This window comes from Kogia breviceps, chromosome 3, assembly GCF_026419965.1.
Source record: "Kogia breviceps isolate mKogBre1 chromosome 3, mKogBre1 haplotype 1, whole genome shotgun sequence".
In the NCBI taxonomy this organism is placed as follows: domain Eukaryota; kingdom Metazoa; phylum Chordata; class Mammalia; order Artiodactyla; family Physeteridae; genus Kogia; species Kogia breviceps.
Window position 1 is genome coordinate 165,652,771 of NC_081312.1, and position 1,153,433 is coordinate 166,806,203.

Genomic DNA, 1,153,433 nt, shown 5'->3' on the forward strand with positions numbered 1-1,153,433 from the left:
GAACATTTGTGTACTAGTCTTTGTGTGGGCATATGTTTTGATTTCCTTGAGTAAATACCTAGAGGTGGAATGGCTGGATCATATGATAGGTGTATGCTTATTTTTTAATAAACTGTCAAACTGTTTTGCATAGTGGCTGAACCATTTTATTTTCCTACCACAGTGTCTGAGAACTCCAGTCCTCCATGAGATCGTCAAACCCTGCTATGTCGGACAGCTTTTCATTTTTAGCCACTATAAAAGTCTGTATAACTATATCACTGCATTTTATATTTTCATTTTCCTAGTGGCTAATAATTTTGAGCATATTTTTACATTTCTTTTTGCCATCCATACATTTTCTTTGGAAAAGTGTCTGCTCAAAATCTGTGCCAATTATTTATTGGGGTTTTGTTGAGTTTTGGCAATTCTTTACATGTACTGCATGCAAGTGTTCAATCAGATATAATTTGTAAATATTTTCTCCCAGTTGGTGGCTTATTTTGTTATTCTCTTAACAGTGTCTTTTAAAGAGCAGTGGTTTTTAATGGGATGAATCAAATTCATCATTTTTTTTTTTGGTTGAAGTTTCGGCCTCTTTTTTTTTTTTTTTTTTGTGGTATGCGGGCCTCTCACTGCTGTGGCCTCTCCCGCTGCGGAGCACAGGCTCCGGACGCGCAGGCCTAGCGGCCATGGCTCACGGGCTTAGTTGCTCCGCGGCATGTGGGATCTTCCCGGACCAGGGCACGAACCCGTGACCCCTGCATCGGCAGGCGGATTCTCAACCACTGCGCCACCAGGGAAGCCCTCGGCCTCTTATCTAAGATATCTTTGATTAACCTAAAGTCACAAAATTTTTCTCCAAGAGTCTTTTTAGTTTTGGGTTTTAAATTTAGATCTATGATACATTTTGAGTTAACTTTCATATATGGTTCAAAGTATAGATTAAAGGTATTTATTCTGTTTTGTTTTTGCACAAGAATTGTTCCAATACCACTTATTGAGAGATTGTATTTCTTCACTCCATTGCTTTCACACAGATGTCAAAAATCAGTTGTCCCTATATGCATGGGTGTATTTTTAGGCTCTGTTCTATACTCACTCAATACTCTGTTCCCTGTTTCATCAGTCTGTCTTGAGACCAGTACAACAACATCTTGATTACTGTAGCTTTAAAGTAAGTTTTGAAATTTAGTATTGATATTCCTCCAACTTCGTTCATTTTCAAAGTTGCTTTGTTTGTCTTAAATCATTCGCGTTTCCATATGAATTTTAGAACCTGTCAATTTCTATTTTAAAAAAGAACCTTCTGAGTTTTAAATTAGAATTGCATTGAAGTTATAGATCAATTTGTTGAGAAGTGAAATCTAAAGAATATCAAGTCTTCTGGCATATGAATATAGTATGTCTTCTCATATTTTAGTGTTTAATTTTATGCAACAATGTTTTATTGTTTTTAGTACACAGGTATTGCACATCTTTTGTCAGATTTATTCCCAAGTCTTTCATATATTTTAATTATTTTCTAAATTGTATTTTTAATATGTCAATTTCTGACTTCTGGTTCAGCTCTGATAATTAAAGAGCTTAGAAGTTACTCTTCTTCCTTACAAGAAAAAGCTGAACAAATTGCATATCAAGGACATTTCTTGGACTCATCAGAGAACTGAGGTCTCAGAGCATGGAAATATGGAGTGACAGGTGCATCCAGAGTGTCTCAGCGAAGGTCTGCTTACCTGCAGCAGAAGTCACTGTAGCAATATAATAACAGGAACTATTAAATAATTTTGACAAATTGCTAGCAGTTGAATGTGAATTAGCTTCAGAGTAAACCCTTTAGGGCTGCAGTCTTGGAGAGGGGGACCTATCCTTCTGTGAGTTTTACCTCTAGGAACCCATAATCCCCAGCAGGTTTTCATGATGACAGTCCATGCTGTGGCTCTGACAGGGGAAGGGAAAGAGTAACCATGTGCAATATGTCCAGTATATTCTCCAGAACTAAGGGAGACCACCAGGATCCTCCTGGGTGTCTTATTCACCTAAGAAGCTCTATCAAGGTGGTTAGCTGGAGCAGCCATAATGCTAATTTTGCTGTTTTCCAGTCTCATTGATCATTGTCCCTCACTGCGTGAGATCCAGTGCCTTGAAAACTATCATTTCATATATTTGTCCAATTTTTAAGTTGTTTACAGTTGAGGGTAAATCTGATTTTAGATATTCCATTTTGGTCATATGAAGAAGTCTTAAATTTTCATTTCATGAGAGCAATTCAGAAATTTCTTTCAGTTAATATTTTAAACCTATATGTGCTTAGCAATTTAGAGCAGACCTTGTACTAACACGGAGAAAACAGTTTGTGAAATTTGTTATTTATTCCTAGTTACACTTACGTCAGTGATTAGCCATTGGTTACATCTTGTTTGTAGTTTTTTTTTTGCTTGTGATTTGTTTATAGCTCCCATTAACAAATGTTTGTTCTGTAAAGCCTGGGATTAAGGGAACTCTTGAAAATGTTAAGGAGGTGTATTTGATCCAGGTGAAACAATCTAACATCTATAACCACTGTCGCTTCATCTTTGTAACCCCGTCTAAACTCTGATGTCACTTAGTGTATATAATTTACTTAATATTTACAGTAATATATTGAGATTATCTAATTACCTGTCAGTTTCCCTAATTGGACTCTAAACTCATCAAAGGTAGTGATCATATTTTATTAATATTTTTACCTCTGGTATCTAGCCCAATGCCTGACAGTCAGTAAGCTCTTAATGCATTTTTTGAACTAAACTGAATTATTCTAGATCCTGAGTGAGTATATTAGGTTACTGTACTCCCCCTTTCAAATGTAAAAGTTTCTCCTTTTATGTAAAGTATAAAAACCTTTCTCAAATTGTCTACTCTCTGATGCAAAAGAATGGAATTTTTTCAAAATATAAATCTTTCATTACATACTTTGATATTAAAACTACTTCTCTGTGGTTCTTCTCTTCTATTTTGGTTTCTAATTGGTATTTACTTGATTTGTAAATCCCTTTGGCATTATTCTTCTTATAAAGGCATTTTGTCTAAATTAATCTCAATCACTTGATTTTCTTTTACATCTTAAACTCGCAAGATCCATCTGCAATTTTTCTGTTTTTAACTTTCTATTCTTGAATATGTAATTTGCAATCATCTCTAGGGTTTACTCAAATTATTGTTTTTCCTTCTCTTCAAGTTAACATATTAGAAGGATACTGACCATAGGATTAGTTACCTTTTGAAATCTTCCCTTAATTTTTGGGTTATTCTTGACTGTGATCATCAGTATTCACTATTTTGAACACCAAAGCATCATTGACGTGCTTCATGGCCATAACAAAACTAAAACGCTCCTTGCTTATTTGTATTTCAGAAAGAAGATGATTAATTCAGCCTAAGTTTGGATCACCACCAGAGATGACCCTGCTATTCAGAGAAGCACAATCTTCAACCTTCAAGAAGCTGTGGACTTATAATGACTACAGAGTTACTAGATTAAAAAAAAAAAAAATCACGGTATCCTTTAGTACCAATTGTTTATTTTGAGGAGGATATAATTTTCTTGAACAACTCAAAGAGCAATTATTATTTTGAGGTAATTATTTAGAACTTGGTACAAATTTTAATACTAGCTGTGTAGGCACTTATTTACATTAAGGATAATTAAATTTGCTCATGGATTATTAATTTTACTTCCTAGACAACCAAGAGATAGACAAGCCTGCAGGGAATATCAAATTCCATGCAATATTCTCTCACCAAACAGATAACAACTTTTTATCAAAATTCTATAATTCAATTTTAAATTTAAATCTAAATATTTTTAAGTTATAGCAGTAATAATGCATGTCATTTCTAATGTTTGGAGGGATAATTTATGTAGGGCTCATAATGTTCCCCTGTTGGAACAAGAATTTCCTAGTTGCTATGAAATCATGAGACTCCTGTGCAAGTTCAATTTGTTTATCATTTTTGTCTCAGACAATAGAGGCTGAAACATAGAGGGAAAGAAGTATATTTGCTAATAAAGCATTCTATGGGAGAGAGAAAGCAAATGGCTCCTATGGAACTCTAATAGGATAATATGTGTGAAACTATTCACAAAATTACAAACAATAGGCAAATGTGAAGAATTATTACTAGTCATGCCCACTCTTAGTTTCCAGTCCAAGTCTCCAAATGGATAAAAGTACCCCAAGCTTTTCTTTTTCATGAGGACCATTCTGAAAATTTAAATTACATTGATGATATATTATCATAATGATGTAATAATACACTAAGTGATAATGAAAAGTATATATGCTATTGAGAAGCTTGTTTGCATATATACATTTATTAATATTTCTATTGCAGTAACAATTCAGTTCAACAGATATTGACAGAGTTGTGTCAGACTCTGTGCTCGACATTGTGACTGAGATATACAAACATCTGGTCCCTATATTTGTGGAAATTACAGTCTGTCGGGGAAAGACAGATAATGACTGTTGTAAATAATATGATGTGATGACACATTTTTCTCATTTAAAAGACTTTCTCAGTAGTCATAAAATAATTACTGAACATTAACAAAATGCCAGTTCATCTCACAGGCTCTGTGGGGATGTAACATGGAACACAAAAATCAACTTCTTCAGGCAAAAGGGAATGATTTAGGTATGGAACTTGGATCTATATAAATAAAGGAAGAGCATTAGAGAAGTGATAAATGAAGGCAAAATAAAATCATCTATTTTTCTTATTCTTAACTGAACTAAAAGATAATTAAAGTTATAACAGTAACAAGATATTGTGTGATTAGAGCACACAGATAAGTGAAATGAATGTCAGAAGGGACGGAGATGAGGAATTTGGAAGTCAGTTATAAGATACTGGCACTACACATAAAACAGTATAGTGCTATTTGAAGGAGGACTTACATAAAACCATAAATTGTAACTCTAGAACAATCACTAAATTTTTGAAGAAATATATTTGATATCATAAAAAAGGAGATAAAATGGAATTATATAAAATGCTCAATTAAACCAGAGAAGACAGAGAAAGAGAGAAAAAAAGAAACAAGAAATGCAACTTCAAGACTTACTATAAACCAACATTAATCAAGAAAGTATGGGATTGGTGAAAGAATGGACACATAGATCAACAGAACTGAATAGAGAGTCCATAAATAGACCTACAGAAACACTGTCAAATGGTCTATGACAAAGGAGTAAAAGCCATTCACTAGAGACAGGATATTTTCAGCAAATGGTGCTGTAATAATTTGATACTCATATATAAATAAAGAAACCCAGATACAGACCGTACTCTTTTCAAAACTCAAATAAAAATATATCATAGACTTAACTGTAAAATGCAAAGCTATGAAACTTCTAGAAAAAACAGGAGAAAAGCTGTGTGATGTTGGGTTTAGTGATGAGTTTTTAGATATGACACAAAAAGCACAATCCATGAAAGAAAAAAAAATGGTAAATTGGACGTTTAAAGTTAGAATCTTCTGTAAAACTCGTGTCTGATGAAGGACTTGTATCCAAAATAAACAAAGAACTCTTAAAACTCAGCAATTAGAAAACAAACAACCCAATTAAAATGAGCAGAAGATCTGAACAGATACCTCACCAAAACCAATATACAGATGGTAAATAAGCATAAGAAACAACACTCAACATCATTTGCCCTTAGAGAAATGCATAATATAATAACAATGAGGACCCACTACACAGAGACCGTCTAACCCTTACTCACTGCCTCCCCCAACCAATGTCAACACCAATTGCTGGGAACAATGCAGAGCAACAGGAAGTTTCATTTATTGCTTGTGGGGGAGTGCAAAGGGGTAAAACCATGTTGGAGGAGAGTTTGGCAATTTTTAACAAAGCTAAACATAGAGCCTTACCATATTTTCTAGCAATCCTGTGTCCTAGACATTTACTCAACCCATTAGAAAACCTATGTCCACACAAAACATGCCTGCAATGTTTATAACAGCTTCATTTCTAATTGCCAAAAACTGGAGGCAACCAAAATATCCTTTAATATAGGGTTGGATAAACAAACTGTTGTATACCAGATGACTCTAAATGCATATTGCTGAATGAAAGAAGCCAGTCTGAAAGGCTGTGTAATTCTATTTATATGATATTCTGGAAAAGGCAGAACTAGAGAGATGGTACAGTTCAGTGGTTTCCAGGGGCTCTAGGGTAGGTAGGTTACATAGATGATATACAGGGGATATCTGGAGAGTTGTGAAGCTATTTTGCGTGATACTGTAATGGCTAATATATAACACCATATATTTGTCCAAATTTATAGAACTTTTCAACAAAAAAAGAGAACCTTAATGGTAGCTACAGATGGTAGTGAAATGTTCTCAGGGGATCAACCGTGGGGTCTGGGTTCAGTGAATAGAAAAATTATAGAATTAGGGAGTGAAAGACTCCAGAAAAAGGGAAACCAATGGGGCTATGTGATAAATTCAGGTGCACCACACATAAGGATGTGGGAGAGGAAGTTGCAGGGAGAGAGAAATTTTCACTCAATGGTAAAAGCCATAGGATAACACAAAAGGGAGCATTAGAAAGAGCTGTATTTCTATTAAAAATAATAGAACTGTTCTACACTTGGTTAAAAAAAGAAGAACCAGAATTCCCCCTGTGCTTATAAAGTTCAAACAAACTGTAATGTTTCCTACATCATACATGCCACGTCTTATTACAACTCCTTGAAGGCTTTAAAGCAAAATATGTATCTTCACTCTCCATTTACTGAGCAGTAAAAAGATCTATGTTTTAAGAAAAACACCCAGAAGCAAAGAGTCAGCGGCCATTTCCTGGTTCTACTAGTTCTTTTCAAATTCTTTGCTTGGGTACATTTTTTTTTTTCTGTTTCAGATTACTCATAGATAAAATAACTTTGGTTTTAGGGATATTGAGAGAATAAGTGATATGATTTGTGTAATCGGTTTTTTTTTCTGTTTTTTTGCTCTCGATTTCAGGGGATAGACGTTGAGACAGCTTTGGGAAAGCGTCATCCTCATTCATCTTTTTACTCAGTAAGAATGTATTTGGTGCCTACCATGTGTGGGGAATGAAAATGCAAGAGCATTGTCTTTGCGATACTATCTCCTTCTCAACATTCTCAACATGGCAAGCTAAAAGTCTACTGGGTGACAATTGAGGACATATTTAGAGGCTGGAAGTGCTTTTGTTGTTCCAATCATTCTGCTGCTGTTGTTTCCTGTCCTATGTGAACACTGACAAGAAAGCCCAAATTAATCAAGAGTGTGCCTTCAATTTCCTTCTCAAATTCTTTACAGCAGCCAGTCCTTATCTGCTCAAATAGCCTTTTCAGCTTTGAGTAGTGACCAAGGAAGACATTTTCCTCCTACATTTGTGGAGGGTCATAACCAGCTGTTATTTTTGTCCAGATATCTAAGAACTTCTCTTAATCAAGAATTCAGGATCCAGGCTCCTTCTCTTCATGGCTTTCCGAGTCACCTTGCTCATCTGCACTGTTTGGCTGAAGGAGAAAGATGGAGATTGAAGAAAGCTTTTATAGGGCTGGAAGGGGCCCCAAGCAATTCTGTTCATGTTCCATTAGTTAGACCTGAGTCAGAACTCGTTTCTATAGCCACATTTAAGTATAAGAAAAGCTGGGCAACATAGCTCTTCTTCCCAAGGGGGAAAAACAGCAAAGGGGATTGATAAATATTTAGCCCATCTCCCCCATACCCTACTGATTTTCTATCAGCAATAGGGAGGAAGTGGGCTGGAGAGCAGATCCCAGGAGTCTGGTAAGAACACACTGGTTGGCAACACTTCACGCTTCCCCTGGTGCCGCCTCTTTGGGGGCAGTCAGAGTATATCTCGCACAGGCTTATGCCCTTCTGGAAGTATTCACTTTCACTGCAGTGCATCAACTATCTTCTATGAGCTCAGGAGGACTGAGGTAGAAGAAGCACAAACAGAGTATCTAAGCCCAGTCGATGAGCCTTCATTTCTTGGCCAGCTAGTCTATTCAGGGCACATATAAGCCCTGTGACTCCCTACTTTATATTTTTTTCCCTTCAGCTTTGCTGAAGTATATTTGACCAATAAAATTGTATCCATTTAAGGCATACAACATGATAGTTTGATATACCTATACATTATTTAATAATTACCACAATCAAGTTAATTAACTCATCCATCACCTCATATATTCATCTTTTGTGCACGTGTTTGTGGTGATAACACTTAAGATCTACATGCTCTCTTAGAAAATTTCAAGTACACGAACGTTGTATTATTAACTGTAATTATCATGCCATACATTAGATCCTCAGAACATATTCATCCGATAACTGAAAGTTTGGACCCTTTGACCAACATCTCCCTATTTCCCCCACACCCAGCTCCTGAAAAGCACCATTCTGTTTTTTGTTTCCATGCACTTGACATTTTACTTCTTTAGATTCCACATATAAGTGAGACTATCCAGTAAATGTCTTTCTCTATTTGGCTTCTTTCACTTAGTATAATGTCCTCCAGGTTCATCCATGTTTTTGCAAATGTTAGAGTTTCCTTTATTCTTATGGATATTTTACACACACACACACACACACACGTGTGTGTATGTGTATGTATGTATATGTTGTCTGTCTGATAAAACCCATCCTAACAAGCGTCAGGTGTGACATGATATGCCATTGTGGTTTTGCTTTGCATTTTCCTGATGATTAATGATTCTGAGCACCATTTCATATACATTTTGGTCATTTGTATGTCTTCTTTGGAAAAATGTCTATTCAGGTTATTTGCCCATTTTTAAATAGGATATTTGTGGGATTTTTTGCTATCTCTTTGATTTAATTGTCATTGTTCCCATAACTTCAGATGAGGAAAATAAAGGAAAGAGAGTAGTGTTTAAGTGCTCACTGTACATGAGGCATGTTTTTTAGGTGCTTCATGTGCATTATCTTATTTAACTTTCACAACAATCTTATACTTAAGTACTATTCTCATTTTTTAGATGTTGAAACTGAGTCTCAGAAGCTTTAAATCAGTAGCTTAAGGTTATGTAGATAGTAAACAGTAAGGCAAGATTTTAATCCGGAATGTTCTGATTTCTGAGTTTGTGGTTTATCCAACCATCTTTTTACCTCTCATATCCTCCCACTTCATCCACTGAGCCTTCACAAATGACATCATCTGACATCTGTCTTTCACAAAGTAAACACTTGATGTATATTGATTAAGAAATACCTATGGTGGCTGACTTCTTTCAAGTATACATTTGTGCTGATTAAATTTGTGAAATATTTTATGCACAAATAGCTTCTTTTTCTTCTTGTCTTCTTTTTATCTATCATTATCCTTTACCATTTGCAAATAACCACTCAGAAATTTTTAGTTTTTCAAGTAATTATTTGTGTTGAATTACTCTTGTCTATATGGTCATTTCTTTAACAAATATTTTTAAAAGAACCTCCTATATGGAGGCATTCTGCTACAAATAGAAATGGGGTAGGGGATATAAAGATGACTGTGACCTAATTATTTATCCATGAAAAAATATTTCTTTTCTTGGGGCAAATATACTCAAATACTTAAACAAGAAAAGGATCATGTGTCCTTTTAATAGAACTACAGTTCACGAAAGTGTTGATTTTGCATCCTTTCTATACTGCAGGAGAGTGAGTCACCTAGGAATGCATGTCAATAGTCTGAAAATTTTGGTGTTCACATGAAAGTCTGACTTATTTTATGCTCAAGGCACGCTGAGTGGTTTTCACTCCCTCACTCTTTTTTGGGGGGGATGTATTTACTATTTGTTCACATTCAACAGCTATATTCACATCTCTGGCATCTGAAATCTGAAGAAAACAATTTCACTAATTTAGAGAACATTTTTGGTCATGGCCACCCACTTCATCACAAGACCTCTTTACCTACGAACTCCAGCCAAGGTTTCCTGTCCAGGCCCTTCACTGGTCCTCCATCTCTGAACCAAGACACTGTTCTCCGCTTGCAGTGCCTCTAAAGAGGCCACACTACAGAGTTGATTAAACAGAGCTTTATGGTGCTAATACCAACTTTACTATTGACTAGTTGTATGAAATTTGGTTACTTGACCTCTTTGGACCTCAATTTCCTGAGCAATTAATATAAATTGGAAATTCCATTTTTCGTTCTGGATTGTTCCACCTAGGAATTTTTACTAGCTTCTCTCTGAGTTTCACAAAAGTTTAAATAGGTGGATGTTTTGAAACTCATCAAAACCTAAGATCTTAAGCATATTGACCATTTTCAACAGGGCAGAATGCTGTGGTGAAATCTTCACTGCGTAGGGAATTAGGAAACCACATCAAGGGCTTGCTTTGGGGGAAATTCTCTGAGTGCATCACTCAACCTCTCAGGCTCAGTTTTCATCCCTTTTAAATAAAAAGAATAAACTGGAGGTCCTCCAAATCATCAGAATTCAGATGCTTTGAGATACAATATCAACTTAAGTTGTTGAAATTAACATGATGGGATACCATCTTCTACCTGAACTGGTCACTTTTCATTCTGTGTAAAAGAGATAAAAGTAAACTTTCATAATTCTTTAAAAAATTTTGAGACAACCAGGTGAGAATTTAGCTGGAATATGGAATAAAAGGTAAATTTTTATGCTGTTTCTCAATTACTTCTCATGATTTTCCTGAACTATATCTAAATAGATAGATAAATCATATTGATATTAGTATATTTAAACAAATCTGAACTATACAAATCCAAATTGAACAAATAGATGATCATGGAATTATTTTTTCTCACTTCAAAAGCATTTACTTTAATTCATTTGCTATACACGTGTTTTCGTGTTTTGTCAGAGAGTTTGGGAAGCAGCAAAATGTAAAATTACAGCTGAAAAACTACTATAATTTTCTTTAAAAACTAGCCCTATTCAGCATCTTATAGATATTTTATCACTGACTTCAACCTAAACAAAACCGAATTTTCTTTCAAAAGAAAGAATTTTTGGCAAACTCGAAGGTGGTCGGGGAATTTGTTCATGATTTTTTTTGTTTTTGTTTTTTTTTGCATTAACAGCCTGCGTAGATTAAATAAGAGCAAGCTTCAATAATTCAGTGAATATGATGGACTAAACTAGTGGTGCTCTTTCAGCGGATAGTTAAGAGAAACTGAGATGCTTCTGTATATGATGTGACCAAGGAGAAATTCATAATATTTCCCAAGTAAATTACTAGATTGCATATGTTTAAGAAAAATACTGTAAGTCTACCAAAAGGGGGGTGTGATGGAATAGGGTAATTTCCATGTGCTACAACCCAAACTGGTAAAGCTCTATCACAATTAATCATCCTTATGAGATTGGAAGAGTGTCTGTCCCCACCCTAGCTACCCATTTGCAGAGACAGACATTCACTGAGTTCTCCAACACCTTAAACAGATATAAACAGATATAAGGAAAGCAATTTTCAAGTAGCAGTATCAACTCTCAGATCCAGAAATTATAGTAAAGTCTTTTTACATGCTCCCTCTTCATTTGGCGTTCTTCTTCTCTTCTTATTCCTTTTTCTCATCCATCCCTGGCCCCTGTCCATTAAGGCTCTACTGTTGCTCCCCTTTCCATGCTCCAGTGGCCTCATACTCTCCCCTTGTCAAAACCTGCATTAAAGAAAGTCTCTGTGCGTCCGGAGCCTGTGCTCCGCGACGGGAGAGCCCACAACAGTGAGAGGCCCGCGTACCGCAAAAAAAAAAAAAAAGAAAGTCTCTGAAAAAAATTGTTTTTTCTGGGATGTAACAACAACTTAAGAGTATTGCCATGCCCAGGAGATTTGCATTTTAACAGGAATCAAATGCCTGGGGCTAAGAAATGAAACTCTCCCTGTGTAATTTCAGGCACCAGTAAGCAGATGGGACATTTATTTGGGTGGCCTGAGGGATTTTCTTGAGCTTCTGGAACTATGTGGGTCTTCTCCAATTCAGTCTATGTAGCAAGTTATTCCAGACATTGCTAATGTTACCATCATCTGTATCATGTTGTTGATTGTAATATGTCACTAAATTCAAAAACTCACTCTCCAGGATCACCTATGAAAATTCGTAATGTCTCAACGTCCTGGACAATATAAGTCAAGTTCCCATATTACCTATTCTATATTTCTTTTCACCAGAGTTATCTAGATGTTTCAGTGCTCACTGTCTGATTTTCATCTAGTTCCTCTACCTATCCTTGAATGGAAAAATCAAGATTGTGTAGAGAAGGAAACGAAGAAGAAAAGGAATAATCAACAAAAAATATGACCAAGCAATGTATGGTATGGAGAACACAACCTTGATCCTTCAGGCTAATTTATAGGTACCATTCATTAGTTTAGGTGATGTCACTTACAGTAGTGGATTCTTTAAATCAGATAGTAATCTCAATCCGCCATTTCCCTGTTCCTTGGACGATGATAACTTTAAGAGTCATACCCCCTAGAGCACAGTTAAATTGATAACACTGAGGTTGCTTTTAGGAGAACTTCGGCTGCATGCCCAAATACAGGGCACCTCAGGATACACCAGTGAAGTACCAAAAAAGAAAAAAAAGCAAAGCAACTTCAAGGGAGCTACCTCAAAAGGAGAAGCTTAACTGGTTTGACTGTAACTGCTAATTTGATCATTGGGACTATCTTCATGATTATGTGAACATAATCAGTTCTACTGCATATGGATCAGAATCAATGTGATTAAAATTACTGAAATGAATTAATGGTGCTTTGATCCACTTAATTATACAGACATTCTTTGAATGACCATAGTTTATTCACTGTTACCACTACCTTTCTAAATTAAAAAATCTTATTTCTGGGTTATACTCCAGATTACCCTAGCCTTTATTGCTTCCGAGTCCTCTGTTGTAATAGAGTCCACACGACAGTTACCAGTTTAATCTTCTGAAAAGCTACGTTCATTGTGTTATATTGTTCCCAGAAAATGTTTTAGAGAAGTTAATTCCTAAAAATTAAAGCAAAATCTTTACTTTATTACTTAGAACTCTGCATCCTAAATCCACTTGTCTCTTCAACCTCATTTCTAATGAATCTCCTATATTAATCCTCCACTCTACCCTAAATTTTTACCCATTCATCTCCAAATTCCCCTAGAATTTTCTCACTTCACTGTCCCTTTGCTCACTAAATCACTGAGATTTCTTCCTACCCATATCTTTTAATTTTTCAATAAGTAACTCAAGTCATACCTCTTTTAGGAAGCCTTCTCAGATATCAAATTCTCAAATATTTCCTCTTCTTTGGAATTCATAACTATTGTTTTCTCTATTATTCAAATGGTAATTAATCAAGTGCTGTCTTGTGATACCACATTCATTTTGTCTAAAACTCTTTGCCTTTCCTTATAATTATATCTTGTAATTATGCATCTTGTCCCCATAGGTCATAGCAAAATGATTCACAAAAGATATGTTCAAGAAATAATTTTTGATGAAGGGATACTTCATAAACATGGCCTGATTCAAGCCATTCATTCCAGGGAAGTAGGAAATACTTTATTTATTAGAATGTGCTGAATTTTTTAGAGCTACCATATGATCCAGCAATCCCACTCCTGGGTGTATATCCAGAGAAAACCATAATTCGAATAAATACATGTACCCCAATGTTCACTGCAGCACTATTTACAATAGCCAGGACATGGAAGCCACCTAAATGTCTATCAACAGAGGAATGGATAAAGAAGATGTGGTACATATATACAATGGAATATTACTCAGCCATAATAAAGAATGAAATATTGACATTTGCAGCAACATGGATGGACCTAGAGATTGTCATACTGAGTGAAGTAAGTCAGACAGACAAAGATAAATATCATATGATATTGCTTATGTGTGGAATCTAAAAAAAACGGTACAAATGAATTTATATACAAAACAGAAATAGAGTTACGGATGTAGAAAATAAACTTATGGTTACCAGGGGTAACTGAGGGGATGGATAAATTGGAAGATTGGCATTGATGTATACGCTCTACTATACATAAAATAGATAACTGACAGGGACTTACTGTATAGCACAGGGAACTCTACTCAATACTCTGTAATGACCTATATGGGTCATTACAGAAGAGCTGATATATGTATATGTATAACTGATTCACTTTGCTATACACCTGAAACTAACACAATATTGTACATCAACTATACCCCAATAAAATTAATTAAAAAAAGAATGTGCTGAATTTTTTATGCTACTAGTTTTATGCTACTAGTTTCATGGATCTATAAGTTTGTTCTTTCCAATGTAATGCAAGGGACATCTACTGTCTGCCCAACTGTGTCCTCAAAAATCTTTTGTTATAGAGAACATTTGCAGGAAACTTCTAACCTGCGTATAAGTATGACATTTTCCTTAGTCCCATTAGAGTAGACATTTAATTGATATTATGGAAATAATTGGGTACTTGTGTTTGTAAGTTGAATTTGCTAGGTTTTTCTTTTTAATCTGTAAAATATGGGATAATTAGAGTATCTTCTTTAGAAGTTTATGAAATTTAATCATTTAACAGTGGCTCTTAAGCAGGGTGGGAATTTTACCCCCCAGGAGATATTTGGCAATATCTGGAGACATTTTGTTCATCACACTTATATTAAGGGAGATTGCTACTGGCATCTAGTGGGTAGAGGACAGAGATACTGCTAAATGTCTCACAATTCACAGGACAGTCCCCCAAAACAAAGAATTATTTAACCCAAAATAGCAATAGTGCCAAGGTTGAGAAAGCCTGATATAGATAATGAATTTGAATATATATTTAGATAATTTATTGGATAAATTATGGTTTGTACTTGTGAAATAGTCCAAATATCTCTTGTGGATTAAACTTCTCTGTCATTTAGTTGTGGCTGATCTCCTTGGTCTACCTCTCATACCTGTGGTAAGAACCAGATAGTTCATTGGGCCAGGACAGATAGATCTGACTTGATGAACCCTTCATTATTTTGTATGTGATACATAACCATACACAGCCATTAACCAATAATGTAGGAGTCACATACCTACTATTATTATGGTAGGAGTTTCAATGGATGTAGACCCCAATAATTTAAAAGTATTTACAATATTTTTCTTCCTGAAGATGGCCAGTCCTGATTGTTATGAGAGTCAAGTGTAGACTGAGAGCCCACTGAGAGGAGTGAATGATGGCATATTCCAGTCAGAAGCAACAGTCAATAAATACTCATTCAACTAATATTTCCAATAGTATTCAACAAACACTATTCAAAAATAAGCACTCCACAAGTATTAACTTATATACGACATAAATGGAATTTTAAATTAATTTGCTGAGTAACTAAAAGTCATCCTCCATCTTCCCATCCTTATTCACAGGGTGAACTCGTACTCATCTTTCAAGTCTTACACAGGATTTACCTCTCTAAAAGTGTCCCCAGATATCTCTCTGCCATTCTTGGCTCTTGGTATAATTAAAAGTTCCTCCTCTAATTCCATAACCTCCTGGAATTTCTCTCTTTTCACTCTTAATTATATTGTATCTACAATTGTAATTAGTTTAATTGTACTTGTTAGTATCTACTCTACTGTGTCTTCCTCCCTGCCCGCAGCAACTCCTCAGCCCCTCTCCCAACAAGACCATGAGCTCGCCTACAGAGGGTCTCAGACTTGTTTATCATTGTAGCTTTAGTATCTTGCAAAAAGTAGGTGTAATATTTATTGTATGACAATAAATATATATGATACACTGAATTCTTATTTCTAGGAAATAATGTTGAATTCCAAAATAGCTATATCAACTACTGTAATATGTTAAAAAATAGATTCATTCTTCAAAAATTCAGTGAGGGTTTGGCATCTGGATATTACTCAAGTTTCTTATGATATGACCAGGGCATTGTTATTTCATCTCTAAAATTAAATTTATGTAATGGTAAATGCTGCCAAAGCTGCTGATTTTCCTAGTTGCTTTCGTCATTCCCTTCATTGCCAGCCCATGAAGGATGGATGGTAGTCAAGAATTCCTCAGCAATCCCTGCATGACAAACTGACAGGACAGCTGGAGGCAAAGAGAGAAGGCTTAAGTTAAGTGGCCCTCAGGTAGATTCTCTTTTTGATTAAAGTAGATGAAAACAGTCTTGTTAAAATCAAACAGAATAAAATGGCCATGAACTGATTATAAAAGTTGGCAAAAAACCCTAAAGGATTTATCAGTAATCATTATGGTACCTGATGTATGGTATACCATATGATGTATGGTATATGATGTATAAAATAATAACAGTATATGATATATGATTACTATGCATGGAGTTGGGATGTGTGTTTTAGGAGGTGTATGCATTAAGCTTGCAGATTTGGGAGACAAACTCCAAGGATTCACATTTCTACTGTGCCTCTCATTACTTGGTAACTCGGGTAAGCCTTTTACCCCTCTGTGCCTTTGATTTCTCAACTGTAAAATGAGAATAATACAATACCTACCTCATACTGTTACTGTGAATATTAAATGAGATAGAAAAACACAAAGCACCATTTCACTGTTATTAACGTTATTAAATACCAACAGCTTTGCAGAGTCAAATGATTCACTCTCTAATCATTGATACATATTGGATATCCAATCTTAGCTGAGTGGTTATAGTTTCCCCCTTTTTTCCTGAATAATATCTCTACATAGAGAACACCCAGTTCTTTATACTTCTTGCCTCTCTTACTTGTGGAATTAGAACTTGATGGTCTGATGATGAGAAAGTTGTTCTCTGTCTTCTACTTAATTCCCTTCAGTCATTCATGTGCTCTTTGGCTTCCTAAATGTTTTGAGGCCTGTGTAATATTTTGGATATAGAAAACCAAATGATGACCCTCACAGATTAGGTGAGAGCCTGAGAGACAAGGATAAGACAAGAAAGTGAGGGACATGCTCTCACATGACACAGTTTACTTCCTTGATAAATGTGGTATCTTGGTAGGACATTTTTCTCCTTCTCCTCCTTTCTCCACTCTCTGGCGGATATAACTGAGTTGTTGCCAAGCTGCTGTATCTGTTTTTTACTTTTACTCCACTCTTTCTTTCTGTCCCCTGGAACACTACTTTCTTCCCTTGGAATTGACAGCTGGATCAAGTTATTTCTGAAATTCAGGATTAAAAGGAGTTGCTTTTATAAAACCTGTCTGTGATGTTCACTCCTGGAAGTTTTTTCTAGTTTGTTAAAAAATAGAGAGGAAGATAAGCAAACTTTAAAAGATGGAAGGAAGCAGTGATAGGGAGAGAGAGAGAGAAAGAGAATGAATATATCTGTGATGAGAATCTGAAGCAGGAATCAAGTAAGACTGATTGCCTGACTTGGTGGTGAGCCAGGGTGAGTACAATTTTCCTGGTAGCTCAGTGTTTCTTCCCAGAGGACAGTTAACTCTCTCAGGTTAGCAGGATGATGGTTAGGCTTACCACTTTCTAGGAAGGATTCAAGAATTAAGAATCTACTATGATCCAGAATCTAGCGTCCACCAGTCCATAAGTATGTGCGTAATGTAGACTAAATTCCACATGAATTCAGGTACCGTGATAGGTGTTTAAGAGATAAAAAGATGTATAAGATAACCATTAAACCAAGTAACTTGAAAGCATACTAGACAGGTGGCATTACCACTAAATAATTAAAGAATGAGATGCTATAATAAAGGATGCTAAATTATGTGGCATATATAGTAAAGGCTTTAGAAGGTCAAAACAAGAAGAGTGCAGTTAATGAGTGTCATCATTTTCAAGGACAACACACTGGAATTTTGAAACACTGTTTTCATCCATTCATTAAGCAACTATTTATTGTGCATCTACTATATGCCAGACACTGTGTCACATGCTTCATTAATAACATAAGGTATATGAAGTGCTCATCACAGCACAATACTAGTGATGACGATAATGGTGATAATGATGACGATCATCATCACCATGAGAGGTAACACTGTGTAGTGATTAGAGAATGGAATTTGAACCTGGACCGTCTGGTTCAAATCCTGATTCTGCTGCTTCCTAGCTATATGCCCTTGGGGAAATCATTAGCCTCTCTGTACCTCATTTTATACATGTGTAAAATGAGAGTAGTTATACCTCAAGCCTCCAAGAATTTTTATGAAGATTACAATTTTGCACTTGATAAAGATTTAGAATAGCACCTTGCTCCTATTAATCATTTTTAAAATATGTATCGAATAAGAAATAGATAGTAATTATTTCACCAAATTCTAAGTCCCATGAGAGTAGTGGACCATATAGGTTATATGTCCTGCACTTAGAAAAGTCCACAGCACTTATAAGAACTCAATAAGTATTTGTTGAATGATAATAATAGTAATTATTATTATGAACATTATTTTTGGCAACAATTATTATAAACCTTTGGAGAGAGGCATGTATCAATGTTGCAAGTTTGGACAAAGTGATTCTCTACCTGAATTATCTACATTTACAATCATTGTTTTGAATATTTTGACCAAGAAATCAGTTTAAAAAACATACAGCTTCTCATATTATACTAAATGCAATTTGCTACTTTTGTGGAATTTGGTAAACCGTGACACACACACACACACACACACACACACACACACACACACACACCTGTACATGTCTAGAAATTAGTTTAAGTGATTACAGAATACTGAACAGATAATTTTAAAATAATGATAATATCAAGTTCATGTATTTACTTGTTATTAATTAATTAAAATTTTGTCTTGTCACATTATAACAAATAATCATTGATTTTATGAGACTGTTTCGATACTGGAGCTTTAAGTAAAGGCTATGTATGACCAATTCAGTGTGTGAACTTTACAGAAAATAGTGTCTACAATGTGTCTTTTATTTGTGGCAAGAAATGGTTTTTTTTCAATTCTTGTTTGAATTATCCAGAAATTACCACTGCTCTGAATGACTTCAGATTAAGTACGGAGAGTTGAGTCGATGGAGGAAGGGGCGTATAAATGTATACAATCCTTTTCTCTGCTTGCGTACAACACATCCTCAAGCTTGAGGACATGATAGGAACCACAGTCAAACAGCACTTACAGACTTTAACAATAAAACGAATCCTTCTTAGTGAGGAAAGAAAATATGAAACACCAACTGTTACTCAACAGATAGAGCCTGGGCCGAGAGATGAACAGGCCATAAAGTAAAGACATCTGTGTGTTCTACTGCCTCGGCTACTTGTTTACTTTTAGAACTTGAGAAACAGGGTGTTGGCTTCAAGAAAAAGAGTTCTGGTCTCTGTCCTACTTTATATTTTAGTATAAATGGAGAACTCAATATTGAGGATATCCTTTGGGAAACAGGTAAACACTTGCAAACCCTAAGAGCAGCTCTATATGTCTGCTCACCAATACATCCCCTGTGTCCACAGGAGGTTCTGATGCATAACAGGCAGTTGGTAATTACTAGTAGAATGTTTCAAGTATTTTTTAATGAAGATTTCCTAGACTTGAGACATTCAACAAATAAATACCTAGACTGACCAATTATTTACACTTTGCCCCATTTGCCTTAGCTGCCTCTTTCTCTAACTCCTCCTTATTTATATGAACCATTTAAGAGAAAGATGAAGGTGACATTGTGCTTTTTTAACCCTAAATACATACTAAAGTATTGTACTTCCTAAAAATAAGAATACTCTCTAATACATTGTACAATTATTAAAAACAGAAAATTTAACATTAATACAATCTCTTATCTAACCCACAGTCTATATTCAAATCCAGTTGTCCCAGTGAAATTCTTTATAGGATCCTGTCCAGGATGGCACATTACATTTCGTTTCATGAGACTTTAGTCTCTTTTAATCTAGAAAAGTTCCTCAGTCCTTCTCTGTCTTCCCTGACTTTGACATTTTTGAAGAATGAAGTTCAGTTATATTGTATAATATTCCTTGATTTGGGTTTATCTGTTGTTCCCTTATGATAAGGTTCATATTATGCCTTATGGGGTTTTTTTGCATGAATACTACAGATGTGATATGATGTCCTCAGTTCATCACATCAAGGGTTTGATGTTGGTTTATTCTATTACTCATGAGTTTACTTTTAGTCCTTTGAGTAAGGTGCTATACCCACCAGGTTCCTCAATTTTTATCTTCACTATTCTCCTGTTTTAGTTAATAAGCAATTTATGAGGAGATACTTTGAGACTATGAAAATATCCTCTTTTTCACCAAAATTTAACCTACTAGTTTTAGCATCCATTGATGAGTTTTTAATTCCATCATTTTTTCTAAATTATCTGTTGATTATAAGTAGAATTCTAAAGAGATATTTTCAAGTGGAGAGCTATAGCTGTGTACAGTTTTTTTTTTTGTTTTTTTTTTGTGGTACGCGGGCCTCTCACTGTTGTGGCCTCTCCCGTTGCGGAGCACAGGCTTCCGACGCACAGGCTCAGCGGCCATGGCTCACGGGCGCAGCCGCTCCGCGGCATGTGGGATCCTCCCGGACCCGGGCACGAACCCGTGTCTCCTGCATAGGCAGGCGGACTCTCAACCACTGCGCCACCAGGGAAGCCCTATATACAGTTTTAAAAAAGGAAATCACATTAAAGATAAATGGATGGGGAGTCTCCTGGCAGTCTAGTGGTTAAGACTTTGCCTTCCAATGCAGGAGGTGCGGGTTTGATCCCTGGTCGGGGAGCTAAGATCCCACATGCCTTGCTCCGAAAAACCAAAACATAAAACAGAAGCAATATTATAACAAATTCAATAAAGACTTAAAAAATGGCCCACATCAAAAAAAAAAAAAAAAAGATAAATGGATGCACAGATTATAGCCACAGGGATTAGGAAACGTGGCTTCATTTTAATTCTGGGACAACCTTCTTTTTCAGGATTGAGATCCTTCCTCTGTAGCTACAGCACCAAATTATGAACCAGCTGGGTCTGGATAGCCCTGATTCATTGTGTAAGTGTGATCAAATTATCCAATCACTTGGATCTTGATTTCTCTTTGATTAAAACCAGTATAATGATAGTGGGCCTTCTTTGCTTCACAAGGATGTTTGTATGTAAAAAAGAAGAGATCATTATCACTATATTTGAGGCCTTTGATGAAAGGTAATCTATAAAGCTCAGATCAAGTTATTAATCCTTATTAGATCTATAAATACTCTTCTTGTTTCTGAGGGCACCATATCCCCAAAACCTCATTCTATATTAGACACCACTGCCAACTCCCAGGACCTAATTTCGGAACTTGTAACAGCTCTTGCCAAGAGAGTCTGACACAAATGAAGAATCCTCTAGCCTTCAGTCTTCCTTATTCATACTTTCTCTTTAAAAACATTTCTGATTGATGCTCAAGGCATCTATTTCACAATCTTAATTTCAATTTGCCTCACCCTTAGGTGGGACTCTTTCCTGCTGATTTTGGAAAAGTCTAACTTTTCCTATTTGCAACTAGATTAGAAAAAGTATTGAGACTGAGACAGTGAAACTGACTGAGTGACTTCCCACTGGGACTAACTCAGCTTAGCCTCTAAGTACTGGCTAAGAAAAGCTTGCTATAAACTTAGGCAGCAAGAGCACGGTCTGTATGTGGGGATAGTCTCAGCTGAGTTCTCTGCAGAGAACATACACAGAGTATAGGTACAGGATACCATATATCTGTTCTGGAGTGTCCTTAGAATTTAATGGGAGAAGTAGCCTTGTTGCAAAGTCTCTTGAAAAACAGTTCATCAGACCCACAGATTTAACTTGTGAAATCTGCATGTTTCCCATCCTCCTTTGTAAAACATGCAAGAGGAGTGAGAGATTGTCATTTTCTCACCTAAATATAGACTCACATCCCTTAGTGAAGCTTGATTTAATCCTCTTAACACCTCTGTAACGGGCATTGCTTGTACTCAGTTGCAGGACAATTCTTGCAATTGGTTCCTGTCTCAGCAGAAAGCATATAAGAAGCTTCATGGCTAATCCAGAAATTGTCTTATATGCTCTAGCAGCCCATGTGCATTATGAAACTGAATTGCATGGTTTTAGTTCCTGTTTGCACATATTTGCCTGGGCTCCCTGACTCCTTCCTGGCTCTAAACGTAATCAGTTCTGCCTAACTTATAGACACACTTGATCTCAATGGTCTTACTAGTCTTAACCTTCCCTTGATGATCTGAGCTCTGGTTCCTTCTGTCTATTTGTTGTGACCCACAGTCCCAGGGCAGCAGAAGTAGAAAAGTTCTGTATGTCCAAAGAAACCAGAAATGCGAGCGTTCGAAAACATTCAGATTTGTACTTGGCTGATTGCTATCCGCCTTCTTAGGGCATCTCTGGGATAGATACTTAGCCACTCCTGTGAAAACAAGCATGACTCTTTTGCTGGGCATTTTATCAGGATTATATACATAATAAACAATTCTACGTATTTTCTGTTTTGGCACAGCTATTACTAATGGTCTACAGAAAGAGCTGATGACTCAAATGATCAAGTCCCTTCAATTTCTAATTAAATTTTGTGGAAACCCCACACTGAGCTGATGATATCATGCCTTAGCCTAAACAGTAATTTTTTATATTAGAAAATAAGTATCAATGAGGATTGGATAACTCTAACAAAAATGTATCAGACCATCCAGACTTAAAGTTTATTCCCCTTTCCACCAGCTTTAGCTCTTAATGACTTTACACACTAAAACAAGGAAGAAGAAAAAAAGTTCTTGGAAAAAATGTATTTGGCTTTACTGTTGTTCCTATCAGTATGTTCACTATAAGTAACTACTGATATTGTGCTGATGTCATGGCAAGAATATCACTTAACCTCATTTGTCCTTAACTCCAAAGAGTTGCAGGACATACTGAAATGCCTTTAGTGCATTTCTAAAATGAATTCACTTTCTTTTTATTTTGGAATATTGAAATTTCTCAGTTGTGTCACTGAATTTGACCACATGCATAGAGATGGCTTGTGCTGATGTGTGTAAGATACATATTGGGCTACGAATGTATATCAAAAGTAGAAATGGCGAAAGAGTGCTCTAAGTTACTGGCCCAAGGGCTTTAGCCATAACATGACACCAATGCAGACGAAGGATGAGTCTCTGTTGAGTGCATTTAATACACTTAATATGCTTTCTTGAATTATAGTTACTGTTGAAATTCTCTGATGTTCTCAACTGGCTGCATTTAAGTATGAAGAAGACCCACTTGATTCTTTAGTTTGCGAGGTGAAAAGTTTCAGAGTATTCCTCATAACAAAGGAGTTTTTAAAAAAGGTTTCTATAAGTAAAGGTTAATGGCATTTTTTTCATGCCAATGAATGCACGTTAACTGCCAAAGCTGAAGCCCAAGAATGGGATATAAAGTTGTGCCCAATTTCAGGAAGATTTAAGACGTTCTTATGAGTTGAGGACAAATTGCTCAACTTGAACATTTTATTCTGAATGGTTGTGGAACACTGGCCACTTTTCAGGCAGAAATGCGTTTTGGACTTTTCATGCCATCCTCCTCCTGCTTCCCTATTCATCAGACCCCACACCCTGCCCCCCCATCCCCACCCCACATTCCAATAAGAATTTAAGAAGAGATTATCTTCCCCAAACGTGATCACTTCTGACATTTTGAAAAATTTCTGAACCAGACACAATGCAGTTGAATGCTTGAAGTGTTCAGAGGGATCTAGAGAAATATATTCTAGTTATTCCAACACAGTTTAGCAGGGGAGGTGAGAGATCACTGAAGATTGTTTGAAAGTGAAGTATAGAAGAAATGAAAAAGAAAAAGAAAATTCAAACAAAAATGATAAGCCTTTTGTATGCTAGATATTTTGTACATCAGCAACTTAGCATGGCATGTAGTTACTTAGAAAGGAAGAAAGGGTAAGATATATACCTATATCTACGTATTTGTATATACACACATATGTATGTGTTCATTGTTTTTCTATTTATAAAATACCTTATATAGACTCTTCTAAGAATAATACATGCTTTACTTTTCTCTAGTTAATGTTTAAAATGTATGTTTTGTATTTTGCTAAGTGCCATACCTGAAGTAGGAGGGGAAAGTGATCATAAACAAAGAAGCCTAACTACACATTAAAGATGATTTGCCTGTTCTAGCTGAAAATGCAATCATTTCATTCTCATTGAGGGTCTAGTTACACAATCTCCCCACATTTCATTTGCTTTGAAAAATATATACTCTGTGAGCTCTCCAGAAGGCAACTGCTTCTCCCCAAAACGTGTTCTACTTCTTTTAAAGCCTCTGGTAAAATTTTTATCTAAGCCATCAGATTTAGCAATTTGTAACTGATCTAATCTATCCACAAAATCCTTGCTTACTGAAATTGCATCCAACAGTTTCTCACTATAAACCTTTCAGTTCGCATAAAACTGAATGACAACCCGTGTCTCCTTTTTATTTTCATCTCTTGCTGCTTTTCTTTGACCCCCAAAGAAACAAAGATTAGATAAACAATCAGAAATCATGAATCATGTCAGCAACTTCCAGTTATAACATTATGAAATAATCACTTAGCATTAAAAATAGCTATTAAAAATAGCCACAATATGAGCAATCATTAGACGAAATTTGAATAATTACAGTGTTCTTTTTCATGTGTCCCTCGATAGAACATTACAGTTTATAAAGGTTTATAGGTAGGTGCCAGTGTCTGAAAAAGACTTTCCTTTTATTCACTCATTTTTTAAAATCACTCACTCATTTTCCAAATACTTATCGAGTATCTTCTATGCACTGAATAGTATTGTAAGTGTGGAGGATATAGCAATGAATAAAAAATAGGCATGTAGTAAACAACTGTTTAATTAAAAAATGATATTGTCTCAACACTTAACTAACTATAAAACAGAGTGACACAAACATTGATTACGTAAGCCTATTTTGAATAGGCTTCTATTTGGGAAAATACTTTTTATTGCCTTCTGTAAGAATTATGAGCATTGTATCTGACACAGAAGCTGAACTAATACGTGTTTAATGATGACATCTCGGTTGATACTAAGATGAAATCTTTGGCTTTTTAGATTTCCAAATGCCACCTATTAGTTTCTTGAGTCCTATATTAAGCTTATGACAAAGGTCTTTATTCAGTTATAAGCCAAATTATGGCCAGTAACTAAAATGCTCCCAGACAATAAATGTGTTTTGGGAGGTTCACCATTTATTGGGTGACTTGAGCTCTCTGAATTTTATGACTAGACCTGGATTCTCTACCAGACCCCATAAATGTATAAATTAATGTGCAGAAATCATGACAGCTATGAACTTGGGACCAAAGAACCCAGCTGATTCTTAATATTAAATAAGATGAATTCAATTAAATTAGGAAAATTTTAATGTCTCTCAGTAAGACAGGAAGGACATCTATATTTACTCAATCTAGAAATTGTTTGAAGTCTTGCCATATCCTGAACAACTAGGCTTAGATGCTAAAAAATGAGAGATTATCTTGTGAATAATAGTAGGAATTGCCACCTTTTTTGTATCCTATAGCACTTTGTTTAGAGAGGGCATTTTATGGCCATATATGGAACAAGTGGTTGACTGATTGAATAAATTATTCCTCTTAAAAGAGTAAACAGGAGTACTGAAAAGTGTGAACGTCAAGCCCGACTTTGAGATTTCCAGACATGACTTGCAATGCCATAACTTAGCAAGTGTGATGCCAAGAGGTGAGTCTACTTTATTTAGAATAAGTATACCATGTATCTCCCCCGCCCTCCCTTTTTTTTCCTGCTTTGCTCTGCTCAAGAAAACTTGCAGCTGTCCAGGTATGAGGAGGGTGGCTTTCTTCTGCTTTACATTTTTTTCTGAAGCGACAGCTTTTTAAAGAACCCAGCTTAATGGAGGGATGGATGCTTTTTATTAGACTCTGAATATTGGGTGGTTGTAGAGATTTGATTTATTTCTATTCCTCTTAGCCTAAAGTTCAAATTTTCCTGAATTAACATATGCTCTTAGTCCTCCACTTACCCCTCTGGGTTACTGATTGTTCTAAGATTCTGGCTTGGTGACTTCTTACTATTCTGAGAGCTTTCTAATGCTTCCAAAGAAAATTTTTAAAAATATATTTCATCCAGTATCATTTCTATTTTCAGTAGAGGGATTGGTATGAATAACCTAACCTCACCTAATCCCAGAAACAGAAGTTGGAATCATCAATAGCTTTTCTTAATGGATTTCTTTTGGACTGCACCTTCCTGTGATAGTCAGCATGATAATTACCACAAGATGCTCTAGGAGAAATTCTACGCTAGAACTGGCTCATGCCTTAAAATTTCTGTATCCTGGACTTTTACAAAATGCACAATAAACTACAAGTATGTAGATATGTATATAGGCTACATTTTCATAACTAATATATTAATATTTATAATTAACAAATGCTAATATTTATAGTTATCAGCATATATAGAATATGTTAAAAATTCTGCTATCACATTGACAAAGTTTGGTTCCTTTGTTGATAGTATGTCTTCTCTGTCAGATGCAAAGAGCTTTGAACAAATTTATCCCCAGAACATCAACTAAATTTTGAGTGTATAAAGTAAAACCTTCTTTAAATGGTTCTTCCTCATTCTTTCCATAACACTTTATAGCACCATTTTCCAATCTGAACTAGCAGCATCTTTGAGCTATTTGCATTTTCCCAAAGTCATCGTGTTGTAATGATACCATTATCCAAACAAAGTACAATGTCAATTAATCCCTCTCCTCCAGGATAAATGCCCTTTAGTTGCATTAGTTTGTTCAGCCTGTATTTATTGGATGCCTAGTATGTGTTAGGTGCAATGATAGACATTGACAAGTAGGCTAGATACAGGAAGTCTGTTACACAGCTAGACTACTTTAACTGTCTCCATTAGAGTCTCTTTTCTATTATTTTTGAGAAAACTGTACAGTGGAATAACTAATGTGTTACCTTCAACATGATTTCCTTTTCATATGACGCTCCCTAATAATTTCCCATTAATAATCAAATGAGGACAAGGGAGTCAGTTGTCTTTGAATTCACTTTTAAATGATTCATGGAGATAATTATCTAAACAGGAAAATATGAGATACATGATATTTCATTTCTTCATATTAAAGGTTTCTTAAGAATACCTCTACTTAAATGAAAGCTGCCAGTATTAATGTTTTTTGGGGGCAGATTTAATCAAACAACAGTTGGGTTGACTTATTTCCTACTTCCATAATCTTAAATGTTCCTCTTTGTTCTTCTGGCTGAAAATTTTTATTTCAATGTAATGTGTTACATGTATCAGTTGAGCTACAAATAGATTACTATACAGTACCCAATATTCAGAACATTAAGAATAAGATCCATTTTTGTCTGCATATATTGAAAAGACTGAGTTGAAAAACAACAGATTGTGTTGAATAAACTAGGATATAGTAGAGGCTTGAATATAATAGCACTCCTCTACCTCATTTATCCTATAGGTCTGAACTTACATATCATTAAAATATGTAAGAACAATATGATAGGAACTGAGTATTTATATGAATGTTCCTTAATCAAGTGTGTTCTTTCAAATCTACTCTGGAATTTCTTTCTACATTGAAATTTCAGGCTAGATTGGTGCATAAAAAGTATGTATTTTGAAATATTATGCTTGTTGCTATCAGAAAGTTTTCCTCATTTTAATAGTGAATAAATCACTTTATACTATTATAGAAATGGAATGAGCAAAATTTTAGATGTAGCTGTCATTCTTAAGACTTCCTACACACACCCAAATTTAGAACTAAGAAACATAAACTTTTATAAATTATCCCCATAGGAAATTCCTCTGCAAATTATAGTTTAGACCTCATTTGATAATAATATTAAGTTTGAAACGTAACAATTCTACTTCATTTCTTGTATTTGAAACACCTTGCAAAAGCATTAACTAATTAATCAAATTAGATAACAATTCTTTATGAACTGAGCGTCATATTGAATCATTTCCTGCAGAATATCAAGATGGTATATATGTCACTTTTGAGGTAATAATTATAGCTATGTGCCGTAAAGTATTTATTACCGTATCTAATTAATACACATTTTGGCATGTCAGGGTTTGTGGGTAATTATAGTTTTCTGTTGGGTAATAATTTGTATGATTTATGAAGCCTATGAAACAACTCTATGAGCCAAAAAGCTGTCTGGAATAATTACTGTTAAGCAGTGTGATCAACAGGTACACCCAGCCAAGAGAACGCAGCCCTGAGGATAAGAGCCTCAAACAAACAGAAGCAATCTGAGGTGTTCACTTCTCAGCCTGTTATTTTCTCACCTGAAAAAAAAAAAAAAAAAAGGCCCACCCACTGTTTTCAGCTGTATCAACAAAGAACTGATTGCTTAAGTACATGCAGTTATTTTCCAAAGTTAATGTGCTGATGTGGAGGACTTCAGAAAAAAAAATAAGTATAACTGTCATGGACCATATAAATTTGTAATTATTTCGGGAAAGACTAAATGCAGACACATTTAATTTAAGAATGCCAATACAGTCTGTGGCTATTGAAAACTCTTAACTAGAATATGATGAACTCCTACTCTTCACTTCTCGACTTTCGCCAATTCAATAAGCTCTGAGTCTTATTTCCTTCTGGAACCAAGACACCTGGTTATATTGTCCCAGTAGGAATTGCAGGTGTAGTTTGGTTCCTAAGAAGCTTTGCTTATATTCAGGAGTTGACTGTCACAGAAACTTGAGGGTTGGAAAAGCGCTCAACTATCATCATCGATATTTCTACAATCATTTTCAGGAAGTTGGTGGGTTGTTGTAGAATACAATGCGGGTTATTCTTTATCAGACACTACTTTTCTTTTGCTAAGTTTATTTCGACCTTCCCATCCTCTTTTGCTCCATATTAATGCCCTCAACGTAGGGAGTGTTTTAATTGGCATTCAGTCCATACACTGAACCAGGAGATCCCATCTTCCATAAAGAAGCAGCTGGTAAATTTCTGTGAACTGTTCTCAATATGTGGGAAGTTCTTAAATTAGTTTCATCTTTCTCAGGGAGCCTCATACATTTATATCCTGTAGGAGCATATTGAATTTTTAGTTATTAACTCTAGGTAGAGCCAAGTTCTTCTTATTTTTTTTAAACTTGAAGACTAAAAGATAATGTCGGATAATGCAGACTGTTGAAAGCAATGTCACAGGGTATTCCATTTTAAAATTAACGCTAAATTGTAGAGTCAGTAATCCACCGCATAATAGATACTTACGCATAAGTTGGAAAGTTATACTACACGAGAACACCAAGAGCTCTAGGAATGGTCTGGAATGGAAATTGGAGATTTCTCCTGACATAGTCCACAAAGCAGCCACCTTCACTGGCCTCACCTTTGTCAAGTGTTTGTTTGATGGTGAATCAAGGCAAAGAGAAGAAAGAGATGAGATGGAACAAGGAATGCAGAGGTCTGAGGAACCCATAGCACATACCACCCTTAGTCCCTAACTTATTTTGAACTGGGCAGCCTCCTCTTACAGTAAAAGTCATCCAAAATGAACACTCCCTCCTTTTGACTCTCAAAATGTACTTTCAGGGGAAAATGGAATAAACAAAAGAAAAATCACAGCAAAGAAAATCTCTTAATTCCAAACAGGCTCTTTTTGGTAAGAAGTATGATTTTTAGGAAGAATATGTTAATGAATGCCCCCAATTTAGAAGCTACATGTAAGCTCATTTTATTGTACCAGGCAAAACAGAGTTCAGGTCAAATGATGATGCTAGAAAGAGAAAACTTCTGTGTTTTTAAGTATTTTAAGTAGAATTTGATAGGTGGATACTTGAGTAAAGATATCCAGTTTAGGGCTTCCCTGGTGGCGCAGTGGTTGAGAATCCGCCTGCCGATGCAGGGGACACGGGTTCGTGCCCTGGTCCGGGAAGATCCCACATGCCGCGGAGCAACTAAGCCCGTGAGCCATGGCCGCTAGGCCTGCGCGTCCGGAGCCTGTGCTCCGCAACGGGAGAGGCCACAACAGTGAGAGGCCCGCATACCGCAAAAAAAAAAAAAAAAAAAAAGATATCCAGTTTGTCACAGGGCCTGGAATGGTAGCAGCACCCAAAATTTGTAGTTCTCTTCCCTCTTCTCCCACCTCTGACACCCACACTATTCCCCCTCCCCTTCCCCCTCCACACACACACACACACACACACACACACACACACACACACACACACCACATACCTCCTGTGAAAGACAATGGCTGCAAGGAGGTTCAAACCCCTCTAGGAAAACAAACGAAGAAAGGTAAAATGAAGTTCAGAAATCCAAAGGTTTACCAGGTCAAAGATAGGAGTGAAACCAAAAGTTATGTCAGGCTATAAGGGGAAGTAAGTAGAGAATAAAAACACATCATTAATTCTTATGATTGTAATGTTATCTACCTGCTCATCATGGATTAGACAAATCAGTGTGTTAAGACCTAGGTTGGAATTATACATGTGTAGTATGGATGGATATATACATATATACACACAGAGAAACTTACTATTATATATATTTATATGTATTTAATCCTATGGGAGCTGTTACATATATAGTTCTTAACAAAGATTGTATGTTAAAAATAGTTTTATGTCTTTAAGACTTTTGTTGTCATTTCTGGATAATCATTCTTTTTGCTTTTTGCAGCCATATGTTTATTGATTAGTTTCTATATCTTTAATATTTGCCATTTACCAACTTTTGATGTTTGTATTCAAAGGTTTTATGTTATAAGCATTTTTATTAAGAGCATGTATGATATTTTCTTTTTTAAGTTCTGGGTTTGCTTAAAAACTGGTTTATTAACCATAACACTTTGAAAATATAAAAATGAGTACTATTAAAATATGGACCCTATTGATGTTACCTTCCAGAATATTTTAGATGTGGAAAAGTTTCATTCACCTTGTCTATATTCCCCCATTAGTTTCCTGTTCCACTGCATCATCCCGTAGTGTTGTTATATGCCTTAGTTCTGGCCAAGGGGCGTAACACAGAGCAGAGCGTGAGTGGAGTCTACACCTCCTTTCTCTAGTCAACAGGGTCCTGTTGTTTCTTATTTAACAGTGGTCCACACAGTGGTGTTGCTGGGAATTTGCTTGTTCTTTCCAGGAACTGTCTTCTTTCACTTTAAGAGTCAAAACCTCTATTTCATTTTGTTTTGCTCTCTCTTAAGTGTGTTTCACAGGGAGTAGAAACACATACAAAAATTTGGTGTAACTTTTGGAATTTTTCTTCACTTTGCTAATAATCATTTTCTGAAGTGTAGCTTCCTTGCTTTGAAGATGTAACATCTTTTGACGTTAGTTATTATCATTACTCACTTTCTAGCAGTGACTCCATAAAAGCAAGAAGAAAAAGATGATGAATGACTTGAACTGGACTCTTGTCTAGTTGACGAGCCTGCTTTGCAAGCGAGGTGACTCATCTCCACAGTGTTATATCCCAATTCACCTTGGAGTTTCTTAATCTTATATTTTCTATCAATTGACTAGAGGTTGGGGCTGTGATGGGATCTGATTCGAGTCTTTCCGAATTTCAGTAGACCTATTATCACCTACATCTATTATCACAGGGTGTTTTAGGGGTTTGCTTGGAAATTCTTCCTGTGCTATGTTCTCTACCTCCTGACCACAGAGGTGAAACATCTAGATTACAAGGCATTAACTACAGCCAATAACTTTGGTTCTTTAAAACTCTTACTCAGTTTACCTCAACGTACTGCAGTTAGATTCATCTGATAATCTTCACATATTGTTAATTTACCAAAGTAAATGATCATATTCTGATCTGCTGTGTCTCTTTGCTGCCAAAACTTAGTCACAGAGTGCTTGCCAAAAAATATTAAATTTTTAAATTTAATATTGTAGGGTGTCTGAGCATGCAGAGTAGAGTGGATGATTATGCTGATGGGACAATTTGAAGAGTTAAAAGACTTATTCCTCAATCATTTGAAAGTGCTCCATATAATTTTTGTTTGGGAATTAAGAAAAAAACTTATTATATGGTTAATTGGGAAGCATTTTTATCCTCTTTGGTGCGTGACAGACTAAGTCATGTTAGAAGCTGAACACGGTAAACCTTGGAAAAACACTTTTTAAAGTAAGATATTATGCAACTTTAAATGTACAGATTAAATTTTTTTAGTTTTATAATTTGAAAACACTTATTTTCAGGTGCTTCTGAAAGAATACAGTAGTATCTAAGAAATGGTACAACTACCTTGGAAAACTGTTTAGCAGTTTCTTAGAAAATATAAACATAGACTTATGATATAACCCAGTCATTTCAGTCCTAGCTATTTACCCCCCAAAATAAAAACATAAGTCCAAACAAAGAGGTGTACAGAAATATTCATAGCAGCTTTGTTGTAGTAGCTCAAACTGGAAACAACTCAAATGTCCATCAACAAGTGAATGTATCAGAAAATTGTGGTATAGCTATATAGTCAAAAGCTACTTAGCAATAAAAAGGAATGAACTATTGATACGTAAAACAACATGGAAGAATCTCAAAATAATTATACTGCATGAAAGAAAATGCAAACTAATCTATAATGACAGAGAGCACACCAGTGGTTGCCCGGGGATGAAGGGGTGAGAGTAGAAGGAGAGATTACAAAGGGAGATGAGGAAACTTTTTGAGTGATACTCACTAGCTTGATTTTGATGGTAATTTCATGGATGTATACCTATGTCAGGACATGAAATTGTATGCTTTAAACCTGGGCAACTTATTGTATGTCAATTACACGTCAATAAAACTTTTTAGAGAAGGTAAACAGAAAGGAGAATATATAACCACATATATCCTTTTATCAATAAGTAAGGTTTTGAGAAACTGAGTTTAGAAGGCTCATCATTGCTATGACCTGGGAGAGTTTTATGCCTTTCTCAAACGCCAAAATTACCTGGAGATTTCCCGTTCTTGCCTCTCCCTCCATCACATGGTGGGAGGCAAACATGGCTGCACAAGTCAATAATATAATTGCTTGACCATATTGTTATCCTATATGTGGAAAGAGGTATTACTTAAGGCACATTCATAAGAGCAATTCGATTTCCAGGCTACCAAGAATGCACTAGAATATGTCCTTAACCTACGTATTTATGAATAAAATGAACTAATTGCAGTATTTATAGAATGGAGGAAAAGAATAAATTTACCTTTTATCTAAGTTACAATGAATCTAAGTTACCTCTTACCTCATGGCTTGGGATTTCATCTTCTAATACTGACAATGTTTTCATATGTCTCATGCTCATTCATTTATTCATATATTCAATAAGTATCCCAAGTGCCTATTTTGCACCAGGCCCTATTCTAGAGGTTGGGATACATGGAGCTCTTCTTCTAGTACGATACCGCATAACTAATAGCCATGCCTATTAAGACAGATTTTGGAGACTGGTTAATCAGTCAATTTCCATTTCACATAAAAATTATTCCACCCTTACTCTCTTCCAGGCACTATAGACAGGATGCAAAAATGAACTCGATTTTATCTAGCTTCATGGAGATAATTCAACAACAAAGATTCACATTAGATAAGCAATTACAAGTGTGACAAATGTCACAGAGTTACAAGGATAAGATTCTGTGAGAACACACAGCAAGGGCATTTCTCTGATCTTTGAGGTAAAGGAAATGCTGGCTAATAAATAAAATCTACTCTGAGAGATGACCTGAAGGATGAAGCCAATACTTGAGTGATGGTTAGTTCTATAACTAACCCATATTTAACATCTACCAATTTTGTTCTCATTGGTTCACTTGTCTATAATGTTTGTGCACATTTCTTCTAAAGCCAGGGGATTCTTTTAATGGTGAGCACATATTACTCACCCTCGTATGTTTTTCCTTACAGTGCCTAGATCCATATGTTTGTTCCTATTTTTGTTTCATAATGATGGTAATAATAATAGATGGAATAACTGATACTCAGAAGTCTTGGTCAAGGTTCTCAGCTAACAAGTGAGGAGGGCTGTATTTAATTGGAACTGTACTTCCAAGTAATTATGAACATATTAAATTATCTTTGATATAGAGCTTATTGCATACATTTTCAAAAACACGTTAATATATGTATGAACTATGGAAATTCTCCATTCGCAAGAGAATTTGGTCAGATTATTCCATCAACTGACAGCGTTAAATAATAATATTTGTTTAATGACTATTGTTTTCTTTGTGCCTATGACAATTTAGTGTCTTTGTACAATTAAAACACTTTCAAATCAAGCAAGAGTGAGGCTTATTCCAGAAATACCTTGTAATTGCATCATTTCTCTTCCTTTTATGGGAGAAATTTTTACACTGAAATCTTTAATAATTATTTACTTGGCCCTAGATGACATTGTTTTATATATCTTATAGCAGGAATTAACATTTCTCTAAAGTAAAGACGGTTTATACCTTGTAATGAGAAATGATTTTTGACCAGTTCTTGGTATGCTATAGTTCTAAAGGAAACATTGAAAACCAAGTATTATAAGAAATACAAAACAGAGTTTACATATGGACTAAAAGATACAAATATTAATAATAATAACTTACATCTATTAATTCTTTACTATCTTGCAGGCTTCATTTTAGGATTTTCCATTTGTTAATGTATGTGATCCTTGCAGCAATCTTTTAAAAGTTTACCCATTTTACAGATGAGAAGCCTGAGGCTCTGGTTAAAAGACTTATTCTAGGTAATAAAGCTAGTAAGTTGAGAAGCCAAGATTTTCACCTGTATACAGTCTGGCTCCAGAGCCCATGCTCTTAACTTCTGTGCAAAAAGTGTCTTTAAGGCTACCCTTAGTTGTAGGAGCCACTGCCATACTGGGTGAAGTTCAAGGAATTTACTCCTTAGCAGGCAGCAAGAATAGGGGCTCTTCTTTGCAAATAGGAGATGACAGCTCCTTTAAACATGATCTACTAATATCTCAGATGGGACCCAGTGGGTTCACACCGATGGTTTAGATTTTAAAAATTACAATGCATTTTGTTTAGAAGAGGGATTAAAGTATTTGCCAAAATGATTTGTGTTGACAAAATGGCTTAGTACATTTGGCAGATTTATTTTGGAGGATGGAATAAATTAAGGTGTCTAGCAAAAGATGTGCTACAGCCACTGAAACAATTTCAAGTATTTCAGAAACTCTATTTTTATTCACTTTGCAAAATGTGCTTAGTTGAACTGCCAGTCCCTGTTACATTTCCATTTCTAAGCAATTAATTAAAATCCCAAATCAGTTTTTTCTTGATCATGCCAGCAGGAGTTGGTTACCATGGAAATATGAAGATCAGTTGTATTTGGAAGAGACAGAAAAAATGGCTTGTATTGGTCTTTTATTTTGGAAACATAAGTGATGGTCTAGAGTAGCTTGTTGGCTCAGTAATAGGAAGATCCGCTCTCCCAGTAGCAAGTGTGGCAGCGACAACTGGAAATTACTGGCAGTCTGAGGATGACATTTTACCTCCCAGGGAGATCATTTGGCCAGTTGAAAAAGTCATTAACTCAGCTTTTTCATGTCTTCTATCTACAGGTTAAACCCCCAAATGTAATTGATTACAGAGTATTCTGTTGTAGCTAAGCAGGATTTCAAATCAATAATTGGTTATATTTTGCGAAGACCCATGAAAAACTATTTATGATTATTTTTTCATACGTCAGGCCAGTGTGCTTTAGACAGAAAGCTTATTTCCAGACAATAGTGCAGACTGAGAATGACTGTGATTGAAACCATACTGCTTTACATTTTGGAAAATGGAAGCTTATGGGATATCATCTTTGGGTATTTAATTAAAACCCAATTCAGTAGTGCTGACTTAAAGACAGTGCTTTAAGAAGAAAATTATAGTGAATAATACTAATATGCCTGTATTAAAAAAATCAGAGTTGTACTGAAAAATCTAAACCTTGTTAAAGAAGACATGACTTTAAATATGTAGATGATAATAATAACTTTCAATATTTATTAATGGTTATGTGCCAAGCACTGTTCCTAGTGGTTTAAAAGTATAAACTCAGTGTTTCTCAGTGACACCATGAGGAAGATTCTAATATTCATAGATGTGGTGATTGTTTTAAATTACTTGAATTTATCTGAGTGAAGAGATTCCATACTTTCATGTGCTACTAATTAGCTGTCTGTGAAATCAGAAGATGGGTAACAGCTTTCTGCTATGCTAGACTTATACAGGTCCTGTATGAAAATTTATATTTGTCTGTTAGCTAATGTTTCTCTGAAAATCATTAGGAAAAATTCAGACATTAAAAAGAAAGAGGGTACAAATCAAGATTTCATGTATTGCTCTAGCATGAAATCCCAGTGGGAACCATCCAGGAGAAGCTCCTGTCTGTATAAAGTGATAATTAGGAAACTGGGAATTTTTCAGTAAAGTTTTTCCTTATTGCTATAGGCAGTCAAAATAATGTTGCCATTTGTCTCTATGAAATGCTATTACGTTTTCCATATAAGAAAGTCCTCAAGGCATATCTACATGTCTTATGCCTATATGTATTTTAGAGTGATAATTATTTAAGATGAGCGGTAGTCTTTTTAGTTAATATTTGGAAGAAAATAACACAGCCACAATTCCCTTTCATTTACTATAAGATGAATAGAAAGTTGAGGCACCTCTGGCAACACAAACCATATGCGTGTCTAGAATTTGGAAGCCACATCACACATGATATACTATATATGTTGTACGAATCATAGCATCTCTCCAGATACCTGCTGGATAGGTAGATATTTCAAACACATGCATAGTAGGAAAGGTGATATAATATGCTGCTATCTGTTGCTATATACACCATTCCTGCCGATCTAAGGTCTCCCTATATAATGGCTTGGAAGTCTGAATCAATATTTCCCAGCCTGTATCTCAATATGTCTTGCCTACAGGATCTTTGTTTAGACTTCCTTTTGTACCTTCTAAAATCCTATATATTTATCAAGTGCATACTAAATAAATACCACACCACTATTCAGTAAGGAGAAATCCAAGAAGTATAAGACCTGTCTACTGATTTCTAGGGGTATAAAATTTTATCATATTGCCTACAGCACAGAATATGGTGATTTGAATGCCTTGATGACTTAGGAATTCTTGTTGTTACATTGATCTCACAATGAAGGTCCCATACGCTATAGACAAACATAAACAGAATGTATAAACTAACATCTACTTATTTAACTTCCACTGAGCCCATGTTATGTTCCAGACACAGTACTAGGTACTGAGGAATGCAAAGATATGTAAGATATTGAAATAAAAGGTGGTATACTGTTATTATGAAACATACTATTTCTGATGCCTAGCTAACTGTTTAAATTCTTACTCCTTTACTTACTGTGGAAACTAATCTCCAAAGACAGATTTTCAATGAAACATACTTCCCGGTGTGAAAGCCCTCATTATACCCCTCCCCCCTGAATCTGGGCTGACCCTGTGACTCATATTTCAAACAACAAAAGGCAACAGAAGTGACTTTCAGGGCCAGATCATAAGAAGTCTTGCAGCTTCAACCTGGAATTCTTGGGATGTTTTCTCTGGGGACACTCTCTAGCACATTCACCCTGAGACTTCAGTGCTATGTGGAAGTCCAAACCAGCCAAACAGGAAGCCACATAGAGGGAGAGAAATAAACCCTACAAGGTCTCAGCTGCTTTAGCCTCCCCACTGAGGCACCAGACATGTGAGCAAAGTAGCCAATATCTTTGTCCATCCCAGTCGGGCCTTCAGATGACTCCAAGCCCAGCTGTAACCTCTACAAACAGTCAAGAACCTCTCAGCTGAGCCAGATCAGCCCACAAAACAGCAAGAAATAATAATAATTATTGTTTTAAGCAACCAAGTTTTAGGGTAATCTGTTGTATAGCAATAGATCATTGGAACACTTAGATGCTGTGTGACCTTAGACAAGTTCAATTCCCTTTGCTCAGTTACCCTATTGATAAACTAGCGATAGTCACAGTAATACACCTCCTAGGGTTGTTGTGTCTGACCTTCAAGAGGGAATTCGCTCTCATTATCTGTCCCACAGGTAGCCACCGGCCATCTGTGGCTACTGGGCATTTGAAATATGGCTAGTCCCAACTGAGGGTGCTGTAAGAATAAAATACACAATGAATTTTGAATTCTTAATGAAAAAAATGTAAAGTATCTCACTAATATTTAAAAACTTTGTTTACATGTTGAAATGATAATATTTTAAATATATTGTGTAATGTGCAATATTTTATTAAAATTTATTTTAGCTTTTTAAAGTGTTCTTTCTAGAAACATTTAAAATTATATATGTGGTTTGCATTTGTGGCTCTTGTATTTCTATTGGATAGCACTCTGGAATATCAATATCCTAAGGGCAGAACTTTATTCACTGCTATAACTTCACTGCCTCTAAAAGTGTCTGGCAAATAGATGTGGAATAAGTATTTATTGAATAAGTGACTAATGCCTGTCTGCAACCAAATTTGATTTTTGTCATATTAGTGATATCTTCCTAACCTTCTTTAGATAGTTTTGTGTGGTGAACTCACACTGAATCTACTGATAGGTAATCCATGAGTATTTGATAATTCCCAAGATGTTACTCTATTTGAAAATGCTAGATTGTTTTGGAAGATTTTTAGGGTCATCCAATAACATTTTCACTGAAATGTGTTAAGATAAGGTCACCTTCACACATGCAAGGACATGTAAAAATTGCAAGAATTTATGAAAATTCTTAATCTGATTTGCTTAACTTAGGAAAATTGTTGCATAAAGACATTATATTTGCATTCTTTTGGATGACTTCTGGTGTTAACTCAAATGGGGCTAGGTGGGGCCACATTTCTGTGAAGTAAACGTGAGTTGGATTTGTTGTGTACTACATGGTTTTCCATGCAATCCTGTAGCTCAGTGACTGCATGACCTCCACGCTGAAGCAGCATGTCATTTATGTTGAAAAATAGGAATGAACTTACTGTTACCTATTCATATAGCTCCTATGTCCTTTGTGGATGAAACAGAATTTTTTTTATCGCAATTGACAACGTCAAATTAGTTTAAACAGCAACTTTTTTTCTTTTTTTTGTAGCTACTGGGAGCAGTTAGCAGAATTTTATTCTAGGAATAGCTAAAGCACCAAGATTTGGGAAGATAAAAATAAAGGCATCTCTGGAGACTTTAGGAACTAGAATCACATCTTCATATACCATTCTGACTGTCTCTCCAGCTATTTCTTCAGCTGATTTTCTGCATCTAGTTCATCCTTTCAGGACAACTTCCTATGAGGTTGGAATACACACCAGCTCCATGGGGAACACAGCGTCCCAAATTTCCTTTCAGCGAGAAAGGCTGCTCTTCTCCTAGATGCAGTTTGAAATATCTTGGGAAATAACTTAGCTTGGATTGTGCATGCATTGCTGGATTATCACTGTGGACAAGGATGCAGTTCCCATTATAACCACATCATTTCAAAGCCCAGGGGAGAAGCAGTAGTGTGTGGTTTTTTTTAAATGGGGTGATATTTGGAGAAGCAGAGAAAGGAACTGTTTAGACAAAACATGACAAGTCCACTGTAGTATGCAGTAACCAACAAATTACTTCACTTCATATTTTAAAGTATGGGGATATTATTGCTGATATGTGAATTCTTCCCATGTAAACAGTTTAATAGTGGAAAAGTGGCTATACCTCTTTTACAGAGAAACACATTTTTTATTTGAAATGTGTGCATTTTAATATCCTATTTAATTTTGGATATTTACCAATGAGGAAAGGAAGCAAGGATGTTTTCTGTTCCTGACATTGGGTTTAGCAGGGCAGGAATAATGTTATCTATTAATGAGCAGAGATGTTAGTTGAAGAGGTCTGGCTACATTCCAGTTTGGTTAATTAAATCCTACCTGCTTAAATTCTGTCTTTATTTTCAAATGAATATTCACTGTTATTTCTCATTTGAAAAATTATTTGATGTTATGAGTTTGGGACTACCAGCTTATTTGTGAGGTAAGGAATTTCAATTTAGTTTGAATTCAAAATGACCTAGCTCCAGTTCAATGTTATACAAATTTTTTGTGTTGACTTTGAAATACTTCTCTTAGGGCTATAGTGGTGGAACTATATTTTTCCAATGATAATGCACCCTTTTAAAATCCTTTTTCTGTTTCTCTTGGTGATGGCAAAGTATCAAACACCGCACCTGACGCAAACCAAACTTGATCTGACCCATTAGATATGGTACTTTTAACCCAATAATACTTGGATTAATGAGTAATGTCTAAAATGAGCGTGTTGCAAGTTGAGAAAGGATCAAATCAAAATTAATTTGTCTAATTAATGACTCTAATTAGTCATTACTGTGTGAGAACCTATTTCATGGAATCCACCATACAATGTGTCCAATCGATACTTTGCAGTTAAATAAAAGATGCAAGTTTTGACTTATTTTTCGTTTTTGTTTTTGTTGTGATAAAAACATTTAACATTGGACCTACTCTCATGAGATTTTTAGGTATACAATACAATATTGTTAACTACAGGTACAATGTTGTACAGCAGATCTCTAGAACTTATTCATCTTGCATAACTGAAACTTTATACCCCTTGGTTAGGACCTCCCCACCTCCCCTCTCCCGGCCCCTTGCAAACACCATTCTGCTCTCTGTTTCTATGAATCTGATTACTTTAGATTCCTCATATAAGCAGAATCATACAGTATTCATCTTACTGTGACTGGCCTATTTCACTTAGCATAATGTCCTCTATATTCATGCATGTTTCACAATGACAGAATTTCCTTATTTTTTAAGGCTGAGTAATATTCTATTGTACGTATGTAGCTGGAAGGATGGTGATAGAATGGGGGCCTACGGAGGTGTCTGTAAGCTCGCTTTTGTATACGTTTTGTTTAAAGTCTCTATGTGACAGACACCAAGAGCTATCAAGGAGGCAATGATATGATAAGAGGCTCTGTGATAGGAGAGCATTGAGCAAGAGATTTTCACAAAGTAAAAATGGAACAACAATTCAATAGTGTCTATAAAACATTCCTACTCTGAAATAAGAGAGGAAGACAGTGAGTCAGAGTAGTAGAGAAATCAAATATCATCACACTCACTTAGGTTACATAGAGAATAAGATCAAAGATAGATGAGGAGAGAGAGATGCACAGATAAATCTATAGATTTGGAGTTGAGTGTAAGTCCAGCCATCCTAATACGGTCATCCCTCATTATCCTTGGGGGAGTGGTTCCAGGACCCCCATCATACCATAATCCAAAGATGCTTAAGTCCCTTACAAAAAACGGCTAGTACACTCAGACCCTCTATCTTTGGATTCCATACCCCGGGATTCAACCAATAGATTTTCTATCTGCAGTGGGTTAAATTCATGGATTTGTAGCCCACAGATAACAGAGGGCCTGCTGTACACTTACGCCATTTATTGTCCCTGTCCAAAGTAATTTAAATATAAGAATCTTACATTTTAGTTAGGAGCTTAAGATCCAATGTCTTTAAATTTTATCTTTTCTTTCCTTCTCTATTACAGGATGAAATTGAATGGATTTTGGAGTGGGAAGTTTTCAGTTCAATAATTGAGTACTTCCTCTTTTGCCACTCTGGAATAACAAAAATGATCTGAAGAAGAGATAGCTAAAATAAATTTCTGAGTACTTTTTACTCTTTCTTAGTGGTCAGATAAAATATTTGCCCAAAGATATGTCTATGTGTATGTATGTACATACACATATATATGTATGTATGTGTGTGTGTGTGTGTGTATATACACACACACACACACACACACACATACACACATGAAGGCATCCTTTGCTTCCCTTTTAAGCATTAACAAACAACAAAAAGCTTTCTAACAAGGGGGACACTTTAAAATGTTTCCAGGTAATGTCTCCACCCTTGTCGCTATATTACATTTAATACCTGCTAGGATAAGCAATTGCCCAGGTGAATGTTATGTACTGTACTGCAGAGGTTTACAGGAATTTGCAGAGATGTATCATGGGAAAACAATAATGTCAGAATTAGAGAAAATGTCTTTCTATTCTGAATTCAAACTATTGTAGATTCACATGAATGACTTGTTTACTTTCACCCAAATCCCCCTCTTAAACGTTTCCTGTGCCAATAGGATCTACAAAGCCAGATAGAATTTTAATATGGTATGACAAGCTTAAAATTTGTCATACTTTGTGTTACACATTGAATATATCTTTCTTCCTCTTCTTTTATTTACAATATATTGCAATTCTTGCAATATATTTCCAACTCTATTTTGCATTTCAGTAGCAAATCAATTTAACAAGTGAACTCTAGATTATTTGCACATAAAACATTTCAGTTTAAATTCCACAGAGCCCTGCCTAGGCCAGTGCATTTGTTTGCTAAAGCTGCCGTAACAAATAGCACAGACTGAGTGGTTTAAATGGCAGAAAGTTACCGTCTCATAGTTCTGGAGGCTAGAAGTCCCAGATGAAGGTATCAGCACGCTGGTTCCTTCTTAGAGCTATGAGGGAAGACTCAGCTGCGGGCCTCTCTCTTTGGCTTATAGGTGGCATTCTTCTCCCCGTGTTTCTTCACATCATCTTCTCTCTCTGTGGGTCCAAATTTCCCCTTTTTATAAGAACAGCAGTCATTTTGGATTAGGGCCCACTCTAATGACCTCATTTTAACTTGATTATCCCTGTAAAGAACCTGTCTCCAAATACTGTCACAATTTTGAGGTACTGGTGATTAAGATGTCAACATAAGACTTTTAGGGAGCACAATTCAACCTGTAACAACCAGAGACTTGAAAATAAAACAAATCTATGTAGGTGTATATATAGTTATAGGCATGTGGGTGTGGGCATATGCATGTGCATATATACAAATTGTATATATATGTGTGGATGTATATATACAAACATATATGTGATTATGTATTTTTCATTATATTTTATTTTCTCAGAAAATCAATAGTAAATGAAAATTTCAGACTAATAACATTTTATATATGCCTATTCCATTAAAATTTTAAAAGTTACTGTTTTTGAATCCTCACCACCCTCTGTTTGCATATTTTTTAATATAGATTTTCCTATGCTCTAGTGTAGAAAAACCTGAGTATCCACTCTTTCAAATTAATCCACTGATCTTTTGGCATGTGAAGAAAGGATTGAAAACAACAAATAGAAAATAGTACGGATTAGGTACCCATCCCCTGAGAAGGTCGTTGCCCAATGAGAGTTTGTTCAAAATGATGGGATGCCACAGTGATAAACACTTTGGTCATTTCTATAGAATCTGATGATAAACTGTATACTATTGCAGTACAGGAAGGTAGCACCAAAGACAATTTTGAAAAACACCCATCATCCCATTTTCCACGCTTGCAGTAAAAATAAAACTGAATCTTCACAATAATTTTAACTAAACACTGATAGCATGGAATAATATTTCAAATGCTATCCTTGATGGTTACATATCTCACAAGGTTTAATCATGTTTTTGGTCTATTATAGCAATCTACTTCTTTTTAGTTTCATTGATGTAAACTTTATATACTATAAAATTCATCCATTTATAATCATTTGATGATTTTTAGCAAATTTATAGTTTCACAAGATTCCCTACAATCCAGTTTTAGAACATCTCCATCACTCCACAAATTTCTCTGCAGCTGCTTTTCAGTCAATCCCATTCTCACCTCCAGTCCCAAGGAACTACTGATCTGCTTTCTTTTGTTTTTTTAAGATTTAATTTATTTGTTTATTATATAGCAGGTTCTTATTAGTTATCTTATTTTATACATATTAGTGTATATATGTCAATCCCAATCTCCCAATTCATCCCACCACCACCCCACCACACTGCTTTCCCCCCTTGGTATTCATACGTTTGTTCTCTATATCTGTGTCTCTATTTCTGCCTTGCAAACTGGTTCATCTGTAGCATTTTTCTAGATTCCACATATATGCATTAATATACGATATTTGTTTTTCTCTTTCTGACTTACTTCACTCAGTATGACAGTCTCTAGGTCCATCCATGTCTCTGCAAATGACCCAATTTCATTCCTTTTTTGGCTGAGTAATATTCCATTGTATATATGTACCACATCTTCTTTATTGACTCATCTGTTGATGGGCATTTAGGTTCCTTCCATGACCTGGCTATTGTAAATAGTGCTGCAATGAACATTGGGGTGCAGGTGTAATTTTGAATTATGGTTTTCTCAAGGTATATGCCCAGTGGTGGGATTGCTAGGTCGTATGGTAGTTTTATTTTTAGTTTTTAAGGAACCTCCATACTGTTCTCCATGGTGGCTGTATCAATTTACATTCCCACCAACAGTGCAAGAGGGTCCTCTTTTCTCCACACCCTCTCCAGCATTTGTTGTTTGCAGATTTTCTTATGATGCCCATTCTAACTGGGGTGAGGTAATACCTCATTGTAGTTTTGATTTGCATTTCTCTAATAATTAGTGATGTTGAGCAGCTTTTTATGTGCCTTGTGGCCATTGTACGTCTTTTTTGGAGAAATATCTATTTAGGCCTTCTGCCCATTTTTCAATTGGGTTGTTTGTTCTTTTAATATTGAGCTGCATGAGCTGTTTATATATTTTGGAATATTGATTCATTTGCAAATATTTTCTCCCATTCTGAGGTTGTCTTTTTGTTCATAGTTTCCTTGGCTGTACAAAAGCTTTTAAGTTTTATTAAGTCACATGTGTTTGTATTTGTTTTTATTTCCATTACTCTAGAAGGTGGGTCAAAAAAGATCTTGCTGTGATTTATGTCAAAAAGTGTTCTTCCTATGTTTTCCTCTAAGTGTTTTATAATGTCCAGTCTTACATTTAGGTCTTTAATCCATTTGGAGTTTATTTTTGTGTATGGTGTTATGGAGTGTTCTAATTTAATTCTTTTACATGTAGCTGTCTAGTTTTCCCAGCGCCACTTATTGAAGAGAGTGTCTTTCTCCACTGTATATCCTTGCCTCCTTTGTCATAGATTAGTTGACCATAGGTGCATGGGTTTATCTCTGGGTTTTCTATCCTGTTCCATTGATCTATATTTCTGGTTTTGTGCCAGTACCATACTGTCTTGATTACTGTTGCATAGTGTGAAGTCCGGGAGCCTGATTCCACCAGCTCTGTTTTTCTTTCTCAAGATTGCTTTGGCTATTTGGGGTCTTTTGTGTTTCCATACAAATTGTGCAATTTTTTGTTCTAGTTCTGTGAAAAATGCCATTGATATTTTGATAGGGATTTCATTGAATCTGTAGATTGCTCTGGGTAGTATGGTCATTTTCACAATATTGATTCTTCTAATCTAAGAACATGGTATATCTCTCCATCTGTTTGTGTCATCTTTGATCTCTTTCATCAGTGTCTTACAGTTTTCTGAGTAAAGGTCTTTTACCTCCTTGGGTAGGTATACTCCTAGTTATTTTATTCTTTTTGTTGCAATGGTGAATGGGATCGTTTCCTTAATTTCTCTTTCTGATCTTTTGTTGTTAGTGTATAGGAATGCAAGAGATTTCTGTGCATTAATTTTGTATTCTGCAACTTTACCAAATTCATTGGTTAGCTCTAGTAGTTTTCTGGTGACATCTTTAGGATTATCTACGTATAGTATCATGTCATCTGAAAACAGTGACAGTTTTACTTCTTTTTCTCCAACTTGTATTCCTTTTATTTCTTTTTCTTCTCTGATTGCCATGGCTAGGACTTCCAAAATTATGTTGAATAATAGTGGTGAGAGTGGATATCCTTGTCCTGTAGTCAAATTCTCCTAGCCTTCAAAGTCTGATTCTCAGGGAATTTCTCCTCCCATTGCCAGACCCCCAGTTTGGGAAGCCTGATGTGGGGCTCATAACCTTCACTCCAGTGGGTGGACTTCTGTGGAATAATTGTTCTCCCGTTTGTGAGTCACCCAGTGGTTATGGGATTTGGTTTTATCGTGATTGTGCCCCTCTTACTGTCTCATTGCAGCTTCTCCTTTGTCTTTGGATGTGGGTTATCTTTTTTGGTGAGTTCCAGTGTCTTCCTGTTGATGATTGTTCAGCAGTTTTTTGTGATTCCAGTGCTCTTGCAAGAGGGAGTGAGCGCGCATCCTTCTACTCCACCATCTTGAACTAATCTCTCCTCTGATCTACTTTCTGTCTCTATAGGTTTGTCTTTCCTAGAAATTTCAAATAAGTAGAATCATAAAATATGTATTCCTTTGTGTCTAAATTCTTCTTGACATTTATATTGTAGACTGGATCACTAGTTTGTTCCTTTTAATTGATGAACACCATTTAATTGTATCAATATATTACATTTTGTTTATTTATTCACCTGTGATGGACATTTGGATTATTTACAGTTTGGCATGAATAATACTGCTGTGAACAGTCACAAATAAGACTATGTGTATGCTTTTGCTTCTCTTGAGTAGATTTCCAGGAGTGAAATTTTGAGGTTGATATAACTACTTGCCTAAATTTTTTAGAAACTGCTGAAGTGTTTTCAAAATTTTACATTCCCATTAAAAATGTATGAGGATTCAAGTTGTTCCACAACCTTGCAAAAACACTTGGTATTGTCCTGGAGTCCAACTTATCATTTTTTTCTTTTGTGGATTGTGTTGTTGAGGTCATATTTTATTTTTTTCTGGAAGTTTTATCTCTTACATTTATGTCTATGATCCACATTCCAGTAAATGTTTGTGTATGGTGTGAGGTAGGGTGATAAATCTTTTTTTTTTTTTTTTTCAACATGTAAATAGTTGTTCTGGCACCATTTATTGAAAATCTTCTTTCCTCCACCGAACTGCTTTTGTACCCTTTTGGAAGATCAACTAGTTGGTTTTTGGATTAAACCAACTTTGCATTTCCGGAGTTAATCCCACTTAGTCATGGGGTACAATCTTTTGTATAGACTAGTTGTTGGGTTTGGTTTGGGGATATTTTGTTAAGGATTTTTATATCTACATCCAGGAAGGATATTGGTTCTTTTCCTTGCGATGACTTTGTCTAACTTAGGGTCATTACTTGCATCTTACTTAGTAATGCTCTCATAAAATGAGTTGAGAAGTGTTCCAGACATATTAATTCTAGAATTCAAGATGATTTTAAAAGAGTGCTTCCTAATCTATTTATTGAGAAAATGTAGTGGTTGACAAATGCTAACACTGGCTGGATTTCAAGGTCTGATTATTATTTTTTAAATTCCTGTGAATTATTAAAAATCACAGAGCTCACTCTTGTGATCTGATGTAGTTGATCTCTTCTCCTTTATCTGATTATATTTTTAAAACAAAGATATTGAGAACTTTTATAATGTGAGTCTGGAACAAAATAAAATTGCACTTAATACTTCTGTTATTTGTAAAATAGCCAGAAAATCCTACTGGTCTTTTATAAGAAACTTGGTGTAAAAGCAATTATTGGATATTTTGTTTATTTTTAAAATTTAGAAATATTACTTTAATATTATAGGAAATTTCCATCAATTTTTACACATCAATTTCTTATTCACTCCTGGATTATATTTGATGCTTACTGCTAAAAAAGGAGTTATACAGAATAAAACTGTACTTTCTGCAGAAGTATACTCATGTATTTTGGCAAGTTGTAACAGAAATTTTCCAGCAGTTAGTGTAAGCCAGGTGAGGATAGATTCAGATTCACCCATAATATGAAACTAGACATTCTAGAAACTAAAACTATTTTCTCACCCTATCATATTCAAATAGACATGCTATGAGGAAAGAGGAATTATTATACCTCCAGACTGAAAAAAGGAGCAGTCAACTCTGCTTCTAAGCTAGTTCAGTTTGAAATTTCCTATTCTGGTGGTATCTGTGTGAGAGAGTGGAAGGGAGAGAAGAAACGGTGGGATTGTAGAGTGGGAAAAGATCATAGTGACATCTGGTCCAGCAGTCATATGAGTGAGGAGACTGGAAAGTTACTTGCTCAAATCCGTATATGAACCAGTTTATTCTGAGCTCGGGTCAGAACCCAGTTCTCTTGACACCCTGTAGAAGGTATTTTCTACTGTATTCTGATGCAGTTCTAATGGTTTTGATTTGTAGGAGTAGCTTGTTCATTTCCTGGGACCAAAGTATAGAAAATAGTGGCACAGAACTCTGCCATTATTTGCAAGGCAATTTCCCATATTTACTCCTTCAGTGTTCAACTTTACCAGATGGTGCTCCCCATATTTTCAGACTGGAGAGGCCAGGTGCCTGTGCACAGTATTAATGGAGGTGGGGATAGTTAGTGTGATCTGCTTCTTAGTATAGACTTTAATAATGAGAAGCATACCTGCAGGGAAGTGAAGAATCTGAATACATGTCCAAGAAATGTAAGCTTAGTCTGGGAAAGAATAGGCAGAGGTGGCTTGAAATAATGATTTCCAACGATTTGCTGGACTAAACTGGGAAAAGTGAATACATATTTTCTGTTTAATCTGCAGAGAACAGAAGTAGAGAAAAAGTTGAGGCAGACTTAGACTCAATAAGAAATTTTTTACAATTAAAAGCTGTTCAGAAATGAAATCAACCATGCTGTCTGGTCTCATTTAAACTCATTATTTTGAACCCCTAGAGAGTCACTTAATGCTGTCTTGGTAATTTTAATCTAAGTCCCTAGGTTAATCACCCTCTCATTCTCCAAACGTATTTTTTCATTCTTTTTCTCTCCAAACACCTAACACCTCCTCTCATCTTCACTCCCCTCTAGTGGCCTTGTTTTTCACTTTTCTGAGAATACTGAAGCAGTTAGAAAATAACTTTCAGAAACCCCCATTAGCACATATACAGACCTACCACCATCTATACCCAAACACTTTGTATTTTTGTCTATTACCATAGATTGCTGTCCGTGCTTCTGGTCAAAGCCATTATGTCTCCTTTGGCACTATAAAACGTCTCCCATTTCTTTGTAAAGGGCATCACTAAGCAACTTCTCCTCTCTTTCCTACATGTATTTTTTGGCTTTCCTGTATAATTTCCATCATAATACAAAAATATTGCTATCTCTTCTATCAAAAAAAAGTACCTCCCTTGACACGCTCTTCTCTACCAACTACCAGTCATTTCTTTTCTTCTTCTTTACTCCCCTAGAAAGTATTGTCTATACTTACTGACTCCAGTTCCTCTTTGCCCAGTCCCTCATAAATCTATTCAAATCACTATTTTACCCTGACGCAACTGAAACAAAATTGCTATTCTCAAGGTCTGGTGGTTCCATGATGCTAAATTCAATGAACAATTCTTAGTTTTCACCTTCCTGGAACCACCAGCAGCATCTGACACAGTACATCATTTCCTCCTTGTTGATGCACTGTCTTTCTGTGGCTTCCAGGCTGCCACATTTGCCTGGCTTTCCTCTTACCTCTCTGGTCACATCTTATCAGTTTCTCCTCTGGTCTTCTTAATTTGGGGATGCCCCACAGTCCAGCCCTTAGACTCCATATTCTAGTCTCCCTTATCTGACAGCCTATGCAGTATCTTTCCTTGGATGTCTCATAGTTATCTGAAACTTAACATGTCCCTAACTATATCTCTGACTGTCAAACATAAACCCTCTTGCTTCCAGGTTCCTACATATCAGCTGAAGGCAACCTCTTCTTCCAGATGTTCAAACCCAAACTCTTGGAATTGTCTTTGTCAGCTCTCTCTTTCCCTCACAGCGCATATCCAATCAGGCTGAAAGTCCTATTTGTTTTAACTTCAAAATATATCCAAAACCTAACCACTTCTCATGACTTTCACTGATACTACTCTGGTTTCAGTCACTATAATATTATACATGGATTTCTGCAATGACTTCCTAACTGGCCTTTTGTCAGCATAGGCTATCCTCAACAATCCAGCCAGAATGAGGCTGTGAGAAGGGAGAACAGGTGATGTCACTCCTATGTTCAAAGCACTGTAATGACTTCCATTTTCAGAGTAAAAGGAAAATATCTTTCAATATCTCCTAAGGCCTAAGTGATTCAGTTCTCATTTTCTTCTGACATCCTGATCCATCACCCACTTTATACACCATGCTCTTCCTTCTCAGTCTCAACCAGAGGTAGATTCTTACCTTAGGATGTTTGCACTGGCTATTTCTTCTGCTATAAATGTTCTTTCCTCAATCTCTCTGTGGCTAACTCTTTCCTTCTTTAAGTCATTAGTCAAATCTCACATTCTCAACAAATCCTACTGTGACTCCACTGTTTAAAATTGCAGTCTATCTCTCTACTATGGATTCTCCCTACCATATATACATACACACGCACTTTAAAAGTTCCATAGCATATTAACTACTAACATGGCCTGAAATCTTCCTATTTATTAGCTTTATTTTATTGTCTGTTCTATCCCTCCCCTCACCTACCTCCTGCAGAACGTAAGCTCTTGGGTACAGGGATCATCGTATCATTGATTTATTTCAGGTGTCTAGAATAGTAATAGCTAAATAAATTGAATGAATAAAAGCATGAAGGTAGAGAATGATATCATTACTAGAAGGAGTCAAACAAATTTTCAGAAATAAGACTATGAAATTAGACTACATAAATCTCTAAGTTTCTTTTTTCTTCCTGTGAGTTGAAGTACTTCTATTATGGGTATAGAAGTATTATGAAATATGAATCAACAAAATAAATCTTATTTTAAAAGTACTTATCACCAAATTCTTACGAGGTAAGTGAATTTTTTAATATATTCATAGTTTAAAAAAAAGTATGATCTTCTGTTTCCAGGAATATGGAGTAGGTGTATTTTCCTTATTCCTTTCAGTAAGTAACACTAAAAAAATCTGGGACTTCCCTGGTGGCACAGTCGTTAAAAATCTGCCTGCCAATGCAGGGGACACAGGTTTGAGCCCTGGTCCGGGAAGATCCCATGTGCCACAGAGCAACTAAGCCCGTGTGCCATAGCTACTGAGCCTGCTCTCTAGAGCCCATGAGCCACAACTACTGAGCCTGCGTGCCACAACTACTAAAGCCTGCATGCCTAGAGCCCATGCTCCACAACAAGAGAAGCCACCACAATGAGAAGCCTGCACACCACAACGAAGAGTAGCCCCTGCTCACTGCAACTACAGAAAGCCCACACACAACAATGAAGACCCAAAGCAACCAAAAATAAATGAATAAATAAATAAAAATTTTAAAAGCTATTAAAAAAAATCTGGACCTTATACATAAAACAAACATAAGCATACTCTGAAAGGCAGAGAAAAGAAGGAGATTGGCTAAGGATACAAGGAATAACATAGTGATAAGTTTCCTGGGTTTTATTTTGCCATTAAAAAGTTGAATAACCAGAAACCTAGAAACACCATAGGTATAAATGTAAAAGATCTAACAAAAGTCTCTCTATATCCAGAGGATCAGGAAAAAGGCAGCCTAGCAAGAGAGAAACTTTTAGACAATAACGGCTCTACTCCAGACAAACACCACAGAAAAAACTCTTCCCCCACCTCAGCAGCAGAAACTGAATGGGAAAGCCTAGAAATTCCCGCCTAGCCAGACGGTAATGAGTTACCCCAAGTCATCTGCTGGGTTGTGGTCAGAGAATGACATATAGGGGTGCTTATCTTTTATCTCTACAATGTGGTAATAATCCCTCCCACATTGAGTGGAGACTGTGTGTGGAGCAGTAACAATGCACTTCTACCAGCCAGAAAGGTTTTGGTGGAGGCCTAATGGACTATTCTGCCAGCAGTAATAAAATGTCAACGCAGGCTGGGTGAGGATCTGGACTTATACCACAGCTGCTAGTAATGAGGCAGTGCCCCTCCCTTACCCAGATGGAGTGATGTCAAAGGAAGTCAGCAGAAACTGAAGGCTTAAATAAAATCCAGACTCTCATAGCATAATATGCAAAGTCCCCAGATGTCAATAAAAAATTATGCATTATTCCAAGAACCAAGAAGATTTCAAATGGAGTCAAGGAAAACAGTCAATAGATGCCAACATCAAAATGACAGAGATGTTAGAATTATCTGCAAAAGATGTTAAAGCAGCAATCATAAAAATGCTTCAATGAGCAACTGCAAAAACATTTGAAACAAATAATAAGAGAGAGCATCTCAGCAAAGAAACAGAAAGTCTCATTAATGAATTGAAAGAATAAAGAAGAACTAAAGAGAAATTTTGTAAAATACAGTAACCAAAAAAAAATAAAATAAAATAAAACTCAAGAGGATTGAGCTGTAGGATGGAAGGGGCAGAGGAAAGAATGAGTGAACTGGAAGATAGAATAAGAGAAATTACCCAATGTGAATAACAGAGACAAAATAGGCTGGCAAAAAAATTTAGAAAGCCTCAGGGACATATGGGGCTACATATAACAAAAGATCTACCACTCATTCACTGGAGTCCTGGAAGGAGAGGATAAAGGGCAAGGATAAAAATGTACTTGAAGAACAATGGCAGAAAGCATCTCAGTTTTGGCAAGAGACACAAGATCACATATTCAAGACTTTGAGCAAACTCCAAACAAGATAAACTCAAAGAAATTCACCACAGGAAACTTCATAGTGAAATTTTTTTAAACTACAGAGGAAAAAAAAAAAATCTTCAAAGCAGCAAGAGAGAAACAGTATCTATACAGGAAAGAAAAAAAAATTCAAATGACAGTGAATTTCTCATAAGGAAGCATGGAGGCCAGAAGAAAGTGACACAACATTTTTCAAGTATTGAAAGAAAAGAAGTGTCAAGTCAGAATCCTATATCCAGCAAAGATATCCTTCAGGAATCAATAAGAAATCAAGACTTTCTCAGATAAAGGAAAAATAAGATAATATGTCACCAGAAACTTATGCTACAATGGCTAAAGCAAGTTCTCTACACAGAAAGAACACAATAAAAGACAGAACCCTAGGACCCCAGGAAGGAAGAAAGAACACAGTAACCAAAAATATGGGTAAATACAATAAACTTTTCTTCTCGTCTTGAGTTTTCTAAATTATATTTAGTTGAAGCAAAAATTAATACACTGATGTGGTTCCAAATTAATGCAGAAAAAATATCTAAGACAATTATATCTAAAACAGTGTAAGGTAAGGGGATATACAGGGAGATAAATTTTCTATAAAATTATGACACAATAAATAAAACACTATAAATAAATAAAAATGGAATCCTCCCTCCCTCCCTTCCTCCCTTTCTCTCTTTCTTTCTTTTTCCCTTTCCTTCTTTCTTTCCTTCTTTCTAATATCCAGGTGTTGTTCCCCCCTTTCTTCTCTTCCTCTTACATTTCTAATATTATCATTGATGTTTTGGTTTCTTATTGCACTGAGAACAGAAATTGCTGAATGTGATTGTTCTACTTTTTGGAATTGAAAGTGATCTTTTATTCTAATATGTAACCAATTTTTATATATGCACTATGGGTCAATAATTGTAATGATTTCAAAATGCTTATTTTCTAATCATTCCTTTTATGTTTGTTAGTTGGCATTCTACCATAGAAAAGAACTCTCGTCTCCCTTATTTGCTATCCGTACATATGTATGTGTGTCCTGTGTTTGTTTACTTATTAACAGCTTTGGCTCTTGTGTTCTTATTTTACTCAACAGGTTACAACTCCTTATTGTCTTTATTGTCACGTTTATACTCAGATTTCCTATATTTGGTCAATAAGAGCCCTTTCAGGCTGACTTGTCATTTTGCTGGATTTTCATTCTTTGAGTAATTCTTTATGTTTTGGAACAACAAAATGTTTTAGAATCATCTTGTAATTTTCTTCTCCCTGCTCTGAAATTTGCCATTTCTTCAAGTTTCCTTTTGTGAAAAATGGTGCATGATGATTCAATAGTGTCAAATGAAACTTTGCTATGAATAAAATGAATAAATTAATTCTTTCTGGTTTTCTTTTCCCATCTGTAATAACATCATTAGATATCTCTATCTCAACTCTCTACCTATGCCTGTATCTATCTACCACACAAACGTTCAGTTGGTCAAGGTGATAGTATTTAAACTTTGTTCTCTAAAATAATTTCAGTGGACATTTAGACAGATTTAGCAGTGATCACCAAAGTTTTAACACATCTCTATTTTCCTTTTTACTGATTGAATTTTATGAACATATAGATCTTTCTCCTCCCATTTAAACAGGGGAGTAATATGATTTTTCTATATTTCAAGAGGTGTATTTTTGCTGCTAAGTGAAGAATATTCAGTAGGAAAATATTAGGAACATTAGGCAGAGCAGCCGGGAAGCTTTTGTACTAGTTCGAGAGGGATGACAATAGTGACCTTGACTAGTCTTAGACTCGATGAAGAGGAAACTTGGTTTCAGGATACATTTTTCTAGTAAATTTGAAAGCAGATAAGAGAATTGGGGAAGAGAGGTAAATAAGAGCAGCAAAAGGAGAGATCATCACCCAGGTTTTACTTGAGCAACCAGGTGGAGGATGTCACCCTATTAATAGTATGGAAAACCCCACACTAGCATGTCAGATTTGGAGGGGTATTGGGCATTCCCATGTAGACAGAGGTAAACACTGTTGATCAGGGCAGAATTCAGGGAGATGTAATTCTGGGCTCCAACAACAGGATAATGCTGTTTAAATCCATGGGATTTGGTGAGAGTCCCTAGACAGAAGTGTAGCCAAAGAAGAAAAGAGGATCTGGAATCTAGATACATTTCACGGAAGCAAACTAGAATTGTAAAATGATACATAAAACCAATCATTTTTAGAAGATTAAATACTGTTTTTCTAAAAATCCAATTTCTATATCACTTTTCATGAGTACGTCTAGATTAAAGAGAGGTTCAGTTTTACTTAGGACTTCATGTGGAATAATAGCGTTCTTTCAGAATCTTCCCATTTCATTATCTGTTCTTTTAAGGGCCCAACCATAATTATGCTTTTTCCATTCCATCTCATACACGGATTTACATTCAGGATTTCAAATGCAGGAAATTGACAAGTTCATATACTCTTGATTTCAGGCAATGTGTAAACCAGTAAATTATTTGAAATAGAATAGGAGTTTTAAGGGATTTTGTATTTTACTTAAAAAAACAGTGATGCTGAGAAAAAATATTTTTCATTAAAGGCTGTATCTGAACACGTGAACAATGAATGACTTTAAAAATACACCAAAGCCCATGTAGACAGAGAATAAAGCAAGGAGAGTGTCTCATTTTAAAGATGAGGCTGATGGATATGGTCTGTTAATCCCAGACATTGACCTTGATCTGAATAGTGCAACCAGTTCAGTTGAAAATTGGGATGGAGGAAACATGATTATTGTACAGTAAGGGTTTTTTTTTTTTTTTTGATTTTCTGATAATTAACATAAGCCTGAAAATTGAATCCAGAATAATAACTAGGTCAGAGCAATTTCACGCTCACTCCTAATCTATGTGATTAAGAAAATAATAGCAATAATGGACAGATATCATACTTGACCAGAACAAAACAAATTGTTCTAGTCACTCTCTTGTGCTACATTCAGATTTCTTTGAATCAAGCACACACATTGTGGTGGTTTTATGCTTGGTACAACCACATGATCTTTCACACATTCTCCCTCTCTCGGGTTCATTTATTTAGGCATATAATTTTGTGGTTTTCCATCTGATTGGAGGTATCAGATTTTATATTTCACAACCGTAGCAATATCTATATCACGGAGATATAGAAAATTTGAAACAAAAGTTGTTGTTATCAGAAAGATACCACCAAAAGGATTAAAGTTTCTCTTTCTAGATTCAATCTGGATGCATTATGCATCATGCAGCCACAGGCACCACATTTGAAACAGAACTGCAGACATGGTGATGAGCTGTGATGTATGGAGGGCTCTTTGGGAGGCAAAGCAAAGACCTTATTTTCACTAGTAAAATATAATATCTGAGAACAGACCGTCTGATTTCCTCTATGTGGGTAACAGTAGTAAACCGAAAAGGTTGGTAATACTCTTAGCTTAGGGTAAGCTTAGTTTTCAGGAACCTATTCCCAAACTATGAGGAGACAATCTACTACTAATTCAGCTAAACCAGTCTTTGGCATCTGTCAAAGACAAGAGTAAATTTACAAGTTGTCCTAAGACTGCCGTGTCCCTGCAAAGACTCCCCAACAGGTCTGCTCCCCAGGTCACATTTAGAATTTTGAAAAACATGCATGCACTTTCTTCTATTTCATATATTCTAACATGACTGCACGGGCACATTTTCAACTGGACAGCTACATGAGTGTAACGTAAAGAAGCATGAGTAAGGAGGTACAACAGGAAGCCGAGTTAGGGAGAAGGGGGAGAGTATGGTAAACACAATCTATTCCTTCTAAAATTTTTTCTGAGCTCACCATGTACCTTTATTAAAAACATGCATTTATACTGAGTATTCATGGCCTTTTATTCGTTGACCAGGACTCTTTATGACTCTGCTGTTTAGTACCCATGCACTTAAAGCAAGGTGATGATATGTCCCAGTGTGACTGGGGTAATCCTGGCCTATGGTTACTGTCCAGGCATAATTATCACCAGCACCTCTTTTCATTATCAGAAGTCCTCCCATTTGAAAAATAAATTTTATGGTCACCCTATTTATGGGAAAGTCCACAATGGGGGAGTTCTGCAGGGAACAAAATCAAAATATCAAGGCAAATTATGGAGACCAGTTTCTATCATTGTCTTAGAAACAGCAGTGAAGAAGCTGAACTTTACTGAAGAACAGAATTATCCTTAAATTTTTTCCCCAATAAATCAATATGCCTGTGGCAAATGAAACAGGTTAGGAAGAGATTGATCAGAAATGAAGTTCAGTCTTCCTGGAGCCTGGTGCTAAAGGGAAGAGCAGCCCTCATGAGGGTGATAGCAAAGTCAGGGCAGAACATTCTGAAATCAAGGTAGGTGGCACTTTAAGGGCCAGATAATCACATGATTAATACTTGCTTGAGTGCAAAATTTTTAATGAGGCTTAAAATGGTCTCAGAAATTGCAGGGTAGATGCCAGGAAATAACCTAAAGCTACAGTATGGCCCACCCAGCAACATCATCTAAAAATATTAGTTTAGAAATTTAATATCTTTGGCCTATGCCAGCCAGAATTGAACCTTTAAAAATGGTGGAGGCCATGGTGGAGAGTATTTTGTTAAGTTTGCACTACCCAGGCCAAGACAGGCTGTGCTTATCTTAAGAGATAGAATTTCCTTTTTAGATATATTTGGCTCTATAATTTTTTAATTAAAAAAGGTTTCCTAATAATAATTGCTTTAGCAAAACTCTGATAAATCTTTTCTTAGCCTAATTAGGCAGAAAAGATTGACCACATCTTCAAAAATGGCTGTTTATATCCATGGTAAGTCTTGGTGGTGTTAGTCCACTAAGAAATATTGGGCAACGCCTGACTCTAATCCTGAGCAAACAAACACGCATCTAGGTTAAGTGAGCAGTGATGTGCACGCTAAAAATCAGAGGAGGCCACCCAAGACTCAAGTACACTTAAACTTTATTATATAAATTTTTGACTCCCCTGAAAAAAGCAAGCAAGCAAACAAGTAAACAAAAGGCCCTTTTTTCTTTATGAAAAGACCCATATGTGGTGGTCAAAACAGGTAAGGAGAATCACTGAACTGAATCACTTTGGAAAATTAGAAGGTACCCATTGAGCATATGTAGATATAGGGCACTGGTGATGAAAGACTTGGTCATTTTTAGGTCTTTCCCAAATTGATTTATATTCATGAACCGTCATGCTTATAGCATAAGCATCCCAAGCGAAACATTTGACAAAAATTAGAAATTCATTTTGTCGTGTTTTTTGTTTTTATGTCCTATGGCATTTAGTGCTAATAAAGTATAACAAAATAACAGGCTTGGGGAGGATTCACAGTTCCTCTTAGCCTGTTGAAGTTTCCAAGAAATCCTGATTAAAAAGCACGCTAATTTTATCAGAACTAGTATTTACTGAAAGTGTTTGACTATATTTAACTATGTACCTTTTTTTCAAATAAAACACTATTAATAGAAAAACATTCCTACCTGGAAAGAAAAATTATATCAAGCAAGAGTCTTCCACAAACATTGACCTAAGGATACACTACAGAATAAAACACAGTCAGGTTACTAAAGCTAACCAGAGGGAAAACGTGCTCAACATTTGGGTCATTCCAAAAAGCACACATTTTTGTTTTTATTTTAGACATCAAGGGTGCGTCTCCTATTACATAAGCAGTATGTTATTACTTTTACACTAACTATCCCTAAGATTAAATTAGTAATTAGAAATTTATGCATTAACTATTTACTACTCACACACTTTTCTCATTTATGAAATGTCTTTTCTTTCAAATTGAGTTAAGCTAAGAGGAATTCTTTTGTAAAATTTTTCTTCATAAAAGCTACTGTAATTTTAAAAGTAGTCTTTTATTTTTGGATACCACATGTTACTCATGTACCCAGAGACCCTGTAGTTTTGTGCAGTATATTGATTATTTGCTGTTCTTTCTAGCAAAAAAATATTGCCTCTGGACTTCCTCTGTGAACTGAAGAGATGAAACATTGAACTTGGTATTTATACAGCATTCAGGGACATTATAAAATATACCTAGCTATTGGATTCTTAGAGTATTTAATCTTCAAGGAAAGCATGAGAACTAAAATGTCAATCTGTAAGGCATTTTGAAAGGGCTGTTTATTTTTGTTAAAGCCTCATCATGATACAAAAGGCAGTAATCCTCAGGGAATCAATCTATTTTTCTTCCATGATAAAAGGAACAACAACGATGATTAACTTATTTAACTCAAGTTGAAGCTGACTATAGAGAACTGCCATGTGAAGAAAATAAATATTAACTCAATCTAGAGAAAACTAGCCATAAATTCACTGGCATAAACTTGGACCAATCAAGCCTATCATTTTGTAGACTGAATAATTTTAGCATTGATAAATCCTAATCATTGTTTTTAGCTTCACTGTCAATATTTTCTTCTCCATGTCTCGCTTGGTCTTTTCCACATCAATATCCTCACCTTTGATTGCCATGTCATTCATAGTACCGCACAGAACTAGACCAATTCCCTCTATAGTCTTTATGACTGTATATACATTTTTCATTTAGTTTTTCTCTCAAGTTTTGGCACCCACATGTTACTACATTTTTCTGCCTTCAATATTAACAGGATGTTTCAGAATTTCCATATTGCTAAGTAAACCTTCTCTGTGTCATGGAACAGTTGGGTTTTTCACTGATACGCAGGTCTGGAAATTATTTCTCTACTCTTTAAATCATTTGGTCTTTTATTAAATGCAATACTACTTAACCAATTTGTTAACTATTTATTCTGATCCCTTAATAACTCAATCTGTATCAATGTTTTGCTGGAGTTTAAGTTGCCAGAAGATAAAGGCTATTTTGGTTTAGCTTTTTTTTTTTTTTTTTTTTTTTTTTGCGGTATGCGGGCCTCTCACTGTTGTGGCCTCTCCCGTTGCGGAGCACAGGCTCCGGACGCGCAGGCCCAGCGGCCACGGCTCACGGGCTCAGCCGCTCCGCGGCACGTGGGATCCTCCCGGACCAGGGCACGAACCCGTGCCTCCTGCATCGGCAGGCGGACTCTCAACCACTGCGCCACCAGGGAAGCCCCTGGTTTAGCTTTTAGAAAAAGATTGATGTAATGCCATATTCTGTTAGGTAGTTCATAAAGACATTTCAGGGTTACATGTACTTAACATCAGATATTGGTTAACAAGCACTATTATATATGCAAATATTGAGAGATTGGAGAAATACCAACATATTTAAGCTCAGAGTCCACCAATAACATTTTTGATTGTATAATACTTATAGACTCCTAGACTAAGATGTTATCTTGATAGCCAGATAAGTTGTATAGTAACACAGAAAATACTAAGACATAATAAAATAGCCACTCTTTATTGAGTACCTATTATGCAACAGGAACTGTATATAAATCATTTCTGAGTTTTACAACAATGCCTCTAGGTACGTACTTTTGTCATCTTCATATTACAGATGAGGAAATAGAGACTCACATAGCTTAGGGAACTTTCCCACTGTTACATAACTAATACATGGACATTGACACTGGGGCCCTTTGACTTTTAGGTCTGTTAGTTTTCACCTCACTATCCAATATTAACACTACTGAAAAACTTGGCAAAATGTGCCAGTGAATCGAGGCATGCAAACTGACAAGGTTTAGAACCCAAGTCTTCATGTGATAGTGAGTAGAATTATCAAGTATTTCCTCCCCTTCCCCACAATTTTCTTACTTGTTTTTTTGCAATAGCTAACAATGGCAAAAAATGTAAAAGTGAAAGAGAACTAGGGCATGTTCAGTTGAGACACCCATCCCTTTTACATGAAAGGACTTGGATTAATTAGATAAACTTTGTATAATTTAATTTTTCTTCGAGAAGTATATAAAAACCAGCTCAGGACTAAGTAGGCAATAGGTTGTGAAAAGAAGCAAACTTCTCGATGACAACGTAAAAAAGGAACTGATAGGAAATGAGATGAGCCTCAAAAGACTGGTATTATTATGTTTTTAATAATGAAGGCATTAGCACTGCAGTTGTAAGAATTTTATCTGTTCTATCGTGAAATAAGGATCTAGATAGTATGCAGTAATTAAAGATTGACTTTGATTTAGGTAATCCATTTTAATTGCATTTTTTAATTGTAGTGAAAATTTCATGAAGTACCATCTGAAAATGCTGATGTGGAAAGATTAACTAATCAAGATCATGCCGTTATATTTGAATTACTAGAAAGGCACCATGAGAAGTCAGTGTAAAATACATCTCTCAACTAACACACAAGTCCCTCTAATCTCATCTCACCTTCTGGAACAATGTATAACAAATTAAATCTGGTTCATGAAATGTCATACAATCTGGCAGCAAGATTCTAATTGATGAAGAAACGGCTTTTTAATGGTTCCTTAACAACCATAGAAAATTTCAATTACTGGGAATCATGACAAAAACTACCTTAAGGGGACAAAATAATTTCTACCAGTTTTCTTTAACCAACTAAGAGGTCCCACTGGATACTTTCTGACCTATTCACACTCTATTCTGTTTAGTTTGGTAGAACAGATGGGCAGCTGACTTGTTACCGTGAATGTTTTTAAAAAATATGTGTTCAAAATTGGAAAAACATAACTTGAGCAGTTATCAGATTTGCTCGACCTGGATTATCATTTTTCCACTTAACACAGTCTTACCCTCTATTGTTACCCTCATGAATTCAGTGATCTATGTTAGTCTTGAAATGAGTTTAGAAGTATGAAATTTGGTTTTAGTGGTCCCCACCATCCCTTTGACTTCCTCTGTTTGCCAATCTCCACTGCAACACTTACCACACTGTATTTTCAAAATAAAAATTTATTTGAAGTCTTTCCCACTAGCAATGAAACACAGAGCACGTTCAACACATACTCTGATGTTGGATAGATTATTATAACTTTCTGCCTTTTTGATTAATATTCTGGATGTTGTAATATGCATTGATCTTCTGAGATTAATAGTTCTATGTGCTTCCCACAAAAGTGTACACACACACACATACATACATATTAATTAAAGACAACACACACATATTGTCTTTGTTCTGGATATTCCAAATATATCAAAGTATATCTGAAACCAGCCAGTGACTCTGGCTTTATGTCTGATCTATATAAGACAAGTGTATTAATCATATTTTAGACCCTTATATTTACAATTTCATTTCTCTAGAATTATGACAGCATTAAATCTACCTAAGGAGGCAAAAGAGATATACTCTGAAAACTATAAGACACTAATCAAAGAAACTGAAGACAACACAAACAGCTGGAAAGATACACCATGTTCTTGGATTGGAAGAATTAATATTGTTTAAATGACCATACTACTCAAGGCAATCTACAGATTCAATGCAATCCCTATCAAATTACCAATGGCATTTTTTACAGAACTAGAACAAAAAAATTTTAATATTTGTATGGAAACACAAAAGACCCTAAATGGCCAAAACAATGGAACTGGAGAAATCACACTTTCTCACTTCAGACTATACTCCAAAGCTACAATAATCAAAACAGTATGACCGGCACAAAAACAGACATATAGATCAATGAAACAGGATAGAAAGCCCAGAAATAAACCCACACACTTATGGTCAATTAATCCAAGTCAAAGGAGGCAAGAATATACAATGGAGAAAAGACAGTCTCTTCAATAAGTGGTGGTGGGAAAACTGGACAGTAGAATGCAATTAGAATGAATGAAGTTAGAGTGAAAGTAGACTGTAGAATGAAATTAGAACATTCTCTAACACCATAGACAAAAATAAACTCAAAATGGATTAAAGACCTAAATGCAAGACCAGATACTATAAAATTTCCAGGGAAAACGCAGGCAGAAGCCTCTCTGACATAAATCACAGAAATATTTTTCCTGATCTATCCCTTTGAGTAATGGAAATAAAAACAAAAATAAATAAATGACAGGTAATTAAACTTAAAAGCTTTTGTGCAGCAAAGGAAACGATAAACAAAAGGAAAAGACAACCTATGGACTGGGAGAAAATATTTGCAAACGTTGCTACCGACAAGGGATTAATTTCCAAAATACACGGACAGGTCATACAGCTTTACATCAAAAAACAAACAACTCAATCAAAATGTGGTCAGAAGATCTAAATGGATATTTCTCCAAAGAAGACATACAGATGACCAACAGGCACAAGAAAAGTTGCTCAATATCACTAATTATTAGAGAAATGCAAATCAAAACTATGATGAGGTATCACCTCATGCCAGTCAGAATGGCCATCATTAAAAAGTTTGCAAATAATAAATGCTGGAGAGGGGTGGAGAAAAAGGAACCTTCCTGCACTATTGGTGGGAATGTAAATTGGTATAGCCACCATGGAGAACAGTATGGAGGTTCCCTAAAAAATTAAAAATAGAGTTACCATATGATCCAGCAATCCTACTCCTGGGCATATATCCAGAGAAAACTCTAATTCAAAAAGATACATGCTTCCCAATTTTCACTGCAGCACTATTGACAATAGCCAAGACATGGAAGCTACCTAAATGTCCATCAACAAGTTGAATGGATAAAGAAGATGTGATTGAGATACACACACGCGCGCGCACACACACACACACACACACACACACACACACACACACACACACACACTAGACTACTACTCAACCATAAAAAAGAATGAAATAAAGCCAATTACAGCATCATGGATGGACCTAGAGATTATCATACTAAGTGAAGTAAGTCAGAGAAAGACAAATATCATATGATATCACTTATATGTGTTATCTAAAATATGATACATATGCACTTATTTACAAAACAGAAATAGACTCACAGACATAGAAAATAAACTTATGGTTACCAAAGGGGAAGGGGGAAGGGATAAATTAGGATTTGGGGATTAGCAGATACAAACTATTATATACAAAATAGATAAACAACAAGATCCTACTGTTTCTTTCTTGAACTATACTAAATATCTTGTAATAACCTATAATGGAAAAGAATCTGAACTATATATATGTGTGTGTATATGTATGTATGTGTGTGTGTATATATATATATATATATATATATATATATATATATATATAAAATTGAATCCCTTTGATGTACACTTGAACACAACATTATAAGTTAACCATACTTCAATAAAAAATTTTTTTTTTAAATCAAGGTTTTGGTAAAATAAGAATTGTCATCAAGAGTAAGTTTTCATTTGTTTGTTTGTTTGTTTTTTTGCGGTATGCGGTCCTCTCACTGTTGTGGCCTCTCCCGCTGCAGAGCACAGGCTCCGGACACGCAGGCTCAGCGGCCATGGCTCACAGGCCCAGCCGCTCCGCGGCATGTGGGATCTTCCCGGACCGGGGCACGAACCTGTGTCCCCTGCATCGGCAGGTGGACTCTCAACCACTGCGCTACCAGGGAAGCCCCCAAGAGTAAGTTTTGATGGTTGCTAGAAAGAATGAACAAAGAACTTGGAGAAAAGATATAATTAAACAGAAATTTTAGAAGAATTATAATTCAGATAATGTTTGATAAAGGTTAATGGATTGTCTAGATTTTGTGGTTCCACTGAAGTTAAAATCATATTTTGAATCCATTTCTCATCTCATGTTTCCGCCCACAATAGACCATTAAGCCTAGAAAAAGCATACATTTACCTGGAAAATTTGGATTACAGGAAAACAAACTCAAAATAATCAGCATATTTTAAGAAATAATTTTTCCAGTACCCAAATTTGTTTCTAATTATATATCCATTCTCATCAATGAAAATTAACAAGTAAGGGTGCCCAAATATTTTTTTATTTAAGTATTTATTTAGTAATTATTATATCTTCAACTCTGGGTTTTATACAGTACTGGTCAATGGTCCTCAAACTTTAGTGTGCATGAAACTCAAAGGAGATTGTTCAAAGTACGTATCTCTTCGTCCCACCCCTAGACGATTTCCAATGAGACGCAACAATCTGGAAAATAATGATATAACATATAACAATTATATAATAACATATAGGAAATAACTTCCATTTAGGGTCACAGACAACTCTAATTTCAGTTATTTCACTTATCACCAAATTGAATATAATTAAAGTTTCCTCAAAATAAGTGGGTTAAGATTATTTTCTAGCTAACAACGTCAGATCAACAGCAAAGCTCTTCTATCTGCTACTCAGTGAGTACATTGGATAATCAGAGAAGTTCTTCTGGATGTCACTTTTGGAGGGTGGTGTGGAGGGAAAGTAGCTGTCCATGAGCCCAAAGTAGCCCTTTATGAAGTTGTGTCCTGGAGGGCACTAGAAAAAATTTCTGGTACCACAGTAATCTTAAAAGTTTCAAAAACAATTCTACAGTATCAAGGTTAAGAAATGCTACTTATTAATGTGGGAAACACATTGAAGCTCAAAAAAAAAAAAAAGGTAAAACCAGTATGACTTGTGTTACGTTTTCAGATTAAGTGTATATCATTAAGGAGTTCAGTATAGTACAGATGAATGATTTTGATGAAAGATGATGATGCGTGAGCAGGCATTCATTTACCCTCTCACAAAAACTGAAAGAAGTGACAAGAAAAATTGGTAAAATCTTTATTAACATTGAAACTATGTGAGACATCCACATACCACACATTTTTAATCAGTGTCTTTTATAGTTTGTATAAAGTGAGATTATTTTCTTCTTTATTTCTATAAATGTTTACTGAGTATTTATTATGTGCATGCAGAATAATTCATCCACATGCCAGAGATTTTTTTAAGAAATGGCTGCTACACTTCGTATAGATTAAGTCATATTACTTCTTTCAGTAAATATTTATTGAGCATTTATTACGTGCACACAGAAATTGAGCACCCTCAGAAAGTGGTTATTGTCGGGGAAAATAAATGGACATATCTTTGTAGACCTTGTTAATGTCTTTTATTAGGAAGGAATGTAGGCTGCCATTGAGTTTGGGCCCAGAAAAGAGAGGGATCTTTCTACTGAAAGTTTGTTCCCTGCAACAGAAGGCATAGTTCAGGATTGCTTTCTCTGGCTGGAAGTTTAAGAAAAGCCAGACCAAAACAAAAACCTGCCACCACAGGGTCTTTTACTGTGCCTGACAAGGGGGATCATAATTACCCAAGGGGCACTTTCCTGAGATGGAGAAATGGAGAAATTTCAAAATCCCATAGTGGGACTAGAAAATCTTATAACTTGTTAGGAAGTAGCTCTAGAAAAGTCCCCCCACACATACACACATACATGTACACTGTAGGGCTCTTTTTCTTTATTTTACAAAAATGGTGTCAGAGTATCCATGGTTTTCTGCATCTTGGCTTCCCTCACTACAATACATTGTACAAATCTATCTATAGCTTCACTGAAATCCCAGTAAATATTTCAACAAATTCCCCTCAGCTCTTGACAAACTGATTCTAAAATATAGATGGAAGAGCAAAGAACCAAAAATAGCTAAGATATCTAAAGAAGAAGAGAGAATTGCGCTACTAAATATCAAGGTTTATTATAAAGCTATATTATTTTAAAGACAGTGCTGTCAAGTAAAAGATAGAAAATTAGGTACTGAAACAACACAGAACACAGATGACAGATAGATAAACAGAAAGATAGAAGTTAGATAGATAGATAGATAGATAGATAGATAGATAGATAGATAGAGATAGAGATACATAGATTAGGTATATGGCAGAGATGGCATTACAGATTAGTAGGGAAAATATGAACTATACACTATATTGTTTAGGGAAAAATAATTTTCCTTGTGGGGGAAAATGTATTCTCTACCTGAAACCATAAAATGCCTCTATACATTCTAGATAGGGAGTATTTTAAAAATATAATACAAAATCAGAAACGTCAAAGGATATATTGATAAATTTTATTCCATAAAATTTTAAATCTTTTGTTCAAAGATATCACATAGAGAGTAAGAAAAGAAGCGACAAACTGGGGGAAAATACTTTGATCATATAACACAAACAACCAGAGAGTGTAGTAAGTCACAGTAACCAATAAGAAGTAAACAAAAAAGCTAGTAGAAAAATGACAAAACACATAAGTACATATTTCTTGAAAAAGCAAGGCAAGTGACCTATAAACTGAGATAAAAAATCATTCTCCTAATAACCTGAAAAATGCAAATAAAGATGGCAATGAGATACCATTTCACTCCAACTAGACTGCCAAAACCAAAGTTTAGCAATACCAAGTGTTGATAAAGATGTGGATTAATGGCGACGTTTATAAAATGTTTATAATAGCACAAAACTGTAAACAACCTAAATACATCAGTATAAGGAGGGAAAAATAAATTGTTACGTCAAGCAATAGAATTCTGCTACAGGCATGACATTAGAGCCATGATGTTGAGTAAAGAAGCAGCCTACAAATAACACTAAAAATCACATCATTTGTCTTAGTCAACTCAGGCTGCCATAACAAAATACCATGGACTGGCTTAAACAACAGAATTTGTTTTCTCACAATTGTGGAGGCTGAGAAGTCCAAGATCAAGTTGCCAGCTGAATAGGCTAAGGATCCTCTTCCTGACTTACATACAGACTGCTGTCTTCTAGCTGTGTCGTCACATGGCAGAGAGAGAGAGAGGAATTTCCCCTTTCTTCTAAGCCCACTGTCCTATTGGATTAAGGCCCTAATTTTTTGACTTCATTTTATCTTAACTTCCTCCTAAGGACTCTACCTATAGACAAAGTAACACTGTTTATAGATTCAACATATGAATTTTGGGGGCAAAATTTAGTCTATAGCATCATCTTTATGAAGTTTAAATATAAACAAAGTGAACCAATACATTATGTATATACTCATATATATATATATATATATATATATATATATATATATATATATATATATTTTAGTAAAACCACAAGGAAAACAATACAAGGAAAAATGAAATGTCAAATTCCTTGGTGATATGCAGGATGGGGCCAGGAAGAGACCCACATGTTGATTAAATGGTGGTGATATTCTATTTCTTAGCTAGACAGTTGATGTTTACTTGCCTATTATGATCTACAGTATTTTATTTCTTAATAAAAATGGGAAATTAATTATAGATTATTCCCATTTGGGTAAATAAACTAATGTATTTGTAAAATGTATTTGGAATAATATGGGCAGAAAGTTTTTATTATAATACATGCTGAATTGATAACCATAGTTTTCTCTGGATGGTGGAATTATGAGTGATTTTTTAAAATTATCGAATTTTTCTATTTTTTCTAAAATATATGTCTTCTGTTAAACAGATGTTAAAATTAAATAAAGGTAAAATGAGTTGACTTCCAAAGACCAAGCACCAATCAGGAAAACCGTTCCCGTGCCATCCTTTTCAGGGAAGCTCCACTTGTGGTGTGACAGCAGCAGAGGGAGGGTGAGTGGTACTGATGGTGCCCAGGGCTACAGGGGTTTGAGGACTGTGGGCTTCTTGGCCAAGGCTCTTGCCAAGCATCTAAAGAAAAATGAATTTTATGGCTGAATAGCTCAGTTACTACATTGGGAAATTTAGGGATTTCTGGCTGTGGGTATTTCTTCATTTTGAGGTGTGACTGCTTCTTGAGTACCTGTCAGATTAAAAGAACTAGCTTCCTAGGTTGGGTTTTATTTACTGTCATTATTAATGATCCAAAGGATGGGATAAACACAGAGCCAGTTAAGGGGGGAGAGATCGCTAACACCTGGGAAAACAAAAGAACACAGAAATTTCAGGACCGTTGCTCTACTTCTGGGTAACAGCTCAATTTAAAATCAGTCATTAAAATTCTACAACTCTCAACTTTATTATTTTAAGGGTATAGAAGACTTTTAACCAATGCTGTTTTGCTTTTGAAGGATTACAGAAAAAAAGGTCTCCTTATTTATAACTTTCCTCTAAGGAAAGGGCCTCAAAGTATCCTACAAATATATATACCGAGGGTGATGATGTATTGCTTACTAGGGGCAACTGTTCAACCTCAATGAAATGCATTCTGTTTAATTACAGTGCCCGAAGGCTGCCTCTAACTTTGAAGTCTCAGTAGCTTGTGAGGAAACCTGGGGGACACAGAGACAAGCAAGTATATAAAAGAACCTGTGGGTTTTCAAGAGACTTGCTTTTATCTCCATGGAGGATGGAGAAAGCCTTCAGCAGAACTTCCCAGCAATGAGGCATCACAGATGGCAGTGCTAACCTGCGTGGGAGTGAGGAGTGCTGACCATACAGTTTGTGCAGAGAGAGCTGCTGGGTGGATAGATGGTGTGACAAATGGTGTGTGTGTATTGTGTGTTTATGGCTTACGGTCATGTGATTTACAGCCAAGGAACAGTATAACCTGTCAGGACCATAATGGACATGTTGCAGAAGGTAAAGAAAGGCAAAGTACTTGCTGCTGCAGACTAGATTCTAAATGCAAGCACACAGTAGTTTGAAATGTGGAGGTGAGCATGATTTTGAGAATATCTCTGTGGTGACAGGAGTAAAGAAGCAAAGATTAAAACAAGTGTGCAGGAACACTGGTGGCTGCACAGAAAACCCAGTTTTTAAGAGTACACATATGGAAGACAGAAGAAGGACACACACCCTTCAATACAAAGGCAAAACCCTTTAAGAACTGAATCAGGAGGTTCAATACGCAGAATAAAATGCAATTCAAAAATCTGAAGGTGTCAACCCAGAGGAGTTATTTCAAAACATTTTGACTGAGGGAAGAACTGTAACAGGTTTACAAAAAGTACAACTGTTTCATTTCCATTTTTACTGTTTTCTTCAGCAGAAGATGGGTATTTAATCTGAGGAGGTAGAAAAAAACTTTAACAAAAAGACGTTTTTAGCTGAGACAACGCTAAGTGTGCACAACCATTTCACTGCTGCTCCTGACAGAGAGAAGGACGTTTCCCAGCACACATCTAGTTCTGAGCAATTCAAGATGGTGAAAGTGCTGCATGCCAGGGTTTTGAGTCTGGGTTCCAAAAATCATCTGCATGATTCTCAGTTTGCTTCCTCCTTGTTCTTCTGACTGCAAGTCAGAGGCAAAGAATCCAACAGAACCTTTGAGGTCTCAAGAACACAAAAGGACCACTGGATGGAAGAAGCTGATCCCCAAGTCACCTTTTGAGGGAAAGCCTCCAGTACAGTTGCCTGACTGTAAACATTAACATTGGAATTCGCATGGTGAGAAATAAATTTTGTTATGTTAAGCCACTGAGATTTGGGGATTATTTGGAATAGCCGTTAGCCTACCTTTTACTAATACTAGATTAAAATCTCAAATAACAAAAATGTCTTCCTTTTAACAAACTTTAGCACATTATAAAAACTTGCAAATGAATTTGCAGAATAATCTTTAAGAAATAATGGGCAATGTAAAAAGTACCAGAAAGCTAGAAATTGACTAATGCAGTTTTACAAGAAGAAAAGACAAATTGGTAAGCTTTATGTCAAGTTCAGGCAAATAATGCACAATGAATAGTGAATAGATAACTTTAAGTGGATTGAAGGAAAGTATTCATTATCAAGGAGTCAGCTTTGATTTGCCAAGAGTAAGACATACTAAATCATTTTGGTGACACAAGTTCGTGTGCCTGACGCACAGTGAGGCCAAACAAGCTGAAACGTCGGAGTTTGGAGCAGAGAAAGGTTTATTGCAGGGCCATGCAAGGAGTTGAGATGGCTCATGTCCTGAAAAGCCCGGGCAAAGCATTTTTAAAGGCCAAGATGGGCGGGAGGAGGTTGAAGGGTACGTGAACAGCTTGTGCACAATTCTCTGATTGTCTGGTGGTGAGGCAGCAGGGTGGTGTCACAGGGGCTAACATTATCATTCCTCAGGCTCCAGGAGGCCTGGGGCTATGTGCTCACGGTCTTCAAGTATGGGGGCGGGGGGGGGGGGGTTTCACATGTGCAAAACAACTCAGGAAATTTGCATCGAATACTATTCTCTAGGTACTTCAGAGAGGAGCTAAAGCAGAGGATATGGGGGAAGGCCTGTCCCAGGAAGGGCCCATAGGGTCCTGCTCCATTACAATTTTTCTATTTGAAAATTGTTTCTAGGCCAGTAGTTCAGGGATTTGGATATAAGATCTTCTTGTGGATGATATGAGTAAATGCATGAAATGAGAGTATTCAAAAGTATGTGGTCTAAAATATTACAATTCAAGTTTAAAATTCAATTTGATATATAACCAGTTTCCTTAAAACAATTTTGCTTTTATTTTAAGGAAACATACAGTAAAATTGATTCAATTATGCCTAGCATCTGTGCAATGAATTATAATTTACAAAACATTATTATGTAAATTTTCCCTTTTGATTTTTATAACAAGGAAGATGAAGAGATTGATGTTGATAGAGGCAAGGTAACTTACTGAGAACAAGCTGCAGCTGAGATCAACCTAGATTTTTCTGACCCTAAGCACTGTCCTCTGGTTACTACATCACTGTGCTCTTGTCTAAAGTCAATACTAAAATGGTTACCTGTTTATTTCAATGCTGAATAGTAACAAAACAGACCTGTTACTACAAGATTACTATTGCACAATAGCAGAAAGTTAATCTCTAATGTGATACTCTGTTATGAACTGAATGTTCCCCCCCAAATTCATAGGTTGAAACCTTACTCCCTACCATGTGATGGTATTAGAAGGTGGGGCCTTTAGGAGAAAATTAGGATTAGATGAGGTCATGACAATGGGGCCCTCATGAATGGGATTAGTGCTCTTCTAAGGGTCATGAGAGAGCTTGCTTCCTCTCTGCTCTTCACCATGTGATGATACAATGAGAAGTCAGTAGTCCACAACCTAGAAGAGGGTCCTCACCAGAACTCAACCATGCTGGCATCCTAATCTTGAACTTTCAGCCTCTAGAACTGTGAGAAACAAATAAATTTCTATTATTTATAAGCCACTTAGTCTATGGTGTTTTTATTACAGTAGCCCGAGCCAAGACAAGCTAAAACACGCTCCATATAATGTAGGAGCAACGTGGGTTTGTTTCATTCCACCTATAATATGTAGGCTCCATTTATGCAAAAGTGTCCACGATATGTGTGGTTGTATTACCCCCAAAAGTCAAATGCCAATAGTAGCATGCATAATGAGAATGAACCATTGCCAGAAATCCAAACATGAGAGTTCTTTCTACCTTGGAGGAACTTACCAGCTCTAATCTACCTCTGCAGTTGACTATTGTAGAAGAGGAAGTGCATTTTACAGAAATGCTTGTTGAACAGTGTGTGAACAAATGCCTTTTTGAATGTAGGGAAGTGTATTTTGTCACCAAACTTTTACAACTGATATCATCATATTCTATTTTTATTTTTTTTAACTTTTATTAAAGTGTAGTCGATTTACAATGTTGTGTTAGTTTTAGGTGTACAGCAAAGTGAATCAGTTATACATATACATATATCTACTCTTTTTTAGATTCTTTTCCCATATAGGCCATTACATATTTTAAAAAGCATAAAAACAGTTTACCCCATTTTTATCATTTAAAAAAGTTGCTAAAATTGTGAGTGAAGGTGAGAGTGGTAGGTCATGATGTCTGAGAAGTAAGGGGAAGGTCAAATCATGTAGGGCTTTAAAGGTCCTACAAACAGTTTTGGCTTTTATATTGAGAGTGATGAGAAGTCACTGAGGTGTTTTAAATAGAGGAGTAACGTGATCTGATGTATATTTTAATTCAGACACTTCAGCTGCTCCGGCTGCTCCATTGAAACTAAACTGAAGAGGACAAGGCTGGGAGCAGAGACACCAGTTAGGAGACTATTGCAACAATCCAGGCAAGAAATAATACAAGTTTGAACCAGGCTATTGGTGACGGAGGTGGTGAGGAGTGGTCAGATTTGGGATGTATTTGAAGGTAAAGGTACCATGGTTTGTTGATGAATTGGACTCTGTGTGTGTGTGTGTGTGTGTGTGTGTGTGTGTCTCTGTGTGTGTGTGTGTGTTTGTGTGTGTGTGTGAGAGAGAGAGAGAGAGAGAGAGAGAGAGAGAGAGAGAAAGGGAGAGAATCATCAACAATGACTCTGAAGTGTTGGCCAAAACAACTAGAAGAATAGAGTTACCATATACTGAGACAAATAGTATTAAGTTTGAGGTGATTATTAGACATCGAAGAGACAATATCAAAAGGCAATGGAATTTCAGTTCTGAGGTTTAGGGTAGAGATTTGGGCTGGAAGTCTACTTTTAAGGTTCACCATCACATAGAAGGTACTTAAAACCATGAGTCTAGAGGAGATACGTAGAGACAAACTACAGATGGAAAAGAGAAGACGCCTGAGGACAGATCTCTGAGACACTTCAGAGTTTAAAGGTTACGTAGATGAGGGGAAACCGTCAAGGGACTGACAAGGAGTAGTCAGAGAGCTGGGAAGATATTCAGGTAGCAAATTTAGGAGCAATTGTTCCAAATTGGGAAATTTCAAAACAGAATAAGCTTGAAGAATTGTTAAAAGAATAAAGTTTGTAAGAAATGAATAGAGAGTACTTTCAGGAATGCTTTATAGCATACCTATAATGGAAAAACAAACGTTGAAGTCCAAGCTGTTCTCATCACAGTGGGAATGTAATGGGAATGAAGAAGAATGTGGAGATGGGAAGACAAGTGCTAAACGGTAGTCAGTGGTGCAACTGGTGCTCTTGACTTGTTCCCTAGGCAACGGGGAGCCATGAGATGAGGGAGGAGTCAGCCAAAACACGGGTAGAGGCTTACAACACAAGTGTTTCCTATATAAACGACTTTATGATCATAGATTTCTCTGTGGGCCTTATTAAAGTCATGGACACTTTACCCTGGAAGAGTAAAAACATACACACATTCACAAATGATTTCATTTACAATCACAGAGGCCCCACAGCATCTAGAGTGCCCATGGATTCCAAGCTGATGACACCTGGATTTTAAGTTTCTCATCAATTCCACTTTCTTTAAGAGAGGGGAGTCATCAGAGAATTAAAGGAGCTCCTTGTTTGGGGTTCAAAGCAACTGTGACCCAACTATTTGGTTGTAGCATAGGATTCTCACTGGTAGAGCTTAGTATCCATCTGCTAATTAAGAGACAACAATCATCCCGGGTGCCTGTGCCAATGGAACATTTTACTAAAAACAATTAATTCAAGTTTTCGTTGTGAACTGTTAAAGTAGCTTGAGGCAGAGTCACTTACATGGCCTCAAATAATGTCTCCAGTGTTGCAGAAACAACTATTTTCTCTCTGCAGTAGAAGAAGCAAGGTTGGGTTTATTTTTTTCCCCTTCTCTTCCCTGAGCAAATCCCCATAACAAATAAAGTTACACTTCAAGACCGGATTACTCAGACTATTGGCTTTGCATGCCAATGTTTACTTTAAGTAAAAATGATACTTCTGAGAATTCAAGTAATATGTTTAAGTATTTCCAGGCTATAGTTCTGCTTGCATTTGTCTTGGCACTAGCTCACAATGAATGTGTCAGCTTTAAGGAAGATGACTCTTCAGTCATAGCTGAATGTCTTCATCCCATGTCTCACACGTGCTGAATGTGTTTCTATGGATTTTTTTACTACTGCCATTTGATGACAAGTTTACTATCCCATTGACTACAGTTTCCTGATAGGATATGGTCATCTCTTCCAGAAATAGTCTCATTTTGTTCAAGAAAGAAAAATTTAAAGAGAGAGATTAATAAAAAGTCTACTAAAATAAATCAGGGGCTACAAAATTTATAATAATGGAAATAATCTTCACTCAACTAACTCTCCCCAAAGAAGTTAGCTCTGTCCTTGCCCTCATTTTAAATAAGTTCATTTTACAAATGTCAATGATTGGCCATGATCCTAAAGATTACATTAAGTTTATTTTAAAGAACTCAGCACTTTTTCCCTCTCTACTTTCTTTCTCTCTCTGATTCTATGTTCTGTAAAACACATTATCAGATGACTAAAACAGTTCACATTTCCTGGGGATATCTATTGTTTGTACTCAGGTGACGGTTATCCACTTGAAAGAACAGATTACGGTCCCTACAACTATAATCTAAGAAAATATAACTTTCTTAAGAGGAGAGACTAGTACCAGATAACCTATCTTTAAGTTACCTGAAGCTCAAATATATTTTTTTTTTATTCTAAATGTACTTTTTTCAGGCACTATGGTCAGAATAGTGTGGGAGATATTTTAGAGTAATCAAAGGTGAACATCTTTAACTTCATTCATTTGCTTCATTATTTGGGAATGAATCATGCTAAGATTCTCTGTGACAGCACCTATGTCTTAAATGATGCATGGTAGCTGTTCTCTTACCTGGGAAGATTTCCAGCTATAAAATCTGCATAAGAAAATGACCTTGGATATCATGCAATGGATATAAAAAGTTGAAGGAAACTCAGATCTCAGACATGATTATTTTTCAGCCTTTCTTGAAATATAACTATTTTTCCATTAAATTTTTTTAATTATCTAACATAATGCTCTAAAATATTTCCCTATGGGTTAGGAAGTTCTTTTTATGTTTAAAATTCCACCTGGGTAAACATATTTCTCCTTAGTTTGCCCTCAGTTGACATTGAGGACAACTATGAACTGTTCCTTTTAGATATATGTTTATAAATGTTAGGGACCCATTATGTTGTTTACATATGCATAGGGAATGCCAAGAATTCTAATTTCCTAGAAAAAGCAATAGTATAAAGACAGAGAGCAGAACAATGACTACCTAGGGCTCAGGGTAGGAGCAGAGAATGACTGTAAAGGGTCATGTGAAAACTTTATAAGGTTATAGAAGTGTTCTAATACTGTATTGTGCTGATGGCTGCACAACTGTATAAATTTACTAAAAATCATCAAACTGTATACTTAAGTGGGTGAATTTTATGGTGTATATTCCTTAATCAACATGCATATAAATATATGAAATATATAAATAGCATAAAATATATCATATATATGATAAACATTTATATATATATATTAGGCATGAATTCTATGAAAGATGGAGGTATCATGTAGTTACCACATAATTGCAAAATCTTAAATTAACTCTTTAAATTCTGAACAATGATACAACTTTATTTCAGTAGAATTCAGCTTCATTTATGTAACCCTATACATTTTTAAAGAATATTATCTTTTATGTTGTTTAATAAGCTATTCATTCAAAAGATAAAGCATTTCTTGGCACAAGAAAATAGACTGTTCACAATGGATTGATTTATTGGGAAAAGTTCAAAACCACTTGAAGGTTACTTGTTTATGCTCAAAGAACAATTCATCTTTCCTTTCTTGAGTTTAAATGGGAACTCCTTATTCGCATGCTATTCACCAAATACTTATGGCTCTCTGCTTTCTAGGCTCATCTGGTTTGGTGCAGTTGGGTAGTGTCATGTGACTAGTTCTAGCCAATGGTTTGTCAGCAGAAGTCATGCCTATCACTTTTATGCTGGAGAATTTAATCACTGTTGTGAAACTCACTATAGATCTCTTTCTTTTTTCCATGGAGACTAGTAACTCATGAGACTTTGTCCCAACAGCTTGGATCTGAGTGAAGAAACATGGAGGAGAATTCCCAGCTGAATTGTGATAAATTATATAAATATCTTCTCACTCTGAGATACGTATATTATGAGATCTACAAATTATGTGTAATTACGTGTGTGTATATATATATATTATATATATATATATAATATATATATATATATATATATATATATATATATACTCACACAAACACACATAGATAGATAGATAGATAGATAGATAGATAGACAGACAGACAAACCAAACTTCTGGCAGTATTGGTTGCTTGAGTATAACCTAGCCTAACCTGAATGATTGAGGAAGCAAGCATATACAAAAGGAGATCAGTTTAGAAATTAATTGAAATAATACATGTAAGAGATGATGCTGTTTGTGTCAGGACAGGGAGGTAGCAGGAGAAGTGGTGAAACTGGTCAGATCTGAGATGTGATTTGCAGGTACAGTTGACAAGATTGATGGCTCTGAGTTGGCTCTGCCATATGGCAGAAGAGAGAACTCAAGGATGAAGACAAGGTTTTTGTTATAACAGTTGGAAGATTGGACGTTGCCAGGTACTGCAAGAGGGAAGATTGGTAAAGGAACAGGTTTAGAGTGGAGTATCAGGAGTTAGGTTTCGGACAATATTAATTTTGAGATGCCTATTAGATGTCCAAGTAGAAATTGTTTACTGGTAGTAATATACATAAGTTTGGAGTTAAAGGGTGAAGCCAGGGTTGGATATATGAATTTACAAGTTACCAGATTAGAGATGGCATTTAAAGCCATAGCATAGATGAGATTATCTAGGAATAAATGTTCTCAGAAACAGAAAACCCAGAACCCAGACTTGGGCAAATCAATGTTTAGAGTGACATTTCTTAAACCATTTGTTCCAGGACCTCTTTACACCCTGAAAAATTATTAAACTTCTACTTATGTGGTTTATATCTATTGATATTTACCACATTAGAACTTAAAATTGAAACAAACAACATATTCATTGACTCATTTACAAATAAGAATTCAATTATATGCTAACTTAAATAACATTCCTTATACAAATTAACTATATTCCTCTACCAAAAATATTCAGTGAGAAGTGTTGCATTACTTTACAGTTTACAAACCTTTTAATGTCCAGCTTAATGAGTACAACTAAATTCTCATGTTTGTTTCTACATTAAATCTGTTGGGATATGTTGTTTTGGTTGAAATATATGAAGAAAATCCAACCTCACAAAGAAATGTAATTGGAAAAGGGAGAAATGTTTTAATAGACAACTTTTCAGATATTTGTGGATATGCTTCTCTGAACTAATATCCAAACCAGACAAGTAGTAGTTTCTTAAAAATTAGTAACAATGTGGAGTATGAAATCATATCTGTTACACTAAAATCCTTTGATCTGCCTTACACTGTGAATGAATCTTTTACCCATGTGTGATTTTTATAACATCAAGCCTTGGGTCATTTGGAAAATATTGTTTCACTGAGTTATGCAGATCTTCCAAATGCTCACACACATCAAAATAATCACATTATCATTATAAATAATTTCATGAGAAAATTCTTTAATTACTGGAGTTTTGTCAAGCTCATTGTAGCTGATACAGTTCTCCAAAATTCTAAGTTTTACAGGAAAACTCAAATTTTATCATTGGCAACAAATACTGTTAGAATTTCCCTGAAGTAACAGATTTCCTTTATTGATCTTTTGAGAAAATGTCTACCAATACCACATTTTGCCTATCAGTCATTCTTTCAAGGGTAAATGGTTTTCCATGAAAAATGCAGCTAGTTCCACTCATAACTCCGACAATCACACAAAATGTTTCCTTAATATTATCATCCTACTTCAAAAGCAGTAGTGATTTATGCATTCTTCCCATTTTGTTATGTACAAGATTAAAAAGATGTACCCAAGAGTAGATATTTAATAAAATTAATAATTTGTACTGCTCTATCTAGGACAATCTTTAATGAATTTTATGACTCCTAGCACAGTTTAATACAGGCTGAGGCACCAGCAGTTACCCACCACTGTTTTCCATCATTAGTATAAACATCGAAAAGTGAAAAGGCAAGTGATATTTTGCTATTAGGAAAATATTTTTGAATTTGAGGACCCTTGAAAGGGTCTCAGAGACTCCCAGATGTCAGACGACCATACTTTTAGAACCACTGGCTTAGACATTAGTTCAAGAAAGTCTTCCAGACATCATGAGTATAAATGACATATCTGAAAAATCTTACAATCATACAGTCCTATTGTTGTGGAATTCAACTTTTTTTTCATATAAATGTGACTATGTTCCTTTTAAAAAGTGGAAAGATGCTGAATGCAGTAAATATTTTCATGGGATAGAAAAACTATCATAGTCATGTAGAAAAGCTATCTACATAACAAAGTATAGGAACTAAACACTTTGTGCTGGTATTATTCTCTCCTAAACAATGAATAAAAGGAAACGTTGGTCAAATTAATTAACACTTTGTTAAAGAACGAAAAAAGACAATAGTTTTAGGAATGACATGACCCTGAGGTAAAGCAATAAGTCATTAATTGGTTATCTTGTGAAGACTTTGGGGAGAGTCCTAACAAGGTTACCATGACTTTGGCAATGACCACAGCTATATTGCAGTCAGGAGCTTTAAGAGAAGAAAAAGAAACATATAAAGGAAGAGGAAGATAAGAAAATTGGATAGGTAATTAGGCAAAGGTCTTAAGTCTGCAAGGGTCATGTGATTTCCAGAAGGTGAAAAGGCAAAGTGCGTAATCAAAATGACTGAAATAATAGCTAACCCTAAGTGTACTGTCACTTTTCAAACTGACATCAAAGAAAATTTAAAAGGCTGATAGTGGTTGTAAGAAGATAATTAGAAGGAGAGCCACCGATCATATTAAAGGTAGCTCGATAGCAGTGCTAATTAAAAATGTATACAGTCTAGGAATACAAATGCCATAAAATAAGAACAACACAAACAAATGCAAAAAGTTTAGAAAATGTAAAATTAGTCATGATGAACATAACTTGAGTTTCCTGTATAAGTCAATATGAATATGAAAATTTAAAATCTTTTGGGGGTAGATTTCTTAAATTGGCAACCTTTATCTTTTGAAGTATAATTTTTTAAATCTTCTAACATTGGCTATTCTTTTAGTATTAGTTGACTTTCATGATTGTTTAACGTGTGCCCAGCTCTGTGCTATTACTACACAGAACGCTGGAAAATATTTTTGTAATATTTTATACTAGCATAAACTTGGACCTGGAAACAAGATTTCACTGTTTGAAGTTATAAAATGATGAACTGAAAGCACTGTCATCGTGTTTATTAGAACATAGTGCTACTTATTTGTAAAACCAATAATGTAAAAGCAAACATGCTTGGGGCACTTTAGTAATTAAATCCTTTGGAAAAAGGTCCAAAAGGAATGGTGTACACTGCAATCTGCTTCATGGTGAATACAGGTATCCTTCTGAGCACTTTTTTATTCTGCAAGAAGTGGGAGTTTTAAGAAATAGGTACAATTATTTGATAGTTTAGGGAAGGGCTTACCTTAAAATAGGGGAATGGACTAGTCCTTTTTAAGAATTGTAAACTGTATCACAGAGAAATAGATTTGGAAGATTTGGGGTACTGGGGAAATCAATTCTCTACGTTACCTGAAATGTCAAAATGTAATTCTGGGTGCATTTAAGGTAATAAGCACGTTTGTTTTGGGGATTTCTTTTTTTTGGCATAATTTTCTTACTTTTATGTAGAAATGTTCACAACCAATTCCATTTATAAATCAGCTGATATATTTTTACTTTTCGATTACTCTAGTAATATAAACCAAGAATGTAATTCCATCTCTTAACAATTTATACATTGATTTCATGTCTTAATGAAATAATCTATCTATTCTCTTAAATGTCATTATTCTAAATTGCAGGAAATGTAAAGAAAGGATAACTGGAAAAGAGTGTTCCTTGGAAAACTCTATTTTCATGTGTTTGATAGTTATTTTGATTTCCCAAATAAACTTAAGGAAAATATTTTCATGTATCCACAAATCCCCTTCATTTCAGGAATTTACTAGATTATTATAAATCCATTGTGGTTTTTATGTTGATAGCATGGACACAAATATTTATTTTTCAAATATATGAAATACTTTCAGGGTAAAATGCACTGAAACTATTATTTCTTGGTAATACTGAAATATTTTGTTATGTATTGGTTTCTACAGGAGATTATATCATTTATTCTAAAATTTTTTTAAAGATACTTATCAACTGTTAGGTTTAAAAATGTAGGCTAAAGAGAAAATAGTGCTCTTAATATATTTTAAAGGTCCAACAGTGAATAGGAATGTATAAAGCTAGGCTTAAAAATATGATGTATTAGGTTTTTTCCTCCTAATTTTTGAATTACAATCTGAATTGGGCTACAGAGAAAGCATGGACATCCAGAAATAAAGACAAGGATAACATCACTGGTTTTCCCAACGGTCAATTCTTATTCCTTCTTCCTGCTCATCCTCAAAGATTCAAGACCATCCTATTAGAGTAATTCATTCTATATATTCTAAAACTGTAATGTCTACTTCAGGGGATGGGGAAGACTAGAGAGTGCATCAACCTATATTCTGGGAGGAGAAATTGTTCCTTGGTTTTAGATATCATGAAGATGGATAAGGAGCGAGTTTATTAAGTTTATCAGGTAAGGACTTTGCAATTCCTTCAGCTCCACAGGATTAAAAGGCAACATTTCTGAAAGGATAAAAAGAAGTGAAAGACATGGTGTTTCTTAGTGAGGATATGCTGTGTGGCTAACTTTTCCTTCACTCTGTAACATTTACAAATTACTCCTCACTGCCCTTCTGGATTGAATAAAACTCGTTCCCATAGAAACTGGCTCTAATTTCACAGTCTATAGCACACAAATAACTCAAGTTTCAGGAAACAAGGGTGGTAGCTTGTGAGAGCTCAAGGTCAAGGAGGAGCCTGTAGACGCACACCTGGACTGGGAGAAGTGAACTGACCCCTAATGTTGAGTAAATGGTGCCTGAAAAGACTCACTTTGAATCAGAGAAATAACATGATCACGTATCAAACTACTTAACATAGTCAACTGAGTATTCCTAGGTGATGATGAGAACATGTAACTTATAGAACTTTTTTTTTTTTTTTTAAGAAGATGTTGGGGGTAGGAGTTTATTAATTAATTAATTAATTTTTGCTGTGTTGGGTCTTCGTTTCTGTGCGAAGGCTTTCTCTAGTTGTGGTGAGCGGAGGCCACTCCTCATCGCATTGCGCGGGCCTCTCACTATCGCGGCCTCTCTTGTTGCGGAGCACAGGCTCCAGACGCGCAGGCTCAGTAGTTGTGGCTCACGTGCCCAGTTGCTCCATGGCATGTGGGATCCTCCCAAACCAGGGCTTGAACCCGTGTCCCCTGAATTAGCAGGCAGATTCTCAACCACTGCGCCACCAGCGAAGCCCTATGGAACTTTTTAAGAGCTAAAATTCCTCAGTGAATGTGCATGCCGCTTTCTTGATGGAGGTGGTACCACGCAGTGTTGAGTGAATTCTGGAGTCGGCTCCCTCAGGCCCAGATCCTGCATCTTTCATTCTGTAACTGTGGGATCTTCCACAAGCTGCCAACACTTCCTAGACTTGTGTTTCATTATTTGTACAATGGGGTAAGGGGAATATGTTTCTTGCAAGTTAGTTAAGAGAATTAAATGAGTTCAATCAGGTCAACTGATTTAGAACACTGTCTGCCAAATCTTATTAAGGACTCAACATATTTTACCTATTTTTAAGAATGTGCCCCAAATCTTAATCTTAGGCTTAACTTGGAAAGCAGAAGAAAACAAATTGCCCTGTCTTTAATAATATTAGTAATATTAAAGACTTTTCATATATTTGAAATATTTTCTTGTCTTTTTATGAGCTTATTTGTTTTTATACACACATAGATATTATTTAATGATATAATTTGATATCCTGCTTTCCTCAATATAAAAATAAGGATTTCCAATGTTATAAATATTAATATTTCATAATATTCCATCATGTTTAATGCCATTTATTGATTGAAACTCCTCCTTCTCAGTAATGTGACATTTTATTTTAAAATATTAAGTTTTATGGATATCAGTGTATATGTGGGTGTGTGCATTGGGCTTCCTATTTGGTACACTGATTTACCTCATTAGTCTTGCAAGGAAATCTTACTATTTTAGTGAGTATAGCTTTGGGGTCTTTACTAACACTTTATAATATTTATATATTAATTTATTTTAATATACTTTATTACTTACTATATATTAATATTAATTAATATACTTTATCATTGATATTTATAAACATGACTTAGTTATCTTTTAAACCTTTTTCTTCCAGATTATTCATAAACAAATTTATATAAGTTCCACAAACAAAAGTTAAAACAAACAAAAATGCCACTATTTGGATTTTGCTTCATATTTGTATTACCATGCATTCATTTGTGGAAAAAAAAATATTAATTATATTGAATACTGCCATCCAGAAACAATGTATGTATTATTTATTAAGATCTGTTTTCATTCCTCCCCATAAGGATTTTGGTAGTGTTTTCCTTTATTTATATCCCCCCTCATTTTTTATAAATAAACAAATTAATAAACATAATGTGGGGAGGGGTTTGATTTATTTATCTTATACCTGTGACCTCCTAAAAATTTATTTATAATTTCTAACTGGTTATTTTTGGTGTCCAGAACTGCTGATGCTCTTACTTAATTTATTTTGTTTTCAGTCATTAAACTCTTCAGCAAATTTTTAATGTTTTAATTTTTATATTTAGTATTTTTCATTTCCTACTTAATATTTTCATTATCCTTCAAGACAGTATTTTTAAACATTTTTAAGAATATGTCAGTCACTTTTCTCATCTGTCTGTGTAGCTATCTCTATTCAACAGTAAGAAGTCTTTTTTCTTAACTTTATCTGTGGCGATGCTGGGCTTGACTGACTTTTCCTGTTCTTCTTCTGTGTATCACAGGTGGGCTGATCCCCCCTCTGTCTGGATACCCATATATCAGCTGACTTCCAACTATGAAGTGTCTGGAGGGATATTGGGGGCGGGGTGCTGCCTGCTTTGATAAACTCTCAGTTGCCTCACTATTCGTGTTTGCTTTTGGCTTTTCCATTGCCCAGCCCGAACTCCCTCTATTTTAAATTTCCAAGTGGATTCTGTTTTCTGATTGGATCCTGATTGATCCACTTCTCACTCATCCCCCAAATCTGAACTTATTTTTCCTCTGAAATAGTTGCAGAAAATAATGTTCCAAACAACTGTCACTGAAAACAGGTGATTTATTACAATGACCTAGAAGGACTTTTACAACAGCCCTGCCATGTACAACAGTGGGGACCTTGGTGGAAGGGGTCACCAATGTGATTTTTCTTGAAATGTCAGGATCTTTTTCCAAGAGTGCCACCATACTGAGATGACAAAGAAATGTACACCCCTGGATCTCAGAAAATTCAATAGAACAGTTTTACATTTTCTACAGAACTGAAAGATTGTTGCTTAAACATGGGAATGACCATGTTCTCACTGGTAAATTTGCTTTTGTCAATGACAGTTTGATTGTCTTCACAAGAGTCTATAAGATGGAAGGCACCATTCGCTGAGGCATTTTCCTAATGCTGCTTGGAACTAAAGACCTAGTCTATCAATCTTGTTATAAAAACCGTTTTTAAAAAATTAGGTATACAGTTGCTATACCATTCCAGATATTCAGAATCAAAGTTCCTAAGCTTCTGCATGTATGAATTATTCTATTGTCAAAAGGCCACGTCACACCCCAGACTACAAACTTCATAAGAGTAAAGCCATGTCTGTGCTGTTGCTTCTGTAGAACACTGCCTCACACGTAACAGATACTCAGTAAGTATTTGTTGAATAAAAATGAATGAATAGATGCATTGGTTTGAAAAACCAACTGTAAAAATGACCTCACCGTGTGATGCAGGGGGTGGGGGAAGGGGCCATTGGGTTCACAACGTGGAAACTGTCTTTCTTCACTTCATATTTAAAAGAAATGGTCAACTTTGCTCTGTGTTATGACTCTCCCACTCTACACAACCAGAGTGACATAATCATAAATTGTATATTTTCAACAGACGTTTCAGAGAGGATTCCATTTTATACGTTTCAAAAAGAAAAAAGAACACAAAGCAAAACAAACTAAACAACAAGAGTGCTTGAGTCTCCCCGCAGGGCAGTGGGTTCTTATTTAATGGTTGGCACAAAGTAAACATTTGTAGGATGGGCGAAGAGTACAAGTTCCCTGAGAGTGAGGAAAGACAGACAATTGTTAGGTTCCCCACCACCACCTTTTTTACTTCTGAATTTGTTATCTTATTCTCTTCCTACTCTCTTAAGAAACTTCAGAGCCAACTGAAGAATTAACACATAATAAACTGAATGACCGGGCTTCCCTGGTGGCGCAGTGGTTGAGAGTCCGCCTGCCGATACAGGGGACACAGGTTCGTGCCCCGGTCCGGGAGGATCCCACATGCCGCGGAGCGGCTGGGCCCATGAGCCATGGCCGCTGGGCCTGCGGGTCCGGAGCCTGTGCTCCGCAACGGGAGAGGCCTCAACAGTGAGAGGCCCGCGTACCCAAAAACAAAAACAAAAACGGAATGACTAATTTTCAATAAGTGTGTTCCACTTTTCAGATGACTAAAAAAATTAAGTTTTATAACAATACATTAGGATCATCCTTTTCTGATTTATGTACATCAAAGCTTGGGTGCATCTGAAACAATCCAGTTATTGATATCTTGCTTCTTTGTTTTGCTTTGTTTTTAATAACACCATCTTTGGGAGTTTCCAATGCAAATGTTCCACGTTTTGTGTTAGCCAGTTGCACTGGAAATGCAGCAAAGGATAGGCTGATACCAAAATGTACAGTTTCCTGTAATTACCTGCTTTGTTTTCCCTTCATCGTCCGCATTTTCAGTCATCACTTTGGTGATCAGTTGAGAGCTACTGTTGCCTTACGAAGGCCACACTAGCAACAGAAAAGAATACTGAATCCAGCACATTATCAACAGAGAGAGGACATTGCGAGTTTCCTCATCCATAAAACAGAGTTAATTGAACCTGCGCCCTTCCTAATCACAGGGGTGCATTCTGAATTAACAGAATTGTATTGTAAAAACACACTTGGGCTTCACAAAGAAAGGATCTGCATAAATACAAGATATTATAATCATTAGTGAGTTGATTTATTACTGAAACCACACCTGCATCGCTATAAACCAGCACCTACTTTTTTTTGCACCATACCAGCTTTCACACTGTCCTCTGCATGGCTTAGTTTTGCTACTGCAGAGTTGTGTAACATGTTCTGAGGATGCTTCACGATGCTACTGGCAACTTCACAGTAAAACAAGAATGAATGATTTTATTCTGGATGTGTTTCAGCTGCCCTACTCAAAATAAATTTTGCTTTTATGCATTCTTGCTTTACTTCTGGCCCAAACTGCTTTCACTATATACACTAATGGACTATTTTTGAAAAGAAATTAGTTTCATGTATAAGATCGTACTGTCCAACCCTTTGTAGTCTATTTTTCCCCTATAAAAAAGCATTTGTTACCATTTTTTAGAAGGTAGGTTTAAGAACACACTTTTGAATGAAGCTGAAAATGGACTAACCTTTGTGAATTAGTAAAAGCAGGGTAATTAATAATAATGCTCCTGTGAAAACATATATTGTGCATGTGAAGGCTTTTTTGGCATCACCAAATTTACTAAGAAATTTCTTCTATAAATTAAATTCATTATCAAAAATGCTTTGTGAACCAGGCTTTAAAATTCCCATTTAATTTTTTTGAACAAATTTAATTAAAATCTTCTGAATTCCTAGTGTGTTTCTCTTTCAGTTTATGGAGAAAATACTTTAGACTAAGCCCTCAGGATTACAAGCCTATAACAACCATTTATAATCATAGGGCTTGAGATATCTGTCACCATTTTAAAGTCATCTCATCTTTAATACAATGTTTTAAGCTGACAAAAAATGGAAATGGTTCCAATCAGGAAAATAATATTTCATAGAAGCTATGACTTATTCTTCTCCCCAACAGTGTTAATCAGATTTCATTTATTTTTATAGCATGCCAGGCATTAGCATTACCCTCAAGACATAGCCCCCTTTCTCTTTGTCCTTGGATAAGTTATCTGCTGCATTAGGATAACTTTCTTCCTCAAGATAAATGTTTCCTGATAAAACAATATTATTAACCTGTAGCAATTGCGATGTGAAATAAATGCAGTTGTCAAGTCAACTTTGAAGTGGGGGAAGAACTGTGACAGATTTAAAAATTGCAGTATTGTTCCCTGCTTCTCCCGAGTTCATTTATCTCCCTAGCTATCGTCTAGGACTGAACGGTAGAGAAGGCACCTGCAAGTAGGAGCCAATGACAAAAGATATTAGCCTCATGCCTGTGCTCTGAGGCTTCACAGATACCGATAATCCTGCACTGAGTCATCCTGGTCACCTAACTTCATCAACCGAGAGAAAGTTTAATTCAAGAGGCCAATGTTTTTTGTTTGTTTGTTTGTTTGTTGTTTCTCAACAAAAGGGGATGAAAGTGTTTTTGTGTGTTTCTAACTCTTCTTCACAGGTTAAATATCACTCTATGACCAGACCTTCCTGAGCAACCCCCAGAGGTGATCGCTAAATGTCTCTAAGTGGACACCCCTCCCTTGCCTTTGTATTAATCTGTGCTTGACCCATCCCGAGTCCGTCTCATCATAACATCACATCACTCTTGAAAGCTAATCACACGCCATGGACTGTGCTAATTGCATAAGTTCGTCAAATTCTCACAACAAACACGGGAGATAGGTATTGACATCACCTGCATTTCTTTATGTGTAGAAAGATAAAGTAGCTTGCCCATGGTAACACAGCTAGTAAGCAGGGTTCAAAGTTAAGACCATCTGACAACAGAGGTCTAATTTTCTAACTCTTTGACTTGGTGCCACTAGCTTGTCCGTGTGTCTTGCCTTCACAAGTTTGTGAACTCCTAGAAAAGAAGGACTATACCTTATTTGCCTTTGTTTTCATCCCTGTCTCTTAGCACTGTGACCAGTGCATACGAGGTATACAGTTAAGAGTCAGCTGAATGAATAGAAAGGTGGGCTATCAAAAGCATGGAATAATGCCTACTTTTCACTTCTGGTAACGCTGCTCAACTTCCAGAAGCGTTATGGGAGGAAGCGTCTCTGACATAAAAGAAGCTCGACTGCCTGGGTGTGGGGAAGCAGGAACAGGACCTACACAGGATGGAGTGAGCCTGTCTCTGGCTTAGGGAGCACGTTCTGTTATTCAGAGCACACCAAAGGAACGGTAAATAGTGATGCCCTACTTAGGTAAGTATTCGCACTTTGCTTGATGAAGAAGGCAACAACTTCAAAGAAGAAAAGAGATGGGGCTGAAAAGGAACAAAAGAGAGAGAAAGCCAAGTTTGTACATGCACAAGCAAAACAGCATTGTGACCTATGCACACACTGTACCATCTGAAGATGCGTCAGTAATTGGAGTCTTTTCTTTTTAATTGGATGCAACAAAGATTATGTCATGGTAGAATAGCAATATTACTGGGACTCAAATAGTGCTTTTGGGCTATTTCAGTATTAACAAATGAAATATAAATAACTCCATAGTTATTAGAAATATTACTGTTTACTATTAAATACTATTGCTCCAGAAGTAAAGAGACCACTGTAAGACAAACCACATAACCTGATGAAGAAAAGGTTTCTGTGACCAAGGATATGGGGCAGATAGGTGTCAAAGAGTTGTAAAAAAAATAATTCTGACTTTACTTATTGATCCTCTTAAACTAGACATTTCACAGCTCTGACATATCCACCATATGATCTACCTAAAGAAAACTGCCAGGGAAGAAACTGGATGAGCCTTCTCAGCTGCACTTTTCAGAACTTTATGGTTACATGTTTCTTTCTTCTTCCTTTCTCCCTTTGAAGAGTTAGAAACATTGTTCTAACACTGAGAATAGTATTAAATGAAAGTGGAGGACTGGCTCTGTCTCAGTTCTGAAAATCTATACATATTTCCAACACTGTGTTGTATGTCACTTACTGTATACTCACATCTGAGACTATCAGATATATATCTCCATTATACTTCATGACGTGTATATATATCTCCAAGTAAAAGAAAAAGACAAAGGGCTCCAGTAGGTGTTTTTAAGACTCACTGTGAAATCTTTTCATATTTTTATTTTCTTTTCTTGAAGATCTTTAGCATAAATACTTTTTGCATGACAGATTTATTACCCACTGTAGCTATAGATCTTCAAAACTGTGATCCAGCAATGCATATCATGATTGTGCTTTATTTAATGCACAGCTATCCTGTTTCCTTTCCTTTTCACTTAATACCTTTGTTCAATTTAACTCATTTACCTCTTCCTGGTATCAAGATAGAAAAGTTACCTGACAAACAAGAAAATTCTCAACTAAATCTATCGCTCAAAGTCTACTTACATGTGGTGTTATGGTTTGAAATGCACAGGATGGCTGGGGCTGCATTTGCAATTATCTGAATGTTTCTTAAAGTCTTGGATAAACATTACTAAAATAAGTGCGTTACCTGCCTCAGGGACTTCAGAAACACCTGTATAGGCTACCCATGCTCCTAGATGCACTGAAGCACCTAACTCTGTATATGAAACTATAGGTGGAGTCATCTGAAGACTTAATGGACTGTCTTCTGAGTCAGAATTGACTGGCCTACAGGATAGGTAGAGAGGAACTCCAAGCCTTGTCTCAGGCCACAATGACCTGCATATTCACATCTGTGGATCTGACCTATCCCTTCCTCACCTGAATTAGGACACAGCCATGGCTGATCGTCTGAGCAGACAGGTTGGAAAAGTGACAATTTCCATGGAAGCAGAAGTTGCACAGTTAAAAATCACCACAGCAGTTGGTGCTGCGTTTTATTTATTTATTTTTGCGGTACGCGGGCCTCTCACTGTTGTGGCCTCTCCCGTTGCGGAGCACAGGCTCCGGACGCGCAGGCTCAGGGGCCATGGCTCACGGGCCCAGCCGGTCCGCGGCACGTGGGATCTTCCCGGACCGGGGCACGAACCCGCGTCCCCCGCATCGGCAGGCGGACTCTCAACCACTGCGCCACCAGGGAAGCCCAGGTGCTGGGGTTTTGATGCTAGAAATTCGCAATAAAAAATAGCTGAAGAAGCTCCAGCAAGAGCCCTCTTGGCTGCTAATGGGAGGAGCAGGCACTGTAATTGTTCTCTACTTCTTCTCTTCCTCACACCATCTCCTTTTGCTTCCTGCACCTTTTTACACTGTCGTTTACAGGTACCCCTTGCCTGACCTTAATTCTGCCCATTCTTACCATGATCATATTGGCCCCTTATGAATTCCATAGGCCCACACTATTCCGTTCAGACTTCCCTGTCTTAAAATACTGTGGATATTAGCTGGGCAATTTCCTACATTGACAATATGTCTCTCCAAGTGGGAAAGCATGCTGAGAGTGCAGTTCCCTTCTGGGTAGCATCTTCGAAGCTGAAAAATGTCTGATGCCTGAGATTAATGACAACATTTACATAAAAAAATGTGTGCAAATTTTCAAACACTTTGCCAGGTCCTCAGTTTCTCCAGTATCCTTACACCTCTCCAAATCTGTCTTACGTTATGCACAAGACATTTGTATGAATGTGTTTTCTGTGTTCCTCTCATATGTGTAGGGGTGTTTTTGGTATAAACTTTTACAGTGAGCTAAGCATAGGGAGAAGAAGTTCTGTTATTACTCTTACACTTTGTACAAATGTTAAGCTGTTTGCATAACATCGTATGGAAACTTTTAAAATAATGTTGAACACTCTACCAAAGAGTAGGATTTTACCCCAGGTCCTTGCATTCTGCTTGGCCCACAGTAAATGGCCAGTAATCCTTTAATTATCTCTAGGAGGTACCTCCTAAAATATTTGTGGAATAGCAGATTTTTAAATAATCTAATTAGCAAATACCACAAAAATAAGGGAATGTATTTCTGACACATTGTCCTTTTTTGTAAGCATGTGTGAGTGTGTTTTCAGGCTAGATTCACTTGAGGCAGGAAAAGAATGGCATGTCGGATGTCTGCTGCTGAGAATTTGCTTCAGTCTCTGTTTTCTCCTTGTTTATGACAAAATTTGCTTCTATCCACATACTATGGAGCTTTAAGGCAGGTCCTATAATTTTAGTGGATTTGGAACTTAATTTAAAATTATTGGAATATATTCTTCACACCTTATTTTCAAAACACAAGTACTGCATTAAGCTAAGTGGGGATAAAATATTGTAACATTTTTACTCTTAAATAATGTGATTTTATGTTATGTTGAACTAAGTGATATATATATCTCTGTGTGTATATATATATATATATGGTATAAAAAATAAATATATATACTATTATTTAGTTCAAATATATGATAGTTCAAAATATATATGTATACACACACATACACATAAAAAATGCATACTCATTTAAGGAGATATATTTTAGAGCTAAAAATTATAGCAATAAAATACACCAAATGATAAAATAAATTGGTTGAAACTTACGGCTTTTTGATCAGAGCAACAGATAGCATGAAAATAAAAGTTGTTATAAAAAAATGAAAATCAAGTAGAAGAGTCATATATATAAAAGGAAGAATTGTTCCAACTTATACTCCTCTAAAGCAAACCAAACCAAAACAGCTTTTGTTTTAGTTTGGTTTGCTTTAACTAATGACTACTTCGCAAGACTCTTCTTCAGGTAAATCTGCTTTGATTTGCCCCTGAAACAACTTTAAATTCTAGTCCAACCCTCTACTAAAATAAACCAAAGTAAGAAGGAGCCCATGAGAATATAAGTCCTCAAATGCATTTTGCTCTCTTGAAAGTAAGGAGCTAATACACTCACTTAGAAAACACTTAGAATACCAAGGAATGGTTCACTTTTAAGTTAATCCTTGGAATTGGATGGTTCAGTGAAAATTAGATTTTTTATTTCCAAATTAATGGGAGGCTTAATTAGTTGACTTGGTGGTTGGTAAGTTATAACTTTCTGATTTTTTTAGAGGATTGTACAAGTTGACTCTCTTCTTTGCATGTTCTTACTCTCCTTTATTCACCGTTCAATTAATATTAGAACTTTCTCATAAATGCAGAATATGTCATACATCAATTTATATCTTCATTCATTTTTATTAATAGATCATCTGTTTCATCACTCCCTTCAGTACATCCTCTCATTTGAGCAGGTGAAAGGCTAGTCTATTTATTAGCATCACAGAGGAGCATATGTTGCAACAACTCTCCCTTTTATATATAAGGCAATTGTATAAGGAATACAAGGAGTTGTATAAGCAATATCAGGAAATTGTAGCTAACTTTTCTCCAGATAAAGGGGATCTTTCAGAGGGATGCCAAGGAAGTGTGTTCAATAAGATTCCCCACTCTCGCTGCTCTGCACACTTCTCTTGTGCTGGTACTGCAGAATCAGGTACAATTTCCCCTCCAGCAGCTTGTGAACAGTTTGTTCCCTTTAGTCAAACAGTAAAGGAGAGAAGTGAGATATGAGGAAAGAGGAATAAAGCTAATGTTTCTCCCTGCAGATCTGGGCAAACTTGTATACTCTTTTGCCCTCTTTTACTTTTTGAATATTTTTATTACATAATCTTTTGAAAATACTGAAAAATCTTTCCACCCAGAGGTAGTCAGAGGTAGAAACCTTTTGTTTTGCCGAATATTCTTTAGGACCTTTGTTATGTCCTGTTGGCTGTGTTGTGTTTCTCTCACTTCTGCCCTAAACCAAGGAAAAGGCAGCCGTCTGGCGAGTTTCAGGTATTGCTCCCTTCACAGGTCAGCTGCTTGTGGACTGGGCCTTTAGGTTTAATTGGACAGACATTACTCACTAATATGTTGGTTTTCAAATTAACCGTGTCCATGAGTCATACTAAGCATTTTGGTCACTTAACTAAATAAATGAGCTATATGAGATAAATTAATGAGTTTCTATAACCAGAATATCTTTTATTTTCTCTTCTTTTCCTCTCACTCTCTATCTCATTACCTTTTTCTATCTGAAATAATGGCATGATAGTGCCATGCCATAATATGGATAAATAGGATTTAATTACTCTGGAATTTTTTTCTTTTTTTTTTAGCTTACTGAGTAAGAATTTAAATGTATATTTGCAAGGTAAATTACCTAAATCAATCAATCTCCCTGATATAAAAAATTATGCAGAAAGTCTTCAAAGATTAGCTTTTCTCACAACTACTATTGTGAGTCTTATTAAGCATGAGCTTCTATGAGAATTCAGAATCTAAGTGCCTTTTCTTTAGGTCAAATCACCACAAAAAAAACCAGACTTTAGTGTGGTATTTCCCTTTTGTAGTTCTCATTATAACCTTGACTTCCTCTCATTAACCTTATAGGATAACAAGATGTACAATTGCAAAAAACAAACGATATAAGCTGTTTTGAACCTCAGATAAGATTAAACTGGGTCACTACTTCTGAATTAAATAAAGTTTAGTTTTGCTGCATTAAAAAGAAGCCCACTTGAGTTCCTTGTTCCTGAGAATACCTCTCAAATTCCCAGTCCTGCACCCATCACTTCTCAGATTTGTCTACTGAGCATGAAGTATGTGACCTTACTACCTATATGATCAACTATATCCTGAAGATATATTCCAGTACCACCCTGTTAAATATATGTGCTTTGTGCTCAGTGAGGTGGGAATAATTAAGCTTAAAGGTGTAAATGAGCTAGTCTGGTTTTCTTTGGCTGGTGGAGGCAAATACCTATTTTTAAATGGTTACAGGTTCCTCTTGAGAACAAAAACAAAGTACTGGGACAGTGAAACTCTCAGGTACCATTCTCCAAGGGACCTTTGTCCATAGTGAAATGCGAAGTGACTCAAGTTGACAGGGTATATGCCTCGGCAGATCACATGAAAGAGAAGCCAGCGCAACAATTCCCCCAGAAAAAGCGCTCTTTACTAATATCACCAGGCAGTAGACAAGCTGTCACCAACAGAGTCATTATAATGCCCCAGACAGAGTACCCTGATAAGTCACCCTGTGCCACTTTCATCGCCGAGAGTCTCCCTGGAGTTTAGAAAAAGAACTTATTCATATTACCACTGTAAACTCAATACCTGGACATATCACCTCACACCAACAGTAGAATATGCAAATGGCAACACTTTGCACTTTATACAGAATGTTCCAGGAAAGACCGTCAAAGTGGTTCGTGAACCAGGACTATCTTTTCTGAGGGTAAAGAAAGGCACCGAGTATTTAGACGATGGCATCTCCTAGTCAACAGACCAACTTATAGGAAGACGCGAACAAGAAAAATAAAAGCATCTAAGTGTTGTAGTATGCCAAATTGGTGTTATCCTTACAAAACTCTTCTGAAAAAAAAAAACCCCTGATTTCTGATTTAGCAGAGACGGTATCATTTTCTCTAAAATGACAGAGTGATTCGTTTACCAAAAAAGTGTTCAAATGCCAAACATCAAAATATTGGGGTGGTACATGGGTCCAGTCTTCAATTTCTATCCAGTTTATATTCAAGTTGGGAATCTCATTTAATCTACACCCTGGCATTGAGGGACAGCGCCCTGGACTGCCTGGTGCCTTTTGTTAGATCAAAGCCCCTCTGCTCAGGTTTTTACACTGTCAGTGACATGCTGGTTTATAAACTGCCTCCTCCTCCAGCAGTTGTGTAGAAAGGTTCTCTGAGAAATTATTCTTCACCCAGTAAGCACAGAAGTGATACAAGTTGGAGCAGAGCAGATAATAGCAATATTTAAAGATTAATACCAGTACCAAGAAAATTGTTTAGGAATATTTTCACCATGTTTCTGTTGTTTTAGGGGTTAGGGATTTGTTTATTTAAACGAGTGTACTGATAGATTTTTTTTTAAAGTCTATCAGCTTGATAGATATGATAGAGGAAGGAGCCTCTGCAGACTTTTAAACCCTAGAAAAGTAGTTAAGAAAATACTATGCTGGTCCCCAAATGGAATGATCAAGAATTCTACTTTCAAAGGCCATCAGTCTCTTCTCTTGTATCTTATCATTTGTTACCCATGGGTAGTGACAAGCTTTGGTTCTTGCTTTTCTCCATTAGGTGATCATCATTGTAATTTCTCTTTAACAGGATTTTTCCCCCTTTAGTCCCAAATTTCAATTCTGAAAAGTTTCTCCTTAGTTCTTTTTCAGTTCTTATAGTTTTCAGGTTACATGGTTTTACTATAAAATAGAATGTCCACTGGCTTTCTCAGGAAAGTTAGAACCTAAGGAATCAGAATCCTGAATTCAAAACATCTCCCTTTCCATTCAGTGTCTTTTCCCAAAGGGAAATGTATTTCATATCTGTGACCTGCAGTCTTTTCACACTCTCCTTTTGCTATGATAAGACAGGGATTCAGGTGCTTCTCTGTGTTGCATCAAAAAGAATGTGAAAAAAGCAATTGCTTTAAGTGAATGATAATCTTATTTCCGTAAAATCCTGAATTCCAGGTCGATATAAGGAGGGTGGTAGGCATTCTTTAGGACTGTGGCACTGTTTCTTAGGATTGATGAATTGATGGATTTACATATCTCTCTACTGTGAAGAACAAAAAAGAAAATGAAAGTGAGAGAGAGAGAGAGTTATGCCCATTGAGCTGAACAATTTCAGCTACAGTGTCTGCACACATTGGGGTCAGCAGAGACGGGTTATCTACGTTCAGTCCTAACAAAGTCATCAGGGAGAAGACAGAAGGTATCTTCTATAAACAATAATGGATAATGACAAACAAAATGGATAATCATATAAAGATATAATAGATCAAATGGAGAAGGTAAGGCTCAGAGTAGACATATTTTGACTAGAAGAGATACAATCCGAGGTACTGTATCGCCTCTATAAAATAAATATGGTATCTTTTGCATTTTCTCATTAATTTTTTCCTATGCTTCAGAGAAAAAATTCATTGGGAGATTTTTTTTGATATAATATTAAACAAAAAAATGAGACTATAAAAGATAAAAGACTTTTCACCTCCAATTCCTTAGTAATAAATAAGCCAGAGAGTATTACAAAATGATAACTGCATGCACACTTAATAAAGCATATTCAATGTGTTGACCATCTAGCTTCATAAGGGAAGAGACGGTAAAGAAAAGAGGTCACCCTCAGTGCAAGTTGTTTTCAAGGGAGTGCTCAGATTTGATTAACCGTTTTCTGCCAGAAGACAGTTGGGCACACTGTCACTGTTGCTTTGCCTTTTGTTACTTCACACCTATAATTTGTGAAGAGCTAATCTGTGATTTTAATCAGAGCCACAGTGGTGTCATCAACCAACAATAATAATCACAGATTCACAGAATCGTAACAATACCGCTGCTGGTAGCGTTCACCAAAATCTTTTCGTATAGTGTCATTTAATTCCCATGACAACTTGGGAGGTAAGAATCGTTACCCATATTTTATAGTTAAACAGGTAACAAGACTTGGAGAGGTTAAGTAATATTTGCAATTTCTAATCTAGGTCTGTTTCATTATGCTACATTATCAATTATCTTCTTTCATTTCTTTTTTTATTTTCCTTTCTTCTGGAAGTGTACAGAATATATCCTAATTTTTAATTATTCAATTGAAACCTTCTTAAAATGAACCTAAACTCTAGCAGGGAAGGGCTGTGACCTTAAATTGATTAGTGGATGAGAGAGGAGGAGGAAAGAGTTAAAGGTCTGAGAAGGCAGTTTAGGAATGGGCCACTGCAAGGCTAGGGACACAGTCCTGGTATAGAATTTCTTGAGTTGATTTGTGGTATTTTCAGAACAACAACTGACTTGGGTCAACAGCTCCAGGATTTCATCTGTGAAAAGTGGATAGCTGTGAATTGGTGGAATATTTAGAAACTACTAAGACTCAGAAGAATTCTATCTCCATTATACCTGTGTGATTGATATTTAGGAGTTAGCTACTCCCAACATTTAAAATACATGATTCTCTTAGAAAGCTGTTTTTAATACTTTACATATTTAGTATTTTGCACCGATAAAATTTTGAAATCACTTTCTCTATCTAATAATGTACAATATCTCCAAATTATATTGATATTTGAAAGCCATTTTTGGATTAAAAATGGAAAATAATTTCTTCTCCCTACCCATATTTTGGTAGAATGCTAATGTCTAACAGTACACTTTTGATATTCAGCTGCTGCATTTGGATTTACATGGCTTTAGCTTTCATATTAATCACCACATCCTCTTTACATCTAAAAATAGCTCCTATCTTTCCAAATGGGTACCAAGCCCTGTGATTTCTTAGAATTTGTTTTTCCCCCCGACTTACAATTGAAGCCACCCACCCATTTTTAGTCTTTTCATTGCTCAACACTAATATTCTGCAGAAATGTTCATTCATCTTCCCTAGGTACCAAAGTTCCATTATTCCTGTTACAGAGCAGCTTTGATGTGTACAGGAGTGAGAGGGCAAAAGAAACAGAGTCAGAAGAGGTTTGAAGGTGTGGAGTATGACATTAATTTGCGCTTTGAATAATCATCTCAGGATACGTATACAGGATGTCAGCATATCTGCTTCAAAAGTGGGGAAAAAACCCTGCAGTCAATCAACACATTGGTCTACACAGTTTTAAACAACCGACCTGGATTTTTTTTCTTAATTTATTATTGCTCTGTATATTATAGAGACAAGTCAGCTTGAGTGTAGCACATAACTTTCCCATAAACTTTAATATGTATACTTTAAAACAATGTGCTCATAATAAAGAAGCACTGACCAGTAAGAAACATTTTGATATTTGTTTTTACTTCTTAGTATATTTGGCTTCCCTAAAATAAATAGTTTGGGAGTAATTCTGATGATATTCCTATTTCAGTAACTTTTGGTTTGATTTAGAGTGTTTGTTTAAAACATGTCTGATTGAAAAATCTATTAATTTTGGTCAAGTAACTCAAGTACACTTAAAGAGTTGAAAAAACTTTACATTGGCACTTTCAAAACATTTAGAAAGGTAATAATATAACTTTTAGAAAATGTGTGATTTTCTTCTATTATCAGTGCAAATGAAAGTTATAGGGTTGATAACAAGCATTTTACAAATACAGAATATTTAGAGTTTTAAGTTTAATTCTCTTGAATTAGATAAAATAACCCCAAAAATATATCTATTAAAATGACTGCTTACTTTTTTTATTGTTTAGGACAGTTTTCTACCATTGTACCTTGGACCTACCTCATCTGATAACCTATTGACAGCTTGACCTATCACATTCATTGGGTAAGAATGGGGGAAGGAATGAATCTGTTATGAGTTGAACTGTGTCCCTCCAAATTTCATATGTTGAAGTAATTAACCTCCAGTACCTCAGAATGTGACATTATTTTGAAACAGGATTGCTGCAGATGTAATTAGTTCAGATGAGGTCATACTTCTTGGAGCAGAGTGGACCCTAATCCAATGTAACTGGTGTACTCATAAGAAGGGGAAATCTGCACACCGACATGGTCATAAGGAGAGACCCATGAGAAGATGAATGCAGAGATCAGATATATAAGCTAAGGGATGCCAAAAATTGCCAGCAAATGCCCAGAAGCTAAGGGAAGAGGCATGGAACAGATTCTCCCTCACAGCTCACAGGATGAACACCTTCATCTCAGACTTCCAGTCTCCAGAACCGTGAGGCAATATATTTTTGTTGTTTAAGCCACCCAGTTTGTAGCACTTTGTCACGGCAGCCTTAGGAAACTAATACAAGACCTAACTTGAAAAGACCCACTCTCTTCCCTTTCAGAAAGAAAGTCTTATTCTGTGTATCCTACATAATTATTCTCAGCCCCTTCCTTATATATCAAAAAATCATATGTATGTATATATATATATATATATATATGGAGAGAGAGAGTGGATAAGATGAGCTCAGATGTCATATTAAAACTGTGTTTGTGTCCTAGAGATTCTGATTTGCACAGAATCATGGGATCCTGGTTTTGTGCATCTACTCTGCAAACCAAACCTTCAGTATTAACAATGTCATCTACCTTCACATATGAGTTGAGCCTCAGTTTCCTCATTCGAAAAGAGCCAATTACATTAACTGCATTAATACTGTTCACTTTACTATATATATATATTACTTCATGTGAAAACTTTTTTGAAATGAAAATTAGGTGATTTTTTGATTTAGTACAGTGGTGGAACACATGATAGATCTGCAATATTATCACTATCAAAAGTTATCAGTTTATTGCTTTTAAGAAGTTGTATGTGTGGTGTATAGTTTTTAGTAAGTCATCTTAAAAAATGTTGTGTCATATGAACTAACAACCTTTCTTTAGCCTCTTCAAAGGATAAGAGCTTGTTAAATTACTTGGTAAACAAGAATCAACTCACACTTGGAAAAAGGAAAGTTATCTTTTTGTTTGTTTATCTGAGACAGTATTTCTCCTTCATTATTTTTCACTAAGCTTCTTACTTTGAGGTAATCATAGATTCACATAACTGAAAGAAAGAAAACACAGAGCTCTCATGTACCATTTATCCAGTTTTTGCCCAATGGTAGCACCTCGGAAAACTATGGTACAATCACAACCAGCATATTGACTTTGCTATAGTGAAGGTACAGAATGTTTCCATCACTGCAAGCATCCTCTAGATGCCCTTTTGTGGCACACCCACCTTCCCTCCTACCACCTCTTTTTAACCGATGGTAATCACTAATCTGTTCTCCATTCCTGTAATTTTCTCATTTCAAGAACGGTACGTAAATGGAATCATATAGTATGTAACATTTTGAAACTGACTTTTTTCACTCAGTCTAACTTTCTAGAGATTCATTCAGGTTGTTGTGTGTACCAATAGTTTTTCTCTTTATTGCTCAGTGGTAATCCATGGTAGAACGTACCAGGGTTTGTTTAACTGCTCACTCGTTGAGGGACATTGGACTATTTCCAGTTTTTGGCTCTTACAAATAGAGGTGCCATGAACATCCATGTACAGGTGTTTGGTGGGGGAGGATTCAAAGTTTCTATTTCCCTGGAATAAATGCCCAAGAGTGGTAGTCACATGTTTAACTGTTTAAAAACTGCCAAACTATTAGCCATTAGGGAAATGCAAATTAAAATCTCGGTGAGGTGTAATTACCCACCTATCAGAATGACTGAAATAGCGACAGCACCAAACGCGGAGGAGGATTTAGAGAACCTGTAAAGCTCACACATTGCTTGTGGGAAAACAGTTTGAAAAGTTATCTTTTTAATCTATATTTCCTGCGGTCTCTTGTTCTCCATTTTAGATTTGCCTCTTGAATGCCACTCAGAATCTACTTAGGTTACTCAGCTCTAAGTAAAGGTGCACATCAGAGTTAGGGGCAACATCCTACAGTCAATCCTCATTATGTACGGATTACAGACTTGCGAGTTGGCCTATTCGCTATGAATCATTTGTAACCCCTCCAAATCAATATTCATAGTGTTTTCACGGTCATTCAAGAACACATGCAGAGCAGCAAGTGATTTGAGTCGCTGGCTGTGAATGTTCCCAGCTGAGGTGGAACAAGGGGACCCCCTGCCTTCTTGTTTCAGCTCTCACACTGTAAACAAGTGGCTTTCATGGAGTCTATTTGGGCCACATTTTTCTCATTTTTGTGGCTTTTGTTGGTTATTTCACTGTCCAAAACGGACTCCAAGTATGATGCTGAAGTGCTGTCTATGTTCCTAAGGGCAAGAAGGCTGCGATGTGCCTTACAGAGAAAATTTGTGTGTTAGATCAGCTCCATGCAGGCATGAGTTATAATGCTATTGGAGGTGAGTTCAATGTTAGTGAATCAATACGGTAAATGAGGTGTCTTTAAACAGAAACCCACATAAACCAAGGTTATATATTGATCGGTTGGTGCAAATGTGACCAGAGGCTCACAGGAACCTAATCCTCTCTTTCCCTTGGAAGCAATGGTTCAGTATTCTCTAATTCATTGTTCCTGGAGACTTTACAAAACATATTTACTGCAAATGACAAAAAAATTGACTGTATTTGACTATATGAAGGAGGTTCAGTTATATAACAACAAAAACCGTCCAGCCAATTAAAACATGCCTTTCTCCCAAAATACTCTCTTTTTTATACAATGAGGTTCTTCCAGGTTATGGCATAAAAATCAGTCGAGATGATTGTTTAAAAAATTAAATTCCTGGGCCCCACTTTCAGAGATTCTGATTCAGAGGTTTTGAAGTGGAAATCAGGAATCTACTTTCCAGCAGTTCTTTACCATACTTCAAAAAACAATCAACAAAACTATCTGAGGTATTTACCATGAAGCAATAAAGGATACAGATATGAAAATAAGTGAAATATAAAAGGTTGAAACAAGTGCAATTGTGTCGAAAATGTATTGTTTTTTCCTGAAGATAACAAAAATGCTGTCTCCCATGACACATGTTGTCAGATGATTTCATGGAACAGTGTGATTCTACCAAACCCCAAGCAGAATATTTAATTTTCCTCCAGTTACTCATTCCCCAAGCTAGTCACTTCTCTTTTCTCCATTAGGTAGAGTTAGAGTGACCAGACATTCCAGTTTGGGGGAAAAGTCCTGGTTAACATCCATTTTTCTATGCAATTATTATTAGTGCCTCATTTCATTCTCAAAATAAAATGATTTGAATGATAAATTGCACTGTCACTTAATTAGAAGTGAGGCAAGTGGCATTTAAAGATTGAAATTTTCTTAAGGTCTACAATGAAATAGAAAATTGTGGTTAGGGGAATTATAGTTGATATATCTTTATGTATTCTTAAATCAATTAATCTTATAGACTCTTACTTATTTGTACTGTATAGTACAAATAATTAATTTACTTACTTCATAATTAAAAATTGATATATTATTAAGAGCAGGGGTCCCTTAGTTTTCAGTGCTCTTTCTTTTTGTTTCCCTGAGGGATTGGCTAGGGATCTCCCTTCAACATGTGTTGTTCTCCAAAAGTTTGGGTGAATCTAGGTGTGGGAGAGAAGGTAGCATTACCTATAAGATATGATGATGTTTCTGGTGCAACAGATTTTAAAAAGCAAAGTCCAATGCCTCTGGGGCACCTTGGCTCCAAGAAGATAGCACTTAGTACTACTAAGTAGCATGAAGTACTACTAACTAGGTCAAGAGTCTAGGCTTGAACATGAGGAGAATGAACCCTTCTTCACACCCCCCCTAGTCATGGGGGGAGTTCCTGGGGATATTCCCATGTGAGTCAAGGGGCTATCAGTGAACCCCTTGGGTGAAGATGCCATCAAGGGTTCTCCCAGAGACCACCCCCCATGGCTGGTCCTGGGATCTCCGGCGTAGAAGAATTGTAAAATGAAGACAGTAATGCCAGAGCAGGTTTCTGAATCTATGGTTCCTGAAGGACAGAGCTGTGATTCCCAATTTTCAGCCATGAGATATAAAGACAGCTTCTGATACTTTTGCTGTGGTTCCAGCAGCATCAAACCTTAGTCTGTGGTCAATTGCTCCAAATAGCATTATGCAATTAAAATGGTTTATGCTACCGAAAAAAAAGAAGAAAAACAAGAAATTTCTCTTGCCACATAATTCCAGTACTAGATTGTGAAATTGGGAGAACACTTTTCTTTCCATTGATGTTGTGAAGGTAAAAACATGATATTTTTTCAGACGATATTGCAAAGTATATTATATAAACTATTTTAAGAATTGATAACAGGGACAAAAAGCAAATGACCTTACAATGATAACATAGAGAATTACTTCAAACTGCCATTACGTTTTAAAGATAACCACATATTTTCATCTGCTCAGAGAAGGAATTCCTATAAAGTAGATAATATAAAATTTGAGTTAATTTTTTACTCCATTCCAATGCCTAAACTGGTACCTTGGTGTTTTTTTTGGTTTTTTTTTTTGTGGTACGCGGGCCTCCCACCTCTGCGGCCTCTCCCATTGTGGAGCACAGGCTCCCGACGCGCAGGCTCAGCGGCCATGGCCCACGGGCCCAGCCGCTCCGCGGCATGTGGGATCCTCCCGGACCGGGGCACGAACTCGCGCCCCCTGCATCGGCAAGCGGACTCCCAACAACTGAGCCACCAGGGAAACCCGGTACCTTGTTTTGATGATGCTTAAAGGTAGGAAACTGAAAATAAAGGTAGGTAATAATTCCTGAAAGTGCATGAGTTAATTCATCACTTTTAGAATTTTTTGTGGCCTTTCATTTTTATAAAGGCCAGAGGTCAATGAGAAATAATCTCCTGTTTCCTGGGAAATTTTATTAATGTATCTGTATACCAAAACAAGGCTACATGTTTAACTCTTTAAATGCGTATTTTCCAAAACTCCAGTTAACAATGAGTATTAAGGTTAAGATTGATGTTACATCAAGAAATTATGTGTAATAGATGAATTCTGAAATTGTTTTCATCTTTCTCATCTTCAAATGTAGAATTTGCCCCACTGACCTGGGCATCCAAATACCTATATCTGTTCATTTTATAATCAGCTGTAAGCACCGATTCCCAGAAGTGGACTCAGGTAGAATTGTGAATCATTATTTACTTTACACTTAAACAATTTTTAACATTATTATCATTTATGAGTTTAATCATTGCCTGTGAAATGGCTAGAGCAAATTTTTAAGTTCTGATTATACAGATTAGGCAATGCAATTTTAAAGACTTCAGATCATTTGACCAGACACCCTAAGTACTAAGCTGGACTCAATTCAGGATTTTTAAGGAAATGTACCTTTTCTCTCCATCTCTATGGCTCAGTTTTCTTCCCCAGATATTCTTTGCTCCTTTGTCAAATCTCCTCTTCTGGGTGTTGCACTATGTTAGGATAGCCCATCTTTCTCATTTGGGGTGGAAGAAAAAAGAGCTGAATAATAAAGCCTTACAGTCTTAAATGCTATCATTTGTGGTATACTCTGTATCTTTTGCAGCTAAAACAACAGCTCCCCCAAGGATAATGTGCTTGAGTGCATCCTGAACGGCTACCACCAAATAGTGCCTTAGGTCTGCTCAGCTGGCTGTGCAGTTTTATCTGTTGGAAGTTATTCACATTTCTAATGTCTAAGTCGTATTGGAGCAAGGTCCTAAAACACAATTTGCTTCAAATTCTCATAACCCTCAACCTTTCCAACAAAGCTGATGCAGTAACAATATTTTCTCATGTGAGGAAGGAGGAGGATGGGAGGAGAGGAAATTAATAATAGCTCTTTATATCTTTGTTCCTCTGGAAAATAAGGTTGTCCATCTAGAAGCTACCTAATGTGCTTTCTAGCTTTGTGACTGTATATGTGATGACACTCTAAGAGCTGGGAGCATACCGGTGCTCTTCAATTAGATTTAGTGTGTTGAATTCTATGAAGGTAATTCAGACATGAATGTTTGCATTGCACTCAAGTTACGGCAGTAGGATTGAAGAAAATTGGGTGGATTATAGAAGTATTTGGGAGATGGAAATCCTAAGATTTCATAAAGGAGGTGATGTCCGACTAAGATGTAAAAATTCTCCTCCCCCAACCCATAATTCTGCCAGGTTTTCAAGTGGGCAACCGGGTAGATGGTTAATAGCATTTACAGGGTTAGAATCCTGGAAAGGGGAAAAGGATATTATTGGAGGGTGATGATGATGGTGGCAAGGGTATGAGTAGCAGTGGTGATGGAAAGAAAAGATTTCTTAATGTGGACATGCTGAATCTGAGCCCCCAACTGGAGAAGTGCAGCAGGCAGTTGGATATTTTGCTCTAAATATCAGGAATATTTAGATAGGACTGGGGATGGGCTTTGAAATGCTTCTGTTGAAAGTTGATATATAAAACGAAATGTAGGGCTGATAAAAATCTCTTCTAGACCTTTAGCTATAACACTTTTTTGCCTGTTTGGTTAGCCATATGAGTGTCTGAAATAGTCATTTAAAACATTTAAACCTTAATGTATTTTTTAAGCAAAGGATTCAGATAGGAATATTTTTAGCTGAGTATAATATGTAGCCAAGTATTATATAAAGGTTAAAGCCACACCTCAAGTATAGGCATTTGATTTTTTTTTACCCTAGGCAAAACATAATGATCTATTTTCAAATAATGTGCATGTGTGTGTGTATGTGTGTGGGGAGGGATTGGGTTTTATAAGCATATTTTAAAGGCTCAAAGGGCTTACAGACATCAAATGGTTCTTCAAAAATAACAACGTAGTGATTGAAGTGTAAATGAATCATGAAATATATGGATTAAATATGCCTGGATTTATTACACATAATTAAAAATTTGACTTGCTTTGGGCAAAATATGACTGAGGCTTTCTACTGAACCCCAAACACCTGGAAACATTGAAACATTGTAATACCAAATCTTTCCAAGTTTGTAAGTCCTGAGATTTCGATAGATCACATTACCTATTTTCCTTCAGAAAAACATTAACCCTTCAATTAAAAGGTCTAAAATACAATCGTTGGGAAGAAATAACATATTCCTTGAAAATTCAAATAACAGTGGGTTTGCTTACAGATGGAATATTAAAATAAAAAATGTATTTGGGAAGAACTGGATTTGTTTGACAGGATCTGGGTATAGAATGAACTAGACAAGCTGTAACCATAGACTACATCTAATTGGTTGAATAAATGTTAGGCTCAGGATTGAAAAGATATAAATTAACAGCAGATGAAGCAAATAAAACACAATTTAGGGATTTGGGTTGATTATGAAGTCAGTACGAGTCTACAGTATAATAGTGGTGCCACGTAAAAGTTATCTCAGACTGAATAATGCATTAAAGTGTGTGGACTCTCTACCCCATGCCCATCAAATCATGCTTTAGTACTATGTTCACATCACACTTTATGACTTTGTCTGAGGGAGATTAATGTCAGTCATGAGTGGACTCCAAACAATTCCTCACGTAGGGAACATTAAGCAAGTTCAAGAAAATAGTAAGTTCCAGGGGGACATGATAACTACCTAAAAAACAACTGGAAGGGAAGAATATATGAAGGGTTAAGATTTTGATGTATAACAAAGAACTTTTTGTTGATTGGAGTTATCAAAATTGAGATAATACTATTGCCTACTATTCAGGTAATAGTAGTTTCCTCCTATCGAGGTCTTCAAGTAAATAATTTGGGTTGTTGCAAATTTGGTTGGTTATCACCTAGAAATAAGAAGCACCCTGTATGATAGCAGGGAGTGTTTTGCCTTACGTGACTTCCCAAGAAAGCTTCAGCTGCCTCAAATGGACATGTCCTTTTCTCACTACCCACATTTTATTCATAAGTTGTGATAAACTTGGGGCTCTTGTCTGAGAAACAAGCAAGATGTGACTGAATGCATCTCAGGATAATATATGCAAAGTTCTGTTATATTTAGCCAAAGACAAAACTTGCATTCTCTCATTGTTTTTCAAAAATCTCTCCCTTACTTCTGCAATTCCACTGCTGGGTCACAAAGTCTGGTTGACTTGAATTGTGAGACATACGTTGAACAACCAATATATTGTACTCAGGTGGCTCCTAGATGCAAGAACTCCTTAGATCCCCTTGGAGAACTTTTTGCACAGTTTGCACCCCAAGTTCTCATAGGCCGCAACAGAACTTTGAGTTTACAGCATTTGTGAAAGAGAAGGAGGGTGGCTAATATATTACTTGATATAGACATTAATCTCAACATATGCCATGCTGAACCTGGAACCATCTGTCATTTTTTTTGAAATCTCTTTTGGTGAGATTTTGCTAAAAGGAGTTGCTATGCCTGGAACCATTCACATTTTTTTTTTTTAATCAGACATAACTCCATCCTCTGATCAAGGTCTGGAAACAAACCAGTCAACCAGTAGGTGGATTATACATCATATATTCAAGGCAAGGGTGAGGAGGGTGCCAGAGAAAAATGAACATTTATTGAGTGCCTACTCTATGTCTTAGATACTTTGTTTGATCCAGATCATAACATTGCGGGATAGGAATTGTGATCTCAATTTTACAGTTAGAGAAACTGATCTAGAGAGAAGGTGAGTAGACTACACAATGTCCCAGTTGGGGACCGCACATATGTTCTGTTTGCCACACTACAACATAAAGATTTGTATTCTGTGCTCCTTTAACACATAATACATATTTCATTTATTATTTCCTTTATTTCTAATAATTTGTTTCAAAATGTATTAAAGAGAAAGTAAATAAGAACTTTTTTTTTTTGGTCACATGGCTTGCAGGATCTTAGTTTCCCAACCAGGGACTGAACTGGGGCCACAGCAGTGAAAGTGCCAAGTCCTAAATCACTGGACCACCAGGGAGAAGTTCAATTTTGTACTTATAAGACTTTGTATAAATTCTTAGCATAGACTAGAGGTCCTAAAATCGTTTAAGAAATAAGTGACTAGGGGCTTCCCTGGTGGTGCAGTGGTTGAGAGTCCGCCTGCCAATGCAGGGCACACGGGTTCGTGCCCCGGTCCGGGAGGATCCCACATGCCGCGGAGTGGCTGGGCCCGTGAGCCATGGCCACTGAGCCTGCGCATCCGGAGCCTGTGCTCCGCAACGGGAGAGGCCACAGCAGTGAGAGGCTCACGTACCGCAAAAAAAAAAAAAAAAAAAAAAAAAGATATAAGTGAGTAAATGAATATGAATATGAGATTGAATAAGCACCTCACACATGTATTTAAATACCCTAGGAAAACTACTGAATTCTAGAGTTGCATGGAAAATATTGTAGGTGAAATTTTCTACAGTAAGACCCCTGACAATTAGGTAATACCTCTAATGGCAGTTATTCCATTAGACTCTGGTGTGAAAACCTAAAAAAAAAAAAAGTGTGTGAGTGTGAGTATGAGAGAAAGTGTGTGTGTCAGCAGAAATTTAGGGGATTCTTTTGTTTCCTATGTGGTCAATCACAAATATAGAGTCCCAAAGTATCTCTTTAAATTCCAATTATAACTTTTTTGTTTGAATGAAGAATTGATTCATATTTCAAATTAATATTCAAATGGGTATTTGGGGAGGGACTGGGCACAACATCTCTCTAGTAGACGTTTAAGAAGCACTATTATTAGTGGAACAACTATCTAAGGATGCGATAAAGAATAGAAACAATTATAATATACATGCATTCCTTTCTTCTTCTCTGGAGATGTAAAAAGAATTCATTTTATTTTATATTTTGAATAGACCGCAATGCATGTCATTTTAAACCACCTAAGCTTTTCAAAGGAACTCAAAGGAAGGATAACTACAACACAAACAGAAACCTTGGCCAGTGGAAAGTGAGGAGGAGAAAGGCCTCCAGCAAACCAGAAAGTGAAAAACTGTTCTCAAATCAACTGCTACACAAATTACGGTGCAATATGTTCAGTTCCCACAAACACCTTTTCCTTTACAAAATATTTACCATTTGAAGTCTTTTCTCACTAAACAGCCACATGTGTCTTGTTTCTTTGTCATGTATTTGCCCATATCTGAGTTATTTTTAATCTATTATGTGAGAGGAAAACTTCATATCTCTAGGTTTTATATAATGGATACAAGTTTTATACAGTCATGAATCTTGCATCTTCTTCATTTCCCACATAGCTGTGCTCAAAGAAAATCTGTAATTTTGTTGCCTAATAATTTGTAAAAATATGTAGGAGAACTTAGGTGTGAAAAATGAGCGGCTATATATTGCCTAATATCATGAATAATTTTGAAGTCGATTAAAACATTCCGGTTTGTTTTACTTAAAAATGAACACATGCAGAAGTTACTAGCAATGCCATAAACTTGTTTTAAGCAGCAACTCAACTGTAGCTACGCTGTACAATAGTTGACACCAGTTGGAATAGAATGTTCTAGGCTCCCACAGACCCATTTATTTCCATTGAACAAGCAACCAAATAACCTAATTTAAAATATTACATACAGATTACTTTTGCTAATCTGTTTATGAAAACATTCATTTGTTTTCCAAAGGAATATCTTTACATGTAGTTACATTGTTAGCTAATTCGATTCTATGTTTTCATATATGAATGATAAGTGCTTTGCTCTTTATTTTCTATTTAGCATATATCTATCTACTTATGTATTTATCTATTTATCCATTTCATTCTTCACTCCTAAACTCATTTGATATATCTTGAGAAAATCAAATTAAACTGGTACAGCAATTATATTGTTGAAAAATAGACAGAATGGTAAAAACACATTTTCCCAGAAAGGAAGTTATTACAAGTAAATGTGTGTCATGAGGTCTAGACTATAGCTGAAGGTCATGGTCATTTACTAAAGTCATACCTTAGGCAGGATTATATCAGTTGCTCCATAGGAGGAAAGCTTTTACTCCTGCAAAGCTCTATTACAACTTTCCTTCATTATTTCTTACAACTATATCACTCACTTGGTGATTTCATGACATGTGGGCACTTCCAACAGAATCCCCATAACTTCTGATGATATTTATACACCTACTGAAAATGTACAAGAGCATAATACATGAGAACATGAAATATTTTTGCAGCACAGTGCTATGCTCTTATTATTAAATTAAATCTATGATTTCTACAGATTTCTTTTATATTGGGCAATCTAGTCTATTAGAATATTCAGAGATTATATAGAACACACAAGTATTCTACCTTCCAGTTTTCAAATAGGAAGCAGATTTTATTACATGACAAGTATACCAGTCCTTGCCATTTCTTGATTCTAAAAGACCAAGTTGGTCAAGAAAGTCATGGTAACTTGGATAACACTTGAAAAATCCCACTTCACAGGAGTACACACAGGCACATCCCCTGAGACTATGTCCTTATACCTCCAACTGTGTTTGGTACTGTCTCTCACCCCACAGTGATGCAGGTTGGTCTTAGCAGGGCTGCTGCCATCACACCAGGGATGGGGCTCAGGGAGTGGCTGGTGGGTGGGTGATGATGACAAAGACCTGGGGAAAAGCCTCCTGCCCTGAACTCTCATTTCCACTTGGTCTCTAAAGTGGGATATTCTTCCAAAACCTTTAAGTCTGTGATAAAAACTAAGGGTGAAAATACAACATGGCTTAGAGGAAGCAACAGTAATTTCAATTCACAAAGAGATGCAAATGGCCCTTGATGGCTGGGAGCTTTTCCTGAGAGGCAGCAAGTTAAGTAGGAAAGAGTAAAGCATTTTGAGTTAGATGTGAGGCCACTTCTCCTTACCACTCCATTCAGTCCCTTCTGTCCAAATTTCAGCTGCCTTGCCTGTCAAACAGGGATAATCATACTAGGTATTTTTAGAAGCTCAAGGAGATGAAAGCATTGATGAACACTAAAGAGCTAGCTGAATTTTATTCAATTCCTCGGCTTCTAAAACCGACTTGAGAGAGTTCTTCAAGACACGAGGGTCCTGGAAAAGTGGGCAGAGAAGGCAGGGAGGAGAAATCGCCAGAGGGCAGAGGTGGGGAAGGGACAAGGGAGGAAGCATAGATATCTTTCTGCATGGTTTCACTCCTTCATGATTTTCCTGAAGCACTTGAACTGCTCACCTACCACAAGAAATTCCATGTAACCATTAGCAAATAGAAAATGTATCAAATGCTGCCACCAGAATGCAATGCTATCCAACTATACCTTAACAGGCAAAGAAGCTGATCAAGGTTGAATGACAATGAGTATTAGTTTCTATGGAATGATTCAGAAGTAATGAATACTCAAGCACATAGTATTTGCAAAAAATTCATTTCATTAGCTTATAATGTACTTCTAACTTTGGGAGCATGGAACATACTTTGTTCTGTATATAGAGAAATAGGCTCCTATTCAACACAAATTCCTACAATGCAATTCAGTCCAATCCATTCTAATAAAAAAATATTTAATATGTTTAGGGCACATTGCTTAGAGTTTAGCAGTGCTTAAGTGATCCACCATAAAAGGATACAGTGTAGGACCAAAATATTTTAGTAACGTGGAACAAACATTAAAAGTGAAAAATATGACTGCATTAAATGATTCATAAATGTGGTTTAAAATGAGTCTCCTTTTAATCTTGACTAGTTTTGAACATAAACACTTGCAGTGTAAAAGCCACAGGCACTCAGTAAAAATTTCGGGATAAATAATCTTTAAATTTGTTGTTAATGCTACAGTTTACTTAAAACTGGAAAGCACCCCCTTACAAGTGAAAAAAGTCAAAAAAAAAAAAGACTACTCTTCAATATTATTACCCAGCACTAGAATAATAAACTGAAGAATTTTTTGGACTCTTTTTATTCAGAAAGAATACAAAAGTTAAACCCTACTATCATTAGTCAAAACTGAGACACCTATTATTAAATAATTACATTATACTTAGTGAAAGATGTGTCAGTCAAGCTCACTGAAAGTTCAACTCCATGAGGACAGAAAATATGTCTTATTCCCTGAAAAATCTCTATCTTAGAGGAGAGTGACTAACAAAAAAGTCAAATCATTACTGAATAAATCAATGCGATGGATTCAATATGTAGCCCAGACATAAGAGGAGGTTTTGGAGTCAAGGTTACTTTTCAAAATAATTTAATGCTAAATAAAATTAAGCAGTTAAATATTACATATTTACTATGATCATAAATTAATTAATGATAAAAGCTTTATGGGAAATATTTCAAAATATTAATAATCAGTCGCTTAAGGGGAAAGAAATATAATATTTCCCACCCCCACTCAATTGCAACTTTATACTTTCCAAATTTTCCACAGTGAGCACAGATTGTTTTTATTATAAAACAGTTTTTAAAAACACCATTTCGCTTTGGAAAATACCTAGCAATGTGAATGACTGTGGGTACTGCCTGGCAGAAAGAAGGGCAGTTCAGAGACGTGGGAATTGAGGGGGAAGTGGACCTTTCCTGACTACAATATGGTTAATATAAAGAGAACTTTTCTGGGCTCACAGGTGGCTGTTGGCTTTGCCCGTCTGAAAGGTAATAAGTCTCTGCGGGTCAGGACAGATTTGGGAACAACCTTCTGGATTTGAACTTGCTTCTGCCTCTGGCTTGCTTTGTGACCCCGGGAACCCACAGACTCACGCTCGTGTTTCAGTAACTTAAACTGAAGTTACTTAAATTCTCTATTTCTTTATCTGTGAAATGGGGGCAATATTAGTACTTGCTTCCTATTGTGTGGATTACTAAAGTTAATATTTGTTACAGCATTTAGAACAGTGCCTGGCAACATGTTAAATGCTATATAAGTGAAAGCTCTTATCATGAACTATTATTCACTCTATGCAAGGGACCACAACAAAACAAACAGATGTATTTGTCTCCATCTTTGTCTTTTAACTTTACCTAACCCCCTTCCTGTCTAGAGCAACCCTTCCCCTCCTCTCTTCTTGTTTTGCTCAGTGCTGTGTCACGGCTGGGGCACCAAATACTCTTCTGCATATATGGCTACCAAGTCTGTATTCTCCCAGCAATATATTTATGAATCACAGAAGCCCCACACAAGCTGAGGCCACCCAGAGTCCCACGTGCAGTTAACCATGAAGATGTTATGGTAAGACTTGTATTCTCTGCTGTATGTATAGTTTTTGCTGTGAGATTACACTACACACAACTACTCAAAAAAGCATTTCAGGTATTTTTGGCACCCTAGTTAAAAGACACAGAAAAAAACAGGCTATTGCCTCAGTACATGTCCCATGAAATAACCTTTTTTGAAAGCTACATCTCTTGTCTAACCAACATTCCTTTTGGGGGTGGCAAGTGGGTTCGTAGAACCAAGGAGGCACTGGACACCATTTCCGAAAGGTAGACCAACATCAAACCCATCAACATCTTACATCAAAATGTAAGATTTCCCAGGTTCAGACAAGAGAGTCAGCATATTAGTTCCCAAGCCTCTATTAAATCTTTTATATGTTAATACACAAAGTAAGCATGCTATTGTTCTTTAAAGTAATACCCCAATTTCTTAGCAAGATGTTATAGTATTCTTAGTCAATGGAAAGTCAGAGCAGAAGGGAAACACAGGCTCCCATGCACATTTTACTGAAGACTATTTCTCTAGGGAAAATGATTGCTCTCTTAGCTTTAAAAAGACTCTCTACAGAAAAGTGCTAAAGGAAAGAGACACCGGCTCAACCTAATTAAATTATCCAATCTTAGTGATCGGTGAAAATGGTGGAGAGCATCACCATTTTTCTCTAACATTCAGGGCATAGAAAGGGATCTGTGATTAGAGTCAATGAATCTAGGGTTAATACTAATACTTCAGTAGGGACAGAAATAACCAAGGGCTAGATGTCTGAATATATGATGCTTCAATGCCCGTGGAGGACCATCCCAGGGCACCTTTCCCTCCTCTCACATTTTTGGGACTGAGAAAGAGATTTAGATGCTTAGAAATTAGGCTCAAACTTCGGAGAAAAGTATGGAGGCTCTTAAAAAGCTAAAAATAGAGTTACCATATGATTCAGCAGCCCCACACCTGGGCAAATATCTGGGGAAGACAAAAGCTCTAATTTGAAAAGATGCATGTACCCCAATGTTCATAGCAGCACTATTTACAATAGCTAAGATATGGAAGCAACCTAAATGTCCATCGACAGATGAATGGATAAAGAAGCCGTGGTATATATGTATATATATTCTCTATATATCTTCCATTGTATATATTATATAGATAATGGAATATTACTCAGCCATATAAAAGAATGAATAATGTCATTTGCAGCAAAATGGATGGACCTAGAGATTATCATACTAAGTGAAGTAAGTCAAACAGAGAAAGACAAGTATCATATGATATCACTTATATGTGAAATCTAAAAGTTGATACAAATGAACTTATTTACAAAACAGAAATATACTCACAGACATAGAAAACAAACTTATGGTTACCAACTGGAAAGGAAGGGGGAGGGATAAGTTGGGAATTTGGGATTAACAGATATACACTGCTATGTATAAAATAGATAAACAACAAGGACCTACTGTATAGCACAGGGAACTATATTCCATATCTTTTTATAACCTATAATGGAAAAGATCTGAAAAATGTATATCTGAATCACTTTAGTGTACACCTACTGTAAATCAACTATACTTTTAAAAAAAAGAAAGTAGGCTCAAATCCTCTGAGCAAGACATCATGATACAAGAATAGAAAAAAAATCTAATCAGAGTAACCACAGTCTCAGTCCTCTAAAAATTTATGTAATAGTCTAAAATGAAAGCTCATCTTAGGATGAGGACATAAAAGAAAATAAAGTGATCCCAACAACTGGATTTTCGGAAAACTCCACCTCAATAAATATCAGGGAGGCTGATGGTAGACTATCTGGTAAACCAACCAGTTTTATGAGATTGTCTGTAGTTTACTTACCTTGAATGTGGTTGAAGCACTAAGATTTGCTGCTGCTTAGAAAAGGGGACTGCATTCTTTCACACAGTTCACTTTATGTTGAGTGTGACCTTGAATTGAGTGGAAGAGAAAAAAAAAATCAAGATTAAATACAAGAAAAGCATTGATTTCCAGGACATCTTTCTTTTTGGAGAATCCTTCTATCTCTCTGAGTCTACTTCCCAAAGTAGTAGCCAAATTTTTTTTTTTAATCAAGCAAGCAGCAAAATAACTTGCCTCTTTGAGTTTTCAGTTGTATACCATATTTTGAAGGCTGTTATTCTCTGATGTTATATCTGAATTTTGTAAAGAAACATTAAGAATGTAGATCCTCACTAATTAGAAGTTGAAAAAAAAATCTCATATCCTTCACTTTAAATGACCTATTTAGGGTCATAGGGTGTGTGTGTGTGTTTTGGTATTGCTTACAGAAGTATAATTCATTTCATTCCAGGCTTTAAAAGTATTGTTTCATCAAGATCAGGAATTTTATTCATTTTAATCTTTCTTTATACAATGATATACATAGGAACCTCTACCTACCTGCTAGGTTTTTTTTTTTTTTTTTCCCAGTCTATTCTACTGCCCTGAAAGGGAAGTTTAAAAAAAAAAAAATTGTGGCATTTTACCACCAGGCAGCCCTCAAAGTGAGAGGTGACAGGCCCATACAGTACTGCTTTATAATCTCAACCATGTTTCCACTTCCTGCCATGCAGCAGTATGATCAAGTGCATCTGCCTTGGTTCTCAGCTTTACGTTGCTGTAAATGATACACAGAGGCTAGCTACTCAGTAACTTTCTTTTTCCCTCTTTTAAATCAGTGCTGTTTTGATATTGAAGTGTATCTAGTCTCTTCATGGCTCTGGTTACTTTACCCCTTTGAATTTTCTGTCATTTTTGCACAAGAGCATATAAGGAAATGTAGAAAAATCAGAAATGCCTACTGATAATTATGATTATTAGAGTACCTCTGGTGACTACAGTGATATTTAGAAAGCCTGCTTGGTTAGACATAAATCCCAGTGCTATAGGGAGACTTTATATTTACATGAGACATTTAAATAGTTACACTTCCAATAATTAGTCAGATAGTTTTTATTTTTTAAGAATTTATTTTTTTGTGGTACACAGGCCTCTCACTGCTGTGGCCTCTCTTGTTGCGGAGCGCAGGCTCCGGACGCGCAGGCTCAGTGGCCATGGCTCACGGGCCCAGCCGCTCCGCGGCATGTGGGATCCTCCCGCACCGGGGCACGAACCCGTGTCCCCTGCATCGGCAGGCGGACTCTCAACCACTGCGCCACCAGGGAAGCCCAGTCAGATAGTTTTTAGCTTTAAAAAATCACAGCAACATTCTATGATTATATTTCCCAAAAATAAAATCTGCAGGAAGCTTTAACATTCTATTACTTGAATTATTGTAGGCAAGAATCAAGCACAGGAACTTTCATTTAAGCTCTGATATTCTATGGATCTTTCAACTGTCTGTATTGTTAAATTTAGTATTATTTAAATAAAAGGTATTAGTATGTTTATTCAGTCAGTAAAAAATTATTTCTGAAGAACATATTAAATGCAAGTTATTTAAGAGTTTAAAAGATAAGTCAAATTTTATTCACAAATAAAAATGTGTTGGATGATATATTGTGTGAGGAAGGATATGGCAAGCCCACATATAACTGTAATTCAAAATATACTATTAAGTAACCACAGATGAGGTAGGCTCAAATGCTCTGAAGTGTCAAATGAGAGAGCAGTCTTGGACCATAAGTGAAATTTTCTCATAGTTTATAGTATGTTTATGAATTACAAGACTGAAATTTTAAAATAGCTTTGAAGATATCTTCAGGTAAACTGAGTATGTTAAAATAAGCTTAAATTCAAATAACTGATTTATTACAGAAAAGTGTGTAGAGTACTGTTTTATATATATATATGTATACTGGTAGGGTGTAAAATAATACATTATGTTACTACTCATCTAGTTTGTAAGTAACCAAAAATCTCAAACGAGTATTTCCCCTGAATATGATTTAGAATAAAAAAAGAGAAAAATAGAGAAACTGGTACTGAAGGTGGATTTTTCTTTTTTTTTCTTAACATCTTTATTGGAGTATAATTGCTTTACAATGGTGTGTTAGTTTCTGCTTTATAACAAAGTGAATCAGTTATAAATATACATATGTTCCCATAGCTCTTTTTTCTTGTGTGTCCCTCCCTCCCACCTCTCTAGGTGGTCACAAAGCACCGAGCTGATCTACCTGTGCTATGCGGCTGCTTCCCACTTGCTAGCTATCTTACGTTTGGTAGTGTATATATGTCCATGCCACTCTCTCACTTTGTCACAGCTTACCCTTCCCCCTCCCCACATCCTCAAGTCCATTCTCTAGTAGGTCAGTGTCTTTATTCCCGTCTTGCCCCTAGGTTTTTCATGACCATTTTTTTTTTTTTTTTTTTTTTGCTGGTACGCGGGCCTCTCACTGCTGTGGCTTCCCCCGTTACGGAGCACAGGCTCCAGACGCGCAGGCTCAGCGGCCATGGCTCACGGGCCCAGCCGCTCCGCGGCACGTGGGATCCTCCCGGACCGGGGCACGAACCCGTGTCCCCTGCATCGGCAGGCAGACTCTCAACCACTGTGCCACCAGGGAAGCCCTGACCATTTTTTTTTTTTAGATTCCATATATATGTGTTAGCATATGGTATTTGTTTTTCTCTTTCTGATTTACTTCACTCTGTATGATAGACTCTAGGTCCAACCACCTCACTACAAATAACTCAATTTCGTTTCTTTTTACAGCTGAGTAATATTCCATTGTATATATGTGCCACATCTTCTTTGTCCATTCATCTGTTGCTGGACACTTAGGTTGCTTCCATGTCCTGGCTATTGTAAATAGAGCTGCAATGAACATTTTGGTACATGACTCTTTTTGACTTATGGTTTTCTCATTTTTCTAAAATATTTTTCAGTATTTGACATATCAGATAGTAGACTTTCAGCAGAAATCTTGCACATTTTACTCATGTTCTTCAATCTTCTCCTTCACTCTTTCATAAATTATTTGGTTAAATGGCATTTTTTATCATGTTTCTTAAAATGCCATTTAATTTTAATTTAGTCAAGGTTTTTATAACCATATCAGTATTTAGGAAGGAATTTATCTTCAAGGGTCAATAGTAGTCTCTATTATTTAATCTCCTTTTAGCAAGTATAATTTCATTTTGATATACTCTTTAGCACATTATTCTTTTCTTAACATCTTCATTGGAGTATAATTGCTTTACAATGGTGTGTTAGTTTCTGCTTTATAACAAAGTGAATCAGCTATACATATACATATATCCCCATATCTCCTCTCTCTTGCGTCTCCCTCCCACCCTCCCTTTCCCACCCCTCTAGGTGGTCACAAAACACTGAGCTGATCTCCCTATGCTATGAGGCTGCTTCCCACTAGCTATCTATTTACATTTGGTAGTATATATAAGTCCATGCCACTCTCTCACTTTGTCCCAGCTTACCCTTCCCCCTCCCAATGTCTTCAAGTCCATTTTCTACATCTGTCTTTATTCCTGTTCTGCCCCAAAGTTCTTCATAACCATTATTTTTTTTTTAGATTACATATATATGTTAGCACATTATTTTTTAGGAGATAAGTAAAGTAGATTCTGGCAATTGAATCCCATCTGCAACCTACCCCCCCCTTGATTAAAAAAGAAGTCAACTATTTTAAGAGAGTAGATCTGTTTTGGAATCAAACAATGTAAAGTAAAAATTATATTTAAAAGTATCAGCCAGTCCACAAGGCTGATACGATCATTTAGTAGGCTTTTAAATTGCTGCTAAGAAACATAAATGTGTTTTATTCTTTAAGGATTTGGAAGTAATACAAGAAATATTCTAATAATCCTCTCTAAAGGAAGGAAGGTCAAAAGGTAGAAAAGTAGGAAGGGAGGAGGGAGAGATGAAGGAAGGAAGGAAGGAAGGAAGGAAATGTATGACTAAAGGAAATTAGTATGTCTAAATTTTTCCTAAACATTTATCACATATTTTTATATTTTAGCTATCTTCAGATATGTTAGCTTAAAAATTAACTAGATATTTTTAGGAGCTGGTTTGTTCATCTCTAAATACAGCAATTTCAAGTGGTCTCTATAATCTCTTCAAAGCATAGAAATCTGATACTGCATAATTTATATCAAGTGAATACTAAATTGATTATTAAACCAATGATTTTGGAACTGGAGGAATTTGTAACAAGAGCTAAGAAACTACATGGTCTGAACTACGTGGTTACGAATCATCAGGAGACTGTTGATAAATTCAGATATTTGGGGAATTGGTGATATATAAAGAATATGTCAAAATATTTAATAAAGAAATTTATCTCATCAAAAAATGGGTGGAAGATCTCAATAGACATTTCTCCAAAGAAGATATACAGATGGCTAAAAATCACATGAAAAGATACTCAACATCACTAATTATTAGAGAAATGCAAATCAAAACTACTATGAGATATCACCTCATGCCAGTCAGAATGGCCATCATCAAAAATCTACAAACAATAAATGCTGGAGAGGGTGTGGAGAAAAGGGAACCCGCTTACACTGTTGGTGGGAATGTAAATTGGTACAGCCACTATGGAGAACAGTATGGAGATTCCTTAAAAACTAAAAATAGAGCCACCATATGATCCAGCAATCCCACTCCTGGGCATATATACAGAGAAAACCATAATTCAAAAAGATACATGCACCTCAATGTTCATTGCAGCACTATTTACAATAGCCAGGACATGGAAGCAACCTAAACATCCATCAGCAGAGGAATGGATAAAGAAGATGTGGTACATATATACAATAGAGTATTACTCAACCATAAAAAATAATGAAATAATGCCATTTGCAGCAACATGGATGAACCTAGAGATTGTCATCCTGATTGAAGCAAGTCAGACAGAGAAAGACAAATATCATACGAGATCACTTATATGTGGAATCTAAAAAAAGGGTACAAATGAACTTACCTACAAAACAGAAATAGAGTTACAGATACAGAAAACAAACTTATGTTTACCAGGGGATAAGGTGGCGGGGGGTGGGAGAGATAAATTGGGAGATTGGGACTCACATAGACACACTACTAATATATAAAATAGATAACTAATAAGGACCTACTGTACAGCACAGGGAACTCTACTCAATACTCTGTAATGGCCTATATGGGAAAAGAATCTAAAAAGAGTGGGTATATGTATATGTATAACTGATTCACTTTGCTGTACACCTGAAACTAACACAACATTGTAAATCAAGTATACTCCAATAAAAATTTAAAATATATATATATCTCATGTGTTGAGTATTTTACTGTCTTGGCAACAGGATATTTTATAAAATCCTACATAATTCAGACTCTGCAAATGAAAAAAAAGGAACAAAACAGTCTTACTAGGAGTTCTGATTTTAACTTACATTGAAATTGTTTGATGCTCATATATACACAGTAGCCTAAAATCTCAGTGACAATGTCACAAGTCCAAAAATGCAGGAATTGGGCATTACGTAGATAAAATTCAGAAGGTTCACTAAATTTAAAACTTTTCACAGCCAGTACTTTAAATGGATTTAGCAACTATATTAAACAGGCTGGGCCAATAAACTAATACAATAGTCAGCTTCGTGTTTTCAGTCTTGCCCAGTGTCCTTTTCTTGGCCTTAATAATTATTCCATTTGGAATTTCAATATTATCAAATAAATTAGTAATCACACAGAAATCATTCCAACCTTTGTGGTAAGAATATCAGCTTAAATACATTACATATTTTCTAGAACATTATCTTTTCTGGAATTTTTTACAGTGGTGCCTGCATGGGGAAAGGCACTGGTTTTCTAAAATATGAACACTCTGAGAATTTACTAGAGATTTGAACCAAACTTATGAGAAGTGGGTTACTGGAGTCTTTTGCAATGCCATTCATTTTCAATGTTTACTTTCTCAATTTACATTGTTCTTACACTTCCTTCAGATTTCCAATGTTAATATTCTAATGCATCTTGGTTGATCTTTTGAGTTATGTCTTTCTTTATTAATCTTTTCAATGAAAGTAGGACTTCTTGAGATTTGGCCCTAGAATAGTGGTTTTCAGCCTCAGAGGTCAGTCTTTGGCTAGGTGACTTATTTAGGGTCAAGCAAATAGATAAATCTTATCTCATTCTACATAAAAATACATGTTAACCACCAAGAATAGATGTAACAGACTTTATAAACTTGACATACTCCATCAAAAAAACGACACTGTAATACTTATTAGATTCAAAATTACTAAACCCTATCTTATTTAAAGGGTTTGCTTTTACATATTTGCACTCATGTTATTTTTTATAACATTGTTATTTTAAACTCATTTCCCCCCTCAGATTTAACTTTTTTATTCCTTCCTTTAGGTAAACAAGTATTCCTTTAAAAATTTCAGCGATTTTTATAATATCCAAGTGTAAAATAAATGAGGAGAGAGCACCAAAAATGCCTTATTCCTCATCCTTTGTGTAACTCAGAATAGCTGAATTTATTTACCTCCTAATAGCTATATAGAGCTTAACTAGGAGTAGACTCAAAACATACACAAGGTTTTCAGAAACTTGTAAGTGACCAGAACATGGAAGGAGCTTGAGACTTTAAACACACTATCTTTTAACCACAACCATTTTAATTTACTATCTGGTGATACAAACTTCTGAAACAGCCATTAGCTTCTCAGTTAAAATGCAGCCTTGCATATACCTGCATCTGACCTGTGTATTTCTTTTCTTTTTTTTTAATCACAAGAAGTGTAGCTATCATTTGTAAAATAGATTTCCTACATGATGTGTTCGACCATTCCCCAAAGTATTTAATTGATTTTTTTTAAAAAAAGTAACACATTTCAATTTTAGCTAATTGTGTTGAAAGGATAAGAAACACTCTTTTAAACCTGAAGATATCCCAGTCATCCTTAGCTCTTCTCATTTAACAAATGCAACAGTGCCATACAGGACGTCAAGTGAGATTTCTCCAGGTAAATGACCTTGTTTCAGAACTTGGTGATGATGGGAAGGGTGTATCACCCCCAAACCCAGCTCAGTCTGCATAGTTTAAATATAGAATTTTTTATCCAGATATTCCAGGTTTTTATCTAGCCAGAGACAATTTAATTTAAGCTTAGCAAATACCTTTGGAAAGTTAAATTTTCTCTTTCTCACCCTTCAGTTTTGTATTAATCTTAACCTTTGAATTACTGATTTGCTTAAGGAAGACTACTCTTTCTACTTAAGATTATAGATTTGGGTCAGTGCTTTTATGCAAGTGAAACTATTGCTAGCCACAGCCCTAAAGACTGTCTTAGCATTTATTTATTTGAACTGTTTGCTCTCCACCACAACAGTTTTTCCATTCTTTTCTGTTATCAGCTGAAGATGAATCTGTTTTTGAGATTTGTTCCCAGAACAAAAATGAGGTGATTTAAGTTTGGCCAAGAAGTATTTTGAAGAGGAAGATATAGAAGTCAAAACTCCAACTAAATCACTCTCTGAGGACACAGTCTCTTTTTGATACACTAATGAGGTTCATTAGTTCTTCTGAGTTTCTATGGGAGATCTGTGGGCAGAACTCAACCAGGAAATGGTCGCCTCCAAACTTTGAAAATACCAGGGGGCAACAGTTGACAGTTTCCACTAAGTCATCCTACTGACCCTTGAGCTCTGCTTTTATCTTCCCTAAATGACTCACTCTACTGTGGTTTTAATTAAGAAAAATCATGTGGGGAGTGCAAAGATCTTGGAAGGATTGAACCCAAATTTACATACAACTGGCTACTTATAGATACAAAGGATATTTTTCTGCATAATTCACTGTCTAAAATTTTTTAAAATTATCCTTAGGACAGCAGACAATTGTTTTTATAGAAATGTTTTCATTCAAAATCCAAAAACGTTCATTTATTAATTTTCTCAGAAGTATCCATTTACTCTGTGTAATCATCACACTGTCCAAAGTCCCTTAATCACTCAAAAAAATAGTTTCACTTCTTTTGAAGCCTCCATTTTTCCTTTCCTGGGTACTGTGGTGGAAATCAAATGGAGCTGATATTTTCTTAGAATAACATGCAGTTTTAAAAACTTTAAGTCCTTTGTAACTATAGCGACTTAGCTGACTCTAATGGTTTAAACTGATGCTTCTAGAAGCTGAATTTGTTACTCTTAGAATCGTGCTGACTATTTTAAAGGCTTGAACATATATTGGACAAGATGGTTACCTTTATGGAGTTTGTTCAGATAAAAATGCGTTAAATACAGTAATGAATAAGCATAGAGGAATTTAGGTAAACATTTTAATAGTTTAGTAATAAGAGCTGAGTGAACCTAGGACACTTGGAGAATTGAAACTACCTTGCTCAAGAACAGAGAAGAGAGAATGGAGACATGGTAGAAAACGCACTACTAGAGTGGAATGCAAATATGTGATGCTTGACTTAAATGAATGTACTTGATTCTAGGTGACAGCTTCTGAGTCTACATCTTAACCATTCCTATAATAAGTTAGATACTGTTAAATGGTCTTAGATCAATGTAATTGAACATAAGCAAAGTAAAGAGTTTATTTTGGGTGTTTAGTGTTTTTAAGAAAGTTTTTCATAATTTAAGCAAGTGATTTTAAGAGACTTAAAATGGCTTTCATTTTGTTTAATGATTTTTATAAGTTAAAAATATCAGCTGCAGAAAATATAGATCACAACTACAGTTTAAAACTGCATGTATAAATCTATTTTTATTTTTTGTTTTCCTCTTCTCTAAATTTCTACCTGATGTCAGCAGAAATTCACCTGTGGTGCATGAATTCAGATTGAGATACAGTAACGATGTAATAATAGTGGGGGCTTTTTGTTAACCCAGTAAGTAAAAAAGATCCCTATTTTATACCAATGAAGATCAAATCAATTTGAGACACCTATTACTGGATCATTAATTAATTATACATTCAATTCATCTTTCTGTCATATTCTTTCTACAGTACAGTGTTAGAGGCTGGGGACAAAATGGAGAGAACAGTGACATTGTGGGTTGGTACAAAAAGAGTCTATATAATTCAGTGACTTGTACATTCATGAGTCTGACTGGAACAGGACACACTATTTCTGGTAAAGTGTGGTAAGAATGACAGAACTGGCCAGACTCAGAGAAATCACTTGTTCCAAACTCCCATTTTATGGGCAAGGAACGTGGAGCTGAAAAGGGTCCAAGGTTACATAGGTTACAAGGTTACATAGTTTATTGATAATATGCTGGTTGGTTCCCAGAGCCCAGTCTCCTATGTGTAAATTATATTCAAGTATTTCTAAGCAAGGGAATACAGAGGAGTCTGATTCTAACCCATAATTCCCTTTTAAACGTTTATTAAAAATGTGTTTGTCTCATCAAATACTTCTACTTCAAAAGATTAAAAAGTTGAAAATAATGAGGCATCATTTCATGGCAATTATTGTCTATTTTAGGGAATCGGCTGCTTATTGTCACAGATGGTGGTCATGTGAATTTGTTAAACTGCAGATTTGGACCTTTTAAGACAGAAAATGGCCAGAATGCCAAAAAGGCAAAATAGCTCTATCAGCCTGAAAGCGAACAGGAGAGCAGTAGAGGCAGCACTGAATGGCGACCTGAGGGAATCCAGCCCAAAACTGTGTGCAGGAGGGGCAGCACTGCAGTGTCAGCTGCCTAGAGATGAGGACAGAGCAGTGTACCAGTGCACCTGAAGAGCAGACTCACCAAATCTAAAACCCTATTGGAGGGAGGGCCTGTCCAGTCCATTTAGGGACATCAATTAGCTTTTTGTACTTTCATCACGTTGTGTAACGTACAAAGAGCTTCATCTATATGCTCTCGAAGCATATAGGATTCTCATAGCATTTTTCTTCTGTTTCTGAAACTAAACCAAACCAAAATAATAACTTAAGAAGAAATCAACTTCTGCAATAATCTGCAGTAGTAGATCCTAACTATACCCATCTTTTCCACCACTTCTTTGAATAAGACATTAAATTAAGTTAAGGCTCTACATTTAGAATTATAGCTCATCTAATCTGCAAATATTATGTGTAGGATACAGGAAATGCCTCATTGGTATGCTTGGTTTCTCAGACAACCCAACTGGGGTCTTGAAACCACAAACTCACTTTCCTTATATGAATGATATTTCTGCAATAGTAACACCAAATACATGTACCAAGACTGTATTACTAAATGCATATTCTCAGAGTGAATTGCATGAAGTTTAGCACTGGGTGCTTTGCTAACGTATGATTTCTCTTAATGAACATACTTCAAATTTTTGGAAGAATTCCACAAAAGAAGGAAAAAAGGCAATTCAATTACCATTTTAGTTCTGTGAAAATACTATTTTGGATTGGATAGCAGATTAAAAATTAGAATTTCCAAAGCTATAATCTCTGTGGAGAAAATATTTGCTAGAGTTTAAAAGGACTGCATAGAGTACTTACACTGCATTGCCAGGGGCCTGGAGAGTTGATATCCTGAGTCCTCTTGACGAGCAATGAAGGGTTGTTTCATTAAGTACAAAGACATCATTCTTATTTTGGAAACTGTGGGCAGAAGGAGAAGCCCAGGGCTAATTTTTCCAGTGTTAATTCTGAAGTCTTGGTGACTGAAGAGTGAAGATATTCTCTTTGAGAAAGCATATTATTTTTACTGACAGCTAAACATTAAAATATCTTAGCTGATCAGTGGGCTGAGATTAAAAGGTTTCATTTTTGAATCATCAGATTGGGGTGTATGAGGGTGAGAGCTTGTAGGGCTTGTTCACAGGAATTTGCTAAGGTGCTCAGCTCCCAGCATTAAAAAAGTAATGCTGGCATACCATCTTGATTTAAAATACTTCTTTGCAAACCCCTAGTCATGGGATAGAAGGAAAACAACAGCTACAATCACGACAACTCGTTTATGATTCTCTCCATTGAAACTAGGACAAAATTTGCAAGATCCCATCCTGGAACTGATTACCTTCTCCATTCTGTCAATAGCAGAGAACTTAGTCTCACTAACTCCAGGTAGTTTTAGGTTGTGTTCCCTCCTGACCTTGTGATGGAGAAGTCAAAAGGAATAGCTCTTGGGAGAGGGCAGGGAGGCAGTTTATTTTCCAGGATCTTCTCTCTTTTCCTCTTAATGCAGAAATGAGTGAGCACAATAAATCTGTGTTCCCTTACACATATATTATGGGCAGGTGGGGGTGCGTTGCTAGAACCCCTCTTTTGCTTTCCAGTACCTCATTCTTATTCACCTAGGATGAAGGAGAATTGGCCTTCAATTATAAGTGTATCAATGTATATCTTTAGAGGGTAGAAAGAAGTTGGCATATAATAAGATTTGCTTAAAGTGATAGAGTAGGAAGTAATTTCAGACACACCAAAATGCTCTTCAAAGGTAAGCCCCGTATAGCTATTCAGCATTCTTTCCATTTATATCATTGTCTTTTCCTTCTTTTCCTCCTTTCTTTTTAAGTACCCCCCCCATTTTTTTCCTGATTAGCTCATTGGAAATATAGTAAATCACTTTCTTTTTTCTGTAGAGAAATATGTCTGTACTAGAATTACACAATGTTTTCTCAAGGAAAAAAACGTGTATTTTAAAAAGTACAGAGGATGGGGGATGCTTTCAAAAAATGTATTTATTCCTCTCACTACAACAATGAGAGATAAGCAGGGAAGAGCTGTTCTTCTTAGAGACTATTAAAATAAGATCTATGGAAAGATGATATGATGAGTTGTTTATCAGGCCAGAAATTGCAGAACCACATAGAATCTGTAGCTAACCACAGAGACACAGTCTCTATCCTACTAATGTACCCCTGTAACTCACTTTAAGTGTAGCATGGGCCTGTAGAAAAAGATCAACATCAGACCTTTTAATAACTAGGATTTGTATATTGTGGTTCCAGTTTGTTACCTTAATTCCAGTAATCTGGCAAGAGCGGGATGCTAAGGAGACTCTTTACATTTTAAAAAATTCTCTCCAAGCCTGATACAGATGCAAATTGCTTGCTCATTACATTCCATCTGCCTTTTAAAACAAGTTTACTAACGCAAAAGCCTTCTCCGGCAATAAGACAGCTTACCTGCCAAGCTTGACATTTCTATAACCAAATCAATATTTCAATAGCCTCCAACCATAAATCTGATGTTGATTTGAATTCAAGAGAATAATGAATGATCCAATTAGAAAACAAAAAGTAAAATAAATAATAATAATTAGAGTGTTTATTCTTCCTTGATGATAAGGAGTCCTTGACAAGACAGAATGCGGTTCCCAGCAAGCTTCTTTCTATAGGTGTAATTGATCTTGGAAGTTAAAGGTTTGTTTGCATTTTTAACATTGGTAGTTAAGTATATTGGCTTGGATAGAGCCCTTACGTGGCAGCTTACCTACCCCACAGTTTATTACTCTTTTGTGCCTGAAATATGCAAAAATGTTCTGCTAGGTAAGATATGTTTACAAATAAGCATGGGCATGATAATAAAATACTCAGCATAGCCCCCCATCATGTAGTAGAACCCATTAACTGTCTGTTGAGTGAATAATAAATGCTCTTATACTTCCTTTTATAAGTGTTTTTTCTTTCAGGAGTCAAGAATTTGAGGGCTTCCCTGGTGGCGCAGTGGTTGAGAGTCCGCCTGACTAAGCAGGGGACACAGGTTCGTGCCCCGGTCCGGGAAGATCCCACATGTTGCAGAGCAGCTGGGCCCGTGAGCCATGGCCGCTGAGCCTGCGCGTTTGGAGCCTGTGCTCCGCAACGGGAGAGGCCACAACAGTGAGAGGCCCACGTACCACAAAAAAAAAAAAAAAGAATTTGATAAATATTTTAGATCCATCCACATGCTCTATTCTACTGAAAATTCATCCATTCAATTCCATCCACCCATCCATCCTTTCTTCATTCATTCATTCATTCATTTATTCATTCAACCAATGTTTATTGTAACTGATATCATCAAAACTTTGTGGAACATGCAAAGATGAAACAGAAACTGACCATGATTCCAAAGGGCTTAGTCTACTAAGAACTGGATAAATATTTAAAATATTTAACATATATTTAAAATTTAAGGCATACTAAAATCACTAAGGGTAAAGCGACAAGTATTTGGGAGAGGTACACTTGTACATTCATTCCTTCCTCCTGGATAAGCCAGCTATTCTTTTGGAAAAGCCAAGCTCAGATGGTTCAGTCGAATTTTATCACACAGAGAAAGCAATGCTCTCATTCACCTGTGTGGGGCACAGCACAGGAATGGATCCTGAATGTAAAAGCCACAATTTTGTGTCCTAGTTTGCCTGGGATATAGGAAAATGAAATAATGTTATTCTTAGAGGTCATAAATGCTAAGCTAAAGATTTTTATTCCACAGGCAGTGGGGTTTTGGAAGGGCTTCAGAATTTTGCATTTTGAAAGTTTGCTCAAGGAGCAATGTATTGTGACCAACTAGAGCTGGGGGGCGTTTGAAACTAGCAGAATGTTGAAGACATTCTGAAAAATCAAGGTCAAGGGGTTGAAAGGTCTGAACTGTGGAAGATGCAGAGAATGTACGAAATACATTTTGAGATAGAATTAAAATGACCTTTATTTACTCAACAAGCACATTTGATTCTCACCTAATTCTCAGGACTATACAAGGTGATACGGACATTTATATAAATAAAGTACAACTCATATATATGATATACTATAGTAGTATTCTCATGGGGATAAAAATTTGTATCTTTAGTTTATGTCTAGACTAGCAAGTTAAATAATTGCATGGATAAAAGGAAACATCAAAATATGAGGGTTCAAATCAGGGTGAGAAAGGTGATTTCCAATAGCCTAGTGGTCAAGCCCATGGGCTTTCGAGGAAGAACCACCTGCGTTGAAGTCCCAGCTCTGCCTCTCATTAGCTATGTCAGTTTGGAGCAGCTTACCCTTCACCTTCCTTAAGTTTCTGTTTCCATTTCTGTATATCAAGAACCATAATGTATCCTTTACTGTTTGTAGTAAGAATTAAATGAGCAAGTGCATGTAAAGTGCTTACAACAGTAGCTGCTTCATGAGTAATGCTTATTATAAGTATTTTTAACAAGTAAACTTAGTGGCAGAATTTGGAGAGCAGGTCATGAGCTCAGTTTGATCCATATACAGTAAACATTTAGAATGGGGATCCCAAGAAGAGCATAGATTCTGAACTGGAGTGCTGTTTTCAGAGATGCTAGCTGAGTAGGAACACAGAAGACAGAGCCTCCCAAAGGGGCACATACGAAGAGAAGAGCCATGGACCTATCCCTGAAAAATATCAGAATTTAGGAGGTAGGAGAAAGCATCAGAAGATGAAGGAAGGAACTGGCAAATATGAGAGACATAGCTTTTTCATTTTCTTCAAGTTAAATCATTTGCTCTGTTTAAGAAAAAAATGCAAACTTGAATTTCCGGGACTTCCTATTTGATTTAAATTCACAATAATTCAGATGGGCTTTCTTAAGAATCTTGTTTGATATGAGCACTTTATATTTTCCTAAGTTTAGGAGTTTTTACATGGCTGTTTTGGGGGAGGCATGGTGTGATTTACTAGCTCCTCCCTGGAGCCCTGTGAGAGAACTTAACTGTTAAGTTTACCAATTTAGTAATTCAACAAAATGCCTCCCAGAAAGAGCTCAAGATAGTGTTGTGTGACACCTGCCTTCACTACACTGCCTTTTTATTTGTGAAAATTTACATCTGTGGACAGTTATTAGTAAAGATGTAATAAGATGTGATTGGTAAATACAGTGTCTAGGTGATCTAATAATCTATTTGTCTTCTCATCATTGTAGGTGAATCAGTATTTGAGAGAAATCTCAATACGATAATTTTGGGCCCTAAGTGGCATCAAAAACAAAGTATGCAAGGCTTCAAATGAAAGTTCTCAGTACATGAGGTCCAGAGAACAAGCTGGGTTTAATTAAACCTCTCAATATATAACTACAGCATGTATTTGAAGAACTCAATCTGCTCAAAGCCTAGAGTGGCAATTCATTTCAATTTTTCTGCGAAAATTGTTTACATTCTGCTTTCCAAACAAGAAGTCTAGAATCTATGGTGTTTGGAGTACTAAGGGTAGCAGGTACCTACTTGAGGCATTTTTATTAACCAGAGGAACTGCATAAATAACCACACCCTATTTCCTCTCTTTCTCAAATACAGTGGGTTGTGAGAGACAACAAAACAGGGGCCATAAAGAAAATTAACTAAGATGATAGAGCAACTCCTGGCAGCTTAAGCTTTCCCCTATGTAGTTACAATGTATCATTATTTACATTAGGGACATGGTTTTCTTGAGTCAGAGCTTCTGGGTTAAATAATTTTAAGAAAACAATAACAAGGTTTTTAAATAAGTGCTCTGATATAAGAAATGTGATATATGGCTAAGAGATGGGATTTCATCCTCAGTTACTGCCAATGTTTATGAGCCTCTTATTGCTTTTAAACAGACAAAAAGACATGTGGTAGTAGAAAGCTGTATTCTCTCAATTTCTGTAACGTGCCTTTGTTTTAAATATTACCGTTCTTTCTACAGAGACTGAAATGAAATGGGAGCCAAAATAAAGTATCTAGCCCAAAAGGAACCTCAAAGAAAAAAGGCAAATAACATTTTTTAAGGAATTAAGCTCCTGACATATTTTGAACTGTTGAAGCAAATTGACCTCTCTTTATTGTCAAGTCAAAGTCAATTCATTTAACACAACCCTTCTAGAGAAGAATGATTTTAGAAGAATACCCAGAGATAATACCCACTTATTTAGGTGATGATTATTATTATAGGTGTTGAAAATCCAGAGGACTGACTTTATCTCTGTTTTCTTCAATCTTAAATAGGACAACAATAAGACCATTTGTTAAAACGATACTCTAGAATCACGCATAGATATTGTTTCTCAATGCCACAGCTTACTACTTATAACTAAGTAGCAAAGTATTTCACAACTGTCCCAAGGATCTGATCCTGAAAACTGTGGGATGGGCTAAAAAAATGAATCGATATTGAACTGAATTAAGTCAGGATTATATGGTAATTTGTAGGTATCATGTAGGTGATATTTGAAATCATATGGGTTCGGGTTCAAATTCTAGTCCTTTGCGCTCTTAGCAGCTACTTGACCCTTGAGCTGTAGTTGATCCCACAGGGAGTCGTGAAAATCAGATGAGGTGGTGTCTGTGGCGCCCAGCCCAGGATATAGCACCCAACATAGTACACACAAGAGCACTTGGTTTTATACACTCTTTTCTTTTGTTTAGGATTCTGCTTTGTAGAGTTACAGCAAAGGACAGTTGTACTGGGTTTATTTCTACAAAAACATTCATGCATGAACTAAAGAGTCTATTGTTGACTCAACTGTCATCATAATAGGACCATGAAGTAGATTTTCTATGGTTAAAAACACTGGTTTTAAAACTATGGAAAGTCATAAATGAGTCATGGCAACCTTTTGACAAAAGCACAGATTATACAGAAATGTATGATTCATTTGTGTTTTCCTTAAACTTTTACCTGGGTGACAGAGGAGGTTGTATTGATTCGCACATCTCCTTCTAGGATTATTAATTATAACTATGAAACTTACATTCAAAATAGAGACTGATACCTGCCAAAAAATATTTTAAAGTGAATGGAAAACTTATTACAGTTTTCCTATTTTACACAATTTCTGGAAAAAGAATAAATTTTATGACCTGAAAAAAGTTCAATAAAGAATAATAAAATTATGTACAGTAATAAAAAGCTATAACCCATTTGACAAAGAGTATGTATACACAGGATATTTAAGAAAAAAATGTTCTTCTCATTCCCAAGTCCTCTCACTTCAATAAGCATAAGAGAAATCGGCTTCCATTTAGGATGAATATTTGTGAGTTTTTCTTAAAAAAATAGAAAAATGGTAAATTTTTATTGTTTCTAGCTTTTTCCCTTCATTTTATGAAGTGCTACAATATATAAACTGGGATACGCATCACTTCTCACTCAAATGAATAGTTTTTTAGGATAAATGCCTAGACGTATTATTGCTGAGTCATTGGATAAAAACTTTAAATATTAAAGATAAGGCAAATTTCTCTTAAAATTTGCACTAATTTATGTTGCCAACAAAGGTGTACAAGCATAAACATTTCACCACATCCTTACCAGCAATAAATATTATCAACCATTTTAAACTTTGCCAGTCTGATAAGTAAAAATGGCATTTTGTTGCTTTAATTTGTAATTCTTTAATCATTAGTTAGGTTTAACCTTTTCTCATAGGATTACTAACCAATTTGTGTTATCTTGTTTTCTGAATTTCACCTGCTCAAGAAAGTTGACATTTTCATGATCTAATTTCAAAATCATGCGACTTTTGCATTTTTATTTATACTGTACTATTTCAATCATTCAGACATTTAGTCAGAAAATATAAGCACCTATTATGTGTCTGGCACTGTGACAGTTTCTGTGTCTATGGCAATAAATAATTCATAATTAATAAATAAGTACATTAATGCATACATATTCTCTCAGTATATAATTCAAAATAATTTTATACGTAAGCATTTATTTACAAATGTGACTGTTAGAGCAAAAGAGAATTATGGAGTACTGTGCATATGACTATAATAGGGGACTGACTGGCATCATATTTAGGGATATTTGCATAAACATAATCAGGGTGCATAATTTGTAGAAAATATTCTGAGCAATGAAAGACAGATAACAAATGCTACAATGAAAATGTCTTAAGAATTTCATTTATCCTTATAAAAATACCTTCATGCAAATTTTTAAACTTGGTTTTGAAAAAAAATCTCAAAAAATATGCAAAGTTATGGACCATTAAATTTCTTTCTGAACCATCCCTTCATTAATAATCAGTAAAAAAATGGGTAGAGGACTGAGATTTGCATTAAATGGAGAGGCGAATGTGTATATTTTGGGATACTAGGGAAAGTGAGAGAGGAGGAGATTGTTATAAGAGAAATAAACCTTGGATGAACAAGGAAAAATCCATACCTCTTTACTCACTCTTCTTTGTAATTAATAACCTACTTTTGCAGATTTTTTTTGAGAAATTAAATGGCTCAGTAGTATAGTGTCTTAATTGATTGAGTTAACCAAACCAGAAAATAGACCACTAATCAGCTTTAGAATTCTGAACAGTTCTGCATATACTGAATATAGTTTCATTAACCATAAAAAGAGGAAATGTTTTAATATCATAGAACACCAGTGGAAAGAAATTGTGATATGTTAGTTGAACCGCATGAACTAGTCAATATTTGACCATTTTAACTTAGAAGAAGTACAATTTTATATGGTTTAAGTGTATATGTAATACAACAAAAATAAGTGCTTTCCTTATTTATTTACCCAAGAGGTGAATGAACAGGCCTGTAGGTGATGTGATACTTATATATCTATTTATGTTATTTTCACACGTGAAGAGAGTGAGAGAGAGATTTAAGAAAAAGATGAGATGCAAGAAACAGATAAAAATGCAAATACTTTAGGAAGTCTGGTAATTGGATATTAACTACTCAATCACAAACTGCACACAGTTCTTTCCCACATAGCACCTCCTGCAAATAGTTAAGATATAGGAAACAGCCTGAAATATAATATCGTGTAGTTTTGCTTGGATTTTTTTCATTATTAAATTTTGGGGGTTTTTTCCCTCAAAAATAGTGTATTAAAATAAAAAAGAAGGGACTTCCCTGGTGGCACAGTGGATGAGGTGCCGTGCTCCCAATGCAGGGGGCTCAGGTTTGATCCTTGTTCAGGAAACTAGATTCCACATGCATGCCACAACTAAGAGTTCACATGTCACAACTAAGGAGCCACCTGCCGCAACTAAGACCCAGCACAACCAAATAAATAAATATTTTTAAAAAGTACACAAATCATGAGTTTATAAAAAAATACAAAAAAATAAAATATTCATAACTTTACTGGATATATTATTAAATACATGCACATATATGTATATATATAAATATATATATAACATATGAATGTATATAAATGTATATTGAGATTTTTTACATTTTTGTCTTAAAAATGCTACATGGCTTAAATTGTCACTAACTTAGATACTGTCTTTTCTTTTTATGTTTCCACATATTGCTTTGAATGCTCCCTGGTAATGGAAACTAAATAATAATTTAATAATGTTATTCATTTATAATTTGTTTTTATTGGAGTAGGAGTAGAAAGTTGTTGAAGTCCATTAACCGGAGAATGTTCCAAAGAAAAATATTACTTCTACAAGATTGGATACAGTAGAATCTTTTAAACCAGGAGCACATAGATCTCCATAATGCATAATTTACAGACTTTTCAGAACTGCTTAATACGAACCAGCTACTAATCCCTTACTTTGTACCAAGGACTATCTTAGATGCTATGGGATGAGACAAAGCCCTTGCTTTAATAAAGCTTAATTAGTTTCCAATGTATTTCCCCATTTTAGTAAAGTTGCAAAGAGATCTTCTCTTTCCTGTTCTGGTGTATTTTAATGTAGCATGGCTTCTCCAACATACAAATAAGATAAGTAGGTATTCATAAAGATTTACTGAGCCTTACGCCATAGTCAAGGTGGGAAGGACCAGACATAAAGTGGAAATACAGACAATTATCTAAGTAATAAAGTTTAGGGTCAAGAAAAAAATGCAGAAGTTTTGAGTTCACTGAGATTCAGACATTTTTAAAAATGTATCAAATTTGTTTTTATAGTATATTTAAGCATACTAATTTTTCAGTAACTGGATGTTTCAATTTTTAAGTTTAATTTCTGCAGACAGCTAATTACATAATTAATTAGTTACAAAAATCAGTTAACTTTATTATAAAATCAACTTATTATAAAACTCATTTGCCTGAAATACTTCGATTAAAACATTTTTCTTTTTTGAATGTCAATAGCTCAACTAATGGCTACTATAAAATCTGTCCAGAAAATGCCCAGTAAGAAGACAAAAACATCTGACGATGGGGTAGAGTAGTGGTATCACAAAGAATATTTTTTCCCTCCAGGACACTTGACAGAAGCCTAATAAAAACTTTACTTACCAATGTTCTATTGTGGCTTACCATATCAGCCAGGTACACGTTCTAAATCTAGGGGAAGTTTTAGAAATATCACAAATGCAAACAAAATACGTGTAAAAATAAATTTTACCTCTTAAAAAACTTTTTAACTCAACATGAGTTAACACTTTCAATACCTGACCACAATTATAGAGTACACATTTATGAGTATTCATAACAAAGCCTCTTTGCTTTGGAAAAAGAAAATGTGACATGAGGAAAGAAGTACTTAAGATTTAGTTATATATCTCAGTATTAATTTGGGTTCTGCCACTTACTTATGCTTACCTTTAGATAAGATACTGAACTTTACAAATATACTGAAACTTTCTGAGCCTAAGTTCCTAATCTGTAAAATGGGAATAATTACTTACCTTACCAGATTGTTCTGAGAATTAAACCAAAGTATGTTAAGTGCTTAGCAGTGAATAAACTTTGCATGCGATTGTATGTATTTTTTTCCTCACATAAAGTATAGTTTGTTTTGTTATCTTCCTAACAGATTTTTTTGTTAAAGTTCATGGGAGGCAGATTCAGTCACCACTTCTCCAGGTAAGAATTAACTTTCTGTGATTCTTAGAAATAATTATATTTTAGGACTTACCTAACAATCCGTGGACATATTTTTTCCTCTTAGTTTGTGAACATATCAGACAAAATCCTATCCCCAGTCCATGGTAGTGCAGATTCTCACACCCTCATTTTGAAGTGTTTACTTCCGTGCTGTTTGATATACACAAGAAATTCTCAATGAAATGTGGCTGAGAAAAACTGAAAGGCAACTTCTTAGTAAGTGCCAACCTCTTTTTTGAGTTCAGTTTTTCAAAGATACAGAAGTATCAAGATCTCTTAGTAAATTACTATTAGTGACTCATTTACAAGGAACTGTATAATTGAAAGAGTCATACTAATATTGAATGTCTGAATCCTTTATTTTCCAGTTCATCATTTATTGTCCTTATTTCAACAGTGCTTACTGTATTACTGTAAAATTGTAACACATTTTGTCTTTGTGCTTACATTGGCTGCTATTATTTCCTTGCTCTAGAATCTATTTATCCCTCAGTTTTAATTGTCCAAATTGAATTTGTCTTTCAAGGTCCCACTCAAAATTGACTTTCTCCATAATCTTATTTTTCCTTATCTTAAACCTATCACCCACAATACATGCTGATTTAAATAATTTATTCCTCCTCTTAGCTCATTAGCACTTTGTACTTTTCATGGAACTTTTTTTGTTTTTTTTAACATCTTTATTGGAGTATAATTCCTTTACATTGTTGTGCTAGTTGCTACTGTATAACAAAGTGAGTCAGCTATACATATAGGTATATCCCCATATCTCCTCCCTCTTGTGTCTCTCTCCAACCCTCCTTATCCCACCCCTCTAGGTGGTCTCAAAGCACCGAGCTGATCTCCCTGTGCTATGCAGCTGCTTCCCACTAGCTATCTATTTTACATTTGGTAGTGTATATATGTCAAGGCTACTCTCTTACTTCGTCCCAGCTTACCATTCCCCCTCCCCATGTCCTCAAGTCCATTCACTATGTCTGTGTCTTTATTCCTGTCATGCCCTTAGGTTCATTAGAACCTTTTTTTTTTTAGATTCCATATATATGTGTTAGCATATGGTATTTGTTTTTCTTTTTCTGATTTACTTCACTCTGTATGACAGATTCTAGGTCCATCCACCTCACTACAAATAACTCAATTTCATTTCTTTTTATGGCTGAGTAATATTCCATTGTATATATGTGCCACATCTTCTTTATCCATTCATCTGTCGATGGACACTTAGGTTGCTTCCATGTCCTGGCTATCGTAAATAGAGCTGCAATGAACATTTAGGTACATGACTCTTTTTGAATTATGGTTTTCTCAGGGTATATGCCCAGTAGTGGGATTGCTGGGTTGTATGGTAGTTCTACTTTTAGTTTTTTAAGGAACCTCCATACTTTTCTCCATAGTGGCTGTATCAATTTACATTCCCACCAACAGTGCAAGAGGGTTCCCTTTTCTCCACACCCTCTCCAGAATTTATTGTTTGTAGACTTTTTGATGGTGGCCAGTCTGACCAGTGTGAGGTGATACCTCATTGTAATTTTTATTTGCATTTCTCTAATGATTAGGGATGTTGAGCATCCTTTCATGTGTTTGTTGGCAATCTGTGTATCTTCTTTGGAGAAATGTCTATTTAGATCTTCTGCCCATTTTTTGGATTGGGTCGTTTGGTTTATTGATATTGAGCTGCATGAGCTGCTTGTAAATTTTGGAGAAAAATCCTTTGTCTGTTGCTTCATTTGTAAATATTTTCTCCCATTTTGAGGGTTGTCTTTTCATCTTGTTTAAGGTTTCATTTCCTGTGCAAAAGTTTTTAAGTTTCATTAGATCCCATTTGTTTATTTTTGTTTTTATTTCCATTTCTCTAGGAGGTGGGTCATAAAGGATCCTGCTGTGATGTATGTCATAGAGTGTTCTGCCTATGTTTTCCTCTACGAGTTTTCTAGTGTCTGGCCTTACATTTAGGTCTTTAATCCATTTGGAGTTTATTTTTGTGTATGGTGTTAGGAAGTATTCTAATTTCATTCCTTTACATGTAGCTGTCCAGTTTTCCCACAATCACTTATTGAAGAGGCTGTCTTCTCTCCATTGTGTATTCTTGCCTCCTTTATCAAAGAAAAGGTGACCATATGTGCATGGGCTTATCTCTGGGCTTTCTATCCTGTTCCATTGATCTATATTTCTGTTTTGGTGCCAGTACCATACTGTCTTGATTACTGTAGCTGTGTAGTATAGTCTGAAGTCAGGGAGCCTGATTCCTCCAGCTCCGTTGTTCTTTCTCAAGATTGTTTTGGTGATTCAGGGTCTTTTGTGTTGCCATACAAATTGTGCAATTTTTTTGTTCTACTTCTGTGAAAAATGACATTGGTAGTTTGATTGGGATTGCATTGATCTGTAGATTGCTTTGGGTAGTATAGTCATTTTCACAACGTTGATTCTTCCAATCCAAGAATACAGTATATCTCTCCATCTGTTGGTATCATCTTTAATTTCTTTCATCAGTGTCTTATAGTTTTCTGCATACAGGTCTTTTGTCTCCTTACATAGGTTTTTTCCTAGGTACTTTTATTCTTTTCGTTGCAGTGGTAAATGGGAGTGTTTCCTTACTTTCTCTTTCAGATTTTTCATCATTAGTGTATAGGAATGCAAGAGATTTCTATGCATTAATTTTGTATCCTGCTACTTTACCAAATTCATTGATTAGCTCTAGCTTTCTGGTAGCATCTTTAGGATTCTCTATGTATAGTACCATGTCATCTGCAAACAGTGACAGTTTTACTTCTTTTCTGATTTGGATTCCTTTTATTTCTTTTTCTTTTCTGATTGTCGTGGCTAAAACTTCCAAAACTGAATAATAATGGTGAGAGTGGGCTCATGGCACTTAATTTTAATGTGTGTGTATTACAATATGTCTCCTCTGACATGATAAACTTTTGGGAGGGGTGCATAATGGCCACACCATCATCTGTTTTGAGGTTCAAAGAATGTCTGAATAATGACTGAACAGTGATTGAACCCAATAAGTGCTTGGACTTATTGATTTTAATAAGAATAATGTTAAGTACCTATAATAGTTCTGGGCATATAGTAGGTACTCGATAAATGTCAATTTCCTTCCCACCTAATGTATCTAAAATAATCCAATGAGGTATCTAAACAGATTGTGGGCCATAATTCTCATGTCATATGTGCTTTAATATGCTTTTCCAAAACACTGATGCTGACTTTATTCATTTTGTTAAAATTTCATTAACAATTGTAAAAGATCATAAACAGAGGGGAAGTCTTGCACAGTCACTGGAACAGTATAAGTCTTTTTTATGTAGTGCATTTTTAAACAAATGCACTTTTGTATTCATTGTTATTGTTAGTGCTTTATAGTTTTTGTTAGATGTATTTTCTGAAATATATATTTTAAAATAATTTTGTTTTTCTTTAATTCATATAGAAAATTTAAAAAAAATTATATTAAAGCCCTAAAATTCCCAAACTGTGTTTGGTGAAAGATTTCATCAAGCTGTTACTGAGTATTCCCTCCAAAAGCAGATACAATTTGGGAAAGAACAATGAAACCATTTGTTATTCAAGTTTTTTTTTTTTTTTTTAAATCTGTTAATATTTCTCATCATTAGGAATACACTTTGGAAATAGTGTTGTATGGCAATGGATTTTCATCACTATAAAATGCACTTTAATACAAAAGAAAAAATTGAAGAGTTGATATTGCCCCAACCAGTTTTAACAGAATGTAAGGAACATGAGCAGATTGAATAATGCTCATTAAAAAAGTACCGTATCGTTGTCTGGCTGCTTTTGGTGTGAATATAATCCCCTTGCAGAAAGGATCCTTCATCCGAATCAGATATGGCTTTCTAAGTGCATAACATTTAAACACCACACCTGTATTTTTTTAATGAGATTACAGTAATTTAAAATTTTAAAGGTGTATCTTCTCTGAAATAAATATGGGGGCCAAAGAAGAAGGATCGCTGAAAAATTTTAAATAAAAAAGTGGTCACAGTGATACAGGAGATCCCTGGCTCTGAGGAGACTGCTCATTCCATAGGGTCCCATTTAATTTGAGTGATGATTTTGATGCTGTTTTCTAAAATGACACCAAGCCGAACAATAAAAATGAGTTTTAGTATCTTAATATGGGATATAGGATTTCTCTTATTTATCTCTTTAAATAAAATAATCTAAAACAATGAGAAATATTAATCATTTCTTTTGTCCTTGGAATCTAGTTGAGGAATGATTCCATTAGTCACACTGGGTAAAACAACAATAAATGAGTATCTCCTTGGAGGTTTTACTGCATAATTTACAAAAGCAGGCAATAATTTATTATCTCCTGGAGATTACTGTCAAGGAACACAGAGGAATTCACCCACTGCATCTCTATTCAATATATGGGGCAATTATAGCATTTTTATTACTAAATATTTTCTTTAAATCCTTTTGCCGCAATCTGATGGGATTTTTAAATGATCATTTTTGATTTTTAACTGATTAAACTTGGTCTCTTGTTTTATCAGTTCTAACTTTCTGTTATTGCTGTTGCTCGTAAGTTTCTTAAAGTAGATTTTTAGGGCCCAAACATGTAAGTATTTCACTATTGATTAGTGTTCTATTTAGAAAGTCAGAATATGCTTTAGAAAAGATTTTTCTAAAGTATTCTGAATTTATCAAGAGAAATACTGAGAGAGGATGGGTGAGCAGGGATGGAGGGAGGGAAGGAGACAGAGAGAGACAGACATATTTATCGTATCAATATCTTCTAGGAAAGTCATAAGTGGTATGATGGCTCATCCCAGGAAGCTGGCTGGTAAATATTCAGAAACCCTGTGAGCCAGTCATTAAACCATCAGTAGCTTGAACTCAGTCTTTGTGTATTACTCAGCAAGAGCTACAAATGAGGGGTTTTTTGTTTGTTTGTTTTTAACCAGTTCACCCACTGGACCCTAAATATATTAACACATATGTAAGAAGGTCTAACGACTTTCTGAGAAGTACCACAGTTTTAAAAAGTAGTATAGGTCTTCCCTGGTGGCGTGGTGGTTGGGAGTCCGCCTACTGATGCAGGGGACGTGGGTTCGTGTCCCGGTCTGGGAGGATCCCACATGCTGTGGAGTGGCTGGGCCTGTGAAGTGGCTGGGCCTGTGAGCCATGGCCGCTGGGCCTGTGCGTCTGGAGCCTGTGCTCCGCAGAGGGAGAGGTCACAACAGTGAGAGGCCCGTGCACCGCAAAAAAAAAAAAAAAAAAAAAAAAAAAAAAGTAGTATATTTATTAGACCAAATATTTTCCAGATTTTATGAAGAGGAGACACTTCTTACCGAAATAAAAGACAGTATTTATAGTGGTTCAAGAACTTAGGTTCTGGAGCCAGATGACATGGGTTCAAGGCTCTGCTGTTTGCTAGCTTCTTAATGGAATAATTATTTAACTGCTCTGTGGCTTACATTCCTTATTTGTAAAGTTCCATTAAGTATGCAAAGTTACAGATAAAGTATATAAGTTTACATGCTTCATAAGATTGTTTTGAAGGTGAGGTGAGTTAATATTATAAATAGTTAGAATGATACCTGGAACTCAATAAATTTGCAATAGGTGTGAAGTTCTGTTATTTTAAGAAAATAGTGCTCCTCAGAACTTATATGAAAACCTTCCTTGAGAATGTAAGACAGTTCATGGGGAGATAAACTAGGAATCCTCTGATTCATTTTAAACTACTCTGAAGCTACTTTGTTTTTAATACAATATACTGAAAGCAATTTTATGTATAGGCTTTGTAATTCCTAGGTCAGTTTCTCTCATAAGAACACAACAATTAGAGTTTTGTTTCAATAAAATAGCTTAGGAATTTGAAGAATCTCAAAATAATCTGTTTCCCGTTGAGCAACCCTTCCTTATGCTTGCTTAAAATGTTACCACTATGAAAGCAAGTTATTGTCTTTAGGCCACTGTTAAAATATACTTTTACTAAAGAGAGAAGTAAAATGGGTACAGCCTGCATGTTTTTATTCCTTTTCCTTTGTGTTAGTCCTTTTGGGATGCTATAACAAAACACCACAGACTGGGTAGCTTATAAAAAGCAGATATCTATTTCTTACATTTCTGGTGGCTGGAAAGTCCAGCATAATGACACCAACACTGTTGTGTCCTAGTGAGGGTCCTCTTTCTGGTTCACAGCCCGTGCCTGGTGGCTGTGTGCTCACATGGTGGGAGCTCTCTGTGGTTTATTTTGAAAGGACACTAATCTCATCATGAAGGCTCCACTCTCATGACCTCAAGACCTCCCAAAGGCCCCACTTCCTAATGCCATCACTTTGGGAGTTAAAATTTCAACATATGAACTTGGGAGGGGAAACATTCAGACCATAACATCCCTGAAAAACTTTCTGAGTGTATATAATCTAAAACAAGTAAAACCTAAAAACACAATTTCAAATTTCAAAGTGACCTGCATAGTTCAACCACCTGCTAGAGTGAAACCCAACACTCTTCAGAGGAAGATAACAGAACATACAGGATATTTAAAGCACATCATCCATAAAGTCCAGTATGCAACCAAAAACTACAAGACATGAGAAAAAAAACATTATATGACACAGGGTCCAGAGAAAAATCAAAAGAGACTGACAAAGAGTCCAGGTGTAGTGGTTAGTAGACAAGAACTTTTAAGTAACTGTGATGAGTTTGTTAACAAGTGAAAAGTAAGATATATTGTTATAATGGGTGATGTGATAGAGAATTTCAGGAGAGATTTAGAAACTGCCAAATGGAAATAAATGGAAATCCTAGAATTATAAAAGACAATATATGTAGTAGTTAAAAGTTCACTGGGTAGATTAACACAAATTGAACATAAGAGAAGAAATTAAGTTGCACACCTTCTAAATAACTTATCAGTCAATGGAAGACATTACAGAAAAAATTAGAAAATATTTTGAACTGAATGATCATGACAACAAAACATACCAAAAGTGGTAGGATACAGCTAAATTGGTCATTAGAGGAAAATTTTAGGTTTAAATGCCTGTATTAGAAAAGAAGAAAAGTTTAAATCAATGACTAAAGCTTCCATTTAAAGAAACTAGATAAGACAGAGCAATGAATCTCAGAGTAAGCAGAAGAAAGTAAATAGCAGAGATAAAAGTAGAAATCAATGAAATGGAAAATAGACAACCAAAAAAATCTAAATAAAAAATTGGTTCTTTTGAAAAGATTAACAAAACTGTTAAGTCCTTAGCTAGACTAATCAAGAAAGGGAGAGAGGATACAATATCAGGAATGATAGTGGGGATATCATTACAGATATTATGAAGACCTAAATGTCAATGGTTTGAACAGTGTGTACAAATGAACAAATTTACTGATAAGCACATCATACCAAAACAAAGACAAGAATTATAAAATCTGAATAATGTTATATTTATCCAAGAAATTGAATTCATAGATAAAAAATCTTTTAATAAAGATATGCACAGGCTCAAATGCCAAACTGGTGAATTCTATCAAATATGAGCTAAGAAATATTGCCTGATCTACACAAACTTTCAGAAAATAGAGAAGGATTACTTCCCAACTCATTTTGTGAGGCCAGAATAACTCTGATTCCAAACCTGACATTGTCATTGCTAGAAAATAATCACAGACCAATAGCACATGTGAGTGTAGATGCAAGTATACCTAACAAAATACTAGCAATTGAATCCAGCAATGTATAAAGATTGTAACACACCATGAAAAAAGGTACTCATCCCATGATCATGAGATTAAATATCAATCAATATAATTCATCTTACTAATAGAAGTTTTTGTATTGGTCATTTTCATTCCAAAATGATATAGCTTTTTAGGTATATCCCTGTTTTCAAGATAAGCCATACATGAAATGAGTTGCAAGTGATTGAATAAGCACCGGCCCCTTTAAAATTAACTCTACCTAAGCATTCAGCTGCTTATGTAACATAAACATCTTTCTCCATTCCCATTACTAACTGGAAATCAGATGAACCTTATTTTAATGTTATGTAATATGTTTTTCTAAAGTCCTTAGGCATATGTACCCAAACTATCTGCCATTGAGTCTTTTTAGGTCACATTGCCACATGAGAAAGGTGGTGAATTCTACCTACTATGCCAGGTTCAGAAGCTTCAAGTGGAAAAACACCACAGGTTGAGGCAGCTTTGTCATAGTTATTCAGAGCTGCAGAACCTACAGGGCTGAAGCAGGTGATTGTGAAACCCAAACCAGCTGTTGGCAGGAAAGGGCCAAGCTGTGCAAGAGCATCTGGCCAGTGGATTGCCAAATGCTGAGCCAAAGCTAGGCGCTGACCTACTTATTCAGTAATGTACAAGTGCAAACTTATGTATCCTAGTCTCCCTTTAGAGGAGACAAAAATAGAAATGAATTCTCAAATGACCTCCAACTCCTAATCCCCCTCAAACTGAGTGGTTTCTTGGATGACTTGAGTTAGTCACTGGAGTCTACGGAGTGGAAATAAAGTAACTGTATCACTCACATTTCTCTTTTGTCTTTACTTGTATAAAATATACACAACTTGCAGATGACTTATAAATGCAAGGTATGTTTAACCAATTAAATACATAACTCATAGGAGAAAATTATATATATATGGAGGCTACAAATGTATTCATACTTTAATTTATAAATTATGATTTACAAGTGAATATCTTTTCCATTATCTTAAAAAATAATAGCCACTCTTTTGACAAGTACATTTAACCAATTGATAATCATTATATTTAGTAATATGAATAATAGATAATTACTTAGTATTTATGTAACGAAAGAACCTAAGTTTTACTGGTGGTCAGATGACCAAACTGTGGGTCTCATACATAGGTGAGGAGCAAACAGAGCAAAGAGCTTGCTTAGAAGACCTAGGTTAGTTCAACACCACTGGCTGAAATTGGTCACTGGACACTGGAAACCAAAACGGTATCGCTGTCACAGAATTGCCTAGATGTGACCTTTCCTCTCTTCCCTGTTTCTGTTTTTAGCATTATGAATGTGGGGATCATTTAAAAAATTTTTTTTAATTTTAATTTTTATACAGCAGGTTCTTTTTAGTCAACCATTTTATACACATCAGTGTATACATGTCAATCCCAATCGTCCAATTCATCACCCCCCCCACCTCCCCACTCCCCCAAGGCTTTCTCCACTTAACGTCCATATGTTTATACTCTACATCTGTGTCTCAACTTCTGCGCTGCAAACCGGTTCATCTGTACCATTTTGCTAGGTTCCACATGTATGCGTTAATATACGATATTTGTTTTTCTCTTTCTGACTTACTTCACTCTGTATGACAGACTCTAGATCCATCCACGTCTCAACAAATGACTCAATTTCATTCCCTTTTATGGCTGAGTAATATTCCATTGTATATACATACCACATCTTCTTTATCCATTCGTCTGTCCATGGGCATTTAGGTTGCTTCCATGACCTGGCTATTGTAAATAGTGCTGCAATGAACATTGGGGTGCATGTGTCTTTTTGAATTATGGTTTTCTCTGGGTATATGCCCAGTAGTGGGATTGCTGGGTTGTATGGTAGTTCTATTTTTAGTTTTTTAAGGAACCTCCATACTGTTCTCCATAGTGGCTGTATCAATTTACATTCCCATCAACAGTGCAAGAGGGTTCCCTTTTCTCCACACCCTCTCCAGCATTTGTTTGTAGATTTTCTGATGGTGCCCATTCTAACTGGTGTGAGGTGATACCTCACTGTAGATTTGATTTGCATTTCTCTAATTATTAGTGATGTTGAGCAGCTTTTCATGTGTTTCTAGGCCATCTGTATGATTTCTTTCCTTCTGCTAACTTTGGGTTTGGTTTGTTCTTCTTTCTCTAGTTCTTTTAGGTGTAAGGTTAGATTGCTTATTTGAGATTTTTCTTGTTTCTTGAGGTAGGCTTGTATAGCTATAAATTTCCGTCTTACAACTGCTTTTGCTGCATCCCATAGGTTTTGGATCATCGTGTTTTTATTTTAATTTGTCTCTAGGTATTATTTTATTTCCTCTTTGATTTCTTCAGTGATCTCTTGGTTATTTGGTAATATATTGTTTAGCCTCCACGTGTTTGTGTTTTTTATGTTTTTTTCCCTGTAATTCATTTCTAATCTCATAGCGTTGTGGTCAGAAAAGATGCTTGATATGGTTTCAATTTTCTTAAATTTACTGAGGCTTGATTTGTAACCCAAGATGTGATCTATCCTGGAGAATGTTCCATGCTCACTTGAGAAGAAAGTGTAATCTGCTGTTTTTGGATGGAATGTCCTATAAATAACAATTAAATCTATCTGGTCTATTGCGTCATTTAAAGCTTCTGTTTTCTTATTTATTTTCATTTTGGATGATCTGTCCATTGGTGTAAGTGAGGTGTCAAAGTCTCCCACTATTATTGTGTTGCTGTCAATTTCCTCTTTTATAGCTGTTAACAGTTGCCTTATGTATTGAAGTGTTTTTATGTTGGGTGCATATATATTTATAATTGTTATATCTTCTTCTTGGATTGATCCCTTCAGCATTAGGTAGTGTCCTTCCTTGTCTCTTGTAACATTCTTTATTTTAAAGTCTATTTTATCTGATTTGAGTATAGCTACTCCAGCTTTCTTTTGATTTCCATTTGCAGGGAATTTCTTTTTCCATCCCCTCACTTTCAGTCTGAATGTGTCCCTAGGCCTGAAGTGGGTCTCCTGTAGACAGCATATATATGTGTCTTGTTTTTGTATACATTCGGCAATCCTGTGTCTTTTGGTTGGAGCATTTAATCCTTTCACGTTTAAGGTAATTATCGATATGTATGTTCCTATGAGCATTTTCTTAATTGTTTTGGGTTTGTTTTTGTCGGTCCTTTTCTTCTCTTGTGCTTCCAACTTAGAGAAGTTCATTTAGCATTTGTTTTAGAGCTGGTTTGGTGGTGGTGAATTCTCTTAGCTTTTGCTTGTCTGTAAAGCTTTGATTTCTCCATCGAATCTGAATGAGATCCTTGCCGGGTAGAGTAATCTTGGTTGTAGGTTCTTCCCTTTCATCACTTGAAGTATATCCTGCCACTCCCTTCTGGCTTGTAGAGTTTCTGCTGAGAAATCAGCTGTTAACCTTATGGGAGTTCCCTTGTACGTAATTTGTCATTTTACCCTTGCTGCTTTTAATAATTTTTCTTTGTCTTTAATTTTTGCCAGTTTGATTACTATGTGTCTCAGTGTGTTTCTCCTTGGATTTGTCCTGCTTGGGACTCTCTGTGCTTCCTGGACTTGGGTGGCTATTTCCTTTCCCATGTTAGGGAAGTTTTCGACTATAATCTCTTCAAATATTTTCTTGGGTACTTTCTCTCTCTCTTCTCCTTCTGGGACCCCTATATTGCGAATGTTGTTGTGTTTAATGTTGTCCCAGAGGTCTCTCAGGCTGTCTTCACTTCTTTTCATTCTTTTTTCTTTATTCTGTTCTGCAGCAGTGAATTCTACCATTCTGTCTTCCAGGTCACTTATTCATTCTTCTGCCTCAGTTATTCTGCTATTGATTCCTTCTAGTGTAGTTTTCATTTCAATTATTTTATTGTTCATTTCTGTTTGTTTGTTCTTTAATTCTTCTAGGTCTTTGTTAAACATTTCTTGCACCTTCTCGATCTTTACCTCCATTCTTTTTCCAAGGTCCTGGATCATCTTCACTATCGTTATTCTGAATTCTTTTTCTGGAAGGTTGCCTATCTCCACTTCATTTAGTTGTTTTTCTGGGGTTTTATCTTGTTCCTTCATCTGGTACATAGCCCTCTGCCTTTTCATCTTGTCTATCTTTCTGTGAATGTGGTTTTTTTCCACAAGCTGCAGGATTGTAGTTCTTCTTGCTTCTGCTATCTGCCCTCTGGTGGATGATGCTATCTAAGAGGCTTATGCAAGTTTCTTGATGGGAGGGACTGGTGGTGGGTAGAGCTGACTGTTGCTCTGGTGTGAAGAGCTCAGTAAAACTTTAATCCACTTGACTGTTGATGGGTGGGGCTGGGTTCCCTCTCTGTTGGTTGTTTGGCCTGAGGCAACCCAACACTGGAGCCTACCTGGGCTCTTTGGTGGGGCTAATGGCAGACTCTGGGAGGGCTCATGCCAAGAAGTACTTCCCAGAACTTCTGCTGCCAGTGTCCTTGTCCCCACAGTTAGCCACAGCCATCCCCCGCCTCTGCAGGAGACCCTCCAACACTAGCAGGTAGGTCTGATTTAGTCTCCCCTGGGGTCACTGCTCCTTCCCCTGGGTCCTGCTGTGCACACTACTTTGTGTGTGCCCTCCAGGAGTGGAGTCTCTGTTTCCCCCAGTCCTGTCGAAGTCCTGCAATCAAATCCCACTAGCCTTCAAAGTCTGATTCTCTAGGAATTCCTTCTCCCGTTGCCAGACCCCCAGGTTGGGAAGCCTGACATGGGGCTCAGAACTTTCACTCCAGTGGGTGGACTTCTGTGGTATAAGTGTTCTCCAGTCTGTGAGTCACCCACCCAGCAGTTATGGGATTTGATTTTACTGTGATTGTGCCCCTCCTACCGTCTCATTGTGGCTTCTCCTTTGTCTTTGGATGTGGGGTATCTTTTTTTGGTGAATTCTGCTCTCTTCCTGTTGATGACTGTCCAGCAGCTAGTTGTGATTCTGGTGTTCTCGCAAGAGGGAGTGAGAGCACGTCCTTCTACTCTGCCATCTTGGTTCCAATCTCGGGGACCTCTTTACTGGAGCTCTTTCTACAGTGAATTCACTCATCTATGGCTTTCTTAACTCACCATTGCTCTTTGGGAAAATGCACATTCACAGAATGTTTTACACCCTGCTACTTCTTTGCTGCTAAGTTTTCCCCTGGATAAAACCTATTTTGTATTTGTTCTGTACTGGTATGCTAGAACTGTCATAACAAAGTACCACAGATTGGCTGGCTTAAACAACAGAAATTTGTTTTCTCACAGATCTGAAGGCTGAAAGTCTGAGATCAAAGTGTCAGCAGGGTTGGTTTCTTCCAAAGCCACTCCTTGGCTTGCAGGTGGCTGTCTTCATGTTCACATGGCATTCTTCCTCTATGTTATCTGTGTCTAAGCTTCCTCTTCTTATAAGGACAATGGTCATATGGGATTACAGCCCACCTTAATGACCTCATTTTAACATACTTACTTCCCTAAAGACCTTATCTCCAAATGTGATCAACATTCTAAGGGTATTGAGGATTAGGACTTCAACATATAAATTGGAGTGGACATAATTCAGCCCATAACATGTACCATATGGTCCTAGTGGTGTGAGTATCCTTGCCCTATTTTCCCAACAGTAGACAAGTGTTTGGGAATATCAAGTTCTATCTGTGATCTTTCTGTTCTTTCTTATGAAATATTATGTCATTTATATACAATTTTACTTTACTTGTATTTGTTTCTTGTCTCCAAAAGTGGTTTGCAAACTCCTTGAAGGAAGAATCTGTGTTGAAAACTAATGAGTGTACAACAATTATTAATTGGTATAAAATGATATCTGAAAGGAATGAGGCCTAGAGAATTATTTTTTTCCATCTTCATCTATAGGGTTATAAGAAGCCTACTGTGTTTTTGAATCAGACAATTTTACTTTGATTAAAAAATGGATAGTAATTTGAAATCATCCTTTCAATGATAAGACATACTTTTAAACAATAGGTAATACATTCTTCTCCCCCTCATCTCTATACCCTGGCCTGCTGTAACGTATGGCCTTTGTCAAAAATGGCATACAGATGAGCAAATTGAAAATTCATCATTTTCCAGTGTGGTAAGATTCACTTATTCATTCAATAAGGATTTACTGCTTTGCTCTTATGTGCCAGGTACAGGGCTTGGTGCTGGTAATACCTTAGTGAACAAGACATAGATAGGCTATAGAATAGTAACTGAGTTTAGATTTTTACATCTCAACCACTTCAGTGCAGATTAGCATATGAATGAACTATACAACTTATTTTCTGTCACAGTTTTGGTCGAGTCTTTGATATTCTTCCTCTATCAGAGGAAATAGCTTTTCTTTCATAAGCAGAAGAGGAGCAAGATAAAATAGAGAGCTCTGCTACTCCTTGGCCAATTTCTTCATAAAATTACATTTGGAAATATCTATTTAATTGGTCCCTCCAAGGCCTGTAAGCTGAAAAATTTATGGGCTCTTATGTGGTGAAAAGTGGTCCAAGTGATTTTTGAAAGGTGCGTACCAAAACAAATGAGTTTTACCAGTGATATCTTTATAAGGTCTGCTGACAGGTGAGGATTCAGGAATTCAGAGATTTACATTCTATTATACTTCTAATACGGCTCCTATTATACTTAGAAGCCCTATTAGAAGAGGACCATATGATGCACTCTGGGCCAATTACATTTTTTGTGTGACATTTTCTAACTGGAAATAGAAATTCCATCTTTCGCATGGTGGATTCTCTGGAATGGGATACTCAAGAGCTGTATGGTCATGCAGAGCGTAGCCCTTCTGAAATCAGCAGTGATGGGAGATGAGGTCCACACAGAGACCCTGGATTACACTTGTTACATAAAGCTACACAGCCTGACTTCTTGTCACAACCTCCAGGACTGTTTCTCTGCTCCAAGACACCATCACTTTTCATCTGTCTATTAACTGATCTCCTTTCTTCTACCTTTGTTCCTTTAAAGTCCCTTCTTAATAAAGTATCTAAAAATGATCCTTTTTTTAAAGTTTAAGTGAGAACATATTACTGCTGAGCTCATAACTCTCCAATGCTCCCCATTTCATGCAAGTAAAAGCAGAAGTCTTGATGAGGGATCATGAAGCCCTACTCTACCTGTTCCCACTACCTAAAGTGCAAAGATCACAGAAGAGACTAGTAGAAAATGAAGCCAGAGAGGTAATGGGGACAGTTAGAGTAGGGCTTTGTTTTTCTGCAAACACACAAGGTACATTTCTCCTTAGTTATTCCTCAGCACAGTGTGTTTTTCTCCCACATATCCAGATGGCTCTCCTTTGTCTATTTCAAGTCTTTGCTCAAATGTTCTTTTCAGTAATCTCTGACCTGACTATCCCATTTAAAACTGAGTAACTTTCTGGCACTTCCTATCCTCCTTCCCTGCTTTTTCCCCCTATACCAGGTTTCATTACATTCTTATGCCCTTATGTGCATTCTTAGTACTCTTCCCTACTGTATTCACTATCTGTTTCCTCTAGAACATAAATTCCTACCCCCAGTGTCTAGGCCAGTACTTGGTAGGAAGGTCATAACATTAAATTTATAGTCATTCTAAGAGTGAATGAAAATCATGGTCAAATCTCTGGATTGTATATGGGTAACATTCAGAGAACTCCCAGTTAAGCTTTGCAGCAGTACTCAGCCAAAGGTCTACTTTCACCATTGCCACTTGACTGTTGGAATTTTGGTATAAATGAGTGGGAGGTCAAAGAGACATTAACATAGAATCAAAAAGTTCTTAAAGTTAGAACTGCAATTTGGGGTTGAATAAAAGTCTTAGATGGGGTATTTCAGATGGAAAGCCAAATTTAAAATACATTATATGTTTTCACTAAATTAATCAAGGTTAAAAATATATTTTATAGGGCTTCCCTGGTGGCACAATGGTTGAGAGTCCACCTGACGATGCAGGGGACACGGGTTCGTGCCCCAGTCCGGGAAGATCCCACATGCCGCAGAGTGGCTGGGCCCGTGAGCCATGGCCACTGAGCCTGCGCTACAGGAGCCTGTGCTCCACAACCGGAGAGGCCACAACAGAAAAAAAAAAAAAAAAAAAAAAAAAAAAAAAAAAATATATATATATATATATATATATATATATATATATAAAATAAATTTCTAAACTAGAAATTAAATTTGATACGCCCTTCCACTGGCACATAACTGTTGTTGTTTTATATAAATTGGAGTCCTTTGGGGGCATCAAAAGATGGTGAATGTCAGGCTTCCTTGGATAGCTTCTAGGATCAGTCCTGCATCCAGATCACTCAAAGATTTCTGCCAGTGTAGGTATTACTCTGGGGCTTGCAATGAACCAGGCTTTGTAATCACAACTGCAGATTTCCTAAATTTTTTGCCTGTATTTATGCATCATTTGCTACTTTGAGCATTAGAGACTTCCTCAACAACATCTATATCTTTGCCATGAATTGCACATAACATAAGGACCTCAGAAAGGTCCTCCATTTCTGGAATTCATTAATCTCTATTTTACTTCCTAACTAACATTACCAGTCCCATCCTGAGTGTCAATGCTCCACCTATGACTGTAGAACTATGCGACGGCAACTGTTATGTGATTTTTATTTCACTGGGATAATTAGACCATCCCTCATTCCCAAAGCCAATAACAACATATAAATTGACCCACATTTTATAGCTCTAGAATTGAAGAAAAAAACAAAAATCAAAAATAAAGTTTTTCTCAAACATTCATTTTAGGAATTCCTTTACTGTGACATTAAATTATCACTTGTGTGCTCAACATTCTTATGTCATCTTCTTCACCTTAAGGGTTATATTTCATCTTAGTCTCTTAAATTGTCTCATAGGCAAAGTCCATTAAAAAAAAAAAAAACAAGAGGGAAGAATACACTAAAGCATATGCAGTTTAACATCTTAATTAACTGTTAAAAATATAAAGAAAAAACTTGATATGTGAATCAATGCAGCGTAGTTTTTGCTCAATAATTTTCATTTTAGCTACTCAAAACCAAAAGCAGTCAGAATCTACACAAATAAAGGTCTGAAAACCAGGACACACTAAACACTAAAAGAGAATTTAGTTTTGCTTTTTGTTATCTAGTCTCCTGTGCCTCCTTAGGTTCAGACCATGGAATATATAACACAATTAGGGATTATTCAGTCATAATGCAACAAGTAACTATTAAGTGCCCATTATGTCCCAGGGGCTGGTACTAAGCAAGATTCTGTTAGTGTCCATTTGTTGGTATTCCAATAAAATAATCTGTGTAATGTTCTTTTCCTGGCACTGCTAGGTCTAATGGCAGCCTGTTTAGCCTTAAATGTCATCATTGCTATTGCAAAGTCACGAAAGTACGTCCTGGTCCATGTGACCAGGGCTTAATAGAGGAGAGTCAACAAAGTGAAAATTGGAACGTATGTTTAAATAGAAACCTGGTAAAGGCTTAAAAAGTATTTAGTCTACCAACAGTCTTCTTTATGTTTTTATTTGGCTTCTGTGGGAATGGGTTTCTGTGTGGGATATTTGATGTTTTCATTGCAGGGAATATGTGTTTTCTTTGGCAAATTTTAAAGAGAGCCATAGAAAAGCATCCAGACAGATAGGCTCAAATGCTAGAGGAGAACTGTGCAATGAATTTTATGGAACCCTAATAATTTTAAAAAAATTTTATATAATTTCATATATATAAGAGTGATAATGAACAATTACTACTGCTCCTCTTTTCCAGAAGTTTGTGAACATCTAGTGAATGTTGAGGATTATTTTTGATTGAGTATGAGTGTGAATATGGGTGCATGCTAGCTAAAGGTAATATGGATTCAAAGTGATGTCTCAAAAGCACAAACTAAGAGCGGGTTATCTAAGGAAAAGGAGGGATACTGTAGGTGTCCTAGTCCTGGTATCAGAGACTGTTCCCTACGTGGGTCTGGTGATAGGGACTGCCATTTACAGAAAGAACTGGAATATTAGATCAGATCCACTTTTTACTTATCCAGAGGATGGTCACACCTATTTCCTCAGTAAGATACCAAACCTTCAACACTGACAATGACTGTGCTTGTTAACTTCAATCCACACATCTTCCCCAATCCTTTCTTTTTATATATATATATTTTTAAATTTTATTTATTCTTTTCTCTTTTTTTTGGGCTGTGTTGGGTCTTCATTGCTGCGTGCGGGCTTTCTCTAGTTGAGGTGAGCGGGGGCTACTATTCATTGTGGTGTGCGGGCTTCTCACTGTGGTGGCTTCTCTTGCTGCGGAGCACGGGCTCTAGGCACGTGGGCTTCAGTAGTTGTGGCACACGGATTCAGTAGTTGTGGCTTGTGAGCTCTAGAGCACAGGCTCAGTAGTTGTAGCGCACGGGCTTAGTTACTCTGCGGCATGTGGGATCTTCCCGGACCTGGGCTCGTACCCGTGTTCTCTGCATTGGCAGGCATATTCTTAACCACTGCACCACCAGAGAAGCCCCCCAATCCTTTCTTTTCTCCAACTCTTTCTAAGTCTCTATATATTCTCTTCATTGTACCTTTTACAGATATCAATGCATCTACATTTATTTAAGTGAAAAAAGTTCTTTTATTCTATATTTTATTTCACTCTAATTTCAAGAAACAGTGTGATTTGGATTTTCAAATTTAGTTCATTGGTGAAAATCCACATTTTCTCCTATTAAAAAAACAAACCATTCTACTATTTGGAAAAAAAAAAAAAAAAGGAAACAAAGGCAAACAAAACTTGCTAAGGCTTCCCCTTTACTATTAAGGTAAAGCTCAACTTCCTTAAAATGGTTAATCTCTCTACCCTGGCCTCTCTTTTCCCACCATTTTTCTTACCCTTATTCCTGCTACACTGCACTTCCTTCAATGAAGCATAACAGAGAAAGCTCTGGCCTTCACCCCTGCTATTGTATATTGTTGGAAAATTTAATAAGCAGTTGCTTCCATCATGTGTCCCATAGCTAAGTCACTATTGATCTTACTTATATTTGCAGTCTGTAATGAATCCTATAAATTTACTAAACAAGCAGTATACCTCATTTGCCCTATAACTATAGTCATCTTTGATGTCTTAATGATTATATCTTGGTCCAAGAGTAACAGGATTGGAGGAGATATCTCTGTCCCTTCTACATTTAAATTCAATATATTTCCTTTCAGCTTTCATCATTTCACACTGCATTATTATTATTTCATCTAGAATTGGACATCTACTTGTTTAAAGAGTATATCTATCAAAATCACATATGTGCTTACCTTTTAATCCACCTATTTCATTTCTTAGGATCTGACTAATGTGAATTTTGAAACATATATAATTTGATTTATTATAAGGATATTCGTTTCACCATTAGGATCATAAGAGATTGGCAACAAAATTCATGTCCATCAATAGAGTACTGGTTGAAAAAATTATGATATACTCATCTGAAGCTGGAAAAAAGAATGAGAAAACTATATTCTGGCATGGATCATAATCTAAAATATATCAGTAAGTTAAAATAGCAAAGGACAAAAGAATATGTATAAAATGTGTGAAAAAAATGAACATATTGATAGGATATCTCTATTTGTATTGGCAGACTGCTTCTGAAATAATCACAAGAAACTTCTAACATTTGTAATCTCCAGGGAGAGGAGATAAGAGCATTAAAAAAACTTTCTATGTATACACTTTAGAACATCCAGAATTTTACACCATGTAAATCTATTACCTATTCTTAAATAATTAAAATTTAATTATAAAAGAGAAGTGTTTCCATGTAAGGTGGTAGATTGAACGTGTGAATCTACATTTGCTTCCTCTTAAAATCCCAATAAAACAAAAGCATTTTCGTTTCCTACTGCTGCTGTGAGAAATGATCACAAATTCAGTGACTCACCACAATATAAATTTATTATCTTACAGTCTGTTGGTCAGAAGTCTAACACAGGTCTCACTGGGCTACAATCCAGGTGTCAACTGGGCTGTGTTCCTTGGCAGAAGCTCTAGGGGAGAATCCTTTTCCTTGGCTTTACCAGCTTCTAGGGTCTGTGCACATTTCCTGGCTCCTGCCCCCCTTCCTCCATCTTCAAAGCCAACAGCACTGCATCTCTCTGATCCTTCTTTTATATTCACATCTCACTCTAACCACAGTTTGGAAAGGTTCTCTGCTTTCAGAGACTCATGTGATTAGTTTGTGCCAACCTGAATAATCCAGGATAATCTCCCATCACAAGGTCATCAACTTTAATCAAATTTTCAGAGTCCTTTTGCCATGTAACACAGTCACAGGTTCTGGGGATTAAGTCATAGACACCTTTGGACAGGGAAGCATTATTCTTTCTACCACTGACAGGGTTTTTGTTTGTTTGTTTGTTTTTTGTTTTTAGTGACATAAACCCACCAGAATGAGGAGATTTGGAAAGGAATTTTTGAAACTGGAATACACATAGAAGTGAGATAAAGACCTAAAAGCCTAGAAGCCCACAAGACCCAAGAGAACTGAATGCTATGCCTACAGGGGGAAAAATTGAGAACTAAGCATATTTATATCTCAAGATCCTCCAATGTCTAAATAATATGGTGCTGCTTACCTCTGGAAGTGGAAATGAAGCAAGAGGGAACTTTAAATATAGAGGATTATTTGAAATTCTGTTATTTAAGAAACATGTATATTCCCCAGGTTTTCTCCACAACTATGTGAAATGAAGTTGAAAATTATTTCCTCTCCCATGAGGGAAAGACAAGATGATTACTCTTTAGAGAGAGTAAGTAAAACAAATGGTCTTGAGACAGAGGACAAGAGGCCCAGGTAAGGGTGGAGATATCCTACTGAAACAGGGATAACATATACGTGTTAAGATCTGAGACCCCCAGTTCTCTTATACCTCTGAGCTCCTAATATGTTTTCAGCCAGAAATGTCTGGAGATTCAAAGAGTCATCCATGGAGAATATGACCTGCCTAAGAGAAGGAAACTCAAGGATATGGACATCAGAGATTGTGCAACTAAATATTCCAGCCAGTGTCCCTGACAGTAAAATTTACTTGACAGTGAATGTGCCACCCATATGCTTAGGGCACCTTCCAATTATAAGTTAAGCCCCTTCACTCTTAATTATGATAAGATAATACAGAAATACTAGTTCTCTGAAGGAAGTCTCTACCTTGAAACTAGAGGAAATAGCAAATAAACAGAAAACAGTTCCTTGAAGAAAACAGAAACTATGGTGGGATTAAAAAAAAAATCTTAGAAAACAATTATTTTAAAAAGAGGACATATTATATCTACAAAATAATAACAGAGTGCCACACAAAAGGAAACTTCCAATTACAAAGAAAAAAATAAATAATTCTTTTAGCAGATATCGAAAGCTCAAACTCAGTGAAATGGTTGAAAGATAATGTAGAAGGAATCCTCAGAAAGCAGAGCAAAAAGATAAAGCAATGAAAAATAGAAAAAAAGGATTTAAAATATTAAATGACTAATCCAGGAGGTCCAACATCTGAATAAAAGGAGTTTAAACTTAAGTGTTCAACTTGGGCGGGGGGAACAAAATGGGCCACAAGTAACAAATACATAGTTATTTTGCAGTAAGAGACTAAATTTTGTTATTCATGTAACTGCAAAGCAAACATGAAAAATCTTTTTGACAGTAGATACAAAGTCACTTGAAGCTTAGCTTGTAAAGAATGCAAAATAGAACATTATTGTAATTTAGACAACTTAAAAGCATGAGATAGGGCTTCACTGGTGATGCAGTGGTTAAGAATCCACCTGCTAATGCAGGGAACACGAGTACGAGCCCTGGTCTGGGAATATCCCACATGCCGCGAAGCAACTAAGCCCGTGCGCCAGAACTACTGAAAGCCGCATGCCTAGAGCCCATGCTCCACAGCAAGAGAAGCCACCGCAATGAGAAACCCGTGCACCGCAAGGAAGAGTAGCCCCCTCACTCACCACAACTAGAGAAAGCCTGTGTGCAGCAACAAAGACCCAATACAGCCAAAAATAAATAAATAAATAAATTTATTTTTTTAAAAAAAAGCATGAGATGGTGAGAAATATGGAAAATTTGTAATAATAAGTGAAGGCTGAAATAAGGTATTTGTAAGCTTAACAATCTCTTATGAGAGCAAGAGGCAAAATAAGTAATAGCTTGATGATATTTGAAATACTAGTAGCAAGAGATTTAAACTATAACAGAGAGAATTTAGATTTAACATTGGTGGGATGATTAATATTTTAAAATTTAGCCATTACTAGTCTTCCAATTTCCTTCTCACATATTCTTCACACTTGTAATTCTGACTCTCTTTCAATTTCTTTCTTTTCTTATGAAATACAATAACTTACTTTTTAAAAACCCAATTCCTTAAAGGCCTAACTAAAAAATATTTTATATAAACTAGTTATGTGTCTAAATCTCAGTGTTTTAGTTTACATTTCTCCTGTGACTTATGATGATCAGCATCCTTTCCTGTGCTTACTTGTAACATCTATATTTTCTTTGGTGAAGTATCTTTTCAAAAGTTAGCCCATTTATTTGAGTTGATTATTTTCTTGTTATTGAAATTTGACTTTCTTTATATATTATGAATACAGGTCTTTTATCAGATATAGGCTCTGTAAATATGTGCTCCCAGTGTGTCACTTGTTTCTTCATTCTCTTAACATTACCCTTCAAAGAGCCTAAGAGCCTTTTAATTTCAATTGTCTAATGTATCAATTGAATTACTCATTTTAAATGATATTTAAGAAATCTTTTTAACCATAAGATTTAAACGTTTTTATTTTATGTTTTATTCTAGAAACTTTAAAATTTAGGTTTTGAATTTAGGGCGATGATCCATTATAAGTTAATTTTTGTATATTGTGTAATATATGCATTTAATATCTGTCTCAACCTTTATGCTATTGTCAAACAGTTTACTATACATGTGTTTTAAACCTTACAATATACTGTTATTATTTTTGTTTAAGCAATTACATTTTGAAGAGATTTAAATAATATGAAAAATATCTTTTCTTTCCTTCCTACCTTCCTTCCTTCCTTTCCCACAGGGCATGTGTGATTGTACCTCCCTGACCAGGGATCAAACCTGTGCATCCTGCAGCAGAAGCTCAGAGTCTTAACCACTGGACCACCAGGGAAGTCCCCTGAAAATTATCTTATACATGAATCCATATATACACACCATTTACAGTTATCTACATTTGGGGGGTGGGGAAGGGGGTTTATATGTTTGTAGGTCCATATTTCCATCTGACACTATTTCCTTCTTCCTGAAGGACTATCTCAGAATTTTCTTGTAGTGTGAGTCTGCTGGTGATGAGTTATTTCAGCTTTTATATATCTGAAAAGGTTTTTATTTAGCCTTATTTTTAAAAAAGATTTTCACTTTGTATTACAGAATTGTAGGTTGACATTCTTTTCGTATTTTAAAGATGTTCCACTGTCTTTTTGCTTGCACTGTTTCCAGTGAAAAAATATGTGATCCTCCTTATTTTGATTCTTCTGTACTTTACTTTTTTCTCTGAATCTTCTTAAGGTTTCTCTTCATCAGTGTTTTGAGTAATTTGAGTGTGATATGTGCCTTGATGTAGCTCTCTTCATATTTCTTGTGCTTTGTGTACTTGAATTTTGGGGATCTGTGGACTTAGAGTTTTTATCAAATTAGAAAAAAATTGAAAATTATTTATTTGAATATTTTTCTGTCCACTCCCATTCAGGGATTCCAATTACATGTATATTTATCTATACAATTTTCCCAAAGACCACTGATGCACTTTTCATTTTTTAAAATTATTTTTTTCTGTATTTCACTTTGTTTAGTGTCTATTACTGTGTCTTCAAGTTCACCAATATTTTCTTATGTATTAAGTTCCATTAATATCATCTAGCTTATTATTTATATCAGACATTGTAGTTTTAATCTCTAGGAGTTCAATTTGGGTCACTTTTATATTTGAATTTTACCTTGTTGGGTGCTTGATATTTTTGTGTTTCTATGAATATTTATAAGCCTGCTTTGGGATGTAATTAAGTTACAGTTATGTTTTAACAGTTTGTCCCTTTAGATGTTGCTTTTAGGATTTGTTAGTTGGGATCAGAGCCTGTTTAGTCTGTGGTTAATTATTCCTTACTACTGAGGTGAGAACTTTTTTTTTTTTTTTCTGGCAGTACGCGGGCCTCTCACTGTTATGGCCTCTCCCGTTGTGGAGCACAGGCTCCGGACACGCAGGCTCAGCAGCCATGGCTCACGAGCCCAGCTGCTCTGAGGCATGTGGGATCTTCCTGGACTGGGGCATGAACCCGTGTCCCCCGCATCGGTAGGCGGACTCTCAACCACTGCGCCACCAGGGAAGCCCGAGGTGAGAACTTTTTAAGACTTGCCTACCTGACTGCCTCATGAATTATGAAATTTTCAGTCTGATGGGACAAGCACTATAACCAGCTCTGTATGAGCTCCAGGTACTGTTCCTTCTAAACCATTTTTTTCCCCCTGACCATGATAGTTTCTTTACACAGTACTCTGTAGATTATTTGAAGGGGACTCTGGATAGACTCTAGTGCTCTCTTTCTGTGAAGCTCTCTTTTCTTCAGTTCTCTGCCTCACAAACTAGCCAACATGCTCTCACTGGACATTCAACTCTATCTTCTCAGCTTAGGGACTTGACAAGGCTCTGAATCAGTTCTCTCTCTGTGACACAGCCTGGAAATGCTCTCAAGGTAGGAACTGGGGCTCATCTCATTTGTTTTCCTGCTTTGAAGGGTTGTTGTCCTTTTTATCTGACACATTTGTTTCATAGTCTTTTTGTGTTGGTTAATATAAGATAGGAATGAGATCCAACCCCTGTTTCTCAACTTTGGCTGGAAACAGAAATCTGAATATATGTTATTTGTCCTTTTGAACATGTCTTCATTTTGTTACAACACATCAGTTTTACTTTAGACAATTACTTCTCCCTCACGTCTATTCCATAAGGTTCAGGCTGGGTTCTCTATCCACTTTCCAACTGAAAAAAAGAGAAATCTATACAGATAAAAAAAAAAATCACCATGTTCACAGTGGACACATATGCCAATACACAAAAGTATATTTAATTTAACTCCATTCTAAAAACAAGAAATCAAACACACTAGAAGTAAAGGAATACCTCTCAGTGTGGCAATTTAAAAATTACTCAGGATTATATCTACACATGTGCACACTTTATAGAACATTTCAGCATGTTTGTGAGGATGTAAGTCTCATTGGAGAGGTCCAAAAAGAGAATGGCAAGGGTAGATAGAGACAACTACTGTAGAAAACTTATTCAAGAAGCTTTGCGGTGAATACAAGGAGATAAATGGGAATTTAGCTAAAATAGAAATTTGCGCTAGGAAGGGATTTTTAAGAATGGATGACAGTAAAGTATATGTCATGAAGAGGACAGTGATGTCTAGACTAAAAGATTCAGGGTCCATTAATTTATAATCTCAGTGAAGTAAAAGTAATGGGAAAGTAACAAGGCTACATAGAGTAAGTAACTGGAAGAATAGAAGGTCCGTCAGATTTGAGGACACTTTGAATCAAAGTTTCAAAAGCAGTGCTTACAAAACTAATTGCAGAATTATAGGAGCTGGATAGACAATGATTATTAGAGTTGATGGGGCTATGTTTTGATGGATTATCTACATACAGGTTGAAATAAACTGAATGGTGATAACAAGATCATGAACTCTAAAGCTCAACACATCAGTCAATGCTTACAAGTGGCTGGATGGTTGGTAATAACAGCAACAATGAAAGGCAGGGAGACATAAGCTAATGGCATAAGATACAGCATTTTAAAGAAAGGATTACAAAATATAATATGTAAGCATAAATGGGGAACTCTTGCCCCATCTCCAGCCCATGATATAGCATGAGAATGAAAGTCCAAGTGACCTGGAAGGTTTGGGATTCTATGAATGACTGAATAGGCTTTTCATAAAAGTCATGGAAAGATTATTTCTTTTTAAAAACATTTTTATTTTATTTATTTATTTATTTTTGGCTGTGTTGGGTCTTCATCGCTGTGCAAGGGCTTTTCTCTAGTTGCGGCGAGCAGGGGCTACTCTTCGTTGCGGTGTGTGGGCTTCTTGTTGTGGAGAACAGGCTCTAGGTGCGTGGGCTTCAGTAGTATGGCACACGGGCTCAGTAGTTGTGGTGCACAGGCTTAGTTGCCTTGCAGCATGTGGGATCTTGCCGCACCAGGGCCCAAACCCGTGTCCCCTGCATTGGCAGGCAGATTTTTAACCACTGCACCACCAGGGAAGCCCGGAAAGATTATTTCTGCATAGGCTTGTTGAGAAAAGTCAGGTGTCAGTTTAAACTGGAAATTACAAGGCCACTGTGCCATTCTTTTAACCTGCAGCTAACAAATGTTTATCTCCAGTTTTGACTGATCTCTTGAACTCCATTTGGATGTTGTTATAGTAGGCTACAGTTGACGCCCTATCCAGTCTCCTTACCAGGCCAGGGCATCCATATCCCATTGGCTGTGGGTTGATATGGAAGTTGCATCCTTCTCTAGGGAACGGATCTCAGCTGTTGGGAGCCACCAAGCTCTAGAGGTTAAGCATCTCTCCCTTCACAGCCTGAGGTCAATGATCGACTAATACAGCCAATGTGCCTCAAGACAGGACCTATTCTGGGGCATAAATCACGCTTCAAAGCTCCTCATGCTTCAAAGCTCTTCATGGATCCTGCTGAGACTCAACTCCAACAAAACCATATCCTTGCTCAACTGTTTCCCATTCCCTATCTTTCCTCTCTCACTTTCTTAGGAATTTCTCCAGAAATTCCTTCCTCAGTAAAGCATTTTTATAAGATTCTCCAGCTCAGCCTCTGCCTCTAGAGAACTAAATCTAAATTAAGCAGGTGTTTAACTTACCATTTCCAAAATGAAATTAGTGCTTTTCCCCATCCTCTGACTGAAAACTTTCTCTTTTGCCAATTTTTCCTTTCTCAGGAAAAAAGACACTGACATCAACTCAGGTATCCAAGTAAACATAGACTGGAAAGAGAGGAATCAAGGAGGACACTCTTCTATTAGAAAGTTTTATTAATATTACCAAAATCCACCCAAATCTTCTCCTAGCCAATATATGCTGAAATGCAGGACACTGAGAAGTTCTGGGCTTCTTTGAGTGGATTCCTATCACTTATGCTTCAACTCTTGCTCACTATAATCCATTGTCCATAGAGCAGCATTATCATTTTCTGATTCATATACCATACTTGCTATACAATCCCAAACTAACAAGTCTGAAGTAATAAATAAAATTATTTTTAGAATTAAAAAAATTATGAAGTATCCTAACTTGTCTTATGTCAACTGATTATGTTCCCCTTACCTCATTCATTCCCAATTATACCAAATACTTCTGATGCATAAATTAAGTTAAATATTTGTCTCTGAATAGCAATAAATATTGTAGAACTTAATTAAAGCAGGGTTTCGATGTAACAAAGATTAAATCTTATTTCCCTAAATCCTAAAGAAAAAGTACCATGGAATATAGTCCATCATATTAAAAGGTAGATTAGTTAATGTGTGCATATATATGTCTCTGGAAATCTAGTTGGTGGAAATCAAACTACATAATAAAAACAATATTGTACATTATTGATATTTGTTATCAAGTTCATTATTCTTAGAATTCTATTTCAGCTTATATATATGTATAATATGTTAGAGTTAATTAACATTTCCTACAAAAATTATTTTCAATCTTTTTTTCATGTCAATGAGTATCCTTTCCATATCTTATCTCCCTTAGAGAATACAATGCCAAGCAATTTGTCTCCTTTGCAAAAATCTCAATTTATGCATTTTGCCACTATATTTTTTTCATATAAAAATCTTGTATGCCAAGAGAGTATATTAAAGTAAAATCATCAAAATACTTGCAATATATTAGTGCAGCTTTGGTGTAAATGGATCAGACAACTGAAACATATTTATAAGATAGCCATGCCACATTTAAAGCATAGAAATCTCAACAGATGAAATGTAAGTCAGAGGGCAAGCTCTGTTTTTCTTCCTACTGCTTTGTGTGGGGTCATTTAATCATGGTTTTAATCACTGCATTCAAAAATGTACATGACATACCAAAAAGACTGCATTAATCCTTCTAGACTCAATATCAGATAATGAGGTAAAAAAGCCCTTCCAGCTACATCCTGTGGTGAACATTCGTTGTGCTGTATTTATTAAATAGCTCCTTTAACAAGAGTGCACTCTTAGTTTTATTAAATCTATTTCAAAGTATCATATCTGTTTAGACTTCAGCTTTTGTCAGTGGCTGTCTCTAGATGAAGAGCACAGAAGGATGAACGTCTGAATTAGGGCAGAAACTTTGGTCTAAACAAAGAAGGGCTACATTTATGAAAGTTATTTTCCTTGAGGGAGTAGATGTGTATTTGTTTTATCTCTTAACTAAAGCAGAGAGTTTTCTTTCCTATAACAAACCTCCATCTTAATTAAGCCACAAGCTAGTTCTAGGATAAAACTTCTACTAATTATAATTATTCTAGATACTGTGTATTTCTCTGTGGATCTCAGTTAAAATTTCACAGTCTCTTTCATTTCTTGATTTGCTTACCAATTTTATTTGTCACACCTATAATCATAAAAGATAGATGTTTGGGGGGTGCTTTTGTGAGCCACCTTAGAAAATAAATGTATTTCAACTTATGAGCTATTAGTTTGTTTTTTTGGGAATGGTGCTTTCTTAGCATTAGACTTTGGAATATCTTTCTGTTTTATTATAGTAAAATAGAATGTGGCCTAAATATCATCTTCTAAACTAGTCACACCAAGAAAGAATAAAGAGTTCACTTTTAATACTGTTTAACTTTACACTTAACAAGACAACTAAAGTACTTGATTTTTTAACAACTTGATATAGAACAAGTATTTTTCATGTACAGAAAGTATCACGCATGGAAAAAATTACAATTTGAAATAACAGTGTTGACAGAATTATCAACATAAAGGCATTCTCTACTGAAGGAGCAACCCTGAGATCTCTAAAATCAGAGATCATTTTTTTCCATTCAAAGTTATTGATATTGAAATGGCTATTTACTCACAACACTTTAGCGTATATTTGTTATAAAATGATATATGTGTGCATAGCTTACTGAATTATAAGACTAAGGCATTCAAAGACAGCATTAAAATCTAGATATAAGTTCCTTCCTGGTCCTACTATTCTTAATCTTCCCACAGTCTTGTTCAGATACTCTCTTTCCTGAGCGTACTCTTCTCTCCATTAATGTAGTATTCTGTCAAATAGTAGTTCAATTAGTAACTCTAAGAGCATTTTGATGGTCGGGGTGTGGATGAGTATTGAGGTAAGGACACACTTTGCAAAAAGAAATTATTATAGAATGCTAACTGCAATTAAAAAGCTTCACAAACCCCAAGTTGGCAGTCGTGGCATCCAAATAAAATCATTATCTTTAAGGGGAAAAGTAACTTAAAAATTATTTGTGCAAGAAAAGGAGAATCCCCTGAGGGGGGTTTCATATATTACTGTTTATTATATGGGCAGAATTCCATGAACTGCAACTGAACAGGTAGTGTCTGTAGAGAAGAGAAAATAACCAGTAGTCATTAAGCACTTAGAGTTTGGAAATTAAACATTCCACACCACGATGGGAATGGAAACATTCAGTGACATTTATTACAAACACCTAACCATTTTCTTTCCTTAGAATATGCTTGCTATCATGTAATATTGAAAAGACAAAAATGACAACTAGGGAAATGGCATTTTTCAAGGGTATTTGTCATTGGAAAGCACTCCCCGTGACTCCGGTCATTATCAACTTTTAAAAATAAATAATGGCTTGCAGTACTGACTTAACACATAGGATTGACAGAGAAAATGCAGTGTTTTGGATGTCTGGAGCCATGGACAAGAGCAGAGCCCATCTTGTGCATGTTAGAAGCCACCCACCGTACCCAATGGGACCCACTCCTGCCCTGGCAAGCCACTGAAACTTAGCCTTGCCTTCTGCAGACATGGATCCTAATACTTTAATACAAAGATTTTTCAATTGAGTTTCAGGTCATAACCTATAAATATGCTGACTATCCACTATAAAAATGAAAGTAATTTATTTGCTAATGGAGAATGGTAGGTATTGGAACAAAATTTAGATTAGATTAGAAAAAAATATGGTTCTTTCATTGCATTTTTATAGACACACAAACACACTCATATGTCTTGCAAGGAATAGAACTTTTGAATGAGAAAAAAATATTAGAGGCTTATGGGGGGAGTTTAGATTCACTTCAATAAATAAATGTTTTGCCTCCATCTACAAAAAATGTTCTAAAAATTCTGGATGCAGGATGTTAAAATGCAATTTCTATAACTTATGAAATGACTAGTTCATTTATTTATAAATACTTTGTTTAAATAGAAAAACTTAATGACCATATTAATTTTATGGCTGTAGAGGCCTCTTTTTTTTTTTTTTTTTCGGTATGCGGGCCTCTCACTGTTGTGGCCTCTCCCGTTGTGGAGCACAGGCTCCGGACGCACAGGCTCAGCGGCCATGGCTCACGGGCTTAGTTGCTCCGCGGCACGTGGGATCTTCCCGGACCAGGGCACGAACCCGTGTCCCCTGCATCGGCAGGCGGATTCTCAACCACTGCGCCACCAGGGAAGCCCGAGGCCTCCTTCTTAATCTAATACTTTATGCATTGTCCAGAAAATACTAGAACCTCAAAATCCCAGCTTACTTCCCTAAACCTTCACCAGCCAGGTTAATTTCTACTTCTTTGGTATTTCTGTCCTGTATTGTGCTAATTTAGCACTTGTCACAATGTATTATTATTATTAACTGTAAATGTATTAGTTTTCCCATGGATTTGGAACAACTTGACATCAGACTCTGTATCTTATTTAGATATACAATTAGCAAAGACCTGGCTGAGAGGATTTTTCTCAGTAAAATTTATCGGTGAGTGTCCTCTACTTCAGCCTAGAAAAAGTCCATCTAGTTTATTTATACATTTGTTGTCCTCCAAATACTGCCCTTGAAATAGTTGTGTAGTTTTACTAACAAGTAGTTGGGCAGAAGTGGACTGTGCATAGAGCTCGAAAGAATCAGTAGCTACATTTTTTTCGATATATGATCTTGAATCTTTATTTAGGTCTCCTTTATTCTCATTTGTGAACTGGATATATTATACTAATTGTACATCTTCTTGTGAGGATTAGTAATATATTGTATATAAAAGCACTTTATTGGCTTCTAAAATGCCTTATATTATATAAAACATTTTTATTTACCTATTTTCCACCTGAGGTAACATATTCAGTTAGATAATTCTAATTGTTATACATTTTTCCAATTATTTAAATAATGTCTTCTTTCCTAAAATGTATACTTTCTGTTGTTTATATGGAGAGAAATAGTACACACTTAGAACATGAGGACTGGAAAGTTCTAATTAAAATGTTCTCATATGTTAATCACATAAAATTTATTTTTAAAATTAATTTTCAAACTAAAATATTTCCCAAATTATGTTCAAGAATGAGTATGTATATTTTTATACATATATGTTGGTATGTGTCTGTGTGTATGAAAGAAGTCTTGAGGACTGTTTTCTAGAGGCAAAATTAAGTAAAAAATAGGACTATTATTATGGTCTAAAATGCCAAGGACAGGAAAGTTGTTTCAACCCAGAATCCAAGTTCCCAATTTTGTAGCCCATTCACATACCTACGTCTAAAATTGTGCATCTGAAGCACATTCTGCACAGAGGCATACACACATTCTTTTTCCATGTGGACCATCCTATTCTGAAACATACACATTTGGAAATAAATGAAAAATATCTTCAGTTCTTTGAACTGTGGCAGCTAAGTCCATTTTTTTCATGTCCTATAAATGAATCCCATTAAATTGCTGAAACGGTATACAGTATTTACATGCATTTAAATTCACTATAAATATTTACAGAACTTCAAGATGAATGCCAATAATATAAGCTAAATATGTCTGAGCACAATTACTTTTCACGAGTAAACAGGTTTTGCCAAATGGCATTTTTTTTCAAAACTAAGTGTTTTGGAATTCTGCTCAGATGACAGCAATATGTAGATAATCACACTCTACAACCGTTCACATAAAGTTGAAGGAAACTATAGATTTTTAAAGAGATTCATTGCTAAGTATTAGGCCTTATGCTTCTTGATAGTATTCTTTAGTATGTATGTTTTTTTTTAATGGAGAGAAAAAGGAATCTTAGGAATTAACAGAACTATAAAATGGGAGGCAGGTGGTAAAATGATGTTAAGGTGTGGATGATTCAGCTAGGAGAATTGGAAGACTGGTGATTTTCAAATGTTATTTTTAGCAGAAACCTCTGGGAAATTAACTGCTTCTAATAGTTTATTAGAAATTACTTTGATTGCGATGAGTTTCTAGCAGTGACACATGTGAATTTTTAAAGCTTGGAATATGATATGGATGTCACCAAATCTCTAATACAGGGTCCATGGTCTCTCCTAGTCAGGTCAATCCATACTGGTAACAGCAAATATGTCAAGTTTCTCTCTATCACAAAAGCCATGAGGCTTATCATCATTATCATGCTTTTAGTAGCATCACTTTTTAAAATGGTCTTTTCACAATGCAATCTGTGACCTACATAGAAAATGTGTTCTTTTGAAGGCCGTATTTACATTCTGATTATGAGTCAACTCAACATTCTAAATCAGAAGTAAATAGCAAAATTATATGGCATAGACATTTACCGAATCAGAGTGAAGACAAAGTTGTGAGAATAACTAGTTTTCCAAAAGCTTATTGTATGTATAATTTATGACTCTGTGCACATGGAGTTTAGAAGGGGACACACACATAGATTTATCAACAGATTTTATATCCAGTATCCAGTCCCTTAAGGAGATGTGATAGCTTTTCACTAACTTGACCACAGGAGTTCTATATTCTAGTCTAGCACTAATTAGATATGTGACCTTGGAAAACACACACTGAATTTTCTGGGTTAGAATTTCCTGATCTTAAAATTAGAAATACACTGAGGCTATTCCTAGGGTCCCTTCTGGTGTACTGATAGATGTCAACTATTTGAGAACATGAAAAAGACCCATAAACAAGGAGGAAACTAGAAGCATTTCCTGAGTCAGACTTCCCTGTCACACTAGGAGATATTCTATATATATTAGAAGACAGAAAATCTTACTATTTTGTTCCCAGAACAATACACTGTGCTTTGCACATAATGAACAGTTAGTACACATTTATTAAGTGAATAAAATATCATGTCATAACTGACATAATAAAGGAAGCTTCCTGTAACAGAAATTTGCTAATTTGAACATTCAATCATAAGATTAGAGCATATTAAAGAGCCTATATTTTGTTGTTTTTAATTAAAGATCTAAAATGGCATGTAACTTGGAATAAACTAATTTATACATTGATGACTTTGGACAGAAACAAAGTATTTCCCAAAGAATTTTAAAAATTTAATTCAAAAAAATCTGATCATCCTACCAAAAGTAAACGAATAGTGAATGAAATAAGGTAAGTGGCAAGTAGCCTGTAGAAATATTTGAAGAAATATATAGTTGGCCATCCTTCCTTCCAACAGATAAACATTTGTTTTTCCTCATCAGTGGAAATTATCAGTTTCTAAACAAGTATATGCAACTGAAACAAACATATGGGTTGTTAAACATCCAGAAATCACATTGTTCACTTATTAAAACAATTGTTTCACTTGGAATTTTTGTTTCATTTTCATAGTTATAGTTGCTATAAACTAGATCCAGAAGTTCAGAAATCAATTTAGTACATCTATATTTTACTGATGATCAGAAGATCAAAGATTTTCAGAACTTGAAAGAAACTTGCCAAATTTTTCCTTTTACTTAAAATAAGGAAACTAGTGCCCTGCAATATTTGTTTTCCCAAGATGGCAGAATTGGTTAATTGCAGAATCAGTACCAAAAAATCATTCTGATTTTGACCTTGTGTGTGCAGATGCTTATTTATTCCTCACGTTTGTACTGGGTGCCTACCACACACCAGGCACTCTCCTAGCCACTTGGGATATATTCATGTGCAAAAAAAGTCAAAAGTTTCTGCTATCAGAAAGTGAACAAATAAATTTATAAGTAAAAACAAGTGAATTAATTTGGTGTGTTAGAAAGTGAAGGAAAAAAACAGCATGGTCAGGCACTGGGAGGTGAGATGAGGGGAGAGGGAAGTTTTTTTGTTTTTGTTTTTTAAAAATATGTATTTATTTTGGCTGCACCAGGTCTTAGTTGCAACATGTCGACTCTTAGCTGTGGCATGCATGCAGGATCTAGTTCCCCGACCAGGGATCGAACCCAGGTCCCCTGCATTGGAAGTGCAGAGTCCTACCCACTGGACCACCAGGGAAGTCCTGGGGAGAGGGAAGATTTTAAATTGTGTGTCCTGGTTGTCCTCATTTAAGAAATGACATTGGAGCAAACACATGGCAGAGGTGAGGATGGTAGCTATAGAAATCTAGGGGGAAAACATTCCAGGGAGAAGGACAGCTAAGAAAAACTCCCTATGGCAAGAGCTTGCTTGATGTGATCAAGAAGTTCTGTGTGGTTAGAGTCGAGTCGGGGAGGGGAGGCAAGGAGAAGAGACGAGAGATTTAAGGCAGGACGGCTGATGTAGGCCTAAGAGGCCATTGCACGGGCCTCAGCCTCTCCTGTGAGGAGCATGGGGAGCTACTGCAGGGCTCTGAGCACCAGAGGAGCTTGGTCATGACCTACGGATTAAGACAGGAATTGAAAAATGTTTTCTGTAAAGGGCCAGATAGTAACAATGCTTTGTGGTCCATGTGGTCTCTGTTGGAACTACTTGGCTCTGCCACTGTCAATGAAAAGAGCTACAGACAACACATAAAGAAATAACTGTACTTCTGTTCTAATAAAACTTTATTTATAAAAACAGAGGTCAGGCCACATTTGCCCCATTATTCTGGCTGCAGTGTTGAGAATGGACTCTAGGGAAACAACAGTAGAAACAAGGAGGACATTTTTGTTTGTTTGTTTTGGTTTTGTGTTACAGTGGTCGTTTGGCTGTGAGATGTAACATTCTTCCTTCCTATTTCCAAGTAATCTATGAGAGAGATGATGATGTGTGTATGTTTCCCTACCTATTATCTAATGCATTTCTGGTTAAGTCTCCTTACTTGCAGAGGGGCTTTTAATGACAGAGGTGAAGGAGAGAAAAAGAGGAGAGGAAAGGAGAGGAGGCAGATGGGAGGAGAGGGGAAAGCATGCTTTTGCATAATTTCTTTTGGATGGCAAATACATGAAAATAAAATACTGGGGACACCCCCGTAATATTGGTAATTTAATTAAATTAACAAGTTGCTTTACACCATGGTAAGTAGGTGACTTGGATACAGTAGCTGTTTAAAAAAAAATACATTTTGTATGAGGAGGAAAGACAAATACACATGAAGAAGATATAACTTCCAGGCCATGAAGAGCTTAACACTAAAGTCTGTGGATTAGATTCTAAAGTATTGTAGAAGTCAGAAAAGTGGTCGTTTGGCTGTGAGATGTAACATTCTTCCTTCCTTTCTATTTCCAAGAAAGGGAGTTTTCAGACAGCAGAAGCGTTTTCCTCCAACTACCTAAATTACTTGTGAAATCTAACATGATGCTTCCAGTGATACTACAGCAATCAGCAATGCTTTTCAATGAGTGATTTTTAAAAAAATACAAATCACAGCAGCAAATGTAGAGTATTTTGAAGAATGATACTGTAATCATAAAATAGTTACAACTCTCAGAACAATGAGTATTTAAGAGAGTTTAAAATTAAGATGATGAAAATATTAAATTGTACCAACATTAATGATAAATTTTTATTATTTCACAATAAAAATAATTTTACTGATTTTTTTGATTGTATAAGTACATGCTTATCTTAAAAAAAACCCCAAAATACAAAAAATGTATTCTCCTTAATCTCCATCCCATATGTTAATCAATATTAATATTGGCCATTTTATGCATATATTTATATATACAAATATATTTACTTCCTTAAGTTGATATATCACATGTGAAGATATATCACATTTTTGTGTGTCTTCTCTTCCTCTTCCTCCTCCTTTTCTTCTTTTCCTTGTCACTACCATTATCAATTTTTTGCAATAATTTTTCTTATATTTCAATACCATATTTCAATGAGTCATATTTGGCAATTATAGCTGAAGACCAGATTTAATAATGCAAAACAATTGCATAGGAAATGTTACTATGTTTCTCACTGAGTTAAAAAAGGGATGAGTTGAAAAAGGAGTTGAGACAAGGAAATCTCAATTAATGGGCTGAATAATAGTTTGCTGTCAATCAGAGATTAAATAATCATTCTTCCAGCTTTTTAAGGCAGGTTTACACATCCCACAAACACCAGGAGCTTGTTCAACTTTTGATTCTCTTATACTGAGTGTCCACCCCATATTTGTCAGTTTCTTATTAATCCTGACTCATTCTTTCTACTCATGCTGCAAACAAGTAAGTTCTTGGTAATTTGAAATTACTAATTTGAAATGTGTAGTAAACTGGATGTGAGCAAACTTAAAAGTCAGCTTTGACTGACCTATGAAGAGGGCTGGTTAAATATGTCAATAGTAAAAGTTCAAACCAGAAGATGAAAATTTAGACAACTTTAAAAAAATAACAGACTTTCAACAATTAAGAAGTACTTAAGCCATAGCAGTTTCTATGTGATTAATCTGCTAATTACAAACTATACTTATTTATACATGTAATAGGGTTAGCTGACTGTGTAGCAATGCTTCATTATTATTTGTGTGCTACTATATGCATTTGGAGGTAACATTCTTGCATTTTTTTGTGATTTCTTAGTTTTTAAATGCACTATTAAATATTTATGAATATCTTGGAAATAACCTATCTCTCAGTATAGCATGAGAGTAAAGATTATAAAAATAGCTATAGAATTTTTCAGTGTTTCAGCCTATTTGTTATTTATTCATGATACATACCTAATTATTGACAAGGAAAATATGAAGTGACAAATTTTTCTGATGTGATATTTTGTGTATGTGTCAGTGTGACTTAGGAACTGTCCTCTGTTATATATAGCTTTGTGTAGACTTGAGGCAATTCTATGAATAAACTTTGAGAAACTGATAAGGAACTCTAAATTCACCCGTTGCTGACTCTTTCTACTCAATCTTTACTACAACACAACACATCAGGTTGGGTTACAGCCCTGTTAGATTTTTAAATATATGTCTGTCTTCAAACAGCATTACCCTCACTACTACTCTGTGAGGTCAATCAACTAAATGAAAAGGCATGGTGACTTTCACCTGAGCTATAGATTTCCACTGAAGAGCGGAACCCAGCATTTTAGAACCTGGACTTATTTACAGTAAATCACATGGTTTTTTTTTTTTTTTTTTTTTTTTTTTGCGTTACGCGGGCCTCTCCCTCTGCGGAGCGACAGGCTCCGGACGCGCTGGCTCAGCGGCCATGGCTCACGGGCCCAGCCACTCCGCGGCACGTGGGATCCTCCCGGACCGGGGCACGAACCCGCGTCCCCTGCATCGGCAGGCGGACTCTCAACCACTGCGCCACCAGGGAAGCCCAATCACATGGTTTTTACACATGAGCCCCGGCTAAGCTCTATTGCTACCTGGAGCGTTTTTTCTATTCCAGTTCTCATGTCATTTATCTTCTTTCTCCTGTTAAGGCAGTGTGTGCACATGAGTGTGTGTTGCTAGTGGAAAATGAAAAGTAGAGTCCAAGGTAATACATAATCCTTATGGCCATGATCAACCCCACTGACCACTGGCTACTGCTATTATTCAATTTTGCATTCAGCATCCTGATCCCAAATATGTAACCACATCTCACTCGAGAAGTTTCGCCTGTTACCATAGCTCCTGTAAATGTAAATATATAAATACTGGCTCTGGGTATTTTTCTGAAATTGAAATTAATCTCACTTTATGACTTGGGTATGAAAAGATTCATTTCTGCCATTTAACTACTTTTAAATCTTTAAATCTCTCACCTGTAAACTAGGAATCATTTTTACAATCTCATGGATATTGTAAAAGGACAGAGATAGAGTATAAAGGACCAAAGCCAGTGCTTCTCACTATAAGATAATGAATGAAGAATATCTATTTTTGGTGTTATGCTACAGGAGCTATGTAAATTTTTATAACAAAAGGAGAATGTAGTTTTTTGGTCCATTTTTTCAATATTCTTGAAGTAAGCAAGTGAATTCAGCCTGAGAAATAACTGCCTTGAATGTAGGATGGTTTATTTGCTGCAGATCCCACCTGCTCCCCATTCTTTGACCCTTGAAAACTTGTCCCCATCTTTCACCACATTTTCCTAGTTCCTTGCTCACTCATGGTGGCCAAGCCAGAGACCTTGCCAGCATTAGTTGGGGGCAGTTAGGGAGATGTATCATTTCCGTCTTGATCCAGAAAAATATTTTTAGGTAAAAAGATCAGTACTCTTTAGTACTTGACCTTCACCCCAAACCATACAATCTGTGTTTGTTCATGTGTATTGATGTCTTGCTAATGATGAAATGAAACATTAACTCAATATACACGATATTTTAAAACTAAAATTACGTGTGTTCCACTGTTTATCCAATTATGCTATGTATGAAAAAGTGTTTAAATCAGTAAACATTAAAAGCCCTTACTAAATAATATAGAATCCTTTGGTAATATGAATTATCAATCTATTTATTTACTCTATAAATTCTAATTTTACAAATTATTTGAATAATGTAACTATGTGTTTCAAAAAGCTTGAGTAATTGAAGTGATCTATAAGATCATTTTAGTGTATTCTATTTCTTGCAGTTACATGCCTTCAAACCCACATAAATGAGCTTATATCCTTTAAAAACATTTAATTTTTATTTCTGAAAGAGGAAGAACCTGATATATGGTAGTGTGAGAAAGGAAATAATTAAAGCTTATGTCTTCTGAGTATTGGAGGGATTTTCCAGGTAACATTAACACCCTGAGTACCTTTCAAGACCTCTTCCATTATTTCTGTAGCTCATAAAAGAGTACATGGAATGAACTTCCTGTATTTGCATAGGTCCATCAGTGGCAAAATAAAAACCAATAAAATAAAAATTGGCACTTTTTAAAAGGCTGAACATTGAGTAATTACAAAGAAAGAATAAGAAAGCAAGTGGGGCTTCCCTGGTGGCGCAGTGGTTGAGAGTCTGCCTGCTTATGCAGGGGACACAGGTTCGTGCCCTGGTCCGGAATGATCCCACATTCCGTGGAGTGGCTGGGCCCGTGAGCCATGGCCGCTGAGCCTGCACGTCCGGAGCCTGTGCTCCGCAACGGGAGAGGCCACAACACTGAGAGGCCCGCGTACCACAAAAAAAAAAGAAAAAAAGAAAGAAAGCAAAGGCCCCGCGCACTACGATGAAGAGTGGCCCCTGCTTGCCGCAACTAGAGAAAGCCCTCGCACAGAAACGAAGACGCAACACAGACAAAAATAAATAAATAAGTGTATTTTTTAAAAAAAGAAAGCAAGTGAAGTAAGAAAGATCAAAAGAGAGATGAGCAATTCTTTGCATTTAACTTACTTATTTTGAACTTTAAAAAAAATGGTTAATGTGAATGGGGACAGAATAATTTGGAAGTAGCATTAATCAGAGTGAGAGTGGCATAACAGTGGAGGTCTCTGATCCACAAAGACACTGTTGGGTTGTCCTGGGAATTACGGTCGCTGTGTTACTCCTCTCCATCATCTTCCTCACCCTCCCTTTCTGCCTCCATTCCCCCACAGTGTCCCTTCCTTTCTACCATCACCTCCACCATTGTCCCACCCGAAAATTTTTTTTAAAAAAGGAACAATTTTATACAGAACAAGTTTTTCATAAATTCCCTATGGATCTACAAGGTTTTACCAATGCCCAATAAGAAAGAAAATGTTGACAAAAACTCACTCAATTTTAGTCATGTATATGTGTGTGTTTTATTAACTATTTGGAGTTTCATACATTACATTCCATTGTGCGTATTCATTTTTCTCAGGTAATTAATTTATGAGCATTTGGATGAACAGAGATTTAGGAAACTCCTCAAGGACTCCTAAATTGAAGTAATCGAAACACTCGCTCCCATTAGCAATTCACTATGGCAATGTCCAAGTTAGGCAGGAAAATTTCATTCTTAACAGGTACTGTTTCTGCTTGACTAAAATTTTAAAATTATTTATGCCAAAATTTAAATAAACCCAATGGATTCCTAACTAACTAGGGTAACCCTAACATCAATATCTTATATATTTTAAAGTAGGCATATGTTAATTATGTTAATGATTTTGCCTTCCTTATTTTTTAGTAACAGTCAGTAATAGTTAAATATGTCTTTAAAAGCCAGGTAACTTAATTAGAAACTGCTTGTTTTGAAAATTGCTTTTATTTATAGTCTTGCTTTGTTCCTTAAATAACAAGATTTTGTTCCCTTTCCCCATCTATGTATTTAAAAACCGCAAGGAAATAATTCTGCAGAACACAGAACTTCTTTTATGCTTTGACGGTTTAGATTTTGTTTAGAAAAATCTGAAAAATTTATTTATTTTCTGAGACAATCTTTTTGATAAGTAAAGTTCATGGAAAACCATGTAATTGGTATAATACTTTTCACTTGGAATTGAATCACTTAATCCTTCTGTACTAGAATACTTTTGCATCTTGCCTGGAGTAAATTAGTTTCTTTATGTTAAAAAAATTGCTGGAATTATATTTTTCAAATTGAAATTTGCTTAATATCAAAGTGGCTATAATTAATTCTTTTTTTCTGATGATCTGAAAAGCTGTAATGAGAAATTACAAATAATATATCAAAGAAATTTCATAAAGTATACCTGATAAAAACACTTCAAGTGTGAGGTACTTTCTTTTTTCACACTGAATTTGATGTTATAATACATGAAAGGCATACAATTAGTGCCATCTAGCGCATTAACCCATCATGCTTGCAATCTTATCAATTCATCACATGCCTTGCTTTTCAGAAGGTATTTTGTAGTCTGTTTCTCAAGATCATTTAATTCAAGTTAATATTAAACAGTTGATTTAATTTTAGTTAAACACTAATCTATTTACATGTTACAGTTCTTAAAGAAAGTTCAAAAATCAGATAGATCATTATTTTCTTATCATTAGTTTAATTGATTAGAATTTTCATTGAGCATTATGTGACCTACACATTTACCCTGTGCATAAAACAGAAGAAATCACTGCTTTAAAAATATAATTTGCTACAGCTGGTAAGTTCAGCAATTGCCTGTGCTAAGTTGGCAATTATATCTGGACAGCAATTCTCTTATATAGACATTTCCCCCTAGGTTTCAAAAAATATGAGTATTTCTGAGGTCAATGTAGGAGATTTCCTTCATCATGCTCTAGCATGATTAGTTTGAGAAAACACAAGAATGACAAAATTCCATATACTGTACTTAAATTAGCAGTGGGCACACCCATGCCTCTTGTCTACTTAGTTCATTAAGAAACTCTTTTGTTAGCTTGAAAAAGTTTTGAGTCAGAAAATATGATGACTTGAAAAAAAAATCAAGTTGATGAATAATAGTAACTAAATGCAGAGACCTCTCCTCCTGAAGGTTAGTCACAGAGAAAATTCAGTTTCAGCTGTATTTCATCTGATAAGCAACCTAACCTCCGGGCAAATGGTAAACTCTGCAAACAGGTGGGCACAACCCATACACTTTATTTCCTTTCTCACCACTTTTTTGCTCCTGGCCATTCCATGTTCACTTTCTTATCTTTTCAACAACTGCTCCCTATTCTTTTATTTCTCTTCTTCCTACCAATGTCAAACCAAGGAAGATAGGAAAGTTGGAAGCAACAGTTTCACTGACATGGTGGTCTGTTGCCACTTCCCTACAGGGTCAAATAAATTAAAAAAAAAAAAAACAGAATTATGAAGACTACTCCCATTGGGCTCTCAGTCCAAATCAAACTATTTCCCGCCTTTAATGTTGGCCTCAATTTCTACTTTCAATTCAAATTATCCTGCCAACTAAACTAGATGTAGACTTATCCAATTGATAGCCTGTTAGCTGGAGTGAAAACCTAGATTTAGCCATTTGTTCAATAAGTATTTATGTTTAAGTGACAGGCACTATTCTAGTCAGTGCAATAGAGTGAAAGAGCACAATGACAAGATTCTTGTTCTCACAAAGCCTACAAGAAATCAGATAAAACAGTAAAAATTAAATAAGTAGGTAATGCATGATAGGGGCAAATAGTATGAAGAAAAATGTACCTAGAGTGATTGGAATGGGACAGTTTTAGAAGGCTGGTCATATAGCCCTCTTTGGATAAATAACAAGTGAGTCTGACAGAAGAAATAGTGCTCTAGGGAGAGGAAACCGCTGAGGGCAAAGGCCTTGAGATACAAAGGAGCCTGATAGGTTTAAGAATATTCTGGGCAGGCAAGAAAATATTGAAAGGCATGTATCTGTGGAGGGATGGCACCTGATAGGAGTTCAGATAATGTGGGCTCTTTGGGGCTACGCAAAAAACTATTATACAATTTTGCATGCAATGGAATATCACTGAAGGGTTTTCTGTAGGAATCTCAAGTTCTGATTAAACTTTCAAAAAAGTTATTGCTTTGTGGAAAATGCATTATAGAGGACAAGCAAGGAGACCAACTTAAAAATTGATCCCAATAGTTTGCATAGGAAAAATGGGATATTAAATCTGTATTATTAGGGATTAATGAATTGATCATCTGTAGGAAATCAGAAACATTTATTATTAGCTCCAACATTCTTACCCGTGGTTTTATACACACACACACACACACACACACACACACACACACACAAATGTTCTAATAATGCCATTGTATATATGTGATATTGTGGTTTATAATAAGAAATATATATTTGGTCTTCCTCCCCGTTTCAGAGTTCCTAAAACCCTTGTAATTTCCTAAGAGAACTACATGTATAAAAGATGTCTTTTGGAACCCGAAAAGCCAAAGCAAACTTGAGAAAGAAAAAGGGAGCTGGAGAAATCAGACCCCCTGACTTCAGACTATACTACAAAGCTACAGTAATCAAGACAGTATGGTACTGGCACAAAAACAGAAATATAGATCAATGGAACAGGATAGAAAGCCCAGAGATAAACCCACACATATATGGTCACCTTATCTTTGATAAAGGAGGGAAGGATATACAATGGAGAAAAGACAGCCTCTTCAATAAGTGGTGCTGGGAAAACTGGACAGCTACATGTAAAAGTATGAAATTAGAACACTCCCTAACACCACACACAAAAATAAACTCAAAATGGGTTAAAGACCTAAATGTAAGGCCAGACACTTTCAAACTCTTAGAAGAAAACATAGGCAGAACACTCTATGACATAGATCACAGCAAGATCCTTTTTGATCCATCTCCTAGAGAAATGGAAATAAAAACAAAAATAAACAAATGGGATCTAATGAAACTTAAAAAGCTTTTGCACAGCAGAGGATACCATAAACAAGACCAAAAGACAACCCTCAGAATGGGAGAAAATATTTGCAAATTAAGCAACTGACAAAGGATTAATATCCAAAATTTATAAGCAACTCAGGCAGCTCAAAAACAAAAAAACAAACAACCCAATCCAAAAATGGGCAGAAGAACTAAATAGACATTTCTCCAAAGAAGATATACACATTGCCAACAAACACATGAAAGAATGCTCAACATCATTAATCATTAGAGAAATGCAAATCAAAACTACAATGAGATATCATCTCACACCAGTCAGATTGGCCATCAACAAAAAATCTACAAACAATAAATGCTGGAGAGGTTGTGGAGAAAAGGGAACACTCTTGCACTGCTGGTGGGAATGTAAATTGATACAGCCACTATGGAGAAAAGTATGGAGGTTCCTTAAAAATCTACAAATAGAACTACCATATGACCCCTCAACCCCACTACTAGGCATATGCCCTGAGAAGACCATAATTCAAAAAGAGTCATGTACCAAAATGTTTATTGCAGCTCTATTTACGATAGCCAGGACATGGAAGCAACCTAAGTGTCCATCAACAGATGAATGGATAAAGAAGATGTGGCACATATATACAACGGAATATTACTCAGCCATAAAAAGAAATGAAACTGAGTTATTTGTAATGAGGTGGATAGACCTGGAGTCTGTCATACAGAGTGAAGTAAGTCAGAAGGAGAAACACAAATACCGTATGCTAACACATATATATGGAATCTAAGAAAAAAAAAATGTCATGAAGAGATTAGTGGTAGGACAGGAATAAAACACAGACCTACTAGAGCATGGACTTGAGGATATGGGGAGGGGGAAGGGTAAACTGTGATGATGTGAGAGAGTGGCAGGGACATATACACACTACCAAGTGTAAGTTAGATAGCTGGTGGGAAGCTGCCGCATAGCACAGGGAGTTCACCTCTGTGCTTTGTGACCACCTAGAGGGATGGGATAGGGAGGGTGGGAGGGAGGGTGACGCAGGAGGGAAGAGATATGGGAACATATGTATATGTATAACTGATTCACTTTGTTGTAAAGGAGAAACTAACACACTATTGTAAAACAGTTATACTCAAATAAAGATGTTAAAAAAAAAAGAGAATTAGTAGAAAACTGTCATTCTTAAAGACAATGGAAGCATTTCAGAAAGATATGGTCATCAAAAAGATCAAAATTAAAGACTTCTCTTTCAGAATAAGCTAAAAGATATTTAAAATAATAAAGGATTTAAAAAGACAATATAAATGAGCACACTTGAAAAGAATGAAAAATAATTACAGAAAGACTAAACTACAAAGAACACAAACGCAAATAACCCAACAGTTAATACTTTAAATTAAAGGTAAAAAAAATTAAATTAAAGTGTAATGAAGAAAGAATTAAAAGGACTTTGTGGAAAATTTTAAAAGCTATCAAAAGAAGACTCAACATACAGTTAATAAAAAGCCCTGAAAAAGTTAACCAAAATAAAGAGAACAGAATGAATACCTAAAGCTTTGAAAACTTCCTTTGAATATACCCCAATCTTCAGAATTTCAAGCAAAAATAACCAACAGAAAAGTATATTCTACTGAAATTATTTAACTTAAAAAATAAGTTATTTGAGAATCTAGGCAAAAATAGCAAGTGTCTCAAAAGGGAAAAAAAAAGGTATGCAATCAGATTTTTGACAACAAAGGTTTATACTAGAAAAAAATAGATAATATACTGAAGTACACAGGAAAAGAAAATGTGAACCATGGGTTTTTTTTTTTTTTTTTTTTTTTTTTTTTTTTTTTTTTTTTTTTTTTTTTTGCGGGCCTCTCACTGTTGTGGCCTCTCCCATTGCGGAGCACAGGCTCCGGACGCGCAGGCTCAGCGGCCATGGCTCACGGGCCCAGCCGCTCAGCGGCATGTGGGATCCTCTCGGACCGGGGCACGAACCCGTGTCCCCCGCATCGGCAGGCGGACTCTCAACCACTGCGCCACCAGGGAAGCCCCCTAACCATGGGTTTTATATCCAAGAAAATTGACATTCCAGTACAGAGAGCACAAACAAAATTTTATCAGTGTGCAAGAAATCACAGTAATATTGGAGATGAATTTCAGACAATCAAAATGACTGAAGAGATATAGATGTAAGAAAATGTATTCAGCACAAACTGCTGCTAAAATCACAAAAAGGAAACGGCCAGATCTTTTGTGCTCCCATGTGAAAGAAAACAATGCCTGCAGTCTTTATAAAAAGAAAACTTGAGCGCAATCAAGCCTCTGGACCCAGGTGCCAATGCAGAGGGATTACAGAGGACAAGGGGACATGTTAAACTGTACCAAGAGTGATTCCCACAGGATGGATTCTTCTCATTGAAATCCATACTATGGGAATTTCTGCAGATTAAATGACCTACGGATAGTTAGTTTAGAAGGAAAAGAAAGAAATGAAGGAGAAATCTGAACATTAAAAGAGAACTTAAAAAAATATATTTGAAAACAAAACAAAAAACTAAACTACAGAATCTAGGATAAACACTTGGGTGATAAACCTAATAAAAATGTAAGGAAATGATTACTCTGAAAGTTGAAAAGCAATTAGGAGGAGGGAGAGTGATAGGGATGGGGTACATAAATGGGTTTCTGGCAAAGGTCTATTTCCTGACCTGGTTTGTGGTTATACATGCATTCACTATACAATTATTCAATAAACTATACAATAGTTTTGGATAGTTTTCTGTCTCTGTGTTTCATTTTACAATAAAAATCACAAAGACAAATTTTATCTGACTTCTATTTTCAGAAAAGGCATGCAAAGTTAAAAAAAAATCAAAAAACATTATCCAAACAGAAGTATTGTAAAGGTCAGTTAAGCCAAAGACTAAGGATGGTGATATTTTCAGGGGGAATTCAGAAATCATGGTTCTAATGTCAGTAGCATAAGCAGCTGCAAAGGAATGGCAGAGACGGCTGGATGATAGGGTGTCATTTTCTGCTCAAGGTTAAAGCCAAATATACCAAAGGAATGCTGACACAATAGCAAATATGCTAGAATTTATTTCCTTTCATACCACCACTTTAGGAGTGCTTCTGCCTGTTAGTCTAAACTGAGTTTAGTTGGCTAAATTTCAATCAGATAATCCATATTGTAACTGCTTACGTTCAATTTCCTAGTAACTTAACTTACATAACTTAGTTGTTGTCATATGTCCTCATTTGTGGCTTTGGTTTTTTTTTTTTTTTTTCTTTCCTGGTACGCGGGCCTCTCACTGTTGTGGCCTCTCCTGTTGCGGAGCACAGGCTCAGTGGCCATGGCTCATGGGCCCAGCATGGCTCATGGGCCCAGCCACTCCGTGGCATGTGGGATCTTCCCGGACAAGGGCATGAACCCGTGTCCCCTGCATCGGCAGGAGGACTCTCAACCACTGAGCCACCAGAGAAGCCCTATGCTCTTTAAATGATGAGCTTTTAGCTCTCTTTAAAAAAAAAATAAAAAACACACACAGAAGAGATGAGCATTGCTTTTCAAATGATTTAGTGATTAGTAGAGTTCATTTAGTTATTATAAATTAAGGAAAGAAAGAGTTAACACACCAATTTATATCAAGAATATTAACAATCTGTTACCAAGTGAGCCTTTAAAAATATCCAGGTTTAGGAGTTTATTCACTTGTGTTTAAACATTATTGTAGAGAGTCAAGAGTCTGGGCTTAGAGAATCACTGTTTTTGGCTGATGTCTAGCTCCTGTCTGGTATTTTCACAGTAAGCATCTTTGCCATAGACATCTTCACTGTAGGCATTGTTACCGCAAATACTTCTGGTGCACAACTACTTAGTGGTAAGACAATTTTGCCATAAAAGATGAAACAACTGCTTGTCAGTTTGGTTTGACAGTTTGGTTTCAACTGGTTATCAGTTTGGTTTAATTTCCCTACTGACACAGTTCTGCCGTTTTTATTACATAAATCTTAGCCCTTGTAATGGTCTATACGATGACAAGCAGAGGTGGTGGTCTTAAAATAGTGGATGGTAAAAACCACTACATATATCCATTTGATAGAAAATACAGTGATAAAACTAACCAGAAGTGGGAAATAAGACATTGTAAGGCAAGATTACATGCTGTGCTAGAAAATGATAACATAATCAGTTTGCAAATCCTTCAGTGATTTGAAGATACAGAGTTGAACCCACATTTCACGTAGAACTTGGAAAAGTCTAACAACAGACATGCGACAATATGCCAAGAACAAATGACACTGTAGAGTTTTTCACAACTCAATACAAAGCTCAGTTTACAAGCATGCATCCTAGTATTTGGAAACTGATACCTCTCTTTCAATGAAGGAAGAAATATTAGCAAAAAAGAAAAAGTGTGATGCCAAACAAGGAGACAAAACAACAAACAAAACAAGCAAAGGTATAAAATACTATGAACAAAAGACTGGGAAGACAAGGGCTAGATGCAACCCACAAAATAAAATCAGTTAGTTGCACAGTATTGCCATGAATCTATACACATTTTAAATGTATTCAAATATTAAAATAAAGTCTAATTTTGTTATTCATTTTTATATTTCATTATGTCCTTTTTAATGTCCTTCTTTTATTAATTGTTGTTTTATATTTTTCATCAAAATTGCCTTACAGACAACCAGTTATGGGGCAAAAATTGTTGGGGCAAAGATGCTTATGGTGAAAGTATCTAGAACCAGATCTTCTATTTACTACCTGTATGATCTTGAATAGAGCTCTTTCATAATTTTGGCACAGATTTTCCTATTGTTTAAGATGGCTATAACAATTGTCTCACCACGTTCTTATAAAATGAAGTGTAATTCATATGGTCTCCTATAAGTAGTAGTAAGGCTCTCTATAAATTAAATCTTTTATTCATTTAAATTATAAAATTAAACAGACTATAGATCAGTTTGAAAACAGATAAAAAACCCATTATACTATTTATTTTAAAAGATCAATGTGATTTTTGCTTATTTCCTATGAGTACTTTTTCCTCATCATTTCAAATATGTACTCTAAACATAAATACATTAAAATATTTATGCAACTTCACTTAACATCATATCTTAAACTTTTCTTCATATAGGTACATGGTATCTATTGTATTTAAATACTGCATACTTATCCACTGGTAGGCTTGGCCAGAAGTTTACTTTTTCTCATATTATAACCATCAATTAAAACAATTTATCTGATATTCTAAAAATTGTATATTTGATATATTTGTGTATATGTCTTTTTATACATTTTGAGAATTTGCCTAACATAAACTTCCATAAGTAGAATAGTTTTTCAGTATGATAGTTTCAATTTATAAAATAAATTGAAGCATATGAGTATCATTTTAAAAGGTTTTAGCTTTCTCTCTCTGACATTGTTTAAAGTTGTTTATGTCTTGCTAATAGATTCTTTCTTCCAAAGTTAGTACACAGGTAACTTCCTATTGAATCTGGCTCTGCTTTACCCCAGATTCTGAAAGATAGGACTAGTTGCAATTGGAAGGACTTTGTTGTGTTATTGTATTAATATATGTAGTTCTACTATTAAAGAGGTGCTATTAAACATTGAATAGAGGTTTTCATTAACTTCCTAAATGGTGCTAGAAAGTGGTTTTTGAAACTATGTGAAGAGCTGCAGTCGGTTAAAAACAAATACAATTTATGTATTTAAACAAAAGTTTAAATATCATCTAAGTCCACAAAGTCACAGCTGTGTGATATAAGTGGTCTTTCCAAATTTATATTATGCAGATTATTGACAGTCATTTGCAAAAGGCATCAACTCATCAGTGAAAGTTAATTAGAATTTAAATCTGGTGGGACACAGGGCAACTTCACCAGCACAAGTCACTTTCCTTCACACTGAGGCACCTGAGGTCAGATCAAGCAGGATCCAGTTAAAAGGAATAATTTATCATATTGAGATTAAAAAATCAAAAGAGTTCTGGAATCCTACTGGCAGTTTCAAACCCTCCTATTTTCCCTAGTAACTGGAACCCTCCTCCAAATCAAAAGCAATTGATTTTCACAGCAATGGGTGGAAATTTCTCACTTACCCAGACAGATACTTACAGACATTAGAAAAAGTACGTGTGGGGAACAAGGATGTGGACAAATGTAGTATAAAATATGTGTTTTTTACCATAATATAAAAAAGTGTAGGGCTTCCCTGGTGGCGCAGTGGTTGAGAGTCCGCCTGTCGACGCAGGGAACATGGGTTCGTGCCCTGGTCTGGGATGATCCTACATGCTGCGAAGTGGCTGGGCCTGAGAGCCATGGTTGCTGAGCCTGTGTGTCCGGAGCCTGTGCTCCACAACGGGAGAGGCCACAACAGTGAGAGGCCCGCATACCGCAAAAAAAATATATATATAAAATATTGTAGGAAGTGTATTGTTTGATTTCTCTTTCTCTCTCCCCATCTTCCCTCTTTTCACACTTTTGCTGATATTGCCCTTTGTCATATACTTAATCCGTCTTCTCTCCCCATGTTTTTCCAACTTTTTTTCTTTTTTTCCATATTCCCAAATACCCGTTTAAAATGACTCACTAACAGCATTAACATTAAATGAACAAACTAACCTTCTAAGTCTCACTGCAGTGGAGTCAGTGGACTATTGTTCTTTAAGAGAAGGCAGAGGCTTGAACATCTCTGAAGCCTTGGTGGGGGATGGGGTGGAGGTAGGGGGGTGGATGAGAGAGTGCATTTTCTTTTAGAACAAAAATATTCAAAAGAAAACTAAAAATAAGGTGGCATAGTTTAGTTAGTCCCCTCTGTAGTGCAATTCTCTCCTAAAGAGAAAAGCTTCCTCTGCAGGTGACTAAGTACATACTTTCACATTGTCACTTTACATAATTCTTCATGATCCATCTCCCCACCCGCACACCACCTCACATTTACCAGAATGTTTTCCTGGGTAGCAAAAGGTTAATTTTTTGACTTCTATTTGTGTGTATTCTGTGGTTTTATTATTTATTAAATGTAGTTCAGGCTCTTCACACCAAAGTAGCACATTTTATCAGCACTGTTCAACTTTAACTAGAATGTCACTGGCACAGTGATTCATTCCAGGATTATCACTTCTTTTCTCACATTCACAAAAGCTGTGAACAGAAACATCAGCTGGAAGAGTGCACTCTCAATGTGGGTGGGAGGTGGGTCTTTGTACAACCATGGTTATTATTGGCAAGAAAATCTGGATTCAGTTCATCTCTCTAAGACAAAACAAGCCCCCAGTGCCCAGCCCTCCAAACTCTAAAAAGAACTCAGAATGAGATCCTGAAAGAATCCCATCTGAATAAACACTCAGTTTTGTCAATCTCTCAGGCAAAGGTAATATAGGTGTCATTGTTATAAAGGTAATTCCTTCTAACTTCACTAAAGATTAATAAGTTAGAATATTTCTTTAGGATTTTCCCCAACACCCTTTCCAAAAAAGTCTAACTAGAAGGAAAAAAGAGCGAAATACGTATCTAAACACAACACTGAAGGACTAAATTAATAACAATATAACCAGAGCTGGTAAAAACAAAAACAAAACAGAAAATGTTATCAGGACTTTTGGATGTATTCTTTGGATGTTACTTCTACTCATTATAGACGTTATCTACAGACACGGTGCTATCTAGGCATTGATAGATGAATGAAATAGACTTTGTCTCTTTTTACCTGGACTTACAAATTTTAAGTGCTAGGCAGGAAAAAGCCTGAGCTTTAAGAATATGTGTAAGATTGAGTCATCCAAATATCTCTGAAGGATGACCAGGAAACAGTCAGGCAAAGAGTTGTGGGAAAAGTCTTCTAAGCAGAGAGAATTCTAGGAACTAAAAGAGAATCAAGTGTGGTTAACACTCAGAAAAAGAAAGCTGCAAGAAATGCGGTTGGTGAATCAGGGGAAGATTAGATCAAGCAAGGTCAAAGAGCAATAAGAAGCCCTTGAAAGATTTATAAAATGTTGGCATAAGCTCTTATTTATATTAATTAGATGATTAATATATCTGCTGGTGAGAATGGATTGTAATAGAGGAAAAATGGGTACAGATAAACATATTGAGGGGCTCTTTAGGCATCCAGGAAACAATAATTTTGAAGCTACAGTTGATGGAGTTTAGTGATGGAGAGATAAACATTAAGAAAAATTTGCTACTGCCTGGTCTGAGAAATTGGGTGCATGGAGGTGTCATTTACCTAGGTAGAAAAAGTAGAAAAAAATATATATTTGCAGATTTGGAGTGTAGGGGAAGGCAAAATAAAACATTTTGTTTGGAATATGTTAATTTTGAGAGCTTGTGATAAAGCTAATTGAAGATGCAAAAATAAGAGATACAGGGGTCTGAAAAGAGGCCTAACCCAGCAGTATAAATTTGAGAACTTTGGAATGTAAGTAATATGATAACTAGGGCAATTAATGACATCACCACTATAGAGAAGACAGAGTTAGAAAATGACTGAAGCCTAAGCCATGATAAGCTAGACAACTTTCAAGATGGTGTGCAGTGACCCCTGCATCCTTGTATTCAACCTATGTGCATTCCCCTCCCCTAGAGGAACTAGTGACTTACTTCTAACAAACAGAACACAGAATGATAGGATATCACTTCTGAGATTCGGTTGAAAAAGTCTCTGACTTCTATCTTGCTTGCCCTTTCTTGCTTTCTGGCTTTCTCATGTGATTAGTGGCCCTGTGGGGAGGCCCACATGACAGATAACTAAGGGAAGTGTCCAGTCAACAAACTGTGAGGGACTAAGTTCTCAACCACATACCTGAGCTTGTAAGAAGATACTTCCCCAGTTGAGCCTTCAACTGAGACTGCAGCCCCCGCCTACAGACTGACTGCAACTCCATGAGAGAACTTGGCCAGAAGTTCCCAACTAAGTTGCAACTGGATTTCTGACTCACAGAAACTGCGAGATAAATGTTTGATGTTTTAAACTTCTAAGTTTTGGGATAATTTGTTGTGCGGAAATCGGTAATGAAATCACCTAAGGATCTTCAGTAGAGAGGAAAATATGATGGAGACTGAGAAGAAATGGTTTTATTAGTAGTCTGGAAATTGAGTGTAGCATGGAAGTCAAAAAAAGAATGTCTGAAGAAGAGAGTTGTTGAAAGCATTCAGAGGAACTTAAGAGACCTAGTGAGATGAAGACAGAAGCGACTGGATATGGCAACATGAACGTCATGGAAACTTTAATGCATGTAGTTTCAATAGAGTAGTGGAAGCAGATTTCATGTTGGAATTTATTACATAGTAAAATGGAGATATGTTTAATAATAAAATATAGAATAGAAAGAGTATGTGAATAACTTCTTTGAATAGCTTGACTCTGAAGAAATAATGGACATGTTTTGGTTGCCCCCCACCATCCATTTCCACTTTTCCCTTAAACTTGGACTAGAAATTTTGTAGTTATGTGTTTTCAATGACCTTGATGTCACCCCTAATTCCGGAAGAGATTTTGAATGGGTTAATCCGAGCAGGTTATGCCATCACTCAGGCCATAGTAATTAAAAAAAAAGATGAAAGATTATGTCCCTTCTCTGCTCAAAATACTCCACAGCCTACCCATTTCACTCAGAGTAAAAGCCAAAGGCTTGCCAATGGCGTAGATGCTCTTACATAATCAGGAGCTCATTAACATTCTGACCACGCCTCCTATCACCTACCCCCCCCCCCTTTTTTTTCCTCTTCAGCCATGCAAACCCTCTTGCTACTTCTCAAACATGTCAAGCATGTGAAGACCTTATGGCCACTGTGGTAGCTATTCCCCCAGATGTCTGAGTTTCAAACTCTTCCATATCTTTCAAAAGTTTGTTCAAATGTGTTATTTTCAATGAGACTAATTGTGAGCCTCTTATTTAAACATGATACCTGCCCTCTATTCCCAGTACTTGAATTCTGTTTACTCTGCACTATACTTAGCCCATTGTACTTCCTTCCTTCTATATTACATACTTTACTTGTTTCTTATATTTATTCTTATAGTCTGTCTCCTCCTGCTTGAATGCAAGCTTAGCAGATCAGAGACCTTTGAAAATTTTATTTACAGATGCATTGCCTGGCACAAAGGACCCTTGCTTCTAATAAACTTTCCCCATCATCCAATCAACTCTCCCCACCTCCACTAGAGTGATCTTCCCCAAATATAAATGTTAAAAGACTTAAACAGGACAAGGATATGATTATAGCTATCTTTTGGTTACAGAATACATTATCCAATGGCTTTCAAATTATTTTCTTAAGCCAAATAACACTAATTTATTGTACCAAAAAATCTATTGCCATATAATTTTTTAAATGGTCATCCATTAGACAAAGAAGTAAAGTTTAAGTCGGTCACAGAGAACATTTTGTGCTACAGAGTTTAAGGGTTATCATTCTCCTGGTACATTTTTAAAATGGGGGACTTCTTGCCTACATTCTAGTATCCTGCTTTTCCATTAAAACAAATTAACAATCTAGAGATAAAACTTTAAACATATTTCAAATGTCAAGTAAGTGCTCATTTTAGTGAATTTTGGGTTCATTTTCCATACTTAAAAAATTAACACACTACCTTTAGATTACTCAAACATTCAGTTGACTTTAGAAGCAGTGGAAACATTACAGAACTTAACATAAGATGGATATGTTTTGGCCATAATACTGATCACAGTTGGACCTTGAGCAAGTCAAGTTTTCTCCTTAGGCTACACTTTCTTCATTTGTAGGAAGAGATAATTGCTAGATTCTCTTCCAGCTCAAAATGTCTGTGAAAATATTTAAAGGCATTAGCTGGTCTTAAAAATGCATTGATTAGTCTTTAAATAATATCACAAATATGGATATGTAAAGAGAAAACCTTAGCTGCTATCTGAAGGTTCAGGTAGATTTGACTTTTTGCACTTGTTCAGTATAAACTGGGGTGGCTGGGGCTGGATTACATAGGATGCTTAGAATTTATTAGTAACATCAGCTCCTACCATTCAAACAGGATGAGACTGGTTTGAATAAAAGCTTTCAGGAATGAATAATTACATTCACTTTGGTTATTTCACAGAGGAAAATCCTGTAGCCCTTGGATTGCCAGAATACAGGTGGGCAATATGGTCAGGCATCCAAAGTGTATCATGTATGCCTCTGGCCACTGTTAATTACAAGCTTCAAAACCAGGGTTGTTGAACATATTATGAAGGCAATAGAAACACTCCCAGCAATCTGTATTAAGGCAAGTATAGTGGAAGAACACTGAATGTAGAGTCAGAAATTGGAAGTTAGAAGACTTGAGTTTTAGTCCCAACTCTGCCACCTATTCCCATTACCAAAAACGATTTCATCATTCTGGTGTAACAGAGTCTCCTCTGTTAAAGAGAAGAACTGATATATGATGCTGTAGGGCCCTTCTATCCCTAACAGTCTACCACGTCTAGACAAGGCATCCTTGGTGTTCATTTCATGGAGTCACCGACATACTGTCTTCATATAACTAGCTAACCAAGGACTTGCAACAAATAGTTCTGGGGCAGTTTTCATGTAATATAGTCTTTCTTCCTCAGTAACACTGTCATATTGATTGTATAAATGACACAGAACACATCCAAACTCTGTAATACAAAAATAGTAAAATGAACTTTACCCTAATTAGATTAGGGTAGAGAGCTGCATTGAAAGAAGAAAGGTAAATACAGTATGGAAATCAGGGAAAATGTACCTCCTTCCTTGGTACTTTTTAAAGTCAAAACTTACCAATTTTCCAGTGTTATATAAAGGGATTTTGAAACATCATTTATTTTTATGATAATCTGTATATGCTATAGCCAATAAATAGTAAAAATTTAAACCATAAAAACTATCAAATAAATTATACAACTAAGCACTTATATCAGAGCCTAACATATTTACTCAGTAATTGTTTGCTTCTCCTTTCCCCTAATAAATATTTGAGTACTGAAATGTCACTTATTAAAGTTTACTTAAAATAAAGATTTTAAAACTCTTTAAATTGAAGTTCTGTATTTATAAATTTTCACATATGTTGTTTCACCAGCTAGAAATTTCCTAAAATTTTTATTTCATGTGGAAATTAGTTAGAATTTTCTTTAGGTCCTAGACTACATTATGTGTGACTGATTTCATTCATACTGAAACCAGAAAGGAACTGATGGGGTAACTCCATCTCTTTGGTTTAGCTGGGTGGTTGCTTTCTAAAACTTGAAAGTGACTTGTTATTGCTTGAATACTATTATCTCAAGACCTCAAGATCTGTGTCATTCAGTGAACTGAAAAGTGATTCACATTTCTTAGGTACTTGCAACTAGAAATCTGATTCTTAGAAATTAAAATTCAGTTGTGTAGGAATCAGGCGTGGATTTGAGATGACTTCAATACTCTCCCCACTTACAAAATACACTGTAAAGAGCAGGTTATCTCTTAGATACGAAGGTCAGACATTAATGGGTGAAACTAAAAAATTAGTAGTTTGACTTTTATTTCATCTTGATCAGCAGAAAAATATACATGCTTTTGCTACAGCAAACAAGAGGGTTCTACATGTTGCACTTTAAATAAACTGATTTTTCTGGTGGACAGAATGGATTGTTCTTTTCAGAAGTAAGTGAAAACCACATAATAGAAAAATTACAGAGGACATTTGAGATCAAGTTAAATATATTTCAGACCAAATTAATAATGGAAACAACAGCAATGGCAAAGACAATAACAATGGTTAGCTGACATATATTTAGTAGAGTATGATGGACATCGTTCTAACTAAGGAATTTATCTATATTAATTCACTTAATCCTTACAATAACCTTATAAAATATGTTCTATTATTATCCTTACCATTGTTTCTACCATCAAACAAAGCTTAATTTGTCGAGTTTCACAAAGCTCTTGTTCTACCATTTCCCCCAGTTTTGGAGCTGTGAGCTTAAATCCAGTTTCAGAGTTCTTGAATTTGGGAAAGAATTAATTCCCTTCAGCAAAGGATACTGTCTCCCTACAGATTTTAACAGAGAAGCCCCCTTTTAGTACGTCAGTATCCCAGTATCTTTTCTCACTCCCTTTTAAAATTCACATCTTTGTTATCAAACAAATCATTTCATAAAAGTCTTTCAGGAATAATTATATGTATCAAGTCATCTCTAGGAATTCCTTCTGTGTGCTTGTCACCAAAGTCTCCTCCTATGGCCAGACTGCTGTACTCCCCTATTTCCTCTGTATACATTTACAAATGAAAGCAATCAAAGAGTCCTCTACATTTCAGCTCTTGGAATCTCTCTAAATTCATTTACAATTATTTTTTCACTAACTGTGAATGCCCACAGATATGTAACAGTTCTTCAGCTACTGTTTGGTTTCAATATCTCAAGTTATTTATTTGGAGTTTCAAGGAAGATGGATTATTTGAATAAGCAAGATACAAATAAAGATTACACCTTTGTCAGAGTTCTTTTCTCACCAGTTATATAATTCTGCAGAGTATCTGTCAAATATCTTCAAACATATTGGGAAACACTGAATACAATCTATTTTGCAGATAAGAAGCTGAGGTACATCAAGGTTAAATGACAAATACAAGGCCACACTGATAACCAATAGAAGAAATAGCACTCAAAGCCAGGAAATTCTTAGACCCAGTTCAGTGGATTTTCCACTAACTATTTATTTCCATAAAGCAACAAAAATAAAAAAGTTTGGGCGCCTTTATGTGCCAGTTACTGTGTGGTGATTTGGAACCTTTCCTTAAGCATTGAGTCATGATGGTTTATTAAATGTTTTTTTTTTTTTTTTTTTTTTTTTTGCGGTATGCGGGCCTCTCACCGTTGTGGCCTCTCCCGTTGCGGAGCACAGGCTCCGGACGCACAGGCTCAGCGGCCATGGCTCACGGGCTTAGTTGCTCCGCGGCATGTGGGACCTTCCCGGACCGGGGCACGAACCCGCGACCCCTGCATCAGCAGGCGGACTCTCAACCACTGCGCCACCAGGGAAGCCCAGTCATGATGGTTTAATGGAATGAAAACGATACTGGGAATCAAGAGCCCTAGGGATTTAGACTCTTGTTGTCACTAAATAATTTTGTGACTTGAAAAAAAAAATGTACCACGTTTTCTCAGATCTAAAATCTAAAATGAGGATTTTGAGCTAGTTGTTCTGTCAATTTAGTGCTTCTATTCTTATTATTCATACAGATAAGGGGATAATAAGGGGCTAATAAAACTGTATATAAGAGTTTTTGAAAAAGAAAAGAAGCAGGATGCATGGCCTTAAGCTGTGCTTTTACTTCTTTTTCCTTATCAATTCCTTAGTTTTTACCTGGAGTTACCTAACTTCTGCTGCTAAAGACATTATCAAGTCCCTTAAATAAATATAAACAAAATCATATAATTTATATTTTAGAAAACATATAAAATATATTTTACATATATGTAAAAATATATTTTACATTTGTCTCTCTCTCTCTTTTTCAGGAAATTACTAACTCTCATATTATGGAGAGAATCTAGAGTATAACCCAAATTGTTTAGCTTTGCCCTCCCCTCCCCTATCCAAACTAGCAATGTGCTGGCTACTGGGTAACAAAGAACCCCAAGCAGATAGGTAAAATCTTTATCTAGTTTAACTGTGACTTATTTATTTATATGGAGATACACACATTTTCCATTTCTCTGAAGGCATTTTCTAAATGTGATCTCTATTATGGTTGGTGCCATAATACTGCTCATTTCCTGAGGATACAATATTTTCTCCTTGCTTAGTATATTACTAATCAAAAAAATTTTTTTCTTGAAATTTAATTTTCATCTACCTTTAGTTTTTGTGTTTTTATTTATAAATCACTATTTTTAACATGTGAAAGAAATCTGTGTTTACTTACCTATGTCTATTGCCCATTAACTGGGAATAAAAATTATTGATATATTAAACTTAATTCTAGCCATTTTTAATAATTGTGTATATGTGTGTGTGGAGGGAGGTGGATTGTCCATATGGCTATAAATGTCTCCCTCTTGCCTCCTTTTTTCCCCAAATAAGGATCCATACCTTGTATTTATTTTTGCCTTATACTTTTTTCTCCACTCAAACTTTTTATTATGAGCATTTTCTCATGACAAATATTCTGCAAATAAATAATTGTAATTGCTTCCTAATATTCATTTGTAGGAATGTTACATGATTTAGTTAACTTTTCTGCTTTTGTGGATACTTTGGTTATTTCTTGTTCTTATTAACATACTTAATCTGTGATAAACATCCTTGTATGTAATCTTCTACCACGTCTCATACTATGTCCTTAAGTAAGATTTCTAGAATTGGAATCATTGGAACTAAAACATATCCTTTTTAGTTTAGTTTTGTTTGATAGATGAATCATTTAATCCGTGTACTAAGTTTTATATTCCATATATAAATTTCAAAGCTTCACATTTTAAGCATTCTTTTATTTACTACCCTCCCCTAGACTTTTCCTTTTTATAATAAATATATAGGTATGTCCTATGAGGTTCTTGCCAGCTTGATGCCTATCTGCTTCTCTAGGTCAAGTTCGGCCCATGATCTGATCCTCACATTTTCTCAAATTCAAGTACACTGGTCTTCTATTGTTCTCTTGTATTCAGGTGTTCCCCCAGGCACCTGTCCTCACAACCCAGTAGGTGCCACTCTTCTCAAGAAAGAGGTTCTACTATCTCATTTGTGTTGAAAGGTATGTAGACTATCATGAACTGGAGGATTTCTCTGCTTAAAAGAATGTATGGGGGCTTCCCTGGTGGCGCAGTGGTCGAGAATCTGCCTGCCGATGCAGGGGACACGGGTTCGTGCCCCGGTCTGGGAAGATCCCATGTGCTGTGGAGCGGCTGGGCCCGTGAGCCATGGCCACTGAGCCTGCACATCTGGAGCCTGTGCTCCGCAACGGGAGAGGCCACAACAGTGAGAAGCCCATGTACCACACACACACACACACAAAGAGTGGCCCCCGCTCGCTGCTACTAGAGAAAGCCCATGCACAGAAATGAAGACCCAACACAGCCAAAAATAAATAAATAAAATTTTTTTAAAAAAAGAATGTATGAGGTGCCTGTATTCCTAAATACTGTCTTGAAGCTAAGTTTTTCTGCCCTTCTGAGAAAGAATCTATCTCAGAATATTTTTTATTCATTGAAAATATCCAGGGTTTAAATATTATATGAGCATTGTCCTATGTTTGTACAATTTCTCTTCCTCACCACTCCCCATCTACCTGCCCTCTTAGATTTTAGAAAGATCTGGAGTGACAGACCTTTCTCAATATGTCTGTCTGTAGCACATTACCAAAACAATAAGGAATATCAGTTAGGATTTGCTTAACTGCTCATAATAGAAATCTCTGGCTTTCATAACTTAACTACAATATAACATTTCACATAACAGGAAGACTGTAACCATGTCAGTTTCATATGTACAGCTCAAAGATCCAGGTTTTAATCATCTTTTTTCTTTATAAACCACAGTGAGTTGGCTTTTACCACTTATGGTCTTAGCCTCATGGTGGCAAACTGGCTGCAGAACTTCTAATGATCACACTCTCACATATAATGTCCAGAAACATAGGAAGCTATTTCTTCCTTGAATCTTTTTTTTTTTTTTTAGAGTCAGGAATTATGTCCTAATAGATCTCCTTAAATAAACCATTGTCCAGAATTAGGCTACTTGCTCTCTCCTAAACCAATCCTTGAAAGGGAAAAAAGTCACATAAACTAGCTAAAACCAATGTGATTCACCAGTGAAGCTATGGAGCTCATAATTCACTGAAAACATAGGGCTTCTGTTAGGAAAAAAATTTGTAAAGGAAGATACAGAAAGGATGTGATATGATAAAAAAATTGGCTTGAAGAAAATGAGAAACTTGTGAATTTAGGATTTCGCGAACAGTGAATAAATTTTATTGAGAAGCAATTAATCAAAATAAAATTAGAGTCCCCTCTTTTTCTCTCTGTCAAATAGTTTTTGGTCTCTTCTGTCTCTACTGATTTATAAACAATTAACATTAAAAGGTTTCCAAAACATAGTTTTATAGTCTATTTACCTTGGGAGAATAAGAGCCATCCCTAAGAGATAAGCAGGTTTTCCATTAAAAGTGCAGGTTATTCTCAAAGGGATATTGAAAACCAATATGATTTCTGAAAAGGTGTGGTCCAAATATGGCTAGCAGACTTGTAATTATTTTCTGTTCGTCTACTAACTATTCACTACATTTCAAAGATTAAAAGAGAGAAGATGGAATGTGTTATGTTCCTTCTGTTTTTGTTGGTTGGTTTGTTTGTTTGTTTTAATGTGTGTATACAAAACCAAAAAAAAGTACTATTAAAAGCATTGCAGTCTAATTTAACTCTTGGTTCTATTTAAATGACAGTTGCAGATCATAAAATAGAATTAAAAAAAAAAAAACACAAAGGCTTTCATGCAAAAGTAACAGAAAGGCCCATTTAAAATAAGAGGGGTTTTGTTTGTTTGTTTTCCAGGTAACAAATATATGAGGATAACACAATGACAGTGCTTAGTTAGATAAATACCATGAAGCTTAATCCTCCTTTAAAGTTTAGATTACAGACCTACTCAGCAAGGAACAGTCAACAAACTGTCAGGATAAAGCAAACTTGCATTTAAATAAATGAGTATATAATAAAACACAGTTACTGCATAATGGGCTATCAGTGTAGTGCAAATCTTTCTAAATTGCCAGGAAATAGACCATAAGCCATCCTATTTAAAGTGAAATTCCTCCCTTGCAAAGCATCAGGTGATTTAGGCAAACCTTAAATTATTTGGGATTCCATTTCTGTCATTCTCTCTCTCTTTTTTCTTTCTCTTTGGAATTCTTTGCGCAGGTTAGCCTTCGAGGGAGCTGAAGGTACAGCAGTAAACAGCCTGGGCAGGACCCCTCTGGTTTAAACAACTAGGAAAGGTAGTAGTTAAGACCTCTTTCTACAAGAAATTTATGTTTTGTTTGTTATTCACATAGTAAATCGAAATATCATCCCTATTTGGTAATCCCTTATTCCTAGAGGTTCTGTAGTCCTATTAAAAAAAATTATAGGTAAAACATTTTATCACTATTTAAATGGGCAAACTGTTCACTAACACAGAATCTACTCTTATGTTCCACTGAATATTGTTTTCCAGGAATTTCAGGGGTCTTTTAAATATTTTTACTTAATAGAACATAAAAGTTCAATTTTCCAGGTCAGTTTTTCAGAGTAGAAAAAAACTAATTTTGGAGTCAAGTCTCTGCTTATTTCCCTTTCTCCACGCTGTCCCTGTCTAGTGATGGGACCTGACACAAGTGTTTTAACCTCTCTGAGCTTCAATGTACTAATCCATAAAGTGGAGATAGTAAGACCTCCCTCATACGGGGGGTTATAAAGACGAAAAGAGTTAATGCATATTTTAAGAGCACTTGGTATGTAGAAAGCTCCAAACAAATGTTGGTCTTTCCTCCACCTTTTATTAGAGATGCCTATATTAAAAAATGATAAAATAGAGACAACTGTCTTCCAGGCTACCACCTTCCTGTGCACCATCCTACTCTCCCGGGAGAAACTCTGCACCATCTCAAATGAGTGTCACAGCCCCAGGTACTTGCCCTCCCCACATCCTCATGAAAACATCCTATCCATCCATTCCCTCAAGTATGCAGGGGTACACAGCTTACTGCCGTCACATCACACTCAGTGCATCCAACTTAGGGGAGTTTACATGAACAGGCTATGCAAGAAGAATTAGCAGAAGAAAAGAAGACATTAAAAATTAGTTCAGTAGTGTTAGTTTTGCCATCATCTTTCCCTCTGGGCAAAGATGGAGAATGGAGAACGGAAGGTGGATACGTGACTGTGGGTGATGCCATGGCTACCATCAGTGAAGGGTTTTCAGGGGTCAGCGTGACCACACTTGGTTTTTGCTGTAAGTGTGGTACTGATTTGAAAGTCTGGCCTCTGTTAGCATCAAGTCCACTGTCATGGTTAAAGCCTGGCTCTGGGTTCAGATTGCCCTTGCCCACCGCCCCTCAGCTGGCCTTAGGTAAGTTCCGTAATTTCTCTGGGTCAGTTTTTATTTGTAAATTAGGAATTAATAATAGCATGGAACTCATAATGATTGAAATAATCTGTTTAAAGTGATTTTCACAGTTCCTGGTATAGAGTAAATGTTGGCTATAATTATTACTAGGAGGATGGAAATAACCAAGTCACTGATTACAGTGATTGGGGGGAGGGGTGGCTGACCCACGCTTGTTCCATTAGAATTCTCCTAAGATACTTCAAACTAGAGCTGGAGGCTTCCCTGGTGGCGCAGTGGTTGAGAGTCCGCCTGCCGATGCAGGGGACACGGGTTCGTGCCCCCGTCCAGGAAGATCCCACATGCCGCGGAGCGCCTGGGCCAGTGAGCCATGGCCACTGAGCCTGCGTGTCCGGAACCTATGCTCCACAACGGGAGAGACCACAACGGTGAGAGGCCCATGTACCGCAAAAAACAAAAACAAAAACTAGAGCTGGGAGAGAGACATCTCTTTCCCATCTGGTCATGAAGATGTGAAGATATGAGTGTAAAGTTCCTGGAACCACCATTGACCTGCATAATGTTAACAAGAGGACAGGAACAGTGATGAAAGCAGCTTTTCCTTCAAGTCAGAGGGCTACACTAGTACCCTTCCAATAAACGCCTTTTTGGCCTAAACCAGAGTTGTATTTCTGCTCTCAAACTGCATAGTCCTGTCTAACACATGTATTTTGAGGAATTATACACACAGACTGTTAACTCAGCTGCACATGACTTCCAGTATTTGAATGTATGTTTTTCAGGTAAATAGGTGAACAGAAGCCTCAAAATTAATATGAAAAATCTTGAAATAGTTATGTTAGTAATTCAGTTTCCAATTCCTATCACTGATATCATTAGAGCTTAATATTTATATCATTTCCAATAACATATTAAAATTTATTTATTTTTTCATGGAAAGGCATCTTATTTTAAATATAGCAGTGTGTACATGTCAAGCCCAAACTCCCTCCCTGCCACCCCCCTGGTAAGCATAAGTTCGTTCTCAGGTCTGTGAGTCTGTGTCTGTTTTATAAATAAGTTCATTTGTATCTTTTTTTTTTAGATTCTGCATATAAGCGATATATGATATTTGTCTTTCTCTGTCTGACTTACTTCACTTAGTATGATACATGTGATTTTTTTTCTGCCATTAACCACTAGAAACTGGTCCTTTGAAAACCAATCAGTCTGGTAATATTTTGACCTATAACTCACATTTACCAAGTTCATTTGATATATTATAATTTAGTTATAGTTCAGTTTGAAGCTTTTTGCATTTTAGGTATCGTTTTCTGTTTTGTCCTCATTTGATGATTTTTAGGAACTTTCTGGTGGATAAATCTCAGAGATACTGCTTCTTAATATCCAACTAAAAATCTGAAAGTGAGGAATTTAGGAATAACATGTCAAATCCAGAAAGAGGGGCATGCACTTAGGGAAAGCATAATTACCACTTTTACCACAATGCTAATTATAAAAACTTGCAAATGCAAATGAGGTACTTTGCCCTTACAAATTGAAAGGAGACAATTGTGTTTTCGCATTATTCCACACAGGAGAGTAAATTCCAGGTGGATTCAGAGAGTTGCATACAAAAATTATACCACAGGAACCACAGAAAAATTATAAGTCAAATATGTACTTACAAATGGAGAAAACATGTTTCATTATACATGACAAAAGTAAGAATCTTCTGAATCGTATCTTACTTTTTAAATGAACGAGAAAGATAATACAAATCTTATTTCCTAAAGCAGCCTGCCCTGTCTGAAGCCTGATGGACCAGTGAGAGATATGAGCAAAATGCGAAATTTCATTTTCTAACCTTTACAACAATTATGAATACAACTGAATATCCATAAATCTTCTGAAATGGCCCTCACAGGTCATGAGATTTCTAGCAAGCCTATCCTCTAGGTTGAAAGAGATAATATGGGGAATTGGTGTTTCAATATATTCCCAAGCACATATTTGAACTCTGCTACCTATCACATTTAAAAAAACCCCACAAATTCTGGAAACTAATTATTATTTGCAAGCTTGTTAACAAACTTTATAGGTTTTGCTAAATCACCATAGTAAATTTTAATAAAGATCATCATACTAGTTTGACAACTGTGGAAACTGAAGCACAAGAAAACTGCCCTTTTTAAAAAAGTACACAAAATGCAGTAATAGAAATCTCAACTCTAGCTTGACTCGCTGAGTCACTTAACAGCTTAGTTCAAGCACAGGGAATCATGAAGGAGCATGTGCTTGGAATCTGTAACATGGCAAAACACAAGTTCTGCTCTAAATTATTATGCACTGTATTATATATATCACATATAATTATGGCACAAATATCTCCTTATGCATCAAATAACTCTTTCAGAATGTCAGCTCAATGAATTACATGTAAATGAATAAAAAACATATGGGCAAAGTTTATCTTGAAATATAGAACTTTACCAAATGTGTTTTGGGTTTTCACCCACCGCAAATATCTGAAAGATATTGTCGGACCCTGGCTGGTCTTACATCTCTGTTGTGGTGTTTCCTGGGCGTTTCCTATCATTACCCAGCCTTCACTACCCTGGCTTCTGTCTGCTGTTAATGTTCCTTATTGGTTTGGGGCACTCACTGAAGGCATACAGCATTTAGCAAAATATATTATATATGCATCAAAATTAGGTAGAGTTAACATAGAATATGTAATGCATTAAATATATGCTTTAATCTATACATTAGGAACATTTTAGTGTGCAAAAGACAATGTAGAAACAAAAATTGTTCATTACATTTTTAAAATTATAAAAGTATGTCAGGCTGAAACAGTGAAATACTTCAGAAGGTTATGAAATAAAATTAAAATCCACTCTGGTTTCTTCAGAAGTAACCATCAATAATTTAATTATATATGTATATAAATATATGGCATATGTACAAGGATTCACATACATGTGAACATTTGTGTGTATGTCTATGCATGTATATATATCATTTGTCTCAGAGACAGGTCAACACTATTTATGTTCTATTTCAGTCTGATTTATTCACTTAATATGTCATATTTTTTCTAACATAATGGAGCTTATATGGAGCTTTAGCTTTTCTTTTTAGTGATTGCAGAATACTTAGTGACAACCACATAGGTTGTTTCTATTGTTTTCTTTCCACCCTTGTATTAAATATTGATCCAGGATGCTGTTTTGCCTAAAGTATCTTCTTTTAGAAAAATCAGAATTATAGGAATTAAAAAGACAAATAATCCCATTATATGGTGCCCTCACAAAACAGGATTTAAAAAAAAATCTATTTATTTATTTGAAAAGAAGACAATCTCTGGGCAGAAGGTTGGGTTTATACTAACACTTTCAGATATGTTATCTGATCCATTTCAGAAATGATAATCTGGCCTGAAAACCTTTTTCCTCAATTACGGCAGAAGCTGGCATTCTTTTGCAGTAAAGTCAGCAAATGGGAGAGATCCTGAGAGCCAATCTCTTGGGAATGTGAATTTGGGATTATGTCACCACTTAGCAGAATAACAACACTGATGGGCTGAAATGAATCCCTCTCCCAACAGACTGAACTTTTTAGCCTCTCCCGTATCAGCCATCTCCCTGTTGTTGGGATACGATTTCAGTAAAGTAAGAGCAAGGCCAAGTTCAGAAAAGGACCAGACCACCACCACAACAAAAACTTGATAATGAATAATACCAATTCGTACTAGGCTCCTTTATCTGCTAGTGGTGTAAAGTAGCTTTCCCTATTTAATTCCTCAGTGAAAGGATTACACATTTAATAAATAATGGCAAAGAAATAGCCCAGGAATGATTATTTTTACTGTAATCTGGGGAAATACATAGAAGCAAAAGTTTGCAAAATAGTAAGTTACATGCTTTGAGAACAGAGGGATGAGAGAAATATTAATAGTTACATGTTTACTTTAATAATTACATAGAAAATTATCTTTAAAATACCTATGCTACAAAGTAAGGGGAAAAAAACTTTTTATCTCAGCTACCTCACTGCTATTAAATAGTTCAATTAAAGGAATCTCATGACAGAATCAGAGTACTGAGATTCTCCTTAGAGTTCCATTGTGTTTTAAATATGAACATTTTTAGAATCATTAATAAAGTCTGAAAATAGTTGAATAGTTGTATAGTATTCACTTATATGCATATACAACATATACCTACATGCTGAATTTTTAAATAATTCAGAAGTATTTAACTTATAATCAGAAAAGGCAAGTAATTCTGTTCTCATTGTGGATCTGTCTGTGCTGGATTTCATATATATATACCCACATTTTTTCATATTGGTATGAGATTTTGGGCCAGTTCATAATTTGGTCATCAATAGTCTGAAAAAAAATCAGTTAAGACAAATTCCCGGGGACACTACAGATGCAAATGGAAGAATCATGACTTTGAGTTCCTTACCATTAAGCTCTATTAATTAGCATGAACACATCAAAATGGATCAGGTATGTTTTCATCATAATCTAGCTTCAGTTATACACATCCCATTAACCACCAGGTGCTAACACTCCTATTTGTAGTGAACTCTCTTCTCTAGCCTTCTTTTCATTTCTATTGTCATTCAGTCCACTTGATCGCTACACCTCCCATTTGACCTAGTGCAAAAGTCTTCTAGGTTTTGTCCACTTCAAATTCAGGAATGTCAATAATAATTCACTTTCAGAAAAAAAAAAAATCTTTCCAAGACACAATTTTATCAAGTAATTCACCTGCTTTAAAAAAAGCTTTAAATTGCATATAAAGTGAATCACAATTTTCATAATGTCAGGAATGATCTCAATTCCATTCTATCACATACCATTTATCACTATGCTCTTATAAAACATCCCGATTTCCAGCCTTGGACGTGCAACTCTCTATCACAGCTCCAAACCTTTGTTCTTACTGTTCATTAGGCTTTAAATATTTGGCATTCCTCATCCATACTTATTCTATTTAATCTAATAATTTATCCACATTCTCAGCAACACCATATTTTAAATATTATTGCCATTTTAGTAAGAAAAAAATGTAACTAATTTCTATTACTACTGATACCAAAATTTTTATACATATTTAATCCCTCCCAAGGAAGATTCATTTTACCTTTGAATCACAGTGTGTCCCTTGCCAGGTATATTTTACAAAGAAATAAAAATCAACATCTCACTGTAATCCATGAAATTTCAAAGGTACTTTAGCTCGAGGAGTTTCTACACTTGGGACATGGCACTCAGAGTTTTCAGTTGTAACCTTGTTAATCACGCAAGTATCTCCCATCTTCTTTAGATATGATGTTTCCAATTAAAGAAGGAAAAACTAAGAGATTTAGCAATCATTGCATAGGCAAAAATCAAATATTTAACTCAAGGATGTTCCATCTTATTTTTTAGTTATGATTTTTTTGTCCTTTTCATTATAAGTATTAGCTTTATTGTTTTCACAAAAGTAAATCCCAGCCAGGAATTTTGCAGATTTCTAAAAAAAGTAGTCAGACTTGGCTAGTTGATATCTTAAATGCTGTATACTTATGCATTTTTAAAACCACAGCTTCCGTGATTTACTCACAAAAGTGCAATTAACTTTAGAGGATGCCAGGCCAATATATCTCTATTCCTGTGAGATGAAAATACCACTGACTTATGTGCCCTGTCTACCTAGGTATCACAGATTTGTAAAAGCAAAATATTCTATTTTGCATAGAAATGCTGTTTGCAAAATTATTCCATTTTTCCTAGTTGAACTCCAAGTTTCAGAGAAGGCAAACTCTGAAAGTTATAAAATAATCATTATATGTGTCTATTAGAATCCCACAGCACTTTAATTTATATACTTACTGTGTAGCTTGCTTTGCATAAAGACATATATTTGACTAATTTTTAAAAAGTGAATTGTAAACAGGAAACAACACTGTACAGTGAGACTGTGAGTGACCATAGAACCAAGGATCAAATCAACACACATAACCTTTATGGCCTCAAGTTTATATAACTTGCTATCCATCCCCCATTTTGACATGATTTACTATGCACATTTCCCTTATATGCTGGAGTTCTCAATAGCATAGTGTCTTACCTACAGTTTGTCTTGAAATAACACTTTCACATTTTTCTCTCAAAAATAGCTAATAGCTAATAGTAACCACAAAGGTTACTTTTTTCAGATTACCTCCACAAAGAATTAAAATCAATGTGACTTATTACAGGGCAAGCTGGATAATCACACACAAGGGAACTCTATGTACTATTTTTTTCAACTTTGCTGTGAGTCAAAATAATTTTTTTTAAGTTAAAAAGTATGCAGGTTTAAGTTACTTGATATGATTCTCACTTTTCTTAAAAACACAATATTTCAGCTGTTTTTTTTGGCACATAACTGAATCAGAATATAAATAATTATAAAAGTTACTTCATGAAGTTTTGTTAAAAAAAATTTCCATCTCAATGAAACTACATATTATTCTTTTCTTTAGTCATTACTTATCTTTAGAAGAAATCCCTTGAAAATATTTTACTGGATTGAAAAATATTTTTAATATAGATATAGATGAAAATAATTGTATTCAAAATATACTAGTATAGTGAATCAGATATTAAAATAAATGAAATTTCCTAATAGGGTAATATTTTTAAGTGAGGAAGTTGTTTATTTGTGTTCCAATCATAATTACCTATTGGGGGGGTGGAATCTAGCTTTCCATAAATCATTATCCTTGGATGGAAAAATTTTTGCTAAAAAATTTGGGAATCTATTTCTTGGAGATAATGTCATTAAATGTGCTATTTGGTGGGATAACGAATTAATTAACTTTAAGACAATGCTTAATTAAATTGACATATATGCATATACATGTGTGTTCACTATATACTGTCAATTTATTTACTTGAAGACATCAGTACATTGTATAACTAGGTAGCATGGGATAAATTCAGTAGGTATATATGCAAGTCACTGTAACTAGTTCAAAATGTTAATTTAAAAAAAAAAATGAGCCCTAAATCAAATAATTCCTCCTTACTTTTCATATCTTGTAAGAACTTAAAATCTATTTATTATCATTAAGATCTGACCCTTGAAAGTTTAGGCATGAGCTAGTTTATAAGTCACTTGAGGGCCAAAATAGAGATTATGGTATACATGTATTCCTGTTTCTTTGCAAGTAATAAACAAATATGTGTTAAAATATTACTCTTTTATAAATGCCACTTGCAGTCATTCTTATATACCTGAAAGCTCATAAATTTATAAACTTCACTATCACAAGATTCTGAATCTCCAAAGAAGTACACAAAGGAATAGAGAGCCTAATGGGATGCCCCCTCTTTGTGAAGAAGCTGAGATATGTGAAGGAGGGTGGGTTTTGCATAGGCCCTAACTTTTGGAGAAAGGTAAAGGGGGAGAAGAAGGAGGGAGACAGGGAAGGGGGAGAGAAAAATCGAGAGTAAGGCAGAGCAAAAGTTGGAAGCCAGAAAGATGGAAAATGGTCATTTGTTGCCTCCTCAAATCATTTAGGTTGCAAAAATACTAATTTCTATGATGCATTTGGATTTTCATGGAGCTGGTGGGAAAGGGCAGTTTTGAACTCAGAAAAGCAAATTGTGGAGCTAAGGGGAAGTAAAACTATGATCTGGGATTTGGGGGGGAAGTTCACCTAACTACCTGTGAAGGGAGAGCCCTGGGTGATTTAAGTAAATGTAACATTTTCTCGTATTTACAAAGAAAACCAAGTATTGAGGAAATTTACACAGACACTCACAGCAAATATCTAGATCATTAAGACATAATTTGGGATCTGAGTGGGTCAGATAATTATTTAGATTGATTTGGAATTTGACTGGAAAAATCATGGCATTAAAATATGAAGTTAAAAAAAAGAAGCTAAAGATATATCAGAAGTTTTTAAGGAAAATATAGTGGGTGTTTGGGAAGAGTCTGTAGATTGAGTGTGCTGGCGAACCTTGAAAACCGTTTTGGCTCTAAATGCAAAAGGTAGAGGCAAGTGAAGCAGGCATACGACTGTGAAACATAATCATTCCTGGACAGAATTCCTTTCAGTAAGTCTTTGTTGAAGCAAGCACAGCTAATATGTTTGAAAGTAGAGACTAGGTAAAATGATCAGTGATGTTGAAACTGCATGTATTACTTTTGTCCTGGTAAAACCACTTTGGGGAAGGGGAATAAAGATACTGAGAGGATATCAAGTGTTCAAATTGTGGCCTTTTGATTGTTTATAACATTGAACATATAATATTTAAGTGGAATTTGTAGTTAATGATAAGAATAGATTAGTACCTTCCTTCTTTTGATAAGAGAGACATTTTCTTAACAGTCCTTCCAAAACATTCTTCTTGGGCAAACAAGGTTCTGTAATTTACCCTTATTGTGTAGCCCAAGTAGAATTATGCCAAGTACCAGAAAGAGAAGCATTGATACTTTGTATCTCAAATAATAGACACTCATGGAGACAGAGAAAATTAATTCCACATTTTTGTGAATTGCAAGATAGGCTTTTGTATGTGCAGGTAGGGGGAGGTGGGTTCTAGGAATATTTGTAAACTAGAAACCCTTCTCTGCTCTAGGAAGCTGCCCTAAATTCTCCTCCTCCCTTTCCTCTCTCCTCCTCCTTACTCTTCCTTTTTTTCTTCCTCTTTTTTTAAATGTCTGCCATTATAAGAGTAAAAGCCACAAATAGATGTGGCTATGTTTCATGATTTGCTGTAATATCTGACTTTTTCTCTTAACTCTAAGGATGCACCAGGGACTCCTGGAGCTGGTGACAGCTGAAGCGTGTTCTGCAGATTCTGTTTTGAGGGATGATTTGAACCCACATCAGCAAGCAACTGCATAAGGGAAGCAGAAAACTCTGCATCTTCAACCAGAAGGAGATAAATATGCAAAAGGACTCTTAAAACTATAATTTCTTTCTAGCCTTGAAAGGGAGCTTAATGATTGTGCCCTCACAGCCTTTAGAAGGCACATTCATGGCTCTTTATTTGATGCTCCAGAGGTATGCGACTCAAAGACAATAAAGAACACACCCTAAGTTCAGACATTCTAGTTTGTGTTTATGTGTTTGAACATCCAACTATTAGAAGATATTATTAAATAAATATAAAAATACATTTTACAATTATTAAAACATAGATCATTACCAGACAAAACTCTATCATAAGTAAAGCTTCCTTCTAGAGAGCTATGAGATGAAGTATACAGCCCAAACAGATCATTAAAGAAGAGCAACTCATCTATTCAGCTAAAGAAAAAATGTGTTCATTCAAAAAAAAATTATACCATTACATCAATCAGTTTCATTTGATAGTACCTAATCTAATGATAGTAATAACATTTTGCAGACATCCACAATAAGACAGACCCTCACCACACCCAAAGGGGACTCTGATTGTAACAAACAATTGTCAGTCTAGAACAAACAATACCACTGTATACAAAAAATACATAACTCTAGAGTGAAAATGTCATGCAATTCCAATGAAAAATAGCATTCTCCTTTCATTTGGCTCCTTAGAATATAACACAAGCAACAACTTTAAATTAGAGAGATAAAGACATTATTATTCCTTGGAAAACCAAATAGATGACCATAATGTTATTTCTGTAACACTGAACAGAAAATATCCATGATTTCTTTTACAACCTTTACTGGATAATATATCATTAAAAATAAATATTTTAGCTAACTGTGATGCATTTGAAAGTCAATTAGAAATTATGAATGGATTATGATATTATGTTAAAACCATCTATGGGCCATTTATGACTATAGTTATTTCATAACATCTTTTCCTAAGTGATTGAAAAGACACATATGTTTAGTCTATTAAGGGAGACAGCAGGCACACTGTGGGAATACGAGAGAGTTTCAGTTACACCAATTTAGGAGATAACTCTAACCTCGGTCGCCACCTCATCTCTTCTGGTAAGCTGAATTCAGCCTTCGGTGTCTAATGGCAGCCTGACTCACGGAGCTTCAGAAACAAGAAACACAGCCACTGAGCGGCCGTGGGTGCCTTTCACAAAGTGTTAAATCTTAGGACAAGGAAACAATGCTTTCTCATTTTGGTAACACAAATACCTATGTCGTTTATGTATCTCACTTTTTCAAAAAATGGGACAGTTGTTTTTTAAACATATGGGGGCAAATTTTAAATGATCACAAACCATGTTAAATTTTTCTATCCTAATGAATATACAAATAAAGCCCTACAAAATGGAAAGGGATAAAGTTCTTTCACTGGACATGTGTGTCTTGAATACACCTTCAAATCAACCATTATTTATTAAGTACAAACTATTCAAGGCATTTTGCTAGAGGTAAAGAAAGGAAGTAAGGACATTTGCTGAGTCAGTGAGGGTCGTGTGTGTGTGTGTGTGTGTGTGTGTGTGTGCGCGCGTGCGTGCAGGTTGATCAACCCGTTCTATTTCAATCTTAATGAGTTTGCATACTGAGATCTCAGCTGCCCATGAAACACCTTGTGGCATCTTCTTGAGTTTCACTGCTGCTGTGTCTAACCACAATTATGATTGTAGCCTGATGCCTGATGCCCACATAGCTACTAGGGACACCTCCTCACACTGGCACTGTCACATTTCTGGCTGGGTGATCACACTGGTGCTGCTGTGCGCTAGAATTGGGCATCCCAGTCAGTGTTTACTGTGCCCTAGTGGGAAGAAGTCATTTGTGTCCACTTGTAACATATTTTGTTCTATGGTTACCAAACACATAGCCCAGTTTAGCGAAGTGTTAGCGGAACTGGTTCTTTTGCATCTCTCTTCTCCAACTATTTTCAATCATTTAAGAGGCCGTAAAAGGCTGAGCAAAATTTGACGATCAGGCATCCTGAATTAATCAGAATTATCAGTTGCTTCTGTTTATTTGAGAAAAGTTGAGAGTGTTCACTTGACAGGGATTGAATCTCACCTATAAGAGGCCAAGGTAAACTCAGGGATTTAAAAAGTAGACAGTACCACTGCTGTGGGGAGAAGGTCATTCGGGGTTTGGAGAAATAAAAGGGCTCCTAGGAATCAACTGGGGGCCAGACAGATTTGGATAAACGCTTTTGAGGTTCTTTCTATCTAATTTACTCACGTGGCATTTTCTAGATCTATAAACAACTTGCAGCAATGAAAGTTAAATCATATCAGTGAATTCACTACTTTATTGAACACTAATGGTGAGGAAATGTGCATTAAAGGACATGCATTAGGGATTCAACAGAAAAAGAATTCATAATTTTGTTGATTCAATGTGCAGTCACTTCCCCTGGATAAAATTTTAGTTATTCACTTCTATAGGACTCTATATTTTAGTGCCTGACAACAGCTTTTCACAGCTCAACAAAGCCACTCTCAGAGTGGAAGTGGAAGGTGTGGTTGTTGATAAAACAGATAGGTTTTACATCTCATATTTTAAAATTTTATCTAAAGTGTATAAAGTGTTAACACTCCGGGAATCTAACAGTTTAATTCCTCCTCCATCATAGATCTAAGAGATTAGTCTATTTATTTATACTTTAGAAATTTTGAAGAAGGCCAAAATCTGATTATTAATATAAGGTTTTGTAAAAAGTATGTAAAGATGATCACAATACCTGATTATCTCAAGCATGTCATCCATTTTAAGCAAATTCTGCAACTTTTTTAACGTTTATGAACTTACTTCTGAATTGTGTTTTCTAATTAGAGAATCTTTTAAGCAATTATAACTAACTATAAATCATATTTGACCAGAGTTATCTAATACCAGTGTTTGACCAACAGGATACAGTACAGTTTGAGTCCTGGCTTAAGCCACTGCTTTCTCACAATAGAATTTCAGAGTAGCTGGAGTTAATTAATTTAGATTTGGCTCCAGCTTGAGTTCATCCTTTCTAAGCCACCCTTTACCCAGTCTCAGCAAAATGGTATTACCTCATTTACTGTAATGGCATCCTGGCTACACAGGCCCCACTGTTGTTCCACCTGTTAACCCTCTCCACTCGGAACTGGTAGAAAACAATCTCCCAACACGTATGTAATTTGTTAGTAGATTTTTTTTCCACAAGTTCTTTTTCACAGAAACTCCATCCAAGGAAATAAGCTTGTATATACACACGTGCACACACCAAAAGACACACACACGCACATGGAACAACAAATAATATGCATATATAGGTATTCGTATAGATAGATAGATATTCTCATAGTATAAAATGCTTTAACTTCACTATGATTTAAAACACAGTGAAATGTCTTACATTCTTGGTGTTTTCCTGAACCTGCTATGAAATGCAGACACTTGTCTTTGGTACATTAACTGTAAAAAACTATTAAGGTAAGTTTTTACAAAGAAGTAATTTCTCCATTACTTGTAACTGCTTTTTATAATTCCTTCAACAGAATGCATCTTGCTCTGTAGTGTTCCTGTCCAAACAATGGACCTTTCTGAACCATCTAGTGAAATCTACCTCTCAGCTCTATAGGAGTATTTCACATAAGAGTCCTTTACAGACACATGTACTCTCTCTCATCCCTTCCTATTTCTCAACCAGACTCTCTCTCTGTCTCCCACCCTCTTTCTCCTTCCCTCTCTCCCTCTCTTTCACTGCCTCGCTCCTCCACCTCTATTTCCTTAAATAAATACCAAAAACGTTGATCTAAAGGTTTACATAGACCTTAGCATTATTTAGTTCTGACCTGGTGAATCCATTGGTAACAAATGAAGATGGAATTTACCAGTTCAGGTAAGCTTATAGAGGGCAAACCCCCGTGGCGACGTGAAAATAGGATGGAAAAAGCAGAGGCTGGGTCGTATCAGTCTATTTAAACGGTTATTGATGCAACCAAGATTAAAACAAGGAGAACCGGGGCTTCCCTGGTGGCGCAGTGGTTGAGAGTCTGCCTGCCGATGCAGGGGACATGGGTTCGTGCCCCGGTCCGGGAGGATCCCACATGCCGCGGAGCGGCTGGGCCCGTGAGCCATGGCCGCTGCGCCTGCGCGTCCGGAGCCTGTGCTCTGCAACGGGAGAGGCCACAACAGTGAGAGGCCCGCCTACCGCAAAACAAACAAACAAACAAAAAACAAGGAGGATCGGACGCAAAAATTATAATGGGAAGAAGTTCTTCAGCCAACTATTATCTCTGGAATTTTTTCTGATTCAATATTACATGAATTACTATATGAATCATTAGGATTAAAATTAAACAATGGCAAGATAATAACTTTCAGGATGCTGTTGTAGAGGATATGATAGGATTGTAGTCAAGACACTCTGATTATGCCTCTGAAGGGCTACGTGACATTGTGCTACTTACTTCATCTTTCCTATTTCAATTGCTACTTTAAAAAAAAAAAAGAGAATTAGTTAAGATTTTCCCTTGAGGCCCTGCTAGCTCTAAGATTCTGGGTAGTAAAATATGTTTATGTTATCAGAAAGGAAGGAAGGAAGAGGTACTCCTTCATTATGCCCAGAACTGTTGCTGGAAATTGAGAACTTAGTGACAAGCAGCACATGACCAATGGTCTAAGGGGGGTTCCATGTTCAGAGCATGTGGTGGTCAGCCTCCCAGATGGCTCCCAAGCAACCCCACTTCCTGGTACTCACACCCCTGTGCAGACACCTCCCACATTTTGCCAGAGGTGGTCTGTGTGCCAAATCGTATATGGAAGATGGGATAGTGTGTCATTTCTGAGGTAAGGTTATAAAAGACACTGTGGCTTCCATCTTGGAGGTCTTCTGGGTCTCTCACTCTCTCTCAGATCACTCTCACTGGGGTAAGCCAGCTACCAGTTCAAGAGCCCTGGAGAGCCTATTTGGCGAGGAACTCAGGACATCCAAATTGGAACCAGACCTCTCAGGTCCTGTTAACCCTTACAAAACTGAAGCTTAGGCCAACAGCTTGGCTACAACCCCATGACAGACCTGAGCCATAACCACACAACTAAATCACCCCCATATTCTGGATCCTCAAAACTGGGAGATAATAAATACTCATTTTTTTTTTTAAAAAAAGAACGTATGCTGTTATATTTAATAATTCTTTCCATCTACTTCATTTAGTTTTTTTTTAAGTTTATGTATACAGCATGATGGTTTGACTTACATATATTATAGACATGTTACCACAGTAGTTCCACCTAACATCCATTGTCTCATATAGATACAATAAAAAGCAAAGAAAGAAAAAAGGAAAAAAAATTATTCTTTGTGATGTGAACTTAGGATTTACTCTCTTAATGAATTTCCTATATACGACATAGCAGTGTGAGCTAGAGTATCATGTTGTACATTACATCCTTAGTACTTATTTATCTCATAACTGGAAGTTTGTGCCTTTGGACCGTCTTCCTCCAACTCCCCCTGCCCCCACCCTCACCACTGGTAACCACAAGTCGGATCTATTTTTCTATCAGTTTTTTGGTTTTTGTTTCGTTTTTTGTTTTTAGATTCCACATATAAGTGAGATGATACAGTATTTGCCTTTCTGTAACTTATTTCCCATAGCATAATGCCTTCAAGGTTTATCCATGTTGTTGGAAATGGTAGGATTTCCTCATTTTTTATGGCTGAATAATTTTCCATTATATCTATCTACCTATCTATCCATCTATAGATCTTTCCATATCGATATCTGTATACCACAACTTCTTTATCCATTCAACCATCAATGGATACTTAAGTTGTTTTCATGTTTGGGCTATTGTAAGTAATATTGCAATAAATGAACATGTAGGTGCAGATATCTTTTTGAGTTAATGTTATTTACTCAAGCAAGACAAATAACTAGTACCTGTTAAGTGCTCAGTAGGGATTAATAACTGTTCCTAATAATGTTACCGAGGTCATTTACAGTACGTGACGGTCTTATTTCTAAATGCAAAGTCAAATGACTAGAGATACATAGCTCCTTATGCTGTCATCACGCTCTTTTATCCATTTTCCCATTAAACAAATCAAACACTTGTTACACATTTTTTCTTTATCCCTCTGATTTAAACCTGAATTTAGGTTCAGGATTTAAAACCTGAACCACTGCTTCAGCCTCTGTAATGATATATACAAATCAACCAAAAATTAAGGGGCTTCGTAATGCTAATCAGTAGGTTGATGCCTATGGCTCCAGAATATTCACATTTCATACAGTTTCTAGTCTTTCTGAAACGTTGTCTTAAGAAAATATTTGATATATGTCCATCATTTCTTCAAATGGGACATTAACATCCTGTAAATACTGTCTGTTAATGCTTTCCTATGTATATTATTACCTAGCTTCTGGGTGTTTAAATGGCACCTGTTTATGATACATATTTTTAAAGACGGTAAGAAGCATGCTGAGTTGTAATGTAATGGAGATTTTAGAGCCTTTCTAATATTCTCATTATTATTTCATACTTTTTAGTAATCTGCAACTCATTGCTACATTTCACTTAGGTAAATAATTGCTCATGTTTTCTAATAGGCAGCTGCATGTACTGGTAAGAGCAGTTAGGTGTAATTAAGTTTAACAAAGTCATTAAAAATCTAAACCTAAATTAGCTCACTGTTAAACTAATGGTAGCTGGACTACATAGAGGGTAAGACCTAGAAAGTGTAACGATACTTAATATAGGGCCTAACACTTTCTCGGTACTTCATGGCTATATTTATAAAGGCTGAGGTTATATACATATATTTTAAGATGTTGGGGGTAGGAGTTAACTAATTAATTTAATTATTTTTGCTGTGTTGGGTCTTCATTTCTGTGCGGGGGCTTTCTATAGTTGTGGCAAGCAGGGGCCACTCTTCATCGCGGTGCGTGGGCCTCTCTTGTTGCGGAGCACAGGTTCCAGACGCGCAGGCTCAGTAGTTGTGGCTCACGGGCCTAGCTGCTCTGCGGCATGTGGGATTCTCCCAGACCAGGGCTCGAACCCGTGTCCCCTGCACTAGCAGGCAGATTCTCAACCAGTGCGCCACCAGGGAAGCCCAAGGCTGAGGTTATAAATCTTTAGATAATTGAATAATGTCAGATAACACATTTCTCAAATCCTATTTTTGCATTTTATATTTTAGACTACAATGTTTCTTCTGTTTTGCTTCATTTTGATGGGTTTTGACTCTGTTGTATTTGATGGTGGTGTTGTTTGTTTCACTTCATATATTCTAATAGTCTGAAGATATAGAGATCAGATAGATAAATGAATAGTTCACTCTCTCTAGCTGGGTAGCTTATCATCACTAACACAAATCATGTTATTCAACAGGTAAAATATACATCTTAGGCATGAGAAGAACAACAATCCCAAGTCATAAAGAATGGCATCTGGGCTTCCCTGGTGGCGCAGTGGTTGAGAGTCTGCCTGCCGATGCAGGGGACACGGGTTCTTGCCCCGGTCCAGGAAAATCCCACGTGCTGTGGAGCGGCTGGGCCTGTGAGCCATGGCCATTGAGCCTGTGCATCTGGAGCCTGTGCTCTGCAACGAGAGAGGCCACAGCAGTGAGAGGCCTGTGTACCACACAAAAAAAGAATGGCATCTTATTTCTGGTCTTTGAATCACCTGTCACTAGTTGTACCCTCAAGAACAAGGCAAACAATCTCACAAAGGAATAATGCAAGTGGGGTGTGGAAGATACATGTTTTGTGAATGAACTGTAATATTATGATTTTAGCATAATGTCTTCAATTTAATGTTGCCTGCTTTGTTTCTTAAAATCCATATTTCAAGAAAAATCACTTCCTTGAAACTATGGAGATGATGAGTAAAGAAAAAGATAATTTTAATAAAATAGAAGGTGCAGAATTGGCATAAAATAGAAAGGCAGTTACAGGTGGCAGGAATTACAACCTAGGAGAAATTTATACTAAACTAGTAAAAGGCTAGGATGGAAAGAAGGCTAATGAGACATTAAGGACAATGACATTTGGTAAGAGGATCAGCTTCTAAAATTGCCATCTCAATTTAAACGTTTAGAGTGACCCTATACCAATGTTCAATTTTATTTAAAAATTGTTTTTTATCAGAAGCATATGTTTAAAAATTCATTTGAAGAAAAACATTTCCAAACGTTTTCTTTTCATCATCAGAAATAATTTGTTATAAGATATACATTTATTTTTCATTTTTGTCATAAATTAAAAACATAAAGACAATCCTTCTGCCTTTGTAAAAGTCTCACCTTGTATATGAATTTTTAGGAGATTTAATGCCATTTCAAAATAGAGAAGCAAAGCAGAGCAACAGACACATGAATATCTTACATAAAGACTGACTCCTTGCCTGTGGTTTCACCTTTGAATGCTTCCATGGCCCTGGCATATCTCAAACATCCTAATTCATAGATGGGCAAAATTAAAATATGTTTTCAAGCTGCTCAACATCACTAATTATTAGAGAAATGCAAATCAAAACTACAATGAGGTATCACCTCACACCACTTAGAATGGGCATCATAAGAAAATCTACAAACAACAAATGCTGGAGAGGGTGTGGAGAAAAGGGAACCCTCTTGCACTGTTGGTGGGAATGTAAATTGATACGGCCACTATGGAGAACGGTATGGAGGTTCCTTAAAAAACTAAAAATAGAATTACCATATGACCTAGCAATCCCACTACTGGGCATATACCCAGAGAAAATCATAATTCAAAAAGACACATGCACCCAATGTTCACTGCAGCACTATTTACAATAGCCAGGTCATGGAAGCAACCTAAATGCCCATCGACAGATGAATGAATAAAGAAGATGTGGTACATATATACAATGGAATATTACACAGCCATAAAAAGGAATGAAACTGAGTCATTTGTTGAGACGTGGATGGATCTAGAGACTGTCATACAGAGTGAAGTAAGTCAGAAAGAGAAAAACAAATATCGTATATTAACGCATACATGTGGAACCTAGCAAAATGGTACAGATGAACCGGTTTGCAGGGCAGAAGTTGAGACACAGATGTAGAGAACAAACATATGGACACCCAGAGGGGAGAACCGCGGTGGGGTGGGGATGATGGTGTGCTGAATTGGGCGATTGGGATTGACATGTATATACTGATGTGTATAAAACTGATGACCAATAAGAACCTGCTGAATAAAAAAAAAAAACAACTAATACTAAACTTTCTTTGGGTTATTTGTATGGAAATATGTTAATATAAATGTTTCAGACATTACATGAAATTTCTAAAAATCTTATATGTTCTGGTATAATGTTATAAGTCATAATTCTAGTTATTACTTTAAAATGTATATCTCAGAAATAACTAAATTTCCTTGTCAATTGCATTATTATGAACTTTCAGCAAATCTTTAACCGTGGTCACTTTTGAGTCTTTTGTCATTTACAGACAGTTCTGGGTGTACTCTGATGCTTTCGCAAAAATGTTCCTATAAAAGGGTTTCATCTTCAAAGAACTCATGGAAAAGACTCTGACAAGTACAGGTTTCTGGTAACTGACAATACTGCTGAACTGAATGAATAAGCGTTTTCAGAACTCTAATGGAAAACTGACGAATTCATAAAAGTGCTAACAAAAGATCAAGATAAAAAAATTAATTACGTGGGACTGAGTGAACTGATGAGGATGATTATAATTTTGGTGACTTTCTGTTTGAATAAAAAAAATTTTTTTTCAGTAAATGCACACAACAGACATGTCAGAGATGCTAGAAACTATAAACGACTTAACTAATTATTCTAATAGCAATTTAAATTATTTAGTAATTAAAGAATAGTGGTGTTTTTCAATTTTAATGGGTGCTTAATTCCATATTTTTAACTATTGTGGGCTAACTAAATGTGACTAGCGATCATATTCAAATGTTTACAGAAAATTGTGTAAGGATTTCAGAGCATTAAAATGTTAAAGTATTTTAAAACTGCTTATTTCTTAAAAAAATACATTCCTTCATTCAAATCACCTACTGTACTCAAAACACATTATAACTAGGTAGCCAAATGTTGTTTGGGGGATAAAAGTAAACTTTAAATAATTCCTGAAAGCTCTTTGTTCTTTAAAAATTTTTGAGTCAAAATATATTTCTATGAATATTAATTCCACATGCCTTTAATCTGTTTATGCAAACCATCAGACTGATCTGTGAAACGGGGTATTTGATATTTCAAAAAGTTGTTCTTTGAACAAAGAAGCTATACAGGGTGTGTGTGTGTGTGTGTGTGTGTGTGTGTGTGTGTGTGTGTGTATGTGTAGTCTACTTTAAAAAGTAACACATGCTCACAACTTAGCATACACAAAACATAATAAAAATTGCTCTAAATTTTACTAATGAAAGATGTTAACTGTTTACACTTCGGCATGTTTTTCCAGTAATTATATAGTACATTTTCTCTATATAGTATATGTTCTCTTTATAGGTAGACAGAGATGTAAATACAGATATATAGTATGTGTTTACATCTATATATTTTGTTATTTTCTATACATAGACAAATAGTATATAATGTTATAGTATATAATGTGTTATGTAGATAAAATATATTATTTAGATTATAAATATAAAGTTATATTTTTATTTTAAAAAATCTTCCAAATTTTCTCTTTTTGCATGTACATAGAAGAAAATGTCAGGATTGGGGAGAGTTTTATAGCTGTCTTTAAGAAAATGGGCTATATTTTAAACACAAAGTACAAATGCTGAGTAATAGTTTGAAAGATTAAAAAAAGCTATTTAGTTAATTTTTCATGTAATTTAAAGTTATTTATAGTTTAAACTACTTTTTGGTCTTTGAAAATCAAAATCTACAATGGGAACTTGATTTACTCAAATGGATTATGCAGGACATTTTATTAACCACTGGAAACAAATGTTAAAAGTAACAAGACATGTAATCTGTTTGGCTAGTGGTTCCAGCATGTAAATCATACCAGACCACACTCCCAGCTGTGTGGCATGTTACTCACTGACGGTTCCTTAGAGCAACTATTCTGTTCTGTTAGAATATCACAGACAAGAAGATCCTCAAACAACTGGTTGACCATTCCTTGAACCTGATGTAGTAAGAAGATTTCCTTACCAACTTGAAATAATTAGCTGTTATCATTTTATCAGCATGAATTTACCATGAAACTAAAGATTTCAGAACTAAAATAGTGTGTTCTATTTGCAAATATTTTTCAGAACACAGGATTAACTATAATTAACAATAATGAGAAAGTAGTTTTTAAATTGCAGTGTCTGTGTAATTTATCAAAGACTAGTCAAGAAAAGTAATGTTTGCTCAGCTCCTTTTTTTTGGGAAAGTAAAGTTAAATAGGTGAGTTGTGGTTTTCTTATGTTTAATTTGTTAAATAGAACATTTGTATGCCCAAACTAACACAATATCTTGTATTACAGAAACATAGTACCCTCTAGAAAAATAATAAGGATCATATTAACAGAAAGCAGAAGAAATGATAATTGCATACAGATTTGTTCATTTGCCTGTAAGGAAAAGCTATTTAAAAATATTGGTATATTATTTTCATTTCATACTGGTACATATACATGTGTATATATATATATATATAGTTACACATGTATATATAGTTACAGTCAACATAAAATATGAATTTTAGAAACTAAATCATTTTCAATATTTAAGATCTCCCTATTAAAATGGTAATTATGTCAGAGAAAGATCACATATTTTGAATTATAAAGGCAATATTTAGTAGCAGGGACTTGAGTTAATTATTTTATTGCTCTTAAAAAGACTTGAGTTGGTCTTTATGACCTTTTTTTTGTGTGTGTGGGATGCGGGCCTTTCACTGTTGTGGCCTCTCCCGTTGCGGAGCACAGGTTCAGTGGCCATGGCTCACGGGCCCAGCCGCTCCGCGGCATGTGGGATCCTCCCGGACCGGGGCACGAAGCCGTGCCCCCTGCATCGGCAGGCAGACTCCCAACCACTGCGCCACCAGGGAAGCCCCAGGTCTTTATGATCTTAAAGAGACACACTGCCTGGGAGATAACCATGAGAGGGCATATTGTCTTTATTTCACAGTTTAGCCAATGTCTGTATGGGGACTCATCTGTAAGGTAATGCTCTGGTGGTTCGTGAAAATATTTTAGCACAGCTTCCTCCTACATGTAAAGAAGAAATTACGATTAGAATAAATTACATTTGCTTGGGTGTTCAACTGGGATTTCAGAGCTTTGAACGTAGGTCCTCATCTTCTCACTAAGGAAATCTGTACCTCTAGGCAATTCACTTAGATTTTCTGTGCCTCGGTTTACTCATGTTAACTGAGGGGCTGACTAAATCATCTAAAGTTTCTTCTACCTCAAAAAAAAATCCTCTTTTTCTATAAAACTGTTCATTTATCTGTTTTACACCATGAACAATCATGTCCTAGGTCACATCATATAATTTCAATTCCAGACCAGAAAAAAGAAACAAATGAAATTAAAACAGCTGGTGATCCAATTAATCTAGTATTAACATTAATATCTCCACATTTAAGCTGCTAACTCTGTCATTAGATTTGAAAGTGAAAACAAAAATCTGTTAGAGCCAATTAAGTCAAATGGAGTGGATACAGCATTAACACAAGTCAGTAAACCAAGTAAAACCTTAGAACAAAATGCATTGTTGTATCTGAGTACAGCCCCTGCTAGTGACATCAGCTGAATGCTATTCTTGAAGAGCTCTCCTCAGGAACATTAAGGAGGAATTCCAGGAGTTTTCTATTGACTACCTAATGAAACACAACTTGCCTGTGTTTTTATGAACCTGACCATTGGTCATTATACAAGATGAGTTTGTTTGTTATATAGCAGATAGCAATAGGTGTTATATTTTCTGACACAACATGGGGAAACCAGTTTTGGTTCTCACTTGGGCTTCAGATCCTTAAGAACACAAGGGTGCAGAGGAAAGATGTCTGGAAGAAGAACTGAGTCAGAACAGGACTATTTCATATACATTTCTCTCTTGCTTAGGGCAATTTGTGCATTTATGCTTCCCTTTGGTATTTTCACCCAGAAGAATAGTAATAGTGAACACTGTAACACTGAGGTTTTGTTTTGTTCTGTTTTGTTTTGCTTGCTTCTGTGTATGTGATGTTGACATATGCTCTGGGCACATTAAATCTTAAATCCTTATCTAAGAGATTAAGATTGGCATAATATATTAACTGAAATTGGCCTGAGTTACCTAAAATAGCTACACATTCCAGCAAAGTCAACAGTTTTGAGCTAAAACAAATTACATGACCCCATTACCTTAAAAAGGCAATTGGAAAAACAACCTATGGTCTAGAATATGCCTGATGCAGGAATAATTCAAAGGAGATAAAAATAACGGAATATGTATGTCACTCATGAGAGTCTAAATGAACGTGTATTTCTCCCACTAAAACTTGATACTTAGTAGTGTCAAAGGGATTTTCGCAGCCTTAGCTATTAATTATTCATTAATGTTCAAAACATTTCTACCAAACAATAAAACTGAGTAGTTGAAATTCCTGAATCTAATACTTAAAAATACATATTACATATATGACACTGTGTATATAAATCTGACAAAGGCATACACACAGGCTATAAAGCTTTTCTCAGCACATATGTGCAGGGATGTGGTTACAGTTAAAACTCTCTTTAAAAACTGGAAAGCCACATGCCAAAGAAAGACACTGTACTGCTGTAGGTCCTTATAGCAGAATTCAGTGTCTGTCTCTATAAATTGAGGTAAGGGTGTGCATTGCTATACGCTCACATACACAAATAATTCTGGCTATGTAAACCCACACAAACCCATTTGATTGGGCAAATTGATCAGAGATTTCTAAAATGAAGTATGATGGTGAAAGTGAACCAGGGAACTGATTTCATTAAGCATGAAGTCGACTCTATGGGGGGATTTGAGGACATCTTCTCAACCACAGGCCATGCTCTGTACACATTTACCATCTTGGAGCCACTATATAGGTTCCTTTCCTTATATTGCACTTTTACTTTTCATGTCCATCCAAGGGGAATAAATATTGAACTGAGTCATTTTTAGTTAAGCAATTAAATGATCCTGATAGAAAATAAGATCTGAAGCTCTGTGAAAACCTTTGGAATCTTGGTTAAATAGGGAGATACCTAACTAGAAAGGAAGGTTCTCTGAAGGCAAAGTCCTTCTAATTTGCTCTTGAGTGGACAGCATTGGTAGTATGATAGGAAGCAGAGGAAGGAACTATAAGAAAGCTAAATACTTCTTTTTTAGTAAGACATCAGTATGTATCAAAAACTGAAACATTGAGCAACAGCTGTGTAAGTATGCCTGTTTAAAATATGGAAATAGGGACTTCCCTGGAGGTCCGGTGGTTATGACTCTGCACTTCCAATGCAGGGGGCGTGGGTTTGATCCCTGGGCAGGGAACTAAGATCCCATCCCATGTGGATGCTGTGTGGCGTGGCCAAAAAATAAATAAATAAAATAAAATATGGAAATAACTACTAACAGAAACTGCTAAAATAACTGGAATAATTGAAGTAGTTTCCCTTTGGGAGCAGAAATCAAGAATGAACTGGAATCAGGAAGGAAATTTGTGTTTCATCCTGATTTTTTTAACAATGTGCTTGCTTTATTCCAACAAAAGTTTTGTAAAAATCTACAAATCAGAAACAGAAAGAAGGCAACACTTTGTAGATAGCAGCCATGGTTGTTTTTAACATAGAATAGACTGACCACTCTTCATATTAAATTTGGAGTCCAATACTTCAGTAAGACTACAAAACAGCAGTTCACAAACAATGGCCTGTGGGCCAAATCTGGCCCACCACCTGTTTTTGTATGACCCACAAGACAAGAATGTTTGGTATAGTTTTTAAATGATTGAAAAAAATCAAAAGAACACTATTTCATGAGATGTGAAAATTATACAAAATTCAGTGTTCCGTGTCCATCTATAAAGTTTTATTGAAACACAGTCACAGGTGTTTATTTCTGTGTTGTATGTGGTTGCTTTCACATGAAAATGGCAGAGTTGTGTAGTTATGACTGTACCACCTGCAAAGCCTAAAACATTTCTTATTTGGCCCTTTAGAAAAAAAGTTTGTCAACTTGGGTGTACTAGGTTAAATAGTTTTCCCCTGAATTCATGTCCATTTGAACCTTGTGAATGTGATCTTATTTGGAAATAAGGTCTTTGCAGATATAGTCAAATTAAGAAGAGATCACACTGGAGTATATCCGATATGTCTGATGTCCTTTTCAGAACAGGTTAATCTGGATACAGACACAGACACAGACACACAGGGGAGAACATCACGTGAAGGCAAGGCAGGGGTTCAGTGATGTGCCTACAAGCCAAGCAATGCCAAGGATTTCCAACAACCACCAACAGCTGGGAGAGAAGCATAAAACAGATTCTCCTCAGAGATTCCAGAAGAAACCAACCCTGCCGACACCTTGATTCCTAATCTCTAGCTTCCAGAACTGAAAGAGAATATATTTCTGTTGTTTTAAGCTACTCAGTTTGTGGTATTTTTTCACAGCAGCCCTTGGAAATGAATACACCCTGAGATAAAGGTTAGCAGCAATCAGCACATACGATAAGACCAAGATAGGGTTTATATGACAGCATCCCCATCGTGATTAAATTACTCATTATTTTAAAAATTACAATCAATTCTATATTGAGTTATGTTTTGTACACAATAGCCTTTAAATTCCTTGTCATGCTTTCATAAAACTCCCTTATGAAATAAATAGCGTGGAGGACCAAAGACCAGAGGCAAGTCGGTTGGCTGAGATAGGGTGGGGGGAGATACTTAATATTTAAGATAACATCGTGGAGTTATAAGATGCAGCTTTGCAAAATGATGATAAGCAAAACCAAAATCATTCGTGTCAATGTCTGTGGGATTTTAAAAAGCAACAAAAAGCCACAGGCTGGGTAACCATGCTTACTGAATACAAGATAGAGTGGGATCCTGAAGCTGCCCTAGTGATGCTGCTCTGGGAGGGGAGGTGGCCCAGCTGACCTGATCTGTCCTCTCTGGCTCCAATTTCTCATGTCTGGGCTCCCACCATCTGGCACAGAACAAAGTTATTTTTCCTGCAACACTTTCTACAGAAGGAGAGGGGGTGACTGCTGAGCGCTATATGCTTAATTTCTGGACACAAGCAATGAACAAAAACGACAGATTGACTACTGGATTTCAATAGCAACTACATGCCAAGGACCAGACTTTGGTACTTATACTCTTCTGGATTTGAAGATGATTATGTACAGGGTTTAAAGTTAAGAAAAGATAAACTGAAAACTATAGCCTTGTAAATTCTTATTTTAAGATTTCTGAAATAGAGCAGTTGGTTAGAGTAATTTCATTTGGGTAATTTTTCTACTGTGACAATCCATTTCCCAAACCATAAAACATAAAAGTATAGAATTTTAGAGTTGAAAATTCTCTGCTTTATGGTTTCAAAATAATTTTCTTTTCCCTATTAAAAACTCGCCATTATCCTCTCTTTGTTGACTTTTACCTATAGACAACAGAAATTGCCTTGTAAATTTTTCAATATTGTCATCTTGTGAGGGTTAGAAACTATTTAAAAATCGAATATTCTGATTCTTCTAGTTAAATTAGAAACACTGCATATTTTTCATAGAAAATTAAACATGTTATAGAACGAATACTTCTCAATGGTCCACGTATCTTGACAATAACCTATGAACAGAACCCACCCAATATTTTCTAAGCCATAAAGCTATTTAAATGATCAAACTACATTAAAACTGTTTACCTTAATAGATATGAAAGTCTCCTTATTGCTCCTAATGACTTCAGAGTTGTCTAGAAAATTGGTTCCCACAGTTCTATATCACTAATGAAGTCATACAAACCATGAGGAAGGTGGCACTGTTGACCCTTCTGTTGCCATACGCCAAATTTTAAAGGTAACATGATAAAGAGTTTTGGATACAGAAACAAAGCCCGCCTATGTGTAACCACATAACCAGGGGAATGACAAACAAAGATGGTATAGAATGGAATTAGATAATTTCAGACAAGAGGAATGTAAAGTAATCCTTCTTGCCTTGTTTCCTGTACAATAGCATGTTCATACCTTTCTGTTCCCCTTCTTTCCTTTTTCACCTTTAAAAGCAAATAAAGAGCTTTGTTTTGTAACAAGGAGTAAAACAACCTTAAGAATGTTACTAATTTCCCAAATTTTCAAATACAATAAAATGTGCAAGAACCTCAGTCTATCTTATAAGATTACACACTAACCCTTGGAAGAAGCATCTTGACATAAGATGCATTAAGAATGGCTTATAAAACATTTATTTACTCATATTTGGGTTCTTAAACAGTTCAAATCCTCATAATAGCCTTTTCCCTACTTGAAAAGCCAAGGAAATAATATAAAATTAAAAGATAGATTGTAACTGATAGGTGGAAAATGTTTCATTTAAATATGTTTTCTCTTAAAAATGACTTAAATGTACTTAAGAATTCACATAGATATAGCAAGTTATTAAAATATTAATTATACTTTAACTGCATGAACATATGTTTCAACTTACATTCAAAAATCTGAAAATACATTACAGTTATTTTTTAAGAATAAAAAGTAGCTTTATGAAGACTGTAAAGACAATTAAGCATTGCTTTATCTCAGGATAAACTGCAGCCTGAATTGAAACAAAACAATTTCAGCCATCTCAACATATCGACATTTTACAATCGACATCATTTTCCCTGTCCCTGGATGTCAGCTGGTACTCAGAGCATGGTTAAATCAATTGAACTAAATAAACAGTCCATGTGTGGGTTTTCGCACTGGCAAGTACAATCGTTTTCACAAAAGCAGGGAAAGGGAAAAGAGGGAATCTGTTCTGGAATAAAAGAGAATTAAGAGATGTAACAACCGAAGGCAATGAACAGATCTTAATTGGATCCCATATGGAATAAAACAGTTCTATATACATTGGTATTATGGACTCGATATTAAATGACATTCAAGAATAATAAAGGGCTTCACTGGTGGAGCAGTGGTTGAGAATCCGCCTGCCGATGCAGGGGACACGGGTTCGTGCCCCGGTCTGGGAAGATCCCACATGCCGCAGAGCGGCTGGGCCCGTGAGCCACGGCTGCTGAGCCTGTGTGTCCAGAGCCTGTGCTCCACAATGGGCGAGGCCACAACAGTGAGACGCCCGCGTACCACACACACACAAAAAAAGAATAATAAAAAACGGTAAAGTGAATATTATAGAATCAAAATCCAAAATGAGTACATTCATTCAACACCCTTTATATAACTAGGTGTTTTGCTCAGCACTGGGGAAACAGAAGAAAGGAAAGCAAGACAAGAGTAAAACATGTTACAAATAAAATTGGTCCTGGGGGGGGTTTAAATTAAGAAAATATAGAAAATACTGTAGAAGACATAAGTGTAGAAAACAAGTCAAGCATTATCTTTGGTTAATTACTTTTTTTTTTTTGACTCAGCAACAATAATAAAATGAAACACCTTTGATTTTATTAAAACAACAATCACCAATATTGGAGATGAAGTTAGAATATTTGGATTAGGATATGAAGGCTACCTTTTCTGGTAATTTGTTGTAAAAGTTATTTTCCTCCTCTGTAAAATAGAGACAATAATTACCATGACGTGGGTCTGCTGTGAGAAATCATAAGTTAACATTTCTGTATTGCTTTGTGACAAGCACTTTCTATCCATTTCATATGTATTAATTCCTATAATCTCGACAAAAAGCCTATGCAGTTGGGTACAAATATCTCCAATGTATAGTTGATGAAACTGAGGCAAGACAGATTCAGTAATTTACTCAAGTAACCCAGCTTGTAAGTGGGAAGCCAGGTTAGAAATCAGCCTGGTTCTGAAACTTATACTTTCAACATGAAACAGCAAGAGAAAGCACTGGGTACATAGTAGGCTTATGAAACTGCTGTTTCCATCCACAAAACATGTTCCAAAACCAAGCATAAATGATTTTCAGATGATCTATATTTTATACAATATATTCAAATGTTACATGAAGTAACACATACATTATATGAAAACACTTGCCATCTATAAAGTGGCATGTACATTTATACATTATTACTATCAGGGCTGATAATTTAAAGTGACCTTATCTTGGAACAATGGGTCACATGTAGGAAGTTGGGATATCTTGCAATAAATCCATCCATCTATAAATAATAGGCTATTTTCATAACACACATCAGCTATGGTTCACTCTAAATCTACAATCTCAAAGGATACATTTTGTCTTAGGGAGATGTGTGTGGGGAGGTTTCCTGTGTAAATCTTGTTGAAAATAGTAAACGTTTCCCTGAGGACAAATTAAGTATGATAAATCTCGAGTTGTTCCTCATAAAGCAAGAGAGTAAGCAACAAATTGTTTAAAAGTTGTTTGAAGATAATGCTTTTCTTACAGAGCTAGTACTTCCCACAGTAACTGTGGCACCACAATTTGATATAATTTGAGTTATTTTTATCAGTATGAGTATTTTTACCGATAAAAGATAAAATACAAGATCTGTCTTTATCAAAAATTCCCATCCAAACCAGATTAGTCTTTGGAAGAAAATGGAGATTTTAGATAGCTATTATAGGAATTCTATGAAATCAAGACATATTAGTCACAGAATATCTCTCAGGGTCTTTGGGAAAACAAAGTTTGTCTAAAGCCACATACCATGAATCAACCAAGTATTTACTGAGCTCCTAATATATATTTAACCTGTACAGGAATACTGAGGAGACTTTTGACTGTAACATGGGAATAAAAAAATCAAATAATCACAGACGATGAGAAGGTGCCACCTAAGGAGTTCATGCTTACACCCTCTTGAATGCATCTGAACTCATCAGAATGTAATTCAATCCTCAAACCTGTCTGATTCATCTTTGCATCTCTGGTGGTAGATTAGTGTTTCACATGTAACAGGGACTAAGTTTTACAAATTTTAGTAAACTGTTGAATTGATAAATAGGTGTGAGTGTGCATACATGTATGTATGCCTAACCCATGAACATTTGAGAAAATAAATGGGATGGCAATGAAAATGACATATTTAGGGTTTGGGAGCATGACTGGAGAAAAATGACTTTTCTTTGGGAATGCAGAAAGACATGATTCATTGTTCCCTTTGTGTCATTTATCTACTAGTAAATACTACAGTCATAATTGAGCTTTACCCTCAATTAAGTCTTCACAGCAAAGGCAATGAGTTACTTCCTGATATTAAGTCTAAGATCTGAGAATATATTAACAGCATTGTAAATAGGAATACATGACCTTCAATTTCCACCATTTGTATATCCTACTTCCAACACATATACTGGTCATTGCTATACCTTACTAAATCCTTCCATTTAAAATAGGCTTGTATTGCTCTGGAGATTGGCAAAAGAAACAATATTTGTTTAAAACAACTATAATATTTATCAAACAAATCATTTCCCAATGGGAATGGCTTCCTCTTCCAATAAGTAGAACAACTGAGAAATAGATTTGCAAGGTGTTTGTTTTGTTTGGGTTTTGGTTTTTTTCTTTTCTTTTTTTTTGAAAATCCCTGGGACTTGATAAAATTTGAACTAAAAACAAACATTTGGATGAATTTTAATTTTTTTCCCATTGAACAGGAAGTACTTTGCTATGGAGAAAATGCATTCAGTTCTTTTGTGTATTCCATTAATTGGATTATAATAGGGTATATGGTTGGAATATTTACTTTATGCTTATAATGCCTATTATAAATACATAATCTTCAGAGCCCAAGATTGTCTTTTCAATGTAGGACATATTTAATGTCAGTTTTTGAGAATCATGAAAGCCAGTGAGAAACACACGCAAAGTTGCACAGCATAATATTTTAGTACTATTATTCCTTCAGAAATAGCATCATTAAAATAATTTTCTACACAAATTCTTCTTCCATTAAAAAAAATCAGAGTGGTGAACTTTGATTGAGCTCCCACAACATAAAAGCACTTTGATAAGTGCTGTCCATGAATTATCTCATTTAGGCAACAAACACAAAACAAAGTAAATTGGAACAGTCCGTTTTTTTAAAATGAAAGTACCTAAATTATTCTATACTGCTGCCAAAATTGATCTAATAAGCTAGATCAGTACTAATTCCTCACTTCACATTTTGCACGTTGCTAGCCATGAATTTGAAATTCCAAATAGACCTAGAATTTTAATTCTCAAATATGATATAGAATAGTTTTCCTATCTTATTAATAAGGAAATTCATTGGATGATTATCAGTCCAGTTTTAAGTCAATGTCTATAAAATGAAGGAGAAATATAGTTAGATACATATTTTTGAAGGAGGGTAGAATCTGACTCTGTTTAAATCCCAGAATAACTTTCTAGTATCTTAATAGAGGAACACTAGTCCCACTAGAACTAAAAACTATTTCTGCTCAGTATTTCCCTAGTCCTTTGGACATCATTTGTATTTTGTTCTCAATCTTTATTATTTTTTTTAACTAAACTGGTATAATGCGAACAGTATTCGGCTTTGTTTTTCAGTGTTTTCTGAATGTGACTGTCATTGAGGGCTGCCCAGTATCCATGGGTACACAGAAAAAACAGCATCATCTCCCAACATAAAAGTGTAGAGAGAGTCCCTAAGCATTTAATCTATCAGCTTTAAGGGCTATGTTTTTGCTAAGAGTATTGATGTGGAGCTTAAACATAAAGCCTTGCTGATGGGAATTTTTCCCTGTTACATGGCGGTTAGTATTGCAGTGATAATTTGATTAGGAAATCAGTCCTAAAGTGCATATTTTGCCTTGTTTTATCCAGAAATAGTTATGTTTCCATCTTTATTTTGTGCCAAATACCAAATGAATATTTACACAGACCGTCTCTCTTGTGAGGGTCCCTTGGTTCCTTAGACATCCAATTTTGGGAAAAGACTTATTTGAGTTACAAGTTATAAAAATGAATGTGGTGGGAGAGCATGGCACCCAAGAGCTTTTTGTTAGTTAGTGTTGATACCTGTCTCTACAGCTTGGTAGCTTTGTGATCTTTGACAAGCTACTCAGACTCCCCAGATCTCTCTTTCCTTATCTGCCTCCAGTGCAGGAATCGACAAAAGCAAACACTTCAGATGTTGGGAATATTACACTAAAAGGTATATACGGGATTTTTGGGTAGCGTTTGGCATATAGTAAGTCCTAAGAAATTATTTTAAAGTTGCCAGCTACTTCCTGAGGTATCTTGACTTTCAAATGCAGCATTCTATAAATATCTAATACTCATTCCCATATTTGAAATGACGTGGTTTACATTATCGGAGATTTAAAAAGAGAAGTTTTCTATTCAATCTCATGTTTAAGAACTTAGAAAACAGCATCATTTCTGGGGCCAATATGGGAAAGTAAGATCCATTTCAGTCCGACAGAAGTCACCCTCCTTGAAGGAAATAATCCCAAAATTGTCTGAGATAGCACTGTTGCACATTTCCTTCTCTTACTTGAGATAGTGAACTCTGTACAGACATCATATTTACCTTTATATTCTGCACTGTGCCTGCTCAATGCTTTGCACCAAGTAGATTTCCAATGATAATTCTAAATTCTATTGAATTGCAGTTGTCTCTTAATAATTCTATATAATTTTTGAAGTAGTTGAAGCTTTATGCCTTACATTCTCATATGGTACACTTTAAGGTAGCAGCCCTTGGTTTGGGAAGTACCTATCTTCAGAACCAATTATAATGTCTCAGGAATGAATAGAATATCCTTCTTGGAAATATCTATTACTGTCACTTTAGAACAGAGGAGAGCTGAGGAAACACTCAAGACTGGAACACGCCATAGAGAGCTTTGCTTTGCTTTCCTTAGGTGGGGGCAGAAAAACTTAAATTATATCATCCTACTAAATAAGAACATGCTTCGTACAGTGGTTTGCTAGAGCTGCCATAATAAATTACCACAGACTGAATGGCTTAAGGTACAAGACCTTAAGACTTCACATATGAATTCGGGGAAGGGATGATTCAGCCTATACTCTATGCTACATAAAGTTGCTGGAATAGAACAGAGGGGCCATGTATGCAAGCAGCACTCCTTAGACTCAAGAATTTGATGCTCTGCCACCCCCACTGAGCCAGAGGTGCAGTCTCACTCTGCTTTTATCTTTCAGTCAAGTGACCTGTATCTTCATTTATCCTTGGTGTCATCTAAGAGTGTGAGGGTTAGTGGTGAAGTGGGGGAAGCCACTGTCTGGGTGAATGAAGGCATTTTGGTCATGGTAACAACACGGGCATATGGCATGGAATGGTCGAGTAATTAAGAGAAGGATGAACTGGCTGAAATATAAAGAGTGAGGGAGGTGGTGAGATGAAATCAGAAAGAGAAGAATAAAAAAGACAATGTGTAGCTTCATCCTAAGGTCACTCAGAAGCTGTACCGGTTTTGAAGCAATGGACATAGGGGTAATATGATGTGACTCATTTTTTGTTTAAAAATTATTGTTTACTAATAATCACTCATGTTAATGATTCTGCTTCTTTCAGTGACATTATCACCCATACTTTATGTCATTACTTTATTAACCTATTTCTGAATTGAATTAAAATTGTGAAAGTGATAAAATGACAAGAGTGATCAAGGAAAACAGGAGATAAAGGCATAATAGAGAGACAAATATTTCATAAAGGCATAATAGAGAGAGAAATATTTCATGATCCTAGGATAATCGTGTTTTGATTAAAAACATAACTAACTTGATGAAATCATATGTCTACTCAGTCAAAATATCCATTACTCTCTTACACAACATTTTAAACACAGTTTAGTGGTAACTGGTCAGATAACACACCAGGCTACAGTAACAATATAGGGGTCTGAGTCACTGGCATCACTGTGTCAGCCTATAGGGCGTGTAGGCTATTTGCTTAAATTTGAACAAATAATTTTAAAATTGAGAATAGGTTGTATATCCCTTAAGATGACAGGAACACAGATGTGACTTATTTATTATATGTATGATTAATTCAATAATATTTTGAATCCTTACTATGCTTGTGTATCTATATTCTGAGTTATGTACCTGGTAGGTATAGTTATCCAGGACTAGTAATGGAAGAACTTCTCAATGTATACGTTCCACTCAGTAACAGCATTTCTTATGGTGTGTTCAGAAGAAAACTAACCTATGAGATTCTTCCCAAGAAAGGGATTCCTAGCCACATAAGTTCAGAAACCACTGTATAATATATTCTCATACTTAGAGTTGCATAATGAGCATTAGCTGTGAGTAGTTCTGCACCCCAGAAGTCTGTTTACCTCTTTAAGATGTGTGCAGTTCTGTTACTGTAACTGTGAACCTAGGAATGAAAGCAAAACCTCAGTGTTTGATTGAGCTTACATTTTTCTAAGACAGATAGATATAATTATATTTATTCAAATATAATTATAGCAATTACCTATGTAAAGGTACAAACAAAAAATGATTAGTCATTTAACATACCTATCTATCTATTTAATCTATCTACCTATCATGGATCTATCTTAATCTTCTAAATATATTTTTCTTGGTATCTTTCCAGACACTCATGAACAGACACTCATGAAGTGACTGTTACTATACAAGATGAACATTCTGTAGAAAGACATCACTTCCAGTGTTGCCTTTCTCGCATCACTCTAGGTATCAAGTCTAACATCTTCACTTACATCAAAATGCCATCTCATTAACTGTCAGTGCTGTAAATCCGCATTTCAGATTTCTGGATTATATTCAGTAGATACTGAGTTGCCCTTTTCCTTGCCTGATGTATTGTGACTTTTTTTGCAACCAAATATAATCATAGATGAAGAATAAAACTGTAGTTTCTGACTTTTGTTTGTTTTCCCATCGCAACTGTTGCAAATATTCAGTCACAACTCATGCTATTAATTTCAGCTGATATTTTCAACTCTCTTAACCCAGAACTTACATCCGACAGCTGTAAAGGCTTTCAGCCATAATAAATCTCTGCCTGACTTCCCAAAGCAAACAGTGTTGAGGAGAGTGATCCCTCCAATAACATTTTGTCAGCTCAAATCACCACCACGACATAAGTGATTCAGACAGTCTGAACTGACTCCAGGCTTCCCAACCTCTGGTCCTTATTTCCTATTTTCTTTTACTTATGACCTGTTCTTAATATTCTGAAGGCTCTGAAAATGCTGTGTTCATTCCTCAAGACTGGCTGAATGCCCGTTTAACACATTTTTCTTCTCTCTCTCTCTGAGAAGATTCTGCCTTGTGACCTACTTAGTCTAGTTCATCTGAAAACCCAATTTATTCAGGTCTGCTAATTTTGAAAAAAAAAAAAAAACCCAAAACCAAAAAACAAAAAAACTGAGGGGTGACACTGTAATTATATAAAACTAAATGTTTAGTAGCAAATCTCTATTCATGGGAAGTAAGTGAAACAAAGTGGTTTTCCTCGATATGCTAAAAATTAATTCCAGAGATTGTGATATCCACAGAGCATATCCCTCTCAATTGCGCACATCATAAATAATGGGTTGAGTGAATTAACGAGCTTCCTTGGAATTGAGTTCCATGAACAGAAGTTAGGTCAAGCCATGTGAGCCTGGTAGAGAAATGTATATACTATCTAAAACCATGCTTTTCAAATAGCAAGTAATGCAGCAATTAAGAGCCCAGAGCCTTTGAGTCAGATCCATCTTCAAATCCTGGCTCTGCCTCTTAGATCACTTAGACCATGGGCACATGGACCCCATTGCCTCATCTGTAAACTAGGGGTTCGTTACCTGCCTAATTAAGTAAAACTGGATTTATTTTCTTTCTGTTGCTGCTAGCAGTGTCTAGGTTTTAACTCAGACTAAGCTATTGACTTGGGATGAAGCGACTGGAAAACTTATAATTTTCCAAATAATTCATTCACTGTTGATTTTTTTCCAGTTTATTTAATATCTAATTGATATATAACATTATTTTGGGTTGAGGTTTACTACATAATGATCATATATTTATACAGAGAGAGATAGAGACAGAGAATATTACCATAATAAGTTAAATTAACATCCATCACCTCACATGATTATAATTTTTTTCTTGCGGTGAGAACTTTTAAGATCTACCTTCCTAGTAAATCTTTAATTTGAACAATTCTGGCTAAAAATTAGCATCCCTTATCCTCCCAATTATAGGCTACTTCAGAAAACATATTTTGGTATTATTCATTATTTCATTTAAATCAAATTGCATAAGCATACCTATTATTTTTATTACTCCAATACTAAAATAATTTCCTTTATTAAATGCTGATACATTATGGACACTAGTTTATTATATTGTTAGATAAACACAAGGTAAATATTATAATGACTCTTTTATAAATAAGAATGTTAAATATCAGCCAACTTAAGAGCTAATCGCTATAAAAGAAGGAAAAGTTTGAGCTAGATTTCATGCCCAGAATCAATGAAAAAGTCTTAAAAAAAAAATTACTATCATGCAATGTTAATTTTGAAACAAAACTGAAATACCACTTAAGGGTGTAGAGGGGCGAATAGAAAGAGCCTGGGCTCTTGAGCCTGGATGCCTGGACTCAAATTCCCAATTCTGTCACTTACTTGCTTTGCTAATACACAGGTTATTTAATCCCTCTGGGCTTTAATTCTTTCAACTATACCTTGGAGATAATAAGAGTATCTACTTCACAGGATTTTTATAGGATTTAATGAGCTAATATACTGATCATAACAACACTTGCTACATAAAAGTTGCTCCCAAAATGTTAGCATTATTATTATTAGCAAAGGAGGACACTGACTAGAAAATTTAACTAATTTGCCTAAGGTCATGCAATTAGTTCGTGACAGCAGCTGGATTTTACTTGGAACTTCACAGCTGTATTGCATTCATTACTTGATAACAAATAGATATTGTTTACTATGACCATCATGCTAGGGATTGGAAAAGCAATGATGAGTGAAACAAGTTATTTTGTTAGATCTTACAGTCTCATTTTGGAAAAATATAATTACGTAAGCAAATGATACTGTGTGTGTGTGTGAGCATGCGTGTGTGTGTGTGTGAGCATGCGTGTGTGTGTGAGCATGCGTGTGCATGTGTGGGTGTGAGGGTGCTGGTGCATACAACTCACAGAGGGCAAAGGGGCACCTAGAAGAGGAACTACCTTTCAGTGTCAGAGAAGCTTCATGGAAAAAAATGACCTTCAAGCAAAGAGTGAAAAAGTGAAAGATGGAAGGATGGCGAACTAACAGTTAGGCAAAGTGGCTAAGACCTTTCAACATTTGCACTGCATCAACGCCATGACTAGTTTTCACATCTAGAAAAGCATGAATGAGCATGGATCCTATGAAAACCAGCAAGTTTATGGATAATTCCATAAACTCAATAATCTGAATCAAATGACTACAAAAGCATATAACCTCCTGATTTTTTTCTTTTCATCTTTTTTTTTTTGAAGGATTAATGACTGTTTATAGAATTCTAAGCAATGCCTTTTCAAACTCAGGCATCTAAGTGCAAAGTGTGATTAATAACCCTGTGAGGTTAAATGTTTGATTATATGGGGAAAAAAGAAAGTGCTACTGTTGGTACAAATGGACTTGGTGTGTAACAGAAAGAACACTGAAAAAGAAGTAAAAACATACACTGTTCCTCTTCTGGCTCTGGTTGTTGAACGTATATTCTACTTAAAAACCTTTCTTTGTTTGTTTGTTTAGGGAGCAACTATTTCTGTTCTTCAAATAGTTGAGGGTATCAACTTCTTCTGGTTTTAAACATCTCAACTGAATCTTTTAAAAAGAGAGAGAGAGTATGGGTGGGGGGGGCGGAGAGAGAGTGAGTTCTTAACACTTGGCATTGGCTCTAGGAGAAAACTGTAATGCTGAAGATAACAGTTTTGCTGGCCGGGCAATCTGGACTTTCATCTTTCAGAAACTATAGTGGTACCCTTTTAACTTTGGGATCCTTTTCTCGTGGACGTACAGCCCATCAGACAAGGCAATAATTCTGTTAGAGCTATCTCGGTTTTCACAGAGTATTGAGAGTAACAGTAGAATTTTCATCACATTCCAGTTTTGTAAATACACTAGGTAACTAGATGATTGAATCTGGTTTCCTTCAACATATTCCCTTTATGTCAGTGTATACTAGTTCAATGCTTCCTTTCTTCTCCAAATTCACAGGTCATTTACAGAATGCAATGTTGTTCTATGATGATTAAAAACAGTTATTAAGTTTATGCTAAATAAAAACAATAATGGGACCGCCCAAGAAGATTAAATAGGGAATAAGCGATAAAATCTTTGCCCCAAGCAGTACTTGGTTCATAACATGCTGATGTTTAAGACTCCATCCCATTCCCCACAGTTCTTATAACATATACTCCATTCATTTTATGAACCCAAAGTCAGATATTAAATATATATAAAGGAAAAGGGTCAAATGTTTGCAATTTTATAACAAACTAACTATTCCTCACTTACATTTCCAAAAAGTTTAATAATAATCATGCCTCCAACATAAAGTATATGCGGTGAGATGTTTTCGCCTGTTCGGTGTTTTATTCCAACAACAGCAATAATAACAAAAGAGCTAATACTTATATGGCCCTCATTACATACCAGACACTGTTCTAAGCACTTTGCATGACAAAGCAGCTATCCTTACACAATCCAATGAGGTGGGTCCTATTTTCATCCCCATTTTGCATTTGAGGAAACTGAGCCACAAAGATGAGATAAGTTGCCCATTAATGCAACCCATAATGAGACTGGAGGGTGCTAATGGATCACCTAATAAGCCAATAAATTTTGTACAAGCGTTAGCCTGGGGTTGAATCCATTATGGGACTCACGGTTTGGGTGCCCCAGTGAAACAGTATAATGTATTATTTGAGTATGGCTCATAAAGATGAGCTCACCTCCTTCAGCTGTTTGTTCATGTTGCCTCCTATGGGAGGCCTTTCCTCACACCTTTTTTTACAATGATAACCACCCCCTTCCCAGTGTGCCTCTTCTTCTTCTTCCTCTCTGATTTATTTTTTGTCTGTAGCCTTTACCATGTAACTACTATATGTGTTATTTATTTTTGTCTTAAATTGTGTGTCTCTTCACTAGAATACCAACCCCATGAGGGTAATATTCCTTAGTTGACACTTCGCATGGTGCATGGAACAAAGTCGATGCCCCATAAATGTTAGTGGAATAAATGAATGAATGGATATGTTGGCAATCCTTCCCAGTCATACAAATATTACAGAGACAACTGACATTGTATTTTTTATATATGAGTAGCTAGCTGCCTTGATCTAGTCAGATTTTCATTATTTAACACTGCAAGATTTTTTTTTCTCTTTAGCAAGTGCTCCTTATATGTAAGTAGGAAGCCTCAAATGTAATTTACCTTATTTCAGTCACTGGAAGAAGTTAGACTTTGGAAATGTTGTTCTTTGGGCCTCTGGAGACATTCTCTGCCCCTTCTTTGCCAGGATCATGCTCTCCTGGTCCATTTGAACACTTCATCCTACTAATAACAAAGAAAAAAAAAAAGATTGTTGATTTGTGCCTAATAGCCCTTTGTCTTGTGCGTATATATCTATAAAGCTGGTTATATATCTATATCTTTATCTAACTAGCTTTTTATAATCAGACTACAGCACAGTGATGTCATTCCAATGTTAAATGGGTCCTGTGATGCAGCAAGATTGAAGGTCCAACCAGAAAGTTCCTGTTGGCCACTTAAGCAAAGCATGGATCATCACGTGCCTTAATAAACCCAGCTTTGACAAGTAAACACATTATTTTGCTCAGGGCAAGAGAGAAAAAGTGGGCATGAGCAGAAGTGAGAGCTAGAAAGAATGTCTTTTAGACTCATTGAATGAAAAAGTAAATTTGACAGTTGTGCAGGTGATCAAAATGATGTAATAATTCAGGCACATATGCTCAATAAACGTCTTACATTTTTGTTCAAATATTTCTGAAAACACTACCTAAAATGTTACCTGTTCTCTTATTCACCTCTTCATCTGAGAATTTGTCTTTCTTTTTTTCCCCCTATTTTTCTGCAATTGATCTTTATTTTATTTATAGATCGGCATGTGAGATTGTGTTGACAATCCAAAGGAATGTTTTTCTGGGCCTATTCCTGCCTCATACTGGACCTTAGGGAGCACTGCTGAGCAGCTCACAGTGCTCAGTGTTCAGAGACTGGAGACACACCTCAACTTCCCAGGGGTTCCTAGACAAACACAGCGAAGATCTGCAGAGACAACTCAGACCTCTAGCAAAGATTACTTAAAAATGCAACTTAACTGAGTGAACTGATGAGGATGATTATAATTTTTGTGGCTTTCTGTTTGAATAAAAAAGAATACATATACATATATACACACAACATATATATACTTTACAGTATGTAATTTTAAGAAGCTGTATAGATCAATACCTTTCTACTTATTAAATTAATAACAAAGTAAGAAAAAAATACATCTACATGGGGAACAACTCCTACAGAACACCCACTGAACGCTGGCAGAAGACCTCAGACCTCCCAAAAGGCAAGAAACTCCCCACGTACCTGGGTAGCGTAAAAGAAAAAAGAAAAAATAGAGACAAAAGAATAGGGACGGGACCTGCACCAGTGGGAGGGAGCTGTGAAGGAGGAAAGGTTTCCACACACTAGGAAGCCCCTTCCCTGGTGGAGATGGGGTGTAGGAGGTGCGGGGGGGAACTTTGGAGCCACAGAGGAGAGTGCAGCAAAAGGGGTGCAGAGGGCAAAAAAAAATGCAACTTGACTTCTTATTAAAGTCCCTCTGCCAGCCTCTTATGGCAGAAAGAAAGTGAGAAGAGAAAGAGAGAGAATGGGTGGGGAGAGAGAGAGAGAGAGAGAGGGTGGAGAGTGTTCTTTGGGGAAAAGTGCTCTGGGGATTCGTCACCCACCGTTACTGCCAATCTTTTTAAAAATTTTTCCAATGATTTCAGTGTGTCACCCTGTATCCTAGTTCACATTTCCTAGATGAAAAACTTCAGTCATCCTCAACTCCTCTATCTCCATCCTTGCAAATTCTGTCTTTGAGATCTAGTCTATGCTTTCTCTGATATTAACCCAGATTTATGATTTCCTATTCTGTGTTCCTGACAACGTTTCTTTTATTCCAAAAAATAGCCTGCCAAACAATTGTACAGGGTCTCCCTTCCAAAGGCATCCTCCTACCTCTTCTCTAACCCAAATCTTAACACTCAGTCCCTGTCTTCTCCGATCACCGCATTTAGCACCCCCTTCCTTCTAGGCTGGCCCCAGTGAATAACATTCGTGAATTGCTCTCCAGGTTTTTGATGTATGTAAGTCCTCTTCTGAGGGAGGTTGTGAGCTTCTTAGGAGGCAAAGACCACATATGTCCTGTATGTGTCCCCTAAATGGCTCACATAGATTGGGGCATGGAATGACTTCTTTGTAAATGTTTTTTTTGAAGAGTCTTTGCCATATATAAAAATATTATAAGTGTATTATCCCTTAGGGTTTATTTCTATATTTTCTTATTTAGAAACCGTATTTTGCTAACTAAAATCATTTGTATTATGTTTACTTCTCTAGACCTACTTCAAGTTTCTTCATCTCTCAATTTGGGAAGACCCCTAGCAAACATGATTCTAATTCACACCAAATCAATTCTATGTTAACTAGAAGAAACACCTCATCCTCTCTAAATGTGTTAATTTTCTGTTTGTAGTTCAGCTCAATAGAGTTTACTTTTTAAAATAGTGTAGATCTTCTCACTATTGTCTGATCTTCAACTCCTAGATAATTTTTGTTACATTTCAACATGTTTTTGTCATTTATCCTCCTCTTTTAATATAACTCCCTCTTCTTTCCTTCCTTCTCCTCTTTCTCTCTTCCCATCTTTGATTTTTCATTTCTACTTATTCATCTCTTCCACCCAGGGTCTTTCTTTTTCAAAGCACCATGCAATTTCCTTCTCCCCAGAGGTACAACATGTTGATTTTCCCCCACTCGAATTAATTTATGGATTCAAAATAGCTTTCTCTCAAACATTTTTAGTAAGTTCAATTCTGAAACTTATCTAAAGGCCTAATAACCTCTTTAAGTTTGAGGGGAAATGCTAACAAAGTGGATGTTTCTATGGAGAAAGTTTTTTATAAATTTGTACTACTTGGAAAATATCACTTTAAAATATATGTATTGAAGATTTATCTACTCAACAAACATTTATGAAATACCTATTACAGGCATTTTGCTATACAACAGAAACATCTGATAAATGCCCAGTGGGATGGAACTCGAGTAAAAATATTTTTTCAATATTAATTTTGATACTATTTTACTTTACAGACTTTTCTTTTTCAATGATCAGTTGCTAAACTAAGATGTTTCCCTCCATATTTTTCTTCAATATTTTATTCTTACATTTATAGTAGTTACTTTATTAATTTTTAGTAGCTAGTCTTTGTTACCAAGAGACAGTCCTGTTTAATTGCATTAGAGTTATTTCATTTAATCCTCACAAGAACCCTAAAAGGTAAGTGTTATTATCATCCCTGTTTCAAAGAGGAGGAAAGGCATAGCTTGAGCCATCAAATCACCTGCCTGAGGTCACACAGCTATTACAGATTAGTGCAGGGCTTGAACCCAGGCAACCTCACTCCCCCAATTTTTTTCTAACTACTGTGCTTTAGTGCTTCCCATTTCAAGTGCTTAGCATAATACCTAGTTAATCATTCTTCTCTCCTCCTCTTTCTTTTCTTTTCCTTCCTTTCCCTCTCCTCCTCCGCCTTCTTGCTTTTCAAGACCCACATTTAAAGATCCATATCACTGTGGCACCTCTGCTTTCTGTGTGAGCTGGGAAAATATTGCCTTCACAAGAAATATTCATGACAATTAATTATTAAACTGAGTCGATTATACTTTTCATGTTTGTTCTATCTCTAGGGTTTTAAATTTACTTTATGGTAATAATCTCAATTATAGGTTCCTTGCATCTGGGGCCTCATACCATTCAAGTTCACACTCAGTTAGCATTTATTAAACATTTAATATTCCAGGTCTTAAATTAGGCAGTCCACAACCATGGTTTTATTTAAATCTCACACCAATCATGAAAGAACTCAAAGTCAAGGACCCATTCTCCTATTCCACAGTGGTCTCATGTGTACTAACTATTTTAAAACAGCCAAAATAAGTGCTGACTCTTTTTAAACTGCCTGACAACTTTTCCCTTCTGTGTATTCAGAAGTTCCAATACCGAATGTGATATCTTTTTAAGGGTTTGGTATATATGTCCTCCACAGTTAAACTTTACATGGCAAAATAAGAAAACATATTATATTAAGTGAAAATGGTTTTAAAATTGGCCTATAAAAGGATCACATGTGATCGATATTCACTGAATTTCAATGCCTTTTTCAGCAATTTATGTCAGTGCAGACAACCCTGATGACTGTCCCTCTCAAAATAAATCCACCTGAAAGAAGAAATGCTTTTGGAAGGTGTGATCCTTATGAAATAGGGTTTGTTGTCCTTTGAGGTGGCACCTCTGGGAAATAATGACCCAACTGAACCTATAAGGAAGGTATTACTTCTCTCTGTTAAACGTATGTACACGTTTACAAAGTGATTCACAAGCGCACCATCAGCGCTCACGTCAAAGCAAAGCGCTTCTGTGAATCCCTGGCAAAAATAAGGGTGTGGCTTTAGTGTTATAAAATAGCAGCAGGAGTGAAGAGGATTAGTGAAAAAGGGAAAGACAGCCAGAGTGAAAGTACATGCAAGAGATCTTATCTTCACTGATGAAACTTTCCAGTCTTTGGGCACCCAGAGGATACAACATAGAGGTTTACAGAGAAATCAAGGATGGGGCAAGGCAAAACAAAACAAACAAGAGGCCACAAACAATACAAATCCATCAAAAGATGAGACTTGCTGCAATGCCTCAGTACAAGAAACAGCCCAAAGTCTATAAAAACCCTGAAGTGAAAGTGGTTCCCTTTTAAGTTTTGCAAACTTAGTGAGGTGATGACAGCTTCCTGCAGATTGGCCTTTAGCTGATCAGATTTCAGCAGCTCATTCAGCTCCAAGGCCAAGTTCTCATCCTATGTAACAGTGGAGGGTTCGCTTAGACAAGAGCCCATATGGCAGGTTTTGCTGCACAAAAGCACTTTTCTCCCTCCACCCTCCCCATTGACTCTTCGGGCAAGTGGAGGCCAGCATCTCTAATGTGGGCCTGATTCCTAATTTAAGATTTTCACAATTGCAAGCCAGTATTTTCATTATAAAAGCACTGGTGCACCAAGACTTAATGTCCAGAATATTAAAGCTTAATATCTCCTGGAGTAGCAAGTCTCTAGATGATAACTTACAACTTTGGAATATTTCTATTATAACAATTTATTCAGAGAAATAGCAAACTTAAATGGCTAGAAAAGTCAACATTCCATAATATTTCTCTTGTATACTGTATGATATATATATATCTTACATGATATCTAAGAAAAACCTATTTGGGTAAGAAAATGCTGAAGATTCAGTTTTATTTCATGCAATGATTTCTCCCCAGGTGGAAAGAAATAAAGTGTGTGTGTGTGTGTGTGTGTGTGTGTGTGTGAGAGAGAGAGAGAGAGAGAGAGAGAGAGAGAGAGAGAGAGAGAGAGAGAGAGAGAGGAATGTCTGAGAAAATGTATTTTGCATGTCTGAGTTATGTCTTTCAAGACTCCATATGATGTTTCCCTGCTTCTAAAATTTTCCAGCATTGCCATCCAGAGTCAACATACTATTTAAATGCAGAGACCACCATCACCATCTCAGGGCAAAAGACCTGAACAGTCACAATCGTTTAATATTATCAGTGAAGGCTTCTTGGGAAATTGTCACTCACAGGCAGGAGTCTCTGTATCACAGAGCAAATCCTCTGAGATTCTTAGTCTCTCCTGCTGAAACTTCATCTTCCACTGCTGCCTTGGGGTCACTTCCAAACAGCAGGGCACCAGACATGTTACTTTATGAGGAGCCATACCTCAGTACAAGAGGATGGAGTTTCAGTATCGGCTCAAAGCCTTTTTACCTTGGAGACTTTACAGTAAGTCAGGACCTTGCAGTAATATGATCATTTGTTGTTTTAGAATGTTAATCGCTCCACTGAGTTATCTAGTTATTTAAAAAATAAAATAAGAACCACATTAAGATAAATTAACCCTTCTTTCCTATGCCATGTCAAGAGTTAAAAAATTATTTAATTACCGAATACATTGCTAACTCCCTTCTGACAGTTCAAGATTTCATACTCAGATTTGAAGTCAAAAGGAGTATTTTTCTGAATTTACTGTAATTCGTAGTTGGAATCCTAACTTGCATTTGTGGACTTGTGCAAATCACTCAAGGCTGCCTTAGATGTCTGAGTTACTTCAGTCTCGATATCATTATCATTTTTATGCATAGGAAGGAGGGGGCCTCCAGTGTTCCGAAATCCAGCTTCCAGAATCATCACTGAAGCCTGTGAGAATGCGGGAAGTAGGGCTGTTGTCCCCAGTTGCTGATTTTATCCCACTGACTGGCTCTGTCCGCTCCTTTGAACTGGCTAGACACGAAGAGCAAATAACAAGAGTGTCAATCCCCAGGACTTGGAAAGAAGGTGGGATTTGGAGTTCTCTTTCCCTTCAAACCTTTGCCATGAGACTGTGTGGCAACAGTCAGCAGGACAAGCAGCTTGTGTTATTCTCCACACTGAGAGTCACTCTCGGAACAGTGTGGGCTCTTTTGTTCTGTTTTGTTCCTTCCAAAGTGAGAACTGGTACCCTTTCTGTGGCAAATGTGAGCAGAAAGGGCTGAGAAAGGCACCGTGAACTGGTAACAAGAAGAAAGTCATTTATTGTCAACTATAAAAGCTTTGCCCACAATGCACCTTTTTTTTCTCCTGCCACTAAAGAAAGAATCTTCATTCTACTCCTGGAGTGAAGCATGTGGATCAACTATTCCTATTTAGGCTGAGATTACATCTCCCGGTGTAGGAAGAATATGTGGTGACAAGATGCCTGAATTAATCATGGTGCTCTCAAGTCAAAAACGTGTATTCTTATTCTGAAGATATTAGAATTTTCTTCAATTGGAAATATACTCATTAAGTGTCTCTTAAAGTGGAAGCCTGGAAGTTTTGAGGATTATAATACAATCGGGGGATGTACTCCTAATCACCAATAGTTCAAAAGATTTTAAAAATCAGATTTACGGGCTTCCCTGGTGGCGCAGTGGTTGAGAATCCGCCTGCTGATGCAGGGGACACGGGTTCGTGCCCTGGTCCGGGAAGATCCCACGTGCCGCGGAGCGGCTGGGCCCGTGAGCCATGGCCGCTGAGCCTGCGCGTCTGGAGCCTGTGCTCCGCAACGGGAGAGGCCACAGCAGTGAGAGGCCCATGTATGCAAAAAAAAAAAAAAAAAAAAAAAATCAGATTTACTTCATAAGTCACATGTCTAAATAAGTAATTTTAGAAGTTATTAAATAAATTATGTAATCAACTACAGGATATATGTTAAAGATGTGTTTGAAAATATTTCCTTTAAACTTACGATGTAGAATAGTTTAATCATATTGCAAGTTTTTCCATGAAATCTATAGCAATAAACTGTTAAGGGTCAGGGTAAATAACAGCACATACTGGCCTTCAAACCTTTTACCGCATCTGAAAAGCTGTTAAACGATTGTGATAGATAACTGCTTACTTTCTGACTTTTGTGTCACACTGAAAGCCATTTTCCGCTAGATAGTTGCCTGAGTATTAAAATACAGAAATTACTACCAGACTGATTAACTGTCAACGCCACACACACATGCCTCACTCTAAGTGGTTCAATAAATGTTGTTTGAAATCTTTATGGTTACTAGGTTGAAAACCTCCAAATCTTTTGGTCTACCCGCCTGGAAAGAAGTCATCATTCTTCAGAATTGGAAAGCCAAAGAAGATCAAAAAACGCAACAGGATGATGACACACAACTTAAAAAAATTTTTTTCATTGCCCTTTTCATTCATGTGCTTTCAAATTCTGAATTACGATTTTCCTTCTCAAGAATTCAGCCAAATCCCTAGAGAGATAAGAACACAATGTCTTTATGTTCATTTAGATTCATGAAAGAAATAGGGACACAGTTTGGAGGACGACCAAAATTTCTGAAACTTATCAACATGTTCAATGAAAGTCAGTCAAGGACCCTTTGACTCCCTACTGAGGGCATCAAATTGTTTCATCCTGTTCCTCCTTTGACTGATCACTAATATCTTCAGGATCCCTGAAAAGTCAGAGTTAGTAGCCAGATCACTACCTATTTAAAGGCCATAGGACCTGTAATTTGATAATATCTTTCTCAATTGCTTGAGTATAAAATAACAGTATATTTCTCCTTTCATGATCTAAGACAGAAACCAATTGGGAGATGTGACAAATTCAAAAATATTGAAAATGAATCATGCCAATAGCTTATGCTGAATACTGTTTTATTTTTGAAAAAATTAGGTTAATATTAAAGTGAAAAGAAGCTTCTCTTTTTCAAAATATCCAGTCACTTTTAGAGGTTAGGAAATAGATGACATATGTGCTACAACTGAAATACATCTCTATTTATGCAGTTTTTTTCTAGGCAGGGACTTTCTAAGTTTTAGAAAACTTAAATCATATTCTTAAGGTTAAATGTATTACAAAATTATAAACTTCTGTAGTAAGTAGAAATTAAAATATAAAGTCAAACCCTTCTTTTTAATCTAGAGAAAATATAAAGTATATAAAATAGAGGGAAAGATCTTGATAACTGTAGTTCCTTCTCCTTTATATTTCTCCTCCTAAAATAGCACTCTGTAAGCAGTACCATGAATTAATTCATCTGAATGTATTTTTCCTCTGGTTTCTACAAATATGAAGTCTTAAAACCTTGTCTTAAACAACTTTTAAACCTCTCTTGACATTAGTTAGAACACAGAAGAGAGCATATTAGGCAGAAAAATGTGCATCCATTCAGGCCAAGAAGTGCTAAATTCAGTCCATTTCTGGAACTAAAATGTATCAACCCAATTGCCCTTATTTCTAGTATCATACCAATTACATGAAGTTATCCTCCTAATTAGCTACTTACCAATTTTCAATCGAATTCATCGTTCCTCAAAGTGAGGTCTGGGAACTGACTGTGTCAAGATCACCTGGAGTGTTCATTCTCTCGTAACTCCTAGGTTCCACCCAAAACTACCGAATCAGTATTTCTGGGATGGGTCCTGGAATCTGCATGTTTTACAGCCTCTTAGAAGATTGAGAATTATTGGTCTAATTCATTTCAGTCTATCCATATCAGTTGGTTGATGTAATAATACTAGACTAATTGATTAAGCCTGTAGAAACTGGTATTTATTACACCATTGGTGTCAAATCCCACTTTTCTTATCTGTCTTCTGCTGTATTCTCATAGCACCTCCTAGTCTTTTCTTAAAGTTGACTTTTCTCAAATGATCCACTATGCTTCAAAACTATCACCATAGAGACTTCACCTTTTCCTATTTTATTCAACTTTGTATATACTGTGTGATCTTCTGATCAAATCAAGCTCTATGATAGCAGGGATTTGTCAGTGTTGTTCATGTTCATATCCACAGTGTCTAGGACAAGGGTCTAGCACATATTAGGTATTCCATAAATACCTGTGAATGAATGAATGGATTCAGGAGAGATCTTATACTTTGTTCTTCTATAACCATAATATACCTCCTCATTTGAAAGACACCACCAAATTATACTGTATCCTTCTTCTAATTTAGTTAAGATACCAATGTGATAGATTTTTCTTTTCTATGCACTATGGATATAAAGATGAATAGGGCATATGCCATTGTGCTTGAGAGGTTTGGAATCAAAAGTGAAGAGCTCATTACTCCTGTCAGCTTAATTCAGCCCCTGATTCATGTTTTGCTATTTTGTCCTTGAGTGGTATCCCTGATGAACTTTCTGGAAGCTTGAGCTCAGCCCTTCTACCCACGAGACACTCATCCCTCTTTTGACACCAGTCGGCCATAGACAGCATACAGCTCATGAAATTCAGTCACACATGTAACTGCATCACAAAATTTCAAAATAGGGCACTTCCCTCTACATACAAGACTTATTAATTGAAAATATTTAAACAAATATTTATTAAGCACATACAGTATTTTTAATGCATCATGCTAGAAGACAGAATAATGAGATATATATATATATATATTCCTCTCTCTATTGATATCTCTACATCTATCTATCTAGCTACCTACCTATCTATCTACCTATAGAGAGGGAGAGTGAATATACGTAACAAAATCCAAAAAGACCTTAGAATGTCTGTGGTAAAGAAGCATAATGATAAAAGTTAACAACTACTGGTGAGTGTCTTACAGTGAGTAAATAATGAATATCTGAGTGAAAAAAAAAAGTTAGATCATGTCTTTAGAAGACATTTGAAATCATCAGGGAATCCCTAAAAATCTCTCAGGACCTCTTCAAGAAGTTACCTCTTTAACTTTCTGAAAATTTTAATACTTTTAAAATATAACCCCATTCAAATATGTATTATATCACAATTGACAACTCCAATTTAAATTCTCCCTCTCTTCTCTGTGTCCTTCTCTTAGAGCTTTATTTTGTTTTTTATTTTACCATTAGCAGCTTCTTATGAAGAGTTATTCAACTCAAGTATATAAAAATCACCAGGGGAAGTTTGGGAAATATTGAATAAAGATGGAACTTATTCCTTTCCTTTATTTAAACTACCAGTTACATAGCATTGCATCAAATCAAACCTGACTACTATAAACCACATTCTTGAATAGCTTACTATTTTAAGTTATTTTACATTTTTTGCAAAAATGAGAGCACAGACCTCTTGACTCTCCAGCATTCTTTCCTCCATTCCAAACTGCCGGGCTGAGGCTAATTTTTGAGTCACTAAAGACATGTTGGATGTGTGGGTGGCTTCTTTTCTTTTTTTTTTTTTTTCCCAGAGACTGGTAAAATCGCACTGGCTCCAGAGTTTCACCCTCATGCCCTAGCAACAGAGGTCATCAGTAGCATGGAGTCAGTTTGGGGTATCTCCCAATCAGAAACAAATAACAGTGACTCCTTTGGGAATCCGCTGAGACCATTACAGACCTTCCAATGAACAGTTAAGCTTTGTAGTGTGCCTCCTTGAGAAACAGCTGTTTGTCTAACCTTTGAACTGACCGATACATTAATCTGAAGCATAATTTTGTTCTGTCTGAGCTTCTGGGTATGGCATGAATAGCTGGCTTGCTTACATTCTGCCAGTCTCCAAAATAATACTTTCTGTGCTTGTTTAAAAAAAAAAAGGCATTTTCCCCTTCCCGATTTGATTATGGATGATCATTTGATAAGGGAATGCCAGAGCTGGCGTATAGTTCCTACACTGCTGCTCTGATACCTCTACCTCTGTCCACCCTCGATCCCCCGTTAGTGACTGATATTTATCAGTGTCCATAAAGCAGCTACTGCTGTCTCTGGAGCCTCTTTTCACACCAAAGAGAAGGTTGTGCTCAGGGTTTAGCTCCAGTGAAGAGAGGTTAAGAGGAGCGGCACTTAAGTACAAGCCCCTGCATTGTGAAGCAGTGTGCTTGTCAAACAACACTGTGGCATTCTACAGGAAAGCCCCAGTTTGAGGCTGCCTCCTGTGGAGTCTCCTTTTGCAAGCTAGAGGAGGTTTTCGGTACACAAAACCATCCGATTTTGTATTTCCTTTATTAGAAGTAGATTCCTATCAGTTCAATAGAAAGAATGAGAGAGAAACTCTAGCAACTGGGAAGATACTTAGACAACAAATGTGTAACTGGAAGACTATAGTCTCATTCTTCTATGATGTAAGGCAAAGGAAATTATAAAATCAGGAAAAAAAAAAAAAGAATTTGTTACCTGAAATAATCTAACAGTAAAGAGAAAATGGTGACAGCACATTGTAAGGCCCTCAGAAACCTCCCAGATGCAACGGTCACAAGCACCCATGAGGGTGTTTGCTTGCTTTTAAAGGAAACAAGAAAACACCAGTCTGTACAACTGAGAAACAACCAGTAGCTGACTTATAGGTACAAATGAGTCTGCAGGCTCTGAGCTTTATGGGATGATGAAAAAATCGGGACAGTGAGACCTTGAGTAGCCTGCCAGGCTTGAATCTCAGCTCCTCCACTTACTAACTGTGGGGCCCGAGAACTTTCCTCAGCCTCTCCATACCTGAGCTGCACAGCGTGTGAAATGAGAACAGTCCTGATTCACTTATCTTATAGGATTGCTGTGGGTACAGAAGAGGTAACACATGTAAAGAAAGAGACTGGCACGGAATAAAGAAATCTCAACAAATTACTAGCTGATTAGAGACCTTTCAGTCACCAAATGCATGGCTATAGGCAAGACATCTCGTATTTCTGAACCTCAATTGCTTCGCACATAACATTAGGTGAAAGGACTAAGTAGTATTTAAAATAACTTCTAGTAATAAAATGCCATGATATCCATAAATTTAAGTGTTCACATATCTAGTAGTTAATATTTATAGTGATAATAATTGCCCACATTTGTATTGCATTTATTGGTTTACAGTAATTTTCTCATACTTTCTTTTTATTCTTACAAGTCCTTTGAGATATATGTCATTATATTCTCATTTTGAAGAGGAGGAAGTTAAGGTTCAGAAAATTTAAATGAGTCACTCGAGCTTAAGGAACTATTGAAAGCTAGGTTGCGTCCATATTTTTGTTATTACTATAAACTCAATAACCTTCATATACATATGGGTGGCTATATTACTACAAAACATTGAAGACAGGTACACACCAAACTTATACTCAAGGAAAATTTAATTGTCTATGCTTGTGTGGAATATAAAAATAAAATGTAAAAACTTGGTCCCCGTGTTCACATGTCCTATAGTTTCTGGGCCTCAATATTCTCATCTTTGGAGTAAGGAGGTGGTACTAGATATTTCTAAGATCCTCTCTAGCTTTAATAGTCAAAGCACTTTGCTTTCCCCTCAGAGCACATCTCTCTCCCGACATGAGCCTCATTTGCAATTTACCCTTGTGTTTTCTCCTCTAATGAGGTATGTCCGTTCTAGCACTCTGTTGCATTAACAAGCCATGTTGCAGACTTCTGAGGATTGGGATGAAAAGATATGGGATCTCCAAAGAACCAAGCGGAGGTTTCCTAGAGAAGAATTCTCTCACTGTTTAGTCAAATAGCCTCACATATCCTGGTACCACATTTGTTTCATCTCCATTCTTTTGGCTGTGCAATCTTCTGGTCCTTTTTTATTTTCCTACAAGAAAAGAGAGTTTAATTGCCAAGGCAATATTAACCCTCTTTTTCTAGAACATCAGGCTTTAATTGCTTTTGGCAGGAAGCTTAAAGAAGGATCTCCTTCTGGGAACTCTGATTGTGAAGCACATTGGAAGTAATGCAAGTTTATCTTTGCAAATAAAAAGGAGGTGATCCTCCATGTTTTCACTATCTAATCAGAGAGCTAGTATTTCCCATGAGATAACCAATTTCTGGCTAGCTAATCCCAAACTGTCAGCAACAAAATTCACATGAAGCCTTGAAATCAGTGACTTTCAATGTCTGCCAATCCTCACAACAGTACTATTTACTTCTTGACTTTGGGAGGTAAACAGAACAATAACAACAAAAATACCCCAGCCTTGACATAGAGTTCATGAAGAAATTAGTGAAGGATGGTTTTAAAGTCAAATACTCAACTCCATATATCAGTAGGACCATTTAGGACCATTTACAGATTCTTTGGATTCTTCTTTTTTTTACTCTAAATCCCACTACCTACACCTTAGTTGCTTCATTTCTTTTTAATCCTCCCTATAAAAAGTGCCAGCCATCAACAATAGCCTCATAGCAATCAGTTCCTTTGGGGACTGATGTCAGCAAGATGACAGGATAGGAAGTCTCAGATCTTCCTTCCTCCCATGCAGAAGCTGATTTCGACAACAATACATGAAGCTTTTCTTTTTATGAGACATCCAGAAACCAGTTAAGAGGCTTCGGCACTGCAGGTGAGTTCAAAACCAGCCACATCAAAGCTGGTAGGAAAATTTGTGATACTCTTCCGCCATATACCCTCCCCAGAAAACAGTGCTATGTCACTGGGAGAAATCTCCCAGCACTTTGCTTCTTCCTGAGGCACAAAGAATAGACTGGGCTGTACATCCAACATTCTGACTTTCTGGTGTCTGCCTGAGGGACTGGCTTCTGTCTTCACTGTCTCAGAGCACGGACACAGCCCAGCATACTCTAGGTATGCCTTCGGAAACAATGGTGCACATAATTTATAAGTTTAACTATAATATAATTTTGATTCTGGTATAGAAGTTAAAAGACAAAAGTATTTTAAAAAACCCTGTAACTATAAAACTATGGTAATAGATATACAATATAAAATGATGTAATCTGTAACTTGAATAACATAAGTAGGGGGAGAGAAGTGAAAGTGTAGGTTCTGTGTGTGATTGAACTTAAGCTGTTACCAGCTAAAAATACATTGTTACTATAATACTATAAGGTGTCCTGTGTATGCCCCATGGTAGCCACAAATACCTACAGTTCATACACAAAAGAAATGAGAAAGAAATCAAAGTATGTCACTACAAAAAAAATCAATGAAACACAAAGACAGTAAGAGAGGAAAACAGAGATCAATGGCTACAAGATTGAGAGAAAATTAACAGAATGACCATTAACAGAATGTCCCTCCCCTATCAATAATTACTTTAAATGTAACTGGATTAAAATCCCCACTTAAAAGACATAAAGTGACTGAATGGATTAAAACAACAAAAAAGAAACAAGGTACACTATATGCTGCCTACAAGAAACTTGCTTTAGAATTAAGAACACACATCGGCTAAACATGAAAGCATGGAAAAAGATATTCCATGCAAATGGTAATCCAAAGAAATCATGGGTGGCAATGCTTATACCAGATAGTAGACTTTGAGTCAAAAGCTGTCATAAGAGAAAAAGGGCATTATAAAGATAAAAGGCTCAATTCACCGAGAAGATATATAATAATTATATATGCACCCAACATCAGCACCTAAATATATGAAGCAAACATGTGACAAAACTGAAGAGAGAAATATTTAGATGGTAACACAGTAATAGTAGAGGATTTCGATCTCCCTCCCACTTTCAATAATGTTAGAGCATCCAGACAGGAGATCAGTAAGAAAACAGAGGACTTGAACAGCAATACAGACCAAATGGACCTAACAGAACTTTCCAGAATATACTTTGTTCATGAGTGCACATGACACATTCTCCAAGATAGATTACATGTTAGGTCACAATGTAAGTCTAACAAATGTGAGAAGATTGAAATCATAGCAAATATGTTTCCAACCAAAATGGAATGAAACTAGAAATCAATAGCAGAAGGAAAATTAGAAAATTCACAAATATGTGGAAATTAAATAACACACTCTTGAACAGTCAATGGGTCAAAGAAGAAATTAAAAGGGAAATTAGAAAATATCTTGAGACAAACAAAAATGAAAACAATATACCAACACTTATGGGATCTAGCAAAAGCAGTATTAAGAGGGAAGTTTGTAGCAATAAACACCTACGTTGAAAAAGAACAATTTCAAATAAGCATCCTAACCATACACTGTAAGGAACTAGGAGAAAAAAAAAAATTAAATCCAAAGTTAGTAGAAGGAAGGTAATAATAAAGATCAGGGAATAAATAAACATAATAGAGAATAGAAAAATGATAGGAAAAATTCAATGAAACTAGGATTTGGTTTTTTGAAGATTAACAAAATTGACAAGCCTTTAGATAAATATCTAAGAAAAAAGAGAGAAGACTCAAAACAAATAATAAATGAAAAGGAGACATTATAACTGATGCAGATTATTTTTTAAAATAAATTTATTTATTTATTTATGGCTGTGTTGGGTCTTCTCTGCTGCGCGTGGGCTTTCTCTAGTTGCGGTGAGCCAGGGCTACTCTTCGTTGCAGTGCATGGGCTTCTCATTGCGGTGGCTTCTCTTGTTGCAGAGCACAGACTTTAGGTGTGCGGGCTTCAGTAGTTGTGGCTCGTGGTCTCTAGAGCACAGGCTCAGTAGTTGTGGCGCACAGGCTTAGTTTAGTTGCTCCACGGCATGTGGGATCTTCCTGGACAAGGGCTCGAACCTGTGTCCCCTGCATTGGCAGGCGGATTCTTAACCACTGTGCCACCAGGGAAGCCCGATGCAGATTATTAAAATATGTGTTTAAGAAAATGTTCTCTAGTGGCAAAGGTGGGGGGTGTAATTTGGAGGTCAGGAACAGATTGCTAGTGAAGGCAGACCTCTTAAAAAGCTACTGCCATGTTCCAGCAAGAAATGACAAGTCTGAAAGGGGAGTGACAGTGGAGCCAGAAACAAAGAGAACAGACTTCAGTGGCACTGGTAAGGTAAAATAGCAGAATGTGATGATATAACAAATGTGCCTCATGCAGGGTAGACACTAAGGATAGAATTTGAATATGACCAGAAAGGCCCAGGTCTGTACTTTCTGGGGTGTTAGAGAAATAATAAACATGTAAATAAATAAATTAACAAGAAAATTATATATGTTGAAAAGTGCCATGAAGGAAATAAAGAGAAGAGTATTACCATGAATAAATACACAAGAAAATATTAAAGGTGGATTGTGTCTAAAGGAAAACCAGAGCTGTACAGTAGATAAAGTGGTAAAAACAAATTTTATTCAGGACTATTGCAATAGGGGAAAAGAGACCTCCAGACAGAACTGGGCTCAATTCCAATACTGCTTGGACAAACAGAATTTATAGCCAAGGAGCAGGGTGGTGGTCAGTGGATGGGAAATAACTAAGAGGAGACATCAGGAGTGGGGGAATTCTGGCTAAATGTACTTAACAGGATCTTTGCTGAAGACAGGCCAGGTGATCAGACAACACCTGGGAGATGGTGGCGGATGAGGAATCTGATCAGATATTGAGGGTGAGGGGTTCTGGTTAAACTGACTTCACAGGATTCTCGCTAAAACTAGATTTTACAAGGAAATGCACAGATGGGCCTGACTGAAGTTTGGTCAGGCAAAGAATCCTTGTCAATTGAGAGTACCTGTTCTATTTCAGTCTTTGTGTAACTCACTATATTTTCTAAAGTTTTAAAATGGACATTTATTCATCTAATTATAAAGAAAATGTTATTTCCACTTTGTTAAAAAATAAGTGAAAGAAAAAAAGACAAAGAGAAAGTAAGATGCAACTCATCGGAAAACTATCTGATTTTTTAAATGGAGTATTTTTATGCCTATATAACAGTAGCTGAGGCCAGAAATTCACTACACTGGTACTGTTAGATCGAATATATCTTTAGATAGATTAATTTTGTATTGGTTATCATATTCCTGCAAATTTAAGAATTTAAAATGGCAAAATGATATGAAAGTAGTCTTTGGAACTAATATCTTATTCATTAAAAAAAAGTGAAGACATTTGATATGTAAGTTCATATTCTATTTTCAGCAATTAGAATGTGAGATTACATAAAAGAAAGGAAGGTCTTGCTCAAGCAGGGTTAGTATGAGAATCATTTTAGGTAGTGCAGCAGGGAAAACTTTAATCCAAATCAAGTCCGTATTTATGCCTATTTTCTCGCAAAAGCTGTGCTAAGCCCTGGCATACAGGAATGAGCTAGACTCCATCACTGTCCTTTCAGGATAAATTCTCTGATAATTTAGGAACTGATCACAATACATCAAGATGGTGGGTATTCCATGGTGATGTGCACACAGTTTAATTAAATACATTTGTCAGGAGATGTCCTTTCTCTCCCTCTCTGTTTTGACAGCACGGCTTCCTTCCTCACTATGCTTACAGTTACCACCATCCATAGGCTGGCAAAGAATCTCAGGCCTGTGGATGTTTATGGGAAAATTCAGTACATTGCTGATTCCTAGTTTATAATGGATGACAGTTTGGGTTGAGAGAACAATTCTCAAGTAATTTAGAGGGAAATTATGAGTTTTGTAATATGTTTCTCATACATAAGGAACTGATTAGAAATGTCAGACCAAAAGTAGTGATGTGCTTGTAAATATTTAACAACTCATTCTCTTGGGGAGAGTGAAAAGGAAGCCCTAATTTACAGCATTTGACAATTTCTATGGTGTAAACACTTCCTACTGTGATTTATTTCAAGCCACCAACATGACATTACTGAATGTGCAGTGGGGAAGAGGTGGTCACAGGCAGCTTTTGCAAACCTGTAGGGACAGCCCCAAATGCCACTGAAGAGTGTCAAATAACTTGCAAAATTACGTGTCCTGAATGAATCTCAAGTATAGCCTTTGCCACTGTAACTCATTATGGGTTCTTAAAACTTGAAGCAATATCCTCAACAGGCTTTGGAGAGGTAACAGGTGATGATGAAAAAAATCTTTGACAGAGCAGTGTAGAATTTGTATAGGTAACATTGAACATTTATCAATTTTTTATTTTCAGTATTTTAGTTTGGACACAATTGCCAGTATCTCTAACTGCCTCAAACAAGCTTTTTCCTCCTTCCAAACAAGACAAAAAATGTCTTCCTGAGTGTCAGTGTGAAACAATATATAGTTACTGTCTTATAATCAACTAAATATCACATAAAGATTTAAAACACTAATGAAATAATTTGTGAGCAAAAATTAATGCTAAAGGTGATTCAGAGATAAATTTTTTAAAAAAAAGATAAAATGGTACTTATGAAGTGCCCTTTCACCTAAAATTCTGATGTACCATCATCAGTTCTTAAGTTATCAGAGAATTTAGCTCCTAGAGGACAAGGATGGAGTCTGGTTCACTCCATTACTCCAGTGCCTAGCACAATTTTTACAGCAGAATAAGTTTAATAAATATTTGGTTGACTTGGGTTAAACTTTTCCCTAGCTTCCAGTATCCAAACTGACTCTCGTCCTAAACCTTCATGAAGGCAGATTTTTCCCTTCTTACTTTTTTCATTAGCCTGAGGTTACATGGATTCACAGAAGAAAACAAAAACAAAACACCTACAAAACCTGACAAAGTATGTGACTAGATTATAAACATAGTCCAAATATTAAGGAAGTAGATTAAAAAATTTTCCATATTTTTGGTAATCAAATATATGCAAAGTGAATAAATATTTATATTTAATTTTAACTCATTAAATAAGAATTTAGAACATAATACTTATTGTCCCATGTTAGGGATCTAGTGGTAAAAATCGGGGTTCCAATTCCTTCTGCTAGCACTGGAAGTTAATTCAAACCTTTTGGCACAGAAAAATAGATCAAGAGGTCAAGAGACATAAAAATGATCATACTCTGACCCGGAAATTTTTTTCTATGGAATATATACATATATATATTTTACCACATAAATAAGTTCAAATGTATAGAAAGAAGACCTGTATGACTTATAATGCTCACTGAATATTCTGTACAATTTAAGATATGAAAACAACCTAATATTTTATCAAAGAGGAGAGGCTAAATAAATTGTGACTCCATGCTGACAGATGAGTACTGGATAATTTACAAAATTTTTAGGTCGTAGAAATTAGGAAATATTTTTAAAATGTTAAGAAAAATTAATGCAGAATTCTGTATATATTATATTGTAAATCTAAAGCATGAGTTGGCAAACTTTTTTCTGTAAAAGGCAAGGTATTTAATATGTTGGTCTTGTAGGACATACGATCTGCATTGCAACTACTCAGCTATGTTGTTGCAGCATGAAAGCAGCCTTGGACAATATGTAAACCAACGGTCATAGCTGTGTTTCCAATAAAACTTTATTTACAAAACAAGTGACAGCCAGATTTGGTCCAAGAAACATGAACATTATGAACTAGAAGGGCCTATAGAAAATCGAAAGCGGTTTTTTTGAAATGGGCAGTTATATTATTTATTTATTTTTCTTAAATCCTTGTTTAATATTTTTGCTATATTTTTGAATGATTATACAACACCCTCTAAACCACGGGTCCCCAACCCCCAGGCTGCAGACCACTATTAGGAACTGGGCCGCACAGCAGGAGGTGAGCGGCAGGCAAGAGAGGAAGCTTCATCTGCTGCTCCCATCGCTCGCATTACCGCCACCCCCCACCCTGCCCGTGGAAAAACTGTCTTCCATGAAACTGGTCCCTGGTGCCAGAAAGGTTGGGGACCGGCTGCTCTAAACTATATACGGTCATATATAAACACCTCCCTCATCATAAACCTGCAATTCTCATGTTTTATCATAGTAATGTGTCTCACTCAGAATATAATTTTACATGAGAGAAATCCATAAAGATAAGCATATTACTTTAGAGATCAGTTTAACAGAATTCATTAAATGTTTCTTCAAATAACAGAAGGTGTAAACACCTTATGTCAAATTCATATTCATAAAATGAATATTAATTATTCATAATAATTTATAAGCATCTACTAAATGATTGACCTTGTGTTAGGAGGTTTATGTTTACATACAGTATTTCTCTTAGTCTTCATGACCATCCTGGGGAAGCAAGGCAGATTGGGTTAATTATATTTATTTACAAATCTTAATTTTTCAGTTTATAAACCCACACTGGAGGCATAATGTTCTCCCTCCCCAAGACTTGACCTCTCTTCTCCAGCAGTGAGCTTGCCATGGGATTTGCTGTGTTCTTAGGGATGCTGCCTCCCCGACCATACTATGCTGGCCTGGAGGGTAAGCACCAACATTGGTCTTTCCCTGGAGTTCTTTAGACTTGCTACTACTTAAGGGATCCAAACTCTTCCTGGAGGTAAAACTGTGAGAAACCTAAGCCATTTGATGAGGATTAGAAAACAAGAAGTGTATCACTCTGAGATAGACTTGCTCATGTCTGGTGTGAAGGAGAGAGATGGGCGGAGAAGCACAGTGTTCATGTGAGAAAAGACACCATCTTCAAAATGCATCGTCCAGTCTTGCTTGCCCCAACTCACGTGACACGGATTGGTGATGAATCACCCAACCAAGCTCTTCCCAAATTCCTGACCCAAAAATCATGGGCAAAATGACCGTTTTAAGGAACTAAGACTTGGGGTAGTTGCCACAGGACAACAGATAACAGGACCACTTACAAGAAAAAAAGAACCTTTATGAAAAACACTGTTTAAGACTAAGAGACATACTTAGTTCATTGATATAAACTTTTTGACTCAAAACTACGAGAATAAAGGTGACAGCATTTAAACATCCTGTAGTCTAGTGATATTTATCCAAAGAAGTTCTATTAAGTGACAAAGGAAACTATGTCTCATCTCACTACAGACTGACAAGATCTCTGAGATTTTGAGACTATCACACCTGGATACTGAATTCAGTTTGAGGTCCCTAAGACCAGACAATTTTGAAGAAGTACAGAGAAGAGGAATCTCAACTCTGACCCACACATCCCTCAATTAAGAAATAAAAATTAAAAAATAAAACAGAACCGTAGCAAGTCTACCCCACACATAAAACCACAGTGATTAAAGAAGGAAGGTCTGGCTAGAGCTAAAAGACAAAGCATGTAACTCACTACATGAAAATATACCTCACGGCCAGCAACTGGTAACTACAGGGAAAGTATGATCCGAGGCTAGAAATACTTCAGAGTCATTTTGCACCAGCAACTGAACAACTTTTTATGAGGTGTTACTAACAAGGTAAAAAAAAAAAAAAATGTTTTTTTTTCAAACTTACTCTTTTTCCTCAAGCCTACATGAACAAACTTGGAGCAAAATTGTGAACTTGTGGGAGAAGCAGACTTTACTAAAGGTTGGAGGAGCAAGGGTATATGAAATATGGAAGGCATATTTATGTCATAACACCAATAAACTAATCAACTTTTCCCCAATTCTTACTTAGAACAAAATTTTTCACAGGCCCCAGCCTCTCCCAATCTTGCCCATCTCCATGTATCTCCTCACTAGACTAGCGCCCCCATGCGACCTCACATTAATTTTCACCCCCACCCCCACCCCCGCTTTAAACAGTACAGAGCACTTTAGTCCACCCTCCAAATTTCCCTCCACTTAAATCTTTACAAAGCCTGTATCATTATACAGCCAGAGATCCTTTCAAGTAGCTGGCTACCTTAAGGCCTCATCTGCTAACTTCAGGTCTGAATCTCTGCCTCTTTGAACAGCCTCTCCAAGGAGCTGAAAATAGACTTGCTGAATTACGGCAACTTCCTAAAAACCTACTGACTCCAGTCAACTGTGGTTTTAAATAGCGTTTCTTTCTTTCTGTGAATCTGTCACAGGGTTTAGTGTTGGAGATGTCTATTGTGGAGGTTCACTGAAATCAACCCCTGGAGGCAGGTGGGGGGACAGACTGACAATTAGGAGAAATTGTAGACCTGACAACTTTAGCCCAGTGATTTTCAACTGGGGGCAATTTCCCCCCCACCTTCCCCGAGGAATATTTGATAATGCTGGAGACATTTTTGCGTGTGTGATGGGCTGGGGGTGAGGGATTGATACTGGCATCTAGTGCGTAAAGGACAAGAATGATGCTGAACATTCTATAATGCACAGGACAGCCCCTTAACAAGAATTACCCACCCCAAAATGTCACCAGTGCCAAACATAAGAAACCCTGCTTTAGCTGACCCCCAAGAGATACCATGGAAGTAAGATGGCTCATAAGAATTGTCCTGAGTTGGCCCAAAATAATTAGGCCTTGATAACCCCACCTCCATCAGTAAGTGACTATCAGCAGACAGTCCAGGAGGAGGTTGACACCTGAGGGCTGTGCAGTGACTGCACTCCCAGAACCAGGACAGCCACTCCTTTATGGGACAGGGATGGAGGCAGCACGTCTCCATTCCTAAGGTTGTCTCTATAGCTTATGTGCACAAGTACAGAGAACAAATATTTCATGGAACTTCCCCGTGTTGCTAAGGATAAAGAAAAATCCATGCATACCTGAATGTCCAGTTTCTACTGGAGCATAGCTAAGTATATGCTCTACTGTTTACTGAGGACTATCTGGTATGTAAGATGGTCTATCTGCTCCATCATGCCTCATATTTCCTTATGTCAACCTCTATAAAGTTTGGTAACAACAAATCTGTATGTACCTGTTAAGATTTCCATCTCCGGCCAATTGAGTGCTAAATCAGATGAAAACACTTGTATGTAATCAGAAGCAAGACATAGACTTTTAAAATCATAGAATGTAAGAAGTAAAAGGGACCCTATTGATCATCTAACCCAGTTTTGCGAGCAACCTGCACATGTATCCATCTATCTACAACACCTGTAGCAAACCATGATCTCCTTAATTATCTGCAGTGAGATGCAACTTGCATCTCATTAACTCATTCCAATTTAAGAAATTTCATTGTTTTTCTTCCCCTTTATTAAGCTTAAAAGTTCCTATCCACAATTTCTTCTCACTGCACATAATTATGTCTTACAGATACTAGTTTTCTATATGAACAGTGTTGACAGGTATTTTGTTTCCAAATAAACTCTTTCTACATAGTTTCCGAATCAAAATATTTTCCAAACTAAACATATGTTTTTTCCTTCAACCTGTGTGATTCATAAGACATAGGCTTGACTCTGCTGGTATTCCTGGCTCCTGTGAACTCTGAGATGATGTGTTTCTATTTGCCTTCTCCAATATTCCTTTCTCTTTCTCCTCCCTGAACAATTTTGCCTTATTGGTCAGAAAAAAAGATTCAGAGTAACATTTTCTCTGATGGAACTAATCATAGACTGGCAATCCAACAAAATTTACTTGTTACATAATAGTATCATAAATTATTGTTAAACATCTTTTAAAAAATAGTTAATCACTGTGTTTATTTTTATAACGTCTGTATCAAGAAAATAATGTCTGAAAAATAACAAAGACTCAGGAAAAATAATGGGAATTTTGTTTTTCTCATTATTTTCATTAGGGCAGTTTTTAAATTGCCCTTGAATATATTAGTTATTTCTCTCATATTTTAAACGGTTGAAACCCAAAGTATACAAATGATATTCGAATGTAATGAGGTTTTTCTTTTCTGGAATGTAGCCCCTGTTATAAAAATATGAATGATAGTAGCAATGAATGGAATATGTTAATAATTTTTCATAATTGTTAATTCTAAGTTTAATAATTAACATAAAATTGCAAAAAGAAACATTTGGTCATATATAATATGCATATTATAAAATGACATCACATAATCAATGCAGAGGAAGTTAATGAGTGCCCATTTGAAATCCCTAGTCATTTATGTTTATGCTTATTAGTATACAACAATTAATAAAATAACTGATGATAAGAAAATGGAGTATGTAACTAGTTCTCTGTATGTAAACCCCCAATGATGACATTTTTCTTTGGAAAAATGGTTCTCATATGTCACATTTTTAAGAGTTTAGTACATCTATTTCAGTTACCGGAATCAACTTTTATGGAGTGGATTCAAGACTCTCATTTTCTATTAAAAGAAATAAGCACGTTTTTCCTCTTTGAGTTTAAGAGAGTATTAACAACAATGCATTACTGGCATAAAGAGGGTTATTCTTTTCTGTGCCATTCTCCAGGTTTTATGAATTTGGCACCGCTTTTGCCCTAATTCCCACCTGCAAGGAATAAAACTAATGCTCATTTTCAATGCAGATGCTTAAGAGAAAGAATACACATAGGATCCATATTACACAGGACAGGCCAACTGCTACAATCAACAGCCCCCAAATCCTGGCAGTCACCTAATAAAGGTTTACTTCTGGGTCATGAGACTGTCTATTGCAGGCTCATTTTGAGGAGGGAGGCTATCTCCTGGTGCTTTGAGGTCTATTTTATGCTGTGTACAAGGCCATGCAATAGAGTTTCAGGACCCAACCTGGAAGTGGCAAACATCCCTTTCTCCCACATGAAGAGAACTCAGTCACCTAAGGCTAGGGAAGCACCGGGATGTCAGCTGTATTCCCAGAAAGAAAAGAAAATGAGATTTGGCGAACAGCATCATCTCTGCCAGACTCATTTTGGAGCAATTACTTCCCTCATTTATTTTTTTGCTATACTTTTCTGAACTAACTCGCTCTCCCAAACTATACCACTGGCTCCGAACTGTATTACAACCTCGGGTTAACCCAGCCTCCTGACCCCCTACCCCCACCCTTGTCAGTTTGCAAGGAGCATGAAGAACAAAGAGGACAATTCAGGATTATGGAGGGCTACCCTGAAGCAGCAGATTGTTCTGACGGTCCCCAGAAAAGCGCCCCCAGTTATCACTAACATGACCGTCACAGAGACAGCGGCCACCAACATGCACCCCACACCCTAGTGCCTCAGTCAGCTCACCTGCCCTTTTTAAACTGAGCACACACATCACTTTGTGTATGAAGTATGAGTGAGCTGAATTTTTTATTATCTTAGGTTACCTGATAACACAGATAGTAACTGAGACAGAAGGAGAGGAAATGCATTGCTGGAAGAGGAAGAAATTGATACAGTGCTTAGTCAGAACTGACTGAAATGCAGAAGAGAAAACGACAGAGTAGTTATTACTAAGAGGACATAAATGCATTCAGTTCTCATTCAAGTTAACCTAAAAAAATCTTCAAAAGAAGTGAATGGCAGACCAAGTGGGATGGCATTTTAATATGGATTTTTAAGATCTTTTGTCCACGACGGCTGATTATACTATAATCTGTCATAAAGTGGAAATAAATATAGTGCTGAAGCTATATTTCCCATGCTCAATAGCTTTGACCCAACAGGATGTGTGAAATATTTCCCCCAAAAAACCCACCTGGTTGGCTGAAGAGTGGCTAATTGTTCTCTACAAACTCACACAATATATTACTATTGTCTCTGTATTAGAAAACCTAAGGCATGGATTGAAGTGCTGATGCTGTTTGTAAAGTCCAGGCCCAGGCTGGTGAGGATGAGGAAAAAGCTAGATGTGAGGCTGAGATAAATGGATTGCAGTGCTATTCACTGCTCTGATGGTGACTCCTTCAACACAAGCCATGGATAACTAGTTGCTCAGAAGCTGTGCTTGCTTGTAAAGCAGGACTTTTCACACAGGTTCACACAGAGAAATCACACCAAAGAGCAGCCCATGAAAGAGTAAAGGAGAGGAAATTTATCTAATCAATTTCTTCCAGTCTTCCATCCCAGTTTGAAATAGGTAGCGACTCAGCTCTCCATAGGGTGTCAAAATTCACCCTATGGAGAGCTAAGTCACTCCCTATTTCAAACTGGGCCATTCAACCCCTTGCCAGCTTCTCAGGCAACTAAATATCATGCTGTCTGTTGGGGCATTTCATCCAAGTATAGAAATGGAAAAGAAAATCAGCATGGATAAGTCATTGACCATAAGAGAGAAAAGAGGCAGTTAAGCAAAAATGAGAAGGTCTACAAGGTTTATATCTCAGACAGTCCCCATTCCTACAAGTCGTGTCCATCTATGTCCTTCGAATGTGACGTGTCAGCTCACCAGAGAAGTGACCATAACGTGATCTGTGAAATAACTTCAAGCCAGAATTGTATTTATCACTTGATCTTTGCCCCATGCTAACTGGTGAACCATGGTTGCATTTCAAATTCCCAGATATCGATGTCCGCTAAAACTCCATGCCTAACATTTTTTAAATCTGTGTATTTCCTATCCATCAGTACACAATTTTCTTGGCAAATACCTATACAATTATTCAAAGGAATAATTGGAGGAATATTTACTTCATATACTTGCTGTGGAATTGCAGGGTCCCTGCTCAAGGTAACCTAGCCTCCCCTTCCATCAAAGCATCCCGGGGATCAGGCACAGCTTCTATTTGGAAACTGGGTTAGTAACCATGACTTTCCATTGCAAGAGTTATCATTAGCTTTCTGCTAATTTATTCTTGACCTTTTTCCTATTACACAAGACATACAGCACCCTATTCAGCTGTCTATCTATCTCACTTACATGGGAATGCCCTGACCTGCTAGCTGCCACCAGAGGTCTTTGTGGCTCAAGGTCCCATTTGCCACTCTGAACCTACTGCCCATTTTGATGATTATATTCATCTTGGTGCTAATGATTAATTGTTGCCACTTGCACTCTACCTTCCCAGAATCTCATCTTTCCTAGAGAGAATAGAGAGGTCAGGTCAATGTCTGGAATATCTACAAAAAGCAAAACCAAAAAAAACCACCTCACCCTACAGAGGACAGTTACTACCAAACTATCAAGGACTATCAAGGACTCTGGTACCCATCCCCACCTCTGATAGTATACTTTTTTTACTCCCTAGTGAATAAAGAATCCTATCGGCTCCCAGGGAACTTGGTCACGTGATGAGTTCTTGAACTGTGCATAAAAACAGCCATTATAACATTCTCATATACTAGAACTTTCTGATTGCCTCTTAAACATTTTGCCAAGGAAGTTCTTACACCCCTATTTGGATTATTCCTGGCCATGACTGAGTCCAGGCTTCTAAGAGCAAAAACAGAAAATTATTAGGACCAACTTGGATAGTCCTTTCTAAATACTAAATCCTGATTCTTGAGACTCTGAGCCTACGCAGTCTTACATTCCATCTTCCTTCCCAGTCTTACAGTCTCAAGACCCAGAGCCACACATACATTCTGGTTTCTTGCCACTACATACCCTGGCTCTGCTATTACTTTTCCAGTATAGGTTATTTATTCCTGGAGTATAGTTTTGAGTTCCCCTTTGAGGGTGTGCTGAGACCTGACTTTGGTTATGCCTTGTAGGCAGTATAGTGTGATAGGAACATATCTTGAGGGAAATGTGTCTTATTACAAGATGCTGGCCTGGTGTGAGATCATCACATAGTCTCTAGGTAAGAGGAGACTGACGTGTGTCCTATGACAATAGAGAAAGGCTGCAATTTGGGGTTTGATATTGTCAAGTTCATTTACCCATTGCCTCATCTCTTTCACTCTCAAAGTCTTAACTTCGTCATAGAAAAACTACCACGCCTGCAAAGTTAGTGTCCTCTGGCTTACTGAGAATACACTCACTTGGAAAATTTCTTGCCTGATTCTTTTAATCTAATATTTAAGGTCTCTATTGCTATCATAAATAATTTCTCCACATCACAATCCTTATAAGAACATGTTTCCTAAAATTGCTAAGATCCCTCCCAATGCTTTGCCCTCCACATCATAATTAACCACAAATGGATGCCTAGGTAATTATGATTCCACTTAACGCCAGCAGTTTTTGTTTTTAGAGACCTAGGGAACCTAACTCCAAAGCCCCAGGCTGAGGCACTGATTGTGTTAACCTTGGCACTCTAGAAAATGGAGCCTGAGGCAAAGAACACAGTGCTGACAATTTATTGGGACATGCAAGCACAGGGCTCTGAGAGCCAGAGAGAAAAAAGTGTAACTGAGTCAGGAAAGAGGCAGGCAAGGGAGCTGGAGAAGGTGTACAGGTATGGTGACATCCAAATTTTCAAAAACTAGTAATAAAATATTGAAATATTTCATCATTTTTAATATACTTTTGTGGTCTTGATCTTATGATCTGAATCAATATAGTTATATTTTGCATGTATCATTTTCACTGCTCTTCTTATATGGTACAAACAAAAGAACCTATTTACACATGAAAGCGGCAGATAGCACATATTTAAGAGCAAATTGTTCAGTACCTGAAACAGATATAATCTCTTCTAGGTCATCTGAACTAGAAGCCGAAGTCGTTCACATACATACAAGAATAAAGACATTTAAACATGCCAAATTATACAGGAAATGTCTCTGATAATGGCTGCCTTAGATAATATATCACAAGTGTAAAATCAATAAAATAGGCACTTTCAAGCTATCGTCTTCAAAACCTATCTCAAATGCCCCTTGTTTTTGGAACTTGCCCTAGGTTGGGCTGGTTACTTCCTCATATGTATTCATTTAGCAAGAACTGTATCATTTTATATACTTCATATCTTTCTTCCCAGTTTGAAGTTCGGGGATGTCCTTTTTCATCTGCCCTTACTCTTAAAACAGTGACTAGAATGTGCAATGCTTTAATAAATAGATGAATAAAAATGGCATTTTTATTTTCAGATGCCTCAAGCTTTTGAGTCTTGCTCTTCTCACCTTTCTTAATAATAATTACCCAGACATTCTTCCAGGCATCCCAGGTCCTTATACTCAATTCTGTCAAAATATTCTCTCAAGAGAGGAGATGAAACTTAGTTTTGCTAAAATGTAAATGAGTTTAAAAAAAGCTTAAGGATAACATAATGCATAATAAATATAGATTTCTCATACTATTTCAAAAACTTTGGAAAACGCAAAAAAATGATTATCAAAGAAAAGGAAAAATTAGTTTTAAAAGTATAGTTATATATTGGTTTGCATCTGAGTGTGTGTGTGTGTGTGTGTGTGTGTGTGTGTGTTTGCACGTGTGCACTTTTGCATGTAGATGGGAAATTAGCTTTTCCCTAAACTGGAGAATTAGAATGTTTCATGAAATTAATGGAAAGAGTAACCTAGAAAGAATAAAGGAGGTCTGGATAAATTAAAGATTTTATCTTCAACCAAACTGGAGTAATTGGCTAAATTAACTTGTCTTAAAGAGACACATACTGAGACATTGCAAAATAAAGAAAAGATAAAAGGAAATTAGAGAATGTAATATGGCATATAAACAGCAATAGTTAGAAATAAAGGGGAGCAGAGAATACCACTGTAGAGGGGAGAAAAGATTTACGCCTGTGAAAGTGACAAATGTGCCAGTTCATTACGTGAAAAGAAGCCTTAGCACCTTTCAACTTACATGTGGACAAAAATCTTGCATTCATTTTTCCCCAAATTCTATAAGGAAAAGACCAAGCTATAAATTAAAAGTAACTTACAAAACATACAAAATGGTAGCTCCGTCCCTCTTACCCTACCCAAATTGCCAAAAGATTGTTCTCTGCAGACATTTATATATAAATTTATGCATAGTAAAACAGATTTATTAACAAGAAGTTTAAAAGTTCTTGCATTTTTCAAACATTGATGACTTTGGCACTCTTTTTTCTTTGAGTCTTGATTACAGAATTGTCATTACAATTCTCCAGATTTAGTTAAGAAACAGGCACTATTTGGGCAAAATTAAAAGTAGTATTCATAAATCATATGTGATAGAATACACTACTAAGCAATATTTTTATACATGCTTTTCTCTGTAAGAATCTAACAAAATAGAATTAACATGGCAAAAGAAGTAATTAAAATTATGTTTCCTATTATTACTCCATAACTAAGATTTAGCATTTGCCTTTGAATTTGGACTATTGCATGGTCCTAAGATAATGTCTAATGTCTATCTCCTAAACACAACAAGGAAGAACAATGAAAATATTCACTGTTTGGCTATTGCATCACTATTTACAGCTCTGAATTGATAAATGCATCTTTTGTTTTTATTAGAATAATTATTGACTGCAGATAAAGTATCTTTAGATTCACAGAAACACTGCATTTCACATACCTCAAAATTTGAAGGACAGAAGCAATCTTGGTTATCATTTCAAATAAAAATACCTGTGATAAGTTTAAAGCATGAAGAAAGGAAAACCATAATCAATGTTTGTGTTGATATACAGAAGAATTAATTTAACCTCTAGCCCTTTCCTGTAAAGTTACTAGCCTAACAATCATATTTCCTTCTTGCCCTTTCTCTGATGCTTATTACTCAGGAACATGTTCCTTCCTGGCAGCTTTCCCAAGAATCCTATCATTCCTGTATATTTCCCCTGTACAGGTATCACAATGGTAGCTTCTGGAGACAATGACCCAGCTTTGCAATCTAATGCTTTTGTGACTCTAATAATGAGAATTTCAGTAAAGGGTGGTATCATGGCATTATGCTAAGAAAGCTAACATGATGCTTTTGTTTAGGGCTGGCCTCCCAAAAGAAAACCTGTGAATCGAGTTATTGTTATTATGATATGAAATATCCCAGCTTTCTAGTAGAACATAATTAAATGTAGCTTATAGAGTTCATATAGTCAGCTTTTGCCAGGTTCTTAGGATGAATAATGGATTACAAAGTCATATGGGGAGAGTAGAAATTTGAATGAATAATAAAAAATCTGCAGCCAAAGACACCCTTATTATTGTACCCTTGTAGGCAGAAGCATTAGTCTCAGGGATGTCTCGTCTGCTGTGATCCCATCAGAATTCTATAAATACTCTCAATACTGGTGTTCGGGACATACTCTAAGGGCATGGTGCTCAAAAATTTTTAGTTTTCTAAACACCTTCCCTTTCATCCAGACTGGATAATGACTTGTTGGCAACCATAACTGTGTCCTTAAATCATTTCATATTCAATGTTGAATAATTTATTTAATTTCTTTTGGACTTAATTTTGTCTTAAGTTAGTATATCAGCAACAGTAAGAGGTTTTATTTCCCTTGTTGAAAGGGGAGAAATATCATTCCCATAATTTACACATCTCTGACTTAGGGTATTGTTACGGGTTTTGATTGAAACGAGGCTTGAGTATTCTAAAAATATGTTTAGATAAACTTTTCTTTCAGTTGGGCTGAGAAATACTCTTGTCTAGTCTCTTGCAATGTTGATTACATTTTATATTATGAACTAATTGATTTGAGAGATAGGAGACATACAATTCAAGGGTTGAGACAGCCAGAGTGTGGGCAGGGTAGGGTAAGCAGGGGCAAGTCTTTATGGAGGAAGCAGGCAATTTATGTGGATGTTGAATGGTCACTAGAACCTATACAGGTAGACATGTGGTTGGATAGAGAACAGAGTATGAGCACAGGGATGGGGTGGGAAATCTATGCTCTAGGTGTGATTATAGTTCAATACTATATGGTCTTAATTTTTTTTCTTTCGGATTGCAGTGAAAAAACAGTAAGGTTGCATGAGGTTAGATCTTAGAATGCTCTGCATGACTGTTCAGGAAAGTAACCATTACTATTGAATAAACACAGAAAGGAGTCAGCTTTGTATAACATACTAGTCACTTGCCACTTTATTAGGAAAAAGATAAATGTTTGAATCTCTGCATGTATATACATTTATTTGTTATGTGAAGATAATGACGATTAAAATAACTAAGATGTGCAATTTACCAAATGCTTCATATAAATCCTCATTGCTAACACATGGAAGTTAAGTACTCTTTTCAACTTCATTTAAAGGGGAAACAAGCAAAAAAAAAGGAGCAGTAACTTTTTCATGGCAACGTGATGCCAAGTATCCAGCTGACCTAAAGATGCCCAGTTTTAACCGCTGAACATACTCTCTCATGTGTGAAAGGCAGCATTTCTGTAATACAAAATTCTGTATATTCCTGCCCATTTCCCTCTGACTTGCCTTACACATAAAATCATATAATCCAAGAATGTGAAAGATACATGATGGTAATTGGAGTTCTAGCAAGAAAACACTCCGTGAAGGCCAGGAGCAATGGAAGGAGCTTTCTTCACATATGGATCTCATTGGGAAGTTGCTGATTAAAATAATGGCAAGAAGTCCAGAATAGGGACTTTCCCACTCAGTCTCCAGGTATACTTCTCAGCACTAGCTGTATACTTTTATCACTTGGTCTTCTTAGAGGAGAGAAGAAATATTCTTAGAAAGTAATGCTGGAGCCCTGTACCCATAGACACTGGATGTTTGACATGGGTATGGCCTGGGTAATTTTTACTCCACTCCAAGTGATCCAAATGCACAACCAGTGTGAGAAACTATTGACATACATCAAGGAGGAGAACTGGGAAACCAGAAAGGAAGACCATGAAATGAGATGGCTGCCTTTCACTGGCCCTAAATTTCATCACAAGCACTGTATCTGCCGTAAATTGTAGCCACATGCTTCTTTTAAAGACCATTTTAGCTTAGACAGGACAACTAGAGACCCAGCTTAGGGCAGGGCCAGGATCACTTGGTAAAAATCGAAGTTCAACATCAGTGAATTATTAGAAACACATAACAGATTCCTCTCTACCTATAGGCAACATTAGGTTGAAAATACTTCTGGTGAAACTTTTTATATATAGATATGTATATGTATTTTTACATATACAGAAACAAATCACATGATTAAACTAGTTAGTAAATGTTATGTACTTCATCACTTATTAAAAATTTACAACATGCAATAACTAAAATTTTGATTACTTGATGTTAAAAACTATATTGAATGATAAATTTCCCAAGGTAATTGACAATTAAACCCCTTTTTTACATGAGAGTTAACTTATACTCTGAGGAATCAGTATTCTATGGAAAAAATATTGCTCAAATCACATCTAAATCATGCAGGTCCCAACACTATAATTAATAATAATAATCCCATTGAATTTCATTGCAAACTTTTAAGTAATGATGAAAATCTACCCAATCATGTCTAGTTCATGGATGAAAAAATGAATTATAGATACTTGTGGGATTTATTCAGTGTACTATGAAAATTGATGATAGAAGGAGAAATGACACTCAACTAGGAATTCAGTGGGAATGGTCAGGTTATAAGAGACTTAAAAGTTGGGTTTACATCTCTGATAAAAGATTACGGACCTCATGAAATTTTAAAAAAATTATTGCTGTTATACTCACTGATTATCTGTTGTTATTATTATTAGTGTGGCCACTGGATCAAAAAATGTGTTTAACATATTTTTCCATTCAGCTTACATGAATGTTTCCTATGATTAATATTTCCATTCATAAGATAGCATACTTTAACTACGAGTTTTACAGGACTAGAATCAGAGTCACTGAATACCATATTGCTAAAATCTTCAGTGGAAGAAACTAGTAACATTAAAACCATTGAGAATGAATATTGAAATTTAATCAGAAACATATGTTGTCAATTCTCAGCTCAAACACTGAGTAATAAATACTTAGAACTATTAAATTGGTTTATAAATTATTTCCTAATTTTAGCAACACCTTCCCAGATACAGTTCTAAATTACTTTTCCAGTGCCATTACATATGTATTCACTTCCTTCTCAGAAAACCCACTTGGTACCTCAGAAAGCCCTCTGTACCTTTTTCCTGGCTCTTACCCACTTCTGACTTACTCTGTAACTGTAAGAAAAGACTGTAAACACCCAGAGGACAGACGCAAACTTTTGGTTTTCTCTTGTGCCTAGTACATTAACTTTCAAAACAATAGTGTTCAGTATGTTTTTTAAATTTGATTGAAATGAAGTAATTGTGACCTCAGTACATGGAAAATTTCTCTAACCATTGATACTGCATAAATCACAAATAGCCCATATTTGTGATCTAAGCCTTTAATTTTACCTGTTCCCAAAATGCAGTCATCAGCCTGGACATATTTGCACCTGCCTAAGAAGGACATGCTTGTACCCAAGGATCCATAAGAAGTACACTTCATCACCTTGCCCAAAATAATGTTTGTGTCTGTGAATAGATATCTAGATTTTTCAGAGATTCTGATGTGTCTGATGTTTTATTATTTCAGTAAAATATTAACTATAAAAAATAGATACTGTATCACTGTCAAAAGGGAGAGACAACTTGACAGCTGTCTGTGGTATGCCACACGACAGAACTGGTTTAAAGTTTTTATTGTAAATGAAATCTCATTACTTATTAGTTAAAAAGTAAAGCTATAGCAACACTGCTGATCTAACAGCCTATCTGTTCAGAGTAAGTATAAAACATAACAACATTAATTTAAAAATCTAATACTGCATATGATACTCTCCTGCCAAATTATAACTTGAGTTTACATTAGTTTGTACATTAACTGTGTAAATGGAAAAATCAGTCATCAGATTGAACTGCACTGGCTTATTTTATCTTGGTATTCTGAAGAAAATGCCTGCATATGTTGGTTTCTTCATTAATTTTGAATTATATATTCTTTAAAATTTATCCCAATAATAATATGCTTATTATTTCTATGTCACTTTAAGAATACTTTATTTTTTAAATGTATAATATTACTCCATATGATTTAAGCATATCTATCTTATAATTCTAGATTAGTTTTTGTGTTGTTATAATAGCTAAGATGGATAATAATTTTCATATGAAAAGATAATAGTGCCTCTTTCCAAAATCTATGTGTAATACATATATACATATACATACATATATGTATACATATATATATACATATGTTATATAGATACATAAATATAACATGTGGTTTTCCTTCATGAACATTGATAGCACAAATGGATTTGCAACATAGTGTAAGTGGGCAGATTTTTGGTTATAATTGTCACCAAAAAATTGTAAGGTCACAGAGAAAATTTTGGTAGTATAATGGAGTATGTGCTACTAAAAATTATTCAGAAAAAAGAAGCAACCTATTACTCTAATTATAAACTAATTCTTATGTTGTTATAGACTGCTAAAAAGAAGAGTCATTCTAATAAGCCTATCAAATTCTCTATGTGTATAGTCACAGACATACTCTGTCTTTAATTTAATAATTAGTAATATATATCTAAAGAAAATATCCTCTTTGGTTTAAGGCAATGGTGGAAAATATCAAAAGAAATATCAAAAGAAAATTATGTATTAATTTTCTGCTGTATGATGAAGAATAAATATGGCACTGTTAACAAGGTTTGTTTTTTTTTTTTTCCTAAGATCATAAAATACTTTTAAGAGAAAGTTAATTACGACTGCAGCCTAACACCACCACCCCCCGCGGCAATATACTTCTTGTAATCAGAGTAAACATCCAGTGCACACAAAGTAATTTAAAATGCAAATAGTATTATCATTAATACTAGTAGTTATGCATCGGTAGAAAGGGCATTGTGGGAGTAGTTTAGAAAAGTAAATAAAATTATTTCTCTTACAAAACACATATTCTATTTACGTAGTATTTTTCTTAAAGAAAGTTCAAACAGTTTAGACCTAACAAAACTTCAGGTCACTGACTGAGTCAACAAATCCTTCAGTAAAACAGACCAATCTCTAGGCTATTCTCCACTGGATACCTTTGTGTTTGTAAATTCTACCCACAAAGCAGAACTCAGAGAGATCCATTCTTGTTATCTTTTTTAATTTAATTTAATTTTTTTTTTTTTTGCGGTATGCAGGCCTCTCTCTGTTGTGGCCTCTCCCATTGCGGAGCACAGGCTCCGGACGCGCAGGCTCAGCGGCCATGGCTCACGGGCCCAGCCGCTCTGCGGCATGTGGGCTCTTCCCGGACCAGGTCACGAACCCGCGTTCCCCGCATCGGCGGGCGGACTCACAGCCACTGCACCACCAGGGAAACTCGTTCTTGCTATCTTAATAGACATATTAACAGCTTTACAGTGAGACATCAGCCCTTTCCTTTGTGTAACTCACCAAGAATAAGGAAGAAGGGTCTTTGTGAGCCTGGGGTATGGCTACTTTGAGAGGGAACCCCACTGGTAGTTTATTGTAGAAAAGAGAGATTCAACTTCTGGTAATGGCAGAGTAATCTGTATCTGACTAACCCTTTTATGGATATTCCACAGACAATTATAAATTCTAGAAAAAGTATTAAAATCAGTTATTTGGAGGCACTAGAGAGTGATCAAACTGAGCATAGATGACCGACCCTTGAAGGAAAGGAAATGCATTGAGAAAAGATTTCAGTTTATTCTCTTTCTACCTCAGAGTACTCCCAGATCCTAACTGGATGATCAAACTCAGTCAGAAAGCTGCATTCATACTGCATAATGAATGGGATCTAAGAGCGGAATTCAGGGCTGACAAAGTACTTGAAAATTTGTGTGTGTGTGTGTGTGTGTGTGTGTGTGTGTGTGTGTGTGTGACAGAGAGAGAGAGAGAGAGAGAGAGACAGAGGAAACATGGAAAAGAGAGAGACAGTGAAAGTAACTCCAAAATTTCATATAAACTATTAACTGATCGGGCATACGTTGGGGAGAGTGCAAGACCAACAGAAATCAAAAGGTGAAAGTCTAAAAACCTGAGCAGCGATTTTAGCTGCTGCCCAAAACAGGGGAAAGAGAGGTTGAATTTGAGTAAAATATGTGAACTGCCTTCTAGAATAAAAATCAGCATTCTTAAAAGGAAGAAAACAGAATCCAAAGTCTCTATAATACACTAGCCACAATATTCAGTATAAAATAAAAATTTTTAGACATGCAAATAAATAGGCAAAAGTGACCCAAATCAGGAAACAGCCATAGTCAATAGAAACAGAACCCAAGATAAGAAAAATGTTGGAATTAGAAGAAAAGTACTTTGATGTTACTAAAAGTATGTTCAGAGTATTAAAATATATTGTCATAATGATGGAACAAATGGGGAATCTAAGCAGAGAACTTAAAACTAAAAATATGGAAATTAAAAAAAACTGAAAATTACAGCATCTGAGGTAAAAAGTAAACAAGATAGACAATAACAGACAGAAGGTAGTACTGAAACTCAATGACAGAAATTATCCCTTCTAAAGGAAAGGGTGGAGGGAGGTACAAGAGGGAGGGGATATAGGTATACATATAGCCAATTCACTTCATTGTACAGCAGAAACTAACACAACATTATAAAGCAATTATACTCCAATAAAAAAATTAAATAAAAATACAATAAAATGAAAAAGGAAAAAAAGGAAAAGAAAATATTTTTTAAAATAAACAGAGCTCTAATTACCTATTGAAAAATATCTAATACATGTGTGTTTGGAATCCCAGAAGGAGAGGAGAAATAATAAGGCAAAAATATTTTTGAAGATATAATTATCAAAAATTTCTTAAACATAAAGTTCCATAGCAAGATAAATGAAAACACAGCTACACCTAGACACATTGTAGTGGAATTGTTGAAAACCAAAGATAAAGAAAACATCTCAAAAGCACCCAGAAAAAAACAAAAACACATTACTTACTGGGAAACAATTGTAGAGAAAAATGCAGGGCAGAATTCAATGGGTTAAAAATACAGGACAGAATTCAACTTGTTAAGATCTACAAGTGCTGAAAAACAATGTTAACCAGAAATTCTATACCAGTGAAATTATCCAGCAAAACTAAAGACAAAATAACAATTTCTGGATATGAATGGAAGCTAAAATAATATATTGCCAAGAGACCCATAGTACAAGAAATGCTAAAGGGAGTTCTTCAGGCTGAAGGGATATGACACAAGATGGAAATTCTGAGCTATAGAAAGGAATGAAGAGCACCTGAAATGATAAGTGGACCAATAAAAAAAACTATATATTGGTTCTTATTTTAAGTTTTTTAATATGTATTACTATTAAAGCAGAAATCATAACATTGTATAGTATTTTTAAAACATATTTAAATGTAATATATATATAACAATAGCATTAAAAATGAGAGTAAATGGTACTATATAGGTGTAGGAATCTTTTAACGTGAAGGGACAGAATTTCAAATCCAAGTATTAAGCTAAGCGTTGATGTTGTAAGGTTTGTAATACCTGAAACAACCAGTAAAAAAACAGTGCAAATTGATATGATTAAAGAGACAATACATTATTTAAAATGAAAAAAAAATTTTTTTTCAATTAACCCAGAAGGTAAGAATGGGAGGATAGAAGGGAAAAAAGGCAGATGGGGAAATAACAAATAGGTCAATTTAGACCAAATGTCAATGAATAATAAGTATACATGTGGACTAAAAACCATCATTACAAGACAGTGTCAAATGGAATTTTAAAAAAGAACAAGATTCAGCTATATGGTTTGTAAAAGAAATTTATTTTAAATATAAAGTCACAGAAAGATTGAATAGAAAAGATAAAGTGTGCAAACAGCAAGCATAAGAAAACTAAAGACTCCATTAACATCAGAAAAAATGTTATTTTAAGTTAAAGAGTAATATGAGAGATAAAAAGGGACATTTCATAACAATAAGACAATCATTTTTTTACCATAGTAATTGTAAGTATGAAGTCACATTTATCAATCACCTTAACCTAACTGAAATTTATCAAACACTAAGCCAAACATCTGCAGAATGCACTTTCTTTCCTAATGCAGGTGAAACGTTCACCAATTTGACCATATGATGGGCCATAACACAAGTCATAATAAATTTCCAAAGATTAAATGCTTACAGATAATGGTATCTGACTGCAAAAAGAAAGTAATGATAAAGATATGTGTATATATATATAAAATTACCAATCTAAAATAAGTAGAAAGAAAGAAATTTTATAGAACACAGTGGGAATCAATGAAATACAAAACAAACGATGGAGTAAAATAATAAAGCAAAAACTGGGGGTTTGAAAAAAAATTAGTAAAATTAATAAACTTCTAACAAGACTGATGAGGAAAATAATAGAAAAAATACAAATTTTCAATATCAAGATTGAAAGAATATTACTACAAGATGCTACAGACATTAAAAGGCGAAAAATTTAAGGCACACAACTTTATGCTAATACATTTTAAAACTTAGATGAGAAATACCGATTAACAAAATGAACGCAAATGATGTAGAATGTTTGAAGTAGGCATATATCCATTAGAGAAATTGAATTTTTGTGGAAAAAAAATGTGCCACACAAATGGAGGAAAATAAACCTGTAGGTCCAAATAGTTTCCCTGGCAAATTCTGTTAAACATTTAAGGAATGAAAAATACCAATCTTACATAAATTTTTATAGAAAGGAGAGAACAAGATAATCATTTCCAACTCATTTTATTAGGTTATTATAACCTTTTTAATAAATCCTGATTAAAATGTTATAAGAAGAAATAAAATTAGACTCATGAATACATTTTTAAAAATCCTTAATAGACGATTTGCAAATCAAATCCAGCAATACAAAAACAAAAACAAAAAACAAACCAAAAAACCATGAACATAGGGTTAGTTTAGGTTTATCCCAGGAATGGAAATTCCTTAAAATATCCATAGTTCAATCTAATTATCATAAATACAGGGTGAAGAAGAAAAAATATGATCACTTAAATAAAATAAAAAAACATTTGACAAAACTCAATATCTATCCAAATACTCTTGGTTAAGAAGTAGATTGTGGTTTTATTTTTTTAATTTTAGTTTTGCTTTACATATTTGAGGCTGTGCAATTAGTGCACATACATTACAAATTATTAAATGTTCCTGGTGGATTCTAATTGTTAGTGTAGTAATGATTATGATTATAAAATGCCTCTTTATCTCTAGTAATGGTTTTTGTCTTACAATCTACATAGTCTGATATTAGTATAGCTATACCAGATTCCTTTAGGTTTTAATTTGCATTGTATGTCTTTTTATCCTTTACTTTTGACCTTTATGCATATTGAAAATTTAGGTTTATCTCTCATAAGCAGCAGATAGTTCCTTTTTAAATCTAGTTTGAAAATCTTTGCCATGTCATTATAATATTTAGCCTATTACATTTAATTACATACATATTTAACTTTAGATCTACTATATTCCCATTTTCTATTTTCCTCATCTTTTGATATTCCTTTTCTCCCAACTTCCTTGCCTTCATTCAGTTAATTATTTTTGTTATTCCCCTTTTCCTCCTAATAATTCATTAGCTTAATGTTTTCACAAATGTATTAGTGGATATCCTAGAGATTAAAATGCATTCTTGATCTACTAAAGGTCAACATAAATTTGTATTTTTACTAATTTCAACATATTGCAAGAACATTAAAATACGAATTCTATTAGTGCCCTCTTGTTTCTGCTTTGGTTTTCATATAGTTTACTTTTACGTACATATTTTAAATCCTATAATGTACTACAAATATATCATTTTTATATCAGTTTTATACCATTACTCGTCCTTAGCTTTACTCACATACTTACATCATATATTCTCCATTCCTCTCAGTAGCTCTATGTTTCCTTACCTAGTTGTTTTTCTTTCTATCTGAAGAATTGCTTTTGGTGTTTCTTTTCTTTAATGTGGGTCTGCGGGTGACAAATTCTCCATTTTTGGTTTGTGTGAAAATGTCTTTATTTCACCTTTATTTTTAGCAAGACAACTTTGCTAGCTATAGAATTCTAGGATGGTAGCTATATTTTTCCCTGCATTCTGAAAAGATAATTCCATTGTTTTCTGTCTTTCATTAATTTGGTTGAAAATCAGCCCTCCCTCTTATTCCTCATTTGCAGTAAAACCAAAGATTGTTTTTTGACTGCTTTTATTTTTTTGATGTGTGCTACATTTTACTATGATTTGCCTAAATGTGCTTTCCTTTAAGCCTGCTTGATGTATGCTGACTTTCAAGATTATGTCTCAAAATATTTTGTTGGTTTTGGAAAATTCATTGCAATTATGTCTTCAAATGTTTTCCCATGGTATTTTCTTTCTCTTCTTATAACTCCAACTGTACATATAATATGCCTTTTATCACACCACATTATTTTTAATGCTTTTATCTATTTTTTTGGTATTACTTTGCCTTACCATGTTTCAAACTGAATATTATATATATATGTATATATATATATATATATACATATATATATATTTTAAATGACTCAGTCTCTTTTCTTAGGTTAATTTCAGTTACTGATTTTTCAGTTCTAAAATTTCCTTTGCTTATTTTTAATAGTTAATGAAATTCTCCATTTTACCTCTTAAGTTCTTAAACCTATTAACCCTTGTCATTTCACTGTCTGCATCTGATAACTCTATTATCTGGATTCCTATGTGTTTGTTTCTTTTGCCTCTTGTCTCTGCTTTCATTCAGGTATTGTTTTCTCTCATTCCCGGTTATATTTATGTGAACATTGGACATTTCATATTAAAAATTTTAGAGATAATGTCTGACCTTGGATTACCTTACCTTCTCTTAGAAAGGATTTACTTTTATGTTGTTTATGGAGACAGACTATGGGCACTAGCAATCACAAATCAATTTAGGCTATTAGAGATTAAGATGATTCAAAGAGGGGCCTCAGTCCTTCTAAGCACTCTTCTGCTCTCATTTTATGATACATATTCCTTTGGTAAGCACTTCACAGTCCAACAGAACCCCTGAAGTTTTTACAGCAGCCCCTTCCTCTTGGCAGTAATGGAATGACAACTTTTATCCCCTCATTAATGAGATTGCTAGAATCTCTTTTCAGCCTCACAGCCTCTTTGTCACTTTGGTAGAGTTTCTCAACCTATCAACTTTTGCTCTGGAAGCCAAAGATGCCTTGAAATAAACAGCAGCACTAGGAGCAGGGTCACGTCACCACCATTTGGAATCTTGGACCCACAGTCTTTATTTCTTGGTAGTTCTCCAATGACTTCAAAGACATTTCATATGTAATCTCCCCCCAACCCATCCCACACCAGTTTTTCTGACAGTTCTTGGAGGAGGTAGTTGACCTTCCATTGCCAGATACAGAAATCCACCTGAAACTACTGACTCTTCCATCGGAGCCCTCATTTTAGGTCTCTACTCAAAAATCTGAAGTTTTCTGATTCTACTACAAACACTTATTCAACTCTAACCATATCTATTTCTGTTTGACATCTTAAAATTTTTGAAATGCCTAGAATTCAGAACACATCTCAGTGCATAGTAACTTCCTTCTTCTTATTTCTCAACCCAAGTAGCTCGAGCCATCCTTGACTCATCCTTTTCACTTACAGTCCATCTCTAATCTATCAATACATTCTTTAAGTCTACCTTAAAACATATTCAAATTTTTACCACTTTTTACTACTTCCACTGCTGTCACCCTGATCTAAGCCACTGTTATCTCTTGCCTAGTTTTTTTGCAATAACCCCATCACTAGCTTCCTGGCTTCTGCTCTTTGTCATGACATATAGTCTCACCACAGAAGTCAGAATGATCCTGTTAGAATTAAGTTATTCATGCCACTGATTTACTCAAAACCATCCAGTGACTTCATATTTCACTCAGAGTAAAAGGCAAAATTATTTTAATTGTCTACAACACTTTTCCCAAGGTACACTCCTTATCATCCCTTACCTTCCTGAATTCATCTACTAATTGCTCTCTAGTTATACTAATCTCTCTTACCAGATACTCCTCCATGAAGACATTTGTACATGTTTTTCTCCCTTCCTGTGTAAGTTTTCCTTCAGACATCTGCATGGCTTGTTCCCCTACTTTTTCATCTCTTTACTCAATATTTCCCACTCAATGAGCACAGTTCACAGAAGAAAGAAACTAAATGGCCAGTATATGAATATATACTTAAACTTAATTTTCTGAAAGTTCAAATTACCAAAAGAACAAAATATCTTTTATACATGAATAGATAGCTAGCTGGATAGATAGTTAGAAAAGGAAACAGATATTATGATTCGTAATACCAAGTGGATCTCTTATATACTGCAAATCAGAATGGAAATTGGCTGACCATTTTGAAAACAAATTTGAAAATATCTAACAAAAATGAATATGTAAATATATGATTTAGAAATTATTTTACCAGCTTTATAACTTGAACAACTATTGGCATATATACACAATGTACTAAGATGTACTGGTAGTGTACTAGGATGTTCACAGAAGCATTGTTTGTAATCAAGAAAAACTATAGAAAAATATCAAATTATATCAACAGGGGATGAGATTAAAAACCTGTGGAATAGTCTTACAACATAATAAAGCAGTTGAAATTAATGAACCATGTATACATTAATCAACATGTATATCTCCAGAATATTATATGATTAAAAAGCAAGTTATGAAAACATCCATGTAATATGGGCTTCTTTGTGTCAATTTTAAATGCAAATCAAAATACTATATATAATATAAAGTATGCATATGAAGCAAAAGTATAAGAATGTAGATAGAAAAAACAAACATCAACTTCAATATCGTTGTTATATCTGAGAGGGAGAAAATAGTATGGATGACAATGCTTAAATCAGATCTTTTACTATTTGACTTCTTAAAGAATAAAAGAAAGTGACAAGTATGATAAAATGTTTTCATTTGTTTTTTCTAATATATTTTATATTGGGGTGATATGAGCTTGGGTGTGTGCTGGTACTTACTGCTTAATGCTTTTCTATTTAACACATTTAATATTTTAAAAAAATAGAACAAAGTGGGTATATATTTCCTTTCCTTTCATATATGTACAAGATGAAAATATTTCAGTAGTCTGTCTGCAACACAAAGTAAGAGAAGAACATTCAACTTGAAATACTTCATGTAATTTGTTAGTTACTTGTTGATATTCCACATACACAAACTTTTCTAACCTATCAAAACCAAGCATCTTTGAATCTATTAGCTAGGAAGAGGTAAACTGAGCTAATTTATTGAAGAATTTAAGCACCACATGTGCTTAGAGGCCTAGTTAAGTTATAAGGCATTACACCTTGGGGGTCAGTTTATTTTTCCCCAGCTGAAAAAGATCTACAATCTCTAAATACATTAAAACCTTAATTTCTACATTGGGATCAGTTCTCAGCTTAACAACTTAACCTCTCTTTCATTAGGGATAAGCTAAAAGCAAGACGTAATTAAAGATTTTATTCAGAGAGAAATGGATAGCTGTCAATCACCCACAGATGTTTACTGGAAAAAAATTTTCTTCTCATAACAAGAACAGTCCACGAAAATATTTTAAGATAAAATAGCATTTGGTGGGATCAAAATGTATTCCTTTGGAAGAAATGAGGAAGGATTATGTTGCCTAAACTAGCTTACAAATTTGACTTGCATCTCAGTAAAGCGATATCTTTCTCCACTGAGATTTTATTAAAACATAGTTTTCAAGGTGTGTCTAAGATATACTCCAAGTTAACATATTTTTTATAATAAAGAGAATGAAGGGAGCTTAAATGTCATCTAGTACACATATTACTATTTTTAGGTGAAGGATCTAAGATCATAAAAAGTTGAAAGTCTAAGATTTCATAAGAGGCCATGATAAAATTTAGAGCTGCAAAGGCCTAATTTCCTCATAGTTTATACCCTCTTTGCTATCTGGTTCCTTTGATTAATAAATCTAGAAATTTTAAACTTCAGATACCTTTATTCTTTGTCACTTCACTGCTTCCAACACTTCAAAAGTTTAAGATCCCGTATTTCTATACTGACAAATATCCACTTACCTTTAGAATTTTGATGTGTCCAGATAAAAAAAGGCATAATATTTACTAGGAGAACATGAACAAAATCTCTCCTTTAATCTTTTTTAAAAAAGTCTTTGCTTTACCTTTCTATTTTTTTCTCAAGAGAGATATTTCATTATTACAATATAAAAAGATACATCCTATGTGCAATAAAAGTATGACTGAATATATGTATTTATGCACATATGAAGTATACTTCCTTGAGGTTTTCAAAGATGAGATAGTACTTCTAGAGATTTGGGTATAGAATATTCTAGTAATAAAATATTATAATGTTCTCCTCATAAATACAAATTGCACCTTTACTATTATTACCATCTCTCTGTTGTTTCTGATACTTGTTACCATGTATGTATTAAGTTTGGAAATTCCCCAACCTCTTTTTTTTTCTAAGCTAGTCTTCTTACATAAAGTAGTTTGGGCCTTCTCCTCCCCCCCATTTGCCAGAAAGCTGAGCAAAGTGCACTGCGTTTTTCTAGGTGAGTCAGGTGGTCACCTTTGTATTAAAACAGTAATCTGTAAAAGCTTAAATTAATTCATCTACCTCTGCTAATTATTTTGAGGTAAATAAAATGTGGCACTATTATCTTGGTTTCCTTCTGCACTCCTTTATAGAAGTTATTAAAATGTAACCATCTAAGGCTTACATACAGATTAATATGAATTTTTCTATGCAAAATTTTAATGTGGCTTCTTATTCCTGAAATGTTTGGCTTTTAATTTAAGAAAACCCTTTTTAAAAAATAACGATGATTAAAGTTTTTACATGCTACTTTTTATTTCTTTGCCATTACCATTATAAATTTGCCTTAGAATACACATTCCTTCAGGAATATATATGCAAATAGTTGCACATGAATCACACCATGAACCTCCCCTCTGGGTAACAGTTATTACAATCAAAGTAGATAGGCAGATAGTTACTGAGATCTAAAGAGCTTGCCCATCCTAAACCTTCAAACAGCAAATCTATTCTGACACCAAAACCACCTCCCTATGACCTGAGTATAACAAGCAAAGTAAATTATGTCAATGAAAATGTTTTTAATTGCCACTATTAAAGGGATAGAATAAAATGGTCTTATGAGATATGAATCCAACAATTAAAAAAACAAATTCATAAATTCCTTATATAGAGAATCACAAAAGACAAGGAGAAAGCACTGCAGTTGCAGTAGGTTACAGTGCTTGACTACATTTTAGAATTCTAAGATCCATGTGATGAGGGCATTTGATGACTAGATGAGGAATGCATAGAAGGGAAGTGAAATAGACACCAGATGGAAGGTAAACAGGAGGCAGTTATGGTGCATGGAATGTCACTGACCATCAGAAAACACATATTTTTAAAAAATTGAATAAATGTGACATATCACAATGTGTAAATTTAAGGTGTACAGTGTGTCACTTTGATACATGCATATATTGTAATACGGTTGCTCTTGTATGAATATTTTTTACATTACATACTGATAGTACAACATTATTGACTATATTCAAGATACTGTACATTATATCTCTATGGCTTATTTAATACTTGTTACAAGTTTTAACCCTTATTTCCCCACCCTTATCTCCTGGTAACCACCGTTTTACTTTTTTTTTTTTTTTAAGAGGTTTGACATTTTTAGATTTCACACGTAAGTGACATCATACGGTATTTGTCCTTCTCTGTCTGACTTATTTCACATAGCATAACATGCTCAATGTTCATCCATGTTGTCACAAATGGCAGGATAACCTCCTTTCTCATAGTAGAATAATGTTGCATTGTGTATATATGCCACATCTTTTTAATCCATTAATCTGTTGATGGGCAATTGGGTAGAAAACATGAATTTAAATCTTGCTTTTGCTACTACTTAACATAGAATCGTCTACCTTCTCTGAGTATCAGTTTCACTGTCTGCATGATGAAGATAAGGTCCACTCTATAAAGAAGTTAAAATGATTGAGATCCTTCAAGAAAAAGTCCCTAAAAAAATCGCACACAATGCATGTTAACGGATTTCAAGAAGGGGAAGCTCCTGCTTTATTAATAGCCATAAAGACTTCTTTTTCTATGTCATCAAGCATCTACATTGCACAAATTTATACATGAAAATGTATAATTTTTAAAATGAACTTTTTTGCTTTTCATATTTCTTTGTATCAAGTAGAGAGCTTTCAAACCTGAGCCAATGTTATCCCTGCCTTGGGTGAAAGGCAGACATAGCCTAGAACAAAAAAAGCCAATTGCACTTCTCAGCAAGTTTTAAAATATGTAATTGGAATAACAATCTGAAATACAAAGTGCTTTTCATTTGCAAATGCCACACATTTGACAGAGAAGAAAAACTGTGGACTTCTAAATTACTTGCTTGAGTACCAAGAGCCAAAATTAGTAGATTTGGGGCATGGTTTATTAAATAAATCACTAAGTAGGGAATGATAACAACAATTCATGGTAACATTTTTATGTAAAATAGTATTGTTGTTTCATGGCTGAAACTTACACAGTGCCGACTGTTTGCCAAGACCTTTTCTTGGGCTTCACATATATTCACTTATTTAATCTCAAACAACCTATGAAGTAGGGGACATGGCAAACAATAGGGGTTCAGTAATTTGCTCAAGATCATTGAGCTGTTAAGGAAAAGCTTTGAAAGCAAGCAGTCTGATTCTATTGTTTTAATTTCTACCCTTGACTGTGTACAACAATATTTCTGGCTCCAAAATGATAGCCCTTCACCAAGAATGAAGGAAGGGCACCAAAGGGATTCATCTAGAACTCAGGTTTAAACAGACTCCTGAGAAGGGCTCTAACTCTCTAGGTCAAGTTCTGGGGGTGGGTAGGGAGCCACCGGAAGGATGGGAACACTATACAAATTGAAGGGGTGGAGAGAGATCCCAAAGCTGTCTTCCCAGTGCCACCAGAAATTACCCCGAGATATTGTACATGGGGCCCATCAACTGAGCAGCTGATTGAAATGCAGGGAGGAGTACTCTAAAGGCGACCATGGGGAATTTTGTTCATCCCAGGAGGATAAGGTATGAAAAGGCGGGCACGGCATGTGGCAAGACTGGTCACCCAAACCAGGTAAGACGAGCTTTCCTTCTACTGAAGCCACTGTCAAATCCTATTCACAACCTTTCCTGTTAGGGCCATGTATTTAGATGGTGAATTGCAAGCATACATTCTTATTATTATCTTATTTTCTATATCTCAGCAATAAAGAGTAATGTGCTCAAGGGGACAACTTAACAGGTGTCAACATGAGACATTCTACATCAAAACACACAACAGCTAATTATTCCTAACCCTTCTACTATGTCGAGAGTGGGGGGAAAGTGACATACTCTGTGTTTATGTGATTATATGAATGTGTGAAAAAAGTTAGGTCCTCGCTCTACATAAAGCCTAGATGCAGACTGCTACTTATAAAATGTTAGTGCTTAATTTCCAATGTCTGGTGTTTCAGGACATGTTAACATGTTGAGTATAGCTGACAAATTCAAAGAAGGATGTTTTCTCTGTAACGTTTTATAGTTTTCTCATGATACCTTATTATAATTGACAAACAGCTCAATGTATGCTCAAAAGTAGAGACTATGAGAAAATTCTACTGTGGAGGTCCTAGCAGCATCATTTCTATGAATATAAAACACAAAGAAATCATGTCTTTGGGACCACTTGTCTCCACTGCCAGCTCTACCACTAACCTCACTTCCATTTTACCTAGATGACATCTGTGTTAAATGAATGCAGAGCCATGGTAGCCATGCCTTGGTTGTGGGTATATTTTACGTAAATTTTTCTAACTCCTTCTCATCTTGGTCTCATTTCAACTCCATCCATTTTAATAGCATTCCTTGATTCTTTTGCCCCTCCCCATCTTGGATAAAGTTTGGAGGCAGTTTGTAGTTCCTGAAAGATAAACTGAGAATCAAGGAAGACATATTTCCCCCTTTAACAAATAGGCTGTAACTACATACATATTTGTGTGTATCATAAGTATATCTTATTACTAGAACACCAAAGAAAGAGTTCAAACTTAAACCATTAATATATTCTTCCCAGTGTGCATATAATTAAAGGTTATATTTTCAACTAAATTTGTGTTTGTCTACCCACATGAAGAAGAAAACAGAAGTAAAGCAATAATCTGAATACTTCAGGCAACAAATTTTTGCTTAAAATGTCTACGAAATATTTCACTAAAATAGTAAAAGAGTATAAGGGATGTAATGGATATTGATTTCCTCACCAGTGTAATTCTCTGTCTTTGTTACATGAAGTTACTGAGCTGTGAGCATTAAGAAATTCCTAACTGGGCCATAAAAACGTAAAAATTCTCATGGCTTAAAAATGCCGAGTGATTTGAAACCTTTAAGTATACTATCACTTTGCTGATGAGTTTAAGATTTTATACACACACACACACACACACACACACACATATTTTTTTTTTTCTAAATACAGACTCTTTTATAGGATGCCATAATATGTCTTTAAAAGAAATAAGGGTAGCAAAAGTAACTCTGGAGGTCTATTTAGTCAGCTTTTGAGCTACCGAAGGTAAGAAACTTTCTAAGATATGCTTTGTATTACTGCTTTAAAAAAATTTTTTTTAACTACAGCTACAGGTTTTAAAGATTTCTTTGAAACAACTGAAGAGTGAACTTTAATTCATGTTTTTTAAACAAAGGTTATATGAGATTTACAGCAGTCTTACAAAAGAAGAATATCAGCAAGAATTGCACATTACGCTCAGAGTGCAACTGACTTTCAAATTTCTCTACAGGTATTATTTCCCATGAATAGGAACAAAGAGCAAAAACAGTTAAAAAAGCATATTCAAATGTGTGCATAAAAAGGCATGGTAAATGAATACTGTTTAGTTTGCTGACATAATTACTTGAATGTAATTTTTATGAGTCGTAGAAATCTTGGCATTTTCACTGAACCAGATAATTAGACTCTGAATAGAACAGGGTCAGAATAATTAATACATCAAAACTAGATGAACTTTTTCTAATTATTTTTATTTAATCTCTATTATAATTATTGTTATACTCTGCTGAGCATGATTGCCTCATGTTCATAGATTTGAATGCAGTCTTATAGTTGCATCCTGGGACTTTGTGGAATATTAACAAACCGTGGCATGGAGAAATTAGAATGGTGTAGTTTCATGATGGAATTCTAAATTGGAATTTCATATTTTTCTATATAGTTGCACAAAATTTGTTCCATAATCCTAAAAATATGAATTTAAAAACAAAAGTCTACTTTTCTTTCAAGTTACACTTCTCCAAAGTTCAAGAAAAATTATTTTCTCAGAGTTTTTTTTTTAAAGGCATATCATCAGCTATTGAATTCATGTGAAATTTTCTGAAAGGCGATTACATTTATTTTTTCTTTATTTGAGAGTTTTTAATATCATGATAAATCTTAATCATTAGAGCAAATGTATCAACAGGCAGTAAAGACCATTACCAACTATTATTAAAGACTTTGAAATCTGTGTTAGAAAGTAATAGTGTAACTTTCAGATGATAGCTTCCTACTTGTGCCAGATCTTTGTGTACTCATGAAAATACAGAAAAATAAATTAAAACAACCAATGAAACCACAAATACTGATGAAATACATTTAAATCTCAGGGCTGAAAGATTATATAAGCCAGTTAATAAATGATTAGAAACTAATCAATGTCTGAATATATGAAATTAGAACACTGTAATACAGAAGGAACGTCTTAGCCATCAATATAACATCCAATAAAGACTGTAATTCAAGGAGCCAGTGAGAAAGTTTGAGGTTTGTCTTAACTCCTAGTTCTCATTTCAGAGTTGGTCAGGACTACCCTATCCTACCCTTGTCATTATCTCTCATCAGTCTACGGAAGTCTACAACTTCTCTTGTACAGGACTGAAAATTGAGGAATTTAAGGAGTATTGCAAGGAAAAAGCAGGAATTAGTAGACTACTGCAAAAGCCTGAGAGGAATTCATTCTGAGAATTTATAGAATATTTAAAATTATCTAGGAACTAATACATCTTCTAACATTTAGAATAAAGGACAGGAGACTCAGGATAACATTCTGCCTAACTTTTGTGTAACCAGGCTATTTAAATGTTTGCTTGATCCTGGAATTTGTGAATTTGTCTAGGGAAGATACACATCATTGGGGAGAGCAGTAAAATGATTATGAGATTCTAGAATAGAAACACGAAGATAGAAAGTGATCCATTGGAGAGAATAATGTCCTTTGCAAATATCAACAGTGTTAGATTTTACCTCATTCAAAGATAAAAAAAACAACATTGACCTTAAGCCAATAAATGCAGTTTTCACTTAAGAAAAAATGTATTTGCCATAAGTATGTCAAATACATATAAAATGGGAAAAGAGAATAGGGAGAATGTTGAATTTTAAATGTTGCTGGCAAAGATATAAAAAGAATATGGGAGAGAAAAAAATGCCACAATGGAAAAATTAAAGTTGGCTTCAGCTGTAGTAACGAACATAATTGGCCTGGTAGAAAATGAAATCACTAATAAAGATTATAGATATCTAAAAATAAAGAAAAACTGTAATAATAATAATGATAACAATAATAATAGATGCTATAGAAGAAAACAAAATATATAAATAACTGGCAGCCACTGGGAATGAATTAAAACAAATGAAGCTAAACAACCATTCATTAAGAGAACACTTTTCATGAGTTTAGCAAAAATAAACAAAACAAAACAAGAAGGGACAGTAGAGTTCACTAACCTGCACCCCCCATACACACACAAATTAAGTGACTTAGAATAAACCTGGCAAAGTTTTTGAATTTTAAGTTTAAAGGAAAAATTCACAATTGTTTGAGCAAAGAGTAAAAATAAAGTCATACTGGTTTCAGATCCTATTTAACTCAGAGTGCCCAGAATACAATGCACAATGAGAACAAAGTTTTCAGAGAAAAATATTGTGGCACAAGAATATTCTGACCAAGAACAAAGTAGTTAATATGTTGGGTTAACAGAATGATTTCTATGCTTAGATCTCCAGGATTCAGGACGTAAACTGCTCATGGATACATCCCTTGAAACTTTTACCTAAAAATGCACATCAGTAGGATCAAGATAAATAATATTTAAAAACTGAAGAATGGGATATATGAATCTGAAATTACTGTATTATATATTGATACTAGTTTAAAACATATTTGCTCACCAAACAAAACACAATGCTCACATTGAAAGAAATAAGTTAGGTCTCTATATATGCTTATAACATAAGCAATGCCGTAAATGTAATAAGTAACAATATAATTCTTATTTCCAGCAGGTATAAATGTTATGATCATGAATATATTATGATCTTTATATAAGCAGATGTAATATCATCAAATAATTTTGGGACACTTGGCTTCTTGGAAAATAACCTTTAAATTGGATCCTTATCTTACACTTTAAGTTAATATGAACTTAAGGTAAAAAAAGGATTAAAATTTATAAAGTAAATATAGTTTTAGAAAAGATAAAAATATAAATGATACTATTTCTCTTCTTGAAGCAATCACAGAACTTTTAAGCATAAACACAGCAAAATTCACGAAATTAAATATTGGAATGTTCCTCAGGAAGAAACCTATAAAAGTTTACCTTACCAAAATCAATGAATAGATGTGGTATAGGTTTCATTAATAAGACAATGTTATGCCATAAATATTTTAGCCAATGGCCCTGTACATATCTGCCTAAACATGCAGCCATGCCAGAGTGTCAATAGCATTAAAGAAAAAAATGATACAAACAATTTAACACACATTAAATATAACTTCTGTTTATTATAAACTTCACATATCCCAGCATCATATTAAGAGATTTACTTTAATAATCCAATTTGGAACTTGCAACAAACCTCTTAGGTAAGTGCTATCTATTTTTCTACTGATGAATAAACTGAAACAGAAATAACTTGTAGGAGTTGAAGCAGGATTTGAATCCAGGTCTAACTACAAAATTAAGTGCTGAGTCCGCTGTATACTGCTTTCTAAGTATCTTACATGCAATGGAAGGAAAAGGTTTTTCTGTGTTGTTCTTATCTATAGCCTCTTGGTTTAGCATAGTGCTGGCTTATATTATGCACGCAATAAATAACTGCTGCATGCTGAATATATGTATATAAGACGCTGTATTAGAAACTGAGAAATATAACACTGAAAACAAATGAATATCTTACCCCAAGAAAGTTCTCATTAGGGTTTGGTAGGGTATAGAAATGAGGGATTTGAACAATACTGAACAGTACAGTGAACAATATAAACCATAAGGCAGATTTTTGAAAGTGCATTGCAATGCCCAAAAAGAAACTGAGATCTCAAAGGAAGAGAGACCATGACAGAAACTAGGTAAGGAGATCCCCCAAACAAACTCTGTTTTCAACATGATTTGGCTATTGAAACATCCAATATTGCTTTCTTGGATGCTTTTTCATACAAAAATGGCTAGAATTAAGTATCCCCCCCTCACCTAAGGTATAATGATGTAATAAAAATTTCTGATTAGTTAAGAAAAAAGGTTAGTCTGGATTAATCTATTTTAACTGTAAAATTAATATGTTAAACAAGAAGTTTGGTAGGGAAAATGGTGGTACATTCACTTTAAATTAAGGTAACCCGAAAGAATTGATGGCTGACCTAAGTAATATTCATACAAAGGAAACACTAATAGGATCTTGTCCTAATAGGCTAAATACTATAGTATAGTATTTAGCTATAAAAATATACTTAATCCTTGCAGATAAAAACTTAAGAGGTGATCATATAAGAGGCTTCAATGTTATGTCTTAAGGTAAATAATAATAAATAATTGGAGGAAAATGCCATCAAAAAAAGAGCAGATTTAACCTACTTTTAATACATTCAGGTTTTTGTTAAACCAGATTTCACTCTCACTCTATAAACTCTTCTCTGTTTTTTTTTCCTTTCTATTCCTTTTTCTTATCCCCATTTTATTGAAAAAAAACTTTTTTGTATGTTTAAGACATAGAATCTGAAATTGTCCACCTAAAAGTCATTAAATGGGGTCGTTTCTACTTAGAAAGTCTATAAATTCACCTACAAGTTAATAAGTATCTGGCATTTTTGTATTTGTTATTATTTTCTTGGTGTTTTAGTCTCATTTAATTGATTTGTGCATAAGAATCAGATTGGAAAAAAAATTAGGCACACATTGTGATATTTTATCCCAGTCACACAACACCCATATTTGCAACTGTTCTTCTGTTGCCAATCTCTGGCAGTTCATTCCATTGTCTCAGATGCTTGATGTGCTTCCTGGCATTTTAGTATTTTATCAGTGAGTATTAACTTACAAGTGATAGAAGAAAATGGACTCAAGAACCCAGGCTTTCCATTTGGCAGCTATTTTTTATTGGTGCTCATGTCTGAATTGTTGACTATTCCTAAAATGACAGAATTTCTGTGAACCTTTTAATGACCTTAGTTAAGAACATTTTTATTTATGTAGTTTGGAAGCCTATAGAAAATGTGGACTTTCAGAAAAACTGGTTCAACCCAGAGAATGAGGAAATAGCTGAGAACAAATATTAACCAAGTGAAATAAGTATTAAGAAGGCAAAGTAAGAGCAGAGGCAAATTATGGAATCTGTGCATTTAATTGGATTTAAAATTTCCCTTTGGCAATGCCCAGGGAACCATGAAGACTAGGAAAGGAGAAAATGGGCTGAAAAACATAAATCCTTTATATGAATAGCCATTCTTCAAAGAATTTTCCAAATATTAAATACTTTAGAGTTTGCTTGATGTTTATCACTTACTCTCATCAGAATTTGAACTCTTACTTTTATGTATTTAATATGAAAATACATAAATACCCTGTAAAATAAAGATTTAAAGTATAGCCTTCTGGAATGTGGAGCTACTTCTTTTTTCTGCTCTTAAAGAGTTTTTCTCAAACACTATCCACTCAATCACTTTACTCTGCTGACAGCCACTGCCATTGCAGCACAAACCAAGGCGAGGATAAGATTTGGCAAGATGCAAACTGCATTCATGATTGTTTTTTCAGTAAACAAAATATATTTTTGTCTTACAAAATATTCAGTCCCTGAAACTGATTTCTAATTTGAACGTCTGCTATATTTTCAATAGTGACTTGGAAATATTGCAAAATGATCATAATTTTGATTTTAATAGCTTAGGAACTTCTCTAAAACCAGACAAATAATACATGTAAAGTATTTAACACCAGGTACTAACTAGGCAGCTTTCAATGAATATTAGGCTTCTTTCTCTTTGTCTTCTTCAGTATACAGTATAAAAAAATGAAATATTTATCATTTAAAGTTTAATTGTTTGGAACTATTTCACAGAATTACAAAACTTTAAGCAAATAATGGCTTTGGCTTCTTTATCAAGTTCTTATAAAAAAGACAAGGAATTTAAGTGTAGTTTAGAGTTAAAAGTCTAAGAATTTTATTATATGACTAAAATCTTTTTTCCAATAAAATTTTTTTGTTCATCTTTCATTTAATAAAAAGTTGTCCCCTTTGCATGTAAGATTCTATCATCTATCTGTCTGTCTTTCTAACTATCTATCATTTATTTCTGGAAGTCATAACTTGAAGTTAATAATATCATGACTACTTTCATACTGAAGTACACATATTCACAACACACAGATTTGATTTAAAAAAAATTTATTCACAGATGTGACTGGTTTTGACGTGGTTTTTTTTTTTTTCTATCTAAAAACTTTTGTTGACTAGAGACAGAATTCAACTTTTGTGTGTGTGTGTGCAGTATGCGGGCCTCTCACTGTTGAGGCCTCTCCTGTCGCGGAGCACAGGCTCCGGAGGCACAGGCTCAGCTGCCATGGCTTACGGGGCCCAGCCGCTCCGTGGCATGTGGGATCTTCCCGGACCGGGGCATGAACCCATGTCCCCTGCATCGGCAGGCAGACTCTCAAACACTGCGCCACCAGGGAAGCCCAGAATTCAATCTTTTAAAAACTTGCCTCATGTTAAAAAATATGAGACACCTGAAGAATGTACATGTCATCCTTGCTCAGGGACCATGTTAATCTTCTCTGTATCATTCCAGTTTTAGTATGTGTGTGCTGCTGAAGTGAGCACTGCATTTATTTTTAAAGCCTTAAGGACATAAGGAGTTCTTTCTGTACTGTCTTCTTTTTGGGGGAAGTTGGAAGCAGGTGTGGACAAGCCATAAACACTCCATTTAGTTGTTAAATGTTTAATATTCTACTCCTTAAATGACTTATATCAAATGCAACCGACATTCATCGTTGTGCATTAATTGGCATATATACAGTGCACTGGAAAATGTTATCCCATGCAAAATTTAGATATGTTTCATACAGCATCATCTCCCAATTTCCAACATCAAGCTATAAAACCATATAGTGTTATGGTCCCAAATGTCACATGTCCCCTCATATATCTGAATGTATTTGTATACACACAGATTCAAATAACTCTTCACCCTCTTTGTCTTTTAGAGCCTTACCAAGTGTTCCAAAATCAGGAAGAAATTCTTGCCTATAATGCTTCCACAACACTGATATTTGCTTCCATAGGGATATGGAGACATTCTTTTTATCTAAGAAATTTTAAAGTTACTCCTCAGAGGTAAGGTAAATAGGTATTAGTATATAATTTGTTGTGATTTCACTTTCCATTTCCTGTTCCTTAAAATTCTTATTTAAAAGTCTTTGGTTAGATTTCCCCTATAATTGAGGTTGAAACCTAAGACTCCAGAATAAAAAATAAAAAAAGTGGAACACTAGGACATTATTCAAGTTTTTGATCAGTGAATTAATGTAATACATAGTCAGAAGACAGGATCCTGGTCTCATAGAGTAATTACTTTAGCCTGAATTCTTGAATTATCTGTTTATCTATGAAAAATATATATATACTTAAAATATTGCAAACGTATCTTACTTCATGCAAAGTTTAGTCAGTAAAACTTTAACTTTAAAATAAATGGAAAATCAAAACACATTTCAAATAATTCAACTCTATTCATTTAGATCTGGCTATGTCATGAAGAAGAAATGTTTTAAAAACTAGTGATTTTACACAGTTTGGTTATCGAGAGCACAAAATAAATTATTCATATCATTTTCAAATACTACTGAATTATGCCATACTTTTATTTTTTTTTTAGCAAGACCTTTTTTGTTTTGGGGGTTTGTTTTCTTTTTTTTAAATAAATTTATTTATTTTTGGCTGTGTTGGGTCTTCGTTGCTGCGTGCGGGCTTTCTCTAGTTGCGGCGAGTGGGGGCTATTCTTGGTTGCAGTGCATGGGCTTCTCATTGCCATGGCTTCTCTCTGTTGCAGAGCACAGGCTCTAGGCATGCGGGCTTCAGTAGTTGTGGCTCGCAGGCTCAGTAGTTGTGGCACACAGGCTTAGTTGCTCTGCGGCATGTGCGATCTTCCCGGACCAGGGCTCAAACCCGTGTCCCCTGCAATGGCAGGCGGATTCTTAACCACTGTGCCACCGGGGAAGTCCCCATGTCATACTTTTATATGAGAATGCAACAGAACTGTGAAAAGAGAGAACCTTGTCCTTTCCTGGTTCTTTAGAATTTCTTTTTGCAAATGTGCTTGATTGATTTAGTTGTCTCATATCTATGGAATATATATGGTTGTCTCAGATCTATGGACTAGATAGATTTATATGGGCTGCTTGTGGGAAACAAACAAAAGATAAATATAAAGAAACCATCTCTAGCTTTGTTTTTTTGCAGATCCACAAATATATCCCTAAACTATATATACAAATTATATCTCTCCATTTAGTAACAAAATGTACTCATGCAAAATTAGAGGTAACATTTTAATAGAGAGAGATTAATGTCCCTTTTAAATTCCTATTCCTACAACTGAATAATATTTTCTTAGTTAATGTTTCTGTGTTGTTAAGAAAATAAAACTTATTGGAAATTTGACATTTGAAAAAATTCTTATTTTTTGGATGCTTGCAAAGTTTAAATCATACGACAATGTGCCCCGGAATCCCCATTCTCGTGTTTCTGTTTTTGTTGCCATTGCTGTTCTGCAATATTTTAAATCATTTCAATGTCAATCAAAAAGGTATATGTGATTTTTAAAAAACAAATGAAAACACATATTATGGTTCTTCAGTATAAATTATTACTTTGCATACATGTAAACTAATTGTATAGTAAAATTATTATGCTTTATTAGTAAGAAAGGCACCATATGGTATAGGCCAAGGTTTTTATAATTTAAAATAGAATACACAGGAATGAATAAGGATGTTCTCCGAAATAAGGGTAATTAAATTTATCTGTATTAATTTCACATATTTATAAAATAATTCACCCCTTTTATTTTAACTTCACTAATACAATCATCTTACCCCACTCATCAAAATAATAATCTGAGGTTTTTTCCCTTCACATAGCCCAGCAAAGTTATTCAGAATCAAAGGTCCTTATTCAGGTGAATACACTTAAAGCCTTCCTTCCCTGAAAAACAAATTGCTTCATTGTTACAAGCTATGATAATATCTAATACCTTCATAATTATCATTAATCTTTGAATTGGTAACAATTCAGATATTTACATACTTTTAACACCACAAATTTTCTTCTAACAATTTTATCAGCCTAGCTATATCTAAAAAAATTTTTTAAGTATTATTTTTCTCACTGTCAATTAAAAACCAATTCATTCTGGAAAATTAAACTGTCATTAGTTAATTGTCCCAACTATAAACAATTATTTGAAACATGTATGCATGTTGGAGTGTGTGTAGGTCATGACTGAAGATGTACTTTAGCCCACAAAATACTGAAAAAAGTCAGAGATATTTTTTGCTATATGGCAGAAAGCAATTAAATAATAAATATATATATTTGTGGTCCTCTGCAAGATTAGCATCACTCAGTGGCAGAAGGGAATCTGGTCCCCTATTTGTATTTCCCCCTCATTTCTTTTTTTCTCTCTCTCTTTTCCTTTTTTACCTTTGCAAACTTGGCCTTCTATTGACCACCATCAAGTTCCTAAAAAGTGAAGAAAGTAAGGAAGTTTTATTGGCTGCCTTAAGATGGGGTGGAACAGAGGCAAGAGATCCAAAAGCAACGTGAGCTGTTGGAGGGGAGAGTTGCTCAGTGTATTTTTACACATTGATGTTGAGACTCAAGGCAAGGGTTGTGTCACTAAGCTCTATCAAGGGACAGTGAGCATCTTGGAGACAAAAGCTGTCACTGCCACCCAGTGGCAGTATTAGTTATTGCATGTTCAGCCAAACCCCATCTGTTTGGCCTGGTAAAGATGGACAGCTTCTGCCGTCTCTTAAACAGAAAATAAAATACAACAAGTCTGTTTATTCTACCATACTCAAGATACACGATGAGAAACAAAAGTAGTTTTTAAATTATCTTTCATGCTAAGTTTGAGTTATGCTATTTTCTCTCTAGGTTTGAGGGAGGGTATGTAAGATGACTAGATTTTTAGGCAAGTCAATGTTTGCTAGTATTTTTGAATTAATATTTAAAGTACTTAAACTCCAAACGAACGTATGTTTATAATGTCATGGGACTGCCACTGATTTAAAAATTCAATGGTTTGGCCTATTCTTTTTCTATAGCATTACTAACACAAAGAAGTACTGATACTGATTCACAACGAGGTCATATCACACTGATGAAAGTTATGCAGTTAAAGAGGAGGGTACAATTGACATATGTGTGTTTAATAAACATATAAACTGGGAACGAAGAATCAAAGAGGGCAGAGAACTTTTTCCCTCTTCAATTCAGTGCAACACGGCACATTCTTTATTTTTCTATCACTTTGCTGACCTCCATATTTATTCCATATATATAAGAAACACTCTTTCCATCTTCTGTGTAACTTTCAATAGAAGTCCTACTCAGGGTCTTTGGTTTTGAATTTTTTAACAAGTTAAATTGCCTTATGTCTCAACAATTAAATATATATATATATATATATATATATATATATATATATATATATAAGCATTTTATGTTTCCTTAAAAGCTCATCTTCCAGAGCCCTCAAAGAGCTTCAAATTAATCTTGTTCCTAATAGATTTCAATAGGGTTATCCTGCAAAAATGATATCAGTTCAGGTTTTTGACTCCTCCCCTTTTGTCTAACTATTGCACATGATTAAATCCTACTTTATTGTGTGACACACTCTGTAGACATTTTATAGGCGTTGATTTTCAATATTTCATTGCTATTTGTTTTCAGCAGGTTATGAAGAGAAATGAGATCTTTCAAGAAAGGTTGTGTTCTGTATTTTTTCTATGAGTGGAGTTATTTTACCTAAGAGAGAGAATGACTTTATTGTATGGAACACATATTTATATTATTCTATGTGAATACATATTTACAGTGCTTAAGGGTAATCCACAAAGCTGAAGTAAAAATTGACTTAACCTGAGATTTGTTTCCTCAGTGTTCTTGCTAATCAAGCTGTAGGGGTCCTCTGGCACATAAATAACTTTTCATTTACTTTGGATTCAGTGGTGTTAGCCATTTCAACAAACCATGGTCAGTCAACAAGCTTCAAAACTTAAAAAAAAAAAACTATATATAAAATGTATGTATATATTAACACCTTGACTCACAATGCCTCTCTTATTTTGAAAGAACTTTTATAAGGCAGAATCAAACATATAACTGACTGGAACATCTTCATGTATATTCATCAGTTAAAACAGTTTGAACATTTTTCTTTAAAAAGAAAAAATGTTGGTATTTGTTACCCCTCTGTTTTCCTGTTATATATTTGCTTAATATGTAAGCAAAGCCTTTCTTCTGGAAAAGTTGGAATCCATCCAAATTATAACAAAACTGCACACAATTACATATTCTTGGAAGCTCTATCCAATGCACCCTTTTTTCTTATTTGAATGAGTGTTTATCTCCTGCTCTTTAGGTCTTCTGCCTGCATCCTGAGCTGTATTTGTGTGACAATCTATGTAGCAGCTATCGCAGCATACTTAAAAGATCTTCAAAGTGGCATTCAGATGATAGCTTTAAAAATATATAAAATTGAAGTAAAAAATGTTTTGACTTTAACAAAAACATGTAAAGCAAAAATTGCTGATAAAAACAAAACAGATCACTTCTAGTGAAAACAAATATATATGAGATAATTATAAAATAATCACTTAAATCGATAGATAGTGATTTTTCTAAGTTGTATTGAACATATACACATAACAGAGAAGAATGATGGTAACTGAATGGAAGAAACTTTTCCAAAAGTACACACCTAACTTCAAGAACTGCATGTATCTGCCCTCATTCTCTTATGCCCAATGCTAGTTTGGAAAAAGAAATTAATACCTTAATACTTCTTGGTATTACATTCCAACTGAAACTCAGCAAAATTCTGTCTCATATCCAACTTGATTTCCAGAGCTACTGCTCTGGAAGATTCCATCAGGGCTACGGATGCAGGGCAGATAATAAATCCTCTCTAAAACAGTATGCCACTATGAAGTCATGCAGAAAACAATGTAATTTACTATCAAAATGAAACATTTTCTTACATGTAATGTGAATATTCTTTCCTAGAAGTGTAAAGGGAATAGTGTAGGAGAAGAAACACAACTTTTGGAGGACACTCAAAAGGCTTGTTTTTTATCTGATGTTGATAAAGAATGAAAAATATCACAGCATAACGACTGAATTTTTTAAACACCCACACTAATTCTATTCCCATGAATTCTCAATACTTTCAGACATGCAAAGTTTTAATTCATAAACAATTCATTACTGTCATGTTTGATTTGTATATTTACTTCCATGATATTCTCAGGATATCTGACTAGTAGTAGCATTAATCATAGACCTCAAAAATGACACAGGAGGATGCCACAGATTCTCCCATTTCTTTCCATGGCCTCTCACATGCCACAAAGGAAATGATGAAATGATTTTGACTGTCTTAATATGACTGGCTTTCCTTATTGTATCAGACAAGATCCAATCAGGGAACAGAACCTATCCAGTAAATTCAGCAGGCAATATGTAAAATACAAATGTATTAACTATAACAGAGAATCATTAGAGTAACTGAAGTTTGGATACTAAGAAGTGAAGATAACTCTAAAGAATATATAAATAGAAGATTCTACCCCTAAGGCTGAAATAAAGCACCCAAGGAAGAAACAAATCTAGAATAGGACCCTGTCCCCAGGACTGAGATCCGGACCTCATTTGTGAGGGCATGGCTATGGCCCAGTGGATGGAGGAGAAGTTTGCTGAGGTTCCATGCCACCAGGAATCACTAGGAATCTGCCCTCTCAGGTGCCAGGGGGAAGCCATCCATGGAGAGGTGGCCACATGAAACTCATTTGGAATCTGTTAGTGGGGAAGGTACACTGGGAAACCTCCCTCTGGGTGTCAGGGGAGACTGCCCTCAAGGGGACGCCATGCACTAGTTGCTGTCACACACCATAGGAACCTGCTGAGAGAGAACACACACTGGAACCAGGATAAACAGCCTTTCCCCTTCCGGGTTGCCTCCAGTGCCCCCACTGATAAAGCTTTACATCATGGCAGATGGGAGGAGAAAAATGATTAGGAACCACATGCAGGGCAATAAAGAGCTTACTTGGAGTTGTGAGGCAATAGATTGGTAACTTATGTAATCTTACTTCATTTAGAAAGTGTCATCATTATCAACATCCTACACCAGAAGGGTATATTTGTTGCAACTGATGAACCTACACTGTTATCTCGTTATCACCATTAGGTTTCACTCTTAATGTTGTACATTCTGTGGGTTTGGACAAGTGTATAATGACAAGACATGATAATGGGAAATGCATATGTTGGGACAGGGAATATATGGAAAATCTCTGTATTTTCAGCTCAATTATGGTGTGAACCTAAAACTGCTCTAAAATATAAAGTCGTCTATTAATTTTAAAAAATAAAAATTAAAAAAAAACTGTGTCATCAGCAGATTTTTTTTTCTGAACCTATAATTGTGGTACCACCACATTAAAAATGGCAAATTGCAGTGTGTGTTTATTTTTAAAATTGTAAATTTTTTCATTACGAATACTGAATATGGCAGAAGCAGCTAAGGTATACATTAATGGTTCCTTATCTAATAATAGAACTTTCAGGGCATAGGCTACCCAGTTTAAAACTACATTTCCCAGACTCCTTTGCACCTAGGTGGGGCCATGTAACTAAGTTCTGGCCAATAGGATGTGGGAGGAGGCATGACGATATACAACTTCCAAAGTCATAACCTTTAAGGAAGTAGACTGGTGTTCCCCTCCCTACTTCCCCTTCTTTGTGGCTGGAAGGTACACCTGGTAATGAACCATCATGGACCATGCCGATGAAGGTAATTCCCTAAAAATGGTGGAACAACAAGAGAAAAGAGCCAGGGCTCATAAGGACTTTTGCAGAGCACAGTTGCCACATCAGCTCAACTTCTATGTGAGAGAAAAAGAAAGAGACCTTTATTTTATTTAAGCTGCTATCATTTTGGGTCTTTGCCATAATACTGTTAAGTTTCTCCTGTCTCATCGTCATACCATTGTTGAGTAGAAAGCAAATGTGTCAAATATAAAGCAGCATAGGCCTATTAATCAAAAAACTTTCATGTAGAAAACTACCATGCAAAACTCAAAAACCACAAAGACATTAAAGTGAAAAATAACGATTCCCTTGGTAATTTGCTATATTCATCATCATAAATTTTTGGAAACATTATTTTCTCAGTACTTGAAATCTAATCATGATAAATAGTCTTATGTTTTATTGAAGTTATTTCATTATATTGTCATTTTTGAATACCACCTCACTTGTTTCCAATGCCTGTTTTGTAGAAGAGACATGGGAAATTTGGGGTTTTATTATGAACAGGATACTTTTGTCCAAACCTTAATGTCTTAATCAGTAAACAATCTCTGAGGATAGATAGGAGAGGACAAACTTTTAAAAGTTTCTTTTTTTTTTAAAGAAGTCATTGAAAACCAACTATGCCTGAAGTTGTATTATGGGTTCTATGGCATAATGACCTATCAGCTTAAAAGACATTTATTTATTTTTGGAATTTAACATAAATTATCAACTGAGCCTCAGAGATAAGAAAGTGATAATTACACATGCTAACATGAAATTATCTTTTGCTGTTTATTTTCCCAAATTTGATGTGGAATTACCTAATTTTTGTTAATTGGTACAGGATATATGTGGTATGATGAACCATGAAACATATTTAATAAGCATTCTGCTTCTTAAATTATTTTTAGAGGTACATCTTTAATATAGTAAGAACTCACTAATTAAACACAATGCAGAGGGAGAAAAAAATTAGAATGATTAAAATTTTTTAATCTTTATTACTTTTAAGTACATTCATATTACCAACCAAAATATCAATGTAAATTTAGGTAATAGAAAATGAAAATGCAAAATAAATCTACATCAATTAATAATATGCTACCAACACAAAAGTCTTTTGCCATAGGAGACACAGTAGTTCAAAACATGAATTGAAAGCATATTAAAATAATTTTTAATTCAAAGCATATATTTTCTAGTCAGACAGACCTGGGTGTGGATTAATTGTCTCTTTTAGCCAATTGATCATTGAAAAATCATTCAGCCTCTCTAGCCTATGGTTTCATCATGAAAAATCTGTATAACATGATTTACTTCATAAACATTGGAACATTAACAGAAATAGCATCCTAACCAGATCACAATTCCTGACACACAATAAGCACATTAAAATGATAGTTTTATTTTACCACCATTTCATTCACCTCAGATTGAAAATGCTCAGATCTGATGCCTTGGTGCCCTTCCTTTAAATCGTAACTATTTTTTTCTAATGTATATACACCATGTCTGAATTATTACAAAATCCAAATTAGCAGGTTTGAAATTAGTGAGATTAGATTGTATTTTTGTAAGTCATATATTTTACAATTACCAGTCTTCCAAATAAATTGTGGCTCTGATATTCACTTTGCCTCAAATTTTAAGATTTTGAGGATGCATGAAAAACCATTTAGTTATTAAGCTTGATGACACTCTTATCAAGTTCAGACGTATTATCTCTGGCCTTCTCATGACCTCAGTCAGTAAAAAGTCTTGAAGAATTATGTAAGAACAGAAAAAATTTAATATACATTGTTGTGAACAATAACTCTACAAGGTAAAAGTCCTTCAGAATAATTTGTAGCTTAAATGTAAAGTGTATTCATACACTTTTATTCTGCAAAAGAAAGTAATTTAAATATTTATAAAATGTGATTTACATGAAAATACCATCCTACTTTTCATTTACTGAGCTGTTCTTATGTCACTCAAAGTTGCCTTCTTTAAATGTACATTTGGAAACAAATTATATTATGATCCGAAATACAAAAAAAGTAAATACAATGTGGAATGTGGGAGCTTGAAGGAGGAAAAGTGACTGCAGGCACAGTGAAAAGAAACTAGCTTGTTGAATTTTCACACCCGGAACTACTGAGCAGGCTTATTTAAATCTATTTTCCTCTATGAATTATACATGGCTATCATCACTGAGGTACACTCCCAGGGTAAAAACATTTTCAACGACAACTTACTGATAAGCTGTCAAATTGGAAAAATCCACTCATTTCTTCAAATCTGTAGCTGATTTTTTATTAATATTTTAAATGATTTTCTGGCAATGCATTTCGGTTACCTTTGACTTTACAGGAAGAAATATATGGGAGTGCTTGATCCCACTTTCCACTTGCAATATATAACAAATCTGCATGCATGGTTGTGGAAACAATAAGAGTTTGGGGTCTTTTTGCAGAGTAGACGTTGGCTTTTCTACTCTCACCTGCCTGGGCCAGCAGGTAAGATTATGCAGGTGTTTGCCTGCAGGAGAATCCTGCTAATCAGGGAATGAATGAGCTAGGCAGTGGAAACCAATCTGCAGGTATTTTCAGTTAAAACTGTTGAAGCAACAAAACTATGGAATGATTTGCAGTGTTTCAGTAACTAGAAAGCTTTCATCTTTTCTTTAAACTCACTTACTGCTCAGTTTCTACTACCGATGAGAGGTAAACACCATGAGGCAGCCATGGTCCCATATAGATGTCTCTGGATAAAAATACTAACAACATCTAAAATGATCATTATAATCATAATAATAAAGAAAAAGAGTCAACATAAATTTAACTTTCATTCAGAAAGGCATTGCCCTTGTTACTAGCAGGGGAGCCAGTATTTTTCCAGAAGAGGAACAATGACAGTTAAGCTTTACATCTTGTCTTGCTGTGGCCCCATCTTCTGATGACACAAATTCCTAACAGTGAAGTCTGATCCATCATCTAAATTATTTGTTTACAAGGTACACCGAATATTGTCTGTACTGGGTTAAAGAGACATAGCTCCTGCCTTAAAGGGCTGTATCACCTGCTCTAGGAGTACCACCCTTGGAAACATCAGTTACTTTCTTCCTCTGTCTAATGGACCTGCATATAGGCAATTTCCTGGTGTGTCGGCCGGAACACAGGCTAGAGCCCGAGTCTAAATAAAAGGTATTTTAAAGGTCATATTATAATTTGGGGACAGTGGTGTCATAGAGCAGCTTCTGTATTGCTTGCTATTCAATAGATTGTCCCCCCATGTTTTTCTAAAAGAAAAAAAGGAAGGAGAGAAATTTTAGAATTTCAAGCACACTGAAATGGCTATGGAAGAAGGTTAGTAGTGATGGTTAAATATAATCAAACTGTAGAAACTAGAAATGTGAGTTTACAAAAGATTTAGGGATAAATATGTGTTAGATGCAAGGTACTAAGTACCATTGTGGTATATATGTACACACCTGTATATATGTATATAATGATACTGAAATCATAAACACACACAAACACTCTCACACTCATACTCTGCAGGAATCTCCTTAAAAGTAGTTAAAACAAGGGACTTCCCTGGTGTTCTAGTGGTTAAGACTCCACACTCCCAGTGTTGGGGGCCCAGGTTCGATCCCTGGTCAGGGAACTAGATCCCACATGCTGCAGCTTAGAGATCCTGCATGCTGGAACTAAGACCCAGTGCAGCTAAATAAATACATAAATATTTAAAAAATAATAATTTGAAAAAAAAAGTAGTTAAAACTAGGCAACACTTTTTCAATCGTATTTCCCAAACATAAATAAATTGATGTTAATGATACTTGGGTTCATTAGAATGCATTTAATTTAGTCATCCATTTTATTTCATATAAAATTCTATGGTGGAACATGTAAGTTCAATCAGCGAGAAAACACCCTTAGTTTTAAAATTATGATTGTGACTGAAAGTCTGTCACTTGATGTCCAAAGAAGAATTTCGTATCTTATATACAGAATAAAAAAATATGAGATGTGATAAAAATGGATAGACTAAAACTTACATGTTTTGTTTTGAAATGAGCTTTTTATTCAGACATACTGAATGCTACATTAGCTAGTATAAATAACATCTCAGAAGATGATAATCAAGAAGTGACCTCTGTCATATGTATCATTATTGTCCTTGGAGGTTCTAAACGAGTTTAATAAAACTTGATGTCTAATTTTCAAACAGATGCAATGAAGTAATTGAGACCCTGGAATTTTCTGTGGCCTATTTGCCTCAACCCCTCCATGCTGGAGGACCCAGAAATAACTATCTTAATTATCACTGGCCTATCTAAGTTAGCAAAAATAAATCAAAATGCTTCTGAATCTCAGTCCCATTCAAGTTGCTTGCATGATCAGAGATATAATTTAAGAAATATTTCTTGACCTATAGCTGGGTGTATAAAGTGTTTGTACATCTCAGGATAGTATTTTGATTAAAGTTGCTGGAATTACATGAAGAAATGTGTAGGTTTTATAAAAGTAAGGTTTTTTTTTTTAAATTCAGAAAATAACAGACCATTGAAAATATTTTTAAATATTTCTAAATATTTAAGTATTAAAATATTTATTCCTATATTTATTCAAAGAATTACAGTCAATTACCAGTAGTAAACCATTTCCATATTGTTTTCAACCCAATGGCTTTATGTTTTCTTCTTGAGGTTTTGGAGAGAGGAACAGTGATAGCAAATGAGGAAAGTGTTTATGTGGAGTGGTACCTTGACATTGAGGGGAGAATTAACTGGTACACTTGGAGTCAGATGACTTTAGAGTTCTGTGTGTTGAGATACTCATCTTTCCTTGCGTTTCATATCCCTGAATTGTACATTAAAAATAATAATACTAATACTAATAAGTAAGGGACAAGTGTCTCATCTATTTAGCATCACGAGTGCAGAGAGGAAGAGGAAATCTGAGGACATATACTTCACAGATTACCAGAAGCCCTGAGCTGTTGTTCTAATGGGAGACTTGGGAGAGGGTGAATGTATTTTGCATGAGGAAGGGATGTACATCTTGGGGTCTAGAAAGTGGACTGTGTAGACAGAAGTGTAAAATGAAACCCAAATTCCCACCACCTGGTAAACTGTATAATCCCCTTCCCTTGAGTGTGTGTGGGCTAAGGGAGGGCTGTGAATATGATGGGTGCTACTCTAATTGTATGGCAAAGGTGAACGGATTTTGCAGATGAAATCAAGGCCCCAAATTAGGTGATGTGGAATTAATCAAAAGGGAGACTATCCAAGGTGGGCCCGACTTAATGTTGAGAGCACTTAGAAGAGGGACTGGGACCTTCCTGAGTAAAGAAACACTCTCCCCAGGCCTTGAAGAAGCAAACAGTTATGTTATGAACTTTCTATGAGAGGGGTGGTCTCTAGGGGCTGAGGGCCTCAGTCCCGCAACTCCAAGGAACTATCAACCACCTGAAGGAGGCTGAAATGAGAATGCAGCCTGACCCACACCTTAGCTGCAGTCTTGTGAGACCCTCAGCAGTGGGCTCAGCTGCAGCATGCCTGGGCTCTTGACCCAAGGAAAGGTGAAGTGCTGTGATGTCAGAGATTCAAGATACTGTACAGGAGAAGAGGCAACAGTTTTAAATGATTAGAAAAAAGAGCTGAATGTGGAGATAGACGGAGAATTCTGAGGCCAGGGACTACAGCAGCAAGTTTATAATGCTGTGGGCACCATTTCTTCTTCATCGGGATTATCTGTGCAAGCATATTCAGATTACATGAATCTTCATAGCTTCCTGACCCTGACTCCAGCTTTCTCATAGCGGGTATCTCCTGCTGGTCTATACAATGCACAACAGCTTTACACATTTGAAAGCCTGGAGAACAGGGGCCTGGGTGTTACCAGGAACCCTCCAGATGCCAGTGAACTACGTGCATCTTTTGTTTGTGGAAAAGTCAACAGAGATGTTGAGATGTGACAGGGGAGAGAAGAGAGGAATTCCACTGGCTCAACATAACTGGGAAATGAGAGTTGGGCAGTAGAGTGATTGCCCTAAGTTTCCACTGCTTTACAGGCATTTTCATTTATTTCCTAGAAAATACTGCCAATCTGATTGTGCACTGTTTGTAGCTGTCCTTATCCTTTTTTCTGATAAGAGTAGTGTTTATGTTTTTCCTTTCATTTTTGATCCAGATTTGGTTATCTTGAGGGTCTAAAACTTTCCCCATATACATGAATGTTATTGATGGACAACTATAGTGGTAATAAGAGATTTCCAGTGTTATAACCGTGCAGACACTTCTTTTTAGTTGTAACTTTTATATCTGTAGAACGTAGTGCAGATACACACATCCACTCTCCAATAAAGGTGTCAATTTAGTATACCTAGTATGTAATTTGTATATTCCTGGATCTTGCAGTTAAGGAGTCTAAACACTGTACAGAAGCCCCCAAACGATAAGTCCTGAAATAGAAACAGCTCAGAAAGTCACTCTTAATTTACTGGTGTTGAGAGTCCCCCTTCTAAAGATCCTTACAGCTGGGTCTATTGCTCTTAGCCTCTCAACAGTTAGAGAGGGCTCTGCCAACCTGTATTCTCAGCGGGTCTCTCAGGTTCGGAAGGAGAACACTAACGTGCGGATCCTCACGGTGCGCCGCCGCACACTGCACACCTAACACGCACACTCACGTTCACCCTCGCCGTGACGTGACGTGACGTGACGTGGCGGGGGGCGGGCACTGGCACAAACCGCCACAGCCCTCACTGCAAGCGCTCTGTCCTGGCTACTTAACAGTGCTGCTTCTGTGTGCTTGGGAGAGGCAAACAGTACTCGTTGTGATTCCAAGTATCAGGAACGACTCCTTTTGACCTAAGATACTTTCCTCACCTATTCATTAAGGGCTGAAATTCAATAAATAATGTTAAAGCCTTTCAGACCATAGTTAATCATTGGTTTTAAATAAGCCAATGAAAAAATGATATTTCATAGCTTTGTCCAATAAAATATCACTTTCATATATGAGATTTCATTTTTTCCTTATAATCTCCCCATAGGGCAGGCAGAGCAAATGCATCTGGTCTCATTATACAAATATGAGAACTGAGGCTGAGCCCTTTTCCTAGAAATAATACAAAGTTTAGAATTTTTTAACCCAAGTCTTTACAACTCTAAATATTATGTTCTTTCTATTTATTAATTCATTACCTGAATATATACATGGAATATGGTGTTTTCGACACATATACTGAGTAAAACTGATTTCATACACTCTGAAGTTAGGTGTTGATAAGATGGAAATTTTTTTTTTAAATAGCCACTAGAAAAAAATTAAAGTTGTACTATATTTTGGCACGGTAGAGGGGAAAAGAACTGAAAAAGTGAAAACTGGGGTAAAAATGTCACCTTTGTAATTTTTCTGACATAGTGGAAAGAACAATCACTTCTAAGGCCAACCTGGGTTCAAATCCCAGCCTGATGTTTTGTGACTTTAAGAGGGTTCCAAAAACCTCCTTTGTAAAATGCAGATGATAATCCATACATCATGAGTACTAGTCGACAAGATGAATATAACACACCTAGCACAGTGGGGACTGTCACGTTAGCTGTCATGGTGGTGGTAGAAGTAACAACGATAGTAGAGAAATAACGGCATTAATGGTCATGGTAGTAATTGAATTAAATACAATTTCTAAGTGCCTATAGGATGATCAGCACTGTCTACTGATGGATGACATTGTTCCAACACTATTTAATTTTCTCTGACATTGTTCCATTCTAAATATGCTATTTGACATTTACCATTTAGTGACTTCTGGTTCAGGCTTCCACTTTCTTTCCCTTGCCTCCCTCTCATTAATAAATCCTCTAGCCTCTTCTCCTTTGCCTGAAGACTTTTGTATTCAATTCATGTAAATAAACATATCAATATATCCTTAGCTCTTCAGGAGCACAGTTTTAAGAAATACCATTAGTCAAAAGATAATAATTAAACCTTTTGCTTCTGTAAAAATATTACTTTGTTAAAATACCTCTGAAAAATTGATGCTTTTTTAAAATAGAAGAGTGAGGCTCAACTTGTCAGTTTGTAAGTCCATCCATGGTAAAAACCAAGGAAAGATTGTGTGATGTATTGCTTTTAATCAGAAAACCCTGAAACCTGGCACAGATGCTGGAGCATATACATAGATTTGCTGATTTAGTTTCTAAGCACGTTGAAGTAGACAACTGAAGAACTCTAAAGTGCAAGGCTTTAAGGATGCCAGAGCAGTCCAGGGAACTGAGGGTAGATGTCTTACAACTTTATCTATTTAGTCACTAAAATTTACAAAGCAAGTTCCTGTCTCAGGTACTCTCTTAGGGGTGTGAAATACAAAGATATTAAGGTTTTCTTGCTGAAGTTCCTAACTTTAGGAAAGCAATCAGTTAAATAAAAAAGTAAATTTATGCAAGAATAGAGCCAAATAGCCCCATGGATTTGGTAAATCAATCTCCTGCAAAAAAACATCAAGCGTAAACAGAAGTTGATCACCAAGAGAGATTATAAACCATCACTGGGCTTGGGCATTAGTGTGAATCCAGGTACTTGAAGCCATGTATGAGGGGCTCAAATCTGTACCAATTTCAAACTCTGGAGGTTGGCCCTCAGAGATTTCACCCTCAGCACTAACCAAAAAAATACCGCACCTCTAGATCCACAATTATTTCCAGCAGTGGTCAATAGGTCAAATGGTGCTAGGACTAAAGAAGAGAACATCAGGGAAGAGATATGGGAACATATGTATATGTATCACAGATTCACTTTGTTTTCAAGCAGAAACTAACACACCATTGTAAAGCAATTATACTCCAGTAAACATGTTTTTTTTAAAAAAAGAAGAGAACATCAGAATATGAATATCTTGCAAGACAGCTGGAGAAAGGTGCACTAAGCAGAACAGAGAAGGAAGAAAGCATGGATGGCTAGCAGTGCCACTAAGGACAGGTAGAGAGTGGAGAGGTAAGAGTGTGCCTTGTTACCTCAAATTACTACAGGGGCATTTATTTTGTGCAAGAGCAACTTCGTCTGGCACTTCGGATATGGCTCCTTAATACCACCACCCATCCTTTGCTCACCTTAAGCATGAAATAGATAGATCTGGGTTTGCATCCTAGCTTTTCCATTAACAAGCTGACAAGGAAAGCCCTATTTCCTATTTTAAGGAAACATCAACTTTTCAGAGATATTTTAGCAAAGTAACATTTTTGCAGAAGCAAAGGTTTCAGGTATTCTAAAGCTTCAATTTCTTCATAAATGATTTGGAGAAAATATTCACCTTGAAAGAGTTAAATTTTATAATGTGTGTAAAATTTAAAGTCCCAGCACGGAAGAATTTCCAGACAAGAGGTGGTTTAAAAAACCAACGTATTTGCTAAATAATTGCATCTGTTCTAGCAGATGCAAGGCTGCTTTTTAGAGGAAAGTTGACAAACTTCATAGTGAAATGAGAACATATTTTCCTTTAAGTAACTGCTAGGCATTTCTACCACTGATTTGCATGTTGACAATATCCATGACATCCTCCAGTACAAAGAAATCTTTCTTCAGCAGATATGAGTACTTAAAAAACAAACTCTACAGTCATCAAGGCTTTTCTCTTAAATTATATTGTTTAGAGCTGAGAGAAAATTATGTGCCCAGTGACTTGCCATATTTTAACCAGCCATACCAATGTGCTCCACCAGAAAGTAATAGGGTAGCAATTCCTCCCACTCCCCACCCAGGGCATGTGACCACAAAACCCACGTGTCCAGAACTCCCCCTGAGCCTCACTGAAACACCCAAATCCAACCAACCTTAATACCAGTAGGGTACATGGCAGGACTTCTTGGAACACTGTGTCCCGGCTGCAGGGAGCAGGAGCTCCAAAGAACAGATATCAAGCCTTGGGGCTGCCGTGCAAGGTGCATGCAGGGACTCCTGATCACGGAGGGCAATGACTGGAACAAGACACTTTCTAGGTAGCACCTTGTCTACAAGGAGCAAACCCAAGGGATCATTCTTGATTTTCACGCTATGTCTCTTTTCACACAGCTTCCTGTGGACAGTAGCCACTTGTTTATGTAATTGGGTCATCACCCAGTAGTAATCCCCTCACACATAATAATAGCAACAATGGCAACTAAAGGACTGTTAATGATAGCTTAGAAATTAAGATAAGTTGATCAATAGTTGACTGGTCTTTATAGTTGACAAGGAGTCTCCAAAAATCCCAATGAGGGGTAATTTTATGTGGACTTGGGGTTCACAATAAAATATGTATCTACTGCTAATAACTAATGTTCACTCAATTTTTCTCAGTTTAGATACAGAGTGGTCTCAGTACTTTCATGAGTTCTTGCCCCATTTCCTCCGCTAATTTTCCTATGACTTAAGAAGGAGCATAACTTCCTTTTGTCTTAGAAACACTGTGTGTGTGTATGTGTGTGGGAGAGAGGGAGATTGGAGATAACAGCACCCATCTACTTTGGGATATCATGAGAAATAAGCCACATCAATGTCAGATTTCTAACTAATCTGGAATGATCTGCAGCACATTTATTGGAGATCTGACTATGTCAAGTTCTCTTTATCATGGTACCACCCACTCTCCTTCCTCCAGGGCTATCACGACTCACTCCCAAATTATTCATCCTTGGGAATATTGTTTTTCTTTATCTCTTTTATTTTAACTCCCTTTGATCTACTTTAATCAATTTAATATCCTTAATTGTTTTTTATCTGGAGACATTCATTGCATCTATTTCTCCTGATATGGCCTATTCCCAGTATGGCGCTTTCATTTCCTTACAAAATCTGGACCAAAATAAGAGGATGTGGCATGTGAGCTAAAAGGGGAACTGGTGTGGCTCTGAGCGATTAAAACTGTTTTATCCACTAAGTTCCAATGCAGTACTTTTTGACTTTGATGTTCTTGACTAATAGCTCAAAAGTGGACTACCTCATGTTTTTTTCCCCTTTTAAATGGAAATCTGGAATAATCTTTCATATATGAAATTAACACTGGACTAATCTGTTATATATCTGTATTGACATAAACCAGCTTCAGCTAATAAAGTTAACTAGTGTACTGCCAGTATGCAGTGCCCAAAATACGTGGTGATCTTGACTATCAAGTAGATGTTAAGCTTTACTCATGAATGAATTTATTCTGATTTTTAAAAAAGTGCTTCTATCTTGAAATACTGAGATATTAGCTACCCCCCAACAACAAGGGGTAAGGCTGCAGGACAGGGGAGAGAAGACACAGGGTGGAGACATAGATCCCATCATGCTCTTTTGAAATGAAAGGGATATAACTACATCATCTTGAGAAATTACTTTTAGGAGTTACAAAAACATGAGAGAGTCTTTCACATGTCCAATGACCAATTATTAAAGCTCTGGGTTTTTCAAGAGCACCCAAGCTATAGAAAGCCTTTCCCTGCCATGAGTTTGGAGAGATTTCCTGCTTTGTTCCCTGCACCAATGTTTGTGGTGTCCATGACACACCACTGAGATCTTTGAGCTTCTTTGAAGGACGTTCTTTTCCAGGCTTCACATGGAGTTACTTAGAGATCTGGCAGGAGGAGGTGCCAAACCACAAATTAAACTTCCCTTGACTCATGGGGAGAAAGGTAGCGATTTCCACTTGACCTCACCAACTGAAAATACAAATTCTGCTGTTCCTGTGTCAATCATCATTTCTTAGAATGCATTCACCCGCTTAAGCACTTTAGCTATTGTATCTGTTCACTGTTTAACTGCAAATTTGCCATAAGCCTTTTAGTGTCATGTTTTAATTATAAGCTAATAGTAATGAGTCATGGCTTCATAATTTACTCTGTACAGGACCTAACACAGGAACACTAACAAATGAATGCTTGATGATGACACTGAAACTGAGTGACATTAACTATTAGCTTTATTTCCTTCCTCACGGCAAACACAAAAGGCTTCTACACCTAACACTCTTTTTTTTTCCTTCTTTTTTTCTTTTCTTTTTTTTTTAGCCTTTATGCTTTTCTTTGACAACAGAAACATGCCTTGGTTAGTTAGCTGAAGTAGAAATAATTTGCAACTGTCTCTCAATTTCAAAGGAATTCACGAAAAGAGAGAGAGGCAAACTCCTTTATCGGAAACTGTGTTAAGTTTGTGTACTTAACTTTTCAAATATAAGTGGAAGGGTTGTCCCTTCTACATTCCTTTCTCCACAACACTAATTCTTTTTAGCAAACCAAAGAATCTGTGAGTTCATAGACCAGGATTTCCCTATCTTTAGACATCCAGCAATGTCCCTTTCAATACTTCATCACAAATTAAGCAGAGTCTCCTTCCTTGATTGCTGATGGGTAGATTGAATTAGGAAATACTCCTTTACCAGGTCCTAACACACACCAGCCTCCTCGTCTTAATGCAACCCAGCCGGTGCTGAGATAATTAACAACACTCACTGCTCCAACTCGGTTCTTTACATTTTTTTCTGTCCATGCAAATATCTTGTATCTAGTTGTTCCTTATTGGTTGATTTATTTGCACATGCATTAATCCACCAATCATTTCTGAAGCATCTACTCTAGTCCTCACACTGACCCAAGTCCTCAGGAATAAAAATAAATAACTAGAATCTCTGGAGGAGCATACATACAGTGCTGTAGGGGATAGAACATGTACATTTGTTTTATATACCTAGAGGAAGAATTAGGCAATTGCAACATTATGATGTAAATAACATGCATCAGTGCTGTAGATAAGCAAAGAGAAAAAATGTTTGCTATAGGCTAAGTGTGATCAAATTGAGGGCACTTGGAGGAAATGGGTCTTATGCTGAATTTCAGTGAAGAACTAGTGAAGAAAAAACAGGAAAATGTGGAAGGTAGGGGGCAATTACATGAGTAAAAGAAAACTGACTGAAACAAGGGTAGTTGTAACGTTATTAAGGAAGCCAGTCATGTGGGCGGTTGAATAATAATCACCTCCCTCTTTAAGTGGTAAGCTGCATTTTTACAAAGCCTGAAGGTGCATCTTTGTTATTTATTTATTTATTTTTAATCTCACTGCCAAATGTATTTGACTGTGGATGCCTTGTTTCTTAAGAACAGATTCATAAGCTAGTCTTCCTACTGTCTTAAAGCTTTATTATTATTATTATTTTTTTTTAAGAAAACAACCCTAAGCTTGGTTTACACTGTGAAATATAGCTTCATCCCTTTTTGGAGGCTGAGTATAGTTCCTCTCTCTACATTCATGACTGTATGAGAAATGTGATAACTTCTGCTGTTACAAATCCTATTTAGTGGACATTTCCAGTTAAACCTCTTAAGGACCGCATTTATTTTATGATGACCATTAAGTAGAACAACATTGCTCACTGGTGCTTAAATTAAGTACCCACTGTTTGCAAAGCAAGAGGAAGATATAAATTATATAATTCATACTTGCTTGAACATACTTATTGTCTGCACAGCATATTTACAAGTTAAATAAAAGTTAAATAAATAAATGTATTGATGACAGTATCTTACTATTGACCATCAAATGATATACACTGAAAGTCAGAACTGAGCTCATAAGAGGTGAGATCTCCAAGGCAGAAAACTGAGAAAGAGAACATCTGGTCAAGGACAGAACTGAGAAATGCCTGTTTTTAGAGAAACGGAATAGACTTGTTGAAAAAGCTCTGGATCAGCATCAGAAAACCTTGTGAGAAATTACATGATTTTCTAAGCCTCCTTTGCTTACCTTCTTCCAATGCATAAATGGGAATAATTACAAGCATCTTTAGGTGTTTTACAAGTATTTTGTGAAATTATGATAATGAGATCACCATGCTCATGACCACTCCTCAATGCCCTAGGGCATCATGCAAATGTAGAGTGATTTTATGAGGCAGGAAAAAATAGCACCAAAACATGGTAATCAAAGACTCATTATGGCTTTCAGAGTGTTTTTCTTCTAACAGTTGAATTCAGTGTATTCATAGAGACAAGTTGAGTATGAATTTCCTAGAGTTCTACAGATCAGAATCTAGACAGAAAAAATAAGAAAGGAAGTGGCTTATTTGATGATTCTCCTGATGATTCTTCCCACCCTCAACTTTTCAACATTCACTAGCCCTCTGATGATTGTGTTGGAAGGCCTTTCATGCCCAGAGGCTAGGGGAGTCTTCAGGCTTAAGTATACAGTCTACTTCATCCTTCCTTGATGCACCTGAAGGTCAGAGGTTGGCTATTCAATTGGGATACAATTATTGAGTCACTCAAATCCTACCCTGCTCTCTACCTTCTTCTACTCTATCTTTTCATAATCAGTAGCAGAGAAAAATGTGCTTCCCCACTACCACAAGGTGGTATCGTTAAAATTTGTTCTCAACAAATAAAAATATATTACTAGATAAGCAAGAAAATGTGGTCAACATCACGTTAAGTAAAGGGAGTGTGATCCCAAGTAAGAGATTTGAGGATAGCGCCTTGTCCCTTTCGAGATTCCATCCTGAGATCTATGTCATTTGTACCTGCTCTGTATTGATAGCGCCCGGGAGTTTTATCTGTCTCTTCATCTTTGAAGTTTCATCCACAAGAAGTTACTTTATCAGTGAACCTAAATTTCAACCTCTAAACATGTTACAGAATCAAATTAAACTACGGATAATTTTGTTCTGAAAACTGTGTCATCTGTAATTGCAATACTGATAGGGGGAAAGAACACCCTAATTTTAAGCCCTTTGTTATGAATCCATATCTTCTCTGTGAAATCAGAATGTCAGTGTTACATCCCGTGGAACCAAATAAAAAAATGTATCATGTAGTTACACAGGATATGACACTGACTCAATAAGGCACTGGGGTGTGTAAAAAAAAAAAAATCACTGCTACAGAAAAAAAGGATGAAAGTAATATTGGCCGACATTTTCTTATTAGTAGTGTTCTTTTTAATATCTAGCATTTTATGTTCTTTATATTGGTTCAGAATCTTATGATCAATAACAGTTAAACAAACTCTGAATTAGGCACTTACATTCTGTATTTTAAATGTTTGATTTTTAATTTGCATATCTACTTCTCCTTTCTCTTAATTATTTGCCTAATTATATAATTTAACATGTAAGGCTTTCCAAATGAGACATGTTAAATAAAGTTGCATTGCTTTAGTGAACACCTAGTTACACAAGCTCAGAGTGAGCTAGGTCTCACTGTTTGCTGTATTCTTATATAGCATAGGCAGTGTCTTACATGTCACTTCATTTTATTTCTCATTTGTGGTGGTTTTAAAAAGGGAAAAATGATGAAAATTGATCTGTCAACACATTACATTTTATTACTTCAAAAATTCCCTCTTAGTATTTTGATATGAAAATGATTTCTAATTATCTGCTATATCATTTTAATCATAGTTTCTTTATTTATAAATACCTAACAGGATTATCATTTTTTTCTGTTCTCAATAAATTTAAATGTTATAAGACCTAAGTAGACAGATAAATACAAAGTTTTGAAAGACCTTATCAAAACAGTTTTATTTTGTTAGAACAGTTATAACAGGAAATCATCTATAATTTTTCGAAATAAAACAGTGCCTATTTTCTAAATATATGTCCAAAGTAGTATTTACTATTTCAAAAGCAACCTCTTTATAGCCATCTCCCATGAATAGCTTAGATAGTAAGTTTAGCAACATCTAAACTTTTTTTTTCGGTCCAAAAACAAGATAACACCTTACAAAATATCCTATGGCTTTTGTCATGCACAGCTTTGAAAATATATTTAAAATATTCTTAAAAACAGTACTATTTAATTTATATGCAATAAATGCCATGTGATAAATTTAAAATCAGTTTTCCAACTCTTTTATGTGTTATTCATAACTAACAAGCAAACTAATATTTATAAGACATTCCAACCTCCACCAATGATCACCACATCACCTAATTTTTGTGAATCTTCGTTGTATAAACCCCAAGGCATCCAAATGTGAGTCTGAAACACAGGTGAACATTTGGATAGGCGAGTGAATATGAGTCCTACTCACAGAACATGAGTCCTACTCACAGAACAGACATGGTGGGTTATTATTTTTCAGTTAAGAATTGACAGGACCTCTCATCAATACAAGCACAAGTTGTAAACCTTGACCAGCACTAACACATTTTCTGTTGGAAGAATAGGAGATTCATGTGATTACTAACTTTAGAAATATTACAATGAAGAGAATTAAACCCTACTGAGGTTATAGTTCAGACATGCTAAGGTGGGGCCACTTTAGAGTCACCCATAACTGAATGGAAGAGACACATTTTCATACTGTTTAACGGAAAATGGCTAAAACATACTTACTTTTTATTTTTTTAAAGTTGATTAAAAACATTTCCCACAAATCATGTCCTTCCAAACATGAAAAAAAGAAGTTTTAAATGTCTACTCATGGAGAGCTGAAGTACGGCTTTAGTTACTAGCTTGATTTAACTTACAAAATTAACTCTGAAAAATATGATATGCATTTTATGTTTAGGGGAAGTATCATTATTTTGAGGATTTTAGGTAATAAAGTTATTGAGCATCTGCTGGTCTCTCTTTTTTACACAGGTATATCTCAAAAGTATTAGTTAAAGAAGGAAACTCATCAAATCTGTCAGAAAAATATTTGTTTTAAATGACAATGTGATTTTTTTTCTTTCTATGAGAAAGAAGGAAATAGGCTATAAGTAGAAGATTTCAACTGAGTGAGCATATGCCAAAAAAAAACCCCCTTAAATGTCATACTTTCTTTTCCAGATTCATTGACCTCTACAATTAATATTTTAAATAGCACATACCATATATGTAAAAATAAATGTAAGAATGAGATGAAAGTTAAAAGATACAAAGAATAAAATTGCAAAGAGGTTTTTTTTATTTGTCAAAAATGAAGGACATAAATTTAATCCTAAATTGTGTGTAGAATAGTATTTCATAAAATTAAATGCAAGTAATATTTTATTTTACTAACATATAACTAATGATCAAAATGCACTAATAACTGTAATGAACTATGTAGGATATTTTAAAAACTGCACAGGGTGATTTATGTTTTAGCAATGTTGAGAACTATAGATAAAAATAATAGTGACCTTGAAAGTTAAACTCTTAGATCAAACCAATTTCCCAAATCTGAAACAAAATCCAAATAGTAGAGATAAGAGAGAACCCACCCCCACAGATTTGGTTTTATGTATGGATTAATTCACCCAAGGGAAGCAGAACAGGGTATGACACAGACAGCCAGATTCATTTCCACAGGAAAGAGCCGAGGGGAATATGGTTCTCCTTAATTTAATGACTGAACACCCTACTGCCAATATTCCCACAGGTGAAGTAAAGTGCTTTCCACAATCACACTCATAAAAATGCCCCTGTCATAAGAAACCTACAAATAATGCTTCTTAGATGCCCAAGAATTTCTCTACAGCAAATGATGGCCCTAAGTAAGTTTGAATACAAATCTAAAATACGTTAGATGGATAGTCAGAACTCAGGGATATTTAGTGATGTGTAAGTGTCAACAAATCACACCAAAGGAGAATACAGGCTTGATGCTCGCTTATGTGTTTGTTTGCTTTATTTTGATTAGTGTTCTTAAATTGATATATCCAAATTTAATTTAAGATTTTAAATTTGAAAAATATATAGCCCATAGATAATTCAGAGACTTTGTAACACTAAGTTATAGGAAAATACCTTTGTTAAAACTGAAAGTTATGTAGTTTCCCACTTTAGGATCATTGATTTGGGGCTAGAAAAGAGAAATTATGATAATCTGAGGCATGCATAGATGATCAGACTAGATGAATGTTGAAAAGCCATTGCAGAAAAAGGCCTTTGCAGGAAACTGTATCCATTTCGATTTTCAAACAGATCCTGGGATATAAAGAAAACTCCCTGTAGATATCTTTAAACCTCCCACCTCTTTGCATTTGTACTGGAAAGCCTGAGGAGACATGAGTTTACTTTCCAACTCCACTGCAAACTAGCTGTGCTGTCCTGGGCAAATCACTTAATTTCTCAGAGCAACAGGGACTTCAAATTTAAAATGAAGAAATTAAACTAAATATTCTGTAAGTGTCTAAACTTCTAATAAATAAATAAATAAATAAATAAATATTGTGTGTGTGTGTGTGTGTGTGTGTGTGTGGTATGCGGGCCCCTCATTGCTGTGGCCTCTCCCGTTGCGGAGCACAGGCTCCGGGCGCACAGGCTCAGCGGCCATGGCTCACGGGCCCAGCCGCTCCACAGCATGCGGGATCTTCCCGGACCGGGGCACGAACCCGTGTCCCCCGCATCGGCAGGCGGACTCTCAACCACTGCGCCACCACGGAAGCCCCTAAATATATTTTTAAAATTTAGTTCATCGATCCTAAAGTAGTTTCAGTGCCTTTTCTATAACATCTTTTGCCAATTTAATTTCATTTATTTTAAATTAAAAAGTACCTATAGGTAAACACATGTTTATTCATAAGTTCTATGAGATAATTTCCCCCATTTTCCTCTCATCTGTCTGTTCATACATGAGTGTGCTCATAGTCATCAGCAACATTAACGTTTACTGTGGTTGAAATACATTATTTTTGAACTAACAAGGTTAAAAAAATGTAAAGGCTTAATGTTTCAATAATTTATCTAACCTATTCATGCCTGTGTACTGAATTATTTGGCTAAACTTTTCACAAAGTTGAGCTTTGATTAGAACAGTTGAGATGTTTCTAGAAGAGAATAATCAGAGACTCAGGGATTTTAAGGGTCTAAGAACATAAATGAATTCTGGTCCTTTTCAGGTCTATGGCATGATAATTGGCGGTTTTATATTTAATCATATTAAAAAAAATCATTTGAGAATGGGATGGAGAGACCACTGTACTAAGTGGAGATGGAGCTTTCAGTACTGACATTGAGATTAATTTCTCTTAAAAAGTTTGTACTGGGATATCTTTAATGTCTGCCCCAAATCTAATTAATTAAGATTATCAATATATAAGTTTATGAATATGGACTAAGTCTTGCTTATTTTACTGAACATGAAACCTACTTTCTAAAAACTGACTTGAGAAGACAGGTCTCAGCTGAAGACTTTTTCACGTAGTTCAGTCTGCTTATGGGTCCAAATTTGTTTTTTATTTTTAATTAGAATCCTCCTTCAATTGGATATCACTTTTAATTAAAAAACTAAGCTTCTATATTTGAGCACTTGCTACTTTAAAGATAAAAATAAAAGAAGTTACATACAGTGGTAACTTGGGGGGAAAAAGAGTAAAAAACAAATCCTTAGAAAGCCAATAATTTAACAAACCAACTCAATTATTTAGAATAAAACAAATATTATGTATGAAGGGGATCTATGTGATATTTAGCCTACTGTGATACTACGCTCTACATTTTAGAAACATAATTTAGTAAACATTATCAGGCAAAATGAGCACTCTTCTCATTGGTTTGCTGCAAATGGTTACAGTAAAGTGAAATTGGTTGGAATATAAAAGCTGATTATGATGCCATCTCTATGAAAGGGGCAAAGAGTAAGGAACTGACCTGCTCTTCTCACTGGTGGTTAGTCAAAGTTATACCTGTTTTTTAAAAAAATTATGCTCAATGTCAAAATTAAACTGTATAGCTGATTTCTAAGTCAATAAATGAAGATGGCAATAGGGCTGACTCCAGGACCTACTTTCCAGCAATACCCAAACGTTGATATTTTAGTTTCGTTTACAGCGGTCTAATCAGAGACTTTGTGTTTCAGTTTAGCTTGCTTTTCAGTTTGTGTGCTCTCTCTCCCATTGCTCTTTCATTAACTCAGGGGAAAAGACAAAGAAGAAGGAGGAGGAAGAGGAGGAGGAGGAAGATGAGGAGAAGGGGAAAAGGCCAGGCCAAGAATAATGGGGATGGTTTTCTTTTAAGCCTTGGCAAAAATTCATAAAGTGCATCCAGGAAGCAATAAAATGTAATACACCTTGCATTCACTTCCAAATATAAAAACAAGAATGTTGAAAAAAAAAAAAAAAAGAAAGAAAAAAGAGGACAGGGCAAAGTGCGTGCTAAAACCCAAGCAGGCTGGCGCCACTCTAATGAGGCCCTTGGAGGGACAACCTGTATGGGCACTCGGTGTAGCCAGCTTGTGAATCATCCCTCCCCTGGAACCCTCAAGAAGTGTTTGTCAAGGAAGGGAGGGAAAAAAACCCTCCGTGAGGCTGGGTGGCAGTCACGCACATCTTGCCTCTCTCTCACCCAGCGGTGACCTTGGTATATTTTCATGTTTATCTAAAAAAGATAAAAGGTATAGTTCCCCAGGAATGAAAACATGGGTAACATTCAAACAGAGGAAAGCAGAAACAGCAGTTTAAGACGATGAGGGAAATGTAAACCAGCCCTGAGAAACATTTGACATTGCCTCTCCCTCCGCAGAGGTCATGGTTATATTCTATTGAAACAAATAGGAGCGACTGGGCAGACGGTTTTGATAATGGGGCGCAGAGCTTTCCTAGGTTCGTGTCTTACTGTCAGAATTTGTAAGATCCTAAAACTAACAACACGGTCCCGGGAAGGACAAATGGCTTCAAATTTTCTGAACTGCAAAGAATTATTAGATTCAGGGATTTAGGCAGCAAACTAGTAAAAACACATAGATTTGATTAGACTCAATGTATGTAATGTTGTGTTATGCCACAAAAGGGATTATGTAAGGCTCCAGAAAAATGTAATGAGGGGGAAAAGCGGAGTCTTTTATTGTACGAATTTTAAAATGTAGGGAGCTAAGGAAACATATCATTTGCTTAAGAGAGACTAAAGATCAAACTACCTTTGAATCCAGATACTGTGTTTGTCAGTTGAGGTCTTGAGTCACATACACTTTCCGTGCTCAAAGTTAATTCTGACCTTAAAAATTTCTTTGTGAAACAGAGTATTAAAACATGTCAAGCTGAAGTTACTGAGAAAGAGCTTGTGGGAGGGTCTTGATATCATGGGAATATGTTGTGGTTTATGCAAAGTTTCTTCAATCACAGGTTTCCATTGATGAACAACAACAAAAAAGTAGTTAAATAAAAAGATCAATTTTTCATTTGACACAAAGTGTATCATTACTTTCTTCTGGGATGTGCAGTACCTTTTCCCACTGTTGGTTCCATTTCCCATCATACCCTTGACCTTGGAGGTCAGCTGTCATTGGAAGATGAAGCTCTGAATAAACAGAGAAGACCCTGTGGTGTGTCTTATCTCTGCATTTTGCCTCAAATCTCCGGGCAGAGCTTTAAATTATTCATCCACTAGTGCTCTCTCCGAGTTACACATCTCCATCACCCACTCCCCCTTCCCCCTCCTCGTTTGTGAGTGAAGGCGGTATCCTTGGGAACCTTATCAGAGATCACAGATTCAGGCTCCAGAAATGAAATAAAAGAGGAAATTGGCTGTATTAGCATAAGAGGAGTCAGCCTGGAGTTGAATACACACATCACCCAGAAGCACACTGGCTTCCCTTATCAGCAGTGTTTGATCACTACTTTCCTTTTTTTTTTTTATATACATTCTTTAATTCCATCCAGCCCACTCCTTTGTTCCAACTCATATGTGGGAACATATGAAATAAGGGCAGATGGCATAAGGTCCTGAATAGTTTTCAACACTTCCAACCTTCCTAGGTTCAATAAAAACAGCATAAATAAAATGCTTATTTTAAGATAGCTTTTACAGCATAACCTCTCTCTCCTACCCCCAGGAAAAGAGTTGTTATTGTGATTTCAAGGGGGAAAGAAACTGTAAATAGTTAAAGTTTGATTTGACGGATGTTGCAGCAAAAGCCAGAGTATCATTCAGGAGCATAATCTAAGCTATGGGTTAAATACAGTCATGCATTTTCCTTTTTTGGTGGAAGCACAGGTAGCAAACTGTGATTTTATTTTTTTTGCAAGAAAAATGAGTTCTTCCTCAATGTAGCCTTCAAAACTATTCTTTAAGACAAGGCTCTTAGAATATATTCTGATTAAGGATGCTGCCATAGTGAGTTCATTTTATCTATAAATATAGTAGCCCTAAATGCTATTTTTAAAGATGTATTTCATTAAAGTGTTCTGCACACACAAATATATACCATAACAATTAAAAACACCATATTCTTTTGAAGGTGGTTTTTCTAAGTTTTCTTTACAATGCAAGGATCAGTAACGTTAGGTCAATATGTTTATTTCATGCTTAATATTTTTTCCTTAAAACTCATCAAATATCACCTCTAGTTTTCTCCAAAATACTAATTTTGGGTAGGCAAAACATGGCATTGATTACTAAATCAAGTTTACGAAACTTTAAAATTTTCAGCCTCACTAATATTCTATATTATTCACTGCCACAGATTAGATGACAGATGGAATGCTCTGGGTCTGGTACTGCATGATAATTATTATGGCATTTTTTCCAGAATTCACTACTATATCTTCTCTAAGCAGAATAATAATTAGCAATGCTCCTTTTATGCCTGGGCTAAATATTGCCTTCGACGTAGTACTTGACTTGATGTAGCTTCTAATTCACTTGTACATGCTTATTTCATTTACGGCACATTATAACTTTTAGAGTAATTTTTTTTTTTTCCTTTCTACACCCACCTCCTATTAAAAGAAAGAGACTAAGTTTTGGATTTCATCAGTAAATGATAAAGACAGGACTCCAGCTCAGTCCTTCCCCTCAAAGGCCTGTTGGAAATTTTGTTTATATTCCTTTAGTAAGTAATCAGAAGAGCCATCACCTTTATACCGAAATCATGTGCAAAAACTAATGAGTGACATAATGATAAACCAGAAAGCTAGTGGCAGGAATTGGCAGAACCCAAGGATGATGACCAAATTTTCAGTCATGTAATGTACTTCTTTCTCAGAAAGATTCCTACGAGACATAGGAAAATGCTGGGTGATTTCAATTCTGAAACAAAACAAAACACAGCATGTTGGCTGAAATGAACTGATAATATTTTTTATTATCTCCATATAGCATTCTGATTGTTGAAGTAATGAAGGAAATAATTAAGTTATTGTAGTATGTCAGGTTTGCTAATCTAGGCTCTCAAAGTATAGTAGAAATGTATTTTCAAAGTCAGTGGTGAGAGTGAGATAGATAATTAAGATTCTACAGATTAGTCCCTCATAATCAACTCACCCACAAATGTTTACTCAATGCTTATAATGTATAGGCTTAAGAGATCCAGAATAAACACATACAATGGGAGCAAGTTTTCAAGGAAGTAATTTTTCCTATACATGAATATGTTTAAAAATTAAATACTACAAAAGGACTTAAATTAAAGGGCAAAAACACTGTGTCCTACATGATCCCTGGTCTTGTTCTTCATAACCAACCAGTTTTCATACATTCTATTTTTATTAGTCTATATGCTTTAACATTCTATTTTTCACCATTGCCAAATCCTCTAAAACTAAGATGAACTGGATTTTTCAATGTCCTAACAATAGTACCTAACTCCCACTGAGCAATTACTCTGTGCCAAACACTGTCCCAATCACTTGGTATGTATTGGTGTAATTACTTCTAAAAGTCATCATATGAGATAGGTATCATAATTCTGCCCACTTTACAGATGAAGAGATTGAGTCAGAATGTACTTTGAAAACATTATTTAAATTCCATTTTCCCACCTGTAAAAGTATATATATATATATATATATATATATATATATATATATATATATATATATATAGAGAGAGAGAGAGAGAGAGAGAGAGAGAGAGACACACACACACATATACACACTACATAATATATATATCATATATACATTTAAAGAAGTTTTTTGCTACTTTTAATAAAATGTGTGTGCTTGAAAACTTCAGTGTGAAAAACATGAAATTATAAGAAAAATTGACTTGTCATGTCTGTATCTCTAAATATTTAAACTTTTATATAAACTATTAATTACTATTTTAGGTAAAGGTGGATATTTTCAATGATAACAGACATATAAATTACCATTTTGAGGCATCTTGTATATTATAATTGACCTGTTTTTTCTATGCTATATGTGATTTATATCTCTTTTTAAACAGGATTATTTCTCATCTCACTGTGTAATATATTATGATGCATCACTACATGCCATTGACCTCAGTGGTCTACCAGCTGGCTCTCAGTAACACGATATGGCTTTATTCAATTCATCCAACTTGGTATTCAGTCCTTACAATTCGTAGTCTCAAGTTTCTTTTCTGCCCTGAGTAATATTTATTATTTCATTGCTATTTTTCTCCCTATTGATTTTCCCTGCTCTCTTCCTAGAAATCCTAGTAGTGTCATGTTGGGTCTTCTGGATAAATTGCCTATATTTTCTACCTATCATCTTGTATTTTCAGATTCTCCTTCATATTCTAATCTTGTATTTATCTTCCAAATCTATGTCTGAAGCTTTTAATTGGAAATTTACTTTAAATTTCTATGTGCTCCTTTTTACAACATCCCATTCTCTTTCATTTGCTCATTCACTTTGTGTGTTGTGTGTGTGTGCATTCATGCACGCATGTGTATATCTTCTCATATTGCTCTGAGAATGCTACAGAAGCTTTTTTTTAGTTTTGTTCTACACCTACTTTATTCTTTTACTATCATTATAATGGGATCTTACTAGTGAGTCAAGATACAGAAGTGTGTTGATCTGTCATTTTGAAGAAAAATAAACTCTTGATAACTCAAATATTTAAAAGTTACTCACAAGCTAGGAAGATCGATTTGATTAGTTAATCCTAGTTAACATGCTCTAAACAAAGTATAGTTTACCTCAGTCAATGTTTTCAGTGTCTCTTTTGAGTTATTGCTTATATTTCTTAAATATTTTTTCTTTGTTACCATTATGGTGTATTGTATTATCAATCAAATAAAAGGATCAAAGTCTCAAACTGTAGAATTTAAGGTCAAAAAGGTGATGTAAATGGTACTGTCTGTAATAACAGCATTAAAGCAAACAATGAACCATACTGAAGTACCTTGTAGAACACAACATTTACCATGTTGGGGCAACCAAGTTGTGAGTATGATACTTCTGTACAAATAGATATAAAAGACAAAAAAGGAAAGTACAAATAAGAAAGAGAGGAATTAACTATGAAAAAAATTATTAAAGCAATGTCCTCTAAGCCTACTTACAGTATTGAATTCCTTGATATTTCACCAAATAACTACATAAAACTACTAATTTAAAATAAGTTTAGCAAATAATTGTGGTTTCTCCAGCAGACCAACTGAGGTTTCTCAGAAAAAGCAAAGGGAATTATTCTGCAAACAAACTGTTGCCTACATCTAGCAATCCACTTCTGGATATATATCCAAAGAACTGAAATCAGAATTTCGAAGAGATATCTGCACTCCCATGTTCACTGCAGCATTATTCACGGTAGCCATAATATGGAAACTACATACATGTCCATCAGTGGAGGAATGGATAAAGAAAATGTGGCACATATATACAATAGAATACTATTTAGCCAAAAGAAGAAGGAAATCCTGTCAAATGCAACAACATGAATGAACCAGGAGGACATTATGCCAAGTGAAATAAGACACAGAAGGACAATTCCTGCATGGTTCCACGTACATGAGGAATCTAAAATAGTCAAACTCATAGAAACAGAGAGTAGAATGGTGCTTGCCAGGGGCTGATGGTTGGAAGAAATGGGGAGGTGCTGTTCACTGGGTATGAAGTTTCTGTTACAACTTCTAGAGATCCACTGTACAACACTGTGTCTATAGTTAACTCATATCAGGTGTTCTTGTCACAATTAAAAAACTTAACCCAAAATATTGCTTCCTTTTGTTGTAAAATTCAAAGCAGAGATCAAAGTTACATTTTAAAACCAAAAGTGGTATGGATCACTTCCAAGAAACTTGAAAAAGCTACTTATAAATTAATGACTTCTTTGTGCTTTTTTTCCAGAGAGCAAAATGAACTACTGGGTAAATGATTTTATGAAATGACAATGTGGACTTTTTGCCTTCAGAATGAGATGCTGTCACTCTGATGGGTTCGTATGAGCAGGTATTTTACATTGTAATTGTATGGAATTACTGATGGGCTGAGTAAAAGTGACCTCAGCATATGTATGTTGCATATGTGGGGAAAATGTTGGATAACTTTTTGTTTGGTTGATTATTGAACACCTATGCTTCAGGAGAAAAAATCTAATCACCAATACTGTGGTTGCTCAAATATATTCTAGAAAAAGAGCTTTGAAGTTAGTGCTGATAAAGCCTCAACAATCTGTGCATCGGGGAAAAGTCTTCCTGGTATACGGATGAGAGGAGTAACTGAATGCCCTTCTAGGGCATTCAAGTACTACTTTAATTGTGGAGAAGAGTTGAAAGTTTACAATTTACTACCTAATCATGATTCAGGACTGGATACAGTAAAAATTGTATGGTCAAATTTCAACGTGTATAAATGTTACTGTTTTGTGGATAGGTCATGAATAGAAGACTGTGCTTTCCCAAACTTCCAAACCAGAAATATTTGGGGTGGGGGTGGCGGGGTGGGAAGGTATTCACGTGAGATTTCATATGAGGAGTAAAATAAAAACTTGAGCCTGAATACACATTCAAGCAGCCTTTTCTAAGTGGAATAATCAAATCAATCATATATTATCCTGACCTGTAGCTGTCAGACTAGAGCTTAAAATATCACAATTTTAATGGAAAAGAAAATATATCAGTATTTATTAAGATGACTGAAATCTAATATTTTATTCCTGCATGGATAGCACTAAATATTCATTAAAATTTCCTTGAATTTGGAAACAATTCAACAAACAAATATATTTAGATATGATCATTTGTTCCCTTGTTTTTGAAGAGTGTGTTTTCTATAGAGAAGTTAACATATTTATATATTACGTAAGGGCAACGAGCAAATATTAGGATCATTTTGATATGTTCCGAAACATAGCGCTATGTCGGAAGCATTACTTTCTAAAAACACCAATAATGCTTGCATGGTCATTATTATTGTTGATCAAGAATGAGCAAAGATCGTCATTGTGTAGTTCCTTTGTATGACAATTAGTTTCAAAATAAATGAAATATTTTAATAAATCCATTTGTAATTAGTAAGACCAAGAATGAATTTCAACAGCTACACTATGGCAGTCAGGCCTTGATTCCTTGCTGTTCAACTCCAACAAGGACTGGGGTAAATTTAAAAAGTAACTGAATCTCTTGGGTTCCTGCCACACATGAATCTCTCTAACAGACTCACAGACAGATGGACAACTCCTTCCCTGTCATTACAATGGAATTAAAAATGACAAAGACAAACAACAACAACAAAATTTGCCATCATCCTTTTATTTTTCTGTGTTTTTGGATTTCCCTCTGCTCTCAACCACTCCTTATTTATACACTCAAGAAGAAAACACAGAAAAGGAAAAAAACAACAACAACAAAAAAGAAATACTCTGTGAAATCCAGAGGAATTATGGCCTTTAGAATTATCATTTTTTTCATTATTACTATAGTAATTATACTTTGGAAAGGCATTCATACTCTCTGAGACTGAAATTATCAAATGTTATAAATCTTATGCATATATATATTTAACAACTTTATTGAGGTAAAATTAATATATAAAAACTGAATATATTTAATGTATATAATTTGACTAATTTGAGGAGTTTGGACATACGTATACAACGATACATAACCATAACCACAATGAAGGGAACAGATATATCCATCACCTTCAAAAGTTTCCTTATGCCTCTTTGTGGTACGTGTGTGTTTGTGTGTGTGTGGTAAAAACACTTAAAAAGAGATCTACTTTCTTAACAAATTTTTAGGTGCACAGCATTGTTATCTATAGGCGTTACGTTGTACAACGGACCTCCAGAACTTATTCATCCTGCTTAACTGAAACTTTATACCCCTTGAACAACAACTCCCCTTTACATCATATTTTTGTGCCTTATGCAATTTTTATCCCCTTTCCAAATTTGAGAGACAGGGATAACTTTCCAAATGTTTCCCTTCATATGGATCATCTGAATTGTCCTCAATCAAATGAAGTCGACCATTTAGTTTAGAACATTCATTGATTATGTAGGTTCAGAATTAAGTGTGAAATCGCATGGTCTTATACTGATCCTTTCTCAGTTGGATTCCTATTGAACTTTTGTTAGAAGTGCAGGCACCACAGGAAAGTGGGCCAAAAGCTCACCTAACAATGACTCTGCTACCCATGGCTATAAAACACTTCATCTGTTTTGAGGCGGATGCGGCAGAAACAAATGGAGAGGGAGGGCAGAATTGGGCTGAGTTTTCCCATCACTTCAGTGTGATCATGGCCTGGCCTCAGGGAAAGGCTGTCAGAGACTGCTTATTTGTGGCTCCTTGTCATTTCCTTCTCCTTGACCCCAACATCCTGTTATGATGTGAGGCGGATATCAGGCAAGAGTCACTACCAAATACACAGATAACCTCTAGAAAAGGGGGCAAGCCTGTTGGACTACAACCGACACTCCGGCTTTACGGAGGGAGCACAAAAATCAGGGTGGCGGTTGGGGTGCAGTGGCGTCATAAATGTATCATAGGTAGTCCTGTCCTCATGAAGCACTCGATTTGACTGAAGGAAAAAATACTTCTCAAAAGGAAACACTGATTAAAAAACAAAAACCAAAAAACAAGAGGGGTGTGTGTGTCCTAAATTGTGCGGGACCAACTCTAGGGGCTGAAGGCATTCAGAAGAGGAAAATCAGTGAGTGTTGCCATCGTCAGGGAAAGACCCCGTAGGAGAGGACTTCCAGGATCGGGGCAGAGCAGCTGGTCATTCTAGGTTATACATTTCCCTGATTCTGCTTTTCTTTGGCAGGAGAAATGCAAACTGTCCACTTTCCTTGCGTCATCAGTCTCAGAAGTATGAGAACAGCCATGCTCTCTTTGCACATGACTTAGCAGCTACAAAATCCTTGCCAAATCTTACAATGGTTCTGTGTGTGTGTTTGTGTGTGTACACATGTGCACACAAGTGTTTCTATCCCTCACACTGCCTGCATGAATCCTAGGTGGCATCATGAGAACCCTGAAATTTGCATGATTTGTGAGAGGCTCATTGGAGTTGGCAAGGCCATGGCAGCTTAAACAAAAAGTGCAGCTGTCCTAACTCCAGGCTTCCTGGCACTGGCCTCCCTGCAGCCCCTCCTTCCTGTCCCCAGTGCCAACCAGGTCAACTGCACTGCTTCCCTTTAAAGTAACAGTATCCCAATATTTCCAATATAAATACTTCCGTTTCACTCATTACTCTCCATGATATAATCTTCCTCATAGGCATTCTTTTTAAGTTTGAATTTATAATCTTAAAAGATAAAATCTGTACCAGTATGGGAATAATTAAATTTATATTACATAAGGTATTAAATTTATATTTAGTGTCTCCTGAGACACTAAATAGTGTGTGTGTATGTGTGTGTATCTATATCTATCTATCTATATCTATCTATCTATATCTATATATCTATACTTGTCCTTTCCTCAGAGGGTTCACAAGATGTGGTTTATCAAAAGTCTTTAAAATGAGCTCTCTTCTCTTGAAACGAAAAGACAGAAGGACTTCCAGCTAAGATGGAATAACCGAGACTGAAGTCACCCAACAGCCTGAAAGAACTGAAAATTTAAAAACAGACAAAATATATGGAAAATGGTTTTTCAGATACTGGATATCAGGCAGCACAGGGCAGTAATTCCTAAGAGAGGGGAAACAAAGTGAGTCCTAAGACTACCCCAGAGGCCACAGTGCAGGAAGGAAGAATCCAGGTGAGCCTGGAGGCCTTCCTGGAAGAGTGGTGGGAAGAAAATCACACAGCAAGAGAACTCCAGAGATCCCTAGCAGGTCTCCCCTAAGTCGTCAGCTGAGTATAGATCAGTGCAAGCATGGGAGGAGTCTACCCAAAGCTGGCAGAGAAACACCAAAAAGCATGAATATCTTTGTCTTACAACCATCCAGAGTGAAAATGCTTTGCAATTAAAGGACGTTGCTTAGAGTACTCAGTTGGGTCTTGCCTCAGTGGAGGAGAAAAATTCAGCTCTAGAATAAAGCTTCTCTGATACATATAAAAATGGTTCAAGGCAAGCCTCAAAAGGTTCAAACTGTTTCCAAGTGACTTATTTGTTTCCCAGAGCAAAGCTCAGTAATTGTACAAAAATACAAAAATACCTAGCATTGAACAAGATAAAATTCACAATTTCTGGCACCTAGTCAAAATTACCAGGAATTCAAGGAAGCAGGAAAATATGGCCCCAAATGAGGAAGGGGGGGAGAAAAAAAAAACTTCAATAGAAACAGAACTAGGAATGACACATGATAATAACAAGGACATTAAAACAATGATTATAACTATATTCCATATGCTTAAGAAAGGAGAGGAAAAACTGAGAATGTTTAAGCAGAGACAGAAGATACTGAAAAGATCCAAAACAATCATCTAGAGATGAAAATTATAAGAATAAAATATATCAGATGGGGTGGCATGCAGAATAATAGCTCCTTAAAGATATCTTCGTCCTAATCCCCAGAACCTGTATGCTACCTCATGACAAAAAGGATTTTGTAGATGTGATTAAGTTAAGGGCTTTGATATGGGGAGATTATCCTGGATTTTCCAGATGGATCCAATGTAATCACACTGGTCCTTAAAAATGGAAGGAAGAGGCAGAAGAAGAAAATTACAGTAACAGAGCGACAATGGAAGCAGGTCAGAGGGTTGCTGTCTTGCTGGCTTTCCAGGAGGAAGGGGGCCAAAAGCCAGGGAATGTATGTGGTCTTTAGAAGCTGGAAATGGCAAGGAAAGATATAATATAGGTACAGTATCAAATATAGCTGTATCTTATGGGTAAATACCAAGTTACTGTGTATCTGTGGGTAGATAATAGCTACCGTTACAGTCAAGTAAGTATAAATGTATCTATGTTTCTCTTCATTCTATTCTAATCAACTCTTATTTTTTTTATTCCCTTTAAAAATGGGATACTTTAAACTGAGTATTACTGGTCTAGTATACAGACATAGAGAGATGTTGAAAAACAAATTCTTTCCTCATTTCAATCCATTAACAGATGGTATAATATGGCGGGACAAACACTGGATTTGGGAGCAGGAAGTAATTGGGAAAGTGTTCTTCTGTTCTGCTACAAGAGTTGAGTGCCCTTTGAGTGTCATCCAATTTTATACACTCCTTTCTTCATATCTGTAAATGACTTATTGGCAATACCTCAAGGACTTGGCAAGTTGGAATGCCATCATCTAGATGTCAACAATTTACAGGCTATCTTACATAAATCTTCTTGGGTTCTTCTCATTAACTTATAGCATAGCTCCCCAATAGCATGTAAGAATTAAGTCTCACACTTTGGTATGCTCACTATTTCAGGTATAATTTAACCATTTTGTCAAACTATAAAACATCCATATGGGCAACCATTAGATGAGGGGAAATTTTCTCAATTTTCTAAAATTAATATTTCCAACACATTAATGATGAAAACATACTGATTTATTGTCTACACAGAGTATACAGCAATTCTGCAGACTATTCAACTATTCACTATTCAACAGTGACAGTTTTACTTCTTCTTTTCCAATTTGTATTCCTTTTATTTCTTTTTCTTTTCTGATTGCCATGGCTAGGACTTCCAAGACTATGTTGAATAATAGTGGTGAGAGTGAACATCTTTGTCTTGTTCCTGATCTTAGAGGGTCTTTCTTTTTGGGGTCGCACAGCACAGCTTGCAGGATCTTAGTTTCCTGACCTGGGCCCCAGCAGTGAAAGCACCGGGTCCTAACCACTGGACCACCAGGGGATTCCCTAGACCATTTGTTTATGCTGCACATGTCAATAAAACTTCTCTTACCCATTTATTTAGGAATTCATGTTTCATACCATATAGACACATTACCATCCTCATCCCCATCCACCAGTTTAGCACTCATTCATCATTCATACATTTATGTACAAATGTACTAACCTATTCACTCATTCAGAAACATTTACTAAGCTCTTATACATGCCAGACACGATTCATAGCTCTGAAAATACAGCCCTGGACCAGACATACACGGTCCACTTCTTTATAAACTTATAGTCCATATTGAAAAACATTAATTCTGGATCCAATAAGTACTATGAATTTGGACTAAAGCATGTAATATAATTGACCGTTTTTGTTCTTGAAATATTTACTTGCCTCATTCTATGACATCATGTCTTTTGCTTTCCTCTTGCCTTTTGGACCATTCTCTGGCTCCTTGGTAAGATAATCCTCCCACTATTCTTCAAAATATTGGAGTTTTCCAGGGCACTGTTGTAGAAGTATCTCTCTTCTCAATCTACACTCTCCATGGCTAATCTTATGCATTTTCCCAGGCCTGCATCCTGACCACAGCCCATCACTCCCCAGAGCCTCACACCCAAACAGCCAACTCCTTGTATGTCTCACAGTTGTCTGAAACTGTATCTCTAAATTAGAGTTTACAGTTTGTAAACACATTTATTCTCTTTGTTCTCTTTTCTCTGTATTTCAAATCTTTTCTAATTTTGTGCCTTAAAACATTTTGTGTCTGCAAAAGCATCACCGGTTATTAGTCAGGAAGTCAATTAAGCATCTTCTGAAAAATAATAGAATAATTGGATCAAACTGTTCATCGAACAGTGATGTACAATAACTTAGTACAATGCTTCCTTGTTTATGATTTTATTAAAATTATGGTAAATCAAAGTTACCAAAGCATCATCATTTGAGTATATGAACCAAAAATATCACTTAGTTTCAGTAGGTTGCATTACATAAATCATTCATTATTTATTTAGGACTCAGCTCCAGTTTGCAACCACCCCCCTCAACACACACACACACACACACACACACACACACACACACACACACACACACAACTCATAGCTGCTTATATTCATCACCAATGTCAATCATTGGATCATATCAGAAGGTGAATCCTACAGCATATTTCAAATGAGAATACATTGCCTAAATTAAGGAATCTGCTATATACTAAGTTTTCCAACTCTTAGTCAGTTTTTAAATATTAAAGACAGGGAGACGTTCAAGATGGCAGAGGAGTAAGACGTGGAGATCACCTCCCTCCACACAAATACATCAGAAAACAACTACATGTGGAACAACTGGTACAGAACACCTACTGAACACTGGCAGAAGACCTCAGACCTCCCAAAAGGCAAGAAACTCCTCATGTACCTGGGTAGGGCAAAAGAAAAAAGAAAAAACAGAGACAAAAGAATAGAGATGGGACCTGCACGTCAGGGAGGGAGCTGTGAAGGAGGAAAAGTTTCCACACACTAGGAAGCCCCTTCACAGGCAGAGATGGGGGGTGGTAGAGGGGAAGCTTTGGAGCCACAGAGGACAGCGCAGCAACAGGGGTGCAGAGGGCAAAGCGGAGAGATTCCCGCACAGAGGATCAGTGCCGACCAGCACTCACCAGCCCGAGAGGCTTGTATGCTCACCCCCTGGGGCAGGAGTGGGTTGGGAGCTGAGGCTCAGGCTTCAGAGGTCAGATCCCAGGGAGAGGACTGCGGTTGGCTGCATGAACACAGCCTGAAGGGGATAGTGTGCCACAGCTAGCTGGAAAGGAGTCCGGGAGAAGTCTGGAGCTGCCGAAGAGGCAAGAGACCATTGTTTTGGGATGTGTGAGAAGAGGGGATTCAGAGCACTGCCTAAATGAGCTCCAGAGATGGGAATGAGCCACGGCTATCAGCATGGACCCCAGAGACGGGCATGAGACGATAACGCTGTGGCTGCCGCCACCAAGAATCCTGTGTGCAAGCCCAGGTCACTATCCACACTGCCCCTCCCGGGAGCCTGTGGTGCCCGCCACTGCCAGGGTCCCATGATCCAGGGGAACTTCCCCTGGAGAACACATGGCACGCCTCAGGCTGCTTCAACATCATGCCGGCCTCGGCTGCAGCAGGGTCGCCCCGCATTCCGAACCCAACTCTCCCCCAGGCCTTAGTGAGCCAGAGCCCCCTAATCAGCTGCTCCTTCAACCCCATCCTGTCTGAGAGAAGAACAGACACCCTCAGGCAACCTATATGCAGAGATGGGGCCATATCCAAAGCTGAACCCCTGGAGCTGTGCAAACAAAGAAGAGAAAAGGAAATCTCTCCCAGCAGCCTCAGGAGCAGTGGATTAAATCTCCACAATCAACTTGATGTACCTTGCGTCTGTGGAATACCTAAATAGACACTGAATCATCCCAAAATTGAGGTGGTGGAACTTGGGAGCAACTGTAGACTTGCGGTTTGCTGTAGGCAACTGACTGGTTTCTGCTTTTATATTTATCTTAGTTTAGTATTTCGAGTTTATTCTCATTGGTAGATTTGTTTATTGATTTAGTTGCTCTCTTCCATTTTTAAAAAATATATACATATAGTTCTTTTTTTCTTCTTTTTCTCTTTTTGTAAATGTGTATGTGTGTGCTTCTTTGTGTGATTTTGTGGGTACAGCTTTGCTTTTACCATTTGTCCTAGGGTTCTGTCTGTCCATTTCTTTTCTTTCTCTTTTTTTTAGTATAGTTTTTAGCACTTGTTACCATTGGTGGATTTGTTTTTTGGTTTGGTTGCTCTCTTCTTTCTATCTTTCCTTTTTAAAATTATTTTATTACTTTTAAACTTTTTAATTTTTAATAATTATTTTTTATTTTAATAACTTTATTATTTTCTCTCTCTCTCTCTCTCTCTCTCTCTCTGTCTCTCTCTCTCTCTCTCTCTCTCCCTCCCTCCCTCCCTCTCTCTCTCTCTCTCTCTCTCTCTCTCTCTCTCTCCCTCCCTTCCTCCCTCCCTCCCTCTCTCTCTCTCTCTCTTTCTTTCTATCTCCCTTTTCTTCTGAGCCGTGTGGCTGACAGGGTCTAGGTGCTCTGGCCAGGTGTCAATCCTGTGCCTCTGAGGTGGGAGAGCCAAGTTCAGGACATTGGTCCACCAGAGACCTCCTGGTTCCATGTAATATCAAACAGTGAAAGATCTCCCAGAGATCTCCATCTCAACACTAAGACCCAGCTCCACTCAATGACCAGAAGGCTACAGTGCTGGACACCCCATGCCAAACAACTAGCAAGACAGGACCACAACCCCACCCATTAGCAGAGAGGCTGCCTAAAATCATAATAAGGTAACAGACACCCCAAAACACACCACTGGATGCGGTCCTGCCCACCAGAAAGACAATATCCAGGCTCATCCACCAGAACACAGGCACTAGTCCCCCCAACCAGGAACTCTACACAACTCACTGAACCAACCTTAGCTGCTGTGAGCAGATACCAAAAATAATGGGAATTACGAACCTGCACCCTGTGAAAAGGAGACCCCAAACACAGTAAGTAAAGCAAAATGAGAAGACAGAGAAACATATAGCAGATGAAGGAGAAAGTTAAAAATCCACCAGAACAAATGAATGAAGAGGGAATAGGCAGTCTACCTGAAAAAAAATTCAGAATAATGATAGTAAAGATGATCTAAAATCTTGGAAATAGAATGGAAAAAATACAAGAACCGTTTAACAAGGACCTAGAAGAACTAAAGAGCAAACAAACAGTGATGAATAACACAATAAATGAAATTTAAAATTCTACAGAAGGAATCAATAGCAGAATAACTGAGGCAGAAGAATGGAAAAGTTACCTGTAAGATAAAATAGTGGAAACAACTACTGCAGAGCACAATAAACAAAAAAGAATGAGAAAAATTGAGAACAGTCTTAGAGGTCTCTGGCACAACAGTAAACGCACCAACATTTGAATTATAGGGGTCCCAGAAAAACAGAAAAAGAAAGGAACTGAGAAAATACTTGAAGAGGTTACAGTTGAAAACTTCCCTAACATGGGAAAGGAAATAGTCAATCAAGACCAGGAGCGCAGAGCGTCCCATACAGGATAAATCCAAGGAGAAACATGCCAAGTCACCTCTTAATCAAACTATCAAAAATTAAATACAAAGAAAATATATTAAAAGCAACAGGGAAAAGCAAAAAATAACATACAAGGGAAACCCCATAAGACTAACAGCTGATCTTTCAGTAGAAACTCTGCAAGCCAGAAGGGAGTGGCAAGACCTATTTAAACTGATGAAAGGGAAAAACCTACAACCAAGATGACTCTCCCCAGCAAGGATCTCATTCAGATTCGAAGGAGACATTAAAACCTTTACAGACAAGCAAAAGCTAAGAGAATTCAGCACCACCAAATCACCTTTACAACAAATGCTAAAGGTACTTCTCTAGGCAGGAAACACAAGAGAAGGAAAAGACCTACAATAACAAACCCCAAACAGTTAAGAAAATAGTAATAGGAACAAACATATGGATAATTTCCTTAAATGTAAATGGATTAAATGCTCCAACCAAAAGACACAGACTAGCTGAATGGACACAAAAACAAGACCCTTAAATATGTGGCCCACAACAGACCAAGTTCAGACCTAGGAGCACATACAGACTGAAAGTGAGGTGATGGAAAAAGATATTCCATGCAAATGGAAATCAAAAGAAAGCTGGAGTAGCAATTCTCATATCAGACAAAAATGACTTTAAAAGGAAGACTATTACAAGAGACAAAGAAGGACAATGCATAATGATTAAGGGATCAATCCAAGAAGAAGATATAACAATTGTAAATATTTATGCACCCAACATAGGAGCACCTCAATACATAAGGCAAATGCTAACAGCCATAAAAGGAGAAATCAAAACTAACACAATCATAGTAGGGGACTTTAACACCTGACTTTCACCAATGGACAAATCATCCAAAATGAAAATGAATAAGGAAACACAAGCTTTAAATGATACATTAAACAAGACAGACTTAATTGATGTTTATAGGACATTCCAGCCAAAAACAACAGAATACACTTTCTTCTCAAGTGCTCATGGAATATTCTCCATGACAAATCATATCTTGGGTCACAAATCAAGCTGTGGTAAATTTAAGAAAATTGAAATCATATCAAGTATCTCTTCCGACCACAATGCTATGAGACTAGATATCAATCACAGGGGAAAATTTTTTTGTAAGTAAAAAAATACAGACACATGGATGCTAAACAATATACTACTTAATAACCAAGAGATCACTGAAGAAATCAAAGAGGAAATCAAAAAATACCTAGAAAAAGGGTTTCCCTAGTGGCGCAGTGGTTGAGAGTCCGCCTGCCGATGCAGGGGACACGGGTTCATGCCCCGGTCTGGGAGGATCCCACATGCTGCAGAGCAGCTAGGCCCATAAGCCATGGCTGCTGAGTCTGAGCGTCCAGAGCCTGTGCTCTGCAACGGGAGAGGCCGCAATAGTGAGAGGCCCGTGTACCACAAAAACAAAAACAAAAAAACCATAAAACCTAGAAACAAACGACAATGAAAACACGATGACCCAAAACTTATGTGATGCAGCAAAAGCAGCTCTAAAATGGAAGTTTATAGCAACACAATCCTACCTCAAGAAATAAGAAATATCTCAAAAAAACAACCTAACCTTATAACTAAAGCCACTAGAGAACAAAGAAAAAAATACCCTGAAAGTTAGCAGAAGGAAAGAAATCATAAAATCAGACCAAAAAAATGAAAAAGAAACGAAGGAAACAATAGCAAAGATCAATAAAAATAAAAGCTGCTTCTTTGAGAAGATAAACAAAATTGATAAACCATTAGCCAGACTCATCAAGAAAAAAAGGGAGAGGACTCAAATCAATAGAATTAGAAATGAAGAAGAAGTAAAAACTGACACTGCAGAAATACAAAAGATCATGAGAAATTACTATAAGCAACTATATGCCAATAAAATGGACAGCCTGGAAGAAATGGACAAATTCTTAGAAAAGCAAAACCTGCCGAGACTGAACCAGGAAGAAATAGAAAATATAAACTGGCCAAAAACAAGCACTGAAATTGAGACTGTGATTTAAAATCTTCCAACAAACAAAAGCCCAGGGCCAGATGGCTTCACAGGCAAATTCTATCAAACATTTAGAGAAGAGCTAACACCTATCCTTCTCAAACTCTTCCAAAAGATAGCAGAGGGAGGAACACTCCCAAACTCATTCTACGAGACCACCATCACCCTGATACCAAAACCAGAAAAAGATGTCACAAAGAAAGAAAACTACAGGCCAATATCACTGATGAACATAGATGCAAATATCCTCAACAAAATATTAGCAAACAGAATCCAAGAGCACATTAAAAGGATCATACACCATGATCAAGTGGGGTTTATCCCAGGAATGCAAGAATTCTTCAAGATATGCAAATCAATCAATGTGATACACCATATTAACTAATTGAAGGATAAAAACCACATGATCATCTCAATAGATGCAGAAGAAGCTTCAGACAAAATTCAATACCCATTTATGATAAAACCCTCCAGAATGTAGGCATAGAGGGAACTTACTTCAACATAATAAAGGCCATATATGACAAACCCACAGCCAGCATCATTACAATGCTGAAAAACTGAAACCATTTCCATTAAGATCAGGAACAAGACAAGGATGCCCACTCTCACCACTATTATTTGACATAGTTTTGGAAGATTTAGCCACAGCAGTCAGAGAAGAAAAAGAAATAAAAGGAATCCAAATCAGAAATGAAGTAAAGCTGTCACTGTTTGCAGATGACATGATACTATACATACAGAATTCTAAAGACTCTACCAGAAAACTACGAGAACTAATCAATAAATTGGGTAAAGTAGCAGGATACAAAATTAATGCTCAGAAATCTCTTGCATTCCTATACACTGATGATGAAAGATCTGAGAGAGAAATTAAGGAAACACTCCCATTTACCACTGCAACAAAAAGAATAAAACACCTAGGAATAAACCTACCTAAGGAGACAAAAGACCTATATGCAGAAAACTATAAGACACTGATTAAAGCAATTAAAGATGATACAAACAGATGGAGAGATATACCATGTTCTTGGATTTGAAGTATCAACATTGTGAAAATGACTATTCTACCCAAAGCAATCTACAGATTCAGGGCAATCCCTGTCAAACTACCAATGGCATTTTTCACAGAACTAGAACAAAAAATTTCACTATTTGTATGGAAACACAAAAGACCCCGAATAGCCAAAGCAATCTTGAGAACGAAAAATGGAGCTGGAGGAATCAGGCTCCCAGACTTCAGACTATACTACAGTGCTACAGTAATCGAGACAGTATGCTACTGGCACAAAACAGACATACAGATCAATGTAACCGGATAGAAAGACCAGAGAAAAACCCACACACATATGGTCACCTTATTTTTGATAAAGGAGGCAAGAATATACAATGGAGAAAAGACAGACTCTTCGATAAGTGGTCCTGAGACAACTGGACAGCTACATGTAAAAGAATGAAATTAGAACATTCCCTAACACCATATACAAAAATAAACTCAAAATGGATTAAAGACTTAAATGTAAGGCCAGACACTAGAAAACTCTTAGAGGAAAACATAGGCAGAACAGTCTATGACATATATCACAGCAAGATCGTTTTTGACCCATCTCCTAGAAAAATGGAAATAAAAGCAAAAATAAACAAATGGGACTTAATGAAATTTAAAAGCTTTTGCACAGCAAAGGAAACCATAAACAAGATGAAAAGTCAACCCTCAGAATGGGAGAAAATATCTGCAAATTAAGCAACTGACAAAGGATTAATCTCCAAGATTTACAAGCAGCTCATGCAGCTCAATATTTAAAAAAACACACAACCCAATCCAAAAATGGGCAGAAGACTTAGACATTTTTCTGAAAAAGATATACAGATTGTCAATAAACACATGGAAGAATGCTCAACATCACTAATCATTAGAGAAATGTAAATCAAAATTACAATGAGGTATCACCTCACACCAGTCAGAATGGCCATCATCAAAAAATCTACAAACAGTAAATGCTGGAGAGGGTGTGGAGAAAGGGAACCCTCTTGCACTGTTGGTGGGAATGTAAATTGATACAGCCACTATGGAGAACAGTACGGAGGTTCCTTAAAAAACTAAAAATAGAACTACAATATGACCCAGCAATCCCACTACTGGGCATATACCCTGAGAAAACCGTAATTCACAGAGTCATGTACCACAATGTTCATTGCACTTCTATTTACAATAGCCAGGACACGGAAGCAGCCTAAGTGTCCATCACCAGATGAATGGATAAAGAAGATGTGGCACATATATACAATGGAATATTACTCAGCCATAAAAAGTAATGAAATTGAGTTACTTTAAGTGAGGTGGATGGACCTAGAATCTGTCATACAGAGTGAAGTAAGTCAGAAAGAGAACAACAAATACTGTATGCTAACACATATATATGGAATCTAAAAAAAAATGTTTCTGAAGAACCTAGGGGCAGGATAGGAATAAAGACACAGATGTAGAGAATGGACTTGAGGACACAGGAGGGAGAACGTTAAGCTGGGACGAAGGGAGAGAGTGGCATGGACTTATATATACTACCAAATGTGAAACAGATAGCTATTGGGAAGCAGCTGCATAGCACAGGGAAATCAGCTCGGTGCTTTGTGATCACCTAGAGGGGTGGGATAGACAAGGTGGGAAGGAGATGCAAGAGGGAGGAAATATGGGGATATATGTATATGTATAGCTGATTTACTTTGTTATAAAGCAGAAACTAACACACTATTGTAAAGCAATTATACTCCAATAAATATGTTAAAAAATTGTGTCCCACATGATCATTTTTCTCTACATGCTTTTATTCTCTAAATAACTGATTTAGCTATCCTGGAAACTTATTCTCTAAATACTTGTATTTAGCTATCCTGACCTATTATTTTGCCAAGTTCTACTGACACCATCCATTGTCCATCAATACATTCAAAATTATACAAGGCCGATATCAGTCTTATGATCTTCCCACCTCTTGTGTGTCAAATTTAATTGTCCTTTATAGGTCACTAGGGCCTCTTGTCCTTTTATATAAGCACAACTGTGTGCAGAGAAGCACAGCTCTGTTGCTTCTTTGGGAATTGGTAATGTCCAATTTAGTGATTGCTTGGTGTGAGTGTTTATGTGTTTCACAGTTAAAGATAGTTTTATTCTAATTTATACTTCAAACAACAATGTCATGATAATCAAGCTCGAAAAATATACATAGAGCTTATTATGTGGTTTTAGAAGAAAGCAAACAAATGGCAAATCAATTCTAACACTAGAAAAATCAACAGTTTAGAATGATGCATGTTCAAATATCTCCTCATTAATGTATCCTTTATTTGTTCAAGAGTATCTTTTGGATACTCAACAACATTCATAGTTTGTTGAATAACTTTTATTATTTTATTGAATGGTTAAGACATGTTTAATAAGTCACTCTTTCTAGAATAGTTTAACACTTTTAAAAGTCATTTCCTGGGCAGGGTTTGTGCACACTTTATGTTCCCAGAATGCATGGGACACAAACCCTGCCTCCAGATATTAAATGAAATGACAAGAAATCCCCAAAAATAACTTGAATAAAAGTTAAAATGAAAAACACTTCTCTGGCCATCCTTTTCTTGTTGTTTGTTTTCCTCAGTAACCAATGCATTGCACTCCAAGTCCACTGACCCATCCTGATTCCAGCTTCCACAAACCTAAACATGTCACCAAGGAGACAATTTCTCTCAACCTACATTCCAAATTCTGACACAGTTCCTAACAGCTATCCTGTAATATGCAGAATAAATTTTAGTGGTTCTCATTTATTATTTGAGAGGAACAATCAGTGAGTGAAATCACTCAGCTTTCCGATCGATGCCATTGCTGACTGATGACGGGGGACTTTTTGTGTTATTGGTCAACAGTATTATTTCATGTCCTGGCTCAACGTCCTCCACCACTTTCCTCATCAGCCACTGCAACCCTGACCTCTCCTCCTCAAGGTGGCTCGATGTCTTATTCTCAGCCAATGATTTTCCCTTGTCTTAGGGCCACTCCAAATCCATCCCCACTGTTAATCATGAACTATTTCACAGAAAAAAATTAAAGCTATAATAAAGGAAACTCCTAAAATCCGCCCCCGCCCCCACACAAACACACACAGAGGCTTTGGTATTTCCATTTACTCTTAATTCTTGGCTTAGACAAGAACTTAATCAAATAAAGACCCTTAAACAGATAGTTATAGTTCAAGACCAAGATGATGGACTGTTAGATTATGTTTAAGGTCCAGTTAAATGAACATCTGAACATAAGATTAGGTCTGAAGATTAAAATAAAGTTGCCTCCCCCCTTCTTATTGCTGTGAGTAGAACAGCTATCCATCTGGTTTCCCCAGTCAGAGGCTGGGAGATATAGATTCTTACATTTTCCTCATTTGTCCTAATCCAATCAACTATCACATCCTGTAAGTTTATCTCATTTTTAAATATTCTTTTTCTCCAGCCATGCTGCTGCTTGAGTTCAGACACATACCTTATGACCACATGATAATTTCTTCCCTAATCCCCTCCATCAGTTGATACTCTACACTGCTTCCAGAGGGGTCCTTCTGACCCATAAACACAATTGTCCTCAAAAACTTTCAGCAACTCCCTAGAACTATATATCTATCTATATCATCTATATCTATATCTATATCTATATTTCCAGAATGGCAAACAGGATCATTCACACTTTGACCCTGTAATTTCTTTTTTGGTCTTAATATTCTCTCTGCATAGACTGGCTGTTCCTTATCTACTCAGCAGGTTTTAAACTCAAACTCAAAGCCTCCATTCAAGTCTACCACCTTCTTTAGGCCTAAGATCCAAGTTGAATACTATATTCACTGTGTTCCCTTGGACCCTTTCATCTTACTCCATTACATCATATGTTCTATTGGGCTTTCCTGTCTGTCTCTTAAACTAGACTGTATGTACTTTGAGGTTAGGGTCACCAACCAGTACGAGTCTATGTCTAAAATATGATTTCTATAAATTCTTGTGAAATATAAAATGAAGGAAGGAATGAATATATGTCCTGATAACTTTGATTTCTTCTGTATTAGGATCTTTACTTCTCCCTTTACAACGTCCTAGTGGCTAAAGGTTGATTCTTAAGTCTCTACCTAGAGATTAAGTTCATTCTGTTGTTAGACCTCTGTAGGGTTAACTATCTCTCTAGATCTCTGCTTACTGACTTCCTTTAGACTCTTCCCAACTCCAGAGAAGCTAATTTAACAGACGAACTGTCTAAACAGGTGCCATACTTTCCTCTATTCACTTCTCAGAATAGACTTCCTTCTAATTTGTTTCACTCACCCAGCCCCAAATAACTGCCCTATGTCTGTGAGATCTGAGCGACTTTCTGACCACCCTTTCTCACTACTTATATTACTTGTGGCCACCACGTTAACTGACATTTTTATTCTATTGCTTTATAATTCTTTTGAATGGAAAATAGTCCAAATAAATAGCACTATTTGGCACAATCCTCCCTAACTGCTTCCTTCCTGATTCAGTGTAAAGACAGTAAACGCTCCAATTTCTTCACGGCATTCCCCTCCTCAAAATGTGTAGATTCTTTCTTGACTCCAAATACTTGCTTGGCCAGTTCTTGTGCTTTCTGTGATATTTTCTGGAATGACAGCCTGGGGCACAAGATAGAAAGCTTTTCCAAACTATTCTCTTGGAAAAAGGCCAAAAAGGTCTAGGGCAATAGTCCATTAAAATAATATAGTGCTGTGCTATCTAGGCAATAGTATCAATGCTGTACAGAGATGGTAACTGAGTGTGAGGGTAGATAAACAAACTGGAACGAAAGTCAAAGTTATATTTAGGAATAGACCTTTACAATATATATTCATATTATTATTTTTGCTCCTAAAAGCAACACGTGGAATTAATCATTTGAATTATCATGACTAAGAGGAGAATAATCATAAAGAGAGAGTAAGAAGTTTCTTAGATGAGTCTCCTTTAACAACTTTTAGGAAGTTAAGAAAAAGTATGTCACAGTTGCAATGTAATAGAGGACAGGTGGATTGGTATATGCTGAATAATCAGGATTAAAAATCTGACACACAAAATAGGCTGCTTTGACTGCTTAATTAATGACTACAGATATCATATGTGGCCGACTATTGGAAGGATTAACACATGGCATGAGATCCACTCAAATGAAACAAAACCTCTTGTCCTTATTTCTGATGGTAACAGAAGCTGAAGGAATTTGTTATGCCTATGTGGATTCAGTATTTTTTAAAAGAATAATTTAAAGAAATATTCTGGGAATGCCGAATATCAGCTAACTTCATATATATATATATATATATATATATATATATACATAGATATATAGATATATACATAGATATATAGATATATACAAACATATAGAAAATTTTAAATATAAAAAAATTCCAACATTATTCCTATGCCTGGTATTTGATCTGGTAATGAGTAAAGACTTCCTTTTTAATTTTCTTGTCCTCCCTCCCTCCCTTCCTTCCTTCCTTCCCTTCCTTCCCGTTCTTTCTCTTTCTCCCTCCCTATCCCTCTCTCTCTCTCTCTTTCTCTCTCTCCATGAACTTTCATGTAATGAAGTTCCTGATAAGTCTTGTGTGTCTTATATCTTCGGTAGGGATTTCCCCAAAGACAACCTAATTCCAACACTTTTATTTGTGTGGAAATAGATTTTATTCCATGGTAGGAACAACTGAAAAATAATTCTGAAGAGTAGTCTTTATAGGAAATGCATTATTTTTTTCTGTATCTGCTGCCATTACCCTGCTAAATTCTGGCATCACTCTGTTTAACTGTGTTAAAACTTAGACTTAGTTTGATTGTTTTATCTACTCATTCATGACATGAAATCATCCCATCTGTAGAAAATAGGATATATTTCAACGATTAGGTTCATATAGATCTTTTTCCCTGAAAGATCAACCACTAAATTAGCACTGTATTTTCGTAAGCTTATTTAGGATACCTCTCCGTTTTTACAAATGTCGAGAAACAAAATGAAAATTTGTATCCTAATATTTTCTTTAAAAACTTATATAAGCAGAGTAGTGTTAACTTTCTATTCAAAAAGCCTGATTTGAAAGTATTTTGTGTTTTCTCAAAGTGCGTGCATGTGTTGTGGCATAGTGAATTTCTGAGATCCCCTTTAAAAGACCAATGTGAAGAAGGATGAAGCATTGAAAAGTGAGTTTTCAAATTAGAAAAAAAAATCCTGGATTATAAATTAATGTATTTTTCTGAGTCTGACCTCTGTTCTGGATTTCTACCACAGATATTGTTAGGTGTTGTGACTCAAGGTAAATGTTTGTCTTTCATAAGCTTTTTTGGCAAACATCCAGCATCTGCTTCCATATTAACACAGAGAAGGAAGTCTGCATGTGTTGAGGGGGGAGTATTTGTTTCATGTAGCTCCAATAAGAACCTTAGGTAAAGATCATAAAATTTTGAAATGATCCTGTTTGACAAACGTCCAACACGATACATATGTTAAGGAAAAGTAAAGTTTGATTTAAAATATTAAAAAAAATATGGACAGTAGTGTCGAATCTAAGTCTTCCCAAGCATTAACTTTGTTTAAACATTGCAAAAAATTGTTTTTGATGTCAATAAATAAGAAAAACAAAACTTTGATGTTGTGGGTAGATATCTCTAATCATCTTTCTTTGTTAAAGTTTCAAATGTTACTACAATAAAAATGTTCGCTTGCCAAAGGGGACTATTGAGGTGGGTACACAAAGACATTTGTCATTAGTGAGAAAGAAGCAAGAAAGCATGGAATTGACTTTGTGGATGAAAAGGGACAAACTTCTTTTTTTCTGTGTAAGTGTTCCAATGACAAATTTTAAATGAAGATTACTTTTTAGGAGGGTCTGGGAATCTTTGTTCCCATGCTTTGTCTCCTTAAACTATATTTCACAATGACATATTTTAAAACCTAGAATTACAGTGGAATTTTATTGTTTACTTATTTTTGTTTTGAACTCTTATTTCCACACATTCATTAGACCTATGTTAAGACAGATCAAACATGATAAGCCTTATTAATACTCTTCATTATTAATTAAAGTGTAATGAAATTAGATATGTAAATAAGTAAGAAATACAAAATCAATTTTCCTTTAATACATTTACTTAACATCTTTACTGGAGTATAATTGCTTTACAATGCTGTGTTAGTTTCTGCTTTATAACAAAGTGAATCAGTTTTACATATACATATATCCCCATATCTCCTCCCTCTTACGTCTCCCTCCCACCCTCTGTACCCCACTCCTCTAGGTGGTCAAAGAGCACCGAGCTGATCTCCCTGTGCTATGCAGCTGCTTCCCACTAGCTAACTATTTTACATTTGGTATACCACATTTATGTGGTACCAAATGTGGTGGTACCACATTTACATATGGTATATATGTCCATACCACTCTCTCACTTCGTCCCAGCTTATCTTTCCCAAAACCCATGTCCTCAAGTCCATTCTCTACATCTACATCTTTATTCCTGTCCTGCCCCTAGGTTCTTCATAACGTTTTTTTTTTTTCTTTTTAATTCCATATATATGTGTTAGCATATGGTATTTGTTTTTCTCTTTCTGACTTACTTCACTCTGTATGACAGACTCTAGGTCAATCCACTTCACTACAAATAACTCAATTTCATTTCTTTTTATGGCTGAGTAATATTCCATTGTATATATGTGCCACATCTTCTTTATCCTTTCACCTGTTAATGGACATTTAGGTAGCTTCCATGTCCTGGCTATTGTAAATAGAGCTGCAATGAACATTGTGGTACATGACTCTTTCTGAATTATGGTTTTCTCAGGGTATATGCCCAGTAGTGGGATTGCTGGGTCATATTGTAGTTCTATTTTTAGTTTTTTAAGGAACCTCCGTACTGTTCTCCATAGTGGCTGTATCAATTTACATTCCCACCAACAGTGCAAGAAGGTTCCCTTTTTCTCCACACCCTCTCCAGCATTTATTGTTTGTAGAGTTTTTGATGATGGCCATTCTGACTTGTGTGAGATGATAACTCATTGCAGATTTGATTTGCATTTCTCTAATAATTAGTGATGTTGAGCATCCTTTCATGTGTTTGTTGGCAATGTGTATATCTTCTTTGGAGAAATGTCTAGTTAGTCCTTCAGCCCATTTTTGGATTGGGTTGTTTGTTTTTTTTTTTTTTTTGATATTGAGCTGCATGAGCTGCTTGTAAATCTTGGAGATTAATCCTTTGTCAGTTGCTTCATTTGCAAATATTTTCTCCCATTGTGAGGGTTGTCTTTTCATCTTGTTTATGGTTTCCTTTAAGTTTCATTAGGTCCCATTTGTTTATTTTTCCTTTTATTTCCATTTCTCTAGGAGGTGGGTCAACAATGATCTTGCTGTGATTTATGTTATAGAGTGTTCTGCCTATGTTTTCCTCTAAGAGTTTTCTAGTGTCTGGCCTTACATTTAGGTTTTTAATCCATTTTGAGTTTATTTTTGTATATGGTGTTAGGGAGTGTTCTAATTTCATTCTTTTACATGTAGCTGTCCAGTTTTCCCAAGAACACTTATTGCAGAGGCTGTCTTTTCTCCATTGTATATTCTCGCCTCCTTTATCAAAAATAAGGTGACCATATGTGTGTGGGTTTTTCTCTGGTCTTTCTATCCGGTTACATTGATCTGTATGTCTGTTTTGTGCCAGTAGCATACTGTCTCGATTACTGTAGCACTGTAGTATAGTCTGAAGTCTGGGAGCCTGATTCCTCCAGCTCCATTTTTCGTTCTCAAGATTGCCTTGGCTATTCGGGGTCTTTTGTGTTTCCATACAAATTGTGAAATTTTTTGTTCTAGTTCTGTGAAAAATGCCATTGGTAGTTTGACAGGGATTGCCCTGAATCTGTAGATTGCTTTGGGTAGAATAGTCATTTTCACAATGTTGATACTTCAAATCCAAGAACATGGTATATCTCTCCATCTGTTTGTATCATCTTTAATTGCTTTAATCAGTGTCTTATAGTTTTCTGCATATAGGTCTTTTGTCTCCTTAGGTAGGTTTATTCCTAGGTGTTTTATTCTTTTTGTTGCAGTGGTAAATGGGAGTGTTTCCTTAATTTCTCTCTCAGATCTTTCATCATCAGTGTATAGGAATGCAAGAGATTTCTGAGCATTAATTTTGTATCCTGCTACTTTACCCAATTTATTGATTAGTTCTCGTAGTTTTCTGGTAGAGTCTTTAGAATTCTGTATGTATAGTATCATGTCATCTGCAAACAGTGACAGCTTTACTTCATTTCTGATTTGGATTCCTTTTATTTCTTTTTCTTCTCTGACTGCTGTGGCTAAATCTTCCAAAACTATGTCGAATAATAGTGGTGAGAGTGGGCATCCTTGTCTTGTTCCTGATCTTAATGGAAATGGTTTCAGTTTTTCAGCATTGTAATGATGCTGGCTGTGGGTTTGTCATATATGGCCTTTATTATGTTGAAGTAAGTTCCCTCTATGCCTACATTCTGGAGGGTTTTTATCATAAATGGGTGTTTAATTTTGTCCGAAGTTTTTTCTGCATCTATTGAGATGATCATGTGGTTTTTATCCTTCAATTAGTTAATATGATGTATCACACTGATTAATTTACATATCTTGAAGAATTCTTGCATTCCTGGGATAAACCCCACTTGATCATGGTGTATAATCTTTTTAATGTGCTCTTGGATTCTTTTTGCTAGTATTTTCTTGAGGATATTTGCATCTATGTTCATCAGTGATATTGGCCTGTAGTTTTCTTTCTTTGTGACATCTTTTTCTGGTTTGGTATCAGGGTGATGGTGGTCTCGTAGAATGAGTTTGGGAGCGTTCCTCCCTCTGCTATATTTTGGAAGAGTTTGAGAAGGATTCTTCTCTAAATGTTTGATAGAATTTGCCTGTGAAGCCATCTGGCCCTGGGCTTTTGTTTGTTGGAAGATTTTAAATCACAGTCTCAATTTCAGTGCTTGTTTTTGGTCAGTTTATATTTTCTATTTCTTCCTGGTTCAGTTTCAGTAGATTTTGCTTTTCTAAGAATTTGTCCACTTCTTCCAGGCTGTCCATTTTATTGGCATATAGTTGCTTGTAGTAATCTCTCACGATCTTTTGTATTTCTGCAGTGTCAGTTTTTACTTCTTTTGCATTCCTAATTCTATTGATTTGAGTCCTCTCCCTTTTTTTCTTGATGAGTCTGGCTAATGGTTTATCAATTTCGTTTATGTTCTCAAAGAACCAGCTTTTAGTTTTATTGATCTTTGCTACTGTTTCCTTCATTTCTTCATTTATTTCTTTTTAAAAATAATTATTTAACTAATTAATTAATATTTGGCTGCATTGGGTCTTTGTGGCTCGCGCGGGCTGTCTCTAGTTGCAGCAAGGGGGGGCTTCTCATTGTGGTAGCTTCTCTTGTTGTAGAGCACAGGCTCTAGGCACATGGGCTTCCTTAGTTGTGGGACATGGGCTCAATAGTTGTGGTTCGTGGGCTCTAGAGTGCAGGCTCAGTAGTTGTGGTGCACAGACTTAGTTGCTCCGTGGCATGTGGGATCTTCCTGGACTAGGGCTCAAACCCATGTCCTGTTCACTGGCAGGTGGATTCTTAACCACTGCCCCACCAGGGAAGTCCCTCTTTTTCATTTATTTGTGATCTGATCTTTATGATTTCTTTCCTTCTGCTAACTTGAGGTTTTTTTCTTGTTCTTTGTTCTCTAATTACTGTAGGGGTTATGTTAGGTTGTTTATTTGAGATGTTTCTTGTTTCTTGAGGTAGGGCTGTATTGCTATAAACGTCCCTCTTAGAACTGCTTTTGTTGCATCTGATAGGTTTTGGGTCATCATATTTTCATTGTCATTTGTTTCTAGGTATTTTTTTTTTTTTTTTTTTTTTTTTTTGTGGTATGCGGGCCTCTCACTGCTGTGGCCTCTCCCGTTGCGGAGCACAGGCTCCGGACGCGCAGGCCTAGCGGCCATGGCTCACGGGCTTAGTTGCTCCGCGGCATGTGGGATCTTCCCGGACCAGGGCACGAACCCGTGACCCCTGCATCGGCAGGCGGATTCTCAACCACTGCGCCACCAGGGAAGCCCGTTTCTAGGTATTTTTTAATTTCCACTTTGATCTCTTGGTTATTAAGTAGTGTATTGTTTAGCCTCCAGGTGTCTGTATTTTTTACAGATTTTTTTCCTGTAATAGATATCTAGTCTCATAGCATTGTGGTCAGAAAAGATACTTGATACGATTTCAATTTTCTTAAATTTACCAAGGCTTGATTTGTGACCCAAGATATGATCTATCCTGGAGAATGTTCCATGAGCACTTGAGAAGAAAGTGTATTCTGTTGTTTTTGGACGGAATGTCCTATAAATATCAATTAAGTCCATCTTGTTTAATGTATCATTTAAAGCTTTTGTTTCCTTATTCATTTTCATTTTGGATGATCTGGGCATTGGTGAAAGTGGGGTGTTAAAGTCCCCTACTATTATTTTGTTACTTTTGTTTTCCCCTTTCATGGCTGTTAGCATTTGCCTTATGTATTGAGGTGCTCCTATGTTGGGTGCACAAATATTTACAATTCTTAAATCTTCTTCTTGGATTGATCCCTTAATCATTATGCAATGTCCTTCTTTGCGTCTTGTAATAGTTTTTACTTTAAAGTCTATTTTGTCTGATATGAGAATTGCTAATCCAGCTTTCTTTTGATTTCCACTTGCATGGAATATCTTTTTCCATCCCCTCACTGTCAGTCTGTATGTGCCCCTAGGTGTGAACTGGGTCTGTTGTGGACCACATATATCAGGGTCTTGTTTTTGTGTCCATTCAGCCAGTCTATCTCTTTTGGTTGGAGCATTTAATCCATTTACATTTAAGGTAGTTATTGATATGTATGTTCCTATTACCATTTTCTTAATTGTTTTGGGTTGTTATTGTAGGTCTTTTCCTTCTCTTGTGTTTCCTGCCTAGAGAAGTTCCTTCAGCATCTGTTGTAATGCTGGCTTGGTGGTACTGAATTCTCTTAGCTTTTGTTTGTCTGTAAAGGTTTTAATGTCCCCATTGAATCTGAATGAGACTCTTGCTGGGTAGAGTCATCTTGGTTGTAGGTTTTTCCCTTTCATCACTTTAAATATGTCCTGTCACTCCCTTCTGGCTTGCAGAGTTTTTGCTGAAAGATCAGCTGTTAACCTTATGGGGATTCCCTTGTATGTTATTTGTTGTTTTTCCCTTACTGCTTTTAATATTTTTTCTTTGTATTTAATTTTTGATTGTTTAATATGAGGACACAATTATTTTTGAAAGATATTGGTGAGTTGAGGTGAGGCTTCTCCAGGAAACCCTGGGGAGTTAATGGACCCATTCTGCTGGATCCTAATCCCACTGGAAACACATATTTAGCAAAAGGAAGATAAAAGAGAGGACTGTGTGGTGATCAAGAGTTCTTTTCTATTTTTAACCAAGGATGTTGTACTCAAAACTGCAGGAAAACCCTGATTTTCCAGAGTTGCACTGTTTAAAAGGCTATTAATCTTTTTTTTAATTTTTATTTTTTAAGTACAATGTGATAGTGTTAAAAACAATTCTTTTCTGGACTTTTCTGGTGTGCTTTATGCAGCTGACACCACCATGATTCTCACTATCCTTAGCTTCTATAATACTGTGTGTGTGCATGTGTGTGCATGTGTGTGCCTGTGCTCTATGTGTGTTTCTTGTGCCAAATCCGTTTGTGTCACTGCTATACATTTGCCCTCCAGGGACAAACTTGTTGAATCATCAGTGTATGCTGTTGTCTTTCATTTGTTATGCCCTCATACTTTCACACTCTCAGATGCATTATTGCTGTCTTTGCCCCATTGAAACTGTTCTGATAATTGTGACTCCTAAATTTATATCTGTAGTACAACCTTCTCTTCTGAATTTCAAACTCATATGTATAATTGCTTACTTATCTAAATAATGTAGTATAATAATAATGGTCAGGTGAGATAAATGAAATTTTTGAAAACAAGGATTTTGGAATCAGACTACACAGGCTTGAATTCCAGCTTCACTACTTCTTAGCATGTGGCATTAGAGTGGTTTATTTAACATTACTCAGTGTTCTCATTTGTAAAATAGGGGTAGTAAGAGAAGCAAAGTTATCGAGAGTATTGTATTGATGTGTTTATTAAAACTGATTAAAACTCTGACTGGTACATTGTGAAGCATATGATATATATTAGCAATTCTTCTTTTGATATCCATAAGCATTTCCAATTAGAGCGTCCCATAGAGGAATTCAAGCCAGAATCTAGAATTTGTTTTTGTATCCTCTAGTCCCCTCTTCCACTATATCCAATCCAAGGCTGTGTTTTCAGTTTTATTTCTCTACTTCTTTCTATCACCTATTCCAAGGACCAGCATCTGTGGTTTGGTCTATTAAAACAGATTCCTAACTGGTTATTCAGCTTCCATACCTGCTGTATTCCAATTACTTCTCCCCACTGCACCAGAGTAATTTTCTTAAAATGTGAACTGGACCGTGTTGCTCCCCACACACCCATCCCAGCTTAAAACCTAGAGTGAATTCCCATTAGAACAAAATTAAAACCCTTAGCCACAGTCTGTAAAGTCAGGTATAAGCTGGCCTCTAGCATGTACTCTCCCAAGCTACTTTTGCTCTCCTTTATTTTGCTGTAGCCAGTTGACTCCCAGGAAGGTCCCACCAGCACTGGCAGACCAAAGATTCCGATGGTCCGGAAACACTTTTTCCTACGTACATTCAGGCGGTGGCCTGGGATCTGGAACATCCTTGAGAATGCCTCAGTCAGTGAATTCTCTTCTGAGTTCTGTTTCCTGAGCGATCTGCCTCCAGGTCTCCTTGGGGTTTTCAAGACTTTTAATAGGATTTTGAATTCTTATGGAAATCAACAAGCATTTGCCATGAATACTTTGGCCTTAAGACTTTAAACTTGTTATTCTGTGACCTCTTAACCCAAGCCATATGTTTCACGTTTATTTTCACATCAATGGAAAAGACAAGCCTGAAGTAAGATAAAGCTTCTTAAATGATCACTTTATTTTTCCAATTTTGCATCGTTTTTAACCTCCTCTCCCTGCTCCATCAAAAATAAAATATAAAAAATGGAACTTTTACTTACTTCCACTAGAAAAGTTTGAATGTCCGTTAAATCTCCCTTTAGCACCACAGATATATTTTGCAAATGTACCAGGCATTATAGACGACCTTCCCCTTCGTGCTCATATATACTCTCTACTTGCAATATCTTATATATGTAAAGTAGGGGATTCACTTAATGATTCCTGCCTTGACTGGGTTTATGTTGCTTTTGCTTTTCAGTATTTCCTTTGGGAATAGGATTTTTTGAAATCATATAGTCCACCTTCACATTCCCAGTGAAAAGTAACAGATGTGGTGTAACATGCACATCATTAGAGAAAGGGAGAGGATGCAAAAATAAGGGCTCAAGGATATGGATTTGGTTTTTTCAGGCATACTTTTCCAACCCTCCCTAACTATTCCTGATAGAATGATACTTTTCCAGCAGCTCCTTTAGAAGGTTTAAAAATTACCATGTATCTTAAGGGGACAAATTCCATCCACTGTTAGGACTAGTAAGTAGAAAGGTTGTCTGCGTCTGAATGAAGTAATTTTGAATAAAAAGCAACAAACACTTGGAAATAGTTCCAGATACCATATATCAAAGGCTAACCATGTGACTACAAATAAATATTTCTATCTGATATTTTAGCTGCCTTGACATTGCATATTAGGTGCTTTCCTAGCATCCTGCATCGAAAAATATTATTTCGTGTGGCTGTCTTTTATACTATACTGTGAATTATTTCAGCAATACAGGCAACACACAACATAACACAGGAAAAATTATGTCTCATTAGAACTTCAGTCCATGTAACACCACAAACAGATATGTGATCCATAAACAGAACATATCCCCCATACCCAAGTCTTGGTTTTTATAAGTTCACGTGTAAATCTAGCTTTGTTTTAATTAGATTAATGGTATTATGCCCAGGAACCTGATGTGTTAATTAAAGTGATTATGGATCAGGACATATGTGTATTAACACTATTTAATAATAAATTGCTAGATTGGCATAGAAAACATGGCATGTGCTTAGAAAATTAGAAACCAATCACTTGGAAAAATTCAAGAAGTCTTAATGCTTTGGTCTGTACCATAGTTTATTTTCCTTCAAAATCTCCTTCATTTCATTATTTAATTGAGGAACAAAGCTGTTCATATAGAAATGTGACCACATTAGTTGTATCTTATTAAGGTAGGATCTGTAGAGGACTATCTTTTACCCCACTACTTGGGTTTAGGGTTGTTTTGTCTTGGACATACATTCCACACATGAATTCCTGGGTCTTTTGAATTGGTCAGCCTGGAAAACTCAATAAAACGTTATAAAATTCTGCATATAAAAGGTATTTTCCCCTGTATTTTCACACTCGTAAACCATAACTCTTCAGAATAGGAAAGAAAAGGGAGTTAAAAGGAATAGTGTTAGAGAAGAGACAGAAGAGCAGACAGGAGAGAACACGGACTCCCTGAACTGAGAGGAACACAGCGGAAGGTTTGGAGGTGCCATGGACGTCAGCACATCCATTTCTAAACAGCATTTACCCCCAAGACTTGGCTAGGATGACAAGGCAGAAGAGGTAGCTGGAAGAACATGAGAAGATCATAAACTCTCTCCCTGAAGTGACCTCGACTTCAGGAAGAAGAAGTGAACTAAAACTTTTCTCTGAATTAAAAAATGACTGCCCGTAGGCGACCACTGTGCTCACAGAGGACAAGCCTCTGTGTAGGAGTAATTTTCTATTATTGAAGAGAATGTTTTCTCTGCTTTTCACTAATTTGTTATTCAAGATCCAGTATCTTGTTGATATGTGGGTTTCAGGTAAGGTTCCTGGAGTCTTGGTCACACAGCAGAATCATATTACCACAAGAGAGATAAGGATCATTCCAAGTCTGCGTGTCAGCTTCTATAGTTCTGTTATCTTTTTAACTGTGGAAAAGTTTGTTAGACCCACACGAATAGAGTCGATGAGAAAAAAATTCATAATGCTAGGAATTTGCCAATTCTAAGGATCGCTCAAGTGGAATAAGCAGAAGATTACAGCCTTAATTAAAATTTTCCCTGCAGTTTAATATTTTTTTAACAAAATAACCTGTATGTAGGGAGATATACTGGGGGAAAGGTATTAAAAATTTTCAGTTTCATTTAATTTTCTAATAGAAGAATTAAGATTTTGAATTCAACGTTCATAAAGATCATCTTCTCACCTAAGGCAAATGACTAAAATTCTCATTGTTTCGGGACTTTTATTTCTAAATCAGGCTTTCTAAGAACCCACAGTAAAATAATGAACTATGTTAAATTCGCAGCAAATGCATAGAAACAGTTTCATAAACCATTGTGTCCAATAGCACAGAGACTGGCAGTCAGAATTCATAATGTAGGCTGCTAATAAACCAGAACTTTTCTTGTCTGATTCATCCGTCCATCACAGTTTAGTTCTTCAAGGCAATAGACCACACAGTGTGTGAAATCTCATTGACAGAAAGAAGAGTTGGGGGCTGGGCATGGAAACATAGGCTTTCCTTTGGAATCTCTACTTGTCCTTATAATTCAACAGAAAGGGCTTTGAACCAGCATAGTTATAAAGCGTATTGCCACTGCCATATGAACACAGAGATATAGGGGAGTTTATATGAATGAATGAATTGCTTTATCCTGATTAATATTATTATTTAAAAAGGTATTAGATGAACTTTTGGTAACAATACCAAACTTAGGCATTGAGAGACAGGAACTACTTCTTTGGGTCTTTAAGCAAGTATTTCATATCTCTGTTGTAGCACTTCTTACAATTTAATATAACTGTTTCATTGTGTGTACTCTCCAACAGACTAGAGCTCCTGCAGGACAGAAACATATTCTTTTTGGTATTCCTGTCATCCTGTAAAGTATCTAGTATATAGTAGGTGCTCAAATAACACTGAATGGATAGGGATATGAAATAAGAAAAAAAAGAGCAAGGCTACTTAATTGTTTTGTTCTAATTTTTAAATAATGCCATAGTGACATTTAAGGAAAAAAATTTACATGTCATTAACTTCCTAGTTTCAGAAGTAGATATATCAAAATACCAGGGAAAAGGCCATTCTCAGAGTAAATTCTGCTTTGTGCATGTCAGAAGGGAAATAACAATTGTCCAGAGAGCCTGCTTTATCAAGATTTCTAAGCTAACTTGTAGGGCAAAGTGGCTGGATATATTTAGATAAGTCTTTGGCAGGCATACCAAATACTGGAGGTCTGACCTGACGATTACTGTTTAATATGATGTGCCAGCCTTGGGCTTGGTATCCTTAAGAAACCCCACTATTTTAGCTATATCACTGGAGGAAGGTCAAAGTTATTGGATCCCAAGTGATATGAATAGTGCTGTGTGCAAAATAATATGGAAAGTACTTATAAAGTTGTAGTTTTACCCTCAAAAAGCAGGTAGCGTCAAAGAGTCAGCAGAGGCACAAAGAGCTAATGCTTGACTATTCCGCTGACCTTCAAACAAAGTCCAAATTTTTTAATCTTTGTATTCAAGATGCTTTCAAGTTTCACTCCATTATAACTTTCTACATGCTATTCACCCATGACTCCTCTCTTTACTAAGACCTAATCCTCAAATCAAATTATTTGCTGTTCCTGTACCTAAATTTCCAAGCATAGGGTATTTTCTGTTCTATCTCTTTGGTACCTAATTCTTTAATATTTCTGCATGGCCATATTCTTCTTATTATCTTTTACAATGTAAACCAGAAGCCACTTTTTTCTCGCTTACCTCAATATAAGGAATCTTGTTCCCTTCTTAATATACAAAATAGTTCATATGTCCCTCTCTGTCAGCATGAGCATGGTCTCCATTGCACTGTTCCCTTCCTAATCCGAAGTGCATCTTCCTAACCAGGCAGTGACTCTGAGGCTGGTGGGAGCGATTTCTAAACCATCCCACTGCCTCTCAGAGAGGGGTGCTTTATCTATGTGGTTGATGTATGGAAATATTATATACACATGTATATGTACATACATATATTATAGACATGTTAGAAATATTTATGGAATAGGGACTTCCCTGGCAGTCCAGTGGTTAAGAATTTGCTTTCCAATGCAGGGGGTGCAGGTTTGATCCCACATGCCTCACGATTGAAAAAACAAAACATAAAACAGAAGCAATTTGTAACAAATTCAATAAAGACTTTAAAAATGGTCCACATCAAAAAAAAAATTATGGAATAAATGAACGAGTACACATTTACAAGCCCATGTAGAATGAGAAAAATACAGGATTTAAGGCTCTAACACAAAAATTAGAAGCCCAAATACAAATATATGATTATTGCTATATCTCAATAACAGAAATATACAGAAATTATGTAATAAGGATGGCAATAAAGAAAGATCAGGAGAGGATTGTTCACCATACACCTGGGAATGAGTAAGGATGTCCAGGAAAGCTTTATGGAAGAAACAAATCTTCAGTGACTTTTAAAGCAGACAGGCATTATTTCTAGTACATACAGTACTCACCACCATTAGAGTTTATACAAACTTCTAGAAAAATTTGATTAAGTAGATGCTAGATTACTGACATTTTTGCCACACAAAGGACTAACTTGATTGGCAGATTAAAATTTTTAGAATAATTAATTTTTCCAAAGAATTTCTTCCTTGTTTCTGCTATTACTGCATTTGGTACCTGACTCCTGCTGAGAATTACAACCTTCTCATTACATATAGTTCTGTAAAGTATTGATTCATTTGTTTATGTAGTTTTGTGGTACCTAACTTTTTTACTATAATATGCTCAATATTCATGGATTTAATATTAACCCAATATTTTTAGAAAGAAAAAAATCTAAGTAAAATAGTTGTATAGTATTTTTCTAGCTATGCTTTGTGCCAAATCACTAAGATATACTAAATTTTTTGAAGGAAGGTGAGATTATAAGATAGTGAACCAACAAAGTCAATAACTTAAAAATGATTTTCCAGTGATAGAAAACACAAAGTTTCTTTAACCAACAACATAGAAGAAATTCCAGTTATGTCTTAAGGTTTACATATTTTCAAATGTAGAAGTAAAGATGAATGCTATTAATAAGTGTACTTTATCTTGTACCATCAGAAAGAAAATAAATGTCTTATCATAGAAACCATTTTAAACATTCCTAAAATTTTATGCTACTTTCACAATGCTCAACTTGATCACAATTAAAAAAAATAAAATAAAATAAATGAAGTCTTAAGACTGGTCAACTAAAAACATGAAGGCTGATAATTTACTCCAATAATTTAATTCTCATTTTTTTCATAAAATGATGAAATATTTATATAATTGAAAGTGATCATTATGTGGGAAACACAGACTAGATAAATAAAGAGACAGGATAATTCCTACGTAAAAGTCCATGAAAATGTACATCACTTAAATTATTGGATGTTTTTCTCACACTAGTCAAATACTCTAAACTATGTATTTTGTTTAATGTTTTAAAATAATGGTCTTGGTTGAGTTTGAGATCAGATATACATGAAAGTATAAGAATTGAATTGACTTACTTCTTTGTTCATTCCTGCCACAGCAGAATCCTTTGTAAATAAACATTTATTATTTAAGAAAGCTAAAAGTTAGAAAGTTAATAATAGAATTTATCATAGACCATTAGTATGTTCTTACAGAACTCAACCACCATCAAACTTTAAAACTTTCTAATTGCAGTGGAAATATTTTTCCTCATGCCTTTGGTCTAGTAAATCTGTATTCTCTGATTAGAGATGGCAGTTTCCTTGAATTATTTTTAAAAAGGAAAATAGAATTCTACTCACACCAAAGAAGAGAGAAAGGGGGATAAGGAGCCTAAAAGGTGATATTTGGTGTTTAATTCTGTCGAGAGACCCTAACAGAACTGTATGAATTTGAATAGCATATACATTAACTCACCCTATATAGAATTATAAGATATTCACCCCAGATTAAAATCTATGTAGTTAACTTTCTAAATCTTTTATATTATCTATAGGTAATGAATACTTTTTCTAAAGTCCGCATCTGAAGTATTGAAAAGCCAGATTCATTTTGACAAAGTGAAACAAAGAAGAGGTACAACTGTCAGACCATAAAGAGATGTAAAAAATATTTCCCTCAATTAAATTTAGTAGAATGAAACATGAGCGCCAAGGGACATTGTTTGTCCCTGCATTTGCTGGATTTGATTTATGTTTCAAATGGAAAACTAGACTCTGGTGTTTCCAGGGTGAACTGAGAATGTCTGTAAAGTTTAACTATGACATGGACTAATAATTGCATTAAATCATACAAGAAGAGTCATGGAGCAGATTGAAACATAGGGTCACTCACTGACTTAGCTTTTACTTCTCTGACTCATGGAAACCATGAGAATATGAATTTATCCACCCACGTAAGAAAGTATGAGGTGATGAGGCAACACAAACACACATCAAACTCTGAGCCACAATCATATTGAAACCTGGGGGTAAGAGATGTATAGAAATAATTGCCCATCTTTTCCCATCTTTCCATATTGTACATGTAGCCAATAAGTATCTCTGCTACAATCAAGGGTCATGGAAAAACAAGCCTACAAAACTCTGGGCTATCAGGCCAACTTCCCTATTTGTGGCGGAACCTCTGAGACCTGTGAGAAAAGATATTTTCAATACTAGATGGGAAAATGCAAAAAATACCAACAACTTCTGAGATATGTTCTGTGTGGGCAGAGAAATCACTCTGAGTTGGGATTAAATAGGAAACTGTTTAATGGTTGAACAAGGGGGATGCTTTTTATTGAGTGCAATTCATTCACTGGGCACTTTGTTGATAGTTAAACATGGCTAGTAATTCCTAGCTGCAATACTGTTGTTAGCATGAGAAGAGATGGTGTGTGTAGAATATATGAGTTCAGAAAACACAAGGCCAGAGAGGGAAGTGGAGAGTCAGACTAGATTGGACAAAGGTCCACAGTGGGCTATGTTATCCTGTGATTCCCTGGCTCTTTGGCCTCTGGAACCCTGTATTTACTCTTAAGCTTCTCACAATGCATTTTTGCATAAAATCTATTGCTATATATGATTATCTAAGTTTTCATTTAGCTACTAAGATTCAGTAAATATTCATGACATATCTACTGCATTTCAAGCCATGGGAACTCAGAGATGTATGAATGACACATATTTTCTGCCTTCCCCAAGTGACAGGCTCCAAGTGCATTCTGTAGATGTGTAGGCTGGGGTGATGTTGGGCATGAGGGGAGAGCAGAGAGGGAAGCGAGGTGGGGAGACAAGCTTTGGAGCACAGTATTACATTTGTGTACACAGGTGAAATAGGTATCTCTAGGTTGCTGTTAACTGAAACACCAAGTTTTAACAAAATCTGTAAGGAATATGCTCTCCTTTCTAAAAGTCCTCACTTATTTTAGAACACAAATTCTTCACAGATAAAGGTGGTGATGGCTTTATTGTATTCTTACAAAATTATATATTACACATACACTTATCAACAAGTGAACTGTCTCTCCTTTCATATATATACATGTATGCATAAACATACATGTGCTTGTGAATGGTTATATATATGAGACCAGGAATTGGAAAAATGACTCCTGCAAAGTTGCCAAAGGAAAGTCCACAGTGTTCAGTTATAAAGCCCAGGAGAGAAAGGAAGAGGGAGATAGAGAGGGAGAGAAATCTAAGTGATTTCACTTGATCTTGACCTTGAATGCAATTGTTTCCTAGGATATGTGAACATGTAAGTGAAATTTATTTTCTAGATGGAGCAGGAAGAGAAAAGAATAAGAGTTACAGACTAACCTGAAGAAATATATGGTGTCTATATGGAGTTGGGGAAAATATGAGGACATCAATTGACAAGAAAAATGCCTAGGTTGATGGGGACTGAATCTGAGCCGCTAATCAAGGACTCAGTCACTATAGATTTGCTATTTTCTCCTAATTTCCAAGAGGAAGAAGATGCAAGAACTGAAATTTACACATTGTATCACCGTTTCATTTATTCTCAAACAAGTAGTTTGGGGACACAAAATCCTTAAACATTGGCCTTCTGGATTCTTACAGAGATTTGCTATTAATTTGGATGTGGCTTGGTGCAGTTTAATGGACCTCATGTCCAAATGCCTCCCTCAGCTTCGCTTTCTTTCCCATTGGAGTGCTACCCAAGATTTTACAATAACCTTAAATAAACAGCCAACATTTTTTTTTTAATTTAGCTTTCTCAGTTCTATTTTTTCTGGTTCAGGTTCATCTTCCCATACTATGGACTCATACTTACTCTTAGATTTTATGACAAGTAGTTTGATGCTTCATTCTTCTCTCTACTGTTTCTGATACATTGTTTGTCTCTTCAAACAAATTGTAAGCACTGTGGAGCTCAGAATCATATCTTAAACTCCAATTTTTACAATTTAGTTTCACAACTGATTCCTGAACAACCATGCCTTCTCAGTCTCATAGTTGGTGTTACAGCTGAGACTACACAGATAAACAAGACAGGGCTGTATTTCCCATAATGTCTACCCATATTGATTCTCTATTGTTTGTTATTTTGCAAATGGATTAGAGAGAAATATTTGGCTAATTGGTAGAGCATCTATCTGATGGTTCAATAATCAATCTTCGATGGATCATTATACAATGCACTCTAAAGAAGCTTCCCAGATAAGTGATAATGATATGAGTGACCTTAACCCTCAAGATATTCTTGTCTTGAAGCTAATAGGAGTATCTGCAGGGTACTTTAGGAAATTAACATAGATAAGCCTTACAGTTCCAGATTTATGTCTGTACCAGCTAAGAGTACCTGACTTCTGAGCATATGAGTAACTGCCTTTACATTTTGTATGAATCATTTTCCTCTTTATAACAGTATTTTCTGCATAAATTAAACTATGGGATTTTCAAGTTTCTATTTCATATTTCTAGATGCATATAGATTCGGGTATCATGTATACATTCATCAGAAATAAAATTATTAATCTTTAAGTTAACAAAATTATCAACTCTATCATTATATTAAAGATTATCCTAATTAGTCAATTAATGAGTTGGGAGATGAAAAGAAAAAAAAGAAACGTTCAATGTTAGCTGGAACTGTTTTCTTGGAAAGCAATTAAATTGTGTTTCTATCCAACAATTGTGTATCTGCTTCTCTGAAAAATTGGTCTAGATAATACCTACACATTAAAGGGATCAACCTATCTGTCATGGCATAAAAGAGAGATTATATAGTGATCTGGATAACAGCAAGGACTTGTAGCCAGATAGTCTGGGTTTAAATCCAGACTGTCACTTACTTGCTGTGTGGATTGCTTAACCTCTGTGTCTCATTTTCCTCAGCTATAAAGAAACTTCAGGAATATTAAATTAATTAATGTGCAAATGATACTTACAGCTGTGCTTGGCTAACAAGAACTGCTACAAAAGGGTTTACTATTATTATTATCATTAACACAAACAGACCTTTGTTTTTTTGGCTGCTCCACGCAGCATGTGGGATCTTAGTTCCTGGACCAAGGATTGAATCCGTGGCCCCTGCAGTGAAGTCATGGAGTCTTAACCACTGGACAGCCAGGGAAGTCCCCAAACAGACTTACGAAAGTGTTTTCCCTCTACAGGTTAATAACAAAGATTTTCAAGGAAGTTGCTAAGAAAATAGATTTGTCTTGACCTCAAATGAAGAAATTCAAAACATACTTGTTGACTGGCTGACTATCACATACTGGCTTACAATATGTCTTGATTTTTAGTGATGAGGCTGAGAAACATTTGTCAGTTAGTCAGTTACTAGGTTTATACGATTTCTATATGGCCTCCCAAGCTTGCTGATTTTCTTTACTATTACACATGATAGAGATAAATTGATGAGGTTTTTGTTTTGATTCCTCAAAGAAAGCATTTTGTTTTGCTTTTGCACACGTTTTCAAGATATATAAGAATGCATGAATGGTATTAGTTGATTGACATCGATAGAACCTATTTTGATACAAGCATGAAAGAATAAATGTAGTAAAATAAGGCCACTATGTCTCTATAGGTTAAACCGGATAGGTAAGAGTTAAAAATTTTCTTGAACTGTAACATAGCTTCAATTTTAACATTTTACATTTTCTTCTACAAAATGCAATATTGCTGGCACTATGTTAATTAATATTACATCTAGAACAAATATGTCATTTTCTTAAATCTTATTTCCTCAGCCAAAGTTCCCTAGGTAAACCTAGGCATTAAGCAGATTCACTTTGTTATAAAGCAGAAACTAACACACCACTGTAAAGCAATTATATTCCTATAAAGATGTTAAAAAAAAAAAAAAAGACATAATGGGTTTTCATATAAATCAGTAATGGCGGCCCTCTGCACACAAAAATGACCCTGACCTCTTAAGAGCACAGTTGTAAACTTTTTATTTTACTAATGTCTATAAATTGCACTGAACTTTATCACTTGATCCTTCATGTCTCAATGGCCTACATATGTGAGATAAGCTTTGAGATCTTTTAAGTATCATGAATGATGAGGAAACACATTTTAGTTTCTTTGGCCCACCATTAATATATATGAACTGACTCTAATGAGATTTGGTCTCATTTCATCTTATTTGTAATGTATTATCTCATATATGTGTTTGATGTGTAGATTATGAATAGTTAAATGTATTTTTTTCCGTTGTGCTTTTAATTGAATATATCTTTCCTGCATATTTGTCTTTTGGTTTATTGAAATTCTGTAAGCACTTAGTACGTATGCCCCCAACTTCACTACGACAATATGGATATTGAGGTTAAATAATGTGTTTGTGACCACTTATACACATATGTGATGGGCAGAGCTATGACTAAAACCCACTTGTACAGGGCTTCAAGTCTTATTTATTAAAACGAGCCACTCAACATCTTTTGCCTGACACTAAGGTATCTATATTAAGTGAGTCAGAAAGAATTTTTTTTATTCATTGAATTAATACTATTAGAGTAGGTAACAGAGAATGTAAATTGGTATAATTTTTATAGGGCATTTAAACATTTTAAAGCAAAATTTTTATCATATTAGAATTTCAAAATGATTACTTTATCAAAATGTAAGAGTATATATATATTTGTTGGTCCAGCAATCAAATATTTAGGTAAAATGATGTTCACTGCAGCTTTGATTTTAAGAGCAAAAATAATATTATAGAACTATTCAAAAGAATGAAATAGATCTACAGGTAGTGACATGGAAATTTATAATATTCTAAGCAAAAACTATCTTTGCAGAACAGCATGTAAAATATCGTTTTATAATTTTAAAAAGAATGGATATTTATATGTGAATATGTGAGTGTGTGTGTGTGTGTGTGTGTGTGTGTGTGTGAAAATACATCCCAAACCATTAACAGTGAATATCTAGGAGTAAACTGTGAATTGGTAGGAGACAGAGGAAGTAGGAAACCTTCAATGTTTGGTTTACATACTTTCCAGTGTTCGGATTTTCACAAATATGCATGTATTAATGTTACAATTGAACACAATAAAAATCCAAGCACACAAAAATGTTAAATGTATTCGATAAAATGCAATTTTCCAGGTTGTAACATCTCCCAGACTTTTCTCACATGAGTACCCAAGCACCACATAAATGAGAACAAAAAATGGGCAGCTCTGACCAGTATAAGGTCATCTCTAAGCCTAAATACTACAACTGATGGACGCAAATATCACATTCTACAGACAACAAAAAAATGTAAGTCATAGGATTTGGGAGATAATGCCAAAATCTCACCAGGCACAGTCAACCAAACCCAGGTTCATTTCATTCTCAGGATTTCATCTACATGTGCCTGAGATTTTAAATTGGGTAATGGACTGACTGTGTGTGAACAAAGTGCATGCATTTCTTTTATACTTTTTAAATAGCAACGCAATCTGGGGAGACCCTGGTGAGGAAGCAGGGGGGCCAGGCGGCAGCAGGGGAATGGGTGTTGTGTGAGATAGGGACTTAATGAGATAAGGGAATATGTATTTTTGTGAAGGGAAAAAACTTCATAACATTTTTCATATGAAACATACACAAGAATAATGGAATAGATTATATCTTATGAAATGTGGCCCACAGTAAGTTACTGTTGCATGTCTTCCTTCCATAGAAAAGGAATGAATTGGAGACATTCACTTATAATGAAAATTGTCTGTATTTTTCTCAATTGAGAGAGTTCATTGAGACTTCATAAAGTAGTTTTATTACATATTACATGGGAAGGAAAAAATACTTTTTTTTTGTTCCAATAACAACCTTTCATCAGACACAACAATACACCTCCGGAGCAGTTGTATCAAAAAGAAACTGCTGCAGATTGAAATAGTGAAAGTGGTTTCTTTTCCAAGTGGCCCTCACTGCAGTTTTGGCAAATGAAGCAAAGGCATCTTTGGGGGGAAAATCGAAGCATCGCCTTTTTCTACCACCTACCACGGTGCAGCTTCTCTTGTTTGTGTGTGAACCTGTGTGTTTGTTGTCGTTGTTCCCCACCCCCCAAACTGTTCAGTAAAGAGAAGGAAAAGGAGAGAGAAAAAGATTGTGTACATTCTGCTATGTAGTGGTCACGATCTGGAGGCTTTGAAAAAATAGCAGTCAGCAGATGCATAAAGATAGGACAAACGCTGCACATTAACTATTTTTCTGTCTTACCAAGAATCCTGGCATCTCATGTTTTATTGCAACCTGTCATCTCACCCACATTTTCAAGGTGGCCCCCATGTCTTCTAGGTACTCCTTCTCAAACAGTTCTCGTGTTTCTTTTGAGCTGTTCCAAACTCTTCTAAGCATGGCTTTTGAGAGTTGTTTTTTTTTTTTCATAAAATCTGTCCTGACGTTTCCCCTGAAGCTCCTGCTCAAGCAATACCAAGTGATAGCATTTCTACTAAAACCACTCCTTCCACTGATAATTCAATTTTAGTCTACACTGATTGCTCTTTAGCAACACTGACATACAATAGATTTTGATTTTATGAATGCTTTTGTTTGTTGCCAACATTGGTATGAAGTGTTCTTCTTCCCATTACTTTTTCTTAAGAAATATTTTGTGATTTCCTCTTTGTCCAGGGATTCTTTGGGAGATGTGTTTCAAATCCAAGCAGCTAAGAAGTTTTCAGTTATTTTTGTTTTTTATTTCTGATATCTGGGATCACATTCATACCATGTGGATCTTTAACTCTCTTCTTTGTGGAAGTTATTTAAATTTTCTTCGAGATTAAGTACATGAGCAATTCTTGCAAATCTTCCATGGCTCTAAGAAAAGAATTTATATTCTTTCTTTGCTTGGTACAATGTTATACATGCAAATATTTATTATGTTGAGAGCTTGTTGGTTATATTATTTAAATCTTGAGTCTTTAACTTTCTAAAAATCTGTTCATTCACAAAGAAAAAACATTGCATTACCCTCTATAATATTGTAGTTAATTTCTCCATCAACCTCTAGGATAACTTTCCAAATGTATTTTGCTTTATGTTCGGTGCACAAAAGTACATGATTCCATTGTAATGCTGAGTGGTGGTGATTATCATATGTGATTGTCTTCTTGATCCTGTTTAATGCATTTGGCATGAATTCTATTTGCTAATTTTTCACATTTAGCTACTCTCTGTCTTTTTTTCATTTTCATTTGCTAATATAATCTATTCCAATACTTACTTAAAAATTGGGGGGCGATGGGACTTCAGCTGCAGAAAATTGACTTAATTATTATCCTTCAATCAGGGCATACTACCATTATCTAGCTAAAAAATTAATAAAGCAACAAGAACTTACAAAGCTACCAGGCAAAATAAAAGTTAAGGTCTTGGCAATAATGTGCATTTAACCATATTGTCCTCCTATCAACACATCTTCCTACTTCTCCCTACATTAGGTAGCATAATCCAAAAATCCGTGTTCACTTTTCCTTGCTTTCTTTTTTATGGACTTTTATTGCATCAATATACATTACTTGAAATATATAATTAAAAATTTTGTGTTTCTACATTTATAAATTGGATGTCATACTGTATTTAGAAATCTGTGACTAATATTGCTGAAATTTACCCAATTTTTTGTTTCTCAAGTTCATTTATTTTGACTGTTGTATAATATTTCATTTAGTAAGGATCCTACTTTGTTCACTACTGTCTTATAACCAGTACTTGTGTTGTTTCCATATTTTTAGTTCAAAAAATTTTTTTGCTTACTCCATGTTATAATTATGTTTAGCCCATCTATTTCATTTGTTTTATCCCACAGACCTCTCACTCTTCTGCTATAATTCTGGGTTTCTCCTCCAAGTTGCTTATTATCTTTTCCTCTCTGTTGTCCGTCTCTTTTATCTCTTTGGGTATTTTCTTTGTGCTGTGAAGATTTATTTTACTTTATCTTGTAATTTGACAATCTTTCTTTTTTCAGTTCCTCTATTGACTTTTTAAATTTGAAAATTTCTCTTTACTTTTCCAAGAAGCATTTGTGTGTGTGTGTGTGTGTGTGTGTGTGTGTGTGTGTGTGTGTGTGTGATCTAAATGTAACTACTTGATCTGACTCATTACTTTTTTTTTTTTTTTTTGTCAATGTTATCATCTGACTCTCCAATTAATTCTACTTTGGTTGGAGCTAACAGATGTCTTAGGTCACTAAGACCCATAACTAGATGGCAGTTTTCCTTTGCCTAATCAATGTTTTCAATTCCCTCATCATCCATATAGGTCAGGTCATTTGCATTTCTCAAGCAGTGGAATGACATCAAGTGGTAAAAAGCAAAACAGTTTTGATCTCTGTAGACTGATGAGGAACTAACTGGAAAAATCCTTCCTCTGTGAAATAATGTGGAAATGAGAATCCTTAGCTCCCAGTTTGTCCTCGAGCAGTGCCTTCTCCAAAGTTTTTTTAAAAAATGGCAATTAAGATCACCGGTGTAATTCCCCTGTATTTCTACTGCAGTCAGGTAGATCACAGAGTCACAACCAGGACAAGATACAACTAATGTGTTGGGAAGATGAAGCATCTCCCTAAGGGCACCAGAGACTTTGTAGGTGGCCATTAAAGCCCAGAGAGGGAAGCCCTCTTTGCTGCCACTGATTACTTGCTGGCAAGGGATCACGAAAAAAAGACTACAGTGTTCTAAGAAGAGCATGGAAAACCTCAGAACTTACTTGGGCCAGTTAAAGGATGCTATATTTTCCTGACACAAAAGGAACATGTGATTGCCTTCCTCTCATGCCAACTCAGAGAACACTCTAACTTTCACCTCCAAGACATTCCATATCTGGTCTTGTAAGAATGCAAACCCTCCTTACATTTTTATCTCTGTCTTATAATGCAAACTTCTTAAGGCCATAAGTTTTATATCTGAGCACGTTATATATAAGACTGATCACAGAGCTGGAGCTAATTAATGGTTTTATAACATCATCATCATCATCATCATTACTATTTTAAGTGCAGGTAGGTATAACACCCTGACAATTCAAATTTATAGGATAGATAAACAGAGAATATTTACTTACTTTACAAAAGAGGTCCGCCTAGGGCTTATTATATCTCTCATTCTTTAAAGTTCTATCAATATAGCATAGGACATTTCAGGAACACACATAATTTTATAAAGCAGAAAATGCAATCTAAACCAGATAAAAAATAAATGCAAGTTTCCCTTCTGTGTTTCCCCTTTAAGGACATCATCAAAAACGATGTGTCTCCTGCTGCCCCTAGAGCATCCTCCCACCCTCATACATCAACGGGTTGAGAAAATTCTCCCATCAACATCGACACTCCCAATCTATCTAAGGTTTGGTCTCACGCTCTAATTTATATCTTTTCTTTGCTGTATATAATTGAAATTAAAATAAAATATGCCCTTCAATGTTAATAATCATCTTACATCTACAAATTATAGACTGAGAGACAAATTATAAAAAGTCATCTTACTCAAATGATGTATTATTCTTTCAGCAAAATCCTTTTTTTCTTTTTATTTGATCTTCACCTAGAGGTTTGCTGGAGTCTCCATTTTAGACCCACTGTTCTAGGAAATTCAGGATTATTTTTGCCTGGATCTAGATATTTCAACAGAGTTTTTTGTTTTTGTTTTTTGTGGGGTTTATTTTGGTTATTCACTTCATACCAGGTACCTAGCAATCGTCTGATTAAAGTTTAGACAACTGATATTGCAACAAGGACAATTATATTGCATTACTAAGAAAGAAAAGAACACCACTAATTATAAAAATGAGATACCACTGATTCTGAGATGAACTCATTTCAACGTTCAAATGTGAAAGTATTAGGTGATATACAAGTGATGAAATACAGAAGTGGGTATTTTCCAGCTTGCAGTGCAGAAACTTTAGGACTAGTTTTTACTAGTACCAAGTCTTAGATTAGCTTTATGCCTGCCACGTACATAAACAACCCTTCCTAATTTCTGAATCAACTTTACCATAACTGGGAATACATAATGATTACTGCCCCACCAGGTGTGTGGTCCTAGTAAATCTGATACCCTTAAACAGGGCTAATCCTGGGAATCTGTGTCCTTAGAAGTCACCATTTTCCCTTTCTGATCACAGTGCTAGTTTGTTTGTTTGCTTTTAACAACTTTACCTCTGTTTTCCCACTTGACATGCCAGCCTTTTCCTGGACCTTGAGATTATACAAAGTCCAGATTGGTGTCTTAGTTTGTTGGAGCTGCTCTAACAGAAATACCTTAGACTGGGTGGCTTATAACAACAGAAACTTATTCTGCTCTGGAGCCTGAAAGTCTTAGATTGGGGCATCAGCATGGTGGGGTTCTACTGAGAGCCCTCTCTGGGTTGTAGACTGCTGAATTTTTCTGTCTTACATGGGAGAAAGCAGAGATGGGAAGCCTGGTTTCTCCTGACTCTATAAGAGCACTAATCCCATTTAAGGTGGCCCCACCCTCATGACCTCATCTCATCCTAATTACCTCCCAAAGGTCTCACCTCCTAATACTATCACACTGAGGGGTAGGGTTTCAACATATGCATTTTTGGGGGTGGGGGAGCATCACATATTCAGTCCATAACTACTGGCTTGATTGGGAACCTAGAATTCTGTGTGGCTCCTTCTAGTTTCTTCAGCATGGGAGTTAGGGAGAATCCTGTAATTTACGGAGGCTGTGCCTAAGAGAACTGCTTGTTCCCTGGTGCCTCTATTCCCTTCATTCCCCCCATCAACCTCCTCTGAGATCGATGTGGTCATTCTGTCTCCACAGCTCCCACCTTGTTCTGCTGGATTCCCACACCACGGAGTAACTTTTCTCCAGAGCAGTGCTTGAAACCTGCAACCCTCCCAGTAGTGCTAGACCATGTATTTCTAGATTTCAAATAACCTGCATTTTGCGGGGAGCTGGAGCCTGATAGTCAGCATAAACAGAATAATGCCTCTTCCACCCCCATCAACATGAGATTCCAAACTAAAGACCAAAACCCAACGTTAATAAGAAAAATAGAAAGCTCATCTCTCCTGCACACTTTCAGACTCCCAGGTCAAGTCTCCTCTAATTAACGGTGTATTGGTTTTATGTTTGGTGTGGATTCAAAACTCAGCTGCCACTATGGAATTCCCTCGCATTGGTTTAGACTGATGTGGTGTGTAAACTGCATTGTTGTAATTGACCTGGGCTCATGGTGGTCCCTTACCCCTATCTGCTGCCCTGGCCAATACTTCACTGGGTCTCTGTGAGAGAAGGGGGGAACAGGAAAAAAAAAAAAAAAAAAGAGCTAGCAGAGCAATGGTTCCTTTGTTTAAAAGATGTTTGTCACTCTCTTTAGAGGTCATAAAATGTAGTATTAGGAACACATGATTTTCGCACTGGAAGACCTGGGTTGAAACTGGTAATTGCCACCAACCAGCTACAAGGCTTCACAGAAGTCTTCTCCTTTCTCTGAGACTCAGTTTCCGCCTTGTAAACCAAGGGCTGATACCTTCCCTGTGTGCATCATTCTAATGCAATGAGGATCAAAACAAAATGACATAATAAAATGTGAAAGAATCTGTGAATTTTAAAATGCTGTGCACCTGAAAGGGAAAAGGAATAATAATTCTAATGGAAACTGTCTTGTCTCATGATGCCCATTTTCTACCCCTTTTCTTTTCTCTCCTGGCTCTAATACTCTGAATACCTCTGGCCACCTTGGGATTTGATGACCTTGCCTACCGGTGTTGGCACTTGGATTTATGCCAGATTCACAGACCGACAGTCACCCCAAGGAGCTGATTTTAAGTTAGGAATAGAGGGGGGAAAAAAAGTGAGAATGCCTGAATGGAGAAGGCAAACGTGAAGCTTCTGTGTGCCAGTTCAAGACTGAGATTAAAAACGGTGTCCTTGATCCACACACTGCCTCCAGTCACACTTAATTTTGAAACGCACTTCAGTTGCACACTATTCTACAGCCTGAACAATAAAATCACACTGCTCGTGCACAGGCCCATTGTACATTTTTATTCATTTATTCACATTTTTCTATAAAATCTATTTGTATGTAGGAAATGCCCACTCTTCAGACTGTTTCATTGAACGATCTTTAAGCAATGGTCAATCCTATTTGTGTTACACTTACAGGAATCCTTGAATTTCCTAAACTAAAGAGGAGAATCTGCTGTTCAGCTAAGAAATCTGTTCAACTTAATACAGATTTTATACCTCCTTTCAAATCCCAGACAGAGCTCTTCTTTTCAGTTTTAAACCTAGAAGCACTTACTTTTAATGAAACTATGAATGCAGCACATATCTCTATCATTAAAGGCAAGCAGCATCTTTCTTATATAATAGGAATATGAGTCATCAACCCTAAATCTGATCTGGTCCTAATTCAATTAAATCATTACATTCTTGTCTTGCACTGATTTTCTTGCCTACAGAAAACCATGCAATGAATGTGTTAAATGGCCATTTAAAAATAGTATGTGCATTCAAAGAGGGGGGGAAAAACACAACTTATTGCTAAAAAGGGGAATAAATTGCTGATCTTTTTTTTTTTTTAACAAATGGCTGGGAGGGTTATAATGTATTAGATTTTTTTCCAGAGGTAATCTTAGATGTGGAGTGAATGAAGTGAAGTCTGTTATCAATCCATAACATCTGCCGCAGTGTCAAGTGATGAAATGGGCGACTCCAGAGCCCAAGACAGCTGGGACGGCTTTCTTAATGCAGGAGGGTATTGTGCAAACAAACAGACACTGATACGGTCTATGGTTGTCACAATTATTCAGCCTGGTGATACATCTTCCCGTATTAGCTGCTTGAGCGGTCCTATTTCTTTTAAAAGTAAACTACTGTACAACAATCACCATCCTGGCCTGTGAGTCAGTGGGTACAAACAGAATAAATACTCTAGAAATAAAAAATAAATATAAATTAAAATTCATCACCAGAGCAATAAACTGAAAAACAGATGCAAGAAGGAACAAAACAAGACAAAACACGTAGAGCGAAAGGGAGGGAAGAGGAGAAGCAAAAATAAATAAATAAATAAATAAATAAACAAACATCCAAAACACTACTAGGAATTAATAACAATTTTTTTTTCTTCTAGTTTGTTAAAAAACAAACTAGGAATTAATAGTAATTTTCTTTAAGCTTTATCGTTTTAGGGATTCATGTGTATTTTTAAGTCAAAGGTATGAAAAACACTGTTACAAGTGCAGCTAATTTTAATTACTTCATACTTCTGCTGAGGTTTGTGATCAGCATTACAGGAACAATTATTAAAAATGATGGGCCTAAGTTTTTTTGATTTTTTTTTTTTTTTGCCGTATGCGGGCCTCTCACTGTTGTGGCCTCCCCCGTTGCGGAGCACAGGCTCCGCGGCCATGGCTCACAGGCCCAGCCGCTCTGTGGCACGTGGGATCCTCCCGAACCGGGGCACAAATCTGTGTCCCCCGCATCGGCAGGCGAACTCTCAACCACTGTGCCACCAGGGAAGCCCCGGCCTAAGTTTTAACCACAAGTAAAGGTTCTATAAAATTAAGAAAAGTATTAATTCAATAATTTATTGTTTACATAAATTTATTATCTAAAGAAGCTACAGAATTCAATTACAAGTGGTAGCTTGACTTCATCCAGATAAGCCTCCTGGTGGATATGAACATATTCTGATTCTAATTGGAAATTTTACAGCTTGCATATGACTTCCAGTTCAAATATTATACAACACATTCTCAAATATATAACCTACTTTTTGGGTAAACAATCTGGAACCCAATGTGAGACTTACTATACATTCAAGTTCTCTGTGCAATGGGCACTAAGAATGCTTTCATGAGACCTCAAAGCTCATTTAGTCTCATCTAATAATTGTGCCAATGTGAAAAGTACTGTCAAAGAGGCAATGATTTTCCTAGCAGGCCATTTACTTTAGGCTCTGTGTTTATCATGTTAAGCTGTGTCCTCCTCCGTTACCAATATCCCTATGGTGGAATCCAAAGTAAGCCATTTTCAGTTTTTATTAACAAGAAGGATACCTAAGACCAAATAAAAGTGGTAAATTAAATCCAAATTACTTAGCTTTGACTGAGACATACTGGTTCTTAAAAATAAGGATAACAAACCCCAAATATCCATTCAGATATTTTTATTTTAAATTTTACTAAGTATGTACTGGTACAAATTTTGTAACACATTTTCTAGTGTGTATTCATCCATGATTAAGTCAAGTCCAAGTACCAGGAAGGCTCCAAAATGCATTGTTGTTTCTGTAAGAAATGAATCCTACCTTATTCATCATTGTATCTTTCTCAACATATTGCACAATGCCTGGTAAATGGTAGGTATTCATTAAATGCTGATTTAATTGATGCACTTTTTTTTTTTTTTTGGTTATGAAGAAGACAAAATAAACTCAACTATCTCAGAAATTAGGTGTAAATTATGAGAATACTTCTCCTCTGACAAGAGGACATAGTCGCTCCTTCATTCATTCAACAAATACTTGCTGAGCATCTTCTGTATGACTTGCTCAAGTCAACATGTTAAGGATAAAACAGTGAAACAGTGAACAAGACAGAAACAGCTCCTGTCCTCAGGAAGCTTACAGTCTCTCAGAAAAGACTGACATCAAGCTAATGATCATGAATATTACAAAAGAGAAATTCAGGGAACCACATCTCTACGTAAAAAGAAATTCAACCTGGTTAGCATGGAGGTTCTATGGAACCGTAGAGGATTTCCCTAAAGAGCTGGCCTTTCAGGTGAGGTCCACAGAAAGAGTAGGAGTTAGATATGCAAAGGGCGGGGTCACAAGGATGTAATTCTAGACAGAGAAAGGCATAAGCCAGAAAGAGCATGGTGAGTTTCTAAGCCAAAAATAAGCAGGTATGACTAAGGACAGAGATATAGGAGAAGGAGGCGGCAAGGTGCTTGTAGAGAGGGGTGGTGACACAAAGTCAAGCTGCAAAGATAGACGTGGTCATACTGTACAGAGATTTAGAACTAGGGATAATATTCAAAATAGATAATGATCACTAAAACATAGGCACCAATCATACAGGAAAGACCCTCTATCTTGAACTTTAATCTTAACCTCCCCCCAAAAAAATATCAGTGTAGCAGTAGTTACATATATAAATATGGAGTACAGGACAAAATCTGGGCCCCTAAATGATGGCTTGTAGCCAAGCAGCCCAACTGACTTGGACTTACTACCTCAGAACTGTTACATGTGTGAAAAATAAACATTTATATTATTTAACCACTATATCTGCAGGTGTCTTTGATAGCCGCAGGTTAACTTTATCCTAAGATAGTTGGCTACATAGCAACTATCAGAGCAGAGATGGAATTACATCTTCTAGAGAATGACTTACATTGTCCATAAATATTTTGGCAGTGAATGGCAAAATATTCATCACCTTTCAAGAGGTGATATCTTACAAACAGTACCCCAAAGAACCATTCCCAAGAATGTTTATATAATTGCAATAAAGGGAAACTTTATACAAAATAAGCGCCTGTTTATTTGTTTATGTATTTTTGGCTGTCAAAAATAATTATTTGACCTAAGAGAAGCATACACTAGGTAGAGGTATGTGACCACAGTCAATTCATCCTCCCAAATAGCCGCTGCCTGTTATGTCTAAATACAAAAAAATGTTTAATACAGCCTACAGGTAGCACTGATTTTCAGCCAGTATGCATCAGCTAATATTTGTATCTGTCGTGATTGGTTTGAGAGGACTTTGCAGAGACGGCCCTATAAAGCTACCTGACCCCACTAGCCCACCCTATGTCCTTACCCTGCTTTACTTTTATTTCTTCCCATGGCATCTTTTCTTTTTATATCATACTTTGTAACTTATTAATTTACTATCCTGCCTGTTTACTGTATCTCCACACTGAAATAAAAGCTACACAAAGGAAAGGACCTTCATCTATTTTATTTTGTTGATGTGTTCCAAAGAACAACTAAGAAAGGATTTCTTACCCTCTTGTAATTGGAAGGAAATTCACACTTAATGAGTGACAAATGTGTACCAACAATTTATATGCTTGTTAATTTTCCAAGTAATATTGTAAGACAAGCATTATTGTTAACGTTTCTGTATATCTTAATAACATTTCCAGCTTCACCCAGCTTATAGATGGTAGGTCCAAGATTTGAATCCAAGGTAGTCCAAATCCCAAACCAAAAATTGTTCTAAATAAGAGCTCAATTCATTCATTCATTCATCCATCCATTCATTCATTTGTTCACTTTTAAATTTAGACATTTGTGTGTAAATTTAAGTGTTTAGGGAGAAGAGACCCTATCTATCTTGTTTAAAATGATATTCTCAGTGCTTTAAACATTGTCAGCAGGGTTAAACATTCAGTAAAACTTTGTTGAATGAATGAACAAATGCTTAAGAGTTGAAAATCAACTGTGTTCAAAACACTGCTGGATCCTATTGGGGTACAACCTTGAATGTATTATATAAGATCTCTTAAGTCATAAAGCCTTATACTCTAAAACAGAAAATAAATATTGTACACAATAATATATAAGAGAGAATTATAAATGCTTTCAGTACAAGAAAGAGAAGGAGATGCCATCCATGTGAGAAACTCAAAACAGTCTTCTTTGAAGATGTAACAAGTGAGCCAGACATTGCAGAACAGATTGAATGCCAACAAGTCAAGTTCAGGAGTTAACAGGAAGTTTATGAATGATAAACAAGACAGCATATTCAAAGATGCTGAAATGGAAACACAAGGACAGTACATTCAAAGAATAGTAAGTAGTCTTGAAAAGTGTTAACTGTTCCCAAAGCAGCTACACTGGATGTATCTATATCATCTGTGATCACTACTTATGGGGTTCCATTATGTGGATGACCATAGGTGAGGGACCACTGAATCTACAAGAGAATCTTTGTCTTTGAAATCCTTTCTGATGATAATGGTATGGGGTGATGGAACTCTGTAACTTCTTAGCTAAGTGATTTTATAAAAAATGATACTTTCAAAGAGTTTTCCAGAGTTGTCCTATAGATATGGCTGAGCATGACCTCAGAAAACAAGATGCTTATTTTTTTGTTTTGTGATTTTTAAAATTTTGTAACTAACTCAACCAAATAACTGAATTGGTTGTGTTCGGATGGCAATGGTTTACCATCCTCTTGAGTACCAACTCATGAGTTTGTTGCCCAATTGTTTTTACGGATATAGGTGGTGGTAAGATGATAAATAGAACAGATTTATTCCCTTAACAGACTCCTGTTGAGCAGCTATGGTGTGAGAGGCCCAATGCTAAGTGATGATGATACAAAGATAAATAAAATATAGTCCCTGACCCTGAGAAGTCATCATCTATGTAGGGCAGTCTTCCAACTCCATTAGTAAGAATCTCTTACTGAGCTAATCATGTACAAATCATAGTGCATGGAGAGCTTTCAGTCTAGAAAGATCTATATGATCCAAAAAATTTGAAATTAATAGCAAGCTCTATAAAAATCTGTTACATTTCTTTCATATCAGAGCTCTTAAAAGAGGCAGATTTTGAAGAATTTGGAAAAAAAATACCTTTGGCACATTAAAAGCAAATGCTGGCAATTGGTCTTCCTTCCCTTTCTTTCTGTTTTTCTGATTGCTTTGAATCCAATATTTCCCTTATGGCAAGACTAACTGATATTTTTGAAAAACAGTTTCTCACAACCTAAACATACAGGAAGTTTCTTAAATATTCATGATGCTTTAATGATCTAATACTTTCTAGACCATTATTTTATTTCTTTACATAACTAACGACTTATTTGTCATAAAAATATCAGCTTGCTTAAGATATCTCTTCAAATGGACTTGATGAAAATGGAATTTGGTATTCCAAGATACCTCAACCAAACTTGATTATTTTTAAAAAAACAAACTTGGTTTTTTACATTGGTATTTGTATCACCCAACTTGTATACCTGAAAATGCATTCACAGTCTTAAGAAGGTATGCCTTAGTTTTTCACACTGTGATTGAGAATCATTATTGAGTGGTTAAATCAATTTTGTAGGTGAAAACTAGTTTATTTTTCAAATGAAAGACAACATATTAGAATAAAATAGAATAGAGGTGAAAAATATCAACTGCATTGCCCAGAGAAAGCATAAGCTTTGTTTTATGAAACATTTTAAAATCTGGCTATGTATGTTGTTGAGTCAGGATATAAATTCTTATTTTGGGAAACAGAATAGCTGGGGAAAATGCTTCATTTAGGCATTGATAATTGAGAGTGATTAGAGAGAAGAATTATTTTTCTTCTAAATAGTTAGGATACTAGTGCTATGGGCCATGGAGGTCAATCACTTGGTAAAGATCTCTTCCTGGGTCTGCCATGATAATGGAAACCACAAAGTAATTGATATTCTTTGAAACGGCTCCTGCAGGTGATTTCTCCACTGACTTTTTTTCATACATGACAGAGTCTGCCACTATCTTTCCAAAACCAGAAATATATTTCTTGCTTGAAACTAGGCATAAATTTGGCTTTTCTTTCCTCAAGGGAAAAGAGGCCAAACTGTATTGGTATTACAGTACCATATGTTCTCTCTCATCTGTTGTCTTGAAAGCCTTTATGGTACCAGCTACATTATTTGCCCTTCCAGCCTTTTATCTTGGTCACCTTTATCAGCATCAACAACTGATTATTTAGGGTTTCACACTTTTGCTGGAATTTGCCAAATTCTGGGTTAACCACCTGTTTCCAACATCACAGTCAAAAACCTATACACAGCCAAACAGATTCTCCCATCCATAATCTGTTCTTTCTCTTTTTAGCTGGTTTTGACTGAAAAGGAAAGTTTTTTTTAACCATATTTTCATGTGTTCTGAATCCATTTGGGGCTTGACATGAATCATGTCTATTAAAAAAATTAGTTTGAGACAGAAAAGAAATAATATGTCTTCCTCTTTTTCTCAATCTCACAAGTTGTCCCTATATTTCATTGCTAGACATAATTATTACATCATTTAGGTCTCAATACAATGCCCATGTTACTAAATGGTGATAGCAAACCACTGATAAAGTCTTTTGATTAGTCACAGACAGCTTTTGTAGGTGTCAGCTTGTGTTCACTGCTGGTATCTTTAAGCAATTCAGTTCTTCAGTAACTTTGTGTGCTCTTTCAGTTAATTACTGCCCGTACAGTCTGGGGATTGAGTTGAGCTGATGGATGTCACTACCTTTCCAGGATGCTAAATAATGATGATTCCACGAATTCTGAAGGTGGCTGATGTGAGGTTAGTAGAATTATCTGTAGCTATTTTCTAACTTTCACGAGGAAGTCCAGGTAGTCACATACCTTCTACCTTGTTTTGAGAGATCTCAACCCCTTCTGCAAGAATCTGTTTCCCCACCAATCTACCATGATTTTCAATATGACTCTATTAGAGATTTACTCCTATGAGCTGGCCATTTTTTCCAGTTATCACCTAATAGAACATAATTATTCCAAAAATGTTAAACAATTTATAAAGGCTTATCATCTCTAGAAGAATGTGTTTGTTCCATTACTTCCCAGAAGGAATGGTTTTGTGGAAAAGAACATGTTTTTAGAAAAAGAAGGTTTGGGCTCTCATTCTAGATCTGCCACATCCTAGCTATGGCACAGGTGAAGTTACTTCACCCCTCTGTAGGTCAGGGGATAATAAACCTGCTTGTCCCATCTACCTTCCTCATGGGGCAGTTGTACAGATCAAATAAGTTAGGACAGGGGCTTCCCTGGTGGCGCAGTGGTTGAGAGTCAGCCTGCCGATGCAGGGGACGCGGGTTCGTGCAACCGGTCCAGGAGGATCCCACATGCCATGGAGCAGCTGGGCCCGTGAGCCATGGCCACTGAGCCTGCGTGTCCGGAGCCTGTGCTCCGCAACGGCAGAGGCCACAACAGTGAGAGGCAAGCGTACCGCGGAAAAAAAAAAAAAAAAAAAAATCAGGAAATAAGTTAGGACAGGTGCTGGAAGAGAAGCAGTATCGGGCAGTGACAAAGAGCACAGACCCTGAAGCAAGAATGCCTGGGTTCCCATTCCACCAAGGCACTGAAAGATAACTGGGCAACCTCTCTGTGTTCAGCTACCTCATCAGTAAAATAGAACTAATAACAGTAACTAACTATGCATAGGTGATTGTGAGGGATTCATAAGTTCGTATGTGTGAGGCACTTAGAGCAGTGCCTAGCACATAGTAAGCACAACAAATCTGTTGGCTGTTACTGAGTACACTTTGGAAGCTGAAAATGTAGGAATCATATAGAAGACCTTACAACTGCTGGAGATTCACAGTCCCCTGTAAAAGGAAACAATCCTCATAAATTTTGATGGAGTAAGTTATACCTAAGGCATGAGAAGCAGATCTGGGTAAAGTTCTATAATGGGGAGCTCTGGGTTCCCGAAAGCAACAAGAAAACAATTCAGAAAAGAGAAAGTCGATTTGGAGCACAATGGCAACCAGAGAGGATTGACAGAAGGTATCCACTTAATTTAGTTTAGAGTTGGCTCACATTCTAGTTCCTGCTTTCTTCTACACAACGGAAAATGCATCAGGCCATAATGAGAAAGTGTTTAGAGATTAAAAGAATTTCACCACCTTACATGTATATTTATTTTCTTGTGTCACATTTTAGCTTACCCTGTCCTACCAGGAATAATTCTGATAAAAAAAAGGCTGAAAATGATATGCACTTAAAAAAATAACCCACCAGAAATTGCACAAATAAATGCACGTTTTTTTTCAAAAAATTATAATTCAATTATAATATCCAAATGAAAACTTTTTATAAACTTATAATATTAAAATATAATAAATAACTTATTCAGTTATTCCAATAATGCTGCCATTGCTCAAAATATTTAAAAAACGTTTTTTCTCGAATTGCTTTGAGTCAGCTTTAAGCTACAAGAAATTAGTCATTTAATTTAATAGAAACTTTATTATTTCATTGCATTTTTTGTTCATCAAAAAACTCAAAAGAGTTGGTTTACCTCTTTTGAAGGTTTCTATGTTTGCATTATGGCTACTAACCAAATGTCTTTTGTCTCGTGATCAGTGATCTCCTTTTTTCCCAAAGAATTTATTTAACTGAATGATCAAATAACTTTTTTTCTGTACAAGTCCAGATAATAAATACTCTAAGTTTTGTGGGCCATCCTAACTGTCATAATTACTCAACTCAACTGATGTAGCTTGAACGGAGTCAGGGACTATATGTAAATGAACAGGTATGGTGATGTTCTAATAAAACTTTATTTGCAAAAGCTGGCAGTGGGCTGGGTTTTTAACACCTTAAATACTGATGAGGATAATTTGCCTTTCATTCGGAATAAGGATTAAATAATGATGTAGCATAGTACCTGACATATTGTAGACACACAAGACATGCATGCCTTTCTTCCCTTCCCAGCAGCTGTAATGAAGCGGAAAGCACATGAGCTTGGACCCAGAAGACTGTGCAAGTTCTGGCACCAATTAGCTATGCAATTCTCGGAGGTTCAGATCTCTCATTTGTAAAATGGGACCAACTTTTGTCACCTTATGGGAGTCTTACAAAACTTAAATATGACAAAGTATGCAAAATTGCTGCTCAGAGAAGTGATACTAAAAAAACAAAAAACAAAAAACAAAAGCTAGCTATTTCAAGCTCTCTCTGAGGATTTCCATTTCAAAGGACTACCTGAAATCTTTATATCCCAAATGGCAGATAAATCACTCTTATTACTTCTCATCAACAGGAGCAGATTTTGGAATTCCCAACTGTTCTTTTGCTAGAAATCAGGTTCCATGATAGAGAAATTGACTCCTCTTCCTCATGTCTCATAGAACTTTAGAACTAAAGCCCCAACTGTCAAGATCAGCCCATCATTCTCACTTTACAGGTAAAGAAACTGAGACTTAGAGATTAAATGCGTGCCCCAAAGTCACTCAGTAACTCAGGGAAGGGTCAGACCAGGACTCCACGCTCAGGACTTTTCACTCCAGAATTTTCATACTGTAACATGCAGTCACTCCACCTCAGAGGTTGTCACACTGAGCAGGTTCTGCAGTCTTTGGGTCACCTGGTTAACATATGTCAGAGATGGCAAATGCAGAATTATTTAACACCCTTGTATTGCAAAGGAATTGGCTCTGGCCAATTGCAGAGAAGGAAGTTCAGTAAACGGGGAGGGTTGCCATTGCACCCCTACCATATCAGGTGCAGCATTTAGAAGACAGGCTGGCTGACATCTATTGCTTAGTTTCAGTGACATCACTGAATGTGTGCACTTGCATTCCATAGGAGGGCCCATGACACTCTACACACTGTTCTCCCCTGCTGATAGAAAATGTCACCGCACAAACCATGCGGCATATATGGCATTTTGAACACACTGAACAATGGCATGACATTTTGAGTTGCTGAGAGCAAGCCACACGGTGTCTACACTACCCACATCCTAAATAACACCCCTCTCTTGTTCTGCCCTTCCCTCTCCTATTTGCTCTCAATCATCCTTACTTCTATTACAGACCTGATTCTATATTTTGCCCCTTCATCAGCTCAATTTGACTGGAGTTTCGTTAACATGAAATCCTCATACTCTTTAGAGCATTTGAATACTTTTTAAATTTTGCTTCTCTTTTTTCATTGTTACTTTTCATAATAACAGACATACAGGAATCAAGATGCTCTTCAAATAATCTTCCAAACAAAGAAAGACCTTGGTTGCTAGGATTAGAATCTTTATCATTTTGTTTCAGTGTAAAAGTATATAGATATGTATGTATTTGTCACATATGACATTTTTGTCCTTGTCAGTGTATTCTAAATCCTGATTATATATCCCACACATGCCAAGGGCCATCTCTGTGAATAAGAATTTTTCAAAGTATAATTTAAAAAAATTTTTGAGTCTGTACATTATTGAAAAAACCTCGATTTAATTAAACTCATAAAACTCAGCATCCATGTTTGAAAGGTGATGTTAAAATATACTTTTTAAATACATTTATTTTTACATGGGTATATTTTACATACTAATTTGCTTTTTCTGCCTTCTTTCACACTGTGTTTTTTCCTTTGGATTAAAATATTCTGGCAATATCTACAATAAAAATCAAACATACAGCATATTTTTAAGGAGAGCAATGAAGATACCTTTGTTTTCTCACTTATGTTTGCAAAAAGTCTACTGTATTCTAAAGACAAATGTTAATTGACATGTGAGTGAGGAATCAAGAGAAATGTAGACCCTATGTTGGCCATTTTATATCACTGCATTTTTTCTTACGTGTAAAAATCTGTCTGAAGATTTCAAGTTAGGAGGCACACAGATGACAGTAAGTGACTTTGGGGCCAAGCTGCCACTCCAGCACAGACTCTCATCCCAACACCACATTTTCCATTAGAATGTTTCCATCAGGATCAAGTTCCTCTTCAGGGATAAGAGCTGCCCATAGTGTCTCCCTGTTCTTCCTAAAGGCAGCTTGAGAAAGCCCATAATCAGCAGAGTTATCAGTAGCTGATTTAGCTCCTCCTAAATGTATTGGTAAAAGAAAGATCTGTGTGTCACTTTAGCCACTCATTCCTGATACCGCCCTGTCTCAACAGCCTCCCCTATCTCTTTCTATTAATGTACTTAGTATGCATAATATCTGGCACCAGTTCAACTTCATTCAGAGGTTTCATAATTATACTCCTGCCCTCTAATTCTAAATCAAGATTTTAGCCATGTGTAACACAGTCCAGAATGAAAAAGCAGAGTATTTATTAAGATAAATCAAAACAACCCCCCCCCCCGCCCCGAACCCCACACAACTTAAAGCATACAAATAATGAAACAGGAACATTTGGGTTTCAATGATCTAAGTGATATTCCTAATAATTCATTTTAATTTGATGGTATAAAAAAGTTTTAAAGGAAAGAAATGACAAAGTACAGAAATAATTTTCAGGAATTTATTCATTATTAAAATTTATTTTTCCCCATTGTACCTTATTATAATCTTAAACATGTCTGCCATCCAAACCTATAAAACACCAGCAATTTTAGTGTCAATATCCACATTTCAATACTTGTTTGAGTCTAATAATTTGAGAAACATTATGGTTCTAGTATTTGTAATTTTTGGTAGCTCCTTTGGTTTTGTTAAAACATATTAAATATTTTAATTTTGATGAAATATTTTATGTCAAAATGTAATTTTATATGAAAATAAATTTATTGTATTTATTATCAATTCTTGACCTAAGTTAAAGAAAATACATTTGTTAGGCTAAATTTGGTAGCACTTTGGAATTCAATCAGAAGGACAGATTTGAAAACAAAATTTTGGAAAATAAACCTTACTAATTCAAGAAAGCCTCGATCTAATACAGTAAAGAATGAGGATATATGGTAAAGGCAAGTGACTATTACAATTTAAAGTTATATTCCATTAGCACTTTGTAAAGAATCTTGTTCTACTTGACTTGGTAATGAGACAAAAGTTTCTGAAAGAGCAGGCTCTGAAAATATTTGTGAACACAATAAGGAATTGAAAGAAAAAAGAATAATCTGAAAGCCAATAGGTGCTAAAAAGGGGGGAAAAAAAGAACATTATAAAACACCTTTTCAAAGGTCTTCTAATGTACAATATTTAAATACAAACAGTAACTAGTGTTACACCAGCTGCTCTCAGGTTTGCAAAATATATCAAAGTACAGCATATTGGAATGAGTCCTGAGTTTCCATTTACTTTATCTATCCAGACACATCAATTCTTTTTACTCCAGCCTGATAAAGTGGAACTGCGGCAGACAAATGAGCTAGTGGAGCTGACATAATGCGTTTGTCACAAAGAAGCGCTGGATAAAAAAGCATGACTTTGATCCTCAATGAGGTTACTATTTTACAGTACCATGAATTTAATTCTAACTTGATGCCTTAAGTCACCGTTCACTGTTTACTGGCCAAAGTTTATTCCCATTTCATCTCTAACTGTCAAAAGGCTAATTCCTGCAATCCTTATATACCCCTCAACCAAAAAAAAGAAAAAGAAAGAAAAAGATAGAAATTTACATGCAAGAGTTGACTTAGGATCTTTTAACATGTTAAAAAACTACCCTGGGTTGATGACAAGAGGTAAACTAGGAGGTTGATGTCAACTGCTCACAAACCCAAGGTGTGAGGTTGTAATTTTAAAGGACGTTTGATTTGTATTTAAATGATGATACATACCAGACATTTGCCAGAGAATTCTATACGGTCTGAATATATTAATGAAAATTTCAGATGTAAAAAGCTATTCTTTTTTTTTCATAATGAATTGAATATTTTGGAAAGTAAACGTTTTTGTTTGAGTTCTGAATAACATGAAACATTTGCCTATTTGATCACTGTGTTCCTTTATCCAAGTAAATGAATCCCACAATTTTCTTTAGCTCATCAGACAAATAAAAATACCATAGGTGGAATCTGCCACTGGTGAACAGGCATAGGGAGGTACAAAATGATGGGCTCCTCTGAGCAGATGAAAAAACATTGCCCTGAACAATGTTCAGGGCAATGAACATATAATGGGGAGGAAGATCCTTTCTTTGATACTTGGTACTGCAGCCTCACAGATTTTTTCTTTTAATTTCTCTAGAGTTTGTGGATTATTAGCTCAACAAATGAAGACGTAAAATATAATGAATTAAAATTGGTATTGTGACCCCAAATCAATAAATTAATCCCAGTCAAGCCATAGCACATGTTAACATAATGGGGTACAAGTAGGAGAAAAAGATTGTTCCTGCCAGCAATCTTTAAAAATTAAAATATATCTCTCCAATCAAATGTTTGGCTGAAATATATTGAAGAAGTTATACTACTGTCATATTGCAAAGTTATATTTATATTCTACACAGGGTTAATTACTGCTCAGTAAAATAATTAAAGTAACATGCCTGCTCATGCTGTCTTAAATAATCTTTTATGATATATTTTCTGGATGATGGACAGCAACCTTTACAACACACATCTCCATCTCTCAATAAAGATGAATATCTCTGTTACTGATGGACAGCAATGTTTACAACACACCCCTTCATCTCTTTTCACAATAACTTGAATTACAGCCACATTTTTGGCCATCCAAAAAACTCTATAGACTGCAAATCCATCAGCAGTCTCAGTGTCTTCATTGCTGGACACACCCAGGTTGACTGGGATGCAGAGGTGAATGGGTTCTTTTAGGTGAGGAAAGATCAAATGTCCAGAGAAACCACTGTACTTCAAGGGAAGTTAGGTTTACCACGTACAAAGGCCTTGACTGCTCCAAGCCAAGAGAGTTTGGCCATGAAGAAAAGGTCACTACATTCCTCTTTTTTCTCCACAATCAATTGGTAAGATTTGGTTAGCTGATAAGTACTTTAAAGTTAAATCTGTCTGCCTCACAAATGCAGTAGAGCAAGATTCACTTTGATTTAATTTCCGAAGCAAGATTAGATAATGAAAAGAGATGAGAGCTCAAAGTCAATGTTAAGACTATGTCCTAAGATTTCTGGGAAACTTAAAGAAATGCAGAAGTTGTTGTCTGTTGGTGTCTAAGTTCTTTACGGATACGTGAACCAGGGATGTCTCTATTTCCCACAGATGCCACCTGTTTACAGACTGATGCTAAGGGCCAAGATGACCATGGGCACATAACCAGTTGCTTTAGTGCAAATCCTACATGGCACCAAAGATGGACACCAGTAGTAGCCAGGGACAGAACAGCTGTGCCTTCTGTTAGCCTGGCAGCACATTAACCAAAGACGTTCTGATTGCCCATGGGGAAGAAGAATGAAACAATAAAGCCAGTACGTGCCGAAGCAGGTTGAAAGATAACTCAGGGCCAAGGAGGCAATGAGCTGCATGCCAGACTCATGCTCTAGGGTACTGTGCTAATGCCCAGCTTTCTATCTGGTTGAGTGAGCTGGGCCTAGCAAATGGATTACTTCCAGCTTTTCATGCAGTTTCATCTCCGTCCCTCATCAAGCAGCAAAAACATCCTGTTGGTAAAGGCTACGGTCAGTGGATAAAGCTTCTCTGGCCTGAATTTGGGAATATAGCTGATGGAAAAATGAAACTGCTGCTCCTAAAATTTTAACACAACTCTGAGATGCTGGCTATCAACTGGCAATAATAAAATAAGACACTACTGCCTTCATGAAACTTCTGTGAAAGCAGTCAATATGTTAATTTTGTAAAGTTTAGATTTGAAGCCAAGAGGGAATGCACAACTTTTCTTAAAGTCACTCAGCTAGAAAGTGGCAGAACAAGGATTTGAACCCAGGTCTCTTATGCCTGGTCCCTGTTGTTTCCTGTATATTCCACTGTTACTGCTTCTGTCAGATTTCCTAGTATTCAGCCAAGATGAATTACTGGACATAGAATTAGCAAAGCTGACAGAATGCAAACCACAGAAAGAACTTGAGAATAGTAGAGAAATTCAGTTCTTTTTATGGTGATGCTGTCGTTGAGACAAGCAACATGCTAAATAACAAACCACATGAGAAGAGGGAGGAAGGGGCTTTTTGTTTATTTCACTCATTCTCTTTAATGTAGAAATATTAACATTAATAGAAAAGTCATCTAAAACCAGTCAGTATGTGGGCATATCAAACAAGAAAACAAAATCTATGTTTTTTAAAAAATTATCTATACATCCATTAAAAAATATAATTAGATTCAGATGAAATTAATAGCCTTACAAAAGATTAGAATATAAAAACTACCTATTATAACTTCAAATCCAGGGAAACGTGAGGTAAATGAGAGTGGCTTCGAACACATTTAACAGTTTTAGAGTGAAGCCTGACATCCTGTGGCCTCCCCAAATACTACATGTTTATTTGAAAACAGAGATTTTTAATTTGATTGTTATGCTTGAGCTGCCAATTCTCCACATATGATTAGGAAACATTTCGAAGAATCTGATTACAGTTGTTAGCAATCGTAAGGATTAACATGTTGAATCTTTATTCTAGGAGTCAGATTATATTGATAACTGTGATCGGAGTTTAGGCAATTAAAAGTAAGGTCATTTTACCAACAATATCCTCAAAGTCTATGCCAAGGGAATGCTTTACAGGTTCAACTGTCACACAGTGAAATACTTTTTTATATCAGCTACTAAACTCGATGTTCACACGTTCCACTCTGGGGTGCAAGGTGACGTGAATGATTCTAATGAGGTTTCAACACTGTCATTCAGGTTCCTCAACCAGAAGGGGTGGCGCAATTGAGTTCTGGTATTGCTAATGAGGCACAGATGATGAGAAAGGCCTTGTAAACAAAGGCACAGGCATTGCATAAAGGCCCAAGGAAGAGACAAGTCTACAGCACTGTCAGTCTTATATAAATAGATGGAAATGCCAGGTGCCTTCTATACGCCCAGGTGATATCAAACTCTACTGCAAAGTACACTCTGCATTTAGCCAAAACTTTTTCCTTGTCCTTTTAGACCAATCGCAAGACATAGCAAACATCCCTTCTAATTTTCTTAGAAGATTCTGTGTTTTGCTATAAGAATTATTTTCAGCCTCTTAAATATTCTTCTGTGTTTTATATGATTCTTTTCCTATGATTCTTTCATAAAATTATATATCAAAAACATTTTTTATTAAAAATCAGTAGATAAGGTTAAAAGGATTTTTTTTTCAGAACATACTATTGTGAGATATGTATATTTACCTTTGAAATCTGCTACTTATACATAGGAGCTCACTGAACACCGAAATTATAACAAAAGCTTTAGTTCTCAATGTGCGTGACCCTAACATGGGGCATGCTATCATAAAGCCCCGTGGGGAAAGTAAGTAAGCAGGCTGATTATAAAACAAATTGTGGCAGACAGTGACATCTTGTGGATAAAATTATCACAGATTTAATAAGGTTTTCTTAAAAATGCTTATAGTACAAGCAAACTTTACATGATAAATGCATTAGGTTAACACTGTTTATTTTTAATTTGGGATTGGGAATATTTTGTGTGCATAGAAATAATGTTGTATGTGGAGGTTAAGTTCCAAAGCAAGCTCACAAAATTCTATGTAACTTGCAAAGTGATTATGAAATACGGTTTACTTTCAAAAACCTTAATTATAGAGTCTTAGAGCTGAATGGCGCTTGACATAACTATTCCAAACCAATCATGTTACAGATGAGGAAACTGAGGCCCCAAGAGATTAGGTAACTTCACAACAGTCAGGGCTGCGGTAATGATCATTTAAGGCTAGAATGAATACCTCAGATTCTGTTGGTCACATCCTACTGCCTGTTGAATAGTACATCCTGAAGTATTCTGTAATTAACTAAGCTGATAAAAACTTCCATTTCTTACTCATTGGTGGTGACCCCACCAAAAGGTGGAGAGTGGAGATTGGAGGAATTTAAAAGGAAGACTGAAGATTCATGAATTTTTAGTGAGGAGGTTGTTAACTGAGGCTTCATCTAATTAGAAACCACACAGATTACTTTTGCTGTCTGTCCATTAGTTCTCCAATAACACCCACTCGCTATCCCACTGAAAAAACCAAAATTCCAAAGGAAGTGATTCACTGATTATCGATTGCTCCATGAGGACACTTGGAAATGTTATAAACAGATGCCGGAGTTACTTTGCTGGCTCACTGAGAATCAGAAAATACGCACACATTCTAACAAGTCCTCGGATGCCAAAAAGATTGTATCCTCATGTTAACAAATCTCTTCTTTCCCAAATTGTATTTGTACAACCTGTTTTATCCTGACTTGGGCTTCATCAATCTAGAACAATTAATTTCACCAAGATTCTCAATGTTCTCTTACTTGTCAAATTCAGTGGTTGAATCCCTTTGCAGTCTTGTCCTCTGTCTTCTTAAAGTAACAATGGCCTTTAAAGAATGGCTTCTAGTTTTCTATCTGAAAGATCCCCTAGGGTTGGGCCCCTTTGGGCAACCTGCATACAGTGACGGAATGGCATGAGGGATGTAGAGGGACAAAGCCCATCCTGTTGTGTGACAGCTCTGATGGGTGCTACTCTTTCTGGAGCTCTCCACTGCATTAGCCAAGACTTCATTGCATCTACATCTTAGTTCTACTTCTCCCTTTGCCTAACCCTGCTTCCTCGTCTCCCTTTCATGGGTGAGAATCCCAATATTTTGTGGATTATTTCAATCCACAGTTAAGATTAAAGAAAAAACACAGAAGAACCATTACAACCAGGTTTAAGTCTGGCCTGTACTGGGTTGCTTAGGGACCTAATCCTGTACACCTGGAGCAACTGCACTCAGCTCTGCAGGTTTAGACGACCCACAGGATCTGAATTCAGTCTGATTCCCATGCAGAGGGAGTTTACAGATATGTATCATTCAAGTGATTCAGCTTCTGGTCAATCTTACTACTTAACCTGTATGGCGCTGATCTTTACACCCAATTCTAACAAGTGACGTTAGCGTCTCTTTCTATAACAATATTCTAACCTTCTAGAACAAGAGCAATATTTAAGTCCCTGATTTGTTCCTGTGTGACTAATCCCTGCCTTGATGCATCTTGATACCCAGTTCCTTTAGAATTGTTGAGCTGCATGTTTCATGTTGCTATTCCTTGGGATAGAATTACTGTAGCTGAACCACATGGTAGCTGGAGATTTACATAATTCTCTGGCGAATTTGATCCTGTGTATCTCCAACTCTGAGTACCCATTACCCTGATGCAATCCCAACTGGACTTTCTGGAGTTAACGATATTCCTTACTTGGAGGCTAACTTAAATCCTCCCATGCAATTTGCTTCACATTCCCACCTCGCCTTATGGGCACTTCCTTCATCAGACCCTGCCAGACCCCGAATATTTGGCACCAGCTCTCCCTTCACTTTCATTCTTCTCTTCCCACCATTAAAAGAATATGTTCCTCTTCTAATACACTCCAGGTGACCACAACACAATTTGGCCCACGCACTTTTTTAAAGGCTTTTTTTTAAAAAAAAAACAGCATTTTGCTTTGCCCTTAAGGGGCATTTACATAGAGCAGCAGAGACCTCTACTGGTTATTTAGGTCAACATCCTAAAATGTTCAGTTACTATTAAATGTTGACTTTCTTTCTCTACTTTCTTCTCTTTTGGTTAGTAATGGTGTTTAATATGATTCAGGCCATAGTAAACGCAAGCCTAGATTTATGTATGTCTTATGGGAACAAAGGATTTGACTCGGAGTACTGAGATGCAGGAGTGAACATCCACAGCAAAGCAAAGAAAATTAAAGAAAGAGTAGATCACAGATAAACTGACAGTTTCCAAATAATATAGGCAAAGCCAATGTGACTCTCCATATGGATAATTCACGAAGGATAGATGATTCCAGCATAAGTCGCCAAGTGGAAAAGTAGATTTACCCCTTGACTATCACAAATGCTTACCTGATTTCCCTATTTTTGATGTACCAAAATTTGAACTACTGACAACGTTTGTTATCAGTGAATCTGCTGATGCACAGCAGGTAGGGATGCATAGTTAATAAAAAAAAATTTCATGAGCAAAACATATTTCTGCTAATAAAACTACTTGGATATTCCAGGAAGCTGAGTTCTTATTTGAGATATACCCACTGATATTAAAAATGAATAAAGGTAAAAAATGTTCTTTGGATCCATGGATATCTCTGACTTTGATAGAAACTGGAAGAGAGGAGAGGAGAGAGAGAGAGAGAGAGAGAGAGAGAAGGATGTGCTTCAAAAACTGCAAGGAGGGCAGAGTACTTAAAACATGATGAGTGAAATTTTCAAGATTCATAGTGAACTGAAAGTTGGTTAGCTTAAAACTGAACATTTTAAAATTTTTGTTGGAAGATTTTGTGTTTTGTGTGGTCAATGATCTTTACAATATGATTATTCATGTACTACTCCATACTAAACCTTGAGTAATCTCAGTCAGCTTTCTACTCTTAATAGCTCATTTCTGGCAAATTACTTTTTAAAAGGCATCCTATGGGTCCTTATGGATGACTCAGATTAGAGAACAGCTGTTTCTGAATCTTAATCTACTGCTGACATGTGTTTCTATTTAGTCTGTCTACATATAACTTACAGAAAATGTGGAACCCCATTTTGTTAGTAGCTGGTTAGTGATGAAATAACATTCTGAGCAGAAATTAAATAAACTAAGCCACTCCATCACTGTAAATGACCAGGTTTACTGTACAATGGAATATGATTCAGAATGACATGTGAGAAGAAAAAGATTTGTTTTTTAGGGCCTATTACTACCACCAGAGTTGGCATTAGTATGATTCTAAAAAGCATTTTTATGAGGGGCAGATAATATATTGAAAATTCTGGGTCTAGGTATCTATCCCAGCTCTATCATCCCTTACTTGCTGAGTGGTATTAATCGTAGTGTTAATTTTAGTGTAGACTAGGAATTATGGATATTAAATGACACAAGGTTCATGGGGCATGGAAATAAGAGGAGTATTTATTCACAGCCAATAAAATAATATTTAAAAGATTATATTTAAATGCTTATCATAAATCAGTTGGATTTAGTATAAGATAGGAAGGCACAAATATCACTTTTGTTTTGGCCAAGACATTAAACTACTTTATTTACCTAAACAATAGTTATGATTTCAATGAAAAGATCAGAGTTGTTCATGTTTCACTGTTTTTCTGGGGCAAAAAGATAAGTTAGTTCTGTGGTATAAGTTTTTTAATTGTACTGACTACAAAAGTAAAATCTGTCCCAAAACATGGAGAGGGCTACATAGCAAGGGGAAATGGCTAAAATGTTACAGTACTTAATAATGATAAGTATCCATGGAACTATTGTGAGAGGGCTACCATGCTTTTTACCCATCTGTCTTCATGAATGCAAAGTAAGTTAAGTGATACTGGTCTATTTCAAAGAGAAATGACAGCAAAAATCTCATTAAAATAGCTTTCATAAAGCATATATATTAATAACAGAACCCCTTTCCATATAAATTTATAATCTTGAAAGCAGTCCCACCGGAGATACCATACTCTATCCACGTAACAGTATGTGAGTTTTGCAAAGCAAAATTAGTTCCTACACAACACAGTGAAAATGCTGGAATTAGGACTGGGGTTTACGTACTTCTATTCTGTCTCTTTGCTGCACTGCAATGCTTCGTTCCATAAAGGAAGTCATGTATTGCTACCCGGTAGGGGACCATGGCCCCTGCAAAACAGTTCTTCCAGTCAATCTCAGGGTGGGATTATGCAAACTGTGCCGCTGGCCAATCAGCAAGTATCCAGTGACTCTCTTGGTTAAATCAACTCTAGTACCAGAGTAAATGTGTAGCAAGAACAACTCTGGAGCAATAAATGGGAAAGCACAGAACTGCCAACAGGAGGAAAAACCCAGGAATAATTGTTTTTATATTGACTGAGAATATATTTGACGTTTTCCTGATTGTGTCAGGATGAGGATTTGCCAATGAATTTGGGATTGACTAGTCACTGGATGATTTTCAGTGCCTCTATTCCCATCAGTAGATTATTTCTTGGCGTGCCAATATTATTCTGTTGCTGGAGGAATTTCTTGTAGCTAGTTGTCTCAGTTTGATGCTTATCGGGAAGGATTTGGGCCAGTCTTGTACTTGCAGGGCTCAGGAGAGTAACTTTCATCTTTCTGCTTGCAGACAAGCCATCACAGGATACATCCAGGGCTGCTCGTGGCATTGGTTTCTGTTCTTCATGCTGTCTCATTTTTGGCAGTTGAGATATGACGTGCAAGGGAAACTCAAAAGATTATTTGAAGACATCAGTGTCCTCTAATATTGAGGTATTTACTGTTTAAACCTCACAATCCTGTGGAAAGAGTGGACTGTCATGCTTTGACACGTTTAACCCCTTCAAGGTTGGATGTTAACATACTGAAGAAGAGTCCACACAACCCTAACTGGATGCAAGACTTTGGAAAATTAGAACAGAATACAGTCAAGACCTCTGATTGGTGGATCCTGAGTTACTCTAGAGCTAGGACTCAAAACTGATGAATTGTGAAACCAGGTGTATTTCACCAATACATCAAGTGATGACAACATCCTTTGGTCCTACAGAGAATACTAAACTATTATTAATATGGTACAGCTGTGATAGACTCAGGGACCAAGAATATTTGGATCTGGTTTGGTCTCTGCTATTTATTAAATATATGACCTCCAAACCTCAGTTTAAGTACCTGTAAATTGAAATAGAGTGCTGCTGCTATTATAAATCTCAATAGTCCTACATTGCATTTATGAAGAAAAGACTAAACCACTGTGAATATTTTAAAGGCCCAGTTACTTATAGAAGGATATGATGAGAGATATAGATTTAAAAGCTATCCACAGATAAATGTTAAAGATAGGAGATTAAATTACATTATCTTTCAAAAACCATTTGCATTCATCCACAGATATTGGTTAAGCAATTACTCAGCCAGACACTATACTGAGCTCTCAGAGACTATGACGAAATAGACCAAATCCCTGACTTAATGGAGCTTAAAGTATGTAGGGTGAAAGAGAAGTCAGATTAGGAGAGAAGTCTGTTGAGTCACTGAAGAGCCAAGATTCTCTCTGTTTAGAAATATTATTTCTCTGTTTTCAATGGGTCTCAATCTTGGCTGCATATGAAAATCAGGGGAGGACCTTTCGAATTTTCAAAGGCTTAGCCTGTATCTCCAGAGCAGCCTGAATCCACAGGGACTTACCTATGCCCTGCATTTTTAAAATCACTCTAGGTTATTCCAAAGCAAATCTAGGACTGAGAACAAATGATCTGTCAGCTTCGTTCAGTGTCTACCACATAGCAGGCATTTGGTATTAAAGTAAATTATTGTCAAATGTATTAAAATAGATAATTTTCCCAGATACTCCTACCGAAGGGCAGTTACAACTGGTTCTTTTTGCCTACACTCTATTTGTATGAAGTTAATAACTAAACCTCTCATAAATGATAGTTCAAACAGAAAGTTAGAATTAATTTTAATTTTGAAATAATACTACTCATAAAATTGAAACAAAATGGACATACACATACACAGACACTCACAAATAAACCCTTGGTCCTTTTTTGCTAATCGTGCATTGCCAATTATATATATATGGCAAATGAGGGGACCACATTCTTGAGGCTCAGGGAAAAATATTTAAGGAGAAAATTTTCATTTTTTTTCCTGACTAATTATGCATGTCCAGGATGAAAATAATAGAGGAAAACCTGAAATGATCTATTCATTGGATCATTAAATTGAAAGTTAAATTTTCCCTTGAAAATTTCCTCTGGATTTTCATGCAGTGACTTTAGATTGGATTAAATACAATTTTGATCAGTCACTATCTGCTTAACTTTAGGTGAGTATCCCTGGAAAAGTGACCCAGGTAAATGCTTTAATCTCTAAACAATTTACCATGGATGAAGTAAGTACCAGCAAAATTATTGGTAATCCCAACATTCACATTTTAAAATATAGAATATTTGATAACGATATTGTGAGTATTCAAAACCTGCCAAACTGAAGCCAGATATGTAAGGAAACTGCTCACATTAACTAGAAGAATACGTCCATTAAGACTTATTAGGTTAGTTATATCAAGGGAAGAAATCAGGATTGGAAGAAATAAGTTCTTAGTTTATAAAGCAAAATACATTGAAACTGTGCTGCTGGTTTTTAATATTGTTTTGTGGCCATTATATTTTTTTATTCTGTGAGAGAAAAAGAAAGGAATATAACTTTTCTCATGAAAAATACATGTGCTTTCTTTTAATTTAGATAATAAAAACTTTAACCAAAATCTCTTAGTGGCATTCTTTTAGGGACACAGTTAATACAATGTTTGGAATAACACTTCGCACAGAGAGCTTAATAAATATTTACGGAATGTGCATTATTTTCTTAAATTAGCATGATATTGGTCTTAAGAATTTAAACAGGTTAATGACCCTGTAATAATCATAAGGACCTGGATTATATTCCCATTAATTTTCTCACTTCCTCAAAAGGTAGCAAATTTTAGAGATTATTATTATATTTTAATATTAGTTAATTTTTAGAATTTCCTTTATCATAGTATTTTAGGAGTTAGTTTATAGGGGAGGAGGCATCTTATATTATACTGGTATGGCTATCTCTACCTTTTTCAGTGTTACCCAGCAAGAACCTAAACGTTCTGGTTTTTCAATTTCTTCATCCATAAGATAGGCATGATAGCATTTGTTTTAAATAACATCACAAGATATAATTTAAGAAATTTGTTCATTCATACTCTATAATGACTGCTTTCTCAATAGCAGTCTTTTTAATGATGGCTTATAGGACAAATTTCATCCTAATAGCTCTAGAACATATGAAGAGAGAGGTTAATTAAGTACATAAATATATTAAAGATAATGACATCAGGTGTCTTACAGTCAATATGGGGGTTACAAATATAGAAAGCAGGAAAATGAAAATAAATCTGGGAGGCTGGACAGGAATTGGAATAACAATGTGATCCCATACTTTTTACTACATATAGATAGATAAAAAAATAAATATAATGCAAACATGTGCATATATATATTTGTGGTGCTTGTGTGTGGGTTTGTGGAATGTGGAGAAAAGATGTAGTAATACACTAGTTATTAGTATATTAGAGGGCTAATAAATAATATGTCATTTTCATGCTCAAATTTTTGACCACCTCTGAGGGACAAGGATGTCTGGCAAATGGAAATTAATATGTCTTCTTTACTACTGACAAAACCATTAAAGAATGTGGCTTACGTGTGTGACAACACAGGGCTTCTGAATACTGTGACACACGAATAGATGGGTTTTACCCACTCAGCCATACACTGGACTGGGAGCCCTAAAACTTGCCAGCTCCTCACTGCTGGGTAGCAAGGAGACTATAGCTGTGCTTTCCGAGAGCAGGCAGATCTCAAAGAGAAAAGGAAAAGGCGACAAGTTAGACATGCCCATTCCTTGTCCCAAACTCACTCATCAAGTAAGCCATTCTAAGGAGAAGCTTAGGATGCCAGGGTTGTTAACGTCATAGATGACACAGCACGTTACAAACCTAGAAGTAGAAAGGAGTATATGCAAAGTACAAATCACTGAAAATAGCGCTGGGAAAAGTGAAGGTGGACCACATGTTACTGACTCATTATTAAAGCAGCAGTGAGAGAAACACAATCAATGACTTGGGTTTCTATTGCAGCCCATAAAGTACCCAGGATTTGGAAATCCTGACATGTAAATCAGAGTTTAATAGACCCTTAACGTAACAAAGAAAATTCAACATATACAGAGATGGGAAACAGCTGGAGCTTAAAAGAAGAGATAATCCAGTGTATTTAGCAGTGTTTTAAGTTCTTTCAAATAAATATACATACATATTTATTTGCTGAAATTTGTTATAAAATCTTATTTTAAATGCATGCAATTTAAGAAGCCATTCTATAATTTTAAAGAGAACATTGATAGATGCTCTAGAATTCGGAATGGTAACTTCAAGGACTGGCCAATTGACCGATTCTCCCAATACTCAAAGCGGCACCAGACACCTACGAGCAGTTTTCTGAATTTTAAGCTGACTCTCTGGTAATATAAACATTTCAACAAAGTTTGCCTTGCAAACACAAAACCTGCTGAATGAAGTAAAACATATTTATTCACTGTGAATATACGGATCACTCCGTATGAGACAGTAAATAAGGAATAAAGGCAACAAAAGAAAAAGAAAACCAAATAAAAACTTTTTATCAGCTCAAAATTTCCTTTCATTTAAAGTGTATTCAAAACTTAAAAAGAAAACAACTCTTGGGTCCATTTTTTTCCCCTAATACTCTTTCTGGAGCTCTTGGCAGTCTACCATATGTAACCAAGAGCACATTCTTGATTGAAAATGTCTCTGGCTTCTTTTTGAGTCGAACTAAAAGAATTTGCATGTGAATCACTCAGAGGTACTAATGTAATCCTGCAGAAGACCTTTTTATAACTATATCTTTCCTTGACTTCTGTGGAATAAAGGAAGTTATAAAAATCATATTCCAATGAAATCAATGAATTATTTTTCAAGCAGCCATTCACCATTGAAAACATCTTCTTTTTAGTCAGACCCAATAATCATTCTTTTTTATCTCCTTTCTTACTTTCCCTGTGAGTCTATGCATTTCAATTGTTAGGCATGGCTGAGGTTAGGAGAGATAGAAAGAATCTACTAGGAATAACTCTTGGTTCCTTCAAATGCTTCCAATTTTCTTTGTTAAAATCAAAAGTCGGACTAATCAAAAGAAAGGAGTTTTGGATTTTCCCTTTACATTTACATGAATTGGTCACAATAATTATTCGCTGAGAATAAACACTCCTTCCTATTCTGGGTCATGGGTGCATCTATATGTACAACGTGTGTCATTTACTCCAAAGTCAATGCATATATTTTATTCTATAAACATAGGCTATATTAGTACTCTCGCTTGAAAAATATTGCTCTTGAATGCTTAAGTAAAATTTTGCTTGTTTGGAAATGCACACATTGTTCCACGAGTTATATGCTGAAACTTAGTAGGTTAATAACTACTGCTCCTTAATTTATTAATTAAACAACTAAGCATTTTTGTGTTCAGTGTCTCTTAGCAACACTGGAGCATGTAGGAACCCCCACCCCCCAATTTTTGCATATAAGGCCTCTTCACTTAAATGCACTGTCTGTATTTTTTTATCAAAAATAGCATTTTGACTATTTAAGCTCTTTATTTCATCACCAATAAGAAGGGATAAATAAACCTGGAACTGAGGCAGAACCTTCTCTTGCCTTGGGCCCCCCTCAAACCCATCAGCCTCTGAGTTACTCAAAAAAGGAATGAGTCTGAACAATATTTGATGTGTGGTATATTCTGTCTCCGAAATATACAGAGATTCACAAAGTGCTGTGTATTTTATTTAGTGGCAGGGGATGTGAGTAACTATTACTTGTCCATTATCTTAGAAGTCATATCCTGACAAAACCCAAACCACTGGACTCTTAAAATTTTCATTAACTGACTAGACTTTGAATTTCTTTGATGTTTATCTGCCACTTTCTGGTGTATATCTGCTACGTTAGGTCTTCTAGGGTACTCATCACTTTCTGCTCGTCAAGACCAATAGCATGATGTCATGGGCAGAGTAGATCAGCATAATATTCTTCGGAACGTTAAGATACTCAAAGTTAAGAATTCAACTAAATGCTATTTTTAAGATGCTACCAAATCAAAGAAACACACTAAGCAAAATAATACATTTATTCATTATAGATTTTGAAGTCAAAAGAGCATTAAGACTAAAGAGTATCTCTAAATTTAAAAAAGAAATGATTTATTCAACTATTTTAAATATATACTCACATATGAACATAGTCTCCAAGTAAATACCAAAAAATAAATTGACAGAAATTCAAGGAAGAATTGGCAAACTCAACATCTTAGTGGGAGATTTTCAGACCAATCTCAAAATAATAGATATGACAATAATTAGTTATCACATATGAGATTAAAAGCAACAAAATTATGAAGTTTAAGTTTTAAAATGGATGAATATATATTGATATATACTTATGAATTATATATGTATATATGTACATATGTAATGGATAAATATATATATGTACATATATAATATATATGATACACTGACATGTATAATTTAGTAGATATACAAAAATACACATATAATACATACAAAATATGTGTGTATATAACACATATATTGCATACATTTATATTAACAATGTCATAAATGGTGGTAGGGAAGAATGAAGGATACTCTGCTATAAAGCACTGCACAAGACATCAAGAGGTATAGTGCTGTCTGAGGTGAACTTATTAGTCAACAAACACTTACCTATATCCACAGCCAAAAATAACTATATCTGTAGTTACACTATACCAGGATTAGTATACACATATATTAACTTGCTCTGTCAGCTGAGAGGACCTAAAAGCAATCACATCCTGTAGCAATAAGCACACCTACTACCACGATCTTGGAAGAACTCATGACTCCTTAGAAAAATAGCTAAATCCATGGCTGGAACAACAAATATATATAAGATGATCCTAGAACATCATATAGTTCTAGTAAGTGAGGATGTACTCAAAAATAAAACAACATAAAACTCCACAATAATGGGGGTATAGCAAAGATACACTGTGCCATATAAAATAATTCTCGGGCTTCCCTGGTGGCGCAGTGGTTGAAAGTCCACCTGCCGATGCAGGTGACACGGGTTCATGCCCCGGTCCGGGAAGATTCCCACATGCCGCGGAGTGGCTGGGCCTTGCACGCCCAGAGCCTGTGCTCTGCAACGGGAGAGGGCACAACAGTGAGAGGACTGTGTAATGGAAAAAAAAAAAAAAGAAAAATTCTCAATGGCAAAAGCTGGAGAAGTTTGAGTAACAAAATAAATATAGTAGTATTTATACTACATAAAATTAGTATCCATTGAGCCATGCTTATATTTTATTAGTATATAGAATATACTCATCTTCCATGCAGAATAATCATTTGTGTAGATACTCCACCCTCAAGGAGGTGAAACATAACTCTCACTCTTCAAACAGAAGTTGCATGTGGAGACTTCCTTCCAAAGAGTACAGTGTGTGTGCGTGAGAGACAGAGAGGGAGAGAGAGGGGGGCTAAGCTCAGTAGAGAAAGTGACAAAAACTGCCTTAGCCACATGATTAAAGTTAACATCAACAGTGATAAGTCAAGTTGATAGCATTGTACATTTGATATTATGTTATGAAAATGACACTTTACCCCTTGGTCCTCCTTCCCCAAACCCACAACTCCAGTCTAATCATGAGAAAAACATCAGACAAATTTCAACTGAGGGGCAATCTATAAAATATATGACCAATATCCCTTAACTATCAAAGTCATAAAAACCAAGAAAAATTCTGAGAAACTGTCACAGCCAATAGAAACCTAAGGAGATATGAGGACCAGTCAAAAATACAGTTTAATATCAACCTTAGTGGATAATTCAGAACCCAGAAGAAACGCAGAAACTCAAGCAAAGGAAAATGTCACAGCTTACAAAAGTCTTGTGAGCACTGTTGTGATTTATGTTTAAACCTATATCATGGGCTGAGGGTGAGGGAAAAGACGAATTATGGTAGGATGGGAGTCAGAAGTATCCCTGATCTTGTGGAAAGTCCAGTCCTTAAGGAACAAGACTATGCAGATAATCAGTGTTCAGGGTAGCACCATGGTTCTGTAAGAACATATCAAAAACAGTTTCCTGACCAGAATCTGGGACACAGGGAGAAAAACCTAGGGTCAGATTGGAAGTCAGGGACACAGTTTTGAATGTAGATTCTTGGAAACTTGGGCTTACTGTGGAGGCTGAGGCAAAGAATAAAAACAGAAAACAATCTCAGGAGAGGGTGTGTGTGTTTGTGCGTGTGTGTGTGCACGTAAAGGCGAGTGGAATATGTATTTCTGGAAACTATGATAGAGCCCATGAGTGAAAAATTAGTATGACAGATGAGATATCTTAGATCTAAAATAATGACGGTCTTTTTTTTTTATTAAAAGAAGAGAGAAATTTTTCCCATTAAGAACAAAACTTTATATTAAAGAGGTATTTTTCTTTCCATAATAATTGACTTCTTGTTTCACGTGATACATGTTCACACAGCAGTCAGTTTAATCTTTTTTTTTTTCATTTAGTAAGGATATAATCTCTTCTTCTTGAATATAATCATGAGAATAAGGATAGCATTACTGGAGGATCTGGTATAGCTCCTTACTTCTTCATTCCAACAGAGACATCTGACAAGTCAGAGAAATCCCTTTATTAGGAACAAAAAGGGAAGCTTGACGTGTTATGGGATGGCACCAATATGTGCTTATTAAACAGCATGTCACAAAAATAATGATCTGATAGTTCCCTAGTATCATGAAATTCCTTGTCTCCCATGAATGTTCTTATTTCTCTATATTTCTTGAAAATAGAGAAACTAAATGATTTTTTCCCCCAGCAAGTGTGTTTGTGACTGATCATACAGCTCAGGAACTCATAGTATAAAAGCAATCAGTTACTTAGAAGGTTTTGTAAATTAAGCCCTTTTGTGCCTTGGAGACTATATGATCCAGGTCACTTACAGAGCAAGTTAAAATACAAAGAAAAATAACACTGGCCTTTTCAAGCGCAGCTTCACTGAACATCCTATTTTCTGCTGTGAACTACACACATCTGGGAGCACAGACCTGGAGATAGCAGGTCTTCACAAAGAGAGGCACAAAGTAGCAGGATCTCTTTTATTTTATTATCTTGGCCCCAGTTCCAAGTGCACGGTTTCAAATAATAGAAGCAGAATAGTCCTTCCCCGAGTCCAGTGAATGAAAGTACCTAATATTCAATGAGCACAGTTTTCAGAGGGTCTTGGAGAGGTGGCTGTTTATGTTTTCAGTATTATCACAATAGTCCCAATATGATAAAGTTGCTATAATAACTCTTAAAATGAGATTTCCATTTATAGTTTTGACCCTTTGGTGATATATTAAAAGCTGGGGATACTGGCCTCCCGTTAAGTAACCTTTTGTTCGCTTTCAATATCCCAGTATCATTACTTAAATGTTTTATCATACAAATAGAATATAGCTGGAGTTATTTTACTCATCTGAGAATATCTTTTTTCTTAATGTAGGAATTTAACCCTTCACGGGTATTTTGAATACCCATACATTTGTACTTATTCCTTGTCAATTTTTTTTAACATCATAATTTATAAACTTTCATCTATGAAATGGGATATTAACAGCAAATAGTTCATAGTGATATTATGAGTATTAAATGGAGTTGTACATAAATAATATAAATATATAAAGAATATATAACTGTCAGATAAAAAAGAAAGTACATTTTTCCTTAATTTTCCTCTAGTGTTTGGATGTACTAAATCTTATTTTTATTGTTATAATGGTCACACTTAAAGCTTAACCAAACGTATTTTAACATTTTTTTCAAGCATCATGATAAAATAATGAGCATATACAAACTGCCTTTGTCGAACAAGCCAGGATGTTTGAATACTATCCCACTTCAACTTTCATTAACTGTTGTTTAAATATATGAAATTCTAGTTGCAGACAATTTTTTGTGTCAGAAGGCAATTCTTTATGAATACTATCCGTAATCTTCACTTTTATATTGTAAATACATTTTAAGATTTAATGATTAATTTTACTATGTATTAACTCTCATGTCTTGTAAACCCAAGTTCTTCCTCTTTCTTATGTTTTATTTTGCTGCTGTGGATCTTTGATACTTTTTTTTTCCTAAGATAGCTTTGTTGGTGACATTTTTGAGTCTTTACATGTTCTATGATATCTTTGCTCTCAGGCTTCATTGATGATTCAGAGGGATAAAAATACTAATTTCAAATAATTTTTTCCTTCAAATTAAAAAAAAAGTGGATAACATTTTGTCAGCTAGATTTTCAACAAGAAATTTTCTGCTAACTGTTCTGATTTCTTTTCCCTGCATTTTTTGAGTTCATAAGCTATAGTAATATACGTTTAGGTTAGAGGCTTTTAATTTATTTTTTCTTCATTGTTGCTCACAGGGCCACTTTAATCTCAAGACTTGTTCTGTTTTTCAATTTGTAGGAATTCTTCTTCAATGAATTATTGATTTAGTCTCATTACTTCTCTCCCCACAATTCCATACCTGCCATATAATCTTTTATTTTTCTTCTTTTCCTGGGAGCTTTGCTACACGGATGTTGGATCTGCTCTATCTTATTCTCCACGATTCTTTTCTCTCATTTGTTACATCTCTCTTTTTTTCTCCCTATGTTCTGGGCGATTTCTTTGACTCCGCCTTGCAGAATGCTAATTCCATTTCTGCTGTGCCCTTTGACAGAGAGCTGACTGCTGCCTCTGCAGCTCCTGGGCTGAGTATCTTGACAGTTAGTTTCTCCCTGATGGTGTTTGGGTGAGAAGCAGGAAAGGAATTTTGGGAACTGTATAACTGCCAGTATAATGAAACTTTACATTCATTGTGGAGAATTTTAGTGTATTTCATTAACAGCCAAGGTTGTCCTTCTTTTTCCCCCTCTCTTTACTATTTCAGAGTTTTAGAATTTTCTCATCTGTTCTCTCTCTCTTTTTTTTTTTTTTTTTTTTTTTTTTTTGCAGTATGTGGGCCTCTCACTGTTGTGGTCTCTCCCATTGTGGAGCACAGGCTCCAGATGCGCAGACTCAGTGGCCATGGCTCACAGGTCCAGTCGCTCCATGACATGTGGGGATCTTCCCGGACCGAGGCATGAACCCGTGTCCCCTGCACCGGCAGGTGGACTTTCAACCACTGTGCCACCAGGGAAGCCCTGTTATCTCTTTTTATCTTCCACTCCCAGTTCTACTTTCCAGACCTCAACCCTCCTACAGGTGTCTTACTATGCTCAAAGAGCTATTTTTCAGTGCTTTTTTCTGAGGACGAACCTTACAGCCACCAGAGAGGAGGTGTACAGCTGATAGTCCTTTCATTAATTACCCCTATAAATACCCAAAGGCCAGTCTGATTCCTTGTACTTGCTGACATTACTTGAAGTCACTCCAAGACTTGTGAGTTCCGTATGAAGACAGGTTCATTTCACCACAGGCATCTCTTTTCTCCGTGTGGGGCTGTTGTTTTTACTTCTCTGGTTTCTGACTCAGGCCTGTCTTAATCTGTTCCCTGTTGCCCATCTTAGGATGTGTGAATGGATCTTTTTACTATTTATTTTTCTTCTTCTTCTTCCAGCTCCATTATTGAATTACATGTTTTATCATAGTTTTTCTGATTTACTTTTTAAAAAATGAGAATCTTAAAAGGGGAAGTAGATAGCTATGCTTAGTCTACTGTGTTGAAGAGTAAGTTTGGCAGAATCTGGCCAAGCTGGATTAGCTGAACCAACTTTCAACTGCAACTGACTTCTCCTCTGTAATTTTCCATTATTGAAGTTATACAACCTAAAAAGGAGAGAATTGCCAGTCTCCTTTGCAGAGGTTATGTGACTCAGTTCCAGAAAATGGTATGTAGGCAGAAATCTTGTGGGGAGGGTTTCCTTTTACAAATAAGAGTGAAAGCCCTTTACCATTTTGTCCCCTCCCTCCTTAATATTTTCTTTCTCCTTTCATCTGGCAATCTTTGGAGTACAAGCATAGGATGCAATCCAACATTCTAAGGATGGTGGAACTTAAAGAAAAATCTTGGTCTTTGATGGTACAGATGAAGAGCTGAACCAACATAAACAATATTTTCCCCAGATTTTTCTTTGACTGGGTGTAGCAATCTTGTTTCTTTTTTTAAAGCTACTTGTCATCAGAAGAACTGTGTGCATGCCTCAACTTCAAACCTCACTCTTTAATGTGCCAACGTAGACAAGCCACTGTTTTGTTTACTCTTTCTATTTGAGGGAATTGTTTGATTGCAAGCCATGGAAACCCAGTTGAACATTAAGCAAATAATTAATTGTTTGGCCCAGGTACCTAATAGATAGCATTTCTATTAGGTAGGGCAGACGGGAGCTTTAAGTTCCTAAAACTGGATTTTGTGAGTGTTTGTACTCTGGCTCTTTTCTCTGATACTCTCTGCAGAGAGGTTTGACGCTCTAACTTTGGCTTTGCCATATAAAAGGACACGTGTTCATGGGCCACTCTGGATTGACATATGTACAGCTTATGATCAGCTTATGATCTTTTAATTATCTATATTTGAAAGCCTCTGAGGAGCTTCCCACTAGGTCAGTTTGGGTCACATGCCCAGCCCAGGAGCTACTGCTCCTGCCTGTCACATGAGGCAAGTGGGTCAAGACGTTTGAGGTCATAAACTGACTCTTGTGACCAGAAGGGCAACATTCTGTGATTACCATACTCATCCAAGAAAAAAAAAAAAAGTGAGATGGGCAGACACTGGGGAGGCAACACAACGGATAGATGTATGTGTTACGTATTATTATTTTCCACCATGGATATGATAATAATTTGAATCTCATAGCACTTTTGTGAGAGCTGAGTGAGGTAAACTATGGGAAGGGGGTTTGAAATTTATAATGCAGCACACTGCATGAGGTTGTTATTCTAATATGGTTACATGTACTTAAAATATAGCAGTTACCTTTTTTACCACTAGATGACAGTCCAGTATAATTAGCCTATAAAAGTGCTGCCTTTATACAGTTACTAAAAATAAGCTTAAAACTCAGTCAATATTTTTTTAAGTGGCCTTCAAGAGCCAGAAGGCAAAATGTAAAACAATTTTAAGAGAGGTCTGCTTATCCCTGGGGAATAACATAATGTTTCTCAGCTTTAATTATTTTCTCCAATTCATTCATTCACTCCTTTAAATGCATGCTTGTTAGATGTTTGAATTTTTCTTGTTTACTTAAAAAAAACTAGCATTCTTGATTTCTAATTTACATACCATGAAGTTCACCCATTTAAAGTGTACAATTCTATGGTTTTTAGTGTATTTACAGAGTTGTACAATCATCACCATAATCTAATTTTATAATATTTTCCTCACCCCTGCCTCAAAGAATTCTCCTACTAATTAGAAGTCACTTCTCACTATTTACTGACCATTCTCCCCTGACCTGCCAGCCCTGGGCATTAATTGACTTTGTTTCTCTGTAGATTTTCCTATTCTAGACATGTGCCTGATTTTTAACCAGAGCATCTGGAGTTAGAGTTTTCTTTCAGAGAAGTCAGCATATGGCCAATATTTTCTCACAGAATGATGCCATTAATGAGTGAGTGTTCTCACTTTCTCATCATTCACTCATTTATTCATTCTGTGCACCTGTAATACATGTTGCTACTGATTCTTTCCCAAAATAGTAAAGTCTGCGTCTCACTGGAAGTTCAGGATGGGTTCCTTTGAGTTGTTTGGAGATGAAATCAAAGAGCTGGATCTGGATTCTTATAGGCTATGTGTTCCAGACAGGCAGACTCAATTTGTGCTTCAAATAACAACATGGATAATGATCAATATTTATGGAAAGCATACTATGTACTTGGCAGTGTTCTAAGAACTTTACATGTATTAATATTTATATTTTAATGTATAACCAGATTTTAATAGAATAAGAATATTAATCTGAGAAAGCTTCTTTGAGATAAAGAATGTGAATTAGTGTTGAAAGCTCTAATAAACCATGATACAGTATACCATTACTCTAAATTTGTTATGCATGTTCCTACCATAACTTTAGAGATGAGAAAACTGAGGTACCAATTGACATAGTTAGGACGTGTATGAGTCCCAACTCAAATTCAGGTAACTTGCTTCTAGGCCCTGAACATAGCAATATAAACGCACGCAAACTCATGGAGTTTATGGGGTGTCTTTATTATTAGCTGTTGTCATTTCAGTTCTGGCTCATTAACCAAAATATAATAGATACTCAATACCTATTTTTAGAATACATGTATATTTTTGTTTTATAAACATTCAATTTGGAGAATGCCGGCATTTATCCAGTCTTTACAGCTTTTATTTCTCACAGTACTCTTTTAAGAAATATCTGGCAGCGAGGTGAAGAAAAGTGTGGCTGCCTTAAATGAAAAATTTCAAAAAGTTATCCCATATTTAAATTCTTTGAGAAAACAAAAATGGATTTTTAATGTGACAAAGTTATGTTGAAAAAAAGACTATTTACCAGTTGCTGTAGCCAATATATTAACTTCTGAAATATTCAAGATGTACCTCAGTGTAAGGAAAGAGATCAGAAGACAGTTAAAATGCAGTATGACAACCTCCAATTATTTGCAAAGTATGGAGACAGAACAGCTAAGTGGGAGGGAGAGTGTGAATTATGGGATATGGATTGGAAAAATCTTCCTGGAAAAAGGGGCACCTGGACAGAATTTTGAAGGACCAATGGAATTTACAGGATGGAAAGATTTCAAGGCCACTCAGAACATTTACGAAGACTCAAGAATAGCTAAAGCACAGCGCCTGTCAGAGAGTGGGTTGCAGTGAGGTATAGAGATGGAAATGAGGCTGGAAACACAAGAGTATCCAGTTCATGAAGGGCTTTCTCTGATATGATTTCAGCCATAAAGAGAATCCAGCAGAAGACTTCAAACAGGGGAGAGATGTAATCAAATGTATTTTTCAGAAAGGCAGCTTTAGTGATAGTTTGGAGAACAAAATTGAAGGAATCTGATGGAGGCAGGATGGCCAATTAGGATGTTGTTATAATATTCCAAGGAAGAAAATGTGAAGATGTGAACCAAAACATCCAAAGTTTCTGGCATATAATGGATGTTCAGAAATACATCAGAGTTAATCTTCCTGAACAAAAACTCTAAATGGTCTTCAAATCTTTATTAGGAGTTTAAAATGTAACACTGTGAAAGGTAAAGTCCATATTCTAGACTCTGGCACATGAACTTGTATGGTGCCATATTCTGGTGTAAAACGTTTTGTTTGAAAATCAGTAGTGCCTAAAATCCTTAGATTTCCAAACTGTTAAAGGAAATTAGATGCTTTTAAATGTTTAATGAAAATGTTTATGTACAACAATTGTGATTTGCTTGCTTGACCTTTTACATTCAGTTTATTGTGAGCCATTAAGGAGATCTCAAGCAATGCTTTCAGCAACTCTAAATGCTGTTAGTATGATAACTTAGATCATTATTTATTATTATATCTTTCCATTGAGAAATCTTTGTAATAAACAGTTCTTAAAATACTGCCTGCTGGTCCAGAAATATAGCACTTAAGGATGCCTAATGATATATTAACTGGTCTTCCTTACTTTGGTTGCTGGCAAGAAGGCAGGATAAACTAGGTACAGTTTTAATAAGGAATTCAGAAACCTGATCATTTTTATCCTGTTATTATGAAAGATTAATAATTATGAAGTGAGCTGACGACTGTGATACTTAATAGAATGAACATTAGAAGAATGATTTAAAGGTTCTCTTAAGACAAAAGGTAGCCTCTTTAGTTATATAAGGCCCAGATTTGTCTGATGCTCTTGTCATCTGCATTGAAAAGCTGCTCTAAAATTCTTGGATGAAAATGTTCAAGTTATAAAATTAGGATATTTCACATCTGAGGAACTATATGTTGTATTTATTTTAGCAATGGTCCTTTAAAGTCACCCAGATTATTTGTATTTTAGTTACTTTTTTTCTTTGTTCTCTTAGGACTGGTAGAATATCAAATAAGCTTAATTTTATCACTTGCTACCACCTTTTTCTGTATTACTAACACAGCAGATGTACATGATGATGGGGCTTCTGCATATTCTCTCAATTTGCAGTCAGGCTTATACTTTCAAGTCATTCCCATAACATCTGTTCTTAATATTTGTCCTATGTGGTAGTATTAGCAGAGGCTGGGTGATCAGGAATAATGTACAAATCTTCTCTGCATCCCTGATGTGTCAATATGAGGCCAAGCAGGCAGCAGTTGGACTGCTCAAATATGATAATTGAAGACACCATTCTGTAAATGTACTTGAAAGGGTGGGGGGCAGGGTTTAAGACAATCAGTTTGAGATGGTGCAAGGCCCTGTTGCTAGTAATATCAGGGAGCCATTATGACCCCTAAACATGGAGGTACAAGTGGAGGGATTAGGGGCTGTCAAAGATGGCCTCAGGTGGAGGAACTGTGGCGCAGTCAGCCAAGGATCTGGGTAAGTAATTACCCCAACTTCATTCTCCCCCTACTCTCTAGTCTGCTGGCAGAATCTACTTTTGGCTGAATCTAGCCTGAATACAGAGGATAAAGTAGCCTCATTGATACAGGCCACAGAGGTTAGCTTCTCAAGTTCAGATCAGGCAAAGGAGGACGGAAATGGAATCTGGGGAGTACATGAAGAAAAGCCAGCATACATGTTTACAGACATGTATGAACCCTAAAGTCCATTTCACCTCAAGATTGAATATATTGGTCACTGGTCCACCAGAGAAAAAGATACAATAAGGTGGATGGATAGATGTATGAATGGATGGATGGATGGATGGATGGGTAGATGAATGAATAGACAGATAGACAGTGAAAAAAATTGGCTTCCATGATTGTGAAGGTTAGCTTGGTATGTCTAAAATCCATAGGACAGGCTGTCAGAAAGAATAAGCTGGAAAGTCTTGGGTGGGAGATGCTGTCCACAGGTGGAATTTCTTCTACCTCATGGAAACCTCAGTTTTGTAATTAAGATCTTTCAACTTATTGGATCAGATCTAGTCAAATTAGCAAAGATTATATCTCCTTATTTAAAATAAACTGGTTGTAGATGTTAATTACATCTACAAAATACCTTCACAGCAGCACCTAGATTCATGTTTAAATGATTACCTGAGGACTATAGGCTGACTGAGATGCTACATAAAACGTACCATTGCACTATAGTATAAAGGACCAAAGGACAAAGGATTGCCCTCAAATTGGGTTGCTCATAGAAACCAATGTCAAAGACCAAAAATAACTAAGGGAGAACATGTGGAAAAAGAGGAAGTTCTTCAAATATGTAAAGGCTGCTCTTCAAGAATATAATGTGAGCATTTGGAGATACATCCATAGGGAAATGGGTCCAAGCAAAGATTCCTTGTGATTTTATCACTAACACAGTAGAAAGGCTATTACTAAAATAGCACCATTTGAAGAAAAAGATCCCAGTAACTGAATGTGCCTTGATAAGTGTGGATGTCGTGCTAGTCACTGAGGGGGGCAAAGATAATTAGATACAATCTCTGTCCTCAAGAAGGTTTCCCTCTAATAAGAATAAATCAAAGAACTCAAAAATTATAACAGTGTGGTGAGTGGCACAGCCTGGGATGCCAAGAAAACACTGAGAATGGATAACTAAATCTGACCAGAGGCTAGACTTCTAGGCAGAACTGACATAAAAATATTTGGGGAAAACAAAAGAAAGTTCGACAATAAAAGCATGATTTGTGAAGGGAACAGTATGCTTCTGAGGAACTGCTGGCAGCTTAATATGGCTGGAGCAAAGTCTGGGTAAGGGGTGCAGGACTCAGGCAGAAACCATATTATAAAGTATTTTCTTTAGCTAAACTTGGCACTTAGAGACTCAGAGTCTGTTTTTACATAATTTACATCTCATTTCTGCTTTATTCTTCATATAGGAAAGATTTCGTGTTTCCTTGCCTTCCTGTTTAGGATTCTGGGCTTCATTCCCTGGTACTACGGCTCATGACAGAGTTAATCTGTGAAAATTTTCCTTGAAAAATGAAACTCTACTCAAATTAAGATGCATATACAAGAAAAACAAAGTAGGAGAAATGCTGAAGTTTAATACACTATCATGTGATTTTTCTATTCATATCCATTTGATTTTATTTAAAATAAAATGTTTACTATTAAAAACAAAGAAAATCACTCTATATAACATGGGGGTCTAGGCATGAGTTTAAGATGCATTTTTCTTCGACAAGGGCACATTTCCCTGACAGGTGGTTGTGTCTAAGAGTAGTCTAGATACATGAATACTGGAGGAAGCCCAGCAAAAGAACTGAGAAGGAAAAAAGAATTGAGGAGAATCAGGCCAGTGTCTGAGTAGAGAAAAGAAGCATACGGTGTGTTGTTATCTGTCACTTAAATTACCTCTGCTCAGCCAATATGTACTCATGATGAACTTAAGGCAGGAGAGCTCAAAAACAACCTAGTAGAAGTGGGAAGAGGCGAAACCCAACAAAGGATGTGGTGGTCATTGTTTAAATATTATTGTTATATTATTAAAATGCTTTAATAAGGTCATTGCCATAGGATACTTTAACTGTTTTGGTGTGCCCATCCATCACAGGTTGTGGTTATTCCCAAAGGCTGCCATCTGCAAACCTCTTCAGAGGACTCCTTTCAGGTGACTTGGGGCCACCTCTCCACTCAAGAGGTACATGAGTTGTACTTGAGTCCCCAGAAACTGGATGCTGGAGGGTGGGGGAGGGATGTGCAAAATCCCACTTCCTTGCTGCAAGGTGGGACAGGCTCTGCAGTGCTATTTCAGCTCCAGAGCATCACAAAAAGCTCACCAAGGCTAGACTTTTGGAACCGCACCCCTGCTTATTTTCTCTCTCTTCTCTACCCTGCTTCCCTCATCCCCTTACAGGTTTCTCCTGAAAGCATTCCCTCCATAAAACACTCACAAAAAAAAAAAACCAAAAGAAAAGAAAAGAAAAACCAAGTAAACAAACAAAAATACAAAACAACAACAACAAAAAACCAAAAACACAACTCTGTCCCAGGCTCTACTTCCAGAGAATCCAATCTAAGACATATGCCAAAATAAGTTTTAGATCAATTTAAAAAAAACACAAAATTTCAAAATATGAAAGAAAACTAGGTGACTATATTATTTCAAGAAGAAAAAAATTAAAGCCAGAAGCAAAACACACATTTATAGACTTGACATTTTAAAATGTTAAAGACAAGGAAAATTCTTTTCAATTAAAAACTCATCTCTACTCCCTCTTGTGAGAGCACCAGAATCACAACTAACTGCTGAGCCATCATCCAGGAAGATACTGGAATTCACCAAAACGATACCCCATATCCAAAGACAAAGGAGAAGCCACAATGAGATGGTAGGAGGAGCTCAATCACAATAAAATCAAATCCCATAACCACTAGGTGGGTGACTCACAAACTAGAGAACAATTATACCACAGAAGTCCACCCAGTGGAGTGAAGGTTCTGAGCCCCACATCAGGCTTCCCAATCTGGGGGTCTGGAAACGGAAGGAAGAACTCCCAGAGAATCAGACTTTGAAGGCTAGCGGCATTTGACTGCAGGACTTCAACAGGACTGGGGGAAACAGAGACTCTACTTTTGGAGGGCACACACAAAGCAGTGTTCACATCAGAACCCAGGGGAAGGAGCAGTGACCCCATAGGAGACTGAACCAGACCTACCTGCTAGTGTTGGAGGGTCTCCTGCAGAGGCAGGGGTGGCTGTGGCTCACCACGGGGACAAGGACACTGGCAGCAGAAGTTCTGGGAAGTACTCCTTGCCATGAGCCCTCCTGGAGTCTGCCATTAGCCCCACCAAAGAGCCTATAGGTTCCAGTGCTTGGTGGCCTCAGGCCAAACAACCAACAGGGAGGGAACTCAGCCCCACCCATCACCAGACAAGTGGATTAAAGTTTTACTTTAATCCCACCAGAGCAACACCCAGCTCTACCCACCACCAGTCCCTCCCATAAGGAAGCTGGCACAAGCCTCTTAGATAGCCTCATCCAGGAGAGGGCAGACAGTAGAAGTAAGAAGAACTACAATCCTGCAGCCTGTGGAATGAAAACCACATTCACAGAAAGATAGACAAAATGAAAAGGCAGAGAACTATGTACCAGATGAAGGAACAAGATAAAACCCCCCAAAAATAACTAAATGAAGTAGAGATAGGCAATCTTCCAGAAAAAGAATTCAGAATAATGATAGTGAAGATGATCCAGGACCTCGGAAAAAGAATGGAGGCAAAGATCTAGAAGATGCAAGAAACAAAGACCTAGAAGAATTAAAGAACAAACAGATGAACAATACAATAACTGAAATGAAAAATACACTGGAAGGAATCAATAACAGAATAACTGAGGCAGAAAAACAGATAAGTGACCTGGAACAGAGAATAGTAGAAATCACTTCCATGGAACAGAATCAAGAAAAAAGAATGAAAAGAAATGAAGACAAGCCTAAGAGACCTCTGGGACAACATTAAACACACCAACATTCACATTATAGGGGTCCCAGAAGGAGAAGAGAGAGATAAAGGACCAGAGAAAATATTTGAAGAGATTATAGTTGATAACTTCCCTAACATGGGAAAGGAAATAGCCACCCAAGTCCAAGAAGTGCAGAGTCCCAGACAGGATAAACCCAAGGAGAAACATGCCGAGACACATAGTAATCAAACTGATAAAAATTAAAGACAAAGAAAAATTATTAAAAGCAACAAGGGAAAAATGACAAACAACATATAACGGAACTCCCATAAGGTTAACAGCTGATTTCTCAGCAGAAACTCTACAAGCCAGAAGGGAGTGGAAGAGCGGGAGAGGAGGGGAGGTTGATCACCTGGCCCACTCGGGCTGGGGAGCCTGCTGAGCTCCCAAGACGGTACCCCCCCTCCAAAGCCCCATCCAGGCTGCATGGGTCCTGGGGGCATAGAAGGGAGGCTGGAGAGATCAGGAGAGGCAGGCAGGAGGGGCCATCCAGGAGGAGTGGGAGAGGAGCAGAGAGCAACTGTGCTACCCACAAGGGCCCAGGGATCCTGCTGAGCTCCCAGGCTAGTCCCCTGCCCTCCAAGGTGCCCCCCGCCACCCCGGCAGCATTGGTCCTGGGGGCATAGGAAAGAGGCCAAGGGGAACACAAGAGGTAGGCAAGCAGAACTGCCCCAGACCAGAGGAGCAGGAGAGGAGAGGAGAGGAGAGCATTTGCCCCCCCCTGCCACTCAAGCCCAGGAAGCTTGCTGGGCTCCCAGATGAGGTCCCCTGCCCTCTGAGACCAGGGGTGGGAGCATGCCTGGGCCCTTCTGTTCCTTGAACCTAAGCGCCACCCCCAACAGCACCCAGGGCCTTTTCCAGCACTGTGGGTCCTAAAAATAGGCCCCGGCCACTGCCCAAACCTTGCCCTTGCTTAGGCCCCACCCTCCACAGCCAAGGCCTTTTTCCTGTTTTTGTTTCTTTTTCCCTCCTCCTCTTTTTTACTATTGTGGTACTGATGTACCTTCCGGTTGTTGATTCATCTATATTTTTCTTCTTCTATTCTTTCTAACATATCTGCTCCTTTCCTAGTCTAATTTTATTTTTCACTTTGTTGTTGTTGTTGTTGTTGTTTTTTGCCACCCCACGTGGCTTGCGGAATCTTGGTTCACAAGCCGGAGGTTGAGCCAAATCTCCTGTGGTAGGAGCTCCAAGTCCAAACCACCAGACTAACAGAGAGCCTCAGACCCCAAGGAATATTCATCAGAGTGAGGTCTCACAGAGTTCCTCACGTCAGCACCAAGACCCACTTTTACCCAATAGCCTACAAACTCCAGTGTTGGAAGCATCAGGCCAAACAACCCGTAAGACAGGAATACAATTCCACTCATAAAAAAAACATTAGATGGCAAAAAAATATGTAACAGTGAAGGAGCAGTGTTAAAACCTACAAGACCAAATAAATGAAGAGGAAATAGGCAATCTACCTGAAAAAGAATTCAGAGTAATGATAGTAAAGATGATGCAGAATCTCAGAAATAGAATGGAGGCATGTATTGAGAAAATAAATGTTTAACAAAGATGTACAAGAACTAAAGAACAAAAAAACAGAGATGGACAACACAATAACTGAATTGAAAAATACACTAGAAGGAATCAACAACAGAAAAACTGAGGCAGAAGAATGAATAAGAGAGCTGGAAGACAAAATGATGGAAATAACTGCCGAGGAGCAGAATAAAGAAAAAAGAATGAAAAGAATTGAAGACAATCACAGAGACCTCTGAGACAACACTAATGCACCAGCATTAGAATTATAGGGGTTCCAGAAGAAGAAGAGAAAAAGAAAGAGTCTGAAAAAATATTTGAAAAGATTACAGTGGAAAACTTGCCTAACATGGGAGAGGAAATAGTCATCTAAGTCCAAGAAGCAGAGTCTCATACAGTATAAACCCAAGGAAAAACACACGAAGACACATATTAATCAAACTAACAAAAATTAAATTCAAAGCAACAATATTAAAAGCAGCAAGAGAGAAAAAAAAATACAAAGGAATCACCATAAGGTTATCAGCTGATTTTTCAGAGGAAAAACTGCAGGCCAGAAGGGAGTGTCAGGATATACTTAAACTGATGAAAGAGAAAAACCTACAACCAAGATTACTCTACCAGTAGTCAAGATGACAGTTCAGTCACGGCGGCAGCAGCTGCAGTCTTGATGCTCCAGCAGTGTATCAGGCCTGTGCCTCTGAGGTGGGGGAACCAAGTTTAGGACATTGGTCCACCAGAGACCTCCCAGCATCACATAATGCCAAACAGCAAAAGTTCTCCCACAGATCTCCATCTCAAGGCTAAGACCAGGTCCACTCAATGACCAGCAAGCTACAGTGCTGGACACTCTATGCCAAACAACTATCAAGACAGGAACACAACACCACCCATTAGCAGGGAGGCTGCCTAAAATCATAATAAGATCACAGACACCCCAAAACACACCACTGGATGTGGTGCTGCCCAATAGAAAGACAAGATCTAGCCTCAGCCACGAGAACACAGACACCAGTCCCCTCCACCAGGAAGCGTACATAACACACTGAACCAACCTTAGCCATGGAGGGCAGACACCAAAAATAACGGGAAGCATGAACCTGCAGCCTGCAAAAAGGAGATTCCAAACAGAGTAAGTTAAGCAAAATGAGAAGAGAGAAACACACAGCAGATGAAGGAGCAAGGTAAAAACCCACCAGACCAAACAAATGAAGAGGAAATAGGCAGTCTACCTGAAAAAGGGGGAGAGGACTCAAATCAATAGAATTAGAAATGATAAAGGAGAGGTAACAACTGACACTGCAGAAATACAAAGGATCATGAGAGAGTACTACAGGAAACTATATGCCAATAAAGTAGACAACCTGGAAGAAATGGACAAATTCTTAGAAAAGCACAAAATTCCAACACTAAACCATAAAAAAATAGAAAATATAAACAGACAAATCACAAGCACTGAAATTGATACTGTGATTAAAAATCTTCAAACAAACAAAAGCCCAGGACCAGATGGCTTCACAGGTGAATTCTAATAAACATTTAGAGAAGAGCTAACACCTATCCTTCTCAAACTCTTCCAAAATATAGCAGAGGGAGGAACACTCCCAAACTCGTTCTATGAGGCCACCATCACCCTCATACCAAAACCAGACAAAGATGTCACAAGGAAAGGAAACTACAGGCCAATATCACTGATAAAAACAGATGCAAATATCCTCAACAAAAGACTAGCAAACACAATCCAACAGCACATTAAAAAGATCATACACCATGATCAATTGTGGTTCATCTCAGGAATGCAAGGATTCTTCAATATATGCAAATCAATGTGATAAACCATATTAACAAATTGAAGGAAAAAAACCATACGACCATCTCAACAGATGCAGAAAAAACTTTTGACAAAATTCAACACCCATTTATCATAAAAACTCTCCAGAAAGTAGGCCTAGAGGGAACTTACTTCAACATATTAAAGGCCATATATGACAAACCCAGAGCCAACATCATTCTCGATGGTGAAAAACTGAAACCATTTACTCTAAAACCAGACAGCTCAACGTTGTACACGCTCATCACTATTATTCAACATAGCTTTGGAGGTTTCAGCCACAGCAATCAGAGAAGAAAAAGAAATAAAAGGAATCCAAATTGGAAAAGAAGTAAAGCTGCCACTTTTCGCAGATGACATGATACTATACATAGACAATCCTAACGATGCTATCAGAAATAAACTAGAGCTAATCAATGAATTTGGTAAAGTAGCAGGATACAAACTTAAGGCACAGAAATCTCTTGCATTCCTATACACCGATGAAAAATCTGAAAGAGAAATTAAACAAACACTCCCATTTACCATTGCAACAAAAATAATAAAATACATAGGAACTAACCTACCTATGGAGACAAAAGATCTGTATGTAGAAAACTATAAGACACTGATGAAAGAAATTAAAGATGATACAAAGAGATGAAGAAATATACCATGCTCTTTGATTGGAACAATCAACATTGTGAAAATTACTATACTAAGCAAAGCAATCTACAAGTTCAAAGCAATCCCTATCAAATTACCAATGGCATTTTTCACAGAACTAGAACAAAAAATTTCACTATTTGTATGGAAACACAAAAGACCCTGAATAGCCAAAGCAATCTTGAGAAAGAAAAACGGAGTTGGAGGAATCAGGCTTCCGGACTTCTGAATATATTACAATGCTACAGTAATCAGGACAGTATGCTTCTGGCACAAAAACAAATACAGATCAATGGAACAGGACAGAAAGCCCAGAGCTAAACCCACACACATATGGTCACCTTATTTTTGATAAAGGAGGCAAGAATATACAATGGAGAAGAGACAGCATCTTCAAAAAGTGGTGCTGGGAAAACTGGACAGATACATGTAAAAGAATGTAATTAGGGCTTCCCTGGTGGCGCAGTGGTTGAGAATCTGCCTGCCGATGCAGGGGACACGGGTTCGTGCCCCGGTCCGGGAGGATCCCACATGCCGCAGAGCGGCTGGGCCCGTGAGCCATGGCCGCTGAGCCTGTGCTCCGCAATGGGAGAGGCCACAACAGTGAGAGGCCCGCGTACCACAAAAAAAAAAAAAAAGAATGTAATTAGAACACTCCCTAACACCATACACAAAAATAAACTCAAAATGGATTAAAGACCTAAATATAAGGCCAGACACTAGAAAATTCTTAGAGGAAAACATAGGCATAACACTCTATGATGTAAATCTCAGGAAGATCCTTTTTGATCCACCTACTAGAGAAATGGAAATAAAAACATAAATAAACAAATGGGACCGAATGAAACTTAAAAGCTTTGCACAACAAGGGAAATGATAAACAAGACAAAAAGACAACACTCACAATGGGAGAAAATATTAGCAAATGAAGCAACTGACAAAGGATTAATCTCCAAAATTTACAAGCAACTCATGCAGCTCAATATCAAAAAAACAAACAACCCAATCCAAAAATGGGCAGAAGACCTAAACAGACATTTCTCCAAAGAAGATACACAGATTGCCAACAAACATATGAAAGGATGCTCAAAATCACTCATCATTACAGAAATGCAAATCTAAACTACAATGAGATAAAACCTCACACTGGTCAGAATGGCCATCATCAAAAAATCTACAAACAATAAATGCTGGAGAGGGTGTGGAGAAAAGGGAACCCTCTTGTACTGTTGGTGGGAATGTAAATTGATACAGCCACTATGGAGAACAGTATGGAGGTTCCTTAAAAAACTAAAAATAGAACTACCATATGACCCAGCAATCCCACTACTGGGCATACACCCTGAGAAAACCATAATTCAAAGAGAGTCATGTACCACTATGTTCACTGCAGCACTATTTACAATAGCCAGGACTTGGAAGCAACCTAAGTGTCCATCAACAGATGAATGGATAAAGAAGATGTGGCACATATATACAATGGAATATTACTCAGCCGTAAAAAGAAATGAAACTGAGTTATTTGTAGTAAGGTGGATGGACCTAGAGTCTGTCATACAGAGTGAAGTAAGTCAGAAACAGAAAAACAAATACCGTATGTTAACACATATATATGGAATCTAAACAACAATGTGGTTTTGAAGAACCGAGGGGGAGGACAGTAATACTGACGCAGACGTAAGTAATGGACTTGAGGACACTGGGAGGGGGACAGGTAAGCAGGGACGAAGTGAGAGAGTGTCATGAATATATATATACACTACCAAATGTAAAATAGATAGGTAGTGGAAGCAGCCGCATAGCACAGGGAGATTAGCTCAGTTCTTTGTTACCACCTAGAGGGATGGGATAGGGAGGGTGGGAGGGAGATGCAAGAGGGAAGAGATATGGGGATATATGTATATGTATAGCTGATTCATTTTTTTATAAGGCAGAAACTAACACACCATTGTAAAACAATTATACTCCAGTAAAGATGTTAAAAAATAAATAGAGGAATTTGAGAAATTGTACAAAAAAAAAAAAAAAAAAAGTACTCTACCCATAAGGATTTCATTCAGATTCAATGGAGAAGTAAAAAGCTTTTCAAACAAGCAAAAGCTAAGATAATTCAGCACCACCAAACCAGCTTTACAAGAAATGCTAAAGAAACTTCTCTAGGCAGGAAACACAAGAGAAGAAAAAGACCCCAAACAAAAACAAACCCAAAACAATTAAGAAAATGGTAACAGGAACATACATATCGATAATAACTTTGAGTATAAATGGATTAAATGCCCCAACCAAAAGACACAGGCTCGCTGAATGGATAGAAGAACAAGGCCCATATATAGGCTGTCTCCAAGAGACCCACTTCAGATCTAGGGACACATACAGATTGACAGTGACAGGATGGAAGAAGATATTCTAAGCAAATGGAAATCAAAAGAAAGCTGGAGTAGCAATACTCATATCAGAAAAAATCGACTTAAAATAAAGACTGTTAAAGGAGATAAGGAGGGATAATACATAATGATCAAAGGATCAATCCAAGTAGAAGATATAACTATTATAAATGTTTATGCATCTAACACAGGAGAACCTCAATACATAAGGCAAATGCTAACAACCATGAAAGGAGAAATCGACAGTAACACATTAATAGTAGGGCACTTTACCACCTCACTTACACCAATGGACAGATCATACAAACAGAAAATAAATAAGAAAACACAAACTTCAAATGACACAATAGGCCAGATACATTTAATTGATATTTATAGAACTTTCCACCCAAAAGTGTCAGAATACACTTTCTTCTCAAGTGCACATGGAACATTCTCCAGGATAGATTACATTTTGTGTTACAAAGCAAACCTCGGAAAATTTAAGAAAACTGTAATCATATCAAGCATCCTTTATGACCACAATGCTATGAGATTGGAAATGAATTACAGGGAAAAAAAAACTGTAAAAAGCACAAATACATGCAGGCTAAACAGTGTGCTACTAAATAACCAAGAGATCACTGAAGAAATCAAAGAAGAAATTAAAAAATACATAGAAACAAATGACAATGAACACACAACGACCCAAAACCTATGGGACGCAGCAAAAGCAGTTCTAAGAGGGAAGTTTATAGCAATTCAATCTCACCTCAAGAAACAAGAAAAATCTCAAATAAGTAATCTAACCCTACACTTAAAACAACTAGAGAAAGTGGAACAAAGAGAACCCAAAGTCAGTGGAAGGAAAGAAATCGTAAGGATCAGAGCAGAAATAAATGAAATAGAAACAAAGAAAACACTAGCAAACATCAATAAAACTAAAAGCTGGTTCCTTGAGAAGATAAACAAGAATTGATAAACCCTTAGCCAGACCCATCTACAAAAAAAGGGAGAGGATGAAAATCAAAAAAATTAGAAATGAAAAAGGAGAAATCACAACTGACACTGCAGAAATACAAAGGATTATAAGAGATTACTACAAACAGCTATATGCCAATAAAATGGACAACCATGAAGAAATGGACACATTCTTGGAAAGGTACAATTTTCCAAGACTGAACCAGAAAGAATTAGAAAATATAAATAGACATATCACCAGTAATGAAATTGAAACCATAATTAAAAATCTTCCAACAAACAAAAGCCCAGGACCAGATGGCTTTACAGGCGAATTCTATCAAACATTTAGAGATGAACGAACACTAATCCTTCTCAAACTCTTCCAAAAAATTGCAGAGAGAAACACTCCTGAATTCATTCTATAAAGTCACCAGCACCCTGATACCAAAACCAGACAAAGATACTACAAAAAAAGAAATTACAGACCAATATCACTGATGAATATAGATGCAAAAGTACTCAACAAAATACTAGCAAACAAATCCAACAACACATTAAAAGGATCATACACCATGATCAAGTGGCATTTATGCCAGGTATGCAAGGATTCTTCAATATATGCAAATCAATGTGATAAACCATATTAACAAATTGAAGGAGAAAAAACATACGATCATCTCAACAGATGCAAAAAAAGCTTTTGACAAAATTCAACACCCATTTATAATAAAAACCCTCCAGAAAGTAGGCAAAGAGGGAACCTACCTCAACATAATAAAGGCCATATATGACAAACCCACAGCAAACATCAGTCTCAATGGTGAAAAACTCAAAGCATTTCCTCTAAGATCAGGAACAAGACAAGGATGTCCACTGTTGCCACACTTATTCAACATAGTTTTGGAAGTCCTAGCCACAGCAATCAGAGAAGAAAAAGAAATAAAAAGAACACAAAATGGAAAAGAAGAAGTAAAACTGTCACTGTTTGCAGATGAAATGATACTATACATAGATAATCCTAAAGATACCACCAGAAAACTACTAGAGCTAATTGATGAATTTGGTAAAGTTGCAGGATACAAAATTAATGCACAGAAATCTCTGGCAGTCCTATACACGAAAAACGAAAGATCAGAAAGAGAAATTAAGGAAACAATCCCATTCACCATTGCAACAAAAAGAATAAAATATCTAGGAATAAACCTACCTAAGGAGGTTAAAGGACTGTACTCAGAAAAGTATAAGACACTGATGAAGAATCAAAGATGACACAAAGAGCTGGAGAGATATACCATGTTCTTTGACTGGAAGAATAAATATTGTGAAAATGACTACACTACCCAAATCCATCTATAGATTCAATGCAATCCCTTATTAAGTTACCAGTGGCATTTTTTACAGAACAAGAACAAAAAATGTTAAAACCTGTATGGAGACTCAAAAGACTCCGAATAGCCAAAGCAGTGTTAAGGGAAAAAAACAGAGCTGGAGGAATCAGACTCCCTGACTTCAGACTATACTACAAAGCTACAGCAATCAAGACATTATGGTACTGGCACAAAAAAAAAGAAATATAGATCAATGGAATAGGATAGAAAACCCAGGGATAAACCTATGCACCTATGGTCAACTATTCTATGACAAAGGAGGCAAGAACATACAATGGAGAAAAGACAGCCTCTTCAATAACTGGTGCTGGGAAAACTGAACCACTACATGTAAAGGAATGAAAATAAAACACTCCCTAACACCATACACAAAAATAAACTGAAAATGGATTAAAGAGTTATATCTAAGACCGGACACTATAAAACTCTTAGAGGAAAACATAGGAACAGCACTCTTTGACATAAATCACAGCAAGATCTTTTTTGACCCACCTCCTAGAGTAATGGAAATAAAAACAAAAATAAACAAATGGGACCTAATGCAACTTAAAAGATTTGCACGGGAAAGGAAACCATAAACAAGACAAAAATACAGTCCTCAGAATGGGAGAAAATATTTACAAGTGAATCAACGGACAAAGGATTAATCTCCAAAATATATAAACAGCACATGTAGCTCAATATTAAAAAAACAAACAACCCAATAGAAAAATGGGCAGAAGACCTAAATAGACATTTCTCCAAAGAAGACATACAGATGGCCAAGAGGTGTATAAAAGCTGCTCAATATAGCTAATTATTAGAGAAATGCAAATCAAAACTACAATGAGGTATCACCTCACCCCGGTTAGAATGGTCATCATCAGAATATCTACAAACAACAAAAGTTGGAGAGGTGTGGAGAAAAGGGAACCCTCTTGCCCTGTTGGTGGGAATGCAAATTGATACAGCTACTACGGAGAATAGTAAGGAGGTTCCCTAAAAAAACTAAAAACAGAACTACCATATGACCTATTAATCCCACTACTGGGCATATACCCTAAGAAAACTGTAATTCAAAACGACACATGCACCCCCAATGTTCACTGCAGCACTATTTACAATAGCTGGGTCATGGAAGCAACCTAAATGCCCATTGACAGACGAATGGATAAAGAAGATGTTCAAAGGTCTGCGGCCCTACAGCTGCAAGGAAATGAACTTAACTCCCATATGACACATACAATTACACCCACGTGCAGTTAGACATCCAATTTGGGAAAGTCAGCAACTGTGCTAAATACTTTACATATTATAAAATCCTCACATCTCTTTGATGTAGTAACTATTATTATTTCCATTTACAGTTAGAGAAACTGAAAAGATGAGAATTTACTATGCAAATAAAGAAGTCAGCACAACTTCAGGTTTTCTTTACTGCCAGTATGCTCTGAAGAGTTTCTTTTGTCTATTACTGTTTACTCTATTGGGAGGATACAGGATCCAAAGGTAGAAGTTGAAGATCAGCATTTTATACCATTCACTAGGAATCCCAGGCAACTGGCTAGATTGGATGCTTTCAGTACATGGGGAAGATATGTTTTGCTCTCTGTGTGCAACCCTCAGAGAAGGCTTATCCTGCTAAGGAAATTGTACTGGGAAACAGAACTTCTCCCCTTCCACATGGCTTCGTGAGGACAAATTCTCTCAATTTACACCCAGAAAAGACAGTGTGGAGGAACCTCTCCCTAAGCTCTACCTTTAACCAAGAGAACCCAGCCTCATTCCTTACCTTGCCTCATTCCTGTCTCACTGTCTTAAAAAAAAAGCACCATTGCTTAAGAAATTCTACTTTACACCATAAATAGACCAAAAAATTAATAATAAAACACAAGGACAACTAACATTATTAATCACTGGATCGCATCAGAAGACTCACTAGCTTAATGGAGAGGGTCTAAAACAAATACCCAGAACTGATATTTCCTATTGATGATCCATGAGAGAAAGTACGAAGGGGTCAATACGAGAAATGCTATTAAAATAATTTGCTAGATTTACAGAGTAAGGAAGGAAAAAAAAATAAAATGATTTCAATAGATTCCAAAATAATTTAATAGTTTATAATCATTCCTGGTTTTAGCTTGAAATAGGTGATATATATGGCAATGTGTATAATGATATATATTAGAAAACTTCAGCCAAAAAAAAGATACTTAATAATGAATATTACAAATGTTTCCAATGTAGTCAGACTATCACAAAATGCCTGCTATTGGGGCTTCCCTGGTGGCACAGTGGTTGAGAATCCGCCTGCCGATGCAGGAGACACGGGTTCGTGCCCTGGTCCGGGAAGATCCCACATGCCGCGGAGCGGGTGGGCCCGTGAGCCATGGCCGCTGAGCCTGCGCGTCCGGAGCCTGTGCTTCGCAACGGGAGAGGCCACAACGGTGAGAGGCCCGCATATATATCACAAAAAAAAAAAAAAAAAAAGCCTGCTATTGTTCCAGCCATTCACATCATACTATTTTACCTACTGCAATAAGGCAAGAAAAAAATAAGATACAAATAGTAGGAAATAAAGAAACAAATTTTCTGTTTTATTTAGACTTAGAAAAATATGAGAATCAATAGAAAAATAATTAAAAGTCATGGATGAGTTTAAGAGTGTGACTAGATGCCAAAACACCATATAGAAATCAATGTTTTTTCTCTATGTGAATGATCACATTTTTTTTAAATAAAAAAAATAAGATTCCTTAAACAAAATAAAAAGATATATAGGAATAAATCTAAAAAGAAAATAAAATTTAAATAAATAAAGGTATAATATTTCACTGATAGGTCAAAAAGACAACTTAATAAATTGAGAAATGCACTATGTTTTGCAAAGATTCAATATTGTGTAATGATTGAAGTTCTTCTGAAATCAGTCCATATAGTCAACCTAACTACAGACAAAATCTCTATGGACTATTTTAAATACAATTTTATAGGTTAATTCTATAGTTCAATGTAGAAAGATAACAGGCAAACAAACTCCAGAGGAATTAAATCTGAAACCTAAAATTGTAAAAAATATTAGCATATATACAGAATAATATGTTTGCTATATTGCATTGGGGGAAATCTTTATAAATAAGGCACAACATTCAGAAGCTACAAAGATTAAAGATAGATATGATTACATAAAAATATGAAACTTCCATAGGAATAAAGAGTTTGTGGAGTTAAGTGAAGTAAACGTGTCCTTTTTTTCATCAGTTTGAGTTGATTAACTTTCTTTCACTTACAACTAACAAATTCTGGGCTCAAAACACCCTGGATCCCAAGAACATAAATGATAACAGATACGTTTTCATGAGAACACTCTGAAAGCCAATATTCATTTGACTAATAATGCCTATCATTTTGTGGTTTTAAAATGAGACCAAGAGGAGACGGCTTAAAGATGGCGGAAGAGTAAGACGCGGAGATCTCCTTCCTCCTCACAGAGACATCAGAAATACATCTACACGTGGAGCTTCTCCTGTAGAGCACCCACCGAACGCTGGCAGAGGACCTCGGACCTCCAAAAAGGCAAGAAACTCCCCACATATCTGGGTAGGGCAAAAGAAAAAAGAATAAACAGGGACAAAAGAATAGGGACGGGACCTACGCCAGTGGAAGGGAGCCGAGAAGGAGGAAAGACTCCCACACACTAGAGGCCCCTTCGCGGGCGGAGACTGCGGGCGCCGGAGGGGGAAGCTCCGGAGCCGCGGAGGACAGCTCAGCCACAGGGGTGCGGAGGGCAAAGCGGAGAGATTCCCGCAGAGGATCGGTGCCGACCGGCGCTCACCAGCCCGAGAGGCTTGTCTGCTCGCCCGCCGGGGCGGGCGGGGCCGGGAGCTGAGGCTCGGGCTTCAGTCGGATCCCGGGGAAAGGGCTGGAGTTGGCAGAGTGAAGACAGCTTGAAGGGGGCTAGTGCGCCACGGCTGGCCGGGAGGGAGTTCGGGAGAAGTCTGGAGCTGCCGAAGAGGCAAGAGACCTTTTCCTCCCTCTTTGCTGCCTGGGCGCGAGGAGAGGGGATTAAGTGCGCCGCTTAAAGGAGCCCTAGAACCGGGCGCGGAGCTGCCGAAGAGACAAGAGACTTTTTCTTGCCTCTTTGCTTCCTCAGGTGTGAGGTGAGGGGATTAAGAGCACCGCGTAGAGGAGCTCCAGAAACGGGCGCGAGCCGCGGCTGTCGGCACGGACAGTAGAGACGGGTGTCGGACGCTAAGGTTGCTGCTGCCACCACCAAGAGGCCTGTGTGTGAGCACAGGTCACTCTCCACACCGGCCCTCCCGGGAGCCCGTGCAGTCCGCCACTGCCGGGGTCCCGGGATCCAGGGACAGCTTCCCTGGGAGAACGCACGGCGCGCCTTGGGCCTGTGCAGCGTCACGTCGGCCTCTGACGTCGCGGACTCGCCCCGCCCCCGTGCCACTCCCTCCCCCCAGCCTGAGTGAGCTGGAGCCCCCGAATCAACTGCTCCTTTAACATCGTCCTGTCTGAGCGAAGGGCAGTCACCCTCGGACAACCTACACGCAGAGGCGGGACCAAGTCCAAAGCTGAACCCCAGGAGCTGTGCGAACAGAGAGGAGAGAGGGAGATCTCTCCCAACAGCCTCAGAAGCGGCGGATTAAAGCTCCACAGTCAACTTGAAGTGCCCTGCATCTGTTGAAAACCTGAATAGACAACGAATCATCCCAAGTTGAGGAGGTGGACTTTGGGAGCAAGATATACTATTATTTTCCCCTTTTTTTTTCTTTTTGTGGGTGTGTATGTGTGTGCTGCTGTGTGAGATTTTGTCTGTATAGCTTTGCTTGCACCATTTGTCCTAGGGTTAGACCGACCCATTTTTCTGTTTTTTTTTGTTTGTTTGTTTGTTTGTTTTTTGTTTTTTTTTGTTTTTTAAAAGGAAATTTTTCTTCTTAATAATTATTTTTTATTTTAATAACTATACTTTATACTACTCTGTCTTCTCCCTTTCTTTCTTCCTTTCTTCTCTCCTTCCCTCCTTTCTTCCTTCCTTCCCCCTTCTTTCCTCCCTTCCTCTCTTCCTTCCTCCCTTTCTTCCTCTGCACCTTCCTTCCTTCCTTTCTTGCTTCCTTCCTTCATTTCTTCCTTCCTTTCTTCCTTCCCTCCCTCCCTCCCTCCTTCCTTCCTTTTCTTTCCTCTCTATTTATTCTACCTTTTATTTTGAGCCGTGTGGATTAAAGGTTCTTGGCGCCCCAGCCAGGCACCAGGGCGGTGTCCCTGAGGTGGGAGAACCAACCTCAAGACACTAGTCCACAAGAGACCTCCGAGCTCCACGTAATATCAGACGGCGAAAATCTCCCAGAGACCTCCATCTCAACACCAAGACCCAGCTTCACTCAAGGACCAGCAACGAACAGTGCTGGACACCCTATCCCCAACAAAGAGCAAGACAGGTCTACAGCCCCATCCATTAGCAGAGAGACTGCCTAAAATCATAATAAGGTTACCAACATCCCCAAACACACCACCAGACGAGGACCTGCCCACCAGAAGGACAAGATCCAGCCTCATCCACCAGAACAGAGGCACTAGTCCCCCCAACCAGGGAATCTACTCAACCCACTGAACCAACCTTAGCCACTGGGGACAGCCACCAAAAACAACAGGAACTACGAACCTGCAGCGTGCAAAAAGGAGACCTCAAACACAGTAAGATAAGCGAAATGAGAAGACAGAAAAACACACAACAGATGAAGGAGCAAGATAAAAACACACCAGACCTAACAGATGAAGAGGTAATAGCCAATCTACCTGAAAGAGAATTTAGAATAATGATGGTGAAGATGATGCAAAATCTTGGAAATAGAATAGACAATTTGCAAGAAACAGTTAACAGGGACCTAGAAGAAATAAAGAGGAAGCAAGCAACGATGAGCAACACAATAAATGAAATTAAAAATACTCTAGATGGGATCAATAGCAGAATAACTGAGGCAGAAGGACGGATAAGTGACCTGGAAGATAAAATAGTGGAAATAACTACTGCAGAGCAGAAGAAAGGAAAAAGAATGAAAAGAACTGAGGACAGTCTCAGAGACCTCTGGGACAACATTAAACGCACCAACATTCGAATTATAGGGGTCCCAGAAGAAGAAGAGAAAAAGAAAGGGACTGAGAAAATATTTGAAGAGATTATAGTTGAAAATTTCCCTAATATAGGAAAGGAAATAGTCAATCAAGTCCAGGAAGCACAGAGAGTTCCATACAGGATAAACCCAAAGAGAAACACGCCACGACACATAATAATCAAACTGTCAAAAATTAAATACAAAGAAAACATATTAAAAGCAGCAAGGGAAAAACAACAAATAACACACAAGGGAATCCCCATAAGATTAACATCTGATCTTTCAGCAGAAACTCTACAAGCCAGAAGGGAGTGGCAGGACATATTTAAAGTGATGAAGGAAAAAAACCTACAACCAAGATTACTCTACCCAGCAAGGATCTCATTCAGATTTGATGGAGAAATTAAAACCTTTACAGACAAGCAAAAACTGAGAGAGTTCAGCACCACCAAACCAGCTCTACAACAAATCCTAAAGGAACTTCTCTAGGCAAGAAACACAAGAGAAGGAAAAGACCTACAAGAACAACTCGAAACAAGTAAATGGTAATAGGAACATACATATCGATAATTACCTTAAATGTAAATGGATTAAATGCTCCCACCAAAAGACACAGACTGGCTGAATGGATACAAAAACAAGACCCATATATATGCTGTCTACAAGAGACCCACTTCAGACCTAGGGACACATACAGACTGAAAGTAAGGGGATGGAAAAAGATATTCCATGCAAATGGAAATCAGAAGAAAGCTGGAGTAGCAATTCTCATATCAGACAAAATAGACTTTAAAATAAAGACTATTACAAGAGACAAAGAAGGACACTACATAATGATCAAGGGATCGATCCATGAAGAAGATATAACAATTGTAAATATTTATGCACCCAACATAGGAGCACCTCAATACATAAGGCAAATACTAACAGCCTTAAAAGGGGAAATCGACAGCAACACAATTATAATGGGGGACTTTAACACCCCACTTTCACCAATGGACAGATCATCCAAAATGAAAATAAATAAAGAAACACAAGCTTTAAATGATACATTACACAAGATGGACTTAATTGATATTTATAGGACATTCCATCCAAAAACAACAGAATACACATTTTTCTCAAGTGCTCATGGAACATTATCCAGGATTGATCATATATTGGGTCACAAATCTAGCCTTGGCAAATTTAAGAAAATTGAAATTGTATCAAGTATCTTTTCCGACCACAACGCTATGAGACTAGATATCAATTATAGGAAAAGATCTGTAAAAAATACAAACACATGGAGGCTAAACAATACACTACTTAATAACGAAGTGATCACTGAAGAAATCAAAGAGGAAATCAAAAAATACTTAGAAACAAATGACAATGGAGACACAACGACCCAAAACCTATGGGATACAGCAAAAGCAGTTCTAAGAGGCAAGTTTATAGCAATACAATCATACCTTAAGAAACAGGAAACATCTCGAATAAACAACCTAACTTTGCACTTAAAGCAATTAGAGAAAGAAGAACAAAAAACCCCCAAATTTAGCAGAAGGAAAGAAATCATAAAGATCAGATCAGAAATAAATGAAAAAGAAGTGAAGGAAACAATAGCAAAGATTAATAAAACTAAAAGCTGGTTCTTTGAGAAGATAAATAAAATTGATAAACCATTAGCCAGACTCATCAAGAATAAAAGGGAGAAGACTCAAATCAATAGAATTAGAAATGAAAAAGGAGATATAACAACTGACACTGCAGAAATACAAAAGATTATTAGAGATTACTACAAGCAACTGTATGCCAATAAAATGGACAACCTGGAAGAAATGGACAAATTCTTAGAAATGCACAACCTGCCGAGACTGAACCAGGAAGAAATAGAAAATATGAACAGACCAATCACAAGCACTGAAATTGAAACTGTGATTAAAAATCTTCCAGCAAACAAAAGTCCAGGACCAGATGGCTTCACAGGCGAATTCTATCAAACATTTAGAGAAGAGCTAACACCTATCCTTCTCAAACTCTTCCAACAGATAGCAGAGGCAGGAACACTCCCAAACTCATTCTATGAGGCCAACATCACCCTGATACCAAAACCAGACAAAGACGTCACAAAGAAAGAAAACTACAGGCCAATATCACTGATGAACATAGATGCAAAAATCCTCAACAAAATATTAGCAAACAGAATCCAACAGCACATTAAAAGGATCATACACCATGATCAAGTGGGGTTTATCCCAGGAATGCAAGGATTCTTCAATATACGCAAATCAATCAATGTGATACACCATATCAACAAACTGAAGGAGAAAAACCATATGATCATCTCAATAGGTGCAGAGAAAGCTTTTGACAAAATTCAACACTCATTTATGATAAAAACCTTGCAGAAAGTGGGCATAGAGGGAACTTTCCTCAACATAATAAAGGCCATATATGACAAACCCACAGCTAGCATCGTTCTCAATGGTGAAAAACTGAAACAATTTCCACTAAGATCAGGAACAAGACAAGGTTACCCACTCTCACCACTCTTATTCAACATAGTTTTGGAAGTTCTAGCCACAGCAATCAGAGAAGAAAAAGAAATAAAAGGAATCCAAATAGGAAAAGAAGAAGTAAAGCTGTCACTGTTTGCAGATGACATGATACTATACATAGAGAATCCTAAGGATGCTACCAGAAAACTACTAGAGCTAATCAATGAATTTGGTAAAGTTGCAGGATACAAAATTAATGCACAGAAAACTCTGGCATTCTTATACACTAATGATGAAAAATCTGAGAGTGAAATTAAGAAAACGCTCCCATTTACCATTGCAACAAAAAGAATAAAATATCTAGGAATAAACCTACCTAAGGAGACAAAAGACTTGTATGCAGAAAACTATAAGACACTGATGAAAGAAATTATAGATGATACAAATAGGTGGAGAAATATACCATGTTCTTGGATTGGAAGAATCAACATTGTGAAAATGACTATACTACCCAAAGCAATCTACCGATTCAATGCAATCCCTATCAAATTACCACTGGCATTTTTTACAGAACTAGAACAAAAAATTTCACAATTTGTATGGAAACACAAAAGACCCCGAATAGCCAAAGCAATCTTGAGAACGAGAAATGGAGCTGGAGGAATTAGGCTCCCTGACTTCAGACTCTACTACAAGGCTACAGTAATCAAGACAATATGGTACTGGCACAAAAACAGAAATATAGATCAATGGAACAGGATAGAGAGCCCAGAGATAAACCCACACACATATGGTCACCTTATCTTTGACAAAGGAGGGAAGGATATACAGTGGAGAAAAGACAGCCTCTTCAATAAGTGGTGCTGGGAAAACTGGACAGCTACATGTAAAAGTATGAAATTAGAACAATCCCTAACACCACACACAAAAATAAACTCAAAATGGGTTAAAGACCTAAATGTAAGGCCAGACACTATCAAACTCTTAGAGGAAAACATAGGCAGAACACTATACGACATAAATCACAGCAAGATCCTTTTTGACCCATCTCCTAGAGAAATGGAAATAAAAACACAAATAAACAAATGGGACCTAATGAAACTTAAAAGCTTTTGCACAGCAAAGGATACCATAAACAAGACCAAAAGACAACCCTCAGAATGGGAGAAAATATTTGCAAATGAAGCAACTGACAAAGGATTAATTTCCAAAATTTATAAGCAACTCATGCAGCTCAATAACAAAAAAACAAACAACCCAATCCAAAAATGGGCAGAAGAACTAAATAGACATTTCTCCAAAGAAGATATACAGATTGCTAACAAACACATGAAAGAATGCTCAACCTCATTAATCATTAGAGAAATGCAAATCAAAACTACAATGAGATATCATCTCACACCGGTCAGATTGGCCATCATCAAAAACTCTAGAAACAATAAATGCTGGAGAGGGTGTGGAGAAAAGGGAACCCTCTTGCACTGCTGGTGGGAATGTAAATTGATACAGCCGCTATGGAGAACAGTATGGAGGTTCCTTAAAAAACTACAAATAGAACTACCATACGACCCAGCAATCCCACTACTGGGAATATACCCTGAGAAAACTATAATTCAGAAAGACTCATGTACCAAAATGTTCATTGCAGCTCTATTTACAATAGCCAGGACATGGAAGCAACCTAAGTGTCCATCAACAGATGAATGGATAAAGAAGATGTGGCACATATATACAATGGAATATTACTCAGCCATAAAAAGAAATGAAACTGAGTTATTTATAATGAGGTGGATGGACCTGGAGTCTGTCATACAGAGTGAAGTAAGTCAGAAGGAGAAAAACAAATACCGTATGCTAACACATATATATGGACTCTAAGGGAAAAAAATGTCATGAAGAGGTTAGTGGTAGGACGGGAATAAAACACAGACTTACTCAAGCATGGACTTGAGGATATGGGGAGGGGGAGGGGTGGGCTGTGACGAAGTGGGGGAGTGGCAGGGACATATATACACTATCAAATGTAAATTAGATAGCTGGTGGGAAGCTGCTGCATAGCACAGGGAGATCACCTCTGTGCTTTGTGACCGCCTGGGGGGGTGGGATAGGGAGGGTGGGAGAGAGGGTGATGCAAGAGGGAGGAGATGTGGGAGCATGTGTGTATGTATAACTGATTTAGTTTGTTGTAGAGGGAAAACTAACACACTATTGTAAAACAATTATACTCCAATAAAGATGTTAAAAAAAATAAAATAAAATAAAATAAAAATAAAAAAAAAAATAAAATGAGACCAAGAAAAAAAAAAAAAGAGTTTGTGGAATCCAAAGATTTGTAGGAAAAAGTACTGGCTACATAATATATAAAGAGCTGGCATCCCATTGAGGATCAGCACTGCTGATTCACTTGGGGAATCAGCCAAGATCATCACTAGTAATTTCCAGTGAGTCCAGTTCTTTCTTGTTTCCTGAATGCTTTGGCTCTAGAGATCTGTGCTGCACAGTTCTTCTAATGGTTTTGCAAGACTTTCTCTCCATCAAATTATTTCCTTCTACTACTAAAGATAGTTTCTATTTGCCTGGCTGCTCTTGATTGATATGAAATCTCTCTGAAGATAGACTGGGGCTAACATTTATCCTACTCCTTTTCACAGCAACTTTGTAGGATCTGAGTACCATGCCCATAAATGACAGTTGGAAGATTCCACCCTTCGTGCTGCTTTCCCTCTTCTTCTGCTAAGCAAGAAGACTAATTCCACCTACACTTAACACTTCCATCTTTGTATCTTCTCATTTCTCATGACGTCACCTTCTCATACTCAGAATAGCATTTAAAGGTGGCTTATTTCCATTCTAAGGGCTTTCCAAGTAGCAGTTAACTTCCTGGCTCCTCCAAAACGTAGAACTTGAAAAGATTACCTAGCAGCATTTTGATAGTTTATTTTCTGTCATGTATGCTTAACTTTTATGTGTCAAACAATAAACATATAATTCAATTTATAGCTTTTTACACTATTTCTTCACTTTTCCTACCCTAGGTCTATAGTTTTATTCTTACTCTTTTCCATTGTTAGGGAATGGAAAAAGAACGAGAAAAAAGAGAAGACAGAGAGAAAAAGCAAATGAGAGAAAGAAAGAAATCATTTTCTTCCATTCTTAGATGCTAATTTTTGATTACACACTACGACTACAGGGACTTTTATCTAGACAGAATTCAATAAATACTTATTGACTTGATTTGATTTTCTCTTACTGATAAAGCCAGCATTTCTGGTTTCACCTTGCCAAGAAATCATAGCAAATTTTGTTGTAAGCCCACTTCTCATCCTTTATCTTGTTTCTCTTTCTCCTATTAGGAATGTCTCCTAAAGTATATGAGGATAACCAGCAATAAATACCTAGTTGTTTAACGAAAAACAATGAAATGGAATACAAGTTTAAAAGGCCAGGGGTTACTCAGAAATAAGTGAAATGGCTTACTTTCAAGTATAAGACGAGCAAAAGAAAATCCCTTGCAAATTATAAAGAGGGAACAAATTATTCCTATACCCTTCCAAAACATCATGCTGAATGTGTATTTCTTAAGTTATCATCTTTGGCAAGTCAGAAATCTAAAAATAATTCACAGTGCACATTTAAAAATATTTTGTATTGAAATTAATTTATTCCTGATATCCTTCCATCAGCTAAAACACATACAGGAATTACGATTAGAAAGCAAACATTTTTCCCAACATTTGCTTCTTTCCCCATAGATAAAAGCCTACAGAATGCATGGATATCCCATAGTATCCAGCAGAGGGAAGTAGAGAACTGCTAGTGGTTGCTACCCAGCTGTCTTTGTTTCTGCTGTTTTAACTTTGTGTACAGAACAATCACTGAGCTGTCAAACCAAATTAGCACAGAAATGCATGGAATCTGTTCAATCCAAGCCACCTCCTTTTTCCAAAAATTGTTCTTCAGTTTATTGTAGCACACTGAGTTATGAAAGGGATATTTGCATGTTTGAAATTAATTAGATATAAAATATGAAAAGGCAAAGAAAAGCATGTGGCCTTTGAAATTGCATGCATTACATATATAGGAAATTCTTCACTATAGGAGGCGTCTAAGATATGATCAAATGGGACTAGCCCTAAGTTTCTTCTTTAGTGACTTAGCACTATAATACTATGTATGTATTTTCGACTAAGACTTTTCTAATAAAATGAAATAGAAACTGGAAATCATTATAGCTGACTTCCCTTTACCGTAGTTTTTCATTGACTGAATTATGTATTTCAGAGAGGTGTACCAGATAGAGAAAGGAAAAGCATTAAAAAGTCACTTTTAAAATTTCTCAAGTCATTCAAAGAGCATTCTGCCTTGTGAATATACAAATTATTTGTCTGCAATTGCCTATAAAACTCTTAAAAATACTGAAATTACTACATTTTGCATATTAAATAAAAATAATACCATACAATTCTTTTTAAATTCTAGTTTTTTATTCTTCTTAAATCTATGAAGTTAAGTGTATTATGTTGCTGTTCTGGTTAGGTTACAAATTTTTTGTTCTGTGCGTTATTTATTTGTTTATCTATTATTTATTATTATGTGCATTTTTATGTGCATTACTGAGGGGTAGAGAGAACATTAACCAAAATACCTGAAAAGCTACTTCGATCTCAACTGGATTTTTGCATTGTATGCTTCTGAAAATTTCATAGTACCCTGATATACGTAAATGTAAGCAACAGAAAACAACTTCAGCTAATTTAGACATTAAAATGTTTCATTAAAAGAATATTTGATTGCTCGTACAATATTTGAGAGGGCTGGAGACATAGGCTTGGAGTACACCAGAAACAACACCTGCAAGTACACTGGTAAACTGGGTGCATGAACACCCCTGGAGAAGGACACCATGGCTCCAGCCATGCCAGGGACCAAATGCTGCATGAGACACTGTAGTCATCAGCAGCTACTACTAGCTTCTGCTGCCATCATCCTTGCCAAAGTGGATCCTGTGCATTCATGCCTTACTGCATCACTAGCTTCTCTTTCAAGGACTGGAGGTTACCTATGGATGACTATAGTCTAGAACATATGCCCATACCTAAGCTTCAGGGGAAGGAGGGATAGCAAAGACTGTGATCACGGATGCTGCTCTGGTGGTAAATAGGCTTGGTTACCTCAGGGGTGGATTCCCCACAGGTGAAAAGAATAATCACACTAGGTGACAAAAGCAATGACATATGTCTACTATGTATATTCCTCAGCTGCTGATATTTATTTAGCAAAAATGTATAAATTGAATACTAGGTGCCTTTCAGTAATGTAGTTGTTAAGGATACAACTATAGACCTCACAGATATTTCTGCCATTGTAGAATTTACATTCAGGTGGGAGAGGAAAGACTGAAACAATAGGCTATATAAATTAATAAAGTATATATTTTGTTAGGTAGTGGAAAAATAAATGAAAATGATTAAAGCATATTAAAAGAGAGAGACAGATATAGATATAAAGACAGAGACAGAGAAAAGGGAAAGTGAATGGAAAGAAGCTCTCACCTACCAAAACCTCAGCCTCAAAGGGTCAACTCAAAGTCTCATTCAATAGCACATGCAACTCTAAGTTAAAGATTGCTAGGTTATGACCACTGCTCCTTTAATTCTATTGTTATCCTGATTCACTATCCTGTAAAGTTATGTTAACCATAAAATGAACAATTGGTGGGAAACAACTCTCTATGGGACCGTGGCTCTTCTGCATGGTTTTAGAAGAAACACTGACAGTTTTCTTCCAGATTATATTTTCATGGATGTTTGTATATCAGACAGTCTTGGAAGATAGATACTTCCTCCAACTGGTACAGAGGTAGATTTACTTCCTGACCAGACTAATAAAGATAATGTGTCCCTCTGGGGAAAACACTGGACATATCAGTGAGCAGCCACTTTTAAATTCAAAGTTGGGGTTTCCTAAGCTTGGGGTTTCTTAGTTTTGATGCACACTCACTGCATGTGCACCATCCACTGGGCCTCTCTGAATCACTTCCACAAGATTTGAGGGGCAAGAGATCATGGGAATGATCTCCTCTTGTGAAGGAAGATCTCCTGCAGTGAAGCTCATGCTGCTGGCTATACTATGAGTGATACAGTCCTTTGTCTCTGACCCAGGAGTTTCGTGTCTTCTGTTACTATCCATGATACTGTGCCTGACTAACTTGTTAGTTTGCCAGTAGAGGAAATTTCAAAAAACTTACAGTTCTTCACAACAATCACCAATGTTATTTATTTACTTACTTAATTGCAGTAAAAGCACATAATTTACCATCTTAACAAAATTTTAAGTATACAGTACAGTATTGTTAATTACAGGCACAATGTTGTACAGATCTCTAGAACATAATCATCTTGCATAACTGAAATTTTATACCCAATGAATATATATATATATATATATATATATATGTATATACACTTCATGTAATAGATAAGACAGAGAAGAAAGCAAGAGAAAACTAGTTAAACAAGATAAACACGTGCATGACATAGTATGGGTAAAATGGCAGATTTTTTTCTGCAACGGGCACTGAGATCATTGTTGTCTTTTATGAATGTCCTCTATAAGATCCTTTGCCTTCAGCTGATTTCCTATGAGATTGTACTCATGTTTCCAATTATGTGACCTGAACACTTTTCCTTGAAAGATTGAAGCTCTTGGCCCTTCTCCTGCTTCTGACTCCTCTCCACATCCTTCCCCTCCCCCTCTTCCTCTCCTCCCCCCATTCTTCTCTCCTTCCTTCCTCCTTATCCTTCTTATTCTTCAGGTTTATTGAGGCATAATTTATTTAGAGTAAAATTCATCTTTTCAAGTATAAATTGATGTTAGATAAATGCCCCATTTTCAAATCAAGATATTGAATAATTCCATCATCTTTTGTCCCCCACATCCTTATCTTCAAAGGCTAGTGCAACTCAGGTGACTACAGGTAATGACTTTATTAACTCCAGCATTACTATATGTCATGGGGCTGCAGATACCTATCCTTTACTACTACCTCAGTATCCACTCTACCTACTCAGGCCAGATAACAAACGTCAAATTCTACTGATCTCCGTGACATTCATATTTTTACGAGTTTCATGGGTTTTTTGTTTGTTTGTTTTGTTTTTTGCGGTATGTGGGCCTCTCACTGTTGTGGCCTCTCCCATTGCAGAGCACAGGCTCCAAACGCGCCGGCTCAGCAGCCATGGCTCACGGGCCCAACTGCTCCATGGCATGCGGGATCTTCCCAGATCGGGGCACGAACCCATGTCCCCTGCATCGGCAGGTGGACTCTCAACCACTGCACCACCAGGGAAGCCCTTCATGTCATTTTAATTGTTAATTTAAACAGAGAAGGAACTACAAAAATATATTAGGAATCTCATGGTTGCTGGTATTGGGGATTAGGACTTCAAAATATGTCTCGGGGGGCTACAATGCAATGCATAACAGGTATGGTTTCATTTTTCAATGTCTAGACTGAGTGTAGGGATAGACTGTTTTTGTTTTCAGAATTTAGAAGAGGAAACAAAAACTAAAAGACTCAAAACCTTTCTGGACACCCACATAGGGCTACAATCTATTCTCCAATACTCCAATATTTTCTAACACTGTAAAATGTATGAAATGCCTGTGCCAGTACCCTTAGAGTGTACTGACACAGAGAGCTGCCAAGATTAACACTGCTCTTTAGATTCCTATTCTTCAAAAAGCCTCTGAAATAGTTGCTTATTTGGCATTACAACACACCATAGTAAAGGAAAATTGTAGTCAATTTTTAGATGCAGGTGCCCTTTTCAGTGCAAAATAATTTCAGGTAAAAAAGATTCAGGAAAACTTGAAGAAAAACTCTTTATTTTCAATATTAAAACAATGCCCTAAGCAACCGCATAGCACAGGGAGATCAGCTCGGTGGTTTGTGACCACCTAGAGGGGTGGGATAGGGAGGGTGGAAGGGAGGGAGACGCAAGAGGGAGGAGATATGGGGATATAGGTATATGTATAGCTGATTCACTTTGTTATAAAGCAGAAACTAACACACCATTGAAAAGCAATTATACTCCAAAAGAGATGTTAAAAAAAAAAGAAAAAAGAAATGAACAAACAAAAAAACAATGTCCTAATAGCCTTTGTAAAGCAAATTATACCCACAGCTAGATTACACAGTACAATGGGATGGTCAGAAATTTATTCCCCAGATTCCTGACCTACCTCCTTCCTTTTCTTATTACTCAATACCACAGCCAACAATGGCTAACATTTATTCTCAAGAAAGGATCAAATATATTCCTAACAGATTGAAAATGATTTATAAGTATTTATTTCTGCTTCCATGGCATTTAAGGTTTAATTAATCATGCAAAGTTGAAAGTTAAACAATTCTGTGGGGAAATAATTATTTATAAAAATTTCCGCCAAAGAGGGAAAAAATTCTCTCAGAAAATATACACTGATTTAATAGCCCAGTAAGAATATATTAACTGAAACCAGTTCTGGTATAACACTGTAAAGGCCTCCAAAGATCCAATCCTCTACAACAGCAACAAAAACAATGGAAAACATGGTCAAAATTAACTTTTTTAAGGCTTTTTTTTTTTTTTTTTTTTTGCGGTACACAGGCCTCTCACTGTTGTGGCCTCTCCCGTTGTGGAGCACAGGGTCCGGACGCGCAGGCTCAGCAGCCATGGATCATGGGCCCAGCTGCTCCACGGCATGTGGGATCTTCCCAGGCCAGGGCATGAACCTGTGTCCCCTGTATCGGCAGGCAGACTTTCAAACACTGTACCACCAGGGAAGCCCCAAATTAACTTTTTTAGAACTCTGGAAATTTACCAGAGGTTTGTCACAATATGATGAGCATTTATGTAAGAAAAAATGACTGAATGTCATAAGAACATACAGTTTGTGGCATTTTAACTTATCCAATTCCCATCCCCCTCTCACTGCCATAGCCTTAAAAACTAAGAGCCTCACAACCAAAGTAGTTGTGAAAACCAGCAACCTAGCAGCTACTAAAAAGTGTAAATGGGTTTGATGTTCCCTAAAAAATCTAATCACCAGAGCATTACTATTTGACCTGAATGACAGTTTCCTGGAAAAACCCCATTCTCAGGGCTTGTCTTTATTTAACTTGACTCAAAACTCTGTGAGAACAGTTCTATCCCAGGGCATTTGTCAAAAACAATCAGTGGCAATATTTTAACATCACAGCTGGCTGAAATGGTGATGCCAGTTGGAACAAATATGAGGCTGACCAAAACCACTTAAAATGAAAAAGTGGGAAATGAGATGTTCAGAGGGCACTTTGAAAAGTTCTAATACATTCCTGGAAATCAGGAAGATCATGTGCACATGTATAGCTGTGGCCATGGCCAAGAAAGACCTGAAAGGCCCTAATGTCTCCCACATGGCTCACCTGAGGCTCTGTAAAAAGAGGAAGTGAAGGCAAAGGGACAGTTTTGGCTGTAAATAGCCAAAGCATTGAAGATGTCCCCCTAACACATTCACAGAGCCCCTAAGCAAAGGGTTAGAGAATTTTTGGGTCATTTAAGGACATCCCTCTTCACTCATTAGCAGATCACCAAAGTAACACAACAGAGACTTGAGGGGCTGCACATGACAAAGAATAAAGACTTTTTAGAATTAGTCCATAAAGACACTAAACAAACAGCAAACATCAACAAAGCCCTGGTAAAGAAGATAACTTGGGACTTCCCTGGAAGTCCAGTGGCTAAGACTTCACCTTTCAATACAGTGGGTGCAGGTTCGATCCCTGGTTGGGGAGCTAAGATCCCACATGACTTGCAGCCAGAAAACCAAAACATTAAAAAAAAAAAAAAAAAAAAAAAAAAAAAAGCAGCAGCAATACTGTAACAAATTCAATAAAGACTTAAAAAATGATCCACATCAAAAAATAAACTAAAACAAAAGAAGAAAACTTATTTCTAGAGTTACCACATTATATTATTAAACTTCCAGTTTTCAGTAAAAAACAAATCTACAAGACATACCAAAAACTATAGCCCATATACAAGAAAGCAAAACAAAACAGTCAATAGATACTATTCCTGAGAAAGCTCAGACATTGGATTTATTAGACAAAGTCTTAAAACTAGCTATTATAAATATATTCAAATAACTGAAGAAATCATGCTTACAGAACCAAAGAAAAGTATGAGAATGATGTGTTACCAAACAGCGATTATCAATAAAGACACAGAAACTTGTGAGAAAGAGCCAAAAAGAAGTACTGCAGTTCAAAAGTACAATAAATGAAAACTTTAAAAAAATCATGGAGTGGCTCAAAAACAAATTTTAGTTAGCAGAAGAAAACAATCAATGACTTGAAAAATACGTTAATTGAAATTATCCAGAATAAGTAACAGAATGAAAAAATAAATAAGTAATGAATATACCCTCAGAGACCTGTTAGACACAATAAAGTGCATGAACATAATCATATGGGGAATATCAAAAAACGAAGAAAGAGAAAAAAGGTCAGAATATTTTAGGAAATAATGGTCTAAACTTCTCCAAATTGATATAAAACATTGATCTATATATCCAAGTATTTCAACATACCTCAAGTAGAATTAAATCTAAGAGACCCACACCTGAGAACATCATAGTCAAAGTGCCAAAAATCAAGGATAAGTTATTGTAAGCAGTGAAATAAAAGCAGCTTGTTATGTAAAAGTGATCTTAAATAAGATTAACAGTTGGCATCTCATCAGAAATTATGGATGTCAGAAGGTAATGGGGGACAGGGAGAGAAGATGGCGGAAGACTAAGACGTGGAAATCACCTTCCACCCCACAGGTGCATCAGAAATACATCTACACGTGGAACTGCTCCTACAGAACACCCACTGAACGCTGGCAGAAGACCTCAAACCTTCCAAAAGGCAAGAAACTCCCCACGTACCTGGGTAGGGCAAAAGAAAAAAGAATAAACAGAGACAAAAGAATAGGGACGGGACCTGCACCAGGGGGAGGGAGCTGTGAAGGAGAAGCCCCTTCGCAGGCGGAGACTGCGGGTGGCAGAGGGGGAAGCTTCAGAGCCATGGAAGAGAGCGCAGTAACAGGGGTGCGGAGGGCAGAGCGGACAGATTCCTGCAGAGGATCGATGCCGACCAGCACTCACCAGCCCGAGAGGCTTGTCTGCTCACCCGCCAGGACGGGCAGGGGCTGGGAGCTGAGGCTCGGGCTTCTGTTGGAAGCCAGGAGAGGACTGGGTTTGGCTGCTTGAACACAGCCTGAAGGGGTTAGTGCACCATGGCTAGCCAGGAGGGAGTCTGGGAGAAGTCTGGAGCTGCCGAAGAGGCAAGAGATCTTTTCTTCCCTCTTTGCATCCTGGGGTGCGAGGAGAGGGGATTAAGTGCGCCGCTTAAAGGAGCTCCAGAGACGGGCGCAGAGCTGCAGAAGAGACAAGAGACTTTTTCCTGCCTCTTTGTTTCGTGGTGCGCGAGGAGAGGAGTTTAAGTGCACCACATTAAAGGAGTTCCAGAAACGGCCGTGGAGCTGTCGAAGAGTCAAGAGACTTTTTTCTTGTCTCTTTGTCTCCTGGTGCAAGAGGAGAGGGGATTAAGCGTGCCGCGTAAAGGAGCTCAAGAAACGGGAGCAAGCCATGACTGTCTGCGCGGACACCAGAGACAGGCATGAGACGCTAAGGCTGCTGCTGCCGCCACCAAGCAGCCTATGTGTGAGCACAGGTCACTCTCCACACCACCCCTCCCGGGAGCCTGTGTAGCCCGCCACTGCCAGGGTCCCGGGACCCAGGGACAACTTCTCTGGGAGAACGCACAGCGCTCCTCAGGCTGGTGTAACGTCACGTCGGCCTCTGCTGTGGCAGAATTGCCCCGCATTCCATGACCCTCCCTATCCCCAGCCTGAGTGAACCAGAGCCCCTGAATCAGCTGCTCCTTTAACCCCGTCCTGTCAGAGCGAAGAGAAGACGCCCTCGGGTGACCTATGCGCAGAGGCGGGGCCAAGTCCAAAGCTGAACACCGGGAGCTGTGCGAACAAAGAGGAGAGGGGGAGGTCTCTCCCAGCAGCCTCAGAAGCAGCAGATTAAATCTCTACAATCAACTTGAAGTGCCCTGCATCTGTGGAATACCGGAATACATAGCGAATCATCCCAAATTGAGGAGGTGGACTTTGGGAGCAAGATATATTATTATTTGGACTTTGGGAGCAAGATATATTATTATTTTCCCCTTTTTATCTTTTTTGAGTGTGTATGTGTGTGCTGCTGTGTGAGATTTTGTCTGTATAGCTTTGCTTTCACCATTCGTCCTACCTAGGGTTCTGACCGACCCATTTTTGTTTTTTTTGTTTTTTTTTTTACTTAAAAAAATTTTTCTTCTTAATAATTATTTTTTATTTTAATAACTTTATTTTATCTTCTTTCTTTCTTCCTCCCTCCTTTCCTCCCTCCCTTTCTTCCTTCCTTCTTTCCTTCCTTTCTTTCCTTTCTATTTTTTCTCCCTTTTATTCTCAGCCTTGTGGATTAAAGGCTCTTGATGCTCCAGCCAGGCGTCAGGGCTGTGTCTCTGAGGTGGGAGAACCAACTTCAGGACACTGGTCCACAAAAGACCTCCCAGCCCCACGTAATATCAAATGGCAAAAATCTCCCAGAGATCTCCATTAAACACCAAGACCCAGATTCACTCAAAAACCAGCAAGCTACAGTGCTGGACACCCTATGGCCAACAACTAGCAAGACAGGACTAGACCCATCCATTAGCAGAGAGGCTGCCTATAAATCATAGTAAGGCTACAGACACCCCAATACACACCACCAGACGTAGACCAGCCCACCAGAAAGACAAGATCCAGCCTCATCCACCAGAACACAGACACTAGTCCCCCCAACCAGGAAACCTACTCAACCCACTGAACCAACCTTAGTCACTGGGGACAGCCACCAAAAACAAAAGGAACTACGAACCTGCAGCCTGCAAAAAGGAGACCCCAAACATGGTAAACAAAATGAAAAGACAGAAAAACACACAGCAGATGAAGGAGCATGGTAAAAACCCACCAGACCTAACAAATGAAGAGGAAATAGGCAGTATACCTGAAAAAGAATCCAGAATAATGATAGTAAAGATGATCCAAAATCTTGGAAATAGAATAGACAAAATGCAAGAAACATTTAACAAGGACCTAGAAGAACTAAAGAGGAAACAAGGAACGATGAGCAACACAATAAATGAAATTAAAAATATTCTAGATGGGATCAATAGCAGAATAACTGAGGCAGAAGGACGGATAAGCGAACTGGAAGATAAAATAGTGGAAATAACTACTGCAGAGTAAAATAAAGAAAAAAGAATGAAAAGAACTGAGGACAGTCTCGGAGGCCTCTGGGACAACGTTAAATGCAGCAACATTCAAATTATAGGGGTCCCAGAAGAAGAAGAGAAAAAGAAAGGGACTGAGAAAATATTTGAAGAGATTATACTTCAAAACTTCCCTAATAAGGGAAAGGAAATAGTTTATCAATCCATGAAGCACAGAGAGTCCCATACAGGATAAATCCAAGGAGAAACACACCAAGACACATATTAATCAAACTATCAAAAATTAAATACAAAGCCAACATATTAAAAGCAGCAAGGGAAAAACAACAAATAACACACAAGGGAATCCCCATAAGGTTAACATCTGATCTTTCAGCAGAAACTCTGCAAGCCAGAAGGGAGTGGCATGACATATTTAAAGTGACGAAGGAGAAAAACCTACAACGAAGATTACTCTACCCAGCAAGGATCTCATTCAGATTTGATGGAGAAATTAAAACCTTCACACACAGGCAAAAGCTGAGAGAGTTCTGCACCACCAAACCAGCTCTACAACAAATGCTAAAGGAACTTCTCTAGGAAAGAAACACAAGAGAAGGAAAAGACCTACAAGAACAAACTCGAAACAATTAAGAAAATAGTAATGGGAACAAACATATGGATAATTTCCTTAAATGTAAATGGATTAAATGCTCCCACTGAAAGACACAGACTGGTTGAGTGGATACAAAAACAAGACCCATATATATGCTGTCTACAAGAGACCTACTTCAGACCTAGGGACACATACAGACTGAAAGTGAGGGGATGGAAAAAGATATTCCATGCAAATGGAAATCAAAAGAAAGCTGGAGTAGCAATTCTCATATCAGACAAAAAGGACTTTAAAAGGAAGACTATTACAAGAGACAAAGAAGGACATTGCATAATGATTAAGGGATCAATCCAAGAAGATGATATAACAATTGTAAATATTTATGCACCCAACACAGGAGCACCTCAATACATAAGGCAAGTAGTAACAGCCATAAAAGGGGAAATCAACAGTAACACAATCATAGGAGGAGATTTAAAGACCCCACTTTCACCAATGGACAGATTATCCAAAATGAAAATAAATAAGGTAACATAAGTTATAAATGATACATTAAACGAGATGGAATTAACTGATATTTATAGGACATTCCATCCAAAAACAACAGAATACATATTTTTCTCAAGTGCTCATGGAACACTCTCCAGGATACATCATATATTGGGTCACAAATCTAGCCTTGGTAACTTTAAGAAAACTGAAATTGTATCAAGTATCTTTTCCGACCACAAGGCTATGAGACTAGATATCAATTACAGGAAAAGATCTGTAAAAAATACAAACACATGGAGGCTAAACAATACACTACTTAATAACGAAGTGATCACTGAAGAAATCAAAGAGGAAATCAAAAAATACTTAGAAACAAAGGACAATGGAGACACAATGACCCAAAACCTATGGGATGCAGCAAAAGCAGTTCTAAGAGGAAAGTTTAGAGCAATACAATCCTACCTTAAGAAACAGGAAACATCTCGAATAAACAACCTAACTTTGCACCTAAAGCAATTAGAGAAAGAAGAACAAAAAAACCCCAAAGTTAGGAGAAGGAAAGAAATCATGAAGATCAGATCAGAAATAAATGAAAAAGAAATGAAGGAAATGATAGCAAAGATCAATAAAACTAAAAGCTGGTTCTTTGAGAAGATAAACAAAATTGATAAACCATTAGCCAGACTCATCAAGAAAAAAAAGGAGAAGACTCAAATCAATAGAATTAGAAATGAAAAAGGCAAGATAACAACTGACACTGCAAATACAAAAGATTATTAGAGATTACTACAAGCAACTGTATGCCAACAAAATGGACAATCTGGAAGAAATGGACAAATTCTTAGAAATGCACAAGTTGCTAAGACTGAACCAGGAAGAAACAGAAAATATGAACAGACCAAACACAAGCAGTGAAATTGAAACTGTGATTAAAAATCTTCCAACAAACAAAAGCACAGGACCAGACGGCTTCACAGGTGAATTCTATCAAACATTTAGAGAAGAGCTAACACCTATCCTTCTCAAACTCTTCTGAAAGATAGCAGTGGGAGGAACACTCTCAAAGTCATTCTTTGAGGCCACCATCACCCTGATACCAAAACCAGAAAAAGAAGTCACAAAGAAAGAAAACTACAGGCCAATATCACTGATGAACACAGATGCAAAAATCCTCAACAAAATACTAGCAAACAGAATCCAACAGCATGTTAAAAGGATCATACACCATGATCAAGTGGGGTTTATTGCAGGAATGCAAGGATTCTTCAATATATGCAAATCAATCAACATGATACACATATCAACAAACTGGAGAAAAACCATATGATCATCTCAACAGATGCAGAGAAAGCTTTTGACAAAATTCAACACCCATTTATGATAAAAACTCTGCAGAAAGTAGGCATAAAGGGAACTTTCCTCAACATAATAAAGGTCATATATGACAAACCCACAGCCAGCATTGTTCTCAACGGTGAAAAACTGAAAGCATTTCCACTAAGATCAGGAACAAGACAAGGTTACCCACTCTCACCACTCTTATTCAACATAGTTTTGGAAGTTCTAGCCACAGCAATCAGAGAAGAAAAAGAAATAAAATGAATCCAGATCAGAAAAGAAGAAGTAAAGCTGTCACTGTTTGCAGATGACATGATACTATACATAGAGAATCCTAAGGATGCTACTAGAAAACTACTAGAGCTAATCAATGAATTTGGTAAACTAGCAGGATACAAAATTGATGCACAGAAATCTCTGGCATTCTTATACACTAATGATGAAAAATCTGAGAGTGAAATTAAGAAAACACTCCCATTTACCACTGCAACAAAAAGAATAAAATATCTAGGAATAAACCTACCTAAGGAGACAAAAGACCTGTATGCAGAAAATTATAAGACACTGATGAAAGCAATTAAAGATGATACAAAAAGATGGAGAGATATACCATGTTCTTGGATTGGAAGAATAAACATTGTGAAAATGACTCTACTACCCAAAGCCATCTACAGATTCAATGCAATCCCTATCAAATTACCACTGGCATTTTTTACAGAACTAGAACAAAAAATTTCACAATTTGTATGGAAACACAAAAGACCCTGAATAGCCAAAGCAATCTTGAGAACGAAAAATGGAGCTGGAGGAATCAGTCTCCCTGACTTCAGACAATATTACAAAGCTACAGTAATCAAGACAGTATGGTACTGGCACAAGAACAGAAATATACATCAATGGAACAGGATAGAAGGCCCAGAGATAAACCCGCACACATACGGTCACCTTATCTTTGATAAAGGAGGCAAGCATATATAGTGTAGAAAAGACAGCTTCTTCAATGAGTGGTGCTGGGAAAACTGGACAGCTACATGTAAAAGTATGAAATTAGAACACTCCCTAACACCATACACTAAAATAAACTGAAAATGGGTTAAAGACCTAAATGTAAGGCCAGACACTATCAAACTCTTAGTGGAAAACATAGGCAGAACACTCTATGACATAAATCACAGCAAGATCCTTTTTGACCCACCTCCTAGAGAAATGGAAATAAAAACAAAAATAAACAAATGGGACCTAATGAAACTTAAAAGCTTTTGCACAGCAAAGGATACCATAAACAAGACCAAAAGACAACCCTCAGAATGGGAGAAAATAGTTGCAAATGAAGCAACTGACAAAGGATTAATCTCCAAAATGTACAAGCAGCTCATGCAGCTCATTAACTAAAAAACAAACAACCCAATCCAAAAATGGGAAGAAGACCTATATAGACATTTCTCCCAAGAAGATATACAGTTTGCCAACAAACACATGAAAGAATGCTCAACATCATTAATCATTAGAGAAATGCAAATCAAAACTACAATGAGATATCATCTCACACTGGTCAGAATGGCCATCAACAAAAAATCTAGGAACAATAAATGCTGGAGAGGGTGTGGAGGAAAGGGAACACTCTTGTACTGCTGGTGGGAATGTAAATTGATACAGCCACTATGGAGAACAGTATGGAGGTTTGTTAAAAAACTACAAATAGAACTACCATACGATCCAGCAATCCCACTACTGGGCATATACCCTGAGAAAACCATAATTCAAAAAGAGTCACGTACCAAAATGTTCATTGCAGCTCTATTTACAACAGCCAGGACATGGAAGCAACCCAAGTGCCCATCAATAGATGAATGGATAAAGAAGATGTGGCATATATATACATTGGAATATTACTTAGCCATAAAAAGAAACGAAATTGAGTTATTTGTAGTGAAGTGGTTGGACCTGGAGTCTGTCATACAGAGTGAATTAAGTCAGAAGGAGAAAAACAAATACCGTATGCTAACACATATATATGGCATCTAAGAAAAAAAAGTGTCATGAAGAGACTAGTGGTAGGATGGGAATAAAACACAGAACTACTAGAGCATGGACTTGAGGATATGGGGCGCAGGAAGGGTAAGCTGTGACGAAGTGAGAGAGTGGCATGGACATATATACACTACCAAACATAGGGTGGATAGCTAGTGGGAAGCAGCCGCATGGCACAGGGAGATCAGCTAGGTGGTTTGTGACCACCTAGATGGGTGGGATAGGGAGGGTGGGAGGGAGGCAGATGCAAGAGGGAAGAGATATGGGAACATATGTATATGTATAACTGATTCACTTTGTTGTAAAGCAGAAACTAACACACCATTGTAAAGCAATTATACTCCAATAAAGATGTTAAAAAAATAAAAGAAGGTAATGGGATGATACATTCAAAGTGCTGAAGGATAATCACTGTAAATCAAGAACTGTATGCAAAAATATACATCAAAAATCAAAGAATTATTTAAGACATTACAAAATAAACAAAAATTGATAAAATTTTTCACTAATAGAATATCTGTACAAGAAATACTAAAGGGGGTTCTTCAGGTTCAGGCTGAAATGAAAGGATAATAGACAATAAATCAAAAGTCACACACATACAAATAAAAAGCACTAGTAAAGGTAAACATATAAGTAAAGGTGAACTATAATTTTGTTCATAATGCTTCTCTTATCCTATCTGATTTGTAAGACAGCAATAATTATAAAACTCTGTTGATAGTTTATAATATATAAATATGTAATTTGTATGGCAATCAGAGCACAAAAAAAGGGGGAAGGAATAGTGCTGTATTGAAACAATGTTTTTGTTTACTACTGAAATTAAGTTGGTAATAAACTGAACTAGATTGTTTTAAGTTAATATATTTATTGTAATCCCCAAGGCATCACTTAGAAAATAACACAAATAGTATAGTAGAAAATTCAGCAAGAAATTAAAATGGTATACTAGAAAATATTTGACATGAGAAGGCAGTGATGGGGGACTAGAGGAACAAAAAAGATACAATACATTAAAAAAACAAATAGCAAAATAGTGAGCATTAAATTCCACCTCATCAGTAATTACATTAAATGTAACTGGACTAAATACTTCAATCAAAAGGCACATATTGACAAAACAAATTTTTTAAAATGGCCTAACTATAAGCTGTTTGCAAGAAACGCATTTTAAATTCAAAGACACAAATAAATTAAAGATATACTATCCAAACAGTAACCAAAAGAGAGCTAGCATGGCAAAACTACCATCAGACAAAGTCAATTTTAAGAAGGAAATTTTTACTAGAGTCGAAGAAGCACATTTTTTAATAATTAATAAGTGAATCTAAAAGTAAGAAAAAAAATTATAAATACATTTGGTTCTAACTAGAGAACAAAATACATGAAGTAAAAACTGACAGAACTGTAAGAAGACATGTAAAATTTAACAATAATAGTTGGAGGCTTCACACCCTATTTATAATGCTGGATAGAGTAACTAGGTAGTAGACTAACAACAGCAGAATGCAACATTCTTCCCAAGTGCATGTGAAGCATTCTCTGTGACAGCCCATATGTTAGGTCACAAATCAAAATTTTTAAATCATTTAAATAATACAAAGTATGTTCTCTGATCACAAGAGAAAGAAATTAGAAATCAACAAGAAAAGGCAGTTTGAGAAATTTACCGATTTGTGGAAGTTAAACAACACATTACCAAATAAAAAGAGTATCAAAGAAGAAATCACAAGGGAAATTAGGAAGTACTTTGGGATGAAAGCACAACGTAACAAAACTTATCAGATGCAGCTAAAAAGAATGCTTAGAGGGATTCATAGCTATAAAAGCATAACTGAAAAAGAAGAGGGATCTTAAATCAATAACTTTCCCTCACATCTGAAGAAATTTTTAAAAAGAGAGCAAAGTTAGCTTAAATAAGCAGAAGGAAGGGAATAATAAAGTTAGAGCAAAAATAAAGGATAAAGAGAAAAGAGAAAGAGAAAAATCAATTCCACTAAAAGATTGTTCTTTGAAAAAAATAGAGAAAAGTCAATGAAACAAAAGTTAACAAAACTTTAGGGGGAATTCATCAACAAAGCTTTTGTTTGATTCACCAACAAAAGAGAGAGAACACAAATTACTAAAATCAGGAACAAAAGAGGAACATCCACACTAATGTGATAGACATACAAAGAAGGATTATGAGAGACTACTATGAACAATTGTGCCCCACAAAATTAGATTATCCAGATGAAATGGAAGTCCTAAAAAGACACAAATCACTGAAACTGACTAGAAAAATACTGATAGACCTATAGTGAAAGATTGCATTAGTAATAAAAACAAACAAACAAGAAACAACAACAGAAAACCTTCCCCCAAAGAAAGGCTCAGGCACAGATGGCTTCAATGATGAATTACACTATTTAAAGAAGAATTAACACCAGTTCTTCACAAACTCTTTGTAAAAATAGAAGAGGAAAGACTTCCCCAATAATTCAATAATCCAATGTTATTCTGATACTAAACCAAAGACATCACAAGAAAAAAAAAAGACTAATATGCCCTATGAATAGAGAGGAAAAATAAAAAAGCAAAACTCCAGTAAAAAAAATTGTCTGGCAACATTAAAAAAAAAGATTGTACACCATGTACAAGTGAGATTTATCCCAGGAATTTCAGGTTGGGTTAACATACAAAATTCAACTAATATACACCTATTAACACTATAAAAGATAAAAACAGCATGATAAACTCAACAGATGCAGAAAAGTACATGAAAAAATTCAAGAGTATTCTGCTGGAGGATCTAACCATTGCAATCAGGCAAGAAAATTAATGAAATAAATTCAGATTGGAAAGGGAGAAATAAAATTCTATTTACAGATAGCATAATCTTGTATTAGAAAACCATATCAACAACATGTTTACAACTAATAAATGAGTAAATGATTTCAGCACAGTTGTAAGATATAAGATCAATGTAGAGAAATCAAATGTATTTCAATACACTTACAATAAACAATCTGAAAATGAAATTAAGAACACAACTGTGGGGCTTCCCTGGTGGCGCAGTGGTTGAGAATCCGCCTGACGATGCAGGGGATACGGGTTCGTGCCCCGGTCCGGGAAGATCCCACATGCCGCGGAGCGGCTGGGCCCGTGAGCCATGGCCGCTGAGCCTGCGCGTCCGGAGCCTGTGCCCCGCAACGGGAGAGGCCACAACAGTGAGAGGCCCGCATACCACAAAAAAAAAAAAAAAAAAAAAAAAAAAAAAAAAAAAAAAAGAACACAACTGCATTTACAATAAAATCAAAATGAGTAGCATACTTATAAATACAGAATAAAAAAGGAAGACCACAACTTATTTACTGAATACTATGTAATACTGTTGAAAGAAAATAAAGACATCCCTTATTTATAAATCAGAAAGTTTACCAATAAGACTACAGCACTCTCAAAACTGATCTATAGAGTCATTGCAATTTCTCTCAAAATCCCAGCTATCTCTTATTCAGAAATTGGTTAGTTTTTTTTCTAACATTCATATGGAAATGCATGGGACTCTGAATAGCTAAAACAATCTTGAAAATGAAGAAAAAAATTAGAGGTCTCCCACTTTCTTATTTCAGAAGATATTACACTAATCAAGGCAGTGTGGTTATGACATTGGCTAGACCTATAACTCAAGGGAGTGTAACTGAGGGTCCAGAATAAATGTATTCATTTATGTTCAAAAGAACTTATACGATGCCAAAACAATTCAATGGGGAAAACAACAGTGTTTTCAACAAATGGTCCTGAGACAACAGGGTATTTACATGCATATGAATGAATCTGGACCTGTACTTCATATCATATACAAAAATTAAATTAAATAAAAAGGTATCAGAGACCTATATGTAAGATATAAAACTATAAAACTTTTAGGAAAGAATCATAGGAGTAAATAAATATTCATGAACTTGAATTAGGCAATAGTTTCTGCTTCAAAGGATACCATCAAAAAAGTGCAACAATAACTCACAGAATAGGAGAAAATATTTGCAAATCATGTTTGATATGGGGTCTGTACCTGGAATATGCTCAACTTCATTAGTCATTTGGGAAATACAATTTAGATTTCCCATGAGATACCACTTCATACCCACTGAGATGGCTAAAAAACAAAACAAAACAAGTGTTGACAAGGCTATGGAGAGAATGGAAGGTTGATAATCCCTCAAAAAGTTAAACATAGAATTACCATATGATACACTTGTAGGTATATACCCAAGAGAATTGAAAACATATGCCACACAGAAACTTGTGCATGTATGTTCATAGCAGCATTATTCATAATAGGTAAAAAGTGGAGGCAACCCAAATAACCATCCAATGACAGATGGAGAAATAAAATGTAGTATACCTATATAATGGAATATTATTTGACATTAGAAAAGAATGAATTACTGACACATACTACAGCATAAAGGAACCTTGAAAATATTATGCTGAATGAAAAAAAAACTATCACAATAGCCACATACTTTATGATCTGATTTATATGAAATGGTCAGAATGGTCAATTCATGGAGACAGAAAGATTAGTGGTTTCCAGTGTTAAGGGAAGGTGGGGGGAAGTGACTACTAATAGGTATGAAGTTTCTTGGGGGGGGGGCGGATAAAGATTTTCTAAAATTACATAATACAATAGTTACATGACTCTATGAATATACTAAAAAAACCCTCTGAATTGTATACTTCATAGAATGTTACAGTAGGTGCATTATATCTCAATATGACTATTTTTAAAATAAAAAATAAATTAACTAAAATGGACAATTTGATAAGATTTTTGTATTAGGTACACCTTGAGGGAAAACATCCACCTTAATAACATGTACTATGATAGGGAGTGTGGATCCCCAGGGTCTCTGAAAAATTCCTTTAACCTAAGATTCACTTACCCATACTAAACATTTTATTTTACTTTTGGAAGTATCAGATATACCAGATCACATGTGGGTCAAAATTTACAAAAACTTTCCCAGAATGTTAATGTTCCTTCCGAGTTTCAACAGAATATGTGAAATTCAAGATAGCAGCTATGTTTTTCTAAAGGAGTTTGCTAAAATCACTGAATGGTCTGTTCTTGGGGAAAGGCTGGACAAACTGTGACCATTTGCCATTCATTCATCCGAGTGTTTCAAGCAGAGCTCTGCAAGATACTGGTGATTAGGAAACAAATGAAATATGGACTCTACCTTCAAAACTTAAAGTCAAGTAAGAAAAAAGATAAACCTATAAATGAAAAAAACTGTAAAACAGTGCCTTAAATTTTATACTGGAGACATATTCTTGGCTCAGTGGAAACACAAAGGGTAAGGCAGCAGCTTTGTTGGGTGGATCAGGGAAAATTTACAGGAGCCCAAGTTTGAATACAAAGCAAAAGGTTAAGGTTACAAATGGGATATTTCAGGCAGAACATTGAAAACATCCTGGGAAATGTGCTACAATACTGATTTACTTCTTTTGGAGGCAGTAGAGCACAGTGGCTCCACCTGCAAACTGCAATGCCATCCTGGTTTATCTGTATCACAGCTGTCTGTTCTATAGTAGATTATATAGGGTCTCTGTGTCTTCATTTCCTCATCAGTACGGTAGTGGATATAATGCTAGTACTTATCTTATAGGGTTGCAATAAAAATTAAATTTATGCATAGAAAGCACTTGGATCAGCACCTTGCACACAGCAAGTGCTCAATAAATGCTAATCAGAAGCTGATGCTAACTTACATGTCTTTCTGGATTGTGGATCACTAGTGACTTTTCAGAGCTGAACACTAATTCAACAGTATGGCGTTAGGCACAAAGCAAACTTTTCAGTGGCTTATGCTGCCACATAGGTTTTAGGTAAAGTTGCCACCTCATTTCTTTTCTGGGTTCTCTGTCCTCTCCTCCCTTGTCTTATCCCACGCTTCCAGAAATTTCAGTATCATCCCTTCAGGAAAAATCTGAAGGAGACATGCTTACCCTTTGGAGTCAGAGGAATTTACCTGCAATAAAAAGACAAAACTAATATGCTTGTGATTGAAAATTTGTGTTATAGAACAGAAATGATCTTAGGTAAGCAAGGGAGAAAACCATGTTCTATCAAATGAGGGTTTGAAAAGTATCTTGAATGCCATTCTCATGTATTTATGTTCTAACAGAATATTAGCACAACTGAATTAAATACAAATCTTTGGATTATTTAAGAGGTTTGGAAGATACACTCATATGTAGGGATTCTGATGGTCCCACATTTTTAAATGACTACTGGAATCTATGCAGACTGAGAAGCTCTTGTCAGTAGAGACATTTTTCTTCACTTCCAGCTGTACTGGAATTTGTGCTTTTTTAAGTTGCAAGTTCAAGAAGGGGAATTTCAGGCCTTAGTATCAATTCCATTCCCAGGAGGCAAGGATTAAAGGTGAAATAGAAGCAAAATGTACTACTAGGTATTAGAAACATGTATGCATACCCAGACAGTGGTGAGTGAAGAAAAAAATGAGTATCTCTAAAAACATGAACTTCTCATTCTGCATAGAGTCCAAGAGTCATTAAAGAACTTAGGACCATCAGAATCCCTACATATACGTGCACCTATCAGACTTCTTAAAAAGTTCAAAGATTTGTAGTTATAATATTATCCTTTTAATACAACAGGCATTAAGCACCTATGTAGTATATGCTAACCACTGATGTGGCAAAAATAAATATGAAACAAACCCTGACCTTTAGAAGTCACCAACACTATCTTAAAAAAAGGTTACAACAAAGGGTTAATTACCATACATCTTTTTTGTCAGCTGAGGTTTCTTTTCAGTTTTTTAAAAGTACTCTTTATCACTGAATTTTACATCCATTTTCAAAGTTAAATTAACAAATAACAACCTAAAAAACAACATTTTAGCAATCTGTCAATTCATTCAAAACAGGTATCTGCAGCATGTTAGTGACAGTGCCAGCTGGTGAGCTAAAATTATATCTATTCAATGGTTATTCTGCCATGATGAGAGAAACTATCTAAAATAATATAATTACCTGGCTTGTGAATTTCCATAATTTAAAAAATGTTAGGTGGCAGCTACTAGAAAAAATATAGACTATATTTTTTTCTTTTAGTCCCATCCTGATTTCTTTCTGGACTAAGAACATAAAGTCTTGCTTTTTAAAGGACTGTCAAATTAATCCCTAAAATAATTTGCCACAGCCTAAGTTATATGGGAAAAATACCGTATATTTTAAAGACAATCAAGAGCATCCCATATCTGAGATGGTTGTGCCAGAATACCACAGAAATGTGTGTTATCCACTACCCCTCCAGCAGAGATGATCCTAAAGCTATTTTATCCAAAGGGTCTCCATTATTGAGCAAGGGGATCCTTTAGCAAAAGATGTCAGCTGCTTTTACCCTCCTTAGATGCTTGAAATATATTTTCAGGAAAAGCCATGTCTCACTACCCATAAATAATTTTAAAGTGAAGCCCCAGCTGATGATTCTTATCTCAGCCTTGGGTAAGAAATCCTTGTTTTCTTATAAACCCAAAGACTGAGTTTGAGGATGAAGAGACAGAACAGGTATAATGGCTTGCTGGACAAACATCTTGGAGGATTATATCTTGAGCATATTTTTTAATTTAAAAAAAATGACAGAAAAATACAAGACAGTATTATAGTCAGTAAAGTTGTTCTTTACTGGGGTAGGAGTTAATAATAGTGATAATATCACCTAGTTCTTAAAGGAAAACATCAATTATTTTATTTCCATAAAACACTGAAAGGTAAATCTAATTTCATTCTTCGCATCTCATTTGGAGATTAAATTGACTTGCCTTCCATTGTGGTCCAACTTTGATTTAAGCGGTTATCCCAAAGAATAGCAATATCTTTCTCTGGAAAGTATACTAATGTGTAGTACCTTGCCTTCAAAGCTGATATGTGGGCTTATTTTTCAGAAAAAACCTAATCATTTCTTCAAAAAATATAATAATAATAAAAAAATGAACTACATTGTTCTCTAACCAAAGTGTATATGTGAAATAAATTAATATCCACCAATAAGTACCTATGTACTAGTATTTTTGCTTGGCCCTGTCTTTTCTGAATTTTGTAGTAAAACACAAAACAAATACACAAAATAGGAAATTCATAAATTTGGTAAGTGGATACAAAGTAGTAGATGGGTTTGACATGGATAAATGGGCCAAGACACAAAAGTATTTTCATTATGGAGAAGCACATAAACAAGGGTATGGACATCCAGTGCATTAAGGGGATAAACCTGCTGACTCAGAAATTCTATATCAACAATGAACAAATATGATTGAGTACTAAAAAAAAAATATGCAAGAGAGAATTTCAGATTGGTACTCTGCATGCATTTTACAGACCAGATATTTATGTTTAAACTGTTTCTTGGATATTTCCAAAAGGGGGTTTTAGGAGTTATTTCTCATCAGATTAACAGATTCTAGATAGGCATCAACTTTTAAAGAAAAATAAGCTAAACTAGATTCTAAGATTTTTTTTTTTAAGTTTTGAATGTTCTTCAGTACCTCTATATACTTCTTAACTCTTTATACTTATTGCCACAAATCTAGAGTTTCAAACATACTTTTAATTTGGCTCCTTCTATATGCATCACTGAATAAACCCTCATTTTGAATGACTATATTAGTAACAGGCAGATTGTTAATTTAAATTCCTTGTACTGTTGAAAGGCAGCAGAAGGTAATGGTTTATATTGGTTATAAAATCTTTTATGGCAACTTAAGATTCAGAGTCAGAGTGACATGATTCAAATTCTCATTTCTAAAATCTCATGCTGTTGTGCCCCTGCCCCTACATTTCTCCAGCCCTTCACAAAGATTTCTTGGAAATCTATTATGACCTGAGCACTAGGAATGATAAAAGAAATAGGAGAAGCCAGATGGCATGGTGTGGCTGGCCCCTGAATCTAGTTTTCCTCGTTTCAGATCTCAGTCTGAGTGATGTCTGTTTGATATATATATATATATATATATATATACACACACAAACACACATAGTGTGTATATATATATAGGCATGCATACATATATAATTGATATATATCTATATATTAATAAATATATATACTTATATATGTGATATATATATAAATAGATACTTATATGTTAGCAATATATATCTGTTAAAATATAACTGATATACATATATAGGGAGATATATATCACTATATTACATATGCATATATAAATGATAGATATCTATATACATATACTAACATATATATACAAATGATATCTATCTCTCTATACACACATACACATATATACCTGTGTGTGTGTGTAGTCTATCATTTAGAACAGTAAATGTCCTGTGGTAAATTCTTAATTAATATTGACTATTAATATTAAACATTTCTCACATAAAAGCAAGAGCTGCTTAATAAGGACTATAAGAGAATTAAACATAGATATATAAAACTAGTAGATGCTTTAAATTCGGAAGTGAAAAACTTTGAGCTATATTATTTTCTTATACTAGTGACATAAAATAATTTCTAGGTGTGAATGAATGAAAAAATGCTCAAGATCACTAATTATTAGAGAAATGAAATCAAAACTACAATGAGTTATCACCTCACACCAGTCAGAATGGCCACCATTAAAAAGTCTACAAATAATAAATGCTGGAGAAGATGTGAAGAAAAAGAAACCTTCCTACACTGTTAGTGAGAATGTAAATTGGTACAGTCACTATGGAAAACAGTATGGAGGTTCCTTAAAAAACTAAACAGAGTTACCATATGATCCTGCAATCCCACTCCTGGGCATATATCCAAGGAAAACTGTAATTCAAAAAGATACATACACCCCAATGTTCATAGTAGCACTATTTACAACAGCCAACACATGGAAACAACCTAAATATCTATCGGCAGATGAATAGATAAAGAAGATGTGGTATGTAAACACAGTGGAATACTATGCAGCCATAAAACAAATGGAATAATGCCATTTATGGCAACATGGATGGACCTAGAAATTATCATATTAAGTGAAGTAAGTCAGACAGGGAAAGACAAATATCATCTCACTTATATGTGGAATCTAAAAAAATGATACAAATGAACTTATTTACAAAACAGAAATAGACTCACAGTGTAGAAAACAAACTTATGGTTACCAAAGGGGAAATGGGTGGGGGAGGGATAAATTGGGAGTTTGGGATTAACAGATACAAAATACTATATATAAAATATATAACCAACAAGGACCTACTGAATAGCACAGGGAACTATATTCAATATCTCATAATAATCTATAATGAAAAGAATCTGCAAAAGAAAATATATATAGATATAAACTGATTCACTTTTTGTACACCTGAAACTAACACAACGTTTTACATTGTAAATTAACTCTACTTCAATTAAAAAATAGTTTAAAATATAGAAATTTTTCTTCTGGTAAGCACTGTTTAGAAGAATTTGTTTTCAAACTCTAAACTCTTTTATTCACAAAATAAAATAATGTAGTTAATAAAGTTGGTGACACAAAATTGGTCTATGGGTTGTCAAGAAAGTTAACTCCCTTCCCCATTTATGGTTATGAGTATAGCTTTCTCATGTCATATGTTAGATCTAGAAATGTAGAATAAAATAAAAATCACAAATAACTTTTAAGAACTTTAAAGAAAGTCAATTTAAGATTATCTTACCTTTTCTTCCCACCCCACACCCTTATATACATCGATTCTTAATTCTCTATTGTTTTTCTGCAGTATCAGTTAATAACTCCTTTTGTTTCTATCTGCTTTAAAGACACCACTTACAGTTCTGTTTTATTTAATGGAGGAAAGTTAGGTGCATTGAGTGTTATAGGAAATGTGGCAAAAGAAACAAGTACCTAGAAGTTCAGGTCAATTTTTTCAGTGCCTCTTTACCACTGACCTTGTCATCACAAGTAGTTTTTAAGGCACTGGAAAATATCTTATAAAATAAGTCTGTAATCTCTAGATGCAGCTTTCTAAATTATTTGATTTCCCTAATGGTTCCAAGCCTCACAAAACAATATGTACCTTTGTAATTTTATCATTTAGAAAAGTGTTCTATAATTCAAAGGCTTAAGGAACCTCATGAAATGAGAAATAACTAGACCAGATTTTCAGTAAAGAATTATCAATGACCTGGAATGGTGTTTCCTTTACTTCTGAGATTTCAGTTAACTTCCCTTTATTGGGAATAGATAAATAATCCAGCAACACTCAAAAAATAAGAAATAAAATACAAAGTAGTTCTTATATACACAAAACATACTAGAATTGATAGACATGTGAAGTCTTTAGAAGGCCTTAAGAACTGGGTCATGTCTACAGAGAAAATGGTGCTACCTTTTACAGTACTACTTGAGTGGTCAATCCGTCCTATGGTTTTCTTCCCCCTTGCTATTTAGAATTAAACTTCTCTCATATCAGCATTCTTCTGATGAGCAACTTAATAAAATAACACTGTCAGGTTTTCTCTTCTATGTACATTTTTGGATTTTCCCAATATATTTGGAGGCTTTGAGTATTCAATTTCAGGAAGCCTATGTAGGAAATCTACTTAAGTATTTTTTAAGTTTGGACCAATTTCTGATTTGAGGGACAAGAGTTGGATGAGTCTGAATTCAGTTTTCATTAGTAGAGCTGGTCTCCAGATCCCTGTGGTCAAACTCAGTCTTGATGTTTTGTATCTTAAGCCCTCTTGCTATGAGGCATTTCTATGACCATGGTCTTGGTAGCTGTCCATGACCCTGTCAGTATCATTATTTTTATTTCACATCTATTTAAGTCTAGCAACAAATGCATTTCTGAAGAGGAAAGAAGCCCTGACATTTCTGAGATAGTGGATATCATGTTTTAAGATATTCTGATAATCCAAAAATCTTGAAATATACCTTATTCTGACATAATTAGAAACCACCTCTAGTCGTTATTTTGTGACATAACAGAAATCAAGTTTGCATTTAAGTAATATCTTACCAAATTTCAGAATTATTGTGACAACCATCTCATTATTAAGAATATGCTATAAAGGAGAAATAAACAGTGTGAAGTAAATATTTTTAAATTAATAGAAAATGTGATATAAATAATATAGGTATTATATGCTAACCAATCAATGACATGAATTTAAAAATATTCAAAGTATTCTGCATATACACAATCAGAACAAAAATTCTTTAAAATATTTGAAACTTGCTATGATTCAAAATTCAAAAAGATGTGGGACATTCACTGTCTACATTCTACTAGTTTTAGCTTAGAGTCTATTTGTAACTAGCATTTACAAGGATGAGGAGATATAGTATAAATGCTCTTGCTGAAAATATGAATTGTTAAGGTACTTTAATTCATTTCTATTCTACACCATTTATTTCTTGCTTGTTATAGATAACACATGGTATTATGAACTTGGAAGGACCCAAAGATGAAAGGCATTTCTGTCCTCTAGAAGCATACAGTCTAGTTGGAAAGACAGGTAAAATAAAAATGAACATCATAAACACAGAATGCCATTCACACTAAAGTCACAAATAAGCCATTCTAGCATCTCAGAGATGGCAAAGACTAGTTCACTTGAGGGATTGGAAAAGCTTCATGAAAGCAATGGCAACTGATCCAAGATTTGAAAAATTCTAGGACTTCAATGGCAATGAAGGAGTGAGATTTTGTATGACCTGGCCGAAACCCACTGATGGTGCAGCAATCCAGCTGAGAAAAGATGAGGTCCCGGGGGCTGATGCAGAGAAGGAGAGAAGCACCAGATTAAAGAGTTACTTAGAGGTTGAACTGATCAGACTCAAGGGATAATTTATTAGAAGTGGGAAGATCAAGTGATTTTGTCCAAAATGAGTCAGATATTCTAGTCTAAATCTCAAAAATCAGATTTGAATGAGAGATATAGTTGTAACCACTGAGGTAAATGAGACTGCTCAGAGGCAGTAAAGTTAGAAAAGTTTCCAGGACAGAAGGCATGCAATGAAGTAAGATAAAGGCCTCACCCAAAAGGGCCAATATATAGTGTCACCCATATATTTGTCACACTGTGGAGGGTATGTTTTTTTTGTTTGTTTTTTTTGCATCAAAGCTGTACACAGTGACTTTTAGATTTTCTTTCTTTATCCCAAAACCTTTTGCCATTTTTCTCATTGTTCAGTTGAACTAGTCTTTTGTGGCTGTTGATCTGTTAGCTGATGAAGGAAAACAAGACAATCACTTAAGCCAATAACACGTGTTTTGTCGGTGGTTCACTCTCCCTTACATTTTAAGACAAGTCCTTTGCAGGGTATCTCATATGTTAACTAGCACCTGATTAACAGAACTACATCATGAACCACTTGATCCACTGTTAATACATTGGCTAGTTAATAATATCACAGTTAAACATGTTATTACTGCTACTAGTTAATATTAAAGAATTAAGATGTAGATGTACAGAATTGGTTAATGTTTTCATGGCACCCTAAAAGATGAATGATTTTGAGAGAAAAAGAACCTTTATACTACCACTCCTGGTATTTTTCACTTCACCATTTTGCCCCATCCCCCATGAACTTATGTTGTCTCAGAACATTCAAAGTCTGCTAAGTTTCTCAGAGAAGTAGGAGATACACTCATACACAGAGAGTGGGTTTGACATTTAAGATTGGGGACTTAAAACTATGCTCAAATTTGCTAAGACCCTCTTGGGAGTATCCTTGATAATCAATGAGAAAGTATACAATGTACTTTCCATGCTATGCCCTTAGTTTTAAAAGCGTGTACCACTGAACCTTCAATAGTTAGCATCAAATGAATATTGATAGTATAAATAAGTAATGTTACAAACACCACAGAACATTTATATCCCTTTCTTAACTAGTATATTCACAGTTACTTTGGAAATGGTACAGCTTTTTTGACTCAGATTGCTAAAGCATGCATAGTCAATGAACATAGCACTTAAATAGCATCCAATGTATACATAATGTGATACATTTCCAAAGATATATACAACAGTTCAAACAATGTTTTTCATGTGAGAAATGCTTGAAAACTTGCTTATCTAATGATCCATGGCTATTCTGTATGATTTCCCCACAAAGCATCATCTGTAGCTCTACCAATAAATGGCATCCAACTACCTCAGCAATGATTAAGTATATGTAACCTGATACATACAAACGTCTGGATGTCTTATATGCACTGGATTATTTTACAAGAGGAAAATGTTTTTAAATTATCAATACAACAGGGTCAATTAACACCTTCATCACTTCACATAATTACCATTTGTGTGTGTATGCATTAAGAACATTTAAGACCTATGCTCTTAGTAACTTTCAAATGTATAAAATATAGTATTGTTAACTACAGTCACCATGCTGTTCATTAGATCCTAACTTATTCATCTTAAAACTGAAAGTTTGTATTCTACAACCAACATCTCATTTCCTTCTCCTCCAGCCCTTGGCAACTACCATTCTAGTGTTCTGCTCTGAGCCCTGGCTGCTGGTCCCCTACCCCTCAGTGCTTCTGAGCTGTGCAGCTCACGACTCAGTCCTCTGGATGGGTTGAGAGAGAAATGGGTCTCTTTGTCAGCATCTCAAACAGATGGGGAAGCCAAGCACTCACGCACATGCTCTCACTTTCCCTTGTGCGGAAGTCTCAGGCTGAGCAGGGATCTCTTGGCACTGAGCTGTACTGCCCTGGGGTAGGGGTGACATGGTTAAATAAAAGACATTCCTCTTATCCTCTTCAATGTGTACAGCCTCAGATTTTTTTTTTTTTTTTTCTCTAATGGTGTGCTGGAACTTCTCTGCTGGATTCCTGGACTTTCAAAAAGATTCTCTCATCCATGTGTGATTGCCAAAGTGGTGGTGGTGGTATATTCTTTGGTGGGAAGATGGTAAAAACAAACCAACAAATAAACACTCCTATTCTTCCATTTTGATGATGTCAGTCTTTGGGTAATCCTATTTGTATTTTTAATTGATCATCACGGACTTCCATTATCCCAAATCTACTCTGAAGAAGATATCACTTTTTAGTTTCTTTAACAGTTTTTCTGATTCTAACTTTCAAAAATGTATTTGAATATGAGGTTTATTGACCAAGCTAATCTGAATCATTCTCCTGATACAACCATATAGAATGTTTATAAAGCATCATTATTTAAATATAGCTGAAATTAATGGGATGAAATAAAATGTGTATGCAGAGAGAGGTGTTTAATGTCAGAAATAAAGAGAGAATTTAAGTCCTGAGCGTTAAATCTAAGTGCTGAAGCTGTGGTGGTTTATAAGACTAAGATATGTATCCTAGTCTGTAGGAGAATGAAATTTTCACGCTGAATAGAGACAGAAACTGTGGCTTTCAACCACTATAAGGCAATCAAATAGATCTGGGACCACCTCATGAAGGCTGGGCTTTGAAAGAACTGGCCATCTCACGACAGAGAATGAGAACAGCTCTGCCCACTGACCCAGTGAAGTGCTAAGGAAGACTCTCTGTCAAGGACTCTGAACAGAAAAAAAAATAATTTCCCATTAGAAGAACAAAAGGGAACACTAAGCACAAGTATGGCACCCACATTTATATCAACTGAGTGGTGTGGGAATCTCAACTTGAAAAATTGGTGTAGAAACTGGTTCCAGACTAGATAGTCCCCTGTAGGAAACTGGTGGGAGCAGAACTGTTCCTTTGGGACTTCTCACAATACGAAGTGCATAAGACTCCCACACAGGAAAAACTGAACTAAAGATTCAGTCAAGGATAATAATTGCAAACTACATGAGGAAGTGATATATCATAAGGTAATGACACAAAACAGGGGGATTAGGACTCCAAGTAAATAAGAAAGAACACAATGAAAGAGTCTGTCTCTGAATAAGTGTAATTTTCCAGGATGTGCTCTTACCAGGAGGTTTCTGGTGGAGGTGTCAGATTGGTTTTCCATTCTTCTCAGTTAAAAGTTCTTTCTTCTGTTCACTTAATATGGGTATGCAGACCTCTCTACACCTGCCTCTAAGAATCTATCCCGCTCCAGACGGATGATTTCCGCCAGCACCAGCTCTGTTAGTTTCTTCCCAGGTACAGCCATCTAGGTGAACAATTCAATTAACCTACTTTTTGAAGGCGTTCAAATGTATGATACTTTTTTAGATTTGCCACCTGTGGCCATTGGACTCCACTCTCATGCCAGCACTTCTGTTCCTCCTCTATTCACTTCCTTCCCCAGTACCACTGCAAATTTAGTGACAATTTTTGAACACTGCTGTGCCTGAAAATTTTCTATAATTCCCTTTCTTCCGTGTCACTCCAATGGCTGCTTCCCATCATTGTTTCTTGCCAGATTCTACTGTGTTATGTTAACATTTACACATTATTCAGAATTTGTGGGTTATATTTCTTTGCTGGTTTCACCAATTTGTTTTTCATTCTTACTTTTTCTGGTAAACTTTGTCAGCCTTAGGATCAAATTTATGGCTAAATACTTACATTTACTACCATTCCCTTAAATAAATAAGATTTAGATCTAGCTTTTGAAAATCAATCTTCATTTAACTATAGCTATGAAGATATGCACTTTGTGGCAAACAGAAAAGAATGAAAAGAGTAACATCTGACATAGTTATGTAAATTATGTTGAAATGAAAACGTTTTAATATGAAATTACTTATTTGGTCAAAGGAGAGTCAATCTTTATCTCTCTTTCCCACATCACATATTTCATCTTTTGTGAAACTGTTAAAATCTAACTTCCCTCATTCATCTTCTGGTGTGCTGTATGGAAGGAGGAAAAAAACGTGGAAATAAAACATAATGATCAGACTGCAGGGATGCTGAAACTACATTCTTGGTTTCACATAAGTGACTCTGGAAGAAGCCCATCCTTCAGGAACACACAGATACTTCCAGTTTCTTAGGCTGAGGATAACTTTTGCTGACTGTCAGAAAATGGAAAAGGGCAATTTAATGTGCACATTTATAAACTCATACATTGACAGGAAACAAGTCAAACTCAATGGAACATCTATATATATGGTTACCCAGGTGAGACAATAATCAGGTTAAGAAGTCTTCTACATCACTGTGTGTTGTTACAATTTTTTTTAAAGGCAAAGAGATTCCTGAAAAGTCTCAATGCAATTTGATAAATAAAGAATCAAAGGAGAACTTGCATTACAGATTAGCTGCTATTTAGAATGTACTTTGCAGAGTTACTAAAGTTTCTGGAGGTAGAGAATATTATTTTCATGACAAGGTGACGAATAAGAGAGTCTTAAGGATTTGAACTTTATAGAAAAGAGATTTGATTTTTAAAAATCCAGGTGACCAAAGGATCTGGCAGTTTGGAATGCAATACATTTTTCATAAAGATGCAACAATTTAAAATGAGACATTTAGAAGGATATTAAAATACAGCAAACTATTTAGTATCCAGAAAAAAATGAAAAAAGGAAGTCTTCAAATAAATAGGATTTTAGAGTTTAACAGAGAGTAATTGTATGATAGATGAATAAAGTAAAAATATGCAGAGTGACATAAGGAAGATAAGTTAGAAAAATAAACCTGACTAGAACATGTTTTACTATATTAAGTAACTGTATTCTGCCCTTTTTAATGTTTTTAACATATACCTTAGGAGAATGTCAAGCTGAATTGTTTTTGTATTATGCAGAATTTCTGATTCATAATGCAAGCGTGCTAATGGATAACTTTCTTCTCAATCTGGATACATTCTGTAGAAAATAAAAGTGAGGTCTCTGTACTTGTTTAGGCTGCAAAACATTTCTTGTGATGCCGTATGAAACCTTCAGAGTATAATATGTCTATGATAATAGTTTCCATAAAAATCAGTGATGTGGGTGGTTGATTTTTTATATTTTATGCTACACTTCAAGAGTAACTCTGCCTCTATTAATATCAAAGAAGCATGAAAAGCATCTACTGCTCCAATTATGCATCTCAGATACTTCTTCCAATAATAGATCTCAGGGACAAAATGCCACTAACTAAGCAGTTCTCTTTCAAAACAAACAAACCAACAAACACACACACACACACACACACACATACACACACCATACACACCCCATATTCTAGGGAAATAAATGCCTTGGAATTATCTCAGGAAACTGATCCAGGAGTGGGACACAGTACACATCAAGTTCAAAATATCATCAAACTCTTCAACTGAAACAACTGTGCTTACTCTGGAAAAGGCATATATCTGTCAACTCAGCAAGGAAACACTGCATTATAAAAGGAAAATGTTTGCATTTTTTTAAAAGTCAAATTTCTGAGCTGTATCATCAACATATTTGATTCTGCCAGTTGGTCAGAAGTACAGGTAATAACCTGGATTTGTAACTGGTATCAGTCCTGTGGGACTGAGCCCTTAACCTGTGGAATCTGATGCTGTCTCCAGGTAGATAGTGTCAGAATTGAGCTGAATTGTAGGACACTCAGCTGAGAATTGCTTTGGAGGTGTGGGGAAAACCCCCAATACCCCCACAGGTAGTGACCTTTGTTAGTGGACTCACTAGAACAAACAGCACAGAACCCTCATGGTCCACGTATCCAGATATAATGTAAGAGATGTATTGCCTTGGTTTTCTGCATCACATTTGTATCAAATTTTACACAAAAATTATTTTTATGAATAAACTTATAGCTGAGGAGAGACTTCAATCAACAGGTAATGAAAACTAGCTGTTCCTTGTGACATTTCATTATGTTTTATTTTTCGATGCATTTAAAATACCTTTGTCATTTGATAATCAAAAAACTCTTGACAGAGTGATACTGATACTCACCCTTTGAGGATTAGAATGATGAGCCTTACAGAGGATTAGTGACTGTCTCAAAAACAAGCAAATGGAATTAACTGATCATGAATCAGTCTCTGTTCTAACTCATAGACCCTGATCTAGGCTTTTTTCTACTACATTGTGGCTATATCCTTGGGAGATATTTGATTAATATGACCAGTGAATATATGAAGTCCCAGTAATTTGTGGGCTCCTTGAATTTGCTCTATTTTCCCTCCTTCCCATAATACAATGAACATTATTACCCTTTAAGCAGTGGTAGGGAAAAAAATCTTGAAAAGTCTCACAAATTGTACTGCCATTCCATCTTTCTTTATTATTATACTTATAGAATTAAAAATTCCCAATAGGATTAGCCTTAAGTAGAAAGAAAACAATACTTTTTACACGAGGTGTTTAACATGATATTCCATGACAATGGGAAGTTGAGACTCCTATACTCATTTCACAGATAAGAAAATAGAATTGAAAAGAGGTTAATTAATTTGCGAAAATCACATAATTAGTAATTGTACTCAGGCAAAAGGGCTCCAAAGTTTGTTTCGGAATACTTTCTTTCTTTCAGCGGCCATGGCTCACTGGCCCAGCTGCTCTGCGGCATGTGGGATCTTCCCGGACTGGGGCACGAACCCGTGTCCCCTGCATCCGCAGGCAGATTCTCAACCACTGCGCCACCAGGGAAGCCCCGGAATACTTTCTTAAGCAGGCTTCCCTCTCCTGTTTTTCTCCAGGAAACTCCTGTGCAAATTTTCCCTGGTTTTATAGCACTATCTAGAGCCCCAGTGCAGAAGGCAATTGCATTCAGCCTGAAGAAGTGTGCTTGCTGGAGAAGTACCCTTTCTATTCTTCCACACGTGTTAGTCCATCTATTTCCTTCAAGTACCATATCTAAAGCAGTTATTTAGACAAAGCTCCTTCATCTGCATCATACTAGGTATGGATTATGGATTATTACCCTTATTACAGGGAATTAACCTTTTAAGACCAATTACGATTGAGGAATTTTAGGGGAGATATTTTCAGCAGTAGGGCCTTCAATTTGTATGATCATGTCTCCCTTCATGCATTAAAGTTGGTCCTTCTCTAAAATTTTACTTTACTGGTATTTGAGTAACTTGCTGTGGTGTGCTCCAGTGGGGAGTCAGGGGAGGGACCTGGTCTGGAGTTGGATCTAAGAAGGGCCAATGAGATAGAAGCTACAGGGCTAGTCTCTGAGGGCAACTCCACTAGTGTTGGAAATGGGCAAGTCTAAACAAGATTATGCGTAAAAGTCAGAAGCACTTGAAAACTGGGGAAAGTAGGTGAATAGAACTACGGAGCTTCCAGGGAGTTCCTGAGATGGAGACGGGAGTATTTATGACCTCTTTTAGTACCTTGGGTTTGTTGAGAAGAGGTGATAAAGGTAACAACTTATACAGACCCTACTAAATGCTGCATTTAAACATGCATCCTAAGTGCCATTCCAAAATTTGATTAAAAGAAGGGATTCTAGTGATTCTAGGTAAAATCTTTCCCTAAGATCAATATGCCAATCATGTGCTCTTAAACAAAAATTGAGTTAGCCTGGCACAATTTTTTTACCCTCCTTCCAACTCAGGACAAACTAGAAAAGTCAATGCTTCCCCTCAAACCAACCACATAAGCTGCACTGCTTCTAGTTTGCCTGTCTCTAACTTCACCATGTGAACAATGTCCAGTCAGAGAATACCTAAAACTTGCCCTTTTCTTTTCCACTCTCCTGCCTGCCTTTGTTTCTTTGCCAAACACAAGCAATGGTGGCTGACTCCCTTGATATAGTAAGTTCTGAATAAACAGACTATATTCTCAGTTGGGTGGTCTTCGTTTATTCCCACAAACCCATCCTTAAGGCTAGTTAAAAGAAAGAAAGAAAGAAAGGCCACTTGTGTTTGTGCCTCCTCTCTACTCCGGCAGTTTCTGTAGGTAAGGACATTTCCCTGTATCTGCTTTTTCTTTTCCCAATCTGTGGGAAACTAGCAATGTATCTGGTTGCTGACCAACAGGTCTTAGTACCAGTTCTCTGCTTAAGTGGACTTGAGCTGTCAAAAGTCGTAAGGGTAGGGGTTTGAGAATATTTTTTCTCCTTTCTACATGTTGGTTAGGTAGGTAGTGACCTGGGTAAACATGTCTATAAACTCAAACTTTCCTTGGGGCAAGCTCTTATGGAGTGTTAGCTACAGGGTAAGGCTGTCTTTAAACCTAGGCTTTCAGCAATTAAGATGACATTTAGGCTTTAATCTGCCTAATCATTCATTTGGATACAGGGGAAATTTTGAGACTCTCCCAAGCACCAACAGGTCTTTTCAGTCTTTTTTCTCTGGTCTTTTCTTTTGCCTTTTTTGGTTTCTGATATCAGGGGGAAAAAAAGGACTTCATCTCCTTGCTTCACAGAACAAAAATCCCTGAAAATCATACGTCCTTGTTAGAATCACAAGAACATTAAATTTTGTAGAAGTTCTGTTATTTATTTCTTTTCCAAATGCTTGTTTTTCTTTCACATAATCACACCCATTTTTTGTAATTTTGCACTTGCAGTGTGTGGGTGTGTGCAAATGAGCCTAATGTGTTTCTGTTAATTTTCACACTGTTTTCTGCTGTGTTCCTGTTGGGCTGCTAAAATCAACTTGGAATAAATGGCATTACTGTTACCTGGGTATTAGAGAAATTACTATATTTTACTCTCATATAGGAAAAACAGTCATTTTAACCAAACAAATAAAACATCATGCATTATATTATATTATTTTATTTTAGACCACTGGGCTAGCTTTCACATGCTCACAGGAATACCAAGTCCGTGATTAAAATTTTGCTTTAAGGGACAATAATGGGGGGAGTCTAGGTATGTTGATAGAAATGCCAAGCCCATGACAAATGGATGTTTGTAAGAGAACTGATTTATTTACTTTGTCTAAGATTTGAAAACATATTTAATTCTTTCGCATATTTAACTTCTTTAATATTTATTCAAGAGCGATTCAGCCAGTTCCTCTCACTGGGTCTTACATTGTATGGGAAGATAAAGAAAACAACAAAGATAAGATATTCCATCTCCACATCAGGCTAATTTAGGACTTCAGTCTGAAGTAAAGTAAATACGACAAATGATTCCAACATTGTAAGTGACTTTTCTGTAAGAATATGGCTGCATGTTCTGAATGTTCCCATTGTTTTCTCCAGGAAGGAAAACAGAAAATAAGAGTAGAGAAAAAACTCAAACTATACTTTTAGTGAAACTAGGAGTCAGAGAAAACTCATGAATTCCAAACAATATATGAGTATTGCTAATACCTACTGAGACCAGGAAACTTCATGTGAGAAGCAATGATGTTCCTGCCAAGAAGAACTGGGAGAGGATGGGTCCTAGAGGTAGTAGATCTATTTGTTGGTTTTAATGTAACAAATGTTTATTATGTTCCAGGTATTGTTTGAAATGATTTATGAATATTAACTTATTTAAGCTTCATAACAACTCTATCACCTACTGTTATTAGCCATATATTACAGGTAAACAAAAAATGAGGTGTAGCGCTTCAATGGCTAACACAAAAATTGATTCAAATATTCCCTCTAAATAGTAGGGATAATGGGCAAAACCAACAGGTTAGGTAGAGAGAGAAGGCACAGAAATACCCAGAGAGACCCAGAGTTGTTGCTATGACTGAATGTTTGTGCCCCCCTAAATTCATATGTTGAAATCCTAACCTCCAATGTGATGGTATTTGAGGTGAGGCCTTTGGGAGGTGATTAGGTCATGAGGATGGAGCCCTCATCAATGGAATTAGTGCATTTATAAAAGAGACCCAAGCAAGCTCCCACACACCTTTCACCACGTGAGGACACAGCAAGAAGATGGCTGTCTTTGAACCAGGAAGAAGGTCCTCACCAGATACCAAATCTGCTGGTGCCTTGATACTGGACTTCTCAGCCTTTAGAACAATAAGAAATTAATTTCTGTTGTTTAAGCCACCCAGTCTATGGTATTTTTCTTATATCACCCTGAAGGAACTAAAACATTTGCTGTCTTGCAGAAGGTATAGTGCAAAATACACTTCCTAAAAATAAGGAAATCATCTAGGAAAGTGGTGACCATGTTCTTTGGTGGTAGTGGCTACTGAAGCAACATGGTTGTGACAGGTATTAAAGTTCTCCTGGGTCAGGTATGTTATGAGAGTCAGAAGAGTCAAAGTGGGTGCATATTATGAGAGGAGAGTCCATTGCTGTAGCAAAAAAGAAAGTGCCTTTCAGCTATGATACCAGAGACTATAATGATCCCCCTCCCTCCTCCAAAGGAATCATCTGTTAATAGCTTTCTGAAAATTCAGCTCATTCAGAATTGAGCAGCAAAACAAGAATAAGCACAGAACAAGAAAAACGTGCACTAAGAGAAAAGTGAAATGGAATGCAAACAATCTATGTATAAAAAATCACCAAAAATTATACGTAAAACAGATGAAAAAGGTAACCCCAATTCTGACATGAAATAAAGAACTAATGAAGCAATCAAATATATACGTTAGAGAACAAAAAGGAGGCAACCAGATAACTAGATAATATAGGGGGGAAAAGTGATACCTAGAATTCTCAGGAAAGGAAGGAATTTTAAAAAAGGACAATATAAAAAAATATTGATATTCCATTTTATCTCCTCATTTGAATTTTTTACTAACAAGAAGCTCAAAATCTCTGGATCAGAAAACATCCTTTATAAACTCACAGAACATGTTACCAGTATTGATTCCCTACATTCCAATTCCTTGCAGGTGACACAGTGAGGGTATATCCTCTCTGGGAGAGAAGAAAAGGTCTGTAAGTTTGTACTCCCCCGCTTTTTTTTGGCCATGCTGCCAGCTTGAGGGATCTTAGTTCCCCAACCAGGAATCGAATCTGTGCCCCTTGCAGTGGAAGCAAGGAGTCCTAACCACTGGTATTCCAGGGAGTTCCAGGAAGTAAGTCTTTAAATTCATCTGGAGCAATCGACCATCTCTAACTTCTAAGCTATATTTACCATTCCATCATCATTTAACCAAGACTGCCAATAATCTTTGTTCAGTAAGTCCTAGTGGAAAGTATTCATTCATGAGTCATTGTTTACTATCAATAATGCTGAGGCTGAATTGACTTGAGTATAAATCTCTTTCCAAACCCTGACCATCACATATCTTCCACTGTCCCAGACTTCTGTAGTCATATCCTGCTACCTTTGTATAATATGCATTCCAGTGTCTTCTTTAGCATTCTTCATTTCTCCATGTCTTAATTTCATGGTCTCAGCGCCTTCTCCTTGACCCAGGTTCCAGCACCTGCTCCCTCAGCAAAGATTGCTCCAATTCCACAGTGTCTCATCCCCAAAGCTCCCAGGGTTACAGCATTAGAAGGCTTCAGACAAGTTCTCAAAACCCCTTATTTAACATGGGATACCAAAGGAAAATAAAGAAAACTAGAAGGAAAATGAGAAAGCTCTCATAAGCCTATAACATGAACTACATATGGATGGGCAAAGTCAAAAGCAAAGCAGTATATTCATGCAGTTAATTTAAACAAAGTATGTTTTGTGACCTGCTGGGAAAGAGCATTTATAATATTTTTTATGTGAACAAGTGTTGACTTTTGGCTTCCAAGTAACACTAAATAAGCTGTGAAACAGACTCTTTTATGTTTATTGCAGACTTGTAAGTGACATAAGCTTTTAGAAACAACGGTTATACTTTTCTAATATAGAGAAGTAGTTAAGAGAAAAATGCCACATCATGTTACTGTCTGGATAAGTCTGGTTGTCATTAAATACATACTTGCATGCATAAATGTGATTTACTTATAAGGTTAGAAAATGCAAACTGAACAGAAAGTTTAATAAAACAAAAACGGTGAAAGCTTCCTTCTGCCACTTCAAACTCACCATTACCTGCTCTCCCTTCTCTCTTATTCTCTCTCTCTTTTTTTCTTTCTTTCTTTTTTTTTTTTTCTTGGTATACACACACACGATATCATTTGCATACTATATACTATTTGGAAACTTTTAAAACTTTACATGTGCTTGCATGTATATTTCTTGCTTATAATTTTATGTCTGATATACCTTGTTATATGTTTCTTTTTAAGTGAATACAGTGATAATATTAATGTACAATTTTACTGCAGTTTATGTCATGATTTATACAATAAGAAACCTATTGGTGGTCATGTTAGCTATTCTAGAGTTTTTTTTTTACTATTTTTAACAGGACTACTACAATCAATATCTTTATACATTAGCAAAGGCATTCGTTTAACTTTCTAGAAATAGGATTTGCAGGTAAAGTGGTAATTGCATTTTACAATTTGATATAATCTGTCAAATTTTCAACCAGAAAGTGTGCAACAGTGTTTACATATTTCCCACTCTTATGCATATCATGGGGGAGTTGGACAATGTGATTTGGTAAGACATAAAATGACTGCAGTTATGCAGGGTCATGGAAGCCTTTAAGGAAGATATAAACTTGAGCCAATAATTGAACTTTGCTACACATAACCACATACACTCATACATACATTCAAATATTAAACTCTAGAATATTAAAAAGCAACTGTTAACACTTGAGTATGGACTGATGGAAATTTACATTTTCACTACAGTAATGCTTAATTTGTGCCTGTGTGTATATAGTAATTTTACACTATCAAAATAATTACAGGGATAAAATAATACACACCAAAAAAATCAAAAATACAAAAGACAATTTTTGAACATTTGCTCTTTTTTTCTTTCAGTAGGACAGAGGAGAAAATAAAATTATTCTTCTTGAGGAAAAGTTAACTTAATTAGGTAGGATAAATAATCACAGTAAAAATTTGATAAAAATTTGAAAATACCATGACTATGCAGATTCAAAGGTTTTCCTATGTCCAGAAAACTCCAGGGGGATCATACTAAAATGTTTGCATTATGTAGGCGAGATACAAATCCTACTAATATCCAGAAGAAACAAAATCAAACAAAATAATAAAAATAAATAAAAGGAAATAAAGATCCTATGAAGGAACACAAAGCACTCTATTTTTAAATTTCTCCTTTGTACCGTTTTTATGTAGACTATAGACCAATTTCTGCATGATTCTTTAAGAACAGCAGTATAAAGTATTTTTCTCAATCAAATGAAATTCTTAGTTATAAAAGGACAACATAAATATAGTCCAAGCATTAGTTTTTTGGGTTTTTTAAATATTTATCTGCTTATAAACTTCAAAGTTAAAGAGAGGAAATAAATTTATAAGTTGAAGAATGGGATATGTGGTTATGAAGCAAATAGAAAGAACCTCTAAGTTCACTCAAATAAAATGCTTAGTATAAACAAGTATTTAAAACTCAACTCTAAAACTAAATATAAACAGTTATATAAAACTAAATATAAACTCTACTCTAAAACTAAATATAAACAGTTATATAAGCCCTGGTAAACATTTTGGGAGTTCCTAGGGAAAGTGTACTGGATTAGAATTGACTGCATCTTACATAATTTGCTTAATTAAAGAAACTAAATATGGATAAAATATGCTGTAAATGAATTTTGTGGTTATTGAATGCAGGTCATTTGATGCTGTTTTGGTGAAACATACCACATCCCAAATGCTCTGAGAGAAAAAGGGAAGAAAGGGGAACTGGCAGATATTTTATCCAGAAAGCTTATTTTTGTGGAATTCTCCTTCCAAAGAGAAGATCTGAAATAGGCAGCCCTGAAGAGAAGCAAAATGTAAGATTGAAAGTAATAAGTATGCGACCAATTGGAGAGCTGTGGCACACTCAGTTGTATTCAGATCTTCCATATAATCAATATCAAGAGTTCAAGATAAAAGAATAAAAATCAAATTGTGGAATGGAAGGGTTCTTACACTCAATTTCCTGAGTATTTAAAAGAGACCTCATGGTGTACTGAAGTTTCAATCTTATAAGGCAGTCAGCAGCTACCCCATAATAGAAGGGCAGAACTCACGTAAGCAATCATTTGTTGTTCAATTCTCTCCTGCCATATCGCCCATCAATATACTATCCTCAAAGATAAGCACTGTTTAAAAATAATTTTTGAAAAAAGATACCACAGTTGTTCTACCTTTGCTGACTTTCCACATACAAGGTTCTATATTTTGCAGCCTAATTATAATAGTTAGAGAGTTAGCAAAAGGCTTATATTTTAGTTGCAGGAGATTGGTGCTTGCTAATTTTAAACAGCTGGCCTACCTTATTGAGTGCAGAAGGTTTGCACTCACAGATCGAGTTAGTAATTGGTATTTTAAATGAGCACAGCCACGCAAGTTCTGTGCATTGTGTCTTTGTTTGGCAATTGTGAATGCAGTACAAATAATTAAATTCACTTGCTGAATAGAAGGTTGTATATGAAGTCTGTGGGATGACTTTTTGCATTTGTGAATAATATGAAAGTCCACAAAATTGAAATTTTTCACACATTGTGAACATGTCCAAAGAAAACTGCAGAAAAAGTACCTATTCCATGTATAATTCTAACACTAATCTTAGCAAACATGAATTTTAAACTTCTCCAAAACTGGACAGAATGTGGTTAGGAGTTATTTATATCTGTCAACATATCATTTTTTGGTAACAAATTGTCATTGCATTTGATATATTGTGGGCTGACTGATCATCACAATTAGTGTTGAAATAATAAATTACAAGATTTGAGTGAAATTTTAAAGATTTACTAAAAATAAGAGAGCTTTTTAAAAATTATCTGTGCCAGAAAAATTGATTCCATTCATGACTTTGTGTGTATGTTCATGTGCAAAGAGTTCAGTTGAGTTGAGCCAATTGACATGCAGAGAGACACACAGGTTTAGGAATTATGTATAATATGCAGTCATGCACTTTGAAAGCATCAAACACTTGTCATTACTGATTTTAAGTGACGTAGTACTATATGTTAAAAACAGTCAAATGAAAATACCTAACAGTGAATTATGGGTTGAATACTACTGTCCTTCAAGTGAAGAGACAGGACAATTTTATTTTAATGATCAAGTTAAATATATGCTATGGGTATAGAAGTAGCTTTTGAATAGCTACAAAAGAAAACAAATTTACTTCACAAGCACATTTTTTCTACGTATTAACAGATCTAACGATGGCTAATCTTCTGTAGAGGTGATTTGTTTGAATAACATTAAAAAATCCTCTTTGATAGCTACATACTTACTGTCCGCAAATACAAGGAGCCATGCAAACATTACATCTAAAAGCAGCAGTTATGCACAGACTATATCAACATTACACAAAGTGCCTAGTTAATTTTAGGTTATTAAATCATATGGAATCTGGGATAATTTCCATGACAATATGCCTTTATGTGCATCTTAGAAAATATTCATATATATTTGCAGAAAGTTATAAATATATAAAATGCACATCAGGTGTATGTAATTGCTTGATGTTGTTTTGAGCTTTATGTAAGAATATCCATGTTTAATTATATAGAAAGATGACTTAATTTGTGCCTACTGAAGAGACCATCAACATAATAAAGATCCTACTTTTTCTTAGCAATCGACAGAGTTGTGTTGAGACATTGATATAAAAGCACAAGCATTGCCATCTCTAACACATATTAGCCATGTGACCTTGGAAAACTTAACTATTTTTGATCTGACTTTCCCTTTGAAAAATGAAGATACTTACTCATAGATATTACGGTGAAGATTAAATGAGAAAATGTTTATAGTGCAATACAACACCAGATCTCACACAAATTAAGTTCTCTTCATATATTGTGGTTATTATTTTTTCCCAATTAATTGTTTAATGCTTTCATTATGTCTTGGGGAATTAAATTTGAAGTCTTTGAATATCTGGTAATTATTATTTTTGAGTGGTCTTTATTAGGTTTCTACTTAGCCAAATGTTGAGTGAATTTAGGACAGAGGGCAAGGTAAAGAGGGGTGAATGTGTTTTGCTTTTATTTTTGAAAATATTTTTAGTGGGAGGAAATACTATTATATTTATCCATATTTATAAAAAATAAATTGAACTATTAATATTGCATTTCAAGCAGTTGTGAACTCAGTAAAATAATTATAAATGTCTTTGCTTTCTATAGAGAAATGTTCCTAGAGGAGAAAAAATAATCAGTTCAAACCAGCTCAAGACGGACTTCTAAGAGTCTTTCAAATTATGCTCTCCAAGCCCTGCTATGTAGTAAGGTCACAACCAAAATAGTTTAAATTTTACATGCTTTGTAGTTAGCACACGAATTTTAGCTTGTTGAATATGGGAGTTAGATCTTTGGATACTGCTGTATATATAGTTTAAGCACATTTAAGATTTGTATGTCACTGGTATGCCAGAAGAATTAATTTATGGGAATGGTTGGAAAATTTTTTACATATGAAGTTTTTAAAATATGTTGAGAGCATTTTAAATGTTTGAATTTGTTATATATTTGGTCAAAGTTATATACATTTACATGTAGCATTGGTGAGAACAAGAATGACAGATACAAACTTTAAAGTAGAAAAGTGCACAATTACATGTAATTCTTAAACATGTTTTAATTTTGAAATCAATTTAATTTTTTTCAAAGAGGCCATATAGTGGGAAAATCAGAGATAAAAAATATATTTGACTGTTAAGAAATTTGATTTCCTGAAACACTCTTAAAACACAGAAAATCCAACTTGTCCTTCTGACCAGCTGAAGTTAACAGGGACCAGATATACCTTTCCTACCTAAACAACTGGAAAACTGTACCAAATATAAAATGCAAGAATTTTCATATACTGGACAACAGGCAATGCAGGGTTATGATCTCTGAGAGAAGGGAAACAAATGAGTCCTAAAATTCTAGGCGATTACTGTTAGAAGGTATTTACAAGCTTCAGTCTAGGAAGAAAAAATGCAGAGAGAACCCAGAAGTCTCGCTGAGTCAAGGACTCAAAGATCAGAGTACGGAGAAAGGGAAGTAGCTGTAATTTTGGGGCAGAGTAGCAGATGGGAGAGAGACAGAGAGAATGTGTGTGTGTGTGTGAAAGAGAGAGAGAGAGAGAGTGAGAGTGAGAGTGAGAGAGAGAGAAAGAGAGAAACAGAGAGAGAGGTCCAGAGATCTGCAGAGAGATCCTCTCAAGACATTGGCTGAGTAAAGATTTATGCATGTTTGAGAGAAAACTATCCCAGGAGGGGCAAAAACCACTGAAACAGAGTAAACTTTCCTTTGTGTAGATCTTTTCCATCTGATATTTGCCTAAAGAATTTTCTTTAACATCTCTTGAAATCACGATATGCTGCCAATGAATACTCTCAGTTTGCAAATATTTTCTTCCAGTGGGTGGCTTGTCTTTTCATTTCCTTAGCAGTATCTTGTGAAGACCATACATTTTTAATTTTGAAGAACTCTAATTTACCAATTTTTACATTTATGTATCATGCTATTTGGATCTAGTTAGGAACTCTTTGTGAAACACACGATTACAAATGGTTCTCGTGTTTTATTCTAGATGTTTTTATAGTTTTATCTCTGACATTCATGTCTTTGATCCAACTCAAGTAAATTTTTCTGTAAGTAGTGTGGCTAAGTGTCTTTTCTTTTTTTTTTTTAAGCTATGGATATCTAATCCAGCACCATTTGTTGAAAAGTTCATTGTTTCTTCCATAAATCATCTTAAATCCCTTGTTGAAAATAACCTTATATATGTGTGGGTCTACTTCTGTTTTCTATATTCTGTTCTATTAAACATTTTGTCAGCTCATAAGCCAATGTTGCACTGTCTTCACTGCTGTAGTTTTGTTGCCTTAAAATTGTTCATGATTTCCCCTTATTATCCTTTTAATATCTGTAGTGATACCTCATCTTTTATTTCTGATATTGATAATTTATGTTTTCTCCCTTTGTCCTCATACATCTAGCAAGCTATTTATTGATTTTATTGATTTTTTTTAAAGAATCAGCTCTTGAAAGGTTGTTTTGATTTTTCTATATTTTTCTCTGCTTTTATCCACTGCTTTGCTCTTTATTATTACTTTTTTTCTGATTTTTTTTTTTTTTTTTTTTTTTTTTTTCCAGTACGTGGGCCTCTCACTGTTGTGGCCTCTCCCGTTAAGGAGCACAGGCTCTAGATGCGCAGGCTCAGTGGCCATGGCTCACGGGCCTAGCTGCTCTGCGGCATGTGAGATCTTCCCAGACTGGGGCATGAACCCGTGTGCCCTGCATCAGCAGGCGGACTCTCAACCACTGCGCCACCAGGGAAGCCCTATTATTACTTTAAATTTACTTTTTTGTTATTTACTATTACCTTTGCTGTACTTATTTTAGGATTAATTAAACTTAAATTTCTAGTTTTAAGTTGAAAGCTTATCACATTGATTTGAGAATTTCCTTATATTCTAATAACAGTATTTAATGCAGAAAAATCCCTAAACTCTACAAAGAAATAGGTCTAGTTTGTGATCTCACCAGCCATGGTAGAGTTTATAATGCCTGTAGTGTCAGGGAGAATTCCCACCCTTGTAGTGAGGCTAAATTGGCCCTGGATTAAATGCTATTCAGGCTCCACACTAAGAAAGCTAACAGCAAGCCCTAAAGAATCCAACTGATTCTGAGTAATTTTACTACATGCCAGAACTAAACTAACACTACATAGAGGATTACAACACAGTTTAGCAGTCAAAACATAAAATTCACAATATTAAGCAACTATTAAAAATTATGAAAGCTACAAGGAAGTAGAAAAATATGACCCACAACAAAAAGAAAAATTAAGTAATATAAACAGATCCATAAATAAAGAGGATTAATGAACTAAAAGAAAATTGTGCTAAAACAGATATTATAAATATATTTCATATGCTCAAGAAGGTAAATAAAAACACAAGAATGATGAGGAAATAAATTGAGTCTATTACAAAACCCAGTGGAACTCATAGAGATGAACATGACACTATTGTAAATGAAAATACAATGTATGGGATTAACTGCACCTTACACAATGCAAGAGAAAAGACGGATACAGACTGTCTCGGATGATTTGCACAAATTTGAATATGTTGTAATTTCATTCCATTTGCAATATTTTCTAATTTCCCTTACGGATTCTTCTTTGACTCATGTGTTATTTAATTTCCAAATGTTTGGGGATTTTAAACCTGTGTTTCAATTACTAATATCTAATTTAATTTCCTAGTGGTCAAAATATATACTTTGATTTTAACTTTTAAATATATTATTGAGACTTGCTTTATAGCCTAGAGAATGATCTATATTGATGAACAGTCCAAGTATACTTATTAAAATATTTATTCTGATATTGTTGGGTGGAATGTTTTATAAATATAAGTTAGGTCAAGTTACCTAATTATGTTACAGAAGTTTTTCTATCTCATTGCCTCTTTTACTATGGAGGAGTAATGGTAATTTGCCTATTTCTCCTCTCAGGTCTATAAGTTGTTGCTTCATGTATTTTGAAGCACCATCATTATGCTAATAGATATTTAGAAATGTTTTGTTCTTTGATGAATTGATCAATTTGTCAATATGTCCCATTTTATTCATAGTAATATTCCTTGTTCATGCATATTATTTCTATCTCCTAAAACCCCACAATTCCTTATTAATTTTGCATTAATGCTGAATTATTTCTTAAGCAGATTTAAAAATAAGAAAATTCTACTTTAAATGTACCCAAATATTTGAAATTTCTGGTGCTATCAGAAAAATATTGGAAAAACAGAAAAAATATATGAAGAAATAAGAGCTAAAATTTTTCCAAGTATGATGAAAATTCTAAACCCAGAGACTTAAGGAATTCAATGAATCTCAAGCATAAGAAAATCCCTCCAGTCATGTCAAGACACATGATAATAACATGGCAAAAACAATGATAAAGAGAACAATCTTAAACACAGCCCAAAAAAGAAGACACATTAAGTTCAGAGAAATAATAATTAAAATGACAAGATTTCACATGCAAAACTATGCAAACCAGAAGATAATAGAATAACATATTTGAATTATAAAAAGTGTCCATCTAGATTTATCTCATAAGAATAACTTTCAAAAAATCAAGGTGAAAAATGTTACCATGAATATTTAGATAGAATTCAAATTTCTACCATTATTTCTTAAAACTAAAAATGAAATTAAACATTTTAAATAAATATGTAAGGTAATTTTTTTCAACAGATATGTAAAAAGCCACTTTCTATAGCATTATAAATATACTTAATCCTTATGGCACATACTATGCCAAGATTGCAGCCAAAACATATATGCAAAAATCTCACCTCTTCTGAGATTCTTTCTTTGATTCTTCTTTTATATTATGATTTGAATTTTTCCTTGTGTCTAGTTGACTGAATTTCTTTTTAGCAATGACAATATTACAATCATTATAATTCTTTATTTCTCTTCACTTTCCCACAAAGACTATAAACTTTGTGTCCCACAATTTATCTCCCACTTTTACCCTGGTCACATGGCTGTGCCTCCTCAAAGGGCCAGGAGTCTGCAGCATTAAGATAATGTGCTCGATGGAGAACACACCTCTTTTCTACCTTCCAGGGACCTAGGACCTTGGGATTCCCTGTGAACCTCACTGAAACTTTTTCCAAAACCTGAACAGATCTCTACCCAAGGTTTATCTTCCTAGGGAACAAAACATCTGAGTGCACACATTCCAAGGACCAAGGAGTATCCATTCATTGTAAGGAGTATGGAAATAACTCCTCATATTACAGGATTAACTGGGGCTTGGATTCAGTTGGCCTCCTTTGGCCACCAGTTCTGATAAGGAAGGGTGAATAGTTTGAGGAATTGTGGCTTTGAGTTCTTAAGAAGCTATATTTGTAGGATTATAGAACATACTTATTTACATTAGTTTGATTTATAACATTTAAATCATTACACATAAGGTTTATAGGCCTCCGTTTATGCTTTTGCCTTGGATGCCTCAAACGTGAAGGGCAGACCTGAAGGGGAGACATCAATAATATTTATCTTGGTGTTCACCAGGCTATAAATATTCAATAAATACTGGCTGAATAAATGAAACAACAAACAAATAAATCATATAGCTATAAAACTCTTTGCCTCATAGATTTTGCAACCTAATGTGAAAGATAATGTGTGGATTGTGAAATTCAAACACAAAGGCATTTTATAATACATGTTGTATGGAAGATAAGTTCTTCTGAAATTAAATCATTTAACCAGAATTATCAGGAAATGGGGTAACATCCTTTTAATAAATGAAAAAAATGTTACTGGATTTTTCTTTAAGTAGTGAAATCTCAAAATGAATTTAATTGGAAATTTAACTTTAACTCTAAGAAATTAGGTTTTCCTGCCTTCTTATATAGAGAATAGCACTGTATACACACACTGTAACCTTTTCTTGAGGAAGCAGATTCATCTTTGTGAACAATCTCTATTGCTCTTTATCTCTATTGCTCTATTTAGGTACTATTTTAAAGCACAGTATATTGGTAGTAAATTTTAGGTATAGTAAAGCCAACACATCAGGAGACAATCGCCATTGAAAATATAGATCATTACTCACAGTTCTCAAGAACAGGAGGAAGATGATGCCATGGAAGCCACCTGGAGAAGGCTCCAGGGTAGGTCAGGAGGCAGAGAAGACGGGGTATTTGGACAAGAGCTCTTACTGTTGTTTCTGTGGGAAAGAATGGGAGAGACAAGATATTCACGCTTACGAAATATAATAATTTCAACAGACTCTGGGGCATGTGAGTGTTGTCTAGTACCTGGTCCCGAGGTGATTAGGGCAGGTGAACAGTGACCTGGAGTGTGAAAGTGCAATAAAGGATGTGGTTGGGTGTGGGCTCTGGCCTTGTTGGTTTGTACTTGAAAAGTACACTTGGGAGGAGGTTGGGGGACTGTGATGAGGGAGGCAAGAAGCCAAGGCAAGGTGATTCAGGAATATTATTAGGCTGTCCAGCGTGTACATGTAGGACAGATATTAAAGCATCAAGTTTACAGAAGCCAGAAGCATGGTTAACACAGCACAGAAGAAGAATATCTTGGGCTTGTGATGAGATTTGAAATGTGAAGGATATTGAGGAAATGTTTTCATTGATCTGTCTATAATGACACCAAGATCTTTTCCCACAGAGTTTACAACTAATTCAAACTCTGTCAGTAAGAACAAGGTGTTTACATTTTTCTTTCCAAGATGTAGTATTGCTTACACACATCTAGACAAGTTTCTTTTTCTTAAATTTTCATCTTTATTGCCAGGACGTTTTATAGTTTGCACTATTTATTCACACCACAACCAAGTCAAAAAACTGATACCACCTTGAAAATATCTTTGGTTACTTTGTGTACTGACCCTTGATAGATTTATTTTGTAGGCTCAAATCTCTAATGTATCCATCATTCTATCTCATTTTACCTCTATACTTCTCTATGTCTTTATTCAAATATTCAATTTCCATTAATATTTCATATTCAGACTGTCCTAGGGAATTTTCAGGACAATGTTGAAATCCCTAATTATTGAGCGATTAGAGATGCATTCAACCTAATGCATTATTTTACGTTTAGACAAAGGGACTTGCCTTTATCTATTACTGTATTAGCTAACATTTTAATGTTTTCAAAATTCAAGAAAATGATTATCATAAAAATTGTAATAATGGCTTTTATTTATAAAAATAAAATGGAATTAAGATAAATTATAGTTTTTTGACCAAGAAAAACTTGCATGTAACAAAGATTAAAAGCTATGTCCTTAAAATATACTTAGCAAAATAATTTTTATGACATTTTGAAGATAGAAAACTCTGAAAATGCACCTAATTATGTCAGGCATATATTTTAATATATGAATAAATATTTTTAACAGTTATGAGACTGATTTCAGTAAATACTTTTATTACTAAGTGTCTTACTGAATGCACTAGACATTGTTGAATTTCAAGTAAAAAAAAAAAAAAACATAAACCTGACAATATAATCAGGGAGATTTCATAAGTATTGTCCCAAAAGACATTTATTTATAAGTAAAAATATTCTACAGTACTTTATTCACTGATAATATTCCTAAGTGGAAAGGAATTAGCATCCTGAGAAACCAAAATTGTAGTACAATTGTTTTAAAAAATGGCATTAGAGGGCACTATTGTATACTCTGTAGGAACTGCAAGCTTGAATGTATAGCCATGTTGAGAAATTGTATGGTATAACACTGTTTTTCTATTTATTCCTGAAACCTTGGCTTAAATAGAGAGATCATAAAGGTATGTCATCTATCAAAAGAAAGGAAGAAGGGGAGAAAGAGAGAAAGAGAAAGGGGGGGGAGAGGGAGGGGGGAGAGAGGGAGGGAGGGAGGGAAGAAGGAAGGAAGGAAGGAAGGAAGGAAGGAAGGAAGGAAGGAAGGAAGGAAGGAAGGAAGGAGGAAGAAAGGGAAGAAGGAAAGGGAGAGGGAAAGAAAGGGAGAGGGAAAAAGGGAAGAAAGAGGAAGGGAAGGGAAGGGAAAAGAAAAGGAAAGAAAAGAGAATAAAAGAAAGACTATGGAATGCATTACTCTTTAAAAATGAGGAACAAGAAAGGAAAAATTAGGGATATAATTTGAAAGCATAAGCTTTAGAAATATCAAAATAATGAAGAAAATAAACTTAAGCCAGAGAAGAAAAACATCCACAAACCCTGTCTTTTTATAAATTATTATTTGCATTGTTTAGGTCAGAATCAGAATGGTAAGGCTTAATGAAACACAACACAGTCAAACGATCTACTTGAATATCACAGGCAGCGCAATCTTAAAAAGGAAACACCATAGTGCTTTCTGAGAAAAATATTAACTTACTTACTCAGTGAAACCACATTTATACATTTACTTAGTACCACGCTGGGTACAGTGGGATTGTAAATTAAATAGCTCTTGGTCCCAGCCTCAAAGCATATATCGTTTTTTTGTTTGTTTGCTTAATATTATTAACCAAAACAAACACAGGAAAACATTAGGTCAGTGATTTTAATTTTCTGTAGTAACTAAACGCTTTGACAATGAGTACGATCTTTAAGCCCCCATTAGCTGGTATTTTTGCTAAGTAGAACTGGAAACTAGAAAACTCTTATATTTAGGAAAATCACTACTTTTTCTCTTTTTCAATATCTCATGAATAGAGCACATTGAAACAAAATATCTGTAACACAATTGAGATTATTAAGTGTACTTTTGAAAAAGCAAAAATATGACCATTTTAATATTTTGTCATAGAGACATCCTCTACATGGTTCAACTTAAAAATAATTTGCTCACACATCTTTCACTTCCTAGTCTATCACATGTCCTTTGTGTGCAGATGTGGGTGTAATTCTCAATGTCTAATTATTCTACATCATATGCATTTTGATGTTGTGTGCTTTCAGTGATTTGAAAGTTTTTTGTTTCGCTTACCCCTTAGGAGTATTTTCTGGTTTTAGAAGTGTTAGCTATTTACTTCACATTCTTTTATTTGGTTGATCAGCAAATTGTTTAAATTTCGCTGCTGTCTAGTTAGGAAGATTTGTTGAACGCCTTTAGTTATGTTGTCTGATCATCTTTGGCAGCAGCAAGGATTTCTCTGCTGCAGCTTAATAAATGATCTGCACTATGCAAAATGCCCCTCTATAGATACTGGAGGTGACCATTACTCTTGGAGTGGTGTTAATGAAGCACTCACTTGATTACATCTGGTCAATGTGCCATACTGGTATTCCAAAACCCACTGGAGGGACTTTGGGAGAAAGCATAACAGAAAGTTACTTTTTACTTATATCCAGAAAATTTGATTTTCCAGCCAGATTGTTAGAAAAGACATTAATAGCCTTGAATCCTTTGTGGAAATATAGAAATATATCATATTATATACATACTATATTATTATATAAATACACATTTATATTAAATCCTTTGTGGAAATATATATTATATATATAATACATATATATATATACACACGTGTGTATCTGGAAGTATATGAGGGAAAATTTTAACAGGGTTTTCATTATGGTTTTTTTTTTTTTGGATAGTGGGATTAAGGATTATTTTTACTTTCTTCTTTGTACTTTTTCTATATCTTTAAAATTTTTCACACTAAACATTTACTTGTATAACCAGAAAAACAATAACTATTTAAAACAAATGATCAAAATAACTCGTTTCACTGACATGGGGATCATGAATGGGAAGTGAGTAAAAGTAAACTGTGAGTAAACTGTATAAAACCATAATTTTTTTTTTGATTGAAAATTCTGATTTCTATTAATCTCTGAGTTTCTGAGCCCAACTAATTTACATGACTGGTGTAACTGCTTTGGTGGTAATGTGGACTCTTGATTTTTAAGTTACAGATGGTTTGAGTGCTAATTATCTTTTATGTACAGCATCAATGAATATTTGCCCTTTTTCTAGAGAAAGTCCTTAAAGAAAAAGGTCATCCTTTACTTCTCTATTGAATATGATTTCTGTTATAAAATATCTATAGGAAACAAGGTCAGTAAAAGACTTATTTCCTAAAAGTATTTTTAAGCAAATAAATTACAGTTCCAATCACAGCCAAGTCTACCTTGTTAGCATTTGACTAAATTCTTCAATAATTTTTCCACGGCAATGTATTTCAAAGGAGGTAAGTACTAATAGCAGCTGCACATTTGTAGTTAATGTGTTGTAAAATTAATATAGAAAAGCAATATTGATGTAATAACTCTCATTCATGCATTCTCTCTCAGCAGAAAGTTTATAATAAATTGAGTGAGTTGATATGCAAAAACTAATCTAATTTTGTGAGTTATTTAACTTGCCAAAACCAATTGTTGTTTCATTTTGATTAACATTTTTCAGTGTTTATTTCAAAATTAGTTAAATTCACCTTCCCACAAAAAGGTTCATATTTCTTCTCTTCATATAAAACATTAAATTCTCTAGTCTAGCTTTTTAAATGAGTACAATTAAAGCCTTCATCAGAAGAAATGAAATTTGCATAAACATACATGCCTTAATAGCCTTTGGTACTAAAATAGAAGTTACTCTTCTTCTAGATGTACTGATTGTTGCACAATTATTACATTGCTCTAATGTCTTTATAACTGAATACTTGTTATTCATCTTTTGTTAAAGTCCATTTTGTTTGTGAATAATGCATCTTAGTACAATCCAATAACTTATTTCAAATTTGTGTTAATTACGGGAAGTTAAATCCTTACATATTTATTGAGGTCCGAAAAGTTGAACACTAAATTCAGTCAAATTAATGTGATTTAAAGTAAGTCAATTTGGTACTGACAGAAAAAATGTGTATATGTTTTTGAATCTTCACTCAATAGTAAATTATTTCTTTCATATCATCTTTATTGGAATTTATGCCCTTGAAATTGTGGTGAAGAACACGAAGAAATATTGGAATGTGCTTTTTTTGCTCACTTAGAGAATCTTTCTCCATAGTCAAAATTACAAAATATTACTCATTTTTTTTCATAAGAAGCTAACCATTCCTTTGATAAAATGGTTTCTTAGAATTAGCACCGCTCACCCCTTATATAAGCCCTAAGACTTAGATATTGGCCTCTTAATTTTAATTAAAAAGAAGCAATGACCTATACCTCTTTTACTTAGTTTTACATAAAAATGGACACATTGGGTAGACTCTTACAATAAGCAATAAATGTCAAGCCCAGAGTGAGAAAAATACGAAAAAGCAAATAGTGTCATTTTTATACTTCACCCATAATGCCTCCCATTTCTCCTTAGGTCCTAGGTAGACTACTTTTGACAGAACAAGTTAAAACTGGTTTTAAAACCTCAAGATGTACATTGGCTTGTTGTTTTGACAGAATGGGAGTATCTGTGAGATTACAACCTAAGTTCTCATCAAATGGGGGAAGTGATCTCTATCATAAAATTGTGTGTGTGTTTTTACATGAGAAAATGTACAAGATCTAGTAAGTAAGAAAAAGGATGTTTCTCAAGACAATATAGAATAATCTCACTCATTTTAACCAGGACTGTAGCCTAGCCAAGTTGACCCACACAAAATCCATCATACCATGCACCTTCCCCCTGCTCTCTTTTTATCCACATAAATTTATAAATGTGATTCTTTGGGGCTCAAATTAACCTATCTGTTTATAAGTAAAATATAAAAGAAACATTGAATCTAAAGTTCCAGAGGTCAGTGGTACAGAGAAGGCTATCATTTACCTTTCATGTAAATGCTAGGACAGGACCCTTATTGATATATTGAAAGTGCGTGATTATTCAGACAACATTTTACATGGAAAAGCAAGAACGCTCTAAGAAAAATTATTCCAAAATTGCACACTATTAAAAACTGTTAACAAACGTTATAAAAGTATGACACGGCAGGGAATTTTCCTTTCCTTATAAACACTAAGAATGTAAGTCCTTGAATAATACACAGATGCTTTATACTCCTCAATTGACAGGTGAGAAAAAATTTGGTAATGCATCTGATGAGATTATGGGAGCTCACATTTAAAGAAATACCAGATAACATTATTTTTCCATATAATTAAAATTTTTTTCTGGAGTAATTCACAATTATTTGCAGTTACATAGCTCTTCCATCTTTGATCTGGAAGATACAAATCTGTCATGGTCTAAGTTTTGTGAACTCAACAAAAACCTTCAGAAGTTTAAACAGAACCTGACCTGAAGTCAGAGTTCGGGTTGGTAGAAACATCTCTTGGTGGATCAGATCATTTTCAACAGCATAATTTAGGATTTGGGATTTCTTTTCTTCCCATTTCCACAATCTTCTCAATTAGTGACTTAATAATTTGAATTTTTTTTTTTTTTTTTTTTGTGGTACGCGGGCCTCTCACTGCTGTGGCCTCTCCCGTTGCGGAGCACGGGCTCCGGACGCGCAGGCTCAGCGGCCATGGCTCACGGGCCCAGCCGCTCCGCGGCATGTGGGTGGGATCCTCCCAGACCAGTGCACGAGCCCGTGTCCCCTGCATCGGCAGGCGGATTCTCAACCACTGCGCCACCAGGGAAGCCCCTGAAATATTTTTGAATAAACTGAGTACATCCAATTCTGCATCCCACTCCTAGATAAATATATTCTACTATGATGACATTTTTTTTTAACATCTTTATTGGAGTATAATTGCTTTACAATGGTGTGTTAGTTTCTGCTTTGTAACAAAGTGAATCAGCTATACATATATATACCTATATCCCCATATCTCCTCCCTCTTGCGTCTCCCTCCCACCCTTCTAGGTGGTCACAAAGCACTGAGCTGCTCTCCCTGTGCTATGCAGCTGCTTCCCACTAGCTAGTTTACATTTGGTAGTATATCTAAGTCCATGACGCTCTCTCATTTCGACATATGGTTTTATTGTAACAAATTAGAGTAAGTTCAGAGCTAACTGGTCTTGGTACAGAATTCTTTTGGGGTAAAGGAGAAGTAAACTATGCTAAAATCCAAAATCATATATTTATTAGATGTATTTTAAATGAGTGGCTTATAGTCACTAATTCTCAAAACCAGGTGCTATCAATTATTTTCAACTGATTTTGAAGAACTTTCCAGTGTCTATTCAATTAGGTGCTTCATCGCTGCATTATTAGGAGTTTTTCTTATTTTACTTTAGTCCAAAACACAAATATTTTTCAAGTCAAAATCATTGTGACTATAGCCACTCTGAGGCTGCAACAGTTTCTGTGTTTGTATAATGGAAAGACCCACAAGGGTAAAAATCTTGACTCTGCCAACAGTCACCATTTAAGGAAGTGTCCTTTGATGCAGGTGAGAGTTTGCATTAGGTGCTTTCGTTTTAATGAGTATGCCAATCCTACTTTCCACTTGGTTGATTTTTAAAGTTCTTAGATCTGCCACTAATGGACACACAGAGGGCCTGTCATCTAAAATATTTGCAGGCAATATAACTGCCACTTTTATTGCCTCTCAAATCTCTCCAAATGCTATTTTTTCGTGAAATAAAATTCTGAATATTTTCTGAGAAGTAAACCAGCATCCATTTTTCTATATATTCTTGTGTACTCTGTGTTGCATTTGCTCTTACCTACATCACAATTGCAAGAATCTAATCCCTTGTGAAGTCTTCACGTGACTGGGTGGAAGGATCAAAGAATGTCTTATTCTGTTCAGGCTGCTATCACAAAATACCATAGACTGGATAGCTTATAAATAGCAGAATTCACTTTTCATACTTCTGGAGGCAGAGAAGTCCAAGATTAAAGTGCCAGCAATTTGAATGTTTGGTGAGAGCCCACTTTTTGGTTCATGGGTGTCTTTTCATTGTGTCCTCATATGGCAGAAGGCACTAGGAAGTTCGGGGGTAATTTTTGTAAGGTCATTAATCCCATTAATGAGGGTTCCACCCTCATGACCTATCACCTCCTAAAGGCCCTATCTATTACCTGGGGAGTTAGGATTTCAACATATAAATTTGGGGGGACACAAACATTCAATCTATAGCAAGAGCAGAAAAAAAAAAATCAAGCCTGGCCAACTATCTGATCAGCATCCATGCAGCATCTGGCACACACAGTAGTCCTGGTGGATGCCCAGAAGAAGAGAGAAAAAATTATGAGATACTCTTGCTCCTGCTGGCCACCTCTGCTGATTTCCTAGACACACCTGTGTCCATTAGGCACTTCTGTCTCTCTGCAGACACTAGTGCCTCCCATTCAGCACTGCTGTGTCCCTCCCAGTTTTCTTATCTCTTGACTGAGTTAAAAAAAAGGAGTTTCGGGCTTCCCTGGTGGCGCAGTGGTTGAGAGTCCGCCTGCCGATGTAGGAGACGCGGGTTCGTGCCCTGGTCTGGGAAGGTCCCACGTGCCGCGGAGCGGCTGGGCCCGTGAGCCATGGCCGCTGAGACTGCGCGTCCGCAGCCTGTGCTCCGCAATGGGAGAGGCCGCAACAGTGAGAGGCCCGCGTACCGAAAAAAAAAAAAAAAAAAAAAAAAAAAGGAGTTTCTCCGGTGCAAAAACTGTAATGATTTTGCAGTTATGCAAACTGTCTTCTTCCTTTGTATTACTCTTTTCTGGAGAAGTTCCAAAATGAAACTCTGCTCCAATGCATTGCAGAATTTTTCCTAACAGTTTTTGCAACCCTGTCTGCAACCAAGAATTAATAGAATATTTTATTTCCCTGCCTCAAATATAGTCCAGTGGTGGTTGGGGTTCAGGATGGCAATGTGTTCTATTCAGAATTACCTTTCCCCAGAGATAATGAAACTTTTGTTACTTGCCCAAACAACTGTGTTTTTCATGATCTTCTATCACAACACAATGTTAAAACTCCTTATTTCTTCATGCATGTACGATTCGATGACCCTGCTCCCTTCAAACTGTCAGACCTCTTTCACATGCCTCATGAACACAGTTTAGGTTTAAACTGGGTTTCAAACTATGCAGGATCTTTATTCCTAAATCAAGCAAGACTAGCAGGGAACTTACTTATTGGACCTTAAAACATCGCTTCTTAACCATCAGCTCTCCTCTCTGGATCCACCCGTCTCATACCTTCTTACTAAAAGTGGAACTCAAAATTAACAAATAAGCTTGCTTTTGTGCCCCTTTTGGAGTTGCATTTGAATTTTTTAAAAGTTAATTAATTAATTAATTTATGGCTGTGTTGGGTCTTCGTTTCTGTGCAAGGGCTTTCTCTAGTTGTGGCAAGCGGGGGCCACTGTTCATCACAATGCGCAGGCCTCTCACTATCGCGGCCTCTCTTGTTGTGGAGCACAGGCTCCAGATGCGCAGGCTCAGTAATTGTGGCTCACGGGCCCAGATGCTCTGCGGCATGTGGTATCTTCCCAGACCAGGGCACGAACTCGTGTCCCCTGCATTGGCAGGCAGACTCCCAACCACTGCGCCACCAGGGAAGTCCCATTTGATTTTTTTTGTCTCCTATATGACATACTACCTTCTCTCTGTAGGAAAACCTGGGTACAGGGTGGAGAGTGGTATTTCATGCTTCAGTATCCAAACACAAGCAACAATTTTGCATCTTCTAAACACATTCATTATGTAAAATTTAATGGAACACCTGACTTCGGTAATTGATCATTTTCCTGTCTTTGCTAGGAAAGTTAATACAGTACTTCTGCCCTAATGTTCCACTTCTCCCTATTCCTCTTTCCTCATTTTATATCATTGCAGTTTATCTTAGTCGGCTCAGGCTGCTGCAACAAAATACCACAGACTGGGTGGCTTAAACAATAGACATTTATTTCCCAGTCTGGAGGCTGGGAATCACAGACATATTTGTCCCTGGTGAGAGCTCTCTTCCTAGCTTGTAAACAACTGGCCTCTTGCTGTGTCCTCACATGGCCTTTCCTCCATGCACACACATGGGGAGAGAGTGGAACCTTCCCTTTTCCTCTTCTTATAAGGGCACTAATCCCATCGTGCAGGCCCCACCTTCATGGCCTCATCTAAGCCAAATTTGAGAGGACACAAACATTTAGCTCATAACATGACTGTATTTGTTGCATATATTTTTATATGCCTCCTAAGATTATTTTGGAAAATGGCAGAGTAGGGATAAATTTAATCTGGTGTACAAAAATATGTAATGTTTTAATGAAAAGGGAAACAGGTGAGCCAAGCAATGTAGTTTCGTGGAAAGCACATGGTGTGCTGGCCTTGGGTACCTCCTAAAGACATAGGCTCTTAACAGAAGACATAACTTTTCACATTTGGAGTTTGTGTCTAGAAATAATGTGATGCAGCCTACTTTAAATATATCTTCTTTTCATATGTGTATGTCCATGTTTCATTGCACACATTAAAAAAAAGATTCTTCAGGTAGTTCCTGTTTTGCTATAGACACTCCATTTACAGCAACCTTAAAAGCTAACAGATGACTTTCATAAGAACATTTTTATCATAGAGTGTCTACCTAGCTCCTTCCAGCCCCCAATTCACTCGGTACTTTCTATTCTTCACTCCAGGACAATTCATCCTGGATCACTTTAAAAGGAAGGGTGTCTTCCATGTGACCATCTTTCTAGTATTGGAAGGCTATGGTCCAAGCTCTTTTAGGTCTATTCTCCAGTCGCATGGAAGAGTTTATATTGTCTACTCACTCCTTCTGCAAGAACAACATCAATAGCCTGGGAGATGATTTGGATATATTATTAATAAATCCACTAGGCAATCATGGGTCTTTTGAAGTTTGGATTTATATTTCTTCCACAACATGAAATTTTCACACTGCTAGTAATAGCAAGAGTTTTGTTTGTTCCATTGTTTTAAATGGTATGTTTCATTTAAAAATAAAATACAGCAGAAAGTAGGAAAAACATATGCATGGCAAAATAATAATTAAGATGACTTTATAAATGCAGAGAAGAATATTTCAAATACAGTAGGCATAAATGAGTTTAAAAGGAAATAATTTTCAAAGCTAACCTTATTTTGTAAAGAATATGGAAATATAAAATACAATAATTTTTTTAAAAATAGACCATCTCTACATAAAAACAAATTTGATGTGAATAACATACATAGGAGGGCATACTGAAGTGACCATATCATACTAAGTACCCTCATTTAAAAAAATATGTAATTTTAAAAAATAATATATTTTTAAAATAGATTGAGCTTTTGAGTAGGAATTTTAAAAATATTTTTTTAAATTGCCAACATCTGTGAGTTTGAAGCTTGTCTTAATGGTGAGCCAAGGAAAGTAGATATTTTTTACAGTACATTTTCCATCTATAAGAGTGAAATTATCTCTTGCGGGGTACCAAACTGAAGGTACATATGTATAAAAGCATGACATTCTTGATGACTATAAGAGCTTTCCTTTTACCTTCCTTGCAGGAATTCTCTAATAATTTGATTTAAATCTTCCTCCAAGCAGAGAATGGTGTCTAATTTGCTGTATTGCAGCTCAGAACAGAATTAATGTTTTAAATGAATCATTCTCCTTTGTAGAGAGAGATATATGGCCTCTGAACCCCAAATTACAAAAACTCTTTATCGGTAATTAAAAGATAAAAATAAGTCTGACAGCACAAGCCTTTTAAATTTATTTATATATTCACAGTATCTTTCATAGAGTTTTAGGCACAAACTTCCCATCTCTACCAAATTTTTTGCAAACACTTATAATTTACTCTGATAGTGTAGTCAATGTGCATTTATGTGGAACATCTTCACAGTAAAAATAAAAATAAGCCTCTTTCAGAAAAGTTTACTTAAAAATGAATAAATTGACATATATATAGACAACCAGCATAACACAAGTCAGGCACTTTTCTTTCTTCTGCTTATCCTACTAGGAATATTAAAACACACACACACACCCTCCCTGCATGGGCATATACACAAAGAAAGTTCTAGAAAAAGTAGAAAAAGGCACTATACTTAAATTAGTGTTAACACTATAGAAGGATAGTTGTAGAAAAACATTCATAGTAATTACTTTTTTATCATCTTATTTACTGCTTCCCCTAATGCTTACCAATAAATTACCTATAAAGTGATCTGAAAGGAGGCTGGATCCTCTCAGCAGAAAGCACATATTCCTCATCAATTTGTAACTCACCAAATACATTTAACCACTAGAATAATATTTGATAATAATATGAATAGTCAAGAGAGAGATCCAACAGAAGGGAGAATTATTTCCAGGGTATGACTCAACTTTTTAGACAAACGGCACCACATTCCCAAATCGTTAGCAAATTTACCTAGTGATATGGGCAAATTTGAAGACATATTAAAATGAGCCTAGGAAATCATACAGGCAAAATGAAATCACAAGGACAATATTATTACATAACAAGCTTTCTGTCTTTATCTCTGTATGATTAAATACAATTAATTAAGAAGTGTATATGAGGTTAGAATTATGTATTAATTTACATTATTGTTTCAGTGATTTAAAAATAGTATGTTGTATTTCTGTAGTTATTAGAAATATTTAATGCTCTTCCATGTATGTTATCACACTTGATATTTATAAAAATTCTACAATTTATCCAATTCACACAGGCTTTATGTACCTTTATGCAGCATATACTCCATGTCAGGCATCTTCTAAAGAGATTTGCAGATATTAACTCACTTAATCTTTGTAATAACATATAAAGTATATTCTATTACTATTTCCCTTTACTGGTAATAAATAGGAGTTTAAGTAACTTTTCTTAAATCACCTATTTAAAGAGTAGCAGAGTCAGGATTCAAATTCAAGAGATTTGGCTCCAAAGTGTTTTTTTTAACTAAGGGTTCCTATTTTAGTGCATTTATTTTTAATGAAATTATGGATATAATTAGGTGGATAGCTATCATTTTATTATTTATTTTCTAATCTGCATATCTGCTTTATTCTTTTTCTCCTTTGTCTTTTTGGATTAATACTTTTTTAATATTAATTTATCTTTAATACTTTTTAAACTATCCATTTGGATCTAAACCTAGAGATAACAAAATTCACCTTCACTTATTAAAGTCTAATATAAATGATTACTTTCTTAACTTATCTGGTACTGTTAGAAACTTAAATCCTTTTCACTCCATTTACTTCTCACCTACCTTTGTCCTATATTTCCACACATTTTCAGTTATGCACATAAATTACATTCCATAGGGCATTGCAATTATTACTTCCTATAATCCATATTCATTTGTACTTATCCACATTTTCACCTTTTCCTGTGCCTTTTATTTCTTCCTACACTTTTCTATTCCTCTCTGGAATAACTGTCCGTCTTTAGGTTTTCTTTTAGAACAATACTTCGAGGAATAAATTATATCAGTTTTTGTTTGACATTTCCTTGAAAAATGTTATTTCTTCACCATTTTGGAAGTATAGTATTGCTGGATAAATAATGGTAGGTTGCTATATATTTTCCTCAGCATTTTAAAGATATCCTTCCTGTTATCTTCCTGTATCTAATGGTTTACATCATTTCTATAAAGAGGTCAGCTTGTGATTCTTCTGATTCTTTGAAGGCTCTTTGTCTTTTCTCTCTAGTTTCTTTCAAGATTTGCTTTTATTATCTTGATCATTTTTATAAGTTATTCTAGCAATCTTTTCTGAAAGACTGCAGGCAGTTTTACTCTGACTTTGGGAAATGTTGGCTTAGTTCCCTAGCCTCCATCGTAGGTCAAGAACCATGCAGAAAGTTACCCATGAAAAATTTCAGATCATAGAATCTCTCCAGTCGTAGTAAAATTTTTGCTTTTTTCTCTTTCTTCTAGCAATGATCTTGAGCAGTGCTCTTCAGACGATGGACAGATAGTTACCTCTCCCAGAGGGAATAACAGCTAGTGGTTATGTTTGTCATTTCCCCTCAGAATGGTTTACCATCTCTGTTCACCTAGTCGCCACTGCTTCTACTGCCCTGTTTACAATTTTTTCCCCTTTTCTTAATATTTGCTGCAGTGAAAAGTGTTGGCATGGGGTGACCTACTGAAACCTACTTGGCATCAGATGTTTTATTCTGCTGTTTTCAAGTATAACTCTTCATATTCTTAATTTTGACCAATAATGATATATTAAATGAGTATATGAAGTGACCCTGGTAGAAGAGACACAGCAGAGGATTTAGTTTTTTTTTTTTTTTTGCAGGAGAATAAATAGCATAGATTCATCTAGATATCTATTTATCAAAAGATAATTAATAAAAAATGTATTAAAGTGATATAACATGTAAATTAGGAATTACATGTATATGTATACAGGTATGTATGTGTGTATACATAAAAGTTACATTTGTGTATATGTACATACATAGATATTCATAGTTCAAAGAAATAGTATGTAGAATGATGATAAAGGGTTAATAATAGAGTATCAAAAATGAAAATTTGTCAAAAGAGCTAGCTATATCCATACTGAGAAAAAAGAGAAGATTAATTTTAATTGGTGTATTTTCCTACGTATGTAGTGATCTGATGAATTCTGACATTGTACAGGAGCATAAAAACGTAGAACATATTAAAATAAAATGAAACTGTAAGAGTAATTTGAAACCAAGATCTTCTGACTCCAAATAATTTAGTCTTTCTAATTTCTCACTGCCTCTCATGGTGATATCTGAGGAACCCTTGGGAGGGATCCCAGACCCTTTCAAGGGGTTTGAATTGTCAAACACTGTTTCCATACTAATACTTACAGGTCATTTTCTTTGTTTACTCTTGTTCTCTCATGAGTGAATGGTAGTAATTACAAGAGGCTATATATATGATAATGACATCTTTGCCTTAATGGCTAATGGAATATGTACTGTTGACTCCTGTGTTATACAAAATTTTCTATGATAGACGTTTTAGGGTACAGATATGTAGATTTTCAGAAATTCACAAAGCTTACTTTCAGCATTTTGTGTTTATATTATTTTTCCTATGTTGCTATAATTATTGTAAACATATTATCGTTTAATAAATTATATCAAAATCCTGAAGTTTTCCTTGAACCGTATGGAAACACAAGAAGATAAAAGCACATATAATCATCTTCTTGTGCAATAACATTTGATTTTAAAAAAGTTTCCTAAATTTTTAAATTTAAATTAAAACATTATTTTAGAATTAAATTATGTACTAGTCTAAAATAAAAGGAAAATTATAAAATATTGTTAAATATTTAAGATTAAATTTTAGGAGAGATTAAAAGAATTGATTAGTCAAAACAAGCTGCACTGTCTTCATCCAAATATGCCAAAAAACATGAAATTGACATTCAGAAAAACTTTTTTCACTGATGGAAGAGAAAATCTATTCAAAAGAAATTGGATAACCCTTTAAATATTAAATAAATAATACCAAAAAAATCTATCTTTCCCTCATCTTACAGTTACTTATAATTTAACTCAAGGTGTCTTGTGCAACCAAACATTTAAAAATATTATTACAATGCCATTTAAATCAGAGCATCCATTTGAGATCGACCTTTCAGAAGTTAAAGAAAAATTACTTTTTAAATTTTTACATAAATATTACAAGCTTGTTAAAAGCAAAATTTGTTTGTTTTTGCTTCTAAAACTAGAAAAGAAGAAGTCACTGCTGCATCTTATTAAACATAAGTTATCACAATGCTTATGGCCACACTGCATATGGCTGAAGAGCTGCACAAAATAGTCAAGTGGCTAATAAAGCTGTAAATATTTGACACTGGAGATTGCCTGCCGAGTGAAGTGTCAGAGGAAGAAAGATCATGGCACTGTTGCTTGTCAACAATACATTAATAAGAAAATTAATAATTTAGCTTAATATTTAACATAGACTGGAGTTTATATAGCATCTAAAGAATAATGCTTGTGCTTTCCAAATGGATGGATTTATAGATGTGGCTAACTTGTTTTGCATATATTCATATGGAATGGTTTTTAATCACTTTCTATTCATCCTGTTGGTGAAGGAGGGTTTCCTGCCCTGGAGTTTGCAGATGGTCAAAGACAATGCACCTGACACAGGGTAGATAGCATCTACAGCAGCTCATTGGTCACATGCACTTACAGCCTAGGGCCACTTGGGTGTTGCACCTCAGAGCATATTGGGCAGTCAGGGCTAGTGGGAGGCCAACTTTATAGTACCAAGAAGATTTAGTGACCCCTGGTTCCTGAGGGGGGATGTGCTTGGCTTGTCTGAATAAACTCCATGTGCTGGTAGGAAGTGATGCCTGCTTTTCCAGGACAGTTAGGAACTGCACCTGATCCCCTTGGGAAGGAGAGCTGTTTGACTAGGTCATTATCCAAGAGAGCAGAGTGGGGAGGAGAACTTACAGTGAGGCCATTCAAGACCCTCTCAGTTTCACCAGATGGTAAGACACACATAATATGGACCTTAACACATCTGCTTCATCCACAGTGGGGATATCTTAGAAGCAGATCTTGGGGCTTTTCCTTAAGTTTGTCTTATTTAATGCTATGGTAATGCACAAGTCAGTAAAGACTAGTGATTATAAGCAAGGACTCTAAAGAGAGGCACCCTGGGTTCCAATGTAGCTCTCTGCAACTTATTATTAGCTCCATGACTTTGGGCAAGTCACTTAACTCCCCTATACCTCAGTTTTCTTGTTCATAAAATGGGCTAAGAATGTACATACCCACCACATAGGGTGGTTTTGATGATTAAATAATTTGTTATTTCCAAACACTTTATAAATGCTTGGTATACTTATCTTTATGAGATAAATGATTAAAAGCACACAAATATTTAATTTACTATGTGCTTAATTATTTGGGAAATGATCACTTCCAAAAATGGTTGCAATAAAAGGATACTACAGACCATTAAAATAGACAAAGTGTAGGTAACATAAGGGAAATAATGTTGGGGATAATCCTTTGCCGAAGGAAATCACTGCAATTAAACTATGAACTTTCTGCCAGTGATACATGTACTTTTAAAAATTGTAGATGACATAAATCTAGGAGAAATAGGTAGCATTTTGGGTAACAAAATCAGAATCTAAAACATTCTCTGTAGTCTTGAATATTGGGTCAAATCTGCAGGATTAAATTTAACATAGAAAAAAATGTAGGTCTTACACTTGGGAATCCTACAAGAAGCAATATTTACTTTAGAATGTAATTGGTTTTAGGTCCAATTTAAGTCGATTAATAAGTTACCCAAAAGAAACTAATATAAGTTTAACATCAGTTTTGGGCTTTACTTATAGGAATGTAGTGTCTTGATCAATTAAAGTGATAGTATAGGTTTGCAATGGTCAGTCAGTCTATCCTTCATGCTAGTTTCAGGACAGTGAAAGAGTGGGGCACATTTCAGCAGAGCAACTATAAGACTGTGTTGACTTGAAACTATCATATCAGGAACAGAGAAGTAGTAGAAATAATAATTTACCTTGACTCTATACCATTCAGTAGTCTCAATGCTCACAAATCCTTCTCACACCTGGCACAGCACCAGGATGCAATGCTCAGGTGTGTTAGAAGGAGTGATTACCCCTGACACCCTAGCTTGCTCCTGATCTCTTCCCAATCCTTACCCAGTTCTAACTATTGGCTTAATCAAAGGCATTCCTGACTTTTTTTTTGTATCTTATCAACTTTATTAAGAAATCCCTAAACAAGTCAGGACAATAAACAATATTAAAATAAAGACTCAATAAAGTAAAAAGTATGTTATGAAGTATAAGGTTTAAAACACAAATTATGCAGAATTAAAAAACACAAAATCATGAGAAATGGATTTCTTGAAATTTCATTAATCCCATATCAAGGGTTGGTTTTTTTGAACAACAAATTTAGAAATTGGTTGCATACATATTCATTTTACAAGCTAATAGTTATTGGGTTATTTTTTTAAAAAAACTTTTTTTCTGAAGTGAGTGTTTTTCAGGTTATGGATTCTCACTTGCTCTTTCAGAAGCTAAAAAAAGCAATTGATGCCAGGATGTTAGATTTTCTCTGACTTTAGCAGTATTGAACACACATGAAAACATACTATTTTGACATGCACACTTTTTAAGACTTTAACTGTAATGATTTTAAAAAGAAGCAGTACGTAGAATGCCTGTGACAGAGCAAAGACTGCAGTCAATATGCATATATATAGCATTTTTACTACACTTTAGAGAAAGTACAGCCTTGTCAAGTGGCTAAACTCTCCTTTTCAAAAGTGAGGGTTTGCACCCTGAAAAATAAACATCTAGCTTTATTAATCACTTTTGTTACTTATAACATTTTTAACTAAACCTGTTATATTAGCCCTATTCTGCTAGTCTGCCTACAGTGCAAAACCACTGTCTTCTAGACAATGAAACAGATAGTTTTTCTTTGGTAGAGCTTAATGACTTAGATTTATTTCTTAATTGAACATGTATTAAGTGTCTATGGATTCAAGCACTGTGTTAGAACCTGAAGAGACAATGGTGACTGTGATGGTCAATTTTATGTGTGACCTTGGCTGGGTCACAGTGTCCAGATATTTGGTCAAATATTTTGGATTCTTCTTTGAGGGTGCTTTTGAATGAGACATTTAAATAAGTGGACTTTGAGTAAAGCAGACTGCACTTCATAATTTGGGTGGGCCTCATCCAACCAGCTGAAGTCCTGAATAGAAAAAAAGGTTGACCTCCTAAGAGCAAGATGGAATTCTCCAGCACACAGCATTGGGACTTCACCTGCAACAATGGCTCTTTCTGGCTTGCCAGCAGACTGCTTTGGGACTTAAACTGCAACTTTTACCTGAGTTTCATCCTGCCAGCCTCCCCCATTAGATTTTGGACTTGACAAGCCTCCATAGCCATGTGATCCAACTCCTTAAAATAGATATCTTTACAGATCTACATCAATTTATATAGATGTTTCTTTATGTGTACATATATATCTATATATAATCATGTGATCCAGCTTCTTAAAATAAATCTCCTTATGTATCTGCATTTATATAGACAATCATGTGGTTCAATTCATTAAAATAACTTTCTATGTATACATATTTATACATATATATATTGAGAGAGACAGAGCACAACATGCAAGAGAGACAGATAGCTCTATAGACAGACAATTTTATAGATAGATATACAGATGCATAGATATACAAAGAGATTTATTTTAAGGAATAAGATCATGTGATTGTGATCTACAATCATGTAATTGTAGCTACATCTATATCCATATCCATATCCATATCTATATCTACATCTGTTTCTCCGGAGAACTCTGACTAACATAGTGACCAAAACATATTACCAGACCTTAAGCATGCAGGGAGAATAATTTATGGAGGTACAGACATCTACTTGAACTGGCAGTGGTGTTGCTGAAGAGAAGTTACTAAAGTTCTGTCTTACAACCTACATTTAAGACCATAGTAGGTGGAGAAGAAATCCACTACTACAGGACAAGAATGGCAACCTGTATAAGGGGAAAGAGGAGTGACAGCACAGCTTCAAGAATAATTAACAGTTGTTTTGCTGGAAAATTCAAGGCAGATGAGAGACAAGATGCTTTTAATGAGTTAAAAGCAATGGTCCCTTAAGCCAGCAGAATAGCAAACACTTTTTCTTAAACATACACGTGAGCCAGACAGAATGACTCCATTTAAAAGAATTGCCCTAATATAAAATATTTCCTTCTTTTTCAAGTCGGATCTCAAAAATCTAGATCCTGCCTCTAGCTCCTTGGTTGTTGATGTTCAATTGTGTTTCCCTCTCCACTGCCCTCATGTGCATTTTGATTTGTCCTAGCACATCTAAGAGTGATATAATACAGGGCTACAGGTAACCATTTACTGATTTTTAATTTCATTGCTAACATTTTATTTAGTTGACTCTTCTTTTCTCAATACTGTTTATGTGCCAAATCTTTTGTAATTATGATTAGAAAGTTGCAAAATAAGCGAAGGTCCTGATTATCCATGTCTCTAAGAGTATAGTAAGTCTGAAGGGGTGGGGACTAGAAAACTGTACAAACATGATTATTAGGACTCAAAAGATTTCTACCTTGATATTTTGTCTGAGATGATCTATAGAGTGAACATTTTGCACTGATGATAGAGCTAATTCTATTTCACTAAATAGAATGAAATATTTCAGAATGAAAGTATTAAAATGCCTACAACATAAAAATCAATAGCTTGCCATACAAGGAAAAATGCTATTAAATAGGATTTCCATTTTTAAAATAAATATTGGACTTAAATCCATAAGGTAGTATGATTTATCATAAATGAACAGCAAGAATAGGTAGATTTCAGAGTAATTCTGTAAGTAATGTCACAGAATCACCTTCCAGAGCTGACTAATTAGCTTATTAAAGCATTCCATCTCACTGAAAAGCAGTTTTTCTTGAAGACTGTCAGCTGTGTGACTGAATGACATGCAAAATCTCTTGGTATTTTATGGATATGTGATCCTTGGCATTCAATAATGAAACTGCTCTTCTATGTTTGTAGAAGAGCATTCAATTTTCATGGAAATGTCAGAAAGATTATATTGTTTCCTTCTATTTATTTTTATTGTTTTGGTCTGGAATATATTTGAAAGCCTGTCAATGGTGTCCTTTGCAGTACTTCAAAAGCTGTAAAACAACTGGTACAACCTGAAAATGGTGATTTATTGTTGATGCCAAAAGATAGGAATCTTTTAAAATAAGTAGTATCAGACTCATAAATTTCCAGTTGAAGATAAAACACTTCAAGTTTTGAATTTCTATTTGTTTTATGTTAATTTCCCCAAATCTCTAATAAAATCTTATACGGTGAGCTCACTGTATATAAAAAGGGGGAATAGGCCCTCTGTAACTATTATATAGGCTAACTACTTGCAAGTAATAGGAATTCAATAAATGCTTAATGAGAAAATGAATAAATGAAATAATTGATTAATATATTAATATCTGGAGGTCACCTTTGCCTAAATTGCTCTGACTTCTCTACAATTGTTCTAAATGCTTCTTTCATGAAACAGTTTCTTAAACCTCAAGTTCAATTCATTTCTATCTCACTTTAACCAATATTATACTATTTAGCACTCCACTGTGTTTAATTTTAATAAATATTAACCTATAGGTCTAAACATTGACTTGAGTTCTAATATATATTATTGCATAGGAGGTTAACATTATAGATGGGAAGGTGGAAGGGGGAAGAAATAGCATACTCAAAGGAAAAAAAAAAAGAGTAGGAATGAGCAAGGAATTTAATGAATTTCTTCTAAAATGAAGGAATGCTCGCTCATCAGTTATGTATCCATTCATGTATATACTCAACTGTAAATGTTTGTGAACCTACCAGATACTAGAGTATACAGGAAGTACTGATGAATAAATACTATGGCAGGTGTTAGCAAAATTTAAAAGTATAGCATGGGTATTATAAAGAAGGGTCATATAACCCAGTTTGTTGGGTTAGAAATGGCTTCCTCAAGGGCATGATGCCTTGAAATTGTTAACTGGAGGAATATTAATGAAAGGGTAGGGTGGAGATTCTTCATGGTGCCCAACCTCTATTTCCCTTTTTACATTTAGTAATGAACTCCCTGATACTGCATTACCTTTAGCAGGTAACAGGGCCACCTAGATACTGCATTATCTTTAGCAGGACACAGGGCCAATCCAGATAAAGATCAGGAGGATGGTTCACATGACCAAGTTCTCATTAATGCAAGTGAATGGAAATTTATTCACCTCCTATGTTGATTCTTTAAACAGAGGAAATACACATGTAATTGTGAACCAGCTTTAAACATAAGGTCAAGCACAATACCCTAAGGAATGGTGAAACAAGACAGAAGGAACTCAGGCTGACATAAAGAAGCTAAACTGAGTATAAGGTGTTGTAGAGATATATTGATGGAGTACCTAACCCAGTCTTGTTGGGTTAGGAATGGCTTCCACTTTCCCTGAAAAGTCAGTCTGCTTATGGACTCTGAGGTGAAACTGAAATAAACACTTTTATCTTTTTTTGGATACTATGTTTTTGGGGGTTTTTTGGTCCAGTCTTTTGGCCTGTATTTAATAAAATAAAGCAAGGGAAACAGAACCTGTGCAAAGGTTCCAGGATGAAAAACAAGACATTAACTGAAGGTTTAGTGTCAGGACTTCTGAGTGCATCTTCATTCTACTTGTGGTATATACTTTTCCATGTCTTTGCCATCCTTTGGAATAATCCAAATCTCTGCCTTTTTTATTCTTTTCTTCTTCACCTCCGGTGATCTTTTCTCCCCCATACACAAACCACAGAATTTGTTTCACCCACCAGTAATTGCAACACCTTTGAAATCTACACACTGTGCCTCCTACTTTCTGATAAGTTTCTGCTCTCCTGTTAATTACTGAAGCTCAGGAGGTTTACTTTTTTTTTTTTTTTTTCTTTTTTTTTTTTTTTTTTTTTTTGGTACGCGGGCCTCTCACTGCTGTGGCCTCTCCCGCTGCGGAGCACAGGCTCCGGACGCGCAGGCTCAGCGGCCATGGCTCACGGGCCCAGCCGCTCCGCGGCATGTGGGATCTTCCCAGGCTGGGGCACGAACCCGTGTCCCCTGCATCGGCAGGCGGACTCTCAACCACTGCGCCACCAGGGAAGCCCCAGGTTTACATTTTTGATTGCTCACTTGGAGGAGTCCATCCAAGTCCCAGGGAAAAGACCTAGCAATGAGTTCTCATACTTTTGTAAAATTTTAAAAATCAAGATATTTTTGTATTCTCTTGCTTAAAGAGAAGCCCCCAAACTAACAAGCTTTAGGACCCCATACAATGAACATCTTTCGTGTCCCTATTGCAAAACATCTTGGGCATTTTTGAAATTCCAATCCATTCACTGACCCACTTTGCATTGCACATCTTAGCTCACTGTTCTTAAGTCCTCACTATTTCCATGGCTCACCTGGATTCCATGCAGTTTTTCTATAATCATTGCTCAAGGAACCAAACTTGTTCCTCTTCTTCTCAAAAGTATAAGCTTAAGAAAACCCCAAACTTGGTGCATTCAAGCACTTGATTTCTCTGAAGTAAATTAAATGAACATAACTCGTGAAAAATCATGCTAACATATGTTTGGCTTCACTGTTATTTTATGAAGACAGATGTTTAATAAACGTTCCATTGTACCTGGTAGTTCTTCACTTCCAAGTTGACTATTTTATACCTGATGCTTTCTCCTCCCCTCCCAACCTCCTGCCACTCTCACTTCCTTTAGAAATTATAATCAGACAGAAGCTTTCTTATCTTTCTACTAACAAATCTGTACAACTATATACATCTGAATATGACGTTTATCTTTCTTCTTATTACAATGGAAGGAAAGTTGTCCTATCAGAGGCTGATTAATCATTCCACTCCCATCTCAATTCTTAAGGATTTAGGTTCTGCACATAATTTCCTTCCTGTCTCATCAATTTCTCCATCTTCACAGGACAATTCCCACAAACTTACAAAATTCAAATATGATCTCTACCTTAACAAAATAAAACCCTATTTCATGAATCACCACCTATCCCAGCCATGGTCTTTCTCTTTTCAAGTGAATTATCACCAGCACCACAACATTCATCAAATAGTCTATCAATTTCTCACTTATTTGCAATATATTCACAGTCAAGTTCCCATACATCGCAGACAGATTTCTTTTTAGTTCTGCATTTTTGGTCTCTCCTAATACAAGTAAACCAACATTTGTTTTATCACTACAGCTTTATATTCAGTACTGATATTTGATAATGGGCATCCAGCACAGCCCACTGGTTGCAAGCAAGAACTCTAGAAACCAACAGCTGGGCTCAAAGCCCAGATAGCCTGCTAACTACCTGCATAATCTTGAGGAAGTTAGTATCTGTGACCCAGTTTGCTCAGCTGAAAAAAAAAAAATTGATAATCATTCTACCTGAAGTTTGAGGGAAGACTACAAAAAATACTGTTTAACTATTAGCTACTATATCAATATTATTTTTGTGATTGTCTTGACAATTTTTATTCTTTTTATTTTTTCATAGAAATTTCAGATCACTTGTTTTCCATGGAAATTCTTTTACAATATTTTAAAGCCAGTATGTAATGTACCTTATTATAACTCTGTAAGTATTAACCACTATTGAATCACATATCAGACTACGAAATATTTCCCAGTGTATTCAATTATTTGGTTTTCCTTGAGTTAATATTTACCTCCTTTATTTTTTTTATTTTTTATTTTTTTTATTTTTTTGCGGTATGCGGGCCTCTCACTGCTGTGGCCTCTCCCGTTGCGGAGCACAGGCTCCGGACGCGCAGGCCTAGCGGCCATGGCTCACGGGCTTAGTTGCTCCGCGGCATGTGGGATCTTCCCGGACCAGGGCACGAACCCGTGTCTCCTGCATCGGCAGGCGGATTCTCAACCACTGCGCCACCAGGGAAGCCCTCCTTTATTTTTTGATTGCTAAATTCTCTGTTTTCTTAACAAATAATCTATCTCCTAATCTTCAAATAGAATTAAAATCAGATTTTGGTTGTTTCAAATATGAATTAATCTATTATTCTTCAATTTGCCAAATTTCTTCTAGAATCCTCCCTTCTTCCTATTCCAACTTACATTATTTGTTGTCTAAGCATCTGAATAAGTTTCATACTGGGAGCTCCATTTACTAACATACTAAGAGTTCTGTTCATATTTCCTGTACTTGGATACCTTCTTTCCTTGTCCCCATCTCTTTCTTTTAATTGGTTAGTATATGTTTTCATCAAGTATATCTCACAGTTGCTTTTTGAGAAGGGGTGGCATGAGGAGTGACTTTTTTAAAGATCTTGACTGACTATTTGCTAGGTATGGAAGCCAAAAAGAGAAAACCAATATTGTAGATTAACACATGTTAATCTAGAAAAATGTGGAATCTAGAAAAATGATACAGATGAATCGATTTGCAGGGCAGGAATAGAGACTCAGACATAGGGAACGGACATGTGAACATGGGGTGAGGGGGGAGATGAAATGGGAGATTGGAATTGATGTATGTGCATTGCGATTTGTAAAACCGATAGCTAGTGGGAACGTGCTGTATAGCACAGGGAGCTCAGCTCGGTGCTCTGTGGTGACCTAGATGGATGGGATGGAGCGGGTGTTGGGAGGTAGATCCAAGAGGGAGGGGATATATGTATGCATTGTACAGCAGAAATTAACACAACATTGTAAAGCAACTATACCCCAATTTTTTTTTTAAAGTGCTGCATTGGAAAGATTTCCTCATAATTTTGAAATCATCAATCCATTACTTTTAGCTTCCAGGATTGCTTTAATAATATTATCTGCAGGTTTATATAGATGCCTTTATCAGTTTGAGGAAATTCCCTTCTGTTCCTCCATTGTTAAGAATATTTTCATGAATGGATGTTGAAATTTGCTACATGTTCTCTGCATACATTCAAATTATCCTATGGGTGTTTTCTTTAGCCTGTCAATATGGAGAATTACATTGCTTGATTTTCTGTGTACACAACAAATTTTGTATTTTTGTGTTACACTCCATTTAGATATATCTTATTCTTTTTCTATACTGCAATGTTTGATTATTTGATTTGCTGATATGTTTTGAGGATTTTTGCATCCATGTTAATGAGATATTTTGATCTGTAGTTTTATGTTCTGATTAAGTCTTTTTTTTTTAAATTAAGGTAATTCTTGCCTCATAAAATGAGTTAGGAAGTCTGTGTAGAATGGGTATTTGTCCATCAAAGGTTTGGTAGAATTCACAGTAGAGCTATATATACGGTTGCAATTTTCTTTATTGGAGGAGTTTTAATCACAAATAAACTTATAAATTTAGTAATTTGATTTATTAACCTAATAAATACAGGATTAATGATATTTTGTATTTCTTTTTGAGAGAGCTTTGAGTATTTGTGTTTTTAAGGAAATTGGTTTATTTCATCTAAGTTGTCAAATTTATGGGCATAAAGCCATTCAAAATATTTATTATCCTTTTAATGTCTGCACGATCTAAGTGAAGTTCCCTCTTTTATTTCTGACGTGGGTTATTTTTGTTTTCTATATCCTCTAATGATCACTTTGACTACAGACTTTTGTTGATCTTTTCAGCTAAGATTTAGTGTGCTTTAATTTTTTCTATTGTTCTTTTGTTTACAGAGTCTTTGATTCTCTTTTATATTTTTCCTTCTGCTCACCTTGGGTTTAATGTATGTCTCTTCCTCTATTTTCTTAAGGTCTATTGGATCATCCATTTGAAACTTCTTTTCTTTCTAATAAAATAGCTTAATTCAGTGAATTTCCCTCTAGTATTTCCTTTACCTTTAAAAGTTGTGTTTCCATTTCTAATCAAAGTGTTTTCTATTTTTGACCTACTGTTTGGCGTATCTATTATTTAGAAGTATCCTTTTTGATTTCCAAATATTTGGGGATTTTCCAGATATTCTTCTGTAACTGATTTCTAGCTTAAGTCCAATGTGATCAGAGAATATACTATAAGATTTTATTTCTTTTAAAGTAGATTGAGGTTTGTTTAATTGCCCAGAATATGGTCTGGTGTGGTGAATATTCTATATTTATTTGAATAGACTATGTATTGTGCTGTTGTTTGATGCAGTACATTTATCCACTGCATAATGTCAATTAAGTACAGTTAGTTACTAGTGTTTTTCAGGTATTCTATATCCTTACTGATATTCTGTCTACTTTTCTATTGATTACTGGGAGAAATGTTGAACTCTACAACTATAATGGTTAGTTTTCTCTCTTTTCAGTTTTACCAGTTTTTGCTTCAGGTAATTTTTTGTTGTTTGGTACATTTCGTTATTTGGACATTCAGGGTTATGTCTTCCTGGTGAATTGACCCTTTAATTATCACATCATGTCCCTCTTTAATACCAGAAATAGTCTTTGTTCTGTAATTATTTTGTCTGATATTAACACAGCCATCCCAAGTGTTTTGCATTAGTGTTTGCATCATAAATCTTTTAAAATCTTTTACTTTTGTCTCACCTATCTTTTATATTTAAAGGTTTGCTAAAGACGGCACACAGTCTGGTCTTGCATTTTTTACCCCAGTCTGACACGTTTGTCTTCTAATTGATATGTTTGATCCTTTACATTTAATGTAATTAGCAATACATCTGATTTAAATCTACTATCTTGCTATATATTTTCTATTTTTCCATCTACTCTTTACTCCCTTTTTTCTCTTTTTTGCCCACTTTAGAGTAATTATATATTTTCTATTATTTTAATTTATCTTTATTATTGGCTTATTAGTTATAACTGCAATTCTAATTATTTTAGTGATTACCAAGCACTTACAACATGCATCTTTAATTCATCACAGTCTATCAGTCTACTTTATATTAATGTTCTTCCACTTCATGTATAATATAAGAACCTCCCAAAAGCATCCATCCAATTCATCCCTCCCATCCTTTGTACTATGACATTTATACATTTTACTTTTACATACATTTTACATTTACTATAACTTGTTACTATTTTGCTTTAGGTCAAGACAGCACAATTTTTTTTTCCTGTAAAGGGCTAGATAATAAAAATTTTTGGCTTTGAGGGGCATAATATTTCTGTCACTACTCAACTGTGCTGCTGTAGGTTAAAAGCAGTCAAAAACAATTCATAAATGGCTAGATGTGTCTATGTTCCAATCAAACAATATCCACTAATAAGCAACAGGCTGGATTTGACCTGCATGTAATTTGCTGACCACCTCACTAGAAAATTAGATTTTGAGATTAAAAATAAGAAAAAAAAAGTCTTTTATATTTACCTTTATTTTAACCAGCATTTGTGGAGTTTTAAAAATACTTATTTATTTGTGTCAATCCAAGTTTCCATCTGTTATCTTAGTTCTTTCTGAAGCAGATCAGCTTCTGGTGAATTTTCTCAACTTTTTTTTTTTTTTTTTTTTGAAAATCTTTTTTTTTTTCCCTTTTGGCCTTAATTTTTGAAAGATATTTTCACTTGATATAGAATTCTTGGTATTTAGATAGCTTTTATTTCATCAGCACCTTGGTTATGTCACTCCGTTTTCTTTGGCTTGTATAGTTTCTGACAAGCATGGTATAATTCTTACCTTCTTTACCTTATAAGTAGGTATTTCTTTCTTCCTTCCTCTCTCCTCCTCCTCCTTCTCCACCCCCCTCCTTCTCCTCTTTCCTCTTCTTCCCTTCCTCCCTTCACTCCTTCGTTCCTTTCTTTCTCCTGCCAACCAGGTTTCAATAATTTCTCTTTATCTTTGGTTTTTAGCACTTTGACTTTAGTATGTGCTTTTGTCTTCATCCAGCTTTAGGTTCTCTGACTTTTGGGGACTAGAGATTGATGTCTTTCATAAACTTTGGAAACTACTTAGCCATCCCTCCTTCTTCTACTCCTATATTACACTTTTATTACACATTTGCTATTTTCCAAACATTCTTAGAAGCTGGGTTCTACCACACACACATCATTTTTTTCTATGTATTAGTTTGATATTTTGTACAGTTTTGTCTAGTGGTGCCAATAAGCCTTAAGAGAAATCCCTCAACTTTTCTATCATGTTTTTTCCTAGCATGTTTATTTGACTCCTTCATAGTTCCCATCTCTTTGCTGAAATTTCCTGGGTTGTCCACCATTTCCACTAGATCTCATTTGAATAGTTGCCACTTGTTCCTTCTCTGTCCTGCCAAAGGGGATCTGTTTCTCCTGGGAGGAGATTGATCCTCTTTGGAATTAATTTTTCTTGGATGCCACCTGACTTCAATCCTCTGATAGGCTCAAGAAATGTCATGATTTTGTAGGTCATCCAGTTTTATCCTTGTAGTTCATGTAGGAGTGATGTTCTCTTATGTCTTTACATGAGTGGAGGCAAAACTCCCTCGGGTATTTATTAGTTTTTGAATAATATTTTCTTTCATATTTTATATTCTCTTTATCCAGAAGTCTTATTTTGATTTTATATCTCTTGGAATAATCTTTCTTGATTTTTTAATCTGCTTTCTGTGAGATTTTCTTTACACTGTCTTCTAACTGAATTACTAAACTTTATTTCAATTTCTGGGGTGTTAGTGTTAATTTCCAATAGTTTTTCTTGTTTTCATAATTTTCTGTTTCTCTAACTTATTGTCTGTTTTGAGGAATGTTAATATTTGTCTTATTTGTCTTAACTCAATGAGTGTATTGATTATATTAATTTTGTTTCCCTCTGTTCCATGCATTGTTTCTGGTTTCTTTACATTGTCTTCTTCTGTATGTTTTGTTTTTTAAAGTGCTTTATTGAATTTATCAATGAGGCACTAAAATGCAGATAGAAAGCTCTGAGGGCAGAACACAGGAAGGGAGGCCTGGGTCTCCTCATAATTTATAATATAGTAAAACTGTCTCACCTTCCCTTTCATCCATAGCTGGAGTTCCGAGTCCAGAACCTCTATTGTTAAACTGCTATATATTAAGTATGCAGTCTGCTCTTCAGATGAACACAGAAGTCTTCTTGTTGACAGACTTCTAACTAATCCTTGAGCATTCAGCCTCCAGCCTCCATCCATGTTCCTGCCATCAGTGGCAACTGCATCACTAACTTGTGAGCTTCTGGAGATTTGAGATGCAAATCAGTTTGCTTGATGTTGACTTTATCTCCTGTTGGCAGGGATTTCTCCCTTTTTACCCTTCTTAAGTCAGGTACCATTTGTCCACTGGGTTTATTTTTTTTAAAACTTTGTGCATATTTCTTCTTGTTTCTCATTCTATTTGACTTTGTGGTTTAATACATTTAAAAAAAATTCTTTAACTATGACGTTGGTGACATTTTTGGATGGAGGTAAAAATGTAGATGTTCAAAATGCAATGTTTAACTGGAAGAATATGTTTAGCTCTACTAAATTTAATCGTGTAGTTTTTATCCCTATGTGCATCTGATCAAAAATTTCAGTCACAAGTTACATCATTGTCTTAAATTATCTGAAAATAGATACCCAAATAGTGAATTGCTTGAAGAAGTTTTACTGGGAATATATTCAGGAGGTACATTTATAAGGAGATTGGGAAAGCAGGATTGGAGAGAGAAGCTGACTAGCAATGTGGAGTAATCCAGCCCCAAATCCCATTTACAATCTGCTTCCTTGGACCACTTCTAGCGCTGATGCTCTTAAACTGAGTTCCTCGGAAACAGACTCTGAGATGAGAAGTTTCTGGGAAGAGCTGTCATGAGACATTCCTCTGAGGAAGCAGAGTCAGAAATTTGAGCATAGAGCATAGCTGAGACAATGACTGCAACTGAAGACTTGGCCAATGCTATGGATCCTATGGGGAGTTCTGCAGTTGGTCCTTCAGAGGTGTCCCAAAGCAAGGCAAGGGATCACAGAATTCATGTCCCTTCATCAGCTAGCCACTGACAAAGTGTGGCCTTGTGGGAGGGGACACTACATTGGGATGAGGCAAATCTCTGAGGCTGAGTAGAATTCCCAGTGAGGGACATAGCAGTGCATAGTAAACAGAACCTAGTCCCTAAAGCTGTGAGATAGGTGCACTGGGTTCTAAGAAAACATGGTGGGCAACCATGTCAATCACTACAGACATTCCTCACACTGTATCATCAGGTTCTATATCATCTGCACATTTGTGCTTATTCCTAGTCTGTTGAAGACAGTACATGAGGCCCGACATTGTCAGACAGTTTTCAATAGCTTTTGGCAAAGAAGTTAGCTGCTTGCAAAATTCAGCTCTGCTTTCCTTTTAGGTTTAGGTATCCTGTGTATAAAATCAGGCCAATTACCAAAAATCTGCTTTGTTATCCTTGAGTTGGGGCCAAAGTTTTTAGGAGTTTTCCAGTTTAGACACTTTTACAGTCAACTCCTTTCCCCATACCTGTGGCTATAGGCAACTACTTAACTACTTTTAAAATGTAAAATAGTGTTGCTTATTCCAGAATTTCAAATAAGTGGAATCATGCAATAGGTGTTCTTTTTTGTTTTTTTATCACTCAGCATGATATTTTTAAAATCATGCATGCTGTTGGGTTTACGCAGAAGACATTTCCTTTCATTGCTGAGAATCATACCATTCTGTGGATTAACTAAAATGAGCTTGTCAGCTCATGAAGGACATTTGAGTGGTTTCCAGTTTGGGGATACTATAAATAAAGCTGTTACTACAAACAGTGTATGTTTTGTGTGGGTATCATTTTCTACTCCTCTTGGGAAATTAACTTTGCAAACTTTCACAGCTAGTCACTTAATATTATTATTTTTTGCAACTTCTTAAGCAACATATAGGTAATACGAGAATCCTCATTATACTTCATGTATATGTAGACGAGAGAAAACTTTTATTCTAAGGGTCCAGGTCATAAATATTTTAGGGTTTTTGGGCTATAGAATCTCAGTAGCAATGACCCTGCAACCTTGCTACAGTAACACAAAAACAAGCACAGAAAATACATTTATTTAAAATGACTGTGGCTATGTTCCAATAAAACTTTATTTATATAAACAGGAAGTAAGCTCGTTTAACCTAGGAGCTACAATGTTCTGCCCTGTCCCCTGATCTAGATATGCATTTATACAAATTCGAAAACAACAGGAATTACTTAAAATTGTAAAATGTTCCCTAAGTGTAAATAGTGCATTGATTTGTAAGTATTCACAGAAATGTGTATTGAACAATACAGAGATACAAGGAAATGAATACTTGACACTACTGGAAAATTGTTTTAGAATACACAAATCTATTATATTCATACTAGCTGAGAAACTGGCTGTGGCAAGTAAACACATTTGTCTTATCTCTTACCTAACTATTCCTGCTGCTCAAACTCTCCTTAAATACTGGAGTGGTATCTGTTTCTAACTTCTGACAGAGGTACAAATCACAAACTTTTATGGCATTAAAAAACAGTCCCCCTAAGTCTTAAGGACATAGGGCAAGAGATTTGGAGACACATTGCCCTAGGGTCTAAATATCATTTGTCTCGGGGGTAGGTATTCATGGTTACAAGCTGCCCTGTGCCAGTGCTGCTTGTCCTGTCCTGCATGACACAAGGAGGCATATTTTCTGTAATAAATGTATTGTTTGTGTGTGTGGTATACAGTTTTCCAAATGATAGGGCTCAGGGCAGTGGATTCCTGTTGCCTCAGACTAAGGGGAATAATTATAGAAAAAGAATAATTTTATAAAAATATAAGTCAGGGCTTCCCTGGTGGCGCAGTGGTTGAGAGTCCGCCTGCCGATGCAGGGGACACGGGTTCGTGCCCCGGTCCAGGAAGATCCCACATGCCGCGGAGCGGCTGGGCCCGTGAGCCATGGCCACTGAGCCTGCGCGTCCGGAGCCTGTACTCCGCAACGGGAGAGGCCACAACAGTGAGAGGCCCCCGTACCGCAAAAAAAAAAAAAAAAAAAAAAAAAAAAAAAATATATATATATATATATATATATATGTCAGGCCATTATTATCTGTTGCTTAATAACTTCCAGTACATTTCCAGTGCATTTACAATGAAATCCATATTCCTTAACATGACATCCAGGCTCTCCATGTGGCAGAATTTACTTATCATTGCAAATTCTTATGGTTTAACTCTCCCCCAGTTCACCATGTTTCAGTCTGCTGGCTTCCCCTTTTCCCACCCAGCTACTTTTTTTTTTTTTCCTTGAAGAAATAGTGGGAAAAAAATCTTTGCTTTCCAAAGATAAAATACTTCTGTTCCTTTCATTTCTATAGTCTAGGACACAGAACAGTGTATGGTAGATAGTAGGTAATCAATAGGTGTTTTTAAATAAGTGGGTGAGACGATACATAAGCAAAGAAAGGAGAGAAATTCTCCATGTTGATGGAATGATTTGAACACATTCTTGGTGGTGTGAAACTTATTCTTTGTTTTACAGAATGACTAGCAAGACTATAGTAATGTGATTTAAAAGAAGGCGGTTACATTACATATTAAGGTAGTTAGTGATGATTTCATGGAAAAGATGGAAGAACCTATGATATTTACATTAGTGTTTAAGCCTTAGAACTGTATAATGCTTTGCATTTTCCAAGTTCTTTCCCATATGTAATCCCATTTATACACAGTCTCTGTTTTTCTAGCTTAATGGAAGCCAGGGATTCATGAAAGCTTAATTAGAGACAGAAGGAAAACGCTTTCTTCTTCCAGTGATCCATATGCGTCCGATGGAAGAACAAAAAGAAGTTTTTATTTCGTGTGTTTTTTTTTAAGAATCATCCTAGAACTTACAATTTTATTCATTTCTGATGATGGGAAATGGCTACAGCTGCCAAATCAACAGTCTTCCCAAGTAAGCATCTGAATAAGATGCCAAATGTCTTGTCTGTGAAAAATAATGTATCCACAGTTGGGCATCTGAATGCCACCTCCAGATAAGAAGGAAATGAACATGTGTTCATTTGATCTAACACTTTAAAATGTAATCTCTCACATTGCTCTCCCAAGGCTCACTAGCTTGTGTTTCCAGAGCACCTCTGAGCACCAGCGTTTATGCCCATTTCACAATTAAATACATATAAGCACCTTAAAGATGAATTAAAAACAGTTACTCAGTCCATATACATAACTAGGGTTTTCTTTTTTCTTAGTAGTATATGTCCAATGTTTTTAAACTGGCCAAGAGAGTTCTTAAAAAACAAAACAAAACAAAAAAAGCAGGCACAATTTGCAAAATGTCTTTACTATCCTCAGGACAAACGAATAAGCAAAGAAAATGAGGATTTCATTAGTTATGTGGGAAACCATCATATGCTATGTCACATGCAGAGAATATCAGTTTAATGTGTCCATTTTATTTAACAAAATATTTAACTAAATTGGCCTCACCAATTCCTCCCTCCCATTCCTTGAGTGGTTGTCTTCTAATTTTCACTGAGAAAAAAATAAACTTGTTAATACATAATCATTTTGTTGCTATGATAGTATATAAGTTCTTTGTTCCTTTGTGACTTTCCTCAGTCTTTCTCATGACATCACTGGGATTTTACCATTTTGCTTTAGGAACTATAGTTTCAACAGGAACAACCTTTTTGGAATTCCCCGTGGTCACCTTACAACTTTTGCTTTAAATCCCATGATCTTAAGGCTAGAAAGGTCTACTATGGCCATGTTTAGAAATTAAGTTACAGCATAATTCATCTCTTTACTCTCCATAATGTTTTTTCCTTTTCATACAAGTGGAACTGAGATTTTCCTTCCTGTACACCATAGCATTTTCTGCCTTCATTGAACACAGGATGCTTTATTGCTTACGATCTGTCTGGGCACTCCTTTACATATTTACACATCCACAAAACTGTAAGGCACTGGTGGTTGCTGTGTTTCATACTCTGTCCCTTTTTACATAGCTTGTATCCAATTAATATTTATTATTGAATAAATAACCACAATAATGTGTAATACTGTTGCTGTCAATATTTAATTCTAAGATCTGAGAAGCAAGGGGGTACTAGTCTTATTACCATGGTTTTTCCCACGCTTAACACAGTGCTTGGCACATATAAAGCTATTAGTTACCAATCTTTTTTTTTTTTTTTTTTGGTGGTACACGGGCCTCTCACTGCTGTGGCCTCTCCCATTGCGGGGCACAGGCTCCGGATGCGCAGGCCCAGCGGCCATGGCTCACGGGCCCAGCCGCTCCGCGGCATGTGGGATCTTCCCGGACCGGGGCACGAACCCGTATCCCCTGCATCGGCAGGCGGACTCTCAACCACTGCGCCACCAGGGAAGCCCTAGTTACCAATCTTGAAAATTAATTTTATTCTGAACATTCATCTGAGTAGTTTTTACTCTATTAACTCATTCAATTTTTAGAAAATCTTTTTGAGGTAGGCTATTACTATTTTACCAATAAAAAAGAAACTGAGGGAAAGATAAAGGAAATATTTTGTTCAAGATTTAATAGTTAACAAGTGGAAGTTTTAGGAAACATAATGTGTCATCCATAAATATTTTAATGGACAGACTGTGAAAAATTACATAAAAAGCTGAAGATACTTAGGTAATTTTGAAATAAATATTCATTTATCTACCTTACATATGTGTATATATATGTATATATATATACATACACACACACATAAATAAGACACAAAATAGTTTTGTTCTAAGAATCAGACTATCACAGAGAGACAGTGGTATTAACTTGTGACCCATGATCATAATTTGTACTGTGTAAACTTTTCCTGGAAAGAGGTGGCTAAGTGCCACATCTAAAAAATTCTCCTAGTGCCCTAACATTGTGAAGATTTGGCAAGTCTGTTTTTTCTTGGCTCTTTAGCCATGCCAAGTTCTAGTTCAGCTTTAAGATTCCATTCCAAGATGTACAGAACAAAAAGAAGAAATTATGAATTTGTACTGGAGTTGTAAAATACTATATAGAAGCTCTCGTTTCTGCACAGGGAAATTATACACTGACTCCTTCCTGACACAGAGACTAGTAACTGATTTTTTTCACAGAACTCTTGTCATCCTCACATTTATTTTAGCATTAGCGGTATAAGAGCCAAAGTTGAATGCAATTGAGTATCTTATCCAATGCCATTATCTCTTTAGGTTAAGTTTGCATGACTTTAATTTCACTTTAATTTCCTGCTTAGATGCTGAAAAAAGAATAAATGCCATAATATTTACTTAAATGGTCTCATGTGTATTGAGTTCGGCTAAACACTATATAAATAACACCTGGAGTTACTGCTATATGCATAGGTGGTCACGCTACATCTTGGTGGAGACAATTGTTTGGAAATGTTCTGTGTAAGAAGCTGGGGAGGAGGAGGAGGGAAATTCTGTTCTTTGTTTTGTTTTGCTCCCAGCCAGCTTCAAGTCTTTTAGCAGTCTCTCTACTAATCAGCACAAATGAGTTCACAACCAGTACTGTCAACAGAAAAATCATCAGCCTTAAAAACAAGCATGAGCTCCCTGAATGCCTCTCACTGCCTCCCACTTTCTGCTGTCATGGGGGAGAATCAACTCCACCCAGAGCTGCAATAATCCATAACTTCCTTGGAGGAGCAGATGGTGCTGATAGGCCCATTCACAATGGTTGGGTATCATTTCAAATTATAACCAGTCTTTTCTATCTGTTATACAATTTTTAACTGTGCCTTCTCTGTTATGTCGTAGGCATGAAACTGAACTGCAGATCCTATCTGATTGTACTTGAAGAACCTTAAAGCGTTCTAGGTATGAAATCCCATGCCTTGTGGAAAACGGACTTAAGTATAGAATAGTGATACTTTTGACCAGTTATAGTCAAAGGCTCAGCTTTTCCATATATGTGATTTTCCCCTGTTAATTGAGGTTTATTCATTAAATATAATTTTAACTCAACTCTCGTTTTAAATAAAATCTTTCTAAAGTGCTGCAATGTTCTTGAATTCTTAAATGAAATACAAACATATGTTTTTGGATTGTGGTTTAAGTCATGAACAGATTTTGTTTTTCTAGTTTGAATATGATGCTCTTAGGTGCTACATAGATGCACACACTGTTTTTGTCAATTCCTGATGTCTCTAGATTTGTGTACCTGTTTAGTTGTTTATCTTTTTTTTGCAGTTCACTGAAGTATAACTGATATACAACAGACTACACATATTTAAACAGAATAATTTAAAGTACTGACATTGGTATACACTTGAGAAATCATCAGCACAATCTCAAAAATGATATATCCATCCCCCTGAGGAGTTTCTTTATGTCCTTACTGGTTCTCACCATGATATCACCCATCCCTAGATAACCAGTTATCAGTGTTTTGCCACTATAGATGAGTTTGCTTTTCTTTATAAAATTATATAAATGGAGCCATGCAGTATATACACATATGTTCTACTCTGGGTCCTTTCAGCCAGGATACTTATTTCAAGATTCATCCATGTTGTAGTGCATATTCTTTTAATTTAATTGATCTGTATTCCATTGTATGGTTATACCATAGTTTATTTATCCATTTCTCTGACAATAGATATCTGAGATGTTTCCAATTTTGGCTTAAAAAAAGAGGTGCTGTGATCATTTGGGTATGTCTGTGTGAATATATGCTTTCATTTCTCTTGAGTTAATAAACAAAAGTGGATGATAATGTAGGTGTATGTGTAATATTTTAAGATTCAACCAAAGTCTTCTGAAGTGATTGTGCCATTTTACATTCCCAAAAGCAGTGTACCAGTGTTCCATTTCTTCCACACCTTTGCCAAAACTTGGTATGATCATTCTTTTAATTTTTCATCATCTTAATAGGTGTGAAGTTGTATCTCATTGTGGGTTTATTTTCATATCCCTAAAGATGAACAATGTTGAACATTTTTTTAAGTGCTTATATGTTGTCTCTATTTTCTTTCATGGAGTGCCTGTTCATATCTTTTGTTCATTTTTTATTGGGTTGTTTATTCATTACTGTTTGGACATTTATTTATAGATTCTGGATACAAACATTTTATCAGACGTGCTTTGGAAAGAGCTTCTCCAGTTTTGGTCAGTATTTGCATTCTCTTGACAGTGTCTTTTGACGAATAGTACTTATTTTGATGAAGTTCAATTTTTTAGTTTTTTTCTTTTACATCAATAGATAGTGCTCTTGCTGTATACTGAAGAAAACATGATGTAATCCAGGGTCTCCAGACAGCTATTGACTTTTAACCCAGATAATTATTTGTTGTCCTTGGTTGTTTTGTGCAGTGTAGGATGTTTATCAGGATCCCTGGCCTTTACTCACTCAATGCCAGTAGCACCTCCTCCCAGTATGGCAAATAAAAATGTTTCCAGATATTTCCAAGATCCCCCAAGGGACAAAACTGCCCCTGTTTGAGAACCACTGGCCTAAACCAAGATCACAAAAATTTCCCCTATGTTTTCTTCAAGAAATCTTAAAGTTTTAAATTTTAAATTTTTATCTATGATCCATATTGAGAAAATTTTGCATATTGTGAGGAATGAATACAAATTCATTTTTTTGCATATGTATATTCAATTGTTCCAGCACAATCTGCTGAAAAAAATAATTTTTTCATCACTGAATTGTCTTTGCATCTTTATAAGAAATAGCTGTCCTTATGTATGTGAGTTTATTTCTGTACCTTGTTCTATTCCACAGACCCATTTGCCTATTTTGACATCAATACCAAACTATCTTTATAACTGTAGCTCTACAATAACCTGAAATCAGATTGTTAGTTCTCTAACCATGTTTTCCTTTTCCAAACTGCTTCTGTCCATTGCAGTTCTGTTGAGCCATCAGGTATTGAGATGGTCAATTAAAACAATAAGTCACAAGCCTTTATTCACCTACACTGATAATGCAATCAGAGGCAAAAAAAAAAAAAAAAAAAAAAGAGGTGCTGAATCATCAGTTTTCATCTTCTCCCACAGAACAGCATGAAATGAGGGTCAAGCAGATACATGTAGATGTGGGAATGGCCTCACTGCTGAGGAGCCCCATGAGGAGCAAGAATCACTATTGTGCCTAAGAACACCTTATAAAGCAACTGATCCATAAACCTGAAAATATTTATTTACTATTTTTTTTCATTTTAATAGGGCAATTTCAGAAACTTAATGCTGTCATTGGTAACTTTAAATATGGTAGGTTAGTGGAGAGGATACAGAAGCAATATTTAAAGCTTGGCATCTGTCAGCATTCTTCAAAGTATCTCTGCAGTTAATTGGTGAAGTCATAGACAGCTATTCATGAGAAGATGATCACCCAAAACACCCATATATGTAAGAGGGGAGTTTCACTGCTGCCTTTATGGGAATGCTGCTATGATTATTGCCTCTCTAAAATTCTTAGGCACCTCAGAATACGTTACAGTTATAAGGAATAATAAAACTAAAACAATTGAGGGATACGAAGATCTTTTTTGTTTGTTTGCATGTTACTATGAATGATGTATTTCCCAGAGATACCATAAATCCATCTGATATTCTCTAGAGATTTTTCTGTATTCTATTTTAATCTAGAGTCTGAGTACCAAATTTATTTTAATTTCATCTTTACTGTGTTTTGGCTTCAATGTTTAAAGTTATTTAGAATTTAAGTTGAACTGAAGCTATTTAAGATTTTTGTAAGTATCTACTGATATTTTCAAGACAGGTATGTGTAAAACTTTGCATTTGTCAAAATTTCTATTCTCTCTTAATTAAATTTGGAATCTACAAAATCCCCAATAAACATTTGATTATATTTTAAAATTTAAGGCACTTATTTTAGAATTGCGGACTCTAAGCAAACCTAGCTTAAATCTGTAAGCACTCACATTTAATTTGAGATGCACAACTCAATCTGGACCCTGGAATAATGGAATTTTAGATGTCATTTCCATATTAGCTCTCTGATTCTTTACCTCAATAAACATAATTTTAAAATAAATCTGACTCAAAGGGAAATGAAAGAACTACTATTGAACTTTCCCTTATCAGTTCACAAGCTTCTGGAGGTATTGTTCTTAAATATATTAAGAAGGATTATTAGCTTATTAAAAAAAATAGTTCATGGTTGATCTATTGGAGACTGCTTAATGTTCTTTCTTTTAATGTAAAGCATTTAGCAAAATTTATTAAGATTCTTATCAAATTTAGAGTCATAAGTTTTAAGCTGAAAGAGACCTTAGAGTTTATCTAGTTCAATCTCTTCATTTTACACATGATTAAGGTAAAGGAGTTCAAAAATTCATGACTAATCGGTAGAGTTTGTTGTAATGCTTAGAGCATTGTGTTTGGTATTAGAAACGTGGGTTCTAGTCACATAGTCTCTTTGAACTGTTTTTCTCTCATATAAAGTAAGGAGGTGGGAGCTTTCTATATTTGTATTTCTTTGGGCTATAAAACTCGAGAGAGGGCTTCCCTGGTGGCGCAGTGGTTGAGAATCCGCCTGCCGATGCAGGAGACACGGGTTCGTGCCCTGGTCCGGGAAGATCCCACATGCCGCGGAGCAACTAAGCCCGTGAGCCATGGCCGCTGGGCCTGCGAGTCCGGAGCCTGTGCTCCGCAACGGGAGAGGCCACAACAGTGAGAGGCCCGCATACCGCAAAAAAAAAAAAAAAAAAAAAAAAAAAAAAAAAAAAAAAAAAAAAAAAAAAAAAAACTCGAGAGAGCAAAGCACCTTATTATATTTTGTGGTCTTCAATAAATTTTCCTATATGGGAGGTATAATCCCTTTGCATAATTGTGAGCTAACTTACTCATTATTTCATAACTTCAACAGACATTTAATATGTACTTAAAATATGAAACACATTATGTTTCATACTAACATCCATTTCATCATACTTTGAAATCATGTCAAATCAAATTATGTTTCTCATATCATTGATATTGTTTTAGTTTAGCACCAGGACTTCCTTTATCTTAATGAAAGCCTGATATATAATCTTGAAAATATGGGGCTGTTCTTCTGAATCAACCATGGGATTCTTGCTCAATCAGCTTCCCTGTTGCTCCTATGGCTGTCCTTGAATCACTTCTGGGGATCTTAAGGATTCTTGGAATACAGTTTGAAAATCACACAGTTGGAGTCCTATTCATTGGTTTTATGAATAAGGAATCCGTGACCCCAAATGGATAAGTAATTTCACCACAGAAAAGAATCCAGAACAAGATCTGTGTTCTCTTCATTGATTTATAATCTTACACACAGTCTACTAAATTACACTATCCTCTGGATTATCTCATGTCTCAAGAGTTTTTGACAATGAGACAGGTTTTTTAACATGCATGTTCTTTAAATAGTTTATTATATTTTGTGGGTTATGTATTTTTTAACATCATGAAAGAATCTAAGTGAGTTAAAATCTATTTATAAAATAGATTTGCATAGCATGATTCTGTGCAGAATCCCTCCCTTGGTGTTACACCTAAAAAGATATATAATACCTTTGAAAACAGTCACATCAGCCCATTGCAGATAACTTTGTATATAAAGTTGAAAAGGTAATACATAAACGAACTTTAATACAAATAATTTTCAACTGACTCCACTTCCATCGGCAGTACAGCCAATTATCCTTGGGACTTGTTCAGAACTGAAGAAATTCAATTCTATCATTGGAACAGAAGCCTTGCCACGTGGCTTCTACCCATTCTTCCCAAATGATATTTTACACATTTTCTACCAAATAATATTCTACACGTTTTCTCCCAAATGATATTCTAGTGGCCCACATACAATATATAGAAGAGATACACTATAATAGTTATTGAGAGATGCTTATTTAAATTTATACCTAACATTTTAAATTTGAGAGTAACCAGCAATCTAAATTTTCAACCAAGCTCAACTGGAACTGAGAGAGCTAAAAAAAATAGAGAGAAAATATAAATAACAGCCTCCAACAAGCATTTACCTTCCCTTCTGAAGCAATGCAGAATAGCTCAGGAAAGAAGTCTTTTTCTTAAGAAAGAAAAAGAGAAATATTGCAACCATTAAGTACTTTTTTTCCCGTTCTTTAAAAACAAATAAAGCCAAAATGAATAAACAAAAAAAAAAACATTTTTGAAATATAGAGTATGACCATATATAGAAAATGGAACAAAACATAGTTAGAGCTCAATGAATTACGTAAAGTAAACATTCATGTAGCTACCACCAAGGGCAAGAGCTAGAAGGTTTTCAGTACCTTGAGAAGCTTTGCTGTTGTCTCCTTCCCATCTCTATATCCTCCTGTGAATAAAATTAACCACTATCACATTTTTATGTATTTTACATTAGCTATGTCATTGATTTCCACCCCCACCCCAAGTCTTTAGTTTACTCTCACTTCCTCCACTTAATATCATGCTTGTGGAATTAATCATGTTGTTGGATGTAAATATAGTTCATTCATTTTTCACATTTCTATTACACTGTTGAATTAAGCATATAATACATCTGGTTGGGCATTGGGTTTCTCATGATATACTATTAAAGAACCAATGGAGAAAAGAAAAAAATTACAAGAGAAATAACAAAATTACTTTGAGAAAAGTGAAAACAAAGACAAAACATGCAAATAGTTGAACCTAAAATTCATATGGAAATGCAAGGGACCTAGAACAGTCAAGAAATACTTGATATGTAAGAATATAGGCAGAGGTTTCATACTTTTTTATTTCAAATGTTACTACAGAGTGACAGCAATCAAGACAGTGTGGTAGTAGTATAAGAATTGACATACATATCATTGGAATAGAATTCCACAGATAAAAACCCTTACATCTATGGTCAAATAAGTTTTGACGAGGATGCCAAGACAATGCGATTGGGAAAAAAGTGGTCTCTTCAATAAATGATTCCTGGACAACTGGATAGCCTCATACCCTAAATAAAAATTAACTCAAAATGGATCAAAGACCTAATGTAAGAGCTGAAACTAAAAAGCTAATGAAAGAAAGCGTAGATATAAATTTTCATTACCTTGAATTAGGCAACTTTTTCTTTGATGTGACATCAAAAGCACAAGAAACAACAATAAAATAGAGAGTTTTTTGTTTGTTAAACACTATACATAAAGCACTATCCATAATAAAGATTGGTAAAATGGAGTAAAGTATTTTTGTTTATCAAAACACAATAAACCTTCTGTGTGCCTATCCTATTCATTTAAGTTAGAACTAGTTAAATAAATTCCAGTTTTATTTTATTAAGTTAATGTTCTTTCTATTAAAGTAAACTCCTGGAGGTCAGGTTTAATTTTACTCATCATTGTCTAAAATTGATGCTATGCACAGTTTTTGCTTAACTAACATTTTGCTTTTAGCTTTGCTTCTCCACATATCTGTAAGAAGTAGTTAAAAGCTTAATGCTTGTGAAATAATAATTTTATTAATAATAACTAGTGTTGATTGAGCAATTATTCTTTGTGAGGCACTCTGTTATGTATTTATCTCATATTAACTCATTGAATACTTTTAATAGTTCTATGAGCTTCTATCCCCTTTTTACACATAAGAGAAATAAACGGTAAATCCCATGTAGTTTTTCCAAGTTCACATAGCCCATGGAGTCAGTATTTAAACACAGGTAGTTTCATTCTCTGGTCTATTCTTTTAACTGCTTTGCTAAAATGTAATGAGTAGGATTTAGACTACATATGGTTGAAAAAATAAAATGGGAAAAACTGAAATGGGGAGATTGATTTGTACCACCACATATGTTTCATTCAACTTGCTCTAAGCTGTGATTTGATGGCTCTCTATGTATATATGTCTATGAATGTTGATGGCTGTAAATACAGAAATGGAAGGCCTGTTTTTACCTTTTATCTTTTCATCATACATCATCTTTCTAATATCCTGTTCCCTATAAATATTAGGTAAAACATTGGCAATATGCAGTATAGCTTAATATTGGCAATTAGAATTAGGTTAGTAAAAATGGGATCAATAATTATATTTGCATACTAAATAACTGTTTCCAATTACTATGCAATGTTTACTAACCACACATTGGTCTTTACTAAAACATTTCTTTTACTTTTTTTTCTTCCAATTTTATTGAGATATAATTGACGTACAGAATGGTATGTTTGTGTACAGCATAAGGATTTGACTTACATACATCATGAAATGATTACCACAATAAGTTTAATGAACATCCATTATCTCATATAGCTACAAAAAAAAAAGAAAAAGAAAAAAAACAATTCCTTATGATAAGAGGTCTTAGGATTTACTCTCTGGTCTTTTCTAAAACACTTTGAACAAATGTAAATAAATCCTATTTGAATATGCATATATTAAAGAAAACATGACTGCCTTTTATGGTACACCATGAGGGGTTAGGTTTCTTAAGGGAAATATTTTATTTTTTGAATATGGGACTAAATTAAAAGTTTTACTCTGAGGTTAAGACAAGTGTAACAATTTTCACTGAAGGTCAGCCATTTTCGTTAAAGACTTACATCAATTTTTGAAGAGACTCAACTGTCAGATGAAAAGCACCATGCAAATTAAAGTAATATTGGCGCTGACACTCGTTTACATTATTTAATTTTAACTTTGAAATCATATAACACTGTGTATGTTTCTTAGATACAGGTGACTTGTACTTGTGGAAAAATCAGTATCAGGTTTTATATCAAGCCCTCAATATTGTGGGTGTCATGTTGGGTAGAAAAATAACCATGTGTTGGGAAAACCAAAGAAATAACTATACTCAGTCATTCTTTGCTTTCTCAAACTTCCACCCCTAAGGCAAAGTGGCAGCCACATTTTCAGCTCAGAGACATTAATAATTCATAGAACTTCCACGTACTCCTTTAACCAAAGATTGATGGTAATATCACTAACAAAATGTCCTGACCAGCTGTGGCTAACCTATTCAAAACTGTTTCTGTTTTTCTAGTCACCTTCCCAGAGAACTCCAGGAACTTGTCATACTTCCAGTGGTTACCCTTAGGATTCTGTACCATTTCTAGGTTAGGAATGGCCAATGTGTCAGCATAGAGACCTGGTGAGTTGATTTGAGTGGAATATCAGCTTTAAATATGGGTTGATATGTATTTTCCTGTTTGAATCAAACTTTCAGTGTTTCAAGCATGCCATAGTATGTTAGACAATTATTCCAAATTTCAAATTATTATGTATGAACTATATAAGTCAGATTTATTATTTGTTTTCTATATTTTTATGAGGCTTGTTAGCAGAATTCCATTGTATCTGACTGACTCCCTGATGTCAAGAAGCCATTCTTGTTAAAATATTTAACTTAAAAATGAGCCCACAAATCATTCAACTGGCTTTGCGTAGCAGGAAAAACAGAGTAAAATATAAAATACTGTTCAGAACATAATGAAAAATATTATGGAAATTTTAAAACAACTACTCAAGCACCATACAAATAGCTGCTTATGAGGAAAGCAATATTCTCAAGATCCTACTGTCCCATTTTGAGCTAATTTTTCCTCTTTTTCCCCACCAGTCCTTAGCCAACTGGTTCACTGGATTAAGGATTGTATATGGCTAGTTTTAGACTACATGCTTATTTCAAGGAACAATCTATGTGACTTCTGCTTAAAGTACCTTAAGCAAAAATAAATACATAAATAAATAAATGTCATGAAGTGAGGTCTCACCATCCACTGGTTTTGATACAAGCTTCAGTCATGACTGGGGAACTGAGCATTTCCAGAATGGGAAAGCTTTAGAATATGTCTCTCCATTTTTATTTTTATTTTCATATTTTCTGAGACAATATGAAAGGTAAGGTAATAATAGTAATAATCACATTGTGAATGAGAAAATCACTGATGCATTTTTTGAGGATGCAAAAAGAATGGGAGAAACTATATTCAGAAATAACGTATTTTTGCACTTTTCTGAAAATGTATACATTAAAAAATAGCTTAGTGCCTCCTGTAACTTTTTAATACAAACACTTATATATCTTGTTTTTATTAATGTGATTCATACCAGATAGTCTTGGCTAAGGGCCTAGATAGATACTTTGCTCATAGTGGCTTTTATGTTTAATAAATGGGTAAAACTGAAGAGTGAAAATTCACAAGTGGTTAATCCAGACAAACAGCTGCTCCTTTTTCCATAATGGAAAGAGGGGCTGTTTGAAGAGAGAATGTTTTATGGTAAAAAATAAAATAAAGTAATATTTTAATCCTGAAAAGAAACAAGGAAAATTAATTTTCTTGGATGTTCACATTTTAAATGCTCTACAAAAAATATTTCTAGCTTAACAGTTTCAATGCACAAAAGATCCTGAATTCCTTTATTGGGTTAACCAAGTACTACATTTTTGGAGCATCAAACTCTTTATATTTGCTCAAAATAGGGTATGAGCCACATATCAAATTTTTAATGTGAGAATTTTAAAAAATTACTTCTGATTAAGAATGCAAATCTCAAAGAATACACTATCAATAACTCACCAACCCCTGAGCTACAGATGTCAGGGGCACATTCAATCTCTTTTGAACTATTCTAAACTGAAAAGGAGGAGAAATTTTGTAGAATTATATCTGTGTTGACTTAGCTTTTAAATGCAAACTATCAGGATTCTGAAAACAAAAATGTTGATGAAAAAATGATAGTCATTCATATTATATACCTTTTATGAGAGAGAAGGTTTTGGAGCAGGGATTTGTAAAAGTCATGATACAGTCACGCTCAAGAACTGAAATAAAACTCATCTGGACCATTAAGGCTAGAATTTAGCTCAAATATCACTTGAGAAAATGTTTTCAAAATATCTTCAGATGATATGAATAAGAAGTCCCCTTTCCCCTTATTTAGCAGAGTGTGAAATAAAGCCAAGCTGCATGTTCTTCAATGTTAAAGCACAGATGTTAGAATAATTGTCAAAGTGTGAGTTTCTGACCTCATGACTTTTCAAGGAAAAGTAATTTAAACAGATTTGTGGTCAAAAAATATTTCTCTTTGTTTGTAAAATGTTGCATAAGAAATATTTTATTCGTATTTAATTTTATCCTGAGAAACAGCTATTTGCAAAAATTTTCCACATATTATGAAACATTCTATTATTTGTGGTACTGAACAAATGATGGAAAAGTGTCAATGGAAAAATCAAAGGCTCGTTGTAGTTGATATAATTTTAGAGTGTAAAATATCAAAGTGTGTTTTTTATTTCATGTGTGAATCCAAGTGATTGAATATAGAATACAGACAGATAAAACACTTCCAGATTATTTGGGAGGGAAGATGGATAACTGTTGAGAGACATGAGGATAGGCTGGATTTTTAAATCTATGTTCTGTTAGAGGATCTCTAAATCTCCAGATATCCCAATTATTTAGTTATCTCTGCATGAATTTCCCATGTTAGTGAGTTTTATTAACTTATGTTTTGAGAAATAACTATTTTTATAGAGTAAGCAACTCTAAATATTTCTATCATTCGGAATTTAGTTAATACCCTTTTCACAAGATATTTATTTTATAAACATGACATTGCAGAATAGCATTGGGTACTACCTAGTTTTTCTCCTGACATTTATGTGTATGCCCTTCCTTCTTTTCAATGGAACACCTGAAACCATCTGTTTAACTGATTGCTATTAACATAGCATGGTGATCACATTTACCCTTGGATGTGATTGATTTACCATGTAAATGCAGCCTAATTAGGCAGCAAGTCACGGGTACAAGTGTGTGGCTGTCTTTGGGAAACATATACTCACCAATTAAAAGAGACCTTTAAGAAAAGAAGAAGGCTCCTTTCTTCTGCTGGATATTAATATCACTGCATATGCCACCTAGAACTTTGCAAAGATCTCTCAAATTGGAGGGGATTCCCAAAAGACAACTTGAACAACACTGGTCATAGAGGATTGTAAAATAAAAGAACTTTGGGTTCTTGGTGATAATGGTGAGCAAATGAATGAACCAAACCTGTAGGTACTCTTCCTTAGGTCTTTTTAAGTGTAAAAATGAGTTTTCCAATTGTTTAAGGAATTTAAGTCTGCAATTTCTGTTAGTTGAATGTAAGGCTTCTTAAGTGAGAGAGAACAATGTGAGCAACTTAGCAATTGGCCACTATCTAAAATATCACATCTGTTTAGTTTCCCCTCTTTGTATATTAGAGATAAATACTCTCAAGCCTATTGCTTACAAGGGTTGTGGCTTTTAAATGGTTAAGGTGGTAAAATTCCAGCTGTCCCTTTTATATGATTTTTACCCTTGCATATTGAGACATATATAACATGTCCCTATAACTAAAATAACCCAATTTTCCTGAGCCTAGCAATTCTCAGAAAAACACATATTTTGTATATTTAGAATGATTCTATATGTTAAAGAGAGACTCATGACATAGTGTAGTAAAAATTATTGAAACAAGAAGTAATGAAAGATGCCTTTTCTCATGTAAGATGTCCTGACAATATGGTACTTTCTAAAAGGCAGCATCATGGCATTTTAGTCTTTCATTTCTCTAGTGGATGCTTAGCTGATATATTCTAAAACAACGATTGCATAAACACTACACATACTGTTTCGTAAAACATGAAGAATCCTACAACATGCTAGCATACTGAGCTCTGAGACAGTTTTAAAACTGCCTGTGTAACTAAAGTTGCCTATATAGAGGAGAAAGAAAGTTACTGCTTAAGACAACAGAGTGAAAACATTTTCTATTATGAAACGTAGTTAATATCTATGCATTAATCACTTCTTTAAGTGTAAATTCCACTCAAATGATTACTTTATCAACTCCTCTTTTATTGAAGTATAATTAATTTACAATATTACATTAGTTTCAGGTATACAACATAATGATTTGATATTTTTATACATTACAAAATAATCACCACCGTAAGTCTAGTTACCATCTGTCATCATATGAAGTTAACTCGGCTTCATTTTAATATCTTAAGCCAGTTACTTTTCTGGACATGCAATGCCCTTAATCACAATATATTGGAGACAATTAAATGACAGCACATAACAGACAATTCAACATGTGCTTGCAATCACAAAACTTAATTTAAAAAGAAAAAATAAATGAAGAAACGTCATAATTATGGGAACTTGAACATGTAATCTATATTTGTAACTCCTCGGCATATTTTTTTGGACCAGTGTAAGCTTGCAGTTTGCAGGTTTAATGATGCTTTGTAAAAGGGAAGAAAAAAAGGAAAACACACATTCAAACAATCCACTGATTCTAATGGTTTAAAAGAGATCATTGTAACATAAAACACTCTTGTATATATTTTTGGCTTGTTTATTACCTCCAGATCTAGTCTCTCTCTCTTTCTCTCCCTCTCTTTCCCCATACATTATTCTTTCTTGAGTCTCACCAAAAGAGATGGCTCTGTTATTACTTTTGTATCCTCAGAATGAAACACAAAACTTATTTTCCTGTACTTAATTTGATAAAAAGTTAAACTTTTTATTCACAGATGTCAAAATACATAAAACATACAAAAAAACACACACATCACAACATCTAAACAAGGCTATACATTTGGGAAAAAGTATGTAGTCCTCTGAATTCAAACATTTCCTCCATTTAAAAGACACCCTAGCATTTAAATTAAATTATGACTAAAATCTAAAACACCTAGAAATACCCAAGCATAAGCCTAAGTAATTTAGCTGGCATACTTAAGTCAAATCATTCCTATACAGCATGTAGGATGTAATAATCCTACTTAGGGTACTTTACTTGAAAGGTTTTATTCCTACATCAAGCCCAACTGATTCTCTGTCCTAATTCTGTTTAAGGCAGATTGCATAGATTGAAGCTATGTCAATCAAAGCTGATTGGGTTTTTCTTCTTTTAAAATACCTGGACAGGGCTTCCCTGGTGGCCCAGTGGTTGAGAATCCGCCTGCCGATGCAGGGGACACGGGTTCATGCCCCGGTCTGGGAAGATTCCACATGCCACGGAGCAGCTGGGCCCATGAGCCATGGCCACTGAGCCTGCGCATCCAGAGCCTGTGCTCCAGAACGGGAGAGGCCACAACAGTGAGAGGCCCGCGTACCACAAAAAAAAAAAAAAAAAAAAAAAAAAAAAAAACCTGGACAGAGGGACGTTCAAGATGGCGGAGAAGTAAAACATGGAGATCACCTTCCTCCCCACAAATACATCAAAACACATCTACATGTGGAACAACTCCTACAGAACACCTACTGAATGCTGGCAGAAGACCTCAGACTTCCCAAAAGGCAAGAAACTCCACACATACCTCGGTAGGGCAAAAGAAAAAAGAAAAAAAAATGCAGACAAAAGAATAGGGACGGGCGGGCTTCCCTGGTGGCGCAGTGGTTGAGAATCCGCCTGCCGATGCAGGGGATACGGGTTCGTACCCCGGTCCGGGAAGATCCCACATGCCGCGGAGTGGCTGGGCCCGTGAGCCATGGCCACTGAGCCTGCGCGTCCGGAGCCTGCGCTCCACAACGGGAGAGGCCACAACAGTGAGAGGCCCGCGTACCACAAAAAAAAAAAAAAAAAAAAAAAGAATAGGGACGGGACCTGCACCAGTGGGAGGCAGCTGTGAAGGAGGAAAGGGTCCCACACACTAGAAGCCATTTCACTGGCAGAGACGGCGGGTGGGAGTGGGGGAAGCTTTGGAGCCATGGAGGAGAGTGCAGCAACAGGGGTGCAGAGGGCAAAGCAGAGAGACTGCTGCACAGAGGAACAGTGCCAACCAGCACTCACCAGCCTGAGAGGCTTCTCTGCTCACCTGCTGGGGCAGGTGGGGGCTGGGAGCTGAGGCTTGGGGAGGTCAGATCCCAGGGAGAGGACTGGGGTTGGTTGCATGAACACAGTCTGAAGGGTGCTAGTGTGCCACAGCTAGGTGGGAGGGGCTCCAGGAAACAGTCTGGACCTGCTGAAGAGGCAAGAGACCATTGTTTCAGGGTGCGTGAGGAGAGGGGATTCAGAGCACCACCTAAACAAGCTCCAGAGACGGCGCGAGCCACGGCTATCAGCGCAGACCCCAGAGACGGGCATGAGACGTTAAGGCTGCTGCTGCAGCCAACAAGAAGCATGTGTGCAAGCACAGGTCACTATCCACACCTACCCTCCCAGGAGCCTGTGCAGCCCGCCACTGCCAGGGTCCTGTGATCCAGGGAAAACTTCCCCAGGAGAACACACAGTGGGCCTCAGGCTGGTGCAATGTCATGCTGGCCTCTGCTGCCGCAGGCTTGGCCTGCATTCCATACTGCTCCGTGCCCCAGGCCTGAGTGAGCCAGAGCCCCCTAATCAGCTGCTACTTTAACCCTGTCCTGTCTGGTGGGGAACAGACGCCCTCAGGTGACCTACACGCAAAGGTGGGGCCAAAACCTAGGCTGAACCCCAGGAGCTGTGTGAACAAAGAAGAGAAAGGGAAATTTTTCTCAGAAGCCTAAGGAGCAGCATATTAAATCTCCACAATCAACTTGATGTACCCTGCATCTGTGGAATACTTGAATAGACAATGAATCATGCAAAAATTGAGGAGGTGGACTTTGGGAGGAACTGTAGACTTGAGGTTTACTTTCTGCATCTAATTTCTTTCTGGTTTTATGTTTATCTTAGTTTAGTATTTAGAGCTTATTATCACTGGTAAATTTGTTTATTGACTTAGTTGCTCTCTACCTTTTTTTATAAATATATATATTTTTTTCATTTTTCGGTTTTTGTGAGTGTGCATGTGTGTACTTCTTTGTGTGATTTTGTCTGTATAGCTTTGCTTTTACCATTTGTCCTAGGGTTCTGTCTGTGTTTGGTTTTTTGGGGGTTTTTTTAGTAGTTTTTAGTGCTTGTTATCATTGGTGGATTTGATTTTTGGTTTGGTTGCTCTCTTCTTGCTTGCCTGCTTTCTTTTTTAAAATTACTTTTTTATTTTTAATTTTTATTTTAATAGCTTTATTTATTTATTTATTTATTTATTTTACTTACTTTCTTTCTCCTGTTTGTTCTGAGCCATATGGCTGACAGGGTCTTGGTGCTCCGGCTAGCTATCAGGCATAAGCCATTGAGGTAGGAGAGCAGAGTTCAGGACATTGGTCCACCAGAGACTTCCCAGTCCCATGTTACATCAAATAGCCAAAGCTCTCCCAGAGATCTCCATCCCAACGGTAAGACCCAGTTCCACTCAACAACCAGCAAGCTACAGTGCTGGACACCCTATGCCAAACAACTAGCAAGACAGGAACACAAATCCACTAATTAGCAGAGAGGCTGCCTAAAATCATAGTAAGTTCACAGATACCCCAAAACACACCACCAGACGTGGTCCTGCCCAACAGAAAAATAAGATCCAGCCTCATCCACCAGAACACAGGCACCAGTCCTCTCCACCAGTAAGCCTACACTAGCCACTGAACCAACCTTACCCAATGGGGGCAGACACCGAAAACAACAGGAATTACAAACCTGCAGCCTGCGAAAAGGAGACCCCAAACACAGTAAGTTAAGCAAAATGAGAAGACAGAGAAATACACAGCAGATGAAGGAGCAAGGTAAGAACCCACCAGAACAAACAAATGAAGAGAAAATAGGCAGTCTACCTGAAAAAGAATTCAGAGTAATGATAGTAAAGATGATCCAAAATCTTGAAAATAGAATGGAGAAAATGCAAGAAACACCCTATGCCAAACAAAAAGCAAGTCAGTACAAAAACTGCACCCATTAGCAGAGAAGCTGCCTAAAATAATAATAAGGCCCACAGACACCCTAAAACCACCACCACACGTGGACCTGCCCACCAGAAAGATAAGATCCAGCCTCATCTACCAGAACACAGGCACTAGTCCCATCCACCAGGAATCCTAAACAGCTCACTGAACCAACCTTACGCACTAGGGAAAGACACCAAAAACAATGGAAACTACAAACCTGCAGCCTGCAAAAAGGATACCCCAAACACAGTAAGTTAAGCAAAATGAGAGACAGAAAAACAAACAGCAGATGAAGGAGCAAGGCAAAAACCCACCAGACCTAACAAATGAAGAGGAAATAGGCAGTCTACCTGAAAAAGAATTCAGAATAATGATAGTAAGGATGATCCAAAATCTTGGAAATAGAATAGAAAAAATACAAGAAACGTTTACAAGGACCTAGAAGAACTAAAGAGCACACAAACAACGATGAACAACACAATAAATGAAATTTAAAATTCTCTAGAAGGGATCAATAGCAAAATAACTGAGGCAGAAGAACGGATAAGTGACCTGGAAGATAAAATAGTGGAAATACCTACTGCAGAGCAGAATAAAGAAAAAAATAATGAAAAGAACTGAGGATAGTCTCAGAGACCTCTGGGAAAACATTAAACACACCAACATTCGAATTATAGGGGTCCCAGAGGACAAAGATAAAAAGAAAGGAACTAAGAAAATATTTGAAGAGATTATAGTTGAAAACTTCCCTAATATGGGAAAGGAAATAGTTAATCAAGTCCAGGAAGCACAGAGAGTCCCATACAGGTTAAATCTAAGGAGAAACACACCAAGACACAGATTAATCAAGCTATCAAAAATTAAATACAAAGAAAAAATATTAAAAGCAGCAAGGGAAAAACAGCAAATAACACACAAGGGAATCCCCATAAGGTTAACAGCTAATTTTTCAGCAGAAACTCTGCAAGCCAGAAGGGAGTGGCAGGACATATTTAAAGTGCTGAAGGAGAAAAACCTACAACCAAGATTACTCTACCCAGCAAGGATCTCATTCAGATTTGATGGAGAAATTAAAACCTTTACAGACAAGCAAAAGCTGAGAGAGTTCAGCACCACCAAACTAGCTTTACAACAAATGCTAAAGGAACTTCTCAAGGCAGGAAACACAAGAGAAGGAAAAGACCTACAATAACAAACCCAAAAAAATTAAGAAAATGGGAATAGGAACATACATATCAATAATTACCTTAAGTGTAAATGGATTAAATGCTCCAACCAAAAGACATAGGCTTGCTGAATAGATACAAAAACAAGACCCATATATATGCTGTCTACAACAGACCCACTTCAGACCTAAGGACACATACAGACTGAAAGTGAGGGGATGGAAATAGATATTCCATGCAAATGGAAATCAAAAGAAAGCTGGAGTAGCAATTCTCATATCACACAAAATAGACTTTAAAATGAAGAGTATTACAAGAGACAAAGAAGGAGACTACATAATGATCAAGGGATCAATCCAAGAAGAGGATATAACAATTGTAAATATTTATGTACCCAACATAGGAGCGATTCAATACATAAGGCAAATGCTAACAGCCATAAAAGTGGAAATCGACAGTAACACAATCATAGTAGGGGACTTTAACACCCCACTTTCACCAATGGACAGATCATCCAAAAGGAAAATAAATAAGGAAACACAAGCTTTAAATGATACATTAAACAAGATGGACTTAATTGATATTTATAGGACATTCCATCGAAAAACAACAGAATACACATTCTTCTCAAGTGCTCATGGAACATTCTCCAGCATAGATAATATCTTGAATCACTAATCAAGCCTTGCTAAATTTAAGAAAACTGAAATCGTATCAAGTATCTTTTCCAACCACAACGCTATGAGACTAGATATCAAACACTAGAAAAAAACTGTAAAAAATACAAATATATGGAGGCTAAACAATACACTACCTAATAACCAAGAGATCACTGAAGAAATCAAAATAATACCTAGAAACAAAAGACAATGAAAACACGACGACCCAAAACCTATGGAATGAAACAAAAGCAGTTTTAAGAGGGAAGTTTAGAGCAATACAATCCTAACTCAAGAAACATCTCAAAAAAAACCTAACCTTACACCTAAAGCAATTAGAGAAAGAAGAACAAAAAATTCCCAAAGTTAGAAGGAAAGGAATGATAAAGATCAGATCAAAAATAAATGCAAAAGAAATGAAGTAAACAGTAACAAAGATCAATAAAACTAAAAGCTGGTTCTTTGAGAAGATAAACAAAATTGATAAACCATTAGTCAGAATCATCAAGGAAGAAAAGGGAGAAGACTCAAATTAATAGAATTAGAAAATGAAAAAAGAGAAGTAATAACTGACACTGCAGAAATACAAAGGATCATGAGAGATTACTACAAGCAAATATATGTCAATAAAATGGACAACCTGGAAGAAATGGACAAATTCTTAGTAAAGCACAACCTTCCAAGACTGAACCAGGAAGAAATAGAAAATATAAACAGACCAATCACAAGCACTGAAATTGACACTGTGATTAAAAATATTCCAACAAACAAAAGCCCAGGACCAAATGGGTTCACAGGCGAATTCTATCAAACATTTAGGGAAGAGCTAACACCCATCCTTCTCAAACTCTTCCAAAATGGATCAGAGGGAGGAACACTCCCAAACCCATTCTATGAGGATACCATCATCCTGATACCAAAACCAGACAAAGATGTCACAAAGAGAGAAAACTATAGGTGAGTATCACTGATGAACACAGATGCAAAAATCCTTAAGAAAATACTAGCAAACAGAATCCAACAGCACATTAAAAGGATGATACACTATGATCAAGTGGGGTTTATCCCAGGAATGCAAGGATTCTTCAATATATACAAATCAATCAGTGTGATACACCATATTAACAAACTGAAGGAGAAAAACCATATGTTCATCTCAACAGAGGCAGAGAAAGCTTTTGACAAAATTCAACACCCATTTATGATAAAAAACCCTCCAGAAAGCAGGCATAGAGGGAACTTACCTCACCATAATAAGGGCCAGATATGACAAACCCACAGCCAACATCATTCTCAATGGTGAGAAACTGAAACCATTTCCTCTGAAATCAGGAACAAGACAAGGATGCCTACTCTCACCACTATTATTGAACATAGTTTTGGAAGCCTTAGCCACAGCAATCAGAGAAGAAAAAGAAATAAAAGAAATCAAAACCAGAAAAGAAGTAAATGTCACTGTTTACAGATGACATGATACTATACATAGAGAATCCTAAAGATGATACCAGAAAACTACTAGAGCTAATCAATGAATTTGGTAAAGTAGCAGGATACAAAATTAATGCACAGAAATCTCTTGCATCCCTATACACTAATGATGAAAACTCTGAAAGGGAAATTAAGAAAACACTCCCATTTACCATTGCAACAAAAAGAATAAAATACCTAGGAATAAACCTGCCGAAGGAGACAAAAGCCCTGTATGCAGAAAACTATAAGACACTGATGAAAGAAATTTAAGATGATACAAACAGATGGAGAGATTTACCACGTTCCTGAATTGAAAGAATCAACATTGTGAAAATGACTATAATACCCAAAGCAATCTACAGATTCAATGCCATCCCTATCAAACTACCAACGGCATTTTTCACAGAACTAGAACAAAAAATTTCACAATTTGTATGGAAACACAAAAGCCAAAGAGCCGAACAGCCAAAGCAATCTTGAGAAAGAAAAACGGAGCTGGAGGAATCAGGATCCCAAACTTCAGACTATACTACAAACTAGAGTAATCAAGACAGTATGGTATTTGCACAGAAACAGAAATATAGATTAATGGAACAGGATAGAAAACCCAGAGGTAAACCCACACACATATGGTCACCTTATATTTGATAAAGGAGGCAAGAATATACAATGGAGAAAAGACAGCCTATTCAATAAGTGGTTCGGGGAAAAGTGGACAACTACATGTAAAAGAATGATACTAGAACACACCTTAACATCATACACAAAAATAAACTCAGAAATGGATTAATAACCTAAATGTAAGGCCAGACACTAGGAAACTCTTAGAGGAAAACATAGGCAGAACACTCTATGACATAAATTAAAGCAAGATCCTTTATGATCCACCTCCTAGAGAAACTGAAATAAAAGCAAAATAAACAAATGGGACCTAATGAAACTTAAAAGCTTTTGCACAGCAAAGGATACCATAAACAAGACGAAAAGACAACCCTCAGAATGGGAGAAAATATTTGCAAATGAAGTAACTGACAAACGGTTCATCTCTAAAATTTACAAGCAGCTCATGCAGCTCAATATCAAAAAAAACAAACAACCCAATCCAAAAATGGGCAGAAGACCTAAATAGACATTTTTCCAAAGAAGATATACAGATTGCCAACAAACATATGAAAGGATGCTCAAAATCACTCATCATTACAGAAATGCAAATCTAAACTACAATGAGGTATCACCTCACACCAGTCAGAATGGCCATCATCAAAAAAATCTACCAAAATAAATGCTGGAGAGGGTGTAGAGGAAAGGGAACCCTCTTGCACTGTTGGTGGGAATGTAAATTGATACAGCTACGATGAAGAACAGTATGGAGGTTCCTTATAAAAGTAAAAATAGAACTACAATATAACTCAGCAATCCCACTACTGGGCATATACCCTGAGAAAATCATAATTCAAAAAGGGTCATGTACCACAATGTTCACTGCAGCTCTATTTACAATAGCCAGGACGTGGAAGCAACCTAAGTTTCCTTTGACAGATGAATGGATAAAGAAGTGGTGGCATATACAATGGAATATTACTCAGCCATAATAAGAAACAAAATTGAGTTATTTGTAGCAAGGTGGATGGACCTAGAGTCTGTCATACAGAGTGAAGTAAGTCAGAAAGAGAAAAACAAATACTGTACACTAATACATGTATATAGAATCTAAAAAAAAATGGTTGAGAACTAGGGGTAGGATAGGAATAAAGACGCAGACATAGAGGAGGGGCTTGAGGACACAGGGAGAAGGAAGGGTATGCTGGGACGAAGTGAGAGAATGGCATGGACATATATACACTATCTAATGTAAAATAGATAGCTAGTGGGAAGCAGCCACATAGCACAGGGAGATCAGCTCAGTGCTTTGTGTCCACCTAGACGGGTGGGATAGGGAGGGTGGGAGGGAGGGAGATGCAAGAAGGTGGAGATATGGGGATATATGTATATGTATACCTGATTCACTTTGTTATACAGCAGAAACTAACACACCATTGTAAAGCAATTATACTCCAATAAAGATGTTTAAAAAAACACCTGGACAGGTTGTAATAGAATCTTTAGGTAATGTATATACTAAATAAAGCTCTTACATGAGCCTTTGTTGCCTGAAAACAACTTAGAAATCACTGGTTCTCTCGTATGTCTGTTGAGCACCTATAAGATGTGATCTCCAGTCTCATATTCTGGTCCCAGGCTTGGGCATGATACATACATGTAAGCAGTTGATATAATAAAATATGGACTGTCTGGCATAGTGGTTAAAAGTAATTTTTTCATGTTGTCAGTTTTGGATTGAGTCAGAGTTGTGACACTTATGTAGTAGTTTAACCTTGGTCGGTTTTATTCATTTTTTTAAACTTTGCTTATTGTACTTAATAAGATTTGGGGTATAAAATGGTTAACATGGTGTCTACACAGAGTAGGACTCTATGTTCAGCTAGGTACTAATATTATCAGTCCTCTCACTGAGGCATGTACCAAAAACTATGGAAAAGGAAAGGACATGAACTTCCCCAGTCTGGATGACAGCTGCGGCTGGAAACAAGCAAGACTCTTCAGGGTCCTGAACGGTAAGATTTTGGAGCAGCTCTTTGGCTTTGCAACTTGAACAGCTCTAGAATCTGTTCACTGTTCTGCTCACTAATATAAAACTTTTTGTTATAGACATGCCATCACAAACTTTAACTGCACATCAATTATCTTTGCTGAGACATGAATGAAAGTCTGACCACTACTAGGGTTTGGAGGCATTTCACTTGTAGAGGTTATTTCCATGCTATTTATATTTCCTAATAATCATACATAATTCCACACTTAGTTTAGAAAACCTCATACAGGAATGTTTAAACTGAGAATAATTTTCTGGGACAAGATGGCCTTCAACATCTCTTTGTCAGTTAGGCAAAGGCTTCCAAAGACATTTTTTTTTTTTTTTTTTTTTTTTCGGTATGCGGGCCTCTCCTGTTGCGGAGCACAGGCTCCAGACGCGCAGGCCCAGCGTCCATGGCTCACAGGACCAGCCGCTCCACAGCATGTGGGATCTTCCCAGACCGGGGCAAGAACCCGTGTCCAATGCATTAGCAGGCGGACTCTCAACCACTGCACCACTAGGGAAGCCCCAAAGACATTTTAAAGAACATGAAATTTATGCCCTATATGCTTTAGCTAAATTTATGATTATGTGTAATCTTCCTCAATGGAATTTTTGTAGCAATAACTTATTTTATTTATTCCTCTATATCACTCTCTAAATATGACTGATTTTTTTTTTAATTCAAGCATGAAAGTCACCTTTTATTAATGTTGACTTCAAATAAAGTGTACTGTACATATCATAATCCCCATAGTTTATATTAGAGTTCACTCTTGGTGCTACACATTGTATGGGTTTGGACACGTTTATAATGGCATAATTTAGCTATTTTTTTTTCTAAAATAGTCATTCACTGCCACAAATTTCCCTGTAAGTACTATTTTCAATGCATCCCACAAATTTTGACAAGGTGCATTTTCATGTTCATTTAGTTAAAATATTTTAAAATTTCTTTGGAGATTTTTTTCTTTGACCCATGTATTATTTAGAAGTACGTTGTTTAATCTCCAAGCATTTGGGGTTTTTTTCCAGTTACCTTTCTGTTACTGATTTCTTATTTAATTACATTGTGGTCTGAGTAGACACTGTAGAATTTGTAAAGGTGTGTTTTATGGCCCAGAATGTGGTCTCTTTTGGTGAACGTGCCACATGAGCTTGAGAAAAATATGTAATCAGCTATTGTTAGATGAAGTAGTCTATAGATGTCAATTATATCCAGTTGATTGATGTAGTTGTTGAGAGTAGATCTTAAGAGTTCTCATCACAAGGAAAAAAACATTTTTTTCTCTTTTCTTGTGTCTGTATGATATGATGGATGTTAGCTAAACTTACTGTGGTAATCATTTCATGATGTATGCAAATCAAATTATTATACTGTATACCTTAAACTTATACAGTGCTGTATGTCAATTATATCTCAATAAAACTGTGAAAAAGAGAATGCTGTTACTGATGGTTAGAGTTTCTCATCATAGGTAACTAGGTTAATATGGTTAATGATGTTCATGTTTTCTCTTTCTGTGTCATTCTGAGTTTCTGAGAATTATTGGTAAAGACACAATATATATGCAAAACATTTATTTTGGATGATAACTACGAAATATAAAGGGGGGAGGGATAGAAGCAGATGAGGAGATTCTTTAGGGTGTAATACAGCTCTGATACTTAGTTAAGGAGAGGTAGAAGGGAAAAAGGCAGACTAGGTTGAGTGAGACTCAGACCACTGCACAATTCTGGGAAAGCTTAGTCCAGGTTAACTGATAGCCCTTGAACAGCTGTTGCCCATTAGAAGAGTCCCTCTTTGGGCATGAACAACATGCTTTAGTGTCCTGACCAAGTCAGTCATAGATTAGGAGGATACTAAGAGGAGTGTGGTCTTGGCATGAATCTTGCAGTGGATCCAAAGAATCTGGTGGGTGTCATTCTTGAATTGGTGGATTCATAGTTTTCATCATATTTGAGGAATTTGTGGAATTATTTCTTTAAATTATTGTTTTTGCTCACCCTCCTTTTTCTCCCTTTTATCTTCTTCCAGAATTTCAATTCCACATGTATTTATGTATTCAACCACTTGATACTATTCTACAGATGACTGAAATTTTTTGTTTTCAAGGTTTACTTTATGTGCTTCATTTTGCATAGTTTCTACTAGTGTCCTTAAGTTTCCTAATTTTCTTTCTGCATTGCCTCATCTGATCTTAATCTTAAAAAGTGAACTTTTCATTTTAGATATTGTACTTTTTATCTTGAGAATTTTATCTTTTTCATATCTTTCATTTCTCTCTTCACTGCATTTATATCTGCCTTTAAATAACTGAACATATTACAACATTTGTGTTAACATCAAGTCATGCTAATTCCATCATTTCTGTTTTTTGAGGTACTATTTCTTTTGGTGATTTTACTCTTGGTTATGGATCATGTTTCCCCACTTTTTGGCATGCATATTCTTTTTTTTTTTTTAAAGAAGATGTTGGGGGTAGGAGTTTATTAATTTATTTATGTATTTTTGCTGTGTTGGGTCTTCATTTCTGTGTGAGGGCTTTCTCTAATTGTGGCAAGCAGGGGCCACTCTTCATCACGGTGCGTGGGCCTTTCACTATCACGGCCTCTCCTGCTGCGGAGCACAGGCTCCAGACGCACAGGCTCAATAGTTGTGGCTCATGGGCCTAGTTGCTCTGCGGCATGTGGGATCCTCCCAGACCAGGGCTCGAACCCATGTGTCCCCTGCATTAGCAGGCAGATTCTCAACCACTTCACCACCAGGGAAGCTCCATACTCACTTTTGATTGGATGCTGAACATTGTACTTTTATGTTGCATGGTGTTTGACTATTGTTGTGATCTTTACAGAATAAATTCCTTTGTTCTGATAGGCTTTTACATAACTTGGAGTTCAACTTGATCAATTTGAGACTTGTCCTAAATGCCTTTTTGGCAAGTCTATAGTATTCTTTTCCCTAGAAATAGTTTAGCCCTATTACTAAGGTATGGTTCTTTTAGGGGTCTCTACTCAATACTTGGAGTGAACAAAGAAATGCTCTTTACCCTGGTTGGTGAAAAAACTAATGATTCCTACTTCTGAGTTAGTTCAGGGGAAATTTCAGAAGCTCTTTGTCCAACCTCATAAAATTTTATCCTATTCATGTATTTTCAGCATTCTTCATATGCAAGAGAACACCTAAAGGATTTTTGTTCTCTTTTTCCCCATAATCTCTTCTCTAAAGAATGTCATCTTTCAAACCTTAGTCACCCCAGCCTCCATGAATTCTAATCTCTGTGTCCTCAGTTCAGCATGACTGCTGGGCTCTGCTTGGCCATCCCTGTACTTTGGTCTGTAATGTGCCTCCAGCAGGAAGTCAGGGTGGATTTTAAGGCTTACTGTGATCAGTCTCTCCTTTCAGAGACTACAGACCTGCCCTGCCTATTGTCCAATTTCTGAAAAGGTTGTTTCATGTATTTTCCTCAAGTTTCTAGTTTTATCCTGGGAAAGGTTAAATCATCTTTCTGTTATTCTATGATGGGCAGATAAGGAATTCTGGCACTTTTTAAACAGGCAAATATTGGATCAAACTAAATGTCCATGAGGAGAAAAATAGTTTTAAACTACTTTGGTGTAGTTAAACTGTGGAATTATAGACTTGAAATAATATAATGAAGCTTAAGTATATGTATATCTTTGTTCCCAAGACATTTTAAGTAAAAAAAAAAAAAAAGCAGCTAGCTGTATAACATTACAACACACATATTGATATATGCAACTATATGTATATGCAACTATACATATATACCATACATTCACAATAAATATATATGTAAATAAATAAATAAATATATGTATGTAAATACATGTATGTATATATTAAACACTTATTGGAAAGGAGATACAAATTTGTTGAGAGTGCTGAGATTAAGTAAAAATGGTATGGGTGGTTGTAAAAAAAGAAATTTCTAAATATACACTGATATTTTATAATATAAGCATTTCTGTATTCCTGGTGAAATTTTAAAAATAAAAAGGATTACCTATTTATTAGATCAACCTTATTTGTTGTTGAAACCTAAGAAACCATCTGATACTGTGACAACTGAAAAGTATGACTGTGGCATAGTACAGTAGTCTGTAGTTTATAATAACACTGTGTAATTATCACATTACTGAAACCCCTAAGACTCAGCTAAGTACAAACCTTACTATTTATATTTTTAAACAGCATTTTCAATCACATCCTGTTTTCTTCCTCTATTTATTCCTAAATTATTGTGTTTCCCATTAGAGAACTGTTTAGCAGATATTAATGTTCACAATTAATTATCATCTAAGTGCTATAAGCATTTCTATAGATTATGAACAGCTGAAGAATCATCTGTGATAAAAGTTTATATTATCACCATATAGCTCATTACCTTTAAATCATGTAACCTAAAAGTCTGATGTTATATACTCATGGATCTACTTACAGTAGTTATTTCTGTTTTATGAACTAGGCATGTGAATGTGTAGCAGGCAAATAAGTTTCAAATTTTTATAACTAAGTGCTGTATTTGAAGAGACATTTATGTTTTGAAGTGGAAAATTATTGCAGTGGTGCTTTTATTGAACAGTCTGAGAGTGTTATGAGATAGTTTCACAAACCTATAAAGTGCTTCCTTCCTTCTATATATAACTGATATCAGAGGGAGAATAGCCTTTTCCAGATACTCAGCAATAAAAGGAAATGTTCCAGTTGTCTCTTCATGAATTCTGCAATAACTTTGAACAACTTATGTGGTTTTACACAATCTTTCAAAGTTTTTGTTTTTATCCCACAAAATTATGTGTTAAAAATGCTTCAGGAAGAATATAGCCAGCAATATGACCCTTGGATAAAACACATAGCCATGATCATGCTCCTTGTAAGGAGACAGGCATACTACTACCATCATAAAAGAATAGTCAAAACAATGAGAGAAGGTTAAAAACACCTCTATATTCATTCATTCTTTCATTTGTTAAAAACAATGAAGACTCACTGAAAATACACAATGCATCAGTTTATAAGGTAAGCCCTGAGAGTACAAAAATAATAACATTCACTTGTTTAGCTGTAAGAGTTTATAATCCAAGGGTGGGGGGACTTAAATACACAATCATGTAAGTACAATACACCATTAAGTTAAATAAGAACATAAAATGTGCTACATGGATATAGAGAAGGGAAAGTCAAGTCTACTTAAACGAATCACAGGAACAGAAAACTTAGGCTGAAACTAAAACAACCAAAAGAAATTTGCCAAAAGAAAACACATGGGGAAGGAATGAGTATTAGATACAAATCGGAGAGCTGAGTTTGCTGTATACATACACAAGTTGTTATGATGTGTATCCACAAACATAAATGAGATGTCTTAAGGAACAATGGAGCACTCTCTGGACCCTTGCTAACTTCTGTCCTCAAATACTCATGCCAGACTTTATGCCCTGGGACAGGACAAAGAAAAGGACAGCCCTTTAGAATTGTCACTGCCCAACACATCTGCTATCTGAAATCCCACTCCTTTTATCTAAATCAACTTCAACGATTCTTTGAACTCTTTTTTTTTTTTTTTTTTTCTTTGCCATACGTGGGCCTCTCACCTCTGTCGCCTCTCCCGCCGCGGAGCACAGGCTCCGGACGCACAGGCCCAGCGGCCATGGCTCACGGGCCCAGCCGCCCCGCAGCATGTGGGATCTTCCTAGACTGGAGCACGAACCCGCGTCCCCTGCATCAGCCAGCGGACTCTCAACCACTGCGCCAGCAGGGAAGCCTCTGAACTCTTTCTTGATCCAAGAAGAAAATAAACATTTTCCTGTGGGTTTTCACTTTATTTGCGTCTGTTATCACGTGGGTAGCACATTCTGCTTTACATTATTTTTGTTTATATTTTTATGTCTTAAACAAAATTTTGATTCCCTCTTTCCTTCCCTGTGAGGATCTAACCTGTCTTGCACATAATGTCAACTCAAATATGTGTTTAATTTCAGTCACTGACTCAGGATATGAGATGAATTGGTGCAATTCAGTATAGATTTTCAGCAGGTAAATTAAGGTAAGGATAATCACTTTAAAGATCAAATAAAACAATATTATATTATGTAGCAGAGTAAGAATCCCAGATATTTCAGAAACTTTTTTATTGCTTTTTAAAAAAATTTTTGAGAGTGAGAGCCTTCTATATAATCCACATATGTTCCTAGTGTCAGAATGTAATCTATCATTTTCCTGTGTTCTTTTCCTAAATCACTGAACTGCATGGGGACCTTCTGAACGCCTCATGCGTCATGCTTTTCTTTGATATCAATAGTCTGGTATGATTTTCTTATTAGTCTCATGCCAGTGACTATAGGGAAACATTGTCAGTCATGTCAGCAAGTAAAGGATATGAAACATGTCAGCTGAGTTCCCTTCTAGAAAGTCTTTCTATCCACTGAAAACAACAGTGTTTCCTGAAATTTGACAAAACCCATCCTTTAATTTGCAAGATCAATATGAGTATAACCAGGTAGCATTTTTCTGCCTGATGTTAATCAATCTTCTGTTTGGAGGAATGCTGTTTCACCAAAATAGATAAACCACCAAAGTCAGCTCTTGGATCCATGTAGCACATGATCCTAGCCTGATGAAGATATGGACCATGATTTTCTAGGGATGATACATATTTTCTAATGTTTTGAATACCAAATTTGATTGGAGTTTGTAATTCCCTGTGTGGAGCTGAGTTTTAATCTTTCTTCTCAGGAAGACTAACAGCAATGATGATATTCATAACAACAGCAACAAAAAAAATCTATATGTCTATAAAACCCACATACAACTCTAAGGTCCCCCAAATTCAGTTGGCAAAATGGAAGATCGCATTGTCACACGGTTAATGAAATAACTAAAGAGAACCAGTAGCAGAGGTCAAGAGCCAATGGACAATCACATTCTATTAAAAGTTGTTTTACTGTAAGGTACATTATCACAGAATTTCTCTGTGTATAGCTTAACAAAGGTGGGGAGAAATGTATAAACTCACTGACAAAGAACACATTTTTTTGGCCTCACAACAGTTACAATTCATACTTATCTACATTTATTCTTAATTTTTCTCATCCCATCCCTGCAGATATATGTGAAAATATAAGCTTGCTGCATGTGTAAATCTAAGCTCACTGTTCTTTCATAAAATACACAATGAAATATATTATTGTAATTCTGGAAATTAGTAAAAACTTTATCATTTGAACTCCTATCCAGCTTTGATAATTATGATCAGAAAATGAACTTCCACCTTTAATTCTTTTGATATTTCAACGTTGAAGACCATTTGGGTCATGTGTTAACATCCTTGTAGACATCCATAGTCCTTAACAACTTTTGGATACATAGAAGTTACACAAGAAAAGCTTACTGATTGCATCCAAAATATTTCTGAGCTCACTTGATGTTTTGATATATGATATACTGGAAATAAGCCAGAAACTAAGTTCTGGCCCCATGTCCACCTATAGCTGTCTATGAGGTTTCAGACAAATTACGCCACCTCACCAGTCATGGAAAATAATGGGGATGGGGGGAGAGAAGTACTGATTAAACTCCAAGATCCCTTTCATCTCTAAAATTTTGCATTACTTATCTTTCACTGATATGCAAATTTCTGAGATTCTGAGAAATTTTTAAACAATAAACAGGTCATTATTTATTGTCATTAAAACACTGCTGACTTCTCTTGACTTCCCTTATATGTTGCAAAATCTTGTTATCTAGACTAATCTCCAAGGCTTGTGAAACAGTTGATTTCAGAGAAGTTATAGAAAAATAGTTTGTCAGAGTTGAACATTAACCACAGCAAAGTTTATACCCATGATATCAGTAGTTAGTGAATTTATAGGGGAATTCGTGTGTGTGTGTGTGTGTGTGTGTGTGTGTGTGTGTGTGTGTGTGTTGTTTTGCTTGAAACGTGTGGAGTAGGAATAATATAGTGGTATCCATGCCCTCTAATATGCTGAGAGCTTTTTTGACCGGGAAGTCTACTGGGTTCCTCGTCAATCTTTTCAGAAGTTAGAGACATATTTCTTAACTATAACTTCTGCTTCAGCTGAGGATGCCATATGCTGAGTTCAAGGGTTTTTCTTTTCTTTTTATTTTTTATTTTTCCTCTCTTGAAACACTATTTTCTGTTGTGCTGTAAGGACTTTTTCAGATGTACTCTTTAGTTAAGAATTTTATTGCTTTTTTTCTCTCTTCATTTGGTTGTTGATTTTTCTTAAAACCTAACACAGAAGAATTTTTCCTCTTTCTTTCAATCCTCTGGCAGCATACCAAATCTCTGGTAGAGCCTAGCAAGAATGCGTCTTATTATCCTGGTTTGATCATATCTCTCTTTTGGAACAAGTTATAATTTCTCACTTGTGTTTCACACTTTTTTTAATTTGGAAGAAAATTAATTCTCACAAGCTATTCTATGAGACGAAATGTAGATGTTTTTCCTCAGCAAAACTTATGAGGAAAAAAGATCCTATTCTATCTAAATAGAGTATCTATGTGTGAGTGAGGTACAAGAGTGTGTGTGTGTGAATACACACAATTGTATGAATCAGTCTATAAAAACTCACTATAATACAAGAATTTAGTGAAAGTTGTATAAAAAAATAAAATTCCCTTGCAAAATAAGCTTACAAACTTGTTGAGTAATCAAGATAAATATATATGAAACACTGAGTAACTGAGTCATTGTTCTAAAGTACATGGCTTCACTTTTCTCATTTATTATACATTAAGTATCTTTCTCTGTCAGTAAAGACATATCTTTATGTTAATGGCTGCATTGTCTTCTACCGTGTGTGTGTGTGTATATATATATATAAATATATACATATACATATACACTATATACAAAATTATTTTAGGTTTTTGATGTTGTTGCAGGACACAAGCAATTTTAAAATATTTGTTGCTGGGCCTCCCTGGTGGTACAGTGGTTGAGAGTCCGCCTGCCGATGCAGGGGACACAGGTTCGTGCCCCGGTCTGGGAAGATCCCACATGCCGCAGAGCGCTAGGCCCATGAGCCATGGCTGCTGAGCCTGCACGTCTGGAGCCTGTGCTCCGCAATGGGAGAAGCCACAACAGTGAGAGGCCCGTGTACCGCAAAAAAAAAAAAAAAAAAATTTGTTGCTACTGAAAACTCTGCAACATAGTTCACATGTACTTATAAATGTGTTCATATGCCCTCCCCCAGTGCAATTTTTCAGGGGCACTTTCCTGTTTTCTAAAACAGAACACTTTTCTCTTCTTAAAAAAAAAAAAAAACAGAATTATTTTAAGGTTTAGGTTTGACAGTGACCATTTTAAGACACTCTCCATTACAATAGTATTTCTTACCATATAAGTTAAAGATATTGATTTTTGTTTGCAATGGGCCTTCCTTTCTAGTGAAAGAGTCAACATTTTATGTATTTATTATCTTCATAATTTTTCTTTTGTGAATAGCCTATTTATGATAAATTTTTCCCTACTGGGGTATTCATCTTTATTAAATAAATTGGGATGATTATTTACATATTAAGAATATAATCTTTTAACTGTTGTATATATATTTTTTGGTTCCAATTGGTTTTTGCCTTTTGATTTTGTTAACTGTGACTGTGATACACAATAGTGTTACAATTTCACATAGTCAGATCTACCTTTTTTTCTCTCTCTTTGGACTGACTGCATCACTCTTTTGAATCAAGTTATAATTACTCACTTGTTTTGCTAAGTGTTTTTTCATTTTGGAAAAAATACAGTTTTCTCTGAACTAATGCTAAAAGGGAAAGAATGAAAACTCTTATTCAGAATGTCAACTTAAAGAGTGAAAAAAAGAAATTCCTACAGTAATTAAGGTAGGGGTAGTAAGGAAAAGGTCAAGGCTCAGAGTTCTGCATGTCAGCTCAGAGATGACAGCCTTCAGGTTAGGACACTCTCCTGCATGATACTCTGTATATTCTCACCAGCAGCCTAACGTGCAGTGTCCCCAACTGCTAGAATACGTGGATTCAGGAAACGAGGTTGAAACAGAAGTGGCTCATCTAATCAGCACTCCCTTTGACCCACTTGGGGAACTTGTGCTTCCCAACCCTATAATTTTTGTCTGCTTGTCTAGATGTCCTGATTACCAAAAGTGGGGAACCCTTTCATCAGGGGCCATAGTTAGAGAACATGGTAAGAGTTCCATTTAACCTAAATATGTTCTTGTTCCAATAGAGAACAGCAGGCAAATAAAGGAATTACTATTATACTGGCATGAAAATTGACACTAATTATCCAAAGATAGACAGGGTTGCTGTTGCTGCTACACTATGGGGGCAGGAAAGGATATGTCTGGTCCTCAGTGGAGGTAACTACTTCTATTGTCAGCCCTTTCCTTGCACATCTGCTCTGAAAACAAAGGAGGCATAAAAAATAGAACATCAGGATTATGTTTTTTCAACAATATTTCATATGCCTGGCAACTTAAAGTATGCTTGTCCTCTTTTTTTAAGAAAGGCAAAATAGCATCAAGAACACACAGAAACACTATATATGTCTTGTTTCAAAAAACGGAGCTAAGACTTGTACAGAAAAAAGTCTTGTATAAGAAAAAAAAAATCATCTAATCCTTTGCTTCTGTCATCTAAATGCTTTCACTAGAATTAAGCAAACAACAACTCACACACACAGTGTCATAAACACACATACACAAACATACACCCCCCCACACACCAGGAAGAATGTTAAAATTGCCTGTTTGGCTTTATTTATTCAGCTTAAAGTGCTTTTCTTAAATTGCTGTTCTGAAATAAAACATGGGAACCTATTTGATACTATGATTACTTCAGCCACTGTTTCAGAAGCACTGAAATTGTTACCCTGAATCTCCATTTCCACATTTTCCCATGTTGTAATTTTAGAGTCAGTCAAATTCTCTAACGATCGGATGATGTGGTGTTTGTCTGCATATAAATATCAGGTTGCCAGAGCAGAAACTCTTGTTGAAAAGTTATATACCAACAGTTTTAACATTTCTATAAAGAAAATACCCACATTTTATTTCTAAATTATTCTGCATTTCTTAAAGGTTATTTGATAAGTAGTGCTCATTAAGATAACACATATGCATATGCTCAAATGAACATTTTACCATATCTGGGCACAAAAGTAAACCTTCAACTACCTGCTGTTGTCAAAATTAATCTCCTTAAAATACTGTATCCAAAAAAAAAAAAAAAAAAAAAATACTGTATCCATTTAATCAAAAGTCTTTTAATATACAAGCTGTAATAATTTGTCGGTATTAGATTCATTTAAATTTTACCTTACAAAAGGAAGAAAATAACTTAGAGGTATATATAGTTATCTGTATTGACTAATCACTGCTATGGCTTGGTGCAAATTTTTACATAAATTGTTTTCTCTTAGATTTAGAGAGAGAAAGAGTGGTGGGGTGACAGTGAGAGAGAATGAATTAGGAAGAAATAATTTCCCCAGCATAACATGATTTGTCTATTGAGAAACCAGTAATAGAGTACAAATATAGTTCACTTGATTTTTTATAGAATAACACCAGTAATATTATTTACCTTAATTCATATTTTTCTTTCCTGTTTTTTCTTTTTGCTTTGGTATTTAGAAAATGGACTGGCTTAAAGCTTTTGAACTTTGCATTAGAGTTATATTGACTACATGGATACCATCACATGACCTATCACAACTCCTGTGGACAAACAGACTTGACTCTAATCTTGCCACTCTCCTGTAATTAGAAAATAAAAATTCCATTCCTTATCTTTTTATTCACAGTTCTGGAAGGACAATGGAATCATAGGAAATAAGGCACCTCCATTTATTGGTGTTGCACTCTGCCGCTGGTGTTGTATCTCTGCAAACAAGCAGGAAGAAACGGCCGACGGAGCCCTACTGTTTATGTTTGAGTGTCATTCTTGTCCCATGAATATTATTATGGTAGAATACTCTTTACTCTGTTGGTTCTAAAAGGAATTAAATCACACTTTCTACGTCAAATGGGAAAGGTAAAGTCACATATGGAGTAAATCACCAAAATCCTAGAAAGAAATGTGCCTCTCAGCTGAGGAATCAGGTATATGGCCGGGTGAGAATTGTCATTAGAGCACTGACCTAATAATGAGTGCTGTTATTCAGAATTCTCTCACTTCACAATTATTTATTGAGATATGGTGTGCTAAAAGGTTGTCCATTCTTGAGCTTGAAACTTAAATAAAGCTGTTACTGGGGCGAATGTAGTATTGGTGATTTTATCAGGGCAGAACAACTCACAGGGGAGGCAAACTGATGAAGAAAGAACTCTGAGACATGTGGCCCTGTTTCTTTCCAGGCTAGAGTCTTTTTCTTATGCTAAACTCTTAAAAGATTTCTCTACCTTTCTGTTTAATCTTATTTTAAAACGGAAAGTGTTTTTTTTTTTTTTTTTTAATAAAAAAATGGCAGGATGGAGGTAGCGCTGGCTCCAATCCAAAATAACATAGTACAACCCATAGTATTCTTGGAATCACTGTTACTTTCCTGTGGTTATAATATGATCCTCCAGAAAATTAACAGTCATTAAAACAACTCTATTTGGTGCTGAAACTCCTGAAAAAAATAACATTTAACCTTTGCCTTTATTTTTAAAGATTGGCACAATTTATGCCATCTCTCTAACTTTATTTCCTCTTGGATACATTTCTCATTATAGTTACAGAGCCAAACTAGCATAAGGGATTTCTTTGATGTGGCCATGTACATCTACAGGGAGTTCCTTAAGGAAAGTGGTTCATTTAAGATAATTTTCCTATCGATTGTGTCACTATCATCTCCACTTCCTAAACTGCCTCCCAAATGGGTTTATTTTTATTCAGAGGTACCCGATCAGCTTTTGGTAGATAGCATATAACTGATTTGGAATGTTTCTACCCTCATGTTTGTCCTTAAACTGAAGGATTTCCTTCCCTTGGCTGACAGAAAATGGATCTAATGTTCACAAGGTAATATGAATTTTCCCTTCTTCCTTTCACATCTGTGTTTTAACTCTGTGGAGGAACTGAAGACTCGTGGTCAAATGTCAGCACTATTTCAGTGAATAAGAGTGTTTAGTGCAACTATTCCAAATGGTCTATTTCTTTGCCAACCCAGTAAAGCATCAAAAAGAGCTCCAGTAGCTATAGCAACATAACCACAAGCTGCTCAATTTTAGACACTCTTTTTGTGTATCTGATCCCCTCTCCATTTTGCAGAAATTCAGGAGCTAATGGGACACAGCTGCTTTTACTTTGGTTTGCTTATTAAGCTAAATTTAAATTGTCTTGCTTTATTCATTTAATTAATAGGGTACCAGCTTTCAACATACCAGTGTATTTTATTTGAATACCTAAGATTTATGAAAAAGATGCAAAAGAAGAATGTTACTATAAGACATGCAGGAAAAAAAATGCAGGCAGCACTTTTATTTATCTCATTAAACATCATTCTCAAATAAAAGATCTTTATATATAATAGATGATATGACTTCAGCTGAATAATTAGTAACTAAGATCTAACTAGAGAAAGGTAACCAAAAAAAAAAAAAAACTCTATTGATAAAAGAGATATTGGGCATGTAGTTGCTGAGGTCAGCTATTTGGTCCATTGTAATAATATGCTAACTAACTGCAGCTCCTTATGCGATAATAACAGATTAAATGGTGTTATGATAATGCTGATTTTATATCTATATAATATATATATTATATATATATATATATATAGGGTATGAAGGATCCATTTACATTGGGAACTAGATCAGTACATAAAACCTGTGTATAAAGTTCATGAATTCAAGATTTAGAGTTCTTAATATCTATGGCTTTTTATTTACATGGAATTTATCAATTATTTGATTTATTTGTCACATTATCAAGGGGACTATGTCTAATTCATCTTCCTAACTCTTGGTAGAGCTGTGCACCAAGTAAAAAATCGTTTTCCCTCACCAGTCAATCACTCCTTTATTTGCCCAGTTATTTGACTATTCACCTATTCAAATATTTATTAAGCAGTTATTAGGTATGCAGCTAGATACTGAAACTAGGGGCATGAAATAAAACACAGCTTCCATAGGCAGACACATAAAGATAGTTCAAATATAGTTTGATATGTGTAACAAAAGATATTATACAAAGTATATGATGCAAATGGACCATATTATGAGAACTGCACATTTAGTGAAATACAAGGAAGGAAATGGGCAAGTTCACCTGAAGATGGAAGAGTGGATTAGGGAAAGCACTGCAGAGGATTTGATGTTCAAACTAAACCTTGAAGTATGAGTAATACAGCTCTTTGCTCAAACAGCAGATGCAAAGCCACAATGGCATAAAACATGTTAAGTGTGAGATATTGCAGATTGTGCCTTTTAGGTTGTCCTGAACCCCTATTAATGCCAAAGGATGTTCTATTGTCTGGAAATCTGGGAGGGGTTTTGATCTGAAGAACATTTCCAAGAATTGGTTGCACAGCTGTTCAACAACCCTAATTTGGAAAATAAACTAATAATTATTATGTATCCTGTATGTATCAGTAACATGTTATGCCCTTTAGATGCCTTATTGCATAAGGATTATTATTAGCTTCATCTGACATGTGGGGAAGCTGGGTTTTAAAAGCTTAGTAAGGGAAAGAGGCAGGGTTTAAATTCATGTCTTTCTGGCTTCAAAACAAATGCTCTTCAAAGCATCCTTCCAATACCACTATCACAGATTTTGACACAAAGGGAGGTCAATGGGTGAGAATAGGCTAAGTACGTAAGGGTAAAGGATAGCATTTACACCTCAATGACACTCTCAGGCAAGAGTTCCCCACATTCTGGTGCTGTTAGGTAAGTACATAAAGAAGGATGTGTGGCAAAAAACTTTCTTTATTGATGGACTGGTGAGTCTCAGTCTTTTTTTCCCTCTTGGCCAAGTTAACAGTTTTATTGTATTTGGCTTCTGCAATGGACTGTCCCCTTGAACCTACTTCCATTCACATTTGAAATGTTCTAGAAACCTCTCGAGAAAGGCCCCGATGCTCTAACTCCCATAGCATGCTATAATCACCTCTACCATGGCACTTACCTGTCTTGCAGTGCCTCTTTACTTACCTGTCTTTCCTATTAGAGTCAGTTGGGACTGTAAATTAGTACAGCCACTATATAGAAAATGGTATGGAGATTCCTCAAAAAATTAAAAATACCATTACCATATGATCTAACAACCCCACTTCTGGGTATATAATGGAAGGAAATGAAATCACGATCTCAAAGACATATCTGTACTTCCAGGTTCTCTGTGGCATCTTTCACAGTAGTCAAGACATGGAAACAATGTAAATGTCCCTTGCTAGATGAATGGATAAAGAAAATGTGATATGTAGAAATTACTGTACTAAGTGAAGTACGTCAACCAAGACAAATATATGATATCACTTATATGTGGAATCTAAAATATGATACAAATGAACTTATTTACAACACAGAAACAGATTCACAGACATAGAAAACAAACTTATCGTTACCAAAGGGGAAAGGGCGGGGAGGGATAAATTAGGACTTTGAAATTAACAGACACAAACCACTATGTATAAAATAGATAAACAAGGACCTACTATATAGTAAAGGGAACTATATTCAAGACTTGTAATAACCTATAATGGAAAGAATCTGAAAAGAATATATATATGTATATATATATAACTGAATCACTTTGTTGTACACCTGAAACATTGTAAATCAACTAAACTTCAATAAAATGAAAGAAAATGTGATATAGATACAGATACAGATATAATGGAATATTTTTCAGCCAAAAAAAGAAAATCCCGCCATCTGCAACAATAAGGATGTCCTCAAGGGCATTATTCTAAGTGAAGTATCAGACAAAGACAAATACTGTATAATCTGACTTATGTGTGGAATCTAAAAAAGCTAAAATCAGAAACAGTTGCCAGGGGTTGGGTGGTGGGAAAAATGATGAAATGTTGTTTGAAGGATACAATCTTCCACTTACAAGAGGTTATGATTTTTCTTGTTTCATGAGGTAGGATTGTATTGCTATAAACTTCCCTCTTTGAACTGCTTCTGCTGCATCCCATAGGTTTTGGGTCGTCATGTTTTCATTGTCATTTGTTTCTAGATATTTTTTGGTTTCCTCTTTGAATTCTTCAGTGATCTCTTGGTTATTTAGTAGTGTATTCTTTAGCCTCCATGTGTTTGCTTTTTTTACAATTTTTTTCCTGTAATTGATATTTAGTATCATAATGTTGTGATTGGAAAAGATATGTGATATGATTTCAATTTTCTTACATATACCAAGGCTTGATTTGTGACCCAAGATATGATCTAACCTGGAGAATGTTCCATGAGCACTTAAGAAAGTGTATTGTTGTTTTTGAATGGAATGTCCTATAAATATCAATTAAGTCCATCTTATCTAATGTGTCATTTAAAGCTTGTGTGTTCTTATTTATTTCATTTTGGATGATCTGTGCATTGGTGAAAGTGGGGTGTTAAAGTCCCCTACTATGATTGTGTTACTGTCGATTTCCCCTTTTATGGCTGTTAGCCTTTGCCTTACGTATTGAGGTGCTCCTATGTTGGGTGTATAAATATTTACAATTGCTGTATCTTCTTCTTGGATTCATCCCTTGACTGTTATGTAGTGTGCTTCTTTGTCCCTTGTCTTTATTTTACAGTCTATTTTGTCTGATATGAGAATTGCTACTCTGTCTTTCTTTTGATTTCCATTTGCATGGAGTATCTTTTTCCATCCCCTCACTTTCAGTCTGTATGTGTCCCTAGGTCTGAAGTGGGTCTGTTGTAGACAGCATATGTACAGGTCTTATTTTTGTATCCATTCAACCAGTCTATGTCTTTTGGTTGGAACATTTAATTCATTTACATTTAAGGTAATTATCAATATGTATGTTACAATTTCAATTTTCTTAAATGTTTTTGGGTTGTTTTTTTTTGTCTTTTCCTTCTCTTGTGTTTCCTGCCTAGAGAAGTTCCTTTAGCATTTGTTGTAAAGCTGGTTTGGTGGTGGAGAATTCTCTTAACTTTTGCTTTTAACTTTTTACAGTTATTTTCAAGTATAGGCAGTGGAGTACATGATAGTAACATTTCACAAGAATATCAGGCCTAAAGTGAGATCCTTGCTGGGTAATCTTGGTTGTAGGTTTTTTCCTTTCATCACTTTAAATATGTCCTGCCACTCCCTTCTGGCTTGCAGAGTGTCTGCTGAAATATCAGCTGTTAACCTTATGGGGATTCCCTTGTATGTTATTTGTTGCTTTTCTCTTGCTGCTTTTAATATTTTTTCTTTGTATTTAATTTTTGATAGTTTGATTGATATGTGTCTTGGCGTGTTTCTCCTTGGATTTATCCTGTATAGGACTCTCTGCACTACCTGGACTTGACTATTTCCTTTCCCAGGTTAGGGAAGTTTTCAACTATTATATCTTCAAATATTTTTCTCAGACCCTTTCTTTTTCTCTTCTTTTTCTGGGACCGCTATAATTCCAGTGTTAGTGTGTTTAATGTTGTCTCAGAGGTCTCTGAGGTTGTCCTCAATTCTTTCCATTCTTTTTTGTTTATTCTGCTCTGGCAGTAGTTATTTCCACTATTTTATTTTCCAGGTCACTTATCCATTCTTCTGCCTCAGTTATTCTGGTATTGATTCCTTCTAGAGACTTTTTAATTTCATCTATTGTGCTGTTCATCATTGCTTCTTTGATCTTCATTTCTTCTAGGTTCTTGTTATACGTTTCCTGTATTTTCTCTATTTCCAAGATTTTGGATCATCTTTACTATCATTACTCTGAATTCTTTTTCAGGTAGACTGCCTATTTCATCTTCATTTGTTTGGTCTGCTGGGTTTTTACCTTGCTCTTTCATCTGCTGCATATTTCTCTGTCTTCTCATTTTGTTTAACTTACTGTGTGTCTAGGGTCTCCTTTTTGCAGGCTACAGTTTCATAGACCCCACTGTTTTTGGTGTCTGCCCCCAGTGGATGAGGTTGGTTCAGTGGCTTGTGTAGGCTTCCTGGTGGAGGGGACCGGTACCTGTGTTCTGGTGGGTGGGGTTGGATCTTGTCTTTCTGGTGGGCAGGGCCACATCTGGTGGTGTGTTTTGGTGTTTCTGTGAACTTATTATGATTTTAGGCAGCCTCTCTGCTAATGGGTGGGTTTGTCTTCCTGTCTCGCTAGTTGTTTGGCATGGGGCTCCCAGCACTGAAGCTTGCTGGCTGTTGGGTGGAGCTAGGTCTTAGCATTGAGACAGAGATCTCTGGGAGGGCTGACGCCAACTGATATTACATGGGGCCAGGATGTCTCTGGTAGTCCAACTGTCCTCAACTCAGCTCTCCCACTCAGAGGCTCAGGCTTGACACCAAGCTGGAGCACCAAGACCCTGTCAGCCATACGGCTACAGTGCAGCCCAAACTCTGCTTAAATGAAGAGTTTATCTGGACCATCTCTGTTGAAGATAGAGACCCCAGGCTAACCACACCTCCTCACTGATGAAATCTAGTTATACCATCCAGGCATGCAATATGAAGGATCTTCAGTTTGGCTCTTTGTGGCTTCAGTTGCCCACGGTCAACTACAGTCTGAAACTATTAAATAGCCAATTCCAGTTATAAACAATTCATACATTTTAAATTGCACGCCATTCTGAGCAGCTGCTTTTGATATTTTTAACATGTATCTTTCACCAAGGTTATGAGATCATATGCTCCTGGGATTTTGTTTTGTTGTATTTTGTTTTTCCATTTTTAGTTTTCCCTTTGGTTTGAATGTTCACTGAAAATAACACTTTCAACATTTCCAACTTCACAAATCATTGTTCCTAGATGGGTTTATGGGAATAAGATGCTTTCCCTAAAGTTATTTGACTATTTAATCACACACACTGGCAACTACCTTCAATTAATTTATATATTGCTATGTGAAATAGAGAGGCTCCCCAATTCACATTTTTAGATATCTTTCAATATTTGAAATTAGTCATATGACAGAAAGAATCTCACCATTTTGACTGTCTTGAAAATATCAGTGCATATTACTGTATAATGAATATTTCAAAAATAATCTTTGATGTCTTTTCTATCATTTCTTGAATGGAACCCAGGGAGAGACAGCCAAAAGATCATTCAAAGAGACTGATTCCTGAATGGGGGTAGGGGGATGAGGGATCTTCAAGAAGGTGTCTACTCAGATAACTCAGGAAGTGTCGGGAAGAGAGAAAAGGGTCAGGACCACAGAAGACAAGTCTGTTACCAGGTTTAGAGGAAGAAATCTTGAGAATAAAACTGAAGGCAAAAGATTATGGGCTGGGTAAATGATGGGCTTGAGCAACAAGCAAGAAACAAAAACAAGAATTAAGGGAGAGTGTCCAGCAGAACCAAAGACCCACCTCCAGGGGTGATATGTGCATGGTGCTTGGATGCCTAATTTTTTTTTTTTTTTTTTTTTTTTTTGTGTGTGGTAGGCGGGCCTCTCACTGTTGTGGCCTCTCCCGCCACAGAGCACAGGCTCCGGACGCGCAGGCTCAGCGGCCATGGCTCATGGGCCCAGCCGCTCCGTGGCACGTGGGATCCTCCCGGACCGGGGCACAAACCCGTGTCCCCTGCATCGGCAGGTGGACTCTCAACCACTGCGCCACCAGGGAAGCCTCTGGATGCCTAATTTTAAAACCAGGAAAGCTGATTTTCTCACATGTATATAGGTTTGATAATATTTTTCCTTGTGAGGATTAGATTAAATTAGGTTTCATGTAAACATTACAAGGTACTCATGAATTCGTTTCTTTCCTCTTCCCTAACAAGATGAGTTTCTCACTATTGGTTTTACTAAATTAGGTTTTCTAAACTTAGCAAAACTGAGGTCCTTCTAGGGAAGATTTCACTTACATCTTCATTTAATACGATCATCAGAGCAATTTCCAAGACACATAGTCTGATTTAATGATATTATAATAGTTGGCAAAGTATCTAGATATTAGGGACAAAAAGAAGGCTCACTGAATAAACAAATGAACTTGTGTCTATATCAGGCTTCTAAATGACTTAAATAGTAGACAGAGATTTGGGTTCATTAGTTAGAAATAGCATTTCTGCACCTTAGAGTTCTTTTATGTATAAGGCTGTCAAATCAACAAATGTTCTTAAAAAGAGAACAGATATATTGGAAGATATGACTGGAGGCAATCCTATCTTTCAAAAGCATGCAAAACTAAAAATAGATAAAACACTTGTTGCCCATTCACGATGTGTCAGTTTGGTGTGTTGATATTCAACTCTCAGAACTCTGAGATGATGATAATGATGATGGTATGAAAGAGAAAACTGAAACAGACACAGAGGGCTAAGCCACTTGCTTTTCAACTACCAAATGACAGAACCATGTTTGAACTCTGATTCCCATGCCTTACACTGCAGGTGGGGGGCTGTCCTTGATTGCAGTCCTTTTCCATTCAGTGCTCATCCTGAAGCAGATTTCAGTGCCAGTACACATGGTCCCAAATTGGCTTTGTGGCTCTAAAAACGCTAGTGAGAAATAGAGAATTTGCTGAAGATTTAGAAGGCAAGCTGGAGGAGAGACTTGTTAAAAAGCTCTTCCCCCACAGCAAATTAACTCAGAATCCTCACTGGATGTGTTTCTCCTCCCAAGGTGGTGGTGACTTGGTTGAAATGATGACAGCAAGAAGCCTAGTCATTCTTCAAGCTCCTGCCTCACTGCACTGACCTGTGGAGCCCTTAGATCTAACCCCTGTCCTGTCTCCCAACTTACCCTTTCCTCAGGTAGGGATTTCACTCTATCTCAGCTCCTCCTAACTTGCATTTCCATGCTTGGGCCTTCATATGGGGCTCTAGTTAACAGACTCCACTCTCATTTGAAGATGCCAATATATTATTTTAAAAAAGAACTGTGAGGTTCTTATATGGACAGGTAATATTTACATCAGATCAACCAGTACATGAAGGGCCTAAATTATTTAGTACTAAATTGGGGGCTGGAATTGGGGTTGTGGAGAGAGGCATGCAGGTTGTATTTCCTGTATTACTGAATGCAAGTCATTAGGAAGCCGAAATTACCTACTTTGTAAACTTCTTTAACTCAGAGTTGAATGTAGAGGTTTAACTGGCAAACCAGCAGGCAGCAGTGTGAGCTCAGAGACTTCTCCCTTAATTGACTTTGCCAAGAAGCAACTTGGTAACACAGAGCAGGGTCAGACATAATCACAAGGGGCTGAGTCATTTTGCAGTGATTTTACCAGAGAAGAAAATCTTAGCATAACAGCTAATTTCTGAGATTGACACACACAGGTCCTAATTCCTTAAGTGATTTTTGGATCAATCAGTAAGGCAAAACAAGACATGGGATTACACATTTCTCAACAGTCATCGTATTTAGAAATCCATGTTGTGATGGCTGCCCATCATGTTGAATTTACTTTGGCTCAGTTTCAAAGACGAAAGGATTCTACAGCAGGAGATCAAGGAGACCATGACAATGGCTTCATTAAGAAGTGTTAAATAAATAAATTTAATTTAATTTAAATTTAAATTAAAACAAAGAAATACCATTTTTTACAGGGAATTCCCTGGCGGTCCAGTGGTTAAAACTCCATGCTTCCACTGCAAGGGGCCCGGGTTCGAACCCTGGTTGGGGAACTAAGATCCCACAAGGCACATGGTACAGCCAAAAAATAAAAAAATAAATTTTTAAAAAAGGAAGTGTTTAAGTATCTGCCCATATGTGGTTTAATCCAGTCACAGGAAAGACAGATATAAATTACAAATGAAATCAAGTCTTAATGCCTAGGTAAACCTAGGCCACTTAGAATTACCAACTGGGATATGAAAATGGGAGCAAAGCAAATGCTCAATTCTATACACTAAGCCGTCATAAGGAGAAGGGGATTTAGGGTCTCTTCATCTGCTTATCTTCTATAACAGGCAAGTTCTGTCAGGAGGCAGACACCACACAGTAATTTGAACAGGAAAGGTTTACTATAAGAATTATTAGCTACTTAGAGGGAATTAATTACCTAATGGCAATAAAAGAGAACAGTATAGTAAAGAATAATCTAGAGTTGAGGGTGAGTGCCTATTACACACTGAATTATGTAACCCCTGCCCAAATTCACATGTTGAAGCCCCAACCCCCAATGTGACTGTATTTCGAGGAAGAACATTCAGGGTCATAAGGGTGGGATTAAGGAATCCAACATGATTAATGTCCTTATAAGAAGAGGAAGAGACACCAGGGATGCTCATGCACAGAAGAAAGGCCATGTGAGGACAAAGTGAGAAAAAGGTCCTCTGCCAGTCAGGAAAAGCCTTCACCAGAAACCAAGTTTGCAGGCACCTACATCACGGACTTTCAGTCTTCAGAGTTGTGCAAAAATAAACGTCTGTTGTTTAAGCCACCTAATCTGCAGTATTCTGTATGGCAGCCCAAGTAGATAATGCAGCTCCCAAGGAAAGAACAAACATAGACTAAACAAGCAGACTATTTTCATTGTACATATAAATGTATCTGTTCCGTTACTCCCCCATCCCATCTCAGTGGGTATGTCAGAATGTAAGCCCTGCAGCTCCCACAAGTAAGTGGACTACCCTCTTCTCTGCCTATAGATGTATCACCTACTGCGACACCAGAAGCTCCACTCCAAGACAGTGATTATTCTGTGTATCAAACTTCTTGAAGATTTCCTCAGTCTTGATCTACCTTCTGTTCCATTAGAGATTTCACCTGGAAACTTGATCTTGAAATTTCTAACAAGTATTTTCCATAGTTATCCGAAGCCCTAACACTACACACACACACACACACACACACACACACACAGACAGACACACACACACACACACACACACAGGTTAGCTTCTGTTTTCCTTCTTCACAATCCAGCATGATTTTGGCCATGAGAAAAGCTCTAGCCCCAGATATGACTTGCATTTTCCTCCTTGGCCATCATTCACAGGGGCTGGTCATTAACATATCCCAGGCTCTACCAATGCTGAAAATCTATCTTGGTAGATGATCTGGAGTTCAGCCCAGAATACATACTGGTTCAGCCAGAACCACTTATTTCTCTTCTTTGAAAAGATCTACACTTAAAGCCATATTTTCTTTCCAAACATATGATGACTGTGTCAGAAATGAAATATTCCTAATAATCATATTATTCATAAAAGGGAAGGAACCTTGGTGCCCTTCACCATAAATTTTCACCATTCCTGAGGCATAAACATAATGAGTGATGAACATGTTGCTGACACTACTTGTGTATTTTTTCTACTCATATTTTTCCGCTCATTCTACTCATGTATTTATAGTTAATTTAGTATTTTTTGGTCATAGATGCAGCCAAAATAGATGGATAAAAATAACAGACCTTCCAAAGTGTAATTTTCCTCTTTTTAGCAAATGGCTTGCAGGAAAAAAATAATTAAGAGGTTAATTTGCGGAAGGTATTTTTCAAAGGTGTTGGTAATTTTGTCACAGATATTTTATGGTTTGGGTTTTGTGGTTAAAGATTTGATACATTTTACAGCTCAACTATCCAATTGTTTTTGTATACATATATTCCCCAAATGCCTGCATTTTGCACAAAAGACTCAGCATGAAACAGTACCTGTTGTTTAAATTCCCTTAAAATATCTAGAAAACACTTTTGGCTCTGACTCTCGTCTACTCATAAAACAGATGTGCATACACACATCCTTTTATCTCTCTGAATTGGCTTCTTCAGGGATCTTGTTAAAGCTACATGAGGCCAACTGAAGTTCAACAGGGGAAAACAAGAAGCCTTGTTTGAAGCTTGCTGCCATCTATAAATGGCTAGAAAACAGAAGGTTTTGAAACTGTGCTAAACAATGGGTTTATAGGTCAGGATGATACTGCTGAGAAAAAAACATTTTTCAGGTTTCCTCTGATGAGACCAGCATAATTTTAAAGCCATTTTTACTGCAAAAGCACCTGACCCAATAAAGAACCACAGTTTAAATACCTAGTCCCCCTTCTGAGTGTCAGCATTTTTGTTGATTTAAAAATGTACTAACCCTATAAGTTCCTCCCAGAAGACCCATCACTGCCAGGTAGTGGCAGAGATATGGAAGGTCCAGGCGGTGACCAAGGGAACACAGTAACTGAATGATGTCATCTCTCTCAGCTATTTCCAACGAGGTAAGAAACATGAATACTGGTGATGTACAAATTAATCCTCTTTCTTTGGATCTGCTATTAATGCTTTTCATCTGAGCAGTGCTCCTGCATGTGTCCTTAACCTCTTTTTCCATTAGCAACAATAAAAGTAATTTTCTCAAAACATCAAAAATTAGTGATGCCTTGACTTGTCTAATAACAGTATGAAATGTAACCATGGGTGTTAAATCTTTTCAAAGCTTCTGGATAAAAGGTTGTTTCCTACCTTTGTTCTGTGTGTGTGTGTGAAATATAAATGAACTGTGTTTCATTTAGGTTGATGCCAGACTACATTTGCCCTGTGCCAGCTACCCAGTCAAGTGCTTTTGTACAAATCTGGATTCAGAGTCTCTGAATAAGGCTAGGTTAGCAGTAGAAAAATTGTCAAGTCAAATATTTTCCTGTGAATGATACCCTTCTGAAACCCAGGTGTTTGCAGGCAGTTAACTAAGCTCTGCAATTAATTTATTTTTCACAGATATACATCACACATTCATGAAGTTAGCAAAAATGTTTCTCCTGCAGATGGAGAGTATTTAATCATGTACCTGTGTCATCAAATAACATTAATTTGAAACTTTGGAAAAACCCCTTGGAAGTGAGCATGAATTTCATGATTTGAGTGTTAGAGGAGATATGGACTATTCTGAGTGTTTCTGGGTCGATAATGCAGGATGTTTATTTTTGTGTTGAGTCGGAGTTTATTGAGCTTATCTTACTTACTGGATGGAATGCATAATTGATATTCAGTCTAAACATAAAGCTTAAGCTTAGGTCTAAACAGAGTGGTGAGTGGCTATGTAACAGAGAGATCATTCTAAATCTAGAAAATTAATACCAAAACAACACAAACTGCACATTAACAAATGTGCAAATGTCCAAATGTTAGGTCTAGAGCAAAAATAATAATTATTTATAGATCTGTGACCCCTTGAAGTAGGCAATTCAGCAATGTAAGAGAACTGCATGGAAATGCACTTATTTATATATACATATAAATGCATTATATATTGATACATATGGCTTCTGGTATTCAAGATGTGTACTGTATCCCCATAACTGTCTCAGCCTGTTTCATTAGAAGGAAGATAAAACAATTCTTAGCTCAGTCTTCCAACATAAGGGATTAAAGACATACCCTTTAAAGATTTTCCCTTTATGTAGGAAGTACTGTACTATGTTATATTTTTAGTATTTGCAGACACCTAAAATATGGTTTATGTCCCCAAGGGCCCAAGACTAGCTTCATATTTATGACAGTATGGGTATTCTTCTGTCTTGTTTAGTAATCACATTGGTGCTGAGCATAAGTGTGTAATAAAATCTGTCAGATGTAAGTGAAAAGTAAGTCTAGCAAATACAAACATAAAGCAAATTAAGTCTCCCCTCACCAAATCTCCTGACAGACTACTTTATATACTAGTTGTTCTGGCTGCACAATTGTTAAATTATTAAAACAAGGTAGACAAGCTCATCTGAACAAGTTAGTAGACTTAACTGTAAGAGGCTCAAATGCCTTGTTCGTGTGAAGTTTGTTCAATCTATAAGTTTCTTAGTCCATTTATCATTAGCAATTCTCTGGACAACTCAGACTCAAGACTGCTTTGGGTCTAGAATGCATAGTTCTATAGCCATCATTTAAACTCAGGGAGACATGGTTAAATTGGATGGGATCAATTCAACTGAACTCAGCTCACTTGTACAGAGGAATCACTGGCTCATTTTATTCCCCAACTAAAATCAAACTTTAGCAATAATACTAATAATGGGGAATTAGCAGCTATTATCACAATACCTCTAAAACTTACAAATCGGAGGGATTTAGTAACATTTTTTTAACCACCACATTATTGAGGTGAGTGTAGATCACATAGGAGCTGTTCCACACTATGTCTCAGTTGAACTGCATTATAATTCCAGTGATGGCAATGTCATGTGTAGGTACAAATAAAAACAGTGAACAAAAGCTATGTATCTTTGCAAAGATTACTTTTTCTGAAGGGAATGGAGGTGATTCAAGTAAGAAGAAACAATATGTCAAAGCATAAATACCTTTAGAAGTTAATGATGAATGGACCTGAACAGGCATAGCTCAAATTTCACCTGTGTCATGAACAGTGTAAATGATTTCTTTCTATTTCTGAGCTTCTGACATTTTTGATATATTTCATGTTATAGTTGTTTGTGGAGATCTGCTTATTCCTGAGACCATACTGTTTTTTTAGTATTGTTTCATTTATTTAGTTATTCAGCACATGTCTATTGAATGTCTACTTTCTACACAGTGCTAGATATAGGGAGAAAATCAAGATCATTAAGTCGTAGGTCCTACCCTTCGTCACTATATAAACCATTATCTGGACAGCATCATTTTTTATTATTCCCTTCAAAACACAGCATAAATAAATGCTCTGTGAATGATAAAAACAATAAGTCATTATGACTATTTTCATGTAAATATTATCATCTTTGTGCTCCTCTCCACTTACCACTCCACTCAAGTTCTTGAGAAGCTGACCTTTGGCACCTGTTCCAGAAAGGTGCCCAGGTCTCCAAATTACTCACTCCTAGTTTTCTGTTCTGATCACCCAGCCTCTTTGACATTTTCTTCATATTTGAACATTTGATATCTACTTCTGGTTATATTTATTGCAGTGGGTTGCTGGGCACAAATTAATCACCTCTCCTCACTGCATTTCAATTCTACAAGTGGATTCATTTCGACAGCTTCAGGTTAGAGAAACTTTCTCTATCATGTCTTGGTACCTAAAAAGACTAGGCACACCCCAGGCTATTTTGCCAAAATAGAGTTAGTCCCTGAACATCTTAAATGGCTTTTTTCCCTATTGGGAAGGAAAGCTAAATGCCCTTGACTTCCCTGTTCTACCCACCAACATTTCTCTGTTCTTTCCCATCAAACCTTGAAGTCTTGACTTGATATTCTAATTTGTATCTCATAGTTCTAGAATTTTCTATTTTTATGGCATACGAATGTTTCTTACAATCTTCTTCAAGTAATTTTCAAGTTGAGAAAATGACTATCTTGCACAAGTTATTTAACCCCTCTGTATAAGGAAGTTAATTTTAATTCCTCCTTTATAGGGCAGCTTTTGGGGCTAAAGACATTAATACATTTTATATGATTAAAATAGTGTCTGATACATCATAAGCATTAAAACTGCTACTTGCACTTATTACTATTTCTATTAAATATCTCTTTAAGAGGTAAAAATCAGGATAGTGAAATTGTTAATTTGAAAAAATGAATAAATAAAAATTAATAAAATTAACAAATTAATATGACCTTTTCATTAATATCATTTTATTTAATTTCTCTATTTTTACTTTATGTCTAAATGTAATACTTCACAGATTCTTTCTCCAAATATTAATTTAATAATTATTATATATTAGGCACTATTCTAGGTTCTGGTAAAATAAAACAATGAATAAAGCCAGCTAAAATCTTTGGCTTCATGAAGCTTATTTTCTTGATGATAAAAGATATAACCTTTTTTCTTTGGATAAAAAGAACTATTTTACTTGTTAAAATTTGATGCTTTACCAAGACTAAAATAAATAACTAAAAACATAAAAGAAATACACCTTAAGAGTAAACATCTCGGGGCTTCCCTGGTGGCGCAGTGGTTGAGAGTCCGCCTGCCAATGCAGGGACCACAGGTTCGTGCCCCGGGTCCGGGAAGATCCCACATGCCGCGGAGCGGCTGGGCCCGTGGGCAATGGCCGCTGAGCCTGCGCGTCCAGAGCCTGTGATCCGCAACGGGAGAGGCCACAGCAGTGAGAGGCCCGTATACAACAACAACAACAAAAAAAGGAGTAAACATCTCTTCTATTTCTTGGCAGAGATTCATGCAAACATGGTCAGAAAGCATTCCCACTCTGCTATCAGATTTTTAAGAAACAAATCGATTTACTTCATAAGTTAGATTAATGGTTCTCAAATTATTGTCCTCAGACCAGCATTACTAGAACCAGCATCACCTGGGAACTTAGAAATGCCATTTCTAAGGCCCCACTGAACTAGACCTACTGAATTAGAAACACTGATAATGGGGTCCAGCAGCCTGTGTTGAAAGAGTTCTCCAGGTGATCTGGATGAAACTGTAGAGGGTACAGTTAGGAGTTTCAGGCAAAGTAGAGAAATGTTGGTATACCAAGATGAGACAGAATTAGCTGGCATGACTCATGTTAGTAATCACCATTTCTATATAGAGATGCAATCTGCAAAGTTATTTTCATAAGTTTTATACCAGTCAATCGTTAATGCAGTGTGCTATGTTAAGAAATATCATCTTTGTGATGACTGTGTGGGTCAACCTGACTGGACCAAGGGATGCCCAGAAATCTGGTTGAACACTATTTCTGAGTGTGTCTGGGGTGGAGGATGTTTCTGGAAGAGATTAGCATTTGAATTGGTGAACTGAGGAAAGCAGATGGCCCTTTCCAATGTGGGTGGCATCATCCAATCCACTGAGGGCCTGAATAGAACAAAAATGTGGAGGAAGGTTGAATCTGTCCTCTCTCTGCCTGACTGATGAGATGGGACCTTGCATCTGCCTTCAATGCCCCAGGTTCTCAGGCCTTCAAACCCAGACTGGAATCTATACCACTGGCTCCGTGGTTTGTATATGTCAGGACCTTGAACTATACCACTGGTCTTCCTGGGTCTCTAGCTTGCAGATGGCAAACCATGAGACTTTTCAGCCTCCATAACTGCATAAGACAATACTTAAAAAAAAATCTTTGTGTGTGTGTGTGTGTGTGTGTGTGTGTGTGTGTGTATAAATTATTGGTTCTGTTTCTCTGAGGAACGCTGACTAATACTATCTTCATTTTAAAAATAAGACTACCATATGACCCAGCAATTCCACTCCTAGATATATATTCTAAAAAAAACAAAAATGCTAATGCAAAAAGATACATGGACCCCAATATTCCTAGCAGCATTATCTGCATTTGCCAAGATATGGAAGCAACCTAAGTGTCCATTAACGGATGAATGGATAAAGAAGATGTGGAATACTACTCAGTCATAAAAATGAATGAAATTTTGCCATTTGCAGCAATATAGATGGACTTGGAGGGCATTATGCGAAGTGAAATAAATCAGACAGAGAAAGACAAATACCGTATGATATCATTTATATGTGGAATCTAAAAAATACAGATGAAGAAACTTTAAATGTTAATTAAATGCAGAGTAAGAAAGGAACTCAGGCATCCTCTCACATTTTTTCATTAAAACACATACTGTGGAGGATTATTACTGACAGAAGCATGCTCTCTACGTGGTTTTCCCTGCATGTCCCAAAGCTAACTATGCTCTATGCTCATATATCATTTCCTTTGTTTCTTTCTGTGTGTTGTTCTTCACAAAACTTTAAGGTTCTAAAAGATTCTGCTGGAGCATGTTAAACTATCAGTTACATGTTAAATACATACCCTCCACTGCTGTTCCTGCTTAAGTATAAAACACATTTAGATCTGCCCCTCCTTTAGGGAGAGTAAATGCCTCGTTCCAGATAAGAACTGATCTAAAATTCAATCCAGAAAGAAAAAAAGTAATATTCAAAATGTTCTCCAAAATCTTATACTGAGCATCACTCTTTCCTTAAGACAATTGTGACATATAAGAAAAATAATATACATGGCTTGGGCTTCCTCACAGCATGGTGACCCTAGGGTAGTCAATCTTCTTAGTGGATCAACACTTTAGTACAGTGCTCCCTCCAATGAACAAGCCAGAAGCTTCAAGGTCTTTTATGACCTAGACTCAAATGGCACATAGGGTTATTTCTATCAGACTCTATTGGTCAAAGCAGTCCCAGCCTGTCAAGATTTAAAGAGGGGAAAAATTGACCTCACATCTTAATGGCAAGAGAGCCAAGACTGTGCAGTTATCTTTTCACTGACATCACACTGTCATAATCAGAATTTTGGCCACAATTATTTCATTTTTCCCTTGTGTAAAACATGCTCAGTCCACTCCTATGACCCCCAAAGATCTCATCCCATTATGGCATCAAGCTCAGGTTCAAGGTCCTAGATATCTTCATCTGTATCAGGGCTAGGTATAGCAGATGCCCACTGGTTCAATTACCAAGGTATGATTTCTCTTGGCTTGAAGGCTTGTTAACCAAAACTACAACATACTTTCTTCCCACATTCCCAACACACAATGGTAGGACACGCAAAAAATAACAGCAATAGCTAATTCAATTCAAAAGGCAGTAAGTACATGGCCATCGCTGGTCTGTAGCAGGACACAGATCACTGTCTCTTTCTGTAGAGCTACCACCCTGCTCCCAGCGACGACTGTGTGTCATTCTGCCCTCCAACCTCCCATTTCATTCTCTGAGACATGATTCCTTTATCCTAAGAAATAACCTGTGTTTACAGTTATATTTTCTTCCCAGTCTGCCTCCTGCTCACAAAAATTTAGAGGTCCAAATGCTCATTTAAGTTTTGGATTCTCTCTGTCCCCTTGAGTGCAACTTGGTACAAGTTCTAAAACTTTGTAGGTTTCTTACTTAATACTTAAAATCCACTCCATTAGGCAAAACCACACCCATGAATCTCTTCTGTACATAGTCTTCTCTACTTAACTACTTTGGATGCTCTTGTAGGACAACACTCTCAAGACTGTTAGAATTCCTATTGTTAGAATCCAGACAGTATCTGTCAGGTACAGACTTAAGACTCTTAAGCCCCTGTCCAGCTGAAAGTATCTACAGGGCACTGCCTTAGATTTTGTAAGGACAGAATGAAGGCTTTTACAGTCACATCCGTGGCTACATTTTAACCTTTGCCCTAAAACCCTTCCTAAATTTAAGTTCAGTTTTCTGGCTAAACAGATGGTCATGGGCCCTCTACATATCCTCCAAATTTTATTAGAAAACTAAATAGTTTGTTCTTTTAGTTCATCTCTCTCCATTAGCAGTTTATCATAGACAGGGAACAGATGCCAGGTAGCCTTTTCAATACCCTGCCTGGAAATCCCTTTAGCTAAGTTATCAAGTTCATTAGCTATATTCCCTGTTTTCCACATTATCACAGGGATGGCTGCAGTGTCTTTCTAAAGATATCAGAGAAACTATGTTTGCCCTGTAGGTATAGTAAAAATTGTTCCAGAACTATAACACTGACCTGGTGTCAGTGCCCCCAAATGAAATTCCAGCACATTTTTCCCTGATTATGTAATCAGGTATGGATGCCAGGCATCATTAAAGATCAAATCTAGATAGTAGAGATTTAAATAATCACTAAATTTCTCATGGAATTACAGATGGCTTTAAACTTTTCCTTGAATTCAAAATTATAAAATATATTGACCTTTTCATTGGCCACCTGGTTAAGAAAGGATACCTCAGAGTGACTATGGAATTTATTGTGTATATAGGTACTACTGTATGAGGAGTTTAGAGCTAATCATTAAACATATCACTGTTCTTTGTCTTCCAGTTTACTTTTAACTGTGATTTGTTGGGTTTAGCCAGCTCAGCTTTTTAATTCATCCTAGACTCTTATAAAAATATCCCCCCCTGATTTATTCTGTATTTTAACTAACACAAACATCTTTCCAATATTCTTCTAATCAACCTCGTGTTACTTCTTTCACATTGCTGGCTTTATTCTATTTTTGAACAAAAAGTATTTGACTCTGCCCTTAGCTACCCTTTGCATACCCTGAACTTAAAACTTTCAGTCATTTATGGTCATCACTTAAAACAAACTTCATTATTGATAAGAAACTCATCCAGTCTAAAAGTGCAAAACACTTTTCTGCTTCATTTTATTATGGGGGCACGTGCTTCTGGTTAGTCTCCAGGACTGATTTTTATAACCATGAGAAACTGTACATTTAAAAAAAAATCTATCAATAAGATTCAATAACGTTAGGTTAACAAATTACTTACTCTCCAAATATAAGTGTGTTCCCACTTCATGAGAAAGATGAAGGAAAAATGAGAATGAAAGATGTGAGAAGAAGAGAGAAGTATAAGAGAAATGAGAATTTTGAGAATAAGAGAAATAAGAATGAAACTACGGTCACCAATCTTAGGTTAGTAGGTGACCACAGAGTAGCAAGAGTGAGAAGTCAATTTTAGGACACTCCTTTTTGCACATAAAAATGGTGCTGGCCTGGACAAAACAAATATCTTGTAGAAAAGTCAGTCATTGGAAAGAATAGATCGCTGTAATCACCTGTTAACTTGCTTCCCTGCCTCCATTCTTTAGTCCTACTGTCCCACTATAGCTGATGCTAGTGTGATCCTCGTTATACAAAGACCATGCATGCCATTCTCCTCGTAAAAATATGTCATAACTCCCCAACTATCCTCAAGAAAATATCTAAAGGGTTTATTAAGACTTTGGGGATCTGCATAATCTACTCCCCAGCCCCCTCCACTGCCACTTCCTCTCCAGTCTGATCTTGAACTACCCGGCTTTTTGAACTCCACACTCCTAATCCTGTCCCCAAAAAGCGAAAGTGACCTATTTTCAGTTCAGTTAAAACATGTTCATGCTTTCTTCTTTGGTGTTTTGGCATAAGCTGTTCTCTTAGCCTGGAAGCCTCCCGTCTGCCTCCCGTCTACCTCCCATACCTGTACTCATGCCCTTTCACTTTGTTAACCCCATCACTTCTATCACGTTCATGTGTGAACACCGTACCTGTTCCTCCACCCTGTCATACTCTGTTGCTATCACCATTTTCACTGTCTATAGCCCCAATAATTAGATTGCTTTGATACGAGTACTATGATCTTAACTGTCTGTTCACTACTATATAACACCAGGCATAGAAAATGTTCTCAATGCATATTTTCTGACTGAATGGATGGATAAATGAAAAAAAAAAGTCAATGAAACAATAAAAGCTTGGGGGAAAGAGTGTACTACTGGTAAGACATAATTACAAACAAGGGTAAAGTTTAAATTAAAAAAAATATTGAAAACATATTTCCTAAGATGACCTCATTTTTTAATAACTATGACATGTCATTTGTAATTTATAGCTAAGTAGTATGAAATACATTTTCTGTTAAATTTTATATAAATATTGTCTACCTTAGTGAACACTTTTCAAGTCTTGAACTTGGGACTTGGTGATCCTGCAATTGCCAGTGATATCACCTGATACAGTCATAGCCCTGCACAGAGTAAGTACTCAATACTCGTTTCAACATTTTAAAGTAATTTGTATTTGTTATATGTGTATCTAAAGGCTTGCTATTTGTATACATAGAATATAGGCTCTTCTAGATCCATTTTTGTTTATGCTTGATGACCTCTTAGATTTATAAAGTACATATTATATTCTCTGAGTTGTCACAAAAAGAAATACATGCTATCAGACTTTGGTTGTAGAATGTGTTACCTCAGGACTTCCATTAGGTCACTGGAGTTTGAGCAGCTGTTAATCATAGTTATGATGGCAGTGACTGTGTTTTATCCTCTATAGTCCTAATACCTAGCACAGTGCCTGGTACTGAGCATATGCCCAAAGTTTAATAAATGAAAGAGTTCCCTGGGGGTAAGGACATTCTAATAAAATGGACATGTTTTACCCAAATAACACAATAGCAAAATTGAAGATATAGGCTTATACTGCACTAAAAATTGATTACAATAACCTCCTGATTAGTATTCCTGCTTCTACTCTTATTGTCCAACACACACCCCAATTCCCATCATTTGTTCGCAAAGAGGCCAGAGGGATTTTTGAAAAAAGATGTATTATACCCCAGCCCTTTGTCGTACAAAACTCTCCAAAGACCTCTCATCACACACCTGGGTGTCTGCAGGTTCCTTCATGATCTGACCCCTCTGAACTCAACTCTTTTGCATACCTAAGTCACTCCTTTCTTTTATTCAAAGTGTATATTATAGACTAAAACACAATGATATTTTAATCTGTATTTATTGACTTTCTTCCCCACTACTATGTACACTCCATGACAAAAGCACCTTGTCTGACTTGGCTAATGCTGTGTCCTTAATACCTGGAAGTGATTGGCACATAGTAAGCGTTCAAGAAATATGTGTTAAATCAGTGAATGAAAAATTCAAAGCATACAATTGAAATGCAGGTATCTGAAGTGATAACATACATGCTTACACTCAATACAGATAAGAAAATTGGGAAAACTCTGCCTATTATAATATTAGCCAAATAGGATATCATTACACATGATATTTATGATTTCTCATAAGTATGGTAAAATACTATTAGAAATTTTGTTGCATTTACTAAAACAAAACAACTATACTTGTTTAAATGATCTTAAATATATGAGTGGTGGAGGGCAGTCACTACACATAAACCAAATAGACAAGTGAAATGTAATCTCATTCAATAGTAAACATTTGCATCAGTCCTCACATCCACAGGCTGTCATCGACAGTAAACAATTTAGCCTTTTTTGAGCCTTAGTTTTTTCATATGCAAAAGGAAAGTAATAGAAGTATCTTTCCCCATAGAATTGTTCAGTAGATTAAATGAGATAATGCATTTTAAATTGATTGACATAAAGCCTAGAACATACTGAGTGAACAATAAACTTTAAGTATCATCATCATTATAGTAATCAATAAATATTGCAAACAATAAATACTGTTTGCCAGTGAGATATTCTGTGATTTAAAAAATTCACTTGGGCTTCCCTGGTGGCGCAGTGGTTGAGAGTCCGCCTGCTGATGCAGAGGTCACGGGTTCGTGCCCCGGTCCGGGAAGATCCCACATGCCGCGGAGCGGCTGGGCCCGTGAGCCATGGCCGCTGAGGCTGCGCGTCTGGAGCCTGTGCTCCGCAACGGGAGAGGCCACGACAGTGAGAGGCCCGCGTACCACAAAAAAATAAAAATAAATAAAAAATAAAAAAGTCACTATTTATGAAATTTCATTACGATGAAGTTAGTAGGGATATAACACTTTTTTTTTTTTAGTATACATGGACTTTTTTTGTTTAGGTATTGATAAACATGAATGGAAAAATAATGGACTTAAAAAAAATTTTTGTTAAACAGTATTTTTCATGAAATACAGTTTGTTGCAATTAGATTTGTCATTTATTTAAATCATAAATCATTAACAGCCACAAGTTAAAAGTATATGATTAAAGCAGAATAAATTCGAATAAAATTTCTTAGCATGAAGTGGCACTGTTTATGAAATTGGCTGCAAGAATATTAAAATATATATATTTAATATTTTAAGTATAATTCATATAATATTTTAAGTATAATTCATTAAGTATAATTCATAATTCATAACTAGAAATAACTAGTTATTTCTATACCCAAAGTTACTTATCGGTCATACTCAGTATTCCCTTCAGAGGCCAAAGGTCAAAAATCTTCCAGATTTAATACACAATGTCAGAAAGAGGATGTGCATTATAAAATGGCTAAATATATAATTATTGATAAGGAACTTTTGTTTAGGCCGAAAACAACCTCTTGACTGAAGTTGTTGAAAACTGAAGTAGCTTCTCATTTGGTGGTAATTAACCAATTAAACGATAAATATAATTTTCAGTGGGAAAGGATTATTTTAACTCAAAAATTTTGCCTTGCTTTTTGTTGAAAGAATTTTATGCCTTCTTCACTAAAAGTGTTAATAAATTTAACTGTCAATAATACAAATGGGAATAACAATAATAAAAAGTACAGTTAATATGTACATAGTAGTTTCTAGTGTAAAATATTTTCATATTATTTCAGGTATAATTATCAAATAACTAGTCATAGTTTTCTAAAAGATAATCTTGAAAGGAAAAACTATCACTCTAGGATATGTGAATGCTGTCAAACTGATATAGCTTAAGGATGATGGAGGGCATGATTCAGACTGAGCTCTCTGTTATCAAATGTTCAGAAGAATACACGAAGTATTCTTTTAATTTAAATGTCAAGGCATCCCAATTCAAATTTTTTTTTTTTTTTTTTTTTTTTTTTTTGCGGTATGCGGGCCTCTCACTGTTGTGGCCTCTCCCGTTGCGGAGCACAGGCTCCGGACGCGTAGGCCTAGCGGCCATGGCTCACGGGCTTAGTTGCTCCGCGGCATGTGGGATCTTCCCGGACCAGGGCACGAACCCGTGTCTCCTTCATCGGCAGGCGGATTCTCAACCACTGCGCCACCAGGGAAGCCCCAAATTTTTTTTAAAAGTGAGAAAAATAAACCTATAATAAGATAGAAAAAAAAATTCCATATGCCTCAGGAATACTCAGTATTAACTCAGGAAAATCTGGAGAAAAAAACTAAGCAATTTTCTTAGTGGTTATTAAAATGTACACTAATTCTAAAACTCCAGGAGATTGGACCTGCTTAGAATGAATACATAAAACAACTGAAAGGAATAGAAAGCTCAGAAGTAGAAACAAGTGTAAGGTAAAGATGAATTTTCAAATCAAATAGGAAATTAAGATTCTTCAATAAATAGTAACTGGCAACTAATTATCCATTTAGGAAAACAAAATTTAAAAATAAAATAAAATTAGGTACCCCTTCATCTCTAAGTTTTATATAAAAATTAATTCTAGAAATATAAAAACTTATAACAGAAATTTTAATAAGAGTTCATAGTAAAATCTCATGCCTGTTGGAATACATTTAGAGGATGGCAGAGATTTTCATGCTCAACAGTACCTATACAAGTAGCCAGTAAGCACATCATTAGTCATTAGGGAAATACAAATTAAAACCACAGTGAGATACCACTTCACAAACACTAAGATGGCTAGAATAAAAAGGATGAATAATAACAAATGCTGGCGAGAATGTGTAAAACTTGGAGCCCTCATGTTGGTAGGAATGTAAAATGCTGCAGCCAATGAAAAAAGCAGTTTTCAGCCATTCTTCAGAAAGTTAAAGATGGAATTAACATACAACCCAACAATTCCACTTGTGGAATTGAAAATATACATCCATATACAAAACTTGTATACAAATGTTCATTAATACAAAAAAGTGAAAACACTCCAAATGTCTGGATAAACAAAAAATGGCATATTTATACAATGGATCATCATTTAAGCATAAAAACTAATGAAGATACAGCATACAATAGAGATGAACCTTGAAAAGATTATGCTAAGTGAAAGAAGATAAACACAAGAGAGCACATATTATATGATCACATTTATATGAAATACCCAGAATAAGCAAATCAATAGAGACAAAAGTAGATTGGGGGTTGTCAGTGGGTGGGGTAGGGGAGAAGAGGGAGGGACTAGTAATGAGTATGAGGTTTTACATGGGGTGATGTACCGTTCTGAAATGAGACAGTGTTGGTTGCACAATTCCGTGAATAAACTAAAACCCACTAAATTGCACACTGCAAAAGAGTAGATTTTATGTTATATGTTTTATATTGCAATATTTTTTAATTGAAAATGATGTCATGGTCTTTTTCATGAATAGGAGTTAGCTAGTGTTTCCAAGGAAAATAAACAAGATTGAAGTTCAATAATCATGCTTTCTAATTTCTCTCTCTTCATCTGAGCCTTCTTAAAAAGGAACTACTCTAAGTGAGTAGGGCCATCAGGGAAAACTGTGCAATTACCACCCTGGATTAAGGCACTCAGCTAAAGAGGCAAGAGGTAGCTCATATGCAACCCACTGACCACTCACTAAACTGTAGGCTCTGGCATGTTGGTTTCACCTGCCCAAAGTAAGGGTGCTGTTTTCTAATTTGCATAAAGGTGCTATATGGCTTGGCATTAACACTAAGAAAAACAATGGAGAAAAGGAGATATCTGTTATTTCAATATCATTCAAATTTATAGTTCAATGTTAAGAGAACTATTATAATTATGAAAATTGCATGGCAATCTCAGGCAAGTCATCCTAAAAAAAAAAAAATTTCTTTTTGGCTGCACTCGTGGCTTGCAGGATCTTAGTTCCCCAACCAGGGATTGAACCCAGGGCCATGGCAGTGAAAGTGCCAAGTCCTAACCACTGGACCGCCAGAGAACTCCCCATCCTGAAAACAGTTGATGGAAATATATGCATATCCTTCTATAATACCATATTTACCACTAATTCATTAAAATTAATTATGTTAATGAAATAGGTCAGCAAAAATGGCAAAGGAAACTAAGTGGATATATTAAAAGGTATCAAAGCCAATGCAGGGGACACAGGTTCGTGCCCCGGTCCGGGAAGATCCCACATGCCGCGGAGCGGCTGGGCCCGTGAGCCATGGCCGCGGAGCCTGTGTGTCCGGATCCTGTGCTCCGCAATGGGAGAGGCCACAACAGTGAGAGGCCTGCGTACCACAACAACAACAACAAAAAGTGGTATCAAAGATAATCTGCTTTCAGCATTCTTGGAAAGTTTGCTACAAGTAATATCCATTTCTGTATGAAGTAATAAACATTTCCTATAAATACATAGAAAAATTAAATATGTAATAATTTATAGATTATAAGTTGGGCATGTGCACAGAAGTGATAGATGTTCCAGGAGACAAAATACACTGCAACATATCAAGTAATAAAATATATTTTAGGTACAATAGTTGATGAAATATGTTTGGCATGTCTTATACAATCTTTAGATTAAGACTAAAAATTTACCACTTTAGCCATTCATAATGAGTTTCATCTTTATATAAACTGTATTTAGCTAATACACACTAGTACTGGTATTCTCACTTTTTCATCTTTAAATAAAATCAGGGGTGAAATGTGAAAACAACATTCAACAATTATTCAACAATTTTACTAGTATGTCAGTGCCCCCCATAAAATGATGTCAACTAAAATTGAACTGCTGGCTGTCTCTCCTTGGAATAGGCCAAAATGCTTACATGTTTTCCACAGAAGTTAGCATGGGTTATAAAAAACTTGGGGTGTCAATCTGTAATGTATAAAAGAGTGAATTATTCAACTGTCAAGGCAAATATTACCTCTAAATATTTTCTGATCCATATACAACGAAAAATAAAACTACAACTTTGCATAGATAACTTCTGTTGAAACTGGAGTAGGTACAAAATTTGTTTTACAGTTATATACTGATGAGTATTTGAGAGATTTATGAACTTCAAAAACGTTGATTCAATGTTAAAATTATGATGTGGATTCAGGGTAGTAAAGAAAAAAATAAGGCTGCATTATTTAATTGAACAAACCCCAAATAAAAACCATTACAAAGGTCTAACTGCCATATATATACTGACAAAATCATTGCTACTTAACAGTCTGGACAAACTGGCAGTAGGATATTTTTAAAGCAAATATTGTGTGTAAAGAAAAAAAGATTATAGGATAATTACTTTCCTAAAACATAATTTTGATTAATTATTCTATCTGCAAATTTAAAAATTCAATACATGCCATCTTTTCCATTTCAATTTTGCATCAACAAGATGTAACTGGTAAAAACCAAAGTAGAAAGTTTACATGGTGTCCTCACACAACCCTAACCAAAAGCTGTTAGTGTTAAAAGCAAAAACACTTGAATCTCTGAGTTGGGTGCTCTGATTTTTATGTATGCCAAAGTATCTTGGCATGGTTGCTTTAGTTTCCATAGAGAACAGAAATGTATTCTTTTGGGAAAATATTTTTCCTACTTTCCTACAATTTGTATTGCCAAGCAAGGAATGTCAACTATCACCATTTTTCTAGCATTTAATAATGGTGACTAACTAATACAATGAGTGCTTTTTGAAACTAAGATGTTATTTGAAAAGGAATATTTTTAGTATAGCAATATTAATAGCCTGTGAAGTTTTTTTCATCCAGTTTCCAGCATTTGAACAGATGATGTTACCAACAATGAGGAGAGAAATTAGAAATTAGTGTAAGACATTGTGATAACTAACTGAATAATCTAGAAATACAAATGTGGTTTGAGTATACTTCTGGTCAAATGAGAGACAATATTTCAATATCTATTTATGAAAAATATTTTATAAGTTTCTAAATGATTTTCATTAGAGGCAACTTAGAATTACTGAAAGAAAGCACCATAAGGAAATAATTCCAAAAGAGAAATAAGCACGAACTAAAAAAAACTGTTATACTGACATGTAACGTACACATACGGAACCCTGACGGCACACTGTCCTATGATGTCTATGGACAATAATTCCCAAATCTGTAAAATGCAGACAGATGTAATTCTGGAGAATATTTTTAGATACATTTTGAAAAAATAATTCTCATGTTCAAATAAAAAGGCAAGGATTGCATTTAAAAACTTAAACACATTTCAGATTACTACAGTAATTCACAATTACTGTAATATGCTTTTAATGTGCCAATATGCATTGTAAATCTTCTAGAAAAAGGAACAGTAAGTAGCATTTCCCAAATATATAATAAAAACAATTTAGGACACTTGTGTTCTACAAGCATATTAAAAAAAAGAAATTCCCTTAAAATGTCCGCTTCTGAAAATGATGATAGTTCTCATTTTACAGAAGAAAAACTAAAATACAAAGGATAACTATTCCATATATGAATGAGCAAATTATGAAAATGAATCAATTTAAAGGTTTACCATCTTCTTATAAGAAATATAAAATACTTATCTGGGCTTAGATACATACTTCTTGAATATTATGTAATTTTAACTTTCCCTCTCTTACAAACCCTTAAAATTTAGACATAAAATCATAAAAAGTACAAATGAAAACAACAAACTTCAATATAAAGGGGAAGCTTTACATTAGCCACCAAAAAAGAAATACTATTAACCAAAAAGGTTAACTATTTCAGATGTCATTTGAAGTCCTTTAGGATTTAAATGTGTTAGATAATTTCAATACCTTACCTAGGATTTCTGTGAATCCCCAAGGACTTAAACTCTCCTGGTCATTTCTTTTTTTTTCCCATCATTTAACACCGATAAGGAGCATAGAACAAAATTTTAAAAATTGCTGCTCACAAGGAAATTGTATGTCTTGTAAAGTTGAAGGGACAAAAGGAAGGTACAATATGGTGCCACTCTGCCAACAACTTAAAATGGATTGTTGGACACATCTACTTTGTAAGGTTCTTAGACCATACCCACCACTACAAATACCTCACTGCCATACCTCTCTGAAAACATATCTCAACACTTGCTTCATACGATCCCCTTCTATTTTTCTGCTCAACTCCTATTAACTTCCAGTTCAGAGTTGGTCCTTGAAAGCCAACAACAGAGGGCCTCATTTTAATATGACTTGTTTTTAATAGTAGTTTTAGGTTCACAGGAAAATGGAGTGGAGAGTACAGAGATTTCTCATTATACCTCCTACCCCTACACATTCTCAGCCTCCCTCATTATTAACATCCCTCATCAGAGTAGTATCAATACATTTGCTGCAACTGATAAACCTACATTGAAACATAATTACCTCCCAAATCCATAGTTTATACAGGTTTCAATCTTGGTGTTGTTCACTCTATATGTTTTGACAACTGTATAATAATATGCATCCACCATTATAGTATAATATAGAGTAGTTTCACTGCCCTAAAATTCTGTGTGCTCCACCTATACATCCCTCCATATCCCCCAACCCCAAGGGCCTCATTTCTATGACCAAATACATCCATTACATATGTTCCTAAATAAAGACAGTCTACTTCTTGTACAAACGCACTTTTAATATTATTAGAGTAAATCCTGAAGTATACAACATACCAAATATAACTAACATTAGATAAAACATAAGATATAAAACATAAGATACACCCCCCACCACTCCAAACATATAACAATTATTTAAAATTATAATTTAAAAGATTTGCAGGGCTTCCCTGGTGGCGCAGTGGTTGAGAATCCGCCTGCCGATGCAGGGGACAGGGGTTCGTGCCCCGGTCCGGGAAGATCCCACATGCCGCGGAGCGGCTGGGCCCGTGAGCCATGGCCGCTGAGCCTGCGCGTCCGGAGCCTGTGCTCCGCAACGGGAGAGGCCACAACAGTGAGAGGCCCGCGTACCACAAAAAAAAAAAAAAAAAAAAAGATTTGCAGATTTCTATTACTTCCAACTATGATGGACTAACAAGGACCAAACATAATCCTACCACAAAACACAAGTATAAAATGAGAAAAAAAATATGTCAACTGCTTTCTGATATTAGACAATAGCTAGAGCAGGACTGTGATTTCTGAGAGTTGTAGGTATCTTCCATTATACATGAAATAAAATAATATTATTTGGAGATAGACTGCAGTAAGTTAATGTTTTCTACCTAATAAACCAATATTAAACATATGATAGGGTCATAAAACTACTTGGTTAATACAAAAGAGCAGAGAAGAAACAACGAATGGATGGAAAATAGAAAACTAAGAGAAAATTGGTAAATTTAAATCTAATACTACTGGGACTTCCCTGGTGGCGCAGTGGTTGAGAATCTGCCTGCAAATGCAGGGGACACGGGTTCGAGCCCTGGTCTGGGAAGATCCCATATGCCATGCAGCAACTAAGCCCATGCACCACAACTACTGAAGCCTGTGCACTTAGAACCCACACTCTGCAGTAAGGGAAGCCACCGCAATGAGAAGCCTGCACACGGCAACGAAGAGTGCCCCCCCCCACTGCAACTAGAGAAAGCCTGTGCAGAGCAACAAAGACTCAACGCAGCCAAAGATAAACAAACAAATAAATTAATTAAATCTAATGCTATTCTTTAAGTGTAAATTGCTAAGATACTTTCATTAAAATGCAAAAATTTAATAGGTAAAAAATATCGAAACCCAACCAAGTACTTCCAACAAGAAACCCATTTTAAATTAAAATTTAAATAACTTAAAAGTAAAAGGATGGGAAATGATAGCAGTACAATAAGCCTAAGAAAGTATGAACAGCTAGAATATCAGAAAAGCAGACTTAAAAAAGGAATAGCACTAGGATAAAAAGAAACATTTTATAAACGGTTAGTTCAGCAAGACCATGTAACAACTGCAAATGAATATGCGACCAATAAGACATTTTCAAAAGAACAAAAACTGACAAAACTGAAAGGAGAAATAAACTAATGCAAAATTGTATTTTAAATTTTAACACTCTCAGTAATGGATAGATAAGTAGACAATAAATAAATAACAAGATTATTGAAAATTTGAACACAAACAGTTGGATCTAATTGATATTTATAGAACAATCTACTCAGCAGTAGCACAAAAATATTCTTATCTCAGATTCATATGGAAATTTCACCAAGATAGAACACATACGGGGCACTGAAACATCTCTCAACATATTTTAAAAGGTTAAGATAATACACATAACAATCTGTCCAAAACATAATTTAGAAACCAAGACTACAAAATATCTGGAAAATTGGCAAAATTTGGAAATTAATCACTATCTTTTTAAGTAGCCCATGGTCAAAGGAGAAATAACATGAAAAGTCAAAAAATATTTCAAAATGAATAAATATTAATATGAAAAATATGTGTAGATGTTTTAAGTAGTGCTTCCTTAGAAATTTAAACTTTGTTTATTTTTTAAAACATTTCAAATAAATACCTAAAGTTTTCACTTTAACAAACTAGAAAAAGAAGTGAAATAAAACTTAAAGTAAATAGGAGGAAATAAAATGAAAGCAGAAACAATAAAATAGAGGACCAAAAAATGATAAGGAGAGTTCATGAAACCATAAGCTGGTCCATTATAATAATCAACAAATTTAATAAACCTCTAGATGGACTTTTAAAAATACACAAAGAAGGCACTAACTACAAATGACAGGAATAATATGAGGGTAATATTATAACTTCTAGAGATATTACAATGACAATAAAAGAATATTATGAAAAACTTTATGCCAATACATCTGTGACTTAAGTAAAATGAACAAACTCCTTGAAGGACAAAATGTACCATGTTTATAATTTGGAAAACTCAATATGGGTAAGATCTATTCTCCTCAATTGAAATATAGGTTAAATACAATCCTGATCAAAATCACAGCAGTTTTTAAAATATTTTGTAGATATCGATAAAGTGATTCTAAAAATTATATGAAAGGAAAAAAATTTGAATAGCCAAACAATTCTGAAAAAGAACAAAATTATAGGTCTCATAATATCAAGTAGTGAAGACTCTATGATAGTGGAAAAAGGAAAGATTCAGTAGATGGAAAATAAGAGAGATCCTAGAAATAGACCACACGAATACTGTCAGCAGGTATCTGACAAAGCTGCAAAGGCAAGTCTATGGTGAATGATGTTGCTGAAACAGTTGAACAATCATATTTTAAAATTTTTATTATTTTTAATATATAATCAAAATGGTATGACTACAGGTAAACTACACATATCAGATAAGCAGAGGAAAAAATAAAATACACCAAAATATCCTATAATCCTAACTCCCATCGGCTTTAACATTTTGGAATATATTCCTTCAGATTTCCTCTCTCATGAAATATTGATATATGTATGTATGTATGCACATTCTTATCTATATATAGGGGTATCTATCTATGATCCATCTATCCATGTATCTATTTTTCTATTCATTCATCCACCTATATATCCTTTATCCATCCATTCATCCATTCACTTATCTTTACCATGTATTTACTATGTATAAATGTTTACTACATGTATAGTAGAAACATATGAATTACTCTATATAGTTTAATATATAGTAAATACATATGTATACATTTAGGTAATATGTTTTCATACCAGTAAATATACATCTTAGCATTGTTTTAATGGCTGTGTAAATTTTTGTATTGATATATTTTTCATAAAATTTGTATACATTTAAGGTGTACAACACAATGATGCGATAGACATATACGAGTAAAATGACTATGACTGCCAAACTAATATATCATCTACTCATATAGTTATCATTTTTGTGTATAATGAGTACACCTGAAATTTGTTCTTTTAGCATACTGCCAGTGTTCAATGCAGTATTCAATATAGTCCTCATAACTGTATATTAGATTCCTGGACTTATTTATCCTACATAACTGCAACTCTGTACCCTTTGAGCAACACCTCTCCATTTCCACCCCTCCCTCCAGCCCCTGGCAACCACTTTTTTATCCTCTTCTTCTATGAGTTCGACATTTTTTTAAAAAATTAAGTGATACCATGCAATATTTGTCTTTGTCGGACTTATTTCACTTAGCATAATGCTCTACAAGTTCATTCATGTCACATATGACAGCATTTCCTTTTTTAAAACTGAGGCATAATTGGCTATATTATACTACCTTCAGGTGTACAACATGATTTGATAGTTGTATATATTCTGAAATGATCACTACAGTAAGTCTAGTTAACATCTATCACCATATACATTTACAAATTTCTTTTCCCTTGTGATGAAAAATCTTAAGATCTACTCTTAGCAATCTTCAAATATGCAATACATGCATGCTGTACCTCACATCTCTGTGATTTACTCATTTTACAAATGGAAGCTTGTAACCCTTCACCTATTTCGTCCACCCCCTCCCTCTAGCAACCACCAGGATTTCCTTTTTAGTATAATACTCCACTGTGTATATATACCACAATTTCTTTATCCATTCATCATCCCCTGACAGATATTTAAATTATTTCTATGTCTTGACTATTGTGAATAATGCTGCAATGAACATAGGCGTACAGATATCAAAAGAATGGTTTCGTTTCCTTTGGATATATATCAGGAAATGGGACTGCTGGATTATATGGTAGTTCAATTTTTAATTAATTTAATTAATTAACTTTATTGAGGAACCTCCATATTGTTTTCCACAGTGGCTATACCAACTTACATTCCCACCAGCAATGCCCAAGGGTTCCTTTTCCCCAAATTCTCACCAGCATTTATCTTTTGTCTTTTTGATAATAGCCATCCTAGACAGTTGTGAGATATCTCATGATTTTGACTTGCATTTCCCTGATTATTAGTGATGGTGAATATCTTTTCATGTGCCTATTAGCCATTTACATGTCTTCTTTGGAAAACTTCAGAGCTTCTGCTCATTTTTTAATTGGTTTGTTTTCTTCTTGTTGAGTTCCTTAAATATTTTGGGTAGTAACCCCTTATCAGATGTATTTTTTACAAATATTTTCTCCCATTCCACAGACTGTCTCCTCACTCACTGATATTTTTTCTTGGCTATGCAGAAGTTTTTTAGTTTGATGCAGTCCCACTTGTCTATTTTTGCTTCTGTAGCCTGTACTTTGGGGATGTACAGATTTCTATTGTTTCTTTTAAAATTGCAAATATTCTATTTCATGTTCTAGAACAAAATCAAACAATATATCCTAATTTATAGTAAAATGTTAAAAGTTAATAATCCCTTTACACAGTCTCATGACTTAAGGGTAACGATTACTAACACTCAGTTATTTATTTTTCTAAACCCTGTATGATATTTAGGAAAACACGCATATATGCTTATATGCATGTATATTCTGTCAGAAAGTTGCGATATGTAAAGTTTAAATGTATACGTAATTTACTATTATAAAAGTGAAATAGCACTTTCTCTTTCAATTTTCCTAAGCCCAATTTAAAGTTCTAACAATGATTTTATCCCCATTTCCTTAAACGATTTTTGTCTACTGAACTCTATAGCATTAATTGGTGACATCACTTGTTTTTCAAACCCTTGGGATATGTGGCCTTACAATGTTTTCTGTTTGTTTTGTTTTTGATGCACAGGACTTGCTTCTTCAATGACATTCTATATTTTTTGAGGACAAAAATGTTTCATAACTTAACAATTAGTAAAAGACATTGAAAATTAATTATAAGCTTTCAAGAACATATATTAATGGCACTAGGAAGTGTTTTTAAATTTAAACTCGCATAAAAATGTAAAGTAATTTTTTTTCATAAATTGGTCAGAAATCAATGTGAATATAGGGGTACTGGATGATAGCATAATTAGTGAAACAATGGATAACTACTTACTGGCCATCTACCTACTTATTTCTAGCCAACAAAATATATGTGCTTCATATGAAAGGTATGTTAGCTGGAATCAATGGGAAAATTTTGCAAATATTTAAGGAAGAGTTTAACACAGAGCATCAAATCAGCCAAAGATCAGTCAAAGTCAGCCAACAACCATTTTAATCATTCATTGATCAGTTAAAAACTTTTAACTCACTCACACCGTTAACTTTTCCCAGCAAGGAGAATTTTTTTTTTTTTTGAACAGGAAATGGCTTACCCTATCCTATAGGAAAATTTAATCAAGGTAACTTTGGAAGGAGGTTGAAGCAGTGTGAATTTGAATCTTTCAGCACATAAAATGGTAGAATAAAATTCAGAGTACCTTTCTAGTCATCACAGCTTATTTCATTTCTGTCCCTACACAAACACAGGTCGTGAGTCTTCTTTTATGACAGATACATAAGATTCCTAGCATGACAACAGTTCCCAGTCATTCTAATGAGGTGTTTGATATCAGGGAAAACTGCAAACTAGAGACAAAATGAAAAGAAAAAAAGATTCTGACATCCTTATGGCTAGATGCTGGACAGTCTCATCTGAATAGAGGAGGCACGTTCCCTGAAAGATTATTTGGATACAACCTCAAATTATGGAGAATTCTTCAATCAACAATATAAATGCCCTATTTCTTTAACAACCAGCTATACAGAAAGAGGAAAAACAACAACAGTAATGAAAACAATGAAAGCAAAATAATAGTTTTAAATTGTCTAGAAGACAATATATTTTATCATTTTATCATCTCTGTCTCCCATAATGATGTTATTCTTAACAACTGAAACTAAAGAAATGGTCTGTAATAAAAAAACACCAGGTTCAGGAGAAACATTTAATTGATTTTCATCCTTGCAAATGTATTTTCAACAGTCTTGTGATTCAGAGATACAATTAGAATGCTTATCTTTCATTCTTTCAAAAAGAAGGTCATATTTCTGGCAGAGAGGAACTGTAATCATTTTGCTTTTTATTTTTTGTATCTGTAGTATGTTTCACCTCCTACTGACATCTAGTTGAAAACAAAACTCTTTTTGGAATGCATTATGAGCCAGAAAATTGGTTAGAATATGGATCTTCATTGATAATTGCTTCATTCAAGAATGGTCAAAACATTGTATCTATATAAAAACATCTTTGATATGAAAAATTCACTGCAGAATGCCACTTAGAAAATTAATACATGCTGTGGAAGGAATTTATGCAAGATGGTGAACATGATAATCTTGTAGTATCTCATTATTTTGTTATTCTCTATCTATGGCTTCTTCTGTAAGATTCTTCTTAAAGTTAAAAACACAACATATTAAAATTGAATTCTTCCCTCTATTTTTAAAGATGAAAAAGCTTCAGAAAATGAATAACTTTCATACTACATAAAATACATTTCCTCACATAGACTTCTCATAAATTGAAGAGAGCCAAAGACAATTCTTTCTAGTAACTTCTAAACTGCATTGCAGCCCTTGATATGCTAAAAAATATACTAATTGATTTTAAAGGGAAAAGTAAAGGTTCTTGAAGACAAATAATTAAAACAAAAAACTTTTACAAAAGCATCACATCCAGAAACAACCTAAATTTATATCAAACTAAATAATCAAGGGAGTGTGTAAGATTATAAATGTATTTTTTTTTAGTACTATAAGGAAAATATTTACCTTTAACAGAATCTCTTCATGAAATAAGGTGAGAAATTCAAAAAGAAAGACAAGAGAACTAGGGCATGGTATGTATATTGGGGAATGCAGTAAAGTACCAGAATGTTGAAGTTTAGATAGGGAAGAAAAGAAAACTACAGGAGATACGTATTTGGAAGATGAAAAAAAAGAAAGTATTCAATTGTATATCATGTATGTTGGAGTATTCTGGGTGAAACTAACGTTATGACTATGTGGTAATTGTCTCATTTCAACAGATGGGTCACATTCCTCTAGTGGGCATTTGATTAAACGTGGGGACAAAGAAAAGGGCTAATATCATGAATTCTATTGGATTATGCAATAAATCTGAGGAAACTGAATAGAAAGTCAAGACTTTAAAGGAAGAAAGTAAAGATTTTAAAGGAAGAAACAAAATTGTCAATCATATATATTTCTGCCAATATGAAAACATAAAAGAATTACTTGGTAAAATTTTAGATTAATAAAAGATTTTAACAAGTTTGCTAGAAATATGAGTAATATAAATATAAACTGAAACTCCATACAATGCAACAAATACTAGAAAATGATAGTTTAGAATATATTTTTAATTTCCCAAAGCATATGTGTGTTGCTGTGTAATTGACAGTATCAAATATATATTTTTCAAAATATATATTCTTTCATAATACACACCTGTTTACACATGCTATATATAATATATATTATGCATTATATATCATATATCATATATATGTCATATAATATACAAGTGTTATTGACTTTGGCCTGAGGTGGAATAGGAATGGGGACAAACAGGTCACCTAATGGATTCAGACTTTCAAAAGTATGGGGTGCACAAACCAGCTTTACAATAAATGCTAAAGGAATTTCTCTAGACAGGAAACACAAGAGAAGGAAATGACATACAAAAACAAACCCAAAACAGTTAAAATGGTAATGGGAACATACATATAATTACCTTAATGTAAATGGATTAAATGCTCCAACCAAAAGACACAGACTGGTTCAACAGATACAAAAACAAGAGCCGTATATATGCTGTCTACAAGAGCCTCACTTCAAACCTAAGGACACATACAGACTGAAAGAGAGGGAATGGAAAAAGATACTCCATGCAAATGTAAATCAAAAGAAAGCTGGAGTAGCAATCCTCATATCAGACAAAATAGACTTTAAAACAAAGACTATTACAAGAAACAAAGAAGGACACTACATAATGATCAAGGGATCAATCCAAGAAGAAAATATAACAAGTAACCAACATAGCAGCACCTCAATACATAAGGCAAATGCTAACAGCCATAAAAGGGGAAATTCACTGAAACACAATAACAGTAGGGGTTTAACACCTGACGTTCATCAATGGACAGACCATCCAAAATGAAAACAAATAAGGAAACACAAGCTTTAAATGACACATTAAACAAGATGGACTTAATTGTTATTTATAGGACATTCCATCCAAAAACAACAGAATACACATTCTTCCCAACTGATCATGGAACATTCTCCAAGACAGATCGTATCTTGGATCACAAATCAAGCCTTGGTAAATTTAAGAAAATTGAAATCGTATCAACTATCTTTACTGACCAAAACGTTATCAGACTAGATATCAATTACAGGAAAAAATCTGTAAAAAATACAAACACATGGAGGCTAAACAATACACTACTAAATAACCAAGAGATCACTGAAGAAATCAAAGAGGAAATCAAAAAAAACCTAGAAAACAAATGACAATGAAAACACGATGATCCAAAACCTATGGGATGCAGCAAAAGCAGTTCTAAGAGGGAAGTTTATAGCAACACAATCCTACCTTAATAAACATCTCAAATAAACAACCTAACCTTACACCTAAAGCAATGAGAGAAAGAAGAACAAAAGAACCCAAAGTTAGCAGAAGGAAAGAAATCATAAAGATCAGAGCAGAAACAAATGAAATAGAAACAAAGAAAACAATAGCAAAGGTCAATAAAACTAAAAGCAGGTTCTTTGAGAAGATAAACAAAATTGATAAACCATTAGCCAGACTCATCAAGAAAAAAAGGGAGATGACTCAAATCAACAGAATTAGAAATGAAAAAGGAGAAGTAATAACTGATACCGCAGAAATACAAAGAATCATGAGAGATTACTACAGCAACTCTATGCCAATAAAATGGACAACCTGAAAGAAATGGACAAATTCTTAGAAAAGCACAACCTTCTGAGACTGAAGCAGGAAGAAATAGAAATTATGAACAGACCAATCACAAGCACTGAAATTTAACTGTGATTAAAAAACTTCCAACAAACAAAACCACAGGACCAGATGGGTTCACAGGCAAATTCTATCGAGCTTTTAGAGAAGAGCTAACACCTATCCTTCTTAAACTCTTCCAAAATACAGCAGATGGAGGAACACTCCCAAACTCATTGTATGAGGCCATCATCATCCTGATACCAAAACCAGAAAAAGATGTCACAAAAAAGGAAAACTACAGACCAATATCATTGAACACAGATGTAAATATTCTCAACAAAATACTAGCAAACAGAATCCAACAGCACGTTAAAAGGATCATACACCATGATCAAGTGGGTTTTATCCCAGGAATGCAAGGATTCTTCAATATATGCAAAACAATAAATATGATACACCATATTAACAAACTGAAGGATAAAAAACATGATCATCTCAATAGATGCAGAAAAAGCTTACGACCAAATTCAGCACCCATTTATGATTAAAAACTCGCCAGAAAGTACGCATAGAAGGAACTTACCTCAACATACTAAAGGGCATATGATAAACATACAGCCAACATCGTTCTCAATGGTGAAAAACTGAAACTATTTCCTCTAAAATCAGGAACAAGACAAGGATGCCCACTCTCACGGCTATTATTCAACATACTTTTGGAAGTTTTAGCCACAGCAATCAGAGAAGAAAAAGAAATAAAAGGAATCCACATTGGAAAAGAAGAAGTAAAACCGTCACTGTTTGCAGATGACCTGATACTATACATAGAGAATCTTAAAGATGCTACCAGAAAACAACTAGAGCTAATCAATGAATTTGGTAAAGTAGCAGGATACAAAAATAATGCACACTAATCTCTTGCATTCCTATACAATAATGGTGAAAAATCTGAAAGAGAAATTAAGGAAACACTCCCACTTACCATTGCAAAAATAAAGTAAAATACCTAGGAATAAACCTACCTAAGGAGACAAAAAGCCTGTATGGAGGAAACTATAAGACACTGATGAAAGAAATTAAAGATGATATAAACAGATGGGGAGATACACCATGTTCCTGGATTGGAAGAATCAATATTGTGAAAATGACTATACTATCCAAAGCAATCTACAGATCCAATGCAATCCCTATCAAATTACCAATAGCATTTTTCACAGAACTACAACAAAAAAATTTCACAATTTGTACAGAAACACAAAAGACTCTGAATAGACAATGCAATCTTGAGAAAGAAAAACGGAGCTGGAGGAATCAGGTTCCCTGACTTCAGACTATATTACAAAGCTACAATTATCAAGACAGTATGGTACTGGCACAAAAACAGAAATATAGATCAATGGAACAGGATAGAAAGGCCAGAGATAAACCCATGCACATATGGCCACCTTATCTTTGATAAAGGAGAGAAGAATATACAATGGAGAAAAGACAGACTCTTCAGTAAGTGGTGCTGGGAAAACTGGACAGCTTCATGTAAAAGAATGAAATTAGAACACTTCCTAACATCATACACAAAAGTAAAATCCAAATGGATTAAAGACCTAAATGTAAGGCCAGACACTATCAAACTTAGAGGAAAACACAGGAAGAACACTGACATAAATCACAGAAAGATCCTTTTTGATTCACCTCCTAGAGAAATGGAAATAAAAACAAAACAAAACAAAAATGGAACCTAATGAAACTTAAGATTTTGCACAGCAAAGGAAACCATAAAGAAGACGAAAAGACAACCCTCAGAATGGGAGAAAATATTTGCAAACAAAGCAACTGACTAAGGATTAATCTTCAAAATATACAAGTAGCTCAATGTCAAAAATACAAAGAACCCAATCCAAAAATGGGCAGAAGATCTAAACAGACATTTCTACAAAGAAGATATACAGATTGCCAACAAACACATTAAAGGATGCTCAGCATCACTAATCATTAGAGAATTGCACATCAAAAGTACAATGAGATATCACCTCACACAGGTTAGAATGGCCATCATCAAAAAAATCTATAAAACAGGGCTTCCCTGGTGGCGCAGTGGTTGAGAATCCGCCTGCCGATGCAGGGGACACGGGTTTGTGCCCTGGTCCGGGAAGAGCCCACATGCCACAGAGTGGCTGGGCCCGTCAGCCATGGCCACTGAGCCTGTGCGTCCGGAGCCTGTGCTCCGCGCAACGGGAGAGGCCACAACAGTGAGAGGCCCGCGTACCACAAAAAAAAAAAAAAAAATCTGTAAAACAATAGATGCTGGAGAGGGTGTGGAGAAAAGGGAACCCTCTTGCACTGTTGGTGGGAAGATAAATTGATACAGCCACTATGCAGAACAGTATGGAGGTTCCTTAAAAAACTAAAAATAAAACTAACATATGACCCAGCAATTCCACTACTGGGCATATACCCTGAAAAAACCATAATTCAAAGAGTCATGTACCACAATGTTCATTGCAGCACTATTTACAATAGCCAGGACATGGAAGCAACCTAAGTGTCCATCAACAGATGAATGGATAAAGAAGATGTGGCACATATATACAATCGAATATTAATTACTCCACCATAAAAAGAAATGAAATTGAGTTATTTGTAGTGAGGTTGATGGACCTAGAGTCTGTCATACAGAGTGAAGTCAGTCAGAAAGTAAAAAGAACATATGCTAACACATATATATGGAATCTAAAAAAAATACTGGTTATAATGAACCTGGGGCAGGACAGAAATAAAGACGCAGATGTAAAGAATGGACTTGAGGACATGGGGAGGGGGAATGGTAGGCTGGGACAAAGTGAGAGAGTAGCATTGACATATATACACTACCAAATATAAAATAGATAGCTAGTGGGAATCAGCTACATCGCACACACAGATCAGCTCGGTGCTTTGTGACCACCTAGAGGAGTGGGATAGGGAGGGTGGGAGGGAGATGCAGGAGGGAGGGGATATGGGGATATATGTTTACATATAGTTGATTCACTTAGTCATACAGCAGAAACTAACACAACATTGTAAAGCAATTATACTCCAATAAAGATGTTAAAGAAAAAAAAAGTAAGTGGTGCAGCCCTGCTATTTCAGTTTGGTTAGAAATGATTTCCTATACACACTACCTAAAAGATTGATAACTAATAAGGACCTACTGCATAGCACAGGGAATGCTACTCAATACTCTGTAATGACCTATATGGGAAAAGAATCTAAAGAAAAGTTGTTATATGTATATCTATTATGGATTCACTTTGCTGTACAGCAGAAACTAACACAACACTGTAAAACAACTATACTCCAATGAAAATTAATTTTAAAATAAATAAATAAATAAATCTATTGACAAAAAAATAAAAAAGAAGTGATTTCTAGATAAAAGGTTTTTCTGAGTGTATCATTAAGGTAAGACAAACTATATATAACTGAATAAACTACAGAGATGATTCTTCTTATCACTATGGCTGCTCTGTTGCTGTTGTTTCTCTTCTGTGTGTGTTTTTTTAATCAGAGATTCAGTTTGATTAACAGAAAACTAAGAGTATAACCAAAATACTACCCCATAAGAAACTTGAGAAGGAAAAAGGAATGTTCACTAGAATAAATAACAAGAAGCTTACATTAGTAATTAGGCCATCTGGATTCTAATCTCTGTATTGGTTATCTATAATATTGGAAGGTCATATGGCCAGCATTTAAACAGTATATGGATGCTAGTTCATCTTTCAAAAGCACGCAGAGGTATTTTAATTGAATCTGGCTAATATTCTGAGAATAGACTACAGCAAAGTAAGAGTCAAACATGGAGATAAAAATACAAGGTTATTGTGAATAATCCATTGAAGATGATGGTACTCAGCCCAGAGTGAAGGCAGTAGAGACAGCAAGAAATGGTCAGAATCTGGAGGTAGTGGAGACAATGGATCTTAGTTGGATTGAATATGGATGTGAGAGAAAAAGAGAAGTTAAAGGTAGCTCTAAAAGTTTTGACCTGAGCCACTGGAAGGATGGTGTTATCAACAGAATGGCAGCTGACAGCAAGACTGCCTGATGCCAACTGACTGCATAATTTAGAACCTTGGCTCTGCCACACACCATGTGATTTTGGACAAGTTACTTAACTTTTTTGTGCCTCCTTTTCCTTATAGGTGAAAAGGAGTTGGTCATATTATTACCATACAAAGTTGTTGAATCAGTGAGAGAATTTATGTAAAGTATTTAGAACAGTAGGTGGTACATAATAAACCCTCAATAAATTATATTTTCTATTATTCTTTGAAATCCAGCCTGAGAATAAAGACTCTGGCTAATATCTTTACGTAGACAGAGAGGTAGTACTACAGTCAGATAGGAAGTTCTGACGTCACAGTCAACAGGCTAAGGATCACTACATTTGTGCAAAATCAAACCATTGAATGTACTTCCTGCTTAATTAGATCCCATGTTTGCTCAACCAAATGAGTAATTGGCTGCCATTAAATTTGCCTCCAAATGGACTATGACTAATGGATACCAAAATGGATGGTTTAGTGGCAGCGTTTAGTCTCAATCAATGTATCTAACAGGGAATCTTCTGAGTTTCCACTCCTGTGTTTAAAAACAAAATAGGTTAAATTGTTGCATGATGGTGGACTCCAGTTGGACAAACTTGGTTCCGTTTATGCCTTCACCACTCACTCACTGTGTGACATTCAGTTCCCTCATTTATGAATGGACATAAGAGTGTTAATAATCCCATGGAATTATTCAGTGGACTAAATGAAATGACGAATGTAAATCACAGTGTAGTGCTAAGGGTATAGTAATTGTTCAGTAAGTGTTAACTTTTATTATAATGATGATAAAATTCTGATGATGATAAATGGAATCAAGCTGCACAGTCATTTATGAATTGGTAATCAAAAAATGACAAAAAAATTATTTGCTATAACATTCTCTAAGTTCTACTAACTTTTAAAAGTTCAATAAATAGAGAAAATTATTCATGAGTGTTTAATAATGGAATCAGGTGCCACAACCCTCACATAGGTAAAATATTTTAGGTTTTTATATGGCTCCCAGATAACATACTTCCAGTTTCTTTTTCCCCATTCTTTTTCTAAGAAGAATAACATATTAAGTTTTTTTTTTTTGTTTTTTTTTTTTTTTTTTTTGCGGTATGCGGGCCTCTCACTGTTGTGGCCTCTCCCGTTGCGGAGCACAGGCTCCGGACGCACAGGCTCAGCGGCCATGGCTCACGGGCTTACTTGCTCCGCGGCATGTGGGATCTTCCCGGACCAGGGCACGAACCCGTGTCTCCTGCATCGGCAGGCGGACTCTCAACCACTGCGCCACCAGGGAAGCCCACACATATTAAGTTTTATGTATATGTTAGAATCCTTTAGGACTACTTAATCTCTTTTTGAAGCACTGTAGAAAGTAATGAGATCCCCAAAGAAAGCCTGAGGGCCTCTAAATAACCAGAAAGGAACAGCTAATCTCTTACAACCAAGCCTTGTAAAATAGCAATTTGTTCATTAATGATAGAAATAAAGCAATTTCACTTGAGGATTAATCCTCATCTTCCATAAAACAAAATCACCTTCTGTTTACACGTGAAAAGAAACACAGACTGGGCTATAGTTAGCGAAGTAAATCTTGCATAATACACCAGCATTAACAGTGCTGTTTTAAAAAAAATAAAGAAGGAAAGAAAATCTCATTAGCACCTTATATTATGGAGCACTTAAGGTAATCAGCAAAGGAAGGGGGTCTTTCAGTGCAATTAGTGGCTGTTAAATTTAGAGAAAATTAGAGGGGTTATTCTCTTTACAGTTCCTAGCCAACTTTTCGACAAACGGGCTAAATTTTTTAAGGGCTGGTTCATTAAGAAACAATCAAAGCAGCTGTAGTTCTCCATGTTAAAATAAGAGCTAGCATATTTTATGCCTCTAGGCAACCCAGTGGGACACTAAGGGGATGTTTCCCAGCATAGCAATTTTTTTCTTTTTTTTTAACCCCTGAATGCCTGCAGGACTAGGTTCCTAAAATAGTACATATTTGTATCATACTTTGTACTTGAATTATACTTTATTTTTTCTCACTTTATACACTTCATATTTGTGCAAGACTTTATATTTTACAAAGAGGCCTACCATCATTTCCTTGGGCTATTACTTACAACAATCAAATGGGGAAATTAAGTGCTGTATTAAACCTGTTTTAAAGATGGAGGACTTCCCTTGTGGCGCAGTGGTTGAGAATCTGCCTGCCAATGCGGGGGACATGGGTTCAAGCCCTGGGCTGGGAAGATCCCACATGCCGTGGAGCTACTAAGCCCGTGAGCCACAACCACTGAGCCTGCGCGCCACAACTACCGAAGCCTGCGCACCTAGAGCCCGTGCTCCACAAGAGAAGTATGGAAGTTTCTCAAAAAAACTAAAAATAGAACTACCATATGACCCAGCAATTCCACTTCTGGGTATATATCTGAAAAAACTGAAAACACTAATTTGAAAAGATGCATGCACCCCAATGTTCATTATTTACAACTGCAAAGCATTATTTACTATTGCCAAGATATGGAAGCAACCTAAGTATCCATCAAGAGATGAGTGAATAAAGAAGATGCAGTATATATATATATATATATATATATATATATATACAATGGAATATTTCTTAGCCATAAAAAAGAATAAAATTTTGCCATTTGCAACAACATGGATGCACCCGGAAGGTGTTAGGCTAAATGAAATAAGTCAGAGAAAAAGAAAGACAAATACTGTCAGATATCATTGACATATGGAATCTAAATAAAAAAAAAAAAAAAAACCACATGCCTTATTTAAAAAATACTTTATCACTAAAAAATGCTAGCCATCCCTTGGACCTTCGACAAGTCATAACAATAACTTCATAGGTCACTGATCACAGATCACAATAACAAACATAATTTAATAATGAGAACATCTGAAATATTGTGAGAATTACCAAAATGCGACAGAGACAGGAAGTAAGCAAATTCTATTGAAAAACTGGCGCCCATACTTGCCTGATACAGGGTTGGCACAAACTTTCAATTTGTAAAAAAACGTAGTATATTCAAAGCACAATAAAACAAGGTATTCCTATATTTTGTTTTCTATGTGTATTATAAAAGCCACCTTTTGATTTTATTACTTTGGCTTTAAACAGCTTGTTGTCTTTTAGGGAAACTTACAAGTCAGAAAAATAGTAAAACATTTTCTTTTACATTTCCTTGTGCTCCTTATTCCTTATAATACAGCTTTCCATCTGTTAACATTTGCTTTCAGCTTGAAGAATATCCTTTTGCATTTCTTGTATGCATTTGTTAGCAATTAATTCTCTCAGCACTTGTCCATCTCAAAACGTATTTTTTCAGTCTTTTTTCTGAACCATAATACTGCTGAATATAGACTGCTGGGTTTAGAGTTTTGTTTCGTTTTGTTTTTTTCCAACCCTTAAAAGTTCATTACATTTTCATCTGGTATCCATTGTTTATGATGAGAGGTCAGACATCATATCATTTTTCACTTTCTTCTCCAGTATGTAGTGTGTTTTTATCCCCTTCCTGCTTTCAAGATTTTCTCTTTTTCTTTGGTTTCAGCAGACTCTGGCATTGAAATTCTTCCACTGGGGCTGGTAATCAGTACCATACAACCCATGTGTGTAGGTGTGGATTAAAGTGTATTTATAAAGCTTCCACTTATATATGCTTGATTTTGTGCTTCGTTAGACAATCTGAGAAAATCTCAAGCTGTCTCCCAAGCTTTAGGGTGAACCCAGTCTCTGAGCCCTGTCTCCCCATGGAGCTAGTGAGAGCTTAGCTTGGCTTTCATCTCGGCAAAGAACTAGAGTTAAGTCTTACTCTATAGTATGGTCCTTTCTACTAATTCAGACTTTCTGATGTCTCAGCTGCATGATCAAGGTGCTAAGGAGGTACTGAAGTGGACTCTCCATTCTGGTTGGGTTGGAACACCAAGGTCTCAAGCAGTACTAGTTTTCCAGTGTCTCATCCCCATAATGGCTGGTTAGCTTTGGGTAGCTAACTTGCATATGGGCAGTCCATTCTTGAGCCAAGCACTCAGGACCCCAGAGCAGCTCTGGAGACCCCTTTTTAAAGCTCCTTCTATTATGGTTCCCCTGCTGAGCCCCAAATTCTGATCTCTCAGAACACTGCACACAGCTTGGACTCCAGCTTGATGCCTTATGGTCAGGAAATTGTCCTGACCAAAGAGCCCGGGCAATCATGGGGCTGATCTCATGAGCTTTCCTTCTTTCAGAAATCACATTCTTGCATGGATAACTGTCTAGTGTTGAAGGCAGCTGTTTTGTATATTTTATCCGGTTTCATGTTTGTTTAAAGACAGGTTAGACTACCATCCGTTACTCTGCCATACTCGTAATAGAAGTCCCTCATTTTACTTTATATATACCTACATAAGTTATGTCAATTTTGGAAACAATGTTCCTTAGGTCCATGAAACTTCTAGAGGACTTTTGTTGGCCAGAGTTTGTAAGTCAACTCTTATTTCTGAAGGCTGGCTCTGTTTTAGGTATGGGGCCAAAAGTTTGAGATAAAGAGATAAAAGAAGCAAAAAACAGTTACAGTCCCTAATCTGTGGCCTATAGACATGCAGGAATGCCAGAAAATTTTTAAAAATTTTAATATTTAGAAATGTGTAAACCAGTGGGAAGGCAGAATACACAGCATTCAGGCAGCATACAAAAAAGAGGACCTAACTTAATTCTATGGTAGTCAGTGATACTTTCAGAGGAATTACATTAGAGATACTGATATGTAAATTATAAGCAGGAAGTAGATAGTCTGAGTGGTAGGAGGAGTGTTCCACACAGGAACATAAGGTAATGCCCTAAGGCAGATGAGAGCAAAGGTATTTTCAACAAGGACTTTAGAAAAATTGAACTAAAAGGAACAAGGTGGAGAATGGATAAAAAGAAATGGAAGATATAAGCTGGAACCAGATGATCAAGGCCAATCATATCATTGTTATCTAACATTCCAGATTTCCCATTCCCATCCCCTTTAGCTTTCTCACTTCAAAGTGTTGTGTTGAGGACTAAATGTGTTTATTTAATTCTGCATGATGAGCCTTAGTAATCTGAGTTTTCCTATTAATACTTAATTCGAAAATCATGGGTCCCAGTGAAGGACCTGATTTTTCAAAGCTGTCTCTCGCACAAACATATAAGGAGGATGACATCATATCAAGTATAAGTTTAAGAGTTGGAAGCATGAGAAACTTTCCCATCTGCTTCTCCATCTCTAATCTTCTAGAAGAGTATTTATCTAAATCAGATCTATAAAATTGTATTCTTGATACATTGGCACGAACAGGAAATGTTTTTCAGGAGTCTAATATATAATCCAGGAAGGTATATCTTTGCATCGTTTACATACTCCATGGGCTTCCTACCTAAATTTCTATAGAACCAAACACTGCTTGTTTCTCTGCTTCCACGCCCAACTTTTCCCAGACCCTAAGCCTTGTAATCCTCACATATAAGTTCAAATGCAATTCCTATTTTCTGGGAACAATTTCTAACCATGGTCAGGATTGTTCCCGTTGGCTCTGCTTCTCAAGAAAATCCTCACTAATACAACCTTCTTCTCAAGAGTTTTGGCAAAGGTTTTAGACTAATGATAAATGAGCTATTATAGTTCACATGCCCATCCTGAAACAAGGGCTAGAGCCAGGCAGGTAGTTGACTCAAACTGGTCTGGCATGAGGTCATCTGTTAACTTCTACAACTGGGTAAGGGATCAAACTGAACTACATAGGCTGATAATGTGTGGTCATCTAAAAGGTAATACATTCGAATAGAAAAGTGAGCATATGAAAACCACAAATACCTACTCTACTAAAATTACCTTATTTTGTGATTCTGCATCCTAGATATTCTCCCAGCATTACAAAACATATTGCTTTCTGAAATTTAAGCAAAATTTAAGCAAAATCTGGTAACTAAAAATGTACATATTTGAAAAAGAGTAGATAGACATTCAACAATAGGATACATATGAACATGAACAGTTACCTCATTACATGCCATAGAGGTCTAGAACTTATAAATGTATAAAGTATCTGAATATGTATACAATGGAGGTGGAGACTGAATCAAGTACATGAGAAATAATATAATTCTATTTAAAAAAATTATACCAAGCTTTGGAAAAACTGAGTACATAGTTTTCCTAGTTCTAATATATATGTTTTATTACTCTATAAAAGTCATTTTAATTATTCTTAGTGTATTAATTTGCAAATTGAGAAATATTAATACCTGCTCTTCCCACCTGTAGAGTTGTTGAGGAGATTCAAGAATACATGTTAAATCACTTTGAAAACCATAAAATCCTATGCAAATGTTAGGTTGTATATATTTTGGAAGAAAAGTTCTTGACCCCTGTGTTATTATTAATCTAAGAAGACACAACAGAGGACAGAAGTAAAGTTTTAGCAGATATAAATCATGATTTAACCTGTTGAGTACAAGTTATATAGCATGTCAGAGGCACTCTATAGAAGCTGTTTTTAAGAATATAATACTGGGAATATCAATTAGCTGTCATGAAAATTTCCTCAAAGGGAGTGAAAGTCATCTACAAAACAATTGGTAATTCTTCTCTCACTGCATGTTATTTTCATATACAAACAACTGTTCGTGATAAAAAATCATCATAGATTTTTTTCAAAAAAAACGTATTCATAGTTAGATACATTTCCTTTGAAAACCCCAAATATTTAGTAGACAAGGAATTACTAGAACTAGAGAAACGGACTCAATGCATAGGCAAGTGAAGGAAAAAAGAGGGCAGAAATCATTGAATTCAAGAATTAACTTGCAGAAAATTGTCTGATAATAACTTATTCATTTACATAATAATTATTCTTTTAACAGTCTCTTTACCCTGATCGCTACTTAAGTTTTTCATAGATGGTACTCATCACAATATACTCTCCTATATTTAGACCACCAAAAACAAATGCAATGTGCCTTATTTAATTTAAAATGTAACATACTAACACACTAGCTAATAGTATCTAATTAAATCACATGGAGTTATGTATTTTATATTTGAGAATTTAAAATATCAATATTGTTTTTGAGAAAGGAAAAGAAAGCTTAAAAAGAAAAACAAATATGGCTGAGTGGGGAAAAAAAACTAGCCTATAAAGATAAGAGGTAAAAAGAGAAAAAAGACACAGATAGCAAAGGCATTTAAAAATACATTTTCATGTTGTTTATAAAGACGTACAATTTCTGAATCCACAGGCTTTTACATTTATTTTGTTTTGTTTTGGTTTTGACCATTAATATATTTCCCTACCTCATCTTGTAGTAGTTTGGAAATAATCCATCCTTGTCTTGTGGGATGAATGAATTTCAATAATAGAAGAAACCAACACTATTTTCAAATTTGATCTCAGAAAGGGTGAATATGCTGCAACTGCATTTCCATGTCATAATTAATTCCTGTTGGAAAACTTCATTACCAGGAGTTGGAAGGCTAATGTAGAGAGCTGGGTTTCCTGAGGCTAGCTTCAGTCTGGAGCATGTACAGCTGTGGAATTCCAGGAAGTAGGGAAGCTGTTCATAAAACGATGGAGCAAGCATATATAACAACAGAGAGAACAGTTTGGCAGTTCAACACAGGGGTTTGTAGTCTCCAATCTGAGTTATAAGCAAAATGAGAGGAAAAGGAAGTATATCTTTCTCCTTTGGCATTAACATTTTCTTGGCTATTCATTAACTATCCCGTTTACATGCTTGCATGGGGATGAGAACTGTAGTGGTTTGTTGTTGATGTTAATCTTGTAGACACCTCATATATTTTTATCCATTCTAGCCGTATTTTTCTTTAGTCAAACATAGGTTTTATTATAAGATGTTAATTCACTATGCAGATGTGCCTCACTTTAATAAAAAATGTGGTCTCAGAGGCAACATCTCAGAATACCTAATCCTCAATATTGATTTCATCTCAACAGAAACCAATATAACTCATAAAAGGATCAGATTAAAGAAACAAGAGAACTGTACTATACCCATGGACAATTAGGACAATAATAATTTTTATTTCGTATAATCTTTCCCCTGTTAAAAATCTGAGTTTGGAATGAAGGTTTTAAGTGTCCTCTGCGTCAGGTGTGCAGAGCAAAGCCAAATTCTTCATGCTTATTCTGCATTCTGGTTTCCTCTAATGATATGCCAGGTTATTTATTTGGATTAGCCCTCCAGCTCAAAACAATGAAAAAATATGTTAAAGTATTTCTGAAAATTAACTTAATATCTATAAATGTAAATTCCCTGGCCATTTTTCCCCCTGCATGAAAGCCTATATCCAGAAACAGGCAAGAATTATCAGAGCACTAAATATGCTTATACCCTGAGGCTATTTCCAATCCTTGACATTTATACTTTAGAGGGAAGGAAAGGATTAACTGGTCTGTGACTCAGCCCCTCCAGACTCCAGTATTCTCAAAGGAATGAATAATCTCAACCAGTCTCCTCATATACTTACTTTAATATTCACCAGCAGAAGTATTTAAGGAGTCATTATCTTTAAAAAAAAATGCTTTTCAGAAGGACATGGCCAGTCTCTCTAAACTGTGTATTATAAATAAATCTTAAATTATGAGGCATTGCTGGGTACAAGGTTAGTGGTAGTCACATAAATTGAGAAGTCCCAAAACTAAGTGAGCTTCCTTTGTGCACAATTTTTTCACACATTGTTGAAAACTCATTTGTTAAGCCAAAACAGAAACAGGTTCTAAGAAGTACAGGGTAGGAACAGCTGGAAATGTCAATAAAAATAGGAAGTACAAAATAGGCTAATAGGGGTAGTCAATAAAATATGAAAGATGTTCTTATTGATAAGACATGGAAATATAAATTTAAAATGCCGCACAAATAAGAGGAAAATATTTTTAAAACAGAATTGCTTGATATGTAGGTAAGTGCACAGGAGAAATAATTGTGATTATTGTAGAATTGAGAAAACACATAAAAATTATGATTTTGTTGAATATCAGGTGGTTCCCACATGGAAGAAGAGACATATATGTATGGAATGGATGACAGCATAAAGAACACTTTGGGTTAGAAGGATAGATTGGAACTATAATTATCACTATGAATTAATGATAAATAACACACACATGTGTTTGCCAGTACATATGTTTAAGGACAACATTGAAAACACAGCCTAAAATACAAATTTATAGTATATATTTCCTAATTCTATCTAACACAAGAACCCCCCCACAAACAGTGACACTTGTAGCTCCAAAAATTCATGATAAGGTTTTGATTTTCAAAACCATTTTCCACTGAAAAAATCAGGACTCCCTGAAGAGATATATCTGATGCTAGTGCTGATGCAGATATATTACACAGTGAGTCTAGGCTATTTACTTGCGCTAGAAAGTAGGCAAATGCTTAACAAATAATAGACATGTTAAAATGATACAGGGAGAACCTGTAAAGGGTAACATGGAACAAATGGAGAACAACTGAACATCAATAGATTAATGGTTTGTGGCATATTTTAAAACCTACTTTTCATACAATAAAATTCACTCTACAGCTTCGGGGACTGGTGGATTTTCAGAGCTGTACAGGTATTGCCATTATCTGTGGGAGCACAGTTACTCTAGTGAGGCTGCTGGGGACTGGCTAGTGCTCAGAAGTGTGTTAATCAGAGAAGCCCACCCTTGATTCGCTGCTTGGTTGAATTGAAAAGCATATTTAAATGACTATTTAAAGCCAGTTCTTGTGGCTGCTTGTTATGGTGACACTGGTTTTGGTAAAGTGAATAATATCCATAGAGAATACCCATAAAGGCTTTTACATGATAATTTAGAAAAATGAGATATATCTAAATGCACTACATATTACATATAACATGTGCATGTAATATGAAATTCTCTGCACTTTGATGCTGGTGATAAACAATACAAAATTTATAGGTAGAGCTTGACTCTTTTTATCTATAAAACAAATGTCTGTACATTGATAACACACACTATTAGGAACAACTCTTCCTGTATTACCTTGGCAATTAAAAAGGAAAAATAACAAAATGTCTGAATAATGTATAACTTCATAAGGAAATTTCACAAAAAAGTGGAAACAATGGAAAATAAAAAGTTCTTCAAAATCTCCTCTTACAAAAACAAATTAATTAGTGTGTTTTCCCTTTTCTCTCTGGCCATATATATCTGGGCAGTCCTGCACATAGTAGGTATTTAAATTATTTGTTTCATATCTCTATCTTGAACACAAATGAAATAATATAAAACTCAAGGTCTGTCAGAAAGTTATTAGTGCTGTCACAGGCAAAGCCCATTAACAAGTCCCAGGGAATAAAAATAGAATCTAGGTAATAAAATAGAGTCTAACCTTTTTCTTTTCCTTTGTGCTTAGTCTGGTTTCACAGGCTCACAGCAGGCCGCAACCGGCACCTCAGACCAGAGTTTCCGGCGTGAAACGGCTGCGCCACCGCCGCGTCTGTCTGGCAGGCTAGGAGATGTGCCGCACACAACACTGCAACTCAAGACGGCGGCAGCGGGCCGTGCGCAGAGATGCTGCACACAACACCTCAATTCAACACGGCAACACGTACCGTGGGCAGAAGCGCTGTGCATGACGCTGCAATTCAAGATGGCGGCAGCGGGCCGTGTGCAGAGATGCTGCACACGACACCTCAATTCAAGACTGCAACGCGTACTTGTGCGCAGAAGTGCTGTGCACGACACTGCAATTCAAGATGGCCCCGGTGGGCGGGGATTCCGCTCCCGGCGCTTCGATCTGCGGTGAGTACCTAGAGTAGCTCCGTAGCTGCCTCTGACCCACCGCGCGGAACTCCACCCTCTCCCCTCTGAGGAGAATCCGTTAATGCAGCCACACCCTCAGCCTGTCAGGGAGAGCATGTACTCTAGAGCGCAAGCCCGCACCGCTCCTTCTCTCCTTTTTATCAAACAGTAAAGCTTCCCTTTGCTTCAGAACCTAACTCGGACTCCTGTTGGTTCCGACGATGTACTCTACTGTTCCTTGACCGTGCCTTACTTTTAACTGTATGCTAGATAGAAAAACAAATGTAAAGAAATACCAAAATCCATATATGATCTCTTGTTATGCTTTAATATCCCTATCTCTTCTTCCCATCCTTTAGACCCAGGACGGAGAAGGAAAATGAAAGAGAAAGGTAAGAAAATAAGAATCTTTTGGTATTCTTATACTTGACTTCACTCCTTGGCTTTTAGTAAAGGAAGGGGATCTCTGTTGTACAGTAGGTATTATGATACCCCAAAATGTGAAGTTATATTTTTATAAAATTTTTTTTTCAACTCACAAAGCCTTGTTAAAGCTGTTGAGGAATCAGTTGTGGATCACTAATAGGGGTGAGTCTGAGAACATTTCAGCCATGGAATCCGCAGCCTGTGATTGTAGTAGTCCTACATTTCTCAGTTGTTTTACTGAATTATTTTTCCTACCTCTCCAAATTCTGGGCACCCTGATAGATGATTATTACCTCGAACTACAGAAAAATTTCCCCTATACACCTATAGGTTTAAACTTAATTTTAACTTGGGAATATTTTTTAGCCAGCACCCTTTTTACCCATCTTAAGTGTTTTAGAGATCAACTTATATTCTTTTTTATATGCTCTTAATAAACATAAAACTGCCAACTTTAAGTACACACAAACACTGATATATTCTCATAAAAAATATTTTCTCAGTACTACTGAACCAAAAGCAGTTTATTACAACTGTCATTCATCCGTGATTAGGGCTGGGCCTGGAATGTATGGATTTTACTACAAAGCTACTCTATACAATATTACTTATCAAAGGTTGATATCATTAAATTAAAAGGGATTTTTTTGAGCACAAACATATAGGTTTATGTAATCTACATACTGTTGGAGAAACTTTTTAAAATAATAACAACACAACTGGGTATACATACATAACTTATACCCCCTTCATCTTTGGTGGTTCATGGGTGTTTGTTCAAAGCTACAAAACATGTTTCTAGTAATATGCCCTCTGGCATCAGAAAGCAAAGTGGGAGATGTTTCAGTGAGGGACATCTAGACTTTATATCTCTAAATCCACAACATTTTCTACTAGAAATATTTCGTGTCTTTGGACAAACAATACTGACTACATTTCTCTGAGTGTACACAATCAGAAATCATTGTTTTTATGAGAAGTTGATAAGGATGAGAGTTTGGAAAATGTAAATTCTGGTGACATTATTCCACCAGCAGGAATGCATATAAAAAAATAGCCCTTTTGGGCTTCCCTGGTGGCGCAGTGGTTGAGAGTCCGCCTGCCGATGCAGGGGACACGGGTTCGTGCCCCGGTCCGGGAGGATCCCACATGCCGCGGAGCGGCTGGGCCCGTGAGCCATGGCTGCTGAGTCTGCGCGTCCGGAGCCTGTGCTCCGCAACGGGAGAGGCCACAGCAGTGAGAGGCCCGCATATCACGAAAAAAAAAAAAAAAAAAAAAAAAAATAGCCCTTTACTAGTTTATTTAAGTTTGGCTAGTAATCAAATTACTATTAAGTATTCAAATCAATAAAAAGTCCTTCTCTTTTACTCTTCTCAATAAAAGTTTTTATATTTTCATTTTTATACTATATATATTATATTTTATATAATCTTTATATTACATATATAAGGGTAGTAAGAATGTATAGTATTTATCACTTCATCTGAAAAAACATGGAACTGCTAAAAAACTAAGTTATTCAAAGAATTTCACTTCTGAAATAGAAGTTATCAGTTCTTACAATCTTTTATTATCATGACTAAGCTTTAATAGAAAACTGGTAAATACTCTTTTCTTGAGTTGGTATTATATTTCATATTTAATAAAGCTAATTCTTGGGACTTTAAAAACTTACACTGTATAATTACATGTTTATTTCTTGGTGATAATGCACCGTTTTTCTCATGTTTTTTAAAGGTCTATTTGTAAAACAAAGCACAAGAATGTCATGTGGTTTTTCATACAAAGCTAAGAACTGGGCTCAGGGCAAGGCTTTTTCATTGTTACTTGAAAACCCTTAAAATATTGAAATGTCTACAAAAGCAATAAAATGATCACAGGATTATATGGTGATATTTAATTTTTGTACAAGTTAAATATCACTGATAATTAACTGTTAGAAGTTTATTTTGAAGTGACATTTTCTTGGATTACTAGACCTTTACAGCATAATTGAAGGTTTTTTCATTGTAATAGTGCCCTATTGCTGATATGAAAGCTCTTTAAAATTATTCTACTTTATAAATTATTGTATATATATAATAACATGTAAGGCATTTATTTTTGCTGTCTTATTATGAAATAGTTTTCCCAAGAGTTTAGGTAATAATATTTTCTTTTTTTGGACAGTGTAACAGAATAATGGGGAGAATGAGTGTTGTAAACTTAAAAAAAATAAAATAAAATCTCACTAATTCTTAAATAGGCCAAATAATCATAATAGTATTTATAAGACAATAATATTTGTCTCTGCTGTAATAGACTGGCCCCTATGAAGAAACTGTGATGATGTCTCCTTCAAAAGATGATTTCCTTTCACCAGGCCTTCTCATTCCCTAACTGGCTGCTGTCACACATTCCTACTGCCAGAAATTTCTTTATGAAGGCATTCATTTTGGATTAGTTGCAAGGATTAAGATATGACAAAATACCATAGAAGCTATGGAATTGCTGTATTATAGTGATGGGTGGAAACAGATCAATATTTGGATAGGAGGAGAAACCTCTGTTAGGAAGGTGCTTAAAATATACACTGCCTGGAAATGAGGCAGAGATGCGGAGGGAAAGAGACAAGAAGACCCAAATTTATTATTTCACCATTTTGAATGATTAATATAAATGTCTTATTTATATTTTCCCATAGAAGACATTATCAGAGATGAAAAAACTATGAATGGAAGGGGATTTACTTCCCTCAGCATTACCTTTGTTCCTTGACTCTAAGACACAAAATTTTTTTTTCACTTTAAATGTATGAAATTGGGATATATTTTATATTTTATTATAACATTCACAACAGTGTCTCACATTTGATAAATATGCTAAAAATATATATCATATATATAAATATAAAAATATAAAATATACATACACATGCAAATTATTTTAGTGTCAGGTTTGTAAAGTATAATTATTAAAATTGAAATAACTTTTAACCCAAGAGAACCTCCCAATACTGCACACTTGAACTTCACACTTCCTGTCGTGTGAAACAGAAGATGTTATAAAGGTATCATAAAACAAAGAGGGAAAAAAAGATTAAAAATAAAATAGGATTATGAGACATCCCAAATGGAGTGAGGAGTTCTAACGCATGTTTAATAGAAATCATAGTTTAATAGAAATCGTGGTAGAAGAGAGACAATGAGATTTATATACTATTTGGGTAGAAAATGCCTGAGAATTTTCCAGAACAGAAAGCCCTCAAAGACTTACAGAATCTGGAAAATCCAAAATGGGATGAATTTTTAAAAATCACCTAGAAAATCTCAGTAAAACTGAAAACTGAAAGGCAAATAGAAAATCATAAAAGTACCTGGAGAAAAATACACATTACTTTCAAAATAACAGTTATGCTAAAAGCTTTTTCTCAAAAACAGCAATGGGAAAGGCAAGAAAGCAAGATAATAGTCACAATGTGATGAAAGGAAATAACTACCAGTGCAGTCTGGTTGCAGACTGGATGACACAGAGTCACTTTCCCTGCTCCCCTCTAAGTACAACTAAATACGCTGGAAATAATTCAACAATCACAAAAGGGCTCTGAAAGTGGGAAAAAGAAGACCCACTTAACACCCTTAGGTTTGAGAAACCACACAGCAACATTCTATTGCCTGAGTTTTTTGTTTTTGATTTATCTCATATATTGACAGTTTGGTCTCTTCCTTGACACGTTTTTGCCTTTATTTTTTTAATTTTTTTTCACATCTTTATTGGAGTATAGTTGCTTTACAATATTGTGTTAGTTTCTACTGTATAACAAGTAAATCAGCTGTATGTATACATATATCCCCTCCCTCTTGCATCTCCCTCCCACCCTCCCTATCCCACACCTATAGGTGGTCCCAAAGCACCGAGCTGATCTCCCTGTGCTATGTGGTTGCTTCCCACTAGCTATCTGTTTTACACTTGGTAGTGTATATATGTCAATGCCACTCTCTCACTTTGTCCCACCCTATCCTTCACCCTCCCTGTGTCCTCAACTCAATTCTCTACATATGCATCATTATTCCTCTCCTGCCTCTAGGTTCATTAGAACCTTTTTTTTTTTTTTTTAATTTCCATGTATATGTGTTAGCATATGGTATTTGTTTTTCTCTTTCTGACTTACTTCACTCTGTATGACAGTCTCTAGGCCCACCCACCTCCCTACAAATAACTCAATTTCATTTCTTTTTATAGCTGAGTAATATTCCATTGTATATATGAGCCACATCTTCTTTATCCGTTCATCTGTCGATGGACACTTAGGTTGCTTCCATCTCCTGGCTATGGTAAATAATGCTTCAGTGAACATTGTGACATGACTGGTTTTGAATTACAGTTTTCTCAGAGTATATGCCCAGTGTTGGGATTGCTGGGTCACATGGTAGTTCTATTTTTCAATGTTTAAGGAACCTTCACACTGTTGTGCATAGTGACTGTATCAATTGATAGTCTTGTATATGGATTCCTTTGCTGTTCAAAAGCTTTTAAGTTTCATTAGGTCCCATTTGTGGTTTTTGTTTTATTTTGTTTTTTTAACATCTTTATTGGAGTATAATTGCTTTACAATGTTGCTTTAGTTTCTGCTGTATAACGAAGTGAATCAGCTCTACATACACATATATCTCCATATCCCTTCCCTTGTGCGTCTCCCTCCCACGATCCCTATCCCACCCATCTAGGTGGTCAAAAAGCACCAAGCTGATCTGCCTCTGCTATGTGGCTGCTTCCCACTAGCTATCTATATTACATTTTGTAGTGTATATATGTCCATGCCACTCTCTCGCTTCATTCCAGCTTACCCTTCCCCCTCCACATGTCCTTAAGTCCATTCTCTATGTCTGGGTCTTTATTCCTGTCCTGCCCCTAGGTTCTTCAGAACCTTTTTTGTTTGTTTGTTTTAGATTCCATATATATGTGTTAGCATACAGTATTTATTTTTCTCTATGACTTACTTCACTCTGTATGACAGTCTCTAGGTCCATCCACCTAACTACAAATAACTCAATTTTGTTTCTTTTTATGGCTGAGTAATATTCCATTGTATATATGTGCCACATCTTCTTTATCCATTCGTCTGTTGGTGGACACTTAGGTTGCTTCTATGTCCTGGCTATGGTAAATAGTGCTGCAGTGAACATTGGGGTACATGACTCTTAAAATTATGGATTTCTCAGGGTATATGCCCAGTAGTGTGATTACTGGGTCATATGGTAGTTGTGTTTGTAGTTTTTTAAGGAACCTCCATACTGTTCTCCATAGAGGCTGTATCAATTTACATTCCCACCAATAGTGCAAGAGGGTTCCCTTTTCTCCACACCCTCTCCAGCATTTATTGTTTGTAGTTTTTTTGATGATAGCCATTCTGACTAGTGTGAGGTGATACTTCACTGTAGTTTTCATTTGCATTTCTCTAATGATTAGTGATGTTGAGCACCCTTTCATGTGTTTGTTGGCAATCTGTGTATCTTCTTTGGAGAAATGTCTATTTAGGTCTTCTGCCCGTTTTTGGATTGGGTTGTTTGGGTTTTTTTGATATTGAGCTGCATGAGCTGCTTGTAAATTTTGGAGGTTAATACTTTGTCAGTTGCTTTGTTTGCAAATATTTTCTCCCATTCTGAGGGTTGTCTTTTTGTCTCATTTATGGTTTTCTAAGCTGCAAAGGCTTTCAAGTTTCATTTGGTCCCATTTGTTTATTTTTGTTTTTATTTCCATTTCTCTAGGAGGTGGGTCAAAGACGGTCTTGCTGCGATTTATGTAATAGAGTGTTCTGCCTATGTTTTCCTTTAAGAGTTTGATAGTGTCTGGCCTTACATTTAGGTGTTTAATCCATTTTGAGTTTATTTTTGTATATGGTGTTAGGGAGTATTCTAATTTCATTCTTTTACATGTAGCTGTCCAGTTTCCCCAGCACCACTTATCGAAGAGGCTGTCTTTTCTCCATTGTATATTCTTGCCTTCTATATCAAAGATAAGGTGACCATATGTACGTGGGTTTATCTCTGGGCTTTCTATCCTGTTCCATTGATCTATATTTCTGTTTTTGTGATAGTACCATACTGTCTTGATTACTGTAGCTTTGTAGTATAGTCTGAAGCCAGGGAGCATGATTCCTCCAGCTCCATTTCTCTTCCTCAGGATTGCTTTGGCTATTCCAGGTCTTTTGTGTTTCCATTCAAATTGTGAAATTTTTTGTTCTAGTTCTGTGAAAAATGCCATTGGTAGTTTGACAGGGATTGCCTTAAATCTGTAGATTGCTTTGGGTAGTATAGTCATTTTCACAATGTTGATTCTTCCAATCCAAGATCATGGTGTATCTCTCCATCTGTTTGTATCATCTTTAATTTCTTTCATCAGTGTCTTATAATTTTCTGCATACAGGTCTTCTGTCTCCCTAGATAGGTTTATATTTTTTGTTGCAATGGTAAATCAGAGTGCTTCCTAAATTTCTCTTTCATATTTTTCATCATTAGTATATAGAAATGCAACAGATTTCTGTGCATTAATTTTGTTTCCTGCTACTTTACCAAATTCATTGATTATCTCTACTAGTTTTCTGGTAGCATCTTTAGGATTCTCTATGTATAGTATCATGTCATCTACAAACAGTGACAGTTTTACTTCTTCTTTTCCAATGTGGATTCCTTTTATTTCTTTTTCTTCTCTGATTGCTGTCTCTAAAACTTCCAAAACTATGTTGAATAATTGTGGTGAGAGTGGGCCACCTTGTCATGTTCATGATCTTGGTGGAAATCGTTTCAGTTTTTCACCTTTGAGGATGATGTTACCTGTGGGTTTGTCATATATGGCCTTTATTATGTTCAGGAAAGTACCCTCTATGCCTAATTTGTGGAGAGTTTTTTTCATAAATGGGTTTGGAATTTTGTCAAAAGCTTTTTCTGCATCTATTGAGATGATCATATGGTTTTTCTCATTCAATTTGTTAATATGGTGTATCACATTGATTGATTTGCGTATACTGAAGAATCGTTGCATTCCGTGGATAAACTCCACTTGATCATGGTGTGAGATCCTTTTAATGTGCTGTTGGATTCTGTTTGCTAGTATTTTGTTGAGAATTTTTCCATCTATGTTCACCAGTGGTATTGGTCTGTATTTTTCTTTTTTTGTGATATCTTTGTCTGGTTTTGGTATCAGGGTGATAATGGCATCATAGAATGAGTTTGGGAGTGGTCCTCCCTCTGCTGTATTTTGGAAGAGATTGAGAAGGTTAGGTGTTAGCTCTTCTTTAAAAGTTTGATAGAATTCACCTGTGAAGCCATCTTTTCCTGGGCTTTTGTTTGTTGGAAGATTGTTAATCACAGTTTCAATTTCAGTGCCTGTGAATGGTCTGTTTATATTTACTGTCTTCCTGGTTCAGTCTGGGAAGGTTGTGCTTTTCTATGAATTTGTCCATTTCTTCCAGGTTGTCCATTTTATTGGCATATAGTTGCCTGTAGTAATCTCATGATCCTTTGTATTTCTGCAGTATCAGTTGTTACTTCTCCTTTTTCATTTCTAATTCTGTTGATTTGCATCTTCTCCTTCTTTTTCTTCATGAGTCTGGCTACTGGTTTATCAAGTTTTTTTATCTTCTCAAAGATCATCTTTTAGTTTTATTGACTTTTGCTATTGTTTTCTTTGTTTCTATTTCATTTATTTCTGATCTAATCTTTATGATTTCTTTCCTTCTGCTAACTCTGGGGTTTTTTTGTTCTTCTGTCTCTAGTTGCTTTAGGTGTTAGGTTTGGTTGTTTATTTCAGACTGTTCTTGTTTTCAGGTAGGATTGTGTTGCTATAAACTTCCCTCTTAGAACTGCTTTTTTTGCATCCCATATGTTTTGGGTCATCTTGTTTTCATTGTCATTTTTTCCTAAGTACTTTTTGATTTTCTCTTTGATTTTTTCAGTGATCTCTTGGTTATTTAGTAGCATATTTTATAGCCTCCATGTGTTTGTATTTTTTACAGTTTTTTTCCTGTAATTGATATCTAGTCTCATAGTATTCTGGTCAGAAAAGATACTTGATACCATTTCAATTTTCTTAAATTTACCAATGCTTGATTTGTGACCCAAGATATAATCAATCCTGGACAATGTTCCACGAGCACTTGAGAAGAAAGTGTATTCTGTTGTTTTGGTTTGGAATGTCCTATAAATATCAATTAAGTCATTCCTGTTTAAGGTGTCATTTAAAGCTTGTGTTTCCTTATTTATTTTCATTTTGGATGATCTGCCCATCAGTGAAAGTGGGGTCTTAAAATCCCCTATTATTATTGTGTTACTGTCGATTTCCCCTTTTACAGCTGTTAGCATTTGCCTTATGTATTCAGGTGGTCCTATGTTACGTGCATAAATATTTACACTTGTTATATCTTCTTCTTGGATTGATCTCTTGATCATTATGTCATGTCCTTCTTTGTCTCTTGTAAATAGTCTTTATTTTAAAGTCTATTTTGTCTGATATACGAATTGCTACTCCACCTTTCTTTTAATTTCCATTTACATGGAATATCTTTTTCCATTCCCTCATTTTCAGTCTGTATGCGTCCCTAGGTCTGAAGTGAGTCTCTTGTAGACAGCATATATACAGGTCTTGCTTTTATATCCATTCAGCCAGTCTACAATTTTGGTTGGAGCATTTAATCCATTTACCTTTAAGGTAATTATTGATATGTATGTTTCTATTACCATTTTTTTAATGGTTTTGGGGTTTTTTTGGTAGGTCTTTTCCTTCTCTGGGTTTCCTGTGTAGAGAAGTTCCTTTAGTATTTGTTGTAAAGTTGGTTTGGTGGAGCTGAACTCTCTTAAATTTTGCTTGTCTGTAAAGGTTTTAATTTGTGCATTGAATCTGAATGAGATTCTTGCTTGGTAGAGTAATCTTGGTTGTAGGTTTTCCCTTTTATCACTTTAAATATGTCCTGCCAGTCCCTTCTGGCCTGCAGAGTTTCTGCTGAAAGGTCAGCTGTTAACTTTATGGGGGTTCTGTTGTATGTTATTTGTTACTTTTCCCTTGCTGCTTTTAGTATTTTTTCTTTGTATTTAATTTTTGATACTTTGATTAATATGTGTATTGCCATGTTTCTCCTAGGATTTATCCTGTATGGTACTCTCTGTGCTTCCTGGACTTGACTATTTCCTTTCCCATGTTAGGGAAGTTTTCAACTATAATCGCTTCAGATATTTTCTCAGACCCTTTCTTTTTCTCTTATTTTTCGGGGACCCCTATAATTCCTGTGTTAGTGTGTTTAATGTTGTCTCAGAGGTCTCTGAGGTTGTCCTCATTCTTTTCATTCTTTTTTCTTTATTCTGCTCTGGCAGTAGTTATTTCCACTATTTTATCTTCCAGGTCACTTATCCATTCTTCTGCCTCAGTTATTCTGCTATTGATTCCTTCTAGAGAATTTTTAATTTCACTTATTTTGTTGTTCATCATTGTTTTTTTGCTCTGTAGCTCTTCTTGGTCCTTGTTAAACGTTTCTTGTATTTTCTCCATTCTATTTCCAAGATTTTGGATCATCTTTACTATTACTACTCTGAATTCTTTTTCATGTATACTGTCTATTTCCTCTTCATTTGTTTGGTCTGGTGGGTTTTTACCTTGCTTCTTCATCTGCTGCATATTTCTCTGTCTTCTCATTTTGTTGAACTTACTGTGTTTGGGGTCTCCTTTTTTCAGGCTGCAGGTTCGTAGTTCCCATTGTTTTTTGTGTCTGCCCGCAGTGGGTGAGGTTGGTTCAGTGGCTTGTGTAGGCTTTCTGGTGGAGGGGACTGGTGCCTATGTTCTGGCGGGTGCGGCTGGATCTTGTATTTTGGTGGGCAGAGCTGTATCCAGTGGTGTGTTTTGGGGTGTCTGTGAACTTAGTATGATTTTAGGCAGCCTCTCTGCTAATGGGTGGCATTGTGTTCCTCTCTTACTAGTTGTTTGGCATGGGTCGTCCAGCACTGGAGCTTGCTGGCCATTGAGTGGAGCTGGGTCTTAGCGTTGAGACAGAGATCTCTGGGAGAGCTGTCTCAACTTGATATTATATGGGTCTGGCTGCTCTCTGGTGGTCCAATGTCCTGAATTTGGCTCTTCCCACCTCAGAGGCTCAGGCCTGACACCAGGCTGCAGCACCAAGATCCTGTCAGCCACATGGCTCAGAAGAAAATGGAGAAAAAATAGAAAGAAAAATAAATAAATAAAATTTTTTAAAATGATAAATAAAAACATTTTTAAAAATTATTAACATAAAAAATAATAATTTTTTTAAAAAAGAAGAGAGCAATCAAACCAATAAACAAATCCTCTGATGATAACAAGCACTAAAAACTCAACTAAAAACTCAACTAAACATAAATATCAGTAACAAATCAGTCGCAGACAGCAAACCCCATGTCTGCAGTTGCTCCTAAAGTCCACCACCTCAATTTTGGGATGATTCATTGTGTATTCAGGTATTCCACAGATGCAGGGTACATCAAGTTGCTTGTGGGGATTTAATCCACTCTTCCTGAAGTTGCATGGAGGAATTTCCCTTTCTCTTCTTTGTTCACACAGGTCCTGGGGTTCAGCTTTGGTTTTGGCCCCACCTCTGCATGTAGATCAACCTCAGGCATCTCTTCCCTCCCAGACAGGACTGGTTTAAAGCAGTGGCTGATTAGGGGCCTCTTGCTCATTCAGGCTTGGGGGAGGGAGGGGTATGGTAGTTATAATTGGAATGTGGGGCATGCCTATGGCAGCAGAGGCTGGCATGATATTGCAACAGCCTGAGGTACGCTGTGTGTTCTCCTGGGGAAGTTGTCCCTGGATCATGGGACCGTGGCAATGGTGGGCTGCACAGGCTCCCGGGAGGGGAGGAGTGGATAGTGACCTGTGCTTACACCCAGGATTCTTGGTGCCAGTGGCAGCAGCCTTAGCATTTCATGCCTGTCTCTGGTGTTGTGCTGATAGCTCCACTTGCACTCTTCTCTGGAGCTCGCTTAGGTGGTGCTCTGCCTACAGTGGGTACAAGGAGGAGGAATCCCTTCTCCTCACGCACCCGAAAACAATGGTCTCTTGTCTCTTTGGCAGGTCTTGACTTTTTCCCAGACTCCCTCCCTGCTAGCTGTGGTGCACTAGCCCCCTTCAGGCTGTGTTCACACAATGAACCCCAGTCCTCTCCCTGGGATCTGACTTCCCCGAGCCTCAGCTCCCAGCCCCAGCTTGCTCCAGAGGGTGAGCAGACAAGCTTCTCGGGCTGGTGAGTGCTGGTCAGCACCGATGCTCTGTGCATTAATCTCTCCGCTTTGCCCTCTGCACCCCTATTGCTGTGCTCTCTGCCGTGGCTCCAAAGCTTCCCCCACACCCACCCACCGTCTCTGCCAGTGAAGGGGCTTCCTAGTATGTGGAAACTTTTCCTCCTTCACAGCTCTCTTCTAGTGGTGCAGGTCCCGTCCCTATTCTTTTGTCTCTGTGTTTTCTTTTTTCTTTTGCCCTACCCAGGTACGTGGGGATCTTCTTGCCTTTCGGGAAGCTTGAGTTCTTCTGCCAGTGTTCAGGAGGTGTTCTGCAGGAGTTGGTCCACTTGTAGAAGTATTTTTGATGTGTTTGTGGGGAGGAAGGTGATCACCACGTCTTATTCCTCTGCCATCCTGTAGGTCTCCTTGCCTTTATTTTAACATGATAGTAGCACCAATTCTATGAAAAAAGTAAAGGTGATAGCATCCATCCTTTTGATGTTACTTACTATAAACAATGCTTTCAAAATGTCTTCTCTTTAATATCTGTGATGGGTAAATTAATGATCTAAGTTTTCACATGTAGACACCAGAATAAGATGAGCAAATTGAGGACAACAATTAGACCTGTTACTGGTGGATGTAGAGTGGAGATGGGTCTATGTTAGAGTTTTGTTATATAGACTATATCAAGTTCTGTATCAAGTTTTTTTCTACTTCCAGTCTTCTGAGTGTATTAATATAAAAATATTATGAATATTAAGACATTATTTTCATGTATCTATTGAGATAATCTAGTGATTTCTTTCTTTATTCTTAGTATGATATATCAAAGTCAAGAGGAAAGAAAAAATAGGACAGTAGAGGAAATGGAAGTCTGTGGTACCTATACCTACAGCCAACATTAAACACAGCCTAATGCCCAGAAAGTAGCATAAAACCTCACACTAAAGCCCTATTTACCTCAGTTCCCAGTATATTGACACCTCCTGTCTGACTTTCAACAAGAAATTTTATAGGACATGCTAAAGGCAAGAAAAAAATAAAAAATCCCTCATGATTTGAAGTGACAAAACAAGCATCAGAACCAAACTCTGATATGACACACATATTTGGAATTATCAGGTAGGGAACTTTATGTAAGTATAATTAACATATCAAGGGCTAATGGAGAATGTAGACAACATGCAAGAACAAATAGGCAATGCAAGTAGAAATTCAGAAACTGTAAGAATCTAAAGAAGCACTAGTGCTATGAGCTGAACGTTTGCATCCCCACACAATCTTTTTTTAAAAAATTTTATTTAATTTCATTTTTTGATTTTTTTGTGCTAAAAACTTTATTTTATTGAAGTATAGTTGATTTATAATGTTGTGTTAGTTTGTGATATACAGTAAAGTGATTCAGTCACACACACACACATACATATATACACATATTCTTTTGCATTATGATTACAGGATATTGACTATAGTTCCCTGTGCTATACAGTAAGTACTTGCTGTTTCCACAACATTCTTATGTTGAAGCCCTAATGTGATGATATTTGGAGGTGGTGACTTTGGGAGGTAATTAGGTCATGAGAGTGGAGCTCCCATGATGGGATTAGTGTCCTTATAAGAAAAGAAAGAAAACTAGTCCTGTCTCTGCTTTCTCAGCCATATGAGGATACAACAAGGAGACAGCTGTCTGCAAGAGGGGCCTCACCAAGAACCCCATCATGCTGTCATACTGATCTCAGACTCCAGAACTGTGAGAAGTAAATGTTTGTTGTTTAAGCCACCCAGTCTATGATAATCTGTTATAGTAGCCTGAACTAAGATAGCTAGAAATCAAAAATACTGTAGCTGAAATGAAGGACGTCTTTGCTGGATGCATCCATCAGTAGATGGTACATGACTAAAGAGAGAACACATATCAATAGAAACTTCCCAAACTGAAATACAAAGGGGAAAAAAATATTAAAACAAAACCAAAACCAACAACAATAACAACAACAACTAAATCTGTAGGACCCAAGAACTGTGGAATAACTTCAAAAGGTGTAATATGTACAAAATGGACATAACAAAAGGAGAAGAAATAGAGAACAGAGCAGAAGAAATTCTGAAGTGTTAATGGTTTACAGTTTTCCAAAATTACAAATACAGTAAGCTCAGAGAACACCATGCACATAGCAGAATTTAAAAACAAAAAAACAAAGCAGTCTCCACTTGGCATATCATATTCAATGGACGTAAAGCTAACGACAAAAGAGTGTATCTTGATAGAAGCCACAAGGGGTAAAATTCTTATCTATAGAGGAACAAGGATAAGAATTACATTGACTTCTCATCAAAAACCATGCAGACAAGAAGAAAGTGAGGTAAAATACTTACAGTGTTGTAAGGAAAAAACAACAACACGTGTACTTCTGTATCCAGCAAAATTGTCCTTCAAAAATGAAGGAGAGATAGAGATATTCTACAGCAAACAAAAAGTGAAGTAATTTATGACCATCAGATCATCCTTGCAAGGAATGGATTCTTTAGGCATAATGAAAATAATATGTCAGAAACTCAGATTTACATGAATAATATAATACTATTGGTAAAGAGAAAAAATAAATGAAGATAAAAACTTTTGTTTCAATTTTTAATTGATCTAAAGCTAACTGTTTCAAGTCATAATAGTAACAATATACTGTTGTGAATATAGCATATGCATAAGTGATATGAAGAGCAGCAGTGTCATAATGGATGGAAGTAACTGCGATACTCTGTTTAAAGCTCTATTTGTGAAACATTACAGTGTTAACAATATTTTAAAGTGAATTTACGTTAGTTAAAAATTCAGATTGGAAACTCTAGGGCAAACACTAAGGAATTTTTAAGAGGATAATTGACATACAAAGAGAGGAGATTAAATGGAACCATATAAAATGGTCAGTTAAAACCAGAGAAAGCAGAAAAGGACAGAAAAAGGAAACATGAAACAAATGAAATGAATGAAAACAGTTACAAAGATGATAGATATAAAAGCCAAATATATCTATAATCATTTTAAATATGAGTGTCTAAATATAACAAAAGACACGTATTATCAGAATGGAATAAAAAACAAACCCAACTACAAGTTGTCTACAAGAAAATATACTTTAATTGAATATAAAGTTACAGATTACAGTTTCTTTTTCTTCAAAATTTTGATGCTGTAGTTCCATTGACTTTTGATTTACTTCAGTAGATACACAGATTTTCTATTCAGATGGCATGATCACAAGAAAACTGATGCCAGTGTAATTTTTGTTCCTTTGTTTCTTTCTCTTTAGAATATTTTAGAGGTTTACTCTTCGATTTGTATGCTTACATTTCACTACAGTGTGTTGCTTTTAGCAATTCTTTTTTGGCTCTCTCAACCTTTTCAAGCTGATGTTACTTATGTCTTTAGTATAATAGGTTTCAAATATTTCCTGTCTTCCATTTACTCTCTTCACTACTTTGAGCCGCCTGGATAAAACATTATTTTTACTTTAATTTATTGTATTCTTTAACTTGTCTTCTCTTCTTTCCATCTTTTTATATCTTCCTGATGTGTTTTTTAAGAATTTGTACAATTATATAGTTCTTTCTTATTCTGTGAATATTTCACTCTGTTATAAAACCCATCATTGTGTATTTATTTCATATATATGTATATATTTTACATTTATGCTCTATACCAATTTTACTTTATTTCAATCTGGTACTGCTTAATGTTTTTAATGTCTCATCTTTCTGAGAATATTTATTATGCTATTTTAGATTCTCATTTGTTTGTTTTTTCCATTTATTCTGGTTACATTGGCATAGGCAATTCCACGGTGATCTTTGTTTCATAGTACATAGATCCTACACTTATATTGTAAACTATCTTCATGAACTTTTGTTCCTTTAGGACCATGAGCTTCCCTTGTCATCAGTTTCCACCCTGGAGTTTAGAGGATGCAAGTGGTAGAAGTGGGGATGCCTCAAGGCAGACTCTCATGTTGTCATAAATCAATCAATTTCTACTCACCCACTTAGTGGCCAGGCCACTTCTTCAACCAAGGAATGGCTCTTGTGCTTCTTCCCAAGACATAACTTTTTCATCTGGGTGTTGGCACCGTTCATTGTACCCAGCCCGCAAGTCAGAACTGAGGAAGAATGCAAGAGGGGACTCAGGGTAGTTGACCCATCCGTGCTCATTGCTGTGAACTCCCCACTCTATCCAGTTCTGGATGGTACTGCTCTGGGGTTGCTCCTTAATTTTAGGTTGTGCTGCTTCCCTCCTTCTCCCTAGTGGCAAAGAAGCAGGCAATTATCTGCTCACGGCAAAGTGGGAGAGTGACAGGGTGCACACAGAATGATTCTCTTCAGCCTGTTTAGACCAATCTACTGACTCAACATGAGTCACATTTTTGTTTGTGTGTTAGTTACTAAGCATAGCTGTCAGCTCCATCACCCTTTGTACGTCACCTTTGGTTTTCATCTTAAACAGGAAGTCATTTATCTCTTCTTTTTTACACATTTCTTATTTATCTTTCAGATCATTGTTTCCCTTTTTCTTCTAACATTCTTTTACATATATATTTTTTACATATATATTATATATATATATATATTCTAACCACTTTGAGGAATATGGTGGTTATTGCAAACAATTGATTGGATGATCCTTTATTTTGCTCTTTCTTCTGTGGGTGGAAGCCAAACCACTGAAAAGAATGATTAAAATAAAACTTATAGTGTGTTACAATGTGCTCTAAAGAGCAAAGTCATAATAATTAGCTATTTGTATGTCCTGAGAATTCTGAATTAATTGACAGACTTTCAAACTTTTGTTTTCAGATTCCAGCTGTCTCTTTTATCACACCCAGCTAGTTCAGTGGATAGAGTTCTCATTCAGATGGTATGCTCCTAAGTCCTCTATCAGTTTACATTAAATAATTTCCTCTCACATGGCTCCTCTCTTTAAAGCATTTTATAAATGCTAGTTAATTGTCATGCCCTCAGGAATTGTTCAGTATTATCATTTTCATCATACACATTAAGAAACCAACATTCCGTGAGGTTAAAATGCTTTAATAAAGACCTCACAGTAGTCGGTAGCAGATGGCAAAACAGAAATCCCTCAAATTTTCAATTTTTAGCTTACATTTTAAAAACTAATATCTATTTCAGTGATTGGAAAAGCATTTTAAGTTTCTTTTATCACAGAATCCTCAGAAATTGGCAATGTGCAAGCTTACTGACTAATATCTTGGCATCCTGTTTGCAACTGGGATCTAACTAGACTACATAATCAAACATTTCATTTGAAGAAAAATTCTCACACACAACTCACTTGCTTTAAGGCCAGTAATCATATTATTGTACCCAAGCCCCATCACCTCTGTTACTAGCCTTGAATTTTATTCATTTTTGAGACCAATTGTTATTCACATACAAGACTTATCCTGTACCTGGATATAAGTATGACTTTTTAGTAACCCATGTATGTGAGCATGGTCTTAGGTCATGGGACAAACTGCTTCTGTCTGTTATAGCCATTTATCTAGTCTCTCTGGGGGAAAAAAGAAGAATCATAGTTATTCTAAGCTAGGGCTGTGGAACATTTTTTAAAGAATAGCCAGCACAATAAGTGTGTTTAGGGGCTCTTAAAACAGTTTTCACCCAGAAATGGTAGACTGGATATCACATGTCTTTATCCTTCTACCTCTATCACTGTAGGTGAAAACTTGCTTTAGTACTTTTATTTAACAACCTCAGTATGTTTATTTTAGCAAGGAATTTTTAAAGAAGCTAGTTATGTTTACTTTTGCTTTTGGCAATAGTTTCAAAGGCTTTGTTTTGTGAGGCCCACAACCAATTCACACATTCCTATAATTCAGTATCATCATAACATTATTCCTAATAAAATCAGAATAAATACTTATTAACACTCAAAGCAGTAATTGCTTTGAATCTCACATGCATAATGATTCTAATCCACCACTGTAAGAAGGTCAACTAATATAATAAGGAGGAAAGAGAAAATTATAATGTGAAAATACTGAGAACATAGATTAAGGAACACAACACCAAATTAGGGATGTTACAAATAGTCTCACAATGAAAGAATAGAAGATATTGTGATGTAAAGATTCTGAGAGAGAATGCTGCATGGGTATATTAGAGGCCCAGAATGCTTTTAGGACAATAAGACTTCTTCAGAAAATATGTTAGAATTTGTGCATGAACTGGCCCTGCAGTGATGTATTTCCTAAAACTGAGTATAGCAACCCTTTCAACAATTGTTCACGTTTTATAGGAAGAGAATGTGTGCTGAGAAATACTCATACACTTATGAGAATCTAATTTATTTCATCATTCTGATGACAACCACATTATTATAACATGTTTTTGTCCTTTATGCAATACACATCAGTGACACTTAGGACGAGTTGTAGCACTAAACCAGTGGTTCTTTGCCTGCATCCATCCATTTCTCCATTCACCCATCTACAAACTGCAGACAGCATGATCAGTGAGGTACTAAATCCCATGGAAATAATAAAATGTATGATCCCTTTACTAAAAACCTTTAGAGTTTAACAGTGAAGAGAAAAATGATGTAGAGATAGCCAGTATTAAGTACATATTAAACCCCAAGACACAGATGAGACATACAGTGCTCAGAGAAGGAAAACAGAAAATTCCTCATGGAGGATGTAGAATGGAGCTGGTTTTCTACTAATGAGAATGAATGAGAGGCAGGGTACAGTTTGGAAACATGTTACAGAGAACACATCCCATATAGGATGGAGAGAATGGGTAGATAAGAACAAGAGTTTAAAATAAGTCTTTTCTCTCTCATTCTAGTGTCTTTGAACATGCTGTTCATTCTAGTCTGTTACTTTTCCTGCCTGTGTAGTCCTGTGAAAACATCTACTTAATATCTCTCACTGTATATTGCCTGTTTACTTGCTAGTTTCTAACAATGATATGAGTTCTTTATTATTCAGGGGTTATGATTTTAATATTTTTATCCCCAAAATCTAGCAGAGTACTTAATAGCAATTACTTTTCTCCTTTTTTTGAATTGTATATAATTTTCTTTTTCTTTTAATTTTTATAGGAATACAGTTGATTTACAACGTTGTGTTTGTTTCAGGTGTACAGCAAAGTGATTCAGTTATAAAACTTGGTATAGACATGATTTAGATAGCTACTCTCAACACTTCTATTTAGTGTTGTACTGGAAGTCACATTAAGTATTATAAACGAAGGAGAAAAAAAAATGAAAAGCATACAGAATGGAAAGAAGTGTTATGAACCGAATAGCATCACCTAAAAGGATATGTTGAAGTCCCAATACTCTGTACCACAACACGTGACCTTATTTGAAAATAAGGTCATTGCAGACTTAATCAGTAAAGATGAAATCATACTGGAGTTGCGTGGGCCACTATTCCAATATGATTGACGTCCTTATAAGAAAATGGCCATATGAAGACACACATGCAGGGATTACATCTCATAAAGACGTAGGATTGGAGTGATGCATCTATAAGCCAAGGAATGTCTGGGGTCACCAGAAGCTGGAGATAAGCCTGGAACAGATTCTCCCTCAAAGCCTTCAGAAGGAACAAACCCTGTGGAAACTTCTGTTTGGTGCTTCTAGCCTCTAGAACTAAGGTAAGGTGATAAATTTACTTTTTTTTTTTTTTTTTTTTTTTTTTTTTTGCGGTACACGGGTCTCTCACTGTTGTGGCCTCTCCCATTGCGGAGCACAGGCTCCAGACGCGCAGGCTCAGCGTTCATGGCTCACGGTCCCAGCCACTACGCGGCGTGTGGGATGTTCCCAGACCGGGACATGAACCCGCGTCCCCTGCATCGGCAGGCGGACTCCCAACCACTGCGCCACCAGGGAAGCCCATAAATTTACATTTTTTCAGCCTTCTGGTTTGTGGGATGTTATTACAGCAGTTCTAGGAAACTAATACAAAAAGTAAAGCTATATTTAAGTGATAACATAGGCAGAAAATACTAAGGAATCTACCAAAAAAATCTTCTGGAAAAAAAAGGTGAGTCTAGTAAACTAGCAGGATACATAGACAATTTGCAAAAATGCTTTGTATTTCTACATACTTGTAATGAACTATCAGAAATTGAAATTTTAAAATGCCATTTACAATAACACTCATAACTATTAAAAACATAAAGATGAATTTATGGGAGATGCAATACTAAAGTATCAAATCCATATATCAAAGCCATCCCAATCAAAATGCCAGCAGGCTTTTTTGTTGTTGTTCTTTTGAAGAAATGGACAACCAGGTTCTCAAGGTGTATTGAAATTCAAAGGACTAATAGTAGAAACAAATTTAAAGGAATGAAGTTGGCAGATTTAAATTACTCAACTTCAAGTTTTACTATAAAATGGCAATAAACATGACAGTGTGATATGATCATAAAGATAGATGTATAGATCAATGGGACAGAACAGAAAATCCAGAAAGAGACCCACACATATATTTGATTTCAACAAAAGTAGCAAGGCAATTCAATAAGGAAGGACAGTAATCTTTCAATGAATCATGCTAGAAAAAATGAGTAATTGTATATAAATAAACAAACAAACAAATACACCTTATATAAAGAGGCAGAAATTATTTGCAAGGCACGTATTGATAAAACAACTTCTTTCTAGAACTCTTCTATCTCAATTACATTTCTATATACTACCAGTGTCAAGAAGTATGAACGGACACTTCAGCAAAAAGGATAAATGCAAGGCAAATGTCACAGAGAACATGCTTAGCATCATTAGTCATTAGAAAAATGCAAATTAAAGTCACAGCGAAGTATCTCAACACACTTACTGGAATGGCAAAAATTTTAGACTTAAACTAACAAGCGTTGGTGAGAATGTAGAGTAACTGCAATACAAACTCCTGGTGTGAATGCACTTTGGAACACAGTTTGGAAGTTTACTGTATAGTTAAACATGCATTTACCATATGCCACAGCAATGTTACTCCAAGGATGAAAATATATGTCCATCAAACACTCATACATGAATGTTCAGTGCCACTTTGTAACAGCCCAAACTGGAAGGTTCCCAAATGTCCACCTGCTGATGAATGGCAAAACAACAACAACAACAACTGTAGTATATGCACATAAGGAAATATTATTCTTAATAAAAAGGAGGGAACAATGGATACAAGCGACAATATGGATTCATCACAAAAACACTGAATAAGGGAACCAGACAAGGTAGACCACATCCTGTATGAGCCATTCATATCCAGTTCTTGAAAAGCAAAACTATAGTGATCAATAGAGGAGTGGGTGATTGACTATAAAAGGGTATAAGGACAGTTTTGGGGGTGATATTGTGATTCTGGTGGATGTTGTGAGACTCTATACACCTGTCAAAACTCATAAAATTGTACACTTAAAATTAGTGAATTTATAGTCCAGAAACTATACCTCAATAAAGCTGACCAAAATAATTAAAAACACAATTTTTTGTTATTTATTTTCTCATTTTAAATGAATATTCATTTTCATAAATTATTTGTACTCATATTTTTGTATTTTTTTTCTTAAAGATTGCCCTCTTAATGTATAAACATCTGTGTGCTGAGAATTTAGTCAAATGACAAAGAGAAAAATTTCCTTCCTTTACTGAGGCAGTATAGTATGGTAAACACCAACCATATAATTATATAAACATTTTATAATGTCAGGTAGTGACAGGTCCTATAAAGAAAAATGAAGTAGTGTAATATGCTTCTACCAATCAGAGATAGCCTGTTTGAAAAGAGAACTAAAAGAAAATGAAATATCAAGCCATGAAAAGATATAAAGGAGCTGTAAATGCACATTACTAAGTGAAAGAAGCCAATCAGAAAAGGCTACACACTCTATGATTCCAACAATATAACATTTTGGAAAAGACAAAATGATGGACATAGTAAAAGATCAGTGGTTGCCAGAGGTTGAAGGAAGAAAAGAGAGAGAAATAGGCAGAGAACAGAAAATTTTACAGGGCGGTGAAAATACTACACATGATACTGTAATGAAGGATACATGTCATTATACATTTGTCCAAACCCATAGAATGTACAACACTCAAAATGAGCCATAATATAAGCCATGGACTTTAAGTGATGACTGTGTGTCAGTGTATAGAGTTTCATCAGTTGCAACAAATATACCACTCTAGTAGGGGGATGCTGATAATGAGGGAGGCAGTGTTTGTGTGTAGGGTAGGGAGTATGCAGAAAATCTCTGTACTGTCCTCTTAATTTTTCTATGAATCTAGAACTGTTCTAAAAAAATAAAATCTTAAAAAAATAAGCATTTGTTATGGTGAGACCCTGAGAATTGTTAAGTAGCCTAAACTTGAGAAAGATGACTACTAAGAGAATTATTGAGGTGGGGATAAGGGTCTTTTCTAGGTAGAGGAGGCTCTTGAGCAAATCTTGGGACTTAAGAAAGTATAGATTTATTCTGGAAGAATGTAATGTGTGAAAGAAATGAACAAGACACAGCAGTAAGAAAAGAGGATAAGAAATTTAGCATTTGGGTATCCCCTAATTCTTTGTGCAGCTAAGTTGCTATTTATTTTATTTTTTTGGTGATGGCTCAAATACTGCTTAATTTTCTGGATTTCCCTACAACATTTGAGATATATATTCTCCTGTGATGGATGGATAGATGGATATATAGATAGATAGATAGATAGACAGAGATGACACTGCATTTCAACTCCTGGAAAGGCACTTAATTTGCTCTTTCCTTAATTATATAATATTGCCATTTCATTTTGTATTTTGGAGAAGCAATGCTTTCAAATTCACACTACCATGTTTTTCTTCTAAAAGGATTTTCTTCTTTCCTATTCTGTTGTAATTTTGCATGCAAGCAGATGCAACTTAGATTCTGATTAAAACTGCACACAACTTTGCTATTTTCTTTTGAAGTTTTTGGCATTATTTGTGTTAACTACTTACTCATGTGAAGAGAACAATTCTCCAACGAAAAAAATATTTTTGAAAGTTATTGATTTTTAAACAATAAAAATATACATATTTGAAAATATAAAAATACAGAAGCAGAATCCATTGTAAATAAATGTCCTATCATTCCCTTTATTCTTTCCAATTCTTACTGCCTATGAATAACCATTGAAATTAATAGTTGAAAAAGATAATATTATACGTACTTCATTAGATCATAATATCTGTTTCAACAATATATTGTGGACATCCTTCAGTATTAGTACATTCTACCCCACTATTCTATTCCATGACATGATGATCAGTACCTTCTTTAAACATTTCTCAAATTTGAACAGCTTTTGCTGGTTCTTACATATAAATTTGCAATGTGTATCTTCATACACATTTTTTGTACATTAATGGATAAGTTAGGTAAATGTAGAATTGAATTAAAATGTATGCACAGTTCTTCCAAAAGGTTTACATAATATATGATTCTATTATCAGTATATAAGACTCCACTTTCCACTATACTCCAATAAACACAAGTTTTTATCAACCTATAAAAATGTTTTTTCAGTAGGTAGGCAGTATATAGCATCTTATTTTTAGATTTATTTGTTGTTCTTAGACTACTGGTGGGATTGATCTGTTGATAAGCTCTTTGTATTTCTTCTTCTGTGTATTCTCTGCTCGTATTTCCTGGTTTTGCTGCTGGGATATTTGAATGTGGCTTTTTCACTTGTAAGGCTCTTTTTTTTTTTTTTTTTTTTTTTTGTGGTATGTGGGCCTCTCACTCTTGTGGCCTCTCCTGTTGCGGAGCACAGGCTCCGGACGCATAGGCTCAGCGACCATGGCTCATGGGCCTAGTCACTCCGTGGTGTGTGGGATCTTCCCGGACTGGGGCACGAACCCGTGTCCCTTGCATTGGCAGGCGGACTCTCAACTGCGCCACCAGGGAAGCCCTGTAAGGCTCATTTTTATCTTAGAGACATCAGCCTTTTGACGGATGCACCTGATGTAAATCTTTTCTTTCTATATTTACATGTTGGCATAACCAAGTAACTTTAGAACAATTCTCTTATCAGAGATCACAGTCTCTGATATAAGGGAATGAAATAGCTTCAAATTAATTTTAAACTGTAGTTTTAGAAACATGCCCCTAATTTAAAACTTTTCTATAAAACTAGTATGATAATTGTACTTTGAATTCTCAAACTAGTATATCAAAAATTTAGCCTAGTGCTTAAGCAAAATTTTAAAATTATCTAATAGGAAATATTAACAGAGATAAAAAGTATCATTTATCTTACATCAAACTCTGACTGTTAGGAGTATTACATTGGGAAGGATTCTGAAGCCACATCTTAGCTCAAGAGGGACTAGATCAGTGGTTAATGACACTACAGGAAAAGGACTTGGTATTCTCTTGCTTTGGAGTTGCTACCCATGAACATAGAGAAAAATAATTGTGAAATTGTATTTCATGTATCACCATCTGAATTGTTTTCCCCAATGAAAAGGCAAGCATTTTATAATTTCTTAGTTAGATTAGAAGTGGCCACCGGGGTTGAACTGTCACCTTTTTCCACTTACTGATACATATTCTTTGTTTATTAACAAAAATATTCCACTTCTCACCATATTTCATTTCAGAAATCTGAGCCAGATTAATTTTATCCTAGTAGTAAAACATAAATATGAACAGAGAATATACATGACTTTAAGTAATGAAAAACTAGACTGTTACTGCATTGTATCAGCTTGCATGATCCCAGTGTTTTCTGCATTAGATAATTGTATGCATACAGTGTCATTAAAATAGGAGTTTAATGAATCATTCCTAAAAAATATTTTAAAAAGTCTAGCTTAAACAGTAAGACATGTTTTTTTTGACAATAGAGGCAAATAAAAACCTATGTTCCAAGTGTTCTGTTGCATAATATCAAATAACTTAAGTTCTTTTCTAAGGAGGTGTTTGTCATAGAACAATACATCCACAGTTTTTCAGAGCATGAACAATAAGTATCTGTGCTATGGAACATAGAGGGAGCTGTTGGCAAAGGTATGGTAAACTCATCAGAAAATATACAGTGAAATTTTACATTGAAATAGAATATTTTTGAAACTTTATTTCCAAGACGTGAATTGATAGGTAAAATATGAGATAAAATATGACTGAAGTCAATATGGTTAGAAGGAGAGTGTAACAGAAATTATCTTTTGTTTCTTTTATTAAAGATTTTCATTAAAAAAAAAAAAAATGGTCCTTTTGCTATCCAAAAGAGAGAACATTTAAAAGAAGGAAGGGAAGTGTAACTTATACTTTGTTGCTTTCACTTACTGTTGTGCCCACAATAATGACTCTGGAATTTACTTAAAATGGCAAATTCTGTCCTATTACTCATATTTACATTGTATACTCATTGAGAGAAAAATGTAAATTGGTCTCAAGGTGTTTACCTTCATTTTACTCGAAAGTTACAATTTAATAATTCAGGTGATGTGATACAGGCAAAGCATATTTGGTAAGGTCAATATCACGGTGATTCATGACAACATAATTGCCACAAATTCATTACACGTTTAAAACAGAGAAACATTTGGTTGATGACAGGTACTGAGGACAAACAACATAGTAAAGTAATTGAACATATAATCTGAATTTGCACCACCTGGTTAGTTGTGAATTTAAACCAACATGAATGATAGTGTTTCCTAAGAAAATGCACTGTCAATTAGTATTTGAATGTGAAGTTTAAAGTGGATTAACATTGTTAAAGAATGATTAGGGCTTTCCTGGTGGCGCAGTGGTTGAGAGTACGCCTGCCGATGCAGGAGACAGGGGTTCGTGCCCCGGTCCAGGAAGATCCCACATGCCGTGGAGCGGATAGGCCCGTGAGCCATGGCCCCGGAGCCTGTGCTCCGCAACCGGAGAGGCCACAACAGTGAAAGGCCCACGTACCACAAAAAAAAAAAAAAAAAAAAAAGAATGATTAAAGAAGACAATTTAGGCACTATAAACAAACTTTAACACATCACGAAGCAGTCTCCATTCTAAGAACTGCAAAATGTGGCAGAAGGCAAGGAAGCTTTTATAGATAAAGAATAAAGAACGACAAAGAGAAAAATGGAATATATCTGATTGGCTCGGGCTGTATAGTCAACCTTGTTTGGGGTGAGAAGGCCCAGAGCTGGCATGGCATTTGAGGATTGGCTGGCTGGATATACTGTGTAAACTGAAACATTTACATGGACACAAAAATTGTCTAAGTTTCAGTTTGCTGATGTGACACCCCAGGCAGGAGTGGTTCCATTTTGAGCTTAGAAAATTTTTAACCATCCCCCCTCTTTTGATCATCCTCTTGACCATTCAAGATGTCAGTGTTAGTGTGACTCTCAGTTACCACTGCCTCTTCAGGTGTGAGTGTAGCATCTCAAGAAACAATGTCAGATTCATATTATTGGAGCTAGTTACATTCTTCTGTTTTCCTTTGTCATTCCAGTAAGAGAGAGACCATCTATCCAATAGTCAACAGCTGTTCACATGCATTTAAAACTTTAGAAAGAATGCAACATATCAGGGAGACGATAATAATTAATAGTAGCAAAACAATGCCCTTGGTTTGGAGAGCACTCCTGAGTCATGATCTCCATGACCCAAACCAGCTAGAATCAAATAAGTCAAGAAATGATCCTGAAGAGGAGGATACTTCTTTAAGCCAGTTGGTCTGTTTATATATCTTGTGTAACTGTGTCTCCACTTCCCTAGAAGTGTTTATCCAATGAGCTTGTTCCAGAGAAACTGAGACATTGGAAATCAGGGAGAATTTTGTGACAGGCAGAAAGAAATACAGGAACACCAGCATAGTAGCAAATTCAAAGGAGGCTGAATTATCCTCCTTTGCAATGGCCTGAGATATGTGACCAGGGCAAGCAAAAAGGTGGACAAAAGAATTGTAAAGACCTTCATGGTGTAAGAATTAGGAAAAAGATGGTGAGAAGGAGAAATGGAAAAATTTCTTGATCCAGTGTATTGGGAGGAAGCAGTCTACCTTGACGTTGGCTACTTCTCTCCCTAGTCAATTTGGTTTTGAGGTCTGCATTAACACAGAACCAGATATTATGAGAAACCTTCAGTTGTGAAAAATGCATGCAAAATTTTTGATAATTTGGCAGCGTGTCAGTGGTTAAGGGTACTTGGTAGGGCCCTTTTCATGAATCTCAGTTTTGCAAAAGTATCAGAGTAAAACAATAACTGTCTGTAAATGGTGGAAGACTTTAAAATGCCCGTGGTTAAAGGTCTGAGGAGAGTTCATTATAATATAATTGACAAGGAAAAATGGTTGTTTCTGTGATGTATAACATTTTACAATAATAAATGGAATTTGATAACATATCAGGACATGTCAGATTTTTAGGAATTTTATACAATTTCTGAAACACTTATATTAATAATATATACCCATACAAATATAACCTAAAGAATGTTTAGCATCACTTATTTGACAATACTTCCCATGTAATTTAGCATATCAAATAAGCCTAATCAATTTAATAATTTTCTTTTTTAAAGGAGAGAAAACAAATCTTTTGAGATGTTCCAGGAGCCCTCTCAAAAATCCCAAGTTTACTTTGGGATCAAAAAGACTTCATTTAGAATTTTTTTTTTTTTTTTTCAGTACGCGGGCTTCTCACTGTTGTGGCCTTTCCCGTTGCGGAGCACAGGCTCCGCGGCCATGGCTCACGGGCCCAGCAGCTCCACGGCATGTGGGCTCTTCCCGGACCGGGGCACGAACCCATATCCCCTGCAACAGCAGGTGGACTCTTAACCACTGCGCCACCAGGGAAGCCCTAGAATTTGATTTTGGGGAAGTTTCTCAAAAATATCCATTTAACTCAAAGTGACAAAGACTTCAAAGGCAAATACAGAAAGTTACATGGTTGTAAACAAACTTAGCTCTTTGAGAATACTGAGAAAACTAGGTTTTCATAAGTACTCAAAGGCTTGATAAAGACAACATGAAGCAGAGTAAATTATTTTGGTGAGATACAAAGTCTTTGTTTTTGAGGTGATCTACCTTGAAAGGCAAAGAAAAACCTTTGTTTATAATTCCTTTTAAGAGAAGACAGTAATCTAATAAAACTTTGTCCTTTTAACAAAAAGAAAACCAAATTCTAATTTTGTACCAATGTATTTCTGATTCTAAAACTCATTAAAAACAAAACAAAACAAAATTTAAATCCATTCTGATCTTAGTCAGTTTGACCACACATAAAACTCCTTTCTCAAGATTCCTTTTCCACAAACCTTCTACAACTTTTTATATCAGATTCAGTATTTTCTATAAAAATACTGAATCACTATGCTGCACACTTAAAACTAATGTAAGATTGTAAATCAACTATACTTAAATTAAAAAAATAAGACATTTCATGAAGTGGACAGTCTCATTTGGAGAACTGTAAAACTGGGCAGAAAGCAGGAAGCTTTTATAGGATAAAGAATAAAGGAAGAACAGAAAAATAAATGATTGGCTGGGGCTGTAGAGCCAACCTTATTTGGGGTGAAACAGCCCAGAGTCGGCTTGATTTTTGGGGACTGGCTCACCAAATGTACTGCATTTGTGGTCAAGCAGAGCATTCAAATGGCATGAAAGTTATCCAAGTTTTGATTTGCCGACATGGCACTCTGTACAGGACTGGCTCCATCTTGGGTCTTGGGCCTAGAAAGTTATTTCAACAGCAGCTAATCATTTTTAATAGTTTCTGTTTTACCTCCTAAGTTTACTTTTGGAAAAAATAAGTCAAGCTCTTAAATATAGTCTGATTTCCTCTCACTATTAAACCTAACTTTTGCATTCTGCTTCCCTTTCTTAAAATAAATCCATATAAGTTCTGTTCATAGAGATATTCCTCAATCTTTAAGCTGCTTATTACTCTATTGCATGCATTTATATTTTATTTAACCCATCTCTTATAGTTGAGCATTGAGGTTATTTCCCAAACATTTTATTACAAAATTATTGCAATAAACAATCTTGTACATATATAGTTTTGTACTACTGAATGTTTATCTCCAGTGTAAATGGTAGAAATTGTATTCTTGACTGAAAGGATAAATGTGTTTGGCGTTTTGTTATTTATTACAAAATTTCTCACCTTAATGTAATATTTCATACTCCATGAAAAAATATGAGAGTGATCTTTTGTTGACAAATTTCTTTCCCTTTCTTTCAACCACTTCCTGCAATATCAGAGTGTCTAGAACTTGGTAGTAATTAAAAAGGTTGTTCTCATTCTAAAAACCATCACCATTTACTTCCAAGCCTTTCAAACAACATGAGAAGCAAATTGTATGTCATGTATTATTTAAAGTTTGTTTTTTAGAGCTATATTAGAAAGAGGATAAATGAACTCAGAGGCAGATTTCAGAAAATTTTTTCCTTTACCAGACAAAAATTTTTAAATCATCTACCAATGAGTATTTTCTCCTACTACATAGGAATTCACATCCTTGGTATTACAGTATGTAAATCCCTGTATCTTTGGCCATACTTAAAAATAGATGGTAATAATCATGAGCTATTTGTAGAATCAGGATTTGAAGATAAATTTGAAAATGAGAAAGTATCCACCAGAAGCACACAACTTTCCTAAGGCCTTTGTCGAAAATGACCAAGCAGACACGTGTACCAAAATACACACTGCTAAAGAAATTCATTATCCATTGCATCTAAATGATAAAGAGTAAACAGGTGAGGCCCACATCAAGAAGCCTGTATGCTGGGACACTAACTGAGTATGTTTTGATGCAGCACTGAATTCCAGGGTAGACAACCTGTTAAGCAGTGGTGCTTTCACACTTCCTAAGGGTCTCAGAAACTAGGGCTCAACATATTTCTGACATCCATCTCCTTGGACAGTTTCATCTACACTTCTTAGTTCTATCGAATTATAACAGAAAAGGCAAGATCATTAATAATGAAATCCTAGCTGTTGACAGCCTGCCATTATTTAACCACTGCTTACAACAATGAACTTGTGGCAGTGGTCATAGACACACACTGAATAAATACTTATCTGCCTGCACTGGATAGGTCTTTTATTAGAACACTGGTTTAACAGCTATTTCAAATTTTATTATATTTATTTTTCTAGTATTAGTTTACCAAAATAACTTTCTGCCCAAGATTGTGCCGACCCTTCCCCAGCGTGCCACATCAGTAAATCAAAACTTAGATAACTTTGATGTCCATGCAAATAAATGCCCCACTTGACCAGAAACACAGTATATTCAGTCAGCCCGTTCCCCACCCAAGGGAAGTCTGGGTCTTTTCATCACAGACAGGTTGAATAGTCGGCCCCAGCCAACCAGCTATTTCATATTTTTCTCTGCCTTGTACTTCTTTTTTTATCCTATAGAAGCTTCTTGCCTTCTGCCCATTTTGTTCTCTAAGTGGAGACTGTTTCAGGATGTGTTAAGTTTGTAGCACCTCGGTCTTCTTCTTTAATAATTTTTAACACTGGGGTGTGAGGAGTTGATAATGGTGGAGGGAGAGGGGATTGGGAGTAAGACTTCTCTGAGTAAACAAGTAAACCTGTCCATATTAGAAAGTGTTGGCTTGTAAACCAGGGTTTATATATAAAAAATAAAATTAAGTTAAAAAATGAAAATGCAAACCCTAGATATGAATACAAAAAAAAAGAAGGAACATCGCTTTATTATAACATATAATCCCACAGGAAATATATATAACTTTTGAGCACAGTGCACAAATTACACAAATTTGGTTGGACATATTCTAAGGAAAAAAATAAATAAATTTGAATTTCCCTTAGTAGGTTTGTTGTCAATAGTAATTCTGTATTCTTGCATACTTTTTGGAATTGAGCAAATGAGTAAACACACTGACTGTTCAGAGCCAGGATTTTCACTGTGAATATATATGAGTGTGGAAGGAATGGGGAAGAGGAGGAGAAAAACTCTGTAGTGCTGCTTTGAATGGGAGATTTCCATATAATCTTATAATTTTATATAATTCCTAGTTCTATTCAGTTAAATTGCCTAGAAGCATAAGACTTCAGTAAAATAAGCACAATTAGTTTTCAGATCTTGGTTTCCAAATACCATTCTCTACTTAAAGAAACCAGTGCCCCATGGACAAATGGCTGAGTCTAGGACAGAGCCAAAGAAAGCACAAGTTGAGCCTGTACCATCTTTAATGCTAGAAAGGAAGTGGGGGAAAAAAATAAAAAGGAAAGAAGTTGATTGGACAAGAGGAGAAATTTTCACTGGCCAAATTTAGACAAAAAGAGCATCAAAAATAATTCTTATAATGGATTACAATACACAGAATATAAAAGAATCTGTAAGTCCACAGCAGTACTCAAAAAAATAAAAAAGGAAAAAAGAAGAAAGCAACATGGAGAGAAGGAGCTCTTCTATACAGAAAAATGTTAGCTAATGCATCTAGAAGGAATACTTGTAGAATTAAATAAAACAGTCCTTTGCAATCATGAATATCAGCGATTAAGGCAAGGGTCATCAAAGGATATTGAACTCTTTGGGTGAAGAACTACTGAGGGACAGAATATTCACAGTCTAATTATATAACTCCATTAACTATGTACTTGTTAACAAAGACAAAAGAACTTTTCGTGTGAGAGTTCTGGCAGTCCTTATCTTGATAATTATTGGGAAAACTGATACAATATGTCTTCTGGTATGAAGTAACAGAAAATATACACAGTGTCACTGATATAGTAATTGCCCCAAAATGTTTAACCTAAGTCCAATCATAAGAAAACCATGAACAAATCTGGATTGTGAAATAGTAGAATGATGACTATGCCAAGTCATTGGTGTATTCATTCTACAGTTATTTATTAAGCACCTAGTACGTGCCAGTCATGGTCTAGGCAGAGAGCCTACGGGAATGACATATATTTTCTCAGCGCTTAACACTTTACTTTAAAATATCTGGCAGGGTAAAAGGTTGGTAAGAATAACTTTTAGATCACATGGTTAAAGAAGACGCCTCTGGTAAAATAATATTTGATTGAGTAAAATCCAAAATAAAGTGAATAGAGCCATATGACCCAAGTCAGGAGCTTGCTTGGCATATGTGAGGAACAGCAAGCAAGTCAGCATAACTGCCACTGACTGAGGAAAGAGAAAAGTAGACGATGAGGTTGCCAGGAACCATTTTATGTAAGACAATTCCTTTACAACATGGGAAGGAATTTGGGTTTTATTCTAGGTATAATGGAAAACAATTGGGCAAAACATGCTTGCCCACAAGAAATTTATATCTTGTAGATGAAAATTATTTGCTTGCTAATTTTTATCTTCCTTACTGAGAAGAGAAAATAAGAAACTATTTACATATCTCAAAAATTTATTTTATATAGATTTATGCTAAATACCTCAGGAGTCAACTCTTTAGCTCTTAAGCAATTGGAGATTATTAGAGAATGATGAAAGAATCTGGAAGAATTCTTAAATAAGACCCTCGTCTTGGGACATAATTAGAGGGAAGCTAGGGCACATTAATATGTGACTGTAAAATAATATATTGTTTGTAACCAATCCCAAACTTCTCAGAAGTCCCTTGTTGATTCATGTTATCACTTGTACTCTATCTGAAATTGTTAGAAATTTCTGCTGAGTCATTGTTCTATCAGTCCAATTTTAAGATATTTTAAAAAAACCCTCCAAATGATATCACAGTAGAGAAAGTGTATATGGCAGCCTTGAATGAAATGTAATAAACAGCCACCCACTACTATTTGAGGGAGTAGACGGGCAGGTCCTTTTCTAGCCATATTATACCAAGAACCTCATTTGCTAGTGTGGGGAATTTGGGAAATGCTGCCGGGGGAGGAATTGAAAAATCTCTGAAAATGCTTAATTTCATTTTCAATTTAAGTAGCCAGAACCTACTCAAAGACATAGTCCCTAGAGAGAAATTTTGCAGCTGAGAAATTCTTTCAAACCCATTCTGCTGCTAAAGTTCCTTAAGCAAGAAATAGGCAGTTTGGTTCAGTTCTTGTTTTAGTCACACATCCGAGGGAAGAAAATCCCTCCGATGCTCTCTCCTGTCCATCTTTACTAATGTCTCCATCACAGTCTCTAATGATGCTCTATAAACCAGATGGATGTGCTTAGTCCACTTAGGAGTTTTTCTTAGGGCTAACATTGCCCTCAATCCTCTTGTGGAATATATGGCCCCATGAGGTTACTATAAATTTAAACTCTTTGAAAAAAAAACAAGAGGAATGAGGGAAAATGTGAAGAAATGACTTCAGCTGAAAATTGGAAGTGAATTAGGGATACCACATAGAGACTTACTGGGATACCAGATTCTATTTTTGAAGAAACAGCTAGGGAAATGAGTGTGGTCACATGTTAAATAAGACTGGTACAGAATCACAAACACCGTTATGGACTAAAGCAGAAGGTCCTTCAAGACATAACATTTGAACGATGGTATGATTTAGAGTAAATTCAACATCAGACTTGTGGTATAGCCAGGTATTATATTTTTAAACCTCTCATCACTGTCATATCTTAGATCAAGAGAACAATAGACTACATTTGAATTTTTTTCTGATCTGTTTCATCATTCAAGTTCCCAACCCATCAGAAAAAAAGTTCTGAGATTTCTTTTTCCTGTACAAGTTAGTCAAACTTTCTGAACCACTGATTTATCTTTCTGAAGAGATAGTTAACACTTTGCTTACTGGCAGGTATACTTTAAGTTTATTTTGATTGTTGTGATTGGGGAGTCTTCTTGCAATTCTTGGGTGAAAGGTATCTGTAAAGCACTCTTAACTCTCTGCTTAGAACCTTTTCTAAATAAAGGTTGTTTCTGCATTTGTAAAGTGTGAGTTCTGCATAATGCCTCCTTGAATAAAATTACAATCATTGCAACAGTACAAAATTTTCAGGAAGAAAAATATGCTATAGAAAATTTCAACACTTACTGAATTTAGACTGTGGGGGGAGGCTATTGTTAATTTTATCCATCAGAACAGAGAATTGATGACCAAGAAACAAATAAAGCAGTAGGCAAACAAACAAACAAAAAGACAACTACAGCTTGCTGCCTTCATTCCATTGAATCATAAAATTGAGAGTTAGTCGACATAATTTTCATACGGGACTAGATACTAGGATGTCACAGTTTCCCCATCACTCAGTCATCCAGTCTAGAAGTGTGTCGTTTATGGCCTCTGAGATTTTATCCCTAACTCATTATACCCCTGATCTGATTTTTCTCTACTGAGTGTGTGCAGAGTCTCCAACATCCCTGAGCTCTGATGGGCATTAAAGTGAATCACAGACTTAACCTCATCACCAGGTAGCCTTAAAATTGCCCGAAACAGTGTAGTTTCATAGGCATAAACAGTTTCCTATTCAAAAGCACTTTCTCCACCATTTGATTTGGTGCCTGAAATGCCACATTAGAATTCATTCCTTGTAGGCTGAATTATTTTCACTTTCCAAATAATTCTCTATTAAAATGCAAATATAGCTAGGAGATTTAACACCTAAGGTTAATTTCTGAAAATCAACAAATATTTTGAGAGATGGAGAGTAAGATCTGATAAGAATAAAATAAAGAATATGGCCTAAACTAATAAATGGGGTGCTAAACACAGGAGAATGGAGAGGGACACTGGAAAGAGAAATGGAAGAACCCTAAATACAGACTTAAATTACTTCAAAACACAAGATACTGAAGTGGAAAGAATATTGAAACTAAAGGAAGAAACCCATTAATAGTTTCAAATAACTATCCTTGGGCAATGTCTGCAAAAAGGCATTACTCAAACACTTATTCATGGGATCATCTAGTAAAAAAAAAAAAAATGGTACCTTGTACAAGTGATTGGAGAAACCCTTACCTTATATCTCCTTCCTTTAGCTTCATGATGGATATTATTATGTTAGGAGCTCTGTTTGTGTTTTAACTTAGCTTTCTTACATTTATGTACCACAAACTTTTTCTTTAACACATGCACATTGGAAAATTAACACCACACAAATACCAATATCATTATGTTAAGCATCTGAAGTATACTGGAAAGAACCTTGCTTTGGAATAAAAAAAACTAGATTTAAGTTCTGGTTTTGCCACTACATAGATGTATGACCTTCCCAAGCTTTAGTTTCTGCATCAATTAATGGGAAAATAAGTTTTTCGTTGGACATCCCTCTCATGATTATTGTGAGGGCTCAGGGTAGCACATAATAAACTGGAAAATATACAGGTGTAAGTTATTACCTCACTGACTTAACTTATTCACGCTGGGCACCACCAGTTCCAAGGACAATCAGAACACCATAGAGCCTGACCAAAAGACCCAAGTGAGGTTGAAATTACAAATGAAATAGTTTCTACCAGAACAAACTCCTGAATCAAAAGAAATAAATTGAAGTGAGCACAACACCTAGGTAACAAAAAAGTTCTTTCTTGGTCACCCCAGGCAGTACACCTCATCACAATACGGTGTTTCATTATTCTTGAAGGGATAGATTTATAGGAGACTTAGTTAAATATGGCATGTTGTCCGAAAGTAAGGAGACTTAGTTAAATATGGCATGTTGTCCAAAAGTAGTTTTCTTTTCTTTAAAGGATTGCTTTTACTTCATAAATCACCAAATAAAGGATGCAAAAAATTAATAGTGCAGAGGGAGAGGCAAGATAGGAGTATGGGATTAAGAGACACAAACTACTATGTATAAAATAAATAAACAACAAGGATATATTGTACAGCACAGGAAAAGATAGCTATTATTTTGTAATAACTTTAAATGATGTGTAATCTATAAAAAATATTGAATTAATATACTGTACACCTGAAACTAATATAATATTGTAAATCAAGTATACTTCAATTTAAAAAAATAATAACTTTTTAGTGAAAGTTGGAATAAATAGCACAACCAGAATCTATATTCCACTGACAGTCTAAGAGATTAGAAATATCAATTCTCATTTGGCTTAATCACCTGGCATTATTTGAGACTGGGCAATCGCACAGGTACCAAGAAGTGAGACCTTTTCTCGTGGAATGGTGGAGATTTCCTGAGGGCAGGGTAAGATGTATCATATAACAGAATTAAAGAGAGATGTTTATTTGGATGTATGATACAACTTGAGCACAAGAGAGCCAGCTCAGTAGTTGGACAGCTCAATGAGATACCCTTCTTTTGAAGGCCCAGCTCTTGAAGCACCTTCACTTGTGTGGTGTAAAAGAAAGTTCATGTAGACTGGAAGTTTATAGTCTTCTTATTTCATAATTCCTTCTATCACAGTAAAGATGATGATTCCTAAGTAAAGCTCTAGTTGAAACTAATAGATCAAGAGGGGTGAGGAAATAGAGGGATTTGATCTGTCCCATGTTATTTCACTCTCCAAAGGAGAAGAAACGTCAGTACCTTTCTTATATATACTATAGCTTGACATAACCCATACCATTCCAGTGGCAGTGGAGAGCATTTCAGTACTGGTGGCAAGAGAGATGGATATGAAAAAGACTACTTTGATTGTTGTACTATTTAAAGAAAGCCACTCATTAAGAAGTGAAAAACAAGATGCCCAATATCATCTAATTTATACTACATTAGCATGATGTAGGGGAAAAATCCAGAAATTCTGATACATGGAAAAGAGTATTCTGTGCTCTCCAAACTTTGCAAACTTTATCTCCATTGGTAATGAGGGAAAAGAGGAAGTAATGATAAGTGTTGTTGATTTGTTAAAAATTTATTGAAGAAAAATATGAAATAAAGACGTATAACATTAAAATCAAGCAGATTAATGTTAGATCAAAAAATCCATGCTAATAAATAAATAAAATCTTTTCTGATTTATCAGTGATCAGAGGAAAAAAACAGATCTGTATAAATTGGAACTATAAATTGTCAAGAGAAACTACAGAGCAATATAAATACTTTATGAATGTAGATGCAAAAGTCCTCAAAAACAGAATAAAACATAATAGCAAAACAATCTCAGCAACATATAAAAAGGATTACACACCATGATCAAATAGGATTTGTCTCAGAAATATGAGTTTAACATCTGAAAAATCAAGCATTATAATACACCATATTAGTAAAAAAAGGACAAAAACCACTTGATCATCTCAGTGTATACAGAAAAAGCATTTGACAAAATCAGTGCCCTTTCATGATGAACACATAAGCAAACTAGCAATAAAAGGAAACTTCCTCAACCTGATGTATGGCATGTAAGAAAATTCCACAGCTGTCATACTCAAGGGTGAAAGTGAATGCTTTTCCTCTAAGATAAGGAACAAGACAAGGATGTCTGTTCTCTCCACTTCTATTCAACATTCTACCAGAGTTCTAGTCAAGGAAATTAAATAAGAATATAATATAAAGATACCCAGACTGGAAAGAAATAAGTAAAACTATCTGTACTCATAGATGACATGATCTTATATATATAAAATACTAAGGAACCCACTGCCAAACTATTAGAACTATTACATGAGTGCAACAAGTTTCTGGGTAAAGTACAATATAAAAAAGTATTTTTGTGTCTACACACTAGCAATAGACAACCCCCAATTGAACTTAAGACAATGATTCTACTTACAATAACATAAATGATAGGCTATATAGAAACAAATTAATGAAAACAGTACAGGACTTATCAATAATTACAAAACCCTGTAGAAAGAAATTAAAGACGTAAATAAATGAAAAGACATGTTCATGGATTGAAAGACAATATTTTTTTTAGCTTTTTTATTGAATAAATTTTACATATATCATTGTATAAGTTTAAGGTGTATATAGGGTGTTACTTTAATATACCCTATTCCATATATTGTAATATGATTGCCACTGTAGGGATATTTATCACATTACATAGTAAGTATATTATTATTTTTTATATTCATCATACTATGCTTTAGATTTCTATGGCTTATTTACTACAATATTTGTTATAAGTATGCTCCACCCCTGGCCTCCCACCCATCCACTAATAACCGCCATTTTTCTGTTTTTTACAGGTTTGACTTTTTTAGATTCTACATATAAGTAATATCACACAAGATTTGTCTTTCTCTGTCTGACTTACCTTGTTTAACATAATGTGCTCAAGGCCCATCGTGTTGTTGCAAATGGCTAAATATCCTCCTTTCTCATGGCTGAATAATATTTCATTGTGTATTTGTACCACATCTTTTTTATCCATTCATCTGTTGTTAAGGAAGGCAATACCCTACAAATTTATATCCAGTTCCAGTGCAATCATTCTCTTTTTTCTTATTGAAGTATAGTTGACTTACAATATTATATTAGTTTCAGGTGTACACCCAGACATCTTTTTAAAATATAATTTGACAGTTCTAAAATTTATATGAAAATGCAAGTGATCCAGAAGAGTCAAAATAATCTTGAAAAAGAGCAAAGTTGGATAACTCATACTTTTCAATTTCAAAATTTAACACAAGTTTATAGTAATCGAGAAGTTTTGGTACTAATATAAGAATAGACATACAGATCAATGGAATAGAAGTGAGAATCAAGAAATTAACTTTAAATTTATGGTCATTTGGTTTTTGATATGGTGTCAAGACAATTCAAAAGGAAAAAAGTGGTCTTTTGAACAAATGGTGTGGTGATAACTGGATATCATATATAAAAGAATGAAAATGAACTCTCTCTGTTATACCATACAAAAAATCTAACTCAAAATAGAATATAGAATAAATGAAGAATAGCTGCTAATGGGCATAGTGTTTCTATATAGGGTGATGAAAATATATTAAAATTAGGTAGTGGGGATGATTTAACAACTCTTTGAATGTACACAAACAATACTGAGTTGTACAGTTTAAAAGGGTAGATTTTCTGGTATGAAAATATATCTCAATATAGGCCTTATAAAAATTATCAAGAGAAATTAACTTCTGAAATGAAAATGTCAGAAGATACAATTATTGCTAATAATTTTTGGTATTTATTTGGTGGTTTTATAGCAAGTTGTTTTTGTTTTTTTTACCAGATAGCATTTCACTTAATCATTGCAACATCTTATAGACACAGGAATAAGAGGCATACACATTGTTATGGGCTGAATTGTGTCTCTCACAAAATTCATACAGTGGAGTCCTAAAACCTAATACCTCAAACATGACTCTACTTGGAGATAAGATCTTTACAACAGTAATTAAGTTAAAATGACATCATTAGGGTGGGCCCTAATCCAGTATGACTGGTGACCGGTGTCCTTGTATGAATAAATTTGGACACAGACATGTACAAAAGGAAGACCTTGTGAAGACATAAGGGTAAGACAGCCATCTACAAGCCAAGGAGAAAGACCTCAGAAAGAACCAACCCTGCTGATGCCCTGCTCTTGTTCTAGCTTCCAGAACTGTGAGACAACAAATTTCTGTTTAAGCCACCCAGTCTGCGGTACTTTGTTACAGCAGTCCTATCAACCATTTTACACCTATTTTACAGAAAAGTAAACTGAACTAAGAAGTGACTTATGAAAGGCCACTCACTTAGCCCAGTATATTCTTTTAAAATGGCACAAATTAGAGCAAGTGTTGATTTCAGAAATTACATACATGTTCCATACAAAATTATGGAGCCAAAAGGACTTGGTTGATTTACTGTCTGAAGATATGGACTGTCTCAGTTAAAGACTGCTCTCCCCCTTATCTATCATATTCTAAGGTAAAATTCTGAAGTGAGCTCACAATAGTCCAAGGAGTTTGCAAGTACAGCATTATGATTCACAGCAGGATAAAACTAGGAGCAAATACTAGTTTATGAGGAAATAAGCTCAGATTTAAAGACAAGCTATAGTGATACACTTCACAGCTATTAATGTTGGAAGGAAAGATGACTAATTTTATATATATTTTTTATCTTCCAACATAATGTATTTTACCATAGACTGAGAGTCTGTCTTCAAATTGTCAAGTGGCGAGTTAGGAGACATTGAGCTTCTTATGATTTAGAAACTAAACGTATTATTTGTCAAAGTAGTTGGGGAAGGCAGGATGTTCAAGCAAATGCCAGATTTAGTAATGCCATCTAGAAAGGAATTTTTGTGCTTTTTTTATGATTTATGGGTGATGCTTGTGACCTGAATGTATAGAAATTCTGTAGTAGTTAATTCTCAAATGTTATCCTGCAAAAGCCAACCTTATAACCTGCTCAAAATATTTCCTCTGATTCTCTATAGATAAAAACATGGATTCTGAAGTTAGTTAGAATGAAAAAGTGACTTATAACTGCCAATTATTTGACTTTGAAATTTAGAAAATATATTAAAAATATATTAGAAAATATATAAGAAATATATATATTATAAAATACATTAAATATATTATATAGCATGTTAATTAGTAATTAATATACACCATATAATTAACACATGTAATATACATATAAAGTTTGCCAATTGAAAAAAGTGTGCTGGGGAAAATTACTTGTCACATTCCTGCCATTAAAATATTTATATTTCAGTTAGGAGGACAAAGAGATAAGCATGTATTCATTGCATTATTAATAATTCTAATGCCTAATATAACTTATTTCTCATCATAATACTCTGAGACATAGAGTTTTATTAATCTTTTTTTTGAATGGGAGAAATTGAGACTCATAAATATTAAGTAAATTGTCAAATGTCACAGGTCTACTAAGTGAATGGACTGAATTCAAACTCGATTATTTGAATCCAATATGCATGTGTTTTAAAAATCCAATCACATCACTTTCCAATTAAAAATGTATAGCCTACTGAGACTCCAATAATGAGTATTACTTGCATCTTCAGTAATTATTATGATGATGCAACACTGTGAAAAGGACTGGGTTTGAGTCCTTACTCCTATGACTTTGGATAAGTCATTCCACTCCACATCTCAGATTTTTTCTCTGTGTGTTGTGAACATTTGCACACAGCTTGCATGGTGTTTGAAGGAAGATATCGTAGCTCAGTGTGTGCCATAAAGCATGGACTCACTGCAAATGAGCTTCCATCCTCCCTGTCCTATAAATTCTAAATTTGTCAATAGGAGTTTGGAAGTAAGAGAACTTTCTTCAAGATGAATTTTATAAAACAAAAGATTTCCAGTTGATTCTTTTTGAAAAGAGGGATTTGGTTAGGATGAGATCCTTTGTACATTGAAGACCTGTACCATGTACATGGTAGATACTCACTAAAACAAATTATTTTAATTAGGAAAATTGTGACATTATAAAACATGTTAATAATTGCACATTGCACTCTGAAGATAGTAAGTAAACCTGTTTACTTACTTTATGTCATTATTATATAAGTTAAACCCAAAACACTTAAAACATAGGGTATAAAATATGGAAATTTATGAAAATTATATAATTTAAACAAGTTGTCATATAGGAAACTGACAACTAAAAGATGCACCACTGTTGGGGCTTCCCTGGTGGCGCAGTGGTTGGGAGTCCCCCTGCCGATGCAGGGGCCGCGGGTTCGTGCCCCGGTCCGGGAAGATCCCACATGCTGCGGAGCGGCTGGGCTCGTGAGCCATGGCCGCGGAGCCTGTGCGTCCGGATCCTGTGTTCCGCAACGGCAGAGGCCACAACAGTGAGAGGCCCGCGTACCACCAAAAAAAAAAAAAAAAAAATGCACCACTGTAGACAAAGAATATCTGCAGCCAGAGTAAGAAGATATTTAATCAAGCTACACTCTAATTCCTAGCTCTGCTGATGGAGAGCAGCCTTTTGTGAACAAATGCATTTCTGTTAGTACCAACAATGGCCCTGGTTAGTAAAGATTGGACTGGTCTCCATGAAAATATCTTTATACTGAGTTCTCTCAGAATGAGAAGGAAATAAAAAACATGAACCTTTTTTAAGCCGCATTCCCTAGAAAATAAAGATTATCTTTCGAAAATAATGCTCTATTAATGTGTAAGCACAGGATGTCATAGGCAAAAGTATCACAGAGTCGTGACACGTAAGTTGAGATTTCCCAATATTCAGGTCATTTGTTATGTTTGTAAGAATAATGCATCAAGTTGCCATGTTATTTTGGAAAACCCCCACTCTCCCACCCCACCCAATATTTCTTTGCCCCATCTTATCTAAAATCTTATATAGGCATTAGGTACCATGTCTATCTTAAATGAGGAATTTCATCCATCAGCTCCTGTTCAAAGAAGAAGAAAGAGTATAATCTATGCATATTTTTTCCTTACAACTACTGACATAAAACCACTTAGTAGATTTTATTCTATATTTTTGTTTGACATTGGAGAAGTCATTTCATATAATCCAGTGCATTTTTAAACAGCCTACAGAAAATACTGTAAAAAATACCTAATGGTCTTCATTTTCTATGAATCATACCATACTGGGGTTAATAAAGTATTTAATGGGAACAGAAAGAAATGAGCTCTGCTGAAAAATATTATAACAACCACCCAACTTCCCATACACTAATGGCATCCATAATAAGTGTAAGATGGTTGCTTTCCTTTGCTTTTAGTGTTAAGGATGATGGGACTTTTGCTGCAGTAGGAAAGAAAATTCCATTATATCTCCCAAGATGTGGGTGACATGTAAGGAGGAGATTCAGATGGGCCAGAGGTTCACTAGGGCTTGTTTAGCAAAGAACCTTAGTTACCAAATCATTTCTCTCATTGTAATTATTTTTCTAATGCCCAGGTCACATTTCAGTTTACAGAGTACAGTTTTATCAATCTGGTTCGATAATTGCTAGCATAAGCACAGACTAACACAAAAATATCAATTTCTACGCACTTAATGTTTCTTTAGTTTGAAAGTCACAGGAACTAGCACACATATGGAATAATAAAATGTGTTATACTCATAAAGTGATAAAATGTTCTTATTTGTAAAGCCTGAATAATTAAGGGATAGAAATAGCCAGGAGAATTAAAAGCTCAATCTGTATTTTGGCTTTTAGTTTAAACTACTTCGATCTTTCTAACTTACGGTTTTTCTAAAGGTTCTGTGAAATAACAGTGGTTTCGTTTTTGTTTTTGTTTATTCTCCCTTCCAAGTCACCCTCTGGTGGAGGTCCTAGTGAACCATAACATGATTTATAGGGGAAAACTAGAAGAAATTAGATTCCTGGCTAATTCTTTCACTAGGTAATTTATATAGCCTGCTTCTTTCTAGATCAGTGGCTGGTAAATCCCGGTTGCCGTGAGGACCTTAGGACACACACGTATGCTGTCTAGAGAAATAGACTGATTTGTAAATTTACTTCCCACACTTGAAATTCCTTCATTTCAAAGGAACTTGTAAAGAAGAATAGAAAGCAATTTTAGTGTTAAAGTGTTAAAAGTATTGGTTATGCAAGAAATCAAACACAGGTAATCCTACACTATTAACATGTATTTCCTCCCCAACGAGACTATAAAATTCTTAAAAACAAAGACATAACTAACTAGTGTGTTTTCCCCCCACCAGTATCTATCACAGGGCTTAAGACACCATAAACATTGAGATAATTTTGAGTCATTGTATCAGTAATCTATAAAACATGCAAATACAGTAAAATGAACTGAAAGCCCAAAATTGATACAGCCTTACATGTCTCCTTCCCTGGCTTTGTCCATCTCCTTAAGTAAATATATTCTGCAAGTCCTAGAACACAGTCTCTAATCATGTTCAGAGTGCGAAGTACTTGGAGGTTTCATTTGTTTTCTTCCAACGAATGGCTAACCAGCCCTTCTGGTCTCCAGTTCATTATTTGACAATCCAAAAGAGTTAAAACCAAACCAGGCCAAGTAGCTGCCTAAGCATAACATCTATAGTGATATTTAAAACACAGTAATCTTACATTCTACTGAAAGAATCAATAAAGCTTGAGATTCAATCACCAGAGACATTAGTCTGCATCATCTTCTATTCAAAATATGCTTATGTATCATCCACAGAAGGGGTTTAATATTCTTTTGACGTTTTTACTCTCAGAATGCTAAAGGCCAAGGGGTTTTAGTGCTTTGTCATGTAGTTCCTTATTATTGAATCACAAAAAAAGAAGAATCTTAATGGCAAAGAGAGAGCTCTTCTCTTTGCTAAGGGTTTGATGTTGACTGTCCTTGCCTATTTTTATATGGTGCTGTTAACCAGAAACTAGTTTAAATTAACCCAAAGATTTTGGCCAAATAAATGAACTTAATCAGGAGGTAATGGAGGAAGTCTTTAAGAATCTTGAGAAATGTCTTACTGAATTACACGATATTTGCCTTCATTAGCAATTGCTGGACACGCCCATACTGGGTCCAGATTGCCATAAAATCTTGTTAAAGTTAAGGCAAAGTAAAATTTACCATGCCAAATCGTCTACTTTGATAGATTCTTACTGCCCTGCAATATCTGGAAAATTGTCGCCTAATATAGTGAACCTGTCAAACAAATCATTTTCAACTAAATTTAGAGTTAGAAATGTTACCTGTTAGAAAAATGATTTTAAAGCTATTGAAATCATCTAAGCTTGAATAGGTATGTAATCTTTATGCATACAGCTTAAAATCTAAAAATGAGTGTAGTGTCATATTGACAAGTAGTTCAGACAAAAAACTTTGAGCTTGTATTACCACTAATTAGTCCCAGAACAATGCCTAAATGAATAAATTAATATAAAGCAGGTAATATTTTCACATAGGGACAACCTTATCATGGGTTGGTGGGGTGGTGTTTTCTTTATCAAGGACACAGATTTATAAACTAGTAAGTCATCCAGGAAAAAACATATGACCACAAATTCCATAATATTTATGATTGTGATGTTATTTCCCAAAGCTATAAAAATTTGTGTATGTGTATACATTTCTGCAGTTGTATTTTACTTTAGCTATGAAAAAATTAATATGCTATAGTTAATGAAAGGTTAAATAATGTTTGTTTTCTAAGAATTTGAAAAGACTTCAAAATCATTCTCTTGAAAAAATGTCCAGTGTAGCTTAATTTGGTGCCTTCTTTTTCTATCTAACAATTTCCCTCGTGGCATTTCAAAGTCCTTCCATTAACGTGGAGCAGCATTTTGAAAAATAGCCTGGAGTTCTTCACTTTTCCTTTTGGATGACAGGATTGTGCCTCAATAAGCTGTTAAGTGATTGAATAAGTCTATAAGCCTGTTCTAGATATTACCAAATGACTCTTGGTTGACAAGAAGAGAAGATATGAATTTAGGTAAAAAGTAACAGAGAAGGAAAAATTAGGAGAATACTTATGGCCACTCGAATCTTATCACTGGATAAATGTGACTGAAATAATCTTAATATTAACCTTATAATCTGGAGATTTTAGAGGAAAAGAGGATAAAAGGACTACTCAATAGGGATGGCATATTTCCCAGACCTGTTAATTCTTTCTTTATAAGAAGAGAGAAGAGGACAAGATTCTTGCCTAGAATATCTTGAGACCACAAGCCCTCAATGCATTTCTAAGTTTTGGAGCAATAGAGATGTTATTAAGTTGGCACTAGTGACTGAAGATATACCTGCATTTCTACTAAAATCCCATCTCTTATGAGGAAAGTGTTCTGATCCATCAGATAAATAACATATTTTGTCTTGCTTGGAGCAGAACAACAATATTCAAAAATATTAAAGAATATTTAAAGATAAGATAAACTTTCTTTCATCACTTTGGTGTTCTTTAAAGTAGCCATAAAGGGCACTTTCAGTTTCTTTTCTGCTTTCCATTCTTCAAAACTTGTGAATTTCTTTAATGCTATTTAAACAGAGATCACTGGCTTTATCATTAAGTCCTTTTATCACACTTTCTGAAGGCCTGAAAATAGTAGTACAAGGATGTGTGAGATTTTATAGGAACATATATACGAGGAACAAGAAAACCTACTCAATTTTTGTTTTCAATGAGGAGTTTGGTGGATGCTTTATACTAGAGAGGGTTTTTGGTTGCAAGATCAAGAAAATCTTTGTTTAAACAAAAAAACAAAAAAATTATTGGCTCATAAAAATCCAGAAGTGCAGAAGTAGAGGTGGCCTTAGAGATGGGTAGAATCAGGGACTCATGCTGTCAGCAGTTCCATCTTCCTTGTCTCCTTTTTTCCCAGAATGTAGGTGGCATTTGTTTAGACCAACTGTCTTCATAAGATTGGAACCTCATAAGGCATGTCCAAACTAATGTCAAAACTGCCCTCTACTTGTAAAGAAAGAAAACTATTCAACTTCCAGTTAGAAAAATACTCAGGATGTATTTTTATGTCTGGTTCGGGTGCCATGCCTGTCAATGGACGAATAACCATGTCCTAGATACTGCAGTGTTATTATTGGCAGCCTCCACTAGAACTACCTAACTAAAGTGGGAAGTTCACAGTACCCAATGGAAGGGGTGATTATCACCCAAAGACTGGGTTAGGGTTGCCAGGGAGACAGACACTTTATATGCCTGCTAGTCTCCATATAATCCTTTTTCTTAAAACATAGTAATAAATCCCAACTATCTACAAGATAAAATTCAAATTCCTCATCATGGACTTTAGTTTTCATAAATCGGCCAAAGCTTAATTTTCCACTATTATCTCTGTAAATCTATTTGATACACTCTTTGTGCTGATCTCGTAAGATTAGTCAATCATTCAGTCAGTCAACCAAAATTACTGAGTACCTACATTTTTTTTAACATTTTTATTGGAGTATAATTATTTTACAATGTTGTGTCAGTTGCTGCTGTATAATAAAGTGAATCAGCTTATATGTATACACATATCCCCATATCCCCTCCCTCTTGCGTCTCCCTCCCACCCTCTAGGTGGTCACAAAGCACCAAGCTGATCTCCCTGTGCTATGTGGCTGCTTCCCACTAGCTATCTATTTTACATTTGGTAGTGTTTATATGTCCATGCCACTCTCTCACTTTGTCCCAGCTTACTCTTCCCTATCCCCGTATCCTCAAGTCCATTCTCTCTACGTCTGCGTCTTTATTCCTGGCCTGCCCCTAGTTTCTTCAGAACCATTTTCTGTTTTTTGGGTATTTTTTAGATTCCATATATATGTGTTAGCATACGATATTAGTTTTCCTCTTTCTGACTTACTTCACTCTGTATGACAGTCTCTAGGTCCATCCATCTGACTACAAATAACTAAGCTTCGTTTCTTTTTATGGCTGAGTAATATTCCATTGTATATATGTGCCACATCTTCTTTATCCATTCATCTGTCCATGGACACGTAGGTTGCTTCCATGTCCTGGCTATTGTAAATACAGCTGCAATGAACATTGTGGTACATGACTCTTTTTGAATTATGGTTCTCTCAGGTTGTATGCCCCGTAGTGGGATTTCTGGGTCATATGGTAGTTCTGTTTTTAGTTTTCTAAGGAAATGCTCCATACTGTTCTCCATAGTGGCTGTATCAATTTACATCCCCACCAACAGTGCAAGTGGGTTCCCTTTTCTCCACACCCTCTCCAGCATATATTGTTAGTAGATTTTTTGATGATGGCCATTCTTTTTTTTTTTTTTTTTTTTTTTTGAGGTAGACGGGCCTCTCACTGTTGTGGCCTCTCGCATTGCGGAGCACAGGCTCCGGACGCGCAGGCTCAGTGGCCATGGCTCACGGGCCTAGCCGCTCTGCGGCATGTGGGATCTTCCCGGACCAGGGCACGAACCTGTGTCCCCTGCATTGGCATGTGTACTCTCAACCGCTGCGCCACCAGGGAAGCCCGATGATGGCCATTCTGACTGGTGTGAGGTGATACCTCATGGTAGTTTTGATTTGCATTTCTCTAATGATTAGTGATGTTGAGCATCCTTTCATGTGTTTGTTGGCAATCTGTATATCTTCTTTGGAGAAATCTATGTAGGTCTTCTACCCATTTTTGGAGTGAGTTGTTTGTTTTTTTGATATTGAACTGAATGAGCTGCTTGTATATTCTGGAGATTAGTCCTTTGTCTGTTGCTTCATTTGCAAATATTTTCTCCTGTTCTGAGGGTTGTCTTTTCTTCTTGTTTATGGTTTCCTTTGCTGTGCAAAAGCTTTTAAGTTTCATTAGGTCCCATTTGTTTATTTTTGTTTTTATTTCCATTTCTCTAGGAGGTGGGTCAAAAAGGACCTTGCTGTGATTTATGTCATAGAGTGTTCTGCCTATGTTTTCCTCTAAGAGTTTTCTAGTGTCTGGCCTTACATTTAGGTGTTTAATCCATTTTGAGTTTATTTTTGTATATGGTGTTATGGAGTATTCTAATTTCATTCTTTTACATGTAGCTGTCCAGTTTTCCCAGCACCACTTATTGAAGATGCTATCTTTTCTCTTTTCTCTATTGTATATTCTTGCCTTCTTTATCATAGATAAGTGACCATATGTGCATGGGTTTATCTCTGGCCTTCCTATCCTGTTCCATTGATCTATATTTCTGTTTTTGTGCCAGTACCATACTGTCTTGATTACTGTAGCTTTGTAGTATAGTCTGAAGTCAAGGAGCCTGATTCCTCCAGCTCTGTTTTTCTTTCTCAAGATTGCTTTGGCTATTTGGGGTCTTTTGTGTTTCCATACAAATTGTGCAATTTTTTGTTCTAGTTCTGTGAAAATTGCCATTGGTAGTTTGATAGGGATTGCATTGAATCTGTAGATGGCTTTGGGTAGTACAGTCATTTTCAAAATGTTGATTCTTCCAATCCAAGAACATGGTATATCTCTTCTGTTTGTATCATCTTTAATTTCTTTCATCAGTGTCTTATAGTTTTCTGCATACAGGTCTTTTGTCTTCTTAGGTAGGTTTATTCCTAGGTATTTTATTCTTTTTGTTGCAATGTGAGCACCTACTTTTTGAATACCCTGTTCTAGATGCTGAAGATAAAAGAAGATAATCATAATTGCTGCCCCCAAGAAGCTAATAATCTAATGGAGGAGAAAGACACAATGTAGGCAAATAAATAGTATATAATATCAGGTACTAGTAATTGCTACAAAGAAATTAAAATGGAATTATATGGGAATGGGTAACCTAAAAGAAGATGTATACTACTTTTATTCAGGATACCTTCTCTGAGCAGGTAATATTGAATCAGGACATGAATGATGAGAGAGAACTATGTAAACATAGATTTGGGAGAAAAGCATCACAAGCAAAAGCATTAGCAACTACACGAATAAGAAATGAAGTGCTCAGGGACAAAAAGAAGGCTGGTGTGCCTGGAGATTATAAAATGAAGAAAAAATTTGAGGGACATGAGGTCAAATATAGACATAGTGGCTGAGTGGTATAGCTCCTGATAGGTCATGGTAAAAAAAAATTTTCTTAATATATTGAGAAACCATTGCAATTTTTTGAAGAGGGTAGTAATGTGATACAGTTTAGGCTTTAAAAGATTACTCTGGCTTCTCTGTGGAAGGCAAGAGAACAAACAGGGAGACATGACAGGAAGCTATTTGTTAAGCTTCAGATGAGAGATGATGGTGATGGAGACGAAGGTTATAAAAGTAAAGATGGTAAACATGGCTGAAGGTGAAGCCAGTCTTCACTACTGAACTGGATATGATGATTGGAGCAAAGTGGCATCAAACGTAATAATTTGTTTTGGGGGTTTTTTGTTTGTTTTGTTTTCCTAAACAACTGCGTATATGGTGATACCAGTTATTTACCTTAAAAGCAGGAAAATCAGGTCAGAAGAACTAACCATTTTGTTCTACTCATATTACTTTAAGGATCCTATTACATATTTAAAGGATGGTGTTAAACTGAGATATGTACCCAGACAAAAGTCTGGGCTAGGAAAACTATATCTATTCACTTAATCAATACATTCTGAGGCTCTATTATATGCAGGCACGCAGTTATAGGCATTTGATTACAAAAAACTGAAACATACAAAAATACAAGGCATTTGATTACATAAAACAGTGAAACATACAAAAATACAGAAAGTCCATGGCTCATGGCTCTTATAATCTACTGAGGGAAGACAAAAAATTTAAAATATATATATTTGAAAAAGTAAATATAAATATGTTACATAGTATAATAAGAAGAGATAAATTTTATGGAAGAAAATGATCAGGGCAAATGGGAACAGGAGTTCCAAAGGCAGTGTGATTTTTAACAAGGAAACATTTGAGCAAAACTTGAAGGTAGTTGGAATTAGCATGTGGACATTTGTGGGAATAGTACGCCATGCAAAAAAGGAGGGTCCTGTCAGTGCAAATGCCCTAAGTCAGGAACTTGGCCAGCCAGTGTGTTCACAGCAGAGTGGGAAAGTGGGAGAGTCGTAGAAGAGATCACAGAGGCGGTGGGGACCAGACCCAGTTGGTGTGAGGACCTTACTTTTACTCTGAATGAAATAGTTAGGTGAAGAATCAACATGATCTGACTCCCATTTAAAACAGATACTCTGCATGTCCTATTGAGAGAATTCAGTTTATCCACAATATTTTAAAGCCACGGTTCTGGGTGAGATCTGTTAAGGAGACAATGCAGATGGAAAAGAGGGTCAAGAACAGAGAAATGGACATTATGTTTGACATTTAGAGGTCCTTCATGGAGTGACCAGCAAGTAAGTCTTATAAGAAAAGTCAATGAGAAAGAAAGAAATTCATGGAAGCCTAGTTGGAATAGAAGAATGTTTCCATTAGAAGATGTGGTCCACTTTGTCAAATACCACTGAGAAGTGAGTGAGATGAGGGCAGGAATGAAATATATATTTTGTGGATGATTCAGGATGCTGTTAATCTTATAAGGGCCATTTCAATTAAATGGTACAGAAAAACTACTAAAAATAAAACTAGATGAAAAAAAACAAAAACACAATAAGGCATGGAGAATTCATTTGAAGTGTTTCATTGTGAAGAATAACAGGACAGCGTGATGGTAAATCAAGGAAACACAAAATCGGGGGGGGGTAGACTTAGTATTTTTAATGTAGGCATGTTAAATAAACATCTGTTTGTTAATGGATTTAATCAGGTTAGAAAGAGAGAAACCAATGATACAGGAGAAAGAGGACAGAATTATAGGAAGAAAGTCCTGGAAAAGATGACACAAAAAGAAATCTAAGGAATGAGTGGGGAAGTGGGACTTCAGTTTAACCAGAGAGACAACAAAGTGCATGGGTAGAATTATACTTAGGCTGTAGTTGTTGGTATTTTAAGATAAAATAGTTCTTATATACTGATTCTATTTTCTCTAAGAAGTATGTAGTCATTAGCTGAGAATGGGGGGGAATGCAGTGTATGATAAGAGGGAAGGTGTGAAATGAGAATGCCAGAGAGTGGAAAAGTGAATTCACTAGCAATACTATCTTTTACTGTTGTATGCCAAACTGATGTTTGTGTCCAGAAGTTTGTTCCATTGAAATTTTGTTCCAAAACTCATCAATTTAACAACAGTTGTATGATTTTTCTCCCACAAAAATTTGCTCCTGTGAAAGTATAGATAAGTTCATAGTTGAATTTAACCTAGGATAGAGTTATACCACTAAGAATGACAGAGAGTAATGGGAGTTCATAAAAGTGTTGTCAGGGCTTCCCTGGTGGTGCAGTGGTTGAGAATCCACCTGCTGATGCAGGGGACACGGGTTCGTGCCCCGGTCTGGGAAGATCCCACATGCCACGGAGCGGCTGGGCCCATGAGCCATAGCCACTGAGCCTGCGCGTCCGGAGCCTGTGCTCCACAATGGGAGAGGCCACAACAGTGAGAGGCCCGCGTACCACAAAAAATAAATAAATAAGTAAATAAATAAATAAAAGTGTTGTCAAGTGGGCATTTTTAATGATATATAATGGATTATAGGGTATATAAAAGGTTCTGAGAAGAGAAATGGATACTGAAATATATTTTGGTCTCCATGAAGCTGGAGAAAGGCTGGAGTGGGAGAAGTGTAGTCAGAGAGTTAAAAGGAAAGGAGATGGGGCTTCCCTGGTGGCGCAGTGGTTGAGAATCCGCCTCCGGATGCAGGGGACATGGGTTCGTGCACGGGTCCGGGAAGATCCCACATGCCGTGCAGCGGCTGGGCCCGTGAGCCATGGCCACTGAGCCTGTGTGTCCGGAGCTTGTGCTCCGCAACAGGAGAGGCCAGAGCAGTGAGAGGCCCGTGTACCACACACACACACACACACACACACACACACACACACACACACACACACACAAAAGGAAAGGAGATGGCAGTTTGGGAGAAAATTATTTGAAACCATTGGATGGCTGAGTTGAGAGCAGATGAAAAAATATTGGCCCTAAGAAAGGCAAACAAATAGAAGACATGAATTTGGAGAAGTGATATCTTGCAAATTATAACAGTAGTAAAACTGGAAGTAATGAAGTTATCAATTAATGAAGGAACATTCCTGAAAGAGTAACAAATGACAGCAACAACAGGTAATAAAGAAAGGTAAAGTCTGACACCATGGAAGTCAAAGGAGCTAGGTGTTTTAAAGAAAATGAGACAGTCTGGAAGCGGCTTGGGAAACAAGAAGGAAATATATCTTCTATTAAAGCCTTGAGGCATGTGTCATGTGAGAGAACATGGAAGCATCCAGGTAGGAGCAAAAGCTGAAGGGAATTTTTAGAGAAGACTCATCAGGCACTTTGCTGCTGATGAACTAGAGGTTTTAAAGGCACAATGGAAATTTTGGTAAGCAGATAGACATGAGAAATGGAACCTGACTACAGGATGTACAGACAAATGTATGAGAATTGATTCTTATTTCCATGTATGATCTGGGTAGCCTGAACTTCTACCCAGTGATTGAGGGAAGCAAGGATGAGGATGAATGTAATCATGGGCTGGTCTCAGAAGTCAGGGCACTCAGTAATTGAAAACGTAATGGTGCATATCTCAGCAGCTACTAGAAATATGGCAGCTTGGAGCAACTCTGTGAATGAAAACATAAGAGGCTGTTCATGTCCCTAGGAGACTTTTTGGCTCATCCTGGAGTATTTCTGTCTCACCTACAAATAGCATGCTTGTGATAACTGCACCCACGCACCATAGATGGCTGTAGTGCATCCACTGCTTTTGATTATGCTTCTCCTTGTGCCTCATATTCTCCACACCTTTCTTTCTCTTTCTGGTGAATTCCTATTCAAGGTCAAACTTAAACATCACCTCTTGATTCCTAATCAAGGCTTTCATGACCCTTCTCCCTACCCATAGAGTTAACTGTTCCACCACCTGTTGTGCTGATGGTCTTTGTTCACATTGCTCTTACAACTGGTATTAAACTTACATGGGTTGTCTTTTCATCTTTTTTTGCGGTACGCGGGCCTCTCACTGTTGTGGCCTCTCCCGTTGCGGAGCACAGGCTCCGGATGTGCAGGCTCAGTGGCCATGGCTCACGGGCCCAGCCGCTCCGCGGCATGTGGGATCTTCCCAGACCAGGGCACGAACCCATGTCCCCTGCATCGGCAGGCGGACTCTCAACCACTGCGCCACCAGGGAAGCCCTGTCTTTTCATCTTGTTTATGGTTTCCTTTGCTGTGCAAAAGCTTTTAAGTTTTATTAGGTCCCATTTGTTTATTTTTGTTTTTATTTCCATTTCTCTAGGAGTTGGGTCAAAAGGATCTTGCTGCGATTTATCTCATAGAGTGTTCTGCCTATGTTTTCCTCTAAGAGTTTGATGGTGTCTGGCCTTACATTTAGGTCTTTAATCCATTTTGAGTTTATTTTTGTGTATGGTGTTAGGGAGTGTTCTAATTTAATTCTTTTACATGTAGCTCTCCAGTTTTCCCAGCACCACTTATTGAAGAGGCTGTCTTTTCTCTATTGTATATTCTTGCCTCCTTTATCAAAGACAAGGTGACTATATGTGCATGGGTTTATCTCTGGCCTTTCTATCCTGTTCCATTGATCTATATTTCTGTTTTTGTGCCAGTACCATACTGTCTTGATTACTGTAACTTTGTAGTATTGTCTGAAGTCAGGGAGCCTGATTCCTCCAGGTCCGTTTTTCTTTCTCAAGATTGCTTTGGTTATTTGGGGTCTTTTGTGTTTCCATAAAAATTGTGAAAATTTTTGTCCAGCAAAGGAAACCATAAACAAGACGAAAAGACAAGCCTCAGAATGGGAGAAAATATTTGCAAATGAAGCAACTGACAAAGGATGAATCTCCAAAACGTACAAAGAACTCAATATCAAAAAAACAAACAACCCAATCCAAAAATGGGCAGAAGACCTAAACAGACATTTCTCCAAAGAAGATATACAGATTGCCAACAAACACATGAGAGAATGCTCAACGTCATTAATCATTAGAGAAATGCAAATCAAAACTACAATGAGATATCATCTCACAACAGTTAGAATGGCCATCATCAAAAAATCTACGAACAATAAATGCTGGAGAGGCTGTGGAGAAAAGGGAACCCTCTTGCACTGTTGGTGGGAATGTAAATTGATACAGCCACTATGGAGAACAGTATGGAGGTTCCTTAAAAAACTAAAAATAGAACTACCATACGACCCAGCAATCCCACTGCTGGGAATATACCCTGAGAAAACCATAATTCAAAAAAAGTCATGTACCACAATGTTCATTGCAGCACTATTTACAATAGCCAGGACATGGAAGCAACCTATGTGTCCAGCAACAGATGAATGGATAAAGAAGATGTGGCATATATATACAATGGAATATTACTCGGCCATAAAAAGAAATGAAACTGAGTTGTTTGTAGTCAGGTGGATGGACCTAGAGACTGTCATACAGAGTGAAGTAAGTCAGAAGGAGAAGAACAAATACCATATGCTAACACATATACATGGAATCTAAAAAAAGAAAAAAAATGGTCAGAAGAACCTAGGGGCAGGACGGGAATAAAGATTCAGACCTAGTAGAGAATGGACTTGAGGATACTGGGAGGGGGAAGGGTAAGCTGGGATAAAGTGAGAGAGTGGCATGGACATATATACACTACCAAACATAAAATAGATAGCTAGTGGGAAGCAGCTGCATAGCACAGGGAGATCAGCTCGGTGCTTTGTGACCACCTAGAGGGGTGGGATAGGGAGGGAGGGAGATGCAAGAGGGAAGAGATATGTGGACATACATATATGTATAACTGATTCACTTTGTTATAAAGCAGAATCTAACACACCACTGTAAAGCAATTATACTCTAATAAAGATGTTTAAAAAAAAAAACCTACATGGAACTCTTTTTCACTTTTTGCTTCTTTTTTAAACCACTCATCTTCCCCTTACTCTCATCGCCTACCTCACTGTTCCATTCCACCCATGCCTGTGACATAATCTAAGCTGCAGCAAGAGCAAAATGTGCCTGGTACTTCTCTCTCCTGATATCCTTAAATAATATGGGAGTGTTCCTGCAGATGTGGAATTTATTAGCTACTTGATTCTTTGTCTGACATAACTCTTTAACTTTTTGCAAATTTATTTTGTGTATACACTGAATGCTACAGAAGAAATAATTAGAATGGAATTAAGGCTTGGAAGAAAACAAATCAAAATATGGGTAAAAACTATAATTGAGAATGCATGCTTCACAGGAAAGATACTGCTAATTGATTAACTTTTATTAATAAAGGTTATCTTCAGGCAAATCATCACTGTGATATTAACTGCACTTTAAAAGGGCTAATAGTCATTGACCAATAAAAACACATGTATGAGCCGTTAAAGACTAAAAAACAAAAACAAAAAACCCCGACTAATCTCAGGCTTGCCTTTGTGCCTGAAAATCTCCATATTTCCTCCACTAATTTTTTTCTGTCTTCTTTCTTACTTTACTTGCAGTGCTGAACTTATATAACAGAATGTCTTAATAACTAAAAGGTCATCTGGTTTAGCCCTGTTTACAGTTAGTACTACAGTAACTAAATGATTACCCAAAGAAGAAGTACTTATCAGAAAATTTCAATAAGAATACACTTAAATCTGCTTAGGTGATCAAGGAGAAGGAACGTTTATCTCTTTAAGCAAAAATTTTAGAAGAGACTGGTTATGTACATTTCAAGAGAGGTGACAGTTATTTTGGAGAAACAGTTTTCTTGCCCTCTCCACTTCACGCCTATGGTTTTTGTTTTTTGGTTTTTTTTGCAGTACGTGGGCCTCTCGCTGTTGTGGCCCCTCCCATTGTGGAGTACAGGCTCCGGACGCGCAGGCCCAGCGGCCGTGGCTCACGGGCCCAGCCGCTCCACGGCATGTGAGATCTTCCCAGACTGGGGCACGAACCCGTGTCCCCTGCATCGGCAGGCGGATTCTCAACCACTGCGCCACCAGGGAAGCCCATGCCTATCGTTTTCATATAAACTCTTCAACTCAGTGACTCTAGGGAATTCTGACAGGCATAAGACTCCCAATGAATTTTCTTTGCTAGGAAGTATATAGCATAGGGAATGAGAAGAAGTATAAGCAAGTGAATATGTTAACCAAGTAAAATACTTTTAAAAATTCCAAGTATACTTGAAAAATGGAAATTTTCAAAAGTTGATTATTTTTATTAAAATAAGGTGACTCTACTACCGAAAATAACCTATTTCTAAGTTTGTGGCTTCCCTACCTTATCTTCTTGACTCCCCCTACTGATCATGACCATTATATTGAATTCCATATCCAACATTTTCTTGCTTTCCTTTTTATGTAGTTTTATAATTCTATAAGAATACTTAAAGATTATTTTCTTAATTATTTTTACCTTTATATAAGTTTATTTGTAATGAAGTCTTTTAGGTCTTACATTTTTCTTTTAATATCATATTGCAAAAATCCATCCATTTTTATTTTCATTATAGTATACATGAATATATTACAGTAAATAAATCCAATCTTTATTTTAGGGATCCTGAGTTTTTTACTTTTTTTTGCATATATCCCATGGTAAATATGTACCAGTATTTTTGGGGGGGGGTGTTAATAAAGAGGGACTAAAATTAATGGGTCAGAAAGTATAGGAATGCTCAACTAAATAAAATTTTTAAAAATGAAAGCTATAAATAGACCAAAGAATCTCATGATTCAAATATTAAGAGTACTACCACTGTGTTAACCCAAGTTTCACTAAATTTCTGATTAAACAAATACTTTTCACATCCTTTCCTAAAATTAAGCTCATTTTAACTCCATTAAATAGTTACTTGCCTAGAGAAAAAATAGTGTGATAAAAAGATCAGAATCTTTGAGTCAGCTGAAGCTGGTTTAGAATCCTGTTTTCTAATATAAAAGAGTGGCAGTAAATCTTACTGTGTAATGGCAATGTCTCTAGGGACAGAATTGTTGGGAGTTTAAGTCTCATGTTCACCATTTCCTAACTGGTGCCCATTAGAAAGTTTTTAAACTGCTTTTGACATAGTTGCCCTGACTATAAAATGAAGGTTAAAAATTGGGTCCAGTGGGGGGAAAACAAAGCCACTACAATGTTTGTAGAGATAAAACAATGTAATAGAGGGATTAGGACATATAAAGATGGGAGAAGGCAGGGGTAGTAAAGCTCTAGATAAGAAGGCTGTAGCTGCAGATCCAGAGAAACAGGAGTTCCTGCAGTGAGTTGATAAGCCAGAGCTTATGAAGAGGTCTGAAAAGAGGCTGCCTTTGCCCACCACTATCTCCTAAGAATAATAGAGTCTCCTCCATTCTGCTTCCCAAGCCTCTCACTTTCTTCTTATTGGAAAACTCTAAGGCAGAACCCTCCAGATAAAAGGATTCCAGGAAAAATATAGTTCTTGGCTTCTCTTCTAGAATGCTAATGGTATCTTATGCATAGAAGGCAATGTTGGAAAATAACAATCCATGGTTTAGAATACCTACCTCATAAAGCTGAAAAGATTAAATAGTGTCCATGTATTCAGAATAGTGACTGGCTCCAAGAATATATTCAACACATTGTTTTACAAATGATGTGATCTAGTTAAGTAACTTTACATCTTTGCAATTTTTTCCCTCTCTCTCTCTCATTGTAGAATACAGATAATGTGATGTTATCATTTCTTAACAAGGAACTCATGGCATACTCATCTTCTTAGGTTTAGTTGGTACCCAGGACTGTGCCTGGGTATAGTAGGCACTTAAAATGCTAGTTGTCTTCCCCCTCATTCCTCTAGTATTTTCCTGAATTATCTCCATGCACAAGCCACTGTGCTAGGAAGGTTTGGCATGAAAACTATATAAAATGTAGCTACTACCATCAAGGAATTTACAGTGCAGAAAAATATTTTTTTTCTAAAGGAGTTGGGTCTGTTATATGCCCAGTGCCCTTCTGAGAGTAAAGCCAGAGAAGATGGTCCACAGTGTCTAAGTTAAAATATTTTGTATAATATGAAGAGTAACATATACAGAACTGAGTGTATACAGAACTGAGTCTTAAAAGGAATCCTTATTTACCGAGGAACAAAGAGTCCTAGAGAAGCAGTATACCATCACCGTTCAAAGTTACAACTCTGGATCCAAAATACTGGGTTAAAATCCCAGGTTTGACACTTAGTAGGCATATAACCATGGGTCACTTATTTAGATTATTTAGATTCCCTCTGCCTCTGAGACCTGGAGAAATGTTCCAGCGTCATCTTAGGTTAGATGAAGAGAGTGTTGCTCCAACCTCTCAATAGAAAATGGCACATAATCTGAATAAGCAATGTTTTCCTGAATCAATGCTTTTCATCACAGAGCTGAGGTCCCAAGGCAACAAAATAACCCCAAACATAAGTAAAAAGTCACCTTCAAGGAGACACTGAATGCAAGCACTTCTTAACTACGGTAGATATTGGACCTGATAGAAGCTCATAAGAAGAAATCAACTAAAATTCAAAAATTAGTAATAAATTACTAAAGCCTGAGACTAGGTCAGCTTCGGTATGGAAGTCATTGAAGCCACAGACATTGGGGGAATATGAACTCACAGATTCTTCTCCACAGACCTCACCAGACATTCGTGAGAAAGAATGGGATGGTGCTGGCAAGCTTACAGGAGGCAAATAGCAACAACTGCAAGAAAAGTGCAAAGTCCTTCTCACGTCCATAGCCTCTATTTCTCTTACAGAACAAAAGACTTAGGTCACTTGGAAAAGAGCAGCAATCCTTTGTAGAAAGGGAAAGCAAATTAAAAACAAACAAACCAAAACAACAAAACCCTAACAATGGAAGAGAGGAAGAAAAACATCATGAGCCCAGATCATTAAAAATTTCCTACCATTGAGGGAGGGATCAGATCAGTGGGAATTCTCCACTCGCAAGGCCCAGGGACACATCGCTAACTGACGACTGTGACAGAACCAGAAAAAAAGAGAAGGCTACCCTTACCTTCACCATCAGATTATCAAGCCAAGCACTGAATAACAACATTAGGTCTACTGCAGAGAGAGAGGCAAGAAGATGGATAGAGACCTTCTCTGCTATTCAGACACAAAGGGAAGACCTAAGCTGAGAACGAAACAGATATTAAGAAAAACCTTCTGGTAGAGGAGTCCCACCCTAATCACAGGATGGCACTGGAGGGATGGGAAACCTGTGATCTAATGAAGGTAACTACAGCAACAACAAAACCCAAGTCCAGCGCAACATCTGGTTAAACTGATTAAGAGCAACTAAAGTCCTAGGAAAAATCAAGGCGTGCTTATTCCCAGAAACAGACTATTTAACTCATTATCTAATATCATATGCAATATGTCCAGCTTCAACAAGAATACATCAGAGCCAAAATAAAGCAAGAAAAAAATGTGATCAAGAAACAAAGAATTCAATGGACCTAGCTTGGAGGTTATTTGTATGTTGAAATTATCAGATAGAAAATTTTTAAATAGCTATGATTAAATGAGAGAGGGAGGTTCTTGTTTAAAAAGATAATACAGATGCACAGACAGAGAATTCTTGCAGAGATAGAAACATGAAAGGATCAAATGGAAATGCTAAGCTGAGTAAACCAAGGTAAAATATGTGATTGACAGGCTCATTAGATCCAGCACAGCTGAGAATAATTAGTAAATTAAAGTTTGGTTATAAAAATTAGCAAAGCCAAAAAGCAAAGAGAATAAAGGGAAATTTTTAAAAGTAGAGTAAAAACGAAAGATGAACAGTACTGAAATGTCTAACATGTGCATATTTTAAATCCCAGAAGAAGAAGGGAGAATGGAGCAAAAGATATTTGAAAAGATATTGTCCAATAATTTCCCCAAATTAAGGATAGTAAACCACATATTCACAAAGCTCAAAGAACATTAGGCAAGATAAATAAACACAAAACACACAAAAACATCTCAACACATCATATTTAAACTGCTGAATATTAAAAATAATCATAAAGGTAGCCAGACCCTCCCCACTCTGAAAAGAAAGACACATTATATACATAGGAATGAAGAAAAATTATAACAGACTTATCATCAGAAACTATGCAGGTTAGGAGACAATGGAATAACATTTTTAAAGCACTGAAAGAAAAATATCCAGAAATCTCTATGTGCAGATTGACAGTCTACAAATAATCAAGAAAATGCAATAAAGAATTTTGGAACACCGTCTGTCTACAACTTGCTCCTTCCCAATATTCTGCCCAGTTTATTCTAGTCCCTTTGGTATCCCTGACATCTGATCTATCTCTCCAACACAGCCAGACTGCTAGGCTCTGTTTGAGTTCTCCTTGCACTGCAGTTCCAGAACCTGCCCAAGTAGAAAGCCTTATACTGGGGCTTACTTTATTTATTTTCCTTTTGTAAAGGATAACAATCCTGTGCAGCCTTCTATCCAATGTCTGAAAATAGTTGTTTTCTATTTTTCTTTTTACCTTTCTACTTATTTAAAGCAGGAGGGTAAAAACTTTTTTTTTGATATTGCTAGATTTAATTACTTCATGATTTACTAATTCATGTCAGAAGAACCTGTAGTCTGATCCCTTCCATTTTAACTGCATTATCAAAATTATTGTCAGAAAATTCACTTTTAATTTTTTAAAAACATCACTGTTTTCTACTTATATCTCATTTTGTTCTTAATATAATGTGTGAGGTGTAGGGTCAAACACATGAAGCTTGGCTGCAAATATGTGTAAGAATTCTTACATTACCATTTGCTATTCCCTCCTCTCATAGTGAGGCAACCATGGCTTCTCTACAAAGGCTAGGAATGATGGTTTGTTAGTCTAAAGTATTTGAATGAAAGAAAATATGACAGCAATATTGATTTTCCATTAACCTGTGAATGCTTTAATTTTTCCTACTTTTCTATCCTCATTATCTTATCTTGTGAGGAAGACTCATCCTGTAAGCAGTTATCATCACAGACAAATTGATACCAGTTAAATGTGATTTGGGAACTTACGGAACACAGTACACTGGTCAGCTTGTGATATTTGGTAGTCATCCATAGGATTGCTTCTTTTCAATTTATATTTCACAATATTTGAAAACAGAGGTTCCCCACCTTTATGAAAATGGAGTGTTCTTACGAAAAGTTTCATAAGCTGAAATGGGGTAAAGCAGAGTATCACCCTTTTCTGAAAGTTAATGTTACACCACTTTGCTTTTAAGAAAGACCAACATTTGTATGATAACAGCTTTTTTGTTTTTCCTTAAAGCCAAAATCCTCTTCAGAATTCTTTCAGTTAATTCAAACTTTTGGAAAGCAGGGGGATTCTTGTACTCACAATGCAGTTACACTGATTGTTGATGATACAACATCCTGCAATGGGAAGAGCATGATATTGGTGTCAGAGAGACCTTAATCCAATACCAGTTTGCACTCATTTATTCATTTCTTCATCATCATGTTTCTTCATTTGGTTACTAGGCTATGCATGTGCCCTAAACTCTCTGATAATAGGCATCCTCATCTGAAATACTGCAATAATAGTTCTATCACTATATTTATTCATCTGTTTATTAGGGAAAGACATAACATATGTCTAATAATAGGCCAATTAACTCAATCTCTATTGTACCCTAAAGAGAAGGTTCTTATCACCTCCATATAATTCATATTTGGGAAGTATACATATCCTACAAACCTAAAGAAGTTCTGGTGATCAAAATGCATATATTTTAAAAACAAACAAAATCCAAAAACTACTAGGTTATCTGATTTGTCTAGTGGTAGTACAGAATTGTATCTGTGGCATGTACTTTCGTGTGCTCTATCCAGTTTGGATTTAAATAACTCAGGTGGAGAGGCTCCCCATGGAGACTCATCCACTTTGTAACGGATCTCACTACTATAATTGTTCTTAAGATTCTGCCTAGATTTCCCTGTGCTTGATTTTGTCTCATCACTTCTCATTAAAACAAGGCATAAGCAATTCTACAAATGAGAAGGCTGCTTGATAGTTACTCATTTTAATTTTAGACATTTCCACATTGTCACAGCTTTCATTTTTATTTCGAACAACCACTTGAAACACAACTTCAAGTATTTCACTAAGTGAAAATATAAATGTTTCCAGTGGTTAGCTGACCCCAATTTAATTTCCCCCTCCTTCTTTAATAAAAGGAAGAGACTGTATGAAGTATAACTCTGGATGTCTGCAAACGTTTTAAATGCTCAACTCAGATGCAGAAGCATTGATTTTCTTAGATCCGATAATCCACTAAAAAGTGCTTCTTTGGGATTTGGCAGAGAATATAGTTTAATTTTATAAGCATCCTGTGTGACCCACCTCAGTCATGCTACTTAGACTTATTTTTTGTGCCAAACATTTAGAAGGTGAAGGTCATTGCTGTCTCTGTAGGACACAAAGCCCTTGATTCATGGCTTAGAAACATCAATGTTTTATTTGTTGCAATCTATTGTTTGCTGTCTTTAAACTATTCACAAAGGTATCTTCAGGTAACATTGTGGTTGGCATCTTGAATGATGGTCTTTATCAACAGACCGGCCTACTGCGAGAATATCACATGGATTTATTGTCAATTAATTGCGAGAATGTCACATGGATTTATTGTCAATTACCTAATTGCTTAAAGAATATCTGCATGCACCGGGACTTGATTTGGGTCTCTCCTTACAGGGGGAATAGGTATTACAGAAAGGGGGAAAAAAAGAAAACAAAAAGATTTGTAACTCTTATCTGCCTTTCATTAAGGATTCAATCTTTTCTTTATATAATGACTCCCACTGGAACAATAAAACAATTTATACATCTCAGGCTTTTTGTAACACTTCTCTTCCAGAGCAGAACGCCTACACTTAATCATCATGTACTTTAAGAACAACAAGCTTTCTTTGTTACATAGGAGGCTGTATAATGCAAATTAATTAATTCATGGCAATAAGCTGTATAATGACATTACAGTAACTTCTTTGTGCTAGTTTCCCGTTAAAAGGATGGGTGGGAACTCAGTTACCAGTTGTTTTTCAGCAAATGTGTTACTTTAGTCTCAGATGTCCTTACCCAAATTTTCTTCAAGGAAAAGACAATCTACTCTTTCTCCATAGCACACTTTGGGGATTCCTTCCTGAAAAAAATCTATCCCCAAAGCTCCACAGTTATCTTCCACTAATGCTGCATAATTTCTTCTTCGGCACAGCGTATATTTTGCTCCTGTTACTGCAAACTTTTTTGAGAGAAGGGACTTTAATTTTGTTTCACTAATCTTGATATTCACAGTTTAAACACAGCATCGACTGCATGGCAGATTCTCAATAAAATGAATGGATTTAAACTCTATCTTGATAGCAGTAGTAAAATCCGTGTATCAAAAAAATCCCCACGGAATTCAAGTAATTCGGTTCCAATGAGACATTATTGTCATAAATACATTCCCTAATGAAACAAGATTTTATATCATGCCAGGCTTGCCTTTGTGTAACACGTTATGAAGACTAAAATGAGGTATTTCCCTGATATCATCCCACAATTCAGGTTGCTTAATCTTCCTGGTGATTCTTGGATCTATTGCATGAGGCTGTGCTTATTGAGTGGCTTATTAATTTGAATGAGTTTTAGCTTATTGAATAAATATTAATTCAGCATGGCTTTTAACTGTATTTTAAAAATATTAAAATTCTAATACCAGTGAGAGCAGTGAAGCATAATTATTGGTATGATTGAATAGCATGACAAAAAATAAAACACAGAATTAAACTATAGCAAATATTCTTAACTGAAATTGGATCCATGAATGGATTCCAGAGAATCCATACATCCCTGGAATTACGTTTAAAATTGTTCATCGTGTTTTTCAACAAATTATCCAAAAGTTCCAAGAACTAATATCACAAAACCAAATATTCCTTCATATAGTTCTCCTTATAATTCACTCCCACAGCCACCAGAAGACAATTATTTTCCATTTCCATATAATCTCATGATTCAATCTGTTAAACAGACATGATCAGAGAAAACATTTTTGTAGAAATATTTGATGTGTTGAATTTATTATAGTCAAGTTAACAGAGTCTTGTTCTCTCAGAAATGTGCAGGAATAAGGAAAGTGCATTCATATAGAACTTTTTATTGTATATACATATATATATACACACACACACACACACACATATACAATGGAATACTAATCCATAAAAAAATGAAGTCTTGCCATTTGCTGCAACGTGGATGGATCCAAAGGGTATTATGCTAAGTGAAATAAGTCAGACAAATACTACATGGTTTCTAAAAAATGAAACAAAAAAACAAACAGAACAGAAACAGATTTGTAGATACGGAGAACAAATTGGTGGTCGCTATAGGGGAGGAGGGCTAGGGACAGGAGAAACAAAGGAAGGGGATTAAGAGGTACAGACTTCCAGTTATAAAATAAAGAAGTCATGGAGATGTAATGTACAGCATAGAGAATCTATTAAATATGTTATAATTTGTATGGTGACACAGTAATGACTTACTGTGGTGACCATTTCATAATGCATAAAAATATCAAATCAATGTGTTGAATACTTGAAACTAGTATGCCAATTATAATTCAATAAAAAAGAAATACTGAATTTTGTCAAATGATCTTTTGTACTATTGAAATTATTGTATGATTTTTTCCCCAAATATTTTGTTAATATGAAGAATTGATTTTTAAAAGTTAAACCAAACTATCCATTCCTAACATAATTTCTGCTTAGTTAGTCATGGTGTATCTTCTTTTTTTTTTTTATGTGACTGAATTTGATTTCCTCATATTTATTCAAGGAAATGTACATCTTTGTTAATGAAAGATATTGGACTGTAGTTTTCTTTTCTTTTATAATATATAGTCTGGTATGATAAAGGCATTACTGTTCTCATTAAAAAAATGTTCCCTCTTCCTCTATTTTCTGAAGGAGTTTAAATAGGATTGGTATTTTTTTTTTCTTAATTATTTGATAGAATTTGTCAGTAAAACCGTCTGGTCTTGGACTTTTCTTTATGGGGAAAATTTTAATTATAATTTCTGTCATACATGTATGACTACAAAGATATGTTTGTTCTTGAGTGAGTTTGTGTCTTTCACAGAATATGGCCCTTTCATTTGTTGTAAATCAGTTGGCATCAAGTTGTTCATAATATTCACTTAATATCATACAAATGCCTGTAGGTTCTGTAATGAGAGTCCCACTTTCATTCCTTATATTGGTAATTTGTGTCTTTGCTCTTGATCAGACAAACTAGAGATTCATTAATTTTATTGACAGTTTTAAAGACAAGCTTTTGATTTCACTGCCTTTCTTCATTGCTTATCCATTTGTATTTCTTTGATTTCTAAACACTTCCTTTTTAAAAAAATTTACCTTGGTTTAACTGCTCTCCTTTTTCTACCTTCTAAATATGGAAGATTAGTTCACTGATTTTACCCTTTCTGATTTTTCTAATACAAGCTTTTAAAGTTAAGTATTTCTCTCCAATCAGGATTTCAGCTGAATCTCATGAATCTGATAGGTTTTATTTTTATTTTCATTTAATTCAAAATGTTTCCATATTTCCCTTTTAACTCCTTCTTTGACCCATGGATTATTTAGAAGAATGTAGAAATTTTCTTGATATCTATCTATCTTATTGTTTCTAATTTATTCCATTGTGACCAAAGACCACAGTGTGTATGATTTCAATAATTTCAAATGTACTGAGATTTATTTTATGGCTGAACTTATCATCTATGACCTTGAAAAGATTTGTATTGTGTTTTTATGGGGTGGAATTCTCTAGATATCAATTACATAGGTTTGTTACATATTAGTTTTCAAATCTGTGATATTCTTACTGATTTTTATCTATTTTTTGTATCACTTACTGAGAGAAATATATTAAATTTTCCAGTCTTAAATAAAACTGAAGATAAGATTTGTTTACCTTTTTAGTTCTAGTTTTACCTTAACATAGGTTGAAGTGTTGTTAATAGGGTACAAGAGAAAAAATATATATATAGTATGTATATATAATATATTATAATATATATTTATTTATATGTATAATATAAAATGGTATAACATAATTTTACAGTATATGTGACAAGAGATAATATTTTATTCCTCAAAATACATAAAAGATTCGTACTTATTATTATGAGGGTTAAAAATAGGATAGTTTATACAAAGCAATTCTAGTATCACCTAGTAACACAGCAATAAAAGTAATAATAATATTATGAATTATTAATATATTTATTTCTGCTAGCTCATTTCTTAAGCCACCCTTTTCCTCTACTCTGTTAAAAAGAGAAAACTGTTTATAATATTGGTTTTATAAGACATATATATGAAATCAAATCAACAAATAAAATTAATGCACAGAGACTTTTCAAGGAATTGAAACCAGGATAGCAAAAAATGTAGAATCCAATGTATATCGAACACTGAGCAAATATAAACTACTGTAAGGTAAATTTGTGGCTGAGAACAAATAATAAAAGCAAATCAAGATAGATTAGGTAAATGCAATGACAGGAGGAAATATTTTGCACTGGCTGAGCCTAAATAAATAAATACATAACAACTTTACAGTAGTTTAAGGACAGAGACCACACATCTAGAAATTATTAAAGCCAGAATACAAGAGATGAGCAAATTTGTGAAGTTGTCTCTGTATTAGTCTCTTTCAAAGTGTTCTGCACAAGGAACTCTCTGGATTTCTTTAATTCTTTTTTATTTTAACATCTTTATTACAATAAAATTGCTTTACATTGTTGTGTTAGTTTCTGCTGTATAACGAAGTGAATCAGCTATACATATAAATATATCCCCATATCCCCTCCGTCTTCCGTCTCCCTCCCACCCTCCCTATCCCACCCCTTCAGATAGACACAAAGCACTGAGCTGATCTCCTTCTGCTATGCGGCTGCTTCCCACTAGCTATCTATTTTACATTTGGTAGTTTATATATGTCCATGCCACTCTCTCACTTCGTCCCAGCTTACCCTTCCCCCTCCCCATGTCCTCAAGTCCATTCTCTATGTCTGCATCTTTATTCCTGTCCTGCCCCTAGGTTCTTCAGAACAATTTTTTTTTTTTTTTTTAGATTCCATATATATGTGTTAGCACACGGTATTTGTTTTTCTCTTTCTGACTTACTTCCCTCTGTATGACAGTCTCTAGGTCCATCCACCTCACTACAAATAACTCAATTTCATTTCTTTTTATGGCTGAGTAGTATTCCATTGTATATATGTGCCATATCTTCTTTATCCATTCATCTGTCGATGGACACTTAGGTTGCTTCCATGTCCTGGCTATTGTAAATAGTGCTGCAGTGAACATTGTGGTACCTCTTTTTGAATTATGGTTTTCTCAGGGTATATGCCCAGTAGTGGGATTGCTGGGTCACATGGTATCACTAATCATTAGAGAAATGCAAATCAAAGCTACAGTGAGTTATCACTTCACACCAGTCAAAATGGCCATCGTCAAAAAATCTACAAACAGTAAATGCTGGAGAGGGTGTGGAGAAAAGGGGACCCCCTTGCACTGTTGGTGGGAATGTAAGTTGATACAGCCACTATGGAGAACAGTATGGAGGTTCCTTGAAAAACTAAAAATAGAACTGCCATAAGACCCAGCAATCCCACTACTGGGCATATACCCTGAGAAAACCATAATTCAAAAAGAGGTACCACAATGTTCACTGCAGCTCTGTTTACAACAGCCAGGTCATGGAAATGACCCATATCTTTTGAGCAGTTTCATGACAATGGGGCTCTTGTGTGCAGAGAGCGTCATATATGCTCGTGTTCAAAGGCAGTTACCTGAATTCCAGAGGAGTCCTCTATAAAATTTCTGAATGAGATTACATGAACTTTCACTTGGGATATTATATCTTGGTTATCATCTGGATTAGGACAATTGCTTAGAGCAAAACAAGCAGACAGAGTGAGTCACAGAGTGAATTGTGGGGCTTCCTCCTTTTTAATGGGACAGGAGCCAAGTGATTTTGCTTCCATGCAATCATAGATGGATGGGTAATGCAGGGTTTCAGGCTTTGAGGTGACTCAGAAACTAACTGGAATATGATTTTGAGTGTGAGGACCAAGGATGATTTCAAACTGTAAGACCTGGATCAGAAGTAGAAGATCTGGTAACCAAATGGAGGCCCAATATATCAATTGGGGGAAAGTCCCAAGGTGATGATGCTGCCTTCTATTTGGTTAGTTACCTCTGCCATCAGGTTAGAATTAGTTCTGGGAAGGGAAGTAGTTCTGCGAAGGGAGGTAATGGGAAGGAGAAAGCACAAAGAGGGGCAAACCAGGCTGAGTAATTTTCTTTGCTGTGGGGTGTGGCAGTTGAAGTGCTAGCAAGAGGTGAGAGTACAGATGATTAAGAGCATCTCAGGACTTACCTATTTTCCTTCCCTTTGTGGTCAGTCTGTGCACTATACCTGGAAGTGTAGTTAGAAGGCTTTCTTCCCCCAAATATCTCTTGTACTCTGATAACCCATCATGAACTAAGGATGATAAGTACATAGTGTATACTCCATCTATTCATAATCAGCCAACACCACTGTTCCTGAGAGGGCTTCTGAGTCAGCCTCCGAGCAACTGTGACCACTGGTTGGTCCACAGCACACTTCGTTGAAACCTATCTCCATTAAAGTGCTACCCATTGTCTTTTCTTTTTGTCTTTTAACAGTGATTATAAATCTTAATTGAACATTTGCATCGCCTAGAGAGTTTCTGAAAACACCAGCGTCCAGGACTGACCCTAGAAATTCTGATTTAATTGATTTGGGAGGGGGGAGTCTAGATGTCAGCTATTTTCAAAAGCTCCCCAGGTAATCCTACAGTGTAGCCAGATGCAACTATCCCCAGGAGGAAATGCATATGCAGACCCTATGAAGACACAGTGAGAAGAAGCTTATCAGATTCTTTTATCAGTTTCATGACAAGAGTTGAGGCAAAGGCATGTTGAAAGAACAGCACAGGGTAGAAAAAGAGGATATAGCAAATTTGAGGGTATCGATTCAGAGTTGCTCAGGACCTGCTGTTCCAGATCACAAGAAACATTGGGAGTCAGCTTTCTTAAAGTCAGCTTCCTTAAAGCTTTCTTTGCAAGCTATGTCTCTTGCCTTTGGATCTGGGTCAGATAACACAGAAATTATTTTTAGCCACCACACCTCCTCTTTGATGGTTGGAATTCTTTCTAACATCATGTCTATAGAAACTTTAATAGGTGAAGCCAAAGGCACCAAATTGGTCCTTGTTCTGTTGGTATTTCTTACCACTTATTTAAGTTTGCTAGATAAAGTAAAACAAACAAAAAAGCTGCTGATTTTCAAGTATATATTAGAACTTCGTGTGATATTTTGTAAGGTATCCATGATGTGTTTTACAGTGATTCTACCTACTTCACAATTAAATAAGACAGTACTTCGTATTGTGAGATGTAAAAGTTAAATAATTCAGGAATCTTTAAAATGTAGCAGGCTAAGAATTCTCTTTCTGAGCTCACTTATCTTGAGATGTTATTTATATTTCCTTTGGGACATGCACATTTCCATTTCAACAAAAAGGGTTCTATTATGAGCAAATGTACTATAGGCAAAGGGATGGACAATTTTGTCACACTTTTTTTAAAAAAATAAATTTTATTTATTTATTTATTTTTGCCTGCATTGGGTCTTCGGGCAAGCAGTAGCTACTCTTCATTGCAGTGCCCACGGACTTCTCATTGCTGTGGCTTCTCTCGTTTCAGAGCACCAGCTCTAGAGCACAGGCTCAGTAGTTGTGACATGTGGGCTTAGTTGCTCCAAGGCATGTGGGATTTTCCCGGACCAGGGCTCGAACCCATGTCCCCTGCATTGGCAGGCGGATTCTTAACCACTGCACCACCAGGGAAGCCCTGTCACAACTCTTGTTACTCAAATCTTGGTCCAAATCAGAAATATTGGAATAACCTGGGAGTTTGTTTGTAATGCAGAATCTCAAAGCCCACCAGGTGGTTTGCAAGTATTTAAAATTTAAGAATCACTCATATCCAAAACGTGCTTCCCTGTCTGTTGTACTTTGTTGTCAGTGGAAATAAGTGTTCTTTAAGAAGATTTATTGAGCAAACTATAGCCTCAGGAACCAGGAAGTTCACACTTGATTATTGGTTCAGTCATTCATTTAGGTTTTTGTTTTTGTTTTGTTTGTTTGCAATGCTTCTTTGGACATAATTCTTCCTTAGTAAGTGAAAGAGTTGAACTACACCTGATAGGTCCACCATTCTATAGATCTCCAATAAGTCAGTTTGAAGAAGAAGCAAATGCCAGTGTGTAAGGCTGTGGGAGAAGAGTGGAGAGGGTAAAAGTACTTGTGATTCTGAACTTATGGGATTTTGTTCCTCTCAGTACCACATCAGCCTGCCTAGCAACTAACAAGTAGAAATTTTGTGACAGTAAGAGTTGCACAGAGTCACTTACTCATAAACCCCTACAACTCATGCACAGACACTCAACAAATATTTTTTCCCAATGACAAAAGTAAATGAAGGCCAAGGAACAACCTGTTTGTTCCTTCTGCACTATCAGAGAGCTAGCATTTTTAAGAAGCATTATAGATTCAACATATATACATGCATTTATTCATGCACATTAAATGGCTGACAGCTCATCAGTGCTCTATCTCTAATGGACTGATTTAATTTTCTTTAAGTTCAAGAAGAGTAATTGTAAAAATAATCCAGTGGTTCTTATGTTCAGGTTCTGGTGGCTTTTTCCTTTGGGAACCCTTGGGAACCCACAAATTTACCAAAAAAAATAACAGTTTACAAAAAACTTTCCAGGGCTCATTCTGAGGTTCTTTCATTTTGCAGCCCTCACACCTTAACCCAGGTGGGAATGCTTATCTAGGAGAAGGATGGAGTGAGGTTACCCCCGTATGTAGGGAACACCCAAGCCAATTGCTCTAGATTATGGGAATTTTCAGAGATGTGAGTAGTGCAAATGACAGCCATCCTGCTCCTATCGGCAAATGGACAGTATTGTCCAAAATCTATACAAAAGTTATTCTTTAAGAAACGTACAATGCAAAATAGTTGTTGAGACTATAGTTTAAATATTGTGTACAAAGATGCAAATTCCAAGATTACTTAAAAAGCAAAAATTCATATATATTCCATTTGATCAAAATAGAAGAATAAGACCTAAATGTAAGACCAGACACTATAAAACTCTTAGAGGAAATCATAGGAAGAACACTCTTTGACATAAATCACAGAAAGATCTTTTTTGATCTACCTCCTAGAGTAATGAAAATAAAAACAAAAATAAACAAATGGGACCTAATGAAACTTAAAAGCTTTTGCACAGCAAAGAAAACCATAAACAAGATACACAGTCTTCAGAACGGGAGAAAATATTTGCAAATGAAGCAATGGACAAGGGATTAATCTCCAAAATATACAAACAGCTCATGCAGCTCAATATCAAAAAAACAAACAACCCAATCAGAAAATGGGCAGAAGACCTAAATAGACATTTCTCCAAAGAAGATGTACAGATGGCCGAGAAGCACATGAAAAGATGCTCAACATCACTAATTATTAGAGAAATATTGATCAAAACTACAGTGAGGTATCACCTCATACCAGTCAGAATGGCCATCATCAAAAAATCTACAAACAATAAATTCTGGAGAGGGTATGGAGAAAAGGAAACCCTCTTGCACTGTTGGTGGGAATGTAAATTGATACATCCTCTATGGAGAACAGTATGGAGGTCCCTTAAAAAACTAAAAATAGAGCTACCATATGACCCAGCAATCCCACTACTGGGCATATATCCAGAGAAAACCGTAATTCAAAAAGATACATGCATCTCAATGTTCACTGCAGCACTATTTACAGTAGCCAGGTCATGGAAGCAACCTAAATGTCCATTGACAGAGGAACGGATAAAGAAGATGTGGTACATATATACAATGGAGTATTACTCAGCCATAAAAGGAACAAAATTGGGTCATTTTTAGAGGTGTGGATGGACATAGAGACTGTCATACAGAGTGAAGTAAGTCAGAAAGAGAAAAACAAATATGTATATTAATGTATATATGTGGAATCTAGAAAAATGGTACAGATGAACCTGTCTGCAAGGCATAAATAAAGACACAGATGTAGAGAACAAACATATGGACACCAAGGGGGGAAGGGGAGGTGGGATGAATTGGGAGATTGGGATTGACATATAAACACTAATATGTATAAAATAGATAACTAATGAGAACCTGCTGTATAGCATAGGGAACTCTACTTAATGCTCTGTGGTAACCTAAATGGGAAGGAAATCCAATAAAGAGGAGATATATGTATACATATAGCTGATTCATTTTGCTGTACAGCAGAAACTAACACAACATTGTAAAGCAACTATACCCCAATTTAAAAAAAAATAGAATTTAAAACAACTTTAGTATATACACAGGATGAACTAATACAAGCTTAATAAAATTGGTATAGTAAAGGCCATTTAGTGATATTAAAATGCTCACAATACAATATCAAGTAAAAAAAAAAGCACCCCACAAAATGCACCACTTCAGAAACCTAATCCCTTCTTTTTAGTCATTTGTCTCCATCACAAACAACCACTGTGGAGCTTTTTAAAGTTTTTAGTTTTTGCCACTGGAAGATTAAAAGTAATACACATAGGAAATGCAATTTTAACCAGCTTTTCATTGTATCTGCATTTCCAGAGCCTATTATAATTGTCAGCTACCCAAACTACAAAACCACAAGGCAAGTATCAGTTTATATTCTAGAATTGACAACAGACTTAAGGTCAGCATTTTAAATTCATAAAACCCTAAGGAGTTTTGTTCCTATATTTTTTATAGTAAAATGATGTGGTTTTATGGGACTGAAGATAAAGAAATATAACAGGCATCCATGGACCTTCCATTGGACACTTTCTCATTGAAGAGTTAATAGAGCTATAAACGTTTCATGACTTTTTATCCTACCAGTCTCCTTGGCTCTTTTCTTTTTTTAATCTCCCTACATTTGGACAGTTAGGAAATTATTGGAGAGAATTGAGCTGTTATTTAATCTCTGGCAACCTGTGCCATAAAGTTTCTCCAGTAGTAATACTTAGTATGGAATGAGGTGTCCTTGTTTGATGTTGAGCTCTGATTCCAAAAGAATTTCTTTCCTCTTTTTTATTACTTCATAGTACATTTTCAGAGAGATTTTTACTAGATATCTGTTTAGAACAAAAGATCAAATTTATATTAAGTTATTATAGAAGGATTTTGAGGTTTTAATAAATTCAGTTCTTTTTTCTTTCTTTTTATTTTGGAGATATGGAAGGTAGTAGCACTGGTTTCTGTATTTTGGGGGGTGCCCATTTGGGATGCTGTTGAATACTGGGGTCTGCATTATAACACTATAACGACACAATGAATTATGAAATTTAAATGTAACATATCTCTTATTGGGAAGTTAAAACAATAAAGATACATACAATCTAATTAAGCAATTACCCCACAACCAACTCAGTAGTTCTGAACCAAGAGAAAGGTACAGAAGACAAACTTTCTCCTTGTCTTCAGCTGCTATTTGAGGCCACCCATCCTGTTTGTAGTTTGTGCAGTGATTTGATTAGTGTACTCTTCTGAGAGAATAGAGTTGCTTAAAGATAGCACCTTTCTGATGCTTAGACTCCAATGAAGAGGGATTTCTTTTTTTGCTGTAAATTTTTAAAGTGGGATTCTTAGCAAGATAAGAAAATGCCTGTGGCCCCAAATGTGACTTCACAGAGTCTTAATATGACAAAATAGCTGAGCTATACAGCACTATATGGTTTCATAATGATTGCTTTGACATGAGATTTTTGCAGACTGTTTTGTTTTCTCCCTCAACCCCCCCCCAAGTGAGTATGTGACTTTGTCAAAGTGAAATCTTATCATTTCCTGTAATATATATAATATGCTATAATATATATAATATACATTGTATATATAATATATATAATATATATCGTGTGTATGTATATAGTATATATAATATATAATATATATTGTGTATATATATATAAATAAATACATTTAAAATATATTTTCATCTCCCTATGGTAAAACATTTCTCTCTAAACAAAGTAGTGATTATACTAAGGATGTCTTTCCTGATTGCTTTCTTGGCCCTCCAGGTATAAACATTCTCATACCTAATTTAAGGTGTTGTTTTTAAATAAGTGGTCAAAGACCTCTTGCCTGATTTTTATCAGTCTTTCCCAAGTATCCTTCCTAAGTCCGCACCTTGCTTCCAAAAGGCCGTGTGCATGTCTGTGTCTGTGTGTCTACATGGTGCCCCCATATAATATCATGCATGTATGTGTGCAATCTCAAACACAATTGCTTTTGTATTATTCACATTATTTCCCAGTTAGGCTTCTACTCTCTCAAGCATATGTTGTCACTGTCTATTTTAGTATTATTCCCATTCATGAGGCCTTGTCATTGGAACATTCTGTAGTATAATTCACATTATTCTTATTTCTATTTTTTTTCTTTTCCTCCTTTTAGCCATTCAGTTGCCCCGAAACCATGGAAATCAATAATAAATCTCTCTTAAATCCTACTCATTTCTCTACCATAAGCTATTTCCACTATGTTTATCCTGTTTTTTTCCTTTTCTCTAATCACAATAAATCTTGTGCAAACTGCTGACAATAAGAAAGGTTAACATTCTGTAAATTCTAGTACCTTATTTGGTCTGGCTACTCCCTACTCTAATAGATTATTGCCTTTCCCAAGACTAAAGTTGACCATTAGATTCCGCCACAAAGAGGTTATCAAAGAAAGCCATGAGTTAGTGAGGTGGAGACAGAAACCAGCCGTGCTGCACTGGACTAAGGGTGAGTAAAGTTGGGCAAGTTGGAGGAGAAAGGAAGAGATAGAAAATAGATGTGGAGGAGTGTGTGTGTGTGTGTGTGTGTGTGTGTGTGTGTGTGTGTGTGTGTATCTGTGTGTGAGAGAGAGAGAGGGAGGGAGAGGGAATGCGTGTATCTATAAAGAAAAAAGTCATTAAATCTAGTTGTATATGATTGAATTTAGAGGAAAAGATTGAAACTGTGAAAAAGATTTCCACTTCCACCTCAGATAAGGAAAAATGAAAGAGTATTGCTCCCACTCTAACAAAGAGGAAAAGTGGGATAAACTATAAAATCACAACTTTCAGAAAGCTGAGGTCACAGGGCAACTAAGTAGCTTGAAATCCAAGAAAGATCAGCTTTTCCTTCTCCCATGGAGAGATAGCTGCACAGAATGTCTTACTGCTAGCAAAACACAGTTAAGAAGACAGGGGTAGATGTGAAAGCCAGTACATACAACATCAATGGATTGCAAAAGGGTGAGTGTGGCTTAGTATGAGAAAACAGAACCCCTGGGAGAGTAAGACACAAGAGGAATTTGTACCTACTTGCAGGCAGGCATATTTCCAAGGACCTTCACCCAGTGCTCCTGAGAAAGACTGGCAGGTGGGAAGGCTGGGGAAAGCCTCCCTTGTTGGTATAAGTATGGAGGAGGGGAACGCATGAAAATGCACCCTCCTGCTTCAATTATTCTCTTAAAAGACTTACGCCTCCAAGAGAAGGGCAGCAAACACTATAGCCCTAAGGTCACAGATACACACCTGTCTTCTTTTTTTTTAACATATTTGTTGGAGTATAATTGCTTTACAATGTTGTGTTAGTTGCTGCTGTATAACAAAGTGAATCAGTTATATGTATACATATACATATATCCCCATATCGCCGCCCTTGAGTCTCCCTCCCACCCTCCCTATCCCACCCCTCTAGGTGGTCACAAAGCACCCAAGCTGATCTCCCCACTAGCCATCTATTTTACATTTGGTAGTGTATATATGTCAATGCTACTCTTTACTTCATCCCAGCTTACCCTTCCCTCTCCCTCTGTCCTCAAGTCCATTCTCTATGCCTGCATCTTTATTCTTTTCCTGCCCCTAGGTTCTTCAGAACAGTTTTGGGGTTTTTTTAGATTCCATATATATGTGTTAGCACGCGGTATTTGTTTTTCTCTTTCTGACTTACTTCACTCTGTATGACAGTCTCTAGGTCCATCCACCTCACTACAAATAACTCAATTTCGTTTCTTTTTATGGCTGAGTAATATTCTGTTGTATATATGTGCCACATCTTCTTTATCCATTCATCTGTTGATGGGCACTTAGGTTGCTTCCATGTCCTGGCTATTGTAAATAGTGCTGCAATGAACACTGTGGTACATGACTCTTTTTGAATTATGGTTTTCTCAGGGTATATGCCCAGTAGTGGGATTGCTGGGTCATATGGTATCGCTAATCATTAGAGAAATGCAAATCAAAACTACAATGAGTTATCACCTCACACTGGTCAGAATGGCTATCATCAAAATATCTACAAACAGTAAATGCTGGAGAGGGTGTGGAGAAAACCCTCTTGCACTGTTGGTGGGAATGTAAATTGATACAGCCACTATGGAGAACAGTATGGAGGTTCCTTAAAATCTAAAAATAGAACTACCATATGATACACCCATTTTCAATGGGATTAGTATAGAGGAATAAAATTATCTAGATCTGGGGAAGGATTCAAAGTGACAGGAAAGAGTTCTGAGACCAAGATCTTCTAGGAACACTTTAGAGGACTCCTGCCTCTGATTGAGTGTCATGAAGGAAGTTGCCACACAGAGAAGGAACAGATATTTTGAGAAAATTTCACCCCCAAGTCCCACGCTCTTAGGGTCAAAGACTGATGCTAGACCAGAGAGACAGAGAGCTCACCTCTCACCATCCACCACCAACCCAGGAAACAATGAGTAAAAAGCAACAGGATCTTTCTGTTGCGAAAGGGGCAAGAAGAGCATGAAGTAGATGTAAAAGGGTGGCTGAAACATTAAGAGGAAAGCACAAATATTGGACAAACTTCTAGCACTCCAGTTCCTTACCTAGCCCAAGTCATCCTTCAAGTAACTTGAAACAAATGGTTCAATAAATGTAACTAGATCAATTCCAGATTAGGTTGATGGATTCCCACTACAAACCACCTGAGAAGAGAAATGCCCAATTCCAGTTATAAATACTTTTTACTTTAACAATTTTCTTTTGTTCTACACAAGATGCTTGGTTTGAATAAAACATTATATTATGAGATGCCTCAACAGAGGAAAAAGAAAATTACAAAGAAAAAATTTAAAAGTCATATATTAAAGAAATTCAATTCAGATGGATGTAAGAGTAGCTGTTGATTATCAGGGATTTTATCTTTTCCCACTTTTTTCTTGTGAGGATGGGACTGATGACTTCCAAACTCTTTATATGTTGGACGGGAAACCAGTATTTCAGAATTGATGTTTTTGAGCTGAAAGAGGTTACTATATTGCAATAGTCTTATTTGAGGAATGAGAAAACTCTGATGCCAATTAGGTAATAACTTTCCAAAGTCATAGCTTTAGTAAGTCACTGGGTTGAGTCTATAACATGTCTCCTAGCTTGCAGCTTTATGCCCTCTTCTTTATTTTATTTTATTGATTATTTTTGATTATTTTAAAATATTTTTTATTGGGGTATAGTTGCTTTACAATGTTGTGCTAGATCCTGCTGCACCTCTTCTTATATCACCATGAAAAGCCTTTTACAAGGACCTTCCCCTCCTGTTGACCATTTCCCTTCAAATTTCCCTCTTTATGGAATACTTTCCATCAGACTTTAATATGATCAATCCTCTTCCGTGTGGAAACAGGCATTTCCACATGGCCACTGTCCCATCCCTTCCCTTATCTTCTCAGTCGCTCTTTACAAATAAATTTTATTCAAAATGGTATGACATACATGCACTACCATGTGTAAAACAGAGAGCTAGTGGGAACATGCTGTGGAGCACAGGGAGCTCAGCTCGGTGCTCTGTGGTGACCTAGATGGGTGGGATGGGGTGTGGGGGGGAGGGAGGTCCTAGAGGGAGAGGATATATGTATACATATAGCTGATTTACTTCGTTTTACAGCAGAAACTAACACAATTTTGTAAAGCAACTATAACCCCCTTCAAAAAAAAACAGCATGAAGTTATATCACTGTAGACATATGTACAATCCATGGGTTTGTGAAAGGTGCTCCATGAAAGGTAAGAAGAAAATACTAATACAAATATGATTTTGTGTGTGTGTGTGTGTGTGTGTGTGTGTGTGTGTGTGTTACGTGGGCCTCTCACTGTTGTGGCCTCTCCCGTTGCGGAGCACAGGCTCCGGATGCGCAGGCTCAGCGGCCATGGCTCCCGGGCCCAGCCGCTCCGCGGGATGTGGGATCCTCCCGGACCGGGGCACGAACCCGTGTCCCCTGCATCGGCAGGCGGACTCTCAACCACTGCGCCACCAGGGAAGCCCCTAATATGATTTTTAAAATCTCATTCTCTTTATATATATTCTGATTATTCTATTACATACTACATGTAAATAAATAAATATACATGGGAGACATACTCAGAAAATCTACTGATGAGAAATACAAAACAAAGAATTTAGAAACTGCTGTAAATGAGTCCTAAGTTTGTGCTAAGAGCACATATTATTTGAATATATAATTATCAAGATATTCCCAGGGACTTAAGTGATCATTTTCTCATTTAAATATGTGCACCTGTAGACACGTTACTGGTACAGATGTGAATTGAGTCCCTGGTTTCCATTATCTCATGTACTACTTCAAGGACTTTTTTTGGTGGTTATTATCACAACATTTATACCTCTGATTTGCAAGTTTTCTGTGTCTCAATATTTTACAAATGTGTCAATTTGTAGGACTTTCACTGATAATAAGATTCTGTGCAAGATAAAGAAGAGAGAGAAACAACAGTTTAATGGCTGTATAAGTCATTTTCAAACACACACATTCTCTTATTCTTACTGAACTTTTTCTTTTATATCACCTCTAATATCCCAAAGGTGTCCCTGGTCCTATTTATGATAATTTATTTGAATACTTCTTCAGATTACACAAAGTAAAATAAAGTTGAAGATCAATAAAAGAGCAAGGCATCTGTATTTCTGACATAATGATAATAATATACGTTTTTGGTAGATCATATGCTACTGATTGTTATTTATTTGATTTTATGAGATACTAACCAAAGATTGTCAAAATATCTGCCCCTGCATAAGAATCTACTTTTGTAGAACTAATAAGGATCTTAGAATTAATCTTACTGAATCGCTTTATCTTCAGGTACTGAAATGAGCTCCACAGAGGTTGTTATTACTAAGATTTAATTTATTGGTAGAAGCAGAACCAGAAGAGAAACTAGGTATGATGGTTAATATTATATGTCAATGACTGGACCATGGAGTGCCCACATATTTGGTCAGACATTATTCAGGGTACTTTTAGATGAGCCTCACATATAAATTGGTAGAGTGCATAAAACAGATTCCCTCTGTAATGTGGGTGGGCCTCATTAAATCAGTTGATGGTCTGAATAGAACAAAAAGGCTGAACTCCCCTGAGCAAGAGGGAATTCTTCCTGACAAATGACTTTTAAACTGCACCATCAGCTCTCTGTGGGTGTTAAACTTGCCAGCTTTCAGACTGGAACTATACCATTGGCTCCTCCAGGTCTCTAGCTTGCTAACTCATCCTGAAAATCTTGGGACTTGTCAGCCTCCATAATCACATGAGCCAATTCCTTATAATAAATCAATCTCTCTCTATATATAAAGATATAGAGATATATGTCTCTATATCTACCTATCTATCTGTCTATCCTATTGGCTCTGTTTCTCTGGAGAATCCTAAGATCCTGGGCATTATATAACATAATAGAAAGGGCTTTTTCCCATTCTTCTACTCTACACTGTCTGTTGAAATTTAATATTAGCTGAGGGAGAGGTACCATACTACATACTATAGAGTCAATAGGCCCTTCACTGCTCTGGAAGGCCATGAGTCCTATGGGGCCTTTGACAGGAGTGGGAGGAGTTAGGGTAGCATGATACAGGGGATAAGAGTCATTGTACCTTTATGATTGGCTTGAAAGAACATGCAGAGTTAGTTTTTCTTTGGTGAAAGAAGCCCTCCACTGCATTCTGAATATTCAGGCTGCCTGTCAGTACACTAGTCATTTTGTGTTAGTCTGTATTCTCTGACTAATCAATTTGAGGAATACAGGAATGCCATGGAAACTTTCTCAACAAAATGTATATTGGCTTACCCTTATAAACAGTAATCACAATTACCATTAATTTCCAAATTTAAATACCAGATTTTTGAGTACATAATACATTAATATCATATAAATATATTTATATTTATATATACATCATTAATGTTTGGTAAGTCAATATGTTACTAATTTTCTCTATATATTTAAATGCAGGGGAATAGTATTATTTTCAAGACCACTGTGAGCATATATTAATAATATTTCATGTACTGTAATTCAACTATACCAATAGGATATATGAGAATATCAATATCACACACAGTATAACCCATTATAACAGTAATACATAACCCTTATAACTGTTTAAAAAATTAATTTCAGATTTATTTTATGCAGTTTATGTTTTGAAGGACGTATGGTCACTCAGATCCAAATCTGTATATTAATGAGCTATGCTGCATTTAGATTTCCACTGTGTCTTTCTTTGATAGTAATTTTCAAATAAAATCTATTATAATACCGACAAGTCTATGCATCTCAATGAAACAAATCAAGTTCATTTCTTAAAGACCTAAGATCTTAAAGATCTTGGGATAAAATATTGTTAAATACTTCATAATTTATTTCACACGCAGCTAAAAAAGAATAATAGACAGAGGTCATCAGATTTCTCTGTTGCCATTTTATGTTGTTGGTCAAAGGGTACTTTACTTTTCTCCACATTAGAGATTTGATGGTCTCAGCTTCATTTTAATAACACAGAAATTTAAATGAACCCAAGTCTATTTTGACCCTCATTTGTATTCAAATGGCCATTATGAAGATTGAATTAGAGAAGAGTAGTCAAATATTTTGAATGAGAGTTCTGTGGGAAAAGTGGAGTTGGAGTTGATACATGAAGTCGAGAGTTAATGGGTTTATGAGAAGTAAGTCTTATTTGTTCTACCAACAGAGGTAAATTGGAAAGCTTACCCTTTTCTTCCCATTTAACTAGTAATCACTTATACTTTGTGTTGCATTGCACAGCTAACCCAGAGGACTGAGTAAGAGTATTTGTGAATAAATTTCACAAATTTATTCTCAGTGGTTGAGAGTCCGCCTGCCGATGCAGGGGACAACGGGTTCGTGCCCCGGTCCGGGAGGATCCCACATGCCGCGGAGTGGCTGGGCCCGTGAGCCATGGCCGCTGAGCCTGCGCTTCCGGAGCCTGTGCTCCGCAATGGGAGAGGCCACAGCAGTGAGAGGCCCATGTACCCCCCCACCCAAAAAAAAAAAAAAAAAAAGAAGGGGAGTAGGATTAAGCGCTGAGCTCTGATGAGGCAGCAGTTACTCTTCAGGAGGCCAGGGTGTTGCTCAGGTTTAAGAGCCAGTTCAAACTGTTATATAAAAAAAGAATGGTATAGTTACCATAGCAACTGACATACCACATGACATTGATATTTTCCCTCCCGAGAAGAAAACCCATTTTAAAGCAACTATCATACACCAAAAAAAAAAAAAAAAAAAAAAAAAAAAAAAAAAAAGCTTTCTGATAGAATTACTGAAGTTTTAAATGCTTCCTTAAGGACAAAAAAAAAAGAGTCAAACAAAAATTTCAGAAATTTTGCTTTATTATTTACAAAATAATCTGAATTTCACCATCCTGTGGCCTCTCCTAAAATGCAATCATTAGGTGATATTTATGCTTATGCCAGGCAAGAGTAAATGGATAAACTGTTTCTTAATAAAGTAATGAAACTCTGGCCCATATCCTTCAATAGAAATCTGACTGATTTCCTTGAAAGTCTTCCAATTCTATGACACTGATCTGCCTTGAACATTTTGTTTATTTATACATTCATTCATTCATTTTCCTTCTTTCTTTCTAAACACTTTCACGTTTTTACCATTGGACGTCTCATTGTAACACAAGTGTCATTCATCAAAAGCTTACTCAAGAAAATACAGTAAACATTCAAATACCTGACTTGGTAAAAGGATATCAATAATTCAAAATTGTGAATAACCATCTCCCAATTCATTTATGGAACTCTCATATTAATCTTCATTACTCTGAGAATATTTTTCAATAAATTATGGGAATCATGGAAAAGACCATGATATTGGAAGGGATGGTTAGTGAAGAGAAGAGGACCAAGGACTGGAGTCCTTCAGTATTAAGGGGGTCAAAGATAAGTATAAGAACCAGGAAAGAAGAGGAAGAAGGAACAACCAGTGAGATAATGGCTTTATGTCAATTGTTGTTGTGGCTTTCCCACCCCAACCCCGCACCCAGTCTAATGGCATTTTAGGCAATGAAACCAAACTTTTAGTTCCTCTGACCTAGCAAGATACTTGCTCCATGCAGGCTGCACTAATCAGCAAATCAGTTCACATCTTAAGGGCCTAGGAAGGTGCCCTAAAACTACATCCACTCACTGTCATTCTTATTTGTCCTGTACCTTTGTCCTTTCTGCTTGCTGGTTCATTGAATGAAAGCAACCTTGTCATTCTCTAATGTCTTTGGACCTTGACCAACCCTTTGTATTCTCAAGTATATTAGGCACAGTGTAATGTTGCAGGTTTGATCTGGAAAAAAATATTGTCAAGAAAATGAAGAAACCATGTTGTGAAATCAAAAAAGAATAATATAAGAGAAGCTCAAAATTGACTCCTATATAAGTGAATCTCATTGTTCATTTCCATGATATAAAATTGAAAAATTTCCATTTTTCCTATGCATTATTAAAAATATTTTTGGATCTCTGCAAATTTTGTTCTATTTTCTTCTAGTTATAAAAATCATTTTGAAGAGGTCTGAGGTCTGTGTGATATTTGTCCTCTTGCAGATGGCTTAAATGCCTAAAAACAGTTTTCCTTGTTTTTGTCATGATTTTTTAAGCAGCAAATTGAGATCTTTATTTCAGGAAAATTCTCTTCTTATATTCTATTTTGAAAAGTGTTTATCTTCATTTATTGGGCGCTCTACTTCAAAGGTACCAATGATTCTTGCTTAATTTATTTTCTATATCATATAGCTTTTTTAGATTGATTTAACATATTCATCTATATTTTCTTAAGATTTTTCCTGTAATGAAAAAAATAACCATAGTTTCTGATGATTCTAATTTAATGTTATTCTTTAGAGAAATTATTTTGGCCCTGTATCTATTAGATCTATAATTTCTCTTTTTATAAATCTTATTTTTTATTAATTTCCTTTTTGAAATAGTTTTATTGAAATCAGTTTTAATAAGATGCCGTAATAGGAAATAAAGAAAACAAGTAGAATTGCTTTATGTTCATTGGCTTGTATTTCCTTCTAGGCAGTCTTTGTGTATTATGTATTTCTTTCCTTCCTTCCTATACTTTATTAACATAGGAGTAATGTCATTTCTTTTCATCTTCCAATGCTTGGGGTCTTTCAAAAACTTCTGCTTGCTCTGATACAATATTGTGACATTTTAAATGTTTAATATTTACAACTGTATCTGAGGCTTGTTTGTTTTCCTGTCTGAATTATGGCTTAAACATGATTACTTTTGTTCTGTGTACTCAGCTCTTCTGTATTAGGAGAAGGTCAGTATAAGAGCTGAAGTCGTATGGCCTTTTGTTGTTGTCAGAATATGTGGCTTCTGCTCTCACTTGTGAGACGTTAAATCTATTCTGCAACCAAGATTCATTTTACATAGTTGGAGGGCAGATATCATAGTTGGAGGGATATCTTCAAGTTTCAGATTCATCTAACAATTTAGTAGCCCTAAAATATAGTTGAAAAACAGACTATCTACTTTATTTTTCTTTTCTCACTTATCCTCACCACATTTCCAATATTAATTTCCTTACTCCCTAGTTGATAGAAAGGTAATGGAGGTGCCCAGACAGTTTAAGTCTTTCCATGCTTGGGAAGGATTTGTTAACTCATGAGTACTACTCTCAGGAAATATGAAAATGGTTAAGGATCTTTTTTTCCCAGAATATTACATTTATTTCCATGTTTTCTTTCTTTTTTTTTTTTTTTTCTAATTTGATTGGCTGATTTGACTTGGCTTCTATTTTCTTATTGATATTTTTGGGACTTTCCCTGTTTTCATTGGCTATTGTAAAAGAGAGATTCTATGATAATGTCTTCAATCAGCCATCTTAACCTGGATGTCTCCATTTATCTGCCTTTGAAATAATGCTTAAAAAAGAATACTTCATGTTAAATAAACCCAATGAAGTATGTCAGCTTACTCTTCAAGGCACCCCGATCTTTTCTATAGACTGTTTAAACTAGGATCATAGTTAAGGATTATATTTTTCATAAGAATAAACAACAGAAATATTTTCCATTATCTTTCTCTTGTGGTAATATTGATGCCTTATTTCATTGCATTATAGTTGCCCTAGCAATGGAGCTTTTATTTGCATTTTATTCAAAGAAAAATTATTATGTAATTCAGTAATCTCTACATGAGAGCATTTTTCAGTATTTTTTACAGTCTAATTTTTCTGTTTGATATTATTTTCATTCAAATATAAAAATTGAAATTAAAACTCATGCAGAGATTGTGAGAACTTCCAGATTTCTTCTGTACAAACCAATCAGAGAAAGCAAAACAAAATTTCCCTTATTTTTCAGGAGGATTTTAAAAAGTGATGCCAGTATACATTATTCTGCCTTTGTTTGTTGCTTGAATTCATTCAAACTGTTCTGAAAAGAGCCCTTGAAAATTTACTATAGGACACATTCTTACATTAATTCTAAGGAAATGGACAAGTGGCTTTTACAGGTTTCTCCCTCCCTTACCCCAATCTCTGCTCAGTAGAATACCCTGTTACTTTTCTTTCTATAGTTGCAAATGCTAAAGAGATTGTTGATAATTTTAGAAAGCTAACAGCATCTGGAGGTGTTAGTGTTCTTGGTAGCAATTTGGATTGCAAGGGAATATATATGCTGAGATTTGAACCTACTCAAATTTGGGGGGATGCAAGGTTAGAATTAAGCTCAGTTCTTTTTAGTGGGAAGGTCTGGATAATGAGAGACCAGGGCTTCCCTGGTGGCGCAGTGGTTGAGAATCCGCCTGCCGATGCAGGGGACGCGGGTTCGTGCCCCGGTCCGGGAGGATCCCACATGCCACGGAGCGGCTGGGCCCGTGAGCCATGGCCGCTGAGCCTGCGCGTCCGGAGCCTGCGCGTCTGGAGCCTGCGCTCCGCAATGGGAGAAGCCGCAGCAGTGAGAGGCCCGCGTACCACAAAAAAAAAAAAAAAAAAAAAAATGAGAGACCAGCAATTTACTTTTCCAATTCATTGTCTTCAAAAAACTTTCAAGGCAGGGTCAGGTAAGCTTTTTATCCTCAAAGAGTTAATCCAAATTAACTCCTGAATGCTTCAGTTTAGCTAGATGGGAAAAACTGGGCCAGGATGTTAAATATAGAAATAATAGACCATAAAGGATGAAGAAAAAAGTGTATTGGTCTCAAGGAATAGACTATTGATTGCAAAGTAAGAAAAAAGTTCACTTAAATGAGATGTGAAAGGGCTGACTATTTAAAACATACTTGGAGCTTTGTAGAATTAACAGCTTTCAAAAAAATGTTTGAAGTAATCTAAATAATATATATCAAATTTATTTCTGATTCCAAAGAAAGGCTTTGAAAAAAATATTGAAAGTTCACAAATTTAAAATGACTTGCCAGAGGAGGAAGTCTACCAGGGTTTGTGTATTAGCAGTTACTTAATTGATCATAGGACTCTGAATGCCTGGATTGACCTAAAGCAGAGTGGTGATGGATTGCTGTCCTAGTACATTATGGACTGAATGTCTGTGTTCCCCCCAGATTCATACGTTAAAACCCATCCCCCAATGTGATGGGATTGGGGGGTGAGATCTTTGTATAATAATTTTGAATAATTAAGCTTAATGAGGTCATGAGGATGGAGTCCCTATAATGGAATTAGTGCCCTTATGATAAGAGACCAGAGAGCTTACTGTCCCTCTCTCTACCATGTGAGAACATAGCAAGAAGGTAGCCATCTGCAAACAAGGAAACAGCTCTCATTAAGATCCAAATCAGCTAGCACCTTGATCTTGGACTTCCTAGCTTCCGAACTTCACGACACAGTTATTCATCTTTTAAGCCACCCAGTTTATGCTATTCTGTTATAGTAGCCTAAACTGACTTATACATAGCATAAATGCTTTTCTAGGTTAAATGTCAAGCAGCCATGCATTTTTGATGGATAAAGTCATTCCTGAGGTAAAATAAGCAATGCCTAAAAACATAAAGTAGTTATTTATTATTCATAATGGACAAATGATGAATGTTCTGAAGGGAAAGTTTAGATGCAGTAGCAGTACTGATTTTGAATAACAATTCCAAACAGTGCAGATGACATGACAATGTGCAAAGGATATTTCACAGGGCAAATGAGGAGAGAAAGGATAACAGTGAAAATGAGAACAGGGTGTGCTGATCCAAAAATTGCATTTGAAGCCTGTGTGATGTAAATAGCAGGGCTGCTGCCTTCCATGCCCTGCAATAGAGAGTTGTGATATCTAATTCACTGCTCAATGTGTCTCCAGTTCACCCAGCAACATTACTGGTAATTACAAGGATAAAGCATCTCACACATTATGAAAATCCAGGCTCTGGCAAAAAGGCCTCTGTCGTGATCCAACCTGGTTTATCCTGATGAAGGATCCATGCCAGAGCAGGAAGGGCCTTTGTATTTTGAATCAGTGCTTTCTTCTCTTGCCTGCTCTGTGATGGAAAGAGTTTAGCCTAATTGCACATTTACCAGTGTAGCTCGAGAATTAGCAAGAATATCAAATTCCTGCTGGATAACCTCATCCCATGTACATGGGGGGAAAATATTAAAACTGCTCATACAGATTCTTGTTACAACTAATTTATTCATTTCTTTTCTTCAGATATTAGAAGTCAGAAATTTCTCCCTCAAGCTGTTACTGAAATGTAGAAAATGTGCCATTTTTAGATAAGCTTGTTTTTCAGGGCCTGGTTCTAGACAAAAAGTAATTAATAGTGAGTATAAGTCAACAGATCTGCAGACCTCATGGGGTTTCCTATTACCCTTTGCTTTCCCTGTGTGGCACAACCCTCAGGGATTGACTAGAGGTTATTTTTAGTGAGTTTCAGAATTGTGCAAATGCCACTTCTAGTAACATTTCCTAAACTCATTTCTGCTGTCTTTCGTCTTCCCTAGCTGGCCCTCCAACACCACCTAGAGATGACGAAACACATACTTATAGCTCACAGTTCCCTTCTGTATGCACGGTCGCCCACAGTCAGTGTTCTAGACAGAGACATCCCAAGAACAAGGACAATATGTTGTTCACTTCTGTATCACTAGCTCGTACATTAGTATCTGTGTTGTATTATGTATGTCAAGAAATAAATAAGCAAACTAATCATTTATTGAATGAATTAATGCAAACATGGGGGAGGAGGGATTGGGACCAACTTAGGAATTCAGGAAAGGTTTTCTTAAGAGAGTAAAGTCTGAACTGAGATCTGAAAGAAAGTGCGAATGTTGAAGCAAAAGGGAAAAGAAAATAAAGATTTTCCTTTCTGTTAAGTTGAGACCAAAATATCTTATTGACAATCTCATAGGATTTAAGATAGAGTCGTTCTTCATAATAGGACAAACTGGGTCCAGGTGCATTAGTGCTAACCTGTGGATGCACCTGCTGATCTCTAAACCTCAACTACCTCTTCCTGGGTCTCTCTTCTAATAATGCTGCTTTTGTACTCAAGTTCCAATCCCAGATATGCTTCTTTCTTTTCTCATTCTTGAAAAGTCCTGTTACAGCACTAGACTTCTCTTTGAATTGCTATTCTGACCGGTTCCAGTAACCTGAACTTGAACTCTCTTTTGGTTTTGCCTTTCTCTCTCTCTCTGAGGTTGATTCCTGTGGTTGGATTCTGCTATCTGCATACAGAACTGCAGAAGAAATTAGGTATCTTCTTAACCAACTTTTTAGCCATACAACAAGATTCTCCATCACTTTTGTCTCCCTACTAGCTTCTTGATTAATTCTCTCTTGTATTTCTGGTGATGATGTTTGCTTGAACAAAGCCTATAGGTTGTTTCTTTGGAGACTCTGCCTGGCCCATCTGATGGAACTTAAACTATTTGCTAAGTTATGGCTCGTAAACACATATTCCGTGCCTGTGAGTCTAGAGTTTACAGGAGCACCTTACCTCATGCGCCCTCTTGCCATGAGTAAGTTGTCATGGTTTTTGAACAGTCACCATACATGATAATTATAACCACAAGGCTACAGGGCACCAACTGTCCATGCTACTTTGGAGGTCTAAGTCCCCAGGACTCCTTGTGGATGGGGGTTTTGCTAAAATGGCATCATCTAATGGAAACATGACCCTACAGATTAAAGAATGAAGGAGCTGAAAGGAAGAAGAGTTTGATATACTACTCTGAACAATGAAAATTAAATCCCTAACTTCAGATAGCAAGTTTTTTCTAGATGAATCTCTGGTCATCTTTACAATAGGAATCCTTCCTGACTGGAAGAATGGAAAATTGAATATTTCCTATTCAAAAGGAGCCCACATTTATATTTTGTTTATTTCATTATACAAATATATATTTAGTGTCAACTTTGTTTTAGGTGCTGGGGATAACATGCATGAATAAAAACAGATACACTACACGCCTTCAGAGAATTTCTAGTCCAAGTAGAGGAACATATAAATCAAATAATTTTGTACACACATATGGAATTTTAAAACACAAGTATCACTACAGATAAACAGAGAGGTTACGAGTGCTCTCTGGGAGGAGAGAAAAGGACCAAGTCAGGAAGTAAGGGAAGACATTTTTTTTTTTTTTTAAGATTTTTTTGATGTGGACCATTTTTTTTTTAAGTCTGTATTGAATTTGTTACAATATTGCTTCTGTCTTATGTTTTGGTTTTTTGGCGGTGAGGCATGTAGGATCTTAGCTTCCCAACCAGAGATCAAACCGGCACCCCCTGCAGTGGAAGGCAAAGTCTTAACCACTGGACTGCTAGGTAAGTCCCAGGGAAGACATTTCTTGAGAAAGTGAAGCTTGAACTGAGATCTAAAGGAAAGTGGAAATTAACAAGAGGAAGGAAAGAGGGATGAATGTTTAAGGAAGAGACAACAACATGTATAAAGGCCCTTTGACAGCACTGGAAGTTACGATGGAAGGCTGTAATTCCTGGATAAATGTCAAATAAAGTATAGTGCAAAATAAATCTACAGCTTACATAGAAATATGCATGCAGGACCTGGTCAGCCTGTTTTTGAAGCTTTGTCTTAATCCAAGGATCACTGGAAAGGCATTAGAAAGATTTTAAGCATGTGATTTTTCCTTTTGAAACAATTACTTTGGCTGCTCTCTGTAGATTGAATTAAGACTTCCATATATGGCAACATGATGAACTAGATATTGTAAATATGCTCCAAAGTAAGCATGAAAGTAAAACTTAGCAGAACTTACAGAAATAAACAGAAACCTTAGGGTTTAAAAAATGACAAGGGAATTGAAAATCAGTGTGGCAAACTTAAATTGATGATGTAGCTCCCCAGAGAGAGTTGTTCTCTGTAACTTACAGGTTGGATTTTAATGACCTGTTGAAAGAGAGGGAGAGAAGATAAATCCTCATATCTGTGGAAGGGGAGGATATGACAATGATACTTCATATAAAGAAAGGACACTGGAATGACAACATCATGTTGAAAAGGTAGTCCATGTTAAAAAAGAAATGAAAAATTAGCCTATTATCTAAAGGAGACGATTACATAATTTTTCTACAGTAGGCCCTGGGAGTGTATAAACATTATAGCTGTCAGAATTCATAACTGGAGGTCATACCCACCATGAGCTGAAGGCTCTATTTCATATTCTCTGAATGAACCAGGACACTTTAAACATGGAAATGAACTTAAATTAATCACTTATCTGTAGCACTCTATACAAATGGAACAAACAATTCCAAATTCTTCGTACAGATTCCTGTCTCATCACAGTCTTCATGATATTTTTGCAGCAAAAACAGTGCTCTGCTAAGCATTAAGTACAAAAGCAAAAAACACAAAAGAAAACTAATCATCTCCAATATAAGTAAGAATAAAAAATGAAAATTCAGAATTACACTTTCAAAGTATCTTGATTAATACACACATACACAGAGAAAATTTAAACAATTATATTTAATTTTTTAAGAAAACGAGTGCATTTAATGTATGATCAAGACACAAAGCATACTATCATTTAAAAACAAAACAATTATTTTAAGTTGAAATGTGCTATCATTATAAGAAATATGAAATATAATATACTGATTTGACAAGAAAACAGATCTATAATTGTTAAAGTATTTAAATCTATAACTAAACATAGGTTGAATGAAATATAACCTAGAAAATTTCAGAAGTAAATTTTGTTAAACTGAAAATAAAGGAAAAATAAAGACAAAATCCCTTGGCAATTCATGTTATGACATTAATATAGACTTGATGTCATAGGCAAATAGCTATGGCATAGAAAGAAAACTTTGGGGTCAATCTCAATTACGAAGTTAAGATATAAATATCAGGGCTTCCCTGGTGGTGCAGTGGTTGAGAGTCCGCCTGCCGATGCAGGGGACACGAGTTTGTGCCCCGGTCTGGGAAGATCTCACATGCCACGGAGCAGCTGGGCCCGTGAGCCATGGCTGCTGAGCCTGCGCGTCCGGAGCCTGTGCTCCGCAACAGGAGAGGCCACAACAGTGGAGAGGCCTGTGTACCGCAAAAAAAAAAAAAAAAAAAAAGTTATAAATATCAATATTTTAACAGTAGCAAAACAAAAAGTTAGCCAACCTGAAACAGTAAATATATTGAAAAATTTACAGTTATATATGGTCTATCCAAGCGATTCATGAATTGTTTCATACTGAGATATATATAAATTATATCTACCACAATATAAACATATAAAATGATGTTCAGTCTCAAGAGTATTTAGGGAGCTTTAGGCCAAAGGTGATATTACTTCATAATCAACAGATATGTAAATTCAAATATCAAAATTTTATTGGAAAATTAGGTAATAGGATAATGAAAACTCATATATTACAAGTGGAAGTATAAATTAGTACAATATCACTGTGCATTTGGCAATATCTGATAATATTAAAGATATGCATATTTTGGGGACAAAGCAATTCCACTCTTGATTATATACCACTGTAGAAACTGTTGCATCAGAACACTATAGATATGTTTACAAATGTTACTGGCAGCCTTATATATAATAGCAAAAAAGTGAAACAAACTAAGTGTCCACCAACAGAAGAATAAATTAACAAATTATGATATTTTGAAATAACTTAATAATGTAATCATAATAAAAGAACCAGAAAGATATATGTTGTTCCAGTTACTATGGTTTCAAAATATGGTACTCTGACACTTAGTGATAAAAAACAACCATTTATAATGCTCTTGGTTTTCATGGGTCAGATTTTGGACAACGCATAGGGGAAATGGTTTGCCCCTTCTCTACCTTTTCTGAGGCATCAGTTGGTAGACTGGGAAGCTGGGAAATAGTATCATCTAAAGGCATGCTCACTCCCAATCCACTGAGACCAGATGTCAGCTGATCATCTCAGTTACTCTCCATGAGTCTCTCCACATGGTTCTGGTTTCCTCCTATCATAGTATCTATTTCCCTTGAGGAAGCATCTTAAAATAGAGAGTAGAATGAAAGCTGTATTCGTCTCATGATCTAGTTCAGAAGTCACATACCATCATTTCTGAAAAGCCCCCACCCAGATTCAACGGGAAGAAACTCCCAAACACCTCTCAGGAAGACTAGTCACATGGTAAGAAGAGCATAAAGGACGGGAAAGATGGTCACAGTCATTTAGGAAATTACGACCTGCTGAACATTGCAACTGGCATAAATACATTTTTGTGTGGAAAAAAGCAAGTTGCAATACAGAATTCTATTTATGTAGAATGTTTAAATATATACATATATAGTATATTTACATAAGTATGCATATATTTTAAATGAATGCATATATTTAAAGGAAAAAGAAATACAGTGGAAATAATGATCAATAAATTCAAGAAAGATGTTATCTGTGGGAATGGTGAAGGGAGGAGTATGCGATTGTGAAGGAATATATAGGAAGTTCCCATAGTGATATTTCATAGTAATATGTTTTATTTCTCAAGGTGAGTTGCATGGGTGTTCGTTGTATCATATTACTATACGTGGAAGATAAATTCCAAAGGACTTTGAATTTAGTTAGATGTGCGATATTATATAAACGGAAGTGCCAGTGATGCATTCTAGATACAGCACTATCATCTGACTGGATGGTGATAATTCTGCCCTTAAATGTATATAGGTATTATGATGGAGGAATATAAAGACACCGACAGCAGATACACAGTTAGACATAAAGCCCTTGGGTCAGTCTTCTTTACATTAGTATGATTCTACAAAAAAAACCCACAAAAATCCCAGAAATCACTCTGGGATTTTAAAAGTTTGTAGTTCAGTAATATCATGTAATAGTCAAGGTGACTCAGTAAAATGTCTGCTCTACCAAGCATTCAACAAAATACAAAAGGTTTACAATCCTTTAAAAGTGTTTTATTTACAGTATGGCCAGTATTTATGCACATGTCTGAATGTTAAAGTTCCTGAATAGTTTTCCCCTTAACAAAAATATCTTTTCCAGTACTAAGCATGATGCTGAAAATTGCACCTCTAGAGATTATTTTCTTTAGGTAGAGCTCTTGAAATTTTCTTTTAAAAGAAGGTTTTCTTGTAAAATTCAAAGACCCAGGGGTGGAACAAACCTAAATGTAGTGACTTAATTCACACAATGATCGCAATGGGAGACACCCAAGAGCAAGATCACAGAGGAGTAATTCTCTGTGAGAACGAACTGAGACTACAGAGGCCACAAGAAAAAGAAAGGGCACGGACTGAGAACAGAGGAATTAAGAACACTCTTTGTTTCCTTGTTTTTTTGTTTTTGTTTTATCTTATTTACAACTTTTTTGAAGAGGGAATATGCTTGGCAACTTTACTTTGGGATCAACACATGTGGCTACAGACATTTAACATTGCCAGCTCAGATATATAAATTGACTCCAGCAGTATGGGAAGTACTTCTTAACAGTACTCAGTAGTGTAAAAATGCTGGTTAAAGAGCTTTGTTGGAAATCTGTTTCAAGTGATATATACACATTGAGCAAATTACCCATTTAATCAATACAAAGATGTGTGAACCACTGTGTTGCTTTACAAACAAAAAGGAGAAAAATAAAATGAGTTCAGAATCCATTATGTAGGTCAGATACCTAGTATTAATTGGTTTCAGAGGGGTTTATGCTTAAAAATAGACTCCATTTGATATAGAAAAGACAGATATTTGTTCTGTTTACATGTAAGCTGGGACAGATTCCTTTAATGTAGATATGAAAACCAGAATAAGTAACTAAGGCCGCTCAAGAAGAGATTCCCAAGTCTTCTTTCCTTTTTATTTATTTTTTAAAATTTCTTTTAACCTGACCAAAAGGAGAGGAGAAGGAAAATTCCAGAGCCACAGGTAAGCAATAGAACAGCCATGAAGGAAGACTTTGGAGAGAGACAATCCCTCAATAATATTTTTTGTCTTTTAAAATGTATCCCAGGGTGAAAATCTTCATTCACTGAAGTTTGACCCTGAGAAGTATACTTTAGAAAGCTCAGGTTCTTTCACTCCCACAGAAGGACAACTACACTTTGGTCAGTCAAATAAACATTAATTATACATACATAACTGAAACACTTTCATTGCAAGATGCTGGATGTTTCTGTCAAAAGTTGGTGAGTGTTGCTGACTACGATTTAATTAGGCTTGAGTTTTGAAGTATTTCCACTTTCAAAAAAGGTTATATGCATATATATGTATGTATGTATATATATGTATATGTGTGTGTGTGTGTGTATATATATATATATATATATATATATATATATATATATACACGATACTTACAAATAACAGTTCCGGTTTACCAAGGATTCTCTAAGAAAAATTTTCCAACACCGTACTAATTATAGTTGCTATGCCAATTAGTCTTCTGCCTAGCTATTGCTATCTTTCTTCCTATTATTTTTAACAGTTGGTGCCAAGGTAATGTATTATGCAAATTTATTTTAATATAAAACAGATTTCTAATAATATGTATTTTTAATTCTCTGAGAATAGTATATTATATCAAGAGACTGTCAAATCTGGATTCACCTAAAGCATGGAGTTTGAAGTTGAACCTCAGTGCAACTTTAAAACATTTCCCTACCTACATGGTTTAAAACATGGCAATAGTTTAGCATCCATCCTTGGCCCCATCCCTCCACCTACACTAGAGAAAAGCTGCTTTGCACATGGAGGTCAGAGTGACTTGGTAAATGTTACCTGCCAAATGCTGTGAATTTAGGAAGGAAGAACAAGAAAGTCACTGAAAATGACCCAGACACAGGCCTTTTCCCTGTCAAACAAGGAGAAACAAGGATTAAAAATAAACACACATCATGTAAGGTTAAGAACTCCTGTTGTGCTAAGAGCTTTTGAAGCCTGGAAATAAGGCTTAAGTATATCTAGGATGAAAATGAAAGTTCTGACCCCTGATCATTAGTGTGGCACTCAACCTGTGACCAGAGCTCCCACAGGTTATTGCATTCAGCTTAACCAGGGTTGGAAGGGCAAGGCAAGGACATAGAAAATGACACTCATTCAGTTTAAACATAATTTAATTCTCTGAAGACTTTTTTAATAGGTTCTTGGAATCAACATCTTAGAGCACTCTGACTGAATGCTGCTATTTTGGGAAAGTAAAATTGCTGCCATTTCTATTTTCTGTGTGATTCAAGGATCTAAGAAACCAAGTGATGTGCCTTTTGGTGCTTCCATCCTATAGTCTAAAATGCAATTATTTTAATGCAATAAGACAAGAAAAGAATACAAAAGGCATACAGATTGGTAAGGAAAAAATAAAACTTCCTTCTCTGATGACATAATTGTCTATGTAGAAAATCTGAAACAATCAACAAAACAACAACAACAACTGGAACTAAGAAGCCATTACAAAGTAGCAGGATATGACGTTAGCATACAAAAATCAATCACTTACCTCTATACCAGCAATAAAAATTTGAAATTAAAAACACAATGCCATTTACATTATCACTAAAAAATGAAATACTTAGGTATAAATCTAACCAAATAATTGCAAGATCTATATAATGAAAATTATAAAACTCTGATGAGCAAAATCAAGGATCTAAATAATTGGAGAGATATTCCTTGTTCATGGATAGGAAGATTCAATATTGTCAGGATGTCAGTTCTTGCCAGGTAGATCCACAGACTGAATGGAATCCCAATCAAAATTCTAGTAAGTTATTCTGTGGGTATCAACAAACTGATTTTAAAGTTTATATAAAAAGGCAAAAGACCCAGAATAGCCAACCCAGTATTGAAGGAAAGGGAAAATGAGGAGGACTGACATTATACAACTTCAAGACTTATGGTAAGCTACAGTAATCAAGTCAGTGCAGTGTTGGTGAAAGAATAGACAGATCAATGGAAGAGAATAGAGAGTCTAGAAATAGACCCACATAAATGTAGTCAACTGATCTTTGTCAAAGGAGCAAAGGGTAATCGATACAGTAGAGCAAGAGTAGTCTTTTTTTTTAATTGAAATATATTTAGTATATAACATTGTGTAAATTTAAGATATACAACATGTTAATTTGATACATTTATATATTGTAATATAATTTTGTAGCAATAATACCTGCATCATGTTACATAATTATTCTTTCTTTTTAATAGTTGAAATAACAAAGTTCTAGTCTCTTAGCATTTGCTGATCACAATACAATATTGTATTCACTATACTGTGCATTAGATCTCTAGGGCTTATTTACTACTTATTGTTAAGTCTGTATCCTTAAACATCATCTTTTCTGTTCCCCCACCCCCCATCACAGGGTAAACCACCATCTCACTCTCTGTTTTTAAAAGTTTGGCTTTTTAAAATTCCACCTATAAGTGATATCATACAGTCTTTTCAACAAATGGTCCTGGAACAAGTGGACGTCCACATGCAAAAAAAAAAAGAATCCAGACACACACCTTAAACTCTTCACAAAATTAACTCAGAATGGATCACAGACCTAAATGTAAAACTCAAAACTATAAAACACCTAGAAGATAACACAGGAGGAAACCTAGATGACCTTGGGGAAGACAATGCCTTTTTAGAAGTAACATTAAAGGCACAATCCAATAAAATCCAGTAAGCTGAACTCCATTAAAATTAAAACCTTCTGCTCTGTGAAGAACATTGTCAAGAGAATGAGCAGGAAAACTACAGACTGGGAGAAAATTTTTTCCAAAAGACATAGCTAGTAAAGAACTGTTATCCTAAATATGCAAAGAATAATTAAAACTCAACAATAAGAAAGTAAACATCCCAATTTAAAAATGGGCCAAATATCTTGACAAACACCTCTATTAAAGAAGATATATACATGATATATACATGAACACGTGCTCCACATCATTTATCATCACAGAAGTGCAAATTAGATGAACAGTGGGATACCACTACACACCTATTAGAATGGCCAAACTCTAAAACACTGGTTACAACACATATGACCAAGGATGTGGAGCAACATAAACACTCATTCATTGCTGGTAGAAATGCAAAATAGTGCAGTCACTTTGGAAAACACCTTAGTGTTTTGTTTGTTTGTTTGTTTACAAAACTAGTCATACTCTTACTATATGATCCAGCAATTGTGCTTCATATTTATCCAAAAGTATTCAAAAGTTATATCCACACAAAAAACCTGCTCTCAGATATTTAAAGCAGCTTTAATTGCCAGAACTTGGAAACCATAAAGATGTCCTTTAGCAGCTGAATGAATAAATAAACTGTGGTACGTCCAGTACAATATTATTCAATGCTAAAAACTAAATGAGTTATCAAGCCATGAAAACACATGGAAGAAACTCAAATGCATATTACTAAGGAAAAGAAGCCAGTCTGAAAAGGCTACACAGTGTATTATTACATTATATGGCATTGTGGAAAATGCAAAACTGTGTAAACAGTAAATAGATCAGTGGTCGCCAGTGGTTGGGGGTGGGAGGTGGGTGGGAGGGATAAATTGGTGGTGCACAGAAGATTTTTAGGGCAGTGAAATACTCGTCATGATACTATAATGGTCGATACATATCATTATACATTTGTCCAAGACCATAGACACTACAACACCAAATGTGAACCCCAATGTAGACTATGGACTTTGGGTGATAATGATGTGTCAATGCAGGTTCATTAACTGTAAACAAATGTATCACTCTGGTGGAGGATGCTGATAATGAAGGGGCATGTGTAAGGGCAGAAGGTGTATGGAAACTCTTGTACCTTATTTATTTTGCTAAGAACCTAAAACTACTCTAAAAGTAAATTATTTTTTAAAAAGACAAAAATCATTTTTCCATTTATATAAAGTTCCAAAAGTGGTAATGCTAAATTATATTATTGAAGGACATATACACAGGTTTAAAACTTTCTAAAAAATCAAGAAAGGGATCACAAAAATCATTATCTCTAGTAGAGAAACAGGAAATGTAAAAGAAGAGGCACGAAGAAGAGGCTATTGGGGTGATTGTACTGTTCTATTTCTTTCTCTGTTGGTTACATGGCTGTTTGCTTTAGAAATCTTAAACAGTACGTATATGTCTGATTATCTGATATCTATTACAATAAAAAAGAAAACCTCAGCACAAGGCAGCTGACAGCATACTGATACATCATTATATAACAGAGGGGCTTTTACATTATGCTTTACAAAGTGCCATTCTGAAAACACCCTATCAATTTAAATGCAGAAGCGATAATGATAAAATTGTGCAAAACCTGACCTAGTTCTCATTTTATCATTTTTCTCACAACTTAGATATGAAGCCTGTGATTAAACATAGCAGAGTAAAATGGGGTGTGTGACACATAAAAAGGGAAAAACATCTCTATGAGCCCTATTTTGTCTCCTCTTTTTAGCAAATTGCTTATTCCTTATGAACATTAAACAAATTCCAGAGTGTAATAAACCACAGAGTTCCTGGTATACCAAACTCACATTTGCTCAATCTCATATTGTTTTACCAGATATGCATTTAATTTTTCTACCTGAAAAAATGAGTTGCTAGAAAGCTGTGTTGCAACCCCAGACTAACCCATCAATGTTATGTAAACAAGAGTAGACCCACTAGTAGGATGGAAAACAGTTAACTATAACTAAATCATCATAATACTCCTTACAAAAATCCTTAAAGTTTCATACTATACTCTGTTAAACACACAATTTAGGAGTGATGTTCTTAACTGATAAAAAGTATACCTCTTATTTATCTACCATTTCCTATTTTATCCTCAGTCACTGAATTTGGTGAAAATGCATTATTCCATCTGCTTTCTACTTATATTCTTAATTCCTAGAACTCATATAAAACTGTGCCTTATGTTTTATAATTAGGATTCTTTTCTTCTTATGGTTCTTTATGCATTATGTATTTTAGGTTTTGCATAGTATAATACATGTTATGAAATATGGTATGTTACATACCCATCTGTGCAGACAATGGTTTAGGTACTGAGAATACATGATAAACAGGACACATAAGCCTTTGTCTTTCTGAGGTCAAGGCAACAAATAGGCATCAAATTTAAAAGAATATAACTAATAATTCAGAAGAATATAAAACATAAAAATATGATGACGAGACCTGTGGAGTTATCTTGGTTTTGAGGATTTAATATTTAAACTAATAAAATTAATATTTAAAGATGCAAGTAATGCCCAAATCTGAGGGGACAGCTAGTGTTAAAGCTCTAAAGGGAGTGATGATTGGGCATCTTCTATTACTGGAAGACCAGAGAGGCTGAAGCTAGTTATGTTTTTATTTTAATTTTTATTGGAATATAGTTGCTTTACAATGTTGTGTTAGTTTTTACTATACAGCAAAGTGAATCAGCTATATGTATACATATATCCCCTCTTGTTTGGATTTCCTTCCCATTGAGGTCACCACAGCATTGAGTAGAGTTCCCTGTGCTATACAGTAGGTTCTCATTAGTTATCCATTTTATACATAGTGTATATATGTCAATCCCCATCTCCCAATTCATCCCACGCCCAATCTTATTTACAAAGCAGAAAAAGTATGAAGCTAGTTATTAAGGGAGAGAAGAGTAAGAAATGAGAACAGGGGAAAAGGCAGGAGCTAAAGAACCCAAGCCTTGTTGCCACAATCACACTAGGGAGCCGTTGGCCTGGCAAACTGGGATTGATCTCTGAGTTGAATGAAATGTTTGAGAAAGTCCAAATTGTGTTGCTTTTTCCTTTTGTCCCTAGTTTGTGAGGATAATCTGTGCTGCTTCCCGTACTTTTCTGGACTCAAGACAACATGACCTAGTTTAGCATCTTTATAGTGGAATTAATTACATGTTACCTGCACTAGGTTCAAAAGGCAGTCAATTTGAGACTCATGTATACTAATCATTACCCTTGAAAACCTCTTCCATCTCTCATAAGGTACAGTATATTTGGTTGCTCTTTCATAATTCCTATGTATCTCAAAAGCTGGAGAACCACTCTGACAGCTAATCTAAAAGAAGAACCAAAGGAAAGTCTGTATGCAGATGCCTGGGCATTCAAATTGTTCAGTCTTTAACAGAATTGCCAAATCTCTGAACTGAAGAGTAGATATTTCTCATCTTGCCTGCAGGGTTTGTAACATCCAGATGTGTTTGATATATGAATTCAAGAAAATGGAGGAGTCCCATTGGATGGTTTAGGTTCTGCGGTCAGAGGGAAATGCAAATGCATAGATGAGGCTACACTGTTCTTACCCCCAATTCTGATCCTTGCTGTATCCAACTGCCGTGTGGAAAACTGACTCCAACTCCTGGCTTTCTTGATAGTTTTATTTCCAACATGACACTGATCTCGGATGCTTCAGCCAGATCTTTTGTTACTCATTCCTGACTTTCTCACTTGTATCTTTATCTTTTCATGATTACCTTCTCTTGGCTTTCAAATAATCTTTAGATGCTGTCTCTCTGAAGGTTACTGCAAGTTATCTTGCCTTCTCTTTACCATCAAATTCAACAGAAGAGTAATTTCTATGCCCTGATCTCACTTCTTCAGCTGCACCTGATACAAACTGCCTACTGCTACACTACTACACTGAAACTTAAATTTCAGTGTTATGAGTGATTTCTGAAATTTCTATTCTAAAGATCTATTCTCAAGCCCTCTCCTGTATGACCTCTTGGAAAATTTTGGTGCTGTTTTCCTGTGCTTCCTTCTCAAAACTTTCTGCCTTACCTTTCAGGACACTATTGAGATTTATCTCCCATCTAATTGGTCTCATTTGTTTGTCTCTCACACGCCCACTCCTTCAATGTGAATGTTCTCCAGGGCTCAACACTCAGGCTGCACAGGTTTCTCATAATTCTCCATACTCTTACTTTCTGATCTCACCCACTCCATCTTCAACAAAATCTCTATTCAAATGACACCCAAATCTGCACTTTCAATCTACAGAACTTCTAGAACCAAATAAAATGCACATTGGCTATCTCTTTCTAAATATTAAATATTCTATAATTCTATAATATTTAATACAAATATTATATAATACTGTAATTGACTTCAAGGAGTAAGTCTAAAATTAAATGTGTTATCTTTCTCAAAACCCGTCCACCTTCTGTATTGTTTATGGTGTAATGCCACCACCATGTATATATTACATTCACCCAAGCAAAAATCTCCGGATCAACTTTTATTACTTCTCTTTCACCCCTCCATTCAACAGAACAGCAATCTCTAATGTGTCTATCTCTATAATGGCTTTCAAATTCAAACAGCCTAGTTCTTCTTTTCCTGCTCCTACTTGTGACAATTTATATTTAATTCCTGGATTATTGCAATATATTTCTGTATAGTTTTTTTTTCTATTCTTTCCTTTTTTATTCTCAGTTTCTGTTCAAAGTTGTCTTTCTAAAAATAACATACATTTGGAAATTCTACTACCTGCTTAAAAATAATGATGGTTCTTCACTATTCACAGTATATTGTGCCTGATATTTTAGTCTTTTTGCAGTTAGAGCCCAATTTTTATTCCAACTTCTTTTACTATAATTCCCATGTTAAATCATAGTCTCTAGCCACTCAGGTATATGTACTCTTCCCCCAATATGGTAGGCAGATTCAAGTGTGAAATGCAGGAAGATTATCTCTTACTTTTGGAATTCTGATGAGCCACACAGTTCATAACTTGGAATATATTCTTCAAACATTTTGAAGCCTCATTCTCTTGGATTTCAGACTATATTCTGTTGATCTGTGATTAGATGTTGCTCAAATAGTTGTTCTTGGAAAGAATAAAAGGGGTTAGAGAAACTTTACCTTCCACTCTTTAACGAAATAAAAGGGGAGGGTAAAGAGTATTTTTAAAAGAGAAAGTGGAGCATTTGCTATCAGGTCAACCTATTTGAAAGGAGAATCCTTCTATCAAATGAAACAATAATGTATTTCTGTGAAGTACATTATCACATTTATTTCTAAAACCCTGAATTCCACCTATCAGCATTTCTTTAACATTTACATTTCTTCTCAGTCATCATCACTACAAGATCATGTTTTCCAACATTTACTCCTGAAATTTTCAAACACTCTCTTGCAAGGTTATAATATCTTCCAAAGAAAACAATACATCTATACTGTTGAGTTCTCAACTTAAACCTAAATATGATGATGACACTACTTTCATAAAACTCTGAGGTACTGAGCTCTGCTTCTGATACTGCTGCTCTTAAATTTTATTGAGCCAGTTACTTATAGTGTCTAAGGAGAGAGCTAGGCACTTTTAGATGCTGCATTAACACTTTGAGGCTACCTTACTTGATAACACCACAATGAACTATAAGCATTTACTGAGCTTGTAGACTACATAGTCTATTCCCTCAGCATAGTTTCCTTCCTATGAAAGCCTGAGGCTAGTGATCTTGTAACCAACGATACCATCTTACTCATTCCAATGTGTAAGTAAACTTCAAAATAGACTACTATAGGCATAATACATTTCCCTCATCACCAATAAGCATTAAAAATAATAGACTCGCAACTCTTGCTCATTTAGATACATGCTACATACTACTTTTATTCTATTCCAGATCATTTTGGTTATTTCCAGAACTTCTCTCCTTGAGACGGCCTGGAAACAACTCCTGTAATTGTTAGAGGAGATGAAAAGGTATTAGTGCTGTTATCTTTTATTTCGCCAAGCCCAGATTACTTCATAATTAAATATGGCTTTATGAATCAGAATAATGGTTTTGTTTAAGGTTCAACATTAGATGTGACAATCTAACCTACATCTTAGGTAGATCCCACAGTGTCACCAAAGTTGTGCAATTTTATCTGGGAACTGCTTGGTTCTTCATTTACTATGACTGGAGGCATTCTTCCCCACACCCCTCTCACAAGCTTTCTTGGGGAGAAAGGCAGCCACTGTAATTAGAAATTTGGGCTAGAAACTGAAAACCAATCTGCTTTTTCCCTTTGTGCTTAAGGAAAACATGAGCAAGTGGGGATTTTTTTTAATCTGTTCTATATATTTGATCAATCACTCTCAAAATGGTTAGGGAAGGTCAAGATGAATAGATCAGGCAAACAGCACTGCAGACTGACTTCCTACAGTTCCTTTATGTCACGGTGAGGCATTTTCCACATCTATTTGTGTACTAGAAGAATGAGTTCCTAATGATTGGAATTTTGGATTCTGTTGCAGGAGAGTGAAGAGATTATTTGCCACTCTAGAATACTTTGCCCAAACTTTTTATGAAATACACAAAAGAGAATAAACACTCATTGCTTCTTGGTTTTTATGCTATAAGAGTTCTATGTTGAATTTAGTAATGTTGGCAACTCATTCCTTTTAATTTAATTAAATGTTTATTCATTCACCACCCACCCACAATTTCAAAATTGATATTTTTTCCAACCAATTTATACAATACAGAAAAATTCCAAGAAGAAACAAAAATCACCCAAGATACCATAAACTAGCAATAACACTAGTAATATTATCTTTTACCTAGATGTAACTTAAAGAGAATGTATATGCTTTGCTCACTTAAGAATATATTACAAATATCCACATCATCTAAATATATTTACACAATATTATTATTTTAATTTGAAATTAACAATGTGCGAAAACAAAATATGTATAAAGGGGTGATTTTATTTGTTTAATTTAAAAAATTTTTAATTTATTTTTTGTTTTTAAAATTTAGCATATTAACCATTTTAATATTTTTTATTTTTTAAAATTAATTTGTTTATTTTTGGCTGTATTGGGTCTTCGTTGCTACATGTGGGCTTTCTCTAGTTGTGGCGAGGGGAGGCTACTCTTCATTGTGGTACATGGGCTTCGCATTGTGGTGGCTTCTCGTTGCAGAGCACGGTCTCTAGGTGCATGGGCTTCAGTAGTGTGGCATGCGGGCTTCAGTAGTTGTGGCTCTTGAGCTCTAGAGTGCAGGCTCAGTAGTTGTGGTGCACGGGCTTAGTTGCTCTGCGGCATGTGGGATCTTCCCAGACCAAGGCTTGAACCCATGTCCCTTGCACTGGCAGGCGGATTCTTAATCACTGTGCCACCAGTGAAGCCAGAGTTGTGATTTTAATATCAGTTCCGGGAAAATTATACATTTTTCCTTCTCTCTCTTTTTCTTTTTTTTCCCTAAAGCCTACAGTTCAATGAGATTTGACCAGTGTATACACCTGTGAAACTCTCAGCCCTATTTAGGATGTGGAAGGTATCCATTAACACAAAAAGGTCCTTCATGGCCTTTCCTAGTCAATCCCCTTCCATCCAAGGCAACCACTGATCTGATTTCTACCACATAGCTTAGTTTTAGCCATTTTAGAACAGCATATAAATGGAATCATGCAGTAAATACTCTTCTGTATCTGAATTCTTTTGCTCAACATGTTTTTGAAATTTATCCATGTAGTTTTCATTTCTTTTTCCTTTGCTAAATGGTATTCCACTGTATTAATATACCACAATTGGGATAGCCATTCCCACATGGATGACCCATTGTACCCTGCACCCAATGTACCATTGTACCCAATGACCCTGGTATTATGAACTAAAGCATATGTTCAGAAACTAATCACACAGAAATGTTCATAGCAGCTTTATTCATAACTTTATCATAATAAATTACTGATTCTCAGTTGGTATCAGTTCTTTAGAAAACAAAATGATAGCAATGAACTATAAAATAAAGGTTTAGTAAATTTCATTTGAGAGAATTCTAAATCTTCTGAATCTTAATTTGGATTTTGTGAAATAATATCAACCAACAAATTCTATTATAGTTATCACTTTCATTTTGTTTTAACATTTACACAGTCTATCATACTATCATGTTCTGTTCACCAAACAAATTGACGAATGTAGAACATACTTCTATTTATTTACTTTTAAAATAAGACTACAGTGCAGTTTCTTGTTCATAAACCCATTTCTGTATCTCCAAATTCTTTTTAAGATAAAACCTTAAGAGTAGAATTTGCAATAAAAGGTAAAAGCATATTTTATTGAAAATTGGTTGAGTACTGTTGCCAAATTATTCCTGGAAAACCTTTATAGAATTATCCTTCAACCAGTACACTGTGACCATTACATCTTTTCCACTCTAATTGTAGTCTGTATGTTGAATAGACATAAGTAATTCCTATTTTCACCAATGAAGATAATATGTGGTTGAAAATTAAAATTCCTCCCTATTAATACTGACTTAATATTTTATACAAATATCAAATATCTGTTCATGCATGCCCTGCTCATGCCCTTTGCACATTTTATTAGATGTTTAATATTTTATGTTAACACTAAATATCTGTTCATGCCCTTTGTATAGCTTTGCTTGGTTTTAACATTTTAAAATGAAATAACGGTGATATATAGCTATACTACTGTGAACTCCTAATATTAAATAGCACTATATTTTAAGAGTTATCCATGCTGACTTAGTTGGGTATAGTTCATTTTTAATGCTGAATTTTATTCCACTGTCTGGATATGCCAACACTAGTTTTTTATTCTGTCATCAGTGATGTCTGGATGGATTCCAATTTCTATGATTTAAAAAATGCTACTACAAACTTTCAACTCCATATCTCCTAGTGCTCATGTGCAAAAGATTCTCATTAGATGAATTTATCTTCTTCCCTTTTTGTATCAGATCTTTTAATGAAACAAGTCCTTGTTTTAATGTAGTTGAATTTTTACCAAACTTTTTTTTGTAATTTGCATTTCTGTGCCTTGTTCAAGAAATCTTCAACTGAAATTCCACTTCTATTTAAGATATATGCTCATGCCATATCAACAACACAGATCAACTAAAAATTATGTTTGTAAGGACACTGGGGGACATTGGAGAGCTGTGGCTATGAAGAAATGTTAAGAAACTAACGTGAAAAGGAATGGAAATTTCCATGCTGAGTCCTCTTTAAGGTTGAGATCTACTCTAAAAACTCCAGTAACCAAAACAGTGATACTGTTATAATGATAGACATATAGACTAATAGCACAGAAATGGATAGCTCATAAATAGAACCACAGATATACAGTAACTTAGGTTTTTGCCAAAGGTTCCCATACAATTTAATAAATAAAATTCTTTTCCATAAAAGAAAATTGGATATCTATATAAAAATTTTTGAACCTACTTTTACTACCAAAAAGTTACTACTACTTACATTTTTTTAAACTAAAAAGTTAATTAGACGTGGATCATAGACCTAAATGTGAAGGCCAAAATTGTAAAGGTTCATGAAGAAACTACAAGATAATTTCTTCATGACCTTGTGGTGAGCTGCAAATTGATGAGCAGAAAAACAAATCAACTAATTTTAAAAAAGGGAAAATATGTGAGGAGAGAATGTATGACTGAGAAATGCAAAGAACCAATATATGTAGCTGACATTTACTTATCATAGTTTTTAGAAAAGTATAAAATAAAACAAAATATATTGCTATTTCATACCCATTTGGTTAACAAAATTAAAGTATGATCATATCTTTTGTTGGGTAGAGCACAAGAGAAAGATTTTTTTGGTGGAAATGAAAATTGTGAAACCACTTGAGAGAAGAATTTGGTAATATGTAGTAAAATTAAAGCTATGCATATAATCAGATCCAATATTTCACTTCTAGGTAAACATGGTAATGATACTTTTATAAATGTGCACACAGTTTCAAGGAGTTTCAGCACACACATTTGCAACAGCAAAGATTTGACAATAGTGAAAATATCTTTGATTTATGAAGAGCTGAACTAGCTGGCAGTTATAGAATGTGCCACAAACAAACAAACAAACAAAAAAACAGTTCCAAATACATAATCTTTTAAAAGTGCATACAGAACATTACTAAGATAGACCAAATTTGGGATCACAAAATGCAAGAATTCCCAATAAGTTAAAAAAAACTCCAGTATGCTCTCTATCCAGAGTAGAATTAAAACAAAAATAAATATAGATCTCTGGAAAATGACACAATATTGACTATCAATAACACACTTCTAAATAACACATGGGTCAAAGAAGAAATCAGAAGAGAAATTATAAAGTATTTTGAGCTGAATAAAAATGAATACACAATATACTAGAATTTATGGGATGCTGACAAAGTGGTATTTAGGGAGAAATTTATAGATAAAATATGTATATTAGAAAAAATGTTTTAAATTATAACTTCCTCTCCCACCTTAAAAAACAAGAGAAAGGAGAGCATATTAAACCCAAAGTAAGTAGAAGGAAGGGAATATCAAACTCCACTGTGGAAATCAATGGAAAAGCACAAGAAAAACAATAGAGAAATCAATATGATAAAAAGTTGGTTCTTTGAGAGATCAGTAAAATCAGTAAGCCTCTAGCCCATGACTATGAACAAAAGAAGAAAAGACACAAAATGACAATATCAGAAATGACAGGTGTTAAAGTACTACCAATTCAAGAGATATTAAAAGGATAATAAGACAACATTATAAACAAAATTATGCCAATTAATTGGAGAACTTAAAGTTATGGGAGGAGCTTTAAGATGATGGAAGAGTAAGATGCAGAGATCACCTTCCTCCCCACAAATACATCAGAAATACATCTATATGTGGAACAGCTCCTACAGAACACCTATTGAATGCTGGCAGAAGACCTCAGACCTCCCAAAAGGCAAGAAACTCCCCCACGTACCTGGGTAGAGCAAAAGAAAAAAGAAAAAACAGAGACAAAAGAATAGGGATGGGACCTGCACCTGTGGGAGGGGGCTGTGAAGGAGGAAAGGTTTCCACACATGAGGAAGCCCCTTCGTGGGCAGAGACTGCAAGTGGCAGAGGCGGGGGGTGCTTTGGAGCCACGGAGGAGAGCGCAACCAAGACACTGATGAAAGAAATTAAAGATGATACAAATAGATGGAGAGATATACCATGTTCTTGGATTGGAAGAATCAACATTGTGAAAATGACTCTATTACCCAAAGCAATATACAGATTCAATGAAATCCCTATCAAACTACCACTGGCATTTTTCACAGAACTAGAATAAAAAATTTCACAATTTGTATGGAAACACAAAAGACCCCAAATAGCCAAAGCAATGTTGAGAAAGAAAAACGGAGCTGGCGGAATCAGGCTCCCTGACTTCAGACTATACTACACAGCTACAGTAATCAAGACAGTATGGTACTGGCACAAAAACAGAAATATAGATGAATGGAACAGGATAGAAAGCCGAGAGATAAACCCACGCACATATGGTCACCTTTTCTTTGGAAAAGGAGGCCAGAATATACAGTAGAGAAAAGACAGCCTCTTCAATAAGTGGTGCTGGGACAACTGGACAGCTACATGTAAAAGAATGAAATTAAAACACTCCCTAACACCATACACAAAAATAAACTCAAAATGGATTAAAGACCTAAATATAAGGCCAGACACGATGAAACTCTTAGAGGAAAACATAGGCAGAACACTCTATGACATAAATCACAGCAATATCCTTTTTGACCCACCTCCTAGAGAAATGGAAATTAAAACAAAAATAAACAAATGGGGTCTAATGAAACTTGGATGCTTTTGCACAGCAAAGGAAACCATAAAGAAGACGAAAAGACAACCCTCAGAATGGGAGAAAATATTTGCAAACGAAGCAACTGACAAAGGATTAATCTCCAAAACGTACAAAGAACTCAATATCAAAAAAACAACCCAATCCAAAAATGGCCAGAAGACCTAAATAGACATTTCTCCAAAGAAGATATACAGATTGCCAACAAACACATGAAAGAATGCTCAACATCATTAATCATTAGAGAAATGCAAATCAAAACTACAATGAAGTATCACCTTACACCAGTCAGAATGGCCATCATCAAAAAATCTACAAACAGTAAATGCTGGAGAGGGTGTGGAGAAAAGGGAACCCTCTTGCACCGTTGGTGGGAATGTAAATTGATACAGCCACTATGGAGAAGAGTATGGAGGTTCCTTAAAAAACTACAACAGAACTACCATACTACCATACTACCATACCCAGCAATCCCACTACTGGGCATATACCCTGAGTAAACCATAATTCAAAGAGTCATGTACCACAGTGTTCACTGCAGCTTTATTTTCAATAGCCAGGACATGGAAGCAACCTAAGTGTCCATGGACAGATGAATGGATAAAGAAGATGTGGCATATAGATACAATGGAATATTACTCAGCCATTAAAATGAATGAAACTGAGTTATTTGTAGTGATGTGGATGGACCTAGAGTCTGCTATACAGAGTGAAGTAAGTCAGAAAGAGAAAAACAAATACTATATGTTAACACATATATATGGAATTTAAAAAAAAAGAAAGAAAGAAAAAAAAAGTCAGAGGAACCTAGGGGCAAGACAGGAATAAAGATGCAGACCTACTAGAGATTGGACTTGAGGATATGGGGAGGGTGAAGGGTAAGCTGGGACAAAGTGAGAGAGTGGCATGGACATATATACACTACCAACGTAAAATAGATAGCTAGTGTAAAGCAGCCGCATAGCACAGGGAGATCAGCTTGGCGCTTTGTGACCACCTAGAGGGGTGGGATAGGCAGGGTGGGAGGGAGGGAGATGCAAGAGGGAAGAGATATGGGGACATATGTATATGTATAACTGATTCACTTTGTTATAAAGCAGAAACTAACACACCATTGTAAAGCAATTATACTCCAATAAAGATGTTTTAAAAAGTTATGAATTCCTTGGAAAATGCAACTACCAAAACTCTCTTAAGAAATAGATAACTTGAACTCCAGTCCCAGAAAGCTTCACTGTAGAATTCTACCAATCATTTACGAATGAAATATTAAAATTCTTTACCGTCTCTTCCAGAAAAGTGAAGAAAAGGGACTATCTCCCAAGTCATTTTATGTAGCTGGCATAACTGATATCTAAACCAGACAAAAACATTTCAAAAAAAGAATTCCTGAGAAATTCCTCTCATGAATGTACATGTAATAATTCTAAAGGATAACTCATCATGACCAAGTGTGATTGTCTTCAAGAATCGCAGGGTTGTTTCAACATTGAAAAATCAGGCAATGTATTCACAATATCAACAACCTAAACATAGAAAAATAAAATAAAAATCTCACAAAAGTATTCACCAGTTTCAATAACCATTGGTAATAAAAAAAAAAAAAAGAAAGTTCTCAACAAAATAGTGCTCATCTACAAAAACTCTACAGTTAACATTATGCTTAACAGTGGAGTTTTCATCCCAGTTAGGAAGGTTTTCCCCATCCCCATGTTATCAAGGACATTGCCCACATTAATTTCAGAACTTGTATAGTTTCATTTTCTATATTTAAGCTCATTTCACTGTCTGATCTATTTTGAGTTTATACTAGGGTATGAAATAAAGTATGATTCTTCTTTTATTTTTTTCCAAATACTTATGACTTAACAACAATTTATTAAGCAGTTTATCTTTTCTCCACTAATTTTCATGCCACTGTTGTTATATAAAGCAGTATATACTATACTATATATAAAATAGTATATACTATACAAACTTGTTATATACTCAAGTTCCACTTGCACCTGAGTTTATTGCCATACTTCTCAGTGTGCTGTATTGGACTGTTTGACCATTTGTGCACCAATACCAACCACATTGTTCTAACTGTGTTTATAATATTCTTTTATAATGGGTGGCATCATGTACACACTGCTCGTCTTTTGCAGAATTTTCCTCATTATTCCTGCTTTTTGTTATTTATCTATAAGAACTTTAAAATTTATAAGTTGATATTTTGAAAAATATTTTAAGTAAAAATTTGGTGCCAAGCCTTTTTTGCATTTATCTCTCTCTGTGTGTTAATTTGTCTTATTCTTCATACATATGATGTATGTCCCTATCCTAGGGACATACATCATAAATGAGAGAAAAAAAGTTCCTTTTGATTTATGACATTATCACTCTATGTGTGGGTCAGTTTAAATCAAACTATTACATGAAATTTCAGGTACTTGTCTCTGAAATTTGGGAACAGATTTTTTTCAGATCTGTGTGGCTTACCTGTCTCTGATAACTCAAATCATTTTGCCCTGGAGGTGAACCAGTGTTTAAATAATTGAGTCTGTAGAGTTGTGCAAACTCTGGTTAAGAATTCTCTCTTAATTTTTTGAGTAATTCTTTCATGAGCTATTTCTGAAATATTTCTGGTTCGTGATTATCTCACAAGAAATTCATGACTACGTTTTTTATTTTCACTGTTACATTTTGATTCCATATTATTCAGGAGATTATCAAATGAGTGATTTTATTCACTGACAAAGCACCTTGATTGAACAGGGTTTTGGGTTATTAACCTCATGGTAAGTTTGTGTTATCTCAGTAAAAACTCTGTGAGTTTGAATTGCAGAGTCGCTCTTTCACACCAAAGAAACAAATGACTTTGTTCTAAGCGATAACATTTTAAAACTTTGATTCATAGCTATAAAATAGCAAAAATGCTAAAGTGATTGTGTTTTTCCTTTTATTCTTTTAAAACCTTAAAAATAGGTATTTTCAAAGCTTAGGTGGACAATTTTAGAAGCATACTTTGGGTTTTTACTTCCCTAATTGATAACAATAGGATTCAAGCAAATACTCTAATTGCAATAATCAGATTTTCATAAGTAATCAAGAGTTCCTCTCTGATGTTTAAATATAGACAAAAATTTCACATAGTACTGTGCACTGATATTTTATAAAATACAGTGAAAACTTAAATAAAATTCTGCCATAGCAAATTTATATTAATTTTATCCAATCACTAGAGCTTTTAATAAATCCCTATGGCTAAAGACTTTAAAAGAGGGATACTTATGGTTTTATTCCTTTCTTTAAAAAAATAATAAATCTTCATTTTTAGAGCAGTTTTACATTCACAGCAAAGTTCCCATAAATCCCCTACCCCCCTACACACATAGCCTCCCCCATTTTTAATATCCCCACCACAGTGATTCATTTTTTACACTCTAAGAACCTGCAGTGACACGCCTTTAACATCCAAAGTTCATAATTTACATTAGGGTTCACTCTTGGTGTTATAGATTCTATGGTTTTAGTCAAATGTATAATGACATGCATCCACCATTGCAGTATCATACAGAATAGTTTCACTGCCCCCCAAATCCTCTTGATCCGTCTATTTATTCCTCCCTACCTATCCTAGCCTCCGGCAACCCCTGAACTTCTTACTGTTTCTATAGTTTTGCCTTTTCCACAGTGTCATATAGCAGAATCACAGGATATAGCTTTTTCAGATTGGCTTCTTTCTCCTAGTAACATGCATTTAAGGTTCTTCTATGTCTTTTCACTGCTTGATAGCTCTTCATTTTAGCACTGAAAAATACTGCACTGACTGGATGTACCACAGTTTATTTATTCATTCACCTGCTGAAAGACATCTTGACCGTTTCCAAAATTTGGCAGTTATGAATAAAGCTGCTATCAATGTCCATGAGTAGGTTTTTGTGTGGACATAACTTTTCAACTCTTTTGGGTAAATACCACGAAGCACAATTACTGGATTGTATGGAGTATGTTTAGTTTTGTACAACACCACCAAATTGTTTTCCAAAGTGGCTGCCCTTTTTGCATTCCTACCAACAACACATGAGAGTCCCTGTTGCTCCCGACCGCAAATGTTGTCAGTATTTTGAATTCTGGCCAGTCTAATAGGTGTGTAGTAGTAGTGCACTGTTGCTTTAATTTGCATTTCTATGATGACAAATGATGTGGAGTATCTTTTCATATACATATTTGCCATGTATATTCCTTCTTTGGTGAGGTGTCTATTCAGATATTTTGCCCATTTTTTAATCAGGATATTGTTGAGTTTTAAGAATTCTTTGCATATTTTGGATAACAGTCTGTAGTTTTTCTTCTCATTCTCTTGACATTGTCCTTCACAGAGCAGAAGTTTTTAGTTGTAATGAAGTCCACCTTATCAATTAATTATTTCAAGGATTGTGTCTTTGCTGTTATATTTGAAAGGTACCCAAAGTCATTGAGGATTTGTGTGTGTGTATTACCTTTTAGGAGTTCTATAGTTTTTGCCTTTTACATTTAGGTCTGTGATCCATTTTGAGTTCATTTTTGTGAAGGATGTAAGATTCATTATTTTGCATATGGATGTCCAGTTGTTCCACAACATTTGTTGAAAAGACTCTATTTGCTCGATTGTAGCCTTATTCTTTTTAAACTTTCGGAGAAAGATTTTTGTAAAGGTTTCAAAATACCACTGTTTTCTGTATTTCTTAATCTTCTGTTTCCAAACTGATTTTATAGAAGCTTTTATAAACCACAAGCAGTTACCAAGCACTATAACATGTTCAACCACTGTGTCAAGTAGATTCTATGTGGAGTACACAAGACAGACTTCTCCATAATGGTCCTCATTTTGAAGTTGATAAAGTAAATGTATTCTAAATAATGAGAAAGTAAAATGTTTACTGTGTAATTATGTCTAAATATAATAGCCTTTCTTATAAGGAAAGCTTGATATGGTTTGATTGACTAAGTTATCAAGGTATAGAAGCTGCAGGTACTGAAATGGGCATGAGGAAGACAGTTTAGGAAGGCAGTACCTGATGGGAGAGAAAGTCTTACATTTGAACTTTGTGGGGAAGAGGAGGATTGGTGAGTGAACAGTATGTGAACATCTTAAAATTTAGGTGTGGGGTGTAGGCTTGATGGAGCAGATAAAAGGTGTAGTAGTCATTTTCTGCAGCAAAATTTAGAATACATCTTTTGACCAAGGCTTTTTCTGTACTTCTTATTCTCAAATAATTATAGATTCAAAGGAAATTGTGGAGAATAGAAGTCTCCTGTACCCTTCACCCAGTGCCACCTATGCTAACATTCTGCATTGACTATATTACAATACCCAAACCAGAAGATTTTGACATTGGTACAATTCACAGACTTTATTCAGATTTCACCAGGATTATACACACTTGTGACTATATGAATAGTTCTATGTAATTTTTTCATTTATTATTAGTTATTGTAAATGCAAATATCACTATATACCAATCTTTGTGACTCTCTATTTAGGACAAATCCTAAGATGTGGAAATCTTGAATCCAAAGTTATGAAAATCATTAAGGCTTTTCAGATCTATGATTAAACTGCTTTACAAAATGTCTGAACCAACTTACACATTTACTGGTATATTTGTAAGCTACCATTTTCCATGCCATCTCCAACACACCATACAGGTAAAACAGTATCCAGTTGTTTAATATACTCTTCTCTTATTACTGGTATGTTTGTTATAAATGCATTTTTCGATTTCCTGTTCTGGTGCAGTAGATATAGACACATCCATTCCTATTTTTCCCATGAAATACACATAGAAACCCTGGACATAACACATAAAACAAGCACAGAGAAACTCTGAAAACTGGGAAAAAGAAGGCAGATTGGTTAGGGGCTTTGGGACTTGAGGAATAAGATGGCAATGACTTCTTTCAGTTTTCCTTTTCTTTTTCATTCAGATTATCTCTCTGGATACTAGAGAAGCCCTCAACATGGAGTCTCCAATGGGTGTAGAGAAAAAAAAAAAGCCTAAAGAAATGCTTGTTTTTCTTAACCAAAGGACTAGGAAAGCAGAGATTTTCTTTCTTTTTTAATTTTTTTTAACATCTTTATTGGAGTATAATTGCTTTACAATGGTGTGTTAGTTTCTGCTTTACAACAAAGTGAATCAGTTATACATATACATATGTTCCCATATCTCTTCCCTCTTGCGTCTCCCTCCCTCCCACCCTCCCTATCCCACCCCTCTAGGTGGTCACAAAGCACCTAACTGATCTCCCTGTGCCATCTGACACTCTGCGCCCTACTCCAGCCAAATACCATGGGGGTAAAAACACCATACAGCCACCAGCCTCCTCTTCCCTGGTGTGGTGCTGGTGTCAGTGGAAGGCTAACTTCCCTCCCTGACCAACAGCAACGACCCAGCCCTTCCACCCTGCCAGCTCCAGAGCAGGGGGAGAAAGTAGGTGAAAAAAGAGGCTCTTTAAACTTGAATATGAAGTCCTGGGCCAAAGTCAAGTAATTATTTACTTAAAAACAGAGTTTTCCAGAGGAAAAATAAATCATTTATAAACATCTGCCTCAAATTAAAGTGTAATTAGTAATTATAGAAATTACATTTTCTGATGTAAAAGACAATGGAAAATGCCTGTGTGATGAGAACAGTAGCAAAATAATGTATTGCAAACTATAACAACATTCATTTTCACTGGTCTGCAGTATTTAATTAAGTGTTGCTGATGTATTTTATTAAGATTTACATTCATTCATCTAAGTGAAGATGTGTCAGAATGATGTTTTCAAAGACCTTCATAACAGGCTTGACAGGAAGGTGTTTGCTTTGTTAAATCCTGGAGAATGGCAATGTGTTCTCTGTTTAGTGGGGCTGAGAAACCTCCCAACCATGTGCACAATTCTTTTTGCACATGAGCTGCCTTCTTTCACTAACTTTTTGCATTAGTTCTGTCTCTAAGTGGCTGCTCAGTTTTACCTACAGAAAACCATTCATTCACCATTCATTCATTTTGCTTTGGTTGAGATTTAAGTTTACAAATGAAACTGGATTTAACTGCTTTGAGTGAAATGATAAATCATCCATTAAAAACACAGGAGAGTTAGCCTGGAGGTATTAAGTAACTATTTGAAGGAAAAGTATTTTTAAAGAGGTCTATGCTCAGATCAAAAGTACAAATAATTTTACTCAACACCTGAGATTTTCCTAGTAATTGAATTGATTATTATGGTGAAATAGTGAATACATTGTTATCCTTTGGCCCAGAAGGTTGTGCAGCCTGTCAAGAAACAAAAATACTTTTTTTCCCCCTAATATTTACAAGTTTAGTCAGGGTAGATTTGCAGATGGTACCAAAAAGGCCAAAGTCATATGTCAGACACCTGTGTGGGACTACTAATTGAGCCTAAAGAGGAATATTACACCTCTGTCCCAACATTTGACCTAACTATGCATCTCAGTTTTAATGAGACTTTGATGAGAAAAAAAGAGTGCTAAGAAAACTGATCATTTGCTTTAAATAAAGTAGCCAAAGGTGAAAAGTCTATCAACATTAGTATTGATAGCTCATGACTCAACATTAGGAACTGGTCAGTAACTACTAACATTTGTAGCCAGACAATAACTAGTCAGTAGAACAAATTATTATATACAAACTTATATATGTAACAATATTGTTGTGTATATGGTGTTCTTCAAAGAGGATTACTTCTCAAGCAGTTCAAGGTGAGCTGTTTTAAAAGTTTTTATGACTACTTTATCGATTAAAGAAACTTGTAGAAATTATAACTATTACAATTTTAGATTCAGAATATTCCAGTATTCTGTAATATTTTTGGTAGACGTTTATACAGAGCAGAGGTTAGCAGACCCAGGAGACATCACTAGGACTATTTCTTTATTGTTGGCTTACATAATAGCAACAACAATTTGAATTTCTAGAGTTCTTTGTGCACTCCTAACATAAGGCAAGTTTAGCTGGATAGTTAAAGGTACAGGTGACAAACCTCTGTCTCAAGGAATTCAAATGATTTTCCTTAGGCCATGCAGCTAGTAACCGATAAAACAAGGACAAAGATCCAGAGCTGACAAAATATCTAGATTTTTCTAGATTGTTTTCTGATTGTATGAACTTTGGTAATCAAAACGTACTTAATCTCACGTATCCTTAGGATGAAGCAGTTAAACATGTATTCCTTAAAGAGAAAAGATATGTGCTCCCCCAATGTTTACTGAACCATAGTCTATTAATTTTTTAATAATTAAGTAGGTTACTAATATACTAGCAGCATCCATTGACTGTCTACTATGGTCAGAAACTGGGCTGATTGCTTTATGCATTTCATTGCACTTAATCTTACAAGAACACTGTGAGGTGTACACTATTATTATGACCACTGACTGATGAGGAAACTTTAGAATGTTTAGTGAACTTGTTAAAGGTAAGACAGCTATCAGGTATCTGAGCTGGAATTTAAAGCCAAGTCTGTCTGTCTCCATCATACAAGGCTGGAAAAGCACAGGTTGTCACATACATTCAAGAATATAATGAACACCTTGTCCCGCTTCCTGCTGATGAGCTAGCCCTCCCATCTTCTGATTATTATTACCCTCTTCTCATGGCTTTGATATAAACAGCTACTTTTAGACTTTAAAAAGTGTTTGACTTAAAAAGAAACAGATGGTTACTCTGCTACTGTTCTCCAGCTAAAGGGGAAAAGGACCCTAAACTATTACCTATTACTCACTATGTGTATTCTCCATCCTTCCTCCTCTCCCCCACATACATATGCTGTTTCCCTGACTGTACTCAGTTGGCATCAGGTAATAAAATGTTACATTTTAAAAGGAGTTTCAGAAATGGAAGTAATTCAGCAGCTCTTAACCTTTCCTGACTCATCATACAAGAACTCTCTTTAATGACTCATTCTTATTAATGGCAGATACGTTGGGATTTCAAGCAGCAATGAGCAATACTTTATTTTACCCAAATTTTGTTCTGTATTACTCTCTGATCCGTTTTCCATTGGCAAAAAGCAAAGGGAGACAGCGGAATATTTGAGGTTGTCACATCAGTCTTGCCCACTATCTACACAATCTGATGGTAATTTTTGAAATGGGGAAAGTTAGGTTTGCTACTGTTATTTTTGCAGAGTTTCTGGGCTTGTCTTTTAGCAGAGGAAGATTGTCAAGTGAAGTACTTTGTACATGCTTCTTCCTGGGTCCTGTTTGCACTACTTTTGAACTTCTTAGAGTCTCCTAAAATATACTCTAATGCTGCTACAAAAAGGATGCTTTCGGTGTTGGTGACCCAGCTTGCTTTCCACTGACCCACTGCTATATGGCCTCGAAAGGTCAAAAACTGAAGGAGATAAGGAAAGTAACTTTTATAGTGAAACCCAAATCTCTATCAGAGAAAAAGCCAAGGATCCAAAGACAGCAGCAATACCCTCTCCTTCTGCACAGATGGCCTTTGTGTTTTCTTAGGATCTGACAATGGAGTGAGGACCCCACATGCTGAGGCAGAAAATGTGGAAACATTCATCTTTTCCTGGTATGATCAAAGCTTCTGTTCCTCTCTCTTTCCAAGTACTAGTATTGATGTGAAATCCTAGGAATTTACAACACCTACTTTGCCCACTAAGCTACAAAATACCCCAAACAAGCATAGTGCTGTGTAGGGTATCATTTGCTCGTCTTTCTCTTAGTAATGTAACATTCAATGGGAAATCTTAGCCTGCTCTTGCTCTTCTAAGGATATACCTAAGGACACAGTTTTCTCTGGAGCATTCTGACATCCTGACCTACTTACAGTTTAAACTATGGTCAGCCATTCACAACATCCATTCCTACAGGAGATAATTAAATGCTCAAAGCATCCAATTCTTGCTGAGGCATCTTTTCAGTTAATTTTGCTCCAAACATTTGATGTAACCCGATTTTATAAAGAATGTTGCTTTAAGTTTCCTTATCTCAACTTGATTTAACAATCCATCCCATTCATTGTCACTTACTGTGCTCTAGGCTAGGGTATATACTACTATTCTCACTCTATGGGAGGAAGTGTTAAGAGAAGAATAAAATGAGTAAGATTTGAAAAGAAACTAATGAAGGAAGAAAAAATACAATCAAAGTTTCTTGATGTTCACCAACACTGTAAATAACACATTTTTAATAAAATGAGTGCTTTAAGTATAATAATACTTGAATTTCTTCTCTATATTAAAAATAAGGTAAATAATTAGGCAATGAAAGTATATAAGAAGGTATTGGGTACTTAACTAGAAAATAATTAGAAGCAATAATAAGAAGGTACTCTGCTTATAAGGCTTTTTAAAAACAATCTTAAATAGATTTCTCATTAAAATTACTAAACATAAGCTACTGTCACACGGTGTTTTCAACTGCTCCATGCTGTGAATGTTGTAGGTTAGAAGAAAAAAAAGGTGTTAGTAACCTCTGTTATCACTTCTGTTGATTCAGAGAAGCTGGTAATTTTTATTAGCAAGAGTCTGGCTTAAAAAAAAAAAATAGGTGTCTTCATTAATGTTGGCTGAGGACACATCTAAGTATCATGGTACCATTCTATCAAACAGATCATTTTAATTTTTATTTTATACTATCTTTTTTTTCCCCTGCACTTTTCTTAAATATGCTTAATTGCCATAAGAGGCCATACTTGACCTTTGTAACAGAAAAATCTGGAGATCTCACAAACCCCAAATCCATGCAAACCTTCCTAGGTTATAATTTATTATTATAAAATCTAACAATGTATTTCTTTAAAACAGACACTTCATATTCTTTGATGGGTGAGCAAATAGTTGAGAAATTCTGAAACGTCAATGCAGGATCACATGTTCCCTTAATGACTTCCTCCCCAACTCAATATTGACGGCATATTCTATTCACATGTGTGTTTCCCCCAAATGACAAATTATTGTATTAGGGACTGACCATGAATCACTGATGAATATTTGAAACCTATAATTTAAATTTACTAAGATTAAAAGGCCTGCTTTGTAACAAATGTAGCTAGTATAGATTCCCATTTCCTAAGAGAAACTTAATATTATTGCAATAAAGAATATTGCAATAAAGAATAAAGAATAGTTGTAACAGGGTATTTACTAGAATAATTATTACATTAAATTCATTTATTTTAAAGTCTTTTATAGTCAAATAATAAGGCAACTAACATACTATATGATTATTTATTAGTTGGAGATTAGAGAAGTTGTTTAACTATTAATACAGTAGTTTGTCATGGCTAGAAAAAGCAGCTCCATTACAAAGATACCGGCATTTTCCCCTGTTTTATATACCTACATATACTTTTTCAATAAGAATGCTATTTGCATTCCTACCATGCATCAAGCTTAGTAATTAATGCCTCTTTGTGGAATAAGGCACAGTCCCTGCTTTCAAGCAGCTTACAATTCTGAATACTGTCACTGACTCTCTTGGTCTCACTTAAAACCACATCTCCTCCTTCAGCCACAGCACAGGCAGTAAACATACTAAATTCTACCCTCATTTAAAATTAGCTGATTCTAAGTGTACGTTTTCCCTAGAGATTAAATCATGGTATCTGATGAATAAGTTCCTGGCCAACATTTGTGAAGTGTTATGGTAGATAATTATGTAAAATAAGATTATAAGAACAAAATGAAAAATATCAGGGATTATTTAATCCAGCCTAATAGTAAGGAAAATTTTTAAAATAAAAATTGATACAATTCTGCTGGACGATATTGCTAAGATCTTAGTTGAACATCCACAATTCTTAACGCTAGATATTCTACAACAATACTAATACTAATAATAGTAATTTAATACACTGTATAGGAAATGCTTTCTTACTTATTGTTCTTGCTTTTTAAATTGAGGATAAGAACAGATAATCTATGTATTACCAGAACCTAGAGGAGTTCTTGCAATGTTTCAGATACAAGTATATTTTTGGTAGAAAGAATGAAAACAATAAACCTTTATGTCATTGAACTTCTCTTCAGTTTGGACAGTTGAGCACTCTTTATTTCTTAAAAATTTCTATACCTTGGCTATGACACCACACTCTCCTCATTTCCTTCCTTTTCCATTGTCTTTGTTGTCACCTCTTTTTTATCTAACTTGTAAATATGATTACTTTAAGGTTTCTTCCTGGCACTTGTCTTTCCTTATTTCACATTCTCTCCCTGAGAAACCGCATTCTCTCTTATAGCTTTAATTTCTGACTATTTTGTCTAGTAATCTCAAATTCAGACCTCTCTCTATATCTAGTATTTATTAAATGACCTCAATGGACATAATACAAGCACTTCAAAAAATATCCAAAACAATACACCTTCTCCATCAAAACAACTGTGTTGTCAATGTTCTGTAACTTAGTACCACTAACCAGCTGTATAAACTGTAAAATAGATGTTACCCTAAAACATGCGTACATTACCTGTATTTCACAATGACTTCATATTTAGTCTGTCATCAAGGTCTATGGATTCTCCCTCCTAAATAAGTGCTGAAGTCTTCCCACCTCTTATGCATCTATGACCAACATTCTAACCCAAACTCCATGATCTCTCCTGTGGACCACTGCAGTTGGCTTTTTTTTTTTTTTTTTTTTTTTTTTTGTGGTACACAGGCCTCTCACTGTTGTGGCCTCTCCCATTGCAGAGCACAGGCTCCGGACGCACAGGCTCAGTGGCCATGGCTCACAGGCCCAGCCGCTCCACGGCATGTGGGATCTTCCCGGACTGGGGCACGAATACATGTCCCCTGCATCGGCAGGCGGATTCTCAACCACTGCGCCACGAGGGAAGCCCTGCAATTGGCTTTTAATAGAGCTCCTAAAATATAACATTCACTTTGCAATGAGAACATGTTGGTCTCCAAAATATAATAACCAGGATGGCATAGATATAGATGAATCAGAAATGAGGCCTGCCATAAACTACTAGAAGAACTGTACTGAATAAACCAAGATGGTGGTCCTATCCCTCACTCTACACATAATCTTGTATTTATGGAATAAGTCAATGGCTACCGACATTTTGTAGTGAAAGCATTTCCCCAGAATTAGTATTCTGGCAGGCAAAATGGATGGCACCAGCAGGAGAGTTATGGTTGAAATGCATCATATTTATTTGTTTACACATGTAGAGTCTTTCTTCCCTCAATCAATTCTGATCCCTCTGATGGCAGAGACTCTCCGTTTTTATTTTTAAAGTGGGACCTGACACTTAGTAAGGCCCTGGTAAATTGGAATTACTAAATCAGTGGCTGACTGAATGAATAAATAAATGCTTATAGGGATGAAGGTTAAAGTTCAATATAATTAAAATCGGCAGTAGCGGGACTTCCCTGGCAGTCCAGCGGTTGGGATTTCGTCTTCCAGTGCAGGGGATGCGGATTCAATCCTTGGTCAGGGAGCTAAGATCCCACATGCCTCGTGGCCAAAGGTCCAAAACCTAAAACAGAAGCAATATTGTAACAAATTCAATAAAGACTTTTAAAAAAATGGTCCACATCAAAAAAAAATATTAAAAAAATATTTAAAAAAATTAAAATCGGCAATAGCGACAAACCTGGCTCTTATCTATCTTTTTATTCTCATTTCCCACCACTTTTCCCATATTTCAGTGTCTTAGACTTGTTAACTTAATAAGTTAAACTTGTTTCTACCGAAGTCAGTATCTTTACATACACTTTTTTTCTGTACAAATTATAACCTTCCCTCTGTCTCATTGACTAACTTCTAATCAGGCTCCACATCTCAGTTTAAATGGCACTTTTCTTCCTGCTCCACTTCAGTTCTTTTATTTCCCTGTACCTTCCCTTTGTTCAATCTACCACAATTATATTCAAATCCTCCTTTGTGTAATTATTTTTAACAGCTATTATCTATTAGACAGTAAGCCTTATGAAGTACAGTGTTTATCTTATCTCTACTATATCCTTGGTCTCCAGATGTACCTTGAAATAAGAGGTCCTAGGGCTTCCCTGGTGGCGCAGTGGTTGAGAGTCCGCCTGCCGATGCAGGGGATACAGGTTCGTGCCCTGGTGCGGGAAGATCCCACATGCCACGGAGTGGCTGGGCCCATGAGCCATGACCACTGAGCCTGTGTGTCCGGAGCCTGTGCTCTGCAATGGGAGAGGCCACAACAGTGAGAGGCCCGCGTACCTCAAAAAAATTAAAAAAAAAAAAGAGGTCCTCAGAAAGCATTTGTTGAAAAATACATTAATTTAAATGTTATTTAGTTTCAAAATAAATTAATAGTTCTTCTATCCTGAAAATGCCCCTGAAATGATACAAATTAAACCAGTTTTATAGATGCATATTTTTGAAAGCTTCCATTTTGGACAAAATCGAGAAGGGGAATTATTGTAGAAATTTTTCCACTACAGAGCAGAGAGATGTTTGTGTGTGTGTGTATATCTATCTTTATCTATCTATCTATCTATCTAACATATTAGTCTATTAAGAAATCAAGAAAGACCTTGGAGTTTAGAAATTATGAAAATGCATATATTCATGGAGGAACATGAGCACTGAAGTTGGCTTTTTTCAAGGAAGCAACTAATAATCTATGGATGCACATGGGAGTTGAGAAAAATCCTGGAACCGCATGCAGGGTGGGAGGCAAATCAGAGTATCACACATAGAACCAAACAGTACTTTAATAAGTGAACTAGGGAAAAAAATCTGTCTCTGGATACAGGTATTTCAGGAATACTTAACTTACTGTGATTCAGATGGAGGGGAAAAAATCTGGATTCACATAAGCACTGTGGCTAAAATTTATACTACTGTTTGTTCTAAAAATCCACATGACAAAAATTTCATTTTACTTTGTCTGGATTTGTAGTGACCCATGGATGTAACAAATATATGGACCATGAACTTGGCAAAAATAAGTAATTTCTGGGGAAAACATAGTTTGAACCTAGAGCACAAACATATAATTCCAAAGAATGTAAGTTCAGAATTAGCAATATATAAACATAAATATATATCGTGATGCATTAAGCTATATTCCTCATTATATATGCAAATGAGAAAAGTCACTTTATAAACATAAATGAGCTGAAACAATAGCATAGAATCTGATGTGCTACAATTAGTTATTAGCATTAATATACACAGTAAAATAAGCACATAAAATATGCTTAAAGAAATAAAAGTGGATATATTAAAAAACAGAATATATAAAATAAGAATTATATTTGAAAAAATACAATTAAAACTTTAGAAATAAAAATATCTTTATTGAAATAAAAAATTCAATAGGGTGATTAACCTGCTGAACCCACAGTGGAAGAGGTAATAGGAAGACTAGAAAAGACAAGGGCTGAAAGATGCAGAGAAAGGAACAGAAAGAGAGAGAGAGGGAAGAGCAAGACAGAAAGAGTTGGAAAAATGAGGCTACAAAAATTGGAGGATAGGTTATATTTTTGGAAATGATGGAAGACCTTGTATCAAACTAAACATCCTATAGATAACAATGGTTAAATATTTTCAAAATACAAAAATACCCCAAAAACTAATAAACCTAACACTAACGAGAAACATGCCAAAGAGAATGACATTGTACTACAGCTTTTCCACAAGGCCACTCTCTGTTCTGTACTTTTCGAGATGGTTATCTCCTACAATGAGCTAGAGTCTTTTTAGGAGTTGATGTACCAAAGAACAGAGGTCAGAACTCCTATTCTCTGCATTTGGAAAATAAGGGAGAAATTTTCAAAAGGAAGAAGTCCCATAGAGAAAGCTCTAAATTAGCAAATAAACTCCCCTCCAGTCCTTAGTTACTTCCTGAACTTTACATGTTGAGATAATCCAAGTAGTCCCAGAGTAAGCAATAATCAGAAGACTGATAAAGCTGAGTAGATATTAAAATTGCTGCCTACAACAACATAAAAATCTTAAGCTATTTAGAGGGGCTCAGTAAACACCTTGGACTTGCAGTTAAAATTTCCAAATTGCCATGGCTGAGGAGTAAGGATTATGTCTTTGGAAAAAGGCAAAACTGATTCTGACGTAACAGACTGTGAATCCAAGTGATAAACCAGTAATTTGTCTGTTAGAAGAAAAATACCCTTCAGGAAATGAAAATGGAATCCATACTTTTTACCATATATCTTCCACAGAATCTAATATATCAACTAAAAATAGCTAAACATTGCAAAAAGGAAAATGTGACTCAAGATTAAGGGAAAAATAATATAACCTATGGAAACAAACCCCAAGACAACAGTGATGTTGGAAGTAAGAGTTAAAAGTCAAAGCAGCTACTATAAAAGTAAAAAGATAGTCCAAAATGAGTGAACGTATTTCTCAACGGAGATATAAACTTTTTTAAAAAGGGAAAATGAGAATTGATGTAAAAATACAATCTAATATCTGATATGCATATATATGACATATGACAGTATTAATGGATTGAAGAAGAAAAAAGGATCAATAAACTTTAAGATAAATCAATATATTTTCCAACCTGCAAAATAGAGAAGTAAAACTGAGATTTGATGATCTACAGTACAATAATACAATATCAAATGGTCTAACATAATATTAATTTAATTCCAGAAGAGTAGAGAGGCAATGAGGCATAAAAATTATTTGGAGAAGTAATGCCTGAACTTACCTCCAAAACATGAGTTATTACTGTTGAAACGAACCATGATTACTTGACCAAGGTAGTGTTTATCAGGTTTCTCTTTCTTCCTTTTTATACTGTCCTCTTTGGAAGGAAATCACTCTGCACAGCTCACACCAAAGAAGTACGGTCTCATGCTCCCCCCCTTCCTGAGGGCAGAGTGTCTACATATTCTGATGCATGGTAGATTTGTGGACTGGTGGATATTTATTTTATACTTTGGGTTCTAATCCAACACTACTTTGCTTATTTTGTTGCTCAAATCATTTCAGCTTTTGGGCTTTGGGAGCTTTTTGGTTGATTCCTGTGCCTCTTTGACATAACTGCATCCTTATGGGGTTTGTTTGTTTATTCATTTGTTATGAGCACTTTACTTTGTGGCCCTGCCAGCTGCTCCAGGCTCATCTTGCATATATCCTACCCAGTTCTAGAGTCAGCCATTTCTCCAAGGAGCCCTAATTCCTTTTACTGGAGAAGGGTATTAGAAGCCAAGATATGTGCACTAGGTGTGCTTGTAGCTACTGAGATGTTATTGCTGTTTCAGGCCCTCTCATCTGAGAGAGGAAGGTAATACATGTATTCATGCTAACCCATGTAATGCACACATCTATTAATATTTCCATGTGTAACATCTTTATTTATATTAAACTAAACATGAGTTCAAAGTGATGTCTCCAACTCACATGGGTCATTCTAAACTTCTACCTTTACCTATCTGGAACTTCCCACTCCAGCAGTGAAAAACATGGCTCTTCCATCTATCTACTTAGTTAATAACTGTTCAATTCTAGAATATGTACATATGTAGCAGATCACATACCCCCATATGAAACTTTATCAACTGGAATACAATGCTCTTACCATCAGTTATAGGATTCAACTCATTTCTTAGTTTACTTAGGCCAGAAACTTTTCCCCCATCCCTTCAATGAGGTGGCTTCATGTCTTCCTAATAAAGTTAGATTATTTTATCCCTATCAGTATTCCTTTCTGGGTTAGCTGACATCATGAATTATATTTTTCAATAATTTGCATACATTAAGGTTTACTTTTCATGCTGTAGTATTATCTGGGTGTGACAACTGCAGTATCATTTATCAGCCATTATAATATTATAGAGAATAATTTCACTTCTCTAAAAAACTCTTCTGATTCACCTATTCAAATTTCACTCCATCTCCATGAATCCCTCAAAGCTGATAAACATTTTACTGTCTGTATAGTTCTGTCTACTAAACAATGTCATATAAATGAAACCATACATATATAAACTTTTCACACCAACTTCTTCAGTAAAAAATCTGCATTTAAGGTTCACCTTAAATGCAGCCTGCATGCATTTTCACGGCTTGATACCTCATTTCTTCTTATCATTGAATAATATTTCATTGCATGGATGTACCACAGTGTGTTTACCTATTCATGTTTTGAAGGAGATCTTGGCTGCTTCCAGGTTTGGTTTTGTGTAAAGTTGCTATAAGCAATCATGAAGATTCTTGGGTGGACATAAGTTATCAACTAATTTGAGTAAATATTCAGAAATCCAGTTGTTGGATCATACAGTAAGACCATGTTTAGTTTTGTAAAAAACTGTCAAACACTTTCAAAGTAGCTGAAAGTAGTGTCATTTTGCATTCCCACCAGCACTGAATAAGATTTCCTGTTTCCCTTTCTTCCCCAGCACTTGGTATTGTCAGTGTTTGGGATTTGAGACATTCTAATAAGTGTGTCATGATATCTTATTGTTGATATAATTTGCAATTCATTAATGACATGATATCGAGCATCCTTTCATATGCTTATTTGCCATCTGTATATCTTCTCTGTTGGGGTATCTCTTCAGATCTTTTGCCCACTTTTTATTGTATTGTTCATTTTCTTACTGTTTTATTCTAAGTGTTTTTTGTATATTTTGGATACAAGTCATTTGTCAGCTATGTGTTTTGCAAATGTTTTCTTCCAGAGTTTGGTCTGTCTTCTCATTCTCTTAAAGTGGCTTTCATGGAGTTTTTTAAAATTTTAATAAATTTCTACTTATCACTGGTTTCTATCTTTTTGACATATTATATAATGTCCTTAATTCTGTGACATTTATTGAAGGCCTATCAAGTATAATGAGGAATTTTTTTCATGGTACCTCTTCCTCTTATAGAACTTCTTCATTTGTTCTCTAGAGATTAATGTTTGACTTCTGTTCATCTAAAACAATGTGATATCACTCTTCTTTAAAATGTCACATTATCAAAATATTTCAAGGTAAATAAAATAGTTTACATGTCCAGTTATAAGAGGAACTAAGCTTTTGATTTTCATTCATATATATTAGAATGTTATAAATAAGTAGTCCACAATACTATGGATTTAATATAGAATATTCTTGGGAAACTTCAAATCTTATTTTGAAATAAACCATTACCTCTAGGCTAGAATTACTGAGTTCATAAAATAAAATTCTAAAAACTCTGAGTGAGTTTCATATATGAAAAAAGTAGAAAATGTCATGTAAAAAGACATTTGCAAATATATATATATATACACATATATATTTATAAATATACATATATACACATACACACTATAAATAATTAATATTCCCAAAAAATGTTGCAAGAGATCTTAGTAAAATTTTCACAGAAACAGACATTTGAGATATCTGTAGAACTCCTTTGAGGGGAAAACTGAGTAATTTCTTAAATCAGGGAAATAAATTTAAAATGTGAATACTGACTTGTTAACTTAATAAACCTCTCCTGGTTACCCTTCAGAGTCAATGGTGGCTGAATATATGGCAGGCTTCTGATCTATAAATAGAACATAGAAACAAAATTTGACTCAATATTAATAAAGATGATATGGACCTAAAGAACAAAGTGGATCACAGCTCACGTTTAAGGATGTGTGATACAATATTTGGAAGAGGTAATAATGGTAGGGAGGGGTGTTTTCCTTACAGTTCGGGAATATCGTGGTTCTTAAACATGTAAATCAGAATTAAATTCAAATTGTTGCACATTGAAAACAGATTTTCACATCTTATTTTTCATAGCTAACTGATACATGAGATATTCTGTACTTGTATTTGCACTCCTAAGTTACTCTTGTAATTTAAAATTTTAAGTACTACCATCATACTATATGAGATATATAAATGTTTAATTCTAGCACATCATTGGACCAAGTGACTAGCTTTAATAAGTTATTCTTCTATTAAATCTGTGACATTTTAATGTGGAAGATGTTCACGTAAAAGGTACATGAGGGCCAGTCTCCTAACAACACATGAGCTTGGCATTATATTTCCCCTGAGATACTTTTTGCAACTGATTTCCATTTGGAGTTGTATTAAAAGTAAAAGAGACCAGATTTAGGAAATTGTTACATGTTCTGCTTTAAACAACTTCCTATATAACATATTTTTGATGTTGTTAAAGTATCTTTAAAATGATAGCAGAATTTTTAGCTGTGTTAATAGTTGTGTGGAAAATGATTAAACTGATTGAACACTGACATATATCAGCCGTTAAAACAGTCCCAAATATCACGTGATAGTGCTGTGGAATAGTTCAATTTCATTCTTATTTCTATAGGCATAACCAGAGGGTAAAGTTTAACTTTTTTCTATGCTTTTTAACAAAGCAAAAGAAGACTTTTTGACCAATAAAAATACTGTCACAGTTGAATTGGGAGTTTTTTAAAGTATTATTAGTATTTATTTATATAACAGAGATAGTGGTATGAAATTTCCCAAAGCTTGTTTTCAGACTTCAAATAAACTCTCCTCCTAAAATTCATACTGTGTAGTAGACCAGATGTTCTCTTATGTACCATACATAATACATCACAGTAAGAGAAACAAATTACTGGATTGACAGGCTACAGTAATCTCTTTATCTCTTTGACAGAAAAAATGGGAAAAATAGAACATTAGTTATAGGAAGGGTTTTGTTTTGTTTCATTTTGTTTTTAAAACTTATTACTTTTCCTTCCTTTTACAGGAAAATGAGCTTTACTAGCACGAAAATTTAGAAGGTAAACATGGAATGAGGATAGTTCTAGAAGGTGGAAGCTTGCCATTACTCTTTTGCTTCCATCCTAAATCAGTGAATTAATGTCTGCAGTAACTCTAATTTGTCAGACCTCTGAGAGGAATTAGATTATATGGCTTCTGAAGCTACAGAGATAACACAGTCGATAAGAGATCATTCCAAACACAGATTCCTATCAGAAGGATTTCTTAGAGAATAAGTTCACATTTCTCAAAATAAACTACACACTGAGGGGCTATATGATAATTTTTTTAAACTGAAATTTAATTCGTAAGGAACCAAAAATATCAAGATAAATTTTGCATCATGTATATTATTTATTACAGAAACATTCCTCAACATATATATATATATATATAATATATATATATTATATATATATATATACTTCAAACAGTGCGAGTTTTACTTAATTTAAGTCAGGGAAACCATAAATATACTGGCTAAAAAAAATTATTAATAAAACCAAAAGTAGAAAGATCTAAGGCAAGTAGGTTCAAAAATGAAAAGAGCTCCAAAAAGTCAATATTTTAAAAAGGTATTTTACAAAAAAAAAAAAAAAAAAAAAGGTATTTTACAGTGATTAGTTGAAGGCAATTTTGTACCAAGTCTCAAGGTTCCTGAGTTTCACTTATTAATGAGACCCAGAGTTCCGGGCTTTTTTCCTCTACTGTAAAATACCACTTCTAAGTAGGTGACCATTCATCCTCTTTGACCAATATAGTTTCAGTTTTGCTCACTGTTCTGGCTTAATTATTAAAAGTGATGCATTTCACTCTCAATTTTGTTTCAGTTTAATGGGTATGAAAACCCACAGCTTAGCCTGACCAAGGTTGTGTTCCTGCTTCAGGATGGGCAGTGGAACAGCAAGGAACTTAATGGGGAAATCCTAGAAAGACTAAATTATGCATGTGCCAGGGAGATGCAAGAGATACCAGCAAGGAACACTTAAGAACTGGCTTCAACCTCAAATTGATTACTCGTTCCACACGTAGTTTGCTTGGCAGAGGATTAGAGTTTTAGATTATTAGTTTTAGAGTCTTACAGGATCAAGGTATTTGAGCACAATTTCTGCCCAAATTATTGGGTGTCCACTAAAATTTAGATACAAGGGAGACACCTAGGTATACAGACTAAAAAATAAAATTCAAACAAACTCAACAAGAAACATCAGCAATTGCATATCATGAAGAATACAGAATCTATAGTTTAGGCCCATGTTTCTAAAACAAAACAAAAACCCAACAATTTCAGAGGGAAAAAAGAATTCAGAGTTGCCACAAGATGTGATCTAAAATGTTCAGTTTTAACCAGAAATTAGTAAACAAATGAAAGTATGACTCGTACTCTGCTAAAAATCAGTCAGCATAAATTCACTTTGAATGAATCCAGATCCTGCATTTACCAAATGACAATATTTAAAAACAGCTAATATAACATTGTTAAAAAAGTAAAGGAATATACATTCAAATAATGAAATTAAAATAGTCTAAAAATAATTTAGCAAATTGGAAATTATAGCATTACAGTCATAGCTACAAAACATTTGAAATGTTACAGGTGAACCATTAAGGAACTGAAATGAAAAATTGCTGCAGACTAGTTTAACAAGAGATTTTTAGATAGCAGAAGAAGTTGATGAACTTTAAGAGTAATCAAAAGCAATTATTTAATCCAAAGAACAGAGGGAAACAATATTAAAGAAAAGTGAACATAATTGCAAAGACTAATGTGACAACTCTCCTTCCTTATTGATTTTTCAGACTATAGGTAATCATTTTCTTATGTTCTATAACAGATACCTACATATACTTTTTTTACTACAGTTATTAATGATATGCACAAAGAAATAGGTATTTAGAATGGATCCTCTAAACATGAGAGTATTTTAGTCCATATTCAATCAAAGAACACCCCAAGAGTACTCCTTTATTATATATTTTCATCAACATAGAAATACCAGTACCAATCGCTCATGGGGAGTGCTATTGTCAAATTCCAGAACAGCTCTGAAAAAATAGAAATGTGAAAATGAAATGTGATAGAAACTTTATTAATCGCCTCACCATTATATTATTGATGTGATGTATTTATCAGACTAAGGCAGATCTCCAGAGATTACAGTACTGTGTTTAAGAACAGTAAGAATCCATTGTGTACTTAAACGAATTTTTAATTGTTTTCATAGATTTATATTAAGTCATATAGCCCTTTTGCATGAGTAATACAATTAGGTACAAAACACTCAGTGTATCAGTAAATGCTAGGGAGGCATGTGAACCTTCTCAGTCCTGGAGAGTTTCATTTTCTTCAGGAGTTTGATGAGGGTTCCCGCCTTTATGACTAATGATGATTCACCAACATCCATCTCTTAGGACAAGCTCCTCAGACCTGCAGCTGAAAACTCCCTTTCTGGTTTTCATTTCTATATGCATAGGACCACTTCTCTTTGGCTCAGCTGATTTTACCACAACTATAGTGAAAAATTCCACACATGTCACCAGCCTCCTTCTGCTTTTCTTTCTCCTCAGCTGAGGAAGGTTGCTCAACCTTATTCAGGCAGAAAGTGTGAAAGGATTTAAGAAGCTTGGGTCACATGGTATACAAATGACCAGTGAAGCCCATGTTCATGGACCCACTCATGCATCCTCCAGTAGTAAGTTGTTCCTCTGGTCCTATGATATGTTTGTAGTATCCCATGCCTGTGGACCTGTCATTCCTTACATCTCTGGATACTGGGACTGGCTAAGGCTCTGCTGGCAGGAAAGGCAAATGCATACGCAGAAGAGAGAGATAATCTATCATTGTGAGGATGAACCACTGGCTGGTCCAGGATGCAAGGGACCCAATAGAATCGACTCTAAGTGACTGGTTGGTTTCCTCATGAAATAATGCCATGTTGAGGACTCAGTTTTGATATCTGTTCCTGGCAGTTCAGAAGTTCAAGGGCAGCAGTAGTTAGGTCCGTCTTGGTGAGTGAGGATCCATGTTGATGGGCCCATGAATAGTCTCCATCTCTGCTGCTGTGGCCACTCCTTTCATGTGTCCAGAGTTCTAGTTCTAGGGCGATAAGTGATGAAGACTGACTAATATGAACCAGCCAAGCATTTCCTCTACTGTTTGTTCAGTGCTGCTCATGGTGGGTGCTTGTGGGTGTGCCGTTCTCATATGTCCACTTGCATGCCTCTACCTAAGCCTTCTTGATCTGATCTTCTAGTCCATTTCCTATAGGCCCCTGATCAGCTAGCTAGTTCACCAGCCAGTGGCCTGGAATATATATATTCTAACCTCAGGCCACTTCTTCCACAAAATATCACAAACTTGTTGGCTTAAACAGAAATTTATTTCTCACAGTTCTGTAGGCTGTGAGAAGGTCACAAGGTCAATGTTTCAGCAGGTTTGCTTTCTCCTGAGGCCTCTCTCCCTGAGTTGTAGATGGCCTCCTTCTCACTGTGTCTTCACATGGCCTTTTCTCTGTACATGCATATCCCTGGTGCCTTTTTCCATTCTTACAAGGATGCTAGTCCTATCAGATTAGGATTGTTTAACCTTAATTATCTCTTTAAATGCCCCATCTCCAAATACAGTCACACTGGGAGTTAGAGCTTCAACATGTGAAATTTTAGGGGACATAATTCAGCCCATAACAAGGAGATAGGTCTGGAGAGGCACCTGTGACCTTATAGGGAAAGACCTCTTTCTTATGAGTGCTCAGGGGGAGAGTGCTGCCTCCTACCATGGAAAGGTAGGTCACTTCTGCAAACATAAAAATCCCTAAGTACATCCACCCATATGACCTCATTCCCCTTTTCAGGGTTTCAGGTTTTTCCAACCAGAACCTTGACTTTAACAAAACAGACCTGCCTTGCTGAAGGTCTCTGAAAGGTTGTCCCTCTTTTTCTCGAGTACTCTGTTTCTCATCTATGTCTGCTCTTCACCTGAAGGATATAAAGGCCTCTTTCTAAACTATTAAAAGCCCCCTCTGACTTTCACATTAGCTTCTAACTATTTGTTCACAGCCTTTAGTTTCTCATTATTCCTCTGCAGCGCCGATATCATTTTGCAAAAACCTTCCAGTTTTGCAGTTCTTATGGGCATTGTTTCCCCCGTATCTTTCAAATGCCTGAATCGTCCAGTCTGAGTCATTCCACCTTCAAGGGCATTTAGCTTGTTTTCCCATGTTATCACTCATGAAATCTTTAACAATGAGCAATTTTCATCTTATTTCAAGGACTAATTATGCTCAATATAACACTTGAGGCAATATTTTCCTTGCTACTTGGGCAGCAAGGGAACTAATTCTCAAGCACCAACTTACTGCCTATTTGCTCACTCTTGGTATTGCCTGTGTTAATTCAGGTCCTCCAAGCAGACACCAAGAAGAACATTAGATGTGCAGAGGATGTACTGGGAGAAACTCATATGAGGGTAAAGGGGAGGGGGCAGCAGGCAGAGAAGGGAGGAAGATGGTGCAGGAAGAGTTTCACACTGCAGCACACCTTGAAACAAGCTTGGGTCAGGAACAAGACTGGAGGTCCTGAGCCAAAGCTGCCCTCTGAGGATGTCTCTCATCCCATAGGAATGGGCCACCGCTAGTGCCTCCACCATGCTTAGTCATTGTCTCCGAGAAGCCTGCCCAGGGAAGAAAGCAAGTCTCTATATAAATGATGGCAGATCCACAGGATGTCAACCATGTACTCCCAACTGATTCTCTTTTCTCTTAGAAATGCATTTCTATGCCATGCATTTCCATAGCTACCATGACGTACTGCTTACCAAAAATTCATCTGATAACACCAACATAAAATGATTTATAGAGTAAGAAAAATAAGATGGAGATAAAATTAGTAGGCAAAAAAATGTCATAAAGTCTTATAGGTCACAGAATATGCTGTGATATTTTAAGAATCAAAACAAAAAGAAGTATCAGTTTTATAATTTAGTTTGGTCAACAAATAAATATATGTAAGTTGTTCAGAGGAATTAAAACTATATCTAAAACTGAGATGTGAGATATAATTCAAAGATGAATTTTATTAGCTGTAACTAACCTCTTCAAAAGACATGCGGAGTGACAAGTATAACTTGCCTGATATTATAAAGCTGGACTTCAGTAAAGTATACATGTAGCATATTTATAAGTCTGATTTCAGCAAGTGATAAAATGTAGAGTATCTGAAGCAATAAATTATCTAACAAGTGGTCTTCCATGAATATTACTGAAAAATACTGTATAGTGGCTGGAATAAAGTCTGGGCCGTCAGTTAAGAGGATATATGCCTGACTTTACAAAGAGCAAAGTAAGGGTCAAAAACATGCTTAAACCACTCATCTAAGCTTGGAGGTGTTGTTGAGGCAGTGTGGGCAAGCAGGGCCAACATTTTCTCAGATAGAAATTCTAGGTTCATGCTAACAAATTGACAAGTGGACAATCAAAGCCTCTATGTTTCTTTTTTTTTTTTCCCCTTAAGGCAAGGTTGCAATAACATTAACTTGAAAAATGTTAAAAGTGCTACTAAATTCATACTTTGAATGATGCACTTGGAGAATATGTAACTTCCAATAGTGTACCGTCCGGGTTTAATCCTTTAAAACAAACAGGTTACAAAAAGTCCTCCCAGGCAATTGGATGGATTGAGTTATTCTGCAGAGTTGTTAACTATAAGCTGAAGGACACTTACCAAAAATTATTTTGACCTTGGGATACTTCATTTTAAATAATTATTTCTAACAGTAACTATGTAGAAGTGCCAGTTATCTTTGTGTGTGTGTGTGTGTGTGTGTGTGTGTGTGTGTGTGTGTGTGTGTGGTACGCGGGCCTCTCATTGTTGTGGCCTGTCCCGTTGCGGAGCACAGGCTCCGGACGCGCAGGCTCAGCGGCCATGGCTCACAGGCCCAGACGCCCCGCGGCACGTGGGATCTTCCCAGACCAGGGCACGAACCCGTGTCCCCTGCATCGGCAGGCAGATTTTCAACCACTGCGCCAGCAGGGAAGCCCGCCAGTTATCTCTTAAAGCTACCCCTAATTTCTCTTAAAGCACCCACCTGGATGCTTTTACCGTTTCTGTTTTCTAAGGGGACAGAGAAGGACCTCTTAGTTCATCCAAAAATGATATCAAATCACTAAGGTTCATAAAACTAAAGGAGGGCAGGAACACACCTCTCTTAATTCCAAATGGAAATATTATCCAGTAAATTGGGAAATCATCCCTTCTGACACTGATTCTCATCATATTATTAAGGTAATATTTACTTTTAGTATCAAAAGCCAGAAAGTTAATGTGATTTTACAATGGATTTTTCGAGTCATGGATTTTTTTCAATCATCATCATAGTAATATTAATAATGAAAATCTACCATTTATTATGTATTAGACACTGTGTTAACCACATCAAGGAATCTTTCTTTCTCAACAATTATATCAGATAGGTAACCTTGCACCCATTTTATAAAAGAAAAACCAGAAACATATCTTTATCAAGATATGTTCTGAGGGTAATAGCCCGAAAGTGTAGGTCCAGGAGTAAGTTCTATCCAGGTCAAAATCCTGTACTTTTTCTCTATTCCTATATCTGCCATTCTAAGACTTCATAAATATAAGGACATTTAGGGACAAATATATTATTTTGCTTAACAAAATCCCTACATGTTTCTAACTATATATTCTGGTTCATGTTGACTTCAGATTATTTTACGGAATTATTTAATTTCCCAAAGATAGCTCCAATTTGCAATAATTTTGTGACTGTGGCAACATTATTTTTTGCCATCCTTCATAAAATTACCATCCATTTTATGATTTCAGGCCAGAGGAATGCCCAAGCCATCAAATAAAATATTTTTGTTTGATAAATTATTATTTTATTTTTGATAAATTATATAGGTCATCATGATATGGATGTCCATCTCAATCAGTATCAGTTGTGGCCTGCTGCTCTCTGAAATAAGCTGAACTGTGTGAAATCTATCTTAACTAGCCACCCTCTGTCGAACTGCCAGTAGCAGATGTTTTCATCCTCTAGGTAAAAAAGCGTTTTTTTCCTCCTGCAAATGAGTTTAAATTCAAAAGATGCCAAAGCATGGCTCATCAGTCATACAGATGGTATTTAACTAGACCCTGTACCTTGACACACTTTCCTTCCTTCAACAGATGATTAAAGAGGTTAAAATGAGCACAGTGAGAAACACACTACCCCTTACAAGTTAGTACTATTTGTGTAAAATCTGTAACTTTTTTCTCATTCTCTTCACTGCTGAGAAGAATCTGGAGGATCACTCTTGTTTGCTTTGTCTTGACAATTGCCTAAAAGCATCTATTTGTTATGTTAGTGAACTTTAATATGAGTAGAGTTTTTTGGTAATGTCTTTCATGTTGTCATTTCTTTCATGACACTTCTCTCGTGATTCATAATACTCCTACCTACTTAGAGCATTGAGCTTGATTATGTACATGTACACACTTGATAATCTGTTTGAATGTGCTCTGTGGTGTATCTGGTGATGACTAAGACTGTTCTTCCCTACAAAAGAAAAGGAACAAATCTCCAGGAGTTTACACTTTATTCTGGCTTATGCCCTACCTGCTAATAGTCAAGTGCAAGGAGGCAATATTTTGAAAGTTGGGGGGTTTCCAATACGTATAGTAAAAATGTTTCAAACTGTGCCCCACAAATCCCTAGAAATTCTCTGAATACCTCATTTGTAGGTATTTTATATGTTACCTCACATATAAACAATCTTTCATTTCTTACAGCAATGATAAATTATACAAATATATAAATGTATATACAATTTTTAAAATATAAATACCATTCTACTTTTACAGATGAGGAAAGTAAAACTCCGAGAAATTAAGCAACTTGCTAAGGTCACACAGCTAGTAAGTTTTAGATCCAGGAATACAGCCCATGACTATTTTACTAAAGTTTAAAGATAAATAATCGGTAATAATCACTGTCTTCCAAATGTTTACATGCAGGGTTGTAGCAAAGATTAAAATTAAAAAGCCATAATAATTTTATTAAAAATAGAATAATAATGGTATTAATTTTACTTAAATGTTTACAAGTGCCACTGTAAGCTACTTAATGATTTTGCATTTGGAGAGACGACGTATCTAGAAAAATAAATAGTTTATAACATAAAATACATTACCTTCACAAAGCACAAAGTATCACCAGAGTTGAAAGGAGGAAGAGAACACGTTTGGATGGGGAAAAGTTATGCAGAAAAGTCACTTTAAAGCTAGGCCTTGAAACGTACGTGAGATTCCATAGGGAGTGGATGCAGAGAGTAAAGAAATTTTCCAGAGGGCAAAGGAACTTAATGAATTATGATTTCCATAGGCTCATTTCAATAATTTATAGGATATTTCAATTCCCTTTGCCCACTAGCATGGTTCGTCTAAATTAAGTGCTCTTTAACACTGTGACTTATTAAAAATCATAATAAAGAAAGAAATCCAGATTAATTATGTATGTGGAACAGATATAAATGACAACAACCCCCAAGGCAACATTTTCAGCCCTGGAGAAAAATATAAAGAACATACACTTTATCTTTAGGATGGGTGTGGTCTAATAAGTAAAACACTTCTAACGTGCTTGTGGATCATAGTTACACATGCCCCCTGTTTTTCCACCTGAGCATAGGGGAGGGGCTGGAAAATTAGGTTAGGTCTCAGGTACTCATCAGGGGAGATGGATTTAGCACCAACCACAAACCCCTAGTTTAGGCCCAGGGTTCTGACATTGTATTCTTCTCCCAAAGCCCGTCTTCCTTGTCTACCAGTCTCTCCTGTGTCCCTCTCCTCCAGCAGATCAGAAGCATGGGGTCAACATCAACTGGATTATTCCCTCTGAAGATTCAGAATCTTCTTACTTAAAGTGACACGTTTAAATGAGTTGATCATGCTTTAAGCTGGACTAGTCCGCTGAGCAATACAGTCCATGTGAGAGTTTGAAGCTGCAAATAAAGGGAATGGAGGATATTGAAAAGGCAAAGAGAAGACATTAAACGTTTTTGTGCAGGGGGATTCCTAATTAGAAAGTTGAAATAGGCAAATTAACTACAGTCTGTCATCGTTAACACGTATGTTTAGGAGGTGGTGGACTGCAAGGCAGGGTGAATGCCTCCAGGAAGGACCCCCGACAGGATTTAGCTAGTCACGAGGGGACTGAAAGGAGTTGATGAAACACGTGTGACTTTCCCTTCCCTGTCACAGAGGAAGGCCCTCTATGCCCAGCTTCTCAGCCACTCCCAGAGATGCAACTTCATCCCTCTACTGCTCTGGGGCCTGTAACCCATCCCCCTGCAAACCCTTAGTTTTACACCAGTCTGGCCACCTGTATTTTTCCATTTCTGTACCAGGCTACAACCATGGAGACTACCATCATGACAAATGAATGGTCTCAACCTGCAACTGGAACCCCCACCGCTGACAAGGACCATTTAGAAGAACTTGTTTTAATCTTACCAGCTCCCTCTCTCAGACCCAACAATGACTCATTCAAATGCCCACCACTCTCCACTATACCATTTAGTCAGCATCTCTCATAATACTTTTAGCCAAAGACCTCAAATTTACTTAACAGGGAAAACATCAGCCATCTGTCAAAGCTCCGTTTGGCTTCCTATACCCAAACTGCAAAATGAATTCTTATCACAATGGCCTCTTTCCTCTTATAACTAAAAAATAAAAAAATTCTCTTTCCTCTTTCCAAACCAATATTTGGAATAAGACTAGCCTTTGGCTAAGGATGTGAGTAGATCCTTTCATATGGCCCCAAATGTGCAGCCAGGAGTTTCCATTAAGAGAAATATGACTCATTACAGGGGATCATTCTTCTCCTGGGCACCCAAGTGGCCCAATTATAAAAGTTTCAAGGGCAGAGAGGAGGGGAGGAACTAACACTTCAGTGCATAGTATCATTGTCCACTGGAAAGCAGTTGCCTTGTACATAGTAAAACATTGAGCGTTTGAAAAAAGTATGTTTCTTCTGGTGGTGAGCATTACTATCTCTGAGAAAGTCTGTCTTAAATAAAGAAAGTTCTCTCTGTCTTGTGTGTGTGTGAGAGAGAGACAGAGACAGAGACAGAGAGAGACAGAGATAGAGACAGGGATTGATTCACAGGCCTCACTAAATAATCGGAAGAAAAAGAAAAATTTCTCTAACATGCACTGTGAGAAGGGGACCGTGAAAAGCTCATGCCCACGTACAATCGCTCTTGAGATTTGTACCGTCCATATCTCACAGGCCTCTCTTTTTCCAATGTCTCCTTTTTCTATAAATAATTCTTTAGAAATTAGACCCACCCCATGACTAACATACACAAACCATTACTACTGATTGCATATCACAGACTAAGAGCCATGTTTTTCTCAGGATGATATTAATTTCTATGATTTGGGGGAGGGATTTATTGAAAGGTGACTGCGTGGATGGGGAACCACATGGAAATGTTGGGGAAGAGGTATTCCTGAGAGGAAAGACAGATGAGAACTGTGTCAGGAACTGGGGTGTGCCCACCCGAGAACTGTCTGTAAAGATACTGCACTTCCAGTGTATTGCTTTGAACAAGGGGGAAAGTCATGTTTATCACAGTCTTAAGGATTTTCTTCCTTATACTGTAATTCCTTCTAGTTAACCGCACCCTCCATTAAATGTCATAATTTTGTACAGCCTTATGTGGTGGTGGTATAAAGAAACACTGGGAATGCTGCTTACCCCACATTTCTCTCTCTTTTAGCCCCTCCATCACACTGAGTAGGCTGTACCTTGGAATTTCAGGTGGTGGAAAGCAGTAAGGTAAGCATGCTAAGAAAATATATATACATAATCTAAATAGCTTTATATCAATAAAAGAAATTGGATTTATAGTTTAAAACTTTCTGACAGGGGTACTCTGGGACCAGAGGTCTTCAAAATGAATTTAACCAAACTTGAAGAAATAATACCAGTTATACTCAAACTGTTCCATAAAATCAAAGAGGGCATGTCACCCTACACATTCAGTGACATCAGAATTATTGTAACTTGAAAATCAGTCAAAATCATTAAAAAAGAAAAATACAAACCTATAACCCTCACACGCAGGCATAAATTCTTAACAAAATTTTAGGAAACTGAATGCAAAAATAAGTAAACAGGATAATATATATTAAGTAAGTAGAGTTTACCTCAGGAATGACAAGATTGGCTGAACATTATGAAAGTCAACCCATGTAACTTATCATGTAAGTAGACTAAAAGAGAAATGTGATCTGGTCATCTCAATAGATGCAGAAAAAGTATGTGACAAGATCTAACATCTTTTCTGATAGAGTTTGAAGAAACCCTAAGTGCACAAAGATTAGAGGGAATTTTTCAACCAATAAAAGGATCACAATGAAACCACCTTCAGCTAAAATTATAGTCAATTTTAAAAGGCCCTTAAGATGAGGAATAAGGTAAGGATGCTTGTTTTCACCATTTCTATTAAACGGAGGTTCTATTTTATTACTGGAGGTTTTAACTAGGGCAATAAGGCAATATAAATAAATATCCAGAGAGGTACTATGTTTATTCATAGATAATTATTTCTATGGAAAGTCGTATGGAATCCACAAAATAAACCTCCTACGTGCAAATATATATATATATATATATATATATATATATATATATATATATATATATATATATTTGGAGAGACTTCCCTGGTGGCGCAATGGATAAGACTCCGCCTGCCAATGCAGGGAACATGGGTTTGATCCCTGGTCCAGGAAGACCCCCACATGCCATAGAGCAACTAAGTCCATGCGCCACAACTACTGAGCCAGTGTGCTGCAACTACTGAAGCCCATGTGCCTAGAGCCTGTGCTCCACAACAAGAGAAGCCACTGCAGTGAGAAGCCCGTGCACTGCAACGAAGAGTAGCCCCTGCTCGCCACAACTAGAGAAAGCCCACACGCAACAACAAAGACCCAACACAGCCAAAAAAATAAAAATAAATCTTAAAAAAAAAAAAAGAGTCACTGGTAGGTCGCATATGGGATTTTCACTGTCTCAGCTCAAGATGGCACATGTATAATTTCTACCCACAGTCCACTGGCCATGACTAGTCTCATGGCCCTGCCTGGCAGCAAGTTGAGATGTTGAATGTGAGAAAAAGATGAAATGTTTAATAAGCATCTGTCTACCCTATATTTCCTTGTGTCCAGACAATGTCTTGCTCCCTATTGAATCCCTAGTATTTAGCCAAATGCTGGCACTATTCAGTGTTCCATATATTTTTGTCATCAACTAATAAATGCAGAACTAATAAGAATCATTCTCCAGTTGAGCTCAATGGGAAAAGTTTCTGAAATGACTGTGATGTTATATATGTATGTAATCGGAAAAAAAAAAATCGGGAAGGGGGAAGAGGATTGATTTTAAGGAAAATATGAGGAATCTTAGTTTTAAATCTATAGAGCTGAGGCACTGGCAGGCTATCTAGGTAGAAATACTGTGTTATGTGTCGGGAGAAGATCAGAAATTGAGGTTAAGTCACCAAAAGAGGTGATAATTGCAACTGGGGTGGGTGTATACACATGCCAAAGTTACGGAACTTACAAAAGCTGCTGGTTCAAATGTATTGTCAAGTGAAGCAGTTGCTTGTGCTTGCTATTGGTACTGAAATGTACTGACTATTCACAAATGAAATATAATTTGTCTTTATTAAAAATGATGAAGTGCCCTTGAGAATAGACTTTTTCAGAAACACAATATTTATGAAAAAAAGGATTTATCTTTAGCATTCCCTGATTAACACCACTTGACTGGGATCACTCCCTCACTCAGCATTTCAAACACTTATTCTTTTTTTTTTTTTTTTTTTGTGGTATGCGGGCCTCACTGTTGTGGCCTCTCCCGTTGCGGAGCACAGGCTCCGGACGCGCAGGCTCAGCGGCCATGGCTCACGGGCCCAGCCGCTCCGCGGCATGTGGGATCTTCCCAGACCGGGGCACGAACCCGTGTCCCCTGCATCGGCAGGCGGATTCTCAACCACTGCGCCACCAGGGAAGCCCAAACACTTATTCTTTATACCCAAAGCTAATTTGTGCTTGTTTGTATATGGCTTGGTAAAGTGTTTTAAAACCTTGCCTGTATGTGTGCTACCTACCCAAAACTAATTTTCAGTTTCTAAGACTTTCTTTTCTTTTTTCAGTTTTATTCCATTTTAAATCTTTTATCAGGGTTACTTAGGTGCCAGGTACTATTGTAGGACTTGACAAATTTGTCACTTAATTATTCTATTGAGGTTGCATATTTATTTTAAACAAGAATATCACAGAAATGGTATGCTCTGCTCAGTGCATCTTATTAGGATATACATGATGTCGATATGTCTTATTAGTGGTGAAGTTAACCTTGATCATATCATTAAGGTATCTTTGGCTGAGTTTTTCCTTTGAAAATATACTATTTTTTTCCCATTGTAAAATACAAATGATTTAAGACTATGTAAGTATCCTGTCTCTCCTCAAACTTTTGCTCACTAATTCTGATTCCATTAGTAGCTCTGACCCGAAATAGTTATTATTCTGGCATTCTAATGGTGATTTTCTATTTCTCTGCTCCTTCATTGATTAGTTGGAATCTTTCATAAGGAAGAGCTGTGTCTTATCCCCCATTTATTTATTTATTTCAGTATGGAATTATAGATATTTATTCTACTTATGGATTTTAATCTATTACTCCTACTGTTTTTGTGGCCCCAAATGCTCCAGTCAGGGGAAACTGGGAGCTCTTTCAGTTTGCTGCCTGTGCCCCTTTGACACATTCCCTGTTTCGTTTTTTGGGGGTTTTTGTTGTTGTTGTTTTAGGGTATTTTTTGTTTTGTTTTGTTTATGAGCATGTTCTTACTTTTTGTCATCACAGGATGCTCCAGGCTCATCTGCCAATTTTTTTCTACCCCAGATCTGGAATATACCACTTCTTCAGGGCTTTACTGGCAAATGGGACTTTGAAACCAAGATCTGGCAGCATGATATGCTCATTGCTATTGAGGTGCCATTGCTTCTAGGCCTTCTTTATCTGCAAAGCTTAGGAAATGTTTTTGCAGTTACTAACTCATACACATCTCTTTATTTTTACATGCATGTGTATATATATATATATATATATATATATATATATATATATATATATATAACTCTATGCCTGTCTGTCTACTATCTATCTATTAAAAAATAATGAGTTAATTCTGATGTCTCCAATTCAAATCTAACATAAAGAGTTAATTCTAGCCTTTTTCTTGTCTTATATTTTACTTCTTTATCCAACAGCAAGGATTCTGGCTCTATTTTCTACAGTAAATTTACTTAGTTGCTGAATCCTAGTACCCCCCGCAAAAGTTTGAGAATTGCTAATTCATACTCTTGTGAGAAATTATTTCTGATTTGAATAGGGACTTTGTTTACAGTACTTTCTGCCTTTAGAGTTAAGTTATTCAAAGTGTTTTCCAAAGTTACATAGGTTCTTTTTATTCTGTGTTTACCTTTATTGTATTATTATTGTTTATTTGTAGCACAGTTACTTCAATTGGTATAGTCTGTATTCTGTTTGGTGTTTTCCACATCCTGCTTGATCTTTTAAAAATTTACATACAGTTATATTCACTCTTTCTGGTATATGGTTCCACTGGTTTCAACAAATGCAGAGAATTGTGTATCCATTACCACAACTGTGATACAGAACAGATCAACCAATCAAATAAACACTTCTGTGCTATCCCTTTTTAGTAAATGCCTCTCTCCCCTCCAACCCTTGGAAACTACTGATATATCCTACTGTCGTCCATCCCATAGTTTTGCATACGGACCTTTGGCTCTGGCTTCTCTCACTTAGCAACATGCATTTAAGATTCATTATGTTTTTACATGAACCAATTGTTTGTTTTTATTATTCAGTAGGATTCTATTTTATGCATGTACTCCAGTTTGTTTATCCATTCACTAGTTGAAGATTATCTTGGATGTTTCCAGTTTTTGGTGATTATAAATAAAGCTGTTATAAACATTCATATACAGGTATTTCGTATGACCACAAGTTTTCTTTTTTCTTGGGAAAATGTTTAGGAGCAGGAGGGCTTAGTCTTATGGTAATTGTATGTTTAACTTTTTAAGAAATTGTCAAAATGTTTTTCACAACGGCTGTACCATTTTTCATTTTCCCTAGAAAAGTATGAGAGTCCCAGTTGCTCTGGACCAGTTTACTTTGCAGAGTTTAGTGTAATTTGAAAGTTTAATGGTATTCATTGTAATCAATTCAATTTTTGAATATTTGATTAGAGTCTAAAAAATGAGGAGGGGTGCTGCAAATTTGACACCTATCTACTGTTCAATATGATAAAATCATATGACAAGTTTGTTTTGAGAATAATAAATTATGCCCTTAGTAATCTGCTAAAGATAATTCAGGATCAAAGACAAATTGACTTCATAGGATAGACTATGTCTCTAATTCCACACTTTTTCTCCAAAAAACCACTTTGGAGACCATGGAGGAAATATGATCAAGTAAGGTATCACTAGTATTGGTTTATTAAAAGTTTTTTTTTTCTTCATTAGAAAAAAGGCAGGGGCTTCCCTGGTGGCGCAGTGGTTGAGAATCTGCCTGCCGATGCAGGAGACACGGGTTCGTGCCCTGGTCCGGGAAGATCCCACATGCCGCGGAGCGGCTGGGCCTGTGAACCATGGCCGCTGAGCCTGCGCGTCCGCAGCCTGTGCTCTGCAATGGGAGAGGCCACAACAGTGAGAGGCCCGCATACTGCAAAAAAAAGAAAAAAAAAGAAAAAAGGCAGAAACAGCATTTTAATAATTGGAAAAAGAAACTTCAACAGATGTTTTAAAGGACAATTCTCTTGATTTTTTTTAAGAACCCAAACCTATAATTTTATTTTTCAAAAGACAGCATAAATTCTATTTTAAAAATCTTTAAAATTTTATTATTAAATTAACATGCATTAATTGAACTCCTTTTGTTTGTTTGTTTGTTTCTTTATACTGTGGGTACTTATTAGTCATCAATTTTACACACATCAGTGTATACATCTCAATTCCAATTGCCCAATTCAGCAAACCACCATCCCCACCACACCGCAGTTTTCTCCGCTTGGTGTCCATATGTTTGTTCTCTACATCTGTGTCTCAACTTCTGCCCTGCAAACCGGTTCATCTGTACCATTTTTCTAGGTTCCACATACATGTGTTAATATACGATATTTGCTTTTCTTTATGACTTACTTCACTCTGTATGACAGTCCCTATATCCATCCACGTTGCAAAAAATGACTCAAATCCGTTCCTTTTTATGGCTGTGTAATATTCCATTGTATATATGTATCCCAACTTCTTTATCCATTTGTCTGTCAATGGGCATTTAGGTTGCTTCCATGACACGACTATTGTAAATAGTGCTGCAATGAACACTGGGGTGCATGTGTCTTTTTGAATTATGTTTTTTTCTGGGTATATGCCCAGTAGTGAGATTGCTGGATCATATGGTAATTCTATTTTTAGTTTTTTAAGGAATCTCCAAACTGTTCTCCATAGTGGCTGTATCAATTTACATTCCCATCAACAGTGCAAGAGGGTTCCTTTTCTCCACACACTCTCCAGCATTTGTTGTTTGTAGATTTTCTGATGATCCTCATTCTAACTGGTGTGAGGTGATAACCTCATTGTAGATTTGATTTGCATTTCCCTAATAATCAGTGATGTTGAGCAGCTTTTCATGTGCTTCTTGGCCATCTGTATGTCTTCTTTGGAGAAATGTCTATTTAGGTCTTCTGCCCATTTTTGGATTGGGTTGTTTGTTTCTTTAATGTTGAGCTGCATGAGCTGTTTATATATTTTGGATATTAATCCTTTGTCCGTTGATTCATTTGCAAATATGTTCTCCTATTCTGAGGGTTGTCATTTCGTCTTATTTATGGTTTCCTTTGCTGTGCAAAAACTTTGAAGTTTTATTAGGTCCCATTTGTTTATTTTTGTTTTTATTTCCATTACTCTAGGAGGTGGATCAAAAAAGATCTTGCTGTGATTTATGTCAAAGAGTGTTCTTCCTATGTTTTCCTCTAAGAGTTTTATAGTGTCTGGTCTTACATTTAGGTCTGAAATCCATTTTGAGTTTATTTGTGTGTATGGTGTTAGGGAGTGTTCTAATTTCATTCTTTTACATGTAGCTGTCCAGTTTTCCCAGCACCACTTATTGAAGAGACTCTTTTCTCCATTGTAAATCTTTGCCTCCTTTTTCATAGATTAGTTGACCATAGGTGCGTGGGTTTATCTCTAGGCTTTCTATCTTGTTCCATTGATCTATGTTTCTGTTTTTGTGCCAGTACCATATTGTCTTGATTACTGTAGCTTTGTAGTATAGTCTGAAGGCAGGGAGTTTGAATCCTCCAGCTCTGTTTTTTTCCCTCAAAACTGCTTTGCCTATTCAGGGTCTTTTGTGTCTCCACACAAATTTTAAGATGATTTGTTCTAGTTCCATAAAAAAATGCCATTGGTAATTTGATAGGGATTACATTGAATCTGTAGATTGCTTTGGGTAGTATAGTCATTTTCACAATATTGATTCTTCAAATCCAAGAACATGGCATATCTCTCAATCTGTTGGTATTATCTTTAATTTCTTTCATCAGTGTCTTATCATTTTCTGCACACAGGTCTTTTGTTTCCCTAGGTAGGTTTATTCCTAGGTATTTTATTCTTTTTGTTGCAGTGGTAAATGGGAATGTTTCCATAATTTCTCTTTCAGATTTTTCATCATTAGTGTATAGGAATGCAAGAGATTTCTGTGCATTAATTTTGTATCCTGCAACTTTACCAAATTCATTGATTAGCTCTAGTAGTTTTCTGGTGGCAATTTTATGATTCTCTATGTATAGTATCATGTCATCTGCAAACAGTGACAGTTTTACTTCTTCTTTTCCAATTTGTATTCCTTTTATTCCTTTTTCTTCTCTGATTGCCATGGCTAGGACTTCCAAAACTATGTTGAATAACAGTGGTGAGAGTGGACATGCTTGTCTCGTTCCTGATCTTAGAAGAAATGCTTTCAGTATTTCACCATTGAGAATGATGTTTGCTGTGGGTTTGTCATATATGGCCTTTATTATGTGGAGGTAGGTTTCCTCTATGCCCACTTTCTGGAGAGTTTTTATCATATATGGTGTTGAATTTTATCAAAAGCTTTTTCTGCATCTATTGAGATGATCATATGGTTTTTATTCTTCAATCTGTTAATATGGTGTATCACATTGATTGATTTGTGTATATTGAAGAATCCTTGCATCCCTGGGATAAATCCCCCTTGATCATGGTGTATGATCCTTTTAATGTGTTGTTCGATTCTTTTTGCTAGTATTTGTTGAGGATTTTTGCATCTATATTAATCAGTGATATTGGTCTGTAATTTTCTTTTTTTGTAGTATCTTTGTCTGGTTTTGGTATCAGGGTGATGGTGGCCTCACAGAATGAGTTTGGGAGTGTTCCTTCCTCTGCAATATTTTGGAAGAGTTAGAGAAGGATGGGTGTTAGCTCTTCTCTAAATGTTTGATAGAATTCACCTGTGAAGCTGTCTGGTCCTGGACTTTTGTTTGTTGGAAGAATTTTAATAATAGTTTCAATTTCATTACTTGTGATTGGTCTGTTCATATTTTCTGTTTATTCCTAGTCCAGTCTTGGAAGGTTATACCTTTCTAAGAATTTGTCCATTTCTTCCAGGTTGTCCATTTTATTGGCATAGAGTTGCTTGTAGTAGTCCCTTAGGATGCTTTGTATTTCTGCAGTGTCTGGTGTAACTTCTACTTTTTCATTTCTAATTTTATTGATTTGAATCCTCTCCCTCTTTTTCTTGATGAGTCTGGCTAATAGTTTATCAATTTTGTTTATCTTCTAAAAGAACAAGCTTTTAGTTTTATTGATCTTTGCTATTGTTTTCTTTGTTTCTATTTCATTTATTTCTGCTCTGATCTTTATGACTTCTTTCCTTCTGCTAACTTTGGGTTTTGTTTGTTCTTCTTTCACTAGTTCCTTTAGGTGTAAGGTTAGACTGTTTACTTGAGATTTTTCTTGTTTCTTGAGGTAGGCTTGTATAGCCATAAACTTGCCTCTTAGAACTGCTTTTGCTGCATCCCATAAGTTTTGGATCGTCGTGTTTTCATTGTCATTTGTCTCTAGGTATTTTTAAAGTTCCTCTTTGATTTCTTCAGTGATCTTTTGGTTATTTAGTAGCATATTGCTTAGCCTCCATGTGTTTGTGTTTTTTACATTTTTTTCCTGTAATTCACTTCTAATCTCATAGCATTGTGGTCAGAAAAGATGCTTGATATGATTTCAATTTTTTAAAATTTACTAAGGCTTGATTTGTGACCCAAGATGTGATCTGTCCTGGAGAATGTTCCGTGCGCACTTGAGAAGAAAGTGTAATCTGCTGTTTTTGGATGGAATATCCTATAAATATCAATTAAATCTATCTAGTCTATTGTGTCATTTAAAGCTTCTGTTTCCTTATTTATTTTCATTTTGGATGATCTGTCCATTGGTGTAAGTGAGGTGTTAAACTCCCCCATTATTATTGTGTTACTGTCGATTTCCTCTTTTATAGCTGTTAGCAGTTGCCTTATGTATTGAGGTGCTCCTGTGTTGGGTGCATATAGATTTATAATTCTTATATCTTCTTGGATTAATCCCTTGATTATTATGTAGTGTCCTTTCTTGTCTCTTATAACATTCTTTATTTTAAAGTCTATTTTATCTGATATGAGTATAGCTACTCCAGCTTTCTTTTGATTTCCATTTGCATGGAATATCTTTTTGCATCCCCTTACTTTCAGTCTGTATGTGTCCCTAGGTCTGAAGTGGGTCTCTTGTAGACAGCATATATATGGGTCTTGTTTTTGTATCCATTCAGCAAGCCTGTGTCTTTTGGCTGGAGCATTTAATCCATTCACGTTTAAGGTAATTATCGATATGTATATTCCTATGACCATTTTCTTAATTGTTTTTTTTTTTTTTTTTTTTTTTTTTTTTTGTAGATCCTTTTCTTCTCTTGTGTTTCCCACTTAGAGAAGTTCCTTTAGCATTTGTTGTAGAGCTGGTTTGGTGGTGCTGAATTCTCTTAGCTTTTGCTTGTTTGTAAAGCTTTTGATATTTCCAATGAATCTGAATGAGATCCTTGCTGGGTAGAGTAATCTTGGTTTAGGTTCTTCCCTTTCATCACTTTTTTTTTTTTTTTTTCAGTACACGGGCCTCTCACCGCTGTGGCCTCTCCTGCTGTGGAGCACAGGCTCCGGATGCGCAGGTGCAGCGGCCACGGCTCACGGGCCCAGCCGCTCTGCGGCATGTGGGATCTTCCCGGACCGGGGCACAAACCCGCGTCCCCTGCATCGGCAGGCAGACTCTCAACCATTGCGCCACCAGGAAGCCCCCCTTTCATCACTTTAAGTATATCATTTCACTCCCTTCTGGCTTGTAGAGTTTCTGCTGAGAAATCAGCTGTTAAACTTATGGGAGTTCCCTTGTATTTATTTTTCGTTTTTCCCTTGCTGCTTTCAATAATTTTTCTTTTTCTTTAATTTTTGCCAATTTGATTACTATGTGTCCCGGCGTGTTTCTCCTTTGGTTTATCCTGTATGGGACTCGCTGCACTTCCTGGACTTGGGTGGCTATTTCCTTTCCCATGTTAGGGAAGTTTTCAACTATAATCGCTTCAAATATTTTCTTGGGTCCTTTCTCTCTCTCTTTTCCTTCTGGGACCCGTATTATGTGAATGTTGTTGTGTTTAATGTTGTCCCAGAGGTCTCTTAGGCTGTCTTCATTTCTTTTCATTCTTTTTTCTTTATTCTGTTCAGCAGCAGTGAATTCCACCATTCTGTTTTCCAGATCACTTATCCGTTCTCTGCCTCAGTTATTCTGCTGTTGATTCCTTCTAGTGTAGTTTTCATTTCAGTTATTGTATTGTTCATCTCTGGTTTTTTGTTCTTTAATTCTTCTACGTCTTTGCTAAACATTTTTTTGCATCTTCTCGATCTTTGCCTCCATTCTTTTTCTGAGGTCCTGGATCATCTTCACTATCATTATTCTGAATTCTTTTTCTGGAAGGTTGCCTATCTCCACTTCATTTAGTTGTTTTTCTGGGGTTTTATCTTGTTCCTTCATCTGGTATATAGCCCTTTGCCTTTCATCTTGTCTGTCTTTCTGTGAATGTGGTTTTTGTTCCACATGCTGCAGAATTGTAGTTCTTGCTTCTGCTCTCTGCCCTCTGGTGGATGAGGCTATCGAAGAGGCTTGATGGGAGGGACTGGTGGTGGGTAGAGCTGACTGTTGCTTTGGTGGCCAGAGCTCAGCTAACTCTTTTTTTGATGCATAGCTCTATAATTGGAGTCTTAGAAGAATAAAAAGAAAAAATGGACGAGAGACAACATGTGATGAGAGATAATGGCTGACCATTTTTCAAAACTGAAGACATGAATCTTCATGAAGGAGCTTGAGTTTAAAATCAGGTCTCAAGCATGCTACTATCTCCATAAATGCCCTCTTTTTTCCACTGAAAAAGTGGAAAAGAGAGGGCATTCCTTTGGGATGCCCTAAATCATGATGGTTGGGGCTTCAGTTATGTGAAAGCTATAATTATGTCTTCACAGCAGCAGTTTTTCTCGTCTTGGCTCCAAGGTCCCACCATGGAGACCAGCACAGTGCCTGATTTTTCTGTTATACCTTGCAGTTGTCTTTTCCTTTCTTGTGGCCTCCACAAATCCTAGAAACATAGAGCAATCTATGCTTGTTACCTTAACAGTTTACATTTATAAAATTAGACTGAAAAAATATCTGAACTAGACCTGCTAACAGTCTCTAAGTTCTTTATGTGGTATGTTATTTTTAAATATTGTATTCTTTCTGATTTTCTGAGTCCTGAATACATTGGTTCACAGGACATGCAGTCAGATCTAGTTACTCAGGTCAACTTAGCTTATGTGATCATTTTCTCAACTCCTTATCTACTACAATTATGCACCCCAGTACCTCTGTTCTAGTTAAAACAGTACTTTTTATGTTTTTGATGATAGCATACTGTTTACTAAGTATTCAATGAACTCTTTGTTTTCTTTGTTTCTTTCTTTCTTTTTTGGTCTTGGTTGGGAGGCGTTCTTTCTTTTTTGTTGGTCTTGGTCTTTTTTTTTTTTTTTTGGTTTTGGTCTTTAATTCAAACCCTATAATACACAGCTATAGTGAGAGTGATGAGAGTAAGGAGTAAAGCTCTCTGGGCGTATATAAATGCTTACAGATACATAGAGGCGTCACAAGTCATACCTCAGCCCTTACCTTGGTTAGTGTCTACAACAGGAAAAATAATTCAATAGACATCCTAATTAATAAGGTTTTACTAATTGCTCTGTTTTGAGGATAATTTATTTCATAAGCACAATCTTCATTAATGTTTTTATGGCCCACGATTAAATGAAATGTGAAAACTTAAACCCACATGCCTTGTGCAATCTGTAAGAAACAATTTCCATGCAGTCACCCTGATCACACTCAATACCTAATCAGGGGGGTGGCATCTATATAGAGACGGGGGTTGCTGGGAAGTCAACTAGTTGAGAAGTACTCTCTTCATGCACAGCTAAAACAGACCCTGGTAAATTAATACTTTTGTTGAAACAATTCGCTGACCCAAATATTTAATATTTGCACAGGAGGAAGCAGAATATCAAAGAGGTTAATTGATACCCAAAGCTACACACTTAAAAAGAGGGAGAACTGAAACTGGAATTAAGAGCTTTAAGACACTGAGCATGCCAGGCTATACAAGCCAACTTGGGCTCAACTATGCAGCCACAGGCACTATTGCTTGTGATGACAAATTTCTCCCTTTTGTCTTAATCAGACAGCTTCCCAGCTGCATTCTGGCTGCTAAGTGAGTCACTCAGTGAATATCTGAGGTTTAATGCTTTAACATGGAGCACAATGTTTTTAAAAGTCATTCCTGAAATAATGACTGCTGTATGCCAGTACAGTCAAGTTACTTGAGCATCTGAAAATCTAAACTCTGCTTAATTAGCCTGTTTCCCTAGTGTACAAGAAATTAGAAAATTCTATTGTCTCTGAGTCAATCCGCACTTTGAACAGTAGCAGTTGTTGGAATGAGAATGTTAAGAATGAGGCACTCTTGGACTCGAAGACAGATGAGCCCATCAGAGCTCTGACTCTTCTATTCATAAATGAGAGAAGTTGAAAAAGCTCATGTTGTTTATGTATATGTCTCCAGTAATATATAAATTATTTTAGAAATTTTATCTCTATGGTTTTCCTCAAAAACCTATTCCATAAACAAGTGCTGATTTCTTAGAATATGACTTGAGATGCTACTCAGTGGTTTCAGAAAAGTATAGCTTCCTTTGCTTTGTTTGAGATGGAACAAAAGCAACATGGAGTTATGACGTTCAGAACTGCTCCTTCTGCCACGAATAACTATTAGGGTTAGTTTGGGTTTTTTTGTTTGTTTGTTTTTTAGTTGATAAAATTGATGAGATTTAGGGACCATATTAGGGAAGGAATGATTGCAAGGCATTAAAGTTAAGTGGAGAAACAGGGTTCTGAAATAATTCAATCTGAAATGAAGAGTCCTGCAATAATCCTCTCCCCTGATCCTTACTGAAGAGAGAAACAATTGTCTGTGTTTTTCTTTCTCCTCACCTGCCTCTCAAAATATAGCGGGTTTTCTCATCACAGCTGTATTTCACAGGAAGGGTGTGAAGATAAGTGAGTACCATTTGTAAAACACTTTAAAGTCAGAGGTGCTATGCTCGATGATAGCGATAAAGTAGAAGGAAAATAGGTGACAACTTGCTGAAAAAATCTGTCATTGTCCATTTACGGATAACTTCAGGGTGGCTCGTGATAAAGTCTTCACCCAAAGGTATCACAGATTTATTTGCACTAAGTAGCATGCTGAGTATAGCATAAAGCACACACCTTTTATATCCCTCTTTCAAAATGGCAACAGTTACAGAGGCGCATAAACCAGACTACATGCTATGCTGACATACCTAAAACAACTGAGAAAAAAATTATGCAAGGCAAAATAAACCTCCTGCAATAAACACACATACACACAAAACTAAAAACAAAACCATGAATATACCAATTATACTTTCCAACAAGTACTGCAAATTCAATATATCCCAAAGTGGCTTTTGCTCTTTCTCTGGGGTTCATATCTTGAATAAAGGCTTCATTATCCACTCAGCATTCCAAGTTAGGATGGAGGACTGGGACATGACTGATAACTTTTCCTCACTGTCAGATTACGAGTCTTCATAAAAGACAACTGCTAGGGTCTTTTACAATTTCTTAACTGCAACTCTGGAATACTTCCTACCTGGCGTCTTTGCCTTCAAACTTATCTAACTCCCCAACTGTATATCAAATTCCATTTCCATCATCCCAATATTGTCATCAAATTCCATTTCCCCATGCATGTGTGCAAGTGCACACACACACACCATTGCTGATATTGCCACTCCTGCAGAAACCACTCTGTTGATGCTTTTCACCAGTATGATCAAACCCAGGAATCCTAGAACTGCAACCCAACTTACTTGATCTTGTCATTTACCTCTCAAGCTTACCCCATAGCCCTCTCCAAGTGCAGGCCAATTCCTGTGATAACAGAAGTTTGCATTTCCCAAATACATCATCTTTTACTAGCATTATTATCTTTTTTGGTAAAGGTTTACAGGGCTAGGATGAGTTTCCCCCTTTTGTTATGCATCTTTCTCTGTTATTTTGCTTATTGCCTTGTATTGCAGTTATTTATATACTTATTTATTGCTTACTTACTTACATATTTATTTGCCTGTCTTGCCACTGTGAACTCTTTAAGGGAAGGGTAGTTTATCTCATTTCTGTACCCCCAGAGTCTGTTATAGGGCCTAAAATATAATTCATTCTCAATAAATAGTTAAGAAAGGAAGGGAAGGAGGAAAGAATTTTAAGAAAAGGAATAAGGGAAATGAAGGGAGTGAGTGAAGGAAGACGTGAAGGAAGGATAGGAGATGTGTTTCTTTCCTGGCAATGCAACTTGAAATTCAAAATACATTTTCACTAAGAAATACTAATATTATGGTAGCTTAACATGAAATTAGACCACAACATTTAGTTCACAAAATTTTAAATGTAGTTCACTAAATATTTCTTATTTTAAAATAGTATTATTTACCAATGATATTTCAGTTATAATGTTTACATCAATAACCATGTGAGAAATATCCTGAAAATTTTGATTTATAAAAGCATTATATACTCCATCAACCCTCTAAGCAAATATGTTCTGAGAATGAAACACCTGATTGACTAAAGGATATTTTGGAACATACCTCATTTGTGATTTGCATTCAGTAATGTAACCCACAAAAGCAGCTTTTCCTCATAAAAAAGAAACCATTCAACTATACAAGGTCCAAGATCTAGGTTCATCACTGGTTTGAAACTTAAGATTGGTAAGATGCTATAGGGAGTCTTGAGAAAAATTATGAGGATAGTATATACAGAGATGTTTCATTTTCACTAGGGAAAATATTTCCTATTTATTACAACATTTACTCATATGTTTTGTTGTTAGACTTGAAAATAAACTTTACCTAATATGATATAGTGATAAACCAATCACTTAGAGCTATCCTCTAAGGCTTTATGGGTTTATAAGATAGAATAAACTTCTCTACTCCAGAGCAGGCAAAACATAAAGGACAAAATATGTGTATTGTTTGGATGACATTTAGTTTCCCTTATCACTGGTGATATTGGTGCCCTGATAGTAAATTATATCTAAAATATATAGAATATGGAATTAAAGAACCTTAATGTTGATGTTTATTCCCATTATCTGAACCCGATTTTCAGTAGCTATGTCCTTTTTGGGTCCTGGAATAGCTTAAGTCAGATAGTAATCTAGCATGCAAAATCTAGGATTTTTAAAAATTAATATTATTATATCTCTTACAATAGGAGATAGTGCTTGCAGCTCTCCCAGCTAACTTCATAATTAATTCTGGATAAAGATTATATTTAAAAGGGCTTCCCTGGTGGTGCAGTGGTTGAGAGTCCACCTGCCGATGCAGGGGATACGGGTTCGTGCCCCGGTCCGAGAAGATCCCACATGCAGCGGAGCGGCTGGGCCCGTGAGCCATGGCCGCTGAGCCTGCGCGTCCGGAGCCTGTGCTCCGCAACGGGAGAGGCCACAACAGTGAGAGGCCCGCGTACCGCAAAAAAAAAAAGATTATATAAATAAGAGAAAAAGTCCTCCCATGTGATAGGTCACAGTTGTCCAGATTTAGCTCCCTGCCATCACTTTCACTTCCAAGACATTGGGAACCTAACTAGCTCACCACCACAATCTTTACATTTACACAGAAGAAATATATGATGGGAGGAATCCTCAAATGTTTCTCCTGTGAAGGCTCAACATATGGTAACTATGGTCTCTTTCCCATGTCCACTATAAAAAAAGTAGGAAGTATAAAAATTATATACAAAATTTGCATACCAGTGTCAGAAAAAATGAAAGGAAAATAATCTTAAGACAATGGGTAGCAAGTTCTGCGGTATATCACTTGGGAATCCTGGTGATTCACAGAGAATATTTCTTGACACTCCTCTGTCCAATTGTGATGGTCAAAGGAGCAGTGCAGTGGCCATGGCCTGAAGAAGCCTGCATGACCAGAGGCTTATTCCACCAGGCAACACATATAGACCAGAAGAGGTGGTAGCTGGGGGTGAGGAGAATTTAAGATAGTAGAGTGAGGAAAGAGATAAGTGTCAGGTTGTAAGATTCAATTGGTGAGGGCTATAGTTCATCTAACTCTTCCTTAAGTTGCCTAGGAAAGGAGACCAACCACAATGCTGGAGGAGCTGCTCTCAGATTGAGTGAACATACAGAGCAAGTAGAATCAAATGCTGCAAGAGGTGAACTACAGTAGATGCTGTGGAGCCTCCAAGAGACCACCCATCTTTGGGACGGAGGCTCTCCTTCCACCAGCTACCAGGACTGTTGCCTGCTGACCTCTGTCAGTCTGCTTCCTCCCCAGAAATTCTCCTCTCACAGGCTCCACACCTTCTCTGAAAGCAGCCCACAGCTCAGGACTGGTTAATGTGGGGGCCCACGGTCCCAAGGCCCTCACCTCAATCGGAGACATCTCTAAAGGCATATCCCAGCTCAGGTGTCACCTGAGGTGGGATGGTCTGAGGACCCTGCTGTGACTCCATGATGGGTCTATTTCTCTCTCTGCCCATTCGATGTCATTACCCAACAAGCTGCTTGCAGACAAGTCTTCAACTAAGAGCCTATTTTATGGGGAACCTGACCTACAAAGGGACTAGCACATGCATGATGATGGAGGAAATACTATACATGTTCTTATTACTGACCAAAATAGGAGGGAAATATTAATGAACCTGTGACTACAAATTTCTGCCTTTTACAGTATGGTTCAACCTTCTCATCCTGCAGAAGAAAATAACAAAAACAAAACACTGAGACCCAGAAATGAAAAATAAATTTTTAACTTCACCAAGTAAATTAGAGAAAAACTAACACCCAAAGTCAGGGTTTTGTTTTTTGTTTTTCTGGGGGGTTTTGACATTTGATAAATTCTCTCAATACTGTTTCTCTGGAGTAAGCTTCTCCAATCTGACTCTGCTTCAGAATCATACACCAGAATTTTTTAGTTTGGTGGTTGTTGTTTTAAATGAAGATTTCCAGATCCACCCCAAACACACTGAGTCAGAATCTGTTATGGAAGCGTCCTGCAGAATCTATATTTTTAAAAGTTGATCATTAAAATAATTCTGATGATCAGGTAAATTTGGGAAATGTGATCTAGAGTCTATATCTAGGGAGTTGTATTTGTGTTCTAGGGATTCCTCAGCAAAGTACCACAAACTGAGTGACTTCAACAGCAGAAATGTATTGTCTCACACTTCTGGAAACTGGAGGTTTGAGATCAAGATGTCGGCAGGGTTGGTTCCTCCTGAGGGTTGTGAGGAAGAAGCTCTTCCATACCTTTCCTCTAGCTTCTGGGGGTTTGCACGTGTTCTCCCTAAATGTGTACCTGTGTCCAAATCTTCCTTTTTTATAAGCACGCCAATCATACTGGATTGGGGGCCCATCCTACTCCACTATGACCTCATCTAAACTAATCACATCTGCAAACACCCTATTTCCAAACAAGGGCATATCTGGGGTTTATATGAATTTGGGGAGACACAATTCAACCCATTACAGGAGTCTATAACTATACAGGAGTACTATCCCTGTATTATTTGATCCAAAAAAAAAAAGTAGGTAAGCTAAGGAAGAGCACCTTGGTGGAGGAAAGGATTTCCTGTTATATCTGGTCTCTGACTTCAAGGTTAGGAACATCAGTATAAGGTTATGAGTGGAAGAGCTATGATCCACCTTAGATTGAGATGACCTAATTCCACTATTTCACATCTTAGAGGGAACTCTTCACTCACTCTCATTACTACATCTATCCATTATTACTGCCAGCTTCATCTGAGAGGACCTCATCACAATTCTGTTAAATCAGACCCCTAAAAGCAAAGATTTGGTCACTTTGATAATTAATATCCTGCTGACTACACGAACATTCTCTGATTTACAATATTATTATTATTGTTTATTTTTTCTTTCAGCTTTCCACAACTAATTATTGACTGTCCAGTGGATAAAAATGTGCTATACTAATTAGTAGAGGAATATGATATAATAGCTACTCTTAATCTAATTTCAGTGATTTTAGTAACTAAACCAAAAGTTTAGGACCAATACATATTCATGCAGTTACAAAACTGATATGTGATTATTAAGGTCACACACCATTGCTTTAAATAGCTCTTGGATTTTTTTTTCCCCTTAGTTTTCTAGACTGTTTTTTTCTGAATGTCACCTAAGATAAGATAAATTTTCATTGTCTCCTAGACATGATCTAATATAAGAAGATGGTATCATTTTAGGAAGATGATTGATACACTGACATTTTTCAAGAGTGATGTTTTATAGAGATTTAAGACCAAAATAAGCAAATCCTTACATGTAGTAGTATCTCTATAAGATTACTTTTTTCCAGAGAATTCCCAAAGAGTTCATCTTAATTAGTGGCATACTAGAAAGCTAAACACCATCAAAGACTTTTCCAGGATTTCTGTGGAAGGAAATTGTTGGCTTATTTCATCAATCCTTGTAGGCAAGGAACCAAATTGTGTTTAAGTGTCCATCGACACATGAATGGCTAAAGAAGATGTGGCACATATAATACAATGGAATACTACTCAGCCATAAAAAGAAATGAAATTGAGTTATTTGTAGTGAGGTGGATGGACCTAGAGACTGTCATACAGAGTGAAGTAAGTCAGAAAGAGAAAAACAAATATCATATGCTAACACATATATATGGAATCTTAAAAAAAACGGTTAAGAAGAACCTAGGGGCAGGACAGGAATAAAGACACAGACCTACTAGAGAATGGACTTGAGGACACGGGGAGGGGGAAGGGTAAGCTGGAATGAAGTGAGAGAGTGGCATGGACATATATACACTACCAAATGTAAAATAGATAGTGGGAAGCAGCCACATAGCACAGGGAGATCAGCTCGGTGCTTTGTGACCACCTAGAGGGGTGGGATAGGGAGGGTGGGAGGGACATGCAAGAGGGAAGAGATATGGGGATATATGTACATGTATAGCTGATTCACTTTGTTATAAAGCAGAAACGAACACACCATTGTAAAGCAATTATACTCCAATAAAGATGTAAACACCACCAACAACAAAAAAAACAGGTTAAAACTAAAGGAGAATTTGTTTAAAAACGAGTTTTGTTTGGTCTATTAATAGTCACTTCTGTACAGAAATTTTGCAATCTTGTGCAGACAGAAGTCAGATTGAGAGAGACTTCTTAAGAAATAACATTTTCAACATTTTGTTTCAACATTGTGATAAATCCCATTGTTGATGAAAGAAATAATGCCTTTGGGGACTTGTCTCTGTTTGGTCCTCAACTTGAATAGTTCAGGATGCCTGTAGACTGTCAGTGCTGAGCTTGTTCTGTCATCTAATTCTGCAGAATTAGTTCAGAGTGTGAGAAGAAAGTAGCTAAGTCTGACTAATTTTTTCTCAGAGCCAGAGATCACTCACTTCCTGGACCTCTTTTTAAGTGGAATTGGAAGGGTAGAGAGAAGGACAACATTCAAAAGCCAATATTATAGCCATTAAGGTTCTAATTTTTATCACCATCCCCATCCTTTCTTAACACAATCCTACTTTTTCTATAAAACCCTCAGGGTAGTGAATCATGAGAAAAATAAGGTAATGAAACCACAGAATATTTTTATATCATTCTCTACGTGGCAATACCACTTGCTTTGTGTGTGTATCAGAGCACATAACTTTGACTTCATCATTCAGGTTTCAGGGGTATAGTGACAGTTTTTGTCATTGCATTGTATGCTCTTTGGGCTTCTGTTTCACATTTACAAATTTCTTCAGGGGTGTGAACCCCGTGGGGTGTCAGAGGAGCTGACATTCCTGTTTATAGAATCTGTTGGCTTTTAAATGTTTTCACCCGATGCTTTGAGAAATCCTTCTAGAAGCCTTCCTTATCCTTTTAGCAAATCTGGCCACAGTTATTTGGTGTGGATGCAGGCAAGCTAGGCAAGAAACTGAAGTAGAAGACCATGAACTATTTACTCCTAGCAAATGCAGATATGGGAAAGAGCTAAGCAGTATTCAGGGAAAACTTCCAAAATCGAAGGATTGTATAAGCCTTTAAGCCCTAATCTGGTAGCCAGTGATATTATGAGTGTAGAAGCTGACAGAGCAACTCTTTCTGCGGGAAATGTCACAGCTTTCTTTAAATTTATTCCAGTAATTATCTGACCATATTTTCCAAGCCAAGGATAGCCCTCAGATCCACAGAAATCTTGGCTTCTTCACCAAGTTCATCTCCTCAGAGCTCTAAAAGCATGCGATAGCAAACTCCGCTTAGAAGACCATGAGTCTTTTTGCTAGCACACATTTGATTTGGCATCTTAATCAGTAGCAGTAGAAGCTTCATGGGTCTGGCGTGGGGATCCCCCATCACCTAGAGAAGTGTACATTTCTATCAAAAAATAAGGAAGAGAATGGAAAAATAAACATCTTTAAATGAGGTTGTCACAAGCATTGCTGAAATGGAAGTTAAGGCCATCCTAAAAGGCACCAAGTATGGAAACTGGATCAGAGGGGAAGGGGGCAGTGTGGGGAACGGATCAGTAAACAAAAAAAGTGAACGGACAGGAGGAGCTACTGCAAGTTTCCAGAACCTTCCCAGACTAGGTAGACGTATTCTATTCCTTTGACAAATATGAGATGGATAAACTAATTAAAATGAAGTAAATAAAATGATATACAGTAAGATAAATGCTATACTTAAAAATATGCAAAGGAACATTCTATATAAATGCAAGTAACAAATTTTTATTCTGTACTTCATAGATGTATATTTATCCTTAATTTATTTCTTGCATTGACTTTTTTTTTCAGTTTATTCTATGGATCTAATGTACTCTCCATGCCCAGTGAGTTTTGAGCATCTAATTAGCATTCCTTGTTGATAAGTTGAACTGAGGATATAGTTTGGGAACAAAAACACAGCTTGTATCTTGAGCAAGATCTCAGATCCAGTTAATAAATATACATTCTTCCAGACCGAGAGAAGAAATCCACAGGAAGCTGGGCTTACGGGTTTTTTTGGCGGGGGGTGGGGGGTATTGTTTTTTTGCTTTTTTCCAGCTTTATTGAGATATAACTGACATATAATGTTGTAGAAGTTTAAGGTGTAAAAGGTATTGATTTGATACACTTATATATTGCAAAATGATCACCAACCTAACCTTAGCTAACACTTCCATTATGTCAGATAATTACCACTTTTTTGTGGTGAGAACATTTAAGATCTACTCTCTTAGCAACTTCCAAGTATTTAGTAAACTATTATTAACTATAACCATCATGCTGTACATTAGATTTATTAGATCAATTATAATTATTCCTCTTATAACTGGGAGTTTGTACCCTCTTACCAACATCTCCCAATTCCCCCCAGACGCCCCAACTCAGGCCCTTGTAATAGCCATTCTACTCTCTGTTTCTATGGGTTTGGCTTTTTTAGATTCATATATATGTGAGATCATGCACTATTTGTCTTCCCCGTCTGACATATTTAACATATTAACATTATTAACATAAATGTCCCCAAGGTTCAACCATGTTATTGCAAATGACAGAATTTCCTGTTTGTTCATGGATGAATAATATTCCATAGCATATACATACCACATCTTTTTTATCCATTTATCTGTTGATGGACACTTAGGTTGTTTCCATATCTTGGCTACTGTGAATAGTGCTAAATATCTTGCACCCCTAAATATCATAGGGGTGCAAATATCTTGTTGAGATCTGGTTTTCATTTCCTTTGGATACATTACCAGAAATGGGATTGCTGAATCATATGGTAGTCCTGTTTTTAATTTTTTGAAGAATCTCCATACCATTTTTCATAGTGGCTGGAATACTTTACATTCCCATCAATATTGCACAAGGGTTCTCTTTTTTCCACATCCTCACCAACACTTGGTATCTCTTCTTTTTTTGATGACAGTCATTCTAACAAGTATGAGGTGATATTTCTTTGTGGTTTTGATTTGCATTTCCCTGATGTTAGTGATGTTGAATACCCTTCCATGTACCTGTTGCCCATTTTTATGTCTTCTTTGGAAAATGTCCATTTCATTTCTCTGCTCATTTTTAAATCAGACTTTTTTTGGTATTGAGTTGTATAAGTACTTTATATATTTTGGATATTAACTCCTACCAGATAGATGGTTTGCAAATATTTTCTCCCATTTCATAGGCTGCTTTTTCATGTTGTTAATTATTTCTTTTGCTGTGCAAAATTGTTTTAATTTTATATGACCTCACTTATAATTGTTTTCTTTTGTTGCTTGTTCCTTTGGTGCTATATCCAAACAATGATTGCCAAGGCCAATGTCAAGCGTTTTCCTATGTTGTCTTCTAGGAGTTTAACAGACTCGGGTCTTATTTAAGTCTTTAATCCATTTCACATCAATTTTTGTGAGTGGTGTAAGACTAAGTTGAAGATAAAAGCACTAAAAAAATCAATAAATATTGAAAAATGATACTGTGGATGGACATACCCTATTAATTATAAAAATGAATTATTAAAATGCAAAAATTGAAATAATGAGTTATTCATGCAGACATAAACAAGTAACTAGCATAAAAAATGGAGAGCTCTTTGGGACTTCCCTGGTGGTGCAGTGGTTAAGAGTATGCCTGCCAATGCAGGGAACAGGGGTTCGAGCCCTGGTCCAGGAAGATCCCACATGCTGCGGAGCAACTAAGCCTGTGCGCCACAACTACTGAGCCTGTGCTCTAGGGCCCATGAGGCACAACTGCTGAGCCCACATGCCACAACTACTGAAGCCCGCACGCCCAGAGCCTGTGTTCCGCAACGAGAGAAGCCACCACAATGAGAAGCCTGCGCACCACAATGAAGAATTGCCCCTGCTCACCGCAACTAGAGAGAGCCTGCACACAGCAACGAAGGCCCAACACAGCTGAAATCTATCAATCAATCAATCAATCTTTAAAAAAATTTTTTTTAATGGAGAGCTCATAAACAGGCCTATGAAATGTGCTATTTTTATAGTACACATAATATTAAAAATCACTCAGCAATTATAAACAATTCAATAAATGTTTTAGAAATACATATATATATATATAGAGAGAGAGAGAGAGAGAGGAAATTTCCTGATGGATTAAAGAACTAGAAGAGTAATAGAATAAACTATAAAGTAGCATTTTATGATCTTCAGAAGCAAGTCATACAGTCCAAATAAAGGGAAAGATTGCCAGACATGACTATATAACATCAAAAACTCATGCATTATACAATATAACATTAAAATGTTCAAAATTAAATAGCATATGTAAGAAATAATTTGCAGTATATAAAACATAAATGGTTAAGGTCTTTCAAGTTAAAAATCTCCAATATTAATCTCAATTTGATTGGCCAACCATGCCATAAATATTTTTGAAAAGATTATAAAGGAGAAAGCAATGGTGTCATACAGTGAGTATATATAGGAAAGGATGATTACCCTCACTAATAATCAGTGGAAGATGATCTTTTTCACCATAAGATAGTCAATAACAAAGAAGTGTGTTTCACAAGTAGGAATATGGATATGATTTTTATTTGTTGGTGGTGAGAGAAGTTGTTGAAAGATTTTGGTAGGACTTGGCAGTATCTGTAATTTTTTTTAGGTGCATCACCTATGACTCACCAAAATGTTGGTGAGTCATATTCAAAACTGTTCACTGAAACATTACGAAGTGTTTGACAACTTAAATGTTCATCGGCAACAGAGAAGTTATATACCTCATGCTGCACCCATACCACAGCCATTAGAAAGGATGATGTAGGCCCACCTACACTGTAGAGCCACATACACTGCAGTGCTGATAAAGAGCTGCAAGATCTATTAAAGGTTTAGAAGGCAAAGACTGGAAAGCGGTTTAATCAGCCTGCATTATATACATACACATATAAATGCATAGGCAGGGGAATAGGAAGACAGACACTAAATGATCGACAGTGCTTAACTCAGAGGTGGTAAGAGAAGTAAGGGTATAAGGGGAGAATATTCCTGAATTATGTAGTACTTGTGTGAATTTTTATAAAATGGGATCTAAACTTATCAATTGTATTTGGCAAACTGATCATTGGATTTGAGTTTGGGACACAGCAGCTCAACTGTAGTAGACTGCAGGATGACTAGGAAGCAACTCACTGGAGAAAATGAATGAAAACATTTTTTCCAGATGTTTATCTATAAAGGGAATGATGAGCAAAAGAGGACAGCCACTAGTAGATAATGACTTTTGAAGCAAAGAATTACAGGTTTGATGTGTGTTTGTTTAGATTGTGTTTTAAAGTTGAAAATGTAAGTACTCAATAAATACTATTACATGCTCTAATTTAAACAAAGCAAAAGCTCTTTTTAATTATTAAAAAGAGTGAAAACAGAGCATAGAAAACTGAACAGCAGAAGATTTAGAAGGAGGGCGTGATATTTCTTATCCTACTATACCCTACACCCCCGGAACAACAGAATCATGCACAATGTAACCCTGTTGAAAGCCTGACTTTTAAATGTCTCATTTTTCTGACAAGCATTATCAATCTTTGCTTTTAACTCTGATGCTAGCTTAAATATCTCTATTTCAACTTCCTTTTCTCTGAGATTAAGCATTTTAAAAGCAGTGATTTCTCCATTAAAAAGTGGGAGAATGGCACTGAATAAAGGATACAGTTTTCCTTTACTGCAGGAACAGTTCCCTGAGCCTTTTAGATGCAGAGGCTGAATGTTGTACTGTGTTTATAAAATTCTCCCTAGATCCCTGACTAGCCTCCTCTCTGTTCACAGATGTTTCTGGCTATTTGATGTGAGCATTGAGAAGGAGAAAGATCATTTATAGAGTAATTCGATTACTTCAAATTAAACTTACTTGGAAGAAGAGCAATTTAGTTCAGGGTGAAGTGGTTTTTTGTTGTTTTCTTCGTTTTGGTTTGTTCTTGTTGCTTGGAGATATAATCTTTACTTTTGAAGAATATCAACCAAGAGATAAGCCCACATTTGCAAGTAAATGAATAAAATTAGAATCTGGATGCTAAACATAGAGAGATGTGAATTAGCAAAGGGTTTACATTTTGAGTTGTGGATTTAATATGACTAGTGTGGGCACGGGTTTTCCAATCTAGTATGCATTATGTATGACTTGGATAGTTGTTACGGGCATGCATTGTTCAGAGGCAATAACTGGTAACAATGCAATGGACTGAGGATAATTAATTACAAGCTTTGACTTTCTGTGTACTGAGTTTTCTTTTTGCCACATGAAGCTGCTCAGATATTAATCACAGATTTACAGATGAGGCACTATGCAGAATAGTGTAGCTGCATTTTTCCTCTTATTCTCCGCAGCATGTTTTACTAATCCATACAGGTTCAGCTTCTGCTATTTGCAGGCTGGGAAAGTCAGAGCTCCACTCTCAGAGGTGAAGATAGAAATGCTGATTTCTAGTCTCCCATTGGGAGAAACCCTCTGGCCTCCAGGCAGGTCTTTAAAAATAGCTTCTGTCTGCCTTGCACCATTATTATCACAGATACAATCCCCATCCTGACTTCCCAGGACTGAAATCAGTCTTCTGTGTTCAAAAGCAATTCATCTGTGCACGAGCTACTTTTATATAAGTCACTGTGATCTATGTCCACTTGAGTTGTTGGTGGTTCCATGAAGACTTTACTCTGGGTTCCTAATATATAGTATGGAAAAGGCAGGTAATCTAAAGTATCTTTGTCTGCACTATCTTATCTTTACATCCCAGGCACATTGCCAGCTAACATAAAAGCCAGAAGGAAGGTGATTTCATTCACCTGTGAAATGTAAATATTGCATGGGGTCTTTGTATCAGTTGCTATGTTTAACAAGACCCATTATTTAGCCAAGATGAGCAACATTTGAAAATGTGGGCTTTCTAGCAAAAAGAAAGAAACTGTTAAATGAAAGTGGGCATGTGTATAAAAGAAGCCCACACACTTTCTGAGATGCATAATAACGGTAAATTAAAAATTTATCACTTCTTCATATTATATTGTTTCTATGAACCTATAATTGTAAATTCTCCCCCAAAGCAGTATTGACTCTAGAATATAAATAGGAAATGAAGTCCACTTTTCTTTTTAACAAATTTATATAATAAAGCTGAAAATAAATTAAGATTATGTGTAAAGATATAATCTATGATCTGACTGTCGTAACTATGATTTCCTGGGTCACAATGCTTATTAGCTAATAAAATTACATCAGAAAGGTAAAGAAAAAGAACTGTTTATATTTTTCCCCGATTTAAACAAACTATCAAGAGACCTTTAGAGAACATTCAAGCAACAAGGTTACATTATCTGTGTGCCCTGACTTGATTACAGGGACTTTTATCTCTTATTATAACTAGCTAGATGTTTTCTAAGCTAGTAGTTTCACCCGCCCCTATGGCTAAATGTCATTGCCAGCGGGGAGACACACCAATGTCATTAAGGAAAGTAAACATGTCAGTAGAAGTCTTGAGTTGCTTTAGATTCCTGGAGTGCTATAGATCCTGACGGCACCATTACTTAAAACTTTCTTAGACTGTGTAGCACTCATGGCCATGATGAGAACTTCTACCACTGCCATTCACCAATTTATTTACTCATGATGTTATCATATATTGAGTGTCTGCAAGCCATGTCTGAGCTGTGTGAAAGTGAAGGTAAAGGACATTGCAAAAGGAAAGAGTAAGTAACAGTAGCATGCAGCAGACAAAAGAGAGGTCATAAGGCACCCGTTATGTGCAGGGAAGAAGACATCTTTTCACTTTACCACACTGCCTCTCTGAGAAATTCAGTAGCTCAGGATGTCATTCAAGCAAGAGGACCAGAATTCTAGATGTGTTCTTACTGCCTCAGTCTACCTTGGGCTTTAATGTTTCATTTTTGTGCTTTTATTTATTCCACTTTGATGATTATGTTTTGAGTTTGATTCTTCCTTCTTTGTTGTTGATTAATGTCTCAAATATATATTTTTAAAATTCCTATGTTGTGCCACATGCTAAGCTCAAGAGTAAGACACAATCTTGCATCCAAGGAGTTTACAGTTTAGTAGGGGAGGCAGACATGAATCAAATACCTAGAAAAATGTATCATTATAAACTACCATAAGTGTTATAAAAAAGTCACAATTAAACAAGATTATTTATCAGTGGTAAGCAGTTCTCATGGAGCAAGTCACTTTTAGGTTGGAAGATGAAGGAGGTACAAGAAGTGACTAGGAAATGAGGGCAGTGTAGGTCAAGGGAATGTCCTTTGCTGAGGGCCTGGGCTGGGAGGTGGTACCCTCCATTCAGGGAATAGAAAGGTCAGTGAAGCTAGAAGCCTCCTGGGAAAGAACAGGGCAGGAGATACAGCTAAAACATAAGGCAGGAAGTCAAGATGGCCTTTTCCCTAGGAGTGATGAGGAGGTTAAGTCTGAATGTATTTGTTATTCCTTAACTTTACCCTCTACCCCCATGAGTGGCAAGTCTATCACTTCCTCAATTTTACTCATCCTCTGCACCTGAACTTAATAAAGCCGTTTCTACTTTATTTCAGATTTTTAGTAAGTTTCAAGTTAATTTGCCTTTAGGTATATCGACCACCCTTTTCTTATGGCTTACCAGCACTTTTGTTTTACTCATTTTGCTACCACTTTTATTTTTTTTTAGTAGTTTAATCCTTAATCCCTTTTTAAAGTTTAATCTCATTAGTGTCACAGATTAATTTCTCCACTATCCCTCATGCTTTACAGGATTTGTTTGTGACTTTTATAATCAGAATATATTCTTTTAAAATTACTGTTCTCTTTTTAAACACACTATTCCAGAGATCTAAACCATGAAATAAAACTTTTTTTTCTTCACAACTCTGAAAAAATCTGGTTCCCTAGAAGCTTGGGCATCTTCTCTAGAAATATTATAATTCATCTGGAATTTCTCTTATTTATTTTTTGAAAATGAATCAGATAAGTGTTTGGTTAGAACAATTATCTTTAAAATAAGCTCATTTGCAAGGAGCAGTCTGGAAGTCTCTTCCCAATTTTCAGAGAAGATTTAACTTATTAATAAATTAGAAATTTTCTTTGGTCACAGATTTCTGTTTCTGAATTTCTTTTATGCTTTTGGGCCTGTTCTTGCTCATTTGTTAGCAAGCAATATACATATGTAAAACACAGAATATGGCTGTTCTTCACAAGAATTTTTTTTTTGTTTTTTGTTAGTTGTCTTATAGCATCCTTGTCTGTGTTTGGTATCAGAGTAAGACTGGCCTCATAGAAAGAGTCTTAGGAAGAAATTTCTCCTCAATGTTTTAGAAGTGTTTATGTAGACTTACTACTATTTCCTCCTTGAATGTCTGGTAGAATTCAACATTGTAGCCATGGGTATCTGGAGTTTGCTTTGTGGAAGGTATTTAACTATGAATTCATATTATTTAATAGATACAGACCACCCAGGTTGTCCCTTCCTAAGTGAGCTTTGGTACTTTGTGTCTTTCAAGCAATCTGACCATGTCATGTAAGTTGTTTGAACTTAGTGGCACAAAGTTGGACATAATATTTACTTATCTTTTCAATATTTGTAAAATCTGTAGTGCTGTCACTTGGTACTTCATGTCTTTTCTTTTTTCTTGATTAGCCTTACTGAAGACTGGTCAATTACACTGATCTCAAAGAACCAGCTTCTGGTTTCACTGATTTCTCTTTTCAGTTTTATTTATGCTTTTATGAATATTATTTCCCTTTCTCTATTTTTTAATTTGCTCTTTTTCTAGTTTCTTAACTAGAAACTAGAATCTTGAATCATTAATTCAAGTCTCTTCTTTTCTAAGAAGAGCTATACTTTATCCTAAAATCCTTAACCAAAGAATCTGATTATGTACTCCCCTTTGATAGCACACAAAATAGAATATTTTAGAAAAGAAGTTGGAAGATCAAGAACTGAGCAACTCCAGCAAGAGTTCAACCTTTGACGTGTAGTTATTTGAAATGGAAGCAGATGATAGGCGATACATATTACTGAAGTATTTCTGACTGTCCTAAAACATGAGGAGTTCCTGCACGTAGAAAATCAATACCAGCAGTGCCTAAGATAAGCCTATATCTAAGTAAACAGGCACATGGGGAATCAGAATTCTGTTCTACATAGTACATGGCTGCAGCCCAGGGAACTTGAAAGATGTGAAAGATTCCTTTATTTTGAGCAGCCGTCATGTTTCTCTCCAAATTAAAAATGCCTGAGGTGCACATGACCATATGTCATGTAACATCTTACAAAATACATAAAGGAAAACAACCTGCGGTATAGGAAAACTACCAGTTTCTTTGTAATTGGTTGTTGCCTTCAGCCACTGGTAACTTCTTGCACTGCTTTTTTCAAAATGTTCTTCCATTTTTGGAATTCAGTATTCCTACAAAGCTGATCCACAGTCATGCATTAATGCTTGATCTGTTCTCTACAGTACACCAACAGGGTCTCTACTCTGGGACCAGAACATCCCTATGGTGTATAATAACAGAGCAGGCCATTCATGCGTGGAATTGAGGAAGACTGACGAAGGCAAATGCAATTGGGTTTAAAATGAAAATGCTCACGTTGTGCTTTTTAGGATTTAATTGCTGCCAAGATGATGCTATCAACTGTATTTTTAGGTACTATCCTCTCGTATGGCACAAGATATATGAGTTTTAATATCAGTAATACCTTGAAGTAATGACCATCGCCTTTGCCCTCGCCCAAGGTGTTCACGGAATTCTAAAGCACATTTTTGCAGTTAGCCTCACAGTGACCCTATAAGAGAGAGAGCTATGGGCACCCAGAAAAAGGCCATAAAACACAGGGAGATGCAGGTTATGAAGAGCTGGTGTTATTTTTCTTTACTTTCAGAAGCTTCAAGAGTGAAATTTGGCTAAGATGGACAGTTACTATCATAAAATTTGTTAGGATTGGAACACAAGCATATCCATGGATTGAATTTTTATTAAAATATCTTCCTTTGATAAATGAACAAAAATAATTTTAAATGCCAAATGAGTATGCTTAGAGCATTGTGGAAGATACACAGAAATGTTTCAACTTTTTCTTCTACTCTCAAAAAGAGAGATAAAATGAACAAAATGAATTTCAAAATGTACTTTTGGAAATTCAGCTGATTAGGATGATTTTCCCTCCACACTCTCCTTCATGGTCACACTAGACTGAGGCTAACATGTGGCCATTTACTTTCAGATAGTGCCAGCATTACATGCAGAATTATCTGTAAACCAGGCCCATATTATTTCTTCCTCAGTCACTTGATCATGGAAAATTCCCTGGGGGGCATAAGGTGCAGACTGAGAGGAGGGAACATAGCACAAGAAGGGGCTCTGAGCATCTGAGCCACTTGCTAATGAAACTTAGTTATCCTTTCAGTACCCGACTGCATACATACTACTTCCATTTGATGATTTGCTGCTGATGTACATAATCAAATTGACAGTGATGGGTTAGATTGCTTACAATATGTCCTTTGTATGATTTGCCTAAGTTCTCTAAAGTTCTCTTTTTTCCCTGCCAGATCTCTCATCTTGTTGATTTTGAGCTCTCTTTAATTAGAAGTCGTGAAGACTATGGAATCTAATTTATTTTGTGTTAACAGAGAACAAATATGAAGGCATGTCAATCCTTTCCCCTCTGCCCCCAAACACAAAAAACCCTCCAATGTAAAACTCAAGGAAGACCTTACTGTGGAGTACCACCAAACCAAGTAAAATTTCAAACTCTTCCCAGAAGGATAATTTGATTTTTTTTTTTTTGTTAACCATAATTCAGTTTTAATCTGGAGGTAAACACTTTGGTTACACGCTGAGGGATGGAGACAAAGGGTTGATGAGGTTGAACTGTCCTGCCATTCATTTAGAGTATACTGATTAATAACACTTATTTCCAGCACACTCCTCTTTCCTCATGTTTGCTTTTTATACCCGAGATCTCCAGATTCATAGCCTCTCCATGGTTCCACCTCTTAGGAGAATGCCTCCTGCTTCAACTCTAGCTTTTCCTGTGTCTGTTCTGAGTTGTGGTTTCATTTCTACGGTGTCTATCTCTGCATTTTTCATCGCTATAATCTAATGTGCCTCTGTTTTCCAGAAATTTTTCAGGATAGCTGTTTCTTCTTTCTTATCCATCTTTTAAATATATCCTCATATAGACACTGTCTCTGCCATGCTAGTGAGGTTGGTTACAATGACAAAGGAATTCAAACACAGTGAGCTCTCAGTCAGCCTTCTTAACCCAGATGTGTACCATCCTTTTTGTAACATGGAGCTGCAAAGCAATGTAAAGTCTTCTTATACCACTTGTAAATTATGTATTCAGAGTTATCTTGACATGACAGAACTGAAGTACTGGAACGAGTTACTAGGTCAAGAATCCTCAAGTCCCTTCACATATAACAGAAGTATGTGAAATCCAGGATGAGGGCTTTGATGCTTCTTCAAACATATTTTAATTCCTCATCTTTTCTGATACTTCCCTTTTTAGATTCATGCACTATATTGAAATACTAAATTATTTTCCTTTACAGATGAATGTATTTTATAAATATGTATATATTTTATTTCCACATTCCTGTCAAATGTAATCTGCTTATTTTCAAGCCTGATGCTGTGAATCCACTTGCTCTGGCAGAAACTGTCACCCACACCTATACCATCTACAACTTCTGAAATTTCATATATCCCCTTAAACTCACATATTTTCCATCCTTTGAGAAAACTCTGGGAAACTGGAGATGTATAACCAAGCATAAGACATTATATACACTTTTAGACTTGAGAGGAAAGAAAATGTCCGTTTTGACTGCAGCATCAGTGATAAGTATTAAGAATGTACTTGACTCATAGTTCATTTACGCCATGGGAACTAAGTAAAAATCCAATCATCTGTGTGAAACTTGAACATTTATTCATAGTTATTGTTTTAAAGAAAATTGGACATTTTTATGCCATTATTGTCTGGATTCCCTCCCATCCTTCCAACCCAACTTCCTCATTTATTCTACATTCCCAGATAACAAAGTTTTCTTTTAAGCATCAATATAAAAATTGACCAAAAATTTTCAGACAGCTCTACCAAGCTGTGATTCTGTGACACCATCACGCCACACCCCTAAGTTCATTTTAATTCTAAACATTGTTTCTTGCTGCAGTATTTACAGTCAGTCATTAAAGCGGAAGGCATCCTTCTTTATGCATGACATGACTTTGCAGAAATGTGAAGAACTGCTACCCTTTCATGTGGGGATTGCAGGACTGTGCATTCTTTATATCTTCACTGAGTCATTGGATATGAGATTGTAAAAGAACAAACAAGTTATGTTGCCAGGCAGTTAGTTAGTCTATCAAAATAAACAATGATCACAACTTTAACCTTTCCTCAGAGGCCACCTGTTGCTGGAATGGTGCATGACTTTAAGCACTGGCCTGGGTGCAGGGTAAGGAAGGACTAACCTCTGAGTCATTCTTTCTCCTTCACTGGGTTACAGTCTACATTAACATCTCAGAACAATTCTTGCCTCTGTTTTCACAATCCCTTCGCTGAGTGCCTTTGTTTAGGTATAACAAAGTAGGAAATTTGATAATTGGTCTTAAAACAGGAATATTGTGAAGTCAAAATTTAACAATCGTATTTCTATCTTTAGTTCAGAACCTACTAGTGTCAGTCTCAGGAGTGAACAGAGGAAACTGAGTCAAGGTTAGGAAGTGATAAGAAATCTTCCTTTTGCTCAACATATATTTTCCTTTTAGCAGGAAATTCTATGTCTTTAAATTTAAATAATAAAATAATTGTAACTATGTGAAAATATTTATATACCAAGATGTTTATTACACAGTTCTGTACAATAAAGTATTTAATAATTATATGTGAGACATAGAATATATATATGATATTGTAAAAGTGTACCTATTGACAAAAAAATTATTTTCCACAATATTAATTACTAAAATAGAACAAAAAGCAGATTGTACACATTATGATCACATTTATTGTAAAATTATACACATACATGCACATCCACACATACACATGCACACATGCACATACAGGAACAAGCATATATATATATATATATATATATATATATATGTTTATAACCAGTAAGGATATGCTACAAATCATTAGGTTGGTTACCATTACATGGATTAAACCACAGGGTGATTATTCTTTCCTTTTCATATCTGCAATTAAACTACTACTGATAATAATCTTTTTAAAATTTCATCTTTTGATATTTTATGTAGATTCTAATGACACACAAAATTTAACATGCTTAGTGTCGTGATGTCTTTCTGATGGTACAACATTTTATAAGTTTATCTTTTATTCAGAATATGGCATTAAATATATTTGCTCTACTTCAGAAAATGTGTAGTAGTCATCAAGGTTATTCATAAATATTCTATGCCCATGGTAGGTTTACAGTACCCTGCTCATTTGAAGTTGGGTGTGGATATATAATTTGCTTTGGCTGATGGAATAGGACTTCTAAGGTGCAGAAATAAGACAATCTTTTTAGATTTATAGATTTTCTTTCCCTTCCTAGGGAAACTTATAACGTTTCAAATAGCACAGTTTCCATCAGCCTGAGATTTTTAAAAAAGAGTGGTAGCAAAGAGCCTGCTGCTGATTTTCAAAATTTAAACCTGTATTTTTAGAAGCTGCTAATAAATTTGGGGTTTGATATTATAAGAGCTCATACTTTCTAATACATCATGTCTTACAGAATCTCTCCTGGAGACTAATATGCTAAGGAGACCAATATGTTAAGCAATGTATTTAAGAATAAGAAAGACTTTAAAAATCTACAAAATTCTATAAGAAATATAATAATAACAGTAGATAATACTAATATACTTACAATATTCAGGCATAGTACTAAACCATTTATTTGTATGTAGTAACTCATTTTATCTAAAACACAATTCTTATAATCTCAGTTTTGTCTTTGAGGAAATTTAGACACCCAGATATTAAGGAATTTGACCAGGGTACATATCTAATAAGTATAAGTCAAGTATAAGAACAAATAAAAATATAAAATGTGATAAAATTAATAGGAACAAATGAAACAATTTAGTTAATACCAACTGTGCAATGTGCTGAACTAGATGTTTTGTATACTATCTAATTTAATCCCAACAAATTTCTGAAGTAGGGGGTAATAATCACATTTTGCAATGAAGAAACTAAGATATAGAGATGTCAACTAACTTGCCAAGATCCTACAACTGATCAAGGGTAGGTCAAAGAAAGATTAAAGTTCAAGTCCTTCTCTAAAGCCCATGTACTTTGCACAATACTACGCTAAGGTTTGAACAAACACTTAACGTTACATTACCTCTGGTAGGAAGAAAAATCGGCTTTATAACAAATATGATGGTATCAATAAGAATGGAAGGGATATTTTTCTAACGATCTACACCTAAAATCAGTTCATCTAAATTCACTGAACACAGTGAAATATTTAGGTCCTAACATTTGTTCAATCATTAGGGACAGAAAATAAGACAATATGATATCAACCATTTAAAATAGCAATTTTGGGGGCTTCCCTGGTGGTGCAGTGGTTGAGAGTCCACCTGCCAGTGCAGGGGACGCGGGTTTGAGCCCTAGTCTGAGAAGATCCCACATGCTGCAGAGTAACTAGGCCCGTGCACCACAACTACTTAGCCTGCGCTCTGGAGCCCGTGAGCCACAGCTACTGACCCCGCGTGACCACACTGCTGAAGCCCACGCACCTCAACGAAGGGCAGCCCCCACTCGCAGCAACTAGAGAAAGCCCGTGCACAGCAACAAAGACTCAACGCAGCCAAATAAAACAAAAACAAAACAAAACAAAAATAAAATAAAATAAATAAAATAATCAAATAAAATAGCAATTTTGTATTGCTTTAATATTTTCTTTTTATCACCAATTATTACAAAACTTGTATCCACTCATATTCAGCTTTGCCAAAGTCATGATATAGTTAATTAATTGTTACTAATAGTATCCTTCTTCCTAGAACTGGGAATGTAATATTTTGGGTATCTTATTATCAAGATTTATTTCTGTGCAGAAAAGATCATTCTGTTTTATTTTATTTAAAAATTACTGTATAATTTATTTAAGTTATACATGCAAAAAGTTCTTTAAAGTTTTTATTTCTGGTTACAAATCTTGCTGTTATATTTACACATTAGCAAATTCCAACACTTTTAAGAGGTCATTGATTAAATTTGCTCCCATTTAGAAGCTTAATTAATTATATGCCATTAACAATTAAATCTCATTTATAAATTTAATATATTCACTTTCATTTTAAAGTACTTCAATAGTCTAAGTGATAAAACTTCCCAAGTACTTAAGTCATTCTTTAGTTCTATGAAATTAAACTTATAAGTATGGAGAACAAGTGATTAAATGTTCAACCATGTATTTCAACTTAATAAGATTTTTACTTAAATTCACAAATCCAGATCAATTATATTCAAACAACTTTAAATTGGAATCACAAGGCTCCCCTTAACTCTAGCAAGCTGAAGTGTCTTAAATAATACAAGTAAATAAAATATCAAATAAGCACTTAGTTTTACATTTAAATATGCATTAACAACATGGATTTAGTTCTAAATATTGCTATACTGAATTTTAACTCTTCCTGAGGTCTAGGGATCTTAAATCTCTAGGAGGGCAATTTCTTCTCACTTAATAGGGGTTACTTAATAAGAAGAATTTTTGATGAGCACTATCACTGAGGTGGCTTCCTTTAACTCAGTAGGGCGAGTTAAGCCGCTGTTGCATTCTCCTGCAGGAACTTCATAACTCACGAAAAAGGTTACTCTTGAGGATTCTGAAACACACAGTGCAGGTCCCTGGTCTAGTCACATACATTCACAAACTATTAAGGCTATTACTGTACTTCACCTTGTTGGAACTTCCTTGGCAATCAAAATATTTAAATATTTAATGATATCTGAACTTGGTGTAATCCTGCATCTTTTCCATATTCTTCATGACTGATAGGCTAACACATCTACAGATATTAAGTGACACCTCAACAGATTCTGAAAAAATCCCAAAGCTATGTGGATCTTAACTTTCATGGTTTTGTTTCTAGGCAAATTTTCTAGCTCTAGCAATTTAGTACTTAGATACAGTGTCAAGAGAGAGTATAACGGCTTTCACCTAAGATGTAGGAAGTTGTAAAGACTATCACATCCAATATAAAAACAAGGATAAGCCAGATAATTTAGACGTTACGGAAAAAAACCAAACGAACTTTTTGGTCAACCCAATATTTAAAGTCAAACTGTGATTAATTAAAGATATATATCATAAATCATACAAAGGACGATGAATGGATTTGGGGGGTAACAACTCTTCTCCATCTTAATTGCCCCCTCCAAACAGTTGCTAATTTTATGGGGCTCTCACATCAAGATTGGAGGATTTTACATTTGTAAAATTGACATAATGGTATATACTAAAGAGAGTATATTTTCCTGTATGTAAATAATATCTCAATAAACCTAAAAAAAGTAAAATTGGGAGGGAGACTCCTGATTCTTACTCTTACAAAAATATTGTGGGGTTCAATATCACTTGAAGGCACAGAACTACCTTGATAAAATTTAAGGTCCTTATCTATGAAAACTTTCAGAGAATAGAACCTACAACATGGAATTTTGAGGCCAATATCCCAAGGTCCTTGTCAGTTAACCTTAAAATGAAGAGGCAGTTAATGGGGGTGGGTGAGGGCTTGGAGGAGTTGGGGAACCTTACAGGACGCAGGCCAAATGTGTTTTTAAGCTCAGGAAAAAAAATGTTTATTTACAAAACTTTAATAACTTTATGGACCTGCAGAGGCACAATGATATTCTCCTTTTCGTTTTTCCACGCTGTTTCTTCCAACTCAGTTTGAGACACTGCCAGAAGCCTACTCTCAAAGAAGCTTACAGGAATATGGAAAATGTGAAAAGCATGGGGGTGAGTAGAATAAAAGAAGTTAATGAAAAGAGATGGTTCTTAATTGTACTTTGACTTCTCTCACAAGCAACATGTCTTATTGGAGAGCTGCTGTAGGGACTCTGGCGTTTAATTTCCTGACATTTCTGAGAATCAAATCTAACGGGTTTGGTTCAATTAACATACTTTAGTAAGGATGTTGGTTTTTTGGTCTCCTCTGACATGTAAGAGAGGCCAATCTAATACGAAAGTCAAAGCAGGTCTTTTGTTAAAACAAATATTCTAAGCTGATCTTCCTGTCTAGGGAACAAATCCCAGTACCTATCACTACTTAGACTTCCTTCTGCTTTCTTTGGTCGGGTGTCTGGGCTCACCTTGGCTAGGGCCTGAGCTGGTCTAAGGGGAGGGATGACTTTTTTTTTTTTGGACTGTTGTCTCCCTAGTACCTAACAGTGTCTGGCACAAAATATACATTGACTATATTTTCATAAATGAGTGAATGAATAAACAGAAGTATGGCCCAAAGCTCCTCTCAATCAGTGTACGTGAGATTATTATTAGCGATGGGTGCAAAGGATGTGGTCATCTTCACCACATCCCTCATATTGGGCTGTAAGTCTTTGGTGGACTCTGAAACACCTGCAGAAGGCAGGCGGCAGTTCTAAATGGTTTACTAGAACTCAGTCCACAATCAGCCCCCTGTGAATGTATGTCTCTAGTTTCTGACAATGACATGGTAACTACCACAAATTGTTTTGAATAACATGCTTATCCCTGCACGGAAGTGTCTACACATTTCTTGAATCTCTCCGAGGGATAGATGGACGGAGATCTTGGCTTTTGAAATGGCCAGACCTAAATTCCAATCCTTCTGTTCCTTCCCAACCCAATCCTCTCTGTTCCTTAGTCTGACTCACCTATAAAATGGACCTGATAGGGCCTCCCTGGTGGCGCAGTGGTTGAGAATCTGCCTGCCAATGCAGGGGACACAGGTTCATGCCCCAGTCTGGGAAGATCCCACATGCCGCGGAGCGGCTGGGCCCGTGAGCCATGGCCGCTGCGCCTGCGCGTCCGGAGCCTGTGCTCTGCAACGGGAGAGGCCACAACAGTGAGAGGCCCGCATACTGCAAAAAAAAAAATGGACCTGATAAAATCTACAACATGATTAAAAAGATAAGGATTTAGAGTACTTAGAATCTAGCTAATTTAGAATTGAAACATGCCACATACATCTTAATCTTTCAAGCAGTTAGTTCAGGGTTTGGGCTCCAAATATACCCCTTGAGTGTAAAGAGTAAACCTATGGGTCTCCCTTAATGCTTTGTACTCTGAAGCTGAGAATTGTCATGAACTGATGATTCTATTCGGGTATAGAAAAATATGTAATAACTCTGGCCAACATTCTTTGCTCCCTCTGTAGGCAATCAGCTTGTCACTGTAAGCCTAGGATTTTAAGTGGCCATATAATTATTGTATTTTTTTTGAAGTCTTTTCAGTGAAAGTAATCTCAAGTGTTTAAAACCTTAATGACTCTTGAGGTGTTTCTTTTGTCATAGTTTTCTCTCTCTTATCTTCAAAACATGTAACCAGGAGAACGGATGAATTCTTAAATGTCCTTTCATTATGTGTTCATCATGCTTAGTCTATCTCTACCAGTCCCCAACCTTTTTTGGCACCAGGGACCAGTTTCATGGATGACAGTTTTTCCACGGATGTGGGAGGAGAGTGATGATTCAGGCAGTAATGCAAGCGATGGGGAGCAATGGGGGGCGGCAGATGAAGCGTCACTTGCTTGCCCACTGCTCACCTCCTGCTGTGAAGCCCGGTTCCTAACAGGCCACGGACAGGTACCAGTCTGCAGCCCAAGGGTTGGGGACCCCTGATCTCCACAACATATGTATGGGTGACATTTTAATACGTATTTTTTCAAAAGCAGCTAAACATAAATAATATTTAACCTGATTTTTTCTTTACTTTTGGGGGATAAGAATCAACTTCTCTAATAAAACTTTGTAATTTGTTTATAATTTAAGAGTAATCCCATACTTTCTGTACTTTTTTTGGATAACATATGATGGGGATAGCAGATAGTATGAAAGATGATGGAAAATGATTTCTGCCATCCCTTGAACACTTTCCTGTTGGTCTGAGTCAATGAAGTGTATTCCAGCATGTCTTGAGTTGATAGTCCCATCGAGTTTCAAGTCAATTAATTTAAATCCAGATCAGCCTCACAATATAGATGATGATCTATACAAATTGTCCAACAACTTTTTGTGATGATGGAAAGATTCTATATCTGTGCTCTCCAATATGGTACCCTCCAGCCACACATGACTACAGATCACTTGAAATGTGGCTAGTGTAGCTGAGAAACTGATTTTTTTTTTTTCTTGCGGTATGCGGGCCTCTTACTGTTGTGGCGTCTCCCGTCGTAGAGCACAGGCTCCAGACACGCAGGCTCAGCTGCCATGACTCACGGGCCCAGCCGCTCTGCAGCATGTGGGACCTTCCTGGACCAGGGCACGAACCCGTGTCCCCTGCATCGGCAGGCGGATTCTCAACCACTGCACCACCAGGGAAGCCCAAGAAACTGATTTTTTAAAATTTCAATTAATTAAAATTTAAACAGTCATGAGTGGCTAGTTGTTTTGTATTAGACAGCACAGTACTAGATTAACCTTTATTTCAATATTTATTTCAATCTCGTATGAAACCAAATGAGCATCCCAAGAGATGTCTTCCACTGAGCTTTACTATTCACTCAAGTACAGAAAACTGGAGAAGGGATAACAATTAAGATAACAGGGCAGGGATTTCCCTGGCGGTCCAGTGGTTAAGACCCTGCACTTCCACTGCAGGGGGATGGGTTCCATCCCTGGTTGGGGAACTAAGATCCCACATGCTGTGTGGCCAAAAAAATATATAACAATGCAATTCCTTTGATACTACTGAGAAAAGAAACCCACTGTTAGTAAAAACATCCATGGAATGAACATTTATTCTTTACCCACTTTGTGTCTGGTACTGTGCAAAAAAATATGGAAACAAACATTAATATAAGGCATAAGCCCTGCCTAAGAACCATTCAGACAAGTGAAGAAACAGGCAAATAAACAACTATAATGCAGAGTAATAAGTACTGTAGCAAAACCACATGCTCCTGACTATGGGAATGTAGAAATGAAATTAGAAATTAACTTTGCCTAAAATTGGTATAAAAGAGTATTAGGTGGGAAAAGCTTATAAGAAGAACATTTAGGACAGCATAAAATGCCTATGTTTTAATCCATAGCTGGCTATATCATGCTCTAAATTTTTCAATGAGCTTTGGCCATTCAACAACTACATGTACACTTTGTGAATGAAGGAAGTTAGTATGATTTTGGGTAAAATTTTTCAATTTAGGTTTATGTATTAGTGTTACTTGTACCCACCAGTAAGAAAATGTTTTATCATAGAAAACAAACTTACAGTTACCAAAGGGAAAAGGGGGAGGGGGAGGGATAAATTAGGAGTTTGGGATTAACATACACAAATGACTCTACATAAAATAAATAAACAACAAGGTCCTACTGTACAGCACAGGGAACCATGTTCAATATCCTGTAATAAACCATAATAGAAAAGAATGTAAAAAAAAGTATATATATGTATAACTGAATCATTTTGCTATACAGCAGAAATTAACAACATTGTAAACCAACTATCCTTCAATAAAAAAAGAAAATGTCTTAACAAATACACAAGGAATATTTTTAAACAATTTGGAAAGATAAGCATTTAAAGACACACAATTTTAACAAACTTAAGAAATCTGCAACCATGCAAATACATGTATATATATTTTACATATTGAGGTACACTATACATACCATAAACTCCTACCATTGCCAGGCTACAATGCAATGTTTCTTAGTAAATGTATAGAATTGAGAAACCATTACATACCCAGATTTAGAACTTTTCAATGAACACAAACATTTCCCTTGAACCTCTGTATAGTCCATCCCTACCCCCACTACCCCAAACTAGACAATCACTAATCTGGCCTCTATAAATTTGGAGCATTTGGTCTCTTGGGAGCATTTTATATAATGGAACTTTAGGACTGTTTTGGAACTATACCTTCCTACCTTACTAATAACTCTGCTTTAGTTGATTCAGAAAAATTTGAAATCGCTAACATCCTTATGAGGCCATGGGAGAAATGCAGTGACTTGAGGAAAGAATCTTGAATTGGGCTCAGAGTCGCTGCATGTTGCCCTTCCTGCTTGGGGGAGGGCAGTAAACTCAACTTTAAAGCTTGTCTTTTATAACTGTGAGTGATGACTAATTGCTGCAGATAGAAGGCTCCTATTCGGTGCCTGCTACCCTGAGTCTCAAACAAATGCCTATGTATTTGAGATGCAGTCCTCCTCTTCTCTGTTGGAAGACTTAGCAATTGCATGATGCTGGATTAGTAAATTGAACCAGGAGAAAAAGGTGGGAAACAGTAGTTTCCCAGAGGTTGTGCAGTTTCCTCAGAATGTACTTACTTTATGCTAGAGAGCACTTTCTTTCATAGTCTTTTTAAAAGCATTGATCACTCACACTCCCATACATGCACACACAGACATAAAAGTCACCTGCCACTTATGTAAGAATAGGGGCTTGAAGTTCACTTGGGATTAATTTTTCTTCTTTTCTTCCCTTCACTGTTAAATAAAAGCATGTGAGATATGTCAAACAAGTGTGTCCTACTGTGAGTTTCTTTGCATTCTTTTAAAAAATCTTTTTGGGAATGAGGAGAAAGTCATGATTAGTGATTTGTGATTTACCTCCATTCTGATTAACGTGGATTTAAGCTGCAATTTCTGCCATTATGAATTAGATGTCACAGTTCATTAGACTAGAGCCAATTCAGTCCATTCCAAGTTTATATTCATGTTTCCGATATTAAATCCTTTCCTCAGGATTTATTAACTTGGCATCAAGATGCCCCAAGTGTATCTTTTTTCAATTAAAGAAGAAAATATCAGAGCATAACTTTTTCAGTTAATGTTCAAGAGGCAGGTGTGAGCTAGAGAAGCAAAATGATATCTTAGTCTAATTCTAACGATTTTAGAAATAAGTTGAAATATGAGATGTTAATATATACATATAAATGTAAGATGATAAGATGTTATATAAAAATATAATTTGCAGACATAAGCCAGCTTTTGCTTGGGCCTATGAATGTAGGACATGGAGACTAATTTTCTGCCCCCTCCAAATAGTTGCTAATTTTATGGGGCTCTCACATATACCCAAATTAAAATGTAAATATAAGTCCTAAAAATCATTTAAAAATATTTGATAATATGGTTAGATGATTACTTAAAATTGCATATTTTTTCATGTACTTTAAAAATTTTATGGATAGGAAGAAAACTTTCAACATTTTAATATGGCTGGCTCATATGAGGTGCTTAATATAGGTTAGTTGAATAAATTAGAAATTGTTAAGGATATAACAAAACTCAGACCTATAATTTGAAGCTATTTCTTAAAATTATGTAAAGTAATTATTCTTCACATATTACAATTTATTGTACTAAGTTATCACAATAGATAATACATTACTAACTTCAAATGTGTCTTTCAGACAAAATAGGAATTTGGGTGAATATATAGGAATGTAAAATATTTAATGACCTGGAATAAAAAATAAAAATGAAATCATCTGATTTGGAGACATAATTCGTATATCCATAGAGATATTATTTAGGAAGAACTGATAATTGACTGATTCCTATAACTGTGCTCTTCTCTTAAAGAAAACTCCTCCAAAGAGTTTTTCTATATTTACTTTCTTCAACATTTCATCTCATTTTCTCTCTTAAACTCTTTTCAACCAGACTTTCACCTCACACTTTTATCTAGCTCACCAAAGCCCTCACTCCGGGTAAATCCAATAGGCAATTCTCAATCCCCATCTTATTCGTATGGTATTTCTTAAAATTGATCACTCCCTTGTACCTGAAACACTTTATTCAGTTGGTTTCTGGACCAACATTCTTCTCTTTCTTCTAATTTTGTGGTGGTTTCTTTCACATAAACTTCATGCCAGTTTGTCCATCTATTTCTGATTTTTCCATACCTGCGCTACACATCGTGGTCTACCCGATGGCTTCATTCTAAAATCCACCTCTGCCATATTTTATATCATTATCCAGGTAACTTATCAAGTTCCATTGACTCAAATGTAATCCACGTTAATGTTGTATATTATTATGGGTTGAATTTTATCCCTCTCAAGTTTATATTTTGAAATATATCATCTCAGGTCAAATTTATATTTGTTTCCTAGGGCTGCCATATACTAGCTGGCTTAGACCACAGAAAAATCTTGTTTTACAATTCTGGAGGCCAGAATGTGACTTTATCTGGAAGTAATTTTTGCACCCCCCCCAAAAAAAAAATCAGTTGCTAATGTTATGGAGATACATATTGTTTTTAAATGTGTTGCTTTAACTTTGTAGGGTCATTACAGGTATACTTTAGTTACAATGGGATCATACTGGAGTAGGCTGAGCCCTTAATCCAAATACTGGTGTCCTTATAAAAAGAGAAAATTTAGGCACAAACATGAACACAGGGAGAAAACCAGGTGAAGGTGAAAGCAAAGATTCGGGGGTTGTTTCTGTAAGTCAAGGGAGGCCATAGATTGCCAGGAAACCACCAGAAGCTAGGGGGAGGCATGAAACAGATTCCTTCCCACAACCCTCAGAGGAACCAATCCTGTCCAAACTTTGATTTTGGACTTCTGTCTTCCAAAACTAGGAGACAATATATTTCTGTCGTTTAAGCCACTCAGCTATAGTACAGTTGACCCTTGAACAACACAGGTGTTAGGGGTGCCAACCCTCTCAGTAGAAAATTCACACACTGCTACCTCTGCCTCAAAAGTATAGGAATTGATAAATGACTCACCCAAGGGGTAGAAGCTAAAACAGTTTGAATAGAATCAGGACTCAAACCCCAGTTGTTTTGATTTCACATATCATATTGTGATCTCGTAAGTGAACACAAACTTTTCCCTACACTTAATTTAAATGAAAATATGGGTATTTTATTTATCGAAAAAAATTTGTGTATAAGTAGACTCATGCAGTTCAAACCTGTGTTGCTCAAGGGTCAACTGTCCTGCATCATGGCTGCCCTAGAAAACAAATATAGATATTTGATCTGAAATGATATACTAAGATTTCGTATCTCCAGCTCCATTATTCCCCTGAAATGTATACGCAGTTATCTTCTTAGGTTTCTCACTGGCATCTTAAACTGATCTCTTGATTCCTCCATCCCTACCCCAATCTTGACCCTCCCCAGTCATTCACACCTAGAAAATGATACTCAACTGTTATGGTAAAAAACCTTGGAGTCATGCTTTCCGTCAGTACTCACAGGCAAAGACGTTAGAAGCCTTGCTGGCCGGAACTTCAAAAGATCTGCTCACCTCAACCGTTTCTCACTGTTGCACCGCTGCCATCAGATCAGTGCCACTCAGCACCATCCTCATCCATGTGCCATTTCGTCCACCTGGATTACCAAAGCAAAAAGCAAGTAAAACACTCTCTTAAATGCCATACTTGTTTCCACTGTTTACCCCCTATGATTAATTTCCCACACAGCAACTGGAGTTATCTTTTAAAAATTTAAATGAGATTTTTTTTTTCTTTCTCTGTACAAAACCCATCGATGGTTTCCCCTTAAACTCAATGGCACAGATTATAACACACTAAAGCAGTGGTTCTCAACTTGGGGGGGGCAATTTTGATCCCCCCACCTCCCTCCTAGGGGTATTTCACGTCTGGAGACATCTCTGGTTGTCACAAATTGAGGATGGCATGCTAAGGGCATCCAGTGTGTAGGGGCCAGGAATGTAGCTAAACATCCTACAATGCACAGGACAGCCCAAAAGGTCCATTGTGTTGAAATTGGGAAATTCTGAGCTAAAGAATCTGACTCTTCTCCTACGCAGAGCCTATCATTCTGTCCATGTTCACCCACACTAGCCATGTTTCATTCACTGTATACTCACATTTTCAAACACGCCAAACATATTGCTGCCATAGTGTTTTGCACTCACTGTTTCTTCTGCTACAAGGCTCTTGTCTTGGATTTCACACAGCTTACCCTCTCACTTCATTCCGTTTTCAGTTAAAAGTCACCTCTCCAGAAAGGCCTTCTGTGATGCCCCATCTAAAATGGCACCTCCCCAATAGTCTATTAATTACCCTCCTTTAGTTTTATGCCTATCACTATCTGAAATTTTCTTTTTATTTGAGTTTAATTAATTTATCTCCACTATCACCACCACTACTACCCCAGCTAAAATGTAAGTTCCATAATTAATAGCAAGAATTTTTAAATTTTGCTTACCACTCTACCCTTAGCACATAGAACACTCAGAAAAACAAAACAAAAAGGAAACAACAACAACAACTTTTATGAAATAAATAAATGAATTTGTTGGTCTGGCTAATATTCCATGGCTAGAATTCAATAGGGAACTGGTGTTTGGAATAGGAGAGCCTTATTGTCAATATGTAAACCCCCCGCAGAAGTCGAACAGGAGAACCAGAGCTTTGTGTGCAACTGACAAGACCTCCCACCCTCCTTTTCCCTAAAAACACACAGCCTCAGACAACTATACACCAAGAGGCCATTCGAACTAATCTCAGCACAGTCACTCCAAGAAGCTATCTTTCAGAACGTCTCTCATCACTGTACGTTCAAAAACTATATTCAGCTACCTGTAAAAGTATGAAATTAGAACACTCCCTAACACCACACACAAAAATAAACTCAAAATGGGTTAAAGACCTAAATGTAAGGCCAGACACTATCAAACTCTTAGAGGAAAACATAGGCAGAACACTCTATGACATAAATCACAGCAAGATCCTTTTTGACCCATCTCCTAGAGAAATGGAAATAAAAACAAAAATGAACAAATGGGATCTAATGAAACTTAAAAGCTTTTGCACAGCAAAGGATACCATAAACAAGACCAAAAGACAACCCTTAGAATGGGAGAAAATATTTGCAAATGAAGCAACTGACAAAGGATTAATATCCAAAATTTATAAGCAACTCAGGCAGCTCAATAACAAAAAAACAAACAACCCATTCCAAAAATGGGCAGAAGAACTAAATAGACATTTCTCCAAAGAAGATATACAGATTGCCAACAAACACATGAAAGAATACTCAACATCATTAATCATTAGAGAAATGCAAATCAAAACTACAATGAGATATCATCTCACACCAGTCAGATTGGCCATCATCAAAAACTCTAGAAACAATAAATGCTGGAGAGGGTGTGGAGAAAAGGGAACACTCTTGCACTGCTGGTGGGAATGTAAATTGATACAGCCACTATGGAGAACAGTATGGAGGTTCCTTAAAAAACTAAAAATAGAACTAACATATGACCCCACAATCCCACTACTGGGCATATACCCTGAGAAAACCATAATTCAAAAAGAGTCATGTACCAAAATGTTTATTGCAGCTCTATTTACTATAGCCAGGACATGGAAGCAACCTAAGTGTCCATCAACAGATGAATGGATAAAGAAGATGTGGCACATATATACAATGGAATATTACTCAGCCATAAAAAGAAATGAAACTGAGTTATTTGTAATGAGGTGGATAGACCTGGAGTCTGTCATACAGAGTGAAGTAAGTCAGAAGGAGAAAAACAAATACTGTATGCTAACACATATATATGGAATCTAAGAAAAAAAAATGTCATGAAGAGATTAGTGGTAGGATGGGAATAAAACACAGACCTACTAGAGCATGGACTTGAGGATATGGGGAGGGGGAAGGGTAAGCTGTGACAAAGTGAGAGAGTGGCAGGGACATATATACACTACCAAATGTAAATTAGATAGCTAGTGGGAAGCTGCCGCATAGCACAGGGAGTTCACCTCTGTGCTTTGTGACCACCTAGAGGGGTGGGATAGGGAGGGTGGGAGGGAGGGTGACGCAAGAGGGAAGAGATATGGGAACATATGTATATGTATAACTGATTCACTTTGTTGTAAAGGAGAAACTAACACACTATTGTAAAACAGTTATACTCAAATAAAGATGTTAAAAAAACCCAAAAAACAAAAAACTATATTCAACCTATGTTGAAAATCTCGGTTTGTTACAGCAGGCAGGTAGCACCTTGCATCCCTGGGAGCAGGTCCAACCCTTCTGCAGACCTCATCCTCCAAAGCTTCTGATAACTCCTCCACTGCACCTTCTGGACCTCATGGCCAGTGACTAGCAAAATGCAACCTGTCCTATCCTCTTTTCTGAAATCCATTCACTTTCTCCAGTACTTTGCTTGTCTAGAGTACTTTCTCACCGTGAATATTTTCTTTTTGCAACACCCCTCTTACCTCAGACCTGGAGGGGACTGGATGTCCTCCTTCCTCCATTTTGCCTCTTATCCTGCCTTCCTCCTCCCAATAAATCCAGCTTTGAATTTTATGTCGTCTAATTATATTACACACTGTGCCATCTTGTTGCAATGGTCTTCCAGGCTTTACGGAATTTCCTCTCCTTTAAAGAACTTACTGCCTAGTGCACTGTCACTCTCTTGAAAATTATTACTTTCATAATTCTTTTTTTGTTGAGGTATAGTTGCTGTACAATATTATATAAATTAGAGGCATACAGTATAGTGATTCACAATTTTAAAGGTTATACTCCATTTATAGTTATTATAAAATACTTGTCATATTCCCTATGTTGTACAATATATCCTTGTGGCTTATTTTATACATAGTAGTTAGCAGTTCTCACTCTCCTATCCTTATCTTGCCCCTTTCCTCTCCCCACTGGTAACCATTAGTTTGTTCTCTGTATCTGTGAGTCTGCTTCTTTTTTGTTATATTCACTAGTTTGTCGTATTTTTTAGATTCCATATAAGTGATATCATACAGTGTTTGTCTTTCTCTAACTTATTTCATTTAGCATAATGCCCTCAAAGTCAATCCATGATGTTGCAAGAGGCAAAATTTCATTCTTTTTATGGTTGAGTGATATTCCATTGTGTGTATATGTATGTATATGTGTGTGTGTGTGTGTATACCACATCTTTATCCATTCATCTGTTGATGAATAGTTAGGCTGCTTCCATATCTCAGCTATTGTAAATAACCTTTCATTATTTTTGATATTTTCTTAACGTAGATTTTCCTTTCAATAACCAAGTCCTTTAGCTCCTTAACTTACTTTCCCTCAACAAAATATCATTCTCTATCCCAGCTAGGGCACTCACTGCTGAGGTCTCATGTAAACCCTATAATTATGAAAATATGCAATTTTTTTGTAACCTCAATTTCAAGCATTCTACTCTCCGAACATCTATTTTTGTCTCCACTCCAACTAAATACTTCCAGCAATTGGCAAACAAACTTGGAGTTCATCTTGATTTTTTTAAACAATACCTTATAGTTACACTCAGGATCCAACCACTATTCACCACCTTCTACTATAATCCACTGCTCACTTTTTAAATAGTTTTTATAAATACCACTGAAAATAAAATCATCATTTAATATGAATGGGTAATCCATTTTTAATATTAATGATGGGAAAATACTTCCCATGCCATTCTTTTAATAAGAAATAATGGATATGTCCTTTTATATAATGCATATATAAAAGATATAGGAATAGGAACACGTAAGGTGAATCTATGGAGTAGGTCCTTGAGTCCATAATGAAATAAGTCTTGTTGCATAAACAGAGTATGCTGAGGTCAGTGCCAGAAGCTAAAAGGAAAAATATTTGTTGTGTTCAGAATTTGGGTTAGCTTTGAATGTAAGGGAAAATGATAGGACTCATTTCTAAAGCAGGGGATCATTTATGAAGTTTACTTTTATTGTGTAATAGGACCTGACAGAGGTGTTATCAGAGTTTGTTGATTTTATTTTAGTGTACTGAAAAACATTTCTTCATGGTTAATTTAACAGAAACCTGCTGACAGTCACAATCCTACATGACAAAGTTTTTCATTAACTAATGGATATAAATGACCACGTGATACAAATAATCTTCTGAGAGTTTTGCTGGGGGACAACTAGTTATTTGCAAAAAAAAATGCACATTATTGATTTCTCCTGGTCAATAGAATAAAACAAATGGTGACCTTTTCTTCATTTAATTGCTGAAAATTATTGGTTGTACACTAAAAGAAACTGACTGGGAATGTGGCTCTATATTAATCTTATTTATAGTCTCTATTTTAGAGTTTCAAAGCAATTATTAAAAGGGTCAAAATATTTGAAAATCACTGGTAATTTTAAAATCAGATGAGATGCTTGGTATACCTTTAATTGCATCTATAAAGTAATACTGGTGATTAATCTACATCTTTGGTCTTTGTATTGACTGAACATATCACAATGATAAGGTATTAAAATGTAAGAATCTAATTAATACAATGACTTTACCTTCTGTGTCCATGCAATCACTTTTTCTAATTATTTTTAAATGCACAGCTCAACAAATTAGAAATAGAATCCCAGAAACCCCTTTCATACTTCTTCCCAATTACTTAATGTTCCCTGCCATTTAAAGATAACCACCATAACCACCATATGAATCACTTCTTAAATCTTCTTTACAGTCTTAACCATGTCAACTTTCAGGCCAAAATACTATACTCTAGTTTTGCATGTTTAAAACTTCACAGAAATTGAATTATACAGAATGTAATCTATAATATGGCTTGATATTACATTTATGGAAATCATTGTTCTGTTCATTTTTATCACTGTGTACTATTCTAGTATATGATTATAACATAATTAATTGTCTTTTTTACTGATGATACACATTTGGATTTGTGGCAACCAAGAGTGGCTGGATTTTGACAAGGCGACAAAATTCCCAAAATCTCAATGGTCTAAATCAACAAAGGATTATTTCTCACTCATGCTTCATGTCCACTACAGATTGACTGGTGACTCACAACTTGAGTTGTCATCCTTATTCCAAGATACAGTCTAACAGAGCAGCTACTATCTAGACTGCCGCCTAATGCAGTGGTGGAGAGGTGTGGGGTGGAAATTGGCAAAGCTCACACTAGCTCTTAAAGCGTCTGCATGGAAATGACACAGTCCCTTTTTTTTTTTTTTTTTTCGGTACGCGGGCCTCTCACTGTTGTGGCCTCTCCCGTTGTGGAGCACAGGCTCTGGACACGCAGGCCCAGTGGCCATGGCTCACAGGCCTAGCCACTCCATGGCATGTGGGATCTTCCCAGACCAGGGCACAAACCTGTGTTCCCTGCATTGGCAGGCAGACTCTCAACCACTGCGCCACCAGGGAAGCCCTACAGTCACTTCTAAGTGACACGGTCACTTCTAATGTCATTTCATCGACCAAAAAATGTTGCGTAGCCTTGTGTAACTTCCAAGGGCAAGGAAAATGAAATCTTCCAGAGAAGAGTTGAATTGGATATTGGAGAAGAGTAATACAGTCTATGAGATGCTGTCCTTGACTTCTGCAAATACTTGTTTTATTCAACCTCACATAATCAGAACACACTAACAGTCACCTTAACGGAGATAATCCAAAGGTTCCAAACAGTCCCTACTTTGAACTCAAAGGTCAGGATCTCTATATAATGTCAGCTAATTCCTATGTCAGGTCTGGATGTGGTTCTGCTGGACACAGAGAACTAAAAAGAAGTTTGTCCATTGAATAGCAGCAAAATTCACTTTTTTTTTCAAGTGCACATGGAAAATACTCCAGGATAGATCATATGATAGGTCACAAAATAAGTCTTAACATATTTAAGAAGACAAATCATATCAAGTACTTCTTCCAACCACCATGGTATAAACTAGAAATGAATAACAGGAGGAAAACTGGAAAGTTCACAAATATGTGGAAATTAAACAACACACTCCTGAACAAGCAACGGGTCAAAGAAGAAATCAAAAGTAAAATTTAAAAAATGTCTTGAAACAAATGAAAATGAAAACACAACATACAGAAACCTACGGGATGCAGCAAGAGCAGTTCTAAGAGGGAAGTGCGCAGCAAAAAATGCCTACATTATAAAAAGAAAGGTCTCAAAGAAACAACCTAACTTTGCACCTCAGGGAACTAGAAGAAGAACAAACTAAGCCCTAAGTTAGTATATGGCGGAAAAATAACAAAGATCAGAGCAGAAATAAACAAAATGGAGACCAAAAAACAATAGAAAAGATTAAAAAAATAAAAACCTAAGAGCCGTTGTTTTGCAAAGAAATGAAGTTGACAAACATTTAGCTATACTGAGAGAAAAAAAACCACAAATAAATAAAACAAAAAATGAAAATGAGACATTATACCTGGTACCACAGAAATACAAAGGATCATAAGAGATTACTATGAACAATTTAATGCCAGTAAATAGGAAAAACTAGAATAGAGGAATTCCTAGAAACATAATAAACCTAGCAAGACTGACACATGAAGAAATAGAAAATTTGAACAGATAAATAATGAAAAAGGAGACTGAATCATTAAAAAAAAAATCTCCCAAGAAACAAAAGTCCAGGACCAGAGGGTTTCCCTGGTGAATTCTACCAAACATTTAAAGAAAGATTAATGCCAACCCTTCCCAAACTAGACACCTTTGGTTTACAGCATACACACACACACAAGAATCAATGGAGGGAACACCCTCAAGCTTATTTTATGAGGTCAGCATTACCCTGATACCAAAGCTAGATAAAACCACTACTGGAGAATAAAATTACAGACCAATATCTTTGAAGAATGTAGATGCAAAAATTGTCAACAAAATCTTAGCAAACTGAATTCAACAGCACATTAAAAGAATAATACACCATGTAAAGTGGGATTTAACCCTGGGATGCAAGGATAGCTCAATATACAAGTCAATGAGTGTGATAAACCATATTAATAGAAAAGAAAAAAAATCATATGAGTATCTCAGTATGTGCAGAGGTATTGTTAAATAAGAATCATTTAACAAAATACAACATCCTTTGTAGAGGAGAAGAAAGAGGAAGAGGGAGAAGGAAGGGGAGGGGAAGGAGAGGAGGGGAGGGGAGGGGGAGGAGGAGGAGGAGGAAGAAGAGGAGGAGGACTAACTCCATTTACCACCACCCTGTTCCTCACATTCTGACTTTATACTTTTGAAGTCCTATATTTTAAATACCAAAAGAAATTAGTACTATTTTCATTCATATTAAGATATATGCACATATTTACCATTTTTGTTGCTCTCTGTCCTTTCCTGCATTTCCTGAAATGCCATGTAGGTCCATTTATTCTATACTTAAAAACTCTTGGGCTTCCCTGGTGGCGCAGTGGATGAGAGTCCGCCTGCCGATGCAGGGGATGCAGGTTCGTGCCCTGGTCCGGGAAGATCCCACATGCCGCGGAGCGGCTGGGCCCGTGAGCCATGGCCGCTGAGCCTGCGCGTCTGGAGCCTCTGCTCCGCAACCGGAGAGGCCACAACAGTGAGAGGCCCGCATACCGCAAAAAAAAAAAAAAAAATCTTTTGTACTACCTTTACTGCATGTCTGTTGGCTATGAGTTCTCTAATTTTTGTCTTAAAATGTCTATTTCACCTTCATTCTTACAGAAATTAGTACTGAGAATTGTATTTTGTAAGTAATTTGTTTTATGTTTATTATTATGCCTTTCATTACCTATGCAGAAACATCAACTGTTAACATAAATTGTTACTCATTTGAAAGTAATACATCTCTTTCTGGCTGCTTTTAAGGTATTTTCCTTGTCTTTAGCTTTGGGAAATTTTACAATGATATGCTTAGTTGAAAAGTTTGATCTTCCTTCTTCCCCTTCTCTCTCCGTCCTTCTATCCTTCCTTCCTTCCTTCCTTCCTTTTGTAAACTTCCTGATGATTATAGGAGATCTTAAATTCATAACATAGTGTCTTGTATCAGTTTTGGAAAGTTGATAGTCTTTATCTTGGTAAATATTACTTTTATCCCATTTTTTCCTCATCTTTTTCTAGTTATTTTAAAAGTTTTTACTTTTCCTCTGAAAAAATTTGTCATGTCTTTTTTCCTTTTGACCATTAGAAGGATAACAATTTTAAGTCTAAGACTATAATTTCATTATCTAGAACTCAGAAAGATCTATTTCTATTTTGTATTGTTTTTGCTATTTTTTGTTCATGTTGTTTTCTTGGATGCCTTGTTACATTATAAAAAAAAAGTGTCACATATTATAGAACTGTACTTAGCAATAACTTGAAAACTAGGATGATTTTTATCCTACCCCAGAGAGTAAATAAATTGGGAACCTTCATGTAGTTGGGAGCTAAAGAAATACAGGTAACTTCCATTGTAGCTTAGAGAATGAATGATTCACAGCAAAGCTAAACCTACTCCAATGTGTTACATTTTAAAATGTAAATTGTAATCAGTGATGCAGGTTCTTAAACCCTCCTGAGAGAGTTAGTGGTAGAGATATCTGATAATTCACCCTCATCCCCAATAGAAGTAGGATTAATGACTACACATCCTAGTTCTTCACTCTGGTTCTAGTATCTGTTGCTCTTAAAAACATGGTTCTTTAAACAAAACATAACAAAGCAAAAAAACATTCATTGTGGGAGTTCAGCAGGGATGCCTCTACAAGATTGCATCCTCCCTGCCAGAAAGATATTTGCTGTTTCATTGGTTCCATGTGAGGTTCATTTAACACTGTGTAGCAAATATCTTTATATCCAGAAAAAAGACATGCACAGCCTTAGGCATGTTCTTTCAATAGAAAGATTTATAATAGTTTAGGATTTGCAAGTTAATGGAGTAAAACCTCTCCCTCAATAACCTTAACTGAGAACCAAGTCTATATCAAAATGGTTTTCTCAAGGGGTTCTTCATATGTTAACAAGCTTCATTACTTCTGAAATTTGATTTAGGAAACTCAGAGAAAAAAACAAAAGACCACAAGCTACACTCAGGACTCCACTACTCAGAAAAATGAGGAGCAATGTCTGACTGAGGAATGTCCTTGTGACCAAAGACCAATTCATTCATGAGTGTCTATTTCAGAGAATTATAAGCACTTCAGGACCCAGGAGAGCAACGGTCATTTCTATTTTGTCCCTTTGGTATCTTCAGCAGCTGGCACATAGCAGATTCTCAACAAATTTCAGTGACTGGCAGAAATGCCTTATTACTATTTTCTATCCATCAGGCAGAAGAGTAGCCTTCTCAACTCAGGCAGAAGGGTGTCCATCTGATTTTTAAAGGCCTCCAGGAAAGGCATGTCATCGCCACCCTCAGAATGCTTTTTCATATCTCCCAGAGTCCAACTGGGCCCCTGAATGCAGTCTGTTCACCAGCTGCTACTGCTTCCCACTGATCTGGCCAGAAATACACTGGCTATTTTCCATTTCAGCAAGCTCACTCCTTAATCATTTCTACAACAGCAAAGGAGATGTTAGAAATATCCTAAGCTCTGTTGCAATATTTAAATGTATCTAATCCGGAAGCATTGAAAAGGTTAAAAAAACAAACTATCCATAAAATGACCCTTAAATAAATTTCACCTGATGTATTTGGACAAATCTTTCCACAATGAATATAAGGAGATGAAAACAAGATTCTCATTTAATTTCTACCAGGACATCAGGTTTCACACTAGGATGAGCTTATTTCTGGCTTCAGATTTACTTACCATGATTATGTTCCTCAACATTTTGTTTATTCTATTAAGGCAAAAGAAGTTTGTGGCTTACATTTTAGGACTGAATATATTTATTATTTTAAGTTGATCTAGGTTCCTAAAACTATGGTTTTGCTGTGGAAAATATGAGATCCTCTGTCTATGAAATTCTAAAAGACAACTCCAGGGATTTTCAGATAAATGAATAATGCATATCACATCTCAAAGGGAGAAGGAGTGTTAAAACTCTGGGTTATAGATTTTCACATTTGTGAAATTGTAGTTTTTACTGCTAATGTAACTTCTTTTTTTTTTTTTTTTTTTTAACCCAAAAGGTGGTGAGAGATGAGAAAGCTCTACTGAGGAACAAAATGATTCATTTTAACAACATCTTTTTCAGCTTATTTTCCTTTTATTACTATATAGTCTCTATGAGCATAGGGTCTTTATTTTGTTCATTGATGTATCTAAAACTCCTAGGACAATGCTTGGCACACAGGCAGCACTTAATATATATAGAATTCTGATTGCGTTTGTCCATTTATTGCTCAAAAAAAGTGGTCAATTGATACAGAAGATGGTAACCAGCCTCAGGAAGCTAGGTTATTTCCCTAAAATAAGGATCTGAGGCATATATCTAAGTTTAGTTCCATATAGATCACAAACCTTAAAATGTTCTTAAATGTCATTCTACCAGTAGCATAAGGACTTTTTGCATGTGGGGATGCTGCTAAGCCCCATCGAGCATTGCGCTTTCAAAGGCAATGGCCCTTTGAATTGGTGGTTCATCCATCAATGAATGCCCTCTTGTCTTAGATAATAAACTCTTAATGGGAAAACATTACGTCTTTATAACTGGTATGCTGAGTGCATAACCTGTGGAATATGATGAACAAAATTTTATTACCTACCTCTCCCACTATTCCTTTTACATAGACTGGCAACAACTTCTTTTGTCTTGGAATGCAAAAGTGGCCAAAATCCTTAGTTTTTCTGTTTACTATTAAATAGATATCATATGGTAATTTTGTGTTACAAAATATAACTTGATCTACTAAGTAGAATAAGATCAATCAAGGCATTAACAAACACTTCAATCTTCATTCAAAGTTAAGACTTCTTCCTCTCCTTTCCTAGTACAACCTTTCGATCCAGACAAGAGAGACCCCTGCCCTCTATCCCATGCTTTACTTTTTACAAAAAATACCAACTAAAACATTTATTAAAGAAAATATGAGTGCCTCTGTTGCTTGGAGTCTGGCACTCAGGGCTGGCAAAGCAGGATCCATAATCCTGAACACCCACTCTTCTGATCAATATCATCCAGGCACAGTGAAACTCTTACTCAAATCTCTTGTCCCATGTTCTTCAAACAAAAGAACACTGTCTCTGAATGCCAAGAAGATTTAAGGGCTGTGCCATTGCTGATGTCAAAGACAGACAGTGGGTGGGACTGCTGGAATATTTAAGCAGTAGAAATGCTTGAATAAATAAACTAATCATATAGATTAGGATCATCCTGCTAAAAGCATTTCATAGACAAGGGCTCCCCTACTAGCAAATACTACTAGTATTAGTTTGTTGACCACAAGTCTATTATTATCATGTTTACTGGAGATTTTATTTGGGTGACCTGCTTTCTCTACCTCTCAGCTCACCCCAGCTCTGAAAATGGGAGAGAAATAAATTGTTTAACCACCTAACCCTTTCCTTAGCAGTAAGAGAAAAAAAATCAATTTGTCAAATCCTTCTCAAGAAATCATTAGCACAACAGAGTTTTATATAATGAGGTCTTACTTTCTCGTAGTGCTAAATGTGCATTTTCTTGCCTTTGTGTTCCAATTGATGGTTCTGGAAGTATTCATGAATTAAAGTGGCATTTGCAATGGTTAGTTATATATGGTGACTGAGAAATATTCTGCAATTATAAATAGTTCAGAATAATATAAAATAGAAAGATGGATATATATAGATACATGAATAAATTATAAAAATAGATGCATTATCTTTCACAATATTATACACACCTAGATATTACTTTGAGAGAAAACTGATAATTTATATGCTATATTACATTATTTAAAATATTTTAATAATATTTTATTACATTAAATTATATCATAATAATTTATTACATTAGATCTATCTCAATACTTGACCTTGATATGTATTATAATTTCATTCTTATATAAATTTATTGCCTTAAGTTGCTACAATCAGCCAAGTCAAGTTGCCCTGAATGGAAGTAATAATTTAAAAACAAAATCTATCTACAATAGCTCAAGACAGGTTGTCTAACTTGGCATTATTATCAATAGATAACTTTGTGTGAAAAACACTAAATATGATAAAATAGTGATTTTACTGAAATAAATGCAATAAAAATACATTATATGGAAAAATGTATACTTTGTAGATCATTATTTTTTAATTACTCATCCTAACATTGACAGCCTAGCATCTGAACACCCAGTCACAACACTGGCAGTTAATTATATGGTCTTTGATACTTGCCAACTCCCAGGAAAATAAAATCATGAATTTAAAACAAATTTGTTTTACACTGTCATTACAAGGGGTTTGTCAATGTAAGACAAGAGAACATATTTTGCCTCACAGTTGACTTGGTATATAACTTTGAATACTTTGACCTGGAGCATATGGGCCTGCATCTGTACTCTTGCCTTGGTTCCACAAATGCTGGGGGTGTCCTCCCTCTCCAGGCAAAGGTGGTACTTGGTGGCTGCCTACCTTTGAGAAGGGGCATCTTGGGCTTTGGCTCCTTTTCTGAGACAGCTCCCTCCCCAATGACAGAACTGCTCTATCAGCCTTTGTTTGGGGTCCAGGCAGGAAGAGAATGAGAGAAGGTGCTTTTTACTTGACCTAGTGGCTTCCTGTTCTCAGGACCTGACATATTTTTCTCTCCTGGGGTGCTCTGACCTCTAATTCTCACACAGGAGCCAGATGGGCTAGTCTGCACTCACGTTCTCCAGAGATTCCTCCACACAGGGTCCTGATGTTGAAATCCCTTTACTTTACAGACAGGGTTCTTAAGTGGCCTCTGCCTACACTATGGTCTATTCTTTGCTCTGACTTATTCTGGAATGTAAGCTGATTCAAGGCAGCAGAACTTGCTGATGTTGTCATCACAACACTTATTTCTTGCCCTCACACCACAGGGAATGGTGGCTCTGAGCAAGAGATTTTGCTGAAGCCTATTCTTTCCCAGTTAGGGAGCTCAGCTCATTCCTTCCCTGTGAGAGAAAAGGGAATATTGCATGTAAGGCTGCTTTCTCTTAAAAAAAAAAGTCTGCACAAGCACTATTCAAAACAGCCAGGACATTGAAGCAACTTAAATGTCCATCGACAGATGAATGGATAAAAAAGATGTGGTGGGGCTTCCCTGGTGGCGCAGTGGTTGAGAGTCTGCCTGCCGATGCAGGGGACGCGGGTTCGTACCTCGGTCCGGGAAGATCCCACATGCCGCGGAGCGGCTGGGCCCGTGAGCCATGGCCGCTGAGCCTGCGCGTCCGGAACCTGTGCTCCGCAACGGGAGAGGCCACAACAGTGAGAGGCCCGCATACCACAAAAAAAAAAAAAAAAAAAAAAAAAAAAAGATGTGGTGTGTGTATATATATATATATATATATACACACACACACACACACACACACACACACACACACACACACACACATACATACAAAGTGGAATATTACTCAGCCATAAAAAGAATGAAATAATGCCATTTGCTGCAACATGGCTAGACCTAAAGATTATCATACTAAGTGAAGTCAGACAGAGAAAGACAAATATCATATAATATCACTTATTTGTGGAATCTAAAATATGATACAGGGCTTCCCTGGTGGCGCAGTGGTTGAGAATCCGCCTGCCGATGCAGGAGACACGGGTTCGTGCCCTGGTCCGGGAAGATCCCACATGCCGCGGAGCAACTAAGCCCGTGAGCCATGGCCGCTGAGCCTGTGCGTCCGGAGCCTGTGCTCCGCAACGGGAGAGGCCACAACAGTGAGAGGCCCGCATACCGCAAAAAAAAAAAAAATAAATAAAAATAAAAATAAATAAATAAATAAATAAAAATAAAATATGATACAAATGAACTTATTTACAAAACAGAAACAGACTCACAGACATAGAAAACAAACTTATGGTTACCAGGAGGAAAAGGAGGGGAGGGATAAATTAGGAGTTTGGGATTAACAGATACACACTACTATATATAAAATAGATAAACAACAAGGTCCTACTGTATAGCCCAGGGAACTGTATTCAATATCTTGTAATAATCTGTTATAGAAAATAATATGAAAAAATATATATATATAAACTGAATCACTTCGCTGTACACCAGAATCTAACACAACATTGTAAATCAGCTATACTTCAATGAAAAAATTTGCACAAATTTTCCCGCCTTTCACTCCACATCATCCCTTCTGCATCTTTCATCTGGCTGAAGCGTCTATGCTACACTTGTTCTGGTAGCTGATATTTATCATATTAATGATAACATATTATTGAGACACAATTGGATTTTAAAATCCTCGTACATCTGTTAAAGTGAATTGTTATATTCTCTTGCTACCTTCTTTATTATTCTAATGCTAATGTAAAATACATAGAATCATAAAATAATAATGACAGAAAAATCCTTTGAAAATAATTAGTTTTCTTAGCTACCAGTGTATATCAGCAGAACCTAGGACACTTTATAAAAATAAGTATGACTGGCCCCCACCACTGAAGACTCTGACCCTAAAGCTGAGGCTTCCTACTCGTTTTCTGAAAGCTGCACAGCTGATTTTGATGCCATCCCAGTTTAGAATGGACAATCTAGCTTCATTTCACTTTACAAGTGAACAAACAGAAACTCATGGAGACAGAGAGACTGAACTGATTCAGGAAGGAGACAAGTTGGGGCTAGAAACAGATTGCAACTCCTCATCCCATCCATGTTCTTTCCACTTTACCAAATGGTGATTAGCTATTATCTAAGTCTTTTTGATGGTACTTTTTCTGTTCAGTGTAATCATTCCCCATCAGGAAGGGATTCCACAAGTAGGAAAACACTCCCCAAAGAGTTTTAGAGGAAATCATGGGAGAAGGATAGAAATTTACTGCATTGTTTGAAGACAGAAAACCAGGCATGTCCCGAAGAAACACAGGTAATTCTTCCAGTCTACAAGGAAGTCATTTAGTACTATGGGCTGTCAGCATTTGCAGTATCACCAGGTGAGGAATGCTTCTAGCTCATGGCTCACAAAACAAATTAACTTGTTACATTCTACTAGTAAAGTAGTACCTTAATGCTACTCTGGAGAATTTGACTTGGCAATTAGGTTGCATCATCCTTTTTTTTTTTTTTTTCCTCATAATAGTAACATTACAGGTGAAGGCAAAGTCTTCAGGCTCATGAATTTGTACATGCCTCCTTTATTGCAAGGACTTAAAATGCAGTCACTAACATCCTTCAAATAAATAGATCCTTAAAGTTGAAGTATGTTCTTTCTCTTCCTATGGCATTCCCTCAGTAAACTCATCAGTTTTTTTCAGAGAATTATCAGAACTATTCTTAATGTCTTACAGGGCAACCCAAATATTTGAGACCAATACTAGAAGGACTAACAGCTGTTTGACAGCCTAAAATCATAGAGATGAGTCTAGATTATTTGGTAAAGTTTGTTTTTTAAAGAAAGCTGACAGATTCTTTCATTAATGGTCTTAATAATAAAATTTATGAAATTTCACATTAGTTTATGCTTAAATATTAAAATTAACTTTCAGATTTTAGGAAATGAAAAACAATTAAGTCTTAAAAAAAACAATTAAACTAAGTTGACTTAAGTCAAACAATTAAGTCATCCCGGATATCTTTGGCCTTCATGAATTAACGTTTTTTCAATCTGGTTAGGTAGGCACCTCTTCAATCATGGAACCACCATATTTGAGAGAACTCTAGGGTCCATCCCTTCAGCCTCCTTCCCAGTGCTATAACTGATACATGTGTTCCTCAAAGAATCCTGATGTTCTGCAAAAGCATGCTTTAAAATAGTATTAGGGGAAACTAGGTTAGAGGCAGACTGCTTGAACACTAAGAAAGGCCAAGTTTGTGGAGTTATGGAAACAAGGGGAAAATGTACATAGCACTGTGCAGTGATCTCTTCAAGGGCCAAACACAAAACCAAAGGTAGCAGAGGGGGAAATGGAAAGGAAATGGACAACTTTTCAACATTGTATTCTGCTGTGCTCTATGTGTTCACTGTCTCAGTTTACTTTGTTAACAGCAGAAACCATTCATTCTTAGAACAATCATAAATGAACTAATGTAACTTTCATGTTACAACGATACCATTCCCCTCAACATAAGGGGAATTTTGCATTTACCACCCTATTTTGCTTTACAGAAATGTGTTATTCTGAAAGAGATTGCATAGACTCTTCTATTATGCATTAAAAGTACTATTTGGCCTCTGTTTAAACATGTCATACCTTTTTTAGTCAGCTCTTGCCAATGATGATCAGCTCTAGTTATTGGAATATTCTTTCTTTTCTGAGCCAAAGTGATCCCCATCTAAACGCTGGTTTGAAATACATCCTCTGTAGTACCATAAACTGTTTTTCCCTAGAGGAGGACTTTCAATTATTTGAGTAGAGCTTGTTTCTCACATGTATTAACTTTTCCATGTGTTTGTAAGTGTGTGTAGTTTATGAGTGTGTTTAGTAGCTTTAGGTTGGGTATAAAGCAGCATTAAATGAAATTACTACCTATCCTGTTATAATTTATACAAATCTGCAATTAGTATAACTTCTTTCATATAAATCTAGGCTAAAATTTGTCCCATACATCTCTCTTGAACAATGGAAAAAAACATCCAGAAACTGTTGCTTAGGGATTCTAACAGGAATTCTAAATGATTAAGGTATGTTATATATCACACTCCTTACCTGGGTACCAACCCCTTTCATGTTACTTTCCTGAGATGTTGTCTCCTCTTTGTTCCCAGACCTTCACTATACAGGAAACCTCTTGCTTCCTAAATTCCTGACCTCTGTCAAAGTTATCAGCATTTAGTTCTTTCTACTTTCCTACATATGTCTAATCTTTCCTTCTTCAAAAACACCCACATCCTTAGTTTCAACTAATGGAAATTGTCTGAGTCATTTATTTATTCAACAGATACTTATTAAGCACCTACTATGTCCCAGACACTGTTCAAGAGTAAACAGAAGGTTTATAGTACAGTTGAGTCCCCCAGCAGAAAATGCTTTGCTATTTCTGTTTAAATTTTAAAGTTTTGAGGGACTGATAACCTACCTATCTATGAATAATATGCCTACATGTACTCTTTTTTTTTTTGTGTGTGTGTGTGTGTGTGTGTTACGCGGGCCTCTCACTGTTGTGGCCTCTCCCATTGGCAGAGCATAGGCTCCGGATGCGCAGGCTCAGTGGCCATGGCTCACGGGCCCAGCCGCTCCGCGGCACGTGGGATCTTCCCAGACCGGGGCACGAACCCGTGTCCCCTGCATTGGCAGGCGGATTCTCAACCACTGCGCCACCAGGGAAGCCCTACATGTACTCTTTGAGTCAGCTAGTGATTACACTTGAATGCTAAGAATGAAACTCAAAAATAACAGTAGCTTGAACAAATTAGGAGTGTGTATGTACTGTTACAGACTGAATTGTGCGCCCCCCCTTCCAAATGTACTATTGATCCTAACTCTCACTATCTCAGAATGTGACCATATTTGGAGACAGGGCCTTTAAAGAGGTGATTAAGTTAAATGAGGCTGTTAGGATAGGCCCTAATCCAATGGGACCTGTGTCCTTATTAGAAGAGTTTAGGAAACACAGAGAGACACCAGGAATGCATTCAGACAGAGCAAAGACCCCATGAAGAGGTAGCAAGAAGATGGTCACCTGCTAGCCAAGGAGACAGGCTTTGGGAGGAGAAAAATCTGCTGATACCATGACCTTCATCATCCATCCTCCAAAACCATGAGAAAATAAATGTCTGTTGTTTAAGCCACCCACTCTGTGGTATTTTTATGGTAGCTATCTTAGTTTTTTTAGGCTACCAATATAAAAATACTAGAGACTGGGTGATTTAAGTAACAGACATTCATTTCTCAAAGTTCTGGAGAGTGGAAGTCTGTAGATCGAGGTACTGACCAATTTGGTTCCTGGTGAGGACCCTCTACCTGGTTTGATGAACATCTTGTTGTTATATCCTCATGTGGCAGAGAGAGACAGAGAGAGAGAGAGACAGAGAGAGAGAAGTAAATCAAGTTCTCTGCAAGCTCTCTCATGTCTCTTCTTATAAGGGCACTAATCTCACCATAAGGGTACCACCCTCATGATCTAACCTCCTAACACCATCACATTGGGAGTCAGGATTCAATATATGAATTTTAGTGGGACACGAACATTCAGTCCTTAGTAGCAGTTCTAGAAAATTCATACAAACACACACACACTCTCCCCCACCTCCCCAACTTGAAGTCTAGAAGTTGACAGGGTAGTTTGGGGCTGGTATGTTTGTTCTGAAACCAAACTCTTTCTGCTTTCCTGCTCCACCATCCACTACTGGCTCCACTTTCTTACTCAAGGTTGACTCAAGGTGGCTATTGGAACTGCAGCCAGCAAGCCACATCCCAGACAGGAAAAAAAAAAGAAAGCTTAATAACTTGAAAGTTATTATAAAGCCTTCCTACCAATCTTTTTCTAGTTTGAACGATAATTCTTCCTCTCATGTGCATCTACTCTGTTCAAGTTACAGTATGAAACAATTTGGAAAGAGAAACAGTTTAGTATATTGTATCTAGACACCTAATAAATATGAAATAATTATCATATTTAGTCCCATAACTTTAAAAATTATGGAATGTAGGTATACATTACAAGAAATAGGTGTAAGGGAAGTGTTTTCCTTTTCTTTCTTTTCTTTTAAAAATATATTTATTTTTGGCTGTGTTGGGTCTTCGTTGCTGCACACAGGCTTTCTCTAGTTGCGGTGAGTGGGGGCTACTCTTCATTGTGGTGTGCGGGCTTCTCATTGTGGTGGCTTCTCTTGTTGCAGAGCATGGGCTCTAGGTGCACGGGCTTCAGTAGTTGTGGCATTTGGGCTCGATATTTGTGGCTCATGGGCTCAGCTGCTCTGTGGCATATGGGATCTTCCTGGCAGAGCTTGAACCCGTGTCCCTTGCATTGGCAGATGGATTCTTAACCACTGCGCTACCAGGGAAGTCCAGGGGCAGTGTGTTTTTTTTTTTGTTTTTTTTTTTTTTTTTTTTTTTTTGTGATACGCGGGCCTCTCACTGTTGTGGCCTCTCCCATTGCGGAGCACAGGCTCCGGACGCGCAGGCTCAGCGGCCATGGCTCACGGGCCCAGCCGCTCCGCGGCATGTGGGATCTTCCCAGACCGGGGCACGAACCCGTGTCCCCTGCATCGGCAGGCAGATTCTCAACCACTGCGCCACCAGGGAAGCCCGGCAGTGTTTTCAATTTTAGAAATAAAGCCACTTGGCATTTCCTTCAAAATTGATGCTAATACTCAAGGCCTTTTGCAAGACTCTTTAAATAGATGTCTCTTCCCTTTTCAGACCTAACCAAAGCCCTTGCAGTGCCCACAGTTCAATTTTTCTCCTTCTCCTCCGTAGATCCTCAGATCTTTCACCAGACCATTTTTTACCAGGACATCCAAGAGCTATTCTGGTACAGATATTTCAAAAAAGCTTCGGCTATTTCTAATCTTATTCATGAATTACAAAAGTCTAGTTGGCCAATGTAACTATACTAGTCTTAGAAATAGATAATATCACAATATCTGAAATGTTCCCTAAGGATAATAGTGAAATGAATGGATAAAGAGAAAAACAAATCAAATATTTCCTGCAAAGAGATAGAAAATAGTACGTGTCTAATTTACTATGCACCACATGGGGAAGACTATTAAAACATATATTCCCTTAGCTTTCAGAAAATTGGTTTAAATATTCCATATCACAATAGAATTGCAAAATAACTTTAAAAAATAAATATCTTACTAAAAGTATTGTACCATGTCTCAGCATTTTCTCCAAATGGCACTATATATTATTTAAATTCTAAGACAAACTCTTAGAAATACTAATTTTTTACTTCCAAGTAGTTTTAAACCACAGTGACAGAGACTGAGATTTTTTACTATTTAATGCTTATCATTCTGAAAGATATATTTCTTCCCTCTCTGTCTCTCTTTAAAGATTGAAAGAGGACAGTAGAAAGGAATGGTTTGAAACTTGCCCGGAGGGCATAAAATTAATGATCCAATATCTTTTTAATTCTTTGTGATTTCTGTGTGTATGATATTTCTTCATGAAAAATAATAACATTACTAACAGTTTTGTTTCTTGCCTCTTTTTATCTATGAAATGTGTTTGGTCTTTTTTGCTGCTAAAAAAAGAACTTAATATATTTCTAATATTTTAGATTATCACTCAAATATAAGACAAATTAAATTATTCACTAAATTTGAATTCAAACTTAAAGATACTGGCCAACAGGATAGCATGCATTATGCATGTGGATGTTCGTATATATAAACTTCATGACAGTTCAGATAATGAAAACAATAAAACTAGTAATGATGCAATATAATTTGTACTCAAATGTTTGCTTGAAACATGAAAAAAACTGGACTATCTTTGAAACTGCATCTCCTTTATTAACTCCTAGACACATTCTTAACTTCTTTATCTAATAGGACATTAATACTTCTCCCAGAAGACAAATAAACAGATGTGGCTTAATAACCATGGTAGGATTTCTAGAATGACGGTACATCATTCTTATTTCTTATTTCATCATTCTTATTTCGTATTGAGTAGACATCAGGTTTTTACATCCACATTATTCTCATAGCATCTCTAGAAAATTGACCATCTATGATAATTTTACCACTAAAAATATATGTATATTGGGCTTACCTGGCGGTCCAGTGGTTAAGACTCTGTGCTTCCAATGCAGGGGACACAGGTTCAATCCTTGGTTGGGGAACTAAGATCCCACATGCTGTGCAGCACAGCCAAAAAAAAAAAAATTGTACATTAACAATATACTTACCAAAAATAAACTATTCATTGAAAATATTACTTATTAGAATCTCAAAGAGAAAAATTGCTTTTCAAATTAGAAAATACATGCACAAAAATAAAATAAACAAGGTCCACTGGGTACATGATAGGGAGCATCAATAACTGTTTCCTTGCCTCAGGTGTACAGATTTCCATCTGTGAGGTATGTCTGCTTTCACATTAGATGTATTCATAAGTTCATATATTCTTTTATTTAACGAATACCTGGTGTAAACCTATCACTTTGCAGCCATGGTGCTTGGTGCTGGGAACAAAATGGTTAGCAGTGCTGCGATTTCATGGTGCTTACAATCTATTGCATGAGATAGATAGGAATCCAGTAATCAGAGATCGTATGTAGTATGTGAGTTATGTGACATGATGGAAGAAAATCTGATGCTTTGAGATTATACAACAAAAGAAACTAATCTAGACTAGGGATCAATCAAGAAAAGAAAAAAAAATCAATCTGAGCTCTGAAGTATGAGTGATTATTAAATAGAAAAAAAAAGATCATATTTCAGATAGAAGTGGAACAAGAGTAAAGAGATTAGCTGAGGAGAGAACATAGTGAATTTGAGAAAAGTCAGAAAGAAATCCATCATAGCTGGGCACAGAGAACCATGGGAAGAAAGGAGGCAGATGAAGGGAAGGTTGCAGAGCTCTGTAACCATTAGGAGGATTTTGTTCCATTCCTCAAGCAAAGAGAAGCCATTGAACAGTTTAAGTCAGATTTGGGCTTCAAAAATATCAGGAAATAGTAAGCAAACTTTTGTTGTAGTCCAGTGAGAAATGATGATAGCTTTAGATATGGAGGTAGCTGGGATGATGGCAAAGATGGGATACATTTGAAAGAGTAGAAGGACTTGTTGATGGATTGTATTTAAGGATGTGATGAGGGAAAGAGAGAAGGTCAAGAGTGAATCCTACATCCATGCTTGCACAACTGAATTAGTGATGATGCCATTCCCTAAGATAAGAGCGCTGAAAGAGGGCCAGGCTTTTGAGGACAGATCATGCATTAGAAAGATTGGGATTGAAGGACTTTAAGTATCGTACCAGTTAAAGTCCATTCAGGAGACAGAAATCATACCAGTAGTTTTAACAGAGAGAATTTACTAGAAAGAAGGTTAAACTAGGTATAAAATTATTAACTAACGAAAGCATAAAGAGAAAAAATTAAGATGTCACAGATGTGTAAACTTCAAGAACAACTATCATCCTTCTAGCTGAGAGAATAGAGGAAATACCAAGAAAAATGTAGGATCGTAGAGGAGAGTCTTGGCAAATCTGAAAGTCAGATCTTTGAGGAGGTACCTCAACTGGCCTGGAGTGAGTGTCCTGGAAAAGATGGGGCCCCCGTGGGTCCAGGACACACAGCTCTGAGAAGCAGGCACTGGCAGGTGGTTCTGGTATCTCTGAGTTAAAGCTTTCTGCAAGTGATGGAAACTTGCAAACTGGATTCAGTTGCTGTTTCAGGAAAGAACTGCTGCTGCAGGAGTGAAGAAGCCACAGCACTGAGAGAAACCTCAAGCAAGAAGTAAGTCACCCAGCAGGAGGAAGCACGTGTGCACACATACACACAGACACCAAGAAAGATAAAAAAGACTGAACTTCTTCCAGCCTTCAGTCTTCCCCTTTTCCCCCTATTAGCAGAGGCTAAGAGGAATGCAGTTGCCCAGGAAGAAATGTAGTTTTCAGGCTCCTAGTCGTACCATCACAAAGTAGAGCAAGGAAGAGTTTAGAGCTGAGAGGCAATAACTTAATACCTGACAGAACAGCCAAGTGAAAATGACAATCAGGCCAGTGGATATATGACACTAGGACTCAAGTGATGTATAATGTGTACAGTAGAGAGTCTTCAGCACATTGAAATGATGATGACTGCCTGGAGGGAGAAAAGAATGACCGGGGCAGGGTCTTGAGAAAATGGATGTCTGAACAGCTGAGGAAGACAAGTCCAATGAAAACCTGGAAAGAGAAACCATAGTGTTCAGAGAAAATAAGGCAGAAGAATTTGTATTAAAGTTTAAAATGATGGAAATGACATTTAAAAATACAGAGAGTGGTCAACATTTTAAAATGCTGCTGAAAAATCAAGTTACATGATGAGTGAAAAACAAAACAACAACCTTGAGGTGTTTTTTATTTTGTTTTGTTTTGTTTAAACCTCCACTGGGCAGGGAGGAACTGACCTGAGGATGTGCGTGAGTGCCTGGGGTTTTCTGGTTTATGTATTTGTGAGTGAGTGGGTGTGTATATGTATGTGTTTGCACGTCTTTCATGTCTTTTTTTTAATTCCTCGTACTGCATGAAGTGCACTAATCTCAGTCTCTTGCTCGTTCTGGAGAACAATGCGCAGCTTGGGAAGCCCAAGGTGCCTCAGGACCAGCCATTCACTAAACTCTTTAGGATACCTTGGGTTTCTGGAGTAAGGGCCGTTTTTTTTTTTTCCCCCTTGGGCTCAACTTGCACAGGGAAGGCCATTTCATTCAATGGAACACTCACCCCATTCTAGTTGTGGGACCGGCCACACCGCCATGGCTCAGGGCATCAGTCCCTTGTTCTGGAAAGTTTGTGCGTGCCAATGAAATGTAGGCGCCCTGTGCATTGTAAAAGACCAGATTCAGAAGCCTTTCTCTAGGGTATCCCTGTCGGCCCTACATCTGCATGTCCGCAGGCAGTGTCACAGGTGCGATGCCTCACTCCTTCAGCTCTCCGAGGCCCTAGGCTTCTGAGGGGTCACGTCTGTGATTTGTGTGGACACAGAGGCAAGTGGTCTTTGAAGGGCACTACACTCATGTCTGCAGGAAGAGGAGGAGGTTGGCTGCAGACCAGACGGGTGAAGACGGCCAAAGAAGATAGTACCTGGTGACATCAGGCCAGCTCCAACTCAGGCCCTCTGCAGGCATGACACACCTTACTTTCTAATTTCAGAATGTAATGGCCCATTGGGGACCGCTGGGGCCTCGCCCCTTGGCAGACAAGCGATTGCGCAGCAGAAGCCGAAAAACCGCAGCCTTCCGGGATCCGGGTGGGACGCAGTGCGGGGGCGGCACATGCGCACTTCACTCCCCCACGCCGGCTGGGGACACAGCGTTTGGGCGAGAGAGACTCCCCATCACCTGTAGGAGCTCTGGGACAAGGAGCCTCAACCCTGTGACTCTGATTAGGGCTACGAGGAGTCCATGAGCTTCGGGAACTGCAGGACAGGTGGTGTGAGTGAAACCCCTGAGGACAAGCCTGGAAGGAGGAGTCTTCGCACCAAGGCACCCACCTGTTTCTCGGTACCAGGACTCGCGTACTAGGGCCTGACATCTCCCAAGATCCCGCGAGATCTGGCTTCCGGGGAAGTGTAGTCTCGACCGTGGTGCTTGAGGTGATTCTGCCGTTCTGTGAGGGGTCCCTGGTGCTCTGCGCATCCCAGCCCATCCTCTCCCAGCCCATCCCTGGCAACTTCAAAAAGCTGTTTCAGTAGTGATGTGAGCAAAAGCTGACAGAAGTGGATAGAGAGGTGAGAAGAGATGAGAAAGCGGGAAGAGACTAAACTTGTACTAACTCCAGCCTCCGTGAATGAACTCTGAGAGGTAAGTGGTAGAAATATGGAATTAAGAGAGGTTTCTTGGTCTGATTTTAAAAAGGTGATAGGGCATCCCTGGTGGCTCAGTGGTTGAGAGTCCACCTGCCAATGCAGGGGACACGGGTTTGTGCCCCGGTCCAGGAAGATCCCACATGCCGCGGAGCGGCTGGGCCCGTGAGCCATGGCCGCTGAGCCTGCGCGTCCGGAGCCTGTGCTCCGCAACGGGAGAGGCCACAACAGTGAGAGGCCTGCATACCGCAAAAAATAATAATAATAAAAAACAAAAAGGTGATAAACTTGACTAAGTTAAACCATTCCATGAAATTATCCAAATGAGAGGAAGTTACATATAGAAAAGAAAGAAGAGATAATTGGTGGTGAAAGGCACCTGAGAAGGCAGGTGACCCTAGACGTGTAAGACACATTAGGAAGGAGGGATTTTAAAATATACCTATGCTGATCTGTTATTATTAAACAATTGTTTTAAAATCAGTTTAGAGAGGAAAGATGAAATATGTATCAATACTGTATTTTGCAATCACATAATTACCTTTACCTGTGCTCTGTGTTTTTTCACCTGGATAAAAATTACCACCTGAGGTCACTTGCTTTCAGCCTAAGAACTGCCTTCAGAATTTTTTTAAAGGGATATCTGCTAGCATCATTCTTTCAGTTTTGTTTATCTGGGAATGTCTTTATTTTGCCTTTATTTTTGAAAGATAGCTTTGATGGATATAGGAGTCTTAGTTGACAGCTGTTTTCTCTGAGCACATTTCTTTTTTCTTTTAACATCTTTATTGGAGTATAATTGCTTTACAATGTTGTGTTAGTTTCTGCTGTATAACAGAGTGAATCAGCTATATGCATATGTATATCCCCATATCACCTCCCTCTTGCATCTCCCTCCTACCCTCCCTATCCCACCCCTCTAGGTGGACACAAAGCACGACCTGATCTCCCTGTGCAATGCAGCTGCTTCCCACTAGCTATCTATTTTACGTTTGGTAGTTTATATATGTCAATGTTACTTTCTTACTTCGTCCCGGCTTACCCTTACCCCTCCCTGTGTCCTCAAGTCCGTTCTCTACATCTGTGTCTTTATTCCTGCCCTGCCCCTAGGTTCATGAGAACCATGGTTTATTTTTTAGATTCCATATATATGTGCTAGCATATGGTATTTGTTTTTCTCTTTCTGACTTACTTCACTCTGTATGACAGTCTCAAGGTCCATCCACCTCACTACAAATAAATCAATTGTGTTTCTTTTTATGGCTGAGTAATATTCCATTGTGTATATATGTGCCACATCTTATTTATCCATTCATCTATTGATGGACGCTTAGGTTGCTTCCATGTCCTGGCTATTGTAAATAGTGCTGCAGTGAACATTGTGGTACATGACTCCTTTTGAATTATGGTTTTCTCAGGGTATATTCCAAGTATTGGGTTTGCTGGGTCATATGGTAGTTCTATTTTTAGTTTAAATATGCTTTTCAACTACTTTCTAGGCCATATGGTGTTTGATGAGAGAAGTCAGCTGTTGAAATCAAATATTTTGAACCTTATTAAAAGACTCTACACCAACTTTCATGTTAATTTTTAAATTGATGCTGAAATACAAAGCACTGTTTTTCTTTTTACATTTTATACAAACTGGAAGGCAAGCTACAGATTGAGCAAAAGAGTATTAATTGTTTAAAAACTATATATTTACTAAAACTTCTCCCATCAACCAGAAGATACAAATTCCTCTTTCTAGACCCTTTGCAAGTCATGATTCTCCTTGAGAAACAAACATAAAAAAGATCCTCACAAAACTGAAAATACTGTATAAAATTGCTGAGAACAGTTCAGCAATATGGATCCATAAACATATGTCAGTACTGTATTTCCTAAAATTTGTTTCATGGAAGATTAGTCCTGTAAGAAGCACATGGAGAAAATTTATGGTCAAATAAATTTGGGAAATTCTACTTCCTCAATTTCTTTGAAGTGTTTCTATATTAAAGGTTTTTCAAAGTGTTACACTAATAATTCTATTTAACTTTGTCTATCCTAAAAATTGTAAAATGTATTTGAGCAAAGGACCCTTTATACATGGATGTATTAACATCCTGTGAGCTAGTGTTCTGTAGACCACACTTGGGAAACTGTGACCTGAGGGAAGGGTCAGTTAACAAGCTATAGATTGGATAGCCTACCACCCACATCATCTGAAAAATAACTTAAGAGTCTTTCACTGTGCCTGATATCATGAATTTTTTTTCTAGGTTATATGCAAATTTTTATTTACATCACTCTGCAACTTAAAATGCAAATATGCTCAAAAATTTAAATAGATTATTCGTTCTTTTAATGTGAGTGCCAGATATTAGACTTCTTTTCATCCACTCACCTTTTTCTCCACACTCCTCATTTGCCTTCATGATTCCTGAGTAAAACAGGATAAATGAAGGCAATTCCATTAAAAAATAAAACTACTGTCTTCTGTGTATTACCTTGTCCTGTGTACTTATGTATTCCACAAGCAGTAATTATTCTTTCATGTAAAAGATCCTCCCTCTTCCTTGCAAATAAAGGCAGTAGATTTTACTTACGTGAAGTCACAGGATCATCCTTCCCCTAACATCCTATAGTCCCAATGATCAATGACAATTCTTTACCATCTTATTTGGTCCACTTGTACTAAAGTTTGTCATAGTGGTTTGTTCTATCTGTTTCTTTATGTTTAAGTTGTTGTGTTCTAAAGTCATCAATTAATAATAAAACTAATAACAAAAAAGTGATATTTTCACCTTTATCTCAAATTGAAACATGCCATAGAGATGCATGAAATTTGCAGTATTTCAAATACAGTGTTGCCTTTTAATTAGCAAAATGGAGTTACACAACTAATTGGCTGTTACATTGAGTGTGATACAGTTTTGGCCCACACCTTTTCTCCTGCTGGCAGTGCAGGAGTTCTTCTACTTTTTCACCCCTTTTCAATATGTTTTATTATTTAAGCCAAGAGAATGGTCACTCAGTGGATGTCCTTGGCAACTCCAAGACACAGAGGCTGGGCTCTCACATTTATCTTTTTCTCAACAGGAGCAATATGGAAATAAGTGCCTAATTTCTTGGCTAGGAGCCAGTTAAGCTTTTTACTAGGCCTACTTGGCTAGATTTTGTGACAGCCACAAATTTACCTTTGTGCTAGTTACATGTTAAATGGCTGATTATCGCTTCTGATTATTTTTGATGACGGGCTTCTTGCAGAGTGATTTTAATTTAAATGATTTATTTCATTGACTAATCCCAGCTCTTCATTGATTTTATACTCTAGCCTACAATTTATGGCACTTATGCCTCTAAATTTCTGCCACCCTTAAGAAGTAATAAATTAAATATAAATTAGAGAAACAAATTAGAAAAATTTATGTGTAACATAATAAAACAGATATTTGTACTTAATTTATTCAAAGTTCATTGTTGTATCTAAACTTTCATATTCTTTTTGGTATAAAGATAAGACATGGTCTTTGACATTAAAGATCATCCAGGCCAATTTAAAAAAAAAAATAAAGGAGATGCAGGAGCAAATTATTACTGAAATATCAAATTGTCATAACTGATCCTAGTATTAGAATAAATACCTAAATAAAATCTGAAATAAACACTCAAGGAAAAAGCAACTAATTTGGAGGTTTTACCATTTGGGCTGTGAAAAAAGTATACCAGCTAGAGAAAATGGTGAAGATAGATTCACTGGGAGGAGGAAGTGCAGTGGGGGAGTTTGAGATATTTTTATGATAGGCGACCCAGGTTTGAAAGGGGCTTGTATGGGATCCTGAGGAATTTGGACTTATGATGATCTCGTAAACAGTGGAAGGCACTGACAGTTGTGGCAAGTCAGTTCATGTATGTGTTTTAAAAGACAACTTTGGGAGTATGGGAAACAGCTTGGTTTCACGTGGATACAAGCCAGAGACACTCCATTGAGAAATAATCTCAGCAGTACAAGATAGAATTAATAAGGGTTTCAGTTAAGACAACAGTAGTGGAAGGATGATAATTAGCAGGATTTCCAAAAATATTTAAGGAGAAAAACTGTATTACTGGGGAAAGCACACTGAATGCACCTCATGACAGCTTTTCCCTCCCAACTCCGTGCTAGAACAACATGAGGAATAAAATAAACATAATGTTAGACCCAGACATAAATCAGAGAATTTCTGAGACCTTGAATTATCTAGAGGAGAGATTAGGAAACATGTTTTCTTTTTTGTCTAGGAAGTCTGTTAGAGAACAGGGAGGCTGCTTGAGAAGGCTGACACCAGTGTTCTCAGAGCAAGGATGCACTGACAGTCCCCTGAAAGAAGTCTGTCCTCACCCCCCACTCCCTACCCTCATCCCTACCCCATATACCCCAGGGAACCCTGAGATTGGGAGCCAAAACTGGAGGGGAGATTTCAATTTTGATAACATCTTTCACCTGGCTTACTAAAACAAATCTTAAAGTAATATTAACCTTTGTGGCTTTAGTGTGGTCCCAAAAGCCACCAGCAGCTTCACCACCTAAATAATCCTTATATCAAAATGAAAATAAAAATGAAACTATAAATCATTCAAAAGTTAACTAAAAACATAAACCATATTAAAATACATGGTAAAGAAGTAAAGCTGTGTTTAAAGGAACTTTAGAGACATACATTATTTTATTGTTAAAAATAAAGACTGACAATGATTTAAATATATAAAAGAACAATGTTATTATGTAAAGATAAATAAACAGGGAAAATTAGTAAAGTATTATCAGATGACATAAAGGAGGATAATGAAAAAGTAGTAAAAGACTTAAAAAAAGCAAATTTAACTTTTTGAAAATACAATATGAAAACACTTAGAGAACCTAATAAAGGCAAAATAAGAAACCAAAATAAACAGGTTGAGTAACATAAATTGATATATAATCACAGATACAGAAAGGGTTAAAAATACCATAAAATTGTAAAAATATAATAAAGAATATTATATGCAGCTTAATGGTGGTAAGTTTGAAAATCTAGAGGAAATGCAATTTTTTCTGGTAAAATATAATTAACAAAATTGACCCAAGAAGAGTGAGAAAATCTGACAAATCAATTATAGTAGAAATTGGAAAGATTAATAAAAATCTAATATAAATAGTATGGTCATTCAGATTTGCAAGCTGATTTCTATTTTAATTGTAATAAATATATCTATGTGTTTTAAAATGTTTGAAGACACAAATTATGATGGCTTTCCAACTCATTTTTTTACATTTGAAATATAGTTGATTTACAATGTTCTGTTAATTTCTGCTGTACAGCAAAGTGATTCAGTTATACATATATATTATTCTCTTCTTTAATATTCTTTTCCATTATGGTTTATCATAGTTTACTGAATATAGTTTTTTATGCTATACAGTAGGACCTTGTTGTTTATCCATTCCTTATAGCTTACATCTGCTAACCCCAACCTCCCACTCCATCCCCTCTCCCAACCCCCTCCCCCTTGGCAACCACCAGTTCTCTATGTCTGTAATTCTGTTTCTGTCTTGTAGATACGTTCATTTGTGTCCTATTTTAGATTCCACATATAAGTAATAGCATATGGTATTTGTCTTTCTCTTTCTGACTTACTTCACTTAGTATGATAATCTCTAGTTGCATCCATGTTGCTGCAGTTGGCATTATTTTGTTTTTTATGGCTGAGTAATATTGCATTGTATGTATATACCACATCTTCTTTATCTGTTCATCTGTCAATGGACATTTAAGTTGTTTCCATGTCTTGGCTATTGTAAATGGTGCTGCTATGAATGTAGGGGTGCATGTATCTTTTTGGATTAGAGTTTTGTCTGGATATATGCCTGTAATAGGGAAGAACTTTTTGTATTCTGTTACAAGTTAATCACTAAAGGGATATTGTCTGTAAGCTTAAATTATACATAATGACCCATCTTTGGGAACCCTGCCTCCCAGGTAATAAGCATTAAGCTAAAATACCTTTGTTTAGCTCACAAGAAACATCCTGACCAGGCCCACCTGTGAATGACTGCAGGGAGGAAGAAATTAACACCTCCCCTCAGTAGGCTGAGAGGAACCGGGAAGTGTTCGACTTTACTTCCTCCCCTTTTAGTATAAAACGAGCCGGGGGCTTCCCTGGTGGCTCAGTGGTTGAGAGTCCGTCTGCCGATGCAGGGGACACGGGTTTGTGCCCCGGTCCGGGAAGATCCCACATGCCATGGAGCGGCTGAGCCCGTGAGCCATGGCCGCTGAGCCTGTGCGTCCGGAGCCTGTACTCCACAATGGGAGAGGCACAGCAGTGAGAGGCCCACATACCAAAAAAAAAAAAAAAAAAAAAAAAAAAAAACGAGCCTGAATTCTAACTCAGGCTAGATGGTTCTCTGGGGCATGAGCCCACCATCTTCTCAGTTTGCTGGCTTTCCAGGTAAAGTCGTTATTCCTTGCCCCAACAACTCATCTCTCAGGCCTGTCATGTGGCAAGCATTACGAACTTAGACTCAGTAACATGCCCAGGAGTGGGATTGCGTTATCATATGGGAATTCTATTTTTAGAGGATTTTCTGAGGATCCTCCATAGTGTTTTGCATAGTGGCTGCCCCAATTTACATTCCCACCAACAGTGTAAAGAGGGTCCGTTTTTCTCCTCATTCTCTCCAGCATTTGTTATTTGTAGTTTTTGATGATGGCCATTCTGACTGGTGTGAGGTGGTACCTTATTGTAGTTTTGATTTGCATTTATCTAATAATTAGTGATGTTGAGCATCTTTTCATGTGCCTATTGGCCACTTGTATTTTTTTTGGAGAAATGTCTATCTAGGTCTTCTGCCTATTTTCAATTGGGTTGTTTGGTTTTTTGTTGTTATGTTGTGTGAGCTGTTTGTATATTTTAGAAATTAAGCCCTTGTTGGTCACATCATTTGCAAATATTTTCCCCCATTCTGTAGGTTGTCTTTTTAGTTTTTTTATGGTTTCCTTTGCTGTGCAAAAGTTTGTAGGTTTGATTAGGTCTCATTTGTTTATTTTTGTTTTTATTTCTATTGCCTTGTGAGACTGACCTAAGAAAACATTGGTATGATTTATGTCAGAGTATGTTTTGCCTATGATCTCTTCTAGGAGTTCTGTAGTGTCTGTCATGTCTTATGTTTAAGTCTTTAAGCCATTTTGAGTTTATTTTTGTGTATGGTGAGAGGGTGTGTTCTAACTGCATCAATTTACATGCAACTGTCCAGCTTTCCCAACACCACTTGCTGAAGAGAGTCTTTTTTCCATTGTATGTTTTTGCCTCCTTTGTGGAAAACTAATTGACCATTAAGTGTGTGGGTTTATTTCTGGGTTCTCTATTCTGTTCCATTGATACATATGTCTGTTTCTGTGCCAATACCACACTATTTTGATTACTGTAGTTTTGTAGTATTGTCTGAAGTTTGGGAGGGTTATGCCTCCTGCTTTGTTCCTTTTTCTACAGGATTGCTTTGTCAATTCTAGGTCTTTCATGGTTCCATATAAATTTTAAGATTATTTGTTGTAATTCTGTGAAAAATGTCATGGATTTCCCAACTCACTTTTATTTAAACCCAATACATCTCTAAGTTCTAGCCAAGTTAAAGATACACAAAAATATTTAATTTCATTTGTAAATATAAAGATAAAACTTCAAAATAAAATTAGAACAACTCAAGTTCAATAAATACAGCAGTGTACCATGATCAAGTAGAATATTATAGAAATGGAAGATGTTTCAACATTAAGGAATATAGATGTTTTAAGTTTGTTAGTGTATTAAAATTTATTAAATTATTACATTAGGAAGTTAAAACATAAAACATACAAGTTCAAAATGCTTAGATATATCCTAAAACTCAGCTATCATTCTTAATATGTTTTTCAAGTAAATTAGGACAAGATGCCTAATTATAAGGATATGTTCCCAACATGTTTGAAATACCATATAAAATTGCAAATACTCCACTATTTCTGTTAAAATTTAATGAGAAAGAGAAGCCTACATGATTATAGACACAGAAAACTCAAGATACATAATTAAAAACTAACAGTCACTTTTTAGAATTAGTAAGACTTTAATAAAGCACCTACATATACATAATAAATATGTAAAAGTGTATAGACTTTCTATGTTAACAGTAAACACTTTGAAATGGAAATGCGGGGATAAAATGAGACCTTGGCTCAATAACATCAAAACCCCCCCAAAATAGTAATAATAATACATTTTTAAAAAGAAAGGTATGGGATATTATATGAAAATAATCATCAAACTTTATTGAAGAGTAAAATAGGGCTGAGTGATTAGAGAGAAATATCTTTCTGGAAAGAACTAGTGTCACTAAAAATGCTAATCATACACAAATTAATTTCAGTCAGAATCCTAAATTGTGGTTTCACTGAATGCAATGACTTTAAAGTCCACATGGGAGAATATGACTAGGAATTTCACAGAATAATTTGGAAAAATGAATGATAGTAAATGGAAATTCTCCTTGAGAGATTATTAAATGTATTGATTTCCATCAGATTTTGTAGTTGTAGCCACAATAGCCACCTCTGGCAAATATAAGTGGGAAAATAATTCATTAATGATACTGGGGTAGCACATACAATCTTAGACAAGAGAATGGGTTTGGAGGCTACACAACCAGGATCATCTCCCAAGACCATATAACTAGAGGTCCCATTGAAGAAACCACTGCTACTGTTAACAGGAACACACACCATAGCCAAGAGAGAAATAGGGGAACAGAAATTTGAGTCCAGAACCTGCTGAGACCTGGACTGGGATACCAAAAGGCTATGTAATAAGAACAAAAATGATCCAGAAATAGACACACCCTCAAGAAATATTGAAGCCTTTGAATCATTTTTCCCTAAATTGAATGAAGTTAATACAGGATAGCCAATGTCCTCAAATGCCTGCCGGTGTTATAAATATGTATTTCTCCATCTTCCTAGGACCCAACATGTTTTTTTCAGTTCCGTGTTGTTATGTCTAATACCCAATCAAAACTAATACTGTACATGAAAAGGCAATATGGCTGAAATCCAAGAGAAACTAACAAGAACAGTTCCACAAGGGGATAATACTTTGAAATAACTATGTGATACATATTCAGGAAATTGAGGCACAAAATTAAACTTTTGGCAGGGAACTGAAAACTAGGAAAAACTAACAGAATGTAAATTTTGAAACATATGTGGAATCTAAAAAGATGAATATGTTCTGAGGGTCTATAATACAGCATGGAGATTATGGTTAATAATGTATTATATACTTAAAGTTATTTAAAGTGTTGATCTTAAATGTTCTCACCACAAAAAGAAATGGTAATTATCTGATGTGATGGCTGTATTAGCTATGAGTTAGGTATGTGTTAGCTAAATGTTAGTTACTATGGTAGTAATCATTTTGCAATATATATAAGTGTATCAAATCAACATATTGTACACCTTAAACACAGTGTTATATGTCAATTATATCACAATAAAGCTGGAAAAATACAATAACCAAAATCAACAATTTGAGTGGATTTAGTAGCATTTAGAAACAACTGAATAGAAAATTAATGAAAGAAAAGTAAGTCAGAATAAAATATCTAAAAACAAGTCACAGGGAAAGTTAGGGATTGAAAACAAAAAAATAAGGATCAAAAATATAGGGAAGAGAATATTTAGCAACTATGTATTTGGAATTCGCAGGGAAGAGGGAGAATGAGGCAAAAGCAGTTTATAAAGAAGTAAGGTTTTTGCTTTCTCCAAAAGGACAAAAGATATCAATTCACAGATTCAAGAAATGCCTATGAACAGCAAATAGGATTTTAAAAATTCTGTAGATGCTACTTGAACCACTGAAAATGAGATAAAGGGACAATCTTAGCCCAGCCAGAAATATGAAGACATGTTACCTTCAAAGAGCAACATAAACATTGATGACTAATATTTCAAATTAGAAAGCAGAAGTCAAAAGACGACAGAACAGTAACCCTGAAAGAAAATAACTGCCCAACAAGAATTATATGTAATTTTAAGATACCCCAAAATAAATTAAAATAAATATTTAGCCAAACCAAAACCAAATTTTCCACCAGCCAACCTATATTAAGGGAAATATAGAAGAATGTTTTTCTAAGAGAAAGAAATGATTCCAGACAGAAGTTTGAAGATTTAAGAAGAAATAAAGAGCAACCCAAGCATTATATTCAAAGGCAGATAATCATTTTTAGTTAATTGACCATATGCTGAGTCACAAAGCAAATCTGAACAAATTTTGAATGACTTAAAACATTCATAGTGGGCTTCCCTGGTGGTGCAGTGGTTGAGAGTCTGCCTGCTGATACAGGGGACATGGGTTCGTGCCCCGGTCTGGGAGGATCCCACATGCCGCGGAGCGGCTAGGCCCGTGAGCTGTGGCCGCTGAGCCTGCGCATCCAGAGCCTGTGCTCCGCAAAAGGAGAGGCCACAACAGTGAGAGGCCCGCGTACCGCAAAACAAAGCAAAACAAAACAAAAAACATTCATAGTATGTTTTTAACCATAGCATAGTTAAACTAGAATTTAAACAGAAAAAGATAGCTTTAAAAAACCTACATACATTTGGAAATTCAAAAACAAAATTAAATTTCTAAGTTACCATGGTTCAAGGAAGAAATACAATAAAAGTAATAAAATATTTCTAAATAAATGATATAACTGATATTAAAAGCTCTTGAATGCAATTAAAGGTTTCCTGTGAGGAAAATTTATAGCTTTAAATGTACACATTAGGAAAAAAGGAATGCTGAACTTTAATTATCCAAAAATATAGTTAAGAAGGTAGAGATAAATTAAAATCAAATTGTACAAGTAATAAAATAATATAAAAAGCGGAAATGAATGAAATTAAACACACAATAACAGTATGGAGGTTCCCTAAAAAACTAAAAATAGAATTACCATATGACCCAGCAATCCCACTACAGGGCATATATCCAGAGAAAACCATAATTCGAAAAGATATGCACCCCAATGTCCATTGAAGCACTATTTACAATAGCCAGGTCATGGAAGCAATCTAAATGCCCACTGACAGAAGAAAGGATACAGAATGTGTGGTATATATATATACAGTGGACTATTAACCATAAAAAAGAACAAAACTGGGTTATTTGTAGAGACGTGGATGGAACTAGAGACTGTCATACAGAGTGAAGTAAGTCAGAAAGAGAAAAATAAATATCATATATAAAAGCTCAAGAGAAAATGAAATTATGGCTATGATATTTTAAAAAGCATGATAAGCATATAATGGGAAAAGTGTAGTTCAATCTCAGATTAAGTTAGATTTAAATATTCTAAACAAAATATTGCCAAAATTAACTAAGAAGTATAAAATATCATATAATTAGCACCTTTATCCAAGAAATGAAAATTTTTTCCAAAATTCTGAACTCAACATAATTCCCTACATTCAAAAATAAGGAGGAAAAATAATTTGACCCTCTCAAATGGTGAAAAGCATTTGGTAAAATTCAACATTATTTCTTGATTAAAAAAAAAAACAAAACTGCAATTAGGAGTAAATATCTACAATCATAGAGTATGTAGAAAAGCACATAAAGGAAGCAACCTACTGGAGATTAATCGCTACTTCTTTTCAGCATTTATGACCATTCAGTCACTGCAATAGCCAAGAAAATGAAATTAAAGTTATAGAGGCTTGAATGTATGATATTAAAATATTCATATTGCAAATTGAATTTGATTTTGTTATGAAAAAATAAACAATTTACCACTTATTAAAAACAGTGTTAGTTTAGCAGTTTTGCTGAACAAAATGGTAGATAAAAGAACAGTGTATTTCCTATTTCAGAAATGAGTAGAATGTACAAAAAATACAAAGATACCATTTACTATTGCAGCCAAAATACAAAATATGTAAGATAAAATACAACAAAATATTTAGAAGACTTTGACACAGAAATTTACATAACATATTGAGAAAAATAAGAGAAGACTTAATCAATCATGGAATACACCATATTCATATATTGGAGAACTCAATAATGCAAAATACGTTTATTTTCCCAAGTAAATATATATTGAATGTGACTCTTGTCACAACCCAAGTGTATGCATCAATGTGTTCATTTAAATTTATGAAATGATTCTAAAAAATTCAAAATGCCAAAAATGCTTAAGACACTGTAGAAGACAAAGTAAAATATAGGAAGAAATACATAAACACCTATGTAAGTTTGTTGTAAAAAAAAACTAATTAAGACAGTACAGTATTTGAAAAATATGTTTCAGTAAGCCTATGTGAAATAAAACAAAATGTCCTTGATGACATGATGGCTATTTACTAGATTTTTTGCATACCCTAAAAACATTGTATTATAATACGACTCCTACTAAACAGGTATTAGGACAGAAACAGAGAAATTGACCAGTGGATCAAATGGAGTCTACAATGTAGACCAACATATGTTCATATTCCGTTTGTGTGTGATAATTTAGTATGTGAAACAGCCAGCATTTTCAAATCAGTGGTGATAGGACAGATTATTGAAATAATAGCGTTAGCACAAGTGGCCATACCTTTCGAAAAATAAAATGGAGTTAAATTATTGTTTCAAAATACTCAAAATATTATAGTTAATGTATATTTCTAAGCAGAATGATGGACATATAAACTTTAAAAATACTCTAAAACTATTAAAATTGTATGCACAAAATTAGGTTTGCAAACTTGGGATAGGAAAACATAAAATGTGACCCAAAACATGAAAGTCATAAAGGAATATTTTGACATGATCAGATAATTCACAGGAAATGAAACAAATATAGCCAAAAAAAATATGCCAACATTTTTAGTAATTAAGAAAATACACATCAAAACCATGAGAGGAGAATTTTATCCTATCAGATTTTAAAAATGTACATGTTTAATAATTCAAGCATAGATGATAATGTACATAAATGTATTATTTCATATATTAGTATAAATTTAGAATTACCAATTAAATTTTTAATGTGCTAATTTCATAATCCAGCAATTCCACTTTGAGGTATGTACACTAAAAAATTATATGTTAATGCCCAGGCATAATGAAGGAAATTCATTTTACCTTGTATTGGTGAAAATTTGAAAGCAATCTAAATGACTATCAGTAATAAATAAGCTATGGAACACCCATTGTATAAAGTATTATTTAGTTATAGGATTTCATTGAATTCTACAAATATATTCTTATATTCAAAACACAAGTTAAGTGCAGTATAATGAACATGCTTTTAGACTCCACAAAATGACATCTTTTTACACATACATGCGTTTGTCATTGTATATAAAATTGCTCTAAAGCTATACAAAGCTGACAACCTTGATAACTTCTGGATAGTAGATGAAGCTGGATGAGTGGTATTACAAAAGTCTCAATAAGAGGTATGAATTCATATATTTCAATGATTAAAAGTAGATTTTTACAATGTAACATCACTTTATTGTATAGCTAAGGGAAGATTGCTCTCTCTAATTATGCCATGTCAGCTGTTTACCTCTGATTTTTTATTATGCATAAATTGTTTTTCTCAGTGTGTGTCTGGCTCTGTAGTTCCTCCATTCTCACTGCACTCTTATTTAGAATGATTTGTGTTCTACATCTGTGCTCTGCAGTATCTTCACTTGAAATCAGAGCATGGTCTTCTCCTGTTGATAGGATGAGAGGGATATTTTCCACTTTCCCATCTTTTGCTAGAAGAGTTAACTAAGCAAAATTATTTAAGCCAAAACCCTGTCCTTGTAAAAGTAGTAAGCATCCTTTCTGGGAAACACAGGGACTGTGTGATATGTAACCCTTTGATACTCAAGATACATTGGATATAGCCAAGGCAGTAGAGTGTACTGCATAAGAACATGGGTTTGTAATATAACATCTCAATTTCAGATTAAAGGGGAAAATACATAATCATCTTAATAGTTATAAATAATCACTGATAAAATCCAATATCTAATAATGATGAAATTAGAAATGAAAAGAAATTTCTTAATCTGATAAAACATCCATCAAAACCCACAGCTTATGTACTTCTAATAGTAAATTGAGGGTTTCATCCCTTTTAATACAATAAAAAAGAAAATAATACTTCTGTGCAGCCCTTTACTGGCAACCTCAGAAAACGCAATAAGGCAAAAAGAGATACAGCTGTCCCTCAGTATCTGTGGGGAATTGGTTCCAGGACCTGCCATGGATACCAAAACCCATAGATGCTTAAGTCCCATAGTTGACCCTATGTGTCTGCAGTTTCACATCTGTGGCTTCAACCAACTATGTATCCTGTAATATTGTAGTATTTATTGAAAAAAGTCTGTGTATAAGTGGACCTGTGCACTTCCAGCCCATGTTGTTCAAGGGTGAACTGTAGTTGTGTGGGGATTTGAAAGGAAGAAATATGTCTACTATTATTCAAAGATAATGCTGTGTATCTGGAAAATTTTAAATAATATACAAAAATTTTTAGGATTAATAGCTTTTAGAAAGTAGTTGGTGTAAGATTATACAAGAAAAAAGTATATTACATTTGTATTAAACAGCAACTAACTGTTGAAAGTATATTTTAATGACTTTTATGTGTAATTTGATTTGTCAGGAAATATTAGATTTCTCCAGAGAGGATTGTTATTTCTTCCTGCCAGGACCAAGGCTGGAATGTTTTCTATGTCACCAAAACAGTTCTTAGAGTACAGTCTGTGGAGACTTTTGGGTGCCAGTACAGAGCCAGGGTTGTATACTATAGTCTTTGCCTTTAGAAGGTGGCAAGCTCTAACACTGGTTCATTCAGCATCCAATGTCCCTCAAGTAGGTCTACCTTTTGGGAGCCTCCTGATTTGGGTCAATGTAAAACCTGTAGCTCTAGATTATACTCTGAGGTAAATGAAGCATACCAGTGAGAGAAGGGCCATATACAAGTTCTTAGCACCTAACAACCTAACCCTGCTCCATTGCACCAAGACATTAGTAACAAGGGGCTAAGACTCTCAGCTGCTTTTCCTGGACTGACATATTCCTGGAATAGAGACCTCCCAGACTCACATCTTCCACATCTTCTCTTCTCTGAATTCCTGCCTAGGAACCTATAACTATTTTATTAGGCTGTGAATACTGTTTAGTAATTTTTAAAACTTTTTTCAGTCTTCTTTGTTCTCTATAACATGCTAATTAGTTACTATTACTTAATAATCTTTTATCAAGAAACTGGAAATGCTTTTTATATCTTTATATTTCTGCTGTATAGGTACTCATATCCTTTCTTTTCATCCCTAATATTGTCTGCTTGCATCTTTTTTTTCCCTTATCAATCTCATGAGAGGCTTGTCTATTATATTAGCCTTCTATTTACTCTACTGATCAATGCTATTGTACATTTGTTTTCTATTTTTGTTCTTATTTTTTATTTTCTCCCTCTTTCCATTTTCTTTGTATTTATTCCATTGAAATACTAATTTCATTACCAATTCATTTTTTCCCTTTATATCTTTCTATTGTAGACATTTAAAACCCTAAATGTCCTTTGAAATCTTGTTTTGACTTAATTAGTTTGAGCTGAACTGTTGTATAATTAAGTTGAAAGTATTTTAAATTTTATATTAAGATTATTTCTTTTGCCTATAAGTTATTTATTTATGCAGTCTCATTCTCAACTGCATTTTTAAATGTTAATTTTGTTACTTATTTCTAGCTTAATTGCAGTGTGGTCATTGCACATACCTATTCTTTTGAAATTTATTGACTTACTCTATGGCCATGTTATTGGTCATTTAGAAAACTGATCATTTGAAGAATATATATAATTGAAAACAGGGTTATAGATAAATACATGAGGCCAATCATGTTAGTTGTTCAAATATTTCTTCTGTAGAGTAACTGTTTCTTTGCTGTAACAACCAATAATTGTCCAAAGGATATTGAAATCTCTCACTATGGTAATGGTTTTGTCCATTTCTTCTACAGTCACCTCTTTCTTTAGCAAGTCTTCATTATATCAATATTTTACTCTTTTATATGAAGAATCTTAACATAATCAGCTTAGACTATGTAAGACAAATGTTAAATAAATTAATTAAAAGAAAAACACAAATTTTCCAGATTGAGAATTACAGGAAAAAGTGTCCTTCCACATTGTGTAGAATCCACCTATTCGTAGGTTAATGTATCATGTACTTGAATGTAGCATGTTATCCTGTTTAAACATTTTAAGCCTTTTATGTAAGGGATATAAATATCAAGAATCTGGCAAGGATGGAACTCAGGGAGACATTAGTGCTTAAGTAATAGACAAAGGAGGAGCATTCAGTGCAGCAGGCTTGAGAGGAAAAAATAGCTATAGCCTTACTGTAAGAGCCAAGAGATCTTCCAGAAAATATCCTTTGGATATGAGGGAGATCTGGCCAAAATATCCATAATTCCATTAACACTGATCCAGATGGCAAAGCAGTTCCGTTTTTTCTACCAGTTTTCCATGTAGGTCCCTTCTAAAAACATGCCTTTCTTGATGAATATGGTAAGTTTTGATTAAGAGCACAGTATATGGAATGTACATGGTCACCATTTCTGATCTTTACTCCCTTCCTTCTCCCTTAAAAAAGACTCACATAAATCAGCGTTCTGTTAAGTTCCCAAAATCAGATTGGTTATTATTTTAAGTTCCACTGCAGTAAGGATTATTATACTTAATGGCTGCAACTTACAATATACTGTCTTCTTCTTTAATATAAATAATAGAAAAAATATACTGGTGAACAAAAGGGAAGAAGAGTGTTTGTATATGTTGGCTTTGGCTGCCATAACAAAATACCATAGACTAGGCAGCTTGAACAACAGAAATTTATTTCTCACAGTTCTGGAGGTTAGAAGTCCAAGATCAAGGTGCCAGACACTTAGGTTTTTGGTGAGAACTCCCTGTCTTGCAGATGGCTACCTTTTAGCTGTGTTCTCAGGTGGTGGAGAGAGAGCAAGAGAGAAGGGCACTAATACCATCATGAAGGCTCTACTCTCATGACCTCATCTAACCCTAATTACCTCTCAAAGGCCCTATCTCCAAGTGCCATCACATTTGGGTTAGAATTCCAACAAATGAATTTGGGGAGGTATGCAAACATTCAGGCCATAACAGTGTTTAAATAATGTTTGATAAAGAACTCCGGACTTATTTAAATGTGAGTAGAGGCAGAGATTTATAGATATTTTGGCCTAAGAGGCTCTGATGTGACTATCATGAGATAAATCTCTAAATCACCATAGATATTTGAGTGATTCTGATGCTTAATAGAATGAAATAGCTGTTTCTGGAATCTGTGCCTGAGTTATTGGGTTCCCAGTCCCACATGTTCAAATTCTTTTTAGCTTCTTTGTTTCTTTCCAATCCATAGAGTTCCAGAGAGTATATCTGGCTGGCAACCTAATTTTCTAAGTATCTTGAGCTACGCAGGTGATAAACTCCAAGCATGGATAAGGAAACTGGGACAATCATTTTTCCCAAAACCTTTCAAATATTTATCCCATGATTGGCTCTCATAATTATTCATCAACAACTTCAAAAAACCAGAAGTTTAAGGGAAATGATACCCCTGTATTTAATTTAGACATTCTTTGCATTTTGATTCCTGAACTGTTTGAAGTCCAGATGAGAGGAAATTTTAGGATTTTATCAGCTTTTAAAATATGCTCTTTCTTTCTTTCAAAAAAAATTGCAAATGCTTTATGATCTACACACACTAGCCCATCTTGCTCCCTTGAACAATCAACCTGAACAGGGCTGCTTCACAGAGCAAGTAACAAGCACACTGGAATCAGGGAGGTCGATGATAGGAATGGGCGAAAGAGAGACTGTTCTCATTATATTATTCTCTACCTCATGTTTTTTTTCCTCCGTAACTCTATTAAACTTCAAATAATTTATCATTTACTAGCATGTAGGAAAAAAAGCTAATTTTTAATACAATGCAATGGAAAGAAGAAAAACACATGTAATATTTTTTTCTCTCAGTAGCATCAGTAAAAGATCTGAAGATAAAATTTGCTTTTATGCAGGCACTTTACTAAAATTTTTAACTTATGCTTCAACAGGCATTGAAAGAATACCTGTCCTTTTTAGATCTTTTGGCATTTAAAAGGTGTAAAATAACACAAAATGTATTTTTCTTCCTGTTTTTAAAAAGTACAGTGTTCAGAAAGTATATTTCCTAATCAACATATGGGCTACATTTTTCTGATTAAGACTAATAGAATTTCCCAGGCTCAAAGCATGCCTGTTGAGTCAAGAATACTAGAAAATCCTTGAGAAATTTAGGTGTCAAAAAAGGCTGCTTCTGCCTAATATATTCTTTCATTGCAAAATCAAACTTTATAAAAATTGCTTTAATCCTGCAAATTTGAGTGGACTTTCATGTACCAAGTTAAAGAGGAAAAGGTAAATGGGACATTTTGAAAGAAAATAATGGCAAGATTTGGTATGTACTTAGGAAGGTATATTGAATCATTACATTGATATTAAAACTTACTTTTAAATATGTCATCAAAATTGATTCTCACATCTATTGTCAAGTCATAGAAATATTTTTAATTAGGCTTAAAGTAAACTTCACTCTAAAATAAAGAAATAGATATAATACAGAATTATATCTAAAGACCCTCCCCAAATATCCCATTTGTAACTACATGTTTGGGCTGGTTTCAGAAATTTCAACATAATGTAGTTATAAAATCATGGATTTTTAATCAAAAGGTGGGTAGTCATCAACAGGCCATCAGATAAAATTTACTGAAAATGTTATGACTAGCCTGAAATGTATCAATGCTCAAGGCAAATGCATTGAAACATTCTTAAAATAATTTGATAAATGTAGTAAACTTCTATTTGGGTGAACATAAATATCATTCTTATTCTAGGGTAGGCTTAGTCCTTAGTAACATCCTTATAAAAGATTATTCATAGAAGATTGAATCCTTACAATACCAATAGATACCAGTTAAAACTGAAAATATATTCAATGAATTCCTACCTGCTAGAACAAAACCCAGGCTTTTTAATATAATAGAGTAGATATACTGATCATTTACACTACAGTTTTGAGTTTAGTTTTGGGTTAACCTTTCTTAATATAAACAATCATGCCAATGATAAATATCACGCCGTACCCTCTAACACATATATAAGGATGCTTTCTTGCTTATCAGTAAGAATCTTTATTAAGGTAGTGAAAGAAAAGTCATATTTTCTTTAATGTACTCTTAGCATGTCTGTGTGAGAAGGTCAGTTCAACTTTTGAAATGTAGGCTGCTGGTTAAACAAGTGTGTGTGTGTGTGTGTGTGTGTGTGTGTGTGTGTGTGTGTGTGCGCGCCTATGCATCTGTATAATGTGTAGTATATATCAATACTTGCATTTTTATTTGTATCCATGAGTTGATGTATACATGTAAATACACATACTGCATTAATTCTGGTCCTCTGGGAAACCTATGCCAAAATGGAATTAATACTGTAAGAAAGCCATTGGGGTAAACATTTGTGAAGGATAAAGGAGAGAAGGAGCAGGAGTGGACTAGGGAGAACCTTCAAGTTCCAGTGTTGGTCTGACATCTGTGAGAGAAGAGAGGGAAGGGTGAAGGATGGAGTAAGAAGAGCCTTCGACTCTAGGAAACTCAGAGAAATTCTTAGCCAGGCTGATGGCAGCTCCAGAGTAAAGATTGCCCATTGGAAGAGTTCTGCATGGCTGACCCCAGCACTCCTACCAAGCCCAGTCATTGGCTAGGAACAGCCTGGGGAGATGGAGACCTCGACCTCAACCCTGTGGTAGATGTTGAAGATGCAGCAACTCAGAGCTGTCAGCCAACTCCTCCTCTTATAGCAGACTCTCCCTGGAAGGCAGTCTGAGTAGGGCAAGCCCAAGGCTGCCACACACATCCATATCTTAATATATATTAGATTAGTCAGTCTTTCTGAACTTAAGGTTGATTATTTATAACCTTCCCAACTTTTTGTCTCTTCCCCAGGATTCTATAATGATTCAGTGGGTTTTTAAAGAGAGATATGCATGTTGAAGGGAGAAGTTGTAGATAGCCCAAAATATTTCACATCCTTTGGCCATTTGTATAAGATAGAAATCATTTTATTTAAAATATTGTTATATTTCCAAGTTGGCTGATAATTCTATCATTTCCATTGCCAGAAAGATGAATTATCCTAGGAATCTTATTTTTTATTGTTGAATATCACTAATAGTCCTTTAACTATTAGAAACACAAAGGAGTGTTGTTGTTGCTTGTGGTCAGAAATGCTTAGGGCTTCCCTGGTGGCGCAGAGGTTGAGAGTCCACCTGCCGATGCAGGGACATGGGTTTGTGCTCTGGTCTGGGAGGATCCCACATGCCGCCGAGCAGCTGGGCCTGTGAGCCATGGCCGCTGAGCCTGTGCGTCTGGAGCCTGTGCTTCGCAATGGGAGAGGCTACAACAGTGAGAGGCCCACATACCGCAAAAAAAAAAAAAAAGAAAGAAAGAAATGCTTAGACCAGAATTACAGATTTCATAAATCCAAGAGGCTTACTTGTGATTTAAAGCCCCCTTCAACTCCTAGGTCCAAACAGAGAGAAAGGTTGGGGTGTCAGATCCAGCAGATTAATGTGGCTAGTGTCATAACTAAAATATGCCAATTCCCTGTGAGACAGCTCTAGATGAGGGGTCAGAGAAAGCAGAACAAAAACAGCCCTTGTTATGGACTGATTGTTAGTGACCCCAGCTCATATGTTGAAGCCCTAACACCCAAAGCGAAAGGATTTGGAAGTGGGACCTTTGGGAGGTGATTAGGTTTGGAAGAAGTCATGAGGGTGGGGCCCCCATGATGGGAATAGAGTCCTTATGTGAAGAGGAAGAAAACAGAGCTGGCTTTCTCTCTGCCACGTGAGGACACACCATGAAAGCAGACGTCTGCATGCTAAGAAGAGAGTTCTCATCAGAACCTGACCATGCTGTCACCTTGTTCTTGGACTTCCAGCCTCCAGAAATGTAAGAAATAAATTTCTGTTGTTAAAGCCACTCCATCTGTGGTATTTTGTGGAAGCTCGAGCTAAGACAGCCCTTTATCAGAGAAGTGAGGGAGAGAAAGTTGAATCAGCTAGTTCTGCTGTGAGTGACTCACATCATCCCCTGTGACATGGAGATGAAGAAACTTCCTAGGTGATAGGATGCCAGGAGGGGGAAGAAGCCCAGAGCAGAACAATGGACTGAACACCAACCTTCTGTTGACCGACAACTCTGCCACCGTCTATGGCAATGGAAGAGGAGCAAACAGTGTAGCAAGTGGGTGCGGGTCATTGACATTCACTGCAGCCATGGAACTTGAGGAAGGCACTGATCCACATGCTGAGAGCCCAGGCAATGTGTGTTTGAGAATATCTTCCTTTTTCACCCACTCTCCTGGCAAGTAAAAGAACCTGAGAAAGAACCAGGGTTCCAGCAAGCGTACTGGGGAGAGGAAACAGTTGATGTTTTCCTTGCCCAGTTTATGTTATTCACACCCTCTCCATTGTCCTTCCCCTGGCTGGTGCCGCATGTGTTTAAAGCTCAAACTTCCCAGAGCATTGAGATTCTTTCTCCTATCAAAGTGAGCTGCTCAGATTTCTCCTTCAATATTATCAGAATCCCGTGAAGTGAAAGACAAACTAATCATATTAGATATTGTTAAAGGCAAAGGGGACCTTTCAGCATATAATAATTTCATTTTGCTGACACTTCATGGGTTTTAAATGCACTTCCTTATATATTTAAAGCTAAATATGGTCTTGGAAAAAAAATGAAAAATCATGATATTAGGGGCTTTGAAGCACCCTTTTGCTTTTGAATAGCAAATTTGCAAAAAAAAAGATAATAGTTTATTAAATACATATATTTGACAATTAAGACTTTTAAATATATTTTTCTGTAGAACAATATATTGATTGATGTTATTGCACTCTAAACAGAAGGGGGTATTTCTAAAACCTCATACAACAGTGCTTCAGGATCCTCAGGAAAAAAAAAAAAAATCCCTAGCTTTGTATTGCGTTACTAAGAAATCTGAATTGTTCAGATAGTTTAGATAAGAATCTGAATGTCAAGTGCTTATTCCACTGAACCTGTTGCAATTCACCAATCTCTTCTGTATGTGTGATGCACTGTGATGGTGTGCTGGGGTGAATTTCTTTGAGCAACTGAATAATTTCTTTGCACTCTGGTCTTCAGTGCTGATTAGTTCTTTCTTGTCTGGCTTGTTCATACAAAGGCTGCCTTGACATAAAGAAAGCCTGTAAACATCTAGAAAAAAACAGAATTACACAGAAAAAAAAAAAAACAGAGATTTTCATTAGCACATTCTGTCTATACATAAATCCATATATAGTCCCAGGGAACGGATGATATATTTAACTATGTGAGTTGGTTCATTTTAATTAAAGCGAATGTAGCCTTTTGATCTACGGCATAAACAATCTAACAATAGGAAAAATGCAATCTGTTGAGACATATTTGAGTTATTTTGCAGTAATTGGCTTGGCAACAGCTTCAGTCACAGATTTCTGTTTCACAGATTGTCCCCAAATGAATAAAGGTTTGCTTTGAAATGTAATTAATATTACGTTGAGCTGCAAGACATTCTCAGGTTGTCAAAGGAATTTGAAGGAGGTAGCTACAGAAAGTGAACAAAATAAAAGTGAAACTGAAAAGTAAATTAAGTCAAATGAATGCACACAAAGTACACTGGACCAATAAAAAAATGTCAGTGTCATGAGCTAGATTTTACCTTCAGCTCAATTTCCCATGAACATTAAAATTATGAATATGGACAAATATTTCACAGGGTACATATTTATTGACAATGATTGCCTCACTTTATCATTCAAACATGAACAAGTGTGGGGAATGTAAAAAGCTATTCTGTCCTCTAATAAGATGGAATGGATCTGAAGGCATAGGGCTGCACTTGGGGAGTTGGGTCCCCTGAATTCAACTTGCATTGATCAGTACTGCTTCCTTACTGTAATCATTAATCATCTCCTTGCTGCAGGCCTTTAAATAAGTATTGAGTTCTACTGGTGAAGGGCATAATACTATTTACAGTATTCAATTATGAATGTTTTAATTACAGTATATTTTCATATTTCCCATAAGCCCACATGTTCAATTTTAGTAGGGGATATGCACCTATGCAAAACACCCAGAACAAATAGAAATGTAGTTGCAGTTATTCATCCTCAGAGATGTCCTACTACCCAGTATATTTAAAACACCAAGGCCCATGATACACCAACAATTATATAAAGTGACATTAATTGCACACACTAGTGGAATCTTAAATATCTTTTCTCCCCCTTTTGACTAAGGAATTTGTAAATACATTTGTATTTATTAGCTTTAAGAGTTGATTGTGGTAGTAATATAAAGTTAGAAAAAAAGTTGCAATTTACAAATAGGGACATATGGTTTATAAAAGGTAAGTGTAATGATTTTTTTTTTTCAATCTGGTCTACTGGCATTAGGGAGTTGCCTTACAATATATCTTAAAAAGGTACAATTGCTTCACAAATCAGCAGAAACTTGGTGTTTTTGCAGAATAGAGTTTGTATTGGAAAATTATTTTACTCTATGATCAAACTCTAGATTGTTTCTTATACACGATTAACCCAGTTTTCTCATGACACATTTGTCACTATCATTATGTGACCTACAATTAGCTTTGACCTGTTATATAACGTGGAAAATTTGATAACCTAAAGAAGTTTGGGAAGGATATTTTAAAAGGAAAGGGAAGGGGAGAGATTAGTAAAGTGGTTTACCGTATATCCTAACTCTGGCTGGAAGACCAGCTTTTGAACAAGCTGTTATTTTCCACATGGGAGTAGCATTGCTACAGTAAAATGCCAGATTTCATCCATCATAATGTCATGGCTCATATTAAAATGTCTTCAGGGACTGAAGGGAGGGATGGGCAAAAGACATCAAATCAATTTTCAGGCAATTGCTATGGTTTTTAGAAACTAAGCCCTATGTGATAGAGTTATGGCTGCACAAAGGGAGGTTATAAATAAGGTCCATACATCAAGGGAGGAAGTAATTCAGAAAAAGAAAGCTGATTTGACTTTTGTGTGAATCTGAACATATGGTTAGGGTACAGCTGGGTTATCATGCTATACATTCTTACAAGAGAAAAGAACCAAATCAACACTGCAGAGAAACTGGCCCATCAACAGTCTTGAAACTGACAGCTCTGAAACCATACATCCACCTTGATCAGTTGATAAGGACTTCAGGTTATTTTGCATTTGTTATTATTTGATCACAAGAAAATCTAGTTAAGCATTATTATTTGGTGACCTTGTTAGCCAAGAACTAACTTCTATATGGAGGTGTCTTTTCCTTGGAGGATGGGGAAAAAGGATTGGCCCAATTAAGAGACCTGCAGGGCTTCCCTGGTGGCGCAGTAGTTGAGAGTCCACCTGCTGATGCAGGGGACGCGGGTTTGTGCCCCTGTCTGGGAGGATCCCACATGCCACGGAGCGGCTGGGCCCGTGAGCCATGGCCGCTGAGCCTGCTTGTCTGGAGCCTGTGCTCCGCAACGGGAGAGGCCACAACAGTGAGAGGCATGCGTACCGGGGTGTGGGGGGGAAAAGACCTGCAATGTAGATGGCCTTCCATATGTAAAATTCCTTTTTCTTGACTGACAGTTCATTGTTAAACTAGAAGTAAAGCACTGCAGCCTATATTGGTCAATATTGCCTCTACTCTGTAAACAGCCTGTCTTCTAAGAACTTAATCATCATTAAATAAGCCTTGCGTGGAAAAATTGGAAAAGAGTGGATGGGGGAGAACCTTGTGGTATTTCCATGCATTAATATCACTGATAAAAAGATGTGAATAGGGCTTCCCTGGTGGCGCAGTGGTTGGGGGTCCGCCTGCTGATGCGGGGGACATGAGTTTGTGCCCTGGTCCGGGAGGATCCCACATGCCGCGGAGCGGCTGGGCCCGTGAGCCGTGGCCGCCGGGCCTGCGCGTCCGGAGCCTGTGCTCCGCAGCGGGAGAGGCCACAGCAGTGAGAGGCCCGCATACCGAAAAAAAAAAAAAAAAAAAAAAGATGTGAATAATGTGACATGATATTTTCAGGAGAATAAAAATTAAAATCTAAACGTTTGTGATATTCTAATCTCCTATTGAGGCTTTAATTATGACAATATAGATGATATCTTGCTTTTAAACTGTAGAATCACAGTAAGTCAGCATGTACAACAAAAATACTTCTATCAGTGTTCCTAATATATAATTTTTGTCATCTTATTTGAAGAAATATAGCTTTGTAAAAGTACTAATCTTCAAATGCTTCATTCCCCAAATTATCACATGTTGAAAGAAGCTGTGTTTCAGTTTCCTGATCATCAAAGTAAGTTAGTACATCTCCCTGCCCTCACAAAAGAGATCTTGTGTGACATACTGATGACATATTAGAGGGTGGTATGCAACCCCATATAGAGTTATGTAAGATGGAGTATAAAATACAGTATACTTTTTAAAACTATAATATGTGCAGAGATGATTAATAAGGAACCTAATTTGGAGGAGTGACATGCTACATGAAGACTGAGAAAATAAACTGCCTCAAAATTTTGCAATAAGCAGCTCAGTTGGAAATAGTTCTAATATGTCCTGGGATAAAAGAAGAAAAATGATGTTTCTTTTGAATATTCAGTTACGCTTTATTCACATCCAGATCAGGGATTTCATAAACTCTAAGAGGTCATAATCAGTTAAGAAAGTCCAAACAGTTTTAGGTCAACATAAATGTCTTGTTGAACTGGATATAAACAAGTTTCTATTATTTACAAAAAATAAATGTTTGATGCACCATTAACATTAAAGTAAATTTTGCTGTGTTTAATTATGTAGTCATTTGTGATTTGATTTCCAGTTTTAGTAGATTGATGCAATATAGTTTTAGTCTGTGTTCAACAGAAAAGATTTGTTCTAAGTGCATTTACTCCATATGTTTATTAGCAATACAACACAGTGATTTAGCTAATTTAAGCTAGTCATTGATTTATGAAAAACAGGGATAGAAAAGAAAAGAGCTGTTTTGTAGAAGGATCTTGATAAAATTCTCTGGCCAGAGTGAAAATAAATCAACCAAGTACCTGGTTATTGGTGTATAATTTTATTAAAATATATATACTAAGTTTTCCATAGGTAACAGGAAACTTGGAGATTACTAGAGCTACCACCATCTTACACATTCATTTAATGCCTTAGTTTTAAAAAGATGAAGGAAGCATTAAACCAGGAATCCTTAGAGGGTAATGTTTTGTAGGTACTCACTTTCCAAAAATGATGAAACCTTCTGTGAGTTGAAACATTATTTGTTTTAATATTTTATCATCATTTTGTTTTTAATTAATAAAGTGAGTGTGCATATAATAATATAATACTTATTCTCAAATCAGATGATTCATTCATTTAACAAACAATTATTGAGAGACTGCTATTATGCAAGATGTTGTAACAAGTCCTGGGACTACCAATAGGAATAATGAGTATTATTGTTGTTATTGCTAAAGCCTATTTAGTACTTTACATGCCAAATTCAGTTAATGCTCATAACAACACGGTTAGTAACTATTATTATCCCCATTTTCCAAATACAGAAAGTGAGCCTTTGAGAGCTTAGAAAACCTTGCCTAAGGGTACAAAGGTAGTAACTGGGAAGTAAATCCAAGACTTCCTGGCTGAATGTTTTGCTGGCCCAGCTCTAAAGGAGCCATATGTAATGAGATAAGGGTTATAAAAAGAATGTTTAATACACATTGGAGCATCTTGTAAGACAGAGAAGAGAAGTCACATTGTTGGTGGGTAATGAACTTTTGAGGAAGTTTTCTGAACGCTGCCAGTGACATATCTTTGAGAAAACTCCACAGTTCGGTGTTTCTCTTTTTTTTACCTGGTATATGGTAATGTTTCTTCCATCACGTCTTTGTTGAAAAGAATGTTGAATGATTGGCTAGAATTTCTCAAGTACCTTTCTTTATGATAAATAACAGCTGCAATTGCTGGAATAAGATTTACTGTCCTGCCATTGTCTCACTTCAACTTCAGGACTCTGCAATCTTTACACTCATGAGATAGCCTGTAAGAGATACCCACCTGTGTGGAGCCATTCTGGGTGCTGCACAAATTTAAATACAGGACTTCTCTCTGGGAGTATAAAGTAGTACCTCCTAATCCCAAACATAGTTTGCTGACCATGATTTGCTTTAATAAGCATGTGTTCCATTGATTCGCAATATAACCATTAGAATAGGGAACTTAGAATTGGGAATCAAAACCGAAAGAAACTATAACAATTGCCCAAACCAAGGACTGAACCAAACATTATATAACACTTTGAAATAGTAAATTAAAGGTAGGTAAGTGGGTTATTTATATTCATGGTTTAGGTATGTGAGAGAAGGTAGGTGAGCCGCTAAGAAGGCAGAGAATGTGGAGTTAAGTCCTGTTTAGATCAGTGTCTGGAATTCAATTAACACTAAAAATAGGGGGAAAGTAGTTAGTATTATGGAGAAGCAATTTAAAAGTTGTAGTGTCTGGACTCACCCAACTGTGTACACTTAAAAAGGATGGCTGCAAAGATGAGAAGCAGGAAACACACTATGGGGCAGAAGGAATGGGGAGAATGGATTCAGGCTGCCATGTTAGATGGTTTGTGCCAGTTAGGAATTTGAAAATTAAATGGTTTTCCCCTTTGAAAAGTTTGTTTTTCTTTTCTTTTTGTTTTGTCTCTTCTGCACTTTTTTCTTCATTGGGGTTTCCTTTTCCTCTTCTTTTCTCCTCTCGTTTCTTTTGTGTGTGTGTGCTTCCATCTCTCTTGTATCTTCCTCCCTTCTTCTTTTCCATCTTTTTTTTGCTTCCCCCTTTCTACTGTGTCTTATTACCACTATACTCTTTTCTCTTTTTTATTGTCTTTTTCTATTTTTCCTTGTCATCATATTGCCTTTGTTGTTCTTCTTTTTTCTCTTCTCCCCATTCTTGCTTCATTCTACTTGAATCTTCTCCTTCATCTGAGCATTTTACTGTTTCCATGTATTCACAAATGTAGTCAACTGTAAGAAGTACTATGCTGCTCTGGGAAAAGGGTCACACTTTTGAAGGATTAACTGTGCATTAACCTCAGCTTGTCTTTTCGCTCATTTGTATCTGGAGGGCTTTCTTCCCCTCTTGGGCAGCGTGGAATAAGAGACAAAAAAAAAAAAAAAAAAAAAAAGACAAATTTTGTACTTTTAGGTCTAAAAATTTAAATTTAGCAGTAAAAGGGGGATGAATTTTAAAATACAGCCTTTGAGTTCTAGACAAGAAGCTCCACCCTGGGGAGAAAAGTAATAGCTAGAGAAGAAGCAAGGAAGTTGGAAGCTGGTGTGGGTGATAAAGGGAACTTTGGCATCCTCACAGAGTTATTTAGTTTAGGATGATGGATATTCCTTAAAATATGCTGAGCCAAGAGTGGGGGAGAATATATTTGCTTTTCATTTGGAAATCTGGGAGGCAGCAGCTTTTCCCATGTGCCTTACATAATAGCATGGCTGCTAGTAGGAAATTAATCACTACCTTGGATACATAGACAGAAAGGCATTGTGGGGCTGCTATATCAGGGGGCTATTGGTAAGCAGCTAAACATTTCTAGTGTCCAGGAGGACAAGAAAGGAAGGCAGGAAGGGAGGGAGGGAAGGAGGGAGAAAGAAAAAAAGAAAAAGAAAGCACAAGAGAGCCATGGGTCCAGATTGTTGTCTAATCTGTGAAGAGAGGATGTTAAAGTGTAGGCTGCCCATTCAGTAGGCATAGCAAGAGTTGAGAATCTTGGAAACTGTGGATATCGGTGCTAATAAAAAAGACCATAAGGGAACAGTTATGCATCTAAGTGAAAGCTAATACGGGATGGATCAAAGACAAGCAGTGCTGTTTTACTCCATGAATGTTTTTACACTGCATAAACCCTTGAGGTTAGAATGAATCCCAATGAGAAATAGATGCGAGAGGAGCATTGCTGGATCTGACAGAGTATACCTGGAAGTGCCTAAAGTTTTAGCTATGATGCTGAAATGGACACTCTGAATGGAAATTAATGCAGTTGGAATCACACCAAGATTTGTGACTTTAGAAAAGCAAAACAGCTACATAACATTCTCCTATGCCTAGGTTCATTCACACTATTACTAGCATAAATATTATAATGGATGTTTACCACATTCATCAACTTAACATGGGCTTTGGAATCAGATAGACCTGTCTTCAATTTCCCATTCTACTCCTTGATACTTATGTGACCTTGGGACAGTCACCAATTTCAAGTTTCATTTTCCTTCTTTATAACTTAGGGACAATAGTATATAGCTTAAGGATGTAATATGGGCAAAGCACAACAGCTTATAAATTGTAGCACTCAGTAAATATTAGCTCATAAGAATAGTTAGCATAAACATATAATTGGCTGTTTTCCAGACTGAGAAACACAAAACAACTCTAATTTCTTTTGTAAAAGTTTATCAGTAACCCAAAATTCAGTGCTATTTAGGTTGAGTGACCACATAATTTTCCATGCAAGTCTGCTATTTGAGAAGGGGGAAGCAATTAATAATTATAGTAGGACTAGACCATTACAGGCACAACAGAATATGTGTTCATCCTCATCCTATGTTTTGGAAACATTTACACCATGGAAAATGTGTAATGATGTATAGACACAGAAAGAATGAGTTCTTGGCATCAAGGAATAAAAGTCAAACTTTTCATAGAAAATTTTAAAATTTCTGAATGTTATTTGTACAAAAACAATATTTTTTCTGCATCCTTCTTTTTATTATTTTAAGCCTGCAATTCTTTCTTGCAGTATGTGGGCCTCTCACTGTCACGGCCTCTCCCGTTGCAGAGCACAGGCTCCGGATGCACAGGCTCACCGGCCATGGCTCACGGGCCTAGCCACTCCACAGCATGTGGGATCTTCCCGGATCAGGGCACGAACCCGTGTACCCTGCATCGGCAGGTGGACTCTCAACCACTGTGCCACCAGGGAAGCCCAAGCCTGCAATATTTGAATTAAAATATTTTAAAGAAGTTAACACCCTTATTAATACAGAGACATATTTATTTAATTGTCCAAAATAACGTGTCTGTTTTCCTATATTTTATTTGTTCTGTGTAATTTGTTGTAGTTTTAAAATACAACATTTTTTTCTGTTATAGATCTTTGAGATTCATTACATTTTTTAAGGTTTTGAATCTAAATTTTTTCCTAAGAGAAAAATTCATTTCAGCTTTAAATCAAATTACTAGTTGCAACTACTGGAATAGTAAAGCATTTAAATCTTCTCTGTGCTGAATAGAGTTTTCATCTACACATTGTAAAACTATCTTATCTTTAAGATCTTGACTAACATAATCCCTATTCATATCTATGTTCTAGTCATAGGAAAGATGTATTTGTGCAGCATCTGAATGCAGCTTTCATTATTAGCAAGATATTGGTTGCTGTGATAATAAGCATTTTAAGGAGGAAGGTGTTTGTCACTGAGGATGTGACAGTTTTTCTCACTGTACTGAAAGTCTCACTTACAAGCACACAAATATTTTATACTAAACCTTCTTAATCTACAGAGAAACTAGAAAATGCATGTATTACTGCCATTCTCCCCAGGAAACTCAGAAGAGTCTATGTTATATAGAAAATATACAGAAAGTATAGAAAATTTACAGATGGCCCTTTCTAGGTATTGTATTAACATAAGCAGTGGTAAATCACACATGGCTTCCAAAGAAAGGGTGTTGGTTTCTCTTGGCCTGTTGGTCATTGTCTTTAAAGCTGATATTTGTAGGTGGGAGCAAATTTTAAGTATTGAAATTGGATTGCATTGGGAAATCTCACTAGGATTTGCATTTAATAGTCATAGCCTCCCTCCCTCAGAATCACACAGGCCGTTGTGTCCTCTTCAGCTTGATGGCTGTAGCTTCTTCTAGCTCCTGCACCTTGGCCTGTGCCTTGCCAGCAGTTAGCTCTTACCCTTCTTGTTATGAGGCAAAGTTATTTCAGTTAATCTCTGATTATACTGTTTGCTCTCTGCGTGCTCCTTCCCACCTAATTTTCCATTTATTTACCCTTCAAAGCCTTCTTTATACTCACTGTTTAAGCCTATACTTGGCTGTCAAGTTTGGGAAGAGTTACTTTCCTCGTCCTATTATGATCATGACTTAGTGTACAAGGCAGAGTGAAGTATCGTGGTTTCTACCATAGACTTCTTTAAAGCATGCATATGGATTAACACTGAGTAAATACACATTAAAAAAATGGGTCACCATTCAATATTTTAAATTTTGAGCAGACAAGTCTTATCCTGTAACTCATGGGATTAGAGGAGTCTGTGGAGTGAGAATGGTTTCTTATCCCATTGATTTTCTACTCCCTCTAACCTCCCAATCCTATGAAATTCTCTGTTTTCATTGACCATACTGTTTACTCTCTACCTCATTCTTTCCATATCTAAAGAAGAAAGAAGACAAATTGAAATTGGATGAATGTTGATTTGAAGTTTAGTTCAAGAAACAAGCTTTGGACCCAGTTTTTCCAGAGCATCATTATATGTTTCAAGACTGTAAATTCCCACTAGTTTGTAAGTTCCACGAAGGCAGGGATTTTTGACTCTTTGTCTCCTGGTCTGTCCTCAGTGCTAAGTATCCTGCCTGGCATATAGTACTTGTTCAGTAGAAATTTTTCAACAAAAAGGATCATTCTTCTACCCAATCTGCCTAATTGAAACCAAATAAACTTCAACAAAATCACATACATTTCAGTTTATTATGTTCTTCAAAATAGCACTAACTATACAAAGCTATGTTTTAGGGATAACAAAAATTAGACCTAGGTGTTTTCTGTTTACTATCTGTTTACCATTTAAAACATATAGTCACATTAAGAATGAACTCAAGACCAGAGGGCAGAGAGCAGAAGCAAGAAGAACTACAGTCCTGCAGCCTGTGGAACAAAAACCACATTCACAGAAAGACAGACAAGATGAAAAGGCAGAGGGCTATATACCAGATGAAGGAACAAGATTAAACCCCAGAGAAACAACTAAATGAAGTGGAGATAGGCAACCTTCCAGAAAAAGAATTCAGAATAATGATAGTGAAGATGATCCAGGACTTGGAAAAAGAATGGAGGCAGAGATCGAGAAGGTGCAAGAAATGTTTAGCAAAGACCTAGAAGAATTAAAGAACAACCAAACAGAGATGAACAATACAATAACTGAAATGAAAACAACACTAGAAGGAATAAATAGCAGAATAACTGAGGCAGAAGAACGGATAAGTGACCTGGAAGACAGAATGGTGGAATTCACTGCTGTGGAACAGAATAAAGAAAAAATAATGAAAAGAAATGAAGACAGCCTAAGAGACCTCTGGGACAACATTCAACACAACAACATTCACATTATAGGAGTCCCAGAAGGAGAAGAGAGAGAGAAACGACCAGAGAAAATATTTGAAGAGATTATATTTGAAGACTTCTCTCACATGGGAAAGGAAATAGCCACTCAAGTCCAGGAAGTGCAGAGAGTCCCATACAGGATAAACCCAACGAGAAACACGCCAAGACACACAGTAATCAAATTGGCAAAAATTAAAGACAAAGAAAAATTACTGAAAGCAGCAAGGGAAAAATGACAAGTAACATACAAGGGAACTCCCATAAGGTTAACAGATGATTTCTCAGCAGAAACTCTACAAGCCAGAAGGGAGTGAAATGATATACTTAAAGTGATGAAAGGGGGGCTTCCTGGTGGCGCAACAGTTGAGAGTCTGCCTGCCGATGCAGGGGACGCGGGTTCGTGCCCCGGTCCGGGAAGATCCCACATGCCGCAGAGCGGCTGGGCCCGTGAGCCGTGGCCGCTGCACCTGCGCATCCGGAGCCTGTGCTCCACAGCAGGAGAGGCCACAGCGGTGAGAGGCCCGTGTACTGAAAAAAAAAAAAAAAAAGTGATGAAAGGGAAGAACCTAAAACATGATTACTCTACCCAGCAAGGATCTCATTCAGATTCATTGGAAATATCAAAAGCTTTACAAACAAGCAAAAGCTAAGAGAATTCAGCACCACCAAACCAGCTCTACAACAAATGCTAAAGGAAATTCTCTAAGTGGGAAACACAAGAGAAGAAAAGGATCTACAAAAAAAAAAAAAAAAAAAAAAACCCAAAACAATTAAGAAAATGGTCATAGGAACATACATATCGATAATTACCTTAAACGTGAATGGATTAAATGCTCCAGCCAAAAGACACAGGCTTGCTGAATGGATACAAAAACAAGACACATATATATGCTGTCTACAAGAGACCCACTTCAGACCTAGGGACACATACAGACTGAAAGTAAGGGGATGCAAAAAGATATTCCATGCAAATGGAAATCAAAAGAAAGCTGGAGTAGCTATACTCATATCAGATAAAATAGACTTTAAAATAAAGAATGTTATAAGAGACAAGAAAGGACACTACATAATAATCAAGGGATTAATCCAAGAAGATATAAGAATTATAAATCTATATGCACCCAACACAGGAGCACCTCAATACATAAGGCAACTGCTAACAGCTATAAAAGAGGAAATCGACAGTAACACAATAATAATGGGGGAGTTTAACACCTCACTTACACCAATGGACAGATCATCCAAAATGAAAATAAATAAGGAAACAGAAGCTTTAAATGACACAATAGACTAGATAGATTTAATTGATATTTATAGGATATTCCATCCAAAAACAGCAGATTACACTTTCTTCTCAAGTGCGCATGGAACATTCTCCAGGACAGATCACATCTTGGGTCACAAATCAAGCCTCAGTAAATTTTAAAAAATTGAAATCATATCAAGCATCTTTTCTGACCACAATGCTATGAGATTAGAAGTGAATTACAGGAAAAAAAATGTAAAAAACACAAACACATGGAGGCTAAGCAATATGCTACTAAATAACCAAAAGATCACTGAAGAAATCAAAGAGGAACTTTAAAAATACCTAGAGACAAATGACAATGAAAACACGACGATCCAAAACCTATGGGATGCAGCAAAAGCAGTTCTAAGAGGCAAGTTTATGGCTATACAAGCCTACCTCAAGAAACAAGAAAAATCTCAAGTAAACAGTCTAACCTTACACCTAAAGGAACTAGTGAAAGAAGAACAAACAAAACCCAAAGTTAGCAGAAGGAAAGAAGTCATAAAGATCAGAGCAGAAATAAATGAAATAGAAACAAAGAAAACAATAGCAAAGATCAATAAAACTAAAAGCTTGTTCTTTTAGAAGATAAACAAAATTGATAAACTATTAGCCAGACTCATCAAGAAAAAGAGGGAGAGGATTCAAATCAATAAAATTAGAAATGAAAAAGTAGAAGTTACAACAGACACTGCAGAAATACAAAGCATCCTAAGGGACTACTACAAGCAACTCTATGCCAATAAAATGGACAATCTGGAAGAAATGGACAAATTCTTAGAAAGGTATAACCTTCCAAGACTGGACTAGGAATAAACAGAAAATATGAACAGACCAATCACAAGTAATGAAATTGAAACTATTATTAAAATTCTTCCAACAAACAAAAGTCCAGGACCAGACAGCTTCACAGGTGAATTCTATCAAACATTTAGAGAAGAGCTAACACCCATCCTTCTCAAACTCTTCCAAAAACTTGCAGAGGAAGGAACACTCCCAAACTCATTCTATGAGGCCACCATCACCCTGATACCAAAACCAGACAAAGATACTACAAAAAAAGAAAATTACAGACCAATATCACTGATTAATATAGATGCAAAAATCCTCAACAAATACTAGCAAAAAGAATCGAACAGGAGACGGCTTAAAGATGGCGGAAGAGTAAGACGCGGAGATCTCCTTCCTCCTCACAGAGACATCAGAAATACATCTACACGTGGAGCTTCTCCTGTAGAGCACCCACCGAACGCTGGCAGAGGACCTCGGACCTCCAAAAAGGCAAGAAACTCCCCACATATCTGGGTAGGGCAAAAGAAAAAAGAATAAACAGGGACAAAAGAATAGGGACGGGACCTACGCCAGTGGGAGGGAGCCGAGAAGGAGGAAAGACTCCCACACACTAGAGGCCCCTTCGCGGGCGGAGACTGCGGGCGCCGGAGGGGGAAGCTCCGGAGCCGTGGAGGACAGCTCAGCCACAGGTGTGCGGAGGGCAAAGCGGAGAGATTCCTGCAGAGGATCGGTGCCGACCGGCGCTCATCAGCCCGAGAGGCTTGTCTGCTCGCCCGCCGGGGCGGGCGGGGCCGGGAGCTGAGGCTCGGGCTTCAGTCGGATCCCGGGGAAAGGGCTGGAGTTGGCAGAGTGAAGACAGCTTGAAGGGGGCTAGTGCGCCACGGCTGGCCGGGAGGGAGTTCGGGAGAAGTCTGGAGCTGCCGAAGAGGCAAGAGACCTTTTCCTCCCTCTTTGCTGCCTGGGCGCGAGGAGAGGGGATTAAGTGCGCCGCTTAAAGGAGCCCTAGAACCGGGCGCGGAGCTGCCGAAGAGACAAGAGACTTTTTCTTGCCTCTTTGCTTCCTCGGGTGTGAGGTGAGGGGATTAAGAGCACCGCGTAGAGGAGCTCCAGAAACGGGCGCGAGCCGCGGCTGTCGGCACGGACAGTAGAGACGGGTGTCGGACGCTAAGGTTGCTGCTGCCACCACCAAGAGGCCTGTGTGTGAGCACAGGTCACTCTCCACACCGGCCCTCCCGGGAGCCCGTGCAGTCCGCCACTGCCGGGGTCCCGGGATCCAGGGACAGCTTCCCCGGGAGAACGCACGGCGCGCCTTGGGCCTGTGCAGCGTCACGTCGGCCTCTGACGTCGCGGACTCGCCCCGCCCCCGTGCCACTCCCTCCCCCCAGCCTGAGTGAGCTGGAGCCCCCGAATCAACTGCTCCTTTAACATCGTCCTGTCTGAGCGAAGGGCAGTCGCCCTCGGACAACCTACACGCAGAGGCGGGACCAAGTCCAAAGCTGAACCCCAGGAGCTGTGCGAACAGAGAGGAGAGGGGGGGATCTCTCCCAACAGCCTCAGAAGCGGCGGATTAAAGCTCCACAATCAACTTGAAGTGCCCTGCATCTGTTGAAAACCTGAATAGACAACGAATCATCCCAAGTTGAGGAGGTGGACTTTGGGAGCAAGATATACTATTATTTTCCCCTTTTTTTTTCTTTTTGTGGGTGTGTATGTGTGTGCTGCTGTGTGAGATTTTGTCTGTATAGCTTTGCTTGCACCATTTGTCCTAGGGTTAGACCGACCCATTTTTCTGTTTTTTTTTTGTTGTTTGTTTGTTTGTTTTTGTTTTTTTTTTGTTTTTTAAAAGGAAATTTTTCTTCTTAATAATTATTTTTTATTTTAATAACTATACTTTATACTACTCTGTCTTCTCCCTTTCTTTCTTCCTTTCTTCCCTCCTTCCCTCCTTTCTTCCTTCGTTCCCCCTTCTTTCCTCCCTTCCTCTCTTCCTTCCTCCCTTTCTTCCTCTGCACCTTCCGTCCTTGCTTTCTTGCTTCCTTCCTTCATTTCTTCCTTCCTTTCTTCCTTCCTTCCCTCCCTCCCTCCTTCCTTCCTTTTCTTTCCTCTCTATTTATTCTACCTTTTATTTTGAGCCGTGTGGATTAAAGGTTCTTGGCGCCCCAGCCAGGCACCAGGGCGGTGTCCTTGAGGTGGGAGAACCAACCTCAAGACACTAGTCCACAAGAGACCTCCGAGCTCCACGTAATATCAGACGGCGAAAATCTCCCAGAGACCTCCATCTCAACACCAAAACCCAGCTTCACTCAAGGACCAGCAAAGAACAGTGCTGGATACCCTAACCCCAACAAAGAGCAAGACAGGTCTACAGCCCCATCCATTAGCAGAGAGACTGCCTAAAATCATAATAAGGTTACCAACATCCCCAAACACACCACCAGACGAGGACCTGCCCACCAGAAGGACAAGATCCAGCCTCATCCACCAGAACAGAGGCACTAGTCCCCCCAACCAGGGAATCTACTCAACCCACTGAACCAACCTTAGCCACTGGGGACAGCCACCAAAAACAACAGGAACTACGAACCTGCAGCGTGCAAAAAGGAGACCTCAAACACAGTAAGATAAGCGAAATGAGAAGACAGAAAAACACACAACAGATGAAGGAGCAAGATAAAAACACACCAGACCTAACAGATGAAGAGGTAATAGCCAATCTACCTGAAAGAGAATTTAGAATAATGATGGTGAAGATGATGCAAAATCTTGGAAATAGAATAGACAATTTGCAAGAAACAGTTAACAGGGACCTAGAAGAAATAAAGAGGAAGCAAGCAACGATGAGCAACACAATAAATGAAATTAAAAATACTCTAGATGGGATCAATAGCAGAATAACTGAGGCAGAAGGACGGATAAGTGACCTGGAAGATAAAATAGTGGAAATAACTACTGCAGAGCAGAAGAAAGAAAAAAGAATGAAAAGAACTGAGGACAGTCTCAGAGACCTCTGGGACAACATTAAACGCACCAACATTCGAATTATAGGGGTCCCAGAAGAAGAAGAGAAAAAGAAAGGGACTGAGAAAATATTTGAAGAGATTATAGTTGAAAACTTCCCTAATATAGGAAAGGAGATAGTCAATCAAGTCCAGGAAGCACAGAGAGTTCCATACAGGATAAACCCAAAGAGAAACACGCCACGACACATAATAATCAAACTGTCAAAAATTAAATACAAAGAAAACATATTAAAAGCAGCAAGGGAAAAACAACAAATAACACACAAGGGAATCCCCATAAGATTAACATCTGATCTTTCAGCAGAAACTCTACAAGCCAGAAGGGAGTGGCAGGACATATTTAAAGTGATGAAGGAAAAAAACCTACAACCAAGATTACTCTACCCAGCAAGGATCTCATTCAGATTTGATGGAGAAATTAAAACCTTTACAGACAAGCAAAAACTGAGAGAGTTCAGCACCACCAAACCAGCTCTACAACAAATGCTAAAGGAACTTCTCTAGGCAAGAAACACAAGAGAAGGAAAAGACCTACAAGAACAACCCGAAACAAGTAAATGGTAATAGGAACATGCATATCGATAATTACCTTAAATGTAAATGGATTAAATGCTCCCACCAAAAGACACAGACTGGCTGAATGGATACAAAAACAAGACCCATATATATGCTGTCTACAAGAGACCCACTTCAGACCTAGGGACACATACAGACTGAAAGTAAGGGGATGGAAAAAGATATTCCATGCAAATGGAAATCAGAAGAAAGCTGGAGTAGCAATTCTCATATCAGACAAAATAGACTTTAAAATAAAGACTATTATAAGAGACAAAGAAGGACACTACATAATGATCAAGGGATTGATCCATGAAGAAGATATAACAATTGTAAATATTTATGCACCCAACATAGGAGCACCTCAATACATAAGGCAAATACTAACAGCCTTAAAAGGGGAAATCAACAGCAACACAATTATAATGGGGGACTTTAACACCCCACTTTCACCAATGGACAGATCATCCAAAATGAAAATAAATAAGGAAACACAAGCTTTAAATGATACATTACACAAGATGGACTTAATTGATATTTATAGGACATTCCATCCAAAAACAACAGAATACACATTTTTCTCAAGTGCTCATGGAACATTCTCCAGGATTGATCATATATTGGGTCACAAATCTAGCCTTGGCAAATTTAAGAAAATTGAAATCGTATCAAGTATCTTTTCCGACCACAACGCTATGAGACTAAATATCAATTATAGGAAAAGATCTGTAAAAAATACAAACACATGGAGGCTAAACAATACACTACTTAATAACGAAGTGATCACTGAAGAAATCAAAGAGGAAATCAAAAAATACTTAGAAACAAATGACAATGGAGACACAACGACCCAAAACCTATGGGATACAGCAAAAGCAGTTCTAAGAGGCAAGTTTATAGCAATACAATCATACCTTAAGAAACAGGAAACATCTCGAATAAACAACCTAACTTTGCACTTAAAGCAATTAGAGAAAGAAGAACAAAAAACCCCCAAATTTAGCAGAAGGAAAGAAATCATAAAGATCAGATCAGAAATAAATGAAAAAGAAGTGAAGGAAACAATAGCAAAGATCAATAAAACTAAAAGCTGGTTCTTTGAGAAGATAAATAAAATTGATAAACCATTAGCCAGACTCATCAAGAATAAAAGGGAGAAGACTCAAATCAATAGAATTAGAAATGAAAAAGGAGATATAACAACTGACACTGCAGAAATACAAAAGATTATTAGAGATTACTACAAGCAACTGTATGCCAATAAAATGGACAACCTGGAAGAAATGGACAAATTCTTAGAAATGCACAACCTGCCGAGACTGAACCAGGAAGAAATAGAAAATATGAACAGACCAATCACAAGCACTGAAATTGAAACTGTGATTAAAAATCTTCCAGCAAACAAAAGTCCAGGACCAGATGGCTTCACAGGCGAATTCTATCAAACATTTAGAGAAGAGCTAACACCTATCCTTCTCAAACTCTTCCAACAGATAGCAGAGGGAGGAACACTCCCAAACTCATTCTATGAGGCCAACATCACCCTGATACCAAAACCAGACAAAGACGTCACAAAGAAAGAAAACTACAGGCCAATATCACTGATGAACATAGATGCAAAAATCCTCAACAAAATATTAGCAAACAGAATCCAACAGCACATTAAAAGGATCATACACCATGATCAAGTGGGGTTTATCCCAGGAATGCAAGGATTCTTCAATATACGCAAATCAATCAATGTGATACACCATATCAACAAACTAAAGGAGAAAAACCATATGATCATCTCAATAGATGCAGAGAAAGCTTTTGACAAAATTCAACACTCATTTATGATAAAAACCTTGCAGAAAGTGGGCATAGAGGGAACTTTCCTCAACATAATAAAGGCCATATATGACAAACCCACAGCTAGCATCGTTCTCAATGGTGAAAAACTGAAACCATTTCCACTAAGATCAGGAACAAGACAAGGTTGCCCACTCTCACCACTCTTATTCAACCTAGTTTTGGAAGTTCTAGCCACAGCAATCAGAGAAGAAAAAGAAATAAAAGGAATCCAAATAGGAAAAGAAGAAGTAAAGCTGTCACTGTTTGCAGATGACATGATACTATACATAGAGAATCCTAAGGATGCTACCAGAAAACTACTAGAGCTAATCAATGAATTTGGTAAAGTTGCAGGATTCAAAATTAATGCACAGAAATCTCTGGCATTCTTATACACTAATGATGAAAAATCTGAGAGTGAAATTAAGAAAACGCTCCCATTTACCATTGCAACAAAAAGAATAAAATATCTAGGAATAAACCTACCTAAGGAGACAAAAGACTTGTATGCAGAAAACTATAAGACACTGATGAAAGAAATTAAAGATGATACAAATAGGTGGAGAAATATACCATGTTCTTGGATTGGAAGAATCAACATTGTGAAAATGACTATACTACCCAAAGCAATCTACCGATTCAATGCAATCCCTATCAAATTACCACTGGCCTTTTTTACAGAACTAGAACAAAAAATTTCACAATTTGTATGGAAACACAAAAGACCCCGAATAGCCAAAGCAATCTTGAGAATGAGAAATGGAGCTGGAGGAATTAGGCTCCCTGACTTCAGACTCTACTACAAGGCTACAGTAATCAAGACAATATGGTACTGGCACAAAAACAGAAATATAGATCAATGGAACAGGATAGAGAGCCCAGAGATAAACCCACACACATATGGTCACCTTATCTTTGACAAAGGAGGGAAGGATATACAGTGGAGAAAAGACAGCCTCTTCAATAAGTGGTGCTGGGAAAACTGGACAGCTACATGTAAAAGTATGAAATTAGAACAATCCCTAACACCACACACAAAAATAAACTCAAAATGGGTTAAAGACCTAAATGTAAGGCCAGACACTATCAAACTCTTAGAGGAAAACATAGGCAGAACACTCTATGACATAAATCACAGCAAGATCCTTTTTGACCCATCTCCTAGAGAAATGGAAATAAAAACAAAAATAAACAAATGGGACCTAATGAAACTTAAAAGCTTTTGCACAGCAAAGGATACCATAAACAAGACCAAAAGACAACCCTCAGAATGGGAGAAAATATTTGCAAATGAAGCAACTGACAAAGGATTAATTTCCAAAATTTATAAGCAACTCATGCAGCTCAATAACCAAAATACAAACAACCCAATCCAAAAATGGGCAGAAGAACTAAATAGACATTTCTCCAAAGAAGATATACAGATTGCTAACAAACACATGAAAGAATGCTCAACCTCATTAATCATTAGAGAAATGCAAATCAAAACTACAATGAGATATCATCTCACACCGGTCAGATTGGCCATCATCAAAAACTCTAGAAACAATAAATGCTGGAGAGGGTGTGGAGAAAAGGGAACCCTCTTGCACTGCTGGTGGGAATGTAAATTGATACAGCCGCTATGGAGAACAGTATGGAGGTTCCTTAAAAAACTACAAATAGAACTACCATACGACCCAGCAATCCCACTACTGGGAATATACCCTGAGAAAACTATAATTCAGAAAGACTCATGTACCAAAATGTTCATTGCAGCTCTATTTACAATAGCCAGGACATGGAAGCAACCTAAGTGTCCATCAACAGATGAATGGATAAAGAAGATGTGGCACATATATACAATGGAATATTACTCAGCCATAAAAAGAAATGAAACTGAGTTATTTATAATGAGGTGGATGGACCTGGAGTCTGTCATACAGAGTGAAGTAAGTCAGAAGGAGAAAAACAAATACCGTATGCTAACACATATATATGGACTCTAAGGGAAAAAAATGTCATGAAGAGGTTAGTGGTAGGACGGGAATAAAACACAGACTTACTCGAGCATGGACTTGAGGATATGGGGAGGGGGAGGGGTGGGCTGTGACGAAGTGGGGGAGTGGCAGGGACATATATACACTATCAAATGTAAATTAGATAGCTGGTGGGAAGCTGCTGCATAGCACAGGGAGATCACCTCTGTGCTTTGTGACCGCCTGGGGGGGTGGGATAGGGAGGGTGGGAAAGAGGGTGATGCAAGAGGGAGGAGATGTGGGAGCATGTGTGTATGTATAACTGATTTAGTTTGTTGTAGAGGGAAAACTAACACACTATTGTAAAACAATTATACTCCAATAAAGATGTTAAAAAAAAAAAAAAAAAAAAAAAAAAAAAAAAAAAAAAGAATCGAACAACACATTAAAAGGATCATACACCATGATCAAGGGGGATTTATCCCAGGGATGCAAGGATTCTTCAATATACACAAATCAATCAATGTGATACACCATATTAACAGATTGAAGAATAAAAACCATATGATCGTCTCAATAGATGCAGAAAAAGCTTTTGATAAAATTCAACACCATTTATGATAAAAACTCTCCAGAAAGTGGGCATAGAGGAAACCTACCTCCACATAATAAAGGCCATATATGACAAACCCACAGCAAACATCATTCTCAATGGTGAAATACTGAAAGCATTTCTTCTAAGATCAGGAACGAGACAAGCATGTCCACTCTCACCACTGTTATTCAACATAGTTTTGGAAGTCCTAGCCATGGCAATTAGAGAAGAAAAAGAAATAAAAGGAATACAAATTGGAAAAGAAGAAGTAGAACTGTCACTATTTGCAGATGGCATGATACTATACATAGAGAATCCTAAAGATGCTACCAGAAAACTACTAGAGCTAATCAATGAATTTGGTAGAGTTGCAGGATACAAAATTAATGCACAGAAATCTCTTGCATTCCTATACACTAATGATGAAAAATCTGAGTGAGAAATTAAGGAAACACTCCCACTTACCATTGCAACAAAAAGAATAAAATACCTAGGAATAAACCTACCTAGGGAGACAAAAGACCTGTATGCAGAAAACTATAAGGCACTGATGAAATAAATTAAAGATGATACCAACAGATGGAGAGATATACCATGTTCTTGGATTGGAAGAATCAATATTGCGAAAATGACTATACTCCCCAGAGCAATCTACAGATTCAATGTAATCCCTATCAAATTACCAATGACATTTTTTATGGAACTAGAACAAATCATCTTAAAATTTGTATGGAGACACAAAAGACCCCAAATAACAAACTCAGTCTTGAGCGAAAAAAATGGAGCTGGAGGAATCAGACTCCCTGACTTCAGACTATACTACAAAGCTACAGTAATCAAGACAATATGGTACTGGCACAAAAACAGAAACATAGATCAATGGGACAAGATAGAAAGCCCAGAGATAAACCCACGCACCTATGTTCAACTAATGTATGAAAAAGGAGGCAAAGATATACAATGGAGAAAAGACAGTCTCTTCAATAAGTGGTTCTGGGAAAACTGGACATCTACATGTAAAATAATGAAATTAGAACACTACCTAACACCGTACACAAAAATAAGTTCAAAATGGATTCAAGACCTAAATGTAAGATGAGACACTATAAAACTCTTAGAGGAAAACATAAGAAGAACACTCTTTGACATAAATCACAGCAAGATCTTTTCTGATCCACCTCCTAGAGTAATGGAAATAAAAACAGAAATAAACAAATGGGACCTAATAAAACTTCAAAGTTTTTGCACAGCAAAGGAAACAATAAACTAGATGAAAAGACAACCCTCAGAATGGGAAAACATATTTGCAAATGAATCAACAGACAAAGGATTAATCTCCAAAATATATAAACAGCTCATGCAGCTCAATATTAAAGAAACAAACAAATCAATCCAAAAATGGGCAGAAGACCTAAATAGACAATTCTCCAAAGAAGACATACAGATGGCCTAGAAGCACATGAAAAGCTGCTCAACATCACTAATTATTAGAGAAATGCAAATCAAAACTACAATGAAGTATCACCTCACTCCAGTTAGAATGGGCATCATCAGAAAAACTACAAACAACAACTGCTGGAAAGGGTGTGGTGAAAAGGAAACCCTCTTGCACTGTTCCTGGGAATGTAAACTGATGCAGCCACTATCGAGAACAGTATGGAGGTTCCTTAAAAAAACTAAAAATAGAATTACTGTAGGATCCAGCAATCCCACTACTGGGCATATACCCAGAGAAAACCATAATTCAAAAAGACACATGCACCCCAATGTTCATCACAGCACTATTTACAATAGCTAAATCATGGAAGCAACCTAAATGCCCATCAACAGACGAATGGATAAAGAAGTTGTGGTACATATATACAATGGAATATTACTCAGCCATAAAAAGGAACGAATTTGAGTCATTTTTGAGACGTGGATGGATCTAGAGACTGTCATACAGAGTGAAGTAAGTCAGAAAGAGAAAAACAAATATATTAACACATGTATGTGGAACCTAGAAAAATGGTACAGATGAACCAGTTTGCAGGCCAGAAGTTGAGACACAGATATAGAGAACAAACATATGGACACCATGGGCAGAAAACCATAGTGGGGTAGGGATGGTGGTGTGCTGAATTGAGCGATTGGGATTGACGTGTATACACTAATGTGTATAAAATTGATGACTAATAAGAACCTGCAATATAAACAAACAAACAAAACAACTAATACTAAACTTTCTTTGGGTTATTTGTATCAAAATATGTTAATATAAATGTTTCAGACATAAAAAAATAAAAGAATGAACTCAAAATGAGGAGCACTGAACAAATAGAAGTTTTTTATGGGAATCTGGCTAAAGTGCAATTTGCAAATGTCAAGGTAAATTTCATAACTTGACATATGAAATAGGCATCCATGCCTATATTCACACAGGGAAAGTGAGTGTGTTCACTCATTCCCTGCACTCTTCTGGAATCCCCCTGAGCATGGCTTACAGGCATCTGATGTGGGTAAAGAAATCTGATAGAGCAACCTCACTTTTTTTTTTTTTTTTTAAACCATTCAGTTTCTTTCAGAGCTTAAAAAAAACCTTGTATACATACTTTTGCAGTTACTGAATGGAAGTCAATGCAGGGGGAAGCAGTAGGGTTCAGTGCATGGAAGTTTACTTTCTAAGTAAAATTTTCAGAAGGTATCCAAATGCATTTGTTAAATAGGGAAGGAGAAAGTGAGCTACATACGAAAGCAGAAGATCACTCAGTAACAGAATGAGAGCAATGAGATTGGCAGACAGGACTTGGTGGCAGCACCTCCTGCATGGCTGTGAGGTGTCTCCAGTAGTCCTCAGGTACCTTGTTCATGACAGTAACAGGATTTGGAGGAGTTAAGGGGGCGTGCCTGAATTGCCTGAATGTTACCAATGGAAATAATATTATTAACTCTGTTTTATGCAAAGGCTAAGTCTTACAATTAGCCTTTCATTTTGAACTTCAAGGAGTTTGAGGGCTTAGTACATCTTTCATCTCCACAACCCTGGTCTCTGGAGCAGCAAAACCTTGCTCAGAGGAACTTCAGGAAGCAGTGCATGACTCAATTCTATCCTAAAATTTCGCCAGGATCCTGATGGAGGAGAATGAGAAGGAGTGAAATCTTTCAAATATGCAAAATTAATCTCATTACATTTTCTGCTGTCCATATATTGGGGTTTATTTTTTTTCCTTTTTAACAGTGTGCTATGAGTTTTAAAAGATTCAGTGATAATTGTTTGGCAAGAAGGTGTAATTATTTTTATACAGCTGTGTGTCTTTTTTTTTAAAGGCATGGCTAAAGAGATTTTTTTTTTTTTTAGGTTGAGTAACAATTGAAAAATAAAACTGGAAGTGCATCCTATTGTGAAGAAAAACCCCTCTGTAATGAAAACAAACCCTCCTGAGCCACTTGCTCAAATATAGATCCAAGAAGCATTTACTAGCCCAGTGATTCTCAACACAGCTGCAAGAAGCTTTTTAAAAAAATATTTATTTCGAGGTTTCACCCCAGGCCAATTAAATTAGAATCTCTTGGTGTGGTGCCCTGGTAATAGTATGAATTTTAAAGTCCCCCGATAGTTCGAATAGACAGCCTGAGTTGAGAAGAGTTGATCATACCCTTTTCTAACCTATCACTTTCAAAGGAATTGTATTCCAGAAGTTTGGTGAGCATTTGTTTGCATTTGAGAATACATTTTCTCAAATGAACAATGTTATACATCCTAGTTAATTCCCCAGGGCCTTTCCATAAAAGCCTAATTAAGTCCAATGTATCAAGCTTAGTACTCTGCTAATGGAATTATACAACTTAAACACCATGTATAACAATGTTCCTGCTAAAATAGGCTCCCAATTCTAATGGGGAGGGAGGAGAATAGAAAACAAGATTGCAGCCTGCAGCCCAGACAAGGAGTCTTGTTCTGCTCGTCCTCCAACCTCTCCACCACCCATTTGCCTGTCCTCTAGTAGTTGGGAGGCTTGAGGACCCTGAATAGTACCTCTCAGGTCCCTGATTCTCCTCCTTCAGGTAGAATTTAACCTGCCAGCTTCCCTTCTGCTGCCACAGCAGTGCTTCTGGCCAGGAGTTCCTTCCTTCTCTGGATAGACAGATAAGACCTAATACCCTTGTATTGCTTTTGTGTGTGTGTGGGAGTGTGTTTGGTGTTGCTGTTGTTGTGGTTGATTGGTTGGTTTGTTAGTCTTTTCCTCCCCTACTCTTCTTTGCTGTCTTTTTAAGTGATGGAGTTATTTTCTGCTAGTAATGTGAAACAGACAAGAGATAAAATGATTTTTTATCTTTTTTTAAATTCTCATTCCTCCCCATCAGATTTTTACACTTAAACCCTATAAGCACAGTGTCCATATAATTTGTCTTCAAATACAGAACACTTTGGAAAGTAAAAAGGGAAACCAAGTAATTGTGCTGGACAGCGCTACTTGAAAAGGAATGTTTGTTCCCCCCCTAAATGTGGACCTTTGGCAGCTCAAAGACTGAGATCAGATTTATTTGCATTTCACTGCTTGTTGGCAAGGGGTTTAAATAAGGGAATAAGGTTGAGTAGGGAATGTTACTGTTATCAAGGGAGAGATGATATTAGGTAATAGTCTCATCTGTTATCTATTTTTCCCTTTGCCACTCAAATTGCCTCACTGGTCCAGCAGCCCTGGCTTAGGGTGGCAGTAATCAGATGCAGTTTCTGGGTTGGTCAATCAAGAGAGTAGAGTGAAGTCTCTACCTAACAGTGGTCCAAGTGAAAGGAAAGGAAAAAGAAAATGTCCCAAGAAGATCAGAGAGAAGAGAAGAGAATTCTCATTGAGCCCCTGAGAAATACGTTGGCTATTTTACGTGAGGGGTATTCATTTGTAAAGGATAAAAATAAGTTAAACAAGTCAAGTGAGAACCATTTATACAACATGAATGTTAAAAAGTGAATAACTACAACAGAGTCATAGGGATGTGAGAGCTTTTTACATACCATTCTTTGTTCAAAAAGACTAAATTGAACTAAGCTATTTCTGCTGCTTCTTATCCAGGTGTCTTTCCATGTCCCCCTTTCCAATTGTATGCATATGGTTGGCATCTAGTTTGTCAAACCAAGATGGCAGTATCTGGTGCTCCCAACCTGACTGGGAGAGAGTCCATCTCTACTTATGTGGACATCTGTTAGAGGACATTTCTACTCCTTTCTACATAGCAAAGATGAGAAAAGGGAGCTAGGGAAATCAGTGTGTGAAATGTCAACCTCATGGCACATTGATTTTTTGGATTTACTTATTTGTCCCTCCGGGTTTCTCATTCATGTGACACTTGGCACAATTACTCATCCAGCCTTCTGTACTGGGATTTTGAATGCCATCAGTTTTTGAGCAGGCTGGCAATATGATTGATCTTGTCATTATTTTCTTTCAATTTGAATTTATGATCTAATGATCAATTTGATCTTTAGGGAACATTTGAAATTGAACTGGTTTACCTTTTTTTTTTTTGGTCCCACTTTCCTCATAATACTCTCACCATTTCAAAGACATCTGACAACCAAATCAAGTCTTTTGGCCCACAGAAAATTAATAATACAGGGATGACCAGATATTATTATTTACTATAATTAGAAGTAGTCTGTCTTAAAAACCAAAAGTTTTTCATAATATTATATCAATTTTTTTAGATTTCTAATAAAAATATGTCAAATGAATATGAATATCCACATTGATAGGATACATAATAGTCATTTCAAAAAATATTTGATTATTTAAAAATAGTTATTAAGTATATACTATTTGCTAGGCACTTTAAACTTGATAGCTGTTTTATTTGATCTTCATAGTGAATCCCTGAAGTTGCATTGTTTTGAGGAAAAGGAAACCGAAACTCAACTGGCTGAGTCAAGATTTTAGCAACCTTTTTTTTTCTTTTTTCCTGACTCCAAAGCTTTGGTCTTAACCACTCTACTCCTTCATCAGGTGTTAACATATTTTTCATAATCTCTCTATATACATTTATCTTTCATATTAATTCTGGAGAGTGCTAAACAAATGTTTTTATTTTCATGTACCTACTGCTAGAAAGCTTGCTGTGACTGTTTTGGAATTCTTCAATCCCTGTTTGTTCTATAGAGGAGATCTTTCTTGAGCATATTAGTGATCATGTTATTTGATTCTCCATCATCATCTCTATAGGATGGTCAAACTTCTTAGCAAGGTTTTGAGAGTGCCAAGAATATACCCTCTTATCTATTCAGCTTCACCTCCTGCCTCATTCCCACGCATAGAAATATTCCCATAGAAATACATGGAGTTCCTAGGATACCCTGGGTTTCCCACGTGTCTGTACCTTTGTGTTGGGTTGGCCAATAAGTTCGTTCGGGTTTTTCTGTAACATCCTGTGGGAAAACCCAAACAAACCTTTTGGCCAACCCAATATATGGTCTTTCCTCTGCTTAGAATCCATCCTTCATCACCAGCCCTTTCTCCATTGCCTGACTACCTCCTATTCATTCTTCAAGTCTAGCTTAGAGTTTCTCTGTCTACTGAGCATGACTCTGTGCCCAGTCATTATACTATAAGGTTATAATCTTTTCTTGCCTCTCTTCTCTATTATTTTGACTTTGGTTCAGGGACCGTGTTCTACCCATCCTTTAATCTGTGCGTCCAGCACAGTTCCTGGTGTTCATCTAATAAAGATGGAATGAAGAAAACAAAAATACATTTATTTATAAGTTATATGTGTAGTATACTACTCTCAATAACAAAACACTGTTAGTCGGGGTAGAATTTGAAACTTCAGTGTGTAATATATAATATTAATCTTTCTCTTTACCTTGATGCATTAGAAGAGTGAAATGAAACATTTCTGCATTAATTCTTGGGAGTGCCTGAAGATGAAGCTCTTTATCCAGTCTTTTTGGCACTATTCATACCACTTTGGATATAATACTGGATAACCAAGGTATATAATGAAAAACAAAAACAGAAGGAAGGGTTTGTAGTACAAGAATAAAAGAGAGTGGGTGTGGAATCTGAAGCAATAAGGAACAAAGATTTGGTGAGTTACCTGGTGGGGCTCATAAATCTGGGAGCTGGTCCTGGAACAGCTTCCAAAAAGAGTCCTCACAGTAGTGGTTGCAATGCTGGTTCTCAGTGATCCGCTAAGCCATGCTCTTTGGAAGTAATGACATACAGATATTTTTATTGCTAAAGTGTTATTACCTCAGACATGAATAAAAAGTTCTTTCTCCATTGTTGGCTGTCTTTCCCAGCCTTCTCCTAATCTACTTCTCCCTGCTCTGCCTCCTTGATGCCCTCTTTCCAAGCTGTCTTATGAAAAACTGACTACTATTTTCTGAACTGTTTTATATGTATGCTAATTTATTCTGGTCATTTCATTGCAAGCCAGTAAATTTCAACATGAGCTGGTATCAGTGTATACATTTGCCCTTGAGAACATGGCTCCAAGACCTTAGCTCAGTTTTCTGTTTATAACATTTCCTGTATAAATAGCTACTGATTGATTTTAATCCTCAAATGTCTAAAAAAGAATGGTTTTATTATTCCCCAAGTTCAGTGTATTGTAGTCCTTAAAATGTTAAATTCAAGTTTAAATTTATTCCGTAGTAGCACCTTCATAGACTGCTTACCACATTCTCCATTTATAACTTATTATTAATGTCTCCCCTTAACAAGCCATCTATTGTTTTCATTAGACCTGGAGAGCCCTGGAAGGCAGATTTTCAGGACTGGTATCACCTGGAGGAGACCTTGGAGGAAATTTCTTACCAGAAAAAGATGAGGTTGATCCTCAGGGTGTGGGAGGGTCCACATTTCTCATGCCTAACAATTGAGAGCTCATGGGAAGTTAGCCCAATGGAATAGGATGATATTTGAGTAGTGTATGCATGCAGTGGGTAGTACATAAGTGCCTGCGAGACCACTTCCTCCCAGGGTCTCTGCAGTAATTAGGGAGTGGTGCAGAAGATAGAGTCAGGCAGGTCTGGACTAGAATGATAGCTATCCCTTTGATCTTGGACAGATAACTTCTCTGTTCCCATGAGTACAATTATACCTAAAACCTCAAAGGATTGCCAGAATGCTTCAAAAAAAACAATCAAAGAAATTAGTTATTATAGTGACTACTGTGTAAACTTTCCTCATTTTCTGAGACTCATGTTTGTCTTACTCTTGGAGAAATTAGTTGGATCCTATGACACTTCTTGCTGTCTAAATCTGTTTATTTCAGGATTATTTAAGACACTGATGGAACTCCTTCTATTGCATATGGCCTAGAACTATAAACTGCCTTGATCTGTGGCCAAAAAGCAAGTCGCATACTATTGATAGCTGCTTATCAAGGAGTCATAAAGACATACTGGTGAAAGAATAAGGGTTTCTGGAATTCTCTCACATGAAAAGAGGAATGGAAGTACATTGCCTGGGCTTAGTTAGTAGTAATCCCAGTGCTTCTGATTCCAAGATTCACAGCTGAAAATTTAATCCGTACTCTAGCTTTTGGAATCGTACAGAAAGCATTGGGCGCAACAACTTGGGAACCCAGAGGTGAGGTCAGAAGGAATGGAGACAAATAGGTTGATAAAACCATATAATCCTTAGAGAAGGAGACCCAGGACATGCAGATAAGGTGGAATCAGATGATAGAAAAATATAACCTCTATTAGCCATTCTTCATAGCCAACAGCCAAAGTGGCTGTTGTATTTCTTATGCCACTAAATTTTTAGTAGTTGTGTGTTGACACCAGTTAGCTCACTTTTACCAAGTTATCAGGAGAAGGGAGGAGGGATGCTGTTTCAGGTCGAGGAAACAGCATGCTGAAGAGTTCTGTACAATTAGTGAGTGTGGGAGTGGAACAGAAGGCTGGCGTAGCTAGAGGAGAAGGAGGGGAACATGGTATCAGATGAGGCTAATACACATAGTGGGCCATGAGTCAAGGTGAATTGTTTTTAGCTAAGTGTAGTTAGAAAACACCAAAGTGTAGTAATCAAGGAAGGGCTGACATGGTTACACACACACACACACACACACACACACACACACACAAATGACTTGGAGGCAGTGTGGCTATGGGGGTGCCATTTAACAGGCTGTGACAGTAGTTCACATGAGAGTTTATAGTTATGTGGACTAAGGCTGGAGAGTGATGGACTGCCTTGAGAGATTTTTTAGAAGGGACAGTAGGATTGGGCTATACAGTTGACCCTTGAACAATGTGAGTTTGAACGTGAAAGTCCACTTATAAGCAGATTTTTTCACTAAATACTTAAATACAGTTCTACAGGGCCCGTGGTTAGTTGAATTGGTGGGTGTGGAACCCTGGATATGGAGGGCCGCCTATAAAGTTATACACGGATTTTCAGCTAAGTGGAGGTTTGGTGCCCCAAACCCCAAAGGTCAACTGCATTTGTTATTGGCAGAAAAGGTGATATTAAGAATAATATTGGGCTTCCCTGGTGGCGCAGTGGTTGAGAGTCCGCCTGCTGATGCAGGAGACATGGGTTCGTGCCCCGGTCCTAGAAGATCCCACATGCCGCGGAGCAACTAAGCCCATGAGCCATGGCCGCTGGGCCTGCACGTCTGGAGCCTGTGCTCCGCAACGGGAGAGGCCACAACAGTGAGAGGCCCGCATACCACAAAAAAAAAAAAAAAAAGAATAATATTAATTATTGTGTTTTGCCTTACTAAATGGATAGCAGTTTCATTCAGAGATAGGAATCTCTGAAAGAGAATCAGTTGTGACCAGTTTGAAGTGGGTGATTCAGGGAGTAATAATGTGTCTCACTTAGATATGTTGAGTTTGAAGTGCTTTTTTAAATAACCATGAGTACTGCAACTGCATTGTCGGGCATACAGTCTAAGCTTAGGTGAAGATTATAAATATGCAAGTTATCTGTGAGCAGATAGTAATTAAAACCAAGGGTGTGAACGACAGCCCCAAAGATGGAGAATAAGATGAGATGAGAGGGCCCACTACTGTGGCTGGAAGGATACAAGTATTTCGTGCTAGGAGGTAAAGATAAGGCTTGTTAAAGGCATGGAGAATGAGTGGTCAAAACCTTAGGAGACACAAAGAGTGAACAGTAATGTAAACCATGGACTTCGGGTGCTGATGATGTGTCAGTACAGGTTCATCAGTGGTAACAAGTGTACCACTCTGGTGGGGATGCTGACAGAGAGGAGGTGGTGTATGGGGAGAGCAGTGGTTACAGGAGAAATCTCTGTATCTTCCCCTCAATTTTGCTGTGAACCTTAAACTGCTCTAAAAAAATAAAGCCTTAATAATAGTAATTTTAAAAATTGTTGGAGACTAAAAAGGAAAGTGTTGGGTTATATAGCCAACATAAAACAGTGTTTTTTGAGAAAGAATTCATAGTGTCACTTGCTACTGAGAAATCAGGTCAGCTGAGGACGAAAGATTGCCTACTGAATGGAGTGATGTGACCAGGTAGAAAGAAAATTGGGAGAGGTGAAGAAGGCGGGATTAGTTATATATTTACTTAGTGTCATGTATTATTAATGTTTTATAATCTCATTTTCCATTTCATAATAGGCTTGTGAAGATATTTCCATGTTGTTAATATTCTTCTAGCAGAGTGCTACCATAGTTTATTCAAAGCATTTCATGTTGTTGGCTGTTTAGTTTGATTCTAACTTTTTTGCCACTATAAACAATCCTATAATGAGCACCGTTGTAGCTATGTCTTTATGAATATAATTATGTCCTTGGGCTACATTTCCAGAAGTGTAATTGCTAGGTGAAAAGTTGTTCTATTTTTTAAATACAGGGTTACATAATCACTAGAATGTTATTTTACCAAACTACTCTGAGGCTAAGGCTGCATAGTCTCCTAATGTCTTTTCTCTAGGTAATGAAGTAAACCAAGGTGATATTTTTCATTGATTATCCACATTTTAATAGGTTTACACATGCCTCTGAGACCAGTTTAAGTTGAACCACAGTATAAAACTTTACTTCCAAAAAACAATGGTTAACATTTTGTTGCCACTTACTATGTGGCAGGAAGGAAGTCTTTTAAGTTGATAGATAAATAGATAGGTGATTGACAGATACGTAAAGAAAGAAAGACAGACATATGGATGGATGGATGGATGGATGAATAGACAGACGTATAGAGATAGAGGTAGGTAGGTGGGTAGGTAGGTAGATGATAGATGGATACATACATACATCATATAGATAAGAAAGTCATTGAGCGCTCTGAACTTTGGGAAACTGTGCTGTATTTGCTTTTTACCATCCTAGAACAGGCTATTTTATTTGTGCCATGTTTCTTTGTTGCTTACTTAGTTTGATTGAGTGTGCCTCCATGCTTTCCCCTATTGGAATTTACACATGGCACTTAGTATCCATAGTCAGTATAGGGACCTATTATTTGGGACCTTTTTTTACTTGTCTGTAATATGAAGGATTTTGATTAGATATTTTCTAAGATCCTTTCCAGCTTGAAAATATGATTCTTATTTTCATCTCTTGATACTCTTTATTTTTTTAAGTATGCTTTTATACAATTAGGATTTTTTTAAAATGTAGTGTATATATCCCGATGTAGAATTTCAGTTTGTCCATGCCTCATTTAGAGCTATTGAGGCTTGCCTGGCTTGCAATGGAATGGTATTCCACGGTTAACTCACTCACTAACAGAAACTGGAATGCAGTTTCTGAATTTTATGCATATGTATATATCTCATATACTGATACTAACATTATGATGAGATGTGTGGTTACTATACTTGTCCCATAGCTCAAAATCAGATTGATTACTATTCATATTGCTTATTTATATATTAATAAAGTTATAAAGATATCTGACCTATATTTTGCATTTCCTTCAAAGGGTGAACTTACTGTAGTTTAAATTGCCATTCTCAGTATGAAATAAAAATAAATTGCTTGTCTTTCATCTGTACTTTCATCTTGTAAACATTTGCCAGCAGAGACTTCCTTACATAGCGAATGGGCTTGGTTTGCTTCCAGACAATATGCTGTGATACTGAATTTGGTTTTATAATTTCAAACAGAGCAGAAATACAATGAGTCTTATCTTCTCTATTCTGAGAAAACTAAATTTGTTAATCCTCTGCATAACAGAGTTAAATCAAAAGATTCAGACTTGGAGAAATTATAATTCTAGTGTCTGGGAACATATTCTTTCCGATTTCCTTCTCCACTATGTTACTGACATTTTAAGTGACCTGAAGTAAGCAATATAAATGTATCATTTCCCTTTAGTAAATGAGTATTACTATTGAGTCTCACAGAGCTTTGTGTAAGTTGTCAATTTGTCGAGAGCCTTGTGTGTGAAGAATATTTTTAAATTATATTTATTTTACAAAAGATTTTTTTTAAAATCAAGAATTAGAATCATGGGCTATGTCACGGTACTGTTTTATACATACCATGAACTTTCCCTTCCTCTCTTCTCACCTGCCAGCTCATCACCCCCATGAACCATCTTAGAGGAAAACAGCAGTGTAAAAGTGCTGTGAAAAATATAAAGTACCCCACAAGTGAAAAACTTTCTTAGAATTACTAACTCCTGAGAATGGTATAATTACTAAATAAAAGCTACTAATGGCTTTTAGAAATAAAATTAGTATCTTGGGAGAGGTTCTCCATTGAAGGAAATGTGTTGCCATGGTATCTCTTTTGGAAAATCATCCCTTTAGATAGGATAGGGGGTATCACTTTTATAATTAAATATCTAGCCTTAGTGATCAACGTTAGTAATTCTCAAGAGGCTTAGGGTATGTCTTTATAACTACTTAAGCCAAAGTTCAGTGGCACTGGAATCTGTGTTTTTCTAAGGTGACAAGTACCAGTGAGGAGAATATTAGAAGTCACAGGAGACATTAGATGACCCAGCAGTAACCCCTTGTCTGCACCGTGTAATCTGTAGATTTGTGTAATTGTGTCATCCAAAGAATAGTAGCAGTTAAGTCCCATGTGTGGTCACTATGCTGTGTGCCCACCACGTCCTGCATCTTCAGGAAGAAGCCCTCTTGTTACAAAATCAGAGGACTCCTTTTTCTTTCCATGTCTCATTAACCTCTCAGGAGTGGTTGATGCTTTTAGTCACTGCCTGATGCTGAAGCATCACTTTCCTGTATGACAGAACAGTCTCCTGATTTTCCTCTTAACTCTGCAGAACAGCTCCTGCTCAGGCTCCTTACCCTCTACCTCCACATACTCTTTCTCTGCAACCCCGTGACCACAGAATATACTGCTGATAACTCCAAAACCTGTGTATCCAGTCCAGATCCCTTTCTCCAGATGGATCAACCCTTCTAGCTGCCTACCCACTTTGATACCTTGCAGGCACCTCCCGCTCAAGGTGCCACTACTCTAGTGTCATCTGCCCTCCTGCCCTTTACCAACCATGAATCTCCTTTGGGATTCAGGATCCAAGTGAATTCCCTACCTCACCACCTAACAACACAAGTGCTCACCTGGGACCGCCTTCTCCCTGTCCCCTTACCCACCTCTGCCAGTCTGTCATTGAGTACTGCCAATTCTTCCTCCTAAATTTGTCCAGAAGGCAGATCAAATACAGAACTCTGAAGCAAGGCTTCCTGGATTCAAACCGAGCTTTAGCCTTTTGGGAAGGCCTGAGTTTAAGCCCATTTTCTCTTTGAACTTCTTCATCTTTAAATAGAAAAAATAGTATCTGTATTATAGGACTTTGTGTGTGTGTGTGTGTGTGTCTGTGTGTGTGTCTGTGTGTAGCAATTGGATTAGACAGTATGGGGAAAGTGCCAGGTCTAACCCATGATAAATACTCAATACATTGAGCTCTTCTTATCATTGGTCCCCTCTTTCCATCTGCCCTACCCCTACCCTCTGTCTATAGGTATTTCTCACAAGGGTCACTTCAATAGCTTCTCCATTGACCTCTTGCCCCACGTCTCCTCCAGAATCCCTTCTGTTATTCACCCTGAAGTCAGAAATCCTTCTGAACTACAAGGATGCCTGTATACTTCCTTGCTTCCTTAATGCCCTTCATTTACTTTTCATTGCTTTTCAGTTGCAATCCAGCCCTTTCACCTCATGATGAGACCCCCTCCTCATCAGACACTCCAGCCTCATCTCAGGCCCCGTCCACTGGGTACCGCCTGCTTCAACTGCACTGAAATTTCAGCTCCTGGAATTCGCCATGCTCTTTCTTTCTTCCCGACCCTCAGATACACTTTTCTCAGTGTCAGGAACATTCTCTTCACTTTCTTCCTCGCCTGGGCCAACCTTCTGCATCCTTCCTCTTTGTCCTTTGCCCCAGTTTCAATTCGGTGCCTCTGCTACAGGTTCTAATAGCACTGACATTCATCAGGGCTACAACCATCATCTTGTGGTTCTGGAAGTTTTAAAAACAATCTCTCTCCTGAGACTGTTCTGTTGGCTTCGCTTCCCTGCACATAACCATTGTCTTATACCAAGCAGCATTATCTTATGTAGAAAAAATGGCCTCCAGCAGTAACAAAACACGTTTACAGCCTTGTTCCCTTTGCTGGAACCTCCCAGATAGAATTGAGTCTCACAGATGTCCCCGGGGGCATATGTGAACCAGCTCCCAGGGACATATATCCCTTGTGCCCCTGAAATTTAAATACTCCTGGTTATAGTTGTCAAGTCTGTTATTTTTAGTCATTGTTCTCTCTTGCAAATGAGGCAATAAGGAGCAGAAAAATTAAGTGACTTCGAATCATTTTTCTAAGTGTAAGACAGTTGTCTAGATCATATCATTAGCAGGGAGAGAACAAAAGAAAGGAGCTTTAGTTAATAGAGCAGGCTTGCAAAATTTGAGGAACCAGGAGCACATCTGTCCTGATGAGCAGATTCAGACTTGAGTGATTTCTTTTGGGTTTAGGAGACTGGTAAATGAAAGAGGCGGAAACACCAGCAGCGCCCTACACTGAAAATGAAAACAGTGGCACCAAATGCAACAGCCTTTGCGAGAAGAAAACAGATCAGTCTTTTCAGCAATAACAACACATGTGGAGAACAGCGCTGACACAAATATGCCCAAAGCACCAGTGTTTAAAAGGTGTTTTCCTCAAGAGAGTACTTTTATATGCTTTAAATAATTCTTAAGTGCAAAATAAAAGTGATGCTTGAACTTGCACATTAGGTATTTTGCTTAAAAACCCTCAAACTTGATTTGAGAATGAACTCTGCATTTTTTATTACTTAACTAGAAGAGAATATTGTAGATATTTGTCAGCTTCGTTAAACATCAGCTCTGACTAAAAAAAGTGTATGCCTAGGTGGGTGTTGATTAATGATGCTAAGAACACTTTGTGTAGAATTTTATGCTAATTACCCTTTATACCCCTAACCCGAGTCAATTTTAACAATCTAAATTAGCATTTTCTCCCAGGACTCAGGAATGTGAGAATTGTGAAATTGGCTCAGTAAGCTGAGTTAGCAGTGAGAAAATTGAGATGTTCCATATTTCTGTATTAACATCTGCTGCTTGTTCAAAGCATGATCCTTTCAAAATGATGAAGATATTGGAAAAAAATGAGAGATGGGCGAGGTACTGCATACTTTATATATATTTTTAAATTGTGATATTTGACACTGTCATCAACAGATCCTGGTAATCATGGCTAGAATAAATGGATTTTTGATAAGCAATGTTTGAAAAATCGATCGCATTATTATAGTTACAAATATTTTAGCTTCTTTGTTATTTTGGCACCTATATAACAGGACACACTCTAAAAGATGCTTGGTTATGGAAAAACATCAGGTTAAATCCCAGTAAAAATTAACTTTCATTTTGCTTATTTTTGAGGCAGCTCAAATAGGAAACACAGACATTTCCAGATGGTTCTTTTTGAAAATAGAATACCAGATCTCTCCAAGGAGGCAGATTTATAATAAACTTCTATCTCATAAAGTGGGATATGGACTGAGATATCTTAAAATCAGATGTAGTAGTTGTAAACTACATGGAGAAGAATCTTTATCCATCACCCTAATGATCTCTTCCAGGTTTGTGAAGATACTCAGTTTTGTGTCATTATCATAACCTGTAAGACCTAGGAGATACACAACAATGTTAAGGTGACACAATTAGAGAAAAACTTTTCAGCCTCCGACGAGTACTACTCAGCTCTTCTCAGGTCGGGTAGAGGCAAGTACTTGCTTTGTTGCACTCACAATGTTGGGGAAATCTGAACCATAGTTTAATTCTCAGTTCACAGTTGAATGTGCCCAGAATTCTTTGACTTGTTCCCCAAATCCCAAATCTGTGACTGCTGACAGTTAATAGTTGAGACCTGGATGCAGATTGATTTGGAATATTAGTTACTGGTTGTAGTTTCCCTGGCACTCTGGGGAATGCTTGAGCCGGGATCCAGACTTCTGTCTAACCCTCCAAGTTCCAGCATTAGAAACAAACTTTTTAGAGAGAATGGCTTCCTCCCAAGACGCTAATCTAAGGGCCGTGCAGGGAGGCTGCAGATAACAGCTGCAGGCCACTGCTCCTTAAAATTTCCTAGACAATCTACGGCTCCATGAGGATGTGGCAGGCAGGTTGCCTGAAGTGGGGGGCACAGGTGAGCAACACTCAGGTGTGCTGCCTTCTGGCACCCCTCATTTGCCTTACCTTCTCAACAAAATCACTTGCTATCTCCTTGCAATTCCCTTATGGTTGGAACTTCCTTTCTGTAAACAATAAACCTTTCAAATCATCTTCATCAGCCCAGCAATGTCGTGTTTTTAGCCCCATGGATTGTATTATAGGGCAATCGCAATACAAAAATTTTAAGTCATGCAAAATCGCTGAATTTAAGACCAATTTTAGAGAGTAAATGTGAGTTTATGGGGAGGGGGAAAGCAGCTAAAGTATTTTAATAGGAGCATACTAAACTAACAATTCTAAAACTTTAGGATCACATTTCTTCTGTGTTATACTTGCCAAGACTTTGTTTTACATTTTTCATTATTTTTGCCTGATTATGTGATCATTTTTGCAAATGTAAAGCTTTACGTGCTCTAATATTGCCTATTTTCTCAAATTTCTCTGTGATATTTCATAGAGCACCTTTTAATAAATTAGCGGCATATCATGGAAGTTGTTCAGTCATCTCCTTAGTGTTTTTATTGCACCTGAATAATGGTCCAGCCTTACTTATTTCCAGCTTGTTTTTCAGCACAAGTTTCATCACTTAACTCATGTTTGGGAGACATTTATATAGGACATTAAAAATACTTTAAATTATAATGACAGAGAATGTTCAAATAACAGCACAAAAACATCACTCAGAATTTTTAACAACGGGATTTTTCACAAGCTACTAACAATGGATGTTACTAAATTTCAGTTTACTGACTGAAGTGGAACCCCAAAAATGTAAGCACAGCTGACAATTAGGCTTGAAATTATGGAGGTCTTGATTTTTAAATATTATTGAATTTACATTTCAAACAAGTCTGTAAAGTGATTATATCAATACTTTACATAATATAATTTCAAATACTGGGAATGATCATGAGAAACTGTGTATAGAGCACCTAGCACTATGCCTGGCACAAAGGAGGTACCCCTAAGTTTGTTCTTTTGAGTTTTTTCTTCCACTGCTACACCAGCCTTCCCTTCTAAGCACACTTACTAGCCCCTCCAACCAAATGTTTATGTTTCCTTTTATTTTATCTTTGTCTCCTCTTTTCCTACACTGTGTCCACTTTCTGGGCCACCTCATCTACTGTTAAGTCTTCAAAGAGTTAATTGTGCCAATGATTTCTGAAGCAGTGTCTCTGGACCTATTTCTGAGCCAGTCTTTTATTTCTGCAGCCTCCTTGACATCTTACCGGATTTCCTTCAGGCATCCCAAACCCAAATGTTTTAATATAAATGGTGTTTAATTTTGCCTTGATTTCCCATCTGTTTAATGAGACAGGAATCCTGTTAATCACACCTCCTCAGTATCTCCTGAATCCGTCTTCCCCTCCTTCACTAGCATCACCGCTGTGCTCATGCAGATGCCCTCATCCCTTCTAGATCATCCCAGCAGCCTTCTGAGACAGCTCCCTGACTCTAATGCTCTCACTCTTGCTCACCCCACGCCATCCTCAGAATCACTTTGCAATCAGATAGACCTTTCCACAGTGAATATATAACCATATAACTCCTCTGGCTTAATTCATTTTTTAAACTCTTTCCTACTTTTATGATAGAATTCAGTCTCCATCACATGACATCCAAGACTCTTCGTACTCACTCTAGATTCTATGCTTTTGCACATTCATTTTCCTTTGGCTGGAACATGCATTCTCCCCTCCTTGGCCTTGTGAATTCCTGTCTATATTCAAAGACTCAGGTCAGGTCTTCTAAAGAGCCATTCTTGATACTCCACAGATAGGATTTGGCTCCTTGGAATCATACAAATTCCATAATTAGAGCATTTAGCCATTTAAAAGAGGTGTGTTGCAAGCAAATAGTGGCAATAGATCTGATGAGAGCACTGTGAAAGCAATATCTGCTTAACCATTTTACTTTCCCAGAGTCTGTACATAGTAGGGATTGATTTTTGAATGAATGAATGATAGAATAAGTGAAGGAACTTAGTTCCTTTCTGTCTTGGTCTTGGCAAGCCAAAATGCACGTGGTAACTTCCTACTTTTACTTATACGCTTGGGGCCTGCTAGGTATTCCAATAGTAACAAGTTTGGACCCTGTCCATTCTTTCATTAAAATAAAGCAGACTTCCTGTCAAACCAGACTTTAATCTTAAAAATCTCTGTCTTCAGAATAAACTTTTGCCCTCTCTCCAGCTAGAAAAACTTCAGTAATTTTGCTTCTCCTTTGAGGAAGAATTGTGCTATCATTTTTCATGTATAAAGATTTCAAAACCTCTAGGATCTTATTAAAAATTAGAAATCATAGACTTTAAGAGGGATTTGATAACAAAATTATCCCCAAATAAATACCAAAATACTGTTTAATGCAGTTATTCTAGTTAGGCATCAGAAATTAAATTTTTGTTACTTACACAAGAGAGTGTTACCTGTACTGTACCTAATGGCCTGAAAAATGCAGTGAGACAACTGAATTACTCAGTACGCCACATACATCTAATGAGGAAAAGTTGCACATCTCCAAACTACATTTTTCATCATTTTTGGCCTAATTTAAACTATATTCAAAACTGTACAACGTGTTGCCTTCATTTCTTTCATTGAATCATTTACACGTATGAAGTCAAAGCTGTTTCTTGCAAAGTGGATCTTTATTAAATATATCTGATTTACGTTCTGCAGGCTTGAGAAAGGTCAAACTAATTTCATCATAGTTTCACTTTCCACTGGCATCTGTTAGGCAGCATGGTACTGCTGTTATAAATAAGGCTTCCTCCTAAGTAACAACATGCTGTCTTAAATTATATTCAGCACCATAAAAAGATTCTAAGTCCCATTCTAATCAGGCTCTATGTCTCTGGCATGTCACATATGGCCCCTTTGAAAATTTGTTCTAATATGTCTTTATATTTCAGAGAATTCTGTATCCAAAGTTAATTTACAAGAAAGAAATTCAAAGAACGCCACAGAAAACTGTATATTCACTAAGAAGATATGTGAAATTGCAAGGGTGACCTGGCTTTGAATACATGCATGCATATATGTATACAATTTGTGGTTTCGTGGAAATCCATCTTTTTCAGCTCCCTGTGCTTGTCTTTTGTAACACATTAACTTTGCCTAATATCATTAAGAGCTATAGTGAAACCAAATAAAATGTCCAAACACTGTGTAGGTGGGCTGTGAGGGATGTAGTTGCAAAGGTCCTATACTTTGAGTATAATTAACAAAATTCAAACTAAGAAAAGTTGCACACAAATGAATAGTGAAAAAGAAAGGAGAATTGGCTCACACTGGATTCTGGAATTTTTTTAAAATCCAAATTAGGTTTTCTTCTGTAAATATGTTACTTTTGAATTATATTTTCCTACTAGTTATTGTGTTAATATAGACAAGTTATTAATTTTTCCTTATTTATCTTGTAGCGATTTTATCATCTTTCAAAACTTCTACACTTTCTAAATGTTTTTCTGGAGATTTCTTGCATGTTCTCACTATCAGGATACATCATTTGAAAATAATGGCTAATTTGCCCATTTTCCTTGCAATCTTTAAAAACCCAATGCTTAAAACAACAAGAAAAGTAAATGGTAGTGTTAAGTACAGGTCTTTGGTTCTTGTTCCTGACTGTGAATAAAATGATTACATCAGTAAATTTATTCTATACTGATTGCTTTTGATAATATTTTAAGGAATAATTTTAAGGTCACTTCCTTCTATATGCTAAGTCTCCTTAAAATTAAGAATGCCTGTGAATTTTAACAAATGCCTTTCAACAACTATTGTAACAGTATTTTCTTTTTCCTTTGACAAAGGCTAATAGCAAACTATACATGTGTAAAGTTATAAAAGCAAAAATAGAGAAGAGACGAAAACACGTGTAGGGTAGAGAAGTCCACAAAATGGTGATGTCTTCTCCCTGGGAAGGAACGGTGGTGAGCAAAGGCGTTATATCAGTGGCTGACTGTATACTTATTTCTTGATCAGCAGTCTAATTCCTCAATTTATAAGTGCCATAATGTTGATTGTAAAATGCCCAGAAATGTGGATGGAACAGACAGTACATCTTGCAAGATATGTTTGCTTAATAGAGGAAAAATCAGAAGTAAGCAAAGCAGTGGAAAAATGCAATGGGCAAGTAACATACACTTGTTGGAGCCCAAGTAAAATATAAAAAGAGCAACCACTCCAGTACTACCACGACCACCACCATCCATACCCCCTCCCCAAACTAGCAGCATCGCTTTTAAAAAAGGCTCATGATGAGACCATGAATTACTTCAACCTGAATGAAGAAGAAAATTGCTGACTTTAGGATTGGACATTGGCACTTCCCCTGGTGGTCCAGTGGTTAAGACTCTGAGCTTCCAATGCAGGAGGCGTGGGTTCATTCCCTGGTCAGGGAACTAAGATCCCACATGCCGTGTGGTGTGGCCAAAAGATTTAAAAACAAAAAAAAAAAGATTGGACGTTAATTGCAACATGAGCTAATTTTCCTGGACATGCTCCCTGCTACTCTTGATTATTTCTCAAGTGGAGTAGGGGAAGACAAAAAGGGGAAAAGTCATGAAAGATTTGTATAATAAAATTTGTATTGATGTGTGGAACTCAGATCAGAAAATGGAACATGTCAGTGACACCAGAAAATATCCAGAATACCAAAATATGCCACTTACATAACGTCATAACTATGCTACAAGCAGGAATGATGCTAAATGAAATGGATTCTTGGAGCACTGTGTCCATTTGTGAGGGTAAGAATTCGATTGTAACTAGAAAAAGAAAAAAAAGGCTCTTTGAGAATATGATGCAGATTGAGAGTTGAATTAATTTCCTGGAAAGAAACTTTGTCCTGCTATTGGGTACTTTTAGCCATTCCCAATTATTTTCATGCCCAACAGACAGTATAAGCGAAGAAGGTAATTTTCACTGCCACTTGGCCAAAGCCTCAAATAATTTGCTGCAACTGCCTAAGCCTTCATTTCCTCATAATAATGGGGCCTTGATCCTCCCCTTCGCAGGGACAGTGGAAGTTAGTTATGATACCTAAAGCACCACTTCAAAGAAGATTCTAGAGAAATAAAAAGCATTGAAAAAGCAATTGCAGACCGCTTACCTGACTCTGTGTAGGTCTTCTTTATCAAACTTCTCAGGATTCTGCAGTTTTTGACTTACAGTACTTTTCAATCAGTGTTTTGTTGTTGTTCAGCTCTGTCCTTCTATTGGTATACATACTTAAACTGTCTATTATGTATCTGAAACAATGAGAAAAATGTGGACACAAGGTTGGGAGGTAGATAAAGAAGGATGGCATGGATGCAATTTTGGAATCCCAAAGCTAATAATGTGAAAGAATAGAGCCAGGAATGCACTAAGAAATGATTGGAGTCTCGGTGTTCATACAAGTCTTTTAAAAAAGAAATAAATCACTTCCATTATTTACTTTAACATAAAGTTTATTTGTCTTTGACATCCAACCCTCCCAGATTTCGAGGACATTCATTCTATCTTAGTTATGGTTGTGGCTTCCTCTCCCTACACAAGGCCAGAGTCTAGGAAGCCAATATGGAACCCAGAAATGGAGAATGGGTAACATTTCCAGTTTATCATGTTTCTGCTGACATTCATTTTTCCACTCTTTCAACAAATAATTTTAGAATGTATTAGCATAGAGCATAGAACTTAAGAGTGCAAATTCCTCTAGATTTTGAATCTCAAGTACAGAATAACTTGGTAACCTTAGGAGAGATATTTCATTTGTCTCTTTCTCAGTTTTAGTTCAGGTAGCCCAAATGGCTCACGGTGAAGCTTAATAGAAGTCACTCCTATGGGCAGATGTGGCGCATGCCTTGTCAAGTGGAGAGGGGGCTGGACTTCCTGAGAAGGCCAGAGAAAACTGCTCTGAAGATGTTAAACTAGAGATGGAAACTGAATAAGGAGATGTGTCCTTTGATCGAGAAGTCTAGGGGAAATTGCGTGAGTCAGCAAGAAGAGAACACAGCAAAGTCTGAGGGGACATAGCATTCCAAACAGAAAGAGAGTGAAAGCGTCCCAGGGTGAGTACGGAGAAGCAGGCAGAGGCCACATCCTGTAGGTATTTTAGGTAATGACTCTATTTTCATTTTAAGTAAAAGGAAGATTTTAGAGGTTTTGGAAGGAGAATGACATAATCTAATTTGCGTTGAATGATAAAAATCTATTTTGTAGGGTAAAGGAAGACCAGCATGGAGGAAGTTAGGAAGCTATAGCAGAGAATGTAGAGACTGGTTAGTGTAGGGTGGAAGCAGTGAGTGGACAGATAATGAATTTGAGAGGTAGAAGTACCAGGACTCGCTTCGCGGTTGACTGGGGAGAGGATTGGCAGAGTGAAGAGAAGGAGACATCCAGGACAGCTCCTAGAGTTTCATAATTGTTACTAAACTGATGGCATGGTTGCAAATGTCAGGGAAACTGGGTGTGTGTGATGGGGAGGGAAATGTTGAAAAATCAAGTGTTTCATTGACAAAGCATCTTCACAGTCTAAGTCTAGGACGGACTCTTGAAGCTAGAAGTATCACGTCAGCTTCGATGATCTTCTGGGATGTAAAACTCTCTTGTGAGCCTGGGAACCCTAGGGCTCCATCTATAGAGGTATTTTGCAGTGATTCTTTATTACAACCTTGCCAAGGATCTGGGGCAGGTCTCTGGGCCCTCAAGAGCCAAGAGCCACAGACTTTTCCTTATTTCATCAGGAGGCTGCTTCTCTCTCCTTCTGACTTTCTCTCTTCTTCTGACTTTGCTCTCATTTTTTAATTTTTAAAAAATGTATTTTATTGAAGTAGAGTTGATTTACAATGATGTGTTAATTTCTGCTGTACAGAAAAGTGACTCAGCTATACATATATACATTCTTTTCATATTCTTTTACATTGTAGTTTATTGCAGGATATAATTCCTTGTACTGTATAGTAGGACCTTGTTGTTTATCCATCCTATATGTAATAGCTTGCACCTGCTGATCCCAAACTCCCAATCCACCCCTCCCTCACCTCCCCCTCACCCTGGCAACCGCAGTCTGTTCTCTATGTCTGCAGGTCTGTTTCTGTTTCCTAGATAGGTTCATTTGTGTCGTATTTTAGATTCCACATGTAAGTGGTATCGTATGGCATTTGTCTTTCTCTTTCTGACTTAACATAGTATGATAATCTGTAGGTCCATCCATGTTGCTGAAAATGGCATTATTTCATTCTTTTTGATGGCTGAGTAGTATTTCTGTGTGTGTGTGTGTGTGTGTGTGTGTGTGCACGTGCGCGTGCCACATCTTTATGGATTCATCTGTTGATGGACATTTAGGTTGTTTCCATGTCTTCGCTATTGTAAATAGTGCTGCAATGAACATTGGGGTGCATGTATCTTTTCAAAGTATGGTTTTCTCTGGATATGTGCCAAGGAGTAGAATTGCTGGATCATGTGGTAGTTCTATTTTAGTCTTTTAAGGAACCTCCATACTGTTCTCCATAGTGGCTGCATCAATTTACATTCCTGCCAGCAGTGGAGGAGGGTTCCCTTTTCTCCACACCCTCTCCAGCATTTGTTATTTGTAGACTTTTTAATGATATGGCCCTTCTGACTGGTGTGAGGTGATACCTCATTGTAGTTTTGATTTGTATTTCTCTAATAATTAGTTATGTTGAGCATCTTTTCATGCACCTGTTGACCATCTGTATGTCTTTGAAGAAATGTCTATGTAGGTCTTCTGCCCATTTTTCTATTGGGTTGTTTCATTTTTTTTTGTTGTTGAGCCATATGATCTGTTTATATATTTTGGAAATTTAGCCTTTGTCTGTCTCATTTGCTCCAGCAGTTTTTACTTCTCTCAACCTTATATGGCTCAAAGCAGGTTTTGAAAAACAGAATCCAGAAAGTACTACAGTAAGCTTCTGCATTGGGCCATGTCACAGTACTCCTTGAAGCAATGAAACATGGTTTCTGTCTCACGTTGCTCTTACCTCTTTATTAGGGAGAAAGGAAATTTTAAAAATATATGAGAAAAGTAAACATAGATTCATATCTAAAAAAATTCAGTTCCTTTATAATTTTATTTCCAGTTTTCAGCAACGTAGATTATCTAATAAAAAATGGTATTGTTCTAAAATTTTTTAACCATTTTACATTTCTAGAGATTATGTAGGATGACAAGGCATTTTCTCACATTCACGCACACAAGAAACAAGCATAAGTACCAATAAAGTATGCTAATCTACAGACTAACACTTATTGTCTGCCAACTATATGGACAACCCTGAGCTGGGGATGCAAAGGAATTAAGAAGTGAATAGACAGGACTGAACCTGTGTGTATGATTTACAAAAATTAGGTGACAATTCCAAGTTTTTCCAGTAGTTCATGCTTTTAAACCAGGAGCTTTCCTTGAAATCTCTAAGCACAAGGCACACATTAAAATCTTTTTAGATGTCATTTACTTGCCCTACTCACCCTAAAATAAGGGTTGCAAAGGAATTGAATGGTTATTCTGCTTAAATCACTTACAACACATTTACGGCACATGTGCATCATCCCCTTCCAGCACTTGCCTGGCATCTGCAGTAAACTCATTTCTTCCCCCCCCCAAAAAAAGAAATCCTACTGAATATAGTAGCACTCAATGAATTTTTTTGAGAGGAAGAGTAAAGGGGACTGAGATCCTTTCCCCCGAACCCCTTGACCAACTATTTTCTTATGTCTATAAAATTCACAAAATTAAAGATTCTAGTTCTGAATAGAATTTTTCTGTGACTCAATTACAAACCTGGGAGATGAAGTTCTCATTAATATTGCTTTAGTTGAGTGTTTGGGAATTGGAGAAGATGAATTCACAGTTCTGGTCGAGGTAACTCTGAGGTTTGGGGGGGTCTCTATCGCAGCTGATTAAGTAGATAGCTTCAACCCATCATCCATATAGAGCTCACCCTAATTCCTGACTTGGAAGTGTATGGATGCATTATCTGTGTGTCATCAATGGCCCCTCTTTTTCTCTTCCTCTGGACCCAACTCTTCCTCTTAAATTAACCCCTCAGAAGATTTTACCTCTAATTTACTATCCATTTTAGGCCTGTGGCATTTTATTTTCCCTCTGAGTGTCCCTTAACATGGTCATTTATTCAGTAACCCTAGTTTATTGTTTAGTGCCCACAGTGGGCTAGGCAGTATATTAGTTAAGCAAAAACAGACACATTTCTTTCCCCACCCCCCCATGCTTATAATCTAGAGAAATAAGTAAAATTATTCAAACAACACGTGGTATAAAGGAAAGGTACTTGGCATTAGGAGAGCAAATAATCAAATGGTTTGAGCATTGTGGCAGTGAAGGCTTCCTGGAGGAGGTGATATTTGCATTTTTCTAGTAGAAACCTTAAATCTAAAGAGCTGCCAGAACACAAAAATATGAACAGTTAAAAAAACAAGGGAATGCAAAGTAATATGATTCTGGACTCAAGTTTTGTAGTCACCACTAAATAAAAAAAATATAGTGTGGCTGTAGTTACCACTAAATAACAAAAATAATTATCATAGGGTGGCAGTTTGTGTAGGAAGTTTAGGAGCTATGAATTACAGTTTTGTTCTTAAGTTACGTACCTTTGAACAGTTGACTTGAGTTTTCTGAGTGTCGTTTATTCATTTCTAAAAGGAGACAAGGTGGGTTTGAGGATTAAGTGAGCTGATATGTAAAAGGCTTAGCACAGAGCACAGGAGTTGTGGATGCACCATAATGGAAGTTCTCCTTCACCTTCCTCTTTGTACACTTGATACTTTTTCACTAATTTTTTCAACAAATACTTAAGAACTCCTACAAGATGCTAATCGCCATGAAGGCAGTGACCAGTGTTTTCATTTTAGAATTCTCAGCAGAGAATAGTTGCTGGATTCTGCCCATGTCTGTGCAGTAAATAGGCTTGCTTATTTATTTACTTTAGTAGAACAGAGACAGGCACCAGTACTGAGGGTGGCATCTTAAAATGCGTAAGAGGAAAAAATAAAACACTAATTACTTATTTAGGAGACAAAAGACATAGCAACAATGGAAAGATGACACTTTAAACAGGCGTGGAGTATACAAAACCTGTACAGGTGTTGCTACACACAACTAAATTGCCATACTTCTATTATCACAGTATATTTTATTTTGAGCTTGATTTGCAATGCTTCTTCATACAGTTATTGGTTCTGGATCAGCTGGCAGAACACCTCTGGGCCTATTATTGTGCTATATTTTCCATATTTATTGATTTTTAGGTATTCTCAGAAAATGATACCCTTTTCATAATAGTCCTATACCTTCAGTGACGTTATACTGTGTCTACTTCATTGTTTAGCAGAACTGTTTTCTAGTCTTTTAAGTCAGATTATATAAAAACATATTGCAGGAGAGGAACAGGGCATGCCAACCAGTGTTTGTCATAGAGATCATTTTCTAAGAACAGTTCACAGTAAGAGAATATAAGGCTAGAAGTTATACAGCACCAATTTTTAAAATGATGGTAAATACAATTCTTAAGGAGTTAAAGGTGGCATCTGAGAAGACTAGCTTTCGCCTTCAATTTGTAGTTTTATAATATGGGTTTTGTGTATCTTAAATTTGCTTACTTTCATAGATACATGATTATAACTAGATTTATATCCTTATAGATTAGTGAAGTGTTCCCTATAACCTAATCAAAGCTCTTTTACTTCACCACTTAAGAAAATGGAGAAGTTCGAGCACTCTCCTTACAGTGCTTTTCCAAATTAATGTAAAATCTCCATTTCTTTAGTTGGAAACACTTTGGAGCTTACTCATATTGTCTTAAAAATGTGGAGGTTAAAACAAGGCAGGGTATTTGAATACCATCTGACTAATATGCAGTAATGTAAAAATGGATGTCCAGCCCTTGAGATCAAAGGTCTAAAGCATCTACAGGTACCATACATGTTACTTCTACTCCCAGGATATCCAAGTGGAGCGTGGGCTTCCCAGGAAGCGCACTAGATGATTCATATGGGTATGGGAAAATTTTTTAAATTGTTTTTAAAGAGCACATTAAAATTGAGATGTAATTTGCATCCGTAGAAATGCACTCATATAAAGTGTACAGTTTGATTAGTTTTGACAAATGCATATACTTGTGAAACCCACACACCTACGAAGGTGTTGAATATTTCCGTCACCGTGCAGAGCTCTCTTCTGCCCATTTCCAGTCAAAGAGCCCCCTTTCTGGGCCACCACTTTCTGACTTCTGTTAACATAGATTAGTTTGATTTGGTTTCAAGCCTCAAACAAACGGAGCTGTAGAGTCTGTGCTTTTGTGTCTTGATTTTTTTTTTTTTCACACAGCATCATTCTTTTGAGATTCATCCCTGCTGTTACATATATGAAAAGTTGTTCCTTCTATTTCTGAATAGAATCCCATAGCACGCCCCAATGGATAATATGTCTGTAATTAAAATATTTGTATTTAAATCTGTCATTTTGTTATGTGATTTTGGTTTGTTCCGTCTGCTTTTTGTGCCTCTATTTTGTTTTCTCTATCTTCCCATGGGTGAATTAATGTTTCATTTTCTACCTTATGTTCTCTTTTGACTTTTTAAAAATTTTGAAACAATTATAGATCCACAGAAAGTAGAATAACAGATAGATAGGTCCCGTGTAACCATAACGTGGTTTTCTCCAGTGAAGACCTCTTGTATAACTGGAGAGCAATATGAAAATCAGAAAATGGTTATCAGTGCAATCCATAGACCTTATTTAGATGTCACTAGTTTTCCATGCACTTGTGTGGATGTGTGTGCCTGTGTTCAGTCCTCTGCAACTTTATCACTTGTGTATATTACTTTAACCACCTCTGCATCCAAGATACAACTGTCCTGGCACCACAAAAATCCCTCATGCTGGTCCTTTATAGTCACCCACCCCCTTCTCCCCATATCCCTAGGCCCTGGCAACCACTTCTGTGTTCTTCATCTCTATGTATATGTATGTAAATATATTTTATCTTAAAAACTCACTGATTCCTCTGTTGTCTTCATTTTGCTATTGAACCCAACTAATAAGTTTTCTTTTTGAATTTTTCAGTTCCTAACATTCCATTTGGTCCTTCTTTGTATCTTCTATTTCTTTGCTAAGATATCTATCTTTTCTTTTTTTTTTTTTTTTTTCTTCTGTGCTAGGTGGGCCTCTCACTGTTGTGGCCTCTCCCGTTGCGGAGCACAGGCTCCGGACGCGCAGGCTCAGCGGCCATGGCTCACGGGCCCAGCCGCTCCACGGCATGTGGAATCTTCCCGGACCGGGGAACGAACCCGTATCCCCTGCATTGGCAGGTGGATTCTCAACCACTGTGCCACCAGGGAAGCCCTATCTTTTCATTTTTTAATGCATACTTGTAATGGCCCACTGAAGCATTTGTATGATGGCTTCTTTGAAGTTCTTCACAAATAACTCCAGCCTATGAGTTTTCTCTGTGTTGCGTCTGTTGATGGACTTTTCTAATTCACATTTGGATTTTCCTGGTTCTTGGGATGATGAGTGATTTTCAATTATTTACTGGATATTTTAGGAATTATGGCATTGAGACTCTGGAACATATTTACTCTTCTTTTTATTTGGAGGCAGTCATCCTGTTTAGGTGAGGTGTACATGGCCAGATTGGGGTCAAGGTTTAGGTACTGATTGGGCCCTGCTGATACCAACCCAGCAAATGCAGAGCACTCACTGGACTACCTCATCTTGTCAGGCGAGGGTAGGAATTCTCTGCGCTGTGCCCCACTGTCACTGGGCTGGGACAGGAATGGAGTGCCCACTTGTTCTGCCTCCTCCCTTCATTCTGTCTCCCTGTTGCTTTGTGAGAGTGAAATTTCTACTCCACTCTGAGCCCTGCTGACACCAGAAAGGACAAAGCAGGACACTGACTCCATAACTTCCTTCTGTCTTAACTCTTTTGCCTTCAAATGTGAGAAGAAGCTCAGTTCCCCTCTTTCCCATCCCTGTGGGGATGAACAGAGCAGAATGTCAGCTACCCAAGCCTTGCTCTGCTCGTTCCACGTTGTTGCTGCCGGATTAGGGTGAAGACCCTGGACTTCACTGACTGCCTGGGGTCGGAGGAAGCGGGGTGCTGGTCAGCATCACCTGGCACTGCCTCGTCCACCTCATTGCTGCCACATGGGGTGAAGTTCAGCTCCCCATTGGGCCACGTCTACGTCTAGAGGGCTGGCTAGTGGCGCGGTGACTGTACCACCTTACTGCTCCTGGGATGGAGGAGAAGTTCATCTCCTCAATGGACCCCACAGACATCCTTCCAGTGAAAGAGGAGGAGCACTGACTCCCCACCTTGCTACAACCAGGTGGGGCTGGAAGCCCAGCATCCCAACCAGTCACAGTGATACTGCAGAACTGGGCGGGTTTTACTTTGGTGATTAGTTAGAGCAGGGTGAGTGTCACCAAAATGGTTTTCTATTCTGCTAAACCAAACTTATTCCAGTTCTTTGGCCCCAAGGAGCAAGCTTTTCTTGGGCTTTTGTTGTTTGTGGTTCCAACCACCTGTTGTTGGTTGCAGGTCGCTTGTTTTCTCTAGTGCCGTGTCTGGGATATAGTATGTCATTTCTAAAGCCCAAAGGTCCCCAGCCAGTCTGCTTTCTTCTTTCCACATTTCAGTGTCTTCCTGTCTTTGTTTCCCATTTATGGGCCCCAGTGTTTTAGTTGTAAGGGAGGAGTAGCCTGGAATAGACCTGTGGAAGTGGGCTATATCAACTTAACCAGAACTGGAAATCACTCTATTAACTTTTTTTTTTTCTTACTTATTTTTGACTGCATTGGGTCTTCATTGCTGCACGCAGGCTTTCTCTAGTTGCAACGAGTGGGGGCTAGTCTTCGTTGCAGTGCGGGGGCTTCTCATTGCAGTGGCTTCTCGTTGCAGAACACGGGCTCTAGGTACATGGGCTTCAGTAGTTGCGGCTTACGGGCTAAGAGCGCAGGCTCAGTAGTTGTGGCACACGGGCTTAGTTGCTCCGTGGCATGTGGGATCTTCCCGGACCAGGGCTCGAACCCGTGTTCCCTGTATTGACAGGAGGATTCTTAACCACTGTGCCACCAGGAAAGTCCCTATTAACTTTTTAGTTCTGCCTTTCTTGTTATTTTTAATGGTTGCTCTGAAAATTATAATATGCATCTTTAACTTATCAAAGTCTAGCTTCAAAGAATATTCTTCTGCTTAAAAATACAAAAATCTTACAACAGTATGCTTCCAGTTAACCAATCTTCCAATATCTATACTCTTGTTATCATATACTTTACTTCTAAATATAAGCTGAACAATACATTTTATTATTTTAACTTTAGTCAGTAGCTTTTTAAATATATTTAAAGATTCTGTGTAAAATTAGGGAAATGTTTAAGTTCCGTATATTTTTCAACATATTAACTCTTTCCCATATTTCCATTCTTCCCTACAAAACCAAGACTCCCTTTGCTATTATTTCTCTGCAGCTTAAAGAAGTTCCTTTAGCCTGTTTTGTAACTGAAGTCTGCAGGAGATAAATTCCTTCAGTTTTTGTCTGTTTCAGAATGTTTACATTTTGCTTTCATTTTTGTAGGATTTTTTTTTCTAGATTTAGAATTCTATATCAGCTTTTTTTTTTTCTTTAAGTATGTGGTTTCATTATCTTCTGACCTGTATTGATTCTGGCGAGAAGATAGCCATCATTTTTATTGCTCCTTAGAAAGCAATTTTTATTCCTCCTCAGGAAGAATATGCCCCATCCCACTGATCTCTGGTTTTCAACAGACTGACTATGATATGTCTGGGTGTAGCTTTCTTTGTATTTTCCCCACTTTGGTTTTGCTGAAATTCCTGGGGTTTTGGTTAATATCTTTTATCAATTAAAAAATATATTGACGGGCTTCCCTGGTGGCGCAGTGGTTGAGAGTCCGCCTGCCGATGCAGGGGATGCGGTTCGTGCCCCGGTCCGGGAAGATCCCACATGCCACAGAGCGGCTGGGCCCGTGAGCCATGGCCGCTGAGCCTGCGCGTCCGGAGCCTGTGCTCTGCGACAGGAGAGGCCACGGCAGTGAGAGGCCCGCATACCGGAAAAAAAAAAAAAAAAAAAAAAAAAAATATATATATATATATATATATATATATATATATATATATATATATATATAGGCTGTTGTCTCTTCAAATGTTTTTCCTGCCCCACTTTCCATGTTTTTTCCTGCTAGGCCAGTAACAAATACAATAGACCTTTTGATACTGTCCCATGTATCTTAGATGGTCTTGTCTATGTTTAATGCTTTTCTGTGTTTAATGCTTTTCTTCTCTTTGTGTCTGTGTTTGGAACACCTCTCTATTCTACACAGCTTAAGAACCAGAATGCCTAAAGAGTTTCTCTAATTCTTCTGCCCACCCCCAGAATTCAGTGGGCCCGTGGCCCTGCACTTCAGGTGAGGGTGGGTCCCTCAGCTTTTCTGACCTTTTCCCAAGCATGATTGGAAATATTTGGTGAAGGCCCATGGAGAATATTTGGCAGTTTGCTTCCAATTCTCTTTGTCTTTGGGGGTCCAAAAAGTCTTAATCCAGGTCATCCTTGACCTTTAAACTGCAATAAAAGTTTAGCTGTTTTATCCTCGCCCACATCTATGGTGGCTATTTCTTGCTTCCAATGTTACACCAAGGATGATGGCAGCCGTAGTTACCTTCTCTCCTAAAAGGGACCTTTCATCTTCTAAATTTTACATCATTGGTGTCTTTACACCCTTAGATCTCTAATGTGTTAAAAAATATATATGGTTTTGTAGATTATCTGCCTGATTATCGTTGCTATATAGGTAGTGATATTCTTTTGAGACTTTCTAAATCCTATATAGGAGGAAAAGTCTATTTTTTTTAACTCTTCATTTGTCTTTTACATTTTGTGAATTTTATACTGCATATACATCAGGTTATTATAAACAAAAAATATTTATTTAGGTGTTGTATTGATTGATAAACTGTATATTACCAAAATTTGGATACTGTATTAGTCAGAATGGTCTAGACTATGCTTAGGTAAACAATAAACTCTAATATCTCAGTGACTTCAGTATGTAGAGGATTATTTCTGGGTCACAGAGATTATTTAAAAGTTGGGGTAGTTTTCTCAATGACTCAGAAGTCTGAGCTGCTTTTGTCATGCATTACCAAAAGGCAAAGTTTTAGTATTAAACTCTATTTTTAAAGACCCAGATCTCAAAATCATTTACATCACTTCTACCTACAATGATTTTGTCAGAGCTCAGCTGCATGGTCTTGAATCTAAACAGAAAAAAATTGTCTTTTTGTGTGTCTAGGAAAAGAAAATCATGTGGTAAAAACAGCATTTTCTCTGCCAAACAATAATAATAATGATAAAAATAGGGATACTATCCTTAACAATGAAACTTCATGGTTTATGTTATACTTTTACTATTTAATCATCCAAGTAATAGTTTTGTCAACTGCTGTATTCTTAGAATCTTTATTTTTCTGTGCATGGCAGTGTTTCATAAAATAATTGTGGTCCTTGTTCTTAAATCTGTTTAACTTCATAGGTTAATGAATCAATTCTCTTATTTACAAAGTAATAATTGTTCTTACTGTGATATGCTGTTAGCACAAACTTAGATTACATTCCAGTTAGAATATTCAAATTAATATCATTTAACAACTTGATGTACCAAATTTTATTTCTATTTTATTTCATTAATTAATACACTGAGAGGTTAGTTGCTGCATTTCGGGGGTAGGCTACATGTGCTGTCTGGCTCATGCTTCATGCATGAAAAATATTTTAATTGGAAAGTATTTTGTTCAGCTTGTACGCTTTTGTAAAGGCAAAGATTTTCCAACCACATCCTGCTCCTTGCTTAGTATCAATACATTTAAAAATAGAGTGCAGTATACCTTAAGAGATCACCATGACAGGTACTAGGTATGAAAATGTAGGTAAAGGTTGCTTTGTGGATAGAGTAAAAACAACCCCCATTTCTTTCTCTTTATTCCAGTAAACTGTAAGCTCCTAGAACACAGGGAATTACCGTGGTCCACCCTCGGTGTTTAAGAGATGTCTAATGAATGAGTACTAATTTATTGGATACATTCATCAGTGAGATAATAATATTTAAAAAAAAAAACAAGAAAGGAGAGAAAAGTGGTATCTTAGGACAAATTCCCCAAAGCAGACCCTGACAGGGGAATTCATCTGTAAGAGATTTATTAAGGAAGTTCTCTGAGGGGTGCCCACAGGGAGCAGGGGACGCAGGACAGAAGAGAAGAGGAAGTCAGAGAAGGGTATGATTTCAGGCAACATCCCCATCTCAGCCTGCTTCTGGCCAGGGAGCCCTGGAACATAACTCATGCTCAGGGTGTTTCCCGCCTGGAGGAAAAGTTGCTGGGCTTTCGTGCTCTAACTCCTATAGCTGTATCCGTCAAGGGTTCTGAGATGCAGATTCTAGTGTTGGCCAGCTCTGTGTCTGAAGGCCGGATGCTTCCAATAGTTCAAGAGAAGTACTCCTAAAAGAGTTTCAGGGGTGGGCTGTTAAAAGCCAAGGAACAAAGGCACCAAAAAGAAGCTTACAGAATAAGTAAGTAAGTGTTCCAGAAACATTTGGACATGGTATGGATTGTATATGCTGCAAGTGACGATAGTTGTTTTTTTCCTCTTCTGTTTTAACAGCTTTATCAAGGTATAATTTACGTACCATACCATTCACCCATTTAACGTGTACTATTCAGTGGCTTTTAGTATACTCACAGAGTTGTGAAACCATCACCATAATCTAATTTTAGAACACTTTTCCCACCCCAACAGGAAACCCAGTACCCATTAGCAGTCACCCACCCCATTCTCCACCACCACCCTGAAGACTAGGCAGCCACTAACCTACTTTCTGCCTCTATGGATTTGACTATTCTGGATATTTCTAAATTAATGTAATCATATGATATGTGTTCTTTCATAACTGGCTAATTTCACTTAGCATTGTGTTTCTGAGATTCATATATGTTGTAGCATATATCACTGTTTCATTCCTTTTGATTGTCTAATAATATTTATTCCATTGTGTGGATAAACCACATTTTATTATCCATTCATCAGTTGGTAGACATATAGGTTATTTCCACTTTGGGGAATGACAATAGTTTTTTTGATGACCTTAGAAGAAACATATTAATTACTGTAGGTGCCCATTGTGGACAACAGAGAGGACAGGAAAGAGCTTTGACAAAGTAAAGGTGGTGAAAGAGAGGTCTTTGCAATGGAGTAAGTGTCCACTGATATATGGTGATAACTTAGGACTTTCACTAGTGACTCATCAGTTGATAGTAAATGCGTACCTTGTTTTCTTCCAGAAATAGTTTTATATTCTTATTCTTTAAACACTCAGCGAAAATAACCAAAGCATATAAATGTATCTCATTGACTAAGAAAATAAAATTGCTTTTGACCAAACTAGTAAACATATTTTTCTCTTTAAACATGCAAGGCTTTTAAGAGAGGAAAGAACCACCCTAGGGTAGATTCAGTTCCAGTCAATCCCCAGTGAGATGAATTGGAGATTTCTGGTGTCTTACTGGTGATGAGCTAATGCAATTAGGTGCCTAAAGTTTGTCATTTCCTTCTTAATAGGCTTCTGGGTTTGCCTGAAGCTTCCTTAGCTGGTAAGACTGTAATTCACTTGACATCAGTGGGTTATTTATAGAACATTGGCTCAGGAACTGCAACCTATATAAAATTGGGCTCTTTTAATTCCTGTATGAAGGCGTATTTGCTAAAAATCTGTGTGTTTGAATTGTAAAGTGCAAGTTGACGTGCTGCTTCCCTTTATATCAGGTTAATATTCCATGTTCATAAAATTGTAAGACAAGTTCGAACTCTCCAAGTGAGCTCTGCCACAAGAGGTTATAATTACTGTTTTTTACTTTGCCCTTGTCACCTTTATCCTTGCCCTATATCCTGTTTCATGTCGTTTTTTTTTTTCCTTTCGAAGGCTAATTTTTAATTTCACCTTTTTCTGAAATACAGAATTAGGTTTGGCTCTTAGTTGAAAGATTTTCTAAGTTTGGTTGACACATACCTGACAAATTGGCTCTTGAGTTACATTAGCAAAACTACTATAATTTATTAAGTTAAGAATTAGTACTACTGGGCATTTTCTTATGTCTTTGTATTTTCTAAAGTTATATTTAAAATTTTATATCTCAGGACTTAAAAACTTAGCAAACATTGTAAAATAAAGAGATTCTTTGAAATCATAGGTTGAAATTTCTGTGTTGCTTTTCTTGTTTAAAGGTTGATCACAGTCATTAAAGTGAAGCATTTTTGCTGTTACTTTCAAAACATCTGTTATTCTAAAGGCAGATATTTTTCTCTCACCTCCCTCATCTTAACATTAGATGTACCTAACATCCGTAGAAAATGCCTTCTATTTTCATTCACATTCTTATTAGCATGCTCCTAATATTGAGGCCTCAAATCTACTTTGGACTGTTTAAGAGATTTGGAGTCTTTCTACTCTCAGTTATAGATTCTGAAAGCACGCACATTTGAATACCCTCTCTCAGCCTAAATGTCCTCATCACTAACTGAGGGTAATAAAAGCACCTACCCAGGGGTTCGTAGAGATTAATGAGATAATGCCTGAAAAAATGCTTGCTTAGATAGTAAGGACTCATAAATGATCACTATCATTATTTTAGTCAAATTAATCTTCAAATGAAAACAAAATTTAAATTCCACTCTTGCCACCATGATCCAGAAAAATAATATTTATTAGATATTCATGGTAAATATCTGTTACTGTCTTCCCAACTCCCAGCAGCCTGTGACATCCTTTATTCAGGAACAAGCCACAGTTTCTAGTCCCCAAGTGAGAACCTCCAGCTGCTCTGTTTACATTTCATGGTCTGCCTCACCGTCTGTGCAGAAAGATTCTCTCCCCTGAGGAGCTGAACTGAGTGACAGCAGCATGGTTAGGGTGTTCTTCTGAATGGGGAATATGCATTCTTTTAATTTTTGGGTAGACATGGATGTGAAGCATTGAGAAATCTGAGTTGCAGAGAGAGATGAAGATAGAAGCACAAGGGGAAGCAAAATCAAGAAATGGAGAAAGTACAGGCTGTGTTGCTAATGGCTTTGCTAATTTCTAGTTCTCCATCTCTCCGTGCCTCCTGGGAACTCAGAGAAAGGAAGCCCTGTGCTTCCTACAGATGCCTTTCTCGCCATCCTTAGCCTTTGTTTGTCTCTTCTTCTTCCTCCTCCTCCTTCTCTTCTTCCTTTCACGAAAGCTAATTTATTATATCTGTTTGTGTTACTTGCAACTGTGCAACCACAAGAATTTAGCATAGGTATTTCCTGATTAACCAAGAGATGGTTTGAAAAATTGCAAGTAAATTTTGGAGTGAGAGAAATTAAATTCATACTCAGCTTTTACTCACACTAATGGAATGCTTTGTCCACCCTTATTTTACAATGGGAAAATAGAAAGGTTAAGTTCTTTTTCGAAGGTCACCTTTGTGATAAGTGTGATCCAAATTCTGGTGGCCAGATTTTTTTCCACTTAGGTCTCTAGGGCTCAGTAAGCCCAGAACAAGGATTTTATAAGCATCTCTCTGAATTTCTGTATGGATAACACTTAGAAATTCTTATCATTCAAAGCAAGTGATGAGTACACCATTTATATTCACATAATTATAAGAAACAGAACTAGGTATTTAACATTTAATCAGTGTCAGGCATTATTATGAAGCCACCAAATCTCCCCTTTGTTCTTGTCTTGCTCTCAAATCTCTCATGATGAAGGCTTCCTTCCTTGGGGAACCTTAGATGGTGATTCTTCTACTTGGCTTGGTGACAGCCAGAGTTTCATGGTGCCTGTGATGAAACATGATCCACTCTGGTTCATATGCTTGTTTATTTATTGCTGTTTGATAGTAGTATCAGGATAATCAGCCTGTCTGTTTTCATTCCCATTGACCATCTATTTGTTTTGTAAGTGTTGATAGTTAATAAGTAAGCTATGTTTAGAGCTTTTTGGTAAATCTTCAGCCTCATTATGTTTTCTGGTCAGTCCTACCGAAGAAATCAAAAGCTACTCAGCTAGTAGTCAAGCTGCAGTGTTCCTAATATAACAATGTGTCCAACAAGACTGGTAGGAGATAGACCAAGCCAAAGTGTGATCCTCCAAATGACTAACATACCGTATTTTAAAATATCACTACTTCCTTCCCGTTTACAACTCTGGCCCCACTTTAATCTTTGCACCTCAAGGAGAAAAATAATTGCAGTATCACATTACTGAATTGTTCCTGCTTTTCAATGGCATCATATCCTGAATAGGACCCCATTTCCCCAGTCCTTCAGAATCATCTAGCATGAGTCCAGGCCCCCCACACCCTATAAGGAGCCCTTTTCATCTCTCTCCTCCTGAAACCCTCCTTTGGTTCCCCTAGAGTGTGTTCTCCTTGCTGTAGCAACCAAACAAATCTAACTTTGACTTTTACGTGACTACTAAGGTATTCCTGGTGGCCTTTGGTAGGGGGCTTTAATACTACCAGTAGATAAGTGACATTCCTTATTCCTTTGAGCTGATGTCTGTGTTTACATCTTGACTTCTCATTTTCTTCTTGCAAATTTCTAAATCTCCTTGAGTGAGTGAGATGCTTTTAAAGTGCAAATCCCTGCACACATTAGTGAATACTGATAGCTCTGTTCCCCTCACCACCTCACAGATAATAGAAGGCCCTTCTGTTTCTTGTGACCATTCTTGGTGGAAGCCAGTCAGCCTGTGAACAGATGGGAAAGGCAGGAAGCAGGGGATGATGAAAGGATTCCACCGACCACAATTTGGTGCCTTCAGCAATTTGCCTTCTCTTATTCCAGAAACACACACATTCTATGCAGACACCTCCAATTTGATAAAGGAGATGAGGCTTTAGTTTCATTTACTCTCCCCCTACCAATTCATACTCATTACTTCCTTTTTACTCTTCTTTTTCTGTGAATGCCCAAGACTTATTATCAGTTCTCACTGGAGCCTTTTGTTTATTTTTTCTTAAGCTTTCCTTCAAAAATCCCTCCACCCAGTCTTCCAGGAGTGACAGTCTGATGGGATTTTTCTGGTTTTTCTGCTGCATTACACACTTTGGAATTAGTGCAGGAAAAACTACATGGAGGGCTTCCCTGGTGGCGCAGTGGTTGGGAGTCCGCCTGCTGATGCAGGGCACACGGGTTCGTGCCCCGGTCCGGGAGGATCCCACATGCCGCTGAGCCTGGGCCCGTGAGCCGTGGCTGCTGGGCCTGCGCGTCTGGAGCCTGTGCTCCGCAGCGGGAGAGGCCACGGCAGTGAGAGGCCCGCGTACCGCAAAAAAAAACAAACAAACAAACAAAAAAAACTACATGGAGAGTTGCTTATCAAATTGAAGACTTCCTTTGCAAAGCTTCTTCTCTAAGTTTTTTTATAAATTTAGATTTTTCCCAAGTTTTGTTGACTTAAAATGCCATACTTTTGAATTGATAGAAGTTCATCCTCCTTGATGTGTAAGGTTTCTTTTAATTTCAGCATATTTCCTCTTCAGCAAATTCTTCCTAATTGCTGCGAAGTTTCTTGAAATAGTCATTTGTGTCTTTTACAATACTTTTTGACTTCAGGACAGATTTTATTACTTTTTGTGCATTCTTAGTGTGAAAAAAGTGAACACTAAATGTTGGAATAATTTTAGGCTTTTTTCTCCTGTGAGCTTGCATTTTGTTTTGATGTTTTAATCATCACAAACTGCAAAATCTAAATGTCTGAGGATTGGGGTAAAGGGAAGAAAAATAAGAAAAATCTCAGCAAAACCAAATGAAAGCAACAACATGGCAACAGGATTTTGTTTCCCTGTAGTGGGGAGAAAAAACATCCTATATTAAAGAAATTTATATGTTGATATCCAACAAAGTGACTCCATATATTCAGATATGAGGGATGGAAAAACATATAATTGTTGGGTGGTGGTTTGGGTTCATTTTTTATTTTCTTAAACTAGACAAAAGTTTTGATTGACTAAAGCTCTATTATTGTGCAATTTAGTTTTAACCTGTGAACCTGCTGGGTTTGTTTTATGCTTAAATTTATAACCTAAAAGCCATTTGAAGAATTGTTTCACAAGTCAGTTAGCCCAGGGTCATGGTTAGAATTCATTTCCATATTTACTTTGAAGAACTGTTGCTGTCCCTGGGGCTGAATTCACATAGATGCCTGGGGGTGAGAATGCAGGCTAGAATTTGAAAACAAATTTGAGACTATTTCCAAGTGTCCTTGGAGTTTGTGAGATTCCAGGAGTGACAGACTCTTCAGGCTGTTTCTCTGAGAGGAAGTGTGGTGTCTTCACTCTGCACCAGGATGTTATAAAGAAATAAACTAAACATGTCCACCATTCAAAAGGACCATATTTCATCAATTCTGAAATGCTAACCATTATACAATAAATGTGTTTTGTTTTGTTTTTGTAAAACAAAGAAAAACTCCTTTGCTGCTAAACTATGGAACAAATCTTTTTTACCACTTAGAATTTTTATTTTATGCTTAATCAAAGAGCTACTTAATTTAGACATAGGTTGGTGATTATTATTATATCATTCTTTTAATATATATTAAATGGAAAAGATAGGAAAATGCATTAACTAGGCGGTTCCTAAAACTTCTTCACATTCAAAGTTCAACACTTCTAAAGCAACTTGGGACCCAGAGGCATCAATATCAGTGTTTTTTTTCCTCATCCCCATGTGATATAATTCTCTGCCTTTAAGGTTATTGGTGCAACATTTCTTAAATGATTCTGCACTATATTCTCTAATTTCCAGACTGATGTTTATTCTGCAACCTGAAATGCTGGAACTTTTTAAAAATCTTGCCAGAATGCATTGATAATATCACATATGTCCTGACTACCATCTAGCTAACAGAGATTGTAAAATGCGTACTGATTTCAGAAATGTTATATTATTTTTTTTTTTTATTTTTTTTATTTTTTTTTATTTATTTTTTTTTTTTTTTGCGGTATGCGGGCCTCTCACTGCTGTGGCCTCTCCGTTGCGGAGCACAGGCTCCGGACGCGCAGGCCTAGCGGCCATGGCTCACGGGCTTAGTTGCTCCACGGCATGTGGGATCTTCCCGGACCAGGGCACGAACCCGTGACCCCTGCATCGGCAGGCGGATTCTCAACCACTGCGCCACCAGGGAAGCCCTATATTATTTTTTAAAGGTACATTTTAGAGTCAGAAAAACACTGATATCCTTCCTGTAAGGGAGTGTGCTTCGAAGAAAGACATTTCAGACTGATGCTCCTACAAGTACATATGTTTATTAGTTTATTAACATTCCTGCAAAGGAAAAACAAGCAACATGAAGCCCTTTTAGGTGCCTTGGAATTCAGCTAAACTTCCAGAGACAAAATCCTCCAATAAATATCTATACACAGGCCACAGAAGAAAAGAAGTTCAATGTGGGCCTCCATTTCAAAGGCTAGAAAATATGAATCACTTACATTCTTATACACTATTCAGACTAGTGTGGTAATGTCTCTATAAAATTTCTATCCAAACCACATATTTTTATATCACTAAATTCCAGCAATAAAAAAATCATTTCTAACATCCAGCATGCTAATGGAAATACTATTGCTGCCTTGGCATGTGCATATGCAATTAGAGTAAATATTAACTAAATTCTACTAGGTTATAATTTAAAGACAGATTGCATGCTATTGATGTGGAAGAATTGTAGAGAAAATTACAGACAGTACAAAAGACGTATAATTGGATCCATGTCTTTAGCAAAATGGAGACGCATGGCTGGTAAATATGCCACACTCAGTAGCCTTGCTTCTCAAATTCACTAAATACTAGCAAATGTTGAACAAAATGTTTAAAAACATTTCTCTTTTACTCCTTCTTAAAGCTGCAGTCAATATTTTAGGAGAATAAATTGGCCCTCTTTCTTTTGTATGAAAGAGTTATTTTTAGCATAAATATATAAATATACAAAATACATATTTTATGTAAGTACCTAGAATGTAAAACATATAGAAACAAATGTATTTAGCATAAATAATAAATGGCCTAATATCATGGATGGCTTAGTGAGATCTTAAATCAAGAATTGAGGTCATGAGAGCAGAACACCAGATTTCTAAGATGATTTTTATCATTCCTGTGCTTCTTCAAAGTCATCTCCTTTCATTAACATCAACCACAGGGCTCTTGAACATGGGTCATGTACAATAAACCATACAAAGTACTGGAAGGCATTTTGGTTTATGACAGGAGCTAAAGCCTTCAGTGACTTCTCATGCTGTGAGCACAGATGACAGAGGGCCTGGTAGAGCCCCACTCTGGCCCCCCAGCAGGTCTGTACAGCACACTTCTCTGCTGTTCAGAAACAGGAACTTCAAACCCTACAAATCATGAACACAAAATTTTTCCCCAAATAACTTTATGTCATATGTATTAGAATGTTCTTAGGACACAATCATTTTCGACAATTGTAGGTTATATATATAAATACTTATATAAATATAATATTTTTTCCTGGAATGATTAAAATCAGCATAGTAACCCAGGTAACCCAGACCTAGAGAATCCTTGACTCAAATTTAAAGATGGCATAACTTTACAGATTTCCAGAAAGAAGCATCTCATAAGCCGTTGCCTGTAGACATTTACCTCTGAGAAAGAAGCAACTGCCCTAATTCATTGGGCAAGTGGGTATATCCCACTTTGCTACAATTCTTGTTCAATCATTCTAATTATGATTTGCCTCCAACTAGGCTAGTCTCTCATTTCTAGCCCTGTTTTCTAATAGCACTCCAATATTACATCTGTTTTTTCTCAAAATGTGATATTTGTTAAAATCTATGTTCCTGGGCCCTTTTCATACCAAATGAATCAGAATTGCCATTAAGTTAGACTTTATAACAGGTTCCCCTACTGATACTTCTTCCTGCTAGGGTTTGAAACTTTTACAATCCACTTTCAATCCATCAAGTGCTATATATTCTCCCACCAGAATATAACCTTATATCATTCCCTCTTCTGCTCATTTCTCATCTGGGTGACTAAAATAGCCATTTAATCTAATTTCATTTCCTTCATTCATCTTTGACCTTGCTCATTACAATCCATTTGTTATGTTGTGGTCCTGAACCAGGAGTGATTTGCCCTGTAGGAGATGCTTGATCATGTCTGGAGATATTTTTGGCTATTACAATTGGGAACATAGGGCTACTACTGGCATTTAGAGGGTAGAAGCTAGGGATGCTGCTAAACATCCTACAGTGCACAGGAGAACACAAAAAGAATTATCCAGCCCAAAATGTCAGTGGTGCTGAGGCACTGAGGTTGAGGAACCTTTGCTCTGAGCTGACACACTTCCACTCTTTCCCTGTTCAAATCCACTACGTCGGTTTCTTTAAATGGGTCTGTCATAGTGCCCTGATTACCTTTATTATACATTTTTGTGTAATACTGTTTTAAAAATTATGTTTCATGCTCTGCCTTCCTTTCAAGAATATAAACATTTGATGCCTAGCATCTAGCATAATAATTTATACATTGTATCTGCTTATTAAATTTTAATTAGATTAAGTAGGCCATGCTTACTTGTATATTGTATGTGTTTGTGTATACGACTAGTTCAAAAGAAGTGACGTATGCAAAAGTGCCTCAAACATTAAATCAGTAGCTATGCAAATATTAATTCTGTGAGCCCTTAGAGGGCTTCACAAAATGCTGGAAAAATCCTCCAAAATACTTTCTGTATTCCATTGACTTGCCCTGAGTGAACCACTATGGGTCATAAGAATGTAATATATCTATTACTTTGTATTTTGGGGCACAGTTCATCTGCATTGCAGATTTAAAACAACATTTCACACTATTTTAGATCATTTCCAGTTAAGTGAATCAGACCTGCCATTGGTCTGGCATGGGAATCACAATTACAGAAAAGTAGGTAATAGAGTTATAAAGAGCCCATCCATCCCAGACCCTTGAGTGTAGGGAAGTCATGTATTATTATTTCCATTTTTGAAATGATGTGTCTGAGTTCATGAATATTTACATGCTTGGTCTAGATTCATAATGGTGATACATTTCTAAGACAGAATTTAAATCCCAAACCCTCATTTTATAGATCATCAAGGCTAATAGTTAAAAAACAAAAAAAATGAGTAAGTTTATTCCTTACTCTCCCACCCTTAACTTTTATTTTCACCTTTGGCATGCATCATGATACAGGTGAATAAAGCACTGATATTGGCATCAGAAAACCCTGGATTTGAAAGGCAGTTCTCACTGAGTGACCTAGAGCAAGGATCAGAAGAATTTTTTTTTCTGTAAAGGGCCAGATAGTAAATATCTTTAGCTTTGCACTGCATATAGTCTCTATTGCAAATACTCAATTCTTCCACTTTTGAGAGAAAGCAGCCATAGACAGTATGTAAATGATGGGTGTGGCTGTGTCCCAATGCAACCGTAATTACAAAAACAGGTGGTGGTGGGCTTCCCTGGTGGCACAGTGGTTGAGAGTCTGCCTACCATTGCAGGGGACACGGGTTCGTGCCCCAGTCCGGGAAGATCCCACATGCCACGGAGCGGCTGGGCCCGTGAGCCATGGCCGCTGAGCCTGCGCGTCCGAAGCCTGTGCTCCACAACAGGAGAAGCCACAACAGTGAGAGGCCCGCGTACCGCCAAAAAAAAAAACAAACAAAAAAAAAAACAGGTGCTGGGCATATTTGGAGCACGAGCCATAGTTTGTTGACCTCCGATGAAGAGCAAGTTACTGTCTCTTCTCATCTACACGTGGAAGCACCAGAGCTCAGAGGTTTGATGTAACTCAGAGCAACTGAGATAATATAAGTAACATACCTATGAGAGGATGTAGCCTGTTATAGACATTAAATGTAGCTATCATTATGATGGAGGCAAGCAAATTAATGTTTAAGCTCACTCATGCAATATGCTCTAGGCAAGTCCATGAGAGAGAGTTAATTATTAAAGTAACAAAAGACTGAGTTTATAAGGTTACTTCAGCTTTAATGATGTTCATGTCAAAAGTTCTCTATTCAAAGCTCTGTATCTTGAAACTTTAGTATAATTTTTTTTCATACAAGGACAGAAAATTTTAGATTATTCTTTTAAGAAAATACTACAAGAAGCAATTAGATTCTCTAAATCTGAGTAGTACATCATTACAAAATAGAAAAAAAGTGTAAGTTTATTTTATAAATTGTTCTCACTGCTAGTAATTACTAGCTTCTTTAATGGCTCATAATGAATTCCATGCATTTTCTAAGAAGTATTTTGCTCCCAGAGTTATGTGGATTAATTTAAAAATTAGCATCACTTTGGGGATTTATCTGTGTCCCCTCAACATTTCATGAAGAAATCAGCTAGCTGAAGCTTTTTGAAAATGCATAAATATATACTCTTTAGCACATTTGCTTTTGAAAGTAAACAATATTCACAAATAATTGAACTTTCATTGACTTCAGTTAGCCAAAATTTTAAAAGAAAAAGAAATGCAATTGTGAGCAGACTGTATATCTAATACTTCGTTCTATACTTTGTTTATAGTTTCATGTGAAAATACATCTAACTCAATTTAAAATTTAAAATATTTTATATTACTTCTCTTAAATTAAATCCATGTAGCATCTCATTTCAAGTATCCTGAAATTAAAAAAAAAAAAAAAAAGAATACACCTATTTTAAAGCATCTTACTCTATGGATTAAATTATATGTCCCACATCTAAATGCTATATAGTTTACTAATTGTTTACAAATGTCCATTTTCAAAATGCCTTAGCTTAATCAAATTACATTGATTGAGGAGAGGTGCCACCATTTTAATTCTTGTTTGAAGGATGAAGAATTGCTTTTTCAAGAAATACAATCTTTCATTAGAGTGTCTGTTTATCAGCCTGGGAAAAATATAGATAATAGAAAAAAGTGAATAGATAGATTTAGATATAAATGTAGAGATAGATATATGTACCTATATGTATATATGTATAAAATTTTATAATAAAATAATGTGTTATACCATAGATTTGACTCTATTGAGGATCCTTCCAAAGTTGTATATTTGTACAGTTTGCTAAAATTCTATGCTAATGATTTTGCAATTAATGGCTTGTTCCCATGAAGACCAATTCAACTCATTCTATGCTATGGAATTAGGCCGTGCCACCAAAATCACTCATGTCATTACATTACATGGTCAGGAAAACAAGGATGAAGTAGCATAAATCCATGATGGTCACTATTGTACAAACCCAAATGAGCCTACATAAAACAAAAAACCCTCAAAATGTGAGGAGTAGGACATTGATTTTGTGCCTATGTAATTGATCTACTTGATATACTGTCCTCACATTCCTTTATTTCTCACATCTTTTACGTTTGAAACTACCTGTAAGTAGAACAATTCCATTCTATCCTTGATGTATTATCCTCAGTTGAATCAAGTAGAACAGAAGGACCTCCAGGTATCCATTAACTCTCCAACATCATCCTTCCCATAATTCCTCTCTGAGTTTCTGGTCCACACTGAGGGAGTGGGGTGAGCCACAGAGAGAAATGGTTGTCTTTAGAGTTGCATCAATATAAGCAAAGAAAATTTTAGGGAGGTGTACTTACCAGAGGCATCTTAGAACCCATATAATCCAATAGGCTCTCTTAAAGCAAACAAATAAATAAGTGTATGCTGTGAAATATTATAAAATGCTTTTTAAAAATGCCCAAGAATATTATACATCTTTCCTAACATTCAGGGATTAGATCCCCTACAGCTTTTACCTTCACCATATATGTGTTAAGTAAGTGGTCAGCAGTCTTAAAACTCATTTCTATACTCAGTAATCTGCTTTTCAGGAAGTAAATTTTACCCAAGTAGAGCAAGTAGAGAGTCTTCTTTGACTTCCATTCACATTAAAAAAAAAAAAAAATCTAAACTCTCTAAATTACTGATGTGTGAAGAATAAGATCTTTGTAAAAATAATAATTTACACATTATGTTCAGCAGTTCCACAGTTTCAACCCTCCAGAAGTTAAGGGGAATTCATTATGTCTCAATAATTATTGACATTTTCCTTGCCAAGAAGTTTTAGAAGGCTTTATCTGCACTGCTGATCCTTACTTCAAAGGAGAACTTAGGATAGCAATTCATCCAAAGAAACTCCATTAAAGCATGAATTAAATAATCTAATTATTTTCTCAATTACCTTTTTAATTCAAAGCTTACTTTGAATAACCTCTTCAAATGGTCCCACGGAATGTTTTCTTTGAAGAACTTAAACTTTGATTGTAGAGTTCCTTCAAAGCCCATCAAATGGTTTTCTTTTCTTTCTTTTTTTCTTCCTTCCATCCTTCCTTTCTCCCTCCCTCCCTCTCTTCCTTTCTTTCCTTCTTTCTTCTTTCCTTCCTTCCATTTCTCTTTCTTTCTTTCTTTTCTTTTCTTTTCTTTTCTTTCCTTTCTTTCTTTTCTTTCCTTTCTCTCTTTCCTTTCCTTTCCTGAACCCACTTCTTTATTCACTTCTACCCAGCCATGATTTCTGGACTTCTGTTCCAGATATATATTGGTACACAACAAACCATCCGAAAACTGAGTAGTTTAAAGTAACAACAATTATTTATTTTGCTCACAGATTTTTGATGTGGGCAGGTTTGGTGGGAAAGACAGCTCTGCTTAAGGCAGCTTCAGCGGAGGTCTGGAGGGTCAGCTTCCAATTTGGATTACTCAGCCATAGGTTGCTAATTACTGGCTGTTTTCTGGAAGATCAGATAGAGCTGAGGACTGGGGGCCTCTGTTCTATTTGGTGTGAGACTCCAAGGTGGCCTGGGCTTCTTCTGGAGTGGGTTCCAAAGGTGAGCAGCCCAAGACGGAGCCAGGTGGAAAACTGTGTTGCCTTTTACGCTCCAGCCTCCAAAGTCACATAGTGATACTTTCCCGGTATCTGTTAGTGGAGGCAGTCACAAGCATCTCTGCAGTTTCAAGAGGGAGGAAGCCTAGACTCCACCTCTTGATGGTGGAGGGGCAAGGTTCTGGAAGAACATCTGGGGTAGGAGATATTATTATGGACTTCCAGGGGAACAGCAATCTGCCATACATTCTCTGTTATCATTCAGGTGATTGTTACCCATGAAGGCAATTCACATGCTCGGTAAAAGTTGTTTCCAACTCCTATGCTCTGAACAGTATGGTCTTTCCTCTCCCCCCAACTCTAGCCACCTAAAATGCCTTTTAAATATCCTTTGTAGTTAGAGATGTAATAATCAGAATATTTGTATGATCTTATCCTGTATTCTAAAGAAACTTGAGGTGAATACCTGATGACACTCCTGATGCTAATGGTGATGGGGAAGTTACGTGTAGGCAAACCCTCTATAAAGAGAAGAAAGAATACACTGTTTCTGACTCTGTCTTATAGTGCCACACTATGCCAAAACCTTTAATATTAAACTCAATTCCGGGGATTAAATACATTTTTAACAATTTCCAAGCTACTACAAGAACTTAAGAATCTTGAGTTTAGGCTTTTGTGTAGCATCTCACCCCTTGACTTCCAATACCAGTGGAGGGAAGCTGCAGGGAATAACAGTGCTTATCAGGACATAAGTATTCTTCTATCAGGATACAAATTTACCATGACATTAGACAAAGCAGCTTTCAAATTTCTAATCCATTCAAGCAAACTGACTAATACCAAGAAAATAGCAAAGCATATTTACAAAATGAGCACACCATGCCCAGCTGTGCAAGCAATGGAGTATCTATCCAAAGTGATTAGCTCTGTTTTGTCTCTTGATTCAGAGTGCATTTAATTTCTCCTCTGGCTTGGTTTGCTTCTTTAGGGCAAAACAAGTTTATAATTCAGTGTAGGGATTTCTACCCTGATGGCTATGTGCTTTCAGTGGATCACTAAGTTTGAGGCAGGGGTCTTCATAAAATAAAGAAATTGTCAGGAGTATTAAACAGTAAATGCATAAGGATTTTAGAAGGGAATTATCATTATAAAGATTGGCAGATTCTTGACATAGAATGAGGGCAGAAACATCCTAAAGGCACAAAAATTTAAAGGTCCCCTATCAAAAAATCCACTCACCTCCCCTTAAGATACTATTTCAGGTTGTTCAAAACATCTTTCTTACTGTAGTTTCAACAAACTCTCCAAATTAATTCATTCCAAGCAAAAAACCAACAACAACAAAAAAATTAATGTACTTACATTTTGAAAATATATATTTATATTTTCTTCTTCTTCTTTTTTTTTTTTTCCGGTACACGGGCCTCTCACTGCTGTGGCTTCTCCCTTTGCGGAGCACAGGCACCGGACGTGCAGGCTCAGCGGCCATGGCTCACGGGCCCAGCCACTCCGCAGCATGTGGGATCCTCCCGGACCAGGGCATGAGCCTGTGTCCCCTGCATCGGCAGGTGGACTCTCAACCACTGAGCCACCAGGGAAGCCCTATTTTTTCTTCTTAAAGAAAAAGAATACTTCACTTAAAAAATTGATTACCATTGTTTTATTCTGGCCTATAGATATGACATATTTGTACAGTATAAAGAACACTAATGAAGAAATACGTGTGTATGCATTGTATCTAGCTGAATAAATAGAACATTGTCAGTATTGTTGGAAATCCCATGTAGGCATCTTTTGGATTTGATCCCAGTCTTTCCTCTCTGGAAGTAATTACCATCTCGATTTTGTGTTAATAATTCTCTGTAAAAATTAATTTGATGACTTTTTTTGTTTAGTTTTGCTTATTTGTAACCCAGATAAAAATGGAATTACATACCCCCAAAATGGAATTATACTATATATACACACACAGACATATACATATATATACACACATATATTTTGTTCTGTGACTGTTTTTTTCCTTTTATGTCATAAAATATATAACTATAGTATACTTTTGCTGTTGCATTATACTCCCTTTTATGATTGCCAATTATGCTACTGCTAGCACTTGAATTGTTTTCAGCTTTTGCTCATATAAATGTTATGCTATATACAATGTTTATTATGTCTCTTGATGGAAATGAACATAGGTCTCTTTAGTCACTGAACAGTTAAATTACTGGTCATAAGGTATATACCTATTCAGCTTTAGTTTTAATACTCAACTGCTTTCTGAAATACACATAATTTACACTTCTATCAGCAGAGTATATGTGCTAGATATCCTATTCAACACTTGTTATTATCAAATTTTTATTTTTGCTAATTTGGTATATGTGAAACTATAACATATTATTGTTATAATTTAAATTTTCTTGATTATTAATCAGGTGGACACTTTTTCCACATTATTTATTCCCATTTCCCCTTCAGCAAAATGCCTAGTCAGACTCTTTACTGATTTTTCTTCTTCATAGTCCTTCTCATATTGATTCATTTGGGTTCTTTTAATTTTCTTAATAATGATCTCTTCCAAAAGTGTAGCTAGTGTTTTTACTTTCTTTTGGTGATGAATGATATTTGATGATACAAAGACATGGTTTTAAATTTTCAAAGAAAATTTAAAGTTTTTTTTTTCATATTCTTAATCTATTAGGGATTGCTATGAGAATATAGTTTGAGGTAGAGATTTAGTTTCACATTTTTCCACATAGAAAACCAATGCTTCTGCAGTAATTACTAAGAATTCAATTTTTCCTCTTTGATTTAATATGTGGATTTTGCCAAATATCAAATTCGATAAATCTATCTTGTTTAACCCTATTGTATTTTTAGACTGTCTTAATAAATTGAACTTTATATTTAGTCTAAATATCTGAGAGGATAAGATTCTTCAGCTTTTCCTTTTAGAAGATCTTACCTATCATTAGAATTTTACATTTCCATATAAATTTTATTTTATTTATTTATTTATTTTTGTGCGGTACGCGGGCCTCTCACTGCTGTGGCCTCTTCCGCTGTGGAGCACAGGCTCTGGACACGCAGGCTCAGCGGCCATGGCCCACGGGCCCAGCCGCTCCGCGGCATGTGGGATCCTCCCAGACCGGGGCACGAACCCACGTCCCCTGCATCCGCAGGCGGACTCCCAACCACTGCACCACCAGGGAAGCCCCTATTTTTTATTTTTAGTGATTGTGTGTTTGTTTTGTTTTGTTTTTGTTTCTATAATACCAAGTCACCTGCTCCATATAAATTTTAGAATCAAGTTATCAACTTAATCAAATTCCATAGAAAATGGTGATTGTATTTAGACTGAAATTGTCCTGAATCTAGATCAATTTCAGGGAAAACTGACAGGGAGTAAACATTTAATCTTCCTATTCATAAAGGTGTCGCAGTTCTTCATAGTTTGGAATTTTAATCTATTTCTTGAGGCTTTTTTTTTTAACAAAATTATTTATATTTAGATTATATATAACACACACATATTCTACATATATGTATATATGTGTATTTGTATATAATGTATTTGGTGCTGCTGTGAGTTACATTTTATTAAAATCAAATTTGTTTCTATAAATGCAGATTACTTTCACATAAGATATAATATGCAACACCATTGCCAAACTTGCTTCACAATTCTAATTATTTGTCTTATAGAATCTTTGAATTCTATAGAATAGTGAATTCATATAGAATTCTATGTAGACACTCACATCATCTTCAAATAAAATCTTTCTAATCATTACACACTTTATTTCCTTGAATCTTAACGTAGGGAGCTGACTAGGAACTCTTGTGCAGTGCTGGATAGATGTAGTGGTAGGAATCATTCTTATTCAACTTCTAATTTTATAAAACTGTCCAAAGGATTTTACTACGGAATATAATATTTCATATGGATCTTTTGTAGACACCTTTTATTCAGTTAAGGAAATTGCCATTTATTCCATTAGCTGAAAGTTTTTTTATAGCTTGAATGGATAAATTCTATTGATTTTGTTTTTTTGGTTTTGTTTTACTTTTTTTTAATGTCTCTTGAAAGGATCATATATTTTGTTTAGCTTTAATCTGTTAATGATGAATTACATTGATAAATGTTCTAATATTGAACCACTTTGCATTAATAGGATAAAGTTAACTTAGTCAAAATGTAATATCTTTTCTGTTTGGATTTTTAAAAAATTTTTAGTATTGATGCATGAGATAGGCCTGTAGTTTTATTTTTGCACCAAACCAATTTTAATCTGTTATCAAATTCAATAGCATTATAAATAGAATGGAGGAGGATACTTTAAAAAAAATTTTTAACACTAGAATTATCTGGATTTCTATTGTTGTTTCTTTCACTGTTGCTGTTGTTTTAATATTTTAATAGGACTCCTTTATTTGTGGAAAATATTTGAAAATGGATTCAATTTGTTTAATGACTATAAAATGAAATGGTTATTATTTTAGTTAATTGTGAGCATAGGTTTGTTGTGGTTTTCTCTAGGAATTTCACCTAATCTCTGAGCCATGTCTATTTCTCTTCGAATTTCATCATGCACAGTAAGAATAAAGTCAGGTACTAGGAGGATGCGGAATTCGCATCTCCTCACAACTAGAGTGCCCCCCACCCAGGGCCCTACCTCTACACTCAGAGACGCCCTCCAACGTGCTGCGCCTAAACCCCATCCACACACCCTCACTCAGGGCCCTACCTCCAAACTCCAGAAATCCACACTCCAGGCGCCCTCCTTTCAACGTGCTGCCTCTCCCCTTCTGTGCAGTTTTTTATTTCCCATCTTTGTAAGAAATTCCTCATGTCCTAGACAGGACTTGTAGTTTGTAGATGTGTGGTTTTTAATATTTCTATTTAGAACTTTAATACATTTTGGACATTGTTTTATGGTTATTCAGATGGGTATCTAGTTATTTTACACAATTTATTAAATTAGTCAACTTATAATTGCATTATACTATGATCTATATCTTATACTAAACTGTACTGATTATTAAATCTATTTCTGATGTTTCTATTTTATAGTGCTTTGTCAAACACTATTCACAAATTATATTTATTTGACTACAGTAGTTTATTTTCTTATTTCTAATAAGGTTAATTTCCCCCAATAAATACTCACTGCTGTTCTTTTAAATATTTTTCTTGGTTCTTCGTGACTAAATTTACTTGAACTGGATTGGATAACTAAATAAATTTATTATATCAGAAAATATTAAATATGCTCTCATTCAACAAAAGAAAACAAAGATATTCTAATTAGAATTTGATTAGCCTTGTATAATAATTTGGGAGAAGTTGATGTTTTATTGTTTTTCCATCCAACTATTCAAAAATATGAAAAATGGGCTTCCCTGGTGGTGCAGTGGTTGAGAATCTGCCTGCCAATGCAGAGGACACGGGTTCGTGCCCCGGTCTGGGAAGATCCCACATGCCATGGAGCGGCTAGGCCCGTGAGCCATGGCCACTGAGCCTGTGCGTCTGGAGCCTGTGCTCCACAACAGGAGAGACAACAACAGTGAGAGGCCCCCTTACCGCAAAAAAAAAAAAAAAAAAGAAAGAAAGAAAAATGAAATTTTCTGTATAATCCAGATCCCCAGACTCCTGAAATGGGAATGAAAATGTTTCCCCTAATACTAAAACAGTTATAAAGCATAAAGAAGTAAATGGTAAAGTGAACTGGAATGTGTATTTACCAGTCTGATGGCTGTGGGGCAAAAGGATAAACAGAAAAGAACTTGGAGATAAGGAAGGAGGAAAAAAAAGGATATTAGGAGAGATAAACTATGCTCCCACTGCATATCCATCAGAATGCAGCTAGTTTGGTATTCCTTGAGTATCTAGAAAAAAAATAGCCTGTATTTTTATTTATATTGTTTATTATATTTATATATTTTATTTATTTATAAATATTAATATGCTATGTGTGTATATAAATATTCTTTCCTCCACAAATATCCACACAGGATATGCAGAGTTGACTATAATTTTTTTGTGTTTAAAAAATTTTTTTATTGCTCCATTTCTTTTTTTTTTTAACATCTTTATTGGAGTATTACTGCTTTACAGTGTTGTGTTAGTTTCTGCTGTATAATAAAGTGAATCAGCTATATGCATACATATATCACCATATACCCTCCCTCTTGCTTTTCCTTCCCACCCTCCTTATCCCACCCTTCTAGGTGGTCACACAGCACCAAGCTGATCTCCCTCTTCTATACAGCTGCTTCCCACTAGCTATCTATTTTACATTTGGTAGTGTATATATGTCGATGCTACTCTCTCACTTTGTCCCAGCTTACCCTTTCCCCTCCCTGTGTCCTCAAGTCCATTCTGTCCATCTGTGTCTCTATTATTGTCCTGCCCCTAGGTTTGACAGAAACATTTTTTTTTTTAGATTCCATATATATGTGTTAGCATACAGTAATTGTTTTTCTCTTTCTGACTTATTTCACTCTGTATGACAGACTCTAGGTCTATCCGCCTCACTACAAATAACTCAATTTCATTTCTTTTTATGGCTGAGTAATATTCCATTGTATATATGTGCCACATATTATTTATCCATTCATCTGTCCATGGACACTTAGGTTGCTTCCATGTCCTGGCTATTGTAAATAGTGCTGCAATGAACATAGTGGTACATGAATCTTTTTGAATTATGGTTTTCTCAGGGTATATGCCTGGTAGTGGGATTGCTGGGTCATATGGCAGTTCTATTTTTAGTTTTTTAACGACCCTCCATACTGTTCTCCATAGTGGCTGTATCAATTTACTTTCGCAACAGTGCAAGAGGGTTCCCTTTTCTCCACACCCTCTCCAGCATTTATTGTTTGTAGATTTTTTTGATAATGCCCATTCTAACTGGTGTGAGGTGATACCTCATTGTAGTTTTGATGTGCAATTCTCTAATGATTACTGATTTTGAGTATCCTTTCTTGTGTTTGTTGGCAATCTGTGTATCTTCTTTGGAGAAATGTCTGCTTAGATCTACTGACCATTTTTGGATTGGGTTGTTTGTTTTTTTGATATTGAGCTGCATGAGCTGCTTGTATATTTTGGAGATTGATCCTCTGTCAGTTGCTTCGTTTGCATATATTTTCTCCCTATTCTGAGGGCTGTCTTTTTGTCTTGGTTATGGTTTCCTTTGCTGTGCAAAAGCTTTTAAGTTTCATTAGGTCCCATTTGTTTATTTTTGCTTTTTTTTCCTTTTCTCTAGGAGGTGGGAGAAAAAGGATCTTGCTGTGATTTATATCATAGAGTGTTCTGCCTATGTTTTCATTTAAGAGTTTTACAGTGTCTGGCCTTACATTTAGGTCTTTAATCCATTTTGAGTTTATTTTTGTGTATGGTGTTAGGGAGTGTTCTAATTTCATTCGCTTACATGTAGCTTTCCAGTTTCCGCAGCACCACATATTGAAAAGGCTGTCTTTTCTCCATTGTGTATTCTTGCCTCCTTTATCAAATATAAGGTGACCATATGTTCGTGGGTTTATCTCAGGGCTTTCTATCCTGTTCCATTGATCTATCTTTTTTTTGTGCCAGAACCATAAGGTCCTGATTACTGTAGCTTTGTAGTATAGTCTGAAGTCAGGGAGCCTGATACCTCCAGCTCTGTTTTTCTTTCTCAAGATTGCTTTGGCTATTCGGGATCTTTTGTGTTTCCATACAAATTTTGAAATTTTTTATTCTAGTTCTGTGAAAAATGCCATTGGTAGTTTGATAGGGATTTCACAGAATCTGTAGATTGCTTTGGGTAGTATAGTCATTTTCACAATGTTGATTCTTCCACTACAAGGACATGGTATATCTCTCCATTTGTTTGTATCATCTTTAATTTCTTTCATCAGTGTCTTATAGTTGTCACCATACAGGTCTTTTGACTACTCACGTAGGTTTATTCCTAGGTATTTTATTCTTTTTGTTGCAGTGGTAAATGGGAGTGTTTCCTTAATTTCTCTTTCAGATTTTTCATCATTATTGTATGGGAATGCAACAGATCTCTGTGAATCACTTTTGTATCCTGCTACTCTACGAAATTCATTGATTAGCTCTAGCAAGCCTGTGGTAGCATCCTTAGTATTCACTATGTATAGTATCAAGTCATCTGCAAAGAGTGACAGCTTTACTTCTTCTTTTCCACTTTGTATTCCTTTTATTTCTTTTCTTCTCTGATTGCTATGGCTAAAACTTCCAAAACTATGTTGAATAATAGTGTTGAGAGTGGGCAACTCCTTCCTGCTCCTGATCTTAGGGGAAATGGTTTCACTTTTTCACCATTGAGAATGATGTTGGCTGTGGGTTTGTCATATATGGCCTTTATTATGTTGAGGTAAATTCCCTCTATGCCTACTTTCTGGAGAGTTCTTATCATAAATTGTTCTTGAATCTTGTTGAAAGCTTTTTCTGCATCTACTGAGATTATCGTATGTTTTTTTCCCCTTCAATTTGTTAATATGGTGTATCACATTGATTGATTTGCATATGTTGAAGAATCCTTGCATTCCTGGGATAAACCCCACTGGACCATGGTGTGTGATCCTTTTAATGTGCCATTGGATTCTGTTTGCTAGTATTTTGTTGAGGATTTTTGCATCTATGTTCATCAGGGATATTGGCCTATAGTTTTCTTTTTTTGTGATATCATTGTCTGGTTTTGGTATCAGGGTGATGATGGCCTCATAGAATGAGTTTGGGAGTGTTCCTCCCTCTGCTATATTTTGGCAGAGTTTGAGAAGGATAGGTGTTAGCTCTTCTCTAAACGTTTGATAGAATTCACCTGTGTAGCCATCTGGTTCTGGGATTTTGACTGTTGGAAGTTATTTAATCACAGTTTCAATTTCAGTGCTTGTGATTGGTCTGTTTATATTATCTTCTTAATTCAGTCTTGGAAGATTGAGCTTTTCTAAGAATTTGTCCATTTCTGCCAAGGTGTCCATTTTATTGTCATATAGTTGCTTGCAGTAATCTCTCACGACCCTTTGTATTTCTGTAGTGTCAGTTGTTACTTTTTGTTCATTTCTAATTCTCTTGATTTGAGTCTTCTCTCTTTTTGTCTTGATGAGTCTGGCTAATGGTTTATCAATTTTGTTTATCTTCTCAAAGAACCAGCTTTTAGTTTTATTGATCTTTGCTATTGTTTCCTTCATTTCTTTTTCATTTATTTCTGATCTGATTTTTATGATTTCTTTCCTTCTGCTAACTTTGGTGGGGTTTTTTGTTCTTCTTTCTCTAATTTCATTAGGTGTAAGGTTAGGTTGTTTATTTAAGATTTTTCTTGTTTCTTGAGGTAGGATTGTATTGCTATAAACCTCCCTCTTAGAACTGCTTTTGCTGCACCCCATAGGTTTTGGGTCATCATGTTGTCATTGTCATTTGTTTCTAGGTATATTTTGATTTCCTCAGTGATCTCTTGGTTATTTAGTAATGTACTCTTTAGCCTGTATGTGTTTGTATTTTATACAGTTTTTTTTCCTGTAATTGATATCTAGTCTCAGCACTGTGGTTGGAAAAGATACTTGATACAATTTCAATTTTCTTAAATTCACCAAGGCTTGATTTGTGATCCAAGATATGATCTATCCTGGAGAATGTTCCATGAGCACTTGAGAAGAAAGTGTATTCTGTTGTTTCTGGATGGAATGTCGTATAAATACCAATTAAGTCCATCTTGTTTAATGAGTCATTTAAACCTTGTGTTTCCTTATTTATTTTCATTTTGGATGATCTGCCCATGTGTGAATTTGGGTGTTAAAGTCCCCTACTATTACTGTATTACTCTTGATTTCTGCTTTTATGGCTGTTGACATTTTCCTTATGTATTACGGTCCTCTTATAATGGGTGCATAAATATTTACCATTGTTATATCTTCTTGGATTGATCCCTTGATCATTATGTAGTGTCCTTTTTTGTCTCTTGTAACAGTCTTTATTTTAAAGTCTATTTTGTCTCATATGAGAATTGCTATTCCAGCTTTCTTTTGATTTCCATTTGCATGGAATATCTTTTTCCATTCCCTCACTTTCAGTCTGTATGTGTTCCTAGATCTGAAGTGGGTCTCTGGTAGATAGCATATGTATGTGTCTTGTTTTTGCATCCGTTCAGCCAGTCTGTGTCTTTTGGTTGGAACATTTAATCTATTTACATTTAAGGTAATTATCTATATGTATGTTCCTATTACCATTTTCTTAATTGTTTGGTGTTAGTTATTGTAGGTCTTTTCCTTCTCTTGTGTTTCCTTGCTAGAGAAGTTCCTTTAGCATTTGTTGTAAAGCTTGTTTGGTGGTGCTGAATTCCCTTAGCTTTTGCTTGTCTGTAAAGGTTTTAATTTCTCCATTGAATCTGAATGAGATTCAGATTGTATTCAAATACTTGGTGGATAGAGTAATCTTTTCCCTTTCATCACTTTAAATATGTCCTGCCACTCCCTTCTGGCTTGCAGAGTTTCTGCTGAAAGATCAGCTGTTAACCTTATGGGGATTCCCTTGTATGGTTTTTGTTGCTTTTCCCTTGCTGCTTTTAATATTTTTTCTTTGTACTTAATTTTTGATAGTTTGATTAGTATGTGTCTCTTCGTTTCTCTTTGGGTTTATCCTGTGTGGTACTGTCTGTACTTCCTGGACTTGACTATTTCCTTTCCCATGTTGGGGAAGTTTTCGACTATAATCTCTTCTAATATTTTCTCAGACCATTTCTTTTTCTCTTCTCTTTCTGGGACCCATATAATTCAAATGTTGGTGTGTTTAATGTTTTCCCAGAGGTCTATGAGACTGTCCTCAATTCTTTTCATTCTTTTTTCTTTATTCTGCTCCCTGGCAGTTATTTCCACCATTTTATCTTCTGGCTCATTTATCCGTTCTTCTGTCTCAGTTATTTTGTTATTGATTTCTTCTAGAGTATTTTTAATTTCAATAATTGTGTTATTCATCATTGTTGGTTTGCTCTTTAGTTCTTCTAGATCTTTGTTAAATGTTTCTTGTATTTTCTCCATGATTTTTCCGGATTTTGGATCATGTTTACTATCATTACTAGGTAGGTTGCATATTTTGTCTTCATTACGTCTTTATTTATTCGCCTTGTACGTTTTTATCTTGCTCCTTCATCTGTAACATATTTTTTTGTGGTTTCCTTTTTTTTTTTTTTTTTTTGATGGGTGGTGCTGTATTCCTGTCTTACTTGTTGTTTGGCCTGAGACGTCCAGCACTGGAGTTTGCAGGCACTTGGATAGAGCTGGGTGTTAGTTCTGAAATGAGGACCTCTGGGAAGCCTCACTCCGATTGATATTCACTGGAGTCTGAGGTTCTCTGTTAGTCCAGTGGTTTGGACTCGGAGCTCCCACCACAGGAGCTCAGGCCCAACATCCGGCCTGGGAACCAAGATCCTGCAAGCTTTGTGGCGTGGGGAAAAAAAAAAAAAAAAAAGGTAAAAAGAAAAAAAGGAGGAGTACAATATCAAGGAATAAAAAACAAAATAAAATTAGAAAGATAAAAAAATATATTAGGAAAACGAAAACTATAATTGAAACAACTGCAACAAGGTAAAATAAAACTACAGAGAAATAAGAAAAAAAAAAGGAGGGGGGAACAAACCAAAAGGAGAGAACAATAACAAAGTATAAAGAATAAAATAAAATTTGAAGAATAGAAGATTTATTAGGAAAAATAAAAATATGAAAGAATCAACAACAATGAATCAACAAGGTAAAACAGAACCCAAATCTTAAAGAGGAAAAAAAAAGCCTTGGCTATGGGGGCGGAGTTTAGGCGGGGGAGGGTGGAACTTAGGTGGGAGGGGGGTGTTTAGGGTGGGGTGGAACCTAGGCGGGTGGGGGGTTGATGTTTGAGCATGGAGCGGTGCCTAGGCAGGGTGACATTCAAGTATGGTGCGGGGCCTCTGTTTGGGGATAAAAATGATAGGATGTATTTGGGTCTAATTTAGCCGTGAAATTCCAAAAAAACTTGTGTTTCAGATCGTGGGAGGAAAAGTTACAATTTTGAAATATCCCACAGTATTCTCCATAACAAAGGCCTACCATCCAAGAGAAATGACTTCACCAGGCCATATCTCCCTGGGCAGATGGCAATTAGCCGTCTTCAGCTTCTGTATCCTTTCTATCTCACCTAAGAGAAGGTAAAAAAAGGCTAACTCACAAATCTGAAGGTCACAGCCCAGGAACTCCGGTCCACTAAAACATTATAGACTACTTCCCCTCTCAGACCCTTTCTTCTCATGAACAAAGCTACAATATAATACTGAAAGAGGTCTAAGTCACAGATTCTAGTTAAGAAAGAGGTGTTAGGAGATCCTGATGTAAAAATCAAGCTGTGTGTCACCATGGAAAGAGACAAAACAAGTCACCTCTGCCAGAACCACTGTCAAATGAGGATTACTCTGAGCCCCCTGGAGTCAGGGATGGGGTGGTGTGTGCTTGTGTGCAAGGAATAGTACTCAGAATTGCTACATAATATCATCTAATATGTTTACTTTCCAACAAATATTACAAAGCAAGTAAGTATAACCTATGTGTTTGGGGAAAAAAGACAACAAAAACTGCTAGTGAGAATGATCAGATGTCAGATTTAATAAAACTTCAATGTAGCCATTATAAATATGTTAAAAGAAATAAAAGAATCCATGATTAAAGATGTAAAGAAGAGTATGAGAGCAATGCCACATCAAAAAAAGGTATTGATAAAGAGATATAAATGTTTTTAAAATAATCAAATGGTAATTTTGGAATTGAAATATACAATAACTGAAATGAAAATTTCACTAGAGGGGCTTATCACTACATGTGAACTGGCAGAAGGAAGATTAGCAAATTTGAGATCAACAGAGATTATGCAATCAGAAGAACAGACGTAAAAAAGGATGAAGAGAAATGGAACAGAGCCTCAGAGAAATGTCAGAGACTGTTAAGTGCACCAATATATGTGTAATTGTATACAAGAAGAAGAAAAGATAGAGAAAGGAGAAGAAAAAATACTCAAAAAAATAATGGCTACAGACTACCCATAGTTTAAAAAATATATATTAATTGGCACATCTATTATTCTTGGTGCACTTCGGGAAGAATAAATGAACAAATATCCAATAGTAAAAATGTTGAAAGCCAAAAATATAATATGAAAATCTTGAAAGTGGTAAGAGAAAAATGAATCATTATTTATATGGGGGGGGGGCAAAAAGATTAACAGATAACTTTTTAGCAGAAACAGTAGAGGCCAGAAGACATTAGAACTGCATATAAAGAAGCACTGAAAGGAGACAAAGAACTGTCAACCACGTATCTTGCATCCAGCAAAACTGTCTTTAAAAAATGAAGGCAAAATAAAGACATTCCACGATAGACAAAAAATGAGAAAATTTGTTACTTACTGACCTGACTTACAATAAATACTAAGGATGTTCTTGAGGCCAAAAATAAGTGATCTCGGATGAAAAACTTAGTCCCCCACAAAACTCAAAGCGCAACAGTAAATATAATTATGTAATTATAAAAAGACAGGATAAATGCATATTTCTTCTTTCTTCTCTTAATTGATCGTTAAAAATTGTATAAAACAATATATAAGCTGGGTTTATAGCATATACAAATATATTTGAAAATAATGGCACAAAGGAGGGGGTAGGAGAAAAGCTGTACTGAATTAAGGAAATAATACCAGATTTAAATAGAATCTGCAAAAACAAAAAAAGAACCAGAAACAGTCAATGAGAAGGAAAGTATAGCAAATTATATAAAAACATACTTGCACTCCTTTCTTTCTCACCTTCTTTAATAGACTTAAAATTATATAAAGTGATGTTAGATTTTTATATATATATTATCACACATATATACATACACATACATGTACACATGTATATATGTATACTATATTATACATATATAATGTAATATATATATGTATGTACATATTTATGTATGTAATATATATGTAAATAACAGAACAATTGGGAAGAGGTAATAAAGCTATATAGCAGTAATATTTCTATATCTCATTGAATTAGTATAATACTTAAGTAGATATTTAATAAGATATATATATATATATATATATATATATATATATATATAGTAAGTGGTAGAACAACCACTAAGAAAATAACTTTTAAAATAGGATGAAAAAAATCCTTGAAGTAATTTAAATGGAGAAATTCGAAAATGTTTTGAGATCAATGAAAACTCAGGCATAACATAGCAGTACATATGCTATGCAGGTAAAGCAGTGCCTAAAGGGAAATTTATAGGTGTACAGACATTTGGAAAAATGTAAGAAAGAAATATCTAATATCAACAACTTAACATTCCATCTTATGACACTGGTAAAATAATAAGTTAAATTCCAAGAAAGCAAATGGAAGTAAAAAAGAATTGTAAGGAAAATAAATGAAATTAACTCTAGAAAGCAAAAGAGAAAAGTCAACCTAACCAAAATTTAAAGGTGAAGAAAACTGACAAAGCTGTAGGTAAACTGACCTAAAATCAGGAAAGAAAAAAAGGAACATTACTACTGATCTTACCAAAATAAAAAAGAATTATAAGGGAATTACCTCATTATAGTCCTGATCTCCAAATACTGTTACATTGAGGATTAGGGCTTCAATGTAAGACTTCAGGGGGAACACAATTCATTATATAGCATCCTATAACAAATAAACAGATTAAATTAGTGATTAAAAATCTGCGCAAAAGAAAAGCCTAGGCCCAGATGACTTCACTGGTGAATATTACCAAATATTTAAAGAAGATGTAATACACATTCTTCACAAACTCTACAACAGATAAAAGAGGAGGATACCCTTACCAACTCATTCTATTAGGCCATCATTACCCTCATATTCAAAACCAGGCAAGACATAAAGAAAATAAAACTACAGGACAGTATATCTTAGGAATAGACACAAAAAACCTTAATGAAATATGAGGAAGTTGACTCCAGCAGTACATGTAAAGGATTATATGCTATGACCAAGTGGGATTTATCCCATACAGGTAATGTTGGTTTAACATGCAAAAGTCATTTGATGTAATACACATATGAATAGAATAAGGGACAAAGATCACATGATCATCTCAATGGACCTAGTTAAAGAATTTTGCAAAATTCAATTTTTCTTAATGATTAAAAAAAATTAAGAAACTAGGAAGTGGGGTACTGCCTTGACATGATTAAGCGTATCTAAAAACTCACAGCCAACATCTTATTTGGTGGTAAAAGGCGGAAAACTTTCTCCCAGAGAACAGTAACAAGTCAAGGATATGTGCTCTTGACACTTCTATTTGGCATTGTACTGCAGGTTCTAGCCAGGGATATTAGGCAAAAAAAAAAAAAAAAAAAAAGGAAAAAAAAAAGAAATGAAAGCATCTAGATTGGAAGGTAAAAAGTAAAACTATCTCTATTCTCAGACAGCATCATTTGTTTATTAAAAATCCCAAAGAATCCACAAGAAAGCTTCTAGAATTAATAAACAAAGTAAGCAAAGTTTCTATATACACAATTAAATATATTTTATTAAATATAATATTAATAAAATATATAATTAAATATATTTTTCTATATAGACAATTAACATAGAAAAATCAATTGCATTTCTATATGTTTACAGTGAACAATCAAATTCCAATTATTAAAGAATTAAAATGATTAAACTACCTAAGAGTAAAGCAAACAACTGAAATGCAAAACATACAGTCTGAAAACTATGAGATTTTATTGAAAGAGAAGATCTAAATTAATGGCAAGATATCATATGTTTATGAATCCTAAAACTTAAGAGAAATACTCCTCCAGGGCTTCCCTGGTGGCACAGTGGTTAAGTATCTGCCTACCAATGCAGGGGACACGGGTGTGATCCCTGGTCTGGGAAGATACCACATGCTGCGGAGCAGCTAAGCCTGTGTGCGACAACTACGGAGCCTGCTCTCTAGAGCCCATGAGCGACAACTACTAAGCCTGCATGCCACAACTACTGAAGCCTGTGTGCCTAGAGCCCGTGCTCTGTGACAAGAGAAGCCACTGCAATGAGAAGCCCGTGCACCACACTAAGAGTAGCCCCTGCTCTCAGCAGCTAGAGAAAGCCCATGCACAGCAATCAAAACCCAATGCAGCCAAAAATAAATAAATAAATAGATAAATAAATTTAAACAGACAAAACAATCAAGCAATTTTCAAAAAAAAAAAAAAACCCCTTCACAGTGATATACAAATTCACCATAATCCCCATCAATATCTAGCTGTCTTCTTTGTGTAAATTGACAAGCTGTTTTCTAAAATTCATAAGGAATATTAAGGGACCTAGAATAGCCAACACAATCTTATTAAAGGAGTACTAAGTTGGAGGAGTCATAATTACCATTTCCAAATCTTACTACAAAGTTACAAGTAATCATGACAATGCATTACCTGCGTAAGGGCGACATACAGATTGGCATTTATTTCTAAGAGTCCAGAAATAAACTCACACTTAGAGTCAACTTATTTTAAACAAGCATGCCAAGTCTGTTTGATGGGGAATGAATAGTCTTTTCAACCAACATATCAGGGAAAACTGGATATCCACATACAAAAGAATATATTTAGACCACTATCTTACACCGTATACAAAAATTATATGGATCAAAGACCTAAATATAAGAGCTAAAGCTATTAAACTCCTGCAAGAAAGCACAGTTTAAATCTTTGTAATCAAAGATGGTGGAGGAGTAAGATGGGGAGATCACCTTTCTCCCGACAAATATATCAAAAGTACATCTACATGTGGTACAACTTCTACAGAACACCTACTGAATGCTGGCAGAAGACCTCAGACTTCCCAAAAGGCAAGAAAATCCCCACATACCTGGGTAGGGAAAAAGAAAAAAGAAAAAAACAGAGACAAAGGAATAGGGATGGGACCTGCATCTCAGAGGGAGCTGTGAAGGAGGGAAAGTTTCCACACACTAGGAAGCCCCTTCATTGGTGGAGATGGGGGTGGGCAGGGGTGGGAGGAAGCTTTGGAGCCACGGAAGAGAGCACAGAAACTGGTGCAGAGGGCAAAGTGGAGAGATTCCTGCACAGAGGATCGGTGCCAACCAGCACTCACCAGCCTGAGAGGCTTATCTGCTCAACCGGTGGGTTGGGGATGGGAGCTGAGGCTTGGGCTTTATTTGGATCCCAGGGAGAGGACTGGGGTTGGCTGAATGAACACAGCCTGAAGGGAACTAGTGCCTCACAGCTAGCCGAGAGGGAGTCCAGGAAAAACTCTGGACCTGCCTGAGAGGTAAGAGACCATTGTTTTGGGGTGCATGAGGAGAGGAGATTCCTTCCCTGTCTGCCCACAGTAGGCAGAGCACCACCTAAATGAGCTCCAGAGATGGGCGCGAGCTGCGTCTATCAGCTCAGACGCCACAGACGGGCATGAAAAACTAACACTGCTGCTGCAACCACCAAGACTACTGTGTGCAAGCACAGGTCACTATCCACACTCCCCACTGGGAGCCTGTGCAGCTCACCACTGCCAGGGTCCTGTGATCCAGGGACAACTTCCTTGGGAGAACACTTGGTGTGCCTCAGCTGTTGCAACATCACACTTACCTCTGCCACTGCAGGCTCGCCCCACATTACAATTATACCTACTGTACCCTTCCCTCCCCCCAGCATGAGTGAGCCACAGCCTTCTAATCAGCCGCTGCTTGAACCCCATCCTGTCTTGGTGGGAACAGAAACCTGAAGACAACCTACACTCAGAGGTGGAGCCAAAACCAAAGCTGAACCCCAGGAACTGTGCGAACAAAGAAGAGAAAAGGAAATTTCTCCATGCAGCCTCAGGAGCAGTGGATTAAATCCCCACAATCAACTTGATGTACCCTGCATCTGTGGAATACATGAATAGACAAGGAATCAACCCAAAACTGAGGCGGTGGACTTTGGGAGTGACTGTAGACGTGGGGTTTGCTGTCTGCAACTGACTTGTTTCTGATTTTTATATTTATTTTAGTATAGTTTTTAGTGCTTGTTATCATTGGTGGATTTGTTTATTGGTTTGGTTGCTATCTTTTTTTCTTTTACTATTTTTTTATTTTAATAATTTTATTAAAAAAATTTTTTTTTCTTCTTTTTTTTTCTCCCCTTTTTTCTGAGCCATGTGGGTGACAGGGTCTTGGTGCTCTGGCTGGGTGTCAGGCCTGAGCCTCTGAGGTGGGAGAGCCGAGTTCAGGACATTGGATCACCAGAGACCTCCCAGCCCGACATAATATCAATTGGCAGGAGCTCTCCCAGAGATCTCCATCTCAACATTAAGACCAAGCTCCACCCAACAGCCAGCAAGCTCCAGTGCTGGACACCGCATGCCAACAAACTAGCAAAACAGGAACACAACCCCACCCATTAGCCGAGAGGCTGCCTAAAATCGTAATAAGGTCACAGACAGCCCAAAACACATCACTGGACACGGTCCTGCCCACCAGAAAGACAAAATCCAGTCCCACCCACCAGAACACAGGCACCAATCTCCTCCACCAGAAGACTACACAAGCCACTAAACCAACCTCACCCACTGGGTGCAGACACCAAAAACAATGAGAAATACTAACTGTAGCCTGTGAAAAGGAGACCCAAACACAGTAAATTAAGCAAAATAAGAAGACAGAGAAAACTTCAGTAGATGAAGGAGCAGGGTAAAATCCCATGAGATGAAACAAATGAAGAGGAAATAGGCAGTTCACCTGAGAAAGAATTCAGAGTAATGATAGTAAAGATGATCCAAAATCTTGGAAAAACCATGGAGAAAATAAATGTTTAACAAGGACCTAGAAGAACTAAAGAGCAAAAAAGCAATGATGAACAACACGATAGATGAAATTAAAACATCTCTAGAAGGAATCAATGGCCATCATCAAAAAATCTACAAACAATAAATGCTTTAGAGGGTGTGGAGAAAAGGGAACCCTCTTGTACTGTTGGTGGGAACGTAAATTGATATAGCCACTATGGAAAACAGTATAGAGGTTCCTCAAAAAACTAAAAATAGAACTACCATATGACCCAGCAATCCCAGTGAGAAAACCGTAATTCAAAAAGAGTCATGTACCACAATATTCATTGCAGCACTCTTTACAATAGCTAGGACATAGCAGCAACCTAAGTGTCCATTGACAGGTGAATGGATAAAGAAGATTTGGCACATGTATACAACGGCATATTACTTAGCCATAAAAGGGAACGAAATTGAGTTATTTGTAGTGAGGTGGATGGACCTAGAGTCTGTAATGCAGAGTGAAGTTATGTCAGAGAGAGAAAAACAAAACTGTGTGCTAACACACACACACACATATATATATATATATATATATATATATATATATATATAGAATCTAAAAAAAAAAGGTTCTGATGAACCTAGGGTCAGGACAGGCATAAAGATGCAGACATAGAGAATGAATGAACTTGAGGACATGGGGAGGGGGAAGGGTAAGCTGGGACAAAGTAGAGAGTAGCATTGACATATACACTACCAAATGTAAAATAACTAGCTAGTGGGGAGCAGCTGCATTGCGCAGGGAGATCAGCTCGATGCTTTGTGACCACTTAAAGGGGTGGGATAGGGAAGGTGGGAGGGAGATGCAACAGGGAGGAGATATGGGGAGATTATATATATATATATATATATATATATATATATATATATATATATATAGCTGATTCACTTTATTATTCAGCAGAAAGTAACACAACATTGTAAAGTAATTATACTCCAAGAAAGATGTTTAAAAAATAAAATAAAAATAAGAATGCACACAGACTGCTGGTAGAAGTATTAATAAAACAATATAAAAGATTTTTTTAAAAAATCTTTGTGACCTAGGATTAGGCAATGGTTTCTTAGCTATGACACCAAATCACTAGCAACAAAAGAAAAACATAGATATTGGATATCATCAAAATGAAAAACTTGAATGATACAAGGGATACCATTTTGCCACTTCCAGAATGGGGGAAGATATTTTCAAATCATATATTTGATAAAGGACTTGTATCTAGAATATATAAAGAATGCTTAAAATTCATTAATAAAAGGACAAATAGCCCAACCAAAAACTGGGCAAAGGATCTGAATTTATACTTTTACAAAAATACATTTGACAAAAATCATGTGAAAAGATGGATCCAAGACCGGAATGCAAGTCAAAACCACAATGAGATACTACTTTGAACCCACTAGGGTGCATATAATAAGAAAGACAGCTAATAAAAAATGGCAACAAAAATGAGGGGAAATTAGAACACTCATCCATTGCTGGTAGGAATGCAAAATGACGTTATGTCTCTAGTAAACAGTCTGGAAGTTCCTCAAAGATTAAACTTATAACTGTTGTATGACTCAGTAATACAACTGCACATATACGCCCAGGAGAAGTGTAAAAATGTCTACAGAAAAACTTGTACATGTGTATTCAATGAAGCATTATTCGTAATAGCAAAAAAGTGGAAAACAATTAAATGTCCATAAACTTATGACTAAATAAAATGTGTTATAGCAATGCATTGCGGTACTAGTCAACCATAAAAGGGAATTAAATACTGATACATGCTATAATAGGAATAAACCTTAAAAACATATGCTAAGTGAAAGAAACCAGGTGCAAAGGATCACATATTGTGTGGTTCTGTTTAAATGAACTTCCAGTAATAGGCAAGTCTATAGAGATGAAAAGTAGATGAGTAGTTGCCTAGGGCTGGGGAGGGTCAAGGAATTATGGCTAAGAGTTACAAGGTTTGTTTTTGAACGATGAAAATTTTCTTAAATTGATTGTGATATTTGCATAACCTGTTAATATACTAAAAGTCATTGCTTTTTGCACATTTTAAATGAGTGCTTGATATGTGAATTATATCTCAATAAAGCTGTTAAAAAAATTGTGTGCCTAATCACAGTTTTTAAATAGCAGTTATTGGAAACTATAATATGCCAGACATAACTCTAAGATGCTGTATGTATACACTGACTCACTCTTTTTAAAAACTTTATGGAATTGGTATTATTATGGAAAAACATGGGCCTAAAAAAATGACTTATATGTGCAAATGATTATGGTAGACATATGGTTACATCACACTGTGCCACCCCTTTCAAAGCTCTGCAAAGAAAAGTTAATGCCAAATGTGAAAATTATTTGCAGTACTAACAACAGCCAGTTTGTATAATTACTGTGTAAAGACCTCTTACCTTGAAATAAAGGTGAAATGATATCCCACATTTCAGTTATACCTTAGGAATTAATAATACTTCAAAGAAAAAGCAACTAAAGAAAAAAAATAGTGACTAAAACATGTGACTGTACATTTACTTTAAAATATAATCAAAGTAACTTAAGTTAAAAATAATATGCTATTTCACATAAAAATTTTTAAATGCTGAACAAAAATATTATTTATCTGACTTGTTAAAATGGACTACTGGTGAGAATGTAATTGCTACAAGCCTTCTGAAAATAAATTTGTAAATATGCATCAGAAGGTTTAGGTAAAGCATAACTTTTGACAAGGTATTTATCATTCCAATAAGGAATTATTCAGAATTGTAGTCAAAGCTACATCTTCAAAAATCTTATAGATAAGTTATTTATCTTTATTAAAGATCACTACACAACTTATTCAACCCCATGTATCCAAATAATTTAATAAAATGGAAACATGCTCACAATGTAATTCCATGTGAAAAAAAGGTTAAAAATTTTATGTGTTGGTCTTAATATTGCATAGTCAGAGGAGAAGAGAAGTTGATCAATTACTTCACATGAAATAGAGTGGAAGAACAGATTTATAAGTATTTTATTTTTTCTTACATTTTTCTTCATTTCAAAAATTCCTAAAATCAGTGTATGTCATCGTTTCCTTGAGCAACATGATAGAATTACTGAAAAGGCAGCAGTAGTTTAAGTGCATTACTGTTAATTTGCACCTACTACATGTTTGTAAATATAATCTCAAAGCAAATATAACTCCTAACTACCTGTTCTAATGCTTTTTTGTTTCAAAAGATCACAAGAAGTGAAAAAGTAGCTCATTCTTGGAGAATTTTTTGGCGTTGACATTTTGCTCTGTGTGGTGTTGTATCCAAAGTCAAAGTGATCTTGTAAACTAGTTGTACAAGTAAGATTCCACAGAGAAAGCAACTAAAAGTCAGTGCTGACACAGATTTAAATGTCAATGTGGGTGGTTAATATTAGAGTTACAGTGATCACTCAGGGCTGAAGAGAGTTATTAGAAGCTGGAATTTTGGAACTTCTTACAGAAGTGTGTGTCATTGGGATGGAGGGAAATTATGCAAATACAGGAGTATGTAGGCTGCATTAGAGTGGAAGCATAATGATCAAAATGTTAAGTTACAAAGACGGGAACAGTATAGTGTGTGGAGAACAAAAAGGAAAAAGAACAGATGTTGAACTTGTTCTAGGCATATTCAATTTTTTTTTTAAGTTATAGAGAATTGAGTGTCAGAATTGAGACTTTTCAACAAATTTATGGTCTTTGGAAACAACCAATGTGATGGGATTAAATTGATTGTTAAATATGCTGGGAATCCTTCTACTTGCCAGTTTCTGGATGAACTTGAAAGAGGATTAAATTTGGGAAAGGAAATAAAATTCATCCCTGAATAATGAAATATAATCTTAAGATGGAAAATATTTTGTAACCATTATCTAAACTATTATCAAAATAATCAGTAAAACTTAGGAAAGATTTAGTTATAAAGAGTTCAGCATAATTACGGAAAGGATTTGAAATGTAGGCAATACTATTTACCTAAGCCAAGAAAACAAACGTCTTCATTCTTCATTTCTGCTTTACCTAGAAACCAATCCAAGAGCATATATGCAGGTGGTCTCTAAAGTTAGAATTGCCAGATAAAACAAAGGATGTCCAGGTAATTTTTAATGTCAGATAATAAGTATTTTTATTCTAAGTATTTTGCAAAGTATGAGACACTTATACTAAATATATTATACATATTTGTAGTTTATACCAAATCCAAAATTAATTGGGTATCCTGTGTTCTCTTTGCTGAATCTGGTAACATAACTCTAGAGGCTGATACTTCTGAGTACATTCTAATGACCCCAGTTGGGGACAGAAAAGTGTCCAGCTTCCCCTTAGGAGGCAGAGCAAGATAACTCACCATATCTAGTCAATTGTCTGACTAATGAATACACTCTGACATCTGGGCCAAGCACTGATTGCCTTAATAAATTTGGTTGCAAGAAATTCAATTTAGTGTGTTTATAGGATGAGCAAGGGGAGTTGTCCAGTGAATTTAGACAAGTAGTGTTTGGATTTCATGATATAGATCTAGTTAGGAAATGTTGGAGACATTTTTATTCTGTCAAAATGGTGGATGAGATTGTCCAGAAAGAACATACATAGAAGGAAGAGAACACAGATCCTTAAGACATTGATATCATAGGTCAGATACATAAGATAAGTTTTCCTTAACAGGCAAAAGTAACCAGTTATTAGCCACTAAGAAATTACCTGTTTGATAGACAAATGCACAATAACTTTGATTGTAGGCAAACTGTAGAATTTCACTGTTTATATTTGCTAACTTAATTTTTAATACAGTTCAACATAATATACATCCAACATTTAATGGGTTCACAGCAAAAGCTCTCTATAGAACTTTTAATAACATATCAATTTTCTTATCACATATGTATTCTAACATACAGACACCTTTCAGAACCATCGAACCATGGGAAGATAGAAGGAGAATTTCTATATTCTTTATAGATCCTAGATAACATTTTAACTGTATATTATTGAATTGTTTTAGTACAATCAGTGTAGTGTGGCATGTTGTAATAACTGTCATTAAGTTCTCTGTAGAATAAAAAGACATCAACCAAACACTTCTGAAAACACATCCTGTAATTTCCAATAGTATAAAGATATCTAGACGATAGTTTAATTGTACCTGATTGACCATATAAAAATTTCTCCAAGAATAATTCCATTTCCTACTGTCTCATTAAATGAAGTGACATAAATTTTTATGGAGATTTTACTTTATAGAGATTATATCAATAAACTTCAAAATAGCTTTCATTGGAATTTTTCATTTCTTAGAGCGTTTAAACAAGACATGTCAAAAGCAATAAAATAAATGCTAGCTTCAGTATTCGGCCTAGTTTCACCATATTAAAAATGCTATAACCCAACAGTTTTAACTTCAATAAAATATAGTAATGATTTCCTTTAATGTCTTATCCTACAAAGGTAGAAGAAACCAGAATGTCTCTAAACAGTATTTGTATAGCTCTAAATATCACTGCAGAAAAGCATTATTCATATTTGTAATACAGCTTTATGGCACCAATTTAGCTGAAAGAATGTATATGTATATGTCTTTTATGGCACTTTCACTTCAGAGAATTAGATACGACTTGTTTATGTAATGCTGAGGAAAAGAGAAAGATTTTTTTTATTTTTTCTGGTGGCAAAGCTTGGTATTAAGAATGCTTAATCTTACAAGGAGACCTTGATCATGAATGTAACCAGAGTCACATCTCAGAAAAGGCAATATTGGACTTGAAAATATATGGGGAACTCTTGTGAAATGTGGGACCAATTTTGAGTCATATTATGAGAAAAGGAGAAATATAGGAGTCATTGGTCACCAAATGCTGTTTCAGCCACACAACAAATAGTCAGATATGGGGAGAATCGCTAGTGATTCTCCCACTCTTTTTTGTCCTTACTTTTATGTTTTATTCTGGCTATTAAAAAAAAAAAATCTGCCTTCTTGGTGTGTTAGACAAGAACTCCAGGTGAAGATACCAAGCACTTGGTGCTGTCTCAACAGAACGTGGCACTTTCAGTTCGAATTTAGATGTTTTTATGGTCGCTGAAAACAAACAGGGTTTTAGAACTGGCTCTGTGGGGATCCTGACACTGTGTTTCATTTACTTTTTTGTTCTGTGCTGCATTTACCCATTTTCCCCTTTTTAAGCCATGTGACTTCTAAAACCTCTCCAAAGGAGAAAGACAAGAAGAGAGGTCCTTTGGACTCCTCATCATGTTACATGTTTCTTCTTAGAGTCATCTTTGATCTTTATTCTGCATCACCTCAGCAGAACTCTTCAGAGCAAGGCTTGTTTATCAGTGTTCTCCTAATTTCCCCAAGTTTATGGTGGAGCATTTGCTTCCTCAGAATGTTAAGAGACATTAATAAAAACGGTTCCAGGGTCAACTCCAACTGGAAAATACTTGAAGAGTTAGGATGGGAGTCTTTTTTAGTTGCAAGAACTTCTCAATTCTGCAACTTTTATATTTTTACATGCTTTCAAAAACATTTTAATCTGCTAAAGTACAGTGTGATTTTCTAAGTGGGAGACGCAGTAAGCAAAGTTTCCACATATGATTGTGAGACTTTGTTTTTTGGTGAGCATTTGTGGAACCAATGATCCACCAAAAACACTTTAAAAATATGAACCTGGGGCAGAAGCTTTCATCTCTTTGTTATTTGGATCATTATAAAGATTTATGCCTTTAATAAAAGAACAGAGATGTGCTAATGAAAAGCCAGGAAACTGGATGTATTCTTGGGACTTCCCTGGTGGTCCAGTGGTTAAGACTCTGTGCTTCCACTGCAGGGCATGCAGGTTTGATCCTGGTAGAAAAACTAAGATCCCGCATGCCTCAAGGTACAGCCAAAAAAACAAAACAAAAAGGAAACTGGATGTATTCTCTCACTCATTCATTCCTTCGGACACTTAGTGAGCTTTTATGTTATCCACCTAACTGCTGGGAAGACCTCAGTGAACAAGACAGGTCAGATGAGTCCTTTACACTCTAATGGGAGGAGGGTGAGAGGGAAGAAAAGATAAACAAAACATAAACACACCAGCCTCTTTGTTGTTGCTCGAATGCATCAGGTATTCAGCTGTCTTAAGGTCTTTGGACTCACAGTTCTCTGTGCCTAAAATGTACTTCCACAGATATGCCCATCACTAGCTGGGTCATAGAGTAAGTATGTGTTCAACTCTTTAGTGGATAATGCCAAACAATTTTCCAAATCATAGAAGTAATTTAACTTCTCACCTTCAGTTCATAAGTGTGTCAGATCCATATGTTCTCCAAATTCTGTATATTTTGCCCATTTGAATATCCTCTGTTCAATCTCTGACCCATTTTTCTATTAAGTTTGCTTTTTTTACCCTATAAAGGGTATTTTTTGATGGACAGACATTTCTAATTCCCTTTCCAATTAGTAATATTTTCTTGGTTAAGACAACTTTGATTACCTTAAAATCATGAAGATTTTCTTCTATGATACCTTGAAGAAGATCCTTTTTTCTTCTTTAACATTTAGATTATTATCCATCTAGAATTGATTTCTGTGTATATTGTGAGGTATAGGTGAAAATACATTTTTCTAAATGATACCCAATCGACATTTATTGAACATACCATCATTTCTATGCTGCATCCATATACAAGTGAGTCTCTTTGTTGACCATCTATTTCATTGGTCTTTCTCTGTGTCTATCCTGTAGCTTTATAATGACTTTATTTACAGTTATCTTCCATTTTTCTTTTTCTTCTTCAAGATTATCTTGGCTCTTCTTGGTCTTTGATTTTGATTGAGACAGTATTTATCATATAGATCAATTAGAGGTGAATTGATGGTTTTATAATACTGTCCCTTTTAATCCATGATATATTCCTGGTAAATATTTCTGAATCTGTCTGTGAGTATGTCTCTGGGAGAGATTAGGCTGTGAATTAGTAGACTGAGTTGAAGAAATCTTCACCAATGACAGCAAGATCATCCAATCTGTTGAGGGCCTGAATAGAACAAGAAGGGGGAGAAAGGCACATTAGCTCTCTCTTCTTGAGCTGAAACATCCATCTCCTTCTGCCTTCAGACATTGGTACTCCTGGTTCTTGAGATTTGGGACTCAGATAAGGACTCACACCATCAGTTTCCTAATTCTCAGGCCTTTGGACTCGGACTGAATTACACCACTGGCTTTCCTGGTTCTCCAGCTTGCGGATGGCAGATTATGGGACCTCTCTGCTTCCATAACCAGGTGAGCAAATTTCTGTAATAAGTCTCCTCTTATATATCTCTCTATATATCCTATCGGCTCTGTTTCTCTGGAGAACCCTGACCTATTACACCATAAGTCACATTGTTAGGACAAACTTATCTGGTCAAATGGGTGCAGCATAACCCAAAGTCAGAGGCATACAAAAATGGTCTTATCAAGCAGAATATTACAAGAGTAAGGAGCTCATTTCCTAGGAGCCAGCCAAGGACCAGCCCTGAAGACAAGCCTTTCTTTGGAATGTGTAGGGTTTGAGCAACCCTGGTTTAATGAGGTAACCCTTTCCTGAAGAAGTGCCAACGTTTTATGATGGTTTGGTCATAGGAGCTAGGAGAATATACTGAAATGTGAACATTGTAAGAGTGTAAGTTTAGGAGAAATATCATACTAGGTTCTAACCATGAGATGTGTTGAAATTGTAGGGCCTATTGAACATCTAATAGATGTTAATTAGGCAGACAGATATACAGGTCGGGGGTCTGGTATGGAGTTTTAAGCAAAAGATATGATTTTGAGAATCATGATCATACAACCATGACAGTCTATGGGTCCATGCAAGTACTGGATATAGATAACCAAGGGAAGAAGACCAAAGACTAAGAACCTAACTTATTCTAAGGTTGGAGGTCTTAGAGCCAGCAAAGGAGATAGGGGAGGAATGTCCAATAGAACCAGTTTCTCTTTTCATTGATTTTTCTCTTTTCATTGATTTTTCTCTATTGACTGAGGGCCATCCCAGGAAGAAAGGAACTCTCAGGTACTTCTGGTTCTCTGTGTATTTAGCCAAAGTGATTCTATTAGGCTAATGGCAGTCATCAAAGGCAGTATAGTTAAGAGCTTTTATAATCAATAAGATACAAAAGCCTTAAAAGAAGCATAAAGAAACAGTAAGTGGGATCTGAAGAGAAATGGGCAAAACATTAGCAATGTCCATTATATAATATATGTAAAAATTATGAAGCATCATAATAGAACTTACTGGTACACCCACCATGGAATTTGGTAAGTAAATCATTATCTACGCCAGTGTCACTATTAGTGTATTTTCTTCTGATCCTTGCAACTCCTTAATATAACCACTGTTGTGAATTTTATATTTACTATTTCCTAGCTTTTTTAAAAAACAAACATTTCAAACATTATACAACTTAAAATATATAAAATTGATTTTGCTCTTTTCAGTTTTATAAAACTGATATCATACCATCATAGCCTTCTGAGTTTATCTTTTTTTATTCAATATTGTTTGAATTATTTTTCTAAGATTTATTTATGTTATTCCATGTATGAATATTTGTTCATTCACTTTGCTGTGTAAAATTATATAAAAATTTAAACATTTTTAATTATAAAGTATATTTTGGGCTTTCCTAGATTTGTTTTATTTCACATAATGTTACTACATTCATTCTTATATGCATGTAAAACAATTTAGCAACTTAAGGAATAATGTTGTTTAGAGAAAGGTATATGCATGTTCATCTTTAAGAGCCGTTGCTTACAAAGAGATCTGTTTGTATATTTGTGCATCAAAACCAAATTTTTGTTTATTTATTTATTTTTTAATTAAAATTTTTATTTGACGTATACTTGATGTACAATATGATATAAGGTATAGGTGTACATTATAGTGATTCACAATTTTAAAAGTTTATAATCCATTTATAGTTATTCTAAAATATTGACTATATTCCCTGTGTTATACAATATATCCTTATCTCTGTATAAGGATATATTATATCCTTATCTTTGTATCCTTATCCAATATATCTTTGTAGATAATAGTTTGTATCTCTTAACCCCATGTTCCTGTTTCACCCCTCCTCACTTCCCTCTCCCCACTGGAAACCACTAGTTTGTTCTCTGTATCTGTGAGTCTGCTTCTTTTTTTAATATTCACTAGTTTGTTGTATTTTTTAGATTCCACATGTAAGAGATTTCGTACAGTATTTGTCTTTCTCTGTCTGACTTCTTTAGCATAATGCCCTCCAAGTCCATTCATGTTGTTGCAGACAGCAAAATTCCATTGTTTTTATGGCTCAGTAGTATTTCTTTGTGTATATATACCGCATCTTCTTTTTCAATTCATCTGTTGATGGATCAAACTTTTAAAATTATAGAGAATGCATATATTTTAATAATTATTAAGGCTCTAGCTCATTATTTCTCTTTTTTTAAAAAAAATTTCATTACTAGGCATTGATCTGTTCAGATTTTCTATTTCATCCTGATTCAGACTTGGAAAATTGTATGTTTATAGGAATTTATCCATTTATTCTAGGTTGTCAAATTTGCTGGCATATAACTCTTCATAGTATTATCTTATGATTGTTTGTATTTCTGTGATATCAGTTTTAACTTTTCCTGTTTCATTTCTAATTTTATTTATTTTGGCCCTCTATTTTTTTGATAAATCTATCTAAAAGTTTATCAATTTTGTTTACTTTTTAAAAAAATCATCTCTTACATTGATCTTTTGTTGTTTTGGTCTTTATTTTATTTATTTCCACTCTGATCGTTATTTTTTCCTTCCTTCTGCTGACTTTTCATTTTGTTTGTTCTTCTTTTTCTAATTTCTTTCCTTTAGGTGGAAAGTTAGGTAGTGTTTTTGAGATTTTTCTTATTTATTGAGGTAGGCCTGTATTGCTATAAACTTCCTACTTAGAATTGCTTTTGCTGTGCCCCATAAATTTTGGAAATATTTGTTCCTGTTTTCACTCGTCTCAAGGTATTTTTTAATTTCCTATTTGATTTCTTCATTAACCCATTAGTTTCCTAGTAGCGTGTTGTTTAATCTCCAAATGTTTGTGATTTTTTTCTGGTTTTCTCCCTGCAGTTGATTTATAGTTTCCTATCATTGTTGTCCGAAAAGATGCTTGATATGATATCAGTCTTTTAAAATTTATTAAGATTTGTTTTATGGCCTAGCATGTGATCTATCATGGAGAAAATTCCATGTATACTTGAAAGGAATGTGTATTCTGCTGTTTTTAGATGAAATGTTCTGTAGATATCAATTAAGTTCATTTGATCTAATGTTTCATTTAAGGCAACTGTTTCATTTTTTTTTTTCTGTGTGGATGATCTATCCATTGATGTAAGTGGGGTATTTGAAGTCCCTTACTATATTGTATTACTTTCAGTTTCTCCCTTTATGTCTGTTAATACTTACTTTAAGTATCTAAGTGCTCTTTTATTAGGTACAAATATGTTTATGAATGTTATATTTTGTTCTTAGAATAACCATATATTTTAATAAGAATTTTAATAATAATCAGAAAACCAGAAGAGAGAGAAATATATATATATATTTTTTTGCGGTATGCAGGCCTCTCACCGCTGTGGCCCCTCCCGTTGTGGAGCACAGGCTCCGGACACGCAGGCCCAAGCGGCCATGGCCCACAGGCCCAGCCGCCATGCGGCACGTGGGATCCTCCCGGACCAGGGCACGAACCCGTGCCCCCTACATCAGCAGGCAGACTCCCAACCACTGCACCACCAGGGAAGCCCGAGAGAAATATTTTTCAAGGCCATAATTGACCATGAGAAATTCACCTTATATGTGAATTTGCTAAAGTCATAGGAAGAAAAATAAATCACATAATACCAAAAACATGCCTGAATAGTTTAATAGAGGATTTTGCAATATGTTAAAGGAACTGTGAAATCATTGATTCACATTATAATAACTATTCTCAATCAGATTACTTATCACATTTTATTTTAATTGATTTTTTTTTGTTCCCATCTGCCATTACCTCATGGTAAACTCGGATCATTTTTGTCTCTTCACTACTAATTATCACCTCTGTATGCAGTATTTTGTACATGTAGGCAAAACAATAAATACTCACTGAATTAATCACTGGGGAAAAAACATATAATAACTGTGTGCCAGTTGCTGTTCTAGGTGTGGCTGGCACAATGGTAAACAAGACAGAACAATCTCTGATTTCTTGTAAGTTACATCATCATTTGGGGCTTTAATTTTAGTGAGGAGGTACAATATAGTGGCTGTGATACACTATTCCTAAAATAAATTACCTGTGTTACCAGTTGGAAAGAATTGTCACAAAATTATTATCTCCATTATGTTTGTTCCTCTTTCAAGTAACTCTACCAAGCATTACTAAAGCAAAGCTGTATGAGTGTGTGTGTACACATATATTAACTCTCCAGTTAGAAAAATCACACATGCTGGTACACCATCGATGGACATAGTTATGTAAAACTCACCAGTGATAATGATTTTAAATAATTTAACTTAAAATCATCTCCTGAGAGCTTATGGTATTCATTCTGTCTCTGAGAAACACGAAAAATAAAAAACAACTCATCAACCTTCAGTGAGGAGGTCACCAAGCAAACGAGCACAGAGGCTCAGACACCATACCTTCCAGTCCAGTTGGAATGGCTCTGTCAGCAAGACCCTGTCACTGAAGCAGCACCAGATGTTAGAAATGTAACTAACTGCAGCAAGGTTTCTCTGACAGCACAAAAGGGAAGGAATGTTTTTCAATGAAATTTTAAGGGTTATAAAATGGATTTTGAAGTCAGTGGCATCATGTGAGTAAAGTTTTATTTAACTCTTCTGCTGAATGAGTCAACACAAATTGGAGTCATTCAACAAAAAGGGACACCTTACCCTTCAGAAAGAGAATAAATCAGGCACTTTTATGAAATAACATAACAGCCATCTTTGGTAGCATTGGCAAAAAATATGTGCGTGTGTGTGTGTGTGTGTGTGTGTAGTAGGTGCTTGCATTTTACCATCTGGCCTTGTAAGAGGAAGGAAACTTTTTACAAAGTGGTGGAGTATATCCTAGTTAGTACAGGTTTGTCTCAATTTCTACTTTTTATTGCCAATAGGAGAAAAAAGCTTTCAATTATATGTCCTGAAATCTCAGCTGATTTTTTTTTCTTTTGGAAAAAAAAGTAGGAAAATCATATTATCCATGCTTCAAAAATAAATTATTGCTACTACATTTGTCTGCTATTCCTCATATTTTGAAAGCGATACAAGAACTCAACCTATTGCTTGAGTCATCGAGCTTGCTTTCTTTATGAGATGGTATTTTTTGGATGACGAAAATCTGAGGGTATTATGAAAAACTAGGTTCTTACCTTTTGATACCTTTTGATATTTTTATCATTCTGTTGTAAAATTCCTTGCTGAGTCTGGACGTTTACAGCTAAATGCTTTCCTAAAGACAGATGAAGAATGTACTTAAGTTTGATTGCAGAAAGAGACCCTAAGAGATAACTGAAATGTCATTTTGATGCATACTGGCAAGTCTGTCTGCATGGCTGTGTTCAGGTGGTAACGTATAACTATGTAAACAATTATATCTGTAAAACCGATTTCCTGAGACAACCATACTGGAAGAGAAAAATTAAGAATGGTCAGTAGGGGCTTCCCTGGTGGCGCAGTGGTTGCGAGTCCGCCTGCCGATGCGGGGGACGCGGGTTCGTGCCCCGGTCTGGGAGGATCCCACATGCCGTGGAGCGGCTGGGCCCGTGAGCCATGGCCGCTGAGCCTGCACGTCCGGAGACTGTGCTCCGCAACGGGAGGGGCCACAACAATGAGAATCCCCCATACCCCACCCCCCAAAAATGGTCAGTAGATGTTGACTAGTTGTCATTGATATGTTTCAAAAGAACAAAATGCTTTTGCCATCAACACAGATTTAATTATTAGGACTCACTTCCTATCCAATATAGGTGATAATTTTATGTTCTTCTATGTATTCTTCACTGACCATTTCATGGAACTTAGATTCAAGTTCTGATATTTAATATCTATGAAATATTTTGAAATTGTTTTGGGTCTTTTTTCACAAGTGGTGAGTTGTTTCTATAATATCATGCAATTCTGCGAAAAAATAAACCCCCGAAAAAGAAAATACAATTTTATTTCCCTTTCATTTCCAAGAAAATATGCCAAAAGAGACCAATTTTAATGCAATTAAATTGAAAGCCATGCCTTTTCTGGTACTGCTCTGCTTTGAGAAACACCATAGAATTTATGTTGGCATCCTTGTATTGTAGGTATTTGCATAATCTCTATTTAAATTTGTACCATAAGCATTGATGATGGGCTAAAAGGCTGTTGCAGAAAGCCAAGGACTGACTTATTATATAATACATTTTTGACATGAACACTAGGTCCCGTGTTTCTCTGCTTGGCAAGGATGAATGTTTACTTCAAGGGCTGGAGAAAATATGCCATGCCCCATGCCTCCAACAATTTCTGTTATTCGGTAGCTAGCCTCATTGAGAGCAGAATGGAGAAAACAACTGAAGAGCTGGAGCTGCTTAAACTGAAAGCAGGTCCATGGAAACTGGTCCCTAGGTGCTGCTCTGAACTCTGTTAAGAGTGACATCAGTGTTTCCACACTCAGTCATTTCAAAATTCTTGCATTTTTATGTTGTTTATTCATATATTTTTGCTTTACTTATGCTATTCTTTTGGCTTCGAATTCCCTTCTGTTGCTTTATCAGAAGGAATAATGCCTTAGCTTTGTTATTCCTCCTCTTAAAATAATACTCAGAATACTGTAAGTCCTGAATAAATATTATATAGGAGGACCCCATGAATAAATGCAGTTCTTGAGCATCTCCATAGTATAAGATCTTTGATATGAGATATGGTTTTTATTATGTACAACTGTAAACTCTTTTGTTTCTAAAGGTCAATTGTCAGTATTTCAAATCATCAAAGAAAGGAATCAAAAGGGCATTCTGGCTACTGAAAATTCTTTTTAGTCCTCAAGCCCTAATTTGTATTTCAAACTGATGTAGGTGGCTTCCCCCATTCTTTCCCTAGGTACCCATCTCCGTAATGACTTGACTACACTTACATTCATGTGGTAGTCTAGATTTAATTATTCATTGCCTCTACTTTGATGCATTCATTTACACAAGTATTTATTGAGTGACTCTGATGTGCCAGGCACATAATAGGCAGCACAACATATGGAACAAATGCCATACTGTCTGGTTCAAAACCTATGTCCAAAAAATTCTGTCTCTATGACTTTGTGCCAGTTAATCTCTCTGTGACTTACTTTTTTCATCTTTTAATGGGGATAATAATAGTAATAATAAAAATAGTTTTGTTTCTTTTTACTCCTAGAGAGTCTTATTTGGGGAGGAGAACTCTATTTAATGACAAAAGTCAAAGACTGGTGCTGATATCAACTCCCTGGACATGTCTTTGGAGAGACTTGGGCTGTATGGGAATGCCCGCAGCCTTCTCAATACAATAGTCCCTCCTGATCCATGGTTTCATTTTCTGTGATTACAGGCACCTGTGGTCAACCATGGTCTGAAAATGTTAAATGGAAAATTCCAGAAATAAACAACTCGTAAGTTTTAAATTGTACGCTGTTCTGAGAGGCCTGATAAAATCTCACGCCTTCCCGCCCCATCCTGCCTGGGACGTGAATCATCCCTTTGTCCACGCTACATTTGCTACCTATCAGACCGACTCTCACAGTATCAACAGTGCTTGTGTTCAAATAACCTTTATTTTACTTAATAATAATGTCCCCAAAGCACAAGAGTAGTGATGCTGGTAACCTATATATTCTCTTACTGTGCCTAACATATAAACTAAACTTTATCATAGGTGTGTATGTATATGGAAAAACTATAGGATTCTGTACTATCTGTAGTTTCAGGCATCTATTGGCAGTCTTGGAACAAATGTATGCCCCATGGATAAGGGAGGGCAGAGCAATGTATTCCCATCTAGGAGATTAGGAAAGGCCTCTCTGTCAACCATGGTTTAGGGATTAAGAAGAAACAGAGTCATGAATTACATATTCCCTGTGTAGGATCACTGTGAGCTTTACCAGTGCTATTTCATTCTGTCCAACTCATTCTATTTCAAATCCACATGGTTGGTAGGATTATCTCTATTTTACAGACTGACAAAACCAAAAGCACAAAAACTGAGAATCAGAGAGGTTACATATTTTTTCCAAGATAACAGAGTAGGAGGCAGAGACAAGAGTCAAAAATCATGGTTTTCCAAATCTAAGCCGTATTGTCCTCAATCATCTCCACAGCCACCAACTTCACTCTCTAGCTTCAGTGCTAATTTTATTTTTCTTCATATAATAAGAGCTAATAATATACATGTCAGGCTGAGGTCTAAGTGCTTTCTATCAATCCTTCTAACAATCCTGTATGACAGGCTCTGTTATTCCCTTCATTTACAGATGCAGAAACTGAGGCACAGAAAGGTGACTAGGCCAAGGTCACACACTTCATATGTGGTGAGATATGCAATCTGTTCTGTGCTCTTAACCATGTACATTAGTACCAGCGTATGATATGCTACCTATTTTTACTTATTTATTTTATTTTTGTGTCGGTTTATTCTTCTCTGACTATAATATCAACTCCATGAGAACAGATTTTTGTCTTTCTTTTCTTTGATTCCCTGCCTTTTTCCAGGGCCTATCATATTAAGGACTCTTAATCAACATTTATTGAATAAATTGTGCTGCTTCTTTTGGGGTATAGGAAACTGACATTGGAGATGTGAACTCTTAAGAGTTTGGCCCAAAATAGCTCAACCTAGGATGTTAGGAGTGAGGCATTTCCCAATTGCATGGGAGACTGGCCTTCAATTATTTCCTGGCTGACCCAACAGGACAATTTCTGGCTAAGGAAGCTCTGTTGTTCAGTCTCTGAGGATCATCTGTTCTGGTCTGAGCATCTAATTAAAGGAATCATAACACCTCTGATTGCAGATTTTTGTGGGGCTCCCCTAAATCTTCCTCATTTAGGTCTCAGATACAAAGTAACACACTGAAGAATGTGACACCTTGCATTAAATTGGACCTGACAACTCAGACATTGTGACCTGGGGAGTGTTTCTTAGCATGTCTAAGCTTTGGTTTTATTCTAAGTCAGGCTTAAAAACATTGAGCTCACAATAATTAGTTTGTAATCTGGTCCATAGTAATGGATGCAAATTTAGTTGTGCTCTGGAATTTGGAGGTTGTTTTAGTTCTTTTATCTCTGATTCCACCTACTGTTGAAAGTTAGAGTTGGAACAACTCAATTCTTTAGCATATTAGACAACGGAAAGCTGCTCGGATGTTGGGTCTGCAGTTCAATTATGATTGCTCCATGTCTTCATCCCTGAAGATAAAGATATCAGGGCAAAGGTCAAGTTCATTTGACCAAGTACAAAGTCATCATTTCTAAGAGTTGGAGCAACTCTAGAGAAAGATTGAGGATGAAACCCAATCACCAGTGTTTGAAGGAGAAGCCAAATTTAGAAAAGCAGAAAATATTTTCAAAATGAATGTTGGTCCTTGTCTGACACCTTGGCAAGCTGGTCCGGAAAACGACACATCTAGAACAGTGATTCTCAGCATCTTTAAAAAAAATATGACCCCCCCTTGGAGCCTTTGAAAATATTTTTCCCATAATCATCTTCATAGTCCTATGAAAGTTTAATGCCACAGATATGCTATACCTGTGTATTCTAGGGCTGCTGTAACAAATTACCACAAGCTATGTAGGTGAAAGCAACAGAAATTTGTTGTCTCATAATTCTGCAGACTAGAAGTCTGATATCAAAATGCTGGCAAGGCCATGCTTTCTCTAAAGACTATAGGGAGGATCCTTCCCTGCCTCTTCCTCATTTCTCATTGTTGCTGGCAATCTTGGTATTCTTTGGCCGGCAGGAGCATCACTTCAATCATGTGGCACTTTCCCTGTGTATCTTTCCAGTGTCTCCTCTGTGCATGTCCCTGTGGCCAAACTTCCCTCTTCTTATAAAGACACCAGTTATTGGATTAGGGCCCACCCCAAATCCAGTATGAACCCATCTTCCCTTAATTATACCTGCAAAGGCACTATTTCCAGATAAAGTCACATTCTGAAGTTCTGGGTAGACATCAATTTTTGGAGACACGATTCATCCCAGAACAATCTGTTTTTGTACTGTATCTGTGCTTTGTACAAAGAGTAAGTTTTTTGCCACCCTCCCTGCCAAGGTCTAATTTACAACCCCTTGGGGGTGATATAACCCTTGATGAAAAGTGCATGCTTTAAGACAGGGGTAAGCAAAATATGTTCTGAGGGTCAAATCCAGCTGATCACTTACTTTTGTAAAGAGTTTTATTGGTACATAGCCACACCCATTCATCTGCATAGTTTTATGGCTGCTTCTGGGCTATATCTACAGGGTTGAGTAGTTGTCACAGAGACTGTCTAGCCCACAAAACCTGAAATATTTATTATCTGGCCCTTTACAGAAAAGATTTGTCATGCCCAGCTTTAGAGCACTGGGACTGAGAATTAGATGTAGAGAAGTGTTTTAGTTCACAGAGTGACAAGTTATCAAATAATATTTTGGCTTTATGTTTTCATAATATTCATAGGACCTAGGGTGTTGTCATACTGGGGTGTTCATTACGGTGGAACAAAGGAGAGTCAGCAGAGGTCAAGCTAATTCCACGAGGCTATTTAGGTGGAAGGTTGTTTTTTAGATATTATGAGCTTAGATGGAATTGATCAGGTCAAGGGTTTAAAATATTATCAGGAGAAGCAAGCCAGTACCACAAAGCAGGCAGATTGAATATTAAGTCTGGGTATTTGCTTAGAAAAGAAATGGGAAAACTTTGGCTTAAAAAAAAAAAAAAAAGGCAAAATCCATGAATCAAAGATAAGCTGATATTAATAAAATAATAATTGCTTTAAAAATGTACCAATAGCTAACATTTATATGAAATGATGTTTGTTTGCTTGACATTGCTCCAGAAACTCTCAACTTATTCACTCAATAAATCCTCAAAGAGCTGAATATCAATATAATAATATTAAAAATAATATCAGCAAAAAGATTTAGCATTTATTGACCATCTGCTCTGTAATAAAACCGAACTTCAAAAATCACCCCTGAAGACAGGCAGTTTCTTTCCATTTTACAAACGGGGAAACTGATGCACAGAGAAGGTCCTTGTATGAAATCACAGAGATATACCCAGTACATGGCAAGGGCAAGACTTGAACCCAGGTTTGTCTGATGCTAATAGTGGATTTTGCTCTGCATTTCTTCAGACGCACACCAGGAGTATAGATAGACAAATAGAATCCAAAGACAAGGAAGTCAATAAAAGTAGAAGGATAAATGGGCACAAAGAATAGCGATAGGAAAAAAATTAATGGTTTCTTTTTCTAAAACAGGAATCTTTTCTTTCTGTCTTGCAGTGACTTTCCATGTTCTGCTTGGGGTTCCAAACTCTAATAGGTATGTGTTTGTATATACTGACAAATTCCAATTAAAATGACAAAGATGTGAACTTCATGATGATTTTTAAGAGTAGTCACAATCTTTTTCACTTCTGATTAAATGGCATCTACTGATCGGATTTTAGACTGATAAGAATTTTGACTGAAATAGAAATACTCAGCTCTGCCTCACCATCCCGGTCTTATCAGGGAAAAAAATAGAACTTTAGTGTCCCATTTAGTTTATTTAACACATATTAGATATCTGCACTGTGCCTAGTATCTGATCTTGCTTTTCCCTGTTAGACACAAGCCAGGAAATTGCAGTTTCTTCTGGGCTGATCCACAGGGGATGGCAGAGTGGGAAGTACAGTGTCCTTACCTGTGTCTGATAAGAATACCTACCTTGTACTATTTTTAAGAGGTTTAAATCATATGATACATAAAAAATATTTGGAGGAATACTTAGCAAAATGTAGGTTCTCAAAACTGGTGGTATTTTTTAAAGAGGAACAAGAGCTAAAGGAACAAACTGGGAAAGCATCTTGGTCAGAGAAACCAAAGTCAAGGGGGAGAACAATGACACCTGGCCAATGACAACTTGACCAGCCACCCCTGGCCCTAGAGGGATGGAGCCATGACCTAAGGAATATGGGCAGCCTCTAGAAGCTAGAAAAGGAAAGAAAATGAATTATTCCCCAGAGACGCTAGAAGGAAGACAGCCCTGCCAAACCTGACATTAGCTAAGTGAAACCCATTTTATACTTCTGGCCTCAAGATTGTATGATACTGTGTGTTTGTTTAAGCCACCAAGTCTGTGGTAAGAAGCAGTAGGAAACTAACACAGTCAACCTACCCTATTCCAGGGCATGTCAGTAGATGTAATGTCCGCAGCCTTCTTCACTGGCACTCAGAGATCTCATGATTCTCCTTCTAACATCTAAGATAGGTAGAAGATTGCTCTTCAGAACCCTAAATACAATCTGTATGACCAAGCAGGAACCCACTGAGTGTGATTCTTTTGAGCAGAATTAAAGTGTGCTAAGGTTTGGATGGACAAATTCTTTGCCAAGGAGTCAGTCTCATGTACTGCTTTGTCCAGGTGCAATATATGGCAGATTTAGAAGTATGCATTGCTTGTAGAACTCACCCTGTAGGTCTGCCTCTATCTTTAGTATTTTGCATTGTTGTATATATGTTTCAGGATACAAAGTGCTATGACCCCACACCCATCTTCCTCTTCCAGTGCTTCATTCTGCGTTATGGATGGAAAGGAGGTAAGAGGCTGAAGTATGTGGATATGAGACTGTAGAAGAGAGACATATTTTGGCTGTTTCACAGTTTGTTTTTCACCTCACAGAGATGGACAGAAGTGTTGTGGGAATTCTTGGATTTCTGTTTAGTGTAACCACTGTGCTCCAGAATTGTGCCAAACAGTGAAAGAAAGCCAGAGGCTTATTTAAGTCATTCCCTATCAGCCGGGGTCTTCTATCACAGCTGTTACTGCTTTTGATCTCAATCCAGTTCCAATTAGGAGAAATCATTGCAGATGTTTCCATGAGGTCTCTCGTTAGACTTTGTTCCTAGCACTCCTGTATTGGGTTGGCCAAAAAGTTCCTTCGGGATTTTCTGTAACATCTTTCAGAAAAACCCAGATGAACTTTTTGGCCAGCCCAATACATTTCCATCCTTTTAAAAAACGTGCACCCTCATGGAAAGCTGAAAGGGATTTATTTTTATTTTATTATTTTATTGAATTTATTTTAAAATCAAGGGTCAAAGAATTTTTGTCCATGGCAGAAATTTATATGAAATAAGGTCTGCTAAAAAGTTAGGATTTGGATCATTGTGTTCCCTTATGTCATTTTACAAATCTGCAGCCATTATCACATGGGAAATATATTCTTATGCTTAAGGCAGAATTAGGTATACAGTGAGTAGACTTTGGACCACTTCCACAAGATTTCATTTCTGCAGAAAAATAATCTGTATCATCTACAGTTTAGAATTCTCAGGATTTCTTTGTCTTGACTATGGTGTGCCTGCCCATTCCATTCCATTCCTCTATTACAGGCTTTCTCAATCTGGATACAGTTGACATTTGAGAGAGATGGGTAATTCCTTGTTATGGAGAGCTGAGCTGTCCTGTGCTTTGTAGAATATTTAGCAGCATCCCTGGCCTCTACCCGCTAAATGCCACTAGTACCTGCTTAGTTGTCACAACTAAAAGTGTTTCCAGACATTGACAAATGTCTATTTGGAGGCAAAATTATCACCAGGTGAAAGCCATTGCTATATGACAATTAGGATCAACGGGAAATGATGGTTCTAGGTCTTGATTCCATTGTGAAACTGTCATCTAAAAGGTACATTCTAGTCACAGAGAGAAAATGCCTATGAGTGAAATGAGAAAGCTGTTTATTAAACTCTGTCATATCTTAGAAACCAAACAAGATTCCCCTCAGAGTCTTAAAGTGCTTAGCACACAGGGGAAACATCCATTTTCCTTTTATTTCACCACAGACTGAGAACAATTCCAGTTGGCACTAGTGGTCAGCAGAAGTGGATTGTCAGGACAGCAGAAGGGAGTGGTGGCTCAGGGAAAACCCTGGACCAGTTACAGCAGTGGTCATCATCATCAGTGAGTCAGAACTTACAGAAGCAAGCATTAATAGGGATACGGCAACTAACTTGAGGACATAAAGACATAAGGTACCTAAAGCTAAGTTTCTAAGGCTCATAGAAATAATAGTAGCTGGTCAGATCTTAAAATGACCAAAGTGAGCTGTGATTCCAAACTGAACTTCAATCAGAAGGGATAATTTGTAAGAGAAGCAGTGGCAAGGGGGGTAAGGAGCCTCTGTTCCCATTGCTAGTAAGGACAGGTGATTCTGCTCCTTGAAATAGCCCGGCGGTATGTAAAAGGGTGGGACAAGTTAGTCTAAAGAGGGCTTCAGTCCTGAGTGGGTAAGTAGGGGAAATCAAACAGCAAGATCTGGGTTTTAAAATTAAAATAGGTTCATTTGAATCCATAGGCTAGTGAGAACTAGGAAAAACATGGTTATGTGCAAATCAATGAACTATCATTTAAAATGAGTGTGCTTAGGCACCTTATGTGTTATAAATATGTGAATTCAGTAACTCAAACTAGTAATAAAAATGAAATTCTAAAAAAGTTTTTAGTGATGCTTCACTATACTTCATGACAACCAAGAAAATTTTTAAATTGATTAGCATATCATGGTGTTTCTTTCCTCATTTTAATAAATGTATTCCTAAGTGAACTTATGGTCCTATCCTACCAGTGTCTATTTGAAGTTCACTTCATTCTTTGAAGGTAAAATGCAATTATTTGTCTGTGATTACATTATGTGATTCATGAGGCTTGGAATACATAGTTTAAGGTATGATTAAAGTACAGTGGTTTCAAGCATGGACTATTGAGAAAATATACTGAGATGTTCAGATAAGTGAGGAAAACCACAGCTAATCAACCTCATCAACTATTTAGTGGCCCAATAGTAATCTTTAACAACATCTTTAATAGTGTGACTCTTATAGATGCATATGGCAGCAATGTAAGACTTCTTTTTTTTTTTTTTTTGTAACACTTCTTAATACAGCATACTGACTCTCCTCTAAATTTCATGAAAATGACGGTAAGATAATAAAGGAATAGATCTACAAGGGCAAAGAGAAAAGGAGAAGAGATAATAGCAGACAAGAGATTTTAATAGTTTTCAGGATATAAATAATATGCTTGATTGGAGGAGGAAGTTATAACTTAGGTGACTGCAGAGGTTTATACCAAAAAGAAGCAAAGCTACCTTTCCCTATAGAATCCCCAATGCTTAGGAATTGGAGACCCAGTTTATCTCAGGAGCAGTAGATCAGGTGCTAAATTGAAGACATGGGAATTGGTTGAAAATATGGATATGGAATGACTAGACTAGACAACTAGCCCTTCTGTTAGTGGGAAACTGGCAAAACTGAGCAAACAGACTCTGGGACTTTAGTGATATGACAGGATAGTGAGGAAACATGGGAGAAAACATGGAGAGGAAGAGACACATGTTGAAAATAAATATGAAGTGAAAATCTAAATAGACAGTTGTGCACTCAGCTCTCTTACTCTACCCACTTCTAGAATGGAATTGGCTGGAATTATACCTCATCTTAACTAGGGCATAGCATCTGAGGACTAGAGAAACTAAACCACCCCAGAGAAAAGGACTTTTATAATTAATAATTAAGTTTTATCCTCATTAAAAAAGCCACCTGATCACACATTTCACACTACAGTAAACCCAACAATCAATAAGCCTTGACCACTCACACAGAAATGCCAATCAAATTTTTAATGTCTCACTCTTAAAAAAGGGATTCCACTTATAAAACTCCTAGAAGATAACATAGAAGAAAACCTGTATGACCTTGGCTATGGTGATGCCTTTTTAGATATAGCACCAAAGACAGGGTCCATGAAAGAAATCACTGATAAACTAGATTTGTTTAAAAAAAAAGACAAAAAAACGCAAAAAAACCCACTTCTGCTCCATGACAGACAACGTCAAGAGAATTAGAAGATAAGACTTAGACTGGGAGAAAATATCTGCAAAAGACACACCTGATAAAGCATGATTATTCAAAATATACAAAGAATTCTTAAAGCTCAGCAATAAGAAATAAAACAACTCAACTAAAAAATGGACCAAAGACCTTACCAAACAGCTCACCAAAGAAGATATAAGTACAGATGGCAAATAAACATGAAAAGATAATCCACGTCATATGTTATGGGGAAATGCAAATTAAAAAATAATGAGCTACAACTGTACCCCTATTAGAAAGGCCAAAATCTGGAAACACTGACAACACCAAATGCTGGTGAGGATGTGGAGAAATGGGAATTCTCATTCATTGCTGATAAGAATGCAAAATGGTGCAGCCACTTTGCAAGACAGCTTGGCAATTTCTTAAAAAACTCAACTTACTCTTCCCATATGATCCAGCAGTCGTGGTCCTTGGTACTTACCCAAAGGAGCAGAAAACTATATTCATACAAAAACCTGCACAAAGATATTTATAGCAGCTTTATTCATAATTTAAAAAACTTGGAAGCAACCAATATGTTCACCAGTAGATAAATGAATAAACTGCATTGCATGTAGACAATAGTATATTATTCAGTGCTAAAAATAAATGAGCTTTCAAGATGTGAAAAGACATGGAAGAGTCTTAAATGCATATTACCAAGTAGAAGAAGCCAACATTCTGAATGATCCCAATTATATGACACTCTTGAAGAGGCACAACTATGGAGAAAATAAAAAGTTCAGTTTCCAGGGTTTAGGGGCATGGAGAGGGATGAATATGCAGATCATCACAGAAGAATTTTAGGGCAGTAAAAATACTCTGTATGATATTATAATGATGAAAATATGTTGCTATACATTTGTCCAAACCCATAGAATGCACAACACCAAGAGTGAATACTAATGTAAACTTCAGACTTTGAGAGATTATCATGTCAATGTAGGTTTACCCCTGGTAACAAATGTACCACACTGGTGAGTGAGATGGATAATGGGAGGAGACGTGTGGGGACAGGGGACATATGGGTAATCTACCTTTCTTTCAATTTTTCTGTGAATCTAAAACTGCTCTAAAAAAATAAGTATTTTTTTAAAGAATTGTGTAAGATGTAAAATATTCATGGGAATGAGCAATGAACAAGTAGAAGAATTGGTATTAAATTATAATTATGAAATATGCACAGTAACATGGAAAATGCTTATGACTTAATGTGAAAAAAAGTTACAAAACAAAGGATTCCCACGTTTTTGTTTTTGTTTTTGTTTAGTGTAGAAAACCAGAAGGATAAATTAAAGAAACTAGAATAAATAGATTAAATGGTAGGAAGAAGGAAAAACTTCCAAAAAATAGTCAGCTGTAATTGTTGGAATGAGAAAGGCAAAATATGAACTAAGATGCTCTGAATAAAAGAAACAATCAAAGAACAAAAATGAACTCTTGGTAATTAGAACACTTGAGTGTTCTGGTTCTAGGATGATACAATAGATGTACTTTTTCTTGCTCCTCCACTAAGTACAACTAAATGTCCTGGATGTGGTATATTAAACAAATGAAAGAAGGCTCTGGAAGGTGGGGGAAGAAGACGGACTGGCTAGGTAACTTGGAAACCAAGGAGCAACACAGTGATGAGACTCCTGGTTTTGTTTTATTTTGTTTTGTCTCATATACCCCATCCTAGGTGCTAGAGAAATTGGCAACTGGGAAATGTCAAAAAGTGCAGAAGGAAAACACCAAGTAAACCCTCTTCTTTCTAGCCAAAGGATGGGAAAGAGGGTGCCTAACAGAAAACTTTTAGCTAATAACTACCCTATCCCAGACAAACACCAAAAGAATTAATGTAGTCCTAATCCCACCCTTGCCAGCAAAGGCCACCTAGAGCCTAGACGTCCACCCTTGTCAAGCTGTACCAAAGTACTCTGGAACTCCATAGGGTCAGTGAGGATCACAGGGAGATTGGACCTCCGCCTCCCATTCAATGGTAACGCACTACCCTTCCTTTCCCTGCTGGGGTAGTGTCGGAGGAGGGGTAGTGCGGAGTCAGAAATTTCAGCACCCCTCAGCAGGAGCAAAACAGGGAGATTTAAAACTGAGAAAAGATTATGAACAGATTCCAATACTAAGATGACATCGATATTAGCAAGATATTAGAATTATCTGACAAAGTTTTTAAAAGCAGCCATAATACAAATGCTTCAGTGAATATTTACAAATGTAATTAGGCAAGTGAAAAAATAGGAAGTCTTGGAAAAACAAAACACAAAGTGTCAGAAAAGTATATAAAGATATAAAAAACAACCAAATGGAAATTTTTAAAAAAACATAACAATCAAATTTAAAAAAAGAAAAACTCAATTGATGGACTAACAGCAAAATAAAGAGGAAAAAAGAAACAATCTGTGACCTTAAAATGGAACAATAGAGCTCTACCCGCCACCAGTCCCTCCCATCAGGAAACTTACACAAGCCTCTTAGATAGCCTCATCCACCAGAGGGCAGAGAGCAGAAGCAAGAAGAACTACAATCCTGCAGCCTGTGGAACAAAAGCCACATTCACAGAGAGATAGACAAGATAAAAAGGCAGAGGGCTATGTACCACATGAAGGAACAAGATAAAACCCCAGAAAAACAACTAAATGAAGTGGAACTAGGCAACCTTCCAGAAAAAGAATTCAGAATAATGATAGTGAAGATGATCCAGGACCTCGGAAAAAGAATGGAGGCAAAGATCAAGAAGAGGTAAGAAATGTTTAACAAAGACCTAGAAAAATTAAAGAACAGAGATGAAGAATACAATAACTGAAATGAAAACTACATTAGAAGGAATCAATAGCAGAATAACTGAGGAAGAAGAATGGATAAGTGACCTGGAAGACAGAATGGTGGAATTCACTGCTGTGGAACAGAATAAAGAAAAAATAATGAAAAGAAATGAAGACAGCCTAAGAGACCTCTAAGACAACATTAAACACAACAACATTCTCATTATAGGAGTCCCAGAAGGAGAAGAGAGAGAGAAAGGACCAGAGAAAATATTTGAAGAGATTATAGTTGAAAACTTCCCTCACATGGGAAAGGAAATAGCCACCCAAGTCCAGGAAGCACAACGAGTCCCATACAGGATAAACCCAAGGAGAAACACGTCAAGACACATAATAATCAAATTAGCAAAAATTAAAGACAAAGAAAAATTATTGAAAGCAGCAAGGGAAAAATGACAAATAACATAAAAGAGAACTCCCATAAGGTTAACCGCTGATTTCTCAGTAGAAACTCTACAAGCCAGAAGGGAGTGGCATGATATACTTAAAGTGATGAAAGGGAAGAACCTACAACCAAGATTACTCTACCGGCAAGGATCTCATTCAGATTTGATGGAGAAATCAAAAGCTTTACAGACAAGCAAAAGCTAAGAGAATTCAGCAACACCAAACCAGCTCTACAACAAATGCTAAAGGAACTTTTCTAAGTGGGAAACACAAGAGAAGAAAAGGATCTACAAAAACAAACCCAAAACAATTAAGAAAATGGTCATAGGAACATACATATTGATAATTACCTTAAACGTGAATGGATTAAATGCTCCAGCCAAAAGACACAGGCTTGCTGAATGGTTACACAAACAAGACCCATATATATGCTGCCTACAAGAGACCCACTTCAGACCTAGGGATATATACGGACTGAAAGTGAGGGGATGGAAAAAGATATTCCATGAAAATGGAAATTTTTTTAAAAAGCTGGAATAGCAATACTCATATCACATAAAATAGACTTTAAAATAAAGAATGTTACAGAGACAAGGAAGGGCACTACATAATGATCAGGGGATCAATCCAAGAAGAAGATATAACATTATAAATATATATGCACTCAACATAGGAGCACCTCAATACATAAGGAAACCACTAACAGCTATAAAAGAGGAAATCGACAGTAACACAATAATAGTGGGGGACTTTAATACTTCACACCAACGGACAGATTATCCAAAATGAAATAAAAAATGAAACACAAGCTTTAAATGACATAATAGACCAGAGAGATTTAATTGATATTTATAGAACATTCCATCCAAAAACAGCAGGTTACACTTTCTTCTCAAGTGCGCACAGAACATTCTACAGGGTAGATCACATCATGGGTCACAAATCAGGCCTCACTAAGTTTAAGAAAATTGAAATCATATCAGGCATCTTTTCTGACCACAATGCTATGAGATTAGAAATCAGTTACAGGGAAAGAAATGTAAAGAACACAAACACATGGAGGCTAAACCATACGTTACTAAATAACCAAGAGATCACTGAAGAAATCAAAGAGGAAATCAAAAAATACCTAGAGACAAATGACAATGAAAACACGATGATCCAAAACCTATGGGATGCAGCAAAAGCAGTTCTAAGAGGGAAGTTTATAGCTATACAAGCCTACCTCAAGAAACAAGAAAAATCTCAAGTAAACAATCTAACCTTACACCTAAAGGAACTAGAGAAAGAAGAACAAACAAAACCCAAAGTTAGCAGAAGAAAAGAAATCATAAAGATCACAGCAGAAATAAATGAAATAGAAACAAAGAAAACAATAGCAAAGAGCAATAAAACTAAAAGCTTGTTCTTTGAGAAGATAAGCAAAATTGATAAACCATTAGCCAGACTCATCAAGAAAAAGAGGGAGAGGATGCAAATCAATAAAATAAAAATGAAAAAGGAGAAGTTACACCAGACACCGCAGAAATACAAAGCATCCTAAGATACTACTGCAAGCAACTCTATGCCAATAAAATGGACAATCTGGAAGAAATGGACAAATTCTTAGAAAGGTATAACCTTCCAAGACTGAACCAGGAAGAAATAGAAAATATGAACAGACCAGCCACAAGCATTGAAATTGAAACTGTGATTAAAAATCTTCCAACAAACAAAAGTCCAGGACCAGATGGCTTCACAGGCGAATTCTATCAAACATTTAGAGAAGAGCTAACACCCATCCTTCTCTAACTCTTCCAAAAGTTTGCAGAGGAATAAACACTCCCAAACTGATTCTATGAGGCCACCATCACCCTGATACCAAAACCAGACAAAGATACTACAAAAAAAAGAGAACTACAGAGCAATATCACCGATGAATATAGATGCAGAAAACCTCAACAAAATACTAGCAAACAGAATCCAACAACACATTAAAAGGATCATACACCATGATCAAGTGGGGTCAATCCTAGGGATGCAGGGATTCTTCAATATATGCAAATCAATCAGTGTGACACACCATATTAACAAATTGAAGAAGAAAAACCATATGATCATCTCAATAGATGCAGAAAAAGCTTTTGACAAAATTCAACACCCATTTATGATAAAAACTCTCCAGAAAGTGGGCATAGAGAGAACCTACCTCCACATAATAAAGGCCATATACAACAAACCCACAGCAAACATCATTCTCTACTTTTTTTTTTTTTTTTTTTTTTTGCGGTATGCGGGCCTCTCACTGTTGTGGCCTCTCCCGCTGCAGAGCACAGGCTCCGGACGCGCAGGCCTAGCGGCCACGGCTCACAAGCTTAGCCGCTCCGCGGCATGTGGGACCCTCCCGGACCAGGGCACGAACCCGTGTCTCCTGCATCGGCAGGCGGACTCTCAACCACTGCGCCACCAGGGAAGCCCACATCATTCTCAATGGTGAAAAACTGAAAGCATTTCCTCTAAGATGAGGAACCAGACAAGGATGTCCACTCTCACCACTATTCTTCAACATAGTTTTGGAACTCCTAGCCACGGCAATCAGAGAAGAAAAAGAAATAAAAGGAATACAAATTGGAAAAGAAGAAGTAAAACTGTCACTGTTTGCAGATGACATGATACTATACATAGAGAATCCTAAAAATGCCACCAGAAAACTACTAGAGCTAATCAATGAATTTGGTAAAGTTGGAGGATACAACATTAATGCACAGAAATCTCTTGCATTCCTATACACTAATGATGAAAAATCTGAATGAGAAATTAAGGAAACACTCCCATTTATCATTGCAACAAAAAGAATAAAATACCTAGGAATAAACCTACCTAGGGAGACAAAAGACCTGTATGCAGAAAACTATAAGACACTGATGAAAGAAATTAAAGGTGATAGCAACAGATGGAGAGATATACCATGTTCTTGGCTTGGAAGCATCAATATTGTAAAAATGACTATACTACCCAAAGCAATCTACAGAATCATTGCAATCCCTATCAAATTACCAATGGCATATTTTACAGAATTGGAACAAAAAATCTTAAAATTTTTATGGAGACACAGAAGACCCCAAATAGCCAAAGCAGTCTTGAGGGAAAAAAACAGAGCTGGAGGAATCAGACTACCTGACTTCAGACTATACTACAAAGCTACAATAATAAAGACAATATGGTACTGGCACAAAAACAGAAACATAGATCAATGGAACAAGATAGAAAGCCCAGAGATAAACCCACGCACCTATGGTCAACTAATCTATGACAAAATAGGCAAGGATATACAATGGAGAAGACATTCTCTTCAATAAGTGGTGCTGGGCAAAGTGGACAACTACATGTAAAAGAATGAAATTAGAACACTCCCTAACACTATACACAAAAATAAACTCAAAATGGTTTCGAGACGTAAATTTAAGACTGGACACTATAAAACTCTTAGAGGAAAACATAGGAAATACATTCTTTGACATAAATCACAGCAAGATCTTTTTTGATCCACCTACTAGAGTAATGGAAATAAAAATAAAAATAAGCAAATGGGACCTAATGACATTTAAAAGCTTTTCCACAGCAAAGGAAACCATAAACTAGATGAAAAGACAACCCTAAGAATGGGAGAAAATATTTGCATACGAGTCAAAGCATTAATCTCCTAAATATCTAAACAGCTCATGCAGCTCAATATTAAAGAAACAAACAACCCAATCCAAAAATGGGCAGAAGACCTAAATAGACATTTCTCCAAAGACATACAGATGGACTAGAAGCACATGAAAAGCTGCTCAACATCACTAATTATTAGAGAAATGCAAATCAAAACTACAATGAAGTATCACCTCACTCCAGTTAGAATGGGCATCATCAGAAAATCTACAAACAACAACTGCTGGAAAGGGTGTGGAGAAAAGGAAACCCTCTTGCACTGTTCATGGTAATGTAAATTGATGCAGCCACTATGGAGAACAGTATGGAGGTTCCTTAAAAAACTAAAAATAGAGTTACCATATGATCCAGCAATCCCACTACTAGGCATATACCCAGAGAAAACCATAATTAAAAAAGACACATGCACTCCAATGTTCATCACAGCACTATTTACAATAGCCAGGTCATGGAAGCAACCTAAATGCCCATTGACGAATGGATAAAGAAGTTATGATACATTTATGCAATGGAATATTAGTCAGCCATAAGAAGGAACGAAATTGGGTCATTTGTTGAGACGTGGATGGATCTAGAGACTGTCATACAGAGTGAAGTAAGTCAGAAAGAGAAAAACAAATATCGTATATTAACGCAGGTATGTGGAACTTAGAAAAATGGTACAGATGAACCGGTTGGCAGGGCAAAAGTTGAGACACAGATGTAGAAAACAACCATATGGACACCAAGCGGGAAAGCCGCGGGGGGGTTGGAGATGGTGGTGTGATGAAGTGGGCGATTGGGATTGACATGTATACCCTGAAGTGTATAAAATTGATGACTAATAAGAACTTGTATTAAATAAATAAATGAATGAATGAATAAATAAATAAAACTGAACAATAGAAGCTACCAATCTAAAAAACAGAGAGAAATTACACCAAGCAAAAGAAAGACAAAAAATATCTCAGGAAATTCTGGGACTATAAAAGAAAGAGTTGTGAGTCCCAGAAGGAGAGGATAAAATGAATGAAGTTGAAAAATATTTAAAGAAATAATAATGTAAAACATCCCCAATTCGGCAAGAAGTATAAACCTACAGAGTCAAGAAGCTGAGTAATCTGCAGACAGAATACACTCAAAGAAATCTATGCAAAAACACTTTATAGTGAAACTCCTGAAAAGGAAAAACTCTTAAGAGAAGCCAGAGAAATGAAGCTTTACCTATAAAGGAGAGATCATACCAATGACAGTGTGTTTCTCATCAGAAACTATGATTTCCAGAAGGAAGCCTTGTATTATTTTTCAAGAGCTGAACAAAAAGAACCATCAACTGAGAATTCAATACTTAGTGAAAACCTCCTTCAGGAATAAAGGGGAAATCAAGACGTTATCAGATGAAGGAAAACTAAGAGAATTTTTTTTTGCCAACAATTCTACCCTAAAAGAATGGCAAAGGAGGTTCTCTAAGCAAAAAGTAAATGATAAAATGAGAAATCTTGGAACATCTAGAGGAAAGATTAAATACATAAAGTGCAAAAAATGGGTAAATACAATAGATTTTTCTGATCCTCTTGAGTTTTCTAAATTTGTTTGATGGTTGAAACAATTATAGCTGTCAAATGTGGTTCTCAAAGTATGTTAAGGTGATATTTAAGAAAACTACATTTTATATGGGGGAAGGTAAGGGGAAATAACGTTTCTGCACTTCATTTGAGTGGGTAAAATGTCAACACCAGAAGACTTTGATAAGTTATGAATACATGGTATAATATCTAGAACAACTTTTATAAAGCTACACAGAGATATAGTCAAAAACACCATAGGTATTTCAACATGGAATTCTTTTTAATGTTCAAGTAATTAACTAGAAGCCTGGAAAAAGGAAATAGAGAAACAAAAATCAGAGTGAACAGAAAACAGACTTAAGCCTTAATATATCAAAATTACATCAAATGTAAACAGCCTAAATATGTTAATTAAAATACATTCACAGAGCAGATTAAGAAAGAAAACACCTATATGTTGTCAACACATATATAATGATATATGTATGTTAAAGGTAAAAAGTTAGAAAAAGTATACAATCAAACATTAAGCAAGGACTTCCCTGGTGGTCCAGCAGTTAAGACTCCGTTCTCCCAATGCAGAGGGCCCAGGTTCAATCTCTGGTCAGGTCCCACATGCCACAGCTAAGATCCCGCTTGGTGCAACTAAAAAAGATCCTGCACATGGCAATGAAGATCCCACTTGCAGCAACAAAGATCCTGCATGCAGCAGCAAGGATCCTGAGTGCTGCAACTAGGACACAGCCAAATAAATAAAATATATAAATATTTTTAAAAATTAAGCAACATAATCTAATCAACATTCATAGAATACTGCACCCAAAAATAGGAAAAAGCAATTTCTTTTTTCAAGTGACCATGGGACATATACCAACGTAGACCATACCCTGGATCATTAAACAAACATTAGCTAACAAAAACACTGAAAGCATATGGGATGTGCTCTCTAACCATAAGGAAATCAAACTAGAAATCAATAACCAAAAGACAACAGGAGAATTCCAAACAAAACATCACACTTCTGAGTAATTCTTGGGTCAAAGAGGAAGTTTCAAAGGAAATTAAAAAATAAAAAAATATATAATGACCTGGATTAAAATAAAAACACAAAATCTTTATGGGATGAAGCCAAAGTGGTGCTTTTAGGGAAATTTATAGCAATTTATGCTTGCATTTGAAAATAGGGAAAATATTAAATAAATAATCTAAGCTCCCAACTGAAGGAACTAGGAAAAAATGGAAACCAAGCAGAAGAAAGAAAATAATACGGATTTGAGCAGAAATCAGTGAAATTGAAAAAATATATAGTTCTTTGAAAATATCAATAAAATTGATAAACCTCTGGAAAGATGAATAAGGAAAAAAGACAACACAGATTAATACTAGGAATGAAAAAGGAGATATCACTACAGACCCTGCAGATATCAAAAAATAGTAAGGGAATACTGCATACAACTCTATACACTTCATAACTTAGATGATATGGAGCAATTCTTCAAAAAATACAGCCTGTCACAACTAACCCAATATAAAATATTAATTTGAATGCACCAGTAACTATTTAGGAAATTGAATTGGTAGTTAAAAAATCTCCCAGAAAAAGATATCTCTAAGATCGTATGATTTTAATGGAGAATTCTACCAAACATTTAAGGAAGATGTAACATCAATAGTATATAATCTCTTCCAGGAAATGGAAGAAGAGTAAATATTTCTCCAATGGATTTATGAAGCTGGAATTACCATCATATTAATACTACTCATGAATATAGATGAATAAATTATTAACAAAATACTAGAAAGTAGAATTCAGAAATATATACAAAGAGTTATACATCAAAATTAAGTGGGATTTATTCCAGGCTGATTGAATAGTCAAAACTCAATCAATGTAATTTACCATATTAACCAGCTAAAGAAGACAAGTTACATGACCATATCAACTGATGCAGAAAAATCATTTCATGAAATTCAAAACACATTTATGATTTTTTTAAAAAACCTGAGAAAAATAGAAATAGAAGGAAACTTCCTTAACTTGATAAGATACTGCCAGTTAACATTATCCTTAATGGTGAAAGATGAATGCTTTCCCTATAAGATCAGGAACAGTTGTGTCCACTCTCACCACTGCTCTTTGAGATAGGACTAGAAGTAATAGCCAGCACAATATCAGAAAGGGATAAATAAAACTGTCCCTATTTGCACATGACATGGTAGTCTACATAGAAAATCCTCGGAAATATATATATATTTTTTATACATACATTTATGTAAAACCTCCTAGGACCAATAAGTGAGTGCATCAAGGTCACAGAATATAAGATCATCATACAAAAATAAATTTAATTTCTACATCCTAGTGATGAATGTATAGAAAAAAAATTTTCTTAATGACATTTAAAATCACTGAAAAAATGAAATACTTAGAAGTAAATTAACAAAACATCTACTGGTCTCATGCTGAAAACTACTAAAAGCTAATGAAAGATATGAAAGAAATTTTCAGTAAGTGGAGAGACATACCATGTTCATGGATTGGAGGACTCAACCTATTAAACATGAAAATTCTCTCCCAAGTTGGTATGCAGGCTTAATGCAATTCCTGGCAAACCCCAGAAATAGTTTATGGTAGATTTAGAAAGCTAAAATTTATAAGGAAATGCAAGCAAAATAGAATATCTATAACATTCTGGAAAGGATAAATAAAGAACCAATTTCAAGACTTAGGTAGCTACAGTGAATAAAACTCTGATATTGGTGGAAGCATAGACACATAGGTCAATGGAACAGAATAAAGAACCCATAATTAGCTCCACACTAGTACGGGCAACTGATTTTTGACAAAGGAGCAAAGCAATTCAGTGGAGTAAGAATTGTTTTTTCAATAAGTGGTGCTGGAGTAACTGGACATCCATAGGCAATAAAAATGAACTTCAACATAAACCTCACACCTTGTATGAAAATTAAGTCAAAATGGATCCTAGGTTTACATGCAAAATTATAAAATTTTTAGAAGATGATAAGGGGAAAAATCTTTGGGATCTAGAACTTGGTGAAGATTTAGTAGACATGTCACCATAACGTGGACCTTAAAAGAATAAAATCAATAAATTGAAACCCATCAAGATTACAATCTTGGGCTTCCCTGGTGGCACAGTGGTTGAGAGTCTGCCTGCCGACGCAGGGGACACGGGTTTGTGCCCTGATCCGGGAAGATCCCACATGCTGTGGAGTGGCTAGGCCCATGAGCCATGGCCGCTGAGCCTGTGCATCTGGAGCCTGTGCTCTGCAACGGGAGAGGCCACAACAGTGAGAGGCCCGTGTACTGCAAAAAAAAAAAAAAAAAAAAGAAAATTACAATCTTTTCTCTGTGAAGTATCTATTAAAAGAATGAAAACACAAGTTCTGGACTGGGATAAAATATTTGTAAACCACAAATCTGACAAAGAACTCATACCTATAATATAGAAAGAGCTCTCAAAACCCAACAGTAAGCCCCATCCCCCTCCACACACCTTCAATCCAATTAGAAAATGGACAAAAGCATGAAGAGAACTTTCACATACATAAAAAGATATAAAGGTGGCATATAAGTATGTGAAAAATATAAAACATCAGTAGCTATTAGGGACATGCAAATTAAGAACATGGGTTAATATACAATATTAGAAGAGCTAAAATAAAAATAATGAAAATATCAAATCTGGAAAAAATGCAGAGAAATGGGATCCATAATGTATTGCTGGTGGAAATGTAAAATGATACAGCCACTCTGGAAAATAATTTTGCAGTTTCCTGAGAAACTAAGCATAGTCTTACCTCATGACCCAGCAATTTCACTCTTGAACTATCTCAAAGGAAAGAAAACTTACGTGCACACAAACACCTGTACAAAATTGTTCCTAGCAGCTTTATTTATAACAGCAAAAAGAAACTGGAAACAATTAAAATGTCTCTTAATAGGGGTATGGTTAAACTAATGGTGGTATACTCATACCATCGAATATTATTCAGCAATTTAAAAAAGGAATAAATTATTTTTTAACATCTTCATTGGAGTATAATTGCTTCACAATGGTGTGTTCGTTTCTGCTGTATAACAAAGTGAATCAGCTATACATAAACATATATCCCCATATCTCCTCCTTTTTCATCTCCCTCCCACCCTCCCTATCCCACCTCTCTAGGTAGACACAAAGCACCGAGCTGATCTCCCTGTGCTGTGTGGCTGCTTCCCACTAACTGTTTTACATTTGGTAGTCTATATATGTCCATGCCACTCTCTCACTTCGTCCCAGCTTACCCTTCCCCCTCCCCATGTCCTCAAGTCCATTCTCTATGTCTGCATCTTTATTCCTATCCTGCCCCTATGTTCTTCAGAACCATTTAAAAAAAAATATTTATTTAGATTCCATATATATGTGTTAGCATATGGTATTTGTTTTTCTCTTTCTGACTTACTTCACTCTGTATGACAGTCTCTAGGTTCATCCACCTCACTACAAATAACTCAATTTCGTTTCTTTTATGGCTGAGTATTATTCCATTGTATATATGTGCCACATCTTCTTTATCCATTCATCTGTCGATGGACACTTAGGTTGCTTCCATGTCCTGGCTATTGTAAATAGAGCTGCAATGAACATTGTGGTACATGACTCTTTGAATTATTGTTTTCTCAGGGTATATGCCCAGTAGTGGGATTGCTGGGTCATATGGTAGTTCTATTTTTAGTTTTTTGAGGAACCTCCATACTGTTCTCCATAGTGGCTGTATCAGTTTACAAGGAATAAATTATTGATACACTCAACAGCTTAGATGGTTGTCATGCTGAGCCAAAATTGCCAGTCTCAAAAGGTTACATACTGGATGATTCCATTTATATAACATTCTCAAAATGACAAAATTATATAGATGGAAACAGATTAATGGTTGTCAGGCATAGGGAGGGAAGGGCATTAGTGTGTGTGTGGGGGGGTGCGTAAGTATAGCTATAAGTGGGTAGCACAAGAGGAATCTTTGATGGTGTAATAATTCTATATCTTGATTGTGGTGGCAGTTACACAAATTTACACAAGTAATCAAATTACATAGAACTATATGCTCACATTGTATCAATGCTAAATTCCTAGTTTTTATATTGTATTTTAATTAGGTAGGATGCAACCATTGGGAGAAGCAAGATGAATAGTACCTTCCTCTACTATCTTTGCAACTTCTGTGAATGTATAAATATTTCAAAATAAAAGTTAAGAAAGTTAGTGCCTCACTTTTAAGAAAAGTCTAGTAACATAATTCTAAGGAGGGTTCTTGGAAAATAAGAGAGACAAAGATAGAAAATAAGAAAAGGATGAAAAAATCATAGATCTAAATAATGGGGTAAGCATCCCATTAATAGGAGTTATAGAAAGATAGGATATGGAAAACAGATGAGAAGGAATCCTTAAAGAAATAATGCCCCCACATCCCCAGAACTCATATGTATATACTCCTAGGTTCCCAAGTTCTGCTTAGTATTCATCATCATAAATGAAAAAATTATGCAAACCATGTTACATTAATAGGACATAAGTTAACAAAAAGATAAGCAGAATTGTCTTGAATAACACTTGATGTTAAGGTTTGCCTCACTTTTTTAACTCTCTGGAGCAATTAAAATGTTGCAAATTATGTTATCAACATACTAGATGGCAAATTAAGTCACAGCTGAATTCCTGTATAGTTTTCATTTTTTCACATAATAGCTAGGTGTGAGATCTGTTGTAGAAGCCACAGAATTGTGAACAATAATGCTTAGTACTTTGTCTTCACTAAGCTTTACAGAGGTCATCTTGCAGTTCTATATTATCTTCTGTGCTTTTTTAGACTAGATCATATGTAATTCAGGAGCAGATACTTTTGTTTATAGAGTAACTCAACATTCCTCTTCCATTTTTTGGTCTTTGCTGACATCATTATATATTCTTTATAATTTATCAACATTTATATGAATTACTACTCAGCGATTTGGGTAAGTTCTGAGGGTATAATCTTACAGGGAAAAGTGGAATTGAGAAAACAAGATAAAAAGAAAAGGTAATGAAAATTTAAGCAAATCTACTGGTTAAATAAAGGAACAAAAATAGAAATCAAAAAGGCTATGCAAACAAGTGCTGGCCATCTACCAGAAATACCAATATAAAAATATATCTTTAAAAAATAAAAGTACAACATACTTCTGAGCCTATGTGTGGGTATGAATATTTTTAAAAACAGAATTTAACTTATGTATCTACAAATAAAAAGCTTCTTAAATTTCAAAAATTAAAATCTGAATTTTTACATAAAGAGTAAAATTTATATCCAACAGTTACTGCCTATGGTTCTGGTAATAATATTATGATCCATACAATGTATATGCATATAAAATTTGAATATACAAGTTTTACACCACAGAATGTTATAATGCCATGTAAGACTTCATTATTTATGAAACCCATAAGACCAGTTTAAAGGCTTGGTAAATATATTTATGGACACAATCAGGTTACAATCTGTATTGCAAATAGCAATTCAGTATGAAATAACCAATAAACTTTAAATGTGGGCACATAATCTTACTTTCCATTATAATAATAGTTTAAATAGAAGATTGACGGAGTTTTAGAAAACATAAACATATCACAGGAGATATTTTAAAGATTTTTTTAAATGTGTACAGTGGATTTTTAAATAATTCCAGAGGCCATCAAATTCCATTACAATAATGTCGATTTTAAAGATTCTTTTATACCAGAAGGCGGTAAAAATATTGGGAATATAAGTCATGTGAATACCAGAGCTAAATTAAGGGTAAAGAACTGTCACTAGAAATGTTTAACAACTATCCCAAGATGGCACGGTGAACTTCTGTCAGTCAGTATTAGAAACAAAAGTTCCTATTGTCAAGAACATTTTTAAGTCAAATTGTTCAGTTCTTATTTATAACGTGTGTGGTGGCAGAGAAAATCTAATGTGATCTTCAACTTTATTTCCTTTATCTCCTGGGTACTCAACGAGATTGTATTTCCCAATTTCCCCTGCAATGAGGTGAGACAGATGACTGAATTCTGAGGAATGAAATGTGGTTAGGTGATGCATGGTATTTATAGGCTGTTAACTAATGCTTCCTAAATAACCCTCCATGCTAGCTGTATGCCTTCATGCAGAAAGGATGGTAGAACCAGTAATGTAAAGGAGCTTTCCTGGGTAATTGAAATCCCATTTCTTGCTCACGCTGCCATTCCGTCACCCACATTTCACTCTGATGTGAGAAAGAAATAAACCTTTATTTTGTTAACCCAAAGTTATTTCGGGAGCTCTTACAGAAGGTAATCGAACCATAATAGTAATTATCTCACTCATTTTTTGACAAAAGGAAAAAAATTAACTTTAATGTAAAATGTATCACTAACCCACTAGGATGGATATTAGCAAATAATGGATAATAACAAGTTTTGGCAAAGATGTGGAGAAATTTGAACCCTCATACCTTGCTGGTGGGAATGTAAGTTGATGCAACGGCTGTGGAGAACAGCTTGACAGTTCTTCAAAAATTTCAGATAGAACTACAGGATTCATCAATCACTGCTAGGTACATACTCTATAAAAAAGAAAACACATCTTACACTTGAATATAGCAACATTGTTCATAATAGTCAAAAATGTGGAATCAGCAATTCCACTCCTAGGTATTTACTCAGGAGAGCTGATAATATATGTTCTTATAAAAACTTGTAAATAAATATTCACAGGAGTATTATACATAATAGGCAAAAAGTGAAAATTACTCAAATGTTCGTCAAATGATGAACAGAAAAATAAAATGTACAATATATCCATACAGTGGAATACTATTCAGCAATAAAAAGAAATAAAGTACTCAGTTATGCTACAGTATGGATGAACCTCAAAAACATTATGCTAGGGCTTCCCTGGTGGCGCAGTGGTTGAGAATCCGCCTGCCGATGCAGGAGACACGGGTTCGTGCCCTGGTCCGGGAAGATCCCACATGCCGCGGAGCAACTAAGCCCGTGAGCCATGGCCGCTAGGCCTGCGCGTCCGGAGCCTGTGCTCCGCAACGGGAGAGGCCACAACAGTGAGAGGCCCGCATACCGCAAAAAAAACAAAACAAAACAAAACAAAACCCATTATGCTAAGTGAGAGACGTTATCACATACTGTATGAACTATTTGTATAAATATCTAGAATGTGCAGATGTATGTATAAAGAGAGTATGGATTGTTTGCTTAGGGTCGAGAAGAGGAGGTTGGGGAGGGATGCCTAATGGGTGTGAGGTTTCTTTAGGTGAGATGAAAAGAAAATGTTTTACAGTTAGATTGTGGTGATGGTTATATAACACAGTGAGTACACAAAAAAATTTTCATCTTAATTTTGTAAAGAAGGAGGAAAGGAGAGAGAGAGTACTATCAATTGGCTAGATGATAGCCGCTCACTGGAATACATCGTTGCAAAGCTAATATTTCATTTCTCATCTTAGACTGAAGAGAGGACTTCAAATCTGGGTTTCTTCTGGCCCTTCTTTTCTCTGTGGCAACTTCCCCATTGCCTCTGAAGCAGATGAAACCTGCCTTAGTTTACACTTTCTCTTCTGATTTCAGTCTTCATAAACCTCCACCACAAACTTCTGAAAAAACAGCTTCTCAACCCTCTTCTCTAGCTCATCACAGGAAACAGTGAACAGAAGCACATATTTTAAGAAAAAAACACCTAGCTGTTACCGAAAGAACATGCACTTTGAAATCAGAAAGACCTGGGTTCAAATCTTTGCACATCCCTTCAAAGATACATGCACTTGTCAGTTCATATGGCCTGAATTAAACTACAACAGTTTCTTCATCTGTAGAAGAGGAGTGCTATGAGGCTTATAATTAATAAATATTACAACTAATACAAAATTAAGTAATTCTTTTGGTTTCTGAATTATACACAAATTCATATATACTGCACCCTGAACTCAAACCTTTCTACCCAACCATGCTTGAGTCATAAGAAAACCCAACAGTAACCCAGCACTAACAGGGTCACTAGCACAGTGGTCCTTATGCTGGGGGAAATATGGAGCCATATCTCTCTCACTCTCCAAACCTGGAAAGCTAAGGGTAAGGCTGGGTGTTTTTGTTTGAGAATTTAATATGTTCCTCCTACTCCATCCCTAGATGAGATCACTTATAATCCTTCTGAAAAGTGTATACCTTCTAATCCATATCTCTCTGTGAATGTATATCTTTATAGGGAAGGAAATTTGGGGCATTTAACAGAAGTATTAAAAGCAGCCACTGTGGAAGATTGATTCTTATTTCAGAGAACCCACTGATGAACTCTTTTTTTTTTTTTTTAAATGTAGGAGGCCCTTGACAAACATAGATGAAAGAAACAAGAAAAGAAGAGGAAATTGATCTATTAAAAAGGAACATTATCCCCACAACATTTTCCTCATTGTAGAGAACTTAAAAAGTATGATTTTATTGTAAAAAGAAAGAGTAGCAGGACTTAAGTTTGCAGAGTCACCATGGGTGGTGAACCTGAGAAAAAAGAAAAAGTAGGGTCTCTGTGAAGAGAAAGTATGTTCATTGATAATGTGTCTAGAGGTTAGGGCTTAAAAATGGGACATGGCTAGTGAGAAATTTCTTGTGGCAACAAATAACAGGTTTAATTGTAGCATCAGTAAGATTGGAATTTAATTACCAATATCTTTAACTGTTGTTTTACCCTTAAGCCTTCTTTACTAGAAGTCTAGTGTTAACGGTACTTTGAATACTGAAGGGAGAATGGCAGTGTTCCAAGAATTTGAGTTGGTGACCAATAGTTAAATAAAAAAATCCTTAACATAGAGTTGAAAGCTATCATTCAGACTAGAACAGTGTGGCTTGAAATTGCACTGACTCAAAAGGAAATATGAGCCAAACTCTTTTGTAAGAAATGGGATTCTAAACTAGGATGATATTCTAATTAACATACCATATATATATATAATTTATATACAATATGCAGATATACTTCTGCACATAAACTACCCAGATCTATGGAAATATTTAGATGCTAGAAAATCTGCTATATTGGGTAGTCCTATTGATTTCCAAAGATATTCCCTTTCTTTGATAGGCTAAATTAATAGGGATTTAGTCTCTCAGTTGAAAAGGCATGAAATTAGAGTCTTTTACACAGAATTTACAATACAGATTTATCATGCAGTAGATAGATTCTGAATATGGCATAACAATTCCTCCCTTCCCTGTATGCACATGCCTGCCTCTCTTTCCATCAAGAAGTGGAGACTGTTCCCTCCCCTTGAACACGGACTGGAATTGTGACCTGCTTCGGCACCGTGCCTTGCTTTTAAGTGGTGTGGCAGCTTCTGCTTTTGCACTCTTGGTGAAGTGGGCAGCCATGATGTAAAGGAGCTTGAGCTAGACTATTAAATGATGAGACTGCAAGCAGACAGAGGGAGAACCCACGTGGAGAAGCACTGAGGCATCAGGCATATGAATAAAGCCATCTTGGATCTTCCAGCCTAGATCAACCAACATCTAAATGCAGCTGATGAAGTGCCCTCAGCCATTGCCAAGTGAAGCTGGAGAAGCACCCAACAGACCCTACCTGAGTTCCTAACCCAAAGATTCATAAGAAATAACAAACCGTTGTATTGTTTAAACCACCAAGTTTAGGGGTTATTTTTTACCCAGAATTAGATAACTGAAACAAAAATGGATACCAGAAATAGGTTGTCACCATAAGAAAATCCTAAAATATGCGCTAATGACTTCGTAAGAAGGAGTGTAGGAGCCTGAGGACACGTGAGGAGATTGTTAGTGGGATTGGAATACAGTGAGGAAATTGCTCTTGGAGGTTAGAGAAAGGACATACCCCTGTAGTAACAGAGAAAATAAAAATTAAAATATACCTAAGGAACATGAGAATCTGGTTACAGAACTTTCCAGGTAGAAAGTATGAGAGTAAGTGATCACAGCTAACACCATCTGGGCCATAAGTAGTGTGAAGGTGAAGCCTACCCAAATTCCTAACCCACAGAATCGTAAGAAAAAAAAAAATCTTGTTTTAAGCCACTAAGCTTTGGGGTTTGTACATACCAATAGCTAACGGATACAGACCACCAACAAATCCCACGTGGAAGAATATTTTCAGGATGCTGGTCCCCAAGGTTGGTCTTCCAAAGACAGTTAGGAGCATAACCGCATACCTTCTAAGCTGCACACACCACCAAGTATGAGTAAGTTGCAAAGCAACAAGAAAACACAACATAAAACTTTACAAGGTTGAAATCAATTGTACTTTTGGATGGTTTATGCCTATAATCGTGGTTCTTAGGTGATTTATTCATAACAAAAATCTCTCCCATTTCTCCATTATGAAGAACTGAGAGAAAAAAATTTTCCAGGCACACTTCAAGCCTCAGGCACATTCTGAAGGCCTTTGGGGGCAGTCTGACCCTGCTTCTTTAATTTTTTGTGAAAATCTTTTTTTTTTTTTTTTAACATCTTTATTGGAGTATAACTGTTTTACAATAGTGTGTTAGTTTTTCCTTTACAACAAAGTGAATCAGTTATACATATACATATGTTCCCATATCTCTTCCCTCTTGCATCACCCTCTCTCCCACCCTCCCTATCCCACCCCTCTAGGTGGTCACAAAGCACAGAGGTGATCTCCCTGTGCTATGCAGCAGCTTCCCACTAGCTATCTAATTTACATTTGGTAGTGTATATATGTCCCTGCCACTCTCTCACTTCGTCACAGCTTACCCTTCCCCCTCCCCATATCCTCAAGTCCATGCTCTAGTAAGTCTGTGTTTTATTCCCGTCCTACCACTAATCTCTTCATGACATTTTTTTTTCTTAGAGTCCATATATATGTGTTAGCATACAGTATTTGTTTTTTTCCTTCTGACTTACTTCACTCTGTATGACAGACTCCAAGTCTATCCACCTCTTTACAAATAACTCAGTTTCATTTCTTTTTATGGCTGAGTAATATTCCATTGTATATATGTGCCACATCTTCTTTATCCATTCATCTGTTGATGGACACTTAGGTTGCTTCCATGTCCTGGCTATCATAAATAGAGCTGCAATGAACATTTTGGTACATGACTCTTTTTGAATTATGGTTTTCTCAGGGTATATGCCCAGTAGTGGGATTGCTGGGTCGTATGGTAGTTCTATTTGTAGTCTTTTAAGGAACCTCCATACTTTTCTCCATAGTGGCTGTATCAATTTACATTCCCACCAGCAGTGCAAGAGTGTTGCCTTTTCTCCACACCCTCTCCAGCATTTATTGTTTCTAGAGTTTTTGATGATGGCCAATCTGACTGGTGTGAGATGATATCTCATTGTAGTTTTGATTTGCATTTCTCTAATGATTAATGATGTTGAGCATTCTTTCATGTGTTTCTTAGCAATCTGTATATCTTCTTTGGAGAAATGTCTATTTAGTTCTTCTGCCCATTTTTGGAATGGGTTGTTTGGTTTTTTGTTATTGAGCTGCCTGAGTTGCTTATAAATTTTGGAGATTAATCCTTTGTCAGTTGCTTCATTTGCAACTATTTTCTCCCATTCTGAGGGTTGTCTTTTGGTCTTGTTTATGGTATCCTTTGCTGTGCAAAAGCTTTGAAGTTTCATTAGGTCCCATTTGTTTATTTTTGTTTTTATTTCTATTTCTCGAGGAGATGGGTCATAAAGGATCTTGCTGTGATTTATGTCATAGAGTGTTCTACCTATGTTTTCCTCTAAGAGTTTGATAGTGTCTGACCTTACATTTAGGTCGTTAAACCATTTTGAGTTTATTTTTGTGTGTGGTGTTAGGGAGTGTTCTAATTTCATACTTTTACATGTAGCTGTCCAGTTTTCCCAGCACCACTTATTGAAGAGGCTGTCTTTTCTCCACTGTATATCCTTCCCTCCTTTATCAAAGATAAGGTGACCATATGTGTGTGGGTTTATCTCTGGGCTTTCTATCCTGTTCCATTGATCTATATTTCTGTTTTTGTGCCAGTACCATACTGTCTTGATTACTGTAGCCTTGTAGTATAGTCTGAAGTCAGGGAGCCTGATTCCTCCAGCTCCATTTTTCGTTCTCAAGATTGCTTTGGCTATTCGGGGTCTGTTGTGTTTCCATACAAATTGTGAAATTTTTTGTTCTAGTTCTGTAAAAAAGGCCAGTGGTAATTTGATAGGGATAGCATTGAATCTGTAGATTGCTTTGGGTAGTAGAGTCATTTTCACAATGTTGATTCTTCCAATCCAAGAACATGGTATATTTCTCCACCTATTTGTATCATCTTTAATTTCTTTCATCAGTGTCTTATAGTTTTCTGCATACAAGTCTTTTGTCTCCTTAGGTAGGTTTATTCCTAGATATTTTATTCTTTTTGTTGCAGTGGTAAATGGAAGTGTTTTCTTAATTTCACTCTCAGATTTTTCATCATTAGTGTATAGGAATGCAAGAGATTTCTGTGAATTAATTTTGTATCCTGCAACTTTACCAAATTCATTGATTAGTTCTAGTAGTTTTCTGGTAGCATCCTTAGGATTCTCTATGTATAGTATCATGTCATCTGCAAACAGTGACAGCTTTACTTCTTCTTTTCCTATTTGGATTCCTTTTATTTCTTTATTTTCTCTGATTGCTGTGGCTAGAACTTCCAAAACTCTGTTGAATAAGAGTGGTGAGAGTGGGCAACCTTGTCTTGTTCCTGATCTTAGTGGAAATGGTTTCAGTTTTTCACCATTGAGAACGAAGCTGGCTGTGGGTTTGTCATATATGGCCTTTATTATGTTGAGGAAAGTTCCCTGTATGCCTACTTTCTGCAGGGTTTTTATCATAAATGAGTGTTGAATTTTGTCAAAAGCTTTCTCTGCATCTATTGAGATGATCATATGGTTTTTCTCCTTCAGTTTGTTGATATGGTGTATCACATTGATTGATTTGCGTATATTGAAGAATCCTTGCATTCCTGGAATAAACCCTACTTGATCATGGTGTATGATCCTTTTAATGTGCTGTTGGATTCTGTTTGCTAATATTTTGTTGAGGATTTTTGCATCTATGTTCATCAGTGATATTGGCCTGTAGTTTTCTTTCTTTGGGACGTCTTTGTCTGGTTTTGGTATCAGGGTGATGGTGGCCTCATAGAATGAGTTTGGGAGTGTTCCTCCCTCTGCTATCTTTTGGAAGAGTTTGAGAAGGACAGGTGTTAGCTCTTCTCTAAATGTTTGATAGAATTCGCCTGTGAAGCCATCTGGTCCTGGGCTTTTGTTTGTTGGAAGATTTTAAATCACAGTTTCAATTTCAGTGCTTGTGATTGGTCTGTTCATATTTTCTATTTCTTCCTGGTTCAGTCTCAGCAGGTTGTGCATTTCTAAGAATTTTTCCATTTCTCCCAGGTTGTCCATTTTATTGGCATAGAGTTGCTGTAGTAATCTCTCATGATTCTTTGTATTTCTGTGGTATCAGTTATTACTTCTCCTTTTTCATTTCTAATTCTATTGATTTGAGTCTTCTCCCTTTTATTCTTGATGAGTCTGGCTAATGGTTTATCAATTTTATTTATCTTCTCAAAGAACCAGCTTTTAGTTTTATTGATCTTTGCTACTGTTTCCTTCATTTCTTTTTCATTTATTTCTGATCTGATCTTTATGATTTCTTTCCTTCTGCTTAATTTGGGGTGTTTCTGTTCTTCTTTCTCTAATTGGTTTAAGTGCAAAGTTAGGTTGTTTATTCGAGATGTTTCCTGTTTCTTAAGGTATGATTGTATTGCTATAAACTTCCCTCTTAGAACTGCTTTTGCTGTATCCCATAGGTTTTGGGTCATCGTGTCTCCATTGTCATTTGTTTCTAAGTATTTTTTGATTTCCTCTTTGATCTCTTCAGTGATCACTTCGTTATTAAGTAGTGTATTGTTTAGCCTCCATGTGTTTGTATTTTTTACAGTTCTTTTCCTGTAATTGATATCTAGTCTCGTAGCGTTGTGGTCAGAAAAGATACTTGATATGATTTCAATTTTCTTAAATTTGCCAAGGCTAGATTTATGACCCAATATATGATCGATCCTGGAGAATGTTCCATGAGCACTTGAGAAAAATGTGTATTCTGTTGTTTTTGGATGGAATGTCCTATAAATATCAATTAAGTCCATCTTGTGTAATGTATCATTTAAAGCGTGTGTTTCCTTATTTATTTTCATTTTGGATGATCTGTCCATTGGCGAAACTGGGGTGTTAAAGTCCCCTACTATGATTGTGTTACTGTCGATTTCCCCTTTTAAGGCTGTTAGTATTTGCCTTATGTATTGAGGTGCGCCTATGTTAGGTGCATAAATATTTATAATTGTTATATCTTCTTCATGGATCGATCCCTTGGTCATTATGTAGTGTCCTTCTTTGTCTCTTGTAATAGTTTTTATTTTAAAGTCTATTTTGTCTGATATGAGAATTGCTACTCCAGCTTTCTTCTGATTTCCATTTGCATGGAATATCTTTTTCCATCCCCTTACTTTCAGTCTGTATGTTTCCCTAGGTTTTAAGTGGGTCTCTTGTAGACAGCATATATATGGGTCTTGTTTTTGTATCCATTCAGCCAGTCTGTGTCTTTTGGTGGGAGCATTTAATCCATTTACATTTAAGGTAATTATCGATATGTATGTTCCTATTACCATTTACTTAATTGTTTCGGGTTGTTCTTGTAGGTCTTTTCCTTCTCTTGTGTTTCTTGCCTAGAGAAGTTCCTTTAGCATTTGTTGTAGAGCTGGTTTGGTGGTGCTGAACTCTCTCAGCTTTTGCTTGTCTGTAAAGGTTTTAATTTCTCTATCAAATCTGAATGAGATCCTTGCTGGGTAGAGTAATCTTGGTTGTAGGTTTTTTTCCTTCATCACTTTAAATATGTCCTGCCACTCCCTTCTGGCTTGTAGTGTTTCTGCTGAAAGATCAGATGTTAACCTTATTGGGATTCCCTTGTGTGTTATTTGTTGTTTATCCCTTGCTGCTTTTAATATGTTTTCTTTGTATTTAATTTTTGACAGTTTGATTATTATGTGTCTTGGCATGTTTATCCTTGGGTTTATCCTGTATGGGACTCTCTGTGCTTCCTGGAGTTGATTGACTATTTCCTTTCCTATATTAGGGAAGTTTTCAACTATAATCTCTTCAAATATTTTCTTAGTCCCTTTCTTTTTCTCTTCGAAAATCTTTTTCATTTTCTGTGTTTCTCTTTGGAAGGAGAATAAAGTGTTGCATGGTAGGTACTCCTGGCCCTTTCTTTCTCAGGCAAAATATGTGCCACAGAGCTGCTTCCTGCAGTTGTGTTATCTAAATGAGTGTCCTTGATAATGATAATAATTTTCTCCATGATTGCTCTCGCTAAAAGGGAAAACCAGAAGTTAAAGGATTTCTCTATTCTCCTCTAATATAATTTATCCTGAAAGCTGAAATAAAAGCATGTCCCAGATGGCACAGTGGTAACCCTTTTCCGTCAGATGTTCCTGTATTTTAAGTTTCTTAGCTGTACAACCTAAAGTAAATACACCTACTTTGGAGAAAAGAATTGACACAGTATTAGCATTTGTCACCATAAACTCATATCTGACTGTCAAATTATTTTTATAGTTTTGTTGTTTTGTTTTTTAATGAATACATGGAAGAAGGAATAGGAATAGGGGGAAAAAAGAACACTGATAAGAAAAGATCCAATGCTCTGCTTACTCTTTTTCTGTTTGTTATTGCATTAATTGAAATGAAAATTGGGCTTGGTGGTCCACTCCCTGGTCTAATTGCTGTTGGAAAACTTAAAAAAAAAAATCTTGCATCTTCTCAAACTAGTCTGATACAAAGTTTAGAAAAGGCTATTAGGAGTAAAGCAAGCCCAGACTGTACTCTTGATTCCTCTTTTCTACTTACTTACAAACCTTGAATATAAAACATATTTTCAAAAACATAAAATGAATTAAAAGTCTTAATATGGTATATAAGTTGTCCTTACCCAAATATGTAAATAATATTTTAGCATTTAGTAAATATATATTTTAGGAGATGCATTTTTGGAAAATATAGTGTCTATGATGAAGATGGCAAATACATTTTAATTTACATGCCACTCTCATAAGTGGATTGTGGCTTCAGCAAGATTGTGTTGTAGACCTATCTTTGCTAGTGTGAAAGAGTCTACAATAAATGCAAGAGGGATAAATGTGCTAAGAATTTTTCACTTCTGTTACATAAGAGTAACACCTGAATTAGGCATATAGAAAACAGAAGTTGTCAATTGCAAGAAGTTAATGGGGTTAACCAACAGGAAGAATGGATATTCTAATAGGAAAATGTATTATAAATGCTTGCTTATTGGAGTATCAGGAAGTTTAATTATTTTGATCTGGCAAAGGGAAGATTTGTAAAGTGTGATACTCTTTAATTGAATTTGAAGAGTAGCATACATTCACTTAACGCCCGACTCAAAATGAGAATATCAGAAAACATTGGACCAGGAGGACAAACATATTTCTGTGATCTGTAGCATAAACACAATTATATATGACACAGTGTTCTTTGTCAATATTTGTTCTCTAAACTTGGAGAATATGAGGAGGATACCACTCTTTGATTGAGGAATATCTCCTTATAGTGAATATATTTGCATTCTTTTAAAGTCAGATAACAAAGGGGACAATACAGAATTGCCAGAGAAATTGAAAACGAGATTCATAGGGAAGAAACATGCATGATAATAAATGTGGTCTAAGGAATAGGAAGTAGGATCATAGTTGGGGGTGAAAGCAGGGCAAAGGCACGGAAGGTAGTGCATGCAATCTTCTTGTTCAGCATGGTTGCATTGAGAAAAGGGTAACAAGATGTGCAAACAACACACACACATGAATTCACTCCATACCAAATAGGTACATAAGGTGAGCAGCAGTGACTGGTGAAAAAACCATGGCTCATGGGTAATTAATGGTTACAGATGAACATAATTCACCAAAAATGCACTGACCTAAATGGACCCAACAGTCTCAGCCTCTTAGCCATCAATATTCAGAGGAGAAAGAAACTTTAAAATCCAGCAATGATAAAAGAGTCTGTGTTCATCAACATCTGGCTGATGTCTTGGAGAACAAAAATAGCAAATGGTATGTGGCAATAGAAAAATAGAAAAGCAAAGATTGGGTACATGTAAAACAGAGAAGACACAAGTGAAACAGCTACAGCAGCATGGTGACCCCATGCCTGGGGAGCTGGGAGAACCTTCTGTTGGAGATTTTTTTTGGGGGGCGGGGATCCGCACTGCACAGCTTGGAGGATCTTAGTTCCCCAACCAGGGATCGAACCCAGGCCCCTGCAGTGAAAGCGCCGAGTCCTAACCACTGGACCACCAGGGAAGTCCCCTGTTGGAGATTTTTGAAGGGACTCTCAAGGAGCCTCAGAAGGATTCGTTCTGATGCTATAAAATTCTTACATGATGGCTGCACCTACTTCAAGTTGCTCTTTTTCTTGTGATTTATTCTCACAGCAAAGTGAAACTAAGTTGCTCACAGTATGAATATAAAGTTTTCCCTGCCTACAGTTCTCTTAAGAGCAGCCTATTGGACGCCTTTGAATTCTTTCAGCTTATGCAGAGACCTTTTATAATAAATTGTGTTTTTCATGTTAAAAAGGAAACTTCGAAAGAAAGTGTTAACATAATTGAGGCATGATAAGTTTGACAGTAAGTGTCATTATGAGAGTTCCACTGACAGCTTTTTGAAGTCAAAAAAAATATTCTTTCTACATAAGCACAAAACCTCTTGCAGTGTTTAAACAATTTCACCAAATATATTAATATTCTACAATGGCCCCTTCATTCTGAAGGTTACCCAAGTGAAATGGTTTTCATGATATTTGGGTTTTTTAATCTATTGAACAAAGTACTCGCTGGTATTCAATATAGAGAAAATATAAAAGTTTAAAGGATGAGCTGAAAGATAAAAATATGAAAAGATGTTCTCATGTTTGCCTTCTGCACACCAATGACTCACCTTGTATGCACACCAGGATGAACACCCTCCACTTCGAATATCTTCACTGCAAGTAATGTGGAAAAGATGGATAAATAAGTCAGATAAATCTGGGTCGTTCAAAGCTTTGTCTAAATTTACCATAAAACCAGGATGTGTTTTTTAAAATGAATTATTCCTATTTTTAGCATTTCCTATAAATAGAGTATCCCTTAATTGAGAAATTCATCACCTCTATATACAAGCTGCTACCTCTCATATAGTAAAATTTTAAATCCTTTCTTCTTAGAGCTTTCTGGATTTCTGATTTTTGTCTTACAAAGAAACTACTAGTGCAAATGTCCAATAAAACAACAAAGAACACTTATAAAGAATTAAGCAGTAATGTGTTGGCAAGTAAATCTTGGAAGGAAAAATGTGTGATTAAAAAAGAAAAAAAACAAGTTAGAGACAAGAGTGGAACAGAAAACAATACCAAACTGAAATAATGTAAATAATATTAATAATAATAAGCTGCAGTTAGATAAAACTTGATTCTTAACACAGTACACATTCCTCTGAAATGCCTTGGGGGAAAAGAGTTAAAATTCACCAGGAAAAGAAAGTTAGGGAAGAGTCTTCTGACAAAAATTTGGCTTAAATATATTTTCCCATAAGTTTTATCTTACAAAGTATAAAAATTAGTGAAAGTTGAATTTTAAAAATTCATGTTCTGTATATATTTTTAAAATTGGATACACTTATGAATATTACACAGAGTTTAGCTCTGAACACATAAGCACAAAGCAGGTGCTGGAAGTAATGCAGACAAAAAATAAGTAAATCTGGGCTTTCCTGGTGGCACAGTGGTTGAGAGTCCGCCTGCCGATGCGGGGGACACCGGTCTGTACCCTGGTCCAGGATGATCCTACATGCCGCGGAGCGGCTGGGCCCGTGAGCCATGGCCGCTGAGCCTGTGCTTCCGGAGCCTGTGCTCTGCAACGGGAGAGACCACAACAGTGAGAGGCCCGTGTACTGCAAAAAAATAAAAAATAAAAAATAAATCCATCTATTATGAGGTATAAGTCATGTTGATAGAGCTGAAGAAATCAACCAATCCATTTGACATCCTTTGACACAATTTCTGAATATGTAATCTGGTCTTATCAGTTTATTACTTTTCCCATCCTTCATAAGACCTATGGGAATAAGTATTACATTATAATTTGTCATTTCACAAATTGAGAGATTAAGATAAATTGATTTAATTATTGTCCCTCCTGGCCAATCCTCGCTCTTGCCTAACTCACCTCCCTGATCTCTCAATATTAATATAGCTGGGAAAACCATCCATAAAATCAGAATAATTCTCTAAAATAATGATTCCATCATCTTATTATATCCCTTATATTCATTCAAAACATATTTATTGGCATTATTGTGGACCTATCACTTTACTAGATGTATTTTTGTACATTAACAGCCTCACAATGGGCACACAATAAAAATTGGGTAAACAAATAAGCAATAAGGTAAATAAGATGTGAAATAAAGATATGTAATAGGGTGACTACAATTTCGAAAACCAAGAAAAGTCTAGTGGTAGAGTTGTACATATACAACTAAAGGAAGGAGCAGCTATAGTACTGTGGGAATAGGTCAGGTTTAGAGAAAAGCACACAGAATAAATATCAGAAAACTTGGTCTGAGCCATGGCTTTGCCACTTACCGCTGGGTGATCTCAGGCAAGTAACTTAAAAGTTCTGAATTTCAGTTTTGGATTGATTGTGCTGGGAAGAATAAAACCAACTTCCCAAGCTTTTTTCTAGAAAGTAAATAATGATTTCTACTTCCTATAATGGCTGGCCATAATTTGGAACAATTCTCCTGCTAAAGAAACCTAGGAACTGTTTTCAGTGCCAAGATCTAGAAGACATTTGAGATCCAAAGGAGTGAGTCTGACATTTGGGGATGCTTTTTCTCCTGGGGTTGTTTGCCAATCTGGAAAAGATCAGTGAGTTTCTGAGCACCTAAGAAGGTTTTTGTTTTGTTTTTTTGTTTTGTTTTGTTTTGTTTTACTTATTCCCAGTGTTACGAGAGTGAAACGTTGAATACAAAGTTAGTCAATGTGTAAGCTATAATAAATCCCATGGGCTATGTGTTAGGACCCTGACAGTTGCACCATAGAAAAAAGAATAAACCAGAAATAGAACAGTAGGCACTGCAACCCAATTTCAGAAATGTCTATTCCTAAAAGTGGAGAGGGTAACCTCTAATTGTTGGTGCCCCTGAGCATCTGAGAGTAGTAAATCTAATACCCTTAAATTATATCTAGAGGTGAATGTTTCAAGTAAAGAGTTCTGTCAAAATAATAAAAATAGCTAAGTACGTGAAAAATTGACCAAAGTGAACCATGAACTAGAAATAGCACAAAGACACCAATACAGGTCCAGATTTTTTCATTATTAGACATAATCATTCATAAAATAATATGTCTGATATGCTTAAGAAAAAAAAAGTTGAGAATCTCAGAAAAACTCAACGTTATAAAAAAAATGACATGGAAAATTCCTAAAACTAAATAGATGCATGAACTGAAAAATGAAATAACCCAATTTAGAATATCAAAGAAAAGCTTTCACATCAGATTGAACACATTGAAAAGAGAATTCTCAATCTGGAAACAAAGAAGAAAATAACCACAAAGAATCATGTGAGAAAAATAAAGGAAAATGAAGAATAGAAGATGAGGGACATAAATATACAGCAAAAACATAGGAAGTAAAAACTTATCATTTAAACAGGGCCTTAAAAAAAAAAAACAGGGCCTTACCTAGAATATGTTTGTGAAGCTCCTGTTTATGTAAGCAATTTGATTAAAATTTTAATAAAGAATTGATGAGTCCATAGTGAGTTACTGATATATATTTAGCATAACTAATAGAAAAGAGGCATTTACATACTTATTTATCAACCAATCAGCGTATGTGAAGTTGTTTTACAGCACCCAGGACCATCTCTTTCTATTCAGGCCTGGAAACCATCCCTAATGTTTGTTTTTATCAAATGTGTGGTTCCTGGCTAACTTTATATCTCCCACTATGAGAAAACATTAGTAACACTCACTTCTGTCTTGGCTCTTTGGAAACTGATTGGATTGAGTCAATACAGATTTTCTTGCCTCCAAATTTCTCTAATCCCAATTATTAAATGCTGGTTGCATCATTACTTATGATGCCTCCCATGAATATTTTTCACTGTCTCATAATTCATTACTGTGCTTCATTGATGATGATTACAAACACAAGTCTTACCCAGAATATGAAGGAAATGTTAGCAATCATTTGTTTTATGCTATGTAAATTTACTGTTCAGAATTTTATAACAAAAATCTAGGTCACAATCAAGAAATTCCTTCCCTAAATATTGACTGCTCCCCTGTCTTCCACACACTACCCTGTGGAGATGACAGGCAAGGGGTCCACGCACAAAGCAGGAAGAGACCCCTCATTCACACGGGAACATTCATCCCTTATCCAGAATGGCTTAAACAGATACCAAGGGGGCTTCCCTGGTGGCGCAGTGGTTGAGAATCCGCCTGCCGATGCAGGGGATACGGGTTCGTGCCCCGGTCCGGGAAGATCCCACATGCCGCGGAGCGGCTGGGCCCGTGAGCCATGGCCGCTGAGCCTGCGCATCCGGAGCCTGTGCCCCGCAACGGGAGAGGCCACAACAGTGAGAGGCCCGCATACCACAAAAAAACAAAAAACAAAAAACAAACAAACAAAAAAAAAAAACAAAAAAAACAGATACCAAGGAAAGTACAGTATCACTACAACTGTCAGAGGCAAGAGAGAGAGCGATTAGAAGTGCCCATTGGTTTTGTGGAGTAACGGCCTTCCGAGCCCTCAGAGAGGATAGAAACAGCCATCCCCAGAGGGACTGCCTGGACATGCCACAGAGCCTGTGAAGGAGGTGGGTGACTTCTGTGGGTATGGTGGTATCGTGTGCACGGGTAAAGGATCCCTGCCGATACTCCCTCTCGCCTCGGGTACTGTAGATCAGAAGTAGCAGCCCAGTTAGAACATGCATAGATGTAGGCTGATGCTCTCAGCCACATACACAGGCAGTGGACCATTGGCAGCTCAGAACCCTGAACTTGTATTGTGTCTGATGTGAATAAAAATCCTCAGAGTTATGTCAGTACTATTCTGGCAGCACCACATGGCATGATCCCATAAAAGAAATACTGCCCCAGCCAGAAGGAGCAATCTGTTCACCCGGCTGTCCTCCTGAAATTGAGGTCCAGGCATAGGGTCCCTGAAAAAGTCTATAAGCAGAAGTTCTGGAGCTACTTGGCGGATCTGATTGACCCACCTGTGGTGTAAAGGGTCAGAGAGGTCTTCAAATGGAAGAAACAAGGTCCAGGGTCCATGCAGGTCCCAGTCCAGGCTTAGGGCATTCCGCCCAGTTAGCACTGCCAGAAAGGATTTAGAAAATTTTAAGTAAGACATTCCAAAGCCCAGGGCTCCCTGAGGCATGCGACTTAGACCATAAATCCTGCTTTTCTAGGTCTAAAGACAGGAATAAACAAACATATAATAGATGTCAGAAAGATAACAGAGACGAAATAAAGTCGAAGCAATATTTGAAGCAATCTGGTAAAAGCAAATATAAACCACAAAGACATACCACTAAATTGGCAAAAGGTAAGACATTTAATAATATCATATCTTAGAGAGGGCATGGGTCAGTGTGAACTCATACACACAGCAGGTCAAGAATAAACTTGGTACAGCCACTTGTGAAAACAATTTGGCATATCCTCTACATTTGGACACTCACTACTCCCTAACTCAGTAATTCCACTCCTATGTGTATATGTACATCCTAGAGTTAATTTTATGTGTGTACATCAAGAGACATCCATGAATGAATGCTCATACTAGCATCAATCATAGTTTCAGAAAACTAGGAATGACCCCAAAGTCCAAACAAGAGTGGAATAATGAAACAATGAACCAGAAGTGGTCCATGCATTTTGCAGAAGGATTTATAAAGTTTGATTCCATTTTCATTAAGTTCAAAAAGTGTCAAGACTAAATATCATATTATTTAAGCATAGATTAATGATTAGGAAATTGAAAATAGGAACAAAAGAATGACTTTTTTACAAAAGCCAGGATATTGTTTACCTCTGGAAGAAAAGCAGGTTATAAGATGAGAGAGAATAACGTAGGAAAAGAAAGATACTGATAATATTCTAATTTTTAAACTGTGTGTTAAATTCATAGGTACTCATTTTATTGCTATCCCTTTATGACTTCCATATATTCCTTTGTATGCACAAATAATAGAACCAATATTTTAATAAGTAAGAATATGAACTAAGGTATATATATTGAGAATGAATAGGAAGCCTATGATAGCGATATATCTTGAAATGTACTAGACTCTTGATGAGGATTTTATAGATTATTAGAATGTATTGAACCAATAAAAATGTGGTTGGAATACATGAGCTTTAAGGAAACTTGAAGACTCTAGAATATAACCATGACATTAAGTTAGTTATGATAAATTTCGTGAGAAATATACACAATACCACTTAAAATTGTAAGGTATAATCATTTGGAGGAGTCCAGTAAGGTTTATTAGAACACATGGCATTAGATATTGTCCTTAAAGGAAGATTCAACTTGACCATCAGAGGGAAGTTGAGAGTATCTTCCAGTAGGAAATGAAAAATTGACAGTAGTAGTGAAAAGTCAGTTGATGCCATATTTAGAAACTAGACTGAGGAACAGATATTGATTCTGCAATATATGGAAAATTCCTCGAAGAGCATAAACAGGGATTGTGGATCTAGAAAATTAATCTTGCAGACATGTGTAGGGCAAATGTGACTTGTGAGTGACCAGAAATAAGGAGACCTATTAGAAAGCTCCTGCATCTTTTCCAGGTAAGAGTAAGGGCTCTGACTGGAATGGTGGTAATGGAGACTGAATTCTTTAAGGTAGTACAGTTGGAAAAAAAATTTCCAAGCAGATTTACAGCTCTGAGTTTAATAAGTAGAATACTGAAAGCTCTGATTTTCTCATGGAGAGATTAGAAAAAGTAGGCCATCTATATAGTAATTCTCCAAGCACAGATTTTAATGACAACCAAGAAACCAGTCTGAATGAACTTAATCCCCAATCTGATGTTTCTAGGGTCATATAAACAGTTCTGCCCTAGTTTTTCTCAATATCAGGTACTCCTTGGTTTACTAGTGTCCATTATAATTTTGAAGATGATTCCAACCTACAATATTAGTTTAATTCCAGTAGCCTAATAAAAAAGTAATCTTGGAGTTTGCCTAGGGGCCATAAAAGATGAGGTGTCTAAAAAAAGGTTAAATGAGAGGAAATCTCTACCTCAGACTTCCTAGAATTATAGCAAGAAGACAGCAGTGATTTTCCTTTTCTATGGGAATTTTTCAAATGAATAGATGCTGTCCTTTCTGATAGTGTCATTGACAAAGTTATTGAGAATTTCAGTGTTGGAAATAATTATACTCTCCTGACACTATTGGAAATAACGAAATGGTGAACCATAAGGGGTTTTGGTTTAAAAAATAGACTATTTTTAAGATATTTTTCAAATGCCAGTAAATGTGTGTGTGCTTGTATGTATACATGCATATATGCAGATATTCAGATTAGCAATATTTTCTCTATATACACATTTAAGGAATTAGTACTTTTTAAAACTGATTTAAGGAATTTGTATTATTTGTATTAAGTTCATTGTTTGCACTTGTAAATTTAGACCTTGGAAAGCTAAATTCAGTATTTAAAATCCTATTAAATGTTGAAAAGATACATGGCTTTATCACCCATTGGAAAAACACCAGAAGTGTAGTACCACTAACTGTAACAGTGGCCAAAATTTAAAAATTGGAAAATACAAATGTTGGCAAAGATGTAGAGTAGCCAGGACTCAAATTGCTGGTGAGCCTATAGTGTAAATTGGTACAATTGTTTTGCCACACTGTTTGATGGGGTCTACTAGAATATGCATATGCTATGACTCCGTAGTTCAAATCCTAGAGATATACACAACAGAAATAAGTGCAAATGTTCATCAAAACGTGTAGAATGTTCAAGGAGACACCAGTTTTAATAGGTCCTAACTGGAAGCTCCCAAAATACCCAACAACAGTAGAATCGAGAAACAAATCCTGTTCATTCACACAATGGAATATTATTTGGCATTGAGAGTGAATGGCCTACAATTGCATGCAACAATATGAATGAATCTAACAAACATCTGTTTAAACTTGAGACTAAAGGGCATATAATGTTTTGTTCCATTTATATAAAGTATACAAAAATAGGAAAAACCAATTTACACTGTTAAAAATCAGGGATAGTGGTTATCCTCCATGGGTACCGGCTGGAAGTAGCATGAAGGGATCTTCTCGGGTGCTGGTAACCATTTGTTCTTTTATTTTGGTGCTGTTATAGCAATGTGTGTGTGTGTGTGTGTGTGTGTGTGTGTGTGTGTGTGTAATATATAATATGTATATCCTTAATTATATATACACATGTATATCATTTTACATACTTAATATACAATCCTGATTATATATTCTTATTTATATACATATGTGTATATATAAATATATAAATAAAGTTTTACAAAGTATTATTAAATCATTTAACTTTTAATGGCCACTGGGAAGACAATAGCTTCAGCTGAAAAATATGTAGCTGACAGTCATTTCATGAAAATTAAATTCAAACTGTGGGTGAGTTAGGGTTCTCCAAAGAAACAGAACCAATAGGATATCTATACTGTAGAATGAGGTTTATTATAAGGAACTGGCTCACGGCTCACGTGATTCTAGAGGATGAGAGATTCCACAGACTGCTGTCTGCAGGTGGAGGCAGGAAAGCTCAGGGTGCTGAGGGCAGGAGAAGATGGATAGATATCTCAGTCAGTAGTTAGGCAGAGAGTGAATTCAGCCTTCCTGGCCTTTGTTCTACTCGAGCCCTCACCTGCAAGTAGGATGATGTCCACCCACGCTGGGGAGGATCCTCTGCTTTACTCAGTTCAACAATTCAAATGCTCATCTCTTCTGGAATCACCCTCACAAACACATGCAGAAATAATGTTTAACCCGATATCCGGGCATCCCATGACCCAGTCAAGTTGACACATAACATTAACCATCACAGTGAGGAAAATTTCCTGTTAAAAATGGGCATTCTCTTTATAACTAGAAATTAACTGAGGGTCTAAATTTTATGAACATTTAGCATATAGCTATAATGTTTTGTTTTCTTTTTTCCCCTTTGAATATGTCTGTTGTTCATAAAACATATTTATGCTCACTTAACATAAATACAGAAAAGTATAAAGAAGATAATAATCCAGTCACCTGGAGAATAATACTAAGAACATTTAAGTCCATAGGCATGTCAATCAAGCATTCAAAATATTTGTGAATATTTAAGTTTGTGCCAAGCAATGTAGAAAATGCTTTGGGTACAATGGTGAGCATTACCAGACACTCTCTGGCCATTGCTAGGTAACATTTTATTGGGAGAGGCAGAAAATAATCACACAATCACCTAAAAATATACCTAACGTTAAAATTGTCATGAATGTCATGAAAAAGAGACATGCTAAGAAAGAGTACAAAAGGGGCATTTGACTGGTGGAGAAGGACAAGTGTGCTGGGATCTGGAAGAAGAACAGGAGATAGCTATTGAAAAGGGCAGAGAAAAAAGAATGTCAGACAGCGGAAAGAACATGTGAAAAATGGGGGTACTGGGGAGCATGGCCAATTCCAGGAGCAGAAAAGGTCAATGTGGGTGGATCACAGGCATCTGAAGTAGTGGTTGTCAAACTATCATGCATCAGAATTTCCTGGAGGGCTTGTTTAAACATACACTGTGGGTCCTCCACCAGAGTTTCTGATTCACTAGGTTCAAGGTGGGGCTTGATAATTTGCATTTCTAACAAGTTCCCTAGTGATACCTATGCTGCTGGTCTAGAAATCATACTTAGGAAACCACTGACCTAGAGGAAACATGGTGTGGCATGAGGCTTAATAGGAACCACACCACTTAAAGCTTTAGCGGGTATGTTCAGAAATCAGTTCTTCATTCTAAAAGCAGTGGGAAGGGGACTTCCCTGGCGGTCCAGTGGTTAAGACTCCCTGCTCCCAATGAGGGGAGCACAGGTTGGATCCCTGGTTAAGGAACTAAGATCCTGCATGCTGCACATCACCGCCATAGATAGATAGATAAATTTTTAAAAGTGGTGGGAAGTACTAACGTGTTTTTAGCTGGGGCTTCATATGATGTGGTGTCATTCCACTTCATTCCAGTACTATCATGGCACATGAATGACAGTACTAGCAATCAGGAGGCTATTGTAACACTCTGGGTTAAAGGCTGATGGTAACTTGGACTATAGTCATAGTGAGGAAGATAGAAAGGTACATATTAGAGAAGTTTTTGTGACTCATCCTTTAACCACAGGACTTTGTGATGGATTGGATATGGATGTTTAGAGAAGACAGGAAAAAAGGATGACTCCTGTATCTCTGGCTCTCATAACTGGATGGTTGCGGCTGTCACGCACTGAAATAGATAATAGTGAAATTTCGTTTTGATCTAGTGGCGTTGCAATGTCTTTGAGAGGTTCAGATACAGATATTAAGCATGCAGTTTTGATTTACCAGCTGAACACTCTGCATGTTCGGAGAGTGAATGTGTATATTTAGGAGTCACCTGGAATTTGGTTGCCATGAAACCAAGTTGTCCTAGAGAGAGAATTTAAAGGATGAAGATAAAAAGGACTCAGGATTGAGTCTAGATGAATTCCCACATTTAGCAGCCATATAACAGTGACAAGCCAGCAAAGGAGAGAGGGCATGTTGCCAGAGATGTGGGGAAAAAAAAACCAGGAGTGTGTGGTGCCTGGAAATTCAAGGGAAGAAAAATGTCCAGTAAGATGAAGACTTTTCAAGAAATATATCAAATGATGGAGAAAATAGAATAAGGTAGTAGCAGGAGAGGGAGATTCATTCATTCATTTGTTCATTCATTCATTCATTTTGGAGAAGTTAGCATGTTGATCCCATTCAGAGGGAGAGTTAAGGGCCATGGACCCCGCAAGATTTTACATTCTGTATCTCTCTCTCTGTCTCTCTCTCTGTCTCTCTCTCTGTTCCTTTCACACACACACACACACACACACACACACACATATATGAATTCTCATGATGCAAAAGGGTACCTTGATTGAAATTGCATTTTATTACTCATTTAGTTGAATCTTTTTAATATACCATTACCCATTTGCATTAGTTTTTTGGAGTATGAGCTGCCTGATAATGTCCTTTGTGTATTTTTTCTATTGGAGCACTCATGTTTTCTTATTGTTTTGTGACAACACATTATATATAAAACCTACTTGTTTATATTTATTCATATTACTTTTTAAAAACTTTTTGTCATGTATTGTGTATATTGTGTGAATCCTAAAATGTCGTTTAACCAAAACTATCCATTCTGTCCTTTTTAGTCTCTGATTTTGGTGCCAAGCTAAGAAACATTTTTCCTACATAGAAATTATACAAATATTCACATATATCTTATCCTAATAATTTTAATACTTTTTTTTTGTCTTTTGAATTTTGAATCCAACTTGTATTTATTCTTCCAAAGTATGAGACAGAAATCTTACTTATATATTTTTTTTCCCATGAATACTTAACCAGTTTTTGAATACTGCGTATTTTTGAACTTCTATTTGAAATGTCTAAAGGGTGATGACAAATGCTGAGCTGAATTGTCACTTTGGATTTTTCTGTGTTCAAGTGGAGAATGTACTTGTGCTTTTGGAAGTTCTCACTAAAGAAAAGCTGACTTTTAATGTATAGCCTTTATATTCTTTCACAATCTTTTTCTTCTCTTAGCCCAGTTGAAGTACTGAAATTACTTCCCTTCAAAAAAAAACACACCTAGAAAGTTGACCTAGATTGTAGTTGCCCATCTGTTTAAAGAAACATGCTGCCTGGAATATTCTCTTTCTGTTCTGGTTATCTATTAGCAATTTAGAATATATACAAGGGTATCCAAAATTGATTATATTTAGAATCTTGGTCCTTTTAGAGATCACATGTCTCCTTTAGCTTACCTTTTTAGTAACCAAATCATAACAAAAAGAGAACATGTTTTTACGAGTATTTCCCCTGTCATGGGACAAATAAAGAGGTTATCATTTCAAGGGTACAATGTAAATGGCATATTTGTAGCAGTCACACTTGGAAAGACATGTTGCATTCACGATTTCCTCTATTCTCTTCAAAAGGTATGATATTTTATATAATAATAATAAATGCTTGTATAAGATGCAATGATTATGATTGTGCATAGAGTGGAATGTAAAAGGCCACTCTCTCGCCCACTCACCCCCCGCCCCCACCCCCGCTCTTTAGTTGTATATGTAACTGGAAAGTTCTTCATGACTAATTGAGATTTTGTTTTGTTTTGTTTTACATAAATGAGATCAATGTGAATATATTTTTTCGTTCAATAATATGTCTTGGGGATTTAGTTTGTGAGTTACCCTAAGTCTACCTCATTCTTTTTAATGGCTACATAATATTCTATAGAATTTTAATTCAGCTAAATCTGTAAGACAGTACTGATGAGGTTAGGTGTTTTTTTTCCTTCCTCTGCTACAGTGTTGCATTAGATATGTAAAGATGCTGTACACTCTTCCTGACTAGTCTCCCCGAGTCTGCCTTTGACCCCTAGGCCTCTGTAATGCAGTAGTCAGGTGACCCTGCAAGGGCCTTATCTGAGCACGGACTTCCCGCATCACTGAGATGATGGCTGGCAGCCCCTGCACTGTCTGGACTTGCATTGCCTCTCTGACCTCCTCTCCTTCTTTCCTTCTCTGCACTTAGCTGCAGTGGTGTTTTTGATGTCCAGTCATCACTGTAGGCATGTTCCAGCCTCAGCGTCTTTACCCGTAAGGCTTTCTGTCTGGTATGCTCAGTCATCTGATATGTACATGGCTTTTTTTTTCTCTTCTTCCGGAAGCTTTTCTCAAATGGTGTCAAGGTGAGGCCTTCCTTGGCCATCTTCTCTAAAACTGCAACACATGTCCCCAATCATTTGTGACATCAATCCCTGCAACCTTATTTTTCTCCTGAGCACTCACTACTTTATAAATAGGATATAATATATATGTCTGTTTTATTTGCCTTGTTTATTGCCTGTTCCATCTAGGCAGGGACAGAGATTTATGTCTGATATATTTCTACTATATCTCTTCTGTGTCTATATCCTCTAGAAACATGCCTAGCCCATAGCTTTCATTCATTAACTATCTCTCTAATGCTCGAATTTTGTTCACATGTGTGCATTTGTCTGTAAAATTGATTCCTAGTAGTGAAATTATTAATAGGAAAAGTATGGCCATTTTAAATTCTGATGGTCCTCCAGTTCGATGTCAATTACATTTGCATCAATAGTTATGAGTGTTTATTTCTTCATATCCTTGCTAATAATGGATATTATCAATTGTTTTAATTAATATAAGTGATGTTGTTCGTTGAAATAAATTTTTGATTACTTATGAGGAAATAATTTCTTATGTATATTTTAATTCATTTCTCTATATTATATTAATTGCTTACTTCTTTGCCTTTTTAAAAAATTTACAGGTAGTTTCATTTATTTTCATTTATTAGAACTGCTTACATATCTTTGGGTATACTTTGTACCCCAAATTTGTAAATGTTTTCTTCCATAATAATGCATGATTTTAGTTTTATGACAGCTTCTTTCTGATTTTTATTTATTCAGATTTTTTTTCCTTCCTTCATAGATTCAAGTTTGTATCTTCCTTAAGAAAGCATCCCCAGCTCCAGGGATATATTTTCTTTTAATGCTTTTATGTTTTACATTTAGCTCTCACATATGCCTGGATGTTGTTGTTGTTTCTGGGGGGAGTTGGTATATGAATAGTATAATATGGATTCTTTCCTAAAATTTTAAATGATTCAAAGATTACCTCTAGACAGTATTTTATGCTTAAAAGATGTTAGTTCCCACTGTTTTTGGAAAGATATGTATACTCCTGTTTAAGATGTTTGAATATTCTGAAACTCAAAGACATTGAGTTTTGTATAAATTTGAAAGAATTTTTTTAAAGTATATTCTCCATTGCTGGATATTATGCTTTTGACAGCTGAACAGACCTTCACAGAGCCCGACTGGCCATTAGTCCTTTGATTTTCACAATGCCTTTCTTTACTTAATAGGCCTGAAATATTGATTAACATTTACAGATTCAATTCCAAGCACTTGCCAGAGGTTAGGGAGGGCCCAGAGTGTGCTGTTCGTGCCACTCAAATTCTAAGGTGTAATGAAATTCCCCACTATGCCTGTCAACTTGTCTGCTGAACAGGTCATTTCCCACATGGTCTCTGGTATTGAAAGAAGCCATTTCCACTTCATATATTTCATAGACAATGGGAAAAAATGATATGGCGCTAATATTTTGTTCTTTACCCTGCTGCAGAGAATTGACTAGACTCCATTATATAGTAATGCTCTTTTGAATGAAGGCCTTATCTCCCTAGAAGTGTTCGTGAGCAACTCCAAGGACAGTCATGGCATTTCAGGACTGACTTGGGCCTTTCACGAGTGTTTGTTTTCCTCCTCATTTCCAAGTTTCAGGCACTGGGGATTCACAATTGACTACGTACAAAAGTCATGGGTATTCACTTCAGTCTGATGCTCCTACATATTTACTGACCCAGCCACGTGGGGGACTGGGCTCTTGTTCCTTCCCTTTAATCAACTGTTTTTCACTTCCCCCTTGCTACTTCTAAAGATTCCAACCAAAAGACCTTGGAAACCAATCCAGAGCTTTGCACTGCCATTCTTAAGATCATTCTCATTTCACTGCTTTGGAAACTACTAGTTGATTTCTTTCTCCTCAAGACATGGTGTAATTTATAATTTCACTTTTCATACCTTTTCTTGTTCTCCTCTCCTTAAATGATATAAAAGTATAGCCATGGTAACAATCCTGGAACTTACCCAGAGAGTAAACTATTTAAGACATGGATCATTATTTGGGAGATCTATAAATAAACAAGCAGAATGCTACATAAGGGGTAGCTAATTAATTTCATACAGTTTGCAACTAAATAGGGTTATTTCTTTAAAAAGGAAGAGGTGTTTAAAAAATAACCCACCAAAATAAATGGAATTTTCTTTATTGGAAATAGTCTGGGAGGGCCTTTTTACTTCACTATTGTGAATCAGATTGACTCAGTTTGTGCATGTGTTTATGTGAGTGCCACTTCTATTTTCTTAAGGAAACTGTTTGGAAGGATTTGGAGCAGCTCTAAAACTGGTCTGTGCATCTTTCCTTTTTTTCACAGACCTTTACTCAATGCCAGACACTATGCCAGTGAATTCAAGTGTTCAGGTTTATTGTTCTTTTTTGTTTTTATTTATTTTATTTTGTTTTTGTTTTTCTTGGCTTTCCTGGACTTGGAGGCTGGGCTGGAGTCTTAAAGTTTAAGGTGACTTGTAAGCCTCCTGCTGCCATGGCTGAATAAAAGTGTTTGTGTTTGTCTACTGAAGGTCTTCAACTCTCCCTAGACTAAGTCTACAGATTTAGCTAGTAGTAAGTCAGAAAACCCAGGAAAGAGCTCCTGAAGACCCAGCCCCAAAGAAGCAAAACCCAACAAAACGAAACAAAATTTTGCCTGAGAGGTGTGGGCTACAAGGACAGTAGTCCGTGTAAACAAATGACTATTGATAAACCAGCCAAGAGCCACTCCTGCATGGGATTGGATCAGGAATGTAGGAAACATGTAATCATTATTTCCTGAGAAGACATGCTTCCAGTGTATCAGTAGATCAGGAGTAAGAGGAGAGATTGCGAAGCTTCGAGGCAAATACATATTAGATGTCAGCTCCCCGAAATATATATTGCTTTGCTTCAGAGGAAGAGAATTCTACTATCCTAATGCCTCCCACCTCTTTTGGCCAACCTGTCTCATTCCACACCCTCCATAATATTTAGTGTGAAGGGTCTCCAGCTTTTGCTTGGGCTGCACCTCATAGGGTATTTGCCAGCTTATTTACACTAATTTAAAAAAAACAACAACAACAAACTATGTGCCAGATAAATATTGATTAAGCAAAGGAAGTTGAAAATATTCAATTTTCTTCACAAGGGAGCAAAACGCATCCCCTTAAATCCAGTCTCCTCAAGTGCTGATCTCTGAAAAGTATAGACTCCTTGTTCCAACACAGTCTTACCATCAAAACAAAACAAAACAAAACAAAACATTAACATATATGAACAAACAAAGAAATAAGCAAAAACTATCAACCATTCTCAAATTATTTCTCTCTTCTGTATTTTGTCTGTGTGGTATTCGGACTTGCCTATAATACAGTCAATGCAATTTTAAGTATGTTGACATTATCAGAACCCAAGTCACCCCTGGCTGCAGTGATGCTGTGGGCATGAAATCTAACTGTTTTGCTGTAGGCAAAGTTCTTAAGTAGGTTACATTCGGATGATTGGGCATAGGTGTAAAAATCAAATATAATGAGTGCAAATTGGTAGTGTCAAATGTATTTAGCCAGGCATAGAGTAAGGTGGATGGGGTAGGGTTTTGTATGTTATTAAAATTTTTTTTTTTCTTTGAGCTTTGTTTTGTTATTAACTAGTTTCAGAAATAAGTGAGCTCCCTTACCTCATGGGGAGGACATGGCAGCAGTCATGACTGCTCCAGGGGAAACTAGATTTCAAGATGTATAATCTTCTCTATACACTTAGTCACTCCTTATTTGTGTGGCCCAGGGCAATTATCTTTTCCTCTCCGTATCTAAGTCTCTTTATGCCCATAATCATCAAAAGACAGAAATAGACAAAGGTCATATTCTGGGAACCAGGGAAGCACAGGGAAAATAAAAATACCACTAGAGATGCTATTAGGGAAAAAGGCTTGTCTTTCAACTTTATCAGTACTGCAGCAGAAAAATTTACTGTTGTGAAATCATCACTCCAGCCCTGAGTTTGACATAAATAAGCAGATAAGGAGCATTCCTACTTCAGGGGAGTTGGTCATGTGTGGTTGTTTTACTTTCATCCAGTTGGCAATTTTAATACATGTAGAAATCATAAGCAACAATTTAAAGAAATTTGTTAACTCACCTCTTTCAATTGGATTTGTACTCATTCACGTAATCCAAACCTTGATTATGAAGAGGGAGGGTATTTGCATGGTAAAATACAAGTCGGTAACTCTGGGTTAAACAAACAAAAGCATATTTCTTTAGGACTTCTCAGAGCTTGTAATACACTCTCTCTCCAAGAGGAGGTATAGCATAAAACATTTCCAAAATGTATTGGGACATGAAACATTCTTTCTCACAATACATCCATTAATGTTTCAAGATGCATTTTCATTCTAAAGAACAAAGTTTAGAAAAATGTTAAAAGGATTCACTCGAAACAGCTGTTTGATTTCACCTGTATTTTCCAGGAAATCAGAAGTCAAAAGATATAGGACCCTAGGTAAAAATCAGAATGACTTTTATGTTTAGTTCCTTCTATTCTTGTCTTTGCCTTCATCACCTTTTGTGTGTGGGGGGCAATTCTTAAGTTATTTTGTTTGGATAAAAGAGTACTTTAAATTCATTTATTAATTTAAGAAGAAATCACTGTAGTTATAAGTGATTAATGCCCTTGACTATTACAGAGACCTAAAGGGATTATGTATGGAAATACAATATGTATTACTTATCAATGATAATGCTAAAATGAAGTCCAAAGGAAAAAGCAAATATTAACCACATTTATGTCCTTTTTAGTAAAACCAGATAGAAGGACACTGGATCAGTATGATTCCTCTGGTCCCATGTATTGAATACTTCACCTATTCCATGACCCTGTATCTATCACTTACTATGTAATAGACTCTGTCAAGACTGAACATTTGCTGGATGGGAACTTCCTTTTGACTTTCCCTTTGACAGATGCAGCTTGGGGGGGTCTTAATAAAAGTTAACTGTATTAATCCACTCCTCTTTTGCAGGATAAAAAGGGAAAATATGAGAATAACAAAACCAAAGAATATTATACTAAAATTCCATAAATAGCTGATCACTGAATGTTGGAGCAAATATAAATAGATAACTTCTTATCTCAACAAGAATCTCTCTTAACAAAGAAGTGACTGTTCGGGTGCCCATGGGAATCCCTTTGCAGTTTACAGAAGACTGCTCATGCTCCAGGTAGAGTGGAATGTTGCATTTCAGTTCGACAGAAGACAGCTGTGCTGGGCCCAGTTAGCCTTGAGGTGTTGAGCTGGGCTGGGCTGGGTGAGCTCTTCCTTCTCTGCATCTTGCACTTAGGTGTACATTTGAACGTCGTCTCTTGTCTATAGTGGTTTTGTTTTATCAGAGATTTAGTACCATTATAACAGGATCCATAAATAGAAACTATACAAGTCATTTGAGAAACAAGGAATGCAAATGACTTGATGGCTTCTGTGGCTCCAAAGCATTCTGGCGTCATCACAGGGATGGGCAGCAGCTGGGTTCTACAGAGCTTCTTCCCAGAGCTGGGCGAGGGCCCATCGCTGATTGTCAGAGGTCAAGTCGACATCTGTGCTCAAAGTCCGGGATGGCCCTGAAATGTGACCTTCTCGAGAAGGGCACACATGAATTCAAGAATTACCACTTTTTCTTGTTTATGTCGTGGTTTCTAATCCAAGGATCACAATATCATTTTTCAAAGTCTAAAAGTTACTTAAGTCAGACAGGTGGCGAAAAGTGAAACTTAGGAGAGAAAATAAAAGTGACTAAATCCAGAAATAGTTTGAACACAGTGATCAAGCCTCCCAGCTCATTGTCCCACAGGCTGAAAGACATGGAGTCTCATTAGTGTCCCAGAGTCATTTTCAATAGACAAAGAGCAGTTTCTAGTTCTATTTAAAGTCAAGGTCACTTTTCAAAACACTGAATGAAAGGTAGCGTTGGTTATATATATATATATTTTTATATAGAAAACAAGCATACCTACAGCTCTTAATTTTTAGTTTAACGTGTAAGTAATAAATCTAGGGTAATAAAACATTGCACATCTTCTGTCTTATTTCATCAGCGAGGCTGTGCACATTTGAACATCCCATGAGATAAAATGCAGTTCCTGGAGGAGAAGGAATGAGGAGTCAGAGACTCTGAGATGAGTGGCTAGGAGCAAGTCTCCAAAGAAAGAGGAGGTCAAAGGGCAAGATGGTGAGAGTTGGGGTGCTGGGCAGGGAAGGGTGTTGGGGTATGCGTTGTGGTACACTATGACCCACATATAATTCATGTCTCTACTGTGTATGCACATGCATCCCTTTAGTTATTTATTGTATACCTTCCATTCCTTTTAAAATAACATTTTTATAACTCCATAAATTCTTTTATATATAAATTGGATCTGCTTTATTTCCCATGTCTCTCACATTTTATCTTTTCCCTGTGAGTTCTTGGTATCATCTACATCAATAATCATTTCCTCCCTTGATCTTTTGTCTGTGGTAGTATCCTTCCCATTTTATAATTTGGTGGTCCTGTTTGTCTTCTCTTACAAATCTTAATTTTTTTTTTTCTTTAAGATGACAAAGCAGTTGGATTGATGTATTTTCTCAAGTTTCTTTAGAACTCTATTCTGAATTAATCTATATTTTCTGCCCTATCTGGTGTGTCTCTTTCAGAGAGCTGAATTCCTCTTGTTTAGAAAGATGGCCCCTTAGTTTTTACCCAGTTACATTTTTATAGTTATAAAAGTTGTATAGTTTTATAGGTATTTACAGTTTTTCCATGTAGTAGGAAGCACAGCTGGACTAGTTTTTGTTCAATATAGACTATTCCCAGAAAAAAAATCATTCTAGTCTGTACTCTCATTTCTGACCTTTGTGCCAAATTCTCACCTGGTCCTGAGGGACATCCTACAGACCCCCTGCCTGCAATGTCACCTCCCACACTAGGAATCATGCTGATGGCTCTGCTGTCTATCTCGTGCATGGTGGTGAAGGAAGCTTGGCCAGGCCTTCCAGCAGTGCATTCTTGCACAGAGTTTCTTCTCTCCCTTATCTCACTGTCTTTCATCCTTCCAAAGTAGTGGTGTTTGAACAGTGTAGGGATTTTGTCTCCGTTATCTCTATTTATTTCCTGTTGGCCCTCTGTACCTCTTTCATTACATTCCCATCTTTACTCCATCTAAAAGGCATTTTAATTTCTGACCTGTTACAGTCATCCCTGTGTTATAGTCATTCCCACTTTTCCTCTGGGACTGTCAGTTGCCAGACAGCTAGGGGCTGAGGCAGGGGTGGGGGTGGGCAGCTAATTGCTGCCCAGAAGTATTTCCTCCCTTGAAATCAGGGAGCATCCCATTCATTTCCCCTCTTTGTTCTCTAATTGCTCTGTTGTGGAATGAATGTTTATGTCACCACCAAATTCATACACTGAAGTCCTAACCCCCAGGTGATGGTATTTGGAGGAGAGGCCTTGGGAAGTAACTTTACATGAGGTCATGCGAGTGGGATTAGAGTCCTTGTAGGAGGAGATGTGAGAGAGCTTCTCTCTCCCCCGTCTCTGTGTCCCCTGAGGACGCTGCAAGAGGACAGTCATCTGCAAGCCAGGAAGAGAGCTCTGGCACCCACATCTCACATTCCAGCCTCCAGAACTATGAGGAAATACATTTCTGTTTTTTCAGCTGCTCAGTCTTTAGTATTTGTTATAGCAGCCAGAGCTGACTAAGCCATGCTCCTTCTCTATCTTGTTTCCATTCACTTAACAAGAATTTGTTGAGCCTCAAGTGTGCTCCAAGCTGTGTGCTAGGCAGTAAACAAAGCAGGAAGCAAAACAAAAATCCTTGTCCTCATGCTGAGTAGAGTAGGGAGGCGTTATATAATGTATGCTAGATGGTGACATGCCCGATAGAAAAAAAAAAAAAAAAAAAAGTAGCAAAAAGGAAAGGTGGGAGTTCAGAGGGGTGGTGGTGGGGTGCACTGTTAGAGTCAGGAAGGGAGGCCTGATCACCAAAATGGCACTTGCACAGAGAAATGAAGGGTGGGATGGAGTTAGGAGTGGGCCATGTGAATACCTGGGAAAAGATATTTCCTGGAGGAAGGAACAGCAAGTTCAAAGGCCCAGAGGTAAGAGCAGCCTTGGTGGGTTCATGGAACAGCAGGGAAGCTCATGGAAGGAGAGTGGAATGAGAGCAAGTAGCAAGAGATGGGTTCAGGCAGCTTGTTAGCACCAACCCAATCACCTAAAGGGTAGATGCACCTCTGCTCAAAGCCTTCAATGGGTTGAAATTGCCTGAAGAATAAATTTCAGATTCTTTAACATGGCATTCAAAGTCTTGTTCCACCTGGACTTTCCAATACATTTAATCTCACTTCTTCACCCTGCCTAGTTCTCCACTCTGGTTACGTTCACCATTTTCCCAGACAAACCTGTGCATGTTTCTAGCTCTTGGAAACTTTGCCAGAACTCTCCTTACCTACCAAAGTTGGTTTCATCCTTAAAGATTCAGCTTAAATGCTACCTTCTACTGACACCTTCCTCCAGTGGTACCTGGGTAAATTTACTCACTCCTACCTTTGTTCTTCCACAGCATTTTGACTTTATTTATACTGGGATATTTATTTAATTATTACCTCTACTTTAAATTAATAGCTAGTTACATGGCTGTTTCTCCTACTAAATGATACGCTTCCTGGCACAAGGGTCAATGTGCATCTAATATATTCCTTTTGTTAGTTTTTAAAAGAGAACTGACTCAGAACCGATTCTTTTTATAATCTTTCCAAAAGAAAATGGACATTTGTCCCAGATTATTTAAATATTATTTTTATAAGCTAAGGTGTCTGTAACCAGATGACATATCAATGGAAAGCTGTGTTTTGGATATATCAATCCAAAGCTGTGTTCCCACCGACAATTTCAGAGATGTGAAATCTAACTGACTATAGATTTTTGTCTTTGGTGGTCAAGGTCATTCACACTGAATTGCACACTGAGATTCCATTGTAAAGAAGAGTATTTGTAGCCCTTTGTCTCTTAGAAGCCCAAATTTAAAAATCCATAGCATCACAAACCATGTGAAGTCCTCATGCTGCTTCTTTTAAAAATTTTCTTATAAGAGAAATATTGAAGCTTCAGGAATTAGCATCTGCATCCCTGTAACTGTAGGTAACCTCCCAGGAATACTAGTCACAGCTGCCAGGTAACTGAGGATACCAGGTAGTTTGGATGGACTGAAAGTAATTGGCAACTCTAAAGCAGTACTTAAGATCCTGGAAGAAACACCTGCCACTGTTCCAGGAGAAGCGTGTTTTCTGAAGAATTCCTGCTGCCTGCCTTTCTCACATCTCCTGTCCCAGGTATTCACTTAGAGTGGTAAGATGTTTCTGTCCTATCTCTCTGTTACAGTGGGGACAGATCCATCTTTGGAGGATTTGGCAGTAAGAATGACAAAAAGCAATACAGTAAAACCAAGCAAAACTTCATGATTTCAAACTTTTTCCTTGAAAACTCATATCTTCCCAAGAATAGTTCCATGGAAGTCCTTCTCAGTCATCTGGAATAGGACGTGGGAGACTGTCCCTACCTGTACCTTGGTTTCAGGTAGGTGATGGTCACTAGACGTTTGTTCCTGCAATTTGAGTTTGTATTTTTATAAGTGATCCATTGTCTTGCTCAAATTTTGTTTGCAAATACAACCAAAGAACTAGCTCCATCTTGGAAAAATTGAAATAGTTTTGATATAATGTCTGTCGAGAGTAGTCAACTGTACAACGAAAATGAAGCCACAAAAAGACAGCATTGCTGTATCCCTCTGGCTCCTCGGCGACCTCTACCACACAAACACACATAGAATGACTCAGAGATGTCACAAAAACATACTGGAAATTCACCACTGGCAGAGAGAAATGTGTTGTCTCAGAGTTTTATTCAGAAAGGTATTAGCTTTTTTTCATATTGAAATTGAACATACAGGCTGCTGACCAAAAAACCAAAATTGTAAACCTTATTCCAGCAGACCCAACAAATTCAAAGGTTTTGGTCTCTATCGAATACTCAAGAATAGTCCATTTCATATAAAAATGAACTTCCTTTCAAAAATTAATCTAAATATGATCATTATAAATAGAAGAGTTTGATCCTTAATTTGGTGCTTAGCATGGAGGAGTCATACTTCCTTTTTAAAGCCTCTCATAATGTTCTATGCAACCAATATAAATTAAGGAGAACTTTGCAGCCCTTTTAAAGCCCATTAAAAACATTAAAAGCTATGAGGTAGAATAATACCACGAAAGCATCTCTGAACTGGAAGTCAGGCACCCTGGGTTGTGGCATTGGTCATACCCTTTAACCTTTCTGGGACTCAGTTTCCTCTAAAAGGAGATATTTGAACTAGATATTTTCTACAATCTTCTCACCTCTGGAATTTTATTTTTGCCTAATAGAGGAGTGCAGGAGACAACTATCGTCCAGAGTGCTGATCTTGTAAGGCAGAGGCATTAGCATTACCTGGGACTTGTTAGAAATACACATGCCCTGGCCCCACCCAGACATACAGACTCAGATAGGGTGTGGATGGAGCCCAGCACTGAGTTTTCAGACACCCTCCAGGGGATTGTGACGCCTGCTCCAGGTGACAATTGCTCATGTAAGGAGTGTGCTTCAGTCTTTCGATCTCACACTGCTAATGCCACAGTAGAGGTAGTTAAATAAGAAGACATACTCATTCTAGGGTCAGAAAGGGACAGCAGAGGTGGATGGGAAGGGAATGAACAGCTCAGCAGCCCTTGGGGCAGGTCACCTCTGTGAGAAGGTAGGACTGTGTAAAGGTTAGAGATCATTTGGTGCCAGGACTTATGCTTCACCACTGACCCTAGTCCCTGGTATTTGGGCAAAAAGTATTTAAACATAGTACTAAATGTTAGTTTGTAAAGTAAAGTCTGAACACCCCTTGCTCTCTTTGAGTTGGGTCTTCAAGCAGATGTCACCTTACCTTCCTATCTAGTCATCAGTAACTTATTCACATAGTTTTATAACTAACAGCTCAGTCCTGTTGGGCTCTCACCTGAACCTCGATTTAACCTGGGGAAGGGAGGCTTTGGCTGGGAGAAGACAGTCAGGTGGCCCTGCCATTACACATCACGTCACTCTATGGTTTTAAGGTTGTGCTGCTTAGGATGTTGAAAATATGTTGTTCAACGGTTGTTGGTCTGATTGGGGGGTGTTTGTTGCCACCTGATGGGCTTCCCACTTTGGACCGAGGCTGGAGAATGATGTCCATTCACTGTGTTTGTTGTGGCCCCAACACTGCTCATCTCAGTGTCCACCCCTTCAGCAGTACTACTATGGCCGCAGAGGCCCCTTTGATCTGCTGAAATGCTGTCACTCCCACGCAGTCTCTTATCAGCTCCCACAAGTGCCGGAGCTGCCCATCCAGTTCCCACAGATCCGTGGTGTCCCCTTAGCCTCCCCACCTACTCAGCCCAACACCTCTGGACTCCAGCCTCCAGCTCACTCACTGGGCCAGGGTTTTGTTCTTGATGTCTGATGATTTTGTCGGTGGCACTGATCGAGTTCTGCAGGTGAAATGCAGCCTCCTCCAAGAGTGTTTTTTAAACCTATGCCATTTTAATTTACTTTGGGAAGAGCTGCCTGCACCTCCAATATGTTCTTTCGTATTTCTGGTCACATCCAGGGCAAAACATGTTAATGCATAGTTGTTCTGGGATTAGGAAAATGAAACAAAATGCAGTCACTTCTTAGCTACATCAGCCAAACTCGATGAGCATAGGTGTGTATGTGTTTTCTTTTCTTTTCTGAGAACCAGCTAATATTAAGGCATTCAAGACAAAGATATTTTTTGAAGAAGCAAAAGAGAGGAAAAGTGTAATCTCTTTTGTGAGCTACATTTACCCCAAGGCATTTATCATAAAATGCACTTTGTTTCTGATTACATCACTCTGACAGCTGGGACAAGGAAGCAGCCACGTTGGGAGATTGTCACACACACTCACAAGCTCCTTTGGCTTCTATCAGTTTAATCTTTTTTCTTCTTCTGACCAGAAAACTCTTGGTTCAATTCCATTTGAATGTCAACAATAAAAAAATTAAAAACACAGCAAAGTCTTCATGAGCAAATGTTCAAACTTCAGGGGAAAATAATCAAAGGACCAGTTATTCCTATGTACCTCCCTAAAGATACACATACCGTTTGATGTGCACATACAATTTAATATGACCTTCTGAAAAGCTAAAATGATCAGAACAAGAAAATTCACCATTTGAAATATTTGGGAAGAAAGTTTTATATCATCCTTTCATGTGAAACTTCTCCAAACAATGGCCCTCCTGGAAAATATAGAAATAGCACGGCTCGTGTTTTGGTAGGAATATATGTTTGGGAATGTCTTCCCAATGACATTCACGTCGTAATGGGAAAGGAAAGAAGACGATAAGAACTGTTGGTCTGGTTTCCTAAAACAGGCTCCTAAATGTAATTTAAAGAAAATAAGTATGACAGCCCAAGGTCATCAATCATTTCTAATGATCACTCTTATTTTAACAGTGGGGGAATGGAGCACAGGTGGGTAACAAGTCAGAGATGACCTTGTAAGTCAGTTGCATCAGACGATATAAAATCCCCAAGGACTTTTCTTTCTGTGTTTCAGCTGCTGGCTTGTGTGAGCTTTTCATTTTAGTTGTGTCTTGGCTATACATTTTTAAAGCATCTAATGGCATGCAACCCAGCAGGGTTTGAATGTGATTAGACCCAGGTGAAGCACCATTAAAAATGGGAGACATGTTCAAATGACATGACATTTTGAATGGGTGCCCAACGTGGACCCCAGTGTGTTGGCTTTGTGTTTGTACTCGTTTCTTTGATTCTTAAACCGACTTCTTTTCAGAAGAAAATGTGCTTTCCTGAAACAGCTAATAGGATGCTTCATAGGTCACATGCTATTTTCGGGACCAGAGAAGAACAGCGTGTGTTATGGATGAAGTGAAAAACATCATTGCTGAGTTTCCCAGCTTTTGTAAGCTGAGGTCAAGGCATTACCTTTGATTTAACTTTTCAGTTGCCATTAAGTTTTCTTTTTTTCTTTGTTGACTGACTTGCAGCTTTGCTCCACCAATCAACCTTAACGCATTCACCCACCAACTCTCTTTGAACTTTAAATGTATAATGGTCTCATCAACCCAAATTTTCTACTGCCTTTTGTACTAGGACTTGGTTCTGTGATTTCAATTGATCTCAACCAGTTCAATACAGCAGGTGTTTATGCCATACACAAAGCCTGTGCCAGCCATTGTTTGAAGGCCATTTTTAAACTCTATGCCTAGCTTATGTCTTACTCAAAAGTTCACACATTATATGTCCTCAAAACATAAGTGTAAATGAATGTATGGACATGTTTTTGTAGTTGTTTGCTTTATATTTTATAGTATTTAATAATGGACCTGAAGTGTTTGTGGGTTGCAGTGTAGAAACTGTTGATTAGACCATCTACACTGTTATTTCTCACAATGTTATGGGGGGAAAAAAAAAGGTTGACCTGGCTTTAGATAATATGATCATTTCCCTCATAGCTAAAACGTTACATTCAAAGTTATTATCATGAAAGACACTACATAAGGAATGAGGGTAAAGAGTTAACTGTTCAACTTACTATGAAGTTGTTATTTAAATGCATTTTAGTAGAGTTGACCAAAACACATTTGCATGTGACTAACGGCTCTAAAATCATAGCATGTTAAGATTATAATTTGAGATGGGCAGCTAGGATATGTCGCCTACCTCTTATGGCCCATGTGTCTCTAGGTGACTTCCTTTTAGAGCTCTTATAACAAGCACCCACGTTTTAGAAATATTGATAGTGGAGTCAAGAGCATTAATTCAACTTTTTACACATGAGTAAGGAGAAAAACATGGTGACTCTCAATACCAATCTAGTTCTCTATTCACTACTGCATGCAACCTCTCATCATATCTGTTGTAGATGAGCCTGGTGGGATCCTTAGTTTGAAATTTTCTTTTATGAGTTTTCTCATCCACTCCATCTCCAATTGAAGATTTGGCATGTCTGGAAATCACAGATTTTTTTAATTTGCTATATTAAAAATAAATCAAAATAACTTCATCTTGACCCTCACGTTAAGATCAAAAGCCTTATAATTTAGATGATAACATCATACCTAAACATGGTTATAATATCATGGAAATTATAGGACCCAAAGGAAAATCTTCATACATTATAGTGTAAAAGATCACATTTTTGCCTGCTTTTAGCACATAGAATTCTTCTTGGTAAGTGTAAAGTGCTGCATATGTACAGAGAACTTGTCAGCTAAAAATGCTTGAGGCTTTAGTCTGTATTTCAACAGGATGTGTTTCAGCAGATGTTTATTTCAACACTTCATCAGTTGAGCCATCGCTGTATATTTACCTAAAGAGGAAGAAGACGACGTCTGAAATGGATGAAAGAGTGAACAATGAAATACTCAGTGTAGCACAGACAGATATGAGGAAGCAGAGAAAGCTACTTTAGGTGATATTCTAAACGTTTAACACTGTACAGGCTAAGTTATCAGAAAAGATACTACCCTCAAACATCTACAGACATGTACCAGTGCCTAGCAGCCAAATAAACGCCCTCAGCTGCACGTCATCTCTGTTTACAGTGCCATGTAAGTTAGGCTCGCTCTTCAGAGAGAGCACATGCCAGAGGGTCAAAATCATGTGCTGTTCTCCTTTTCAAGAGCCTCTGATGATGAAATAACAGATGGTTTATCTAACCTGCTGTTTTCCTCATTGTCCTATTTTTCTGTTTGTTCCCACTCAGTATACTTCTTTGATTTGTATTTCTTTGTCTCCACAAGTATTGGCATTTTCTATATTCCCAACCTCTACCCTCTTAATTTTGTATTCTACTCACCCTCCACATTTTCAGAGCTACCGTCATTTCCTAAGGAGAGGTGGCTCCCAACTCTTGCAAACCTTCATTGCTTACATGGATCATACTCACTGCTCACACCCTCACATCCACCAGACTTGCTGCCCCTCTTGTATCACCTACTACAACCATGTGCCATTTGGTCATCCTTGACCCCTCTCTCAACTTCAGATCCACTTCCTGCCCATCAGCAATTGCTCTTTTTCTTACGCCTCTCAATGTCTACACCCAAATCTCTATGTCTTTACTGTCAGAGCTTAGTACAATTCCTTATCATCACTAACTTGGAGAAATTCAATGGTCTCCTAATGCATCTTGTCTCCACCCTTGCTCAGCTCAATCCATCTTCTACCATGCTACAGGAGAGCTTTCTCAAAAGCACAGAAACAATTAGGTCGTACCTTGCTCTTCTTCCCACTTTCCTAACATTCACTGCGACTCCCAGAGGTGAGTTTGTTTTAGTTATTTTCTTTCAATTCACTGGGAGAAAAATCATCTTTAACATGAAAAGCTGTGGGTAACATTTCTGAATGAGCAAGGAAATCAGAATATTTTAAAAGCATTTGTCAGATAAAATGCATCTTAGCTATAGCATAAAGAAAACTTCTTGCCTATAGAAGAAATTTATGAGGCCAAAAAAAAAAATTAATGAGGAACCTATTGCAGAGCTAAATTGCAAATCTAGGTTAAAAAAAATATCAGGGCAGCACCTCCTAAATTAAACTTAATTGAACTAGATTAAGCTGAATTAAAATTGATTAGGCCAAGCCTGACATCATTATGAATTTTAATAATAATAATTAAAAATGTTTATTGAACACCTAGTTGATATAGGGTAAGACACAGTCCCTTCCACTGCGTTTATAATCTAAATTAGAAAGGGAGACTAAGACTCTGCTGAAAAAGTAAAAACAAGAAATAGACCTCAGGGAAATGAGTTCTAATCGCAGTGACTCCATCAGGAGAGAAAAGCTTAGGGTTGTAATGAAAGTAAGTAACTGCACAGAATGTTGGATTGTTTGTAATTATTTAAGGGAGGGATAAGGCCCAGAAATGTTATCCTATACAGCAGTTACTGGTGAGGCGAAAGTGTTTTGTCAGTTTTAGTGAAAAAGGAAAATTTAAGTGAATGAGGTACTAGGTATGATGAACCAAGAGGAAAAATTCACGTATCATTTCATTTGGTGAGGAGTAAGACTCAGTAAACCTGTTAATGGTACTTTCTTATGTATATTTGCAGTAACTTAATTTCTTTAAACACTGATCATGTCATATCGTTGTACATGGGTCCTTTTTTAAAAAAATTTTATTGACCTTATTTTTTACAACAGTTTGAATTTCACAGCCAAATTGAGTGGAAGGTCAGAAATTTTCCAAATGGGTGCCTCTTGCCCCCATATGTGTGTAGTGTCCCCCATTACAACATCACCACCAGAAGGTACATTTGTTACAACTGATGAACCTACTTGGACACATCATCATCACCCAGAGTCCATAGTTTACGTTACAGTTCACTCTTGCCATTGTAAATTTATAGATTCTTTGATTCTTTTTTGAATCTGAAAAGGTCGAGTTAAATGTTGGTTTTATTTTTTAATAGCAACTTATTAATTACTTTGTTTTCCAATAATCATTATTTTGAAACATGATTAAAAAGCAAGTTGAATTGTTTTTCTTCTACTTCTTATAAATGCCTTGAAAAGCATAATTCCAAGGAATAGTTCTGAGAGTGTCTTGAGCAATGACAGCATCTTTAAGACAAATAAGTATCCTTTCAGAATGCTACAATCAAAAAATTAAGCTTATTATGCCATATTATATAGTCAAAACTTTCAAAGATAAACATAAAATTGTCAGGAATAGAAATTTTCTAATTGCTAATACCTGCTCTTTAAAAATCCACTTTGTCACTAGAGGGGTTAGCACTCTCTTTAACTTGATCTGTTTCCTCTCTTGAGTCATATTGGAGAGGAAGTATACCCTGCTTTCCTCCAGCTTTAGCTGATGGTCTTTGAGTTATTCCTTGGGGAAAGTGTCAGCAGTTTATTCATTGCTGGTGTCAATAATTGATTCAGGTAGAATATGTTTCCCTCCTATAAAAGGAAGCTATCAGTAAATGAGGTATATAATGGCCATGGCTTCGTAGGAATACAGTGACCAATGTCATGGTTCCAAGGCACACTCATCCCTTTCTTCCTAAGAGTAAAAATGTCCTCTTGGGAACTTAAGGACTCAGGAAAAGATTACAAATTTAGGCTAGCAAGAGAAAACATGCATCCTTTCTCAACAAATACATCATGATTTCTCAGAGTAGGGAAATATTGTATATGTTAGAACTGTGATGAACCAATCAAAATTGCATGAAGTCTGGTAAGTAACTCATAAACTCATGGCTCTTTCCCCCAATGGTATGAAAAGTATAAATTTTTTAAGATTAAAAATAAATACCAAAAGAGAGTATGTACATGACCTTGTATTTGGCAATGACTTTTTCCTTACAATACCAAAACCATACTCCATGAAAAAAAAATGGATAGTTTGGACTTCATTAAGATGAAAAACATCTGATCTGTGAAAGTCACTGTGAAAAGAATATAAACAAGCCACAGACTGGGAGAAAATATTTGAAAAACTTATATCTGATAAGTGACTTTTTTTTTAAAAAAAAATATACAAAGCTCTTAAAACTCAACAATAAGAAAACCACCTAATTAAAAGATGGGCAGGAACTTCCCTGACGGTTCAGTGGTTGAGACTTCACCTTCCATTGCAGGGGGTTCAGGTTCAATCCCTGGTCGGGGAGCTAAGATCCCACATGCCTTGCAGCCAAAAACCAAAACATAAAACAGAAGCAATATTGTAACAAATTTAATAAAGACTTTAAAAATGGTCCACATCAAAAATAGAATCTCTAAAAAATTTAAAATAAAAGATTGGGCAAATCTCTGAACTCATAAAGATGGACAGATGCTAAATAAGCATATGAAAAGCTGTTCAACATCATTTGTTATTTGTGATTACAAATTAAAGCAATGAGATACCACAGCACTGACAACATCAAGTGCTGGTGAGAATGTGGAGCAACAGAAGCCATGTCATTCACTGCTGATAGGAAAGCCAAATGGTACAGCCACTATGGAAAACTGTATGACAGTTTCTTACAAAACTAAGATAATTTTACCACACTATCCAGCAACTGTGCTCCTCAGTATTTACCCAAATGAGTTGAAAACATGTCCATAGAAAAATCTGCACAATACTTATAGCAGCTTTTTTCATAATTGCCAAAACTTGGAAACAATCTAGATATCCTTCAATAGGTGAATGGATAAACAAATAATAGTACATACCTACAAGGGAAAATCATCCAGTGATAAGATATAGGGATATATGTATATGTATAGCTGATTCACTTTGCTATAAAGTAGACACTAACACACCATTGTAAAGCAATTATGCTCCAATAAAGATGTTACAAAAAAAAAAAAAAAGAAAAGAAATGGTCTATCAAGCCACAAAAAGACATGGAGGAAACTAAATTGCATGTTGCTAAATGAAAGAAGGAAGGCAGTCTGAAAGGCTATATACCCTATGATTCCCACTATATGACATTTTGGAAAAGACAGAAGTATACAGGAGGTAAATACATCAGTGTTTGCTAGGAGTTTGGGGCAGGGATGAATGAGTGAAGCACAGGGTATTTTGAGGGCAATGAAACTATTCTGTTAGCTATGGTAATGGTGGATACACTATCCATGACATTATGCATTTGGCAAAACCCACAGAAATGTACAACACAGTGAACCCAAATGTAAGCTATGCTCTGTAGTTAATAATAACGTATCAGCATTGGTTCACCAATTGTAACAAATGTACCACAGGAATGCAAGATGTTAATAATAGGGAAAACTGGAAATATGGGGGAAAGGGGTTCATGGAAACTCACTATGCTTTCTGCTCAATTTTTGTATAAACCTAAAACTGCACTAAAAAATAAAGTCTACTAGGGAATTCCCTGGTGGTCCAGTGGTTAGGACTCTGGGCTTTTGCTGCCGGGAGCCCAGGCTCAATCCCTGGTCGGGGGAACTAGGATCTCATGTGGCATGGCCAAAAAATAAAGTCTATTGAAAATTTAAAAAATAAATACCCTATCAGCCCAGGTCATGGAGAACCCTCATACCACCATGCCCAATATTTCTGTACATTCCTCATCCATCTATGGATCAAGGAGTCCTCAGGCACAATTTGTGGATTTAGGGTAGGGTACATGTACTCTGACAGAAACCTTTGTGATTTAGTGTGATAGAGGGCTTTTTTTTTTCTCTTCTGTGCTAGGTGGGCCTCTCACTGTTGTGGCCTCTCCCATTGCGGGGCACAGGCTCCGGACGCGCAGGCTCAGCGGCCATGGCTCACGGGCCCAGCCGCTCCGCGGCATGTGGGATCTTCCCGGACCGGGGCACGAACCCGTGTCCCCTGCATCGGCAGGCGGATTCTCAACCACTGCGCCACCAGGGAAGCCCCATATTTTTTATTAGAGATGGTTTCTGGGTTTTTTTGCAAACAACAAGGTGCCGTTTAATCTGCTGAAACAGGTACTTGTCAAATGTTTTTACCTAATGACTGTCCGTGTACTCACAACACATGATCTCACCACATGGACGCAATTTATTTTGGTTAAGGTAGTTTGTCTTAAGCTACTAAAGCAGGTGCCGTGCTCTGACCATGGAGCTGATGGTTGAGTGATAAACATATTTAGCTGCCCAAGAAGTCTAGCACCCAACCCTGTCACAGTGAGCCAGGGTAAGAGGAGAAATCAGTTGGCTTATTGTCATCTTCCCTATAGATTGACTTTCTAGACACTTTGAATTACAAAAGACAAGTATTGAAGGAAAGATTTGACCGTGTGAATCTCAAAAGATGGTTCCTTATAGTGAAATAAATGATGATCTCAATGGAATACAGAGAAACTTTAAAATTGCAGTGGCTTAATAAACTAGAAGCCTTTTCCTTACTCCTGTAAGGGTATAATCATGGGTATGTATTGGGTGATGAGTTTTAAGATCCACATAGTCATTGAAGGACCCAGTCTGATGAAGGTTTTGTCACCTTCAAAGTGCGGCTTTTTTAGCCATCATGAGTGTTGCTATTCATCCAGAGGATGACAAAAGAGAGAAAAATTAACCATGGAAGCTGTTTGGGGACAGGTGCATATTACTTCTGCCTGCATTCTATTGGCCAGAATTCACTCAATGGGCACATCTAAGTATAAGGGAGGCTGGGAAATATGGAGGTAAAGGAAGTGAGTATGCTGATAAATATAAATGTAGATACAGTTATAGATAACTATATAGATATAGATACAGTTGCGGTTACAGTTAAATATAGAGATACATCCTCCAAGTGCATATATCTTATCCATTTTTATATTAATTTATTGTATTTGTTATGTACATTAATTAAGAAGATAAGAATGGATTGGAATTGGGGGGTGAATATAATTTACTTAATGAAACAAGAGTGAATCTTTCCATGACAACGTCATATTTTAAGGAATATGACTAATGCACCTTTTTGTAGCAGAAATTATATATTGAAATATATATATATGAAATGAGAAAGTTAGGCAATCCTACTAAAAATGGTTAGATTTCTTTCTCAACTTGTTGAGGAGAGACATCATAAGTTTCTTTCTATTATTTTAAGTTCCGTCAAATTTTTTCTTTCCCAGGAGAGCTAATTTCTCACTGCAGTCTTGAGTCATGACAGATAATTAGGAAATCTGGTCAGGCTTCTGCGGTGCCATATTTCTGCAATTTTTATATTGTTATAAAATAGCTTCAGGGGAGACACACATACAAAAAAAAAAGATAATAAGGGTGAGAGTGCATTAGCCTAAAGTAGAATTTTATTGTTTTCCATCTGTTGTAATTATGAAAATAAACTCTCTTGTACTCTGATCAGCAGGATAAGTCATCAGAAAGATGTTTGTGTCTTGCAACGTATCTTGTTACATGTTATAAATAGGAGCATCTTATCTGTATGGCTCTTTTTTTCTCTCTTTTTCCCTTAGGAGCAGAGCCATTGCAATCTTCCTATTAGAAGACTAGTTTTTTCCCCCAAACCAACATAGCTTGAGGGAATAGTATTTGTTTCAACCAAATCATTACTGCATGTGGGATTTAGATTTGCATTTGCACATATTTCCAAGGTGACTGAAAAAGCATCATTTTAAGAAAAGAACAATTTAAATATCATAGTTTAGGAGATGTGTTTTCTCTCTATATACTGATTAAGAGTAATATATGTGCTTTCTATTGAGAATGGTAGAGTACTCAGTGAGCATCCTTCACCTAAATTTTACAGTGACAAACTGACTCAAGAAAAAGAAGCTCTATTCTTCCTCTCTCTCACATTCATATTGCCTGAGCTACTGAAAGCTTTCCTTAAAGTGTGTGCTGATTATTTTAGAATATTAAGGAATGATTTCATTATATTGAAGAGAATGGCATAGTCAACTGCCTTAACCCTACATTTATTATCTCTAACTTAAGGGAAGGACCTAACTTTGACACTGATGATGGAAAAAATAAAACTCAAGGTTTTGCCTACAATATCATTTTTATCTTTTCCTTAAAAAAGTGAAATATTAATGGTTATTAATTGACTCCTATTGTATCATACAGTGCATTTTTAATAGACCGTATTTTTTCAGAGCAGTTTTAGGTCTACAACAAAATTGAGCAGGAAGTGAAGAGATTTATCCTCAACCCTCATCCCCTAGATATGCACAGCCACTCCTATAATCTGCATCCCCCACAAGAACGGTATATTTGTTACAAATGATGAACCAGCATTGACACATCATTATAACCCAAGGTCCATAGTTTACATTAGGGTTCACTCTTGGTGTCGTACATTCTTTGGGTTTGGACAAACGTATAATGGCATGTGCACAAGATATGGTATCATATGCACTCGTTTCACTGCCCTAAAAGTCCTCTGTGCTCCACCTATTTGTCTCTTCCTCCCTCCAACCTCTGGCAACCACTGATCTTTTTACTGTTGCCATAGCTTTGCCTTTTCCAGCATGTCATATTCTTGGAATTATACAATATGTAGCCCCTTGAGATTAGCTTTTTTCACTTAGTAGTATGCATTTAAGTTTCCCCCATGTCTTTTGATGGCTTGCTAACATTTATTTTTGGTGCCGAATAATATTCCATTGCCTGGATGTACCACAGTTTGTCCCCTCACTTACCGAAAAACAGCTTGGTTACTTCCAGGTTTTGGCAATTATGAATAAAGGTGCTATAAACATCTTCGTGCATACAATGGATTTTTCATTATGGGTGGGAAATGGAGGGGATGGAAACACAAAAAAAGATTTTTTAGATTTTTGAAGGGGCTCTAGAAATCATATGAACCAGTGATCCCCTCAAATCTAATTTCCAAAGTCTCTTGATAAATTTCTTATACAGATTCTTTAACTTATTGAATAAAAACATCCAGGGATGAAGCGGGGAAACTATATTTTCAACAAGTTTGTTAAATATCTCTAGTCATCAGCCAGATTTGGGAGCCACTGCTCTGGGCAACTCATTAACTTTAGAACACAAGAGACAGAGAGCTTAAGTCATTCAAGTAGGGAGTGGCAGGGTAGAGAGTAGAGAAGTGTTCTTGTTTTTAGCCCCATGTGATCGTGTTAATTATAAATGTGAGAGCAGAGTCTTTTTCCTATTACCCAGCATAAATACTTGTTGACATTACAGGAAAGCAGTGATGCAATTTCTCTACCTTTACACTATGTGAAGGCCCAACAAAGTGGTGAAAACTCACCCTTAATTCAGGGTGCTCTGAATGGACTCCAATTTTAGCCAAATAGAATATTGTGACTTTTCTTCTTTAGGGCTCCCTAGTTAATCCATGAAGAAGACTGCTTAAGCATTTTGATTTTAAGCATTTTGATTTTCAACATCTTACCATTTGGGGTATTTGAGCAAAGGGTGCCACTTGCAATTTTCTAAAGACCCTGACATGAGTTGAATGTCTAGGAGATTATACACTGAGGGGAAGGACCATGAAGAAGCCAACCCACAGTCTGATAGAGCTGTGATGAAGGTACCTTTCATATTTTTGTTATTTCGTATTTTTCTCTGAAAAGAAGACACTTGTACAATACCTTTTCTGTTCCATCTGTGCTCTTATCCCCAGACCCGCAGAACCCATTATAGTTTGGTTACATGGTTTTAGCTGACTCCTATGATGTATAATAAATGTGATTTTTAAAAATTTATTATAATAATAATAGCTCTATAAACATGTAAAATTAGGGATAGCTTTAGAAAATAATGGGAAGATTAAAGGGGCCTCCTATCTCAAACCATTCTGCATAGAGTCTCCCAAAGTGGATAGGGAATTACCAATTCCTCTTGCCTGGGAGTCACCTCAAGGGGGAGAATGACTTATAGGACAATCAAATGTATGAAATGACAGTAATTACTTTGTGACCACAGTGAGTGTAAGGAAAAAGCAATTACATTTTAAATGTAAAATACATTAAAAAAATCTAAACTATAATCAATCTTTAGGTTCCACAAAAAGGGTGAACAATTTGATAAACAGTTTACATGACAGGTTTCATGTGCAATTTGTAGGAAGAAATCTTTCGAGTACTTCTGGTTGGGTTGTTATAAATGAATATATTTTCCAATATGTATTGAAGCTGGATAGTATTTGTAGATGGGGAAGAGGAAGGAAAGACTATGTTATGGCAGGATGATGATATGGACAAAAGCAATGAGCTAGAATACCTCAAAATGCCTTTAGGGAATGATGAGTAAACCAAGGCTGGTGCACATGGATGAAAGTCTAAAGATAGGACAGAATTAGCTGGCAGTTGAGTGAAAATTATTAAAACGGAGCAGGACTCTGTTCCTTTCCCCTCGCCCCCCGCCTCCGCAAACCTGAAGTCTTCCGCCTGCCTTTTGTCTGTAGAAAAACTTTAGCCAAATAATAAATTTAATCAGAGAAGTGAGAAAATGCAGAAACAAAGGAAAGCAAACAGGACAAAACAATAATGGTATAGTTATTAAGCAAATTCAAGGACCTTTGGCTCCTCCTCAAGGGCTATATTCTGAGCCATATCCTGTGAGCTGTCTTGTAGATACTGAAATCCCCACCAGGTGGAATGAGTTAACTACATGATGACCAGACTGTAGCCATGACCTAAGCTGCCACAATTCTGAGAAATGGCCTCAAAGAAACGGGAAAAAACCGACCCTGGAACTGAAGACTAAATGTACGTAAAGCAATCAAGATGACACTGGTCAGACCACCGAAGGACCAATGTCAAGATGACGGTCAGAGCTGACTGTGCTGCTTCTACACGTAGCCCCCTGCCTCCGCCTGTAAAAGCTCTTGCCCACTGATTGGCGGGGCGGGGGTGGGGGGTGGGTAGGCCTTTGCACAGGAGTCCCCTCCCCCCATACCAGGTTGCCGGCCTCTGAAATTAAGCAAACTTTCCTTTCCACCAGCCATGCCTCTTTATTGGCTTTAGAGCGGCGAGCAGCCGGAACCCCACTTCGGTCAGTTTTTTGGCGCCCAACGTGAGGCTGCTGCGCTCTCGCGACATCTGGCTCCCGGGGTTTTCCCAGAGCAGAGCGGCAGCCATGAAAACTCGCACGGGTGGCTGTGAGGAGCCGCTGCTCCTGGCTCACTGTCCTCAGGAGGGGGTTTTGGGGGGACATTCCTAGCAGCTGCCAAAACCATTTGTTTGGGGGATCCTCCCTGTTTCTCCCTTGCTGGGCACTGGCTGCCAACTTACGCTTATTCCTCAGTGGAACAGAAATATGCATCTGGACGAGCTGACGAGCTCCAAGACCGAGTAAGTCCACCGGTGTTTCCCGGGCAAACTTCCCTTTTGAGCACGGAGCGCTATTTGGGCATTTTGCCAGTTGGTTCTGACGCGTGCCTTACATTGAGGGCCATTTCTGTTGGGGAAGTGTTTGTTTGGGACTCCATATCAACAACCATAAAATTAACAACTTTATGCATTTCAAGCAATCTTTATTCCATCAGTAATGTTCACGTTATTACAAGTATGGGAATGTATCTTGCATAAAACTTTTATCCTATCTTGTGTTAATATATTAACGTGAGTGTTGTTCAAGACATTTCGGTCCACATGCATTCTTCCTTCGGTTAGATGATTTCTTTTTTTTTTTTTTTTTTTTTGTGGTACGTGGGCCTCTCACTGTCGTGGCCTCTCCCGTTGCGGAGCACAGGCTTCGGACGCGCAGGCTCAGCGGCCATGGCTCACGGCCCCAGCCGCTCCGCGGCACGTGGGATCCTCCCGGACCGGGGCACGAACCCGTGTGCCCTGCATTGGCAGGCGGACTCTCAACCACTGCGCCACCAGGGAAGCCCTGGTTAGATGATTTCTGTATTATCCTAGTGCAATCATTCTCAAAGTATCGTCTCCAGACTGACAGCATCAGTATTATCTGGAAATTTCTTTGAAATGCCCAGTTTGAGAACCACTATATTAACCCTGTCAGGTGACTCTGAGAATTGCCAGAGCAGAATTATTGATTTCTTTACGTTGTATCTCCTTTATGACCTCAGGTGTTATTGTCAAAGGAGTATATGCTAAATAGCTGTAAAGAAGTTGTTTTATTTTTCATATTTTTGATGATTTTACTTCCCATAAGAGGGAGACAGTCAATCGGATCATCTGTGCTCTGATCCCCAAACCCCAAGAATCCATGATAGTTTAGTTTTATAGCTTTAGCAGACTCCTAAGCTACAATTAACCAAAAGTATATAATAAATAGATTTTGTGTTTTTAAAATTTTATTATAATAAAAGATACGACATTTGAATAGGCATGTTTGAGAAAAGTTCTGAGATCTCTGTCAGCAGCAGTGATTCCTTTCAGAACAGCCCTGTATGGTTGTTCAGGCTGTGAACTGCACAACTTCTGGGAGTGCCATTCACTTAGACAGAAGTATAAATGATGCTTCTTGGAATTTCACAATACAGAGCCCCTGATTCCTATGTTTAGGCAGGAACAAAATGGACTGTAATAAGAAATATGGGTAGTCTAATTTTCTAAAGAAGTGACTAATGTTTATCCTTGATAATCTCTATCTTCATTTCAAATTGGCTATTTATTTGAGGCTATAGCGAGAGCTTAAATAAGGTGTTTTGTCATACAAATTTTTAAAACTTAAGTAAATACAGATTCGTTATAAAAATGGCTACCATTTAATTTTGCACAACTGACAGGAGTGTAATTGTTGAATGAACTAATTTAACAAAGGATCATTTAGACATTTTAGAAGAAAACAACTAAAATAATCCTTTCCTCTGGAGTTATTCTGAAATATGTTGTTTTTCAAGTCTTCCTGTTGAAAATTAGGTAACTTCAGAAATTTATGCTAAGTAGATGGTTAATGTTATATTCCTCTGTGTGTGTGTTTATTTGCATAATATATTCCAAATAAACACATGTGAAAGCATCAAGTCAGTGTTTAAATGTAGACATTTCTAGGTATGTTCTATATAGTATGGCAAAGCAATACAATTTCTGTCTTCTATAATAACAGTATAATTTCTCCTAAAACTGTATTCTTCATGAACAAATGATACATTGACAGAGTGTACAGGAATTTATTTATATCAGTCAAATCTGGACTGGAAACACCTTCCACATTTCCTTTGTGATCTTAGTCTAGTCTTCATAACAATTCCAACATTGAGATGGAATCACCTACAGTAGTAGGTTAGGGTAGGGAGGCTTTCAAATATCAAATCTTCCGGTAGAATTAGTGGTTCCAGATGTTTTAGCATCTGTTTGTTGTCTGGGCATAAAGTTTTCACATGAGGGCTCAAATTAAAATGAAAAGAAAAATCTTATTATGAAGATAAAGATATTTGCTGTGTTTCTAGCTCTGGGTTTGGTCTCAAAGACAAAAGCAAGGGCTAATTTATATTCATTTACTTATACACTTTTTTTTAATCCCACAAAGGAGTTTTGGAGGTTTACAGAACTGCATACAAGGAACGGAAAAACTACAACTAAATCCCTGCAGCAAAGAAATGTAAACTGGAGGCCAGTGTTACAGGCACTGGATAGAATGCCATGGTTAATGTTCTTAAGGAGTATTTGGACAATTCTGAGTAACTAAAAAAAGATTTCCAGGGTTAATATACAGTGCCGTAATTGCAGGTTAAACCTAACAGATTTGAGTCCCCCAAATGAAGTGTTTTCAGTATATATAATAAAAGCATGACCCTAAAGGCACTAGCGGAATTTCTTGGTTAATTTAGTAGAAGATAGAGTCTCATTGTTATTCCTACTCATTTGGGTTTAGTTTAATCAATGATATTCTTTTGCTACTCAGATCACGTGCATGGTGAGAACAGTGACAGCTCAGGTAGTAAGCAATAGGACTGGCTGGCATTTTATACCTAAACTTGACCATAACATTGGCTATAAGGCAAAAGGTCACTCAACATACAGTGAAAGGTCATTACTAATAAGTGATTTCTAGTCACTGGAATGGAGATGCTCAGAGTGTTCCTTAACATTTTGCAAAGTTTCTTTTTAGTAGGTGATAAAGTGCCTCAACTGTGGCTATCTTTTGTGATAGGAGAACCAGGTAAAAACTGACTAGCCTCAGAAAGGCTTGAAGTTCTTACTATGTTGTTGAAGTCAGCACATCACTTTCTCTCCTATGTGCAATCACCATTCACCCAAATGCCCACATTTGGAAAGATGCATTCAAATTTGACATCTCCCTCTGTCTCATCCCACATGTTCAGCAGCCATTTCTATCAATTCTACCCTATAAATGTCTTCCTTTTCCTTCAGAGATACATTTATCATTCAGTCTCATTAAACCTTAATTTACTAATCATAGTCAACAAAACAGGTTGGAATGTAAACAACTACAATTTACACCCACTGCCATGGCCCTGTTTTTTGTCTTTCAGAATCCAGTGGGATGATTCATCAATGGCAGATCTCTGGGCACTATGACTAATTAGGTTAGGCAAGCAACATGGGAAGCAGTGAATGTTATATTTTTGTTTTTTATTTTTTCGTTTGTTCAGTAGCATGAGTAGAGGATTTGGAGCTTCTATAGAGATATTTGTATAGTATTTTCATGAAATTCATTTATACTGTATCATAGGTTCCCTCCAGTTGCTTTCTAAGATAACAAGTGTTTGGATTCCTCTCACCCACTCCACCTCAATCTGCCTTTAAGGCAACTTTAGTGCTTTCTTGAAATCCTATGGACTGCAAGTCAGACAAACTGTTTTATTCCCTAGAATTTTGTGTCTATGGTTCCTTCCTCAGAGCATCCCACTAACTGTAGTGTGGCCCTGAGCAGTGAAATCTGGAACTGTCAGATCTGGAGGTCATTAAAATATGCCAGAAAGCAGAACGGAGGCCTCTCAATTCTTTCCTGGTATCATCTATTTCTGATGATAATGGAAAAAGACTGATCCCGCATGAATTCTTCCACAGATGATTTGGTGAAGGGCGAAAATTAGGGCCCCTCTCTTGCACCATTTCACTCCTCCAACCCATGCTATTTCTTGCCAAACCAGAAGAAAATTAAGCCCCTAGAAGTTAAATTTCATAAAAACATAAAATAGAACCATGTCTTACATGTTTTCACACATATAACTATGTAGGAAAGGAGGGAGGTGGACAATTACGTGTTCAGAACTGTTCTAGTACCTGGGAAAGTCATAGGTGGAAAGGAACCTGGGCACTATAGACAGGCAAACCAGGCATATTTAATCTACCCCACAAGTCTAAGGCATATCTGAATCCCTGCAGTTGAGGACCACTTCACAGGAGACAGGCTACAATATTTTCAAAACTAAATTAGTGAAGATCTATAGGGACCAAGCAAAAATGCATCATAATAAGAATGTAGACCTTTGGAGTCATTGCTGTGATAATTATGATTTTCACTTTGTTTGCTTAAGAATTGTGCAATTCACTTTGTTCACTTTGTAAGCTGTCAGGTAAAAGTAATAGCTCTACCCAGAAGTGTTTTTAAGGAGGTTGGCTCTTCCTGTTATCAGTGGCATCTGTGTTGAGCCCAACAAATATACAGAAGTAATCAATAAAATTTAAAGCAAGAACTTTTGACTTTTAAACTCTTCTAATAATTAGGCAAATAGTTCTTTCTTAATTTCTGTGACTTTGCTCTTCTGAGGGCAACAGGAAAGTTCACAGAAAATAAAAGCATGTGTTGCATGATGATTGAAGAATACCTACATAAAATTCTTTTAATACTGAACTATTTTAAGATTTGGAGGTATTTACAGCAAATATTCATTACATTAAAACCTAAAATGAAGTATGTAAAAGAATCTGGTTTATTTTTTCCATACTAATTAAAAGAAGATCTTTCCTTTTAATTTTAGCAGAATACTATTTATTTTTATTACACAGCAACAGATTGCATAACAGAGACTCATAGAAGTTGGGAGGCTAAAAATTTTCAGCCTGATGTTGGCTGATTGTACGAATAAATGGATTTATTATTGCTTAAAAATGGCTCTGCAGTAAAGGAATTGTTTCCAATGCTCATGTATAAAACTCTGGTTTGGATAGAGTCCAGAAAAGATAGTCGGTCTACAACATTTACAGGAAAGAAGCAGACATGAGCGATGGGATGCTATAAATCCTAGTTATTATTTTATTACTCCCTCTCAGTGGTCTCTACATTTTGAAATATGTTATCCTGACTGAAATTTTGAACACTTTCTGATTATCTTGTTTTCCCTTTAGGATGGGATTTTATGACCTGTCCCTAAATCCCACTTCTGTGGTTCTCTCCAATAGAGTGATTCTTTAGCAGACATCAGATTTGGGAGAATGAGAGAAAATAAATATATGAACTTCTCTCCCGGAATTCAAATAGCACTTTTTTTTTTTCAAATAACACTTTTTTTTTTTTTTTTTTGGATGCTGGGAGGAACAAACCTCTGAGTTCAGATTAATTACTTTTCTCTGTTTTTCTTTTTAACTAATAATTATAGTAAGAATATGTTTGATTCAACTTTTATTCTATTATACTTTCCCCCCATATTTAGTTATTTTTCATTATTCAATTATCTCAACTTATTCTTATAAGCAATGCTAATAGAAAGAACAAAGGAATTACTTTGGAAACTATAATGACCACTAAATTTTATAAAAATTACATATATTTTGTTTTATGGAATACATTTATATTATGCTTAAGCACTACTATGTTTAAAATCTGAGATGCTGATGAAAGCAAAGGGATTGATCTTCAGTACACAGGACAATCATTTGTTCATTCACCAATTATTTCCGAAGTAATAGTAAACAGTACAGTATGATCCAACCTAGGGTTAACTAGAAGTAGTTAATGTAGATTATATCATAATTTTGCTATATGAACTTAGCATTTCAGATATAGTTTATACTATTTATCAATACCACACATTTAGTCATATCATGAAGTGCTTTTTTAAAAAAAAATATTTATTTTTTAAATTGAAGTGTAGTTGATTTACAATACTGTGTTAGTTTTAGGAGAACACCAAAGTGATTCAGATTTATATACATTTTTTTCAGATTCTTTTCTGTTATAGGTTATTATAAGATGTTGAATATAGTTCCGTGTACTATTCAGTAAATCCTTGTTGCTTATCTATTTTGTATATAATAGTTTGTATCTGTTAATTCCATACTCCTAATTTATGAGTGCTTTTATAGATAAAGCAAGAAAAATATGTGTAATTTCTAGCCTTTAAAAAAATTCATCATATTTCATTTGTTTTGTGTCAAATTCTTGTTACTTTCCATGCTTCCTACCCATAGGTTTGAACTTTTTGTGGTTTCTTTCTGAAAGAGAAAGCTACTCAACTCTGAATTATACTCTCCCTACAGATTTAAGTACCTGGAGAGAAGAATATGTTTCCTATCCCAAAGTCATGACTCAAAGAATAACAAAAACAACTCTTCCTTTACAAAAAGTACTAAATCTAAGGAGAAATGTTATCAGATGAGCAATAAGTTATTTCTAGCAAAATCAGTCCTGGCACACTGAAGAGTACAGAGTCTTTGGCCTGCCAAGAATTTCTTTCCAGCCAATGAATCTGTGACAGGAAGTGAGATTTAAGGAAAGCCTTTTCTCACTCTGGAATTTTACCATTAGCCCACATGGCTGAAGGCTTAACATTTTTCATCTCATTTAAAAAAAAATTACAGTTGTATTATATTGTATAGTTTTTAAGAGCCATTAATACTCTCTTTGTTGATTGGACTAACTAGACAATTACCAAAATATCCTGAGTATTCAAACATCGTAAAATGGCATTAAAACTGCAAGATATAAGGAAGTATTGTCTGATAATATAATAACCATGCAAGGGGAAAAATTCAGAATAGAAAATGAAGTCTGTCACTTGGCTGTCCCACTGGACTAGGCTGACTTTTTTGAAAAAGATATTTTACGGCTCCTTGAAGAGCTATGAATCCTGAATCTGCCAAAATAGATTAAGCAGTTGGTTCACAAGATAAGAGCTCTACAGGGAAAACATTTAGGGTCCAATTAAGTTTGGATGTCGGCAAAACTAACTGGAAAGAAGGTCCATGATGCCAGTTGATTGGGTAGGATTTACAGTGGCTGAAGATTTCTTGATAAGTGCTACAATTGCAGGTCATCTCTGAGATGGCTTTATCTCTGAGCTGGGTAGCCATTCAATTGCCCTTTAAGTGTCACACAGTTATTTTCATGGACTCTTAGAGTCTTACCAGGTCAACTTGCTGTCTTTCTAACAAGTGCTGGAATGCTTTCTAAATATCCCTGACAAAGGCTAACCAGTCTTTGTTTAAACTCTTCCAAATAATGGAGAGCTCACTACTTCACAAGGCAATAATCTTTTTCAGTCAGCCTTTTGAAAATTCTACTTTATACTGAACTTATTTTACTTATGCCTCTCACCAAATTGGTTATATCTTAGAGTTCTAATTAAACCTCTTCAGACACAATTTAAGGCAATACATATATATGCACATAGAAACCCTCAAATATTTGAAGACATTCTGGGGTTTGAATTTTGGCTCTGCTGCTTACTAGCTGTGTGAAGTTGGGTAATTTAAAAAAAAATTACCCTGACTCTAATTTCCTCACTTCTAAAATAGGTATAATAAGAGTCCTTCTTTTATTGAGCCAATTAGAAGATTAAATGCCTGACACATAGTACATGCTTAGCTAATGTGTGTTCCATCTACATAATCAGTCTGTCACTAGCCTCCTCCTGATATCTGGTACTGGAGAAACAAACTTTACCTAATGGAGTTTTCTTTGTAGTGAAGAAGACAACAAAATCTTAAGTATGCAATATCAATAAAGAGTTCCGGGTTCTCTGAGAGAAGACACACAGTGCTGGGGGTGGGGGGGACGATTGACAGGGCAATGGGCAGTTCACATGGGGGTCTAGGAGCAGTTCCTGGCAGAAAGGACGTTTACTGTGAGATTGGGTAGATAGTGAATTGACCAAGTGAAGAAGATGAAATTATGAGAGTCCCAAGTAGATGGAAAAACATGTAAAATAAACTAAGAGGTAAAGAGGAGAATAAACGTTGTAGAAATTAAGGCTGTTTAGTATGGATTGAGTAGAGTATGTCAAGCTATGGGTAATAATAATAATAATAATAATAATAAATCCTAGGATTTAGGGAGGGGCCTTGTAAGCCATGTTAACTACTGGGATAATGAGAAACGATTGAAAGATTTTAAGGAAAGCAGTAACATGGTTGATTTGTAGTAAGGGAATAATGTGAGCATTTTTCAGATGGGCCAATCAATTGTGATAGAAATTGTCAAAGTTCACAGTCCCAGTGAGGCCCAACTGGGAGGGGTGCACACCTTGGGATGTTTCAGGGATATCATATATAAACTATTATCGTTTTAAAAAAAATCACCTAGCACTTATATCCCAATTTTTTTAGGACACTCCCAGGTTACACCTGTAGTCGAAGATGAACTATCCTTAGCTCCCTCTCCCTGTTTCAGAATTGTCCCATTAAATGAAAAAGGCATGGTCATTGTGCGTAATACCCATAAACGTGGAATCTTAATTTATCTCCCATTCTTTGAGAGCGCTTGCTCTAGAAAGCCTATGTTTCTAAGCAGGCTTAAACTTAACCTGGTAAGTATAAGAAGATGTTGTTCCTGTTTTGAATTTCCTGTTTAAGGGGCAGTATAATGGTATAATTATGCTACTCGTTTGATCTCTTCCCAGTAAGTTACTGGGTAGAAGGGAAAAGCTTTCTATGTTCTAGTAACCCTTTATTTGACAATTAGATGTTCTTTCTTCCAAAGAAGGAAACGTCTGTTCTATTGTGCTGAAGTTATTTTCCTTTTCATGTTTGATGCTAAGCATTCCACAGTGGAAGTAATCACTGACTTGGGAGACTTGGCTGTACTAGGTAATGACTGGGTTCAGGTGAGTGCAGATGTGGCCGTAGGAGAGAGTAGCCACAGCAAATGCAAGAGATCATTGTTTAGACCCTAAGCATTGGATAGACATTGGACAGTCTTGGGATAATGGTAGTCTTTAGGGTAGAAGGGAAACCAGAGGTCCAGTACCAAAGTCTTTAAAAATCAGGAATATTGCCCAGAGTCTTCAAATTGCAGCAGTCAAAAGGGATGGGGGACAGTGGATCAAAGATGTGTACTGAAAAGGAGCAGGGAATTTTACATGAGGATTGAGGAGACATGATCTGGAAATGGAGGCAGAGGGGGAGAAATCCTTAAGCCAGACCTTCATATATATATATATAGATATATATATATATATCCCTTTGCAGAGAGGATGGAAAGGAATGTATTGAATGTGGTGAAGATTCCATGTAACACAGGAGAAGAATAGTGGAGGTTTGAGTGAATTGAGGAGAAACATACAACACAGTGGAGCTAATAATTTGAGATTGGGCAGAGGATCCTGGGTTTCTGCTTTATGTACTGGGCCAGAAGTACAAAGATGCTGGCATGCTGTACTTAACACTCTTAAAGATATAAAATACCCAATCACATCAAGTTCCTAGGAGACTGGAACTGTAGAAATAGCCCTCAAGTTTTGTAGGGGACAGTGAGGCTTACTGGCATAGGTTTGACCTCTGCACAAATTCAAGTCTCAGCATGGAGTGACTTCTTCTATGGAAGTAGTCAGCTATTGTCTGGCTTTAACGGGCTGGGGAATGTCTCAAGAAAACTGTCCAAGGTTCAAGGATACAGGCAGACAGGTCAGTGAGAGTATGCCAGGTTCACAGTGGATGTGAGAGACAGATTTGGGGGCATTTGAAGGCCATGGTCTCTAAAGTCGAATCTGACTGTGATACTTCTCTTAAAGGGTTCTTGTGATTATTAAATGTGTAAAAACAGAGACTACAGATAAGAGTTCATGACCCATAGTGAGCGCTGAACAAATGCTAGCTACTGTTGTTCATATGGGAGGCCCAGTACCCGCTGTGAGCTTCTTCTCAGACTGGATGTAGCTCAGGGAAATATTCGTCCACTTCTCAGGTGTGGCTGTAGTCTGTGTGAGGCTCCTTGAGGTGGGCGAGAAGCGAGTCAGGAAGCAGTGAGGTCTTCCTGAAATGAACAGAAGGGCTATTAAATGGGAACGCAAGGTCTTCTTGTCACTAGGTAGTGAATGTTACTTCAAACCCTGTGCTAGTTTCATTATGATTACATTCTGTACATAGAAACAGTGGTAGCATTTCAGATCCATTTCAGTTTTCCCATGACATCCAATGCACAGCATCTCCCCATGGATGGCTTACCCTGGCACTCCATGAGGCGTCTTTTCAATGATCCCTGCTCGTGTGGCACCTCAGGGAACTTCTCTGCCACCCATAGGGCCACAGCTGCACCCTCTTGAAGAAGGTCTGTATCTCAGTCCAGGGGCAACAAGGAAGGCAGGGGGAGGGGTTCTCATAGATGTGTTCCTTCCGGTCTTAGGTAATTTGTTGGAGCCCCAGAGATAATGACTCAGAGATAATGCTCCCTATATGTGTTATTCCTGTATTCTTCAGATTTTTATTTATGCCTTAGATAATATTTCTTTTTTTTACTATATTATTTTTATATAATATATTTAATATATATATAATATTATTATATCTCTTTATACTTAATATTTCTCTATACTAAATGTTTCATTTTTCAGATAATCAGTTTCTGTCTCCTGTTTGGACCCTGACTATTGAAAGGGTCCAGCTAAGATGCTTCCACTTCCAGCATCCACAGCTGGATGCATTCCTGCTTCCTCTGTATACCTGTAACACTTTGCTAATATCTGTCATGCATCTTAAGAGAAATATGGTTATTATTATTATTACTCTTGTTGTTATTTGTAATGCCTACCTTACCCACTGCATGAAGAGCTTAAGAAATAGACTGTTTCTATTTGTCTTCGATTTTTTCCTCTCCATCCTAACACAGAGCTGCTTTCACAATGATACCCTCAAAGATATATGTCAACACAATAAAGTGGTCCCACAATGCACTTGGTTAAATTGTCAGTTGACCATTTGTCAAAATAGTCAAATTGATAACATGCATGAAAACTGAACATGCCATTGCTAATGTTGGGACATAAATTCAGTACTTAACCATTCTGACTTCATACACAGCGTATTATACTGGCTCTACACATCTCCAAGGCTTAATTCCCTTCACACCTGTTTCCTCACAATGTCTTCTGTTAATAGTACAGAAATCAAGGAACACTTACTTACATACAAAATCCATTCTATGCTTGATTGAGCACACGAAATGTTGCCAGCTGACTGCCGGAAAATGCCTGGTTGCCCCATGGAGTCATCTGACCCTGACTTCCAAATGGTCAGGAGTTAATTTAATAAAAGCAGAAATTCACCACCTAAATATATGGTTCAACAGACCTGAGAAGGAAGGGGAGTTTGCTGACAATACGGGATACCCTTTTTGACTGCTATAGTTTGGATAATGCCAGATTTCCAGAGTTTGCAATTTTGCCTCCAGGAAATTCCCAAGGCTTATTTGCAGAGGAAGAATCATGAGCCTGGAAAAATGAACACAAGTGACTCCCTTTTGCAGAGGGAACCTCTTAACTTCAAACACAAGACTCTTCCATTACAGTGTCTATCTTTTCACTACTCAACAGCTTATCAAGGAGTAGAGCTTTGAATACTTTCTCTTCATTTAATCCATATTAAGAAAATTGAATATATAATGATTCTTTCCAAGGTACTCATGATCATATGTAGAAACTATTTGTAGAAACTTTAAAGGTACTTGGAGTTGAGAATAAAGCCCGTTTTTTTTTTTTTTTTTTTTGCCTTGACTGATCTGCACATATTCACCCTAACCTGTTTTATTGTCACATGGAACTATCTGCTTTGGTTTAAATTTGGACTGTGTATTTGGTTAACTCCATGCTCACAGATTGCATACATTGACTCATGCATCTATACAGCAAGGATCTTTCATATTCATGGATCTAAGTTTGAAGCGTCAGCCACCAGTTGGCAAAGAGATGCTATAGGTTGATGAATGTCTCTGATATCTTCCCTCTACTTGATCCTCATTCCCACTACATACTAGTAGATTGTTTAGCTGTCGTGGTTAGGGATTGTGTTGTAATTTTCTGTCGTCAGCAACTAGAATGGTGCATGTCACATAACATGTACTCGGTTAGCTATGTGTTGGATGGGTTACCTCATCCACTCTTTAGTTATGTATTGATCTTAACAGCATAGGGCATCTTTCAGGTAACAGAGAAAGGGAGGGGTCAAACCCTAAAACAACCAATTCAATTATTTGTGCACAATACGTTCGCCTTTAATATGAAGATTAACCTCTTTCCTCTTAACCCTGCTGGAAATAACTGTTAAAATGTTAAGTTTTGAATAAGATGGGCTGCACACAAAGTGGGATTTTCCCACTGGGCTAACTAGAAGCCATCTTTGAAGGTATGTAGCTTTTTAAAATGTTCTTTACAGGAAATACTTTTCTATAGCTCTGACTCTAACTTCTTCCTGCAGGTATCTGCTTCAGAATATTTTTCTCCTGATATATCAGCTCATATTTTCCAAGTTGGACCTCATTAGTTATATCCTGCCTATTTTCCAATTCTCTGTGGTCCTTAAAAGAATTATTATTTTGCCTTAGTTCTGACTGGGGTTTATAACACCTTCCTCTCATATATTATCTGCAGGTGTTATTGATATTTGGCTTCTATACACTGTTGGATCATTTGAGAAGACATCACATTCAAGTAGACCTCACACCAATCTTTACAGTCCCTCTGGTCCCTCCCCTCTTGAAATGATGTCATGTCATTTATAATGTTTCTTTATCCTAAACGCCTTGCCAATTCTAGACTCATGAAGCAAGGCTCATACCTAAGCGAGTGTGAACTCTAAATACTTCAATACTGTCAAGACACCAGACCCTCCTTAAATTATAATAATATAATATCATCTGCTCAGTATCCCTCCTCATGATTCTACCCTGACATCATTAAGTTCTTACCTTTTTACTTGGAAACAAAATTCCTTGCATGAACCCAGATTGCTGTCAGAATTTTTTTTCTATTTTAAGTTGCAGAATAATATACATGGTGGAAGGTTTTTCTTTGTTTCTTTTTTATATATAAGATTGAGGTTGGACTAACTAGCCAATGAGTTTATGGAGTATTGCTCTTGTGCTTTCTGAATACCAGAAATAAAATCGCTTTTATTTTTTGTGTAGTCCTTCAACATATCACCTTCCCAATTCTGGAAGACTTTTCAAAAACAGTTGCTGGTGTTCCAGTAACTTCATCAGTTAATCCCTTAACACCCTGGAGTATGTCATCCAGAGCTACAGAAATGATACAATTCAGTAATTTTTAAAAATTTGTTTTATTTTTTAATTTTTTAAAAATAAATTTATGTTTTATTTATTTATTTTTGGCTGCATTGGGTCTTCACTGCTGCACACGGACTTTCTCTAGTTGCAGAGAGCGGGGGCTACTCTTTGTTGTGGTGCACAGGCTTCTTATTGCAGTGGCTTCTGTTGTTGTGGAGCATGGGCTTCAGTAGTTGTGGCACGTGGGCTCAGTAGTTGTGACTCACGGGCTCTAGAGTGCAGCCTTGGCAGCTGTGGCGCACGGGCTTGGTTGTTCTGTGGCATGTGGGATCTTCCCGAACCAGGGATCAAACCCGTGTCCCCTGCACTGGCAAGCGGATTCTTAACCACTGCACCACCAGGGAAGTCCCAATTCAGTAATTTGAGAGGAAGTTGGGGTCAGGTTCTTTGTAGCATCTTCGACTTTTTTTTTTTTTTTTTTTGCGTTCTTTACTAGTTTTATCAAGTTCTAGTATTCTTCCCCTTTATTTTTTGACTCCTTTACATACCAGATTTCTCATACTTTGATTTTTCACTCAAAAGGATGTGTTTTCTCAGGCTTTCAACACTTTTTGGACTTACGTCTAACACCTCTGTTTCTCCCACTAATTAAACAGCTTCACTTTTTCAGTCACTAACATGTTATCAGTAAAGAGGATATTTTGATGTGTCAAGTTATCTTGAAAAAATTCTGCCCTTTTGGTCAATAGTATAGTTAAATTTTCACTGGCTCAGTAATGAAATGGATTATTTATTTTCAATATTAGACCATGTAAATATCATGTGATTTTTCAGGTGGTAACCTTTTAAATACTACTCTAAAAGTTATATTTCTTTGCTGGCATACTTTTCAGTCCTTTAAACCCACAACTGTGAATTATGTTTAGCATTCTTTGGATAATGAAAAAAATTATACATAATAAAAGCAGCACGGACTTATCTCTTTACTGAATATTTGAACACATTAAAAAATCATACTATTTTAGTGTACACATAAAAAATTATAACTGATTTACATATTAGGTATAAATCTATAAGCAGGGTCATCTGAAAATACATACTTTGAAGAAGCTGTGAATCTACCACACACTGAAATGAAAATTTTAAATGAAAGCATTTATTTTAAAAATTTGCTTTGAATCATTCCATTGTCCAGTCCCAGTTAAGCTGTAGAAGAACAACTTTTTCTTAGAAACCATTTTTGATGATTTTAACTAATTCCACTCCTTTGATATAAAAGTAGCCTAATAGAACTGTTGGAACAACTAAGACAGTAACTCATTTTAACACTTGAAAATATGAAGTGTGGATTCCGAACACCTTTATTCAATGACTTGTGCTAAAATATGTAACATTAAAACCATGACGTGTTACTTAACAGTGTATTATCAGACTAAAAGCACCTACTCTCTAAGGGACACATAGAATGCTAAACATGAAGAATTTATGGATTTTCATAAACTTTCTAAATAACTTTTAAAATTTTAGTTAATAGTACTAATTTAAGTTTGGACAGCCTTGTATTGCAGTCTTATAATTGTTATCTGTTCTTCCTTCTGTCAGTTGGAGAAACTAGAGTCCATTTCGTTATTGATTATTATCCCTAATATTTTAAATCTAGGAGTTAAATCCTATGCTGTAATTTAAAAATATGTATGTTTATAGGTTGAAGGTTGTTTGTTTTATGATGTGACTTTTACCTCAGAAAACATGTTTTCATTTTATTAAGAGATTTTGAAGGTACACAGACTTAAACCAAAGGAATTAGTTTCATTACTAATGGCAATGATTTTGCATGTAAGAACGATTTTTTAAATTAATAAACTTAATAGAGCAGTTTTAAGGAAGGTCTTGGTAAAATTGATTGGGAGGTATAGAGTTTCCATAATACGCCCTGTCCACCACACATGCACAACTTCCCTCATTATCAACATCCCACAACCAGAGTAGTACATTTGTTATACTCAGTGAACCTACACTGATACATCATGATCACCCAAAGTCCGTAGTTTGCATTAGGATTCTCTCTTAGTGTTGTGTATTCTACGGGTTTTGACAAATGTATAATGACACAATTTCACCATTGTTGTATAAAATAGTTTCACTGCCCGAAAAATCCTCTGTGCTCTGCCTACTTATCCGTCTTTCCCTCCTAAATATTGGCAGCTTCTAACCTTTGTAATGTCCCCATAGTTTTGCCTTTTCCAGAATATCAAATAGTTGAATCATACAGTATTTAGCTTTCCAAATTAGATTCTTTCAATTACTGTATTTATTTAAATGTCTTCCATGTATTTTTATGGCTTGAAACTTCATTTCTTTTTAGTGCTAAATAATATTCTCTTGTATGAACATACCATAGTTTATTTATCCATTCACCTACCAAGGGACCTCTTGATTGCTTCCAAGTTTATCAAAGAGAAATAAAGCTGCTATAAACATCTGTGTTTAGGTTTTATGTTTTCAACTCATTTGAGTAATTACAAAGGAGGATGGTTGCTAGATCATATAGTAGTAGTATGCTTAGTTTTATAAGAAACCACCAAACTGTCATCCAAAATAGCTGTACCATTTTAAATTCCCACCAGCAGTAAATGAGAGTCCCTGTTGTTCTAATTCCTCAACAGCATTTGTTGGTGTTAGTGTTTTGGATTTGGGCAGTTCTAATACATATATAGTGGTATCTCATTATTGTTTTGATTTGCAGTTCCCTAATGACCTATGGTGTTGAACATATCTTTATATGCTTACTTCCATCTCTGTATCTTCTGTGGTGAGGTGTCTTTTCAGCTCTTGTGTCCATTTTTTAGGTTGTTTGTATTCTTATGAATGCGTTTTTAATTTTAACATCTTTATTGGAGTATAATTGCGTTACAATGTTGTGTTAGTGTCTGCTTTGTAACAAAGTGAATCAGCTATATGTATACATATATCTCCATATCCCCTCTCTCTTGCTTCTCCCTCCCACCCTCCCTATCCCCCCACACCTCTAAGTGGTCATAAAGCACGGAGTTGATCTCCCTGTGTGATGCAGCTGCTTCCCACAAGCAATCTATTTTACATTTGGTAGCGTATGTATGTCAGTGCTACTCTCTCATTTCGTCCAAGCTTGACGTTCCCCCTTCCCGTGTCCTCAAGTCTATTCTCTACATCTGCATCTTTATTCCTGTCCTGCTCCTAGGTTCTTCAGAACCATTTTTTTTTTTTTTTAGATTCCATATATATGTGTTAGCATACGGTATTTCTTTTTCTGACTAACTTCAATCTGTATGACAGACTCTAGGTTCATCCACCTCACTACAAATAACTCAATTTTGTTTCTTTTTATGGCTGAGTAATATTCCATTGTATATATGCGCCACATCTTCTTTATCCATTTATCTGTCGACGGACAATAGGTTGCTTCCATGTCCTGGCTATTGTAAATAGTGCTGCAATGAACATTTTGGTACATGAGTATTTTTGAATTATGGTTTTCTCAGAGTATATGCCCAGTAGTGGGCTCCTGGGTCATATGGTAATTCTATTTTTAGTTTTTTAAGGAACCTCCATCCTGTTCTCCATAGTGGCTGTATCAATGTACATTCCCACCAACAGTGCAAGAGGGTTCCCTTTTCTCCATCACCCTCTCCAGCATTTATTGTTTGTAGATATTTTGGTGATGGCCATTCTGACCAGTGTGAGGTGATACCTCATTTTAGTTTTGATATGCATTTCTCTAATGATGAGTAATGTTGAACATCTTTTCATGTGTTTGTTGGCAGTCTGTATATCTTCTTTGGAGAAATGTCTATTTAGGTCTTCTGCCCATGGATTGGATTGTTTGGGTTTTTTTTGATATTGAGCTGCATGAGCTGCTTGTATATTTTGGAGATTAATTCTTTGTCAGTTGCTCTGTTTGCAAATGTTTTCACCCATCCTGAGGGTTGTCTTTTCGTCTTGTTTATGGTTTCCTTTGCTGTGCAAAAGCTTTGAAGTTTCATTAGGTCCCATTTGTTTATTTTTGTTTTTATCTCCATTTCTCTAAGAGGTGGTCAAAAAGGACCTTGCTGTGATTTATTTCATAGAGTGTTCTTCCTATGTTTTCCTCGAAGAGTTTTATAGTGTCTGAAGTTACATTTAAGTTTTTAATCTATTTGGGGTTTATTTTTTATATGGTGTTGGGTAGTGTTCTAATTCCATTCTTTTACATGTAGCTGTCCAGTTTTCCCAGCATCATTTATTAAAGAGACTGTCTTTTCTCCTTTGTATATTCTTGCTTCCTTTATCAAAGATAAGGTAACCAAATGTGAGTGGATTTATCTCTGGACTTTCTATCCTGTTCCATTGATCTCTATTTCTGTTTTTGTGCCAGTATCATACTATATTGAATACTGTAGCTTTGTTTTATAGTCTGAAGTCTGGGAGCCTGATTCCTCCGGCTCTGTTTTTCTTTCTCAAGATTGCTTTGGCTATTTGGGGTCCTTTGTGTTTCCATACAAACTGTGAATTTTTTTTTTTTTTTTTTTTCAGTATACGGGCCTCTCACTGTTGTGGCCTCTCTTGTTGCGGAGCAGAGGCTGAGTGCAGGCTCAGTGGCTATGGCTCACGGGCCTAGTTGCTCCGCAGCATGTGGGATCTTCCTGGACTGGGGCATGAACCCGTGTCCCCTGCTTTGGCAGGCGGACTCTCAACCACTGCGCCACCAGGGAAGCCCCAAATTGTGAAATTTTTTATTCTACTTCTGTAAAAAATGCCATTGGTAGTTTGATAGGGATTTCACTGAATCGGTAGATTGCTTTGGGTAGTGTATTCATTTTCACAATGTTGATTCTTCCAATCCAAGAACATGGTATATCTCTCCATCTGTTTGTATCATTTTTAATTTCTTTCATCAGTGTCTTATAGTTTGCTGCATACAGGTCTTTTGTCTCCTTAGGTAGGTTTATTCCTAGGTATTTTATTCTTTTTGTTGCAATGGTAAATTGGAGTGTTTCCTTAATTTCTCTTTCAGATTTTTCATCATTGGTGTATAGGAATGCAAGAGATTTCTATGCATTAATTTTGTATCCTGCTTCTTTACCAGATTCATTGATTTGCGCTAGTAGTTTCTGGTAGCATCTTTAGATTCTCTATGTATAGTATCAAGTCATCTGCAAACAGTGACAGCTTTACTTCTTTTCTGATTTGAATTCTGTTTTCTTCTCTGATTGCTCTGACTAAAACTTCCAAAACTACATTGAATAATAGTGGTGAGAGTGAACAACCTTGTCTTGTTTCTGATCTTAGTGACCATGATTTCAGTTTTTCACCACTGAGAATGGTGTTGGCTGTGGGTTTGTCATATATGGCCTTTATTATGTTGAGGTAAATTCCCTCTCTGCCTACTTTCTGGAGGGTTTTTATCATAAAGGGGGATTGAATTTTGTCGAAAGCTTTTCTGCATTTATTGAGATGATCACATGGTTTTTATCCTTCAGTTTGTTAATATGGTGTATCACACTGATTGATTTGACTATATTGAAGAATCCTTGCATTGCTGGGATAAACCCCACTTGATCATGGTGTATGATACGTTTAATGTGCTGTTGGTTTCTATTTGCTAGTATGCGGGCCTCTCACTGTTGTGGCCTCTCCCATTGTGGAGCACAGGCTCCGGACGTGCAGGCTCAGCAGCCATGGCTCATGGGCCCAGCCACTCCATGGCATGTGGGATCCTCCCAGACTGGGGCACGATCCCACATCCCCCACATTGGCAGGCGGACTCTCAAACACTGCACCACCAGGGAAGCCCTGTTTGCTAGTATTTTGATGAAGATTTTTGCATCTATATTCATCAGTGATGTTGGCCTGTAGTTTTCTTTTCTTATGATATCTTTGGTTTTGGTATCATGGTGCTGGTGGTCTCGTAGAATGAGTCTGGGAGTCATCCTCCCTCTGCTATATTTTGGAAGAGTTTGAGAAGGATAGGCGTTAGCTCTTCTCTAAATATTTGATAGAATTCACCTGTGAAGCCATCTGGTCTTGGGCTTTTGTTTGTTGGAAGATTTTTAATCAAAGTTTCAATTTCAGTGCTGTGATTGGTCTGTTTGTATTTTCTATTTCTTCCTGGTTCAGTCTTGGAAGGTTGTGCATTTCTAAGAATTTGTCCATTTCTTCCAGGTTGTCCATTTTATTGGCATATAGTTGTTTGTGCTAATCTCTCATGGTCCTTTGTATTTCTGCAGTGTCCATTGTTACTTCTTCTTTTTCATTTCTAATTCTATTGATTTGTGTCTTCTCCATTTTTTTCTTGATGAGTCTCGCTAGTGGTTTATCAATTTTGTATATTTTCTCAAAGAACCAGCTTTTAGTTTTATTGATCTTTGCTATTGTTTTCTTCATGTCTTTTTCATTTATTTCTAATCTGATCTTTGATTTCTTTCCTTCTGCTAACTTTGGGGTTTTTTTGTTCTTTCTCTAATTGCTTTATGTGTAAGGTTAAGTTGTTTATTTGATATATTTCTTGTTTCTTGAGGTAGAATTGTATTGCTGTAAACTTCCCTCTTAGAACTTCTTTTGCTGCATTCTGTAAGTTTTGGGTCATTGTGTTTTCATTGTCATTTGTTTCTAGGTATTTTCTGATTTCCTCTTTGATTTGTTCAGTGATCTCTTGGTTATTAAGTAGTATATTGTTTATCTTCCATGTGTTGTATTTTTTATAGATTTTTTTTCCTGTTATTGATATCTAGTCCGATAGCATTGTGGTTGGAAAAGATACTTGATACAATTTCAATTTTCTTAAATTTACTAAGGCTTGATTTGTGACCCAAGATATGATCTGTCCTGGAGAGTGTTCTATGACCACTTGAGAAGAAAGTGTATTCTATTGTTTTTGGATGGAAAGTCCTATAAATATCAATTAAGTCCATCTTATTTAATGTATCATTTAAAGCTTGTGTTACCTTATTTATTTTTATCTTGGATGATCTGTCCATTGGTGAACGTGGGGTGTTAAAGTCCCCTCCTATTATTGTGTTACTTTTGATTTCCCCTTTTATGGCTGTTAGCATTTGCCTTATGTCCTGAGGTGCTCCTTTGTTGGGTGCACAAATATTTACAATTGTTATGTCTTCTTCTTGGATTGATCCCTTGATCATTATGTAGTGTCCTTCTTTGTCTCTTGTAATAGTCTTTATTTTAAAGTCTATTTTGTCTGATATGAGAATTGCTACTCCAGCTTTCCTTTGATTTCCATTTGCATGGAATATCTTTTTCCATTCCCTAACTTTCATTCTGTACGTATACCTAGGTCTGATGTGGGTCTCTTGCAGACAGCATGTATATGAGTATTGTTTTTGTATCCATTGAGCCAGTCTGTGTCTTTTGGTGGGAGCATTTAATCCATTTACATTTAAGGTAATTATCAATAGGTATGTTCCTATTACCATTTTCTTAATTGTTTTGGGTTTGTTATTGTAGGTCTTTTCCTTCTCTTGTGTTTCCTGCCTAGAGAAGTTCGTTTAGCATTTGTTGTAAAGCTTGTTTGGTGGTGCTGAATTTTCTTAGCTTTGGCTTGTCTGTAAAGGTTTTAATTTCTCTGTTGAATCTGAATGAGATTCTTGGTGGGTAGAGTAATCTTTGTTGTAGGGTTTTCCCTTTCGTCACTTTAAATATGTCCTGCCACTCCCTTCTGGCTTGCAGAGCTTCTGCTGAAAGATCCGCTGTTAACCTTATGGAGGTTCCCTTGTATGTTATTTGTTGTATTTCCCTTGTTGCTTTTAATATTTTTTCTTTGTATTTAATTTCTGATCATTTAATTAACATGTGTCTTGGCATATTTCTCCTTGGGTTTATCCTGTATGGGACTCTTGTGCTTCCTGGACTTGCTTAACTCTTTCCTTTCCCATGTTAGGGAAGTTTTCAACTATAATCTCTTCAAATATTTTCTCTCTTCTTCTTCTGGGACCTCTATAATACGAATGTTGATGTATTTAATGTTGTCCCAGAGGTCTCTGAGACTGTCTTCAATTCTTTTCATTCTTTTTTCTTTATTCTGCTCTGCAGCAGTTATTTCCACTATTATATCTTCCAGGTCACTTATCCGTTCTTCTGCCTCAGTTATTCTGCTATTGATTCCTTCTAGGAAATTTTTAATTTCATTTATGGTGTTGTTCATCATTGTTTGTTTTCTGTTTATTTCTTCTAGGTCCTTGTTAAATGTTTCTTATATTTTCTCCATTCTGTTTCCAAGATTTTGGATCATCTTTACTGTCATTACTCTGAATTCTTTTTCAGGTAGACTGCCTATTTCCTCTTCATTTGTTTGGTCTGGTGGATTTTTACCTTGCTCCTTCATCTCCTGTGTGTTTTTCTGTTTTCTCATTGTGCTTAATTTACTGTTTATGTGGTCTGCTTTTCGCAGGCTGCAGGTTCGTAGTTCTCATTGTTTTTCGTGTCTGCCCTCAGTGCCTAAGTTTGGTTCAGTGGGTTGTGTAGGGTTCCTGGTGGAGGGGACTAGTGCCTGTGTTCTGGTGGATGAGGCTGGATCTTTTCTTTCTGATATACAGGACTGTGTCCGTTGGTGGGTTTTGGGCTGTCTGTGACCTTATTATGATTTTAGGCAGCCTCTTTGCTAATGGGTCATGTTGTGTTCCTATCTTGATAGTTGTTTGGCATAGGGTGTCCAGAACTGTAGCTTGCTCGTCGTGGAGTGGAGCTGCATCTTAGCGTTGAGATGGAGACCTCTGGGAGAGCTTTCGCTATTTAATGTGGAGCTGGGAGGTCTCTGCTTGATCAGTGTCCTGAATTCGGCTCTCCCACCTCAGAGGCACAGGCCTGACACTCGGCCAGAGCATCAAGACCCTGTCAGCCACATGGCTCGGAAGATAAGGGAGAAAGAAAGAAAGAAAGAGAGAGAGAGGGAGGGAGGGAAGGAGGGAGGGAAGGAGGGAGGAATGAAGAGAGTTATTAAAATAAAAAACCACAAATTATTATTAAAAATTTTTTAAATTAAAAAGCAATTTTAAAAAGAAAGATAGGCAGAAGAGAGCAACCAAATCAAAAAGCAAATCCACCAGTCATACCAAGCACTAAAAACTAGTTCAGACAGAACCTTAGTACAAATGATAAAAGCAAAGCTATAGAGACAAAACCACACAAAGAAGCATACACATACACACTCACAAAAAGAGAAAAAGGAAAAAAACACATATTGTTGCTCCCAAAGTCCACTGCATCAATTTTGGGATGATTCGTTGTCTGTTGAGGTATTCCACAGATGCAGGGTACATCAAGTTGATTGGGGCGATTTAATCAGCTGCTCCTGAGGCTGCTTGGAGAGATTTCCCTTTCTCTTCTTTGTTCACCCACCTCCTGGGTTCAGCTTTGGATTTGGCCCTCCTCTGCATGTAGGTCGCCTGAGGGTGTCTGCTTTTCATTCAGATAGGATGGGGTTGAAGGAGCAGCTTATTAGGGGGCTCTGGATCACTCAGGCTGGGGGCAGGGAGGGGTACAGAATGTGGGGTGAGCCTGCGGTGGCAGAGGCCAACATGATGTTGCAACAGCCTGAGGTGCACTGTGTGTTCTCCTGGGGATATTGTGCCTGGATCACGGGACCCTGGCAGTGGCAGGCTGCACGAGCTCCCGAGAGGGGAGGTGTGGATGGTGTCCTGTGCTTGTACACAAGCTTCTTGGTGGCTGCAGCAGCAACCTTAGCATTTCATGCCCATCTCTGGTGTCCACGCTGACACCCACAGCTCACGCCTGTCTCTGGAGTTCCTTTAGGTGGTGCTCTGAATCCCCTCTCCTCGTGCACTCTGAAACAAAGGTCTCTTGCCTCTTAGGCAGGTCCAGACTTTTTCCCGGACTCTCTCCTGGCTAGCTGTGGTGCATTTCCCCCCTTTAGGCTGTGTTCATGCAGCCAACCCCAGTCGTCTCTGTGGGATGTGACTTCCGATGAAGCCGGAGCCTCAGGTCCCATCCCCCACCTGTCCTGGTTGGCGGGTGAGCAGAGAAGCCTCTGGGACTGGTGAATCCTTGTCTGCATGGATCCTCTGTGTGGGAATCTCTCCACTTTGCCCTCTGCACCCCTGTTGCTGCTCTCTCCTCTGCGGCTCCGAAGCTCCGCCTCCACCCCGCCACCCCTGTCTCCTCCAGTGAAGTGGCTTCCTAGTTTGTGGAAACTTTTCCTCCTTCACAGCTACCTCCCCGAGGAGCAGGTCCCATCCCTACTCTTTTGTCTGTTTTGTCTTTTTCTTTTGCCCTACATAGTTACGTGGGGATTTTCTTGCCTTTTGGGAAGTCTGAGGTCTTCTGCCAGCGTTCAGTAGATGTTCTGTAGGAGTTGTTCTACATGTAGATGTAATTTTTATGTATTTGTGGGGAGGAAGGTGATTTCCATGTGTTACTCCTCCGCCATCTTCAAAGTCCCCCTCATTGTTGAGGGCTTTTTTTCTTTTTTTTTTGTGGTACTCGGGCCTCTCACTGTTGTGGCCTCTCCTGTTGCGGAGCACAGGCTCCAGATGCACAGGCTCAGTGGCCATGGCTCACGGGCCCAGCCGCTCTGCGGCATGTGGGATCTTCCCGGACCAGGGCATGAATCCGCGTCGCCTGCATTGTAGGCAGATTCTCAACCACTGCGCCACCAGGGAAGCCCTATTGTTGAGTTTTAAGAGTTCTTTGTATATTGTGGATAACAGTCCTTTATTAGATGTGTCTTTTGCAAATATTTCCTCCCGTCCTATAGTTTGTGTTTGTCTCATTCTCTTAATGTTGTCTTTCACAGAGCAGAATTCTTTATTTTAATAAGTCCAGCTTATCAACTGTGTCTTTCTTGAACTTTGTCTTTGGTGTTATATCTAAAAAAATCATCACCATACCCAATGTCATCTAGATTTTCTCTTATTTTATCTACTAGGAGTTTTATAGTTCTGCATTTTACATGTATGATCTAATTTGAGTTAATTTTTTTAAAGGGTATAAGGTCTGTGTCTAGATTCTTTCTTTCTTTCTTTCTTTTTTTGCATGTTGATGTCCAGTTTTTTAAGCACCATTTATTGAAAATACAGTCTTTATTTCTCCATTGAATTGCTTTTGTTCCTTTGTCAAGGATGAGTTGACTATATTTATGTGGATTATTTCTGAGTTCTGTACTTTGTTCCATAGGTGGACTTATCTATTCCTTTTTTTTTTTTTTTTTTTTTTTGTGGTACGCGGGCCTCTGACTGTTGTGGCCTCTCCAGTTGCGGAGCACAGGCTCCGGATGCACAGGCTCAGCAACCATGGCTCACGGGCCCAGCCGCTCTGCGGCATGTGGGATCCTCCCAAACCGGGGCACGAACCTGTGTCCCCTGAATTGGCAGGCGGACTCTCAACCACTGCACCACCAGGGAAGCCCCTGGACTTATCTATTCTTTTCCCAATACCACGCTGTCTTATTACTGAAGCTTTATAGTCAGTCTTAAAGTCAGGTAGTGTCAGTCCTCTGATTTTGTTCTTCTCCTTCAAGATTGGGTTGGCTATTCTGGGTTTTTCATCTCTCCTTACAAACTTTAGAATTGTCAATAGCCACAAAGTAACTTGTTGGGATTCAAGCTGGAATTGCATTGAATCTATAGACTGAGTTGGGAAGAACTGATATCTTGACAATCCTGAGTCTCCCTATCCATAAACATGGAATATTTCTCCATTTATTTGGCTCTATTTTGATGCCTTTCATCAGAGTTTTGTAATTCTTCTCAAAAAGCTCTTGTACACATTTTGTTAGATTTATAGCTAGTCATTTAATTTTGGAGATGCCAAAGTAAACGGTGTTGTGTTTTTAATCTCAAATTCCACTTGTTCATTGCTGCTGTATAGTGAAATGATTGACTTTTTTATATTAACCTATATCCTGCAACCTTGTTATAATTGCTTATTAGTTCTAGGCATTTCTTTTTGTCAACTCTTTAAGGTGTTGTTCATGGATTTGTAAATGTGAACAAAAATAATTTATTTCTTCCTTCTCAATCAATACGTATACCACTTATGATCATGCATTTTTTCCTTTTTAATCTGTTGATGTGATGGATTGCATTAATTGGTTTTACAGTGTTGAACCAGCCTTGCTTACCTGTGATAAATCTCACTTGATTGTTGAATATGATTCTTTGTATATCTTTTTGGATTCAAGTTGCTCATTTCTTCTGTGGATTTTTGTATATATGTTCATGAAGGATATTAATCTGTAGTTTTCTTCTAATGTCTATGTCTGGTTTTGTTATTAGGGTAACCCTGGCCTCATAGAATGAGTTAGGTGAGATTTCCTCTAAGTCTATTTTATGAAAGAGATTTTAGAGAATCAATAGAGTTTCTTCCATAAAGTTTGGTACAGTTCTCTGATGAATGCATCTAGGCCCGCTGCTTTCTATCTTGGAAGGTTATTATTGATTGAATTATTGATTCAATTTCTTTGATGGATAAATGTCTCTTTAGATTATTTTTTCTTGTGCATGTTTAGGGAAATTGTGTCCTTCAAGGAATTGGTCCTTTTCTCCTAGGTGATCAAATTTGTGGGCAAACTGTTTTTCATAATATTCCCTTATTCTTTTCATGTCCCTGGCATCTGTAGTGATGTGTCTTCTCTCTGTTTTTCTTAGTCAGCATGACTACAGGCTTATACATTTTATTGCTCTTTTAAAAAAATCAGCTTTAAGTTTTTAAAAATTTTATTGATTGATTTTCAGTTTCGGTGATTTTAGCTCTAATTTTTATTATTTCTTTTTTTCTGCTTCATTTGGATTTAATTATTATTATTTTTTTACCAAATGCTTTATGAGAATTATTAATTTTATTTACTATTTTTAACTTAATCTCTATATAAATATAATCACATCTTCTTGATCCTTTTCCTCTCATCCATCAATGGACACTTAGTATTTTCCATATCTTAACTATTCTAAATATTGCTGCCTTGAGCAAGGGATATATATATGTCATTTGTAGTTGTTTTCATTTTCTTTGGATATATACTCAGAGGTGTGTGAGCTGGGAGTTTATATAGCAATTCCCATTAGTGGTTAATTGAGGGCTATTCCCAGGGTATGTGGGAACTGGCTATTCCCAGTTCCCTGGCACCTCTGACCTGCAGTGCATGTGAGGGCAAAAGGATGTGTACTAATGGAAAGAAGTTTCTCAGGCATGGGTTTGCAGACACTCTAGTCTGACATAAGCCAGAAGACACTGACTTGGTAGGACCTGAGGAATATGGGGGGGTGAGGCACAGCCAACATCTGCTAGAGTGTGTAGTAGATGGTGCTTATTATTAACACAGTGAGCAACCAGATATGGTTAACAGGTATGCACTACTGTATATAAAATAGACAAACAACAAGGACCTACTGTTATAGCACAGGGAACTATACTCAATAACTTGTAATAATCTATAAATGGAAAAGACTCTGAAAAAAATATATAAAAATGAATTGCTTTGCTGTACATCTGAAATATAAGTCAATTATACTTCGATAAAAAAAAAAAAAAGAAAGAAAAGAAAAGTGCAGGAGAGTGTGGAACTGAGAGGATGGAATTGGGCCTCCTGTCCTCTGGCTGAAGACAGGTAATGAGTTCTATGTCTCTGCCGCAGGGTCAGGCTCCATCAGAGAAAACCCTGTGCAGAATTCTGAAATGCGCGGTGCCAGCCTTTTTGTATAGCAGAGATTCTCCAAACCTGCTTCACCACGGGACGAGAGCATTAGATAATGTTTAACAGTAGAGCTGGTGTGTGTGTCGACCCAGGCGTGCTTCCTGTCCTTGCCACTGGATGGACAGCTTGATCAATCGTGAACAAATGTTCACAGAGAAGTCAAACAGAAATGAAAAGGATGGGAAAAGCTAATGAGCGATAAAAGATCTTGAAACGGCCTGCAAATGAGTTTGACACTCCTTTTCCCTTTAAAAGGCGATCACTTTAAGTGATTGGGAATTTCTCCTTCTCATTAGGATTGTCAATATTTAGGGTTGCACCTTCCTTCTGATCACAGATGCTCACATAATAGCTGTGTCAGTTCAGTTGGACAAATATTTTTTCAATCACATGTGACTATCAAAGTGAAGAAATGAAGACTACTTGTCAGTTATAATTCTGAGTTTTGATAAGAAGTGGTTTAGAATTTTAACTGTCATGTCCAGTGGACTTAGGGTTTGATTCCTCATCCACCATTAACTTAGTTACTTACTGTGTAACTTTGGGCAAGTAACTCAAAACTCTCGAAATCATTGTTTTCTCATCTGTAAAATGAGTAAAATGATAGCGATACCCAGCTCATAGACTCATGAGGATTAAAAGAAATTATCCATGTTAAAGATTATTGCCTGTAATATAGTAAGTATTAAGAAATAGATTTAATTATAACGTTTACATAGTTGTTGTGGTTGAAATGGTGGTAGCCATGGTTGTATTAATCGTGGTATTACAAGTATGCTGGTCCCTTTCACTGCTGAAGGCATTGGAAAGAACATGGATTTTGAAGAGAAACAATCCTTAATTTTAATTCCACCTGTATGCACATTCGAGCATTTGTTAGAAATGTGCTGAAAAATGCTTACAAAACACCAAGAAATATTTGAAACTGAATAAAAACTAAAGGCTAAATAAATATGAACTCCCTTTTCCTCATTTCTCTTCATTCTGGCTTAAGTGCACCCAAAGGTGAGTGATCCTTAGAACTTATAAACGTTTTTTAAATTATTATTTTTAAAAAGTATCAATAACTCTAGCATGAAAATAAAATTAAAAATTTTTCATGTATACTGTAAACCATTTGACCATGTTACTGAGGCAGTCTTTTAAATCTATTAGTAGTTCATTCACCAAAATAATTTTAGCCTCAGGGAGTATGAGAACAAATTTGTGCCTCTGCAGAGTATGCCATGACCCAGAGTTAAAACTCTTAATAGGTAAGACAATTTCATGTGAAATAAAAGAGAGGTAAATACACGTAATTTGTAAATGCAGTTCAAGGTAGGTTCAGAAAAATGCCAAGTCTAAAACCATTAACACAAGTGAAACCTGCTCTTTTTCTAATCTGTGACTCTTTGGGTGGGAGAGCAGCTTTTGACCCTATATCATCACTTTGCCAAACAAAATATTTAACTGCTTTTGAAGAAAAGTTAGCAGTGGAAAAACTGTTTTGTTCAGAATCACAGAGGTGGATAATGCATTGTCTGTGATAGCAAGGACTTTAATGATTTATTAGGTGATGGAAACCTATATTCAGGTGTGTCCAATATACCTCATAATTTTGTTGTGTAATTTATATGCTGTGGTAAGAGTTGTCCCTTTACTTTCATGACAGAAGTTGCTGCCAGTACATAATTATAACTTGGTGTTATCTGAGAGATATGCTTTATTCTAATACTTTTGTGATACATATTTTTATTGCATAAAATATTTTATTTTCTAAAAAATATGGAATTGTCCATGTTTCCTACTTTTACAGTGTATTTTATAGAAGATATTATTAATATATATTATTTTTACATGGATTATTTCATTTTGCAGGATGAGATATTAATTTAAAGCAAACTGTTTAAAAAATAATGATACGCCTCCATTAAAGTTGGATAAACAGTCAGGCTAACATGGGCTCTAATTTCTACCATTTTCTTTCTCATTGTACATCGTCTCTTTGGCACTTCAATTTCTCCATCAATAAAATGGGAACATTTTCAATATTTTCCATAAGAAAACTACCTGTCACTCCAAAAGGCTAGAATTAAAACTCAGGATTGTTTCTCTTCAAAATCAGTGCCGGGCTTCCCTGGTGGCGCAGTGGTTGAGAGTTCGCCTGCTGATGCAGGGGACGCGGGTTCGCGCCCCGGTCCGGGAGGATCCCACGTGCCGCGGAGCGGCTGGGCCCGTGAGCCATGGCCGCTGGGCCTGCGCGTCCGGAGCCTGTGCTCCGCGACGGGAGAGGCCACGGCGGTGAGAGGCCCGTGTACCGCAAAACAAAAACAAAACAAAACAAACAAACAAAAAATCAGTGCTCTTTCACTTGTATTGGGTGGGCCAAAAAGTGCCTTTTGTGTTTTAAGTAAAGATAAAAGACACATTTTTCATTTTCACCAAGAACTTTATTGTACGAAGTATTCACCCTTTTGTTCCACTACCTTCTGCCATTTTTCAGGCAGCTCCATAATTCCATCTTCCCCCAAACTCTATCTTTTTGACCAAAGAAATGTTCCAGGTACCTTTTACAGTCTTCCAGGGAATTGACATTTTTTCCATGAAGAGAATTTTGTAAAGACCAAAATAAATGGAAATCCGAAGGTGCAATGTCTGGTGAATACAGCAGATCAATCAGAACTTCCCAGCCATGTTGTAACAGTTTTTGCCTGGTCATCAAAGAAACATGCGGTCTTGCGTTATCCTGATGGAAAATTGCGTTTTCTCTTGACTAATTCTGGACACTTTTCTTCGAGTGCCACTTTCAGTTGGTCTAATTTGGAGCAGTACTTGTTGGAATTAATCATTTGGTTTTCCAGAAGGAGCTCATAACAGAAGACTCCCTTCTAATCCCACTATATATACATCACCTTCTTTGGATGAAGGCCGGCCTTTGGTGTGGTTGGTGGTGATTCATTTTGCTGCCCCATGATCTCTTCCATTCCACATTGTTGTACAGCATCCACTTTTCATCGCCCATCACAATTTGTTTTAAAAACAGAATATTTTCATTACGTTTCAGTAGAGAATGTCATGTGGAAATACGGTCAAGAAGGTTTTTTACGCTTAACTTACGTGGAACCCAAACATCAAAGCGATTCACATAACCAAGCTGGTGCAAATAATTTTCAATGCTCGATTCAGATATTTTGAGTATGTCGGCCGTCTCCCGCATGGTATAACGTTGATTGTTCTCAATTATTGTTTCGATTTGATAGCCATCAACTTCAGGTGGTCTACCCGACTGTGGAGCATCATCCAGCGAGAAAACTCCAGTACGAAACTCCGCAAACCACTTTTGACACATTCGATCAGTCACAACACCTTCTCCATACACTGCACAAATCTTTTCTTTGCGTTTCAGTTGCGTTTTTACCTTTCTTAAAATAATAAAGCATAAGATGCTGAAAATATTGCTTTTTTCTTCCATCTTCAATATTAAAATGGCTACACAAAAATTCACCAATTTTGGTAGGTCTTTTTTTAAATGCATGCTGATATGACAATTGTCACATACAATCTAACAAAATTGTTTCGAATGAAGTTAAAGACAACTAAGTGCTACTAGAGCCTTCTTACGGGAAAAAAAGAACGAACGTTTTGGCCCACCCAATACTAAGTCACTGAAGGGAATAGTCACTTTTTCAAAGTCTTTCTGTGTCTGTGTTTTTTCATGGGGAAAAAGTCTAAGTGATATTTTCATGTAGAGGATCATCTATTGTGCTTGTATGTTGATTCTGTTTGTTTCCATCTCAGTTAGATATGTGAACAAATAAAAGCACACCTATGGAACCTAGATGCCTCACTTCTATGGAATGCAAACATTGAATCCAGGTAGCCTATTTTCATTTACCAATGATGCATACTTCTGGGCTTTGGCAAATCACAGTTGCATAGCATGACAAATATTACAACCATTCATCTCTGCTTTACTTCTTTCCAGTAAACTGTAGGTTTGTACTTCTACATTCCCTCTTATATCCTGACTTTGACATGAGGCATAGCTATGGGATGAGCTTTGTTCAAAAAGTGTGAGTGGAAATGATGCATGTTATTTTGAGCAGAGGCACTTCATTGCTGGTACACAACTCTCAGCCTCTCCTTTTCTCTTGCCATGGCTATTGTAAACACCTCTGGTGACATGGAGATGTAAGGTTGAGCTGTCATGTGGAGGACATGTATCCTGGTGATTGACCTCAGCCCACATTAAACTTTGGCTGTATCAGTAATTAACTACCATTGTTTTAAGGTCTAGAGATTTTAGAATTCTTTATTATTACAAGAAAACTCAACCAATTCTGACTAATGGATATGCACATGAAACAGCCTCATCTATTTATCCCAAAAGCAGCACTTTGAGTATTGAGTAGGCAGGTACAGCCTCAACATTCAACCACTGCAATTAAAAATATGTCATTTTTTATCATTTTGAACATGCTTTCATAGTGCCACTCTTCAGGCAGTACTCTAACTACTAGAAATATGAAGGGATATAAACTCATGATTAGATTTTCTCATTTCTAAGTGGAAGGTCAAACCTCATAATCACATTATCAAAGAAGAAAAACAATTAATGAATGTCCCACAGGACTTTAGATAGATGAAGGCTATTTTTCAATTGCAATCTATTTTTCTTACATCATAATAGTTTGTTTCCATGAAGTCCTTAGAATTTTAGAGTGAGATTCTTCAAACACTCAAAGTGCCATTTCACTTCCAACATACAAATAATATTTTCATAAATAAAATGAATCTCTGTGTATTTGATTGTTACCATAACATATTAAAATGGTGGTAATCTTTTCACCATACCGAGAAGTTGTATTTGGAATATTCTTCCATAGATAACAGACTCTATGATATACTTAAAATTTTTCTTGTAGGGCTCTCATTAGTTCTCAGAGATACAGGCATTTCCCTCTTGAGCAGCTGAAATTGAGGTGCAGTGAGTGGCCCTTGACGTTATTAAATGTCAGCAACAGAAACACCAGGGACAAAAATGTAAATAGTAACCTCAAATAAGAGCTGCAAATCAAAAGTCATAAGGATGGACACTCCAATTTGTGGGTGCCATAGTATAGATAAAGCTAGAGTGCTTTATCATAAGCTATTTTTTAATATAGATAACTGTATGAAGCCTGCTCGAGGGTTTATTACAATAAAGCCTAATTTATTTCATTATTAATGATTCCTTTTTGACAGTGCTGAATAGGTCAGTTAGATTTTACATGAAATGGAAAAATTCTTAATCCTTGCCAATTTTTTCTATATAGCTAAGCTTTTTTCCATGTGGGATAAATATAGTTCGTAACTCTTCATTTCTAATCATGAGCATTTAAAATACCTTAAAAACTCAACGATTACTCTTTTTCTGTTGTTTTCTAAAAAAATTAATTTGTAAGAAAGGAACATTATTAAATGCTTTATATTACTGAACATCTTTCTTATTATGAAAATAAAGCATGCTAATTTAGGACATTTAGAAATTAAAGGAAATTAATTAAGGGAAAGCTAAAAATATTAATAAAAAATAATAGCCAACACAAACTGGGCACTTTTTTCTTATGAAGTCACCTGTAATCAAACAATTCAGAAAAACACAATTGGCATTTTCCTTTAGTCCTATTTTCTAAAGATTGACTTATTTCCTCTATAGATTGTACCCTGAAATCTTTATTTTGAAGACAAATTCATCCATTTATTCTTTGAAATCATGATATTTGAAAGGTGTGTAATATTTCATCACTTTGTGTATACCTGAAATGGTATGTACATCCATTTCCCTATTCTATCATATTTAGTCTGTATTGTTTCATGCTTATAAATAATTTTATAGTTAACATCTTATATATTTATCTTTGAACACAGTATTAAGAAATCCATAAAGGGCTTCCCTGGTGGTGCAGTGGTTGAGGGTCTGCCTGCCGACGCAGGGGATGCGGGTTCGTGCCCCGGTCCAGGAGGATCCCACATGCCGCAGTGCTGCTGGGCCCATGAGCCATGGCCGCTGAGCCTGTGCGTCCGGAGCCTGTGCTCCGCAATGGGAGAGGCCACAATAGCGAGAGGCCCGCATACCGCAAAAAAAAAAAAAAAAAAAAAAGAAATGCATAGATAAGATTCTGAAAATTGGAATCAATGAAGTTGAAAAATCAAAGGATCATGAAATATATTGCCAATTAGCTCTTGAGAAAGATAAAAATTTATTCCCCCACTATTCATGAGTTTATTTATGTGTTATCCATATATCCATACTGTTCTAAGCACTGAAGATATAATAGAAAATAAGATAGGACTAGTGATGCACCAAAATTTGGTTTTAGGTGATATTCGGTAAATTCTGTTATTTGACTTTGGCTTTGTCCTTGCAATGTTGAATCTGAGAGGATTCTTCAGTGTCATTTCTGCCACTTCTAAACTTTACTGGGGTCTATGATTGTCACAAATTTTAAAACAGATAAAATGGACCAATTCTTTGAAAGACACAGTTTCCAAAACTCACACAAAGATAAAGAGAAAAACTGAAGAGCCATATATCTATTAAAAAATTGAATGAATAATTAATAATCTTCCAAAAAGAAAGTACAAGGCACAGATAGTTTCACAGGTGAATTCTACAAAATGTTTAGAGAATAAATTATATCAACTCTCTATAATCTTTCCCAGAAAACATAAACACAGGGAGCATTTCTTAACTTGCTCCCTGAGGCCAGCACTACTAAATCCAGACAAAGACATTACAAAAATGGAAAACTATAGACCAGTATCTCTCATGAACATACTGGTAAAAATCCTCAACAAAATATTAGCAAATTAATCCAACATTGTGTAAAAATTGTTGTACCTACAATCCGGTAGAATTTATATAAGATATGGAATCGAGACATTTCCTTGGCATTAAAATTTTGGATCCTTTGAAATTTATTTTACTGTGCACTGAGTTATTGATCTAATTTTTCAAGATTCTAAACACAAATTAATACATTTTTAAGGAGAATTTACATATTTATAGTTTTGTCTTCTGGTTCTAGAAATGTTTAAACTCTTCATTATTTAATTTAATTTTGTTTTTATGTTCCTTGTTTTTTTTTAATCATTTTCTTCTTTTAGGTTTTGGACATTATCTTGCTGGTTTATTCCTGAATATATTTTGTCATCATTTGCAATAGAATTTTTTCTAAATAATTATTATCATTTTTTTAAAATGGAATCAAGGAAGGGTAGGTTTCTTATTCACTTTAAAAAAAATATTTGTTATTTATTTATTTATTTATTTTTGGCTGCGTTGGGTCTTTGTTGCTATGCGTTGGCTTTTCTCTAGTTGCAGAGAGCAGAGGCCACTCTTCGTTGTGGTGCGCAGGCTTTTCACTGCAGTGGCTTCTCTTGTTGCAGAGCACGGGCTCTAGGCACGCGGGCTTCAGTAGTTGTGGCTCGCGGGCTCTAGAGTGCAGGCTCAGTAGTTGTGGTGCACAGGCTTAGTTGCTCCGCGGCATGTGGGATCTTTCTGGACCGGGGCTCGAACCCGTGTCCCCTGCATTGGCAGGCAGCCTCCCAACCACTGCGCCACCAGGGAAGCCCCTAAATAATTATTGCTTATATACTTTTTAGTTCAGTCATTCAACAGAAGTTTATTGAACATCTGCTGTATGTAAAGCAATGGGCATCAAAAATAGAAAAGGCTTTACAGGCACTTCCCCTAATGGAGTTTTAGTCTTTTGGGGGGAAGTGGGAAAAAGCACAAAAATAAACAAATGCAGGAAATACTAACAGGTTGCATTTGTGCTTGAACAGGTAAATAAGGAAAAATAAGAGCAAAGGAGTTTATGGTTCCTCAGCCTGAAGGTGGATGCTTTCAACCAGTCAGTGAGTGTATATGGGCTACTAGTCAAAGATTAGTAGGAGCACACCCACAGTGGTGAATAAATTGGGTTTCATTCTTGTTGCAATTGGGGAGAACATGCAAAGTGAGAAACTGGGGGGCATCTCAGTAAGAAGATGTAAGAAGGGGCTTCTTAAAGAATCTGGGCTTTAGCTTGGTGATTCTGATGAAGATTCAAGGAAGTAGGGACTTTCTCTGCATTGGGTGACATCAGGAAGCGGGATAATTCTATGATTGGATATGTTGATAAATCTTATCTAGAAAAAAGGCAAACTAGAATGAGGCTGAAGCCATAATTGTTAAAGAAGCAGCAGTCAGTCATATTAGCCAAGAGCTGGGGAGGGTTCAGTGTTTTGTGGGATGTACAGGGAGCTTGTTAATATCTGTGATTAGACACAAATATGAAGGGATCTTGATTTTGGTAACACGATAGCCTGGTCTGATGTTGCTCTGTGAAATTGTTTCTGTTCAACAAGAGGACACCAAAGCCTAGTGTGAGTGAAACCTGAAATGTGAATTAAATACATATACACACACACCCAATAAATACATGTATCTCATTAGACAATAAAGCAGTCATAACTTCTAAATGAAGAGAGGTATTGACAAAGAACCTTTCAGACACATTATTAGTTAAGAAGCTTTAGTGGAGGATGTTCAGACCTTCAGACCCTGAAAACTCCTTCTCCTCATTACTGATGTATACAAACCCTTTGGCTTGTCTTGCTTTCAAAGTGAAAGTTACAATTTATTGATTTCATTTGTTCTCTGAAAGAGAAAAAAAAATTACTTTGGGGAATTGTGAGAGGCTGTGGTAAAAGAAACTTGACTATCTTCCCAAAGGAAATAGGGGAAGGTTGAGGGATTTTAACAGGAAGATGAAAAAAAAAGGCCTTTTAGTTCACTCAGCAGTTAGGAGAGTGGGTGGCATGGAACAAAATCAGAAGCAAAGGTAGGTTGGAGGCCAGTCATTATGCACTGTCAGTGTAGACAGAGGTGAGGACTCTGGTAGGTAGAGATCACAGGATGGGGCAGATGGTTAAAAATGGAGAGTGAGAGAGAGGTGAGACTTCATGGTGTTTCCAATTTAACATGAATCTTCTATAACTTCATTTCAATAAGTGATCATAATGGTAAAGGTTGAAGAGGCTAGTGACAGCTATTATTTGAAGACAGGTAATACCCTATTCTGGCTCTTTTTCTATGCATGAGCCGTGCTGTCCTCACTTTGTGACCAGTAAGTCATTTCCACTCATTTGTACGTTGTGGTTTAGAGCAATTACCTGTTGACTCTGCTTCATAGATGAAACCAACATCGTTCCATTTATAGGCTGAATGTGTGCAGTGCCTTCCTCACTGCAGCAGGAGCATCTTCCAGCCATAATATTTTCCATTGAACAAATAGATTATCATCCAAAACTGAGTACAGCCTTGTCCTGATGTTCATACTCATAGGGATGCCTTGCCCTTTATCAGTTCATTGAGTCTCAGTCACCTGTTCTTTGTTATTTAGTGGCTGCCGCAAAATGGTATAAATAAAAATAAATAAATGTTCTCTCAAATAGCCCCTCTTGACAATTCCTGGAAGAAGTAAAACAGCAACCACCACCATTATGACATTCAGAGCTTTTCTTGAGCACTTGAGTTCCCTGTTTAAGGAGGGTGAATAGGAGCCCTGGTGAATAAGAAAGCAGTTTGAAAAATCAGGTCCCTGTCCTCAGAGTTTTATGATAGATAACAGGAGAAAGAGTAGCATCTGTAACAGGAATTACAGGAAACTGTAAAACTGCCGTATGTGTGTCCTGGAAAAAAAATAACCAAAGAAACAAAGTGCTGTTTATAATTCACCCATGATGATTTGGGATTTTGAAATGTGGCTTCCTGTGTATGATCATTTTTAAGATATTGAATGAAAAGAAGAAGCAGTGTCACAGATCTCAGAGATGAAGGCTCATTTGTCATTTGCAAATGTTGATAATAACATTAAAAATAATAACAGCCTAACTGATGTGTTAAGCTCTGTGGAGGGCCTTTATAGATGTGACATTATAATTTGCAGGACAATCACATACGGTTTTATAGAAGATAAAACTGAAATTAAGGGAAGTTAAGTAAATTGTTCAATGTACAGTTCATATACCTGGTAAATGATGTTCCTAATTGATCTGTAGAATTGTAGAACTAGTCCTAATTTATGCCAGTTTATTGGAATTCCAGCAGATGTGGACTAGAATGGTTACTTAATTTAATAAATATTTATTGAGCATGAAATTTATCTTAAGCACTAGTCACTAAGGATTTCTTAAGTGAAAACTATATATGTTACAGAGACTAAAGCAGTTTCAATAAAATTCTGTAAGTAATCAGGGCAACCACAGTTCAGATGAAATCATTTATGAAAAAGTGCCAAAGATGTGTCAAACCTGGACCAGAATTTGGAGGAAAGGGCTTTGCTAATTTTTTTGCCCAAGATCTGTGTTCCTGGTTTCTTTTTTTCAGTACTTAGTTGGAATAAAGCTGAGTTCATACCACTGAGATGTTGTCTTTAAGAGATAATGGTGTGTGCTGTTTAAAAAATAACAAAAACAAACAAAAAAAGAGATAATGATAATGCCAGTAGAAAAAAAAATAAGCTCCCCACAAATAAGCTGAGCTTATTCAGGGGCACAAAGTGTTCCTTTTTTCCCACCTCCAACTAGCTGCAAATAACAATGCTCCCTATAGCTTTAATAAAACAAAAAATTATATGAATAAAGCATATTCATGTACCAAAATACTACTGAATAGTTTTCCTATGTAAGTTTGGAATTAGATTTCCCCAGCTGCCCATGCAAAAATTCATTGTGTGAATGGGGGAGCCTCTGCTATTCTATTAACACTAGTAGTGCTGAGAACCAGTTTTATGAGATTCAAATATCAGTCTTTCCACATCATTGCTTTCCCCATTTTTGATCACAGAAACCTTAGAAGGCAGCTTTCCCGATTCTCAGAGAAAAGCTCACTTCTTCTGATCTGGCACTTTAAAGAGGAAGATATATTCCTTCATTTTCTAGTTTATTTCAGGATATAGTATTTATATTCTAATAGTGAAGGGCTAGAGAGCTCTGATGTGAATACTTTTCCTTCCCTGACATAGTTATCTTTTTATTGCTGGTCTCAATCATCTCTTTTCCTTTCCTGATGTAATAAAAACAAAGCACTACCTGCCCCCAACCCCTCAAAAAATGAGATTTGAATGACTATATTCTCAAAATGTTTCTTTAACACTTACTTCTTTTTCAACTTTAATCAATTTAGGAGCTGCAAAAATTGAAAGCTTTGATTTTTAGAGTGCCATCTTTAGAGGCCAATTTCTGACATTAAATGGAAATCGTATCCAACATAATGGCTGGCTTAATACAACCTATTATGTTTATAGAAGTCTCTACTTTTATTTCGGCAGTCTATTCTAGTTCTTTGTGCATGAAATACACACAGCATTAGAAACAAATTTTAAATTCCAAGTTACTACTAATTCTTAAAGTAAAAGTGGTCATTCTGTTTTCCCTGCTTTATTCATTCTTTTTTGTAAAAATATAATTTTGAACACACACTGACTATTCAGTATATGCTTCATATTACAATTAGATTTGACAACTAGTATCAGAAAGGCAATGTTTTAGAATGTATCATAATCATGTCCGTAAGTGAGCACAGTAAGTCAGTGTTTTTGATTTGTTTTTTTGTTTTCATGATTTACATTACAGGTTTATTTGAATTTCAGCTTAGCCTTACTTTTGATGATATAATATTTTATTAATATTGGCTATTTTAATCTGAAATATAAAGTATAAAATTCAATTTGATTCATTACATATTTAGTAAAAATAATATTTGAGCTTCAGAAATGTGTTATAGAAAAAGAAATAAATATTTTCTGCCTTATATCCTCATGATCTTGTGGAGACAAAAGATATATATGTGTAATTGTACATATACAAGTGAACTGGTTAGATGCCATGGATGTCTGACATACATCATTATTTAGAATCATGGCTCTCTCCCTGGTTCCCAAACTTTAGTAAGTTCACAATCGCAGAATCCTTTGCATGAAAGGAATTCTTAATGAAGCCTGAAATCCTCTTGAGGAAGAACCCTACAACAGTGCCTAAACTGTATACTGTAAATCTTCCCTGTAGACTTGCCTCAAAGGGGGACCTACAGCTATAGTATTAGAGAAAGGAAAATACTAAGGTTTTGGGGAGGTTTACTGAATACTAACTCTGAACTAATATGCTAAATCCTCATGAACCAAAAAACAATTGTGACCTACTGTTAAGAGTGGGAACTTGTGTCTTTAGGTAATTAATTGAGTTTTTACTTGGTCTATCTCACAGCAGGCCTGATGGATACCAGAACAAACCCCATGATCATTTATGCATTTCTGAAATACAGTTGAAATAGACATACTCAGCAACTGGTAAAGTCTCTGTATTGGTTCCCTCTCATGAAATAAGGATTGTTATGGTAGGAAATACCAAGTTTAAACACCTAGAATGCCTCCGTCTACCAAAATAGTAAATCAAAAGCAATACCACATTCTTGGGAATGTTGCAGAGATGCAGCTACTGTTGCAAATATGGTTTCTTCCGGGGAGCAAAACATCATATAAGTACCTGATATGTAGGTATTTATCTGTCAATTTTTTTTCCTGTATATATTTTAGCAGCAATTTGGTTTCACCTGAAAAGGACAACGATATACCATCACAGTCTTAACTCACCAATATTCCATACTCTATCATAATTTAATCTGCAGAAAACTTGATTTCCAAACATTCTACAGGAAATCAGCCTGGTCCACAACATTGATGATATCATGATGATTGTTGATATGATGATATCTGTTGATCAAAAACTAGGAAGTATTCTAGATGCTTTGTAAAGAAATATTGGTTCCAAGGAATAAAATAAAACAACAGAAATTCAGGGTCCTGTCACTTTGGTGAAATTTCTAGAGGTTCAGTGACCCAGGCTATGTCAAGATGCCCTCTCCAAGGTAAAGGACAAATTATTTTATTTAGCATATCTTATCACTATAGAAGAAGCACAGTGCCTAATAAGACTCTGAATTTTTGATGGATTGTATACTTTTGTGAGGTATTCTAATCCATACACAGTTGCCAGTTTTTAGTGGACCTCGGGGAAAAAAAAAGTCTCTGAAATAGTTGCTGCCACAAAAGCTACCTTGTCAAATAGACCATGAGACTAAGCATATCATATGTTACTTGAAGTGTCTGTGGAAGACAGTGATATGTTCTGGAGCCTGTAGGATTGCGTAAATGAATCACAGAAAAGCCCTGGGATTTCAGGGAAAAAGCTATTCTGTCTTTTTCAGATATTTATTTGAAAACCAACTGCTGGATTGCTCCTGAGCCTTAGTGAAGGCTGAATGTCTTTCCGACAAGCTTTCAATGTGCCATGTGACACAAATTGACCACCATGAACTGAGTTGCCTGAACCATGATTTTGGGCATGGGCAGTAGCCCTCCATCATCACATGAAACTCTGTAGAAGTTTTTGTTTGAGTACATCCTAAAGGCGCAAGTAGGTAGCATGAGCAAGTGGCTCTGATTCCCATGGCAGTTGACTGGGGAAGAAAAATTCAGTCTGACTTATAGATAGCTCTGAACAATGTGCTGGCCCTTTCCAAAAGTGGACAGATTCAGCACTACAGCCTTTCAGTAGTAGTGTGGCCCTAAAAAACATCAGTGCAAAGAAATACTCCTGGGGGAAAAAAATTGAATAATGCTTTTTGTTTGTTTGTTTCATTTTTCTTTTATCTGAAAAGAGAGTTGATGGTTATAGTTCCAATCTGAGTCCAAACCTTCAGAGACTAATGTCTCTCTGAGTCAGAGAGAGAGAGAGCGAGAGAGAGAGAGGGAAAATTCTTACTCAGCCTTTTATTCTATTCAGGCTTTCAAAGGTTTGGATAAGACCACCTATATTAGGAGGGGCCATCTGGTTCATTCAGCCTATTGACTTAAATATTAAAATCACCCAGAAACACCTTTACAAACATACCAAGAAATAATGTTCAACCAAATATCTGGGCATGCTGTCAAGTTGACAGTCAAGTTGACACATAAAGTTAACCATCACATTCACTTACCTAAAGCTCGTTATTCCTTCATTTACATCTTCTAGGGTAATTCAGGAATTTTTACTTTGCTGAGAGTTGGCCATTGTTTCTTCCAGGTATCTAAGAGCCACCCTAGCAGCAAATTTGCCACATTCCCTAGTGTTTTTGTAGGGTGTTAAATTTTGTGTCCTAAAGAAGCACCCCTAAGTCACTTCTTGCTTATTCAGCCTTAAATTCCAGCCTTCTTGATGATGCACCCTAAGATACAACCCCAGGAATAACCCCATAGCTTCTGTTGGTACATGCCACATAATTCTTATATTTCTCTATTTATATCTTCTCTCTACAGGCTCAGTGTGGAGGGAAGGGGCAGCTTATACTAGAATTTAACCCCTGGTATCAGCCTAGCCTCTAGGATAGAACATGGGACAGCCCCTGAGGGGACATATGTTGCTTTGGGGAAAAGAGACTTCTGCAGTGTCTCCTAGCACAGTGTAAGTGCTAACCATTACTAGAGGAGGATGGGCCACCTCTGCATACCCCAAAAGTCCAGGGGGATGGTAGAGTCAGTGCCCTCAGGGACAGTCATCCAGGTGGCCTAATCCTAGTTTTCAGGATCCCGGGTTTCCTCTACCACACCCTGACCTTCACATAACAGACCTGCCTTAGCTGAGAATTCAAATTTCTGGAGCTCTGCTCACACAATTAAGTCTTCAACCTCCTGTTCATCTGTGTCTACCCTTTCAGTACAGGTGATAAGAGCCCTTTATATATACCACTGAGGCTCTCTGACTCTCACACTTAGCCATTAACAGCTGCTTGTTAACAGCCCCTGGTTTCTCATTATCCTTCTACAGAGAGTGAATACAACTTGGCAAGAACTAGCCAACTCCACTGCATTTGCAGACTTTGCTTCATATATTTCAAATGCCTATATCATTGCACCTACAACAGCATCCTTGCTCCACTGGGATAATTTCCCAGGTCACCATTGGTGAAATCTTTCACAGTCAAGTCGTTGCTTTATCCTACCTGTATCTATGCCCCATCCCACCTTTGAGTCAATTCCAAATACCAATCTTACTGTCTGTTTTCTCAGAGCACTCTTGGCACCACTTACGTTAGCCCAGATCCTCTGAGAAGCAGACTCTAAGATGAAATTAAACACGTGAGTATTTTATTAGGAAAAATGCTAGTGTGGGGGAAACTGGGAGGGAGCCAGAGAAATATGGGAAAGTTGTCAGACCGGGATGAAATTCTGACCCAGAGTGAAAGAGAGGGAGAAAAGCTTGGGTGAAAGGGTCCTAGATTGCAGGTGATCTCAGGAAAGAGAGATGGGCAAAGATTTAGAGGAATCTTCAAGCCAAAGACAGCTGTCAGAAGAGCCCTATGTGTGCCTTAGTATCTGTGTGTGTCACTCAGTCATTGGCTGGAAGAAGCCAGTGGGAGGTGTGGCCTTGTTTAAAGCAGTAGTCAAGTACATTAAAAATATGACACTGCAACACAGTGAGGGTAAGAATGGTCTAATCAAGAAATGATACTGGATAAATTAGATATCTATATAGTAAATAATTTTCACCTCTACCTCACTGCACATGAAATTGTCAATTCCAGATATATCAGACTTCTAAATGTAAAAAATAAAGCAATAAAGCTCTTAGAGGAAACTTATTGGTTGGAAGTAGGAAGTATTACAGAAGAAATCACTAACTGAAGGAAAAAAATGTACTAATTTCAAGGTCAAACTTCTGTTCATGAAAAAACACCATTAGCAGAGAAAATAGAAACTAGAAAGTGGGAATAGATTTTTATACATATATTTTTAAAGGATTTGTATCCCGATTCTTATTGATTTTATAAGGTTGTATGCAAAAAACCTCATAAAATCAATAAGAATATGAAAATAATTTTTAATGAGCAAAAGACTTGAACAGTTACTTCACAAAAATAAGGTTATCCAGATCAAATGAACTATATAATATGAGAAGCTGTTTAGTTTTATTAGGCATCATGGAAATACATGTTAAAATCACAATGAGGTATCACTACAGATCCACAGAATAATTAAAATTAACCAAAATAACAAGTGTTTGGAACAATTCAAACTTTCATGAGTTACTGGAGCAGGGGTAAATGTGTCACACCAATTTGGAAACCTATTTGACACTATCTCCTAAAAAGGAAAACATACATGTCATATTATTAAGCATTTTCCTCTTATAAATATTGCATATACTTAACAGAGATATGTACCCCTTTTCAACAGAAAAAGAGTTCAAACATGTTGATTAAAGCATTTTTCATAGTAGTCAAAACTAAACATAACCCAAAATGTACATTACCAAACAATATAAATTGTTTTAGTTTCTTATTCCTGCTGTAACAAATTATCACAAACTCAGTGGCTTAAAACAACCCAAATTTATTATCTTACAGTCCTGGAGATTAGAAGTCTGAAATGGGTCTCACTGGGTTAAAATGAATGTTTGGCAGGGCTGCATTCCTTTCTGAAGACTTCAAGGGACAATCTGTTGTTTTGCCTTTTCCAGCTTCTAGAAGCTTCCCCCATTCCTTGGCTATTAGCCCTGTTCCATCTTCAAAATCAACAATGACCAGTCAAGTATATCTCACACCCCATCCCTTTAACACTGATTTTTCTGCCTCCTCTTCTTCTCTTAAGGACACTTGTGATTATATTGGGGCCCACCTGGATAATCCAGGACCCTCTCTCTATTACAAAATCCATTGATTAGCAACTTTTACTTCATCTGCAACCTTAAGACCCATTTGCCATGCAAACTTAACCTATTCACAGCTTCCGGGAGGATTAAGACAAAAGTCTTTGGGAGGCCACTGTTCTGCTTACCTTGAGGTGTATTCATGAATTGGAATACCGTATTGTATTGCTAGGAGCAATAAAACGGACAAATTTCATAAGTATAAGGTAGAGTGAAAGAAGCCTCCCACACAAAAATGTACACACTCTGCATTTGATTCTGTTCATGTAAGGTTCAAAAAAATAGGCAAAACTACTCCATGGTCCAGAAATCGGAATGGTGTTTACAACTGAGGGAAAGGTAGTGCCTGTAAAGTGCTTGCAATGTTTTATTTCCTATTTTGGGTCTGGTTCCATATTTGGGTTTAATTCATGAAACTATTGTTATCTACTCATTACTTGTGAACTTTTTGTATGCATAATATCCTTCCATAAAGGATTGTTTTTTAAATAATACAATCAGACTCTTGGATAATTTCCCGAGGAAAGACAATAGATGCTGTTATCAGAGGAAAGAAAATCTACTCTGGACAGGCAAAAGCAGTGTACTGAAGTGTTGCATGCAGTGTTTTAAAAAATGTATTAATGTATGTATATAATAGGTTCTATATCAGAATAAATAACAAGTCCAAGCAAAACCAAGCAATATTGATAAGTTTAAAAATAAACAGTGCAAGAAACATTATGAGTGATTTGAGATGAGTTACCAAGGGGTGATTTTCTTGGAGACATAAAACTTTTGGATTTTGAGAAACAACTGTTAGATAGTTATATAGATAAGTAGGAGAGATGTTCTGAACAAAGAGCAAACGGGGGATTGGCTCATCTTATATGCAGCTTGTATAAGTGACAATCTTTTAGAGGGATTTGGCCATAGGTAGCCTTTCTGGGGCTACCATTTGCCCACCTCCCCACTTCATAACTCACACTTTGGTCAAAATGAGATGCATGAAAAGTCCATGCCATGGTTTTATTCAGCACTGTGTTCCATCCTTTATATAAAGGTGTAATGCCTGTGTTCCCAGTTTATATTTTTTAGATATGTCTTGATTATTTACTGAAATAGTGGACTTGTTTAGACTTTTTTTTTTCTGAAAAGGAATATCTTCTCATTAGATCCAGTCTGTACATCAGGCAGAAAGTAGCTAACTACAGCTCCCATTCTAGCATGTTCTTAAAAAGAAATGTTAATCCCTAAACTAACTAGGTGTGTGTCTATTGCAGCAAATAGGAAAGAATCTCGAATATTATGAGTTGGAAAAACCTTCAAAATAATTCCAAACACACACATTCCTACAGCAGAAAATACCCAATAGAGATTTAGTTGGAGTGACAGAGGTGGGGAGAGACTCAGTAATTATAAGAAAAGTTTAGGGGGTACCTATTAAAGGGAGATTCTCTGTAACTTTCTAAAGGAGTCTGTGATATCTGATCAGATGTCTCGACAAGCAGGGGCCCCATAAAGCTAGGCCTGCTAGGCAGTGACTCTGGGGTGGGGGGTGAGGGGGAAGCAACACTTCCTCTGCTTGTCAAAGTACAGGACAGGAATGGTGAAGGGTACTCACCCCAGTCAGTGCCTGCTGGGGAGGGGGAGGGTTTCTTTTAGTTTTACACCTAATTCAGCTCAATTAATCAGGAATTAGAAAAAGACTATGATTAGGGAGGTTCAGGGATGGATAGATGGAACACAGAGAATTTTTAGGGGAGTGAAACTATTCTGTGTGATAATATAACGGTGAATACATGGCATTATACATTTACCCAAACCCATAGAGTTGTAACAAATGTACCATCTGGTAGGGGATGTTGATAATGAGGGAGGGTATGCATGTGTTGGGGAGGGGGATATATGAAAACTCTGTACTTAGCTCTCAATTTTTCTGTGAAACTAAAACAGCCCTGAAAATAGTCAAAAAAAAAAAAAAAAAAAGCCTATGAGGATTTAATAACCCTTCTTCTTGCTGACTGATAGTGCATGCTCTTTGCTCTAGCTTCTTGAGGCTAGGAATTACAGTGGGATACTTCTTTACCATATGGGAAGTATCTTTTAAAAGAAATAGTTGTTCTTTTGAATAATTATTGGTTTTTCTATAATACGGTCATTACTTTCTTTGCTTCATTTTTATTTCTTCCCCAGAACCCTTTATTCAACATACGATATTTAACAGTTTTATACAACATACAGTATTTAACAGTTTTATACTTAAATAGTAAGAACCCAATAGATCCCAAGCAAAACTTTACCTTCTTGCCTTATCATATCATGTTCAAATGTTTATTACCATTTTGCTCTTTTTTTTTTTTTTTACTTGTAAGGAACTCCCTTTCCATTAGTTCTTTAATGTTCTTTAAATGGAACATGTGACTTGTATCATACATAAAAATATTCATTATCCAGGAGCAAACTAATACTAGTAATTCTAATGAAAACTACCAGATTAAAGAGAACTATATTCCTTGTAATGACAAAGCAAATGAACAAAATTGAAAAGAGGGAATTAACCACAGGTTTCAGTGATTTCTGAATTTTATCACATTCAGCCTCTTAGAAATCTTTTCACTTATCTTTTAAAAGCAGAGAAATTTTATCTGAAGAAAGAAAATCTGAGGAATGACTTAATAAATTCCTTCAAGTCTAAATTGAGTATGCTGATCTTCATCTGTTCTCTAATGATGTTGATAATAGGACGAGAAAGGAAGAAAAAACAGATTTATGTGGCAAAAAGAAGAGATTCAGTAAAGACATGAGAAAGAACAGTTTGATAAAAGAAATAATTTTTAAATATCCAATCCTACCAGTACCGTAAATCTCTTGAATGTCCCTTCTAGCTCTAAAGAATGATGAGATCAGTCAAAAAGTTTGATCTACCTAGAGTACCATATTGTTGAAAGAATTCAATTTGGTTCATGCTTTGCCTTAAAGTATAAACATTCCACTCTAGACATTTAAAAAAAATACACTCATCTTTTGGAATTACCCTCATCTTAAAAAAAAAAGCCTACTTTTTCAGGTTTTATTTGATTAATGAGGCATTTACTTGATAATGACAGATGACTAGAAAGAATAAAGCCATTAACTTGATTTATAATTAATAAATACATTTTTAAAAGCTTCTGTTCTATACATACAATAAGTTCAAGCTGGAGAAATTTTAACATTAACAGTGCTATTTATGAATACAAAATATTGGTATTGATAATGATGTTAGCGTAACACATTAACAATAGCCTCATAGGAGTTTATAATCTAGCGTTGTTAGCAAGTTTTTTTTTTTTTTTTTTTTTTTGCGGTATGCGGGCTTCTCACTGTTGTGGCCTCTCCCGTTGCGGAGCACAGGCTCTGGACGCGCAGGCCTAGCGGCCATGGCTCACGGGCTTAGTTGCTCCGCGGCATGTGGGATCTTCCCGGACCAGGGCACGAACCCGTGTCTCCTGCATCGGCAGGCGGATTCTCAACCACTGCGCCACCAGGGAAGCCCATAGCGTTGTTAGCAAGTTTTAAGAGTCTTTAACTCTTTTTTTTTTTTTTTTTTTTTTTTTTTTTGTGGCACGCGGGCCTCTCACCGCTGTGGCCTCTCCCATCGCGGAGCACAGGCTCCGGACACGCAGGTCTAGCGGCCATGGCCCACGGGCCCAGCCACTCCACGGCATGTGGGATCCTCCCGGACCAGGGCGCGAACCCGCGTCCCCTGGCATTGGCAGGCGGACTCTCAACCACTGCGCCACCAGGGAAGCCCAAGAGTCTTTAATTCTTAATCAATTTGTGATTTTATTTTTTTTAATCATTGAACCGGTTTTTTATTACGAAAAATAACTGGCCATTGAGATATACAAAAGAAAACCTCATATTAATCATCTACAATGAGTAAATACTGTTTTCTTATGTGTAATTCTAAATCACTGTGACTAAAGGGCTAATTAAAATATTACTTATAAAATCCACCATTTGAATAAATTTTCCTCTATGTATCAGTCTTCCTTAAAACATATGTCTGTTTGAAATTCACCCTCCTTAAATATTTTGAAAAATTTATACCAAGAGCCTGCAGTTTTAATTACAATTTATAGGCTTGAGTTTAAGTTGCATTTTAAACTAATTTGGTTTGTTCTTAAAGTTAATTAACTAATTGGGAGAATGTTTCTTGGTTCAACTGAGATAAAAGAGCAGATGTGGAAATTTATTGGCATCTCTTGGAAGCATCCCGAACTTCGATATTTTCTCTTTGTCCTGCTTAACTAACCTTTGAAACCATGTACTTCTTCAAGGTGAGAGATGGCATTCACGTGTGTTTACAGTGGACAGTTAGCAAAAGTCAGGATAGACAATTGCTAGTTTATTACCTTTAAACTTTTTATGTTTGAGTTAAAACTAATAGTGCCTTCTACATAAATTCTATTGCTGGATGCTAGCATTATACAATTAAAGGGAGTATATGTGGGTCATATTCTCACTGTAATGACGCAAATTAGTTTTTTTCTTTTGCTCCAACTTCATAGCTCATTCAATTATCCATTCCTGTTTCCTTCAAGTAGCACAGCCCTATGAAAGACAGTTCCTGAGAAAAAGCAATGAGTTTGACCATGAGGATGATAACAGTCATGTATTTGACACCTTCTCTGTACAGAATTCAAACTCTGTCACTCTTTCCTTTTTATTTCCTCTCATGGTATCTCAGTGAGGTATGGAAGAGCAATTTCTATACATGTTCCTCATTACTGAAAAGGTAGTAAGTAAATATTTATTAAATGTTGGTGTTATGATAGTTATCTACAAAGTGCTTTTCAACCCTGATAATAATATATTGTACTATTCAGTACTAGTTTCCTTTTTACATCTGAAGAAACTCGAGCACAGGGAGGATAGGTAATTTGTCCAAGATCCCTTAGGGAATAAATTTACAACAAAAGATTCACATATAAGAAGGCTGAATTCAGAGCACAGTAGTTTTAAAGAAAAATACTTGAGCATATGTATTTGCCTAGGTATTACACATAACATTTGACATTCTGCCGTCTTTTATTAAAATGGCATAAGCATTCTTCAGATTTCTATAGTCTTCATAAGAATAATTTTAATGGATGCTTAATAGTTTATAGTTTACCTGGTTTATACATCTTAACTGATTATGTAAATTCCCCTATTATTAAACATTATTAGAACACACGCAATCTTCACTATAAATGTATATAAGGACCTTTATCCAAATGGGGCTTTGCCTAGGCTGATTTATGCTCTTAAAATTCTCAGAAGTGGGATAATCAGCATAAAGATACTATTATTTTTATGTATCTTATAATATTTTATATATTTGTCAAAGAGGCAAATAACAATCAAGTGGTTTATAAAGACTATGCATTTACTAATGAGGGAGGTATTTCCACTCAAATCACTGGTGCATATGATATAATTCAATTCAAATAGTTCAGCCACTATTCAGGAACAAATGTGGCTTTAACAGAGAAAGCCATATAAATTTCCTGACCCTCTACAGCCTAAGGATTTATATCAGCGTTTTTGGGTTTTTTTGGCAGGGGTTTTGGGGTGGGCACTAACAGTATATTCCTAATACTACCAAGACCATTGACAAATTGTTTGAATATTTGTCGTTCAGAAGTCCAGGTGTATAAATTATATGTTAGTATTGGTAATTACAATCCTTTCTAGAGAACAATTAACCTTTCTCAATACTAGCATTCGGGAAAGGGATAATGCTAATTATCTTGCAGGTGGGCTGTGTTACAGCAGACTTTTTTATATAGGCAATTGTTATGGTTCAGAGGAATCATTTTGATCTTAGAATGAATAGATATATTTAATTCTATGGGATAATATAATACTATGTTTGGTCTGTAATGTAAAGCATAATATTTTAGTTATAGAGTGTCTAAGAAGGATATTAAGATGAAAACCCCATTCATTTTGTAGTCACAAAGTACAAACTACTTTCCCAGCAGCACTGGTTTTTATCAGTTAATAATTTTTTTTTAAAACTAAGATACAAAGGGATTATTTTCTCTGTGTGAACTAAGGATTTCATAAAATAACTATTCCAAGTTTAATTCCGGTGTAAACTAGTGAACCTAAAGCATTTAGCTCATACCTATGAAAATCAGCACTATGGACAGTGCAATCTTTTGAGGGACTTCACCCTAAAGATGATTAAATGTCACAAAATGCTCTAAAACTTGGGTTATTTAAGTGCAGAATGGCCATCATAACCAATTAATTAGAGCTTATAGAGAGCAGAAACACAAAAAGTAAGCCAAAATTTAGATAACTGTGACCATTCAAATGAGTTTTACAATTTTTCAGATGCAATGCAAACTCCTGTTCATGTCTCAACCGCTATTATTTTTCCTACCATATCCAGTATGTGTGGGTCAGTGCCTTAAGGGCCACTAATACTACAGCACAAGTTTCAAAGAGTAGATCACAGTTAGCCTTTGGTTTTGTATTTGTAGCAGAAACAAGCCTACCAGTGGTTTGTTAGTGTGCTTTGATACTCTCGTACTCTTGTTTCATTGACATACACAGGGCTGACATCCAGAGACAGTCTTCTTGGGCATTCATCTGAATCAGGTCTGGTATTCTCACTGTCAGCTTGATAGGCCCACTAAATGACTGTGCATTGATCCTGAAGCAACTATTCTTCGTTCTGTACAACTTGTTGGAAGATTTATGCATAGTGTTCTGGATGACAGCTTTATTATTATTATTTTTTGGCAATGATTATTGTCGCATTTAAATGTCTTTCCACTCTCTTCCTCTTCAGCTAACATTTTTTCTTTTTGTTTTTCCCCCACCTTTTCTCAAAAGATTTAATTCTAATTAAACATATGCAAAAGAAATCTCTATTATTTTTATAACCATAAGGTGAGATTTTCTTCTGCTTGGGAATGGTTCTGTGGTGTGTGTGTGTGTGTGTGTGTGTGTGTGTGTGTGCGAGAGAGAGAGAGAGATCAATCTTATGACACAGGCAGGTAGATACAGTGACAAAGACTTTGCTGTGTATTATGAATTCTGCATAAAGTCACTATTGTAAAGTCTATCCCAATACATTTTCATTTGTCTTCCAACACTATAAGGAAGACTATGGCTAATATGTTCATTTTACTCATGCTTAGCATTTTATTATTAATTTTCCTTTTCTCTTTATCTCCCCCATACATGTTTAGTTTATCCTTTGACATTAAGTCCCTTTGCAAACTTCCAGATAAGTTTTCACATGTTTGAGAACCAAGTTAGCTCAAAATGAATCATGTCCTAATCAATTACAAAAATATCCTCTAAGGTTTTTCCCCTCATTATATAATGAGTCATTATAATTGTGTAGATGTGTAGGCTCAACACTGCTTATGAGTCTTAAAAGAGAAAAAATTTACACAATTTCTCTCTATATATTATCTGAAGAGTTACCCCAGATTTAGAAGACAGCATATCCCTCTGAATGTATGACTCCACAAGTTGATAGAAACTACCAAAATATATAGAAGTTTCTACCTCCTAGGTTATGTATTATATATTATTATAAAGTAGATTTTATGGAAGTAGATTTGACCAGAAGAAATATGGTATATTTTTGAGGACCATGATTTAAATCTAAGGCCTGGAGACATACTAAAGTTTTAAACACTTCAGTTCTCTTATATTTCTTGTGTGGGTTAATAGTATTTGATGTTCGTTTGAGAATTAAATGAGGTAGTACTATGAAGTGCATATCACCTTATCAGATAGATGGTTATTGCTGAGTAAATGGTAATAATAACAAAATAGTAATTAGAATCAGAATCATACTCAGATAGTCCAGCCAGAAGACTACTATATGGCAGGCTCACTTTGCTGAATCTGGTGGAATCCACTCTTTTGAGATTAAGTATATTTAAGTGAAGCCAAAAGTGGGCAATTGTAAGAAGGACTGAGCAGCCAAGAAATAGAAAATGTATCTAAATTCTCTATCACCTCGAATTATATTCAGGGCCATCATATAGCAGAGATCATCGGTCATTTTGAGGGAAAAATAACTGAGTTTAAAAAAAAAAAACACCAAAGAATTCCACAATACAAAGACATAGAAAGTTGAATGTTATTTCAGTTAAATGTTATTTCCTATGGATTTGATGCTCGAATACTGATTCTACTATCTAAATACATGAGACAATTATTCAACACCTTTAGAGCTATGACCAAAGAGTTCAGTCTAACATCCCATCAGAGCTGCTTATAAGACTTTATTATAGTGTGATGATGATATAATTTAACCTCTAAGTACATATGTGAGCCAAAAGGCTACATTTTATAGACCCATTATCACAAGCTTGAGGGGAAAAAAGCATAGAATTGTCATCTGAGAATTTGCATTGGTATTGTAAAAATATGAGTGAGCAATGATAGCATATTCATTTTCAATAGAAGAAAATATCACTGAACTTCAGTTTTTGTTCACTAAAGTGAACAGTACATTCCACTAAATCCTTTTGGGCCATCAATCCTAGAGATAAAGTAATAATAGACTTGGGAATGCTTATCATTTTAAGAGAAGGTGTGTTCAATTAAGTCTCATTGCTGATGAGGTCATAAATGAGAAGAAGAAAAAAAAAAGGAAGAGAATGAAATGAGCACTTTTTTCAGGGATTGGGAAATTAAAAGACTATTACTGAGCCCCTCAAGGCAATTTCATTAAAGGTAAAATAGGTTCATGGAACCCGTTTCTACAGACCATTGCCAAACATTCTTTTTTTTTTTTTTCACATCTTTATTGGAGTATAATTGCTTTATAACAGTGTGTTAGTCTCTGCTTTATAACAAAGTGAATCAGCTCTACATTTACATATATCCCCGTATCTCCTCTCTCTTGCGTCTCCCTCCGACCCTCCCTATTCTACGTGGACACAAAGCACCGAGCTGATCTCCCTGTGCTATGCAGCTGCTTCAAACTAGCTGTTTTACATTTGGTAATATATGTAAGTCCATGCCACTATCTCACTTCGTCCCAGCTTACCCTTACCCTTCCCCATGTCCTCAAGTCCATTCTCTATGTCTGCATCTTCATTCCTGTCCTGCCCTTAGGTGTTTCAGAACCTTGTTTTTCCCTTAGATTCCATATATATGTGTTAGCATATGGAATTTATTTTTCTCTTTCTGACTTACTTCACTCTGTATGACAGTCTGTAGGTCCATCCACCTCACTACAGATAACTCGGTTTCCACCTAAGGATGGACACTTAGGTTGCTTCCATGTCCTGGCTATTGTAAATAGAGCTGCAGTGAACACTGTGGTACATGACTCTTTTTGAATTATGGTTTTCTCAGGGTATATGCCCATTAGTGGGATTGCTGGGTCATATGGTAATTCTATTTTTAGTTTTTTTAAGGAACCTCCATACTATTATCCATAGTGGCTGTATCAATTTAAATTTCCACCAACAGTGAAAGAGGGTTCCCTTCTCTCCACACCCTCTCCAGTATTTGTTGTTTGTAGATTTTTTGATGATGGCCATTCTGACTGGTGTGAGGTGATACCTCATTGTAGTTTTGATTTGCATTTCTCTAATGATTAGTGATTTGAGTATCCCTTCATGCGTTCGTTGGCAATCTGTGTATCTTCTTTGGAGAAATGTCTGTTAAGGTCTTCTGCCCATTTTTGGATTGGGTTGTTTGTTTTTTTGATATTGAGCTGCATGAGCTGCTTGTAGATTTTGGAGAATAATCCTTTGTCAGTTGTTTCATTTGCAAATATTTTCTCCCATTCTGAGGGTTGTCTTTTCATCTTATTTATGGTTTCCTTTGCTGTGCAAATGCTTTCAAGTTTCATTAGGTTCCTTTTTTTTTTTTTTTCCATTTCTCTAGGAGGTGGGTGAAAAAGGATCTTGCTGTGATTTATGGCATAGAGTGTTTTGCCTATGTTTCCCTCTAAGAGTTTTCTAGGGTCTGGCCTTACATTTAGGTTTTTAATCATTTTGAGTTTATTTTTGTGTATGGTGTTAGGGAGTATTCTAATTTCATTCTTTTACATGTAGCTGTCCAGTTTTCCCAGCACCACTTATTGGAGAAGCTGTCTTTTCTCCATTGTATATTTGTGCCTCCTTTATAAAAATAAGGTGAATATATGTGTGTGGGTTTATCTCTGGGCTTTCTATCCTGTTCCATTGATCTATATTTCTGTTTATGTGCCAGTACCATCCTGTCTTGATTACTGTAGCTTTGTAGTATAGTCTGAAGTCAAGGAGCCTGATTCCTCCAGCTCCATTTTTCTTTCTCAAAATTGCTTTGGCTATTCAGGGTCTTTGTGTTTCCATACAAATTGTGAAATATTTTGTTCTAGTTCTGTCAAAAATGCCATTGGTAGTTTGATAGGGACTGCAATGAATCTGTAGATTGCTTTGGGTAGTATAGTCATTTTCACAATGTTGATTCTTCCACTCCAAGAACATGGTATATATCTCTCCATCTGTTTGTATCATCTTTAATTTCTTTCATCAGTGTCTTACAGTTTTCTGTGTACAGGTCTTTAATCTCCTTAGGTAGGTTTATTCCTAGATATTTTATTCTTTTTGTTTCAATGGTATGTGGTAGTGTTTCCTTAATTTCTCTTGCAGATTTTTCATCATTAGTGTATAGGAATGCACGAGACTTCTGTGCATTAATTTTGTATCCTGCTACTTTACCAAATTCATTGATTAGCTCTAGTAGTTTTCTGCTAGCATCTTTAGGATACTCTATGTAGAGTATCATGTCATCTGCAAATAGTAACAATTTTACTTCTTCTTTTCCCGTTTAGGTTCCTTTTATTTCTTTTTTCTTCTCTGATTACCGTTCTTAAACTTCCAGAACTATGTTGAATAATAGTGGTGAGGGTGGACAATCTTGTCTTGTTCCTGAACTTGGAGGAAATGGTTTCAGTTTTTCACCATTAAGAACGATGCTGGCTGTGTGTTTGTTATATAGGGCCTTTATTATATTAAGGTACGTTCCCTCTATGCCTACTTTCTGGAGGGTTTTTATCATAAATGGGTGTTAAATTTTGTCAAAGGCTTTTTCTGAATCTATTGAGATGATCATATGGATTTTATCCTTCAATTTGTGAATATGGTTTTTCACATTGTTTGATTTGCATATATTGAATAATCCTTACATTCGTGGGATAAACCCCACTTGATCATGGTGTATGATCCTTTATTTTTTTATTTTTATTTTTTGCGGTACGCAGGCCTCTCACTGTTGTGGCCTTTCTCATTGTGGAGCACAGGCTCCGGACGCGCAGGCTCAGTGGCCATGGCTCACGGGCCCAGCTGCTCCGCAGCATGTGGGATCTTCCTGGACCGGGGCACGAACCTGCGTCCTCTGCATTGGCAGGTGGACTCTCAACCACTGCGCCACCAGGGAAGCCCTGTATGATCCTTGTAATGTGCTCTTGGATTCTGTTTGCTGGTATTTTGTTGAGAATTTCTGCATCTATGTTCATCAGTGGTATTCGCCTATAATTTTCTTTCTTTGTGACATCTTTGTCTGGTTTTGGTATCCGGGTGATGGTGGCCTCATAGAATGAGTTTGGGAGTGTTCCTGCCTCTGCCAAATTTTGGAAGAGTTTGAAAAGGGTAGGTGTTAGCTCTTGTCTAAATGTTTGTTAGAATTCGCCTGTGAAGCCATCTGGTCCTGGGCTTTTGTTTGTTGGAAGATATTTAATCACAGTTTCAATTTCAATGCTTATGATTGGTCAGTTTATATTTTTTGTTTCTTCTTGGTTCCGTCTGGGAAGGTTGTGCTTTTCAAAGAATTTTTCCATTTCTTCCAGGTTGTCCATTTTATTGGCATATAATTGCTTGTAGTAATCTCTCATGATCTTTTGTATTTCTGCAATGTCCATTTTACTTCTTTTTCATATCTAATTCTTTTTTTTTCTTTTTTTTTTGGGGGGGGGTGCTATGTGGGCCTCTCACTGTTGTGGTCTCTCCCGTTGCGGAGCACAGGCTTCGGACGCGCAGGCTGAGCGACCATGGCCCACAGACTCAGCCGCTCTGTGACATGTGGGATCTTCCCGGACCGGGACACGAACCCGCGTCCCCTGCATCAGCAGGCGGACTCTCAACCACTGCGCCACCAGGGAAGCCCTTCATATCTAATTCTGTTGATTTGAGTCTTCTCTCTTTTTTTTCTTGATGAGTCTGGCTAATGGTTCATCAATTTTGTTTATCTTCTCAAAGAACCAGCTTTTAGTTTTTGATCTTTGCTATCGTTTCCTTCATTTCTTTTTCATTTATATCTGATCTGATCTTTATGATTTCTTTCCTTCTACTAACTTTGGGGTTTTTTGTTCTTCTTTCTCTAATTGCTTTAAGTATAAGGTTAGTTAGTTTACTTGAGATGTTTCTTGTTTCTTGAGGTAGGATTCTGTTGCTATAAACTTCCCTCTTAGAACTACTTTTCCTGCATCCCATAGGTTTTGGGTCATCGTGTTTTCATTGTCATTTGTTTCTAGGTATTTTCTGATTTCCTCTTTGATTTCTTCAGCGATCTCTTGGTTATTTAGTAGTATATTGTTTATCCTCCATGTGTTTGTATTTTTTAGAGATTCTTTCTTGTAATTGATATTTAGTCTCATAGCACTGTGATCAGAAAAGATATTTGATATGCTTTCAATTTTCTTAAATTTACCAAGGCTTCATGTGTGACCCAAGATATGATCTATCCTGGAGAATGTTCCATGAGCACATGAGAAGAAAGTGTATTCTGTTGGTTTTGGATGGAATGTCCTATAAATATCAATTAAGTCCATCTTTTTTAATGTATCATTTAAAGTTTGTGTTTCCTTATTTATTTTCATTTTGGATGATCTGCCCATTGGTGAAACTGGGGTGTTAAAGTCCCCTACTATGATTGCATTACTGTAGATTTCCCCTTTTTTGGCTGTTAACATTTGCCTTATGTATTGAGGTGCTCCTATGTTGGGTGCATAAATATTTACAGTTGTTATATCCTCTTCTTGGATTGATCCCTTGATCATTATGTAGTGTCCGTCTTTGTCTGTTGTAATAGTCTTTATTTTAAAGTCTCTTTTGTCTGAAACGAGGATTGCTATGCCAGCTTTGTTTTGATTTCCATTTGCATGGAATATCTTTTTCCATCCCCTCACTTTCATTCTGTATGTGTCCCTAGGTCTGAAGTGGGTTTCTTGTAGACAGCGTATATACAGGTCTTGTTTTTGTATCCATTCAACCAGTCTGTGTCTTTCGGTGGGAGCATTTAATCCATTTACATGTAATTATTAATATGTATGTTCCTATTACCATTTTCCTAATTGTTTTGAGCTTGTTATTGTAGGTCTTTTCCTTCTCTTGTGTTTCCTGCCTAGAGAAGTTCCTTTGGCATTTGTTGTAGAGCTGGTTTGGTGGTGCTTAATTATCTTAGCTTTTGCTTGTCTGTAAAGCTTTTGATTTCCCCGTCAAATCTGAATGAGATCCTTGCAGGTAGAGTAATCTTGGCTGTAGGTTTTTCCCTTTCATCACTTTAAATATGTCCTGCCACTCCTTTCTGGTTGCAGAGTTTCTGCTGAAAGATCCTCTGTTAACCATATGGGGATTCTCTTGTATGTTGTTTGTTGTTCTTCCCTTGCTGTTTTTAATATTTTTTCTTTGTATTTAATTTTTGATAGTTTGATTAATATGTGTCTTGGCATGTTTCTCCTTGGATTTGTCCTGTATGGGACTCTCTGTGCTTCCTGGACTTGATTGACTATTTCCTTTCCCATATTAGGGAAGTTTTCAACTATAATTTCTTCAAGTATTCTCTCAGTCCCTTTCTTTTTCTCTTCTTCTTCTAGGACCCCTGTAATTCGAATGGTGGTTCGTTTAATGTTGTCCCAGAGGTCTCTAAGACTGTCCTCAATTCTTTTCATTCTTTTTTCTTTATCCTGCTCTGCTGTAGTTATTTCCACTATTTTATCTCCCTGGTCACTTATCCATTTTTCTGCCTCAATTATTCTGCTATTGATTCCTTGTAGAGAATTTTTAATTTCACTTATTGTGTTGTTCATCATTGTTTGTTTGCTCTTTATTTCTTCTAAGTCCTTGTTTAACGTTTCTTGTATTTTCTCCATTCTGTTTCTAAGATTTTGGATCATCTTTACTATCATTACTCTGAATTCTTTTTCAGGTAGACTGCCTATTTCCTCTTCATTTGTTTGTTTTCGTGGGTTTTTACCTTGCTCCTTTATCTCCTGTGTGTTTCTCTGTCTTCTAATCTTGCTTAACTTACTGTGTTTGGGGTCTTCTTTTTGCAGGCTGCAAGTTCGTAGTTCCCGTTGTTTTGGTGTCTGCCCCCAGTGGGTGAGGTTGGTTCAGTGGGTTTTGTAGGCTTCCTGGTGGAGGGGACTTGTGCCTGTGTTCTGGTGGATGAGGCTGCATCTTGTCTTTCTGGTGTGCAGGACCGCATCTGGTGGTGTGTTTTGGGGTGTGTGTGACCTTATTATAATTTTAGGCAGCCCCTTTGCTAATGGGTTGTGTTGTGTTCCTGCCTTGCTAGTTGTTAGGCATAGGGTATTCAGCACTGTAGCTTTCTAACTGTTGAGCAGATCTGGGTTTTAGTGTTGAGATGGAGATCTCTGGGAGACCTTTCTCCATTTGATATTATGTGGAGCTGGGAGGTCTCTGGTGGTCCAGTGTCCTGAACTCTGCTCTCCCACCCTGCAGGCACAGGCCTGACACCCAGCTGGAGCACCAAGGCCCTGTCAGCCACATGGCCAGGTATGTGGGGAGTTTCTTGCCTTTTAGGAAGTCTGAGGTCTTCCGCCAGTGTTCAGTAGGTGTTCTGTAGGAGTTGGTCCACGTATAGAAGTATTTTTGATGTGTTTGTGGGGAGGAATGTGATCTCGTCTTAGTCCTCCGCAATCTTGAAGGTCTCTCAGCCGGGCATTCTTACACCCTATTCTATTCCAACATCCAGTCACACACACACGCAGACTCAGAAAGACTTAAACAGGTAGTATCCAAAGAGTTTTCACTTCCTTGCTTTCAGAAATATGTCCTGATAAATGAAGACTTTTGAATAATTTGGTTAGGTTATATAGGGCCAGTCTTACATGTCAATCTAGGTATTCACATAAGCTATGGAAGCTTTTCTGTCCATGGATATATCATCTATCAGCTATGTTTTCTGCCTGATGATCCTATTCTTAGGATTTTCCTATGCATGATAGGTTGTCATTTGTGTTTAGGAGTCCCATGCTCATTTACAAATGTTGCTAACAGGCATAAAATATAAAACTATCTTCACCTAACAACAAAAGTTTGCATGAAATGACATTAATAGTAAGAGAGTCACTTTTTCTGTTCTGGGAAATATTTGTTGAGAATATTATAATGTTTTGTATGAGGAAAGATAAAAAGGGTAGGAGTGAAGGATTAATTATTATTCAGGGGAATAATTTTGTATAAAAGAAGCCAAACATACAACAGACTGTTCGAGGGATTGAGTACCTGAAGGAAGAAAATATTGAAATAGATTTACTGTATTTTAATTCTTACTCTGTATTTGAAATAGTAAGTTTACTTAAAATGAAAAGTAAAACAGACAAAAAGAAAAGAAAGAAAGAAGATCATGGATCTGAAAGCTGAAAAAACCTCAATCTCTTGAAACTTAAAGAAGACCACAGGACACAACATGATCAAATAACTTACAGCCAGTGGTAAAAAGAAAAACCTAAAAGCAGCAAGAGAAAGTGTATGCACTATGTACAAAAAACAAAGAAAAAGATGACAGCAGACTTCTCCTTGGAAATAATGCAAATAGGAAAACAGTAGAACAACATCTTTAAAGTACTAAAAGAAATAGTCTAGAATTCTATACCCAGCAAGAATATTTTTTTGGAAATGAAGATGAAATATAAACTTTCTCCTACATAGAAAAGTTGAAAGAATTAATTACCAGCTCTTGCATTACAAGAAATAGTAAAGGAATTCCTTTTGGCAGGAGGAAAATGATACCAGAGGGAAACATAATCCACATAAAGGAATGTAAAGAACCAGAATGGTAAATTCAAAGGTAAATAATGAATAATTTTTTTCTTATTAAGTAAATGTTTTAAAGAAAAATTGTTTAAAACAGAAACAGTAACAATGTGCTGTGCAGTTAAAAAATGTGTACAAGTAAAATATAGGATAATAATAAAACAACGGTTAAGTACAGAGGAAAATGTGTGTCTGAAGGGTTCTTTACTATATGTGAAGTAGTATAATATCACTGTGAGTGGACTTTCATAAGTTAAAGATGCTTACTATGTATGCTATAGCAACTACTAATATAACACAAAAGGAATAGTTGTAGCTAACAAGATAACAAAGGAGATTTTTAAATTTACTAAAAATACTCAAATGATAGAAAAGAAAACAAAAAAAAGAAAAAAAGGAACAAAGGGCAGATGGCAAAAATAGAAGTCAAAGAGCAAGAGGGAACATTTAACCCAACTCTATCAACAATCACATTAAATGTAAATAGTCTAAATATCCCAATTAAAGCCAGATATTGAGAGATTGTATTAATTTTTTTAAAGGCCAGACCCAAATAGATTCTGTCTATAAGAAATTCATTTTAAAATTAAAGACAAGAATAGGTTAAAAGGGCAGGATAGAAAAAAATATACTAAGCTCACTCTGTTCCAAAGAAATTAGAAGTGACTATAGTATCAGATTTCAGAGCAAAGAATATTAAAAAAGTAAAAAAAGAGGATCATTTGATAGTGATAGAAGTTTTAATTCACCAAGGAGAAATAATAATCCTAAACTTGCATGAACTTGATAATAAAGCTTAAAATCCCATGAAGAAAAAAAAAATTATAGAGCACCAAGGGGAAATAGATAAATTTGAACTCTTCTTTCAATAATTTATAGAACGAGCCAACAATAAATCAGTAAGGATTTAGAAGACTTGAATAACACTATCAATCAACCCAACCTAACTGACATGCATAGAAGACTTCAACTTACAACATCACAGTACACACTTTTTTCAGGGGCACAAGGAAAATTTATACTGATCAACCATTTTCTGGACCACAACACAAATCTCAAACTTAAGAAGAGTCAAGTCATAAAATGTATGTTCTATAACTACACTACAAATAAATTAGAAATAACTTACAAAAAATATTTGGAAAATCCCCAAATAACAGATAACTAAATAACACATTTCTAAATAACTCCTAGATCAAAGAAAAAAAATCAAGAGCAAATTAGAAATTATTTTAAACTAAGGGAAAATGAAAGCAAAACATAAAATTTGTGGAATGCAGCTATGGAAGTGCTTAGATGGAAATGTATCACCTTAAAAATCCTGTATTAGAAAAATAGGAAAGGTCTCAACTTAATGACCTCAATTTCCACCTTAAAATTAGAAGAGAAAATATGGCAAATGAACCCCCATAAGACCAGAAGAACAGAAATAATGAAGATCAGAGGAGAAATCATGAAATGGAAAATAGAAAACAGTAGAAAAGATAAATGAAACAAAAAGTTGATTTTCTGAAAAAGTAGAAATTGATGAACCTCTTGCCAGACTAATCAAGACAATAAAGGTGAAAATACATATTATTAATATTAGGAATTAGGTGAGATGTCAAAAGTTTCTACAGAGATTAAGAAAATAATGAGGAATATTATGAACAGCTTTTGCCAGTAAACTCCAAAAATTAGATAAAATAAACAAATTCTTTGAAAGATGTGAACTATTCGCTGAAGGAAAAAGTAGCTAACCTGATTAGCCCTTCTCTTATTATATAAGGAATTGAATTTGTTTTTAAAAGCCTTCCCACAGCAAAACCTCCAGGCCCAGAGGGCATCAGTGGTAAATTCTAATAAACTTATAAGGAAGAAATAGTGTGTGTTCTACACAAATTCTTCCAGAAAATTGAGGAGAGAATCCTTCCCCACTCACTTGATGAGTTCCATATTACTCTGAGACCAAAATGAGACAAAGACATTATAAGAAAAGAAAACTTCAGGCCATTATCCCTAGGGAAAATAGAAAAATTCTTATCATAATTTTAGCAAATAGAATCCAAGAATATATAAAAAATAATACATTATGAATAAGTATAGTTTATCCCAGAAGTACAAGGTTTATTTAACATTAAAATAATCAGTATAATTAAGAGACTAAAAAAGATTAAAAAAATATGAGCCTCTCAAAGGGGGCAGTTTACTGCATTTGATAAAATCCAACATTAATGCCTAATAAAATATCAGCAAACTGGGAATAGACAGGAACTTACTTAACCCAGTGAAAGATACTTTCAAGAAATCTATAGCCACGAATATACTTAATGGACAAAGACTGAATGCCTTACTCGTAGCATGAAGATCAAGGTAAAGATTCCTACATTCACCACTTCTTTCAACATTGCAGTAAGTTTCTAGCATGTGCAGTAAGGCAAGAAGAAGAAATTAAAGGTATTAAGATTGGAAAGATTTTTTTCAAAGACATGATTGTCTATGTAGAATTCCTATGTAATCTCTTAGAAAAATAGTACTAGAACTAATTAGTGGGTTTAGAACGTATGCAGGATTCAAGACCAATATACAAAACCTAATTGTATTACTATATACTAGTAATGAACAATTGGAAATTGAATTGAAAAATATTATCACTTGTAAGAGTAGATCTCATGTTAAGTATTCTTATCACAAAAAATGTTTTAAATGACTAATGCACTTCTTGAAATCTATTTGAAAAGGATGTAGGCCTCCCTTTGTATTAAAAAACAAATCTATGCTTTCTTTTTCAAGAGGTAGGAATTCGTTTTAAAAATAAAATTCACATTGCATCAAAAACCACTTTGTTAGCATTAAGAATATGAAGTATTTTGATAAAAATTTGGCAAAAGATAAGCAATACCAATACACTGAAAATTACAAAACATTGCTGAAGGAAATTAAAGAAGATATAAGTAAATTGAGCAACATAAGATGTCATTGATTCAAAGGATCAATATTAGGCTTCCCTGGTGGCTCAGTGGTTGCGAGTCCGTCTGCTGTTGCAGGGGACACGGGTTCGTGACCCAGTCCGGGAAGATCCCACGTGCCGCAGAGCGGCTGGGCCCGTGAGCCATGGCCACTGAGCCTGCACGTCCAGAGCCTATGCTCCGCAATGGGAGAGGCCACAGCGGTGAGAGGCCCGCATACCAAAAAAAAAAAAAAGGTTCAATATTATTTAGATATCAATTCCCCCCAAATTGATCTACAAGTTCAATGCAATCCCAATAAAAATGCAAATTGACAATCTTATTCTAATATTCAAATGTAAATGCAAAGAAGGTAAAGTAGCTCAAGCAACTGTGAAAAAGAGGACACTATCTAACATTAAGAGTTATTCTGTGCTCTAGGCATAAAGATTGATAAATAGATCAAGGAAACAGAATTGAATCCAGAAATATACCTACAGATGGATTCAATTTATTTTTGGCAAAGGGATACAGCAATTTAGTGGAGTAAGGAGAGTCTTTTCAACAAACAGTCCTGGAAAAATTGGATATGCATATTTAAAAAAAAGAAAAATTGTTCATCTGTATGTCTCATCACATAAAAATTAAACCACATTAAAAAATCTCTCTCTCTCGAACTCTAATACTTGCAACCATACTATTATTTCCTCATATTAAAATTTTTTTTCTCTTGACTCCATGTTTATCTTCATCTACTTCCTCCAATTTCTTGCTACCCATTTGATGCAGAATTCCTGAAAGGGTTGTCTATTCTTTCTATCTCCAGTTTTCCTTTTCTGACGCTTAAATCCACTCTAGTCAGGCTTTCATGCCAGTCACTACACTGAAAATGTCCTTGTTGAGATCATCAATGATTTCCACACTACTGGGCCCAGGAATTGTTTCTCACTCTTTTCCTTAATAAAACTCAGCAGCATTTGACATAGCTGATCACTTCCTCCTGGATACAGCTTTGTAATTTAGCTTCCAGGACACCATTCTCTGTGTTCCACCTACCAAACTGTCCATTTCTCCTCAGTCTCCTTAGCTCTCTTTTTCCTCTTATTCTCAGCCTCTTGGTGTTGGAGTATCGTAATGGTCAGTCCTTTTCCTTGTCCCTCTTTTCCACTCTGTAAACACTCAAACATTTGATGAGCCCATCCCTCCCATGCTTCTAAATATCAATCATTTAACAGCTGTCAGATGGATAGATACAGCTCACACTTTTCACGTAGTTGCAACTCATATATCCAAAAGGATATGTGACATCTCCTCTTACATGTTTAATAAGCATCTATGCTTTGACATGTCCAAATCTGCCATCTTGATCTCCCACACATTTGCTCCACAGAGAGCCTTCTGAATCAATTGCCATTAAATACAGCTTTTTAGTGATTTGAGCCAAAAATTTCACAGTCATCTTTGACTTTTTTCTTTATTTTACACCACAAGCCACCCTTTAGGACACATCAGAATCTGGCCTCTTCTCACTGTTTCCAATGCTAACATGCTAGATGGGCACTTATTTTTTGTTTGATTTAGAGAATTTCTCTATCTCATGTAATAGCAATCCTTTGTCTAATATCTTTTATCAAAGATTTTTAGCTATCCATCTCTCTACCTATCTATATTTACATATATAATTTTAATAGATTCAAATGTGTCTGTATTTTCTTTTAAGCTTTGCGTTTTGTGGCGTATTCAAGATATATTCCTTAATCTGATTTAATAAAAGATATTTTCCTGTATTTTATTCTTCATACTTTAAATGCTTGCTTTTCATAATTATGTCTCTAAACCATTTAGAACATTTTTCTGTTTGATGTCAAATAAGGATCTACTTTCCCTCAAAAACACAGTTATTGAATTGTCTATTCTTAAAATGCTGTATTGTAATACTATTGTAATAACTTCTTAGCCAATGTTCTCTAGAAAGCAAACTCGGCCAGGATTAGGGGCTAACACTTTATTTGCAAAATGCAAGCCTAGGTGATGAAGGTGAGGAAAAAATGAAAGTGAGGTAAGAAAAGATGAGAAGCAAGGCCATATAATCCATTGCCATTCCAGTTAAAAATGGTGCTCCAAATGAACTTCTAAGACACACAGCTCCCTCCAGGCTCCTCTGGCAAAGCTGACCATGGATTACCTTAGAATTGTCCATAGGAGAGAAGATGGTGAGGAGATATATCTGCCTGTCTGTTTCGCTTCTCTTTTTGGTCCATTGGTCAATGCTCACAAGCACAGGAAGCTAACTGCCCTTTATATCTGGGTTACATCTCCAACCCCTCAGCCACTTTTCAGGAAGATATATTTCATACTCCACAGGAGAGTGTCTTATCCCAGTTCAAAAAAGGAAAACTGATGGGAAGAAGGTGCCAACTGGCTAATCAGGAGAGAAAGAAGAGAAACATCAAGGGATTCTGAGAATGCAAATAAGATTTATGTCTAATGCAGTAAACACGGAAGGAAGGTAGCTTAAATGGTTGGATCTGTTTCTGAGCTCACTGTTTTGTCCCACTAGTCTATATGTCTGTCCCCAGAGTAACATGGAGCTGTTTTAAATACCATAGCTTTACAATAAATTGTATGTCTGGTAACTCATAATTATCCTGACTTTTTTATGGGCCAGTTTTTCACAAACATTTTAACCAACTTGTCCAGTTCTAAAAAAGTAAAACTATTCAATATTCATTGATATTGCATCATACTTATGAATTTGGGAAGAATCATCATATTTTTGATGTAGAATCTTTCCATCCTTGAACATAACATTTTGGGCTTTTTCCATAAATATCTGGAACATTTAGGTTAGATTTATGCTTTAGGGTTTTTTGTTGTGATTGGTAAGGGGGTTTCTTAAATTCCATGTTTAAATTGGTTATTCTGCTATATTAGAACACTATTGACTTGTGTAGGCTGATCTTTACCTAGCAAGCTTACTGAGCCCTTATTCTGATAGGGCTTTCCATATGACATTTTTTCAGACTTGATGGTATATTAACTGTTGACTTGGGATTCTCATGCCAATGTAAATATCACAAAGATATTATAATTGCATCCCCCATAGGTGGGGGTTTCAATTCATGTGAAATCATTTTGTATGATTATTTGTTCATTTTTATTTTTGCAAATCCAACGACAGATATGAAGCTTTTGTTACTGCTTCTCTAGGCAAATGGGAGATATTTTCTAATTTGCTTTTCATGGCCAAGTCGAACCTTTGACAATTCAGCTTTATGAAATGCTTAGATACAACTCTTTATCTACTGAAGAGTCCTTAAGGACTTTGTGCCAACACCCCAGTCACCAGCTCCTTCAACCTGTATCTAAATCTTATATACCACCAGACTTTCAAAGCTTCAATTCAGGCTCATTACATTACATTTGAGTTCCCTCTTTGCTCTTGTCTTTGCCTTTCATTGTATCTTGGCTTCGTATTTAAAACCAGCGTGGTCATAATTTATCCATCATTTCTCTGTGTTTATAGTGGGGAAGGAACCACTCCACTGTTGCCAGAAGTCCTGGCTTATTCATTCAGCCTTCTCCATACATTTTGGTTTCTGGTAATTAAGATTCTCCCCACTTCTAAGACCTACACTGGGGATTGCGTGGCAGAAGATAAATATCACCAACTGCATATTCGCTTTTCTCTCTCTCTCTCTCTTCTCTGTTCCTCTCTCTTCTTATTCCCTCCTTGTTCTCCCCACTCCCCTACCAAACCCCTTCCATTCATCCTATTTGTATGCTCTGTCCAGATTTTTCCCTGCGCTTTTACCAATGTCTTTCTTTAATCCTCAAGCCTAGTTTATTCAAGTATGCTCGCTCTCTGAATAGAGCAGTAACAGGATGTACAAGCTATAGAAATTACATGGAGAATTAAGGAAAAGATGAAATGTGATATGATAAAGGGAAATAGTATTTTTTCCTACATTTAATAACTGATAGAACCATCCAGAAATAATGTTCTTGGTAGATTTATTTTCTCTCATTCAATTTTCTACCTTATTCCTACTTCACATTTGCTTGGATCAGGCTTTTAAAGAATAGGTGGTTAAATTTTCACCAAGCATATTGTAGTATACCATACATTCATGTTAATACATGTGGTGTTGTTATAACAGCTATAACTCATATGCTGTCTGTTATTCCAGGAGTAGATGAAAACCAACTCTATTCTATGATATTTTATGAAAAATACATTCCCTATATGAGTAATAATATCAAAGACTCATGTATCCCAAAGCAGCAATTCTGATTTTTATGGCAGAATCTATTTAAGATTTTTAAATGACTTGACTTTTCCAGAAGAATAAAATATTTGCTCATATGTGAGTGAAACAGGATAGTTTTTGTAGAGGTCCCTTGTGAAATGTAGGGTCTTACTTTGATATCAGTAACATTTGAGAAGTAGATGAAATCACAGAGCAGAATGTATCATTCAGTGATAGATTAGGTGGCTGCCTATGGCCTATTGCATAGAAAAATTTGTTTTCATGTGCACGGTCAATGTCCTAAGTCATGTTCAGAGAGAACCCTTATTTATCACCACACTAACTTAACTCTTACACTTATATAACATTACCCCACCAAGACCAACATTTTACTTTTGACTTGACCATTAATTTGATAATTCCCAGATATATCAATGGCAGGTCACATATATCATCGAGATTTGCTCTCAGATATAATCTGCAAGAAGAGCTTGTGATGAAAAGCAACATCCTGCTGCCTGTCAATGGGCTGTATATGTCATATCTGTGTAATCTGTATAGGCTAGGGCTACAGGATTGGCCTTACACATCCAGAAGTCAGATAGTTCATGTGACCTTAGCTAAGTTATTTAACTTTCCTGAGCTCATTCCTTCCTCTGTATAGTGAGGGAGTTAGACTAAATGATCACTAAGATTTCTTCCAGCTATTCCTTTTCTCGAACGAACACCCCCCCCAATGAAAGCTATGAAGCAAGTCACATGTGATGTGACCTCATTATTCTCTGAAATTGCAGACATCTCTGCTCAATGAAATAAAGATTAGAAGCATATTCTTCTCTGACTGACCATCTTCCAGAAGTCTACGATAACAATTGTTACGTAGTATTTCATAGAAACACAGCAAAGGGAAAACTTCTCAGACATAGCCTACAGTGAGGTGTAGGGCATCAGCTCCTCTCTCTGGAATTATCCAAGGCCTATGATCAACCCCATCCTACCCCTCCTTTTTGATTAAAATGTCCTACTTATATGCTCTCCAAACACCAATCACTTGATCTTAGTATCAGTCACACTACAGTGTAAAAATTTTTTAGATTTGTTTTTATTGTGGTATAATAAATGTAACAAAATTTACCATTTTTACATGCACAGTTCAGTGGTATTAAATACATTCAGAATTTCGTGCAACTATCGTCACCATCCATCTCCATAACTATTTTCATCTTGTAAAACTGAAACTCTATACTTATTAAGCAATAGCTTCCCATTCCTCCTCCCCCCAACCCCTGACAACCACGATTCTACTTTCTATCTCTGTGAATTTGACTACTGCAAGTATCTCATATAAATGAAAACATACAGTTTTTTGTCTGTTTATGACTGGCTTATTTCAGCTAGCATAATGTCCTCAAGATTCATCCATGTAGCATACTGCAGAATTTCCTTTCCTTTTAAGGCTGCATAATATTCCACTGTATGTTTATAATGTGTTTTGCTTATACAGTCATCCATCGATAGATACTTGTGTTGCTTCCACATTTTAGCTATTGTGAATAATGCCATTATTAACATGAGTGTGCAAATATCTCTTTGAGACCTTGTTTTTAATTATTTTGAATATATACTCATAAGTGGAATTGCTGGATTGTATGGTAATTTTATGTTCAATTTTTTGAGGAACCGCCATCCTGTTTTATACACATCAGCTGTATCATTTTATGGTCCTATGAGCAGTGTGCAAACATTCCAATTTTTCCAAATCCTCACCAACACTTGTTATTTTCTGCTTGTTTATTTGTTTATTTAATTTATTTATTAAATTATAGTTGATTTACAGTATTATATTAGTTTCAGGTGTACAGCATAGTGATTCAATGTTTTTATAGATTATAGTTATAGCTATATTTCCCTGTACTGTATAATCTATCCTTGTTCCTTATCCATTTTATATATAGTAGTTTGTATCTCTTTATTCCATACCTCTAACTTGCCCCTCCCTCCTTCCCTTGCCACACTGGAACCTAGTTTGTTTTCTGCATCTATGAGTCTGTTTTGTTTCATACATTTATTTGTTTTATCTTTTAGATTTCACATATAAGTTATAACAAACAATATTTGTCTTTCTTTGTCTGACTTATTTCACTGATCATAATACTCTCTAAGTTCATCCACATTGTTGCAAATGGCAGAATTTCATTTTTTATGGTTGAATAATGTTCCACTGTGTATATATTTATATACTGCATCTTCTTTATCCATTCATCTGTTGATGGACACTTGGGTTGCTGCCATATCTTGGCTGTAATAAATAGTACTTCTATAAACATTGGGGTGCATGTATCGAATTAGTTTTTTTCCTATTTTCATATATATATATATATATATATATATATATATATATATAAACAGGAGTGTAATTGCTGCATCATATGGTAGTTCTATATTTAGTTTTTTGAGGAACCTCCATATTGTTTATTTGGGTCCTCTCACTTTTCTTCTTGATGAGCCTGACTAAAAGTTTATCAATTTTGTTTATCTTTTTAAAAAACTAGCTCTTATTTTCATTGACCTTTTCTATTTTTTTCCCTCAATTTTAAAATTTCCTCTCTGATCTTTATTATTTTCTTCTTTTTGCTGACTTTGGGCTTTTTTTTCTTCTTTTTCTAATTCTTTTGGATGGTAGGTAAGGTTGTTTGTTTGAGGATTTTCTTGTATCTTGAGGTAGCCTGTATCATTACACACTTCCCTCTTAGAACTGCTTTTGCTGCATTCAATAGATTTTGAAAAGATGTTTTACTATTTTCATTTGTCTCAAGGTATTTTCTGATTTCCTCTTTGATTTCTTCATTGACCCATTGGTGTTTTAGTAGCATATTGTTTAGTCTCCACGTGTTTTTGTTCTTCCCATTTTTCTTTCTGCAATTGATTTCTAGTTTCATACTATGGTAGTTGGAAAAAATGCTTGATATAATTTCTATTCTCTTAATTTTGTTAGCACTTGTTTTGTGGCCTAGCATGTGATCTATCCTGGAGAAAGTTCTGTGTGCACTTGAAAAGAATGTGTATTCTGCTGTTTTTGGATGGAATGTTCTGTAGATGTCTATTAAGTCTAACTGTTCTATTGTGTCATTTAAGACCACTGTTGCTTTGTTGATATTCTGTCGGTATTATCTGTCCATTGATGTAAGTGGGGTGTTATTTTCTGTTTGTTTTTTTTTTAATAGTAGCCATCCTAAGGGATGTTGTAGTTTAGAAAAACTGAAGGCAGAGTAAAGGTAATTACAAACTATCCAAGTTGTTATGCCAAACTTAAGTGAAAATGAGATCAAAATTCCATGCCCTTTCTGCTAGAGTATTTTGTCGTGTTAATTTAATGTTGGGCCAAGACAACAACAACAAAAAATCATTTTTTGAATTATTTTCTTAGAAGTCAGACTTATGCTTGGAGTAGAAAACACAATACTTATAGTTTGTTGGAGTTAAGAAACCAGGTTTCTTTTGTTTCCAGTCACGCACTTCATTTTCCTGGGAGAATTCTAAAGTCAAATTTCATCTAAAATATTATTAACTTACCAGTTGGTTTTGAAAAATAAGTTCTTAAGCAATTTGCTCAGAGCATGTTCTCTCAACAGAGTGCTGGCCCCTGACCAGGGGTGGTCACTTACTGCAGTTCCTGGTTCCCATGAGCTAAGATGTGTGCTCCAGCTTCTCTGGAGTCTGGATTTTCATTGTGCCATGTGTCACAAAAATTGGATATTTTATTCTCTAGCAACTCAAGCCATTAAATGAAATTCTGACAGTATTTTTTTTTCTTTTTCTTACATAAGCCCTTCCTTTGCTATTGTTAGTTTTGTCCCAATTTTAGCATTAGTCTTTTCTGGGCTTTCTTCCTACCATTGCAGGAACCAAAGAGTTTCTGCAGAGCTGAATTTCTCCATGCAACAGAATGATCCACATGCATTCCCTCTCCCCTACTAACACTAGATGTAAAATTCACAATTATTTTTCTTATTATTTGTCAAAAATGAATCCAACTCAAGCACATCAGATAACAGGTTTGTGGAGAAAATTATTAGAATTCAAATGATAGCTTGAATGGTGTAAAAAAATTCAAATTTATGGCCATGTTACATTTAGTGAGCTATATAAAAGTGTATCTAGTTGGAATTTGGAAGTAAAAACAATTCAATGATTCTTTTTTCAATTATAGAGGCCTTCTTATTTCCTTTTTACACTATACAATAAAACCCATTTAGCATATTTTCTGTTAAAGTGTCTAAAAATGTACTGGCTATTCACTATCTTTTGAACCATTAACTCATATCTCTTATATGGGCTTCAGATTATAAAGAGGGAGGTATTAATGGCATCAGGTGCTGAAAATAGTCAGAAGTTTCCATCTTTTAATATACTATAAACCATCCTGAACTTTCTACAGTAGCCATAAAAGAAACCAGCCTCAGTCTCTGGAACTGGCCTTTTTCCCAGCATCCAATAAGTACCCATTAATTTAAGGAAGAATGGTTAAAGGGTGCAAATATTTTCCCTCAGCTATACAGCAGAATGAGAGGAGCAAAAATTCAACAACAAAACGTACTTAACAGAAACCTATGGAAACAGGATTCTTAACAGAAACTATAGCTTTCACATTATAGTCAGATACAAGAAAAGGATGCCTGTTTTCACCATAGTTACTATCTATAATACATACAATTATTCAAAGTGTTATAAAGCATGAAAATGAGATTTTAAATGGTAATGTTAGACATAAAATGCATTTCTATGATTGTATACATATAGAAAATTCACTATCAAAGTATTTGCAAAGAGAATTCCGTAAGGTGAGTGGATATGAGATCACTATAAAATAACCAATAGCTCTTTATGTTCCAGAAAATCAATTAGAAATATAATAGTAGTAACAAATTTATAAAATACATAAGGATAAGCATATCAAGAAATGTGCATGATCTTTATTAAAAATGCCTATATAATATGACTACAGGTTATGAAATATCTGAATACATGGGAAGAGAAAAAGTTTATGGAGTTAAAGCTAACTCAAAAATTAATATGTAGGGCTTCTCTGGTGGCGCAGTGGTTGAGAGTCCACCTGCCGATGCAGGGGACACGGGTTCGTACCCCGGTCCGGGAAGATCCCACATGCCACAGAGTGGCTAGGCCCGTGAGCCATGGCCACTGAGCCTGCGTGTCTGGAGCCTGTGCTCTGCAACGTGAGAGGCCACAGTGAGAGGCCTGCGTACCAAAAAAAAAAAAAAAAAAAATTTATATGTAATATTAAGAAAACTAACCAAGATTTTGCAGAAGAGAAATTGTACAGTGATGCTTACTCTATCAGATATGAAAATATATCATGAAACTAATAGTAATAGAAGTATGTAATATTTGTGCAGAAATGGACAAGTATACAACCGGACCAAAAATAGGTAATCCGTAAGTAGATGCAGTCATGTATGGCAATTTGGAATATGAAAATGATGGCATTACAAATTACTAAGGGGCTTCACTGGTGGCACAGTGGTTGAGAGTCCACCTGCTGATGCAGGGGACACGGGTTCGTTCCCTGCTCTGGGAAGATCCCTCATGCAGCAGAGTGGCTGGGCCCGTGAGCCATGACCACTGAGCCTGCGCGTCCGGAGCCTGTGCTCCGCAACGGGAGAGGCCACAACAGTGAGAGGCCTGCATACTGCAAAAAACAAAACAAAACAAAGCAAACAAACAAACAAACAAATTACTAAGGAAGAATGCCTAGTCAGTTAAAGGGTATTAAGACAGTTGACCATGGATGGGAGATAAAGATCTAATTTCATGGTTTATTTTAGATAAATTTCAGTTAGACATAAATGTAAAACTAAAGAAAAATAGAACTATGAAATCATCATGAATAAAATATAGGATATACACAACTTGGAAATTCATAAGAAAAAATACAGTTTTTTCATTCCTAGTCATCCCTAATCAATCTGATGCTTTTGATAGTATCAAAATGTAAACAACTTTGAAACAAAATATGCCATAAAAGAGTTAAAATACAAGGAACAAGATGGGAGAAAATATTTACAACATATAAAACAGAGGTAAAATATTGTAAATATATAAATTAATAAATTTATATTGGTTAATTATATGTAAAAGATATATACATTAATAAACATGTTGGGTTTCCCTGGTGGCGCAGTGGTTGAAAGTCTGCCTGCCGATGCAGGGGATGCAGGTTCATGCCCCGGTCTGGGAAGATCCCACATGCCGCGGAGCGGCTGGGCCCGTGAGCCATGGCCGCTGAGCCTGCGCGTCCGGAGCCTGTGCTCCGCAATGGGAGAGGCCACAACGGTGAGAGGCCCGCGTACCGAAAAAAAAAAAAAAAAGTTGACAATACAAAATAGGGTAAATAGATATAAAAGCAAAAAACCAGACGAGGTAATAAATATGCCCCAAATAATTTTAAACCTAACCACTTACTAACGAAATGCAAGGAAAATACAAAGTACTAAGTATCAAATAAACATTTGCAAAAATGCAAAGTAAATGAAGTTTTGTGTAAATGCACCCACATTATGGAAAGCTATGCAGGAGCTTTAAAGAGTGAAGTAGTTCTAGACATACAGACATGAAAAGATCTCAAGGGCAAGTCATTTCATCAATAACAGGTTAGACTCAATATATTCTGGGTGAAAATTTTTTTCCATTATATTAAACTGGAAGTATGAACCCAAAAATACAGGAACTAAGAGGATGGATTTTAACTCCAGACGACTGCAGAAGACATGACTGTGTAGTCCATTGCTAAAATATGAGTGAATATATGACAGACAGATAAGCAGTGAATAAGACTTCTAGGAAGAGGCTGTACCGTGAATCTAAACTCCTTATAACTGCTTTTCCAATCTTCCCTGTCAGTCCTGCTACTGCATCTATAATCAATCCCCAACCTCTACCCTCTCCCAGGTTGTAATCATTCATGTCTTTTTGCCTTGTACCAGTCGGTTTCCCTCTACTTAACATATTCCTTCATTCTCCCCGCAGTCTCTCTTCCTATTTGCTTGGCTAATTCCTTCTGCCCTTAGCTAGGGCACCACCTTCTTCATAAATCCTTTCCTGACCCCTATTTGCTCTCTCTGAGCTTTCTTAGTTCCTCATGCCTCTTTTCCTATGGAAGTCATTCTACTGCTTGAAATCCAGAATCAAAATGGATTAAAGAGATTGATTATTTTATTAACTCAGTAAAATATTGATAATAGAAATGGACTAAACTCCCCAAGCAGCATGTGCATGTGTTTCAGTGAACAAATATGGAAAGTGAAAGACCAATGAAAGAAACTAAACAATTTTGTAAAACTGATGATAATTATGCAAATAATGTTATGTCAAAATTAGTATAGAAGCAATGTTATTCACCACCTAACTACCCACCTTCCTACTTGTAGATCAGGTAACCCCACATAAAGTCACATTTCCTTGATAAACACACATAGGTGTGAAGATTTTTTTTTCCTCTTTTGGAATCCAGACTGCTAATGTCTCTTCCTCTTGTTAAATTTATAGATGTCAGAAAGAAAAAAAGAAAGTAAGTAAATGCATAAGGTAAAACTTATAGATTTGCAATGTCAACACAATAATTTTAAAAATACTGTTGTTCTCTCATGGACATTAGACTGCAAAATTCAGGAAGAAAATGTGCAACAAGTTTAAAATAAGTAACAAGCAGTCAGTAAATTTTTTTCTTCCGTTATCAAGACTTGAAAAGAAGTGAACTCTGTTGCTGAATTTTAAACAAAAAAGAAAAAAAAGCAATATGGATTTGATCATCAGTGAAGAAAAAATATTCATCATATATAATGATATATGTAATCTATCTAATATCATTATTATAATATTATAACACTCTAACCAAGCAAAGGGATTTCAGAGCCCATGTGAATAGAGTCTATGACTAGACAAGGCAAACAAGAAAACTAGATAAGAGCAAGAAAAAATCTGAATATTATTGGAATGACTTATTTATTCCAGGCATTATCAGTCACCTTCAGTTACCTTATTTGATTTAATCTAAGTTGAAGTTTAGGTTATTGAGACTCAGATGCAATCTATGTGGACTGGGACCATTGTCATCTGATACCTGAATTCGGTGAAGTCGAATAATGACTCCCTCCTCCCTCATGCTCTTTTTAGAAGAAATAGAATAAAACTCAGATCCCCAGTTGCCAGGAAATAACCACCAATTGCTGAAGCATAACAATGTTGTCTAGATTTAGAAGATTAATTGCTGTGCACAAATCATATTTTGGGCCTGTCATGTCATACCTCAAAGCACTGTGTTTGCTTAATATGTTGGAGGTTTCAGGATACCCTTTAGATACCTCAATTAATACATCACTAACCTAGAAACCTTTCAATCCAGATGGATAAGAAATTAACATGTTACTGAATGAATTACATCCATGGTTTAGAAAAGAAAAAAAAACAGTAACAATTACAAAACAGTGATTTGAAAGTTATATATTGATTTCTGCTGTTAAAGTGACAAAATACTAACTCAACAAAAATCAGTAACTCCTTTCACTTCCCATTGTGCTTTTAAAAACATCATTCAGTTTTTTCAAAAAGGGGATGTTTAATTCAGGACATGTTCCTAACAGTTGCTGCCTTAGTTAAGAATACACAATAAAAGTTGGCAGAATAAAGAGGAGGAGATTCTAACTAAATGTGATGTCTGTGCATTCTGAGATTCATTCATTAGACTTATTCTGATAGGGAAGGATAAAGTGAACACTACTGAAAGCTAACTTTTTCATCAACTCCCAAGGTTCAAGAGCTATGTGATGATAGTATCAACCCTTCATATGAAATAAATTTGTCAATTTTAGCTTCAGTTTTGAGGGGGAAGCTAAAAAATGTCTTTAAGACAAAAAACGATTTTCTTTATTACTTGGCCATTAAAAGACCAGAGAATTCAATAGCCCCTGACTCACTAGAAGCTTCACTTACATTATGAAACAGCTTAAGACCCTACCTGGTTCTGGTCTCATCTGTCGAAAAAGTCATGTCCATCGTCTAACTCATGGGTTACTGTAGAACAAAATTAAATAAGGCTTTATTTCTCTTAATTCCTGCTCCTTAACCAAAGGCATTATGCAAATATGGCTTGTTAATTGAGAAGTTCTCTAATGTCATTCGTAATTATGTGTATGCATTATCAGAAATAGTACTTTCACAATATATCTGAGCTGTTATTTAGTACTAAATGTGAAACATAATTGAGAATATTTATTTTCAGTATTCATTCAAGAAATACAATAAGCTATCAGTTTTTTCTTTAAATTTTCACAAATATAAAAGCACCTGGTCCTTTTATTTATTTTTTTCTGTCAACTCTGATACCTTTCCTTAAAGAATTTGAAAGCACAGTCTAATCACTCCTAAAGGAAATGTGTTTTATTTTTATCTACTCTACAATTTAAAATTTCTTTCAATTTTTCTCCTGCAAGGAAAGTTTAATGAGGCATATTTGCTTGTTTCCATGGTATTTCAAAGGAGGATTCCTAGCTGAAGGCAAGAAGATGTATACAAAAAAAAAATAAAAAATAAAAAGGGAATAAAAAGGAATAAGTAAGAGCCCTTGCAATAAGAGAAAAACTCTCCTTTTCAAATAAATTCCATAGGGTAGTAGTTACTCATTTGTTATCTATAAACAATGCGAATCATTTTGAATGTTATTTAAAGACAGGTTTTCCTGAAAAAAAAGTGGTAACAAAAGTTTCATCATATAACACAATCTGTCACTACAAAATGCAAAAATACCCCATCTTAGTCATGGATCAAAATTCAGTTCTGTATAAAACTATTGTATGGGGCTTCCCTGGTTGCGCAGTGGTTGGGAGTCCACCTGCCAATGCAGGGGACGCGGGTTTGTGCCCTGGTCCGCGAGGATCCCGCATGCTGCAGAGCAGCTGGGTCTGTGAGCCATGGCCTCTGGGCCTGCACGTCCGGAGCCTGTGCTCTGCAAGGGGAGAGGCCACAGTGGTGAGATGCCCATGTATTGCAAAAAAAAAAAAAAAAAAGAAACTATTGTATGTATAAAAAACAAGGATAAAGTCCACTTGCATTGTCTGTGATCTGATAAATAGTATGCTGAGCCATTTTTCTGCGTTACAGAAATTGTCAGGGTCCTGTTCTGTTAGCTTCAAATTCCAACTCTTGCAAATCCAATCACCCGAGGTTGGTTTTCCTAGGAGCAATTAGCAAAGGAGCCAATTGTGCTGCTCCAGATCTCTCTCATCTCCAAAATATATAGATTGTTGGGTTTTTAAAAAAATTTGTGTTATAAGTATTTTTGATGAGATCTGAAGTTAAAAATATAAAGCAATTAATTCAAAGATTTCTATAACTCATGCAGGGATATTACAATATCATATTTATAACTTGTGATGATAATTAACTACTATTCCATTAATATCTTCCATCTCTCTGTTACATATTTCAAATGGAGTGGGTGAGAGGTCACATATAAGTGGGACAGCGGGTCTTAAGCATCTCTGAAAAAGGAATACTGGGCATGAGAAATGTGATGTTGTTGAAGGCAGTTCAGTACACTGGCAATAGATAAAATATCAACAACAACAACAAAAAGAAGAGTGTAAATCATTAGAAAATGTCAATTTTATGAGGCAGTGTGTTCTACTAGAAAGCACCATGAATTGAAGTTAGAACGAGTTGGTCTCTAATACTAAGTTTGCCATTAAGTAGAAATACAGAGTCTTGAACCTCAGTTTCCTCATTTGTAAAATGGTGGTAGATTGGATAGGTGGATTGGATGATGTCTAAAATACAATTCAGGCCAAGATAAATTATTCAAGCTAATATAAATTATTGGGGAGGGTGGTGGTTGGTAGGTATTATCTCTCTGGTCATTGAGTAGCTGTGAGCTCAAGTTTAGAAAAGAAAAAGAGCCACAGAAAGAGGAGGTTAAACAAAAAGGGCACTATCCTACATTGATCTTTCCCTTGTGTGCAATCAGAAGACCACAAAATCCGAAATTGAGGTTCTGAGGGCTGGCGGCCAACCACTAAGACCTTCTGGCTTGTGAAGATCCATGTGGCAGCTGCAACATAAATCAGGACATCAAAGGAGCCAGCTTCACTCAAGGTAATGGGGCCAGTGAGGGTGTTAGAGAAAACCAGACAGACTGTGGTTAGAGTGGCAAAACCAGCTTTCATTCAGGAAGTACTGCAGTAGGGGAAAAGAGACTTCACTATAGAACTGGGCTCAACTTCAAATACAAGAACAAGTGGGGATTTATAGCAAAGAAGCGGAGCGAGGGGGATCAGTGGGTGGGAAATTACTAAGAGGAGAAATCAAGGGTAGGGGAATTCTTGCTGAACTGACCTAATAGGTTTCTTGCTGAAGTCTCATCAGGGTGATCAGACATCACCTGGGGTACGTTTGATCACATAACTATCAACTGAAAAAAAAAAAGCACAAAGTGAGAGTTGAGTTAAGGTTTAGTTGGGGCAAAATGAGGACTATAGCCCGGGAGACAGCACTACAGATAGCTCTGAAAAACTGCTCCAAAGAGGTAGGGGGGAAGGTCAGTATATATGTGATTTTGGTGAAGGGGGAGTACATACAATCAAGCACATATTTTTTGCAGAGGTTTCTGCTAGTCTCATGAAGGTTACTGCTAGTCATGAGGAGCAGACGTCACCATGAAGGATTTTAGTGCTTTTCTAGATATGAGCAGATGCAAGAATTGGGCTCATAAAATCTTCTCCTGAAAATATCTAAGTATCTGAAGACTTGTTCTGCCAGTTTTTTCCAGAGCACAGAAAGCCTTATTCCTGATCTCCCCTCTGAACTGTTTTCAGGGGGTGTTTGTCAGCAGCTGCAATGGCTCATAATTTAATCCCTGTAGAGGTAGATGGCAAGTGCTGATGTGTAGGTGACATAACAAAGGTGATCAGATATCAAGGGTGGGGGATTCTCCCGAAAGTGCCTTAATGTAATTCTTGCTGTAACTGTGCTATTCTGGCCTAGCAGGTTGCAGGCCAAGGTCGAGGCCTCCTGGAGAAACAGCTCAGTGGAGCCTGATTAAAGCTTGGTCCAGGAGAGAGTACTTTTCAGGGACAAGCAGTGCGTACAGAGAACCCTCAGAGCACAAGAATCACTCAGATCAGACATACCAATGAGGGTACTTCCAATTCTGGACTGAAATTGTTTTAAGAATTAAAAAAAAAAAAATAAGCAAATACGTGGGTCTATTAAGAGTTACACACATCAAACCTAGCCTGTGTTTTTCTGTTTTTCCTTTTTTCCTAGCAAAAAAACCCAAACTGTTGGTGGTCTTTCCAGCTCTATTGATCTTACACGTTTACACAAATGTCCTCATTAAAAATTCAGATTCTAGAAGCTCTCTGTAGAGAAGACCAGTGCCCATTTGAATATTTCATATAGTTTAAAATAAAAAGGCTAAGATTTCCTTGGTTAGTTGAAATGTTCTGAAGAGAAAAAGAAAGGAAAAACTTATTCAACTAAAGTGTTAAATATTCTCCAATATCTAGAGCTAGCAACTTCTCGGCATGGGTTGAGCTGAATTTCAAAACCATTGTCATTCCTGAGACAACCTGTAGTTTTAAATGACTAGGCTGTCAGCCTTTTAGCTCTCTACATTTCCCTTTTCTGCTTTAGTGAATAGTAACAATTACATTGCAAAAGCATGTTATTTCCAACTGTTTTTTTGACAGAATCTTTGTGTTACAAATATTGCAAACTTGAGTTAGTTTGCATGAGTCATTTTTTATGTAAATCATAAGGGTGGAGAATTTTTTTAAGGCTGCCATAAATTTGGTCTTTTAAATAATATTTACTTATCTTTTCACATTAAAAAATACTTGATAAACAGAATAGGTCAGAAGGGTTTGTATAGATTTGGAAATAATTTTTAACACACTATTGTTAGGTTCATAGGGCAAGACATTTTAATGGTTAGAATTCACAGATTGGGGGAAGTTGTACCGTTTGGAAAGAGGAACCAGGGATATTATATATTCCTTTTTTCAAAGAACTTGTTGCAATGTCCCCATTCGTAAAAGGGAAGGATTGATTTATCTTAGATGTAACCGACTAAAAATATCTTTTCTGAAAGAAGACAGAATTTAAGAAAGAATTTTTGTGTTATAAAGTTCAGTAAGCTTGGGGATAGCACTGGGATGAGCCAGACTCTTCAAGATGTTTATCTTTCAAGCTGATTTATACTTATAGCAACTATTGAGTCTTTCAAGATCTAAGGAAAAACCAGTAGGATCAAAGCCTATGTTCTGATTTTTAAAAATACTCTTAAATATCTGAAACAGACTTTTCTTAGCACAACAGCATTGCTTAGAAATGATCACATCTTTTTTCTGTAGTAGATGTATAATTTATTTATAGTAATTTATAATTCATGTAAGTATGTTTATATATTGTATGTATATTATGCTATATATAATATAAAATGTATATAATGAGGAGATTGGATTGTATGTGTCATAAGCTCTTTTCCATCTTTAATATTTTGTGGTTCTATTAAATGCTTACTGTGCACTAAGTATGTGCAAGGCATTTATCTTTGTAAAGAGGGATAAGTGGATACAAATGTTTCAGCCCTTGACCAAGAGGTCCATAACGTTCCCCCAGCTTGACTAAACTTGAGACAGATTTCTTCCTGTCTATAGGCCCCTGACCTCCTTTTTTCTTAGAGCATTTCCTTTAGAAAACTTATAATTGTAAATTCCTTCTCTGTCCTTTTGAGATGTAAATCTTCTCCCAGCCTCTTTCACTTTTTATAACCCAGAAATGCCCTTCTCAAGGACATAGGAACCATCTTTTGGAAATGTCATCATCAGAGGAGACCACACCCCTATTTCCCAGTCTCTTTGGGAGGGTAGGAGCCTAACATTGATAAGTGACAACTAGCAAACACAAATGGCCTAATCATATAGAGCAACTTCCCCCCACCAGTCTCTAGTACATGCTTTACGCTTTCACCAGTACTTAAAAATCCTCCTGCCTTTTGTTTCTGCGGACTTGCATTCGAACTCCATCCCTTATTGCCATAGTCTTGAATAAGCTCTTCCTGTTTAATTCTGTCCACTGAAGTTTCTCTTTGGCACCCACAAGGAGTACAAAATCTACAAGAGTAAGTCATGCATATAGTTAATTTAATACAAAACAGGAGTCTTATGAATTAGTATAGAAAAAGTGTCACCCAGGCCTTCGAAAAAGAGAGATTTTGCTTCGTAATTACGGATACAAGCACTTACAATGAACATATAACCAATATAATTAACTTGATTTTAATGCATCACAATCATTTATTTTTATTTCATCGTAGATACCTGCTTCATTCCCAAAATGATTTGAAGTGACTATAATGTATTATAATTATATTAGTGAATATACATTGAAATATGAATGTTTAATAATTACCTAAACTAAATATTTGTTGACAGCATCTGTCCGCAATGCTTATTGTGAACGCTTTTACCTCTAAATTATGATTTTAATGTCACGATTCAATCAGTGTTTGCAAAATATCAATCCTCAGATCATCCTAAATTGTTCTTTTATTTTTTGTACCCTATATATAATTGGCTGCCAAATCTTATCGTTTCTTAATCCTTTCCTTTATTTAACCATTGCCACCACTGAGAGTCAAAACCATTTGTAACTATGTATTTTACTGTGAACATTAACATAATACATTATCCAACAACATGTATTAACATATCTTTCTTATTTCAGGAAGCTCTTACCCAGGTAGATGAAGAGGAGCAAATAACTTTGTTTCAGAAATCTCCCCCAAATCCATTTATCCAAATAATAGAGGACTTTGAGGAGCCCTCAGGCCAATACATTTTTTCAGCTAAGATCATCATCGAAGGTACTTTAGCCCTCACTGGGCTTTGTCTGTCAATCCCACATTAATTATGTCATAAACTGTATTCAAGCCCTATCAGCAACTCCCCAACTATTGATAAATACCCCTTTTTCAGATGACCTCCTCAACCAAAACCTCATTAACAGCCTCCCCTTTCCTTCTCTCATCTAAGAAGTGACTAAGAATCCTATCAAGGGAGTGGTCTCATATCAGAGTCAGCAATAAACTTAACTTTGCTTTATCACCAGAGTTTCCATGGTCTTTTGGGGACATCTGCAGTTCTTCCACTAAAGACCAGGCCTGTATTAATGCTTTCCTTCCTAGATTCCTGTTGTAGCCCCTGAGCTAATCTGATCTCCACCCTTTCATCTGTCTAGGATATTCTGTTCACTACAGCTAGACATCTTCTGTAAGGATTTGGAAGGACTTCATCTACCAGATAAAATCCAATTGCTACTGTTTGACTTAAAACATGTGTCAAGCTCCCTATCCAGAATATTGTCCGTCATTCCCCAATAGTCAAACTTAATTTTAACGAGAAGGGTCTATTCAGTTTTCTCTGTCTCTGTCCTCCTCCTTCTCCTCCTCCTCCTCATTTCTAACTTTTCTACATTATTTTCTCTCAACCCTTATGTGTATAGATACTACTCAAATTTCAAACCTAATTCAATTTATATTTCAACTAATAAATCATCTCTTATTTTCTCTGTTTGCCTTTTCTATGGTCTGGATTCTCTACCCTTTTGGAAAGTCTCCACAAATCATTCTTGTCACACAGTTGGCCCTTAATTTTCTCTGAGTGTCTTGTACATTTTAGTTCTATCTGCCTAGATTGATTGGCTCCTTGCAGGCATGAATTAGGCTCTAATCACATCCTCCTTCCTTAGGTGCTTTCCAAAAGTCACCTTGTTAACATAACAAAAGATAACTTTATCACTCTCAACACTCAGGAAATTCCAAGGGTTTTAGGAGCTCTGTGTCAGAAACAGGGACAGAGACCAAGTATATATGTCTTATTGTAAATTATAACATCACACATATGAAAACATCTTTGAAACCATCAATATAATGAAGTTAATTAACATATCCATCACTCTCAAAGTTCTTTCATGCCCCTTTGTAATCCTTTTCCTCCACTTCTCCCAGTCCTCATCCAACCATTGATCTGCTTTTTGTAACTATAGATAGGTTTGCATTTTCTAAAATTGTATATAATGAAATAAAAAAGCATGTACTTCTGGGGAGAAGGGATTCTTTCACTCAGCATTATTTTGAGTGTTACCCATGTTGTTTCATGTGCATACTAATAATAGATATTTACAGCTAAGTAGACATTTAAGACATTTATCGCTATACCAGTTTGTTTCACTGTTGGCTTGTTGTTGGACACTTGTATTATTTAACACAAGTTTATATAATGACACTTGTATTATTTCCAGTGTTAGCCTATTTAAAATAAAACTGCTACGCACATTCTTGTGAAAGTCATTTTTATGGAATATGCTTTCATTTCTCTTCGGTAAATAGCTTGGAGAAGAATGATCTAATCATATGGTAGGTGTATTTTTAACATTTTAAGGCACTGCCAGACTATTTTCCAAAGTATTGTATCACTTTGCTTCCTACCAGTAATGTATAAGAGTCCTAGTTCCTCCAAATCCTCACTAACATTTAGTATAATCACAGTTTTAATTTTAGCCTTTCTAATAGGTGTGCAGTGTTATCTCATTGTGGTTTTAATTTGCATTTCCTCAAAGACCTACAAGTTGAACATCTTATGTGGTGCAGTGTCTATACAAGACTTTTTACATTTCTTAATTGAATTGTTGGTGGTCTTATTATTGAGGTTTGAGAGATTTCTATATATTCTTGTTATAAGATCTTTATCACTTATGATTTGCAAGTATTTTCTCCCAGTCTATAATTTATCTTTCTTTAAGAATGACATTCAAAACACAGATATTCTAATTTTGATAAAGTCCAATTTATCTTTTTTAGTTGTTGAAAATATTATGCTTTCACCACTGAACTGCATTTGCACCTTTTTCAAAATGACTATATGTATGGATGTGTTTCTAGAGGCTCTACTCTTTTCCACTGATCTGTTTATTACTCTTTACCAATCCCACACTCTCTTGATTACTGTAGCTTCATAGTAAGGCCTGAAGTCAGGTAATATATTTCCTCCAACATTGTTACTGTTTTTCACATTTGTATAGGCTATTCTAGGCTATTTTCATTACCATGTGAATTTTATTATTTGTTGAATATTCTACAAAAATTTACTGAGATTATGAGTATCATTGTATTGAAACTTTAGATCAATTTAGAGAAAATCGATATATTAACATATTAAAATTTCTGATCTGTGAATACAGTCATCTGTCTCTCTATTTACTGCAGTGTTTATTATTTTTCAGCATGGTTTTTAGATTTTAGTGCACAGGGCTTATGTGTCCTCATGAAATTTATTCCAAAGAGTGTCATATTTTTTAACACTCTTTTAAGTAGTATTTTTTATTTTGATTCCCAAATGTTTGTTGCTAGTATGTAGAAATACAATTAATGTTACTTATTTACCTTGTATCTTGCAATCGTGATAAACACATTTATTTGTTTTTATGACTTTTTGTGATTCTGCAGAACTCTTCTACATAGATGACCATATCATCTACAAAGAGAGTTTCAATTTTTCTTTGTTAAACTGGATATTTTAAATTTATTTTCTAGTTTGCACTGAATAGAACTAGAAGTGGTGAGAGTGACTTGTTCTTAATGTTAGTGTAAATACATTCAGTCTTTTACCATAATATATATTGTTAAGTGTATATATTTTTTTAGATACTCTATATTAGTTTGAGGATATTTGCCACTATTCCTAGTTTGCTGAGAGTTTTTATCAACAACAGACATTGGATTTTATCAAAATTTTTTTCTAACTTCTTGAGAAAATGGGTTTTGTTTCATAATCTGCTAATATGGTGAATACATTGATAGATTTTTGAGTGTTATATCAAACTTGTATTTTGGGGATATGCTCCCAATTTGTCATGATATATTATCATTTTTATATATTGTTGGATTAGATATGTTATGATTTTGTTTACAATTTTTGCATCTAGGATTATGAAAAATATTGGCCTGTAATTTCTTTTCTTGTCATGTATTTATATGGTTTTGGTATCAGAGTAATGCTGGCTTCATTAAATGAGTAGTCATGTAGAACTTGTTTTATTTTTTCCTAAAAATTCAGTAGAACTCACAAGTGAAATTATCTGAGTGTGCTTTTTTTTTTTTTTTTTTGGAATGGTTTTAAACTACAAATTAACTCCTTTAATACACATGAGGCTACTGTGGATGTTTGTTTCTTCTTGATTGAGCTATTATAGTTTAAGGCTTTCAAGGAGTTTTTTCATTTCATCTATATTATCAAACTTATTACATGGAAATTTTATAATATTTCATCATTATCTTTTTTGTATTATAGATTTTGCTGTGATGTCACCACTCTCACTCCTGATATTGATAATTTATCTATTCTCTCTGCATATCCCACATAGAAGTTGATTATTTTTATTGAATTTATCAGAGAACCAGCTTTTGGTTTCATTCATTTTTTCTTTTCTATTTAATTGACTTTTTAAAAATTTATTTATTTATTTATTTATTTTTGGCTGTGTTGGGTCTTTGTTGCTGTGTGCAGGCTTTCTCTAGTTGCGGTGAGCTGGGGCTACTTTTCCTTGCAGTGTGCAGGCTTCTCATTGCAGTGGCTTCTCTTGTTGTGGATAATGGGCTCTAGGCACGCAGGCTTCAGTAGTTGCGGCACGTGGGCTTCAGTAGTTGTGGCTCGCAGGCTCTAGAGCGCAGGCTCAGTTAGTGGTGGTACATGGGCTTAGTTGCTCTGAGGCATGTGGGATCTTCCCAGACCAGAGCTTGAACCCATGTCCCCTGCATTTGCAGGTGGATTCTTAACCACTGCGCCACCAGGGAAGCCCTATTTAATTGACTCCTGCCCTGGTATTTAGTATTTACTTCTTCTCCTTACTTGAGATGTAATTTACCTTTACTTTTGGTTCTAATTTGCCTTCAGGTAGATGCTGAGGCTATTGCTTTGAAGCTTTTTGGGTTTTTTTATGAAATAATGTTTTGTTTCAATTTTTGTTACCTTCAAAATATTTTCTAATTTCCATTTTGATTTTTTTAACTTAATTATTTAGGAGGAAGTTATTTAGCTTCCAAACATTTCAAATTTTCAAGTTTTCTTTCTGTTATTTACTTCTAATTTAATTTCATTGTGGTCAGATGACATATTTTATATGAATTGTTTACTTTTATGTTTACAGAGACTTGTCTTATGGGCCAGACTATTTTGGTTTTAGTAAGTGTTCCACATGCATTTGAAAAAGTACATTGACTCTTGTATTCATGGAATCTGTTATTTTCAGATTGAATATGCTGAAAACATCAACTAGGTCAACTTAGTTGTGTATTGTTCAAGCCTTTCATGTTCTTATTTATGGCCTGTACACTTATTTTAGTGATAATTGACAATAGGTTATTAAAATTCCTCAGTATAATTGTGGATTTGGCCATTTTTTCTTGCAGTTCTATCAGTTTTCCCTTCATGAGTTGTGAAGCTCTGTGATCAGGTTCATGGTCATTCAGGATTGTTGTGTCCTCTGGATGAATTAACTCCTTTCTCATTTTGAAATGGCCATGTTTATCCTTAGTAATATTATTTACTCTGAAACCTACTTTCTCTGATATTAGTAGAGCCATTCCTGTTTTTCTTTCATTAGTGATTTCCTGGTATATATTTTTCTTACTTTTATGTTTAACCTATTTTTGTCTTTATATAAAGACATCTTGCTCTTTTAGGCAAAATGATCATGTATGCCTTTTAATTGGGATATCCAGACAATATCATACATTATGATTATTGACAAAGTTAGATTTAAATCTGTCTGTTTAAAAATTTCCCCCAATTTCCTCTCTTTTTCCTGGCTTTCTTTTAATCAAGTATTTCTCATAATTGCATTTTATTTCATTTGTTGCCACCTTAGGTATAACTATTTGTTGTGTTGGTTTAGCAGTTACTTTTGGATTTGTATTATATGTCATTTACTTATCACATTCTACATTCAAGTGACATTATAATCACTTCACATGTAAGAATCCCATGGCAATATATCTCTATTTTTGCCTTCCCATTTCTTGAACTAGTCTTGTCATACATTTACTTATACATCAGACAGTTATTATTTTTGCCTTAAACAGTCCATTCTCTGTTTGTTTTAAAATAGACTTTGCTTTCTAGAGGAGTTTTAAGTGCAGAGAAATATTGATCAGTGTCCCCGTATATCCTTTACCTCTGCACACGTACAGCTCGCCACGTGATCAACATCCTGCACCAGAGTGGTAGGGTTGTTACAATCAATGAACCTATGTTGATACATCATTATTACCCATAGTCCATAGTGTACCTTGGGGTTGTCCTATGGATTTTCTACATTCTGTGATATTTTACATTCTATGGGTGTTGACAAATGTATGATGACATGTATCCACCATTGTAGTATCATACAGTTCTACTGTCCTAAAAATCTTCTTTGTTCTGCCTATTCATCCTTCCTTCCTCATTTGCCCTAAAAAAAAAATCACTGATCCTTTTTGTTGTCTCCATAGTTTTGCCTTTTCTAAAATGTCATAAAATTGGAATCATACAGCACGTAGCCTTTTCAGATTGGCTTCTTTCACTTAGTAATATGCATTTAAGCTTCCTCCATGTTTTTTCATGGTTTGATAGCTCATTTATTTTTAGCACTGAATAATATTTCATTGTCTAGATATACCACAGTTTATATATCCGTTCACTTACTGAAGAACATCTTGATTGTTTCCAAATTTTGGCAATAATAAAGGAAGCTTCTATAAATATCCACCTATAAATATCCAGTCTTTGTGTGGCCATAAATTTTCAACTCATTTGGGTATATACCAAGGAGAGTGATTGCTGGATTACATGATAAGTGTATGTTTAGTTTTGTAAAAACCTGTCAAATTGTCTTCCAAGTTGGCGGTACCATTTTGCATTTGCACCAGCAATGAATGAGAGTCCCTTGCCAGAATTTGGTGCTGTCAGTGTTTGAGAATTTATCATTCTCATAGATGTGCAGTAGTATCTCATTGTTGCATTTCCCTGATGACATATGATGTGGAACATCTTTTCACATGGATATTTGTCATCTGTATATCTTCTTTGGTGAGATATCTGTTCAGATCTTTTGCCCCAATTTTTTTTTTTTCAGTCTGTGGCTTGTCTTCTCCTTCTCTTGATTCATTCCCCTATAAAGAGATTAAACAGTTATAAGTGTGGTCTTTAATATTTACTTACGTAATTGCCAATTCTGGTGCTCTTTATTCCTGTGTGTAGGTCTATATTGTCACCTTGTATCATTTTCCTTCCATCTTTGACCTTTCAGTGTACCTCTGCTAACACTGAACTCATTCAGTATTCCTATGTGTAGAAAGAACTTATCTTGCCTTTAATTCTGAAAAATATATCGATTGGGTATAGAAATCTAAGCTGACAGTATTTTTGTTTGTTTGTTTTCATCATTTCAGCACTTTGAATTTTTTTCTCCACTGTCAATTGGCATGCATTGCTTCTGATGAGAAATCAGCTGCTATTCTGATATTTATTTTTGGGAACATCTGTGTGATGATTGTTTTTGTTAAAGTTGGAAATTTGGGGTATTATTTCTTAAAATATTTTTCCTTTACAGGCTCCAGTTAAGCTGCTTGAAGTTGTCTCACAAATCATGATGTTCTGTTTACTTTTTAGCCATTTCCCCTGCTCTGTATTTCATTATGTATGGTTTTTATTGCTATATCATCAAGTTTACTAACATTATCTACTGCACTGAATAATATACTGTTAATATGTTAACCCCTCCTTTGTATTTTTCATCTCAGACATTGTGGTTTTCATCTCTAGAAGTCCAATTTGGGTCTTTTCTCCCCCTTATCCTTCATGCCTCTGTTTAACATACTCAATCATTCTCCTAGTTTTTTGACTGTATTAAATACAATTATAATAACTATTTTGATGTCTTTGTCTATTTAATCTATCATTGGTACCATTTCTGATTTGGTTTTTACAGATTGTCATTTCTGTTAAGTATGAAAAATATTTCTGCTCCTTTGCATGTCTAGTAGTTTTGTATTGGTTTTAACTCATTATGTCCTTATATTTTCACATTCCAATAAATATTCTTGAGAATTTTTAGGGAGATTCAGCAAAGTTGTTAGGAAATTGATCTTTTTAGGTCTTGCTTTTTCAAGTGTGGAACAGAGCAGTATTTATCTAGGGTTAACTTTGTCCCACAGCTGAAACATAGCTTTTCTGCATGCTCTATGTGTTACTCTATGAATTACTCTGGCTTTGTAGGAAAAGGAATTATTCTCAGCCAGGTTTGAACCCTAGGAGTTTTTCCTTCTAATCCTTTTAATGGTACTTTTCCCAGCTTCAGTTCACGTTCTCTCATGCATTCACTGATCAGTACTCAGCTGAAGACTTAAGGTGGGGTTTGGGGGGGGGGTTGTCTGCAGATCTTTAGTGATCTCTTTCTGTGTACAGCTCTCTCTCTCTCTGTACTGTAAATTTTAGACATCTTTCCTAACCAGAATTCAAGCTTTATTTCATCACAAAGACTTCTGGGCACTGCTGTTGTTCCCCATCTTATGCTGTGCTTTGGAAACTGAGTGACAAGATGATAAACTGAGTGACAGGATGATGCAAGATGATTCAAGAGCTCATCTCATTTGTTTCTTGTCTCTTTAAATCATTGTCCTCTGTTGCCTGATTTCTTTTAAATCATTTTTCTTATATTTTGCTGGGTTTTTTTCTTAGTTGACTCTGGTGAGAACTTCATCTGGGTTGGAAACATAAATTTTTCTCTGTTATTTTAAAGCTGTTCAACTTGTGTTTCTGAACCATGCTAATTATCTTATTTAGAGTTTTATTGAATTTGAATATTGATGTAACCAGAAAAATATTGAAATTCTAAAAATGCAACATATGGACATACTTTACTTTGGGATTGTAATAGCCACAATCCAGTCACCTAGTCTTTTTCAAATGAGCACTTATATATGCATTAAAAAAATTATTTAAAGCCAAATTCAAACACTGGGTTTTTTTTTCTCTTTTTATATGTAACAGTTTGAAAAAATAATTTCCCATAAGGTCATGAACTGCTGTAGGTTTTACTGAAAGATATGTTAGTTGCTCTTTCTTTGGATGGGAATTTTTTTTTCTTTTTTTTTTTTTTAATTTTTAAATTTTTTTAACATCTTTATCAGAGTATAACTGTTTTACAATGGTGTGTTAGTTTCTGCTTTACAACAAAGTGAATCAGTTATACATATACATATGTTCCCATTGGATGGGAAATTTTTAATGAGGTCCTTTCTCAAGACGAATGATTTTTAAGGTCCTTTCCAAGATCTTTCACACTGTGTAATACTAGAACTTGCTTTCATTGCTAATTTTTATAATCTCACGTATAATTTTTCTTTTCCTTAGCAGCTCTCATACATTTTAAAGTTTTGTCAAGGTCTGCATGAAACTAGTAATTCCAAATTTTTACCTTAAATTGTTAAACTTCTTTGTCAATATTACATTATTATTGGACTTGTAAATACAGTAAAGATAGAGGAGGGTTCAGTAAAGTCAATGTCTGAAAATATCTCCCAATAATTAAAATATGATAATCAACCCAAAACACTCTTTTCATTTAATAGATGCTAAATTAATACAGAATAGCAATGGACTCTTAATTAAGAGTATTTTGATGGCCAGGCAGCTCCACTTACAACCAAATCAGCTTTACTGATTCATTATTTTTCCTTCCTGCTTTCCTTCCTTCCTTCCTTCCTCCCTCCCTCGCTCTCACCCTTCCTGCCTTTTTTCCTACCTTCCTTTCTTCTTTCTTTCTTCTTATTACTTAGGGGTATTTTGGAGTAGTGGTGCTGAGTTACAATGATAAACAATAATGGTAAAGTGGTACCTAGTAGATTTGAATTTTAACACAAATAAAAGTGAAAAGAATTTACTGTAGATGCTTTTCTTCACTTTTTTATTTCAGTTGATAGTACAAGGAATAGTTTCAGATTCCTGCACGTATAAGTCTCACAAGTACATACACAATGAAAAAAGTTCAAAGCAATTACTCAGATAACTGAGGCCTTAGCATTCTCACTTCATCTGATATTTCAAGCTAATAAAAAAAGAAATAGTTCAAAACTTTTTTTGGGGGGTTCCCTGGTGGCGCAGTGGTTGAGAGTCTGCTTGCTAGTTCAGGGGACACGGGTTCGAGCCCTGGTCTGGGAGGATCCCACATACTGCGGAGCAACTGGGCCCGTGAGACGCAGCTACTGAGCCTGCGCATCTGGAGCCTGTGCTCTGCAGCAAGAGAGGCCGCAAAAGTGAGAGGCCCGCGCGCCGCAATGAAGAGTGGCCCCCGCTTGTCACAACTGGAGGAAGCCCTCGCACAGAAACGAAGACCCAACACAGCAAAAATAAATAAATAAATAAATAAATAAAACTCCTACCCCCAACAACAACAAAAAAACTGTTTTTGCTTCAAGTATCTAGAGCTATGCCTTATTTGCACTGTGCTTTTTGCATACAAATGTACCTTGATTGTTTCCCGGGGTCTTTCAGACAGGTTAAAGTTTTCTAATTGATTTGACTGGTGATCTCACAACTGAATTTAGATATTCACACCCAGACAATTATCAGGTACTAAAATAAACGTTGACAAATGACAAATAAAAAAGTTTTCCCACTTGAATAATGGCTGAGCTGAAACAGACTTGTGAATTTAATGAGCCCTAAACTTGGTGTAAGTGTGTGTGTGTGTTAATATATCTAAATAGAGAATCTCCAGTTTTATACTTTTTTCAAGTTTTTATCCACCAAGCAGCTTTGTGACACAGATGCTGCTTATTACATCTTTGTCTTCTCCAAGTTGATGTTAATTTTAGAAGTCAATGTGAAGCATTAACTCTAAAAGCTAAAAGACTTTGTCAGATTAAATGTGGCAAAGAAGACATCAGAATATTACAAGCGTCTATTGGAAATGTATCTGCTCATTCGTTCTTATATAGTCATCTTTCTGCAGGAAGATATATTTATGCATGTTCCTTGTTTGCTTCCTTAGAAATCTATAAATTATATCTATATCCATCAGTCTGACAAATGTATTACCTTATACACCAAAGGAGAATTTTATCAGGAGAATATTAATGGCCTGTAGCTATCGAACACAGCTGGTGACAAACCATTTCTTCTGTTATTGACCACAGCTTTAGAACAGCTTTCAAAACAGCATCCTAGAAAATCAGAAAAATTGGGTACAATATGTATCTTTCATTTAAAATAAGATACTGTTTATAGAAGAAAAATGCAGATATTCTTAGCTTTATTATTGAATTTAAATTGCAATTAATTAAGAATACCATAATTATTATATCTGACCCTCTGAAAAAAATCTTTAAATTTAAGCCCTGAAAAAAAATGTTATAAAATTATACCACTCAGGGGACTAGAATAGGTTCAGTAATTCTATTCCTAACCCTTCTCATTCAGAGTACAACTGTGATCTCAAAGTTTTCCAAAATGTTTCCATTCACTATATGTCTAGTACTTTAATATATTATTTAATCTTCACCAAAACAAACAAATTTATGAGGTAGGTAATCTTTTGCTAATGAGAAAACTAAAAGTTGGTTAGAATCAGTATATTGATCAAATGTATACAGTTGACATTTATACTGGGACTTTTCTACTAACAAACTTTTTTTGTTTGTTTTTGTTTTGATTACACAATATGCTCTCAGTTAAGTAGTAGAGGGTGACACTATAAATGAGAACTTTAATTAGGTAGGTTGTAAAAATAGGGATTCATATATTCCCTAGCACATATTCAGCATTAAATGAAATAATGGTTGAATAAATTGAACATCAAGAGGAAGAGATACATTTCTTCTTTTTAATTTATTTATCTTATTTATTTATTTTTGGCTGCCTTGGGTCTTCGTTGCTGCTCATGGGCTTTTTCTCTAGTTGTGCTGAGCGGGGGCTACTCTTCGTTGTGGTGCCTGGGCTTCTCATTGCTGTGGCTTCTCTTGTTGCAGAACATGGGCTCTAGGCGCCCAGACTTCAGGAGTTGTGCCTCAAGGGCTGTAGAGCACAGGCTCAGTAGGCACATGCACTTAGTTGCTCCACGGCACGTTGGATCTTCCTGGACCAGGGATCAAACCCGTGTCCCCTGCATTGGTAGGCAGATTCTTAACCACTGCGCCACCAGGGAAGCCCTACATTTCTTCTTGAAGTGTTTCCATTCTTTTTCTCTGTTTACCTTTCTTGCTGTGTAGTATTTAATAATGTGTCATTGTAAGAAAATAAAACTAATGTAAAAGTTCATAGTAATGTTCATTAAGCACCCTAGGTAGCAGAAGTCATAAACCCATTTTATTTCAGAATAGTTTTCAGACCACTTTGTTTGACAAATTGCTATGCATTTTCAGAATCAACAAATAAGACACTTTGCTTACCAGTTGTTTTATGGTAATAAATGTCATTTACATGTGTACCATCAATTGCAACATTACACTGAAATTTTAGTAAAATAATTTTCTTTTTTAAAATAAAAATTATATTCTTCAGAGTGCCTTAATTGGAATTCCATTGTTACTTTCTTGAAATTTGGTCAAAACTAGACCATAAAGGCAGCTAACTGCATTAATAAGTAGTGCTTTTACTACTTAAAGGTGCAACTCTATTTCAAATGCTTATTTTTGTGCCTTGAATATGAAGATTAGATATTATCTCTTATAAGAAAAGAAAAAAGAACTGACTGATTTCTTTTGAATCTTATGACTCTATGATCCTTTTCTTTTTGAATCAAATTCATGTATTAGGGATGATTCTTCTCAAATAATGAAATAATTATAAAACATTTCCCCAGGTCTATCTTATTCAGTAATTTCCAACCTTAAAACTAGATTTTTTTGAACTAATTTTTTTTTTTTTTTTGGCCATGCCTTGTGGCATTCAGGATCTTAATTCCCCAACTAGGGAATGCACCGGTGCCCCCTGCATTGGAAGCGTGGAGTCTTAACCACTAGACCACCAGGGAAGTCCCCAAACTAGATTTTCATTGATTCATTCATATATGAAATATTATTGAATACCTACCATATGTCACCTCTGGTGCTAGATTCTAAGAATAAAATGGTAGAACAAAACAGACATAGCCTTAGCAGTAGGTTGTAGAGGGTTGGCCTGGAAGATATTAATCAAATTAGGATAGAAATGCATTTTGATAAATGATGTCAAGTGCTTTGAAGAAAAAGGACAGGGTATTCTAGAAATATAACATCAGGAGACCTGTTGTAATCTGGTGTGGGATAGGGAATTTGTCTTGGGAAATCTTCCTTGAGAATGATGCTAAAATTGATATATAAAAGGATGTGTAAAAATTAATTAGGCAAAGAAAGAAGAAAGGTAACAGTAATTCAGAATAAGAAACAGTACAAGCAAAGCCCCCTGAGGTGAATAAGAGCATTGCTGGCTTAGAAGGAAAGAGAGAGTGACATGAGATGAACCAAGAGAGATAGAGGGAGACCAGATTACATAGGTCTTTGAGGTGGTTCTATGTTTTTTTAGTCTATTCTGAGACCATTGGGAAACCATTTAAGGTTTATACCTATTGCCCCTGAATAAATATTTAGACCTTTTTTTTTTCCCCCTTGAACTACCCCACAAGCTAGAAGAGGAAATATTCCCTTTGGCTGTACATTTAAAAGTTGAACATGGTAAAGTAGTATATATATTTGGTCTTGAAGTACAGTGCTCTCTTCCTGTAAAATGGATAATGACATAGGACCAAAAAAAAAATCACAATATTCACTGTTTGTTAGAGGATGGCTTGGTAAATGTTATTACAGAATTGCTCTATGAGGGCTATAGAACATGAGTGTTCTAAACTAAATTCTGTTACAAATAAGTGATTAACCCTACTCCCCATTCCTTGAGAAATCTGACTCTCAATGGAGTTCCAATAGAGTAGTTAATTAGATTCTGAAAGGATTAAGTGTGGAGAATCTGTCATCTGCAGACACTTGGGTCTGTCCTTACTCTTCCCTGACAAGTTAATTTCTATTTATCTAATATATCTTCAAATAATGTTTTCCTAATTTGTTCCCTCTTCAACTTATGAAATTATATTCCACTGTTTATCTTTTTCTATATTTCGGTATGATTTTGACTTCATTAATTTTATCACTTTATATTTACTTTTATTTTATCAAAGTATCTCATGCAAATGTAATATTAAATAAAAGTTGAAATACCATTGATCACCAAAAGGTTATATAAAAAAAAAAAATTAGACTCTAATTTCCATTCCATCTTTGCATTCCCCAGGTATCCAAACTTTTAACTCTTTAACAATTTTTTTCTGAAAAAAATAAACTTCCAAGTTTCTGAGTATCAGTATATTAAGATCATAAAGTCACACATCCCTGTTTTCTTCCCATATTATACTACTTATACATTTATAATCTCTGCTGTAGTAAAATAAATAATTGCCTCATTTTTACATTTCTAGTTATACAGACTTTAATTTCCTTCTCTTTAGCTTCCCAACTCAGTTCATTATATTCTAATTTTTCAATTTCCTGAGCACTTCTTGCTGATTTCAGGGCAAACAGGTTTATTTCACCTCCTTTGCAATCCTCTACCTGCAGATACTTCCTTTTGACTGCCATGATTCATGCACACGTGCACACAAACACATATTGGAAATCAACATTCATCTCCCTTCCCTTTTGATTCCCTTCTCTTTTCTGCTACTAGAGGCTGGAAGCTGCCTGGGAACCACATGTTCCAGAATTCTGTGGTAGCAGCGTTCTAATTGACTCCATTCATAGGAGACAAGTATCCAAGTCATGGAATTGGAAGAGAAGCAAAAGCCATCATTGCAGATACATGGGTTTTGCATATGGCAGACATGAAGTTTAGCCAGTGGTTCCCTGGAATTCTATTGCAATCACACTTCAGTGCCGAAGGCCATTGATTCCTGATTTCCATTATTGTTGCAACTTTCTGATTTCCTAAATGCTAGTCTATTAATGGACTCCCCACACCTTCACTTTCTCAGACTTTCAAACATTTTGAACTACTAAGTCCCTCTATTAACCCTTTCCCTGTGTCAAAAATATCAACTTCCCCCCCTGTTTGGAAAGTCATTTCCCAGTTTTTCAGTCCATTTTTATTTCATGTATTAGGCTTTGTTTTTAGAAATACTTCCTAATTTTATCAGAGATTGAGTTTATTTTTCCAATTCTCAAACTTTAATAAATTATTCATTTTAGCAATGATTTACTTATTAAAATATTAAGTGAATGCCATTTCTGTACCAACTAAGAGAGTACACACATATAAAAAGTATAAAACCCTTTCAGCATTTACCATATTAATTAAGCCTCACATAGAATAAAGTTTCTAGTTTTATTTAAAAGGAGTTAGACTCTAAGGCCAAGGGAAAGGTATAACCAGTTCCTTCTATTCTTAAATATTCCTAACCCGAGTCTATGAGATCTATCCTCCTCAGCAGCATATTTACTAGCACAAAATATAGACGGTACAGAGGGTCCTAACTGCAACCCCTGTTAGGGACTCAGGGATAGAAATCAAAGGGGAAGGCCTATCAAAGTGTACCAAGAAGTCTGAGTCTAGATAAGAATGAGAGAAACAGGCAAATTATCTGATTTTTAAATTTTTTTTTTTCTTTTTTTTTTCTGGTTGTGCCCTGCAGCATGTGAGATCCTAGTCTCCCGACCAGGGATTGAACCTGCACCCCCTGAAGTGGAAACGTGGAGTTTTAACCACTGGACCGCCAGGGAAGTCCCGAAACAGGCAAGTTAGAGCTACATTTCATTGAAGGATGAGGTCCAACATTTAGTTTTACACAAGCTGACTTGGAAATTTTAGAGGACAGCAGGACTTATAAGTGTAATTATTTATACATTGGTCCTGGAAGTTGGAAAAAATAATGGAAGGAAGATATTGTGATAGGTGGATGGAAAGAGAATATTCCAGAAGGGTGATTCTCAATCCTATCCTGCCCAATCAACTATTTTGTAGTGCCTATTTACTATCCTGAAATGAAATTTATAGATTGTAGAACCTACCTACACACATTTAAAAATTATTATAACTATAATATAAAGTAGCAATTAAAAGAAGACAATTTATAATAAAATGATATATATTTCCAGATGTAAATACTTGGGCAGACAACTATAGAAGAATCAGTACTCAAATGTTTGCATCTATTTGTAGAATAAATAAACGTGGTAGCTTCGAAAGCAGGAAAATACAGGTACATTATATTGGTTACTTAAGTGCCTTGAGTATAATCGTCATAGTTGGCATAATTTTTTGAATATGCAGAAAAACTCTTGAAAAGGTTCCAAAGGAAAAACATATATTATTTTCCTCATTTTACATGTTAGTTGCATTTTTGTAAAACTTAGTGTATATGAAAGATGTACAATTTTATAGTATTTACACATCAAATGGAACTAGGTTCTCAACTGTAAATGGGCTTTTCATCTTCATAAATATCTAGGAGAACATGAGAAAGTCTTGTGTGATATGGGAAACCATGTATTTAAGGACATCTAGCATCACTATGGCCTAGTCAATGTAATTAGCATCCACCACAAAGATTGGAACAGTGAAAAAAATCTCCAAAAAACCTTCTGGGTAGAGGTAACATGTCTTATTAGTCACTGTTCTAGGGACATAGTGAGAATGGACTAGATATGAGTACGATTGGATCCAGGATTTTAAAAAATATTATTTTGATGATTGATCCTTAAACCCATATTCTCCCTGGGATGTTGTGTTTTCTTTCTTTTTTTTTTTTTAAGGGTTTTTTTTTTTTAAATTATGTGTAACACAAAGTTATTTAAGTCAATAAATTTTTAAGGAATTTCACACGTTCTGATTCTTTCCACTGCCAATCACCTTAGTTCCTCCAAACTCATAATCTTCAAGATAAAATAGCCCTAAAGAAGAGAGTAGACATTGGTTAAAGTTGGAAGATATTTACATTTATTTTTACTTTCCCTAATCATGGGTATGAGTGGCTTGTATCTCCATCTGGAAAACATAGCACTATCAAGTTACTATTATATCCAGTGGAGAACTCAGTCTTTGGTGTGTTTTCTTTCTTGCACAGATTCCTTAAGTCACATCATTTTTCTCTCCCATATAATGTTTCTCACTCTTTACCTCTCATCTAGATGAAGTGTACAGAAATAGAATTATTGGATTAAAGAATGTTAAATCTGGAAGGGTCTTTAGAGATTACCTTCATCTTAGAGCCAAAGAGAGTAAATTCACAAATTGTATAATATGTCCCAATGGTAGGCAGAATTGCCAGTGGAAAACTTGATATTTTAGCTGACAGATTCATGATATTTTTAACCACATGTACCAAACGCATAGTTTAACAATTAAAAAAGTCACAAACTTTTAATTATTATAGAAACACAAATTATAAAAGCACATAAAACTTCTAGCACTTGGCTGTAACTCCACTAATTCTGGTACTTCAGTCTTGGAAGCTCCAGCCAGCTGGTATCTGAAAATGCTGTCCACATATAGGTCTGTGTCTGCCCAACTGTTGCACAACTTTACATCTCTTAGGGTACATCTTCAAACACTCATTTATTAAATGTTTTATCCATGGTTGGTTGTAGCTTTTTTGGTTGGTATTGATAGTTTTTTGTAAATTATATCAGAAAAAAATCAAATTTATTTGCTCTTGGGCCATTTATAGGGCGTTACTACTTCAAAAACTTATGTTGACTTAGTTTCCTGATTTGTTTTTCACATCATGATCTCTTTCCTCACCTGGCCAACGATCCTTGGGAGTGATCATGTAATGTGTAAATAGAGTCCCAGAATTAGGAGAAATTAATGTATTTTCATGTACTATGTTGTTTTAGAATCAGGCAGAGCAGCATGTAGCCTCCTCATTCATAGTATATACATATGGATGTATGTACATCTATATATGCATGTACGTGTGTATACAAACATGTATATATGCCTGTATTATACATATAAACATATATATAAACATTTATTTATTCACTCATTCATTCATTCATTCATTTATATGGCTGGGAGTAGACTTTCTGTTGATGTTCCTATTTCTAAAATACTATGCATTTGAGAGAAAGGCAATCTGATGTGCAAAGACACACAGTAAGGAAATTAGATTACAATCTCAATTCTGCCACTGACTGATGGTCCAGTGCTTCTTCAACCACACAAAGAATCTCAGGGGGCTTTCTGGTCATACCTATTGGATGACCCAATATGCTCCTGAGGGTCTTTCCACTAGAGTGAATTTGTATAGAAATTTGCTTTAACTAGAGATTTCCTTCCAACATATATATATATATATATATATATATATATATATATAAAGCGAAATAGCCAAACCCTGTAGAGGAAGAGCTGTCCTCTCTCACTTCTACATTAGGAAAGAAACTTCTACATAGACAAAGAGGCTCTAATTCAACTGCTTATAATTTACAGAAGAAGCATATTATATCTAGAGTTTATATTTCAGTTGTAAAATGATTTTGGGGTTTTTGTGTTTTCCCTCCTTTTTTCTCCCACTGTTGTTTAACTTCCCTAACTTTGGTGACTTTTGACAGATTTTAATGGATGTTCTTATAGTAATAGGGAAAGTTGGGATATTCATATCAGTTCACTATTTGCCATTCTGGAGTGATTCATCAATATGTCAAATCAGTGTAGGGAGAAATAAAAACACAGTCTATGCGATCTGGTAGGTCCAAACATCTAGTCCCCATCCCAATCCCTACCCAGAAAGAGCCATGAAAGAATTTTGCTTAGGAATTCTTGGGTTTTTGTTTTTTTGTTTTTTCATTCAGGCAGCGTACCCTTAATGATACCTCATTGATTTTGTAATGTTTAATTTAAAAGGGCAGTCAGGCTAGTACATAATCTTGTGTTGAGTAAAGACAGGGTTATTTATATGGCAAAGCACCAGTTGAAATGTAAAAGTTCCAACTGACTAACAAGTACATAATTCAAACCATATCACATCAGGGGAGACTGTGTAGGTTCCAGCACAAAAGCATCCCCAGGGACTGTGGCACGGATCTCTTTGTACTGAAATCAAACCTATACAAATTGTACGGAGTTCTCAGTGTTTGGATTTTTAGTAAGAAACACCTCCTGTGAGAATTCATCCCTGCCTCCTGACCATAGGGTACTCTCCACATGCTTTTTGGAGCTCTAACAGTCATTTCTTCAAATTTTAAAGTGGCAGTAATAAAGCCTTTATCATAGAGTTATTCTGAGTATTAATGAAACAGGTATACAGAGTGCTTAGCATACTGCCTGGCATACCACAACATTTAATAGAGGGCTGTCATTCTTTTTCTTCTCCTTTATTCCTTCGACAGATAATTACTGAGTGTCTCCTTACTGCTGGGTGTTGGGTGCCAGGCAAATGACATGGATTAAAATAGACAAATTCCGTGCTCTTGGTGGGATAGGGGTGGGTCTATAAACTAAATAAATAAGTGAAAATACATATAATATGTCAGGTGCTGAAAACGCTATGACAACAAAAACTATGAGACAAAAATAAAGGAATCAGGCAGTGGTGGGAAGGATTCATTGCTGTTTCTGTAGGATTGTCAGAGACATATTCTCCATGACAGTGTCAATTAAGCAGAGACCTGAGGCATGGGAGGGAGGGAGCTCCCCACATGTCCAGGGAAGAGCAGTCCAGGTGGACAGGAGCGAAGATATAAAAGCCCTGAAGCTGGACCGTGCTTTCTAGCTTGGAGTTCAAATCAAAATTACCTCCAAGTCAAAGGGGGAAAGTAAGAGAAGGAGAAAGGAAAGAAAGGAATTTCTTTTTTTAAAGGAGAACATTGAATTCATATGTAGCTACAATATATTGGCCACTTCCTCTGTGTGCTCACTTGATCCATAATAGGTACTCAATATCTATTGAATGAATTTGAAAACTGCTATAATATGGAGACATTGTTTTGGGGAAGATCCCTGGTATTCCCTTTACTTGCTGCAAGTAATAAATCCTTCTTTCTCCTGAAAAAAATAGCTATAATATACAAGCACTTACTCTAGTCTAGATCTGGTTCTAAACATATTTTATGTCATACCACATAGAATCCCTACAGTGAACTACAGATTGGTGATCCACAACCACATCATCAGTGAAATGTTAAGATAAATTATTAAACAAATAGATTGTGAATATTTATTAAATAGCCAATAGTCTAAATATGTGTTTACTTCCATGAATGCCAAACGCTTTTTTTCAATTTTCGATGGTCATGAAAAATGAAGTCTTAGAATTGCAGAAGATACCAGGATTTCATCCATGTACTTGCCAAAGACTCTCAGGGCATCCTGTCTTCAGTGGCCCAAGCCCAGGCATTCTTACCCAATGAACAAGTTGAATTAGAGTTACTAAGGATGGAGTCAGATTCCCCACATAAAACATGAAGTCATCTACTTTTACTGTAAGCACTTCTCCTATTCTGCTTTCATAATTTGTAAAAGAAAAATATGTTCATTTTTCAGGTCCCCAGAATCATCCCTGTAGTGTTGTTTCAAACACTTCCTTTTCCTGTGCCCCCAGGGGAGTCCCCACACATCCAATGCTTTGATTCTCTGGTTGGCCCTCACATTATCTCGATGAGCTGGCCTTTCCTCACCAGTCCCACAGCCATTAGCAAAGTCCAAGACTGCTTACCTTTTTACCTTGTATCAATAAATCATCATATATATAACCTCTAAAGGCAAACAGATTCTAATTCATTAATAATCTATTCGATAAAAATAACAGCTTTGAATTTTCTGTTGAATTGTATCTAAACTCTTTACTTACACATTATTCTGTCAGCAAGGAGTGATAATTTTGTGCCAAGTTTCAGCAGTATTTACAAAGATAAAGGGGTGTACTAGGTCATCACATAAAGAGCTTTGGTTCTTAAACTGAGTACTCATAGCAGAAGGCAAGTTGGATGGACATAATGAGAAACTGAGCGGAAGTAGTTAGGACAGGTTGTGAAAGTTCTGGTATCAAGTGAGATTGTCTAATTTTATAACCACACAATTATTAGGCACCTTTTACACGGCTCATAATTTACTTGCTCCAGCTTTGATAGTTTCCCAATGGCAAGTTGGAGGCTCTTGCATTGAAATTTACATTTTTATTCACCTCAGTACTTGTCACGATACGAGGCTCACTTCTGCGTTCAGCAAATAGATCATTTTGGCTCTGTCACTAATAAAGTCTGTAACCTTGAGCAGAAATTTAAAACTCTTGACCCCTTGTTGGATTAGATCTTCTCTAAGCTCCCATCTAACTGTAAAAGTTAAGAGGATAATCAGAAAATTCCCCAAAGAGTGTGCTCTGAATGTGTTCTCTTAAGGATTGTTCATAGAAGCAAATGTTAAATATCCATCAATAGAAGATTGGCTAAGTAATTATAGCATATTATTAAGATGGACTAAACATGTTTTTTTAGTGACTCTACAGTATTTATGAGCTGACATTCACTACTGGATGTAAAAACAGTTTATAAATCATGTATAGCATGGCCTCATTTATGGAAGGATATTACCCACAGTGCAAATTTCAGTAATCTCTGGAAGGAAGAATTTTGGAGAAATTCTGTTTTCCTCTTTATATGTTCTTCATTGTTTGATGATTTTTGCCATGTTCCTGGATCATTTTTGGATTTAGATAAAAAAGCAATTTAAATGTTGGAGAAAATAAAGTTGACTACATTAGATTATCAAAATAAACATGAAATATAACCCTATGATTATGTAAATGAATGTGCTACCCCTCTAGGTATTTCACAGCATCCTCAACTTATCTATCCTCAGAACAAAAATTCCATTTCATTCAGATATTTGAACATTCTAAATGGTGGAAGAGAGAGGCAAATGTTCAAGTCTGCTATCATGATTATAGCTTTCTTGTCTGAATTTTTAAAACATTGCAGTCATTATCCAAGGCAATGGAGTAAGTCAGTGAGGAAAAATCTGGTTCTCAATATACTGATCACTCACTTCTTTTTATTTATTGGTCATAACAGGCAACTAGCCCATTAAGATTTCCATTCAGTTTCTCATGTGAAGATGTGAGCTGCTTTATTTCTTCCCTCTGTCTTATTAAGTAAAAACTGCAAAAGACTCAGAATCATGGCACCTGAGTTCAATCAGCAGGGCCCTTTGCAGTTTCAAAGTGGAATATGGTTTAGCTCTTCAGTCCCCACTGCTTGAAAATGCTGTATTCCCAATTTAGAGTGTCAAAAAGCTATGGCTAATTATTGTCATAGCAACGATAATCACACCAATTATGATTCTTAAAAGAACCGAGGAGACAAAAGTACAGATAAGACTCACAAAGGCAAGTTAGAAAAAAAAAAGAATGATTTCAAATGTTATGAACCTGAATCTGCATAGACTTTTCCTTTTGGAAAGAATAATAATTAAAAATGTATGAGGGCTTCCCTGGTGGCGCAGTGGTTGAGAGTCCGCCTGCCGATGCAGGAGACACGGGTTCATGCCCGGGTCCGGGAAGATCCCACATGCCGCGGAGCGGCTGGGCCCGTGAGCCGTGGCCGCTGAGCCTGCGCGTCCAGAGCCTGTGCTCCGCAACGGGAGAGGCCACAACAGTGAGAGGCCCGCGAACCGCAAAAAAAAAAAAAAAAAAAAAAAAAAAAAAGTATGAAAGTATCAAATTATCCCTAGTCAATCTATTGGAGGTGGATGAGCCAGCATTTGTACCATCATAGTTATTCCCACACATGGGGACTACTGCCAGCTTCCTGTTTGTAGCTGTCAAACTCTGTCTTCTTCCCACTCCAAAATTTATGTAAAAAAATGATCAGCAGCAGCTTGAAGGAAATGAAAATTATAAAAGGAAATATATTGTTCATTGAAGAGAGTTTATCTTTAGGAAGCTAGTAAAAGTTACAGCTTTTATAACCGTGAGTCATAGGTTAATGCTTTTATCTACAAATGTACATAAACATACGTTTCTTTCTATTTTACTTCTAAACACAGGGAAGACTTGTATTTTGCTGCATTAGTAATAGTAACAAGGAAAATCATCTAGATTCTTCTTTTTGTCTGTTGCTCAAATATTTGATAAATCAGTAAGTAACAGTTTTTTACTTCAAAATTATACTACATATTCCATGTCAATTATGGTGGTCAAAACAGAGTAGGGTTTAATTTACAATCTATTAAGTCTGCAAAAAAGATTCATATATAACTAGTACAGTCCTAGAGTCTAAATGGTGGGTATATCACAGAAATTATGAAGTCTATAAGCTTATTGAAGCAGTGAGATATGTTGTCAGGAATGAAAGTCTTCTTTTCTTGTCTTTTGCTCTCAGTTTCCATAGGAAGACAACGAATTTTTTCAGATTAGTTGCAAAATCTGCCATACTAGAAACCTATCATTAGACCAGATAGGTATGTAATAAGTAGTAGAAGTTTATATCCCTTTGCTTGGTTCAGATTCCTACAACAAAGTACCATAGACTGGGTGGCTTATAAACAACAAGCTTGATTTCTCATCATTCTTGAGGCTGGAAGTCTGAGATCAAGTCTGGGACCTCTTATGGTCCCAGACTTCTGGCTTTGCACACTGTACTCTAACACTGTGGAAGGAAAAAGCTGGCTCTGGCCTTTTCTTACAAGGGCACTAGTTGCATTCAGGAGGGCTCTAACCCTCATGATCTAATCACCTCCCAAAGTCCCCACCCCCAAATATCAACACACTGGGGGTTAAGATTCCAACACATGAATTGGGGGAGGGGGGCACAGACATGCAGTCCATAACACCCTCCAATTCACTTTTTGGAATGAGGTAACAAATCAATGAATGAATGAATGAGTCAGGACTTGCTGCCCCTAACAAGAACATACATCATGGTTGCTGTGATCACAGATGGAGATATACATGCCCAGCATCCTTGCTAAGGGCCCCTATAAAAGAACTAAGTGTTTAAATGGAAATCAGGCTACTTCTCTGCTTTTTAAGCTTCGCTGATTTCATCCCATTTTCTACTAATGCTCTAGGTGCTTCTGAAAATAACACCAAGGGACTGTGCTGCCATATGGCTGAGAGGCAGGCCTTTCTGAAAGTGTCACCCAGAGGAGTTCGCAGAGGACTCTGAGCCGTGGGCACATCCCTTTTTCTCTCTCTGCCGGCTTCACTCCCCCACCTCCCCACCCTCCTTCCACTCCCGCTGCAAATGTTCTGTAGCTGTCAGGTTTCTTTTATAGAAATAAGTGAAATTATAATGAGACAAGAGTTAGACGTGCTGGAGATGAAACGAAATACTTTAAGGAAATAAGAAAAAGAAATGGCTTTCTCTTTGAAAGCCCTAAAGAGGAGGCAGGAGGTAGATGAAGGGGTTACGCTGCTCAGGAAGATCTCTCCTTGCACATTTGACTTTTCAGAAGTGCCTCTGATCTTTGCCCAGGGAGCTAGTGCTGAATTCAGCTGGGTCCAAACAAAGCTTCACTGTGGGCTAAAAAAAGTCAAGACCCAAGGATTCTTTCCTTTTGGCCTGAATGGCCATGGCCTCTGAGCTGCCAGTCACAATTCCTGACCTCTTCAAGTTTTTCATTCAGAACAGAGGCTGCAGTTATATAGGAAGCATAAGTCTTAAGATTGTTAAGATCTAATGTATAGCATGATGACTATAGTGAATTATACTGTTTTCCATACTGGAAATTGTCTGAAAGAGTAGATTTCAGGTATTCTCACCAGAAAAATTTTAAAAAGGTAAATATGTGAGGAAATGTATATGTTAATTAGCTTGACTATAGTAATCTTTGTATTATATATAGAGAAACATTATGTTGTGTTCCCTAGATATACACAATTCTTATTTTAAAAATAAATTTAAATAAATAAATTTAAAATTTTAAAAAAGAGAGCGGAAACAGATACCTTCCCACTTCCTGATTTTTATGACATAGCCAGTTGGTTTTGTTGTATTCGAGAGCATATTCTGGTCTGTTCCTTTCTACACCCATAGAACCTGACTTTGAACTTTAAAAAAATTTTAGAGATAATAATCGTAATAGCAAGTATTTGTGTAATGTACATTTTACAAAATGCGTTCATCTGTATCTCCTTCGATTTGGGGGGTGTTCTTTGTCCCTCAACAACCTTACGAACATTGTGTTGTTATTATCATTGTACAGATGACAGAATGGTCAAAGTCACATAGTTAGGAAGTGGTAGAGTCAGGTCTCAAACCTTGGCTGCCTTCCAATTTAAAATATCCCATTTTATAGGTAATACCATTTAGGCTCCAGAATGTTCAGTGACTTGCACAAGATCTCTGCCTAAAATTAGAGGCAGAGCAGGCACCAGAACCCCGGGCTTCCTTATACCAAACAGGCAGCCATGCCTCTCTGTGTTCTGGAACTGTTTTGGTGTGAATATGCATGCTATATACCGAGATAACGGAGGTTTGGAGGAGAAGATTACAGGCTTAATTTTGAATATGATGAGACTGACCTGTCCGAGATAGAGTTAAATGGAATTCCATCTGGTCTATGGAACTGGTGTTCATGGGAGATACTTGGACAGTAGATACAAACTTGAATTCATGAGTCAGATAGAAACTGAATCCAGAGGAATGGATAAAAATAACCAAGAGGAGTGCACTGAGTTAGAAGAGAAATGGATTTCGAATTCGGCGGTAGGGAATGACAGCACTTAAGGTCCAGGCAGGAGGTCATGTCTTTGAAAAAGGATGAGAAGAAGTAACTGGGTAACTGGGTAAATTGGAAGAGAGTTTTTATCTGCAAATTTAATTTCTAAAAATTAAGTTTTTGTAGCTTATTTGGCAGCAAAGCCTGACCTGACCTGACATGAGGACTGCATAGTAAATTCCAGGGTGTCTCTTGACTTAATAATGAAGAGACATATCTGGAAAAGCATGTAGGGTTGGAATAATGACTTGATTAAATGAACCATAATTCAATGTCATTCTGAACTTATTCATATACCAATGAAACTAGAGTCAAATGGGTAGTGGTGGTTTTAGCCACATGCCTCTATCAAGACCTAGGTGAGAAAAGGCCTAGAAAGGCCAAAAATTGGGACCTAGAAAGAAAAGGCCAGCCACATGGATCATTAGCAAGCTTTACATTTCCTTCAGTGTCAGGAACTCAGGATGAAGGCTGCCTCAGTTTATTGCCTTAGTTTTCTCTACGAAGACATGATTAGAGCTAATAGGTATTGGTAACCAGAGTGGATGTTCTATTAATACCCACTCCTCTATATGATAAAATTATTTTTCAAAATAACCATGTAATTATCAGTATTATCATTATTTTTGTTCTTTAGTTGTAAAACAATTAAAAGGGAAGAATAAATTTCTGTTTTAAAGGTATTATTGAAATTCAATAAAATATTTCATGTATGAACTAAAATTTAGACTTGACAAACAAAAATACTACATCTCACAGTTGGCATTCTGTTTCACTCTTGCAAAGGTTAAACACAAATAAAAACTTCAGTGTATGCAAAGAGAGAACAAAAGAAAACAAAATTAGTTTCTTTGCCTTTGCAATAACTGTGCCATCCTGTTTATCCGAACTACAGGTTAAATGCAGGAATATGTAATACCACAGGGGCATTTGGGGATACAAACTGCACCTGAAACAAACTTGAACAGTTTCCAACATTTACATACTTGCTTTTGAAATAAATGTATGTAGATGAGACTGTATATGTTAGAGATTAACCATTTACATGGTGGTGCTCAGAATTACCTTCCAGGTAAAATGCAATGTTTATTAAAGGATAAGTAAAAATGTGTGAATTTAAAGCTTATGTATTATTAAAACTTAATGATAGCAATTGTTTTGAACTTAGACCAACAAAAGATTTTATCAGAAAGGACTATTTTATCACTGACATTGTTTAGAATTGCTGGTAAATGGTAATAATAAAAAGCAGACCAACTTTAACAAGTTTTACCATGGTTCTTAATTTTCTTAAGGCATCTTCTTAATGTTTGAAACCAGGCAGACTGACATCCCCACACCCTGCTCTTTGTATGTCATTGGTTAAGAGTTCCATGGTAGGGAAAACAATGTTTTTATATGCTTTTTAAGCATTAGGAATGAGAAAAAATATTTGCTATTTCTAAGTTAATGTGGCTAGATTGTGGGTGGCATAGTGAATATGGGTAGAGTTGTAGTTGTAAATGACTAATTCCGGACCTGGGGAGAAAAAGTGGGTGGGGGAAGTTGGTGGAGATCTTCCCTGACCCAACACTCCTGTGATTATAGGAGTGTTTTCCAAGTCTGGGATTCAGTATTAGCAAGCATCCTTGACAAATAGACCTACAACTGTGCTTACCTCTGGGTCCCTATTGATAGGACACCCATCTAGAGAGTTGATGTATGTGCTTCTCTCTTTAACCTTGCTTCCTTTCTAGGGATATTCCTCAGCCTGGCCCTTAGAAACACAGTCATTTTACATCCAGGATTCATTCAAGTAGCCATGCAAAAATGTACTATCAGCTTGGTCCACCCCAGTTAGCACACTTAATCAAGGATCCCTGATAGACACATCTATCGAAAAATTCAGCCTAATCCAAAAGAATTCTCTCCCCTCTTTGCTTGAATCTATTTCCACATCTCTTCCCCAGGTTTTTACTGAAATAAAAAAGGAATAAAAGTTTTACAACTTGGGGGATTTGTCAACTTTCTCCTTCCAAGGCGAAGTTTGTACTTGCATCTTCCTGGGGTTTGCCAGGATCTGGTTATAATCAGTAGTCTTGAAACTGATCGCTGGTGGTAGAGCATGAGAGGAATTGCCATCCCCTTGCATGTGACGATGAGTAAGCCTGTTCCTGGGTCTTTGGAAGGGTAGATAAGTCCCTCCAGATAAGAGAATGGAGGGTGCTTACTTCTCAAAGAGACTTAAGGAAGATTTGGGTGCCGCCAATTTGGGGGACAGGAATTGTTCAGGGAACTCTGAATGTTCTTGATTACCTTAGGCTATCATTCCAATTCTCAATGTCATAAACTTTTCTAGGAAATGTCCTAAAATTCTCATGGGAGACCTAGACTGTAAATTTAAGTGAGCTCACAATCATGGGACCCATTGGATCAGCGCTCTTGGTGCAGCAAGTAAAAAGATCTCTCAGCCTCCGTGAGAAGGCTAAAATTAGAGTTTCTCTGAACACAGTCATAAAATAAAAATCCCTTTTAGCACAGTCACAAAAAATCAGTCTATAACTTGTTTTAAGAATTTCAGATTGGCAGTCTTTTTATTTTTTTTAGCTTCCCAGCATTTTGTTAGAAATAGGCACCCATATCACAGTCTTCGAATTCAGCCATCTCTTCCTAGAAGGGTCCTCTCAGGTCCCCAAAGCTTAGCCTTCAGTGGCACTTCACAGCAGGTGACCACAGGTAAGAATTAAGATTAGTTTCTTCACCACTGCTTGCTGTGAAGTGCTGAGGTCAGATTCCCTGATACCAGTTGATTTTTATTACCTTCAGCTCTAAGCAAGCTGGAAAACCAATTCCAGCTCTTCCCTGTGATGGTTTGTTGTGCGTATCCACTCCTGGAGCCAATTTCTGTATCAATCTGAAAGAGTTTGAGTTGCTAGCAACCAAACAAACTCTGAATGATTCAAGCAGAAAATAAAGGTTTTGAAGTTATTAGGGTGTTCATAGACTTACTGGAGACGCTGGAGAAGTAGACAGAGAAAACTGGAAAAAACAAATGGACTCGATGAAAATATGCCCAGATCCCTTCTTATGGGATGCATCTGCTGCCTTCTCTAAGTATGGGGTACCAGACTTTTCTTTGTCTCTCTGAGGTCCCAGATTAGACCTTGGAGGCCTCTGTTGGCACCCCTGCTACTACTATATCTTGTTGTCATCCATTTCTAGCTCCAAATTCTAGGTCTGTCCAATTGGTCTAACCTAAGACGCATGCTCATGGCCTTCCATCCCCCACCTTGTTTGGTGTTTGCATAGAGAAGCTGCAAAAGCAAGAGACTCAGGTTGTTAGTTTCTATATTAGGAGGCAAATTCTGCTTCCTGCCAGACTGTTAACGGTGAGGAATCCTCTGAACATTGGGAAGAGGGCTGCCAAAAATCAGTCAATGTTTACTCTACCCCCATGTTCTGCACCAACCACACTGGCCACCTTCTTCATTTCATGGAACACTCCAAGCACCTTCTTTTTTTTTTTTTTTTTGCGGTACGCGGGCCTCTCACTGTTGTGGCCTCTCCCGTTGCAGAGCACAGGCTCTGGACGCGCAGGCTCAGTGGCCATGGCTCACGGGCCCAGCCGCTCCGCGGCATGTGGGATCTTCCCGGACCGGGGCACGAACTCGTGTCCCCCGCATCGGCAGGCGGACTCTCAACCACTGCGCCACCAGGGAAGCCCCTTCTTTTTTAAAGATCCTCCTACTGGGGACTCTCTTCCCCAGATCTTCCTGTGACAAGCTTCTTCTCCTAATACATCTCCCATAAATGCCATCTCCTTAAAGTAGTCATCCTCAGCTACCCTATCTAAAGGAAATTGGCTGGCCTCATCCATTTCCATCAATCACTCTTTACTCCATTACTCAGATTTCCTTTCTGCATCCCTTCTCACTCTCTGAAATGATCACATGTAAGTGTTTAAGTGCTTATTGCCTGTCCTTCCCATCTAGAATGTAAGTATCATAAACTCAAGGATCTCGACTGTGACCTTATTTGTTTTGTTTTCACCACTGAATCCCCAGTATCAAGAATAGTGACTGTCACATATCAGAGTTCAATTGGTATTTGTGGAAAAAATAAATTAGTCAAGATCCCAGTCTGTTGTAGGCAAAGACCCCTGTGGAATCTCAGGCTTGGACAGAGCTGGGATACAGGGACCTCCCATAACTCTGGTGTGTATTATTATTGGCTTTCATTTTTCCCAAAAGAGTGCTCAGCACAGGGGCATCAGCTCCCAAGCTCAGGCTGAATCTAAATAACGCATGATTGTGAAAGACTTTGAAAATATAAAAGACCACATCAATTCTAAATTGTATTCTCAATGTATGTGGATTGTTCTGCAGGTACCACTTTCTGACCAATCAAACTGCACATTATATGTGATGTAGAGGTCCTACTGAGTAAATCACCATTTCAGCATATACAGATTTATGGCAATTTTTTGTTGAAATGATGAATTCTGCATGCCTCTATGGTGTGTGCCTTTAACATGCACCGGGCAGTGTTACAAATGTCAGTGTCTGGGGTTTTTACCATTTACCTTAAGGGAATTCAGCGTATTTCCTGATGTCTCTGAAAGGCTCCAAAAACATGAAAACATCCTCAAGGCAAAGTTTCAGTGATTCTGGGACACCAGGCAAAATTTCCAAGGGTATCTGGATAGGACAGTTCTCACACCCTTCTTCTAAAATGGCATAAAATATAGCTTACACCATATCACTGAGTAAATGATAATTTGCTTGAAGCAGTTAGATCTTGGCTTTGGAGTCTCAATTCGACCAAAAGACAAAAGTGTATTGTTCAGAGACCCAGGACTGAATCCATAACTGGATTCTCATTTCTGCCATTACCTAAATGTATGATCTTGGGAAGTCACTTTACCACTATCAACCACAGAATATTAGATAAAATAATCTCTAAGTCCCATAGTACTGATATCCCTGTTCTTTGAGCTCTAGGAATTAACCTCTATATACCCTGTATGGTGAAGGTAGAAACCTCTTCATGAATCTGAGATGAAACTTGATTTGATTTTGAAAAACATCATGTCTCAATCCTATTTTTTGACATTCATTTCCCCCCATGTGAATTATAAAGGTGATCTCTTTCTAGATTTCCCCCTTCAGAGAAATATTGTCTATTAACTAAAACCAGGTAAATATTTGAGATTTCCATTCTGGACCTGTCTCAGTGGTTTCTAAGTAGCCAATGTTATGAACTCAGGCGATGACTTTTGAAATCCCCTTCTGCTTGCTGCCTCATTTAGCTTTGACACGGGGGAGACTTGCCGTTATCTTTAGAAATTCCTTCTCTTTTTGTTAGCTCTGCAGAAAATCATCTCCATTTTTATTACTTTGCTCTATCAGTGATTATGATGTAAGCCCCTGATGTCATTGTAAGAAGCTCCTGATCAGCTTTGGTTGATTAGCTTCCTGGAGGAGAGGCACTGGGTTCAGTGAGAGCACCTCTGGTTTTGCTTTAAGGCGAAGGCAGCTGCGCTCAGCTGCCAAGTTGATAAGGAACAGAGAACTGGGAACCATCCAAGCAGAAAATTCAGAGTCTCAAAAATTGCTAAGGCAGAGAAAGGCATAAGACATATGTGACTAGTTCTGAGCATATGTGCTCAAGTCAGAGAAGAAAATTTAAGGAAAGACTTCTTTCTCGTGCCAATTAGAACTCCTTATATCATTCATTTGACAAGCAAACCTATATCCCTTGATATTTCTAAATTACAACATGTCTCTCACATATGGCATAGGGTATTTTTATCCCCAAATCCACATGATCTCAAAAGGGAAATTATAAAGATAGAACCATAGCAATATGTCTGGGGGAGAAATTGGTCACTCAGATACCCTTGTATCTCTTTGGCTCCATCCCCTGTCCACTCCACTGAGGGCTGTGACCTGTATTCCCCTTATGTCTGCTCCCAATATATATATTTATTTATTTTAAATGGTCAACTTCACTGAATATGTATCAAATGCCTATTTCAATAGGGTGCATCAAGGAAAGCATTGTTGCAGTAAATTTGCATGCAGCAAAGTTTTCAAAATTTGAGGCCCAGAGATACTGTAAATTTCTACCACGTGCTGTTATTGCAAAAATAAAAACCTAAATGACATGAAAAGATACATTGTCCCTCGAGGCATGTACTCTGTTTTTTTTGGCTGCATTGGGTCTTCGTTGCTGTGTGCGGGCTTTTTCTACTTGCGGTGAGCGGGGGCTACTCTTCATTGTGATGTGCAAGCTTCTCATTGCGGTAGCTTCTCTTGTTGCGGAGCACCGGCTCTAGGCGTGTGGACTTCAGTGGTTGTGGCACGCGGGCTCAGTAGTTGTGGCTCGCAGGCTCAGTAGTTGTGGCTTAGTCGCTCTGTGGCATGTGGGATCTTCCCGGACCAGGGCTCGAACCCGTGTCCCCTGCATTGGCAGGCAGATTCTTAACCACTGCGCCACCAGGGAAGTTCCCAGGCATGGACTCTTGGCGAAGCTCTTCAATCCAAGCTCAGGTTGCGGTTGGAATTAGTATTCTCTTATTATCCAGCTTCTCCACAAAACAAACCATCATGTAAAAATCCTATTCAGTTACCTGCGGAAACATAAACAAAACTCAGGCTTCTTGGTGTCCCCTCCAGTCTCCCAAGAGATTCTTCAAGGAGATACTGACTCACCTTGAGCACTGTGACTCCTGGTGACCCACATCTCATTTAGGAAGGCCACACCCACCCTGGAAGCCTCCGAGGGTCCTGTGCTTTCTCATCTGCATTTTTAAAGACATTTGTATTGGAGCCTAGTTGATTTACAATGTTGTGTTAGATTTAGGTGTACAGCAAAGTGAATCAGTTATACATAAACATACAGCCACTTTTTTTTTAGCTTCTTTTCCCATATAGGCCATTACAGAGTATTGAGTAGAGTTCCCTGTGCCCTACAGTAGGTCTTTATTAGTGATCTACTTTATATATAGTAGTGCGTATATGTCATCTGCATTTTAAAGTCACTGTTCTGATAGTCATCTGAATTGGCCCTTATGTGTTTACAAAAAGCCTGCTTCTCTGGGATGGGAATGTGGAGTCCATCTCATTTCCTGTGTTTGGGGGCAGAGTGGGATGGTCCTTCTGGAGCCGCATTTAGTGGTGATATCATGCAGGGCTGGCTGCTTGCCACCTCCCCTTCATCCCGTCAGGCTGATGGAAAGATGGTCTATCGTGGTAGGTATTGCTTTGTGTGTAATTCTGGATGCCTGGTTTGACTCTAATTCAACTGCCTACTAGCTCAGGAGGAAGACTTGAATATTTTGTGTTGCAATTTTCTAAAGTCCAAAACAGACAGGATAATAATGGAAACTATCTCAAAGCTGCAGTGAGGACTAAAGGGGTAAAATATCAAAGTGTTTAGAACAGCGCCTGGCCCATGGTAAGCATTCTATACATGTTTGCTATTATTAGTATGTGATACATCAACATTTTACTTGTTAGGGGCAGAAGTGACTTTTAAATCAGTACTTTATATAATATCTATCACGATTAGACGTTTCTCTCCATTGGTACCACAACTCTGTGCGCTAAGTAGGAAAGATAAATTTGCCCCTTTTTACTGATTAAAAACTTGATATTTCTAACTGTTAGCTATGACGTTAGATAGAAGGAAAATTATACCAATATTCATGTTTATTCAGTGCCTACAATTGGTCAGGAATGACCACAAGTCCAAAGATAATGGCTGAAGAAGCCGTTCTGTAGTTTTGGTTCTTAAGAATTGTATACTTGGACTTCCCTGGTGGCGCAGTGGTTGAGAATCTGCCTGCTGATGCAGGGGACACGGGTTCGTGCCCCGGTCTGGGAAGATCCCACATGCCGCGGACCGGCTGGGCCCGTGAGCCATGGCCGCTGAGCCTGCGCATCCGGAGCCTGCGCTCCACAACGGGAGAGGCCACAACAGTGAAGAGGCCCGCATACCACAAAAAAAAAAAAAGAATTGTATACTTAATTAGGAATACATAAAGTGAGCAGACATTTTATTAAAATCCATGTGCTATAAAAGTTGTTTACTATAGCTATGGTGGTATAGGAGAGAGAGTAAGGACTTCTGCCTGGGAAAATCAGGAAAGGCTTCACAAAGGAGGTGATATTTTTGGATGGCCTTTGAAGGAAAAGTCAGATTGCTCTAGAAGAGGAAAGAAGCAATGGCATTCCAGGAGGACGTTTGGTGACTTCTAGCTAGATTTTTTCTCATAACAAGTCTGTTCTCGTCAGTTAATAATATCACCCAAAAACTGTGTTCACCTCTTGGTGGTTGTTGAGCCAATAGATACAACCAAGCCAAAGATCAGGAGAAGGAAGGATTTATTATTACTTGCAGCAAGTAAAGAGGACCCCAGCAATCTTTCTCACGGCAGTGTCTCCTTAACAGCAAAATTGGGCAAGTTTTAAGCTAAGGGTCCATGCATATTCATGAAGGGGCTGGAGCAGAGGAGAATTCAGCATAGAATTGGGGCAAAGGTTGACAGAGTCCAAGCCAGCCTTAGTTGATTGAAGTCAGGAGAGTCAACATCATCATTCCATCCTCCACCTGGCAGGGGTCTTAGTCCCTGCAGAACTCAAAGATATATTATTATGTATATCCCTTGAGGAGGAACTAGGACTCTGCTTTATCACTGCACTATTGTTTGACTGCCTTTTCTCTGTTCATGCATTCCTTTGTTTCCTTAAGATCCTTCATTACCAAGACCTGTTCAAGGGCACGCTTTGTAACCAGGCTTAGAGCACAAAATGGCTTAGGCCAAAATGGGTTCTCTTATGTCCAGAAAGCCATTCCTGGTTCTCTTTCCCCAGGGACCCCCTATCCTCTCTGCTTAAAATAATGCCTGTCATCTCTGGAAATGCTGAGACCAAACGTACCCTCAGAGCCTGCTCCCTTAGTGTCCCAATCATAGTGTTCTCAAGGCCCCATGAATGCACTAGGTTTGTGGCCCTGGGCAGACAGAGCCCTATCACTTAAGGGAGCAGCCACTTTCATTTCTGTAGCCCCTCTAATGCTTTGCTGCAAGGAAAAAGTACTTATGCTCACTTCTATCCCAGCAGGCGACAGCAAGGTGGGGAGGGTAACCTCAGTGACCTCAAACAAAACAGTATATAACACTTGTCATACAGGTTCGGTGTGCAAAAACTTTAAAGCCCATCAAGCATTGCCTTCTTCAGGAGTTAGTTTCCATTCTTTCCTTCTTAATATCAGTGAGGCTCCTTTTATATCCATCTTCAGCTTAAAATATTTGAATTTACCTGATAATCCAAGACAGTACTATCAATAGCCAATCCTGCTGCCTATTAAAGAGAAGGTTTATCCCTGAAACATCCTGCCCATCACGGTCTCCAAAGCATTGTCCAACTCTTCCTTCTCCAAGAAGCAGAAATAAAGGAAGACCTGACTGGAATTCTTTTAAAAACATCATGAACATTGCTACCCTCCTCACTTTCTGTTTTTTGTGAGATATCAATGCATAAGAAAGGCTAAGATTGGATTTCTTTAAAGTAGACTCAATCCACTCTCTAATTTTTGTTTTCTTGTGATTTTTTTAAAAAGGAATTATTTTTTTTACAGCAGTTTTAGGTTTATAACAAAATTAAGAGGGAGGTATAGAGAGTTCCCACATAACCCCTGCCCACACACATGCATAGCCTCCCCTATTATCAACCTCACTTGCCAGAAAGGTACATTTTTTGCCAAAGATGAACCTAAATTAACACATCATGATTATGTGTCAGTTTAGTCCAAAGTCCGTAGTTTACCTTAGGGTAACTCTTGTTAGTGTCTTATGGGTTTGGGTATAATGATATATATCTGTCATTATACTATCAAATATATTATTTTCACTGCACCCCAAGTCCTGTGTGCTCTCCTAATCGTATTTCCTCCCCCACCACAGTCCCTGCCAGCTGATGATCTTTTTGTTGTCTCTGTAATTTGGCCTTTTCCAGAATGTCATATAGTTGGAATCTCACAGAGTATATAGCCTTTTCAGATTGGCTTGTTTCATTTAGTAATATGCATTTAAGCTTCTTCCATGTCTTTTCATGGCTTGATAGGTGATTTCTTTTTATTGCGAATAATATTTCATTCTCTGGATGTACTACAGCTTATTTATCCATTCACTTACTGAAGGACATCTTGCTTGCTTTCAAGCTTTGGCGATGATGAATAAAGCTGCTATAAACATCCATGTGCAGGTTTTTGTGTGGACATGTTTTAGATTCATTTATGTGAATACTAAGGAGTAGTATTGCTGGATTATAGGGTAAAAGTATGTTTAGTTTCGTGAGAAATCAGCAAACTGTTCCAAAATGGCTGTACCATTTTGCATTCATACCATCAATAAATAAGAGCTCCTGTTGTTCTACATCCTTGTTGGCATTTGGTGTTGTCAGTGTTCTGCATTTTGACCATTCTAACAGGTATATAGTGATATCTAACTGTTGTTTTAATTTCCATTTCCCAGACAACATATAATGTGGAGCAACTTTTTGTATGCTTATTTGCCATCTGTATATCTTCTTTGGTGAGGTATCTGTTAAGGTCTATGGTCAATTTTTTTTAAATTGAGTTGTTTGATTTCTTATTGTTAAATTTTAAGAGGTTTTTTTTTGTATATTTTTGATAACAGTCCTTTTTGTGTCTTTTGCAAATATTTTTTCCAAGTCTGTGGCTTATCTTCGCATTCTCTAGTTATTGTCTTTCACAGAGCAAAATTTGTTAATTTTAATGAAGTTCAGCTTATCCACTATTTCTTTTATGGCTCATGTCTTTGTTGTTGTATCTAAAAAAGCATTACCATACCCTACCTAGGTCATTTAGGTTTTCTCCTGTGTTATCTTCTAGGAGTTTTATAGCTTTATATTTTTACATTTAGGTCTATGATCCACTTTGAGACAATTTTTGTGAAGAGTGTAAGATCAATGTCTAAATTCTTTTTTACCTGTGGATGTCCATTTGTTCCAGTACCATTTGTTGAAGAGATCGTCTTTGCTCCATTAGATTACCTTTGTTCCTTTGTCAAAGAACAGTTAAGTATATTTATGTGGGTCTATTTCTAGGCTCTCTGTTCTATTCCACTGATCTATTTGTCTATTCTTTCACCGATACCACTTTCTTGGTTACTATAGCTTCATAGTAATCTTTTATTTTTATATAAATTTTTATTTATTTAATTTTTTGGCTGTGTTGGATCTTCGTTTCTGCGCGAGGGCTTCCTCTAGTTGCGGCGAGCGGAGGGCCACTCTTCATCACAGTGTGCAGGCCTCTCACTGCCGCGGCCTCTCTTGTTGCAGAGCACAAGCTCCAGATGCGCAGGCTCAGTAGTTGTGGCTCACGGGCTTAGTTGCTCCGCGGCATGTGGGATCTTCCCAGGCCAGGGCCCGAACCCGTGTCCCTGCATTGGGAGGCAGATTCTCAAACACTGTGCCACCCGGGAAGCCCCTTCATAGTAATCTTGAAGGCAGGTAACATTAGTCTTCCAAATTTGTCCTGCTCCTTCAATACTGTGTTGGCTATTCTGTGTCTTTTGACTCTCCACATAAACTTTAGAAACAATTTGTTGCTATCCATAACATAGCTTGCTGGTATTTTGATTGAGATTTCTTGTGATGTTTTACAGTGACTAAAGCTATGGTGTTCAATGCAGTAGCCATGAGTCACAAGTGACTAATGAGCCCTTGAAATATAGCTGGTCCAAATTGATATTTGCTATGAATATAAAATACACACAGGATGTTGAAGACCAAAGATAAAAATAATGAAAACGATATTATTGTTTTTTGTATGGATTACATGTTGAAATGACTATCTTTGGCGTATGTCGATATAAGAAAATATATTATTAAAATTTATTTTCCCATTGCTTTTTACTTTTTCTTAATGTGGGTCCTAGAAAATATAAAATTCCCTATGTGGCTCACATTATACTTATTTTGGATAGCAATGCTTTGGAGAGCCTGGGAATGCCACTGTATTCTGCTCTCTTTACTAATGTTCTTACTAGCTGATTCATTGGAGCATCTAGGATAGTTTACAGAAAAATAACTTTAGTCTAGACCTGGATTTCCTGTTAGCATTTCTAATTAACCTGCAGGAGTCCACAGAAGTCTGTTAGTTCAAATTATCTTCATTCCATGAAAACATCTTGAACCTGAATCCCTTTACTTAAGTTACTACCTATGGCAGACACTATAGAGTATCTAACTTAACTTGCATTCTCAACTCTTTTCTTCCGTGATGCTTTACACTTTGAAAGTTGTACATATAAAAAAACTCTTCTACTCTGTCTCCCCATGGAGCTCGATAGGCCCCAATAATACCGTTTTCGACAGTAAGGCTTGGCTGAAGCCTACTGAGGAAAGGTCACTTGCAGCTCCTAAAATCCCTTCCCCTACTTCTTTTTGTCTCCAATGCACATACGTTGCTGACACTTCAGCATCCAACTTGTGTCTGGGAAGGAAAGGCCAAGAGAATGACACAGATCTTGTGTGTGTATCTTTGTTAAGCTACTAAGGTAATGTCAATGATCACTCAACTTCGTACTTTTTGTAATATGTGAAATAATCTGCTTGTTGTATAAACTTCTGTAAATTAGGTTTCCTGTTACTTGCAGCTGAACATATTCCCAACTGATGAACCAAAGCCATTATTCCCAGAGTGTCCAGACTTGGAACCTGGGTGCCATCGTTGACTGCCTCCTCTTCACCAAAACCTTAAATCTGTCATTGAGCCCTTTGTTATCTGTCCCATGCACTCCTACCTTTTCAATTTCATTCTTGACACCATAGTACAACCCCTAGATACCTATAATTCCTGGTGAAATGAATGATGCCAATTTCCTCTTCAAACCTTTTTAAGCAATTCTCCAGTCTAATCCAATGAAGTCCAATGGCCTAGCTTGGCAAATAATTCAAAGTCCTCCACAGTCTCTTCATAATTTACCTTTCTAGACTTAACTGTCCTGTTAACATACTGTAACATTTTATCCATTCGCATCTTATTTCTCCAGCATCTCCCTAAGTATTTATTTTACTCCCTTCATATCCTTAATTATAGCTCCCCCTCTGTCTGGAATACTGTACCTCTCCACGGCACAGTGAAAAGCCAGCCCATCTTTTAAAAGCCAAGTGATATGTTACATTGCTCTGGTCATGCTTTCTGATTCATCCCCAGTCAAAAGTGATCCCTCCTATCCTGTAGCTCTTTTGGTCACACACAGATTTTACTAAGGCCCAGGCACCTGTAACAAGCACTGTACTAGCTATTAGGAGTTGAACAATGAGTCAGACATAGTCCCTCCCATTGATGTGCCTATAGATGTGTGGAAGAGACAGAAAAATATAATTTCAGTATATAAAGGTCACTTAGCTCAGCCTTGGAGGGTCAGCCTTTGAGATGGTGATGCCTTAGGCAAAATGAAGAGTCAGTAACCAAATGAAGAAGCAGGCAAGGTCATTCCAGACAGAAGAAATAGACAAGAAACACCATGCTGGGTTTAATGAACTATAAGCAATTCACTGTTGCTAAAGTTTCCTTCAGTCAATGACCAAACTTTATAGAGATGAAAGGCAGTTTGATGGACTAAAATGTCCTCAGATTTGATTTGGTGGCAAACACTTATGTAATACCACAGTCCTTTCTATGGCTGGGCTATTAGTAATGCTTCAGTTTATTTTTTTAAAAAAAGAAAAATGAAACACAAAATGACCAATATATGTAACTTGGTAAGATTGTCAGTCTCTTCTCTTTTTGCACCCTTCCTCTGGATTCTCTACAGAATTCAATCTCTGGTGGGTATTTATTATAAAAAAAATAAGGAAAAATATTTATAAAAATATTAACCCTCATTTACTAAACTATGCAAGGATGTAATATCTACATATAATAATGAAGAGATCATATTGTTTAATTCTTACACTGTCACGTGAACTTATTCTTCAGAAAAGAGATGATTCGTTAAGGTATTACTAACAGCTGTAACAGATCAAATCTAAAATTTCTGTCACTTAGCACAATGAAAGTCAGTTTCTAGTGTGCTTATCAAACCAATGTGAGCCTTTCTACTTGAACAGTTCTCTTCCAAGGAGTTATTTGGAGATCCCTCTCACTCTATCTTAAGGCTCTTTTTTCAATACATGGTTCCTAAGTTCGCCTTTTCACTGTTCTAGCTGCGTGGGAAAAGAAAAGGTAAAATCTTGTGTAGGTGGTCACTTCTTCACACTACATTGTTTCTGCTCACATTGCTTGAGCTGGAATTTCCAAAGTATAAGGGAAGTTTGGGAATATGGTTGCGTTTGCATCTTAGAAACATAGAAAGTGATCAGTAAACAGACTGGGCCACATGAGACAATTAATTGGTAAATTAATTTATCCCAGCAGACGTGTGATGACTTTGTGCTAAAAATTTAAGGGGCTAATATATTTTATTAGAAGAACAAAACTGCCTATTCTATCACTTTTATCCTCTAAAGGCATTTAATTTTATTCATGGATTGATTCACTCCCTTGTTAATTTCAACAAACATCCACTAAGCACTTAACATAAGCTAGACATTATATTAGGAGTGATTGCAAAGAGACACAAATCAGAGATATTGATATGCAATAATTTGTCTCTCCATCTGGTAGAGTGCTTGTCCCAAAATAGGTGCTCTCTAAGCATTTGTTAAAATAATTATTCAATAAATGATCAATCCAACATTGCAAAATACGCTGTTAGAGGGCTGGAATAATTACTACAGAGGTGATGAAGCTAACAATATTTTACATTATATTGGGCTATCTGAATTCCAAAAAGCTGCCCTGAGTGTATTTTGGCTATTTGTTGGAGAGATGAAAACCTCATATACTGATTTGCTTCCACTGTTCATTAATTCCTTAGCTAAATACTACAACACCTAGAACAGTGCCAAATACCAAAGGAACACTCAATTATATGCTACTTAATGAGGGTGATGACAATAAAAGTTACACATCTGGAAAATAAATAGAAATGCAATGATCCCATTTTAACAAGCTGGATGATTCTTCAAAATTGCTACATTTAGGAATTGGGACTTTTTCTTCATTTTTTTTTTTTTCGCTTTTTTTTCCTTTTTTTTTTTTAAAGGAATAAGACTTATTGCCATCTAGTATGGCATTTATAATTCTTTTATTGATAATAGATTCTTTCTGGAAGCCACATGGGTGTTAGCAAGATAACCATAAAGAAAAAAAAATCTATAAATTTGTGGCAAGGGAGTTTTAGATCAATTTGTCAGCTTACATTTTTAGAGGTAGGGAATATTGTAAGATTAATGAATTGGCAAGAAATATATTTTATAGGTATGGCACAATAAATGGATGCTCTGTATATCATTTATATCCAAATGATATAAATATAGAATAATAATAAATAACAATGTAAATGAGATAGTTGATAGGTTGTCTCTAGCCTCATAAACAAGATAGATATTTCTGTCCATGTTAAGAGTACAGAAAACTGAAAGCTAAAAGGGAGGCAGGCATTGGTACCTAGGGTCTTGGTTCCTGCCAGGAAACAAAGCCTAAGAGTGCTCATGCAAGAAGGGCTGAGAAGATGAATACCTACATTTAAAGCGAGAGATTGGAGAAATTGGTCCTTAACAATATACAGGAAAGACTGGAACAACTACACTGCATGGGTCCATGACTTCATAGGAAACTCTGGGCCTAGGAAGGCCAGAAGACAAAGATGAATTCTGATTCCAAGGAGGTGGGACAGAATAACATCTACTCTATGAAGAGGTGTTTAAATATTCCAAGATCATTGCAGAGAAGGATCCCTAAACCTCGTTCCTGCCTGGGAGCTACAAGCAATCAGGTGGAAGAAATACCTAAAACTTTAGATAAGAAAGGGTATAGTGAGAAAGAAACAGACAAAATTAAAAACATAATTTTTTCCATTTAAAATAAATCTTTAAGCCAAAATTTCAAGTACTTAAAAAGATACTAAGATGAAACACCACAGAATTAATTATAGGTACAGACTTAATTTCAGATACAGTATTTGATTTAAAGAATTTGGAAAACTTTCAAATTAAATAGAATTTTAATGCTCAAAGTAATAAATGAAACTCACAGTGGATGTGAGTGAGGAATTAGGAATATTTTATAATTATAAGGTACCTGCACTACTTGTAAATCAGTAGAGTGTTATCTGAAAGTGGACTTGGATTAGCTGTAAATGTATATTGCACATTCTAGGACAGCCACTTTAAAAAGTTAAAAAAGAAGAGAAAATGGAAGCATATGGAATGTTCAGTTAAAATCACAAAGGCAAAAAAAAGTGTGCAAGACAAAAATAAAAAAAAACAAGGGCAAAAAGTAGAAAATAATGACAAGTATGGTACATATTTAATTATATCAATAATTACTTTGAACGTCAGTGGTCTGAAAATACCAGTTAAAAGACAGATTGTCAGAGTGGGTCAAAAATAAGACCCAACAATATGCTGTCTTTAAGAAATCCACTTGAAATATAAAGACACATATAGGTTAAAAATACAGGGATGGAATAAGATATATCATGCTAACAGTAATCAAAAGAAAGCAGGAGTAGATGCTTTAGACTTCAGAGCAAGGAAAGTTCTCGAGGATAAAGAGGAGAATTACATATTGATAAAGGAGTCAGCTCTCCAAGAGAATATAGCAGTCCTTAATGTGTTATGTACCTAAAAACAGCATCAAAATACCTGAGGTAGAAACTGATTGAAGTGCAAGGAGAAATAGGTGAATCTACTATTGTAGTTGGAGGCTTCAACGTCTCTCTATCAGAAATGGGTGGATCCAGCAGGCAGAAAATCAGTATGGACATGGTAGAACTCAAAGTACCATCAATTAACTGGATACAATGGACATCTATCAAAACTTCATCCAACAACAGCTGAATACACATATTTCTCCAGCTTGGAGCATTCACCACAGTAGACCGCATTTGGAACAATAAAACACCTTAATAAATTTAGAAGAGTAGAAATTATGCAGTGTCTGTCCTCACACCACAGTGGAATTAAAGCAGAAATCAATAACAGTAAGATAGTTGGAAAAGCCCCCAAATACTTGGAGATTAAATAACACATTTCCAAGTAATGCACAAGTCAAAAAGAATTTTTTAAAATAACTTGAACTAAATGAAATTGAAAATAGAATGAAAAAATTTAGAGGGAAATATAGCATGGAATATATATTAAAAAAGAAGAAAGATCTAAAATTAATCATGTATGCTTTCACCTTAGGAAACTGGAAAAAAGAACAAAATAAATCTAAAATAAGCAGAAGAAAAGAAATAAAAATTAGAGTCAAAATCAATGAAATCAATAGAGAAAAATCACCAAAATGAAAAGCTGGCTCTTGAAAAGTCAGTAAAATCAATAAGGCTTTAGCCAAGCAAACTAAAGAAAATATGAATTGATGCAAATTACTCATATCAGAAATGAAGGAAAGGACATTACTACAAATCCCATAGACATCAAAAGGATAAAAAAGGAGTATTATGAACAACTCCATGCCCACTAAGTTGATCACCTAGATGAAATGGAGCAATTCCTTAAAAGACACAATCTACTAAAAATCACACATGAAAGAACAGACAATCCAAATAGGCCCATAGCTATTAAATAAAGCTCATTAATAATAACCTTTCAGAGCAGACACCATTTAGGCCCAGATGGGTCCACTGGTAAATTCTACCAGACATTTAAGGAAGAAATTATACCAATTCTGCAATCTCTTCTAAAAGAAGCAGAGAAAACACTTCCTAACTCACTCTATGAGGCAAGCATTACCCTATTACTGAAGTAAGACATTGTTGAGTCGTGGAATATTTTCATGATTTGCCCAATGTCACATAAATGATAAGTGTTATAGTCAGAATTTGAACTTGAATCCATCCATTTTCAAACACCATGTTCTTTCATGGATTCTCAGCTACATCACAGTCAGATTGAAGATCACCAGGAATTCTTTTTTCTTATACCACTTTGCCTTTCTTACTTTCTTACTGTGGGGCCAATGAGCCAATGATGAACTTAATCATTCTTTTACTTCTCTTGATCTGGTGTTTGACAGGGACTTGAAAACATAACTCTGGGAATTTGTATTTCTTATCTCATGTTCTGTTTTCTGTCTCTGATCTATCAAACTCATCCCCAAGTTTGCGTTTAAAAATTATTATTTCAAAAAAATTTTAGGGCTTCCCTGGTGGCGCAGTGGTTGAGAGTCTGCCTGCCGATGTAGGGGACATGGGTTCATGCCCCGGTCCGGGAAGATCCCACATGCCACGGAGCATCTAGGCCCGTGAGCCATGGCCCCTGAGCCTGCGCGTCCGGAGCCTGTGCTCTGCAACGGGAGAGTCCACAACAGTGAGAGGCCTGCGTACCGAAAAAAAAAAAAATTTAATTGTGACAAGCCTGATCTTGATGCTAATTATTAATTCAGGGTGAATTTTTTTTTTTCCAGTTAGAATAGTATTTGCAATTTGCAAGATGACTAGCCAGAATTAAGAGTATATTCTGTGGCCATTCAATAATGTTTTGTTTTATGCAAGTGGAATTTTATTCTATTATAATATTCAGGTTCAAGTAGGGAATTAGACCTTTCCCCTTATTTGGAAATAAATGCTATTGAAAACTGAGAATTTTGGCATAAATATAACACAATTCTGAGAAATCTATATGTATGGTAGTTCCTAAATTCAGTTAATAACTGCAAAATAGGGAGAAATGTAAATTATTCTATTTGGCACCTTTGTTAGTGTATACTAGAGTCAATTTCAACATGATTCTTTTCTCCTGGATAAACATTTTTCTTAGGTTATTATTATTTTTAAATTCAGTGTCTTTTTAAAAGTGCAACCAAGTTTACAATGGAATACACAGATATCTTATAGCTCTAATGAAAATACAAAAGAATCTTTAATTTCTTCCTCCTTCTTTTGCAGAAACACTTATTCACTATTATCCAATAATAACCTATATGTCTCATCTCATTTCGACTTCCTCCTTTATAATCTTTTGCAATGATAATAAAGTATTATAACTCAATAGCACAGACTTCATCAGAACACACATTTATTGATAAGATTTTACTTTCCTGTGACTCTGCTCAAGACATGATCATCAAAAACCTGTTGACAATGCGTACCTGTTAGAATTACCAGAATGGCCTAAAAAGAAAATTGTAAATACCAAGTACTGGAAAAAATGCAAAGCAAGTGGACTTTTCATAGATTGCTGGTAGAAATGCAAAAAGGTGCAACCACTCTGGGAAATAGTTTGGAAGTTTCTTATAAAGTTAAACACGCACCCTTCTATGGTCCAGCAATTCCACTGCTAGATATTTACCCAAGAGAAATAAAACAGATGTCCACACAAAAACATGCATGCAAACACTTAGAGTGGCTTTATTCGTAATTGCCCCAGACTAGAAGCAATTAAAATATTCATGAGCTGGTAAATATAATATCCATATAATGAAATACTATTCAGCAATAAGAATGAATTGACTACCTCTGCTTTCAATAACGGGAATACATCTCAAATGCATCAAGTTAAGATAAAGAAACCAAATTCAAAAAGTTGTATAAATACTGTATGATTTAATTTATATGACATTCTGGAAAAAACAAACCTAAGGGAACAGAAAGCAAATTAGAGATTTCCTGGGGCTGGGCCTGGGAGGAAGAGGTTAAATACAAAGAATGAGGTAGAATTTTTTGGGATGGTGGAAATGCTCTTGTGGTGATGGTGGTGCTCATAGATTGTATGTTTATCAAAATTCATAAAATTTACACAAAAAGGGTGAATTTTATTATGTATCAATTATATCTCAAAAAACCTGAAAAGGAGGAGGAGAAGGAGGGGGAGGAGGGGTCAGAGAAGAAGGAGGAGAGGACAGGAAGGAAAAACAAATGAAGGATGGAGCTATCTGAGGGAGTTTTCTGGGCACAAAGCTTTCAGGGTCCAGAAATCCACGATGATCAGGCCCAGGTCTAGTGCAAATTCAGCCTTTTTTTTCTCTGGGAAAGGATTCCTCCCCTTGCATACAACCCCTCCAGTCTTCTCACTCCCTTCTGATCCTTTATACGGAGCCCAGCTTCCACCACACACAGGAAATCTAAAACAAAACAAAACAGATGGCAAAATAAAACAACAAGAAAACCATCTCATCACCAAGATGTGATGGCCTGGCTGAACCTGAAACCAATGAGTTTGTCTTGCAAACGTGGACAGTTCCTAATACAAAAGGGAAGTTGGTGTGGTAGAAAGAGGGCGTTAAAATAAAAAAGGAACTGAACAGGGCTTCCCTGGTGGCGCAGTGGTTGGGAGACAGCCTGCCGATGCAGGGGACACGGGTTCGTGCCCCGGTCCGGGAAGATCCCACATGCCGCGGAGCGGCTGGGCCCGTGAGCCATGGCCGCTGAGCCTGCGCGTCCGGAGCCTGTGCTCTGCAACGGGAGAGGCCACAACAGTGAGAGGCCCGCGTACCACAAAAAAAAAAAAAAAAAAAAAAAAAAAAAAAAAAAGGAACTGAACAACTTACTATACAAATTCTCCTTGATTTCCAGATTCTTCTCTTTGGCTTTATTTTATTTCTGAGGTTAAAAAATATATCTATATCTGTATATAAATATATAGATACAATAGGTTACTTTTTTTTGGTAAATTCAGATCACAGTTTTAAAAGCACAGTCCAAAACACATATAAAATAATTTAAAGGAATGCACAATTCATTGTTTTTTCTTGAATGATATTGAGGTGTTCCACGTTCTAACCCCTAGCAATATTTCTCTCATCCCCACCCTCCTTACCCCCACATACCATGGACCCTCTGACTCACCAAATCCTCACAGTATTCTTTCCTATTCACCACTGCCTACTTTGCAGTGGCCAGGCATGGTGGCAAAAATACCCTCCTCCTACCATGCCTTGCCATAGTCCTGACTGTGGCTCCTTCGAGACTGTTCCTGTTTTCGTGTCCTTGTTTTTCTTCTGAGAATTCTTCCTGGGTGTCTTCAGTTCATTTTACCACTTCCCATTGCAATTCTGCATCTTCTGAGGAGACTGGATTTCCCAGAGTTTACAGAGTATAGAAAATGAAGCCGCTTCCTGGGAAGCCAACTTTCAAAATGAAGTTCTTGTGGAAGAAGCACAATATGACAATCAAAAAGCAATTTTTGATTAACTTACGGAATTTCATTTACTCTAAGACACACATTTTCCCACACTTTTACATCTCTTAATTAATAGTGTGTCTTAGTTTAAAGGGCAGCATTTACTTTTCTTAGTGACATAAAATGTTATATCTTTTAATCAGGGACCACAGATTTGATAAAATTCCATAAATGCCTTAATCATGTTTTTTAAACACTCAGAAAATACTGTATAACCTAGAGCAAGCACCCTGGAATCTCTCTTCATATAACTTCAGCTCTCCTAACTCACTGAAATCCTCCCTTGCCAGCCTATTTGGTATGTCATTTCTCCCCAAATGCTTTCTTTATTGTATATAAAGAAATGTTTATTAATTCTATGGGTCACAAGCCCGAAGAACATTAACTGGTGAGGTAGGAGAAGAAACTAAGGAATCAGAGTTCAGTTTGGATGAGCGGAGCTTAAACTTCTAGACTCCATATTAACAATTTTTACCCTATCACGTTTATTAGGAGAAGCCTTATGAAGCAAGACATTTAATATCCCTATACTTGTTTTTTGACTTATAAAATACTAACATAATTCACAAAGTTTATCATAATAACATCACTGATTCATTTCTCTGAATTCCTGAAATAAAGTGCCTCTATCAAGACAATGGACAATTGTCTTTATTCATAAATCCATCGACAGACACTTAGCTTGTTTCCATATCTTGGTTATTGTGAATGGTGCTCCTGTGAACATGGGAGTGCAAATATCTCTTCAAGATAATGATTTCATTTCCTTTGGATATAGATCAAGAAATGGGATTGCTGGATCATATGGTAGCACTATTTTTAATTTCTTGAGGAATCTCCATACTGGTTTCCACTGTGGCTGTACCAGTTTACAATCCCACCAACAATGCAAAAGGGTTCCCTTTTCTCCACATTCTCACCAGCATTTGTTATCTCTTCTCTTTTTTATAATAGCCATCCTGACAGGTGTGAGGTGATCTCACTGGGGTTTTGATTTGCATTTTCCAGATGACTAGTGATATTGAGCATGTTTTTTTTGTTTTTTTTTTTTTTGCGGTATGCGGACCTCTCACTATTGTGGTCTCTCCCGTTGCGGAGCACAGGCTCCGGAAGCGCAGGCTCAGCGACCATGGCTCACAGGCCTAGCCGCTCCGCGGCATGTGGGATTTTCCTGGACTGGGGCACAAACCCGTGTACCCTGCATCGGCAGGCGGACTCTCAACCACTGCACCACCAGGGAAGCCCTATTGAACATGTTTTCAAGTACCTGTTGGTCATATGTACATCTTCTTTAGAAAAATATCTATTCAGGCCTTTGCCCATTTTAAAATTGGGCACCACTGAATAAAATTTAACCTTAAAAAAGCAGAAGAAACCGTGTCATTTGCAACAACATGGATGAACCTGGAGGATATTGGAGTATATGCTAAGTGAAATAAGCCAGACAGAGAAAGACAAATAATCCATGTTAGCACTTACATGTGGAATTGAAAAACATAAGTTAAAAAGATGAACTCATATCAACTGTAGTTGATAATACTGTATTGTATAATTGAAATTTACTAAGCGTGTAGAACTCAAATATTCTCACCCCAAAAAAGTAAATATGGGAGGTGATAGATGTGTTAATTAACTCCTGTGGAAGGAATCCTTTCACAGTGTATACATATATCAAATCATCACATGTACACTTTAAACGTCTTAGAATTTTATTTGTCAGTAATACCTCAATAAATTTGGAATAAAAGACAATGCACTATTCGCTTGTGCATAATATTGAGACAGATAGCATTACTTTCGTTATATATATCATCAGGGGTAGGGTGTGTCAGGGTATTTCCTTGAAATTAAAACCTTCCTCCGAAGCTAGGCTCAACTTTATGTTTTGACATGAAAGCCATGATTGCACTAAAAAAATCAGCCTTTGGTCTTAGTTTTTGGCAAGTGTCTACTCTTTTCTAATGGAAAACATAAAGGAATGTATACCAATGTAAGTCTCAGAGAATAACTGGGTCAAAGAACATATTTATCACAGATTCATAACAAATTACTTATATCCTTTTTTATCCCATCAGGCTTTGTGACTTCACCTCTGGGGAATTGTAATTTATGCCAAGGAGGTAAGAATAATGGTTTTATTTTCATGGGTTCATTTTCTTCCTTTTAAAATAAAGAAATTATAGTACTAAGGTGAGATTTGCTACATCAGCATGACTGCCATTATGATAAGTAAGAACACACATATTTGCTCACTTTGTTGGTGAAAAAAATTCAGTTGCATTAATACTAAGTTAGACTAACGTGGCTATTTGTTAAGTTGTATATTCATGGACACATCTTCCAAGAGGGCTTACACATTATTTCCTATGTTGAAAAACAATCCCAAGTACTAAGAAATGGTCTTTCCCTTCTCATATATTATCTTTTCTCACCTCTTGTGTCTCTCTAGAATCTTAGCTGTATATATTAAAATTGGAGTGATAATTGATAATTACATTAAGTAGTTATCTCCCCAGTTAAGCATCACTTAAGGAGCTAATGTTGCTGTCAGATAGTTTTAGATTTAATACTGTCAGTGTTTCAGTACCTTATAATGAAAATTTTACTGAAAACTCTAGAGCTGCAGACATTTGAACTTACCAATATGTATGATGATGCCACTAGATAGGCCACAGTTTTGATGAATAGAAGTATTCCTGTTCCTTCTGTAAATTCTGTTTTTTTTCCTCTGTATACTAGAACTCTGTTACTATAAGTATTCTAGAGTTTTATCAGATCTGTTTTTCTAGTTTTTGAAAATATTTTGTCTGTTATATAACTGTCCATTGAGGTTTTAATTTTATTGACTAAAATTTTCATTTCTTTGTGTATGTGTGTTGTTTTCTGAAGTAATTTTGGTCTTTTGAAGTAATTTTCTCCTTTTGGTAAGTATCTTGTTTTTTCTCATATTGTAATGTTTCATGTCTGCCATTTAACATGTTTATTTATAATCTTCATATTTAAAATCCTTATCTAATGGTTATGTATACGAAGTTCTTGGGGTATACATGTTGTTTCTTATGTGAGATCAGTTTTAGCTAACTATGAAGTTTTGATTAAATGTGTTTCCCTTATAAAAAGTTTTTATTGACTTCTACAAATGAATTCAGAGGTCTTGTCAGTCTGGGATCACTTTTTAATGTTAATTTCCAGCCCAAGGCTTCTTATAACTTTTAGGTAGCACACATTGGAAACCCCAACTTTGTGATAGTAGGTCTAAGACCACACATTTTCAAGATAGACTATATTATTTCAAGCAAGAGAGCAGACCAAGAGAGTCAAGTTTCATTTTTGTCTTTATCTGCTGGACTGATGGACAGCTTTTCTACAGTCTATCTCTTCATTGAGGTTGTAGCCATCAAAACCCTGCCTTTTTGTGTTGGGTCCAAATGTCAACTTTACCTTACCTGGGACCAAGTACAGTCATCCTTGGGGGGCTGTGGGAGATTGGTTCTAGGACCCGCCCTGAATATCAAAATCTGTGGATGTTCCAGAACTACAGTAGGCCCTCCGTATCCATGGTTCCATATCCACAGGTTCAATTAACCTCGGATTATGTAGTGCTGTTATTATTTATTGAAAAAATCCATGTGTAAGTGGATGTGTGCAATTCAAACCTGTGGGTCAGTTATTCAAGAATCAATTGTACTCATCTCTGTTCCCCATGGCCATAAAATTGTAACTCATTGGTTATCAAGACCTGGATATCTTCCAATGAAAACCTCTTTGTCAACCAATTTTGCTATTCTTCTTTTAATTTTTCTTTTTGTCTTAGAAGATTCCCCTTAATTCCACAGGAGCATAACTATGCATCTTAATGAATGTTTGTTATATTCATTCAGAATTTCTCTTTGCTCTGTAATTGGAGGTTTTTTTTTCAGTTTATATAGTAAATCACATTGTCATGAACAAAAACATATTCTTTACTAGGAATACTCTGATATCATTCTTATATATTAAGCTTCTCATAGCCTGATGTCCTCATTAGTCATCTCATCTCCTAAAACATCATTCTTTGTGGCTCCAAGAAGTATGTACATCATTAGTCTATGTGGATGAATTTTTTTTTTCCCTTTTTATCCTTAGTTAAACCCTGGTCCATAAAAAAAGGAGCATCCATAGATATGATAGCTGCATCCATAGACATAATGAAAGGAGTAAAATTTTAATATACATATAATGAAAATTAAGTTTCTTCATTAACATACTACATTAGTATTATTGAAAAATTTAATGCTGTCTTATATAAAACCTTTTATTTTCTTCATCTGAAATTCAGAAAAGTACATTTATAACACAACTTCTGTGTAATGATTCAGTATGTCTCTTGACATTTTTTTAGAAATGCCACCCAAATTATTAATGCTAAGTATATTGTTGCTGAAAGAAAAGTTAAGGACATGTTGAATATCAAGATTCTGATCACCTAAGTAATATGACATAGGCTATTCTTTGTAATTGCTGTTGAAACCAAATTGGTCAAAGAATTAATTAAGAATTAATTCAGAGACTGTCATAATGTTTTCAATTTCTGGCCATATTCCATGATTATATTAGCCATTAGCACAGCTATTTTATCAGAGGTAAATGTGCCAAATTAGTTTCAACTGAAGATCTGGGGACAAGAAGGGCCCACTGAGATTCGCAGAACATATGCTGCTATAAAAAATAGTATTAGTAGCAAAGAAGAAGGAAAAGTACAATGTGAGAGGAAAGTGAGTGAAGGTCCCAGGTGGAGGATCCATGGACAGTGTCAGAGTTTAATAACATAGGAGATAATTCACTGTCCTTGTGTTGCACGGGTAAAGCCAACCACAGTTAGCATCAGGTAGTAGAGATCCAGCTCAGACTTCAGACTTTGAAAAGACTAGGGAAAAAGGCAAGAAGTGGTGCCATTATTTCTAGGTCACTTGCAAGGCAATCAAAGAAGTATTAAAGATCAAAACACAATAGACTTGGAATCAATCTGGGCAAGAACTTAGCAAAAAATGTTGATGGACAATTCCTCACTGTAAGGTTAGAGTCTATATTCCCTTTGTCAAAGGCCAAATAGATTACTTAAACTAAGATAAACCTGAAGTTTTAGGTGTGCGTCGATGGGAAGAGAGGAAAGGACAAAAGACAGGTCTCTGTAGAAAAAGATGAATGCATTGGAAGGACTCGGGGAAGTTCATCAGGCAAGACACTGGGTCAGTAGAATTTGTTAGTCTTGTTGGATTTGTGCATAATCATAACAAACATTTACATGTATGTGCTATTAACGTTTTAGTCAGCTCATTCAGTTTCCTTTTACTTACTGTCAGAGGAGGAAATTTCTATTAATCCATTTTCATGATAATTGTGACAAAGCAGACACTGTAGATGGATTTGTTTATAGGGTGGGATATGCTTTAGAAAATGATAAAAAAGGGTTGGAGGGGTACCTTCAAGAAAGGAGAGGAGTAAGAAGTGGAGATCACCTTCCTCCCCACAAATACATCAAAACTACATCTACATGTGGAAGAACTCCTATAGAACACTTACTGAATGCTGGCAGAAGACCTCAGACTTCCCAAAAGACAAGAAACTTCCCACATACCTGGGTGTGGCAAAAGGAAAAAGAAAAAACAGAGACAAAAGAATAGGAATGGGACCTGCACCTCGGGGATGGAGCTGTGAAGGAGGAAAAGTTTCCACACACTAGGAAGCCCCTTCATTGGCGGGGACGGAGGGTTGGTGGGGTGGGGGAAGCTTCAGAGCCTTGGAGGAGACCAGAGCAACATGGGTGCAGAGGGCAAAGTGGAGAGATTCCCACACAGTGGATTGCTGTCAATCAGCACTCACCAGCCTGAGACGCTTGTCTGCTCACCTGCTGGGGTGGGCAGGGGCTGGGAGCTGAGGCTCGGACTTCAGAGTTGAGATCCCAGGGAGAGGACTGGGGTTGGCTACATGAACACAGCCTGAAGGGGGCTACTGTGCCACAGCTAGCCAGTGGGGAAGTCCAGGAAAATGTCTGGACCTGCCTAAGAGGCAAAAGACCGTTGTTTCAGGGTGTGCAAGGAGAGGGGATTCAGAGCACCACCTAAACGAGCTCCAGAGAAGGACGCAAGCCACGGCTATCAGTGCGGACACCAGAGATGGGCATGAAATGCTAAGGCTGCTGCTGCAGCCATCAAGAATCCTGTGTGCAAACACAGGTCACTATTCACATCTCCCCTCCTGGGAGCCTGTGCAGCCTGCCACTGCCAGCGTCCCGTGATCCAGAGACAACTTCCCCAGGAGAGCACACGGCACGCCTCAGGCTATTGCAACGTCATGCCAGCCTTTGCCACCACAGGCTCGCCCCACATTCTGTACCCTCGCCTCCCTGGCCTGAGTGAACCAGAGCCCCCAATCAGCCACTTCTTTAACCCCATCCTGCCTGGGTGGGAACAGACGCCCTCAGGTAACCTGCACACAGAGACAGGGCCAAATCTAAAGCTGAACCCCAGAAGCTGTGCGAACAAAGAAGAGAAAGGGAAATTTCTCCCAGCAGCCTCAGGAACAGTGGATGAAATCTCCACAATCAACTTGATGAACCCTGCAACTGTGGAATACCTGAATAGACAACAAATCATCCCAAAATTGAGGCAGTGGAATTTGGGAGCAACAGTAGAATCGGGGTTTGCTTTCTGCATCTGATTTGTTTCTGGTTTCCTGTTTATCTTAGTTTAGTATTTAGAGCTTATTATCATTTGTAGATTTGTTTAATGATTTGGTTGGTCTCTTCCTTTTTTTATTATATATATATATATATATATATATATATATATACATTTTTCTTTTTCACTTTTTGTGAGTGTGTATGTATATGCTTCTTGTGTGATTTTGTCTGTATAGCTTTGCTTTTGCCATTTGTCATAGCTTTCTGACTCATTTTTTTTTTTTTAGTATAGTTTTTAGTGCTTGTTATCATTGGTGGCATTGTTTTCTGATTTGGTTTCTCTCTTCCTTTCTCTCTTTTTCTAAAATACTTTTTTATTTTTAATAATTTTTTTCTATTTTAATAACTTTACTTATTTTTTCATTCTTTCTTGCTTTTGTTTTCTTTGTTTCCTTCCTTCCTTCCTTCCTTCCTTCCTTCCTTCCTTCCTTCCTTCCTTCCTTCCTTCCTCCCTCCCTCCCTTCTTTCCTTCCTTTCTTCTCCCTTTTCTTCTGAACCATGTGGTTGACACTGTCTTGGTGCTCTGGCCGGGTGTCAGGCCTGAGCCTCTGAGGTGGGAGAGCCAAGTTCAGGACATTGATCCACCAGAGACCTCCCAGTCGCATGTAGTATCAAACAGCAGAAGCTCTCCCAGAGATCTCCATCTCAATGCTAAAACCCAGCTCCACTCAACGACCAGCAAGCTACAGTGCTGGACACCGTATGCCAAACAACTAGCATGACAGGAACACAACCCCACCCAGTAGCAGAGAGGCTGCCTAAAAGCATAGTAAGTTCACAGACACCCCAAAACACACCACTGGACGTGGTCCTGGCCACCAGAAAGACAAGATCCAGCCTCATCCACCAGAACACAGGCACCAGTCCCCTCCAGCGGGAAACCTACACAACCGACTGAACCAACCATACCAACTGGGAGCAGACACCAAAAACGACAGAAACAATGAAACTGAAGCCTGTGAAATGGAGACCCCAAACACTGTAAGTTAACATGAGAGGACAGAGAAATACACAGCACATGAAGGAGCAAGGTAAAAACTCACCACACCAAACAAATGAAGAGGAAATAGGCAATCTCCCTGAAAAAAAATTCAGAGTAATGATAGTAAAGATGATCCAGAATCTTGGAAATACAATGCAGAAAATACAAGAAACATGTAACAAGGACCTAGAAGACTACAGAGGAAACAAACAATGATGAAAAACACAGTAAGTGAAATTAAAAATTCCCTAGAAGGAATCAATAGCAGAATAACACAGGCAGAAAAATGGAAACTGACCTGGAAGATAAAATAGTGGAAATAATGATTGCAGAGCAGAATAAAGAAAAAAGAATGAAAAGACTTGAAGACAATCTCAGAGACCTCTGTGACAACATTAGATGCACCAACATTCGAATGATAGGGGTCCCAGAAGAAGAAGACAAAAAAAAAGGGGACTGAGAAAATATTTGAAGATATTATTGTTGAAAACATCCCTAATATGGGTGAGGAAATAGTCATGTCCAGGAAGTGCAGAGAGTCCCATACAGGACAAATCCAGGAGAAACACACCAAGACACATATTAATCAAACTATCAAAAATTAAATACAAAGAAAAAATATTAAAAGCAGCTAGAGAAAAGCAACAATTAACCTAAAAAGGAATCCCCGTAAGGTTAACAGCTCATCTTTCAGCAAAAACTCTGCAAGCCAGAAGGGAGTGGCAGGACATATTTAAAGTGAAGAAAGGGAAAAACCTACACCCAAGATTTCTGTACCCAGCAAGGATCTCATTCAGATTTGTCAGACAAATTAAAAGCTTTACAAAGAAGCAAAAGCTAAGAGAATTCAGCATCAGCAAACCAGCTCTACAACAAATGCTAAAGGAACTTCTCTAAGTGGGAAACACAAGAGAAGAACAGGATCTACAAAAACAAACCCAAAACAATTAAGAAAATGGCAATGGGAACATTCATATCGATAACTACCTTCAATGTAAATGGATTAAATGCTGCAACCAAAAGATATAGACTGGCTGAATGGATACAAAAACAAGACCCATATATATGCTGTCTACAAGAGACCCACTTCAGACCTAGGGATACATACAGACTGAAAGTGAGGGGATGGAAAAAGATACTCCATACAAATGGATATCAGAAGAAAGCTGGAATAGCAATTCTCATATCAGACAAAATAGACTTTAAAATAAAGACTATTACAAGAGAAAGGACACTACATAATGATCACGGGATCAATCCAAGAAGAAGATATAACAACTGTAAATATTTATGCACCCCATATAGGAGCACCTCAATACATAAGGCAAATGCTAACAGCCATAAAAGGGGAAATCGACAGTAACACAGTCACAGTAGGAGACTTTAACACCTGACTTTCACCAATGGACAGATCATCCAAAATGAAAATAAATAAGGAAACACACGCTTTAAATGACACATTAAACAAGATGGACTTAATTGATATTTATAGGACATTCCATCCAAAACCAGCAGATTACACTTTCTTCTCAAGTGCTCATGGAACATTCTCCAAGATAGATCATATCTTGGGTCAAAAATCAAGCCTTGGTTAAATTAAGAAAATTGAAATAGTATCAAGTATCTTTTCTGATCACAATGCTGTGAGACTAGATATCAATTACAGGAAAAATTCTGTAAAATATACAAACACATGGAGGATAAACCATACACTGCTAAATAACCAAGAGATCACTGAAGAAATCAAAGAGGAAATAAAAAACTACCTACAAATAAACGACAATGAAAACACGATGACCCAAAACACATTGGATGCAACAAAAGCAGTTCTAAGAGGGAAGGTTATAGCAATACTGTCTTATCTCAAGAATCAAGAGACATCCCAAATAAACAACCTAGCCTTACACCTAAAGCAATTAGAGAAACAAGAAAAAAAAAACCCCAAATTTAGCAGAAGGAAAGAAATCATAAAGATCAGATCAGAAATAAATGAAAAAGAAATGAAGGAAACACTAGCAAAGATCAATTAAACTAAAAGCTGGTTCTTTGAGAAGATAAACAAAATTGATAAACCATTAGCCAGACTCATCAAGAAAAAAAAGGAGAAGACTCAAATCAATAAAATTAGAAATGAAAAAGGAGAAGTTACAACTGACACTGAAGAAATACAAAGGATCATGAGACATTACTAAAAGCAATTATATGCCAATAAAATGGAAAACCTGGAAGAAATGGACAAATTCTTAGGAAAACACAACCTTCTGAGACTGAACCAGGAAGAAATAGAAAATATAAACAGACGAATCACAAGCACTGAAATTGAAACTGTGATTAAAAGTCTTCCAACAAACAAAAGCCTATGATCAGGTGGCTTCACAGGTGAATTCTATCAAACATTTAGAGACGAGCTAACACCTATCCTTTTCAAACTCTTCCAAAATATAGCAGAGACAGGAACACTCCCAAACTCATTCTATGAGGCCACCATCACCCTGATACCAAAACCAGACAAAGATACCACGAAAAAAGAAAACTACAGGCCAATATCACTGTTGAACATAGATGCAAAAATCCTCAACAAACTACTAGAAAACAGAATCCAACAGCACATTAAAAGGATCATACACCATGAACAAGTGGGATTTATCCCAGGAATGAAAGGATTCTACAATATACACAAATCAATCAATGTAATAAACCATATTAACAAATTGAAGGAGAGAAGCCATATGATCATCTCAATGGATGCAGAAAACGCTTTTGACAAAATTCAATATCCTTTATGATAAAAACCCTCCAGAAAGTAGGGATAGAGGAAACTTACGTCAACATAATAAGGGCCATATATGGCAAACCCATAGCCAACATCATTCTCAATGGTGAGAAACTGAAACCATTTCCTCTAAAATCAGGAACAAGACAAGGATGCCCACTGTCACCACTATTATTCAACATAGTTTTGGAAGTTTTAGCCAGAGCAATCAGAGAAGAAAAAGAAATAAAAGGAATCCAAATCGGAAAAGAAGAAGTAAAAGCTGTCACTGTTTGCAGATGACATGATTCTAAATATATATACATAGAGAATCCTAAAGATGCTACCAGAAAACTACTAGAACTAATCAATGAATTAGTTAAAGTAGCAGGATGCAAAATTAATGCACAGAAATCTCTTGCATTCGTATACACTAATGATGAAAAATCTGAAAAAGAAATTAAGGAAACATTCCCATTTACCATTGCAACAAAAACAATAAAATACTTAGCAATAAACCTACCTAGGGAAACAAAAGACCTCTATGCAGAAAACTATAAGACACTGATGAAAGAAATTTAAGATGATGCAAACAGATGGAGACATAATACCATGTTCTTGGATTGGAAGAATCAACGTTGTGAAAATGACTATACTACCCAAAGCAATCTACAGATTCATTGCAATCCTTATCTAACTACCAATGGCATTTTTCACAGAATTAGAAAAAAAAAATTCACAATTTGTATGGAAACACAAAAGACCCCGAATAGCCAAAGCAATCTTGAGAAAGAAAAATGGAGCTGGAGAAATCAGGCTCCCTGACTTCAGACTATACTACAAAGCTACAGTAATCAGTACCTTATGGTTCTGGCACAAAAACAAAAATATAGCTCAATGGAACAGAATAGAAAGCCCCGAGATAAACCCAAGAACATATGGTCACCTTTTATTTGATAAAGGAGGCAAGAATGTACAATGGAGAAAAGACAGCCTCTTCAATAGTGGTGCTGGGGAAACTGGACAGCTACATGTAAAAGAATGAAATTAGAACACTCCCTAACACCATACACAAAAATAAACTCAAAATGGATTAAAGACCTACATGTAAGGCCAGACACTATAAAACTCTTAGAGAAAAACATAGGCAGGACACTCTATGACATAAATCACAGCAAGATCCTTTTTACTCACTTCCTAGAGAAACAGAAATAAAAACAAAGTAAACAAATGGGACCTAATCAAACCTACAAGCTTTTGCACAGCAAAGGAAACCATAAACAAGGTGGAAAGACAACTCTTAGAATGGGAGAAAATATTTGCAAATGAATCAACAGACAAAGGATTAATCTCCAAAATATATAAGCAGCTCTAGTAGCTCAATATCAAAAAAACAAACAACCCAATCCACATATGGGCTGAAGACCTAAATAGACATTTCTCCAAAGAAGATATGTAGATTGCCAACAAACATGTGTAAAGATGTTCAACATAACTAATCAGTAGAGAAATGCAAATCAAAACTACAATGAGATACCACCTCACACCAGTCAGAATGGCCATCATCAAAAAATCTACGAAGAATGCTGGAGAGGGTGTGGAGAAAAGGGAACCCTCCTGCATTGTTCTTGGGGATGTCAGGTGATACGGCCACTATGGAGAACAGTATGGAGGTTCCCTAAAAAACTAAAAATAGAACTGCTATACAACCCAGCAATCCCATTACTGGGCATATACCCTGAGAAAACTATAATTCAAGAAGAGTCATGTCCCACAATGTTCATTGTAGCTCTATTTACAGTAGCCAGGATATGGAAGCAACCTAAGTGTCCATCGACAGATGAATGGATAAAGAAGATGTGGCACATATATACAATGGAATATTACTCAGCCATAAAAGAAGTTAATATGAGTTATTTGTAGTGAGTTGGATGGACCTAGAATCTGTCATACAGAGTGAGGTAAGTCAGAAAGAGAAAAATGAATACCATATGCTAACACATATATATGGAGTCTAAAAAAAAAAAGAAGAAAAGAAATGTTTCTGAAGAACCTAGGGGCAGGACAGAAATAAAGATGCAGACATAGAGAATGGAGTTGAGGACACCGGGAGGGGTAAGGGTAAGCTGGGACCAAGTGAGAGAGTGGCATGGACGTATATACACTACCAAATGTAAAATCAATAGCTAGTGGGAAGCAGCCGCATAGCACAGGGAGATCAGCTCAGTCCTTTGTGACCACCTAGAGCGGGGGGTTAGGGACGGTGGGAGGGAGATGCAAGAGGGAAGAGATATGGGGAAGTATGTATATGTATAGCTGTTTCACTTTGTTATACAGCAGAAACTAACACACCATTGTAAACTAATTATACTCCAATAAAGATGTTAAAAATAGGTTTTTTTAATTTAAAATAAGCAAATGATAAGAATAGCCTATTTTATGTTAAAGAAAAATACAGTTATTAGATAATAGAGTCTTAAATGAAGTGTCTTTTCATTAACAAGTCCTCAAGTTTTGACTTAGTATCTATTTATGGAGGCTGGTTTTATATTTCTACATTAATGTTATAAAAGTCCATTTCTTCCTATTATATTGCACAGCGTATGCTTTTCAAGCTTCTGCTACAATTATCTTTGACTTCTTTTAATTATTTAATTATTATTTTTATTTAAAAATAAAGTTGTGTAATAGAACCATAGTTTGAAAAGTTACACCCCGAGCTCTCTGGAAAGTCTTCCATTCCACAGATGGAAGTAAACACTTAATAATGAATTTTAAAAGAATTGAAGGCATTGGCTCTACACTTATTTAAATAGCATGGTTTCTTCATCGTATTCCCAATGAGTCACTCTCAACAAGAAACAGAAATCTCTTTATCTGCATGAACCACTGTTACACTTTTTACCCCCTTTTCTTATTCATTATGAGCTGAAATTAGCCTATGAATTCTATTAATAATAATCTAGAAGGATATTGTCATTTATATTATTTGTCATGGTCTCATTGTTAATAACAATGTTTCTTGCAAAAGTTGGTAATGGGACACCCCTTAACTTGTCTTTTGACTTGGTCCGCATGTTTAGGGTGTCCAAAAACCTCGATCTGCTAGGCTCTTGGCTACCTTTCTTTTACTGTCCATTCAAGGGTATTACTGTTCCGTCTTGGTGAATGACTCTGATTTATACAAGAAATGTTTATACTTAAAAAGAAAAAAAGACATCTTTATGATATGTGACTTTTAATGTCACACATCCAATATCTGATACCAAATTTGATTATTTTTCATGTTTAGCAGAGATGGTAGATTCATGGGAAATGCCAAAGAAAATGTCCCACCTACTATTTTTATTTAGTTTTGGAGTCTATTTGTTGGTTTTCCCCTCAACAGATAATAATTGTAGACAGTTGTATTATTCTTCCTAATTATTTTCTATGAAAAGAATATTTTATGAGACAATCTGTCCCAGTGTGAAGCAAAATGCACAAAAACATAACTTTAAGAGCTCAACTTTGAAAGTTGAAAGACTGCCTTGTCCTATTTTATATCATTGTGGAAGACTACTTCTAAAAGAATAAGGATTGAACTTGTCTTTGGACTTTGAAATAAGCAACTGTGCTTCAACTTAGTGGTTTGAGACCCAGTGAATTGAGCTTAATAAAGGCTTTCAAATCCTCAGTGTACAAGTAATGGGTTTGCAGGAACAGTCTGTTGAAGGGCAAAAGTATTTTCATACAGGTGGCTTTTCTTCCCTTTGTGGTTGGAATTCTTTTTCAATTGTTATGATTAAAATAAAAATGCCAGAAAAAATTCATGTGTTTAGCTTGGAAGGTTGGTGTTCTGGAAAACTGGGGACTGATTAGCTGAATATTTTTC

At 36.2% G+C, this 1,153,433-nt stretch overlaps 2 non-coding genes across 2 annotated transcripts; both read right to left on the reverse strand.

Annotated features, from left to right (window-relative positions):
- Window positions 1-168,271: 168,271 nt before the first annotated feature.
- On the reverse strand, window positions 168,272-168,344 carry TRNAG-UCC (transfer RNA glycine (anticodon UCC)). The gene has a single exon. It is a non-coding gene; the product is annotated as a tRNA-Gly (tRNA).
- A 122,249-nt stretch (window positions 168,345-290,593) lies between these two features.
- Window positions 290,594-290,702, reverse strand: LOC131753889 (U6 spliceosomal RNA). The gene has a single exon (XR_009334957.1). It is a non-coding gene; the product is annotated as a U6 spliceosomal RNA (small nuclear RNA).
- Between the last annotated feature and the right edge of the window lie 862,731 nt (window positions 290,703-1,153,433).